At 41.6% G+C, this 1,116,213-nt stretch overlaps 15 protein-coding genes, 2 long non-coding RNA genes and 1 pseudogene across 50 annotated transcripts; 8 read left to right on the plus strand and 10 right to left on the minus strand.

The window, feature by feature from the left end:
• Nucleotides 1–4,119: 4,119 nt before the first annotated feature.
• On the minus strand, nt 4,120–670,836 carry ATP2B2 (ATPase plasma membrane Ca2+ transporting 2). Of its 8 annotated transcripts, none has more exons than XM_072598490.1 (25): nt 670,703–670,836; nt 568,507–568,558; nt 412,063–412,161; nt 246,575–247,151; nt 162,708–162,905; nt 133,506–133,763; nt 130,265–130,390; nt 115,493–115,618; nt 113,097–113,129; nt 111,641–111,730; nt 103,647–103,688; nt 102,082–102,240; nt 96,608–96,822; nt 93,718–93,960; nt 62,916–63,157; nt 61,046–61,280; nt 45,162–45,341; nt 44,030–44,117; nt 39,964–40,070; nt 37,104–37,295; nt 30,714–30,927; nt 26,602–26,813; nt 26,356–26,463; nt 24,001–24,183; nt 4,120–9,872 (listed from the first exon to the last, which is right to left on the minus strand). In XM_072598490.1, the coding sequence occupies exons 4-25, from the start codon at nt 246,771–246,773 to the stop codon at nt 9,561–9,563; spliced, it is 3,762 nt and encodes a 1,253-aa protein (XP_072454591.1). In that variant the 5' UTR covers nt 246,774–247,151; nt 412,063–412,161; nt 568,507–568,558; nt 670,703–670,836; the 3' UTR covers nt 4,120–9,560. The 8 variants fall into 8 exon arrangements, with proteins under 8 accessions (XP_072454591.1, XP_072454597.1, XP_072454593.1 ...); XM_072598496.1 differs by lacking the exons at nt 412,063–412,161; nt 568,507–568,558; nt 670,703–670,836 and adding exons at nt 14,306–14,360; nt 19,357–19,532; nt 346,737–359,440; XM_072598492.1 differs by lacking the exons at nt 568,507–568,558; nt 670,703–670,836 and adding an exon at nt 539,420–539,591.
• LOC140497487 (uncharacterized) lies at nt 522,985–531,035 on the plus strand. The gene is made up of 3 exons (XR_011964705.1): nt 522,985–523,202; nt 526,245–526,384; nt 528,306–531,035. It is a non-coding gene; the product is annotated as an uncharacterized lncRNA (long non-coding RNA).
• An 85,853-nt stretch (nt 670,837–756,689) lies between the features above and the next one.
• SEC13 (SEC13 homolog, nuclear pore and COPII coat complex component) lies at nt 756,690–776,029 on the plus strand. Its single transcript, XM_072598498.1, has 9 exons — nt 756,690–756,853; nt 759,344–759,388; nt 760,746–760,861; nt 763,610–763,761; nt 764,009–764,142; nt 765,825–765,958; nt 766,761–766,884; nt 767,843–767,989; nt 775,482–776,029. Exons 1-9 carry the CDS (start codon nt 756,851–756,853, stop codon nt 775,590–775,592), a joined length of 966 nt encoding a protein of 321 aa, XP_072454599.1. The 5' UTR covers nt 756,690–756,850; the 3' UTR covers nt 775,593–776,029.
• Nucleotides 776,030–786,906: 10,877 nt separating this feature from the next.
• GHRL (ghrelin and obestatin prepropeptide) lies at nt 786,907–802,331 on the plus strand. Of its 4 annotated transcripts, none has more exons than XM_072598499.1 (6): nt 786,908–787,051; nt 790,275–790,432; nt 792,366–792,504; nt 792,737–792,832; nt 799,217–799,325; nt 802,156–802,331. In XM_072598499.1, the coding sequence occupies exons 3-6, from the start codon at nt 792,397–792,399 to the stop codon at nt 802,173–802,175; spliced, it is 333 nt and encodes a 110-aa protein (XP_072454600.1). In that variant the 5' UTR covers nt 786,908–787,051; nt 790,275–790,432; nt 792,366–792,396; the 3' UTR covers nt 802,176–802,331. The 4 variants fall into 4 exon arrangements, with proteins under 4 accessions (XP_072454604.1, XP_072454600.1, XP_072454601.1 ...); XM_072598500.1 differs by lacking the exon at nt 790,275–790,432 and adding an exon at nt 790,495–790,757; XM_072598502.1 differs by lacking the exon at nt 786,908–787,051 and adding an exon at nt 787,097–787,119.
• A 7,015-nt stretch (nt 802,332–809,346) lies between these two features.
• On the minus strand, nt 809,347–830,725 carry TATDN2 (TatD DNase domain containing 2). Of its 5 annotated transcripts, none has more exons than XR_011964706.1 (8): nt 829,208–829,639; nt 828,833–828,906; nt 821,827–822,276; nt 816,674–817,567; nt 811,828–811,955; nt 810,516–810,699; nt 810,147–810,248; nt 809,347–810,003 (listed from the first exon to the last, which is right to left on the minus strand). XR_011964706.1 is itself a non-coding variant. In XM_072598506.1 (8 exons), the coding sequence occupies exons 3-8, from the start codon at nt 828,866–828,868 to the stop codon at nt 809,863–809,865; spliced, it is 1,833 nt and encodes a 610-aa protein (XP_072454607.1). In that variant the 5' UTR covers nt 828,869–828,906; nt 830,332–830,368; nt 830,637–830,725; the 3' UTR covers nt 809,347–809,862. The 5 variants fall into 5 exon arrangements, 3 of the variants coding, with proteins under 3 accessions (XP_072454607.1, XP_072454605.1, XP_072454606.1); XR_011964707.1 differs by having other exon boundaries at nt 810,147–810,321; XM_072598506.1 differs by lacking the exons at nt 810,147–810,248; nt 829,208–829,639 and adding exons at nt 830,332–830,368; nt 830,637–830,725.
• Nucleotides 830,726–845,050: 14,325 nt separating this feature from the next.
• IRAK2 (interleukin 1 receptor associated kinase 2) lies at nt 845,051–903,611 on the minus strand. 4 transcript variants are annotated; one of them, XM_072598509.1, is made up of 13 exons: nt 903,498–903,611; nt 883,684–883,866; nt 865,800–865,952; nt 860,297–860,403; nt 859,199–859,369; nt 859,009–859,073; nt 856,886–857,000; nt 852,956–853,065; nt 851,439–851,634; nt 849,435–849,497; nt 847,608–847,808; nt 846,981–847,269; nt 845,051–846,172 (listed from the first exon to the last, which is right to left on the minus strand). In XM_072598509.1, the coding sequence occupies exons 2-13, from the start codon at nt 883,853–883,855 to the stop codon at nt 846,051–846,053; spliced, it is 1,764 nt and encodes a 587-aa protein (XP_072454610.1). In that variant the 5' UTR covers nt 883,856–883,866; nt 903,498–903,611; the 3' UTR covers nt 845,051–846,050. The 4 variants fall into 4 exon arrangements, with proteins under 4 accessions (XP_072454610.1, XP_072454608.1, XP_072454609.1 ...); XM_072598507.1 differs by lacking the exon at nt 903,498–903,611 and adding an exon at nt 893,080–893,331; XM_072598508.1 differs by lacking the exon at nt 903,498–903,611 and adding an exon at nt 883,959–884,093.
• On the minus strand, nt 901,497–908,596 carry VHL (von Hippel-Lindau tumor suppressor). The gene is made up of 3 exons (XM_072598512.1): nt 908,245–908,596; nt 905,950–906,072; nt 901,497–903,733 (listed from the first exon to the last, which is right to left on the minus strand). The coding sequence occupies exons 1-3, from the start codon at nt 908,417–908,419 to the stop codon at nt 903,555–903,557; spliced, it is 477 nt and encodes a 158-aa protein (XP_072454613.1). The 5' UTR covers nt 908,420–908,596; the 3' UTR covers nt 901,497–903,554.
• Nucleotides 908,597–911,297: 2,701 nt separating this feature from the next.
• On the plus strand, nt 911,298–911,888 carry LOC140497498 (uncharacterized). The gene is made up of 2 exons (XR_011964709.1): nt 911,298–911,477; nt 911,594–911,888. It is a non-coding gene; the product is annotated as an uncharacterized lncRNA (long non-coding RNA).
• An 8,166-nt stretch (nt 911,889–920,054) lies between these two features.
• BRK1 (BRICK1 subunit of SCAR/WAVE actin nucleating complex) lies at nt 920,055–948,024 on the minus strand. The gene is made up of 5 exons (XM_072598520.1): nt 947,960–948,024; nt 931,126–931,309; nt 930,060–930,736; nt 920,909–920,991; nt 920,055–920,762 (listed from the first exon to the last, which is right to left on the minus strand). The coding sequence occupies exons 3-5, from the start codon at nt 930,175–930,177 to the stop codon at nt 920,736–920,738; spliced, it is 228 nt and encodes a 75-aa protein (XP_072454621.1). The 5' UTR covers nt 930,178–930,736; nt 931,126–931,309; nt 947,960–948,024; the 3' UTR covers nt 920,055–920,735.
• A 4-nt stretch (nt 948,025–948,028) lies between these two features.
• Nucleotides 948,029–950,700, plus strand: FANCD2OS (FANCD2 opposite strand). 4 transcript variants are annotated; one of them, XM_072598518.1, is made up of 3 exons: nt 948,029–948,201; nt 948,362–948,430; nt 949,875–950,700. In XM_072598518.1, the coding sequence occupies exon 3, from the start codon at nt 949,883–949,885 to the stop codon at nt 950,417–950,419; it is 537 nt and encodes a 178-aa protein (XP_072454619.1). In that variant the 5' UTR covers nt 948,029–948,201; nt 948,362–948,430; nt 949,875–949,882; the 3' UTR covers nt 950,420–950,700. The 4 variants fall into 4 exon arrangements, with proteins under 4 accessions (XP_072454619.1, XP_072454616.1, XP_072454618.1 ...); XM_072598517.1 differs by having other exon boundaries at nt 948,089–948,201; nt 948,362–948,473; XM_072598515.1 differs by lacking the exon at nt 948,362–948,430 and having other exon boundaries at nt 948,056–948,201.
• FANCD2 (FA complementation group D2) lies at nt 950,602–1,014,926 on the minus strand. Of its 2 annotated transcripts, XM_072598513.1 has the most exons (44): nt 1,014,846–1,014,926; nt 1,012,166–1,012,263; nt 1,010,680–1,010,817; nt 1,008,441–1,008,508; nt 1,007,734–1,007,837; nt 1,007,401–1,007,461; nt 1,006,099–1,006,151; nt 1,005,828–1,005,906; nt 1,003,585–1,003,709; nt 1,000,733–1,000,820; nt 999,306–999,410; nt 998,777–998,877; nt 998,447–998,552; nt 997,391–997,426; nt 996,596–996,739; nt 990,485–990,619; nt 988,156–988,287; nt 987,169–987,279; nt 985,484–985,593; nt 982,917–982,971; nt 982,115–982,234; nt 981,802–981,878; nt 981,271–981,417; nt 980,697–980,794; nt 980,294–980,409; nt 979,129–979,237; nt 974,277–974,387; nt 973,590–973,708; nt 972,169–972,315; nt 970,064–970,180; nt 966,186–966,314; nt 965,697–965,815; nt 963,786–963,896; nt 963,024–963,151; nt 961,274–961,373; nt 960,380–960,502; nt 959,529–959,622; nt 958,282–958,353; nt 957,334–957,372; nt 956,788–956,862; nt 955,502–955,576; nt 953,921–954,067; nt 953,135–953,230; nt 950,602–951,920 (listed from the first exon to the last, which is right to left on the minus strand). In XM_072598513.1, exons 2-44 carry the CDS (start codon nt 1,012,227–1,012,229, stop codon nt 951,864–951,866), a joined length of 4,341 nt encoding a protein of 1,446 aa, XP_072454614.1. In that variant the 5' UTR covers nt 1,012,230–1,012,263; nt 1,014,846–1,014,926; the 3' UTR covers nt 950,602–951,863. The 2 variants fall into 2 exon arrangements, 1 of the variants encoding a protein (XP_072454614.1); XR_011964708.1 differs by lacking the exons at nt 950,602–951,920; nt 953,135–953,230; nt 953,921–954,067; ... (2 more) ...; nt 957,334–957,372; nt 958,282–958,353 and having other exon boundaries at nt 959,537–959,622; nt 960,380–960,507.
• Nucleotides 1,014,893–1,036,296, plus strand: EMC3 (ER membrane protein complex subunit 3). The gene is made up of 8 exons (XM_072598514.1): nt 1,014,893–1,015,307; nt 1,027,697–1,027,754; nt 1,028,403–1,028,496; nt 1,028,975–1,029,079; nt 1,029,956–1,030,037; nt 1,030,692–1,030,771; nt 1,034,078–1,034,160; nt 1,035,068–1,036,296. The coding sequence occupies exons 1-8, from the start codon at nt 1,015,153–1,015,155 to the stop codon at nt 1,035,194–1,035,196; spliced, it is 786 nt and encodes a 261-aa protein (XP_072454615.1). The 5' UTR covers nt 1,014,893–1,015,152; the 3' UTR covers nt 1,035,197–1,036,296.
• Nucleotides 1,015,685–1,023,908, plus strand: LOC140531166 (ribosome biogenesis protein NSA2 homolog pseudogene; annotated as a pseudogene).
• A 16,495-nt stretch (nt 1,036,297–1,052,791) lies between the features above and the next one.
• PRRT3 (proline rich transmembrane protein 3) lies at nt 1,052,792–1,064,698 on the plus strand. Of its 2 annotated transcripts, none has more exons than XM_072598522.1 (4): nt 1,052,792–1,052,905; nt 1,059,232–1,060,760; nt 1,061,543–1,061,698; nt 1,062,374–1,064,698. In XM_072598522.1, the coding sequence occupies exons 2-4, from the start codon at nt 1,059,290–1,059,292 to the stop codon at nt 1,064,335–1,064,337; spliced, it is 3,591 nt and encodes a 1,196-aa protein (XP_072454623.1). In that variant the 5' UTR covers nt 1,052,792–1,052,905; nt 1,059,232–1,059,289; the 3' UTR covers nt 1,064,338–1,064,698. The 2 variants fall into 2 exon arrangements, with proteins under 2 accessions (XP_072454623.1, XP_072454622.1); XM_072598521.1 differs by lacking the exon at nt 1,052,792–1,052,905 and adding an exon at nt 1,053,327–1,053,967.
• A 1,256-nt stretch (nt 1,064,699–1,065,954) lies between these two features.
• Nucleotides 1,065,955–1,073,598, minus strand: CRELD1 (cysteine rich with EGF like domains 1). The gene is made up of 11 exons (XM_072598536.1): nt 1,073,375–1,073,598; nt 1,071,414–1,071,594; nt 1,071,203–1,071,285; nt 1,070,834–1,070,944; nt 1,070,127–1,070,218; nt 1,069,350–1,069,526; nt 1,069,123–1,069,218; nt 1,068,308–1,068,391; nt 1,067,979–1,068,074; nt 1,067,679–1,067,819; nt 1,065,955–1,067,095 (listed from the first exon to the last, which is right to left on the minus strand). Exons 2-11 carry the CDS (start codon nt 1,071,549–1,071,551, stop codon nt 1,066,875–1,066,877), a joined length of 1,239 nt encoding a protein of 412 aa, XP_072454637.1. The 5' UTR covers nt 1,071,552–1,071,594; nt 1,073,375–1,073,598; the 3' UTR covers nt 1,065,955–1,066,874.
• A 99-nt stretch (nt 1,073,599–1,073,697) lies between these two features.
• On the minus strand, nt 1,073,698–1,091,318 carry IL17RC (interleukin 17 receptor C). Of its 9 annotated transcripts, none has more exons than XM_072598527.1 (19): nt 1,090,900–1,091,318; nt 1,090,410–1,090,431; nt 1,090,016–1,090,165; nt 1,088,767–1,088,844; nt 1,088,419–1,088,528; nt 1,087,328–1,087,439; nt 1,083,721–1,083,765; nt 1,083,415–1,083,551; nt 1,082,687–1,082,746; nt 1,082,375–1,082,429; nt 1,081,985–1,082,172; nt 1,081,636–1,081,686; nt 1,079,978–1,080,023; nt 1,079,701–1,079,822; nt 1,079,098–1,079,157; nt 1,075,211–1,075,256; nt 1,074,947–1,075,042; nt 1,074,625–1,074,663; nt 1,073,698–1,074,478 (listed from the first exon to the last, which is right to left on the minus strand). In XM_072598527.1, the coding sequence occupies exons 1-19, from the start codon at nt 1,091,008–1,091,010 to the stop codon at nt 1,073,886–1,073,888; spliced, it is 2,121 nt and encodes a 706-aa protein (XP_072454628.1). In that variant the 5' UTR covers nt 1,091,011–1,091,318; the 3' UTR covers nt 1,073,698–1,073,885. The 9 variants fall into 9 exon arrangements, with proteins under 9 accessions (XP_072454628.1, XP_072454627.1, XP_072454631.1 ...); XM_072598526.1 differs by having other exon boundaries at nt 1,087,328–1,087,460; nt 1,090,900–1,091,302; XM_072598530.1 differs by lacking the exon at nt 1,074,625–1,074,663.
• Nucleotides 1,091,319–1,092,671: 1,353 nt separating this feature from the next.
• Nucleotides 1,092,672–1,112,169, minus strand: IL17RE (interleukin 17 receptor E). Of its 3 annotated transcripts, none has more exons than XM_072598525.1 (16): nt 1,108,901–1,112,169; nt 1,108,540–1,108,564; nt 1,108,256–1,108,369; nt 1,106,046–1,106,143; nt 1,105,431–1,105,593; nt 1,105,166–1,105,305; nt 1,101,067–1,101,135; nt 1,099,854–1,099,920; nt 1,098,900–1,099,075; nt 1,098,610–1,098,657; nt 1,098,416–1,098,461; nt 1,098,111–1,098,259; nt 1,094,698–1,094,766; nt 1,094,568–1,094,619; nt 1,094,383–1,094,490; nt 1,092,672–1,094,117 (listed from the first exon to the last, which is right to left on the minus strand). In XM_072598525.1, exons 1-16 carry the CDS (start codon nt 1,109,021–1,109,023, stop codon nt 1,093,465–1,093,467), a joined length of 2,100 nt encoding a protein of 699 aa, XP_072454626.1. In that variant the 5' UTR covers nt 1,109,024–1,112,169; the 3' UTR covers nt 1,092,672–1,093,464. The 3 variants fall into 3 exon arrangements, with proteins under 3 accessions (XP_072454626.1, XP_072454625.1, XP_072454624.1); XM_072598524.1 differs by having other exon boundaries at nt 1,098,111–1,098,274; XM_072598523.1 differs by having other exon boundaries at nt 1,094,568–1,094,766; nt 1,098,111–1,098,274.
• A 90-nt stretch (nt 1,112,170–1,112,259) lies between these two features.
• On the minus strand, nt 1,112,260–1,114,921 carry JAGN1 (jagunal homolog 1). 2 transcript variants are annotated; one of them, XM_072598537.1, is made up of 2 exons: nt 1,114,675–1,114,921; nt 1,112,260–1,113,481 (listed from the first exon to the last, which is right to left on the minus strand). In XM_072598537.1, exons 1-2 carry the CDS (start codon nt 1,114,761–1,114,763, stop codon nt 1,113,019–1,113,021), a joined length of 552 nt encoding a protein of 183 aa, XP_072454638.1. In that variant the 5' UTR covers nt 1,114,764–1,114,921; the 3' UTR covers nt 1,112,260–1,113,018. The 2 variants fall into 2 exon arrangements, with proteins under 2 accessions (XP_072454638.1, XP_072454639.1); XM_072598538.1 differs by lacking the exon at nt 1,114,675–1,114,921 and adding an exon at nt 1,113,573–1,113,596.
• Nucleotides 1,114,922–1,116,213: the final 1,292 nt, after the last annotated feature.

Here is a 1,116,213-nt window from a genome sequence, read left to right on the forward strand (position 1 = left end):
GAATTTTAATGAATATTCTTTGGCTCCAAATCCAGCATTCTTTCCACTGCACCATCCTGTCCTCCACTAGTATTTTTTTTTATTCCTCTTTGAGCTTTAGAGGTGACACTCAGTTCTTGAAGGTTTTGCCAGTGAAGTGCAAGCTATGACATGCTATCCCATTCTGGAAAGTCTTTGAGTTGAGGTCTAGTGATAGGATGAGTGTTGGACATCTGAAGGGCAGTCTCCCATTAAACTGGAGAGACCAATGGATTTGGGATCATGGTAGCTCTCTGAGATGATCTACTAAGGAAGAGAACAAAGGTTGTTAACCTGAGGTCCCATGGGATTCATGGATAGATTTCAGGGGGTAAATCTATTTCCATCAAATTTTAACTGCAATTTATGAATTTTTGGAAAAACAGCAACAATATTATTCTGACATACAAAAAAGTGGTCTCTTTCTTGAAACAGAGCATTTATGATATGCATCCTAGGCACAAGTTCCAATCCAATCACGGATTTTTTGAAGTACTGAAATATGAAGTAGCCCCACGTGCCAGTGGCTACAAGAGTCTTCTTGGAGGAGGTATATTTTGAACAAGACCCTGAAGGATGAAAAGAATTGAGATTGGGGGAGGGGATGTTCCAGACAGAGCATCACCAGAAGAACATTAGTACTTTAAAAACTAAGAGTTGTCCCAGGTGTAACTGAGATCCCTTCCATTTATGGTACTATAAAATATCTTTGTGAGGTCTTTTATTGCTACGTCTGCTCCCTCTGGAAGGTTTCACTGAGCACATGATTAGATTCAAAATCCATTATCACCAATAAAGTAAATAACTTACTATAGGAATCTTGACAGATATCCATTTTTATCTTCTTGTCTTCTTCCCAACTTCATCCTTAAATGCTCTCAGGATGATGTGTCTTAATTGAGGCTTAGAACAAGATGCCTGTAAACTCATTTTTCCTTCACTGCTTCTATTCCATGAATTTATCTTAATAATTATAGCTAGCATTTATGTAGAGCTTTAAGGATTGCAAAGCACATTACAAATATCTCATTTGATCCTTACAATAAACCTGAGAGGATGGTGTTATTATTATCTCCTTTTTACAGATAAGGAGACTGTGGCAAAGAAAGGTTAAGTGACTTGCTCAGGGTCACACAGCTAGAATCTGAAGCTAGATATGAATTCAAGTCATCCTTACTCCAGGTTCAATGCTCTGTTCACTGTGCTGCTTGATCTTTTCTCATCAACTTAGGTAAAATTTTGCAAATATATTTTATTCCAAACTAGTGCTCTTTTGGTTGCCATATCTCTCCATTTGGCAAAGGGAACATTTCTATCCTAGCTAAGAGAGTTTCTAGGTACTTTTGACCTTCTTTGTTACTTTATATCTGTTAAGCTTCTAGAGGGAAGGGTGGTAGTCAATGTAAGGACATGTTTGTTCCTTGATCCATTTCCCATTTTTAAGGTCAGTAGTTCATCTAAATAGGTCATGTTGATGCTGTTTTAATTGCATGCAATCTTGGCTCATTTTTATTATTTCTTCTAATTCAGTATTGGATAGAGTGTTAATTTTTGTTCTAAATAATCAATGGTCTGACTGTTTATAGACAAGTGATTTGGAAATTATTGCTACATTGGAAACCAGTAATTTTCTGTGGTTTAGATAAAATCAATTTTATTTTCTGTTTTGTTACATAGGTTGTGCTCTATCTAACACCTCCTAACTCTCAACTTGAAGTCAATATTTCAGAAAGGTATGGGCCTTCTGTGTAGTCTATAAGCCCTTGGCTTCTGAATGAATGGTGTGGTAGAAAGAGCATTTGAATGGTTTAATGAAATGGTACGTTGGGTACATTTCATTACCAGTGGTACAGTTGGTACACTTCATTAAAGCAGGGATTATATCATTTCATTAAACCACTCAATGATATGATAGAAAGAGAACTTGACTTGGGAATTAGAAGATCTCATTTAATTTTCCCTTGTGTGACTTTAGGTAATTGACTTAACCTTTTTCTAAATTTGTTTCCCCTTTTGTAAATAAGGATGATGATAATGATGATAGCTAATTATTATATCCCATCTTTTGTTGGCGTTTCCCTCTATCTACACACACACACACACACACACACACACACACACGCACGCACACCCTCCTGCTGCTAGAGCCTTCCTTCTAAGATTACTTCCCATTTACCCTGTATATTATTTTGAATGTGCATAATTGTTTGCATGCTGTCTTCCTTTGAGGCAGGGACTTTTTTGCATTTCTTTGTGTCCCTACCATCTGAGACATCATAATCCCTTAAAAATGCTTGTTGAATTGACTTGATCTCCTTCCTTCTGGAAGGGTCAAATACTCTTGGCTATAGAGTCATAGAATTGATTCAAATCCCAGTTCTATCTACAACTTGTGTAAAATTTGGCAGGTCATTGAAACTCTCTAGGCCTTAGTTTCCTCATCTGTCAAAAAAGGGAGTTGGATTGGAGGACCTCTGTTGCCGTCAACTCTAAATCTAGTCAATGGTCCTACGCCTTGGAGGTTCTAAAATGATTATGAATGTACTCTTGTTTAGGGAGCTCAGGAGACAGCATCTACCACCATTTTGTGTGTTTAAAAAAAAAAGTCAAAGACATAAACTGAATGTAAGCTTCTTCAGGTCAGCTGCCTAATTTTTCATTTCTTCATCTCCAAGACTTATCAGGGTGCCTTGCACATTGTGGGCATTTGATTGTCCAGAAATCCTCATCACATTCTCACTATCATCAAGGCAAGTTGGGTGGAATTAGGAATTGCCTACCTGGCAATAATATCTCCTATTCTCATCCCCATCCCTACCTTTTTATCAGCAGGTTACTCTTCAAGTTTTTTCCCTTTCAAGATTTCCTTGGATGATTGCTTCAGCTAAATAAATGTGGGCACATGATACAATTGGTACCTAGTTCTCAGACTGCTCTTTAAATGACAATCCTCAACCCTGTCTCATGACAGGAACAGTTCTTCTTGGCACAGCCAAGCAAATAGAGCTAAGAGGGTAATTTGAGGTTTCTGATAACTTGGTGGCCTGAGCCCGATGCCATAGTTGAGCAGTTTTTCTCAGATCTGCATATCAGTTGCATACCAACCTTGGCTAGCCAAGAAATCACTCTATCCAGTTACCTGTTAAAGTGGTGGGTCCCCGAGTTCTTTTGGAGTTACGGGGCCCCAAACAAAATGGTGTTCTACCTGTCTCAGGTCTACACAGTCTGATCTACAAGCAGGTCTCCACTCTGGATAAATGGGCTTGGCCACCTCTTCTAGTAGTTTTTGTCTTCCATTTCTACCCTCTCCTCCCACACTTCCCCTCTGTGGATGGTCAAGGGAAGAAATAAGAGGGGGCACCCACGAGCCTGGGCCGTTGTTCACCTAGGATTGCCAAAGGGTTCCTTTTCCTTGACTGAGATGGGGGAGTGAAGGGGCTGGGGAGTGGGGCAGACCTAACATGTTGAGTCTAATATCCTACACTTTTCTGTCCAATAGGCAGGCTTGGGAATATAATTAAAATAACTGGATAATTTCAGTTATGGTCTGTATAACTGGTGGATCTATTTCTGATATTTGTCCATCTTCCCTCATCATCCTTCTTCCCATCCCAGGCTCAGGTCCTAGACTCCACCCCCACAAGGCTTAGTTGTGTGGGCACATCTGGCAAATTCCCACAAAGACAATGAGTGACAATGTCTAAGACTTCACTTTCTTTCCAGGAGTAATTTAATTTTCCTGGGAATACTTTAAAGACTAAAAAATCCTCTAAAATTTGAAGGGAAGAGGAAAGGTGTGAAATCAAGCACTATTACAAGGTTGGGGAATTTTGGGGAGAGCAGGAGAGAGATCTGCTTGTTGGCTTCCTCTCATAGTCTATAAGTCACCATGCCCCATTAGGGACCCTGATACTACCACTGAAGGGTGGGACACCAAAGTTGGGTTCGTTCAAGGCAGGACCAAGGGGAAAGGAAGAGACATCTGGAGTGGAGTGGGGTCAGAGGGACACAGATACCAAGGAGGCCGTGTGGCCAGGGCCCCATCTTTTGTCCTACCAAAGTGGGTCTGAAGAGGAGGATTAGGCCACATGTGTCTCTGTCTGCGTTTCCACTTGTGCATTTATTATTATTGCTTCGGATAGTGTTGAAAAGGCGGACGAACACACTTTTACAAAGAGCAAGGCAGGAGGATACAGAAAAATAAAAGATATTACAGTGTAAGCACATTTTTTTTCCAAAACCAAATGTTTTCCAAAGTTCCCCACGAAGCATCAACAGCTCTTTGAAACTGGTCTGTGATCATTGGAATCTATATAGAGAACTTTACACTATTGATTATAAAAAATATACATACAATATTTATGAAAGTGTGGCGACCAGCAAAAGGTCAGAGAGAGCCACTTAATTACAAAACTACAGAAACTGTAGCGAAGACGATATTTCCATAGTGTTGGGGTAGACAACAGACATTAAATTATCAGGCGCTCGCATCTGCCCGGCCCCAGCTTAGGGACTGATTGGTCAGTGTCCCTCAAGGAGCCAGGAAGGGGTCCCGAGTGCCCCCTATGCTGAGAGGCCTGGACCCAGGAAGATTTGAAAGCTGGGTTTAGTGACTGTGACTCTTGACTTGGTAAGTTGGTATTTGGAAATGAAAATGAGAGTAGCTTGGTTTTCAGACAGTGGTAGGAGCCCATGGCCTACTGCTGTCCTCTGGTCCTTAATGAAGCCAAGTCAGTTCCTTAGACAGGGCCTTGGCAGGGATATGGTGGGAACAGGACAAATATGGTGGGCCTGAGTACATGCCAGACTGCAGACCCTGAGGGCTTTGGGGAGGCCAATGGGGCCTGATCAGGAAGTTAGCAGCTTTTCAACCTCTTAAAACAATCTGGGGATATCTTTCAAAGGTGTGCAAACATGCACAAAGGGTAAGCACACATACACCCAGAAGGCCTAAATCCTTATTATGTTTACTGTTATGGGGGCATGGGGGAGGGTTGATAGGGGTTGCCAGGATGAAACACTCTGTCAAGCAGAAATTTCCTGCCTGAATCAAGGTTTCTTCCCACTAACTTCAAGAAGTAGTCGATGGCAAGGTACTTGGCTGCAGAATTCAATAGATATTTCCCCTTTCAGTCCACCATCTCTGGGTCTCATTTCTCACTCACCTATTACAGGAAAGTGGACCCAGGGGCATAGGGTATTAGCCACACTATAGCCTTTCCTACGGAGGAGTTCTCAGCCCTCGCTGAAATGAGCACTTCTGAAATGCAGGAGGTCAGAGGGTGAGGATGGGGACCTATCCTATGGCACCGGTATCTCCCAGGTGAGGGAGGGGAAGGAAGTAGCTTCTCCTGATGTCTCTCCTGGGTTAGGGGTGGGGGAGAGGAGGTGAAGAAAAAGGTAAAAAGGGGTTGTTCCAAGGGGACATCAGAGCTTCCATTCAAGAGGCAGGAGAGCCCTTCCTCATCCTCATTGGAGCAGTCTCCCATCTACCAGCTGTATCATCTCCACTTCCCTAGCCCATAGGGGGAAGTTTGAGGCCAGTGAGAATTCTGTTGGGAGTATAGCAAGGGTGCTACTCATACCCAGACAAGATCATCCCTCTCTGTTCCTGAGCCTTCATGCACTTCTCAGCTTCCTGACATCCAATCACCCCAGATCCATGGTCATTCCCCAGCAGAGCTCAGTGCTGTGCTGGAGAAGGCTACATGCATCTATATGGGGAGGCCACATCACTAAGGTCTTTGTCATGCCCAGTGAGTGACTACTTGCTGCAAGGTATGGCTGAAATATGGCCCCCTCAAAGTAGCTATTTGGGGAAGAAATGAGATTGAGGCTTAAAGCCATGATACCCTAACTCCATGGGCTTCCCCCAGTGGCACCAGTCATATCGCTCAGGTATTCATTTGACCCTGGTACAAAATAATGGCTTGGTGCCTGTGATTTATTATGTTCTCAGACCCACGGTGGGGAACAAAGTATAATGTAGGGGGGAGGGTGGGGAATGGTGCAGTACAGAAAAGATGCTGAGCTTAGACCATAGCTGTTCATGCTGTCGTGGGAGTTGATTTTATCAGTTTATTGACTGCTCTTTTTTTACCTGGGGCATCTCTGTAGAAACTTCAATGGGGGGGAAGGGAAGGGAAAGGGAGGATGCTAGGGTTCATTTGGATCATTCTGTTCCAAATAGTAAAGAATTTACATCACAGAGTTTACTCTTTTTGTTGTTTTTGGGTTTTTTTGAAACTGCACACATTCCAGGACCATACCATAGGAGCTTGATGAACCAGAGTAAGAGAAAGCATAGCCATTGCATAGTAGTAAATGAACAGAGACGGTGAGTTCTTTATTTACAATTGTCTAGATAAAAAAATCCATAAAAACAGATGAATGGACATAAATTATTAGCCCCTAATGGGATGGATGACCCAATGTACCCAGGGATTGTTTATTGTTGAGCACAAACTCCATGCGACCAGGGACCCAAGGGCAGGATGCAGGCGGTGTATGGATTGTAGTGGGCTTCAACCAACCAGTCATGATCTCCATGCGCCATTTATTTGGAGCCATCATTCTCAACAAGAGAAGGCCATGTGGGAAAGGAGACCGGGATGCAAGACAGACTTCAGGTATTTGCAAAATTGGATACTGCTTCACAAACATTCACATGAACTCCTGCCCTTCTCCTTCCCAGAGCCTGCCTTGCTACCAATCCCCCAACCCCACCCAGATTTCTGGTTCCTCTTGGAGAGAAGTCCAGTCTGGTATGGACTTCTCAACGTATAGGAGGCCACTGGGTGGAGGAAATAGTGCCATGTGTAAAAGGCTAATCCAAGTCCTCAAAATCGTTCCCTATTGGTTTAGTGTTCTTCCCAGATGAACGTGAGCATTAAGGAAAGAGGAGGTTGGGAGAGCTTTGGAAAAGGAAAATAACTCATTGCAGTTAAGACAGAGAAACTAAATCATGTTCCAGAACAGACTCATTTCACAGATGTGCAAGTTCAAATAATACCTTCCCCCTTACTCGTAAGTAAAGCAGAGAACAGGATTCCCCCCACCCCCAATCCAATACATGAAAGCTAAGGTTAGCTTCCACATTTGCAACGTGGAAATGAAACCCTGTCTAAGCTGTCATGCTGAAACATCCACGATGTTTTCATTGCCAGTCTGTTTATATTTGACATTGGGGCCCCTGTTCTCAATTCAAAAGAAAGGAGTTTGTAAGCCCTGCTGTCCTAGGCACCAGCCCCCTTGAACAGGGAGCTTTAGACCAGACAGGGGAGCTGACTGTGGACGGGATACATTGCTGTTCCCCCAGAAGTGTTTGAAGACTGGTCACCCCCGCTGGGAAAGGCTCTACCTAATCTTGGCCATCCGCACAAGACAATGCTCCTTCTTGGCCAGGATGCAGATATTTCATCCGGTTTGCCAAGTTCTAGGCTCGGAGGAGGGGCCTGACAGATGGCGGGATAGGTGGGGTCAGCAGGACTAATTAATTTCGTAGGTGAGTCGGAAAGTGCTTTGCTTTTCCTCGACACATCTGACATCTCCGACCATGTTATGTATTCAAAATGTCTTTTGCACTGTACAAGTTTATGGAAAAAAGACTGTGTGCTGAAAAGTCTCAAAGCAAACTTTGTATTAAATACAAAATTTCTTTATGAAAAAAAGCCGTGGCCCACAAAGTGCTTAGCATTCAAGTAGCTGACGTAGCAATTCAAGAAGCTCATAGTACGTAGATTATTAGTGCTGATACCATCCTGGGGGAACAAAGAAATGAACTACAAAACCTTTTCTCACCTGTGATACTGTAGGCTTTCAGAACACCTTCCCTTGCAGGAAGGTAGGACACATTGTTACAGTGGCTACAGTATATATTGTGATTACAGGAAGACAAGCTTTGCTTAAAAATCACACAGAGTACGTTTTCAATATACATATCATAAAGTTCATTCAGATTTGAATAGTGCAGGGGGTAGGGTAGGATGGAGGGAACGGATAGTTTTCTTCCAAAATTAACAAAAGAAAGGGATAAAAAAAAGAAAAGCGGCAAGCTGTAGTGATCCTCATTCAAAATGCCAACAGCTGGTAAGCTGCCAATGATAAGAAAATCAATATCTACATGACTAACTGAAAAAAAAATCAACACAATAGAGTTCACAATATTTCAACACTACCTTGATCTCCATATAAAGCCAAATATAACTTATTTTTAAATGCTCTCAATAAACTCAAAGGAGTTTCATAAAGAGAGTCTTCAAAAAAAAATATTCCACGGAAGCCATCCTAATATAATGGCTCCCAAGGTGGCCTCTGGCTGGAGAGGGGCATACTGAAACTGGGCTCAACAATTTAGTTATTTATTTATCATTTATTTTTTACAAAAAATAAACCTGATTGTTGCACATGGTTCTTTTTTTCCCCGACAGAGTCAAGCTTCCAGTCCCCTGACCCCATATCTGTGGAGCACATTCCTACATCCAATATGTTATATTTTGGCTTCTTTTGTCATTCACCAGCAGGAGCTACATCACTGAACAAAAAAAAAAGAGCAGGCAAAAAATCGAGCCGAGCTGTCGTAAAATATCGAGGATGCAATATGAGAGGCGGATCTGATGAGCTGAGCAGTCCTTTTGCTCTCTCAGCAGGAAGTGTTCTTAACCCTACAAATAGTGAAGGACGTTTATCTACAGGTTTGTAAACAAATTACATTCTTCTTTTAAGACATAAATAAGTTAAAATAGAGCAATTTAAGCAAAAACAAGGCAACATGCCAGCAAAAAAAACTTTATATATCCATGTATATAGATATACATATATATCTACCTATCTATATGGACGTATACATTCTCGATGAGGTATACGTTGATATAGATACAAAGAAATGGATATAATCTCATTAGTGTCTATAAAGTTCTTCTGTCCCATTGGTATAACCCTACTGTGCAAGGTAAGCTTCCGCAACTTCAAAAAGTTATTTAAATTAATCTCTACAACTGAGACCATGCCACACAAGCGGTTCAAAAAACTCACAGACCAGTGAATTGGATAAATAAGCCTCAGAAAGGAGTCTTTTTTCTTTTTTTTTATCTTTTTTTCTTTTGCAGTTCCTGCCTAAGGAAAAAATAATAATAAACAAGAGAAGGGCCGGAAGACTACAGTACGTCCATGCAGGAAGGTGGTGGGTGGGTTTGGTCTGTGTTTGGGCGGGTGGGAGCAAGAAAGGGCACATCAGGCAATTGCTCACTCCCAAGAACCCACATCAGGGATCCCGTCACTTGCCTCAAAGGGACAAAGAGCTCAAACAGCTTCTCAGCCAGAGAGAGGTTCTATTGGGTGGAGATACATTTCTCTCCCATTTTGTCTATTTTTGTTTTCTTGGTTCTGCTTCATAGTTGAGTTTTCTGGGTTGGTTTGTCTGAGTCGGTGGTGGCGATGGGTTTTTTTGTTTGTGTTTTGTGTTTTGTGGGTTTTTTTGTTTTGTTTTGTATATTTTGTTTTTTGTTTTTGCTTTTGTTTTTTTGAGATGTGAATGTTTCCCGCTAAAGCGATGTCTCCAGGCTGTGTATAGGACTCCCTGGGCTTGAAGAGGTAGCTGATTTGCTCGTGTCAGTGGTCAGATTGATCCCGCTATCGATTGCACTGTTGTTCTTGTTCAATGACGATGGCGGGCTCGAATTTTGCTTGAGAGCGGCATCTTCTTCCAGGTCAGTGTCATCAATGAGGGGGATGTGGGGCTGCGAGTCTTCTATCCTAAATTCAGGATGAGTCATGAAGTTATGGATGGAGGTTCTAGATTCAGGTTTTTCTAAACCTTCATAGAGAGAGCTACGGAATGCCTTCACGACGCGGATCTGGAAAGGAAACATTGGGAAATGGGTCAGAAGCACCAAACTCCAGAGAGAGCTTAGGGTAGGGGGGGGCAGGGTTTAACAAGCTGTTGGGGGCCTTTGGAAGAGCACAGCAGAAAGGGTTAGGGCACAGCAGATGGCTGGAATCCAGTCGCTGGATGTTAGGAGCATCGATGGGATGGGGTGAAAGGGATGGGCTCAAGTTTTGTGCATTCACTTGGGGGTTGTGTGTGTGCACGTGTGCAAACATATGTAACTGCAACGTCAGAATAGTTGGAGTCGCAAACCATCAAAGAGCTGATGGGAAGCAGGAGTTAAAGAAAGCATAAGTCCACTCAGGTGGGTGCCCATACCTAGTAGTAAAAGACCAAGCTGTGTTAATTTCAATGCACAGGTCGAAACCATGCATGGGGCTGGGAGGGGGCAGGTTCAGATGTGAGTAAAATAGGGTCGGCTTAAAAAAATAAACCAAACCTTCTTTTAAAAAAAAATAAACCAAACATTGTTTTAAAAGAAACTATACAACATATAACATATCACACTCCACACACAGAAAAGAACAAAATATTGAGACAGTCAGATGGGTCAAGATGAGAGACAACACACAAAAGCCAAACTGAGAACAACCCCCACCCAAAACCCAACCAGTAAAGAGTTTTCAGAGAAGAAAACCAGAGGCAGCCAGAAGCATGGGGGAGCCAAGCAGACAACATTCAGAGGAAGAAGCATGCCACAGCAGAAGGGAGTTTGGTTCACACAGACACACAGAACTGCCACACCAATGCTACGCTTGGAAGCCTAGACAATGTGAACAGAGATTGATCTGTTTCCAACTTGGTCTTTGCCTTCATGCATTTGGGAGGTAAACACTCGAGTATAGACTCAACATTCTGGCCTTTCATTTCAGCTTGCTTTGTCATCATTTATTTACTTCCTTTTTTGTTTGTTTGTTTGTTTGTTTGGCCAAATCCTTTACCCAGCCCCAAGATATCATTCTGGGGATTGCATAGGATTGAGTCACATTCTTTCAATTTTTGTGTCTCAGCTCTGAACTCTGTTCATCAAGTTAAATTCTTTTAAATAAAAAAAATTTAATCTATTGTTTATACCACCATTATATTTCTTAATCTTCTTAAAATAAGTTGTCAGCAATAACTTTTGCTCTCAAGTTATCTGAGAGTCAGACTCAGCTTCTCTCTGGTTAATAAAAATCGGGCCTTTGGGGAAGTGGCATTAACTCTTTCTAGCCATGAAATGGATGATTCAGGGCTAATTTAAGTCACAAGTATGAGTGAATGGGGAAGGGGGTGTCTAGAATGAACTTTTCTTCACTTGCAATTTGGCTAGAAGGGCTAACCTTGATTTCTTGATTCAGGACTTGGGTGAACTGAATGTAGGGTAGAATAACAGACTATTAGAGCAGGTAGGGAACAAGAGAAACCATTTTGCCTTGTCTCTAGTGGAGATAGAAATGGAAGCCCAGAGGGCCAGGGAAATGAGTTGTCTTTAGTCACATAGCTAGCTAATGGCAGAGTTGGGATTGGAACCCAAGTGCTTGCCTGAGTCTCTCTTTCTACCATATTATGATGACTTTTAGGGAGAATAACCCAGTGAACAGAATCTTAAAGAATGAATATTGTTGTTGTATATCTTATATCAAGGAGAACAGCAGGCATTGGGCCACATCGAAGATGTCGTCCAATATCATATACAAATGTCATCACAACTAATGTTTACTGACTTGTCCTCCGACAGGCTTTCCAGAGCTCTTTCTAGGCAGACCCCAGAGACAAATATCCACCTTTAGCAAATGTGGTCTCTAAGCATGGAAATCAGCCTCAGACACCTACTAGTTGTATGACCTTGGGCAGGTCACTTAACCTCTATTTACCTCAGTGTCCTTAACTATAAAATGGGGACAATAATAGTACCCATTTCCCAGGGTTGCTGTATGGATCAAAGTGAGATAATATCAGTAAATCACTTAGCACAGTACCTGGAACATAGTAGGTACTATATAAATACTAACTTTTATGATTATTATTGAGCTATCAATTTCAAATTACTCCCTGTATCAGCTTACATTTATATAAGCACATTATAGCTTATGAAGCACTTTCCTTACAAGAATTTTGTGGGATGATGCAATTGTTATCCCCATATAATATTAATAATAAATCATAATAACAGCATTTATATAGTTCTTTAAGATTTGCAGTCTTTTACGTACATCGTCCCATTTGATCCTCATAACTCTTATAAGCTCTTATCTTATAAGCTCTGAGAGATGGTTATTTCCTCATTTTACCAATGGGGAAACTGAGGTTAAGAAATTAAGTGATTTACCCAGGATCCCACAGCTACCAAAGGGTCTGAGGCAGGATTCTAACTTAGTTCTTCCTGAGTTCATTACTTTCCTTGCTGTGTTACCTAGTCATGAGAAGCAGACTCAGTCTCAGAAAAGTAAAGACACCTGATCATGATCAAGAGGTTTATCAGTGGTGGAACTGGGATTTGAACCCAGAATTTCCAACTCTAAGATCAGTGTACTTTCTACAACACTATGAAAATCAAATCAATCAATCAATAAGTCAGTCAACAAGCACCTATTAGGCATTTGTTATTGATCAGGTCCTCTGATATGACTTTGGGCCAAGTCCCTTCCATTCTCTTTGGGTCTCAGTTTCTTTGTCTGTACAACTCGAGAGCTAGACTGGATGATTTCTAATAATGAATGTCCTGGGAGTGATTGTTTTCTAATCTAGTCTATCTTGTTAAAGTGGGGAGAAAAGTTAGGACTCCCTTTGGGGAAAATTTTGTCATTTTCCCAGTTCACTGAGACTACTTTGTGTTTTGAGATGATTGAGGTTTTCAAAAATGGAGAATCCAAGCCTTCTTCCCCACCACCAATACCAGCCCAGCCAATATCACAGAGTGATTGAAGAGTTCATGCAGGAGGATGGGGGGAATGGAGTGAGACTGGCTCTAAGACTTTGGAATCTCTGACTCATAATGTGCTTTTTAGACTTGATGGCTGTATAGAAATATGAGGACAACCCCCCCTCCCAAAAAGGGGGCAACAGTGTTGGACTGTTTCAATGTGAGGTTTTTGTGGAGGCAGGGGAATGGATGAAATGATACTTTCAGCCCTAGACTAAGAGGTTCTAATTAAAATACAAAAAGTCTTATTTATTGGGCATCATGGAGTCTGAGCCAAATTTTCTATCTAACTAGAAGGTTAAAATTTTAACTGCTACAACTTTGCTTCAACTACTTTCGATAAACTTTTTTTCCTTTGGTACATTACATGCTTCCCTGACTTCATAAGCATCATATAATATTCCCTGGATGCTTAAGGGTCATTATTAGGTTTATAGGTTATTCTACCCCACAATAATACATAACCTACTTCTGTGGATGTTTTTTAAATTTGTAACCTCTTTTACAATTAGCTGTCAGGTTTCATTGTTGGCCCCCTTTTATTTTTGCTAATCTAATGCAGGAAGGGAAACCATATAATGAAATATATTAGAATTCAGTCATTGTTCAGTCATGTCTACTCTCCATGACTCCATTTAGTATGAGTTTTTTTTTGCTGAAATTAGTGCTGAGTAAGAATAAACAGTTTCTGAGAATAGAAGTGGCTGAGAGCCCTTTTGGTTTAGAGATTGTTAGCTATCTTTCAGAGCTTGGAGGTTACCCCAAAATCTGACTTCAGGACAACTAGGATGCTAAGCAGCTAATTTGAAGAAAAACACTTTCATTGTTAGTTGCCTGCTGTACTCCAGGACTGAGTAGACAAGGCATTTCTGACTCTCTGACCCTGCAGTAGGTAATTGTGAGGTTAAAGGCCAGAGCTCCCATCCCTGTGAACTATGTAGAGTTTGGCCTAGGTCTGCAACTGACAAAGCTGGGTGGCAGGTGGGAAGGAGATGGGGAACACACACAATGAGATGCAGGCCCCTCCTTCCACAGGGATGGAAACAACATAAAGAATGAACTGCTCTGGACAAGACTATGGGGACAAGACTTTTAGGAGCATCCTGCCACGCTGGCTCAAGTCTCCACTTCGATCTTCTCCAAGGCTGAAATGAAAAAAAATGGGAGGAAAAAAAAGGGAAAAAATGTCTTTCCATCTCCCTCCCACATGCTGTAAGTCAGATTTAAATTTAAAATATATATATTTCATGGGTCATGGAGATAGGGGCCAGGTGAAGACAGAAGAGAAATTTCAGGGCTTTCTAATTTTCCTTTGCTCATCTGGAGAAATTAAAGTGGGACTCAACCCTTTCTTCTGCAATGAAATACATCAGGCCTCTTCCAGGCTCAACAGGGAGCGTTTGAGATTATACTCGAATGTTTACCCGGCTTCAAGGAAGCCAAGTGTCTTGGGATTGGTTCACATTCATGTCAGGCTCAAGTTAAAGACTCACAACCTCTTTTAATTTCACTCTCTCTTGCTGAACTCTCAGTCCAGGGTTCTCTAGCCCTCTAGGGAAACAAACACATTGAATATTCAGACAGTAGAGAGGAGGAGGGCACTGCAAAAGCAAGTCATTTTTCACACTAGCGAAAGATCCATAAGTGATTAGTACCAAAACGCAAACAAGAGGTCCAATTTTTATTGTATTCTATTTTTTCCCAAGAGATGCCAACTCTTTGCCCTAACTACACTTTGAATCAGGACTCTTAGTGGGGAGAAGGGGGTAGGAAGGATTCTTGTCCATCTGGTGGGTTGGGGCTTTGACTAACCAAGTGCCCTGTAAGCTGAGAGTTTCCTGGTGCTAGTTTCTAAAAGGGTATTCCAAGGTAATCAGAATCTGATCAGACACCTCTAAAGTGGAAGGATTTTTTTAAGTATGCTACAAACATGGTTGCTGATAAAAAGAGGCTTATTATCTTAAGACATAGGAGGGTCTAATCATAACTTTGAAAACTTGACTAAACAAAAAAATAAAGTTTTTTTTGTTTATTTGTTTTTTTGAAAGAGAAATTAATCATGTTGAATAAAAGAGGGGAGTGTAAAATGTTATTCCTGCTTTCCATCAGAAATCTGGCCACAATCATGTTGAAAGAAAGAAGTGTAAAATTCTGTTTTGGTTTCTTATCAGTAACCTGGCCATGATTGTCTTGAAGAAAAGAAAGTAGTATAAAATTCTATTCTGGCTTCTCATTGGGAATGTTTCTCCCAATAAGGAGATGGGGGCGGGGGACGAGTCTGGAAGAGACTGAAGTCTCTTAGTGTGTATTCACCATCTTCTACTTGGGAGAGCAGGACCATCCTGAATTAAGTGTGGATTTATAGAAATGGCCCTCTATCCCAAATGCACAGTTGGGGACTTGGGGGGGGTGGGGGAAAGGAGAGGGTGGAAGCAAAAAACCACACACTCTGGCACATTTGTAGCACATCACACTGCCTTGGGGCATCAGAATCCACCAGGAAAGTGAACGAGATAGGGATGACTCACCCTTCAAGGCTTACAATAAAGGCTTCTGCCTGGCCTAATGGTCCTGCAGATCACTGAAGTCATCGATGGAGAGAGAGGATAGGAGATATTGAGCTAGAAGGGACCAGCTTAGAATCCAACTCCCTCATTTTACAGATGAGGGCATGGAGGCCCAAAGAGTTTCAGTGATGCATCCCAGGTCACACAGCTGGTAATGTCTGAGGCAGTATTTGAATCTGGTGTTTGGGTCTCTATCTACTACACCACTCTGCCAGTCAACACCCCCACCCCCACCCGATAAGCTTCTGGGGAAGATAGTGAAGTGTGACATGGGGAAGTTAGAGTAGCAAGGGCTTCTGAGACCTTTGGAACAAATGTCAAATGAATCTGAACACAGAGAACAAGTTTTAGTGGATATCATCAATTTTCAATTATCTAAGGTAAGAGAACAAGGGCTGAGAAAAATCTCAACTATTTGGCTCTGTAATACAAATATATTTGAATATAAACTTTGTTTAATGTGAAAGTTTATAGTAATGAGGCCATATTTGGAAAGACTCAGCTCAGATGTTGAAAGAGGCTCTAGTTTTTCCAAGTCACCCTTGTTCCTGTTCTTTTTCCTGGCCCCTGCTGTAGGATACGGATCATCTTTCAGGAATGGACAGCATTACCTCTCAGAAAAACTCCAAAGCACTGCTGCCTTTTCTCTTTCTAAGATTTCTGTCCATTTGCCTCATCCCTTCTTTAGGGATGAGAGAACACACTCAAAGATTTTGGTTTAAAAGGCCTATCTGTCCATGAGGAGCTTACAGGCCATGATCAGAGTAAAGAAAGCAAAAATGCTCACCTAAGTGAAGTAAGAGATATTATTGAATTCGAGATGAAAAGTAGAGAAATATTGGCCAAGGGTGTGCCTTGTTGGAACAAAGAGTGTAAAGAAGACTGGATTTAGCACTTACTACTTGTGCGATCTTAGGCAGGTTACTTCTTCTGGGTCTGTTTCCTTAGCTACAAAATGAAATGGTTGGACTAGATGATCTAAGAACCTGTGAAATAGTACCTGGGCTGTGTGACTATCAGATTGTCAACTCAATCCACATTCATAAGAAGACTTTAAGAAAGATCCCTGGAGAATTATAGACCAGTAAGACTCATTTCTATACCCATCAAGATGATAGGGTTGTCTAGGAAAGGGTGGGACCACTGAACATTCAAGCAAACAAAACTCATTTGGGAGTAAAACAAAAGGTGGTATCTTCTAAAAGGCAATCATATCTTCCTAATTGATTAGCGTTGTTTGATGGTGATAATGCAAATATGGCAAAAGAAAAATCATTGGCTATATCTTCAGGAAATTTTTGCAAGCCTTTAATGAAGTTAACCAAAACCATGAGTCACTCTGAGAACATGGAGATTGTTCTATCATGGAAAGAAAGGCTAGGACATTTTTTGAGCTAAGAAATCACAAACAATAGAGTTTCCAAAGGTCTGGTCATATTTAATGCATATAAAGGGTTTGAAGGGGGTGAAAAAGCTTGCACAGTGAAATACTCAGGTCAATGTCAGACAATGGTCATCTCTGTTAGGTGGAAGATGGCAAAATGATGGGAACAAACTGAAGGAAGATTTTCATAGATTATTAAGAACCATAGGATTATAGGGTTGGAGCTGGAAGGGACCTTGGAGGCCTGAGTTCTGTGTTCTATGTGTAGCTCACCTCAGGGTGTTGGAGACTACCAGGAAAGAGATTAGGACAGTGCATCCTCTAATCCTACAAAGCTTACAAGAAAAGCTCCAAACTAGCTTAAATATCCTGCAGATGACAAGGATGGGTATTGCTTCATCATTGGTATAGATCTGGAAGGGACCTTAGTGGTCATCAAATTCAACTCCCTCCTTGTACAGATGAGGAACTTGAGGTCTGGAGAAGTTAAGACATTTACCTAGGATCATGATCACTAAGTACCTGGGGCAGGATTTGAACTCAGGTCTTCTCATTTCACTCTCAGTCCTCTATTCACTATATCATCTAAATGCTCTCTATCATCTAGAGGACTGTTTGAGGTTGTACAGCTAGCAAGGAATGGCAGGCAGACTGAAATCTGAGAAAAAACATTTCAAGCTTCACTTACAGGACAATGCATTAAAGGCTAGTGGTCACAATCTAGCAGAGAGCTGGAAATTATTGTAGACTATTTTCAGAATATATCAGGCCATTTATACTCCTATGGCTCAAAAGTCCAACAAAGGAAAGGGATTGAGAAGTATAAGGAGGATGGCCTCCATTTCCTTGTTGTGCATCACAGTAGAGACCACCTAGAATTGTGGGTGTGTCTATGGCTACTACATGTCAAGAAAGCTTGAACAGAGCTGGACAACATTCAAGAGAAGAAAACAAAACTGATATGATCAAGCAGTTGCCATAGAAGAGTGTGCTTAAAAAAGATGACGCCTTTCAAGCCAAAACTGATGGAGATGGGGATGGGATCAAAGCCAATATCATAAGTGCATATGCAAATGAGGATTTGTTTCACTTAATTTAGAAGATTCTAGATCTAGTAGACAGAAAAGCACTAGAAGACAGAATATATACAGAGTTTAAAGACATATTGGATAAATTTGTGGGTGACTGATCCCTAAAAGATCATCTTGGGAAGTTGGGATATTTGTGGGCATCTGACAAACTCTGATAGAGATGGTGAAAGTGCTCCCTCAAGGCAAGTGATATTATTATTAATAATATCAAAAATAACTATGATATTAGTATTATGGGAGACATTATTGAAATCAAGAAGTTGATACCAGGGATTATGATCATGTTTCCAGGTACCCCTTTCAGAGATCAAATGTTGGGCTGGAAGAGGCCATAGGATTGAGCTAGGTGTAGGGAAGAGAAAGATTTCTTATGTTCTTAAGACTCTCCCAATTTTGTATTCTTCAAATGTGCTGATATTCTTAAAAGTCTTTGGGAGTGGACATATTTCTGATCCTTGATAAATGTTTTTAAGTACCCTGACATCTCAAGAAGACCTTTCTTTGGGGCTTCCTCTGTAAAATGGTAGAGTTGGCCAAAATGATGTATCTTTTGGTTTCCTTCCAACTCTGATGAGTTTCTCTCTGAAGGTGCTTTCTTCATTGAACAAAAGGGCCTCAAAGCATGAGACCAGTACCATCTGGGAGGAGAATGTAGCCAGGTTCTTATTCTGACAATGAGGGTAGAGGATCGGCATTAGTTTACAGAAGGCTCTATTGACCTCATTTCTTATGGACAATGGAGATGAGGACTGGTACCAGGGTAAACCAAGTCAATCCCACTACCAAAGCTAGACTACTAGTCACTAAGGCTGACTCTCTGACATTATCCATGTGAATCTCAAACAACCTGGGAATCTATTTCACTGACCTTGTCTATATGACAGCAAGAACATTGTACCCAGAGGAGAAGAAGCAACAATGGGAGTGTTTCTTTTCCTTCTCTTCATCCCCTTTCTCTTCCTTGTTAGTGAGGCTTAATGGGAATTTTGAGAATCACCACTGACTACCCAGATCTTTGGCCCTATTTTCAAATTGGAGATGAGGAATTCAGTTGGGCCACAAGAACCTTCCAGTTAGAGACCAACAAGCTTTTGGGACCTGGCCCAAATCACAGCTCAATGATCTGAGGGAAACCAATCTCTGTCCAAAGTTAATTGAAGGAAGGGATTGGGAACTGGAATTTTGGAAATATGTACTATTTCTCTTACTGGCAGAGTGGATTCCACTTCATCCCCAGGGACAGGACATCAAGAAATGGTGCTTGGGTCCAGGACTGGAAAACCCCCATGACCAACTATATCCCCCGTAGCTGGTTATGATCCCCTGGCTATATATTATGCTCATCAACTGCAGTTCATTGACTGACTGTGATCCTTCTCATAAGCTATGAACACCTGACTGAACTTCTCAACCATCTAGGAACCCCTGCCCACCCACCTACCCACCCGCTTGCCCACTTGAGAGAGTTGGCATCTCTGGCAATTGGAGGCATTAAGAATTCACACTCACGCCCAGCTGCAGCAGGAGGTGTGCTGGTAGGAGAGGAAAGAACATTGGATAACGATACGTGGCTAGGGCTAGAAAGATTGGTTACATCCTGGCTCTGGCTTGTGACGGAGGACTGTCTCCTGAGAGCCCCCTGAAAGGAAGCGCCACTCTTGAAAGTATTGACTACTTCAATCTGCAACGGAGGAGAGAACGAGACAAGTTGCGAAAAGGATGGACACAACAGCTACACAACTGACAGGCATGACAACCAAAATAAGGGCGATAATTAATAATAATAATAATAATTAATAATAATAGCAACATTAACACCAGCAACAGCAACAATAATAATAATAATATCACTTAAATTTAAAAAAAATTAAAAAAAATAAACACAAACTAAAAGGTCTTAAGGAATTTCTTCCTAGCCCCACCCCCTTTGGGAGGCCCTAGACTTGGGCATCCCCCAGCCGCGAAGGCTACGTCAGCTGGTCTCTCCTGCAAACTGCAGTTCTCTCTCCTAATGAGGCAAAGATGGGGAGAGGGGTGGTTTCCCAGGGAACGAGCTTCTTTCCCATCCCTAGCTCCAAAAGAGGACCAAGATAGAGCCTTCTCCAGAGTGGGGGTCAAGGAAGAGGTCCTAGAGGAGAGGGTCTTGGAGAAGGTTGGGCGTGCCAAGAATGCTCACACCTTGGGCCCAGCCAAGGTGTGAGTGGAGCAGATTATAGGGATAGACTCTGTCCTGGGCCCTGGCTAGGATCACCATCGGTATCTTTCATGGAATGCCACTGCTTCATTTCCATTTAGGAAATGATATTCCCCCATCACCACCCACAAACAGACATGTTCAGGTCATTTCATACATTTATGGTTCGGGTGAGTGGAACTTTAGTTGTTCAAAAGGCACACCATCATGTGGACTCTGGTTTAATCTTCTATAGTAAACATCTATTGAAATCATGCTCAAATGTTCATGAGGGAAGAGGAGGAGATACAGAAAAAGGCCTATCAGACCAATTACCCCCTTTTCTCCATACAAGGTGGGCTCATTCACAGCTCGGTTGAATGGATGCTGCTAGGATCTGAACAATTGCAATAATAACTGACTTAGGTAGCACTTGAAAGTTGGCAAAATACATCCATTGTGTCAGTTAAGCCTCATTAACAACCGTAGAGACTGTAGCGCTACCCTCATTTTTACATATGACAAACCTGAGGTTCAGAGAGGTCAATCAACTTGCCCAGATTGACACAGGTAGAAAAGAGACAGGGTTGGGCTTCAAACCCAAGCCTTTTAACTCTCAAGGCCAGGATTCTTTCTACTATTCATTCCACATACTGCCCCTGAAGCCTTAAGAATGGCTGAGGCAGATCTCTTGAGAACACTAGAAGCCTGGGCCTTCCAGAAGAAGCCTGGGCCTTCCAGAAGAAGCCAGGGTGACAGGCAAAGAATCAAACTCAGAACCATGAGTTGTCTCCATCATCCACCATTTTTTTCCAACTCCTATGTAATGACATTTAGACTCCTCACTCTCCACAGAGAGAACAGGCCAGATTCTACCCCAAGACATACATGCAGAATCAAGTTTGGGGCTGAGAACTGGGGATGCAGAGTTCTATAGGCTAGGCTGTGTGCCCTACCTTATTGGTTTTGCATTTTCCCCCTTTCTGTAGTCTATGTGGTTGGGAACCCTCACTGTCCTCCAGGTTCTTTGGAGCCCCACACATGATTCCTTCACTCCCTTGAAGGGAGAAAGAGTAAAATTGGTTGGAAACAACCCTGACTAGGGGAGGAAGGTTACTATAAAGTCTGGTGGTTAGGGCAAGCAAGCTTGGCCATGTCTTGAGATCAATTATAAAACAAAGAAACGCATGTAACGGTGCCATACAGCCAGGACTATATACCCATCCTCTCTGTATGGTAGACGGTAGCATTTCTCCATATGCACACATGCTACTAGAATGATCATTCACATTTCTAGAGCTTTTTAAGGTTTACAAAACATTTTCCTCACACCCCCTCTAAGGTAGGCGGTATAAATATTATTAGCTCCATTTTGTAGATGAGGAAATGGAAGTCCAGTAATGCCACTTACTTGTGGTCACTGAGCTAGTAAGTGTCAGAGCAAGGACTGCCATCAGAGTCTTTTGGCCTCCCAATACAGGGCTGCTTCCAGTATACCACACTGCCCGTGTGTGTTAGTGTATTGTGTATTATTCCATTTGAGGTCCCCAAGTTGTTGTATGGATAAACAACGAGACATTTAGAATCTCAACTATAATCTACTGAATTAAATTATTCATAGGAGGATTCTTCTACATTTTTGAGTACTACACATAGATTTCTGCATGTGCATGTAACCTACATGAGTTTTTACTGGTGTATACACAGGTGCATTTCTACATATGAGTTTGTGGGTATGTTTTGGTGTATGTGTGCATGGCTCTCTATATAAGCATGTTTGGGAATGGGTGAATTTTATATTATGTGCATGAATATATTTTACATATAAGATTATAGGTGCAATTCTGCATGTGTAAGTATATCCCAAGTATGTTTTTTTACACACATATATGCTACATGTAAGTTTCTGCCAGGGTAGCTAGGTGGCAGAGTGGTTGGAGAGAAGAGCCTGCAGTCAGGAAGATTCATCCTCCTCAACTGAAATCCAGCCTTAGACGCTTAGTAGCTATGTGACCCTGGGCAAGTCACTTAACCCTATTTGCCTCAGTTTCCTCATCTGTAAAATGAGAAAGAAATGGCAAACCACTCTGGTATCTTTGCAAGAAAATCCCAACTAGGTTCACGAAGAGTTGGACACTACTGAAGGGACCCAACACCGACAAAATTTTCTGCACATACAGGCACTTGTCTGTGCTAGCAGTGTGTGCACAGGTACATCTCCACATGTGAGTTTATTTATGGGTGGTCTTTTCAGCATGTATATATATATATATGTGTGTGTGTGTGTATGTGTGTGTGTGTATGTGTATATATATATATATATATATATATATATATATATATATATATATGTACTTACTGATGTTTTAGTATGTGTGTAGATGGTACACTGTGTCTCTGCATGAGCATGCGCACATGTGAATGTACACATGCATTTTTCTAAGTCCGTGTTGCTGTGTTTCTGGATGTGATTCAGAAGTACCTTTTGACACAGAAGGTAGAGGATCTGTACTTTAGGTTTAGAGCTGTATGGGACCTCATAGCCTCATCTGCTTTACAGATGGAGACACTGAGATTCAGAGACACTGAGTAGGTTGGCCAGAAGTTACTCAGTCCTTTTCAGTCATGTCTGACTCTTCATGACCTCATCTGGTTTTTTTGGCAAAGATACTGGAGTTGTCTGCCATTTCCTCCTCCGGCTTATTTTACAGATGAGGAAACTGAGGCAAACAGGGTCAAGAGACTTGTCCAAGGTCATATTGCTCGTAAGTATCTGAGGTCAGATTTGACAGTAAGTGAGAAAGGATTTGAATTCAGATTTTCTGATCTCTAAGAATGTCACTGTCTCCCCTGGGCCACCTCACTGTCTACTGTATGTGTGTTTGTGCTTGTATGTAAAAAAGGAGTATGCATCTGGGTGAGTGCTTCCTGGACGTGTGCCAACGCCCATGGCTGTGGGAAGGTATGTCACATTTAGTCCTTGAAACACTGTTGTGAAGGTCAAATTTAAAGTGAACACTTTGAGAAACATGAATCAGCCTACAAAGGTCTGGGTGAGAACACCCCCCCCATTGGGTTAGAGGCCCTTAATTGTCCTTTGTTCTTACTCATCAAAGTAAAAACCTCAGTGCGAAAGAAGGGACAGGTTGGATGTGCACAACTACCCACTCCAAGCAAGCCCCACCACATCCACCCTGTAGAGACCCCAGCCTGGGCTTGCAGTCTGGGATCTAACACTCACCTTTGAGAACCGAAGGTCAGCTGAAGTAGTCGTGGGTGGAAGCAGTTACCCCACTTTCCCCTACCCCACCCCCAGCCTTGCCTCAATCTTGCCCAGACTCACTAAGGAACTCCAGCCCCCTCCCCTGAACCCATTATCTGTTTCAGTTATTACTACTCTCCTCCCCTCCCACCCCACCTACTTTAATTGCTTATAAAGTGAAGATAATTAACCAAGGTGACAAAATGTCATTAGAGGAGGCCACTTCAATGGAAATACATATATATGTATATGTATGTGTATGTGTATGTGTATGTGTATGTGTATATGTATATGTATATGTATATGTATATGTATATGTATGTGGTTTTGTTTGGGAATGTGCCATGATCTCAGAACTGGTGGCAAACTCATGGAGATGGGGACATCTCACAGTATAGGATCTTGGGGCTCAGTGACTTGTGAAAATAAGTTACTACTGGTGTAGGGGAGGAAGGGCAGGAGTATGGCTGCCCAGCAGGATGGCATGGCCCTGGGGACTGTCATCAGTAGTAGGAAGAGATTCTGACTACACTCTTGCAGAGTCTGCTGATTAGGACTCTGGACAAGAAGGTCATTCCTCTTCCTCAGTTCTCCCATCCTCACTCCACCCCAACACTTGCATTTGCCAGAGGCCTTCATGTACAGTGTCCTGGTATGAGGACAGAGTGCCCGTCACTGCCCAGGATGACTCTTGATTGGCCACACTGTACGTACCTGAGTTTGGATTCTGTTCAGGCCACGGAACCACAGGATCTGTCCACGTCGAAGTTCTCTCTCAGCATGATCAATCTCCTCGACATCCTCATTGAGTTCTTCCTCAGGGATCTCCTCTTTCTGAGTGAGCCGCCCTGCCTCCTTCAGGAACTTGAGCCTACTGGTTGGGATTGTGGCAATGATCTGAAAAGAGACAAGTGGAAATCAATGGAGGCACATTTATTCATCTGTGAATTAAATCATTCACTAATCAATTCATTCATTTACTTATTTAGTCAATCAAAAATATTCATTGAGTATCTACTATGTGCCAGGCACTATGCTAATTCACTTATTCAGTCAATAAGTATTGCCTAAGTACCTATTACGTGCCCCACATTTACTATAGGATCACAAGTTCAGGAAGATCTGAATAAGTAGAGGAGAGGAAAGAAGGTATCTTAGGCAGAGATAGCAGAACAGGCAATGGTATGACAGTGGAAATGTGAATTAGAGGGTGATGGTTTCTTTAACTAGCTGATGAAGATGTGTATGTATATGTATATATGTAGATGCGTGTATACATACACCTCCAGGGGATCTATGTGAAAGGTGAATTTGAAGGACTGAGATTCATTATGTTTTGCTCATTTCTATCCTCCCATTTAGAGACAGAATTTGGGGAACCATACCTGCAAGCATGTCCTATGAGGTAAAAAAAATTTTAGAATTCATTCTCCATGGCAAGGAGCAAATCTAGTGTCCCCCAAGCAAAATGTTGAAGAACAAGAGAGCTGCAGCTCAGTTTATCCAAGTCTCCATTTGACTTGTCCAGGGCTCAGAAGGGCCAGGCTGACTTCCTCCAATGGTCCGCCCCCACAGCTCAGCTGGGGCAGGAGCCCCTCAGTTAACAGTGGCCTCCCTTTAGAGACAGAATTATCACTGGCTTTCAGTGCTACCAGAAGAAGGTGCTAATCTCTACAGCTTATGGAGTATCCCGAAAACATGAATCACGAACTAAATATTGGGATATTCACTTGAAGGATATGCTGTGTTGGATAAAAGGTGGTATGGGGCTGCTAACAAGAAGGCCTGACCTCCTCATTCTATTTGTCAGACATAGAGTGTCTCTGACTGCCCTTTGTTCCAAAGGGTAAATTTCACAATGAGAGGTGGGCAACCTTCATTGAACTCCTTCAATAACACAATTCTCATTTGGGGATATTGAGGCATCACAGTGGCCTATGCCAACTGGGCTGGAACCACTGTGTATACCTTTTTATATAAAAGGGGAAAATGGGAACTTTGAGGATGATCCCTGTAAGCAACCAGCCCCAGCACAGATAGACATAGAATCTCACCTCTGACAATTATTGCATGTGATTCAGAGCAAATTGTCTAACCTCTGGGGACCCCTACCCATCATTCTATGACTATAAATTGCAAAACAGGTACTGATCTGCTTTAGTGGCTAGAATTTCTTCACCAGGAATTCTTCATACCAGTGAATCAAACGACCTGTTGGTTCCTCTTTGACTAACTGTGCCCCACCCAAAACCCCAATATAAGAAAAACATCCCTTAGGACCCAAATTCAGGTGTCTAGAATTTCTCACCTGTAACAGGCTTCCTGTACAAAGAAGTGTCCTCAGTTTAAAAAAAAAAGTTTGCATACCAAGTTAAGCCATGGCAAGTCCCTGGACTTAGGGACAAGAGAATTGACAGAAAAGACTTAGTCTGAGCATTAGAGAATGTCAGAACTGGAAGAGACTTGGTGATCACCCACCCTATCTCATTTAAGGAAGACACTGAGGCCCCAGTGGTGTAATATCATGTGAAGGGCTGAATCTGGAGTCAGACAATTTCAGTTTTATTCCTGCCTCTGCACTTAGTACCTGTTTCGATTCAGTCATGTCATTATCTTCACCTGTGCAATGAGACAATGGGACTAGATTGTTTCCAAGGTTCCTTCAAGTCTAGATCTTTGATCCTATGAGTAACTTTGGCAGAGTCAGGACTAGCATTTAGTTTTTCTAACTCTATTTAATTTAACTCAATTAGCATTTTTTAAGTGCCCACGATACGTTAGGCACCATACTAGGTCCTGAGGGTATGAAGTCAAACACCTAACAGTCCTCATCCTCAACAATTCAAAAAGCCTCCATAGTCACCAATAAGTAAGTGCAAAAAAATAGTAAATAATTTCAGATGTGGCATTAATGTCTGCCGGGGGGGGGGGGGGGATGATCAGGAAGGGACTCTGGTAGGATGTAGCACTTGAGCTGAGCCTTGAAGGAGCTAGGGGCTAGTTACAAGAGACAGAGGCTGCTTGCTTGTATTCCACTCTGAGAACAGGAACCTGCCAAGAAGAGCTTACCTGACCCCAGACAAGCTCTCCTAGTCCAATGAATATACACCACATCCACTGGTCAAGCTGGAGAGGAGAACAGCTGAATGGCTTCCCCCCGAACTGCACAATGACTATCTGGAGACAAAATTGGAGACACAAACCCATCACCAGGAGAAGCACAAGCTTCATCTCTCAGAGCAGGGACTGGGACTTCCTGCTGGCAGGGGGCCAGGTGATGTTCTTCCAGTGAGGATGCCCCAGGGTCCTGGTTACCTGAATGGCGAAGGTGCCCAGTACAATTGTGCAGAAGATGGGATTCCTGAAGATGCCATCAAACACATTCCGCTCCCCGTGGATTTTCCGGGCGTTGATTTCATTGAACAGCTGCATCATGACGAAGGTATTAAAGATGATTGTATAGTGCTCAGAGGGAGGAGAGTGGAGGGGGGCATTGCGTCCACTGTCAATCATGAACATTTTCTCTCCTATAGAAGTGAAAGTGTAAATAAAATCAAAAGGGCTCCAGGGATATGAGCTGTGGGACCTTGGTCCAGTTCCTTGTTTTCTCTTTGCTTTGTTTTCCCTTCTAAAAAATGAAGGGTTTTGACTGGATGAATTCTAAGGTCCCTTCTAGTGCCAACATTCTCTAGTTCTATCTGCCTGTTCTACTATGGCCACACAAGTGCTGGAGTGGTGATAGGAAGTGGAAGTGGGGAGGGGAAAAAGACACATGAAAAGAAATCCTTTTACAAAAATAGCTCTTAAACTTTTTCCCACCTCATAGCACTTTATTCTTTGCCATCAGTAGGGAACTGTCAAAATGCCCATATGCTTGAAAGTGAAACTTCCATCCATTTCATAAGAGAGACTTCCTGCAAAGTTGACTCAGTTGTTTCAATGGCTCTCATCAGGGTGATGGTCCTACTGAAGTTGTGGGTCAAAGTATTTCTGCCCATCTTGGGCAACTCTTATCTATAACTCTCCATAGGTTCCCTTATGGAAGTCTACCTTGTATACTAAGGGATTTCCTTGACATCTCAACATTTTGAGGATACTAATGGAATATGAAGGCTATTCATGGTCTATCCCTCATTCTAGTCATGTGATTAGTCCACCTTTTTTGATAATACATTTTCCTGATGAAGTCCCTTATTCTTCTTCTTCAAGATTACTCATTTGTTATATGCTGTAGCCTACTCATGACTACCAGGTCATTTTTATTTCTATAAAAACTATATTCCTCCAAGGCTCACAAGAATACAACATTGGTAGAATATTGACATGAAAAAGCTAGTCTTTTGTTTCAGGGAGAATTCTCTTTGGGTTCACTAAAGGAACTTTGCAATTTCCCAAAGGGAATCTTGCCTGCTCTCCTCTTGTTCAATTCTGAGTCCAACTAGTTGTCTGTAGTATTCTCTGTCAACAATATACACATACACATTTATGTATCATACACAACATATATGTGTGAACATATATGTATATATATATATTATACATATATATGGGAAAAGACAGAGGGGGAATGGATGAATGGGTTCTGTCCAAGCTGTCCATTTAACTGTATATCATAATCTAGATGATAGAAATTCTTTGTCTTTCTGGGTTTCCCTATTTGGATGGTTAAGTCAAACTCTTTTAAGTGGTTATGATGCCATCCATCTATAAACAGGAACATTTGAAGGACCGAGAGAATCTGCTTGGAATCTGCACTAGATCAACTCTGTCATAGCAGCAAACACCTTTGATAAGCATATGTCCCCCTATGTTATGCCTCACTTGCCACTTAGGATCAAGATGATCACTTTTGCTATATTTATTAAGTAGTCTCGACACATTGTGATGTATTAGTGGTAGACACTTTGTTGGAAGAAAACTCTTAAAGTGGTGATTTGTTCTACTGAAGGAATTTTTTTTTTAGTCAATGAACAATTAATTAAGTACAATAGGATCTTATCTTCTTTACAACCTTCAGCAATTACATGGTGGGAAAGATAAAATATACTCTGTAGTATTCCTTCCTAAAGCCTGACTTTCCCACCAGTAGACAATGTGTATTTTTATATAATGTGAATTTTTATATAACATTTTTATTAAGTTATGAGCCAATAGCTTTTGCATTTTCTCAGTAACCCTTTTAAAATATTAATAAGGGCTAAAATTTTCCCCATATCTTTGGTATCTTTTTCTCCTACAGATACTTTGAGAAGTGATCTCTCTGTATTGTCTGCAGCACAGATCTCCTCTATGACACTTGGCCTAATTCAGCTGCTTTCATCATATTATTCTCCTTAGGGTCACTTTTGATTCCTATGTAAACATATCCATGACTAAACATATCCATGACTGTGACATCAAAATATGAAGGTTCTACTGTTTTGATGGTGAAAAAGTTTGTTATAAAAATGCAGATCTTTTCCATTTTTCTTTCATTTGTTTTATTCCTTCCATTGCTATCCTTAAATACCCTTATAATGACTTTTCTTAGTTGGTTCTCTTACCAACCTTTTTCTACATTAGTTTTACTCCCACTACTTATTTCTTTTTTATGAAATGATACTGCTCAAAGTATTCCATCCTCCTCCTTGAGGTTTTAAAAATGAGTCTATAATCTACTCTATATAATCTAAGTTAGTATCACACTTGCCTACCATAGTTCTCCTCTTGGCAAGTCAATCAGTTTGATGACTACTTTTTAGGCTCCCTGCTCTTCTTACAGCATTTAATTTATATCACTTAAATTTTATATGAAATTAATTTAGTCCATGTCTATATGCTTTCTTATGTCCACATCCCCTTTTTTCTTGTTAATAACCTGTTTTAATTGCATGTCAAATCTTACTCACTTGTTTATTCTTATCTTTAGCTTTGCAATAATTTTGATATTTGCTCAAATAAATTGATTGTCTGACTATACACAGACAGCTAATAAAGCAAAATAATTATCAATAATGTTATTCAATTCCTTGCCCAGCACCTTATAATTCTCTTCTTGACAACTGTGTGCATGGTATACAGGCAGAAGGTTTTTGTGTAGCCTTCACACCTTTGGCCTCTCACATTCCCTCTTTCTGATCTAATGTATTTTCTTCCTCCTGACCTACTTCTCCTTTTCCTCTAAAGTCACAAAGTACTAGACTTTGTGTTCATTTAATTTATAGGGTCTTACTAAGTTCTTTATAGAAATTTTTCCCTTCGTCTTCTTATAAGCAGTAATTTCACGATAGTCTTTTTACACATCAGAAGTACTGCACTGAAATGATCAAATGCCTTCTCAAGTGACATTTCTTGTTACTTTTGTATGCATAAAATTAAACCAACTCTACTAACTTTTTCATTTGCCTCTACAAGATGAACCTGTCAGACAGGTTTTCTTCCACTGTAGCTTCCTTTTTTCTTTTGGTTTTCATTTCTATCAAGACTCTCAAAATTGGTATGACTCATTTCCTCCAGTAGGATGTGCACTCAGTAATTGGATAAGGATATCCCATTGAACCTACCAAGAGCTAAGTGAAGAGTAATAGATGGTTGGAAAATGATGTGATTCTTAGCATCCTCTACACTTTATTTCCCATGATTCCCTTCATTGCAGAAGCAGAGGAGAAGCTCACAGGACCAAGGGACATATTGCATTTTCCTTTGTTTCATGGAGTGACATGGCCAAAGTGTTCACCACCAAGTAGCTAACCTACTGGTGATGAGCCTCCTTGCAATTAGCTAGGTTAGTTCTTCAACAGATTCAATCTGTTTCTGAGCCCCTACTTAAAGGTCTCACCAGCATGGTAGAAACTTTCAGAGCTTTTGCTACACTGGTATTGATGCTGAGAACTCAGTCACTGTCACTTTATGATGAGGCATCTGAGTTAGATCTTTTGGTGTTTTGAAGTGACGTCAAACCATGGGTGCTTTCTCAGTGCACATGTTTCAATACTAATGAACCTATAGGAAAATAACGAAAAAACAGGTAGCCTCTGGAGTCTTTCACTGAGTCTTCATAAAAGGGCTTTCTTCCTTCCTTCCTTCCTTTATTCCTTCCTTCCTTCCTTCTTTCCTTCCTTCCTTTTCTTCCTTCCTTTCTTTCTGTTCTGCCATTCTTAAACCCAAGACATGGGAGGCATTCTGGGTGGAAGATGGTGTGTAGGAATGGCTCCTGAATCAGGAGGTCTTTACACTGCTGTGATGTTTGAGTGGGTCACTGAACTTCTCTACATCTTAGTTTTTATTTTCTCAGTAAATTGAGGGGATTGGGCTAAATGATCTCCAAGACCCTTTTCTACTCCTGGAATTCTGTTCTACGTTCTAATGTTCTGAGTTTGTGACCTGAAGATTTTATGGCTGATGTGCACAAGGATTTAAGCATTCTGGAGAGCCACGCAGTGACTTACCAACAAAGAGCAGGGTGAAGATGAGCGTGAGCTGGTAGACTGCATGACCTAGGATATTCTTCATCATGGTGCGAGAGATGAGCGGCTTGTTGCGGCCGTATGGCTTTCGCAGCAGAAGAGACTCTGTTGGTGGTTCTGTGGCCAGGGCCAGGGAGGCAAAGGTATCCATGATGAGATTTACCCACAACATCTGTACGGCTTTTAGGGGAGAGTCCTGGGGATAGAAAGAAGAGTGAACAGTCACAGCATGGAAGGAATCAGGCTGGGATAGCTCTGGGGTAGGAGAATATCCCATTATCAACCACCCATTCCCAGGATGTGATATAGAAGTTTCCATTATCACGTGTGTGTGTGTGTGTGTGTGTGTGTGTGTGTGAGAGAGAGAGAGAGAGAGAGAGAGAGAGAGAGAGAGAGACAGAGACAGAGACAGAGAGAGACAGAGAGAGAGAGAGAGACAGAGACAGAGAGAGAGAGAGAGAGAGAGAGAGAGAGAGAGAGAGAGAGAGAGAGAGAGAGAGAGAGAAAGAGAGAGAGAGAGAGATGCGGATGTTGACATCTTCTGCAAATTCCAGGATCTTAAGTTGGAAGGGAACTCAGAGGACATCTAGTCTATCCTCCTCCCTACTTTTTTTTTAACAGAGGAGGAAATGGAGGTCTAGGATAGAAAGCTGACTCAAGGTAATGACAGATTAAATAATAGCTGGGTACAGACCCTTTGATTAAAATTTGGTACCTTTGGCACTATACCATAACCCATTAAGAGTAGATTTGTTCCATTTTCATAGGAAACTTGGGAAGTCCAAAAAGCCTGTGAGACTCAAAGAAATGGATTTCTACTGGTAGAATTCCCATTCCTTTGACAACTAATCTGGGAGATAATTTTGGGAAGGAGGCCCCTTTCACTCCATACCACAGAGAGGCTTCTTAATATATCTAGACTAAGGACAATCTTGTTCACTTTTCTGGTTTCAGAGAGGATTTTCTAATTAACTTAGAGAAAATTTTAGAGCTTAGGGGGAATTTGCCTGTTTTCCTTCCAAGCTTCTCTGTTTTTCTCAATATCAATCAACAAGTATTTATTAAGTACCTACTATGTACTAAGCAAGGGCAGCTAGATGGTAAAGTGGATACAGCAGTGGATTTGGAATCAGGAAGATTTATCCTCATGAGTTCAAATCAGGACTCAACCACTTACTAGCTGTGTGATACTGGGCAAGTCCTTTAACCCTGTTTTCCTTAGTTTCCTCATCTGTAAAATGAGCTCCACTCCAGTATCTTTGCCAAAAAAACTCTAAGTGGGGTCACACAGGATTGGAAACAACTGAGCAACAGCAATGTGACAAGCCTCATTGTGTTAGGTGTTAAGGAGACAAGTACAAAGAAAGAAACAATCTCTACTCTCAAGCAACTGATATTCTGGTGGTAGAGATGACAAGTACATTTTATATATATATATAAACACATATGTATGTTTATATATATGCATATACACACACACATATACACATACATATACACAGTATAAATATAAAGTGAAAAATACAAATATATACAAACTAATTGAATATAAGATAATTTAGGAGAAAAGGGATGCAGGAAATGGTTCAGGGAAAAGATGGTGCTCAAACTGATTCTTCAATGAAGAAAAAGGCACTCTGTGAGGCAGAGGTAATGAAGTAATGTATTCCAGAAAGGGAGGGCAGCCAATGTAAAGGTAAGGAGATGGGAGATAGTGCTGTGTGTCAAAAACAGGGGAAGAGAAGTTTAGCAGGATCTATATGTGGGAGAGAGAGAATAATGTCTAATGAGTCTGGAAAAGTTGGTTGGGACCAGATTGTGTAGGGCTTCAAAAACTAAACAGAAGTTCAGTTTTTTATCTTTTTTATGTGTTTTATCTTGGATATCATAGGAAGCCACAGGGTTGGTGAGCAGGAGAATCACATGATCAGATCTGCACTCAAGGAAATAAAGAAGGGTTAAATGAAGCCTGAGGCTCTTTAGATTAAAGCTCCCCAGCTAAAATGGTTTACTGCCTATAGATTTGTCATCTTATGAGATGTAGTGGGCAAGGTGTGGTGGGATGAGTATAGTGGGCAAGCTTTGGATTTGGCACCAAGAAACCAATTTAAACTCTGGCTCTCATACTAGCTGTGTCATTGTGGATAGGTCAATCCATCTTTCTATGGCTCAACTCTTTTTGTCATAAAATGGAAGTAGGGGAACAGTCTAGTTATTCTCCAAAAACCTGTCCAGATCTAAATCTTGTAATCCCATGGAATCTCACGTCTTTGGATGTTGGTCACCAGGGCATTATACCCATGCCAACTTTAAATTAGCTGGAATGAAGGAATATCCTTTCTTAAACATAGCTCTGCATGTTGTAAGCCAGCCCTTAGTCTCCTCCTTAGTCCAGCCAATGACTGGAGAGGGCTGTCATATTTCCAAGGATAGCATGGCATTGTGGTAAGAGCACCAGTATTCTTTACCATTTATAAAACTCTCACAATAGCCCTACAAGAGAGTCAGTAAATTAGCACCACCTCCATTTTACAGATCAAGAAACTGAGAACCTTCTTTAGGTAAGTGACTTGCCCTAGACAACATAAGTAGCATGTGGCATAACTGAACTTTGAGCCTATACCCTCTTACTCCCAATCCCATGTTCTTTCCACCTCCCCATGCTTCCTCTCACCTCCTACAAGTCCACACCTCTTCCCATCCTGACATTCATTCTAATTGACTGAGAGATAATTGGTCACAGGGAGTATAGATGGGTACAAACAAGAAAAGCCTTGAGTCTAATTGAACCACACAGAAGGGAGACTTGCCAATGATTATGGCCAGATGCAAGAAAAACTTGTCATTTCTTAACACATAAATACTGGGGAAGCAAACACTAGAGGGCACTGCTTGTCCACTGACCTAGGAGATAGGGTACTACTAATGATAGAAGAAACCTGACCTTTCACAGCTCAGGCAGGGCTGCTGTGTCCCTACAGACGGGTCCCAGGGAATAAGACTGCTGAAGCTCAGAAAAGAGTCAACCAGATGCTAACTTTGCTTGGATGAGAGTCTAGTCCTGAGACAAGTTGTAACCCTGGACTGTAGATTGCTGTAGGGACAACCCAGGGCATTGAGTCAGACAAAAACATCAAAGCTCTCCAAGGACCCCAAAGAGACCACACCATGGCTTTTCAAGGTGGGCTGGAGACCTTCTGTGCTCAGGAACATGCCCTAGGATGGTGCTGGCCTGGCCCCAACTATCCATTTACCAGAAACAATTGATATTATTTGGCCTAGAAAGGCCTTTAGAACATAGCAGTTAGATGGGACCTTAGAACACAGAACACTGGAGTTAAAAGGGAACTTAGAATACAATGGGGGGGCTTGAATGGACCTTAGCACATATTATTCTGGAGCAAAAAGAGACCTTAGAACATAAAACCTTAGAGCTGGAAGAAATCTTGGAACATAAAATGTGGAAGCTGGAAGGAACTGTAGAAAATAGATTGTTAGGGTGGGAAATAACCTTAAGACAAATGTTAGAGCCAGAAAAGACTTGAAAGACATGCAAGTTCAATGCTAAACCCATGAAGAGAAAAGCTGAGAATTCTGGCCATCATCCTGGAAGATTTAGTGAAAGAATTCCCTCCTTGAGTTTGGGGTGAAATATGCACCCCAGCACTATCTGCCATGGCAGGGTTAGCTCACTGGAGTGGCTTGGGTGATCAGTCAGTCAGTCCTATTCCATGTCTCACATATAGCAGAAAGTCAACCAAGGGAGCAAATTTCTTCTAGCCTCCATCCCTACAGATCTTGGGTTTGCCTAGTGCTTTCAGGGGATATGTGAAGTCAGGACTATTTTCAGTATTAATACTAAGATGTTTTCATTTCTAATAAAAATAGTAATAATTACTAGCTGTGTAGCCCTAGGCATACCACTTACTTTGCCTCAGTTTCTTCATCTGTAAAATGAACTGGAGAAGGAAACATCAAACTGCTCTAATATATTTCCCAAGAAAACCCCAAATGGGGTAACAGAGGCAGATGTGACTGAAACAATTGAACAACAACACAATATGGTAGATATACCCATCATAAGTTCTTTAGGAGCCTCTTGAAAAATTTTTAAGACTGTAAAGTAAAAAATTATATATTTAATATTCTTGGCCAGTGGTCACCAAGGTAAGATGTATGCAAACCATGGTGCCCAGAAACACTGCTTCGCTGGGATAGAAGAAGAAAATATTAAATCTAGTTTTATTTTTATCTTTAAAAAGTTAAGCTTTACTAACATTTAATATATAAATTGACCTTGATGTGCTAATTCAATTTGTATGTTAGTCATGTGGCACATATGGTATCCTGAGGAAAGAGTGGGAGTTCCCCAATCCAGTGGGGTTGTTCCCTTGTTCATTTACTTTCAGTAAGTTATAATATAATACAGCATAAGTGTGCAGTGAAGTAGGTTTGGAAATGCTGTTATCTAGTCTGTAATAAACTAGCTCTTATAAAATGAGCAAGTGGCTTGAAATAATTCCTGGGGGGAAAAACATGGATTGATGATAATACTAATTATTCCTTGTTAGCACAAGAAAACAACAAGAAATTGCTGAGCTGACATGCCTACTCCTAGGATGAGCTCTTTGGAAACCTCCTTATGAGATAAAACAATGATAAGCCAATCACATCTGACAAGAAGTCAGCCCAAAAGATTCAAAATTGCCCCCAAAAAGTGTTTAAAATATGGATTTACATGCACTGTAGTTAACGAGGAAACATCCTAAGAATACAGTATGCCTTGAGATATTAGGTATGCCAACATGAAGCCTTTCCTTGGGCAGACTTTCCCTCCTAGGTTGGGATTTGTCTCTCTGGACCTTGACACCATTCCTTCCCTCATGGGTGAATTCTTTTTCTCTTCTTATTTCCACCCTTTTCAGCTTCTTTTTATGTGCCTGTTATAGGACTGTCTTTCTTTTGGCTTTTAATTGCATTCTCAGAGCTTAGCCACTGCCTGGTACACAGTAAATGCTTAATTAATGCTTGTTGCTTTGCCTTATCACAGAATTTTCTGATCTGTTTAAAAGTCTGCAGAATAAAAGTTGAAGTAGATTTTGAACCATTTGATAAAAGGTAAAAACAGAACACCTTGAGATGAGTTTGTAAGAACAACTAATGAACAGCAGGGAAGGTGGAAATTTACTAGGCGAATTTCAACAACATGGTGTTTTGCATGATGGCTGGGATTAAGAATGAGGGTTGTGGATTAGCAAGTATAGTCTTCATGTTCTACTTCTCTTCGGAGGTTTTCAAATTATTTTTTATTCAGGTTTGACCACCATTAAAGCCAAGGATATGAACTTACTGTAGATCTAGAAAGGTTTTGAAATGACTACATCAGAATTTGTTAAATCAGGATAGTCAACAACTATGAATTATTTTCAATCACATTGTTTTCACTCAAAATATTGATAATAATAATTTTATTGAGAGAAAATATTTTGTGCCACTAATATGTAAGAATATTTTAATAATACTATTTGTTTCGTCTTCACCTCCATCTCAGACTTTAAACATTTCTATTCTTGCATATTTTTATTATGTATGTTTTATATCAGTACAATATTACATATACTGTAGATCCCTGCCTATTTTTTTTTCCCTGATGGGGAATGAGAACAAAAAGCTTGGAAATCACTTGTGTAGACAATAGAGGGGTGTGGATGTGGCTGTCCTACATTGACTGCTCATGAGTCCGTACTATTTAAAAGTCCACATTCCATATAACTGCCATGCACTTACTCCAGGCTGGTCCTTAAATTCCCAAAAAGAACTGTGGCTACATATTTAATCACTTAACAAATCAAGATTTCTGTTTCAGCTCAACTGAAGGACATTTCACAGTTGTCTATGATTCAATTTAGCCTCAGGCAGTCTTTTCCAATAACTTTTGTAAGTGATTTTCCCCTCACAAATTTCAGACAGTGACTAAAAGGAATGAAGACACAGTTTATATTAGATCTATAGGTCTCTCCACCATCTTGAAATAAAATGGCAGCCAATAAACTTTTTCACACAAGACTAGTTGTATTTCTTTTTATGGATTTCAGTGACAAATTTCTTTAACATAATATTTTTCAATGAACTTCTACAATTCCTCCTTATATTCCTGAGGGAGATATTATCATTCCCATTTAAGAGATGATGAAACTCCTCAGCTGATATTATCACTCTTGCTGTGATGCCTCAACTTCCCCAAATTCTATCCTCTTCCACTTAGGACAACCCTAGCAAAATAAAAAGAACTCAGACATGCACTGTTTCCATCTCCTTTCCCAGCTCTCAAATAGACATGAGGATGTGCCCAGTAATATAACCAGAGCTTACCTGTGTGATGCAAGCACCCGTGAAAGCCACAATGACAGCTACCACATTGACTGTTAACTGGAATTGCAGGAACTTGGAGATGCTGTCATAAACATTGCGGCCCCACATCACTGCCTTGACGATGCTGCTGAAGTTGTCATCTGTCAGAATGATGTCTGAAGCTTCCTTGGCAACATCAGTCCCCGCAATTCCCTGAGAGAGAGAACAAGGGACAGATGGTCAAGGGAAGCAAGAAAGGCCTTCTGTGCTACAGGAACAAGAGAGCTCCTGCTGGATACCAACATCCCTCACACATACAAGGACACACATTCACATAGGCCCTTTCATGCCTGTGCTATAATGGGACCAAACTCATGCCTGAACAAGAATTGCCTCCATAACATACTCAACAAGTAACCATGAAGTCTTTTCTCAGTCTCCAATAAGGGGGAACCTACAACCTCCCAAAGCAGCCCATTTTATTTCTAGAGTGTACTCGTAAGGAATTTGTTTCCCTGACTATCAACAGTAAATTTGACATTTTACAATTTTCACCCATTGCTCCTGACCATCAACACTAAATTTTATATTTTACAACTTCTATCCATTGCTCCCTTTTCAGCCTTTTGGAGCTAAGAAGAAAAGCATATTCCTTCATCCTCTGTCAAGTAATTGAAAACAGACATCATGTCTCTCATAAGTCTCCTCTTTTCTAGGCTATATATCCCCAGTTCCTTCAATCAATCCTCACTCTGAATGAACTTGAGGCCCTTTACCATCCAGGTCACTTTCCTCTGCACTCTCTCCGGCTTATCAACATCCATCCAAAATGTGACACCCAGGGTTGAACATGATCCTAGAGAAATGGTCAGACAAGAGCACAGTTTAGCAAGACTATCTCCTGTCTAGTCCTAGATGGTGCACCTTTCTCAGCGTGGGCCTAAGAGTTCAACAGCTCTCTTGGCTGTGAGATCACGCTTCTGTAGTCAGCAAACAATGCTTTGTGAAAGGTGAACACTACTTTCTACTGCTTACAGCACTCTCAGCACTGCTGTGCATGCGTGTACACATGTACACACACACATTTTACTGTATCACCCAACCCCTACACACATACATAGATGAACTACAATTATTACCCATCATCCTGCCACACACATATTCCCTCACCTATACATATTCTATTACAGAAAACACACACAAACACTAACAAGATGGACCCATTTACCCCTTCCCACACATACATGTACACTCCCCTACATAAACACTCTCAGTCATCTCTTCTACACACACACACACACACACATACACACACACACACACACACACACACACACCCCTACATTCACAATTTTTGTCTCCACATAAAAGCACACAATTGCTCCCACGACATATTCTTCTACCCACAGAGAAGTACTCAACTCCCTACATATCTATACCATTTTTTCTACCACATATCTGTCCTATACACATGGAAAGTCCCTATCCATGCCCTGGATCTCAAAGTAAACACCTACTTCATGCAGTTTCCTATATGGAAACTGTAGCAAAAACCACCAAAACACAATATCTTGGGTCTGGCAAGAAAGGGAAACTGGTCTTTTATATCCTTGTGTGTGACCTTTTGATGGAATCCAGATCAAAAGGACACACTTAAGGATCTAGAAGGTCACATGCAGCCTCAAGGTCACAGGTTTCCCATCCCTGGTTGATCTTAAGCTCAACATCTACTCTGATAAACCAACAATAGTGACCAAAGCATTTCAGAATTTAGAGTTCCTCTTCTCTCCATCTTGAATGAATTTGAGCTTGCAAATGATTCAATCTCCAACTGATAAATACAGGATTTGACCAACAGCAGAGAGCCCTCTGAAGAAGCTATGTCTCTATGTCAGGAAATTGTGGGGACCATGGGCAGCCTTTAGCCCAAGGCACAGAAAATTTGAACCCTGGGAGAGTCTAGAGGCCCATTTCTGTCTTGGGAAAGAGGCTCTCCTCAGTTGCTATGGCTCCTGGGCATATCTGAGTGCAAACAGAAAACAGGCATACCTAAACTTCATGTCCTCTGAAAAGACTTCCACAAGTCAATGGAGCAAATAGTATCACTGGCCTATGTGCTCCCTTTGACAACTTACTCCTCCAGGGGCTAAGAATAATCTAAATATTTAAATATATTTGTCAGTTGTGTTTATTCTTCATATCTCCTTACCTTTATCCTATCTATATTTTGTCTTCCAAAAAGGAAGGCCTCCCACTGCCTAGTTCATTGAGTTGCATATTACATTTAACAACCAGGTACATGGAAACTTCATCAGTGCAGTCTCATGAAGAAGAGTAACTTGATTCTATTTAAGTCTCTTTCACCATTATGATAAAACGATGAGCAAGTGCCTAATTGAATATGGTGGTAGGCTGGCTGTGGAAGGACAAGACCCTCCCTGTCTCAGACTCCAAACTCTCCAAATACAGGGACTATGCTTTATCTAAATTCTGTCTGTCTGTCTGTCTGTCTGTCTGTCTGTCTGTCTCTCTCTCTCACTAATGACCTTTGGCAGCTAGCTAGCTAGTAGCTACCTCTAGATCTGTATTTTTGGGTCTGGAATATACCACTAGGTAGTTGACTGTATTTTTTCTTGCAGAATTTTCTAAATGCTCTAAATGCATTAATCTTGTCTCCGTAGCCAGAGTGTAAGCTTTTTGAGGTCAAGGATAATTCTGTTCCCACTTATGCCCAGTTTTGGTCTGAAGACACAGGAAGTAGTTCATAAAATTCTATTGGTTGAAGAAAACTCTGAGCCCCCAAGGCTAACTAAATTGTAATCTGGATCTCTCAGCAGATAAAAGAGGTGGGTGCACTCTGGAGGACAACTCATGCCCATACCATGGCAAAGCCAACATCTGCCTTCTTCAGGGCTGGCCCATCATTAGTCCCATCCCCAGTCACAGCCACGACCTGTCTCTGCTCCGTGTGGGTACTGTCGATGATGCCTGTGGGGAGGGAAAAGGCCTGAAGTGAGCAAGGAACATGAGGCACCCCTGTCTGCCACACCCCTCAAGGGTCTTACATAAAATAGTCAAGAAAAGTGACCCCATTTTGCCCAAGGTCACACAGAGAGATAGCAGCAAAGATAAGGGCAGGAATTAGAATCTCTTTTCCTTTGGCCTAATGATCTTTCTAGTACATCACCCTTGTATGGAAGGGTGGTCTAGTAGACAGTGGACTAGGAGTCCGAACACCTACCTTCTACTCCAGACTCAGCTACCAACTAGCTAGGTGTCCTTGGGCAAGTCATGCCTCCCAACACCCCACACTCCATTCCTTCATCACTAAGATTACAGAAGATATACTAAAATGAGAATACTGGATTAGAGAAACTCAAAAGTCCCTTCTAGTTCTGACATTCTATTGGTCTCTTTAAAAAATGAGTTCAGATTGAATGAGTCTGAAAGTGATTTTGAAAAGAGATCTATATATAGTTTGGTTCTTTGGAAATGGGAACAAAACAGAGTCTAAATTTGCTAATGCTCTTGTGCTTTATTTAATTACATCTCTTTTTATGTGGGTATTTTAAGGAACACGACCATGGTGTACAGTCACAATATGACAAAGCGAGGGGGACAGCAAAGGCCCAGGGATCTTAACCACAAGAAGAACAAGAAAGACACCATTGTCTAAAGGAAAGAACATTAGATTTGCAATCCTAGAAAACCTGGGTTCAAATCCTGAATCCTGATTCTGACACTACCACTGGAATTGAAGTTTTATGAAGATCTAAACTTAAATCCTGCCTCAGGTGCTTATTAGCTATATGACCCTCAGCAAGTCACCTAATCTCAGTTTCCTCATCTGCAAAATCGGGTGGTTGGATCAAGTGACATTGAAGGTCCCTTCTGACTCTTCTGCTGTGATCCTATGATGTACATCAGAACCTCTCTATGCTTCAGCAAATAGTCCAGCCCTACAAGCCTATGGTCTGTGGATCCTTTTCAGCTCTGGACACATGATCCCTAGCTATACATACACATGTTTTTTTTCCCCCATGGAATATAAGCTTCTAGAGAGCAGGGATTATTTCATTTTTATCTTTGTTTCCCCAGTACCCAGCCAAGTGCCTGGAGCAGAGTAGATGCTTAATAAATGTTTGTTGATGAATTGATTAATTAATTGGAATGCATTGCTGATGGAGGTTAGGGGAAGATATGGAATCCTGATCTGCAAGGCTCTTTACTGACCATGGTGGAAACACATGGTGGACGTCAATGACAGGAAAGAGAGATCTGATCTCTTAACAAATGTCTCAGAGATCAAAGTTTGACTCAGAGATTGGCCCATAAATTATCAAGGACCTATAGGGGACACCTGCCATGTGATTCATTAAGCAAGTTAGTTCTCATTTAAATTTGAACTCTCAGGACAACTACCCATTACCCACTTTAAAATATTAAACTCTTTTTAGGGGGCATTGATAAGTTCCCCATTCATTTTTTTTCAGACCTGATTACTTCTGGAGGACAGAGGTATTATGATCTCAGAGCTATGGAGATTGAAGGTCAGACCCTGTGGTACAGATGGGTCAAAGCCATTGGAAGACCTCTCTCAAGCACTACAATCAGGCAGACCCTTCTTAAAACCTGTATTTGCAAAATGTTTTCTTCTACCAGTATCTGCTGGACTCTCAAAGACTATGCTAATGGAAAGAACCCAGGCCCTGGAAAGCCTGAAATTGTTTGTTGTTTAGATAGGCAATTGCCAGGACAGTGGCCACCAGGGGGTGTTTTCTGTTTGTTTGTTTTCCTATAAAAACTCATGAAGACACTGATCATTCACCATCTACAAAAGGAAATACGGCCCTTATACCTGGAAGAAGTCACAGATTGTTAAAGTCCTGGGATAGGTATAGAACAATAGTTCACACCACACACAATTAAAAATGCAGGGGCTTCCATCAGTTTGATGAGAAACTTGGGTTCCCAACAAGATAACATAGAGTAGATGAATCAGAAGGTATGTCTCCCATTTCCTTATCCAAGGGAAGCTCTTTCTTTTTTGTCCTAAGATCAAAGTCTCTACCAGTCAGACCTTGAATTTCACCCTTTGGAGCATGAACAATATAGCTTTCATGCAGCAGCACCACGGGGGCTTGCAGACCCTTTCTGCTGATAAGGTATGCTTCAGATATATGCATGACTAATGAACTGGAAGAAGATCAAAAGGAAACCTGCTGAGAGATCCAATGTGAAGATCTAGGGATATTTACACGGAGGCATTTCAGGAGTCTCCTGACCACATTCCAAGCATGGAACCCAATCCTTTCAAGCAGGGCCTCTGTTCATAGAATCTGCCTCCAACAATTGCCACTCATGTGATCAAGGGATCATAGGTCTATAGCTAAAAGGGATCTCGTGGGTCATCTAGACCAGAGGTGTCAAACACCCTAAGGCCTGAACCAGATTAAAATGTAACTGGGAAATATTTAACAAAATGAATAAAAGTACAACATTGTTGGTGTCTAGTCTTTCTTCAGTCATGTCTGACTCTTTGCAACCTCATTTGGGGTTTTCTTGGCAAAGATACTAGAGTGGTTTACCATTTCTTTTCCCAGCTCATTTTACGGATGAGGAAACTGAGGCAAACAGGGTTAAGGGACTTGCCCAGAGTCACACAGCTAGTAAGAATCTGAGGCTAGATTTGAACTCAGGAAGATGAGTCTTTCTGACTCCAGATCCGGTGCTCTATCCACTGTACCACACTTAACTGCCCCAAGATGCCCTAAATATAATACTCTTAATATAACTTGATATTGCTTATAGAATCTTATATGGCTTCTCAGTCCTTCTATATATAAATGCAACGAAAAAAATTTTTTTAATTCCCCTTGTTCTTTTTAGTGGATTTGAAACACACACAAGACTTTGAGGGAGTTAAGTATAAAATTCCCTTTTATTGTAGGACATTCATAGAATTATAGATTCAGACTTGAAAGGGACAATAGTCCAATCCTTCATTTTACCGAGGGGGACACTGAGGCCCAAGAAGGTGAGGTGACATTTTAAAAATCACAACTAGGTTTCTGAACGAATTCCAAGACTAAATTAGACTGACTCAAACAGTACCCCACTGTGCCTTTCCTCTGCCACAATATGCAAGGTGAGCATTCCAGAAGACATTCATTTCTTCAGTCATATAGCTGTAGAGAAAGTGTTCAAGGAGGGGAGAAAAGAGAGGAAATGATGGTCTTAACCGCTCTGTTCCTGGCTATATCTAAAGTTCCTAGAAAGTCAGAGGAGAAGAAACTTTAGAAATCACCTGGTTCCGACTTCCTCATTTTGTAGTTGAGGAAAATGATGCCAAAGGAAGGACTGTAGCTCACTCTCAGTCATACTGGTCATGAGCATCACAGCTTGAACTAGACCCCAGGAATTGTGGCTCCCTGTCTACAGAGTAGTGGCCACTAGGCCATGGGGCATCTCATCATCTCTGCCTCATTAGCATTATTGTTTTCTCTTCTGTCTCAATCCATACTCAATAGAAAGTTTTGAGAGAGTCAAAAATAAAATTCCTCCATTTTACTGTAATTTTCCCCAGTAGATATAAGCTCCCTGAAGTCAAGAACTTCTTTAATTTTGTCTTAGTATTATTTACTGTGCATGGCATAGTGTCTGATAAATAATAGGTGACAATGTTTGTTGAGTGACTGATTGATTATCCTTACGTGATTTCCTAGGACTATGAAAGATTATGATCTGATTATGATTCCAATATACAGGGGATCTCTTGTAAAAGTCTTTTCATTCCCCTGACCGTCATTCCTTGAGACTTACAGACCCATAAGATTTCACTACCTTAGTCCCTGAATGGAAATAGAACCGCTTTTTTGTCTGATCCAAGATAGGGCCATGAGCCTTAAACCTTCCCTGGGGCTGAGCATCCACATCCAGTGCCTTACCTTTGACCAGAGTGTGTTTGTCCGTAGGGGAGGAGCGAGCAAGGACCCGCAGTTTGGGCCAGATCTTGTCTATTCGTTCCTGTTCAATCTGGAAAAGGGAAGAGAGGCTGGTCAGGAGAGTGAAGACCTGTAAGCCAGTGTCCTATGAGAAGTGGCAGAAGGAACTAGTCTGGAGACAAGAAGATTCAGGAGGAACAGGATTTCTATGATCAAGCATTGAAAGGACTGTTGAGTGGAGAAAGAATGAGCTTTGCTCTTTTTGATCCCAATGGGTAGAACCAAGAGTGATGGGTAGAAATTTCAAAGAGGCTGATTTAGGCTTCATGTCAGGAAACAACTGCTAAGCACTGGTGCTCTCTGGAAGTGGAATGGGGCTTCCTGGAAAGTTGGTATATTCCCTCCTCCTGGGGGTCTTTAAGCAGAGATTGGATAACCACTTGGTAGGTAAGTTATAATGGGGATCCCCTTTAGTTATAGGTTATGCTATCTGGCTGAGGAGACCTCTTCCAATTCTCAGGTTCTTGGTTGGGGTCCTTGGGACCCCTGGATGTGGGTAAATAACTAATCTCAGTCTTAGTACTGGGGGATGTGGTGTGGGAAAATGAAACAGGCAAAGGTGGAATCTGACAGGACACACAAAAGAGGAGAATAAATTGGGAATATTTTCAATCCTCTGTGGTTCCCATGTGGTTAGCAATGCCCACAGTAATAAGTATTGGCTATATCCAGCCTGCCAAGGCAGAGAGGCACAATATTTCTGGGCATGTGGTGATGGTTTCATAAGCCTCTGCATCACAGAACTTTAGAGCTAGAAAGAGCCTTAGAGCTCAGAGGATCCAGAGACCTCAGAACTATCTAATCCAACCCTATCACTGTACAGATGAAAAAACTAAGATTCAGGGAGCATGAGTGACTTGCTCACAGTCACGCAGGTATTAAGCATCAAAGGTGAGATCTGAACCCAGGTCCTTTGGTTCAAGAGATAGTAGCTTTTCCATTATGCCATAATCATCCATTTTTAAAGATATGGAAACAAAGGCAGAGAAAAGGTTGCCCAGAGTTGGTTTACAACCCACTCCAAGGTCACTTGGGTTTATTTAGGTTATTTAGTTAATGGTAATGTCCATTTTACCTCTCCCTTCTCATTCCTGATTCGCCGGTTGAACTCCTTCCCCTCAATGCAGAGGAAGTCTTCCCCAGGGTGGATGATGCCACACTTGATGGCAATAGCTCGGGCAGTGTTGATATTGTCCCCAGTGACCATGCGGACGGTGATTCCTGCTCGTTGGCACTTCCTTATGGCTTCTGGGACCTGTAGAATGTTGGAACCAAGAAAAGAATGCCATGAGATATATGTGACCCTTGAACAATAAATATTTGTTGAACTGAACACCAAGGAGGAGGCTCCAGACAGGCTGTGCCTTCATGTTCCGGGTGATCCTTAGGATTGGGGTGGAGGAAAGAGTGTGGTAGGGATGGTAATTCCTTTCTTGTGGGCAGAGTTATCTTGGAGGCCCACAAACCTTTTTCTGATCTAACATAGGGGTCAAGGAATCTCTAAATTGTTAAAACCTGTGACCTTCTTGCCAAAGATCAGAGAACTATAGATTTTAAACCTGGAAAGGAGTCCTGGAGATCGTTGAATCCATTAACAGCCATTTTGCAGATGAGGAAACTGAGGTACAGAGAAATTAAGTAATTTGCCTACGGTCACAAAAGTAGTAAGTGTCCTGGGTACAATTTAAATCCATGTCCTTCTGACTCCAAGTCACCCAATACTGCATGCTGCCTATTAGAGTTTGAGTTTTAGAGCTGAAAGAGACTTTGAGATCATCTAATCTGGGCTCATTTTAAAAATAGGAAACTGAGGCCCATAGAAAGGAATTGCTACATCTGGTCAGTGACAGGGCCAGTACTCTGATTTTCAATAGTCTACGGGCTTGTGGCTGCCACCACTCTTCTCCATCAATCTCTTGACCACTAAAAGGATTTGTTCATCATCAACAGTCCATGAAGGCTACTTTGTCCTTGTGAAAGTTGGTGGCTGATGGACAGTCACACAAAAGACACACACTTGCTTCTGACTACCTGTATAGTCTCTCTCCTGCTGTCAGTATGTCATAAGATGAGTTGTCTAGAACTTCAGTGCACCACAATGAGAAGGTTGTCAACCCTAGGATCAAGTACCAGGATATCCTTTAAGATACAAGAACTATGGGGAGACAACACATCCTATGAAGGTTTTCTTTTCTTAAAAAAAACCCAACAAAACAACACAACATATGTGTTACATGGAGAAGGAGGAGGAGAAACATCATAAAATCTCCTAAATAGGATCTAGAATGCAATGAAAATACTGGCCAGCAACACAGAAACTTTGAAAACAAGGTGATTTTCTGCTGATATGCAACAATGTCCTCTCCATTGGAGTCATCTTCAACTCACCCTCCACAACCAATCAGACACTAATTCCAGTTGTTTCTCCCTACGCATCCATGCCCTATCCTCTCAACTCCCACTGCCACCATCTTTTTTCACCTAAACTACTCTAGTAGCCTCCTTATGTATCTCCTCTCTCTAATCCATCCTTTACACCACTGCTGATCATATCACTCCTCTGCTCAAAGACCTATGGTGACTATTCCTTGTATTTAATGCTTTGCACATTCTAAATGCTTAAATGCCTCATTTATTCATTCATTTTTGCATGGTCAATCAAATAAAGGATATATTTTGATCCTAGCATTAAAGGCTTGAAACTATCTACCTCCATTCTATATTTTCAGCCTTATCTCACTTAGATCTCCTTCACATTTATAACAGTCCAACAAAACTGAACCACTCTCCATCTTCCAGTCTCAACCTACTTTCTACTGTCTCCATGCCTTTGTTTATCTATGACTTCTTTCCTCCCCAACCTGGAAGGTAGACTCTCCCATGCATGTCTCCATCTGTTGAAGTCTCTAAGCACCTCCAAGTTCAAGCAAGGTCCATTCTTAATGAAATCAGTGCAGAAGCATCTGATAAACCTTTTCTTTCAAAATTCATGGTCCCTTTGGTGGTAAGTATTTGGATTTGGAATCAGACATTTAACTACCTATGTATCCTTTGACAAGTTTCATTTAAACTCCATCAGGCCTGAGTTTCCTGTAAAATGAAAGATTGAGTGTCTGAGGTCCCTTGTGCTTCTAAGTCTGCAGTCCTGTGATCCTATATTTCAGATTTCCAGCCAAGTCTGGAGTATTTTCCATGAGACTCTCTTAAGTACTGGAAAGAACCCTAACATTGCTTATGTTGAGAACAGAGATGGCACAAGAGCTTCGGAGAGAAGAGATTTTTGCTGCTTTGAGAGAGAACACAAATGTTCCAAATTGCTCTAAGACCCTTCCATTACATATCATCATGTCTCTTTCTCTCACCTCTTCCAAATGATGGAGTATTTCAGCTTAGTATGCTATTAGCATAGCTATACCTATTCATCAGTCCTCAATAAAATTCTTTGAAAATATGGGAAATATATGCATTTGTCATCTAAGGCCTTACACAAGGATTTATGCATAAAATGTTAGAGGAAGAATGGCCGGGAGGGAAGCCTGCAAGAACTAAAGGATTCTTATACCTGGGGCCATAGAGTTCCCCATTAAGAATGCAGAATCAAATCTGTTCTACTACACAGCACAGACCCAACTCCTTTAGGCATTTGCTCAAGTGTCATTGTGATATATGGCTCCTGTACTGACTGAATTAGCCAGAAAACAGGGTTGCTAAAGCCAAAGCCACAGGTCCAATCTTCTCCTTGCCTGTTGGCTTTGCCCTGCTCCCCATTTATGACTGATGACATGGTTCCAAACAATTAATGGCAAAGGTGAGTTAAGTAGCCATTAAATACTGGAGAAATGAACGCACTCATCAGAATCATGTAATCTCAGAACAGAAAAGAACCTTAAGAGATTATCTAGTCTGATATCCTTATTTTACAAAGGCAGCTCAGTTTAGAGACACCCCCTCAGAATCCTCCCTTGTAACAAATAAGTATTATGGAGTCAATCAAATCAATGCACCAGCCATGTGTAAGGATCTATCTATCTATCTATCTATCTATCTATCTATCTATCTATCTATCTATCCACACATACACACATATGTATATATATACATACACACACACACACATATATATATATACATACATATATATGCCTCATTCTGTACCTATGGTTGGTATGCTGAGAGGCAGGAGTCATGGGTCATCATCAGTCAGTTCTCTGAGGTTAGGACTGACTGTTGTATTGGTCAGTTATTACATCTTTAATTGCCATTTTCCTTGAGATTATTGTGCAAATTACTGTCCGGTTCTAATTATTTTACTCAGTCTGCAATTTGTTTTCTTCTCTTTCAAATTAATTTGCTTCCCTGAGTCACTTGTAGTGAGGACTGTCATGATGTTGGGAGAATAGGAATATGAGATTAGTCCCCTTAGGTTCAATAAAATGCAACCCGTGCTATCATTTTTCATCATAAAAAGGTTTAATGCATCTCCCTTAACTGCTCTTTAATGTTGGGGTTTATTAATAAGAGGTAAGCTCTTGAAGAAGAAAGAACACAGAGTGAGAAAAGAAGGAGCCAATTTCCAGGCTCCATTATGAGCTCTTTCTTACAGCAGGTCTTTTCACATCTCCAGACTTGGTAGCCCAGACCCCCAGTCAGGAAAGGAGAGGTTCAGATCTTATCTCTGATACCTACTAGTCGGGGCATGCCGGGAAAGTCACTAAAGTTCTCCAGGTTGTGTTGGCTGGAAAATTGGGAAAATAATACCTGTGGCACCTACCTCAAAGGAGTGTTTGGAGAATAAAGTGAGGTGATTATGAAAAGTATTTGGGAAATCTTAAGCACCTACATAAATGCCAATTGCAATTATTAAAGAGAACGAAACTGAGGTCTACCAAGGAGAGATTAGTTGTTAAAGTTCACACAGGTAGTATATGGTATAGTCAGAGCATGAACCCAAATATTCAATTCTGAGTCTTGCGTTCTTTCTGATACATCCACTCTGCTGGTGGTGAGGAGGGGACTTCAGGGCCATTCTAGAGGAATCAGACTTGCATTTGGAAAGAATTCTAGAGGTCATGTAGCTTACACCCAGAGGCAATGGTGGATACAGTGCTGGGCAGGAGTCAGGAAGACCTGAGTTCAAATCTGACCTCAGATTTTTACTAGCTGTGTGACTATGGGCAGGTCACTTAATATTCATATGACTCAGTTTCCTCAACTATAAAATTGGGATAATAATGGTGCCTACCTCCCAGGGTTATTGCGAAGACCAAATGAGATACTGATTGTAAAACACTTAGCACAGTCCCTGGCACATAGTAGGTACTATACTTCTTCCCATCTCCTTTTCTCTTTATTTTAAAGATGAGTAACTAAGGCCCAGAGACATTAAGTCACTTGCACTCAGGAGGGCTGGCAAAAAGTAAATAATACTGTTTGTATGCCTGTGTTCCTCTCTCAACAATTCCTATCCATGAAACCATAAAAGGAGGTTAAAAAGACCTTGGAAAACAATTATAAAAATCATCTGCAGGATGAAGTAGTCCTGTCCCTTGGCCATAGTGTGAGGCAGAGAAGCATAGTAGCAAGAGATTAGAATTTGGAGTCACAAAACCTGGGTTTGAGTCCTGACTTGGCCACTTAATACTTGTGTGACCTTGGGCAAGTCACTTAGTCTTTACGGGACTTATCTCATCTGTAAATGAGAGGGTTAGACCACTGATCTCAGGCCTTTTCCAAGTGTAGTTCTAAGATCCTATGGTAGAGTTAATGTCTGTGTGAAGATGATGAGTTGATGGTTCATGTATAGGCCTCAGATTTCTAAAATGTTGATTTCACAGCATCAGCATCTGATAGGGACATTGGAGATGACCTAATCCAGAGATCGCTACCTAACGGGGTGGGCCGTCACTTGACTTTTCAAAACATTTTGTTAACTGCATTTCAACATAACTAGCTTCCTATGTAATCTTATGTATATGGTTTTCTGCATTTAAAAATATTGTTCTGGGAAGGGGTCCATAGGTTTCATCAGATGACAAAGGAGGTCCATGATGCAAAAGAAAGTTAAGATCCCCTGAATCCAACTTCCTCATTTTAGAGGTTAAGAATGAAAACTGGAGGCTATGGAACACTATCTGAACAGCATCCAGATGGTGATCATGCCTTGAAGATAGGAAGACCACTTTGGACACATTCTGGCTGCATGAGCTTTAGGAGAATGTCCTCACCTGGGAGTTCCTAATGAAACCAAAGGCTCAGACCTTATCCTTAGCTCTAAATATTAGCTATTTTTATTACAAAGGGGGAAACTGAGGCCTAGCGATGAAAAGGGACTCACCCAAGGTAATAATAGGCAAAGGTGGGATTCAAATTCAGGTCGTCTGAATCCTGATCTCTGCCATGCTGCCTCATCAATCACTGTGGTAGGGGGCCCCTCTTTTTCTCCTTGTGACTCTGCCAAGCACCAGCAGCAGTAGCCTATCTCCATCCACCCCCTCTACCTAAGCAACTAGGATAGAGTGCTGGGCCTAGAGTCTGGTGGACCTGAGTTCAGCTCTGACCTCAAATACTTATCAGTTGGGTGACCCTGGACAAGTCATTTAGCTTTTGTCTCAGTTTCTTCAATGGTAAAATGGGGGTAATAATAGCACCTTACTCCCAAGGTTGTTGTGTGAATCAAATGAAATCTTTGTAAATTTTTGTAAACCACTTAGCATACAGTTGGTATTTAATAAATGACTGTTCCCTTCCTTTCCCCCATGCCCACCAGCGAGACACTAGGAGAAGTCCTCTCAGTTTGATTTTCCTGAAGAAGGCCCTGAGGACAGCACTGGTAGCAAATAAGACCATCTTTCAATTTACCTTTAAGAATTCATTCACTCAATACAAATTTGCTGGTAACAATTTTTAATCCAACAGACCATAAATGGTTTTGAATGTGGAGATAATAGAAAAACAAGAGCGGTAAGCAATTACTGCTGCCAAGATGAGGCAGGGGCCACTGGGAGTCACAGTTATGCCTCCCCCTAAAAAACCCTACAACCGAATTTTGCAGAGTAAATATGTAATTGGTGTTGTCTTTGCAAAAATCCTCCCTCTGGTTTTCAGGAGATCCCCTGAAGGCTTGAACAAAGCAGATGAAGAGTAGGAAAGATCTTATTTTGTTGAAAGTAAAGGAAGGAGTGCTTAACCACTGATCGCCCTTGTCAATTAGTCTTGGCAGGGGAGGATAAAATTCTGTCAGTCTTCCTGGAACTGCAGAAGTCAGTTTTTCAAGTCAATTGGTTCAACTGTAGAGGATGCTAATTCCTTTGGATTCCCCGTAACTCTCATTTCAGAACCAAGGCATTGTTGAGAGAGGAACATGGGAAGGAGTAGTAGGGAAGGTGATTCTGTGAATTCTTAAATATCTTCCAAAATTCCAGTTTTTAGAAAATATATACAAAAGCTAAATTCACAGCACAAGGGCATTCAAACTGCGTGTCTAAGGCTCCCAACTTTATAGGTTCAAGGACAAGAAGGATTCCCCAGAGATGGAAAAAATGTGCCAGATGCTTCTGTTTTTAGGTAATCTACTGCTGATTTCATTGATGTTGGACACATTTTAGGGCCTCCTCAACTACATTTGTGGTTACTCAAAAGAAAAAGGCTTAACGATCCCCACAGGGAAAATCAAGTGCATAAAAACAATGCTTATCAACTATATCATGACATGAAAGTGATTAGTCCATATTGGTGGGCAAGCACAGCAAATAGATGATGAGCAGGACTGATCAATAAAGAGGAAAAAGGTGATGAGCTGGATGACACTGTGCTTTGAATATAACCCTGATACACAAGCCCATCTATTTAAAACTATTATTTTTCCACAGCTATGGAGCACAGAACGATATGATCTCAGGAAAATATAAATTTCAGGCAAACCAAAAGTAGCATGGTGGGTATAAGTAGGTTGCAGTATGTTGCCAACCATGCCATGTTCATGAGAATCATCACATATAACTGAAAGAGGAGAAAAAAAGGAGAGAAAAGAATAAGCATTATGTTAAGCACCTACTACGTGCTAAGTACCCTAGTAGACTTGTGCTAAGTGCTGTTATCAAGAGTGATAGATAACAGCCCAAATGCTACACTGGTATTCATGAAATTTTAAGAGACACTAGCATTTTTCAAAAAACAAATACTCCATGGAAGATTTCTAGAATGACATAAGCAAGATAAGATAATGACAGGTTAAAAAAAAGTGTCAATGGATTTCAATCAATTGACAGGGGAGGAAGTACCCACATCAACAAAATCATGGATTCATGAAAGCATCAAAGCACACAGTCATCAGGATTACTCCTGCTTCCACTGGTACACTCCAAACCCCAACAAATCCAAGATGCTAATCATTTAGTTCCTTCTGCAAATCCTCTTGAAAGGATCTAAGATCCCCACAATGCATCAGAGGCCCTCCCTTAAGTCTTATCTTGAGAGTACCAATGGAGCACTAGGGTTGATCATCTATTGCCTCTTGTTCTTTCCACATGACTCCTTTTTCTAGTCGTAAACTTCTCTGATGATGTTTCATACCAATGCACATGCATAATTATCAATGGCAATCTACCTCTGTCAACTTGAACTCACCAACTCTTTTCTATTGCTATTGGGGGCTTTGACAATTTTGCTTCTTTTAAGATAATGGCATTTCCTGATTTACCAAATGTAATCTAGGTCCATATCCTTCTTCTGCTTAATTCTGGCTCTCTCTGAAGAGCTTTGGAATTGATTATGTGGCATGGGAGATGCTCGCAAAGAACACCTCAGTATGGCATACCCACATCAAAGAAGGCACTGTGCTCTATAAGCAAAGCAGAATTGAAGTAGCTCAAAAGAAATGTGAGATGCCCAAATTTAAAGAATCCACCCTAAACGTTCACATGGACTATTTGTTCCCAACCTGTGGTAAAGCATGCCAAGCTCATCTTGGTCTTATTGGTCAGTCAGATATATTGTAACTTGAATCTAACATAGTAATGTCATCTTGGTCCTCTTCAAGAATGAAGGACAACAACCAACCAATCAACCAACTTAACTCTGGCCCTAGATTATTGTCCAGCTGTGGCATTAGTTTGAAATCTATGTACTGACAGACTAAATCAAGGAGTTATACAATCAGTAACATGGCATAATCTGAGCAAGAGACATTTTGATCTTCTTTGTTTTTCCAATGTGGATGACTAGACTGATCTCTTTTGAATAATCACACATTTTCTTGGGGATGCACTGAAAAATTTTCCAGCTGAGCACAATTTCCTCAGTAAAACAGGACCATTCTGAGATCCTCAACAGTGATATGAATAGACATCAGGCCTTTGATTCAATGGCATAGGGCACTGCCAGTGAGAAACTTCCTCTATCAATGTAGGTTGGTACTTTCTCTGCAACTTACAACCTTGGACAGTTGCCTAGAACAGACATGTCAAACACATGGTCCACAACTCTCCCGAGGGTGACTTGAACCAAATTAAAGTGCAATTGGAAATATCTAACAAAATAAATTAAAATGCAATAAAACAATGATGGTGTAAGTATGTGGTTTTCTAAGTCGATATGTAGTCTACAGGGATTCTCACGTACAGTTTAGAGGACCCTGCTTCCATATGAGTTTGACACCACTGGCCTAAAGCACTGAGCGTTTAAATGATTAACCCAAGATCACATAGCCAGTATGTGTCAGAGGCAAGACTCACAAATAGGTCTTTCTGGCTTTGAGATACCATCTCAAACCATTATACTACACGGCCATGACACCAAAAGGGAATCTTTTTGTTTCCTTTCTATAGAGGAGATCCTCCATGACACTGGTGAAAACTTTGGCAAACATATATCTTATTTTATGCCTTATTTGATATGAATGTGGAACAAGTTAATGAAAAGGTGATTTCTGTGGTCATATCTGGTATTAATTTTACATACTTTTACCCTATGGAAAGCAGAAATTTTGTGTTGAAGGAGAGGCTTTGTTTTTGTTCTACCAGTTCAAATATTTCTTTAAAATCAATAAAGAAGAGAAAATGACTAAAATTATGCATTTTTACTGAGCATTTCCACTAAAGGTGTCTAATCTGTACATGGAAGAAAACTACTGGAGGGCAATGGAAAATGAATTAGGTTTGGTGCCATAGGGCTTGGGTGCAAATCCTGGCTCTATTACTTACTATCTGTGTGCTACTAGGCAAGTCACCTGTCTAGGGCCTCGGTTTCCACCTCTCAAAAGTGAGGGGGTTGTGCTAGATGGTCTCTGTAAGGTTCCTTTCATCACTAAATCAATGGTCCTATGGAAATGGCAGGAATGAAGGGTTATTCAAATGACCCATCCTCAAAAGAATCTTTATACACCAAAGATAATGCTTTTCCTTTCCCATCATAAAATATTATCTAGTACAGATCCTGTGATTTCATCTTTACTATACTAGCTGGCACAGAATGACCGCCCACGTGACGTCAATGTGCTGACACTTAGGGGGTGATATAGTGGATAGACTGTTGGACCTGGAGTCAGGAAGACTTGCATTCAAATCTGGCTGCACTGGCTGTATGACCCTGGGCAAGGCACTTAATCATTGCCCACCTCACTTTCTTTATCTGTAAAATGGGGATAATAATAGCAACTATCTCCTTGGTTTGTTGGGAGGATAAAATGAAATTATTTTTGTAAAGCATTTTGCAAACTTGAAAGCACTATAAATGTGTAGTAGTAGCAGTAGTAGTAGTACTAGTAGTAGTAGTAGTAGTAGTAGTAGCAGTAGCAGTAACAGCCAATGGCAGCAGTGGTGGTGGTGATGGGGGTAGTAGTGGTAGCAGTAGCAGTAACAGAAGCATTAGTGATGGTGGTGGTAGTAGTAGTAGCACTAGTGCTAGTGATACTACTATGTAGTATTTACATAAATTATATTTATATAATCGTGTTTTTAAGAGAAAACTATGTCATTCACATAGTAGTATAACAGTATCACTACCACCACCACTACTACTACTACTTCTACTGCTTGCTACTGCTGCTGCTAGTTTTCTTTTAGATTCATGATTGTTTACAGGTGAGCTTCACATGATACTCCTGGATGAAGCCTCATTATACAAATTTATAAGAGTAAAGGTTCGTTTCAATATTTGAATGTATGAATACATGACTGAAAAGGGGCTGCTACTATATAGATTTCATTTTTCTTCCTCTCTTGCTCTTTTCTTTTGAAACTGTTCCCTTTTTTTGAGGAGTGGGAGAGGGAGGTCTATAGGTACACATCTCTGAAATTATAATGGAAGTCAATTGGAAAATATGACAATTTGCAAAAATCAAACTTACATACACCTTCCAGATCGCCCATATTGCACCAAATGAGTTTCTAGAGTTACTTATTTAAGCACACTGATGTCTTAAATTCTGAATATCTGAAAAGAAATAAGACATTCTAGAGACCTTTCTGCTATGCTTCAACATTCTAGTTAGCTGAGAAAACACTCTCTCATAGGCAACAAAAGCAACAATAGAAAAGAATGGTTATATATACATATATATATGTATATATATATATATGTCAGACACAAATTATTTTATTAAAAGCAATGTCACTGGTCCTACATAGGTAGAGAATGAACCAAAAGAACTGATAATCTTCACAGATGGGTAAAAGGGAAATTCATGATTTTCCAAGGGGTCTCACATATTTTTACTTCCCTACCTTCCTACCTCTCTGCTTCTGAATAAGGCTTACTGGATAATGGTGATCTCTCCAAGATTTAAACCAAGTAAAATTTGAACATCTAAGAGGCTCAGGACTTTGATCTGTTTTATTTCAGAAACAATCAGATAAAGCACACCGGCCTGGGAGTCAGGAGACCTGGTTTCTAGTCCAGGCACTGCCACCAATTTGCTGTGTGACTTTGGGCAAGTTATGTCACCTCTGTTGGCCTCAATTTCCTTATCTGTAAAATGAAGGGGTTGGACCAGACTGATCTCAAAGGTCCCTTTCAACTCTAGCATCCTATGGTTTTAATGATCTTGTGAATCAAACATTTGATGATTCTAACTTTTTTGTCCAACAAACACTTCCCATAATTTTTTTTTTAATCAGGCAGTTAGTCATAGCTACCAGATCATTGTTTTCTAAATAAGAAAACTGGGTTCTCTGAGATACTAGTTTGATTCACTCTTAAGATGATAGAGCCAATGCTGCTTGGCCAAAGGACTAAGACACCATGCATTAGAGGGAAACTGGGTCCCAGAGAGGACTTAATGTGACAGAATCAGGGATAGTCAGTGTAGTGGAAAGGGCACCAAATGTGAATATGTGGACTAGAACCCTTATTCTGCTTCTTGGCATTTCTGTAACCAGAGGCAAATCACTTCACTTTTTTAGGACTCAGTTTCCTTATTTGTAAAATAAGGCTTAGGCTAGATTATCCCTAAATCCCTTTCCTGAACTACAATTCTGAAACCTACAAAACGTTAACAAGGGACCCCAGAGGTCATCTAGGTGAACCTAAACTTGAACAGAAATATTTTCTTCAACAAAAGTGGCCACTTTTGTTGCTTGAATACCTCCAGGGGCAGGAAATTCACCTCTCAAGGCAGCCCAATCTGTTTATAGGAAACTCTAAATGTTAGGAAATTCCTTCAGTTAGCCCAAATCTGCCTCTTTGAACCTTAAGCTCATTGATCTTAGCTGTTCTCTCAGAGAATAAAGCAAACCTAATCTTTCCACATGACAGCCCTTCCTTCCTAGTTTAAAAACTGTCTTCTTGATTCCCCCCAAATCTTCTTTTTTCCATGCTATATAACTCCAGTTCCCTAGAGATGGTCCCCATCTTGGTGGTCTACCCCCAGGTTATCCAAATTCCTCCCAAAATATTGTGACCAGAACTCAAAAACACCCACAAAGATGGAGTCTGATCAAGATAAAGTATAGCTAGATAACCTTATCCAGGATGGAGAGGAAACCCCTAAGTTTTTAATCGCCTATGTTTATCATGACTCCATACTTCCATATATGGAATTTGCCCAAGTTCAATAACCATTACAAATGTTTTCTCTAACGACTGCCTCCTGTTAGATCTCTTCCATCTTCAATTTTGCATTTTATTTCGTTAGATTTGCCACATCATTCTAGCTTGCCAAGATGTTGGGCTTTTTTTAATCATAGCTTTGTCATCCACTTTAGGCATTCCCTGACAGTTTTGTGTCATCTACAAATTGATAAGCAGTCTATTTGTGCCTTAATCAAAGTCATTGATAAAAATGGTAAACAGAACAAGGACAAGAATGGAACACTGTAGTACTCCATTACAGATTTCTTTTCAGGTTTCTATCAAGCCACTAGTCATCACTTTGAGTTCTAACTAACTGTGTTATCATAAAATCCATAATTCTCTATCTTTTCTATGAGATATGAGACTTCCTCAAATGATCTGTGGAAATATACAAGTTTACTAATCTCCCAAATTACAAATCTACATGTCATAAATGTTCATAAAACCATTTTATTGACTGTAATTTTGATTTCTGAAGAATATGTTCTTTATAAGAAAAAACAAGAAAAATTCCTTCACTCCTGAGTGACTCATTATTTATAGATTTTTACAATTTCCTGCTTTACTTCATGGATGAATACATTAAGTATAAATGTATTATACATCATCCTATAATGCCCTCTAACTCAGTGAATGTTGTGTTCTATGTATACAGCATTCAAGTAATACATGAATAATTCCTTGAACAACACCACACCTATGCTTCAGAGATCAGATGTTTTGGAGCTGTTATAATTACAATATTTTTTATTTATTTGGTAAAATGAATTTTTTATTAAAATGCATTTTATTATAAAGTATTTTATTGAATTTATTATATCTTTTTGCATTAATGAGAATTAATGGACTATCACCATTTTATATTAGTTGGAAGAAATTAGATAAAAGTAATTGCATTTTAGAATTCTGTTCATAAATTTTTACCTGTTTCTAATGTACTGAATGTTTTAACAAATTGAAGATATATAATATTTCTCTAATCTGTCATTCTAATAATTCTGCTAAAATGGATATAAAGTTATTCTGAGATGATTTGATCTTTGTGAACCAACATTGGATCATAGTGATCATCTCTTTCTTCCTTAAGTATTTATAATCTGTTTAATAAGCAAGGAAACAGGTCATCAGCATCACAGTCATTAGCCTACACTTTGCAGAATCTATATTGACATTCTCTTTCAAAACTTGGACCATATTTGCCCATCTTCTGGCAGAAGTTCACTTCCTTTTTCCCACCTCCTTAATGATCACCAATAATAATTCAAAGATCCCACAGGCAGTGCCAGTACTAGAATGATTAATCTCTGACCATGTGATACACATACCTCTCTGCATCATTAATTACCAAAGAATAACATAAAACACAATCCAGGAAAGAGAAATTGTAATTACTCCATTTTAGAATCAGGAGTTCATCAGGAAAAAGAACTTTGTTTGTAAATTTTAAAAAGATCTCTTTATTAAAAACACACACAACTATGCATATTATGTAAGTAGATCTTCTTGAAAGTATCCTTATCAGTAGGAACTTTTTGTTTTTAATTGTTATGGTCAGAATTAGTATTATAATTATTTAAAAGTTCTTTTGATTTTCTTCTGGCTATCATGGCTTTTTTGAATGAAGTTTATGCTACCATCCTCTTCAAAGTACCATAATAATTTTTTAAAGGAACTGGTATTAGTAGTTTTGAGAGTAGGATTAGAACTCCTAACCCAAGAAGTCAGCTGTCTAAGATTTTGCAGAACCCACCTGGGCAAAGGAATCAAAATACGAGGGTTCCCCCCCACCCAGTGATGTAACCCTGAAGCCTTTAGCTGCCAGCCACAGAATTCGAAGAAGCAGTTATCATGGTGTTAGCCCTGTATCTAATATGGCCCAAACATTTGGGCTTTATAGACTGGTTTCAAAATTTCACTAGAAGAAAAGAAGTTATATACTCAAAATCCTGGCAGTCAGCCCCAGAAGAAGCTCTGGAGTATTTCCATGTGAGGCATGATATCAATGAGAGACACAGAACCAACAGAGAATCCAATGCAATGCAATGTAAAGCAATGCAACTGAAGTACTTCAGTGGCTTCTACTTGTACAAGGTATTGGGAATACAATGATAAAACAAAATCAGACCCTGTCCTCAAAGAGCTTATATTCCACTAGCAGAGAAAACAGGCAAACATATCAATAAATATAAGATTATTTGAGGAGTGAGAATGCACTATTGAGGGATAGTAAGGCATACACCGAGGATAAGAGATTACCATCTCCAAACTAGACACAGTTGGAAAATAATGCCTTCTAGCTCCCTAATTACCTGCAGCTCTGGGAGCAAATGCAAATTTGGGAGAAGCAAGTCTAGCAGCAGAGAGAAAGAGCTCCCTTGAGAGGCCAATACTATTCATGATGCATTTCCTAGCTTTTTTATCTAAATACAAGAAATACTTCTGACTGTTGATCTTCATCCAGTCTCTTGCTTCAGTCTAGATCCAGATGAGCTTCTTACTATAAGCAGTTGGACACTGTTGACTGGAGCATTATCAGCTTATGATGGCATTGTACAACCTCTCAAACTCACCTTCGTCCAAGTGGTCTCAGAGATCACATTATGGCCCATCTGTGGAAACCTGCCCATTTGTATATAGGCACAAGGGTCTTGCTGAGGAGTGGAGAACCTTCAGTGACTTGAACTGTCATAAGCTAAGCCCAATGAAGAGACCTCAGTCCAAGTGGAAATGAATTGCTGACAGCTTTCTATCTTTGAAAGTCACTCAAGTAATGTTCTTAGCATCTGAATGTCTCCTAAGAAGCTTCTAATAGATTCAATGTTTTGTTTATTCTACTAAGTTCAGGTCAAGGGTCATTTAATAAATTTGTATTACAATGTTCTTTCAGAAGATGCCAACACAAACTCTTTTGTGACCAGTACTAAATAGTTCTAAACACCCGGGGAGGTCACACCCAGACATTTTACAGACAGGTAAATGGGAAAATCTGTAAATGGGAAGGGCCACACACGTGATGAGATAAAAAGTAATGAAATTTTAAACACAGAAGACCACACAAACCAGCATCCTCATGGGTTTTGCCTTTCAATGCAGTCATTACGGAAGACTGTATATTCATTCTAATAAGACTGCCAGACTCAAAGCATTGTAGGAAGTCTTCAGTAAAACTGAATATACCAATCATACATGTAAATCAGTTTCATTATGTGACAATCACACCTTAGCTTGAACCATTAACAGGATTTCCCAATATGATGATTCTTCACCTGAATGACTTTTGGACATTTCCCAAAATCAAAGTCAACTTTGAAGGGTGAAAATTTGCCATCTTATTGTGTTCTCAAAAGGTAATTCCCATGGGGAAATTCTAAAAATATTCTGAACATTGGAAATAAAACTGAAGAAAGTGTAAAGTGACTCAAAGTTGAAGGGAACAGCACTCAAAAAGGATGGCAACATTATCTGTTTCCAGTCTTATTATATTATAGTCATACTTCATATGTAGCTCAGGTCAATTTCAGGGAGTCTGCCTGTCTGCCAGTGGTTGGATGAGACCTTTCCAACAGTACAACGCCATCCGAAAATGACTGAAGGGTCAGGGTGCTATAAAAGAAGGTTGATAGGGAATTAAATGACAAGTTACCTGTGACATTTCAATGAATCACTTTGTGGGTGGCATTTATGAGGCAGGAATACAGCAATTATAAATCCATTGGTTCAGAAGAGAAGAAGTGGGGTGGGGTTAATGCCCCGTCCTGAAGTACAGGGTCTCAGCTTAGATCGTCAAAGTCCTTGACAGACCTGTTCAATCCCTAAGTCCTCTCTCTGCCATCCCTCAGGACTGCAGCCCAGCAAAACCAAAAACAGATCTGAGTTGAACATGGGACCTACCTCTGGCCTCACAGGGTCTTCAATGCCCACCACACAGATGCAGGTCAAATCATTGAGGATATCATTCTCATTTTCCCAGTCAGGCTCTGGGCTACTTGGGAAGTCCCGATAAGCTACGCAGATTGTTCGGAGGCCATCGCAAGCCATGGGCTCAATCACCTTCTTGACCATCTCATCTCGGTCTCGGGGGCGGAAGACTCGGGCCTCACCAGCCGGGCTGAGGATTTTGCAGCATCTGAAAGAAGCAATGTAATAACCTGGTTGGCTGATCAATCTGGGAGTATCAAGATAATGGGACTAATGAGAGTTTGAAAGTAAGTTACTGAAGTTGTACCTTGTCTTGCTTTTTCCATCGCTAGTGTTTAGCACAGTGCCTGGAGTATAGTTAGTACTTAATAAATGCTCACTCATTCTTTTGTGGCATTTTAGGGTTAAGCACTTGGGCTAAGCCCAGTCACGTTTTAGTTTTTCCCATCCTTAGATAGATACAATAATATCAGGTCTTTGCTATCACAATTATGAACATAATTCAGGGTCCAGCATTTTCTTTCCTCCTAGGAATGTCTTAGTCTAAGTCCTTGATGTAAGGGTTAAGGTAAGGAAGGAAATGTCGGAAGGTGGATAGCAAATTCTTGAACTCAGGTGGCCTGAGTTCAAGTCTCTCCTAACACTAAATGCTGCGATTCTAAATAAGTCACTTAATTATGCTCAAGTCAACTTCTAAGACTCTAAGATGCACAGCAGATGCCAATTCGCTTTGGTAGAGGAAGTTTCTTCTCTCCGACAATGAAATCATGAATATAGTCTTTAAGGGTTAACAGTACCCCCTTGCATCATGATTCCTTAAGACAACTAACATCTACCTGTGTGACTTTGGATAAGTCACTGAGCCTCCCCAGGGCCTCAGTTCATCTCTCTGTAAATGGAGGTGTATTACGTGACCTCCAATGTCCCTTCTAGGTCTAAATCTGTAGTCCTGCAGTCTTGTGCCAGCCACTCATTTTAAAAGAGGAAGATTTGGCCTAAAGAAACAGTGATTGACTAAAGCTATACAAGTAGAAAGCAACTAAGGTGCCCAGTTCCCTAACTCAAGTGCTCTATCCACTACTTCACACTGCCTTCAGAAAGACAGGAGATGCAGTGGATGGTCACCCTCTGGGATATAACCCCCACCAGAAATAGGCTACCTGCCGGACCACTAGATACAGGTATTTGGAATCTCAAGTTGTTCCCTACAAATGAGTCAGGAACTTTGAGAGGGAGAAAGAGGTCTAGGACAACAGTCAAGAGATCTGGACTCTAGTCCTAACTTTGTAACTCACTTGTTTGGGCATCTGAGAGATTAGGAAACAGAGAAGCTAAGTAACTTGCCTCAGCCCAAGCATCAAGGGAGACGTCAAGTCAGGATTTGAACACAGGCCTTTCTGACTCCCTGAGCCATATTCTTTCCACTATTTTATTCTTATCCATAATCATGAGCAAGGTACCACTACCAAATATCAACAACAAACTTTACCACATCCTCCCAAATCACCAATGCCAAAACAAACAGAGAACTATGAGTCTACAATATAAAAGTCTAAAGATTTTCAAGATAACCTGATCTGCAAGTTTGAAGACTTGGGTTTTAATATTGACTCAGTTAGCAATTTACTGTAGAACTCTGCACAAGTCACTTCCTGGGCCTCAGTTTCCCCAAGGGGGTTGGTCTAGATGACTTCTAAGGTCCCTTTCTGTTACTACAGATCTTATGGTTAAGGATTTTTTTTTTTTTTTTGGCCAACTTAGAGGCAATGAGGCTAGGCTAGATGACCTGTTGGAGGTCACTTCCAGTTCTAGGAAAGTCTGGCCATAAGCCCTGGGTACTTACTTTTTCAGCACAATCTCTGACGCCCCTTTGCTATACATTCGAAAGCTTTCATCAGGCATCTTAATCACTGTGCTCATGGACTTCCTGACGGAATTAAAGGTATACACTTTGTACAGCTTCTCCTCAGGCATCTGGTTCCTCACAGGCTCATAATCTTGCTTCAGGTCCAGCACAAACCCCAACAAGCCGCATTCAGTCTTGTTACCCACCTGGCGGGGCAGGGCACCTTCCTTCTCTGGTGGCTAAGAGAGAAGATGGCACAGTTTAGTTTCTAGCTCATCTTGTGATGGGTCCATGCTCTCCCATCAGGCCTGGGTTAGCAGAGAAATCCAGCCCACTGAGAAAGATACTGCCCTCTTTTTTTTTTTTTTTTTTTTTTTAGGAGAAAGAGAGGCGGGTCAGAATGGTCAACAGGGACAGGGTACAGAAAGTAAGGGCAGAAGGCCTGAGATATAGTATTGAGTCTGCCTCTGACACACTCCAGTGACCTTGATAAAATCAAGATTTGTTTCTCCACCTATAAAAAGGGAGAGTTGGGCTCCTGAAGTTTCCTTCCCAAGCTCTGGCATCCTAAAAAGCATCGGTGGGTTTTGTCTGCTAGGCCCACGGGAGTTAATGAGTAGGTTTGAGTAGAGGAGTGACATGGTCAGATTTATATTAGAGGAAAATTAGTCTGGTACTAGTGCAAAAAATGGATTGACAGAAATGTGGTGGACTGTTGGGGTGGAATGAGAAATACATTGTTAAGTATGGCCAACGGGTTGATTTGTTTTTAATTGGACTTCTATGTTTCAAGGGAGGGTTTCCCCAGGCCTGGAACAATCTCCATCTTCACTTCCACCTCTAAGAAATCCCAGCTCCTTTAAGGCTCAACTCAAGTGGCATCTTATTCAAGATCCTCCAGTTCTTAGAACCTCCCAAACCCAAAATACTTTGCATCTGATGTACTTTGTATTGACATATTTGTGAACACAATGCATCCTCTCAACAGAACACAAACACCTTGAGGGCAGGGTGTGTTTTATTTTTATATTTGGATCCCCAGAGCTTGGCAAAATGCCTGGTACATAGTACGGACTTAAGAAATACTTGCCAATTAATTGATTCTACTGTGCATGATAAGGCACATAGTAAGGACTTAATAAATACTTGTCCATTGATTGATTCTATTATGTGTAATGAGAAGGGGAAAGGGAAGTCATTAGGAAATTGGGAAATTTCAATGATGTATCTTTTTTAAGGGCACAAATAACTTTTTTTCTTCCCTCTGAATAAAGAAATTTGTTTGAGAGAGGAAGGGCCTGGAAGCAGGAAAGACAAACTAGGGGCTGTTACAATAGCCTGGGTGTTGGGAAATTAAGAAATACAAAAGACTCTGGAGAAGTGATATAATGGGGGGATTGGTTAGTGTCAAGAGAACTTGGGAACCAATTAGATATGACAATCAAAGGAGATTTCAGAGTGAGAGATAATCCCACGAGGTTCCTCTGTCAGAAACAGGAAAGGGAGGGGAAGGAAGAAAGTCTGTGTGAAGGTAGGGATTAACTAGTTCAATCTGGGACAAATCGCATAATATATTACTAACTCTCAGTGGAAAAGTGAGGAAGGAAAAAAAAGGAAAGAGAGAAAAGGAAGGAAAAAACCCTCCAGTTTCCTGACACCATACAGCTGAGAGCATTTAAGAGAGCAAAATTCATAGTTTTATGCCAAATTCAGAGCTATGGCACCTCACTGCTGCCTTGAGTAGTTGTGTTTTTTAAATGTCGTGCATTAGGCAACTGAGAAAACGATTCTGCCATTACAAACAGGCTCCTCTCTTTATTACACTTCCCTCTCTCCCAAATCAATGGCTGAACAGAAAGAGTTATGGTAGAATTAGCAGCAGGCAGGGGCAGGTGAGAGAAAGCCAAACTCCAGATGTTTCTTTGTTTTTCATTGATGTAACTTCTCGGGGATTTGTGTTTCCTTCCACTTAGCCTTTAACAACCAGAGGGCTCCAGGGTGAACTGGTATACTAGAACCTACCAGGACTTTTGCCTACATCCTTTCAGGAATCATTCAAAAGGGAGAAAAGACGAGAATGAAACTGTCCAGACAGAACCTAGTCTGATCATACACAGAAGCGATGAAGGTGGCTTCCCACTCACAAGGCAGGAAAGTCAGCCTAGAATGAGGACTTCCTCCCCCTTCTCCCTAGATCCTAGCTGATGCCTGAAATCACTTTCCCAGAAGTCAAAGGGCTTCAGTCCTCAGTAAGAGGCTAGAAAGTCAAAGAGCACTGCAGAGAGTGAGGTGGGGTTCAGTGCCTTGAGTGCTGGGTCTCAAGTCAGAAGACATGGGTTCAAGTCCTGACTCATTTATTAATTATACAACTGTGGGCAATTTAATTCATCTCACAGGCTTCCATGTTTCCAATTAGTCAGGCTAGGTGATATTTAAGACTTCTTTTAGCTTAAAATGCTATGAATTGGGACTTAGACTCAATTGTAAACGACTGATATCAAAACCTTCTCTCAGAGTAGGATCACAAATTTAGAGGTGGAAGTGACCTTAGAGGGCATCCAACCTTCTCATTTCATAGACAAGAGATTAAGTGACTTGCCTGAAGTCATTCATGCTGTCTAGGCTCTAACTTGGGCCCTTCAACTTGACATCCTATTCTCTTTCTACTAAACTATGCTACCTTACAGGCCTTATGCCTCAAAAGGACCAACATGCCCTGCAAGAAAAACCAGTTGGGAAACAGACATCATTTCTAATATTCTGAAATACACAAGAAAAGCATCTTTCTTGGAGATGTATTTAAATGTTTATATGCATGTACACATGTGTGTATGTATGTATGTGTATATATTTGGAATATGTGTGTGTATGTGTGTGTGTGTGTGTGTGTGTGTGTGTGTGTGTGTGTGTGTATGGAGAGAGCAGTTAACCTTCTATTCTTTTCCTCCTTAGGTGATACACGAATGACTTCCTTCATATTTTCCTAACTAAAGAAAAAGGCAAGAAAAAAACTCACATAATGAAAAATACTCAATTGCTAAGCAGAACAGGGACTAGTAAAGCCTCAACCTCTTTATTCTATTATCCTTCAGGAAATACTCTCCTTGTCTTTTGAAAAGGATTAAGACAAGGGAAAATAAGTAGATTCTCCAACTTAAGATCATCAGAGAGTCTGCTCTGTCTTTCGTATTCACATCTGGGAAATGGTCACTCTCTTCACTGAAGATAATGAATGTTTCTAAATCTTCCAATTCAGACATGTCTTCATTCCCTCTCCAAGCTCTGATTCTGACTTTTCCCCAACTCTGTAGACTTTCCGCATCATGCTCACCAGTGAGTACCTCATCCCTACCTCTTCTCCTAAAAGCTTCCTATTGGCTGCATCTATGAACAAAAGGAGTTGGGCTAAATGACATCTAAGGTCCTTTCCACCTCTAAAATTGTAATCCTACTCTGAGAGAAGGTTTTCTGCTTGAATTTGAATTCACCATGTGAATGGTGTGATATTCATTAATTTAATCTTCAACTTTCAAAGCACAAAGTTTTGCTGAACTTACTATTAGTCCCATAGAGAGGTAGGACTACGGATTCCCCAGCCATGCTTTGTGATCCTTGACTTATGCATTTAACAGCACTGAGCACATTGTCTGGCACATAACAGTCACTGAACAAAAGTTTAATAATTGATTGTCTAATAGAGGTAATTTTTTAACTGTCTAAAGTTTTGTTAAAAAATTTAATATGGATCTTGTAGGGGCTCCTGGTGCCAGAACCATAAGTAGCAACTTTAATAAACTGAGGTAAATAGGGAAACAGTCCAAAATGTGTCCTGGGAGTCAAAGAGGCCACTGGGTGTGTGTGTGTGTGTGTGTGTGTGTGTGTGTGTGTGTGTGTGTGTGTGTGTGTGTGTGTGTGTGTGTGTGTGTGTGTTTAAGGGGGCAGAATAAAGAAGCTTGAGACATCCTGAGGAAGACCCACCTAGGGTATGTGGGAGTTCCTTATTTCAAAAATTTATTTGCCAACTGGGTGCTTAGGTTATTTCTATGTTGCTACAAAACTGCAGGTGATCATCCCCACCCCCTAAAAGTCAACACTCCAGGACAAAGTGCTGATTGCCCCACTCCAGACATAGCTCTTCCCATTGCTAAACAGGCCGTTCCTAAATTCTGACATCATGATACCAAGGCCAGACAAGACACAAACATGGATTTTTCATTTAAATGGAAAATCATAAATTTAATGTAAATGGAAATTTAAATTCCAATTTAATTTCCAATTTAAATGGAAATCTAAAGCCATCATTGAATGGGTACCATAAATGCAATTGTAAGGGACAACTGAACATCTTTGAGAAGATTTTCAAACCATCCTAAAAACAAGTAGCATCTAATTAGCACTTTAAAGTTCACAAAAACTTCACATATTATTTCACTCATTCTTCACAAGAGCCCTGTGAGGCTCGTGCTTTTATTACCCTCCCTTTGAAGAATAAGAACCTTGGGCTGAGGATTCAGTCACTTTCCCACGGACATTCATTTAGTATATATGAGACTTGGGATTTGTCCTCAGGTCTCTCCTGTCTCCCAGTCCAGTGATTTTCTCACTAATCCACACTGCCTCTCAAGAACAGCCTGAGCATGTCTCATAGCATTGGTCTCACTTCCTGGAACCAAAGTAGATGGAAATTCACAAGTGCTGAGTGCTAGGTATCATTTAACGATTTCAGGGAAAATACTCAGGTAGATCTTAATTTTGTCTTTAACTCCCAAGACACATCTTATCAAATCTCTTCCCTTCTCTGGCCTCTATTTTCTCATCTGTAAAATGGGGGTTTGAACTAGATGCTCTATGACGTCTCTTCCAGGTTTAGCATTCTGAGACTTCAAGAAAACCTCTCATTCATTCAGCCAGCATTATCAGCCTGATTTTATTCTTTTGTGGAGAAAAGAAAAAAGAAAAAAAGGTGACATCTCTTTCCATCACTTTGCTAATCAGAAAGTCATCCAATCATTGTAGGCTGAATGGCTGGGTGTAATTATGTAACAGAGCAGCATGACAATTCCCATCAAGCTGGGAAAGTTAAGACAGCAGCAATGATGTGGCTGAATGAACACAGGCTCATGCTGCTTGCAGCTCACATGGTAAGAAACAAGAAAGCAAACTTTATGGAAATCAGAAGCTTCCTTTATGTCCCAGCAGACTGATTACGCCAACAGCCCAAGTCATGCATGAAGAATCATCTCCAGCGTGAGTCCTGGGAGCCCCTGCTCCCACACTCCTTCCTCTTCTTTGACAATAACTACATCTGATTTTTGACTGCATTCAAATCTCAGCTGCCTGCACTCAGCTCCATCACTGCTTCTTCCTTTCATGGCTTGTGTCTTTTATCAAGCCAGTGGTAGGGAGGAATCTCTCCTTGGACCTTTCTGACCTCTAGTATTACAAATACTTTTGGGGACCTTCGCTCCCACTGCTACAGGGGCAGCCCAATGAGAATCCTCTCTCTCTCTACCATGGTACTAGTAGTAGTAGTAGTAGTGGTGGTGGTGGTGGTAGTGGTAGTTTTCATTGTTATAACAGATTCACTTATATTCTGAGGTTTCTATATATTTTAAGTATTCTAAGGTTTCCAATGGGCTTTACATTTAGGTTCACATCTGACCCTCACAACCACCCTGGGAGGTAACCATTACAGGTATTATTAATCCCTTTTTATAGATTAGAAACAGTGAGGCTCGTTGAGATTAAGAGACAGTCAGGATTTAAACCCAACTCTCCCCTGATGTCACAGCCAGTGCTCAAATTTTACTCTCCTTGCTGCTTTTTGCTGGTAGCTATCTCAGCACATAAAGCCTTTCAGGAGCACCAGCCATGATGTTGGATGTGACTGACTGATATTTGTCATTTCTATACTTGGAAAGCTTATGGAGTCATCAATAATAAGGTTTCGATCATTGCATCCAGAAGGAATCACAACTTATTCAGAGAAAGCGGACATGGTTTTAGTAAAGGGACATTGTGACTCAGTCATCTACTTGTATACTTTGGCAGGCTGGGAAGGGAGGGAAGGACATATTTGACGTAAGTAAAACAGTAGACATAATTTATTTAAAGCTTCAGAACAGCCTTTAGCTGTCCAGGCTTCCAGCTGTGCGGCAGCTGCTAAACAAGGGGGATTGTAGCAGGGCAGGGGGAAGGTGGGTGGTGTTGGCGGGGAGAGTGTGTGTCTCACTTCCAGAAGATGATAGGCTTGGACAGATTACTCAGGTGAGACAAAATGTCAGACTTGGGCACTTTTTAATTCACCTCCCTCTGCCATGACATTTTCCCAGACATTCTCCATACATACCTAGTTCTCTTCTTCTGGAGATTTTGCTTGGGGACTGAGTAGGCTATGACTTCAGTCTAACCCTCTAACATTCTATTGTGACCTCTATTTCACAGAGAAATTCACATTAGATCATAAGTTCCTTGAAGGAAGGGACTATCTTTTGTATATTTTGGTATCCCCAGAGTTTAGCACAGTGACTAGTGCATAGTAGGGGCTTCAAAAGTGTTTACTATTTCTCTACTGGGATCTCAGTCTGGGTGATTTTTTCTCTCCTTCCCCTCTTCCACACCTAGTCATGATCTCTTCCTCTGAACCAGTCAGTTTTTGTGAACCTCACTCCCTCACTCCCTGGTTCCCTCACTTCCTCACTCCCTCACTTCCCAAGTATGATGGGAGAGGTCAGCGTTTTACAAAGTTCAATACTGGGAGCTTGAAAATGAAAGCTCCCAATGGGTCTCTGGATTTTAAGGATCTCTCCATGCTGCTAAAATAATCTTCCTACCGAACCAATCTATTATCATTCCCTCATTGGAAAACCACACTAGCTCTCCAATTACTTTAGGAGAAAATATGAATTTCTCAAGCCTGGCATCTACAAGGCCTTTAAATTAGCCTTAACCTCACTGCTCACCCAGCCTAATTTCATGGTATCTTCGTAAACTGTATTTGAATACATGCCTCAGCGTTCATATAATCTTTCCTGAGGACCTGGAATCTTTTATCTTGGAAGTGGAGTATATGATCCCTTTGGGAGGGGTGACATCTGGAAACCTAGAACAGACTTGTCTAAACACCTCACCTATCTAGTTGCTGATATGGAGGATTTTGGTGTCATTCTGTTATTGGCTTGAGGTTGCTGGAGGAAATTTCCATAACCAGAGTTCCCACATGGACAAAATCACAGCTTCTTCACATACTGATAAAATGATCTAACGACACTCATCATACCTGCTGGCTGGACAGCCTGTGCATGGACAACCAAAGACTGCAAACTCAAGGTGACCCCACCCATTCTGACCACACTGCTTTCAAAAACTCAAGTTCCCCTTGGAAGAAGTTATTTCTCTCCACCAGACACACCCAGCAGGAAATTTCAAATGGCCCTTTAGCATTGAAATCCCCTGGTGCTGCCTCACCAGAGTCTGGGGAGCAGAAGGGAGGGGAAGGGATCCGAGGTACTCATAGAAAAGCAGGAGTGCACTGGTAAATGTTTAACAATCAGCTCTCCTAAAAAGTTGTGGGAAGGAACAACATGCTTTTATTAACATTTTTTCCATAATCTTCTTAAGTCTAGACAATCAATAGAACAACAAAAAAAACAACAACCAAGCCTTGATTTGTAGCACTTAGTGATTTCTGAGGTGTTCACACTGTATTGTTAAATGCATAAGTCAAGGGTCGCAAAGCAAGGCTGGGGAATTCGTAGTCCTAGCTCTCAATGGGACTAATAGTAAATTCAGCAAAACTTTGTGATATGAAAGTTAAAGATTAAATAAATGAAGATCACACCATTCACATTGTCCTTATGGGTGATTGGGAAGCATAATGGCTTAATCTTCAGTTAGCCAGGAAATTCTGTTTCCTAGTACACTCCTTTGCTGCTCATACTGATGAACACTGAGGTGTTCACATATTGTTCACACTGAAAATTTAACAACACTCTCTCAAGCCAGTTCAAGCTGGCTCCAGCAAGCTCCTGTTTAATAACATCTCCTAAAAAAAGGCCACCTGGGCACTAGATATCTTGTGGTTTCTACAAACCATGCTCAAAAACACTGCTTCCCACATTCTCCATCACAGACACTCAGAAGCCAGATTCCCCATCACTTTCTCTATTTCCAATATCAATAACACTCGGACACATTTTTTTTGGTAGTTCAGTGAATAATGAATCATTACAGGCAATGACGCGCCCTTTTACCTTCCATATATAGCAGTTTGCCTTTCAAGTCGGCATCCCGGAAAGAGTCCAATGATAGGGACAGACTCTCAAAAGCCCAGAGCTGACTTACAGGGCAATTGTGAAGCAGGCGAAGATTTTCTTTGGGTTTGGTAGCAGAGTCGTGGGAAGGGTTGTAAAATCGCCCCTCTGAGTCAGGTTAGGGGGCGAGTCTTCAACCCCTCCCAAGATCCCACACCAGTAGCTGGAGCCTTGAGTCAAGGTAACGCGGTAGGAGGGGTTGACCAACGTCCTCTTCACCGTGAGGATGGCAGTGCAGGGGATCTTGGATACCAGAATGAGGAGAAGCTCCCAGCAGATAAAACTTTTAAGTTCAAGCCTCCACCTGGGTTTGAGAGGCTTCAAGAAGAGAAGAAGGTGCAGGAGTCAGCAGTATACCCCTCCCGGCAGAACCCTAAAGATACAAAGGAATGTATTGGAGTGGCTGTTAATACAGATGAGTCCTTTGGTATAGGAACAAGAAGGACAGCTGGTCATAAAGAAAATCAGAGAGGCCTAGACAGGGGTGCACCAAGGAGTGCAGATCATTAAGTCCTTTTCATACACAGGGACACTGGCTCAGGAGAAGTCAGTGGACCAGTACTGACTCAGTAGGAAAAGGTGTACATGGTCAGGCAGGGTCACCCTCCTCCTCTGGTCTCTGGAAAGAGAGTGGAATGATGAGCCTTAAAGGCAGATATAATTACATGGCCCAATAAGGAAGGAAGGACAGTTGATATGTGGAACAGGGAGACAGTACCTATTGTCAGTAATCTTGAGGGTACCAAACTCTTAACTGTTCTAAGGCTCCTATACAAAAGTAGAGAGAACCTTTGGGCTGTTGTTTAGGCTGCCCCAATTGTACCATGTGAGTTGAGCTGTGGTTTTATTTGGGGAGAGAAAGAGAGACAGAGACAGAGACAGAGAGAGAGACAAAGAGACACAGAGACACAGCGAGACACAGAGACAGAGACAGAGAGACAGAGACAGACAGAGACACACGGAGAGAGAGGGAGGAAGAGACAGACAGAGAGAGACAAAGAGACACATGGAGAGGGAGAGAGAGGGAGGGAGAGGGGGGACAGGGAGAAAGAGAAAGAGAGAGAAAGAGAGAGAGAGAAAGAGAGAGAGAGAGAGAGAGAGAGAGAAAGAGAGAGAGAGAGAGAGAATCTCTTTGTGGCAGCTCTAGGAAGCTCTAGGGAGTCTAGATACTTGAATGCCTTTGCATGTATGTATATTTGTGTGACCCTGACCTAGTGCCTTGTGCACTAGGATGAACTATAAATTGCCTGACCTTTTAGGTACAGAGTATACTGAAGGTCAAGGCACTAAGGAGCGCAGAATTGATTACAAGTTTACCAATTTCTTCCTAACATTTTCTGAATCTTTCCCTATTGTCTTAGGCATGTCCATACCATAGGTCAAGGGACCTTGGCAGGCAATAGTTGAGGAGCTCTGACAAAAACGCTTTTCAGCCTTAGCATTTCTGTGGAATATTTTCTGAACATCCCTTTGAACTCTCACTGCACATCCTCTGTCCTTCACAAGATCACAAAATAACAGAACTCTGAGCTGGCAGGACCTTAGAGCTCATCTACTCCAATCCCCTCTGTTTTACACATTAGAAAACAGAGGACCAGGGGGGTTAAGTGATTTGCCCAAGGTCCCAAAAGTATGATGCCCTAATGTATTCTGGGATGGGAACATCAAATCCACATTCTCCCTCTCCATCCATTGATTCACTAAAGTTTATCATTGGAATGGACCACAGAGATCATCTAATTCAAAACCCTTAATTTTACTGATGTGCAAACTGAGGCCTAGAGAAAGTAAGTGATTTGTTCCAAGCCATACTTGTTGGTATCCAAGCTGAGATCTGAGCCTAGGTCTTCTGTCTGCCACATTATTGTCTTACAGGCTTTGTAAAGACAGAAGCTGAGAGGGGCACAATTATCAGACTGAAGTGGTGTCACCTTTGTTGACTGACCTGCCATGTTCATCATTCACTCATCTTTCATTGGACCTTCTCCAACAGTGCTGGATCTCCTAAAGGGGATGGGAGAAGGAGGACCTGCCTTGGGAATCCTAGAAGAAATTGCCCTAGGTTTAAGAGATCAAAGTTTCTGCTTGACTTCCAAGGCCCTTCCCACCTAACATTTTGTCCACAAGTGTAATATATGTCCTCTTATTGTTTCAGCAGTTTGTTTGCTCCTTGATGATTTTCTCCTTGATAACTTCTTCTATCTCCCCACATGTAAACAGCACAAGGCTTCATTAAATTCAAATTAATTCATTTCAAGCATTTATTCATTGTCTAGCCTGTGCCAGGCAATTTGCCAGACAGTGGGGATACAGAGACAAAAACCACAACAGGGCCTGCCCTGAATGAGCTTACATTCTCTCAGTGATGATCACAGCAGTACAACATTTCTGTAATACTTTCAGAGTTTACAAATGACTCTCCCCACCCATATAAACATCTGGAGAGATACAGGCAGTAAGTAGAAGCCCAATTTCATAGATGAGAAACCTGAGACACAAAAAAGATTATAGGATTTTAGAGTTGGAAGGGACCTTAGAACTCATCTAATCCAACTCCCTTGTTTTGCTGATGATGCCCAGGAAAAGGAAATGCCTTGACTGAGGTCATGCACATTTTTATGGAACAGAGACAGAAATTAAACTCAGGTTCAAAACCCCATGCCTCATTGAAAGTCACCTGGTTAGTAAGTGGCAGAGCTAAGACTTGGACTCTGATCCTTTGATTGCAAGTCCAGGAGACACTCCAGCATCATCATCCACACCATCAGCAGCAGCAGCATTACTATATTTTTGTTAATACTCTATTTACTTATTACTGGGCCTGAAATCTCATCAACGTAGGGAGCTCCTTTTCATCTATCACTACAGATGGGCAACTACTTAGCCATTTATAGTCCTAAAGAGTCTCTCAGGGAACCAGGAGGTTAAGTGACTTGCCTAGGGTCACACTGTCAGTATATATCAGAGGTAGTATTTGAACCAAGAGCATCTTGGTTCCAAGGCTGGCTCTCTACCCACTATGACTCACTGCCTTGAAATTCTAGGTCATCTTCCTCAATAATAAAAACACACAATTATAATAGTTGGCATTTATATGCTACTTCCAGGTCTGAAGAGTACTTTGCATACATTATCTTTGTAAGGTAGGCATCACAGGTATTATTATTTCTACTTTACAGATGAAAAGCAGGCTTCCAAGTCTGAGTGACTTGTCCTTCCCTGGGCGCACAGATAGCATCACAAACAGATTTAAACTCAATTTTTCCTGTCTCCAAATTGAGCATTTGATCCACAATGCTGGACCAGCTTTTACTACTAAATATTTACCATATATGTGTAGAACTGATTGAGGGACTAGGTGAGTCTCTGAGGCTCAGATTTCATGATTGGAAGCCTGGACAGTCAGCTTGCCTGCCCTTCTGTGGTTGGGCTGTGACATGACCCAGGCCATAAGGTACTCTTGTCAGCAACTGCTGAATGCAATGTTCAGTCAGATACTACTTCCTCATGGAGCTGCCTCTGTTTGCTAATAACACCAGAGGTCATGTCTCATGCCTTCTTAGAAATGCATGATAGAGACGTTAGCTTAACTGTGCCTTTTGGATCCTGGGTCCTTTAATTAATTGGACGATTCTAGTCCCAAGAATGAATTCTGCCTTGCCATGGATAGAAACAATTTCTCTTTTCACTAATTTCTAGCTTCTCAACTCTCTTCTTGTTCTTACAACAGGTATCAGCCAGTTTTGCACCTAATTTTCTTTGGTCATTTTAGGAGTGAGTCAAATTCCTCACTTAGACTACAAATTCCTTGTGGGAAGAGGCAATGCTTTATATTCTTCTAAATCCTCTTTAGTAGCTAGCACAAGATTGAGTCCATGGAAGAATAGGACACAGTGGGGCACAGTGGAGAAAACGCTTCCTCTGAAATGAGATCTGGGTTCAGATCTCACCTTTGATGTCTTACTAACTGGGTGATCTTAGTCCAGTCATAACCTCCTGGCTTAAGATTCCTCCATCTTCAAAATGATAGGGTTTGATTAGGTAGCCCCTGAATTCCTATTTATCCCGAGATATATAAGCCTTGGTCAAGAATAACATTTGGGCATGTGAGAAGATGGCACACTCAACATAATTCAATATGTTAGATGTCACAGTCAAAATAACTAATCCCATCTCAAGGATACAGTGAAAGGCATAGTTTTTAGAACCAAAGAGGGGGTATCCCCATTGTTTTCTGCCCTGGTCAAATCTGGAATACTGTTTTGGTTCTAGACAGCATATTTTAACAAGGACGTTCATTAGTTGGGGTACATTCAGAGCAGGGGACTAGGATGGCCTCATGACTTTAGGCTCATGTCATATAAAGATCTGTTGAAAAAACCAGGAATGTTTAGCCAGGAGAAGCAAGAATTTAGAAGGGAATTCAAATGGTTATTACATGAGAAAGTGGTTAGACTTGGGATCTGAGGATCTTAGAAGAATGAGGAGTAATAGGTGAAAATATCAGAGACACAGATTTAGGCTCATTATAAGGCAAAATCAGAGCAATCAGAACAACCTAAAACTGGAATGAGCTGTTTTGAAAGGCAATGGTCTCCAATTCGCTGAAGGGTCTATAAGTAATGGCTAAATGACCACTTGCCAAGATGCTTAGTCATTGAAGGACTGGAACAAGTGACCTCTGAAGTCCCTTCCAACTCAGACACCGGATGACTCTGAGCCATTCAACAGACATTCATTAAGTATCTACTACATACAGTGCATTTAACAGGGGGAGGAGATACAAAGATATATGACATGTACCCTGCCATCAGGAAGTTCACAATCTAATAGGGAGGGGAACAAGTAAACATATAACGAGTATAAATTATAATGTTAAATGCCCCACCTCAAACTTAGCACAGGCAAAGAGGATAAAAGATGGGAATAATCAATGTTGGAGGGGTTGTAGAAAGCTAGGCATATCAATACTCCATTGGGAGAGTTGAGACTTAGTCTAACCATGCAGGAAAACACTTTGGAATTACATAAAGTGACTAAAATGCCCATGCTCTGTGACTCAAAGATCTCACTGGCATATACCATATAAAGAGAAAGATATATACATACAGCAAAATACATATAGCTGTACTTTTTGTAATAGCAAAGAACTGGAAATGAAGTGAATGCTCATTGATTGGAGAATGACTAAGAAAGGTGGGGTGTAAATGAACACAATGGAAAAGTACAGTGCTATAAGAAAGTATGAATATGAAGAATACAGGGCATAGGAAGATAGATGAATTGATGCAAAGTGTAGTAAGTAAACAAAGCAAATAATAGACACTATTACAACAGCCATGGCAATGGAAAGAACAACCCCCAAAAAAAGAAATAGAATACTGTGTGATCATAATGACCAAGCTTGGACTCAAATAAGAGATATGAGCATGTACCTCCCTCCCTTCTTTGCAGAGGTGGGAGACTATGGGTGTGGAACACTGCATATATTGTCAGACTCCATGAATGTGCTGCTTGGTTTTGTTGTTACAAGGGATGGCTGCCTGGAGAAGGGGTAAAGGAATATATTTCAAAATGAAGGTGATATAAATCAATTACATTTTTTAAAAAAAGAATGTGAAAAGTGTACAAGACCAAGTATTACGACAGCAGATGAGGAAGAAATCACTTTCAGCTAATGGAAGAAAGGAGTGGGAAGGTCAGAGAAGAGTTCAAAAACTCCACTTTGCCCTTGGCTACATCAAGTGTTACATAAAGAGAAGCCAGCCTCCACTTTTCACATCCAAAGGAAGGATCAACAATTACAATAAAATAACTTGCATTAACAGGGTGCTGCCATTTATTTATGACATGCTTTCCCCACAACAACCCTGTGAGGTAGGCAGTAAAAGCATTATTCCTATTTTACAAATAAGACAGACAGTTCACATTTGTAAGACAATTTTGAAAATTCACTGTTTCCATCACAACAGCCTTTAAAAGTAGAGGACAGCTACTTTCTATATTTTGCTGCTGAAGAAGTCGAGGTGAAACAAGGCAAAGTGACTTGCTTGAGGTGGCATGATTTGGAAATGGCAGTGACGCAACTTAAACCCAAATCTTTTGGTTCCAGTTATGGTTTTTCACCATATTATGCCATCTCCTCAGTTCCATAGCAATTATTACAACAGCATTTATACTATGCTTTACAGGGAGATACTAGAGACTTGTCAACAAAAACGTGATTTAAGCAAACAAGCAGTAGCACTCACTGCGTGTCAGGCACTACGCCAAGTGTTGTCAGCGCTGCATCCAACTGCTCCCTCCCGCTTCCCTTTCCCTATCTTGAGACTTTATGATGTCACCAACCCAGACAATGAAATGGGGGAACGGAGATAAAAGAATCCAACCTTTCAGAAAGTTATTCAGTTTCTCCTGGAAAAGGAATCTGGTGTGGATGGAAGGTGAGGATCTGGTGTTTCTGGAAGTGGCCACCTGAAGATTTTGCTTTTACCAGATCACTCTATGTCCTAATCCAAGCCCTGGTCCATTTTGGTAACCATTCTCAGCTTAGGAAAAATGCACTGGACTTTGAGTCAAATGACCTGGGTATGGGTCCTGCCTTTCAACCTGGAGACAACACTTAAAAATGGAATAGATCTCAGAGGTAATCTAATCCAGCTCTCTTATTTTACAGTTCAGGAAACTGAGGCCCAGAGAGATGAAGTGACTTGTTCAAGGTTACTAAGGAAGTAAGTAACAGAAGCAGAATTCTAATTATGACTCTGGGCAGGTCTCTTCCCTTCCTTAAGACTCAGTGTCCTCATCTATCAAATGGGAATAATAATATTTTTATTACCTATTTCACATGGTTACCAGAAAGCATTATATAAATATACTCCTTTATATAAATATCACCTTTAGAATAAAATGTGAGTCTCTGCAGTCACTCTAATTTTGATACACCTGACAGGTGGAGCAAGCTGGTAGTCTTCCTATTGACTAATAAGTTATTCACTGCAATTCTCCATTATCCTAGGAATAGATGGTTGCTACAATGGGGATGCTCCAGGTTGGAGCCCAAGAAAGGTGTAGTCGAATTGCTTTGAAATATTCTATTTGATTCAAAGAAATACAGGTATCACTTGCCACCATGTTTAGGCCCATCTCTGCCTATGTGAATCCTTCCAGTTCATGCCCAAGTGTCATGTCCCCTGAAGCCTTTCCTGGCTAATCCAGACCCCCAAGAATCTCTCCCACTGCAGAATTCCTATGGTAGTTACCATCTGGAGCCTCCATCCAAAAGTCTGGGGTACCTAGTGCAGTGGATGGAGCACTGAGCCTGGAGATAGGAAGACCTTAGTTCAAATCTGGTCTCATACATTTTCTAGCTGTGTGACTCTGGCCAAGTCACTTCGCCTCTGTCTCAGTTTTTTCAACTATAAAATGGGGGTAATAAAAGCACCTATCTCCCAGGGTGGTTGTGAGGATCAAATAAGATAATAATTACAAAGCATTTAGCACAGTTCCTGGCACACAGAGTAAGTGCTATATAAATGTTAGCAACAGCAGCAGCTGCTGCCACTACTATTACTACCACTACTACCACTACTACTACTACCACTACTGCCGCTACTATTACTACTATTACTACTACTACTACCACTACTATTACTACCACTACTATTACTACTACCACTACTATTACTACCACTACTGCCGCTACTATTACTACCACTACTGCCGCTACTATTACTACTATTACTACTACTACTACCACTACTATTACTACCACTACTATTACTACTACCACTACTATTACTACTACTACTACTACTACTACTACTATTACTACTATTACTACTACTACTACCACTACTATTACTACCACTACTATTACTACTACCACTACTATTACTACCACTACTATTACTACTACCACTACTATTACTACTACTACTACTACTATTACTACTATTACTACTACTACTACCATTACTATTACTACCACTACTATTACTACTACCACTACTATTACTACTACTACTACTACTACTACTACTATTACTATTACTACTAGTACTACTACTGCTACTATTGCTATTACTGCTACTACTATTACAATGCTTAGCACAGTTCTGGCACATAGCAAGCACAATAAAAATGTTAGCTCCTCCTCCTATTAGAATGTTTAGCACAGTTGCTCACAAATAGTCGGTGCTATATAAATGCTAATTTTTTTCTCTTCCCTATTGCCTTATTTTTATTTTGACTTCTCTCTAGTTGACCTGAGGGCAGGGACCAAAGCTGATATTCTGTCTATATCCACTATACCAGAGAACAGAGCAGGATCATCAGATACTTGATCCAGAGCTAGAAGAGACCTTTGAGGTCATATCCTCCAACCCTCTTATTTTCCAGTAGAAGAAACTCAGAACCAGAGAGGATTCATGATTTGTCAGAGGTCACACAGGTGGCGGAGTTAGGGTTCCAACAACAGCTCTGAGATACCAAGTTCATCACTCTTTGCATTGTACATCCCAGAGTCTCTAACCAACTCCTAATTTAACCCCTTCATTTTGCAGAAGAGTAAACTTTGTCACAAACAGGAGAATGATTAACCACATAAGTTCACAGTTACCTGTGGTAGACCAGGGATCCCAATTCTCAGTCCACCAATGTCAGGCTTCTCTTCCCATTGTTGTGACAAGGATCCCCCATATGATAGTTAAAAGAATATAAAGTACTTCACTCACAGGCCCTAGACTGCAGAGGTTCTTAACCTTGGGTGCATGGTGCCTTTTTCTAGGTAGATTTCCAGGGATTCATGAACTTAGATGAGAAAAAAATACTTCTTTATTTTTACAGACCTCTAACTGAAATTTAGCATTCCCTTCAATTATTTAAAAATAATATTCTGAGAAAGGGTCCAGAGGCTTCACCAGACTACCACAGAGATCCATCACACACACAAAAAGACTAAAGAGAGATATTGCCCTGGAGAGACCATGGCACCATCACATCCATTTTAACAAATGCAGAAACTGAGGCCAAGAGAAGCAGGGTGACTTGTCCATAGCTGCACTGTTAGTTTTAGAGCCAGGCCTTCTGTCCCCCGGGCAATGGTTCTTTCCACTTCTCTACGCAAACTCTCAAAAGATTCCAAAACTTTTGAGACTGCAATTTTTGGGAAAAAAAATTCATTGACAAAAACACCACTGAAGGATGTCTAATCTTGCATCAAAACACATTAGATTTCTAGTCCAGTATATTAAACATTTAGGTGTGACTACTGCCAATAATGGTAACTCCCATTTTTAAAGTACCTTAAGGTTGAGCAAGCACTTTCCTCACTAACAATTTTGTGATGTAGGTGGTAGAATTGTTATTCTCTCCATTTTATAGAGGAAGAAATGGTCAAAGATACGAAATGACAGGCACATGGCTGTCAACTGGTAAATGCTGGAACTGAGATTTGAATCCAGATCTCCTAGCACCAAGTTCAGTGTTCTTTCCATTAGACCACATTTCTTAGTACAGTACCCCTTATGTGGTATCTGATTAACAAATATTAATTGATTGGCATATGTACCTCCCCTGGATCAAATTCGGTGGTGTAGGTTCCCTCCACAGCCAACAAAAACAAAAAGTCTCTTATCTGCTGCTGGTTTTTTGTTATGGTAAAAGATTTCAATTTTCAAGGGAATGTTATATTTATTAGAAAAGTTGACTAAATTTAGGGTGTTTCTTCAATATACTTCCCTAAAATGAAGCCACAATGATATTTCTGCCTCTATCACCACATGGCGAACTTTTTCCAAAAACATCAGTGGCATGATACCGTCCTATTTGGGTTCTGCTTTTGCTATTCTGAATATTGCCTGAGTGTCTGCTGGTACAGAATGGAAAGTCAGGAATGGGATATGGATAGGAAGGGTCACAGGCCTAAGAACTATAGGCATATAGCTCTTCTCCTCTGTTAGATACGATCACAAGAGGTGAGAATAAAGCCCCTTGCTGTGGGCTTGGCCAGACTCAAGTCAGTCCCTGTTGTACAGGGTCCATATTAGAACAAAATAAGTCACTTTTAGGTCATTCAATTGCCAATGAAAGGAGAGTTTTTTTAAAAAAAATCATATGGAAGCATCACATACACTGACATCCATGAAATAAGAATTTGAATTCCAGAATTTTCAGAGGTAGATGGGACATCACTGGCCATCAAGTCCAACTAGACTCATGATGCAAAATGCCATCCACATCCGGAGAAAGAACTGTAGAGTCGGAACACAGCATGAAGCAGCCTATTTTCTCCTTTGTTATGTTTTGCTTTGGTTTGGTTTTTCTCATGATTTCTCGCATTCATTTTAATTCTTCTGTGCAACATGACTAATGTGAAAATGTTTACTAAGAATGTATGTGTAGAGCCCATGTATGATTGCAAGCCATCTTGAGCGGGGGGAGGGAAGGGGAGAAATTGAAACATTATGGAAGTGATTGTTGAAAACTGAAAACACAAAATGAATGATAAAAAATGAATTCCCTCAGCAAAGGAGCCAACAAATAGTTATTCAGCCTTAACATGAAGACTGCCAATAATCAATGAAAATAATAACTGTAATAGCAATAGCCAGTGTTTATATGGCTCCTTATGGTTTGCAAAGTGCTTTATAAATACTGTCACATTCTATCCAATGGAGAGAAGGCTATATTGTTTGCACAAAATTTTCTCAATTTCATGTAACAAAATTACCCATTTTGTCTTTTATATTCCTCTCTATCCTTTGTTTGGTTAAAAATTTACCGCTTAGCCATTGCTCTGAAAGGTACTTGACCTGGTTCCTTCCCATTTTTTTTATGACATGGTCTTTAATATAACTATTTTGAGATCAGGATGAGAAGATCAACTAGGGAAATTGTTTTTAATCTAATATCTCAAATAAGAGTCTCCTAGCCAAAATATATACTCAGCTAATAGAAATATGTAAGACCAAATCCACTTCCTAATAGAGTCAAAGGACACACACACAAAACAGTTCTCAAAAGAAGAATTATAAACTATTAATAACCACATGAATGTTCCAAATAATTAACAAAAGATAAATGAAAATCAAAACAATTCTCAGGTTTTACCTCACCCCCAACAAATGAAGAAAGATGATAAATAATGGAAATAATCATTCCTGGAGGGGCTGTGGAAAGATAGACACACTGATACACTATCGGTAGAGTTCTGAATTAGTATTGAAAAATAATCTGTAATTACCCAAAGAAAGTGACCAAAATGTTCATAACTTTTTACCCAGAGATCCCACAACTGGGAATATATTCTAAAGAGGTCAATGATAAAAAGAAAGGCTCCATGTATGCTGAAATATGGATAGCAGCATTTTGAGTAATAGTAAATAACTAGAAGCAGGATGACTAAATAAGTTGCATCAATGCAATAGAATATTACTGTATTGTTAGAAACAATGAATATTATAAATCCAGAGAAGCATGTGATGACTTTTGTGAGCTGATGCATATTGATGTATACAGAACCAGGAAAAGAATATACACAATGATTATAGTCAACTAAATGGGAATAAAAATAACAACAAAACAACTGGAACTGGATGATGTAGAAACTACAATGGCAGTTTGGTCCCAAAGAAAACATATGAAAAGGTATCTCCTTCCTGTCTTTGCAGAGGCGGGAGTTTATAGGTTTGGAACAAGACAGAAAATGTCAGACTTTTTTAAAATGTTGGTTAATTTTGTTGAATTTTCTAAAAATTCATTGTTGAAAGGGTGAGCATCAGAAGAGTGAATGAGGAAGGATACATTGGGAAATTCAGTTGGTAAAAAAACAAACTGTATGCATGAATTTATTTTTGTAAAAGAAAAGTAATCTATTAGTTCCTTTAAGGTAGTCTACTCTGCTTTCTGTATAGCAATAACCATTAGGAAATGAGTCAAAATTATCAGAAGACTTGGGTTTGATTCCAGGTTCTACCAGTTCCTAATTGTGAGATCTTGGGTAAGTCACCTCTTTGGCTCCCAGCTTCTTCATATATAAAATGAGAAAGTGAGACAAGATGACACCCCTGAGGTCTTCCAGTTCTAGAGCTATAATCCCATGATCCTGTAACTCTTTTGAAACCTTAGTTGTCTCATCTGCAAAATAAGGTCAATTATTAATGCCTTACTACTTGGTTGTTGTTGTCATTTTTCAGTCATGTCCAATTCTTCATGACCTTATCTGGAGTCTTGTTGGGTTTTTTTTTTGGTTTTTTTTTTAGCAAAGACACTGGAATGATTTTTCATTACCTTCTCTAGCTCATGATTTTATAGATAAGGAAACTGAGGTAATCAGCATTAAGTGACTTATCCAGGGTCACACAACTAATAAGTCTGAGGCTAGATTTGAACTCATAAAGAGGAATCTTCCTGAATCAAGACCTGGCACTCTATCTATTGTGTCACCTAGCTGTCCCTGCACTACTTACCCCACAGGTTTCTTATGAGAAAAGAACTTTTTAAAATGTAAAATGTTTTAGAAGGAGTTATTGTTATCTTCATTATCCTCGTGGTTATTATTGTTGTTGATGTTGACGGTGGTGGTGATAATCCCAACAATGTGGTTTTGAGTTTCCAAGGATCCCAACAAGACTGGAGCCCATTTGCAAAACAGAGCACAGTCAGGATTCTATGGTTAAAGGAGATCAGAGTGAAGGTTGATTTATTTTAGATGAAATACACAACTGTTTTGTTTTTCTTTATTTTTCTGTTCAGGTAAAGACATGATCTTAATTAAAACCTAGACCATCTGCAAGAATTAAGAGTTTGAAAACTATGAGGGACTGATCAGTGCCTACCAGAGAGCTTTCTCTCTCCCTGATGCTTCACTGATGTTTCCTATGGTACAAGGAACATCCATCCTCCCTACCTCCACTCAACAGGACTAGACACATGGGGGAACAAAAAAATCCTTCTAAATCTGTAGAGTATTTAATTAACCCTTCCTATCATTCACTCACCAAGAACATCATTTCATTTATTCTGTCAGCTTGTTACCTTTGTGACTAACCTTACCACCTTTATAACCACCTTTCGCCTCAGTTTCCCTAGCCATAAAATGAGGTTGGACATGTTGGTCTCTAAGCTCCCTCTCAGTACTAAATCTGATTCCAAGGTCCTGTAATTAGACAATCTCAATAGTTCCCTCCAGTTCTCAGTCTTGGTTCTGTTATTTACTATATGACTGTAAGTAAGGCGTTTAATTTCTCTGGGCCCTCAGTTTCTTCACCTGTGAAACAGAAATAACAATTAGCTGTTCTGCCGAGGTCACTTGGCTGTAGTGAGTGTCAATGGTGCCAATTGTTGGGGAAGCCCTTTAAATAGGAAAGCAGATGAAGTCTCATGAGGGGCAGAGTGGCACTGAGGATTTGAAGGCCACAGACAAAAAGAAGGGACTTTAGAAGTGATCTAGTCCAATACCTCCTTTTTCAGATGCAAAAACTGAGGCACATAAAGAATAAATGATGTTCCCTAGTTTAGACAGGCAGCAAACATCCAGAATAGAATCTGAACCTATGTCCTTCAGAAATAGGGCTCTTTCCAGCACACACCACAGTCAGGAAAACCTGGTTTCCAGATGTGTCTGGCATGTACTAGCTGTGTGACCATGGTCAGTCACTCTTTCAATGTCCCATGGAAACTCTTTAAGACTCTTAGTTACAGAGGGGTTGCCAATCAGTATCAATGGAAAGAATTTTAATACCAGGAATTTATTACATTGATGAAATCACCATTTCATACCCTCTCAATGGAATTGTTATAGCAATAACTGTAATAACATCCTATTGTGGTCATCACTCTCTCATACATCTCACCAATAAAGCCTGGGCCCAACCTCTGGGGCAGCTCTGAAAGATCATAAAGTTCAACTGATACCCTCTACCCATCCTGCACTTTGTATTTTTCAGAAGTTTTTTCATAGCCTGTCCCACCTGATTCTCACTACATCTCTGTGGAGTAGATCCCATTTTGCAGATAAAAAAACTGAGGCACAGAGAGGCAGAGGGAGAGCATAATTCTAGTGGCAAGAATGCATATGAAATCATTCAAAAACCATAAATTCTCATTTAAAAAAATCCATGACTTAAAAGAAATTAGTTCCGTTATCATCCTTATAGGGAATCTCACTGAGATCATCAAGCAATCTACCACTTATAGCCTTAGAGGATTGTCTCAGGCATTGAGAGGTTAAATGGCTCAATTAGGGTCGCAAAGCTAGAATGTAGCAGAAGTGAGATTTGAATGCAGATCTTTCTGGCTCCAAGGCCAGCTCTTTATCCATTTCATTATGTGTGCCTGAGATTTTATTATTGCTACATTATTGTCTGTTTAACATCACTACGTTTTCCTCATATTGCTTTTTTCCTATTTGTTGTCAACATCTTGACTGCTCCTGGCCTGCCTGTGTTCTTTCTCTCCCTCTCCTTCTCTTTTTCTTTCCCTCCCACTCCACTCTCTCATCTACAAGGCAAATTAGGAGCCTGTTTGCATGTCTATATCTTAAAAGATATTGTTAAGTCATTCAATAGCCAATCAGTCAACAAGCATTTATTAAGGGCTATGTTCCAGGCACTGCACCAAACACAAAGGATATAAAGGCAAAAACCTGACCCTGTTCAGGGTGATGTGTGTGGGAAAGAATGGGATGGGCTAATCTAGGAAAGGCCTCTTGCAGAAAGTGAGATGTGAGCTGAATCTTGAAAGAAACCAAGAAACCCAGGAGGCAGAGATGAGGAGGAAAAACATTCAAGGCACTGGGGAAAGCCAGCATGAAGGCACAGAACTGAGAGATGGAGCATTGTGTGTGAGGAACAACAGACAGCCATTGTTGGTGGATCTTAGAGCATGTGGAAGGCAATTCTGGGTAATAAGGATGGAAAAGTAGGAAGGGGCCAACTCATGAAGGGCTTTAAAAGACAAAGAGGATTTTATATTTGAGCCTGGAGTATTAGGGAGCTCCTGGATTTTACATGGAGTTGTGGTCATGACATAGCAGGACATGCATTTTAGAAAGACCACTTTGGAATATGAGTGGAGGATGGACTTGAGCAGAGAGACTGATCACAAGGTTATTTTCATAGTCTAAACATGAGGTAAACAGGGTGGTGGCTGTGTGAATGGAGAGAAAAGAATATACTCAAGACATGTTATGAAGGTAGAAATAACAAGACTTGACAACAGATTGGATGTTTAGATTGTGTGTGAGTAAGAAGTCTAAGATGACACCAAGATTGGGAACCTGAATGATTAAATGGTGTCCTTGATAGTAATAATACTGAATTTCAAGTATCTACAGGACATTCAGTTCAAGATAACCAAAAGGCAACTGGTGATGTAAGACCAGAATTCAGAAGACTAGAACTGGCTATTTAGATCTAGGAATTATGTGCATAAAGATGGTAATTGAATGTATCCATAAGAGTGGATGAGTTCACCGAGAGATAGTATAGAAGGAGATGGAAGGACCAAGGACAGATCCTTCAGGGATACTCATAGTTAATGAGCATGATCTTCTTGATACACTGGGAAGGATCAGTCAGACAGATGAGAGGAGAACCAGGAGAGAGGGGTATTGCGAAAACCTAGGGAGGACAGACTATCCAGAAGAGTTTGATTGACAGTGTCAAAGACTGAAGAGGGCTCAAGATGGATGAAGTGAGAAATGAAAATTATATCTGGCTATCAAGAGATCATTGGTAACTTTGGTAGAGCAGTTTTAGTTCAATGGTGAGGTTCAAAGTCATATTAATCAGGGTTTAGAATTAAATGAAAGGAAAAGAATTGGAAGAACTAAGGGTAGATGGCTTTCTCAAGGAGTTTAGCCATGAAGTAGAAGAGAAATATAGGATGATAGCTACCAGATAGAGATGGTTAGGGAAGACATGGGAATATCTGTAGACAGCAAAGAAGTAGTCAGGAGACAGAGCATTAGTGGAAGAGTAGGAAATGAAAGAATAGGGAAATCTGGTAGAGAAGATTGTATGGAAGGGGATAACCTGTGCATGTCAAGGGGCTCATCTCAGCAAGGAGAAGGACTATCTTTTCAAATTAGACATAGGAGAAAGTGATAGTTGAGGAAATCATCTGAATGATATGAATGAGCAGGTGAGAAGGGGGAGTTCTCAGCAAGTGACCATTTTTTAATAAATATGAAGAGAGTCCTCAGCTGAAGTGTGGGAGAGGTGCCATGGGAGGCTTGAAGAGAGATGAAAGGGTTTAGAGTGGCCTCTTTAGTGACTGAGGCAGCAAATTCATTAGTAAGGTGTAAAAATGTTGCCTTGAGGAAGTAAGGACCCAGTAGCGCTGATGTAACCAAAGTCTGGTCAGCTAGTCAGCCTAGTTTCATGACTTTATTCACCTCTGTTGGGTAGCATATGAACAGGAGTGAAATAAGCAGGAGGAGAAAGTAATCCATGGTAGAGCAAGGCATGACCAACAATAGCATAAGGGGGCAAAGGACTCTAGTATAGAGAAGAAGATGAAGTTGAACTGTTTGACCAAAGGATTGAGATACCAAAAGAAGGAAAGTGTGGCCAGTTCAAGGGTCATAGCCTGGGAAAAACCGAGGGGCAGAGGGATTAGAAGTGACAGTGAAGGTAAAGAATAAAGTTAGGGTTCATAAAGCAGGGGGGAAATGGTTAAGAATTATAGCCTTAATTTATAGGACTCATTTGTAAACACTTGCATGTTAGTGTTGAAGGAAAATGTTCCGATGGTTCCAGTGCTGCATTTGCTCTTTTCAGTTGGGTCTGACTCTTCATCACCATATTTGGGTTTACTACTTCCTTCTCCAACTCATTTTAAAGATGAGGAACTGAGGCAAACAGAGTTAAGTGACTTGCCCAGGGTCATATAGCCAGTAAGTATCTCAGGTTAGATTTGAACTCAGGTTTGGCACTGTATCAACTGTACCATCCAGCTGCCCCTCAAATGTTGTAGCTTTCATTAAATATCACTAGCCCTCTCTTTGGATCAAGTCATTTATTCAATAGTTGGCTTATCCTGAATGGTAGAAGGAGCAAAGGATTCACCATTGTAAGATTCATTACTGTTTCCAGCTGTGACACTTTAGTTCTTTGCCTCAGTTACCACTTCTGTAAAACAGATGATCCCTAAGATCTCTTGCAACTCTAAAATCCAACATGCTATTTGTAAAGGATCCTGAGACTTGTCCTCTGGCCAGTAGAGTCTATCACATCTCTGAATCCCTGTGCCAAACAGGGTTTATGACAAAGTTGTCCACAGTCCCTGTGTGATAAGTGCTTGGATGAACACTGGTACAAGAACATGCCAGTTCCCTGTGTGTGGTGGCTGAACCCAAACTATGGAGCTAATGAATGTTTTCCAATTCCTAAGACATATGCTGGCTAACCATAGCAATGACTGACAGCCTGTCAAAGCAAGACTTTCACCAAAATATGGGGTTATTAGGTCTGTTGAAGGTATGAGTTCTAGATTTTCATGATGGAAATGGCAGTCATCAGCCCCCTGCTACTCAGCAGTTAAAGCCTCTGCTGAAACCTAGGTTGAGAGAGTTGCATAATGAAACAGGATCATAGATCAAGAACTGAAAGGAACCACAAAACTCATCTAGTTTAACTCCATTACTTCATGGATGTGGAAACTGACCCAGGTAGTCAGTATCAGAAGTGGGATTTGAACATAAGATAACAGCTCTAGAGTTGGAAGGGAGTTGAGGCTACCCAAGGTCCACCCTCTCATTTTTACAGATAAGGAAACTGAGGTCTATATAATTAGGTATCAGGATTTGAACCCAACTTCTCTGACTCTGGAGCCAAAGAATTTCCTAAAGGGCATCAGAACAACTCTTACTTGGAACACACACTGATTGTCCTCTAGGAATAATCAAAATAGGCCATGCCCATCCTTGGAAAAGAGTGCTTAGAACTGTTTAGAATGGCATAGTAATTGAAAAGGATACTTAGTGTCTCTACATTCTCATACACACTCACTCCTTTTTTTCTTTAAAAAAAACAACTTGGATTTCCTATCATGTTCAGGCTGGAAGAAGCTACACACAGACATGGTCTCACTCACAAAGCTCACATGGGAGCTTTGACCTTCTCCATTTTCAGTATGGGCTGGTTTATCCTCCTTAGGCAACTTGGTGGTTCCAGCTCCCAAAGGCTCACGCTAGTGGTTCTGGGCATAGTGCAGGTACTTGATCAGCTTTATAGATCAAAATTCCTGAGCTCAAGAGATCCACCAGCCTCCACCTCCCCAGCAGCAGGGATTACTGATATACACTCTCATACCTAATTCAAACACTAACTTTAAAAAGAGTCCTGATAATTCTTTATCCAAATCATGTCATACAGGTAATAAGTATCAGATCTGGAATTTGAAACCCAATTTCTCTGCCCTTTTCACCACACCACACTTACTCAAGATTCTGTCATAGAGTCTAATGCATTTATGCAGCTTATTTCATGCCCTTTTCTGTGATTATGGCTCATTGCAGGGATTTCATAAACTACCTTTCTGAATAATGATAATAATAATTATTATTATCTGCAGCAACAGTTAATATATTGTCCTTCAAGGTTTTCAACATGATCTCCATTCTTTATCTCATTAAATTGTCATAACAGCCATTAATAGCTCCATTTTTACAAAGGAAGAAACTGAGGGACCAAAAAAAATGAAAACTTTCCCGCAGTCATGTAGCTGGTAAGCGTCTGACGCAGAATTTAAATTCAGGTCTTTCTGACTTCAAGTCAGTTCTATCCTGGATTTTCTTCTCTTCTCTCTCAGGTCCCATCAGTTCAACTATATCTTTACGTAGATGGTGCTCAGCTCTACTTATCCAACCCTCATCTCCTTCCTGAGATCCACTTCTGCATCTCTACATATCTTCTGGACATCTCCATCTAAATGTCCTGTTGGTATCTCTAAAGGTATGTTCAAAATTAAACTCATTATCTTTCCCTTTTTCCCAAGGAGTTAAGGAGAGAGGCAACGGTCCCACATATACCAAACTATTTACAGCATCACTGTTCAAGGTGGCACAAAATTGGAAACAAAATCGGCACCCTCTTTTTGGGGAATGGCTGATGACATTGCACTATATGAATAGAATGTATTAATTAATAATTATAATTCAGGGAAACTTGAAAAGACTTAGATGAATTGATGCAGGGTGAATAAAACAAACTAAGAGAACAAGATTCAAAATGATCATAATAAAATACAGAAAGCAATAATAGACATCAGAACTCAGTTCAGTGGAAAACCAGTCTTGATTGCAGGGCATTGATAATGAAACCTATTTGCTTTTTCCAAACAGAAAGGCAATGGAGTAACTATACACAAACTCAGAATGCCAAGTGTGCTGTTAGGTATGGCTAAGAGGTCATCTATTCTGCTTAACTATTTTCTTTTTTAAAATGGATAGTTCTATTGTGGACCAAGTGGATTATTAGGATATGAAAGCAATGTAAACAATTCAAAGCTTCAATAAAACATTGAAGGAGATAGCATAGTACAGTGAAAAGATTACTGATTCTGAAGTTAGAAAACCTGGGTTCAAATCCATCTTTTGACACATTGCCTATGTTACCTTGGGTAATTCACTTACCCTTTTATTAGGTCTTATTCTCCTCATCCATAAAATGAGGGATTTGGACTGGACTGTCTCTAAAGTTCCTTCCAGTCCTGTATTTACAATCCTTTTAAAAAGAAAAACAAGCAAATGAGAGCATTACACCCTAAACCTGATCTTGAAAGTTCCTTCTAGGAGTAACAGTCTAGTATTTTTTTTTTTGCCCCCTTCAACATTACCGTCAAGAAAATTCAGTTTGGATCAACCACTTCAGTAACCAAATGAGAAGAAAACACTGGCTAGATGGTTCTAACCTTTGCTTTAAACAGCCTTGTTCCTCTAAGCAACACGCTATGCTCCTGGCTACACAGACAACCTCAGAAGAAGAGAAATGAGGCAAATACCTGCATTATGTAGTACATGGGAAAGTTCTATCCCTGCAGTGGTCAGATAACCAAATCATACTGCAATAATGGCAGAAGTTTCACCCCCACATTGGTGCAGGAACTCCCTCCCTCCAGTGCCATAGATCTGACCATCTGTAGGTAAGCCTCACCATACCACAGTGAGGAGAGACTTTGCCTTCTCAAAGGCCATAAAAGCATCTGCCATGTTCTACCAAGCTAGAAAGGCAATGGTTATGGGTTTGCCAATGAGCACCATCTCTGATATCTGAGACCCAGTCTAGTTAAGTTTAGAAATATTCATCTGTGGTGTAGTTGGCCACAAGATGATGAATGTTTTTTCTTTCTTTTTCTCCTTCCCTTCCTTCTTTCCTTTCTTCCTTTCTTCTTCCTTCCTCATTCTCTCATTCTTCCTCTCATCCTCCCTGTCCCTCTTATAGCAATTTAACCCAGCCATAAATTGTAGACTCTTAGAGTTAGAAGGGACATGGATGTTCTGTAAGGTTCTTTCCTGCTTTGCCATTCTCTGAGTTCTAAGTAACCTTGGCAACCATGGAATTCATCCCTCTCATTTCATAGATGAGAGAACAGAGATCTCAAGAAGAAAACTGACTTTCCCAAGATCATACAATCTATTAGTCACTGGCAGAAGTAACCCAAATTCAGATCTCTTGATCCTTAGCTCAGTATTCTTTTAATTACATTAAAAAGCCAGGTGGCACAATACATAAAGAGCTAGATTTGAGTTCCAGTTCTGCCTCAGAAACTTCTTAGCTGTACGACCTTGGGCAAGCTTCTCTCCACTTCAGTTTCCTCACCTCTAAAATAGGAATAATAATAGCGCCTATCTCACAAGGTTGATGGAAGGATCAAAATGAGATAACACATAAAGTGCTTTGCAAACCTCAAAGAATTATATAAATGCTATTGGTGGGGAGATTCTCATTTTGCTATTAATATTTCCAAAATAGCCACAGTTTTAAAGTGAAGTAAAGGAGACCCAAGAGATCATCTAGATCAGAGGTGTCAAACTTGCAGGCTCATAGGTGGCAAGTTAGCCAGCAAAATTCCCAGGCATGTCCAGGAACCAAATTAAAATGTATTTGGGAAATTTCAAACAAAGTAAAGTGCAATGTACACAATGTTCATTTGTGCTTTTCTAAATCAATATGCCAACTGGCATGCATTTCTTCTTGAGTTTGGCACCAGTGATGTAGGGAAATCTGAGAGGTCCAATGACACCTCTAAAACTAGTTAGTGGTAAAGTCAGGATTTTATGCCCAGTCCTATAGCACTACATCTGGTGTCAGTAGTTCCAGCCTACAAAGATTGATTTGGACGTAGCTACACAAAGATATTTAGGTTCCCACTGTGATTATTTTAGTATTTCTTTAGTAACCTTGACCTTGGCATTAGAGTTAGGAGGCACATGGCAAACCATCTGGTTCAACACACTTATTGAACAGATAAAGAAACTGAGGATCTGACAAATGAAGCGATGCATCACTCAGCAAGTTAGCACAGAGCTGGGGCTTGACCTCAGGTTCTCTAACTCCTAGACCATTCTATTCCATCCAATTCACTCTCCCTAATTCTTACTCCCCCCAAATGGTCCGAAAGCCATCTCAGGAAGTTCCTAGCCTACCACTTCCTTAGGACAAAATGACAGAGGGTAATGACTTGCTTCAGCAGTTAGTAGAAATCTCTTTTTTTCACTTCTGAAAATCACTTTTCTTCAATTCTGATTTTATAAAAGGAACCATCTTGTGGTCCCCTGCATTGCACCTTGGGTCCTTCCCTCATTAGCATTCTGTGCATACCATGCTGACCTACTTTCTTATTTTCTTCTCATCCCTCAGCCCCAAGAGTGTGGGGAGACTCTCCTCACAGAGCAGTTGCCACTCCTCCCCATCTCAGTGTCTGAAGAACAGAAAGGACCATTTCATTTTCAATGACCCATTCCAACCTCACTGACTCTTTGTGATGACTTGATTTATGTTGTAATATGATTCTGAGATGTGGCAATACCCAGAGTGGTGGGGGAATGTCAAGAGGAAGGGAGACAGGGGATATCTGCCCCAGAAACTTGATTAGAAATCCTTCTTTGTGGCATAGAATAAGAAAAACACCTGGAAGAAATGTGAAACACTCTCCTCTTCACCCATATATTTTGTCTGGTTAATGCCGACTATCTGGATGTAAATATCTGAATGGCTGACACTTCCCTACACACACATATCTTTTGAATCTAAGTGTCAGCCATCACAGACAGTTAATATTTCCCATTCTTATACAGAAGTATAATAAAAAGATGAATTTATTATGAAAGGAATGATTTAATTAGATACTGAAAAATCTTTTTAGTATCTCTTGGCCAGTGGTAAAATGTTTTCAAATGAATTATGTTTTGAAATACGCCCAGTGATTCTCATGCACTGGGCATCATTGACTGCTACAATGGGCAGTCACCAGCCACTTACCAGAATCTTCGTGGTATAAGCACTGTTGATGGCAATAGCATTCACCAGCAGTTCCATAGTTTGGGAGTTGATGGCGCTGGGTTCTGGAATCTCCTTGTAGTGGACATCTCCAATGTATGCCTGCACAACAGTCATCCGGTTGGTGGTCAGTGTCCCCGTCTTGTCAGAGCAGATGGCTGTGGCATTGCCCATTGTCTCACAGGCATCCAAGTGGCGTACCAGGTTGTTGTCTTTCATCATTTTCTGAGAGAGAAAAAGAGAAGGAAAAACATAGCCTGCTCACAAGTGGTCAAGTGGCAGGAGCCTTGGTGCAGAAATAACTTTCATTATAGCAATGTAAAGGGAAGGGGCTGGATTCTAAGGAGTATGGCCAATCAAGTGGTTTTGTGATGAGTTAGTCTGTTTTCTTTCGATGTGTAAAATCTTGTGGAATGGGACAACATTATCAGCCTCAAATATGACTGATTGGTTTGCTAAGTAGTTCTACCACTTCTTAAATTCCTCATTTCTTCCTAATAACTGTTTCTCAATTCCCATCCTTTCATATACTTTGAGGCCTTCAAGCTAGCAACACACAAGAAGTAAATAAAAATTTAAAATCTCCATTATTTATTATGGGACTGCTAAAATTATGTATAGGATCTGAAAAAGTGGGCACATAATAACTTACAAATCTGTCATGAGTAAGGGACCAGTCTGTACCTTAGAGTTGATAGCACTTTTAATCTTGTTCTATATGGCATCTTTTCTTAATAATTATTACACAAGGGTAGAAATTAGATCTATTAGTATTAGTTATATTATGCTACTCATTTAATATTTAATATTTGTCTTTTTTGGCATGGGAAAACAATATTTGTATGATCATGTTCTTTTTTTTTTATCTCCCCTTGAGGAGAGCCTGTCTTTTGGGTTCAAGTAGCTATTTACAAACAGCCCTACCTACTTGGTGGCAGATACTAGAATTCCAAAGATAGTGCATATGAGGAAATAATTAGCCTCTAGAGGGCTGCATATTCAAACCTATTAAGTGAAAGCAAATACTATACTGTCTGACAATGAATAATCTACCTTGGTCAGTATTGGCTACCTCCCAGGGGATTGGGCCAAGAGGGACTAATATACATGAGAGCTCTCCATGGTATGAGCTATAGTACCAACAGATATAATCTGGGTGGGAAGTAAACTCAGTTTGTGAGACTAATCAAGAATAAAATTAGTTGATTGGCCAAAAGAGGGCAGGTCTTACAGTAGTTTGCATTACATACCAAGCCAACAGGGGTCGGGAGGCGTATCTGGGGCCAAAAACAACACATAAGTAATGTTAAAGAGATAGGATCTGAAGGAGACTGACAGGAAAATGTGATCCAAGGACAGGCAAACATTTGAGAAATAGATTGTCCAGAAAAACCAACTTAAAAGCAAAGAGTCCATAACTAACATCTATCAGTCAACACACTGAGTTTAACTACTTGCATATTCTTGAGCTCTGGTTTGGCATGCCAATCCTGCTTTCCTATAACTTTGAAGGGACTGCAGCTATGGACAGCTCCCAAGACTCAGTTAGTGTTTCCCCAAAATTAAAAGGGTTATGACTAAATGGCAGCTAACAGGTAGGAATTTTGAACTGTGTCAAGTACCTATCAGTTATAGGCCTGGAAACATTTTAACTTGAGGACTGGATTACTGAAAAACAACCCCAGGTGGCAAGCCAACTTTTTCATGTTTGAAAAGTAGTAAGTAGAGAAATGCAGTTATAACTTGCTGCTTTGGAGGGCAGCTAAGAAATCAAAAAGAATTTTTCCCAGAATTCTGATGACTAGGGCACTATGCACTGGACTTTACTATTGGAGCTTGGGATTTTAGGGGGTAGAGTTTCTCATTATTCGATGTACTCTAAAAATGGTAGTGGTAAGTGTGTATAACTTACAGTAAGATAGCCTTTTTTGGCAACTTTGAAGAGATCTGTTTTCTATATGAAATTACAGCCAGGCACCCAAACCCAAGTCCTGGCTTGGTAAGTGGCTCTTGCCATGGACTTGGACGACTCTTACACCTTCCTTCCTATAAAATGGGGACAGGACTCCTTGCCTTTCTGAGAACATTTCTTCACCCACATGGGTGAAATCAGGGACAATATTAAGGTAAAAGTGTGGAGTACAGGAGCAGAGAATAGATAATATCCTGGAGCTGAAATTGGACCAGAGAACTGGAATTGAAACTCGCATGTCAATAGCCAAGAAAATTCCCCTGCCAACTCAGACAAATGCTGGTCCATCGAGTCTATTATTTGGCTAACTAGAGTCATCAGATAGATGTGAGGATATTATTACATTCTTTGGTAGGAGATAAAAAGACAAAGGTGAACCCCAGGCATCTTACTTTTCTTTAGAAACACATTTATTCATCTCTCATTCTTGAATCTGAATTTGGGGGGAGGCTCCTCCAATACTGAGACCATTGCCACCTCTCAAGGCTCTTGTTTCTCTAACTTGAATCCTTGCTCTATGAAGAACAATTTAATTTTGTCTTCAACTTACCTCTTCCAAGCTTCAAGGGGACCCTTGGGTTCCAGTATTATACTAGGATGAGCTGAATAATTCTGTGGAGCAAGAGTTGAGGCAGGGGCTATAGAAATGATGCTCAGAGCTCCTTTCTAAGGCAGGTGGAGAGGCTCTATGGGAAGGGGTTGGAGCTTCACATGCCCTCTCCCTGAATGACAGCAGTCATCAGCACACTCTTCTTAGCTGCTGCTGTGACCCCAGGCTCTTGCCAAGCCCCAAGACAATTGTCCCCATTGCCCACCATCTGAGAATGAGAAACACAATGTGCTACAGGGTACTGCATCACCCGATTGGCTCATCTTTGGGTCCTTTGCCCTGCTTCTTACCTTCACAGAGTAAGCCAAAGAGATGGTGACAGCAAGGGGGAGCCCTTCGGGCACAGCAACCACCAGCACAGTCACCCCGATAATGAAAAACTTGACAAAGTATTGCACATAGACAGGAGTACACTCAGGCAGCCAAGGCTTCTTGTTCACCACGAAAGTGTCCACGGTGAAGTAGAGCACCAGGATAATCACCGTGATGGCAGACATTACAAGGCCTGGAACACAGGAGAAGACCAACTCAAGGACATACCAGGGTCCAAGGCAGGGATGAATCACAGACTCTCAGCGTTCAAAATGCAGTCAGATGCTATGGAGTCCAGCTCACACCTAAAAGGAATCCCCTCTAGAATATCCCTGTCAAGTGGTCATAGAACCTCCAATTGAAGACCTTGAGAAACGGGGAACCCATGACAACCAGAGAATGTTCATTTTCCTTTTAGATAGTTCCAGATGTTAAGAAACTAATCCATACTTTAAGAAGAAAACTACCTCTCTGCAACTTCTCCCTGTTACTCTTAGGTCTATCTGTGGGAACAAGCACAAGCAATCAAATCCCTCTTCCACGTTAAGGCCCTTCAACCGCTTGAGGACAGCTAAGATGTTTCCCTTAATATCTTTTCCAGGCTAAATAGCTCTAATTCTTTAAACTGAAAAGATTTTGGGAGACTAGAAATCAAAGCTTGGCTTGAGGATTCTTTGCAAGAGAGGTAGGTCCTGAAGCCTGCTTCTCCTGAGCATGCAGAGCTCCTAGATCAAGTGTGAGAAAATGAGAATACTTGGTGGGAGATTAAGGCTTTATTCCTGGGTCTTTTTCTACTGGGAGTAGAGAAAAGAATACTTGTTCTGATCTAGAGGACTTGGGTCTTGACTTGTATGACCTTAGCCAACTCACTTCTTTGCCTCAGTTGCCTCACTTATAAAATTAAAAGGTTGGACTAGAAGGCCTTTAAGGTCCTTTCCAGTTCAGATTGAAATCTGATTAGGATAATATGTGCTGATCCCTGAACTGTGAAGGTGACATTCCCTGCCTCGATGCACTCCAGAAGGACCTGGAGATGTGCACTAGGCAGTGAATAGTTATCCTATTGCCCCTCCCTTTGCTTGCATGTTCTTCCTTCCCAAACCCTACTAATCCAGCAAGGCCCAGCTTTCACCTACTTCCAGGGCTACTTATTCTCATTGATCTTTCTCATTTCCAAACTCCTGTGGTATTTATGAGCTAGATCATGTAATCCTTTATGTAGTCCCTCACAGCCTCATGTCACTTTCTATCCCTTCATATATGTATGTTAGACTTACATTGTATCTCTAACTAGAGTATAAGTTCCTTGAAGGCAGGAACCATGATTCCTTCTCTCTTTTTGCCAGTGTCCAGCATCGAGTTCTGTGCTTTTATGAATCATTTGAAATAAGCAAGTCATTTCCCTGGAAGATGCCCACCTGAGAAGTCTTACATAAACACAATGGGCTCACATCACTCATTTTGATGACATTGTTCTGTCACTACCCACCCACCATGAGGGCCATTCTCTCAGTTTCACCTAAGTTTTCTCCTGTGAGATTCATAGAATCGTAGCCCTTTCAAGTCAACAGAGATCTTCAGGATTGTCTAGTTCACCCTTCTATAAAGACCCATAAACTGGAAACAATTTATCCAACGTCACACAACTTGCTGGTGGCTAAACTGGGATTAGAATTCAATCTTCCATTTCAGTCCCAGCTCTATCACCAACTGATTCCCATTCATCACAGTGCCTATGTTCTCCTAGCTCCTTTGGAGGCCAAAACAAGGTCACTTTTCCTGTGTGATTTATGAACTGGCTCCAAGGTAGCTCTCAGAGAGGAGCTCCAGAAAGTTTTTATGAGAGAGATATTACTGGGATGCCTTATCAGATATGTCACTCACTCCTAAGGTGACATTCATTTGCAGGCAGCAGCTCTGATGTAGTTTTTAAATCATCAGCCTCATTACTTTCTATTCATTCATAATTTCTGCTGAATGTGTCCCTCAGTGACTTCCAAGTGTGTCTCTCCTTTCCCCCTCATTGAATTAGTCAGTTTCTTCTGTAACTTGCTCCCAGGGTTTCAGATAAGGCTCTGTCCATACCGGGTACTGTTGGTTTCCTAAACAGGGTATTTTCGACCATGTTCTCATTACATGCCAATTAATGGATATTTTTGAGTACAACTTTGTGCTAAGCTCAACTCCATAGAGATGGTAATACTTGAAAGGATGGGCCAAGCCTCTCAAATAAATGGGATAAAGTTTATTCTGTGTTGCTGCCTAAGAAATAATGAAGATCAATGAGTGGAAGTTACATGTCCCTATAAGAGAGAATTTTCTGACATTCAGAGATGTCCAGCCATGGGATATGCAGTATCATGGAGGAATGTATTCATTAACTAATAATAAATATTTAGTAACTAATAACACTTACTAGTTATGTGGCTCTGGGCAATCATGTAACCTCTCTGAGCCTCAACTTCCTCAAGTGTGAAATTGGAATATATAATGCTAGTAAGTCCTTCCTGGCAGTGCTGGGAAGTAAATGCTCAGTAAACTTCAAAAGGCTAAGGAAATTGGGTTGGAATGGTAGGCTGGAGTAAGGCCATGGAAGGGCCTTGAAGACAGTGTTTGTCATCACCACATTCACCATCACAGAGGTGAAGCCTGATGCGTTTGTACTCCTTTGTGGCTGCTGAACAGTCAGAACTTGACAAGTGAGTCCTGGTCCATCAAGCAATAGCAATGCATCCCAGGTGCCAGGAAGGCCTGATGCCTGGGTTCTGCATGCAGCTGCAGGGTCCCCTGCTGCTCTGCCTTAAAAGCCACGTGTTCCAGGCCCTGCCTTACATGTTCAGAGCCTGGAAACTGAGCTCAAGATTGTCACAATGCTCCTCATTTAAATATAGTCAGCAAAGCCTGTAATCTCCTACTGTTCTCCAAACCATGGCTGCTAAAATTAGAGCTGAGGGGAACAGCACCTGCCGAAGAGGGGAGAAGCAAGGAGTTTGTGCTTAGTTTTCACTACAACTAGTGTCCGCATGGAGCCAGACAGAATAGGAAAATCCCTGGTAACTACTGGGATAAACTGACCTGGGTTGATACAGCACTCTGTTCCTGAGAGACAAAGCTGTGTTTTCACAAAAGACCTTCAGGAGACATGGCCCCCCATTCTTGTTTCCTTATCCATTAGTGGATCACTGATTTTCCTCATCAGTATAATGTGGATAATACTACTTTGGAGAGGTATTATGGTACAATGGAAAATATGATGAAGACTTGGAATCAAATCCCATTTCTGCTTCTTACTACTTATGTGACCTTGGGAAAATTGCTTCACTTCTCTGGAACACAGCTCTTCATCTTTAAGGTAAGAAAGCTGGACTACATGATTTCTAAGGTACTTTCTAAATCTAGAAGTATAACTAATGACCTTCCTCTTAAGAGTTCTTGTGAGAATAGCACTTAGCGAAGATTAGTACCCCTATTTGCCATTTAAAATACTTGACCTGCTGTTGCTGATGAAGTTGACATTATTGGCTGTCTGCTCAGAGTTTCATATAGCTTTCCATACAAAAGGGATTAATAAATGTTTGTTGAATGAATGTTGAATAAAACCTGATTGAGTGATGACTGGCATTTAAATGCAGTGGACAGCCAGGAAGATGAAGAGTGAAATAGAATTTTAAAATACAGTACACCTGCAAGATAGTCTAGACTTCCAGTACCATCCTCACAGTTAGAGCTCTCCAGGGTGCTGATACTAATATCTAGTTCTGCCAGTTAAATAGGCAAACTCTTTTCATCTCCCTTGTGTTCCACTTTAGAGTTCCAGTCCTTACAACTAGCAAGTTCATTATTATACAGGGTGCTTCAAAAGCTTTAGCAGATTAAAACTACATAAGACTTATGGAATACACTGTACAAAAGAGTTATTACTCCTTTCTTTATAATGGCAAAATCATATCCAATATACAATAAATTGGACTATATTACAAAGTGAGCTCCATAATCTGATGGATGGCCCAAAGCAGCATTGTTCTGGTGATCTGGTAGTGCAGTGGAATGGAAATAACCCTAGATATTGACTCAAAGGATCTGAGTTTTAATCCCATCTCTTTTGTTTCCTAGTGCAGTGTGACTCCAAGTCTTTTTTCCTCTTTTCAGTATAAATGCACTGTCCTGAACTGCAAAGTAAAAGGACAGGACTATATGATCCAAAGTACTTTTTTCACTCAAATTCCCATGGTTATAACACATTCCTCTCATTTGTGAATGCCAAAAAAAAAGAATATGTTCTCCAACCATTGAGTATATCACCTGTCATCTCTATGAGGAAGCTGAGGGTCATTTACATTGCACATAGAAATAGGATCATTAAAGATTTTTAGTTCTCATCATAAAAAAGTGAAACTTGCCAACACAATAGGAAAAGGATCTAAGTCTTGAAAAAGAACAAAGGTGGAAGTCAGCAGATATGTCTTTCAGTCATTCATTTATACAAAACAAATACTCCCTGGGAGTCTACTTTATCGAAGAGACACTGTGCAGTGTATTAGGGGAGACAAATGGGACTAAACCAAGTGTCTGCCTTCAAGGTGCTTACTGCCTAGCAGGAGAGATTATGATAAATGTACATATGCACAAATAATTATATTTTCTCCCTACTGAGATGAGAATACCTTTATCTCCTGTGTCTTATAATCCACCATGGAGAATTGAGCTACCAGGTCTGTTTGATATTTAACTCCTGAAAACAAGAAATGTGATCTCTGGCAAGGTAATAATTTGTTATAATTATAACAAAATTATACTATAATAAAATAATTAGGATTAAAACAAATCAAATAATTATTTATTAAGCTCCTATTGGGTGCAAGGCACTGGGTATACAAATATAAAGATGGGATTCTTTGCCCCCAAGGTGTTTCCATTCTCCTGGATATCCAATAAGGGTTACTTATAGTGAAACATGATCAAGAGAGGACATTGTGGTACCCATATTCATGTCTCCTGTCCTCTTTAGGTTTCTCTCCAGGTTTGATTGTTTTTTGCCTTCCTTTGTATCCCAAGAGCCTAGTTCAGTGTCGTACACATAGAAGGTGTTTAATAAATGATTCCTGAGTCACTATTCATTCCACTCTCCTTTGTACCATAGTTTTATACGTATGTGTGTGTGTGTGTGTATATATATATATATATATATATACACACACACACACACACATATATATATATGTACATGTATATGTATGTGTGTGTTCTTCCTTCCCCATTAGATTTCAAAATTCTTGAGAATGGAGCCTGTGTGATAGTTTCCATTATACTGCATCCTGCCCAGTGCTGTGCACTTAAAAAGCCTTTAATATGAACTGAATTGAACTAAAGCCAATATTTTTTTGATCAGATGTGAAGCATGCTGCTCTCTTCTCATCTTGTCCCTTCCTTCTCCCTCAGCTGGAACACTCACCTGCCTTGCCTATCTGCACAGCCAGCTTGGTGAGCTTCCCCTGCAGGACTGATTTCTCCTTCTTGTGCATGTTGGCCTTCTTCTTATCATCTCCATCTCCCCCTTCGGCACTCTTCAGAGGCTGCATCTCCATGGCCGCTGCCCCATCCTGCTGTTTGGCTACCAAAGCAAAATATACACCATCACCTTGAAGTCCAGAACCTCATTCTGCTGCATAGCTGTGATTTCAAGGAACTCCCCCCTCCCTGCTAGGAATGATCCTGAGGCTGCCCAGAGGGACCAGTGCCAGGAGGCAGGATAAGGAGTCCCCCAAGGGGAAGCACTATAGATCCAATAGTTGGGCTAGAAGACTGTGGTCTTCAGCAAAGGAGGGTGAGGCCATCTCAAGGAATCTGTGATTGATGGCCCAGGCAGAGCAAGGGATGCCACCATGCTTGGCCAATAATATTCTAGGGAACCTTGAAGGAACTAGAAGGACAAATGTGGTTTGCTAGTGGCAAGAGTTCACATTCCTTGTCCCACCCCATCCCTATCCTGCTCAGAAAGTCCATCGTATAGGTTATGGCCATTGGGCCCATCTTACATGATTGGAACTTGATCTCAGTCACGTGACTCAGGAGATATGAGTTCATTAATAAAGACAAGATCATTTGTCTATAAAGTGTTCAAGGCCATGATCTCCTAAATTTCCAAGGGTTCTAGCATAGATCCTTAAGGAAAAGTTTGGTATTCAGAGGGCCCAAAGGAGAGATCAATTCTAAAGCCTGGGTCTACTAGGAATTTGGGAAGCAGCAAAGGCATAAGTATCCAACCCACTTAATTCCTAACAATCATCTTACCCACTGAAATGGAAGCATCACTGGCCTAGTGGCATAACACATTGACTTCTATCCAAAATGGCTTGTTTCATGAAGCAGATAACAAAAACCATGTCTCTGCATCCCATCCTGAGCAAATTCCCATGCTTCTCTCATTCAGAAATGAGAATAGAGACTCAAGCTGTGCCTCCAAAGCAGCACTATAGCCTAGGCTGAGCTTTCATGTCTGCTCTTAGGACATCAGGTGATGGCCACCAGGGATGAGAGAAATCAAGGAAAATTATTCCCTATCCTTTAGTTCCATCCTCAGGCTTCCTGCTATCCTGTTTTTTCAATCCCCAAAGTCAATCTCAATCACATTCTCAATAAGGAAGACCTGGTTGATGCTCAGACATTATATCTGTCCCTGGACCACACTGGGTCATAAACAGCTTCCATTCAGATAAACTTACAGAACACCAACCAGAGCCCCTAGTCAAACTAAGTAAATAGAGGCCTGGGGAAACTTGATGCCTGGATTTCTATGTGGCTCATACTTGGATCATCAGCATCTGTTCAAGTCAAGTCTGAGTAACAACTACACCCACTAAAAATGCCACACATCCTTGATAGGTATGTATGTGTCTGGAAGATTGGCCTTCACTATGAAGTCAATCTCTTTCCACTCTGCTTTTAAGTTCACATTCTTAGGAAGGGGGCTTGGGCCACACATCACATACCACAACCTGGTTAAAATGGAAGGGTTACCTTTGCTCTGGCTGGTGTCCATATTGCCATCCTGCATTTTACCTACATGATAAAGAATTTTAACAAACAACAAAGAACAGACAATATATGGTCATCACACAGACAGAACACTGTGATGGACATTTAAATCAAAGACTGGGTAATGAACTGGTTTCTGGGATATCTCTTGGTTTGTGACTTGTGAGAGTACATATCTAGCTAAGTCCCACACAGGAAAAAGGGAGACCATTGTATATCCCCTTGGACTTGTGCAACATATTCCCATTCAGATGGGGTCTATGTATGTCTTTCTTTGGCAAGTGATGACTATCGTCCAAGGAATAAGACCCTCGAATGAAGTATCTGCTTATCTCTAATATGATATACAGATACCTTTAAATATCCCCATGGTAACTAAAAAGTTTTACCAAGTTTATTAATTTAAGATTAGTATGCCATCTACCTCCAAAAGGATTTGAGGTAGCTTACAGATGAAAACAGAGAGCAAGATAAGACAAAGAGAAAAGAGAGCAAGGCCTACATGAAGAAAGAAGAAGGAGGAGATATTTTCAGGAATCTGAATTAAGTAGAATATAACACCTGGACAATAAAAATAGCTCTAATTTTCCTGGAAAATAAGGCAAAAACTGAAATAGACTATGAATTTTTCATCTTTCTGATAAAAGAAAAGCAGGCACATTTCACTTTTGAAGTTTTTTGTCATGGTTATTGATTTTTGGGGGTTTTTGCTCCTGAACTGGGACAAGTTATAGTTTGGAGAAACATAATTCCTAGTGGATTCAGAGCAGGGTACTATGTGCAGCTACCTACTGAACAGCACAAGTGACTGCTTGAGATTTCCCTCTTCCTTCCTGGTACCTTCAGTCCCCCTTGTACAGAAACTCACGAGCAGTGAAACAGCCAGAGGATGAGAAACTGAATGGAGAATTAAAATATAGACATAGACATATATACACACACAGATGGATATAAATGTGTATATACACATACATACACATATATGTATATAGGCAAGGGACCAGGATTCTCCATATACTGGCCAATGAGCCAAAGGATAATTGAAAGTTGCCTGTACACACAGCCTTCTCTGTCTGCCACTGCATCAAGGCATGACTTTGCTGATAAATAGCTATGATGATGATGTTTTGTGGGTTTTACTTTGTCACCAAATGGACAGCTGTTCAGAAAATGTCAGCACTAAAGAGTCCATGAGTAATTGCTGCCTGGATTGCTTCTACTCCTTAATCCATCAAGTTTGGTAGGCCAGAGCAGGGGGAGGCTATTGCCCTGGCTGGCTCATTTGTCACAACAGCTTCCCACTATTTTCTGTGGCTCGAAACTATAAAGTGCTTGTCACTTTTTCTGAATCTTGAAAGGGAGATGACAGCACTATCTGATATATTCCCAAGCAGGCATGAACTTTGCACTTCTTACTGGATGCAGACTGACCACCAAAGAAGATGCCACATTAGGTACTCAAGATGGGATCAATTTGCCATGAGGAACAGGGCAAGAGAGAAGCATTGGATAAAGGAATATGGGTAATATGACTGAAATGTGCAGGTTACTCACTTAAGTAACACTGTTACATTGGGTGGGGAAGCCTGAGGTCACACAGACAACACATTCAAAGTCAAGGTGTATACAGACAAACAAACCAAGGCCCGATATCAACCTAGCTAAAAGGAACACATCCTCCCCATCTGGCTGATCCACCAATATCATGAGACAGACCCTCCTAGTTACCAGTGACATGAGAAGCATGATGGTGGAGAGAAGAGGGTGTGAGACTGGTACTCAAGCTGGGATAGTCATTCCATTAGGACATGGTCACAGAAGTGAAAACTGACTTAGCTGAGAAGGGACCATGTATGACTCTAGAGAGGGGGATCAACCTCAGTTAACTAATTAATGAGCTACAAGACAAAAAGATTTCTTTAATTTCAACTAAGTCACTTGTACTTCTAGCCAATTAGATGTTAAGTCTCTAGCACCTTGCATTTGTATATATCTTTTAAAGACATTTCCTACACGTTATTTCCTAGAGCAAGAAGAGGCTTTAGAGACAATCTTGTCCTACTCTCTCATTTGACAGGGGATGCTAAGACCCAGAGAGGGGAAGAGACTTGCCTAGAGTGACACAGCTAAGAAATCTCAGGTCTGGGACTTGAACCTAATCCTTTAACTCCAATTTCATCCTTTCCCCACTGTGCAACACAGCTTCCTCTACTCAAAAAGTGATATAAATTTAAAAGCTGAAATGATAAAACTAAAGAGATTATTTTTCTATTTAATGTTTTAACTTTAATTTATTTCGATGTCTGCTTTTGCATCTGTGACAGTTGACAAAAATCTGCCACAAGGGAAATTTCTTAATTATCCAGGCATTAGGAGGACACTGTGTGGCTATCTCCATTGGCAGTCTTCAAAAACAAAAGTAGGAAAAGAGCCTTTCTCTTCAGTGTCTGGTGTCCAGTCCTACCCAAATGGTACTAGGACATGTGTCCAGGAATAGTATCTGGCTGACATCACTTTGCTCATCATCACAGTCCCCTGTGGCTTTCCTCAGATCACTTCTTCTCCGAAATCCTTAGTTACTGCCTTTGTAAATTGACAGTATTGGATTAGATGACCTCTGACCTCCTTTCTAGTTCTAAATCTATGATACAACATTTCTATACTTCCTCCACTAAATAATCAGAATACAGGGAGTGCAGGTTTGCTAAGTGGTTTCTCAAGTGCTCGGGGGTCTTTTGGAAAGGATCAATTCCCCAAGGAGTTCCATTTCCCAAAAGACTCACTGGAGATGGGCATGAAAAGAAACAAGAAAGGAAGTAGTTTCATTATCCAAAGGACCCCAGATCACTTCAGGGTTGGCATGGATTTGATGTCTGAATGCCAAGAAATAAGCCATCCTGGGCTTTGTTTAAGCCTTAATAGTTCAGAGATATTCATGAGATGAGACACGGGAGAAAAAAGGACAAGCTACTGACAACTATTTTCCAGTCTATCTTTAAGGGAAGCAGTCCCATAGAGACAGGCCAAATAAAACATAAGAAATTCATGACGCACTGGATACACTACCAGAACAGGATTCAGAAGACATGAATTCTGGGCCTTCACACTAATTGTGTGATGAGACCTTGGGTAAGTCAAGTAAACTCTGGGCCTCAGTTTTACTATTTATAAAACTCCAAATGATATTACCTGCCTAACTTCCAGGGAAAGAGCTAGCATGGTATGGGGGAGAGAGGACATGGCTAGAAGTTACTGTGAAAAGGCTTTAAATCCTGCCCAGGATGTTATAATAATGCTGTGACTCTAGACAGGTCACTTAACCAGGCAACTCTCTAAGACAGTAAGTCACAGAGAAAATGCCAGTTTACATACCTAAAGGGGATCTCCACACCAGAAATCTCCTATATGTTTGAAAACAGTTCTGGTCCGAAAGCAAAACAAAATACTTCCAAAATGATAAATAAATTTTATCAAATGTTTTACATTTCTAAGAGGTTACTGCTTATTCCCCAGTGACACCTGGGAATTCCTTTTTTAAATGGTCAAACATTCAGAGTTGGTAAAGAACCACAATTTGACTCCAGGATGTCCTACGCAAGGAACCCTCCCTGCAAGGAACCCATCAAACCACTAAGGATGATGCAAGAAAAAGGAAACCCTTGATGGACTTCATCCTTCAGTGAGACATTGGAATCCTCTGGCATGCTCTCATCTGTCATAGAGTAGCCTCCTCCCGTTTTCTCTTCCCTCCAGAAAGCTCCAGTCTCTTATCAAAGAGTTAAGAGTATAAGTATGTATGAGGAAGGAATTGCTTCACTTCTCCTCTAGATTCTGCCATCCTTTTAGTATGACAATTCCAGAGGTGAATTAAAATAATCATGCTTGCAAAACAAAACTAAGCCTGTCTAGGAAAATGGACTTCAGCTCATGATTTTAGGAGCTACAAAGGGCTTTTGTTGCCACTGCACAGTTTCTGATTAAATAATTCAGGGTGCTCATTAAGACCAATTCATTAATTTCATCATTTATTCCCAGTGCTACCTACATGGTCATGAAAATACTGGTAAACATATATTCTTTTAGGAAGATAAGAGGCTGGGAGAAGTATGTGTGACCAGACAAACTCTGCTAAACATTTGCCTGTTTAGGGGTGGAAACAGGAGCTAGGGGAAACTTTCTTTAAAGTTATGCCATTTTCCAAAAAACCTAGAGTTTATTATTCACAGTTCTCTTTAGTTCCCATTTAGCCAAAATAACCACTTCCTCAAACACTGCCAGGCTCTACCAGAAGGAGGACCAGTCTAGTCTGGGACAGAAGAAGAGCTCTGTTTCTGATCCACTATGACTGTCGATGAAGCTATCCACATGGAAGTGGGCCTGGTGAGAGACAAATGTCATGGTGCAAGGGGACAGAGGCCTGAGAGCCTCCATTTGTCCCTGGGATAGGTTTTGCCACAGGCCCCATCCATGGGCAGCTCTAACAAGCTAAGAAGAAAACTTATGAAGTTAGAAAAACAAGGTTAGGATAGCCTAGGAAGTTGCATAAGGATTGAAAAGCTGAGCTTTGAAGCAAAGGAAACTGGATGTTCTCTTGCTGGAAGCTGGACAGCTCTGGGCAAGAGATTCTTAGGAGAGGTGAGTCACCTTTCTCTATTGTCTACATTCATTCCCATCATTCTTAGCTTGGTACTAAAATGGACTTTGCAGGCTACTCAGGTCAGATAGCCTAATCCCACACTGGAAATCAAGATCATATTATTGTCTCCAACACTAACAGGAAATTCATCATCTGTGTGTTTGGGGGAAGGGAGGGGAGGAAAGGGTCCGACAGAATCTTCATTACATTAGAATATGCACTTCTAACACTCACCCTTTGCACAACTGAATTAAGACCCTTAAATCTCAGCATTTTAATCCTGAATAGCTTCTACTATAAATGGACTGCCCTCCTCCCTCAAATCCACTATGCTACCCAAAGCCACAGGTAAGAAGCCCAGGGTCTTACTCTCAGTTCCTCAAACATAAATACGTGGTCTTGGGCCTTTAAGGAGAGAACAGTGGCAGGCTAGAGGTGGAATGAGGTTGGAAAGAGGTGGGGAGTAGGAGAGATCCTGGCACTGCTGATAGCATCTCTGCAGGCTAGATCCTCAGATCCCAATAACCATTCACTGGGTATTACACCACTGACTCTTCCTCTATCCAAGACTACACATCCTAGACTGCTTCCAAAGCCACATACAGCTCATGCCCCAAACATCTGGGTCTCCACCCGTGGATGCACTGCCTTGCATACACATTCCTTTAAGAAGGAATTTCATGCTATTTTGCTGAGTCATAATGTGGTAAAAGGCATGGCACTCCCTAGCAGAAGAACCAAGGAGAGAGTTTCCTTTTCTGTGAGCTTTGATCTTGGGCAGAAATTGAGCTGGAGCTTGTAAACTGCCCCCATGAGAATGAGTTTCCTGTAAAGCTTTTACTCCCTGATGCTCTGTTTCTCAAGCTTTTTATCAACTTCAAGAGCTTCCTCCCATGCTTTTAGCATGCTCACCACCCCCAGAGCCCCCAAATTCAAGGTGAGTTTATGCTAACTGAAGCCTTCCTGAATAGCTGCCCACTCCCAAGCAGGGAACCAGACTCCACAGCATACTGCAGTCACAAAGGGGATGAGATCAGATCAACTCCCAAAATAGCATTCTAAATATAATCCATGAGGCCTTCAGTTCCCTCTTGTCTTCAGGGGCCATGTATCTTTAAGGAGCTACTGAGCTGCCCTTCAGTACCAGAGGGACTCTCATTTTCTCTTCCTGAAAGTGGGCATGTCCAAAGGTAATTCTGCTGCTAAACACAGCTGCCACTGGCAGAGAGTACATCACACACCCTATTCTTCCCCCATTCCCCCCTGCCCCATTTAAGGAGGCAAGTGTTGAAGCCAAAGGAAAGCCTAGATTGTTTCCCTCCTCTGGCTGACACCCTTTCAGGGAACCATCCTTAAGAAGGGATCCCCTCCCCAGAGGCATGGGAGGGGAAAACTAAGCCCTCCTCAACCTCCATCTTCCTTCCTTTACAGAGCCATGAGTAGAGGATGGTGGGGCTAGGTTACTGCTCTTATCTGGCATGGATTATCATCCCTTTCTTCATGGAAATGCAGTTAAACTTTCTAAAGTAAATGGTATCTTCCCTGAAGCAGACTGAGCTGCCATTAAACTTCTGGAGAGTCCTCCCCCAGAGTCTTCCACTATGTTCGTCCTGCTGAAATCCACAGCAGATCTGCCTGAATCACTCAAAGCAATCCATCCCCACTTTCTTCTACATGATGGGAGCTGAGGAAGGAAACTAATTAACAGCTGACCTCTCTCAAGGAGTCTGCATTGAGTGAATACTGGGCAGCTGGCCAAAACTGCTCTGCAGAGGACCCAGGGGTTCATGCAGGGATTCCTCCCACTTGGCCTTGCAATGGCCTATACAGGTTCAGCAGACACTTTCTAAGTTGTCACGGGTATATATATATATATTTCACAGACAGATGTAGCTGGAACATTACAGGTGATTTCCCTAGGGCAAACATGATCTGACTAGGCTCAAAACAATGAATGCATTATGAGAGCCAAAGGAACCCTTTTTCTCAACACCTCTTTCTTCCCCACAAATCCTATAGATTGGCTTGCCTATGAGTAAAGTAACTTAATGGAAACAGGATGGATCTTGTTTAAGAAAATGGTCATGGATTGGGAGTTACCTGGAAGAATCTCGGCTTTATCCTGCTCAACACCAGGGTAACCCTCCTTAAATTCTGCTTTGCTTAACAGTTGAACAGGTGTATAGCTTCCCTGAATCATCTCCCTCAGTCCCATTTCCAATACCGTCATTTGGCCAGTCCACAAAAAAGGATCACAATTGACTGTGATCACCTCTGACCAGCAACAAAGCTCCCCTTTTTCATTCCTGGTGTGCACCAAAGTTCCTGAGGCCTAGCCACCAGGGGCAAGGTCAAGACCACCCATACCCAGCAAGATTTCACCCAGTCTCCCCCCTCCCCTACTCCAAAAGTGCTCCAAAAGAATGCAGAGTTTCAGGAAACATATACCGCACAGCACAGCCAAGAGCAGATAATGCTAGTCCAGAATCATTGAGGAAAAAAAAACAAAAGAAAGAGCTACTTCAGGGCCTAAGCTAAGTGTCTACCCATTCACGATTTGGAAATCTATGAAGAAAGTTACTGGCTATAGGATCAGCATGCCACAGGATGGGGTCACGAAACTGTAGATGAGTCAATATCAAAATTCATTGAGGTTTTATTTTGGAGTGAAGGACCAGAGCCCTTGATGCTTAACCCTGAGGCCAAGCCAGAAGCATGGGCAAATAGATGAACAAGGGCATCTCTCCCTCACAGACAATGCTCATGGGTGCCGACGCTCAGAAGCGAGAGTGGCCCACAGTGTGGTCATGTTGCTTCGGAACCAGATTCCTGACCCCGGGTCATTTATTTCCCAAAGCTATGGTGAGACTAAGTAGGCTTATGAGAGGGTCATGCTGGGAGAAAGGAGCATATGTTGGGGGGGAGCAGTTTGCAAGGGCTTGGTGAGAAGATTCTTTTTCACCAAATACTCGAGCCAATTTCACCACTTTCCTCTCCCCTTGCTCCATTCCAAAGCCACAGCCTCCCCAAAGTAGCACTGAGGGCCAGTTGGAGGAGATGGGCATCCTTTTCAAAGCCGGTGGCTCTTGGGACAGGTTGAACTCTTGCTGTGTGTGACCTTGCCCCGAGGGTTGATAGTAGCGTGGCCCTTCTTATAAGCTACTGTCAGAGTGTGGAGAAGAGGCACTATCCCAAGATAACACATGCACATACACCACGTGTGCTGTTGAGAAGAGGAGGCGAGCCAAGAGAAAGAGAGAGAAAGAGAGAGAGAGAGAGAGAGAGATTTGGAAGAGAAGTCCACCAAAGAAAAACCAAAAGCTCAGTATTCTTGACGTACCATTGACTAAGCTGGCATTTGCATTATCGGTGGTATTTGCACCTGCTGCACCATCTGTAGCTGCAGGAGGGTGGGAGGGGTGGAAAGAATCTACTGAGTAATAATGGATAAAAAGAATAGTACGTAGTAATAATAATAACATGAACAAATTCACATGACAAAATAGCAACATTTATGAAATTAACATGGCTTTGTTTTCTTGGGGGAAAAAAAACAGCTGAAAATTAAATAACAAAATGTTAGAAAAATGAGATGCCATCACAAAAATGTCATAAAAGCCAGGAGGACAACTTATGTATGGAATATCTTGAAAATAAATATGTGAGGGTATTCAGTAAAGACTGGAGAGGACAATACACACTATACAGCACTGGGTCCCACTCTGCTAGGGATGCTTGGGCTTCTTCTGGTTAGAGTAGAGCTCCAATTAGTCATTCAGAGATGGGATGCCCTTTTCACAACTACACAGCTTGGCTGAGTTGTGTGCATGTCAGCCTTCTTGATATGGAGTTATATGAGAAACAACTCCATCCACCTTTAGGAGACATGCTCCCCGGTCTACTGATGGGGTCCATACTCCCAGAGTGACTGGACAACTGAGAGTAACTTGACTATGACCTGGACTTTCTCAATTAAGTCCCAAGTAACACCTTGTCAGGACAGACCTTTGTCACAAGGATGCCAGCCCACTCCTAGAATTTCTGACTAGGGCCCAATAAAGGGCACCCAAGAGGCCAATGATATAAAGGTTAAAGATTAAGCCACAAGGTGATATGTTGCATTTCACTAAATGAAATTTAAAAATATAAGAAATGTGTCTTCAATATATTTATTGGCTCTGATCACTTCATTTTAATTTTCAAAAACAATTAAGAATTCCAAATTTACACCTCATTTCTATTCCTCAAGCTGGCAAAATTAATCACAAGTGGAACATACATATTCCATAAATTAGGATGATGTGGTGGGTAGTTTGATGGTGTGTGGTTTTGTGTAGTGGTATGTTCTACTATGCAACAGAATGTCATACTCCATACTGAAATACAGGTTGTGTCACACTATATGGTGGTATTGTGATACTATAGTATATGGCAGTACTTATGGTGGTACCATACTTTATGGTAGTGTGTAATATTGTATGGTGTTGTATGGTTTATCACACTGCATGTTGGTATGTATACACTCATGCATTGTTATGATATACAATATGGTAATGTGACCTGAGACTATCACATGGCATGGTCATGTACTTAGGCTACTATGTCAGAATGTTATGCTTTATTGTGGCATATGTAGTATGATCAGCTATGTAGCACTGCGTGATGTTGTCAAGTGTTAGGCAGTGGTTTGTAGAATGGTGTAGTTATATATGGGTCCTGTATGCACAACCCCGAGTCCCCTGGGGGACAGTGCTACTATTAAAATGTCAACTACCCTCAGGCATTTCTTACTGTACCTGGAAGCTGAAGGCCATCCACTTTGGTCACACCTGTGTGATGATTTTTAAAACATATTAATGTTGGAGAAATATGTCAGCTCTCTCTCTCTCTCTCTCTCTCTCTCTCTCTCTCTCTCTCTCTCTCTCTCTCTCTCTCTCTCTCTCCCTCCCTCTTTTTCCACCCACACACTCTGTCTCTAACACATACACACACATACACTTTCTCTTTCTAACATATACAAACATACATGTGTACACATGCTCACACACACCTGGATCAAACTGAAATGCAAACTGGAAAGTGGGCATCATTTATGACAAGGTTCTGAATAAAGGGGCATGTTGGAGCTGACTGGTGGTGGCAGTATGGGAAGGAGGGAGTTCTGTTTCCCTACAGTGGCTGCCCCAGGGAAATCTTCAGTAACTTCTTGAATCAGTGCACTTCTCTGAGTCCCAGCCCTTCTCTCTCATGACACAAGACCAAGCTGAACAAGCTCACAAATGGAAAAAGGAACAATTCTTATCATGTCCTAGAACCTCACCGAAATGCCCCCCTTGAGGGGGTGGGTGATGTGGAGTCCATGCCTTAGAACGAGAGGAAAGGTCACAATATATTTTGGCTATTTCCAGTAACAAATTTCCTGGGACAGGAGCCTAGGATCCTAATTTGGAGATAGGAGGTACCCGGCAGTACCCAAGAGTTCACCTAGAACTTCATCAGCCCCCTCACTTTAAGAGGAGGAAATTGTGGTCCAGAGAGAAGTGACTCACCCAAGCTTCAAGGTCAACGTTCTTCTTTCAGAAGCCCTTGTTAAAATAAGGTTCTATAATGTTCCCTTTAGGAATATCAAGGGAAAACAGGACAAAAGTGCTGGCTTGATGATGACTACATGGCCTAGCTTCCTCAGCATATGGATTGTCTATGTAGTCACTCTATATCCCCTCCTTAAAGCAGACTGCCATTCATGTCCTTGTCTCTGAGATCTCTACTGGTTACATGCAGCTGGGCTGCTTCTTTGGTCACAGAGAACTACCCAGTCCCTGGGTAGACTACAAGAAGGGAGAATAAGTTGGAGATGGTAGATTGTCTGTGATCAAGCACATTCCTCTGAGGGGAGCCGTAAAACAAGATCTCACTAAGATCATCTCTGTCAGCCCTCAGACTGTGATCTTACAAAGCCCAAGTATGAGAGTTTTAATAAGCTTTGTGAGCAAAGAAAGCAATTGGGAATAATGCTCAAAAACTGTTTTCTCTAACAAAGGTCAAGAAGTATGCAAGCACATTAAAAGAGAAAACAGCTGGGAAATAGTCTATTCATTCTAAACAGTCTGGAATTTCAGCTGGGAGCAGCCTAAGAGATTGGGTGTCTGAAGATGCTTAGAGAGGCCTTGGAAAACACAACAAAAGTGCCACTCAGGGGCTGGGCAGGAAGGCCAGCACTTTTTCTTATCACAGAAGGAACTTACCAGCTCAGCCACCATTTTATATTTTCTTTGGAAGGGGGAGAGACTCAAGTTTAAATCTCCCTCACAGCTTGGAGGCCTGTGGTCCTAAGAGCCAGGAAGGGTTCACTCCCCCGGACTTTGGCTCATTGCTTCTTTCTCATGTCCTGGACTACCCACAGCCAATCAAGATCACCATTACAAGAAGCAGATCCAGGCTGCATCTATACTAGTACCACCAAGAGGGAGGATGAGTAACTTTTTGAGGAATTTCTAAGATTGATAACCTGGTGGCCTTGCTGCATCATTTTTTAGCTCTTGATATCACTTATTCACACTCCTAATTCCTTCTCTGTCTAAATTCCCTTGCATCATGGTTTAACTCTCCCCTTCATAGTAACTGGAACTGACTCAGCCTAGGCAGACAACCATGAGCATCCAGAATCATCATCAGAGAAATCACAAGTTTGGCTGTGTCCTCTGATTGGTTATGGGAAAGAGTAGCCATTAATCTGGGTAGAGAGGGAGTGGCTAAGGATTACTATAAGCACAGCATACAAGGTCAAATGAAAACCAGGAAGACTTTAGGTAACCCTATAATTCCACTCAGTACAAAAGGCATAGATAGAGACAGCAGTCTCCTTTCTTGCTACCCTTAGAGAGAATGATGGGTCAGTCCAGAGCATGGCTTCAACAGCCCCACCTGGCACAGACAACAGAAAAAAAACACTTGGGTGGGCTGAATGATATGACATGACATGACAAGACAAAAAAAACTATTACCAAAAAAAAAGAGTCCATTGCCCAAGGGCAGAACATGACACAGCTGGTCTAAGTGCTGAAGGCATTTGCCTGCACCTGAGAGTGAATGATACTGTGGAAAGTATTTCCTTGGCTGCCCCCAGCCAAGTTCATAAAAGGATGGCACATGCTGGACTTAGGAACAACTAGTGACAGGGGAAGGGGGTTACCTTTCTTATCTTTCTTCTCTTCCTCTTCACCACCAGCCCCCAGCAAGGTAAAGATGATGCCAGTCTGAGAGTTCACTCCCACAGCGGTGACCAGCATCCTGCCAGAACCCTCCATCACATGGGTCCCTGATGGGAATGGAAAGGAGAGTCAAGTTAGCATTGTACTCACTCTACCCAGCCCAGCATCTGACTTCACCACAAGTGAACATGACTGCAGCTACTGCAGACTCAAAATTCTCCTCTCAAAGATCCCGCTGTTCACTGCCAGCCGTGAGTATCCTGTAAGAATCAAAACTGCCATTTATATTAATGTCACTAATGATTATAAAGCACTTTACAGGCACCAGCTCATTTGTTCTTTCTACCAGTTGAATAACATTCAATTCAATTCAATATAATAAGCCTTTATTAAGCACCTACTGTGTGTCACTGTGCAAGGCATTAGAGATAACAAGGACAAAAATGAAAAGTCCTTGCTCTCCAGGATGTTATATTCTGCTGGGAGGTAGGTATCATATGCATTATAGTTTGTTAGCCTAATTTTATAGAGAGGGAAACCAAGGCACAGGGAAGCTGAATAACTTGTCTGGACTCACACAGAAAGTACACTCTTCTTTCTCCCGACACTAGGGTCCAGTGCTCTTCCCATGACACCACTTTGCCTTTGAACATGCTTTTTTTCTTTTCTCTTAATCAAATTTTGCTTCTGTTAGGAAATGATGAGGAGATTCAAACCTTATTATTAATAATAATAAAACCTAGCATGTGTATAATGCTTTACAGTTTGAAAAGCACTGTCATCTTTGAAAAGCATTGTTCTTTGTGGGTAACTTTGATGCTCACAGCAACCCTAAGGTGGGTGCTATTATCATCCCCATTTTGCATCTAAAGAAACTGAGGCAGAAAGAGGTTAAATAACTAGTCCAGGGACACATAGCTAGTAAGTGTTTGAGGTGAGATTTGAATCCATGCTCCAAATGCCAGAAGAAATAGTCTTGGATCCCATTCTCCTTAAAGACAATCCTGGTCCTCATATTCTCAACAGTTCTTAACTTAGGCTCTAATTTTTCTAATATTTTCATAGTTGAATTTAAATATAATTACTTTCCTTTGTAATTCTCTGTATTCTATTTTATCCATTTAAAAATAGTACTCTAAGAAGCGCTCCTTAAGGATTCAGATTGTCAAAGGGTCCTATGACATACATAAGGTTAAAAACACCTGGACCAAAAACAGGAATAAGTATTTTTAAAATGTGTACTATGTGCCAGGTGCTTTACAAATATCTTATTTGACCCTTAAAACAACCCTGAGGTAGGTGAAATCATTATTCCCATTTTATAGATGAGGAAATTCAGGCAAATAAAATTAAGTGACTTGCCCAGGGTCACACAGCTAGTAAGTGTCTGAGTCCAGATTTGAACTCAAGTCTTCCTGACTCCAGGTTCAGTGCTCCATCAATGGTACCACCTACCTCAATTAGGAGAGCCCTGGAACTCATACCCCTTAGGGATAATATTAGGCCTTAAACTATTGAGGAATGCCCCATTCATCAAGCACAAAGTAGTTACATTCAGTTCAAGGAGTAGAAACTTAAAATGTAGCAAAAGAGAGAAAGTCACCTATCTTGTCTTTAGGCCCATTGTGCTTGTTTTGTGTTCTCATTCTCTACGTGTTCTAGATAGGCTAAATTAATAGGGAGCTGTGTTCCAGGTAAGCGAGGCATGACAGCATATATCTTAGTCCATGTTTATCATGATCTCTTTGAGTTGGTCCTTTTAGCTAAATTTGCAAGAAAGTACCAGTTAAGTATCAGCTTTGTCCATTCATTAATGGGTTTCCTTTGTAATTCTTTTTATTGAATTTTAATCATCTAAAAACAGTATTCTAAGATGGGGTTCATAGACTTGCCCAGACTGTGGGATCCAGTGACACAAAAAGAGGCACACAAAGTTACAGTCCAGAGAATGAAATGGAACTAAGTCAGAAGCTCAGACATGGTTCTCACTCAGGATGATAACTAGAATATAATCAGAGGCCCTTCAACCTGTCCTTCCACTCCCTTCTTAGGTGGATACAGGAATTCTATCCATGCCACAGACAGACAAAACTGAGGCACCAGAGAAATTTAATCCATGATCACCTTGGATTCTCTCAAAATTAAAAGAAAAGAAAGAACAGTATTTGACAAAGTTTCCAGGCTCATTCTTGTTAAATAGATTATTTAACCTGCTCCCAACTAAAGTAGATGTTGCAATGGTAATGTTTGTTAATGTTTTTTCATCAGATCTAGAAGAGGGGATGGAAAAGCAAAAATTGGCAATGAGGGCCAATTTCCACCAAAGATAATGAGACCTCCAAATTACATTTTTGTCTACTCACACATATCTCAGTGGGGATCTCACCAATGCCTCAGTCTAGGCAGAGTGAAACTTTATTAGAGCCAGTTCATGGAGGCCTCATTTGATGTAGGGGACAAAAAGAGCAGCCCCCCAAAAAACTATTTATAGCTTCCTGGGACATAGGACTTACACCTCAAGTCAGATCAATGGTTGATTCAGGAAACTAAGACCTTCATACCTGACTGGGAGCATGAGAACAGCGAGGAGGTGAGAGTGCAGTGGGAAAATAAGCACAAAGAGGTCATCTCTCCCCAATCAAAGGTTTGATTAACCCATTTTCACATCTCTGTATTTGCACAGGCTGTCTCTCATACCTGGAATGCAGTTCCATCCTTCCTCCACCAATCACTGTCTTCCTTCAAGACACAGTCCAAGCACCACCTACATAAAAAAATTTTCCTGATACTCCTCCTCTCCCCAATTACAAGTGCTTTCTCTTCCTGACTACCTTATACTCCACTACTTTGTATTTATTTTGAATTTTTCCTGTATTTGCTTATATATCAATGTGCTGTATCCCCAATAGGATGTAAGCTCCTTGAGAGTAGGGAGAGTGTCATAGGTTTTTTTCAGAACCAAGGACAGCACCTGAAACATAGCTTATGAGCAATAAATGTTTCTTTCCTTCTGTCTTTCCAAACTAATTCATTTCAAAAAGAGGTGGTGTAGTGCAGCCCCATTAGGCTTGAAGTCAGTATTACTTGGGTTCAAATCCCATCTCTGACACTAAATATATGATGCTGGGCAAGTCACTTACACCTTTTGTGCTTCGGGCAATCCCCTAGGGCTTACCTATCATGTCTTAGGTGGTGTGAAATAAAATCATTTGCACATGCATTTTGAAAACTTTATTTAAAATATTGCCATTTTTTAAAAAAATGTGATACCATTCAATCTTCTACATCCTTCTATAGTTATAAGGATGTGTGGGAATGTACACATTCTAAGTAAATAATATCAATGAAAGGAAAATTATTTTCAGTTAATGACTCCTCCTCCTATCATAGAAGTTCATGCACCCTAAGTGTGATGGATAGTATTGATAAAAACTATTTTGTTTTCTGAGGAAGGAAGATGGTAGGAATCAGGGAAGACTCAATGATGAAGGTACCATTGTCTCTGAATATGAATAACTCATTTATATAGCACTTTGAGGCTTCCAGACTACTTTCTTCATAACAACCTTGGGACCTTGTCCGGTAAGTAGTAGGAGTATTATTAAACCTTTTTTACAGATGAGAAAACTGAGGCTCAGCATGATTAAACAACTTGGTCATACAGCCAGTAAATGTCAAAAGTAGGACTCATTCCCAAATCCGGACTTCAAGTCCAGCCCTATTCCCACTATGCCACTGTGCCTGATGTTTATTCAGTCAATAAACATATATTAAGTAAATACTGTATGCTGGGCTTGCTATTAGGGATCCAAAGATTAAACAGTGACAAACTATGCCCTCAAGGAGTTTACAGTGTACTGGGCAGGATCGACTACACAAACAGGTAAGTTTATCACAGAGTAGGATACAATGGAAGAAAAGATGAGGGACAAAATGCTCTAAAAATATCTGAGGATGGAGAGGTCACAAATAACTTGGGGTGGGAAAGGAGTAGAGGCAGCCCCTGAGATGACTCTTGAAGAAAGAGAAAGATGTTACCAAGTGAGGGTGAGGAAAGAATACATTCTAGGTATGAGGATTAGGCTGAGTAAATACATGAAGTTGGAAGACAAGCTGCTCCATTTAGGGATCAGTGAGTAGTCCAGTTGAGCTACAATACAGAAAGTGTAAAGGAAAGGAATACAGCAAAAAGGCAGACTGGAGAAAGACTGTGGAGGGTCCTAAATACCAGATTAAAGAGCATGTATTTTATCTTTGAGCCTACTGAAGGTTTTTGAGGAGAGGAGTAATGTCGTCAGACTTGTGCGTTAGGGCCATAAAAGATAGGTGTGATTTGTTAAGAAAGATGAGACTGTGGGAATTAGGAAAAAGTGAATTCAGGTGGAGAGAACAGGATGCCTTGAGGCAGAAAAGGGAAAATCTGCTTAATGGATGGTGAGCAGAGAAGGATGGTTAGGGAAGTTAACTCAAAGTAGATTTGATGGAGGGTTTGAGTTCAAATGTTATTCAATAGGAAATGGAGAGCCACAGAATGTTTTTAATGGGCATGTAACATGTGCAAAGAGGTGTCTTAAATAGATCACTTTGGTAGTTTGTGCAGAATACGGTGTGGGGTGTCAGGGAGTGGGGGCAGGTGTAGACTAGAAGAAAGAGATCAGTTAGAATGTTGTAAGAATACTCAAGGCATCAGTCGGAATCATAAAACCAAAATATGTGAGAGCTGGGAGGCCACTTGAAGATCCTCTGTGTATAGAGATCATACAGATGCAGCTGTGAGATACCTCAGACTCCAATTCCCCCACACAGGTCAACTGACTCACTCAGATTTCTGCCTTATACATTTTGGACCCATGATTTGGTCCAGGGAGAAAATCCTAGCATGGGCACTCCATCCATAAACACAAACTATAAACCTTCTGTAACATTGTATGACAGAATGGCCTGTAGTTAAGTGATTTGTCCTGGGTCACATAGCTACTAAGTCTTAGTGGCAAGATTTGAACTCATCTCTGAGTCCAGCTCTCTCATCTACTCTGTCACACTGCCTTCCACCTAAGGTCACACAACTTGGGAATGGGAGAACGAAGACCAAGTCTTCCAATTCCAAAATCAGGACTCACTCCACCACAATTAGTCAGTCTACGAGAATTGTTTAAATGCTTGCTGTATGCCTGGTACCATGCTAAGTGCTGAGGATTTAAAGACATAAAACTGCCCCTACCAAGCCCAACCCCTTACTTTTAAAGAAAGCAGAGGCCCACAGAGGTAAGAAGATTTGGCGAGTGTTGGGAGCCTAAATTTCCTTTCCTCACCATGGATAGGTCTTTCCCTAGGTAAAAACCATTGTTTTATGTAAAATCCCCAATGGATATGAAACAATGCTTTCACCAACCTAATTCTCTCAGTACTTCAGTCCTGCCATTCAAGCTCTGAAAGCTGGGGCCTTGTGTCTCTCTAGGTCTTGCCATGTTGGATCCAGCCCTAACTAGGTATTCAGTGGTAAGGGAGAGAATAGGATTCTGAGAGGTTTTTCTTCAGGCACTAGATGACCTGATTCCTCAATCAGACCTCGTTTTGTTGCTTTATTTGACTTGGCCATCCCCATGCCTGTTGTCTCTGAGCTCAGGCCTCTGGGATTCTTGCCTTTTCTCTGTCTTGAGGGGAACATACTCAGGTGTTACTAATTCAGGAGCAGGAACACAGTGGCTGCCCGAACCAAGAGTGTCCTTTCTTAGACAGCTTGGAGACAGGAGACTTCTTAGAACACCAGAGATACAAGGGCAAAGAACCAGCTTAAATAATAATGGTAACAATAGCTAGCAATTATATAGCATTTTAAAGGTTTTCAAAATCCTTTATAAATATTATCTCATTCGATCTTCACAACAACCCTGGGAGGTAGGTGATATCATCATCCCCATTTATAGAGAATAGGAAACTGAGGCAGACAGATGTTAAGTGACTTACTTAAGCGGGCATCTAAGATCCTTCACAATCTGATTCCAGTGTGCCTTCACATACCTTATCACATACTAGTCCCCTACTCAACATTCCAGTCAACCTAGACTACTTACTTACCCTTCACTGACCTCATTCTGATCTCTCTCAGCACCTATGTGCCTTTGTTCACTTGGATGCCCAAATCTGTGCCCATGACTGGAATGGCCTCTGCTTATGACCACACCAGCTAAGGGAAAGTAGTTTGACATAGCAGAAACATCAATGGATTTGGAGTCCGTCTTTTGATTTGCTTTAATATTTCTTAATGTCTCATGGATTTGCTGCTCCATTTCTTACCAAAATGTCATTCCTGGAAAAACATTGCAGCCTACCAACCATACCCAGCATGTATTTCTCTACTTCCCCTTGGATCACTCACAGCTTCGGTTCTTCAGAGATGAGTTTGGCAATTTTTGTCTTTGACCCATTCTAATTTTCCAGGAATTCAATTCTTAGGTGAGGTTTACCACATTTGATTCTTAAGTACTAATTCTCCTTGCCATTTTCCCCTCCCTGTCCATTCCATTCTGTATCACTTGTTTCATTTTTTCCAGGCATCCATCTAGTCCTTGTAGCCAGGACATTCTTTTCTCTGAAATTCCACCTGGACTAGTAACATATTTACCCTATTTTTGGTTCACCCCTTGAATTTCTCACAGTTCAAGGTATTTCTTTGTTATGCTAAGCATTTTTTAAAAATTTACACTTTCTCCAGCCTTAGCTTCTGAATTAGGAGCAGGTGTCTGGGTCAAAGTTGGTTCCCACACTCCTGATTGCTACATATGAGTCCTACTTCATCATGAATTCAGTGGCTAAGACTAAGTCCCATTTTCTGTGAGACTTGTCTAGCCTCCTTCCAAGGTTCAAGCCCTGGCTGCCTTGATGTTGGGATAAACCACGGCTGCCTGGCTGCTGGTTTGTCCCCTTCTCCTACTACAATTGCAAATTATGCCCTTGGGCTCCACTTCATTATGCTGGACATTGGTGTGGCCCTATCTACTGCTATGGGATTAGACTCCTTCACACTGTATCTTCTATCTCCCCTGGTATACCCCCACTCAGTGCTTCTGCAAGATTCTGGAATTCTTTTTGTCCGGTCCAGGCCTGGATAGAAGGGCCCATCATAGATTCTCTATGGTTTTCTTTATCACTATTCCTTCTAGGCCATTGTTAGAACTTTGCTTGAGTATCTGGGGGGGAACTAGGTTCCTCAGAGTCCTAGAACACTGCCATCTTCCTCAATAAACATTTCAACAAATATTTATCAAGTATGTATCCACCATATGCAATGCAGAGGGGCAAATTTAGGTCTGACATAAGGGGGAAAAAAAACCCTTTCAGACAATGAGAGGTGCTCCAAAGTGAAATGGCCTGCTTCAGAAGGTAGTGAGCTCTCCATCATTAGAACTTTTTCAGGAGATGATCAATGGCACTTGTTATGGAAGTGGTACATATGCAGGCATAGATTGGACTAGATCAGGGTGCAGAACCTGCAGCCTCAAGGCCACATGTGGCCCTCTAGGTCCTCAAGTGTGACCCTTTGAGTCCAAATTTAACTTGGTCTCAGTCAAAAGGTCATATTAAAGGACATAGAAGACTATATGTGGCCTCAAGATCACAGATTCCTCATCCCTGGAACTAGATGGTAGCTGAGATCCCTTCCCAACTGTGAGATTTGGAAATATATTATATGTCCTGGCTAAAAAGTCTTCTTTCCCAACAACATGGCCCACAGGCAGAATGCTATTGGACTTGGAGACATGCAGGCTTGGGTTTGTTTGCTCCAAAACAGACTTACTAGCCATGTGGCCATGGACAAATGACTTAACCTCTCTAAAGCTTAAAATGGAGAAATGGGGACCATCACAGGGTTGAGGAACCAGTGAGATAATCTGTGCCAAGTGCTTGGCAAACTATAAAGGGCTACGTAGATGACAACTGTTATTATTATCAACAAATATTTGCTGAACATTTAAGACACAAGTCTCTATACCAGACTATCTATAATGTCGGCTTCAGAGGCTCAGAGATTTAGAACTGGAAGGGACCTTAGAGGAAACTAGTTCAAGTTGTCATCTTAAACATGAAGATACTGAGGCCAAGAGAGGCCAAGTATTAGAATGGGGACTTGAACTTGTACTTTGTGACTCTAAATACAGGGATCTTTCTTCTAAATCATGGTGCCTTCCTGTGGAACAATAAGATGAGGGGATCAGGAATGATTTTGCCTTTGCTACAAACCTCTAATTGCAATACCAAGTTCTGGCTCCAGGTTTCTGAGGCTCCTTTGTAATACTCATAGCTTTGGGGCATGAAAGAAAAAAAGGGGGACATCTGGGAAAGGCATTTGAGATGAATTAGCCCTCTTAGTTGGTTTTCCAAGTAAATTCAAAATTTCCCCAAATGGAGAAAGAAATATGCCCTGGGATGCCCCGAGATGACCCTCAGTTTGAGATGGGGGAAGAGCACATGATAAAGGAATCATGACTTGTCACATTCCATTAGGCTAACGCAGGCTGCTGCAACTCAGCTTAAGTGGTGTAGCCTTGATAATAAGAGTTCAATAAAAGCTTTGGGCTAGGAGTTGGGAAACTGGCTTCTAATCCTGATATTTCTCTGAACTAAGTTTGGATAAGTCACTTAAGCACACTGACCTGATTAATTTATGTTATTTTAAAAGGCACTTGTGCTAATTTCTCTATTATCTTTTGCTCTCATCACATGATCAGCCCACTTCTTCCACTAATCATGCCATTTTTTCAGTTCTATTGTGTACACCACATCTTGCGCATGTGTCATTTCAATATGGTAGTGGAATTACACCCAGCATGCATCTCTCCATTTCCCCTGGGGTCACCCACAGTTTTGGTTCTTTAGAGATGATTGCAGTGGTACAAGATTCAAAACCAGACAGCAGCCTCAGAAGAACACGGCTGTTAAAACAATAGGCTTTGTTCCTCAGTGAAGTTCAGAATACTAAAAAGCAATTTCCCAACTGCAACTGAGCTTACATTCTTAGTCCTAATTCAGTTCTGGTCCCAACTCATTGTCCATTTGCAGTGGGTATTCATTTCCATACATGCATATGGTACCCATGCAATGTAAACATCCTCAGATGAGGCTCTTAATCATTTTAGGGCCTTGAAAAATTTTAGCAGTCTTGTGAAACTGAAGAATCCCTTCCCAGAATAATGATTTTAAAAAATATATATCAGTCATAATTATTATATTATTTTATATTAGTCATAATTGGAAGAAATGCTGAAATACAGTTTGAAGTTAGATAAATCAACTACTTTCCTCATCCAAGTTCACAGACCCCCTGAAATCTATCCAAAGACTCCTTGAAATCTATCTATGGACCAACAAGGGATTTATGGATCCCAGATGAAGAACTGTTGGGCTTGAAGAAGGCATTCACTCTTTGGTAGATTTTCTATTAGGCAAGATTTGGAATAAGTAAAATCGAGTTCAAAGCCTGGCTCTTCTACTCACTACTTGAGTGACTCGGGCAAGTTACTTAACTTCTTTAGGCGTCAGTTTCATCACCTATAAAGTGGGGAGAGGTTGTATTACATGGTTTCTGAAGTCTCTTCCAGTTCTAGATCTAAGGAAGGCCATGGAAAAGCAGGGCACAGGGTGAACTATCGAGGGGATGTGAGTTGCTTCGTTTGAGAGAATCTCTCCATTGTTTGCTGAACTCTTTCAAAGGTCAATAATCACCCAGACTCAGTTCCTCAGAGCAATAGGAGTACTACATAGCGAAGAGTTATAAAAGAGCTTCATGATTTTTGGAGGAAGGAAAAGGGAGCTAGTGACATCCAAGTTGGAAGCATGCCTATCCATACCAGCATTCCTGTACTCATCATCACCACCATAACTCCTTCTCCTCCTTCTCTTTCACTTTCTCCCACTACTACTACTAATTAGAAGTACTACTATTACTGCTATGGTAACTATTACTACTACTAACTACTACTACAGCTATTAACTATTATTACTACTATTACTACTAATAATGCTAAATTGGTGACAGTGTTGACAATGACAATGGTGTTGACTACCATTATTACCACTAATAATAATAATAAGTAATTCCTATTTTAAAGCATTTTGGTTTTACAGATGAGGAAATAGGTTCAGAGAGGCAATATCTGCCCACTGAAAATAGCTCAGCTACCAATGGCTTGGAGGTAACTAAATGAAATTGCAGAATGTCAGAGTGATGAGGGAGTCCTAGAGATTATCCATTCTATGCCTGCCTTTTTTCAGATGAGGAGACAGAAGCCCAGAAAGTGGAAATGCTTTGCCCAAGAGCACACAGTTAGGGACAGAGCAAAGACATGACTGGAGTTTTTTGATTCTTGGTCAAGAGTGCTATCTGTTCCCACAGAGTGTTGCATTTCTGCCTTCCCTAAAATCACTGAGAGACAGCATCATGGAGTGAATAGAGAGCCAGCTTCACAGCCAGGAAGATATGGGTTTTAATCATAGCCTTGAAACATACTGAACATATGACCCTAGGTAAGATACCTAACCTCTTGGTGCTCTTGGCAATTAAGTTGTAGAGGGTCCAACCTGCCTTGGTAAGGGGAGTCTCTTCCCCTGGGAGTTTATTAGACACTGAAATCACAGATCTAGTCTCTATCTCCATTAATGCATTCTCTTTCTCCAAATGGCCTTATATTTACTTCCATGTAGTATCACACCCCGACCATGAACTGTAAGCTCTTTTAACAGACAGGGACTGTTTCATTTGAGTCACTCTAAGACCCGAGCCTGGCACAATGCCTGACACATAGTGGGCACTTAATGACTAGCTGGTGATTTAAACTGAATGACAGTGAAGATGTGAAGAATGAACAGGAAGATTTTCATTTTTTTAATCCTTTCTCTGTAGGTTGGGTGGAAAGGGTCAAAGAGAGATATTAGCAGGTCTTCCTGAGGTGAGATTAGCCCATTATAAGAAAAGTGCACCTATAGGCACCTCCAACCTAATACTACATTTGCCTGTGTTGTCACTCTCAGGTGATCCCTCTGCTCTCCCCCCCACTCCAGCTTTCACTGAATCAGAAACGGAAAACAGAGTTCTCCATCAGGGCTTCAACACCTTTAAGGCTTTTCTGTTTTAAATCTCAGGATGGCCAAATAGAACAAAGGATTTCTTTTTTCTCCCTGATCAGAAGAACTCTGCCTACTGATGTTGAAAGAAAGGGAATTGGCTGTATTCTGAGTTGTCCCTGGCATGGGGCCACCCAGCTACTCAAGCAAGCAGAGCCCCAGAACCAAGGATCCCAGACAGCTTAGAACACATCAGAGCTCCTTACTGGGAGGGCCCCAGGACAATCTTTCAAGAGCCATATCAATTCCTCACAGTCTTTGGTTTCACAATGGAGCTCAGGAGGCCAGAACTCTGAGCAACAAAGCATGGTACTGCCCAGTGACAACATTCTCCCTCTCTCCCTAGAGCTATGTGTGGTGTGGTATACAGGAAAGAGTACTGGCCTTGGAGGTTGGCGAGCCTGGATTCCAGCCCTGGCACAGACAATAACGAGCTGTGCAATCTATGGCAAGTTATTTACCCTCTCTGGGCCTCATTTTCTCCATCTGTAAAATGAGGGGTTTGAGTTCTAAGAATTTCCCCTGACCTAACATACAATTGATTCTAAATACATCTCTCTATAATCTTCCACCAACCTCAGCCAGCTCCTAAAATGCAAAGGCTATTATTGTTAATGGTGGTGTGATTGTTGTTATATCTTGTTGGCATGAATCTGTGTCCTAAACTCCTGGAGGGGGGCAGGTTGAGAAAAGAGTGGGATGGATCAGGGATAGGGAGGCAGCATTACATTATGCATACTGAATTTAAAAGAGAGGAAGATCAATGTTCAATTACTGTGCTTAGTAGCTGTGTGACTATGGGTAGGTCAACTAAACTCTCTGAGCCACAGTTTTCTCATCTGTAAAATGGGAGTATCACAATTCTTTTTCACATTTATCTCTCAGAGCTATTCAAAAGCTCCAATGAGATAATACTATCTAAAAGGATTTTACCAGTGTTTCTGCAGAAGGGCTGGCCCTCTGAGATCACCGCCCATCCACTTTGTAAATACCTAAATATTGTCTTGTTGTTCCCATTTAGATTGGGAGCTTCCTGGAGGACAAGGAGAAAGTTTTTGCCCTTCTTTGCATCCGTAGTCCTTAGCATAATGCCTGGCATTTATTAAGCACCTAACAAATGTGTCAGTGGGAGTCACTGTTTCTTCATGATTTCCTTTGCACCCTCCTCTGTGGACAGTGAGGCATCCTAAAAATGCAAAGTACCTGGCACATAAGAAGTGTTTAATAAAATGTATATCGACTGGCTGAAATGTAATAAAGGGAGAGTGGCATGACTCTAGTTTTATTTGAGCTCAGACAAGACACATTTGATTCAACATTCATTGAAGGAACACCTGCTATGTGACCTAGTCTGGACTGAGAAGTAAAGATAAAAGGAGCGTGAGATGAGAGGCCCTGCCCTCAAGAAATTCAGAAATGAATTTATTCATCAATTACTTGTGTCCTGCTTTAGACAAAAGAGACAGGGCTACACAGCAGGTAGAGTGTTGTGTTGGGCATCAGGAGCTGTCTGGGCTCAAATCTTACCTCCGACTACTGATATATTAGCAATATGGCCAAGAACATATTACTGACCCACTCTGGAGGCTTGTTAATTAATTGAGCCTCACTTTCCTCCTCTGTAAAATAGGGGTGATAGCAATACCTACTTTAGAGAGCTGTTGAAAGGCACCAATGAGATCATGTATATAAAGAACCTAGTAGGCTTCCACTCTCAATTGTTTAAAGCCCTTTGCTGGGAAGGCAAGACATTCATACCTACAGGGAAACGATTATTAATGAGGCCAAAATTGCATACTTCCTTGGATTTTGAAGTAAACAAATCATTGGAATTGTGATGGAATTTCAAGGAAAGAAAAGACTCTTGGTTTGGAGTGATCAATAAGGACTAGAAAAGGGAATAGTAAAGATGGACCTTAGATGATAGCCTGAATTTGGCCCAAACCAAGGAGGACATTCTGACTTTTCTCTCTGAGTGTGGATGCCAAGGGAATTTGGTGCCCTCCTTTTGGCTCCTCCTCCCTGGGAATGACATCTTCAAATGCCTACAGTGCTCTCAGAATTCATGGAGGGGCCTCAGGACAGAGGCAAAGAATAAAAGTGTAGGTGGAAAAGCTCTGCTTCTGGGGTGGGAAGGAGAAAAGCAGCAGAACATAGAATGTGACTATTAAAGCACTGAAGGCCAATGTACCGGGATACAACAGAATACAGTGTTAAAGGACAGGGAGCTTCAGAGACAGAGTCAGCTCAGTTGGTCCTCTGACCTCAGGGAGCTAAACTGACCTTTGGCTGGTCAGCTCTGGAGTCTAGAACGATGATGCGATTCCTATCACTCACTCTTATTAGTCAATGGGCCAATAACAGCCTTTCCGTGACTTTTCATTAGGAAGATAGCTCCTGGATCATAGTATTTACACCTGAAAAGGACCTTCAAACAATGCCCCCTCTCACGAGTCCAAACTGCGTCATTTTACAGAAGTTACATTACAGTAGAGACAACGAGGTGTGGTAGCGAGAAGGCCAGCCTTAGAATCAGTCTTAGAATACCTGAGTATTCCTCTTGCCTCTGAGGCATGCTGGCTGTGTGATTCTGGGTAAATCCCTTAATCTCGCAATGCCCCAGGTAACTGGGGGCATCCAGCCTCCAGAGAGAAGAAGGTAAGGCAGTATATTTAAGTGAAAAGAACACTGAACTAAGGCAGGACATCTAGGTTCTGACCCTGACTCTGTCACAAATTCTCTGCATGACTTTCTAAATCTGTTTGTCTGTAAAATAAGGAAACTACATGCATTGATTTCTAAAGTCTTTTTCAGCTGTAACATTCTATCTCCTAAGGTACCTTTCAGTTCTAACATTCTATGCCCTATCATTCCATGTTCTAAGGTCCCTTCTAAATCAAAGTCAACATTCTAATATTCTATGGTGAAAAGTCACTCCTAGCTCTGACATTCCTTGTGATATTCTCCTTCCAAATCTAATAGACTGTCCCAACATACTAGGTTCTAAGCTTCCTTCCAGTCATAATATTCCATGTTCCATAATGGTCTAAACATCCCTTTCAGATCAAACAGTCTGAGCATTCCATGTTCTAAGGTCCCTTTCAGATCTGACAGTTTTAACTTTCTATGTTCTGAGGTCCCTTTCAGATCTCACAGTTCTCACACATTTTAAACATCTAAACTTAATTTACAGCCAGGTCAAACCAAGGTAATCCAGCGGCCAGACGCTATGACATTCCAGAGGAAATAGCTGCTTCCTGTTTATCTGGAAGAAAGAGGCACAATTCTCATTCTGTCCTAGCTTCAACATCAGTATCGTTTGGGAGGAAAGAGAACAAAGTTCAGCTTTTCATAGAGGGAAACAGGGGTTGCTATTTAGTGAATCAAGTCAAGTTTCAGTAGAATTAATTTCTCAATCTCGGTTAAACAGTGAAAGAGAACTCAAAACTAATGACCCGCCCTGTAAAGACTTTGCATCATTTCCCCACATATAAGGAGAGGGTGGGGAATTGTCTCTGAGACAGAGGGAAAATAGCATCTTCTAGGCTGGAAAGGATTTCATCAGTCAATTGTAGGAAGAGAGAATGATGTGGGAATTTCTGCAGTGGAAACAGGGTATCACCTCATCTCACCTGAAAGCAGCATGGGGTCCTTGTCCACTGATTTGCGGACCTGGTCAGACTCTCCAGTTAAAGAGCTTTCGTCAATCTTAAGGTCATTGCCTTGGATGAAGATTCCATCAGCAGGAAGTAGGTCACCTGTTAAAAGGAACAGAGGCAGAACGCAGATGAGGAAGTGAATGAAAATCCTTCCCTGAAAAGGCTGTCCACCCCCACTCCCTAGCCCATACCAAAAATTGCAGTATCCTTAAGGGCCCTCAGGGGCCATTTGACCCTGGAATCGAGATCTCTCCAAACAGAGCAAGGTTCTTGACTCTTTTGAGTAATGGATCGCTTGGGCAATCTGATGAAGACCATGGACCCCTCTCAGAATCCAGTTTTTAAATTCATAAAATAAAATACAGTGGATTACAAAGGAAACCAATGATAGTAAAATAGTTATCAAAATATTTTTAAAAATAAGTTCAGGGATTCCAGGTTCAGAAACCCTGCTAGAGGGTCCCAAGCTACAACCCATTCCATTTCAACATCTAAGTTCTCTGTTCTAACATTTAGACCGATACAGAAATTCCAGCTGTTCCCTAGCTCTCCAGCATTATCAGACATAAATTTCTGCTTGAGTTCTCTACCTGAGGCATAGAATTTCCATTTTTTCCCTTCTCCTCTTAATTACCCTCATCTAGAAGGCATCATCTCTGATCTACTGATCACCACAAATTCTGAATAATTAGTTGTATATTCTCCAGGCCTTTGGACTGGCTGTCCCATGTCTGGAATGCTCTCTTTCCTTTCCTCCATTGCACAGAATATCTGATTTCCTTCAAGACTCAGCTAATACACATCTACATTTCTAGTTCCCCTCACTGTTTTTTACTCCCCCTCTGAAGTGACTTCTTTCTATTCTGAATGCATTTTAGGTACCTTGTTATTTTACATTAGAATAATAACAGCAAGAACTAGATTTTATACATGCTAATGTCTTCCCCTTATCATACTACCTTCATCTATTCTCTGTATTTCTTGCATATCTAGACTTTTACAGATCAGCTTCCCCCATTAGAATGCTAGCTCCTTGTTCTGGCTTTTTTTTAATCTTCACTGATGTGTGCACAGTCTGACACCTAGAAAGCACTTAATAAATGCTCTTTGGGTGGTTAGCATTTCTACTCTGCGGAGGCAAATCCTAGAGTTGTATATCTTCATCAGGCTGCCTGGAGCAAGGGACTGGAAAGTGGGGTAAAATATACATGATAAGGATTCCTTGTAGTACTGTTAGACTGTAACTAGTTGGTTAAGAAAATCTCTTCTAAGACTAAAATTCTGTGATTCTGACCATATTTTCTTTCTGCTTTTTGATTTCTCTCCCCTCCCACTTTGACAAATATTGTGCTCAGCTCAAATACTATGTCATTAGATGAGATAATATACTATGTGTATACATGTATGTATGTGTATATGTGTGTATGTGTGTGTGTAGCACATACATATGTCAAATACTTTAAAATCTTTAAATTAAATTTGCTATTATTATCAATATTCCTAGGAGTATCTGACATAGAAAAGGGAAGGGAATTGTTTTAATTTGCATTTCTCTAATTAGTAGTGATTTGGAGCACTTTATTTTAAAACATGGCTATAGATAGCCTGGGTTTCTTCCCTTGAGAACTGTCTCAGATTGGAAAAGATGATACAAAAGGAAAAAGATAAGTGCTGGAGGGACTGTGGGAAAATAGGCACCGTAGATGTACAATTGGTGTATCTGTAAATGGGGACAAAACTTTTGGAAAGCAATTTGGAATTATACCAAAAAAGTTACTAAATAGTATATGTCCTTTGATCAAACTATACCACTGCTAGGCCTATGCCCGAAAGTGATCAGTGAAATAGGAAAAGAGCCTATATGTACAAAAAATATTGATGTCAGCTCTTTATGTGATGGCAGAAAACTGGAAAGTAAAGAAATGCTCATCAGTTAAGGAATGGCTGACTAAGTTGTGGTATATAAATGCAACAGACTATTATTGTGCTATAAGAAATGAAGAAAAAAATAGACGATTATTTTTAAGGCATGCAACACATATTTCCATATTAGCCATGTTGCAAAAGAAAACATAAACAAAACCACAAAAATAAAATTTTTAAAAGTATGCTTCAAACTGCATTCAGAGTTCATCAGTTCTCTCTCTGTAGATGAATATCAAGAAATGAATTATTTTCAAGAGACTTGGACAGATGTATATGAACTGATGCAGAATGAAGGAACCAGACTAGAAGAATAATATATATTGTAATGTCAATATTTTAAAAACAATTCTGAAAAATTTGATAAACTGATGAAGGATGAAATGAATAGAAATATGGGAACAAAGCATAGAAAAGGGCAAAGAGCTAAGGTTGTTACAGATAAAGGGAATCAAGGAAGATTTCAGAGAGAAAGTGAAATATGAATCACACTTTAAAGGATGGTACCAGGGAGCATTAGATTTAAAGCATGAGATCTGGATTCCAATCTCAATTACTTAATCTATAGTTAGCAAGTTATTACTTACTAATAGTTACTTACTAATCTAGGTGCTACAGTGAACAAGAAGTCAAGGAAAACCTGAGTTCAAATCTGGCCTGAGACACTTACTAGCTGTGTGACCCTGGCAAGTCACTTAACCTCGTCTGCTTCAGTTTCCTCATCAGTAAAATGAGTAGAGAAGGAAACAGCAAAGTGCTCCAATATTTTTGCCAAGAAAACCCCAAATGGAGTCACACAGAGGTAGACATGACTGAAGCAACTGAACAACAACAATCACCTATTACTGGAATTTGAGACAAGTCAATCAACCTCCATGGGTCTCAGTTTCTCCATTTGTAAAATAAGAGCATTAGACTAAGTGACCTCTAGGTCTCAACCAATGAATGTCTAGATTTTTTTTTCAAGCAGACTTCCACTGATTATTTTTTCAACTGTTGCTTGGTCTTGAGCCTCACCGGAATCTTGGTTCTTCCTTTTCTCTGCCCTTGCCCCATAGATGAATCACAAAGGTTAAGACCTCCCTTTGGGCTCATGGCCTGCATGTCCATACGGGAATAACCAAATGTTGATCTTGTTCTCTCCAACCAAGCAAGGCTTGACTTAGATGCCCAGGCTAGCTGATTCCACCTCATCTAAATCCAAATCAAGCACAAAAACTATGGAAGAGTGGAAGATGGTAGAGATTCTAAGGTTGCAGTGGTTGGAGGAGGGGGGAGGGGGAAAACTTACCGTATTTTACCTGGGCAATGTCACCAACCACGATCTCTGCCACTGGAATCTGGATCACCTGGGCTCCCCGGACCACAGTAAATTTCTGTTCCTGTTCAATTCGGCTCTGTAGACCCCGGAACTGCTTCTCCTTGCTCCAGTCATTAAAGGCAGTGACAAGAACAACACAGATAACTGAGAGAAGTATGGCGGCCCCTTCAATCCAGCCAGCTTCCGCCTCCCCTTCATCTTCAGCCCCAGCCTGGGCTGTTGCGCACCCTGAATGAGACAAGGGAAGAGGAACCATAAGCAAAGTCAAATAAGACTAGGGAAAGAGCAGGCCAGGAAATGTAATTTAGTTCATCAAAACAAGACAAAAATGCTTAGAAAATAAGTGACCCAAACTGACCAACCCACCAGAAAGAAACCTGCCTGCCCCAAAGGCTAAACACCAACAGGAAAAGCTCATCAGGCACTACTTATTGATCATACCTAATATACAGATAGGACCTTATTTTTTTTAAGAATTTCACACCTTCCCTTTATAATAACCTAGGACTATAAGAACTATTTTACAGATGAGAAAATTGAGCCCCAGAAAGATTAAATTATTATTTATAATTATGGAGACTTTGGGTAAGTTACTCATCTGATTTGGTCATCAGTTTCTTAGAATGATAGGGAGCAAAGGATTAGAGTTGAATGGTATCTTACAAATCTAGTTCAAACCCCTCAAGTATAAGGTTCAGGGAAATTATTAAGTGATTTGCCTAAGGTTACATGGGTAACATGGAGCAGGTGCAAAATTGAAACCTGGGTTCTCTGACTCAAAAGCAAGACCTCTTTTCATTAGATCATGCTGTTCTTCTCTTTCATGGCAAAATGGAATCTTAAAAGTCAATAAATCAAAATTTCTCATTTTACAGACAAGGAAATTGAGGCCCAGAAAGATTAAATGAGGTAGCCCAGCTAGTAAATGGTCAAGGTAGAATTCTGGAGTACTTTCCAAGACTTTTTCATTTATCAAGTGAGAACATAACAGATAATCTTTAAGGTCACTCCCAGTTCTTAAATCCTACAGACACATCAAAAGTCACATAACTAGTGACAAGTTGCAATTAAAAGTCCAGCTCTTCTCACTTCCAGTCCAGCCTCTTCCCATCATGCTTGCATCTTAACGACTGCTCACCTTCAGTAGTTCAAGGAGACACTATTTATTTGCCAAGTAAGTATTTCTTCCAGTTATTCAGGGGAACAGTTTGGAAAACTCTCTTAACTACAGATGCCTGACTCAGAAGGGCAATTAAGTTTTTAAGTACAGGAGGAGAAGAAACACAAAAGTACAAATTATCCCCTCAAAAACATCCTCCAAAGGAGTCGGGGCTGAGGGACCAGGGGCCCAATTTTGCCCCAAGGAAGAAAGAAGGGTGATTTACGGTGAGCAGGCAGGCTATAATGAGAAGTAATAGCATGCAAAGTAGGAGAAATCAAAGCTGAGAACTAGAGAAACATTTCTGGCAAAGAACAGTATAAGCCTTTCCAATTGTCTGCCAGAAAAATGTTGAACTCTCTCTGACTGACAAAATCTAAAATTAGATGACTGACCAAAGCACTGGAAAACACACCTACAGGGCAGGCAGCAATCACTTCTCCTCCTGTAGAATAAAGGGGCTGGACTGGGCAATCCTAAGGCTCCTTCCAGTTCGAGCATCCCATGAGCCAATGATGATAACAGGAAAGCACAACTAAGTAAAATGTTTAGCTAAAATGGAAATGGTGTACATATCTTATTTTAAAATTACCTTTCATATACCTTCCTTCTAAGACTGACTTCCATCGGTCACACATATATTGTATATACACAGCTGTTTGCTTCTGGGCTCCCCAACGAGAAAGAGAACTCTTGGAGGGCAGGGACTGTGTTTTTACCTTTCTTTGTATGTCCAGCACTTAGAACAGGACCTGGAGTATAGTTAGTGTTTAATAAATGCTTATTGACTGTTACAGCATCCACACTGGCATACCCATGATGGCTGCTAGCGCAGGTTCTTAGATCTGCTTTACCAGCAAAGATGGCTGTTTTAAGGGGTCAATAATCTTTTTTAATTACATTCACTAATTCAAGGGAAAAATCAGCTCCCTGAACTTCAGAGAAAAATAAACAGAGAAAATACAAGCAGAGAAATAAAAACCAACAGATAGGGCTCTACTCCCTAAATCAAAGCAGTATTGCTATGCACTTTACATACATCCCTGGATCGCGAGAGCCTTTACATCTGAGTAGTCAGGGAATCTGAACATACAGCTACTCAGTCTCGACCAGGGAATCACAAGGCCCTTCTCGTAAGCAAGACCCCAAAGCAAAACTTCGCCTCAGAGTATATATACACTTCTCAGAGCCAGAAGGCAGCACAACCCTCCGGACTCAGTGCTTAACTAGAAATTAGAAAAAGGTGTGAAAGTCTTCCTACAAGCAAGCCTCCCCTAAGCAAGCTTTCCTTAATAGGCTCCATGTGAAGTCTATTAACGGGTGGGGAAGATCTTAAATCCCATTAATATTATCTCACTGAGTGACATCTGGCCAGACAAGCTGTGATTTGTGCAAGGCCTCTATATTAGTTTTCAATAGCTTTTGATTTCCTAACTAGTTTAACAGCTTTTCTGGATCAGTCCTTCTGTGATTTGAGCCAGCTGTTAAGACATCACAAACTATGAGGTAAATAACTTCTCTACATATGTTCTATTGTTGCATATGTGATATGGATGCCATCATGCTGGCATTTGTTTTACTTCCTCTACCCAAAACTACCTGATGTTGATTCTATGATAGAAAATATACAGTTAATCAAAAATTATGATTAGCATACTCAAGTTTTCAAAAATAATAATAAAGTCAAAGTAAAGCCCGGTGAAATGGACTTTAAATACTAGAAAAATTCGAGAATGTGTGATTAGAGGGAAGGTTTCTGAACATCTACAAAAGGAAGCAGCAGTCATTAATAGACAACATGGGTTTATCAAAAACAAACCATAGCAAATTTACATAATTTCCTTTTCCAACAGGGTTACAAAACTGACAAATTAGGGTAATGTTGAAGACCTAGGATATCTGAATCCCCTGCCATATATGACAAAGTCTTTCCTGATGTCTCTGTGAAATGGATGATAATGTTCTAAGAATGTTTTGGAACTATGTGATAATCCTGCTCCAAAGGGTGGTGATCAACATCAACCTAGAGACAAATCTGTAGTAGAAGACTACTAAATCTTGGCCCTATTCAGTTTAACATTTATTAAAAACTTCTATGAGGGTACAGATGGCATGTATTACCAGACTGAAACCAACTGAAACAAAGAGGAAAAGAATGTATATAAGATGAGAGAATCAAGATCCAAAATCCCACAAGGCTAATCCAGAAAGACCATGAACATCAATTGATATAAAAATGTGCTTGGCCTTTCAAGGTATTCTTAAATTTTGGTCCTTTCAGTGCTAGAAAAATGAGCCAAATCTAGCAAGATAAAACTGAAGTAGTGAAAAATGTATGTTGTTACACTTGAGTTCAAGAAATTAATTGGATGAGTCCATGAGTACAGAATGGGGGAGTTGTGACTAGACAACAATTTATATGAAAAAGGCCTGGAAGTTTTACAATTTGCAAAATCAGTGAGTCCATAGTGAGGCATGGCTCCAAAAAAAACCCACAACAAAAAACAAATATATTGTTAAACTGGCAAGAGAAATACAGTGTTTATAATGAAGGGGGCAATGGCCTCTGTATACTCTACCTGGTCAGAACACCTCTCTAGTGTTCTGTTCAATTTTGGACACCAAATTTTTAAGAATGACTTAGGTAGAACTAGGGACAATGGGTACAAAGTGAGAAGAGGATGCTTTCAGTTTGATGTAATGAAAATCTTGCTAGAATTGTGCAAAATGGGTGGGGAGCAGGTTTTTCATCATTATAGGTCCACATAAAGACTAATTGCTTCCTTCCTAGACTGTTGTAAAGGGGATCCTTGTCCTCATATGGGCTAGGGTAGATTAGATCCCTTCCAACCCTGAGAATCTGTGATTTAATGAGTTGTTTTCCATCACGACCACTGGAATCCTTGTACCATGCTCATGATTATTACAACTCAAATTGTAGTCCATAGGATCCTAGATTGAGAGCAAAAAGAAACCTTAGAAGTCATGTATTATATCCCTTCTGATCCTTTCACAGATAGCAAAATCAAGGTCTTATCTCTCCTCCATTAATGGGAAGGATGGTATTTATTCATCTTTGTATCCCCAAGAGTACCTGGCACAATCCCTCACATACTCTTGGCTTATGGTTCAACATACCCTGGGCTATCTCAGCTTCCATATCTTTCTTCACATGCTGCTTCCTCCAACTAGCATGTCCTTCCCTCTCAACTCTGCTGATTTCTTTCCTAGTTTGGCAAAATGTAGTGTTGGACCTAGAATTAAGAAGACCTGGATTTATGTATAGTTCCTGACGTTAGTTTGTGATGACTAGGTGCCACTCACTTAACTTCTCTAAACCTCAGCTTCTTCATCTGCAAAATGAGTACATAATATTACAATTCTCTCACGGGGTGGATGTGAGACTCAAAGGAGATAGCATATGCAAATTTTAAAGTGCTATATAAATGGCAACTATTATCATTATCAGTCATGGAGCACAACTCAAACGTCTTCCCTAATGTCCATCCCCAACACGTCTTCTCCACCTAAACTTCCAAACATTATGTCTGTTTAATGGAACTTCCTTATATTTCTTTGGATGAACTATTTCTCTCCCCAGTAGACTAATAAACCCTCAAGAGCAATCAGCTCATCTCATTCTCTTCTGTATTTCCCATAGTGCCTAGCACAGGGTCCTGTTCATAGGAGACAACTGATAAATGCTAAATTGTGTTTGCTGAAGAGAAGAGGATAAACACGCTGAATAAACATCTGTTGGAGAACCAAGTTGCTTTCTTGGCTCCTCTTCCAAAGATCACAGCTATGAATTCAACATTACAGAACTACAAATATTGCTTTACCATGTTTCTCATTTCCCATTGGTGCCAAAAGAAACCAATATTGCTTACAAAAAAACTAGGAGACAGAAAGCTAAACATATGCAGGGTTTATCAACTTTTAAAGAATAAATTATGATTTACTTAAGACAACATAACTTTGGGTAGGTAGGTGGTGCAAGTGTTAGAGTGCTGGGTCTGGAGTAAGGAAGACTCATCTTCCTGAGTTCAAATCTGACCTCAGATACTTACTAGCTGTGTGACCCTGGGCAAGAAATTTAACCCTCTTTACTTCAGTTGCCTCATCTGTAAAATGAGCTGCAGAAGGAAACCACTCCAGTATCTTTACCAAGAAAGCCCCAAATGGGATCATGAAGAGTTGGACATGACTGAAAAAGAACTTAACAACAGCTGAATACGACTTTAACTTTCTCCAATGACTCAGAAGGTACTTTGGGACCATTACAATGTCTGTAGGCACATCAAATAAAGTGCTAGAACTGAAGTCAGGAAGACATGAACTTAATCCTGCCTCAGACACTTACTAGATAGCTGCATGAACATGGACAAGTCCCTAAATCTCCCTCAGCCTCAGTTTCTCCATCTGTAAAGTGGGGATAATAACAGCACCTAATTCAAAAGGTTTGGGGGATCAAATAGGAAAGCATATTTAAAATGCTTTGCAAATTTTAAAGCAGCATAAGTGCTAGCTATTATCATTGTACAGCAAAGTCCAGAACTTTCGCAAGGAGTCCCAAGGAATTCTTAAGTATTTGGCAAGATATGAACAGCTCTGAAAAGGTCTCTTCCTGCCACAAAACCCTCATGGATAGCTGAAATTCCAGCATTAAATGGTCAGTACCTTGAGCTAAGTATTGAGACAATACATGAAATACACTTTACAAACCTTGAAGAGACATACGTATGTGTGTGTTATAGGTTGGCTATTATTACTCCCTATTCTCCATATATCTTTATATAAAATGGGAACCCCATCCTGCGAGAGATCACATTAAGTCCCTAATGAATTTATCAGATACTTTGCCTTATGGAAGACATAGGTGAAGAAGGTGTAAAGGGGAAGGTGGAACAGAGATTAGAAAAGGGTAAATCTCCCAGTGTTCTATAGAAGTTATTCAGGAGTTAATTTCAGGGAAAGTTCCATGCGTGTACCCAGAGGAAAACTGCTTTCTCTTTACCTTAAGGTGGCCTAAGCAAATTTGAAAATAGTGCCTGGAATGAAAGACAGAGTCACAGTGGTAGGCAAGTTGTACACACACACACACACACACACACACACACACACACACACACACACACAGTTACTGGCACAGTCAACTTATGTATGCGTGTGTATACATACATACATATATATATATACACATTCTCCAAAAAACTTACTGGGATAGCCAACTCAAACACACATATAGATATAGCTATAAATATAGATAGATATGTATGTATTTGTGCATATATATAAATGAATACATATATTCATATATATGTATGTCAGTTTGTATACATATACATGCACATATCTATAAATTACTGGGGTAGCCAACTTATACATACATACATACACACACACACATGCACATATACACAAGAATTCCTGGTGGAGCCAGCTTGTATCCACACATATACTCCCATATATTTACAAAATCAATGCCAGTTTAGGTGACTCAGGAAGGGTAAGGAGATTGCATGTGAGCTCAGCTTTGAAAGAAAACTAGGGATTCTAAAAGGGAGAAGCAAAGAAGAAGTAATTGTCAGGCATGGAAGAAATTCTGAGCAGAACCACAGAGACAGGAGATGAAATGTCCTGTGTGAAGAACAGGAGGGTCAAATTTAAATGAATTGCACAGTGAAAGGGAATAATGTCTGAAGAGTCTGGAAAGGTAGGCTGTAGCCAGCTGGTGAAGGGTTTTAAATGCCAAACACATGAGTTAGTATTTGATACCAAAGGTAACAGGGAGCTACTGATGTTTATTGAATACCAAAAGGTTACTGAGCAGGGGAGTGCCACGATCATATTTGTGCTTAAGAAATATCATCACTTTGGCAGCTGTGAGGAGGGTGGGGTGGAGAGGAGGGACAAGAGACAGGGAGACTAGATAAGAGACTATTGTGTCCACAATGACAAGATCACACGTCCACTGAAATATTTACATAAGGAAGTGACTTTTTTCTTGACTATTTCAAACACCTTAGTCTTTGATATTTTCCAGGGGTAAAACGCATCTCAAAATAAAGCTTATAAATACACAAAATAAAATGCATAGGATTACAAAGAAAACCAATTATTTTGAAATAAAGATGCCATTATATTGAAATAATGATATCATTTTTTCCCATGTAAGCTCAACAGCCCCATGAATGGGTTTGTGGGCCTCAAGTTAGTACTTCCTACTCTAGCTCTTACCATTAGCCAGAGGAGGAAAGAAAGACTTGAGGAAGAGAAGCAGGCTGCCCAAGCTCACACACTGAGTTTGTAACAGAGTTAGGGCTGGAATGCTGGGTGATCTGAATCTGAAACTGGTACTTTACATCACATCAAGCTTCCTCTCATTTCCTCCGGAGACCAATTATAGAGGGAACTTTTTAATAAGCAAAATAAGGTAACTATGCATTAGTGAAACCTCTACCTTGTTGATAGTGGGAAATCTTGTATTATAGTCCCAAGGGTGTGATGAAGGAAAAAGCTTAAGGAGAAGAAGAGGGGGCAAAAAAATAGGACTAGCACCATGGACAGCAGAGTGGAGGTTGTTGGCGGGGCAGGGGGTGCAGGGGAATGGAGAATGAGGAATGCAACTTTTCCACTAAAATAGATTCTTCTCTACTGGGTTTGCCACATCGCATGAAAATCTGACCATCCAAGACCAAGTCATTCTCTCAAGTCAAAATATTACAAGAACTTAGCCCTCAGTTAAAAATACAAATTGCCCTGGGAAAGGTAAGCAATTACTCTATTGTCCACTATGGACAGTTTAAAAAAAGAGGAAGGCGATCCCATCTGTAAAAGAGGAACGAAATTGTCCTGGAGCACTGTTTGGGGACAAGACATGCCTAGATAATAATAACTTGGATAACAACAATGAAGGCAGTGATAGTGAAGATGATGATAATGATGATGGTGGTGATGATGATGATGATGAAAGCTTATAGAGCAAAACCCTTTCCATGCATTATTTCATTTGAGTCACTATAACTCAGTGAAGTAAGTGCTATTTTCAGCTCCATGTTACAGATGAGAAAATGGAGGTTCATGGAAGGTAAGTGACTTACCCAGGGATATACAGTTAATACTCTGAGGAAGATAAGGAAAAAGGCCTAGAATATTACTTAGAGAAATCAGGATCTGAGAAGCATAGAGTAGAGGGCTCCTGAGTGAGGGAAACTGGTTTCTAGAAGCACCATGGGAGCCTAGCATGCCTGGCCACCAAGGATGACAGGGAGAAAGTTTAGGAGAGTTAGAAAGGGCCTGAGGAATACCCAAAACAACCTATTTCATTTGTCCTGCTGAGGAGAGTGAAGATACATGAACACGACTCTGATTTTTCCATGGTTTCTTATGATTTCTCTTGAATGATCCCTACACTAAAAAAATGCAGGTGGAAACATAAAGTTCATCCAAAGCTGGCTCTAATAAAAAATCATGAAGCCAGAGGAGCTTGCCCTGGAGCTTGCTTTTGATACATTCCAGGTATTTTAGGGCTACATTTTGCATTTTGATTTGACAACGTAACAATCACTTCCCAACAATACCTCAGTACCTTTCCTTGGAAACAAGTAAGCAAAACCACCAGATGGAGGAATCGTGATGGACAAAACACACAACATTCAACTCTATTTTTCAGAACAAAAAAATAGGTTATCACTGCTCAACAGAGAGGGATGACGTATGCCTTAATATCCACCATCTGAAACTATTAGTCTCTGCACTTGATGGGTTATCTTTTCATGTTCTTTTCATGCCTTGGATCAAGCATGACCCTTGGAGTTAGGAAGAACTCAATTCAAATCCTTCTCTCAACTGCTTATTGTGTGACTTTGGGCATGTTACTTAGCCTTTCTCTTGGCTTCAGTTTCCTTATTTGTAAAATACGGGTTTGGATGAGATGACCTCTCGGCTCCCTTTCAACTTTAAATCTCTGCTCCTAAAACCAAGAAGCCTTCAGTAGGCAAAGGAATGAATCTCTAATAGTATGATTCCAGGCACCAGGAACTGGGGAAATATAATTGGGAAGGTTTCTTTGGATCATACCATGTCTGCCTATGTTGAAATCACATGGCAGAATGGGTACTCTGGAGTGATAGAGCATTCTACACTATTGGGTTTCCTCTGGCACCCTGACTCCCATGTCTTCTAATAGAAAACAGCAGGAAGAATTGGGGAATACTCAAGAGATGAACAGTTAGTAACTTCAGGGAACTGAGAAGGGAAAAAATAAATCTGCATAGTAACATATGCCAAGGCAACAAATGACAACCCAGCCTTGACACAGAACATTGGCAGGGAGGCTGTAAAGGGTCTTTAAAGGGCTGTGCTCTGATTAGACCAAGAATTTGGAGAGGAATTCATTCAGTCCTGAGCTAAATGCAGTAATTACCAATCAGACAGTATTATCAGAAAAGGTCTAAAATAGGAAGACTCTGAACATCTGTATGTGTCCTGACTTCTCCTGATGGAGCATACTGCTAACCTAGCCTCTTCTATGCTTCACCCCACCTACAGGCTGCTATTTTTAAATGTGGAACACCTTGTGCCACTGGACGCCCCCTCCAAAGTTCCTAGGGAACTTATCCCGCCTACTGCAGCATTTTAATTTTTTAAATGAATCTAACTCTACCTGTAATCCATAGGGAAGCTCTCAAATGAATTCCATACCTGAAGACACCCACCAGAAGGCTTGTTCCATAGCAATGGGTCTCAACTGGGACCCAAGCTCCCAGGCAGGCTGGAGAAGCTATTATTTGGATATCCAACGGATTGATCCAAAGTCATGATTTCAAAAGGAGGTTGGGGGGGAGGAGAGGGGATAGGAAATGGGAAGTGTCGTTTGTTTGTGTTAACCATTTACTGGTCTACATAATGCAAACTAGTCACCACAGGACAAGATGGCAATGTACAGTGTAAGACAAATGACAACTTCTCTCAAAAATACAGAAACTCATTTTTATAAATTCTCCTTCCACCAAGTTCAATCAATCAAAAAGCATTTATGAAGTGCTTACTATGTACCAGGTGAGGTAAGGCCTTAGGATTCTTACATTCTATAGTGGGAAACAAAATATAAATATGCAAGAATATGCAAAATCTATATGATGTCATTTTTGTGCACAGGAAGGCATTAATACAGTGCCTGGCACACAGAAGGTGCTTAATAAATGCTTGTTGCTTGATCAGCAACTAGAGGGATAAGAAATAATTTCATGAAGAAGGCAGTTCTTGAGTTGAGTCTTCAATGAATGTAGGGATTCTAAGAAGAAGTACGGAGGAAGCATATCAGGCATGAAGAATTGTTAACACAAAGGCTTTAGGAGATGGAAAGTCACATGTTAGGAATAACAAAAAGACCAGTTTGGCTAAATGGTCCCTATCCTCCCGAGACTCAGAAAACTTCCTGCTGATTCTCCTCCCTTTCTTTCAAAGTCTCCAGACTCAGCATGGGATAGTGGAAAGAAGACAGAAAATAGAGACAGTTGACATGGTTTTGTATCCTGGCTCAGTTTTGAGCTTTGTGTGATCTTAGGTAAGTTATTTAATCTCTCTGGACTTCATGTCCATCACCTGTAAATGGGAGCGACAATTCTTGTGCCACTGACCTCCCAGAATCACTGTGAGGAATGTGCTTTATGCAAACCCTGGGAAAAAATGTTTTCAAGAAGTCAGCTGAAGTTGAACTTAAGGGCCACCCAAAGAGCAACAGAAAGGCCAGGTGAGAAGGCTACAAGATCATACACAAGTAATGATGGAGGCATAGAAGATGTCAATTAAGAAATGAATGAACAAAAAGAAGATGGGTTCATCAAGTGGTAAGCCAATGGAAGGCCCATTTGCTCTACTGGTAACAACCTCCTGATATTAAGAGAAATGGAGAAGCTCATGTGGAGGCCATGGATCATCATCATCATTATCCTGGAAGATGAATGCTATTATTATTCCCATTTTACAGATGAGGAAACAGGCACTGAAAGGTTAAGCAACTTGTCCAAGGTCACTTAGCTAGTAGGTGTTTGAGATTTGAATGGAGGTTTTCTTGACTCCCAAGTCTAGTGCTCTATCCACTGTATTACCTAAATGCAAGTTTAGCTGGTAATAATATTAATTAATTGATAATAGTATTTACATAGCACTTCAAAGTTTGCTAAGTACTTTGTAAATATTATCTCATTTGAGCCTTATAACAACATCAGCATATAAATGAGATAATATCTGTAAAGCTCTTAGCACAGTGTTCGACATGTCCTAGGCACCTAAAGAATGCTCAGAGCAGCTAGTTGGTGTACTGGATAGAGCACTGAGCCTAGAGTCAAGACGACTTGAGTTTAAATCTAGCCTCAGACACTTACTAGCTGTGTGACCCTGGGCAAATCACTTAACCCTGTTTGCCTCAGCTTCCTCATCTGTAAAATGAGCTGGAGAAAGAAATGCAAACCATTTCACTATCTGTGCCAAGAAATGGGGTCATGAAGAATAAAACACAACTGAAAAAAAAAATGACTAAAAAATGAACTATTGTTCCCTCCCCTCCCTTCCTTTTCCCTAGGACACTGGCCTAAACACTAAAAGAGAAAAATGTAAAATTTTAGATATAGGGTTTAAGAAATCAACTTCCCAATCAAAAGATGAGGAAATTGTGCTTAGACAGCAGTTATTCGCAAAATGAAATGGGTGTACAACTACATTACAACCTCAAAAGGAGTCACAGCGTGATATGACTATCAAAGAAGTTAAGGAAGATTAGATTTTATTAGCCCAAGGCCCATGGTGCTCCAAACTAGAGAAGGGACAGTACATTGCTCAACTCTGCCCTCATCAGAACACACCTGGGAGGGTCATGTTCTGTTCAATGAAATCAATAATTCAACAAGCATTTATTCAGCACCTACCATGTGCTGGACATTGTGCCAGGTGCTGGAGACACAAAGAACAAAGTATGAAATGGCCCCTGCTCGGAAGGAGCTTGCTTTGTATCAGAGGGATACCATGTGCATAGAAGAATACAAAAAATGGTTATATACAGATTAAAACTAAATAAATACTAGGTAGTCGGGGGGATAGCACTCTTGCAATTAAGGGGCTCAAGAAAAATTTCAGTTAGAAGGTAACGGGCTCTAGATTTTAGGAAAAGCATCAAAAAACTCAGAGGAGGTTGACTATGATAGTAAAGATCCATCATCATCATCATCATTATAATATTAAGAAACATTTATATAGCGTTTCAAGGTTTGAAATGTCATCTCATTTCATTCTCACAAAAAACCTTAGGAGGGAGGTGCAATTATTCCTTCCATTTTATAGATGAAGAAAACTGAGGTAGGCAGAGGTGAAGTAACTTGTCAAGGATCACACAGCTAGTAAGCATCTGAGGCCAAATTTGAACTCAGGTCTTCCTGACTCCAAGTCTGGCCCTCTATCCACTGACCTACCAAACTGCCTTGTGAAAATTACTTGAAGGAATTAGGATGTCCATTCAGTGTTTGGAAGAGCAGGCTTGGGGCAACATGGTAGCTGGTTTCAAGTATTTAAAGGGTCATCACCTGGATGAAGGACTAGACTTTTTCTAAGTGGTCCCTGAGGGCAGAGGTAGGGACAATTCAAAGAGGTAAATGTAGGACTGACATCAAGAAAAACTTCCTAATAATTATAACTATGCAAGAGGGTAGCAAGCTGCCTTAGGAGCTGGCAGGTTCCCTGTCAGCGGAGGGAGGCCTCGAGCAAAACTTCTATGACTCTTTGCCAGGTATGTCACGGATGGGAATTTTGTTCACACACAAGTTGGCTTGGATGGCTTCTGTGTTCCCCTCTAAGTCTGAGCCTCTGATAACTGGCTGTCAGAACCTCTCATTTAGCATTCAACAGATACTGACTGGTGGTGTTATCTTGCCATGTGTGCAGTGTTTGCCTTCTCAGTTAGGCAGGAAGCCCCTTAAGGGCATGAGCTATGTCTTAGACTTCTCTGCATTCCAGTCAGCGCCTCTGAGCCGAAAATAGCGGAGGCATATTGGATGGAGCAGTCAATTCCCTGGTAGGTTGCCGCAACCTTTATTGTCTGTACTACTGGGGTTATTCATCACATGCTGCCTTGTGACCTCTAGCTGGAGAAATGGAAGGCATGACCATTCCTTAGAATGATACCAAATTTCTCCTAAAATACATCTTAGGACTTCTCTTGAAATCCTTCTCCAATATCTGATCCTGGCAGGCAGGACCTTTACTTAGGCTATACCAGAGAGGCAGCAGTGCAGTAGAGAAGAAAAATTAATGAACTTGAAGTCAGATGACCTGAGTTTGAATCCTGACTGCCACTTAGCATTTTTATGGCCTTGGTCAGTCACTACAATTCTCTTGGGCTCAGTTTTTTTTCATTTTTTAAATGAGATTAGACCAGAAAACCTTGAAAGTTCTTTCCAGTTCTAAACCTATTACCCTATAATCCTACAATTTCTTTCTGGTACCTGGCAGGGTGGAAGGGTTTAGAACCCAGACCCGATGATCACCTATGATGTGTCCCTTGTCTAAGGACCAGCCTAAGTTTGAAGAGTCTCATCACCACACTGGCCACAAGAGGGTGCATCTTTTAACTACAATTCCCAAAGATGATCTGTTAAATCACAAAGGAGTTGCTATATGCATTGGTGGAAAGAATGCCCATACCAACAAAATCACAGATGCTTCAAGTGCTGAAATGTCTGGTCAATTCTTCTCTGATCCTGCATTATAGGGGAAGGCCACCCTGGCTTCTCAAAGGTTATACCAACATGGATGAAGCTTTGACAGCTTTTGCCAAGCTTCGAAAGGCTTTGGATATAGGCCAGGAAGCATCTGAAAGGCTGTTGTTTGAGAATTAGCCTAGCAAATTGGCCTGGGTATGATGAAGTCCCTGCCCCTCCTCCCCAGCTATAGCAACTGATAAAATCCATGTATTAAATTGTGATCTATGTCAATGTTCAAACTATTAAAGAAGGTCCTTTAAATATATTTTAAAATATGCCCAGTACCCAACCAGAACTGCGATTGCCCTTATTTAATTCTTTAAGTTTTCCTATGTGTATGACAGACAGCTTAGGTGGCACAGTGGATAGAGTGTCAGGTCTGAAATCAGGATGACTCATCTTCCTATATTCAAATCTGACTTCCAACACTTAGTACAGCTTACCAGCAATAAAAGAACGTGTAATGGCATGTCTCTGACTATAAGATCCTTAAAGGCAGGGACTAGATTACCTTGACTCCACAACAGTGCTTAGTACCAGTCCAAGGCACATGCCTAGATGGTAATTGTTACAAATTTGTGGAACTGAACTATTTCTGTGACCTGGAGCACTTATATACCATACCCACTTTTGCCTTCTATGATTTTTCCCCATGTTGAAGTATTGATTCAGATATCACAGGAGGATAGTTTAGAGCTGTATATAGTCCAATCCACTCATTTTACAGATGAAAAAATTGACACCCAGAAAGGTCAGATGAATTGCTTAAGGTCACAAAGGTAGAAGTGTCAGAACCAGGATTTGAGTCTAGGTCATCCTGTTCCAACCATTGCCTCCTTCTACTATGCAATGCTGCTTCTCTCAAGATCTGTTCCCCAAGTATTCCACATGGATACATTTCATCTTTCCCCAACTAAATTGCCAGCTTCCTCAGTGATGACAGCAAAGACTCAATGTTGTTGTTGTTGAGTTGTTTTAATCATGCCCAACTCTTCGTGACTGCGTTTCAAGTTTTCTTGGCAAAGACACTCGCCATTTTCTTCTGCAGCTCAATGTAGGCACTCAAAAAAAAAAGTTCTTGAGTGATGAATGAAATTCTCACTTGTTAAAGCTTAAAGACCACAGCATAATGGCTCTGTTTCAGAAGAAACCAGTGGCTTATTAAGGCTGTTTACAGCTGATGTAGCTGGAAGCCATTGAAGTCTAAGAATTTACCCAAGATCAAAGAGCTAATTAATGGCAGAGCTGGAAATAGAACTCTCCCCCAACTCCTGACCTCCCAAATCCCCTAAAACTTGAGAATCAGAAAGACCTGGATTCAATCCTGCTTTAGATACTTACTAGCTGTGCAATCTTGGACAATTCATTTAGTCGCTCTAGAACTCAGTTTCCTCACCTGTAAAACGGAGGGGATTGAGTTTGATAGCCTCTAAGTTCTATTCTAGTCTCAGATCTATGTTCCTATGAACTCTGAGTTCAGTGTTCCTTCCTGTACACCACAGTGCCCCACTAGACCAAAATTTAATAGGTTTTTCCTTTTCTTGGAAAACTTTACTTTGCTTCAATGTCCATGCAAAATTCTACCCTATTACTCTTTCTTATCCTGTTAGGTAAAATTTCCCCAAATGAGATACCCAGTCTGTACAATCTACCTCTATTTTCTCACCATCTATATTCTGTCTTGACCCCTCCAAAAATCTGGCTTCTGCTCTCACTAAAACCAATTGTCGTCACCTAGTCAGTCAATGGTTTCATTCCTAGTCCATCTCATTCTCAACTATTGAGTTCTGTTTGACATAGGTTCCTTGAGAGTAGGGACCATGGGAATAGAAATCAGCTTTAAATTCATATCACTATCTCACATAGTGCTTCACACATATTTGGCCTTGGACGACTGTTTGTACAATCAGCTCCTTAAACCGTCTTTCAGGCCTTAGTGTCCCTGATGCCATATTCTCCCCATGACACTTCTCCCCTTACTGTAATACCTTCTCTCTCTCTTCTGTTCCACTTCTCCAGTAGCCCCTCTTGCACCCTGAAGCTCAGACTTGGAGGGCTGTTCCTTTATGCAATAATCAATCTCTAGAGAGCTTCCCTGCTCAAAGGGTTTCAATGACCCCCTTGCATACACCTGACATCTAAACTCAGAGGGCCAGCCCAGACCATGTGCCCTCTTTTCAACCCAATATTTTCAGTGTATTAGAAAGCGTTTCACCCTTCATATCCCACATCGTAGCACTGTGGGAGATACTCAAGAGCCAGAGCATGGTACATCTGAATATCACATTCTAGTATTCCATAGACAGTAGAAAGGCAAAAGTTAAACACTATAGATTTGTTCTGTATTAGAGTTAAAGCAATCACACATTTTTTTTTTGTTTTTGTTTTTTGCAGCAAACAGGGTAAAGTGAATTGCCCAGGGTCACAAAGCTACTAAGTGCCTGAGGTCACATTCAAACTCAGGTCCCCCTAATTTTGGGGCCAGTGCTCCATCCACTGTACCATCTAGCTGCCCCTACACATGCACTTTTAAAAACTGAAATATAAAGGAGTGAAATATCTCTTTTCACTTCTACTTCTAACACTTAGCTGTGTAATTCACACACTTATTGCTAGGATCAAATATGATAACATATAGAAAATGTTTTGCAAACCTTAAAGCACTATGGAAAGAATAGCTATAATTATTATTATTAATGCCAGCTACTAGGATTATTTCACTTTAAACTTAACATTTAGGTGAGGTACTGAAAAGAGCACTGACTAGGAAAATCTGAGTTCAAATCCCATATCAGACATTTACTACCTAGGCAACCCTGGGCAATTCACGTCACCATTCTGACCTCAGTTTCCTCATCTGTAAAATAGGTATCATAACAGGACCCACCTCCCAGGGTTGCTGTGAGGATCCAATGCAATAACACATGTAGTGTTTTGTAAGTCTTAAAATGCTATATAAATACTAGCTATTCTTATTACAATTTCTGTCACACTCCTGCTCTCTCTCTCTTCCTCTCTCTTTCTCCCTCTCTTTTTCTCTCTCTTTCTCCCTCTCTTTCTCTTTCTCTCTCACTCTGTCTCTGTCTCTCTCTCTTTCTCTTTCTCTATCTCTGTTTCTCTCTCTCTCTCTCTTTCTCTCTCTCTTTCACACACACACACACGCAGAACTAATTTCTTTCTATTTTTGCAAAGTCTCATAGTTGTGCATTCTTTTTTCCCATTCTATTATGTATATGGAAATGTCTATTTTATTCGGTATTTGTTAAATAAAAAAATTAAAATAAATTTAAGAAAAAGAAAAGTCTCGTGATTAAATATCATAGCAATATTAGATTAATTTTAATTATTAGATTGTAAGCTTTTTGACGGCAAAGATTATCTTTTGCCTCTTTTTGTACTCCCAGCACTTTGGTGCCTGGCACACAGTAGGCACTTAACAATGCTTATAGAATTATTGAATGTATTTAATTAAATAATGCAGTTTAACTACTTACTAGCTGTAAAGGTCCACAGTACCAAAAAGAGCAGCATGTGGTGTACTGAGGATTTTGTTTTTTAGAGCAACAGTGGCCAATTTCTACATGGATCTTCTTTTGGGACAGTCTGAGCTGGTTTGGGGAAGGGTTGCGGAAGAGGAGGTTTCCCTAGAGCAGAACCTGAGCCTTCTTTCTGGGTCTGTTTACAGTCCTTTCCCTAGCTCAGCTTCTGAATAGAGAAGTAGTCAGAGAACTATATATGGGAGGGAGGGCTCCAAGTTGGAATTCCATCCCTTCTCAGAACTACTCATGTGACCTTGGTCCAGTTCCTGAAGTTTCTTAAGCCTTAGATTTTCTCTATAAAAGAGACAGGGAGGGAAAGAAGGTCAGCCCAGATGATCTCTAAGGTGTCTTTGAGCTGCAAAGCACAGTAATGTCAGCCTCCCTCAATTCCAGTTGATCAAGTTCTTTATGAGTAAATGAACAATTTGGCTTTTTAAAAGATTCTTTAACTTCAGTTAATAGATATTCAAATAACTAGCCCTTTAGCAGATTCCTTCTGCTCTCTCTACTATAACGGCCACTGAAGATACTGCAGGTATTCTCTCTGTCTCTGTCTCTCTCTCCATGCAAACATATATATGTACACACATATGTATCTGTCTGTGCATACATGCATATATATGGATATATTTATATGCCCATGTAGGAAGACATATGTGCTTATGTAAGTGTATGTGTATATCTGTGTGTGTTATACATATATGTTAATGCATATACACATATAGCTGTGTGTATGCACACGCATGTGTGTGTACTGTGTATATTAATACACACTATGTATGTGTGCAAGTATGTGTATGTGGAGGGGGATTAAATCATTGAGCTGAAACTGTGTAAAGTTGGTCAAATCTCTGACACATAAATTGGGCTGATTTCTAAAATCTCTCTGACACCATCATAGAGGGTGAATAGATTCCATTTACCAGGCATTTATTAATCACCTCCTACTAGATGCCAGGCACAATGCTGAACGGATTCTGTTTGTGCTAAAGGACTATGGCAATGCCAGTATGTATAGTAACAGCAGAAAACAAGAGACAAAGAAAATTCGAAGAGAAACAAAAAGCTTTCTCCCAGGAAGAACATATGCTATATTCAGTAATAAGTATAAAAAGGGTATGAAGTAATCAGGGTGAGGTTGAGAGCACTAGGGCACTCAAGGAGGGAGGGAGAGAGGAGTTAGGAAGGACCTTGTCCAGGAAGAGGCACTGGAGCTGAGCCTTGAAGGAGGTTAAGGATTCCAAGCAGCAAGGACATCCTGGGTAAAGTGAGCCATTCTGGGCAAAAACCCAGAAGTGGAAAGTGGATGACATAGACAGGGAGCACCTTCCAGACTTGCTCCATGGCTTCCTTTGGCTATTTAACTAGTTGATAGTAAAAGTCAGTCTCTTATGACCTTCCTTCCTCGATTGTCTCTCTGAATTCTCTGCAGCCTAATTGCTTCTCATGGCCCAGAAGAATCAGACTCTAGTTCCGGCTCCATCATGAAGCCTGTGTGTGAAGCCTGTGAAGACTGTGTGACTTTGGGCAAATCCCTTTACTTCTCTAAACGACAAGTCACTTCATCAGCAAAACCAGGAACAAGGATCACTATCCTGCCTATCGGACTGCACGTTGTTGCAGAAAGATTGTTAGATTTAGTGTTAGCAAATCGCACTTCAGTTTCTGGTGCTAACACTGTTTAGTTGAGTGACTTTGAACAAGTCACCTCAAGACCCTGAATGCCTTCAGTATCATAATAATGAATATTAATATTAATAACAATAAGCACTTACCTGATGCTTTAAAGTTTACAGAGTATTTTCCATGTATCAGTTCATCTGACCCTCACAACAACCCTGAAAAGTAAGTGCTACTGTTGTTTCTGTCATCCAGTCTCATTTCAGTTGTGTCTGATCCTTTGTGACCCCATTTGGGATTTTCTTGGCAAAGATACCGGAGTGGTTTTTCCATTCCTTTCCCTAGCTCATTTTACAGATGAGGAAACTGATGCAAACAGCATTAAGTGACTTGCCCTGGGTCATACAGCTAGTACGATTCTGAAGCTGGATTTGAACTCATGTCATCCTGACTTCAGGTCCATTACAGTGACTCTATCCACTACATCACCTAGCTGTGCTATTACTATCCTCATTTTACAGATGAGGAAACTGAGGCTAAGAAAGTTGATTTGCCCGAGGTCACACAGGAAGTGTCTGAAGAAGGATTCAAACTCAGGTCTTCTCAACATCAAGTCCAGTGTCCTTACCCATTTCAAAACCTAGTTGCCTCACGAGTATAATACATCAATTATCTCACAGGGTTTTGTGGTATAAAAAAAAAAAAGGAAGTGCACTGTAAAACTTAAGAGCGCTTTAGAAATGTAAGTTCTGATCATTATTCCAGACCCAAAATGAGATGATGGCTATTATCATCATCCCCACCATTATTAATGGTAGCAACGAATGTGGTGTAGCAATGATTACATCCAACTCCTGGGATTCGGTTGAAGCAAAGCCATCCCACAATTCCTTCAGAACAGACCCCACAGACCAAGAGCAATGTGGGGTTTATAAATAGCCACTTTCTGCTTTTGCCAATGGAGCTCGAGTTATTTCTTGTGCAGAATTTCCTGGAATTCATTTTACATTCAGTGTCGAGCTGACAGATTTGAAATGCTGATTTCTTAGAGGTGGCAGAATTACATTGGCCGCCACTGAATGTCTATTTCCAGGCTAGCCTCCAAGGCACTCTGTGTATGTGTATAATGGGGGGAGTCGACAGATAGCATCTGAATAACCGCCATCTGCTAAAACCTTCAGGTGAACTGGAATTGGGCACTGATTGCCCCCAGTACTGAACGAGAAGCCCTTGGCCTTCAGTCCTTACCAGTGTGCTCTTCAAAGGAAAACACTGGCTGAGGAGTTTTCATGGAGTCAGAAGAAATTTCAGCGGCTCTCAGTGACCCGAGAGGCAGCTTTTAGGTGTTCATTCTTTTTGGTCAAAATAACCAACACCTCCCACACCCCCCACAAAGCCTCACAACTCTGTGCATTTCACTGCTGCCGATGTGCATTTGCCCATGGTTCAAAGCTATATACCTTTCTTCTGTTTGAAAAAAAAAAATGATTATTTTGAGAATCAGTACAGCGTAGTGAAGGACGCAGCTAGGTGGTGCAGAAGATAGGGTACCAGGCCTGGAGTCAGAAGCACCTGAGCAAATCTGGCCTCAGACACTTACTGGCTATGTGACCCTGGGCAAGTCACTTAACCCCATTTGCCTCAGTTTCCTCAACTGTAAAATGAGCTGAAGAAGGAAATGGCAAACCACTTGACTATCTTTGCCAAGAAAACCCCAAATGGGGTCATCAAAGGGTCAAACACAACTGAAAACAACTGAATAATATACTATCAAGAGAAAAATGTATGGGACTCAGTCAGGAAGACTGGTTCAAGTCCTGTCTTGGACACTCATTAGCTGTGTAACCTTAGGCAAGTCACTTGATCGCTCTGTGTCTCAGTTTCCCCATTTGTAAAATGAAGGAGATTAATTCTAAGGTCCTCATCTAGCCCTTTATTTATTATAAATAATAAAGCCATCCTAGTCACCCAAAAGGGCCAACATTTCAGCAATAGTCTCCTGCAATCCATTCCCCTCAACTTAACAAAGCATTGTACTATGTGACGGGAATACAAGACAAAAACGAAACAGTCAAAAAGTTTGCATTCCACAGTGAGTAAACACTAGGTGCAAAGATAAACAAATACAGTGTCTCCCAAAAGTCTAAGTCAGGCTTTAAGCTTCAATAGTTTAATATTCTACCCCGCCCCCGCCAAAATCAAAACAACTTTGAATTGCACTAGGACCTTTAGGACACTCAGTAACATAAACTACGTAAGTGTAAACTAATGGAGGGGGGAGACGAAATGCCCTCAAGCACTAACATCTGGGGTGGGGAGAAAGAGTCAAGACAGGAAGGCTTCCTGCAACAGCTGAGCCTTGGAAGAAGCTAGGAATTACAAGTGGGAAAAACAAAAGTTGAAGGAATTCTGAGTGGATGTGTGTGCTGAAAGATAATCTTGTGTGAAAGCCAAAGAGGGGAAAGGAGACTGCTTCATGAGGGGAACAGCCAGAAAGAGAATCAGGCTGGAAAGATCGACGGACACCACACTGTAAATGGCGGACCAGAAAAATCAGGGAGGAAATAGGGGCCTTGCAAAAGTTCCCATCTTGCATATATATAGTACATATAATATGAACACACAAATATCTGGGGGTATACACATGCATGCCCTTTATATATACATACATATATACACACAGGTAAATATCTATATAGGCATATGCATGTATATATGTATGGTATATGTATACCTACATACACGCACATATGGAACTATCTATATGTACATATATACAGATGGGTAAATGTATGTATGTATGGCATATATACATATACACAGGCACATATATACAGATCGATAAACATCTGTCTGTGTGTATGTGTGTACATATTGTATGTATACATACACACCCTATACATACACACATATACATATATGTGTATCTATACATATATACATGTGTGCATCCATACACACATATATACATGTGTGCACATACAAACACACATAAGTATATATAGTATATATACATAGGTAAATATCTATATTATGTATGTGTGTGTGTATGTATATACATATATACACCATATGGTTATATACATACATATATACACAGTTAAATATCTACATAATATATGGAGTATATACTCTTTATATATGCATATATACACACAGATAGGTAAATAACTATATTGCACATGTTTGTCTATACGTATGTACTGTGTGTATTTATATATACATCTTTTATGTATACATACACATATAAGTTCAAATGTAGGTGTGTTTATATGTGTGGGCTGCATTAGCCTTCTTATTACCTAGCAACAATACACTTACCTGACCATGAAACTGTCAAACAGCCAGAAAACCTTGAGCCCCAAATTCAACAATAACTGTGACCCGAAGAAAGGAGTAGCCACCGAGCCCCCCTGCTTTAATTGGGAAGCAACCAGCTGAGCAACCCACGGGCCAAACCTGGTGAATGTAGTAGCAACAATGGTAGTGGTTCTCAGAATTATGTTTTTAAATAAATAAAATAGAAAGGATTATGAAGGAAACCAATTATACTGAAATATAGTTATCAAAGTATTCTTAAGAAAACAAGTATTCTGAATAAAACTTCACATACCACAAGAGACTGTCTTTCAAAGTTTGCCGAGTACTTTATACACACTAACTTACTTAAATAAAATAATAAGCCTGTGAGGGATATGCTGTAGGAATTGTGATCCCCATTTTATAGATGACAAAAATGAGGCTCTGTGATGCCAACTGGCACTCCTATGGTCACACAGCTAGTAAGGAAGATTCGATTACATTAGAATCTAGTTTTTTTTCTGACTCCAAACCCAATATCCTGTCTCCTAAAACTGGCTTAATCATACCTATCTGGAGTTCTTCCAGCAAACCTCAGTTTTTCTCTGTGTTACAGTGGATAGAATATTAGAAGCTATGAATTATGTGGAAAAGAAACTTCTAGAAGAGGTGAGTTGTGACAGCATCTTGACAGTAAGGATGAAGTGACACAAACTGGGGGGGGGGTGAGGAATCTGGGGCCATTGAAGCGAGAGGGAAATTACCCCATATACATCAGTAACTACTGAGGGTAACATTTTACTACAGTTCTGCGTAGTAATTGATGTTCATGATGATGATTGAGCTATCAGGAAAAAAAGGGTGAATTCTGTTTAGGCTCCTCTGTTAAATAAGGCAGAGCGATATAGGATAAATTTTGGGAAGATATGTATCTAAGTTATTTTTAAAAATTTAAATGATATTTTAATAGGAATTAAACAGCTTAATTTCAGCCAACTAGAATATTCACTCGCTTAAACACTTCTTGCCCTTTAGACAAGGCACTGCAGGAATACTTGAAAACCTTGAAAGGAATTGAAATGGCTGCCCTTCATGTGCAAAATCAGTTTACTATCTCAAAATCAGGAGGGACTTTAGATGTCATTTCATCTGACCCCATTGTTTTAAAAATAAGAAGACTGGCATGGAGAGATCAAGTCACTTCCTCAGGGTGGCACATGAAAAAGCTCTCAACAGAATCTAGGTGCCCTGATGCTCAGTTCTATATCTCCAGCCCCTATTATTTTATATCTAGGTGTCCACAGATGATGACAGAAAGAGTACGTAGCTCCTCCTACATAAGTACCTAAGGAAACACATACATTCAAGGCATAGGAAAGCCTTTATTTAACCCCCACAGAAAAAGCAAGAGATTCAAAGAATTCATGGGAGTCCAGCAGATACAGAAAACACAAAAGCTAATATATGGTTTAATTGGAGAGGCTCTGAAGAAAGTTACCATCCACGCTTCCTGAAAATATCCACTGAAATGGATCTGTTAATAGGCAAAGTAGATTGAAGACATTGAGCCAGTAATAGCCATTAACACCTTAGCTGGAATTAATTTTTCAGATCAGCAGGGACTGAAGAAAGAAGACATAGTGGAAGTAGGTCTGGATGAAGAAAGGAAAGCTTTGGGCACAACAATAGTTGTGTAATAGGAAGGAGGAACTATAGCAGAAGATAAGGGGGCAAAGACAGGGATATGGAGAGGCACTGGGCATAAACTAGTGCCAGCCCTAGTGGGAAACAATAAAGTACTTAGGAAGCAACCACACTAGGCTCCACCTGCTTGACCCTTAGTCATCAAGTCAGTGCTGTTAATTGAATATACAGGGGCAATACATGGGCAGAGAAGGGTCCTCAGCCCTTTGCCCTTGGAAATCCTTCTGTGACTAAAACCTTTCAGGGATGAAATTCAACTTTGATCAGGTCATAACTATAGCTAGAGCTGAGTTCTTCTTTATAGGTTATCTACAACTTGAATGCCCCTCTACCCTACAATCCACTGGAACTCAGGTAAACTGGAGGCAGTTGGACAAGAGTACCTGGGATCCTTTCCAACTCTAACATCCTGGGTTCTAAGGTTCTTTCCAATGTGAACATTTTATATTCCAAAGTTCCTTCTGTCTCTGACATTCTAAGTTCTAAGGTTCCTTCTAGCCATAATGTTCTGACTTTAAAATTTGCTCTACCATTCAAATTTATACAGACTTATGTCATTATTATGCTACCTAACTTTCACTCACTCTAGCCTTGCCATTCTCCTTACTGTTCACATAACTGGTATGTCTACATGCATTCCTCCCTTGAGCCTTTGCTTACACAATAATCCCACTCTAACAACTCTTCCCCTTGGGGGCCAATCTTTCCCTTCCTTAGCTCAAATCCCACTTCCTCCAAGAAACCTTCCCAGATCATCCCAGCTGCTGGTGGTCTCATTCTTGGAACAGTAGCATTTACTTTCTAGACCACTAATCTAACACTTGGCATGAGTTACTTGATATTAAAGTTAAGTTTTTGTGTTTAAGTCTCACAAAGGACTTATAGCCTCACTGTAAGCTCCTTGAGCAAAGCAGGGACCTTGGTTTATATCTTTCTGGATCCCTGACCTACTACAGGGGCTCAATAAATACTTATTAATTGATGGAAACAACCAATCTGTAACTACAAAGAACATCTCTTTGCCTTTGCTCAAACTATTTTTGATGACTGAAATGCCCTTTCTTCCTCTCCTCCTCCACTGAAATCTCACCCATTCTTTTAAGGATATGATTAGATTAATATACTATAAATATTTATTTAAAAAATTCACTATGTTCCTGGCACATAGTAGATACTATATAAATGATTATTATCTAAAGTTCAATGGTAATGCCAACTCTTCCAGGAAGTGACAACTCTTGTTTTCCAATCCACTATAACACAACACAATGCAACTTGGTGGTACAGTATGTGCAAAATCACCCACCTCACTTTGCTCCCTCACTTAAATCCAATAGAATTGCAAGTCATGACATTGTCTTCCTGATGCCATGGTCCTCTTAGAGAATGAAGGATAAACCACAACCACACAATGGCAAGAGTACAGTTCTTGAAACTGGGAAGACCTGAGCTTGAATCTGGCCTCAAACTAGTTTTGTGACCCTGGCTAAGTCAGTGAACATCTCTCAGCCCCCATTTCCTCATCTGTAAAAGGGGGAGAATAATAGTACCTTCCTCATAGACTTGTGAGGATTATATGAGATGACCTATGTAAAACATTTTGTAAAGCTTAGAGCGCTATAAAAATGCTAGTTATAAATACAGTATGATACAACACAACATGTATTTACTAAGTTCCACTAATTTGCAAGGCACAGGGTTTGGTACTGGAGTTATGAAAGCAAAATAAAAATCAATCCCTGTCCTCCAGGATTCTAAGCAGTAGAGGAAAGAGGGAACCTTTTTGAGACATAAGGTCAGCCTGCACAAAGGTATGGAGGTACATAAAGGACTGTCCAGTATGGGAAACAACAAGCTGACTTGTTTGGCTGTGGAGAGGAGGGATGTGCAGTAAGCCTGGAAAGGGTGCCTTAAGGCAGATGGTGAAGGATTTTAGTTGAAAAGCTGAGGAATTTGTATTGTGATAAAGGCACCGGAGCATCACCAAAGCCTCTTGGGCATTGGTATGATATTGTCACACTTGGGCTTTAGGAAGACTTAGATGACAGCTCTATGTAAGACAGATTGGAAAGGAGAAAGGTTAGCAACCAGGAGTAAAATTAGGAGACAACTGCAAAAATCCAAGGGAGAGGTAATGGGCACCTGAACTAGTGACTGTGTAAAGGATGAAAAGGGGAAAGATGTGAGAGGTACTATGGAGGCAGAATAAAAAAAAAGACTTGTCAAATGATTGGATCTGACAGAGAATGAGGGAGAAGGAAATGCTGAGGATGACTCTGAGGTGGCAAATACAGGTAACTAGAAGTATGGTAGGGTCCTTAGTCAAGAAAAGAGGTAGGATTGAGGGGAAGATACCAAGTCCCATTTTGAACTGGTTGAGTTTGAGGTGACCACAGGGCATCTCTCTATTCATTTTTCTCAGTATTGTATACTGTAGCTATACGTGTTGATGTTTTATACTAAGACTACGAGGTCCATGGGAGAAGGGATTGTCTGTCTTACATAAATTTCTGATCTCTCCAGCACAGAAGATAATTCTGCATACAGTAAGTGCCTAATAAAAACCTTATACTTTTAGTTGTGTATAGCCATAGTTGCAACATGATTTAGAATACTTGAAAGTCACCCTTCATTACAGCATTACAGCTAGATGTCCGTCTCATCCCCCTCAAGACTCCCCAAACTGACAAATTGTTTGGCAGAAGAGACCATTGATTTCAAATATTGGTATGGCCTCAATAAAAATCCTGGTCCCTAAATAATTCATGATGATTGTCTTCAGGCTAATAGTACCTCTCCTTTGCCCACAAAGATAAAGGGTTAATAATAGATTAGGGACATTTGAGTTATTTCCCCACCCCCACCACCAACTCTGCACAGCCAAATGCTGTGTCAACCTCACCTATAAAGGAAAAGGAGGGGAAAGCTCCCGATGAGCTTAACCATATTGAATTAAACCTATTTTCAATTCTGAAAGCATTCATAACTCTATGTAGTGATGGGAACCATTCATTATGGTTCTCAGACTTCCAGAGAAGAATGTTGTTCTAGCTTTGAAATACTGCAGATGGAAAAATGAAAGGCTAAGCTATTGCTTCCCCTCAGGAACAGAGTCCATTATCATGGATTCTGCATATAGGGTGTGATCTCCTGGACAGACAAAAAAAAAGTCAAAGACTGGGTAGGAAACTTTCTCTCTATTGAGTGCCATTGATTCGTAAGGAAAATCAATTGAGAGCCACCCAAAAACAAAATGCCGCTTCATTTAGTTGATTTTTGATTTTCATTTACATTTCATACATTTTACCCTGACTTAAAATAAGTTCAGGAATCTGAAATTGTAATCAATAAATTTAATTCAATCATGCAATCCTTGTATCAAAAAGGCTCCTTCCTGACATGAAGAACCTGGGTATATTATGTTAGAGACCTCTCAAGTCACAGGCTCACTGCATCCATCCAGATGATCTTGGTACTTCAGAATCAATCTCTCTATCTCTCTTTCACACACACACACACACACACACACACACACACACACACACACACACACACACACCAAGGTAATCACTATCTACCCTTAAAAGCATGTAGAGTTATAAGGCTTGGAAGAAGAACAGTTTTATACAAATTAATGGAAACAGACAGGACTTCCACCATGCTGGTGGAAACCAATCAATCAATCAATGTGCCAGGCACTGTACTAAGTTTGGTGAATACAAATACAAAAAAATAAAACCTACCTATGGAATGTAGTCATCCCTATCAGTGAGCAAGGCACCCCCGAGAGAGCTTGGCAGTGTCATTGACAAAACTGCTGAGAGGGGAGCCAGAGTCAGTTCTCCAACACAGGGGCCCCCTCCAGGCCCCTCTGGGCATCGCTGAGTGTTTCCTGGGCGACCTGCCTCCCTGTGTTCTCTCTAGGCATCATTGGTTACTGCTCCCTGTTGCCGTCTTCCTGGACTCCCAGAAGGTAGAGGACATTTGGTCACTGGCCTTGTTTCCTGAAGTTCTCCTTCCCTTTCCTAGGGGACCAGATCTTGAACAACTAATCCACAAGGGAATGACGTTTGAGGTGTGTTTTTAGCACAATGGCTAGCACATAGCTTGAGGTTTTTTTTTTTTTAATCTCCATTACTCTAAAGCCTTTTTTTATGTTTCGGTCCCCTCATTCCAAGGTGTCACATACTAGAGATCTCCGGAGGGTTAGTCCCTTACAAATGTCTCTCTGGGTTCATGGTACCTCCACATAGGGGTATAATAGTGAAGGGCTAGTCACCCATGTGAATACTGCTGAGTTGACTCCCTTAGAGATGGTTAGGGTAACTAGGAATTTACTAGATTAATTCTCAGTAATTTGGAGGGGTCAGGCTGGGGCATGAAGGAGCTCACCTAGGTAGTGACCATAGAGCTGGGGACAGCATACCCTGGGAGAATGTTCTAAGCACCCTCCAAATTGTGGCATCCCGAGCTAAACATTCAGTTGCCATACTCTGGTTAAAGCTTCTGAAGGCAAGCAGGGTTGGAGTTGACAACCTGTGTAAGAAAACCAATCCAGGTTCTGGAAACAATGTACTAGGGTTACAATGTAACTGCATTAGAGGCAACCAGGTAGATAAAGCTCCAGGTCTGGAGTCAGGAAAATGTGAGTTCTAATCTAGCTTCAGACACTTACTAGCTGGTGACTCTGGGTGAGTCATTTAACCACTATGTCTCAGTTTCCTCAACTGTAATATAATAATAGTACCTATCTCCATGGATGATCATGAGAAGCAAATGAGATAATATTTTTGAAATGCTTAATACAGTGCCAAGCATACTGTAGGTGCTTAATAAATGCTTATCTCCTTCCTTGTTACTTGGAAGACTGGATAGAGCACTGTTCTAGGTTCTGGACTACCACTGACTCATTTTATGAATTTGGGGAAATCATTTGTCTCTGAGGCTTGGTTCCTTCCTCTATAAAATGATGGATTCAGATCTCATGACCCTTTAAGATCCCTTTTCAGCTCTGTGATCTGACTATTCTCAGCAGATCGAGGTGGGAGAAAACCTAAGGCTGGCAACAAAAACAGCAACCACCCATCCTTACCTTCATTCCCCTCTCCAGGAGGATGATAAAATGAAAGTCCCAGAGAGATGATGGCTGCAATTTCCAGGATAATAAGAGTCACGTCCTGTAGCGCTTCCCAGACTAGCTGTAAGAACGTTTTTGGCTTCTTTGGAGGTATAAAGTTTTGCCCAAAAATCTGCTTTCTTTTTTCTAGATCTGGAGCAGTGCCTGGCAATCCTGCAAACAAATAAAAAAAAGTGAATCTAATAGAAGTTAATATGGAAAGATGATGTCCTTAAGACATTAATTAGTGCCCATGATTCCCAGCCCTAGGTAGAGGCAAGGGATGACCAGTTTCCAATGAGAGGTGATGTGTATGGTGAAAATACCACTGGACTGAGAGACAGGAGACCTGGGTTCTCCTCTAAGAGTGTATATCAAAAACTAAAAGGGTACTCAGAGATCATAGAGTCCAACTCTCACCTTTTACAAATGAAGAAACTGAGGCCAGGGAAATGTAGCTACACAAGCCCATACAACTAGTCAATATCAGAAATGAGATTTAAAGCCAGGTCCTTGAACTCCAGGGCCAACACACTTGCCTATGTAGATTGCACTTTAGGGCTGGGTGCCATTAACTCCCTAGACAACTTTGGGCAAGGGGTAAACTAGAACACTTCTGAGACTCGTGCAAAAGAAGATGTCTGCCAGCAAGTAAAAGAACTGAATTTCACCATAGACTGTAAAGCTCTATATTTCACTCAATTAAATTTGATATCTTTCAATTTGGCTGAATTTTCTGGTCTTTTAAGACTTACAGTCTACGCTTACTAGTGCTATGTTCTTTGTAGACATGATACACAGGCTATCTGTCGCCTTGTCCAAGTCAGTGTTTATACAAAGGGTGTCCCAAGAAGGCTCAGGGCAGTGTGAAGCTTTAATAGACTTATTTTAATAGCCTGGGAAAGAAAACGAAGAGTTTGGCCACCTTCCTTTGGAAAGGACATTTAACCCTGTCTAGGGGTCAACCACAGCCTTATCAATAGGTGAAGCAGATGGGGGGAAGAGTCACTTCTGCCCCCTCCTCAAGAGATTCCCCTACCTATTGACCTCTGCCTGAAAATTACCATTAGGGCTGCATTTCTTTAACTGGAATGTCTTGGCTGTTATTTATCAGTTCTTCCTTGAGATAAGTAAATTTCTAATCCTATCCTGTGGGCTGGCATTTATCCATGTGTATTTTGTTTGGAATACCCTGGACAAGTCACTTAACCTTCAGTTTTCTCATCTATAAAATGGAAATTGATAACAGCACTTACCTCACAGGGTTGTTGTAAGATAATCTAGGTAAAAATGTATACATGAAGTATGCCCAAAATGGGAGCTGTTCTCACGCTGATTACGTGACTTCATCTTTAATGCCCCTGGAAGGCTGGCAGATTTAGCTACTATTCATAGATGTGGAGTCTGAGGCCGTGACTCTGGCCCAGGGCCACACAGGTGAGTCAGTGAGGCCAGCCAGGGTTAGAGCCCACATCTCCTGGTTTCAAGTTCTCCATGTTGCCACCTCCCAAGGCCTTGAGCTAGCCCTCTGTCTGCAGAGTATTCCCGCCTACCACTGTTTTCTCAGAAATAACAGCTGAACAGCACAAAAATATTTGTGTTCTGCTGGTCCCACCCCCAGGAAAGTAACCTGCCAAATGGTTCCCACAACAACAAAACAATCAGAGGCTGATTAGATCTGAGCATTCAGACCCCAAACATGAAGCTCAGAGAGGGCAGGAGGAGGACTTCACCACAAGCAGAGGGGGATTCCAATGAAGAAGTCAGAGCCTGGACCAGCTTTGCCAGTAGCCAAAGGCCTTTCAAAGCAGCAGTGGGGGAGCAAAGACAAAGGGTGTCCCTACTGACTCATCGAAAAGAGGGAATGGGCTACAAACCAACCTCCCCTGGTCATCCACAGGGATACTTCCCTTCCCAAGGCTGCCATGGGAGTCAGTTAAGAGAATATTCCCAGGATCCTCCAATGCATCAGGCATGGTGCTAAGCACTGAGGATGCAAAGAAAGTTAAATACAACAGAGGGAGGCAACCTGCAAACAACTGTGTACAAGAAGATAGAGACAGAATAAATTAGAAATGATTTCAGAGGGAAGGTGCGGGAATGGGGGAAAAGCTTCTTGCAAAGAAGGATTTTAGCTGGGATTTGAAGGAAGCCAAGCTAAGAGGCAGAAACAAGGAGTGGGAGAATTGTAAGCATGGGAAAGCGCTCCAGTTAGGGAAATAAAATGCACTGTGGAAAGAATAACAAGGAGGCATAAGGAGACTGTAAAGGTGGGAAGGGGCCAGGTTAAGTTTGATTAAATTCATGTTGACCAAACTTCACTATGAAAGCATGCTTGGAAAAGGGTTGTTATTATTCATGCCTGACTCTTCATGATCCCTTTTGGGGGTATCTTTTTTAGTAAACATACTGGAGTGGCTTGCCATTCTCTTCTCCAGCTCATTTAACAGATGAGGAAACTGAGGCAAACAGGGTTAAATGACTTGCCCAGGGTCACACACCTAGTAAATGTCTGAGGTCAGATTTGAACTGAAGCCTTCCTATCCACTGCTCTATCCACAGAGCCACCTAGCAGTCCTAGGAAAAGGGAGGGACACATGAACAAAGAGAACAGAGGGGAATGGTGAAAAAGAAAGTAAGATGTTGACATGGATTTGGGAGTCACAGGTTCTAGACCCAGATCCAACAAGCATTAGCTATGTGCTCATAAGCATGTTATTCAAACCTTCCAAGTCTCAGTCTCCTCATCCCCAAAACAAGGAAAAAGTAAATGGGTAGTGTAGTTGATACAGTGCTAAACTTGGAGTCAGAAGGAGCTGAGTTCAAATTCTGCCTCAGATACCTACTAGCAATTTGATATTGGGCAAGTTACTTAACCTATCTTGGCCTCAGTTTTCTTATCTGCAAAGTGGGGATAATTATTTTATAGGGTATCAAATAAGATAATAAATGTAAAACCCTTTTCAAACCTTCAAAAGCTATATAAATATTCTAACCACACAGGTGATGGGAAGGAAAGTCTTTGATAAAGTTTAAAATGCTATATAAATGTGACTATAAATTTTAGATTTTAAAGGACCAGGGAGATCATATGATCCAGTCCTCTCATTTTCTATCTGGCAAACAGAGATCCAAAACAAAGGGAAGAAATTTGACTAAGTTTACTTTGGCCAGATCATAGAATGGATCCTAGATTTAGAACCAGAAGGGATCAAAGAGGCCATACAAACCTTCTGGTCTTCATAGTACAACCTACTATTAGCAATTGCCTGATGAATGGTGGTGTTGAGTAGTGGAATGGGGCCAGTGTCAGAGTTAGGAAGTTCTGAGTTAAAGTTCTTCTTCTTACCCATATTGGCTGTGTGACCCTGGGCAAGTCACTCAACAGTGTTCCAAATAATTCTCTAAGACCGTAAGTTGTGGAATGATGGGCAGTGGGCATTCTGAGGGTTCTCTAGAGCAATGTAATCACTGGTCTGCATTAACAGCAAAAAAAAAAGTGATACAGGCAGGCATCAGTGATGGTTCAGAGAAAGGAATGTCAACTCTGGTGGTTAGAAAAGATTTCATGGAGGTGAAGCCAGAAATGTCTTCTGAAGGATGAGCGGGACTTGTGGAGGGCCAGAGGACCTGAGTAATGGCATATTAGGCAGGGAGAACAGCATGGGCAAAGAACAGTGACAAAAATTTGCAAAGCCTATTGAGCAAACTGTAAAGAAATCAGTCTGGTTGGATAGGAGACCTCAGAAAGTAGTTGGCATTAACATAGCACTTTAAGTTTTGCAAAACATATCTATACACAGATATAGATGATATAAACATGTTTAAATACAAGTATAGATATTGACACAGATATAGGTAAAAGTAGAGGTAGATACAACATTCAGAAGAGAGTACAGCAGCAGAGCAGGCGGAAAGGCCTGACTATGCTGAGAGTCCAGAAGCAGGACGGAGGATGAGGTTGGCGAGGCGGGCCTTTATGAGTTGGCCAAAACTGAACATAATGTACCAGATGTAGTTGGACTACGATGGAGTTTGGGGGGATGAATAAGTCCTCGATACTAGATCTCTTTAAATTCAACCTCAGATGGAATTTGCTTTAAAAAAAAAATGTGCTACTATTGTTTAAAGAGAGATGAGAGAGGCCAGAGGATACAGTTCTCACTATGATGTGGCCTCATCCCTACTTATCCAACCTCATTTCCACTTCTGTGGCTTAATGGATAGAGCACTGGATGTAGAGACAGAAACACCCGGGATTGAATCTTGCCTCCTTATGGGACCCAAGACAAGTCCTATAACCCCTCTGAGACCCTCTTTTTAGCTTTGTACTCCCAGCATTTAGCACAGTTTTTTACATATGGGTAGGGTTTAATAAACACTTCTTCACTCCAGTAAAGATATTAATTAATAACATGATGTGATGGAAATAAGCCATGAATAGGGACCTAGAAGACCCGAATTTGAGACCCTGGCTCTGATATTGTCCCTTCTCTTCAATGTTGAACAACACACAATACTTCTCTGGACTTCACCTTCCTCATCTATCAAATGGAGAGAATACTGTCTGTAGCCCCTACTTCACAGGGCTATTGTAAGACAGGCACTTTATAAGTCCTAAAAGAATTGTAGAACTATGACCTGCTGGCAAGTCCTTATTGCGGGAGAGGACCAGAAAGAGAACCTGAACAAAGGGTCCCCTTCAAGTTCCGCTCTAATATTTCCACTCTAGTTCCCCCAAAGAAGTTTCAAATAGACATTAGAGACTGCTATTTGGAGAATAGACACAGTTCCCCCAATTACAGGTCCAGAAATCAAGGAAGCAAAATGGCATAGCAAATAGGGTTGGATTGGGTTTCACATTCTTTCTCAGATACTTATTAACCAGGTGACTCTACTGTATCTGGGGCCATCTCCAAATGTTCTGATTCCTATCTTATCACTGGAACCAGATGTCTCCGGAGGAGAAAGTGAATCTAGTGACTTTGCACAGCCCTCCCTCACTGAAATCCAATTCATTTACAAGTCATGGCATCACCTTCCTAATGTCATGGTCCTCTCTTCAGAACAAAGTGACCCTAGGCAAATTATCGAACTTCATTCAACTGTACTTTCCTTATCTGCAAAATAGGAATGATAAAAATACCAATAGGGTTGTTTCTAAAGATCAGTGAGATAATAGCTATGAAGTATTTTGCAAACAGTAAAGCACCATACAAATGATCCTCATCATCATCTCTAGGGTTCCTAGGTCCCACCAAGAGGACCCCAAAAGATGGATTGTCTAAAAAGCAGTTCGTAGACCAGGTCCCTGTCTGAGGGCCAAACAGTGCTGGCACATTCCAAGAAGACCCTAGCCCATCTGTTGGGATGTGCCGCCATATGAACCCACTACTTAGCTGTGAAATTAACAAACCTATTTTGGGGAGCATAAACAACAGAGAGCAGTGGGAAAAACTAATGGCATTCTGAGATTCAATTTAGATTACAGTGCATCTCACCATTTAGCATATTAAAAATTAATATACTGTGTCAAATACCTCCAGATAAACTTAGGGGAGTTAACTTGAAAAAATGGCAAAAAAAAATGAAAGCTTTGGATCTGATTATGGAGTGTGACTGTTTGGGAGGGAGGAGCATTCTTTGGGGGAATTTTATTTGTATTTTTTCATTTCTTAAAATTTTCTAAGTAAAGGGAGTATAGCAATGTGGAAAAGAGTATTAAATTTGGAATCAAGAAGCCTTGGGTTTTAATCCCAGTTCTGGCACTGACTAGCTGGGTGACTTTTGGCCAAGTCAAAGAATCATGGATCTGGGTGGAGGTTTCCAAGGTCACATGGCAGCTCCTTACTCAGGCCCATTCATGGATTTGAGAACTCTGATTCAAGCAATAGTCAACCACAGCTCCAGAGGATGAGTCCCAAAGGTGAGCTGCCCACCTCTGGGTGATGGATTCAAAAGGCAGAAGGAAATGGATGTTTTCAGACACAGCCAATACAGGAATCTCTTGCTTTTCATGTTACAAATGCTGGGGAAGAATGAAGGTTTGGGATTTAATTACGGAATATGATTATTTAGCAGGCGGGCACGGGCAGTGGGTTATGGTGGACTTTGTTTTTCTTACCTTTTCAGTTGGGAGTATGAAAATGGGAAGAAGAAAAAATAAATATTTGTTAAATAATTAACTTAATAATCTCTGAGCTTCCATGATCTTCCTGCAGAAAAGCCCTACGTTCAGTCAAAAGCCTTGGGTTTGAATTTCAGTGCTAGAGCTTACTAGCCTTGGTGATGCTGAGCAAGTCACATCTCTTTCTTGACCTCCGTTTTCCAGCTAAGTAACGAGGTGAGGGTGGAGGACAGATGGACTAAATGATCTGTAATGTCCTTTCCAGATCAAAAAGCCCATGATTTAAGTAAGCAGTCATCCAATTTCTGTTTGAGCATCTACCTCCCAGATAATGTTTATAAAATGGCTTGCAAACTTAAAAGTGCCATACAATTACCAATTATTGTTGTTGTATAGTCAAAGGGTCCCCTGGAGTTAGATGGAGTTGTATGGCCCATTGGGAACAACTGAGTCTGGAAATCCAGAATGAGGCAGCTGGGGTCCCAATTCTTTCAGTTGGCTTAACAAGAAACCTTCTTGTCCTACCTCCTCTTGCTCCCATTGAGCAAGCAAACCAGGCTACAAAGCCACACACCATGATGCCAGGTTGGCATGGGGGTGCTGCCACCAGAGCTCTTGATTTGGTTTAGAGCTGGAAACAACCTTAGAGGTCATCCAGTCTAATCCCCTTATTGTATAGATGAGGAAAATGGAGGCCCAGAGAGAAAAGTAACTTGCCCAAGGTTTCAAAGCTAGTTAAGGTGAAGTGGGATTCCTACCAACATCCTCCAACTCCAGATACGTTATTCGTCCAACCACATCACAGGACAGAGGGACTGGGTTCAATCCTCAGCTCTGCCAATATCTGTGTCACTTTGAGCAAGGACTTCCACGGGGCTCAATTTCCTTACATGTAAATTAAAGAGGTTAGACTAAATTCCCTTCCTCCTTTAAGCTGGCAATGCCATGACTTTTGTCTAGAACTACCAAGAGAAGAGTCTCTACATGTCTTGGAAATTCATTAAAGAAGAGGGAAAAGGGATTAAGGCAATACCTTTCCACTAGCTCTTGATGGAAACTGGGTACATATAGTATTGACTGTATGTTTAAAATGTCCCCTACTGAGAAATAATAACTAAGGGACTTGGGGAATTCCGGAGGTCGAGGAATACCTGTGCTGATGACTCATCAAAGTGAGTGCCCTGGGGAGGTGGGTGGAGACTGTAAGCTGAGTCAGGGGAGGCTGGATCTGCCATTGTATCCAGGATGTTAGTCATCTCAGCTCTAGGATAGAGCTAAGTCTGGAAACAGGGAACTAAGAGGAAGCCCAAGAGGAGTACATGACTTTGAAACAGAAAAAGAAGACTGCCCACTCCCAGCACTCAAGGAGAGCCAATGGAACGAGAGAAGGCTCCTAATTCAAAAGAAAACATGGCAGTTGGATACCAAATGACAAGAGATTGGGAATGACTTCATCTGGTACAATTCATATAGGCAGCTCCAGGGTGGACCTGACCCCAATTCTTCATTATCACTTTCTCTTTCACTTCTGTCTGTATTTTTAATCACTCAATCAGCATTTATTAAACACCTACTGTGTGCCAGGCACTATTCTAGGTGTTAGAAATAAAAAGACAAAAATTATATAGTCTGTGTTTCTTTAGAAGTCTGCGTTCTAAGTTATGTATGGACAATGTAGGGGAATTAGTGATGAGCTTACCCCCCACAATGGCCACAAGGTAGGAATGTCCTAAGACCAAATAGTATGGAAATTCTAGCTACAATGGCCTTCTCAGGCTCAACCAGCCTCTTCCATGCATTCTTCTAAGCATGCTTTTCCTCAATACCAAATATAGACCAGTTCATTCCAAGATACTGTAGACACTTTCCCATTATTTGTGAATTCCTTAAATTTCTTACTATATTACCAGCTACTATTTGTTTCAGCTTTTAAGAACAGCTCCTGTTTGGCAGGAGTGTCCCAGGGGAAATAGCTAACTTGTTATTACAATAACTGATCTTGAAATTTTCAAAATACTTTACATCCTGGGTCTCATCTATGAAGAAGGTGCCCTATGTATTTTTATGTTCTTTGACAGACTAAAATGACTCAAAAAAAATAAAAGAAAACCTTTGAGTGGCTTGCCAAGAGTCACACAGCTGGTAAGTGTCACACAAGATTCAAACCCAAATCTTCTTGATTTCAGATCTGGCATCAAAACTCTACCTTCCCCTTCCCTGGAGGTCTTCAGAAAGAGATGACCACTTCTATGGGGTTGTTGTAAAGGGGATTTCTGTTCTGGTATAAATGAGACTATGAGACTTCTAAGATCCTCCCCTTCTCTGAGGCTCTGTGATTCTGTGTGCTTCTGAATTTCCCACAGACCATGCAAGGTGTTGTCTATAAGTAGAGGCACATATAATATATACCAGTCCTGGGGAACCCAGGAGCCCATTGTCTTTATAAAATCAGTAAGGCTAAAAATTCCTGAGGCCATATGTCACTTTGTATTCCCCAGAGAGTTTTCCCAAGGGATAGGCATAGATTAGTGAAAACTTACAATCCTAAACTTTTAGACTTGGAAGGGTCATTAGAGACTATATTCATTTCCAATCCCTTCTTTTCACAGAAAAATAAACTGAGGCCTAGAAAGAAGTAACCAGTCTAAGATCTCACCCTTAACAGTCAACAGGACTGAGTTGACTTCCAAATCATAATCGTCAATTTTAGTCCTGCTCCATCTCAGTATAATTCCTAGCTCACAGGGGGTGCTATATAAATGTTAGCTATTATTATTATTGGTTATTATCATTAGTGTATTATCTCCCTAAATCACATTAGTTTTTGTGTCTCACTTGTCCGTTTATAAAATGGCCATTCCCCTACATTCGATTCAATTTTATTCAATGAGCATCTCTTAATTATTCACCTAGTGTATATGTAGTATGGTGCCGTGTGCCAGAGCCACAAGGACAAAAATAATGGAGGATCAAACGCAAGACCATTTGACAATGAGATACTTCCCTCCTGCCATACCGACAGCATGTTCTCCTGATGCAGGACAGGACCATGAGTGTTTTAGAGCACATGATAAACACCTGTGAACTTGAAACTGACACAACAGAAGAACAGGGTCTTCATGAGAGGACTGAACAACCCCAACGTACCCTGTACTGATTGGAGCATACCAAGGACACCATCTTTCTCCTCCAAATTTTCAGAGGGACAAGGACAAACTCCAAAGCATCCAGACCAAGACAATAATAGATAACTTTAATCATATCACATAAGCCATGTGTAGAGGAAAGAATGTTGAATTAGAAGTCAAGAGAAACAGACGTCAGCCTCAGTACTGTCTCATACTACTTGTCTCATACTCATAAGTAAACTGAAATAAGACTCTTACTCTCTCTGGGCCTCAATTTCTTCATCTGTAAAAAGGCGAAAGTCAAACTAAATAACTTCTAAGGCTTCTGTCCACCTCTAAAAACTCTGTTCTTGCAAACTAAGCTCATTTTTTTGTTGTTGTTAATTTGTTTTTGAAGTTGAGACCCAGAGGGAATATGGTGGCTTTCTTCAAGTATTTGAAAGCTTATCAACTGGAAGGAGCAACAGATTCATTTTGCCTGTCCCTGAAAGACAGAATTAGAAGAAATGAGTAGAAGCTGGAAGAGAGGATGAAGTCAGTCCAATATTAAAAAAGAATTTTCAGAGCTATTCTGGATAGGAAATGGGCTGTCTTGGCAGCTTGTGAACTCTTTTTTTTCTCCAAGCAAATACTGGATGACCCCACAAGGAGGTCTCCTGCAACACTGATCGTCTGTGATGTGAAAACCCATTGGTGTTTTCATATGAAGTGTTACCAAGGTAGTCCACTCCCCACAACCCTCTACTTGTAAAGATGAGTTTTTAGCCTAAACCCAGAAGGTGACATTTATCCCTGCTATTGCTAGGAGTAAGACTTCAATAATCACTCACTTATGTAGGATTTCCAATAACAATGATTTTCTCACAAGAACTCTGGGTAATAAGGAATGCCCAAGTATTTATATCCTCATTTCACAGGGGTAGAAACCAAGGCTCAGAGTGTGGTCAAGGTGACTTGCCTAGAATCTCAGTTAGTAAAGTTAGAACAAGGACTTACAGAAAATGGTACTACTGGAAGATGCCTCAGGAATTACCTAAACCATCAAACCTCTCACTTTAAAGGTGCAGAAAATGATCAGAGAATCATGGATTTTAGAGCTGGAAGGGATCTTAGAGGCCACAGAGTCCAACACAAGGGTATACTAGAGTCAGCTTTAATAAGCTCAAGCTGATTGCTAAATTTTCAAGGATATTTACACCTCAAAAATATGCAAATACTACAAATCAGGGCTTGATTTATTCTTCTGTTGACTGTCTAGACTTCAGAAAGTGATTGGGAAAATGTTAATAATATAGACCAAATTGCAAAAGTGTGCCATGTGCATTTTTTTTTGTCTCAGAGAGCTGGTTGTTAAACATTTATCAGCAAACCCTTCATCTGACCCCCTAATTTTACAACTGATGTCCCATAGACTTGATCAAAATTACAGACCTGGTTAACTGTCAGGGCCAAGACCTGAGACCAGCTAGGTAGTGCAGTGGATAGAGTGCTGGGTCTAGAGTCAGAAGACCTGAGTTCAAATTTTGCCTCATAAAGTCATCAGCTGTGTGACCCTGGGCAAACCACTTAACTTGTTTGCTTTATGTTCCTTATATGTAAAATGTAAAAATTCATCTAACCTGTGTGTCTGAAGTTTCTCATCTGTAAAATAGAAATAATAATAACCTCTACCTTCTAAAGTTCATGTTGTGAGGATAAATGAGATCATATTTGTAAAGTACTTAGCACAGTGCCTGGTACATAGTAAGAACTATATAGCCTTCTAATTAATCTAAGTTCCACTCTCCACTTTCTACTTTCCTCCCACCATCCCCAATGCTCATTCAATTTCTTCTTGTTAATTTCAGCCCAGAAAAGTGGTCCTTAAAGACATGCTCTCTTCCCACTGAATTGCAAGAGAAATTTGGTCCATGTGGCTCACCCCAATTAGTATCTGCCAAAGTGCTTTTGGAAGCTTGAGGAAGAGTTCCCTTGGGGAGATCACAGAACTAAAACAAACCCTGACCTTTCCAGCCAAGGTCTGTCTCAGCCGTGATAGATCTGGCCCAGAAAGGTTGGCTCCCCAGTCGATTACCTCATCCTCATATCCCTTCACTGATGTTGCTCTCTGCAAGCAGCGGCAGCCCAAGGGAGGTAAAAGGCAAGGTGGTATCATTGCAAAAAGAATAGATAGGAAACAGAAGGAGGGGGAGCTCCTATGAACAATCCCTCTTTCTCCCCCAAATGACTTTGGCCAGGAATAGCACCGCTCTGGGAAGTGACAGCCCAGTCTCTGAGCCAAATCTCAGGAGAGGGGTGGAAGGGATAAAGGCTTGATTTTCAGCTGCCCTGGTTGCTGAAAGTAGTAGGTCATTTGTATTTGATACAAACAAACACAAGGATAGTGGTCTTATGCCTAAATAGGGGATGGAGTATGGAAACCTACAAGATATGATTTGGGGAGGGACTACTTGGCAATTGAAAATCATAAAATGTTAGAGATTAGGTTCACTGGGTAGAAGCCCGGGCCCAAGTTTGTAGCCACTTACTATCTGTGTGACCTTGAGGGAAAGCCATGGAAAAGAGTATTGGTCTTAGAGTCAGGGGACCTAAGTGCAAATCCTAGGTCTGCCACTTGGTACCCATGTTACCTTGAGTAAGTCACTTTCCCTCCATGAGCCTCAGTTTTCACATCTATAATAAAAAAAGAAACTGGGCTAGATGATCCCATATGAATAATCACATCTCAAAGAAGTAATCTAAGCTATCAGTAACTATATGAAAAAAGGTTCAAAATTATTAATGGTTCAAGATAAACACATTAAAGCAACTCTGAAGTTTCCACCTCACACCCAACAGATTGAGGGCCAATGACGACCAAAAGAGAAAATGACAAATTGTTGGAAGGGCTAGGCTGGAGGAAGACAATCCTAGAAATATAGTATTGGTAAAGCCATGAATTGATACAGTCATTCTGGAAATTAATATAGAATTAGGCCCCCAAAAGTTATGAAACTGAATAATTAACCCTTTGATCCAGGGCTAATACTAGCAGGTCTAACCTATACCCACAAAGAGACAGAAAAAAGAAGAAAGATACCCATATGTACAAAAATATTTATATTACTTTTCTTTGTCATAGCACAGAAGTGAAGGGATGCCCATCAATTGCAAAATGACTAAATTATGGTAGATGACTGTGATGGAATATTATTGCATTGGAAGAAACGATGAGAGGGAGGGTTTCAGATAAATCTTGGAAAATTTGTATGAACTGATGCAGACTGAAGTGAGCAGAACCAGGGACTTAAGAACTCCGACCAATGTAATGACTAACTATGATTCCCAAGGATTAGTGAAGAAAGCGAGTGTTTCCTGACAGACACAGAAGTAAGAGATTCAAGAGGCACAATGAGACATAATATTTCACAGAATGAGCCATGGTTGCTATGAGAATTTGTTTGGCTTAGCTATAGATATTTGCTACAAGGGTTTTAGTATTACTCTTTTTTTTAATTGGAGGGTAGGGAGATGGGAGAGAGGGGCGAGCTAGTGAGACAGCTGCTTAAGAAAGAATGAGAAAAAAAAGAGGATCATTGAAGCATTTTGTATATATGCACAGAACAAGATCGAAGGTCATAAGGAAATATACACAAAGAAGACAGTTTTGAAAATTACATGTTGAATATATTATATACTTAAAAAGGAAAATGTGCATAATAAAGATCTAAATTTCAGTATAGTCTTTTCCTCTAATATTTTGTACATGGAAATGTTCATTTTATTTGGTGTTTAAGTTTGAAATATGTGTGTTCATGACTGCACATATATGTGTGCATATATACATATATATACACATAGACACAATGAGAGACAGAGAGCACAAAGGGCTCACAGTCTGTGAGAATTGGATATGGGTTCATGATCCCATTGAAAAAGGGTGCAACTTTCTCCTACAGCTATCTTGCAGGAACCTGGAGGGCAGGAGTTGTATTCTACATTGTATTGTGTTTTCTGATGTACCTAACATAGTAATAGGAATTTAATAATTTCTCAACAATTTTTTTGGATTAACAAAGTAGATAAATAAATTCTCTGATCATGTCACCTCACCTTTCATTTTCTTAATCTGCAAAATGAATTGAGCACCTACACTACCTCTCACCTCAGTATTGTGAAAAGACAATGGGCAACTATTGCAAAGCATTCTACAGAGTCCCAAAAGTCTCAGTGCAGTTTCAAACTACTACTGTATTAGTTATTATTGTTATCATTATCAGTATTATGATTGTATAGAGTCAGCAGAGGTCCAGACAGGTAAAGGGATTCACCAAAGTTCACAAAGCAAATCTGTGGCAGAGTCAAGGCTAGACCATTTTGTCAAGTGGTCATTACTGCAGGGGGCTGAAGTGGAGCTGGATCTCTGTTCTAGCCCAAGCTAGAACTTAGGCTACCACTTAATATCTGTGTGATGTTAGATAAATAAGTTGCCCTCACTGGGTTTCCACTTCTTTCCTCCTCTGAAAACTGAAGGAGTTAGATTGGATAACTACTAAGGTCCCTTCATATTCTCACATCCTATGATTTCTATGTAATAAAATTCATACCAACTGTATGTTGGGGCCATTGTGCTAAGAATACTAGATTAAGAATCCAGTTGGGTCCGGATCCCAGTTCTAACAATGACTTGGTATGTAATCTGGCTCAAATCAGTTCATTTTTCTAGTCTCTGTTTCCTCATCTATGAAATGAAGAAATTGGTTGGATTAGATGATCTAGTTTCAAGATTATAGAATTGTCTGTCTTGAAATGTAAGGACTCCTTTCTTTCTTTTTTCTTCTCTCTCTCTCTTTCCTCCTTTCCCTCTTTCCCCCTCTTTCTCTCCTCCTCTCAAATCCCTCCCCTTGCCTTTCTCTGTATTTCCCTCCATATAATAAATGTATCTATGTGCATACAGACACACGTATGCATTTATATTTGTATATGCATACATGTATATACATGTGTGTGAATATGTGCGTGTGAATATATACATGTATGTCATATGTAGATGTAATATCTACATGTATGTAATTGTCAGAAAATTATCCTCTTAAAGCTAGAAGAACAGAAGTCACAATGCACTGGCCATATCATTTTTAGGGGATTAGACTTAGTCATGTGCATCATTTTTGCTGAAGATGGTTTACAAATAGAGGGGCAACCAGGACAGTGAAAAATCAGGAAACTATGCACATCCACCAGAACTGGGAATATTTCAGCCAGAAAAAAAATAAAGACCTGGAGATCTCTGTATCCAAACACCTAAAATTCTTTCTCCTTACCTCTACCTCCTCATGTCCCTGGTCTCAGCTAAAATTCCACCTTCTGCAAGAAACCTTGTTCGTTCCCCCTTAATACAATGCCTTCCCTCTGGTCATTAGCTCCAGTTCATCTTGGGTATATCTTTTTTGTATGTAGTTGTTTGTCTCCCCATTAGATTTTGAACTCGTTGAGGCAAAGACTGGTTTTTTTTCCCCTTCTTTGTATCTCTGGTAATCGGTAAAGTGCCTGGCAAATAATACGTATTTAATAAATGCAAGTTGATTTCATTTGCTCAATGACACACTGAACCTGGCATCTGAAAGAACTGAGTTCAAATCCAGCCTCAGACACTCACTAGCTGTGTAACCCTAGGCAAATCACTTAACCACTATCTGCCTCAATTTCCTCATTTGTAAAACGGATATAATAATAGCACCTCCCTCATAGGATTATCATGAGGACAAAACAAGATATATATAAAACCCTTTGCAGACCCTAAAGTGTGATATAAATGTTAAATATTATAAATAAATAAATATCATCATTAGATAATGTTATTACTTGCTGAGATATGGAAAACACAAGAACAGTTATTTAATGCTGCTGGGTTATCATGTAGCAAAGGGAATAGATTTAGTCTGTGTTTTTCACAGAGGAGAACCAGGGACTCAGGTATATGGTGGGAAACTTATAGGAGAGTATATGGCACTATTTAAAGAAGAGTATGTAAACACTGAAGCTGTCTACCAACAGAATAGACCACTTTATGAAGTCATAGCTTGAAGGGAAGGTGGCACAGTGGAGAGATTGTTGGACTTGGAGTCAAGAAGACTTAAGTTTGAATCCCACCTAAGGTATTTTCTGGCTGTGTGACTTTGGGCCAGTCACTTAATTTTTCTCAGACTGTTTCATCATCTGTAAAAGAGTTTTGGGACAGTTAGATGGGGCAGTGGATAGAGTACCAAGCCTGGAGTCAGGAAGACCCAAGTTCAAATCCAGGTTTTACTAACTGTGTGACCTTGGGCAAGTCACTTAACCTCGTTTGCCTCAGTTTCCTCATCTGTAAAATGAGCTGGAGAAGGAAATGCAAACCACTTCAATATCTTTGCAAAGAAAATCCAAAAAGGGATCACAAAAACATCAGACATAATTGAAAAAAACAATTTAAAAAGCAGATATAATAATAGTACCTACTCAACACCATTGTTTTGAAAATCAACACAAATAACATAGGTAAAGCACTTTAAAAAACTGAAAGCTTTACATACAAGCTAGCTATTATTATTTAGAGACAGAAGGGACTTGAGAAGGCATCTAGTCCTAACCATTCATTTTACAGTGGAGGAAATGGAGGCCTGGTAAAGTGAAATGACTTGGTTACAACACACAGCTAGTAACGAGGAAAGCCAAGAACAGCGAGCTTCTTGTCACTGGAAATGTTCTAGGAAATCCCAGATGACTGGATATCAGGGAGTCAGTAGATGGAGAACCTACATGGGAGGGTTTGGGGGAGAGCTGAACAAGATGATCTCTAAAATCCCCTCATATTCAGTTTAAATGACTCCAAGGTTCTTAAAACTGTGCTCCAAGGCATCTTGGTAACAAACATGACATGGAGGAGAAAGCCTCTGAGCCAGCAAATCCTGACTTATATTTAGTGCCCATTGTCTGCCTAATTGGGATGTTCCTTTGCTTGAGTAAACTATTTCAAGTAAAAAATAATCATAATAATCAATTCCCCCAGACTCTCCATCTGCTGCTTTGCTTTAGCACAAAAACAAACCATTCACTCCCAACGTGCGGGGAAGGCTCCGCCTCTTGAGCCCACTTGCTCCCAAAGCACCTTCTGTTACTGGGGATCAAAAAGAGCCAGCCATGCAAAGTGACCCACACCAACCCTGGGAAGCCAGGCTGGAGTTGGGGGAGGAGGTACCCCCAGAAGAGGCATTTCAAAGCTCATTCCCAATCCTGGTCAGCCCTTCCTTTGGCTCCCAGTTCCAAAGGAATATACCCACAAGTTAATGAGGCCACTAGGTGACGGAGGGGATAGAGTTCTGGGCCTCCGTCAAGAAGGCCTGTGTTCGAATTCTGCCTGAGACATTGATTAGTTATATGACTCTGGGAAAGGTCACTTCCTCTTTTCCTGACTCAGTTTCTTAATAGGCAGTCTGAGAGTAACAATAGTCCCTTCCTAGTAGGATTGTCATGAAGAGAAAATGAGATGGCAACCCATGTCAAGTGTTTTGCAAACTTCAAAATACTATATAAAAGTTATTATTATAAATAATTACTGCTATTACTAATATCTTCATTTATAAGCAATATTTTCTTTAGACAACATGGGATATGCTTTGAATGGTTAAAATGAAAAGTTTCTAGGGAGAACGAGAGAACAAGTTATTTGTAAAGTAGCACGAGCAACTCACATACCTCCTCATAACTTAAGTACTCTCCTGATTCCCAGGATTATAGCGTGCTGTCTTTTGAAATGACTCCCTAATACTTGGTACATGCTTTGTATTTATTTACTTGTATGTATGTTGTATCCCCCAGTAGAATATAAGCCCCTTGAGGACATGACACTCCTCTCATATATTAAGTGCTTAATATCCAGGGTGTCCCAAAAGTTTTAGAGCAGTTTTAAGCTTTAGGACCTTCTAGTTGTACTAAGATTTTTGGGACACCCTACATACATACATATATATACACACACATATGTATGTACATGTATGTATGTCTATTTGTTGACATGAGCTGAACTTTCCTTGTAAGTATAAACCCTGGTCCAAATGTGTTATCCTTCACTGTTAAGTAGGACTGTTTCCAATATGGGCCTCTAACATGTCAGCATTGTCTGGATGTAACTCAAGGGGTCTCAAGGACAGAGAGACAATACCTCTGTCATGTCCTACCAAGCTGGAAAGTTTTCTAAAGTGGTACAAGGCATGTGCGCTGTCCAAGATTAACCTCCCAATACTCAGAGTGGCTCATCTATCATCACCAGGCAGCTAGGTTATACGGCAGAGACCTGGGTCTGGAATAAGGAAGACCTGAATTCAAATCTAACCTCAGACACTGAACTGTGTCTGTGTGACCCTGAGCATGTCACTTAACCTCTGTCTGTCCCAGTTTCCTCAGCTATAAAATGAGGATAATAACAGCACTTGCCCCACAGGATTATGGAGAAGATTAAATGAGATAATATTTGTAAAGTATTTAGCCTCATACCTGCTGTGTCTTGTTGCTGTTTAGCCATTCAATAGTGTCCAACTCTGGGATCCCATGAACCAACGACCCATGGAGTTTTCTTGGCAAGGATATTGGAATGATCTGCCATTTCCTTCTCCAGTTTTTTGTGCAGGTAAGGGTTAAGTGACTTGCCCAGGGTCACACAGCTAGTAAGTGTCTGAGGTCACATTTGATTTCTGGTTTTTCTGACTCCAGGCCCAGTGCTCTTACCTACTGCGCGACCTAGTCACATGGTACATAAGAGATACTTAATAAATGCCTGTTTTCCAACCACCAAAAGAATGTTAGTCGTGAGACGCCGAATATCTTTGACTACAGTAACTCATGAAGAATGGTTACTACGAGGAGTTGCTATCTGCAATCCATCCATAACAAAAAAAAATCAAGGGTACTGGAAACACTGAAATTAAATAGCAAAGTTTATGTCATATAATATAATTATCATTTTAAAATGTCAGTCCTGGAAGGAGAATCCACATCTTTCCCCATGGATTCACTTCAGCAAAAATGTCTTGAGTACCAAACTAGGTGCAAAGAACTATGGTTGATGCTAGAGGTATAAAGGAAAATAAATAAATAAAACAATCCTTGCCTTGAAGGAGTTTAAATTTTCTCTGAGGGGTACGACACGTACACAGATAATTAATAATAATAATAGTTTGCATTAATACAGCACTTAGCACGCGGGAAGCGCTGTGCTAAGCACTTCACAAATATTCTTTCACTTGATCTTCCCAACAACCCCCACTACTATTATCCTCATTTCACAGATGAGGAAGTTGAGGCAAACAGAGGTGAAAATGAAGAAGTCAAAGACAAGGGTCAAAAGTAAAGATGAAGTAAAATTACACACAAGGCAATGTGGAGAGACAGAAAGCACTATGAATAGTAAGTAGGACGTGCAGGAACAGTTCTGTATAGTAGCATCCAAGTTTTACTTCCAGAACCTCATGCTGTCAGAGGCTACATAGATCCCATTGAAAGATGGCTACCATTGTCTTCCTCAGCAGAACCTTAGCCTTGATTTAATGCTTGTATGCAACAGGATCATCATTCTGGCCTCTCTATAAAGCCCATTAAACAGGCATGGTCTCTGACCTCTTAAAGGCTACAGTGTCACATTGGGGCAGGAAGGAAAAACAAAGAAAGGGGTGGTAGGAGACCGTATCCAAACAAAGGTATCAAAGGTCAGAGCAGGCAGCAGGACAGGAATCTAAGCGGTGAAACTAAGAGCATAGAAAGATCATAGTGAAGAAAGCCATAGCTACAAGGAAACAGCAGTAGGAGGTGAGGGAGGGAAAGATCCTCTGGATCTAGGAGGAATAAAGGTAAGCTGGTGATGGTCCCAGCAATCAATCAAAGCACTGATCCAGGAGCCAAGCTTCTCTCAGTCCGGAGGTACCTGTACATCTCTTCTCAGGTCAGGGATAAACTGGACCCAAGATGTGGGCCATCCTGAACCAGCAAGCTTAGGTAGGAAATTGGCCATGCTTGGTGTATGGGCGCCTAGAGGATGGTGGCCTGAGGTGGATTCTAACACAATCTAATAATAAAACGGGCAGAAATTCTGGAAATATATCAAATAAACAGAGAAAATGAGTTCAATATTTATAGTATATGCAGGCAAAGCGACATGAACAGTTGGTGGCGAGTCATGCTAGCTGAATTTTAGAGCTAACACCACCTCCCTTGCAATCAGATCATTTTTCCGACTGCAGTTATGATAATAGTACTAATGAGGAGGATTTCTGGAATTTGCATGGAGTTTTATGCTTTGCAAAGCATTTTCATGTTTTTTCATTTTATTCACACAACTGAGGTAGGTAGGTAGGACGGAGGTCATTAACTTCACTTTACAAATGATGAAAAGTGAGACTTCTACAGGAAGTCTAAAGAATGAGGAACAGGGTGAACTGTAAAGGTGACCTATGTATCATGTTGAATTCTTTTGATTTTGAAGTGACAGAAATCTATTTATGACTATCTTTGTGGTTTCCTTGGCGGGAGATCAGTATCTTAGAATCTCTAGTTTTCTTTAAGACTCAGCTCAAGTACCACCTTCTGCACGAGGCCTTCCTAAGTGCTCCAACTGCTAGAGCCTCCCTCCCTCTGCAACTTTCCCATCAGGTCACTCTATGTGTATGTATGTATGTATATGTATGTAAGTAAATGTTGCCTTTCCTGGGTAGAATGGAAGTTCCTTGAGGACAGGGTCTTTTTCATTTTTTCTTTGTAGCCACAGAGTCTTGACCTAGTAAGAATTTAACAAGTGCTTACTGATCAACTGATTGAGGTGAGATACATCTACTTAGAAAAGGATAATAGGTCCATAGGATTATAGATTTAGAGCTGAAAGTAACCTAAGAGGTCATTGAGTCTAAATACCTTATTTTACAGAATATAAAACTGAGGCACATGGAGATTAAGTGACTTTCCCAGGGTCATACAACTAGGAAGTGTCACAGGTTAGATTTAAACCCTGGAGTCTTTCTGACTGCAGGTCCACTAGACCTTTGTCCACTAGAATGCTGCCTCAAAGGGACTAGGAAGTGCTATGAGTAGAGAATCACAAGCTTACAATGAGGTCAGGAAACCATCTAACTGGTTGAGAGTGAATATGAAACTGGAAGAATGTACCAATGAACTCAGTCTTAAAAATGCAGGTAGAAAGATCTGAAACTCACTATGGCTATGTTCTGTCCCACAAAGGGGCACAATTCTCATCAGGGATTATCGGGATAGGAAATGGGAATGAACACAGTGGTACCATTTCTCATCCAGGCAAGATCAGGACATCCAGCCTAGACCTACAGGGAAACTTCATGATAAGAATATTTAGGAAGTCCAGCCAACTCTATTTTTTTAATATTCATTTATCACCTTGCCCTGTTGTATGATTTCTGAATGCGTAGGCACTCCTTTACTTGTTGACAAATCCTAGAAAACATATTCCGATGTCCTGTGATTTGTGAGGATACAGGAAGAAGAAGGAGGAGGAGGATTCCTGGAAATGGAATACAAACATGTGGGAGAAGCAGAATAGCCTGGCCAAATTATGAGGATTCATGTCTGTGGATCTCTCCTTTCAGAAAGCAAACTTAGCCTGAGAGTCAAGAAGGTCAAGGGGTTTGAGACTTGTTGGAATTTCAGTGATGAAGGACATTTGTTAAGTGGTACATAGTAAAAGAAAGTGCTGGGACTAATGATGGGAAGACTTCTAAGGTCCATTCCAACTTCAAATGTAGGATCCTGGGATCCTGATATTAATAGGAGAAGATGGCATCATTTTCCAAGGTAACTCCATAACAGATCTATTAAAGGAGAGAGCTCTGGTAGGGAAAAGGTTTGTAGCTGGAGAAACAGTTGAGTGGGCTCACTTTGGGGACACTTTGATAATCACTCTCACCCCCAAGGCTCTTGGCTCTGTAATTTTAGAATTTAACCCTCTAAAAACTGCTCCATATTAAAGCTGGGGTTCTTGACCTAGGGTCTGTGAAATTTTTGTGTATGTTGATAACTGTATTTCAGTATAACTGGGTTTTCTGTCATCCTGTCTGTTTTATTTGTTAGACTTTAAAAAATTATTGTGAGAAGGGATCCATAGGCTTTTCCAAACTGCCAAAGGGGCTTGTGATACAAGAAAAAGGTTGAGATCCACTAGCCACTAATCATCCTATTGATCAGAGACGCCAAAAAGAGGCACAAGAGAAGCCTCCAGGCATCTATTTTCAGCTACGAAAGAACTAGCACTCTAGATCTCCTCAGTGATCAAGAATCTGGTCAAATGCTTAGAGTCCAATTCCATAGCTTACCAGGTTACACGGTGCCCTAAGAGTCACGATCTAATCAGAGGCAATATCTCAATAAATCCTAAAACTTCCTGCTCAGCTCGAATATTGACCTAGTCCTTATTAAGTCATTACAAGTTATTGATTCAAGCCAGCCAACCTTCTTGTCTATTCCTTATCCACATCTCAAAGGCCCTTATGAAATTTCAGATGAAAGTAATTAAGTGTGCATCCTCAAGAAACCAAACAACTTCCCCCAAAGGCTTCTGCTATGGACTTCCTGAAGGGCCAACAATGTTTTAATTAAAAAATGAAAAGTGTTGTTGGATTTTTTTCTTCATTAATTGTGTGACACCAAGAGGCATCTAAAATTAGTCTCTCTGTGTTAGCTCTTAATTATTTGCCCTAATGGAGGAAAGAAGTAGGGTAGATTATCCCCAAATTCTAAATAAATACTTTAGCTCTAGAAGTCTATGCTTAATGGTCCAGGAATTCACAATGGTTCAGCCCAAACAAGAAAGTTACTTACACCAAGAAGAACCAATTCAGAGTCTTTGTGCCTGAGAGAGGAAGCGTGGCATAAAGGATGAAAAGATGACCTTAGAGACAGGAAGACACATACTGTCTATGTAACTCTGGACGAGTCATTTAACCTACCAGTAATCTAGACAATTGTCTAAGACTATAAATTGCCGAGAAAATGCCAACCAACATTGGGAGAGGGAGAATCTGTCAGTTCTTTGTTAATGAAAGTACAGGTCCAGTCCCTATTCCTACCTCCCTGTTACCACAGAAATGAGGAGGCACTATAAAAGTCACCTTGAAAGCCCAGTAAATCTAGAAAAACTAAACGCTACTGTTTGTACAGAAATAACAAAGAATAGAGGAGGCAGATAAGGGCAGGTGACTGTGTTCTTCAGAGAAATTTCACAATGGCATTTTAATAAGGAACACTAGACAGAACTGAGTTCTCTAACCTCTCAGAATGATGGTAAATACCAGGCCAAGAAGAGCTGCTCACTTTCTTGCTAAACTGGTTCATATCTGGCTACCAATCTGCCCTAAGCTAGAACTTATAATAAAGTACTTTTCACTTTAAGATCTAAGTTCTGGTGATTGGTAAGAGAACCTCAAATCTGTTTGCCTTCTAGCTCCTGCTATGTGGTGGATGAGTGAGCAAAGGTAGAAACAACATCAAGAAGGTGATCCAAGAAAAGGGAGTTGGTGACAATGTCAACAAGGAATTGGAAGGCACATTTTCCGTGCAAGTACCACTAGGTATTCTGGGAAGTCCTTGGTTGCAATTTTCTACCTAGCTTACTCTGTCCCCTTCCTAGGGAAGTGAAGAAACAAAAAAAGATAAGGGATAGGACAAGGTAAGGAGAAGTTGAGGAACTGCAGACCTTGGTAATAAGTCTGGAGGTCCAACTGCCGAAGAGCTCTTCTTTGGTACCAACTTAAATGTTATATGTCAAAAGAAGATGTCATAAGCAAGATAACCACTGATCCAGGGACTTTAAGGGACCAGCAGATAACATGGTAGCCCATAAAGTCAATGTGATCTAAACATTAAGAAGGGCATAGTATCTAGATCCATCAAGGTGATCATCCCAATGGTCTCTGCACTAGTTAGGTCATACCTTGAGTATGATGTTCAGTTCTGGATGCTACATTTTAGAAAGGATGCTGATAAACTGAAAAAACTTTCCTTCCAGAGAAGGGCAAGTAGGATACTGGAAAACCTCAAGATAACACAATGTGAAGATTGGCTGAAGAAACTGGGAATGTTTAACTTCAAAAAGAGAATGCTTAGGGGATGTAAGCTTGCTGTCTACAAGGACTTTCTAGGACTGTTATAAGAAAAGTCATTTGATGTGTTTTGCTTATCCCCCATAGGACAAAATTAGGAGCAATTTGTGGAAACTCCAAAGAATCAAATTCAGGACTGGACTAAGGAAAAGCTTCCTAATAATTAAAACAGACCAGCTCAGGAAGTAGTGAGGTATCTCGTCTCTCTGTCTCTGTCTCTCTCTCTGTCTCTCTCTCTCTCTCTCTGTCTCTCTCTCTCTCTCTCTCTCTCTCTCTCTCTCTCTCTCTCTCTCTCATCACAAGATCACTGATCATTGAATTATTGATTTAGAGCTGGAATAGCCCTAGCATCTAGTCCAACTCATCCATTTGATAGATGAAGACACTGAGGCTAAGATGGAAAAATGACATGCCCAAGTTCATACAGTTGGTAAGTGACTGAGACAGGATTTGAATCCAGGTCTTCCTGATTCCAAATCCAGCACTCTAGTCACCATATCAAGAAGAACTGAAATGACCCTAAGAGCCTATTTAGTCTAACCTCCTCATTTTACAATTGAAGAAGGTGAGTCTCATTAAGTTAAGTGACTTGATTAAGGTCATGAATGCCCAGATAGTGTGTTTCAGAGATAGGATTTGAACTCAGGTCTTCTGATTCCAGAGATAAGACTCTTTCTATTGTACTGCATACAGAACTTGAGGTATTCCAGGAAGACAAGACACAGATAATATGCTGTAAGTGCAGAAAATCAGACAAGGAGCTCAGGGAACTCAAGAGACAAACATAGCTAGCCTCTTGACAGCCTCAAGGATTGATCCCAATGACTTTATCAAACATCAAGTGGAGGGAAAATGGTTGAGAATTTTTCCTGACATGAGGGCTTTGACTTTTCACAGTGATGCAGGAAGGGAGGTACATTTACCATTACCAGGTATAATTGAGATGGAACTGTATTCTTGGCTCAAATTCAGCACTTCTGCCTAAGGAGGATAAAGGCCCTGTTCCTCCAGAAAGATTCCATAAAAGTGACTGAGTCACTCCCCAGCTCCTTCCTCACTCACCCGTCACTGACACTCTCTAAATAAATGCACAGCAATCACACTCAACACTCAGCTCCCAGGGACCCAGCTCGTCACTATCAATTCAAGCAACCCTGTGACATCGAGCAGGTTAATAGCAAGGCCCACTAACAGACTGGGAACAAGGAAACCAGGAAGGAGTTGTGATTATAAAATAGCACTCTGCTGGTTACTGAGAGCGTTCACACTAGTGCCTTCCCTCCGAGACTAGTTTCCATCTATTCTATGTATAGCTCTTCTATGTACCTAGCTAGTTTCCTAGTCATCTCTCATTAGAACAGAAGTTCCTCAAGCGTAAAGACTGTGTTCTTGTCTTTCTTTCCATCCACAGAACTCAACATAGTCCCTGGATCATAGTAAGTACTAAATAAATGTTTGTTGCCTGAATCTAAAAAGCATTAACAAGAAAATAGTCCCAAAGGGCAGAGGGAACACCAAAATGATAATGGGATGGCACAGACTCACTAAAAAAACATGTCAATATTCTCCTCACATTCATTTTGCATGAAATTATGTCAACACGGCTTCTCTAATGTTTACGTCATGCAGACTCTGTGTTACATCATAATTATAAGATCATAGAACCATTGACTACAGAAGGGACTTCAGAAACCATCTAACCCAGCTTCCTCCTGATGATCTCACATACTCTTGGATCAAAGAATTTAAAGCTAGAAGGGACCTTAGAGATTGTATAGTTCAGAATATTATATCTACAAGGGAAATCAAAGACAAACCATCCAACTCCTTTATTTATTGATGAATAAACAGAAGCCAAAGAAAGATGAGTGTCTAGCACAAAATCACACAGATAACTAGTGGCAAAGGTATCATTAAAATCCATATATCCTAGCTACCAAATCCAGTCTTCTTTCTGCTACAGCATGGTGCCTCATGCATGACACGTGTTGGGGAAAAAAACTCAATCTTATCAGTCTCCCTACCTATTTTTCTATCTAGCTAATTCTCCATATATTTAGCTCTCTATACCTCCCTGTCTCTCTATATCTCACTGTCTTATCTCTCACAGATTAATGCATGCATGTGTGTATGTTTGTATTTAGCTATTTCTTTAGCTTCTAGCCTTCTGAATAGAGAGATAGATGTGTATATGTAAATGCACAAATATATATATGTATATATTTCTATCTCAAATGTGCCATGTAAAAAAATGGAATTTACTGTCTTTTTCCCTTCTCCCCCAAATGTACTCCTTTTTCAAACTTCCCTATTTTTATTGACACAATCACCTTCTTTTTTGTCACCCAGGCTCACAACCTCTGTGACATCCTTGACTTCTCACTCTCCCTAAAATCATCCAGTGAGTTATCAGGTTTTGTTCATTCCAACTCTGCAGCACTTCTCACATCCCTTCTCACTGTAGCCACCAACTTAATTCAGTCCCTTATCACCTCTCAGTTAGACTGTGACAGGCCCCTGGTTGGTCCTGTCTCAAGTCTCTCCCCACTCCAATACAACATCTACATAGTTGCAGTCATTTTTTTTCTCAATCATAGTCTCTCCATGATTCCCCTACTCAACAAATTCCAGTCCTTCTCAGATCAAATCTAAACACATTTGTTTGGCATCAAAGACCATACAATTGTGGCCTCAATCTATCTTACAAGTCTTATTTACACATCACTCCCCTCCATGCTCACTCTGGTCCCACCAAACAGACCTTCTGGTTCCTCATATGTGCTACTTCCTCTCTTGCTGCCCGTACCTGAAATGCACCACTTCCTTACCTCTAGCTTTCAAAATTCTTAGTTTTCTTCCTTCAGGATTCAGCTCATGTCGTTATTTATATGAAATCTTCCTGAATCACCCCAGCAGTAAGCACCTACCCTCCAAAATCATTTTATATCTATTTTATATACATATCTACATATGCATGTATTATCTCCAACAGCTAGACAGTAAGGTCCTTAAGGGCAAGACTTGTTTCATATATTTGTGTGTTGTATAGCATTATATAAATATATGTATATAAATATGTGTATATACCTACCCATAATGTATACATAAATGTACACATATGTCTGCCATTATACATAGTATGTTATATAACATATATAATTTATAATATATACATCATATGATATATGACTCATTATAAAATGTATGATATATACATTGCATATATATAACACTGCATAATATTATATATACACACAAATATACGTATGCATTATTTGGGGGGGAGGAAGAGAATATACTTTCCACTATTTTACGAAATAGGAAGCCCTTCATAACCTTAGAATGCTATATAGAGTAAGAAAATTACAGCATTATTATCAATACATCAGTGTGGCTGGATATCTTGGTTCATAGAGAGCAGGAATATTGTTAGGGAAGTATTTCACATAATTTCACTCTCAGATCTCTCAGGTTACATGGCCTCAAGTTCTGTGTTCAGAATATGTAATACTCTGTTACAATAATTTGATCATTATAGGCCAAAGAGTAAGATAATGACCTCTAAGGTCCATATGGTTCCCTCCTCTTCAGGTTTAGGGAGTTTATTTCTGATAAAAATGTTAGTAGCATAATCAAAGTCACTCTGAGCCCCTAGTTAGGAAATTCCCTAACATTCTGCCACAGCTGGTTCTCTGCCTACCTTATACCCCTGACCTCTTTGTGTTTGAGACAAGTATTGTAAGAAATGTTTGGGTAATAAAGCAGCAGGTTTTATATTACAATGTTTGTGGATAGGCTCATGGTGGGAAAAACTTGAGGAACTTCCCTCAGACCTTGAGTAGATGAACACAACTGGTGGAATCAGACTGAGTCTTCCTCTGAAAAGATTCAGTCTGTTCAGATGATCTTCTTTGGTATCTCCCTTCTTTGCCACAGCTCAACCATGCCTTCTCCTTTTCCTTTGCTGGTTGCTTCTGGGCTGCTAGTTCTTTTCAGCTCTTCTTCTCCACTTATAGATCTTCAGAAACTTTCTGGTTATGAAATAACTCTTCCTTTTTACACAAATCCCTGGAGCCTGACCAAGTCTATCACTCAATGACTTTGATTAAAGATGGTATACAGGCCCTGTTCACATTCAGTTCTGGTTGACTGATTCATTCAAGAAATGTTATCACCAGTAAATACTGGTAAGTGGGCAGAGATAAAGAAATGAAAGAGTATTAGTATTTAAGGAACCTGAGAGAATATACAAGTCTTTTGGAAGAGCAACATAGTGCAGAAAGGGAGACTGCAGCTAAGAAGAGCACGAATACTAATTCTGAATATGCCATGTATCTAACATATGATCTTGAGTAAATAACTTAACCTTTCAGTTTTCTCATTTATAAAGAGAAGAATCTAGAGTACGTATCATTAATGTCGTTTCCAGTCCAAAGCCTATGATCTTATGATTTAGGCCAAATCTATTTTTTTGTATATGAGTAACTGAGGACTAAAGAGGGGATGTATCTTACACAAGGTAATGCAATTAGTGAGTGACAGAGACTTAGTCTGGTGACTTTCCTACAACATCACACTACTTTTTATGACATATGCAAAAGGACCTAATTCTTTTCTATCCCCATTCCAAAGCTTAGTGCTCAAGAAATAAGAACTTGTCTGAATAAATTGTTACCTCCATATTTAGTTAACAAAGAGCTTTGCAAATTATAAAGTTTGACAACAATGTTAGCTATTATTATTCCCATTATTGTTATTAATAGTAGTACTTATTATTACCCAGGTGCCTCAGTGGCTAAGAGATAGAATAGACCTTAGAACTAATCTTATTTAACCTCTTTATTTTACAGATGAGGAAACTGAGGGTTAGAAAGGTTAAGTGACTTGATTCACATCCCCATCCTCTCTCATCATCTGTTCTGCCACTTTTTCCTTCCAAAGTACTGGTCTTTCTGAGATATAATTCACTCAGTTTTGGAAGTATCACCCTAAGGACATGCTGTCCTGAATCATGAGTCAGCCAGCTCAAACACATATGGCTTACTATGTATAGCTGGCATCAGACCCCACACCATGCTTCAAAACCCATTCAATTATCTATTCAAGCCATCTCCTTACCCTGCTGTGACATGTAAATCACCCTCAACTCATTTCTGTTACATCTTACTCTGAGAACAGTTAGTAAATCCATATTGTTGCTTTTGAAAAGAGTATGTCAATTGAGTTCCTATGGTACCACTCACCATTCCTGGACTGATCCAAACCAAAACACCCCTCCTTGATTAGCACCCATAGAGTATCCCAAAAATCTCAGTTTGCAGCTTTAATAGTTTAAAACTACATTGAGACTTTTGGGGCATCCTATATCTGTCATCTTCCCCCAATGGAATATACACTCCTTAAAGTCAGGTACTCTTTTGGCTTTCATATTCGCATCCCCAGTATTTGGAAAAGTACTGGATACAGAGTAAGTGCTTATTTTTTTCCTTTATTGAATCATTTATTCATTCTTTGCCAAATATAATAAAAGTTTTAAATTTAAATCAAGTTCAAAGAGCCAGAATTCAAATTCATGTCTGCTCACTCCATACCTAGCATTTCTTCTTCTTTCTATTCTACCATATCACCTCCTAGAAATGGTGGGCACATGAACAAACAAACTTTGAATGAAAATGGTTGGTATTTAAGAACCATATGTAATAAAGTGACCGAAATGTACCATTATGATCATTCTAAATAATGCCCTATAGATAAGGAAGAAGTATATCAAAGAATACTGGCTCTGGGGTCAGAAGATCTGAGCTTAAATCCAGGCTCTTGCACTTACTACCCATGTGACCTTGGGCAAATCACTTAATCTCCCTGAACTTTGTTTCTTCATTTGTTAAGTGATGATAGTGAGCCAGATTGTTTCTTAGGTCCTTTCAATCTCTCTATGTATGATCTTTTGGAAGTAAAGGTCCTTTTTAGCTACAATAACTTCTAAATTGAGGATTCTGTATCTCTAGGTTATAAGGTCCCATTAGGAGATATTCTAAGGTGCAAACCCCAATAGACCACATGAATCTGAACATCTATCTAGAGAAGGTAAGGTATCAAGCAGAGATGTTCCAACATTTGTACAACTTGGAAATGAGGTGAATAATCATTCCCATGAACACATTAGTAACAAATCAGCCACACTGTGTTATGGGAAGATGGATTATAACAATATATGGATTTCTACAGCCTCTGGTTGCTCCTCCTCTTCCTAAAACCCTCTCTTCAAAGTCAAGGGATGTCCCTGCTATCTCCAGATCAAGCTATAAGCAAGTCTCCTTCTGTCCACAGGAGTGTTAGGCATGCTAACCAACCTTCAGGCATTATACTCTAGGCATGGTGTCTTCCAAGCAAGAGCAGAGGGGACCTTGAGTAATAAGTGGATGAAGGAGGCAAAAGCAGTGTGAGCCCTTTTTGACTCTAAGAAGAGACATATTAACAGCATAGCAGACACCAGCATTTCTAGCACTGCAGCTGTAGCCAGAAATCAGACGGCTGGATGGCTGGCTCTGGCATGTTTCTCACAGAAACGACCACATCTGTTTGGGATAATTCTGGATCCAAATACAAATTAAAAGGCGAGAGAGAGAGACATCTACTCGGGAGGGAGGCTCTTAATTGTCAGCAACTCCAAACAAATACAAGGCCCCTCACTTAAAAATAACTGTGGTAGCTATGAAAAGAAGATGGCAGTACCTAAGGCTGGCTCAGACAAGAGCTGCTTAGCAAACATGGATTAAATAAGTTTTGCTAACAGAGAACAAGAGACCAGGAGAAGCAGAGTTATACAAGATGATAGGTCTCTTCTCTTGCTTTATACAAGGACTGGGTAAACTTGTAATGGTTAAAGTCAATATTCACCAGTTGGCTAGATGTGTTTGCCAATGCCCAATGTGAATGCATGTATTCAGAGAAGGACACAGTGCCTCCCTTAGTACATCTAGAATTCAAAGTCTCCACTGACCTCAGATAGGTTGACAAATCTCAAAGCTGTGTGACCGAATGTGAACCTGACGGATTGGTAGAATAATAAAACTAAAAAGGATCCCCCTTTCCAGTCCCATTATTTAGATTAGGGATTTGAGCCCTAGGAAGGTGAGGTAACCCATTTTCTTTTTTCCCACAACAAGTTAATATTAGATCCTTGATTAGAATCTTGATATCTTAAAGTCAACTCTATATTCAACAGAAGTGTTCATTAGAAATTGCACCCATTTTGAGAATAAACAGTACCCATACACCAGTTCTCCTGGTGTCTTTGGCCCAGGCAGTTTAAAAAAAAAAAAAAGGATTCAAATGTCCTCGAATCACTTTAGAAATGGTTCTCTCTAAGCACCATGACAAGTCATATTGTTGCCAATATTATCCAAAATGTAAGGCCATAGGGAGGATGTGATGATGACTTTACCATGGTATCCATGGGATAGGAAATTTAGACTTAACCATGTTCCAAGGACAGAGAAAAACACCTAAGACTAAGCATGCATGGAGAGCACAGCCTCCTCCAAATCTTGCCCAAATACTTCTTTCTCACAATATTTAATTGTATATAATCACAGTCAATTATTCACATACAGTATCTAAGAAGACTCCAGCTGTAACTAATAGCTCCCTTGTCCTTGGTATGAATATTCCATGGACCCCATTTGGGAACTATCGGTAACAGACACTGTTTCAGAAGGGCAGGACCTGGGAATTTCATTGACATGAGGAATTCTGGAAGAGGTAACTCCCTCAATCAATTAAGATCAGTGCCTGCCCTGTTATTTATCGTATTATGGGGTTGTCTGGGGCAACTGAGAAGTTAAATGACCTGTCCAGAGGCTCACAGCCAGTATGTGCCATGGATGGGCTTTGAACCCACATCCTAGAAGATCAACTATCTAGCCACTATGCCATGCTCTTTCTTATGTATGTTAAATGTAAATAAGATAACAGGACTGGGAGGAAGTAAAGTGGAAAGAGAGGCTAGAGCTAAGACATGGTTGGAAAGACCTAGGCATGAAACCTACCTCAGGAAGTTAGTGAATTTATGATCCCAGGTGAGTCACTTGATCTTTCTCAGATTCTGTTTTCCCCATCTGTAAAATGGGGAGAATAATACCTATGGAAATTCCCTCACAGGATTGTAGTGAAGATCAGGAGAGTTGATGTCTATAAAGTACTTGCAAACCTCAGGTAGAAGTGGAAATGGTAGTTTTTGTTGTAGCAGAAGAACGAACAGGCAGAGCCCAGGCATCAGAAGGCAGAGAGATGTAGGCAACAAGAAGAAATGGGAGGAGGTTGTAAGGACTCAGTTTTAATCAGAAAAGGGGAAGACAACTGGGCTCCTAGGATCATCAATCTAGAGCTGCGAGGGACCCCAAAGGCCATTTAGTCCACCTTCTTCATTCCACAGATGAGGAAACTTGGTCTGTGGGAGCAAAAGTTAATTACTCAAGTCTACAGGATTTGAACTCAGGTCATCAAATTCAAGACTTAGAGCTCTTATGAGAAGTCTAAGAAGAGTGGTTTCAGGGAGCTTTCTATGGTGGTAGGGGATGGATTATTAGAATCAGGCTTCTTAACCTTAGATCCATCATCTTCCAAGAGATCTATAGAGAGATTCCAGGGAGTTCAGGGTCTGGGATGGGAAAAAATTACATCTAGTTGAAATTTAACATTTCCTTCCATTATTTTAAAAGTGTATCAGAGAAGGGATCCATAGATTCCACCAGCTAATGTCCAGTGTGAATGAATAGATGTGAACACATTGCCTTCTTTAGAATATTTAACATTCAATGTATCTATTGACCTCAGGATAGACTGATAAATCTCAAGCCATGTAGCTGTACATGAACCTGATAAATTGGTAGAATGTGAAAGCTAGAAGGGATCCCTATTTCCAGTCTCATTGTTCAGATGAGGAAACAGCCTCAGGATGGTGAGACAACTTTCTTATAATCACAAAAGGAGTTAATATTAGAACCTTGACTAGAATCCCAGTATCTTAATTCCTCTTTCAGTGTTCTTGCCCATATACCAATCATGCTGACCCACATGCCATCGAGTCCAGAAAACATAAATGAATCCAAAGTACATAAAAAATTAAGAATTCCTGAATTAGAGAAACTTGGATGCAAATTCCTACCAGAAAGGCAAGTCAACCTGAGTTAAAAGGTAAGATATGGGAAAACCAGGCAGAAATGATACAGCCTCCTCAGTGTTCATAGAGGTTGAGAGAAATGTCAGGCTAGCCTGAGAATGGGGGAACAGAAATAAGGAAAGCAAGCAGAACTCTGGGTGAGTCATACAGAGAAAAACTTGGGTTAGAGAGTCCCTAAATAATGCATCTTCCTTCTGGTCAAAACTCAGCTTGACAATTTCCTATCCATAACTGTCAACTACCATTTAGTTTAGACAAGGGCACCCTCAGATCCTATAGTTCTATTTCTAGCAAACTAAAGAGCTCATGAAGTGAGAATGACTTACCATTAACAAGCTAAAGCAACTAACAGAAAGACAAGAAGTGTGTCCTGTGAATAAAAGCCAAATAGGAGAGATTCCTCAAAAGCAGGAAAAGAGACCAATACTGAGAGTAAGAAGCTTCTTCATTGAAAGGGTGTTGGAAGGTTGAAAGAGCAAAGGATTTGAAGTTAGAGGGCCCTGGGAAATCCCAGATCTGGAGGAAATTACCCGTGTGTTCTTGAGAAAGATACTTAACCTATCCAGAGTAGGATTCTTCATTGGCCAAATGAAGCAGTTGGATTGCATGGCCACTAACATCTCTTCCAGTTCTAAGTATCTACAATCCTATGAACTACCCCTTATGATAAGTCATTTCTATGTATATATTGTCTCCATTAAACTCTCCCACAATAATTGCAAATGACAACAAATGAGTTGAAATCCTTCCGCCTTTGTCAGAGTAATCAAAAAGGCCTATTCTTATCCTTTCTGTTAACTTTCTACTCAGTCCTTGACCCAAGTCCATAGACTTAGAACTCAGGGAAGAAAGAGTCTAGCAATGCTGATGAACTACAGCAAGTAACACATTCCATTTCAGTGATTCCATGCCAATCCAATTCTCAAAGGCCAGTCAAGCCTTAAAGTAGTCAGAGAGGGGACCAAAAGTAGAAGGTCCAGAGGACAGAGGACAGCCTCATAGGGCAAGTCAATGTATGCTGATGTTAGGCTGTTTGTTTTCACTGACATCAGAAACTCTTGCAAGGCATGAAAATTCAACCACGTAGCAACAGTGAATGAACGGGGTGGAACAACATCAACTTTCACATCTTTGTCTTTACTAGAAATCAGCCGGATCTGAGTTGTGGGATGACAGACCAGGACAGGAGTAGACTGACAGAGTCATCCTTTCTAGAATATGGCCACAGGATAAATTCAGAGCAGTAAGAATGAGAATGGCAAGAACCATAGGTGACAGGTACTGAGAAGGAAATGACGAGACATGAATGCATCAAAAAGGCTGCTAGGTGGTTCATTGGACAGAGTATTAAGCATCGAAAGACTTGAATTCAAATCTTTAGACAACTACCTCAGACAGTTTCATTAAGTCATTCAACCTCTTTCAGTCTTAATCTCCTTATTTATAAAGTGGGAAAATATAAGCACCTATTTCTCAAGTTTGTTGTAAGATATGCTTGGTTTTTTTCTGTTTTTATTTTTATTTTTCTGCAAACTTTAGGGCACTGTTTATAAATACTAGCAATTAGGTCCCTAGAAGGACTTAAGGTGTTAGAATAAGTGTGATATAACGGATAAAATGATGCTTTGAGGAAAACTTCAAATTCAGGTCTTCCTGCTCTACCCCTTACACCACCAGCTTCCTCAAGGAGTTTGCCCAAGTAAGGAAAGTGGTTCAGGTAGTGAATGACATGGCAAAGATGGGATATGTTTCCTTTTGCCATCACATCCCCTAGAATAATGCCCAACACATAGCAGCTACTTAATGAATGTTTGTTGACTGATAGATTAAATTTGAGTCAGTCTCACATCACCTCTTGGAAATTCCCTCCTTCACTGACAAGACAATAAAAGAAGAAAAATAACAATAAATCCTCAAGGAGAGCACCAGCCTCCTTGTCAGGTTACAAGAGGGTCATTGGGCTTGAAGACAAGCATTCAGTTGGATCTGGTTTCTGTGGCAAGAGGAGAAGTCTCAAATGTTTCTGTGAAAAATGGGTTCACTCATGCTATAAGAAATGATAAACAGGAAGACTTCAGAGAGGCCTGGAAGGACTTACATGAACTGATGCTGAGTGAAAGGAGCAGAACCAGGAGATCATTGCACACACTAACAACCACAGCATGCAAGGCATTTTTCTGGTAGGCTTAATCCTTCACAGCAATGCAAGGACCTAAAACATTCCCAAAGGACTCTTGAGGCAAAATGCCATCCACATCTAGAGAAAGAACTATGGAACTGGAATGCAAAATGAAGCTGAATATTTTCTCTTGTATTATCTTTTGTTTTGTTTAGGTTTTTCTCATGGTTTCTCCTATTCATTTTAATTCTTTCATGCAATACAACTAATGTGAAAACGTGTTCAATTTGTAGAACCCATACAAGATTGAATGCCGTCTCGGGAAAGGAGAGGAGAGGGAAGAGGAGAAAATCTAAGACTTATGGAAGTGATTGTAGAAAACTGAAAACAAATAAATTAATTTTTCAAAACTATGTTCACTCATGTCTTCTTTTTTTCAGCTCTGGAAATTCTTTTATCCATATCAATGAGTTTGGAGGTGAAGAGGTAACATGATAAAACCAGGTACTTTGATAAAAACCAAAGGAAAAAATGGGTCACAAATTTTGATGTTTACCAATAGCTGAATATGGCAGGGAAAAAATCCTTGACTTGGAATTAGGAGAGTTGGGTTTGATATTTGGTATGTACCTAATTATTTTCATGTTATTGTCCCCATCAGAATGTAAGCCCCTTGAGGGCAGGGAGCCTTTCTGTTTTTCTTTATATCCCAAGCTCTTAACATTAAGCCTCACTTAGGAATATTTGCCAACTGGCTGACTGTCTGATTCCTGGTTCTGCCATGTGACCTTTGGCAGGTCACTCAAACATTTATAAACTGAAGAAAATAATATTTGATCTAACTGTGTCACAGAGTTATTGTGAGGAAAGTACTCTGTTCACCCTGAAGCACTAGAGGGATGTAATTTTATTGACTATTTGAATTAGTCCAAATTAAAATTATGCTGCCCAGATCAATAAATCATCTGGGAAGAAAGTTTGCCTTGAGCCTAGTGGTTTTTAGAAGAAGTCTCAGCTTCCTTGGTGTTCTGGGAAACCTGAAAGGGCTAGATTAGTGTGAACTCATGGGAGTGTTGAGTCCCTACTGGTGGCTGAGATGGGTTTAAGCCCCATCAGTAGAATGTCAACTTCATAAAGGTAGAAACTATTCCATACAATGCTTGGCCCATAGTAAACATTGAATAAATACTAGTTGACTTGACTTATTTTGTTATCATATGTAGCACAATACACAGTGTGACCTTTGGGCAAGCCACCATCTTTCAGTCTCAGTTTCATCATGTGAGTCAATGGAGGGGATGGGTACTTTTAATATTAATTAGTACACTTTTAATAGTTCTGCTTTTAACTAAAATTTTTTACATACTAACATATGATCAATCTTTGCAAGAAACATGAGAAAAAGGTGTCTTCCTTTCTATTTCCATTTGGTTCTCTCCACATATCTATCGTATCTAGCTTATATAAAATTCTACTCACTCCTTTGACTTCTTTCTAATTTATTTTTGGTTAGATGTATCTATTTCTCAGAGATATAGATTAAAGTCCTCACTATTATAGTACTGCTGTCTTTCTCCCCTTGTAATTCACTTAACTTTTCGTTTAAAAAATTAGATGCTATAGTATTTGGTGCATATAGATTCAGGATTGATATTGCTTCATTGTCTATGATACCTGTTATCAAAATGTATCTATCCTGTTCATTTCTTTTAATTAAAACTACTTCAGCCATAACTTTATCTGAGATCATAGGGGATGAGCAAAGGAGAAAAGCCTTTATTAAAGACCTTCTATGTGCCAGGCATTGATGCTAAGTACTTTGCAAATGCTATCTCATTTGATTCTCACAATCACCCTGGGAGGTAAGTACTATTAATTCCATTTTATAGGTGACAACACTGAGGTAGAAAGAGGTAAAGTGACTTGCCCAGAGAGACACAGCTAGTGGATTTGAACTCAGGTCTTCCTTACTCCAGGCCCAGAGCTCTCTCCATTGTACCATTTAGCTGCCTCAATAAACATTTTTTAAGTGTTTACCATTTCCCAGGCACTATGCAAAGCAATGGAGATACAAATAAAGGCAAAAACATGGTCCTGGGCCTCAAGAAGCTTACATTCTAATGGAGGACAAAATCTCTTCATATAAGACATAGAGGAGGCAAATGGAAGCTAACATCAGAGGGAAGACCCTGGGGGAAAGAGGAAAAGAGAAATATCTGAGTTGATCAGAGTTTTAAAGGAAGCTAAAAGGCAGTAGTGAAGAGGGAGAACATTCTAGGTACAGAAAAGGCAAAGAGGCTAGAGTGTCTTGTCTAAGGGACAGCAAGGAGACCAGTGTTCTTGGCCTGGAGAGTAGATAGAGGGGAGAATAGTGTTAGAAGACTGGAGAGGTAAAAAGGGACCAGGTTGTAAAGGGCTTTAAAAGCCAAATAGAGAATTTATATTTGATCCTAGAGGTAACAGGGAACATCTGGAATGTTTTGATTGGAGGGGAGAGGGATGACATGGTTAGAGCTGAGTTTTTAGGAGTTTACTTTGACATCTGAGTGGAAGGTGGATTGTAAAAGGGAGAGACTTCAGAGGCAGGGAGACCAACTAGAAAGCTATTGAAATAATTCAGACAAAGTCATAAGGTCCCCCATCAAGGTGGTGGCTATGAATAGAGAAAAGGCAATATGACATGTAGATGTACACACGCGCATGTGTGTGTGTGTGTGTGTGTGTGTGTGTGTGTGTGTGATGTTGTCAAAGTAGAAATGACCGGCCTGGTTTTTTGGTTGAGAATAAAGAGTTGAGAATGCTGCAGACATTTTGAGACTGGGATGACTGGGAGGATGGTGGTACCCTTGACAGTAACAGGGATAGGAAGAGAGGAGGATTTGGAAGAAAAGATAATGGACACATGACTTAATGATTTCTCTGATATCTCTTTTGAGTTGTCCAAAAGGCAATTAGTTGGTGATGCCTGGAAATGAGGAGGTCGTGTGTAAAATAAAGATGATAATAACAACATTGTGTTATTGTTTTATAAGGGTCATTTTGAAAATCAAATGAGATAATACAGATTTTTTAAAACTTAAAATTTCCTAATGGACTATAGGATCACTGGTCTCCGTAAGGGACCGTAGAGGTCTTCAAATGCAACTTCCTCAATTTACAGATGAAGAAAGTGAGGCTTAGACAGTGAAATGAATCATTACCCATTCTTATTTTTTGCTTGTTTGTTTTTAGAGGCAATCAGGGTTAAATGGCTTGCCTGGGGTCACACAGTTAGTAAGTGACTGAGGTCAGATTTGAACTCCTGACTCCAGGGTCGGTGCTCTATCCACTGCACCACCTAGCTCTCCTCTTACTATTATTAACCTACATGGATATACTACTTTGACATAGCAAAGCACTTGACAAACATCTCATTTCAACTTTACAGTTACCCAAGGTATAATGGGTATTATCCCCATTTTACAGATGAGGAATCTCAGCCTCATTGACTTTAGTACCCATGATCACATAGCTAGCAATGGTCTAAGAGGGGGCCTGAACCTAGGTTGCCTCACTCCTAGTCCAGTGTTCTTTACAAAACATCACATTGTTTTACAGCAAAAGGGTAATGTCTTCTGAAAGAACAGCTAGCAAACAAAGACAAGGACCACTGTGGGAATTCCCTTCGGCAGTTATCCTTCAATCTTCATCTCATCATACAATACCCACACTTCTCTGGAAATAGGAGTCTCTGTTTTAATTAAGTGGCTGGTTTCTAATAGGGAAAACAAATCTTAGGTGAGATCCAATATTTGAAATTAAATAAATACTAACACAGGCCCTCAGCATTCCAGCAGCTTCATTCCCTCCCATTTATAAATCTATGGATAGCACTCCAAAACTTGTTCTATGTGCAATCATGGTGGGAAGAGCACAAGACTGTAGAGATCTGAGTACTAATCCCAAGTGTGCCAGTAATTAGCAAGGGCCTTGGAAAAGTCATTGCTCCAGTCCAGATCTCATTTTGCTAGTCTGTAAGATGAGGATGTTAGACTAAATATCTTTTAATGACAGCTAAATGGCACAGTAGATTGATGGCTGGTGCTGGAATCAGGAAGACCTGAGTTCAAATCCTGCCTCCAACGCTTACTAACTGGGTGGAGGTCATAATAGCATCTTCCTTTCAAAGTTGTTGTGAGGAACAAATGAGATAATATTGGGGGGGGGGGCGGGTAAAGCCAAGATGGTGGAGTAAAAACAGAGACTTGCTTGAGCTCTCCCCCAAACCCCTCCAAATACCTGTAAAAAATGACTCTAAACAAATTGCAGTGTAGGAGAACCCACAAAAGGCGGACTGAAACAAATTTCCACCCAAGACAACCTGAATGGTCAACAGGAAAAGTCTGCTGTGTCAGTCTAAAAAAAGAGCATATAGACTGGGCCCCAGCAAACTTGGAGCAGACCTCAGGGACTGAATCACTGGCAGCAGAGGCAGTTTCCAGACTTGTCAATCTACAAATGCCAAATACAATTTAGAAGATCAGTGGGAAAGGTCCGTCAGACCTGGGTGAGAAAGGAGCACAGACCAGTCCTGGCCCCAGCACAGTCCTGGGGTAGTGGCAGTGGTGGCAGCTTCTTCCAGGTCTCTCAGCCCACAGATAGTAAGAGGTTCAAACAACTTGTCAGAAGGATATTACAGGAATCTTTTTGCTGGCACCGAGGCAGGATTCTGTTGCTTTGCTCTTACTTAGATCTGGGTTGTAGTCCCAAGTGGCAGTCCTAGGGTGAGGAGGAGCACTGGCATAGGAGAGCTTGTGGCAGCAATGGAGAGGGAACCTCCTCACAGTTCCAGGGCAGAAAAGAGTGCTTATGGTCACTCACTCACCAAAGTATAAGCCCAGAGAGGAATATACACCTTTTCTTAGATCATACCACCTTGGAAGAACTGAAAACTTACAGGTCCCAAGAAATATCTTTGAAAATAGCTGCACAAAACCCCTGAAACTTGGGATAGTACACCCCTCACACTGGAAACAGAGTCCTACCTTAACAAAGAGTTAAAAAGTCAAGTAATTGACTGGGGAAATGAGCAAACAGCAGAAAAAAAAACTCAGCCTATAGAATCTTACTTTGGAGACAAGGAAGATCAAAACATACACTCAGAAGAGGACAACAAAGTCAAAGCTCCTACATCCAAAGCCTCCAAGAAAAATATGAGTTGATCTCAGGCCATGGAAGAGCTCAAAGGGGATTTTGAAAATTATGTAAGAGAAGCAAAGGAAAAACTGGGAAGAGAAATGAGAGTGATACAAGAAAATAATGAAAAACGAGTTAACAGGTTGCTAAAGGAGACCCCAAAAAATGATGAAGAAAATAACACCTTAAAAAACAGACTACACCAAAGAGCAAAAGAGGTAGAAAAAAAGCCAATGAGGAGAAGAATGCCTTAAAAAGCAGAATCAACCAAATGGAAAAGGAGGTCCAAAAGTTCACTGAAGAAAATAATTTCTTAAAAATTAGAATGGAGCAAATGGAAACTAATGACATTATGAGAAATCAAGAAATTATAACACAAAATCAAAAAATGAAAACAATAGAAGACTGTGAAATATCTCATTGGAAAAACAACTGACCTCTAAAGTAGATCTAGGAGAGATCATTTTAAAATTATTGGACTACCTGAAAGCCATGATCTAAAAAAGAACCTAGACATCATCTTTCAAGAAATTATCAAGGAAAACTGCCCTGATATTCTAGAACTAGAGAGGAAAATAGAAATTGAAAGAATCCACCCATTACTTCCTGAAAGAGATCCTAAAAGGAAAACTCCCGGGAATATTATAGCCAAATTCCAGAGTTTCCAGGTCAAGGAGAAAAAAACTGTAAACAGCCAGAAAGAAACAATTCAAGCATTGTGGAAACACAATTAGGATAACACATGATTTAGCAGCTTCTATATGAAGGGATCAGAGGGCTTGAAATATGACATTCCAGAAGTCAAAGGAGCTAGGATTAAAACCAAGAATCACCTACCCAGAAAAACTGAGTGTAATCAATAAGAGAGGAAATTGACATTCAATGTAGTGTACAGGATTTTAATGCATTCTTGAGATGCCAGAGCTGAATAGAAAAATTGACTTTCAAATACAAAACTTGAGAAAAGCATGAAAAGGTAAACAGGAAACTTACTAAAGTTGAACTGTTTATATTCCTATGTGAAAAGATGATATTTGTAACTCATGAGACATTTCTCATTATTAGAGCAGTTAGAGGGAATATATATAGACAGAGGGCACAGAGTTAGTTGAATATAAAGGGATGCTATCTAAAAAATAAAATAAAGGGGTGAGAGAGGATTGTACTGGGAGAAGGAGAAAGGGAGAGGTAGAGTGGGATAAGTTATCTCACATGAAAGAGGTAATAAAAAGTTTTTACAGTGGAGGGGAAGAGGGTGTAGGTGACAAGGATTGAGTGAACCTTATTCACATCAGATTTGGCTTAATAATGGAATAACATATACACTCAAGTGGGTATAAAAATCTATCTTAGCTTAAAGAAAAGTAGGGGAGAAGGGGACAAAAGGGGGTAATAGAAGGGAGGACAGATTTGGGGAGGCAGTAATAGAAGGGAGGGCAGATTGGAGAAGAGGGCAATCAGAAGCACACTTTTGAGGTGGGAAAAAGTCAAAGCAGAGAATAGAATAAACAAAGGGAGAGATAAGATGGAGGGAAATACAGTTAGTCTTTCACGAAATGACTACTATGGAAGTGTTTTGCATGACTACACATGTACAACCTATATCAAACTGCTTGGTTTCTCAATGAGGGTGGGTAGGGAGGGAGAAAGGGAGAGAATGTGGAACTCAAAGGTTTAAAAAAATGAATGTTAAAAATTGTTTTTACATCTGGGAAATAAGATACACAGGCAATGAGGGTATAGAAATCTATATTACCCTACAGGAAAATAAAAGGAGAAGGGGATGAGAAAAGGGGTGGAGGTGACAAGGAAGGAAGATTGGGGAAAGGGATAAATAGAATGCATACCATTATGGGGTGGGGGAGAGGGGAAAATGGGATGAAAATTTGGAACTTAAAATCTTGTGGAAGTAAATGGTAAAAACTAAAATAAATTGAAATATGGGGGGAGGGGGACCAAAAGTGCCTGGCACATAGTAGGTGCTTAATAAATGTTTGTTTCCTTCCTTCTAAGGTTCTTTTTAGCTCTAAATCTGATAAGCAAACTAATAATGAACAAACAGTATTGTGACCTAACCAGAAAGTTCTGTGAAACTGTAGAATGCAGATTTATATCCGCTCACACTTTGCTCTTCCCAGGATTTCTAGCTTCCTTGACATGGGAGCTCCTTAATGTAGCAAATTATCACCGCCTTCTTCCACTTTAGTTGACAGTCCCTATGATTTGCTGTGCCCCAAAACGGGAATTTTAGGATGCCCCTCCTTCTGGTGATAGGTTTCTTTAAAAGCTGGCTCAAGCCTCATGTCTGCACCAACTTGGTAGGACTTGATGGAGCTTACTTTCCTTATTTAGCCTTTAAGACCCCAGGATCACCACTATTCATTATCTGAGGAGAGTGAAAAAAGTCACTTGAAATTTGTACACAGAAGGGTAGCTGAGTACATATTCATTGCAATGATCAGTTTTGATCTGAAGGAAAAAATGATGAAGTACAATTATCTTCTCTCACTAAATAAGTGAGAAACTATGGGTGCAAAATGTGTTTCATGCAGTTATTTTGTTAGGTGGTTTTCCTTATTTTTTTTTAAGTATATGGGAGGATTCAAGTGGAGGGAGTAGTTATCCTGGGAAATAAAAAACAAAAGGTATTGATACTCATTTTACCATAGCATTACATAGAAAATACTATTAGAGCATAAGCTCCTTGAAGGCAGGGACTATTTGTTTTTTTTTTCTTTTTTCCTTCAGACTGGAACATGGTAAACACTTAACAGATGCTTTTTTTTTGATCCATCCATCCAACCATTCGTTCATTTGTAGGAGAAGGTATGTTTATGAGTCCAATCAGAACCAAGGTCCACCCAAAGATCATAACGGTAGCTAGTCACAGAGACAGGTCACCATATCTTCCAATCATAGAAGCTACAAAAATAGAGTGAAGAAAATACATTATGAAGAAGTTAGCTTCCTGTTTCCAAGATTTAAAATAAAGCGCAATGAGTGCCTTTTTTTTAAACAGAATGTGAAAATTCACTGGAACAAAGCTCTACTCCAGGATCACTCTTGTGACAGACTGTTTGCCTCTCATAGTGCAGAGGAAAAACCACTGGCCTGGAAAGCCGGGGAATATATTGACCATTAGCTAGCTTGCTGGTTGGTCTTGGATAAGCCACTTAGGGTTGTAGGAACCCCCTCATTTTATAGAGGAGGAAGCTGAAGTCAAAAAAAAAAAAAGACAAACAAAGAACTTGGTCAAGGTCACATTAGTAGTAAGCCTTAGAGCCAGGCTACAAACCCATAGCCTCTAACTGCAGATCTAGCTCTTTATTGGTTCTCTGGGCCTCAGTTTCCTTCTCCCTAAAATAAGAGGGGATGAATTTACTCTTTTCCAAGGTTATTTCGAGCTCCATTATTCTGGGTAGTGCTAACTTTAACTTGGTTCTGCCAGCATGAGTTGGGTGGATGATAGGGCCAAGATGATTCAAAGGGACAGAAAATTATTGACTTGGCATCTTTAGACAATCCACACTGAATTCATTCTTTGGCTGAAAAAACTCAGAGCTCTGCTGGATTATGCCTTTCTTCTGCCCCAAACCAACTGTACTTTCCTTTTATCTACTTGAAAAGGTATAAACTCATGAAGTATAGGAGTACTACCTCAGAAGTCTGAGGGGATACCTTTGACATCTACGACCTACAGGATGGTGTAAGTCAAAGTGGCATTATTACCCATAGATAATAAAGGGGCAGATGGGAAAGTCATAGCCCTCCTAGGTCTCAGTTTTTTCATCTGTAAAAATGAGAAAGCTGAACCTCTGACTTCCCTTCTAGTGATACAAGGGACCTACATCCATGATCCCATCATCCTGGCATTCAAAGCCCTTCCGAACCTGCCTGTAATTTACTGTAACCCTATATGCCATACCACTCCTTTTCACAAGCTTTATGTTCTAACCAAAATGAATGATTCTCTGTCCCTGATTCTTGTCCTTTCCTCTGTCATCTTTATCTATGCCTTCTGCTCCCAGTGCCAGAAATGGACTTGCATCCCATTTCAATCCAACTGACCAGCTGGCCCAGTTCTCTAAATGCCAAAGTTTAATCTGATAGACTTCTAAGGATCATTGTTAAGTTTTGTGCAAAGTGAAAGGATTGGATTGGATAACCTTTAAGGTAGAGAAAGGGTGGTATTGGAGCACCCGTTTAACACAGTGGATAGAGCACTGAGGCTGGAATCAGGAAGATTTGAGTTCAACTCTGGGCTCAGACACTTACTAGCTGTGTGATCCTGTGCAAGTCACTTAATCTCAGTTTCCTTATCTGTAAAAAAAAAAAATAGCACTTACCTCCCAAGTTTGTGGTGAAGATCAAATGAGATAATAATTATAAGGCTCTTAGCACAATGCCTGGCACACAGTAGGCACTATATAAATGTTAACCTTTAGTTACAGATGGGAAGAATGACAGAATGGGGCCTGTCTATGCCAGTAGAGAGACAAAAGATATCTCCTATTGGGAACTACACCAAAGGGAGATGCTAGTGTTCAAGCCATATGACTCCCATACCCGGCCACCTCCTATAGGCTTTGGGAAGGATGAACAAGCAGTCAATCCTGCTCCTTCCCAGTCACACTCAGCACCAAGGAGGGAAGCTGTCCCAGAGGCTGTCTCTGACAGTCTCAAAGTGGATGCAGTTGTTGCCTGGGGCAGAATCTCCTGGAGAGTCTTAATTAAGTAAAAGGCACTATCTGTTTTCAGTATCATTAAGGAGTCAGTCTCTCGGTAAGGGTGCTTATTTGCATAGCTGGCTCCAGGATTGGGCAGTTTTAAACACAAGGATGTGCTTCCCCAGACCTGGTTCTTCTAAGCCCCTTCCAGATGCACTGATCATCTCTCAGGAGGGCAGGAAGAAGCAGCTGAAATTTATGCAGCTGCATGCATTTCACATCTGGATTGAGAGATGCAGCCAACAGTGTTTCAGTGTGGGGTCTTTACTTACTCAATCTTCATTTATTCAACAAACACTTGTGAAAAAAGTTACCATGGGAAACTCAATGTGCCATGGTAAAGTTGATATAGGGAAGGAAATAAGCATGTATGTAGCTATGTGCCAAGCACTGGGCTAAGCACTTTACAATTATTATCTTATTTAACTGTCACGAGCACCCTGGGAGGCAGATGCTGTTATTATCCTCATTTTATAGTTGAGGAAACTGAGACAGACAGGGGATTAAGTGACTTGTTCAGGGTCACACAGCTAGTAAGTTTCTGAATCAAAATTTGAACTCAGGTCTTCCTGACTCCAGGCTCAGCTCTCTATCTACTGCACTGCCTAGCTGCCTGATAGAAAGAAATATGATATCGCCCCCACCTTCAATGAGGTAATTATCTAATAGAGTGGATAAGAAATGTACATAGACACAATTAATTAGAAGTGTCAATAAGCACGTATTGGGTAGTCTAAAGAATCCAGGTTCAAATCCTACCTATTACTCTGTGGCCCATAGCAAGTAACTTAAATTCTCTGGACCCATTTCCTCATCTATTGGACTAGACAGTCTCCGAGGTCCTTTCAGCACTTTGTCTGTGGACCTAAAATAAAATCATGCATCTAGCTGGCCTTTTTTGTTGTGTTGTTAAGTAGTTATCCAGTCATGTCCAACTCTCCGTGATTTGGGATTTTCTTGGTAGAGATACTGGAGTGGTTTTGCAGTTTCCTTCTCCAGCTCATTTTACAGATGAGGAAATGGAGGCAAACAGAGTTAAAGGAGTTGCCCAGGGTCACACAGCTAGTAAGCATCTGAGGTAGGATTTGAACTCAGGAAAATGAATCTTCCTGGTTCCAAGACCAGTTCTCTGTACACTGAACCACCTAGCTGCCCCCTAGCTAGCTGAAAGGGAACCCTCTCATTTTACAGCTAAGGAAACTGTTACCCTCAGGGAGGTCAGATGAATTGTCCAAGGTCACATGGGTACTGTCTGACAAAGTCAAGTTTCAAACGCAGGGCCTCTGACTCCAAACACAGTGTTACTGTCACTACACCATGCTAGAATAAAAACATACAAAAATGTGTACAAATTGCAATGAGATGGGAAAAGGCTTCACAAAGAAGGCAGTGCTTGAGCTTAGCCCAGAAGGATGAGTGGGCTGTTATTAAACAGGTGGATACTTGTCATCACCATCACCATTATTCACACACATTTCTTTAGCATTTTACAGTTTACAAAGAATTTTCCCTCGCAATATTCAAGTGTTGTGAACACAAGGTAAAAGCAATATTATTCTCATTTTGTAGAGCAGGAAACTGAGGCACAGATTTTCTCATGGTCACACAGAACTGGAAGGTAGGTCTCCAGATTCTGAGTACCATGCTCTTTCCCTCATACCACGCTTTCTCTTAGAAGCATCAGACTGGGGTGACTCTTTAAGGTCATTCAATCTATCCCTTTCATAAGTCTACCCTTTTCAAAGTCTATTCACCACTTTCATGGCCTTTTATAGCTTGTTGGTTTTCAGTCATTTCAAACTCTTGATGACCCCATTTGGGGTTTTTTTGGCAAAGATACTGGAGTGGTTTGCCACACAAACTGAGGCAAACAGGGTGAAGTGACTTGCCGAGGGTCACATAGCAGTAAGTGTCTGAGGCTGGATGTGAATTCAAGAAGATGAGCTTTCCTGATACCAGGCGGGGCACTCTATCTGACTTTCTACAAGCCTCAATTTCCTCGTCTGTAAAATGGAGATAATAACAGTCAGCATTTATATAGTACTTACTGCGCTAAGTGCTTTACACTCATTATCTCATTTGACAAGGGAAAAAAACTCTTTTATTTCCTATATCACAGGGCTGGCATGAGGATCCTGTGAGATGATGCAAGTAAATCGCTTTATCACTCTAAGACGCTGTATGAATACGAGGCTTCCCTGCCCCCACTCATCATCCTTGTAACTTGTTGGATAAAGGCGCTCTTCCCTGGTCAACACACACACACACCACACACACACACACACACACACACACACACACACACACACACACACACACACACACACACACACACACCACATTATCCAGGAAATCATACCTGCAAAAATCTACAATGATCTCTCCTTCTCTGCTCCAGTGTGACACACCCCAGCACTCTGACGGTCTATATCACCTCTATGGCACTTAATATTGGCTAAGTGGTATTGTTACCTATATATTTCATGGGTCCTAACCAATATGACTATGAGTTTTATTCCCCTCCCCCAACAAAGTCTAGCACTGTGCTGAAGTCATGGTAAATGCTCGGTAAATATTTGTGGAATGAACTGAATGAAGTTCACACTGAAATGATAATCACAGAAACAGAGATGGAAACACAAGGGTGAAATCAATGAGTCCATTTGGAAACTGACTTACAATGACTAAATTGATAGCAATCTGTGGCGAAACCACTTTCAATCTCTGATAAAAAAAATACATGAAATTTTCTGTTTAAAGAGTAGTTCAGTGAGGTAATCTTGGCACCGTCCCGGGAGAGAAAACAGTGCTTCTGATAAAAATTTGTACCTGATTTTATAAAACTGGTTACTAAGGGAACCATTGTATGCAAATTACAAATAAATAAAATCATTCATTGGTAGATTCCTACAGAAGAGACATTTTCCTCTCTTATGTGAGAAGGGAAAATCTCCCAGCTGACTAGACTGCCACCACTGTTGTTGTGGTCTAGGGGTACTGCCAACTCCGAAATTCAAGGACAAAGATGTGGGTCTTGCCTCAAAAGAATTCAATGCAAGCCTTCTTTCAGTCAGAGACCAGGTTTATTAAAACACAGCCTGGGGTGGGAGTGATTCTTAGTGAGTCTGTGCTATTGGTCAGACTTTAAGAATCTCAGCAATTTGGTAGACAAGATTGCCTTTTTCGTAGTGTGGCTAATAGCTTGGGGCGGTGACTGGAAGGTAACAAAGAAGGGGTCTAGATGGAATTAAGGAGTGGCGCTCTAGGGTGGGGTCAGGTGTAGACTATGAGGACCACAATGAAAGAACAGCCAAAAGGATTATTAATTGGGAAGGGACAGGCATCTCAGATGAACGTCAGGGACCTGGGCCACATGGGAAAGCCCAGGGTTATTACAGCCCCGTCAGTATGGAACTATACTCTCTCCCCTTCTGTCTTCCCCTCCCTTTTTTCTGTCTTCCCTTCCCCCCATTTTCCCCTGTATTTGCTTCAGTCAGAGGGAGCAGGTGTTCAAAGGATAAGCTAAATACAGTTATCACTTCTACATCACAACTTTCCCATCAAGTTTTTATTTATCATGAGTCGGCATAAGAAATCAAATGGGAATTGGGGGGGATGCGGAGTTTTACAGAAGCCACAGATGACCCATGAAGGCCAGCAGATGACAGAGAAAATGTTTAGAAACTCAGAAATGCATAAAAAATATATATAGTACTGTATAACATCAACATAGTTTATCTTTTAGTATCATAATAATTCAGACTTTTTTTCTGGTATGGAAGGCCCAAAAATGCATACAGATTTTTCAGATGACAGGGATTGTGGGGGGTTGGAGGGGGTGTCACATCCCTAACCCTCATGAAGTGGAAGATATAATTGTAAACCTTTTTGAGCAAGATGGAAAAGAAGCTCTTCAAGAAAACAGAATTGTCACTGCTAAATCTACAGAAGCCCTAAGGCCAGAGTCAGACCATTCTAGCCCAAGATAATCATGGCCATACAAAAGAGTGTATTAAAGGCTGTAAATAAAATAAGAGGCATTATAAGTACCCAAATTAACTATAAAGGACATATGAAGAAAGATGCTATCTGCATCCAGAAAAAGAACTAAAAAATAGAAATACATATAGAATAATTTCATGTACACACACACACACACATATTTGTGTCATACGGTAGCCATCTCTAGGGCGAGGGGAGGGAAGGAAAAAAAGAAATTTACATGATAGTTTTGCTGTGTATTTGAAAGGAACAGCAAGTTCTGCAGTAGATTTACAGTTTCACGTGTATCATCTTTTTTATTGTTCTATGTTATCGAAATGCTTGTTTTATTCCATTAATTAAAAAGAAAGGGGGGAAAAGGAAAAAGTTAAAAATAAAATGAGAGACAGCATGGAGTAACAGAAAGTCTTGAAGCCAGGAAGATCTGAGTTCAAGTCTTATTGTCCCACACTGAGAGAGAGAGAAGAGAAAGACAGAGAAAGACAGAGAGACAGAGAGAGGAGTGACCCTGGGATCTAAGGTCTCTAACAGTCTTTTCTATGCTCTAGGAAACTTTCTAAGATTGCAAAGTGCACAGCACTTGCCAGCCTGCCCTAAGAGAAGGAGACTGCTCATCTGGGTTTTCCATCTCATTGAAATAACAGATCCAGTCCCTAGAATTACTATTAAAACAGTTTTAGTTACCATCTTGTGCCCAAAGGTGTTTATTTCTTGAAGTCTCATATTTTACATGTCCCCTCGTAAATACAGTGATTAATAATAGTCGATGGGTTAATAAGTTAATAATAGTCAAAAGGTTGTGAGTAGGTTTAACTAGTTTAATAGAGACCTGTTTGTTATGCTATGGGGGTTCATGTTTTGATGCTGAGTTCAGATAAAAGCACATAACCTGCATTTCAATATATGGATTTCTAACCCAAGAGCCACTGCTCAATAGAATAAGGCAGAGTATGCCAAAGGAGATGTTGGGTTACTTGATTACTGCGTACATAATCCTAACTACGTATTTGTTGATCTTGAAATTAGAAGACTTGGTTTAAATCCTACCAAAGGCACCTTCTCTCTGTGTCTCTACAGGCAAGCCCTTAGAACTCCCCTAGCCTGACTTTCCTCATCTGAAAAATGGGGGTAATAATCCTTTCACTAAGTTACAGAGTTATTCTCAGGTGCTTTTAGTTGGTGCAGTGGATAATGCTGGGTCAGAAGTCAGGAAGACTTGTCTTCCTGAGTTCAAATCTAGATCAGACATTTCCTAACTTTGTGACTTCTCTATTTGCCTCAGTTTCCTCATCTGTAAAATGAGCAGAAGAAGGAAATCGGAAACTACTCCAGTATCTCTGCCAAGAAAACCTCAAATGGGGTCACAAAGAGTCAGACATGACTTCAATGCCTGAACAATAACAATGTTTGGGGGAAATGTTAAAGTTCTTTAGAAACAGGCGCCAAAGTTGTTATTATAAGACAGTCTTTCCCAACCACAATTCATAGAAACTTCTCCAAAACAACCTCAACCACAGAGGGGTTGGCCAAGGAGAATACAACTTGCAAGCCCAGTAAGGATCTGAGAAGTTAAGCGATGAGCCTAAAATCACACAGGGAGTCGCAACAGGAGGTCAAGGTCGTATGACTCCACAGTTCGCACAATACAAAGGAAGCCTGAGACACCTTAGGTGTGGAACATCATTTTGACAAAAGCTGTATCTTACTGCCACTTTTCTCCTTTGGCCAAATCCTGGAGTTTTTACCCTTCTCAGTGGCTCTCACTAGAGATAAACATACCACCTTCAAAAAGGAGACTAATGAAGCACTATCCTACTGTTCCTCTACACACAATTCTTCAAGAGCAGACCACTCTTCCAGTTTCAGCAACCATTCCCCCAACACCAAATGTACATTATTTTCAGTCCTGTTCTTATCTCTAAACTCTACTTCTATATTTCCATCTCTCTAGAGGATGTCTTATCTCCTCTTTCCACCCCTACTCCCACTCCTGGGACTTCCTCTTATTTCTCCATTTCTGTCAGTAGCACCATATCTTAAACACTTATCTGTGAATATATTGTATGACTCAAGTTGACTATAATCCCCTTGAAGGCAGGGATTACATTCACTTTTGCATTTGTAGCACCAATGCTTAGCAGAGTGCTGATCACATAGTAGGCACTTAATAAATAGATGTTGATTAACTGTGTGATCTTGGGCAAGTCATTTAACCATTTGGGGCTTCATTTTCCTCATTTGTAACATGAGGAGGATAATTCGATGGTCTTTGAAGTCCCTTCCAATTCTAAAGCTATAATGCTATTATCAGTTGACATACACTCAAAACAGTAGGAAGATACATACATGAGAGGTGAAGAAACTTGGTGAACCTTTAAAACAGAGAATAAACAGGTCGATGGGTAAAGGTATAAAAGAGTGGGCCAGAAGGTCAATTTTCAGTCAAATAACCAATAGGTACTAGTACATTACTTTGGAGATATTGAAATGAAATGACTCTCAAAGAAAACAGAACAAATACACATATATGCAAATACCCATACATGTATATGTGTGTGCATATGTATACACACACACATATATATATCTCACAGCTCATTTTACAGACAAGGAAACTGAGGCAAACTCGGTAAAGTGACTTGCCCAGGGTCACACAAGTAGGAAGTCTCTGAGGCCAAATTTGAACTCAGGTCTTCCTGACGCCAAGTATGACACTCTATCCACTGTTCCACCTAGCTACCCTTTTTTTACATTAATAAATGCTTATCAAGTTAACTTGAGTTTATTATGGTCACCATTTTTAAAGGCTCCCCATTCCCCTACTGCCAATACCCCCTAGAACTGCTGGCTTTGATATGTTACTTCTCCTTGCCCTGAATCCTTTCAAATGATGCTCTTTCAAAATCTTGGGGCCGTGGCAGGTTGCACCCAGCTTCTTTCCCCTTTTTTTATTACAAATGAATGGTTCTTTAATTTCCATTTTAGTAACCTATCCCATCTTGCTCATCAAATTTGGGTCTAGACTAGCACCTCCTCTTATTACTTTTGGAAGAATGAAATTTCCCTTTAAAGGAGCAAAGAATTCAGCAGCAACTCAGGTTTTGACAAGGAAAGAATTCAAGCAGCTGTCTTAGTGGTGGGAATTCAGCATTACAATGACCATGCCTCTATGACTAGACTCCAAGATGTTCTATAATCTGGCCCCAGCTTTCTACTCTAGCCTTTTCTCCTATGCCATTCTCAAATACCGTATAACTCATCCAAACTGAACACCTTGTCCTTTCTTGAACATCATATACTTTCTCACCTCCACACCTTTACTCATGCCATTCCCTCATCTTGGAATGTAATGCCTCTCCCTACATCCACTGTTGGAAGTACTCATTCTTCCAGACTCAGTTCAAATACCTCTCCTCCATGAAGTTTTAGTTGCCTCCCAACTGTCAGAAATAACCTCTTCCTCCTTCAGGTTCCCAAAGCACTTTATTTGTTGACCTCTAACCTCACCATACCTCATACAATTTTTTTATGTAGATATCTCATTCCCTTCTGCAGGAGACTAGGAAGTATGTCTTACTCATTTTTTAATCACCTATGGTAACTAGGATGGGTCCTTACATATAGAAGGTGATGAATGAACATTTATTTAATGAATAGTTAAAAGGGTTCAAGTGGCCATTGACCAAGCTCATAAACCAAAATGACCGATATTAAAAAAAAAAATAGCGAACACTAGTTAGATTGAGCTATAAAAACAATAGTCATTTACATCTCTATAGCTTTTCATACAGCAACCTTGGGAGGTAAGGAATACAAATAGCATCCTCACTTTATGAAAACTGAGAATGTTCATTGATAAAACAATAGAAATAACAGTGCATGATCCTCCAATTATTAGTAACAAATAAGGCATGAAACAGAGTCCAGTGTTTACCAAAGTGCTTGTCATTATCAAGCTTTTCACATTATTTCCCATCATTCCCTCTAGATTTCATGCAAAATGACTTATTGCACCCTAAGCACAAGATTCTATTTCTCAACACTGTGACTTTGCACAGGGTATCCCTCATGACCAGAATCCTCTCTTTTCTTACCTCGACCTCTTAAAATCCCTGAATTCTTTCAACACTTAGCTCAAGTGCCATAGGAGGCCTTTTCTCATCTCCTCAAACATCAGGACCTCCTTCTCTTGAAATTAACTACATAGAAATATGTATTTTTACAGATACTTACAGTATTCCTCCCTCTCACCCCATTCACTTCTGTCCCCCCAAAATTGATGTCTTTAATAGAGGGATTTTTTGTCATTGTATCACTAGTACCTAAGACAGCGTTTGGCACAGAGTAGAGCTTGATAAATAAATGCTTGGTAAACTGAATTTGATACAGCCTTGCCAATCTGCAGGGTAAAGAGATAAAGATATGAAAATCAAGCCCAATAGATTTCATTCTGAGACATTCACAGCCAAAGGCATAATATCCCCATGGTCTCTGGGTTGTTTTTCTTATACGCATGGAAAAATGTTCATGGTTGGGGTTCAGGCTGCTTCCCTGACAGGCATTGCCAGGACGGCCTAAAAGCAGGACAGCAAGACTGAGGTGACTGGTTGACAATAGTCAGAAGGAAACCCAGAGAAGGATTTTCTCTAAAGTCATAAATGTAAAATAATATATCGACAGAAGGAATTTCTCCAGTCATAAATGTGGAATAAGACACCAAAGTGCAAAGAGACATTGATGTTCTATTAATAGATGCAGTGATTCCCTAAGGGCACATTTACATGAATGCAGCATCCTCCCTCAAGCTCACAAGCTGGTAGGGATAATGCCTTCTTCCTACATCACACGTTTCAGACTTGACAGGGCAGATTCTAATCCAGCTGTTGGAAACGGTGCACATACAAAACAGGTGGTGAACCAACAGCAATGTACCTTGTAACTGCAGGGCAGCTAGGTGGCACAGTGGATAGAGCACTGGACTTGGAATAAGGAAGACTCATCTTTGTAAGTTCAAATCTGGTCTCAGACACAAACTAGCTGTGTGATCCTGCGTAAGTCACTTAAGCCTGTTTGCCTTGGTTTCCTCATCTGTAAAATGAACTGGAGAAGGAAATAGCAAACAGCGCCAGGATTTTTGCCAACAAAACCCCAAATGGGTCATGAAGAGTCAGACACAACTAAACAACAGCAATGCAATTGCCCTGATCTAAGACCCTTTCCAGCTGACATCTTGTGTTCGGAGGGTCCATCTAACTCTGACATTCTATATCATAATGCCTCTTCTATAGCTCTGACATTTCCTGTTCTAAGACCACTTCCAGCTCTGAAATCCTATATTTCAAGGACCCTTCAAAATCTGGTACTCTATATTCTAAGAAGCCTTCCAAATCCGGCATCTATGTTTTAAGGACCCTTGTAAACATTCTCTGAGATTCCTTCTAAATTGGACATTGTACCTTCTGGGCCCCTTATATCTCTAACATTTTCTAAGATTTCTTCCAGCTCTAAGAATATGTGTCCTAAGGTCTCTTTCACATTACTTTTTCACTAAAACAGGTGTCGTTGAGATCTGTCCATTAACAAAGACACAGACATGAGTTATAGGGCAAAATGTTACTAAACTTCAGATTGCAATCAAATTAATAAATAGCTCTTGGAAGCAGCTAGGTAGCACAGTGGATAGAGCACTGGCCCTGGAGTCAGGAGGACCTGAATTCAAATCCAGCCTCTGATACTTGACATTTAACTGGCTGCATCACCCTGGGTAAGACACTTCACTCTGATTGCCTAACCAAAATATACACATACATATATATATACACATATATACATATGTGTGTGTGTGTGTATATATGTGTGTGTATATTATATACATACACACACACATATATATACACATGTATCACATAGTAGATACTTAAGATAGTTCTTAAGTATCTACTATGTGATACACACTATTCAAGGCACTGAGAATGCAAATACAAAGTAAAAACAAACCCTACTTGCAAAGAGTTTACATGCATATACATGTGGGTATGTATGGGGGACAGCTTGGAACAGGGAGGTGAGGACTTTCTTGTAGTCGAGAACTAAAAGGGGTTTGTCTTGCCTTGGATACATACAGCTTTGCCACCACAGACAAGGCATTTATTCTCTTGAGGCCCCCCAGGCAAGTCTCTTAAGACTAAGCTACAGACAAACTGACAGTGTCTCATGATGGACAGATTCCTTACAGCCCATAGCCTGGTCCTGTTGTAAGGTGACTAGTTTTTACATTTTTAAACACAATAAAACGTTATTTTAAAAAGTAAAAGTCATTCTTAGCTTTCCCAAAACAAGTTGAGGGAAAGAGAAGTCTCTCTAGGTAGTTTGCTGATTCCTGGACTACATCAATGAAATCACAAGGCGGGAGAAAATATTCATATATACAATAGATATATACTGAGACCAAGTGCATATGGCATGCTCAATGTCACTGAAAACACCCACTTGGGGTGTGAGTAGAGTATGCTATGACTGTTATTTCCTGATTGAAACAGGGTGGGTTCAAGCCCAGTCTGTGACACATACATCAGTGTAACCAGGGACAAATCCCTCAGTTCCCTGGGTAACCATTCATTAAGCTATAGAACAAGCTTTAACCTGTGTTGGTAGAGAGTGTTTCCTCCCTGGAAATTCTATTCATGAAGAAGTCATAGATTCATACTTTTTTTAAATGTCTTGATTGTCTTAGAAATTTAATCTATTTACTCACCAAAGGGACAAAGGAAGGGTGGAGTGACTGAGTTTCTGAGTTTTCTTTAATTGAGTATTTAGAGATCTTTCTGATGTTGGTCATTAGCTAACTCAACATAGACTGTTCTAATGTGTTTTCCAGTAGATTAATAGAAATTTTTAAATGGCAATATAAAATGAATGAAAATACCAGGAGTCAGTTTTGAAATTTTAGCAATAACTACATTAAATTACCTGATGAGCCAAAAGATGAAAAATAATGCTATGCCATGGTTCATACATTAACCATGTAACTCTAAGCAAAACACAAAATCTAAATAAACTTCAAACATGCCATGTATAATGCATTGTCCCAGCACTTCCCTTGGTCCCACCCCATGATCTTTGTTCTATAAATTTGCCTGTTAGATCACCTCTCCCCTTTTTTCATCTTCACTCTCTCTGCCCACTGGTTCTTTCCCCACTTTATATAAAAGAGCCTAGGCCTCATCATTCCTAAAAAATTATTTGCTTGAGATTGTCATCCCCTCAGGGTGCCATATGAGATCCTGAATCTCTCCTTTTCACATCCAAACTCTTGCCAAGGGATGCCTACATTCCTTGCCTCCGCTTCCTCACCTCCCAACCCTAAAACTATTATAATTTGACTTCTGATTTCTCCGCTTAACTGAGAATGCTCTTTTTAAGGTGACCATCAACGTCTTAAATGTTAACTCCAACAGCCTTTTCTCAGTCTTCATTATTCTTGATTTGTCTATAGTGTTTGACCCTGTCAACCACACTCTTGAACTTCTGTTCCCTTAACCCAGGTGATATTAACTTCTCTTGGTTATCTTATTACCTTTCTACTCCTCCTCCTCAATCTCTATGCTGGATTGTCCATCATCATCTTGTTGATTAAATATGGACATCTCTCAAGGCTCCATTCAGGACCCTCTTCTCATCTTATCTCATCTCATCTCATCTCATCTCTCTCTCTCTCTCTCTCTATCTCTCCATCTCTCTCTCTCTCTCTCCATCTCTCTCTCTCTCTCTCCCCCACTCTGTGTGGTGTGTCTCTCTATCTGTCTCTCCTACCTCTTCCCTCTCATCTCCATGTCTTTCCACCTCATCATTCTGTAATAACTCTTTTCACTTCCTTTAAGATACATCTCTTGCACCACCTTCTACACAAAGCCTTTTCTGATTCCTCTAATGCCCTCCCTCCCTAGTCTATATTTATTTTGCATTTGTTCTCTATGTATTTACTTATATACCTGTTGTTTCCTTAGATAAAATGAAAACTACTTGCAAGTATGAATTGTTCCACCTTTTGACCTTCGTGTCTCCAAGGCCTCGCCCAATACTTGGCACATAATTGGCCCTTAATAAATGCTTACTGATTGATTGTTTGATTTAATACCCTTTCTAGCAGAATGGTGTGTTTCCTGGTTTGTTTTGCCAACCCTGGGCTTTCTCATCATATGGTCCTCAGGGTAACAGGGTTGAGAAGGATCTACCAGCCAGACTTAGTTGATGATAAAATGCCCCTTCATGTCCTCTTTGCAGCAAGCTTCCTGCTTGTCCTAAATTGGGTCTTGTAGTGATTTGACCTCCCATCTCTGTCTGCGTCCTGCTTTTGTCCCACTGTTAAGCACAGAAGACAGCTTGAGTTAGAGGAAAAGCTGTGGTGGGAAAGTCCTGCATTCTAACACAAACAAGCATCCATGTGACCTTGGATAAGCTCTCCAGGTTTCAGTTTGCCCCTGTGTAAAATTAGAGACGTATGGTAACATATGGGTGACACAGTGGATAGAGTACCAGGTCTCAAGTCAGGAAGATTCATCTTCCTGAGTTCAAATCTGGCCTCAGACACTTTACTAGCTGTTGACCTTGGACAAGTCACTTAACCCTCTTTGCCTCAGTTTCCTCATCTGTTAAATGAGATGCAAAAGAAAATGGAAAACCACTCCAGAAAGCACTAAATGGGATCACAAAGAGTCGGCCATGACTGAAAAGACTGAACATGGAAAAAGTAAGAGACAGGCTGAATGATCTCAAAGATTCCCTTCCAGTTTGCATAATCTGTGTTCTTCCCTCCCTTTAAGCTCTGAGTATGTGTTAAGGACCCTCCCAGCTCTGACATTCCATTCTAGGCTGCTTGGGGGGCTGCATAATCCCACTAAGCAAAATGTTTCTTCTCATTTTCAAAACACTAACTTTGCTCCTTCCATACTGAAATTGTTCTCTCTCTCTCTCTCTCTCTCTCTCTCTCTCTCTCTCTCTCTCTCTCTCTCTCTCTCTCTCTCTCTCTCTCTCTTTATTTTGGAGAATTATAATTCTTTCAAAACTATATATTCTTCTTAATATATCTTTGCTTTCTTAGCCTATTTTATATCTTTCTGGCATCCATGCAACTTCATTTATTATTTTTATCTTTGCTTTCCCCTCCTGCCTGAACTACACCCTTCATCTTCATTGACCTTCCCAGCACTTGGCTCAGCCAGAGGTAACAATCTTTTGAAATCTCCCCTGCCCTTTGTTTGAATTGACTGCCCATTCTCCCCATAGGTGAGTCATTCCATCTGAATCACAACTGGCTGCCCAGAAACCTGGAATCTGGACCTCCTATTGTCTTGCCAGACTTCTGGAATTAATTTGGTTTTTGTGGAGGAGGGAACTCAGTGTACCAAAATAATCTCGTAATCACATTTTATAAACCCTAATAATAATAATAATCATGGCAAACACCAATATAGTTCTTTAAGATTTGCAAAGAGCTTGACATGTTATCCCAGCTGATTCACATGACAAACCTGTGAGGTAGGTGTTATTATTATCCCCATTTTACAGATTGAAATTGAGGCTGAGAGAGGTGAAGTCACTTGTGCAGGATCACACAGCTAGTATCTGAGACAGAATTTGAACTCAGGTCTTCCTGACGCCAAGTCCATTGCTCTCCCCACTGTGCCATGGAAGGCATTCAAGGTTAGATATTTCTGTTTTTCTTTTAAATAGAGTTGTTAAAATTTGACCTTAATGGGAAAAGCACATGACAGGGGCCTTATGGGTTCTCTAGCCCTGGGTCTTGCCAATTGCTCTTGAGCAAATCCCTTCCCTTCTCTGTCTCAGTTTCCTCATCTTTAAAATAAAGAAGACTGGACTTACTAATGTGAGCTTCCCTTCACCAATAAAAATGGAAATGCCCACTATTCAGACCTTATCTCACTTAATGTGATTCATTTTAAGGTCTTTATAGCAAAAAAAAAAAAATGCATTTAAAATTTTTCTATCAGGAGCTTATAAAGTTCAGTGAAGCAACTGCAGGATCAAATCAGGTCATGGATGATCATCATTATGATACTTCGTAGGTGCTGTGAAATGCCAACTCATAACCATGAATGGGCAAAAAAAATAACTTAGAGGCTCTGAGAACCTCACCTTAGCCCCCATTATCCAACAATGGGTCCATCACTAGGGAATAAAAACCAGAACAAGGGTAAGGACACCAACCCCTAGGTCACCACGGAGGCTTAGAACACTCAATTAGATCCTGCTGCTTCCCCACTGCTGCCTCGTTACTGCTCCAAACTTGCTGGTGGGAAATGATGATTGGCTGGATTTCCATGTAACTGTACTCAGTGAGATGATTTAGGAAAGCTTTTGGGGGTGAGCAAGAGAGAGAAGGCGGGGGGGGCTTACAATATCAAATCAAACTGCTAACGGTTTCAGAAGCCAGAAAATGAAACAGTCATCAGAACATGAGAAGCTCTGTATATGGTGTGCCATGTAACTGTAGGAGTGAAAAAAAAAAGAAAAATCATCCAACTGATTATTCAAAGCTGGGTGATAATTTGCTGAGCAATTTCACCTTGTCTGGGTAATTAGATCTCATAGGGCATTAAGAGGAATGCTGACTGCTTCTTGCCAGTCTCCAAATCCCCATTCTCAGAGATCCTAATTGTTATGGTAGAGTCCAGATATCAATTAATTCAGATGGGCTGATTCTACACCACCAGCCGGGCCTGCTGAGGCTCTGACTGATTAGTCCCTGTCAAAGGTACACACCCTTCCACGATTAAAGCTTAAACCCAAGTCTGATCATTGAGGTGCAAGAAGGAAATGGATACAAAATCTATGACTTCAGCCTGCATCTCCCTGTCTGTAGGTCTCCAGTCTGAGTCCAGATGTGTGGCAACAAGGGAAGAACATGAGAAAAGGGAAATCCTGCTTCAGGGATTTCCCAAGGCTTATGCTGCAAATGTGAGGTGGGACTTAAAAAAAGGTGGGGAGAAACTAAGGTTAGCTCCAGAAGCATATTCTAACACCTAAGGTACAATAAGTCTGAAACAGCCCACTTGGGACAGGGAGCCTGTACAATGTACATCATGCACATTGAATTATCTTTGAAAATTTTTTTCTTTAAAATAACAAAATTTTTCAAAATGATGAATACATAAATTTTAATAAAAATAGCAAAAATTTAAAAATAAAAAAATTTTGCTTTACTTCCTCACTTGGTGGTACATTGGATAGAGAACTGGGTCTGGAGTCAGGAAGTCCTGGGTTCAAATGCAGTCTCAGACATTTATTAGCTGCATCACCTCTGTTTGCCTCAGTTTCCTCATCTATAAAATGGGGACAGTAATATCACCTACCTCTTAGGGTTGTGAGAATCGAATGAGATAATGATTGTAAAGCCCTTAGCACAGTGCCTGGCACGTAGTAATCACGATTTAAAGTTAGCTGCTATCATTATCATTATTGCAAGTGAAAAGGGAGAATTTTCCAAGCAGTCATGCTAGAAATTCTCAACATCTGAATTGCATCATATCGTACATATCTTCTCTTTCCTAATATGCTATATGAATCTTGTCTGCTACACTATAAGACTTTTCATCTATGAGCCCTCAGTGTCTGGCACTCTGCTCTGCAAATCCTATGCATTAAATAATTATTGAATTGTTGAACTGAATTGAATTCTACAATCCATTTCTGCAAGGCCTGCAAAACCTCAGGAGTATGTACCCTAATATTAGACTGATTTTTCCCTCCCCTCTCTCTTTCTTTCAAAAAAAAAAATCCCAACATGTTTTGGATAGCCCTTGACTTTCACAACAGCAGGCCCCAGAAGAATTGGGAAGGTATAAAGCAGCCTGGCATCTATATTTATAAGTGAAGAATCCATCCCCAACCAGTCATTCAATGCGCATCTAGAGAATACCTACTGTGTCCCCTGCCCCATATCACATTCCAGGCAGAGAAGTAGCATAAATCAGTTCCTGCCCCTCAGGGGGGCTCACAGCGGATCTTGAAAGCCAGGACTAAGCTAAAGGAAGCATGCCCACATCAAAGAAGGAACCGTGCTCTATGATCGAAGAGGAACTGCAGTAGCTCAAAAGAAACCTAAGATTCACAAGTTTAGAGCCATCTTCACTCCAAATGCTCATATGGGCTATTTGTGCCAGACCTGTGGCAGAGTCTTCCAAGCTTCTATTGGTCCGATCAGTCACAGTTGGACACACTGTACCTTGACTCCAACACAGTGATGTCATTTTGGTCCTCCTTGAGAATGAAGGACAGCCAACAAACTAACCGACCAACAGGAAATGTTAGGCAAGCAATACCTGATTCCTTTTCTCATTCCAATTATCTAGATCCAATTTATAGTTTTTTTAGGCCCAAATCATGCCCTCCATTGAGCCTCTGGTCCCCAATTATTCTATAATCAGAGAGACTCAGAGTTGGAAGGGACCTCAGAAGGCATCCTATGCAGCAGCTAGCTACCCAAAGCATAAATCCCCTTCCTCCCTTCTACCCCCCACTCAATATCTCTCTTCCCAGTGACAATTCTTTAAATATTTGAGACTAATTCTTTCTCCTCTGAAACTTCTCTCCTTCAGGCTAAAGATCTCTAGATCCTTCAACTAATTTTTCAGTGGCCCACATTTCTACCATCTCCTAAACTCAGTCACACCTAGCTAGCACTTAAGCCTTAGCTAACTGGTTGGTATGTATGTAACTTCCGATTATAAGTTTCTTGAAGGTAGGGGCTGGTGAGCATATCAACAAGTATTTGTCGAATGAACTATTTGGTTAAAATGAGAATACTATAGATAAAGATCCATGTGGGTTTGGGGAATCAGGACTTGACATGGGCCTTGAAGCTGGCCCTGTTCTCTCTCCCAAGTTCCTGACCCATATCGCCAACTTTATTTTGGATTTTTGTAACTGCATGTCCCAGAAACATGTGAAACTGTTGAAATCACATCCCTCTCATGACTTCAATTTCTGGTCATTCTTCTAAGTCCAACCCCAATCACCTTCTCAACTCTTCACTCTCATTCACCCCAGAGACACAATCAGCTGTCAAATCTTAGTCATTTCCATCTCTATAACATCTCTGGAATAAACCTCCACGTACAGAACCACCACCGTAGCTCAGGCTGTCATCAAGTCCTCAATAGCCTATTGGAACAGCCTCCTAAGGAACCTCCCTGCTTTGAATTTCTCCCCACTTCAAACTATCCTTTTATATCTTAAAGCACAAGTGTGACCATATCACTCAACAGACTTCAGTGGCTCCCTATTATCTGTACGATCAAATATAAACTCTTTTTGTCACTTCAAGTTTTTTACAACATGACTTCATCTCAACTTTCCAGCCTTATCACACAGTATTCCCCTCCATATAGTCTTTGGGCCAACTATTTAACCTATGAGCTGTTTTTCAAAGATGATATCCCATTTCCATCTCTACTGCCCACCAGATTTGGAATGCTCTCTGGTTTCTTTTAAAACTCAGCTTAAGTATCATCTTCTGCATTAAGCCATTCATGATACCCACAGCCTTCATCTATTGGGTGTCTCCTCCGACCCAGCCAGCAGTACCTTGTATCTATTTTCTATGCATGTGTTTAGGCTATAGCTATATAACTGCCTGGGTAGCAAGATGGTGCAGTGGATAGAGCACTGGGCTTAAAATCAGGAAGATTCATCTTCATAAGTGAAATCTGACCTCAGATATTTATTAGCTGTGTGACCCTGAGCAAGTCACTTAATCCTGTTTGAATCAGTTTTCTCATCTGCCAAATGAGCCAGAGAAGGAAAAGGCAAACCGTTCCAGTATCTCTGTTAAGAAAATCCCTAAATAGGGTCATGAGGAGTAAGATATGACTGAAAAACAACATATGCAGCTTATTCTATTAGAATGTAAGGTCCTAGATGGCGAGGACTATGTGTTGTTGTCTCTGTTTCCCCACAACCTAGCAGAATACCTGTCACAAAGAAGGCACTTAGATTGTTGATTGTTTGATGGCTGGGAACATGGATAACTCATGAGGAGAAGATGATCAAAGGGTCAAGTTGGAATGAGTGTAGGAAAAAGGAAAAAATGAGTGTAGGAAAACTGTATGGGAGAAGGAGTTGAAGGGGGAAGGGAAGGGAGGGAGAAGGCAGACAGGACAAGCTATGTAGGCCAAGGCTGACCTCCTCATACCATTTGCAGATCCATCCATTATTCAGGACTTCCTTTTCTTCAGGCAAACCTTTCGCAGGTTCCCACAACACAGATCTGATACTAACCCTGTCCAGCCCCTCAACCTCTCTCATTTGTCACTCATTGTTCAGAATTTCATTGGCACATTCCAAAACCAAAGGATTTATCAACTTCCCTTTTGACAACAGGTGATGGAGAATGCCGTCCAAATTCCACAGGGCAATTTATCCTGCTATGCCTTCTCAGAGGCCCTGAAGTGAGGTTAAGGCTAAAAGAACCCTTTTGAAGGCAGCAGAATATTGTGGAGAGAGCCCTACTGGGAAACGTTTTTAGCTGCAGCTCTACAAGTGATTGGCCATGTGACCTTTGACTAGTCATTTCGCCTTCTGGGGCCATAGTTGTTCAACCTGACAAATATAGCGAAAAGCTTAATAATGAAAGCTGTCCACAGGTGGAACAGGTTGCCCCCAGGCAATAACAGATTTCCTTAGAGTCCCCTCCACACAAATGATGGTTTGCAAGGGTGGAGAACCCCAGCCTTGAGGCCACATGTGGCCCTCTACATCCTCAAGTGCATCCCCTTTCCCAATTCTTCCTAGATACAAGGAGGTGGATATATTCATACCACTCTGGAAAAGAACCCATACAAGGCTCTGGAGAGAGGATCTGTACAGGAGAAAAAGGGGGTTGAGGTGGAGGCAAGGAATAAAAGGGAAATTTGGGGAAAATGTGATTTGTGCCTCCACCCCAATGACCTTGGGTCTCCACTGACTTGATTGTGGCTTTTCCACTTGAATTTGTTTATTCACATGAATGACCTCCATTCTGATCCTGGATTATCCTCTGTGGACTTTGGGACTTAACTTATAAAGGGTTGTGAGAATGATTTCCAATTTCTAATTTAGACCAAATAATCAGTATTGCTTTATTCTGCTTTAAGGCTCAAATTTCTTAGTGGGTTAGAGAGATATTTCTCTCCTTTGGGGAGGGGTTATGAATGCAGCCACATAAGAAAACCATTTCCATTCCACCTTTTAAAGACATTCATTGGAAAAATCAACTTGAGACCTTCCACTTCCTCAGTTCTCCAAGATGCCATCTTGTAAAATATACCAAGAGGGTTCAACAAGCTTATGCTCTCACATGGGCAGAGATAAGTCAAAAGTGGTCTCATCATTCATAACAGAGTGAAGTGAAAAGGGAGCTGAGCATGGAGACATGGGACTAGGATTTACTTTCTGGCTCTGCTACCTGCCACCTGTCTGACCCTGAGCAAGTCAATCTCTATAAGTTTGACATCTATAAATGAGGAGGTTGGACTACATGACCTCTGAGATTCTATTCAGCTCTAGATCTATCATCTGATGTGGAAAGGTAAAACTCAACCTTTCAGAAAGAATACATGAAAAAGGATACTCTGAGTAAGGTGGAGAGTTTCAGGGAAAGAAGGCAAGCTACCTGGTGACAACGAAATCTCACCATAAAGTGAACCATGTATTCGTAGGCCAACTCAGGTCAGAAGGAAGGAATAATGGAAATTCTTCAACTGTCATCATTGGTTGGCTAGAAGCTGTCACTGTCTCTATCCTTAGATGACCCAGGTACTCCTAATCTCCTGCTCATCCTAGACTAGCCCATTGCTGTCTACCTCCATAGAGACTAGAGAGAAACTGTTATTCCTTCTAAAGTCACAGAATGGAAAAAATGGCAGGGAGAAATGGAAAAAAACCCACAGAATGGAACACCCCCAGAAAGGACCTCTGTGGACCTCTCCACCAGCCCTCTGGCTTGGAGGAACACCCTCTCTAGCCTCCTTATCAGGAACTTTTGCTGAAACACTGCAATAAAATGGAGCTCATTGCCTCTCAAGCCCAAGTCTACTCTACTATTGGGCAGTTTCCATTGTTAGAAAGTCTTCCTATCAATCTACTCTAACAAGCATTTCTCAAGGACTTACTATGTGCAAAACTCTGTATTCCATGCTGGGGATAGAAAGATAGCAGAAAAACCAGTCCTAGCCTTCAAAAGTTTAGATCCTACTCAAAGGAAATTCTTTGCATGGAGCTGAAATCTAACTTCCTCTAACCTTCACCCCCAGATCCTACTTCTGCTCTCTGGAACCTCCATGAGTCTCTTCTATCTTCCATATGATGACAGTTTAGATATTTGAAAACCAAATCCTGACCCCTGCTAAGTCCCCTTTGCAATTAGCAATGTCTTTCCCAATTAGGATAGCTTCACATCTGCTTGATTCTTTCCATCTTTTTCCTTTATTTCTTCTAGCTCTTTTAGTTATTTATACCTGGCTCTTGATCATGTAGATCCTAGACCCCTGCCTGGCCAAGGACAAGGAGAGACATCCTCCTTTTGAAAATTTTAAAGGCAGTCAAGTCAAGACAACTTCCTGTCCAGGAAGAAATAGAAAAAGGAAGGAAATACCCCTTTTATTAAGCACCCACTATGTGCCAGGCACTGTGCTAAAATTAGATGCTATTGTGATCTCCATTTAATAGTTGAGGAAACTGAGGCAAGTGACTTGCCCAGGATCATGCATCTAGTGTGAGTCTGAGACCAAATTTGAACTCAGGTCTTCCTGAATCCAAATGTAGCCCACTAACCACTAAGTCACCTAGCTGCCCCTTCACGATCTGTGTATACTCAAATTATAGTTGTTCTACATGATTCTGATACTTAACCTGGACTAGATCTTTAGTAGCACCTTCCCAGGGCTCCTAACAAGTCTGCCATGACTCCTACCTCCCAGGTCTATTTCCATTTCTAAGAAACCCCTAAGTCCAGCTCCTTATTCTTTTCTTCTAACTTAACCCAACTTGGGATCAAGAAGATATGTGTTTGAATCTTGATAAATAGTATAAGGTATTAGTCTATGTCAAGTTTCTGCCAGACTGCTTTCCACTTTTCCAACAACTTTGACCAAATAATGGTTCTTATCCCCAGAACTTAGGTCTTTATTCTTGTCAAACAATACTATACTATAATAATTTGCTGCTGTAAATTTTATGTCCACAATCCTATCCCAAACACTTCATATCTGAGACTCTGGGCAAGGACACTTGCTGGATCTGAGTCTCCTCATCAGAAACATGGTGATGATGACAATAGCACCCACCTTAGAGTATTGTTTGGAGGGTCAAATTAGGAGGAGAAAGAGGAAAAGGAAGAGGAAGAGGACAAGGAGGAAGAGAAGCATTTATATTGCACTTCAAAGTTTATCAAGATCTTTACATAAGTTATATCAGGTGATCCTCACAACCCTCAGAAATAAAGAAACCGAGGTAAAGAGAAGTGAAATGATTTGATTCATGTCTGAGACAAGATTTGAACTCATATCTTTCTGGTTCTAAATCCAGTCTGCTACCCATTGCCACCTAGCTTGTGTATATAAAATGCTTTGCAAAGCTTAAAATGGTATATAAATGTCACTATTAATAATAAAGAAAAATCTAATAACAGGGCAGATAGTTAGGGAGATATGGCCCTAAAATGACACTCCACTGCTCTAGAGAAAAAAAGGTCCCCTTCTTCCCAGTCTGACTGTGGAAACTGAAAATCATACAGTAAAAACACAAGGCACTAGTACCCATCCTAAAGTCTAGATGGGTATCACTCACTGGGGTACCTGTTGGACTCCTGGGACAGAGTCCATCCTAAAGGAACCTTCCCAGATGCTGGTGCCATACAGGGAAAGTAGTCTTATCCGCAAAGCAGAAGGCAACATTCCCAGCCAGGAATGACTCTTGGAATCATTTTCCTGGCACTCAGAAGTTTCTGAAGATTCCTCCCTCAGGGCTCTCAGTCTGACGTCAGAGGAAGTGTGTGTGACATCAACCCAGTCTTTCCCACTGAGGTGCACCCACCTATAAATAACTAGTTTGGAAACCACTTCAGGGGTCTGGGTAGAGCCAGGTGCAGACAAAATAATCATGGAGAGGGGGGAAAGGAGGGAAGAGAGGGGTGGAGCCACTCAACAGGAATGTATAAATAAATTACCACCCTCATTCTGAGTTTCCCATGTGACTGACAGTAAAGAGTATGCTTACCCTGCCCATCAATCACCCTAGAGTAAAATAGTACAAGGACCCAAGAAAATGAGCCTCAAGTAGGAAAAGGGAAGCAGGATTGCAGGTTGAAAGGGGTGACCCAGGACACATATACAAGAAATAACTCAGGCAGTTCATGGGCTCATTCTGTCTAAGGGCACAGGAGTATAGTCACCCCTTTAAGGAGTAGCAAGGTGATGCAATGGATAGAGTACTAAGTTCAGGGTCAAGAACACCTAAGTTCAAATCTAGCCTCACATACTCACTAGATGTATGACCCTGGACAAATCACTTAACCCTGTTTGCCTCAGTTTCCTCATCTGTAAAATGAGCTGGAGAAAGAAATGGTGAACTACTCCAGTATCTTTGCCAAGAAAACCCCAAAAGAGTTCCTGAAAAGTCAAACATGACTGAAAATACTAAATGGCAACGTCAATGTACTGGTTCCTACTTTCTAAAACTCTTTTGACTCTCACAATCCACACACCTTCCTCCCCAACATGGAATATGCAGAGAAGAAATTATCATCTCCACCTCTCAAATGAAGAAATTGAAGCCTCAGGGGTTGTTACTAACAGTGGAAAAAGCTGAATAGAATAAAAAGGCCTGGGTTCAAGTCCTGCTCTGTGACTTCCTTCATCTCACCCCCCACCTCATCTCAGACTCCTGGCTCCCCTGGCTTACTTTAAATCTCAGTCAAAGGCCAGCTTTCCTTTAAAAAACAATAACAAAAAACCTTTTCCCAAGCCCTCTCAAAACTAACACCTTCCCACTATTGATTCCTTCCAATTTGTCTCTTGCTGTTTACACACAGTGTCCCCCACTAGATTACAAGCTCTTTGAGGGCAAGGACTGTCCAAAGCCTTTCTTTGTACCCCAATGCTTGCCACACTGCCTGATACATAGTAAAGATGTAATAAATACTAGTTTACTGATCCCTTATTCTTCAGACTGATTGCTCCCTATAGTCTGAGAGACTTTGAAAAGGGCTTCATTTTCCTTGGGCCTCAGTTTCCCACTCTGGAAAATGAAATCCCTTCCAGCTCTCAATTCAAAGATTCTGGGAGTTGTCTAAGTTCATAGTCATCAATCAACCACTGAATAGCAGAATTGGAAGAAATTAAATTTAGAGGCCAAAATTCAATCCTTCTATTTTACTGATAAAAACACAATGTGAGCCTACTAAGAGAAATGGATATGTCCAAGGGGACAACAAGTTGGTGGTAAGAGAAAAAAGCAGATTGACATGCTGGCTCTCTGACTCAAGGCAGATTTGGGTTCGCATCCTGACAAAGATACTTATCAATCAATCATCATTCACTTATTAATTAGCAAGTGCCAGGCACCATGATGCTAAAGATTCAAAGACAAAAACGGACTAGTCCCTAACCTCAAGAAATGTATATTTTACTGGGGAGCCAATACATGTATATGCCAACATATCCAGAACACATGCAAAACAAATGCAAGATGGCTTCAGAGAGAAGGTTCTAGCTATAGGGGGAATCAAGAAAGGTTCCACAGACCAGTAATGCTTGAGTTGAGTCTTGGAGGAAGTCATTTGACTTCTGAATTGAAAACCTTTGTGAAGCTTAGTCTGTTTATCAAAATGGGTACAATAATACCTGTATCATTTACTGTGTATATCAAGGAAAGTAATCCATACAAAGGACTTATTAGCAAACCTGAAAGCTCTCTCTCAACGAATGGAAGTTATCACTAGTTAAAATAACAGAAACAAAGGAGACCTTAGACTTTCTGTCTCCCAGTCCACCCTCTAGTGAATCCTAGATAGTTTCTCTCACCCATACCTCAAAGAGATGATCATGACTTGTCAACTTAGAGCATCTCATCTCGGATGTGGGAAGAACATTTTCTCAAAACCCCAAATAAACACCTCACTGGCACCCAAGTGGAGACGTGAGTCCCCTTTCTCCAGTTTCTTGGTGGGTGAGGGACAAGTAGAGACCTCTCTCTTTTGGGGAACTATAAATACGGACACATTATAAACTCATATCCCTTCCACCTTTTTAAGACATTCATTGAAAGAACAATTTAGGACTATTCCTAAGTAAGAGGAGGTAAAGCCTGGTTCTAGAACATTCAGGGTCTTCAACTAATCCTCTTTGCTGGTTTATTGCTGCTGTTATAAAATACAAACCAGGTAGGACCAGAGCTTTTGGAAAGAGTCCATTTAAACATGAAAATGACTTAAAGAGCATCTAATCCAAGGCCCCCACCTTCATTTTACAAATGAGGAAACTGAGATCAGGAGGTTAAGTGAATTGCCTCAGGTCACACAGCTAATAAGTAGGGAAGCCAAAATGGTAACACAGGTCTCTGACTAACAATCTGGCCCTTTTGGAAACCATGTTGTACTGTTCTGCCTCCTCTCCCATCTATTTTCAAAGACCTGTGCTTGTGAAGTTGGGTTGCCCTGGGTAAGTCACTTAACCTCTGTCTTTCCTTATCTGTGAAATGAAGATAATAATAGCACCTCCCTCTCAGGTTTTTTGTGAGGTTCAAATATGATAGTATTTATAAAGCAATTAGCACAGTACCTAGTACACAGTAAGCATCTAATAAATGCTTGTTCCCTCCCATTCCCTCCACTTGGCAAGAAAGTCAAATATTTGTTGACTTTGGAGGCGTTTTTTAGTCTCCTTGTTAGGGCAATTGATTTACATCAATTATAATCAATTTATTTATATAGATTAAACTTACATATGGAATTAGGCAGACCTAGATTCACAACCACAAAGACTTGAGAGGTTCAAGTCCTGACTCTAACATATATTTGTTTTATGGTCCTGGGCAAGTCAACTCTTAAAGTTCTATTAAACTCTAAGAGTACAAATTGCAGACCAGTGACCTACCTTCATTGGTGGAGGGAATTTCCTCACCTAGAAGTTCCCTATCATCATGATATCATAGATCTAGAGTCTCTATTCCTGTGTTCATGCCTTTTTCTCTATCAATATCCCATTTTTCATCAGTAATAACTTGTTTAAAGACGTTTGAATAGATTGAGTTATTTTAATCACCCAGCATTTTTTTCTCATTTTTATTTTCTTCTGCTGAGGCTGGAGTTGAATTCAGGTCTTCCTCACTCTGGGTCCATTACTCTATTTACTATGTCATTTAACTGCCGCTAGGTGCTTCTTAAGAATATTAAAATTGATACAATTCAATTTCTCCTATACTATGCGCTTTAGTCACTGGAGGAGACCACACATTAATAGCTCCAGCAAACAAGGTGTGAGTCTTAGCACCCTCTGTCACTTTCCTACCACTGTGGGTATTGAACAACATTTTATCCTGTTCTTGTTTTGCTGGGTCATCATGGCCAAAGAATTTGTCAACTATTGGCTGGTCTATTGGGGAGCAACCCTCCACTGAGGAGGAACTCTTGGGACTTGGCTGAGTTGATCTTCAGAAAACAAACTCAATCTGTTGTTGGAATCCCACTCCAAACCTCTCCAGCTCAGGGAAACTTGCCACAGCTCCTACTACTCTGTTACATGCTTCAGATACTCCAGGTCACCTCCATGCTACCATGATGCACTGGAGGAGAATCAAGAACAAGAATTCCACTTTCTGTACCATCTCTTTCCTCACATCTCTAAGGGATAACATTATTGTTTTTATCTCTATTTTACATACAAGGAGACTAAGGAATAGAAAACCTAAGGTCACATAGTTATTGAGTGTCTGAGGCAGAATTCACACTTGAACAAGATCTTATGGCCTAAGTTTTATTAAAAGCTTACGTAGAAAGACAACTACTTTTCCACAATCAAGTAGGACTAGGGCTGTGGGTCCCTGTAGGTTTCAGAGGCAGGGCTTGATCCCAGGTCTTCCTGGCTTGAAGAACAGTTCTCTATTTACTATATTACAATGCTTGACCAATATTTCTTTATATGCAAAGGTATATACTTCCATATGTATGTAAATATTTTTGTATAGAGCAAAATTTCTATAGTTAAAAAGAAATGTCCTTTTCCTATCTCTCCCACTACATATGCTCATGTGTATGAGTGCACATATACACACATGTGCACAGTAAGCGTGCTCCTTTACTTCAGCTTGATTCTTACAAAATTAATCCAAGATTGTCTTTCACAACACTCAGTAGTATCGATGTCTTCCCCCACCCTTGCGCCTCTTTTTCTGCAAGTGCCTATCATGAATTATGCAGTAATATGGACACCCAAACAGCAGTCTGTAAAACACTACCATTTTCAAAGCATGCATGGAACAGAGAGCTTCTTAGGAGATTCACGGAGAGGCGCCGTTTGTGCCAAGCCCTAGATCTAGCTCAAGTCTTTGTAGTGAGCCAGGTCCTCTTGGTGTCTCTGAAGCCAGTTCAAGTATCTTTTCTGAATAGATGGAAGCCACCATGTTCCAGACTCCCTCAGAGCATAGGAGCACTGAGAGAGTTCTGGCCTCCTCTAGCCTATCCATTCTTCAAAACTTGCTGCAAATAACAACCCCCTTCATGAAGCTTTCCCTGATAACAGTAGACTACTTCCTGACTGCCTGGTACACTGATAAATATTCATGATATTTTAACATGTCATTAGAATCAATTTAATAATTGGTCTACCACCTTGTACTATTTTATAAATGCTGTTACATAAGTGTAAGTCTTAAGACCATAAGATTATAGATTTAGAGCTGGAAAGGACCCAAGAGATCATTCAATCTAATCTCCTCATTTTACAAATTGTAAAACTGAGGTCAGAGACATGAAATAACCAGCTCAGGATTACCTAGATAATGTCTAAGGCAGGACTGGAACTCAGGTCTCTCTGACTCCAAGCCTAGAGCTCTAGCCATAGTTCCATAGTCTTAACTGTAAATAGAACGGCTTTAGTTTCAAAAGTCCAAGTATCAGCATTTAATAACTGCATGACCCTAGATAATCTGCTTGATCTCTCTGATATTTATTTTTCTATCAAATCTGGACCCTTCTGCTCAAATGAAGAAAGAGACAACTGATGTAACTAATGAATATTCGTAAGGGCAACCCTTGAATTTCCAAGTTTAAGCTTATGTGACCTACTCCTGTTTGAAGTATTCAAAGACAATTTTGGAATTTGTTTATCCTGTAATGGAGTATCCAACCTACTTTGCCTTCCAGAGTATAAAACCTCCCAGTCCCTAATGTCTTTGGGCCATCTAGAATCAGCAAATTAGGCAAATTTAACTAATTTCCTGGGATTCAGTTATTCTATATCAGGCAAAAACTGAGACCCTCAAATGGCCCAGATTTCAGTGAAATGAATAAAAGCTGTATCTTTTCTACCATCTTTGTATGAGTTTGTTCCATTAATGGCTGCTGTGTGCTAACATTCTATAAAGTTTGTGGTAAGCTTCAGGTTAGTATGACTACATTTCTTTTTCCTCAATTTGCCAAAGCTAACTACTTATCCTATAAAAAATGCAAGGGAAATAATATGTACATATCACCTATCTTTCAGTGTTATAATAGGGGAAAACTCTATCAAATTTAAGGCACTATAGAAATGTGAGTTCCGTAAATGTGTGCAGCGGGGGATATACCTAAATGAGTATAGGGAAGACACTTAATCTTATTGGTCTTAGTTTCCTGTGTCTTACAATAAGAGTGTTGATCTTTAATGATTCTTGAAAGCAGAGACTGTGTCTTATACTTCTCCAAATGCCTCCATATGACAAAGTTTATAGTAAGACTAGGTAGGTCAGGGTGCATCCTCCATTTCAGGGCTTCCATAAGGAAAAAAATACCTAAAATGATGCAATAAGGGTTTGTACTCCTGGAAGGAAAATCAGATGTCACCCTGGAAATGAGAGAACTGAGGTCCAGTTCTCCATCTCAGAAAGCTAGAAATGTCTGTCACTGGGAGGTAATTTCTCATTTCTTTCTAATTTATCTATCATTTGTTGAGATCTTCTGCTTAAAATTAGCTGGCATGTGAACAGGACAGCTAATTTATGCATACTTATGAATGCATTCATACAGTGTGAGTCCTAACTCAGAAAACCAACCTGCTCCTTTCTCACATCAGCAGATAAGAGGTATGGAATGTCAGAAACATGCCAATAGGAATGTCAAGTCAAAAGACCATTAACATCACAGTGTAATTTAGCTATCAAACTAACGAGCCCGATGTATTTTTTCTTCTGTGCTAGTCCAGGAATTCCACTGAAGCCAACCTCTGTGAGTAGTGAAAGAAAATTTTATGAATTACAAAACAACCCCCCTCCCAGTGTTACCCCAAATTATGCAAACCATTACACAATTGAGGCTTTTGTAGGAGGATACTAAGGACTATATGCTATAAGATATTTTCTGAGTTCAATCCAGCCCTACCCAAATGGCTCCCATGCTAATCCTGGTTCCTGACGGACAACTCTTCTCCAGTATATGTTCCTTGAGGGAAACCAGGTCTACCGGTTTCAGGAAATATCTGATAGTTCTAGTATGATGATAAATTCTTTATTCTACTGAGCCAACTGCCTCAGAAGGTCCTGGGGCACCCTCTACTCTAATAGAAATTCCTTATTTCTTTAGAGATAATAATTATAAAGTGCTTACAACAATGCCTGGCACATAGCGAGCACTATATAAATTTTAGGAATTATTAAGCAAATTGTCCACAATCACAATGGCAGAGCCAAGACTAAAAGGCAGGTCTCCTAACTGTCAGTCTTGAACTTTTTCTATTAGATAATTTAAGAATTTGTTGCTGTTCAGCTGTTTCAGTCATGTCTGACTCTTCATGACTCATTTGGGGGTTTTTTTGCAAAGATACTGGAGTGGTTTGCCATTTTTTTCTCCAAACTTAAGTATATCACTTCCTAACCATGTGTAATCTCAGGCAAATCATTTCATTTCCCTGGGATTCAGTTTCCTCATCTGGAAAGTGAAAGGAATAAAGTAGACAGCGTCTACTGTCCTCTTGAGACCTAGATCTATGATCTTATGATCTCAGAATTCTTGGAGAGCAGGCTCGTTGGACAGTTCCCTCCAATCCACTCCCTTCTATCAAACTGTTTGTCTTCCATCTCTCAGAGAGTTTGTGAGCTCTTGTCTCCTCTAAAAAGCTATTCCCATGAGGAAAAGCATTGACTAGTTGAGATCACATTGGACTTGGAGTCAGGAAGAGCCAGGTTCAAATCTGACCTTGGAAAGTTATTGTATTATAAAGGGCAAGTCATATAATGTCTTTGAGCCTCACTTTTTACAACTATAAGAAGGAGCTAATTATACCTATTGTACTTTTGAAGCTCAAGAGAGACGATGCATATAAAGTTCATGAAGTTTAATATTAATTTACTTGACCATACGTGAAATAAAGGTCCTTCTTCCACTTAATAACCCACAAATATTCATGTTTTCACATGAGAAGGGAGGAAGAAGTATGGTTTAGAGGAAAGAAAATTGGTCTTGAAATCATGTGATCTATTGTATAATTCTGACTGTTCCCCAAAATCACTGTGTGTCCTTGGGTAAGTCACAACTTCTCTGGGCTTCAATTTCTTCATATGTAAAAATGGGGATAATAAAAATGCCCTACCCACTTCCCAAGATCTCTCTCCCCCTTTGAACATAGATTTGTAGTTAGATAGAACCTCAGAGAATATCTAGTCCTACTCCTTTTTAAAATCTTTATTACTATCCTTTCTTTTTATATTGTCTACATTTATTAACGTATTTCTTCCCTATCTCCTCTTAGCAAGCCACCCTATATTACAAAGACTTTAAAATAAGAAGGAAAAATGTTCATCAAAACTTATTAACACATAAAATTAATCTGATACTATTGGCAGTGTTTCATACCCACAATTTCCCTTCTGCAAAGAAAGAAAAGAATTTCTTTGGCATATCATTGGCATGATTATAAGAATAGTCATGGTGGTGATGCTGATGTCTATGACCTTGGATTGGGAAACTGCTTAGATATCTGAATTAGAGCAACAGCAATAATGGCCATAACATCAGCTAGGGGAAACTGATAGGACACGTCCTAATTATAAGAACAATAATACTCATAACAGCATTTATCTAGTACTTTGAGGTATTTTACAAATATTTTTTCATTTGATCTTCATAACATCTCTGGGAGGTAGGTGATATATTATTCCTCATTTTACAGGTAAGAAAGCTGAGGAAAACCAAGGTTAAGTGACTTGTCCAGGGTCATACAACTAGTAAGTGTCTGAGTCTGGATTTGAATTCAGATCTTCCTGACTCCAAGTTCAGCACTACCTACTACACTACCTAGGTGTCTAAGTATATGGCCAAACTTGGTCAGTATAATTTCGAAACAGTCCATTTCAATTTCTTTCTCATCACCATTCTTTCCATTCACATTGTTGTTTGCAGTCATTGTGTATCTTGTTTTCCTAATTCTGTTTACTTCATTTGCATCTGTTCATTTAAGTCGTCCCATGCTTTTCTGCATCTATCATTCACTGTTTCTTATAGGGCAGTAATACTGTACTACATTTACATCCTACAATTTGTTTATAATAGCACTTTTGTAGTAGCAAAAAATGGGAAACAAAGTCAATTTTAAAATAGATGATAGATGGTTTAATGTAGATGCTTACCCAGCGGACAAGCATCTGTCTGCTTTCTTTCCAGTTCCTTCATTGTTACAATGGTAAAAAATATTACCAATATGTTGGTATACATGAGACCTCCTGTGATCTCTGCCTGGGGACAGAATCTGAACCCAAGTCTCAGATTCCAAATTTGTTGCTCTTTCCAATGTATAAAACTGTGAAACTTAGTCTACCCCCTTTGAAGCTTGGAACTTGGGTAAAGGATGTCTTTATATCCTATACCTTTTTAATAAATCAGGGACTCCATGGTATAGTGAATAGCATGCTTAACTTAGCTTCAAAAAGGCCTGGATTCAAATCCCACTTCTAAGGTTTGCCAGCTGTGTGACCCTGGGTAAGTCATTTAATACCTCAGAACCTCGGGTATCTTTCTAGGATTTATTTACAAAGTAATATCTTGGAGGATTGCAGTCTGCAGTGGTGGAAGGGGCTTCCTATGTTGCTCTCATCACTGAGCTCATGGACCCTGCTGAAGTACTATAAAAATTGAAGAAGAGTGGATAGAGCCCTGGGCTTGAAATCAGAAAGACCTGAGTTCAAATCCTGCTTCCGCCACTTACTAGCTACATCGCCCTGGGCAAGTCACAACTTCTTTTTGCCTCAGCATCCATTACTATAAAATGGGGATATTAAAACCAAATACCTTGTAGGATTGTTGTGAGGACCAAATGAGATAATACTGGCTTGAAAAAAAAAAAGCACTTAGCACAGTGCATGGCACATAGTAAGCCCTATGTAAATGATTATTTTCTTTCCCTTTCCCTAAGTCTCTATGAAGTAATCATTATACATTTAGGTGGGAAGGGGGGAGCAGGCAGAAATGAATGTCCAATTCTTTGGGCATGATGGGTGGGGCATATACTGTCGGGAAATGAGTCTTGGTGGAGAAGAAGGGTCATAGAGATTGGATTAGCCATCCCCGAAGGGGCAAAAGTTGGCTGGTTTTAAGGATTCCATAACTGAGCAGAACAATCTTGACCCATCCTATTGGGTTTTTATTTCCATAAATTCAGGGAAGGCTTTTTTTTTTCTCCAATAAGTTACACAGGGATCCTCTACAGCATCCAGCTGTGTGGGGTAAAGAAAGCGCTTGTGGCAGGTTATATCTGGGAACTTTATTAAATGTTTACTTTCTCTAGCTTTGATCATAAATATGTCATTGGTCATACTGCTTCTTAAATCCATTAAGTGATTCCACGATAGACACTGGCTCTGGTCCTGGCCTTGGATGGCTCTGCGGGGCTGACACTTGGCAAGACTGGGGAGTAGGTTATTTGTCATCAGTACTTCTTTCTAGAGCCTGCCCTACTCCTAGTCAATGCCTCATTCTCCACCTCACCCCTGTGCAATGGAAAACATAATGGATTTAGAGACAGCGTTCTTTGTTTGAATCCCAGCCCTGACACTTTCTACCTGTGTGACCTTGGGTAGATCATTTAAACTCTCTAATCTTCAGTTTCCCCCTCTGTAAAATGAGGACCTCTGAAGCCTCCTTCCAACTCGAAATCTAGGAGTCCATTATTGCTTTCGGGTACTCAGTGTTTCCATATAGCTTTTCCAGTACATAGCTTTTAATAAGTCCATAACCAATTGCCACTGGCCTCAGTTTACTTATCTATAAAAACATGATGGCTACATTAGATGATCTTGTAAGCTGATGGTCACTGGAATCCTAACAATTTCAGAAATTCAACAATTCAGCCCATTCTAGCTTTATATCTATAACTCTACAAGACACTAAGAAATTTATGTATTTTTATGCAAGATGGATTTACATTTAAATAAGGCCTGAAAAAAGAAGGCAAAGCTTAACTCCAAGAAGCTGTAAGTAAGTTTGGAAGACTTTTTTTTTTTTGGTGGTAGCATTGGTGGTGGAAGGGAGGATATTGCTTCCTAATCAAATTCTGTATGTAAACATTTTACCCAATCTCTCTACTCTGAGGGCGAGATTAAAAATGATGATGATGATGATGACAAGTGTCACCATCATTATCTAAGCTTACTGAAAAAACACAAATTGGAAAAGCTGATATAAATACTCCACAGAATATGCAACAGTGAAACTCACGGAGGTGTCCCAGAAATCAAAAGAGGATGAAAGCTGGACGAGGTTTACACAAAGCTGACCTAGGCCCTAAGGCTGATCAAGGGTCATCTAAGCACATGCTAAGCATCCTTACCTCAACCCTCAATGTCTTCCCTCAGACAGTCTCCCCTTCTGAAGGGTAGTCCCTTCACTGGCCTGGAGTTCGGGCTACCCATCCTCTTATAAGACTCTACAGCTCCTCTCTCTCCTAAAGGATCCAGCACCCTCAGGCCCTGGCTCCCCCAAGTCTCACCTCCCAAATCTCTCTTTCCCTCCAGTCAATCCCAGTGCCTGGAATTCACAAGCAGGTTCCAAACCACTTCTCCAGTCTTATTTTCCATTATTCCCCTTTCACATAGTGTTACCACTGGAATTGGAAACAGGAAGTTTTGGGCTTCATCACTCTCTACCTACATGATTTAGAAAGGGCAAGGATCTTCCCCTTCTTAAGTCTTTGTTCGCCAGTCTGTAAAGTCATTACTGACTGCTGACTTAGCAGCAGACATTTAGATTTAGAAGGAAGTTTAGAGAGCATTAAATTCACCCCCTTCATTTTACAGATGACAAACCTGAGACCCGGAGAAGTTAACTAATCCAAGCTCCCAAAGACAAGTAACTGGCAGTCAGGATTTGAACTTGGGATCTATGACACCAAGCCCAGGCCTGGAGATTTTAAGTGACTTAAACATAGGCCTAGGATTTCCACAGTTATAGGTCCCATGTATGTGCCCAAAGTGAGATTTGAACTCAGGTTTTTCTGAGTCCAAGTTGCATATTTTTACCCCTATGCTTATTCTTAGCGTTCTCTCCTTCCACCCCAAAATGATCATTAATTTACTTCTTTGTCTCCATACAGCACACAGAACATAAAGCTATCTGAGGGCAAAGTCTATTTTCTTATTGTCATTTCATCCCCTGTACTTACACAAAAGGTACATAATAAGTACTTTCTGGATTGATTGGGATTTGGGGTTAGTCAGTCCAAAGACTGAAAAAAAGACAAATATCTCTGAGACAGGGAACACCATAGCTGACATTTGGGAGATGAGCTGACAGTCAGTCAAAATCATGGTCATTGAAAAAAGATTCAGGACAGAAACCTGTGGAGGTGGGAGTAACAAGGGAGAAGGGAAAGGTACTGGAAGAGGAGGGGGATGCAAAAAGTCAACTCAACTCGGAGGCTCGTTCAGGGAAGGAAGAGTCCCCAAGTGTGGTAAATAACCAGGGCAGCAAAGACCAAAGGCAAGTGGAATGTAAAGAGATACCAGCTGTCCTGGCCCATCAGCCTCTTTCCCTTCCCTTCAACCCTCATTCAAGAGCCCTGCCTTCTGCATATCTATGTCACCCTGACCTGAGAGATTCTCTTACCTAGAATAAGGCAGTACCATCTGAGTCACCAAGAAAATAAGGCTTTGGGTTGAGAGGTGACAAGTTCATTACAGAAAATCAAGAGAGGAAAAGAGAAGTCCACTTAATGAAGCAGCTACCAAAGGGAGAAACTCAGGCTTAGGACATAGCATAGAGTGGTAGCACCGGGCCTTCTGAGTTCAAGAGACCTGAGTTTGAATTTTGCTTCTGACACTTATCAACTACATTACCATAGTGAAGGTACTTGATCTCTCAGACTCAGTTTCTCCATCTGTAAAATGGGAATGATAATGCTTGGACTATCTACTTCTCAAGGTTGTATGAGAAAAACTATTTTGTGAACCATATTGCACCACAGAAATGGATTGTTGCTATTATTAATACACAGTAAGGTGACAGACAGTTTCTCTTTCCCTGCTTGGTCTATCTCCGGCTCAAAACCCTGGGGTTGCCTGGCCAGCCTCTGGGACCTATCACTTGAGATCTATCAGGAGTTCCAGCATTGGTCTTCCTACTGTGTAGATGCAACAAATGTCTCAGTTAGTCTGTTAATCAATATGTATTTATTGGGTGGGGGCAGCTAGGTGGTACACTGGATAGAGCACCAGTGCAGGAGTCAGGAGCACCTGAGTTTAAATCTCACCTCAGACACTTGACACTCACTAGCTATGTGATCTTGGGCAAGTCACTTAACCCCAATTGCCTCATCCTGGGTCATCTCCAGTCATCCTGATGAATATCTGGTCACTGGATTCAAATGGCTGTGGAGGAGAAGTGAGGCTGGTGACCTGCACAGCCCTCCCTCACTCAAAACAAAGTCAAGTGCAAGTCATGTCATTATTTTTCTGATGACACGGTCTTCTTCGGCAACAAAAGATAAACACGTACATTTATTGGGTAAATTATTATACACCTCACTCCATGCTGGAAGCATTTTGATGGGGGATAAGGAGAATTGGAGCTAAATATGAAGAATTATAAGACATGGTCCCCATTGTCATGGAGTTCATAATTTAGATAGAGAGACAGAGAGTAGATATATACATACATACATATAGACATAGCCAAACAGATGGAAAGACAGAGCTAGGAGAAAACAGAACTGGGTCCAAGCTCTAATGCTTGCTAGCCATGTTAATGTTCACAAGTCATTTAAAGATATGGGGTGCAATGAAATGGACACTGGATTTGGAGCCAGAAGCTCTAAGTTTGAATCCTGGCTTTGACATTGACTAGCTGTGTGACCCTTGGCAAGTAATTTAGCCTCAACCTCAGCTTTCTCATCCATGGCAATACTAGTACTTGTCTAGGGTTCTTATTAGGGAAACACAATAAGTTCTATAAGGATGATTTATTTTTGTTAGCATTGTCTGTGTGACCTTAGGCAAGTCACTTCCTCTCTCAATGCCTCAGTTTCTCTAGCTCTACAATGAAGGTACTGACCTAAATGGTCACTAAGGTCCCTTCTTTCTCTAAACCCTAAACCCTATGATTGTGATAACTGATGCATATGAGACAATTAGAGGATATTTTAAATGCTAAGGAATTTATGAAACTAAATATAATCTGAATTCAAAACAGGGAAATATAAGTGTGGGTGGAATCATTAAGGTTTCCTTATCCAGATGATCCTAGAAATTCTACCAATTAGTCCTAGTTCTGACCTTCAGAACTATAGAGAATGTCCTTCTCCAGTCTATGTAACAATTCAGATACTTAAAGATAGAAATCTTGTCTTTCCACCCCCAGTCTTCTCTTCTCCGGGTTAGATATTCTTTTTCCATTTCACTCTCAGGTGAGAAGTCATAAGAACATCCAGCTCTATCCAGCCCTTAATCTATGATGCTGTGATCATAGACTTTAGAAGCAGAAGGAATAGTAAAAATTATGTCATCTAACCCTTCATTTTACAGGGGAGGAAACTGAGGCCTAGAGAGGGAAAGTAATTTGTCCAAGGAGTGAGCAGCAGAAACAGGATTTGAACCCTGTGCCTCAAACTCTAAGCCCAGTGCTGGCTCCCAACCACTGCCTTCACTCATCACGCTGATTGCCCTCCTCTGGATTCCATGGGCACATGTCCCATTTATCCTAGCAAGCCCAGAATGTAACATGAATGAGGGACAGTAGAAGGAAGGCCAGATTTGCAGTAAGAAATCCTGAGGTGGCGATTCCAGCTCTGCTCCTCCCTACTTCTGTGATCATAAGCAAATGCCTTCAGTTCCCTGCTCCTCAACTGTCCCTGACCCCTTAATGAGGGTGTTGGACTGCATGACCTCCAAGGTCCCTCATAAGTCTGTAAACCTATGACACTGGAGATAGAACTTGAATGATGTTCCCCATCAGTAATTAGGAATCTGTGATTTCTGAGCAAGACAAGGAGGAAGCTACCCATGCAGACAGACAGGCAGACCTATTCACACTAAGCAAAAAGAGATGCCTGAAGGGAAAGGCCCAAGAAGGGCAGTTCAACAAGTCACCATGACAGAGTTTCCCTTTCACACTTCCTACACTTGGACCACTGAGGCTGCCATGTTATCCCTCCCTTTGCTAACCCTTCTACACTCTTCAGCCTTCTCCTTCACCCATTTCATGCTAGACTTAGTACCTGCTTCTGACTCGACATACCCTTTTCCTGTGTCCTCTTGTGCCTGACGCAGGCCTTCACTCTCTACTTTCCCACATGACTATTCATCACTTACATGCTATCAACCTTCCAGCTCTGTGATTTCCTTGGTTTGGCTCTTCTCTTCCCAAATGCACATCCCCAATTCTCTGGGACCTAAGAGATGGTCTCTGTGAGTTTCTACGGCTAGAACCTCGTGGCTAACCTAGGGAAGGGCCTGTAAAGTCAGAGTCCAGTCCTGGGACAAGAGACCTACAGCCTGCATGCAGCCAAGCACATTTCTCAACCTTTTCATCTTATTAGGACCTGCCAGGACTTGTGTCCCCTGGCAAAGCCCTCAAGGGCCCAGGCTCAGTACCACACCACAATGACCCTTTTTTACTGTATTAACCAAAAGTGCAAAGGGCCCTGGGTAAATCAGCCCTTAAGCCTGCAATGTCATCTCTTCCTTTGAGGATCCCTTTATCTGTTTCATCCCAACTCCTAGAATCTCAGGATTCCTAGAGACCATTAGCTCAACTCTTTTCCCTTTCCAGGAAACTGTGGCTTCACAGAATCCCCAGTCTCAGAATTGGAAGGGTACTCAGAAGTCATCTAGTATATCCCATGCCCCAACAAGAACTCCCTTTAAAACATCCAACAAGTGATCATCCTTTGTGGGAATATGGTCACTGATGGGGAACCACTACCCTGGAAACCCACTGTAGTTTCTAAGAGCTCTAATTGCTAAGGAGCTTTTTCTTACATCAATTTTAAATTTCCTTCTCTGTGCTTTTCTGTATTTTCCTTCTCTGTAAATTTCCAGCCATTTCTCCCAGTTCTGCCCTCTGGGACTGAGCAGAACAAGTCAATTCCCTCTTCAACAGGACTGTCCTTCAAACAGCTGCAAATAGGGAAATCTTGCCCTGCCTAATGAAAATTCCCAGTTCTTTCAATTTATCCTTATGTGGCATGCACTCTAGTCCTCTCACTTTCTCCTTATATGTCCTTCCTAAAATGCATGGCCCAGAACTGATCACAATATACCAAAGGAAGCCTGATCAGGACAGCACAGAGCTAAAACTCTCATTCCCCTTTTCTGGATACAGCTCCACTATGGGTGGCACACATGGTTACAAACAAAACTCAGACCTCTCAGCCTCCGGTTTCCTTTTCCCAAAGAGTTCCCAAAATAATGTCTATAAAAAAGTTGAAAAAGGTCTTTCTACCTATTCCAGACTTGGCACCAAGCCATGCCCTGGTCAGTGGCCATAGTTCTTTACTCATGAATCTAAAAGAACCCTACATCTGCAGGAAAGCAACATAGGCATTCCTTTGCCAGATGGACCCAAGAGACTTTCAATGGAGTGGGTGCTGAGGCTTTATCTTTCTATGAAAGCTCTCTGCTCCTTGCCACCTGCCTCAACCCATAACTGCCCTCATCTCTTCCTTAGATAGCAGCTCTAAGACTCATAAATTTCCAGGGATTCCTAGCAAAGTCTGAGGCATAGAGGTACCCTGGAGATGGGTGAGGAGGCTTCAGAAAAGTCAGGATTTAGCTCTCACTTTTAAAAGTCAAGACTTTTTTTAAAAAGTAGATACAAACATGATAGGCTACTGTGGCCCCTTCTCACCCTGAAGAAAAGTTCCTATCGAATACATTTCACCAAATGGAAAGATGAAACTAAGATCCTTTTGGTGTGCTCTAGCCCACTGCAAGGTAACAACATCAAGGTGGGGGATCAGAGTGGTGCTGATTAGGAGTGAGGGGAAGAGACAGGAACAACACAGCAACTGTTTCTGGGGATCTGGGGGTGGGGGTGGAGCCATGTTTGTACATGAGACAAACAGAACAGGGGACATGAAAACAGAGGACCCTGAAGCACAACAAGGTTTCCAGTGAACAGCTGGCCACTGAAATAAAGACACCAAAGGGTTGGTTTCATGTCAAAGGAACTGATCAGACGAGGAAAACAAGGTTTCAGTTTCTCTCCTCATCTATCTGACAGACTGCAAACCCTGCTGCTCCTCCACAAAGGGATACTGCTCCTGAGCCTTCCAAAGTTTCTCTTGTCTGATATTCGGCATGCAATCACTACCTCATTGGACAGAGCTATCTTTGCTGATCTTGGCATTTCAGTTTTAACACCTTTTTTTGCTCTTTCCCAATCTCCCTTTTGACTGTTACCTCTCTAGCTCCCCAATTCTCAGATTTTCTCATTTCAACCCTACTTTCAAAATAAAAAGGAGGATTTCCTATAGAATCATCAGAGGGTTTAGAGTTTGGAATTCCAAGGGGGTGGTACCTACCTTCCACAGGCGAGGTCTTCAAGCGCCGACAGATTCCTTCAGTGTCCCCGTAGGTCTCCTTGATTTTGACCACAGCCTCTGTCCCCCGAAGTTCCATGAGGGAGCGGAGCTCCTCCATTGTACACCCAAACTCGCCTGCATGGTTGGCCTCATTTCTTTGGTTCTTGGAGTAAAAATCGCTGTTGGTCATGTCTCCCATTTTTGCTGAGGTTCCTGCTCCACTTTGGGCAGATCCAAGGGTTATTATTATTTTTTAATTTTCTATGTATTTTAGGGGAGGGGAAGAAAGAAGTAAGTTCCCAATTGGAGCTATAGGTCTATACAGCTTTCAGGAAGGAAGCAACTTTAGCAACTCTGAGCAGTCAGCTCCAATTCCAAGGGAGAAAATGGAAATGGGCCAGTGTGGTGGTGGCTATGGCAAGCTCGGAAAGGAACACCTCGACACACAGGGATCCCAGTTCGAAGGTCAGTGGTGGTGGGTCTCAAGACTGCAGACCCAGGCGTCCCCATTCAGCGCTGCCCATGCTGCTACTCCTCCGGGGCTGGCGTCTACATGGTCATGGCCCCTTCCTGGCACCTATGGGAACAAACACAAGGAAGAAGTTAAGAGAGAGACTTCCTTTGGCTAGGAAGCCATTTTCTCATTTTCTAATCTACACCCTCACACACAAGACCATTCACACTTCCATCTCCCTATGCACACTCTCACACAAGCATACCTGTCATTCACCACATCTCTCTCTCTCTCTCTGTCTCTCTGTCTCTGTCTCTGTCTCTGTCTGTCTCTCTCTCTCTCCCCCTCCTCCCTCCTTTTCTCTCTCCAGCCCTATATAAAGCCATCCACCCAACCCCCACATATACTCTCTCTCCCATAAATGCAGCAGCTCCCCACATACCCACACATTCTACCCACATATACCTTCAGGAGCACACCCTCACAGACAAATACTCCTGTGATTTTTATCTTTAGATCTCCTTCACATCCATACTCACTAGCATATAACCACCCCCACACTCACAGAAGGAAGAAAGGAAGGAAGGAAGGAAGGAAGGAAGGAAGGAAGGAAGGAAGGAAGGAAGGAAGGAAGGAAGGAAGGAAGGAAGGAAGGAAGGAAGGAAGGAAGGAAGGAAAGAAGGAAGGAAGGAAGGAAGGGAGGGAGGGAGGGAGGGAGTGAGGGAGGGAGGGAGGGAAGGAAAGGAGGGAGGAGGAAGGAAGGGAGGGAAGGAAAAAGGGAGGGAGGGAGGGAGAAAGGAAAGGGCAGCTTGCTCAGAGAAATCTAAATCTACCCCCACCAGACTGACATGGTCCCTGCTCTCTCCAGGATAGAAGGCACAGCCAACTGAGTTGCACACCGGCCTCTCCCACAGCAGCAGTCCTCCTTACTTTAATCAAGTCCCAAGAGCACCCGCTAAATGAGACAGCTCATGCATATTAATAAGGAAGTCATTAGTCCAACAGCTTCGTGGCCTCCAGCATGAGATCTAGTTCTCACTGCTCTATCAATCTCTCATCTGACAAGCACCAAAAAGTCCCACAAGACCCATCAAGGCCAAGAAAGTAATTGGGCCCCCATTCCTTGGGGTTGGGTCCATTATGGGAACCATTTGTCAGTCCAAAGAGAGGGAAATGAAAGAGAGAGGGAAAGAGAATAAAATCCAGAAACAGTTCCCTTGTCAGCCTGGAAGACAGTCAGATAAATGTATCTGCAGCTCTTGCCAGCCCAAGAACCAAATCCCCCAAGGGGACACCGAATACCTGCCTGCCGCCAGCCACAGCAAGCATTGGGTGACAAAGAGCCTGGAAGTAGCAACGGCTTTCTCTCCTTCCCCCAGTTTCAGCCACACTTGAGAACTAGGGACGGGGCACCATGCCACATGTTCTAGGGATGGGCACAAAGCAGCTAACACAGGTGCCCCAGAGAAGAGACATGAATGGAGGACAGCCAAAACTTTTCATGCTTCCCCCTTCCATTTTGCTTTCTTTCTCCCCATATATTTTCTCTTCTTCTTTTTCCCCTTTCATTTCCCTTTCTTGCTTTTTCTTATTCTCTTCCTTTTTTTTCTGTCTTCCTCTTTCTTTCTCTCTTATCAAGGGATTTTAGGTGCATTCCATTACATCAATCAATAAGCCTGGTACAGAACAAAAAAAGTGCTAGCTCTGGAATCAAAGAACCTGGGTTCAAATCCCACCTCTGACATTCACTACTAGTGTGACCTTGGGCAATTAATTTACCCTTCTTACATCTCAGCTTCTTCACCTGTAAAATTAAGGGACTGAACTAAATGACCTTTAAAATCCCTTCCAATTCAAGAGCTATAAGAGATACAAAGGAAAAGAAAAAAAACTCCCTGTCTTCAAAGAGCTTACATTGAATGGACATAGATACTTTCAAAATACATCAAGTAGATGGAAGGTAATCTTAGCAGGGAATATACTAGCAACTGAAGGAACCAAGAAAGGCCTCCTCCCAAAGACAAAGTTTAAGATGAGTTTTGAAGGAAGACAGATATTAAAGATTCCATGCTTGATGGACAGGTGATTCAAGTAAGAAAATACCCAGATCAAATGTGAACCCCCCCTTCTTCTTGCCCCCCAAAAGTCTTGTAGGGAAAGGTGTGAAGGGTATTATCCAGATCTGGGAAAAGAAGACTCTAAGGAAGTGGGTTGACTTGTTTCTAGCCCTCCCTCTCAGAGTTCTAAGTAGATCTAGGAAGGTATCCACCGTAGAAACCTCCTGGAGGATTGTAAGATCTCTTCCCCCTCCTCCCTTCTCTCCTACACAAAATCCAGAAAGAAGAGGAAGAGGGGTATCTATTATAAAATTCATGAATCTGGATGACTCTCCTATTGAACTAGATCCAGCAGAAAAGAGGGGACAGGGGTACAGCCTTGATTAATGGTCCCTTCTCCAAGGTCTTCTTAATGCCAATTATGTCACTGTCCATTCATTTGTAATGGGCAGGAGAGTGACTGGGAAAGAATAGCAGAAAAAGATTGTGAGAAATACAGGAGGAAGGATGAGCCTTAAATTGAGGCAGAGGAGGATTGAGCTTATTAAGACAAGAAGGAAGCCAGAAGTCTGCAAAGTGGGGTGGGGTGGGATGAGGGGAGGTGTCCCTCTATAAATGTGGGAAATAGGGCACTGTTGGTTTCAAGATGCCAGACATCTTGGGTGGACAATACAGCTAAAGCTAAAGCTAAAAGAGGCCACTTAGTCCAGACACATCCTTTGGCCGATGACAAGAATGAGGCTAATGGGGAAGAGGGGAGTAAGTGACATGCCCATGGTGACAGAGGTAATGTGTGTGAAGTGGTGTTTGAAGCCAGGTCTTCTGACTCCAGAGACAATGACCTTTCCACTGACAGTGATGTCTCCCCTGTACCATACCATCTCTAAAGAGTAGGACAGGTGGTTGTGTTGAGCAAAACTCAAGTTTATGACCTAGGAAACTAGACATACCAGAATCCTTGGCTTCTAGCCATCCAAATAACACCCATCTTTCAAAGCCAACCTGGGTTCCTTTCCACCTCTTCCACATACAGTGTTCTCTCCTGAAGGGCTATAGTTGTAGCTTTTCCAGAAACAGACCAAGATGGTGAGGTGACTTAGAACCATATCACATAAAGACTGGTTAAAGAAACCACAAAGGATTAACCTGGAGATGAAACGATATCATCTCTCTCCAAATATCTGAAAGAATTTCATGTGGAAGAGATTTTAGATTCATTCTCCTCCTCAGAGGGGTCAAATAAAGACTGATGAGTGGGAGTTATAGGGAGGCAGATTTTGACTCAATAGAGGGAAAAAATAGAATTGCCCCAATTGGGTTGGGCTGCACTTCTGGAGGTGATGTATTTCTTAAGAGTGAAAGTCTTTCCTGTGACAAAACTAAAGTCATTTCTTTACCTATGTTTGTGTGCTGTCCTTTGCTTCTTACTAGAAACCTAGAAACCTTTGCCCTTCACCTTGCCTCCAGTTAGTGTTCTCTGCCTCCTCAAATTATCTAATATTACTTCTCCAGCACCACCCACCCACCCATTCTCAGTAAAATGCAAACTCAATGAAGAAAGGAGCTATTGCATTTTGGACTTTTTGTCTTTCTATCTCCAATACTGAGCACAGAGTCTATCATAATAGACACTTAATATACATTTGCTGTTGTTTTTCTCGGACAGTCTGGAACTGCATATTTCTTAGGTGACTTGACCTCAGCATTCCTGAGGATGAAGAGATAACGCTAAAGAAATTGTATACTTAGTGTCCAGTGATACGTATGGATGAAGGGACAAGGGAGGAAAAGGAGCGTATCAAAAACTGATCATAGAGCATAAAATTTTAGGATTAGAAGGGACCTCAGAGAATGACCAGCACAATACCTTCATTTTAGAAATAAGGAAACAGATGTTGATGAGAGGAAGACTCGTTCAATGTCACATACACAAGAACTCAGGTCACCTGGATTCAGTCTCGCTTCCCATTCTCCTGGAAAGGCAGCATGGTATGTCCAAAAGAATGCCAAAGATGGATTCAAGAAGGTGCTGGGTTCAAATACCACCTTTTACACTTAATAGTTTCATTCAGTCATGTCACTTAAACGAGCCTCAATAAAAAGAGGATAATAATAGCAGTCAGGAAACTTGCTAAACCTACAAAATTGCAAAGTAGATCAACGAACTCAAAAACATTTCTTAAATGACTTCCCCATGCCAGGGATTGTAGAAGGAGTTTCTCTCTCTCTCTCTCTCTCTCTCTCTCTCTCTCTCTCTCTCTCTCTCTCAGTTTCCTAAAACAATGAAATCCCAAGTCCTATCTTTAAAAATAGCAGCAGCTTCATATGGCTGCTATGAGAATAACGTAAGATGATGTATGTAATGCATTTTGCAAATGTTAGAACGCTAGATAAATGGGAGCTTCCTATCATTAGTAGTACGTCTATGTTGCCTTTTCTCCCCTCTGAGCCATGGGGACAAAGTCTTCAGGGCCCGAATGCCAGAACCCATCAAGTCCACAGCATTGCCCTGAGTCCCAGCAGCTAGAAAAAGCACCCCATTTATATGCAAATGAGTCTGTCTGCTTGATCATTTTGGTCACAAACCAATCCTTGTACAAATACCACCTGGACTAAGCAGCAGCTAAAAGCAAAGAGCGATTAGTTTCTGTCCATTTCACTCCTAAGACGTAGAATTATTGATTTAAATTCCTAATCTCACACTCTCATTTTACAAATAAGGAAACTGAGACTACAACAAGGTTGAATGACTTGCCTAAGGTAATAAAGTACATTGGGAGTTAAGTGGAAGAGCCGAGATGAAAATCCAGGTCCTTTGACTCCTCCTCTAGCCCTCTTTTCTCTGCACTATGGTGTATTTCTCCCTTAAAAATGTCTCTTAGATTCATCTGTTTCTCAAGTGGGAAGGGACCTAATTCTTCCCATATCAGAAAGAAATCCCCACTAAAACACATTCAACAAATGTTTGTGGTTACTATGTGCCAAGTACCATTCAAAGTGCTGAAGATACAAAGAAAGAACACAAGTGCAGGTGCACGCACGCACACGCACACACACACAGAGCCCCTGCACTCAAGAAGTTCACATTCTAATGGAGAAAACAACATGTTAACAAGTCTGGACATACATGATACAGACAAGATAAATTTGAAATAGTCTCAAAGGAAAACTAATCCATGCCACAGACTTCCCTCAGGCAAATCTTCCTCAAAGATCTACCTGTGAGGCAGCGTTCATGATAGTTAGGTGGCCCAGTGGGTAGAGTTTTCCATCTAGAATGAGGAAGACAAGTTCAAATCTGGCCTATATCTACTAGCTGTGGAACCCTGGGAAGGTCACTTACCCTTTATAAGGCACTTAACACAACAGTCTGGTAGATAGTTCTCTATAAATATTAATTATTATAGTTATTCTGTTATACAGTGTTTTCTCTCTGCTCTGTACTTAAATATTTATCGAGAGTAGTCCTTACAAGACTTCACACTGAATTCAGTGAAAGAAAAAAAGAGATATTGGCTCTGCCCTCAAGGGAGAAAAGATATTGCTACGTATAAAGTTAAATAGCAATCATCCAATGCAATAATGCACTGTCATTATGAGAACACACTCATCACTAACATTTATATAATGTTTTAAGGTTGCATGTGTTAATTCATTTAATTCTCACAACAACCTTGTGAGGTAGGTGCTATATTATCTTCATTTTGCAGATGGGGAAACTGAGGCTAAAAGAGGTTAAAGTTAGCCAGAGTCACGCAGCTAGTTTCTAAGGGAGGATTTGAACTCAGATTTTCCTAACTCCAACTCTAGCACTCTAGCATCACCCCAAAAAAGTGGTTTTGGCACTTTAGGACTTGGCCTTCCATGAGACCTGAGGTGAGGGAGCTTATTATGGGCTATTACTCTGTTAGTTGCTTGAGGGAAAGGGTTCCATCTTATTTATCATTGTAATTTCCTCAAGGACTAGAACTGTGATTTGTGCTTTGATGTAGAAGAAAAATCAGGAAAGATTTATGTGCAGAGATTTAGAAAGGTACAAAGTTGTAAGATATCACCCAGTTCGAAATTCCGTGATCCTGGGTTTCTTCCCTCTAGTCTGTACATGTTCTCCTCGTCCCTTCTCTCTTTCCCCTGCCAACTGATTTTTGACAGTTGACAACTCCCCTGCCATTCTTCACTCTCTGCCACTAATTAGATGTATGACCTTAAACAGGTAATTTCACCTTTTTAATCCTCCATCAGCCTTGGTTTCCCCAATCTGATTTTTTTTAAAAAAGGAATGCATTTTCATTCATAATGTCAGAGTTAGAGGGATCTTCAGAAGCCATTTAGTCCAACTCATATCAGAAAGAGGACTCTCTTCTACAACGTGTTGAACAGGTCATCACTGACCTGTGCTTGGAGATCTCCAGTGATGGGAAATCCACCACCACTTCCTCTAAGGGTCCATTCCATTTCTGAACAGCTTTAATTGGCTCCCAAGTTTTCTTTAAATCAAAGTTACAGGTGTCATTTCCCACATTCCGCCCATTGCTCCTCGTTCTATCCTCTGGGAATGAGGATAACAAACTAATTAATTCTTCTTCCATATAAGGAACATGGAATGGTAGGTGTAGAGTTATACTCAAAGTCAACAAGAGGTAGAATCAAGACCTACTTCTGACATATACTATATGACCTTGGTCAAGGACATTTAACCTCTCAACGCTCTAGACAACTAACTAAGACTACAAGTTGCTGAGAAGACACTTATCTGCATTGAGAGTTCCCTTCACCAGAAAAATTACAGGTCCCTTGCCACAAGACAGGCTTTCAATTACTTGCTCAGAGATCATAAGACTTTAGATATAGTGCTAGAAGAGGACTTAGAAATGATTAAGTTGGGCTCCTTCATTTTACATCTAAGGAAACTGAGGCACGGAGAGATCAATCACACAGTATCTGAGCTAGGATTTGAGCCTATGTCTTCTTAACTCTGAGTTCAGAGACCTAGCATTATACTATACTCTCTTAAACTGTGATACCCAAAGCTGAACAGAGTACCCCAGATGGGATCTGACCAGGACAGAATAAAGCAGCACTAACACCTGTCCCAGGCACCACAGTTTCAGGACACTGATAAACTGGCCCAGACTTTAGAGCCAGTGTGATCTCTACTACTGAACTATTTGAGCTCTGGCCCAGACTCTAGAACCAGCATGCTATCTATCTATTACTGCACCATTGGAGCTCTGACCCAGACTCTAGAACCAGTGTACTATCTATTATTGCACCACTAGAGCTCTGACCCAGACTCTAGAACCAATCTGCCAGTATTGTACCATTAGAACTCTGGCCCAAATCAGTTATTGGACCTCGGGCAAGTCATCACCCATCCTTGAGCCTCAGTTTCTGTGAGGGTATACACAAATCTAGATAATCCACCTAAGAGAGCACAGGGCCTAGAGCCAGGAAGACCTGAGTTCAAATGCGGCCTCACATACTTACTAGCTACATGATCCTGGGCAAGTCACTTAACCTCTTGTCTACCTCAGTTTGCTCAGCTCTAAAGTAGGGAGAACAATAGCACCTCCCTCCCAGGGTTGTTGCGAGGATCAAATGACATAATATTTGTAATACTGCTTAGTACAGCTCAGCACATAGTAAGTATTTTATAAATGCTTATTCTCTCCTTTTCTCCCCCGCTTCCAGGCCTAATGTTCTAAGCATCGCAGAATCTCCAAGAATATTCTGACCAGACTGGATTTATGCATTTCTATTTCCTCTTATTAGCATTTAAATGACTATGCATTATTATGTTTCAGTGCCCAAGAATAAGTTGAAAAGCCTTAATAAAAATACCAGATTAGAAGGGGGCGGGGTAAGTAATATTTCCTTACTTAATTTAACAAAGAAAAAACATATCTTTCGAAGGAAGGATTTAAAAAGAGGGGAAAAAAAAACTTTTCAAAAATGAAGTGAGGGATGTTAGCTGTGACATTTGCAAATGAATTCTGTGCTAAAAATAACTTCCTGATGCCCAGCATTTCTGTTTTAAGATGTTCTGTATTTAAATACCTACTTATTTTTATCACCTTTTCACGTGAATCCAAGCTGGGAGCAAGTCAAAATTTGCTGAATGTAGCTGAGGCTTGGCGATTCCAGACATATGAATCCTAATGTCTTCAGCCTGTTCTCACAGAAATATGACTTGTATTGACCACTTTTCCTTTGCTAGAAGAGCCTTCAATGTCATCAATTTTTTAAATTAAAAAAAAAAAAAGGAATTTACTAGGATAGGGCAGTCAGGTGAAGCTTCTCGTGGGAGGGGCCAATTTTCTAAGCAGTGAAAGCCTTCAGAGCTTCTGAGGGCTCTGAGAGACAGCCAAGGTATCTGGGAAATATCAAGGGAGGTTCAAAAGTTCTCCTAGCAGCAAGAGATAAGAAGTGACCTCAAGCCAATGGTCCAAGGTCTTGGAGGAGTATGCAAAAATGGTGCAACAAAAGCCTGTCTCCTCCATGAGATCATGGGAAAAGGAGAAACATGGGAAAAGTCAAGAGAATGACCCAACCCAAACCCTCATCCTCACCCAGTCACCATGCAGTCCTGGGGGCAGTCAAAGGTAACTACGAGGCTTAGTGTAGATGCCAGGATCACCAGCTGGGTGCAGCCCAGAGACACAATCAGCTGAGACCTCTATACCAAGCAGCTGCTGCTGCTGAAACCTGCTGCGTTCTGAAGTGAAAAAATTGCATCTCTTCAAGGAATTCTTGTCCAGCACTGACCCAAGGGTTCCCAAAATTCCCTTATCTTTTAGTTCTAGAGAGAGAAAAAAAGGAGCCAGGATTTTTTGGAGAAAGAATGCTGCAAAACTCTGCATTTGTGTCTGTATTGAAGGATATCTGTGTCATCTACATGTAGAAGAACCTATGTATGTCCATGTCAGTATGCATTCCTATGTGAGAGTAAAGGCATATCTGTCTGAGAGGTCTGTGTTGAAGTTCATGTAAGGAAGTATGGGTGTTGATGTCTATCTGACTGTGACAGCATCTGTGTACGTGTGTGTTTAGATGTGATAACATGTAGCATTCTTTTCAAATCTTAAAGCTCTACTAAAATGTTACTTGTTTGAATTATTAATGTTATTATTTTTAGGTGAGTTTATGTCCATGGTTATATCTTCATGGGTTAGCGTCTGTGTAGATGTGAGAAAGAATAGGAGTGAGTATGCATCTGTCTGTCAGTGCCTCAGCAACTAGAGGTGTATGAGACCATGTCTATGTACGTATGTTTGCCTGAAGGCACAAAGATTTGTACATGAATATATAAATGCTAGAATAATTTGGGTGTATCGATGGGACTCATCTATAAGGTAGGAGGTACTCTATGACCCCCCCAGAAAAGAAGCATGTGAACAGGAGGCTGTGCATACGTGTGACTGCCTGGAAGTGAGCACCTGGCTACGTGTATGTGAGAAAGCCTGGGTATATGGATATGTGGGAGTGTGTGCAAAAGAATGCAACCAAGCTTATGACATCGGTCACGGCTATGTGAATTCTCAAAAACTGAAAGAAGCAAAAGGAAATGATGAGGGAAAGGAAAAGGTACACCTTAGAAGCAAATTCAAATCTGCTATTTTCTTCTCTTGATCTAATATCATGGCATAGATTATAGGGGAAAAAAATACAACTTTTTTTTCAGTAAACTCTTATAGAAATTTAGCATTTCCTTCAATTACTTAAAATATTATTCTGGGAAGGGGTTGGTAGGGTCTACAAGATTTCATCACACTCACACACAAGACAAAGTATGACCTAATGGCTCAAGCTGATTACTCTCCAAATTAAGGGCCCTTAATCTGGGATCCAGGAACTTTTAAAAATAATATTTGGATAAATTTATTTCAATTTAATTGATTTCCTTTGTAATCCTCTGTATTTTAGTTTAGGCATTTAAAAACACTGCAGTGTTTTATATACTGTGAATCCTTAATTGATGCTTTTTCATTCATTTAATCATGATTCTGAGGAGTCCATAGACTTCACCAGACTGCCCAAGGAGTTCATGATAAAAAAAAAAAAAAAAAGGGATTAAGAACCTCTGTACTTTAAAGCCTGAAGAGACGAGAAGGGACTTAGAAACTTCTCCTCCCCCTCTGAAACCAACAAAGTCTTGGGAGAGAAGACAAGGGAGGGGGTTCTGTCTGGCAACCACCAGGCCTTGGACAGCTCCTCACCCTTCCTTCTGATTGTCCTTAGCTCCAAAGGCTCAGGAAGCAGTCAGTGCTGTATCCTGTAATTTCTCCTATAGAACATTAGCCTGTCTGGTGGCTCTGAAAAATAAGCTAATAAAACAGCAGCAGATAGCAAGGGGCAATAGGGGAAAATGAGCAGTTATAGTTCCCTTGAGACCTGTGATCATCACCTCTACAATCAGACATCAAGACCAGGACCTCCATAGGAGGCTCACTGGGAACACCCATCTCTGCCAACCATACTCCAAAATCCATACCCTCCCTACTTCACAAAAATATGGAGCAAGGTAAATGACTGTGAGCAGAGACACCCAGAAGTCATTTAGAGAAAAAAGAGACTTAATTTAGGAAGGAGCCGTCAAAATCATTTCTTCCAAACTCCTCATTTTTGAGATGGAACAACTGCAATACAGAAAAGGCAAGTGAGTTGCCCAAGGTCACCTAACTAATGAGTGACCTCTGAAACCACCTCCCTCTCTCAGCATGTAGAGCAAGCTACAGATGAGGAACATGAGTCCTGGAGAAGGAAAGACACTTATTAAGAGGTAGCAAGTGACAGAAACAAGCTACAAACCCAGGTCCTCTGATTTTAAATCCAGTATTCTTCCCATGGAATCAGGAGAGATGAAACAGGTTTAAGATGTCATCCAGTCAAATATGGAGGGACATATACAATAATAAAAGCTCACATTCCTTTAGTGCTTTAAGGTTACAAGTATTTTTCTCACACATTTGTGTGAGGTAACTGGTATAACTATTACTGTGCCCTTTTTACAGATAAAGAAACCAAGACTCAGAGACCATTTATCCCTGATTAAACTATTAGTAAGTTAGCCCAGGATCCTGACTACCAACCTAGTAGCTTTCCTCCCACATGCCACCTTCCCATTAGGGATCTTCCCAGTGAACCTGTGATAACTTATCTATATATGATTTGAAGGGTGTCAGGAAGCACCCTTTCCCTCCCCCTCAGCCCCCCAAAAAGAAATCTGCACTGACATTCTATCCTGGCATCTGAAATTCACAGGATTTCAGTCTTTGTGTCCCTAAGACTCCTCCATAAAATTACAAAATGCCTAGGGGAAGATTGCACATTAAGGCCTTATCAGCCTTTAACATCTTGCTGGGAATTGGCTAATGAAATTGTTTTCCCTGGCAACAAGCTAAACTCAAAGTCCTGGTGAATAAAAGGCAGGACCCATGATTTTTCAGTGGGAAGGAAGGAGAGGAGATTGGATCTCTGTTCCTGAGAGGCAGTTCTAGACAGAGCTGGATCTGCGGTCTTGGGAAGCCTGGGGAGAATAGATGCCTCGGGGGAGTTATCAACAGAAGAAAAAGGGGGCATAGGGATAACATCTCCAGGAAGGCGCAGGACAAAGGCCCACCAGTGATCCACAAAACCATCATGAATTAGAGTTGCAAAGTAACCTCGAGTACAGTGAATGGAAAACTAAATCTGGAGTCAGAAGATGTGGGTTGAATTCCCAGCTCTGTGACTCATCATCTGTGTGAACTTAGGCAAGTTATTTAACCTAGAGTTTCCATCTGTCAAATGAGGGAGTTGGATGAGGTGACCTCTGAGGTCCCTTCCTGCCCTCCATTTATAATCCTGCCATCATCTCTGGTCCAAACCTCTCATTTTCCAGATGACTAGATTTTATAGCTTGAAATCTAGAATGCCTTCTAGAAATCTAGAAGGCATTAGAAGATTCCTTCTAGTCCTGCCCTTTCATTCTAGGAATGTGGAAACTGATACCAAGAAAGAGGAAGTGACTTGCTTAAGGTCACACAACCAAGTTATGGCAGGGTCTGAACTAGAACACATATCTCCTGGTTCTTCATACAATTGGTTGGTTGTTCTTCATTCTCAAAGACGATCAAAATGCCATCACTATGCTAGAGTCAAGTTAAGTGGGTCCTACTGTGGCTGATCAGGCCATACAAGCTCAAGATGTTCTACCACAGGTCAGGCACAAATGCTAGGGACTGAAGAACTACTCATGAGAATAGAATAGAGGTAAGAGGCAGGCCTTCCTAAGTCTCCTCTGCCATACCTGGTAGGCTATAAGTGATGGCTACTTTTGAAGGTTTTAATCCTGAGTAGTGTTGTGTGACATTTCTACATTTCAAAAAAGGTATCAAGTCTGGGCTTAGAGTCATGTAGCTGAATGGTCTCTACAGAACAATAACTATCTCACTTTTCTATTTCTGCTACCAGAGTTTGGCCTACAGTAAATACTAAATAAATGCTTTTCCATTCCACTCAAGGTATTCCTTTGGACGAAGACAGTCTGCAGTCTAAAATGTTCTTAGTTCTGGATCGTAGATACACAGGAAACATCAAAAGACCATTGATTTAGAGAAAGAAAGAATCATAGAAGTCACTGAGTCCAACTCTCATTTTACAGATGAGGAGGTTGAAGCCCAGAGAAGTAAGGGGCTTTGCTGAAGGCCACACAAGTAGCAACTGACAAGGAATGATTCAAATATTTTCAGCCCTTAACCCCCCAGCTTAATTCTTTGGAGAGTTTGTAATTATCTGTTGGGGCCCTGAGGAAATGAGACAGAGGTCAGGTAGGTTTTGATGAAGAAGAAGGGAAAGATTTGTGCAGATCATTGGGTTCTTCCTAAATAGGATATAGTGAAGCAGACAGAGGCTGGCAGAGGAGAGAATGGAGAGGTGGGAAGGGTCTTATATCATCCAGTTTGACCCTCTCAAATATGGAAACTAAGACCCAGAAGGCAGGTTAAGTGACTTGCTAGAAATTGAAAAGATAGTGAATATAAACCCACATAAATCATCAGCATGGTTATATATTACCAAAAAGTCAGCAAAAGATAGAAAGAGAAACTCCATTTAAAATAACTGTAGACAATACAAAATACTTGGGAGTCTACCTGACAAGACAAACTCAACTGTTATATGAACAAAATTACAAAACACTTTTTCACACAAGTAAAGTCAGATCTAAACAACTGGGAAAATATTAATTGCTCATGGGTAGACCAAGTCAATATAATAAAAATGACAAGTTTGCCTAAATTAATCTATCTAATTCAGTGCCATACCAATCAAACTACCAAAAAATTATTTTATAGAGACAGGAAAAATAATACAAAATTCATCTGGAAGAACAAGGATATCAAGGCAATCAATGGGAAAAAAGATGATCTAGCCATTCCAGATCTCAAACTATATTATAAAGCAGTAATTATCAAAACAATCTGGTACTGGCTAAGAAATAATGGTGGATCAATGGTATAGACTGGGAACACAATATATTATAGTAAATTATCAAAGTAATCTAGTATATGATAAACCCAAAGATTCAAGCTTTTGGAATAAAAACTCATTATTTGACAAAAACTACTAGGCAAAACTGGAAAACAGTATGAAAGAAACTAGGTATAGAATAACATCTCACACTACATACCAAGATACAGTCGAAATTGGTACATGATTCAAATATATAAGGTGATATCATAAGCAAATTAAGAGAGCATAGATGAGTTTACCTGTCAGAACTATGGATAAGGCAAGAATTTAGGACCAACAAGCTATAAAGTGTATTACAAAATGTAAAATAGATAATTTTGATTATATAAAATAAAAGGTTTTGCACAAACAAAACCAATGCAACCAAAATTAGAAGGGAAGCAGAAAACTGAGGAAGATCTTTTTGCAAAAAGTTTCTCTGATAGAGGCTTCATTTCTCAAATATACAGAGAACCGAGTCAAATTTATAAGCATACAAGTCATTTTCCAATTGATAAGGGGTAAAAGGATATGAAGAGGCAGTTTTCAAACAAAGAAATCAAAGCTATCTGTGGTCATATGAAAAAAATATTCTAAATCACTATTGATTAGAAAAATGCAAATTAAAACAACTCTGAGGTACCACCTTATGCCTGTCAGATTGGCTAATATGACAAAAAGGAAAATGATAAATATTGGAGGAAATTTGGGAAAATTGAAACACTAGTGCACTGCTGGTGGAGTTGTGAACTGATCCAACCATTCTGAAGAGCAATTTGTAACTATGCCCAAAGAGCTATAAAACTGTGCATATCCTTTAATCCATCAATTCCATTGCTAGGTCTATATCCCAAAGAGGGGAGAGATAAAGAGATGATAGACAGATAGACAGACAGACAGACAGACAGACAGATAGAGAGACCTATTTCTACAAAAATATTTATAACAATTTTTTTTTTGTGGTGGCTAAGAATTGGAAATTGGGGGAATGTCCATCAATTGGGGAATGGCTGAACAAGCTGTGGTATATGATTGTGATGGAATATTATTGTGCTACAAGAAATGACAAACAGAACAATTTCAGAAAAACCTGGAAAGACTTACATGAACTGATGCAAAGTGAAACGAGCAGAACCAGAACACTGTACACAGCAACAGCAATATTATACAATGAAAAACTGCAAATGACTTAGATATTTTAAGCAATACAATGATCTAAGACAATTACAAAGGACTAATGATGAAACATGCTGTCTCCAAAGAAGTGATGTTGCATGGATACAGACTATTTTTCAAAACACTTTCTTACCCTTTTTCGTTCAAGTATTGTACAAATTGTACAAAACAAATAATCACATTTTACATGATTTCACGTATATAACCTGTATTGGATTGCTTCCCCTCTCAGGGAACAGAGAAGAGAAGGAGGGAGAGAGAGAATTTGTAACTTGACACTTGAAAAAAAATTTTTTAATGTTTTAACATGTTATTGGGAGGAGGGAATAAAATATTATTGGGATTCGAACTCGGGTCCTTGTGACTCCAAAATCTGGGGCCTTTTCATGGACACTACATTCAGGAACTTTTCTCTCCTCTGAGCTTCTATGACTCTGATGTCCATTGCCTTCATTTGACACTTAACATCTACTGCCTACTATTCCCTGTAATTTAATATAGTCTCTCAACTAAATTATGAGCAATCCTTGAAGGGTGGGACTCTCTTTCTCACACCCTTCATATATTCCCCACAGCAACTAGCTCAGATCTCGGTACTAAGTGAATACTGAATGATGAATTAGAGAATATCAGCTTTGGAGGACCCTGAGAGGCCCTCTACTTCAACTAATACCTGACATCCCACATTTGCTTAAGACCTCCAGTAAGGAAGAAACTGCTACCTCCTAAAGTAGTTCATTCTACTTTTAAGTAACTCTAATTCTTAGTAACTTTTACTTTTCAAGCCTAAATTGACTCTGCAACCTTGACTCATTTTTTGGCCTTTGGAGGCCAAACAGAATAAATCTAAAACCTGAACACAAGTATCAACCCTCTCCTACTCATGCCCAGTCCTCTCTTCTCTAATCTAAACATTGCCAAGTCCTTCAAAGACTTAATAAAAAATGATCTCAAGACCCTCTGGCATCTAGGTCTCCCTCTTCTGGGCACTCTCAAGTTTATCAATGGACTTTCCAAAATGTGGCACCAAGGATTGAACATGAGACTCCAGATGTGGCCTGGCAGGGAAAGGGTACTATGAGCATTCTTGTCCCTAGACTTGTCTTCTCTCAATATAGCCTCAGACTGCATTGACTTTTCTGGCTTCCATTTTGTATTGTTGACTCATATTGAGGCCAGTAAAGTTTTATTGTGTGGGTGTTGGCAGATGCTCTGGGATGAGAGTAAGTAGGACAGCAGAACTCCAGTGACTTGGATTCAAAACAAACTCTTCTAGAGAGTGAGAAACAGTTCATGCAAATCAAGCCTCTGTTCTTCTGACATCCACCTTCGCTACTCAGCTGAAAGGGCTGAAGGAAAGCTTCTCAGAAGATGTTCTGTACCCTTCAGTGGATGCCAGCTGTGTGGGGAAGCTGGAATAAGTAACGAACAAGATCACTAGATTCTAAGCTCCTTGATGGCTAGTGAGTTTCAGGCTTTATACACCCAGCACTAAGAATGATGTCTGGCACAGAGTAGGTATTTAATAAATGTCTGGTGACACCTCTAAGTGATGGGATGGGCTAAGAAAGAATGAAGACATAAAAATGCTATAGGATCATTGCTGCAGATTCAAGGGGATAATAACAGTATCAATAAGCATTTATTAAGCACTTACTATATGTCAGGAACTGTGCTAAGTGCTGGGGATATGAAGAACAGTCTTTACTTTCAAAGAATGAATGAATGAATGAATGAATTTATTCAGCACTATGTGCAAAACATCATGCTAAACACTGAGGATACAAATAGAAAAGTAAGATGGTTTCTGCTCTGAAGAAGCTCACAGTTTAATGAGGGATATAATAAGCTAGCATTTCTAGGTAGCATTTATAAAAATTATATATATATAGCTTGCATTTGTGTAGCCTTAAGGTTTGTATAGTGCTTTATATATGTTGTCTCATTTTATCCTCATAATAACACTGAGAAGTAGGTTTTATTATTACTGTCATTTTACAGATGAGGAAATTGGGGCTGAGAAAGGGCAAGTGATTTGCCTAAGACCAAACAGGAAAGATAAGACATGGGTACAAGACATCTTCAGGAACATCTGAAATCAGGAAGAGGGTCTGTTAGGCAAGGAGAATGAGAATCCAAGGTTTGTCCGTTCATCCAAGAAATCTTAGAGGACCCAAAAGAAAGCTCTCGGCAGACTGGCTCCTCCATAGATGATTTATGAAAGGAAATTTTTAAAAAAACTACGTATGCCTTATGGTCTAGTGATAATGTTTAATATAAAATTTTGGAATAATCTCTTTGTTCTCTCTGAAGCAAACTCAGAGAATGTCTCTCCCATGTCAACAAAGCCAGCCAAGGCTGACTCTACATTCCTTAAGAGACCTTTAACCTAAGACACTATCTTGAATAATGGGACGTTTTCCATATCTTGATATTTATGGACATGTGCTGTGTTGTGGCGTGTTGGTGGTGAGGAAAGCACAGACATCTTAGGTCGTAATTTCTACTGAACTTTGTTTACCCTTTCCTATGTCAGTTATCTGTTTAGGGCAGGAAGCCTGCCACTCACTAGTGGTGGGATTTCCTTATCACCGAGACATATGTTTATCCAGCCTGGAATCCCAAGGCCTGACCAACATTGTTTTGTTAATTGTCCTGTCTTACTGAATTTACGATTTGCTCAATTAGGAGAGTTCCTTTCTCACGGCAAAATGTATATAAGCCAGAAGATTTCTGCACCGGGTAGCCAGAGCATTTCTGGCTCCATAATGCATTATGTTACCGTTGTCTTAATAGGGAATTGATTAATTAATTAATTAAATCATAAAAAGGATGCATTTAGTTTGTTGCCTTTTCTCTCTAACTAAGTTTTAAGGTCAACACTAGCAATACCACCATTGGATCTATACCCAAACAAAGATAAAAGAAAGAGGACCAGATGTACAAAAATATTTATAGCAGCTCTTTTGTGGTGGCAAGAAATTGGACATTGATGGGATGCCAATCATTTGGGAAATGATTGAAGTTTTTATGGTACATGTATAATATGCATAGGATATAGTATATTTCATGTGATGGAATGCTCTAAGAAACAATGGGGATGGTTTGAGAAGACATTTATGAAGTGATACAAAGTGAAATGAGCAGAACCAGAAGAATGGTTACTATGAAAACAACAATACTGTAAAAACAAGCAACTTGGAAAGACTTGATCAACACCATGACCAACCACAATTCCGGAGGACGTACAATGAAACGTTATCTACCTCTAGATAGAGAAGTGATGAATGTCAGAATACAGATTGAGACATAGATTTTTTTTTTGGACGTGGGTGATGTGGGAATTTGTTTAACTTGACTATACATGTGTGGAATGTGTTTTGTTTTTCTTCCTATCTCAGTGAGGGGGGAAGGAAAAATAATTTAAAATTTAAAAAGAAGAAACATAAACAAGAATTGCATAGAATGATAAAGCAAGAATGAGCTGCAATTCGCTTTGGTAGAAGAAGCATCCCCTTCCCTCTGCCAAGAATTCATTAAAGCTTTGAAAGATCAGTGTCCCTGGACTGGCTTCTAGGGCAAGGTCTGCCTTAAACTAACTTTGTAATGCTAAGAAATTCATTTGACCTCTCTGGGGCTCAACTTCCTGCTCTGGAAACTAAGGGGATGATTCTAGATGATGGCAATCCCTTTTGTATGGATCAAAAAGTCACTAAGCACCACCACCCCCACCCCCCGCACCCCCCCCCACCCCCCCCCACACACCCCCCCCCCCGCCTCCTTCCCCCCCGCATTAGCTCCAAGGGCTCTTCTAGCTCTGAAATTCTATCTTCCTATAATTACTTCTAACGTGTCTCTTATCCCTTCAAGAATTCCTTGGATCATTCTGGAGATAACTTCTTCCCTAGAAAGGTCCTAATCTTAATAGCCAAAGCAGCTACTCCTGGAAAGAGATCCAAGGATGGAGAAACACCTTGATGCTGAGGAGTCTTGAATGCCTATCAAATTCAATCCACAATTCCCTGCCCTTTATTGGTCCCAGACAGATCCTTCAACTTCAGATTCATGCCCTTTGCACATTACGGAAGTTCTACTCGTCTTTCCACAGTTTTGTTTCTTTTTTTAAACTGATATCAAAAAGCATTCATTATGGAGAGAAAAGAACCCTGGGCTCTTGAGGGCTACATAAGCACACCTTGGTGCAGGTATCACCAAATGAGAAGATTTCATGCATGACCCCAGGGACTGAGTATAGTCAGGATTGTCATCTGCATACCAGGCCCTGCTAAGTGGGATGAGAGAGCTTCAGTTGTTTCCAATTATTTTTAGGATAAAATATAAGCACATGTTTTTGACATTTAAAACACTCAACAATCTGGGGTCAGCTGACTTTAACAAGCATCGCTGCCCTTCACACATTCCTAGTCAAGCCAAACAACAGCCCATCTCGGATTCCCATGCCTTTACACAGTTTGTGCTGAATGTTTGAAATGCAATCCCTCCTCACCTCCATCCCTTACAATCATTAGCCCTCTATAAAGCCCTGCTAAAGGCCACCTTCTCTACATGAGACCCAATCCACCTAGCTGCTATTGCTCCAATTAAAGGTACCTAGTATAGGGCTTGAAATTACTTATATGTATATATACATGTGATTTCACCAATAGAGAGTGAGAGCAGGGATTATTTCAACTGTGTCTACATACACAGTGTTCTAGTAGAATGCCAAACACATAGTACACTAATAAATGTTGTTGATGGATTGGTTGATTGAAGATGCTACTTATCATGGGTCACAAGGCAATAAGTTGCTTATCCTATTTGGTGATATAAAAGGATATAATCCACACAATGAAGTGATATATGAGTGGAATAGATCAGGGATCTCAAATTCAATCAACTCTGGTCTGCTTATAACCTATCAGTCTTCTGTAGCCCATTTCACTTCTTTGTAATTATATTAATGAGTGTTTATGGAGAAAGTCTAAGATTTGCAATGTAAGTCGAAGAGTTTCCAAACTAATGTGAGAACTTAGCATGTAATACCCCATAAATGAGTCATGATAAAACAGGAAGGCCCCAAATACATACTCTCCTTCCCTCTTCTCACCCACCCAAATTCCTCTGAAATACTGGGGAAAAGAAAAGTTCCTTCCAGGAGCAGAGAAAGATCAAAACCCTCTGCCCTTTCTTATCAGCATCCTGTCAAAGAAATCAGTTGTTCATGAGAGACTGGACCAGAAAAGATAAAACTAATAGTCCAGCTAAAGAGCAGAAAAACATCCAGTAGCATACCTTGAGAAGTCATGGGAAAAGCATCACACATGGGAGTCAGGAGGGTCTAAGGATCAATTATTGGTGGGGAAAATTCCCAACTGTATGACCACAGATAAGTTATAACCTCCCTGAGCCTCAGTAACCTCATCTCCAAAATGGGGATAATAATATTGATAATTCTTCACAGGTTTGGTAAGATCAAATATATTACACCCAGACAGTCTAGGTCCAGAGTCTGAGAGTTCAGAGTCAGGATGTCAGAGAGAAAAGGCTCTGGAGTAGAAATCAGAAATCATAGGTTTCAGTTCTAGCTCTATCACTAACTCTCTATGTGACCTACAGCAAGTCCCTTCCCCTCATCCCTCTGATGTGGACAGTGGACAAGAGGTTTTCTAGGGTCTCTTTCAACTCTGACTTTCAATAATTCTCTGACTATATAAGAGTGATGTTAGTGAACACAGCCAATCAGCTCTAATCCTAGCAGAAAGTCCCTTTATTCTCTTTATCCTGCCTGGTGGGGATGGATGGATGGCCCTGGGCCCATAGGAGTTGACTCTAGAGCCAAAGGGAACAGAGGCCTGCAGATGGAGCTAACTGCTGAGAGAGAGGCAGCATAGCTAAGATTAATGCACAACCAGCAAGCTAAGAGGTCAGGTCTCCTGGTAAACATCACAGTTTAACTTGTCTTTTATTTTGATATCCATATTGTTTAGTCTCACTTCTCCTCTTAAAGATGAGTAGCAAGAGATTCATTGGGAAGCTATCAGTAATGGGGTTATTTAAAATAAACAAACAGGTCACCCTCTCAAACATGGCTTTCCTTTCTTATGTTCCAATCCCTTTTCTTCCCTCCATAAAATCACAGAATCTCAGGACTGAAATGAACCATCACCACCACTCATTCAATTCATACTAGTGTAGGATTCTTCTTTATGATTTATAAGTGATCACCCAGGCTTTGCCTGAGGACCTCCAGGAAAGAGTGCATCACTACCTCTGACCCACTACAATTGTGGATACCTCCAATTGGTAGAGGTTTTTCTTCATGCTGAACTGTAATTTTCCTTTCAACTTCTACCCATGGCTCCCATAGGTCCTGCCCTATGGGAACAAAAAAACTAAACTTAATATCTCTCAAAGGTGATATGATGGTCTCAAATACTTGAACATAGCTATCATGACCCCACTGCCCAAGTCTTCTCAACTCCAGGCTCACTATTTCCAGTTGCCCTAAATAATGCTTATATGCCATGACTTCCTATTACCCTCCTAGTCACTTACCACTAAGTGACATTTTTTCTGGAGGGATGCATGACATCAAGACTGCCACTTTCCTAGTACTGGTGACTATATACTTTTATAATACAGTCTGTGGCCACTGTAGCTTTCTCAGCTGCCATATCTCAATATTAAATGAGCTTGATGGGGTAGTCCACTACTACTACCAAGGAGAGAACCACGGTGGGACTCCACAGAAGAATTCTCTCTAAGTTAATGTAGATTCATTAATCATCACTCTTATCAATTTGGTCTTTCAAACAATTCCAGTTTCTCTGCCTAAACTGTTCATTGGTCTCAATCCCTCTAGTTTCTCCAGAAGAATACAGTGAGAAATTCTGCTACCTTCTTTCTCTAAATCTAAGTGCATTATATCTGAGAAATTTCTCTCTGTTTTCTCCCTTCCCTTTACCAACACCCCAAAAATAAATAAATAAAGGCAGTTTTTGCCCCTGCCATTTCTTCATGTTATCATGTAACCCTCCTCATCTTGGCAGCTAACATCGAGAAAGACTTCACTTCTCTCTGCTCCCTCATCATATTCACTTCTCCCTTGCAATCTGATATTCAACACTAACTCACCATTCAAGCTGCTGTTCCCCAAAGTCACCTCAACTATCAACTGCAATAAACTTTTCTCAAGTTTTTATTTGCCTTGCCCTTTCTGCTTTATTTGACACTGAAGATATTCCTCTGATGATATTCCTTGGATTCACTCTCCTCTTTAGCTTCTATGATACTTTCTGATTTTCCTGTAACCAGTCCTTAATGAACTTCATGGATGTATTATCATTGTCCTCCTCTCCTCTAACTATGGGTGTCCACCAAAGCTTGGTGTTCAAGTCTCTTCTCTTCTGTCTTTGTCGGCTTTCCATGGATGAAAACACCCACTCTCAAGACATCAACAAACACAACTCTATATATGACTCACAAGCTTCCAAATGCAACTTGAATCTCCCTTCAGTTCTAGTCCTATAACTTACATTGCTCACTGGACAGCTCCAAATGGATATCCCAGAAACTCAAATTCAACACATCCAAAATGGAATTCATCCTAAATAGTATGTCTTCCTTCCTAAACTTTTTCTTCTTCCTAATCTTCCTATTTCTGTTAATACGTTAGGCATATTATATTATATAATAATTGTATAATCATGAATAATAATATAATAAATTTCTTATTATTACTGTAGTTTTCAGTTGAACATAACCTCCTTGAGGGTAAGAACTGTTTAATTCTTCACTTGAATCCTCAATATTTAGCACATGCCTTGTATATTGTGGGTCTTAATAAATTCTTATTGGCCAGAATACTGGGATAACAGATTTCTATATACTTTCCGTACTTAAATTATCCCTCTATCTCTGCTATCACATGATTCCCAAAATGATCCTCCTTAGGCACTGTATTCACATCTATTCAAAAAGCATCAAGACTCCTTATTGCCTCTAGGACAAAATTAAAACTCCTTAGCTTGGCATTTAAGGTCTTCCACGATCTGGTTCCAATCTACTTCCTAAAGTTTATTTCATGACAGTCAACTTTAGATGCACTACATTCCAATGGATCAAACTACAGACTGTTATCCCAACTTGTCCTACATTCTTCTGCCAGAAAGGCTGTCCCATGTGCCTAGGAATATATTCTCTCATATCCCTAACATTTAATATCACAGAATCACATAATATCAGAGGTAGAAGTAACCTCGCATTCAACTCATCCTATAAGAACAGTCTCCTTTGAAATTCCTTGAAGACATTCATTAAGGGAAAAAAAGCTACTCTCTCCCAAGGCAACTCACTCTGCTTTCAAAGTGTTCTCATTGTTAGTATATTTTTTTCTTATCTCAAACCTTAGAGTGCAACTTTTTAACTTCCATTCATTGCTATTCACTCAGTCTATTTGTCATTGTGTTTTCTAAAATGTAGTGTGCAGAACACAATGCTACTGCTGTGGTCAGACCAGGACAGAATAGGGAGGTATTATCAGCACTTTGGTTCTAGACACTATACTAGGTTTTTTTCTAAATGCAATCTAAGATTTCATTCAATTCCTTAAACTCATATTGACTGATGACCCATATTGAGTTTACTGTCTACTATAATCCCAGATTTTTTCATGATGGACTATCATCTAATTATACCTTCCTTCTCCATCTTATTTGGGGAGCTGATTTTTTTAATCCTAGTCTTTTTCCATTTGTCCTAATTAAATTTCATATTATTATATATTAATAATATATCGTATTATCATTATCAAAGTTTTACTCCAAAATTTTTTTTATTCCTTATTCTGACATCCAACATATTCACTATTCCTCCTAGCTTTATGTCGACTGTGTACCTGATAAACCTGAATATGCCTTTATCTAACTCTCAGATTAAAATATTAGAAAGCACAAGGACAAACAGAAAATCTAAGATCTTCTAACATGCTACCAAATCAGGTATCCCTAGGCAACCACAAGTGTTGAGATATAAATTTAATTCCTGGGTCTCTCCATATCAACAGGCTTCCATCCCTAAAAGCTTCATTTTTCTTACCTTTGTCATGGCATGCTACCTTCAGAAGACAATGACTAAAGTTCAGTAGACTCTTAAAATGAGCTTAGATTGATAACCTGATGATAAATGCCCTCAGTTCCCACTGCAAGCTTCAAGTTCCCAATTTTTCACCATTTCAAATTTCTAAATCTATTTTCTGTGTTGTTGCCTTCTTGTTTGAGTTTTCCTATGGTGATCAGTTTTGGAAAACATCTGAAGGCTCCCTATCCTGTGAATGTTGTTTGAACTGGGATACAAAGCCAGAATAGAACCTATCTCCATATTTGGCCTTGTATTCTAGTCAAATGGATCTTAATTAAGATATCAAATCTCTTAAATGATTCCTGGTCATACCACATTTCTTTCTCCTTTCAAACCTTTATTAATCTCGTTCTCACCTACTCCAGATGTTTCCCTTAATCAAATCCCAATGTCCAATTCAGTTCCTCCTCCAGAAAGCTACCCATGATAACTCCAGGTCACATTGACCTGTCCCCCCTGCTTGATTTCCCAGTCCCAGGGAATGAAAATGGGAAAGGGGAAGTTCTTTTTGAAACCATAAGTTCCTTAAAACCACACAGTCAAGGTGAGCTCCTCTGGGGGCTCAAAAGAGAAAGATAAGGTTCTTTCAGGAATCAACCTGATTGAAAGATTGAGTTCAAGTCAATTAACCCAAATTTTCTAAGATATAGTCTTATCAGCAAAGGAGAGAACTCATTTGCCACCTACTCAGAGCAGCTGAGACCCTTGTTTCTGCGTAATCTTAAAATCCCATGGTGCGCTAATTCAGGTCAGCCTGGTAAATACAGATGCTAAACATATACCCTAGAAAAAAACAAAACAAATTAAAAAAAAAACATTCTTAGTCATATTCCTTCCTCATAGGAGAAATACAATGGCATCGGTTTTCTGAATTATTCTGAGTGCTAATAATAACCAGAATAATAAACTATCTTCAAAAAGAGCAGTTTTAGAAACATAAAAGGTAAGAATCTATTAAAAAAACAAAACCCAGCAATTTGCTACATACAAGAAAGACACATTCAAAATATAAATGCATACAGAATAAAAATGAAAGCCTGACATAAAATTGCCTATTCAGCAGGCAACTTTTTAAAAGCAAGAGTTTCCATCATTATTTCAGGTAAGGCAACAATAAAAATTTACAATGTTAAGAGAGAGAAACAGGAAAGCTATGATATTCTTTAAGGCACCATAAACAATAAAATAATATCATTATTAAATATATATGTATGAGCTGTCATCACATCTATATTTGTAAAGGAAAAGCTAAGTGAATTGGAAAAAGGCACATATAGTAAAACAATATTTGCAGAAGTTTTTATTATTCCCATTTCAGAGTAAAAGAGAATAAAAATAAATCAGAACAGACTGTTGTGAAAATTATATTTGAAAGGATCATGACATCTCCTGAATGGGAAACCATGAAGAAAACATATATCCTAAAAATTGCAATACCTTAATAAAAATGGATTTGTGCTACAGCATAATAAATAAGCTGAAAAAATTATTTCACCTCCTGCCACTCTGCGCATGAAATAACTGTGGCAGTTCCCATGATGAAAGAGAAGATGTTGTGGGTCACTGAAACCATATGGCCAGGGCAGAAAGCCAGGATCAATGCCACTTGCTAGAGAACAGAGAAGCCCCAAGAACATAATCACTCAGTTCTTAGTGCAGTAATTGCCTTCCTTCTCAAACCTCACTTAGCCCTGAAGCAAGGGATACTTGGTCAGGTATGTTTTAGAAAAAATGGTTTCTGAGTTACCTTCTAACCAGAAGACTCTACAAGTCCATAATCTCATTATGTTTTGTACATCTCTAATGTATTTATGTAATATTGTATATTACAGTTATCTTTGTTGGTGTCCCAGAAACCAAGGATCTTAGAGTAGGAATGGGATTTCATTCAACCAATACTTGAAAGGGATCAATACACCAACTTAGATGAGAAGTGATCATCCAGTCTCTGACCAAAGACCTCCAAAGAGGGGGAAGGCAGCTTATTCCCATTTTGGAGAGCTTCGATTACTGGTCTTTTTTGTGATGTTGTTCAATCATTTTTCAGTCAGGTCCGACTCTTCATGATCTCATTTGGGGTCTTCTTGGCAATGATAATGTAGTGGTTTGCCATTTCCTTGTCTAACTTATTCTACAGATGTGAAACCAAGGCAAACAGGGTTAAGTGACTTGCCCAGGGTGACACAGATGGTATATGATACCAGATTTGAACACTCAGAAATATGTCTTCCTGAGTAGAGTAAAAAGGGACTGATGTTTCCTTATTTCCCAATGCTATTTCTCTCTTAATACAGCCCAAATCACATTACCTTCTTGTGTCTTCTTGTATTGCATTTGAAGGCCAACAATCCCCACCTTGATCTTATTCAGACAAATTGCTAAATTCCCCTTCTCGTGTACTTGGGAAGCTGACTGTTTTAACCCAAATGTAAGACTTTACATTTATTCTCCCACTAAATTCATATTAGATTTGTCCTAGTGCTCAGGTCTGACTCTATTTTCCATTATTATCTATTAGCTCTCTCTCCCTCTTACATCTCATCTGCAAATTTGATAAGCATTCCATCTATGCTTTTATTCAAGTCAATGATCTAAAAATAAATTAAACAGCATAGAGACAAGCACAGATCCCTGGGGCACTCCACTGGAAACCTCTTGCCAAGTTGAAATTGAAAGATTAACAATCACTTGGCAAGTCTAGCCATCCAACCAATTCTAAACGCATCTGTTTTATTTTCTATCACATAGCTCACCATCTTTTCCACAAGAACAGTATAACATACTTTAATCATAATAACAACTAGGATTGATACAGCAATACAAGGTTTACAAAGTACTTTACATATCATATGTTAAATCATTTCATCTTTATGAAGTGATTTGCTAAACCGTAGGTATAACAACATCCCTTTGATCTACTAGTTTGGGAGGAGGGAAGGAAATGTCTTTCTATACCGAGATCCCTGAGGGCAAAGATACTGCCTTAACTAAATTTTGTACCTACTCCAGAAATGTGACCAATGCTCTCCCTGTAGAAGATACTTACTAAATGTTTAACTGATGGTACTTAAAAATTCCCTCAACCTATAATTGTTTCAATGAAGAAGATGGGTTGGATTGGGAATACAGAGACCCACAGCCTAAACCTGGAGATCTGTGACTATTCATTACAAATATTCCCCTAAATATCCTGGTTTTGAAATTGCTTTCGATCATTTCTTAAACCTTATATAGAACAAATTCAATAAGAATAATACACCTAGAAAAAGAAATGGTGATCACAAAGAGCCAGTATGACTTCATCAAAAACATCTCATGCTAGATGAGCGACATTTCCATTAGCAGCAGGGATAGATTGCTCAGTCAAAATATTACTGTGTTATAATTGACCTAAATTTTAACAAAGTATTCAAAAAAGTAGCTTAAGTCATTTCTATGAGGGGAAAAGTATCACAAAATCATACATTTTGAGATGCAAGAAACTTTAGTGGCTATCTATTTCAATAGCCTCTTTTTACAGATGAGGAAACTAAGACATGAAGAGTCTAAGTGACTTGCCCAGGGTGACATAGGTAGTAAGTAAGCATCTGAGGTAGGGGAGAGGAACCCAGAGCTCCCTAAGTCCAAACATAGTTACCCACTACTCCACAACAGACTCAGATAAATCCAGAATGGTTAAATGGTCATACTTAAAGCATAGTTATGAATGGTTCATTATCAGCTTGGAAGGACTTTTCTAGCAGATTTGTCCTTGGTCCTGTGCTATTTAATATTTTTATCAATGACTTACATAAAGGCATAGATAGATGGCACGGTTATCGAATTTGCAGATGGCACTGAGTTGGGAAGGATAACTAACACATTGGATGACAGAGTAGGGATCCAAAAATTTCTTGACAGGCTAGAACAGCCAGCCAAATCTAATAATATGAAATGTAAGGGGATATATGTAAAGTCTTATGCTTAGATTCAAAAAAGCAACTTCACAAGTACAAGATGAGAGCGGCATAGATAGACATCAGATTTTTTTTTTTAAAAAGAGCTAGATTATTTTAGTGGACTCAAACTCAATATGAATCAACACTATGCTGAAATAGCTCCCCTTCCTTCCCTCCTCCAAAAAAGTGAATGTGATCTTAAACTGCATTATATGTAGCAAAGTGTTCAAAATGAGGGAAGTAATAATACCATATCTGGAGAGCTATAATCAATTCCAGGTGTTTCATGTTACTAAGGATACTTATAAGTTAGAGACTATCTAGAGGATGACAACCATGATGTAAAGGGTCTTAAGACTGTGTTATATGAGAATCAGTTGAAGGAACTAGGAGCATATTAGCCTGGAGAAGAAAAGACTGAGGGGAGATATGATGTTGGTCTTCAAGCATTTGAAGGCATATCATATGGAAAGAGGAATGAGTTTGTCTGGTCCTAGTAGGTGGAATTAGTAGGAGAAATGGATGGAAGTTTCAAAGAAGCAACTTTAAGCTTGATGCACAGAATACTGAATAATCTGGATGCCTCCAGAGATAATGGGTTTCTACTTCTTGGAGTTATTCAAATATATCATAGATGACCACACATTGGGCACATTGTAGAAGGGAGAGGAGATTCCTGATCTGAAAGGCAAATTGCTATACAAGAAAGGCCCATGGATTTTGAAGTCAGAGAATCTGAGCTGAAATCCAGCTCTTCCACCAACTACCTAGGAGACACAGGGCAAGTCATTCAACCTTTGTGAAGGGTTTCATCATCTGTAATGTGAGGGGAATGAATCTGATTCCCTCTCAGATTTTTGCAAGCTCTAAATCTGATTCTATGACCAAATAGATTCTCAAGTGCTACTGAACTCTTAGATTCTGTATGTTCTGAGATAGAAAGGCAAAATGGGAGAAAGAGAGCAGAAAGAGCAGATTACTGAACTAAACAATCGTTCTAAGCCCTTTGAACTAAAACTAGGTGTATGACCTTCATATCCTTCCCTTGGTTTCTTCAAAAAGAGCTAGTAATCCATGCCTGGTCCATCTCTCTGGGTTGTTTGTGAAGCTCAAAAGGGCTAGTGAATATAAAGCACTTTGAAAACTTGAAAGCACTAGATAAACTGAAATGAACTAGTATTAACATGATACAATATCTAAATCTTGCCTTTGTCCCTCAGTTAACAAGATCTGCAATGAAGAAGACTTGACAATCCATTTCTGCCACAATGCAGAGGTATGTCATTTTGGAGTAAGTAGAGATCAAGCTCTGAGATTTCATGAGCTATCATTCTCCAACTAACGGGCCTTGAGGATCAAGGTCATTGAATGTAGTTTGCAGTGGGCTCATAGGTAGAAGACCTGAGTTCTCTTCCTAGCTCCAAACTTTGCTAGTTATGTACACTTGGACAAATCATTTAAATTCTCTGCGTTTCAGTTCCCTCATTTACAAAATGGAGAAATAATACTTGCGTTCACAGAGTGTTGATAGTGAAGAAACTGCTTGGAAAGGTGCTAGAGGGGTTATAATTGGTGGTGGTGGTGATGGTGGTGTTGGGGGTGGTGCTATTACTGCCGTTGCTGGTGCTGTTGTTATAATCCATTAATTCTGTGGCAACACAGTGATTTCCAGAAGTGCATTTGGGGAGATGGGCAAGGGAGGAGACAGTCCAGTAAAAGGTACTCTGCATGGCAAAAATCATTCTGCAAATCATTACCAAAGATGGAAATGCAAAGCTTGCTTAGGCAGAGTAAGAAAAGAGGGGAAAGTTGTTCTCTGCCTCATGCCAGCAAAGCTCATCTCAGCTCTGAGCAGGTACTGATCAAACACAAGCTCTGCTGCAGTTGTCTGCCTGCTGACTCATTACAGGAAAACAAGCAGAGCCTCTAGGGCTCTCCTGAAGCCTCCCCTCTGACTCAACACCAGGACCTCAGAGAGCAGAGCAGAGGGAACTGTCCTTGTGTACCTGGTGCTGATGGACAGGGCCCCAGGGTCCAAGATCAGGGATAAATACCATTGTAGAGACCTGGAGGTGTCAGAGGTCGGCTAAAAGGCTGCTCTGGGAGGGCCTTACGTAGGAAGACTAGGTGGTCATCTGTATTCAGTGATTACCCGGAAAGTCCCCCTCCCTCAAAAGATATCCCTCAATATCCATCTCCATCCTTGGATTTCCAAGATTAGTCATTCATTCCAGTATATTGTCAATGTCTTCTCCCTAGGGTTATCTTTAAAAATGCAGATACCCCTTGGAGAGAGTTTAATACCGCTGACTCTTTACTGTGAATTATATTATCAACTTATGGACAAGAGAAGTCAGGTAGGTTTCCAAAGGATACACAGACAGTTGGTGACAGAGTTGTGACTCAGAAAGAGGGAATTTAAAAGGGTTCAAAATCAAACTCTGTCTTCTACACAGTTTTGCCAATGACTAGCCCTCAGTATGAAAGAGACTCTCTCAATCACTGAATCCATAACCTTGATACAGGTCAGAAATGCAGAGAGAGGAAGGGAGAGAAAATATCATGCCTTCAGAACCAGAAATCAGATCAGTAGGGACAAGGTTTGAAGCTGAGGATGGACAGAGAGGTTAGAAAAGGGGTTGATGTTTGGATGCCCTGAGGTCCTTCCTCATTGCTTTCAACACTTTTGGAAGGAACGCAAGCTTGTCAGCAAGCCAGACAGACCCTCTCTCACCCTCTGCAAGGTTAGTCCTAGGAGAGACCCCTGTGCACAGGAAGCATCCCAGGTGGGTATATCTCTAACACTGCCATTTTCTACTGTTCACTCACTGTTTTTCAGACTGGAAACTCAGCACACTCACTACCTACTGACTGTAGTTAACACACAGACTTCCCTGAGGTGCTTACACAGTCACCATTGGTCAATGTTTTCATAGAATCAAATAATTCATACTCTTAACCTTGAACCCAAGAAAAGGGGTGGGGTAACAAGGAGAGACCAAAGGAAATTAAAAAAATGAAAAAAAAAAAAGCTAAGTCAGGGTACCTCTAATTTGGAAGGCAATGGTTTTTTTTTTTCTTTCATGCTAACAACATGAAATTGAACTGGAGTATCCTGGAAAGAGCTACAAAGAGGGCAATGTTGGTCTTTAGCACTCTCCCCCAGAGTGCCCTAAATTGCCTCTTACTTTTCGCTACCTGTCCCACAATATTTCTATTCTCCAAGTTCCCTAACCTCAACTACCAGGTAGGTAAAATTAATAAATAAAACTAATTCATTTTCTAAGGTATGAATGTCTGAAGACCTCCTTCTTCTATTCTCCACAGAGTAGTTGAAAGCTAGTTAAGCCACAAGAATCACTATTTGTCCATTCACTCAACAAATATTTATGGAGGGATTGCTACATACTAGACACCTCACTGAGCACTGGGAATACAATGACAATAGACACAACAGCCTCTGACCTCAAGGAGTTTCTATTCCATTGGTGTGGGAGAGTGAAGCATGCGCACAAATTTAAAAAATACAAAAGTAAACACAGCTGAGTAAATACAAACTACAGTCAAAATAAATGCAAAGTAATTTTGGGAAGAGGGTGCTGGAAGAGGATAAAGATAGCTCTGGCAGGAAGCAGGAAGGGAAACTGACCAGAGCCTTGAAGGAAGTAAGGACTAAAAAAGCAGAAGAAAAGTATGGATAACATCAGGAATGGGTAACATCCAATACAATGGTATAAAAAACAGCAAATAGACATGCTTAACTGGAATGTTGAGTGTTCCAAGCAGAGTAATGTGCAGTAAGTCTGGATACCTAGGTTGGAGCCAGGCTACAGAGTATCCAACAACAGACTTTGTACTGGATCCTAAAGATGATTAGTAGATTGCCAGGCAATACAACAAAACCAAGAGTTGCCTGCCTCCTATCCTTACCTACTTAGGGTCCAGCTAGAATGGCTCTCTCAGACAAAAACACTGAGTCTGAGTGAACAGGACAAGAGGTGAAAGATGGTCCTTTATTTTGTTTACCATTCGTATTTAACCACACATCCTGATTCCTTCAAGATCTTATACCTGTGATTCATTTCCCCATCAGCACAGTCAGTCATGCTCAGTTGAGCATCCCCAAGGCATCAAAAATGCCTAGATTTGGGGGCATCACAGCTCCAACTGCTCCATCCAGGAGAACCTCTTTGGCTTTGCTTCTGGTAGCGCTGAGAATAACTGCTCTTTGAAAGAAAGCTGTCTTCCAATGAAGGCTTCTTTCTAGCCAGAATGTGTCATGAAAATAAGCATTGGCTGACACAAATACCATCCATTTGGGCCCTGTTCATTTTTCACGCAACAATTTCCCTGCCACCAGCTTCAAACCTTCCTGCCATGGTGTGGCCATTTCCCTGACTCAGCATCGTTCTCTATCGGCCATTTTCAAAGATGAATAAAATCCAAATAGCACCTTGAACAGATGGTGCAATTTCTAAAAATAACACAGAACAACACTCCCGATTTCAGCTGAACCCATATACAAATCCTGGTGACAGAAGGGAGGGGGAACACTAGCTGAGTTCACCAGCCATCTGCAGAGGGACAGATGCTAATTCAGCATTCCCCAGGGAAGAGACAAAGAGGGGGCCAGTCAGGTCCATTCAGGGACTGTGTAGAACTGTTAAACCTAATGCAAAGAATTCTTGACTAAGGCCAGAGGAGAAAAAAGAGAGAATAAAAAAGCTCCAATCATGTTTCCTACTGTTTCTCCACTCTACTTGGGCAAATCAGGTCTGACTGTCCCCAAAAGACATCTTGGCTTGTCTCTACATTGGCCTACAGAATCCCTCTGCCTACAACATCTTAGTTCAATCTAAACCTTAGCCACCCTTCAAGGCTCAGCTGAAGTACTACTATCTCTTCTAAAAAGTCTTATTTGACTGCCCCCAAATAACAAGGAACTAGCTCCTCTGAATTATATATAGGACTTATTTCCACATTACAAATGTCGTTCTTCTAGAAAAATTAACTATATGTAGTCCCACAGTGTCTCATTCAGAATATATAAGGGTAGAAACAGACGCAAGGACAAATTGGAGTGGGGAGAAATGGACAAAGGTAAATAAATACATAAGGATTACTATGGTAAATTTCAGGGTATACAGAGACTGGATGGGCTTGAGATGAAATCTGTCAACAGCAACCAAACCCCTGGCCATGGTGCTAAGAAAGGTGGCCGACCACAACACATGGATGCTGACCATGGTGCTAAGGGCTGATTCTTCACCACCAGCGCCATAGTAGGCATTTAGTAAGTACCTGTACCAGATGCTGAGAACGCAAAGACAAAAAAGAAACAGTACGTGTCCTAATCAAGCTTACACTGTATCAGTTACATTCTATTCCATCCACTACCAGGTGCTTTAATGGGTGCAGTGACACAGATAAATAAACCAATGATCCCCAAAACTACAACGCTGCTGTTGCTAGAGAAGGTCACTAGGCCAGAACAGTTGCAGACAGGCAGGAGAACCAGTGTAAGATCCCCATTACCGGGGATCTGTGGTAAAGTACTCTAAGCTTCCTGAAGGGGAGAAGGGGTACAGTGGAAAGAGCACTGGGTCTGAAGTCCAAAGCCCTGGGTTTAAGAGTCAACTTTGCCATTTATTAACTATATTACCTTGGATAAATTCCTTAATCTTCCTAAACCTCAATTTTTCTCATCTGCAAGATGGGAGCAATAACTTTTGCCTTATATATTTCCCAGGGTTGCTGTGAGGAGTCAACAAAGAAAGGAAAAAAGGCACTTGATAAACTGAAAAGCATTACATCAATAAAATCACCATCATCATCATCATTTTAACAGCAGGAGTTCTTAATCATTTTGTATGTCATAGACTCCTTGGGCAGTCTGGTAAAGCTTATGGGCACCTTCTCAGAAAAAAATATTTTTAAATGCATGTAAAATACACAGAATTACAAAGAAAACAAATTATATTGTAACAGTTATCAAATGATTTTTAAAAAACAAGTTCCCAGGCCCCAGGCTAAAATTCCCTAGTGTAGATTATTCCTGGAGTGCTGCCTCCCATTTGATATACTCTTGGAGTCCTGTGCTTTGTTCAAGGCTAACACAATTGCTTCTAATAAGGAACCTTCCTTGCTCCCCCAATAGCTAGTGTATTCTGCCTCCTCACATTACATTTAGATATCTTCATTGCATTTCACAGTAGAATGCAAACTCCGTGAGGAAGGACAAGAACCATTTTTCATCCTTATATTTGTGTTCTCAGTGCTTCAGAGGGTGCTTTATACCTAATAGGTACATAGAAATGTGAAGGAGGCATATGTTCCAGGATTCAATGCCCTGATGAACGTGACCCCCATAGCACCCAGTCATTCATAGTCATTCATCAAGAACCCTATGTGCCCCATGCTATTACTGGGACAGCTGTCTCTGGCCTAGCTGTCGTGTCTCCTGAGTACCCAGAAGAGGGAGGGAAGCCCTTTGTAGGGCCCTGATTATTCTGTATGGGCTATTGAGGACTCAAGGTAACCAGAGTCTGATTCTCAATCTGTTAAGTCAGTGATGGGTCACTGGCCTGGGATGAAAGTTGGCTCATGGTCAAGTCATTCCCGGAACTTCTGTCTGAGAGGCAACATTCCCAGGCCCTGCCCTCATCCACCAGGAGGGTTAGTAGTGGGGGTTGGAAGGAGAAGGAAGCAACAGCTGTCACAATGAGAAGTCCTGTCTGGCTAGAACAGAGGCTTGCCTTGTATAAGAGAGGGTAGTACTCACTCACTCAGAAAGCAGAATAATGTTTTGGAAAGAGTCTTGAATTTGGAGTCAGAGGGCCTGGATTCAAATCTCAGCTCTGCTACTGACCAGCTCTGTGATATGTAGCATGGTGAGGCAGAAAACATGTCAGATTCCAAATTAGAGGATCTGGAAGCATATCCCAGCAATACCCAAATAACTGGCCAATTGGTTTAACCTCTTTGGGCCTCAATCTTCTCCCCTGTAATTGAAGGAATTATAACAGATAACTTCTTAAAGTTCCTTCCACCTCTATTATAGCATTTCCTTCTACGAAATTCCGTTTTCTCCCCTGTAAAATGAGGAGAATAATCTTAGTACTGGAGAAGAAGCAAAGTAGAGTGGATGAAGACCCAGGTTCAAGCCCTGCCCTCTGCCTAATGTGTAAGCCAGCACCAGTTACTCAACCTCTCAGTGACCATGAGGCTACACATAGTCAGTCTGAAATCTGCATTGGTAGAGAGGTGGTCGTCATCTCACGTTCCTCACAGTCAAGAAAATCACAGGCCCAGACCAATAGACAAAACCCAAACACCTTATACTGCCTGTGTCATAGGACTGGGCACTTTATAGGCTAGCACTTTGTAAACCACAAAATGCTATCTAAATGTGCATTATTTTCATAAACAGGAAAAATAATAGAGCTAAATCAAACTCTACGAGGGCTTGAGCAGGTAATGTCTGGTCTAAACTTTGAAAGGCAGGTAGGTGGTATAGTAGATTAAGAATAGGACCTGAAGTCAATAAGACCTGAGTTCAAATCTGACCTCAGAGATTTACTGTACATTAAAATGAGTAGAGCTAAGAAGATTAATAAAATCCTGCCTTTGACACTTACTGTCTATGCAACTCTAAGCAAGTCATTTAATTGCTGCGAATCTCAGTTTCCTCATCTTTAAAATAAAAGCATTGATTAGATTAGGGGCTGCTAGGTGGCACAGTGGATAGAGTGCTGGGTGTGGAGTCAGAAAGACTTGAGTTCAAACCCTAGTTTTGTGATCCTGGGGAAGTCATTTAATCCTGTTTGCCTTAGTTTCCTCATCTGTAAAATGAGCTGGAGAAGGAAATGGCAAACCACTCCAGTATCTTTGCTAAGAAAACCCCAAATGGGCTCACAAAGAGTCAGACACAACTGAAATGACTAAACAGCTACAAAACTTTATATCTCCCCAGGTTCCTAGCACAGTACTTCTTAATAAATATGTGTTGAACTGATTGTCCCTGGCTTACTGAGAAGCATACCCAACCCATCCCAGAAATCTGGAGGTGACTCATGTTCTGAAGGACATGGAGAGAAAGAATTGGATCCAATTATATCCATCTTCTACAGGGACTTTCCCAAGGGTTCAAGATCAAGGCGAATCAGAGCATCTCTATCTCTACCATGTTCATTATGAGAAATTAAGTTAAAATAGGCATTAACTATCGTCTTCCAGAAGGAAAGATATTACAAAAGGGTAGCTGATGCCCTGATGGGTGTAGAGAGGGACAGTTAATCAGCCAACAAGCATTTACTAAACATCTACTAAGTGCTAAGATATAAAGAAAGGCAAGAAGAGTCCCTGTCCAAAAGGAGCTTACATTTTAATTAGAGATATGAAAATGATCACTATGTACACATATGACATGCATGTGTGTATACACGTACATAAATACAAACATACATGTGTATATATGTATACATATAAGGCAATCCAAGGTACCTCCAGAGGGAAGGTACTGGGGGTAGGAAGGAAGGAAGCCAGAGCAATCCTGCAGCCAATGTGAGGAGAGAGCATTCCAGGGAGGCCATTAGTGAACAGTCACTGGAAGTCTTATAGCTTTATCTCTGTGCAAGTATGAGACTTCCAGGATAACTGTATGTATATGAGCTTTGGGTCTTTTTTTGTCCCCACCAATAACATCTGGATGAGCTCCTTGTCCATCACCTGCACCACCTTTCCCAGATGTCTCCATGAGCCACTGTTCATTCATTAACAATTCAGGGTTCATGGCAATTGCCTTCATTTGACATTAACTAGGGGCAATTCTACTTTCAGACTTAGAGGGACCTTAAGAGATCATCTACGCTGATTACCTTGTTTAATACATAAAGACAGGAAGGTCAGGAAATATACTGGAGTGCTGTATTTTGAGTCAGAGGACCTGGGTTCAAATCTCAGCTTTATGAGGTAATATTAGTCAACTCAGGCCATTTCCCAAATCCCTCTGGGTCTCAGTTTCTTCATTTGTAAAATGAAGTATTTCGATTACATGACTTCAAAGATCCCTTCCAAATCTTAGAATCACAGAATCTATGGTTCTAAACTGAATTGTACAAAGTCACTCCAAAAGTAGCCCAGCCAGCATAGAAACAATGCCCCTCAGCTTCAAATCCTATATTCTTCAGACCAAGCCTTATACAGCTGGGCCCTTGTTAAAGTTCAATGCCTCTCCTAACCCACACCTTCCCAGAGCTAGTTTTTTCATATTATCCTAGACCATCTTAGCAAGGAAGAAAGCTGGCAGAATCACTTTTAGTGAGGTCATGGGGACTTACCTCTTGCAGGGGTAATCACAGTTTCAACCAGGACTGCAGGAAAAGGATAATGCTTACCCCAGATTAAAAACAAAAAAGCTGAAAAATCACAGAATTTCAGGCAGCAGTGATCAGGGTGGGGAGATATTTAAAGCTCAGTGAGAAGGGTCTTCTTGATGCCTCCAAAATCACACCCTCTAAACCACCACTATCTACTCTATCTGTGTTTAAAGCCAGGTTTGCTGCCTCACACCAGAGCCATACAGAATCTCCTGTTAGTGATGTCCAGTAGGAATGACTGCCTCTGTTCCCACCTCCAGAAAATGGGTTGAGGGAGAAACTAAATCATATAATGATTGAGGATTCAAGTCCTCTGAGCAATAAGGGGAAGATTGATGTTCCTACATAATCTCAGGCTTCAAAGCAGAAGTAAAGATGTAAACAAGTCCAGGCCCTGCTGGGTTTCCCAACTGCTGTGACCTAGAAAAGTTTGCTATTCCTGGCCCCAGCCTTCCCTAGGCAGAGAGTGCCAAAGGTGCAAGGTGATAGCAGGATAATGCTTTTGCAAAGCTCAACATAAAAGCAAAGCCCAGAAGAGGACTCAGTCCTTTAATTATTTTATTTCTTGAACTCTCATGATGGATGCCCCTCTTCCAGGCCTAAAATCCATGTGGAAATAAAAACAGAGATCCCCAGATCCTTCTTCTTTCTCATATTTTCCCCTCAAGGGTGAGATAATTCCCATGTGAATGCACTGGGGCTAACCCACCCACCTATGGACTCTGGAAAAAAAATCAATATCAACAGAAAAGGTAACTCTAGAATTGGCATAAAAACCTTGTTCCTTTTTCCTGCTGTTCTATAATAGAAAAGCAAGAAATTACACAGACTAAGGAGTAACCAAAAACTGTGGAAGAATACCTTTTTGGACGTGAACAATGTGGAAATTTATTTTGTTTGTGCATATTTGTTACAAGGATTTTGTTATTTGCTTCTTTTCCCTTTTAAAGAAAGGAGAGATGAGTGGAGAAGGAGAATAAATGTTTAATGGAAAAATAAAATTAAAATACACCATCAAGGGAAAATATATTTTAGGTTTGAAAGTAGAGTCAGGGAGACAAAGAATTTTCCAAGAACAGTGTTCAACCAGGAATCAGAAAATCTAGCTTCTAATTTGGAACTGCCACTAGCACGCTGTGGGACCCTGAGCAAGTCACTTCCATTCTCTGAGATTTAGAGACTCTTATTTCTAAAAGAAGTGGAGTAGACTAGATTATCTCAAAACTTCCTTCTAGCATTATAAGTCTACTATACTATAGACTACAGAAAGGGGATAGTGGAAAGGAACTCTGTGTAGTGTGCACACCTGGATATCTGAGGAGAGGAGGAAGGTGCAGGAGAAGGGAAGGAGCATGAATTAAGGAGTGTACCAGCAAAAGAAAGAGGGATATTTCTGTGCAGGAAGGAGGAACAAAGTGCATAAGGAAGGGCTAGAGAGAAGACCTCAATGAGCAGAAGAGAAGAAGGAAAGGAAGCATCAATAGGGGTCTAGGCCTAAATCTAAAAGGAAGGGATACATCCATATGGATTTGTATTGGCATGTGTATGGAGTCCACATCCACTGGATGAGGGAATTCCAGGTACAAGGGAAGCCTAGGGAGGAGAAAGGTGGAGAGCTAGACTAGACTTGATGAAAGTTCCAGAGCATCCCCAATAGATGACAAAAAATACTTCTGAAGGAAGACCCTAAACAACCCTGCCAAATGCACAGCGTCACTAAACCTTTCCATTCAGGCTTTAATAGAATTTAAAAAACCTCAGGCTAATGAGCTGCCCATTCAGAACAAAGCTAGTTAATCATGGGACTATTCTACCATCCATAAATCTAGAGAATAGAGGTGGCTTATTGGATAGGAGTCATGAAAACTAGCTTCCCAATCTTTGCTTTAAAATGAGGAAGCTATAATAACTCTAAAACCCTAGAAAATATTTTCCCTGTTAGCTTCTTCCTCCCCCAAATGAAGGGATAAGACCAGATCTCTCGGGTGTCTTTTAGTTCTATGAACATTCTAGATCTAAAATTCTTAAGGTTCTAGATAGAGGAAAAAATTGACATTTTAATAGCCCATTAAAGTTTGAAAAATATTTTATGAAATCTTTCGACAACTATAATACTCATTTAACAAATAGAGAAACTGAGGCTTGGGGATGTTTAGTGACTTGTCCATAGTCATACAGCTTATAGATATTGGAACCTATATAGGAGCCTAACTTTTTTATTCCAAGTCCCAAATACAATTCACACACTAGACTGCATAGAGTTTACTGCATATGGCAGGGGTTGAACCAAGTGGGAGTATCTAGTTTGCAACCTCCCATGCAACACACTGGGCTGGAGAGAACTTTCTAAAGACAAAGTATGAAGAACATCCAGTAAGAAGATGAAATGTCATCAGACAATGAAAAGTCAGCGGAATTTCTGTGGCCAGGAACCTTCTACTTCAGGCACAAAGCGGTATGCAGGAAGCTCAGAATAATAAACTAAGGTTGGGGGAAGGGCAGATATCAAGGAAGTTAGAAAATTAGGCTAAGTGATGGTAAAGGGAAACTCTAATTATCCTCATCCTCCTTTCCCTCCTCCCAACCCAGTCCCCTAGATCTGTAGAATGCCTCTTCACCGGGAGATGGGGAGAAAAGATTGGGGATGCAGGGGAGGGCAAACGGTCAGTTTCTCAACCAAAATTGATTGGCATGTTATAGCCATATAATACTGGACAGAATACAAAGTGTTTTCTTCACATCAGCCTGTGATTTAGACAATGCAAGGATTAATATACCCATTTTATAGATGAATAATAATGATTACTGAATTTTACAAGGAACTTTAAGTTTTGCAAAACATTATATGCATACCTCTTTTGATCCAACATCCTTGTGAGACAGATACTACAAAAAATTTTTTAATAGGACCTAAGATTTCATTGATGTGGAAAACTCCAAATGATGAAACTCCCTCTACCAATTTAGAAAACTAACCACTATAGAATTTAGTGGCCTAGAGTACCTAGAGTACCTAGAGCACTGAAAGACTATGTGACTTGCCAAAAGGTTGTCTCTACCTGTCGTATAGATGAGGAAACTGACAGCCATGGATTTTCAGTGGCTTGCCCTAGTCCCACAGCTAGGAAAGTGTCAGAACTTGAATTCAAACTCATGCCTTCTGACTCCACGGCTTGATTATTCTGTCTATGCCTCTCCAATCAACAAGTATATGTTGAGCAAATTATTAATAACTTATTAATAAATATTAAACTTTCAGAGCCTCTATTTTCCCATCTACAAAATGGGAATGATAATATTGAGTACATCAACTTGTAAGCCTTACCACCCTGGAGTTTATGTGTAGAATCTATTGCATAGAGCACAAAGCTTTGGAGCCCAGTGGGAAAGAGATCACTCACGGTTCCAAGCAGTGAATAAAAGTCAGCACAGAAAGAACTATTACGTCATTAGGAGAGTAGAATGAAAGCTCCTTGAGGTCAGGGGCTGCTTTGTTTTCTTTCTTTGTTATACTAGATTTGTAACCCTCTATTTTCTTTCTCTGTAACTCTTTATTTTTTTTCTATGTAATCCTTTGTAATCAGCGCAGTTCCAGGAATGGGATAAGCACTTCACAAATATTTATTAACTTGAATTGAATCAGAACATATCAACCTTCTTTTGGATGAGAGAAGGTCACAAATAATCTATTCAAAGATGATTTGCTCTAAGCAAAGAAAAAAAAATCAAAGGCAGAAGATATGTTGTTGTAATCCACAGGCTCATTTGCTATCTAAGGCACTCAGTGGGGGCTCTAATATGTTTTGTATGCATGTATAAGGCATGATGAGGATAATAACAAGAGGGCTGAGGGACATAATCAACACCTTGATTCCATTTTGATTTTTGTTGGGTTTTTTTGGAGGAAGACATTAAGGAGATCCCCATTCCAAGTGGCCCTTTGAAGCAGCAGAAGAAGAACAAAAGGCCACTGGACTCACAGGATGTGACTAAGTTTCACTGACAAGCTAGGCATAGGTAAAGCCCTGGGACCAGATGGTATCCACCTAAGAGATCGGAAGGAACTCAAGGATGAAATGTTTTTGAACTGTTGGCCAAACTGTATAACCTGTCTTTAAAAACGGCCGCAGTGCCAAAGGACTGGAAAGTTGCCAAGGAGACTCTCCTCTAAAAGTAGCCCTCGGAGGGATAGAAGGGTCTGCTGCTAGTAAATACTGCCTAATGAGAATCATTTCCATACCCTTAAAGCTAGGTGAAAAACACACCATGTCACCGTCAAATGAAAAAACAAGGAAGAATCGTTGATCTTGCAAAGCAAGTTTAATTGTGGAAGACTTTCCTACAAGGAAATCTTGCCTAAAAATGCCATAGGATGTAAGTTCTGCAAAGTCAGGGACTGGGTGAGGTTTGGGATTTTGTACCCCCAGCCCAGAAACATGCACATAGTAAATGCTTCTTGATCAGAATTGAACCCAATGGATCAAAGGTTTTTGTACTTGAGGAGACCTTAGGGATATCCTCTAGACAAACTCCCTCCTTGGACACAGGCCCAGAGAGGGGCAAGGATTGGCCAAAATCACAATGTTAACAACAGCAGAAGCAAATAATCGTATGAACAAGGAGAACTCGGTATCATTTCCAAAACACACTTAGCTTTCACAAAGCTATTTTGGTCCAACTTCCTCATTTTTTAGCCAAGGAAACTGAGGTCAAAAGCCAGCAGAAGAGGACTTGAAAGTTTCTTCCATGGTAGTGTACTGTACCTTCTATACAACAAACTTAGCTTAATAAATGTATTAACCAAAAAGGAAACACAAAGATATTTGAAAGAAAGATTTCAGCTAAATGATAAACTAGAAAGAGCACTGAATATTAGTCAGAGTCCAAATGCTGGCTTTGTCACTTATGACATACATGCATGACCTTGGATAAGTCACTTTACTTCTATTAATCTTATTGTCCTTGTCTATAAAATTGAGGGGGTCACACTGAATGGGGTATAAGGTCCTCTCAGCTCTAGATGGATGTCTACACAACTAAGGAATTACCGAATGAGAGACCCCTAAGGGTTACAAAGGAAAACTAAGACATTGGAGGGCCTCTCTCCAACTCTCAGGCTGATACTATGTCTAGAAACAATGATTAAAGAGCCTATGGGGTTGGGGGGAAGGGGGCTCACTTCTGCTCTTATGTAAACTCCAAAGGATGTAGGAGACTGCCTAGAAAAGACTTACTGTGACAACCACCAGATCAGTTAGCAGCATGTGGCTCCAATTTCCCCCTCCCTGAGGCCGACCACATGCTACCAGCCTGTAAAAATATCCCAGGCTAATCTCCCCCTTAAATCTTCACACCAAGTTTGGGGAGGGGGGAAACCATTCTGCATAGAGTCCTGGTTTAGCTAAGCCCAGCTGAAACAGGCTCGCCCCCTCATTCCTCCACCAGCACAACTGAGGCCAGACAGAAGGCAGCTTCCCCAGGCCCTTCCACTTCTCTCTGAAGACAGCATAGATTACAAGACCACTGCCACCCCAGGGAAAGCAGACATGAATTCTAAGAGCCGCAGAGGGCTCCATAACACCCAAGGCTGCCTGGGCTATCGCCTTTTTGTTGCTAGGGAATGGATTAGGACATCCCTCACAGGCAGGGTTACAATTTCACCAGAGTCACTGGCTCCAGGAACAAATGGGAAAGCTCTGGGTTCTTGTCATAGAAAATGCCCAGCAGGCTACCCAGATAGATCTTCTCAACCCAATCCCTACTCCTTCTGTACAGTGCAAAACTGAGGGCCATAGAGGTCAAGTGAATTTGTCAGCATCACACAGTGAGTCAGTGGAAGCACCAGTGTAAGAAGCCAGACCTCCTGATGATCATAACTCAGAAGGTGAATTAGGAGCAAAGACAGTAGAGATAAGAAGGCACACATGGCCTGTAGCCCAAGCAATCCTTTGCCCCTCTGAGAAGCCTGGCACTACTTGGATAACAGTAGCTCTAGAATTCCCTGCATCCTTTGCAGGAGGGAAGGACCTCCAGGAAAAATGAAGATTGATCAGAGAAATCAGTCATCCCCCCTCCCCTCTATGGTCTGCCTACCTGGAACTAGTTCTCCATAAACTGAGGGGAAGGAGGTTACCCAGCCAGAGTGGTGACCTTTCCCGGGGACCTTTGATTTCACATCGCCTGGGATGTTTTTTTCTCCTCCTCATTCCCCCTGCAACCTGAGCATCATCGCGGCCAAGAGACACACAACCCCCCAGGTTACCATGGAGGCGCCACATCCGATACTGACCTGAGGACGTGCTGAGGGGCCAAGTTTGAACAGAGGGCTGAAGGACTGCGCAACCAGGCAAAAGGCAAAATTATCCCGCCGAGCCCAATGCTCCGACTTCTATTTATATTTCTGCTGAATTGAATCGCTGACCAAATCTGCAGATGGGTCCTGCTGAGAAACCCAACCTGGGCTTGAATACAGGCAACTGGGAAGCAGTGGGATAGAGCCCGAAGGTGACTTCCCAGCAAAGAATTAACCAAAAATCAAAAGCAAAAATACTCACCCCTGTAGCAAAACTCAGCCTTAGCACCCAATCAGTAATATTTCATGAAGGTGCTGGGTTACAGCGCCCTGCTACTAGGAAGCGATAACCAGATGGCAATGATAGGTCTGCTCCCCTCCACCCCAGAGCCACTGAACCTGCCCCACTTCCAAGCGGGGCTGAAAGACTAGGCTCATGGAGGAAATGCACAACCAGGATGCCAGGAGGATGGGGAAATTGTTCTTTGGTTCCAAAAGGAAGATCCACATTCTCCCCCCTCATTCCTCTGAGGCATGGTGTCCAGAGCAAGAGGAAAAGAGGATGGATACACAGAAAAGAGTCAGAAAGAGACAAGATGGATAAACAAAGAGACAGAGAAATACATAGAGTCAATTAAAGAGAGGAAGAAAGAAAAAGAGAGACAAGGAAATAGAGAAATGGAAGTGATAAAGTAAGGAATGTGAAAGATGCCAGAAAGGAGTATATGCAAAGGAATGCAGGTGAGAGATTGAAGAGGAGAAATAGAAAATTTCAGGAATTTAGATCTGGAATGGACGATAGATTTATCTAGCCCAATTCCCTTACTTAACGGATAAGGAAACTGAGGCCACTATGTAGAATGAGCTCCCCTCCCCAAACCATGTGTGATGAGGTAAGGAGGATTGGTCTGGGGTATTCTGACAGTATGCTCAGTAGAGCAGAAGGGACCGTCCTTCAGGAAAAGGATTGGATCACTTTTGTATTTATATCCCTTAGACTTAGCATAGTGCCAGGTATACAGCAGGAGCTAAATAAATGCTTATTAACTGATTCCTGATCCCCTCTTTTTGCCTCACTATCCTTAACTCTAACCCAGAGCAGTTTGGTATTTTAGCCCAAGGTTTTCATTAGTCAAACCAAGATTCAAACCCAAGTTTTTGGATTGCACACCCAGGGCTCTTATGTTCTACCATGAGAAAGAAAGAGACAAAGACAAAGAGGAAGATGTATGTATATATGTGTGTATGTGTGTGCATATATATGCACACACAAATATACATATATTATATAGAGATATATGAAAAGGGGGAGAAATAGATGGCGGGAGAAGAAAGAAGCGGAAAATGAGGTAGGGAGAGAGACATAGAAGGAGAAAGAAAGGGGCAGAGGTAAGAAAAAGAAGGAGTAGAACAGCTTCCATTCCCAAATCTGATACTATGCCTGGAACAAGTATTCTCTAGACTGGAAATCAAATTGCTAAACACTGATCAAAACTTATATGTCTTGGTGGTTTCCTAAGTGATTTAATTTTGTATTCCTTTATTTCTAGAGAGGCAGAATGTATGGTGGAAAGAATGCTGGGTTGGAATCAAAATATCTGAGTTCAAATTTCATATCTGATTATTAAAAACTGTGTGACCACCAGTTGGTCCCTCCGAGCCTTGGTTTCATCATCTGCAAAATGCAAATGAAAACAATGATGTGTTAGGGTTTGTTGTTTGGGTCTTTTTTTTTTCAGAGAAAGAGTTTTATGAACCTAAGGATGTCTCAGATAGGTTCAATTCTTTGTAGTTATTGAAAGTACATTTTTACTTACATTTATAATATTCTTCTATTTATAATCAGTTTCATTTTTGTCTCAGATCTGTGATTTCAACCACGTAATTCTACCAAAGCAAGTCAGCTCTCTGCTCTACAATTTCTAATCTTTAAGAATCGGCTGGGAGCACTGAATGCCGATCTAACTTGTCAAAGGTCACATATCTAGTATGCGTCAGAGGCAGATCTTGAAGTCAGGTCTTCCTGACTAAGGTAGGCTCTTTCTTCTGTACATCACACTGCCCCTTGTAATTAAAGATAAACAGAAAGAGATATGAGATGTATAACATATTATCTACTATATTATCTATTTTAAACTAATCTGGATTGATTCCTATGATATGTTTTATAAAAGACAAAACTGCTGAGTGTCAGAGAGGGAGGGAGGGAGGAAGAGGGAGAGGGAGAGGGAGAGGGAGAGGGAGAGAGGGAGAGAGAGGGAGGGATAGAGAGAGAGAGAGAGAGAGAGAGAGAGAGAGAGAGAGAGAGAGAGAGAGAGAGAGAGAGAGAGAGAGAGAGAAACATAAGGCGAGGCATGGATCAGACAGGGTCACAAGATCCTCACAATTTCCAGCCTGGGCAGTCCTCAGTTGAACAGACAGCAGACTGGTGGATAATTTCAGAGCACTTCTTAAAACAGTCCCTGAGTCACCATCCCATTCTGTCCAAAGTGGGAAATGAAAGGCAGAAGCTAGGACTGGGCCAAGGTCACTCTATGAATTAGGGTGAATCCAGCACTGGAAAACAATGGGAATTCTTCTCAAGAAACCATTTGCTCTTCCACCCTCTGAGTCATTTTCCTTTTGGATCTCTCCAGCCGCAGTTGGCTCCCTCAAAGAGCATTTCTTCATGGTCCAGTAGCTACTGACTCAGAATATTCTCTCAAGGAAACTTGGCTTCATGTAAATTCAGCTGAATCTATGTGCACAGAGAAAGTCTCTTTCCCTTCTAGGTTATTGGGTTCTTAAAAGACAGAGGGGGAGCCAGGAAGACACAGGTCTGGCTCTTGAACTAGACACTGAAATTCAGCACAGTCCAATGAGTATCCTGAGATAAGTCAAAGCAACAAGATTTGGATCATTTTAGAGCTGGAACAGAGTTTAAGGGGGCATCTGCAGTCTTCATTTTTTGAAAGCCCAAAGGGTAGAAATATTTGAGTCTTTTATTGCATTTTTATTGCATAAATAACAAAGGAGCAAGGATCATTAAAAAGACTGCTGTTATTGATGGACAGTTGACCACTCCTCTTTCTTATCTAGAGCATGGGCATTTGGACATTTTCTGCCCTTGTATTGGAAAAACCTTCCTTCTGTTTCTGCCTACATTAAATGCCATCCTTCAAAGTCCATATCAAGTCTCTACAAAGATTTTCAGCCCTCCTATGAACCCCTAAATACTTACTATCTGAACCCATTTGGCCCTCCACATATACTGCCTTCACTTAGTATCTATCCTCTCTCTCCACAATTAAACTAAGTTCATTGAAGACAGAGACTGGGGGACACATTTTTTTATGCTCCACCATGCCTAGCACTGAACCTAGTCCATCAATGGGTAAATCCTCCCTAAGCCTCAGTTTTCTCCTCTGTCAAATGAGATGGCTGGACTGGATGCGATCCAAGGTCCCTTGAAGCTATAATGTTCCAAACTCCAAGGCCTCATTCACTTTTAAGGTTCTATGTTCTAAAGTCCCTTTTAGCTCTAAACATTCTATGTTTTATGCACATTTCTCCTCCCATTTTGAACTAAGGTTGAAGAATATTGCATATTCTGTCAGACATGAGTGTTCTGGTAAATGTTTAACAACTGACTCAAAAAAAAAGTACTCATGACACACTTTGAAATTTAATCTGCATTATTAAAATTTTTTCCATTACTTTCTTGATTCTAGACAATCAATAAAATATTAAATCCAGCCCCGAATTGCACCAAATCCTGATTTCTGAGATGTAAGTACTCACCCTGGAAAATTTAACAATCAATTCTTGAAGGCTAGTATAAGCTGACTCCAGGACACCCCTGCAGTGTTGGACATGATTGATAATGTTGATTAGGGGCTAGGGTTCTCTTTGCTATGGTGGATGGTTTGCTGTGTAGGGGAGATGAAGGGATGTATTTAGAAAAGAGAGTGACATTACAAACAAAAGACAGCAACAAAAATAAAACTGGGTAATTTTTTAAAATTCGATATTCTAACATTTTATGTTTTAAGGGCTCCTTCAGTTCAGAATTCTGTGTTCCGTGATCTCTTCTAACCTGATCATTTTATTTTGACTTGTACGTAGTTATTAAATGCCTAGTAATGAATGGGTTCTCAAACGTTCACTAATCCTTCCTGAGACAACCCAGTTGGTAGAAAACCTTTTGGGAGTGAGATGCTACTTTCTCTCTCCTGCTTCTTGTGTTGTACTAGATAACTAGCCTGACCTCAAAGGACCAAAAGGATATGCCCCAAACTGCAAAACCTTTGGGAAAGAGATGATAGATCACTAGATCTGAGGCAGGGAGGCAGTCTGTCTTCCAAGGCCCTCCACAAAGTGGCCTGATGGTCACTATTTATAGCTACCCCTGATCGTTCCCCAACCCTCATCCTCTACTCCAGGCAATGCAGTTTCTTCCCAAAGCTTTACCATGTTCATTCTCACCTCTGTACCCTTGTATGTGCTTTTCCCCCTTACTTGGAATGCCTCCTCTCCTCTCCCAATCCTACCCACCATTTAGGCTCAGCTCAAGTCTTATCTCCTCTGAGAAGCTTTCCTTGGTTATTCCAGACCTCATTCATTGCTATCTCTCTCTTCTGACCTCTGCTAAAATATTGAAAAATATCACATTTGAACAAAACTATTTTCCAATTGTTACATTTTTTTAAAAAGGGAGAAGGGGAATTCTTTTCTCTGCTTTATCCACATAGTACCCAGCAGAGGGCTGGGCACACGGGAGACATTACAGTCAATAAGTTCTGACTGATTGAAATGCTCTGCCTCTCAGGCCAACAATGAGGGCTTTAGGCTGCTGATCCATGTGGTCCAGAGAGGGAGGTAGGGGTCACTCAGCTCCCTTCCAGACAATCTGTTACCCTGGCAGACCCACCAAGCCCCTGGCATTCAGTATGTGGTGCCCGGCTATCCTGGGGCTTGGGGAAAGGAGCCAGGATTAGGCCCCAGTATGTGGTGAGCAGAAAGAGCAGGGCCAAGACAGTGAAGCCAGGAAGGACAAATAAGATGGTTACAATATTCCTAGGTATATCACGGTAAAGTGGACAAAGTGCAGCACGAACTAGGGCCAGGAAAGCTGAGTTCTAGTCCTGGCGCTACCATTCGGGGCAAATCACGGCACCCCTCTGAGCCTCAGTCTCCTCCATCTGTTAAAGGAAGGGATTGTTTTAGATGAATCCTCTCAGTTCTTATATTCTGTCTGCACGTTACAAGGACTTGGACCTGCCCTGCCCAAATCTGACAGTAACAAAAGTCTGGCTCCTTGAAGATACAGAAGGCCTGAGGGGGACCTAACTTTCCAGACCTAGGCAGAGGGGCTTGACTCAGCTCCAACAGACAGCTGGGTCATAACTCTAAAGTCCATCCAAAGGAGACAGCTGGGAACCAGGCTTCTGAAACGAAGCCTTCTAGGTGCCAGATGCTCTCTGTAAAGAGAGGCAGGGGTGGGTGGGGGCAGACAGAGGGCAAGAGGGAAGCGTGCCTTGGCCAAATCCCTGGCCCAGTCTTTGGCATCGTGGACAGATAACAGCACATTCCCTGACTTCCAGCCCAAATCTGAGTCTTAAAACATCAGGGCTTTGCCCTCGAGTGAAAATGTATGTACCAGACAATGAGTTACGGACTCTCAGAGCTAGATGGGACCTGCAGATCCTTTTGTCCAACCCATTCATTTGACAGCAGAAGAAACAGAGGCTCAGAATGAGAATGTGACAAAAAGGTCCTGGAGAGCAAGGACCACCTTTTGTCTTTCTTTGCATGCCACATAGTATATATGCTTAATAAATGCTTACTGAATGACAGCACAATGGAGGCTAGAACCCAGGTATCCAATATCCACTCCATGATCTGTCCACCACAACACAGTGCCTCACCGTTCTGCAACACTGAAGCCCAAGAGTGAGCTGCGTGAAAGTCGCTGGGTTTGGGGGCTGGGGGAGGCGGGAAGGAGTCAAGCCAGTCTACTCTCATATTGCAATTTCCAGTCAAATGGATACTCTTTGAGGACATCCCACTTCTGTATTTATTCCCCCAGCACAGTACAAAGAAGGAACTTAATAAATGCTTGTTGATTGAGCAATTATAAATTCTCCCCTTCCTTGAACTCAGTTTCCAAAACTGGAATATGAGAGGGGATTGGATTAGAAGATCCTTAAAGGCCCTCTGTAGTTCTAAAAAAAATCATTCTAAGCTCTAAGATTGATTCAGGAACTGGGGTTCAGGCCTAGAACAGGAACAAGACACCAGCAGCACCAGACAGACAATATTAACCAATTTGCCTTCTCTGTTTCCTGATCAAGGTTACTCTGGCTAATTAACAGATCTCAGGGGAGAGGCTCAGACAAGAAAATCCAGGGGACTACAACAAATCCAAGGCAGGAAATGCATGTATACTAGTTCAGACATGAACATATAGAGGAAAAGAGAATTAGCGTTAAGTACTGACCACATACCAGGCAGTGTTCCATTGTATATTTTCATGCTTATAAAAACGCAGGGAGTTAGTTGGAGGAAACTAAGGCAGACAGAAGTTAAGTGACTTACCCAGGGTCAAAGAGCTTGTAAGTTTCTGAAGCTGGATTTGACCTCAGGCCTTCATGACTCTCAGTTCAGTGCTCTATCTATCCACTATGACACCTAACTAAATCACAGATTTAAAGCTGATGGCAACCTTGCTTAGTCCAACTCATCCATTTTATAAATGAGAAAACTGAGGTCAAGGGAAATGTAATGACACACCCAGAATTATAGAGAAATTAAATAGCAAGCTGTAAATTTTCAGCTGCTCTGAATCACAATCTCCTAGCCCTCCCAGCCCATCCCTTAAGAAAGGTACAGCAAGTACAAAGGAATCAAGAGTCAATTGACAACAAAGAAGAAAAGGGAAAAGGTGATTTCTGATGTTTAAAAAAGAAAGTGGAAGGAAAGTAATCTGAACACAGGTCCACTCTGTTCCTTAACCCTAAGATGTTAACCTGTGCTCCTTATATCACACTCAACCAAACCATGCTGCCTCTGTCTCTTCGAGGTCTCTTTTTCATTTCAAGGATGTTTATTCAAGTGAAAGTATCCAACATTTCTCAGCATTTACTGAGATGCCTGGAAAGGAAATCTTTGTATAGAGTATTTCTTTTCACCCTGTTCACTCTGATGCCAGAGATGTGTTCTAGTAGGAACAAATTCTGCCCCAAGATATGCTAAAAAGTGCATGTCAAAATGTACCAAACCTTTCTGGTTTGGGTTTTTTTCCCCAAAATCAAAAATGCAAAAGAAAGGTGATTGTTTTCTAATTGCATGATGATGGGTCTCAGCCATTAGTCACAAAGCAGCAATGCCAAGTGGCATGGGTTATTTTTAGGATGTGTACAATAGCTTTAAGGTCCAAAGGAAAGACAACAGTGCCAAATCAGCCGAGCGGAACAGGCAGCCAGCTTCAACCCAGGGCCCTCCCCTATAGTCTACAAAAGAACATGACCTTGGAAACTCGGGTCTTGTTTTTAAGAAACTAGGTTCTCAGAAATAATAATCATGACTAACATTTATATCATGTTTTATGGTTTGCAAAGTATTTGATATATGCTGTCTCATTTGATCCTCACAAGAACACTGAAGTCGGTGCTATTATAGTTCCCATTTTATAGATGAGGATACTGAGGCTGAGAAAAGTTGAATGTCTGGCCTAGGGTCACACAGCTAATGTCTAAGGCAGGATATGAAATGAGGTCTTCTTGCAGTGAGGTGGCACAGTGGATAGAGCACTGGGCTTGGAGTCAGGAAGACCTGAGTTCCACTGTGGCCTCACACTAGCTGTGTGACCCTGGGCAAGTCACTTAACCCTGATGCCTCCGTTTCCTCATCTGTAAAAAGGGCTAGAGAAGGAAACAGCAAACTACTCCAGTATCTTTGCCAAGATCATGAAGAGTAGGACACAACTAAAATGACTAAATAACAGCAACTTCCTGATTCCAAGCCCAGAGCTCTACCTACTACACTACACTGCCTCTCAATCTGAGGGGACGGAATGAAAAGCCCACAGAAGAAGCAACCAGAGAGGGGAGCACATTTCTAGGAAATGTGACTGAATCAACTTAAACACTCAAATGAATTAAACAGGCATTTCTGAGCACCTGCTATGTGTCAGTCTACTACCTATTAGGGATACAGAGACAAACTGAAAAATAGACCCCACCTTCAAGGAGTTTATATTCTAAAACTTTGTTGTTTGATTTTGTTAGAGGGATATAAGATTTAAACAGTTATAAATACAATTTGCATATATTTCAGGAGATAAATAGCACTGATGACCAGGAGAATCAAGAAAGAGGAAGGAAGGAAGGAAGGAAGGAAGGAAGGAAGGAAGGAAGGAAGGAAGGAAGGAAGGAAGGAAGGAAGGAAGGAGGGAAGGAGGGAAGGAGGGAGGGAGGGAGGGAGGAAGGGAGGAAGGAAGGAAACATGAAAATGGCACGAGATGAACCTTGAAGAAAGTGTAAGATTGTAAGAGGTGGATCTGAGAAGAAAATGCATTTCCTAATACCAAAGGAATTCCTATACTTATCTAACTAATTCATAATTGGTATATTCAAAAGTAGCTAGAGCTTATCCACTCTACATTGGTGCTTCCAGATTCCTCAGTGTAAAACTGCTCTGCTAGGCCTGTCTACCTCAACATAAAACTACCCCCAATAGTTTGGGGTCCTCTAGTGGTTTAGCTATTGCCTGTCTGAAGCCACCTTTATAGGGCAGTTATCTGTACTGCTTCATTTCCCCTATGCTAAACAAAAGGTGAATCTAGCAGGCAGTAGTGAGGTGGACCAGAACTTACAAGTCTCTTTGGATCCTTCTTATATGAGATGGTATTTCCACTAAATGGGTTTGTATACATACTCTCAATAATCTCTGGAGTTAGATCAAGTGAGTCTTTGTCTCCTCTCTTAGAAATACTGAAATTGACCAGCGCATAAACTATCCAGAGAACTATACTAGGAAGTAGTGGGTTCCCCCACCCTACGGGTCTGTACGTAAAGGAAGGATGACGAGAAATACTATAATAGGGATTCTTTTTTAGATACGTATTGGACTAGATGCCTTCTACACTCCCTTATAACTTCACTCTGTGACCTACAAAATGGAGAAAACAACATTAGCTCTGCTAACATTACAGAACCGTTGTAAAGATCCAATGAGCAAATGAATGTAAAGTGGTAAAGTTCTACGTATATTATTATTTTGGCCCCTATGTCCCAAGGCATCTGGTAATAGTAAAATTCTACGTAAATTATCATTTGGGTAATATAAGAATGCCCTTTGTCTCCAGATATGTATGTCAAATCTAATGCTGACCCTTACAGGTTATCTAATTTAATCCCCTCTTTTTACACGGGGAAACTATACAAATATCATTTATAGTAATCAATGAAATTCAAATAGCAACCCAAAGTTTAGTAACTACTTCACACACAATCTCATTGGAACTTCACAACCAGGTACTACAAGTATTATTATTCCATTTTGCAGATAAGAAAACAGGTTCAGACAGACTAAATGACCTGTCCATGGTTCCCTTCTTTCAGAGGTAGAAACTGATCCCAGATCTCTTTTGACTCTATGTTCTAGTGCTTTCTATGTTACCTTACATTCTGGGGCTCTTTGCTCTTTTGAAGTGAAAGTTATTTCTTGGGATCAGGTCAATGTATTTCTTTAATAACAGCAAACAGAGAGGGTTTATGTCTAGCTCACTGCTTCTAAAAGAAAATAAAAAATAAAAAGGAGAGTCATGACCACTAGGAAATGGTGCAACTATATCCATATGATTAGCTTTCTGGTGACAGAGTCAACTACCTGTAAGACGAAATACGAATCCTACTGCAGAGTTGGGAGAGACTGGGATATGAGGATATCCCTCCAAGGAACTTACAAAAATTCTATAAAGCTCAAAATCCCCATTCAAAAATTGCAAAGCCTCTCCTGTGCTTACAGGATAAAATTGAACTTCCTCATGCTGGCATTCAAAGTCTTCTACAGTTTGTCCCTACCCTCCCTATCTAAATTTATCCTTCCCATCCCCCCCACCCCCACTGCTCACTCACATCTGCCTTCCACCCAACCAGCCTAGTCTCCTTACTCTCTTCTAAATATGCCATAGGATCATATAATCATAGATTTAGAGGCTGGAAGCAGCCAGAAATGTCTAAGCTGAAGCACAACGAAAATAGTGAAATAATGAGAACATAGCTATACACAGAAAGAAGGTGAAAGAAACATTTTTGTAAGATAAGCAATCTGATAAAACAGAGAAGTACCTTGGTTTTTCAATTCTATAAAAGATTGATTGATTTTATCAAAATCCTGAGTTTCTGTACAATCATAGTACCACACATTTGGTTGATTCACCCTTATTCTTTCTAAAGGATGGCATGTTAACAGGACAAGGAAGATAAGAACCTAACTAGAGTTCTAGATGTGTGATAGGGAAAAGGTTGGCCAGGGAGATCAGTATAGAATATGGAGAATTCTGAAACCAGACGGAAGAATATAAACTTGATGCTGTAGGAAATGGTCATCCAAGGTATTTGAGCATGAAAGTCACACAATAAAAGGTATTCAGAAGATTAGCAAAGATATATGGAAAGCTTCTCAAGGGAAATATGGTGGAGAGTGGACCAGAGCTCAGGTACTCTTAATACAGTGTTAGTTTTGACAACTAACTACCTAGACTGTACTCAGTAACAGTCTCAGCCCACAGAACTCTGCTCTTTCAAATTCATAGAGGAACTAAGCTCCCCAGCCAGGACAGGCAAGGACACATGGAGGAAGTCAAGGAAGAAGCAATGCCTGCGGTATGGCAGATCTTTAGGAAAGATGAGAATACAGGAAACCAACAGGGCATAACTAAAAGTCATGGTCGTGCAAGCAAGCCAGTAGGGTTCATGACAATCCACAGGAGTTGGGGAAGAGTTGTCAGAACAGAGATCACAGAAGGAGGAGTAAGGATCAAAAGGCAGTCAGGACATAAAGACAGGAAGACTAAGAATTTTAAAAAGGAACAAGGAGTCAAAGTGGGTGAAGGCAGAAGAAATATTGTGGACAGTTGCTATTGTTCACACAAATCTTTTCCCCTCTGGAGCGTTATTTTCTCTGAAGTGACAGGTCCAGGGCTAACCTTACCCACCCCCCACCCCCCAAGTGAATCTGCTAAAACTTATAGAACCTTTGCCTTGTTATTACAATCTCTGGTTTATCATGGAAAAGAGGACTGACTACCTTCACCTGATTATGATCTATTGATATCTGTACAGAGACATATTTTTCCTTCAGTTGAGAGGTTAAGGATCCTACATCACTTTGAACTCCCCACCTACTACCACCCAATGGAGAGGAAAGAGGAGACATAACATGTTGTCATGAATGGCATCACTTTCCTCGGATGTTTTATTTGGGGGGGGTGGGAAATTCTTGTCACTCAGGCTATTTAAATCTGTTAGGATAGGGCATGGTTTCTGAAGGTAGACAAGATTTTGAATCTGCTGGGGATTGGAAGCTCAATTCCATGTGGACAGTCTTGGGCGGGTAAAGGTGGGAACTTCTAAATCTTAGAGTTCTCACGAGGCCCCCCATAATACAGCAGGGAATCGAGGAGTGAGACCAAGCAATCTCGTGTATTTCCGCCTCTTCCTGTGAGATACGTGATGGGAGGAGCATCCCCGCTCTCGAGGCTGTCCCGGATCTGGGCACACCCATTGTTACCTAACAGGCACGGTATTCAGATGCAAACTATGCGGCTGGAGAGCTTAAGTAGGGTCAGGAAAGCCTGAAAGTTCTCTTGGGCAGAGGGGCCACGTGTGAGGACAGAAGGCTCCGCTTTTCCTCTCTCCTCTCTTCCCCCCCCCCTCTCTCCCCACTTACACTTCTACTTCCAATCTCTTATTGTAAGATCTTTGCCTCCTTGGGAGATCTTTCTCTCTCCCTCCTAAGGAAGAATTCCCCCTGCACTTGTAACCGAGACCCTGAATAAAGCTCAACCCTTGTTCGACTCTGATAGGTCTCTTCTCTCATACGAGTATCCGGTTTGGCCAGTTGAAGACCTCCGATAGAGGTAAGGTAAGACTCGGGTAGCCCACAGGCCTGTCTCTAGGCCTGGCAGTTGGCGTCTCCGAACAGGGGACAGGAGCGCAGATATCCTGGGTGCCTGGGAACACCCGGAAGGGGCTGTGAAAGATGCGAGTCCCAAATCCTAGATTCGGAAGGAGAGAAAAAGTGAGAGTAGCTTCCCACACCCATGGGAAAAGGGCAGGGATGGGGAATCAATTGCCAGTAATAAAGCCAGAGGAACAGGAGGTCTGGGCTGAGATACTTTACAGGGAATGCAGGGAGGCGGAGGTCACTATAGAGTTAAACGACCTCCGAGAATTTTGTAAAAGGATTTGGAAAGTCTCTCCTTGGCTCAAGCAGACAGGAATATCAAGAGAAAGATGGGGAGCGGTCGGAGAACAAATGACCGCTTATGAGCAACAATGTCCCGGGGAGCTGGAGGATTTAGATTTCCTGATATTCGGTGTGATTAAGAGTCTTTTGGAAGGCCCAGAGAGACCAGGGTGGGATTGGAATGAGAGTGGAAGCGGAGAGAGGGGAGGGGAGAACCCTGGCAAGCAGAAAGTTAAGGAGTGTAGAGAAAAAATAGATTCGGAGCTCCATCTAGCTGATGGGAAAGGCGAAGCAGGGGAGAATACGCCGTGTCTTCCCTCTGCGCCTCCTTATAGCATGCTCCATTGGTCAGACAGTCTAGGGCCACAGTCCAGTTTGGAAAAGGGAATACGAAAGGCCATAGAGAATGGAGAAGATGTAGGGACATTTCCTGTGCTAGAAATAGCGGACCCCAGTGTCCCCGGTGGGGTTCGGAGGAGCCACATACCCATAGAGTGGAAGAGAGTAGCGACTCTTAAAGAGGCTTGTACCAAGCACGGCCCTAATTCACCCTTTGTCATAGCCATGCTTGAGACTCTTAGTGGTCAGTTCGTTCTGACTCCTAATGACTGGAAGAGCTTAGCCAGAGCCTGCCTTACCCCTGGGCAGAATGTGATTTGGGTATCAGAATTTTGTCAGAGGGTAAAGAGCACTACCAGTGGGCTGGGGGCTCAGGCCCCCCAGGCTTATCAGCAATTTACAGGAACAGGACAGTTTGAGGCTACAGGAAATCAATTACAGTACTCGGCCGCCGATTATGTCTTGATTGCCAGAATGGCTATTGCCGCCTGGAAGGTTATAGCCTCTAAGAAAGAGAGAGAGTTTCCCATGACTAGGATTACGCAAGGAAACAATGAGCCATTTACTAATTTTGTGGCCAGGCTGCAGGAGGCAGTAGGTCGAGACATGGGAGAGGAGAATCAAGGGACAGAGATAGTGTTAAAGACATTGCTGCGGCAGAATTGTAATCATGACTGCAAAAAGTCAATGCTGGGACTGCCAAAGAATGCATCTGTTGAAGAAATGATACAAAGATGTGACAGGGTAGGAAGTCAGGTCTACTTGGCACAGGTGCAAGGGAAGTACCTGGCCGCAGCCTTAAGTAATATCTCTTTGGAGAAAAAATGTTTTAACTGCGGAAAACCGGGACACCTTGAGAAAGAGTGTAGGAAAGAAATAAGTACAGGGAGGGGCCAGGACCCTTGTTTTTCATGTGGAAAGCCAGGTCACCTAGCTAGAAAATGTAGGAAGTTGGGAAACGGGGTGAGGGGTCCCTCGAGGGCCCCAAAAGTGTACCCTTTGGCAGAGAATCGGGACGGCCCCTTGGAGGGAGAATACAGGAGATTATGGGGCCAGAGGAAGGAATGCAACACCTTTACAGCTTAGATAAGTGCCAGCTTGCAGCTCATCAGTTTACTATGATTCTCCTGAGAGACCCCATACAGGAGGAATCCCTGATATTACAGAACCCCTCTCATGCACCCGTAGTTATATATACAGGAGTTTATCCCACTGGCACCACAGCACTTCCATGCTCCAATGTGGTAGCCGAGCCAGCTCATATAGACAATCAGCTTCCCATAGCTATTGCCCTTCCCTTAAAGCACTCAGTTCAAATCCAGTTACTAAAGAAAATAGGACAGAATAGACCTGAGTGTACAATCTGGCTCAATGGAATTCCCATGACTGGCCTCCTTGATACTGGAGCGGATAGGACCTGCCTTAGCAGTCGCTCAGTACCCCGGCACTGGAAGCTCAAAGAAAGCCAGAGACCAGTGTGGAGAATAGGAGGGTGCCAAAATACCTTAGAGACAATGCACCCAGTAAAGTGGGAGGCAGAGGATCGCCAAGGGACCGTATGGCCGTTGGTGATTCCAGGACTTAGTTTTAACATCTGGGGCAGAGACATCATGAGCCGCCTGGGGATGAGGCTATCAAATTTTTAGTAAGGGCCATTGCAGTTGCACTGGAGTCCCCACCCTTGAATTGGAAGTCAGACACCCTGATTTGGGTGGAGCCATGGCCCCTGACTCCAGAAAAACTCCAGGCACTACAACTATTGGTTAAGGAGCAATTAGAAGAACCATCACAGTCACCCTGGAATGCTCCTGTGTTTGTTATAAAGAAAAAATCCGTAAAATTCAGGTTCCTTACAGATGTTAATCAAGCATTTGTGAGCACCTGGCAGCAGCTATACCAAAGTAACCAGCCAGTATGCATTCTTATCAACTTCACCTTAAAGGCGATCCTCACTAAACAAAAAAGGGGAGAAAGAGGTCGCCTAACACAATCAGAGCCTGATACAGCTGTGTATACACACAATTTTTTGCATATCTCAAAAAACTCACATACTACTCCAGCTATGAGACATTTTGTGACTATTCCACGACAACTCCGCAAGGAAAGTAATACCCAGGCTGGAAATAAGGACACATGGGCCATGGTAAAGGATATGGCCTCAGGGAAATGGCAAGGTCCGTATAAGATACTAATATGGGGTCCAGGGTATGTTTGTGTCTCCACAGGAAAAGAGGATGTGTGGATTCCCATTAGAAGGATCCGTAGGTGGAAACCGGTGTCGGAAACGACGGAGGCGCAGGAGGCGGAGACCCCGGAGAAGGATCATGCACCACCTGAGTCTGCTGCTGACAGCTTTAACCTTGCTGCCCAGAGAGGAAGCAGCACTCATCGCAACCACTGACATTGCTGCCCACTCCATCTAGGCATCTCCTTTCAGCGGCTGAAGGAGGACTTTGGCATCACAAACCCAGGACACATTGGGGGGGGGAAGGGGTGACCAACTTTTCGGGAGATGACCAACTTTTCGCCTGAATACCACAGGCTTGGCCATTCAGGCTTGGCCGTTGAGATCCATTTGCATGACTGCGGGGGTGGTGATGTGTAAGGCGCCAGCACTAGCTGCTTCTCTTAGAATATGCTTTGGAATTAGTGATTGCCCTTTCTCTTGCTGTAACTCAGCCATTTAGCTTCACCTTTGTTTTGTTGGATGCCCCTCTTTGTCAGTTGTGCTAGCTGCAGATTTCTGTGTAAATGAAGTTCTTGTTGTGGGGTACTCATATGCTAAAGGCCTTCCTAATCCACTCAGCCTCCAGCCACTGTTTGCTCTAGAGCCATGTGCGCGCTGTGCAAAACAAAAAAGGGGAGATGCTGGGGATGGAAGCTCAATTCCATGTGGACAGTCTCGGGCGGGTAAAGGTGGGAACTTCTAAATCTTAGAGTTCTCACGAGGCCCCCCATAATACAGCAGGGAATCGAGGAGTGAGACCAAGCAATCTCGTGTATTTCCGCCTCTTCCTGTGAGATACGTGATGGGAGGAGCATCCCCGCTCTCGAGGCTGTCCCGGATCTGGGCACACCCATTGTTACCTAACAGGCACGGTATTCAGATGCAAACTATGTGGCTGGAGAGCTTAATTGGAGTCAGGAAAGCCTGAAAGTTCTCTTGGGCAGAGGGGCCACGTGTGAGGACAGAAGGCTCCGCTTTTCCTCTCTCCGCTCTCCCCTCCCCCTCTCTCCCCACTTACACTTCTACTTCCAATCTCTTATTGTAAGATCTTTGCCTCCTTGGGAGATCTTTCTCTCTCCCTCCTAAGGAAGAATTCCCCCTGCACTTGTAACCGAGACCCTGAATAAAGCTCAACCCTTGTTCGACTCTGATAGGTCTCTTCTCTCATACGAGTATCCGGTTTGGCCAACCGAAGACCTCCGATAGAGGTAAGGTAAAACTCGGGTAGCCCACAGGCCTCTAGGCCTGGCATGAGTCCATAAAATGGAATAGGCCAGAGGATGCCTGGGATATGATCATTTATGTAAGTCATAGAAGGTACATAATACAAAAGAGCTCTGACCAGTCTGAAGTCAGAGGATCCAGTTTCAAATCCCACCTTGGATGCTTACTACCTGTGACCTTGGGCAAGTCAAAATCACCTCCCTTAGCCTCCTTTGCCTCATATGTGAAGTGAATGGGTTAGATTAGGTGACCACTGATGTACTAATGAACACTAGATTCATAAGCAAAATGGCTGGGTTTTTGCATCTCCAAAGGATAAAACTTCTGGGAAATTTTGAAGGAGGAAAACAAATACGTATGGCTAACTGACAGTATTTAATGCTTGAAGGGGCCTTAGAATAAACCTTCTAATTTTAAGCCCCCATTTTCAAGAGGGAGATACTGAAGCTCTGACAGGGGAAGCAAACTGGCCTCTGTAGCTCTGCCTTTTCTTAACCTACTTCCTTTTACTAGCTGGATCAAGATCAAGGGAGACATAATTTAAAATTTCCGATCTGAGCAAGTGCTCCCATTCTTAAGCAGACTGTACAGCAAAAGGTCAAGAGAAATAGAGTTAGCAACCATCACTCGTCCCACTCATCCTTGCACTTTTACTCAGTCTCCCATCTGCCATATGAGCAAGAAGGAAGGGGGTGGGGATGAAAAGCCCAAAAGAAGGAGAAAAGGGAGAAAAGAGCAATTTGATTTCTCAGTCTTCATTACCACATAGAACTCATGGTAAGGGACTTTCTTCTTAAGAAAATCCAGTATTTCATGGGCATTGAGGAAGGAGGCAAGCTATTAGGACACATTTCTCATTGCTGGGAACTGCAGACTGTTTGGTGGGTCTGTGCTGATACCAGCAACAAACCACACCCTTGGGTAGGGGAGACTAGAGAGGGACTTGCAGGAAGTGTCTTCTCTGTAGCTGAGGTACAATTTCATTGCAAACACTTCTGACCTGCTATTTGGTTCCTAAAGAAAATCACTTTATTTTTTTAAATTATATTTGATTTTTCCCCAAATATATATAAAAATAAGTTTTAACTTTTTTTTAAAGTTTTCAGTTTCAAATTCTATCCCTTCCTTAGCCCCTCCCTGAGATGGTAAGCAATCTGACCTAGGTTATATTATATATGTACATACACATAATCATATAAAAATATAAATCATATTTTCATATTAATCATTTTGCACAAAAAATAATTTTAAAAAGAGTGAAAAAATGGTATACTTTGGTCTGTATTCAGATGGTATCAGTTCTTTCTCTGGAGGCAGGTAACAATTTTCATCATGAATCCTTTGAGATTGTCTTAGATCACTGTATTGCTAAGAGTAGCTAAGTCATTCACAACTTTTCATCACACAGCATTGCTGTTACTGTGTACAATGTTCCCCTGGTTCTGTTCACTTCACTTTGCATCAGTTCATGTAAGTCTCAAAAAACCACTTTAACCAGAACACATAGAGGGCAAGCCTCTTCACCCCTATTTTCTATAAGTTCCTTCCTTTTAAACTTGGTAGTTTTGCCTGAATACAATCGTCCTCATTGTTACATCCACCATTTACTTAATTTCCTTATTTCCTGCTCCTTTCTAATATTTTGTGCTAAAATGAGAGAGGAAGAAAATTATGAGGTGATGTTGCTTAGATGAAATGGTCTAAACTACAAGATGATAATTTCTTCCCTTTGTGGTTGTAGCAACGGAGAGGCACAAAGTGGTTGTAAGCAGACAGCCAGAAATTATCAGTGATGATTTTGCATGCAAGAAGTGGTATAAAACATAAAATTAAGAGTGAATATGACCAAAAAAGGAAAGGAACTAGCCACAAACGAAAAGTGAAGTCAAATACATCAAAAGAAATACAAAAGTTCCAAAAGAAAATCTCTAATACACTTGGTTAGATTTTCTCTATAGAATTTATAGAAAGCTAAGGATAAGAATCAAACAGAATGAAAAAACATTTTGTTATGGGTTATAGTCCATACTGTTAGGGAGTGTCCATACTGATAAAATAATGGATCGAAACTGAATTCAACAAACATCCCTTCTGAGCTTCAGTTTCTTCCACTATAATGTGAAAATAATAATATTACCCTACTTACCTCATAGATATGTTATAGAAAAAGTACTTTGGGAATTGCAAAGTGCCCTACAGATATGAGCATCTCTGACCGTCACCAGCTTTCAGCTGTAATCAAGTCTGCACAGTGTGCCAGTCACAGGCACACAATGATTTTCAGCAATGAAAGGATGGAAAGAACTGGAAATAAAGGGGGTGCCCATCAATTTGGGAATAACTGAACAAATGATGGTATATGAATGTCACGGAATAGTACTGTGCTTTAGAAATGATAGCAGGGATGGTTCCAGAGAAACCTAGGAAGACTTGCATGAATTAATGCAAAGTGACATGAACAGAACCAGAACAATTTTATACAATAACAACATGATAAAGACAAAGAACATGAAAAGATTTGAGAACTGATCAATCTATAGCCAACCGCTCAAAAACTTTATGAGGCAGTATGCCCCTCTTTCTGAAGGAAATGTGGGCTCAAGATGCAGATATAGGCACAGGCAAATACACAATCATAGGCACATAGATAGATAGGGATGGTATGTTCATAGTTATCTGCATGTTTTCTTGTTTATTAGAATGTGAGTTTCAAAGGTAGAGACACTCTTTTGGGTCTTTCTTTGAATTCCCAGAAGTTAGCACAGAGCCTGACACGTAGTAAACCCTTGATAAATGCTTGTTGGCTTTCTTTCCCAATCTAATCTTTATAGGATAAGATTAACATAGGCATACAGAGAGCCATCCAATCAACCATACACACACATACATACATACATACACATGAAAAGCCACCCAAAAGAGCTTCCAGAACAACCAAGGCCCCTGCCAATGTAGTCAGTGATAAGAGTGAAGGATGAGGCATGAAGCAAGGAGTTTAGGGGTAGCCTGAGTCTAGCCAATACCCTCCTTTTAGGACTTGGAGATACACAAACAAGTAGATACTGTTGGTAAATGGAATATCTTGGGGTTAAATCCTTTAATTTATCAAAGCTTTTAGCACTCCCAGAAGTCACAGCTGTAGTCCAATTTCACTAATCTGATGCTTGGCAACAAGAAATAACATTTCTCAGTTGTTGTTTTTTCCAAGTATAATGTAAAACTAATTATTTCAGACACCAAATACCCTAACCATAAATGATTAGCCTGTACTTAAAAGGAAATTAAATTTTATCCTATTTACCCATTAAGCAGAGGTTCTATCTCAAGCAGGGTAGCAAAGATGGCAAAGTTGGACACCATGCATCATAAAGTACATCAGGTAGACAGATGGGTAAGATGGCTGATTTTTCTTTTTTGAGCAAACACTCCAAATGAATTTGTCTAATTGTACATTGATTCTAACAAGGAGACCACTATTCAGCACATTATAAGGCTGCCTCTCTGGAAACAGAGCCTTGCGTCTGTTTGTTTAAATAGCTTCAGTATCTCTAGAGAACAGAAACAGTTAAAAGCTGTTGAGAACCCACTCTGGCAAATAAGGTCAACAGTTAGGTGAGGAGACACAAATATAAAGAGTTGAGGCTGATTCTCTTATGAAGAGAATTTCCAAAAAGGAGTTTCCTCAATGGCTTAACAATTCACAGTTCTATTGTAGAAAACTGAAAACAAATAAATTAATTTTAAAAATTCACATTTCTATATTGTCATGGTCACAAAGTACTCTCCTCATGTGACTGGGAAGGCAGATAGCACAAGTATTATTACATCCATTTTACAGGAAACTGAGGTTCAGCACATTGGCCAGCATCACACAGCTAGAGATGTATGACACAGCTTAGGAACGGAATCTCAGGTCTCTAGATGGTCCATTTGGCTTCCAGAAGACAGAATCAAAATTAAATGAGATAATACTTGTAAATCACTTTGCAAATCTGAAAGCATCATGTAAATGCTAGCTAGAAACAAAAGCAATGAAGAGAAGTTAAGTAGAAAATTTAGACTTGACATTTGGGGAAAAATATTTTCCTGATAATTGTAAGTTGTCTACTCACAGAATGAACTACACTGGGAAGTAGCGGGATCCTTTTATTGGAGGTCATTAAGCAAAAGCTGGGTGAACAGCTGTCATACCTGCAGTGCAAGGGATTTTTGCTCATATATAGGCTGATCAACATGGTCTCTGAGGTCCCTTTTACTTTGTATTCTCTTAGTCTGTAACTCACACTATGGTATATGACTTTTCATTGCTTTGACCCAAGATCATATTCCTGGAATGAGGTTATGACCTCCCGAGGTGACTACCATGGTAGAGACCATGTTGTTTCGGTCATGTAGGTTCCAATGTTTTTGCTTTAAAAAAAAGTCATTATTTTATCCTCAAAGCTGGAAATGTGTACAAATATCTGCTTCCAGGCTAGCTGCGAGGCCAGTTAGTGGCACTAGTACAGTACAAAACAGAAGCTCGTGTAGATAATGGTAGCTATGCATGGCACTGAAGGAAATGGAAATGGATTCAAGGAAATCCCTGAATCACACCAAAACTTCTGGTTTTTGTCTCCAAACAAATAGACTCCCCTTCCCATGAGCAGCTCCAATTTGTAAGACCTTTTCAATCATTTCTTTTCTGTTTCTTCCTTTCTGACCACATATATGATTTTACAAAGCTAATGGGAGGGGAAAGTAAAGGATGTCTGTGAGTCTCATGGTGGCTTTAATAATTTAGAACCATTGAATTATAGGCTTGTAGAATCATGGACCATTTTAAAGTTAGAAGCCTGGTGCTAGAAAGGATCTCTGAGATTGAGTCTAAACCCCAGCTACCTATCCAAACTGACCTGTCCTTCTGGTCCTGGATCAAGTCATATACACTCTCTATGAAACCTCCACTGTCCCTTTACAGCTAGCTAGATAGTGTAGACTTAAGCTACAGTGTGTGACTGGAAGTGAGAAAGATCTGAGTTCAAATGTGACCTCAGACACACATAGTAGCTATATGAGCCTAGGTAAGTGACTTAACCTCTTTAAATCTCAGTTTTCTCATCTGCAACAGGGGAATAACAAAAGCACGTGTTAGATTTTATAGATACAGATACCAACATACACACATGTTGGAGAAAGCCCTCCTTATGAAAAAATGAAGGGAGAGACGCTGACTTGGGTTCTAGTCTTGACTTTATCACTAATTTCCTTTGTGGCCATGGACAACTAAGTCATGTACCTTGTCCTCAGTTTCTACATTGCAAAAAAAGTAAAGGTTCAACAAAACGATCTCTAGGGTCCCTGTCAGCTCTGACATTCTAGTGTTCAAGGTTGGACAAGGCCTTAGCTAAATGCTGATTGGCTTGGTCTTTCACCAGAGCCCAAGGGAGGGCCCAAGGAGAGAGAGAATGAGGAAAGAATATTAAGGGAAACAGAAATTAGGTCAGTAGGAATCCTGGGGGGCGGGAGGGGAGGTCTTATAGAAAGGTCAAGGATAAAGAAAGATTGAAAAGAGAAATATTCTCTTCAGGCCATATCATCAGATACAGCCAACATGTGCTTATCTCTGTTGTTTTATGGACTGCCCAGAACTCAGTTTTCCTTCTCATTCTGGGTACAGTGGAAAGGACCTGGAATCAAGAATCAGAGGACCTGGGTCCCAATCCCCCCTCTGCTTCTTACTACCTTTGTGATCTTGAGAAAGTCACCTACCCTTTAGGGGTTTCGGATTCCTCTTCTATAAAAACGAGGGGACTGGTCAAGTTGGCCTCAAAGGACACTTCCAACTATATATCCATGATCCTCTGCTGTTACCCTCTGACCCAAGGTGCCCTGACTCATTAGCATCCCCCACATCAGCACAGGCTATAGCTACAGAGGGTCATGGAAGCAGACTCTAATCAGTCCTGTATCCATGTGGAATCACTCTTTAGGAGTAAGGGAGGTGAGAAATGAGAATGTGAGTCTTCTCGGGGATTAAAGGTGAGGCAATGGTGGTGTTGGGAAAGGAACACCCTGGTGGATACAAGATGTCCCAGCTCTATCACTCACCAGTCAAGTGAACTTGGATAAGTCACTTCAACTTGTTAACCTCAATCTCTGTCAAATGGAAATGATGATACTGGGACCTAGGTCAATCCCCTCATTTTATCAGGTGAGACAAATGAAGGCCAAAGAGGAGAAGCTGCTTGCCAAGGTCATATAGCAAGATAGTGTCAAAGCCAGACCTAGAACTCTAAGTTTGTTCCCTCCTACTTAGTGCTCTTTCCACTTTATTAGAGCAAATAATCGCATCTGAGCATTTGGGGTATATTTACCCCAGCTGAAAATGCCACTCCATTTTCTCCTCTGATCCCCAAACACATTTCTATGTGTCTCACGGTTATTTTTGGAGCTATGGCTTGACCCAGAGCACACATACTTTTCTTTGCTCAAGCTCTAGGTTAAGTATGGCTTCTTGAAGAAGGCAGGATTTGAGTAAGAAGAAAAGAGGTAGGTCTGAGTCTGGGCAAAATGTTGCTTGGAAAAGCAGGCATATGGTTGCAGGGTCCTGCCCACCTTGGGAATTCTGGGATTCTATGGAGAGGAGAAGCAGCTTCCCCTAGAGTATACAGGAGAGAACAGTGGATTTCGAATGAGGCCTATTTGGAATTCTGGCTCTGCCCCTCAGTGAATAATCTCTAGGAAGGGACAACATAGAAAGAGTGACAGTGTTAGAGTTAAACAACCTCAGCTGAAATCCCAGGTCTGCATTAAATCCCAGTGATAAAATTCATCCTCACAGCAATGCTGAGAAGTAGGAATTATTATCCCCATTTTCCAGTTGAGGTAACATATGTTAAGTGACTTGCCCAAGGTCACATGGCTATTGTGAGACTGCATTTGAACTCAGGCATTCCTGACTCCAGGTTCAGACTCTCTCCAAGGTACCATTTAGATGCCTTGCTATGTGCTGGGGAGAGCAGGGTTGGGGTAGGAGAGGTTCTTAAGGAAGTAGTAAATTTGAAACAGTGGGAAAAAGCAAGAAACAGAAGAGGTAAAAGGTAACTAAGTGACACAGGTACTCCTAGTCAGAAGCCCAGGCCTGCCCTTGGCCACATCCCAGATATATCAACTCCTCTCCCATAGAGATGATTCCTCCCTATCCACACACTCATCCAACACCCAGAAAGTCTTATAAGTCAGAGTATTTCTACAGAACTATCAAGTTGCTCTCCTATTTTGTTCTCCTCTTCTTCTTATCTGAAGTTTCTAAAGTTGGCCCCAATGAATCATAGGAGAGAAGTTAAATTACCCTGCTCATCCCTAAACCCAATGCTCCTTGTGTGAAGGAGGAGAGGAAAAAAAAAACCCAACATGACACCCACATCTCCGGAAGACATCAGTCTTATGGAGGGGGAAGGAGGGCATAGCAGAGACCCGAGATCAGGTTCTACCTTTATTTCTTTCCTATGTGTGACCCAGAGCAAACCACTTTCCTTTTCTGGAACTCAGTTTCCTTCTCTGTCAAATGGAGGAGTTATACCAATTGATCTCCAAGACTCCTTCCAGTTCTCAAAATGGATACTGGATCATTGGAAGACCGTGGGAAAAGAAAAGTTAAGTGCATTCTTTGAGGCTTTCCCAGATGAAAAAGCCGAGCCCAGCCAGAGCTCCAGCTTCCCCATGGCCAGGCAATCCACTATTTAAGTTTGTGGATGCAAAGTTCCAGAGGTCATGACTGAGGCCATTTACAGAGAGCCTGGCAGGGCACCTCTGGGCAATAAAGTGCTGAGCAGAGGCTCTGGATGTGGACTCCCAAAAGCAGATTCTTCTCAGGGCAGGTACTATGGCCAGGCAAGACAATCTGGCGCACAACCATTACCTCCCAAACCCAGGGACAGGACAGGGCAACAAGCAGGGGCCCTTAGCCACTGGGAAGCAGGGTAGGGTGGGAGGCAACAGGAACATTTAAATTTAGAGTTAAAAGTGACTTTGGAAGCCATTAGGTCCAAATATGGCATTTTACAAATTAGGAAACTGAGGCCCAGAGACATGACAGGCTAACCCAAAATCACACAGATAGAATAACAAAGCTGGTACTCAAACCAGGTCATCAGATGCCAAATCTAGTAAAAAAAAAAAAAAAAAAAAAACAAACATAGGAGAAAAGATAGAATGAGGACAGGGTGGGGAACGGCCTGAGGGCATTTCAGGACTGATTATATACATTCTTTTCCATTTCCCACATCCCACATATCTAAGGAATTGCCAAATCTTGTCATTTCTTTCTCTACAACATCTCTCCCATAATCCTCCTCTTCTCCACCCATGCAACCAATATCCTAATATACATCCTAATTTAATGGATTATTACAAGAGCCTCTAACTGATCTCCTTGCCTCAAGCCTCTAGAGTATAGACCTAACTATGTCACCCACCTCCCCCTATTCACTAAACTCCAATGACTCCCTATTACCTCTAGGATCAAATTTAAACTGCTTGGTTCTTAAAGCCCTTCCCAACTTCATCCCTCACTATCTTTCCAGTTTTCTTAAATTCAACTCTCCTCCCTGCAGCATCTCATCGAGCCATACTGGTCTACTTGTTCTTGCTCACACTTGAGGATCCAGTCTCCATGCCTTTGCACTGGTTGCCCCTCGTGCATGGAATGAGCTCCCCCTCCCCTCTGTCTCTTAGCATCTGTGGTTTCTTTCTGTATTGAGTTCAAATGCCAGAGAGCTTATTCAGCATCCCTAGTGCCTAGTGCTAGCGCCTTTCTCTCTGAGGTTACCATCCTTCTACTCTGGATGGATCTGCCATGAGACCTAATTATATACATTGACTAACCCATTAAAATGGATGCTTCATCAAGGCAGAAACTGCTTTTATTTCTTCTTTGAGTATTCCCCCAGCACTTAGCACACAGTATCTGGCACATAATAAATGCTTTAAAAATGCTTGTTGACTGATTTATTCAAGTTAATTCATTGCCATTAGCAACGTATCCTCGACATAATAATAATAATTGTGCCTGGAGTATCAAATATGGGAAACTAATCAGATATGTCTGAATGATAGTAAAAAATAATAGCCTGCATTTACACAGTGCTTTAGGGTTTGCAAAATGCTCACACATATCTCATTTTAGAGTCAACAACAACCCTGGGAGGAAGGTGCTATCATAATCCCATTTTGTGGATGAGGAAACAATGGCAAACAGAGGTTAAATAACTTCCCCAGAGTCACCCAGTGAAGTGTCTGAGGCTGGAATTGAATTCCGGTCTTCCTGATTCTGGGTCCATCTATCTCCCAAGTCACCTCGCTTTTCACAGGTCTAGGTGGATTTCCTACCGGACAACAAAGTGAGGCAGTTTGTTGTTCTAGTAAGAATCACGAGAACTCCAAGAGTTCGCACTGATATTGCATTTTAAAGTTTTATTGGATAAAATTCAAAACAAATTTCTCGAGTAGCTCCTGTGCATGGGACATTGTGCCAATCAGCCATTAAGGGAGATGCCAAGTGTGAATGAGACATGGTCCAGATTTCTTGGTGAAAGTTTGCAAAGATGCCTTCCTCACAACAACCTAGTAAAATTGATAGAGTAAGTGTTACTGTTTCCATTTTACAGATGCAGAGTAGGAAACTAATAGATTAAAAGCTTCTTGAGGACAGATATTACTTTCTTTCTTTCTTTCTTTTTTTTTTTTTGCATTACCATTATCCAGTACAACACTTTGCACATGTCTACGTTTGTTGTCTTGACTTGAGTTGAGTGGGTAAGTGATTTAACCACAGTCACACAGCTAGTCAATATATCTGGGATTCAAATCCAAATCTTTTGAGAGTGGTATCATGGGAAGAGTACCAGACTTGGATCCAGAAGATGCAGATTCGAATCCTGACTTTGTTAGTTACTACCTGTATGACTTTGTACAAGTGACCTTGGACAAGTCATGGTCACTTTCCCCCCTGACCCCTCAATTTTCTTATCTGTAAAATGAAAGAGTTGAACTAAATGAAATCTAAGATCCTTTTCAGCCCTTAATCTATGACTCTGTGACTCCAAAAGCCTTGGTGCTCCCTCCTTCCATTACACCAAGCTATTCAAAATGCCTGAGGGTAGAATTTGGTCTCTAGATCTCTGCAGTTCAACCCAGTTCTCCTGGACAATGATACATCCAGTGTGGGTGATCTGGATACCAAGGAGGGAGCCACATGCCCACATATTCACCAGCCTTGGACTTATTTCACACTCACTCCTACAATTCCACCACCTCCTTCTCCTGTTCTATGACTGTTCACAGGGCCCACTCACTGGAACACACTCTCAGGAAGAAGGAGGTCTTGCAGTGCCCAGGCCTTGAGCTGGTTTCATAAGCAGATCTGACTTACCAAAGTGGTCTCTACAGGAAGTTAAAGTAGCAGAAAATGGAGAAGATAAATCTGTCCCTCCCTCATTAGAACCTACTCTCTGCATGAAACCCATAGGGCCACTGGATGCCAGCTCTAACTCACACATGGCCTCTGGCTTTCTTGGGTTAAGTGATAGAGACAAATGATCTGACACTGTTTTAATAGGGGCAGGAGATTTAGAAGGTCCTTCTGCAAATTCTCATGCTGGACATCAGTGAAGAAGTAAGGCATCATGGCCCATCAGAAGTTCCTCATGGTTCCTTGGCCTCCGCTATTGGTGAAACAGACACTCCACTTATCAAATCAGAAAACATTCATGAAGCCCTTTCTCTGTGTCAGGCACTGAGCTAAGCTTTGGGTATAAAAAGAAAGGTAAAAACAGTCCTTCCCTTTAGGGTAGCTCACATTCTAATGGGTGGAGAGAGGCTAGGAGCATTCTGTGTGACATCCAAACCCTACCAGACCCTAATTATTAAAAACTCTCTGCTTCCAAGACATTATACTTTACTGAAGGGAGAGCTGGATGGGGCAGTGCATAGAGAGCTAGGCCTCAAGTCATCTTCCTGAGTTTGAATCTGGCCTCAGCTACTTATTAACTGTGTGACTCTGGGCAAGTCATGTCACCCTGTTTGCCTCAGTTTCCTCATCTGTAAAATGAGGCCTTTTTTTTGCCTTCTATAACTCCCTCGGAAAACTAATCCATTAGTACTGATGATTCTGTCACCTGTATGCAGAAGATTCCCAAATCTCTATTTCCAGCCTTTTTGTCCAAAGCTCCAATTATCAGCCTTTCCCACTAGCACTTTTGACTCACCATGTCTGAAACCTCATATGTGTCTTGTCTATTTTCCCACCTCTGTGCATTTAGTCTACTGACTAACTTCCTTTAAATTTTAACTCAAATATGAAGCTTCATTTGATTCTCTCCCTTTATTCCACCTCCACCCCTCTCCCCTTCATCCTTGGGCCTCATATAGGAAGGAAGACAACAAGCATTTATTAAGCACCGACTATCTTATGAGGGCATCACTGTTCAGTACTTTACAAATAGCTCATTTAATCTTCACAACAATCTTGGGACGGAGGCACTGTTATTATCTTCACTTTACAGTTGAGGAAACTGAGGCAAACAGAGGTTAAATGATTTTCCCAGGGTCACACAGCTAGTAAATGTTTGAGACTGGATTGGAATTCAGGTCTTCATGACTCCTGGTCCAGAGCTCTGCCTACTGCACAACCTAGCTGCCTCATCTAGCCTTTTGTTTAGTTCTCTGGTGCCCATGAGTGATCTCATCATCATGTTTCATACCTTTACGAGATTATAAACTCCATGACTGAGGTGTCTTAACTAAGTATTCTTTCCCAGTGCCTAGCACAGGACTCTGCTCACAGTGGGTTAATAAATGCTTACTGATGCACTTAAATCACATAAAGATTAGCAATGTGCTTTCATTGATTCATGTCTGCACCTCTCATTTCCCCCAATTCGACGAGAAGCTTCCAGAAGACAGTGGCCATATCCAACATCTCTATTGTGTCTCTCAGAGAACCTAGCATGAAACTTTGTCCAAAACAAGCCCTCCCTAAATGCTTGTAAATAAAACAGTCCCATAGATGAGACAGTGAGGTGGCTAGTACCCAGCCTCAGACGCTTAAAAGCTGTATGACCCTGGGCAAGTCATATAACCTCTGTTCGCCTCAGTTTGCTCATCTGTCAAGTGGGGATAATAATAGTACCTACCAGCCAGGGTTGTGATGAGGATCAAATAAGATGGTAATTATAGTGTTTAGCATAGTGCCTGTCACACCGTTGGCCCTGTAGAAATGTCAGGTATTACTTATTAGCTATTAGTACAAGCAGTGGGATTTTACAGATGAGGAAGTCAAGGTCCAGAAGGTTTAAACAACTTGCAGAGATCTCACAACCCTAGTAATATCAAAGCGGCAGCTTTGTGAAGAATGGACTCGAGGATAAGACGAGAAGCAAGGAGGTCATTTATCAGACCACAGCTCGAAGCCTTCCTCCAACAATTATTTAGTCACCTTACCCTGGACAAGCCATTTAACTTTTCTGAGATTCAATTTCCTGATCTGAATAAAACAGTGCAAATGCCCCTAGCACCTTCATCACCTGGCACTGCGAGGCTAAAAGGAGAATGTGTTTGTAAAGTGTTTTCTGAACTTTAAAGAGCTATGGAAATGTCAGTTATTATCGTCTGTCTTGCATTACCCTCACCTCTACCTTCAGCAGTCTCTGATTTCCTTCAAAACTGCTCAAACTCCACCTTCTGGAATAAGGCTTCGGGGCTCCTGCTTCCCCCAAGCACCCAGCCCCTAGAACCTTCCCCTGGTCAATTTCACTTCCACCTCCTCAGTGTATACTGTACTAGTAATGTACATGATGTTTCCTCCACTAGAATAGGAGTGTGTTCAGAGCAGGGATTACACTTTTGTCTTTCTTTGCCTGGTACAGAGTGAGCACTTAATAAATGCTTTCTGACTGATGGGATTCAGATAGAAACTGTCAGGAAACAAGTCACTACCTGCTAAGTGCCTTGAGGGGAGGACTTTTTATTTCCATCTTTGTATCTCCAGGCTCTGACCCATTATAGGGGCTAATCAATGCCTGCTTCCTGATCATCCTTCTTTTATTTAATGTTCTGTAGACATGGGCAAAAGTGGAGAAAATAACAGCTTTTTTAAATTAAATAAGTATTAAGATGTAAGCTCATCTTCTGTAGACTGAGTGAAAATATTATCACCACTGTTATCATTAATAAAATTACATTTATTATAACCTGCTTTACTGCAGGTGTTAAGGACAGTCTATATATATTCACTTTTTACAGGTAAGGTAAGGTAGATTAGCTGTAGGAGGAAGCATAATGGATACACCAGTAGGCTCTGTCTTGTCTGTAGACTTGGGTTTGAATCCTGTCTCAGGAAGTTACTAACAGTACAACCCAAGGGAAAATATTTAACCTCTCTCAGAGGGTTATCTCAAATAAGTTAACATATTATATGTAAAAAGCTCTAAAAATGTTAGCTGTTCTCATTATTTATATCATATCTCATTGATAAATACTTATTATTTACTGATAAATGTTGATTGATTGGTTTTATTATTATTTATCGGTATTCTCTTCGGCAAGTCATTTGATCCCCTTAGGCCCTGGTTTCCTTACCTGTAAAATGCAAAGGTTGGACCAGAAAACCTTGAAAGGCCCTTCTGTCTTTAAATTTATGATTCTCCTCTGGACCTCACTTTCTTCCTTATAAAATGAAGAGGCTGACCAGATGATCTCGAATGTCCATGATATCTTTAAATCGCTGATCCTTTGATTCCCAGAACTGAGAGTTCTTTCAGACCTCCCCAGTATCCAAGCCCCTGCATTCAGAGTCTCTAACGAAAACACAATATTGCAGGGGACTCACTGCCCTAAAGAGGAAGAGGACTAAGAGGAGAGTTCAGAGAAGACCAGGCACACAGGAAGACAAGTAAGGAGGAAATCAAAAGCATCCTTTGCCAGTTTGAGAGTTCTTCTCTAGGTCCATCCCAAGTCATGACATGTAGGCATCGTTGAGACAAGAGAAATGCTCTCCTCATGCTACCACATGTTATCTGAGTAGTAGCATTGGATTTGGAATCTAGAAGACCTGGATTTGAATCCTGCATCACTCACTTATGAAATGGGTGATCCTGAATGGATCTCAGTTTCTTCATATCTAAAATGAATGGAATGAGCCTAGATGCATCCCTCCGGTTTTAAATCTACCATCTGTGGTGCTGCAATCTCTATCCCTTGACTCCAAATTCCCAGAGGCTCCTCGTCATCGCAGATATTCACAAGCATTGTCTTCCTGGCAAAAAGAGTAAAGCAGCAACAAACATCTGAGGCCATATCTCACTGGGCCATCTGTGCCAAGCCACAAATGAGCCCAAGGGGAATGAAGACCCAAGTGCCCTGGGGATGGGGAGGAAGTCACCTGCTAAGCAGCACTCCCTTGAGCACTGCCCCAAAAGGATGGTATCTTCAGATAGCCATACTAGCAGCTCTGCCTGCCTGTGCCCAGGAGAATATTTACCTCAGACATAGGCTTCAACCAATGGTCTGGGGACATAGACCTCAGACATACAGCACACACGACCTCCTCCATCAGAGCACCCAAGGATGTGACTAGATCCTGCTGCCTACCCTGGAGGCAAACATGGAATCTCACTTCATCTCAGTTTCTTTATTCAGGAAATGGTAATAATAATACTTGTACTACTAGCTTCCCAAGGTGGTTGTGGGTATCAGGAAACCTGTGTTCTACTTAGTTCTGCTACTAAGTAACTATGCAAACTTGGGCAAATGAGAGAGAAACAGAGACATAGAGATATAGAGAGGGAAAGATAAAGAGAGAGGGGAGATAGATAGATAGATAGGCAGGTAGGCAGGTAGGCAGGTGCGTAGATATATTAGATGGATGGATGGATAGATGGATGGATAGATGGATGGATGGATGGATGGATGGATGGAGCAAGAAAGCATTTATTAGGGGAAATTTACAATGTGCCAGTCACTTTGATAAGCATTGAATATACAAACAAAAAAACAAGCAAAAGTTTCTGCTTTCAAAGATCCTGAATTCTAATGGGAAAAGACAATAGATTTGGGATGCTGAAAATCAAGAAGAAGGGACAGTGTGAGGAATATTCCCAGGTTGGAGAAAAGCAGTAAAACAGGAAAGAATCCTGTAGAAATTGCAGTGTAAGATACAACCCGGGCTGGCCTTCTTCCCAAAATGATGTCTCAGGGAGGGAGCCACCAATGAGAAAAGGAAAGTCCCTGAGGTGGAGGTTTCTAGGGCAAGTAAGAAGAAAGATTGGGTTTGGTGCTCTCCAAGTCCCCTTCCCAGTTCTGACATTCAAGAATTGCTTAAACAAATCAACTTTCCAAACAAATTCAGATGCAAAAGGCCAAAGTAGCTTAAAATTCTTGCCAGGGAGGGGCACGGAAGTCTGGATTGGCTGCCAAGTGTGGTGACAACCCAGACTCTCCTCGGGGTGGCACCCATACCCTGGAGTACACTGCTTGGCCTGAACAGCTTCCATCAGAACAGAACTAAGCATGTCCCTGGTTCTCACTCCCAAGGACGACAGCCCTGGTTGGTCTTTGCTTCCTTGACAGCATTGCGACAGGACTGGTGGCTGGACCTGGTAATTGACTAAAACTCCCTTCATATCCGCTCTCTTCTTTCTAACTGTTCTGCCTTTTCATCCCACATTTGGCATTGGAGAAACTGGACATCTGTTCCCCCTCCTGTCCCCTCTGCTGGGCCTGGCAGCAAAGAGTCACTGATGTCTTTGCAGAGACAAGAGATGGGCTGTCCATTCCTGTCTGCCTTCTTCCCTTCCTCATTCCCATCCTTCTGCAAGCACCAATCAAAAGTGAACTTTTGATAAGCAAGGTTCTGGGTGCTGATGCTGGCAGAGATACAAGGACGAAAGCAACAATGCCACTGTCTGTGGAATTTACAGTCTAAGGGGAGAGGAAATATAGAGCATGGACTCCTGCTATAAAGCAGTGAATTTAGAGGCAAAGGACCTGAATTTGAATCCCCACTCAGTGTGGTGGAAAGGACACTAACTCTGAAGACAGAGATCTTGCCTCTGAGGCTCATTAACTGGGGATCCTTAGTCTCTTAACCTCATAGGATTATGAATAAAGAGCTACAAAGAACTTTAGAGGCCACTAATTCCAATATATTTAGATGAAGAAACTGAGGCACCAAGAGGTTACAACTTGCCTAGGATCACACAGCAAGTAAGTCTGAGGCAGGATTTAAACCCAGGTCTTCCTGACTATAGCTCTCAATCTTCTACGCTAGCTAACTACCCTAGGAAATTGGGCCTGTTTCTTATCTATAAAATGAGGGGGTGAGACTACATAGGACAGTCCTGATACCACTGTTACCTATGTGACTCTGACACACACTCCTTATTTCCCTTAGCTTTCTCATATAAAGAGAAGTTGGACTTCTAAGGTCATTTTCAGATCTAAAAACATTCAGCATATGAGCCATAAATATGACATAGCCTAGGTGAGAAGCAGCAGGAAATAGCTTAGCTCAGTGATTGGCCCATAGTAGGCACTTAACAAATATGTATTGACTGAGGGATGGACTGATCTAGTGAGTGCAGAGCCAGATTTGGTCTTGGGAGGTCCTGGGATCAAATTCTGTCCCCTGTGAAATGGGGCAAGTCACTTGTCCTCTCTGAGGTTCAGGCAACTTTCTAAGACTCAAGTTATGGATTTCCCTCTTCCTCAATTTCCTTAGCTTCCTTTACAACAAGGTTTTTATTATGAATCTTTTTTGTCTGGTTCTGCTCACTTTGCTCTGCATCGGTTTATACAATCTTCCCGGCTTTCTCAGAGCACAATATAAGTCCATCACATTCGTATAACATAGTTTTTCAGTCCTTCCCCAACTGATAGGCACCTTCTTCATTTCCAGTTCTTTACCACCACAAAAAGAGCTGCTATATATAGTTTTGTGCAGGAGTCCTTTCCCCTTTCTTTGGTCTCTTTGGGGTATAGGTCTAACAATAGAGAAAGTAGAAGGTACTTTATTAAAAATAAATGATCATCACCACCACCTTTCACATCTGAATAAGATTTGACAGTTTCCAAAGTATATTCTTCTCCATTATTTCTTCCCAATCACTGGCAATTGGTCAGTTAGGGATTATTATCTGGAATTGGGTTAACTGGTCTCCCATGATCCCTATCAGCTTTAAATCTTATGATGCTCATTCTTCAGAGAAAGGGGGTGGGGAGGAGGTGATTGGCCTCAGACCACACAGCTGATAAATGAGGGGACTATGTCTCAAACCCAGGTCTTCCCTCTCCTACTCTAGGATCCTACCCACTGCATCAGGTTCCATTTAATGTGCTGTATGTGAAGCTGAGCGAATCTTCTCTACTAACGAATCATAGCCAGTTCACTATCTTACCAACCTTAGGCAAATAAATAAACAAATAAGCAAACAAAGGAACAAATGAATGAACAGGTAAATAAATAAATAAAATGTCCATTGTACATTAAGTTTGCAAGGGGTTTTCGTCACAAGAACCCTACATGAGTATTATTATTCCCATTTTACAGATCAGGAAACCAAGGCTCAGGTCAGTTTAGGTCGATACATATTTAAGTGTCAGTAATGTGCCAGGTGCTATGCTAAATGCTGATACCAAGAAAGGCAAAAAGCAATCTCTGCCCGCAAGGAATGCATAGTCTAATAGGGGAGACAACATGGAAACTATGAATAAACAAGTTATATACAGGATAAATTGGAGAGAAACAACTGAGGGGAGGCACTAACATTAAGTGAAATCAGGCAAAAGTTCTTGTAGAAAGAAGCCAAGATGGAGATCAGCAGGGAGCCTGAGAGTTAACTTAATCTAACTCCCTTGTTTTGCTTCACAGAAAGAAACTTAGATGCCAGAAGGAAAAAAAAAAATCAGCAACCTGCCAAGGAACACACAGAGAGTAAAGAGAAAGGGAAGGTTTGAACCCAGGATCTCTAAGTCTTAAGTCAATAGCTCCCTCCATTATACCATGTTGCCTCCAACCTAGGAGGGTCCTTCTGTTTTTGCCCATAGTCACATAATAAATGAACAGAAAACTGTTCTGATGCTAGGTCCAGCACTCTTTTTACCACTGGGGTCACTGTGGATATCCCTGGGTTAGGCCAGACTCAAAAGTTACACCCGGATCACAATACCCTTCCTGTAGATCTCATCCCTCATCTCTCCTGCAGTGATCAGTATCAGGCTGGGCCCCTGAGCATGATCCATACAGACTTGAAGCTGGACAAAGTGACTGACTCCTAGAACCCTGGGGAAGGTGATGTCCACCTTAGGCTGCCAGAGACTGAAAGAGGGTAAGACCAGGATTGGGAGGAAGGAAAGGGGGAGTACTTCAGACATAATAAATCAAAATAAATATGCTGAGCCCTGTGTTTGGGGGAATCCAAAGGAGAGGAGTAGCTGAATGGCTGCTGTTGAGAATACCCTGAGCTGCTGGAAAAGGCTGGGAGGGCTAAAGCTGAGACAAGAATTAGGACTTGGAGGGGACTTAGCCAATCCCTTCTCCTCCAAGCTGATGCCTCCTTTTCCCAGCTCTCCTTGATCACACAATCATAAAAATTGTGACCCAAGAGGGTCCTCAGGAGTGGGAGGGAGCATGGGAGAGGAGCTATCAACTAACTATTAATAATGAGAGGTCCTGGGTTCATATATTATTTCTGCCACTTACTATTTGTGTGTTTTGTGGGAGATAATTTCATTTTGGGGACCTCAGGTCATCTCCTCTGTAAAAAGAGGGAATTGGACTAGCTGACCTCTAAGATCCCTTCCAATTCTAAATACTTCTACAGTCAATGTTCACCATGTAAGCCCTAGCAGTTTACTAGCGATTTCCATGGCAACTGTTATCCGTGAGAACAAACAAAAAAAATGACAAAAAGTTCTCATCATTCAACTCAAATCAACAACCTTTTATTAAACATCCACTGCTACCAGTCAGTGTCATGAGGACTAGGACATGGGGGTGAAAAAACAGTCCCTGCCTTGAGGATTATATACCTAACCATGATTTACATTTAGGGAAACTGAGGCACTATGAAATTAAATTAAATGGAAAAGGACAGTGAGCTAGTGATTGAACCCCAAGATAAAATCCAGATTTCTTGACCTCCGAGGCAGTTTATCTCACTGTCCTACATGGACTCTCATAACGAGATTGCACATCTAAAAAACCTTTCAGGAAGGGAAGATAGGAAGCAATTACCACTGGGCCATTTGCTTCCTTGAAGTACAACGTTAGGGACATCATCTGGGAAAGCATACATTCTTTCAAGGCAAAGATGAGCTTATTTCTGTCTTTGCATCCCCAGTCCCAAAGACAGCACCTGGCACACAGTGGGAGCATAATAAATGTGGGACTGAATTAACAAAACAGCCCAAACTCAGTAAATACTTATTGATTCAGAGTTTTGATTCATTCAAAACTTTCCATGCTCTGAGCACAGTTTCTCATGTTTTGTGGTTTAACATGGCAGTTTATTTTCATCGACGTTACAGATTCTAAGACGCCAGGCTCTGTGTCTGTGAGAGAGAATAAGAGACAGCAACAGTGGGAGGGAAGGAGAGAAAAGGGGGGGGGGGGGAGAGGCAGAGATGGAAATGATAATACTGGGTCCAAGAGAAGGCAAAGTGCCATCTCTGGAACTTCAACAATGTACTAAGAGGCCAGGCCAGGCCAGGGAAGGAGGGTAGGAAGCCTTGGGAATTTCAATCGGCTGCATCCCTAATCAGCAGATATTTGCCGCTATTAAGGCCTGCCTGCAAACCTATAATTAAGGGTTCTTTAAGGCTATAAAGATAAAGTCGACAATAAATCCAAACAAAATGTGACAAAGCCCCAGTTTTACAAATGGGCAGGGGCTCCTCTCTCTTCTACCAAGGCTCTGATGCCAACAGAACTGCCCAGAGCCCATGACTGGGATAGGGCAGATCCCCACTGGCTGATCTATTGGGACTCCTACCTCTGTTTCTCTAGTTTCTTGGACCACCACACCCCCCTCCTACTACAATGAGGCAAAGAGCTGTCACTCACTAGTTGGACAACCTTGGGCAAGTCACTGACTCTCTATGTACCCTCTTGAGTGGGCAATGGGTTTTTGAGAGTCTACCCCTTCTCAGAATAATGCTATTAACTAATTGAATAAAATGGTAAATATCAGTTAGAGGTGAATGGAAAATTTAGATGTAATTTTCCCACTCAAGTTCACAGATCCCCTGAAACCTGTCCATGGACACAATGAGGGTCTGCGTACTACGAGTTCAAAACTGCTGGTCTAGAAGGATAGGGAGGGTGTAGACATAGACGGAAGAGGAGGGACTGCATCCCAAGTGAGAGAAAAACATAAACAAAGGCACAGAGAGATACAGGAATACAGTAGGTTTGGGATACAAGAACAAGCCTAGCCTGAGTGGAGCATGTGATTGCTGCAGGTAATTGTGGGATTTAAGGTTGGAGAGCAAAGGGCAGGTTATGGAGGACCCAAACCAGAAAAATGAATCTAGACTTGGTGAAATAACAAATAAAGAAATATTGTAGATCCTTGAGCATGTGGGTGATGCTATCAAGGCAATGAGTTGTGCAAAGCAGAATGACAGTGGTTGTGAGAAGACCATCTCAGCCATCACGTGCTGGAACCACTGGAAGGAATTGGGTGGGAGGAGAACAGGAAGACAAGTTATGAAGGTTTTGCAGCAAAGGACGGTCTGCCTTAGGGCAGTAGCAATCAAAATGGAGAGGAAAGGTGAAGAGAAGAGTCATTTTGAAGGAGGAAAAGACAGAACTTGTTAAGATGACTAGCTACAAAGGATGAAAGTTAGCAAAGAGCCTTGGGAATCAGAAGAATCAGGGTGCCTTTGACCAGAATGGCATTGTTAAGGAAAACATCTGGTTGGATGGGAAAGACAATGAGTTCATGTTGGGAAACGATGAGTTTGAGAAAATGACAGGACCTAAAAGTAGGTGTACTTCATAGCTATTAGAGATGTGGGACTGCAATGCTTCTGAGAGCTTTCTGCACCATTCCCTTGGGGTGGGAGTGGGAAGAGGGGAAGGGGACAAGTCCTGCATGCTCATGGTACGGATTTTTTTTAAATGAGACAATATGAGCGTAGTTATACAATTCAAGGCCAAACCCAGGGGACATTATGGAGTGAGGCCATTTAAAATGAAGCCTTCCGGACTCCTTGTCCATTTACATCTTGAAATACACCGGATCGGGAGTCAAGAGACCTGGATGCATCTGGGTGGCTTTGGCCAAGCAAGCCCTTGCCCCTCTCAGCCTGAGTTTTCTCCTATGTAGAAAGGAAATAAACATTCATTGAATAGCTACTATGTGCCAGGAACTGTGCTAAATGTTTTCCAATGAATTCATTTGACCCTCTAGACAATTCTCGAAGATAGGGGCTATTATTATCATCCTCATCTTATAGCTGAGGAAACTGAAGCAGACAGAGATTAAGTGACTTGCCAGGTATCACACAGTTCGTAAGTGCCTGAGGCCAAATTGGAACTCAGGTCTCCCTAATGGCAGACCCATCACTCTCTACACGGCCTCACCAAGCTTACTGTAGATTAGAGACTGGCTTAAAGGATCTCTCCACTATCCTGCAGCTTCATCACCCAGCCTTTTATGTCTCTGGCTCTCCTTCTTTCTTCCTGTTATTGCAACTCTCCTCTTCTGGCTGGGTGTCATCACCACACAGATACTTCCATTCCTTAGCTTTTTCTTTCCAAGCCTGGGTAAATGGTGCTCAGCATTTCACTGTCTGTACAATTTCAGCAAGAGCTCTCCTGACTCTAAAGACCACCTAAGGGGTTAGTGAAAGGGCTGGATCATTCATGAAAGAGGCTAAGCAGGAAAGTGGCATGAAGGGAAGAGCATACACCTAGGGACTTGGGCATGCTCACCTAACTCACAAAACCCCAGGCTAATCACAGAGAAATACTCAGGTGTACACATACACACACACACACACACACACACGATGGCTTTTCATTCTAAATGTCTCTCATAAAATCCCCTCTCACAGGATCATAAAATTGGAAGTGAGTTCAGAGACTATCTAGTCCAGGGGTGCTTAACTTTTGGGGGGTCAAGGTCCCCTTTGGCAATTTGCTGAAGCTTATGAACTCCTCAGACTCATGTTTTTAAATGTATCCACAAGATTTCAAAGGAAAAGCAATAATATTGAAATTTTAAAATATAATTTTTTCCCATTTAAGTTCACAGACCTCTTGAAATCTGTCCATGGACCCCAGGTTAAGTAAGAGTTCCTGATTTTAGTCCAACCCCTCATTTTATAGATGAGGACACTGAGATCCAGAGATTATATGACTATCCTAAGGTAGAACTGGTAGAAAACATCTGGATTTGAACCCAGATTCTTCTTCTTTAGAGTAAGTACTCCCTTCAAACTGGTCCAGAGTTAGCATAGGCTCACCAGCTTCCCTTCACTCCCAGTTGGTTTCTCTGCTTCCAGCTTCCAATCCTTCCTCCATGTTGCAGTCAGATTGAGATTCCTAGTCTTTTCATTTTATTTCTACAAACACATATTAAGTATCTCAATAGAGACTAAGCCCTTTTCCTTGGAGTGGAGGCAAAAGGGACACAAGGAAAGAGAAACCAAAACGACAGAATAGTCCATAAGTGCATCCTCTCAACTCCAAAGGAATTTTTCCAATCCCTGAGTTCCTACTTATTCAACTGTAATGACTGATGTAATTCAAGATGACTTCAGTCTTGCCTGTCCTAGTTTGGTACATGTATAAAGGGATCTGGTTCCCTTTGTCCTCCTGGGTATGAAAGGTGCTAGTCCTAACCATGCCCAGACACTGAGAATCAGCATGAAGTTTGGGGGACGACTGGTTGTCTGGTCCTGTTATGTTCAAGCTTCATCCCAGAACCAACACTGACTTAGGCAACAGCGAAACCTATCAATACATGTCTCCTTTATCCTTTTTGTAGGTGTCTGTACCATCAGTGATGCTAATACACTTCATTATATTGAGGAACCTTGTAGCTAGAGCCAAAAATAATTATAGTTTACATTGTTTCGTAAGCAATTTTTTGTGAAAAGTGACATGAACCCTGGAATTGTGCAAAGGATGGATTGTGGAGGGGATGAACCAAAGAAAGAGGACAGACTATCAAAATAGTTTAAAAGTGAGGTTGGACCTATCTATGTTCCTTAGAATTCTAATTAGACTGGAAGACATTCATCATGTACAAGGCACTATAATCCGCACTAGGACACAAGGATACATATGAAATAAATCCTGCCTTCAAGAAGTTTTCAGTCTACTGGGTAGGGGTAGAGAGCAATGGTGAATGCGATATATAAATGTTACAAGAGAAAATTTGATAAGAGCATAGCAGACTAGGCAACATGGTATAAAAAAACAGAAGAGAGAGAGAGAGAGAAAGAACAAGGGAGAGGAGGGGAAGGGAGAGAGGGAGAGAGACATGAAGAGAGAGAGACAGAGACACAGAGAGAGAGAGAGAGAGAGAGAGAGAGAGAGAGAGAGAGAGAGATCACTTTCAGCTGGAAATGTTTTAGAAAACTGTAGAAAAGGCAGCACCTGAGTTGTGGCTTCAACTTAATTCAATAAACATTTATTAAGCACCTACTGTGTGTCAGGCACTTTACTCAGGGATTCCAGCTTCAAAGAGAAAAATGAAACAGTCCCTGCTCTCAAAGAGCTTACAAATATGAGAATAAACAACATATACACAGAAAAATAAAGAGCAATTTAAAAAAACTCCAATTTCTGAGGGGAGCAATAGGAACTTGGCAGAAGTCAAGAGAGGCCTCTTATAGGAGATGATGTTTTAGAGTTGGGGCTCGAAGGGAAATATGGATTCCAAGAGCTAGAGATGAGAAGAGGGAATGTCCAAGGTATGGAGGATAGCCTGAGCAGAAGTTGAGAAGAGAGAGGTGAAATGTCATTTACAAGAAACTTCAAGTAAACCAGTTTTGTTGGAAAGTAGAATGAATGAAGGAGGGTGACATCAATCTGGAAAGATCAGTTGGACCATTCTTACTAATGTCTTTGAATGCCAAAGAGAGGAATTCATATTTCATCCTAAAGGGAAAAAAGAGCCACTGAGGCATCTTGAGCAGGGGAAAAAAGAATATAGTCAAACCTGTATTTTAATAATAGCAGTTTGGCCAACTCTGGGGAGGATGGACTGGGGTGGGCCTGAATACAGAGATTCCAATGAAGAGGCTTATACAATAATCCAAATGAGAGGTTGAACTAAGATAGTCAAGGTGTGAATGGAAAGAAGTGGATGGATGTGGGGAAAAAATGCTATGGATATAGAATCCATAAAACTTGGCAGCCTTGCTAGACATAAGGGAGAAGGGTGAAGGAAAAGAGAGAAGGAATGATGATTCTGAGATTGCAAGCCTGGGTGGCTACTAAGATATCAGTGGACTTAGTGCCCTCACCAGAGAGAGGGAAGTTTGGAGAACACAGACTTAGGGAGAAAGATGAGCTCTGTTCTGAAAAGGTTGAGTTTGAGATGCCTGTGGATATCCAGGTGATGTCCAATAGGCTAATGATGAAGCAGAACTGGAAGTCAAGAGAGAAAGGAGGGCTAGCTATGTAAATTTAGAAGTCATTTGCATAACAATGATAGTTCAACCCATGGATCTTAAAGGAAAGGAGGAGAGAATTTGTTGGAACACAAAGGAAGGATGGCAGTAGAGACAATCCTTGCAGGAGTAGAAGAGGGAGTGAGCAAAGGCTTAAACACAAAAGAGGGAATATAGGGAATGGTTGTTTCAATTTAGCCAAAATTGAAAGAACATGAACAAGGAATAGCAGGTGATAAGGCTAGAAAGGTGGAACAAGTTGTGGATGGCCTTCAATGCTGGGATCTATACAGTCTGCATTAATTGATAGGCAATAGGGAGCCAATGGAGAATTTTTTAGTAGACAAGTATCATCAGAGAAGTACAATATAAAGATAACCCTGGCAACTGTGTAAAGGATGGCCTAGGTGTCATGAGTGGAAATTAGAGAAGGGAAAAATTCAGGAAAGGGAGACATGACTATTACAATGATCTAGTCAAGAAGAGATTCTCCACATTGCCTAGAGTAGAGGTTCTTAATAGAACAGATCACTGCAGTAAAAATGTAAATTAGAGGATGGACACAAGAGTTATTGCCAATGGAAGAGCTGACAGGAAATAAATTAGATATGAGAGTATGATAAAGGAAAGAGTCAAAGGTGACTCTGAGCTCACTGTCTGAATGGTCAGTAATGGTAGTATTATTAGCAGAAATAAAGAACTTTGGGGGAGAGAAGACATGAATTCAGTAGAGGTCATGTTGAGATTAAGGTGCTGGTGGCACATGCAAATGGAAATATCCAGTGAGAAGTTGGAAAGGGGAAATGGGAGCTCTGGATGGAAGCCAGTGGTGTAGATATAGATTTGGGAGTCATCTGCATAGAGGTGATAATTAAAGCTAAGGGAGAAGATGATGTCACCAAGAAAGAAAGCATAGAGAAGAAAGACAAGGACAAAATTACAGAGTATTTTAAGATATAGGAATAGAATGGGAAAGAGATGACAAAGACAGATAAAAAGTAACTTGAAGGCCTGAAAAAAACCATAATTGCATTGTCAATTGGCAGAAATGGCACCAAGAAGGAAGGAATGGTCAACGGTTTCAGAAGCTTCAGATACATCAAGGAAGATGAGGACAGAAGGAGAAAAGGTCATTGAATTTGATGACAAGGAAGAAGTTGGCTGTCCTTTATTCTAGAAGAGGGCCAAAATGACATCACTATGTTGCGGTCAAGGTACAGCATGTCCGATGGTGGCTGATCAGACCAATGCAATCTTGGAAGGTTAGGCACAAGTAGTCCATATGAACATTGTGGGTGGGTTCTCTAAATTTGCACATCTCCTGTTTCTAAGGAAAGCAGTATAGAATAATGGGAAAGGAATCAGACTGAGAGGCAGAAGACTTAGGTTGGAATAGTATAGCTATGCCATACTAGTTGAGTTCAAAAGTCTAGACCAATGGGTTAATCTTGGCAAAGAGGAAGACCACTTCATCCTCTAAGACTGAAGGTAAGGGGGAGAGAAGATGGTTGGAGACAGCGAAAGGTTTAGCAGAATCAAGCAAAAGAACTGAATAAATTCACTTTATAGAGCCTTAGTCAACATAGCAAAGCAAAGGTTTTAGACATGTTTTGCTTAATACTCAAAGGGATAGAAAAATAAGCAACAGATGGAAGATGCAGAGAGGCAGCTATAGGTTTGAATGATCTGAGTTATCCCACAAATGAATGTGCTTTCCTGACAGTGGAGGTCTTCAAGGAAAGAGGCGGATTTAGGCTTACTGTAAGGAAAATTATCACAGCACTTTAGAACTATGCAAAACTGAAATGGGCTGCCCAAAGAGGTCATATGTTGCATCCTCAAATGTCAATCTCCATGCAAAAGTTGGATAAACACTCATCATGTGTGTCAAAAAGAGGATTCTCATAACTGTTAAGAGTGTCATGTTATTTCAACAATTGTCATTATCATGCACCACTTGCCAATCTATTTTATCTCACCCATTAGCATGGAAACTCCCTGACAGCAGAGACTGTTTTCCCTTTTGTATTTGAACCCTCAGTGGTTAGTGTAGATCTTGGCATGTAGAAAGCCCTTCATAAATGCTGTTTTACATCCATGGGTTCAACTAGATACCCCCTTTGATATCTTTTGCAATTCTGACATTCTATATTCTTGAAACTGATTCTTGTATGACAGTCTGTCTCTGAAGCTAACCTGTAAGTACAATGAGGGCAAGGCATGTGGCATATTCCTCTATATTCCCCACAGGGTATAGTACTGAGTGGGAGCATAATAGTTGTTCAATACCAGCGTGCTGATTGCTATTCCATCCTGCTAGCCATCTCTGAAGGACCAATCTCTTTGATAACTGCAGGGACATTTGTAGAAATAATTTCAATAGAAAATACAGTTCTGTCCTTAAAGCTGCAAATAACAGAAAAGAAAAATAACTGGGAGATTCAATCATGACAGTAGTCTGAAAACCCATTAAAAGACAATATATAGAATAAGTAAAGCTCAGTTTGCTTTCAAAGAGGAAAAAATGGGACCAGATCCATATCCTTTTCTTTGCCAAAAAAATCACTGCCTTCCCTAACTGACCAGTTAGTTATCTAACCAAGTAACAAAATACTTACAGGGCTTTTTCCTCAGTAAAATAAATCATCTATTCATTGACTAGATTGTCAAGGACTAGATGACCTTTGAGGTTTCTTTCCACTGTTACATTCAGGTTCTGTGGTTCCAATATATCAGTCCTCCCTGCAGGGAACTTGGGCAGATGGAGAAATGCCTGTCTCTTGGCTTCCAATCCAAAGATAAACTCATTTAACCACACTCCCTCTCTTCATGTTGTGCCTGTATATATGCCTGAAGAGCTTTGCCTATCTCAACATGGAAAAGAACTAGGCAATGGATGTCAAATGCAACAACTGAGGCACATATTCCCTGCCATGCTGGAGCTCAGTATCTCAGATATCTAATCCAGAGAAGAGAAAGGAGGTCTGCGAGAGAGCATCTAGGATGAACTACTTTGCATCATCATACATACAATTTGCATTTACTTATTAGTATGAATATTGCATCCCTCCAGTTGAATGTAAACTCCTTGAGAGCAAAGACTGTTGTGTTTTTGCCTGTAAGTCCTTCATAAGTAGCACAGTGCCTGTCACATAGTACGTACTGATTAAATAAATGCTTTGGTTTGTTGTTGTTTAGACATTTCAGTCATGTCTAACTCTTTGTGACCTCATTTGGGGTTTTCTTGGCAAAGATCTTGGAGTGGTTTGCCATTTGTTTCTTCAGGTCACTTTACAGATGAGGAAACTGAGGCAAACAGGGTCAACTGACTTGCCCAGAGTCACACAGCCAATAAGCATCTGAGGCCAGATTTGAACTCAGGAAGATGAGTCTTCCTGCGTCTAGGTTCAACACTCTGTGCACTGCACCATCTAGCTGCCCTGATTAAATGCTTTTAGAATCAAATTTAATTCTTTCCAACATAGAATTAGATTCATACAATTTGAAAGCTAGAGAAGACACTTGGAGAACATCTAAGTCCAACACCTTCATTTTAGAGTAGAACCTGAGTCCCAGAGAAATTAAGTAGTTTGTCTGAAGCCACACAACTGACCAGCAACAGAGCTGAAAAGTGAACTCAGACCTGCCTACAGGTCTAGTTCTAGTTAAATGATAATAAAGGAAATTCTCCCAGCCAATATAAAGTATTTAAAGCCCCTATATCATCAACAACCATGGGTAGATTCAAGATGGAGCAAAAGTTCTCCAACTTTTTCATCCGCTTACACGTATATACAGATCCATACATACACATGCACACATACACACATATAGTTTATCTTTCAAAGTTGTAATACCAACATGCAATTGTTAAGAACTTTTCAGTTCTGTTTTTCCTCTTGATAGTACAATGAAGAAAGGAGAAGATGAGTGAGGAAAAACAATGGGAAGGTCTGAGGAAAACTGGACATCTGACTGTCTCTAAAGTTCATTTTACTCAGGCACATAAAACTAGAAGTAAACAGAAGAACAGGAGACAGGAGACTTTGACTCTAGCCTTGGTCCATGTGACCTTGAATAAATCATTTCCATTGATCTGGATTTCAATTTTCTTTTCTCTAAGAAACTTCACCCAGTTGTTCCAAGGATCAAATGAAAATATATGTGCAAAGGTCAAGGCATTAGGTAAATCATTATCATCATCATCATCATCATTATTTACCACTCTCTTACATATTCTATCTCCTCCATTAGAACGTAAGCTGCTTGGGGTCAGAGACTGTCTTCCCTTTTGTGTTTGTATCTTCAATGCTTAGCATAGAACTTGGCACACAGAAAGCACTTAATAAATGTTATGTCATTCACTTATTCATTCATATAGTCATTCATCTTATATACCAATTTGTTGTTCATTTTTTCAGTCACATCCAACTCTTGGTGACCCCTTGGACACCAGATTCTTCTATCCTCCACTATCTCCCCATAGGTCTTTGCCAAAATGAACAAAAACATTGCTTTCCTATAACAAGGAAACCCCTACCCCAAAAGGGCCTCAGAACATTTCTCTCTTGTTTCAAGTCAATACAGATCTACTCTGGTTACAGAGTTCTCCCCCAGAGTCCTTGAGAGAAACTACTACAGAGTCACATCCCAGACACTTAGACTCCCGCTCTCCACCCCTTCCCCTCCCTCCCCCCCCCTCCCCTCTTCCGCCCCCACTGACAGTCTGTTAGGTTCTGGGTTGGGTTGGCAGGTCACCCAGTCCTTCAGAGCCCCTCACAAAGTTGAAGGGAGGGGATCCACACAGGGATCACCTAGGGAGTACATCACACCACATGCGTAGGAGGAGCACTTCATTAGTAGTCGAGGGACCTGGGTTTGAATCCTAACTCGGTTATCTGTAGGATCTCTCTAGATCTTAGCTTCATTTGCAAAAATGAGAAAGCTGGAGCAGAGGCCTCTATAATCCCTTCCAGTTCTGAATCTAACATACTAGCATCTATGATACCAAAGGGAAATGGACTGACTAGATGACCAGTAACGTCCATCCCACCTATCAATCCAATAGCCTACAATACATTATCACCACTTACCTTATACTACTTGGTAAGTTCTCCTATAAATGTGTCCTATATCTTTTATCCTGTCCAGCTGCAGCCTATATAAGAGACGCTTTCCAATTCTACCAGCTGTTATTGTCCTCCAAAATATTTCCTAAGTATTTTAGTATTAGTGCATCATTACTGTATTAATGCATTTATTTAGCATTTAGTATCAATGTTGTTTCCACCAAGTACAACGTAAGCTTCTAGAGAGAAGAGACAGGCTGATTTTGGCTTTGTGTGCCCACTGCCTAGCAGGCAAAAGAGCTGCTTGGTGCTTATTGAGTAGACTTGAATTCACATCTGGTTTCTGGAGGGGGAGTTGGGACAGTGTCTTTGATGCTGGATTTCACAGATCAGAGACCGACAGCTAGAAGGGACCTAGAGGCCACCTGTTTCAACACTTTCATTTTACAGACTGGGAAACAAGTTACATGACTTGCCCAAAGTTACACCTGTAGTAAGTGTCATTTGAACCCAGTCTTCGGAATCCACAGCCAATGACTCTTTGTGCCACCCACAGAGCCTAGCACAATGTCTTACAAAAAGTAAATCCTCAATATCTGATGAATGTTTTCTTCACTCCTACAACACCAACATACACTAAGTATTAAAATGAAAAATTGAGGGGGAAACATTTTCATTTCAATCTAAAACATATTATGTAATTCAATCAATGCTGCAGTTCCCTCAGGACTCTTGTCCTTAATCTACTTACACCAGTTAGTCACTGCTTCAGGGAGATACCTTTTCACTGTGCCCCCCACTTCTATCATTTTTCATTGCCCTCACACACACCCTTACCTCCTCCTCCCACTCCCTGATTTCCCTAAGATTCTAGACTTTCTTCTTTGGGGAAAAGGATCTTCCTTGAGTTTCAAGGTCTCAGGAATTCCCAAGCAATTTTGTAATCCTAGAATCTGAGACCTGGAAGGCACCTGCGATCACCCAAGTCTACATCCTCTTATTTTTCATGAGGGGAAACCTATGGCACCCCAACCCCCAAGAGGAGGAAGCAGCTTGCCCAAGGTCAAGCAGCAAGTCAGTAACACATATAACACTAGAACCCCATTCTCCTGCCTCCCAGCTTCCCACTTGTTTGTTGGCCAAGGATGCACCCAGGTGGCTGAACCCAGAAGGCCAGCTGTGGCTTCTGCTCTCTCCTCGGGAGAGTTTTGCTGTGTCAATACCGCAGCCACTGCAGAGAGCCAAGGGAGGCCCGCAGCTTTGCTCTGCTGACCTTGGCCACTGCCTGGGAGCCAGAGAACAGCCCAGACACTTTTTTCCCCCACTGCACTCAAGTCACATGACTATGCAGAAACTAAAAAGGAAGAACAAACAACCTGTAATGGGTGCCCTAATTCCTTTTTCCAGCCTTAAACTAGCAGCAGATTAGGCTGTCTGTCTGCCCTCCAGCAAACTGGTTCACTGGGCTGAGCCCCTTCCCTCCCTGGTCCAGGCATCTTCATGACACTGGAGAGGAATTTACATTGTCTAAAACAGAAAAATGGAGCATCAGACCAATGTGGAATAATGATTAAAAAAATGCAGTGGACTAGGAATCTAAAGACCTGAATTCAAATCCCCATTCTGCCACAAACTGGCTAAGTGAAAGAATCAGGATATCTAGAACTCAATCCACTTTCTGCCATTTTCTGCAATTACCTTGGACACGTTACTTCTCCTACTATTACATGTCTTAGAGCTGTAAGGGACCTCAAATGCCTTCTTCTCATCCAACCTACTCATTTTACAGGGAAACTGAGATTCAAGGAGATCAGATTACATAGATGGTAAAATATCAGAGATGAGGTTTGAATCCAGATCCACCAGCTCAAAATCAAGCACTGAATTACCTCATCACCCATCTAGGACTCAGGTTCCCTCTCTGTAAAATTAGGAGGGCACAACTGAGTAGTGTTTAGGGTTCTTTCCAAATCTAAAATTTTAGAAAAATACTCAGGTAGAAGCGTTGAAATACAAACCTCACTCTTGGTCTCAAGTCCCTTTACTGAACTAATAGTCAGTCAGTCAACAAACATTCTGTGAGCATCTACTATACAGCCAGGAACTGTGCTAAGTGCTGGGGATACAAAAAGAGACAAAAGACAGTCAGTCCCTGCCAGCAAGGAGTTTAAAATCTAATGGGGGATCTTAATATCAAAGCAAATCTACAACCTAGTAGAAACCCAAGCATCATTTGCTAGCTTGAACTCTCAAAGTAGGGACAAGACTGGGGTCATCTGACCAGATAACCCAGAAGGTTAGCATTAAAAAAGGCTAGGGTATAAGGGATGGTTGGGAATGTCAGAGCACATCCAGAGGAGATTGGAGACAAGCATAGAGATAGCACAGTTCATTGGAAAGAATACTGGATTTGGAATCCAAAGACCTAGGCTCCTATCCCCACTCTACAACTATCTTTACAACTTTGATCAATTCACTTCCCTTCAATGGGTTTCCTCATAACAGGGCTAGCCTATTTGATCTCTGGGCTTTCTTCCAACTCTCAACCTATGACCCTGAAAAAGTCCCTCCATTTCCTCATCTATAGAGTGATCTGGACAATAGTGTTGAGTTTTTACAGCTCTAAAATTCAAAGTTTCTATTTTAACTCCTCAAAGCAAGAGCAAAGTCACCCATCAACAGGGCAACAGTGACTTTTCTGTCCTAACTGAAGTCATTTGCTTTGGACTGTGCAGCACAAGGACTAGTAGATGGCTGGGACTTGGAGATCATTAATAGAAGAAGAAATCAAATTTATGGTTGTTCCTGGACCAAGGAGGGAACTAGTTAATTGGTGGCATGAAGTCCTAGCAGCAGCTTGAAACTTCAGAAGACACTGGGGCCTTCAAGCCATCATCTCAGGTTCACAACTTCATATCACCGCAGGCCCCTGTGGACTCTCCAGCCCTTTCCCCCCATTCACACAACCCCTCCTAGCAAAGGTCACCAAACTGACACAATGAAGTGAGCAAAAGATTTGGACTCCGAGAATGTGGATTTCATTCTCAACTCCACTATTTCCTACCGAGGTGACCTTGAGCAAATCATTTACCTCTTTCCGCACCTCAGGTTCTTTCCTTCTTACAAAGAAGTGATGGCCCCAAAAATGTATACAATGACTATGACAATACAAATATAAAAGATGGAAAAGGAATGCTGTGAAAGTATAAAGATCAAGACAACAGGAGATTGGCAGGAAAGGAAGGAAACATGCATAAAATGTCAATTTCTTCATTGTGTGTTTTTCCTAGACTGCCCTTTTCTTTCTCATTTTTTATTCTTTGCTCTATAGAAGACTCTATGAGATAAGGGAGGGATATACTGCTGATATAAAAATAAAAGAGATTCCAATAAAAAATATTTTTAATGAGTTGGTGGAGGTACATGACCCCTGAGGGTCCTTCTAGCTGTCTATGACTATATGACCCATCACAAAATTTGAAAAAGTCAATTCCAATGGATCTGACTTTCCTTTCTGAGTAGTGGATGTGACCGCAGGGTAATGACACTACTTATTGAACAGACCTGAACTCAGTCATCCAAATGAGCTCTATCCTCTTCCTAGCAGTCACCTGAGGATGCCTTACCCTTCTTCCACAGAGGCTGCCTCTGCTCAAGACATCTTTGGGAATCGCCTTCGAAGCCAACTGAGGAGAAAATCAGTCTTATTATCTGGTAGTCACAATTCATTTGGACTGAAAAGAGAATTCTCCCAGCCTGATTCTACCATCTTATTACTCAGGTTTAGCTCTGACTTGCTCTTGGATACTTATAAAAAGCAAATCCCTCCTTCAAGGGAAAAGATTTTTTTTTTTACCAGTGATGTTATCCAAGAGAAAAAGAACATTTGTCCTGTTCTGAAGGTCGTTCCCAAAGAGGAGTCTTTACAATGACTTAAGCAGTCTGTCCGTCTCTATGATGTCTACTTCAAAGGGCATGATCATTATCTCCTTACTCTGGCTAACCCCCAGATACAGTGTCCTCTCCTTCATCACCTGTTTCCAGACTCCTTGGCTTCCTTCAAGTTCCTGCTAAAACCTCACCATCTATCAAAAGCCTTTCCTGATCCCCCTTAAAATCCTTTTATAATGTTAGAATCTGAGATCTAGAAGACCCTTGAAGTTACCCCCATCCTTTTTCTCTTTTGATTATCATCAATTCATCTTGTGTATATCCTCTTTTCATGTATTATTTATATGTTGCATTCCCCCCCCTCCCCTTTAGATTCTGAGTTGCTTGAGAGCAAACCCTCTGTCTTCAGCATTTCTTTGTATCCTGAGCACTTAACAAAACGCCTGGCACATAGTATGCCCTGAATAAATACTTGTTGACCAGCTGACTGATATATCAATATTCTTGCTAATTTGCTTCAATCATTGTTGACATATACAGTAAAAGAACTGGAAGGGACCTTCTCATAGGATAATCGTTTCAGAGCTAAAAGAGGCTTTCAAGGTCATTGGGGCCAAGCTGCTCATTTTACAGATGGGGAAGCTGAGTGAGGTCTAAATAGTGTAAAGGACCTGCACAAAGTCCCACAGCTAGTAAGTGATGAAAATGAGATTTGCATTCAGGTCCCCTGATTTCAGAACCAACACCCATTGGCTATAACATAAAGTCCTGCTTTTTAACTTTACAGAGAAGGAAGTTGAGGCCCAGAAAGATCTAGGGGCTTGCACAAGATCACTCAATGACTAAGAGTGATCACTGGGATGTGAAAATGAGACCAGCTAAAAAGTACTCAGTGTCGAAGCCATGTGAGGCAACATGGCCCACTGGGTAGGGCACTGATCTTAGAGTCAGGAAGATCTGGGTTCAGATTCCACCTCAGACATTTACTAACTGGATAGCTAGCCCCAGGCAAATGACTTAATCTTGGTCTCTGTTACTTCCTGTAATAATCTAGGAGGTTGGATTTAATGACCTCTCAAATCCCTTCTAGTACCAAGTCAGTGATGCTATGACTCATCCTGGAGGCTGGCCCTGCCGTAGCAGAGCCAGACTCCAGCAGAGCAGGAGCAGCTTGGGTAGCTCTGGACCCCTTCTTATTCAGCAAACAGCAGCTTCGTTGGGAATCCAAGCCAGGGCTCAGAGCCCAGCACTTACCTCTGGGGTAGCAGCTGTCCCAAGGTCATTTAGCAGAACACACAAGCTTCTCCACCCTGCTTACCTGGCTATGTCCAGATGCACCACCCACAAGTCCTGTCCTCCCCTGCTCTCCCTCTCAGAAGTTGTCACTAAATATTATTGTTGTTGCAGGGTTTTGTTTTTTTTTTTCCATTCGTAGCTCTGAGGATAAGGCTATATTAATCAATCTGGGCTTCAATAGCTATGGCAACCAACGCTAAATGGGATATGAAGAGAGCAGTGGGAATGAGATCAAGAACGAGATCAGAACGAGAGCACAGAGGCTCTCTCTAAACACCCACATTATTGTCTATTTCCAGTCAAATTCCCTGAGAAGGGAGCTGGGAGCCGTAGACACGTGCATGGCAGAAAGTCACGGAGGAGGGGCCCCAGTTATGCCCACTCTCCAAGGGATCCGCCTGCTGGATTCACATTGGACCACCTGCAGACCAAGCCAAAGCAGAGCTTGTCAAGAGTGTCTCTTGACATCCCTGGCCCACCCCCTTTCTTGCAGGCTGTAGCTCCCCAGGCCTAGGGCCACCTAGCAAAGGCAAGAGTCCAACTACCATCCTGGCCTTGACTCCCATTTACATAGTACAAGGAGGTTTGCAAAGTGTGACGCTGACATTACCTCACTTGATCTTCACAAAAACTCTGGAAGTTAGGTTGCTATTATTATCCTCATTTTACAGATGAGGAAATTGAGGCAGAGAAAGGTTAAGTGACTTGCTCAGGATTACATAGCTGGTGTTTGAGGCAGGAATCAAACTCAGGTCTTCCTGTGACACCTAGATGCCCATCAAACTCAGAAGTAATTCCAAGAAGATCAAACCTAGGTAGAGATACTGCCCCTCAGAGTTCTTAACTCTTGTCTGAGGACAAAGGATTCTTCCACCCTGCCTCTGTGTAGTGAACAGATAGAACCCACATGAAGGGATTAGTTTCATCACTTTTATCCTGTGAAATACAGGGTTTGCTGACTAGGAAATTGCTGCTAGCCTGAGAACCAAGAAGCATGAGTATTACTCCAGACTCTGACACTAATGAGCCATGTGGTGTTTGGCAAGTCACTTCTGTCTGGCCTCACTTTCCCCACTTGCAAGATGAGGTGAGGGGAAGGAAATTGAATTGAACTGATTTATTAGATCACTTCTAACTCTGAAAAGTATTCAAAAAAGAGACAGAAAGAGAGGCAGGGGGAGGAAGGGAGGAAGGGAGGAAGGAAGGAAGGAAAGAAGGAAGGAAGGAAGGAAGGAAGGAAGGAAGGAAGGAAGGAAGGAAGGAAGGCCCCACCCTCATAGTTTCAGAGATTTAAAGCTAAAAGAACCCTTAAAAAGCATCTCATCTAATACCCTTCCCCTCCTTTTACAGATGAGCTGAGGCCAAAATGGCTAATGACTTGCCACGATCTCAGCGGTGGTAGATAGCAGAGACAAGACTTGAACCCAGCTTCTCTGAGTCTAAATCTAACTCTCTTTCCACACTGACAAGTGCCTTCTCCTATTCCAGATGCCCAGAGGCTTCCTTCTCTTTCCCGCTTCCCTTCCTCTAAATCTTCTCTCCTGAACCTACTCCTACCTGATGATTGGCTTAGCATGTGGCGACCAGCCCCACCCCCATGCCCCCACTCTCACCAGCCTTTGAAAGTTACTCACATTTTCTGCAGAATCAAAGCTTGTGGAAATGGGAATAAAGTCATCTGTATTATTTTGCATGGTGTTTTAAGGTGTACAAAGTGCTTTATCTCCTATATTTGTTCCTCCCAACTGCTCCATTTTCCAGCTGAGGAGCAGAGGTTAAGGGACTTACATGAAAGGACAATCAGTAACTCTGAGGAAAGATTTGAACCCAGGGCTTCCTGACTCCACCTCCAACATTCTATCCATTAGATCCATCAGACAGCAGATGTGGCTTTCTGTTGTTCACGTGTCTATGGCTCCCAGGATCACTTCTCTCAATAGAAGACACAAAGAGAATTTCAGATCTGGGGAATGATCTTTTATACCATAGAGTTTTTTAGCTCTATTATCTCAGTGGTAACTTACTTTGCTTCTAGGTAAGGATGGCTGACTCCCCTTTGATGGTCTGGAAACTGAACAGAGAACCTATCTAATCCCACCATGAGTTGAGAAATGCAAATAGTCTACATAGAGTCATGGAGGAGCATTATATTTGAAGTTGAGGGACTTGGGTCTGAATCCAAACTCTAATGCTGAATGACTTTGAATGAGTTATGTGACCTTCATGACCCTCAGTTTCTTCATCTGTAAAATGTGTAGTTGGACTAGATGAGGTACTAGAGGACACCTTCTGGCTCTAAGTACTATGATTCTAGGAATGGGTTTTCTTTGTTTCTTGTTCCTTCCCATGCAGCACACTATAGGAGAAAAAGTACTCAGAAACAGAGGGCCTGGTTCTAGTTGTAGCTGTCTGTCACTAATTAACTGCAGGATCTCAGGGAAAGTCATCTCTCTGGGCCTCAGTTTCCCCATGGGGTTGGATTGGACCAATTCTCTCTCCGGTCTTTTCTTGCTCTGATATTCTGTTGAGTTAGTGATGGAGTCAGAGCTCTGCCTCCCCTATCCTGTGGGGTCCCTGGAGGCAGTCTGATAGATGCTCTCCACTGGATGCCAAAGGGATATATCTAGCTTTCCCATTCCAAAGGAAGCTAGAGGAGGTTAGGGCCCCGACTGAGGAGAAGAAGAGAAAGAAAGCCTGAAATTACAAAGTCATATTTCTCTCAAATATACTTCCCATTAAAATTAGAAAGCACCATCCTCAACAGGGTTGGGATTCCCTAGTCTGTGGCCATGCCAGACTGCATAGGTTTTCCCCCTCTCAATGGCACCAATTCACCCCCTCTTACACCTAGAACACCTGACAATCTAGGCTATGGCAAATTCCACATCTGTTACCTTCTCCAAGTCCCCAAGAGGGACAAGAAAAGAGGAGTCGATGAAAGGAAGAGGAGAGTGGAGTTGGAAGGGAAAGGAAAAAAGATTTGGGTGAGGTAAAGGGGAGAAGTAACGGGGAAAGATCCCTAAATTCTGAGAAGTATCTGTATCATTACAAGTAACTGATAGGAAAGGCAAGTAAAATTCTGGGCAGGCTAATGGCAACCTTGGCCTAGGGACAATCCTGAGCAATCAGGTGTCTCCAGGGAGCCAGCCCCCAGGTGCTCCACAAAAGTAGAACATTTTCCATGAACCTCTGGAACCAGCAAGTTTAGGGACAGCCTGGGGGGACCTGGTCTGAGCCTTGCCAGATGCCACACTAACCAGGCTCTGGAGACTGTCCATGCCCTCAGGCAAGGCAAATGAGGGGGAAAAAATGCACCAGACATGGACACTGGCTCCCTGTCCACATACAGAGAGAAAAGAACCTAAGGCTCTTTCCCACAGAATCCCAGTAGATAGAAAGTCCCCAGGGCCAAGTCCAAATTTGACCCTCCCCAAGAATGCAGGTGCACCACACCCTCCCCATCATCCATGTACAACAGCTAATTCACTAGGCATAACATCTCCAGTGTCCTCATGCTCAAGGCAAGGCTATGAGGATGGGTTTCAACCAGCCTCAACCAGAAGACCTCTTCTTGTTTCCCGAGAGCCTGAAATGTTCACTGACATAATGCAGAGAACTGAGGAGAGCCAAGGTGAAAGGGACATTTGTGCATCTGTGTTCATGTGTGGGAGGGGGCGCGAGCCCTCACGACAGGGCATGTACGGACTCGTGTGCCTGTGTGTGTAATTACCAGGGTAGCATGTCCACATCTACAGGAATGTGGGTCTACGGGCTTCATGCATTTATGTACAGGTGTGCAGACATGGATATACTAAGGTATGTCTGTATGTGTGGGCATCCAGAGGGGCTGCAGATGCCAGCCGGGCTCTGGTCACTAGCACTGCTTCCACCTCCCCAGCACATCCCTCCTCCATCTGCAGAGGCAGGCCCTTTGCAACATTAACTCTTCTCATCACTGAGTTCAAGTGCTAAGGCCACGCCAGACCAGAGCTCCAGAACCCCTCCAACTTCCCAAACCAAAGGACAGTTTCTCTTTTTAGAGCACCTCCACATCACCCCTAAAAAAGCCTGAACATCAGCTCTGCCCATTCTTCATGAATTTACTCAGTAAATGAACCAGCATGCACATAGTTAAGAGGAGGTATAGATCAGCCTCCAGTGCCCAGTGCCCCAAGGCAAGACCCCTTCCTTTGGCTCAGCAAGTCCATGACTTACCTTCCAGACAGCAGACTAGGCATTCACTCCTGACTCTTCCGAGCTCCTGAGATGACCCAAAGTTCCCATTTCATTAAGTCAGAGGAAGTAACAAGCAATGGCAGAGAAAATCCCGAAGCTTGTGGGATGGGGGAGGGGGTCCAGGTGGGGAAGTGACAGCAGGTAAATGAGATCACAGGGGACAGACCCAGACCCAAACTTAGAGCTGATGCACCATCCACATCAAACTGAAAAGTCCCCAGCTCCCAAGTGGATGAAGAGACTGCTGGGTCTTTTACGTAACAAGCAGGGGGAAGCCAGCAGGCTCCTCCTTGGTGCCTGGTGACAGCCCTGCTTGGAGTTTGAAAATTGATGACCCGGGGTGATAGGGAAGGAGATGCAGAAGCCTCTGCTTGGATTTCTGAAGCTGCCCTTACATGTTCATTTGTGAGAGACTCTGGAGCAGCCAGGGGAGGGGGAGGCACAGTCAGCAATTCACAAGAGGTTGGAGAGAACTCAGCAGAGTGGCCCATGAGTCCCCTCCATCTGTGCAGGCATCAAGCTTCTCCAAAGACACATCTATGAGCCAGCATCCTCATAAAAGCATCCAATTTTAATGCAGACCCAGGCTCACTCTCTAACTACACCCTGCAACATAAATGGTGCAAAGTGATCCCTTTCCAAGCACATTAACCCCACTGATGCCACTGCCACCAAGCCCCCACAGGTGCCGATCCCGTATCCAGTGACACCCAGCACTGTCCACAGCACCCCTGGAAAAGTTGCCCTGGAAGAACCCACACCATCTGTCTTGGACACCCTGTGCATGACATACCACCAACCTCCTCCCCCAAAAGAAAATTCCAAGTAAAGCTCACCTGTGCTGGATTCCCTCCTTAAGAAATAACTGGTTTCCGGGGTGGGGGGAAGCTAAACCTGTACCACCCTGACTTTTACCAAAAATTCCATAGCCCTGCAACCCCGGGGTAATTTTCAACCTCACCCCAAGTGCTATTTATTTTGGAGAGAACCTTGCCCTTCTGCTATACCCTTGCGTAACACCATGTAAATGTGCATTGCCTTCCCAGAGATTCCCAGGTCTCAGACCTAATGCCTCCATCAGATTAAGCCACTGTCATCCTTCACACACACACACACACACACACACACACACACACACACACACACAAAATATTCCCCACCTCGGCTCCTGATTCCAAAAGAAACAGGCTGCCAAATAAACAAGCCCCCAAATGCCATCCCCCTTCCCCTCCCCCCTCAAAAAAATAGAGAAGATGGTGGGGGAAGGGAAGAGGGAAAAGCTTTTATTTTTATTTCTCATGCTGTGGATGTCGCTACTTACTTGGCTAAGAAATCATCACCCATCCAAAAGGATTTCCAGTTGCCCAGCCGAATAATCACTGTACCGCATCTGGAAGGCGGTGAGAGGCTGGGCTAGCCGCCTGGAGTCCCTCTGCAGACTGTACCATCCTGATGAAGCAGGTAGGGGAGGGAGCTGGGATATTTATGAGAGCATCTCACCAGCAAAATGCAATCTCTGGGGATGTTTCTGCCCTCAGCTTAAGGCACTTGGAAGGGGAAAAGAAACGCGGCTGGTGTAGTAAAGGCAAAAACCGCTTTCTCCACCAGGAGGTAGGGGGATTGGGGGGAGGGTGGAATCAACCACCATGTTGTTGTTTGTTCCCCTAATACGTCCCTTGGGATAACAACAAACACAGAAGATGGCAAACTCCCAGGAATATGCCACCTATCCAGAAGTGGGAGAAACCGTCAAGGACGAGGGACTGTCAGGTTCGATCGCGATCCTATGGGGGAAGGAAGGGAGGCAGTGAAGTTGGGGGGGGGGGGTCTGAAGGCCTGCCTGGATGATGAGTCTGGGCAAGGGAGAGGGGGGTCCAGATGGTTTTCCCAGGGAAGTCATTTTCTAAAAATGCCACCCTCTTCCCAACCAACTTGGTCAGTTATTACGGACCCTGCAGAACTGAGCATAGACAAGCAATCTCCAATCCCATCCTCTTCCCAGGCGTAAGTAGGCAGGACCATTGCTAGGACCCTGGGGCCATACATAGACAGATATATTGTGGGAGCTTAGACAGGCTTGCAGTAGTCAGGACTTAGAGCCCATCAGGCACATGGCCCCAGAGGCCCACAATTTAACTGCCCCCTCCCCAGGGCAAAAAAAAAAAAAAAATCAGTCCCACTGACCATACCAGCTGGGAGCTAGGAGTACCAACACCAGGAAAAAGAACCCTAGTGGACAGGGCCCTAAATTTCCCCTTGTCAGCTCTAGGATTTCCCAGGACTTTAGACTGAAAAGAAGCCTCTCTGAGGGACCAGCTCTCAGCTGCTTCAGAGTCATTGATCCCTAGGGCTTCCTGAGACTGCAAGAAAGCATGTGCTTTTGTGTTGCCTGAATACCTGTTGCAAGAGTGAAGAGTGAGGGGTATGAAACACACACGTGCACGGAGTTAGACTGAGCACTGACTTACTTCCCAGCCATCCCTGGGACCCTTGAGGGTCAGTCACCTGCAATAGGCTTTTAAAGCCCCAAACACACAGTCCAGTTTTTCCCCTATTTCACCATAGGCCTTTAAAATTGGAAGATTGGGGAGGGGGGGACTTGAGAGGGAGGGGGGGCTTGAGGGGAAGGAGGAGGAAAGAAAGTTGGAGAGTCAGGAATTCCAAGGTCAGCGGACCCTCTGTGATTTGGGTTTTGCTGATCAGTTCTGCTCTTAAACAGGTGGCCTCCCTCCTCAGGCTGTCTTATCCCAAAATGGTCCTCTGTTCCCCTCTCTAGACACACATACACACACTACACACACACACACACACACACACACACACACACACACTACACTACACATACACTACACACACACACACACACACTACACATACACTACACACACACACACACACACACACACACACACACACACACACACACACACACCAGGCTGACTATGTACCCCTGCCTGTTCCCAGGGAATGTGGCAGAAAGGGGAAAGACAGGGGAAGCCAAAATGCCTCTCTGTTCCTTTCAAGTTTGGAGGCATTTGGGGCCAGCCAGACTCCGTGACGGACAGGGCGGGCAGCTGCAGGCCAAGCTAGCTCCCCCATATGCTTGGAGAAGCTCTGTCATCCCTGCTCACAGGCTTGCTCAGAATATCAATTCGGCTAGTTAAAACCAAAAGTCTGCACTGCACCAAAATGGAAGCAATATAGAAGAGGGGGTGGGAGGGAGGGAGAAGAGCAAGGCAGTCAGGAGCAGCCAAGATCCCTAATCAGTCAAATACACTCACCTGGCCAATGAGAGAGCCAGAGGACACTCCAGTTCTGTGGCCCAGCTAGCTCCCTTCTCTACCCCACACTGCATGCCCTCCCACCATTCTCTGTTGGGCTGTGGAGTCCGAAGAGATGGAAAAAGGCCCTAGATCTGAAGCTGAAAGGGACCTCAGAGGCTATGTAGACCAACCTCATCATTCTGCAGATGAGGAGACTGAGGCCCAAGCAAGGTCACACATGGAGAAAGTGGCAAGGTATCACAGAATGTTAGAGTTGGAAGGCCATGGAGTCCAGTCCTTCATTTTACTGTGAGGGAAACCAAGGTCTAGGGGTGGAGAAACTTCCCAAGGTCACACAGGTAGTGAGCAGCAAAGCCCCAGTTCCAGCACAGATGCCCTCCCCCTCCCACTGCCCCATCATCTGAAGCCACAGAGTGATCCTTGTATGACCATATACCATCCAGGCCAAGGATGGGGGCAGAGATAGAGCAATGGTGGGGGGACAGGGGGAGGAGGGAAGTAGGGGCTGCAGCTCCAGACCCTGGGCTTTGGAGGACTCACTCTCAGTGACTAATGGCAAAGGGAGCTCTTGGGACAGGACCCGGTGGCCTTGGGCTAATGAATGAAAAAAAAAAATTCAGAGATTCATATCAGAAAATACCCAACCCTGCTCCTCCCAGTCCCCAGTCCTAATATAATGCCAAACCATCATAGGATCCTAAAAGCCTCTTTGGAGGTCATCAAGTCCAGTGACCCCAATTTAGAGAGGAGGAAGCCAAGGTCTGTCTGGGGTCACAAAACTAAGTGTCTGAGGCAGGATTTGAATCCGGTTCTTTAAGATTCCAAACCCAAATGTACCACAATGACTTCCACAAACTGCCCTCAGGCTACATTTCATCGTTTAGTAACAGCATTTGTCCCCTTTATCTTTTTTCTTCAAGATTGTTTCTTGTTTTAGTTTAACCTGATTTTACCTGAATCAGCTTACTATGGGAAAGAGAACTCACAAACCTTCTTTGCACCCTAGGGGTGCCTCACTGTGTAAGCTGCAAGGGCTGGACAGCGCCCCGTTGGAGAAGAGGGTCTGACTTGGCTCCAGGTCCACACTGTCCCCAGAAGGCATCCATGCCCTCCCAGCCCAGAGGATGCTCATTCCCTTCCATCTTGACGCAAGTGTTAGCCCACTGCTGTTTAGGAGAGATTCTAAACCAAGTCCAAGAGGAAGGCTTACTTAAAGATGGCTGAGGTGGGAGGGAAGTGGGGGAAAGGTCAGTGGAGAGAATAATGCTGCCTGATGAAGGCAGGAGCATTGCCCTGGGAAAGAGGTTAATGTCTTTTTGTAGCTGGCTTTTTGATGAAACTGCCCCAAGACCAGTCTCACATGGAGGCAACACAGGCACTTGCTCCCTCAGTGTTGGATGCCAAGCAGCTTCTTTCTGCACTTTCCCCTACATACACACCAGAGGCAGAGGTGGCCTGGGACAGGTCAGTGGGGCAAAAGGGCAATTCCACCACTGGTATGCCATTTCTGCAAGGTCAGTCCTTTTTTTCTGCTCAAAGCCCAAATATTCCTGAAAGGATACAAGCCGATATCACTTTGATGCAGGGGAGTTTATCAGATCCCTTCTAATAGCTGCCAGACAGCTGGGCCTCTAAGCCCAGTGCTATGCAGTAGGAGAGAAAAAAAAAACCCAGACTAGGAATCAGGTGACCTAGGTTGGATTCCCCGAGCAGCCACTAAATAGCTGTGTGTCCTTGGACATATCAGTCTCCTTCTCTGGTCCCCAGTTTTCTCATCTGTATTATGAAGGGGTTTCACTCAATTTTAACTAGCTGATCTCTAAAGTCACTCACAGCTTTGACAATTTATGATGGAGGTGGCAGTGGGGGGGGGGGAATGGAATGACCAGATTAGAAGTTCAGACACTGCCCAGGGAAAGCAGACCCTTTTCTCTAATAAGAGAACCCACATGTGAGCAGGAAGGTCTCTGGAAATAAACAGTCCCATCAGTCTAGGGAGTAGACTGAGTACTCCCTAGTCTAGGGTGTAGACTAGGGATTCTGAGTAAGGTGGTGAATCTTGTCTAGACTCCAGAATATTCCTGATATGCAGTCAAGGCCAGGTCCACCAAAGTAGGTTAACCATAGCTCAAAGAACCCCAGAATCTTACAACTGGAAGTGACCTTAAGAGATCATCCAGTCTAGGCTCCCACTGCATTACAGTATCTTTCACAGGAAGTCCCTGTTTCTAAAACTCACATAAGGTATAAATAAGCACAAAACCAGAATGTCAGAGTTGGGAGGGCCTATAGGCTATCCTGTTCTACTACCCCCCAAGAAGAAGAATCCTCCCCCTAAACACACAACCGACCTCTCCCTCTTTGTTCTCATTTGGTATTTAGTCATTTTCAGTGACGGCCGACTCTTTGCAACCCCATTTTGGGGTTTTCTTGGCAAAGATACAGGAATGGTTTGTTTTTTCCTTCTCCAATTCATTTTACAGATGAGGAAACTGAGGTAAACAGTGTTAAGTTTTTGTGGGGGGGTTGACTGTCTTATTTTATTTTACATTTTAAATTCATAGTATCATTTGTGTTATCTTTCAATTTTCCTTAAGAGTGAAATTTTTTAGGAAACCACTGTGTACAAAATGTTGCTAATTTTAAATGATTTCTAGAGGCTGATCCAATTATTTTTGTTGTTCAATCTTTCAGTCATGTCCCAGTCTTCATGATTCCCACAGACAATATAGCCCACCAAGCCCTTCGATCCTCCACCAGCTCCCAAAGTCTGTCCAAGCTTGTGCTCCTTGCTTCCATGACACCATCTTTGCATCACATCCTCTGCTGTCCCCTTCTCCTTTCGACTTCAGTCTTTCCCAACATCAGGGTCTTTTCCAGTGAGTCCTGTCTTCTCATTATACAAGTCACACAGCTAAATAAGGGTCTTAGGCCAGATTTGAACTCAAAAAGATGAGCCTTTCTGATTCTAAGCCACTGTACCACCCCACTGCCCTGTCTCTTTTTTAAAGAGGGTCTTTATAGACCTTCAATTGAGGGAAATATCCATGGCATTTTCGGACAGCATTAGCAGTGAGGGAGTGCCTTAGAAAGAGCACCATGCCTGGACTCAAGAAGACCTGAGTTTAAATCCAGACTCAGCCATTTACTAGCTATGTGTCCCTAGGCAAGTCAATTTTTTGCCTCCGTTTCCTCATCTGTAAAAACAGGATCATAAAATCACCTACCTGTCATGGTTATTGTGAGGGTAAAATGGGATGATTCTATTGTAAAGCACTTAGCACAGTGCCTAGAACATAATAAGCATGATATAAATGTTCTCTATTATTATATTAGGAAGCTTTTTTTCTCCGACACCAAGATTCAAGTTTCCCCCTTTGCAACCTTGCTCCTTATTCTGCCTTCTGGGGCCAAGTAGAATTAATCTAATCCTTCTTCTTCATGACAACCTTTCAGATACTTGAAGATAATTACCAGCGGCCTGGAATGATCTCTCCTCTAGGTTAAACATCACTAGTTCCTATAGTATATGTATGTGTATGTGTATGTATATATATAATATATGTATACATATATATGGAGAGAGAGATATGTGTGTGTTGTGTATGTGTAATGGGTTCAAGGTCCTTCCCCACCCTGGTGGCCTGTTCCATAGCTCTGGTGATTAGACAGCTCCTGCTCATAAATGAGCCCAAATCTGTCTCCTGTTGGGGCTCCTTTCCACTAAAAAAGATAAATAAATCTATGCCATCTGGTCTTTTCAAGATGCACAGCTGAGATGGGGGCTAGAGGGACAAGGTGTATCTGTGGGGGCGATTCTAGGACATTAAAAGATAAGGTGTCCAAATTCCAGGAAAGTTGGGAAGGGTAGGATGGGGTCACTCCTCGAGGAAGCTGGGAAAAGACTGAAAATCAAAATAAGAAATTGCAGAAAGGAGACTGACTCAGGCTTGAGCAAGGGATGGTCCATAGGAAAACTACAGATCTGGGGGGAAGGGGAGTTGAGGGGGGGCTGAGATTAGTGCCTAGAGGATGAAGGGTAGGGAGAGGGCGTAGGAAGGGAAGAATTTCATACTTATTCAATTCAAAGAACATTTCTAGAGCCTGTGTAGTATCCAGCCTTCCTCTAGGATCTGTGGGGAATACAAAGTGGAAAACTTATCTTCTGCCCTCCATCCAGTTTAGGAAACTTAAGTGGCTCCCTATCACCCCTAAGAGAAAAAGCCAACTCTCCTTTGGAATATATTGTCCTTAGCAATTCAGCAAAAATCTTTCTTATTTTAATTTAATTTAATTTAATTTAGATTCTGAACTTAACAAACACCAAATAAAATGAGCATTTCCACATATGGTTTAGGAGAGAATTGTACTTGAAATGATGACTCTCCATCAAGTAAATTTTGCTTTTCTTCTTAGGTATAATCAATTCCATACATAACCTTACAAGCCGACACATCTCTTTGACTCTTGTCAGTTTTTCCTGGTTTATTTCACACAGTCAACATTCCAGCCACCAGAGCTTACTAGTTGCTTCCGCAAACTCAGCAATCTGTTCCCAAGCAAAGCTTTGCCCAGGCTTCCCCCATGCCTGTAATGCACTCCCTCTTAAACTCCACTTCTTAGGCTTAATCTCTAGCTTCTTTTAAGGCTCAGCTCATTCACCATTTCCTATGGGAAGTCTCCATTGTAGCTTGGTGGTGCAGTGGGATAGAACCCTGGGTCTGGGTTCAAAAGAGTTCAAATCAGATCTCAGATACTTATGAGCTCTATGACTCTGAGCAAGTCACTTTACCCCCAGCATGCGTAAAACTGGAGAAAGCAATGGCAAACCATTCCAGTATCTTTGCCAAGAAAATCCCAGGGACAGTTGGTCCCCTGGGTCAGGAAGAGTCTGACACCAGGAATGAGTAGTCTTCTCAGCTATTGGTGCCTCTATCCCTCCTACTCAAATGATGTTTGCATATCATAGATACCCTCCCCCAAAGGAATACAAACTCCCTGAGGATAATTTTTTTTCATTTTGTGTTTATATACCCTGTTTCTTGCACAAAGTAAGGACCTAAATACTTGTTGCATCACATTGCACTGGAAGACTAGTGTCCTGCGAGCTTGCCTATAATGCCTCTGTGTCTTAGTTTTATCTTCTGAGGGGGTCAGGCTAGACCAAAGGTTCTTAACCATTTGGGGAGTCATGTATCCCTTTGACAATTGGATAAATTATGCAGACCACTTCCCAGTATAACATTTTTAAATGCATAAAATTAAATACAGAGGACTGCAAAGAAATTTGATTGCATTGAAGTGTGGTTGTCAAAATATGTTTTTAAAATAAGTTCATGGGCTCCAGGCTAACAACCCCTAGATTAGACTGTCAATGTATGAGTCTATGATCCTGAGTTGAGCAAGCCAGAATAAATACATACATGAAGCAAATCAATGACAAACAATATGACACTGTCTATATACTCAACAGATTACATTATTATAATAACAATAATTCACATTTATAGGTCATTTTACAGTTTGCAAAGCATTATTCCTGAAATAATTCTGTAAAGGAGGAAGCAGAAATATTGTTATTAATTCTGTTTGACTGATGAGGAAACTGAGGATCAGAGCGAATGAAATGGCTAATTCTGGGTCTCCCTAAAGGACAGTCAGCTTAAGTAATCTGCCCATCTCCCCATGGGTAGTATCAGAACTTGGAGTTGAAACCTGCTCTTTGGATTTCAAGTCAGAGTATCACAGATTTAGAGTTGAAATAGACCTTAGAGGACACCGAGTTAAACCCTCTCATGTTACAGATGAGGAAACTGAGGGAGAGAGCCATTAGGTGATTTGCCCAGGGTCATACAACTGGTAATTGTCTCAAACAGGGTTGAAACTCAGGTCTTCCTATTTCCAAGGTTGGCAACATCTATAGGAAAGAATAATGGGCGATGGGGAGGGTGGTCAGGGGACTGAGACAAATCCCTTGACCTCGACATGGAATCATTTTTCTCTTCTGTAAAATAGGAATATCAACCCTCTCACCTTCACAGAATTATAAGAAAAGTGCTCTGTAAACATGAGTTTTTGGAGCAGTGAGGGAACAGGAAACGGGCTAAGACTTGGGGCAGCCTAACCTCTGACATTCCCAATGTAACTCTGGGTGGGTTCCTCCAATTCTCAGAGCCTCACTTTGCTAGTTTGCTATAAAATGGGGGTGACCATGCTAGTACTGTCTCCCAGGGCTGTTGTAAACCTTAAAAAAGAGGTCTCTCCAATCAAATGCAAGGAAGAAGGAAAAAAGTCCAGGAACTATTTGGAAGAAGAGGCGTCTAAGTGAATTGGAAAGAGATTAGAAACTCCTTCAGGGCAGCAAGCTGATTTTATTGGTCTCTTTAGATTATCACCCCACCTCCACCCCAAAGCCTAGTTTGCTCTTAGGAGCTATTCTGTTATGGAGTTTTTAGATGGATCACCCTAAAGGGGTTCATGCTATCATCCACTCTTCTGAGGGAGTTGCCTTGGCAGGAAGGCCACTATTCTAACCTTCACCTAAAGGTCACAAGTCACCTCCAGAGCTATCCAGGTGGTGCAGTGGATGGAGTGCTGGGCCTGAAGTCAGGAAGATCTGAGTTCAAACTGAGGATCAAACATTCATTAATTAATTAATATTAATCCTGGGCAAGTTACTTAAAATCTCAGTTCCCTCAACTGCAAAATGGAGGTAATAGCAGGACCTACCTTACAGGGTTGTTGTAAGGATCAAATAAAATCATAGTTGGGGTTTTTTTTAAATGCTTAGAACAGTGCCTGTACATAGTAGACATTTCATAAATGTTTACTAACTACTCTGAGTCAGTACTGTGCTAATGATGGGAATTCAAAGACAAAAAATGGAGCAAAAGATGCTTATAAGATTCATTCTCACCATGTACTAGGACATAAGTTCCTTGAAGGCAGGATCTATCATTTCTGTCTTTGAATCCCCAGCTCCAAAGTTAGTGCTTTGCACACAGCTGGTGCTTAATAAATGTGTATTACTTTTGTACACTGTATAACAGTCTATAAACGAAAGCTGTTATCAATTCTGTTGTTAATGTTTGTATTATTGGCTGCATAAACACTGCTAGCTCTAGCACCATCATCCCTATCAGAGACTCCTACTTAAGGCTTTCAAAGATGCATCTGTCACATTAAAAAGGGGACAGAAATCTCTGTGGCTATAGACACAAGGCTGAAAATTATACAGAACCAGATTTGGGCTAGAGATAAGAAACTATATCTTCCCAAGGATCACTGCCTCACATGGATGATAGTGAGTTCCCTGTGCCTTGGATGGACACTTGGGAGAGGTTGTAGAAAGGACTCATGCTTCCCATTCATTTGGCCTAAATGAGGTCCTTTCCAGGTCTAACATCCTACAAGTCGGCTTAGGCAAAGGGAACCGAGCTAAGAGTAACAAATTTAGGCTGAATGTAAGAAAAACAAAAACAAAGCTTTAACATTTACAGTTTGCCCCAAGAAGTGGAGAGTCTTCAAGTCAAGGACATAAGACCACTGCTCAGTGACAGGGAAATCTTTTGAATTTGGGCTATTGTGGACATCCCTTCTAATTGAGATCCTGTGAGGTTCAGATTTTATGCTAGAGTCCATTGAATGGAACCTCTGTGAAGGCAGTAACTCATTTTTATATTTTTCTCCCACGAGTCTAGCATAGTACCTGGCACAGTTTGTTTATTAATTCGTTAATTCATTTAACCTTCATATTGGTAGTTTAGCCAATGTGACCTTCAAAGTCCCTTTCTACCCTGTAATTCTATGATACTGTCAGATCTAGAAGCAGTTGAGGAATGTCAATCATTTCTTCCAGGATTACATCCTCAGAGAAGTGGGAAAAAAAAATGTGAATATGTATTAAGCACAAGAAGCCAGCACCTGAACTCACCTGCACTGTGTTCCACTTAACACATTTTACTCAATATAGTAGACAATGAACAGCTGCTCAGGACACTGGGTGGGAGGTGTCAATAAAAGCAACAGTGATTAAGTCCAATTAGGTAGGTCCTTGTTTCCTCTCACATTAAGATGAGAATACTCTGCTGATCCAACGTTTTACTTTTCAGAAGTATCATAATGGATCCCTGGAAACTGCCCTTTCCAGAATCTGAAGGTGGGAATCTTCCATGTTTTCATCAGTGATTCCCCTCCAGTCTTCATATAAATGCTTTGCAAACTAGATGCCTTTTCCACATGCAAACCAACAGACAAATCAACAACCTTGCTTTAACAGCTACCCATTGCCAAGTGAATAAAGAATCTACTTCTGATCCTACCATTCCAGGCTCTGTGCAATCTGAAGCCAAACTACCTTTCTCCACCCTTATCTCATATTACCTCCCCTTCACAAATTCAATGTTTTTGTCAAATTAGAACACTGTCTGCCCCACCACTACCACCACCTCCCATTCTCATTCTGCTCTTGCCAATCTCTAAGCCAGTTTATACTGCCTCCATGTTTAGAATGGAGTCCCAAGGCCCCAGTCCCCATTAGTCTGAAAAAGAACCTTCAAGATTATAGGATCATAGATTCTAGATGATCATAGATCATAGATGACCTTAGAGGTCAGGCCAATGCCCTCATTTTACAGATCAGGGACCCTGAAGCCCAAAGACCAGGGATGACTTATCCAAGGTAATGAATTGCCCAAATCGCAGCATGACAAGACCAGACTTCAGAAGTCATCTACTCTAAACCCCAAAAAATTTATAAATGAGGAATCTCAGATTTAGGTAAAGTAAATGATTTGCTCAAGACTACACAGGACAGCAAGTGCAAGAAGCTGCGTTTGAACCAAGATTCTCCAGCTCCAAAGCCTGCTTTCTTACTCATGTGTCTATTAAAATCTGTCCCTACCATTGAGGCTGAACCTCAGGTATTACTTCGTCCATGAAGCCTTTCTTGACACCCCTCACCCCCCATGAGAGAGAGCTCATCCTCTTCACACTTCTCAGAGCACTTTTCCTCTCTTTGCACGGACCATACTGCTTAATAGCAGTTATTTGTAAACATCTCATCTCCCTCCTATACTCTTACCCCTTCCCATTAGATTGTGAGCCCCTTACTGGCAACAGACTGTCATGTCCTTTTTATTTCTTTCCTAGCACAATACCTTGAGTTTCACTGAACTTAATAAATGTGTTCATTCAAAATAACCCAATAGCTGGAGGGTTATAGATTCAGCCACTGCCAAAGAGGGGACGGTACTGGAACTAGAGTCATAGGTTCTGAGTTTGAATCTTGACTCAGCCACTAAGTTGTTTCAGGAGATCCAGTGAAACTCCTCAGGTCTCAGTTTCCTCATCTGTAAAATGAGAAGGGTTGGACCACACCACCTCAGAGGTCCCTTCCAGCTCCAAAGTCATTTGCATTTTTATAGTTAAAGAAACAACTTGAATCTCTCAGTCACTAATACCTTCCCATTCAAGATTGTTTTGTGTCTACTTTTTATGTCTTATTATGTATGTATATATATATGTATGTCGATAGATATATATACATATGTGTGTTTATGTATGTATGTATGTATGCACGTGTATATATTTAACATAGAAAAGGGGAGAGAAATATTGTCTTTCCTGGTAGAATGTAAGCTTTGCAAAGGTCAGGGATTATTTCCTTTTTTTTTTTTACATCGTATCCCCAGTGTGGTACAGTAGAAAGAGCACCGACCTTGGAGTTAGAGGGCCTATATTCAAATCCTCCCTCTGGTGATTACTATCAATGTGACTTTATGCATCACTTAATTTTGCCAGGTCTCAGTTTTCTCACCTGCAAAATGAGTTTGGACAATATGGCCTCAGAGATCCTTTTCAGATTTACAGCTCGGATACTATGATACACAGAAGGTGTTTAATAAATGTTTACCTCTAGAGTGAGTTTTCCTCTAGACCACCTTCCCTAAATTATAATCTTAGAACTGGCCCTGCCTCTTCCCTCTTTATATGCACAGTATAGTGGAAAGAAAAGGAGGTTTAGAATTAAGACCTGTCTTCAAGTCTTGAATCTGTTACTTAGGGCCTGTGGGAACTTGGTCAGATTACTTAAGCTCTCTGGGCCTCAGTTTCCTCTTCTGCCTCGAACTCCTAACTTCCTCTTTTAAAATAAGGGAGATGGATTAGATAACCTATTAGGGTCTCTTTCAACTCTTGATCCTTTTTTTAAAATTTTATTTATTTTTAGTTTTCAACCTTCATTTCCACAAAATTTTGAGTTCCAAATTTTCTCCCCATCTCTCCCCTCCCCCACCCAAGATACCATGCATTCTGATTACCCTTTCCCCCAATCTGCCCTCCTTTCTATCACACCCCTCCCTCCCTTCCCTTATCCCCATCTTCTCCTTTCTTATAGGGCAAGATAGATTTCTATACCCCATTACCTGTATTTCTTATTTCCCAGTTGCATGCAAAAACAATTCTCTACATTCGTTCCTAAAACTTTGAGTCCCAACTTCTCTCCCTTCCTCTCTCCCCACCCATCCCCACTGAAAAGACAAGCAATTCAATATAGGCTATACATGTGTAGTTATGCAAAAGACTTCCATAATAGTCATGTTGTGAAAGACTAACCATATTTCCCTCCATCCTATCCTGCCTCCCATTTATTCTGTTCTCTCTTTTGACCCTATCCTTCCCCAAAAGAATTTACTTCTAATTACTCCCTCCTCCCCTTTGCCCTCCCCTCTACCATCCCCCCATACCCCACTTATCCCCTTCTCTCCTACTTTTCATACCTAATTGAGTGTGCTTGTTATTCCCTCCTTAAGCCAAATGTGATGAAAGTAAGCTTCACTTTTTCCCTCTCACTTCCCCCCTTCTTCCCTCCATTGAAAAAGCTTTTTCTTGCCTCTTTTATGAGAGATAATTTTCCCCATCCATTTCTCTCTTTCTCCTCCCAATATATTCCTCTCTCACCCCCTAATTTTATTCGAACTCCTGATCTTGTCAGATAATGGGTAGGTCACAGCTTCTATGGTCTTCCATATTTGAAAGTAAAACTGCCCAAATAATATGAGTAAATATGTTCCTATAGCCTTTTTCACTTTCAAAGAGTCACTGAGGAGAGGAGAGGACAGGGGAGAGGAGGGGAGAGGAGGGGAGAGGAGGGGGAAGGAGGAGAGGGGAGGAGGGGAGGGGAGGGGAGGGGAGGGGAGGGGAGGGGAGGGGAGGAGAGGAGAGAAGAACAGTCCTACATTCCTTGGTCAATTCATTTATTTCATCAGATATTTACTGAGTTTGCAATAAAAGCCCATCCCTGCACCAGCAGCTATGTGGAAGACCCATTTTACAGATAAGGGAATAAGGCACTCATACATTACGAATTCTAAGTTCTGTGTTAGTCTGTTGAGATTAAAGTTAAAGAATGGGATAGATTTGGTTTTGGCCTTAGTTCCTTTATTAACTAGCCATGTGACCCTGAAAAAGTCATTTCCCCTCTGGGGTATCAGTTTCCTCTTCTGAATAATTAAAGAGATTGACTTAAATTGACTTAAAAGGAAAACAAGGAAAGCAATAAACAAAATGACTATAATAAAAGAAATGCAAAAAACAGCAAACATGAACAATGTAATTCAAATGACCAAACTTGATGTCCCTCTTATCTTTGCAGTGATGGGGGAACTATGGGTATGGGCCTTGCTGATACCATCAGATTCAGCTGATATATTGGTAAGTTTTGCTGAACTGCTTTTTTTCTCTTTTTGATTCATTGCAGTAGAGGATAACTTACTGGAATAAGAGAGGGGAGAGAGAGATATACTTGGAAATGATGGTACCATTTTAAAAAAATACTTGTAAATGAAATAAAATTAAGGGATTGAAGTAAATTATATCAGATGTCTTTTCAGTTCTGTTACTTTATATTCTAGTCTTACAATTTTAAAGTCTCCCTACAACCAAAATATTTATTGTCCCTTGAAGACAACTGGAGGCCCCTGGAGCTCTAATGATACAGTTTTGGAAGCAGAACCTCCTCTCCTTTTCCTGATCTCTTCAGTTAGCAGTGCTCTGTCCCCATCCAAAAATTGCTTTGCATTTAGTGTGTATTTTTCTATGTACCTATTTTTGTGCATGTTGTTTCCCCCAGTAGAATGTTAGCTTCTTGAGGATAAGAACAGTCTTCCTTTAGCCCCTGTGTCCTCAGCACTTGGCACAGTGCCTGGCACATAGGAAGCTTGTAAAATGATGGAATGGTTGATTGCTTATGGAACACACAAGATTCTAGGCTCTGCACTTTGAGGCTTTCGTTCTCTTCTCCCACCTCCCTCTATGGCTGGCTAGAAAGAACTTGGCAGTAGATCAGAAGTCCCTTCCTTGACTCTGTTTTCCAAGGAGGCGGCAGTGGATGCCATAGAGAAGAGATAACATGCTCTCCCATGAGGCAAGTGGACAAAGTTCATTCAAGTCCACAGCATTCATTAAGCACCTTCTGTGTCAGACATAGTTCTAAACTCAGATACAGATGAAAACAAAACAATCTTGATTCCCTGAGGAGGGAAGGGAGAAATAAATACCAAGTAGTTTGGGATGGGAAGAACACAAAATTTGGGATGAGAAAGATCAAGGAAGGTGATGAGCCGGACCTTGAAGGTTAATTAGGTTTCAAAGAGATAAAGGTTAGGAGAAAAGAGCATTCCAGACATTGGGGACAGCCTAGACAAAAGCACCAGAGGCAGCAGATGGAATGGTACATCCAGAAACAGCATGGAGGCCAGTATGGCTAGAAGACAGAGTGCGTGAAAGGGAATAACATGTAATTCATCTGAAAAAAGTAGTTTGGAGATTGATTATGGAGGGCTGTTTTAAATGGATAACTGCTGCTGCTGTTTGTCCTTCATTCTTGAAGAGGACCATGACGTCATGGAGGTGATGCCATGACAAGCAAGTGAACTGGATTTAAATGAGGGAGGACTGTGCAAAGTCACCAGCCTCACTTTCTTTTCCAGAGCCATCTGGGTCTGGTGGCAAGATATAGATGAGGACAACTGGAAATGGCCCAGGATGCAGTGGGGGGACTTCAGCCTTTTCAAGCTAAGGTCTTGAACAGGTCTCAGTTTGACTGAAACTCCACGAAAGATAAGAAAGAAGCGCTATTGCAGAAGTACTAGTAAATAGTATATACTATTTATATATATATATACACAAGATAATATATACATTATAATGTATACATAGATAATATATATATATATATATACAAGATATATATACAAGATAATGTATACATATTATATAGATAATATATGCAAGAAAAAGGTTGGTTCTAACTATGGGTGCAGAAAAGACTTCCTGGATGAAGAGGCATTTGAATTGAACTGTAAAGGATGAGTGAGGCTCTGACAGATAAGGAGAATTATAAGAAACAGAGATAAAGGTAAAGGAATTCAGGGATCATGGATGGGATCATCAGTTTAGAGATAGAGCAGATCTTAGGGGCCAACTTCTTGTCCAACTGTCTCATTTTCCAGATGAGAAAACTAAAACAAAGGGAGATTAAAAGATTTCCCCAGAGTCACTGAGCTAGTGGGTACTTGAGGTAGGATTCAAATTCAGGTCTTTCTGACTCCAAATCCAGTGTTCTATCCATTGTGCCATCTGGCTTGGGGGTAGGGGATGGGAAGAAGGTTTGGAAGGGCCAAGTAGGAGAAAGGGAGGAGGAGTGGGGGAAGGGAAATCAGCATTAACAAGCACAACAAGGCAAGCAGGAGTATGACTGAGACTCTGAGAGAAAAGTAGAGCAGTAGGAAATAGGATAGAGAAGGTAGGCTGAGGTCAGATTATGACAGGCTTTGAACGCCCATGTTGAGGAATCTAGACTTCAAATAGCAGGCAATGAGACACTCTTAAGGAATGATGAGCTATCAGAACAATCACATTTGCAAAGTAGAGAAAATCTCTGGATTCCAGCCTTCGAATCAGAGAGCCTGGCTTCAAAGTCTGCGTCCGCCATTTACCACTCGCATGGCGATGGTCAAATCAGTTTCCTATGGCTGCTCGTCATTTCTCCTCTCCATAAAATGAGGAGGAACTTGAACTAGAGAATTTCTAAAGCACATTCAACTCTTAAATTCTAAGTCCCTACAGTTTATTACGCATCCTCTGACTGGGCACTGTGAAGCCTCCATATCACCACCCCCAATTCCTCCATGTGCCTGTAAATCAATGAAGCTGATTGTGAGATGCAGGTCATTATCTAAATAACAGCTGACCCATCTTTTGACTGTGTTCTTTAGTTTACCAAGAACTCCCTTCCCAATAACACTGTAAGAAAAGTCGAATAAGTAGTGTTTTCTCCATTTTGCACATGAGGAAATTGAGACTTGGAGAGGTTTCATGACTTGACTTTGCCCACGATCATCCAACCACTTGGTGTCAAAGGCAGGATTTGAATCCAGGTCTTTTGCCATGAAGTCTCGTGTTGCCTCTACACCATACTGCCTTAACTCCAGGAATCATCCTCATCTCTGTCTGCCCCCCCCCCTTCCCCAACCTTGGACTCTACCCCTGAAACTACCCTGGGCTCTGATAACAAATTTTCACCTTACCTGGTCCAAAACTAGTCCTTTCACTCACTTCCTAGCCACCAGTTCCCAAGCATACAGCCATAAGCATACTATCCCTCCCTGATTCATGACTTCTTTTTATTGGAATGGAAGCTCATTAGAAGGTAGAGCCTGTCTCACTTGCTTCTATCTCCAGTGTTTAGCACAGGGCTTGGCACATAATAAGGGGTTACTAAATGCTCTGCCTAGCTAACCATCTCTGGTCCCCTCAAGAAAGGAGATAGCAGTGGGAAGAAGGGGCTACACAGGAACTCTAAAGTTGCTGCTTTTGTTAAAAACATTTTGGGAACCGTTGCCAGAATTTGCTTACAAGCCATGCAACAAGGGTAGTCTTGTTCCCCTGTCATCACGCTTCATTTTTTGACCCTAAGCTAGATCCACTATCTCATTAACCAAATTTGGTTTTTTCAGCTGTTTCCCTCAATCTAACCCCATCCCATCACCAAGGACAAGAATGTGCCATCACTGATGAGATTCAGAGGCATACTTTTGGCCATGATGTGAGCGTTCAGCACATCCACATCCTTGTAGCAGGGAGTATATAGCCTTCCTGCAAGCCTACTTTGAACAAGACAATGCTCATTTGGATGGGAAAGTCCTAGTCTGTCTGTGGTTAGTTTTCTTTTCTGGTCTGTGGTTTGTTGTTGTTTTTTTTTAAAGACATCTTATTTGGAGCCCCAGCTGGGCTCTGGCTCCGCAGTCCGAAGCACAGCTGTGAAAGAAGGGCAGCCAGCCAGACTCCGTTGATTCCAGGTACCTGTTCTGCAGTGGTAGGCCTCATCCCTGTTCACAGAATTGCCTTTCCTTTCTGGCATCACAACATGTCTTTCTGGTGTGCTGGGGAGAGAGAGATGCCAAACGTCTCCTGACAAATGTGTGTGCTTGTTTCATATCCTGAGAGCTCCAGATAAGGCTCCAAAACACCCATCTCTGTCCTGCTGGGGTGATTGTGAGAACAGGATGTTCTCACCACGTGGCAGTTGGGGCTTCTTCTTTCACCAATAAAAATGGCAAAATAATTGCCTAGGTAGAGAGTACCTTAAGGTTTCCCCCTTAACTACCTTGGAACATAGGTTGTACAGGTATCCCCATCTTCCGGATGAGAAAACTGAGGCTCAGAGAGGTCACCCAGACCATAGACTTGGAGTTGGAAGAAAGCTCAGAGGTCATCTAGTTTAACCCCTTCACTTAACAAATAAGGAAAAATGAGATTCAGAGAGATTCAAATAGCTTAAGTCACAAACAAAGCTAACTCTTCTGACTCTAAATGCACAAGTAATTCAACAATGACCCCATAGCTAGTAAGTCCACCACAGATCTCTTGGAGGGATCAAAGCAGCCCCAAAAGAGATTCATTAACTCAATCTTCCATTTCTCCACACTTATATGGGTGGGACTCTCTCCTCTGCCCCAAAAGACTTGCAAAGAAAAGAGATTCCATATCATCTCCCCCAAATACCAGCTTCCACAAACCAGGTCCAGAAATCACCTCCTTGGTGTGATTTGAAGGGTACCAGAATTCCCTAGCTTTTCCTTCCACCTCCTCTCTACCTCACAATATTTTCTAATTTGATTCTAACACCAATCCTTCAAGGTAGGTAGTATAGGTATTGTTATCCCCAACTTGCAGATGAGGTAAGTAAGGCTCACCAAAGTTAAAAGACTGGCCCACCCCAGGTCTGGCCCATGCATATACAAGAAAGCATCAGAGACAATATCAAAGCCTGGTCCTTCAGAATCCAAGCCACCATGCTGTCTCTCCACTAAAATAAACCCTTCCTAGAGCAGATTCAGCTCCTCCTTCTTGCTGTGCTGCTGCCAACCAACTGGTCACCACCTTACAAAATCAATGTCACCACACCTCAGAATGCAATCAGTGGAGTTCTACCATCTGGGTCTGAATTCTAGCTCTGCCCTCAGAGGCTCTTTAACCTTGGGGAAGTCTCTTCCTTCATCTGTAAAAGTCTGGGTAATAAATGATGCTAGCAGCAGCTGCCTCCCAGGTTAATTTTCGGCAGCCAATGAGATAATGGATGAGAAAATGCTTGTCATGGGAAAAAGGGCTATAAACATGGGAGTTGTTCTGATTGCCATCTATCTTTCACCTAACTGGTCTTTCCTAAGCAGGGAGGGATTAACAGAATGTTGTCCCAAGGTCCCCGTTGGAGTAGATGAGTCTATGGCACTATGGAAAGAAGGGGCACAGGGATCCTAAACTGCTGACCTGTTATGTCAGAAAGGCAGTTAGAGGCTACTTTAGATAGAGGATTTAGTACAATAAAAAAGAGTGCTGGTGCTAGGGTCAGAGACCCTGTGTTCAAATCCTACCTCTTAATACTGGATAACATTAAGCATATCACTTAACTTGACACATTTGTAAAACAAGGGGCATTTACATCTCCCTTCCTGCTTTAAATCTATGATCCAATGTTGAAATTCTAGACTAGGAAAGGATTTACTTCTTTACTGCTTTATCCCAGAATTCAAAAGTTGGAAGTGACCTCTGCAGCCACCCAGTCCAACCCATATCCAAAAAAGAAGCCAACAAATCCTCCTCCAGCCTCTGCTTGAAAACTTCCATACAAAAGTATCCCCCAAGGATGTCCATTTCATGTTGGGACAGCCCTAGCTGGGAGGCAGTCTATCCTGACATCAAACCTCACTAAGACTTTTTATAACTTGTATCCAAGCAAAAAAAAAAGTCTAATATCTATTCTTCATGATAATCCTTCATATTCAACTATACACATATATGACATATTCTTCATGTATAGATAGCTATCCTGTAACCCCTAAGTTTTCTCTAGTCCAGGCTAAACCCTCCTATTCTTTTGACCACTCTTCATAAGAATTAGAGCTGAAACACTGTCATTCCGGTTTTCCTCCTCTGGAGGATTCCAGTATCTTTCCCAAGGTTTGGAACTGTGACTGAATGAAATACTCCAGATGCAACCTCTGTTGGTATAAAAAAAATCATATAATTTCCAATGGAAGAACCCCCATCCTTCCTTCCATACCATCGTGAAGTGGAAGAGGAACAGAGCTGAAGTGACATTCAGAGTCATGTAACTAGCTGAATTTGATAAATCCATGAAGTACTTACTATGTGCAAGGAACTAGTTACAGGAAGAACCAGGAGTGGAAATCAACTCTCCTTGCATTCTTATCTTGAGTTATTTCCAGACTTAGATACCATCTAGTCTAATCCCCTTATTTTCCCAATGAGGAAAATGAGCCCAAGGTTACAGGGAACTTTCTCCATAGGACCCTGTGAACAACCAAGAAGCCTTTTAGATTAAAAAGGAGCAAAAGTTCCCTGAGGACAAGGACAGTGACATTTTTAAGTCATTTTTCATCTCTGGACCTGGTGAAATACTATACATCTGTCCTCCAAGGACCAGTCTAGCTAAGGTTCAAGATTCATCAGAAGGATGGCCATATTGTTCATTTACAGCAGATCTCAAAAAACGATTTGGCTATAGAAATCTCCCTCAGTGGAGGGCATACCCACACTGACTAAATCACCAAAGCTGGAAACAGTCACCTCTGCAGGCCCAGCACTTAGCATACTTTCTTTTAGACTAGACCTAAGATTCCATTGGCACAGGGAGCTCCCAGCTAAGCAACTTAATCTTACAGAGTTGCCTGAGAGATCAAGACTCTCATCCAGTCACACAACCAGTATGTGTCAGAGGCAGAACCAGAACTCAGGTCTTCCTGACTCCAGGGTTAGCCTTCTACTAGCTACATTGTTCTAACTCTCCCCTTCCACAGGGGAGGACAGATGAGAGCTTCATAGATTTGTTGAACTAGAATGGAGTCACAGATCCACTGATCAAGGACTCCAGAGGGATTTAAGTGATACCTCAATCAATCCATCAATCGGTGGACATTTATTAAGCACCTACTATATTCCAGGCCTTGGGTTGGATGCAAAGCATACAAGTACAAAGAATGAAACAATCCCCCAAGAGAAGGCATTGATATCCTAATGGAGGATGTAACTATGCATAAAAACAAGTACCTATGTAACAAATATATGTAATATAAATATACAGAAAGTTTATAGATATATATGTATACAAAGTAACCGAATGTAAGGTAGTCGAGAGGGTAAACACTAACTGGAATATTTTCTAGAACAACCCTAATGATTAGATCTCCCTTCCATGGTGAGAACCTCATTGGAGATGGCACAGAATGATGTCAGGAGTTCTGAGCTTGTGGTCATCAAACTGGAGTTTGAATCTGATACTTACAAAACTGGGCAACCATGGCGGTTAGGATGGTTCAGGATCAAATGAAGTGAGGCTTGTAAAACACTTAGCGTAGGGTCTGGAACATAGTAGGTGCTGTATCAATGCTTATTCCCATCCTTTTTCACAGACCCCACAAGGGACTAGTTACTTAACCTGTCTTAGCCTTACTTCACTTTTCTATAAAATAGAATTGTACTGATTGTACTAACTGTGCTAATTGTACTGATAGGTTCACGGGTTCTAAATCATTACCTCCTTGGGTTGTCTATTTTCCTTTTGGCTAGCTCTAATCCTTTATAAAGAGGCAGCTAAGTGGTACAGTGATTAGAGCTTCAGGCCTGCAGCTCAAATCTAGCCCCAGACACTAGTTGTATGACCCTGGGCAAGTCATATAACCCCATTTGCTCAGTTTCCTCATTTGTTAAAAGAGCTAGAGAAGGAAATGCCAAACCACTAAAGTATCTTTGCCAAGAAAACCCCAAATGGAGTCATGAAGACTCAGACATAACTAAAATGACTGAATAACAATCCTTTGAAGTCTTCCTTCTCTGGAACTAAAATCTGCCTCCCTACTGACTACGCAGTAGTGCTTCTACTTCTGTCCTCCCCCACCAAGTTTGATTTTACAGAGGTGGAGTTCTTAGCATCATGACAGGGAGTAAGTATGGCACAAGTAAGCTACCACATGTCACCAATGATGACTGATACACTAGAAGAGGCATGAGGGGCATCAGGAACATATGGGACCAGAAAAGGAGGGGCCATGGTGGAGCAAGAGCGAGGAACAACAGATGGACGGCCTGAGTATCATGTGGGTATCCAGAGACATTAAAAAAAAAAAAACTAGAGGCAGACCCTCACCATATAGGATAGATCCAATAGGGAAGGGAGCTTTAATCTAAGATCTATGAGCTTTTAAACTGTATTTCAAAATAATTAGTTTCCTTCATGATCCTCTATGTTCTATTTAATGCATTTAAGGTTTTATCCTGAGAAAGGGTCCATAGGTTTCACCAGACTGCCAAAGGGAAAGAAAGACTCGGCACAGAAAAAAGGTTAGAAACCCACACTCAATAGAGAGTTTACGGAAGGCTGAGGGCAAGAGTCAATGGAACAAGAAGGCATGGGTAGGTTGTGAGCTTCACTGGGAGAGGGGCTATGCACACTGATGGAATCAGGGGAAAAAGGAAGGAAACATAGTGGTACAGTGAATCCCACATTGGGCCTAGAATCAAGACGACCTGAGTTCAAATCTAGCCTCAGACACTTACTATATGATCCTAGGCAAGTCATTTAACCCTGCTTGCCTCAGTTTCCTTATTTGTAAAATGAGCTGGAGAAGGAAATGGCAAAACTGTTCCAATAGCTTTGCCAAGAAAACCCCAAATGGGGTCATGGAGTATCGGACACAACTGAACACAACTCAACAATAACAACAATGTGCCAGGCTTAGTGCTTTTCAAATATCTCATTTGATCCTCACAATAACCCTGGGAGGCAGGTGTTATACTTATTCCCATTTTACAGATGAGGAAACTGAGGCAAACAGAAGATAAGTGACTTGCTCAGGGTCACACAGTTAATGTCTCAGGCCAGATTTAAACTTCAGTCCTTACTCCAGGCCCAGCCTTATCCATTTCAACACCCAGCTGTCTCATTAATCTACCAAGCATTTATGTGGTGCCTAACATGTGTCAAGCCCTGTGCTAGTTCCTGGGAAAACTACTATTACTACTACTAATGATAACTAACGTTTGTCATTGTGTTTAAATACTTTTCCAGTTATTATCTCATTGGTCCTCATAACCCTGGGAAGTAGGTGCTAACATTACTTCCATTTGACAGATGAAGAAACTGAGGCAAACAGAGGTGGTAACTTGCCCAGGGCAACAGTAAATGTCTGAGACTAGACTTGAACTCAGGTCTTCCTGATTCCATGCCCAGCTTTATCCATTTCTACACCAAGCTGCATCATTGATCAATCAATCAGCAAGCGTTATGTGGTGCCTAGTATATGTCAAGCCCTGCACTAGGCCCTGGGATCCATCAGTGTATCAGATTATAAGGAGGGGAGACAGCAGGGTCAAATCAACTCAGCAAGCATTTCTTAAGCATTACTGTGTGCCACTTATTGTGCTAAGTGCAGGGGATACAAATAGACAGTCCTTTCCCCCCAAGGAGTTTACTTCTAATGAAAGAAAGTAGAAAGAATGATTTGGAAAGGAGGAGGCAGAACCTGGAGAACAAAGGGGTGAACATGGTTGGTCTCAAAACTGTTCTTAAAATGGAGGTTCCAGGAGGAATTGACCAATTGCAGGTCCCCAGCAGTATAGTGAGCTATCAGGGTGAGAAGTCTGCTAGAAAACAGGGGAGGAAAAAGGGTCTACTTGATACCCTAAAAGCAAGCTGCATGGATGGTCATGTCTACTTTCACATAATACTGACCATGGGCCATACCAGCCTACTTCACAAAGTAGAGATCCCCCTGTAGAACAGACCTCCCCTCAGGCCTCCCAGGACTGCCATACTGTATCACTCCTTCCAAGAAGAAATCTCTGTGCTCAAATAGTGGTGTCTTCCCAGTGGGAATCTCCCTACAAAGCCACAGAACTGGAATCCAGTATCAAATTCTCCATTTGTAAATGGTGCCATCTGGCAGATGAAGTGCACTTATGGCTATTAGCCAAGTAAAATATTTTTAAGGGGGGAGCCCTTAACATCTTGTACCTGTAGCAGTTATCATCCATCATACTCCAGAGGGATCAGGGTCAATCAAATCTTGAATCAATAGAGAAAGTATTAGGTGTATGAAAAGAAAAAAAGAAAACAATGCTTTGACCAATGTGTTCTTATGGTGATCAGACTATTAATTAGGAATGCCTCATTCCATCTACATCAGCCCCTCAGATCACTTGGAGGAGAGAGGAAACTAATCCCTCTCCCTTCTTCATAAAATAAGAGATGTTTCTGAGGTCAATCCTCCATAGGTCTGACCCCAAGTAGAAGCCATAGATGTCCTTCCTGAAAGGCAGCTAAGGCCCCAAGGTCTTATCAGCTATTTTCCATCAAAATCCTTCTGCTAAAATGGAAAAACCAGGACAGATGTTCTGTAAACTCTCATCTAGCTCTAAAATTCTCCAATCGACAAGAGAAACAGAGCTAAAGTAGAGGACAGCAGAATGCCAGAAAGACTTCTAGGAAAAATTCTGCCATTTCCCTTGATAGGAAGGGGGAAGAATCTGACCATATTTCAGGGGCAATTTGCCATATGTCATCGAACAATAGGAAGCCATCCCCTCAGGGTTCACACACACACACACATACACACACACACACACACACACACACACACACACACACAGCCTAGGCACCTCCCTGGGTCATCAGAATGTTTACTGCCTACCTTTGCTACTTTTATCCCCATCACTTAGAATGGTGCCTGGTCAATGGTAGAAACTTACATGTTTATTGACTGCTTATTATATGTCTAAGAAGCCCAAGTATGGCCCCTAAAAAGAGATAAGAAAATGTACCTCCCTCCTTTCTTTGCAGAGGGTGTGGAACATTGAATATACCATTGGACTCAGTTGATAATAATAGTTCATTTTGCTGGCCTAATTTTAGTTTCCTCTTTAAAAAAAATTCTTTATTACAAGGAGTGGCCAGGTAAGGGGATGGGGGGCGGAGAATGGGGGGGGACAAGAGGGGGAGAGAGATATATTAAGAAATGAAGGTGATATAAAAACAAAAGCTATCAATGTTTTAAGGCTAATCTGTTTCCTCATCCATCAGATGGGGGAGAGGGTGTGCATTGTAGGTTGTGTCTAGGTCGAGATGTCAGACTCAAATAGAAATCAGGAGCACTAAATAAGGACCAGGCTGCCTTTTGACTTTATTTTAAAATGTAACATTATCTATGCTTTATTGTGTTTTTAAAATATTTCCCAACTACAATTTAATCTGATTTGGATCGCAGTCAGAAGTATTATGGGGCCCCAGCTACATATGATACCTCTGGCCTAAGTGATCTCTTAGCTTCTTTACAATCTGAGGATTTTACTTTTGAGTTATTTTTGAGCATCCAATTTCATACTAAAACTATGAGCATGTAAAGCTACGTATACACATACATACATACATACATACATACATTTTCTTGGACGCATTATGGTGGAGAACAAAAACTTTAACTTGGAGTCAGAAAAAGCAGGGGTTCAAATCCAACTTCCATAACTTACCGGCTGTTCAACCCTAGGAAATTTAACCTCTCTGAGCCGCATTTATAGACAGCAGTAATAATGCCCATTGTTACTGGATAGGTAGGTGGCATGATGAATAGATGCCAGACCTGGAGTCAGGTTCATCTTCCTGAATTCAAATCTGGCCTCAGACACTTACTACCACGTGATCTTGGCCAAATCAACTTAACCCTGTCGGCCTCAGTTTCCTCATCTGCGAAATAAATTGAAGAAGGAAATGGCAAACCTCTTCAGTATCTCTGCCAAGAAAACCTCAAATGGAGTCATTTGGAGTCAGACATGACTGAACAAGGAAAACTACAATGCCCAAAGTACCTGCCTCACACAGTGAGAATTCGAATGAGATAATGAGCATCAAAGATCTCATAAGCTTTCAAGTGCTATGTAAACACCAGATGTCATTCTTTAATATGTGACCCTTGCTGTCAAGGACCTTACTGTCTAAATAGGCGATTTGGTTTTATGTCCATATGAAATTGTTGTTGAATAGGATGTAAAATATCTATGATTTTGTCCCTTCTTACTTTAAATGTACGATCCTATGAGTTTATCAACCTGGAGAGATCCCAACGTGAAGATTCCCTTTACTAATACAAATGGGGCAGCTAAGTAGTGCAGAGGATTGAGCACTAGGTCTAGGCTCAGGACGACCCAAGTTCAAATCCATCCTCAGACATTTTCAAGCAGTGTGACCCTGGGCAGTTCACTTAACCTCTGTGTGCCTCAGTTTCCTTAACTGCAAAATGAGGATAACAATAGCCCCTGTTTATCAGAGTTGTTATGAGAATCAAATAGGATAATTACAAAGCTCTTATCACAGTGCCCATCATACGTTGTTGTGTTCAGCTATATAAAAGATAGTAGAGTTGTTTGCCATTTCCTTCTCCAGCTCGTTTTCCAGACTCCAGGCCTCATTCAGCTGTCAGGCACATAGTAGGTACCATATAAATATTAGCTATTATCATTATTATTATCTTAATCCTATTAATGCTTTGGGAGCTGAGTACTATGAAGCTGTCTGAGGAACACCACCAGGCTTTATCCATCCAAGGAAGCACCATGTGCAAATGCAGCCTAGGAAGCCCTGGCCTTAGTCATTCACTCTGCAGCTCTAGCAATAGGAACAAATATCCACCCTAGGCTGAAAACCCTTCTCTATGTTGTCTCCTACAATTGAACAGGAGCTCCATTTTGCATGACTTCATTCTATTTCTTGCTTTCTCCATGGGGGGAGGAAGGAAGGATTGAAGGGGAGGGAGAGAATCCAAAACCAAAAGTAAAATTTAAAATGTAAGTTATGTGAGAGAAGAGATTGTCTTAACTTTTTTATTTCTAGCTCTAGCTCTTAGAGTAGCGCTTGCCACATAGTGAGCTCTTAATAAATGGATCTGTTTTTTCACTCATTTACCTGGACATTAAGTGATTTACCCACAGTCACAGAGCTAGTGCCAATAGGGCAATGTGAACCCAAGTCATTCTGACTTCCAACCCTCCTCTCTATCCACTTACTTCCTCTTCTGAACAGTAGCAGATATAATACAGTCAAGTGTTCAACTGCACCACATGGATTGGGAATTACTGCTAAAGATGAGAGAAAAGAATGGGGATGATGAACAGGAGCCATCTTCAAGACTTCATGGAGAAGGGGAAGCTTAATATCCATGAACGATGACAGGGGAGAACCAAATGCTGCCAAAGTAGAGACAAAAATGACCATGGAAAGTACAGGCATTGGAGGCTAGGCTGAAGGCCTCATCAGGTTGGCCCCAAAGGTTCAGGGCTTGGAGCAGTTGGGGGTAGGGAGCAGGATTTATCCCCAAGAATGGCAAGCCTGCATCTGCTGGGGAAATATTTGGGTTTGGAAGCCATCCAAAAGCAGTGTGGAATGGAGTTTGATGAGAATGGTGAAGCCAAAATATGATAGCAGATTCAAACACACATAGGTGGGGTCAGCAGAAAGAGGCAGTAGACTCCTCAGCTCAAACACGTAATTCTAACGGGTACTTACCCCATATAGGGATCCCCCTAACCTCCTTCTACTCAAAATGGAATTTTGAATGGCATGGAATAGAATTTCCATGGCACCCTTATATTCTCTGACCATGACTCAAATTAATTTATCATAATAGAAACATTTTCTTTTATCTAAGACAAGGTGTCATGGAGAGATGAGGCAACAAGGAGCCGAGTTTTCTCACGTGATTTGTAAAGGGGCTTTGAAAGTTCAGATAATCAGAGATCAAGTGCTAGAAAGGACCCCAGAGACCATCCAGACTCACCCTATTATAAAAAAGCTGAGGGTCAGAGAAGTTATGTGACTTGCCCAAGGTCATACAGGTAGTAGGCATCAGAGGTGGCATTCAAAGCCAAGTCCTCTGACCTGTACATCGTATGTCCCTGGTCCTCCTTGAAAACAAAGGATAAACAACAGTAACCAATCACTACACTCCCTCCTGCAGACTATCCCACTAGCTAGTTCTGTATCCTTCCACAGCTATTATCATTTAGCATTTGTAGGTAGTTCTCACTACCTAAATGGCTTCTGGCCACCTTCAAAACCCATATCCTTCCGAAGAAAATGGATATTTGTCATCAGTAATGAGGACTCCACAATGGACTCAGGAATAATTGTTGGAAACTTACTAGTACACACACACACACACACACACACACACACACACACACACACATACACACACACACACACAGCCAGATGAACATCATCTCTTCCAAGCAGTAGCCACACACCACCTTGGAAAGTAACAGATACATTCCCATATGCCTGCTACTGCTCAAGATCTTGTGAGAAATCAACTTTTTTGGAAAAAGTCTTCAGAGCTTGGGATGGGTTTTTTTTTGTTGTTGGGAGGTTGGGGGGAGGGAGAGTATGCTGGAGTGCAAAATATCATCACCGATTAGCAAAATGCCATCCTCTAAGGATTTAATTTTCAAAGATAAAAGCCAATTAGAACTCAGTTCAATTAATAGAAGGTAGGTTTTAATAGAGCTGGTCTTCCTACTTTGTGTCTGAATCAAGGTTAGCTAGAAAGTAAACATTTAGTTGTTCAGTGCGTTTAGTAAATGGTTTCTGAAGGCAACCCTCAAAAAGGAAGCAACATGGAACAGGAGAAAGAAACCTGACCCTGAAGTCAGAACCTGGATTCAAATCGAGTTCTGACCCTTATTACCTACATACTTCAATAGGTATATCAATGGTTTTACTCCCTTGGGCCTCAGCTTCCCCACATATAAAAGGAAGAGAAGTTAAATTAGATGGCCCCTAAGGTGCTTTATTGCTTTAGATCTAAGCAGCTAGGTGGCCCAGTGGATAGAGTATTGGAGTTGGATTCAATTTAAATTCTGATCAGACACTGGCTTAGCTGTGTGACACTGGGCAAGTCAGTTAACCATTAAGTGCCTCAGTTTGCTCATCTGCAAAATGGGAATAAAAATAGTCTTCCTTATTATTAGGTTCACCCACCTAACAAAGTAGTTGTGAGGATCAAATGAGCTGTATTTCACTCTGCAAGCCTTGAAGTGCCCTATAAATGCCACCTATTGTCACCATGAGTATTAGATTAATTAATGATCCTCTGGTGTTCAGAGCAGCGGGAGGCACGATGGGAAGGTGCCCTATTTAAAGAGCACTCATGCTCATTGAGTGCACAAATTCCGGCATGCTTCTTCAAAGACCTTGATTAGGACACAGTCCCACATGCCCACTCCCTACCCATCCTCAAGCCAGGAACAGTCAACAACAAAGGTCAGCTCCACCACTAGCACCTGGAGGAGTCATCTGAACATCTCAAGTAAATGAGAAATAACGTGACCACTTCAGCAGATCCATTTCCCCATGATTGTTTATACTACGAATAATTCCAGGCTGAGTCCCACTGGTCCACAGCAAAACTGAGTAGAGTGCTGTGCTAGAATGAAGAAAATTTAAGGGCCAATGTTTACGGTGTTTTGGTTAACAGATGAAGCCTCCACATACTGTTGTGATTTCTGGAGACCCCAATCTACCATTTGCAAATGGGAACACTTGAGTACCAATGTGGTTGTGTGCTAAAAGTCCAAGTTTGAATCTCAGCTTGGGCACCCACTTGCTGTGAAGTCTTGGCCAAGTCTCTTTAAATCTCAGTTTTGTTATCTGTAAAAATAGAAAAGCTGAACTAAAAGCACTAATAAGCCTTTGGAGCGCTAGGATTTGACAAACTGTCTCACCTCCTTATGTCCCATCTTCTGTGAGGGGCCTTTCTCTGTCCTCCCACAATCCCCCACTGCTCTTGTCTTCCCTCTAAGACCACTTATCATTTACACTACATCTGCTATGTGTGCATATTTACATGCTGTCTCCCCTGTTAGAATGTGATCTCCTTGAGGGCAGAGACCATGTTTTGACATTTCTATGCATACCCCGTACTTAGTAGAGTGTCTGACACATGATAAGTGCTCGATAAATGCTTGGGGACCTACTAAGTGACACTACCTCAACCCCCTTTATAGGGTGCACACACAAGGATGAAAATTTGCCCTATGGAGAGGAACCATTCTAGCTATTCAGGATTCCAAGAACCTGAATAAAGCAGAGCAAGGCCAGGGGTTCTTGGAAGCAAATAAGCTGTGGGCCAGAGTCAAAAGCCCAGCTCTGTCACTGACCATCTGGGTCATCTTAAACAAGTCACTTCCCTTCTGTAAAAACAGCTTCTTTCTCATAAAACAAAGGAGTTGGATGAAAATATATCTAAAGACTTTTCTGACTCTGACCTACTATGTTTTCAGATCTTTTTCTATTCTAAAATTCTACATTCTAAAGTCCTTTCCAGCTTTTATATTCCATGTGATGTTATCCCTTGCTCTCAAATCCTGTGCTCTCAAATTCCTATGTTCTCAGGTCCTAACTGATCAAAAATCTTAAGGTTTTCCTCCCTAAAGACTCCTTTGCCGTCTTCCTCTCACCTTGACCAGCAATTCCACGTCCTCCTGGAGCCACTGCCTGCATGGCTCACCTATATTTTTTGAAATAGTTCTCAACTTCTATCTAGTATCCTTTTTTTTTTCAGCAAAAGGCTATTACTTCTTGTTCTGACCTCAATGACTAACATACATAACTGTCCTATTTATGACACCCCTCTGCATACAGTATTTATAGACAGCTCCCTCTCCCCACTCACATCCCTCTTCTGACATCCCCTTCACCAGGTGCACTCCGGTTTTCCTTCAGCTTTTTTCTTGATGGCCAATCAGCTCACACTGTTCTCGCTGACCCCTTCCCCTCCACCCTCACTTCATACTCTCCTGGATTCCTATCCACTCCCAGACTCAATTCCTGTCTGAAATGAGGAAGGCAGGTAGAGGCAGATAATGAGCTCCCAGACATGGGGCTCTTACAATATCCCAGGAGACTCTTCAAAATGGTGTTGAAAAATGACTACTGGGAGCAAAGGGGCCACAGTCTGGAGTGTTAGTCTCATATCTGTGACTAAGCAAGCTGGCTCAACATCCAGTTCTGACACTTATGTGCATGACCCATGGGAAAGCACTAGCCTCCCCTGCACCTTAACTGTCTGCCCTCCATCTATAAAATGGGAACAACATTATATACATATATATATATTACCTATATCATAGGGGTGCTACAAGGAAAGTGCTTTTGGCATTACATATGGAAGGAAGGGATATGGAATCCCACCTCAGCCACTTCCTAGAGGCGAGACCACAGACAAGTTGTTTAATATCTCTGAGACTCAATTTTTGTCATCTGTAAAATGGGGATGATAATGCCTGTAACAGCCATCTCACAGAGTGACTGTGAGGCTCAAATTTATTTTTTAATTCATTAATGCGTGCAAAAAGCACTTTGTAAACTTTGAAGTGCTAATATTCCTCTTATTAATCAGTTATTTTCAGAATTAGTTATTGCTATCATTAATAAATCCTAAAGTGCTCTAGAAATTGAGTGATTTTTGTTGCATTATTTATCACGAATGCATTGCTAGGGATCATGAATTCCATTCCGTTCAACTCAATAAGCTTTTCATTATCACCAAGGTGATACTATGTGCCAGATACCGAGCTAAGGGTTAGGGATACAAAGTCAAAAGCAGTCCTTGCCTCGGGGAGCTAACACTCTACTGAGGGCAAACAACATGTACGTTGAAAATGAAATACAAAATAATTTCAGGATGGAAGTTGGGGGAGGGGCAGGGAGAGGGCGCCGAGGTTTTCTATGAAGGGCAGAATGATAACAAGAGAACTGGAATTCCAGAGGGCACAATAGAAGGATGAGCAGAGAGAACCAGGATCTCTGGTGAGAAAGGGCTGATATAGCTGGGTATGTAAGACAGGCTGAGACAGAAGGAAACTCACATTTCAGGTGGCCGGAACATGAACTAGAGGGGGAGCCTGGGAAGGGAGCTTCAGCCAAGATAACCAAGGACTCAGAATGAAGACTGTAGGATAAAGACTTCTGAAGCAGCAGGAGGGGAATAGGTCACCAAATCACGGCTCTTAGGAAGTGAAAAGGACCTCAGAGAGCATGGAATCCAACCTTCAATAAGATTCTCTCCTCTGTCCTTACACTCCTGACAGGTATCAATGCAGGCTCTGTAGTGTCGGGGAGCTCACTACTTCCTCCTGCCTCTGAGGAACAGAAAACTGAGGAGCAGAGGGAAGAGACCCAGTCAGGGCCAATAAAGGAGTCTTTCTACACTAAAGAGGATGATAAATTGAGGAAACAATGGACAATGAGAGCAAGGAGGGAGGAAGATTTCCTGTAATTACTCCCATGGAGGGATATCACATTGGCTCTGGGCCTTTACCAAAGAAATCACAATAACACACTGGGTTCTTCACTCAAGTGTCCTCAACTGAGAAGTTCCTGGGCTCCAGGGCCTAATGAAGGCAGGGTTAAACAAATCCCAGCTGTGCCCACCCAATATTCACCAAGACCTTTACTGGTAACCAGGAGAACCCCAATGTTCTCTGCCAAATAGAGAAACAGCCCAAAAGGAGCTAGTTTGGGGCGTCAGAAGAAATGGGCTAGAAGTCTGATTTTAATAATCACTGTGTGACCTTCAGGAGGTCACTTCCCTCTCTGGGCCTTCCTCATCTACAAAATGAGTGAGTTAGACTAAATTGTCTCTAAGGTACTTGAAGTTCCCAAGCCTATGATCCTAGGCATCAATCAAGCAGTAATTTGTTAAGTGCTTATTATACACCAGGCACTGTGCTAGGTCTGGCAGATATAAGTAAAAAGAATGAAAGGTCCCCATTTAAAAGCATGAGTGTAGTTTATAGTAAAATTGTCAAATCTTAGTAACTTGGTGGGGGGGGGGGCCTCCCTGTTCTCCCTTAAGATAATATCCTTCTGTTTCTTTCCAACATATCTGCCCTGCCCCTCCAACCACCCTCCTCAGAGACTTGCTGTTGGTTGTAAACTAATTTTACACAAGATATTAGCTGATGCGAAATAAGGTGTGTTACAAGGATATTTGTGATCCAAAGCCTATCTGTAATGGGGGATCATAGGCAACAGAAAAGTTACACAGAGAACCTAAATTCTCAAGTCCCCTTTCAGTCACACCATTCTAAAAGATAACACTGTCATTTGGGACAAATTTGTAGGAGTCTGCTACCTACCACACAATGCCTGCCTCCATCCAGGAGGGCCAGCCTACAACTGGTAGGTCAGCCACATCATGTTCCTTTGTATTTTCATGCCTTTGCTCATGCCTGAAAAGCTACTCTACTATCCTCCCCACCCCCAGCCTAGCCTTCAAGGTCTAACTCAAGTACCTTCTCCCCAGGGAGCCCTCCCTGACCACCCTTAGCCCACATTTGAGGTTCCCTCCTCTGAGGAAATATTGCGTACCATACCAAAGAGCATTTGATTAGGATGCTGATGTCCACAGGTCAAATCACACCTTAGTTCCTTATTGTGTATCCTTGGGCAAATTTATTTTGCCTTGCCTCCATTTTCCCCTCTATAACATAAGAGAGTTAGAGGAAATGATTTCTAAGGTCCCTTCTAACTCTAAATCCTATGATCCCAGCTTGACCCACCATGCAAAGCCCTCCCTCTCTCTGCTACTAAAAGCAGAAATAAGGTAAAAAAAAATTTTTAAAGAATCTGAGAAACCCAATGGAAGTCAATTTCTGGGTCCTTGGTATATGAGGAGATATCAGTGGAAGATAAGGTAACCTGGGTGGTATTTTCTAAGAAAATGGATGGCAACCCTAACTTAATTAGTAATAATTCACGGTGATTTACTGAGGCCCTGAATTAGCTCAGTTGTTTGAATGCTTCAGGATCTCAGAGGAAAAATGGCCTGTCAGAAACCAACAAAGGCATGTTTGGCACACCCAGCAAAGCATATAACCAGAGGCTGAGACTGAAAGGGACTTTTACATCATCGAGCCCAACTGCCTCAATTTGCAAAGGAGGAAACCAAGGCAAGAAAGGGCAAATGACTTTAGAGGGTTAGGGAGTTTGTAGCATTTAGAATTGAATATTACTGCCTTAGAAATCTAGTTACAACACCCACTGCTGCAAATAAGGAAATCTCTCTGGGCCTCAGTAAAGTGACTCATCCAAGTCACTAAGTCACAGAGGCAGTATCCAAAGCAGACTTTGATTCCAAATCCAACATGCTTCCAAAATTACATATAATATCCTAAAGTTAGTGGTGAGGCCAGGACCAGAATCTAGCTGTCCAAGCTCCCAATCCTGCAGTCTTTCCATTGCACTCCTCAGAAACAAATGGAAGGGTTTATCATCACTGGCAAATTGGCAATAGTCTCAAATACAAAACTAACTACACCTTTTTTAGGAAAAAGAACCTAATTTTTGGTGCTAATGGAGAATCACATACTTATCTAAACCTGAGTTTCTCTTCACAAAGTCTTATTGTTAAAATTCATTTGATTATACCTGAAGGAAGGTGTTCAGTGTGGAGTAATATGACTTGGTGGGCTTCAAAGCAGCCTGAGCAATGAGTGTGAGATGGCACAGTGTAAAGAACCCCACAGGAAAATCTCACTTCATATCCAGTCAAACTTTACCTGCTGTCTGTTGTTGATATAGCAGAGTCTGATTTTACATGATATCAAATCCATGTAATAATTTCCCACAAACTACTCCAGGACATTTGCAAGGCCTGCATAAGAGTAATAAAGTACCTGGGTAATATCAGAAAGTGGTGATTAAATGATTTGATTTGTGGGTATTTTGCCCCCCAAAAGAGGGTCAATTTCTTTAGCTATTTTATAGAATCATATGATTGAGTTGGAAGGGAATTCATAATCATTTAGCCCAACTCCCTCTTTTTACACAAGGGTAAACTGAGATTTAGACAAGAGAAGTGACTTACCAAAGATCACACAGTCAGTAAGTAAAATGTATGAACAAATGAATAAGTAGAAATTTATTATGAGCTTATTATGCACCAGGCATTGTAAAAAGGACAGAGGATACAAATACACAAAGCATTCCTGATCTTCAGGAACTCACACTCTAGTAGGGGATGACAATCAACATAGGGAAGTGGTGGCTGGGGCAGAGAGGCATTTTGGACACAGAAGTCAGAGGAATGGTGAGCGAAGCCATTGGGTAACTGATCAACATGTATTTTCCAGGAATGGTTGTATTGATTTTATTTCTCTTCCCAGACCTTGAAGAGCAAAGTGGGGGAGGGAGGCAGGAAATCAGAAGGGTACCTCCTAGACATCAGGGGAGGCAAGAGCACCAGAAAGCAGCCCAATGGAAGTCTTTGTCTGGATGGATTTTCTTTAAACTGTCCTCAGAGAGAGACCCATGGCTCAAGTGCAAAAGGAGAAGCAGGGCATGAAGAGACCAGAGAGCATCAGAATCTTAGAACAGGCCAGATTCAAAACCAAGTCTTCTTCACTCTTTCCATTATAGTATTTGCTATCTTGAGTATCATTACTCTGATTCTCTCCCTGAGAACCATGTTCCTATGTGGCTTTGACCTCAGCAACACAGCCCTTCCCTTGCCTCTTGCCCTTCTTCTTAAGGAAAATCCTCCCCAAAGCAATACCTCTCAGGGTACAATCAGAAAGAAATATAGAATTGTTCTCAAGGTCTATGGGGGTAGAGAAGGCAGATTGCCCTACACCAAGTGTCCCACTTCCAATGTGCTTTTTAAGTTCTGGGATCTGTTGTTTTTGACACTTTTACTATCATTGTTAGATGTTCTATCTTGGTGCTGTAAGTGTGTAACATTCCTCATCTTCTTTTTCTGTAATATCGCTTCTCATTTGTTATTTCTAATCTCTGGTGGGCTAGAAAAACAGGTAACCAGATTTAACACAATTGTTTGTAAAGTTTGAGTAATTAAGTCCAGAAAGGGGGCTTACAGGGCTCTCCAATAAGTAAAGTAAATGAATTTTAGAAAATGGGGATTCAGAAAAAGGAACTTTATAATCACCAAAAATCAATAAATCAGTATTTATGAAATGCTTACTATGTACCAGACTTTGTGCTAAGCACTAAAGAGTCAAAGAAAAATTTAAAATGGATGCTACCCTCAGGGAAATCATAGTTAAAGGGGGATATGGCATGTAAACAAGGAGGTAATTATAAGGTATATGGAGAGTATGTGGAGAAAAGGGGGGTAACTTTAGAAGTCAAGATGCCAACTGCCCACAGGGACTTTTCAATGCATATTTCCTAGTTCTTGGCCATATTCCAGATAGATAAGGTGGCTACAAATTGTAGTTTATGAATCTAATGAAATATTGCTGTGCCATAACATCAAACATGAGGAATTCAGAGAAATATGGGAAGACTTTTATGAACTGATACAGAGAAAATCAAGCAGAACCAGGAGAATAAAATAACAAATAACTGCAATAATGGTTTAAAAAATTAAACACCAAGACAGCCCATAAAATACCTGTAAAAATGACTCTAAACAAATTTAGAGCAGCAGAAGTCACAAAACAACAGAGTGAAAGAGATTTCCAGTCTAATGTAGCCTGGAAGGCTGACAAGAAAGGTCTCTAAGATGGGGCCTGGAGCAAAGTGCAGCCCACAAAGCTCAGCCCATCCTTGCCCACCTGGCACCTGTAGGAACAGGACCAGAACCAGAACAGGCCTCAGGGGTGGAATCCCAGATAGCAGCTGCAGTTCCTGGATCCCTCAACTCACAAACTCCAAAGACAGCTTCAAAGGTCAATGAGAAAGCTTTTTCACCTGGGTGAGAAGGGAGCTGGGTCCTCCCCTAGCCCCAGCCCCAGGCAGCAGCTGTGGCAACAGCAGCATCCATTTTTGGAGCCCTCAGCCTAAAACCCCTGGGGGAATTCAGCCACTGATTTGGGTCTCAGCTCTGAGTGGCAGTCCTGGGGTGAGGAAGAGTGCTGGCTCACATGGTGGAGCTGGTGGAAGGTGTGGAAAGGGAATTCTACTTGCTGGTCCTGGGCAGAAAAGCTTTGGTAGCTCCCAGACCACAGCACAGGCCAGAAGAGGAGTAAACTCCTCTCATTTGATTGTGCCACCTTGGAGGAACTGATAATTTACAGGTCCCCAGAGTATACCCCTTTCTTGACAAAGGACACAAAAGTCAAGTAACTGCCTGCAAAAATGCCCAGAAAAGGGGAAAAAATAAGACTATAGAAGGTCACTTTCTTGGTGAACAGGTATTTTCTTCCATCCTTTTGGATGAGGAAGAACAATGTTTACCATCAGAGGAAGACATACGAGTCAAGGCTCCTGCATCCAAAACCTCCAAAATAAATATGCAATGGTCCCAGGCCATGGAAGAACTCAACAAGGATTTTGAAAATCAAGTAAGAGAGGTGGAGGGAAAACTGGGAAGGGCAATGAGAGCAATGCAAGAAAATCATGAAAAGTGAATCAACAACTTGCTAAAGGAGACCCAAAAAAATGTTGAAGAAAATAACACCTTTAAAAACAGTCTAACTCATTTGGCAAAAGAGGTTCAAAAAGCCAATGAGGAGAAGAATGTATTAAAAAGCAGAATTAACCAAATGGAAAAGGAGGCTCAAAATCTCACTGAAGAAAATAGTTCTTTAAAAACTAGAATGGAGCAGATGGAAGCTAATGATTTTATGAGAAGCCAAGAAATTACCAAAACAAAACCAAAAGAATGAAAAAATAGAAGATAATGTGAAATATCTCACTGGAAAAACAAGTGACCTGGAAAATAGATTCAGGAGACACAATTTAAAAATTATGGGACTACCTGAAAGCCATGATCAAAAAGAGAGCCTAGACATCATCTTTCATGAAATTATCAAGGAAAACTGCCCTGATATTCTAGAAGCAGAGGGTAAAATAAATATTGAAAGAATCCCTATATCACCTCCTAAAAGAGATCCAAAAAGGGAAACTCCTAGGAATATTGTAGCCAAATTCCAGTTCCCAGGTCAAGAAGAAAATATTGCAAGCAGCTAGAAAGAAACAATTTGAGAATTGTGGAAATACAATCAGGATAATACAAGATCTAGCAGCTTCTGCATTAAGGGATCAAAGGGCGTGGAATATGATATTCCAGAAGTCAAAGGAACTAGGATTAAAACAAAGAATCATCTACCTAGTAAAACTGAGTATAATACTTCAGGGGAAAAAATGGTCTTTCAATGAAATAGAGGACTTTCAAGCATTCTTGATGAAAAGACCAGAGCTGAAAAGAAAATTTGACTTTCAAACACAAGAATCAAGAGAAGCATGAAAAGGTAAACAGGAAAGAAATCATAAGGGACTTACTAAAGCTGAACTGTTTACATTCCTATATAGAAAGATAATATTTGTAACTCTTGAAACTTTTCTCAGTATTTGGGTAGTTGGAGGGATTATACACACACACACACACACACACACACACACACAGCACAGGGTGAGTTGAATAAGAAGGGATGATATCTAAAAAAATAAAATTAAGGAGTGAGAGAGGAATCTATTAGGAGGAGAAAGGGAGAAATAGAATGGGGCAAATTATCTCTCATAAAAGAGGCAAGAAAAAAGCTTTTTCAATGCAGGGGAAAAGGGGGGTGGTGAGAGGGGAAAAGTGAAGCTTACTCTCATCATATCTGGTTTCAGGAAGGAATGACATACACACTCAATTTAGTATGAAAATCTATCTTACACTACACTACTGTGGAAATAGGGGAGAAGGGGATAAGTGGGTGGGGGAGATGATGGAAGGGAGGGCAGATGGGAAGAGGGAGCAATTAGAAGTAAACAATTCAGGGGAGGGAGAAGGTCAAAAGAGAAAATAGAATAAATGGAGGCAGGATAGGATGGAGGGAAATATAGTTAGTCTTACACAACATGACTGTTAGGAAAGTCTTTTGCAAAACTGCACATATATACCCTATAATGAATTGCTTGCCTTCTCAGTGGAGATGGGTGGGGAGAGAGGAAGGGAGAGAAGTTGGAACTCAAAGTTTTAGGAACGAATGTTGAGAATTGTTTTTGCATACAACTGGAAAATAAGAAGTACAGGTAATGGAGTATAGAAACTTATCTTGCCCTACAAGACGAGAGAAGATGGGGATTAGGGAAGGGAGGGATGTGATAGAAGGGAGGGCAGATTGGGGGAAGGGGTAATCAGAATGCATAGCGTTTTGATATGGGGGGAGGGGAGAGATGGGGAGAAAATTTGGAACTCAACGTTTTGTGGAAATGAATGTTGAAAACTAAAAATAAATAAATATTAAAACAAAATAAAACACCAAGAGGAAGCCAAAACTCTCAGTCATTGTAATAACCAATTGGGTCCTGAACAGCAGATGATAAAACATGCCATTCTCCTTTCAGGAGAGAGGTGGGAAACTATAAGTGTGGACTGCTACATATAGTCTGACAGTGACTGTGTGACAACTGCTCTGACTTATCCTTTTCTTTTCGACAATAGAGGGCTCAAGACAGATGGGAGTAATATCCCAAATAACTGAAGTAAAAAACAAAAGGTATCCATTTATTTTTTTAATTAGATAAGTTTGCCATTCAGCAGAATTTCATAGAATTTCATATTAAATGCTTTCATCATACACACGCACAGACATATATACAGGTACACATATTATAATCTCAGCAGTTATCAATTCACTGACAAAAAAAAAAAGAGTTCAACCAAAAAATTTCCTGAATTTTCTCCATCTTGGTATGTCTACCTGGGACCAAATTAGGCTAAGCAACTGAGGCATTTGCCCTGGGCACACAACACCACAGGGCACAGGAAAATATATCAGATATACAGCATGCCATCAGGATTGAGGGTAGGAAGGAAAGTGCGATTTTATAGTTTTGCCTCAGGTACAAAGTTAACTAGTTACAACTCAAAATCCATTAGATCACGGCATCTTCTGTACTGGTATCTCCTTCTAGATGGCATCTTCCCTCCCCAATCCAGAGAATTCAAAGTTATGTTGGAGCGCTCTAATTATTAGTTAAGGAAGGCTGGAATTCTTTTCTTCTTTAGGAGAGGCTAAAGTTCTTCAAAAGTAGCCATCTAATCCAATGAGCACTTATTAAATGCCATCTATGTACAAAGCACCGGGCTTGAGCAGACTACACAAAGATAGAACAAAAACCTGTCCCTCCCCTCAAGGGCCTTAATCTACTGGAATAATACAAGATGTAAAAAAAAAAAAAAATGATAAGCATGTACTAGGAGATCACTTGACAGGAGAAAGCACTCATAGACTGAAGGATTAGGAAACATGGACTGGGAGCCTTGAGCGAAGCTTAGAATCCCAAGAGATAAGGAGACACTATAAGTGTCTGGAGAAAAGCCCATTCAAAGGCTCAGAAGTGGGAGATGGCATATTAAGTTCAGGAAATTAAATTTAACTCCATTTTGCTGCAATATATACAGTATGAAATAATTTTCGAACGAACCAAATAGTCAAGGCCTTTGAATGCCAGTCTGAGGAAGTTGTATTTTAACCTAGAAGCAACAGGAAGACTGAAGGAATTTTTGTTAGTAGAAGAATCAGTGACACAGAGGTAACTTTAGGAAGATTATCTTGGTGGATGTGTGGAGGACAGAATGGAAAATAGAGACTACAGACGCAATAGTCTAAAGGAAAGGTGGTGGTTGCCATGTTGGGAAAAAAGGAATGGATATAAAATGATGTAAGTAGAATTGACAAGACAAGGTAAGTGACTAGAGAGTTAGAGCACCACAAATATATTCAATCAACATGCATTTTTGAAGCACATACCATGTATGAGGCACTGTGCCAGGTTCTAGGGCTAAAAAATACAAAAATGAAATAGTCCTGCACTCAAGGAGTTCACAGTCCACTGGAAACTACAACAGGTACATAAATAAATGTATACAAAGTCTATACAAGGTAAATGTGGGAGAGAGAGGAAAGCATACTAGAAGATGGGGCAACAAGAAAAGGTTTTATGTAGCAGATAGTTCTATTTACCTCCACCTCTCTAACTTGATTTTCAAAATCCTTTTTGAGCTCTTCCATGGCCTGAGCCCATGGAATATTTATTTTGGATGTTTGGGATACAAAAGCCTTGACTTCTATGTCTTTCCCTGATGGTAAGCATTGTTCTTCCTCATCTGAAAGGATGGGAGGAGATATCTGTTCACCAAGAAAGTAACTTTCTATGGTCTTATATTTTTTCCCCCTTTTCTGGGCATTTTCCCAGCTAGTTACTTGACTTCTGAGTTTCCTCTCCACACCTACCTCACCTCCAGATCCACCCAGCCAGCACTTGGGGTCTAGGATTCAAATGCTGCTTTCCAGCCTTAGGGCTTCGGTGAGGTGGGGCTACTATTCAGTGTGAGATTAAGTTCAGCTGCTCAGGAAGGGGCAAGGCTGCCACACGGGGCTCAGTTCCCTCAGGGGGTTTATGCAGAGACCTTCAACAATGGATCCGAGCTCCTGCCTGCTTTAGGAGCCCTTGTCTGCTGCTGCCTCCGCTGCTGCCTCCCGAGGGGCCCTGAGTTATGGAGACACCCCACTCCCTTCTCGGCCAGCCAAAAAGACCTTCTCACTGACCTTTGGCGCCTGTGGGTGGAGGGACCTGTGCGGCCACTGGAGATTCTGTCCCTGAAGCCTGCTTGGATCTGCTCCCCTCAGTGCTGTGCAGCCAGGGCAGGGCTGGGCTCTGCTCTGGGTCCGGTGCTTGATGGACCTTTCATGTCAGTTTTTCAGGTCTCTCTGGAACAGAAATCTCCTCCACTCCATTGTTCTGTGGCTTCTGCTGCTCCAGAATTTGTTGGAAGTTCTTCTTTACGGGTATTTTATGGGCTGTGGGTTAGGAGCTAGCATATGTGTGTCTTTGTACTCTGTCATCTTGGCTCCTCCCCCAGATAGTTTTATTTACACAGAGACTTGGTCAGGAGGCAGTCCCTGCCTCTGTGGTCAAAAAGTAGCAGGTCTTCTTTCTTTTTTACCTCTTCCTCCTCCCCAGGCTCCAGGAGAGCACACAGCACTCATTCTACTGGCAGAGTATTACTGATATCTCAGCACACTAGGATCTTTCTGACATCTGGAGAACAGGATCAGGTTCCCCTTTTTCAAGGCACTGAGTTGTCAACCCCAATCCAAGGGAAGTTTTTCTTTTATGGAAGAGTCAAACACACATGTCTTGGAAGACTGCCTTCACTTCTCCAAAATCAGTTACAAAAGCCAGCATCCTAGAAGAGGCAGACCTAGGGCTGAAAGGAACCTCAGAGACTACTTTAGTCTGAGATTGTCTCATTTCACACATAAGGAAACTGAGGCCTTAGAGAGTTCATATGATTTGTCCAAGATCAAAGGGGAACCAAACCAGAAGATCAGAACTCAGGATCTCTGCTTACAGCTAAGCAGACTCACACCCACAAGAGTTTATTTGCATTAATTCAATTCATATTATAAGTAGATGTACAATGTAGCCAGTGTACAGACCTACACTGTGCTAGAACCTGGGAATAAAGAAAACAATGAGTCTTAGACCATGGCTTCAAGAACCTTGTAACTGAATCAGGAAATACCAGAAGTATCTAAATATCGATACAGTAGCTTATTGAATCGAACTGAATTTCTAAAAGGCAGAATGTGACAAAGATGGAAATGAGAGATTGAAAGTGCAGTGAAAAATATAAGGGCAAGAAGAGGGTAAATTTTGACGTCAGAAGACCAGGGTTTGGATCTCAACTCTGCTACTTACAAGCAGTGTGACCTTGGTGAAGTCATGCAACCTCTGTGGAAAATGAGGGGTTTGGTCTTAAAATTCAAATATCCTTCCAGCCTCAGCATTCTAGTTTAGTCTACTTTGTTCTCCAGAATTGGGAGTATTCATTTGCAAACCATCTAGCAAAAAAGGCACTGAAAATAACCTTTCCATGGAGCAAACCCCAGCATTTGGCCAGGATCACAGATTCAGAGCAGGAGGGGAACTTGGGCTTCTTTCTGCCCAAACATCAGATCACCAGCAGGAAAAAAAAGTCTGCTGAACTAGTTCTGTCTCCGAGGTTCTCCTCAAAAGCTTTAATACGTTCTCTGTGTTTATATAACTGCCTGCTATGTCAAGACAGACACACATATGCACATACATGCCTTATATACGTGTGTACCCAATACACACAAATATGTATGCATGCATACATATATACTCATACACACTCACACATACACACACATAAACACATCACATCTCAAAACCAAGTGAAAAAATTAATCTTTAATGGTGACCATTATAGATATATGAAAGGTGGTGTGGTATGATGTGAAAGAGAAAGCATTGGCCTTGGCATCAGAAAGCCTGAATCTGAGTCTTGGTTCTGATATGAGCTGTGTGCTCATGGGAACATAACTTAATCTTTCTTGGGATCAGTTTCCTCATGTGGAAAATTAGAATAGTAATAATAGTACCGACCTCACACAATTGTGGGGATAAGATAATACATGTTAAGCAAACTTTCAGGCACTTCGTACATGAGTAAATAGTATTATAATTTTTAATCTCATTCTTCTCATCTTGTTTGATGGAATTCACATAGAACCAGTTCTGGAGCAAGTCATTGTTCTACAATTATTGACTTATGTTTAATGTTATGTAGATTACTGACCAAGAGAGTCAATATTATTGGTAGGAGTCTTAGTAAGAGTAGTGTTATTACTAAGTTGTGTGACCATGGGGAAAATCACTTGACTTCCTTGACTGTCAGTTTCCTCATCTGTAAAGTGGAGATAACATTTACACGATATATCACAAGATTGTTTTGAAAAATTGAAATGAGTTATTATCCTGGTCATTGATAAGTATCTACTCTGAATATTTAATATGAATATTAAACCTCAGCTCCTAGAGGGCAGGAATCAATAAGTACCTCCCTACTAATAACAGGAATTCTAACTTTAAAAAAAGCAGTATGCAGCAGTAGTGTCTAGAACACTGGTCTTAAAGTTAGGAAGTTCTTGGTTCAGGTCCTGCCTCTGACACGTACAGGTTGAGTATCTCTGGGCAAGTCATGCAACCTCTCTCTCAGGCAACTTTCTAAAATAGTAAGTTACAGAGGAGTTGCTGGCCTCCATTGCTGGAGGGAGTTTCCATACTGGGACTTCCTTGGATCCATACATACAAATAAATAAATAATACACCACCACCCCCTTGAGTTTCATACAATCATAGATTTAGAGGTAGTAGGGACCTTACAGGCCCTGGAATACAGCCCCCACATTTACAGAAGTTTAGAAAGGATAACTGATCTGTGCTCATCACACAACTAAGTGGCAGAAACAAGGATGTGAACCCACATCTCCCTAATTCCAAGTTCAGCATTCTCCCCCAATGGCAAAATCTCTTTCACATCCACCTGATGCTCATAATTCATTTGAGGTAGATCCAAAAGATCCTATTATTCTCTTCTGATGGTTGAGGAAACTGAGGCCCAGAGAGCTGAGAAGGCATACAAGGTCACTTGGCTAAGCGGGACTCAAATCTTACACCTCCTAACTCTGAGTCACAAAAATCACAAAATCAAAGAATTCTGGGCTGAGAGAGATCATTGTGATCTTCTAGTCATTTTACAGATGAGAAACTGAGGCCCAATGTGGTACTGACTTTACCAAGTTTTTAAGTTCATATCAGTAAAGAATGGTCCAGTTCAACTGAGCAGTACTGCCTTAATCCAGCAGTATTCTTAATCCAGGGAAACAGTCTTCCCTCCTCTGGAAATGCAAGAAAAAAAATTTTAATCACCATATAGTCTCTGTCCCCTAAGAGTTTAGAGTTTAAAATGGCATATATTGCCATGGGATCCAGGCATGGATTTGGAATCTTTGGCCATCAGAGTCTCTCTGACACAGAAGGAGAAGCAGGGCATGGTAGTGGCGGTGATAGTGGATACAGCACCAGACTTGGAGTCAAGAGGACCTAGATTCAAATTTAGCCTCAGACATCTCCGAACTATGTGACCTTGAGAGATATACCCCACCTCTCACCTGGCCCACCAACTGGATAAAGTAGCTAGTGAGATGCCTTATGATTGGGGGGTGAGAGGGTTAGGGAGAGGCATCAGTGAAGGTCTTCACCTTTTATTTTATCAGTGTGGGGAGATCCTAATATGAGAACCTCCTTCACAGGTAAGTAAATGCCTAGTAAATCTTAGAGGGATGTCTGGGACCCTGAAAGGTTATGTGATATCTTTTGTTGTTCAGTCATGTCCCACGCTTCATGACCCCATTTGGGGTTTTGTGGCAAAGATACTGGAATGGTTTACCATCTCCTTCTCTAGCTCCTTTTACAGATGAAGAAACTGAGGCAAAATGGGCTAAGTGATTTGCTCAGGGTCACACAGCTAGTAAATGTCTGAGGCCATGTTTGAATTCAGGAAGAATGGTCAAAGGTGGGCCAAGCCTATAACTTGGAATAGAGTAGCCTCCAAATTACTGGAAGGTCAAAACTACCTCTTAAATCAATTCCCTTCTCAGGAATTCCTACCAATTCCAGTCATCCAGGCCCTTGTTGTATGCTGTCTCATACCACCTAGACCTGGAAGAGAACTTAGGGACCAATTAGCCCAACTATAAAGGGAAGGATTTGAGGCCCAGAGAGTTTAAGTGACTTGTCTAAAGTCACACAGGTAGGTAAAGAAGATTCTAGAACTGGAACCTAGGTCTCTGAAATGCCCTTGCCTCACAAGACCACCTCCCCAATCACATCTTTGCCCAACTTGCCAGGTAATCACTGGGCCTTGCCTGAGTACTCTCCTCTGTTACCCATTCTGGAAGACGTAGAAATGGGCCAGGGCAGGAAGGCACATTTGTCAATAGAAAGGAAAGATAAGACAGGAGAAAGACTGGTAGGGAGGAGAGGGGTGGAGATCAATCCTTGGCTCATGAGCACCAAGTATAGTGGGAAAACTGGTTTCTAATTAACACCCCAGTAGGTAACAGGGAAGTGTTTGAATAAGGAGCCCAATGACCAAAACAAGAGGATCTTAACAGGTGAAGGTGCCAGGGCTTCTCTAGAAGACAGAAACCAGAAAAGTGATATATGTCTGCAGCAGGGAGTGCACTTGACCACAAAGACACATACTGAGGTTCACATTCACAAGCCGAGATCTGGGACTGGTGCACCAATGAGTCACAAGGAGGACAGGGAGAATGCTCATGATGTGAGGCAGCTCAGTAAAAGAGGAGAGAGCCCTGGAGTGGCAGAGCAGGAGGTTCAGATTCTGGTCCTGACTCTCCCAAAATCTCACTGTATGTGACCTTAGGGAAATCAGTTCCCCTCGTGTCTCAAGTTCTTCTGTGAAAAAGTAGGGGTCAGACTAGGACCCCTTCCATTTCTAATATCTATGAACTCTTTCCAATTTATAGAAGCTAAAACCAAAGGCAAGTGATCATGGGATTATAGGCAAGGTCATGAATAGACTTTGTTAAAACTACTAGACTTCCTTCAAGTCCCACTCAACTTTCACTTTCTGCATTAGCTATGGTCCTAAAAGAAAGAGGTCTCCAAGAGACAGGAATGGGATGGAATTCAATCTGGTTCAGAATAGGAAGGCTGAACCCACTATGTCCACTACCTCAACCCTTCAGAGGATTCCTCTGGAGGAGACTGTGGCTGCTACAGGGTCAGAGCAGAACATGAAGAAAGCAACACATTCTCCCTTGACACAAGACAGGATACAGTAGAATAAGCAGTCCCACCAGATGCAGTCTCTAAAGGAAGAGCATAGCCTAGTGGATGGAGTGCTGCCAGGTTTGGAGTCAGCAAGATATGAATTCAAATCCCACTCCTAACAGTAGTTAAGTGATCCTGAGAAGTCACTTTATAAATCTCAGTTTCCTCATTTGAAAAATTAGAATAATAATGCTTCAGGTAGCTGAAGGAGTTATTAAGAGGGGAGTTATTCAGGGAGTTATTAAGAGGCTCAAATGAATATTTACATACAATATTTCACAAACTTCAAAGCACTATACTGGGTATCCCAAATTTCTTAGGGTAGTTGTAAGTTTTAATAGCGCAAAACTGCCTTAAGTCTTTTGAATAAATGGCAATGGCAATGGCTTATTTTTCTCCCCAGATCTATGGTTTCGTCTGTATAGGGAGCTCCCAGTGAGGAATTCCCCCTAATAATTAAGATGACAGCTTTTTCTGCAACTCAGAGGCTTGGAGGGTTTCTATCGACATGGAGAGCTCCCTATAGGCAGTAAGGATCAGAGGGAAGATTAGAATCCTGGTCGTCTTAACTCCTGGGCCAACTTTCTGTTCAGAATATCTCAATGCTTCTTAAATGTCAACTACTGTCAGCAAATTCCAGACAAAAACATGGGGGAGGGGCTGGGAGGAATTATATAAAGGCAAGGGGTAATCCCTCCCCTGGGAGGAATTATGGCTACGTTTATTTATACTTAATCTCTGACAACAGGTAAACGAAACAAAAGGCAAGGGTTGTTCCAAGATGGTGGGAAAAGAAAGCAGTCTATTGAATTCTAGACATGATTCTCAAGGGATCCAAGTCCCCTTCCTCCCACAAGACAGAGTTCCTGACCGAAGCTTCCCCCAGTTAGTTCCCAGGCCAGTTGAACAGAACTATTTCTGAGGGGTGATAATTTCAGGGGTAAACATGCTTCCTGTCTCAACTCCATGTGGTTTTTGATTATAAGGATCATAAAATTAGAGGTGAAAGAAACATTAGGGATCATTGTCTCCAGTGGTCAAGGGAATAATCCAGGTAGTACTAGGATTTGGAGGAGCATAGATTTCAAGCTGAAAGGGACCTTTGAGGTCATTTACTCCAACCTTCTTATTTTACTGATGAGGAAACTGAGGATCAAGGTTAATCAAATTGCCCAGAGTTCCACAGGTAGTGAGGGGAAGAGCCAGGATTGGAACCCGGATGCTCTGACTCCAAATGCAGTGTGCTATGATGAAACTGCTCTCATGGGGCACACTCAGAAGACTGAGTCTCCTAATCACAAAGGAACCAAGATGAGTCCATTTCTTTACTCTGAGTTCAGGAACAGAGCTAAATGGCAGTGATCATTGTCTGCTTCTCCTCACTCAGACAGCTTGCACAGTGATTTGAAAACAGAGGTTCAGTATAATAAGCAAAGCTCAATAGATTTATAATTCAGGAAACCCAAGTTCCTCCAGTCCTGCCAATGTGTGGCCAATGGCAATGACCTCAGCACTGAGGCTCTGCTTCCTCACCTGTAAGATAGGGGTTGGAATACTCTTCTTTCCTCCTCGAGCTGTTGTGACACTTGATGAACCATCTAGTCATGTAGTCATCCCTAGCATTAACATAATAACTAAGTAAACAAGCATTTATTAAGCACCTAATACATGCCAGGAGCTCAGTAAGGGCTGGGAATAAAACACAAAAATGAAACCTTCCAACCATCAAAAAACTTAGCTGGCATTTAAAGTTGGCAGAGTGTTTATAGGAACCTAGATTTAAAGTTGGAAGGGACCTCAGAGACCAGTTAGTGCAGCCCCTTTATTTTACAGATGAGGAAACTGAGTCTCAAAGAGATTAAAGAACTTGCCCATCCTCCTCACACAGGAGATGTCAGAGGCAGGGATTTGAAGTTTTCCTGATTCCAACTCTCTGGTTATCATTCCCCATGGCCTCCATTAGATACCAAAGCTCATGTGAACCTCACACATCACCCCTATGAGGTAGGTACCATGATCATTCTTATTACAGACATGTAAACTGAGGCTCAGAGTGATATAATAGTGTTGGACTTAGATCTGAAATCAGACCATCTCAGATGCTTATTAGCTGTGTGACCTTGGAGAAATCACCAAACTGCTCTCACTCTCAGTTTCCTTATCTGTAAAATGAGACTAATAAAAGCACCTCTCTTAAAAGGTTGTTGCAAAGATTAAGTAAGAAAATATATGGAAAGTTTTTCAAACATTAAAGTGCTATTTTCTTCTACATAGGAGACTGTATAAAATTTAAAGATGAAAGGGACCTTAGAACCACTTAGTCTAATCCCTTTACTTAACAGATCAGGAAAACAAAGCTCAGATTAATTAAGGCACTTGTCCAACTTGATGAAGAAAGTAGATGTCAGAGGCAGGGATTTGAACCCAGGACTCCTCAATTCTAAGTCTCTGGCCACTTATTCCAATAGCTCAATTGACCTTCACAACACCCCTGTGAAGTAAGTATTGCAGTCATCCCTATTTCACAGATGAGTAAACTGAGGCTGTGAGAGGAGTGATTGTCCATGGCCATACAGCTAACAAATGTGGGTGCTAAGATTCAAAGCCAGATCTCTCACATGCCTAATACTCTTTGCACTATTCCATGTTATCTCTAAAGACCTATATTTTTCAGGGGACCTGAATCCCCAAAGCCTTGAATTGTGCTCAAACTTCCTTCCCAAACAAATGGCAAAGATTCTAAGAATCCAGCATGTTCTCTCACTCACAGGCCCTCAGGAGAATTTAAAGGTCACAAAATCAGGTGGGAGAAAAAAGTCACACTCCCTCACCTGGCCAAAAAGAGGAGAATCCAGACACTGAATCATCAGGCAAGTCACTCTTGCTCGGATAGCAATTTCTGCCAATTAAAAACAACTGTCAAAAACCACTGAATCCATAAATCCCATAAGCAGAGCTTGAAGAAGAAATCACCTAGCCAACAGGAGAGAGGGCCAAGGGAGCCTCAGGCCACAGCTGAGCAGCACAGTGATCAGAGAGCATCATGGAACTTACCAGCCTGCCCTAGATAGAATAACAATCACAAAAGACACTGACCCATAACCATCCCACTGGCAAAGTCTTTGCCATGCATTATCTTCTTGAGTCTCTTCTGAGGCAAGGCTAATGACGGTGGAGCTCTGCTTAGCTCACATTTTACATGTGAGGAAACCGAGGCACAAAGAAGTTATTAATCATAATAGCTAGCCTTTACACAGTACTTTAAGATTTGAAAAGCATTTTATTTCATTTTACCCACACAATAACCCTAAGAGGTAGGTGCCATTATTTTCTCCACCTTATAGATGAGGAAACTGAGACAGATAGAGGTAATGTAACTTGCCCAGAGTCACACCCCTAGTAAATGTCTGAGGCTGGATTTGAACTCAAATCTCCCCAGTTCCACAGCCATCACTCTATCCACTGTATGGCTTGGCTACCTAAGATTAAGGGACTTGTCCAAGGTTGTCTAGCTAGTAAATATGAGAAATCTTCTGATCCCAAGCCCGGCATCCTATCCAATGCATCAGATAACTGAACTAAAGGCAACAGTCATGAAATAAAAATCCTAGCAGCAAATACTGAGTTTTATTTATCTCATTCCTTCACTTCTCCCAACCACCATCAGGAGCAAACTCACTGAGAGACATTGCTTCAAGGCCAATGAGGCAGCGGATGCCTCTAGTTTAAATAGTATTCAATTCACTATCATTCAATCAATTAAGCTGCATTTTATTAAGAGTCTAGGATGTGTCAAGCACTATGCTGGTGCTAGTCAAGAGATCTGAGCCTGGAAGAGAATAGATTAGGAGGCAAAATCTTCGATCTCTTCATTTTTCCTGTGAAGAAACACAGAGGGAGGGAAAAGGCTGATATTCAAAATCAGGTCCTCATACTTCAAATGTGGGGCAATAAGTCACAGTGTGACACTGGGTAAGTCTCCTTTCCTGTCTGAGTCTCAGTTTCCTTATCTATAACATGTGGGACTTGGACAAGATGATCACTAAAGCCCCCTCTCAACGGATCATTCTGAGATTCAGAATCCAAAACCTGTTCTATAGTCTAAGACCCAGCCCCCAGCCCTGCTGTTGTGGCTTCTCTAGTCTTTTAAGGATATGTCTGAACAAGGCCACTCTCTCTAAGAAATCCAATTCGGCGCTCCCTTCAAAGTGAAACTGACCACGGACCTACCCACAAGTAAAAAGAGTCAGACATTTCTCCCTTGATCCCTCAGGCACAACAAGGAACACAATGCCCAGATCACAACAATCCACTGGGCATGCTGACCCAGGCAAGCCAATGTGGAGGACACTTCCCTGCAAACCCATCTCCTCTGGAGGTCAGGCCACCACACCACCCACACACTCATACCTCAGAAGGAAATCTAGGAGTGAGCTCCCCAGCCCTCTCATTCAGTAAGGTACAGCCCCAGACTCACACCCAGAATCATCTGCAATCTGCCACACGTCTCCAGGCCTCCCTCTGAACAGGGACGGATCGGAATTCTTAGCCACTCTGGACAAAGTGGTCAATGTGCTCTTCTTCTCAAGCACTGTCTCCACGTCTTCCCCTTTGGTTCTGAAGCACCAGGAAAGGGTAGCTCGTGGAGGATGGGAGCCAGCCGAGTGTGACTACCATAAGTCGCAGGCTTACTCCTTGGCAAAATATTTGCCCCTGCCAAGGACAACAGGGCTCGATGGGGTAATTCTCAGCTCCCCCAATTTCCTTCTCATTTAATTCAGCTACTGTTCAAATAATGTCTCTGATCCTATCAACTAGATGACTTCATCCTCCATTACCTGGAACTTCTTTTGTTCTAAGAACTTACTGTAATTCAGGACTTGTACACCACGAACAATGAGAGCAGGGAAAAAGGGATTCAGAGTTATTTTATAAACTTAGCCAGGCCCAGGGAACGGAAAAGGCAAATGGGAACAGGTCACATGAGCCAGACACTGGAGAGACTCCAGGAAGGCACCTATCTGGGCCCATGGGGGAGGGAAGGTCCTCTTTCAAGCAACAATGAAGCTGATCTAGGAAGCCTTCCAGGACTAAGGGGAAAAGAAAGAGGAAGCCCGTAGCCCTTACCCTGTCCTGTCTTAGAGTCAGGAAGGCATGAGTTCAAATCCTACTTCAGACACTTTGCAAGTTGTGTGACCCTGGGCTAGTCATTCTCAGTCTCTTCATCTGTAAAATGATGGGGTTGGTGTCAGTGGGCCTCTAAGATATCTTCCAGCTGTCTCTGGTCCTGTGGCCTTTTCTTACTATCCCATAATATGCCTTTCTTTCTTTCCACTCTTCCTCAACCTGCACCAAATGAAAGCACACTAATTCTATGCAAGATGATCTGTCACTTATCTGTATCATGAGGGAATGAACCGTTCCACACAGATGAACTTGCCAAATAACTGAAGCTTACCTTTTTAAAGGCCAAATCACTTTTGTACTCGACCCAGGAATGGAAACAAAATTTTAAAAGAACATTTCCTACCTTTTCGTAAAAAAAAGGATTCTGAACATAATTTGATCTTTTGGTTCACTTGGGGGGTTACCAATATAAACATCAATTATTAGGCAACACCTTCAAGGCTACATTAAAAGGCCAAAGCATATAAAACTTTCTGAGTTCTTGTTTCTGCTTTTTATTTATTTCCTGATTTTTTATTCTTTTCTATTATTCTCATATTTTTATTCATATTTATTATTTTTATTTTTTATTCACATTTATTCATATTTTTTATTTTTTATTCTTCTCTCGCTGTCAGCTGCCATCCCTTCTTCCTACTGTCTGTTCATCTTTAACAGGCCTGGAAGTGGTCTCACCCTTCTAATGTGCTGCTATTTAACTGCTATGGGCAAGGAAATAACAATGACCATGACTGTTAGAATTGAGTGTAAAGTAAGAATCAATGGATTCTGAATGAGCATCTGAGGCATCCCCCAATGAGTAAAAAATATGAGTTCTTAGGCATTTGGGGCATAAAAAGAAAGCTTCTGGCCTTCTGAGAGGGGAGAAGGTAAGAGACTGAGAGAAATAGGGGCAATGTCAAAACAAGCTATTAATAAAACATTTTTAAAGCTTCTGAGTAGCTGAAGCGGCTGAGAGCTGATTTTCTATATTTTCAGCTTTATTACAATTTGGAAAGGTTTATCAGACAAAGGCTTCTGGATAAGAGAATTGTGATCATTTTTTTCTCCCATAGAGGGATTTTCTCATGCCTCAAATCACCTGTTGTAGCCAGCCACACACTGGAGCTACGTACAAGCATTTGGTCAAACCTGTCCAGCCCATCCCAAAGACAAGGAGGAAAAAATCTCAAGTCAATGTCTTCCTTTGTGTAGCCTCATTGGCTTCTGTGTCCTGTTGGTCCAACGTTGGTAACTAGAAGTCAATCAGGCCATCTCCTGCACTGCCAGTACTGTAGAGGACAGCTGAAACACCCAAGAATAAAGCAGGATGTGGAGGTTATGTCAACCTCATCAATCAAACACAACAGTAGCCTCTGTTTATAAAAAGAACAGGTTCACAGACTCCATGGATTTCTGGGCATTCTGACAGGCACAAACACAGGAGTGATCACACAGATCATCAGACTCTGAGGGATACACGTTGCAGGTGGTGGAAGGGCAGCTGAAAAGGATCCCAGAACAAAGACCTTTAGGACATTGAATGTTAGTACTAGAAGGGACCTTATAGGGTAGAATGTGATTGTGAGGGTTATTAATGCTGAAAACGATAACTAACATTTATGTTACAATCACTCTGTGCTAAGCACATTACAATTTTACCTCATTTGATTTGTACAACAACCCTGGGAGCTAGGTGCTGCTTTTTACATATGGAAAAACCAAGATAAACAGAAATGAAATGACTTCACTAGGGTCATACGGCTTGCAGATGTCTGAGACCAGATTTGAACTCTGATCTCTCTGACTCCAGACCTGGCTACCTATCCACTCACCACCTTGCTGCATCCTTCTGGTTATCAACCTCATGTCTCCAAACACTGGACTTTCCCCCACCCTACCAATCTCATCCAAAGTCCCTCTCCTCTCCAACATTCCAGTTCCCTCATTTACAGGAAGTATCCCTTCACACTTCTAGTCACAATGTTCACCTAGGGAATTCTACCAATTCTCCAAAAAAGGCTCATCTCCTCTAGGAAGTCTTCCTCTACTACTCCAGCCCTTGTGAGTCTCCCTTTCTCTGGAGCATGTGTTGTAAGGAAGAGGACCTGGCTTCAGATGCCCTGGGGCTCTGCCACCCTTGACAAACTGCTTTTGCCCTATGGGCTTGTTTTTCTCATTTGCAAAATGAGAAGGGAATGACCCAGAGAAGACCTCTTCTAAGCTCTGTTTGGTGCTGATATTCTATGCCCTATGGTTCCCTCCAGTGATAACATTCTTCATTCTAAAGTGATTTCCAAATCTAGCATTCAATTTTCTAAAAGTCTGTGTTCTGGGATTCATTCTAGTTTTGATAGTTTGTAATCAATCTCTGGTGGTAGTGTTATATTCTAGACACTGTTCAAGGTGTTAAAAATACAGAAGATATCTAGATAAATTGGATAGATAGATACATAGATAGAAAGGCAGATGATAGATTGATTAGTTAATTGAAAGGTAGATGGGTGGCTAGGTAGAGAGATTACATCAATGGAAAGACTGAATGGATGGATAAATGACAGATAAGTAGATAGACAGATAATCAGAAAAATAGACATTGACAGAGACTGAAAGGTAGATGGATAGACGGATGGATGGATGGATGGATGGATGGATGGATGGATAGAAGTATGGATGGATGATAGATAAGTGGATAGAAAGATATATAATCAGAAAAATAAAAAGATTGAAAGGTAGATAGATGAGATGGATAAATTGGATGACTGGATGGATAGATGACAGATAGATAGATGGATAGATGATAGATAGATAGACAGATAAAAGGATAGTCAAATAATCAGAAAAAACAGATTAGGTAGATAGGTAGATGATAGATGATTTCTTTTGTACTTGTTCTATACTAATGACCAAGGATACAAACACAAGCTAGCAAGATAGTCCCTGTCCTCAAAGAGCGCACATTCCAAGAGAAAGAAGAAGACACTGAAAAGTAAGATGGAGAGGGTCAGACAGCATGACTTGGACAAATATGAAACAATCTCCACCTTTGAGAAGCTTATGTTCTATCAGGGGAAACAACAACCAAGGGTCAAAATGGCCTTCCCACCATTCCTTATACAAGGCCTCTCCTTTTCCCTCCTTGGAGCTTTTGCCCTGGTGGTCCCCTTTGCCTCCTCACCCTTGCTCTTTAGAGGTCCTAGTTTCCTCCAAAGCTTAGCTCAAGCACTACTTCTGGTACAAGCTTTTTAATGATGCCCCCACTACCTTCAGCAGCTAATGCCTCTCCCTTCCCATCGCCTTGGATTCATTTTGTAGCTCTTTTATACACATATATGTGTAGATATGTATAGGTCTACATTTCATGTGTACATTCTCCACCACCACCACCCCAACTCCCCAGGAGAATGTTAACTAATTCAGGGCACGGATTATCTCATTTTTCTTAATAGCTCTAGTGATTGGAACATAATAGGTATTTGACCAACATCTATTAATTGATTGATTAAAAAGTCTTAAATTTGTCCTGTCTTCAACTGTCCTGTTTTTTGAACTGTCCATGTAAGAGCTTTGCCTCCTACAGCTAGACTGTATTGAGAGAGCCTGGAGAGCAGGCCTTCTTTCTGCATGCCCTCAGGGCCCAGCACACCATCCATTTTGTGCTAAGGGCCCAAAGCCTACTTGCTTGAGGAACTGACAGATTGAAGACAATTATTCTCCAATTAAATTCCAACGTTTAGATGTCGTTTTGAAAATAAACAGATTAATATTTGGATACCTTGGCACCAGAGATTAGCAACCAACATATCAGGAAGTGATTTGTCATAGATATTCATTTTATGAACACTTTCAGGCTGCATTAAAAGCAAGCCAAGATTGTGGGGAGTCATAAGAAGTCCCCAAAACACACATCCAGCCTGGGCCTTAGGAAGACCAGACCTCAGGAATCCTGGCCACCTGGCCATTGGCATACAAGATCCCATGGCCTGGATCATCTCTGGATGAGTTAGTCTGTTGGCCTCCCTGACTGGTTCACCAAGGAGCTTGTAGTCAGCCTACTGATACCCAACCTTTTCTCCCAGTCACCCACATTCAGAACCAAGGAGTCATTATTAAGTCTTTGCTCTCTCACCTCTCCCCCATATCCAATCAGTTACCAAATCTTATTGATTCTACCTCCTCAATATCTCCTCCACTGACACTTCCTGTCTACTCACACCACAACCAACCCCATCTGAACTAGTGCAATAACCTCCTATTTGGTTTAATTACCTGCACTTTTGCTCCCTTTTCAGCTGATATTCCATAAAACGCTAAAATGATTCTCCCAAAATACAGATCTAACCATTTACTAACCTGCACAAGAAGTTTTGATGGCTCTCAACTGCCCTTAGGACAAAACAAAAACTCCTGTATTTGACATTTAAAGGATTTCAAAATCTGATAATAAGGTTTCTTTCCTGGTTGAATCCACTTTACTGCCCCCCCCCCATTCACACACACATACTATGCCTTAGCCAAATCAGATTACTTGTGGTTCCATATGCACAACATTCTACCTTCTGTCTCCATATTTTTGCCTGGAATGTTCTCCCTCACCTTTGCTTCTTGGAACACACGGGTCTCTTCAGACTCAGCTAAAGTGCAAATCAAGTTGATGAAGCCTTTCCCTAAATCACTATGCATTTATTTTCTGTGTAACCTGTATACACCTTGGTGTATCACTTAAGTAAAATGTAAATTTCTTGAGGGCAAGAACTGTCTCATTTTATATTTGTACCCTCAGTGCCTAGCACAGTCCCTGGCACCCTTAATCAATGCCCATTGAACAAATGAATGAAATTCTAGGCACAATGATTTTCATTTCCCTCCTAGCAGTACTCCGCTGGACATTTCCATCATGCCTCAGGATCTTCTTCATTCTGAAAGATCACTTCAGCCCTGGAACTCACCTTGAGTGCCCTCTGCCCCAGGGGGCCCTCTGATAAGAAGGCAAAGAGTTCCTCTCAGAACCTCCATTTGAGGATGCCACCCAAGTCAGCCATATCTTCATTTCCCATTTCGCTGCACTCCTCATGCTATCTATCAACATGGGTAGTACCTTCCTCCCTCCTCCCTGATCAGTTTCCATTTTTGTGCTATCTTCCCCATCAGATTATAAGCCCCTTGAGGGCAAGAACTATCTTTTGCCCTTTTTTTATATCCCCAGCTAAGCTTGGCAAAACTACTCAGTATATAGTAAATACTTAATAAATGTTTATTAGCTAAGAGACTTGCATTTAGCAAGTGTTTAATAAATGCTGTCTGAAAAGTTCTATTCCAGTTTTGTTTTTGTCCTTCATTTTCAAAAACCTCCCTGTGAACTGGATTTAAGCTAGGTAGAGTTGCACAGTCTGCCTCACCCTCTCTTCCTGAGTCATCAAAATCCAGTGGCAGGACAAAAGTCAAGATGCCTGGTGATTGCCCAGGATGTAGTGGGTAACCTTGGAATCTTTGATGTCTGACCAAGCTCTAAGCACTCCACAGAGCCTGCTTCAGGCACCTTCACAAACCTTTGGAACAAATTGCATCATCCACCCATTTCACCATGGAAAGACTTGGGGTAGACATCCCTGTAACTTGCCAATGGGTTCAAGACCTGCCAGTTACCCTCAACATGGTTTAGCCTATCTGCTGAGATGGTTTCCCAGGGTGTGGCTGCTATACACACTACAGCTTCTTGGAGCCACAGGTTAAGAGTTGGGTGAATCAGGTGGATACCAACAGTGGATGAGCAACCCTCATACCAGTGGTACTGGTCCTCCTGAATATGCCATCATCTCCACCAGAAAGATATAAACAATATGGAGATGCCCTAAAAGGCTTGCTGGGGAGAGGAAAACATGGTCCAATTATACACATGTACCAATAAAAACAATGGTTCCTGGGAGACTGGGGAAATCTTTCAGTTAGCCTTGAAGCCAGTAGAGGAAAGGGAAAAGAAGAGAATAAGAATCTTTGCTAGAAAGGAAGCATGGGTGTATCTTGGTCGATCCTTTATGTTCAGAATAGGTCTATGATAACTATGTAAGGCTGTCAATTCAGGGGCCATAAGGGGACTTTCCATTTCAATTGGCTTTCAGAAGCTTTAAGGCCATTTGAGCACCCTTTCAGGTGGATCAAAGGGGAAAGCAAAGCCTGTCTTCGAAGAATTTTGTCTCCTTACCTTCTCCTCCCTCCAGAGCCCCTTTAGTTCATCTCTACTCACAAAAGGTACCTCTTCTCATTTACTCAAGCACATCTTCTGCCCCGAGTCTACACTGTTATGATCACAGAGGTATATGAAATGTTACTCCTCAGTCTGGACTATGGGGGGCAGAAAGAATTAGTGACAAATCAGTTTGTTTGTTTTTAATATTGCATCAGTCATTACTTTCAGGTACTAAGAGGAACTTTAGCTGAAAGAGTTGGCCCTTAGAGGTCCAGCTTTAATGAATAGACAGCGACCCTTTGTAACCAGCACATCAATTGTTTTTGAGTTAAATGGATACTTGGAAAATTCTTGAGAGTGTCTTGAAAGAAGTCTGTTCTTGGAAGTAGTTTAGATAGTTCTTCTAGAATTTGATCAACAAGCAAAGAATGTCAGAGTTTTATTTTATCTTCCTGCAGGCCAGGGGTCTAGTCCCAGCACTCCATTTACTAACCCTGTGACCCTGGGCAAGTCACTTCTTCTCTGAGTTTAGGCTCATCTGTATAATGAGAGTATTGTGAAAGATGATCTCTGGTCCTTTGGGTGCCAATCTCTTATGACCTGTTTACTTTGGCCATTGTACTCAGGAAGGCCACTCTAGGAAATCCACTTTGTAGATTTCCTTCTAGAGCTGACAAGCTGACCTTCAATAGTTATGATAAATTTTCATTACTAAGGAAAGGTTTCCTGAGAAAATTAATGGCATAAACAAAACTATAGAGAAAGTGAGTTCTGGCCAGCTTCAAGGACTCAGTACTTATTTAGAGGCTAGATTAAAAACTGAAATGACTTTTAATAAAGTCTTGCTTGTGTTCATGTTAATAGCTCAACAGATACAGAGCATTTTATGATTACAAAAAACTTGACACTCCTGTCGACACATGCTCACAACAGCCCTGAGAAGCTAATTGTGCAATCATTACTATTGTCATCTTGCAGTTGGAGAGAGGGAATAAGCATTTATTAAGTGTCTGCTATGTGAGGTTTTCTCAGCAGATACTGGAGTGGTTTGCCATTTCCTTCTTGGACTCATTTTACAGATGAGGAAACTGAGGTCAGCAAGGTGGAGTGACTTACGATCACAAGCCAGTTAATGTCTGAGGCCAAATTTAAACTCAAGAAGACGAGTCTTCCTGACTTGAGGCCCACCACTTTATCCAGTGCACCTCCACGCTGACCTGGGGCATAATAGTAGTATCTACCTTCTAGAGTTGATATGAGGATGAAATGAGATTATTGTATAGCAAAATGCCTGGCACATAGTAGACACTATGTAAATGTTATTGTTAATCATTATGATTATTCTATTATAATATGTTATATATATTATATTTATTATCATATATATTTCATATGTTATAATTATTATAATACAGAAATGGCCTTGGTGTCAGGAAGATTCAAATCCAGATGGATGACAGTGGGCAAGTCATAAGCTCTGAGTATCTCAGGCATCCTCTAAGTCACAGCCCAACAGCTGAAGTCCAAGAAGGGAGAGAGTTTCCATACTAGCTATCATTTCTACCAGTGAAACCAGACCATAAAAAGGAGAGGAGGAGCACAGATTTAAGGCAGGAGTCAAGCCCATGATGGGTAGAACATCCCCTGGCAACAAAGGCTCCTCCCCATCCACCAGCTGCCTTTCCTTCTTCAGCATTCCAGAGCTCCTCTCCCATACCTCCTTTCAGGAACTGTTTGGTCTTGGCAATCTTACTGGCCCAGAAGCCACAAGAACATCTTCCCAGGCACAAGCATAGGGTGGTAGGATGGCGAACTTGCTTAATTCGGAGTCAGAAGACCTGAGTTCAGACTCCAGCTCTCTGCAGCATGATACTTGGCCAAGTCATTTAATTTCTCTAGACTTCATTTTCCTCCTCTACAAAATGAAAGGATTGGTCTAGAGCAGACCTAAAGTCTCTTCCAAGTCTAGCTCCTGAGAGACCTATGAGACTCCCTCCTTGACACTTACCAGCTGTGTGACCCTAGCTAAGTCACTTAACTTCTAGTTGCTACAGACAGCTCCCTTATCTACCAGGAATACATGGGCTGCAATGTGCTCTGCTACGTAGCGAGTTCCTGCAGTGACAGATCCTTCTATGTGAAGAGTATTGTGCTTGGTGCCAGAGACACGAAGATGAAACTTTTCCTTAGTAGGGAAACTTTATGACAGCTAATATTCATATATCATTTTAAGGATCCCAAAGCTTTACATATTAATCTATTTGATCCTCATAACAATCATATGAGGTAGGTACTATTATTAACCCCATTTTACAGATGAGGAAACTAAAACTGAGAGAGGTTGAATGACTTGTCCATGAGTCACATAGCTAATAACTGTCTGAGGCAGAATTTGAACTCAGGTCTTCCTGACTCTAAGTCCCATGTTCTACTCACTGTGCTACCCGGTCACCTCAAGGTAGATTGAAGATAATCCTCAAGGAGGATCATCTTTCAGTCATTCCTCAGGGCATGCAGTGGATAAAGTATTTACCCTCAATGATCTTACAGTCTAATAAGGGAGATTTACCCTCAATGAGTTTAGTCTAACATGGAAGATCAAACATGCACAAATAAGCATGACACAAACAAGAATACAAGTTGTACAAAGGAGACATTCAGACAAAGTGTTGCGAGAAGTCTCGAGTCCAGGAGTTTGATCAAGGATGGCTTCCGACACGATGGCTGCTCAGTTGGGACATGAAGAAAGGGAGAAGGGACTGGGGTGGGAGTGGGAATATCTAGTAAAAGCTTTTCCAGGCACAGAGGAACAAAGTAAGCCAGGGCTAAGAGCGGGGATCACAATAGGAGAGAATCAACAGTCTGGTTTGACTGGAATGGAGAGGGTCTAAAGGAGTGCAAGTGCGAGTAAGATCAGGCACATGGGTCAATTACTGGTACCTTCCTTATTCATCCCACTCCATATGTCAGCAGCCCTGGCAAACTCACACATTCCTGGCAACCTGACCTCATTAGATCAATATTAAATGCCTACAAGGGTAGCTAGATGGCTCACTGACTCCTGGGTTTGGAGAAAGGAAGATCTAAACTCAAGTTCCATCTCAGACACTCACCAGATGATCCTGGGCAGGTCAATTTGCCTATCTTAGCCTCAGTTTCCTCATCTGTAAAGTGAGGGAATTAGATTTGGTGGCCATAAGGTCCCCTTCAGGAACTAAGTCTATGAACCTATGATTCATAGGCATTGCAGTGGGTTTAAGGCATTATAGTAGATGCTGTCAGACATCCAGTGATACAAAATCCTTGCCCTCAAGGTGCTGATACTCTATGTTCAAGGTGCTACTCATGATGCCGAAGAAGAAAAGGATAAAAAAAGCAAGTTCCTTCCCCTGAAGGTGCTGATCATCCCAAAGAGGGGAATATTGCATGTGGGAAAGATGTCATACAAAGTACATAATTGAAAAAGAGTAGGACACGATGCTAGGAGACCCACAAGGGGTTACTTGTGCAGCAAGATGGAAATGATCAGGGAAGGCTTCCCAGAGGAGGTGCCAGTTAAGGAGTAGGCAGATGTGGGAAGGAGGGCATTCCAGGAATAAGGAGCAATGTGAACAAATACAGGGAGGCAGGAAAGAGTGGGATGTGTGCAGGGGACAGCAAGGAGCCCAGTTTAGCTAGAACATGGCGCATTTGAGACGGAGGCGTGTGAGCTGAGGCTGCAAAGGTGGGTGGGAGCCAGATTGCAGAGAGCTTTGAATGCCTTGCTAAGATGTGTAGTCTTGATTCTGTAGATAGTTAGTGGGAGCCAAAGAGGGCTTTAAAGCATGGAAGTGATGAGAGCAGAGTCGGGACTAGAGGTAGGCAAAACAGGCAGGTAACAAGATAGGCATGGCATGTATCCCTGGGCATCGCAGGTAACAAGATAGAAGAAACAGGTGTTAATTATTCTTTACGACTGCAGGCCCTTCATGTCAAAAAACTTGACTCATGTAGGGACTTATTTTGAGTTGTCAGGTCACTCAAGGCCTCTAGAGAGAAAGCATGTTGGGCTAATAGAGTGTTGGGCCTGAAGTCAATAAGACTCAATTTCAAATTCCACTTTCCATATTTACTAGCTGTGTGATTCATGAAGAAATTACTTAAACTCTCTGGGCCTCAGTTTGCTCATCTATAAAATGGGGGTAATAATAACCATAGTACCTCCATCAAAGGGAGATTGTGAAAGGGAAATGAGATGATATATAAAAGCACTTTGTAATGCTTAAATACTTTATAAATGTCAACAATTATTATCAGCAGGTAGACATCAATACACAGTAGTCCCAATTTCCAAACACTTCTCAGGACACACAAATGCCTTTTCCTCTCACCAGTTGGAACAAAGTCAGATCTTGGGCACACCACTTTTTAAAAGTCATCTTTCTAATGTTTAAACACTTTTTCAAGAACCAATTTCTTTACTATTTGACACCAGTGACACAGAATCCCACGGTGAAACCCAATACATACTGCTCAGAAATAGAAGGAATAAAATGTTCATGTTGTGGTGTAATATGAAAGAGCCCTGGATTTGTCAGCAGGCTTGGGTTCAAATCCTGGCTCTACTATCTGTTCCCAGTGTGCCTTGGGCCAAATTCTTTCTCTTTTTCTGGATTTCAGTTTCCCCTTCTCTAAAATGAGAGCATAGAGGCTTAACATTTTACTGTAGCCTGAACTCCCTTGGGCAGTGTGGTGAAGTCTGTGGATCCCTTGTCAGAATAGAGGTTTGAAATGCATAAATTAAAACATATAGAAATGTAAACAAAACCAATTGCATTGAACTACAACTCCCAACAACTTTTAAAGTATATGGACCCCAGATTAAGAACCCCTATATAAGATGATCTCTAAGGCCTCTTTGACTTCTAAATTCAATGACTTTCAAAACATTTTAAAGAAAAAGTAATCCATTGGAGGCAAGATGGAGTAGGTCAATGCCTGGAAGTGGACTTATTAAGAGATGGTCACAAATCAACCATCATACAGCTAGACACTTACTAGTTGTGCGACACTGAGCCTCTATTTCCTCATCTGTAAAATGGGAGTGATAATAGCCCCTGCCTCACAAGGTTGACCTGAGGACAAATGAAATAATATACATGAAGTTCTATTTTCATTACTGTTATTATTAGAACTTCTGGTTTCTCTCTCTCCAATCCAATCTAACCGTTACGTATGAAGTGCCTACTCTTTGCCTGTTAACATGCTAGGTGCTAGGAAAACAAAGGCCAAAAACACAAACCCTGTCCTCAGGGTTCTTAGATCCTACTGGAGAGATGTAAGATGTAAACAGACAGGTACAGGATCGTTGGTGGAGAAGGAAGGGAACGCTAAGAAGGTGTACAGAATGGAATACTGGGCAGTCCTTTCATGGTGAGGGGGTCCTGGGTGAATGCTGAGGATCCAAGCACCTCTTCAGCTCTGAGATTCAGTGAATCAAGGCAGAGATGTCAAACTGTGGGTATCCCAGATTAAAAGGTTATTGGGAAGCATTTAACAAATGCAATACAACATAGATAATGTTAATTTATTGTTTTCCATTTCTCTGACTTAGACACCACTGAAATCAGGGGAACAAGAAAGACTTTCCCCAGGAGATGGCATGCGAGATGAGCCTTAGAGGAAGCTTGAGATTCTCAGAGGCACTAGGCGAGGGAGGAAGGGAGAGAAGGAAGGCTTTCTAGATACAGTGAACAGTTTTTGCAAAGGCATAAAGATTGTATATGGAATACCCCAAGTTCTGTGAACAAACAATAGACCAGAAATGCTTTTTCTTTAACCTAATTTCCAAGCTCAACATCCATGTTTATGTTCCCTATTATTAATATTTCAGTATTTGGCAAAAGAACAAAAAGGAAATGGAGGCAATTATGTAAAAGATTTAGAAACAATCTGGTGAAGCCCAGTCATAGGGTGACAACTGAAAGGGGAGGAAAAGGAGCAGTGCCACAGATGCCCAGCTGCTCTCTGTCTGTCTGTCTGTATGACTATTCTCTCTCTCTCTCTCTCTCTCTCTCTCTCTCTCTCTCTCTCTCTCTCTCTCTCTCTCTCTCTCTCTCTCCTGTCTCTCTCTCCTTCCCTCCCTCTGTCTCTCTCTTCTGTCTCACTATGTCTGTGTCTGTGTCTCTTCTTTCTCTTATTTTCTTTCTTTGTCTCTATCTCTTTGTCTCTCTGTTTTCTCTCTCTTCTCTCTCTCTCTCTGTCAACCTCTGTGTGTGTGTGTGTTTCTCTATCTCTTTATAACTGTGTTTCTCTCCCTTTTCTTTCTCTTTTCTCTATTTCCCTCTTTTGGTCTCTTCCTCTCTGTCTTTTTCTCTCTGTTTTTCTCTCTCTTTGTCTCTATCTCTGCTTCTCTCTCTCTGTGTAAGTATATGTATGTGTGTGTGTATATACAAACACACACACACATACATATATATATTATCTATCTCTCTCAATTTATCTCCCTGTCCCTCTTAATCTTCTCTCTCTCTCTCTTTCTCTCCTCCTCCTCCTCTCTCTCCTTTCTCTGTCTCTCTCTCTTCTCCTCTCTCTCCCCCTCTCTCCCTCTCTCTCTCCTTTCTCTGTCTCTGTCTTTCTCCCTCTCTCTTCTTCTCTCTCACTTTCTCTCTCTCTCCCTCTCTCTCCTTTCTGTCTCGGTCTCTCTTTCCCTCTCTCTCCCTCTCTTTCCTTTCTCTGCTTCTGTCTCTGTCTGTCTGTCTGCCTGTCTGTCTGTCTCTCTCTCTCTCTCTCTCTCTCTCTCTCTCTCTCTCTCTCTCTCTCTCTCTCTCTCTCTCTCTCTCTGTCTCTCTCTCTGTCTCTCTCTCTGTCTCTGTCTCTCTCTCTCTGTCTCTCTCACTTCCACAAAGAACAGAGGAGGTTGAACTCATCAAGATTTTGCTTACTGCTTTCTGCCATGCATTCTTCAGCACCCAAATGACCTTTGTATGATTCATGGCAAGCTGACTGATCCTTGGCCAGCCACATCCCCTCCCTCCCAGTCACACCCATCACTGGGGACTAAGTCCTTTTTGCCCTTTTTCATGCTCACAATTTACATGGTTAATAAGTGCTTTTGAGTCAGTAAGCTGACCCTTCCATAATGCATGTCTGTGTCCCTACAGCAGCTGTGATAGATGGTGCCAAACTAAGCCTTCCCATTGGGCTAGAAAGTTTCATCAAGACTGGATCCAGGCTTGATTCAAACCCAATTCACTGATACCCATGGGTTGCTCTTGGCCCACTCAAAGACTCACCCTTCAATGTTTCCAGGTTACAAGGAGGGTTTCAGGGACAGGAAGACAAGATTCATAGCCAGGCCCTTCTCTGGGGAGTGGAGTATCTTGGCTTCAGATCTAAAAGGAGAAACAGAGCAGAGGTTAACCATGTTTCAAGAAACGGTCCCAAGGGGGTGAACTCATTCATTAAGTCAACAAAGCTCCCATTACATTCCAGGTATGATGCTAGGACCTCTGGAAAACACAAAGATGAATGAGAAACTAGCTCCTGTTCTAAAGGAACATTCAGAAAAGAAAGGGAAGTGATACCATCATCAAAAGCATCGTAACTAGCATTTATCTAGCACCTTGAGATTTGCAAAACACTTTACATATCTTATCTCATCTGATACTCACAACAATCCCAGGAGGTAGGTACTACTATTATTTATTTTATAAAATGCCATCTTACAAATGAGTAAACTGAGGCACAGAGAAGTGAAATGATTTGCCCAGGGTAACATAACTGATAAGCATCTGAAGCAGAATTCAAACTCAAGTCTTCCTGACTCCAAGTCCAGTGCTCTATGCACTATGACATCACTGAGATGCTTTAAAGTACCCTGTGCATTTGTGTCACTGATACAAATGACTGTAATAGGTCAAGGGCAACACTGGGAATACAAACATACTGTGGTGGGAGCAGGGTAGAGAAAGAACACATTTACCAGAATATTCCCATATGGCGTCAATGTCCTCAGGAGAGGACAAGGGATAGTGTCAAATGTTAGCACTTAGGTCAGACACTCAATCTATTATCTCCAGGATCTCAAAGGACAAATATTAAGTGTATTGTTTGTGCAAAGTATTATGCAAATAACTTTAGGTGAAACAAAATATGCAAGTGTCCAAGTCTTGATCCTTTCCTTCCCTCGAAGTATTTGCAGGCTGCCTGGAAAGACAATAAACCTATGTACAGCAAGTGATTAATCCCCTAATATGTGGAACGTAAAAAAGTGTTATGGCAAAACACTATAATCTACTTACTACCTTGTAACCTTGGCCAAATCACTTAAGCTCTCCAAGCCTCAGTTTCCTCATTTATCAAATGAGAAGGTTGGTCTAGATAACCTCTGAGGAACCTTTCAGCTCTGAATCCTATATAACCTGTCACTACATAACTATTTGCATGCTGTCTCCTCCATACCCATTAGACCATGAGCTGCTTAACGCAGGGACTGTGTTTTCTTTGTATGCCCAGTGGTTGGCACAGTGCCAAGTACATAGTAAATGCTTAATAAATACTCAGTGACTGGCTGGATCAATGATCCTATGACCTTTAAGCTCAAAACTTATGATCTGTATGATACAAGGAAATACATCTGATTATCTGTGATCCTGGGTGGTCCCAAAATTAGGCTAATTCAAGCCATTTACCTTTAATGTCACAGTCAATTTTGAAACTTGGCAGAGTTTCTGAAACTTGGCATGGTTTCCAAGAAAAAGACATAAAAGTTTTGGTTTATCACAACCTAAATAAGAGACGATAGAGTATTGGGAATATTATAGAAAGTAACTGCAATCCTAACTGAAGATGAGTGCCTACATCACAGCCAGAAATAAGCCCCAGTATTCTACATTACTCAGAGCATATTTGAACACTGTATTCCATAATGGAGGTCACTTTTAAAGAGGGCCACTAACAAACTACTGTTTCTAGAATTTAGAAAAAATAACTTAAACAATAAGTACGTAGAGAAATTAGACGTGCCTTGCCTGAAAAAAAAAAAAGACAAGGTAAGGGGATACTCTTTTCACATAATTAATGTTTGTCATATAGAAAGATAAGAATTAACCTGACAATATGAATGCTTTAACAGCAGAAACTGCTGTTTGGTCTTTGGATTACTCCTTGCAAATTCTAGGCATTTAATAAATGCCTGTTGAATTGAATTGAATTATTCTGTGTATCTAAAGAGGACCGATCTAGAAACAGTAATTGTATGGAAGATAAAGAGGTATAGTGAAGACATTTTATCACACACCAAGCACCAGATTGAGGGGTGGGGGGAGTCAAATTCCAGAATATACAGTTTGTGACCTTAGATGAGTCATTTATCTTTTCTCAGACTCACTGTGTAACTGAAAAAAGGTGGGAGGGGTGGAGAGATAATAATATTTATGTTACTTTTCATTCACTCAACAACCATTCATTAAACACCTATTCTGTGACGTGTCAGACCGGGTGGGAAATAGCAACAGTTACTGTTGATAATGACTCTAAAGCTAAGAGGGTCCAGGAACCCAACGAGGTCCCAGTTTCAGAGGGCAATAGGTTTAGGGTTTTGGAAGAGGACAGGACAGAGGACAGGACAGCACAGAGGACAGGAAGCCTCCTAGTTTTAGAGTGATTATCAATAGTAACTGTTGCTGTTTCCCTCCTAGCCTGAAGTCTTTCTTTTTCTTGACTTCATTAAAGGGGCCATGCCCTGGCTATTTTTTAAACAGGCCTATTCAATGAATGGGTGTTGCCTCATGCTAAGTGAGTACATGCAAAGACCTTGGCCTAAAGGGCCCAAGGTTTCTCACTGCATCCTGGGCCATCTCCAGTCATCCTGAGGAATATCAGGTCACTGGATTCAGATGGCTCTGGAGGAGAAGAGAGGCTGGTGACCTTGCAAAGCCCTCCCTCACTCAAACCAAAGTCAAGTGTAAGTCATTTGCACATTTGCACATCATTTCTCTGATGGCATGGTCTTCTTCGACAATGAAGGACAAACATGATTGTGTGTAACGTGCTGTTCTATTTGCTAGGGATACAAAGACAAAAAACAAATAGTCCCTGGCCTCAGGAAACTTACATTAGAGAATAGAAAAGCACATACAAATCTAAAGTAAATGCAAAGTTATTGACAGGGGAGAATTAATTGGGGGAAGAGGGAAGGATCAAGGAAAAGGAAATAGGAAAGGCTTAATATAAGAGGTGGCACCATTTTCATCAAACCCAGTCAAGCTTTCTTCAAACCTTGCAACTCTAACGAGATTCCTAATAGAACCTTGTCTACTGGAACTGCCTCAAGTATCTTCCTAATCAAGCTTTAAAAAAAGGAAGCATTCTTTACAGACTTCAGAAGCTTTAAGCTCTCAGTCTCAACCTTGATGGGAAGAAAAAGGTGTTGTCTAATGTAGTGCTTCTTAAACTGTGGGTCATGACTCCATAGGGGATCAAGTAACTGAATGCAGGGGTTCCAAAAATTTTGGCCACAGTAAAAGCTTTCTGAACGTGCAATGACCAAAAATTAATTCAAAATCAAATACATAATGAATCCAAGGTTTTTCTGGCAGTCCTTGCCCTGTTGCATCATGCGACTTCCCCGCAGCCTTGGTTCTGAACACACATGTGCACTTTGCACTGCACATGCATGCCGTCAAACCAAGAAATGCCGAGGAATGCTGCCAGAAACACCTCGGCTCAGATTCAAGGCTATTGTGTGGTATGAATTGCAGTGTTTTTACTGTACATATAAAGTTTTCTGCTCTTACCAAAACATAACAGTTTAATTACAGAAAATAAAGATTTTTAATATTTTCTTACTGTCAGTCCTCAGTATGTAAGTATCAAGTGAATGTATCTTCAGATTGTATCATGTTAGAATGCTTGATTTTTTGAAATGCTGTTATCTCCTTTTACAGAAACCTAAGTGTTTAACTGCAACAAGTAAAGACAAAAGCCCTTTAATAACATTTCTCCACTATCAGCATTACATGTAAGTGTGAACATCAATTTTTTTAAAATTAAGCCCACATATAATTTCATAAACTAAAGCTGGTATTTTTATTTGAGAAATTATTAGCAATATTTATTTATATTTTGGGACAAAAATAGCTTTCAGTTATAGATAAGTGGCTAAATTTAGACAGAAGGGGTGAAAATACTGATAACAATGCAGCACAGACTTCACTATCAGGTTATAGTATACCTAAATTGACAAGAAAAAGAAAACATGTTGAATCATGTGGCTCCCAAGAGGGAGAAGTTTAAACACATTATTGAAACTGAAAGATGAAGTTGTTATATTTTTGACTGAGCTGAAATCTATTTGTTCATTTTTTTAATAATGATTATGTTATTTGTCAGATAATTTTGAAAAATTCAATGATTTAAAGGTGGCTTCAAGGAAGAGACTGTAACATATTTATGTTAAAAGGTCAAATTGAAAGTTTCACTAAAATAGTTAACATATGGAAGAATAGGGTGGAAAATGGTTCTTTAGAATTATTTACAGCTACAGATGATTTTATAATTGAAAAAAATCTTCCCACAGATTTAATTGTAAGAGTTCTAACTGATCATCTGAAGTGCCTGCAGACAGTTTCAGAAATACTTCCCTTCTAATTTTGATTCTAAAAAATTAAGTTGGGTTCATAAACCACATTTGATTAAAATCAATATCAGTCATCTGCTCAAGTTCAAGAAGAATTTGCTAAGTTATCAAGAGACACAGATTTAAAGCTTGAGTTTCTTTTTAAAAAATCATAAAGACAGAATTTCCCACAATTTCTGAAATGGCCCTAAACATACTTCTGCCATTGTGTATTACATATTTATGTGAAGCAGCATTCTCAGCATTAATGATTATAAAATCAAAATATCGATCAACTCTGAAAAACATTGAAAATACTCTACATCCTGTAGTATCAAATATTCCACCAAGATTTAATTCTTTATGTAAAAAATAAACACATCTCACATCCATCTCATTAGTATGCAAATTTGCTTTCATCTTTATATATGCCAAAGAATTGTTTTAAAATAAATTTACTTATGATTTATTATCAGTAAATGTTTGATTTGTATATCTGTTTTATATACTTTCATGCCCAGGGTTGCATAATAACTTCTCAGGCAAAAAGATGTCATGAAGAAAAATTTTAAGAAGCACTGGTATAACTGAAGCAATCTATGTGGATGCATGGGGAACTCATTAATCATCTTACATTTTGGAATGCCAGATACAAAGATGAAAATAAAATCAGATATTAGAAGGTGAAAAAAGTGTGGTGTGGTCCTATTGGAGTAGTTTGAGGAGTGCTGAAGGACAAAATGAGCTATGGCTGGCAAGGAATGGTAAGCAGAACAAATAAGATGCTTTTGAAAGCTCTTAATGGGTCACAGTGAAAAGAAAGAACTACTAGATTCTAACTTTGTTTCTGTTTCCTGGGTCAAGCAGAAAGATCCTTGGACTGGAAAACATAGAACAAAATGGGTAATAAGGAAATGAAACCTACGATAACAAAGGAGATAGTAATAAATCATAACATGGTTTTAATGAGAATGATTATGTCTCACTTAACCTCATTTCTTTTTCAGACAGGGTTACTGAACTGGAAGATCTGGAAATTCTGTAGCCACTATTTGCCTAGATTTCAGCAAAACCCTAATCTTATAAATAAATATTTTAAAAACTGGGCAAGACAATAACACATCTAAGTGTATTCAGAACTGGTTGAGTAGTTGCTGATGGTTCGATGTCAGTTTGGAGGAAGGTCTCTAATGAAATGCTCCAAAGAGCTTTCCATTTGTTTGCGCCATTTTTTATCAATGATTATGTAAAGGCAAAGATAAGGGAAGAAAACACAAAACTAGGAAGGACAGCTAACATGTAGTATGATCTCAGTGGAATAAAATGATGGGATAATGCTAAAATTTAACTGAAATAAGTATGTCATCCCACACTAAAGTTCAAAAAATCAACTTCACAACCACAGGATGAGGGAAACATGGCAAGATACATTTTACCTGAAGAACATGTGAAGATTTGGGGGATTGCAGGCTCAGTGACTCAAGAGGGAGACAAGGCAACTCAACTAGCTAATACTGTCTCCTCCTTCATTGTGAGAGGTACAGTACCCAGAGCAAGGGTGTCAACAGTCAGCGTGTACTCTCTCCTGATCAGAACCCACAGACTGCTGTGTTCATTTCTAGGAGCCACATTTGACAAAGGGTCTTGACAATCTGGAGAATAAGCAGAGGAGAGAAATCCGGAGAGTAGAAGAAGGAATAGCCTTGGGATTGTGCCATTAGAGGGATCAGTTAAAGAAACTGGAAATTTTTAATGTGGTGGGGCAGAGAGGGAGGGGGTACATACTAGCTATCTCCCATTAATTGAAGGATCATCACATGAAAGGGGAATTAGACATGTTTTGCCTCACCCTAGAGTGCAGAATGAGGAGCATTGGTGCGAGTTATACGCAGGCAGATTTAGAACAAATGAAAGTATAAAATTCCTAATGGCAGAGTAGTCCATAAGGGTCATAAGCTGCTTCAAGGGGCAGCAGGCCCTTGAAAACCTCAATAGTGGTTTTCAAGTAAAGATTATCTGACCATTTTGGGGGATGATCAAATGAGAAAGGATATGTAAAGTACTTTACAAGTTTTCAAGAACTATAAAGATGCTAGTTATTAAAACCATTATGTCATAAAGAGAATTCTTCTGCAGGTAGAGGTCAGGCTTGGTCAGAGGTTCAAATCTTTTTTCTTTCATGGAGCCTTCTGATCATCTAGAGAAGCCTACAGAACCCTTCTCAGAATGTTTGAAAATTATTGAAGGAAATGCTCAATTTCAATTAGAGGTTAATAAAAGTAAAGGTGTCATCTTTTTCCCTTCCAAGCTTACAGACCCCCTCAACCCTATCCACAGATCTGCAGACCCCAGGTTAAGAAACCCTAGCTGAGGGGGCTTCTGGGAGGTCTATGACTGACATTTGGTGGGTGAGGAGGAGATTAAATGAAAGCAGGAAGGTCTATTAATAGGCAACACTGCCAGGGTCCCATTTGTATACTGTATTTTAAATTAATATTAATAGTTAATATTAATTGCAATCATGTACCCAGGTGGCAACGAAGGCCTAGGCTAGACTGATGGCAGTGGGAATAAAAAGGGCCATATTTGAGAGATGCCACACAGATGGAATCAACAGGACTCTGGTGGGATTGGAGAGGTGAGAGGGGCAGAAGAAGGGGAGAATCAAATCGAACAACAAGGCTTCTAACATGGGAGTCAAACAGAACGAGTGAGCTTGGGAGGAAAGATATTAATGATAGGGTAATACATCCGTTATTATTAAAGTGACAGAAAGGGAGAAGCGGAGAAAAACAGAAAGATGACCAGAGATAGACAGAGACAGACATACACAATGCCTACATGGGCAGAGTCGAGTTGAGTCTTGCCCATGAAGCAAAACTCAGTAAAGCCTGAACTCAAAAGTTGCACTGCTCCCTCCACCTACACCCAAGCAGTCATGACCTGAGAGATTGCAGGGAGAGAAAAAGAAAGGGCAGAAAGAAGTTAGCAGTGGAAAGTAAAGGAGATTCTGTCACTCTTTCAGAAAAAAAAAGTTACTCGCCCTATACCCAAAATAATTGAGTGACATCTGCCCTATAGTTCAGAGAGTGGCCTTATACAACCCAATCATCTCCATCTCCCATCTCTGTGCCTTTGCAACCACTGTTTCCCCATGCCCAGAATGTTCTCTCCTCTTCACCTAGGATCTTAGAATTCTTGGCTTCCTTCAAGACTAAAATCAACCATCACCTTCAAATCTGGGGATAACAAAAATTTACGGGAGATGGCCAACATACAGGATGAAGAAAACACAATCCAGAGCCCAAAAGACTACAGTGATGGGCTGGATCTTGTTCAGGAGACCTTTCCCCATTCCTTCCAACTACTAGTGTTTTTCCTTGTAAGGTTATGTATCTCCTCTGCATATATCTTGTACATACCTATTTTTGTACGTTATCTCTCCCATTAGAATCTAAGGTCATGGAGGTCGGGGACTGTTTTCCATTTTTCTTTGCATCCCTAGGACTAAGCATAGTTAAGTACTTAATAAGTGTTTGTTGACTGACTGACTGATTGCTGAAGGAAACTTGGCTGTAAGTGATCAGACAGGGATTAGAGCTCAGGCCTTCTGACTCCAGATTCAGCAATCTTTCCACTACACCTCTGTCAAGGGATCTTCTTCAGTGATGGAATGCCCCAAGATTTCCATTTACTTTTCTCCAGGGAGAGAAACACACAAAGAATACACTAGCCTTCACTCCAGGGGGATAGGAGTTGAAGCTATTTTGAGGAGAAAGTTGGAAACTTAGGAAGAACCTGAGGGAACAACACTGCCAGGGTCCCATTTGTATACTGTATCATACAGTATACAATTGAATCCAGATCATTCATTCATTCATTCAGTAAACATTTATTACAGAAATACAAGATGTAGATAAGCTAGGGGCTTTGTTCAGATGGAAATTTTCAGTAAAACTGGCTTTGGAAAGTGAGTTAGTGAGAAGAAAAGACTTGTGAGCCCATGTAAGGAAGACTAGAAGGACCAATCAGCACCGTTCTTTCTTCCTCCTCCTCCTCCTCTTTGCTGCTTGAATTTTTTATTTTTGTACTTGGTCACTGAAATGATTTTCCCACCTCAGTGGGGTGGCTAGGCTAGAGGGCAATGCAGGGTTATTCATACATGATTATAGAATGCAGAATTGCAAACTGACAAGCTACAGATGCCGAGCTCTGCTCCATTTCCCTTACCTCCTATGAGGAAGTGAGTACAACATCTGGGAATTTCCTTATAGACTATTAACCTGGACAAGCACCAGAAAAACTATTTTTTAATAGGAATTATAGCAATCAGGAGAACAGAGCTCTCCTACTTTGGGCCATCTCCTGACTAGAAAATAGCTTATTTATACAGAGTCCTTATAAGGGAAATTTCATCTGAGCCTATGGGAAGCAAGGAGGGAGTTTGGGGTAGCACCTCACTGCAATTGCTATTATTAACCAGGGAAATGTTAAACTACTTAAGAGTAGAGAATTTCATCGCAATATTTACAAATGTAAATTTGCCAGTTATAGATTAATTCTTCTCTATTTGTTATAGCACTTAGGAAGATTCTCTAGCTTGAACCATAATGGAACTTACTTATTAATATTGTACTACTCAGATTTTTCCTTAATTCAGATTGACCTCCTTTTCTTTTCTCCTTCTCCTCCTGACTTTCCTCCTCAATTTAAGGGTAATTTTAAGAGTCTTCACTCTATCTAAGAATATACAAGAAATACTGTATCTCAGAATCTTGAAGCCAATAACAGAAAGGAGAAGGAAGAGGTCAACAATGGGGACCCAGGAGTGGAGAGGCAGAGAGGTAAAATAAAAGAGATGAGGAAGAAAAGAGGAAGCTAGAAGAGAAAAATGGAATGGAAGAAAATGGAATGGGAAAAGGTAGAGGAATAACGAAAGTAGAGAAAATGAGATACAAGCAGGCAGAACCAAAATTAGCCATGTGGGGGCCCAAAGCTAACAGCATCAAAACTAAAGCTCCCTCAAACCAGCTTAAGAAAGAGTAAAAGAAGAGCACTGGCCAATGGAGCCTTGTATTCCAGATCCTGAACACAAGACCCTAGGAGGAAAAAGACCCCAGGACACAGCTCCACAAGAGGAAGATAGACCCTGAGGTACCTCACGCTGCTGGGAAATTGCCCAGGCTAAGAAGTAGAGGACCAGAGCAGGGCCAGGGCCACACAGCAAGGAGCTCACCTGAGGTACAGTCATCTTATCATAATGGAATATTCTTAATAACCAGGTATAAAGATCAGCTGTTCCTTTACTACTAAAGGAATATTAATTAATCTATCAATGATTCTTTTTTTAAGTTCCCAGGATGTGCCAGGAACAGTGGTAGGTGTTGGAAACAGGAAGACAAAAAAGAACACTGCCTTTCCTCAAGATGCTTACATTCTACCTGCACTCTCTAACTTTCCATGACCTAGGACAAAGGCACAGTCACCTCACCCTAGCTACAACTCTGCTGGAAGGAAAGTACTCGATAGGTAAGTAATTTTAGATAATGGTCTGGAACCAGAGATCTCAAACAAGCACCAAGAAAAAATATCAAAAGAGTTCACCTTAGTGTGGGGGCATTCTGCTGAATTTTGTTAGATCCTTGACTAGGTTTGGTGGATTAGCCATGTACTAAAAGCTTATCAGCAAGCCCACGCCAGGGAGAGGATTTCAAACCACTACACCTAGCAGATGGGAGCAGAGAGCAACAGATTGCGTGTGGTGAATGACTGAAGCCCAGGAGATGATAACAGGGAGTGACTTGGCAACAAAGAGACCATCAGGAAGCAGAGGTGTGACACCCAGCAGAGAACAGCAAAGAATGAGTCAATTACATCCACAGAGTAAATCAGAAATTGTGCAGCACTGGAGGCATGAACTGCCCTGATCACACGTACCTCCTAGACACAATGTCTCTCCATGTGTACATCCTACTGGTGTGCCCTGGACACTTTCATTCCCAACATGTATACTTCTTTTGTGTTCCACTTCATACATATTCGAGGGGGGGGGGGTGTTCCATGGATATTCCCTAGTCATATGTATGTTCTGAGTGCGTACCCTCCTACCACTGATGGTGTGTGGGAAAGTGTGCCCCATGTGTGCAGAGTGTGGAAGAGGATCATTTCTTGTTTCCTGTATTTGTCATACTGACTCAATTTCCCTTGTTTTGAATTCATGCATTCTTAGATGAGCAAATGGAAGTAATAGAATAGGAGCTCTAATTTTGATTGGGTGCTGACACAGAGGGCTTCCAACCTGACGCAGCTGTTTTTCCTACCCATGAATGACAAGGCTCCCAAAATGCTACATTTCAATCACTGTAGAAATACATGTTCCTGTCATTATCATTCCAGTACCTTGTACAACTCCCATAATGCTTATTATTCTGTTTTGTATCAGAGGAATTTTAAGACTTGTCCTATCTCCCTGACTAGAGTCGACTCTTGAGGGCAGGGATCAGCTTATTAATTTTTTGTATACCTTTCAACACTACTTAGAGTTGTTCAGTCATTTTTCAGTCATGCCTGACCTGACCCACTTGTGGTTTTCTTGGCAAAGATACTGGAATGGCTTGTCATTTCCTTCTCTAGTTCATTTTACAAATGGGAAAACTGGGGCAAATGGGGTTAACTAGGGTCACACAGCTAGGAAGTGTCTGAGACCAGATTTGAACTCAGCAAGAAGAGTCTTCCTGACTCCATGCCAGAGCCACATAGCTGCCCACTTAGAGTATACAACAGATATGCAGTAAATATAGTTATCCCTCCCACACTGCAACTTTCTCCATTGTGGTTTTAATATGTCATGGATCAGTATAAGAAATTAAATGGGGAATTTGGGGGAGTTTTGTGGAAGCTGCAGACAACACACAGAGATGAGCAGACAACATGCAGAGGCCAGCAGACAACACAGAAAACGTTTAGAAACTCAGAAATGCATAAAATATACGTATAGTCTTGTATGATATCAACCCAAATTATACAATAAGGCACTATAAACACCCTGTAAAAGAAAAAGAAAAAATTCAGACTTCTCTAGGATGAAGGGAGGGTCAAAGAATTTTACTCAGATTTTGCAGATTGCAGGGGTGCCATGCCCTTTACCCTGGAAATGTGGAAGGGATAACTACATTTGGTAAATCCAATTAAGAAGATGTGAACTTTTCAGGTCTGCAGTCAATGGTATCTGTTTAGTGGCTATGTTCCCTTTCCACTTTCACAAATTGTACTCAGTATCTCATTTCTAAGACATTCACACCTCCTAAGGAACCTTTCTCAAAATCTCAAATTCACCTCTGCAGGGCTATGAGCCCCAATGATGTTACCCAGAATTCTTAATGGAGCAGGAGATCATCAAAGGGCAGAACTATTAAATAAAGGTAGAGTCAGAAATCTCCCTCACCCACCCACCCCATGGGACAGCTCTACATAGGGCAAGAAAATGTATCACGACAGGGCAAGTCAAGAGCAAAGACTGATACTAGAACCCAAATCTCCTATTTCCCAATACAAAACACTGTGCCACATTGTACCATATCATCATCTCCCTGAATAGCCAGAGGGTTGAATATCAACCTTTTCCCATCATTTTTATCTCCTCCTTCATGGAGGAGATAAATTAGAATAGGAAGGGACCTTCAAGGTCATCAAATTCAACCCTGTCATTTTACAGATGAAAGGCCTGAGGTCAGAAAACTTAGGAGACTTTCCCAAGGTCACACAGAGAATAAGTGGCAGAGGCAGGATTTTTAACCCTGGGGCTTTGTCTCCAAATTCAATGGTTTTCCCACACTGCCATCATTCTTTGGGACTCCAAGGCTTTGCGTCTTATAGAGATCCTTGTGAAAATTCAAAGCTCATCCAGCCCCCAAGAGTAGGAACCAACAAATCATTATTGGGCAAAACCATGGAAGTGATGAAAGCATAGCCCCAGAAAACAAGGAAAGAAGAAAATTATTCATATGTTCAATTAGATGCAATATTTATTTAGTACCTACTATGAGCCAGGTACTGTGCTAAGCAAGGAACTTATAAGGTAACACACAAAAGGAAGATGAAAAGCAGATGGGAGAAAAGGGTGTCAACCCTTAGACATATTTTCTGGAGCCAAAACCAAGCAGAGGTGCTGATGAAAAGTAGAAAGATTCCTATCCCAGCTCTCTATAAAGGAAAGTTTGGGGAGGAGTTGAGGACTCCACCTTCTTGTCCTCCAATCAGCCCTGAGGAAGTTGAGGTGCTGAGTATCAAAAACTGAGCTAATCAATGTGACAATGAGATTTCAAGTGATCGGCATATCCTGAGTGAGACTTGAGGTTGTGAAAGCAAGCCAAGCAGCTCTGTTGATGCAAAGTGATAAGTTGTCTCCACTTGTTACTTCCATATGTACAAAAGTATTTATAGAAGCTATTTCTGTGGTGGCAAAGAACTGAAAACTATGAGGGTGCCCATCAAATGGGGAATGAATGAACAAATTATGGTATATGAATGTAATGGAATACTATTGGACTGTAAGAAAGAAAGACAGAAAAACCTACAAAGACTTATATGAACAGAGGCAGAGTGAAATGAGAATAATTTATACAATAATACCATTTTAAAGAAAAACTTGCATTGATCAGAGTTTTTACGTCTGTCACTATTCAAGAGTTGGTTGATGAAATAAATGTGTTAACCACTTCCTAACAGAGAAAGTACAGAATGAGACATCTTTTTTTGCACACAGCCAAATCTAGGGTTTGTTTTACTTAAAGATGCATATTTGTTAAAAGTATTCTATTTCTTTTTTTAAATGGGTGCTGGAGCAGAAAGAAGAAAACACAGATTTTTGTTAATTTTTTTTAATTATTGATTTTTTAAAAGGGATGGGAGCAAGGCCAGGTGGAAATGAGACACAAGAGAGGCTTCCAAAAGAAGCCAAGACAGTGGGGTATAGAAATCTGTCTTGCCCCACAGGAAAATGGAAGGTAAGGCAATAAGAGAAGGGGGGTGATAGAAGGGAGGGCAGATTGGGGAAAGGGGTAATCAGAATGCATGCCATCTTGTGGGTGGGGGAGGGAAAAAATGAGGAGAAAATCTGGAGCTCAAAATCTCGCAGAAGTAAATGTTGAAAACTAAAAATTAAGGGAAAAAAAGAAGCCAAGAACAGGAAATGGGACAGAGGGGCTTTTAAGACCAACTTTTCCACATAATATTTTTGCTCCTGCCTGTTAACGACACAGTTTCCCAAGGAGTTCCAAGATTAAAGTCACACTCTTGACACGTTCCATCAGCCATCACTATTGGCTTCCTCTGTTTCTTTTAATCAAAAGCAAAGTCTCATTGTCACTGTACCATCTGCCACACATCAACTAAAAGGCAGAAGTATTTACTTTCAGTACATCTGAAATATTCAAACTACCATGTACCGTACAGTCACTAGGTCACCCTACCCCCATGAGATTTTCCCTTTCCAGGGCTATGGGTGTGGGTTGGGAAAGAAATTGAAGGCAAGAGGCAGCCTCTCTTTTTTTTTTTTTTCCCTAATGCCATCAAAGAGATATGTGACCAGAAAAGGAGGTGGGCAAATCACATAGTGAAATCAAGGGGTGACTAATGGACAATCTATGTGTTCCATTCATATCCAAGCAACGCCAAGACATCTAGAAGAAGACTCCAAGCACATTGGCTGGGCCCCCTAGGGAGAAATTCTGGAAGGATGTAGATGACTCACTCAGGATGAGAAGATACATATCTAGGGTTTGATCTATACTACTGGATGGAGCACTTGCATTAATGAGGCCATAGAACCATCCAAAAGGCAATCAGTTCTAATCCCACACACAGACCAGACAGGAAAGGGCTATATAGATGGATTCATAGAGAATAACAGGGTATAGAACTGGAAGGAACCTTAGCAATCTCCTAGTTCAGGGGTAGGGAACCTGCAGACTTGAGGCCACATGTGGCCTTTGAGAACCTTACGTGTGGCCTTTTGACTGCATACAAATTTTACGGAACAAATCCTTTTATCATGGATTCTGTTAAAAGGCCACACTTAAGGATCTAGAAGGCCACATGTTCCTCACCCCTGCCCTAATCCAACTCTCTCTTACAATTGAACAAATGAGGAATTTGAACTTATCGGAGATTAAATTATCTAGTATAATCACACAGGCTCTTAAGAAGCAGAGCTGATACTCATAGCCAAGGACTCTCTGACTCAAAATACAGTCCTCAGGGAAATGAGAGATTATAACGGACTGGCATCATTATGGAAATGGTGGACCCTTTAGAAATGACAACTGGAAGCACAGGACATCTCTTAGGATAAAAATGGAGGCTGAGCAGGGGATCTTGAGACTCCAAACACACTGATAACAGCAACTCAGTGAAGAAGGGATGACTTTTCAACCCTTTCTTCACCCCCAATAAAAAGCCGAGAGTCCCTGGGAAGAGCAACAGGGATGATTAAAAGAAGAGAGAGAAAACCAACCAAGTATTTGCTGTCCACAAGGGTGGCCAACTTGGCACTATGGGAAGAAGTATAATGTACCATTTCTATCTCAGTGGATCTTCAAGTCTAGTTAAAGAGGTAGAACTAATACATATAAATCAGTAAATAATATAGGATTCTATACAAATAAGTCTGTGCCAAATTGTTTAACAAGTACTATAAGGCAAGAATATCTAACATATCCCTGAATAAGGATTTAGAGTTTGAAAGGACCATTAGAAAGTCAACCAATACAGCCACTGAGGGGGTATTTTCCACTTTCCTGAAGCCTTGAGATCACCAATGATAGGTAATGCTAAAAATAAAATCCCTGTTGTCTGCAGTCCCCATTCCCTCTCATCTTTAAGATTCCCAGGGAAGAGAGAAGTCAAACAGAAGCAACTTCATGAACTGGGAAGACTTTAAGATCTACCTGTGGACCCTAGTAAATTGGCTGTGGACTCCTTTTACAAAGAAGGGTTTCCTGATCTTCTTTGGCCACCTAATGAAGCCTGTAAACTTTCTGTCAGAATCATGTTTTAAAATGCACAAATACATCAGATTACATTATATTAAAATTATCCCCAAAAATGTTTAACTTCAGGGACTCAGGCTAAAAATTCCTGGTGCAGAGCATTTAGAGAGCAGGGAGGTTTGGCATTATCAAAGAAGACTTCCCATAGGAGCTAAATTTCAAGTAAGGGAAAATATAGAAGTCACCTAGTCCAAATTCCTCATTTTTCCAATGAGGAAACTAAAAATTAATTGTTTGAAATAACCTGCCCAGTCATATATATAGTAACAGCACCAAGATTTGAACCCAGATTCTCTGACACTAAATATAATGCTTTTTCCACTGCATCACACTGGGCAGGATGTAAGTAGCTGAGGGTAAGGGGGGCAGATTCCATGCATAATTTGTAGACTTGCGAACTGATGTAGCCTGACTGGAAAATTATTTGGAATTATGTAAACACAGTGGTTAAAATGTCTATGCACTTTGACCCTTTGATTTCTGCCACTAGGAATATACGCCAACAAGGTCACTGACAAAAAGAAAGACCTTACATATGCCAAAATATTTATAGCAACAATTCTGCGGTAGCAAAGAGCTGGAAACAGTAGATGCCCATTGATTGGGGAATGAAAAAATATTGTGGTATATTAATGTAATCGAATATTACAGTGTTATAAGAAGTTATAAAAATGATGGATGCAGAAAAGCACAGACTTCTATGAAATGATGCACAATGAAGAAAGTAGATCCAAGAGAACAATGCAGGCAATTGCAACAATGTAACTAGAAAGAACTGTCACAAACCAATAAAAAAAGAATGTTACAAAGTTACAAAGTACCAGGCCTCAAAGAAGAGACAGGAAATGTTATCACCCCCTCTCTTCTTTGCAGAGGTGAGTAGTCCATGGCTGTAGAACATTGTATATATTTTCAAATTTCTTCTACGAACTGATTGGTTTAAAGATTTTTCCCCTCTTCCTCTTTGTACCTGAAAAAATATTTCTTTATTATGTATGATGGCCTTCTGGGAGAGAAGAGGAGGAAGGATATGAGGGAAATTTTAGGTGATGTAAAAACAAAGATATTGATAAGAAATGAACTTTTAAAAAAGGAACAACGATCAAGGTGACCATAAAGAAGAGATATGAGAAGATACCTCCTCCCACGCCTCTGTAAAGATATATGGGAGGAGAGGGAAGTTCTATAGGTATGCAGCATTGCATATGATGTTAGCTTTTTCCAATGTACTGAATGGTTTTATTGAATTATTTTTCTTATTTCTTTTTTCCCATTTTTTAGTCCTTTATTATGTGGGATGGTTCTCTGGAAAGGAGAGAAGAAGGATTGGGGGAAGTGGCATAGAACTAGGTAATGTAAAAACAAAAGATATCAGTAAAAATCTAAAAGCATTCCAAGGAAGGATACAAAATAAAGAGAATTTGGGCGTGCCTTGGTGTAGCTAGCTTAGTGTGGTAGGGAACCCAAGAGGATGGGATAGAATTGTGCCTTTACTATGGAGTCCCTGGGCCAGGAGCACACTACTTGCCTAGGACAGGTTTTCCAAGGCTGAAATTGGGGTCAGGATTCCAGTCTTTCATTTGACATAGAAGGAAGATGTGAAAGGTGATGCTGAGCTCACTTTACTTCCTCCATACACATGACCTAATCTTCTAAGACTGGGCCAACCAATAGGAGAACAAAAGGCCAAAAAGTGTAGCCGACAACCCTGGACAGGGAGCCAGGAAACCAATAGGGGTTCTGGTCCCAGTTCTGCCAATGACTGGCCATGTGTCCTTGGGTAAGTCACATTTTCCCTTCTGAAAATGAGAGGGTTCAATGAGCTGATCCCTAACGCCTCTTTCACTCTGAAATTCTATGATTCTGATGGAACAGCACTCAGGAGCAGATGCCACAGAGATGTGACTCAGGTCTCCAGAAAAATGTTCCAGGAACCCTACTATGCACCAAGCAGAGAGAACTAGGAAAAGGGCCCATCCTTCTGTTTTCCACAAACCTTTATAAAGCTACCCTACTGTGCTTATGTCCTGATGGAGGGCAAAGCACAGTCTATTTAAGGCAAAGGGGGTAATCACACCCACAGTAACTCAGGTAGGAGAAGAGCTGTTGACTTGGCACAGACTCCCAAGAGCCAAAGCTACTGCAGTATCCTCACAGGCTGCGGAATCCCAAGTCCCCACAGCACTGGATAGAAATAACAAAAAGGAATTCTTCTTTCCTCTTTCTTCATTCCTTCCTTCCTCTTTTCTTCCTTTACTCTTCTGTCTTTCATTCTCTTCTTCCTTCTTTTCTTCCTTTGTTTTCCTTCCTTTTCTCCCTTTTCCTTCTTGTTTTTCTCTTTTTTCCTCCCCTTCATTCCTTCTTTTATTTATCTTCCTTCTTTGCTCTTTATCTCTTTCTATTGATACCTAATCAATTTAAGTGGCTAAAAACAGCATTTCATGTTTGGGGGTTTGTTTTTGTTTCGTTAATAAAGTAAAACCAAATGTAAACACAGTGTAGAGAAATTCGGACTGATCAGGGCTGTCCTGATAAGGTGCTCCCTTAGTTAGTCCCCTCTATAATTCATACCACAGACTCCTTTTCTAGATGTGAAAGTCATGGCAGCTGCTTCCTTACCTTAGCTGACACCATTCAAGGGCTAGAATCTTTGATCAATGCATTATCATAGATTTATTAAAAAAAAAAAAGCTTTCCTTGACTCTGCTGCCCCTTAAGTTAACACCATTTCTCTATCTCTGTCTCTTTCTGACTCTCTCTCTCTCTCTCTCTCTCTGCATTTCTGTCTTGTTATCTCTGTCTCTCTCCATGTCTGTCTCTCTATTTGTCTCTGTCTCTCTCTTTGTCTCTTCCCTCTTTCTTTCCCCTCTCACCTGTCCTCTCCCCACTTCCTCCCTCTGTCTCTCTTTCTGTCTCTCTCTTTGTCTGTCTCTCTCCCTCTCTCACCTCCCTCTTTCTCTCCCTTCTTGCCTGTCCTTTCCTCCCTCCATCTCTGTCTCTGTCTCTTTTTCTCTTTGTGTATCTATCTATCTATATCTATCTATCTATCTATCTTTCCCCTTGTGTCTTTTTCTTATTCATTATTCTCCTCCTACCTAAAACTTCATATCTCCCAAGGTTCTACATTTGGTTGTCTCATCTGTTGTAATAATTATTTCTCCTTTATCAGTCCCTTCCATGTCCCCATCACTTCAGTCCTTGAAAATAACTTCCATATTTAGATAGCCAGCTCTGATTCCTCCTGTAAGTCCAGTTTTCACACTACCAATCACATACTAGGCATCTTCACCTGGATGTCTACCCATACTTAACTGATCTTCCTGCCCCAAAATTTAGCTCTCCTCTCAGTTTCCTTTTTTCTGTTAATGACATAATCATCCTCCCAGAATCCAGATCTAAAGTCTTGGATTTTTCACTCTTCCTTTTCTCTTATTTCCAAATCTAATCAGTTGCCAAGTCCTTGTTGCTTAAATATACACAAAATAACTCCTGTGCTTGTCCTTTTCTTTCCACTCCCAGGGAAGTTACACTAAGCAGGGACTTCACTACCTTTTCCCTAAACTCCTGAAAAAGAGGTTCCTACCCCAAGTCTTCTTCCCTCCAATTCATTTTTCACACCCCTGCCCAGATATGTTGTCAGTGCAGTGTTCTAAGACAGTGAGGTGTCACAGTAGGTAGAGAGCTGGACCTGGGAGTTAAGAAGACCTGAGTGCAAATCTGGCCTCACACACCTAATATTTGCATGACCCAGGGCATCACATCACCCTTCCTGCCCAAACTGTAAAATGGAGATGATAATAACTGCATCCACATCTCAAGGTTGTTGTGAGGATCAGATGATATAACATTTGTCAAATAGTGTCTGGCACATAGTAGGAGCTTAAGAAAAAAGTATTGATGTGAGGATAAAAATGAGATGATATTTGTAAAGCGCTTTGAAAACCTTAAAATACTCTATAAATACTAGCTACTAGTACTTCATTCCTTTACTCAGAGAACTCCAGGGCTTCCTCAATGCCTACTGAAGAAAAGGATGAGTGTTCTAGGACATTCAAGACATGGCTACAGCCTCCAATTCTAGCCTTATCTCACAATACGCTCCTGTACATGCTCTCTGTTCCAATCCACTATGATATGATATATGATATGATATGAGGTATATTTTATGAGATATGATATTTTATGATATGATATGATATATGATACAAAATGACATGATATCCACTTTGCATGATACCACCAGCCCCATTCTACTCTCTCCTATCCTTGTGTCCTTGGTCCCATGGTTTCCTCTATCTGAAATTGAATCCTCATCCTTCCCCTCCCATCTCCCTCCACTGGAAGCCAACCCTTCAAAGGCCCATCTTGGATGTTTCCCCCTCCTGGTGAGGCCTTTCCTGATACACTTGATCTGAATGGGATCTCATCGTCTGCAAATTCCTCATAGACCATAGTAAAAAAAAAAACCCTTCTGTTGTGTTCATCACATTCTGCCTTTTTAATAATTATTTGTGCTGCTAGACACATAGTAGGCCTAATAAATGTTTACACACTGACTGACTACGCATTTCATCTTCTTATTTTCAAATGCAAGTTCTTTAAGGATAGGGTCTATGACATTTCATTTTTGTATCTCCAGCACCCAGGACAGAGCCTCTAATGCAGTAAGTGACAAAATGTTTAACTGAAATAAATTGAGAATTTTAGAGTTAGAAGGGACTTCTTCAGTGGAACATGGTATAATGGAAGATGTGTTACAATTTGGAAGCAGAGAACCTGGGTTCAAACCATGGCTCTGCCACTTACCACCTGGAGGATAGGAGAGGGAGGGGAATCTTGCTGCACCATCTAATCTAGTTGCTTCACTATTACAGATAAGGAAACTGAGGCACAGACAGGGTGACTTATCCAAGGTCACACACAGACCAAAACTGAGGTCTCCTTACTCATTCATTTAGAACTGTAAGGAATTTTAGTCACTATCTAGTTCAACTCCTTCATTTTATAGGTGAAGAAACAGGCCCAGAGAGTATAAGGGTCCAAAGAAAAATAGGCAATGAGGTGCAGGGCAGAGATTCAAAAACAGGCCTTCTTCCTACTGTACCAGGTTGCCTTTCTGCTGGCCTTAAACTTGCTTTGTCTGTGTTCCCATCTCCCTAAACACTCATGCCTCAACTCCATGCTGGGTGGGCCTCCTCGGCCATCTGGCTGACCCTGGAGAATCCAATTTCAAGAACGCAATTCAAGGGATACTTAGGAAGAGTCTAGTCAGAAAGAGCAGCAGCTCTGGAGTCCTAGGGCCTGTGTTCAAATCATCTCAACTTTTGTGCAAACTGTGCTAAATCTGGAGTCAAAAGATCTAGGTTTGAATCCTGACTACTTTACTATCTTCATGACCCTGAGCAAGTCTCTTCACCTCCCCAGGTTGACTTCAATTTCCTCATCTGCAAAATGAAAGGGTAGGTCCCTCCCAGCTCTCCATCTATGATCCTATGATCCCAAGGGCAAGGCCATGCATCACTATCAGGAGACCAAGAGTAATTCAGTTCTCTGTTACTAAGGGCCTGATATATTGCAGGCCCAGTACTAACTACTGAGGACACAGATGAGAGTATGAGACGTGGCACCAGCCTTCTTGAGGTCTTGTTATTGTTCAGTCACTTCAGTTGTGTCTAAGTCTTTGTGACCTCATTTAGGGTTTTCTTCACAAAGATACTGAAGTGGTTTGCCATTTCCTTCTCCAACTCATTTTACAGAGGAGGAAACTGAGGTAAACAGGGCAGAGTAATTTGCTGGTTCACACAGCTAAGAAGTATCTGAGGCCAGATATGAACTTAGGATTATGAAGATGAGTCTTCCCACCTCAGATGCATTGCTCTTTCCACTGTGACAACTAGCTGAGGTCTTCATGAGAGATAAAATCAGGACACAAAAAAAGAATTCAAGATTATTTCTGAGCAAATCTGTGTGAGACAGACTGCATGCTTAGTAAGAGTTCAGATAAAGAAGGATTCACTTTCCACAGCAGTAGGGGAAGGCTTTGTAGCTACAGCCTCTGAAACCTAGCCATCCTCCCTCCTCTTCCATCATGTTCTGGCCTGTCTTTGACTTATTGTAGGTCATCCCCATATGGACACACAGTCAGGCTGGGCTTCGAAAGAGCAGCGGACACTACATGATAGCAAAAAGGGAAGATTAGGAATGTGGCATAAGGGAGAGAGTGCTAGCAGTCCAGGAAACCATGGTTCAAATCCTGCCTCAGCTGTGTGGCATGGCCATGGCCAAGTTATTTAAAGTCTCTCCACCTCAATTTCCTCATTTCTAAAACAGGGGTTTATAAGAACGCCTACTTCACAGGGTTATTGTGTAGATCAAATGAGAGAATGTATGCTTTGCAAACCTTAAAGCACTAAAGGGTAACTGTTAACATTATTAATATAAATGTTATATAAATTATAATAATACAACATATAGAAGTTATATGTAATGATAAAATTTTATGTATAATTATACAGAAATAATTATTCGATATAATATATTAAATATAATTAAATTATTAATAATATATTGTGATGATGGTGTATAATTTTTATCCTCACTTTATTAAAAGTAAGATTTTTCTAAGTAGACAGAGTATGGCTTTTGTCCATTTTTCTAGAAGAGGTTTCTTTCTGAAATGCTTCACTCTGATAACTGCATCCAGCTTCAGGTACAACCTGTTTGCAGTTCAAGGTCTCTATATTCTCTTGATTTCATTTCAAGCTGTGTTCTCTCTCACCTGGCCATCTGAAAAGTCTGTCCTTTTGGCAATACCAACTTGATGCTGAGCCTAGACATAATCACATAGTGGAAATAGCTCAGGACAGCATTCCTCGCTCTCTCTTCCTTTGCTCCAATCTCTGACAGTGAGGGGGGCCCTTTTCCTTACCCTGGTCAACCCCTCCACACATGCCCCTTTTCTCTATTCACACATCCATTACCTTAGTTAAGGTCTTCATTGCCTCTTGCCTGACTATTAGACTCCTAATTTGTCTACATGCCTCAAATTTCTACCCCCTTCAATCCATCCTCCACAGAGAGCTGCAAAAGTAATTTCCCTCATGTTCAGATATGACCTCGTCACTCCCTTACTCAATAAACTTCAGTGACTTTCTATTGCCTACGGAATTAAATACAAATTCTTCTCTGTTTTACTTTGAAAGCCCTTTACAACCTTGTCCAACCTCTCTTTTCAGCTTATACATACCCTATTTCCTTTTCCTCACTAGACCCAGAAAAAATGGCCTTCTCTCTGTTCCTCACACATGACAATCCATCATCTCTCTACGGACCTTCGAACTGGCCACCATCACCCATCACTAAAATGATCACCCTCATCCCCTCTGCTTCACAGAATCCCTCTCTTCCTTCAAGACACTCCCAAGTATCACAATGTAAATGAAGTTTTTCCTGATCCCCTCATCCACTAGTTCCCTATGTCCTTTCCCCCTCAAACTAACTAGAATTTAACTACTTTGTATTTATTCATATTTATTTTCCTTTATATTTATCCTCCGAACATTTTCATGTGTCGTTGTTTCACCGAGAAGCTAACTGGGAATAGGATTGTTTCATTCAGAAAACTTGGAGCACAGTGCCTGGCACACAGTAGACACTTAACTTTGTGCCTTTGGACAAGTTGTTTCACCTTTAGGAGATCAATTTCCACTTCAAGACAATTAGGTAATAAGACTCAATGACCTCAAAGCATTCCCCCAGCTCTAATCATCTGTCTTCTCTCTATTCTCATTTTTAGAATCTGAGGTGCCTTAATGCTCTGCAATTCTATGTCCTAACACTCAGTGTTAGAACTTTTCAATTCAGACTTTTTCAACTTTGTTAATCACCCTTCAGAGGTTCCTTTCAGCTTAAAATTACCATTTCATTCCTTGATGATTTACCGAATATTTTCACACACCTTGTAGTCTAGAGAGAACAACTCCCATGGGCTGGCCACATTGTTCAAATGCCAAATATAGGCTTGCCTAAAAGACTATTTTAAAGTGAAGTCACATAAAATAAGCACTCATAGGGAGGTCAGAAGAAGGACACTCTCAAAGTCTCTCTGCAAAACTTGGGAATTGATTGTATACATGGAAATCCATGGGAGACACTGGCACAGGATGGCCCAGCATGGCATGCCCACATCAAAGAGAGCAGTGTGCTCTATGAGCAAAGCAGAATTGCAGTAGCTTGAAAGAAACATGAGATATGCAAATTCAGAGACATCTCCACTCTAAATGGTCTTGCAGACTTGGTGGTAGAGCCTTTCGTGCTCCTATTGGTCTGATCAGTCATAGTGGGATACACTGTACCTTGACCCCAACATAGTGTTGTCATTTTGATCCCTTTTGGGCAAGAAGGACAACAATCAACCAGCCTACAAAGACTTATTTGCTCTCAGTGAATCAACTGCTGAAACCATGTAAGTTAACATATGTTAAGAATCATGTTCAAAAACAGTTCATCTGCAAATGACCTTTCCTATCTACAAAGTACTACCAGGAGCTGCCTAAGCACCAAGAAAGGAACTTAGAACAGCTATCTAAAAAAATGTGGTAAAGCAAAATCAAAACAAAAAATACTTTTACTTGAGGTAAAAAATAAAGAGTTCAAAACTAAGTCAAAAAGAGTGAATTTATTTGAGTAACTTCCAGGAAAGGTCTGCTAAATTGATTTTGTTTTATAACTCACCATTTGTTAATTTGCCAAAAGGTGGGGCTTTTTTAATGTTTCTAATTATTTTTTAACTAAGTTTTATTATATCCTGAGCTCCAAATTAATCTTTTCTCTGCAGCTGGGCTGGCCTAGACTGGCAATTAGCAATGGGAGTTATGAATCAAATCCATTTGTAAGTTGGCCTATTTCTTCTGTTTTGGGGTCTTTGTAAATAGACACACAAAAAGATTTTATGTAAATTTGCCCCAAATTGCCAAATTCAATACATAGAAGCAACTAGCAAGAGATCTTGGGAGAGGGTGGCAGCCTTAGAAAATGGAATGACTTTTGATCTACTTTTAAAAGTATATTTTAGGAGCTAGTCTCAATCAATTAATTAATAAACTTTTACTAAGCATCTATCAGGCACTGTGATAAATGCCAGATACAAAAAGAGACAGTCCCTGCCCTCAAGGAATTTACAATCTAATCTTCTCTGGTTTGACATTCAATGCTGAATGTGTCTTGTGGATGGGCCCTCAAGAGCCTTTATAGCTCTGCTGTCAGTCAACTGGTCATATTTCCCACTGAGTGCTCCTCACCCTCATCTCCATCTAGCATCCTGGGGAAACTAAATGGTTTCCACCACTGGTCAGAGCCAAGGTTGTCATTCCCACCACCATCCACCATCAGATACTTACAGAACACAGGTTGCTGTCGTAGATATCAGAAACATAGAGAGATAAGACACAATCCCTACCTACAAAAGCTTACAGACTAGTTGGAGAGACAAGAGTAAGTAAATTTTCAAGCTAGGTGCCCTAATACAACAGAAAGAAAAAGGTAACAAATGAAATTCAGGGAGCATAAGAATATTGGCTTTAGATCTCGAAGAGATTATCTGTAAAATGTAAGAATAGATGGTCTTCTAAGACCCTGTTCTCTATTAAGTGACATTCTATTGCCTTCATTTTATAGAAGCAGAAGCTGAGGTCCCAAGAAATGAAAATATTTGCCCTAGGACTTACAGCTACTAATTGGAAGAGCCAAGATTCAAACCCGGTTTCGTAAATTGGAATCCAGTCTTCTTTGTACTCAACATTTCTTTCATCCTCTCAGGCCCACAGTGCTTCATGGAAAGGCTCCCACCCTCTAGACTTCTGTTCCCCTGTATCGGCTGAGAACCTATCCTTGAACCTGATTCTCAATAGACAGACATCAGCTGCCAGATCCCTCAACCCAATTAAACTCCTAGCCCTGAAATCTCATCTTTTCTGCCCTGACAACCTGCCTTCCTGACCTAAGTGTAGGTCTCATTTTTCTTACAATTAGATGCTCTTACCAAGTGTCAGGACTGGGTCCCAATACAAATGATAGTGTCCTCACAAGTAACCTGGTATGATTATGGCCAGTGATTCCAAAAAGCACTCTGGCTTATTCTTGCAGCCAGGTATACTTGAGGCAGAGTTGGCAGTTATGTGCCAGAAGCCAGGTTTCCCCACAAAACCACTGGAGATACAATAATTAAGCCAAGTACTTATGTTAAGAAGGAAAACTGACCTGCCCCTCCTCAGACCCCACCAATGTCTGTTCCAAAGTCTGTCTCTTACAAGACTTGGGGAATCTAAAGTTCCATCCAATGGAGGGTGAATCAGATCTTGCAGCAATTGTCTAAGCTGATGGTATTAAGAGAATAATTTGCAGGACTTTGAACATAATCTTTAAGTATTTGAAGGGTTCTTCAAATCTGTGGGAAAATTGTTCTATATGGCCACACAGAGAAGAGTTTGGGACCAATAGGTTATCAGTGGTAAAGATTTCAGTTTAATACAAGGAATAACAATTAAAAACCTTTTATTGTCTCAAACAACCATCCTTTATCTCTGCTCCCCTTCAATGCCAAACTTTTAGAAACAGTCAGCTTTAGTGACTGCTTTATATCAGTACCAGTTGGTCAGCACCCATCCATTCCTCAACCCCTTGTAATTTGGCTTCCAACATCCACACTCTATCCAAGGTTACCAATGGGCTTTCCATTGCTAGATGCAAAAGTTTTGTTCAGTTCTCATCCTCCTCTATCTTTCTGCAACATCCAACACTACTGACCACTGCCATCTTTCTAAATGGTCCCTTGATACTAGGATGCTGCTCTCTCTTAGTCTTCCTCCTGCCTATCTGCCTACTTCATACTGGATCACCTTCACTAATCGATCAATCTGTTCTTTTACCCCTTTATGACTCTTTGGTTGGTTGGTTCAATGTTGTCCATTGTGCTTGAAGAGGACCAAATGACATCACCATGTTGGAATCAAGATACAGTGTGTCTGACTATTGGCTGATCAGATCATTATAAGCTCATAAGGCTCTACTACAGATCAGGCACAATTAGTCCATATGAACATTTGGAGAGGAGATGGCTCTAAATTTATGTATCTTACTTCTCTTTTGAACTACTGCAATTCTATTTTGCTCATAAAGCACAGCACCTTTCACCAATGTGGGTATCTCCCACAGTTCTGTTGTGGATCTCCTTTCTCTATAGTCTGACCCTAAGTGAAGCCATCTCCTCCCATGACTAATTATCACTTCTATGTAGATGCCTCCCAGATCTATACATTTCCTCTCCAATCTCTTCCCTGAGCTGGTCTCTCAAATCTCCAAATCCCTGCTGAACATCCCTAGCACCTTGAGTTCATGCCATTTGAAACAGAATTTTTCATCCTTTTTTATATTCACCCTTTTCCCAAAGTCCCTATCTCTGCTAATGTTCCAAACCACCATCCTATCAGTCATTTTGTTGTTCAATTGTTTCAATCACATCCAACTCTTTGTAACCCCAGTTGGAGTTTTCTTAGCAAAGATTCTGGAGTGGTTTGCCATTTCCTTCTCCAACTCATTTTGCAGATGAGCAAATTGAGGCAAACAGGATTAAATGACTTGCCCAAGGCCACAGAGCTAGTAAATGTCTGGGGTTGGATTTGAACTCAGGAAGATAAGTCTTCCTGATTCCAAACTCGGTATTCTATCTATCTGTCACCCCAGCTCAAAACTCCAGAGTCATCTTTGACTTTTCTTGCTTCTCTACCTACCATATTCAATCACTTGTCAAATTGGGCTCTGTCTCTCTCAACAAAATTTCTCATTTCCATCTGTAGTCAGGCCCTCATCGCTTCCCACCTGGACTCTCGTCGTGGCCACCAAATCAGTCACCCTACATCCCTATACATCTTTCCCTCCCATCCATCTTTCATGTAGCTCCTAAAATTATCCTTCCAAGGCAGAAGTCTTGCTGAAAAGGCCCTAGTGCTTTTCTGTCACCTTTCAGATAAGATACGCATTTCTCAGTCTAGCATTGAAGACCTCCATAGTGTGCCTCTAACACATGTCTCCACCCTATCCACTATCACCTCCACACACTCTGGGTTCTAAACAAAGTGCTGATTGTTCTCAAATCTCTTCCTGAATTCTGCTGCTGCCTTGCATACACACGGGTTGTCTCTGATGCTCTAAATGCACTCTCTTTCCATCTCTGCCTACTGAAATCTCTCTCCTGTCATAGTCTAGTTCTAGTGGCAGGTCCTTCATAAAGCCTTCCGTGTTCCCCAGCAGGACCCCTCTTTTCCCTCATTACCTCCCAACTTTGCTGCATACCTATTTTTGCCCATATACCATGCCTACTATCAGATTATACATTTCTTAAATTTATATTTTTTACATATGTTTTTGAAATTTATCATAGAATCATTGATGCAGAGCTCCCCTGTGGAGGGAACCACAGAAGCCACCTAGTCCATCTTTGTCATTAAACAGATTAGGGAACTGAGATACCAGGAAATTAAAGGACTTATCCAAGGTCATTCATGTTGTAAGCATAAGAAGCAAGTTTTGAACCCAGTTTCCCAAAATTCAGAGCTGATGTACTTTCCACTCTATCTGTCTCAATAAGAGACCATGTGTGTTTATCTTTCAGTTTCCAGTTATTAGCATAGTGCTAATAATAATATTGCATCATTATTATAATTTGGTATAATAATATACCTAACAGATATTTCATAATGTTTATTGACATGAATTCATTTGAAAATGAGATCTGTCCAAGGACTCTCAAGAGGAAAAGAACTTCCCCATAACAGAAGTTTTCAAGGAGAGACTGAATGAGCAGGGATGTTAACCAGGTGGCCTACAGGGCCCTCCAACAATTCTGAGTGGGGCCCAAACAAAATTAAAATCTGAGTGGGAAGTATTTAACATTTTTCAACTGTCAATGTGTAGCTCAAAGGGATCCTTACATATAGTTTAAAGCTCCCCTTCTCTTTTAAGCTTGATACCACTCATTAAAAACAGGAGTCCTCCATGGCCCCTGGGAGTCAGTGGTTAGATTTCTAAGGAGTCCGTGAACTTAGATCGGGGAAAGAGGAAAGGAGAAGAATTACATCTTTATTTTCATTCATCTTTAACTGAAATTTAAGCATTTCTTTCAATTATTTAAAGGTATTGCTCTGGAGAAAGACCCATAAGCATCACCAGCTGCCAAAAAGGTCCATGATATAAAAAAATGTATGCATCACTGGTCTGAAAATCCCTACATCAGGTTGGGGAGGGGCGATATCTAAATAACCTCCGACATTCCTTGCAACGCTAAAATTCTCTAATTTTAATTTTCCTATGCAAAACATTATTCCTATAATGGGTTTTAATAACCTTGCTTTAATAATAATAAAATTATAAAATAATAATACTTTAATAACCAAGAAGACTTATTTTAATGGAATTATTTCAGCTTAATCTCAGAATCCCAGAACTCAAATATGGAAGGCACCCCTACTGCCATTAAGGCCTGGCCCTATGTAGAAGGAATCCCCACTATAACATACCCAACAAGTGGCATCCCAACCTCAATTCAGAGACTTTCAAGGAAGGGAAATGCCACCTCTCCAGGAAGCCCATTCCATAGTTCTAATTGGTAGAAAGTTTTTCCTGACCTCAAGTCCAAACTGACCTCTTTGTAATTTTCATCCATGACTCCTAATTTTGCCCTCCAGAGCCAACTAAAACAAATCTGAACCTCTCTCCACTAGACAATCCTAGAAATGCCCAAGTCTTCAGTTCTTTAGACTACTAGTTCCTTTAACCAGTCCTCACATAACATGAACTCAAGGTCCTGTACTATATTGTTTGCCCTCCAGACAAGCTATATTTTTTGAGTGAGTGGGGTCTATAGCTTAGTAAATAATCATGCATGGAACTATCTATTACTTCTGGTCACAAGCCACACTTCAAGAAAGGAATGATGCTCCACTCCCAGATCCTAGAGGTCGGAAGAACGGCTCTAATTAGAGGTGCCCCTCCCTCTGTGTGCAGACAAGGAGAGAGTGGCAAGAGCCAAAAGACTTGAGTTTGAATCCTAGCCCCACAAAAAGTCACTTCTCTCGGTATCAATATCATCTTTAAAATGAGGTAAGGATACATGGTTCTTAAGGTCCTTCCCAGTTATAGTTCTAGGAGCATCAGGTCAAAATGGATCATGAGTCTGTTTGCATGTGTGAATAGGAAAGGGAGAAAAGAGGCTGAAGATAAATTTTCCACACAAAGAAGAAGGCTGTTTTAGTGAAAAGGGGCATTGAATTAGGAGGCAAAGGAATTGGGCTTGGATTCCATCCCTGACATTTACTAGCTGTGAGACCCTTAAGCAAGCCTGCTGTCTGAGCCCCAGTTTCCTCATCTGTAAAATAAGGGCATTAGATCAGACTTAGATCACTAACAGCTCTAAATATATGATCTTAAAGTTTATGATCCTGTGAAGAAATTTACAAACTAAAAATTCATGGACAATAGCTGGGCACATTGAAAAATGCCCCATAGACCCTGATAGAGACAAGAATGGATTTGTGGACAACCTTCTCCCTCTGTCATGTTTTTTTCCTATAAGAATCTGTGGAGGTAGCAAAGTCATTCTACTGAGTAGAGACTGATCTAGAGGGCAAGAAAATCCACCCAAATGTTAATGCAAATGGTTTTCATTTTCACCCTGGGGTAACCTCATCTGGGTCTGTTACTGATTCTTAATTAGTCAAGAGGACAATTAGTCAAACTGAAGAGCAGGGAGTGTGTATATGATATGGACCAAAACAATGGTTCATTCAGTGAATTCATTGAGAAAAAAACCCACAGGCAGTTCTATTTTATAAAAGGAAAATCATTAGCAGATTGACTACAAATCCTTCCTTTTTAGGTGAATTATGCCATCAGTGAGAAAGGCCAAAACATACTGATAGCAGCAACATATGCATATCTGCCTTTCAATTCAGAGAAGTGCATATGTGTATGTGTGTATGTGTGTGTATATATATGTATACATATATATACACACACATATTTAGCATTCAAAAGCACCAAGTCCTCTAGAAAAGGGATTCTTTTTTTTCTTTTTTTTAAATTTATTTATTTAAGTTTTCAACATTCATTTCCATAAAATTTTGAGTTCCAAATTTTCTCCCCATCTCTCCCCTCCCCCGACCCCAAAACGCCAGGCGTTCTAATTACCCCTATCACCAATCTGCCCTCCCTTCTAACATCCTTCCTTTCCCTTATCCCCATCTTCTCTTCTGTCCTGTAGGGCAAGATAAATTTCTATACCTCATTACCTGTATTTCTTATTTCCTAGTTGTATGCAAGAACAATACTCAACAGTTGTTCCTAAAACTTTGAGTTCCAACTTCTCTTCCTCCCTCCCTCCCCACCCATCCCCACTGGGAATTCGATATAGGCCATATCTGTGTAGTTTTGCAAATGACTTTCATAATAGTCATGTTGTGTAAGACTAACTATATTTCCCTCCATCCTATCCTGTCCCCCATTTCTTCTACTCTCTTTTGACCCTGTCCCTCCCTAAGAGTGTTGACTTCTAATTGCTCCCTCCTCTCATTGCCCTCCCTTCCATCATCCCCCCCACCCTGTTTATCCCCTTCTTCCTCACTTTCCTGTATGGTAAGATAGGTTTTCATACCAAAATCAGTGTGCATTTTATTCCTTCCTTTAGTCGAATGTGATGAGAGTAAGCTTCATGTTTTTTCTCTCACCTCCCCCCTTTTTCCTTCCTCTGAAAAGTCTTTTTCTTGCCTCTTTTATGAGAGAGAATTTATCCCATTCCATTTCTCCCTTTCTCCTCCCAATATATTTCTCTCTCACACCTTAATTTCATTTTTTTTAAGATATGATTCCATCCTATTCAAATCATCCTGTGCTCTGTGTGTGTGTGTGTGTGTGTGTGTGTGCGTATGTGTGTGTGTAATCCCACCAACTACCCTGATACTGAAAAAAGTTTCAGGAGTTACAAATATTGTCTTTCCATGTAGGAATGTAAACAGTTCAACTTTAGTAAATCCCTTATGATTTCTCTTTGCTGTTTACCTTTTCATGCTTCTCTTGATTCTTGTGTTTGAAAGTCAAATTTTCTTTTCAGCTCTGGTCTTAGAAAAGGGATTCTTAACTGGGGACCCGCAGGGGTCCAAGAATAGTCTTTTGAGGGGGGAAGGGGAAAATCTGTGAAGCTGGATGGGGAAAAAATTGCATCTTTATTTTCACTAACTTCTAACTGAAATTTAATATTTCCTTCAATTATTTTAAAAAACCCTTATTCTGAAAAGGGGTCCACAGGGTTTCAGCAGACCACCAGAGGAGTCCTCCATGAGACTAGAAAGATTATATAAATCTCTGGTCTAGGATCTACCAACTTCCTATCCATTGGAAAAATCCCCACTCCTCTATCCTCCTGAGTGATCATTCAAAGGATAATAAATTTAAGCAAAAAAAGAAAAAAAAAAAGACTAAAGGGTTATCAAGTCTAACACACTCATTTTCCAAATGAGGAAACTGAGGTCTAGAAAGCTTAAGTAATTTGGTCAAAGACACACAGGTAACAAGCCTCAAAGATTCAATTCAACAAACATTTATCAAGCTCTTACCATGTGTGTACTAAGTGCTGGGGATATAAAAAAAAAAATGCAACAACTTTTATCATGTGGAGGTTACTTTCTAGTGGAGGAAGGGGTAATAGAGCTCATACCCAGATAAGAACAGAATGAAAGAGAGATCCCACTGGTGACTCAGAGAATCAGTTTGCAGAGAAGGTGGACCCTGGGCTGAAACTGGAAGAAAGATAGAGATCTTAAAAGGCAGAGATAAGGAGAGGGAGCCTCTACCTGAAAAGAGAATAGTTTATGCAGAAGCCAAAAAGGGGCATGACAGAATATCAAGCTTAGTGTCCAGTTTGGCTAAATTATAGACTGTATAAAAAGGAACTAATGTGAAGAACATAGGAAAAGAAGGTTAAAGTCAGATTGTGAAGAGCCTGAGATATCATTATTTTATCCTAAAGGTAATAGGGAGCTATTGACTGTTCTGAGCAGAGGAATGAAATCTTTGCCCTCCAAGCTTCCCCTGAAGGTCTTTGGTGATGTGCTCCCAAGGTATCCCAATCTAATTCTGAACGCTCGTTAGAACACTGCTATTCAGTGTCTGCTTTCCCTTAACTTCCAAGCTCAGAAAGTCCTAGGCTTAAAATAAGATTACTATTTCATTTGGGTTTCAACCCTTTGGATATTGGGAGGCAGTGATCATATACCCTCTCTGTTTTCTTTTCTCCAGGCAAAAAGTCATCAGTTGGGTTTAGAGCTAGAAGGGATTTCAGAGGCTATTTCATTGAATTACTTCATTTTTACAGATGAGGAAACTGAGGCCCAGTGAGATTAAGTTACATGCCCACTGTCACATCATAGTAAGTGGCAGAGCTGGGATTTGAATTCATGTGCTCAGATCCCCAAATCAGTGCTTTTTCCACTGTATCCTATTGTCTTTTTAGACGCAGTTCCTTCATTTTAGCTACCAAGATTTTCTCAAAGTTGAAAGCACCTTTACCCCCTCAGGAAATGGGAGATGAGATTCCTGAAGGGAAGGGGGACAGAGGGTAGAATTGACAAATTACACAAAGGCACTTCCCTCTGCCTGGGTCTAACAACAAGGGACCAGCTATAAAGGAAATGTTTTGCTATAAAACTCATCTCTATTCTTAGGATGCCTTATATTTAGAAATTGATTTTTTTTAAAAAACTGACTTCAAACTTCCAGCCCAGCAATTGAACATAATTACTCCCAATTACAATTATTTCATTCCCTGAGGAATGCAAAGTCTCATATTTACTAGCCTTTCTCTGTAACCAAATGCAAAATATCCATTTAAAAGGTTGACTCTGGGCACTCTACTACAAGTACATGGGGGCCACGCTTCCACAGAAGAGACACAGAGGGCTCATCACAGCTCCCAAAGATGGCTCTGCAGAAATTCAAGCAGATTCTGGTTTCTGCTGCATAATAGGAGTGCGTGTCTTTGTGCTCCCAGGCCGTGACTCACTGCATTTACAGTGGATGGAGGGGAGCTGTGTAGGAGTGAAAGCATTTAGGTATTATCAAGGACTCTGACAGATGAGGCCCATGGAGTTGCTACTTATAGAAAGGGAGAGCAATGTCTCATTCTTTTCAGTTTGTGCTAAGTGGAGTGTGGAGCGATTGTCTTTAATTAGACTAACCCCCTCTCCACCAAGTGATTATAATCTAACCTTTGAAAACGGCACAAGAGGATCTTCTTGAGTCCAAAGAAATGATGTGGGAGGCCTTGAGATCCTGAGATGTGCTCAGATTGTGAGAGATGTAGTGTGGTTGCATAGCCACTGCCACGGCTGGGCCATCATCACATACACCCTGAGGACTTTCCATTGGAATGACAATAGGATAATTAATGTTTATATAGCACAGAAAGGTTGACAAACTGATATCTGTTGTGGTGGCTGTTCATTTGTTCAGTCATGTCCAACTCTTCATAGCCCCGTAGACCATATCACACCAGTTCTGTCCATGGGGTTTTCTTGGCAAAGATACTGGAGTGGTTTGCTATATACATATATACATACATGCATACATACATATATACATACACACACACAGAAATACATACACATACATACACATAGACATACATACATATACACAAATACATATAAACATACATAACACATACACATATATACATACACTCATACATACATACATAGATGTGTCTAGATATATGTGTATATATTATCCTATTTGATCTTTACAGTAACTCTGTGGGGTGTCATTATTAGTCCCATTTTACAGATGAGAACATTGAAGGTGACAGTGGTTAAGTGACTTGCCCTAGTCAGGATTCAAACTCAGGCTTTCTGTCCTCTAAATCCACACCTTTATCCACTATACCACTTAGATGCCTCCCAGTAGAAGATACAGGGGCTGAGCAAAACAATTAGTCACTGTCCACTCATTCAATTAGTCAACAAGCATTGAGAAGGGTTTGTTATATGCGAGGTCCTGGGGAACATGACTATAAAAGTCCCTGCCCTCAGGTTCCAGTCTTCCAGGACTTGACCTTAGACTAAAGTGATACAAGTTCCCAAAGAATGGTCACCAGGGAAGCAAGCTTTGGTTGGCAGAGGAATTTTGTCTGAGTCAATCACAGTCCATTATCATTTATTAAATGCCTATTTTGTGCTAGTGGTTCCGTAGGTGCTCCTGTCTCCCCACCATATTTATCACCTTATACATAAATGAATACACAGAAATGAATATCAAAGGTGACCCTAGAGAGAGGGTAAGAAAAATGCATGAAACAGAAGTATTATAGAACAAGACAGTGGTTTCAAACGTTTAGTGTAATTTATGGCAGGAGAAAGACCATTTCCGACATTCAGAAAAAGAAGGTTAAAGTCAGATTGTGAAGAACCTGAGACGTCAGGCTCACCAGTCTGTATTTTATTCTAGAGGTAATAGGGAGTTATTATTAAGCATCTACTATGTGCAAGGTACTAAGCTAGGGTGATACAAAAATCAGAATAATTCAGTACCTATCCTCAATGAGTAAAAATGTCCAGGAGGCATTCATGACATAAGATTGGAGCTCAGAAAAGAGGTAAAGCCTCGATATGTATATTAAGGAGTCAACCAAGAGAAACAGAGACAGAGAGAAATCTGATGAGATTATCAAGGAGAAGACTGAGTACACAGGACTGGGCCCTTGGGCCTACCTACACATGGAGTGAAGAACAAGGGAAATGATATAGCAAAGGAGACTAAGAAGGAAGAGAGAGCAGTCACAAGGCCCTAGGAAGGACAGGGTATAGGAAGAACTAATTCACAGTGTCTAATGTTTTGTATATGTCTCTGATCTTTTCTTCATCTTTTTTTAAGCACCAGCCAGAGTTCCAATGAAATTATTTATAGTTCACCATATCCTACATGCAGTCCTATGAACACTATACTTTCCAAAAAAAAAAAAAGCCAAGTCTGGCAGTAAAGTTCTCTTGGATACCCACTCTTTGACCCAAAGTCAAGGCTTGATACATGCACAGTGAGGCAAGAAAATCCTCTGCGTGACATGTACAGCCCTCTACAAGCTAGCTTCAAGCTACTCATCAGGGCTTCCATTATGTACCACTCTCCTTCACGAACTCTTTGGTCTAACCAAACTGGACTTCTTACCATTCCTTATATACAATGTTCCATCTCCTGTCTCCTGGTCCCCTGGGTAATCATGTCATCAAACCCCGCCCTCCAGCTCCAATTCCTTTTTACTTGTTCTGAATACATCTTGTATATGTTTCTATGTAAGGATATGCAAGGGCCAACTATCAAATGTTCAGCATGAGCATTTATAACTCAGAAGTCAGCAAACACTACAAATGAGGCCTTGATTTGTTGACTAGCTAGAAGATCTAAGAAACTGATGGATAAAATGTCCATAATTCAGCTTGAACTTATGAATTGGTCGTGCATACCTTGTGGGAGAAAACACCTCTGCAGTGAAGACAGGGAGCATTTCATGTTTTGTCTTTGTAGCCCCAGCACATGTTCCATAGGAGGAACTTAATAAATTCTTCTTGATCGATTGATAAATCCTGCCCTTCCAGAAATCTGGCAATTTCCCTGTCTCTCTGGTAACTGTGATCTAGATGGGTCCTTTACCTGATCTTCCCAGTATAATCCGTCCCCCTCGCTCACACTGGGCTCCTGGATATCCTAGACTAAGCCACAAGTCTCTCCTTGTACAAATGAAAATGCATCCAAAGAACATTTATTGCCTTTGAGCACCATTGGCTGGTTGATCTCTATAGAAATCCCTAAATCCAAAAAGGCAGCTACAATGGATTGGGACGGTTTAAGCCTGAGTTCTAATCCCAGCTCTGCCAGTAACTCACTATGTGACCTTAGACATATCATTTCACCCCAGGAGACTCAGTTGCCTCCTCTGCAACAGCGTAACAATGGCAACAGTACCGCTGTTTCCTCTCTCATACAGTAGAGTTTGCCCGAGAGCAAGAACTTACATGAGCTGTTCATTTTGTGGGCAGGGCCTGCAGCTATTTGGAAGGAATTTGGTTTTTCTCTTTTAGAAATACTATTTTCTGTTTGATAAATAAATATAACTATAAATGCCTGGGCTTGTTACTATGTGCTGAGTAGTTGCTAAGACTCAGAGGATCTCACCAAGAGCTATTGTTTTAGACAAAATAAACTTTGCTTTCATGATACTGGAAAACGGCAGGATTTTATTTCCTTTTCCAGACTTTCAGAAGGCCGTAGCTCCAGGCCCACTAGGACCATTTGCTCTAGGAGTGGCTTACAGGATACTTCCTCTCAGTGGTCCAATCTTCCTTATAAATCTCTACTGATGATGATTAAAAGAGGAAACTGACCCTTCCCCCTGCCCAAATCTGGCAGAACCATGGAAGGTATTGAATGAACTGAATGAACCAGGGGCAGGAGACATGGGTTATAGTCTAGGTCATCATTCTAACTTGCTATGTGACTTGGGCCAAGGACTTTCCCTCTAAGTGACTTCAGTTTTCTTCTCTATAAAATGATGGTGTTGGAGAACATCTAAGGTTTACTTTCCCCTACCCCTTCAGACGTCTGATACTCTACTGCTCCCTCCCTTTAGGCCCATATTTGTCCCATTGATCCTTCCAGCTCTAACCTTCTACAGTTTGAAAACTAGGAGTCAGGAGATATGGGATGACTCCTTGATACAAACTCCTCTGCCTGGTCTTTATGACCCAATATAACCTTGATCCAACTTTACTTTTCCAGCCTCATCCTATCCCCTTTGGATACTCTACATCATTGGTGTCAAACTCAAATAGAAATGGGGGCCACAAATATATACATAGGGATCCTTGTGGGTCACATATTGACTTAGTTATAAAAAGTAATGCTATCTATTTTTGTTGTATTTTTATTTATTTGGTAAAATATTTCCGAATTGCATTTTAATCTGGTTTCAGCCATGCTTGGGAGTATTGTGAGCCACATGCAGCCACATATTTGTATGTATCTCTGTTCTATTTCACCAGCAAAGTCAGCATTCCATCTCTTTCTTCCATGCATTTATATAAGCCTCTCCTATTCCTGGCTTGCATACCCATCTCATTTCCAATTCTCATAATCTTTCTCTTCCTTCAAGCCTCCACTCAAATGCCCCATCCTCCCTGAAGCTTTCCAAGATCCCCTTGATTGTTAATGTTCTCTCCATATTCAAATTGCTTAAAAAAAAAACAACTTTTTTGTGACTCTACCATCACACCACCCTACCCTCAGCAGAATGTAAAGAGTGCCTTGAGAACAGGCATGATTTCATTTTTTTGTCTTGGTCACCCTAGAATTCAGGACAACACCCTGAATATAACAGGCACTTAATAAATGTTAACTGAATTAATATGAACCACAATTACATGCAGATTCCCAAGACTGACTGCGTGGCTCCTACAAAGAGAGAATAACATTTCCCATCTCATTTCCAATCCCCTTCTTCATGCTGCCAGCATTCTGTTGGCCTGATTTGAAAGACAACATAGAGCAGACACCTACAAGATGAAACCCACAATGACTACTGGGTTCCTCTCTTTCTATCGGCATATCACAAAGCCCATGAGAATAGCTGGGATTGGTTTTTCCCAAAAAACATTGTCTTACACTAGCCCACACTGAAGCCCAGTTGGCTCTCTCCAGCCCACTCCCACAACTTCTTAAAATCCTCCTAAGGCTTGCCCAGTTCAGGAATTCATTGAATCTGACTTCACAAGCTCACAGAGTCATCTGCAAACATGAAAATTCCATGGGGCATGGCCCAGATCATTTAAAAAGATTTATGCAAAACCAGCACCAGAATGAATCCTTTGGGGGACCCAGTTGCCACACTGCAGACAAAACAGAGGACCTAAAAAAAAGTCATAACCAGAGAAGACCTAAGCATTTCACAGATTAGGAAACAGGCTAAGAGGAGTCCAGGATCATGGGGATCCCAGGACCTCAGAGGCCAGCTAGCCTAAGTCTCTCATTTCAGAGATGTGGCAATTAAGGTATAACATGGCTGTCATGAGTACTCCTCAAATGGCAGAACTAACCAATGGGAGGAAAAGGACAAAGGAGTGAGGACAGAGACTTTTTCCCCTTGTTTGTGTAACCACAATGCCTTGCATGGTGACTGGAACCTCATAAATGCTCATCAATTTGGATGGAATAAAACTCTTAATTCTCTCCCCTGTACCCCACTTCCCTTCCAATCATATTGGTCCTGTTGGGCTTTGGTTCCCTAAATGACATTAACACTGGGCTCAGCTGATGCATTACTTGCCAATCACCAGAAACCACAAGACTTGAAACCCCAGCCTGCCTACCTCGTTATCCACACAGTAGCTGATCAGATGCATGACTGACAGTGAGAAGGCCAGAGAAAAGTGAAATCTGCCTCTAAATTCTCCACACACACCTCTCACCGCACACCACAAAACAAAAAATCAAAACCTTACTGACTGCTATAGTCATCGAGTAACTGGGATTCATGACTTATCATGCCTCTCCATGTCTCCTGAAGTGCTCATATAAGGAAAGGGGGGAAAGAGAGAGGGAGGGAGAGAGAGGAGAGAATGGGGAGGGGAGGAAGGAAAAAGAGAGAGAAAGGGGGAAAGAGATGGAAGTGAGAGAAAGGAAGACAGAGGGAAGGCAGAAGGGAGAGAGGAAGGGAAAGGAAGAGGGAAGGGGAGAGGGAGGGAGAGAGAAACAGAGGGACAGAGAGGGAGGAAATAAAAAGAGAGGGAGGGAGATGGAGGGAAGAAGGGAAGGAGGGAAGGAAAAGGAAGAGGGAGAGGAGAATGAGGAAGGGAATAAGGGACAGAAGGAAAGAGGGGGAGAAGAGGAAAGGAAAGAGAAGGAAAGGAAGAAGACAGAGGGTGGGGAGAGACAGAAAGAAAAGAAGAGGGTATGAGGGAGAGAGATGACAAGAGGAATATAGAGGTAAATAAGAGACTGAGATGAGAGATGAGAAAAAGATATTGATGGATGAGCGATATATTGAAGAGAAATGAGAGCAAGAGAGTGAGAAACAGAAAGGAAGGACAAGGAGAGTGATGCTCCCATTACTTTATAACACATAGCAACTATACTCCATTGTTAGAAATGTTGTCACAAGTGAAAGAAATAATATGAGGAAACACAGGGATACTTCTAAGGAGGTGAATCTGTCATCTTCTGAAGGGCTACTCCATGAGGGAGAGTTTCATCTCCTAATGGTACAAACTTTATAATATTAATCATTAGATTTCACATAAAAAGACACCTTCTTCCAGCTTCTTCTATTTCCCATCTGTGTGGCTTAGGGCCAGTTCCTGTCTCTCTCTGGGCCTCTGTTACCTCATCTATAAAATGAGGAGGTCAGACTGAATGTGTTCTAAGGTGTCTCTAGCCCCTTTGATCCTATGGATCCCTTGACCCTCTCAGTCTATACAGGATGACATCATGTGTACTTCAATAACATGAAGATCTTGGGTTCTTCATCAGTAAAATGAAAGAGTTGGATTACAAAATCCCTCAGATCCCTCCAAGGTCTCATGAACTCTGGTTCATAAATCTAGGAGGCCATTCCCCTGCCTCCCTACTCATAGGTCAAGCTAGCCTGGAACATATAACCTTCACTAAGCCTATCATAGTTCCAGGTCTATCTCTAGTAATCCAGAGAAATTTGGGAAGACTTGTATGTACAGATGCAGAGTGAAGGAAGAACCAAAGAAACAGTATACTCAAGGACCATGAGATATAACAGAAAATGACACTAAAATATGCCAGAATTCAGATTAATAGAATGAGCAGTCTTGATTCCAAAGGACTGATGGTAAAAGATTCCATTCCTTTCAATAGAAAAGTGGTGGACTATGGATACAAAAAATTGCATACACTGTCTATTTTCAATTTGTGTATATTTCTTCCTTAACTGTTTTTTTATTATAAGGGAGGGTTCTAAGGAGGAGGAAAGAAATTGAATGAAATAGTGATGTAATAAAAATAACAAACATTAATAAGATATTAAAAACCAAAAGAAATTTCCCAATTCTCCATAACCCTTCCATACCTAGTATCTATGTCTATCTATTTATCTATCTTCATGTATGTATACATACACATATATACATATACATACACATATAGTCATGGTACCTTCCAAATGTTCTAGTTTCTATTCCCTCCCTCATGTGTACATTTTCAGTGTATATGAAACATAAAAGAGTAGGGGAAAAAATGCAGACTCTCTCCCAGGCTATTTCTTCTTCCCCACTCCTGGAAAGATTAATCATTAATGACCACAGAAAGCAATTCTCCTTTTATCCAACACGTCTTCCTGCACTTCTATTTATAAGCCACCAGCATGTAAGCAGACAGACCTCAACACTGTCAAGGATCAACAGTCATTTCTCGACAAAAAAGTCAGTGTGTTGCTTTGCCTAAGCTCACATAAGAGGAGCTACAAATTGGTCTGCATTGCCCTTCTCCTGTCTAACCCATTCTGCAAAAGGAGGACTTGAAATGTCGCTGGTGCGGAGGTAAATAAAGAGTCTGGTGAGAACACAGATGCTTTGGGAAGTGTGAACTTCGGAAGACTTATAAAAAGACTTTTCAAACTCCTCTGCTGTTTCACCTTAAAATACTCTCCACAGACACTTCTAAGCTTTCATTTGCAGCCTCTCAACTCATAGGACCCTTGAAGGTTGGAGCCATGTAGGGCCTGGCTTTCAATGCCATTAAATGCTCCATTAAAAAAAATAAGGAAACTGAGACTCAAAGACATGATAGCATGATGCAACATAAAGAAACATAGGATTTGGACTCAGAGGACCTGGCACATAATCTCAGATCTGATAATCAGATAATCAATCCCTTTCTTTCTTTGGACCCCAGCTGATTCCATTTCTAAAATGAGGGAGACGGCCCTATAGCCTGGAAGGTCAACTCTGTGTCTCCAAATTCAATGATAGGTGGGGTCTAAGGTTAGCATCTAGTCAGTGGCAGACCCTGAGGGTCCGGGCCAGGTGTCCTAACTTCTAATGCTACCTGCATTTGCCACATGGCAACACCTGCCCAGGAGGATGTCCAGAGATTGCATGTCTAGTTCGCTAGGTTCTGCAAAAGAAATTAGAGGGAAGAAGGAATTTTTCAAGAGAAAAAAAAAGGTGAACATATATCAGCACAGCTATCCCTAGGCAGTAGGGGGGTGGGGTGGGGGTGAGGGAAACCATGTAAGGACAGGGACAGATCACCATATATAAACCAAGCCCACACACCCTACATAATAATACCCTTATTATAGCTAACATGCATATAATGATTTAAGTCTAGCAAAGCATTTTACATATATTATCTCATTTGATCTCTTCAAGGTAGGTGCTATTATTATTCCCTCATCCTAGAAATGAGAAAACTGAGGCTGTGAGGAGTTCAATGACTTGCCCAGGGTCACACAGCTGTCAAGTCAGTGAAGCAACATTCAAACTCAGGACTTTCTAAGTGCTAGCCCAGTATTTTATTCACTATGCCACCTATCTTGATATAAGTAAAACTTCAGGTCAAATGAACATCAATAATAATTTGAAATGGGAAAAGAACGCACAAAAGGCAGTCTGGGAGGTAGGAGTTAGAAGGAGCAGGATCTTCACATTAGTGTTAGAGGATGTGATAGGGGAGACTAGGAGCTGGCCATCTCTCTGTGAGCCACAGGGCTATGTTTTAACCTCAGCTCATAAAGCCTTCTCCTTATCCCCTCATCCACTGACTCCTTGAATCACCACCCAACAATGCGGGAACCCCTCTCATCCAAAGAACAGGGCTCAAAGCTGCTCCCCCACCCCATCTCTGGGTAAGGGTAACCTTCAAGACAGAAAGAAATATCCTGAAATCCTCCTGTTTGTAATCACACAATAAGGTCAGAAAGCAAGAAAAATCCACAGCTACTGGGGAAAGAAAGAAAAATGAAAAAGAAAATGGAAGGAAGGAAGGAACTAAGGAAGGAAGGAAAGAAAGAAGAAGGCAGGCAGATCAGGGGTTTAAGAGTCAAGGTTATTTTGTCTATGCCAATATTAAGAATCACCTCTAGTAGATCTATAGATCTTCTTCCTAATGAAAACAAAGGATTACACATTATTTTCTCTCCATACAATTTTGCTTTGAAAGGATAGTAGTCATAAACTCACTTGACAAACAGCCTCTCAAGGTTGACATGAAAGAAACTCACTTAATAGAGGAACTAAATTCTAAATTTTCTCACTAGCTTGTCTATGCATGGCCCTGCCTCCCTATTGGCCTATAAAGTGGCTCCCAAAAGAGAAAACTTCAGTTGTTTTCAGTTATGTCCGACTCTTCACGATCCCATTTGGGTTTGGATTGGTTTTTTGGGGTTTTTTTGGCTGATACTGGAATGGTTTGCCATTTCCTTCTCTAGTTCATTTTACAGATGAGGAAACTGAGACAAACAGGGTGAAGTGACTTGTCCAGGGTCACTCAGCTAGTAGGTATCTGGGGCCAGATTTGAATTCAGGTCTTCCTAACTCTAGATCCAGCAGTCTATCCACTTCATCACTTAGGTGCCCCTTTAGCATAGCATTAAAAAGCATAGAAACTATTCTTGATGATTCACACATTAAGGTCAATGTGTTATCAGAAAAATGCAATAAATGACCAATTCAAGAGGTAGCAAAGTAGCATAGTGGATAGAGTACCAGGTCTGGAGTCAGAAAGACTTAAATTCAAACCTAACTTCAGACACGTTAGCTGTGTGACGCTGGGCAAATTACTTAACCATTGTGTGCCATAGTCTCTTCATCTATAAAATGGGGATAACAGTAGCACCTACTTTCTTGGGTTGTTGCAAGGTTAAAAATGGGATAATATTTACAAAGTGCTAAGCAGAGTAGCTGCTACATAATAGGACTTAATAAATGCTTTTGCCTTTCCCCTTGCCTTCTCCTTCCCACTTTTTGCTTTTTTTTTTCATCTCAGGACACCAATTAAGGAGTCCTATAGCCCTCCAGGAGATATAGTTTATAGGGTGCTGGAAATCAGGAAGACCTAGGTTTGAATCCTACCTCAAATTCTTCTTAGCTGTGTGACCCTTGGCAATCCACCTAACCTTCCTGGGACTCAGTTCTCTCATCTGTAAAATGAGGAGGTGGGATTAATGATTTCTTGGTGCTCTAAACCCATGATGCTACTGTAAGGGGTATGGGGGGTTCCACAGCCCCTTATTCAAATTAATGTAATCACTAAAAGCCTAGACTTCTCATTAATTTAATCAATCAGCCTATTAAAAGTATAAATTGGATAAGAACAAGACCTTAATCAATTTGGAAGGAGTGAAGGGCTTTGAGAAATTAGATAAATCAGATGACAGTACTTGGCACAGGAAATTGCTTGAAAGAATGAGGCAGCCATCGAGACCTATGTATATCATCTCAAGACTCAAGCTTTAGGAACATCTTGTGCAGGCAAAGCCCTTGTCCTTCCACCAGGGGGAGCAAAAGGGGATGGGAGCAGTGAGCCCTGAATGTCCTCCTCCCCACCATCACTGACCATATCATGGGACAGAGGTGTGTTTTGTCCTTTGTTGCCAAAGAAGACCATGCCATCAGAGAAATAATGACATGACTTGCACTTGACTTTGTTTTGAGTGAGGGAGGGCTGTGCAGGTCACCAGCCTCACTTCTCCTCCAGAGCCATCTGAATCCAGTGACCAGATATTCATCAGGATGACTGGAGATGACCCAGGATGGGGCAATTGGGTTAAGTGTCTTGCCCAAGATCACACAGCTGGTGAGTGTCAAGTGTCTGAGGTGAGATTTGAACTCAGGTCCTCCTGACTCCTGCACTGGTGCTCTATCCACTGCACCACCTAGTCTAGTAATAAACAATGTCTCCAGCTGAAAGCTGAGCTACCATGAGAAAAAGCAGCTTCAGGGCACATGGCCTTTCCAAGTGGGCATTCCACAAGTCCAACAAAGGGAAGGACCTAAAGAAAACTTCATGAGAACTCTACAGTGAGAAAGGAATTCCATTCAGCCTGGAGCTGTGAATTACCTCTTTGCCAAATGTGTTCTCTACACATGAACCCATTCCTCACTGTACTCTGAATGTGCTTATGGGAGATTGTATCCCAGACTTTGGGAGCTACTCATTTTGTACAAACTGTTCTTACAAGATGACCTTAGAAAATACTTGTTTCTGGAAGCTAATTAAATTTGGCTGACTGGTAATACCTGAGGAACACATTGGATAGGGACTCATGAGCTACTCAGGTTAATATCTAGAACCCTGAAGAGAAAAATAGTCAGCAGTTCTCTGGAAATCCAATCCACTAGAGCTAGAGAGAATTAGAAGAATGAGCCTAGAAGGGGAAGTATATGATGATGCTACATCAAGTATCTCTCTGACCCCTCCAACATAGAAACATGAGGATCCATCTCCTGGGAAAACAATGTAGAGATGCTTTCTCTCAGGTCTTACCAGTGGTGGAATCAATAAGTCTACCAGGTACACCACATAGTTTGTGTCTTAATCATAATCTTGGAGTCTAAAAGCTCAGTGTGTTCAGAAATCTTAGTTGCCCTAACCTGGACACCTCCCATTTCCCACTCGCCAGTTCTATTAGATCATTGTCAATCTACAAAGTCTAAAGGTTATTTCCAAGCCATACTAAGAACCAAGGGGATGGACCAATCCCCCTGAGCCCACAAAGGCAGCAGCTCCAAAACCATCATTAACCCAAGCCAGATTCAGAAGTGTTTCCCATAAAGATGATTATCTATAAATCAGACAGGAAAATGGTGTTAGTGTCATCATGGAGGGTGGGAGGGGAAGCCCAGTGACTAATTGTTCTGACATTGTAATCCATGGTTCCTGAACACTTCCTCACCAAACAGATTCACTGTTAAAGGCTAAATTATTGTTTAGATTAAATAGTGCTTTCAACTAGAACAAAGTTAGTGTGAATGAGGGCACTATTCAATTGTCAGTCTACCCAAGCCATGGTAATAAAAACAGATTTTCAGAGGTTCCTCATACTTCGTTCTCAAGTTACCATTTCCTTTGGAAACCTCTAATATGGTGTTAAATGTTGCTAGAAATTGTCCTTAGGGCATACGCTCTATTAGGCTTCTAGAGTCTTGGAACTGCCTTCTTTCTGTCCTGGAAAGGTCATGCCCTCTGAAGCTTCCTTTCCTCGGAGAGACTAATTTGTCCTTTCTTAGCTTCTATCTGGATGTACCCATTTATTACGAGTCTAGTCTGTCTCAGTATGGTACTAGATTGATGAATTTAGGCATCAAGAAACCTGCAATTGAATCTCACCTCAGATACTTACTATGAAGGATGATAAGTAAGTGACTTGGCTTCTCATCTATAAAATAGAGATAATAACACTTGTAGTATTGTCAACTCTATGGAAGACTGTGCCAAGTCACTAATAGTAAAGAAATGCAAATACCTTGAACCCATCAGATTGGTAAAGATGACAATAGATAGAAAGAATCAATGTTGAAGAAACTGCAAAAACAGGTACATTAATACATTGTTGGTAGAACTGCAAATTGGTCCAAACATTCTAGTAAGCAATTGAGAATTGTGTGAAAAAAGTAACTAAAATTTCCATACCATTGGGGTCAGATATCACATTGGGCATAAAGGGCACAGAGGTCAAAGACAGAAAGCAAGGTCCCACATATACCTAAATATTCAGAGCAACATTTTTTTCTGGTAACAAGGGACTGGGAATAAAGGAAGTATTTGTCAGCTAAGAAATAAATGTAGGACATTAATATAATGTAATATTACCATACAATGAAAAATGATGAATTCAAAGAAGCAAGAAATGATTTATATAAACTGATACAGAATGAAAAAACAGAACCAGGAAAACAATATACCCAGTGACAAAATGTAAATAGGGAAAAAAAGAACCTGAATGTTGTGTGATTATAAAGATCAAGAAACTTGTCTCTGGACAAGAACGGAAAAATGCTGTTAGATTCTTTTGATGTTATTAGCTGTTCTTCTTGAGCTGCTTTTTCTTTTCTTTTTTTAATTATTTGTTACAAGGAATGGTTAGGGAAGAAGAAATGTGTAATATGTTCCAAAAGGAAAGTAACATAAAAACAAAATCTATCAAAATAATTTTAAATCATAGTTGTGCTACAAACTGCATAGGGGTACTTTGTGGAGGTTGTAGGTACTCGCTATTTTGCTGGGTGCAGGCACCCATACCATTTTCCAGACTATCCACACTATGCTGCATCTAACTCAACCATCATCTTTACCTCTTCCCTCCTGGTAACCTGGATGCTGTCCCAGAGTGCCTCAGCTCCAACAAATCAGCTTTTGGCTTCTGCTGGGGCCTTGGCAATCTCAACATGTTTTAGACCTCTCTACATCATGGTTAAGCTCTTCTCTAGGGGTTGACTTCCTTCATTAGAATATAAACTGCTTGAGGACAGGGATTGTCTTGCTTGCTTATAGTTGTATGCCCAGCACTTGGCATAGTACTTGGTACACAGCCAATGTTTAATAAACGCTTTAACTCTTTCTATTTACGAAGAGAAACATGTGAAAATAAAGGCGTGAAATAGCATGGGGAAATATTTCAGTTATGGGACATCAAAATAAGTGTCTGTAGGTTTGACGGCATGAGCCAAAGGTATGAACTTAGCAGACTTATTCTTCTACCAAACTCATCTTCTGATGGGTCACACTGTCATGAAGCTAATGCTGGCTTTTCAAAGTTTAAAAAAAAACTATGCTGGAAAATCAGGTTGGTGAGCAAGAATGGAAAGAGCTCAAAGTCTTATAGACTAGTCGGAAGCCTTAAGCAAGAAGAGAGGCAAAGAGCCACTGAATCTTTGAGTTGGAAGGGACCCCAATGGCCATCTATAATACCTAGACACAAAAGGAATCTGGGAAGTAGAGTAAGCATGAAACTACATCACAGAAAGCGAAAGGGCATCATATACAGAGACTGCCTGGTTACTAACGTAGTCAGTCATTCCAGAATCATTTCTCTGTGTCTGTGATGCAGATAGGCAGCACAGAGGATAGAGGATAGACTGAGAGTCAGGAAGATTCAAGGCTAAATTTTGCCGCAGGTGTGTGAATATGGCTAAGATACTTAACCTTTGTCAGCTTCAGTTTTCTCATCTGTAAAATGGGGATAATAAATAGTACTTACTCCATAGGGTTGTTATAAGAATCAAAAGTGAAAATATAGGTAAACACACCTTGTAAACATAAAAGTGCCATATAAATATTAGCTATTATGAACATTAGTATTATTATTACTTATATAATGGACTGTTCAAAGCACATACAAAATTATAAAGATAAAATTGGGCAAATGATAATGCTACGGTAGAGCCAATCCAATCTGGCCACTCCCCATCTCAAAAAAAAATAGATATATAAATTAAAGAAACTGACTCTGTGAATCACCATTTCTTAAAGAAGATAACTTGATGCAACAAGGTGCCTTCATTCTAAAACGGTAAAAAGCAGGTGAAGAAAAAACAAGTCTAAAGGGAGGCTGGCAGGAGATCAACACAAACCAAGTCAACCAAAAAGGAAGAGGAAAACAAAGAAACAAAATGGAGGCAATCTGCTGGCATTTCTCTAGTGATATTGACTCCTCAGTAATGAGAGGACAAAACACCAAATTTGACCCCTATGACGTCAGTGCTTAACAAATAAGGATGAGATCTTGAGATAAGAATCCAGTTCAATGAATATTTATTAAACTTCTGCCTATCATCCAGTTTTTGTATCTCCACTGCCTAGCAATTGTTTCATAAATGTTCAGTGAATTTAATTGAATTAAAGTGGCGTAAAAGATAACATTAAGGATAAAAATGGTCATAATAAAATTTGTCTAAGACATTCTGCAAACCTTGAAATGTTACATAAATGTCCATTTTTATTGTGATTGTGATAGCAACAGCAACAGCCTAAACACACCTAGTGGAAAGGACAGGAGCTATCCATGTGTCAAGAACATAAAATGAGAGACAGATCCCCTGTGTTACATAGTGCATCTTAAAAGGAAGAGAGGAAGGTCTCTGACACTTATAGAGTATTTTTATAAAGATATAAACAAGAATGACTCAGGATAAGAAGCTACAGTGGGTTGTGATGTCATCAAGAGTGTATGTGGCCATATGGATCCATCCACAGATTGAATCAAACAATCTTAATGATATGTTAGCATTTCAGTGACCTAATGGGTGTGGGTACCCCCTCCCTCAGTATAAATTGAGATGCAGCCATGACCCATCTAATGGAACTGTTGTCCATGTTCGCCCCATTGATGCGCCATAGAGGATCCATCCGACACGCTGGAAGCCTTCTCCTAGGTGGCTTTACATTGCATGGGCCTACATGTCACTGTGTACCCTCACCACATGAGCAGCTCAGTCCCTTCTCTGACCAACTGAAATGATAAAAACACCACTTCTTGAAGACAAATAGCTGACAATGACATAGTTAGTATTTTAAGGTTTGTGAAGGACAAAGTCTCCCAGCAACCTGGTGTGGTAAACACTACAGATATCAGTGCAGTCATTTTACATTATTATGTATCATTCAATATTCCATAAGCATTATTCAGCCTGTGTTACAAAGAAGGAAATAGAACCTCCAGGAAGAAAGAGTAATTTCATAAGGTCGTAGATTTCACACTGGAAGAGACTTTAGAGGCCATTGAGTCCAACCACTTTACTTTACAGGTGAGAAAAGTGGGTTGAGGGAGATTAAATAACTTGACCAGAGTCACATAGCTAGTGTCTAAGGCAGGATTCAGATTCTAATCTTCTCCACCCCAAGGCCAAAATTCTATCTACTGCATCCCATAGTTACCTCTCATTTTACAGGTGAGGGGAAAAGTATAAGAGAGGCTAAGTGACTTTGCCTAGGATAACACAGTATTAGAAGCAGGATCTGAACCCACCTCTTGCAGACAATATGATGCTCAATACAAAGCAGAGATGCTACATCCTAATTGAACCTGCCAAGCTGTGTTCCTGCTGACGTTATTCCATTATTTTCAGTTGTTTTCAACACTTCATGACCCCATTTGAGGTTTTCTTGGCAAAGATACCAAAGGAGTTTGCCTTTTCCTTCTCCAGCTCATTTTACAGATGAGGAAACTGAGGCAAACAGGGTTAAGTGACTTGCCCAGGGTCATACAGCTACTAAGTGTCTGAGGCCAGATTTGAACTCAGGAAGATGAGTCTTTATGACTCTAGACCTAGAATTTCATACTGTACCGCCTAGATACTCCAAGTTGTCCTCCTACAGGAATCAAAATCTGATATGTTAATGTAAGACATGCAGAAAAGAATGAGACCCTGAGAAAAGGAGAGAAAGGATAAAATTAGCAAGGGGGATAGGCAGAGATTGAAGGTAAGATAAAAGATGAAAAAGAGACAGAGGCTCCTCAGCCTAGATAAAAATGCACTTCATATCACATTCTGCCATTCATTTGAGCTGTGGGTAGCAAAGTAAGCTAACATTGCCCTTTAAAATGGTAATCTACTTGCCACAGCAGATTAGCAATGTCCCTTCCACATGGGGACAGAGTTTGTCTGTTTTCATTTTCACACCCTGTAGTTTATTTTTGAAGTAAAGGTTCAGTTTCCTTTGGAATTCTAAAGGTTTTCCATATGTGTGAAGGAGTAACTTGGGTTTTAGAAACATATTTTGGACTCTTAGAAGCTGAGTCAATTACTAACCCTTTGGCATTCAAAATGTGTCAGGCAGTCTTTTCTTGGTTCAGAGATTAGGATTAGCTCGGTCTCAGTTGTCTGAAGGCCACATCTAGAACTAGCATTTATTTCATTTATTCACAGATTTAGAGCTAAAGGACAAACAGGAGGTCATCTCATTCGATCATTTCCTTTTTATAGATGAGGAAACGGTGTTCCTGAGAAATTCAATGATTTACCCAAGGTCACACAGGTGGACAGTGGCAGAGATGAAACTTGGATCCCAATCCTCTTAATCCAAGACCCAATGCTCTTTCCACTTATTATGATGTTTATTATTCTGAGAAATTTTCCTAAGAAATCAAATGTACTGTTAAAGCTTAGTCGATAACAAGTGGATATAATATAGAATACAGGTTCCTCAAAGTCAGAGGTATCTTCATTGTCTTTTCAACGTCCCAGGCACAATCCATTTAGAAAACAGGGTTGGTGATGAGAAGGTCATGAGATGCACAAGACTTCAGCAGTAAGTGACCACTGCTGTTGGTGTTTCCAACTCTATTTCTCCCTAGGACTCCTTGCCAAGGCTGGTAGTCTGAACCTACTCTAGCATTAAAGTCACCCCGCATGCTAAGTTTGTCCTCTTTCAGCACATTGATGATAAAGGTCTCTAGGTCTTCATAAAACTTTTCTTTGACCTCACCAGGGTTCATCATGGTGGGGGCATAGATTCTTAGGAAGATTCTGAGAATCACCTGGCAGGATAAGGTACCAGACACTGAGGTCCATGGTCGAGCTGAACTGCCAAGTATTCAAACTATGCTTCAGAGAGTGCAACTCCGATGGGCTGGCCACATTGTTGGAATGCAAAATGTACGCTTGCCAAAACGACTATTTTATGGAGAACTCGCATGGGGCAGGCGATCACATGGTGTTCAGAAGAAGTGATACAAGGACACTCTCAAGGTCTCTCTCAAGAACTTTGGAATTGATTGTGTGACATGAGAGGCACTGGCACAGGACCTCTCAGCACAGTGTACCCACATCAGACAGGGTGCTGTGCTCTATGAGCAAAGTAGAAGTGAGACAATACAAAGTAAACATAGGATACGCAAACTTGGAGTATGCACCCCAAATGTCCATGTGGACTATCTGTGCCCAGTCTGTGGTAGAGCATTCTGAGCTTGTATTAATCTGATCAGCCACAATCAGACATATTGAAACTTGATTTTATCACCGTGATGTCATTTTGGTCCTCTTTGAGAACGAAGGACAACAATCAACCAATTCCCAGGTACATAAAAGGTGCTTAATAAATGTTTACTACATTGAACTGTACTGAGAAAGGGTATTTAAAAAAACTCTTCAGGAACAGACTAATATATGTTAATGATAACCATGGATCATCTATTCTAACACCCTCATTTTGCAGTGAGGAAACTGAGGAGCTGATAGGCAGTATAGTTGGCCCAGGATTACATAGCTAGCGACTACAAGAGCCCAGGTCTCTTTCCTACAACTCTGAAGCTGTTGCACAAGGCCACATTGCCTCTTGGGTAAATGAGCTAACCCGTGTTCACATCTCTTCAGTCACTCTTCTCAACCTTTCCAAGAGCTTCCTCTAAAGGAGCTCACATGGTGTCATCTTATCTCCAGGAGGGAGGAGAATAATGATTGAAGTTTAAATCTTATATTTACTTTTGCCTGGAGGGACTAATCAAGCAGCAGACCTAAGCCCATAAATTCTCTACTGCTGAAATCCTGAAAGGATTTCTACACCCCTGTCTACTGACAGGGAAAGCAGCAGAAACTAGGTCCAGCCCAGGAATTTGGTGGTCAAATCTGGATAAATGGTTGCCTGAGTCAAAGACAGAAGCCCAGCTTTCGGTACGTGGCACAAGATTGTGACTTATATGTTCACTGAGGGGGATCAAGAAAACCTCCTTGCCCCAGAATGCCTCCCAAAGACCAGCTCATATTTTGCCTTTCAGAATTCAGGTATTTTATCTTAAATATTTTTCAACATTCAAGAATCCCTTATAAAATGAAGATGCCATTGATGCCTTGAATTTATTATTGTATAACACCCATAGCTACTACAGAGGAAAGAACACTGGGTCAAGGAGTCAGGGATCTGAATTTGCTACCTATGCTGCCATTTGCTACCTATGTGACCGTAGGCAAGTCATTTAACTTCCCTAGATCTCAGTTTCCACATCTGTAAAATGAGGAAGAGGGGGAAAATTTTACCAGATGACCTCTGAGTCCTCCTCCAACTCTAGATTTGAGGGAAAGGTAGAGAGTACAGAAAAGAAAGCCTAATAAAGGCCAACTTCAGCAACTTGACAACTCTGCTGGGGTAAGTATCATTCTGCCTTTTTTCTCCACCCTCTCCTACAACCCCAAGAAAGGTAAGTAGACAGAAGTGGAGACTGGATTTGAAATCAGAGGACGTGGGTTCAAGTTATGACCTTTCTCCTTCCTATCTTGGACAAATCACCTCACTTCTCTGAGCCTTTTTCTTCATCTCTAAGGCCCCTTCTAGATGTCCATATGAATGCGTGGAAGGCCCAAGGAGGGAGCAAGAAAACAATTGCCTAGCCCCTACTTTGGCCTTATCAGCTTGGGAGAATCTAGAGCCCTCCCTTCTGATGTCCAGTTCCAGTTTCAGAATTTATTTCCTTCACTTTATTATTTGCCTTTCTCTGGGTTTCTTATTGCTTGAGAGGAAGGGATAAAGTCTTCTATGAGGGACACAGAAAGATGTACACACACACACACACACACACATACACACACACACACACACACACACACACACACACACACACACACACACACACTGCAACATCCCACAATTAGAGAGATATTCCTTAGGTTAAACCTTGACTGATTCCCTATGTCCTTCCTTAAATGTACATGTTCCTGAGAAGGTCAATACAGACTGTTACTAATATTTAATATAAATAAGTTTGTCTGATCTGCTTTCCTCCCAGACAGGAGGGACTAGACATGAGAGTGTTGGGTGTATGGGGTCACTGGGAAACTGGATAAAGGAGACAGAAAAGGGCAGTCAAGAATCGATACGTCTAGTTCACGATTCTATTGAAGAAAACTCCTTCAGCAGACTGTTTGATTTTGTCTATGAAGACCAAAGGATCACAAACCAGCCAGATATCACAGATTACAAGACTTTTCTATTACACAACAAAGGGCAAGGATTTGCCTTATGTATCTTTTTATCATCCATAGTGTCTTGTATGAGGTAGATTATTATCAAAGAATTGCTTAACAAATAGCTAATCTGCTACAACTACCAGGTTCCATTTATAAGGAGGAAAGAAAATAAGACTGATGACTTCCAAAGCCCTCATCCCGGCATTCAAAGCTCTCTACAATCTGAGCCTCACCCTGGCATTCAAAGCTCTCCAGCTCAAATTCTATCTTGTGCTTGGAGCTTGCTCTAATCACTGACACACAGCGATCTCCCTAGCCTCAGTCTTTCCAAAGCATTATTGACTCTGTCAGTCCTTGGGCCTTTAACTGCCTTCTCTCCTGTATTGCTTTCTTACTGCTTCCTGTTTGGTAAATTAACAGAGTAGACTATAAGCTTCTTGAGGAATAGGAATCTTGTCTTCTATGGATCCCCCAATGGAAGCTGGCATGGAGTTGGGAATACCTAGTAAGAAGTCAAAAAAAGGCTCATGAATTTTTAGCACCTCATAGACTCTGCCTAGTGGTATTGCCCAAATCTACAGAACTATCTTCCTTTATGGGTGCCATGGTTTAAGAAGGACATGAATAGGGCAATAGTTCTTAAACTTTTTCATTTTAGGACCCCTTCACACTCTTCTTGGAGGGAGTTAATTTGATTTAAGTGATTTGTCCAGGGCACATAATTAGTAAGTGTCTGAGGTCAAACTTGAACTCAGGTCCTCCTGATTCCAGAGCTGGAGCTCCATCCACTGAGCCATCTAGCTGCCCCCCTATACACTCTTAAAAATTGTTGAGGACCCTCCCTAAAGAGCTCTTGTTTATATAGATTATCTCCTCCTACATTTACTATATTAGAAATAGATCAGGGGCGGAGCCAAGATGGCGGAGTAGAAAGACGCACATACACATAGCTCTGAACCCACAACCCATAGAATGGCTACAGGGAAGTAACTCACGGCGAATTCCGCACCCAGAGGCCACGGAACATAGGAGCGAGGGAGATTTCTGTTCCAGAGAGACCTGCAAACCTCTCGCGGGGGGTCCTTCGCGCCGCGGACTGGGCGCCGGGACTGGGAGCTGAGTGCAGCCCTGCCGCGGCCGCGGCACCGAGAGGAAAAGATCCGAGCAGGCTTCACAGACAGGATCTCCAGCGGCCACGCGGGTCCCTCCACCCACAGAGGGATCTGCAAACCTCTCTCAAAAGGTCCGTCGCGCTGCAGACACAAAGCCCAGCCCAGACCTGCTGCGGCCACGGCTGCAGCACCGAGAGAAACAGATCCGAGCAGGCTTCAGGGACGGGATCTCCAGCGGCCGCACAAGTCCCTCCACCCACAGGTGACAGGGGTGGGTGAGAGAGTCTCTTTGGCGGGTCGAGAGGGGAGTGGGGTGCCCCCATAATTCAGGCCCCCCCCGGGAGGTAGAAGCTGAGAGGCGGCTGCAGACAGGGGCTCCCCAAGCGGACGGGAGCTTGAATCCATTGCGGAAGGTCTGCGCATAAACCCCCTGAGGGAACTGAGCCTGAGAGGTGGCCCTGCCCCGATCTCAGCACCAGATCATAATCTCATACTGAATAGCAGCCCTGCCCCCGCCAAAAGCCCTGAGGCTGGAAGCAGCATTTGAATCTCAGACCACAAACACGGGCTGGGAGGATCAGGAGGTGAGGTGGGTGTGAGGAAAATATTCAGAGGTCAAGTCACTGGAAAATGCCCAGAAAAGGGAAAAGAAATAAGACTATAGAAGGTTACTTTCTTGGCGAACAGGCATTTCCTCCCTTCCTTTCTGATGAGGAAGAACAATGCTTACCATCAGGCAAAGACACAGAAATCAAGGCTTCTGTGTCCCAGCCCACCCAATGGGCTCAGGCCATGGAAGAGCTCAAAAAGAATTTTGAAAATCAAGTTAGAGAGGTGGAGGAAAAGCTGGGAAGAGAAATGAGAGACATGAAGTCAAAGCATGAACAGCAGATCAGCTCCCTGCTAAGGGAGACCCAAAAAAATGTTGAAGAAATTAACACCTTGAAAACTAGCCTAACTCAATTGGCAAAAGAGGTTCAAAAAGCCAATGAGGAGAAGAATGCTTTCAAAAGCAGAATTAGCCAAATGGAAAAGGAGATTCAAAAGCTCACTGAAGAAAATAGTTCTTTCAAAATTAGAATGGCACAGATGGAGGCTAATGACTTTATGCAAAACCAAGAAATCACAGAACAAAGAGAGAAGAATGGAAAAATGGAAGATAATGTGAAATATCTCATTGGAAAAACAACAGACCTGGAAAATAGATCCAGGAGAGACAATTTAAAAATTATGGGACTACCTGAAAGCCATGATCAAAAGAAGAGCCTAGACATCATCTTTCATGAAATTATCAAGGAAAACTGCCCTGAGATTCTAGAACCAGAGGGCAAAATAAATATTCAAGGAATCCACAGAACACCGCCTGAAAGAGATCCAAAAAGAGAAACTCCTAGGAACATTGTGGCCAAATTCCAGAGTTCCCAGGTCAAGGAGAAAATACTGCAGGCAGCTAGAAAGAAACAATTCAAGTATTGTGGAAATACAATCAGGATAACACAAGATCTAGCAGCCTCTACATTAAGGGATCGAAGGGCATGGAACAGTATATTCCAGAAGTCAAAGGAACTAGGACTAAAACCAAGAATCACCTACCCAGCAAAACTGACTATAATACTTCAGGGGAAAAAATGGTCTTTCAATGAAATAGAGGATTTTCAAGTATTCTTGATGAAAAGACCAGAGCTGAAAAGAAAATTTGACTTTCAAACACAAGAATGAAGAGAACCATGAAAAGGTGAACAGCAAAGTGAGGTCATAAGGGACTTACTAAAGCTGAACTGTTTACATTCCTACATGGAAAGACAATATTTGTAACTCTTGAAACATTTCAGTATCTGGGTACTGGGTGGGATTACACATGCACACACGCTCACATACACAGAGACAGAGTGCACAGAGTGAATTGAATAGGATGGGATCATATCTTTAAAACAAAATGAAATCAAGCAGTGAGAGAGAAATATATTGGGAAGAGAAAGGGAGAAATTGAATGGGGCAAATTATCTCTCATAAAAGAGGCAATCAAAAGACTCATTAGTGGAGGGATAAAGAGGGGAGGTGAGAGAAAAACATGAAGTCTACTCTCATCATATTCCACTAAAGAAAAGAATAAAGTGCACACTCATTTTGGTAGGAAAACCTATCTCACAATACAGGAAAGTGGGGGATAAGGGGACAAGCAGGGTGGGGGGGATGATAGAAGGGAGGGCATGAGGAGGAGAGTGCAATTCGAGGTCGACACTCATGGGGAGGGATAGGATCAAAAGAGAATAGAAGTAATGGGGGACAGGATAGGTTGGAGGGAAATATAGTTAGTCCTATACAGCACAACTATTATGGAAGTCATCTGCAAAACTACACAGATTTGGCCTATATTGAATTGCTTGCCTTCCAAAGGGAAGGGGTGGAGAGGGAGGGAGGTAAAGAAGGTGGAACTCAAAGTGTTAGGATCAACTGTCGAGTAATGTTCTTGCCACTAGGAAATAAGAAAAACAGGTAAAGGGGTATAGAAAGCTATCTGCCCCTACAGGACAAAAGAGAAAATGGAGACAAGGGCAGAGAGGGATGATAGAAGAGAGAGCAGATTGGTCATAGGGGCAATTAGAATGCTTGGTGTTTGGGGGGGGAGGGGAGAAAAGGGGAGAAAATTTGTAACCCAAAATTTTGTGAAAATGAATGTTAAAAGTTAAATAAATAAATTTAATAAAAAAAAAAAAAGAAATAGATCATATTATTATTATTAAAATAGTTTGGACCTTACAGACCTCCTGAAAGGGTCTCAGAGATCCCCAAATCACCCTTTGAGAACCATTGAGCTTGCAAGTACTTGGAAGAGGGCATGCAGAAAGGTGAAGGGATCTATGTCAGATAAGGATTGCTTTAAGGAATTAAGGATGTTCAGGTTGGAGAAAAGAAGACCCCAGAGGTGTGTGATGGCTATCTTCAAGTATCCACAGGGCTGGGAGATGAAGAAGGGATAAACTTGTAGTGTCTGTATCAAAGGAGTAGAACCAGGAACAATGAATATAAAGTCCCCCAAAAAAGGCAAATTTAGGCTTGATTTCAGGGAAATTGCCCACCGTTTAGAACTATCCAAAGTGGAAGGAGCTGCCTGGATGGTTGCCAGGTTTCCCCTCAATCAAGGTCTTCAGGCAGAGGCTGTATGCCCACTTGTTGGGAATGTTCTTAGTAGGCATTCCTTTGGTGTATGTGTTAGACTGGATGGAAACCAAGGTTCCTTCCAAAGCCCAAATTCCGTGATTCAGATTCCCCAAATTCTTCTGAAAAAAAAGTCAACTAAATGGCCTTCATGATGCATGCAGAAGGAGACAAGAGCAAACAGAGATGTCCTTGTTCTCAGCCTCCAATGGTCTAGAGACCTCCCACTTCGTGACTCAAGAGGCAGAATGGTACTATGGAAAGAGCAAAGGACCTGGAGTTAGAGGACCAGGACCTGTACTCAGATCCCCATTGGGCCACTAGCAACACCTGTGAATTGGGGTAAATCCCATCACCTCTCTAGATAACTGTTCTTCAGCAGGAAGTCCATGGGACTGGAATTAGCCTCTCAGGCTCAAAATCCCTATTTATGCACCGAGAGGCATGAATGGAGTCCTAAAGGGGACTGAGCGCATAGGAACTGCACAGTCAAAGACATAGCCTGGGATGGGAAACTGCAAAGGCCCTCTAGCAGGCACCTGACCACCTGCCCTCCTCTTCTACATCATCCATACCCTTTCTCAACCCTGTGAGGAAAATAAAGCTCAGAGCCTCATTTTGATCAAAGAATCGCAGGAGAAGGAAACAAGCAATTTTAATGTAGACTGATGCTCAGCACTCAGATGCTTAGTATGGTGATTTTGGTACCACTGGGAAAGAGAAAAGTTGCTCAAATTTTAAGACATTCTGACAAAAAAAAAAACAAACCAGTCCTCTTGATCTTGGAACACTTAGCACTGACTTCCAAAACCTGAACAGCTGGCTTGAACTCATTCTATAAAAGAGGCAATTAAATTTTCACAATAAGATATAGAAACTTGGGAGATAATAACACGGGAGAGGCTCAAAGGGAACAGCTGTGCCTCAGAACAAACACGTGAAAAGCATTTTCAGTGGAACCACAATCCAGGGCTGGCTGGTGTTGGGGCCATGGGGTAACCCTTAGAGGAAGGAAATCCTCTTGCTTTGAGAATTCAGAATCAGTAAGTTTCAAACACTCCTCGCCTCAAAGCAGATGAATGCAAAGAGTCCTGGGTACATAGGTCTCTAGTAAAGAGGAGATTAAAAAAAAACAAACGTTAAAGAGAGGTGTTAATGACCATTAACAGCTAATTGAGGCTTTCTGGTGACAAAATGGAAAGAGAATTGAAAAAGGAGAAAAGGGAGGCAGTTGTCTGAAGCCTCTGATGTCTGGAACAAATAGTCACACATTTGTCATTTGAAGAGGGTTTCCAGAACTTCTACCCCTCAAAGAGGGGGCATCTCCCCGGGCACAGTGATGTCAGTGGACAAGGAGTAACACCCCCTCAGGAGATTTTCTGCATCTACTGAAGCAGCAGCCTCATTATGTACTTGGGGCATGGGGCTTGGGCCTATAGTATTTTTTTAACGTGGTGAAGTTAGTGTGGTTTTCCTGCACTTATGGTTTCCCAAGAGCAGCCTGGGACCTGAGGCATCCAACTTCAGAAACAGTTAAGTAACATTAAGATGGGCACTTAGCTCCCCAAGGATCAGATCAAAGCAAAGTAGGCACAAGCTAATGGCGCCAGGCCTACAAATAGACTACTATGTGTCTTTGTTTCTTGCCTGTCTCTCTGAACTTTTTTTAAACAAAAAAGGTTGCAGGGTTGCACTAGAACTGAAATTCACCCAGTCTACCAAATTCCACATTATAAGAAACATGGAAGCAATCCATATCCATGGTGTGACCCAAGGCTCACCTAAGCCACACTAGAAGGAGAGTGGAGCAATCCATGCCCTTGGCATAGTAAGAGGTGATATCAGCCTCTCTACTTTCTAGGCTTTCCTCCAGCTGTCTATACCAGCCCACTGGCAGGTACCAGGATGTCAGCTGTCAAGGATGGCGTAAAAAGGGAAGGGAGAAGAGCAAAGGAAGACAGAAAAAAGCAGAAGATACAGCTGCCTCAGGACATTCTTTTGATGAGGTCAGGGTACACCCCAAGAATGCTGGGGTGCTATCTGAAATGATGAGGAATAGATTTGCATGTCCTATTGTCCTGAAAGAATTCATTCGGAGAGTGTCCAAGTTAAAAAAAAGGCATTATTGAGGTGATGCACCCAAGTGGACCTGCTCCCATGTAGAAGATACAGATAATAGGCAGTCTCTGCTTCCCATAGAAGGCAAAGGTGGTTATTGGGGTTAGGTGTCTGGTTTAAATATAATTGTATGAATGAGGGGAAGGGGACAAGAGAATGGGAGGAGCAAATATGGCTCTGAAATATCTGGGATATCAGGTAGTACGGAGGTACCTTTATCGTACAGATAAACAAGGAGAATAGGAGAGGGGAGGGGAGGAGTTCTGGAATTGGGGGTGCTTTGTGAAAGCACACAGGTAAGTCCACAGTGAAGGGCTCCAATGTACAGTCTTCTTTGATCACTTTTCTGGCTGGCCACATCCTGCATCTTATCTCATATCCTATATCCTGCTTGTTTCATGTGCCTAGAGCATTCCTTTCTACTTCATCCCTTTCATCTTCTGCTCTGACTCCCCCCCACCCCAACCCCACCCCCATCTTCTCATTTATCCCAATTTCTTCTTTTGGAGTTTAGCACAGTGCCTGGCACAAAGTAAAGACTTAAAAATGCGCGCTGACTTCACTCTCATCTCATCTGTCCATACTGTCCCTCCCTTTTCCATCAGCCCAATGCAATTCAAGTCAGAACACAGCATTTTATTTGGATTTGGATCCAAGTAGAGATGGCCCTTTTGTCAAACGTATGGATGATACACAGCTAAGAGGGAGGACAAAACACAGAAATTCATGAGAAAGAGACGAAGATGATGATGACATCTCAATACTCATTTTACCCACCTGTAAAAATCCAAAGAACACTAAATATTAAATATTAAAGAATAACAGCCAGGATGACCATTGTCATTGGGCCATTTCTGTATGAACTCCAGCAAAGAAGATGAGAATCAGATAACGGTGCTTACAAAACAACTGATATTTTATATAGCATGATAAGGTTTCCAAAGTATTTGATATATGTTACCTCATATGATCAAAAAACTTACATTTATCAGGGCCTGTTATATGTCCAGCATTACTGAGGATATAGAAAAAATGTGGAAGACATAAGGTTTTCCCTTCCAAGAATTTATAATCTAGTTGGGAAGATAAGAGGAAACACAAGCAAATATAAGAAAAGGAAATGGCATATGATAAATGTTTAATAATTATTATTTTAGCTGATATTTGCATAAATAATGATAGGGAACAAGCTTTCATTAAGCTCCTACTATGTACCACACACTGTATTATGCATTTTACAAATATTATCTCACTTGTACTTAATATACAACATCTCATTTTCTCCTCAGAGCAATCCTGTAAATCAGTCGTTTCAACTGTGTCTGACTCTTCATGACTCCATTTAGGGTTTTCTTGACAAACATACTGGAGCAGTTTGACATTTTCCTTCTCCAGCTCATTTTACAGATGAGAAAACTGAGGCAGACAAGGTTAAGTGACTTGTCCAGGGTCATATGGCTAGGAAGTGTCTGGGGCCATATTTGAACTCAGGAAGATGAGGAGACTCCCCGACTCCAGGCCCAGTGCTCTGTGCACCATGGTGCCACTTAGCTTTCCATCCTATGAAGTAGGCAAGTGGATGATTCAACTGGGGCTGAGAGCTCATAGCTCATGATCCAATTGTTTATATGATCGGCTTATCTGTCCTAAAGTGGCCAGTTTCCACTAGTAACAGAGAGTCCAGAGGTCATAGTGATACAACTGGATTTAGAATCAAAAGACCTGGATTCAAACCCCTGCTCTGCTATTTACTTGTGCTAACTTAGGCAAGTAATTTGATCTCTGTGAGCCTCAGTTTTCTTAGCTATAAAATGAAGCTACCTCTAAGGTCCTTTTAGTTCAAAAGTCAATATCTTGTCCAATCAATAACCTCATGGGAATCTCCTCTTATGACAAATCATGCAAGTGAGCCTCCAGCCTCCACCTGAAGAACTCCAGTCATGGGAAACTCACTGATTAACTCTTTGGGGGTCAGGGAGAGAGACAATGGGATTAAGTGACTTGTCCAGGGTCACACAGCTAGTAAGTCTCTGGGCTGGATTTTGAACTCAGGTCCTCCTGAATCCCGAAAGAGGTCTCTGTTAACTGTACCACCTAGCTGCCCTCACTCACTAACTCTTGATGCAGCCCAATATACTTTCAAATGACTTGAATTGTTAAAAGAAGTTGTTGGGTTTTTTTGACCATTTAAAAACATTCTTCTGAGAAGGCCATAGGCCTCACCAGACTGCCTATAACCTGGAAATAGTTAAAAATCTCTGGGCTTCAGGGGCCCTGGGCCACTCTCTATCCCCAATCCTGAGATCCTAAATGAATTATTTTAAAAATCGAATTCAACAATCATCTGTTAAATGTCTATGGCATTCAGAGCAGTTTTCTCAGGAATGGGAAAGAACCAGTCATAAGCTTAACCAGAGGATAAGAGCTTAAAAGAGTCGATTTGGTCCAACCTCCTCATTTTATTGATGTGGAAACTCAGGCTCAGAGAATGTAAGTGACCTGAGGCAGGTCACACAAGTAGGAACCCAGGATCTGAACCCACATCACCAGACTCAAACTCCTACCTTCCTCCCATTTCAACATGCTACCTGCCTCAGCCTCCAGGAGATGACAGATTAAGACAGAGATTCAAACATGAAGGTGGATAACCGTGATAGGCAACATTACACATTGTCTGTATCAGAGAAGTACAAGATAATAGACCTGCAGCCTCGAGGCTACATGTGTCCTGTAGGTCAAAGGCTCCCCACCCCTGCAATAGTCTCTGCAAAAGTCTAGGAGAGAAAGCCCATTGTTGATACAAAGAAGACTTCATGGAGGGGGTGGCATCTGCATTCACACATAGTATTTGGACCTGCCAACTGGTACAAATATTATAAGGACAAATCTAGCTGTATACAATCAGTTAAGTCACAAAACTGATCATTCCTTTTGATCCACAGATTTCTTAACAAGGATTTTACACTAATATATCATACCTCAAATACTCCAAGGCAGCTGGGATTTCAAAGATGTGGGTATTCCCCTAATGATGCACATCACACCCCATCCTCACCTGCCAATTCTGTACACTTGTGGTCCATGGCCTCCCATAAGTTTTCCCCATAGAGAGTCCCTACAAACTACTGAGGCCCTTCCTTGCATTCTCTCAGCATGGCCAAAATACAAACATCGGCTGCCCAGGAGTCATGACTCACTGTAACCATGTGATCATCTGCCTTCTTTTGATGATATACTTTCCACCACTTCTCCTTTCTGGTAATGTATTACATGAGCCTTTCCATTGCCCTTTGGATGATCCTTAATTTCAATTATTCAGACTGAGGATTCCCATCATTCAAAGCCATACAACATCACCAGAGGAACACTGGAATTAAAGAGATGCACCTTTGTTTCAAGAGAAAGATCAGAGTCACTTAATGAACCTTGTAATGTCCCAAAGTGAATCCAGTCTACTCTTTCCCTCTTATTCAACCCCAGTCCCTACTCGTTGCCTGTTTATAGTGTTTAGCCAACATATAAATATTAATGAAAAGTTCTATTAGTTGGCCGTTCAATTAAATATTATCATCTGAACAATCAGCATTTCTTTTATCCATTTGGTTTTCCCAAACATGGAGAGTTGGGCCAAACTCCAGTGAAAGGTTGTGGATTTCACTTAGAAGGCTCTGCAGCATTCTATGGCTCAACCCTAAGTACAACTGTAAGTTGTACATACAACAGAACCTACAAAGAGGAGCATCTGGAGGGCATCTGTATTCACAAAGCATCCATCTTGAAGGCATATTCTGAGCTGGATCTCCTCTATGACAAGAAGTAATCACCTTCGTCCAGCACACATCGCCCAGCTTTCTACCTCACTGGATTTTCATCATTAGAGGGTTCTTGAACAAGGTCCTCTCTGTTTGGTCTTTCCAAGACTCTATTGTCTTTCTGACAGGGGCATGAAAGACACATGGTTAGAGGAAAGTCTTTAAAGTTCCATTTAGCTCTTCAGAATCAATCTTTCTTTACAGTCAGCTAAATTCATTTTAACAAACATTTATTGAACACCTGGGTTTTCAAAGACTAAAAGCCAAATAGTCCCAGTTCTCAGGAAGTTTACAATCCTTCCCCTTGAGAGGGCAATGAAGGGAGGAAGCGACCTGTACATTGATAAGTAAATCCAAAATAAATAGCAAGAAATTGTGGGGGTGGAGAAGATGACAATAAGGACACTGATATCTTGTATTCTCTACGTCAATTTCAATTATATGATGATAAATGTCATCTACTATGGAATAATGAATCACAAGATCATAGATTAAGAACTGGACAGAAGGCATTTCTGATTTTACAGGCAAGGAAATTGAAGCCCAGAGAAGTCCAATGATTTGCACAGGGTTGTAGAGGCAGCTAAGTGGATCAGTGGGTAGAGCACTAAGCCTAGAGTTCGGAAGAGATAAGTTCAAATCTGACCTTGGACATGTGACCCAGGAGAAGTCATTTATTCTCTGCTTGTCTCAGTTTCCTCAATTGTAAAATGGGGATACTAACAGCACCTATTTTAAAAAATTGTTGTGAAGATCAAAAGAGACGATATTTATTTTTTAAAAAGGCATTTAGCATAGTGCCTGTCACATAATAGGTGCTATGTAAATACTATTCTTTTCCATCAAACAACTGGTATTTGAAGCCAGAAATAAACTCATTTCTTTCTGACTCCAAGCTCAGAACTCTAGCCATGATGCCAACCTAGCTGCCTTTCTTTATCACTCATCTGCTTTCTCTCTTCTAATCATCTCTCATCAAGGAAGATGTTGATGAATATGTATGTCATGCCCATAAAATTTCACAGACAGAAAAATAAACATATAGTTTCCTTGCTGGTTACTGACATTCTACTGTCTACCTTATTTTTGTAATAATAACATCCATCTGATATATTTCCCATACCTTTGGTATCTCCCCCTCCTTCAGATAGCTTGATACCTTCAAAACTGCCTCAATTTCCCCTGCATGTGGTTAATCTCATCAGTCTTCCTTTTCCAGTTTGTCTTCTTCATTGTCAATTTCTATCACCTCCTCTAAATGCTTATCTGGCAGGACTGATGGTAACAGTCCAAATATGGTAACTCTTTCATGTTTGATGGTGAAAAGAGTTTGGATAAAATCCATCTTTGCAGATCTTTTCCATTTTTCACCTATCTGTTGTCCTTTCAATGGATCCTTAAGTGCCTTCTGTTTGGGAGGGGCATGTCTATTTCTCACCAAGTTTTCTTTAAAATATTCTTTTCCCCTCTCCACTCTTCTTCATGGCTTTATGAGGTAATAATACTCAAAATCTTCTACCACTCTACCATCCAAGATTGTTTAAATGAATCTATAGTCTAAATCAGAGGTGTCAAACTCAAAGCTGCAAAAACACCCAAACCACATTAAAATGAAATTGGGAGATGTTTTACAAAATAGATAAAAAATACAATATAACAAATAATGCAAGTTTGTGGATTTCTGAGTCAATATGCTACTTGCATCCATGTTGATACCACTGGTTGAAGATAGTATTGGCTTTTGCTGCTATATCTTTTCACTTGGCAAAATAGGTCAAGGATTTTTCGAGGAAGGTAGTTTTTAGCTTCCTTTGGTATCCTAAATATGGTGATTGATTTATATTGGTTAAACTTATGCCTGGAAGAATTATAATTGGTGTCAATGTCATTTATCCCACCTAGCTCCCACAATGCAGCATCAATAACTTGTCTAAATACATCAGGTTGAAGACTTGTTAAAATATAACCAATTTCACTTTTTGTGACATTATGTTGTGCTTCCCCAAAGCTCAGTTTCATTATGTTGAGTTTTAGGTGCCAGTGGAACATCCAAATAGACATGTCCTATAGGAAACTGGTAATGAGGGTCTGGAATACAAAACAGAGGTCAGAGCTGGAGACAAAGATTTGAGATTCACTTGCATAGAGGAGGTCGATAAAGCCTTGAGAGTGAATGAGATTGCCAAAGAGAAAAAGAAAGAAAAGGCAAAGGGTCAGAACCCTAGGGAGCACTCATCCAAAGGAGTTAGTAAGAGAAGTTCTATGTGCCAGAAATAGGCACTGACTATATATGCCAGACAAAAAACAAGGGAACAGGAGAAAGATCTAGTTTATCTAAAAAGTTTATCTAAAAGTGATTTCTTATTTGGTCCTCACAACAATCACCAAGTAGTAGTAAATATTATTATGATGATTTTACAAAAGAGAAAAATAAAGTTGAGAGAGTTTAAGAAGCAATCCCAGGTCAGCTAGAAAGTAGAAAATCCAAGATTAAAACTGAAGATTTGTGACTCAAAATCTTGTCTTTCTATAACTCAACAATGCTCACACCAACAATGAAATGTGGACACTGGGGGGAAAAATACAATCTAAGGCTGCATTGATAAAAGTGATATGGATAGGAATTGGACCTGGGATTTCATTGGCATAAGGAACTCCCAGGTGAGTCAATCCCAAGTAAGGGAACTCCCTCAACCAATGCAGATCTGTACCTTCTCTGAAAATTATAGTCTTAGGGAGATGCCTCTAAAACTGAGAGATAAAGTGACTTTTCCAGCATCACAAAGGTAGTATGTGCTACAGTGGATAGAGTACTTAGTCTGGAGACAGGAAGACCTGAGTTCATACCTATCCTCAAACACTTACTAGGTATACAACCCTGGGCCATACAACCCTCAACTTCATCAGTTTCCTCATCTGAAAAAACCAATAGCCCTTTTGCCCCAGAGTGGCTATGAGGATCAAATGAGATAATTGTAAAGTGTCCAGCACAATGCCTGACACATAGTAAGTGCTATGAAAATGTTGGCTAGTACTACTGGTGTGTTTCAGAGGCAAGTGTTTGAGCCCATCTTCCTGACTCCAAGGCTAGCCCTCCATTTGCCCCTTATCAAAAGAAGTGGAATATCCCAAGCCTAAGCAATACAAGCTAGCTTCTCTGTACTCTGCCCTCAGCTGCTTTGTACTCTGTACTCTGGTCAGACCAGAGCAAGAGTGGTGTGTTCAATCCTGGGTACCCCATTTTATGATTACCAATAACCAATGGAGAACAGGTCAAGATGAAGAAAATCAGGATGGGGAATAGCTTGTAAAACCTTGTCCTATAAAGCACAATTGAAGAAATTGATGGTTTTGTCTACAGTAGAGGAGAGAAGATATGGGTAAGTTAAGGGGGATTGGAGAAACATGAGAGATATCTTCAAATATTTGCAGGGTTGAATGCCATCGCTCTGTGTATCTTCTGAGGTGAGAACAAAGACCACTGAGTCAAAGTAACAGGGAGGCAGATTTTAGCTTATCATAAGAATTTGCTAATAATGATATCTGTGCCACAATGAAACAGGCTACCTTTCAAAATAATGAGATCTCTCTCACAGGAAATGTTCAGACAAAAGTTAGATGACCATCTGTTAGGGATAAGGAATGCCTGCCTGGGTGACCAATACGTTCCCTTCCACCTCTCAGATTCTATTAATAAATCCTAGAGGCATATGGTACACGTAGGTACATATGGTAATGACCCTTGTCCTTAATCGCCACCTCTCTTCCTCCTTTGTCTCTCCTCCCTGTTCTAATGCCCTGATATGACTCCCCTAGCTTCTCTCTTTCTACCCATTCCTTTCTCTCCCTTTGCCTATATTTCTCACTCCCTCATTCTCCCTCCCTTTCTGCATTTTTCCTTTCCTTCCCAATCTCTCCTCCTTTGTCTATTTCCATCCTCCATCTCGATTACTCTAGCTCCACCTGTGTTCACAAATTTTCTCCTGCCCTTGCCATTTCATACACCCTACCAGGATCCAGATAAATCTCTACATACCCAGTTTTTGCCTTTGCCTCTAGCCTTCCTTCATCCCCTTTCAGGGCTCAGCCCTGATGACTACAGTAATACACCTGCATACTCTAGTACCGCTACTTAGCAGCAACAATTGAGGATTATAGCAATTGCAATTGTCATATCCTGGTAGGAACTGAAAATGGCAATATGGCAGGGAGGAGGCAGAATATTTAAGGTTTTATCACAGTATAAACTCTACTCAAGTCCTTCTCCAGAGCCTCATCATGAGGAACCATAGAATCTTGAAGGCATGGCAGGGATCCCAAGAACTGGCAGGTTCTACTATGTTGGAAAGGCTTCATATATAGGTCTGGCAATGGACTCTGTGTGTTCCTCTGTCCAAGGAACATCCTTGGGAAGTTTAGAGAGACTCGTCAACTAAAAAGTTGATGCCAAAAGGGGATTAATTTTTTTCAGCTTTAGTAATTTACATAGATGGACTACAATCTGCATCAGTAAAGGGAGTGCTTATCCTTGAAGTACTGAAACATTAAGACTTTATTGAGATTCAAGTGGCTATCAAGTTTGTCCACCCCTTGACTAGAGACTTCTTCCAGTTTTAAATCTCTCTGGGGAAAGGAGCAAAAAATCCCACCATCACCTTCAGAGCATAGTACATGATTTAATGATTCTCATTGTCCATGCACTCTTCCTTGAGTCTAACTTTTCATACTTAGCCCATTCTCCAAACTCCCAGGCAAGGCAGCACAAAGCTGCCACCCAAACTGACATTTCTTAATGCTAAATCATCAGTCTACTTTAAACCAAGATGCCATAGATGTCCAGGATTGCCTCCTAATGCTTCTCCCAACTGCTCTCTCCAAAGTTACCAATGCAGTTTGAAGTACCAGATTCAACGGCCTTTCTTCATTCACCCTTCTTTACCTCTCAGCAGTCTTTAACACCATCAATCACCACCTTTTCTTTGACAACCTTTTTTCTCTAAGTTTTCAGAAGAGTGCTCTCTCCTGGCTCTCCTCCCACCTTGAATACCCTTCTTTCTCCATCTTTCCTGGATCTTCATCCAGGCTATGCCCACTAATTGTACATGTCCATCAAGACTCTATCCTAGACCCAACACTTCTCCCACTGTACTACTTTACTAGTGATTTCATCAGCTCCTATAGATTCGATTATCAACCCTATGATAAAGATTCTCAGATATATTTATCCAACCCTAATGTCTCTCCTGACCTCTAGTCTCAAATCCTCAACCCCGTATTGGACATCTCATATTGGTCATCCTATAGGCATCTTAAACTCAATTTCTCCAAAGATGGAGCTCACTATCTTTCCCCCCAATCCCTCCACTCTTCCTGTTACAATTGTTCCTATTACAATCCAGCACTCCAATATCCTCCTAGTTACCTGGGCTCCCAACACCTAGATCTGTCGTTCTCCACCCCTCACTCTCACCCTCCTGTATCCGAATCTATTGCCAAGTCCTATCAATTGCACCTTTGAAACCTCCATTACATAGGGCCACTTCTCTCCTCTGACACTGCTACCACCCTGGGGCAAATCCTCCTGATCTTGCATTTAAACTACTACAACAGACTTCTGGCTGCTTGCCCCACCACTCTATTCTAACCTCCACCATGATGCCAAAATGATTTCCTACAGCTCAGGTCTGATTATATCACTCTCCTATTCAAAAAATTCCAGACACTCCCTATTGCCTCCAAGATCAAATCCATAATCTTCTATTTGGATGTTAAGGTCCTTTATAACCTGCCCCCTTCCTACTTTTCCAATCTTGCACCTTATTCCCCCTCACAAACTCTAATCTTGCAACACTGGCCACTTTGCTGTTCCTCTAAAAAGACAAAAGACACTCTCAAGTCTAGCCATTTTCACTGGTTGTCCCCCATGCCTGGAATTCTCTTGGTCTTCACCTCTGCCTCTTGCCTTCTTTTCAATTTAAGCTTCCCTCTAAAAGAATCCACCAATCGTTTACATAGTTTCCCTCACTGTAAGTTCCTTGAGTGAGGGGAATATTCTTACCATTTTTTGTATCCCCAGCACTTAGCAGGATGCCTTGGTACACAGTAGGTGCTTAATAAATGCTTGCTGACTTGACTCCTTAGTGTGACTTCACTGAAACAATCCCTAGATAGTTGTTCTCTGGTTTGACGGTAATAGCAAAGTCAGGATTTCCAGCTGAGTTACAGTCTAAGAAAATAAACTGGAACAGACCAACATTGAGTTCATTTGTCTGCAGGAAAGTAGGAAAAGTCCCTGGTATTCCATGCCTCTGGCTCTAGGCTCCCTCCCTCCTTGTTAAGTCAACAAGTAGAAAACTAAAAAAAGAAACTGATTCTTCCCTGGGATGTGCTATGCTTGCCCTAGTTCCATTCTTAGAATCATCAAATCTTGGAGCTGAAGGGAGCTTGGAGGTTCATGGGCTCATTGATTTGGAGCTGGAAAAGATATTAGAGGTCATTAAGTCCAATAGCTTCATTTTACAGATGAGGAAACTGAGGCCTAGGGAGATTAAGTGGTTTGACTGAGTGGATCCAGCTGGTAAGTGATAGAAGCAGGATATGAACTCAGTTCCTCAGACACCAAATCCCAGGCCCTCTTGACAGTCCTCCATTGTCTCTCTAACCTCCTACCCTACAAAGGAACCTTATCTGCAACCTTCCTACAAATGTCCATCTGGTTTCCATTCCAACTGTTCCCATCACAGGAGTTTAGTACTATTTCATTACTGGACAAATCAAATTATCAGGAAGTCTTTTCTTATTCTAAATTCAAATCTGCCTTCCTGCAAATTTTTCCCATTGGTCCTAATCCCTGCTGTGTTTTCTGGAGTCATCCAGAACAAATCTAAGCCTCCTTCTGAGGGATGGCCTCCCCTACTGGCAGGGTGTGGGAGTAGGATGGGGACCAAAGCTTTTCGCTCTTCCCACCACAGTGGCACATCCATTTTGGCTGCCTCTTCACCCAGTTATTCCTCCAAATACAGGAGCAAGAGGTCCCTAGCCAAGAAACAGAAGCAAAATCTTTGCATCCTTCAGTGGATTCAAAGGAAAACTGAAAATAAAGTTGAGCCAGCTCAAAGATGAGACTTCTTCCTCACCTCAGCTGCCTCTTGGAACCCCTAATTTGCTTCAAGAAGACTTTTCTGATCTACACTCTCCCTCCCTGGGGCTCCTGATGCCTCCCCTAAGGAGGAAAAACATGTCTATTTGTTTTGTGTATATTAACATATTAATAATATATATTAATAATAGAAGTGATTGGTTGTTGTCCAGTACGTTTTTTTCAATCATGTCTGACTCTTCATGGTCCCTTTTAGGGTTTTCTTGGCAGAGATGCTGGAGTGGTTTTGCCATTTTCTTCTCCAGTACATTTTACAGGTAAGGAAACTTAGGTAAAATGGGTTAAGTTATTTGCCCAGGGTCACACAGCTAGTCAATGTCTGAAGTCAGATTTGAACCCAGGAAGATGAGTCTTCCTGACTCTAGGTCTGGCATTCTATCCACTGCACCATCTAGCTGCCCCCAAAAGGAGTGATATGAGGGTCAAAAAGAACTGAGCTGTGCAAGAAAAGCTTGATCCCTGTCCCACCCAAGGACTGACTCTAGTCCAGGAGTGGGGAACCTGTGGCCTTCACAAGTTTGGATTTGGTCAAAGGGCTGAACTTGAGGACCTAAAGGGGGCCACAGGTTCCCTACCCCTGCTTTGAGTCCATGTGAGTCTAAAACAAGGTTCCCTTGTGAGAGAGCCTACTGTTCAGTTCTAGATATTACATCAAATGAACAATGTCGGTGAGGACACATAAAGAGTGGAAAGAGAGGAACATGGAAAGGAGAGAGGGGAGTATAGAAGAAAGGGAGAGAAAAGAGAGAGAGGGAGAGAAGAGAGGGGGGAGCCTGCCATTTTGTTTCTGTGCACTGTCTTAGATTCAGTCTATTATAATAATGTCTGTGAAAAGAAAAGAGAGAAAAGAGAGAAGGGGAAAGCAAAGGTGAAAAGAAGGGGAAGGAGGAAAGGGAAAGTGGTAAAGGAAGGGGAGAAGGGGGAAAAGAAAGGGGAGAGGGGAAAAGGGAGGGTGGAAGGGAATGGGAGAAAGGAGAAGAGAGGAAGAGGAAGAAGGAAGGAGATGGAACTAATGGCTCTGGAATCAGGAAATCTGACCCTGAATCTTGCCTCCCAGAAGCTTATTAGCTTGAGGACTTCACCTGCTCTGGCTTCCAATGTCCTCATCTTGAAGATGAAGGGTTTGGACTCAGTGCCCTCTAACATCCTCTTCCTGCTCGAAATCTTATGACCTTGATGCACTATGGTCACCCACACATGAAAAACATTTTTTAACAGAATGAGGTTTCAAGGCAAAACTGAGCATTGAGCCCCCTGGTCAGAGAAAAGATTACCAGGCAGCCCACAATGGTGCGGAAAATCTGACAACCTTACAAAGGAGAAAAAACATCCTCACTATTACTGCCCACCCCACCCCCCATGCACACGTGTAGGAAAAAAACAGAGCAATGGAAAGGGAAAGAAGGAAAAATAGTAGTAGTAGCAATCATTCCTACTGATACTCATGTAGGGCTTTAAAATTGGCAAACGCTTTACAATCACCTTTTTTAGTCCTCACAGTAACCCTCTAAGATAACTACCACAGGCATTGTCTTTCTACCTATTACAGATCAGAAAACTGAGGATTAGTGAGGTTCAGCAGCTTGCCCAGGGTCACACAGGTAGCGGGTCAGAGAGGGGGATCTCAATCAAAATCTTATACTGCTCTGCTTCTCTTTACCATGCAAGGTTATAAATGGGGGGCAGAGTTTCTTTCTTGCCCCTTTAGCTGATTAAATTCAAGGTGAAGGCTATTCTCAAACTTCATTTCCACCACTGGAAACAGGCTAACCAGACCTCTACTTGTCTGAATGTCTGATTGGTCCTCGTTCATAAAATTACCTTTGGAAGAAACTGTCTCATTTACACTCAGTCTTCATTTTAAACTGGAGAATCACGCATGACTTCACTGATAAGATCGGACCACATTCCTTAATAGCTGTTTAAATTACTTTACAGTGGGCATCAGGCCTTATATATTTATTCCCAACCCGAAAATGATCTCTTTCCACTTGCAGGATTTTCCACTATTCAATATGCAAACCCCTAAGAGGAAGGATTTTCCAAATGCTTTTTTAGACAACATATAGTCAAAAGAGGGGGAAAGAGTTAGTAAATGTAAGACAAATACATGTGGTCACCAGTAACCAAAAAGATCTCCAGTATTTCATGTACTTGAAAACTTATACTTCACAAGGGAAAATTCACCTGTTGCTGTACATCAAAGGGCTTTGTCACTAGTTTAAAGTAGGCACTTAAATTCTTGAGGATTGATTAATCAACTGATTTTCAAAAGGCCTGAGTACAGACCTATCCCAATAGTGTTTAAAGGAAGCCACCTGGCTGTAACTGACTGCTAGAGACTGGGGGGGGAGGGGTCATCATCAAGCTCTGAATTGGTCTTTGGTGTGGTCTTTGGTTTGTACTAGACATCAGATTCTGTTTTTTTAATCCACACCCAATGGCTGAAAATATTATGGGGAGGCCCATTCACAGAGTAACAGAATGTGATAGTTCAAAGGGACCTTGAGAGCTTCAAATCCAATCCCTTGGTTTCAAGAAGGGGAAGTCGAGACCCAAAGTGGGACAGGACTTGATAAGGTCACAAATCTTATCAGTGACAGAGTTGAGACTAGAATTCACTGCAGAGTCCCAGGCCAGTGGTCTTTTTACTACAAGATTCCAAATTTCTCCTTTTCAGTACTCCCTCTCTAATCCCCCATAAACACACAAGTTCATAATCTTTCACGGAAAATTCTAAGGAACTGACCCTTGAGCTAGAATAGTGCCTGGTATATAGTAGGTGCTAAACAAATGCTCACTGGCTTGACTAGACTTGAACAAATTAATGATGGATGACACACCTGGACTCATCCAGACAAAGAGGCGCTATGAAACAGAAAGAAAAAGGAAGAGAGATGATGAAGGAATTGTGGTGTATCAGAGCGATGGAAAACTGCACAGCTGCTTTGAAAACTGGTCCTTTCCCTCTCAACCCAATTCCTCTCACTACCCAAGGCAGAACCAACAAGAACTCACACTGACAGAGAAAATTCCTTAAAAGTGACCATTAAGGTTTTCCAATTAGGTACTTCATGTGAATTTTATTATCCCCATTCTATAGACTGAGACTTAGAATGGCTAGGAGACCTGTTATGGGTCCCATCATTGTGTGTTCGTCCTTCGTTGCCACAGAAGACCATGCCATCAGAGATAATGACATGACTTGCACTTGACTTTGTTTTGAGCAAGGGAGGGCTGTGCAGGTCACCAGCCTCACTTCTCTTCCAGAGTCATCTGAATCTAGTGACCAGATATTCATCAGGATGACTGGAGATGACCCAGGATGAGGCAATTGGGATTAAGTGATTTATCCAAGGTCACACAGCTAGTCGGTGTCAAGTGTCTGAGGTGAGATTTGAACTCAGGTCCTCCTAACTCCTGCACTGGTACTCTATCCACTGCACCACCTAGCTGCCCTTATGGGCCCCATTATTAGTGAAGTCCTGTAAAGAGCATTGGTTCTAGAATCAGAGAGCCTGCATTCAAATCTCAAATCTATTCACTAACTAGTCTGACTTTGGGTAAGTCAAGGCACCTTTCTGCGACTCAGTTTCCTTATCTGTAAACTAAGAGGACTGGACTATATCAGGAATTCTCAACCTTTTTTTTGAGTCACAGGCCCTTTGGGCAATCTAATAAAGCCTATGGATCCCATATAAGAATAATGTTTTATTACCCTCATTCATAATTGAAGAAAATGCTAAATTTCAATTAGAAGTTAGTGAAAATTAAAAATGTAATTTTTTCGCATCCAGGTTCATGAACCCCCTGAAGGGAGAAGAGAATAAGCATTTATTAAGCACCTACTGTGTGACAGCTGTTGTTCAGGGGTTTTTTTCAGTCCTGTCCAACTGTCTGTGACACCATTTGGGGTTTTCTTAGCAAAGATACTGAAGTGATTTGCCATTTCCTTCTCCAGCTCATTTTACAGATGAGGAAACTGAGGCAAACAGTGGTAATATGACTTGCCCTGGGTTCCACAGCTAGGAAATGTCTGAAGCCAGCTTGAACTCAGGTCTTTCTGACTCCAGGCTCTATCCACTGCATTCATATAACTGCCCTGTCCCACATAGCTTTGCTAAAGCCATGAGCCTGCTGCCTCAATAACCTTTCACCTACCCTCAATATCCCACTGGTTCAGTTCTGAAGAATCTTTTCCATAGCTTCCTAACTCTCTGAAAGAATACCTTTGGATCCTCCAAAATAAATTCCTAGGATCAATGCCAACATGTAGAAAGCCACTTCTAAATATAAAATACTGGGTCATTGAACAGACCCATTTAAGGCTTTCCTCTGTCCCCACCTACTTAGAAAATGAAAATGAATTGATCTATATTTCATACTCCCCCAAATCACAGTCTGGAACTTAGCTAGACCATTTTGGAAATCTACTGAAAATCTTTATACCAGGAGCAACCCTTGGGCAGCATTCCCTGACCCACCCCCAATATTAATGAACGACAGAACAGGGATTAGAACAGTTTTTGTGTCATGGATACCATCAGCCTGTGGATCCCTTCTCAGAAAAAAATGTTTTAAATGCCTAAAATAAAATACACAAGATTTCAAAGGAAACTTATTAAAATGTTAATCTTTCACCCTCTGGGTCATCTTGCTTTGAATGGACAGTGAAAGATATCTTCCTGTCCCACAGTGAGGCAGACATGACAATACTGTGCTAGGATCCCTAAATACTGCAAGCATCAGCAAGCAGAGAGACAGTAGTTTCTAAGCTGGTAAAGGATAGGAATGAGGAGGCTGTATAGACCTTTACGCTGCCAAGATCTTTCAGTGAAGGGCAAAAAGGAAAGAGAATACCCTTTTAAGTTGGGAGGCACCTTCCATTACAAAGGGCAAGGTGATTAAAGGTGCCAGAGGGAAGGATATTGAGAACTATTTGTTTAAGTCTTGCCCTGGGCTCAAGGACAAGAGGTAGAGGGAACAGCCCAGGGACGCCCAAGCCAAGAATTCAGGACAAATGCTCTACCTAGAAGAAAAAGTATGGTTTTGGCTAAAGTATCCATTATACTAAATACAGGGTTGCAGTTTGGGATCTGAAGGCTCAAGGTTTCACTCCTAGCTGTGTTACCTACCACATTAGGACCTTTTCTTGTTTGGGTGTCAGTTTCCACTTCAATAAAATGAGGAAGTGATATTAAATGATTTCTGAAGTCACTTCCAGCACTAAGTCCTATGATCTCCTCTGAATCACAGCAGCATGGTAGACCTAGTTCGAGAGTGAGGACACCCATCCCCCTGAAGGAAAACGAGGAGGTATTTGTCATATTTCAAATACATGATGACCCTGACCTCCATATTTTTCTCACTTCAATCCTCTCCTAGCCAGCCCACCTCATTCTGTGTAAGGCCCAGGGATTCTGTAGCAGGTTAATATGTTGGGATCTGTGTACTTTCTACAGGTATTTTACACCAGAGCTGCATTCCTGGAAAGCTCTCTGTAATCAGATTATTGCAAACCAATTCTGATTTTCCCACTGACTTAGAGAAACATCTCAGAGATCATCAGATCACAGACTGTTTGTAAAATAAGAGGGTTAAATTAGATGGCCTCTGAGGTCCCTTCCAGTTATAAAATGTTTCTACGAAATTTAGAGGTCATCTAACTCAACTCCTTCATTTTAGAAATGAGGAAACTGAGGGCCACAAAGGTTAAATGGCCCTTTCTCAGGGTCACACAAGTATAGAGACTAGGTCTTCCATGGCAAAATACAAAGCTTTGTCTACTATACCATTCAAGGCAGCTAGGGGGCGAAGTGGATAGAATGCCAGGTCTGGAGTCAGGAAGACCTGAGTTCAAATCTGCCTTCAAATACTTACTATCTGTGCAACCCTGGGCAAGTCACTTAACCCTGTTGGCAGATAAGTTTCCTTATCTGTAAAATGAGCTAGAGAAAGAAATGGCAAATCACTCAAGTATTTCTGCCAAGAAACTCCAAATAGGATCACAAAGAAATGGACATGACTGAAAATGACTCAACAACAAAAAATGGAGAAAAGTCAGAAAAAACTTGGTGTCCCATCCAAATAGGAACTGGCCCAATTAGATATGCTCTGGTCTTTGTTCTAGCTTCATCTTTGATTAATCTTCAGGTGGTTTCTTTACTTCTCTTCCTCCATTGGCCTTGTCTACCAGTAGATGACAATCTTAGAGACATAAAACTAGCAAACATGAAAATGAAATTCCCAAAACAGCAAGGTGGCTTACAGTGGGGCTTCATCTTCATGTATGTAAGATTAGGAGGGTAGATGATGATACTGACATTCACATGACATTTTGAAATTTACAAACCGGCTCCTCTCAACAGAGCCTCAACCTCATGAGGTAGGTACTTAAAAGTGCTATTATTTTAGCACTTTTAAGTGTTAAAAAGAAAGGCTATTACAAAGAAAGGCTCAAGTTCATTGACTTGCCCAGGGTTACAGTGCTCCAACTATCAGAGGTTATTTATAGCAACTCTTTTTGTGGTGACCAAGAACTGGAAATCGAGGAGATGTCCATCAATTGGGGAATGGCTGAACAAGTTGTGGTATATGAATGTAATGGAATACTGTTGTACTGAAAGAAATGATGAACAGGAAGACTTCAGAGAGGCCTGGAAAGACTTATATGATCTGATGCTAAGTGAAATGAGTAGAACCAGGAGAACTTTGTACACAGCAACGACCACAGTGTGCGAGGAATTTTTCTGGTAGACTTAGTACTTCATTGCAATGCAAGTACTTAAATAATTCTCAATGGTCTCTTGAAGCAAAATGTCTTCCACATCCAGAGAAAGAACTATGGAATTGGATCACAGAATGAAGCAGACCGTTTTCTCTTGTGTTATGTTTTGTTTTGTTTTGTTTTATTGCTTCTCTCATTCATTTTAATTCTTCTATGCAACATGACTAAGATGAAAATGTATTTAATAAGAGTGTATGTGTAGAACCTATATAAGATTGCACACCGTCTCATGCAGGGAGGGAGAAAGAAGGGGGGGGAGGAAGGGGGAAGGAGGAGGAGAGAGGGAGAAAAAAATCTAAGATATATGGAAGTGGTTGTTGAAAACTGAAAGCAAATGAAATAATTTTAAAAAGAAACAGTGAGTTCAAAGTCCAAGCATAGATGCATCAGGAACCATCATGCCATAATGACTAAACTTTTTAGACAGTCCTGGACATTGACAGAACTAGAGACTTTGGCAGACACAGTTTACCTAGAGTTCAGTAAAAGCCCTGACAATCTTTCATGCTGTTCTTGAGGATAAGCTAGAGGCATATGGATCAGATGAGATAGTCCAGATTGATGGACTTCACACTAATGGAAAAGCCAGACTCACATCAATAAATGTTTCATTACAACTTGGAAGGAAGTCTGTAGTTGAGTGCCCCAGGGATCTGTACTTTGCCCTCTGCTACTTAACATTTATATCAAAGGCCTATGTAGCTAGCACAGAGGTACCAAATGGCAGTCTTCGGACTAAATTCCATTATTTTGGGCTTCCTCTCATTTTCTCAGTAAGGTCACTGAAGGCATAGGCAGCGTAATTAAATTTTCAGATGACACGAGCTGGGAAGGAGATGCAGCAGATGACAGATATAGGGATCCAAAAAAAGGGCTGGACAGGCAAGAGCCCTGGGCCAAATCTGCTAAGAGGAAAAGTGAAGCAGATGCAAAATCTGATACTTGAATTCAAAAAATCAGCTTCATACATAGGAAATGGAAGTTGCATGGCAAGACTGCAGTTGGTCTGAAAAAGATTTTGGAATTTTAGAGGCTCAATACAAGCTTAAGATGGCAGTTTTAGGACAACAGTGGTCCTCACCACCTATTTTACTGAGAAAGTAGAGGTCCATCTATCTATCAAACCCGCCTGCTCCTCCATTCCTCAAAGCTCCTCTGCATCTTCACCAGTGCTCTCCTTCCTTATCATCTCTCTGAGAAAAATGGGGCGCTTCCTCTTGCCAAAACATCTCCATGCTCTGTTGTCCTCTGACACCCCCCTCATCTCAGCAGGCAACAGATTATGAACTCCAGGAGCATGGCCCTTTCAACGAGCTCTCTCTTTCTCTCTTCCTCTTTCTCTCTCTCTTCCTTCTTCCTCTCTCTCTTCCTTCTTCCTCTCTTTCTTCCTTCTTCCTCTCTCTCTTCCTTCTTCCTCTCTCTCTCTCTCTCTCTCTCTCTCTCTCTCTCTCTCTCTTTTTCTCCCCCTCTTCTCCTCTCTCTCTGTCTCTCTTTCTCTCCCTCCCTCCGTCCTTCTCTCTCCCCTCTTTCTCTCTCTCTTCACAGTCCTTTTGCTTGGGACAAAACCTTCCTAAGGAATAACCATACTTATAAGGGTGGAAGATGATAAACCAGTGAAGGAGATTTGAGATGAAGGGGTCAAATAGGCAGGTAGAAAATGAGAAGGGATCAACACCACAGAATCCACCTCTAGTAGATGAAGTGGTATCCAGAAGGTGGGGGCAAGGGGGTGTCACTAGTGTCAAATACTACAGAACCATTAAAAAAAGGACTGAGCAAGGGACACTGGGTTTGGTAATTAAACCACTTGCCACCTGGAAGAAATCCAGGGCAAAGGAAAGTTTGTGAGTTTTATTTTTAGATCAAGGGAGAATTGAGTCTGTTCACAGAAAGCATGAAAAGTCCAAGATGGAGAGACTATAGATGAGCATGGGAAAGAGGGCTTGATTAATGGAGCTAAGGCACAGAGGCTACTGAAGGGGATGGGATCAGGCTAGCAAGGAGGAGGGCACCTCATCCCCCAAAATCAAAGCGGAGGAGGAAATGATGGGTGAGAGATTTTCAGGTGTGGGGGATGTCAGATGAAGGAGCTCAAGACAAATGGCCCCAGTCTTCTTAATGGATGGCTTCCATTTTCTCCACAGATGCCCCCAATCTTCTTAGTAAAGTAGGAAGCCTGCTAGGAGGTTCTGCCTACTAAAGAAAACACAACTTCCTCATCAATCCCTGGAAGCTGGAGAGAGAGGGAGCTGACTTACTCCTTAATTGAGCTGAAACAGCTTTTGTCGAGAGCATTCCTCCAGAGAGAGTTCACGGAAGAAACCAGGCCTAATCACCAAGATAAAACCATTCTGGAGGCCTGCCCCCCCCACTCCAAGCACCACCATGCCTTTTCCTGACTTATTTTCTCTTCAAAGATGCCCTTGATATCCCTTTAGCCTGATTTCACCTGGATAAATATTTGGGAGGAGGGATATGGAGGGAAAAAAGAGGATTATGGGATTAAAAATGGAAAGGTATCTTAGAGAACAGTGATGTAATTTGCATTCTCCTTCCCCAGTGTCCCTGTCCTACCTACAGGATGATAGGGCTCTAGATCCCAACCTTTTCTAAATACAGTGAGAATTCTCAAGATCATTTCTGTGACACTTCTGAGAAATACACCCAAATGTTCTGTTTGTCAGTCAGTATAACCATAGAAAGAGGTCAGGTCTGGCCTAAGAAGATACTCAGAGACAGAAGTATAAAGATGTTCAGTCCAATTCAGCAAATGTTATCTCCCCTGTAAGACTATAGCCTATGATAAAGTGCTAAGGCATCCATTTTCCCACTTTTTAGCCCCGCTGTTGCACAGTTAGCCCTGTTTACCCTGGAATCTCCCTCTCTCATGCCTTGGTGAAATGGAAAGAGTCGAACTATAATGAAAAAAGGTTTGCATCTGTGGCAAAAAAAAAAAAAAGGTTTAGGAGTACAATTGACAAAGAGAGCAGTGCAACCATGGGTGCATTCACTTTAGAACAAGAGTTGGCCCATCCCCCAGAGAAAACTGACTCAGGCTTCTGCAGGGTATGGGGAACAAGAACACCCTCGGAGGAAGATTGGGCAGATGATGGCCAGGAAAGGGGTCAGGGTCTCACAAACCTGTACAGGGATGTCGATCTCTGGAATGCCTCCAAAAGGTTCTTAAACAGGCCCATTCATAGAATGGGTGCTACCTCACCCTAAGTGAGTACCTGAACAGACCTTGACCTAAAGGAGCCAAGGTCTCCCATTGCATCTCCAGTCCTCCTGATGAATATCAGGTCTCTGGATTCAGATGGCTCTGGAGGAGAAGTGAGGCTGGTGACTTGCACAGCCTTCCCTCCCTCAAAACAAAGTCAAGTGCAAGTCATGTCATCATCTCTCTGATGGCACGGTCTTCTTCGGCAACAAAGGACGAGCACAACAAATTCCAAACTCTTACATGTACAACCAGGGTAACTGGGACCCTCTCAGGGTCTTAGTTTCCTCCCTGTAAAAGGAGGGGTTGGATTAGATTGTCTCTAAATTCACTTCCAAAGCTCTTAATCCTGAAATTCAATAACATATTCCTCCCTCACCCAATTCACACTGAAGTACGAAGCTCCCAGGAGGCTGTACAATTTACTAGGAAACAGACAAAGGGCAATGTTCACTACAGAAGGAACGGATTGTTTATGACAAAACGAATTCCCACATCCGTAGTTGTTTTCACCAATGAAATTGCAGATATGATCCACAGAAAACCACCTCAGCATACTTTCTCCCATGGAGAGTTTTCCAAGGATCCCCCTCCCCAATCATACCACAGAAACAAGCTCTTCCATGTGCAGCCAACCCTCTCTGGGACCCAGCAACCCATACTGGTATTTGCAGTTCAATTAAAACAAATATTTCAACATGAGATCTTTTTAACTATTCTTTCAGAATAGAGTTAATTAAAAGAAAATAAAGATACTAAATGAACAATTTGATTTCAGCCACAAATCTGTAATATGATGAATAATTGATTGAATGTCTGTGTTAATTGCTTCCTGAATCAGGGGCTCCACCTTTGAATACAGCTGCATTGCTGTGATATTGAAATTAATAAGAGAAAATCCCTGCTCCTTCCTCTCCACATTTCAGAATTCTTCACTTCTTCCTTCATGACTCAGCTCAGGAACTCACTCCTCTGTGAAGCCTACTCTGATTGGATCTCCTCGGCTACAAGGGTTCTCTTTCCAGAGTACCTGGTCTAAATCACTCCTGTATCCTGATCATACCATACTTTGTATAATACTGATCAGTGCACCTATTATAACCTTTCCTTGACAGCCCCTCCAAAAAAAACAGAATAGAAGCTTCTATGGGGAAAGAATGGGGCTGGGAAGGAAGAAAAAAAGGAAAAAAAGAAATTTACATGATAACTTACAGTAAGTTATACATAATAGATTTGCAGTTTAACGTGCAATCTTTTTTACTTCAGAAGCACTTATTTTATCCCATAAATTGGAACTTAAATAAATAAAAAAAATTTAAAGCAGTATTGTTAGACTTGCTTTCATATCACCCAAGCCTGTCACAGAATCTTCTACACTGGACTTACAGAGATGTTTCTCGAATTTATAGAATCTAAAAAGTACATCCCTTCTAAAAGGTCATGCCAATATTTATATTTTACAGATGAAGAAACTAAGAGCAAGAGAAACTAAATTACTTTTCCTAAGGACAAGGCAAATGGGTGTCAGGACCAGGACTCAAGACTCAGCTCCAGATCTTATGACTTAAAGTCTAGGGCTCTTCCCATCATGCAACCCTACCTCTTTCAAAAATCATGGCTACACAAGCAAAAGACTTTTTAGTGGAGGGAAAAAGAAGGGAGGTGAGAGAAAAACATGAAGTTTACTCTCATCACATTCCACTAAAGGAAGGAATAAAATGCACACTCATTTTGGTATGAAAACCTATCTTACAATACAGGAAAGTGGGGGAGAAGGGGATAAGCAGGGTGGGGGGGAGGATGGAAGAGAGGGCAATGGGAGGAGGGAGCAATTTGAAGTCAACACTCTTGGGGAGGGACAGGATCAAAAGAGAGAATAGAAGCAATGGGGGGCAGGAGATGAGGGAGGGAAATATAGTTAGTCTTACACAACATGACTATTATGGAAGTCATTTGCAAAACTACACAGATATGGTCTATATTGAATTGCTTGCCTTCCCAAAGAGAATGGGTGGGGAGGGAGGGATGAAGAGAAGTTGGAACTCAAAGTATTAGGAACAACTGTCAAGTACTGTTCTTGTAACTAGGAAATAAGAAATACAGGTAAAGGGGTATAGAAAGTTATCTGGCCCTACAGGACAAAAGAGAAGACGGGGACAAGGTAAGGGAGGGATGATAGAAGAGAGGGCAGATTGGTGATAGGGGCAATTAGAATGCTCGGTGTTTTGGGGTGGGGGAGGGGACAAATGGGGAGAAAATTTGGAACCCAAAATTTTGTGAAAATGAATGTTAAAAGTTAAATAAATTAATAAAAATAAATGAATAAATAAATAAATAAAAATCATGGCCGCACTAGGGGTGTCTCCATGGCACAAGTCTGATATTAAATTTTTAGGTTTTGAACAGGCAAGTACAGTTCACAGGATCATACATCCAGAGCCACAGATATTAGGACTTGAGGTCACTAATCCACCTGTCTCATTTTACAAGTGAAGAAATTGAGGTTCTACTTTTATGTTTGTGGCAGTTGAAAACAGAGATGGGTTCTCTATGCAAATGGACAAGGAAGTACAACTGGACTACAAGAAAAAAGCAAAGTCTTGGAAGGAAGGAGCAGGAGTCAGTCAACAAGCATTTAAGCACCTACTATGTGCCAGACACTGTGCTTAAGTGCCAGACACACATACACACACACACACATATACACACACATCCATACACACATCTCTACTCTCAAGGAACTCACAGTCTAATGGTGGGAGGAGGAGACAACACACAAACAGCTGTGTAAAATCAAGATATCTAGTGGATAAACAGGAAATAATTGAGAAGACTTGGGAAGGGCTTCTTGTAGAAAGTGGGACTTTAACTGGGACTTGAAGGAAGTCAGGGACTCTAGGAAGGAGAGACAAAGAGGGAAGACATTTCAGGCATGGAGCATAGCCAGAGAAAATTCCCAGAGTCAGGAATTGGAGGGTCATGTTCAAGGAACAGACAAGAGAGCAGTGTCACTGGATCTCAGAGTTTGTGGAGGAGAGTAAGGTATAGGAAGAGTGGAAAGGCAGGAAGGGGCCAGGTTACTAAGGACTTTAAATGCCAAAGAAAATATTTTATATTTGATTATGGAGCTAATATGGATCCACTGGAGTTTATTGGCAAGGGGAATGAAATGGTCATACATGTTTTTAAGGAAGATCCATCTGATAACAAATACTGTAGTGCAGAGAGATTTGAGGCAGAGAGATTGACCAGCATGGTGAGTGAGAGTTGTCCAGGTGTGAGGTGATGGAGACCTGTCGCAGCATTATGTACGTAGGGGATGCTGCAAAAGTAGAAATGCCAAGGCTTCTCAACAGATTGGATATGAGAAGTGAGAGTGAAGAATCAAGGATGATATCTAGGTTGTAAGCCTCCATAGCTGGCAGGAAAGGAGGAAGAGGTGGAAGAGGAGAAGGAGAAGGAGGAGAAAGAGAAGAAGGAGAAAAAGAAAAGGAGAAGGAGGAGGAGAAAAGTATCTGGTAGAAGATGGGATTTGAAAGAGGCTTAGGAAGCCAGGAGGTGGAGTTGAGGAAGGAGGGCATACAAGCATGTGGGAACAGCCAGTATGGCTTGTAGAGAGATGAATGTCCTCCGTGTGAAACAGTAAGTCAGTGTTTCTAGATCACAGTGTAAGTGGATAGAGAGCAAAGTGTGATAGGACTGAAAAGATAAGGAAGAAGATATTTAAATGTCAGACAGGACTTTATATTTGGTCCTGGAGGTAATAGGAGCCACTGCAGTTTACTGAGTAGGGGAGTGACAAAGCTACACCTGCACTTCAAGAAAAACACATGTAATTGGGGGGGGGGGGGAGAGATTATTTAAAAATTAAATTTTAAAAATGAAAGATTAAAAGAAAAGAAAATCGTATTAGCAACTGAGTGGGGTAGAGACTTGAGGCAGGAAAAGCAACCACCTATTGCAACAGTCCAGACATGAGGTGATGAGGGCTTGCTCCAGGATGAGCCACTCCAATCCATCCTGTATTCAAGCGTGAAAGTCATTTTCCTAAAGAATAGGTCTACGTCAATATCTGTTGTTGATCAGTTATTTTTCAGTTGTGACCCCATTTAGAGTTTTCTTGGCAAAGATACTGGAGTCATTTGCCATTTCCTTCTCCAGCTCATTTTACAGATGAAGAAACTGAGGCAAACAAGATTAAATGACTTGCCCAGGGTCACATGGCTAGGAAATGTCCGAGTCCCAGATTTGAACTCACAATGATAAGTTCCTGTCTGCACCATCTAGGTGCCCCTGAAAGCAACATACCTACATTGAATAAGGGCACACAATCATCTCAAAATCCTCCAGGCCTTGGCTGATCTGTGCACGCACATGCACACACACACACACACGGATTACTTTATTCCTTCCATACTAAAACCATCTTCTCCCTTTTGAAACCCAACAGAAAATGGCAGGAACAGAAGTTTCACATACATTCAGAATCTCAGGCTCCATTGGGTCTCTGAACTCTGCTAATGAGTGATGGCACTGAAATGAGGAAAGCTATGAGGCGAGCAAGCAGTACCAGAAAAAGCCATCCCTCAGAGGCTCCCACCTGGCACTAGCCTGAGAGATGATGCATTCTATGCCAATCATGGGCTACAAATCAGAGGGATATGGAAGCTCCCTGGGCTAGTGGAAGAAAGGAATGGGAAAAAAATCATTCTCTGGTTCCCCCAGAATCATGTTTGGTTAATGGGGTTCCCTTGCGGAAGAGACCTAATGTGTTATAGACCCATTTTGGTAGTCTAGTAAAATCCATGGACTGCTCAAAATAATGCTGCTGCTGTTATTTTAATGCATAAAATAAAATACAGGGGATTATAAAGGAAACCAATTATACTGAAAGAATGATGTAAAAAATGATTTAATTTTTCCATCTAAATTCAGATTCCTTGAGGCTCTGTGGGCTCCAGATTAAGAACCCCTGTTCTAGCCAACAGAAGGGAAAACTGAGGTCCAGAAAAGGGAAAGGGCTTGCCCAAGGTCATGGCAGAACTGGCAGGATTCAAACCTAAGTCTTCATTGCTCTTCCCACTACCCCAAGATTCCTTGCACATTTTTATCAGTAACTTGGATGAAGGCAAACATGGCATAAATATTAAATTTTCAGATGACACAAAGCTGGGGGGAAAGCTAACATCTTAGATGAATGAGTCAGGTTCCAAAACTGTCTTGACAGGATAGGAGCCTGGGCTGGATTTAAGGAGATGAAATTTAATAGGGATAAAAGTCAAGTCTTATATTTAGGTTTTAAGAAAGCTTCCTAAGGACAAAATGGAGAAAGCATGGCTAGATAGTAGTTTGAAAAAAAAATAAGGGGATTTTAGACAATTCTAAGTTCCATGTGAGTTAGCAGTGCAATATGGCAGACCAAAAAAAAGTTCTAATAAGCTCTCAGTTGCATTAAGGGAAGATTAGGGCCTGGAATGAGGGAGGAGACAATCTGGTCTCTGCTCTGGATCAGACACATCTGGAGCCATGGATCCAATTGTGGCTACCACCTTTTAGGAATATCATTGATTAGCTACAGCAACCAAGACAGTGAATAGCCTTGAATTCGTGTCATTTGAAGATGAGGGAACTTGACATGTTTGGAGCAGAGATGGGAAGCCTTGGAGAAACACAATAGAATCAAAATTTGATGGGTTTTCTGGTGGAAGGGACACCAAGATTCTTCTCCTTGGTTCCTATACATAGAACAAGCATCAATGACCAGAAGTTAGAGAGGTGGATTTGGGAGTGATATCAAGGAAAATTTCCTAACAATGAGAACTATCCAGATGTGAGGATTTAGAGGTGAAAGAAGTCTTTATTATGGGAAGTCTTCAGATGGGAAACTGAGGCTCAGAGACAGGGAGTGACTTGGTCAAAGTCACTTGGAAAGTTAGTGGCAGAAACAAAATGAGGGCCTCTCTCTCCCAACCCTCCTGCCCAGGGCTCTATTTAGGGACTTCCAGAGAGTGACCTACTTCTTCCAGGCTTCTATTAGCTGTTCTCTAAAATGAAGGTATTAGACTGGATTTAGCATGTTTAGCCTGAAGAAGAGAAGATTCCGTCCCATAAATAGCTGTTTTCAAGTATCTGAAGCACTTTCATGCAGAAGTTAGATTGGATTGATTCTAGTTGTGCCCAGTAGAAAGAACTAGTGGCAATGGTGGGAAGTTAAAGAGGCAAGGTTTGAAGCAACACAGAATAACTTCAGCTATCCCTAAATAGAAATGATCAAGGAATCCTAGAGTCTCAGGGCTGGAAGGGACCTCGAAGGCCACCAGCCCTATCTGTACGGCCCCAAGAATCCTGTGTATGACATGCTGGGGACAAGTGACCCACGCTGTCATTTGATGATTTCCCTCTACCACATAGCCCACACATGGTCGTCCGGCATTGGAATGATAACTTCTAGGGAGAGGGACACCATGTCCTCTTGTATGAAGAGAGAGAAGGGAGCTTATGTAAGACATGTTGGGGGATCCTGTGTGCATGATAAATAGACACCCCTGATTTCAAGGAGAGATTTGCTTTGTGAACTATTGGGAACAATCCTCCTCTCTCAAAAGAACATGGGGATTTTAGCCTGAAGAAGGATGAAAGAATGAATGAATGAGTGAAAAAAGCTAAGCATTCACTTTGTGCAAAGTGCTGTGCTAAGTGCTGGGAAAATAGAAAAGAAAGATAGCCCCTGGACAGATGGTCAGCTAAGCTAGGACAGTCGATGAGCTAAAAGCTAAACACCATCCCAACTTCCAGAAGGAGAGGCAGAATGCTAATACACCTATCTGCCCCGTCTACAGGAAGAGGCAAAACAGGAAAATTTTGCCTGGGATAAGAGCCCTAAAATCATTTCTATATCTCCACTGTTAGGTTCCCTGTAACAAGAGGTCTTTATCACGTAAGGAAGACATTAGTTTTTGTTCCTGAAGGGAAGTAGGGTGAAGGCTGCCCACTCCACCAATCCCAGTCACTATATTGGTACTTGCTGCAGAGTTTACTTTCATGGCAATCACAGGCATTATGTTAATTAAAAGGAATCCCTTCATCATAGTTGCACCTAGCACCTTTAGAAATTTCCCAAGTTATTCATGGAATAACTAAAGGATACAGTCTACTGACCGAAGGGTATGATGAGAGTAAAAGGAATTTTTGAACCACAACCCAAATAAGAGAACAGACTGAGAAACCTCAGGTGAAAGAAAAAGAAAGCAAGTTCATAAGACAGTTAAGATTTCCTAAGGGTTTCTTTAGCTAGCTGACGTGGTGCTGCTGGCTGGGGTCTACTTTCCAAAAGGGATAACACTAGCCCTGGGGCTATGAACAACAACAACAAAACTAGTGGAAACACTATTAATACCCCTATCAGAAAGATGGTATCAACTGATTATCAGGGAGAACAGACAAGGGTATCACTTAGCAAAAAGCAGTATGTATCAAGAGAGGGTATCAGCAGCCCTACAGTGAATAACCATAGCCATGTCTTCTCCTATTTCTAGTAATCAAATGTTTTCCATGTGTGCATTACCCACTTTGAGGTATAGTTAGCTGTGACAGAGCGTATCCCTGGGAAAGTCTTTTTCTTGACTTTGGCATGCTGTTTGTACGTCTCTAGATAGATGAAAAAAGAAAGAAATAGTGAATGTAAAGGGGCTGTGAGAAGACATTCACACTAATGCACTGTGGATGGGGCTATGAATTGGTCAAATCATTTTAGAAAAACTATGTGAGGGGAAAAAGTATGAAAGTTTATATTCTTTGACCCCCCCCCCCCAAAATTCCACCGTTGGGCACACATGCCAAGGAGATCATAGGCAATTTTGTGACTTTGTTAACTTGAACTTCATTCAAGTTAATATACGCTATTTCTAGTCAGTCAACAACCATTTATTAAATTATTTATTTACCAATTTATTAAATTTGTCCTAAGGGGGTAAGGAGAAAAGTAAAACAGTAAATAATAGTTTACAATTTCATGTACAATCTAATAAAAACTTACGTTCTTTGTGAATTAAAAAGTTCCTGTTTTTCCTGAGATGTTGAGCATAGACTTAAAAAGCAAAGAAGTTTTTAAAAAATACAATCTTTTCTGGGGAGGAGGAAGGTAGGGACAGACCATAAGTTCTAGAGGAAAGAACACTGGATTGGGAACTCGGAGACCAATGATCCAGACCCAGCTCCACCCTTCACTACCGGACAATCCTAGTGAGAATAACCATCTGCTTCCACTAATCTCATAAGGCTATTGTGAGGGTCAATCACATGGGTTGACACACAGATGGGATGCAATGTGAAGCAAACAAGTTCCTCAATGCCTCCTATTTTTTTTTTAATTTTCTTATGATGCAATAACATTCTATTACATTCATATATTGCAATTTACTCAGTCACTCCTTAATCCCTGGGCATCTACTCTGTTCCTAGTTACTACCGACCAACAGAAATGCTGCTGTGAGCATGATCTTTCTGTCTCCAACCTCCTTGGGCAGTGTGCCCAGCAGATTGAAACACTTGGAGAAGTCATCTAAGGCAATCTATGCATATGTCCAATATGATAGCTCATCATCTCAGAGCAGAAAACGCCTACCCTCCTCTGCAAGGAACTGTTTGACACCGCACTTGTCACCAGAGTACCCTGACCATCAAGCAGAGATCTTCATTAATTTCCTACACAGGTATCAAACCCAGCTGAAACCATCTCTACTGTACACTAATGAGGGCACTCTATCCACTCCTGCAAATACAGAGACTTCTCAGATAATCATATAATGAGTGGTCTACCAGGATGCTGCCAGGAAAAAAAGAAATTAAATGACAAAAATATATTTCTTAAAGCTCACATGTAGAGAATTAGCTCCTTGGGGTTCCTTTGGCAAGAGTATTCAGACTGCAAACTTTGATTTAAGCAGTTAGGTTGCTTTTTGCTCCCACTTTTAAAATTATGGGTTCCATTTGGGCTTTTTGCTTGAGGTGAAAAATGTTAAAGTTAGTGACCCATTTTAGGATTATAAGCATTAATAACTGGAAAGAACCATAAAGACTTTCTAGATCACTGGTGATTTTTATCCTGAGGTCCGCAGACCCCACCCCCACCCCAAAGGTATCCATGGATAGATTTCATTGGGTCTCTGAATTTGGATAGGAAAAAAATAGAAACAGAAAAAAATAGGGGAAAAAAAATCTTTATTCTCACTAACCACTAACTGAAAATTACCATTTTATTCATTTTGTATTATAGGCTTCATCGGACTCTCCAAAGGGTCTATGACTCAAAAATGGTTAAGAATCCTTTATCTAGTCCAGCAGTATCAAACTCAAATAGATGCCCCCACCACCACACATCCACTTAGAAAACCACAAATTAACTCTCTATGTTGTATTGCATCTTGATTTATCTTGTTAAACATTTCCCCATTACATTTTAATCTAGTTCAATGGCATTCCGGAGTTTTGCTGGCAGCTAGCCTACTCACAGCAAGACTGATTCTGAATTCTAGACCAAGCCCCTCATTTTATAGATAAATGAACTGAGGTCCCAAGAGGGGAAAAGACTTGCTCAAGACCACACAATTAATTAGTAGAGGAGTGAGTCAGCATATAAATCCAAGTCTCCTGACTCTAAACAAAGAACTCCTTCCACTAAACTGAACTGAGCATAGAGGGATGTATAAAGCACAGGTTGGGTAGCCTCAGGCTCTATGAATTCCTAGAATAAAGGACTGACTTTTTTTTTAAAAAATAGTCAAAAAGTCACTGGGAATCTGGGTGACAGAGTACATAAAGCACAGAACTTGAAAATTACAAAGGCCTGAGTTTGAATCCTGCCTCAGACACTTACTAACTGGACAAGCCACAACCTTGCTCAGTCTTAGTTTCCACAATGGAAACTAACTGGGAAATGAAGATAACAGTCCCTACCTCAGAGAACTGTTGTGAGAATATGAGATAATACATGTAAGCACTATGCAAACGTTAAAGGGCTGAATTAATGGTAACTACTCTTTTTAATCAAGCCTGGTAAATAAAGAAGATGGAGGAGGTAAGGAGTCCCATTTAGGGCCCCCTCAAAAATAAAGCATTAAAGCAGAGTGTAGGGTGATTTTTCAAGAGCTGTTCAGTCCTTCAGAAGGTGATTCCCAACATGGTAAGTGGAATGGCAGCAGTACTGGGGACAGCATACAGCTTCCCATGTTGACAGTTCTGAAATCACCCCTGCAGACATATAAAATTCTAGTTTCTGCCATTTTTTTATAAGACAAATCAGATATTATTAAACCAGGCACTGTGTTTCAATCTCTGCACACATTCAGCTATTAACAAAAAGGTGTGCAGTTTAAGCTTTCCTATTAAAAAGAGGCAACGTGGAAGTTTGGCTTTAGTTTCTAGAAGACCTGCATATAAGAGTTAGCTACCTCTGGAAAATACCAGTTGTATAAGCACTGACAAGTTGTTGGACCTCTCAGCGTCCCTGGGCAACTGTTGAGGACCGTAAGTGACCGACAAATGGGCCACTGGCATCAGTAGAGAGAGTTTCCACACCAGGAATTCCCTATAAGGATGAAATATAGGCCTGTGAGAATGGTCTTCAAGTATAAGAAAGGACAGACATGGAGACAGGCTCTTCTTGGCCTCAGATGACAAAAGAGGAAACCAATGGGACAAGGTATGTCAAGTCCTAATATAAGGGGATCCTTTCAATGACTTGAAATTTTCTGGAAGTGGAATGCGATGCCTAAGGAAGTAGTGGGTTCTCCCCTCCAAGCAGATTTGGAATGAGCACACATCAGCTACGTTATAGAGGGAACTCTCCTGTTCAAGCCAAAGTCTCTGCTAGCCCTGAGGACTCTGACTTCAGAGGGATATCTGAAGTTCAAATGAGATCACCACCATAAAACACTAGGAAGGTGAAAGCAACAATTATTATTTCACTGATGTGGCTTCTAGGCTGTCCTCCAGAATGCTTTAGAAAGGCTAATGGTCCACCCCTCCCAGCTTAAAATGGAAGCTTGGTTGGTCATTATTCTTGCTTCTTTGGGGGCTTTGGGGAACCAAACAGTCACCATCATGGAGTTGAGAATATAGGGGAAAAAGGGCTGGACCAGGGAGGTAGAAAGACCTGGGTTCAGGTTCCAACTCTAATACACACTGCGCTTGAATTGGATTCAAATCTTTCTCATCATATCTTCATCATCTCCCAAACTAGACTCAAAAGATCATAGCTTGATCCCTGACACCCCATAGTGCCTACCACAGAGATAAGCACTGTGTGCTCAGACAATGATATTAAGCAAGAACAAAGGTCTGTATTATAATGTAGTCACTGTATTCTCTCTGGATTTTTGCTTCAAATGGATATTTTGATTTCAGGAAGACAATCCAAGAAAATAATGTATGTTATCACAAGGATTCACTGAATTCCAATTCTTTCTACCAGTTTTGGGAGACAGTATGGTGTAGAAAGACAGATGCTAGACTTGGGTTAGAAAGATCTGGCTTCAATTTCTATCTAGCTCAGTGTGACCTCCAACCAAGTAAGTGAATCTATCTCTGCCTCAATTTCCTCATCTATAAAATTAGGGCGTTGAATTCATTGGTCTCCCGAAAGTCGCTTCCAGTTACAAATTTATGATTCTTTAAGAAAGAAGAAAGGAAATTCATATGTTAAATGCCTACTCTGTTTAAGGCACTGTGCTACGTGTTTTAATATTTTAAATTTAATATTATAATTTATTTAATAACATTTGCTAAGCAAATATCTCATTTGATCCTCACAACAACCCTGGGAGTAGGTGCTATTATTATCCCCATTTTACAGTGGAGAAACCTAGGCTGACAGTGATTAAGTAACTGCTCTGGGTCACACAGCTAGTAAGTATCTGAGGCACAATTTTAATCCAGATGTTAAGTGACTTGCTCAGGGTCATATGGTCAGTAACAATCTGAGGCAAGGCTTTAAGTCAGGTGTTCCTGACTCTAATCCCAGAGATCTATCCACTGAGTCATCTAGTTGAGGATGAAAGAAAAGTTAGCTGTTCCTGGTATCTAAAAGAAAAGAGCCTGGTTTCAAAATTAGTCCACACCAGCTCACAGACTAGGGCCCCAAATTACCCAAAGGCTCATGGCACACTGTGCCACCACTCACCCTTCAGCCAAAAACCAGTTCCTAGCCCCCCCCCCCATTATGCCAACACCCAAAGCCACAATCCCAAAGGCAAGGAGGGCCAGACAGAATTCCGGAAACCAGAAGCCAGCACTATGTTGTAGAAGCCCCATCTCTTAATTAGTTCTCTGTAACTTGCTAGACTTAAAAATGGATTGTTTTATTAAGGAGAACAAACCTCCTTTATCAGGAAAAAAAAAAAAAACCACACACAAGGAGAGGAGAGCTAGCCAGGGCCAAGGGAATAATGAGGTCCTTGTCTCACCAGCCAACACCGCACAAAAGAGCAGTCTTCTCCCTGGCAAGCTCTGGGAAACCACATACTTGTCTAGGGCCATTTAAGAAAGGAAGAATTCCCCCAGAGTTCGAGGGAAGTCCTCTAGGGAGTGCTACTTGGTGTAGATTTCTGCCCCCAGATTGCCTGAGTCACTTAATCCTACGGCCTCCAGACTCAGAGTTGGTCTATTCCCCCTGTCTCCGGGTACAGCAGCACTCAAACCTTCTCCAGCAACTCAGAGTCTGACTATTCTGTCAAATCTCCAGAGAAGGAATGCTAAGCGATTGTTTATTTTTAACTTTTAGAGAGATGTTCAGATAGGGGTATGCAGTAACATACTCTTGGATTACGAATCTACATTTCCTCCTTTTCTAATAGAGATTCTAGAGGCAAGAGGATGAATCCTCTAAAGCTAGCTCCTTCACCAATTTGCCATATGTCACTTTGGGCAAACCAATTCCCTTCTCTGGCCTCAGGTTCCTCATCTGTAAAATGGGAGGGTTCATGACTTCTAAGGTCCTCGGAGACTCTTCATGTTCTATGGCTCAACAATTACCTAATTTCTTTCTTTTTTCCTTCTTTCCCATCTTTGGTTTTCCTGTCACCCTCAGAAAATGTGGCTTTGGAGAAAGAGAATTCTATTCCTGTGGCATCTGAAGGTCCATCTTCTGCTTAGCATGTAATAGATAAAGAGCTTCTGCCATATAATACCCATGTGAATGGAGGGAAGTCACTCGTCTACTTTCCCAGCCTCAGTTTTCTTATCTCCAAACAGACGGTATTGAACTAAATGATCCGTGAGGCAGTGGAAAGATCACACACTTACAACGATATCTCCAAAAGTTCACTTAGCCCAGTGAGTTGGGAAACATTCCTTCCATCTTTCTCATGCCTTTGGACATGACTGGAATATGCTCCCTCTTAGAAGCCTAGCTTCCTTCAAAGCCCTGCTCACTTGCCACCTCCTACATGAGGTCTTCCCAGATGACTCCCCCCAACACCCAGTTATTCCCATCTCCTGAAATTACTTTGTATGCCAGTATATAAACACTAGCTGTATGGCCACCAACAGGTCACTTTATCTATATGGACATTGTAATGTGCATTACTTATTGCCCAGTGATAAGTAAGCTCCTTAGGGGCAGGGGTTTTTACATTTTCGTCTTTGCATCTCTAGCACAGTACCAGGAACATCTTTTGCTCTTTGGTTCCAGCCTGTGATCTCATAAAGGAAATACCCAGTAAGGAAATTCCTCCTGTCAATGAAGACTGGCTACTTACTGTTCTACAATATCTAGTCTTAAGAGTCTGGGGCACCTAGAGGTAAAATAACTTGTCCAAGGTCACGGTGTCATAGATAAGACTTGAACCCAGCTCTTCCTGACCTCAAGGCTGGTAATGAAATATAAACTGATAACAGTTACACTATCAAAGAGAAGATAAGGAGAAGCTGGGAATTTTAGTAAGGAAGACAGATTGTGCACAGATGTGTAGGGAAGAATAATCTGTTGTACAGCTCTCAAATCAGCCTTGTATGTGGTGCTTGTGATATAGGGTTTTTTTAAATGGAGGAATGTATTTGGGAGTCAGAAGAATTGAATATGAACCTGAGATGGGTCACTCCAATACCAGTGTGACTGTGGGCAAGTCACATCAGCTCTCCGAGACTCAATTTACCCTTATCTGTAAAAAAGATGTGGTACTTATCTCAGAGGATTGAGAAATTTCAATTATCAATATAAATAGTTATGTATTTATTTACATAAATAGGAGATTATTTATGTAAAAGAACCCTACAATTGTGAACTGTTCCGATTATTCAACATTGGCATTTTTCTGCAGAAATGTCACATCATGATTGTTGTCTAGAGTTTGGATACCTTGATGGAGTGTGGGGTATGGACCCTGGAGTGGTACCCCTACATCAAAGGATAGGCTTAGTGACTTTTGAAGCATAATTCCAAATTGCTTTCCCAGAAAAAAATTATTACAGCCCCTTCCATCCAAGCGCTGTAGTTTTTTTCTTCACTCCCAGAATCTACCATTTTCTATTAGCCTTCTATCATACACCACACTGTACCTGTAAAGCCAAGGCAGATCATTTTCACCTTCTCTTTGCCCTCTTCCTGAGACATCTGTCTGCACATCACACAGTGCCCTGTGCCCCACTGGGATGATTCCCACCACAGCAGGAAATATTCAGAGCCGAGACATATACAAGGTACAGGGATTAGCTTAGATCTTCAAATGCCCATATTGGGAGAGGCAGGAAAGCACATTCTCCAAACTAACAGATGACTCAGAGAATTCCAAGATATTAATGACTGAAGATGCCTGAGGAATCATCCAGCCCCAACCGTTTCCTTTTATAGATGAAGAAACTGCTACATGGTGATGAAAAGTGATTTGCCCAAGGTCATATGGTGGTGGTGCTGAAACCGGAATGCAGGTCTCCTAATTACCAATCCAACGCCTTCTCTGCTGAAGCTACATGCCATCGACCAGTCATGCTACTGATTTAAAGAAAAAGTCCCATTTGCACGGTACAATGATAATAACACTGTCTGTGAAGTCGGCGTCTCTGGTTCAAATCCTGCTGTTGATCTTAGGTAAGTCACTTAAACTCTAAGATTCCTAGTCTGTAAAATTAGGATATTGAATTAGAAGTCTCTTGAGGTCCTTCATTTTACAGATGAATAAACTAAGACTCTGAGACATGATGTGACTTATGCATGGGCCACAGCCGGGTCTGAAAACCCAGGTCATCTGCCTCCAAATCCTTTGCTCTTTTTATTATTCAGTGGCACTTCTCATGTCACTCCAGATTCATATTTTCAATTACCAACAATCTAGAGAACTATGGAGCATCATGGAAAGAATGCTGAACTTAAAAATCAGGAGAAACAGCTATGTGACTCTCGCTTGCCAAGTCACTTGACCTCTCCCAGCCTCAGTTTTCCCATCTGTGAAACAGAGATAACGATAATACCATTACAGGGATCATATGAAATAAGGTATGTGAAGCATTTTGTAAACCCCCCCAAAGCACTGCATGATCATCAGCTATTTTATATTTACACAACTATTCCATACATGCCCAGCAGAGCTTAAGAATATAGAAACTAGAGATATGGGCTGACTACAATTGTACATCAAAGTCACCAGGCTTAAGAGCTTTGGCCAGAATACCTGCTCTAGGCCATCCTGATCCCTAGCAGTGCCAGAGCATCTGCCTTGAAGGCTTCTCCATGCCCAATGGCAGCACAGGATGGCAGAATCAGTAAACCCAGGCATCCAAAGACCTGGACTCTAACTCCTACTCTGCCACAAGATTTGTGAATTCTGGCCACTCTATGCACTTTCCTTGGCTGTTCCCTGTGCCTGGAATGTTCTCCCTCCTCATTGCTGCTTCCTGGTCTCCTTCAAGATGAAGCTAAAATTCCCATCCTGGGTCATCTCCAGTCATCCTGATGAATATCTGGTCACTGGATTCAGATGGCTCTGGAGGAGAAGCCAGGCTGGTGACCTTGCACAGCCCTCCCTCACTCAAAACAAAGTCATGTGCAAGTCATGTCATCATTTCTCTGATGGCATGGTCTTCTTTGGCAATGAAGGACAAACACAAAGCTAAAATCCCACCTTCTAATGGAAGCCTTTTCTCATCCCTCCTAATTCCCTATGGTGACTATCTCCTAATTTAGCTTCTCTATATATCTTGTCTGTGCATAGTTGTTCAAATGTTTTCTTCCCTCTTAGACTGGGAGCTCCTTCAGAGCAGGGAACTGTCTTTTGCCTTTTTTGTAGCCCAATGCTTGGCACAATGTAGGCAGTTAAAAATATTACCAATAGACTAAAAACCTCTCTGGTCACTGGCTTCTACATATGCCAAATGGGCACCAGGCGGGTTATGTGGCTCAAGTGAGATCAAAGATATGAGAGTAATTTATAAAATTTGTTCCAGTGTAAAATAATCACTATTGACAGATAAGTTAGACAAATCACTTAGAAGGGCAGTGTGACATTGTGAAAGGATTGTGGAGACAAAAAGACCTAAGTTGAATCCTGCTTCAGACACAAGCTCTGCAGCTCTGGGTAAATCACTTAACTTCTCTGAGGCTTGGTTTTTTCCTTTATATAATGAGAAGAATGGATTCACTGGCCTTAAAGGTCCCTTCCAGCTCTAAGCCAATGATGCTCGGATTCCTCTCTCCATAAAATGTGCGCTGCTTGTTTTTGTCTTTGCGTACCCAGCATCTGTCACAGAGTCTCACTCCTAGTAGGCATTTCATAAACACTTACATCTGAATTTTTGGAGAAGCAGAGATAAGAACAGTGAACTCGCGATCAAAGAACTTGGGTTCAAATATCAGCTCTGCTACTTGGACAAGAAATCTCACCTGTCTGTGCCTCAGTTTCCTCATCTATAAAATGAAGTAATTGGAGTAGATGACTCCTAAAGTCCTTCCCTCTCTAAAATTATGGCCTCCTAAAACTTTGTCTGCCAAATCCAAGCTTCAAAAAGCCATGTGCCTTTAATTTACTCCTTTGTTTCCCTGGACTAGATGAAAGTCTTCGGCTTTTAGGGCAGGAAGATACAAGTTCACCTCCAAGCCCTTTACTCTCCACTTCAATTTATGTGGATTCAAAGTTGGGGTGAAGGGAAACATGTAGCAATAACTCTCTCCATGAAGCCCCCAGTGTCACACATTTACTTTCCTCTTCACAGACCCCTTTCCTGTCAAACCCATTCCCTACACTGCCCAGGGACTTTACTGTCCAAATTGGGTCTTTAGGAAATGAAAACTGGCTTCAATTCACATAAATTCACATAAAACTGGCTTCAATTCACATAAAACTTTGAGGACACTGGTGTCTGTTGGCACAAGGAAAGTTCTTATTTCAAGCAGGGTGAATATACATTGGCAAAAGGCAGCTTACATGGAGAAAATGACTTCCTCCTTTTCTTTCTCAAAATGGGAGGAGAGAAATCCAGTATATAGTTTTTGTCACATTACTTTCCTTGTTTTAGGCCAGTGAAATTATTCCAGTCCAAGAAACATGGGGCAGAAAAACAGATCTATCTATTCTTTCCCTCAATCCATCAATAAGAAAGTGAAATGTTTTATCATTGAGGAAAAGATCTTTTAACTGACTAAAAAATCTTCCTTCTTCGAGCACGAAGCTACAATAGGAACAAAAGGCTTTTCCCCTAGAACTTCCTTTTTGTTTTAGGAAGCAGCCCCGAGTCATTTAAATAACTCAGCTCAGTTGTCAGAGGAAGATGGAGACAGGAAAGACAAGTGTTTAGGGGACTGAACCTCAGGTTCAGGAGGAAGAGACAACAAGAGGAAAGCATACCATCCAGGAAACAGGGAAGAAAGGAGGGCAATAGGACTGATTCAGTATAAACCAATATGAAATGTAAAAAGAAATGCATTTGAGTGGCACAAAAATGTAGTGTTCCTATAGACCCATGGGGGATCCTTTATATGTGAGGGCAGGGGCTACGGGATCCACACCCTGCTGAGGCAGAAGCTCTATAGAGCAATGTGTGTCCTAGGTCAACAGCCAAAGGGTGGTCTTCTTGGGAGGGTGACTGGTGCCACCATTGAATTGTGGAAGAAGTGTGGAAGCCAGTGAAGGAGCAGTGAAGAAAGCAGACCTATGGAAGACAGCAAAGCCTGCTGGGAAGCTACAGGCGTTAGCACCTGGGCAAAACCTATGAGAGAAAGAGGATATGGTGCAAAAGGGATGCAGAGAAAAGCACTAGTTAGTACAGAAGGACCTCACCAATTCTTTAAGTTTAATACTGTATAAGTGACAGAGAGGAGAGTGATCCTTGACTTTTTATAGGCTCATATATAAGTAAGTCTTTTCTACGTTCATTAATTTGTAAATAGAACTAATGGGTAAATAGAATTATAGCTTTGTGAGCCTAAGTGCTTATAAAGTGGTCTGAGGTCTACCCTTGTGAGGAGTATCAAATACCCCAAGTTCATCTGAGTAGAGGAAACAAATAAACAGACTTCTCCAAAGTGGGAAGAAGCCTCTGGCACAAAAGTTACATAACCACACTGGTAAGGATTAAACAGGTTCCTGGATACCTTCATAATACACCCTGTAGAATGAATAGTTCCCATAACTTTACTGGTGTCCCAATTATTCCATCACTTATAAAGAATGGTAGACTTTTTCAAATGTTTCTTCCTTGTCTACCACTGCTTGAGCTCAACCACCCTTTTTGGAGGAAAGTGAAAACTACAATTATTGCCTGAAGTTCAACTAAGAGGTAATGACCAAAAGGTCACTTGCGCAGACAGAGGGAAGAAATAGAGCCAAAGGGCAGAAATTTCTAGAGATAGAACTGGACCCAATATCAAGAACTTTCTAGCTACCTTATCTAGCCAGTGATGGAACAGATTGCCTTCAGGGTTTATAGGATTCTAGATTTAGAGCTGGGAGGGAACTTAGAAGTTTTATCAATTTACCTCATTTTACAGATGATGAAACCAAGGCTCAAAGATGCTAAAGCAAACTTCTCCAAGTCAGACAGGTAGTATGAACGTGGACTTGGTTCTCTGGGGCTAAACCAAGGGCTTTTCCCATTGAGGTGCACCTCCTCTCCACAGTGAGTTGTCCAGTGCTGGAAGTGCTCCAGCTAGTACAAACCATCAGGAATGTAAAGGAGAATCTCACACTGAATTAGATTTTAAACTGAATGACCTTTAATGTACCTTCCTGTTCTAAGCTTCTATGATTGGGAAGAGGAAGATACTGCAGTAGAAAAAATGCAAATGCAATTGGCACATTGAAAGGGAATTTATACAAGTTGATGATGAATGGGATGGAAGGGGGAGGAGAAAACATGAGTGGAAGATGACCCCCCAAAGTCATGCACTTGTGGAGTCAGGTGCACTTCACACAATGGAGAGATATGGGCTTGAGATTTCTGTTTTCATCCTGCTCACATCTGAGGAGTCTGGTTCTAAGTAAGTGACATGGAAATCAAATAAACCTACAAATGCACTGGGGAAGCTTGCCATTTAGAACAAAAAGGATTCACTGCAGTTTTGAAGTAAAAAATCAGCCCCTAATTTATCTGCTTTGAAAGCTAATTTTTTTTGTATGTTAGGTTCTCTCAATGCAGAACACACAACCTTAAACCTTTCATGATACATAAAAGCTTTCAGTTTGTTAATTTACACCATTAAATATTAAAATGTTTTACAACATGGAGAACCTGAATGCAAAATCCTTTTTAAATGCACTCAATTGACTTTGGCATTCATTCTTGCCCAATTCCAAACAAGTCTGTGGAAATGGATCCCTATAATCAAGAGACCACACTATGGTTTAACAGAGAGAGTGGCAAGGAACTTAGGAGTTAAGAAGATCAGAGTTCAAGTCCCACTTGGGACATTTATCTAACCAGGGATTAAATCTCTCTAGGCCTCAGTTTCCTTTGCTATAAAATGAACTAGATGATTGGTCCATGCCTGATCTAAACCCAGGAGCCCAAGAATTCATCCAGGCTGCAAAAGCTGTCTTGGAAACTATACACCAGGAGTGAATGGATATTTATTCAGACAAGAAATCTCAATTCTAGTGTTAGTTGACACACAGTCCATGGGAAAGTGGTTCTCTCATATCTCCTTTGGCTCATTCTGTTCTGCTTAAAAGGACATTGCTGGACCTTTGGGTCACATGAGCAGCAAGATAAATGATTAGATATTTTCTCTGATTCCCGTAACTTCTCCAATACAAATTACGCACCAAAGAAAAAGCAACTTCAGTTGTCCTCATTAGTCTAGGACACTCTGAATCCAAAAGAAGATTAAATGAAAATGCAAAACCATGAACTAATGCTCACTGACCCCAAGCTCACTGGCAGTGTGGGAGACTCAAGGACATGACACAAGCTTACAAGAAAACTCACCCCCACACCACAGTCCCTCCCTCCTTCTTTCCAGTGCCATGGAGATTCCAGGTCCAGGGTGTAGAAATTTGCTCCGGCTGCAATATCCAGTCAGTGCAGCCACAGCCCTTCCAGAGCACCAGCCTGCTGGGGGTCACAATTCCATAGCACTAGTGCCTCAAAACTCTGAACCAGCAATCCTGCAGCACCAGCAGTGACTGTATGTGCCAGACCAAAAGACTAAAGAACACGGGAAGTGGAATAAAATACCAGGACAGGACACCACAGCAGGGTAAAGGAGGATGGCAGCATGGCACTAAACCTGAGGGGGAAAGCTGGGGCAAGTTTTGACCACCAAAAAGTTACTTGAGGCAGAGACCTGGTTTGGTGAACCACAAATTACTCGGTGTGAGAGTATGTGAGAGAAAGCTAGGATGCTTTGAGATCCAGTCTTCCAAAAAACTACATTGAGAGAGGAGGGAGTTTGAAAGTGAGCAATAAGGAAAAATAAGGGTAGAGGTAGAGTGAAAGAAATTATAAAAGATTTTGGGAAGAAGAAAACTCAAAGACCTTGAAAATAAGCAGTTAACAACAGAAGGAGATATGGTCTCCAAATCTATTTAAACAAGTTCAGGCATTTATGAATAAATATTGTAAAATAAAGGAAAGTGTTCCAATACTTGATGAGGCAAAAAGCCCTGTGGAATTAGAAAAGAACATGGAACCACAACAAACTGTCCTGAGTGACTCAAAAGAGAAATGAGAATTATGAGAGCAATATTTGTGACCTGAACAACAAAAATAATGGGCAGAATAGAAAAACTGGAATCTCCAGTGTCAGGCCTCACCAAAGAAGCAAAAGAGAGAACAAGAGATTGGGAATGCAAAGACACAGAAGTGAAGGACAATCTAGAAGAAGAGAAGAAAAAAGCAATAACATTAAAAGAAATTATGCTCACTATGTATGCAAAACATAGTGATCTCAAAGACAGAATGAACAGAGACAACTTAAGGATTATAGGTTTCCCAGAAGAACAAAACAGGACCAAAATCCCCACCCCCCAAAAAAAACCTTGACACTATAATGCAGGAAATATTAGAACTGCCCTGAACTTCTAAACTTCAAATATGAAATGCCAATTGAAAGAATTTGCATCCAGATCACCTCCAGAAAAATCCAAGACTGCAAACTTCAAAATATATATTGGTTAAATTTAACAATCCAATTCAGAAACTACAAGTTCTGCAAGTGATCAGGAGAAAGAACTTCATATATAAAGGGAAGGAAGTTCAAATATTCCAAGACTATTCTGCACCAATTTGAAAAGATATGAGGGAGCGGAATAAAGTGTTCCAAAGAACAATGGATTTGTCCAAGGTAACCTACCCTGCAAATCTGATTTTAACCATGCATGAAAAAAAGATGGATGTCCAATAATAAGGAGGCATTTGAAACATTTACAGAAAGAATACAAACAGTAAAGAGATTGTTTGCTTGTCAAACATCCTAAACAATAGACATGCAGGAGGAATGAATAAATACAGCAGACAAGGACATCAACATCAACCCATTATCTCATCTGACCTTTACAGCCTAGTGGAGTGGAAAAGGCTCTAGATTTCAAGTCAAGAATCTGGATTCAAATAGCAGGTCTGCTTATTGTTGGTGGGACCCTGCACAAATCCCTTAACTTTTCTGGTCTGTTTCCTCATCTACAAACTGAGCAGAGTTGGGGGAGGAGGGAATTGGATCTCTTCTAGTTACAGTCCTTTCCAAGTATGTAAGGGCCCTTCCAGCACTGGAACTATGGTTCTACTTACAGGCATTAATTGTTATTTCACAAGTGAGGCTCAGATTTTAAATAACTTGACAAGTTAGTAAGCTTCAAAGGTGGGGCTTGGGAGCAAGCCTTTCCTGATTTCATTACTCTTTTCAACATGGTTCATGTTGACCCTCTTTGATGACAGCCCCTTAGGGAACAATATTAGAGAGGCCTTCCACTAATAAATCATTTTCTTGGTCCTTCTCCATCAATTCAAATGAGAGTCCTAGAAGTAAATTGGATAAATTCAGCCCAATCTTCCTTTATATGAAGATATCATAAAGAGATCCATACCTACAAAAACTTATTAGGAAGAAGCTATTCAATTTCCTTTGGTTGGCCCTAGGGAACAGAGCTGGGAGCACTGGGTGGAAGATACAGAAAGGCAAGTGTAAGCTCCACAGCAGGAAAAATCTTCCAAAAGAAATGTCCAAAACTAGAATGGGCTGCTTCAGGAGGTGGTGGGGAAGGGGGTGTTCGCACATGGGAGGTCTTCAAGAGTAAGTGGTTGATCACTTACTGGGCATCCTTATTTGGAGGTAGATTGGACTAGATAGGTGATAAGGTCTCTTTAGCCCTGAGATTTTGTGATTCTTCTTCAGGCAAGCTTAAATCTATGTCATGCCATACTCAACAACTTCCAGCGGCTTTCTATTGCCTCTAGAATCAAATATAAACTCTTCTGTTTAGCATTTGAAGTTTCTTATAACTCCCCTCCATATACTCTACAGTTCAGCTGTCTACTTTCTGTTAATCACACAAGACCTTCCATCTACCATCTCGGTGCCTCTGTATTAGCTGTGCCTCCATCCTTAGAATGCTCACCTTTCTCACCAATGCCTCTCAAAATGACTGACTTCCTTCGAGGCTCAGTTCAAACACCCCCTTCTGCAGGAGGCCTTTCTTAGTCACTCTCAGACACTAGTGCCTTACCCTCTACTCAGTATGTATCTTGTATGGACTTATTTACGTATACACTGCCTCCTCCATTAGAATGTAAACTATTTCTGCTTTGCCTTCCTATTCCGAGCACTTAGCATGATACTGGCACACAACAAGCATTCAATAAATGCTTGTTGATTGACTAACTGATGCCCATTGCCCTTTCTTCTCTCTTTACCCAACCTCTGCTGACTTTAACTGAACTGGGATTTAACACAGACAAAATAAATTCAGGTCACAACCTTTTCAAAGCAGAAGCAAGTTTGTTCAAAATCTCAGACATAATAGGATACAGCCCAGATGGCAAACTAAACAACATCATTAGGTCTAACAAGTTTAGAGCACTGGACCAGGAACCAGGAAGACCTGAGTTCAAATTTGGCCTCAGATACTTAGTAGCTGAGTGACTCCAGCAAGTCTCTTAACTTTTCTCAGCTTGAGTTTCCTTACCTGCCTCACAGGATTGTTATGAGGATCAAATGGCAGAATACACCAAACCAAAGCCTAGATAAATCGTGGTTCTTCTCTGCATTATCAAGTGCCTTGTTCACACTGGGGTGATTAAGGAATGTTTGTTGAATGGAATTGAATTTAGCCTGGAAGAGGCTTGAGAACAGCATTTGGGAAAGGGCTTTCACTCCACCAGTATGAATTTGCATTTCCCCATCCAGATGGGATTAAAGGTCTATTAAGCCACTTAGGCCATGAGAGCAACTGACTTTGCAACAAATCCCCCTCTAGCCCTTTTACTATGTGCTGACAAGGCTCAGGCAAGTACAGAAGGATCCGTGACATTACAAGTCACATCCCTGTAGCTCTCTGAGAGCTCTCAGGCATGTGGACCTGGTGCTAGTGTCCAGCGGAAACTTGTCCTCTTTGTAATATCTCCAACATGTCACACTCTAGCATGGAGCTAAAAGTCAAGAGATATGGGCCCAATCACTCACCAACTAGGGGCCCTCTGACGAGATACATCCCCTCACTGGGCCTCAGTTTCCCCAATAAATCAATCAATAAGAATGTATTAAGTGCCTACTGTATACTAGGGAGAGTCTAAGCTTTGGGGATGCAGACAAAAAGGAAATAGCTCTTGGCATCAAGAAGCTTACCATGGCAAAAAGAAAAAAAAGAAGGAATCAACCTTGTAAATTTTTTCCAATTCAATGATTCTGGTCCTAGTTCAAGAGGAATCCTAATTAAGTTTTATATTGCTCATACACAATACCATATGGGTGAGGGTATGAGAAGGGCACGAGCTTCCCATATCCACCACTATTGACTCAATTTTCAGTAAGATTCAACAGCAACAATGCCAAATAAAATGCAAACAGGAACAAATAAAGTATACCTAAGGATCCCTGTTGGCCATGTATTGACTTAGAAAATCACATGTTAACATTATCTATATTTTATTGTGTTTAATTTATTGTATTAAATATTTTCTAATTACATTTTAATCTCGTTCTGGCCACACTCTGGAGATCTGCCAGCCACAGCAGCTACTGTTCCACACGTTTGTTCTACACAACCTCACATTTGACCCCTGACCTCAATTAACTTAGGGATAATTCTTCCCTTTTTCTCAGGAAAGACAAAGAAGCCATATAATATGGGAGACAGAAGAGAGGGGAATTCCTTAAGCCTTTTGTTCCAAGTGGGAAATCAGGTTGTTCTTTAAAGACATGGGATATGATATGATACGGGATATCTTCAATACTGTATTAATTTCTAGATATCACATTTAGATAAGACATTGGCAAGCTGGAGAATATCCAATGGAGGGCAACTAGGATGCTGAAGGACCTTAAGATCACATGATATGGAGTTTGTTTGAAGTAACTTGGCATATTCTCTTTTTTATTCTAGAAAAAAAGTCAACGCATCAAAAAGAAAGATTATACGTAAAACCATAAATCTCTATTACATCCAGCTTGCTGCTTATTAGGTATTGAATAAACTGAACATAACACTTTCAAAGCTGTCCTGCTTATCTGGGCTTTCTTGTGAACTTTGTGTTCTCTTCTGGCCAATTTTTAAATGTCTCCGTCATCCTAGTTTCTTCTTTTTTTTTGGAGTAGGGCAGAGAGAACACTCTAGATAGTTGTCCTCTCTTTCCTCTTGCAGCCCATCCCCCCCATGAAAGGAAAACTCTATCTTTGTAACAAATAAGTATAGTCAAACAAAATAATCCACACATTTGTCATGTCCCAACATGCATGTTGCCTTCTGCACCTTGAGGGCATGACCCCTTTGTCAAGAGGTAGGTGGCTATCTATCATCAGTCCCCTACAGTTGTGGTCAGTCAGTGAATTAATCAGAGAAGAACCAGATTCATTTAACAAAGAGATCTAGAGGATAAATCTTAAATATCTGAAGGACTGTCACACTTATGGTCCCAGAGAGCCAAACCAGGAGCAAAGGGTAGAAACTACAAAGACAAATTTGGGTTTTTCACAAAGAAAATCTTCCCAACAGTGAGAGCTATCCAAAAGTGGAATGGGCTGCCTTGGGGAGAAGCAGGCTCCCCATTACGTGAGACCTCCAAGCAAAAGCTGGATGACCACTAACAGGTGACCATGAGTCAGCCAACAAGTATAGGTATGTGCTTAATGGAAGTACTTATTACCGTTCAGGGATTGTGCTCAGTGCCAGGGATACAGAGAAAGTGCACACTTTACAGAGAAACATCCATGTAACCCTCAAGAAGTTCACATTCTAATGGGGGAGACAAAAGACAAACTGCACAAATAAAATACAAATGGTAAAACTGGAAGATGTCAGCCACCAGATGGACTGGGAAAGACTCTTGCAGAAGGCGGGGTTTGAACTGAGGCTTGAAGGAAACCAGGGAAGCCTGAAGGCAAAGGTGAGGAGGAATATTCAAGGCTTAGGGACAACCGATGAAAAAGCACACAGTAGATGGGGATTTTGTTTCAACCACTGCTGGTTGAAACTCTGATTGGCCTCTTAGTTTCCTTGCAAATCTGAAATTATATGACTCTCAAGAGGCAACTTACAATAGAAACAGCATTGAATTTAGAATCAGAGGGCCTGAGTTCAAATTCAGACTCCTCATTTACTGTTTGAGTTCAGTTTTTCCCCTTTCTCATCCTCCATAATCTTGTCTATAAAATGAGAATATGGACTAGATGATCGCAAAGGTCCCTTATAGATCTAACAATAGAAACAATGAATTGTATTCATATAGGGACTTAAGGTTTGTGAAGCTTTACAGATCTTATCTCATTTGATCCTCTGGGACCCTCCTCCAACAGTCATTTCCTCTCTCTCATGAATCTACAGTCTCTCCCTCCTCATTTGCTCTTTCCAATCTGCCTCCAAAACTCCTCAAATCCCCACAACCCTAAAAAAGTTTTTCCCTTCTATACGAGCCAGCTACTTTCCCTCTTGGCCCTTTGCCTATTAAATTCATTGGAGAAGTTGTCTACACCCAAAGTGTCTACTCTTCACCACCAACTCTCTCAATCTGTTCCAGTCTGATATCCATCCCTACCACTCAACTGAAAGTGATCTCTCAAAGGTCACCAGTGTCCTCTACTAGCCAATTCCAATGATCTTTCTTTTTCTAGTTATCATCCTTGCATCAGCTGGACATTTGTTAGCTTGATTTCCCCATCCTTTTAAACACTCTCTCCTTCCTTGATTCCCAAAATATGCAATCTCCTGGTTCTCATATTCTGTACATAATTAGTCCTCTGTCTCATTCTTCATCCTCTTCCCAAATTTTAAGTGTTCCCTCCTGACACACTAAAAGCTTCTTTTCTTTCTCAAGTTCCTGTGTAATAAACTTAAGACCTAACACTGAAAGAACCAGAGCATATTATAATCAGAACAGGCCTCCAAGACCATCGTCATTTTACAAAGGAGATAATAAGCCCAAAAGGACTGAGTATCTTGCCGGAAGTTACACAGATGGTTAAAGACAAAATTATGAGTAAAAGTAATAATAGCTAGCATTTATATGGTGTTTTAAGGTTTGCAAAGTGCTTTCAAATATATCATTTGACCTTCACAACAACCCTGTGAGATAGGTATTATTATCATCCTCAACCCCATTTTACAGATGGAGAAAGTGAGGCTGAAGGTTAGTAACTTGCTCACGGTCACATAGCTGATAATGTGGGGCAAGATTCAAACTTGGGTCTCTCTGTCTCCAAATCCAGCTTTTATCCACTACAATACTATACTAGAATTGACGTCTTCAAACATCTTGTCTCATGATCTTTATGTGATCCTGTGTTGCCTTTCTCCTAGAAGGGGGACTTGTCTCTGTATCCTATATGGCCAACTGCAAATAGGAGTGTTATCCTACAGACAGCAAAGGAATCCTTACCAGTAGAGAGGCAGGGACAGAGAACAGAGTAGATTCTAAAGCACATGTCCAGAAATAAGCACAGCAACAGATGGGGAAATGAAAGAGCTTTAGAGTTCAGGAAGGAGGAGGTGAGGGACGGGGCTGGGTGTTGAGAGTTGCAAACTGAGACTAAACCTGGGAAAATATGGAGAGTTTAGCAATTAAGGCGGGCAGAGGATTTGCTCAGTATCTCAAAGAAAAAAACCCTAGCAATTCTAGGTCCAGTATCTTGAAGTTGGCATAGGACTGATAAAAGATGAGAGAGGGAGACTGGGAACAAATACCCATAGGAATTCACAGGCACTATTTACCAGCAGCAGGAAAGAAACAAAAAGTAACAGAAATCATATTTGGCTTGGCCTAAATGCACTCCAGTGATTGGGAGAGCTGCAAATGAGAGATATGGGAGATCAGAGAGAATGCATTTTGATGGTAGAGTAGGCAGAGGGGAGCACAGGGCCGGCCCACCAATCAAAAATCCCTGTCTAATGCTGAGTACACTTCAGGTAAGGAGCCCAGTAGAAGAGAAGACGACAGAATCCCTCTCCTCCCAGACCAGAGTGGGAGGTGGTCCCATATACATGCAGGCTATCAATGACCTATCCGCTACCTGTGATGATAAAAGACTCCCATATCTCTCCAGTTTGGCCCCATAGGGAAACTGTGAAGATAAAAGGCTGTTCTACCTATCCAGGGATTTGTCATTTACAACATGTCTCATTTCCATTAGCTCATTTGAGCTTTTAAAAGATGCTGGAAGACATCAAACTGATTTCATAGCTGATGTTTGCAGGGGTCCAGTGACATGATCATTGGAACACAGATTTAGGGCTGGAAGAGATCTTAGAAGCCATTTAATCCAATGCTGTCATTTTAGAGTGGCAGAAGGATTAAATGATTTGCCTCGGGTCACACAGTTAGCAAGAGGTTGAATCTGAACTGGGGTATTCTAAGTGCAAAGAAAGATCCAAACTGATCTTGCTACCAGACCAAACTTCCTCTCCTACCCCAAGTCAAATAACTAGTTAGCAGTACAGTCATCGAGAGAGTGTTCTTGTTATATAAAGGTCTCAACTCCTTGACTTGAAATTAAGCCTCCAAACACTTTTCTGGCTCCTAAGAGCGCCAGTTCTGGAGTTGTCTCCAAGGCAACAAGCATTTATAAAACACTTGCTGTGTGCCAGTTAAGCTGAGGGAAGACAATACAACTACTCCCTCAGTGCCTGGGGTCTCCTCCTTCTAGAACTTCTCTCTGCCATATTGGCCCCCTCCTCCCATGGGTGAGTTCCTTCTGGGAGTCTCCATTTTGGGGAGGGGCCCAGATTGGCCAACTTGCATTCCTCTCTTGACTTTGCTTCCTACTTCTCAGATTTTGACACCATGCTGAAGTCTATCTCTCCCTCTTTTGACTTCTTTTAGTGTGTTTTTGGAAACAGAGGCAGACCTGGGCTCTCAAGTTCAGTCTCTGACACATATAAGCAATGTGACCATGGACAAGTCATTTAACCACCTAGTGCCCACCAATAAAACTGCTAAAGGTCATGAAAAGCAAATGAGATAATATGTGGGAAAGACAAGTCAGCATCTCTGATTAATTCTCAGTCTGGAAAATGCAAGTGAATGAGCTGAAGAATGATGTCTGTATTGTAGAGACTGGGAGCCCAGGGCTCTGTCCACAGCATGCTCACTGATGGAAGAGATGCAAAGTTTAGATGAAATATCTCCTTGCCCTTGATAAGCGTACAGCCTAGTAATATTTCTTAAGTCTCCCCAAGATGTTGGCTATGTATAGGATTCGCTTGCTCTCTCCTTAATTTCTTGCGATTTTATCCGTAATGAGAGCTCCTAGGGTAGATACTTCCTCTCCCAAACAGGAATTCATCTATAACTTAGAATCTAGGGCTAGAAAGATCCTCAGAGGCCATTTCATCTAAGCCACTCATTTTACAGATGAGGAAATTGAGACTTTGGGAGGGTGAAGTCATTTCCCCACAGGTAATAAAGAGCAGAGGCAGGATTTGAACCCAGAGCCAATTTTTTTTCCTACTGCCTAGGGGCACTGTCCACTAAGCCAGGATACCTCAGGAGTGGGTAGAAAAATTGTCTTTAGCCTCATTTTGCCAGATGAGAAAACAGGCTGAAACTGTCACAGAAGAGTTTAGTGTATTGGGCAGGAATTCCCACCCCCACTCCTACCCCCCCACCCTCCTCCACCCCTCATCTAATCAATAAATTAATCAATAAGCATTTCTTAAGGACCTACTATGCATCTGGCAAAGTGCTTACTGCTGGGCATAAATAATAAACCAGTCCTTGTCCTCCAGAATATTACTTTCCACTCCGAAGGTGCTGAAGGACTCTCTCCACTGGGCCCTCAGCTCTCCAATAGCCCAGTTCTGTACAAGTAGTTAGCATCAGAAAGTTACCTGAAAAGAGGGATGCTCATCCCAGGAATTCTTCCTGTCTCACCCCAACACCACTGATTTCCTGTCTCACTCTTCCCCTCTAATTCAGACACCACGAAGATAAAAGACTACTCTTCAGGTCCAGGCCAGCTAGGCCACAAGTCTACTTTGAGGGTTTGGGGGATGTTGGTTTTGTTTTTTTAACAAGGAAAAACTTAGTAACCCTGCATTTGAAAGTTTAGCTGTTTTCTGTATGCTAATACAAAGGGATTAGCTGCTGCTTGGCTCAAAGCCCACATCTTCTCACCAGACTTCACAAGGGAGCAGGCTAAGCCCAGAAAGAAAGGTTCCTTCTGCTCCCTTGTTATGAAGCAGCCCCCAGCAAAGAGATCAGCCCTCAGAGGAGGAGAGCCATGAAGGCTGTGCAGAGCTGGCCCATGGATGAAAAGGTAGGAGACGTCAACCTTCTTCTCCTTCCCCTCAGCACTCAGCAGCAGCTGTGGCCCTCCCAGCTCAAGCCTTCCTTAAGCATACTTAACTCTCTCAAACATGGAGCAGGGCAAAAGAAACACATTCAACCACACAAATGCATGAGAGACTCCTCTCCTCAAGGGTGGCTGGCATTTCTTAACTAGACTCCCCAAGAAGACCAAGTTTAACCCCTAAAAAATAGATGATTTGCTAATGATGGAATTCCCCTTGAAGAGCCCTAAGTTGAAAATCCCTCTCCCCTAGAAAGGTTTCACCATCATCTCCCTTCCTTTAGGAGAGATCCTTCTCTTCCCCAAACTAACAAATTCCTTCTGGCTACTTCTTAAATAATTCTCATTCAGAATTTGACAGAAGCACAGATTTAGAAATGAAAAAGACCTTTGATGTCATCTAGTTGAGTTCCTTCATTTTACACATGGGGAAACCAAGGTTCAGAGATGTTAAAGTGAATTGCCCAAAATCATATAGGCAGTTAGTTGGCAGAGACAGGATTTGAACCCTAGCTCTCTGATCCTAAATCCAGTGCTCCATGTTTCTCAGCTGGCAGAGGTTGTGGTCTACAATCAACACATTTCATCCAGAAATTCCCTTATTGTGTCTTTCTTGCTTATATCTACCTAACACTCTTGAGGAATAGATTACTGTAGGTCATTTAATACTTTGTAACATCCTCTATGCATTATTTGTCCCCTTCCACTTCTACTTTTTATGATATAGTCCACTCTCTTCCTATCATTCAGTCCTAGTCCCAGTTCTATTAACAATGGCCTGTCCATCCAACAACATGTTATAATCAGAGCAATAGGTATTCTTCATCCATTTGTTTTTTCCCAAGTGGATTACTAGGCTGGTCTCTTTTGGGTGGTCATGGATTTCACTGAGGAAACTTGGTACAACTAAGACTACATTGTCCATAAAAGAAGATTTGGAAGACTTTATCATCTAAGAGTATTTTTCCTCTTTTTGGACTTTACACAGCACATCCTTTATAATAACAGTAAAAATTTTGAAAAGTTTATATCTTCCTTAGTCAATATTGATAGATTTTCAAACAGAGCTAGCTTCTCTGTGATTGTAGCTATCCAGGAACCAAGCTTGTATTATTTTAATACATGCACAGGCAGATACCTTGAAGTCAAACACTTAAAAAATACACAAAGCAGGAGCAAGTATTTTTTGCACCTTTCAGTCAATTATGTGATTGTGAAGATATGGTCTGTGCTAGAGAAAAATCATTTGTGAAACCCAGTCTATTACCATCTTATTTTTCATCAAGGAAACCTTTGGAATATGCATAAAACATTCTCATAAAGTTTTGATAGACATGAAAAAAAGTATAAAATCTCCAGTCACTGATATCATCTCAGATGCCTTTTTTAAAGATAACAATACCATCCAGGGAATTTTTTTCCACTTTTCCATTACTGTTATATTTTCTCTTCCTTCTTTGACATATCTTGAAATCAGTACCTTCAAAACTGTGTTCCCTTCAGTACAGATTTCATCTGTGTATAACTAGTCCAGTCCCATTTGCTCTTCTCAATGTTATTTTAAATGCTCCTTCTACTTTCTCATATAGCAAGCATAATGGGAAATGTCATTAGTTCTACTGTCATTCACAATGAGAAGAGATTGCTATAAAAATGCTGGTAGATTTGTTACAGTTTGATCTTTATTTGCCAGTTTCATCTAAAAATTCTCTTGGGATGATCGGGTTTACTTGGGTCACATGTTAAATTTTCTTCTACCTTATTTTTTTCCTCCATTGTTTTGAAAGATGCTGCTGCTTATTATGATTCCCCACTCCATGTTTTACAAATGATCTTGTACTTTAAACCAATGTTGTCTTTATGTTCCATATCTCAGCAAAACTGGATAATTGCAGCTCCCTGGAGTCATTTCTTGAACTTCTTCTTGGATCAACAGTTTTCCATCAATTAAACTTTATCTAAAAGAGGCTAATATTCAAAATCAATGTCTGTATCTTGACCCATTTCCAATTTCTCAGCATCACTGGAATATTTTAATAGGTTGAGCTGTCACTGTAATATCTGCATAAAATGTCTTCTCATTTTTATCCTTTCTGCTAATTTGATTTTTACTTTGACCTTTGCTTTAACCAGTTAATGGGCTGAATGCACACATCAGTAATATAATACAATAAACATTTATTAAGTGCCAACAATGTGCCAGGCATTGTGCTAAGGGCTAGGTGTACAATTAATGAAAAGAAAGACAGTCCCTGCCCTCAACAAGATTATAATCTAAAGAGAGAAACAACACACAAAAGGAGGCAGGAAAGCAAAGAGGAGGAACAGGATACAAGAGAGTACTCAGAACAGGGGGATCTTGTTTCATGGAGTGGAGTTGGAACCAGGAAGGATAGTAGTTGCAAAGTAGAGTGATTTGAGTGTGGTTTCTGTCTCCATAAAGGAAGGCATTGGGAGGAGTTTGGCATACCAACCTCCAAGAGTCATTTCCTGTCTAGCAAGATAGAATTGACTTCATTTTTTCAATACCTTATGACTCAGACTTTGTGTACCCTCTTCTTATAGTATTCAAGAGGATATGAGATTTCTGAGTAGTCTATAAATCTTTGATCTCTTTCATTTGTTATTTCCTGAACCATATTTTACATATATTTTTGCATTCTCTTCTGTATATACCTTTGCATTGAAGTTTATATTTACCAAGTTATATATCTAAGCAGAATTTCCTCAAAATCTGCATAATTGTTTTTACTTTATCTTCTGCAAGGGGAATTTATGGTCCCATCTAGTTCTTAATCAATGTTCCTGTGTTGATGTATTAACTGAAATTATCTTCTTGGGAGTTTTTTTGCTTCTGTTCATAAGAAATGTAAGAGAAAATGGCACAGCATCCCATGAAAATTTATTCTTAATACATCTGAGGCATAATGAGACCAACTTTCTCTTGAAGGAAAATTAGCATACCATCCTTACATTAAAACTCTGTTTCTTTGTGTCTTCTAATTTCAGCTACAGTAAGAATATCAACATTGAAGGACTTCCGTTCCTTCAGGAACATTTGTCATTGTCTCCCCTGTTAGAATACAAGCTCCATGAGGATAAGAACTGTTTCATCTGTCTATGATGGCTACCACAGTGGCTAGCATACAGTAGGTACCTAATAAATGCTTGTTGCTTGATTAATTTTACAAGGATCACATTTTTCATCAAGGAAACCCATGGTATATACATAAAATATTCTTACAAAGATTTGATAGACATGAATACTAAGAATTTCTAGGTGTCCTGACACCTAGGATCCTCAGCATTTCCTTTTTTTGCTCCTTCACTACTAGCTTCACGGGCTGAAGAATGCGGTTTCATTTTTCTTTGATTTGTGAGTCACCATGGCAGAAGAATTCATCACTTAATGGAATCAGTTTATTAATGATGTCCCACTCAGTCCTTAGCTAGGCTATCATCAAAGACATAATCTGTCCAAGGGACCATGCTCAAATCTTTTTCAGCTTTATAAAAACTGTCAAAACTTACCCTATACTTTTAAGACTCATTCCAGAACTTTACAACGCAATGAGTCACTAGAACTTAGAAGGCTAAGTTTATAATAGGATGAAGCATTTAGAGGTTTGGGGGATACAGGTCTAGAACTGGAGTCTCAAGTCCTACGGACTTGATTTCAAATGTTATAAAATGGAAATAATAATAACATCGACCTAACTAGCACTCTAGCCCTTTCCTGCTCTCTAGGAGAACCTGGGTATTTTTGTGCCTCATCCTATTGTAGTGCAAATATTATCGTCCTCATTTTGCAAATAAGGAAACTTATTTATCTCATTTATAATTATCTTATTTATAAATAAGGAAGAGGCCATGTAACTTATCTAAGGTCACACAACTGTAAAATGGTAGGAATATATGTATATATATGTATATATATATATATATATATATATATATATATATATATATATATATATATATATACAGATTGTTGTTGTTGGGTTCATCCTTCATTGCCAAAAAAGACCATGCCATCAGAGAAATGATGCCATGACTTGCACTTCCCTTTGTTTTGAGTGAGGGAGGGCTGTGCAAGGTCACCAACCTCACTTCTCCTCCAGAGCCATCTCAATCCAGTGACCAGATATTCATCAGGATGACTGGTGACTGCCCAGGATGCACATGTATATGTACACATATGTGTATATGTATATATACATATGCACACATAGATACAGATACAGATATACATACACATACATATACACATGCACATACATATCTCTGCCCTTGCAACCCTCTCACTGCAAGAACCCACAGACCATGCAAGCCCTTCCCTGACTAGCCAGCTCCTTCCAGAATCTCCATTTTAAGAATGGGCCCAGGCCAGTCTCATGTTCACTCCTTCATGCCCCCCAGGTTCCCCTCCTGCTTCACTACCATTCTCCAAGTCCTCCTTTTATGTGTAGTCTTTCTATTAGAAGGCCACCTATCTGAGGGAAGTTAATGGCTTTTTTTCTGTTCCATTTATATTCCCAGACATGAGCACTGTACCTAGCACATAGCAAGTGCTTAAATGCTTGTTTGACTTGACTTGAAAAGGACCTAAAGCTGGGTCTTCCAGCCCTTTATGAGATGTTCAGTCTTCTCTGGGACCAGAACCCCCAGCCCACAGCCTACATTTACATGATGAACTAGGGTTTCCAACACAGTTTTCTTTGTAGCCCTGTGAGGTGCCTCTAAACGCTGTACATGGGGGAGGATGGGGAAAGCATTTGCCAGAGAGAGTTTTCTGTGACCATAGCAACAGAGCATTTACTATGGGTCATCTCAAGGGGGACAGAAATAGCTTTGTTACACAGAACTCTCTATAACTCTTCAGATTTTACCTGTAACCATTTTAAAAAGAAATGAATTAAGCATGAAGGAATGATAGTTTATTGAAGAGAGAAAAGTTAGCAATCACATTTGTAAGCAATGAATGTAGGATTATATATTGATTTTTTTTCCCTCTGTTTTTAACAAATCTAATTCTTTACAGTGTTGCCCTGCTCCTCTTACCTCCATTAGGTCTCTAAATGTAGTCAAAGAAGAAGTATGGTAGAGGGAAAGACTTTGGACATGGAGTCTACATTTACTAGCCGTGTGACCTTAGGTAAGTCATTAAAACTCTCAGATTCATTTTCACCGTCTTTAGAGTAAAGCTAATAAATATCTGGTCCTGACTACATCATATGCTTCTATGAAGGCCAAATATGATTTTTCAAGGTGTAGCAGTGCTTCAAAAATTGGACATCTAGGGGGTATGGTAGACAGACTACGGAACCTAGAGTCAGAGTATTCAAATACTACCTCAAATACTTAACCTGAGTCAGTTACTTATCCTCTCTGTGTATCAGTTTCCTTATCTGTAAAATGAGGATCATAGTAGCATCTACTTTCTAGAGCAGTTGTGAGAATCAAATAAGATAATATACATGAAGTACCCTGTAAACATTTTTTGTTGATCTTAATCAGTTGTTTCAGTCCCGTCTGACCCTTCATGGCCCCATCTGGGGTTTTCTTGGGCAAAGATACTGGAATGGTTTGCCATTTCCTTCTCCTGCACACTTTACAGATGAGGAAACTGAGGCAAACATGGTTAAGTGACTTGCCCAGGGTCACACAGCTAATAGAATCTTCCTGATTCTCAGTCCAGTACTCTATCCCACTGTACCACCTAGCTGAAAACCTCAGGGAGTTGGAGAAATATTAGTCATGATTGCTATTAGTTCTCAAGAATAAGAACTGAGGGACAGAGGAGGCAAAGACAGATACTGTAAGTGGAGGAAGTGATAAAGATTCACTGATCTAAGGCAATACAATAGATCTTTCTATTTCACAAGTTTAAATAATTAGAAGACCATGGTTGTTTTCACTTAATTTTTTTTCTTAAAATGAGAGTAAAAGGTGAGCCTGAGGGAGGAATTTCACTAAAGAGAAACCTCTCCCTTATCATCTTCTGTTCTGCCAGTGTAGAGAGTTTCATTTCCCTCTCATTCCAACAGTTCATGGATCTGAAATTTCATTGGTTGAGGAATTCCCTCCACTGAGAGAGATCGCCATCCCTCTCAACTTGGTAGACATAAGAACTCCTCTGGCCCCAAACTTCATCTCCCTGAAGCCAACTTGATAGGGAGCCTGCCCCAATCACAGACAAAAGACATATGGCTCATCATTAGGGTCACCCTCAAAGCCTTCCCAGAACCTACAAGAGGCCAGGTATTTCAGACACTGTCCTAAAAAAGTGAGCTTCATTTCCACCGCCATCATAAGCTAGCAGAGTGGGACATTAGCGGAGGAGTATTAAGCATGGATTTTCCCCAGGTGGTGCTCAGAAACTACTCCCAGGTCTTTGTTCAGTCACCACAAGTACCTTTCAATTCCCTTCTTTTCATACTGAAAAGAGACTCTACAAGAAAAGTTTCTTTAGCTACAGCTTCTAATAACAGTGATTCCATAAGGCAGCAAAGTTGTACATCCGTGATATTATTAAAATTAAACCACATAACTACCTCCCCACTCCTACCAAGTGCCTCCATACTAATGCAAAAAGCAAGTAGGAAAGGATTTAAGTGAGGAATTGGTGTGGCCCAACTTTGCTGACATTTAATATGGTCTGCACATATTAAGGGTTTAATCAGGACTTTCTAAGGATCTAAATATAACATGAGAGCAGGCTGTAAACTTCTTGAAGACAGGGACCATTTTACTTTTGTCTTTCAGTCTCCAGCAGTCAATCAAAGTCAGTAAAGTCAAGTATAAGTCATGTATTCATTTTCTACCTGGCTGTTTGTTGGGGGACAGCTCTGGACCGGAGTCCCCCGTGAGGACCGTGAGACGCCTGAGGGTCCGAACCTGCCCCCTTGTGGGGTACTGGGATGGCCCTGGTAACAGGCTGGCTCCACCCACGGGGAGGCACTTGGGAGGAGCTCACCCGCCCATGGGAGGTACGGGGGAGGAGACAGGGGATAATAAAAGGGGATGACCACGAGAGCTGGAGGAGAGGAAACGCAATAAAGCTTGCTGACTGCAACTCCTTTCGGGTGCTCTGCCTGTTTATTGCCCTCCCCCAACTGGGAGAGGGACCGGAGATGTCCGAAGACCGGGGATAGGTAAGTAGAAGGCGAAGGCCCGGGAGTCGCCCCGAGCAGCTGTTCTCCTGGACTTCTGAGTTTCTAGAATCTTGTCCTTCTGGAGATGATAGCAACTATGAAACTCATACCCAGAACCTAGCAAGTTGTCCTGCACGTATTTGAGGATTAAGAAATGTTTGTTGTATTGAATTTGGTGGAGTAGTGGTTTTTTCATAGAACTTTAGAGTTGAAAGTCACTTTTAACTGCCACCTAGTTCAACCCAGGCCCCCCCAAAAGAAGCACATATCCAACATACGGTCACTTAGACTGTGCACCTTCAATGAAAGTGAACCCACCACTTCCTAGGCCAGCCCATTTCACTCTTGGGAAGTTTTTCATGAAGCAAACCTAAATTTGTCACTTTAAAACTTCTACCCATTGCTCCTAGATCTGTCTTCTTCCATATTCTGGTCCTTCAAATACTTTAAGATGGCTAGCAGATCCCACCAAGGCTTCTTTTCTATAGGCTAAACATCCCCAGTTTCTCTAACTTCAAGCCTTTCACCATCCTTGTTTATCCCCTCTGAACATTCACCAATGTTATTTGTCATTCGTCATTATCAAATGACCTTCCCAAAATGTTGCCCTTAGAACTAAACACAGTTCTCTGGAGTGGTCTTAACAGGGCAGAACAGAGAATGGAAAATAAGCTCCTTATTCCCAGAGGGCATGCTTCTCAACGCAACCCAAGAACTTCTTCATCATGTTGTCATGTGATCCTGTTGACTCATGTTAAGCTTACCATCCACTAAAACCCCCAGGTCTTTTTCAAATGAACTGTTGTCCAACTGTGGGTCCCCCATCTTGTATCTATAAAGTTGAGAATAAAAAAAAGTTTTAAACCACTTACCGTCTATTAGTGAACATGAACAACTCTCCCAGGCCAAGGCTAGGAAGTAACTTTGGCTGCCTCCCCAGAAAATGTTACTCCCAGCAACACACAAAGCCCAGCCTCGGGAAAGGGAGGCAGGGTTGGGGGGAGGAGGGAGGTGAGTAAGCCACTTTACGTTTTTGCTTTTAAAGCCTGTTATGTTGTTCTTCTGGAATTGCTTTGTTCTAGCCCTTTTAGAGAGCAGACTGAACAGAGCTCTATGACTGATAGCAGGGTGAGTAGTAAAAAGCCAGGCTGCGGGCAGGTGGTTGCTAAGAAACAAATGTATTTAAATTGAGGAGGAAGGGGCCGCTTTACTCTTCCAACATCACAGGGGGACAAGGATAACATGTTCCCTACCCCTGAGTGGGCTTTAAAGTTTCCTTTTAAAAATCAGTTCACCTCATCATCAAGGTCATCTTACATGCAGGTCAACATTTACTGCAATCTGAGGGGCTGACCATTGACTAAGCACCTCATTCATGCACAGAACTGTGCTGAGACTCTACAGGGGGCACAAAGATAAATAAGAATTACTTACCCTCTACCCTTCTAGAAGTCCCAAGCTGGCAGTTAATTATCCATCTTAGAGATGGAATACCAGACCCTGGACACCATACATTAGCACTAAGAAAGAAAGCCAAGGGATTGACAAACAGCATACTGGAATGAACTGGTACTGATCAAGGTAGAAACTGATGCATCAGAGGCATAAAATAGCAGAAAGAGGTTCAGGAAACCTAAACTCAGAGAAGAAGTCAAAGTCTATGGTAACCAAGAGTCCACAGAGGGAGAGTCCTAGGATTCAAGGTTGGAAGACCAACATTCCTTATCAGTTGGCATCTTTGAGGGTCTTTTGAAGAGGCAATGATAAGTCACTGGGATAATTACTTGATTTAGAGCACTGGTCCCTGACACTCAAGAGGCAATATAGTAGAATGGGAAAAGAGCAGGATTTGAGGTCAAGAGCAATAAAGGATCAGAATAATATCTCTGACACTAGCTGTGTAGACACAGACAAATCACTTAGCCCCACTGGGCCTCAGGGTCTTTCTTCGTCTGTCAAGTAGGAAACAGAATACCTATAGTACCTACCTCACAGAATTCTTTTGATGCTTCAATGAAATAATATAAAGCACTGTGTAAACCTTAAAGCACCATATATATAAGAGATTAATGTCATTGACCATAAACTACCTGTGCCCTTTAAGAACCACAGTGTTTACTCACTTTAACATCTCCGGGAGTCAAAAGAAAAAAAGGATGAGGGGAAGAAACTGATCTTGACTGGAGATCAAAGTCAGGACCCTGGAGAGCTCTACATGGTGACTGAATGAAAGCTGTCAGGTCTAATATCTTCTCCCTTGTCAAGAGCAGGCTGAGTGTTTTACAATACTGTTCCAAAGTTATTGCTTCCCTCCCTATGGGCTCACCAAAATGATCTGGGATCCAGGAATCACAATATTTCATAGGATTTTAGATCAATGGATTAGGGTTGAGGGCTCTAGAGATCATCTAGTCTCAGAGTTATTAACCTGTGGTCCATGAACACTTACAGATATGTGGATAGATATCAGGAAATCCATGAATTTGGATAAGAAAAAGATAACATTTTTAGTCTTACTCATCTCTAACTGAAATTCAATATTCTCTTTGATGACTTAAACGTTCTGAAAAGGGGGTCCACTTGGCTTCCCCAGACAAAGGTCCATGACACAAAAGGACTAAAAAATCCTGATCTAGTCATAGAACTATAAGATTTAGAGTTGTAAAGGACTTAGAGGCACATATAGTTGAATCTCCTTATTTTATAGATGAAGAAAAATGAGACCCAGGGAGCAGAACTGACTTGCTCAACTTCATACAACATATTAGTAGCAAAAAATGAGGACTAGAATCTGGGTTTTATGGGATGAATTACTTGGCTAAGGAGCCTCCTTCCAACTCCGAATCTGAGTGAGTCTCTTTTCTTTAATATAGATGGGATGACAAAACATGTATAAGAAAGTTAGTCCACTAGAGCCCACAGTCTGAATTGTGCTGTGAATGACTCCCTCGTCTTGGGTTTCTTGATTTCAAGTTTTGTCTGTTCTTGCTCATGGATCCTGCTTACCAGATACCCTAACCAGCTGCCCCCGAATCCTTCTGTGACTGTATCATCTATGACTAGATTCCTTGGTTTCAGTTCCTGTTTCTCTCCCTCCTGATATCCCTTATCAAATACCCAGATTGCCCCCTCCAGCTGAGGTTAGATTTCCAACTAATGCAGGGCTCCCAGAAAGACCTCTGCCCAACTTGATAAGTAGTACGGCTTTGCACTCACACTAGCCCCCAAAACACATTTACACCTCCTCATCATGTACAAATTACAATGTGTAAATAAAACTAAAAATGACTGATTAATGGAGTTCCCCAATAATTTGTTGAACTTATAAGACAGTGAGCTGCTGCTTGGCATTTGATGAGTTTTTACAGAAAATAGATTTTGTTGGGCATTTTTGATTGTATGTGTGTATGTATATATGTATATGTATATCCATATATCTATATTGTGTGTATGTGTATGGCATGGATACACCCACTGAAACCAAACTGAGAGTACAAAAGATATATCCTAATTAAGTTGCAGTGCAATGACTATGTGGTTTTAGCCGTGGTTTGATGCATCCTTGAGAAGGGCTTGCTCAGATCAGAGCTGCTCCCAATAGGAACTGAATGGCTTGGGCCCTTAGAAGGACAGTTTCGTATTCTAAGAGGAAGAATCACCCCTTTGGATTAACCTATAGGAGGAATCTTCCTCAAGAAGAGTCTTTATGGTTTTTTTTCTCTTTCCTCCATTCAGAGAGATCTTGAATACTGTAGGTTGGAGGAAGGGGCATTGAAGAGGTCTCCAATCTGCTCCATTGAAGGGAATGAATACATTTATCAGTTCTATTGCCATATAACATATTGGGTTTTGTCACTTATTTGGGTCTTTTATCCCCCTTGGGGTTCAGTTTCCCCAACTGTAAAATGAAGGGATAAGACTAGAGATGGTCTTAGAGTTCCTCTTCTAAATCTGTGACAGCATGGTCTGTGATCAATATGCATGATATTCCCTTTTTTGGAAAAAAAGATCAAACCATTGGGTAACCTAGTATTAAATGGACTGGGAATACAGTATTGCTCACTCTGAAAGCATCCATGGTTCTCAAAAGGAAAAAACTGATCCCACCAAGCTCTTTTAAATACTGGCTGTGCTACAGCTCTCCCATTTAGGCTCAACAGAAAATCAGTCTCCTGAAGTGGAGACTTGACTCACTTTCTGATGGGCCTCTTGACTGCTGCCCCTTGAGAGAGCCAGAGTCTACAGTGTGATGCCAGCGTCTACCCAAGAGAGGGAAGGAAACACATAGTTGAAAAAGGTTTAATTCCCAAATAAAGACTGTAACAATCCAGAAAAGCCTTGAACACGCAGACTCTTCTCCTCAAACACACTTTATTCAGAGGATTGCTTCAAAATAAGTATCAATTTCTCTCTCTCTCTCTCTCTCTCTCTCTCTCTCTCTCTCTCTCTCTCTCTCTCTCTCTCTCTCTCTCTCCCTTTCTCTTCCTCTTTCCCTCTTCTTTCCCTTTCTGTCTTTATCTCCATCTTTCCCTTCCCTTCATCTGTTGTTGTCTCTCTGTCTGTGCCTGCCTGCCTGTCTGTCTCTCTTTCTCTCTCTTACATACACACACACACACACACACACACACACACACACACACACACACACACACAAAGAGGCACTTTTCTCAAGGCATGTACAATTCCAAAATGGAATTCTTGGAGTCTTCAAGTGGCAATGAAACAGTCTAGAAATTAATCCCTGGCTTAAAAGAAAGAGAAAAACCAGCCAGAAGAGTCTTAGCAGGGCTTAGGAGTTAAAAATCAACCAATCAGTGAACAAACAAGGATGAAGTGCCAGCTGAAGAACAGATTCTATATTGGTACTGAGAATATAAAAAAAAGAAAAAAGAAAAACCCAGCAAGGTCTGGTCCCTTGCTCCCTGGGAATTTGAGGCAACAAGCGCTATTAAAAAAAAAAAATAACCAGCAAGGCAATATTGCATATATGCTAAGCACCAACTGATTGAAAACATGGGAGAGCTTAGAGATCCTAGAAGGTTTAAGATGGCCACAAAGAAATAGAGTTTTGATTAAGACCTTGAAGGATACAAGTAATTTCAATGTGGTGAAAAAGGGCTTGGTAGGGTGCAGAATTCTGGTAAAATAGAAAAGCAATGAAAGGTTGAAAGACATTACAGTGACTGTCTACTTCTACTTGAGAGAAAATGGAATCCAATGTAAAGGCACTGTGTGAAGATACTCTGCATTCTCTCTAGTTTTTCATCTTTCCCAAGGGACAAGAATTTTAAAATTGGTTCTTTACCTCTTTTAAGGTTAAGATCCTCTTTTAACTTGTTTTGACCCAGAACAATAACTCAGAGGGAGTTTGGGGCTTTGCAACCGGACACCAACTTGAGAGAGCAGGAAAGATGCTGCCTCCCTAACTACCACACTCATGCCCTGGACCAGGATCCTCAGATGTTGTTCAACCCAACTACTGCCAGCCTTCACATTCAGGGTCTCATCACCGTGGCATCACACAGGAGTACCTTCCTCTGTACAACCTGCTACTTCCCCCTCCTCCAAGCCAGCAAATTACTTTGCCAGTCAGTCTTTTTCAATTATATCTCACTCTTTGTGACCCCATTTGGGGTTTTCTTGATAAAGATACTGCAGTGGTTTGCCATTTCCTTCTTCAGCTCCTTTAACAGATGAGAAAACTGAGACAAACAGGGTTAAGTGACTTGTCCAGGGTCACACAGCTAGTTTGTGTCTTCTTAACCCCAGCTCCAGCCCTCTGTGCACTATGGTACCACCTAACTGCCACTTTGTCTATAGTAAGGACTTAATAAAAGCCTTTCCATTCATTCAAAGAAGCTGTATGATTTGGCCAAGATCAAACAGCTTGTTTCAAAGACAGGATTAAAACCCTGGTCTCTCAGCTCTAGGTCCTGCTCACTTTCTAGGCCTAATTCTGGCAAGATAATACTAAGAGAATCAGATCTTTTTACCTTTATGATTTCCAGTTCCAAGGGTCACATCAAAAGCTTGGTTTGGGCCTTTGCTAGTATTGAAGCTCAGTTCCCTGGGGGACTTCCCTTCTGGTATAAGTTCAGACCTTTTACCCATTCCATACTCACACCACATTTACTCCTTCCTGCCACTGAGCTTTTGCTCATGCTGTTCCCTCCATCTAGAATGCCCTCCTTCCTCCTTTCCAAACCCTATTCATCCTTTATGACCTATCTTGGTCTGTATGTCTTTTCTGAAATCTTATCTGACAACTTCAGCCCGCAGACCCACTCTTTCCCTAGAATTCTTTTTGCAATTCCCATGAGTCCATGAAATATTTAAGAGAATAAGCTAAAGTATGCCATCCATATTTCTGTGCACTACATTAGACTCTACTTGAGAACAGGGCAGAGGGGAGGGGGAGCATGTCTTAGATGTCTCCATTTCCCCACCCATAACCAGGGCACAATGGGGGATAACTGGTTGTCGCCTAATTGCACAAGCCTAATCTTAACTACTGCAATGGCCCTCCAAGAAAGACAATGTTAAAAAGAAAATATGAGCAAGGGGAACGTGGTCCAACAAATGAATTGCACGGGATGTGTTTATTCATAATCACCGGCAAAGATGTGCTGAGCACCACACCCAAGGAAGGTAGATACGATGCCTGCCCCCCTGGACCTAACAACTCAGTAAGGAATCTGCATTCCCTAGGGAGATGAGGATCCCACAGCTGGGAATCCATTCCCTCTGGCCCCAATATTCCCCTGAGGGCCCTTATGAATAGCTCTGCACACTGGATATATAATAATTGTCTGTAGGGATTGGACAGAGATGAAGGGGAGAAACCCAGGATATATTTACCCCCTCGTAATAAAAATGCTAACCTCTCTTAGGGCTGGCACATAAAAGTCAGAGAGCTAAGGGTTTCAGACACACAGAGAGTGTTCTTTGAGGGTGTTCACTAATCTCAGTGGGGCTTTTATTCATGCCTCTCCAAATGCATCCAAGGCACATGCTGGAGCAGAAAGCTGAAAGGGGCAGAGGACCAGCTTGGGCGTAAGATTGAGTCAGTGTTGAGATCCAACCTGTTCTCTAGCTCCCCTCCACCCCACTGATCAGAAAATGCCTCTGCACCAAACCGCAGCACATACCCATTAGATGGAATCTCAGAAAAGAGGCAAAAAGCAGAGCTTAGCACAGCAGGGGGGGTGGAGGCTGGCTGCCTACTTAAACAACTCTATCAGAACACAGAACAAAAAGATGTTCCTACCTGGAAGTTACCTTAGAATCATTTATTGGAGCATCTTACTGTACAGAGAGGAAAAGAGGAGACCCAGCAACGAAAAGTGAAAAAGCTACTCAGCCCTCATGCTGCAGCAGATGGAGTGCTGGACTGAAGAGACCCATGTTTAAATCTCACCCCCAAATGCTTACTAGCTGTATAACCATGAGCAAATCATTGGACTTCTCAGAGTCTCATTTACGTCATCTGCAAAAGGAGGATAACATTTGCACCACCAAACTTATAAAATGGTCAAGATTAAAGTCATCTGTAAACTGAAAACTTTTTTCCTCTCATTTTTCTCTCTTCTTATAGGGACAGCTCTCTATGTAGGGAAGGAGAAAGGGATGTAAAAATAATACATCAATAAGAATTTTAAATAAAAACTTTAGAATGCAAGAAAAATGTATCATCAAACAATTGCTGTTCAATCATTTTTTGACTCTTCATGACTCCATTTGGGGTTTTCCTGGCAAAAATATTGGAGTATTTTGCCATTTCCTTCTTCAGTTCATTTTACAGATAAGGAAACTGAGGCAAACAGGGCTAAGTGACTTGCCCAGGGTCTCCGAGCTAGCAACTATCTGAGGCTGGATTTGAACTCAAGTAGATGAGTCTTCCTGATTGCAAGCCCAATGCTCCATCCACTGTGCCATCTAGCAGCCCATCAGTCAATTAGTAGTCATTTATTAGGTGCCTGTTACTTGTTAGGGGATAGATATAAAGACAAAAACAAAACAGAGCCTGTCCTCTAGAAGCTTACCTTCTATCACAGGAAACAACAGGAACGCATGTAAACAGACACAAAATCCAAAGTAAAGAAGAGGTCATGATGGTGGGAGGGCAGAGCAGCTAGGAGGATCAGGAACTCACCTCCCTTAGGATGGGAGAGTTGAGCTGAACTCTAAAGGAGGCCAAAGAACTTTGGGGACAGAAAGTACATTGCAGACTGGAGGGGGTAGCCTCACAGGGGAGAGCCTGCTAGAATTCAGGGTTTGTCTAGCCTTGGCTTATTATTGTACTATGACCTTGGAAAAGTCACTTTTCCTCTCAGGGCCTCATCTTTTCTTCCTCTATACAATAAGATGTTCCAAGAAATGACTCTAAGGACTCTATAACTCAACTCTTTACTGAGTACCTATTAAGGACCTCAGTTAAAGACAAAGAAATCCTTCACCTACCCTCAGGTTTAATTAGTTGAAAGAAAAAGTAATGAAACTGATGTCACACCTTCTTAACTGGGAGTTTTCCACTACAATGGATGTTATTTGGATTTTCAAAGGATAATTTTGGACATTAGCCAGTTGGTGAACATTCTCTGTGACAGAGAGATCACTGGTTGCCTATCTATGCCCTTTACCAGCCGACACCACTAGGACAGACACAGTGAATGAGACTGACCTCAAACAGTTCAGCAGAGCCAAGTACCACATACTCCTGTCCCCATCAACCACATGCCCCAGAGCTGGTGTGCACAGACATGATACCAGGGTACCAGCAGAGGCCAACAGCTGGGTATTTCATTAAAATGGAATCACAGCTCACACAGAAATGAGTGAGGACACACAAAAGCCCCATTCAAGGTTTAAAGCAGATTCCTCTTACAAGAATCTACAGCAGATTTACCCACATGCCTCTAATTTCAGAAACCAAACAAACTTCACTCATCATTCAAATCTCTATTTCCCCCAGCACTACCCTGACATACTGACTACTACCCACTCCAAAGTGAACCCCAGGGAAAAAATTACCAGGATAGTCCAAGAAGCTTAGGGTAACTCAGGAGAAGTGGCCAAAGTTTCCAACATTTTCCAGAAGAAAACTTTCCTAAAGAAGAGAGGAAGCATGGCAAATGAGAAAGTGTTGGTCTCCAAACTGGAAAGACCTTGGTTCAAGCCCCACCTTTGGCACATATTGACTGTTTGACTGAACCTCTTAGCGCCCTAGGCAACTCTCTAAAGCTATAAGTTACTAAGGAAGAGCTGTTCTGCATTGGTAGAGGGAGTTTCCCTCCCCCTGAGTTCCCCCACACCTATGAAATCATAGGTCTGATCTCCCTCCCCCAACCCACACACACACAAAAGGTCAAATGGACTGGTAGGGAGAGATAAGTGAAGACAGTGATCTCTGAAGTGCCCTGTCCTTCCAACTCTCACAGGTTGGGCACAGCCTCAATCTTCGGTAATGCCCCACCTGGCCAAGAGCTTCTGACTAAACACCAACAGGGAAAGCCACGGGCAGAGGATCTGGATCTGGATCTCTCCAAAGGTCCAGGATTTGAAAATCAGGCAGAGGATCTGGACACTAATGTCTCCACCAGTCCCAAAGGGATCCTTACCTTCCCAACCCCTCCCCACCACTGGCAGTAAAGACTGGGGAGGTTGCAAGATGAGATCATCTGTTTTCCTCCCTTTTTTCTTCCCCTTTGCCTGTAGGAAGGTGCCTCGTAGATATTTGTTGACTGTAGGATGAATGATGAATGGGCTGTGAATCCTTCATGCCCATTAGGAGACACAGATTGAGTGTTTACAAGCCAATGAATGCTTGAGGTCAAGTGTGACCTGGGGCTTTTCAGGCTGGCTGCTTTTAAAGGGAAAAGGAACCTTGAGATAGGTATAGTTATTATTATCATGAGTTCAAGGAAAAGGAACTCCAGGGGAGGGTGTAGAGAGCAGTTCAATAATTACCTCCAGCAAAGGGCCCTCCTGATTTCCCTTTCCTAGAACAAAGTACAGATGTCATGCCACGCTCTCCCCACCCTGATCCAGCATCACCAGCCTGCCCATTCCTGAAGCCCTTGGTGAGCAATAGGAGTTAAACATTTTCCTTTCCCTAACCTGTACTCCTACCCTCCAAATTCAGGCTGCCCCTCTGCTATTCATTCTGGAGGCAACTAATTAATATGGCATTAGAGAGATTACAGGTGGTTAAATAGGCAGATATTGGACCATGCCAACCAGGCCTCCCTAGGCCAATGGTTACCTATGGTAACCAGCACCCAGGAGCACCCCCCCCCCCCAATCTCCTTAGAAATGGGGAAACAGACGTCATTGCAGTTCAGACCTGGAAGATATTTTCAGAGTAATCTTCAGTTTAAACCATGTATTTCCCTTAAGTATTAGCCACTGATCTATTTCTACCATATTACCCAGGTATCAAAGTGAATATATGTTTGTCTAAGCAGAAAAAGGGTTGCCCAGCATTTGGAGGGCTGCAAGCCACCCAAGTATCCACCAAATTTAAGGTCTCTGATTTTGCCCAACTATGTCATATCATACAGAAGAAACCTAAAGCCCAGAAAGGGGTCTGGTGGGGTGGGAGTGACTTGACCAAGGTTGCACAGCAAGCTAATGACAGAAGCTGTATTAGGACCCTGAACCCATGCTTCCCAGGCCAGCATGTTGCCACACTATTTTGTCATATACTTTGTCTTTTTTCCCCAATCTTTCTACCATCCCCAATGGTTTCTTTCCCTGCAGTTAAGAAAATATTCATGGAGGCAAAAAAATCTTCACACAATGTCTTACTGAACTTAAAATTATATTAACTGAGGCATATCCCAGTTCAGCGGCCCCTATATCTTTTCCAAGGTCCCCCTTCTTTCAATATCTATTCTATTTCTCCCCTTCAAGCTGCTATTTCATTTCTCAGAGTAGCTTTTCAGTGTGGGAGGTATGAGTTAACCTTCATATTTGTGCTCTGATCAGACATGTTCCTTATATGTGTATCCTTTCATGTAGATTCCCTGGTCACCCATTGTGGTTGCCCCATGCATGATCTCCATAAAGATCAATTCTTCTCACTGTACACATATGGATTTATAGGAGAATGAATTCAAGGTTTATTAGTGGAATGCTACACTATTATTTCATTTAAACTTCTATTGCCTTTAAATATTTTTAGCATAAGCCAAGTGTGTCATGTTAGCTGACCATTAAACACAAGCTACATCAATGGGGGCTCATGAGCTATGATTTAGAGAGGATCTTGTTTAACAAAACACTTAGATCCTGATGTAACTAAATGGGAGCCCAGAATGAGGGGCTCCAAGAAAGCTACATTTAGGATTTTACTTAGTTTTATTCTGCACTCTCATCCGTCTCTCCTCCTCATATCCACCCTGCTTCTCAACTTTCTTCCCTTCCTACTTCCCTCTCTGCTTTCTATACCCATGACTCACTGCACACCCTGATTCTAACTTCAAAGTTTTAAGGCCACTGAAAACCTCACTAATTCACTCTAATTAAGAAGAGAAAGAGGTCATTCTGAATTAATGGTAAGACATAGTAATAGAGAACTTTTAAAGCACAGTTTCGTACTCTAAAGTATCTATCGAGCGTCACTGCTGACTATATTGGGGGGAGGGATGCAGAGCAGGGCTATATGTCTTAGAGAATCTCATAAGTGCTTTAAAAATAGATAAGGAACCATTTATAATTTGCACATTCATTGTTAAAATGCAAATGATGCCTCTGAAAGCCTGCTTTAAAGTAGGCTTGTTAAACTATCAATCTGCTTAGCAACTCTGTTTTTCTTTTTTAAGTATAAGTAAAATCCCATTACCAGGGTTCTGAATAACAAGGCTATTTCCCCATCTCTGAAAATGGTCCATAGTCACCATGGCCCATGAATTTGGTTACCACAAATCCTAAATTAAAAATGGTTTCTCTGGACATATCTGTGTAAGTCACTGCCCATAAGGAAAATGCCTGATGGTGTGTTGTTTGCATTAAAAGAGACAATAGGAGAGTCGAGCTGAGAGGAACTACAGACAGGTTATTTGAAATTTTGTGTTCCACCATTAAGGATCAATCTCTCAACCCCAGACATTTCTATTGCTGCCTATGTTACCTCCTGCTGCTTCAGAAAAATTCTGAAGTCCCCAAATACATAAGATCCAAGAGGAAGACAAGAAAAAAAAGAAGTGAAAATGGATGTTCTTCTCCTACCCCCACAAGATGCAAAATCCTTTTATATTCATTAGTTTACTCCCCAGAGACTGGCCTAGGCTATATTTCATTTCTGGATCTGCAAACTAGGAATGGTATTTCTGCCCTCAAAATCTTGCTATTCAGTTCTCTTGGAACCAAGCATGGGCTTTTCCATTTAAATCATCTCAAAATGGGTCTGGTATCTCTCTACACTATGCCAAGTGTCAGAAACCACCACAGTAACCCTTCTTATCATTCTCAAACCTGGTTTTCTTCTTTTAACTACAGTGCATTGTGGGGTAGAGTATCACCTTACAAAGAGTCCTCACAGATGCTACCTTCCCACCCTGACAGTTCAGTTGATCTGGCTAACTTTGTACAATAACAGTGGTTTTAGAATCCTCCTTGTACTTGTCCACTCATAGTTTATAAGCCATGGCCTCACCAAGATATTTCATTTTTGTATATTTCTGGACTCCTGACTACTGACATACTTCCAACCCATGGACCTGCCTGGGCCCCAGACTCTAGCTCACTCCCTGATTGTTGGGGTCCCAGTTTACTGCCTCGTTTCTGTGTTTTGCTGCCATCAACAACCACAGTCCCAGTGCTAATAAAATGTGAGAGCTATGAAGCCCACTATCCTCAAACAAAGGAAATTAGTAGGAGATGGGCCCTTAGAAGCTAAGTTCCAGACAAAAGACATAAGAAAAGCTCCTGAGTCCATGGCTGTGTATGCTCTCCTGATTTAACATTCACCCCAAATTTGTTAGGTAGGGGGACATTTCCTACAATCATAGATTGTTATAACTTCAGTTATAACTTCAGTTCATGTAGTCTAACCACTGCTTTAGGCTACTGGGAAAAACCAAAGCCCAGAGAAAAAGTACCTTGTCCAAGATCACACAGCTAAGGAGGGGCAGAAAGAAGATGGATTTCTCCTCCCGGGTTTTCTTTTGGTAATTCCTGTCAGACCTTTAAATAAAAAGCAGAATGACGAAGTTTCTCCTTGGGTAGCTTGTCACAGTTAGCTCAGAAATGTATCTCCAGGGCCCTGAAATCCTTAATAAAGAATTCCAGGAAGCCTGACAGCTTCTGAGGGAGCAGGTGAAGCTTGAGAGAAAGAGGTGATTCTACCTTATGGGAAAACCCCAGGCATCAATTGCTTGTAATGTCACCAGGCAGCCCCTTGCCCTGCAAGGCTTGTCCTCTGTAGCAGACCTCCATAGGAACCAGTGCTAGAAAGATGAAGAAGGAACAATTCTCTTCATCTTAGCATTCCCCAGCAGCATGTTCATTCTCTCTTTCAGTGAGGAAAATTCCAGGAACCCACCTGCTCGCCTCCCTCTCCTAGCATCCCATGGGAGGAGATAAAACCCAAGATTAAACCGACCTCCCTTTTCCTTGTTTTTACTGTAAAATAGGCTCCTCTACATTTCAAATCCTGGGTATTATCTTGGGTAGTGGAAGCTGTGGTCACCTGTTATTAAATAATTCTTGAAATTGGCTTTAATCTGTGTGCACGCATGTGGGTATGTATGTGTCATTACGTATGGGATGGGGAGGGGTTGTCTCCTTGATCATTTTAAAAGGTTTCATTTAGCTACTGGGGAAAATATAAATTAAACAAAAAGCCAGATAAAGAAAAGGCCTTGAAATCAGGAAGATTTGGATTCGAGTTCTGCCTGTGAAACACAGGTTGGTATTCTAAGGCAAGTCATTTAACCCTTCAACGCCCAGGCAAGTAGACATTACAGAAGAATTGCCCATCTGCCATCTTGAAAGGAATTTCCACACTGGGAGTTCCCCACAATAATGAAATCAGAAATCCAGATGATAACAAATGTAAGTCAACTATAAGCCCCTTGAGGGACCATGTTCTTATGCATGTCTCATACATACACATATATATGCGTGTGTATGTATTTGCATGTACATACACATGCATGCAAATACATACATACACATATGTTTATACCCGCATATGTGTGTGGATAGCATCCCTAACATGTTTTGTGATACAACAGCTATAAGTGATGGGTACAATTAGCACCAAATTCAACAGGGAAAAAGAGAAAATACAGAAGTATAAGACCCTCAAGAAGCTTATAATCTAATAAAAGAGCAGATGAAGAGAATACAAATTAGAACACAAATGGGTAGAAGAAGGTTCCTCCTCCAGGAAGGCTTCCCTGATTTTCCCCCAAATGGCCTCTTCATGTTGTCTCTGAGAACTTTGACTCTCATTTGTCCCCATCCCACTCTACCTTGCATTATTCTTGTATCGATGTCTCCTCCCATTTCCTCTACCACCACTGCAGGTTATAACTCCCTAGTACACAAAAGCTGTCTTTTTGTATCTTTTTATCACAAGGAACTGACACAACTGTGTTGAGTTTTGTTGAATGGAACTGAATTAGCAGAACCTAAAGAGCTACAGAGATGGGGAGCCACATTCAGCCTCAAGGCCACATGTGACCCTCTAGGTCTTCAAGTGTTGCCCTTGAGGACCTAGAGGGCCATATGTGACCTTGAGGCCACAGATTCCCCACCCCTGAGGAGATCAGGTGAGGGACTGTGTGCATTGTGAATCCTATTCTCATTCTTTCCCTTTTCAAATGTTATCCAGAAACTGAAATGTGAGTTTGTGAGTAAACAGGAGCTTCTCTGAACTACTGGCTTGGGGCTTGGGCACCTCCAATTCCATGCTATGGCTCCAAGTTCCCATTTCGAGATCTCACATCCAATTTCAGCCCCACAGCCCCTTGTTTCCACATCATCCTCCCCAGCCAGAAGAGGTTCTCTGGTGTCCTCTATCTGCTGGAGGGTTACTATTTAGTGAGGTTGTTTTGGCCTCCAGAACTGTCCTCCAATAGCTGCCCAAAGAACAAGTAGAAAATTCTGAGTTCATTCCAAAGAATGGACACACCCACCAGGCTGCCAGCCAACATGGAATCCAATTAACTTAAGTATTTATGGAGTCCCCACTAGGTAGCATGATGCAAAAGAAAGCAAGGTGGATTTGAAATCAAGACAAATTAGGTTGGAATCCTGGCTCATTGTTAGCTACCTTGTGACCTTGGGCCAGTTGTTTTCCTTCTCTGGGTCTCAGTTTCCCTACTCATAACATTTCAGGGATTTGAGCAACCTCTAGCTTCCTTCTAGTACTTTCACCTGGCAGACAGCTAGTGTGAACACACAGTAGGTGTTCAGTTGATGTTTTCATGGAATGACTGCTTAGAAATGTTAGACTCTTTGACAGTTTGTGAAAAACAAAACATTTGTCCAGCCTTAGCTCAGCACCCACTACTGCTGGGAGTACTGTAGGTTCCACAGCCACAGGGGAAAATGACATCAAGCTAACTCCTTCCAAGGCCTCCCCTTTGGGGTGGGGAACAATCTAAACCTTCACCACACAGAATGCTACACTAATTTAAGGCATGCATGAGTCAAGATCTAAGTGCCCATCCATAGAGTTCCAATAAACATGGACTCAAATCTACTGTTCAAGCCAGGAGGGACTTAAATAAGGCAAGCACTGGACTGACTCATTTGGGGCTTTGTATTCCCCGGTATGGTACCTTGCACAGAGCAGGACCTTAACCAAGCTGAATTTAATTGAATCCTATCATTCTATACAAATCCCCCATTTGACAAAGGCAGAAACTGAGACCGGGAAGGATGGTGAGGTCACTACAAGGTCACACTGCCTTAGTGATAGAACCAGGCCATTGTTCCCAAGCAATTTCCACCTCCCCCCAGTTGAAATATAAGCAGCTTCGACCTCCTTTTCCCCACTCTGTTTGGGGGGAATTCTTGCAACACAGACCTCCCCTCCCAGGTGGGTGTAGCAATCAGCTACATCTCCACTTACCCTATACAGCTGAGCCTATCCACATCCTTGGCCGCAGGAACGTGTGTCTCTCTCTTTCTCTCTGTCTCTGTCTGTGTGTGTGTCTCTCTCTCTCTCTCTCTCTCTCTCTCTCTCTCTCTCTCTCTCTCTCTCTCTCTCTCTCTCTCTCTCTCTCTGTCTCTCTCTCTCTGTCTCTCTCTCTCTCTCTGTGTCTCTCTCTGTTTCTCTCTTTTTCTCTATCTCCCTCACTCTCTACCCCCAGCCCCACAGACAGACCAGGGGCTGGAAGAGCTGAAGAAGAAAATGCAGCCTTCCTAATTCCCTATGAGACTGATGGGAATCTGCCGCCGCAGCCGCCTCCGCTGAGGACTGCAGCATTGGCAGGAGCGTGAGCGCAAAGGTTCTCAGCATCAATAATTCTTGCTACTACAAGTCTCTTCGGGGCTCCAAAAGAAAAAAAAAAAGTGTAGAATCCATCCAAGTATGTAACACACTCAGAAATATGCCTTCCTTGACGAAGGCCAAACCAAGGCCATCCCTGGAAAAGGAAAATGTTCTGTCCCTTGCAGGGTTGTCTTCTGGTCCAGTGAAGGTTTCTGGAGAAGTGAAGGTTAACCCTTTAAGGAGTAAGCCTTTTAGATTTAATTTACTAGTGCTCTGAACATACAAGTTCTAATAGGTGCTCTTCCACTCATTCATTCACTTTCACCACTTTATTGGAAACCTTCCTAAAATGAAGAACACCACCTCCTCTCCTTTAGTACTGAGCACATGCTGACTCAGACGCTTACTAGCTAAGCAACCTGGGCAAGCCCCTTCACCTCTAAGGGCCCTCACTTTCCTCCTTTGTAAAATGGGGGATGAAAGTAAGATGCACCCTCTACCCACCTCACAGGCTTGTTGGGCGAAAAGAGCTTTGCAGAGCTTGGGGCGCTCCAGAAATGTGAGCTGTTATACTACAGAGACGATTTTGAGCCATTTTTGGGTAGCTGGGGGTTAGCACAATACATACCTATCTGTACAGTGAGGCCTAGTCACCTAACAAGAACTGTTTGCCCCTTTATGCAACGTCCCAGACGGCTCCCTTCTCCGGGCTGGAGAGTCTTCACTCCTCTGTAACTCATGGTCACTCTTCTCTCACTCCTGTCTGTGGATCAGCTTTCTTTCCACTTCTTTTCTGCCTGTTTGTTTTATTGGAACTGTGATTTCACTGGAGGGGGAGAGTTTCCAGTGAAGAAATTCCCTCCACCAATGCTGACCAGAATTTGTTCTGCAAATGATAGTCTTTAAGGAGTTGCCAGGGCAGTGAGAAATTCAGTGACCGGTCCAGGGTTATACAATTGGTCATGTCAGAAAACTTAGGTCTTCCTGACTCTAAGGCCAGCTCTCTACCCATTGAACCACACTGTCTCTCTCCTCCACTTCTAATTAGGACTGTCACTTGTAAATGGGATCAATGATTACATCCACAATTCTCAACTTCTGCACTAGTGGGACTCAGCTTTTACCAAGGAAAGTCAAACCTCATGCATCGAAAAGAGATTTGGAACTTGGGAGACAGGAGGACCAAATTCAAAGTGCAGCGCTGCCATTCATAGAAAGACCCAGGAGGTAAACAAGCCACATCATCTCTCTGGGCCTCAGGTTTTTCATCTTTAAAATGGGAGGACTAAACTAAATGATCTCTAAGTGTCCTTCCTTCTTTGACAAAACTCATCCCTTCTGGCCCATGAGCCAAACAAGCAAGTTGGTACGCAAGTCATTATTTTGCCTTCTCCAGAAAAAAGCATGATTTCATTCAATATCCTTACTGTGTGCAAAGCACAAATACAAAGATACAAAGATTTTTTAAAAAGACACAGACTCTGCTCTCCAGGATTTCACAATCTAACTGAGAAGATTGATAGTCATACAAATAACTGTGACAGATGGGAGAGTGAGTCAAGTGCATGGGGAAGCCACTTGCCAAATGCTATGAGAAATTTGAGGAGGAAAAGGTCATTCTTACCTTAGAGAAGCTGGGAAGGGAGTGAGTCAGTGAAGACTGTGGGGTGGGGAGTGGCACCTATGCTACCCTCTGGAAGAGGGAAAGAATTCAACAAAGATCATGGGGAAAGGAATAGGTAATACATTCCAGACGTGCTGGAAGCAAGAACAAAGATATGAAGATAAGAGAATACAAGGAGGGATAAGGGAAAGGAACAAGAATTTATCATGTGCCTACTAGGTGCTTTATTGTTTACTTTGATAGGACAAAAAGGAGAAGCATATAAGAGAAAACCAAGAAAGTTGATTGAAACGAAACCATAGAAGTTTTTAAATTTCAAAATCAGAAGTTTCAACATTACCCAACATTATGGGAGCCAAAGTAGGTCTTAGAATGGAAAAGTGGTATATTCAGATCAAGGTATTAGAAAAAATTACTCAGGCCATTGTGTGAAGGGTGGCAATGGCGTGAAAAGTTACACTGAAAGGATGATTAGTTACCAGGATATCACAGCAACTGAGGTGAACAAAGAATGTTAGAGCTGAGTCACTCCACCTATTCTACAAATGGAGAAACTGAGGCCTGAAAGAGGTGAAGTGACTTGCCCAAAGTCATAGACAGTACTACAGATATCAGGCTGGGTGAGAGCCTGTGATTTTTCTTGTCTATTTTTGTCTCTGCTCATGCTGGGAGGGTCTTTTGGTCTCTTCTCAGTTGTCCTCCCAATCTGGCTCTTTCTTCCGGATGATTGAAGGTCCCAGACATCTGTTTAATAGTTAAATGGAGTATTCCTGCATAGAATAGCATACAGGGTAACACTGGGCTTTAACTGAATGCTGGGTAGAGAAAGAGGAAAAAGAAGCCAAGAGAGAGGAAGATGAGAAGAAATGAGAGGGGGAGGAGAAATGCGAGTTCATTTGACATCTTCCTCTCGAGCACTGATAGTTTCAGAATCCAGACACTTTCAGATGGAGCATTTATCATGTGAAAGTCAGTGGTCAGTATGTCTCTGGTGAGAGGGCCTTCAGGCAGGAAGAAGGCTGATCACCTCTCACAGGCATTCCCAAGATCAATAGACCTGGGCTTGTGTCTCTCAGTCAATGTTATACTACCTCTTCACATCTGAGCTTCTGAAAGTAAGGAGTCTTCCTCCTGCCTTTCCTGTCTTCAATCCATGTCTGGCCTCAGTGTGTATACCTGTTTTCTTCTCCTTCACTCACCCAAAACCTACATTTAGGGTTTGGGAGTTTTCCAAAAGAAGTTTATCAACTACTAAGAAAAATTCGAGAAAACAAGACATGTAAAGAATTAGCCAATTACAGAGGATTTCAGGAATGCCAGGACCAGTCCTCGTCTACCTAGTCCTAGGAGGGGGTAAGAGGGGGTATATCTCTCCATGCAGCCAGATAACATGTTGCCTTAAGAGAAAAATCTACAGTGTGTCTTTCCCCAGCTAAGTCAACCAACCAATGAGCATTTACTTGTAATTCAGACATCATGCCAGGATACAAAGCCAGAAATAAACAGTCCTTGCTCTCAAGGGGTTTGTATTCTATCAAGGAAATAATATATAACCATGCAAACCTTCAAAAATAACTACAGATTAAACATATATTTACTATATTTGGGGGGCAATAACAGCTGGAGGAAATGAAGAGAGGTCCATTTAAGAGATAATCTGTAAAATAAACTTGGAAGGAAGCTAGGAATTCTAATAGATGGAATTAAGGAGGGAGTGCATCACAGGCCTAGGAACAGCCTGAGTAAAGGTATGGAGGCAGGAGAAGGAAACTCATGGAGATACTTCAATGGGGTCTTCAATGCTTCTAGCCCCTCCCACCAATGGCTAGAGTCCCAGCTTCCAGAGGTCATCATTCCTCTTATGTCAGAAAAGTTCTTTATACTAGTGGTAAAAGACAAGACCATTTCATCACAAACCAGTTTTACATTAGCAGAAAGGGAAGATTCAGACTTAAGGATGGATTTCTAGACATACTTTTCCTTAGTGGTTTTTCCCAGGGCAATCTGCCACTAGGTTTATGAAGAAGAATGAAGCATTGGCACAATTAGACTTAATCTATGCCTTTTTCCCTTGAAAAGTAAGGTGAAAGGTATCGTCTTTGTGGGTTGAAACCTCACTTGGTTTCCAATCCAACTGAATCGATTTCTTGGTCAGTATCTCCAAACCAGAAGTCCAGTAGGACAGAGAGAGCAAAGTTATATCATCTTAGAATTCTAAGTATTTGTTCACATAAATCAAAAATGCCCATTTTCTCTCAGTTCTGCATTATCACCAGAATTTCTCCATTGTCTCTGCTGTGTGCTGCTCCTAAATAGCATATGATAGAGATTCAGACTTAAGCACAGACCTTTAAAAAATTTAGGGAGAGTCACCTGATCTCTTTGGGCCTCATTTCTCTCATCTTTAAAATGAAGGACTCAACCCTGGTGATTTCGAAGGCTTCTTCTTACAAAAAGTAGGCTACAAGTCCACCAAAAAACAAAAATAAGAAAAACCCTAGATGGAGCTGTGTCGTACCTCATGAGCTATCATAAGACACCTCTCAAAATGACTGCAGAGGATTATGTAACTGGATTCTATTTGGCTCAGCCTTTAACCATACATCTCACCATGCTATATACATCCTCCCACTCAGGTCCTTCCAGGAGCTACACCAGAACCCAATATGAGTAGATAAGTTTATATGTGGGGAGACCAGGACTCAAGGGGCAAGTGCTGAAACCCTGCAAAATTCCAGAAAATCAACCAAGAACTGTGATTGTTCAGCATCAGTAATCTAGGCTTCTAGATCTGACTCTTTTTCTACTGACCAAGAGAGAAGGGCTAGTGACATAAATAAGGCCTCCTAATCCACTTGTGAATCTCTGTTGACCTGTGGGGTACTGGAAAGAGAATCAGACTTGGCACCAGAGAGGCTGGGTTCAAATCCAGGATTACTGCCTGTGTGGTTTAGCCTCAATTTCCTTACCTATGAAATGAGAAGTTTAAACAAGAGAGTATCTAAATTCCACTCCAGCTTTAAATTCAATTATACCTATTTTACAGATAACTGCAAAATCTTCTCAAAAGTCAGTTTGGTATATTACTCTATAAATACTTTCTTTTTACAGCACATGGGATGAGCAAAGACACTGATCGTTCCCAGATTTGACCTTAAAGGAGGGGAAACTTGAATACTCATATATGGATGTCCTTGCCTAAAAGACCTATGGCTGTTGACTTTGAAAAAATACCTCATTAAACAAGTGTACATGTCAACAATTTCAGAAAAGTGACTCTCAAACCCACAAATGCCAGCTTTTGTTTATTGATATGCCTCCGCACACACACACTCCCACACATTCCCTGCAATGTTTATGGTCTGGCCTAGGTCTTGATGACCCAATTCATCAAAAATCAATATACTTTTATAGCCATCTATGAATATGTATATGTATTTTATATATACAAGTATGTATATGTATTTATACGTGCCTATATATGTGCCTGTTTGTATACAACACAGATAGAAATACTGTAATGATGTCCGTATACATAGTATGCATTTATATACGTACACAAATGTACACACATACACACTTGCCTCCCACGGTTGTTGTGAAGATCAAATGAAGCAATGTTTATAAAGTGTTTTGCAAATACTATTATTAACCCCACTTTACAAGTAAAGCAACTAAGGCAGGTAAAGGTTAAGTGACTTGTCCAGGGTCACATAGCTAGTAAGTGTTTGAAGCTGGATTTGAACTCAGGTGTTCTTGCTTCGAGGTCCAGCAGTGTTCTGTCTACTGCACCACCTAGCTGCCTTTGTTAATCAAATAAAAATCTTCATAAGACAATATGGCATTATACAGGAAAGCACTGGCCTTGGAAACAGAAGACACAGATCTACAACACTTATTTCTGTGTGACCCTGGGTGAATCACTTGGTCTTTGGGAGTTCCAGATCCCTCACACAGAAAATGGAAAGACTTGTTCTACTTCCTTCACCAAGAGAGTTTTCCTGAGAAAAGCACTTTTGGATCCTTAAAGAGTGAGAGGAACAGGAGAATTTACTATTGTCGTTGTGGTTCATAAGACCACAGTTGTAGGGTTGGAAAGGACCCTTGAGGTCATTTCTTCCAACCCTTTCATTTTATAGAGGTGGAAACAAAAGCCTCCAGGAAATAAGCAATGAAAACAACAGTCTTCTGACTCCAAATTTTCCACTGTACCACACTGCCTACCCATATCCAGGGATATGCTGTTATTATGTTTCCAAGGTCTCTCTATCTACATGGAGAGCATCATAGATATCCATTCAAAAGTCAGAGAAAGCAGGCTTACTTCAAAACTTTTAAGAGTTGCCATTTTTTTAAAGATGGCAGGTTTTTAACTATAAATACTCAGAGTACATCAAAATACCCGTGGTTAGTCTTTAAAATTTTGTCAAAATCAATCAACTCCTTCAAAATAATTATTACAAAATGTGTAAATGTCAACTCCCAAGTGTGTCCTTCAATACCTTGCTACCTTTGATACAGATATACCTAAGAGAACAGGAAGGATCTCAAAAGGTCTTGTCATGGATAACACTGTCACTGCCCTTCTGAAAAAGTCATTAATGCCCAATCATTTTAGTGTTCTTTAACACTAAACACTAATACTGCAGCTTTGAGCATAACCTGGCATGAAAGTCTTCCCTGAGGACATACACAGAAAACAAGGGAACACATAAACACAAAGGAGAAACCACCCAAAAATAGGAAGAAAGGAAGGAGGAAAAGAGAGAAAGATGGAATGAGGAAAAGACATAGAGATAAAATGAATGAAAAAGGAGAGAAGGAGAGAAAGCAAGAATAAGAAAAAAGAAATAAAGGTGAAAAGAAAGATATAGAGAAAAATGTATAACAAAGAGAGAGAAGGAAAGAAAGAAAGAAAGAAAGAAAGAAAGAAAGAAAGAAAGAAAGAAAGAAAGAAAGAAAGAAAGAAAGAAAGGAAGGAAGGAAGAAAGAAAGAGAAAGAAAGAGTTGTATTGGTGTTAATCTTTACATTCCATTTATTTCCAGGTATCTCCCACAGCCTCCACCAAATGAGCCCTCCCTTATAAAAAGAAAAACAATTAAGTAAAACTAGTCAACATGATGACAAAAGAGCAGTGTACATAGCAGCCACATGCTCCATCAAGAGTGGATACACTTCTTCCAATTTTCTCAAGGGCCAATATAATGAGGAATAAGAGTTAACATTTATAAAGTGCTTTAAGGCTTGCAAATTATTTAACATATCTCATTCAATCCTCACAACTACCTTTGAAGGAAGTGCTATTATTATTCTCATGTTACAAAAGAGGAAACTGAGACTGAGTGAGGTTAAGTGTCTTGTCTAGAATTACATGGTTAGAAAATGCCTAAGGCAAAATTGGAAGCTAGGTCTTCCAGCCCCCGTATCTGGGGATCCATCAACTGTGCTACCTCGCTGTTCCTCTTGGTCATTACAGTTACTCAGCATTTAATTTCATTTCAGCATTCTTCTCGTTTATACTGCTGTACTCATTGTTCTTTTGTCTGCCCACCTCATATTAATTCATACAAGCCTTTCCATGTCATCTCATTCTTTCTTTGTCATCTTTCCTGCATCTGTTTCTGTAAAATGGGAGCATAGTGGGCAGACTAAGAACACCATTCCAGATGCTCTGACTTTTGTTGCTTTTTACCTTAATTGTCCAAGATCCTAATCCAAGGATCTAAAATTTGTCCCTTAGATGAATCAAAACATTATGTATTCTCTCTCAAATTAGCAATTCATTCACCATCACCACAAACAGGAGATAATATGATGAGTACCAATTGTCTCAGCTTGGCTGCAGTATTGAGTCCAACTGGTTTATAATAATTCAATTCAATTTTAAAGTATTTATGAAACACTTACTAAGTGTTGAGCTTTGAGTTAGGTGCTGGGTGTACAAAGATATTTAAAATGAAACAATCCTTCCTTCAAGGACATTACTCTATTGTTGCAAGCAGCAGGTACACAGATGGGTACATATAAAAATAAACAATAAATATGAAGTAATTTGAAGGAGATAGCACTAGCAACTGATGGGGGGGGGGGCGCGGTCTGGAAAAGCCACATATAGGAGATGGCACTTGAGCCTTGAAAGGAGCTAGGCATGGCAAGACACAGAGGTGATGAAGCAAGGCATTCCAGGTATGGGGGACAGCCGAAAAGCCATATTGAAGGAACCACAAGTAAGGTGCTTTGACTGGAATATACAGAACATGAGGAAGAGTACTATATCACCAGTCTAAAAAGAAAGGTTGGGGCCATTGTGAAGGGCTTCAGATACTGAACCGAGAAGTTTATACTCTACTCTTAAACCACTGAAAGACCTTAAGAAAGGAAGTTCCATGGGCAGAAAGACAGACTAGAAGGCCAATTAGAAAACTGCTGTGATAATACAGGGGAGAGATGATTGTGGTGTGAGTATCAAGAAGGGGACTGACACAAGACACGTTGCAAAGACAAAATCAACAAGACTTGGCAAAAGATTGGATATGGGTAGTGAGGGAGAGTAAGGCATTATAGACAACTCCAAGGATGTGAGCTGAGAGACCAAAAGGTTGGTCATTTCAGAGATACTGAAGTTAGGCAAGTGGAGTTGGAAGGGTAACAATGATTTCCAGTTTGGGACGTGTTTTTTAGATCCCACAGGACATCCAGATGAAAAGAAGCCGCAGATAATTGGTGATGGGGGACTGGGGCTCAGGAGAAATATCAAGTCTGGATATGTAGATTTTGAAGTCATCTGCACACGTATGAACAACATATATGAAAAACAACAAAAACACAGATATGAAACTGAATACATGCTGCTCAAATAAAGACACCTAGAAAAAACATGTAGAGAAAGGAAAATGTGAGCAACATAATGTTGATATGTGCATAGCAGGCAAGACAAGGATGTTGTTCAGTCATTTTTCAATCATGTCTGACCTTTTCTTGACCCCATTTGGGGTTTTCTTGGCAAAGATATTGGAGTGGTTTGCCATTTGTTTCTTCATGTCACTTTACAGATGAAGAAACTGAGGCAAACAGGGTAAAATGACTTGCCCAGGGTCATACAGCTAATAAGTGTCTGAGGCCAGATTTTAAACTCAGGAAGATGAGCCTTCTTGACTCTTAAGTGTGGCACTCTATCCACTATGCCACCCAGCTGCCCTAGGATGATAATACAGCAAAAGGAGACAGAAGGAGTTGCCATCTAGGTTAGAGACCCAGGAGAGCAGTTCTGAAAATGCAGGGAAGAGAGAGAATCTAGGAAGAGGAATCATCTGGAAGGAGGAGATAGTCAACAGTATAAACACTGAAGTCAGATAAAGAAGGATTGAGAAACGACCAGTGAATTTAACAGGACATCATTGGTAACTTGGGAGAAATTCATTTCAGTTAAATGTTAGGGTGTAATGTGCTGAGAAGTGAATGGGAAGTAAGGAAATGGAGGTGGTGGTTTTATAGAGTTTTTTCTAAGAGTTTAGGTGCAAAAGTAAAGAGAGATATAGAGCTTGAAGGCATGGAAGGGTCAAGTGAGGATTCTTTAATGATGTGGGAAATCTGTGCATGTTTCAAGGTAGCAGGAAATGAGCCAATGGCTAAAGAAAGATTGAAAATTACAAAGACATGGTCTAAGGGAATGAGATCCCAGGGGAAATAGAAGAGATGAGATAAAAAAAAAAAACACAAGTAGAGCAGTTATAAATTCAGGTAGAAGAACTGCCTTATTCTCTAAGACTGGAGCTAAGAAAGAAAGAAGACAATATTGAGGGGGTTTGAAATCTAGAATTGGAAAGAAGAAATTCAAAACCAATGGCCTCAGTTTTCTTGATGAAATATGAGGCAAGATCTTTTGCTGAGAAGAGAGGGAAAAGGGAGTGGTATCGGTGGCTTGAGAGAAATTTGTAAGATATGCCAAAGGAGTAACAATGAGTCAATCTGAGAAGAGTAGAGGAATTTCCATGCAGTTGTAAGACCCCAGATGAGATATGTAAATTTGTGATGGATCTAAGTCCACATGGTTGTGTGGCTTCCTCTAGCAGCATTTAGTAGTACTCTCTCATGAGGAAAAAAGGTGGATAGTAGTGGGGATAATACAAGGTTGGAGTTTGGAAAGAGATGAGCAGTAACAGGCTAAGGGGGCAAGGGATTCAAGTGGAGAGGACAGATTAAAGCTGAGCTGATTAACTATGTCATCAGGAATTCAAAAGAAGGAAAGTGAGGCCAGAGCAAGAGTGACAGACTGGGAATATGATAGGTAGAATATCTAGTGGTAAGGAAGAGAAAAAAGTATGAGAGGAATAAGACAGGGGAAAAGATGGAAGGATAGGAGATTATCATCAGATAGAGAAATTGCAAAGTTCTGAATCACAGACATATGGAATACTTGTTTGTGATGATGACATCAAGGGTATATCCATCTTTCTGAGAAGGAGAGATCATGGGAGTTGCAGAGGCTGATGAAGGAGAAAGCCAGGAAGTACTAATAAGACTTTGCTATCTTAATTTTCTCATTGGTTTCAGAAACTCAGTAAGTAAAATCCCTCTACCATTGTGGATAACTGACTGATCTGCCACATGGAGAGTTGTCAAACACACCACCATGTTGGTCCTAATATAGGTGCTACCCATTAAAACAAAATTTCTTCAAAAGAAAAAAATAGAGAATATGCTAAAAATATTACAAAAAATTACCAGACAATATATATTTACCATGAAATTTGTTTGTTTTGTTCTACATTTAAGTGCCCAGATAAAAACAAAATGGTTATACCTTGGTACATGCTGGCTTCCCCATTGAACAACCTCCATAATTCCCCTAATCTGCACTTTCACAAAAGGCTGCCTATACCCATGATCTAATTATCATATACAAGTGCCCCATGTCTATGATTTGCCACTTTGATCTCTCATACTTTCATCTCTCCCTAATTTAATTAAGCATTTATTAACTATCTACTATACATAAAAATAAGAAGTAGCAGCACAGCATAGTGAAGAGGAAGCCAGGCTCAGAATCAAAAAGAGCTAGATTCAAGTCCGAAACATACTGCCTGTGTGATGTCGGGAAGCTACAATCTCTCAGTGCCCCCTGACAATAATCTAAGACTCTAAACTACAAACAAGTTGCCAATTTGGACAGATAGAAGAAATTTACTCAGCAAGAGTTCCCTGCACCAGTAATATCAGAAGTCTAGACAAAAAAATATTTAAAACACTGCACTTGGCACTGGGAACATAAAGATTAAAATAAAACAGTCCTTGTCCTCTAGAAGCTTACTTTCAACTTGGAAGTCTGCTTTGCCACTCAGAGAATTATTGTAAGAATAAAAGGAGATAACATGTAAAAAGTTTAGAGTCTTATATAACTGTCAGGTGTTGGTGATTATATGAAGAGAACAATAAAGAATTTTTAATAAAGATGATCACTAAGGAACAATAATGTCCCGTAGGCTGTCTGAGGAAGCAAGCTGGCTGCTAGCCATGGTGCTGACAAGGCAGGCAAGTCCACAGGGATGATCACTGGCCAAGGTGCTGATTCATCTAAGCCCCAGGCATTTTGACACCTGTGCACAGTAGGTAAATAAACTATTCCTTCAATGCAACTGTTGCTAGTGAAGGCTGAGGAAGTAAAGATAAAGGTCTATCTATATAAGCTACAATACAAGCAAATACAAACAAGTACCAATATTGGAGTTTCAGCCTTTACTGGTTAAACTACATACACTCTCAGCCTGGTCTTTCTTCAGCAAGGTTATTTCTGTAAGCATATAGAGGAAACCAAGGCAGCTATGGGGTTGGAAAGTAGAAGCAATAATAGGAACATTGTACCAGTCTCTCACCCACTCTGAGCCTGCCTGCAGGCAGCAGATAAAAACAGGAGAGTCAGAACTCTGGTCTCAGTTCGTAGGCTGAACCATTATATTCTTTCAGTTTCATCTCGAAGGAAAAGAGAGATAGTGATGAATCTTTTTCTTCTGCAGTACATTGCCCTTATGTGGCTTTGCGTGTGTATCTGTATCATTTGTCCCTCAGGATATCTTACGTGCCAGGCTATGCTTCGAGATTCTTGAATGAATCTTTAGACACAAGGACCCCTGAAGGACACAAGCAATGCTGAATCTGTGCAGCAATACCTGAGTAGCATCCAACCAAATATATGCATCCAAGAACATCCTCTCTGAGTAAAGTGAGATCACTCTTTCAACATGATCTTTAATTTTACAGAGGCCCAGGATCTTAACACACTTTTCATTCTCTCATCAGAATACATCCAAGTAGCCACCAAACTGTATCAATTTCCCCTTCTACCAACCAGTTCCTCTCTAATTCTTCAATCAAAATAACAGGTCTGTGACCTCATCACCTTATATCACTGTTATTGCCACAGCCTCCTGACCCTAGCTGTCAATGGCCGCCCCACTTGCAAATGGGTCTATTTCTGCATATGAACCTTCAGAGGCAAATGGTATGTTTCCCAAATGTCACTGTGTAGAACACAGAGAGTCCCACATAAGGGCAGTGTGACCCAGCACAAAGATATTAATGTTATTCGAAGGTAATGATTACCCAAAGTGAAAGTTTCATAGGGGGTTTTGAGATCATGTAAATCTACCCTCACATAAAATGTTTAATATTCAATGCTACTAAAATCATTTTAGTACAGAGAAAATCAAGTATAAACTTGTACTTGATGTAAGCTTACATTACTATATGAACAGCTTAGTGTGGTGGAACAAGTATGATATCTCTGAGCAGGACATGGTTGGGAAATATACAAAGCAGGCATAAAATGCCAACACACTGGGGAAATGAAATGAACCACACATAAAAGTCTTTTCCCTACTATTGTCACTGTCTTACCTTCTCATCAGGCTTTGACCTACTGTGCTGAATCTTCACTCCTGAAAACAGTTTTCTGTCTTTATCTCTCATTGGATTTTAATACTCTGAAAAAGCACCAATACTAACCTGTCTTTTGGTTTACGCTTGCTTGGATCCTTATCTAGATCCCATTAGTCTTTCCCCAAGAAATGATTGCCCTTTTGGTCCTCTAATTAATAGCACATCTCATACACTTATTCCCATACACTGTCATATCACAGGTAGATCCAAATTACAGGATGATATATTCGGAATTAGAAAGGATGTTAGAGGCCACAGAGTCCAACTCCCTTCTTTTACAAATAAAGAAAGTGAGGCACAGGTGGGTTAAGTGACTTTTGCAGGTTCATGTAGTGTCTGAGATGGTATTTGGACTCAGGTCTTCATGACTCTAAGTATAATATCCTGCCTACCACCATGTGTGTTCATGTGTTTAGTCATTTCAATCATGTCCAGTTCTTCATGACCTCATGTGGGGTTTTCTCAGCAAAGATACCGGAATGGTTTGCTATTTCCTGCTCCAGTTCATTTTACAGATGAGGAAACTGAGGCAAACAGGGTTAAGCAACTTGGCCAGGGTCACACAGCTAGTAAGTGTCTGATGCTGGATTTGAACTCAAGTCCTCTTGACCCCTGGCCCAGCATACTATCCACTGCACCACCATGCTGCCTATATATTCTGGTAAAAGGAATAAGGAACGAATACAGTAAAAATCTTATAATAGACATCAGTATTACATGGGGTCATTTTCATGAAAGTAAATGGGGAAATTCCTTAATCTCTCCCTCTCCCAGTTCCTCATCAGTAAAAAACAAGGATAATAATAGAACTTACCTCAGAGAGTTGTGGTGAGAACTAAATGAAATAAGCTATGTGAAGCACTTTGCAAACCTTAAAGCTCTATATAAACATTATTAATGATGATCATTTTAGCTCTTTGAGATTCTCCTGCACAGAACTAAATGTGGCTGCCAAATTAAAGAAGGCACTGAACCAAAACATCTTTAATCACTTAATGGACAAGGACAGAAACAGCCTCGATGATGCCATCAAAAAATAAATAAATAGCTTCTTTTTCTCATGGGATATCTCTAATGATGTTAAAATAGCATTTGGACATGATTAGCATTTGGACATGATAACTGGAAAATTCTTAATGATAAAATGGAAGTTTTGAGATTGAATCTGAAAGTCATAATGAACCAATGGTTGGAGATGATACCTAAAATAATCTTGTTTTCCTCCAAGACAAGTTACATCACACATGAAGATATCAAGGAGAAGACTGGCTGAACATGATAAGAGACTTACTGGCATCCTAAAGTCAAAGCTGAATAGGAAAAATGTGTCTAAAGAAATTAACATCTACACAATACCTTAACTGTCTTAAGAAGTATAAAATCATAACAGATTTGTGAAGTAGCCCCCCCAAAATCAATATGCTATTAATGCGACATAGGAGCAATCTCCATAAGGCAACTATAGAAAGATTAATACTTCTCACCAAAATAGAAGAGAATATTGATGTTATTAGAGAAAAAAATAAGTCCAAGACCTACAGAAAGACTTTTGAAACAAGAAGACATCATTTCACAAAGCAATCATAAAGGCTAATAGCAAGTACATGCCATAGAGTTTGTCAAATGAAATTGAACACGATTTACCTCTGGATGGAGCCCATGAAACAGCTAGGATGGAAGGTGGAATAAAAAGGCCCTCCACAGGTAAAAGCCACATGAAATCAGACAATATAATGTCAACAAAGAAGATCTGGACAAAGAGCTGAGTGACATGGAGATGTTCGTGAAAACAGAAAGGTTGGACAGCAATTTAAGACCAGACCATTGGCCCAGAAATTACCAAAGTATTATCCTTAAGGAGCCCAACATGGTTATCAGTGTCAACCATGCAAGGAAATGGTAGAAACTGTGTACTATTTCTGCTGCTGTAGGTTGTAGGCTATAAAATTTTAGCGCCTACCAAATACCTTGCAAGATACGACCTAGGACCTAAAATTAGAGGACAGCTAGGTGGCACAGTGTGTAGAATGCTGGACCGGAGTCAGAAAGAAAGAAAGAAAAAGTTCAAATCTGGCTTCAGACACTTACCAGTCGTGTGACCCTGGGAACTTATTTGCCTCAGTTTCCTCATCTATAAAATTAGTTGCAGAAGGAAATGACAAATCATTCCAGTATATTTACCAAGAAAACCACAAAAGGGATCACAAAAAAGAGATCACAGAGTCGGACATGACTAAAATAATAGAACAACCACAACCTAAAATTATATATCAAAATCTCACTATCTTTCTTGGGCTAAAAGATGACAAATCCTCATACTACAAACACCAATACTGATACTAACAATAAAAGTAACTAGTATTTACATTTGCAATGTGTTTTATAAATATGATCTCATTTGATCCTCCCAACAATCCTGGAAAGAAGGTACTATTTTATCCCCATTTTATAGATGAGGAAACTGAGGAAGGCAAAGGTTAAGTGACTTAGCCAGGTTCACCTAGCAAAGAAGAATTGGAGGTCAGATTTGACTCAAGGTCCACTGTGCCACCTACCTTGTTGTACACTATCTTGGAACCAGACCATTTTCACGGTTTAACAATTGGCCAACATTCACCTGGATAGAATAACGCTGATCCTCAAAAACTCGAGCACATTTTAACAGATATTACCTTACCAAATATTCATAGTCTTCAAGCTACATGGAATGAAGAGGTTTCAAAATATAAAAGCCAAGCAGATAAGAATAAAATCATGTGGGACCAGAACAAGGTACATATTATCCCTGTTGTTCTGTCTACTACTGGAATTGTACTAAGGATGTTTGTAATGAGCCTCCAGAGGATGTTCTTATAACCTAGCACTTTATTCAACTATAAAAAAGCAATTTTTTTATCCACCTGTGTAATATTTGCCAGAACATTAAATATTTTTAAAGAATAGGTTGGTGATTCATTTTACAACTATTTCTAACTGAATCACATTAAAAAAAAATAAGGAAATAACATCATTTACATATCATTTTAAGTTTTTCAAAGTGCTTTACATACAATATCTCCTTTGATCCTCCTTACAAACCTATGATAAGGATGCAACATTTCCTATATACATCCCTTCTTTCCACTTACACAGTCTTAACTCTAGTTAAGGCTCTCATTTCTCACCCAGACTACTGCAAGAGTCTTCTAAGTGGTCTCCATATTTCAATCCATTATCCACTCAGCTGCCAAGGTGATTTTCTAAAGCACAGTAGCTTATTCATAGGCACACATCTAGTAAGTATTAGAGGGGTCCATTTGAACCCAGAGCTTCCCTCTTCCTGGTTGAGCATTTCTTCGCTATATCACAATAGCTCTCTGAGTAGACAGATATTAGAATAAAAGATGGGCTGGTTTGGTTGCTATAACCGTACTTGAAAGCTATCAAAACCTGATGAGATACAGCAGAGGGGGAAAAAATCACAAAAAAATTAATGTGTTGTCCTGTACCAACGATGACGCAGGGTTTTTTAAACATTTACCCAGATGACTTTTATTCATCTTGTACAGCTCAGCTACAAATGTGTTCAGGTCCCCATCAATCCTTCCTGATCCCCAGGGCAAAGCTCAGAACTGAGTAAAATTCTTTTCTGCCAAATGAACCTGTCTGTCACCAGTGAAGACAATACCAACTTCCCCAGCTCTTTTCTATGCTGTCTCTGCGGTTAGTCTTTGTCATGTGATTACACAGGCAATTTTAAAAGGTAGTATGGCATAGTGAATAGAATGCCAGTCCTAGAGTCAGGAAGACCTGGGTTTGAGTCTTGCCATAGTAGAAAGAATGCTGGTTCTGGAGTTCAAATCTCACCTCTGATGCTTAATACCTATGTGACCTTGGACAAGTCACCCACTTATCAAGACCCCCATTTCATATCTGAGGGAACTGAGGCAGTCAGAGGTTAAGTGTCTTGCCCAGGGTCACAAAACTAGTAAGTATCTGAGGTTTTATTTGAACTCAGCTTTTCCAGACTTCAGGCCCAGTGCCCTGTCCACGCAACACCCAGCTATCTCCAATAGACAAGATGAGGAAACTGATTAGAAAAGGAACATTGGGGAGAGGGAAAGTAGACTCAAGGGTCCACAAGCAGAAGGGCAGATGGCAGTCCAATCTAATTTGGGGGATGGCTGAGAGATGTACTAGGAGGAAGTATTAGAATGAGAAGATCAGAGATATTGAACTTGAAGGTACTTCAGAGGCCATCTGTTCCAAACCCCTTATTTTTCAGGTGAGGAAAATGAGGTTCATCAGGGTTAAGTGACCAAGGACACTCAGGTAGTAAATTGAAGAGGCAGGATTTGAACCCAGATTCTCTGACATCAGAGCCTATGATTTTTCCACTGTGCCACACTACTGATAACTTTTAAAAAATTTTTAACTTTTTAAAAAAACTTTTAAAAAATCTTTTTAAAAAAAACAAAACTCAGAAGCCAGCCCATATGTATGAGGCAAGAATTCTCTCTATGGCATTCAGTCAGTCTCTTCCAGTGGGGGGAACTTGCTATCTCCCAAGGCAGCCCATTTCCCAAATCTTGAAGTAGTATATAAATTTAAGGAGGTGCATCTTTCAGACTTTGACAGATTTGTAGGTCCTAAGGAGAAGGAATAGATATAATGTGAGTCTTTAAGTAGCTGATTTGCAAAGTCAGGAAAACAGCAGAGAAAATAACTTGCAACCAGAACATAGATTGCCTAGGTACCTTGTTTACCGGTCACTCATTTGCATAGGGCAAAAAGAGAGAATTAAGAGTTAAATAACTGGGGAATGCCAAATTCCAAAGCTATTTGGTGAACATTAGGCAAATGACCATAGTCTACAAGATAAAGACTTAGAAAATGTCCTGGGTAGTCACCATAAATTAAAGAGAGATCTCTCATAGCCTTGAGTCAGGAAGAATCAAGAAAAGAAGATATAGTTTTCTGTACTGTGACCTGCTTCCTGAAAAGGAAAAAAGAAAACCTTTGGGCTCATCCAAGGCAATAAAAAAATAGAATGGTTTCTGCTAAACCTAAGCCAAGAGTCTTTACTAGCAGGGCCATAGCTGAGTTTGACATAAAAAGTGTTGGAGAATACAGCTTTTATAAAGGAGTAAGCCTAATTGAGTGGAGGCATAGGCTATCTCTAATAGCAAAGTGGCCACTTGTAGGAGTCCAATATATCAACCTTTCCAAATGAGATGCTGCACCCTATAAGGAGTTAGCCCAGACCAGTTCAGCCTATCAGCACAACCACCCACCTAGCTCTGATACTATGCCCAGTAGTGAATTGGTGTATTATGGTTTAAAGAAATGAAAAGACATTGGGGACCCACAGTTACAGAGGCAGAAAGGGCATTGGGACTCTGCAGTTTTGGAGTTCTGAGTTGCTTCAGCTACAAGGGTTCACTATACATGTGCCTCAATCTGAGTGTGCTTTCATTTTGTGCCCAGACTCCTTCTCAGACATTGTGGGTATTGATAAGAGCATAACTTAGCTTTATAAGCAAGATTTGTAGCTACTACTCTTGCTATTCCATTTGACTAAATACCTTTAAGACTTCATTGAATCTACTCAATGAACATTAATAGAAGCACATTGGTTACCTGATATATCAGCTGTCTCTCTGGAGGACTAAATACAAGTTAGTAGGGGAAAATGACCCCAGATGGTAATGCTACTTTAAGCCATAATTATAATTAAACTTCCTTTTTTGAGTAGCTCTACTAATAAAAAATGTCTTTCTTAAATTGAGCCAAAGTCTTAATTCCTGTTTCTTCCACATATAGATCCCAGTTCTATGTTCAGTGACCAAGCTAAAAAAGGCTAATTCCTCTTCACTAAGAATACCCTGTGGAATTCATTGGATCTGAACCTCAGGTCTTTTTTTCTCATAACCACCTTGCTGCAGACAACCTTTCTAATATGAGTCACTACCTATGAGATGGGGAGACCCCACAAAGTACCTGGCAAAGATATTTACTCTAAGCTGAATCACTGTACCCCAGAGAGAGCTCTGTCAGCCAGCCGACAGGCTGAGATGAATCTGGGAGACATAGCCAGAAGCAGAGGGAGCAAAGTTCAGAAGGTACAAGAGACTCAAAGTTCAGTCCCAGCTCTGCCACTTCTGGCTGTCTGACCTTGGGAAAATCACCTCCACTCTCTGCACTCTCCTTTCTTTTTGCTGTCAAATAGGAATGAGAATCCCTGCCCTGCCTCCTCCACCAAGTTGTTGGGAGGGACAATCCAGTAAGATGGGAGATGAGATAGCACTTTGAAAAGTCAGAGATATGCGTAGGGTGATAGCAAGAGCTCCTCGATGTGTCTTCAGGGAGATATTTTTATCTTCAGTAAGTATTTTACATGGAAACTCCCTATAAAATCTTGACAGTTTCTCCCAGTATAGAAATTCCTCCCATCGCTTCATGATTTCTTCCTTAGTCACCCAGCAGTGTGATGAGGACATGGCTCCCGGGCAGACAGCCTTGCCTTTACTTAGCAGCTGTGTGATCTTGGAAGAGTAGCTTAACCTTTGCAGATCAGGAGGTGAGCTGCATAGGTGGATGGGGTCTCCATACCAATGAAATCCAGGTCTAGTCCTTATTACTGTCCCCCAATGCTTGACCCTACTGGTGAGGTCACCAAGGCCATGCCTGTGCAGCACAAAATCTCAAAGGTTTGATCAGACTAGCGAAACTCAGAGCATGGGTCTGTCACCCTATTAGGGGAATAACCTCGTGAAGCCCCAAAAGGTTAATAAACAGTGAGAGCCTTACCTGCTCCCCCTCTGCCCAGTACAGTGGAAAGAACACACTGGCCATTGTCAGGAAAAACTTCCTAAAAATTAATTACCCAAGTGGAATAAGCCACCTAGACAGGTAGTAAGCTTGCCATCCCTTAAGGGCTTCAAACAGAGGCTGGATGGCCACAGATTTAAAGCTAGAAAGGAACTCAGAAGTCATCTAGTCCAACCCCCTTATTTAACAGAGAAGGAAACTGAGGCTCAGGAAAATACAGTCACTTGCAGAAAAAGAGATAACAATGAGCAGTTTGAACCCGAGCACCAATCCTATGGCTCCAAATTCTGAGTTCTTCTTGCTGTATATGGTTCCCTCTATGTTGGTGCAGAACCTCCTAGGGATAAGCTCCCACCTTCTCAATCATCCCTCATCTCCCAGACCTGAGCTGTTGGTGTGAATCATTTAATAGTGGCATCAAAGTCAAATAGAAAATGGGAAGTGCAGCTGGATATTGACTTACAAAACCATGTATTAACATTATCTACATTCTATTGTATCTTTAGGAGGCAGCTAGGTGGCTCATGGTTAGAGTACTGGGCCTTAAGTCAGGAAGACCTGAATTCAAATCCTACCTCTGACACCTACTAGTTGTGTGACCCTAGACGAGTCACTTAACTTCTGTTTGCTTTAATCCACTGGAAAAGGAAATACCAAACCATTTGAGTATCTTCGCCAAGAAAATCCCACAAACAGTATCATCAATGAGGCCACAAAGAGTCAGACACAATTGAACCACAACAAAATTGTATTTTTATTTATTTTGTTAACTAACTCCCAATTACATTTTAATCTGTTGAGGAGTTTTCTATTACTGCCACAGTGCGCCATATTTGACCCCTCTTATGCAGATGACCTCAATAAAACCTACTGACTTCAATAAAACCTACTTTGGTAATTCAGTTTAACAAATACATATTAGGTGCCCACTAAGCGCAAGAGAAGCCCTACTTCATTATCTGGGACAGACCCAGAACATGGGAGTCGCAGTTAGTAATTCTGGTACAGAGATCAAAGCCATATTTTGACTCTTCCTCTAGATCACAGCATCCTAGGGGACCTGACAGATTCACCAATCCAACCTCCAAATTTTACAATGAAGGAAGAGACAAATTCAAAGAAATGAAGTGGTTTGCCCAGGGTTACACAGGGACTTAGCAACAGGGCCACAATGAGGACTCCAATCCCAGGACTCTATTTAGGGATTTAGAGAAAGTGATTCACCTTTTCCAGCTTCTCATTTCCTGCTCTCAGAAATGCGGGGGTTGGATTAGTCGATCAAAGGTGCTGTCCAGCAATTTTGTGATTTTAGAAAACCTTCCCACTGCATCTCTTAAAGATTTCCAACTGGAAAGTTAACAATGTCATATTTCTTAAATAATAATCTAAAATTTAGAAATTTAAAGTGAAAGACCATCCACCCCAATTACTTTCCACACTTGATTCCTAAGATGCCCAGAAAGCTAGCCTAAGAAACAGCACAGCAAAAAAAAAAAAAAAAAAGTTTCCACTCTGTTCTGCCTTTAAGTCTCTTAAAGGGAATGTGAGGAACTTGGCTGTTGACAGCAAGGAGGATTTTCAATGAGGATAAATAATGCAATGTCTATGGGCTCCAGAGACTCACAGGAAATCGAGAAGGCCTGCTTGACAGATATTGCAGGGAAGATTGCCCATCCAATACTTGAGAAAAAATGTTCATCATTAGGTCCTCACCAAAAACGGTTCAGTCAGACTGATATGAATGAATCTCTATTGCCCAAAGTCAGAGCTCACTCCCTCCCTTCCCTTCTGCAACAGGCCTCCCATCCACATACCACCACGAAGTCAAAACTTACCTATCCTGGGTTCCATTCCCATTCTCCTCGCTCTCTGCTACAGATAATCTGATAAATTGATCCTTACCAGAGTGTAAATGGGTAATGATGGTATGACATTACCCATCCCAGATAACCTATTTGCAGAAGCCTGCAGTGCCTTAACCCAAAAGAGTGACTCTAATGGTAGGATTTGGGGCAGGGTAACAAGCCAGCAGAGGGCTGGGAGAAGGGGAAGATATTTTAAACTACCCCCAAATCATACCCAGAGTGGTAGCCACTAAGGCCAAATCCAAGCCCACCCCCAAGAAAACTCATCTTCTATGATTCTTCCAGCAATCTTGACCAAGTTTTTTTAGCAACAGCTGGTTTGCTCAAGCAAAGAATGAGAGCATGAGTATAGAATGAGTGAGGTTTTTACAAAGCAAACTTGGAATTACTCCAAGTTATGATGGGCTTCTGGGAAACAGCACCTCTAACTCTCACCTGTTATCTTGGCTCTTTCTCCAAAGTGGCTGATCTCCAAGAGCACTGCAACCTGCAAACAAGAATGCAGAGACTGTGTCACTGGGAGTGAGCTCTGCAGACCCATTCCTTCTTCCCTCCTTCCTTCATTCATTCATTCTTTCACTCAACAAACACTTATTAAATACTGACTAGATACAAAATTACTGTTGGAGATAATGACAAGTAAGACACCATCGCTGACCTTAGAAGCTTACAAACAAGTAGGAGAGAAAAGAAAAGTAAATGCATAGGTACAATGATTCACGTTAATTCAACAAGCATTTATCAAGCCCTTACTAAGTGCAAAGCACAGGACTAGGCACACAGGATACAAAAATGAAACAGTCCTTCACCTCTAGGAGCTTATATTCTACTGCATGTACACAACATGGAAAATGATTCTGTCACAGGGGAGCAAAATAAACTAAAGGTAGGTCTGGCTTTGCTCATTTGAGGACAAAGAACCTCTCACTTTTTTGCACTCTCATTTTTGCACCAGGCACAGAACTATTTGGCCAATTTCCCACTGGCCTGAGGCAACACCAGCTCAAGACAATGGTTAATATCACCATGATAACCTACCTTTGCAAAGCACTTCACCTCTTGCTGAGGACTCTCATGTACATCATCTTATCTAACACCACTAACAATCCCCTGAAGAAGCACAAAGAGTATCATTCTCATTTTAAATACGAGGAAATCGAGGTTCCACAGGGCTGGCTGACTTGGCACAGTCACAATACCTAGTAAGTATTACAGGATCATAGGATTTAAAGGGGGAAGGGATGGTAGAGGTCAGCTGGCCTGATCCCCTTGTTTGAGGGAGGGGGAAACGAAAACCCAGAGAAAGGAAGTGATTTGTCTAGGGTCACTCAGGAGGTAAAAAACAGAGCCAGGATTAGAATGAGGATTTTCTAATTCCAGATTTATGGATTTCTCTTCCTGGAAGTCTTCAAGAAAAGGATGAATGATAGGATAGTATAGAAAGCATTCTTATTCATGAAAAGGTAAATCTCTCTGTCTCTCTCCTCTCTATCTCTATCTGTGTCTTTCTCTCTCTGTCTCTGTCTCTCTCCTGTCTCTGTCTCTGTCTCTCTCTACCTCTGTCTCTGTCTTTTTCTCTCTCTCTGTCTCTGTCTCTCTCCTCTTTCTCTGTCTCTCTCCTGTCTCTGTCTTTCTCTCTGTCTCTGTCTCTCTCTGTCCCTTTGTCTTTCTGTCTCTGTCTCTGTCTCTCTCTCTCTCTCTCTCTGTGTGTCTGTCTGTCTCTCTCTCACCCTCCCCCAACTGCCCATAGCAACTCAAACCCAGTCCTTCCAGGATTCTTCCCATGATACCATGTTATAAGTATCTCCCATATTGCATAAGAGCTATTATGTATGTTCAGTGTACATAAAGAATACAGAATCTGGTCACAGGATTTGGACCTGGAAGAGGCATCAGCAGCCATTTTCTTCAACTGTCTCATTTTACAGGTGAGAAACCTGAAGCCCAGAGAGGTTATGTGCCTCATTCCAGGTCACCCAGCAGGTCCTCACTCCAGATTCAGTTCTCCTTGCTGACACTGACTCAGGACAAATTCTGGTCCTGCTACTTATTGCTTTTATGACCTTAAATAATTCACTTAACTTCTCTAAGCCTCAGTTTCTTCTTCTCTTCAGTGTTCATTTATTTTCTTGTTTGTTTTTTTGTAGGTAACCACTGGCCCAGGGTCACACAGTAGGTGTCTGAGGCTGGATTGGAACTCAGGTCCTCCTGATACCAGGGCCTGTCTTCTATCCGCTGTACCACCAAGCTGCCCCTTTCTCTCTTTAGTGTTAAACTAAATAATCTCTGGGGTTTTGGGGATGACAGTGACATAATTGGCCACAAACCTTAGAAAGATTACTTTGGTAAATGTTTGGAAGATGAACAAGAGATTGGAAGCAGAGACATGGATTAGGAAGCTATTACAATAACCCAGGTGGGAGGCAGGTGATGTGTACCTGAGAGCAGTGGCCCTGTTAGAGGAGAGAATGGGTGGATAAAAGACAGGTATTGAGGAGAAAGAAATGATAAGACTTGGCAATGGCTTGGCTGCAGAGACTAAAGAAGAGTGAAGAGGTAAGAAATGACTCAAGGTGGTAGCCAAAGTGAATAGAAGAGTTGTGGCATCCTCCGCAGAAATAAAGGAGATCAGAAAAAGCATAAATATGGGAGAACATAAAAAAGCAAGGTTAGAGAAGCCAAAATCAGGACAGAACGTTGATTTTAGTCACATGAAGCAAAGAAAATTAGGTTACCCACTTAGTGTCTGCATGACCTTGGATAACTCACTGAATCTCCCTGAACCTTTTTCCCACAGTGTTATTGTGGAAAAAGTATCATGTAAATTATGAATCATCTTCATCATATCTAGTATGTATATGGCCATTTAAGATTTGAAAAATATTTTACAAATATTATCTCATTTTATTCTCCCAACAACCTTGGGAGAGAGGTACTTTTATTATTCCCATTTTACAAATGAGAAAAATGAGGCAGATGGTGATAAAGTGACTTGCCCAGGATCATACAGCTTATAGGTGGTTGGATTTGAACTCAGATCTTCCTCACTCAAGATCCCTATCCATGTGATTATTGTCGTTGCTGCTGCTGCATAAAGGATAAACAGGGATAACCTTGAGGCTTACATTGAACTAGTACCAAAAAGAACAATGATTTTGCTGCTGCCCCTAGGTTCATTTGCACGTCAAACAGAAACATGGTGGGAGGTGATCCCATCCCTCACACAGCTCCTAGGATGAAGGTGAGGGATGAGTTGAAGGTGCAATCTCCCAAAAGCATTATGGGGACACAGTCTAACAATAAGAGATTTAACAGGAGTTCAATGGAATTTTCTAATCTCAAGTCCATTTACTTTTGGGGGCCCAATACTTTTGGGGGGATCAACACCAGAATAAAAATATGAAAGACAATATAAAGACTTCTAGACTCTACTGGTTAGTATAAGGCTCCCAGCCCTAAGTTAAGCACTAAAATAACTTCAGCCTTTCCTTTGTCAAGGAAGGGCTTACTACCCACTGTATCCCATCAGATGGTAAAAAAAAAAAAACCACAGGAGTCCAAAAGAGATTGAATATTTTAAGACCTAATAGATAATGGCAGAAAACAGCTTAACAATTATGAGACCAGCCCAAAAGATACCAAAGTAAAGAGAGAGAGGAGTCACAATATGGAAAACGCAATGACCAATGGAGACCAAAGATTTAACATTAGAGGTGACATAGGGCAAAGATATGACCAGCGTCCATCGATTACACAGCATTGGAGGCATGAGTTGCCCTGGAAAGAGAAATTTCCAATGTGTGTGTTGCCCCTGTGTATTCCCTGGTCATGTGTGTTGTGTTCTCTATATGTGGATTCCCTGTTTCAATGGATTCTTTGTGAATTTGCCCTCCTTCACAGATGTAGCAACCTACCTGTCCACGGATCTTTTCTTCTAATTCAGGCTGCTATGCTGTTTGATTAAATGTCTTTAAATATTTTGATTATGTTTCAATGTAGTTAATATTATATAATATTTCAGTAGTTGGCACAATATTTCAAGATATAAATAGATTTTAATAGAATTCATTTCTTACGTGATCTTATGTATTATATTTTACGTCAAACTGGCAAAAGGGCCCATGACCAAAAAAGAAAAAAAAGGCTAAGAACTCTTATCCTGATGTTTCCTCTATTTGGCTGATAAAAGTCAGTAAGTGTGTCACTATTAATGAGCTATGGTTTTGAACAGGTGATACATAGAGGGCCTTGATAATGGCATCACTTTCTGGGCACTCACATGTGAAGGGGGCCTGGCTACTACAGTTATAAGAAAAATATGTATCTATCCCAGAGCACCTCAGACAGTACATCCAGTCACTTCGCTTCTTCCTAAGAGCAAAAATGTCTGAGTGAAGCATTAACAAAGCCTATGATTTGAGGGTGACTTTCAGACAATAATGGGTAAATGTCAAGTGAGCTCTCCCAAAATCTCTTTCAAGTCTATCAGCACCTGAACAATACATAAAAGAGTTCAATCCCAGCCGGCCACTGTCAGCAGGGTCAAGAGGAAATACAACTAGTGCATCCCAACAGTTTTAAAAGAACACCATGGTAACCTGACTCGAGATCAGAAATTTAAAGCTGGCAAGGACTTTAGAGGTAGTCAAGTCACAAAGTCATAGAACTTCAGAGTTAGAAGCGACCTGAGAGGCCATCTACAACGTACGTAATGAATGGTCATCCAGCCTTTGCTTTAAGATTTCTTTTGAGGGGGGAAGCCACTACTTCCTGAGACATCCTATTCCAGTTTTGAAGGGAAAGCATGAGTCTCATATATCAAGAAGTTTATTAAGAGACCTAGGTTCATGTCCAGGCTCAGCTACTCACTAAAGGTGTGACCTTGGGCAAGTCACTCAAATTTTCAGAACCTCAGTTTCTTCCTCTTTAAAATTGGGATGATCATGTCTGCACTTTGCATTTTTTCAGAGTAGGAAACTAAGGCCCAAAGAAATGAGGTGATATGTCCAAGATTACACAGCTTAAGAAGCAGAATGAGGACTTGACTCCAAACTCAGGGACCTTTGCACTATGCCCCACTATCATTTTTGACCAGATCCATCTGAGCTTCACACATATATATGTATATAACCTATTCTACAGTTCTGGATGGTGGGCTCATCTCACTTCTCTTTTTTGTCCTGAGTGATTTATCTATCCCCTGGTAACTATTCCTTAGCTTTGACCTCCTTGCCTCCCTACTGTAACCCTGTCCCATATGTGGTCATTAACCTTTTGACCACTATGACAGGAACAAAAATAAGTAGTCTGGCCTAGGATGACCAAGAGCGTGTAGGGGATGGATGTGCAGGGTTACGCCATTTTTATTTCATGAGTATTTACTTATTTATTATTTAGTGAATGCTTTGCTTTTTCTCTGCCCTGTCATTTAGGAGCTCTGAGCCTCAAAGAGCCTCACTCACTTACTCAACCATGACATGGATATGCAGATAGCTGAGTCTCAATCTCCTATTATGTGTGATCCCCTCCATCCAATGACTGGGAAATTCCTTCCTCTCCACCCCCTGGAGCCAAGACTCCTTGTCAACCCCCCTCCACTCACCCTCAAGACTACCCATCACACACCTGTCAACAGATCCCTATGACCCATTTAGACAAGAGCATCAAGTCCTCGGGGTCTTCACAGACAGACTTAGCTCACCAAGAGTTTCACAGTCTTCTCCTGGGGGGAACGTGCAAGGTGAAATATTGATGAACTACCTGTCCAGGCTATTGAATTTTTAATTAGGGTAGAAAGGAGACCCCCGCCCCTGACGTGAGGATGACTGAGGGGACCCAGGTTCTTGGATGTCGCCTTTGTTCAAATTTCATCTACATTAGCAAGCAGATGAAAGCCCTTCACTTACACCACTCTATAAATAAATAATCAGAGCTCACATTTATATAACATTTAATAGTATGCAAAGCCCATCTCTCATGACAGCGCTATGAGGTATAGAATGCAAATATTATGTTTTTCTTGATGTGGAAACTGGGACTCAGAGAAGGGTCCCACATCTAAGAAGCCACAAAAACATCACTCCAATTCAGCTTGTCTAAATTAAAGTCCCAGAACACACAGGTATTTTTTTCTACTCCCATGATGGCGCCTAAGTATCACTACAAACCAAGGGACTCCATCTTTGATATTCCACATCATCACAGAATTTGAAATTGAAAGGCCACTGAGGGCCACCTAGTCTAACTCACATTTGCAAAAGAATTCCAACTCTCAATCAATAAGTACCTACTACATATCGGGCACTGTGCTCTCTGCTGGGAAGGCAAGACACGAAAGAAACAGCCCGTACTCCAGCTTGTCATCTCTTTAGGGAGGACAACACGCACCTGTGTTGGTGTAAGCATACCAGGTAAGAGGTAGGGGTGAGAAAGGAGCGCATTCCAGGCATGGGTGACAGTCAGTAAAAAAGGTACAAATATGGAAGGCAGTATGCCGTGTATGAGCAACAATCAGGCCAGTTTGGGTGGACCATATCGAATGTGTGACAGGAAGTGATGTGTAATAAAGTGATATTTTCAACACAGAGTCCATGGACCACAGATGCCAATTCTGTGAAGTAGGATCAGAAAAAAATATATATATATGTATATATATTTCAACATAATTAATTTTCTTTGCAATCCTCAGTATACAGGTGCTACAGTGGATAGAGTGCTGGACGTGGAGTCTGGAAGGCTCATTTTCCAGAATTCAAATTTGTCCTCAGACACTCAGTAGCTGTGTGACACTGGGCAAGTCACTTAACCCTGTTTGCCTCTGTTTCCTCATCTGTAAAATGAACTGGAGAGGGAAATGGCAAACCACTCCAGAGTCTTTGCCAAGAAGAAAAGGGGTTACGAACAAGTCAGGCTTGACTGAAAAATGTCAGAACAAAAAAAAAAACCCAAAACATATCATTCTGAGGAATCCAGAGGCTTCTGCCAGACTTCCCAAAGGATTTGTGATACAAGAAGGTTAAGCATTCCTGCTATAAAAGGAGGTTGGGGCCAGCTTATGAAGGCCTTGAAATACCAAACGGAGAAGTTGTATTATATAGGTAATAGGGAGAAAACACTGGTAAGAAATGCTGAGAAAGGACCCAACCAAGAGTGTTAGCTCATTAACCATACAATCAGACTCTTGGATTTGGAAGGGACCTCATCATAGGCCATCTAGTCCAACTCATGACCAAAAAAAAGTACCCCCTCAGCTCCATCATGTAAAAGTGATCATTTGGCTTTTCCTTGAAGACCTCCTGTAATGAGGAACTCACTACCTCTAATGGTAGATAATTATACTTTGGGACAGCCCTCATCATATTGCCATGTTTTCTTATATCCAGACTATATCTGCCTCTCTGCAATCTGGACTTATCTGGCCTAATTCTGTCCCTTTGGGCAACAGAGCACATCTAATCTAGCCCAAGAAGCATGTATTCAGCAGGGCTGGGATGGGTTCTAGAAACCTAAAGACCACAGAGAGACGTGGATGCTATGAGTCAACTTTTCCAGCCTCCTTATTCAGCAGGCTGTGGTGGCTCACTAATGAAAGTTAGCTGGCGCTGACTCTCAGGTCTAGAAATACAGATGTGAGTGCTTTGCTTCTTATAACTATCACCAGTTTTCATTCATTCAGAAACTAAATATTAGGTGCCTTCCATATCCTGGGTCCTGTGCTAAGCTCTGGGAGATCAATAAGATATATCTAGCCCTCAAGGATCTTCTATAAAAGCTTGTGTATAGTGACGGAACTTTGAAATTATAGAATTAGGGTGGCAGCAGAGAGGGCTACTAGGTGGTGCGGTGGGTAGAGCACTGGGCTTGAAACCAGAAAGAGTCATCTTCCTGAGTTCAAATCTGATAACTGACACTTACTACCTGGGAGACGCTGCGCAAGTCACTTCACCCTGTTTGCCTCAGTTTCGTCATCTGTAAAATAAGCTGGAGAAGGAAATGGCAAACCACTCCAGCATCTTTGCCAAGAAAACCAAGAGTCCAACTTAACTGAACAACACCACAGTAAGGTGGAGGGATGGAAGGAAATGTCTCATGTTCCCTTGAAGGTGTTCTTTTTTTCTTTTTAACAGAATTTTGAAGGTAACATGCATTCAATTCCTTTTCTATTGCAGAGATCTTGCCTTAGTAACTTAGGTAAGAACTCCTTTCATGGAACTGAAAAAGCTCCAAGGGAAATGGTCCCATTCCTCACAAGCAGATTCCCTGCTGAAGGGTGCTGGGCTTCAGCCACAGGGGTGACCGTGATCCCCTGCTGGTCCTAGAGCCCCATCCTCCTGTATAAACCTGATGTACCACATATATAACCAAACTTCTTCAATCTGTACCCTGGATGATTCAGAAATGATAACAATGAACCAGGTCAGGTTCAAGTCTATCTTTGCTCCAAAATGCATGAAAAAAAGTACTTGCTGAGCAAATTAATTATATCAATAGATCGCAGGGAAGTACGTTAAAATAAAAATTCAACCTGAACCCTTTGCAAAGCAAAGCAGTCTATATGCTAATTACAAACAAAACTTGGAATAGAAATGTATATGTGAGTGTGAGAGTATATGTATACAAATGGAACATTCTGCCTACATGGTATATCCCCTGTACAGAAAGTAAGCTTCTTGAGGGCAGGGACCACTTCCTTTTCTGTCTTTGTATCCCTAGAGCCTTACACATAGGAGATAATCAATAAATGTGAATTGAATTGTATTGACTTTTGGAAACATAATATAAATTGATGGGGAAATAGAGTTTGAAAAAAAGTAACTCCCCCTTATAGACAACTTTTCCATAATTCATCTTTTCTCTTTATGAAGAGATACTCATGCTCTGAGATCCATCAGAGAGTGAGAGAAAGGAAGGATCCTCTGAGGGACATCTCAGTTCTGCGGCTGTTATCTCTTCCTGGCCTGACCCAAGGCTTCCTGGGAGGAAGAGAAAAGAACAACAACCAAATCTCCCTCTTGCCCCAAGCTGGAAACCAAAGCCTTATTAAATAGAGAGGAACCACCTGCCAAAAGAATCAGTTGTTGAAAAATTACCCTGCAATCGAAATCCCCAGGAACTGATTATTTCTAGCTAACTCCAACTGAAGACAAAATTGTCTAACAAAGCTCCCAGCCTCTCTGCCTTAGACCAAAGGACATGGACTCTTCAGAAGGTAACCTCCATCTACGATCACATATTACATCACAAAATGAGGGGGAGGAGGAGATGAGAAATGTTGTTGTCCAACGCCTTTCTTCTGAAAGAACTAAGGAGCCTGGCAGCCCACAAGCTCAATAGAATTCCCAGGAGAGGGTAAGGGATTAGCCTTCAAAGTCCCTTCCAACTCTGTAGACCCAAAGGGGCTAAGAGATCTTCTGACATGCTCAGATCTGAATAGAGAGCCACTGAGATCTTTGTCTGTTTTGTTTCTAAGTACAGCTCCATTTTGGAGTATCCAGGTGGCATAGTGGATAGAGTTCCAGGTCTACAATTAAGAAGACTCATCTTCCTGAGTTCAAATCTGGCCTCAGATACTTAATAGCTGTATGACTTTGGGCAAGTCACTTCACCCTGTTTGCCTCAGTTTCCTCACCTGTAAAATGAGCTGGAGAAGGAAATGGCAAACCACTCCAGTAGCTTTGCCAAGGAAAGCCCAAATGGGGTCACAAAGAGTTAGACACAACTGAAACGAATGAACAACAAATGTGCCTTAGAACACTCCAAAATCAAGGGAATCGTGATTTCTCTCACTGCCATCTAGAGAGAAGGCAAGCATCTATGGATGTTAAAGGTAGAGTAGAAATGCTCCCATTGTCTCCTAGAGGTTAAGAAAGAATTTTTAAAAGTCCAAAACACCCCCAGGTACATATCTGATCTCCCCTCCTAAATTATGAGTTCCTTGAGTGCTCATACTGAGTCTCTTTATTCTTTGTGATTCCTATCAGAGCTTGCATAGACTAAGTGCCCCATACATATTTGAATGAATGGATGAGGCTAGCCCAGAGAATGTCTCTGAAGCTGAACTCAAGTTGAGAAATACAGAAATGTAGGAGTCCTGTCCACAGCATGTAAAATGATTTGGAACATGAAAGAGAAATAGATTTGAAAGACTAGAAAGGGACAGTGCCCTTTTTGGATGGTGGCCAGCCCAAAAATGCTCTGCTAAACTGTTAGGATGACTTTAGGTTTCCAGATTAGTTTTCTTCATAAAGTGGGGTTTAAAGAAGGTACCCTAAAGAAGCTGGTCATCCAGGGGCATTTGAGGGATAGAGGATTGGACTGAATAAATAATGACCCATTTGAGTTATGGACATTCTGATCAAGAGAGTTTGGTCTTGACAGCTGCCTCTGGGAAACTGAAGGGCAAGAAGAGTCCATTGGAAAGGCTGGACTTGAGGATTTTGCCCAGAAAAGCCAGAAGGAAAGAGGCCAACATGGATGGCTGAAAGGCATCCTCCTCCTCTTCCCCTACCCCATTCTATGCAGCATGGCAACTGGAAACATGGAAGGCTCTGGAGACAAAGGCCCAGGTACCAATCCCAGCCCTGCACCCAAAGCATACGTGTAACCTCATCACTCCTCTCTTCCACAAGTCCCTGTGGCTCCCTCTTGTCCTCCAGAGAAAAGCCATCTCCTCTGGGTGACATTTAGACTGTCCACAAGATGACTCAACCTTCTTTTTCTAGACTTATTTTACATCACTCCCCTTCATGAACTCTACACTTCAGACAAATTAGGACTACTTCCTGTTTCCAGCCCATGATATTGTCTTCTGTCTCTGCGCCTTTGGATAAACTGCCTCCACCCTCACCCCATTCCTGGAAAGCTTTCCATGTTCATCTCCACTTCTTAGAATCCTCTCTTAGAAGCTGATCTCAAAGCTTAGCTGAAGAGCCATCTTTTATATCAAGCTTTCCTTAACTCCCACCCACCCACTGTTATACCATTATTTGCTTCTTTTATATTTTTTGTATTGACTTATCTGTGTACATGTTGTTCCTCCACCACGACCACTATTTCTACACACACACACACACACACACACACACACACACACACCTCTATGGAATAGAGGACTGCATTGGTTTTGTCTTCTTTTTTTAATATTTTTTTAAACTGCATCTCCCCATCTCACCCAAGCTTGAGGTATGTGATCTCCCATGTCCCTGCCCTCATCATTCATGGGCATGGAAGCTTTGACCTGGACTAACCTGTATCTAACCTGGACCTTTGGTAGATTATTTTGGCAACTCTTTGTAGGATTCTTGGGATAGAGAAATGGCAGAAAGCAGGGAATTTAAGATTATTGGTACTGCAATAGCCCAGGCAAGAGATGATGGGAGATGACTGAACTAGGTGAGAAACTGAAACAAGAAGAGCCTCAAGAGATGTTGGGGAGGGACAATCAACAGGATTTTGTGAGGGACTGTATATGTAGGATAAGGATGAGGGAGGTTAAGGCTGACTCCAAGATTATGAATATGGATGGCTACAAGGATGGTGGTACCCTCAACAGAAATAGGGAAATCTGGAAGAGGGATAGATCTAGGAAGGAAGATGATGAGTGCTACTTTGACAATCTCGAATCTGAGATTTCAACAGTCCATTAGACTAAGTACCCAGCAAGCTATTGGTGATGTTGTCCTAGAGTTCAGGACAGATGTTAGACCTGGTATATAGAATCTGGAATACATAAGTGTGGAATTGGTCATTGAATCTATGGAAACAGATGTATTCTACAATGGAGAGAATGTAGGGAAAGGAAATAAGGTGGGCTGAGGAATGACCCAGAGCTAAATATTGCCAAGGTTAAATGTTGCTTAGGCAAGGGGGTAAGGGATTGAAGGGTAGAAGCATAATTGAACATAGGGCAGAAACATAGTTGAAGCGTTTAACTGTAGGGTCATGACCATAAAAGAAGAAAAGTTGTGGACTGAGCAGGAATGATGGAATTGGAGAAGGGGGTTAGAAAGACTACAGATTGTGTTAAGAATGAATAACAGATTTAGGAAAAGTGAGGCAGAGGGGGAAAGAGAAGAAAAGGGAGAGAGTTTTTGGAATCCAAGATTGTGGAGCTGGTGAAGTTAGAGGGTGAAATAGATCTAACTATGCCTGCCAAGAGCTGAGGCAGAAGGAAAATGGAGGCTGAGGAAGTTGTTGAACTAAGGTCTAAATGTTCAAGGGTCATCAATACCGATATGGAAGTCTCCAAGGAGGAGGGTAGGGATCAGGGTGCAGAGGAAAACCATGAGTCCAGAACTGAATTCAGAATGGTTTCCATGAGCACAAGAAGACAGAACAGGAGAGGAAGATATCTGAAATCAGGACAGTCTGTTAGTAATAGATAATGGCAACAGATTACCTTGGAGGGGGGAGAATTTGGGGAAAAAAAAATTTAATGAATGTTAAAAATTCTTTTTATATGTAATTGGAAAAAATATAAAATATTTTTTAAAATAGATAATGGCATATAACAAAGGGAAAATGAAGGGCACAGGGCCCCGCAAAGGGCAGCACTGAGCTGAAATGGAATGAGTGTGTGGGGTGAGGTCACCTGGGAAAGGTTTTGCCCTAGCAGACACTGAATGTGAATCATAGAAACTAGAGAAACAAGAGATTGAACTTTGATATCCACACACTATACAGAGGAAGCACCATTAGGTCAGGGAACTTAGGGGTCATACCATGGCTTGAGAGGGTTGACAATAATGGTGGTCATGTGGTAAAGGATTCCACTAATCCCGGACAGAGTACAGATGAAGGTGTGGCTTTATTCTTTTGTCCCTCTTCATCAAAATCCTCAAGAGTAGCTCTAATACTATGGATTGTCTATGTACACATATAATTCCCCCACTAGAATGTAAACTTCTTGAAGGCAGGGATCATGTCTTATCCAAACTTTAGATCTTCCCTAGTACCTACCATAGTTTTGTCCAGTGGGTACTTAATAAACATTCCGTTAGAATGTTTTTATATTGAATTAAATATATAACATGCCTGTATGAGCGACAGACATCACTAAAGCTTCTTTAAATGCACTGAAAATTTTCCCTCCTTGATAACAAGTTGGGGTTTTTTTGATGTGCCACCTCATGCCCAATCCATTGCCCATTCTGTCCATAGGGCCAACCTAAGGCTAAATCATAAGGGAGGTTTCTCTTCAGTGACATCTCATTTCTTCTCTCACAAACTCTTTGTTCTCCCCATTTTGATCTCCCCAGGCACCTAAACTAATCTCTACTCTGGTGTGGTAAGCCATGTCCTGGTGATTTCTTAAACAGGCCTATTCAACGAATGGGTGTTACCTCACCCTAAGTGAGTACCTGCAAACACCTTGGCCTAAAGGGCCCAAGGTCTCCCAGTGCATCCTGGGCCATTTCCAGTCATCCTGAGGAATATCAGGTCACTGGATTCAGATGGCTCTGGAGGAGAAGTGAGGCTGGTGACCTGCACAGCCCTCCCTCACTCAAAACAAAGTCCAGTGCAAGTCATGTCATCATTTCTCTGATGGCATGGTCTTCAGCAACAAAGGACAAACACAATCCTGTGAGTAGATGCAACTGGCTGAATGCTAGCTGGGTACCTCATGTCTTCCTTTGCTGTCTGCCTTCCTCTCCCCTTCCTTCTCCTCTCCAAAGGAAGGTAAATTTGGATAGCCAAAAGTTGCCCAGTTGGCTTGGGTTTTGCTGGCTCCTTTCCTTTTTCCTTTTTCTCCTTTCCTTCCCTTCCTTTCCTTTCCTTTCCCCTGTCCTGTCCCCTCCCTTGTCCTGTCCTCTCCCAAAACCCTAAACCTACTGCACTCTGACCTGGGACACCAATGGGCCCCTGCCAAGGACTCCTGGACCTTTCTGGCTTTAGAATGATTATCAACAGTAACTGTTGCTGTTTCCTACCCAGCCTGTTGTCTTTGTTTTTCTTGATCTCATTAAAGGGGCCATGCCCTGGCGACTTCTTAAACAGGAAGAAAAGGAAGGAAGGAAAGGAAGGAGGGAAGGAAGAAAAGGAAGGAAGGAGGGAAGGAAGGAAGGGAGGATATTTTTAAGCCTCTGCTATGTGCCAGGCACTGTTCTAAACACTGTACAAACATTATCTCATGTGATCCTCACAGCAATCTTCCGAGGTAGGTATTTCTATTGTCCCTAATTTATAGTTGAGGACGCTGAGGCAAATAAAGGTTAAACGTCTTGTACAGGGTCATATAACTGTATCTGAGGGAGGATTTGAACTCAGGTCTTCCTGACTCCAGGGCTCAAACCACTGCCCTAAGTTGCTTGCCTCAGAGGCCACAGAAGAACTGTTCAAACGAAAACAAAAAACCCAACTCTCCCCAACGGGAGCTAACACTTTAGTTTTAGAAACATACAAGGAATGCCCTTCTACAAACTACTTCCCCACTATGAGCCTCAATTTCCCCCCAGAAGAGGCTGTATTAGATAATGCCTAAAGCACCTTCCAGTGTTGACATTCATGGGATGGTTGGGAAGGGCTTTTCAAATCTCTGAAAATTTGCTAGCCCAAGAGGTAATACAAGGCAGCCCATGAGGGCTGCTGGAATCCAGGGGAGAGTGAGAGATATTTCTGAGGGCTGGGGTAGCCGAGGAATGCATCATGGAGGGAGGACTTGATCTGAACCTCCAAGTCAGCATAGGGTTTATTCGGATAAAAGAAAAGGAGAACAGAAATCCAGTAGGTGGCAATGGATTAAGAGAAGTTTCAGAGACTAGAGAGAGAGAGAAGTAAACAGACCAGCCCTGCTGAAGGAGAGCACTGACATAGACCAAAAAAAGGCTGAAATGACAGTCTGGGATAAGAAACGTCAAGAACTTTTATTACCAGTCTAAGAAGTTTGGATGTAATTTTTCTGGTAGTAGAAAGCCATCGAAGATTTTTGAACAGGGGAAGGGCACAACTGGGGCTAATTAATCCAAAATAAGAGAGGCCCAGATACTCCTGCCCCATGAAACAGAGCAGCTTAGAGTCTTCAAAGTCCCACCACCTGCCTAGGACCTCCAGCTTCGCCTTCCTCCCAATTCTAAACAAGGAGGGGGAACACCTGAAGGACACATGCAAGTACTCAGCAGCCAAGAAGGCCACTTTGCCTCTCCTGATCTTCTCCAACTATTAGTATTTCCTTCCCATCATGAAAAATTACTTATCTTACAGGCAGCTAGGCAGCCCAGTGGACAGAGCACCAGTGTGAAGGACAGGAAGACATGAGTTCAAGTCTAGAGTCAGTTAGTGACTCTGGGCAACTCACTTAACTTGCCTGTGACTCAGTTTCTCATCTGTTAAAAGGGGGATAATAAAAGTTCTGTGAAAAATGATTTTTTCTTAGTAATCATACTCAGAGCTTCCCTCTGTTACAAAGTTCAGTTTTTCTTCAGAAGGAATCTTAAATTCCTGCTCATTGTGTTTCCCAGACAGGTCTGGAAAAATATTCATTCCTCCCTATTGTCAAGACAGGTAATATAAAAACTGATGTCTCTTTGACCAGGATTAAGTGACCTAAGTCACAAGACCCTCATTTAAATATAGCCCACCTCCCAGTGTGTTGACCAATCAGAGTTGATTGGCACCCCTTGGGAACACCTACTCTGTGAAGGGCATATAACCCTGTATCTCAAATCCTAAATTGAGCCAATAATATTTATTTTGTATACAACTTATATTTACTTAGCTATATATATCAGCTCTTTCAGGAACATATAAAAATAGCTAACTTTACATAACACCTTATGATTTGTAAAACATATTTGCATATGTATATCATTTCATCCTTACAATAACTTTCTGAAATAGGGAAAATGCTATTATTATCCCCATTTTAAAGGTGAAGAAATTGAAACTGGGAGTGACTAAGGACTTATCCAAGGTCGTACATATCTAGTAAGTACCTGAGGCAGGATTTGAACTCAGACCTCCCTGATTCTAAATCAGGTGCTCTATCAGCTTATACCACTTATATACCTAAAATGTTTGGGCAGCTTAGGTGGTGCAGTGGACAGAGTACTGGTCATGAAGTCAGGAAGACTCATCTCCTTGAGTTCAAATCTGACCTCAGACACTTACTAGCTATGTGATCTTGGGCAGGTCACTTCACCCTGTTTGCCTCAGTTTTCTCATCTGTTAAATGAGCTGGAGAAGGAAATGGCAAAGCACTCCACCACCTTTACCTTGAAAACCCCAAACAGGGTCACAAAGAGTCAGATACAAAACAGCCTAAAACATCTTAAGAGCGTTACCTTGCATTTGTTTTGTTTATTCTTATATATTACAAATTGTTTCTCCCAACAGAATGTAAGCTCCTTGAGGACCGCTGAATACTCCCCTTGATATCACCAGCTCTTGTTGAAGTCGCTGGCACACAGTAGGGGTTTAATAAATTCTTGATGAATCACATTGAATTGAATCTGAAGCCTTGTCTTCGGTACCTGGCATAGAAGCAGCTGGTTCATGCCTAAAGAGATGGGGGGAATCCATGTGTCTGATGCAGCCTGGCATAGGTGGAGTGTCCCTAGGCTCAAGCTAAGACTGCCTCGAACCAAAGGTAGCAGCAGGTTAAAAACTAAATTAAACCAAAGACTGGACTCAGCTCTTCCTTCCTCCTCCCTCAGACTCTAGCATTCTGAGGACTGCAGGGGGAAGTTGGGGGCTTGGGTTATTGGCCCATAGAAGGGCTCTGACTCCTTTTTCTGATTCCCACGGGGTATTCCAGAGTGTTCCAGGTATTCCCATGACTTCCTCCCCCTCACATTTTCAATCTTCAATAAGTACTAGGAGAGAATTTCTGGCACCAGGCCTGGGGTAACCCTGGGGATTCAGGGGACTGAGCGTTCCAAAACTAGGGGGGAAGAGGGAGGGAAGGAATGTCTCAGGAAGTTTTTAATGAACCGGGTCCCATGAGAGTGACTCACATAAGCCCTGGGGCAACCTCTGGAACCAGACCCATCTGCATCTCCAGAGATGGGCTGATAAGCAGGCAGGATAGGTAATCACCTACAGGATGTGGGTTTTGATGGACTACTGGGGGACTTTACTGTTCTGCGTCAGTCAATCTCCCCCAAAGTTCTGCTACATAACCTGGGATCCTCTCAAGAAAACAACAGATGATGCATCGTCTCAAGGGGCTGAGACTAGAGAACTGAGATCGAACATGGGGTTTCCTCCACTCAGTGTTCCAGGCTAGAATTATAGAAAGTCAGAATGAGAAGGCACCTGAAACTGACAGCTGCAGTGCTGAAGAAAGAGAACTAGAGTTGGAGTCAGGAGTCTAGGGTTCAAATCTTTACCACTTACTAAATATTATATAACCTTGAACAGAATTCTTTCCTCTCGGAAGCTTAATTGTCTCTCCTATCAAATGAAGGTGTTGACCTAGACATCAGAATCATAGTTCTAGGACTGAAAGAGACCTCGGGCATCATTTAGTCTGATTTTACAGATGAGGAAACTGAGGCCCAAGGAAGTAAAGTGATTTTCCTAAGGTCACACAGATTGTGTCAGAGACAGGATCTGAACCCAGGTCCTATGGCTCCAGAGCCAGTTACTCTTTCTGTGGTCTAAAGAACACAGAATCTTGTCCTATCTTCCCTCTCTTATGGGAGAGTAAACTGATATCCAGAGAAGGGACATGATTCCATATAGAAGGTCACCTCCTCCCCAGCCCTGTGCTCTTTTGGGAGAACAGACTCAAGGAGGTCACTGTGATGGCACTGGGTAAGTATATCAAGGCAGAACGGAAAGAAAATGGAAGATACTTATAACAAACAAAGAAGCTTATAGCAAATATACTCTACAGCCTCATAGTTTTCCTGAGGCTGACAGACCCTAATATCTGTCCCAAAGCCTGAGATGGTCCTGGTGCTTTTTCCTCGGGAGCACAGGAAGAAGCATCCTTGGAGTATAAGCATGCCGAGGCACAAAATTATTCCTTCCCCTTATTACAAAAAAATGGGAATCTACATGTGAAATCCTCACTCAGTCAACACCAACTAAGCACCTACTATGTGCCCTTTTATTAACTCTGTATATATTGTATTCACCTAGTTATTTTCATGTACTCCTTACCATTAGATCATGAACGCTCTGAGGGCAAAAATTTTGTTTTTGTCTTTCTTTGTATCCCCAACATTATCACTGCATCTGATGCATAGTGATGAACATTTACTGTACAGTACGCAAGGTGCTAAGTCCTGGCAATACAAAAAAAGGCAAAAAACAGTCTCCAGCCTTCTAAGAGTTTACAGTCTATCCAGAGACCAAAAGAAATACAAAATTCAGGGGCAGGGAAAGCACTAGCAGTGGGATATACCAGGACTGCTCTTGTTTAAGTACCTAAATTGAGCTTTGAAGGAAGCCAGGAATTCCAAGAGAAGTAGAGGGGAGAAGGAAATGGACTCCAGGCCAGTACAAATGTACACAGATGGGAAATGGAGTTGAGGAACAGCATGAAGTCGGTTGGCTTGGCCAAAGGGCATGAAGGAGAAGATGTATGATAAGGCTGGGTAGCTAAGTTGGAGACACCACGTGATGGGATTCAAGTGCCAAACTGAGGTGTTTTTTATTTGATTCTAGAGATGATAGGGAATCGTGAGTTTATTGAATGACATGATCAAATCTATGCTTTAGAAATATGACTTTGACAGCCGTGCGATCCATGAATCATATCCTATTATTTAATTTGCTTTTTAATCTACTCTTGTCACAGATGCTACTGGTAAATTCTGTAACAGCACCTTAGCTTGAATCTGGAATATCTCTTGCCACCCTCTCCTCCTATACATAGAAGGTGAAAACAAGGTCACATATTGCCCACACGTGCAACTGGGTGGACAAGCCACTAAGTCAGTCCATCAGTACATCAATCTTAGACAGACACTAAAAGTGGACAATGAGCCCAGAATCAAATGGGAGGAGATCATGATGGGTCACCTTTGAAAAACTAGCCAACACTTCCAACTAAGCTGCTCTGAGACACAAAAGCCCATCTTTTTTCCATCAATATTCTCCCAGAGATACTAATAGGCTGTGAATCATGGAACTCTACAATCTTCAAAGGAATCACGATTAGAGGCAAGCTGAAGGTAAATGGGGAGAAGTGACAAATCAGCCATCATCAAAAATGTGTATAACTGACAAAAGAAAGTGGGACCAGTTAAGTGGCACAAAAGAGAGACAAGAAATAAGGCATTCAAGCATTGCACTGGTATCCCCAGAATATTAAAAACAATAAAACAGGGGAAGAGATCTGGTGCACTGTATGGATCCCTTATGGAAGACTTAAAAAATGACATGGAAATGAATCCTACAGGAGAAGACGGAGTTGCTCTCTGCAGTGGTGACATATATCCATCCTCAAGGGCAGGATCCATTTCATTTTTGGTTTTGCATCCCTGGCATCTAGGTTTGGTACATGGCATATAGTAAGTGTCCAACAAATGTTTGTTTATTAAGTCAATCAATTGATTGACCAGGCCCATTAAAGTACACCACCAGGATTAAGTCCCCAAAAGTCTCAATGGAGTCATAGAAAGAGCCCAGGTTTGGAAGTCAAGGATGCGTGTTCTAGTCTTGGCAATACCACTTTCAGGAAATCACCTTATCTCTACGTGTCTCAATTTCTTCACCCGTAAAATGAAAAAGATGCTTGATATGATCCCTAAGATCCCCTCCAGCTCTAAAATTCTGTATTTCTTGGACTTAGTCTTCCTTTGTGTTTCAGAAAAGGCTGTTACTAAAAATTGTTACTTAAAAAAAATCACTTGAAAAATTCCTTTCATCCTCCTTTTGCCATATAGTCAGAAAGCAGCTAAGGTTCCAGCCTACTAATCCTTTGCATAAATTCATTTAAACAAAATTCTTCTGGGGTATGCTCAAGGAAAAATCCTCTTACAGTTTATAGACATATGTATATTACACTGGGAAGTCGAAGGACTAAGTCTCTTAATGTCCATATTGGAAACACACTTACATCCTCATATACTGCCTGAGGTGAAGCCTCGGTAATCCTGCCAGACCAGAATGCTTTTGGCACCCCTGGCCACAGGAACAATCACAGTGATGTCAGGATGATCTCCTTTTGAAGACAGGGTTTAACAATGAGGTGCAGAGTACATACTGAGTTTCTAGCTGATCGGGGCAAAGACTAGTTGAAGTCAGTCCCTTGGATACCTGCATCCAAACTCCAGGAGGTATAATCCAGCTTTAGACAGCAAGAGCTGCTGCTTGTGTAGGTACAGAAAGAACCATTTTGTCCTTTAGGCTAATTCAATCTAAATGGAGAAATTGTCTGCAAACTGAAAAAGCAGGAAAGCTCGTGTGTTTTTTCCCATCAATGGATGAATTGGGAGAAGCAAGGTGAAGACTGAATTTGCCAACTTAAATCTTTCTCAGTTTCTCTTCTGTTGATCTGGTTGAAAAACTTCTTTTAAAATGATTTGGCAGAAAAAGAACTGAGGACTCTGAATCAGAAGAACTGGGGTCAAACCCTGGAGCTGACACTAGCCAAGCGGCCTTGAGCAAGATGCCTCACCCCCAATGAGTCTTGGTTTCCTCATCTGAAAAATGCAGATAACGTGACATTCACTTCCCACTTTGAAAACTGGTGTAAGAAATCTCTTTAAACTACAAAGTAGTAAGTAAACGTGAGTCAGTAATAGGGTGTTTTGGGTCTGTACCTATAATTTTACTGGCATAGAGAAGTCCCTAGTATAAAGATTGCCTCCATTCATGCAAGTCCACATCTGTTTTGGAACTGATCCTAAGCAAGGGGAAGTAACTTTCCCAGAATCACACTACTGGTCAATGGCCAAGCCAGGACTAAAACTCAGGTTACCTCCTTCCCTAGTCCCATACCCTTTCCATTGACCCACAAACAAGAGGAGTTCTTCTGGGAGGGCAGACTCAAGAAGGTCATTGTGATATCACACTGAGGCCATGTTTAGTGTTGAATATACACAGAAGATGAAATCCAGTCAGAACAAACTTCTAGAGCCTCACAGTTTTCCTGAGAATGGACCCAAACTTCTCACTGCACAGCTGCCTGGGACATAACGGTTAAGTGACTTAGGCATAATTACACAGCCAATATACTAGTAGAGGCAGAATTGAAACAGAGAACACCATGACCCCATGTCCAACACTTAGCACAAGCACACAGACCCCAATTTAAGAACCCCCAACCTAGAAGAAAAGATCCTTAAAAGTGAGGTTTTTAAACTCCTCCCCTGGCTCTCTTCACCTCAGTCTTCAAATTTTGCCATTTGGCAATCAGTTGAAGGAAATGGGAATGTTTAGTCTAGAGAAAGGAAGACTTGGGGGGGATATAATTAGCTGCTTTCTAGGGCAGAAGAGGATGAGATAGTGTCATGGAAACAACAAATATGAACTTTGATAGACTTCGAGAGATAGTGGATGACAGAAGGACCTGACATGCTATGGTCCATGGAGTCATGAACAATCAGACACATTTGACTGGACATCATGTGGAAGAGGGAATACACTTGGTGTTCTTGATCTCAGAGAGCAAAACTAGAGAAATGGGTGAGAGATACAAGGAGGCAAGTTTAGGCTTCCTATTAACATAAGGTTTTTTACCACTTACAACACTCCCAAAGTGGACCAGACTACCTTGGGGGAGAGAGCACAGGATTCTGTATTGCTGGAAGTCTTCAAGAAGAGGCTGGCTGACCAGTTGTCAGGTATGAGGCAGAGGACTCATGCAGATGAAGGTTAAGTCAGGTGTTTTCTGAGGCCCTTTTGAGTCTGAGAGTCTACAATTCTGTGATTCAACAAGGGAGACCAGTGGGCATTTTAAGGGGCCTTTCCAATGTCCAACCACATAGGTAACAGCCAGGGAGAGGCAGCCTTCGCTCTTACACATGGCCTATAACACTGAAACACAGGTGAATCCATTTACCATGAATTCCATGTCTTGCCTTCTCGAAAATGAACCTGAGACTTTCTATGCTCCAAGCAAGAAGGCCTAAAAACATCTCTTTTCCTAACACTGCTATGATGCCACCCTTTTAGAGAATAACAAAACTGACAGGTTTAGAATTGAACACAGCCCTGTTAAGAAGGTGGCAAGAGGATTTAAATACCTTGTCCTGAATTCCCCTGTTATTCTTTCTTGAGACATTTCCATAGGACTACATCTCTTGCCCTTAGCAGTTTCATGCTACAGCCAAAACATCATCCCAGGTCCAGGAGATGTAAATGATAAAAGATTGGCTTTAAAGCCAGACAAAGGAGATATTTAAGTTGAAAACTGGAAGAGAACTGCCAAAATAAGAACTGGGTCATATGGCTATGATACCAACCTCCTTTGTGAGCTTGATTAAACAAATCATTTCCCCTCTCTGAGCCTCAGTTTACTTCTCTGTAAAATAAAAGGGCAGAACTAGACTGTTCCCAAAGTCTCTTCCTCCAGCCCTAACATTCTCAAGCCAACTAAGAACCCGACTGAAGGAATTTGATTCAATTCAGACAGCATGTTAGTGGAAAAAGCCCTGTATTCAAGGTTTGCCTCTGCCATCCACCTCCCATGCGACTTCTGGTAAGTAATTTAATGTCTCTAGGCCACAGTTTCCTCATCTATAAAATAAGGAGTTGGAACAGAGAACCCCTAAAGTCCCTTTAGTCTAGATCTCCAACCTACGATATCTGAGTCTTCAATATATTTACTTAACCTCTCTGGGCCTTCAGTTTCCTCATCTGTAAAAGGAGGGAGTTGAACTAGATGGCTCTATGATCTTATGATTTATGAGCTTGTAATAAAATCATTTCATCTCTCTGGGCTTTGTTTCCTCTCCTGCAAGATGAAACAGTTGGACTAGTTGACCTTCAAGGTAAGTTACCAAGGATTCCCTCCATCTCTAAATCTTCTAATCCTACCAGGTTGGTTCTATGGCAGAAGATGGAGGGTGGAAAGGGGGTTGAGAATTAAGGGAAAAGGTAAATGTCAAGGAGTTACTCCCAAACACCACACACAGAGTCTGGGCATAGCTGGGGAAGGATTTAATTGTTCACCACAGTGTCAATGCAGGCCAGTGCCAAACAAACTGCCTCTCACTTGTTCACCAACAGACTGGCTGTTCTCTCAGGCCTGGCCCGGCAAGTTGATGGAGGTCTGTATTGCTCTCCTGAGCCCCCTGGTGACCGGCTGGGAGAGCAGCCTTCACACCAGGCCATCACAGCAGCCAAAGCTTGGCAGCCCCCAGAGCTGTGGGCCACGGAGGAAACACAGGTGTCTGCAGGTCTGAACTGCCTCTGATCAATTGAAGCAACTGGAGATTCGGAGACTTCCTGTGATATCTGGCCAACCAAACTGCTGAGCCAGATCCAGGAAGAAGAAGAAAAAAAAAACAGAAAGAAAAGGATGGAAGGACACCAGATTGAATGTCTGAGATACCCAAATATACCCCAGTTGTCATATACATCTTGCCTCTCCCCTTTTAACCTTACCTCTTCCCACAACAAGGGATGGGCTTAGGGGTCACAGTTTCATTAGATTTAGAGCTGATAAGAGACCGTAGAGGCCCTCCAGTCCAAACCCTTGTTTTACAGATGAGGAAACGGAGGCCCAAGGTCACACAGGTAATAATGCCAAAATTAGTATTTGACCCCAAATCCCTGACTGAAATCTTTTCATCCTTGACTGCAATCTTTTCATTACATAACCCTTTGAGGAAAATGAGGCCTAAAGATGGGATGTGACCAGAATGACATAGAATCGGAATGCCTAGATCCAAGAGGGCATCAGACTCAGCCCCACTTCAGAACAGTAAAGTAAGTTATTATCATCCCCTTTTACAGATGAGACAAGTGAGGTCAAATAAATTGTCCAAGGACACACAGCTAGCTGGAGGGGTAGGGGAATAGAGAAGAGAGGCCAGATCCTCTGTCTCCTCTTACAGTAGTCCTCTCATCACATTCCTCTCCTGACTAGTTCTGCTGCAGTAACTCCACCACAGACCACATCTGTCACTGAATGGCAAAATCCACCTCTGTGACCAGACAGAATGGGCTGCAGGTACATTTTTTCACACTGATGGACGAAACAGATTTTTTCCATAACCAAGAGACAGTTTCTATTAGCTGGCCCGAGCTGAACAAAATCAGCCTTCCTGCCTCTGATCAATAGAATAAATCATTCTTAGAGACAAAAGAGATTTCCAAAAGCTTCTCATGGAGGGAGATGTTCAATTTCTGCCTTAACAATGTGCATAGGTTGCAGCACTTGTTCTTTTGGGGATCCCAAAGTCACAGGCTGGGATGGCTGGCAGGATCCTCCACAGATGTCTGCAAGATCCCCCTGACCCAAAGCATGATGGTAGATTCCTAGGCCAGACAGATTTAGGGTGCTCCAGGGGAAGAATATACATCCATATATGTCCCCTTATATAAGCAGAGATATATGCCTTTGGTAGGGATACCAATAAGACTCCTCCCACCCAAAAAAATGCCTCCCCAACATTGGAACTTTCTCTCTTTGGCTTAAAGCCATATTTCCTCCAAAAAAGGCAACCACTCCCTCTACAAAAGGAAAAAAAAGACATAGTATTAAGTCATCAGTGTAAATAAGTTTATCAAAATCTTCCCAGAGATGTTGAGGAAGGGAGATAAACACCAACACAGTGGAGAGGAATTAGGAAACAAAAGGATATAGGAAAGACAAGTCAAAATAAAGACTTGGGGAACAATAAAGTTTTATTTATCTCAGAAATTTATTTGTCATCAATCCAGAAGGAAAGGTATCACCACCGCCAGGAAAGGAAGGAGAGTTAGAACATAAGATACTGGAATCAATATCTCATCCAAAATAACTCAACAGTTAGAAAAAGGAGTCAAATCGAGAAACTTGAGGGATAAATGTAAAATGCTATACCTGGGACTTAAAAAATCAATTGCACAAGTATAAGACAAGTGCTTAGAAAGCAGGTTGTGTGGAAAAGACATGGAGATCTCAATAAACAATACAGTCAATATAAATAGCAATGGAACGGTGTAACTTAAAATGCTAATGTGGTCTCAAGTTATATTAACAAAAATCTACTATATCAGAGAAAGGTGAACATGGTCTGCCCTAATCAGACCAAATCAAGAGTAGTGAGAGTCTGTGATACTGAATTAACTCACTCAGCAAAACAGGTAATTCACTGCAAGTACACCATAGGTTAGTCCTCTCAGAGTGACATCTGAGGTTAACTGGATCTAATTTAGAAGAAACTGGGAGGCAGGGCCAGGCTCATGCTACAAAGCATAAAAGCATGTACCCTCAGAAGAGAGAGGTTACTAACTATGCTGAGCTTGGTTAGACCTGAGCTCTAGGAAGATCATTCTGGCAGCTTAATGGAGGAGGGACTGAAATGAGGAAAAATCTGTGGCAGTCAGACCAACCAGAAGGACATAGCAAAAGTCCAAATGTAGGTGGTGGCAGCCTGTAGCCAGGTGACATCCAGGAGACTATGGAGGAGACATATATAAGAAATATTCTGATGGAAGAAATGGCAAAACCTGTCAATAGATTGGGGTGGAGGGGAGTGAGAAGGGGAACATGCCACCAAAGTCACCAAAAGTCCTTCTGTCCTGGAATTTCGGAGCAACAATCTCCCAGTGGTCATCTCGAGGCAGTGGTCAACAGAATGGAGAGGGCATTGAGTCAGCACATGAAGTCTAAAAACCACCCCTGCTCCGTAGGCAACTCCACTCCTCAGACTTAGGGATTTCTGAGTTCCCATCCTGGCTCCCCCATTTACTACCTGTATGTCCTTGGGAGAATAACCATCTCTATACCTCATCTTCCTCATTTATCACACAGAGATAACAATAATAATAACTGTATTGTCCCCACTCATGAGGTTTTGAGAACATATATATATATATATATATATATATATATATATATATGCAAAGAACTAAGTGTAAGATGTTATTGAATTATCATTATTAATTGCAGAGTATACAATGGAGGACTTGCAGAAGAGGATTGTAGATAAAAAACAGCAGAGGATAGATATGAGTGGGTTAAGAACAAAAGCACCCAGGTATGAGGATGCAAGGTATGGACAGAGGTAAGCATGCTGTCTTGTAAAGTCCCAAGTTTCTGTGCCATTTTTAGGGGTTCAGGAAGCTCCATCACACACCCAAAGGATGTTCCTCATGAAAGAATTTCAGGGAGCTATGATGGCAGAGGAAGGAGTAAATTGCGGGAACTCTCCCATCTTCACCTCCAAATAACCATAAAGTAGAGGCCCAAAGTAAATCCTGAAACAGCAGAACTAGAAAAAAGATGGGGTGAAACAATTTTAGCCCAAGAAACTTGAAGAAATGACAAGAAAGATCTCTCTCACCTGGGTAAAAGAGGAGCACCTTTCAGCATAGGAAGCGTCCCAGCAAGCCAGCCTCAAGTCCCATCTTAGCAAACCAGTGAAGCCTGAGCCCCAGTGTGGTGGACCAACACCAGGACCCTCCACATGCCTTAGCATAGCCAAGGGAACTGGCAGACTCCAGCTCTAAGAACCACCATTTGCTTCTGTATGGCCCCAGGCAAACAGGCATCCTCCAGAAGCCAAAGGATATCCTTCTGAAAATGGCATCCATTGGAGGAATTCAGGTGGATTTGCAGAACCAGTAGCTGCAGACACTCACAGGACACCCACGGGAATGTACCTGTGACAGGACCCACTCAGCAGACTGCTCCTAGCCCACACATATCCTGACCATGAGGTATTTATTCCTCTCCTCCTATGATTATAATGGTCCCAGTCCCCTGCTAGACTGGAGATGGGATCCTGGGTCTTGAATCCAGAGAACCATGCTCTAAGTGGTATCTACTAGAACATCTTAAAGCGAACATCTTAAAGCAAACATCATATCTCCCAGCACTTGCCCATAAGATTCCAAGCTCTTCCAATCACTCAACTACACAATAATACATGGGGCCAGGAACCAACAAGTACTCAACACAAGGTGACAGAAGAAGAGGAAAAAGGGAAGAAATGGGTTTTTCCCTTCAGATCACATCCTTCTTTCCCAAGGCTGAACTCAGTGGACCCTGAGTAGCCACTCTGATCCAAAAAACCCCAGAACAGCTAATCTGCCTCTGCTCCAGATCACTTAGATTCCAACAGTCCCCCCAAGAAGAGGCTGGCTCTGGAGATCCTGACATTTGAAGACCACCCACTTTGGCCCCAAACACCTGGGATCACTCTGAACTCCAAAGCAATTACAACAATTAGGAGACAGCATGGAACACCAGAAAAGTCACTGGAGTCAGAGCACATAGATTTGAATACCAATCACTTCTGATGCTCACCACTTGCATGACCTTGGATAAGTCACTTAACCCGGGGTCTCAGTTTCTTATAAAATTATAAGGTGGGCTAGATGACTCCTGAGGTCCCTTTAAGCTCTAGAATTATAATTCTAAGAATTACCGAGCATCTGTTTCATGCTAAGGCACTTATTCAATGGTTGTTTATTAAAGCCTTACTTTGTGTCTTTCCTTATACTAAATGTTCCAAGAGATAGAATGACCTATTAGGAAAGGGTCCCTGCCCTCAGGGAGTGTATAATTCACTTGGGAAAATAAGGCATGCATACCTTAAAAGTGAGGTAATAAATATAAGAATTAGCTATTAGTTGAGATAACAACCAAAAAGACACAAGAAAAAAGAAGTGGCGCATGAGTAGTAAAGCCATCTGTCATGAACAGTCATCATCCTCATTATTAATACCATTCTTCTCATCTTTTTCAATGGTGTTCAGACAGAAATAGTCCTGGGACAAACCCCGCTTTTGCTATTACTTTCCTATATTGAATGTTCTGAGAACTGTTCTCTAGGTGAAGAAAATAACTGCTTCCAGTAAGGAAATAAAAGTCTTGGCACATCAGCTCATCTGTACTGTCAGCCAAAAGTTCCTGGGAACCACTCCCATAGCAGACAGGACAGCAAGGGTAGCAATAGCAAGCCCCCTCCTCCTGTCCCCATGTGGTTTTGCTTCCTCCTGCTGGGTCTCTCTGTATTTTAAGAGATTTTCATTCAACACAATTTGGATATTAGGAGTATATGGGAGAGTTACATCTATTAAAAATAGTGTTTTTAAGTGTTTAAGTTTCTATGGATCAATGTCATGTCTCAGATTTTAAGGAACAGTTTTGTCTGTGATAATCGTTTGCTTTCAGTAGAGTTTTATGTGCTGAATTTTCAGGCATATCTGGCAACGCAACAAAAAGTATTAAGTGTTTACTGTGTGCCAGGCATGGGATCTACCCTCAAGGAATTTATAGTTTACTGTCTTTCTTTTGTTTGTATTTGTATCTCCAGCGCTTAGCACAGTGCCTGGTATAGAGAAGGCCCTTAAGAAATGCTTGTTGCTTTGCTTGGAGAAGGAATAAATACATTAAACATTAGGTAACAACCAAATATAAGAGTTAGCAAGAGATTTAGCACAGATAAAGACAGTAAATTTCTGATGCATAATTCTAACTATCAGGTCGTATGTTAGTAGGTATTCAACAGGTGCTAAATTTTTGAGCCTACAAATGTTATGTTACACAGTTTCTACTGTTTGCTCACTTAATCTAAATAGATTATTAAGATTTGAACCCAGATCCTCTAGCCTAAATTAATCTTTCTTTCTACTGTACCATACCACCTCCCAATTCAATAAGTATTGGATAGGTAAAAGATTGGGGAAGTTCAAATTTTGCATCTACTGTCAGACTTGACTAATATATTGGTAAGTTTGACCACATTGTTTTTTTCTTTTTTATTACTGGAAATGGCTCTCTGGGTAGAGAAGGGCCTAGGAAAATATTCAGAAATGAAGATGATGTTAAACAAATGATATCACTAAAAATTTAAAATTAAAATTATGAAACAAGTACCAACTACGTACTTGGTACAGTGATAGGTGCTGTGGGAGCCAGCAGGATGTGTAAGACAGTCCCTGCCCTATGAGAAGCATCTAATAAGTTCAGTAAAAACACTGAGCAGTAATGTATAGGAGCTGGGATGAAGGAGAGACCTCTGAGGGCTACAGGGGTCAGAGAAGCCTTCTTAGAGGAGGTGGGCTCTGAAGGATAGGAAGAAATAAACAGAAGAGGAGAAGGAAGGGAAGCATAGACTAAATAGAACAGACTAACAAAAACATCCAGATGAGACCAAGAATGGATGGGATAGGGGAGACAGTAGTGATGGGGGCATGGAGGGATGAGCCTATCTGGGAGTGGAGAATGAAAACAGGTAAGACTGGAAAGAGAGGTTGGGGCAAGATTATGGAAGACATGGAAAATCAATCCAGATGTTAGTGAGGGCAATAAGGAACTGAGGCTGCAGAGGGGTCCTCATCCTGACTAATCAAGTATCATCTCTATCATGCACAACTATGTACAGGACACCTTCTATGGGTGGGACAGAATTCTGTTAAGCCAGGGAGTTCATGGGATATTTTTAATACATATTTTTATTCTAGGGTTCACAAATATGAATATACATATACATATATGTGCATATATGTATATATATACATATATCTTTCTAGAAGGGAAGGGGTGGTCCATGAACTTAGATGGGAAAGAATACATATTTTTTTCACTAATCTTTGATTTCCTTTGTAAAACTTTGTTTTATTTTATATATTTAGAGATATTGATGAGAGAGGGTCCATAGGTTTGGCCATATTGCCAAAGGGGTCCATGACACAAAAAGTTAAGAGCCCTTATTTCCAATGCTTACCCTTACATGGGGATACAAAGAGACACAGTGAGAAAAATCCCTGGATTTGGAATAAGGGTAAAATCTTAGCTCTCCTACATACTTCCTGTATTACCTTGAGCAAGGCTTTTGATCACTCTGAGTTTCTTTATTTGTAAAGTAAAGAGGTGTAACTCAGCCTCTGGAATTCCTTTCAAATCTAAACCTACAAAGCAATGACTTTCTTAGGGAAACAGGGCATGTGCTTAAAAAGAATAAATTAATAATATAAGTTAGCATATGCCATATAAGTTAGCCTATAAGAAAAGCTGACATTACAGTCCTATATAGTTTGTAAAGCCCTTTACATTCACTATCTCACTTCATACTAGCAGTATCTACACCCCAGGGGGTTTATTCCCCATTTTTATAAATGAAGAAAGTGAGGTTCCAAGGGGAAAGATGACCTGTGTGTGATCACTCAGTAAGCTCGTGTCTGAATCATAGAATCATAGATGTAAAACTGAGTCATGAAGACCATTTGACCACCCTTCCCCTGCAGGTTACAGTTGAAGAAACTGAGGCCAGAGATGTAAAGTAAATTGCCCCAGGTCACACAAGGAGTAAGCATTGGAGACAGAATTCCAACTCAGGTTCTCAGACTCCAGAAGTCAGTGCTCTTTCCATCTCATACCAAGCCTGCATTCTTTCTACCCCTTTGAAAAACTGCCTCTCAAAGAGAAATGATTGAGGAGGTCTGAGCAGGAGACTGACATGTGCAAAGTGGTATTTTAGAATGTGTCTGGCAATGGTGTAAAGGGCAGATTGGAAAGCAGACAGCTTTGGAGTCATGAAGAGTCATGGGTTCAAGTCCCACTGATGACACAATCCTGGGCAAGTCAATTAACTTCTCAGTGCCCCAACCAGCTCTCTTAAACTATAAAATGTAGGGCAAGTGCCATCTTTGTTGGGAGATGCTGTTTCCTCCCTCCTCCACCAAAATATATCATTTTTAAAGACAGACTGACCAAGGGGCTAGAGGTGGTGAGCTGATGACCTGAGAGAGAAGAAAACTACATGACAGTGGACTGAGTGCTGAACGTAAAGATACAAAGACCTGGGTTTAAATCCCACCTCAGACACCAGCTGTGTTACACACCTGCTGTGTGACCTTGGGTGAGTCACTTAACCTCCCAAGGCATAAGCTCCTATAAAATGAGGGGGTTGGATTAGGTGACCTCTAAAATCCCTTCTAGCTCTAAATCTAAGATTGTATGGCCTACCTCTTCCAACCTCTAAGTCAGCTACTCTTTCGAGATATCCAAAATGTGAAATAAATATTTATACAGATGACTCGTTAAGTCCCTATTAAGTGGGTTAAGCCCTGTCACTCTCTATAGATCATATAGAAATAAAGGCCATTAGGCCCATGTTAGTGATTCTGCTGTTCTGATTTCCCAGGACTAGTCCTCAGACATCATGAAAACATAAATAGTACACTTAGCTACAAGGCAAATAGAATCAATCCAGGGTACCAGAGGTCCATGGAACACAACCATATCTCCATCAGCTAGATCTTTACATATACAATGTAATGTATCAAGGAAAGTCTAAATGATAAAACTGGGAAGGGTCCTCCATCAGAGGGTAGAGATAAAAGTCCTGAAAGGGGGAAGGGGGAGTACAGTCAGGCAAAATCTTATCCAGATGCTTCAGGCATATGTGAGCAAAGAGCTGGCTTCCCAGCCTTGTGGTCTCTGGGTTGGCACAATAAGTGTCTCTAAATTTCTGCCCTATTTTCATACTTTAATCTGGGCAATCACATCTTCCTGACCCAGGCTTTCCTAGGAAGGTGGACGTTGACAAGATGGCATTAAGTAAGATGATCTATGTAGGAATTTGTTTTGCTTGACTATGCATAATTGTTGCAAAGATTGGTTTTTTGGGAGGTGCAGCCAAGATGGTGGAATAGAAAGACGCACATACACTAGCTCTTCCCCCACAGCCCATAAAATACCTGTAAAGAAAGATTCTCAACCAATTTTAGAGCAGCAAAAGCCACAAGACAATGGAGTGGAGGAGATTTCCAGCCCAGGGTGGCCTGAAAGGCCAGTGGGAAAGGTCTGTCCAACAGGATGCAGAGTAGAGCCAAGCCTAGCCTAGGCCACGGCATGGCACAGGGAGGAGGACCCGAACAGGCCTCGGGGGCGGAATCCCCAGACGCAGTAGCAGTGGTTTGCAGATCCCTCAACCCACAGGCAGCAGCAAAGGTTGCATGGGGGGGGCAGCAGCTCCCACACCAGCCTGCATCCATTGTTGGATCGTAAAGCCTCTGGGGAAACTGAACAGCTGATCCTTACCTCAGCCCTGTGTGGCAGCCTTTCCCCTACCTAATGCTCCTGGGGAAACTGAGCAGCTTATCTGAATCTCAGCCCCAGTGCTGGCTTGGTGGAACTGGGGGCCAGGTGGTTATGGAGAGGAAACTCTACTACTCACAGATTCTGGGCACAAAAGTTTCTGGTTGCTCCCAGACCAATGTACACACTTGATTGTGCCACCTTGGAGGAACTGAGACCTTACAGATTCCCAGAGTATACCCTACTTTTGACAAAGGACCCAAAAGTCAAGTAACTGGTTGGGAAAATGCCCAAAAAAGGGGAAAAAATAAGACTATAGAAGGTTACTTTCCTGGTGAACAGATATCTTCTCCCATCCTTTCAGATGAGGAAGAACAATGCTTACCACCAGGGAAAGACATAAAAGTCAAGGCTTCTGTATCCCAAACATCCAAAATAAATATTCAATGGTCTCAGGCCATGGAAGAGCTCAAAAAGTATTTTGAAAATCAAGTAAGAGAGGTGGGAAAAATTGGGAAGAGAAAATTGGGAAAGAGAGATGCAAGAAAATCATGAAAAATGAGTCAACAACTTGCTAAAGGAGACCCAAAAAAATGCTGAAGAAAATAACACCTTTAAAAATAGGCTAACTCAATTGGCAAAAGAGGTTCAAAAAGCCAATTATTTAAAAAGTAGAATTAGCCAAATGGAAAAGGAGGTTCAAAAGTTCACTGAAGAAAATAGATCTTTCAAAATTAGAATGGAACAGATGGAGGCTAATGACTTTATGAGAAACCAAGAAATCGCAAAAGAATGAAAAAAATGGAAGATAATGTGAAATATCTCATTGGAAAAACAATTGACCTGGAAAATAGATCCAGGAGAGACAATTTAAAAATTATGGGACTATCCGAATGCCATGATCCAAAAAAGAGCCTAGACATCATCTTTCATGAAATTATCAAGGAAAACTGCCCTGATATTCTAGAACAAGAGGGCAAAATAAATATTGAAAGAATCCACCATTCACCTCCTGAAAGAGATTCAAAAAGAGAAACTCCTAGGAACATTGTAGCCAAATTCCAGAATTACCAGGTCAAGGAGAAAATATTGCAAGCAGCCAGAAAGAAACAATTTGAGTATTGTGGAAATAAAATCAGGATAACAAAAGACTTAGCAGCTTCTACATAAAGGGATCGAAGGGCATGGAATATGATATTCCAGAAATCAAAGGAACTAGTATCAAAACTAAGAATCACCTACCCAGCAAAACTGAGTATAGTACTTCAGGGGAAAAAATGGCCTTTCAATGAAATGGAGGACTTTCAAGCATTCTTGATGAAAAGACCAGAGCTGAAAAGAAAATTTGACTTTCAAACACAAGAATCAAGAAAAGCATGAAAAGGTAAACAGGAAAGAGAAATCATAAGGGACTTACTAAAGTTGAACTGTTTACATTCCTACATGGAAAGAAAATATTTGTAACTTTTGAGACTTTTTTCAGTATCTGTGTATTTGGTGGAATTACACATACACACACACACACACACACACACACACACAGAAAGAGAGAGACAAAGACAAAGACAGAGAGACAGAGAGAGAGCACAGGGTGAGTTGAATAGGAAGGGATCATATCTAAAAAAGTGAAATTAAGGGATGAGAGAGGAATATATTGGGAGGAATAAGGGAGAAATGGAATGGGGCAAATTATCTCTCATAAAAGAGGCAAGAAAAAGACTTCAATGGAGGGAAAAAGGAGAGAGGTGAGAGAGAAAATGTGAAGCTTACTCTCATCACATCTGACTCAAGGAAGAAATAAAATGCACATTCATTTTGGTATGAAAACCTATCTCACAATACAGGAAAGTGGGAGAGAAGGGGATAAGCAGAGTGGGGGGGGGATGAGGGAAGGGAGGGCAACGGGAGGAGGGAAAAATTAGAAGTCAACACTCTTGGGGAGGGATAAGGTCAAAAGAGAGAATAGAAGAAATGGGGGGGCAGGATAGGATGGAGGGAAATATAGTCAGTCTTACACAACACTACTATTATGGAAGTCATTTGCAAAACTACACTTATATGGCCTATATTGAATTGCTTGCCTTCCCAATGGGGATGGGTGGGGAGGGAGGAAAGAAAAGAAGTTGGAACTCAAAGTTTTAGGGACAACTGTTGGGTATTGTTCTTTCATACAACTAGGAAATAAGAAATACAGATAATAGGGTATAGAAATTTATCTTGCCCTACAGGACAAAAGAGAAGATGGGTATAAAGGAAGGGAGGGATGTTGGAATGGAGGGCAGATTTGTGGTAGGGGTAATTAGAATGCTCAGCGTTTTGGCGTGGGGGAAGGGGAGAGATAGGGAGAAAATGTGAAACTCAAAATTTTGTGGAAATAAATGTTGAAAACTTAAAATAAATAAATAATTTTTTTAAAAAAAGGATTGAGCATTTTTTCCCCCACTGGAGGGAGGGAGAGAAAATAAATGCTTGTTAATAAAAAAAAATTTTTTTAAAGATGGCACTGTTTTGGTGAGCACTAAGGAACATCCACATGAAGGAGTCATACTTTATTTAGGTGGGCAATATTCAGTGGATTTTAGAGACAACTTAGTGATGTGAAAACGTCATTGAATTGAGCATCAGGACCTGGTTTCAGATGCTGACTTGGCTACTTACAATCTGTATCACCTTGGTTATCATCTCTCCCCCCACTAGGCCTCCATTTCCTTATTTCTAAAATGAAGAGATTAGACTAGATTCATCTTCAACATTTCTTCTAACTACTAATGCTATGATCCATGTATAACAAATCCTCTTGGCAAACTCCTTTCTGCTGCTGACCATTGTAACACTGCAAGAGAGGTTTAGAGTTTTAGCCAAAACCCACTGGGTTGATCAAGTCCGTAAATGTTATTACTTAGGTGTCAGTAACAGGGTATGATACAGTACAATGAGGTTACTTTAAGTTGGCTCAAGTTAACAGCATCACAGAATATCAGAAGTGATGAGTTGAAAGGGACCTCACAGGCAGTTAGGTGGTGCGGTAGATAGAACACTGGATCTGGAGTTAGAAAGAACTGAATTCAGAATCCATCTCAGACCCTGGGCATGTCACTTCACCTGCAACTGCTGCCTCAGTTTCCTCATTGGTAAAATTGGGATTATAATAGTACCTACTTCCCAGGGTTGTTGTGAGGATCAAATCAGATCACAGTTGTAAATGTTTTGCAAATTTGAAATCATCATCAATCATAAGCCACCTAGTCCAGCCATAGTCGAACAAGAGTCTTCTGGGTAACACCCCCAACAGGTGGTCATCCAGCTTTCACCTGAAGACCTCTAGAGAGGGTGGCCACCACTAAGTCTCAAGGTAGCCCTTTCCACTTTGGGACAGCTCTATAAATATGACCTTCTCCTGACATCAAACTAGAGTTACCACTGCTCCCAGGGTTCTACCCTCTGGGGGCAAACAGAAAAGTTTCATGACTCTTTTACATGCTGTGTCTTGAAATATTTAGATTCATTATTAAATAATCAATCACTTTACAGGTATTTAATAACAATAACTAGTGTTTAAGTAGAACTTACTATGTGCCTGACACTGTGCTAAACACTTTACAAATATCTCATTTGATCCTCATAATAACTGAAAGATAAGTGCTATTAATACCCCTAATTTATAAATGAGGAAACTGAGGAAGACGGGCAAAGTGACTTGCTCAGGGTCACACAGTGCCTGAAGGGGATTTGAACTCAGGTCTTCTTGATTTCAGGTCCAGGATTCTCTATACACCACATCACCCAACTCCACATACTATGAGCCAGGTACAACATTAAGCACTTGAGCCATACAGACAGAGAAGAAGCAATTCTTGCATCCAGGGAGTTTATAACATCTCTACTAAATCTTCTCTTGTCCAGACTAAAACCACCACTTCTTTCCACCAATGTTCTGACAATACATATATGAGGCTTTTCACCATCCTGGTTACCTTGCTCTGGATGCTTTCCAGCTCAACAGCATCCTTCTTAAAATGTGTCACATGGAATTGAACGCAATATTCCAAATGTGGTCCAACCAAGACAGTGGGACTGTCATCTCCCTACACCTGGCCACTGTGCCTCTGAGGCAGCAAGGTGACAAAGTGGCATTAGGAAGACTTGAGTTCAAATGCAGCCTCAGACATATACCAGAGTTGTGTGACTCTCAGCAAAGTCAGCTATGTCTGCTTCAGTTTTCTCAATGGTAATTTATTGTTGTTCAATCACTTTTTAGTCATGTCCAACTCTTTGTGACCCCATTTGAGGTTTACCTGGGAAAGGTACTAAAGTGCTTTGCCATTTCCTTCCCCAACTCGTTTTATTGATGAGGAAACTGAGAATAACAGTGTTAAGTGACTTGCCCAAGGTCACACAGCTAGTAAGTGTCTGAGGCTGGATTTGAACTCAGAAGAATCTTTCTGACTCCAGGCCCTGGGCTCTGTGCACTATGACACCACCTAGCTGTAATATCAGGATGATACTAGAACCTATATAGTTTATAGAGATAGAGATAGACAGATATAGATACTACCACCCACTAGGTTGCTAGTACAATGATGGTTGTAATGAGGATAGAACAAGACCATATTTTGTAAAGCACTTACTTAGCACAGTGCCTGGCACATAGTAGCCATTTAATAAATGTTTTTCCTTCCCCTGCCCCTCCTATATGAAGACAGCATTCAGTTTCCCTGCAATCATTTCACACCGTTGATCCATCTTGAGCTTGTAGCCTGCTAAAAGCCACCATCTTTTTTCAAATCTTTTTCAGTGCTGTGGCACAGCTGAAAGAACTCTGAACTTAGGAGTCACCAGACCTAAACTTGAATCCTGATTCTGTCACTTACTGTGTGTTACGTGGCAAGTCACTGAACCTTTCTGGACCTCAGTTTCCACTTCTGCAAATGAAAGGGTTGCACTAGATAACCTCTAAGATCCCCTCCAGCTCTAAATCTATGATGCCATGCCACATCAAGCTATGCCTCTCCCATTCTTGTGAAATTAATTTTCTGGACCCAAGTGTAGAACTTTGCTTTTATCTCTATTATATTTCACCCTATTTGGTTCAGCCCAGCCTTCTAAACTGTTGAGTTCTTTTAGTTTCTGTCACCAAATATGTTGGCCATGTGTCTTATACCTTTGTGCCATCTGCATATCTGATAAGCATGCCATCTATGTCTTTATCCAAGTCTTTGGTAAAAGCTAGTAAATAGCACAAGACCAAGAACAAATCCCAAAGAAGCAATAAACCAGAGGCCTCCCTCCATAATGAAACTAACCCATTGGTAACTATTCATTGGATCTAATAGTCACTCAATCATTTCCAAATTCATCTCACTGTATTCTCTTCTAATGCACACACCTCATTTTATCCTCAAGGACAAAGTGATAAACTTATCAAATATTTCACCAAATCCAAATAAATTCTCCTGGTCTACCAGTCTCGCAAACTTGTCACAAAATGAAATGAGTCTAGCCTGGCATGTCATGACCTTGAGGAACTCATGTAGACTCTGTAGGAGCACCACTTCAACTTCCAGATATTCACTCACTATCTCTTTAATAAAATATTCTAACATGTTGCCAGCAAAGCCAAGCTCTATAATCAAAGTTATATCATTTGCATACTTTCTTCCCTCTTGAAAATCTGGACACTTGCCCTTCCCTGGCCCTGTGTCACCTCTCTTATTCTTTACAATCTTTCAAAGATCATTGATAGTGACTCAGCAATCCCATCTGCCAGTTGTCTTAATACACAAGATATAGTGCATTTGTGCCAAGAGACTTGAACACCAAGGACAGTGAAGAATTCTCTCATTATCTCCTTACTTATCTTGAGTTTTCATTCCTTATTGGCCATTTTTGTCCTTTTCTTTCCACTCCAAAGATCATTCCTTTCTGTAGAAAACAGAACTAAATTAAACCTTGAGTAGTTCTGAGTTCAAAGAAGGCCTCGGACACTTAGTACCTGGGTGACTCTACGGAAGTCACTTTGCCCTGTTTGCCTCAGTTTCCTCATCTGTAAAATGAGCTGGAGAAGGAAACGGCAAAATTCTCCAGTATCTTTACCAAGAAAATTCCAAATGGGGTCATGAAGAGCAAGACACGTGTGAAAATACTGAATAACAACAGAAGTCCCATCTTTTCTCCATCGTGCACAATTACTGCCTCATTCTCCCTAATCAGTGGTCATGTCCCTTCTTTGATCTTCTTCTTTTCCCCGCTATGTCTTCACTTAAAAAACAAACAACAACAACAACAACAAAAACCAACTTGTTTGCTGTCCATGGTACTCCTCTGAACTTGAGCATTTCCTGTGTTTCTCTTTTAGGTCCACCCTACACCCTTGTGTCCATGTGCTATTTTTTCCATTTTCTGTCTACTATATTTTAAAAATCTAATGTGATCAGTGAGCTCCCTCTCTATCCATGCTGGATTCTAGAGGAATCATCCCTTTTCTTCCTCATTGGAGTTGCTTCCATTTTTCCACAAAATTTTATTAAGAGGTCCCCATCCAATCTGAGCTAATTTCCCCAATAGAATTTTAGGCCATGCCTTCTTAACAGCCCTTCTTCTGAGCTCCCTGAATTATTTTTTCCCAAAATCTAGGATGCAAAACTCAGATTCCTCCTGGATTTTCTAATTCTAATAGAGAGGTCACTTCCCTCCAAAGCTTCTATCAATTCACCTTCTGCCAGGCTACTCTTAGAGCTTAGGTTCTGGTACAGAACATCAGTTTCCTTTGTCATCTCACCTTTTGATAACTAATGAAATGATCATTGAGGAAAGCTAACTCTGTAAGACTGTAAGTTGCAGAGCAGTAGTTGTTGATCAGCATTAGTGAAGGGAATCCCCTCACTAGGAGTTCCCTAAATGGATGAAATCAGAACTCCACTAATTTTTTTTAAAAAAATTATTAGCTCTTCTGCTTCTGTCTCGAGCAGATGTAGAATTAATTGAAGTTATGCATCACCACCATATCATTTTTCCATGCCAAGGTTATGATCTCTCTGTTCACTAAACTCAACTTTCCTTTTCTGTCCAGGTGGGCTTTAATATGCTTCCACAACAATGTAACATCTGGTCCTTCCCTCTAGGGAAGATTCCTCTCCCCTTGGTGTCTTGGATTTCCCGCACTGAATCTGCCTTCATAATAACCAACACCCCTTCACATCTGCTTAGCCTATTCCTCTTAAACTTATACCTAGGGTTTCCAATATGTTTTAAACAATGGCCCCTTACCAAAATGTGTGAGCAACTTCCTAAGTATGTTGAAGCAGACAAAACGTAATCACTGTTGTTAGAAGTTCTCCTGTGTCAGCTCTAGATCTATGATTTTTAAGCAACTGCCCTGTTTGCTTTTCTCCAAACATAACATTAAATCTCCCACCTCCTTGCCTTTGCATAAGCCATCCACCATGCTTGGAATACTTTCCACTCTTACCCTTGTCTCTTAGAATGCTTAACTTCCCTCAGGACTCAACTGAAGAACCATTTCATTTCCCCATCCTCAAAGTTATTATGTTTTTTTATATTTTGCATTTACTTATTGGTGTACATGTTGTATTCAGTAGAACATAAGCTGATCCCTGAGGGTCATTTGAATCTTAAAAACCTAGCATACTGACTTGTACATTTATTGTTGTTGTTTAGTCATTTTAATCATGTCTGACTCTTCATGACCCCATTGGGGTTGTCTTGGCAGAGACACTGGAGTGGTTCACCATTTCTTTTTTCAGGTCATTTTACAGATGAGGAAACTGGGGCAAACAGAGTTAAGTGAATTGCCCAGGGTCACCCACCTAGTAAGTGTCTGAGACCAGAATTGAACTCAGGAAAATGAGTTTTCCTGACTCCAGGTCCAGAACTCTATCCACTGCCCTACCTTGCATGTAGGAAGTGCTTAATAAATGTAATATAGTGGATTAAGTACTAGAGTTGGAATCAAGAAGACTTGAGTTCAAATCTTTAGGCTCTTCCTATTCAGGTGACCTGGACAAGTCACTTGCCTCACAGGACTCTAGGCAACTCCCTAAGACTCTAACATGCAGAGAAGTTGCTGGTCATCACTGGTAGAAGGAATTCCTCCTATACCAATGACACCATAGGTCTTGTCCCTATCCCTATTTCTATTTCACAGGGTTACTGTGAGAACTAAGTCAGATAACATATTCAAAGCATTTCATAAACCTTAAATAGTAGCCACCATCATCATCATCCTCACTGTAATCGACTTTTTCTCATTTTATGGTATCAACCTTATCTATTAAGAAAAATATTAAAGAAAAACAAGTTATCACAGTAGGAAGTGTGAACAATCTGGACCCTCTAAATAAACACTTTATGCCAATATGCCCTATTTACTTGTACAGAGTTTTATTATATATATATTATTATATTATATTATATTTTTTTTATTGTTAACTATTACTGCTTTTGTTACTACTGTTCCAGAGCAAGAAATAACACATGCTGTACTGCAGAGACTCAGGAACCTACAAGGAGTTTGCACCAATGGTCTAAAGGGTTTGTGCTAAAATTTCTTTAATGAGACATAAGCAGCAAATAATTGCCCAGCTATGCTTCACACATATTTTTCCAGTATGACAATAAGCCTATGCATTTTGGAAGCAATGAAGTTTTGTTTCTGCAGTGATTCAAAACCATCACAAGCTTCTAGAGGGCAAAAGTTATCACTGTTGTTACTTGTATGCATTTAATGAATAAGCCAAAAAGATATGATGAGATATATATATTGATTACCCTAGGAGCTCCTAACACATTTTTTGTTGAAAAGGATTTGAGAATAAAAAAAATCATGGGAAGCATTGCCATAGCAGATAGAGAGAAGGAAAATCTAGATTTAAGATCCATCTCTGACCCACAGTGACAGTGTGACCCTAGGCAATTCCCTTATCCTGTCAATGCCCCAGCCAAGTGTCTAAGAATATAAGTTACAGAGACTATGTTGAATGACATCTGGCATCTCTGGAGGTCACTGCCTTCACCAATGAAATCACAGTTCCAGACACATTTCCCACCCCCACCAAAAACAAAAGGTCCAAAGTACTTACATTCATTATCCTTTCTGATTCTCATAATTCTGTGTGGTAGGTAGGCAGCACAATTATTTTTCCCAACTTTATAGAGAAAATGAGGCTTACACAGGCTAGCCCAGCTAATAAAGGGGAGAACCAGGATTTCCATTTTGACTCCAAAGTCAGTGTTCTTTCCTGCACACCATTCTCAGGGGGGCCTCTGCCTTCCAGCACCAGACTCTACCTTAGGGATGAACTTTAGGGAAAATCATCTGGCTACCTAGTCTTTGTAGGAAAGGCAACTTTTGCTTCAGATTCTCATTTCCCATCATTTACATGACTGATCAACATTACCTACAAAAAGACATTCATCTCCCCTTAAATCTACTGGTGGGAATGAACAGAGAAAACAACTTACCCAGCATCTGCCAGCATCTGCTAGCAGACACAGTGACTCAGCATGAGCTAAGAAACCCAGGCAACAGGAGGGCCTCCCACCCAGGAGGGAAAAACCACATGGGAAAACCAGAGGGGCATTGAGATTACTCAGAGATAAGCACAGGGTTATAGAATTTGACATGGAAACTAAAAGGCATCCAGGTCCCCTGCTGCATCATACAGAAAAGGAAACTGAGGTTCAGAGAGGCTAAATAAATTGTTCAAAGTCACAAAGGGAGTAAGTGACAGAAGGAGAATTTGAACCCAGGTCATAGGATTATAGGAACATAGATTTAGAACTGGAAGGTCATCTAGTCCAACTCCCCTTATTTTACAGATGAAGTAATTGAGGCCCAGAGAGGTTATTCTTGTCTATTGATTTTCTGTCTCAGGTCACATAGGTAGTATTTGTCAGAGGTGGGAAGTGAATCCAGGTCCCAACTCCAGATCCAGCATTCTTTACACTGTCTCATGGTGGTAATATGGTACAGTGAGAAAAACACTGACTCTGGAGTCAGAGGACTGGGGTTTAAGTCCTACCACTAACACAACCAATGTGACCTTCAAGCAAATCACTTTACCTCTCTCTGCCTCAGTTTCCTCATCTGAAAATGATGGGGTTGGACTAAACACCCTCTGAGGCCCCTTCCATCTCTAGAGCTACAGACCTATGATCATGGTTTGGTCCTCCACCTCCCTCTCTCTTTCCCCATTTCTAAACTGCCTGCCCACAGCCCAGGATTTAGGACGATCAGATCCATCCCTTAAAAATCTCCTACCTCGTATACCATCTCAGGAAGGGTTTATTGCTTAGAAAGTAGAGCGATTCAGTTCAACAAGAATGGGCTAAGACCTCTCAGAGGCACAAGAGGCTAGACAAGGACACTGCTCCTTCATTCAAGGAGTTTACAATTTCACTGGGAGACGTGGAGGATGGCAAGATGGGGAAACATATGCAAAGGAGCTGACAGATAGCCAGTACAAGGCAGTTTACATACCAACATGAGTGGCAGCAAATAAATAAATGCTGTGAGATCTCAGAATGAGAGATCGCTGCATGCCAGAAGGGTCAGTGCCTTCCTGGGGGAAAAGAGACATAAGGCTGGCCTTTGAAAAAAATATCGAAGAGACAGAGAATAGGTGAGAGAGACTTTCAGGCATGAGATTTGGAGAAAGCAATAAATTCTTCCATTTTTCAACAAACATTTATTGAAAGCCTACTAGATGTAATGCAAGGGAGGGGGAAGGATGTAATGATAGATAGACAGACAGGCAGGCAGATAGAGAAATAGATAGATAGATAGATAGATAGATAGATAGATAGATAGATAGATAGATAGACAGATAGACAGATAGATAGATACAGAGTGTCCCAAAAATCTTATTGCAGTTTTAAGCTACTCAAGCTTAAAACCACACTAAGACTTTTGGGACATCCTGTAACATATGATCAAAGAACACACAGTCTAGGAGGAGAGAAAAGACACTGAGTCCTAGAGTTAAAAATATCTAGTCAGGACCCCACCTCCCCATTTTACAGAAAAAGTAACAAGGTCCAGAGAGGAATGACTTACCTTACAATGCTGGTTAGAGACCAAGCCAGGACAAAAAAAAAAGGTTGCTTCAAGATAGCAATGCAAGAAATGTCACAAGAGGGTACTTTAACAAAGGTCAGACAAGTGTAATGAGTAAACATGATTAATAAGCATAATTCAGCACCTGCTATGTGCCACGAACTGTGCCATGTACTGGAGATATGAACACAAAGGTGAAACACGCTCAGTACTCAAAGAGAGGGGCACACAATGGATTCACAGATGAGTCAGTAAGGAATATATGCAAAAAGAAAAAACAAAGGTGGTTGGTGGAAAGCAGCTATCAATTGCCTACATTCATATACCACAATTTTTCAGCCATCCCCCAATCCATCAGAACTCGTTTTTGTTTCTCTTTCTTTGCTGCATTTAAAAAATGCTGTTACAAAAATTTTGTTATACGTAGGACCATTCTTTCGGTCTATGAGATTCCTGGGGTAGAAGCCTAGAGTTGGATCCCTAGGTCAAAAGGTATGAACATTTGAACCACTATTTATACACAGTTCCAAAGTGTTTCCCAGAATGGCTGGACCAATTCACAAACCCAACACCATTGTATTGATAGAGATATATCAATACAATGCATTGTATTATACATTGGATATGCCAGTCTTTTCACAGCATCTCTGACACTGACTAGTGCTATTTTTTGTCATCTTTACCAATTTGAAGCAATTGAGGTAAAACCATGGAATTGTTTTGATGTGTGTTTTTCTTATTAGTGATTTGGAATATTCTTTCATATGGTTATAAAAGTTTGTAATTCTTCTTTTTCAAGACTGGGTCTCCCTATCTTGCCCAGGCTGGAAATGCAATGGCCACTCAGGGGTCCAACCCAACTGCAGATCAGTATAGAACTTTTAACCAATTCCATTTCCAACTTGGCCTGTTCACTCTTCCTTAGGAAGCCTGGTGGTGCCCCAATTCCAGGGGAATTTCTATACTGGTACCAATCTTAGTACAGACATCTGGTGGGTTTTAGCCCTACTGAAGTTCAAAACTCCTGAACTCAACCAGCCTCACTCTTCCCAGTAGCAGAGATTACAAGCATGCATCATAACTCTTCTTCTTTTGAGAAGAGAACTGTTTGAGAATTATTTGTTCCTCTACTTTGACCATTTATCTTTTGGGGAAAAGCTCTTGGTCTTATACATTTGTGTTAATTCCATGTAGCTTAGATATAACATCTATACACATTTGATATATTACCAACTAGGAAGTCCAAAGTATTAGTAGAAGGCATCATCAAGGAATTGTACTATAGGAAGAGAAAATGTACTAGTGAAATGGCACAAGCAAGAAATAGAAGTGAACAGCCAGAGAATTTCAATATTACCTTTATGATATTAGGAGAAATCAAGAAAAACCTATAACCTGTTGGTAGATCCCCTAGGTCAAATATTTTTGGAAGAACAAGGATAAAGGCTGCATAGGATAGAGAGTTATGAATATATTCAGATCTGCATCCTTGAAAAGAGCTTCCAAATTGATGAGATTACAGAGACACTTGAATATTCAATATATCTGATGAAATGATTTTTTTCCCTTCTTATATTAGCTGAATTAATTTTGTTTATACAAAAATGTTTCAAAGTCAGGTAATATAAATGCCTATTTTTATGACAACTTAGCTTTACTAAGGATTCTATCCCTAGCCACAGATGAAAAAAGTAGCTCCTTTCATTTTCCTGCTATATTTTTAATATGAGACCTTTTATATTTAAGTGGTGTAGTCAATTATAACTTACTGTGATACATGGTATAAATGCTGGTCTAAATATACTTTTTTGCTAATGAGCTTTCCCATTTTTCTAACAATTCTTGTCAAGTGGGGAATCTTTCCCCAATAAGTTTATATTTGGGGACTTATTAAAATTGAGATATTGAGGTTAGTAGTTTGCTTATCTAATCTGCTTATTTAATCTTGTTTATTCAATCTGTTTCACTATTTTTTAACCAGTATCAAATAATTTTGATCATTACTGCTTCATAATATAGTTTTTTGTTTGAAGTCTGGAAATACTATTTAGTTTCCCTTTTTTCTTTATTTCCCTTGGACCGTTAGACCTTTGGTTCCCTCAAATGGTATTTACTATTGCTTTGTCTAGCTATTCGTTGAATTGGTATCACACTACAAATTCATTTAGATACAACATTGGTACAGTACAACCATGAGCAATGAACAGTTTTTCAATTATTTAAGTTTTCCTTAATTCCTATATAGAGTGTTCTACAGTTCTATCTTTGCAAGTTTTGAATGCTGTGATTAATTTCTAGATATTTTAGGCATTTTGAAAGACACTGTTCTACTTTTCTATTTTTTAGCCAGTATAAAATAATTTTGATAATTTCTGCTTCACAATATAGCTTGAAGTATGAAATTACTATTTCACCCTCTCCCATCCTTCTGTCTCACTTTTTTCATTATTTCCCTTGGGATACTAGACTTTTTGTTCCTCCAAATTGCTATTGTTTTGTCTAGTTGATAGTCTGATTGGTTTAATACTAATTAACTTAGGTGATATGATCATTTTATTACATCACTCTATTATATTTACTGTATTACTACAGCAGTGCACCTCAACCATAAGCAATGAATAGCCCATCAGTAGTAGAAGTCTTCCTTTGTTTCTGGAACAGCATTTTGCAATTATATTTTTATAAGTTTTAAGTGTGTTTTGACAGACTGATTCCCAGATATTTTAGACATTTTGAAATCATTTTGAATCAGTTTTCTATATCTTTCCTCCTAGGTTCTTATTATTACTATATAGAAATGGTGTTGGTCTAATGAATTGACTTTGCAGTAGACCTATTATTTCAATTACTTTCTCTTTAGTTGTTTCTAAGTAAATTACATCATCTACAAACTGGAATAATTTTGTCTTCTCTTTGCCAATGTGTATACCTTTAATTTCATTCCATAGTGTTGTTACTATCACTTAAATTTAGAACTATGTCAAATAACAGTGGGGAGATTTGCTATCCTTGTTTTACCTTTGTCTTTACTACAAAAGCTTCTAGTGCTTCTTTATAGAAAATAATGCTTGATTTTGAATTTAAAGATCTATTTCATCACATTTTAAATGATCTGTCTACTTGTATATTTTTAGGATTTGGGAGCAATCATGAATGTTATGCTTTTCTCAAAGACTTTTCCTACATCTATTAATGTAATCATGTGATCTTGTTTTTATTTTAATATAATCATGTTAATTGCTTTTCTTGTACTGAACTATCCTTACATCCCTGATATAAACTCAACGTTATCACAGTTAACAATTTTTTATATGTTGTAATAGGTTTTTTCCAGTAACAGTTTCCTTTTCAAAACTGGTTCTTTAAAAAGACTAACAAAATCAATAAACCTTTAGCTAACCTGATTTTTTTAAGGGAATAAAGTCAAATTACCAAAATCAAAAATGAACAAGCTGAATTCACAACAGAGAGAAAAGAAAAAGAATGACCAGGACTTTCTGTATACCATTATATATTAAAACCAAGAATTTATTTTAAATGGGAAATCATTTACAAAATATAAAATACAAATATTAATTAAATAAGAAATAGAGATCTTAAAAAACCCAGTTTTAGAAAGTGAAATTGAAAAGGTCATAAAAGAACTGTCAGAAAACAAATCCTTGGACCAAGTGGATTTATAAGTAAAATTAGTTCCCTTTCTAAATATATCCATCTTTTCTGTGATTTTTCTAATTCTATTATCTATTTGCATATAGATTATAAATTCATTGGGAAAACATCCATGTCTATTGCTTCTTTGTAACTCCAGCAGTGTGAAGCACATGACTGAGCATACAGTAGGTGCTCAATTAACATCTTAAACTTTTTTCCATTTTTTCCAGTATTAAGGGAATGAAAAATACCAATTATGTTCACTTTTATGGGAATGAAAACTAGAGAAGAGATGAATGGAGGAGATTACAACTATCTTCATATTTTTAAAGGATTATCAAATGGAAAAGCACAGACTATCAAGCTGACTTGTTCTGCCCAGTAACAGAAAGCAAAACTAGGAGCAATAAGTGGAAGTTAACAGAGAAACAAAATTTAGCTAAACCTAAGGGAAAACTTTCTAGTGATCAGAGCCATCCAGAAATGGATGGACTGCCTCAGAAGGAAGTTTCTCCTTGTGAATTCAAGTCAACCAACTCTCAATGATTTCTTCCAACTTCAAAATGCTATGATTCTGTGACTTTCAAATCTCCCTTTCAATTTCTCATTAATATTAAGTAGAATAGATAGTGAAATACTCTCTTCTTTGTTCTTCTATGTAGCTAAAAGCCTAGCAGGAAACTCACTGAACAAAAATACTTAATTGTTACCTCCAAACCAGTGAAGGTGAGATGTACTGCTACAGAAGGAATTTAATTTAGATTGGTACTTGTCATCTTTCTAAGAAGTGAGGATATTTTTAGAGTGGAGTGGATTACAAGGAACAGTTGATTAGGGATACCAACTGGAAAAAATGTGTTATTCAAAAAAAAAGTACTGAACACTAACAAAAGCCTAGACTATATTAATAAGAAGACGTTTTATGCATTTAGAAAAGGAAGTAGCCATTATTAGACGTTAACATGATTTTACTAAGAATGTATTGACCAGTATAAGCATATATAAGATATGGAGGATAAATGGAAACATGCAGGGAAGACCAAGATACAAACTCAGAAGAAGACAATAACATAAAAACAGCTACAATGAAAGCCTCAAAGAAAACTGTTAATTGGACACAAGCCCAATAAGAATTCCTGAAAGAGTTAAAGAGATAAGAGTTTAATGGTAGAGAAATTATTGGGAAAAGAAATGATAATGATACAAGAAAATTATGAAAAGAGAATTAACAGCTTGGTACAAGAGACATAAAAAAAATTGATGAAAGTAACATGTTAGAAACAGAATTGGCCTAATGTAAAAGAGGCACAAACATTCACAAAAGAAAATAATTCCTTAAAAATTAGAATTGAGAAACTGGAAGCTAATTATTCCATGAGACATTAGGAAGCAATCAAAGTAAAAAGAATGAAAAATAGAAGAGAATGTGAAACATCTCACTGGAAAAACAACTGGAAAATTGGTTGATGAGAGAAAAGTTAAGATTACTGGACTACCTGAAAGGCATGACCAAAAAAAGAGCTGGACATTGTATTTCAAGGAATTTATAAAAGAAAACTGCCCTGATGTTCTAGATCCAGAAGGCAAAATAAAAATTGAAAGAGTCTACCAATCACCTCCTGAAAGAGACCTCAAAATGAAAACTTGAAAATATTGCAGCCAAATTTCAAAGTTCACAAGTTAAGGAGAAAATTCTACAAGCAGCCAGAAAGAAACAATTCCAATGTCATGGAGCCACAGTCAAGATCACACAAGATTTAGTGGCTTCCACATTAAAGGAGTAGAGAGCTTAAAGTATGATATTCTGGAAGGCAAAAAGCTAAGATTATAACCAAGAATAACCTACCCAGAAAAACTGAGTATAATCCTTCAGGGAGGAAAAATGAATATTTAATGAAATTGAGGATTTTCAAGCATTCCTGATGAAAATACCAGTACTAAATAGAAAATTCTACATTCAAACACAAGAGTCAATAGCAGCATAAAAAGGTAAACCTGAAAAAGAAATCATGAAGAGCTCAATAAGGTTGAACTGTTTACATTTCTACATGGGGAAATGATGCATGTAACTTCTAAGAACCTAGGGAAGTTAAAATGAGTTTACATAGAGAGAGGGCATGGGAGTGAGTTGACTATATTGGAATGCTCTCCAAAAAAAAAATGAAAGGGTGAAAAAGAAGGATGCACTGGGAAAGGGGGGAGGGTAGAGGTAGAATGGGGAAAATTTCTCACATAAAAGATGTGCAAGGAAGAGCTTTTACAGTGGAAGGAAAATGGAGAGGGGAAAGAATGGGCAATGCTTGAACCTCACTCTCACTGGAATGGATTCAAGAGGGAAGAATATATAGAGAAATATGTGTGTATGTATATATGTGTGTATATATATGCACATGTATGTATACATACATATATATACACATAAATATGCATGTATGTGTGTATGTACTCAGCTGTATGTAAAAATCTATCTTACCTAATACAGAAATAGGAGGAGAAGGGGATAAGAAAAGAGATAGGGGGTGATTTAAAAAAAGAAGGAAAATTAAGAGAGGAAGTGGTTAGAAGCAAAATAGACTTTTGAGGAGGGACTGGATAAAAAGAGTAAGAAGAATAAACAGAAGAAAATGAGAAGGAGGAAAACACATAAAATCATAATGTGATTGTGAATTTGCAGGTGAATGTAAATGGGATGAGCCCACCCATAAAATGAAAGCAAATAGTAAATGGATTAGAAACCAGAATCCAACAATATGTTGTTTACACGAGACACTCGAGACAGAAAGACACACAGAGAGTTCAAATGGAGGGCTGGAGCAAGATCTCATATGCTTCAGCTGAATTAAAAAAGGCAGGGGTAGCAATCATAATCTCAGTCGAAACAAAAGCAAAAATAGATCTAATTAAAAGAGCTGGTAAGGGAAAGTACATTTTGCCAAAAGTTACCATAGACAATGAAGTAATTATCAAAAAAAAATTTAGAGCAAGTTTCTCTGATAAAGGTCTTATTTCTCAAATACATAGAGAATTGAGTCAAAATTATTAAAAAAGAGAGAGAGCCCTTCCCCAATTGAAAAATGGTCAAAGGATATGAAAGTTTTCAAAAGGATATATCAAAGCTATCTATAGTTATATGAAAAAATTCTCTAAATCACTATTGATTAGAGAAATGACCATTAAAACAACTCTGAAGTATCACCTCACACCTATCAGAAATGACAAATGCTGGAGAGGATGAGGGAAAACAAGAACGCTAAGGAATTGTTGATGGGATAGTAAACTGATCTAACCATTCTGAAGAACAATTTGGAACTATGTGCAAACAGCTATAAAACTGTACATACCTTTTGACCCCCCCCCCCAAAAAAAAATAGTAAATCTGTATCCCAAAGAGATCAAAGGAAAAGAATCTATATGTCCAAAAATATTTATAGCATCTTTTTGTAGTGGCAAAAAATTGGAAACAGAGGCAATGCCCATAAATTGGGGAATGGCTGAACAAACCGTGGCATATGATTGTTACTGGGTTCTACTGTGCAATAAGAAATGATGATGGGGGCTTATTTCAGGAAAAAAACATGGTAAGATCTATATAAACTGATGCAAAGTGAAGTGAGAAAAACTGGAAGCTTGTTGTGCATAGTAATAGCAATATTGTAATGATCAATTGTAAAAGACTACTTGATCCCAGCAACCTTTGAGGACCATCTTCCAAATCACAGAGATGTTGTGATCTCTATTAATCAAGGGAATACCAACATTAGTGAAATCAATTCAATTGTAAAAGCTACTATGAACAATACATTGATGCAAAACAGTGCCCAAGAACTCATGATGCAAAAAACTCTGAGTGCAAATTGAAGTATAATTGTCTCACCTTCTTTTTTTAATTTGCTTTTTTTTTTTGCAACATGGCTAATATGGAAATATATTTTACATGATTTAATGAGTATAATTGAGATCATACTGCTGGCCTTCTCAACTATTGGAGGAAAGGTGAGAGGGAGGTAGAGAGTTTGTAACTCAAAATTTAAAAAGAAAAGAATGTTGAAAATAAATAAATAATAAAACTTTAAATTAGGAAAAAAAACCCACTAACCAGTGGATAGTTCATGTACTCTGTTGATATCCCTATGATGTCAAGAAAATTCAAGGAAAATCCCCTAGTACATTGGAGGCACCCACTGTGAGACATGGATGAGATTAACACGGAAAGGTTACAATCAGTGTCTCTAGAAGGGATATTCCCATCAGTGAGATCACAGCTCTATTGGAATACTGGAATTATGCATTCCAAGAGCAGAAACAGCCTTTTGTATTCAAAGGTAAGTCACTCTTCTAACATCTGCTGGCTTTGATTAACTATGCTAGTGCCCTCCATAGCAACAGTTAAGAACTGGCCAAAGTATCCAGGCTAGGAGTGTTGTATCCAGTGGGTACTACATAAAAGCCATTGAGTAAAGACTGATCCCAGGGTTTCTAGGGAAGGTGTCAAGAAAAAAAAATACAACCAGATATTAATACAGCAATTCTAAATTTCTGAGGGTAAAATTCTATACCAAACTAACTCATTTCACTTAGTCCAAGAACCATCAACTAGGGAAGAGAATCCAAGTCAGTTCAGTTCTAGTTCCAAGGCAGCTAGTTGACCCAATGGTTAGAGCACTGGATCTAGAGTCAGGAAGACTTAGATTTAAACTCTGCCTCAGACACTTATTAACTGCGTCACCCCGGACAATCATTTAATCTCTGTCCCAGTTTCCCCAACTGTAAAATAGAGATAATAATAGCACTTACTTTACAGGTTAGTAGAGAAAATCAAGTAAGATAGTATTTGTAAAGTATTTATCACCGTGTCTGGCACATAGTAGGCACTTAATAGATGTTTGTTCTCTTTCCTCCCCTTCACAATGCTTGGAAGATGTGCCCCACAGAAAGTGCAAGCTCCATTACATACATAGTGGCCTTTGATTTCACTAATGTTGGTATTCCCTTGATTAATAGAGATCACAACATCTCTGTGATTTGGAAGACGGTCCTCGAGGGTTCCTGGGATCAAGAAACTCATCACTTGCAGTCAACCTACTGAGAAGCTTCTCCCAAATAAGCCCAGCTGGTCTATAGATGATTGACACACAGTTCTTTCCTGGACCCAATCTCAATCCCTTTCAACACCTAACACCTAGAAGGTGCTCAATGAATACTTGCTGAGTAACTGATTTTACTCCACCTATGTAGCCTTTGAGAACCCAAAGTCACCTTCAGCCACAAGAAGACTTTGGAATGAGGCTTTCAAGGATAATAGGAGAAAAACCTATTGAAGGGAAGGGAACAAGCACTTATATAACTGCTCTATCCATTGAGCCACCTGACCACCACTAAATACCAGGTCTGTGTCTTCTCAAACCATACACTTTGCCAAGAAACAAAGTTAACACCAACCCCTGCCCCATATGCTAATTCTGAATTGCCCAAAAGGGGAAGTAGAAAGCTCAGTCCATGGGCACTTTCCTCAAGTGTCACTTTTCTATCTGAAACATGTCCCTACCTTCTCTTTGGTGCGCAGATCACAAGGAAGCACAGGTCACAGGACTGTAGGACCACAGAGTTAGAGCTGGAAGGAATCTCAGAGGTCATTCCATCTACCCCTCTCATTTTATGGACAAGCTCAAGACCACACAGGTAGTAGATAACAGTGCCAACATTCTAATCCATTTCCTTTGACTCCAAATACAGCTTTGGACTGCCCTACTACTGCCATTGCAGAGGGGATTTTCTACTGGGTACGAAGTTGGACTAGGATGCCCTCTGAGATCTCTTCCAGCCCTAAAATTCAATGATGGCAGTTCTATGTCTTGCCCACAGACACCCAACTAGTAAATATTGGAGGGATGATTAGAACCCAGGTCTCAAGGTTCCTCAGTTCAGGGTTTTTTCCACTAGACCACGCTATCTTCTCACTTAATAACATGCAGCACAGTCCTGTGGTTCCCCATGGTTTCACAGGCACTAAATTATTCTTGTCTCTCTCAAGGGAAAGATACCACGTTTCCTATCCCCACAGAGACTCACATAGGGCTGGCCGCAGAAGTCACTGGAGGCATACTTGTTGGCTCATGGGCTCAACCTGATCACAGCAAATAAGAAACACTCCCCCACCCCACCCCACCCCACCCCCACACCCCTGCATTCCCTCCATCCCTATTACTTCTCCTCAAAGCGAAAAAACTCAGCTTTCTGACATCACTCAACCCCTGGGCCTGGCCTGGGCTACTTACCCATTAAAAAGTCCAGAACCTTTTCTTCCAGACTTGTCTCCAACAAAAACAGGGCATCACATGAATTGAAGGTCTGAATGTTTTCTTATTCATGTGATGCTGTTTTCTATGCAGGCTAAACAGCTCTCCACATTGCATGACCCCACAAGCTTTTCAGAGACTTAAGACCTAATCCTATTTCACCAAAACATTTTTGTGAGTGTTGGCCCGGGGTTGGGTGGGTGGGTGGGTGAGTGGGAGTTTTTGTGATTGTTTTTTTGCTTTCTCCTCAAAGACAGGAGAGACAGGCAAAAAAAAAAGGAAAAAAAATAGAGGAAGGGGAGTAGAGAGGGTCTTTCATTTCACCTGGTCCAGAACACAGAGCTAGCATTTTCCTAAACTTTGGAGACAGTAACTAGGGACAATTCAGCAAAGATGGATCCTGATTTCTGGATGAATTGCCTTGTCCAGGGAAATCTGGATCCAGCTTAAGACCTTAAGGGGAAGCAGGTGTTCAGTAAATACTGATTGATTCAAGGAAATGAAGCCTCAACAAGAAAATCAGAGGCAGGGCCCAGATGGCTAAGAATAAGCAACTTCTTGTCAGGCCCAGGCAGGTTAACAGCAGTCATGCTATGTTTTAGAGCCAGGGCTCTCTAGCATCAGACAGACTCCAAGACAAGATATCTGTTCCTGAGAAATCCTGCGCAAACTCCTGCTGAGCACCTCTACTCTTTGAACAATGCTCCCAAGGCACTGGACAATTACAACTAGAAAAACCTTCACCAGCATCAAAGGATCATGAAATCAAAAAATCATAGACTGAAAGCTGGGAGGACCCTCACATTAGTTCAGTGCCTTTATCTTACAGATGAGGAAACTGAGACCTAGAGAAATGAACTGCCCAAGGTTACACCAGTAGGAAGTAGCAGAGCTGGGATTAGAACCCAATTCCCTTGACTCTTAGTCTAGGGCTCTTTCACTCTATATGAGATGGAAGCATTAAATGGGGCCAACTGGGGATCTAGTCTACCTAAGGCAGCATCATCATCATTTCATTTTCTAAGCTCAAAGAACTTTCACTTTGAGCTACATGATGCCATAAGATCCTGAGCATTCAACCAGTATTTATTAAGCAACTATTGTATACCAGGTCCTATGTTAAGGGCTGAGCATACAAAGAAAGGCATAAAACAGACCCTGTCCTCCGGGAACTCACAATCTAAAGGGGAGTGATAATCTATAAACAGCTATGTACAAACAAGCCATAGACAAAATAAATTAGAGGTAATCAATAGAAGGTTTTTTTCTAATTTCTCTAATATTTTATTTTTCCCAATCACACATAAAAACAATTTTTAACGTTCTTTTTTTTAATTTGCATTTCAAATTCTCCCTGCCTTCCCTTCTTCCTCATTGAGAAGGCAAGCAATCTGATACGGGTTATCTATGTGCAGTCATGCAAAACATATTTCCGTACTAATCATGTTGTGAAAGAAAACATGGACCAAAAAAGAAAAAAAAAATGAAATAGTATGCTTCTATCTCTATCAGTTCTTTCTCTGGAGATGACTAGGATTTTTTAGCTTAAGTCCTTTGGAATTGTCTTGGATCACTGCATTCTGAGAAGAGCCAAGTCATTTATAGTTGATCATCATTACAATGTTGCTATTACTGTGCATAATGTGCTCCTGGTTCTTCTCACTTCACTTTGCATCAATTCATATAAGCCTTTCCAGAATTTTCTGAGAGCATCTTATTCATTATTTCTTATAGATTTCTTATCAGGGAAAGAATGAAAAAATTGAAGACAATATGAAATATCTCACTGGAAAAAAAACTGACCTGGAAAATAGATCCAGGAGAGATCATTTTAAAATTATTGGACTTACTGAAAGCCATGATCAAAAAAAAACGTAGACAGAATTTTTCAAGAAATTATCAAAGAAAACTGCCCTGATGTTCTAGAACCAGAGGGTAAAATAGAAATTGAAAGAATCCATCTATCACCTCCTGAAAGAGAGCCCAAAATAAAAACTGCCAGGAATATTATAGCCAAATTCCAGAGTTCCTAAGTCAAGGAGAAAATATTGCAAGCAGCTAGAAAGAAACAATTCAAGTATTGTGGAGACACAGTTAAGTTAACACAAAATTTAGCAGCTTCTACATTAAAGAATCAGAGGGCTTGGAATATGATATTCCAGAGGGCAAAAGAGTTAAGATTACAACAAAGTATCACCTACCCAGCAAAACTGAGTATAATCCTTCAGGGGAAATGGACATTCGATGAGATAGAGGACTTTCAAGTGTTCAGAAAATCTGACTTTCAAATACAAGACTCCAGAGACAGGTAAAAAGGTAAACAGGAAAGGGAAGTCACAAGGACTTAATAAGGTTAAACTGTTTACATTCCTACATGGGAAGATAACATCTGTAACTCATAAGACCTTTCTCATTATTAGGGCAGTTAGAGTCTATATAGATAGAGAGCACAGGTGTGAGCTAAATATGAAAGGATGATATCTAAAAAAATAAAATTAATGGATGAGAGAGAAATGTACTAGGAGAAAGAGAAAGGGAGAGGTAGAGTGAGGTAAGTTATCTCACATAAAAGACGCAAGAGACAAGCTTTATCCTCATCAGAATTGGCTCAAAGAGGGGAAAACATACACACTCAATTGGATGTAGAAATCTATCTTACCCTACAGGAAAATAGGAGGGGAAGGGAATGAGAGGGAGAGAGTTATAGAAAGGAGGGCAGATTGGAGGAGGGGTCAGTCAGAAGCAAAACACTTTTGAGGAAGGACAGGGTGAGAGAAGAGAGAGAATAGAATAAACCAGAGGAGGGAGGATAGGAAGGAGGGAAATACAGGTAGTAACAGTAACTGTGAAAAAGATTTTCAAGCAAGTTTCTCTGATAAAGGTCTCATTTCTTGAAATATATAGAGAACTGAGACAAATTTATAAAAATAAGAGCCATTCCCTAATTGATTAATGATCAAAAGATATGATCAGTTTTTGGATGAAGTAACCAAAGTTATCTATAGCCATATGAGGTACTACCTCATACTTATTAGATTGGCTAATAGAATAGAAAAGGTAAATGACAAATGTTGGAGGGGATGTGGGAAAAAATGAAATTTTAATGCACTATTGGTGGACTTGTGAACTGATTCAACCATTCTGTAGAACAATTTGGAACTATGCCCAAAGGGATATAAAACCACGCAAATCCTTTGACCTAGCAATACCACTACTATGACAGTATGCCAAAAGAGATAAAAAACAAAAAGTAAAGGGACCTATACGTACAAAAATATTTATTACAGCTCTTTTCTGTGGGTAAAGAACTAGAAGTTGAAGGGAAGCCCATCAACTGGAGAATGGCTGAACAAGTTGTGGTATGTGATTATAATAGAATACTACTGTACCATAAGAAATGATGAAGCAGGATACTCTCAGAGAGACCTGGAGAGCCTTTGCATGGGCTGATGCAAAGTGAAATGTACTGTGTACAAAGTAACAGAAGTATGCTAAGATGACCAGCTGTGAATGACTTAGCTATTCTCAGCAATACAACAATTCAAGACAATTCTGAAAGACTTCTGATGAAAAATTCTTTCCATCTCCAGAGAAAGAACTGATGGTATCTGAGTACAGATTGAAACATTTTTGTACTTTATTTTTCTTGAGATTTTTTCTGTTTTCTTTCTCAACATGACTATTATGGATATATTTTGCATGATTATACATGTATAAGCTATATTGAATTGCTCGCCCTCCAGTGAGGCGGTGGGGTGAGGAGGAAGGATGGGATAGAATTTGGAATTCAAAGTTTTAAAAACTAATGTTAAAAATTGTTTTCACATGTAACTGGGTGGGGGGGAATACTAAATAAGAAAAAAAAGAATCTGAGCAACCTCCCCAGGCTTCTCCTGCACCAGAGATTGGAGGAATGGGTGGTAAAGGAGACTACTGAGTGGGGGAAAGGACGCAGATTCACTAAAGGGTGCTAAAAAGGAATAAAGACCCTAAGCATACAGTCAGCTCTTACATTTTAGTATGGCCCCCATCTCTCTCTCTTCTCCTTCCCATTCAATCCCAGAATCATAGAGCTGGAAGGAAACTCAGAGGTTATTCAGGTCAACCCACTCCTGAGAAGGAAGGCAGGTATCTTTCCTCAACAATATCTCTGTCTGTCCTGAAGAGCAAGAAAGAGGGAAGAGAAGTCTCCTTCACCCCTACTCATCACCATTTCTCCAGTCTCTCCTTCTTCAAAGGAAAGTACTTTTTCTTTCCCCCTCTCTGGTACCAGTGAGATTTAGTGGATCACTGGAGAAGTTCCTAAACCAAAGATAAAGCTAGACCAAAGTCACCATCACATGAGGGTTGTCCTTAAATCTCCTCTGCTTCCTAAATTGTGGGTCAACAGAGCTTAGGAATGATGTTTTAGAATCAGAAACTATCGGACCAGCATGGACCTTTGAGATCATCCAGTCTCCACTCTCCCTTTACATTGGATAAGTCATTTGTCTTCAGTGAGTAAGGTGATCCAGGAGCGCTTCTCATGGATTAGAAAAGCCACTACCAGGTCACAGACTGGCACACTTATTGGCCTCACTGGACTGCCAATCCAGGAATAAAGGTGAAATAACAAAGGACATGGGAGTGGTTGAGGCAGGCTGAGCATGTACTTGGAGTGGCTGAGTAATTAGGTCCCTTGACTTCATTCACAAATACCACTCCAAAGCAAAGGTCCCATGATCCCAAATCCTGAATAGAACCTTCGATGGCATCATCTTAATGCCAGTACCTTCCCTATGAGATTACCTTCAACTTATACTGTATATATCTCATATGTACATAATTATTTGCATGTTGTCTCCAGTATTAGAATGTAAGTTTCTTGAGGACAGGGACTGGTTTTGTCTTTCTTTGTATGCAAAAGTATGCAAAGTACCCTCCTCATGACAAGACTGGAAAATAGACAGTACCATGTTATATCCCAAGTGTTGCCTAATGTTCCCAAAGAAGGCTTCAAGGAGCCTTTGGAGATAGTCCATGTGACTTCCCTTCATACTGTGTTTCAATGAAAATGGTCTACTGGTGTTCCAAAAGCTTAGTATTCTTTTACCCACCTCCAAGACTTTGCACATGCTAATATCCTTGCCTAGAATGCACTCGCTCCTCACCCTCCTCAAGGCTTCTTCTTATAGGAAACTCTTCTTGATTTTCACAGTGCTCTCTCCTTCCTCAAATTAGTTTGTATTTTTGTAATTGTTGAGTTGTATCTGACTCTTCATGACCCTGTACAGATTTTTCTTGGCTAAAATACTGGAGTGGTTTGCGATTACCTTCTCCAGCTCATTTTACAGATGAGGTACTAAGGCAAACAGGGTTGAGTGATTTGCTCAGGGTCACATGCCTAGTAAATTTCAGAGGCTGGATTTAATCTCAGGTCTTACTGACTCCAGGTCCAGTGCTCTTTCCACTAAACCATTGTATTTACTTAACTGCATAATTTACTTAGCTTCTACCAACCCCCACCGAATATAAGCTCCATGAGGGCAAAGACTGCTTTTGTACTTGTCTTTGTGTTACTGGAACCAAGCATAGTATCTGATCCATAGAAAACACTTAATCAGTCCTTCTTGAATTTAATTAACAAGTGATCATCCAGCATCTGCTTGAAGTCCTCCCATGGTGGAGATCACATCATTCACACACACACACACACACACACACACACACACACAAACATACATACACCAGGCTGTATTATTTATAGGCCAATGGGTTCACAGCTCTAGAGATGAAACATCTAGTCCAAATCTCTCATTTTGGAGATGAAGAAAGCAAGCCCAAGTCTGGTGTAGTCACTTCCCCAATGTGACACAGGCAGTAAAAGCCAGAGTCAAGATTTGAATCCAGGTTACCTGGCTCCAAAGCCAGTGGTCTTCCCAAAATACTATGTTACCTCATGGCATTTGTGCACAGGTCTTATTTCTCTTCCTAAACTATAGGTTAGGGGTTTTTAACCTTTTTTTATGTGTCCTGGACCATTTGTTAGTCTGGTGATGTCTATGGGCCCTGTCACAGAAGGTTTTTAAATGCATAAAATAAAATATATAAGATTATAAAAGAAACCAATTACATTGAAATACAGTTATCAAAATATTTTTAAAAAACAAATTCACTGACCCTACTAGCTTAAGAATCTCTGCTATAGAACTTTGAGGTCTGAGACTACTACATAACTCCCTAACACCAATACAGTATTTTGCATGCAGTAGGTGCTTAAAATTTGCTGAACTGAATTGAATGATACTCCCAGATAAAACAGAAACTACTTCTTCCCTCCATATAGATTCATGTATTTTGAAGGTGATCTCATATTATAGTTCCTAGAACTCTGGGAAAGGAAGAGCCAAAGTCAAGAAACAGAAGAAGGCTGGAAAACAAGAGAACTGGGTTCTCTCCCAGCTCTGCCATTAATCAGATACATAGCCTGGGCTACATAACTCTGGGTCTCAGTTGTCATACCTATAAAATCAGAGATCTGGGCTACACTGTCTATCTCTAAGGGCCCTTGCAATATGATGAGTCAAGGACCCAAATTTGAATGTAAGCTTCCTGAGAGAAAGGATTGTTTTATTCTTTGAATCTGCATCTTACGTGGTGTCTGGCACATAAGAGACAGATATTAATACATAGACATAATATATACTTCTCAATTAATGTGAGCATTAAAGAACTGCCTTGATCAAGAGGATCCGTCTGTGAACTGTTCTCAAAAACAGAACGGAGTATATCCTAGGACAGTGAATTTCTAAGTTACCACACTATCAAACGTGGGGTGTCTTCTACCCCCTGGCAATAGGATGCAATTGAAATGTAACTGACACATTTTCATCCCCAGCACTAGGGTCTTACCTCATCATGACTCATCTAAGCTTGGAGGTGACCCTTGGCTGTTCTCAAAGTCTGTGCCAGCAGATCCAACCAAGCTGGAAAGACTTCACATTCAAGCCCAGTGACAAATTATATGTCTGCCATCCAAGGTCCAGCCACAATAAATCCACAGCAACTCATTACCAGGTTGGCTGCTAGGTAATGACTTTTTTGGCCCAGCAACTTTTAAATCAATCAATCAATAAAGAAGCATTTATTATTGAAGACCATCTAATAATTCATGGAAGGATTGATAGCTGTATCAGCAGAGGGACTCCCAAGTTAACAAAATCACACAGATCAGGAACAGGATGGAAGGAACGTAAGTGACTATGACATAAAGGGTCTAAAGCTCACTCCCCAAATCCCTCCACACTCTAGAGCACTTTAGACCCTGATGGAGCCCAGACATGTACACAGTCAGGCACCTTACACCTTGCACCTAGACTATTGCAATGGCCTCCTAATTGGTCTTCCCTCCCTAAAGTCTCTCCCCACACCAATGCATCCTCTACACAGTGGCCAAAAGTGATTCACCTTCAGTGCAAATCTGACCAAGTCACTCCCCTAACTCAAAACTCCAGTGCCTCCTTTTCCTTTTTGGAAATTCCTCTGTTTGACTTTTAAGAACCTTCACCACCTAGCCTAATCTTTCTTTTGCTAGACTCATATTATCCCCCTTCTCCAACTCTTCAAGGTCCAGCAAAATGGTCTTCTCTTTGTTCCCCACACACATCACAGTCACTCATCCTTTGTAGCAGTCATTCCCCCATGCCTGGAATGCACTCCCTCCTTGCCTCCTCCTTATAGAAGCTCAAGGACCTCCTTCCAAGCTAAGCCTTTGTTGATCTTCAGTTACTAGTGCCCACCTCCTCATCACACACACACACACACACACACACACACACACACACACACACACTCTTTTTTTATTTACTCATATATAATGGCTCCTCCAATAGAATGTAACTTCCTTGGAATAGGGATTGTTTCTTTTTTCATATTTGTATCCTCAGAACCTAACACAGTGCCTGGCACACAGTGGGTGCTTAATAAATGTTGTTAGCTATAAGGAAATCCCAACAATCCCTTAACTTATGTAACACTTGAGAGTTTTCAGTGTTTTCAACATATATTCTATAAAGTATTTAGCAAACCTTAGACTGATACATAAGTATCAGCTATGATCATCAGAATGACCTTGGGCAAGTCACACATCCAACTGCCACAGTATCTTAATGGGAGCAAGAGGTGCTCAGCACTTTCAAAATTCAGCCTTGTCCTTTATTTTTTTTAAAGCAATTGTACATCAAAGACAGAAACAGACATGGGGGACTAGATCCCTAAACCAATGTACAGACTTCTCTGAGGTGTTCTTCACACTCAGTCTACTAGATCAGCCTCTTCACTGGACTTAGTGATTTCAGTTCACACCATTCTACATACAGCTGCCAAAGTAATTTTCATAAGTATGTAACAGCCAGTTCATGGCAGAATGCCTACCAACAAATGTCCCCAACAAATGTTTTTTAACTTGACTTTATTAACCTAGAGCTAGAAGAAATTTTAGCAGTCTTCTAATCCAATACCTCATTTTGTAGATGGGGAAACTGAGGCCAAAGAGTTAAGGTGACTCACCAAAAGCCAACTAGGGAATAGGTAGCCATGCCAAGTAGTAGAGCCAATTCTAAGCTCCCTTCCAGACATACCACTTTCATCACTCCACTACTCAAAAATTTTAATGGATCATTATTTCCTCTTATGGCCAATCAGAACTCCCTAGCCTGGCATTCAAGACCTTCAACATCTGGCTCCACTCAATCCATCTACCCTTTTTTTCTATTGTGTCCCCAACAGATCTATTAGTCGGGTGGCATCTGGAATACTCATTTCATTTGAGGCTATCCAATTTCAAGAGAGATGTTGGATAAACCAAGAGTCATACAGAGGGCAAGAGGCAACCAAGAAACTGAAGGATCTAGAAGCCATACCCTATGAAGAATGGTTGAAGGATCTGGTAAGGGCCACACCAGTCTCTTCACCATCCCAAGGAAATGCCAGAATAGGTGCTACTTCCATGCTTTCTCTCATATTTTTCCTTGAGCATGAAATTTCTTCCTTTCACACCATCCTTCAAGAACTGGCTGTTCTCACCTCCACCAAGAAATCTGCCCTGACCCCCCTATCTTCTATTCTCAAAATTCATATGACTCTTGGAGACTTCAGGCCTTCTATCCCCTCTTCTACTGTTTGCTGAGACTTGTATGTTTTCTTCTCAACTAGACTGACTGTTGACTTCCGACTTGAGATAACACAAAGCTATATGAAAACAGAATCCAGGATTAATGCACAGTTGACCAGAGATGAGATGACCAATTTTATTGGAGATACATGTAAAATTCTGTCTTTAGATTAAAAAAAAACTATAGGAGTTCCAGAAAAGAAAGTCCTAACTTGGCAACAGCTCACATGAGAAAGAAATGAGGGTAGAAATTTACCACAACCTCAACATTAGCCACTGGTGCAACAGAGATGCTTAGAAAAAAGCCAGCAAGATGTCATACTAGTTAACAGAACTCCAGCTCCCACACCATGGGACACAAGAAGATCATTCTCATCTGCAAAATGGGCATGATGATACCTGGAGTAAAAACAAAACAGTTTGATAACAGTACTTAACATAGCTCTTTGTTCACATGTAATCCAGTCATCCACCTGAACCATTCCCTAGCCTGGCATTCAAGACCTTCATCATCTGGCTCCACTCAATCTGCCTTGCTGCCAAGCATATATCTTCCCTCCCCACCTTGCTCTGGGCATAGTAATAATATTAACATTTGCATCATGCTTTAATGTTTGCAAAGTATTTTACGTACATTTTCTCATTTGATTTGATTCTCTCAAAAATCCTGAGAGGCAGGCATTAATTAGCATCCCCATTTTACAGGTAAGGAAACTTGTCCTGGGTCACTGCAGTAAATGTCTACAACAGATATTCCTAACTCAAAGCCCACTGTCCACTAAGTCACCTGGCTGTATGACAGAATCCAATCAGTACTAGCTGCATCAATAATAAAATCAACACTGCCTCTGTTCCTGGAATGAATGTGACAAAGGACTGCTGTGTGTCCTTTGTTATGTATATGTATATGTGTATGTGTGTATATGCACATTGCCTAGTGCTTAGTATAGCACTTAGTATAACAGCACACACTAAGAGATTAATAAACGTTTTTTCATTCATTCATTTCTTCATACCAGTCAGACCACCTTTGGAGTGTTATGTTCAGTCCTGGACATCCCCATTTTAAGAGGAATATTCATAAACTCAAGTTTAGCGCAATACTTGGCATATATTTGGCACTTAATGAATGTGTATTGAATGAATAAATGAATGGGAGGAGACGGGATGGTGAAAAATCTAGACACCAGGTCCTAGAAGAATGGAGAAAGGACTTGGAAGGACCCCACAAAGGGACAGCTCGAGGGAAGTTGTCTTCACAGACTTGAAGGCCTGTCATGGAAGAGCGCAGAGCCTTGCAATGTTGCTCCAAAACGACCTTGTGGCAGAAACTACAGTGTCAGATTCCAGCTCAACATGATAAAAGAATCTTTCAAATAACCAGAATCTTACAAAAAGACAGCAGAACTCCTGGGAAAGCAGCGAGTTCTCTGGCAGTGGGAGTACGTCACCAGAGTTAAATGCCTGTCTCAAGAATGGGGTTTAAAGGGTTGCGATAGAAACAAAAGTCCCATCTATACAAAAATAATCATAATGGCATTTGTTGTGGCAGCAGTACCCTAGAAACAAAGGAGGTGCCCAGTTACTAGGGAAGGGCTCAAGAAATTGTGGTAAATAAATAACAGAATACTACTGCAGTACAAAAAATGAGCAACATGAAGAATTCAGGTAAACATGGGAAGGTATACATGGACTAATGCAAAATGAAGTAGAACCAGAAAAATGATACAGATTGACGACAATGTAAATAAAAAAACAATAAGCTGAAACTGAATACTATGTAATTATAATGACTAAGTTTGGCCCCAAAGGAGAGATGAGAAAATGCACCTCCCTTCTTTTGTTAGAGAGGAAAAGGAAAGGGTAGGAGAGAAAGAATAAGCATTTATTGTTGTTGTTTAGATGTTTCCATCATGTCTGATTGTTTGTGACCCCATTTGGGGTTTTCTTAGCAAAGATACTGGAGTGGTTTGCCATTTCCTTCTCCAGTTCATTTTACAAATGAAGAAACTGAGGCAAACAAGGTTAAGTGACTCATCCAGCATCACACAGCTAGGAAGTGTCTGAGGCCATATTTGAACTACGGAAGATGAGTCTTCCTGACTCCAGGTCTGACACTCTATCCACTTTGTCACCTGACTGCCTTAAACATTTATTTGCCAAGCATTGTACTAAGCACTTTATAAATATTATCTTATTTGATTATCATAAAAATCTGGGAAAGTAAGTACTATTATTGTCTCATTCTTACAACTGAGGAAGCTGAGGCAAACAGTTTAAGTGACTTGACTAGGGTCACATAGCTAGTAAGTATCTGAAGTGAGATTTGAACTCAAGTCTTCCTGACTCCCAGGCCCAGAGCTCTGTGCAATATGGCACCACCTAACAGCCTACTCATTGCTCCTAACAGAGAATCCAGCATTCTTCATTCCTGTCCCAACAGAGATCATGCCATGAACTTAAAGTGAGAATATCTGTAAAGCATTCAGCACAGTGCCTAGCACATAGTAGCCATGCAATAAATGCTGATTCCCTTCCCCCTTTCCATTCCCTACTGAGGACAACTCACAGGTTTAAGTCTGAGGAGACCAGGGAACCAAGGGCCCAAAGTTTAAAAAAAAAAAAAAAGGCAGTTCTTAAAGATCTTCCCAATCTACCTGTGTGAAGAAAAAAAATACTGATAATTATGGAGTTGCTTTGAGGAACCTAAAAGCTGTTTTTCCCACACCAGTTGGGGATTTCTCATAAACCCTTGATGATTCCATAAAATAGGAAGCCTCATTCCAAGGTAGCCTGGCCACTGGAAGGCAGTCTATGAGTTAGTTAACTAGTAATATCCATGCAAATTTCTGTATTAGTGTTTTGGCAATACTTCCTCAAAGCCAATGTAGCAATTTAGGCCACCTTTGTATTCCCAGTGTTAACGGTGAGCTGTGCATGCCATGCGTTCAAGATCTTACATGATAACATATTATATCAGCACCAGTTAAAATAATGAGCTCAGGTTTCTGCAGAGAAGGAAATGTGCATCTACAGGAATAGATGCTTGAAGCAGAAGTTGGACATAGCTTCAAATTCTTGGGTTGGAAAGAAACTCTCTTCTAGTTTCTGGGCTATGGAGACAAACTAGAACCACAGTCACCAAGTGCAGCAGAGGGGTCTAGAGTCAGGAAGAAAAGTTCAGATTCGGCCTCAAGACTCTTACTAGCTCTATGACCCTCCACAAGTCAGTAAATCTGTTTGCCTCAGTTTCCTCTATTATAATCTGGGTGACACAGTAGATAGAGCACCAGGCCTACAGTCAGGAAGACCCTGAGTTCAAATCTGGCCTCAGATGCTTATTAGCTGTGTGACCCTGGGCAAAATCATTTAACCCTGTTTGCCTCAGTTTCCTCACCTGTAAAGTGAACTGGAGAAGGAAATAGCAAATCACAAATATCTTTGCCATGAAACCCCCAAATGGGGTGGCAAAGTCAGACATCACTGAAATGAATGAACAACAAACCTCAACCATAAAGGAAGGTAATAAGAGCACCTACTTCCCCGGGTTGTTGCAAGATTGAATGAGATAATAATTGCCAAGTAGTTATCATAGTGCCTTGCACATAGGAAATGCTACATAAATGCTTCCTTCTTTTCTTCCTTCACCAAATTCTGAATGTCATTTCTTGGCTCTCTCCTTAATCACTGGGGAACAGCACAAACTCTTGAATCAAGGCCTTATGATCAAAGAAAAGAGCTCCCTGGAAGCTCAGTTTGCTTTGTTCTAGTCCTAAGACTTCATGGGGCATAAGAAATTCCCAGTGTGGAAATTCCCTCCACCAATGCAGATCAGCAACAACTGCCCTATACCTTGGATTCTCAGAGTTGCCTGGGAAACTAAGTAACTTACCCATGTTCCCATTAGCAGACTCAGAGGTGTGACTCCAAGGCAGGTCCCTTATCTACTAACATCATGTCACCCAAGCAGATTATGAACAACTTTCCAATGTACCCAAGGAGTGGAAAATGATAAACAAATTTTGGCGTATGAACATAATGGTTTATTATTGAGTCATTAAGATCATGAATGTGAAGATTTCAGAAACATATAGAAGAACTCAGATGAAACAATGAAGAGTCAAGAAAGCAGAAATAAAAAAGGAAAGTACTGTCGCTGTTCATCTGAGTCCTACACTTAATGATCCTATTTGGGGTTTTCTTGGAAAAGAAGGTGGAGGGTTTGCTATATCCTTCTCATTTTACAGATGAAGAAATTAAGGCAAAGAAGATTATGACTTGTCCAGGGTCAAACAGCTACTAAGTATGTTAAGCTGGATTTGAACTCAGATCTTCCTGACTCCAGGTCTGGCACTCTATCCACTGCACCAGCTAGCTGCTGTGCTCTACATACTCACAAATTAAGCTATCTAGCCTGAAGAGTAGGAGTTATTGATGACCTTTCAAGCTGGATCATCCTCTAGCTACTGATCTTTCTAGGATTTTGAGCTGAGTGTTCTGTTTCAAAAAAAAAAAAAAAGTTTTACATTCACCTCTCAGCAGTTCAGATTAATAATTACTCACCCTGCTGCCATCACTTCAAGCCAAACCTCTGGCATTTCCCCAGGAGTCTGTCACTACATAGCAAAGCTTTGCTGATTATTGACCTGTGAGTGGTAATATGACTACCGTAATACAGACCAAGATTATTAGGGTCATAAATTTTTATTAAAGGTCATTGACAGATTTATACAAAATCTGTAAAGTGACACTTGTTTTTGCCAGCTCAGCTTCAAAAGCTATTCAACTGCAAAGTCACCAAGCAGAAAGCAAAGTGGACGCTTCATTACCCGAAAAGGGTTTGAGGAGATTCCTCCCTTCCTCCGGAGTTCCCATTGCACAATTAGCTAATGTCCCCTCGAATTTCTAGCCTTCCCAATCGACCAGGAGGGAGCTGTTGGTTTGGGGGCAGGGAGAGGTGGAGAGGACTCACCAGGAAGCTCATTATGATAACCAAGGCATGCATACCTGCTTAATTAAGGCTCAATGCCAAATTACCTGTTCCCCAGATAATAATCTATTTCACACGGCCAGGTCTGTATAAGCTCTGAAAGGTGGCTACAGAGGAAGGGAATTGGAGAAGAGAAACAAGCCAATTTATTATGGGCCTACTATGTGCCAGGTACTACCTTTACAAATGCCAACAACAACCTTGGGGGGTAAGATGCTATTATTAACATCCCTATTTAACAGATGAAGAAACTGAGGCCTACAGCAGGTAAGTGACCTGCCCAGGATCATACAGCTAGTAAGTGTCTGTGGATAGGTCTGAACTCAGATCTTCTTGGTTCCAGGTCCAGTGCTCCTCCCCGGGCCATCATATTCATCAAGTACAAGCGCTGGGGGAGATTTGGATATTTTGTTTTTCAGTCATTTTCTGTAGTGTATGACTCTCTGTGACCCCATTTGGGGTTTTCTTGGCAAAGATACTGGAGTGGTTTCTTATTTCCTTTTCCAGTTCATTTTACAGTTTAAATAAGACAAAGTCCTATGAAGCTTATAGTCTAGTAGGGGAATAAGGCAGCAGCTCCACTAACTTCAGTATAAGGTGGCACCAAAGTGAAATACAGAACTAGGTGAGAAGCAAGGTCGAGACCCACAAGGGAGTACCAAGACAGGTTTTCTAAACCTAAATACCTTTCAGTTAGGCCTTCAAGAATGAGTTGAGGGAGGATGAAGATCCTTAAGGGATTGAGATAGATGGCATGGTGGGTGAAGAGCTGGCCTCACAGTCAGAAAGACCTGGGTTCAAGTCCTATCCCTCATACATACTGGCTGGGGACTCTGGACAAGTCACTTAACTGATTAGCTTCCCAAGCCACTTTCTAAGGCCACAAGTTACAAAGCAGGTGTTGATCTGTAACTGATAACTTACCAAGAGTTCTCCACTTCCATAAAGATCACAGGCCCTGTAAAAAAGGGAGGGAGGAAGGAAGGAAGGAAGGAAGGAAGGAAGGAAGGAAGGAAGGAAGGAAGGAAGGAAGGAAGGAAGGGAGGGAGGGAGGAAGGGGACAGGGAGGAAGAGAGGGAGGAAGGGAGGATATATGGGAGTGATGGAAATAACTACAGTACTACAATTTCTGGGCACACAGTGGGTGCTCAATACTGCTTGTTAAATTGAGTCAGATAGGATTCCCACAGGCAAGAGGGAAGGAGGCACTTCCAGGCACGAGAAACACTCAGCAAAGGTGATAATAATAATGAATAAAGCATTTATTAAGTGCTTACTATGTGCAAAGCACTGTGCTAAGCACTAGGGATGGAAAGAGAAAAGTTAGCTATTGGTCTGTTCTAGCATAAACAAAGGTCCCATCAGCTTCACCTTGTGGAAAACCACAGCAGACAGTGCTCCATTTTAGGCTGCCCTTCTGTTCAGATAGTCAATAATCTTCTGTCTAAACCACTAGCCTCAGCTTTGTTGCTCATAAGGTATTCCCTGTCTCCCCCTCCTTGAGCTGAAAAGCTTGAGGCATGGCCCTACATGGTTAACTGGGGCCAGAACCTCGCCTGTCAGGAGCTCACAGTCACAAACCATACTGATTAGGTCAGGGAAAGATATAAAGCAGATTCTGGCAACTAACTGAGTGAACCCTAAGCCAGCTACTGGACAGTTCTGCTGTAATGAATGACCAGTCATCTGTCCAACATGACCCAACTTTCAAAGGATCATAGCTGGAAGGGACCTTGGAGACAATAGAGTCCAACTCCACCATTTTATAGATGAGGAAACTGAGACCCACAGAAGTTTGCACCCAGGTTCAAAAATTTAATGAGTGTCTAAGGCAGATTTAGAATTCAGGTCTTCCTAACACCAGGCCTACCACTGTCTCCATACTCTCCACTACTTACTTATGCCTCCCTGAAGGAGGCTTTTTTTCATCTGTACTCGATTTTCCCAAGTACTGCCCTATAGCTGGGCCGGTGGAATCTCTATTACATATAAATGTAACTCCCTACCCCTCCATTTCCTCTTTTTAATTGATCTGGCTTAGCCATAAATGCACAGGAAGACTCATCTTTCCAAGTTCAAATCCATCCTCAGATACTTACTAGCTATAAGACCCTGAGCAAGTCACTTAACCTTGTTTGCCTCAGTTTCCTCATCTGTAAAATGAACTGGAAAAGGAAATGGAAAATCACTCCAATGTCTTTGCCAAGAAACCCCCAAAGTGGGTCATGAAGAGTCAGACATGACTGAAAATGACTGGGCAAGCTCTACTAGACTGTAAGTTCTTTAAGAGCTTTCTGTCAGCAACCGATAAAATGTTTTCAAGAATGTACTTTGTAAGGGGGTTTTGTTGGAAAAGTTTATTGCTATCAAAACAAAACGCAGCAAGACACAGATAGAAATTAACAATATTCTTTGTTTCCTCTGCACCTACTGTGATAGGAGTTTAGTAGTTTTGAATGAAGAAATTGTAAACAAAATAAAGTGAAATTGTGAAATTTGTGAAATAAAATGAAATTGCCTGGTTAATATCTTAGAAGAAAAGAAAGATCTAGAGAAAACTGAGACTGGAATCTGAAAACCAAACCCACCTTTCCCAATTATCCCAGCTGTTGTGCTGCCTCATCACAAGGAAAAAAATGGCTTTGTGTTTATTCTGTAATGTGTTTGCATTTCTGCCTGTTGTTCACCACTTCATCTAGAAAAGACTCTCTTTGAAGCAAGGCAGTGTTTCTTTTTTGTGCTTGGGTCTCCAGTACTTGAGACATAACAGGAGCTTAATAAATGCTTGCTGGGTTCTACTGAACAACCCCATCTTTCTGGACTGTTTAGTAACTCTGGGTGGGTTAGCTCAGCTAGACACACAACCATTTGTGTCAATTTGAGTGAATATATTTTGCAACAGCAAAATATAGGACTGCAAGGACATTTAGTTTAGTCATTTTCAGACATGTCTGAACCCTAGTCATGATCCCTTTTGATATTTTCTTGCCAAAGATATTGGAGTGGTTTGCCATTTTCTTCTCCAGTTCATTTTACAGATGAGAAAACTAAGGCAAACAGGACTAAGTGACTTGCCCAAGGTCACACAGCTAAGGAGCATCTGAAGCAGAATTTGAACTCAAGTCTTCCTGACTCCAGGCCTGGCACTCTATCCACTGCAATACCTAGCTGCCAAGTGAATGTATTTACTCATTCAAATAATTTGCACATCCAAGGCCACCCTTGATTCCAAGGAGGAATTTGAGAAGGTAGCCACAGTTAGTAAGGGAATGATCCAGGGGGAGGAGATTCCTTTTGAAATATCTCTGCTCCTTATTGCTTAGCATTAGAGAAGCACTGTGACAAGGTCAACAGGAAAGTGCTAAGCCAGGATGCAGAATAGCTGAAAAGGACTAGATATTGTGGGGGACTTTAGGTAAATACTTAAGGTCTCTGAGCACTCCCTTTTCTCCTCTGCAAAATAGAGGAAGAATCTTCACCCTTTGAAATGAGTGCTGTTATTAACCCCTTTTACAGATGAGGAAACTGAAGCTCAAAGAGGGTGAGTGACTTATCCAGGGTCACCCAGCTAACAGACTTCTAGTTGGTTAAAATGATGAAAGCAAGATCGAACACACAGCTTTGTTAATTTGGACAGGAACAAAGGGCTGAAGAGGGAGAGCGCTTGAGCTGAGGGGAAATGGTTAAAAAAAACATGACAAGCAGTAGTTACTGCATTATTTTGCCCAGGGAAATCCCTGATGCCCACCAACAGTCAGGGCAATACTGCTATTCTGCTCAGCCCCCCGGCTGGCGAAATCTGTACATCACCTTCAGGAAGGAAAGCAAACCACTCCTCTCCTTTGCCCAGCTGGAGTCGGCATCAGACATTGTTCCCCTGGCTGAGACTCACACATGGCGGGCTCCAAGCTGTGGCTCCTTTTAGAAGGCTCCTCTGGGAGAAAAGTCTAGGGCATACCTTCCTTCTGACGTTCAGGAGAGCAGAGCACCTTGGTCAAGCTTTCTCTGACCACCCCAACTCCTGAGCACCTGCTACGCTTTTCCAGACAACATCAGAATCAGAGAATTTGCTCCTAGAAAGACCTTGGGAGATCACTTAGTCCAATCCTCTCACTTTAAAGATGGGGAAACTGAGTTACAGAGAAGCGTGATAACTTTTCCAAAGTGACACAGGAAGTCTACTTATATACAATCTATACCTTCCCTGTTTCCAAGATGGATTTAAGTAGTCGTAGTAAGAGGATGATGCAAGAAGAAGGCCCATGTCTTCTGAAATATCTCTGCCCTTCACACTCAGCAACAGAGAAGCATCATGACAGGGCCAACAGGAAAGGGCTAGTCCAGGGCTCAACCATCTCAGTAACTGGAAAGGACTAGATTTGTTGGGTTACCTCGCTGAGCCTCCATTTGCTCTTCTGCAAAATGGTGGAGGGGCTCTCTAACTGTCCTTGCAATCCTAATATTCGATCTACATACAGAAACAAAGCAAAGAAAGCCCAGGCCTTGTAGCCAACAGCCCTTCCAGCACACATCTCCTGCTAAGAGGAAGGGTCACCTCTTGAAAACCAAGCCAGAGCCATTAGCTTATTCTGCAAACCTGTACTCCAGAGGCCTAGCAGATAGTCACCAGTCTTAGAAGATGTAGGCTCTACCTTTCATCCCCAGGGGTGAGCCAATGGTCCAAGATGCCTATAGAGTGCTTAATCCAAAACTTTCCTCTTCCTAAATGCTTTTGACATCTCCTTTGAAGGAAACAGACATCTGCAAAAAGTTAAAGCCCCCTATGAATGCCAGGAAAAGATTGGACTGCCACATGGGAAGAAACCTGGCCTGAGAACCAAGATACTTCGGTTCTTATCCCCACTCTGCCAATAACTCCCCTATGACCTTGGGCCCTCTTTCTGGCTTGGAGTTTCTTCATCTGTAAAAAGAGCTACAACACTCTAGGATGCCATGATCCTAACAGAGGTAGGAACCTCTGGGATGGTTCTTCTAGGGAGGGTGAGGGTAGGAGGGTATTTTCTTTCCCCCCCCCCAAAAAACGCAGAGTACAATCTTTTAAGTCCTGAACGCTACAACTTTTATTCAGAAGTACTCTGTTTCTTGTTACCAATTTATCACTGTCAGTTCAAGCCAGGTAACCTTGATGCACATGGAAACCCAACAAAAGTATATAATCTGCTTTGAGATTACAAAAAAACAAAAACAAAACCAAAAATGTATAACCACCTCCATATCATTTGTCACTCACAGACCCAGCTACAGTCAGAGAAAACATCCAAACCAGCAAAGTCCTATTTTACACAATCTATGGTATACAAAATGCTTACTAACCAAAAGGAATGCCATTAACTTCTCAGCTAAATCTGACGGGATGATTGATCACTTAGCTTGATTGGGAAGGGAAATGCAGTTAAGAGATAATGGGCCCCAACCCAGAAAAGGTTTTAGCTTGCTGCCTCAATTTAAACAGAAACAGAGAAGCTATTATGAATGCCTTTGCCCTCCTTACACAGATATGGAAACCACTTCAATCTGCATTTACCCTGGGAGCCATTCCTCAAGATGGCATGGCCATTCTAAGAGGCCAGGGAAGAGGGCCAATGAATTAATAATGGAAATAAACTACCTTGTATCTTGGGGGGGCTCTACTGGAGCAAATCTGGACTGAAGGCCCCGGTGTCATAACACCATTATTATAACTGTCAAGGAAATGTAATTTATGCCCTAAGACAGCTTGGGGGCTATCTTAATATATAAAAAGCCTCAAAATGCCTCCTTTTCCATCATCTGCTGGATTTCTTTATCTATTCCTACCAACCCCTATCATTTGATGGCACCAGAAAAGGCAGAGATCCGGCCAGGGGTCCCCATCATTAATAATCTTCAAGCAGAGTCTGGGTGACCACTTATGTGGAGAGGGGATCCTGATTAGATAGGGAGTGTACTAGCAGGCCTCTCAGCCTCCATATGGCAGGGAAAGAGATGCCCCAGCATGGGCTGACTACTCTTAGGAACAGAGTTGTAATGGGTTCAATCCAACCATTCCTCATGGGATTTCACTTGGGAGTCCATGTCACAGCTAGACTCCTCTCAAAGTCAGAGAGGTTTACAACTATACCTTCCCTGTTTCCAAAATGGATTTGAGATGATGGCCATGGTCAATAAGGGGCTGCCTCTCCATAATTTCCACTTACTGTTCCTAGTTCTGACTTCAGGAACCACATAGAATAAGTCTAATCTCTCTGACACATATGTGAAAACAATAATCATGCAAGTGTACATGCACACACACACACACACACACACACACACCTTCTCTTTTCCAACCACCTAGTCCAAATCTTTCACGTTACACCTGAGGAAACTGAGACCCAGAAAGGTAGGTGGCTTTCCAAAGGTCACAAATCTGGCATGCAACAGGGCCAGATGCCACCCCAGGTCTTCCAGTACCAGATTCTTGCTTCTCTAAATACAACCGGTTCATCAATAAATGTTTGATGGATGGATGAATGAATAAATGAAATGATCAAGAGAATATAGCACAGACCGAGAGCAGAGATAAAAGACTAGGACACTTTATTCTGAAAAAAAAAAAATGCCTCCTGAAAAGGGGGATGATCAAAATGTATGAAACCTCCAGAAAGTGAACTTGCTCACCTAATTCAGGGAAAAGATGTCACAAGAATCACTTGGTTCTTTGAAAAGGGAAGTTTAAGGACAAATAATATAGATGTCTGACAACACAGAGCAACTATCAACCAACCATTAGTCATTAACATCATGGAGAACAACCATGTCTTCCCACAATGAAATTGCCGCAGAACCAGAGGAGAGAGGTTGGATGGATTCTTATGTCCTTGGAAGGAGGGAAGAGAAAAGGGATATGATGCTTTGCACAGAGCTGGAGCCCGACAAATGTTTGCTGAATTTAAATTAACAGAGTTGAACAGTGATTTCACTGTCACTGGAGATGTTCAGCAGAGGCTGGATGACTTCTGGGATAATGTAAAGGTGCTTTTTTCTACTGGACTGAGAGGCTGGCTAGGTGAGTTCGAGGCTCTTTTCTAATGCCAGGACTCTATGAAAAAAAAGGGGTAATGGTCTTGGTAAAGTGAAAAATCCTGTGATTACACGATGAGCCATCAACTATTTGGAAAGTACCAACTATGCTCTGAAAAAAATTGAGAGTACTCTTCCTCAAAAAGATTACACTCTAAAAAGGAGGGTGACGTACACGTGTGGGTGTATGCAAAATACACAGAAAACAGATACAAGGTAATCTTGGCGGTCCTTGGGAAGGGAAAACGCCACCAGCTCAGATGATTTCATTCACTGACCAGAATTACATAAAGCAAAGCTTCTCTTACTAAAAGCAAATCTTTTTCAAATCTTTTAAACATTTTAAAAATAAAATTGCATTTTGTTTTCAAATGAAGTCCACTTTCTCTTCCTCCCGCCTCCCCTCCCTGCCATTGAAAAAAACAAGAAAAACAAAAACTGTTATAAACATTAAACCTGAAGTTTAAAAATAGGAAAATTAATAAAGTAAAAATTTTCCTTAAGTAAATTATAGAAGGAATGCAATATGGTAAATATTAATTATTATTGTTTTTATCTTCAATATTTTTAAATATATTAAATATAATAATTAAAATGGTAATATAATGATAACAACAAGGCAATAGATAACATAGTGCTTTAAGGTTTACGAATCATATATATATATGTACGTATCTATGTGTATATGTATATGTCCTACCCATATATATACATATATATACCTTAACTATGTACACATATATACTCATGTGTATGTATATTTCTCACTATAGATATCTTTAGCTCATTTGACTCCTACTCTCTAAAGTAAGTTCTACAGGTACTTATTAGATGAGGAAAACTGAGTCTCCAAGAGTTTAAGTGACTTGTCATTTATCACACAGCTACTAAGTGTTGGAGGCAGGATTTTTCATAATATTCACTACATATGTGTGAGGGTAGCTAGGTGGAGCATTGGATTTAGCACCAACATTGGAGACAGGAAGACTCGAGTTCAAATCCAGCCTCAGACACTTACTAGCTATGTAACCCTGGGCAAGTCATTTAACCTTGTTTGCCTCAATTTCCTCATCTGAAAAATGAGCTGGAGAAGGAAATGGAAAATCACTCCAATATCTCTGCCAAAAAAACTCAAATGGGGTCACAGAGTTGGATACACATGAAAAATGACTAAACCACAGCAACATACATGTGTGTGCAGATTTGCATACATGTATGTATATGTATATTATGGGATACGCATATAAGTATATGGCAGGCAGACAGAGAGAGAGGAAGATAGACTGACAGAACGAGTTCACTGGTGTAAGGAATTCTCATGTTGGAGAATAAAAATTAGCAACTCATATGACTTCTTGACCCATGTAGGGGACTCCTGGTATTGAAATTCCTTCAACTGATACAATTCAGCCATTCCTCTATAACTCAGTCTAAGAAATGCGTGAGGCACTGAAAGGTTAAGCAACTTTCCAATGGTCACATAGCCAACTGGTGCAAAGGCAAACCTTGTGTCCAAATCTTCCCACTTCCTAAATTGTCCACTCTGCCACATGGGATTGGTAGAAAGAGCCATCCTCAGAGTCAGGAAAACCTGCCTCTGGCACATACTGGCTGCATGACCCTAGAAAGTAATTTTGCTCCTCAGTGTCCTAAGCAAACTCTCTAAGATGGTAAGCTATAGAGGAGAAGTCCATCTGCATTAGTGAAAGGAGTTTCAATACCGGGAGCTCCCACCACTGATAAAAATCACAGATCCAAAACAAGTACAATGTGGATGTGGGGATACATGTATATCTGTACATGCATGTGAATATCAAATATGTTCAAGTGTGATTACCCACACAGACACACATCATTTTAAAACTCCAGATGCTGACTGGCAAACTACTCTGGGCCTCAGTTTCTTCACCTATGAAATAAGGATGTAGGACAAGATGACTTCCAAAACCTCTCTGATTGGTATGGTTCAATATTTTTTCTTCTTTAAAATCTTAGTTGGAAATTAAAAGCAACTGTAATACATAGTCATCAATATTTTCTTCGTTCATCAACAGCACTGACATGTCACACAACATGGCCCTAAAACTATGAAATCCCACTTTTGTGGAATGGGTTGGGACCAAGATTATTCCATACATAAATATATGCATTCACATACACACATATGCATGCACACACGGAGAGAAAAATGCTCATTCTACCTGAATTATAAGGAACACACCAGTTCTTCCTCTTCTTTGTCCTCACTGCTATAGTAGAAGATCCTCAAACTCTATGACTATGGACTCATAGAAGTCTCAGAATAAACTCAATTCTTATCTATGGGGTACTGATTTAGGCAGTCCCCATATTTTGCACTGACCTTGGCAACATCATTAACTCTTTAACAAGAACTCTCATTTAATAAAAATGGATGCTTCTTCTAAATTGATAGACCCAGCATGGGTATTTTCGTTACCACCGAATTCTGCCTGTGTCTGTGTCTATTTGTGTATATGTGTATATGTATGTTTTCAAAAAGTCAGCTCTTTCCAGAGCTGGCAGATCTAGCAGAGGGAAAATGAAGAAACATGAGCTATTTCCCCTGAATTCAATGTTGGATGAATTAAAGAAATTTCATTATTTCTGGAAACCAATCATGAAGTCATTTTGCCGGATAGAGTCAATACTGCTCCTCTGATCTTCTGCTAACTTGGCTAACCCCAATTCCAATAACACAGACTTTTTCTAGGTTGTATTACTAATCTGTTGCCTGTACTTTTCCATCACTTAACTTGCAGTAGGCAAGTTACTTCAATGAAAAAGGCGAGAGGAAAGAACCACCCATCAGACCAGCTATTCAACTGGTTTACTTACCATACCTATCACTTTTCAGGCTGCTGCTGTCTTTTGTCCATTCTCAAAGAGGGCCATGACATCAGGGAGCTGACATCATGACAGGCAAGTAAATTGGATTCAAGTAAGGGAGGGCTGTGCAAAGTCACCAGCCTCACTCTCTCCTCCAGAGCCGCCTGGTTTCAGTGGCAAGATATGGACCCAGATGCGGTGCGGGACCTTGGCCTTTTCAAGTTAAGGTCTTTAACAGCCAACCATTTTGGAAAAGCAGTAAGAAAAGGTAAATGGAAAGATAGTAGGGCTTAGAATTATAGCCAAACTTAAGAGTAAAGAAATACCTGAGTTAAAATCCCACCTCTGACATTCACTAGCTATGATACCTTGGAAATTCATTTAATCCTCTCTGAGTCTCAGTTTCCTCATCTGTAAAATGGAGAGAAGAATATCTCATGGGACTGTTGAAATGACTGAATGAGATGAGACACTAAGGAAATATAAGCTTGAGATGGGAGGAGGAGAAATGAATTTAAATCTGTGACTCATCAGCATGGAGAATCCTTCTGTAACTTACATGCAACACTTGAACCCAGGACTGGAACTCGGCCTCCTCTCCACCATTAGTATCTTGCCCAAAATAACAAGGGCTAACTTACAGTGCCCGGCGCATAGTAGGTTGTGAATGGATGCTTGTTGGTTGATTGATTACATGTTTCCATGGCTTGTTACCTTTCCTAGAAGGCTTCATTTCACTTTCTCATTCATTAGGTAGCCCCTAACAGATACAAAGCATTGTCCCATCTCATAAGAGGTGACATTTATATAGCATATTTTATGGACTTCTCATTTGACCTTCACAGCTCTAAGCGTTAGATGATATTATTCCCATTTTAGAGGTGAAGAAATATAAGCTCACAAAGAGGTTAAGCGGCTTGCCCAGGATTCAAACTCAGGCCTTCCTCCTCCAAACTCCAGCTCCCTACTCACTGCTCCACACTGCCTCTGATTCTGTCAACAATTCTGTGCATAGGTAATGTGAGTATTATCCTTTCCAAGAAAGGCTTTGCGCAGACGATTTTGATGGATAAAGGTAGAATATAAGCTTCTTGAGGTCAGGATCAATTTTCATTTTTTATCTTTGAATTTTCATTTTTGTCTTTGAATGTCCTGACCAGACAGCCCTGAGTTTAACTCTTCTCTCCCACATACACTGCCTATGTGATACTGGGAAAGTCACTTAACCTTGTAGTTTTCTAAGACTGTATGTGGAAGAGAAGATGCTGACCTGCAGTGGTAAAGGGAGTTCCCTCATCTGGGAGTTCCCAATATCAATGAAATCTCATGTCCAGTCCCTATTCCTCTGTATACAGTTATCCCTTCCACATCGAGACTATCCCCATCACAGTTTCAATATATTGAGGGTTGGCATAAGAAACTAAATGGGAATTTGGGGGGACTTTTATGCAAGTCACAGCCAATACACAAAGGCCAGCAGGTGATATGGAAAATGTTTAGAAACTCAGAAATGCATAAAATAGATGTATAGTATTGCATAATATCAACTTATTTTATCTTTTAATACCCTAGTAATCCAGACTTCTCTGGTACAAAGGGAGGTTCAAAAAATTTCTATATCGTGGGGGTGCAGGGCTCCTAACCCCTGCAATGTGGTAGGGATAACTGTATCATTATTGTTATTATTTAAGGAAGAAGATGGTGCTATCAAGTAGGAGGGGCAAGGAAAGGTTTCCTGTAGGATATGGCCTATGAGCTGAGCTTTGCAGGAAGCCAGGAACTGTAGGAGGCAGAAGTTAGAGGGAATGCATTCCTGGCCATGCCCCTGGCCTCCAGCAGGCCTATCTCCCTGTTCCCTGAGCGTCAGTTCTCTGCTTAAATATCAGCTTGAAGTTCACAGTCAAACAAGTCCACCGCTATCTCTTGCTAGGAAATGGAATGTGATCATTTTGGCTCCTCCCCGCCAGGTTGTTTCTCAGGACCCTTTGGAGTATTTCCTTTCAACATTCGCGGGTATCACAAAGAGATCTCTTCAAGAAGAATGTTTTCAGACCTCTCCCATGCTTTCACATTCTAAAGTCTTGCTTGACAGCTCAACAAACAAACATCGACTTTTTGTTCCATTTCCAAGTTAACATCCTGGGACCTGAGATGACCAAGTTACTTATGTTCATCCAGGAGGATCCCTACACTCAAAAAAAACCAAACAAAAACACAGCACTAAACACAGGGACACTATATTGACTTCTTCTAGGAAACAAACCTAGACACTAATTTCTAATACAATTCAATGGGCATTTATTAAGCACCTACTACATTCAAGGCATTGTCCTACGAGCAAGAGGAAAGGTTTCCCATAGCAGTTGGCACATAAGCTGGGCTATTACTGGGATACAAAGATACAATAAGAAACAGCGTCTTCCCTCGCAGAGTTTACTGTCTAACAGGGGAGGGAGAACAAAGTACAACATGAAAACAAGTATACCTCTCTATGTGCATGTATCTAGATTTATAATCATTCGAGGAAGGGGTGGATCAGGAAAGGCCTTCTGCAGGAGAAAGGCGTAGGGAGCACACAAGCTAAGCTTGAAGGAAGCCGGGGGTTCCAAGAGGCAGAGGTGAAGGAGTGCATTCCAGGCAGGAAGAACTGTCTGCAAAAGGACCCAGGTGGGAGAGGGAATGTGGATGGCAGCCTCAAATATGCAAATGTGACTAAAACAAAGAATGTACAGTGTGTCCCAAAAGCCTTAAGTTTTAATAGCTTAAAACTGTACTAAGATTTTTGGGACACCCCCATAGGAAAAAGGATTATATGAAAGAAATCTGGAAAGATAGGTTAGGGAACTAATTCAATGCCCTCTCCACTATAAGGGGCTGCCTCTCTAGGGTAGGAAAAAAACGTAAGTTAAAATAAGCATATCAAGAAACGTATCAGTTGCTGATGAATATTAAATGGTTTTTTCTTTGGCCACCAAAACCAAATTAGCTTCATTTCCCCGAAAAAGAACACTAAACTCGATATCAAATCCAGGAACACTCTGGATTTGAATCCTACCTCTCCTGGTAGATAGTGCAATGGTTTACCTGAGGTCAGTAAGATATGAGCTGTGTGACCCCAGGAAAGTCATTTCATCTGTTTGTCTCCATTTCCCCTTCTGTAAAATGGGGATAAAAACACCTACATCACAGGATTGTTGTGAGAACCTACAGAGAAAGCATATGTAAAGCACTATTTAAATGGTGTTTATTATTATTGTTCAGATGACTGACAGTCTCAGTTTCCTCATCTGTAAAACAGGAACAATAAGAGCACCCTATATCGTCTGGGTTCCTGCAAGACATGGGAAAATGTAGACAGCTTTTTGCAGTTCTTAAAGTGTTACATAAATAGGAGCTATCATTATTTTATGCCAAAAAAAACAACAACAACATTAAAACACCGGCAACAGTGGAAAGAAAAGGAGGGGAGCCAAGAGCCAGGAGGCAGATTGTGGGTGGGCTTTAAATGGCTCTCAGAGGAGTCTGTATATTATCCAAAGAGTATAACCAAGAAGTAACTTGGTTTGACCTATGCTTTAGGACTACCAATCTGGGCAGAGAGGATAAGTTGGAAAGGGGAGACAGTGGAATCGGGGAGACCAATTAAGAGGCTACTGCTTTAGTTCAGAGTGAAAAGCAATAAAAGAATAGAAGTAGGGTGGGTGGGAATGTCATGGGGAAGAAGGAAGCAGATAACAGCTCTAGTTAGCTTACAGCATTGATAAGTTGGCTAGTGATTAACTATAGGAGGTAGACATGGTGAGAAAAAGAGAAGAGGATGCCAAGGTTGAGAACTTTGGAAGGGTGCAACACCACATTAACAGTCAAAAGTCACCAATGAAATTTAGGTTGTGAGTGTCGCCTTTCCAAGAAGCTTCAGAGTTTTCATTCAAATTTCCTCACTAAACACTACCTGTTCCTGTAAGAGTATTGAGTCTTCCAATTCTACAAAACGTCACATAGACACAGAGGAGTTAAGCAAGTTGCCCAGGATCACACAGTAGTTTCATGAACTAGAATCCAGATCTCCTCCTTGCTAGAAACAATGCTCTTTCCAGGAAGCAGCCTGCCTCTGCTTGAAAGGTGGGAGAAAACTAAGCTATATTTGTATAAACAGAAGGCTTATTATGAATCATGTAAGTTGGACCAAGAATCTTGGAGTTAAATCTTAAACCTATAAACTTACATGTTACCTACCAACTTGTGCCCTCGACTTGCCTGCCAAAACTAAACTTGAAGCAACACGAATTCAATTTATATTCAAAGACAGGAACCAAGTTAGAACCCAGATACAGCCCCGGAGAACTGAAAATAGCCCTAGCGCTCATCTCCCTCCTCTCCCCAGCCTGGGACTCATTTATTTCTGTTCTGCATTGCTCTGGACTAACCCACTGGAGAGGGAGAGAGCTGGCCTGCAGCTAAGTGGCATTCAACCTCATGGCCCCTTTCTTCTGGCAAGTAATAAATGTTAGCAAGGACCTGCCAGAGAAATAGATGGGGTGAGCATGGTGAGGTCACAGAATGAGCAACCAAGGGCTATGCCTTCGACAGAAAACCAGCCTCTGTCCCTTCTATGCTGGAAGGGTTGTCTGTACTGTAAAAGGTCAACACTCTTGGTTTGAGTTAAAGTAGAGAATAGGGGAAAATAGTACCAGAAAAAAAACTGACCCTGCTGCCATGATGAGGATTCCTCTGTGCCATACAGAGCAAGAGGGAGGTGGAAAAGTGAGGGTGAAGAACATGAGGGTGAAGTAGGCCAGGGGGCCAGATCAATCAGTCAGTCAACGAGCATTTAATTGTTTACAATGCAGGCACTGTGCTAAGCATCTAGGATACAAAGAAAGGCAAAAATAAAAGTAAAAAAAACTGAAAACACTGAAGATAACCCCTGCCCTCAAGGAGCTCCCATGCTAATGGGGACACTCTTTAGGCAGACACCAATACCACACATGATACTGTAACCTCAGAGGGAAAGGCCGTAGAAGCTGGGATTGATGGGAGCCTTCTTGAACTCCTCTTGAATCTCTCCACTTAACCTGGCCTTTCATATTCAAATCTGTGGCCATTTCTGTTACCTCTTGATTGCCCCTGCTTCCCACCCAAACCCTCCATTGTCTGATATCTTCTGATTGTCTCCAGCTGTTTCCAGCCTTTGATCCTCCTAGGATTCCCTCCTCGGACTTCTCCTCAAGACCCTCCCATCATCACCCTGGACTACCAGACCACCCCACCCAGATCCCTCCTATAGTCTTTTCTGTATTTAGTTCCATCTCACCTCCATGAAGGCGCTCATATTCAATCCAGCTCAGACTCTGTCTAGCTGAGATTCTATCTGGCCCACTTGAGAATACAAGCGTTACAAATGCTTAGCCTCTTTAAGAGCCAATCCCAGGTGGCGAATCTTTAATAAACTTTGTTTTCTTTGGCTTTAAGAAGGCTTGAGTCGAATTCATTTGAGCATGACCCGAACTGTTAGTATTTTGGGTCCCCAGTACCCCTAAACCTCGTCAGGATGACAAGGAAAGGATGACCTGCAACAGAAGGTCAGATATGAACTGCATCTTGAAAGAACTGAGGCTGCGGAGAATGGGGCAGAATCTTCCAGGAATGAGAGACAGACAGAGAAAAGGCACTGAGATAAGAGATGTTATGTCCTGAATCTTTTCCAGAATCTTAGAATATCATAACTAGAAGGAACCCTGGAGACTACCTAGATTTGGAGAGAGGGAGGACGGAGAGATCCGCTCACGAAAGGGTCACAGATCCTGAGAGATCACAAGTAAGAAAAATAAGATTCCAATGAGGGAAAGCAACTTGCCCCAGGAAAGTTGTCTAGTTAAGGAGGAGATCCAAGATCCAAAATCATCTCTGACCCCAAATCCATTCTTTCTCCCACACAGCTACCTTATCTCCATGCCCTTATCCTATAGAGTAGGAAACTGATTGGAAATGACCAACCTAAGGACAAACAACTAAGTTTTGGAACATTCCAGCAGAAAATTAAAGGAGAGGAAACCTCTTTATACATCGAAACACTCAATAACTCCTTTCCAGGAGACTTCCTTGTGGCAGAGAAAGTGACTTTGCATGCAACTTTGTTATACTCAATAAAATAAAACTGCCTATTGCACTATAATAAATAATAATTATTTATTATACTATGACTAGTAAATGGAATGAAAGTCCTTGGCCAGATATCAAATAGGATGTAAGGAAGTATCCCCTTGGATATTGGACCATTATCCTGGATTCTCATTTCTCCAGGAAGAAATTATTAATCTCCATTTAAAGGAGAATGACAGCTTTAAGACAAAGGGAAGTCAAAAGAGTCAGCTCATATCCCTGACCCATCCCCTTCTGGCTCACTTCTTTTCCCAGGGAAGAGAGGAAAGCAGAGCAGGGCAGATCTTAGCCTCCTCCCAAGGCAGACTCTCCCTCTCCTCCCCCCTTCCTCACCCAATAGCTCTGAAGACACCAGGACAGGTAGAAGATGTAAGAGCAGGGCCAGGTAGCAGGCTGGGATTCAAGGGACAAGCAGGTCCAGGGTCTCAGTGTTCACAGTTGTCTCCTCTGTCCTTCAGCCCAATCTCCACAGAAGGCTATAGTAGAGGGCCCTTCTCCACACACAGTGACAGGAAGAGTTTGGTGGACCGAGATAATCTGGCACTTAACCCTTTGGGTGTCATGGACCCCTTGAGTAGTTTGGTGAACCCTTCTCAGAATTATGTTTTAAAATGCATATAATAAAATACATAGGATTGCAAAAGAAACCAAATATATCAAACTACAAGTATTCCTTTAGTTCATAGACTTCATATGAGGATCTCCTTCGCTAGAAGCATAGGAGAAGCATATTGGATCCTACATGTCCAAGTAAAGAGAAAGAATCCAGTGAGCTATGTCAGGAATAGCAAATTTACTTTTCCTAATTCTGCTGGGCAATGCAACTGACATTATCACCACCTACTTGCCTCATTTCCTCAATTTCCCTATTTGCAAAATGAGAGAAATGGATCTATACACCTGGCTGCACAGGCCAAATTCATGAGTAGGCTTCTATTTTGTCTCTTCCCAAAAAGCCTCTCCTAAGGCCTTGTTTACAAATTGGCATTACAACACAGGGCACCTGCCCAGCCTCACAGCACTTACAACACACTAGACACCTTTTCACACAGAAAGAACATTTCTTGAGACAAACCTACACACATAGGTAACCTCAGCCCCAAATAGGTTTCCCCATCCTCTCATCTGAAAAGGGGAGAAGTAAAGAAAGGAGCATTAGCTCCTTGACATCTAGTCCCCTAAAGTCCCTTTCAGCTCTGAATCTACAATTCTTCACACTCAACTTTAATGTCGGCTGAACAACCAGAAATTCCTAGGTGGGCTACTTGCCTGGATACAGCCCATCACTCCTTTCCCACCTAGGACAAGAGTTAGAAAAGATGCTCAAGTCAGTATAGCTTCTTGGATAAGCCAAGAGTCATGACAGTGGGGAGGGGAACCTGGAGCATGAAATTGATTTATCTCCAGCTGTACCCTATGAGCTTCGGAGTTGGAAGTTAAAAATATTCTTTCCCCTACTCAAAAATGGAAACCTTCCAGAGTCACCCTCCTACACACTTCCACTCAATTTCTGACTCTGGTTATAAAACCTTGCCACCAAAAATAGATTTCAAGGGGATTTCATAGCCCCATTCCTTAGCATAATTGTGGTGTTCACATGTACTTTTTTGTAAAATTCTATTTCAATCGTTGAACTCTTTTCAAACCCCTGCCCCCTAAGTCTTAAACATCAGGGTGAGCTTCATTGCCTCTCTGTTAAAAAAAATTGCTCCTCACATTGTCAGGTAATGATCATTATAATAATTGCCAGCATTTACAAAGTGCTTTAACATTTGCAAAATGCTTTACATATGTAACCACATTGAGCCTCACAACAACCCTGTGAGATAAATGCCCTTGTTATCCCCATTTTACAGATAAGGAAACTGAGACTCTGAGAGGTTGTCATTTGGACAGGGTCAGGGAACTAATAAATGTCTGTGAAAGGATCCAGACTCCCAGGCTATACCACCTAGCTGAGAAAGGCACTTGAACAGAGCCATCCTCTGATCATTCCCCACCACCAGCAACTCATTTTGGTTTCAGGGATGCGACACCTACTCTTCCCTTGGATGACCTCCACACTTCTCTAGTCTGTGCCTCTTGCCATCCATCCTTCCCCCTCCTTCCTTCCTTCCTTCCGTTTCTGCCTCACCTCATTTCACCTTCTCTTATCTCTTCTACCCCCTAAAACAGGCATCACCATTCTTCCAGCCACCCAGGCCTGAAATCTTGAGTCATCTCTGACTCCCACCCTTCCTACACAACTGCCTTGCCCTTCCACATGAGCCATTTTTAGAACAGGAAGAGAACTAAGTCCAACCCCCTCTTTGACACATGAGGAAAAGAAGGCCCAGAGGTTAAGTGACTTGCTCAAAGTCACACAAACTAGTTTGTTACAGAGCTGGGACTAAAATAGCACATAAAATCCTAAATTGAAAACTGGAAGGGATCCCCAGACAACCAAAATACAAGGTAAACAAATATAGCAACAAAGGTCTACAACAAACTAACAACAGAAAGCCATTTACAGATTCCTTTCTAACAGAGAGGAGACAAGGGAGAAACAGATCTGAAACATTAAACCAACTAGATCTCACAAAACACACATCCTGCAGATGAACTGGGGGGATCTCATACTACAGAATGGAGGAGGGAGTAAAAAGAAAAGAGGAGAGGGGAAAACAGAGGGGAAGAGGCAATAAATGACAATCAGATCAAAAGTTAACAATGAAGGGGAAAAAACTCTCAGTCTCAAAAAGAAGAGCTCTTGTACAAAATGACTAAAACTGGAAATGTTTTACATGATTGCACATGTATAAACCATATCAGATTGCTTACCATCTCAAAGACAAGAGAGGGGAGGGAGAGCGAAGGGTAGAATTTGGAACTCGAAACTTTAAAAAATAACTTTAAAATTGTTTTAATATGTAATTGGGAAAAAATAGAATATTATATAAGTAAAAAAAGAAGAAAGCCTTACAAGAGAATGGGCAAGGAGGAAAAGGGAAGGATTCAAATGCAATCTTGTTTCAGTGGTGGGAGGGAGTATCATTGATGAATGCACACATTGGGGAAGTGAAATCATCTATAAAGGGAGATGGGGACCTTACAATAGGTATAATCTGAAGAGATCTGGTGTGTAGAAAAAAGACTGACTCATCCTGCCTCAGGAAATGGGGAATCAGAGTTCCTAGGGTAACAGACACCCAGAAGAGTGAGAGGGTATGGACACAAGGAGAAAATTTCATAGCAAAAGGCGAGGGGGAGGAAAGATGACCACAAGGAGGGCAAAGGTTAACAACAAACTGCATAATTAGGGACACAGGAAAATTCCTACCATGGGGCAATATCCTCTCTATGACATGCAGAAATTGGTATTTCTAAGAGTAAGGCTCTTAGGAAAAGGGAGCTAGAGAGCAAGATCTATAAGGCAAGAACACAGAAACTGCTGAAAAGGTAGAACTCAAAAGAGGCATCTTGGAAGCATTAATTCCATGAGGAATACAGAGACTAACAAAAAACTAAATAAGTATAAGGACCATAAATTAAAGAAAAGTAGAGAAAAGACAGAAAAGGATAATAAATAATGAATAGAATGAGGGAAAGAAATTCTTTTTTAGAAAAAAGTTACAAAAAATGAATTTTTAAAACTAACAAAACAAGTTAAAAGGAAAGGAGAGGAAGGAGGATTTTACTTGGCTTTATTTGAGGGGAAGAATTAAATAACTAAACAGGAAGAAGAGGAAAAGGGACTAAGAAGTAAAATTTCAAAACTAGAGACAACAGAGTAACAAATGGGAAGGGAAAGGAGAGTTGAGGATAAGGAAATGAGATCTGGTGAGAATCCAGTGTCCTTAGATTAAGCTAAAATAACTAGAGGTACAAAAGTACCACCTTTACAGAGGGAGGGGGTAGGTGGGAAATCTTCATTTGGAAAAGAATGATATTAGAGACAGAGGAAAATATAAACCTAAATCTCATAACTTTAAATGTGAATGGCTGAAACAATCCAATAAAAGTGAAAAGATTGATAGATTAGATAAGAAAACAAAACCCCACAATCTGCTTGCTTACAAGAAACATTTTTAAAAACAAAAACATTCACGGAATAAAAATGAGAGATTGGGAAAAAATTTTTACTATGTATCAGGTAGATCCAAAACAGTGAGACCATGCTGTCAAGCAAAAAAAAAAAAAGAGAAGCAAGAAAATTACATTAGACTGAAAGGAGCCATAGACAACAAAAGAACATTGAGATTAAATAGACATCCTCTAAATGCCCTACCATTTAACTTCATGAAGGAAAAATTAACTGAACTACAAAAATAGCATAGACAATAAAACAATAGTGGCAGGAGGTTTCATTGTCCATCTCTCAGTTTTGAATTATTCTAACAAAAAGATAAATAAAAGGGAAAATATAAAATTGAACAAATTTCTGAAGAACTAGAACTAAAAAAGTTTATGACATCTTATAAATGGAACTACTAAAGAACATGTGTATTTCTCAGTACCACATGGAACATTTATAAAAATTAACCACCTATATTAGGCCACAGAGATATTACAAACAAATGTGAAGAGGCAGAAATAGCAAACTCATCCCTTATAGACCATAACACAATAAAAACAGTAATATATTCAAGAAGCACAGACAAAAGATCCAAATGGACACATAACAATGAAATCCTAAGTAATTGAGTTAAGAAACTCACAAAAACAACAAATATTCATGTGAAAGAAAATGATAATAATGAAACAGCATACCAAAATTTCTAGAATGCAACTAAAGCAGTCCTCAGGAGAAAAAATAATATTCCTACAAACATACATTAACAAAGCAGGAGAGGATTTATTAAATGAATATTTAATTTTAAAAAGTAGAAAGCCAACAAATAAGTAAACCTAAAATAAGCACAAAAGAGAGTATATTAAAAATTAGAGAAATCGCAAACCAAAAAAATAGATTATAGAAAAGTTTTTAAAAAAAAAAACTAAAAACTGGCTCTTTGAAAAGACTAATAAAATTGATAGGCCTTTATCCAACCTGTTTCAAAACAAGACAGAAAATTGTTTTAAGAAACAGCAAATGAAGAAGATAAAATCACAACAAAACTGAAGAAATTAAAAAAATTATCAGAATCTATTTTACATAGTTATATGCTAACAAAACTGAGGATACAAAAAAAAGAGGAACACCTTCAAAAATATAAAACAGCCAAACAGAAGACCAAATAAAGATCTTAAATAATCCATTCCAAGAAAAAGAAATAGAATTAGTTTTAAAGGAACCACAAGGAAAATTCCTGGTCTTGAAAGATTCACAGGAAAATTCTATCCTAATTTTTAAAAACAATTAGTACCAATGCTTCACAAATTATTCTCGAAAATCAAGAAAAACATCTACCTTTATGAGACATAGTCCTAATTCCTAAAACAAGAAAGGATGAAGTATAGGAGAATTACAGACCAACAGAGACCAACATCTATGAATATATATTCAAAAATTTTAAATAAACAGACTACATTAATTAATCCAAGAAATCATTCATCCTGACCAAAGTAGGTTTATACAAGCAAGCCAAGGAGGGTTTAAAGTTAGGAAAACAATCAATATAATTAATCATATTAAAAACAAACCTATCCAGAACTACATGATTATCACAATAGACTTGGGGAAACTCTCTGACAAAGTACAACACTCTACAAAATATAGGAACACAGAGATTTTTTAATATCATAAAAACATCTATCTAAAACCAAAAGCAAACATTGCATTCACTGGGGGTATACTAGAAGCTTTCCCAATAATACAAAAGCAAAGCAAGGATGCTCGCTGTTTTGACTATGGTTTGATAGTTCTAGAAATGCTAGCAATAGAAATAAGATGAGAAAAAAATTAAAGGTGTAAATATGGGTAAAGAAGAGGTAAAACTTTCCCTCTTTACTGAGGCTATCATGATGTACTTAGAAGATCCTAGCGAACCAGCAAAGATACAATTGAGGTAAATAATAACTTTAGCCATGTTGGAGGTCAGAAAATAGTCTTAAAAATCAACAGCATTTATACATAACAACAAAATCCAAGAGGCAATAGTGGAAAGGGAAATTACATTCCACATAACTGCAAAACACATAAAATTTCTGAGCATTAATGTACCCAAGTCCATAAAATACTTATATCAATTCAATTGCAAAGCTCCTTTAAGCAATAAAGGACAAAACAGCTGGAGAAATATTCAGTACTCATGACTAGGCCATGCCAATATAACAAAAATGATGATATAACCAAAATTAACTTATAATTTTAATACTGTCAATCAAATTATCAAAGTGATACTTTACAGAACTTGACAAAATAAAATTCACTTGGAAAAATAAAAGCTCTAGAATATCAAGGTAAATCATGAAAGAAGGGAAAAGGGGAATAACACTTGCAGTCCTCAAACAGTATTATAAAGCATCAATCATCAAAACCATCTGTTTTAGGTTTAAAAATAGGCTTAAACCAATTTTTAAAATTGTTTTAATGAATCAGAATAGAAAAAGGAATGGAAGACACAAAATTAGAAGAGTCCTCAAAGACCACCTAATTCAAAACCCTTGTTTTCCAGATGAGGAGACAGAATCTTAAAGAGGTTAAGTAACTTGTTCATGGCTACACTAGTGAGTGTCACCTGCAAGATTCAATCCCAGGACTCATGGTTTCCAAGTCCAGTCCTCTATCCAGGACACCATTCTGTCTCTCAATCTCCTGCCTCCCAATTCATGTTTCTCTCTTTCCCCAGTCATGTTGACTCATCCCTCTTCTTATATTCCATCAGTCAACACATTTTCTTTTCTTCCTTCACAATGGCTGTTGTCCTCTCTGTTCCCATCGTCATCGACACCATCCAAGTTCAGTTCCTCATCAATACATTCCTAGCTCCTAACTGGTCCTTCTGGTCCCTGGAGTTAGAAGGGACCTTTAAGGTTATAAAGTGAACCAGGAGTTCCTGACTTTTTGTGTGTATTGTGGTCCCCTCTCACCGTCTGATAAAGTCTAGACTCTCCAGAATAATGTTTTTAATACACAAAATAAAATATGTAGGATTACAAAGCAAACAATTCAATTGATGTAATTTTTCCCATCTAAGTTCACAGACCCCTGAAATGGTTTTAGTTAAGAACCCCTGATGTAGTCTAAACCACCCCCCCACCTCCTACATTATAGACATGTGTAAAGTGAAGCCAGATAGGATAAGAGGTATTATTATAGAGATATTCAGTAGAAGAACCCAGATGCTTTGATTTCAAATCCACTGCTTTTTCTCCTGTACCTCATTCCCACTCCAACCTTTAGATTATTCCCAACCCAATCTTTCTAAAAAGCCCATCTTTAACTCAAACCCTATAATAGTTCTCTTTTGATATCTCATCACGTCTAAACTGCCCTGTCCGGTATTCATGGCCCTTTCCACTACTCCTGCTCCACTAATCAGGCAGCTGTTCTCTCTAATAAGTGAACAAGTTTAAGAAGCCCCTATGCCTTCACTCTCATGATCTCTCTATCCTGCAGTGATCTTCTCAGTGACCTCCACCTACCCATATCCTTGCTCAAGATGATTTTTTTCAAGCTCCTTCCCTAAATTCCTGCCACAGTAAAGTAATATTTAGTCTATGCTGTATTGTCTTGTGGGCAGTTAGGCGGTACAGTGGATAGGATGATGGGCCTGGAGTCAAGAAGACTGGAGTTCTAATGTAGTCTCAGACACTTACTGGCTGTGCAACACTGGACATGTCACTTAACCTGTTTCCTCATCTGTAAAATAAGGATAACCACAGAACCTAGATCCAGGGTTTCTCTGAGGATCCAAAGAGATAATAATTGTAAGACACTTAGCAAAGTGCCTGGGCAGCTAGGTGGCATGGAGTGCTGGGCCTGAGGTCAGGAAGACTCACCTTCCTGTGCTCAAATCTGGCCTCAGATACTAACTATGTGGGCAAGTCACTTAACCCTGTCTGATTCTGTTTCCTCATCTATAAAAATGAACTGGAGTAGGAAATGGAAAACCACTCCAATATCTTGGTCAAGAAAACCCCAAATGAGGTCACAAAGAGTCAGATACAACTGAACAAGAACTAGCATAGTACCAGGCACACAATAGGCACTATGTATGCATTTGAGGGGCTATTGCTCAGAATTTCATGCCCACTCTTTTTATCTTACTAACTAGACTTTCTGGGGGCAGGGCCCTGCCTGTCTCCTGTTCTTCTATATCCTGCACAGGGCCAGAGTAGGCCCAAATGAATAACGTGTGTTTACTGCTCTTTTCTGTTCTAACTTCACTGACCAAGCTGGTCACTTCAAATATCATCTACATCTCCTCAGAGCCTCTGATAATGTCCTACTACCCCCTAGAGGAAAATCTGCTGTTATCATAAGAGCCCTTCAATAGCTAACACTTACCATATCCATTCCCTCTCAGTACCTGTCACAGCCCAACCTCACACCTTCTGTCCCAGCCTGGATGACCCTTCTCTCTGCTGACTGTCACTCTTGTGCCTCAGAACCCTCCCTCCACTGTCCTATGTAACTCAAACACCCTCCTACTCGATTTTTGGACACACACCCCCAATCTCCTTCCCTTCATTTAATTAAACTACAGCTCAAGACCCACCCTGCTCTAGGCAAACCTCCAAAATGTCAGATTTGAAAGGGAGCTTAGAGGCCATCCCTTCCAAACTCCTACCTACTGCAGGAATCATCCCCCTCCAGAAATTATCCCCAGCAATTGGTCCCACAGCCTCTGCCTGAATATCTCCACTGATGGAAGAACTTATTATCTGACCATGAAGTCAAGTGCATGATGAAAGAGCTCTCATTTTAAGGAGACTCTTTCTTAGAATAGAAATAAAAGTGTAATCCAAGGATGCTTAACTTTTTATGTCATGGGCCCTTTGGCAGTCTGATAAAGTCTATGGTCCCCTTTTCAGAATAATATTTTAAATGCATAAGGAAGCCAATTATATTGAAATAAAGATGTATTTTTTTCCTCCAAGTTCTGACCTCTCTGAAAACTACGCATGGCCCTCTTGAGATCTTACTAACTTGGGGTGGGGCCCCAATTCCATTTAAGAGATATCTTCAAAGGTACCATCTCACACCTATAAAACTGGCTAATATGACAAAAAAGGAAAATATTGGATGGTGAAGGGGATGTGGAAAAACTGAAACACTAATGTACCATTAGTGGAGTTGTGAACTGATCCAACGATTCTGGAGAGTAATTTGGAACTATGCTCAAAGAGCAATCAAATCACACATAGGCTTTGATCTAGCAATACCACTGCTAGGTCTGTAACCCAAAGACATAAGAAAAGGAGAAAGGATCTATTTGTACAAAAATATTTACAGCAGTTCTTTTTGTTGCAGCTAAGAATTGGAAATCAAAGGGATGCCTATCAATTAGGGAATGGCTAAACAAGCTGTAGCATAGAATATTAATAATTGAATATTATTGTACTATAAAGAAATGACAAGCAGGATGATTTCAGAAAAACCTGGAAAGACTTACATGAACTGATGCAAAGTGAAGTGAACAGAATGAGAACGTTGTACACACTAACAGCAAAATTGTTCAATGAAGAACTGTGAATGACGTAGCTATTCTCAGCAATATAATGATCCAAGAAAATCCCTAAGGACTCATGATGAAGCCTACTATCTGCCTCCAGAGAATGAACTGATATTGATTAAATACAGACTGAGAAATGCTATTTTTCACTTTCTTTCATTCTTTTTCTCCTATTCGAGTCTTTCTGTACAAAATGACTAATGTGGAAATGTTTTACATAACCACACAACTATTACCTCTACATAACTGCTTACCTTCCCAGGGAGCGAAGAGGGGGATGAGGAAGGGTAGAATTTGGAGTTTAAATCTTTTTTAAAAAAAATATTAAAATTGTTTTAATGTGTAATTGAAAGGAGCAATAAAATATATTTTTAAAAAAGAGATGCTTTCAAACATCTGAAGATTGCTACCAAAAGAGGAAGCATGATAGAGTGTAAAAAGATACTACTGCTAATGCTCACTACCTATGTCACCTTGGGAAAATGACATAAGCCCTCTGAGCCTCAGTTTCCTCTATCTGTAAAATAGAGGTGAGTGAACTAGGCCACTTCCAAGGCCCCTTCTAGATCTGAATCTGTGATCGATATGATCACATCTCCCAAAGCCTTCTCTTTTCCAAACCAAACATCCCTCAAAGATTTAAACGATCCTTCCCATCACCTAGTTTCCAGATGTCTTGCTGTATTGAGTGAGAGCCTTCAAAGAAGCATGATTCTTTCTCTGACTCACCAGAGAAATCTCCACCTTGTTGCTTCCCTTCTGTGGTACCCTCTACTCATCAGCATGTTCCTGTTTCTGCAGACTCCAAGTCACTTTCTGCACAAGAGTATAAGCTTCTTGAGGGCAGACAAGATGTCTCCTTTTTAATCTATAGCTCAGGCATCTGGGAACAAGGTCATGTACCACCTGTTTCACTGGAGTGCCCACCAGGCCACACAGAACTTAAAACATCATTGTCCCAACACAGAAAGAAGCTTCATGGAGGAAGTGATCACTGAGCATGAAGAAGGGGAAGGATTTAAACAGATGCAGATGGGGAAAGAAAGAAGGGCAGTTGAGGCATTGAGGACACTAGAACAAAAGAAGGGACAGAGACAGAAAAATCTGGATTGTATGCATTCAAGGGCCAACAAGCATCCCATATTGGCTAGAGCATAATGCCAGACGGGGGAATAGTGAATCACATAAAGCTGGAAATGTCGATTGGAGAAAGCCTTGAATGTCAAACTGGAGAGTGAACAATATTTAGGCAATGAAGGGCTTCACACTCCCAGGCTGTGGACAACTCACAGTCCTCTGTCCAGAGTTTCTGCTGCCCTGAGCCTCCCACTGCCCAGCATACACAACACAGGGTGCACAGTAACCAAGGACTCTTGGTGGACAAGGGCAAGGGAAATACTCCCTGGATTAAAAAAAAAAAGCTGAAGGGAGCCCTTGTACAAAGCATCCGAAACCTCAGCCCCATCAGTCAAGGCAGCCATCATTTATTTAGTACTTACTATGTTCAAGGCACTGGGGAGCTGAAAAGAGCAAAAACACAGCCCCACCTCTGCTTTCAAGGGACTCTCATTCTAACGGGGGAGACAGCATCATATGAAAAACATACAGGATAAACAGGAGATCATCTCAGGGGTCCTAGCCACCAGAGGGAAGGCACAGGGGGAGAAGTAGAGCATAGTACCCCAAACTCCCAAAGGGTGGGAGGAAAACCGAGCATCTTTGTCTCCTAACTTGTGTGAGATGATGCTGTCTCAACCTCATTGTGCCCTATGTGGCCAGACGCACACCTGTCAGGCACCTTAGTATGGCTTTCACATGGATCCTGGTCCTTCTGTGACAGACTAAAGAACAGACATAGCCTCTGGTCTTCAGGGAAGATTTAAGTGGCATGTGGAATCAGGGGAAATGACTCATATTAACTGATCACATAAAAGGGGGATCTAACAAAGCGAGTAGAGAAAAAAAGCCTAAAAATGTGGTTGGCTTTGTAAAAATAATCATTTATGGAAAATTATTTACACATATACCCTTTATGCTCAATTATCTGAAAGTACAATCATCATGACTTGAGCATTAATTTGTTAGTTTCAGATTAACTACTTTATTTGATTACTATCTTTATAGTCTGGCACTCATGAGGTATAAACACTGCAGTTTTAAAATATTAGCCAGAACATCACCACGCACCCTTCGTGCACTCAATAAATATATGATGGAAAACTCATTCTATCTCTCCCTTATGCCTATATATGTGGTACATATATATATGTATACACACACACACATACACACACACACACACACACACACACACACACAGACATATACATCATGCCACTGGACCCAAATGGCTCAGGAGAAGAAGGTGAGGTTGATGACCTTGCACATACACCACGGTCAATGTCACAGAAGGAACTCTGGGTCAAGGTGAGGGATGAAGTAGATGAGCTCTGAAGGTCTGTTATCCTAGCTATCTTTTTCCCATGTTTCCTCCCCTTTTCTTCCTTGATCCTCCTAATATGTAATGACCTTCATTCTCAGACCTTGAATAACTGTTTTACAACTTTACATATTTGTCATTATTTTCTTTGTCATCCCCTCATCCCCGGACTATTACAATAGGCTGATGGTTGGTTTCTCTTCCTCAAATCTTTTCCCACTCCAGTTCGTTACTGTCAAATTAATCTTCAAGTGCAAGTCTAACCACATCAGCTCCCTATTCAATAAACTCCAGTGGCTCCCTCTCACCTCCAGGATCAGATATCAAATTCTCTGTTTGGTTTTCAAAGTCCTTCCTAACCTGACCCCCTCCTACCTTTCCATTCTCTTTACACTTCACGCCCACCATACCACCTCTTCTGAAATCCAGTGACACCAGCCTCTTTGCTGTGCTTCAAATAAGACATTCCATCTTCCAGTGTTGTGCGTTTTCACTGGCTGTCCCCCATGTCTGGCATGCCTTCCCTCTTCATCTCTGCCTCCTAGCTTCTCTGGCTTCCTTCAAATCCCAGCTAATACCCCATCTTCTACAAGAAGCCTTTCCTGAATCTCCCGAATGCTAGTACCTTTCCTTGGTTACTTATCTCCAATTCATCTTACCTGTATCTTGTTCATACACAGCTGTTTGCATGTAGTCTCCCCCATTAGCTCCCAAGGGCAAGATTTGCTTTTCGTTGTATCCCTGACACTTAACCTATTGCCTAGCACACAATAATATGATAAATATTTATATTTATTATATTAATGTGATTATAATTAAAGCATGTCTTTATAATTAGCATCATAATCATATCAATGTTTTATTATGCACACTTAATAAATGCTCCTTGACTTGACTTTCATTCTAAGGCTTCTTCTACGACTTGCTTTGGTAATTCCAGGAACGTCATTGTCCATTATGTTTATCTGTTTCTGTGTCAGTCGCCTTACTAGGACTGTAAATTCCATAAGGTCAGGGGCTCATCCTGTCCTACATTTGCCATCTTGCCCAGTAACATCTATTGCATCGGATGACAATCTCTTCCCTTGCCTCATTCTTCCATTCCATCTTTCTTTCCATTCTACCTCCTCCTCTCTGAGCTCCCCCTTGCCTTATACTTTTTCTTCTTCAATTCTCTTTCTTCTTTCTGGTCTTGATCTAGAGTGTCCCTCCTCTCTCTTCATTCTGCCAGAGCCCTTTTCCTCTTACCTCTCTGCTCCTTTGTCTCAAGTTCCAGGACCCCACCATTTCCTACCATCTCCCTTTTTTTTTTTGCTGGCTTCAGAGTTCTTGGAACAGTAAAGCTGCAATGATTCCCTTTAATGGAGGAGGAGGAGGAGGGAAAAAGGTTGGGCTGAATTAATGAAAGATTTGAGTAATACAATGTTATTAAATTAATTCCATTTTATTATCTTCAAGTAAGAGCAGTCACACTGCTGACCCCAGGAAAAAGAGGCTGAAGAATAAGTGCTCTAACAAATAGGTAAGAAGCCATTTATAATTAACACATTCATTGTTTCAAATGTTGCTATTAAAGGTCTCTACTCTTTAAGTAGGTTAACGTTTCCCTGGCTAATACAATCGATTTGCTTAGCAAACTCACTTCTTCAGTTCAGATCAAGGTAAAAACCTATTATAAATGGTTCTCTCTATTTCCCAAATCCAGGAGTTGGACCATGGTAGGACTGCTTTCTAATCTGGCTACAGCAGGTTTTCCTTGAAGAGTAATCCTGTGCAGGTGCTTTCTAGCTGAAAGGAACCCCTCATTTTACAGATGAGGAAACTGAGGCCCAAGACAGTTAAGTGACTTGAACAAGGTCACACAGGTAGTGTCAGAGTGATATCCCTCAAAGAGTTCTCCACCTCCTTATTCTGTCTTGACAGTTGCTGCTAGGAGGGTGATCAATAGAAGGAGAAAGGAATCTTCTTTCACTAAAGGTGGGAAGAATTTAAAACTCTTTTAGGTTGGGAGGAAGAGGAGAAAAGAAAGCTGATCTCCATCGTGGGACAGCAGAAAGAAAAATGTATTTCCTAGTTTTCTGATTTCCCAGGTAGAATTTAGGATGCATTTTCTCCATGGAAACTATAGTTCTACTGATGAGGTTATTACAGACCATTAGGGCTGAAAAGGGTCTCAAAGATCTTGGACTTCAGTTTTACAGATAAGAAAACTGAGGCCCACTGGGGCAAAACTATTTGTTCCAAATCACAAGGTTAATATATCGGGGCCAGGGAAGAAAAAATGCACAGGTCTCCAGATTGGCTGGCCAGCTCTCTCTTTCCATCACACCCATGATACCTCTGACTCAGGAGGTCAGGTGCATTGTGGGTTTCTATCAGGTCATCTGGGAACCTAACCACCGTTTATAAGATGGTTTCTATGGGAGAATATTTTCCAGGTTCCAAACAAGCCAACTTACAGGTGAACTTTTAGAACACAATCCCACTGCTCCGCCTGATTGTGTGCTGTCTCCACTGTACCGGGAAGATGAAAGAATGAAGATAATTGCTGATAATTGCAGCTCCTGTAGCAATTATCCCTCAACTTCGCTCACCTCCCTCCACCTCCAGTATCCCGTCACTTCCATCTAAACTCTCAAATTCCCTTTCCCCAGAAGGTATGGAGATCCAGGAGCGGGGAGAAGAGGGTAAGGAAGCTTTGCCAATAGCAATTTACTTCCCAGCATCTAGTATGGATTGCTTTTAATAACGATGACTGTAATACTAATAAATATTTTCATATCACTTCAAATTTTGCACAATACTTCGTTATCTCTTTAGATCTTCACTACAAACCGTATTAAGGTAGGCGTAATTATTAACCCCATTTTATAGAGAAGGAAACTGAGGCACAGAAAGGTTTACTGACTTGCCCCAGGTCAAAGAGCTAACAAGTATATGAGATTGGATTTGAACTCAGATCTTGACTACAAATCCAGCACTTTTTCTGGCAGCTGGCATCTGAGATTTCTGCCTTGCACACACCGCTAGGTACTCTCAGGCACCTCCCTTTTCATCACCCCCTCTCACTCAAGTGCCTAGGGAAACCCTAGGAAGTCACAGTGTAGAGAAGAGCACACTGGATGCATATCCCAGCTCACACAATTACTTCTGGGGGCCTCAGTTTCCCCATCAGTAAAAGGGGGATATTAATCCTTGCACTACCCACACTCCATAGGGTTGCTGTGGGAAAGCATTTTGGAGACTTTAAAGAGCTATAGAAAAATGAATTGATATTCTCCCCCAATTCTAGTACCTTCCCTCAGTTGATTACTTCCATTTATCCCAGCTATAGCTTGTTTGTACCTAGTTGTTTGCATGCGGTTCCCCTCCCCCACCATGAGACTGTCAGATCCTCAAAAACAGGACTATCTTTTGCCTTTCTTTGTATCCCCATCAGAGTGACTAATAAATGTTGGGTGGCTGACCTCTCCTCCTCCCACCAGGCACCCACCCACCTGTCTTTCTTCTCAGAACCAAGGCAGTAGTATTAGAAGGGCAAGGATGTTATTCCTATTGCCCCTTCCCCCTCTAATTGCATAGACTGCCACGTACTTCACCCATGACAAGCTGAAGCTGGTAGCACAGAAATGTTTGGTTGTGCCATGTACAAATATACCCACATAAAGATATGTCTGCCTCCCTGTCCCCTCTCCCCACCCCCCACCTGTCCTCAAGTGTGGCCCTATGACTGAATCCAAACTTCACAAAACAAATCCCCTTAATAAAAGGACTTGTTTTGTAAAACTTAGACTCAGTCAGAAGACCACACCCAAGGACCTAGAGGGCCACATGTGGCCTCAAGGCTGCAGGTTCCCCACCCCTGGCCTATACCAACAGAAACTCATGGGGGCAGATCTGACAGGTACAGGCTCAGGAACTGTCCTCTGAGACCTAGCCTAGTTCAGTTCCCAACCAGAAGACTGACCCCTGCCCCAGCAAGTCATAGGATCCTACATTTGAACCAAGAAGGGATCTTAGCAACAATTGCTAAGATCCATGTTTTACCCTTTTCACTAAGGTGGGAAGGCCTTTCCATCTATCAGTGGAGGGAATATAACACCAATGATGTCACATAATTTTTGAAATACTTAAATATAGTGTGAGCGTGGGATTTAGACCTGTGATTTCATTGGTGGAAAAAATTCTCAGTGAACAAGAATCTAGATATCTCTAAAATGGGTACTAAAAAGCAAGATATTGTCCCTGGCCTTAGAGTCAAGAAGATCTGGGGTAGAGTATTTCTTATGACACTGAATGATTCCAGGAAACAAGAAACTCACTAAGACCTAAGTTGCTGAGCAGATGCTGATCTCCGTTGGTATAGAGAGAGACCCCTATACCAAAGAAATCAAAGGACTAGGTTTCCTTCTCTTACCTCTTCCCCTAAAAAAGACTAAGCTACAAAGAGCATAGATTTGGAACTGAAAGGAAACTCAGAAGTCATCTACTACAACCCCATCATTTTACAGATGGGGAAAACTAGATGCAAATAAATAGAAATGTGAAAATCTCTATAGATCACACCAAAATGAATGAGAACTTAAAAGCCTGTGGACAAAGGGCATTCCTTTCTTCTCAAAGTTCTGACCTTGGCCTGTAATGCCCCAGGAAGGCTAGGATCACCAACACCAGATGACCAGAAAGAGTTAATGGGAGTAAACAGAGAGGAATCATGGGCCCAGGGCTCTCTGTCCACCAGTGTCACATCAACCAATATCCCTATGCCAATTCTCCTAGCCATGGCCCCACTTCATCTTCCTAGGGATGTATATATCACCTGGACCACAGTAACCTTCTCAATACTCTCTGTTTCCTTTCCCCATACAAGAAGCACCCATGAAGTCATCAGAAACTGAAGACCAAGGTGAAATTCAGGTTTAAACCAAACAGCAGTGAACTAGGTTCCCCTCAGTCTCTTGTGCACTTGACTACCACCATCGCCAGCTGCCTAGATCCCACTCTTGAGACCTGAGGTCCTATTTCTTCCTGAATTTTATTATGAAGCAATCCCCAACATAGTTGCCCCCATTCTCCTCTCCAGTCCTTGGTCCCCTGAGAGAAAAGGAGGAGCTGCCAAGAAATGAATAAGAAAACCTAGGAACAAAAAAAAGGGAAATAAAATGAAACCAAATATAAAGACTAGAAATCAGAAATTCAAGTATTAGTTAGTTGTTTTGGCTTTCTGGAAGAATTGTGAAGTCCTATCTTTCTTATCCCTTTCCCAACCTTGTCTCTACTTCATACTGGAGAAGAGGGGAAGAGAAGTGGACTGGGAAAGGGAGGGACTTAACTTTCTTGGAGAAAAGCCGGGATGTGCTTTCTGATTTATTTGGCAGGTGGGAGGTGGAAGTAGGCTTGGCCTAAATATTCTGGGTAGGTCCGAATCTCTCATTCTCAAAGTAACTGAGTCAATATTGTAGAGATGCACTCCCTTCTTAGCCATGAGCCAGACAGTCTAGACAGCTTTGGCTGGCCGGGATTTCCCTGATCCCACATTCTCCTGCCCCAGGCAGGTCCTTGTCTCAGTGCCTTCCTGTTCTTCCTCTTTCCTTTTTAATACTGTCCCTGAGGAATGTCTCTAACTCAGGCCCAGCATTAAGCATTGTCCCCATCCCCACCCCAATTAGACATTTAAGGGATTCAACAGAAATTAGCCGTTCCCCCAGAGGATGCTTTAAAAAAAAAAAAAACCTATTCTTTATAGGCATCCAAATCAAACCTTAACTTAGCTTACCTTAGGGAAATCTCATCCCATCGGACAAATTAACTGAGTGACCTTGGGACAAGTCACTTCTGCTCTCTGGGCCTCAGAGACCTCCTCCTTAAAAAGAGAGGATTGTACTAGAATGATTTCTAGATCCTTTCCAGTTCTGAAGTCCTAGGCATAAAGACCCACAGGCCCTGGCCTTGATTCAGGGTATTTGCACCTTCCCTGAGGACGTAGGTTTCACATCCAGTTGGGCACAACATGCCCAGTGCAAGACAGTGCCTGGCACAAGCTGCTCTTAATAACTCGAATGCTTTAATGAACAAGTTCAGGGGCCTGTGAAATGGACAAGGTTCTGATTCAGCACGAAAAAATCAGACTTGACAACCCAGGAGCTAATTCACTTGCTGGCGGAGATTTCCAACTGCAGCTAACCGATGCGGGGAACCTAAAAGCCCCAGCAGGGACAGAATTTAGGCTACTCCACCTTCCAGGTGGGAGAATGTGTCCAAAGAATCTGAGGTCCGAATCCAACAAGCCGCAGAAAGCCCGCAGGGTCAGACCACCCGGCAGAGCCAGAACCGAAAAACTCCGAAGCGAAAGAGGGCTGAGCGCCGGGGCAGAATCAGGAGGGGCCAAGCTCTAGGATGTGGAGGAGGAGCGGAGACTGTAACAGGTCCCGCCCCGGCTCCTCTCGGTCAGGGAGCATCTCCCCTCTCCAGCCTCTGAGCCGGCAGTCACGGTTCCTGGACCAGGGAGGACGCCACCCCCAACACACACATCCACCCCATCCCTGGGGAAAGGCAGACGGACAAAGCAAGCATTCGGACAACCCCAAGCACTGTGAGGGATACGGGGATCCGCCGGAACGCCGGAGGGGTCTCCGCCCTCCTTGTGGACTCCGACGCTCCAGAGGCTGTCCGAGAGAAGAGACCCTCTCCTCTCTCGGGTCACTGAAGTCCTCTGTGCAGTGACGTCCCCCTGAGCCTGAGCTAAGAGAAAGGAGAAGGGGGTACCCCTCCCCCAACTCCAACCAAGTGTCCCCCGTCCGACCCTTCTCCAGGCTCCTCCCCTTTTCAAGCCGCGGCTCAGGTGCTCGAAAAGTTTCCCACAGATAAGACGCCCTAAGACCCCCTCCCCTAATTTAACCTCCCCCCATCCACTCGGGTGCCTAAGCAGCAGGAACCCCAGCCCCACCGGGCTGCTGTCTTTCCTCCCACCCACCTTCGGCCCCAGCTCCCAGTCCATCCGTCCGTCCGTCCGTCCATCCCTAGCCCAGGCCAGCCCAGCCTCGGCTGCTGGCCGTGCTCTCCCTCTGCCGCCGGCTCAAGGTCACAGCTGACACCGCGCTCACTCTTTGCGCCGGACTCCCTTTCCCTGGCAGCCCCGGCCTGGCCCAACCATGGCGGGAGAGGGATTAGAGATGCAAGCCCCCCTCCCCAGACTCTCTGCTCGGAGCGGGCCAGGGACGGGGCCGGGAGCCGCTGGGCCCTCGGGAGAGCTGCCCCGCCTCACCTGAGTGGGTTCCGGGCGGCGGGATGCTGCGGCAGCCGCTGGTGGCGGTGCCGCGGCCGCTGCTGCTGCTGCTGCTGCTCGGGCTGCTGCTGCTGCGGCCGCCGCTGCCGTCCGGACCCTGAGCCGGTGCCCAGGCGATCGGGCAGGCGGGCGTGCGGACCGGCGGACCGACGCTGCGGCTAAGGCTGCGGCTGCGGCTGCTGTGCCGGCTGCTGTGCCCGCCGCTGGCTCCGCTGCCGCTGCCCCGCGCCCCCACGCCCTCCCCTCGGGGGTCCGCCCCCGAGGCTGCCTCCTGCTCCGGCTCCGCTGCGCCGCCCGCTGCCGCTGCCGAGGCCGCCCAAGCTGCGGCACTGCGCTCTGCTCTCCTCTCTTCTCCCCTCCTCTCCCCTCCTCCTGACGCGGTCCTCCCTCCCTCCTCTCCCTCTCTTCTCTCTCCAAAGTCCGAGCGCACAGCTAGGACCCTGCGGGACCCCTGCACATATGGTTCCAGCTTCGCCACCCCCCAACCCCAGCTGGCCCCACGTGTTCGGAACTGGAGCCGGTAGTGGGGGAGAACAAGATCGGGCAGGAGTTGGGGAGTGGGGAGGGGGTGGAGAGCCCCAGGAGCTAGGGGCTAAGGTTGGCCAGACCGAGCCCCCCTCGGCCCCCAACCACCAACACTTCCCAAGCCGCCTGCAGGCCTTAAAGCTTCAGGCTCACCCCCTACCAGTCCTGAGGAGTTAGGGGCGGGTCCCAGTTGCCACTGGCCTGGACTGGCCTAGGCTGGAGGATGAAAAGATGATGGATGGGGTAGTTCCCCACGCTGATCCCCTGGCACTCAGCCCATGCTGTCCCCACATTATCCCCATCCCAGGCTTCCCTCACGCACCTGTGACCCAGGCTTAGAAGGAGGGTGGACAAGAGTCGCTGTAGCCTTCCGAAAGCTGTCCTGGTAGCTAGAAGGGAAGGCTGGGGCTGGATGTGGAGGAGGATCCTTCCCAGAGATCTTAGGAGAGAGGACCCAGACTCCCACATAATAGATCTGGGAACTGGAGGCAGTTGGTGACTGCCCTCACCCCCTCCAGCCCAGTGGGACTATCCCAAAGAAAGCGGGGGGCCGACAAAAGGGCGGGGTGGGGGGGAAGACCCAAGGATGAAACCTTTTTCGTAAAGAGGCTTCCCTCATGCTACCCCTGGAAGCTGGAAAACTGAGCTCTGCCAGGAAGCTGGGCCATCTGACTTCCCCCTCCCCCTTGGTCTCCTCCATTTCATCAATTAATCATGTTTACTTGTTTATTTATTTATTGGATTTATAAGAAAAGAAAAGAAAAAGAAAGAAAGAAATTCAGCTTTCTCTGTCGGTTCTAAGTATAGAGCAGGGTCAGGGTGGAGGGGTAGATCTTTGCATGTAAACATGGCCCAGGATTCTCTGCCCCATTGGGCCACCAGCTACTTGTGTGACCTTGGGCAAGTCACTTCAAGATATATTAACTGTAAGAGGAGGAGGTAGGAGTAGATGATATCTAAGGTCCCTTCCAGGTCTGTGATTCCACCAACTTCTAATCTTGGGTTTTCCCAATTCAGGCTGGTGGAAAGACTGTCAAAGGGTGGTCTTTAGGGTATGTCTGCATTGAGGAAGAGGAAAGAGGTAGCCTGAGGAGGGTTGAATTGAAGACCATAATTCCTCATGTGAAAAGACAAGGCTATTGACTTGGGAATGACTGGGAGATTAAAAGCATTGATTCTAAGCTGGATGATGCAAAGATGAGGGTCTAATAAGTGTGGTGGCTATTTGAAGTATACCTCTCTGTTTTTCAGTGTGGGGAGTTGTACATCTTAATATTTTATATAATGAAAGTTTATCATTGTATGCTTGATGCCTCCCACAGTGACACATAGTAGGTGCTTAATAAATGCTTATTGATTGATTTTCTGTTAGATCAACTGGCCTGAAATTGGGCTAGAACATCCTCCTTTGGTCTCCACCAGCTGGGAAACACCACAGCCTTCCTCCTCCCCAGGTTTCCAGATGTCCCAAGGGTCACAACACTAAGGGGCACCAAGTCTTGTCAAGACCAGGCAGCCTTCTGGTTGGGAATATACCACTTCCTGCTCATGCCTGCCATTGCCTGAGGCTTCCTAGGACCCAGCAAAGTGACAGGTCCAGCAGGTAAGGTCAGTACCTTCTAATCACCTTCATAAATCAAGACTCTCTGATATGCCACCTGGACTCATTTCCTAAAGGTTAGCCTACTGCCACCATTGATTCTCTCCATCCTGTTGATACTGGTGATCTAAGGGGGAAAAAACCAGTCCCAACTCCAGTTGTCTACTCCCTCATTCTCATCCATCTCAACCCTACCCAACAATGGCCTTCTCCAGATCTGGCCTCTGGGACATATGCTCCAAAGTTAACAAAGTTCCTTTCTTCCTCTACTCCTTCTGTCTTCTAGCACTCACTGAGAAATGGCTCCTTCTCAATGACATTGCATCCCTAGCTACTCTTTCCAGGATTGACAGCATTTTCATTCTTTACCCTACCCCTCAAATAATTGGTTGCAGTAGAAGGGCCAGAAGAACTCTTCACTTTCTATTACCACTTCCAGACTCTTCTTCTATCCCTATTACAGAGCAATCTCCTTCTTGCGATCCAAATTTGTCACCCAATCTAGATTCTGGTAGCCATTATCTACTGATCCCAATAACGTTTTCCCTCCATTCTCAATGAGTTCAGTTCCTAGTTCACAAGTCTTTGTTCTCCACCCCTCAACTGCTTTATTTATTCTAGGAGACATATGTGTGTATGTGTATACATATGCATATATGTTGATGTTCAAATATATGTTTATACATATATAACATATATATATGTTGATGTTCCTTCAAAAACTCTAATTTCCCCATTTCTCAGTCTGTTACCTGCCATGACCTCCACTCTTGACTCTTTTATGCAATCATCATCTTTTATCTTTTCATCCCTCTCTGTTGCTTACTCTCCCTAAACCTACTTTTTATATTCTCCGTGACCGCCAATCTCTTCACCCTTGCAGTAATTAGCCAGGCAGTTAACCCAGCTCTGACTACACTCTCCTCCCTTGCCAATATGAGCCCACTGGTAAACCAGTTCAGTTTCATACTATTCTTTACCCTTGAATTTTTTCTTCCCTTGTCCTGTCATGGATCATGCCTTGCCAAATCCCAACTGTATATTAGGTGTACCATCTACCCCCTTCACTTCTAACTCACATACTACTAAATGAAACTGAAAAAATCAGAAAACCAAACTGAACAAATTTATACTGTCTAATCTCAAATGGGCCCTCACTGCAGCAAGGCAGTCTCATGCAGTTTTATCTGATTCCCTGTCCTATTCACTGCCTTCTCTTCTCTTTTCTCCTCAAGCCTTCTACATGATCTTTCCTTCCATTCCCCTCAGCCAAGGACTCTTCTTCATTTGGTTTCTACCAAACAAGAACAACAAAAACCATTGACATCATTTGCCAACAAGCCCCTTGTCTCATACATCTCTATCATCCTCCACCATTTCTTTCTTCATTCCAGGCTTGGATGAAGAGACAGTCCTCTTCTGTGCCTTCTCTTTTCTTTATATACCATCCTCATTTGGTGATTACATCTGCTCCCATGGGTTCAAATACTGTCTCTGTGTAGAACAGAGGTGTCAAGTATACAGCTAGACAACACTCCAGAGTGCGACCCAAACCAGATTGAAATGTAATTAGGAAATATTTAGTAAAATCAGTACAATAGAACATACATCATATGAACATGTGCTTTGTTTTCCACATCAATATGCAGCCTGCAGGGATCCTTGTGTGAGGTTCAGTGCTACCTTCTCTGTATGTATTTGATACTACTGATAGAGATGATTGAGATCCAGAGATTCAGCCCTTATCTCCCTCCTGATTCCCAGTCCCAAAATATGAAGTGCCTAATGAACATTTCCAGCTGAATATCCTGCAGGCATCTTAAACTCAACACCTCTAAAACAGAAATCATTATCTTTCTTGGCAAACCTAACTCTCTTCCATATCTCCCCCCAGTCACAATTTTGATGTCATCCTTGACTTTTCACTCTCCCTCATCCCACAAAACTAATCCTTTGACAAATATTGTCATTTCTACCTTGAAAATTTTTCTCACATATATTCCTTTATCCCTACTTAGACAACTACCAACCTAGTTCCAGCCTACATAGTCTATCACCTTGGATATCACAATAGGCTTCCAACTGGTCTCCCTGTCTTAAGTCTCTCCTGACTCTAATCCAGCCTCCACTTAGCAACCAAAGTGATTTTTTTCTCCAAAGTATAGGGCATGATTTGATCATTCCCCTGCTTAGTAAACTCCAAGCTCTAGGATCAAATATAAACTTAGCAGCCTTTAAAGTTTCTGGACATTTCCTGTCTTCTTACATGTCCCCTCCTACTCACATACAACACTCCATCTACTCTCTCATTGCCTTTGTACTAGCTGTGCCCCCCTGCCTAGAATACTCTCCTTTCTACACCTCTGCCTGGTAGCATCCCTCGCTTCCTTTAGGCTCAGCTCAAGCACTGCCTTCTTCAGGAAGCCTTTCCTGGTCCACCAGCTCTTCTTTCCACATCTATCTTGCATTTATCTTGTATCTACTCAGATCACAAACCACTAACTTTAAGTATTCCCCAAGCCTCTTGGCCCGGGCCCTCTTCCCTTTTTTCTCTGTATTACCTTAATTGATGATCTTTAGCAGCTCTCCCAGGTTCAATTGTCATTTTTGGAGAGGATTTCCAGATCTTTAGTCTAACTCTAGTTGGTTCCCATTACTGCCTTTTGAACACCTCAATGTCCTATCATCATCTTAAACTCATTATGTCCTGAATGAGCCTCCTTATCTTTTCTCCTATACCCTCTCCTATCCTAAACTCTTCTGTTAAGGACAATACTATCCTCCCAGTCACCTAGGCTTGCAGCCTGGCTTCAGGCTCCTCACTTTCACTCAAACCACGTATCCAATCTGTTGTCAAATGTCATTTCAACTTTCACAACATCTCTTGTAGATATCTCCCTTCTCATCTCATAGTTACCACCTTAGCTCAAGACCCCATCACCTCTATCTTGGACTATGGCAATAGCCACTTAATTGGTCTTCCTGCCTCAAATCTCCCTACCTTCCACCCTAGCTTCTACCCAAATGCCAATGTGATTTTCCTAAATTCTAGGAGCCAATGACTCTGTATTATCTTCAGGCAAAAATATAGGGTCCTATATTTGACATTTAAAGCTCTTCATAATGTGACCTATATTTTGTCCCTCCCCCCCATTAAAGCATGTGCTCCTTGAGGGTAGGACTGTTTATTTTTCTTTGTTTGGAAAAGCACTAAATAAATGCATTTTGGTTGATTGACTAACATAAATATATACCAAATGGGGCCTCTCCCATTTGCATGGAAGCTCTTAAAAGGTAGTTGATGTTTCTTTTTTTATCTTTGTATCCCCAACACTTATCACAGTGTAGTAGATGCTTAATAAATGCTTGGCTTTTGTTTGTTTTGTTTTGTTTTTAAGAACATGTCTCTCTACCTTGCTCAAGCAGGAAGTGCTGGGTCTACCCAATCCCTCTACTTCTCAACATCTTGTTCCATTTCTGACCTTAGCCAGTTTCACCTTTCCTCAGGTTACCTGGTGGATCCCTGACTCCCAGGAGCTCCCTATGTGAATGCCAAACTTAATGCAGACACTGGTCTGGCATAGCTCACTTCAGTTCAAAACTCTGGAGCTCAGAAAATCTGCCAACCTCAGCCTCCCTGGGATTACAGGCATGCACCATCATACCGGGGATGGTGATTGACTACCCAGGGTAAATTTGGGAGTGGAAGGGAGACATGAAGAGTTGAGGAATAGGTGACCTTTTTCAGTTAACACCCAAGGTTCACATTAATCTGAACCCAGTGCTTTAGAGCACTGGGCCAGAGGTTTCACAAGCAAGGACTAAAACATGGAAATGCACATTCCCCAAAATTGTTCACCACTTTCATACAAGATGTCCAGAGCAAAGATAAAATTTAAAAAATTCTCTATTGATGGTGAGGTCCTCAAGATGTTCCTATTTGTAAGAGTATCAAGCCAGACAACATTGCTAAGCCTTCTAAATAAGATCCATAATCCTTCTAAAGAGTTCACTCCATCTACACAAGAAAAACCAAGTGGATGAAAAATGTGTGGATATACAGTCAGATGGGCAGATCATGGTACACCAAAATATATGTGTGTGTGTGTGTGTGTGTGTGTGTGTGTGTGTGGCAGACATTGCAGATAAACAACAAGCCCACAATTGAACTGTTTCCTTTCATTACATTTCTTGCTCTAATGAGATTGGAAGACCTATCTGGGCAACAACCACATCTTATAGTGTTCCTTTATCATCTAGTAATGGCATGAGGCTAACACTTGGGCATAAAAGTTTAATTACTTGCTGCTTAGTGTCTTGATTCTCCGTGGCTTCAAGGCTTGAACAGCAAAACCATGGCATAAGAGAAAGAGAACTGGATTTAGAGTCTCAGCAGTTCAAGTCCTGCTGTGTGAATTTGGACTAATCACTGTCCTTCCTGAGTTTTAGTTTTTTCTTCTGCAAAATGAGGGAGTCAGACTAGGTGATTTCTAATTTCACTTTGAGCCTGTGTACAGAAAGCCATCATTTTGCATTATCTTCCATTATTATTTGAAAATAATTCTTTATAATTATATATGTAATTATTATGATTGATAATCAATCATTTTATTTTTTTTAAATCTCTTAAGTTTTGTTTCTCAGGGACCCCTCTTATCTCAACATCTCCTTTCCCAGAGTCTATGCCTAGCACCTCCCTAATAGCTATAAACTCACTAGTATCACATACACTTATATACTTGGAGTGTTAAATTGTGTGCTGTAGTTCGAGGTGCCAAAAAACAATCTGTTCTTGTCAACTTTCTATTTTATTTTTATCATTTCATTTTATTTGGGTCTAAACAAGAAATCACCTTTTTAATAACACTTGACAGCTTGCAAAGTACTTTCCTGACAACAACCCTGTGAGGTAGATAGTTCCATTAGTATTATTCTCATTTTACAAATAAGGAAACTGAGACCTTAGGACACAAAAGAACAAAACATTCCCTTACATTAACTCCACCTCATCCTCCTGTTCCTTTAAGATGCAACTCAAGAAACATCTTCATGAAGCCTTGCCCAATGCTCCTCCCAACAGATAATGTCCTATCTCCCAAGCTGCCCGGTATTTAATTACTTTATATTTAGTCACCTTATATTTATGCTACATATATTTTTATGTGCATTTATTTTCTACAGAGTTAAAGTGTAAGCTTATTTTATGGAGAGAACATTTTTTTCTTTGTACTTGTATCTCCAGCACCTAGTCTAATGCCAGGTACATAGTAGGCATTTAACACCTATTTGTTGATTGGTTAATTGATTGATCTGGCAAGATATTTACTTCTAATGTGGGAGTCCTAACATTTATCCTAAAATCCCCAATGGAATAAAGAATGGCTATGGAGGGATTGTGAAAGAAAAATCAATAGCACTTGGTGAGTGATTGGACTTAGGGTGAAGTTGGGGGCAATGAGAATTCAGGGAAAAGAAAGAAGAGATTGTAGAAGAGTTACTAGTCTATGTAACTAGGGTAGGGTCAAGTAGCAGTAAGGAAGAATATTTAAGGCAAGAAGGTGACGTCTGTTTTAATTATGTTAGGTTTGCCACACTGGTAGAAAATCCAGATGGAAATACCCAGCAAGTAGCCAGAAATATTGAGCACTGGTGCTCAGGAGAGAGCCCAGGATTGAATCATAAGTATGTACAGCACATTTCATTAGGGTGCACACCTGAGTAATTTCATTTTTTAAGGGGAGTAAGTATTGGATGCACAGTCATAAAAGACATTTTCAAATTTATCAAACTAAAGAAAATAAAATAAATTCTTAAAAAATTAACAATTATACTTCAAAAATACAAACTTTTTTAAATTAGTTATAAAATGCTAAATTCTTCTTGAGATATTAAGGTGTGCCTGATGCAGATGCCTATGGGTTGGAGCCCAGGGTTTGGGAGTCACACAGAAACAAGTATCATAGGATCACTGAGTCATATTTCTTCATTTTACAGATTAGAAAACTAAGACCCAAGAAGGTGTAGTGACTTGCCCAAATTCACATACCTAGTAAGCATAAGAGATAGGGCCTTAAACCCAAGGACCCTGACTCTAGAGTCAGCATACTTTCCACTGTAGCAGGCTTAGATGAGTCAACCTATCAAGAAACATTTATCAACCTATCAACAAGCACCTACTTTGTACCAGTCATTATTTGAGGTCCAGGGGGATACAAAGACCTACATGAAAGGAGCTTAGGAAACAAGTACATACATAAGTATTTGCAAAATAAATATAAAAGTGAGTCAATTCAATATGCAAGGTAGTGAAACTACAAAGGAGTTTGCAAGAATGGGCACTAACATTTGAGAGATCAGGAAAAGTCATTAGAGAAATACATGAGTTCTCTGAGGAAAAGAAGGGGAGAGACAGACACAGAGAGAGACAAAGATGTACACAGAGACCCAGAGAGACAGACACAGAGAAAAATTAAGGATGTAGGATAGAACCTTCCTTAGTCTCTGCAGTGGGAATCCCCAGGGTTTGTTCTGTCTCTTTCCCTCCAAGTTCGATAATGGTCCCTAGTTCTGTTGTCTAACGGTAGGGAACAGAAACTAGAACGTGGTGTAGAAGAGGAGGAGGAGGGAAGAAGTGAAGAGGCAGATGAAAAAGGAAAGGAGAATGAGAAAAGAAGAAAGTGACTGAATGAAGCAACCCTGGGTCTCACATAAAAATGCTCTCTTTGTGTTTGTGTGTAGAGCATTCATACATTACCTAGCATGGCCAGTCCTCTCTTTCAGTTCCCTTTTAGTCCTCAGGTTCTGTGCTACAATCCAATCTAAATTTACAAATACAATGTATTTTTTAAAATTTTTATTCATTTTGAATTTAAATGCAAAAACACCTCCTATAAAAGAAACATTTCCCTGTTCACAGTACAACATAAAAAGAGGATTCAGTATAAAACCATGAATTTTCATTTCACACTGTTTACTTAAAAAAAAAAAGCTGTGTAATAAATACTACAAATACAAAACTACCCTGCTTTTCTGTGCTTCCTTCTAAGTTTTCTTTGGTTTTCTGCTTGTTCACTTTTTATTTTTTTTTTTCTCCTTCCCTCCCCACCTTGCCCTGGAGAGGGCTATCATTAGATACAAATGTGTGTGTATATGTGTGTGTGTAAAATGACACTACATTTACTTCTATTTATCAGTTCTTTCTCTGAATGTAGATAGCATCTTCCTTCATAGGTCCTTTGTAGCTGATTTGAGTATGATAAAACGATTTAGTCATTTCAAGTTGTTCTTAGAGCAATATTGCAGTTACTACATACAACATTCTCTTGGTTATGCTCATTTCACTTTTTATTATTTCACACAAGTCTTTCCATGTTTTCCTAGAATCAATCTGCTCATCATTTCATATAGCATAATAGTATTCCATCACAATCACATACCACAACTTGTTTAGCCATTCCCTAATTGACAGGCATCTCCTCAACGTCAAGTTCTTTGCCATCACAAAGAGAGCTGCTATAAATATTTTAGAACATATAAGTTCTTTTCCTTTTTTCTTAATTATTTTGGGAAACAGACCTATTAATGGTATTGCTAGGTTAAAGGGTGTACACAGTTTTATAATCCTTTGGGCATAATTCCAGATTGCACTCCAAAATGGTTGGATCAGTTCACAGTTCCACCAACAGTGAATTAGTGTCCCACTTTTCCCACATCCTCCCTAACATTTGTCACTTTCGCCTTCTATCATTTTAGCCACTCTGATGATAAGAGGATAAGATGATATCTCAAAGTCATTTTAATTTACATTTCTCTAATCAATAGTGATTTAGAGTATTTTCATATGAGTATAAATAGTTTTGATTTCTTCATTGAAAAACTGCCTATTCATATCCTTTGACCATTTATTAATTGGGGAATGAATCATATTCTTATAAATTTATCAAAGTTCTTTATATATTTGAGATATAAGACCTTTATCTGAGAAACTATCTATAAAAATTTTCTCCCAATTTTCTGTTTTCCTTCTAATGTTGATTAGATACGTTAGTTTTATTTGAACAAAGACTTTTTAATAATTGAAATATATTTGCATAAGTGATCATTGAAATTATCCATTTTACTCCTCACAATGCTCTCTATCTCTTGTTTTTTAATAAATCGTTCTCCTGAACACTGTGTACCGTAACAACAACACTGTGCTGTAATTGACGTTAGACTTAGCTCTTTATGGCAATCTTGAAACCTAAGACAATTTCAGAAGACCCATGATGGAAAATACTATCCACATCTAAAGAAAGAACTATGGACTCTGAATATAGATCGAAACATACTATTTTCTCTTTTTTCTCTATTTTCTTTTTTGTTGTTGTTATTGTTTGTTTTTTATTTCTCATGGTTTTTCCCTTTTGTTCTGATTCTTCTTCTACAACATAACTAAAGCGGAATTATGTTTAATATGATCATACTACATGTATAACCTATATCAGATTGCATGCCATCTTGGAGAAGGAGGAATGGAGGAAGAGGGGAATTTAGAACTCAAAATCTGATGAAAGCAAATGTTGAAAACTAAAAATAAATAAATAGTTTTAAAAGAAATTGTTCTCCTATCCATAAATCTGACAGACAATATGTTTCACATCCTTACAGTTTTCTTATGATCCATGCCTTTATATCTCAGTCACATATCTATTTTGACCTTGTCTTGGTAAATGATATAAGATGTTGGTGTATGCCCAATTTCTGCCAGACTGCTTTCCAGCTTTCCCAACAATTTTTGCCAAATAATGAATTTTTATCCTCAGAGCTTAAATCTTTACGTTTGTCAAATGCAAGGTTACTATAATCAATTGCTACTGTATATTACCATTTCACTTTCTGTTTCTCAGCCAGTACTGGACAGTTTTGATAATCTCTGCCTTATAGTGTGATTTAAGATCTAATACTGCTAAACCTCCTGCCTTTACTTTTTTTCTCATTAATTCCTTGGATATCCTTGAGTTTTGTTCTTCCAAATGAATTTTGTCATTATTTTTCAAGCTCAGTAAAATAATTTTTGGCAATTTAATTGGGATGGCATTGAATAAAAAGACTAGGTAATTTTTATTTTTATTATATTGACTCTGCCTACACATGAATAATTAATATTTCTTCATTATTTAAATTTGACTTAATTTGTATAAAAAATGTTTTATAATTATGTTCATGTAGTTCTTAGATTCATTTTGGTAGGTGTACTCCCAGATATTTTATACTGTCTACAGTTATTTTAAGTGAAGTATCTTTTACAATCTCTTCTTGCAGGGTTTTGTTGGTGATATATAGAAATGCTGATGATTTATGTAGGTTTATTTTATATCCTGCTGTTTTGTTAAAATTGTTCATTGTTTCCACTAACTTTTTAGTTGAATCTTTAGGATTTTCCAAGTAGATATATCATCATATTATCTGCAAAAAGAGATTGTTTATTACCTCATTGCTCATTCTGATTTATTCAATTTCTTTTTCTTCTCTTATTGCTGTTGCTAGCATTTCTAATACAAGATTGAATAATATTGGTGACAGTGGGTATCTTTGTATCACTCCTGATCTTACTGGGAAGACTACTAGCTTGTCCCCATTATGAATAATGCTGATGGTTTGAGGTAAATATTTCTTATCCTTTTAAGGAAAAATCCCTTTACGCCTTTGTTTTCAAGTGTTTTTAATAGGAATGAATACTGCATTTTATCAAAAGTTTTTTCTACATCTATTGATATAATCATATGGTTTTTGTAACTTTTGTTATTATGTTAATACTTTTCCTTATGTTAAACCTTTCCTATATTCCTGGTATAAATCCCACTGGGTCACCACATATAATCTTTATAATATATTACTGTAGTCTCCTAACTAGTATTTTATTTATTATTTTTGCATACATATGTATTAATGAAATTGGTCTATAATTTTCTTTCTCTGTCTTTGCTCTTCCTGGTTTAGGTATCATATTTATTTCATAAAGAGAGGCTGGTAGGACTCTTTTTCCTATTCCAAATAATTTATTTAATATTGAAATTAGTTGTTCTTTAACTATTTGGTAACTGTTATTTTTCTTGGAAAGCTCATTTATGGCCTATTTCTTTTTCTAAAATGGGTTTTAGATATTCCATTTCATCTTCTATTAATAAATCATATTTTTGTAAATATTTTTCCATTTCACTTAAATTGTTAAATCTATTAGCATATAATTGGGCAAAATAACTCCTTATAATTGTTTTGATTTTATCTTCATTGGTGGCATATTCACCCTTTTTATTTTTAATACTAGTGATTTGGTTTTCTTCTCTCTATTTAATAATATCTATTTTATTGGATTTTTTCATAAAATCAAATCCTAGGGTTTTTTAAAATTAATTCAATGGTTTTCTTACACTCAACTTTATTAATCTTACCTTCAATTTTCAAGTTTTCCAATTTGTTGTTTAATTGGGGATTTTTAATTTGGCTTTTTTCTATTTTTTAAATTGTATACTCAATTTATTCATCTGCTCCTTCTCTATTTTATTAGTGTAGACATTTAGATATAAATTTCCCTCTGATTACTGCTTTTTGCTGCATGCTATAGGTTTTGATATGTTGTGTCATTCTCTTTAATGAAATTATTGATTGCTTCTGTGATTCATTCTTTAAGACTAAATGATTAGTCTCCAATTAGTTTTTAATTTGTGTTTCCATGGTCCCTTATTGAATGCAATTGCATTGTTACCTGAAAAGGATGCACGTGATATTTCTGCTTTTCAATATTTAACTGTGAAGTTTTTATGCCCTAATATGGTCAATTTTTGTAAACATGCCATGTACTTCTGAGAAAAGTGTTTATTTCTTTATTCCCATTCAATCTCTCCAGATATCTATCACATATCTAGCTTAATTAAGATTCTATTTACCCCCTTAATTTTGTTCTTTTGGGGAAGGGTTAGATTTATCTAATTCTGAGAAGGAAAGGTTCAATAACCCCACTATTATAGTATTATTATCTATTCTATTCTATCTATTCTATCTATTATCTATTCCCATCATTTAGCTTTTCCTTTAAAATTTTAGATACTATAGCATTTGGTCCATATAGATTTAATATTGATGTTGCTTCCTTTTCTGCTGTACCTTTTATTATAGTGTAGCTTCCCTGTTTATCTCTTTAATTAAATCTATTTTACCCTTAACTTTGTCTGAGATCATGATTGCTACCCCTGCTTTTTATTTTTACCTCTACTGAAGCATAATAAATTCTGCTCCATGTCTTTATTTTAACTCTGTGTGTACCTCTCATTTTTAAATGTGTTTCTTGTAAACAACATATTATCACATTCTGATTTTTAATCCACTGTTCTATCCACTTCTGTTTTATGGGTGAGTTCATCCCATTTACATTCAAAGTTATAATTACTAGTTGTCTGTTTCGCTCCATCCTATTTTTCCTATTATCCTTCTCATCTCTGTCTTTAATCTATCCCTCCTCAGACATCTGGTTGACTTCTAACCACTAATTCCATAAACTGCACAGTTTTTGAGAATACTCCCTTATTCTCTCTCCTTACCCTCCTATTCCTTAATTTACTCAACCCTCTAAGAATGCCTCCCTAATCTTCTTCCCCGACTCTCCAACTTCTTGAACTACACCCCCTTCCAAAAGACCCTCCTTTATCTTGTCCCCTCAACCTCCTATTTCTTTACAAATTTAGAAGACTTTTATACCCTTCTAGATGTTTATGCTATTTCTTCTTTAACCCAGTTCCAATGAGAATAAGCTTCCCACACTGCCAGGCCTCCACCCCCCACCTGATTCTACTCTAACAGTTATTCTATTCACACTTCACTTGTGTGTGATAATTGCTTTATTTTACCTCTCTCTACCCAATTTTATTTTTTTGAATCATCCCATCGCACTCAACTCAACCCCAAGTCTTCTATCTATGTATCCTTTTTCAACCTGCCCAAGCAATAATAACATTCTTAAGAATACAGATAACATTTTCCCATAAACAGTTTGACCTTATTTATACCCTTATAAGTGGTTTTTAATGTTTACCTTATGTTTCTCCTGGGTCTTATATGTCAAATTTTCATTGAGTTCTGATCTTTTTGTCACAAATACTTGAAAATCTTCCAATTCATTAAATGTTCTTTTTTTCATTCAGGTTTATACTCTACTTTGCTGGGTAAGATTCTTGATTGCAAACCCAGCTGCTTTGCTCTTCAAAATATAATGCTCCAAGCCCTTTGGTCTTTTAATGTAGGAACTACTGGACCATATGTTATCCAAACTGTAGCTCCACAGTATTTAAATTGCTTTTTTCTTCTTGATTGTACTATTTTGTCCTTAACCTCAGAGCTTTGAAACTTGGCTATGATGTTCCCATGCGTTTTCATGGTGGGATCTCTTTCAAGTGGTGATTGATGAATTGTTTTCTATTTCTATTTTACCTTCTCATTTGGGAACTTCAAGGCAATTTTCCTTAATCATTTCTGGTAATACCATATCTAGATTCTTTTTTATCATAACTTTCAGGTAGACTAACAATTCTTATATTGTCTCTCCTCAATTTTTCTAATGAAATTATTTCACATTCTTTTCTACTTTTTCATTCTTTTAATTTTGTTTTATTATTTCTTGGTGTCTTGTAATGTCATTAGTTCCCCTTGCCCAATTCTAGTTTTTAAGGAGTTACTGCCTTCCTTAAGTTTTTGGAACTCTTTTCTATTGGTTGACTTTCTTTTTATGATTTTCTTATTTTTCTTAGGTTACTCTTATATTTTTTGCAAATATTTTCTCAACCTCTCATCTGATTGTTAAAGTCCTTTTTAAGCTCTTCAAAGAACTCTTTTTGGACTTGGAATCATTTGATATTTTTCTTTGAAGTAGGAGTAGCTTTTTTTAACTTCATTATCTTCTGAGATCTTTTCCATCCCCATAGTCACTATCTGTGGTTGACTTTCTTCTCTGTTGCTTACTCATCACTTTTAGTGGTTTATTGTAGTCAGGTTCTAGTCCTGAGGTGTAAAGTCCTCAGGCTTTAGGTTTTTCACACTGTTGTTTTCTGAGCTCTGTATGGGGGGCCTACCTTTGGACACTCCTTTTTGCCCCTGATTCATGAGTAAGGCCCCCAGGCACACTGTCACTATAAGCACTCCTGTTCCCTGCAGTCCTTCCCATGGAAGCAAACTTTAGCTCACCCCTCTGCCAAGGACACTGCTCTCCTGCAAGGTTCACAGAGTCCCCACCACTCTACTACCACACTTACCAGGCATATGCTCACTCCTCTTCACCCCCAACTGCAGTCTGGGATCACATCTGGTCAGCACAACTTGGCCTAGCCTCCCAATAGTCCTTCAAACTTCCACTATCACCCGTCCAACTCCCACACTGTCTGTTAGGTGAAAGTTTCTGAAACTGAGACTGCCACAACCCAGCTGTCAGAAGGGCTTGTTGCTTGTTGATTCTGCACCTGGAGATGTTTGCATTCAAGCAGGCCAAACCTCTGCCCCTGGAAGTTGGGTCTTTCCTAAGGTCCTCCCAAGTTGTCTCAGGAGGACAACAGCTTTACCCAACTTTTAATTATTTTTGTCATAAAGTTCACTTTCAGGTGATATTTTATCTTGTTTGTGGGAGAATTTTGGAGAGCCCAGTATTTTTGTCTGATTCCACCTTCCCAGAATCCCTTCCCTGTATGTTTTCCTAAGGATGCATTTTTAAATAATTTTTTATTTTTTTAGTTAATGAAAATCAGCTTTCTCTCTCTCTCAGTCTGTTCAACTCCTTCGAAAAAGAAAGGAAAATAAAACTTTTGTAAAAAAAAATTTTGTATAGTCAGGGAAAACAAATTTTCATACTAGCCATGTCCCCAAAATAAGTGTCTCTATATACTCTTTCACCTCTCTGTCAAGAGGTGGGTAGTGTATCTTCTTCACAAGTCTTCTGGAATTTGGTTGGTTTTTGTGTTGATCAGAGTTCTTAATTCTTTCAAAGCTGAAAGTCTTTACAATATTGTTGTATATGTTGTATATATTCTGGTTCTGCTTACTTCGCTCTGAATCAATCCATACAAGTCTTCCCAGGTTTCTTTGAAACTATCCCTGTTATCGTTTCTTAGAGTACAATAGTATTCCATCACATGCATACACCAGAGCTTTGTTCAGCCATTCCCCAATGTTGAGCACTCTCACAATTTCCAGCTCTTTGCCACTTCAAAAAGAGCTACTAAAAATATCTTTGTACATAGGGGTTCTTTTCCTTTTTGTTTGATCTCTTTGGAAGCATAGACCTAGTAATGGTATTGCTGGGTCAAAGGGTTGAATAACTTTTGGGGCATAATTCCAAATTGTTTTCCAAAATGGCAGGACCAGTTGATAACTTCTCTAACAGTGTATTACTGGATCTCCAATAAGCAATTATTAAGTATCTGACTGCATACAAAGGCACTGTGTTCAGATGTGTCTGTGATCTCATTTATATAAATGTTCCCATCAGCAATGTAGATAGCAACCTATCCATGCCTTGCCTATCCTGTATGACTCTTCTCCATATCCTCCCATAATAAGTGGGGGGGGGGGGGGTAGAATTCATCCAATGTGTCTTTTTTCCAATAGCTGTGGAGGAAACAAAGAAAAAATGAAGAATAATCCTTGCCATCAAACAGCTTATGTTGGGGGGGAAGGAGAGATGGCACAGTAACTAGGGAAATACAACATGTAAATGTAATATGATTAGGAGAAGGGAGAGAACACTAACAAGTAAAGAAATCAGAAGATATCCCACAGGAGTTGACACAAGAGCTGAGCTTTGAAGGAAGGATTCTAAGAAATAGAGGTGAGACATGGAGGGGAGGAGGGGATTATGGAGGAAGGCACTCTAGACATGGGAGACCACCTGTGAAATGGTAAAGGGACTGGAGATGAACTGCCAAGATTGAAGACAAAAAGCAGGCTAATACAGCCAATGCTTAGAGTGCATGATGGAGAGTAATGGGAAATAAGCCTGGAAAGGTCAGCTGGAGCCAGATTGTGAAGGTTTCAAATACCAGGCTAAGGGATTTGCATTTTATCCCAGCAGCAAAAAGGAGCCTGCCCCATTTCTATAGCAAGAGAGTGACATGGTCAGACTCGTGCTTTTGGATGATTCCTTTGGCAACTGGATGGAGGATGGATGTGTGAGAACCCTGGAAATGGAGAGTCCAACTAGGAGGCTGTTGCAATACTCCAAGAGGGCTTAAACAAAGCTGGTGACTTTGAGGGGAAAGAAGGGAATGGATGAAAGAGCTGCTGTAGAGGACAAACTGACCAGACATAGCAACTGTTGGAAAAAGGTGAAACTGAGGGTGACTACAGCACAGGGGTGCCAATCTGGGAGATTGCAAATATTATGGGGGCCTCAACAGAAGTGGGAAATTTGAGAGACAGATAGGCTGAGAGGGGGAAGATAATGAGATTTCCTTTGAACAAACTGAATGTGAGATTCCCATGTGATACCCAGGGAAAGATGTCCAAGAGGCAAGTAATCACAGAGCTCAGGAGAAAGACTAAGGCTGGAAATAATATCTGCGAGTCATCTACGTAGACAGGATAGTTGCAATCCCAGGAGGAGAAGAGATCACAAAGAGAGGATATCAAGAGAGAAAGGTCAGAAACTGACTTCAGGGAAAGAATATTGGATTTAGAGGAAGAGGTTAAAAAACCCTGGTTCTGTCAAGTACTATCTCTGTGACGCTGAACAAATCACTTTCCCTTTTTGGGCTTTCATTTCAATTTAACAAGTATTTATTAAGTGAACAAGTTCTTCCTCCAGGCATTGGAAATACAGTGACAAAACCAGACCAAAAACAATCCTTTCCAATGTCATATGTGACCAGATAAATCAATATATAGTAATTCAGGTGAGGGAAGAAAATTACCAAGGAGATGACGGGTAGATTAGGAAAGGCTTCATGTAGGAGGTGACACCTGAACTGAATCCTGAGGAGATCTAGGGATCCCAAGATACAGAAGCAAGGAGGGAGGATTCTAGGCATAAGGTATAGTTCAGGGGTGGGCAACCTGGAGCCTCAAGGCCACATGTGGCCCTCCATATCCTCAAGCTCAGTCCTTTGATTGAATCCAAACTTCACAGTTAATTAATCCCCTTAATATAAGGATTTGTTTTATAAAACTTGGACTCAATTAAAAAGCCACGTTGGAGGACCTAGAAGGCCACATGTGGCCTCAAGGCCACAGGTTTCTCACCCCTGGTATAGTCTGTACTAGGCATGCAGACAAAAGATAGACTGCAGAATGCTGTGAAAATGAAATAGCAAAGGGACAGCTGTAAAATACAAGGGCTGGGCTAGATAATGTACAGTGGTGAAAATTCCATTGCCAAAACAACGATCCTGTTACATGCCCTTAAAAAGGATGAAGCATCCAAGGGCTTGCTAAGCATGTTGGATTTTCAAGTGTTGAATGTCAAGGTGGGCAAATTGAAAAGGCAAAGCGATGAGAAGAGAAGAGAAAGCTGACTTTCTCTGGAAAGGGAGTGAAGTGACTTTGACAGTTGGGTCCTTGACTATAGCTCACAGCCTGTATCTCAAGACAAGGGAATGAGCATAGAAAACTGTCAACCTCTGCTTTGCAGGAAACATAATAAAAGCATTAATATGGAGGACTAGTGAGTTAACACCTTGGAAGAACTACTCAAGAACTGCTTACAAATTCTCCTTCCTACTCCATCTCCTTGCTCCCTTCAATACCCTACCTTGGCTGAACACTGGCTGGTAACCATGCTGACAGGCCTCCTAGTTGTGTTTTAATCTTTGTTCTTTTATTTGGATTTGATCTCCCCTTCATCATGATGCTGAATTGTGGTGAATGGCTTATTTATATATGAGTTCACACAGAAGAGGAGAAGGGGTTGATGGGAAATGCTATGGCTAGCTGAACTAAGCTAGAATAGCCAGTTTCACTCAATGATTGGAAGAGAGATAGATCTCTTCTCTAGTCTGGGGGCTCCAAGCTTATCAGTTTCTAAGTAGTCCACATTTACAAGCTCCCTGAAATACCAGAGGAAAAGGACAAAGCAGCAATCCATGGAACCCTTGTGCTTAAAGTTTGTTTTTATGACAGCTTATATTAAAGTTATATATATATTAAAATATTGTATACTAGCCTCTCCTAGTAGCTTCAGTCCTGTTAACAGTCTAATCAAATAACAAACAAATATTTAGGATTTGCTATTTGCTGGGCACTGTACTGAGAACCACTGAGGGGATACAAAGTAAAAGTAAAGAAAAGAAAAAAGACCCTGCTGCTCAAGGAGTTTACATACAAATACACAAGATAACATAGAGAGGTGTCTTTGTCCTTCATTGCCGAAGAAGACCATGCCATCAGAGAAACAATGACATGACTTGCACTTGACTTTGTTTTGAGTGAGGGAGGGCTATGCAGCTCACCAGCCTCTCACTTCTCCTCCAGAGCCATCTGAATCCAGTGACCAGATATTCATCAGGATGACTGGAGATGACCTAAGATGAGGCAATTGGGGTTAAGTGACTTGCCCAAGGTCGCACAGCTAGTGAGCGTCAAGTGTCTGAGGTGAGATTTGAACTTGGGTCCTCCTGACTCCTACACTGGTGCTCTATCCACTGCACCACCTAGCTGCCCCTAACATAGAGAAATCTATACATGAAACACCCTTATGTACATGTATATAGCACATACACATTATTTGTAATAGCTTTTTTTAATGTGGTAAAGAGCTGGAAACCAAGGTGGGAGGGTACCCATCAATTAAGAAATGGTTAAACAAATTATGGTAACATATGAATGTGATGGAAAACCATTGTACTGTAAGATGATAAAGAGGATGGTGCCAGAGAAACCTGGAAAGATTTGTATCAACTGGTGCAGAATAAAGTGAGAAGAACCAGAACAACGTATACAATAATAATAAAATAAGCAATTCTGAAAGAATTAAGAACTCTGATCCATGCAATGACCAATCATAATTCCAGAGGATTCATGATGAAATATGCTGTTCAGCTCCTGACAAAGAAATGATGAACATAGAGAACAGATTGAGACCCTTTTTTTGATGTGGCTAATGCAGGAATTCATTTTGTTTGACTACATATATTTGTCACAAGGGCAAAAAGAAATCACTAGAGAGGAAGACCTTAGCAGCTAGGTGGAAAGGAAAATTTTTCTTACAGGAGATGTGACTGAGCTTGAAGAAAGCCAGATATTCTAAGTTAGAAAATAAGAGGGAGAGACCTTCTGTGGAGATAGAACCAACCAGATGTGACAATTGATTGCATGACGGACTAAGGGAGCATGAAGAGTCAAGGGAGACTCTAGGCTGAAATCCTGGGTAAAAAGAAACTCTGGTGTCTCCCTCTTGACTCTAGGTTTGGCTTTGTTTGACTTTTAAAACCTCGGCTACTGGGTATTACCATACAGGACGTGCTATCTGCCATCTTTGTAAAGGCTATCTGTCACTCTTGCCTGGAAGGCACTTCCTCCTTAACTCTCCTTCACTGACTCCCTAGCTTCTGTCAACCTCAGTTCAATGCCATCTTCTACAGAAAACCTATCTTATTTCCTCAGTCCAAATGTTTTGCTCACACTTGTCATCCCCCCTCAACTATTTTATTTATATTTCATATTTAATTTTCTATTCACATGTAGTTTCTCCCCCCATAAAATATAAGGTCCTTGAGTTCACAGAGGGCACGCTTTGTTTTTGCCTTTATAACCCTATGACCTTCAAAGTTCCTGGCACATAGGCATGTTTATTGAATGACTGTTGAATTGAATTATATTGAACAGAACTAGGGAAAGGTAAGAAGGTGGGTGAGTTTGGGAGGAAAGATCCTAGACTCCATTTTAGACATGTTGATTTTGAAATGCCCACAGAACATTCAGCCAACAGTATTTAATCGAAAACTGGCGACTTTCAAGTTCCTCAATTTCTCATCTTGGTATTTGATCTGCTCCACTAAACTTCTAGTGAAAGGGAGCCCAGAGTCTTCTGAGGCAGTCCATTCTACCTCTACAAGGCTGTGATTATTAGAAAATATCTCCATGATTGACCCAGCAATACCATTACTAGGTCTGTATCCCACAGAGATCATTAAAATGGGGAAAGGACCCACATGTACAAAAATATTTATAGCAGCTCTTTTTGGAATAGCAAAGAATTCAGAATTGAGGGGATGCTCATCAAATGGGGAATGACTGAACAAGTTATGGTACATGAATGTAATGGAATACTATCGTGCTATAAGAAGTGATGAGCAGGAGGACTTCAGAAAAACCTGGAAAGACTTAAATGAACTGATGCTGAGTGATGAGAGCAGAACCAGGAAAACATTTTACACAGTAACAGTCACGTTGTTTGATGAGTGACTTTGATTGACTTGCTCTTCTCTGCAATTCAAGAATCTAAGGCAAATCCAAAAGACTCATGATGGAAAATGCTATCCATACCCAGAGAATGAACTTTGGATTCTGAATGCAGATGGAAGCAGACTATTTGCTCTCCTTTTCTTTTCTTGTTTTGTTTTGTTTCTTCTTTCTCATGGTCCTTCCCATTAGTTCTAATTCTTCTTCACATCATGACTAAAGTGAAAATATGTTTAACATGAATGTATAAGTAGAGTTTCTATCAGATTGCATACCATCTTAAGAAATGGGGAGGAGAGGGACAGGGAGAATATTTAAAACTCAAAATCTTATGGAAGTGAATGTTGAAAATGAAAAATAATATATTAATTATTTTTTAGAAAAGAGAGAAAATATCTCCATGAACAATTTGGAACTATGTCCAAAGGGCTATAAAACTGTGCGTACCCTTTGACCCAACAATACTACTACTAGATCTGAATCCCAAAGAGATTTTTAAAGAAAGGAAAAGGATCTATATATACAAAAATATTCCTAGCATCTCTTTTTGTGATGGCAAAGAGCTGGAAACTTGAGAACTGAGGTGATGCCCATCAATAGGGGAATGACTGAACAAGTTGTGGTATATGATTGTGAAGGGATACTTTTGTGCTATAAGTAATAAGGAGCAATATGCTTTCAGAAATATCTGGAAAGACTTACGTGAACTGATGCAGAGTGAAGTGAGCAGAACCAGGAGAACATTGTACATAGTAACAGTAACCTTGTGTGATGACCAAATATGAATGACTTAGCTATTCTCAGCAATACAAAGATCTAAGACAATTCCAAAGGACTTATGGTGAAAAATGCTATCCACTTTCAGAGAAAGAACTGATAATGTCTGAATGCAGATCAAAGCACACTAATTTGCTTGCTTTATTTTTGGGGGGGTGGGGGAGAATTTTTTTGTTTTCTTTCACAGTATGACTAATAGGGAAATATATTTTGCATGACTGTGTATAATCTATATCAAATTGCCTGCCGTCTCAATGGGGGGAAGGGTAGAAATGGAGGGAGAGAATTTAAAACTCGAAATTTTTAAAAATGTTAAAAATTATTTTACATGTAATTAGAAAAAATAAGATGACCCAATTTTTTAAAATGTCTCTGTACATTTTCTCTGCAACTTTCATCCAGTGCTCCTCGTTGTAGCTTCAGGGACCAAGAACAAGTCTAATCTCTTTTTTGAATGAAAACCCTTCAGATGTTAGAGGGGAAAAACTACCATGTCCCTCCAAACTCTTCTCCAAGCTAGAAATCCCTAATTTCTCCAAATAATCCTCACACAATGTCATGGACTATAGGTTTTTCACTTCTTCTGGATGTCCTCCAGTTTATCAATGTCCTTTCTGAAATGTGCCATCCAGAACTGAACACAGAGCATAGAAGGGGTCTGACCAGAACAGAATATAGTAGCTCTAGATAACCTGACTATTTTGTTCTGAACACTATTCCTCTTTTTAATCTAGGATCACATTCTCTTTTTTGGCTAACATGAGCTTCTCCTTATTTAGTTTAACATGATTCTCAGGCAGTAAACAGAGTGCTGCTGGGACCATATGTGAAACAATTAGTAAAGATAAAGCCATGTTTGATTAACAGATTTTTATTAAATATTTTAAAAATATGAAACACAAACTAAATGATACTGGATCCCAGAGAATGGAGAAACCAACACTGACCAACATAGTCAGGGAGGACTTGAAGGAGTCTGTGGGTAGGAAAACTGCCTTCCCAATACAGTATAGAAAATCAGTGCAGAGTCAAGATAGGGCAGTGATGGGGGATTTCAATAACTCCAATATCTCTTGTTAATTTCATTCCAATAAAAGTAGAAGAAATGATTGATTCTGGAGTTGTCTAGCCAATAGCTCCAGATTTCAAAATGTAGAAGACTTAGCGGGGGAAATGATATTTTGGATTTAATGCTGACCACTTAGGAAGAACATTTGTGAAGTGGAATATGCAGAAACCTTAAGGGGGAGGAGAGGAGAGGAAGAAGAAATGACCATCTCATCTTAGCATTTGTTACACACCATAAAGGAAATTCTAGATGGGCAAGCACATGGTTAGAAGTGGGTATGGGGGGCAGAGGCAAAAGAGATAGGCTCTAGAAAGTCTCCCCAAATCTGGATAGAGAAGAAAGCAAGGTCAGTGCTGTGATCAGCACTGATACACAGCTGCCAAACCAGTCCATCTTTTGTAAGGTTCACACTAGAGTGTGAGAGAGGAAAAGTAAGGGCCGGGGAGCTTTCAGCAGTATTGCTGGGGTAGTATGGTTTTCCTTCTAGTTTCCTTTGGTATTGTGTAGGGCCCTCTAGGAAGGGCATTTAGGAGTCCTGTGGCATGTCTGCCTTCCCCAGGGTGTCTGAATATAAGTATGTGGTCAAGTGCAAAGCTGCTGCAGAGCTCAGAGTACGTCAGAGAGGAAATTTGAACCTTGATAATGTATCCAGGAGGTTCAGTCTAAGAGCCATAATCCTTCAATTCAATTAGAAAATGTTTCTTAAGCACTTACTGTATGCAAGGCACTGTGCTAGGCACTGGCAATTAAAGATCATCATTCCACCTCTGCTTCTGCCTTGCAACCCCATACCCAGTTCATCCTCCTCATGACCTCAATCACTCAACCAAATCCTCATTCCCAGACTCTTTGTTGGCTATTTTCTCCTCTTTTTGCCATGTTGGCCCCTTGATAATGAAGTTCAACTTTATACTGTCCTCTTCTCTTGAGTCTTTTGCTCCCTTATCCTACTACCAAACAGCCCCTGCTAAGCCTCAACCTTGTGTTACTCCCACCATCTACCTACCTTCACTCCTACTAACATGCTGTTGAGCAAGGATCAATGTGCTGATTGGATCTATTACAAATGTATGTTATGTTACGTAATCTCACCTGGATCCTCACTTCAGCAAGGTCCTTTTACACCTTCCTAATTGACTCACTATCCCACTCACTATAGGGCTTTTTCAAATCTTTTCATTTCTCCTCAAACCTTCCATAGCTCCCTCTTCTCCCCACCCTTAGTAGAAAACCTTGCCTTATAGTTCCCTGAAAAAAAATGAGACCATTCTCTGAGAGCCTTCTCTTTTCTCCTCCACTTCATCTCAAATCACTCATATACCTTCTGCCACCAATTCCATCTTCACCCATCTCAGGTGAAGAGTGCCCTTCTCCTTGTCAAAGCAAACCCCTCTACCTGCATGAGTGAGTCCATTCTATCCCATCTTCTCCAGCATATTGTTCTCTCTTCCATCCCTCTCCTATTTATCTTCCTCTCTCCCTGTCTATTGACTGTATCCCTAATACCCCCAAACGTTGTCCATTGTCTTCACTTGATCCTTCCATCCTTGCTAGCTATCAGCCTTTACCATTGCTACCTTTTGTGGTTAAACAATCTGAGAAGGTTGTCCTCTTTCTTTCCTTTCACTCATTTCTTAATTCTCTGTAGTCTGGCTTCTGGCTTCATCATTCACCTGAAACTTCTCTATCCAAAATTACCAGGGATTGAAATGTCAAATCCAATGGCCTCTTCTCACCTGTCTTCAGGTGCAACCTCTGACACTGTCATTTTTCCTCTTCTCCATACTGCTTTCCTAACCTCTCTGCTCACTTCCAGTCTTGAATCTCCAATTGCCTTTCAGACATCTCAAACTGTCTATCAGACATCTTCAACTCAACATATTGAGAAATGAACTCATTATCTTTCCCCCTAAAGCCTCCCCACCTCCTACTTTCCCTATTACTAGAGAGGGCAACACCATCCTCTCCAACCCCTCAGGCTCATATCCTGGATTCTTTACTATCTCTCACCCCCCCCCCCAATATCCAAGTTGTTACCAAAGCCTATCGATCTGGCCTCTGCAACATCTCTCAAATATGCCCCCTTTTGTCTTCTAAAACTGCCCTGGGGCAGGCCCTCATCACCTCATACTTGGCTTATTGCAATAGCATGCTGGTGGGTCTGCCCTCTTCAAGTCTTTTCCCATTCCCATCCATCTTCCATTTAGCCACTAATGTGATTTTTCTAAAGCACAGATTGAATGATGTCATCTCTTATTTGGGAAACTGCAGTGGCTCCCTATTGCCTCCAAGATCAAATACAAAATGCTCTGTTTGATATTCAAAGAGCCTTATAACCTAGGTCTCTCCTACCTTTCCAATCTTCTTATAACTTAATTCCTGCCACATATTCTTTGATCTAGTGACATTGGCCTCCCCTTCTTAATTCTTGTGCCTTCCCTCCATTAATATTTCCCTTTCTATCCTATATATAGATTCCCTCGTATATATTTGTTTGTATGTTGTCTCTCCCATTAGATTACAAGCTCCTTAAGGGTAAGGACTCTCTTTTGCCTTCCTTTGTCTCCCCCGTATTTAGCACAGCCCCTGGAATGTAATTGGCACTCAAATTTTTATTGACTGACTGAGCAGAAAAGATTGCTTAAGAAAGGAGGTTCTCAGAAAGAAAAATTCTGACAACCTAAGTGTATCTTATGAGCAACTTTGTGAAAGGATGGCTATTCTCACAGGTTCTAGGATGGTCTATTCATGAGTCCACATGACTGGGCTTACTTTTAGTGGTCAGCCAGTAGAAATGATTAGCCCAAAACAATGCCAATTAATAACAGCAGAGTCAGAAGAGTAGGTACAAAACATTCCCTCCATAAGCTTAGGGTGCACCTTCCCACAAATACACACTGTGTCCTTGAGGAGAGTGAGCGGGAATTTAGAGTTCAGTGGCAGCGAGGAATCCATGCAGGAAGCATATATAGACAAAACAACTCATTCCTCCACTGAGCCCTTGTGGTTTTTCTGTTCTCATGGATCCTTCATACTGCTCTTCCCTGCATACCTCTGCTAGATATAGTGCTCGATGGGCTCCCGGGGTCTGCTCCTCTCTGCAGGTTGATTCTCAGTTGCCAGGACTAATTCTCTCTTGAGTCCAGGGTGAGCTCTCTTCTCTGCTGCCACTCCTTGAAGCTATTTCATACCTACAAGGCTTGTCTTTCTATGTCTGTTTTCTTAAACCATACGCATTTCTGCTCCCTTCTGGATGCAGTCTACCTTAAAGTCTCTCAACTGTCTTTAAGGGCTTGACTGGTTAGCTTTTTAAAGGTATCCAGAACAGGGACAAGCTTTCCCTAGCCAATGGACAGTTGGTCCTTACAATTCAATCAGAAAATTCCTTCATACTTAATAAAGGAATGACAGGGAATTGACATATCTTCGTGCTCTGTGAACAGATTATTGCCAGGTAACTTTTGTTATCTGCCCCTTACCTTCTACAATTACATCAACTAGCTGGCAGAGAGGAGAATTTGAGGAGAGAACCCAAAAATGTTAAGGACAACAAGAATCACTTTTTAAGAAATGTTTTAAGCTAGAAGTGAAAATAAGCCCACTGATTATGGCAGATGGTATAATATTAACAAAGAACAAAGAGAAAACAGAACTACTTAACTATTTTGCTTCTTTCTTCTATATGAAGGAAAATTATTTTTAAAATAGAATTATCATGGTTTAAAAAGACATCAAAGACTAATATAAGTACAGAGTAATGCCATAAGAAAGCATTAAATAATTTAAAGGAACTTAAGTGTCAAGATTTAACTTGTCAGCTAGGTGGCACAGTGGGTAGGGCCTGGAGTGAGAAAGGCCTGAGTTCAAATCTAGCTGTGAGACCTTGACGAAGTCACTTAACCTCTCATTGACTCAGTTACTTCATCTGTAAAATGAGGATATTAATAGCACCTGCCTCCAAGGGTTGTTGATAAAAATCAAATGAGGTAATATCTATGGAGTGCTTAGCATAGTACCTGTCATGTAATAGATACTAATAAATGCTAACCATCATCATCATCATCTCAGACAAAATCCATTTCACTTTCAGTTTGTCACTCATCCATCAAGCTGAAAGAATAGACCCACCAAACATCAAAATAAATGATCCTGAATTTATACAACTGGCTTATCGCATCCAGTTTAGGGGCTTCCAGGTAGTCATTTATAATCCTGGGAAATTCGCAAATAAGGAAATTCCCTCTACCAAAATAAATTAGTAAACTTGAGTCTTCAAGTACTGCCTGAGAGGGTAAATGACTTTCATACAAGAAATATATGAAAAGCAGGACTTGATCCCAGGTCTTCCTGGTTCCAAGACCAGCCCTTTATGAAATACACCTTGCTACCTTTCAATACAGGGGTATCAAAGGAAATTAAACATTTCACAACAGATATTTGGTCTAAATGATTGCTAAGGTTTATACCAATTTTTTTTAAGAGGGGAAGGTAAGAGAATAAGGAAAAAATAAAATTGTGAGTTGAGCCTACTTTTTTGAAGGACAAGCATGCTCTAGATAAGAGAAAAGCCGTTTCCGTTCAAGGAGAGAAATGCAAGGATGGAAGGAATGGATATCAACCATGTGTTAGACTTCACAAAAACCCTGTATTATCCAGGCATTGTTATCCTCACTCTTCAGACTGAGAAAACTCAAGGTTCAAAGAGTGTGACCTGCCTTATTTCAACTATTAGCCAATAGTTGTGGAGGCCTGATACAAACCAAGTCTTCCTGACTCCAAGTCCAGCCTAGCCTACAACAACAAAAAAACAAAAGGAAGGAAGGAAGGAAGGAAGGAAGGAAGGAAGGAAGGAAGGAAGGAAGGAAGGAAGGAAGGAAGGAAGGAAGGAAGGAAGAAAGGAAGGAAGAAAGGAAGGAAGGAAAAGAAAGAAAGAGAAAGGAAGGAAGGAAGGAAGGAAGGAAGGAAGGAAGGAAGGAAGGAAGGAAGGAAGAAGAAAAAATAAGCAATAAAGCATTTTTAAAATCCACAGAAGAGAACAGAAGGAAGTTCAGAAGGAAACACAGATGATCAGGACAGTTTTTCAAATGCCATGTTGAATTTATTACATACTTTTTCTGAAAAAGCAAGCTGTATGTTACAAAGATTTGTAGTCTCACATATTTGTAGTCTCACCCTCTTTTTCTGTTCTGCTTAGCTCCCTCACTTCCTCCACATGGAGAGGTTGCAGAAGCCAAATGACAGACTAAGTCAATAGGGTCTGTGAATGAATAGGTCAGATTCCCAATATATTTGTATATGGAAATATCTATTTTCTGGGATAAAGGAAGATGTTAAGTTCAGAATTTTTCTTTAAAAAATACATTTTAGAAATAATATCATCCAGGAAATGTAGGATTGGAAAAGCATGTGGCCTAGCCATATCATAGGAGTGAAGGAAAATAGAAAATAGAAGGACAACATTTGCAAACATCAAAGCATTATAGAAATATTCCTATCAAAGTAAGGGATCAGCCTACTTCGGTGTTGCTAGCAGGTGTTGCCAACTGAAATCGAACATCCTGAAAAGCCCTTGGCTGTGAGGCTCAGGATACTTTGAGACAAATTAGAGACGTATTTTTAAATCCTTCAAGTTTAAGATGCTATGAAAACAAGAGAGAATGGTTTCAGCCAAAAGTGATTTCTGGATTCCCGAAAGAGTCTGCAATTCTCAAACACTTCCTATCCTGAGCAATAAAACTGGTCTCTGGAGGGGGTCCCTTACTATTACAAGCACTTCAGTGTTCAATCTGCCTAATCATATAAGAATAATGAATCTAAGCCTCTCCTTTTAGGGAGAAGTCTTGCAAACAGAGGGACACCAATGTCCCAAGAATCCTTGAGTGCTGGTTGATTATTGATGCCCCCACCCACACCCACACCCACACACCTCAAATCAGAACCAGAATTTTTTTTTACCTGGGTCAGAAACATTGTAGGATCAAAGCAGTGGGCAACATGGCGGGGGGGGGGGGGGGGGGGGGAGCAGCAGACTCAGCACAAAGGTGGGTACAATTGGTATAGCCTTAGACCTGGATGGGACCTCAGATGCCATCTAGTCCAACCCCTTCATATTACAGATGAAGAAGCTGAGGCTCCAGTAGGTGAAGGAATTTGCCCAAAATCACACAAGTTGACAAAGGGGAGATTTGAATCCAGATTCTCTGTCTACAAATCCATTGCTCTTTCCATTGTGCCCCACTACCTCCCTGTCTTCATGCTAGGAGAAGAGTTAATCTGTCCCCCAGAGAATCTGGCCCTCACCCTGGGAGCATGCTAATGACAGGATTCTAGGGGCAACAGTTACAGGTGGCAGGAAGCAGGTTGTAGGGAGGTCCATGGACGTGACAGTATGTCTGAGTGGAAGATTAGAAGTCCAGGAGACTATAGACCAGGTGGAAAGAAGAGTGCTTCATAGAAAGTGGGTTCCCCATGGATCCAGCATATCAGCAACCTGAGGCAAAATCCCAATCATCCTATGCTAATGATGGCTCAGTTTCCTCATTCCCCTGTCCCACAGCTCCCGTCTCTGATTGACCCAGCAGTCCCCAGCAGGGGGCTGGTTTACAGCCTGATGTGTGAGCCAGCTTTTGGACTGAAGAAGCAATTACCGTATGAAATGATCTTATTCTGGTCAAGATGCAAGTCCCTAGAGAGTGATCTGAGGGACCGAGGTTACCCTAATTAGCCACAAAGAGAGAGAGGAAACCCAGCATGAGCAAACCAATACAGGGCTCCAAGAAAGAGGCAGTCAAGGGGACAGGAGTCAGGACCAGGCAATCAGTAGCTAAAGTCTAATGATTTTCAGTGGAATGAGGGATGGGCAACTCAGAGTCAGAGCTAGTTTCCAAAGCAGGGGCTGAAGTCACAAACTTCTCGAAGGCACCCAGAAGACATGGACAAATAGAGACCACAATGCAATCCAGCACCCCTCCCACTCAGGCAGGGAGAGGTCTAACACAGATCTGACACTTCCCAGCGTGCTTCTGGTGTCCTCCCCTACAAAGAGACAACCACTGACCACACACCTATTGAAAAGTGACGAAGGGAAAAAAGTTCTCCCAGTAAGTCAGAAGTGTCCTCTCTGCCCCCCCCTCCCCCCCCAGCCCTAGTCCTTCACATTGTTGGGCTTCAGTCCCACCTCAACCTTTCAGCCTCCTTGATAGGTACAAATAGTTGCATGTGCAGCCACCAGGAATACTCACTTCCTATCTCAGCACTGGTTTCAGCTGTGTGAGCAACTGTCGCACTTTTTGTTACTGGGAGAGGAAGTCACAGAATCGTAAATTCAGAGCTGGAAGGGACCTTGGGGGCTAACTGGGCCCAACCCCTCACTTTACCGATAAAGATGCTGAAGCTCACAGAGTAACTTGTCCAGAGTCAAATAGGCCTAAGGTTTTCTGTTGAGAAACTTGTCCTTGTTGTATAGGATGTTGGGTACATAGTGCGGTCATCATCACTGAGTAGAGTGATCTACTCAGGCATCAGACATAATGAGGGTTATTAAGCTAATTTATATCTCCTTATGACACATTTATGAGACTAAAAGCACATAGCTAGCCCTATGCAATTTTTATGTGCTGGGGAATTTCAGACTCAATAATGATTCAAATAATATTACATCTGTTGAGTGCTTTGTAACTTTTCAAAATGCTTCCATATACATTATCTCGTTTGATCATTGCAACAACCCTATAAGGCAGGTAGGTTTCAGAGAACATAAGTGATTTGCCCAAGGTCATACAGAAAGTTATGATGAGGCATACTAGATTCTGGTCTACCTCTCAGGCCAGAACTCTTTTCACAGCCACCAGGAAAAAAATGAAGCTTATATAAATACAGGAGACCTATTCCCAAGGAACTGAAAATCTGTTTATACCAGGTAATGGGTATACCCTAACAATTACAAAAAAAAAAAAAAAAAACCTACATCTTAATCTTGGCATAATGTTTAAAACTGCTGAAAAGGGAAGAAAAAAAGATTTTTTTAAAGCATCCTACAGGCCCTGGGAAAATCAGGTACTATTTCCAGCATGTGCTCATTAATCATTTAGATGTTAAGATTCAGTTTGGAGAAGCGTTTAGGTATACACTCTCACTGCACCCTTCTTAGCAATGCAGACCCGAAATTGATGTCCATTCTGGAGCCAAAACCAGAAATGCAGTCAATACCATTAAGGGCCAGTCATTATTGGGATTACTGGCTCGAGCTGCTGAAATCTGAAGAATTCTAAGACAGAGAATTCTGGACATGAGCCCAGTCATTCTTGATATTACCCAGGCTCCAATGGTCAAAGCCCATTTCTTAACAGGGTCTCAAAGGACCCAGCTCTATATAGGCTCATTGATGCAAACAGTTTGTCAGATAGAAAACCTGTTCCAGAGCATTTTTTTATCCTTATTTTCAACATTTCTGGTTATCATACATCTACTTATCTATTTACATATTACATTGCCTGACACTCCCCTCCCCCCACACAGAGAGTAAAATATAAGCTCTTTGAAGGCCTGTGTTTTCATTTTGTCTTTATATCCCCAGTACCCAGTACAGTGTTTGTACATAGCAGATTCTTAGCAAATTCTTGTTGACCTAGACTAAAGCAGATTGTCCAATATCCATAAGACGTCACATACAAGTTTTTCTCTGTCACATGTAGTCTTTCATCAGTTTCAGAACACATTTGGGAACCAATCCATTTAAAGGGAGTAGGCTGGCAAGGCACAGCAATAATACCTAGCCCAGTGCCTGGCACACTGAGTACACACTCAGTAAATGCTGGTTGATTGATTGAATGATTGATAGAATAAAAGGAAACTTCAGCCCAAGGTGATCAAATTAACAAAGTGTTGGCATTATTTTAAACACACAAAGGAATACAAGTCTCCTTCTTCAAATCCACTGCTGCCCAGTTATCTTTTAAAAACTCCAGTAGGTGCCAAAGAACTGTCTACTCTCAAAGTTTAGGGTGAAAAAAATCTTTCTTTTGATTGTTAGATCAAGTTCAGACTCTTCAATCCAGTCTCTTGAATTTGCCCCCATCCACTGGCCCCATCTTGTCTCTTACCACTTACTTTTTTAGTTTTTACAGGCAGGTCTTTGTACCCTTGTAGTTTTTCATGTCAGTGCTAATTCTTGCTCAAATTCTTTGGAAGTGTCATTTACCCACATGAGAATGTCTCTTGGGAGATCTTGCATTGTTCTGTTTTCCATCTGTGTTATTTCTTCCACTTAGGTGTCTTGGTTACTCCGGAGTATTTTGGTTATTTTCTTTAAATCGTATCCATGTTCTTCCTTGTTTTGCCCATTTTCTATTTTAATAGATTCTCCTACTGTACTCGTGCTTTTGTAAAGTCATTTTTCTTCTCTTGAGTGTTTTTATTGTTGTTTTTTCAGGATTATCTTAGCAACTTGGCTCTTTTGGAGCTTTTCACTTTGCCATCTTGACAGAAAATCCTCCCCATCATTCATCTTTTATGATTTATGTCTCCACCCACACTCACTCACTCATTCTCACATCTGTGCTTTTTCTTAGGCTGTTTCTCCTGGCTTCTATGTCTTCCCTTCTCTTCCTGATCTTCTCAATTCTAACCATTCTTCAAGAGCCATCTCAATTCCCTCTTCTTCCAAAAAGCCTTTCCTTACAACCCCAACCTACGGATCCCACATATTCCAGCATCTAATTACATGTTGTGTTATGTCATTCTCTCAGAAATAACAAAAATAGCTAACATTCATATAGTGCTCTAAGGTTTTCAAAGCCCTTTGAATACATTATCTCTTTTGATCTTCATGGTCCTGTGACATAGGAGTTATTAATTATCAGCCTTGTTTGACAGATGAAGAAACTGAGACGCAGAGATATGATTTGCCCAAGGTCACACAGCCATTGAACCTAGGTCCTCTCTGACTCCAAGACCATCATTCCATCACTCTAGTCACTACATCATACTGCCTCTTTTTCTTTGTTTTTCATTTTTTATATTAAAATTTTCTACCCAATCCAGATGATGGCAGCTGTTGTATGCCCACCCCAACATCATTCTCCTTCCTTCTCAAGAAGTTCAGTTCGGGGCTCATCATTTCCTAAACCTGTTCTTTGCCCATGGAGACCTTTAATCCCTCCTGACTTTCTCAGACCATTAGATATCTCTGCCTTGATTTCACTTTCATCCCTCTCCAACCTCAATCCAATGGTTAGGTCACCTATTTCAACTCTGTGTTGGCCTCTACCCTTGAATCTCTTGTCCCTTGTTTTATTGCCACTTTTCTCTTGCAAAATCTCAGCACTGAATCACTGCCCCCATCAGCTTTCTCTTCCTCCTGCTCGCTAGCCAGTAAATGAAGATGGAGGGAACCCCACAATCACCCTGACTGGGTACCTTGCAAAGTCATGTTATCCAATCTCAGCTGGATCCTCACTGCAGCATAGCTGCCCTTTTATTACTCCATAATTAGTCCCCTTTTAATTAATCTCTTTTTTAATAACTTCTAGAGTATGGCCACATAGTATTTAGCAAATAGTAAGCATTTGAAAAGTGTTTCTGTAATTGATGAAAAGACCTCTATGGTCACGACAAGAATGAGAAAGTGTGACTAGCAAAGAACATTGTAAATTATACAAAAAAACCCTCTCCAAATGTAAGATTTGGTCTCTTGAAATATTAGAAGGGTAGAGAAGGGGGAGAGTTGCACTAATGACTAAGGAGATTGAAAAAATAGTTACTTCAAGTGGTTTTGTTGTTTTGTTTTTTTTTAATTTCCATCTTTTTAGGAAAGATCAGATGGGAGCAATTGACTGGAGAAAAATACTAACTGAGATAGAAGGATAAAAAGCCAAATTTTAACAGGAATAGTTAGGGAGTGCTCTGCAAACTGGATGCATCAAATCAGCAAAGAATGATGACAAGCCCCCAGGGTCACAAAAGGAATTGGCAAGTATCACCCCAGAGCCACTGGCCATTTAAGAAATCAAAGAGGACAGCAAGATATCCCTGAAGATTATAGGAGAGTTGGTACTATAACCATAGGGGAAAAAAGAATAACCTGGGCGTTTTGTGTATAAATTTAATGTAAATACCCAAGAGAACATCTGAAATTTGCAATCAGCTAGAAGAAAATATTGTGATGTTCCCATTAATATCTGAGGGTTTAGAGTATGGCCCAAGAAGTTGCTGAGTTCCTCCTGCATTTTTTACCTTCACCTCTACCTGACTACCCCCAGGTAATTAGTGTTATCTCTTGGGGGACTAAAAACATATAATTATTGATTTATTTTAAAAATCCTTATATTCCCAACAAAAAATTGAATGGGGATGGCCAAGAGATGCCCAGTTGACTTGGGTTTTACTGACTTTGTTTTGAGTGAGGAAGGGCTGTGCAAGGTCACCAGCCTCAATTCTCCTCCAGAGCCATCTGAATCCAGTGACCAGATATTCATCAGGATGACTGGAGATGACCCAGGATGTACTGGGAGACCTTGGGCCTTTTAGGCCAAGGTCTTTGCAGGTACTCACTTAGGGTGAGGTAATGACCCTTCATTGAATAGGCCTATTTAAGAGGTAGCCCGAGCCTGGCCCCCTTTAATGAGGCCAAGAAAAAGAAAGACATCAGGCTGGGAGGGAAATAGCAACAGTTACTATTGATAATCACTCTAAAGCCAGAAGGGTTCAGAAGAGCCCTTAGGCAGGGGCTCATTGGCCTTCCAGCTTCAGAGTGTAGTAGATTTAAGGTTTTTGGAAAGTAAAAGACAGGACAGGACAGGACAAGACAGGGAAGGAAATGAGAGGACAGGAGAGGACAGGAGAGGAGCCAGTAAAACCCAAGTCAACTGGGCATCTCTTGGCCATCCCCATTCAGCCAGCTGCATCTACTGACAGGATTGTTTTCATCCTTCGTTGCTGAAGAAGACCATGCCATCAGAGAAATGATGACATGGCTTGCACGTGATTTTGTTTTGAGTGAGGGAGGGCTGTGCAGGTCACCAGCCTCACTTCTCCTCCAGAGCAGAACATTGTACACAATAACAGCAATATTGTATGGTAAAGAACATAAATGACAACTATTCTCGCAATCCAAAACAAGCCCAAAGGACTCATGATGAAAAAAAGATATCTACCTCTAGAAAAAGAACTGATATTGTCTGAATATAGACTGAAACATACTATTTTTCAATTTCTTTCTCTTTCTTTTGCTCTTTCTTTTTTAGCTCTTCTTGGACAAAATGATTAATATGGAAATATGTTACACGATTGTACATGTATAACCCATACCATATTGCTTACCATCTCTGGAAGAGGGTAGGAAAAGGCGGGGGGGAGGGATAGAATTCAGAACACACACACCAAAAAACAAATGTTTAAAATTCTTTTAACAGGTAATTGGGGGGGGAAATAAAATATTCTTCTAATAATAAAAATAACAACAACAACAAAGACAAGAACCTCTGGATTAGAGGAACTTTCACACCAGGCAGTTAAAAGTTAGGGGTAACCTTGTTCAACCCCAGGTCCCCATTGCCCTTTTGGGAGAACCCTATGCTCTCCAAACGAGACAGTATTTGTAAAATCACTTAGCTCAGCATCTGGCACCTAGTATGTATAAAGGATCATTCCCTTCCCTTTCCCCATGTTCTCAGGAAGTCAGACTTTGCCTGAGAAAACAGAAGTTTTCCTTTTCTTTTTTTCTTTATGTGTTTAAAAATATTTTAGTTGTTAGTTTTTATCTTCACCATTTTTCTTTTCTCTGTTGTTTTTGGGTTGGGACAGACCTTTACATGCACCAAGGTAAATAATAACCTACAAATATTAGTAAAGAGTTGTTTGTTTAGTTGGATTTATACAACCATGCATTTGTGGGCCCTTTTCTTTTCCCCTTATCCTATCTTGATAAGTCACCATCTCCCATGGCTTCATTTATCACTTCTATGCAGATTTTCCAGATCTATATATCCAGCCCTACTCTCTCTCCTGAACTATGGTCAAGCATCTGCCTTTTAGATATCTTGAGTTGTACATCCCACAGCAATCTCAAACTCAACATGTCCAAAACAGAGCTTGTTATCTTTTTCCTAAGGCTTATCCATCTTCCCCAATTGCCTATTACCTTGAGGACACCACTATCTTTAAAGTTGAGGGCATGACCTTCCTTCCTGTCACCCAGGCTCATCATCTGGAATCCTCTTCAGCTCCTCACTCCCATTCACCCCATATATCCAACCTGTTGCCAAGTCTCATCATTTCCACTTCCACATTTCTCACAGACAACTCTTTCTCTCTATGCAAACAATTTAATTCAAGTCTTTGTCACCTCTCACCTCGATCACTGTGATAGCCTGCTATTGATCTCCCTTCCTTGCTATGCCTGAGCTGATATTTTCTTGTACAGCCACAATGTCAGGAGTGATTCAATGTCTGCTGTAACCCTCTTTTGCTGAGATACAAAGCAAAGATGCAAGATGCCTATTGTGGCTACCAGGAGTTAGGGCTGGGATTCAGATCTTAAACAGAGGCAGATTCTGAGGCTCTCAGTCAGTCAGACAAGCAGTTTTGAAGAGCTCTATCAGCTGGGGAAGTCAACTCCTTTTTCCCACAAAATTTTCTCAGACCAGTTTATTGAGGCCCCTGATCTCTGAAAAAGAGCCTCGGATGAATAGATCCTTACCTACTTTTTTCATCATGCAGAGAAGCAAGAAAAATGACTGAAGAAGTTCCTACTTTGGGAAATGGTCTGGAATCTCCATGGGGAACGGGATTAAGCCAAGTACTCCTTGAAGTGGCTCTCAGCAAATATCTTATTTATTTTCTTTGTATGTGGAAATTGTGTGTGGCTAGGGTATGTATTGTTCACAACATGACCTAAAACAAAGAAAGGCAGTCAGACTGAAAGATCCAATTATGGGGGCAGCTAGGAGGCATAGTGGGGAGATCACTGGCCTTGGAGTTAGGAGAACCTGAGTATAAATCCAGCCTCAGACACTTACTAGCTATATGAACCTGGGCAAGTCACTTAACTCTGATTGTCTCCAATGAGAGACAGAGACAGAGACAGAGAGAGAGAGAGAGAGAGAGAGAGAGAGAGAGAGAGAGAGAGAGAGAGAGAGAGAGAGAGAGCGCCAATGGCCAAATTGGAAGTAAAGTCACAGAATCATATAGGGGTTTCTATGATTTTCATGTTTTAGGGCAGAATTTCATCTTCTTCCTTTTTTCAACTGTCTTTGATTTTCAAAAAAGGCAGGAGAACAGTCTTCAAGCTATAGGTCAGTAAGCTTGTCTTTGATTCCTGGAAAAATTCTAGAAGGGATCATTGAAAAGAACTTTAGCAAATACGTAGAAAGGGAAGGAGTGATTTCAAAGAGCCAGCAAGGCTTCATAAAGAACAGGTAATTTGGGGTCAATTTCATTTCCTTTACTCAACTAGTAGATGAGGGGGATTTTAATAAAGTATCTTATTCTATTCTTGTGGAGAAGATGGAGACATTAAGAGTACACAATCATACAATTGGATGGATTCCAAACTGATTGTATGACCTGACTGAAAGAGTGGTTGTTGATGGCTTAATATCACTATGGCAGGAGGTCTCCAGCAGAATGGTCCAGGGACAGGCACTTGGCCCTGTGCTTATCAATGCTATGGGTGTACTTGACACCAAGTGACTCCTCCTGTGGGGGGAGGGGACGATTAGTTTCTTGGGCCCCGGATGACCAATTTGCAAACCATACAGAGCTGGAAGAGAAAGCTAACACACTCAGTGATGGAGTCAAGATCCAAAGAAATTCTGACCATTTAGAATATGGGCCAAATCTATTAAGATAAAATTCAGTAGGGATAAATGCAAAGTTTTGTACTTCAGTAGCAAAGAAAAAAAATCACCTTCACCATACACGATGGGAAAGGCATGGTTAGCAGTTGTTCTGAAAAAGATCTGGGGTTTTTAATGGCCTGCAAGCTCCACATGAGTAAGCAGTATGATGTGGCATACACATGCTAATGCAATCTTGAGTTATATTAATAGAAGCAGAGCTTCCAGGAATAGGGAATTGATAGTCTCACTTTACTCTGGCCTTGTCAGACCTCATCTGAGATGCCGTATTCAGTTCTGGACACCACAGTTTAAAGACATTTATAATCTGGGGAGTATTCAAGAAATGGCAGCCAGGATGAGGAAAGGCCATGTCACATGGGGATCTGCTGAAAGAACTGGAAATGTTTAAAATGGAAAAGAGAAAACTTCACTGGGAGGAGGTGGGGGATGAATGCGTATTTTTGCATTTCTGGAATGAACTCCATCCTCATATCCACCTCATCATGGATTGTCCATCTTCCTTCAAAGTTCAGTTCAGGCATCGCTCCCTAAGAGCTTCCTTCCTTTTCTTACCTGAAAGTACTTTGTATTACTTTGTGTTATGTTCTAGTTACTTGCTTTTGTACAAGTTATATCAGTAGGTAGACAGGCAAGGATAGATAGATATTTGGATGATAAATAGATGGATATTTAGATAGATATAAGAGAAAGAGAGAGGAGGGAGGTAGAAGTAGTTGGTAGGTGAAGTATTTATTAAACACTTACTGTATGCTAAGCACCAGGATATAGATACAAACAAGCAAGATAGTGCCTGTGCTAAAGGAATTTACATTCTATTTGAGGAAGAACAACGCTGAAAGGGGAAGGGCACCTGTTTGGGGACAAAATGGCAGGCAGTACCCTAGACACCCCCATCACCTTCTCACTTCTCTCTTTAATACCCTAAACCTCCTCCCATTCCATTCCTCTTAGGCTATATTTCATGCTCATCAGTCTTAGAAATGGTCCTAAAAATCCCAGCTCCTCCCCCAACTCATTTATTCCTCAGCCTGCAGAGAGTTCTGAGGGAGCGATCCTCCTTCCTGCTGCTGTCCCTGCCCCCCCAATGGCCACCACCTGGTGACAAGCTGGCAGTGGGGTCCAAGGCCCTGCTCCTGTCCCAACACAGACCATGTTACTGAGTGTGCTCAGTGACTAAGAGGAGATTAAATGTTAAATTTCACTTGGGACAGCTGGAGGAGGGGGAGAGGCAGCAGAATCCGCTCAATGAAGTATCCAGCTTTCACCCAAGGTCTCAAGGGAGGGGGAGCATTCTACTTCCAGAGGCACTCTCTTCTACTTTGGGATGGCTCTAATTATGAAGCAGTTTCCATTAACAGCTGATATAAATGAGTCTCTTTGCAATTGGCTTTCTGCAGCCAAGTCAGAACCTTCTTCCATATGATAGCCCTTGACATTCTTAATGGCAGAGAGCTGTCTTCCCTTCCCCAGGCTGGACACCTCCAGTTGCTTTAATGCATCCTCTGACAGGATAAACTCGATCGCCTTCACTACTTGGCAAAAGGTTTCCTTGGCATAATCGGTAATTTATCAGTGTCTTTCCTCAGCTGTGTTGCCCAGAACTGAACACGATACTCTAGATACAGATGCTCCTCACGCTTGAACATTTTGTATCTTAGCACAGCCTAAGGTCACACCACCTCCCTTTTCTGCCACATCACATCATAGACATATACTGAGCTTGCAAGTGACCAAAGAATCCACATCTTTTTCTTTTTGACAACCTACTGCCTCCTTGGGCACATGTAAGAGTGAACTAGCGTTGATGTAGCACTTTAAGGTTTGAAAAGTTCTTCACATGTTATCTCATTTGTGACTTTTGACAACCCTGAGAAGTAGGTACTGTTATTATCCCCATTTTACAAATGAGGAAACTGAGAATGAAGGAGGTTAAGTGACTTGTCCAGGGTTACACAGCTTGTATGTAAATGAGACAGGCTTTGAACTCAGATTTTGCTGACCCCAAATCCAACCTCTGTGCCAACTAACTGCCAAAACTTCACATTTATTCCTGTTTAATTTCATCACATTAAATTCAAGCCAATGTTAAAAAAACAAAAAAGCTGTCAAGATATTTTTTAAAAGCAAATTCTGTCATCTATTATTCTCATCCCATCTATTCCAAGCAGTGGTTCTATCTCTTCTTTGAATTTCCTCTTTATTAATAGTAGTTCACATTTAAACACTAAACACGGCAGCTAGGTGGCACAGTGGATAGAGTGATCAGCCTGGAGTCATAAACACCTGAGTTCAAGTCCAGCCTCAGACACTAACTAGCTGTGTGACCCTGAGCAAGTCACTTAATCTCTGTCTGCCTCAGTTTCCTCATCTGTAAAATTCGGATAATAATAACACCTACTTCCCCAGGTTGTTGTGAGCAATAAGAGATACTATTTGTAAAGCATTTTACAGACCTTAAACCATGATATAAATGCTAGCTGCTATTATTGTTATGCAATATTTTGTAACTTGAAAAACTTTTCCCTTACAATACCACAACCCTGATTATCTCCATTGTGCTGCAGCTTAAAGTGGTGAAGTTACTTACCCATGATCACATATCTAACAAGTGAATCAAAACTCGAACTCAGGGCCCCCAGTTTCAGGTCCAGTGCTCTTTCCACTGCCCCAGAATACCTTGCAATGAAAGCTCTGGTTGCTCTGATGTTTCAAGAGAGGCGAAGCTCCAGTGTTGGCTGTGCATGACATGAAACTTCAGCAACCTCCCCTTTTATTATTTTTTAATCAGCTCATTTATTCTACACTTACAAAAAAAGAGCAGGATGATGAATTATGCATGTTTTCAAGCACATGGAAACTTCGAGAACAGAAAAGTGAAATTCAACATTTATAAATATGCATGAAAATAAAACATTGACTAACCTTGCTGACCTTTTAAAAAAGCATTCTCTGATTCACAAAGCTTACATTTCAACTAAAAAAAAACCATGTATTATATAACATTTGAACCGGCAGAAATTCTCAGATCTATCTTGATTGTGTTCACAGTGCTAATAATGGTAAAGAGACTAAAGCCAGAAATGAAGGGAAAGTTAAGGAATATTGCCTAAATTCTCCTGTGTGACTATTTGGTTTTTTTTTTATTTTCTTAGTGTGAACCTGTGATCTTGTTGGTACAGTGAACTCTCTATGTGGAAATGTCCCCCACCAGCATGGAACTGCAATTCACCCATCTCTAAATTATAATCTTAGAAAATGGCCCAGGGCACCGAGAGGTTAATTTATTTCTCTGACCACTGCCCATTATGACTCCCTGCCTCTTGGACAGCAATTTAGATAACTTTGAAGGATGTCAGAGTTATCTTTTTCTATTTCTTGTCTACACCATAGCCAACAATGAGCTATGGATTCATGTTTTCCCCCAATGAATTCTTGAGTTGTTTCAGATGCTATGCTAGGTAGGCACAGACTTCCAAATTGAGTCAAGTCATCTAATACTTACTAAGCATTAAGTGCAACTGAGATAATATTTGGAAAGCACAGTGCCTGGCACATAGTAGGTGCTTAACAAATACTTTTTCCTCCCTCTCCCCAAGCACCTAATATAAGCCAAGTTGTGTAAGAGCCATAGTGGCAAAACAGAAGGCACAGTCCCTGGCATCAAGGAACGTGCCACCTTGCAGCAAGGGTTGGTACTAACACTGAAATACAGGAAGCAATTCAAGAACAAAGTAAGACTGCAAGAGCACGTTACTATATCACTTGGCAAGTTACAAAGAGATATGTCCCCACAACAATGCTGGGATGTAAGAGTAGTGCAGGGGTTATTATCAAATACATTATTCAAATGCATTATTAAAATATGTTGCATATTATTATATTCTAATATAAGATCCTTATAAGTAGGAATTATTTGATTTTTTCTTTTTGTTTCCACGGTTCCTAGACCCAGTACCTGGTATGCAGTAGGCACATAATAAAAGTTGACTGATAAACTGATTCAAAAATTCTTCCTTACCTTGAGCCTAAATCTACTTCTTTGCAATTTCCATGCCCTGTGATTGTGCTTTCTGGGACCAAGCAGAGAAAATACTTTAAAACAGTAGCATGTTCCCCCTAAGTCTTCTTTCCCAGCCTACATCTCACCAATTCCTTCAGAACATCCTCATATGGCATCATGGCAGAGCTGCTCTCACCCTGTTACTTTTCTCTGGACATTCTCCAACTTACCGATTAATTCGTCTCCAAACATTCAGTTCCTTCTATATTCACAGCTCTGTGCAGGGTCTGTGGAGACAAGAGTAAGCCAGTCTCTGTCCTCAAGGAGCCTACGTACTACTGGTTGAAAATAGCATGCACCCAGATAAGTAAATAAAGGAAGCATACAAAATAAATACAACGTAATTTTGATAGGAATTCAAAGGGAAAGACTCTAACTGTTGGGAGCAACATGAATGCACTGGCATGCTCTCCAGCATCACCTTCATCTTTTGGAGCCCCTGCCTTCTCTCCAGACAGCTCAAGTGCCATATCCTTCAGGAAGCCTTTCATGAATGTCCCACATATTGAACATCCTCATGTTCCATACACTAGCCTAGTGGTTGTTCCCTATATGGAACTTCCTGTCTTATCTTTGTGCCTTTGAAGAGAATGTGCAATCAGCCTAGGAAGAGAAGCTGGAGACAGAATACATAGGGCTTTAAATACTAAATAAATGAATATTCCATCTTGGAGGTAAAAGGGAGCCACTGCATCTTGAGCCCAGAAGTAACATGGGCAGACCTATGCTTTAGGACTATGAGTTTGGTAGTTGTGTGGAAGATGGACAGAGAAAGAGTCTAGTCAAAGACTAGAGGCAAGAAGACCAATGTGGAAGCTACTGTGACCATTGCAGCAATAAATAATGAGGGCAGGAACTATGGTGGTTGTGGCAAGAGGAGATGTTGAGGAGACAGAGTCAACAAGACTTGTCAACAAGTAGATGTAGGGGTTAAGGGAGAATGAAGTGTGGAGGAAGGCCCCTGGGTTACGGACTTGGGTGACTAGAAAAATGGCAGTGTCCAGAATCTGAACACAATACTCAAATTGTGATTTACTGTACTCTAGTACAGTAGGACCATCACCTCTCTAGCCAAAGATAGCATGCCTCTCTTAATGTAGCCTCAGATTACATTATTTTTTGTTATCACATTATTACCATATATTGAGATGGTAGTCCACTAAAACCCATTTCAGGTGAATTGCTATGTCACCTTGCTCTACCCCCTCCTCCGCCATGTTTAGAAGATGAAAACAAGGATGAACAATACAGGATGAAGACAGAAATATGTCATGATCCTTTATAAGTAATCACTGTATCAAGAGTGTTAAATCTCAGAATGAACTGAATTAGAAGAAGGACTGGGACTAAATGTGAGAAGGAAGGAAAGAAAATGAATTCCATTTGGGGCATATTGAGTTGGAGAAGTCCAAGGGATATCTAGACAAGCAATTGGTAATGTTGGATTGAACCTCAGGAAAGAGACTATGTCTGGGAATATGGATATGGGAATCATCTGTATCAAGAGGATCCATGGGGACTGCTAAGATTCCTAAGGTAAAGGGTACGGGGAGGGGAAGGGCTGACCCTTGGCGGGGGAAGTGTTAAATCTGGAGTCAGAGATCCTTGGTTCAAAGCAGAATTCTGTCATTTACTGTCTATGTGACTTTAGATCACTTCATCTCTTTGGAAATGTTCTATTTAGTTCAATTAACAAATATTTATTAAGTGAAAAAGTCTCTGTGCCAGGCCAGGGAGACAATTACCAAAAAAAATTCTTAAATACCCTTAAGGACTTAAGTGGGGACATTGAGGGTGAAAGGATAAAGAATTTAAAAAATTAGGTGGGGGGGAGAGATGAGGGTGAAGATCAAGAAAGACTTTATATGTGAACCCAAAGTTAGGTTCTGGAAAGGAATGAGCAGCAGTAGAACACAAGAACAAGGGATTTATTTGAGAGTAAAGAACAGCGTGTAGGTGAACTGTTGATCCACAGGGTCATGATTGTGAAGGAAGGCACATGAGACAAGAGCAGAGGAGGTGGACTGGGAGACAAGGAAGAATGCAAGGAGAGTAAATAGGGTTAGGAGTGAGGCAGAGCCAGGCACAACTGGCAAATATGGCAAATATCTGTAATCTCTACTATTCAGGGAAGCTGAGACTGAGGGATCGCTTGAGTTTGGCAGTTCTGAGCTGTAGTAGGATTCCAGTTGCTCCCCTAAATCTGATACCCCCAGGAGTAGAAGGCCATTAGGCTGCTTACAGAGAGAAGAACTGGCCCAGGGCAGAAAAACAGAGTAGGTAAAAGCTTCCATACTCATCAGCATTGGGAACAGGTCTGCAAGTAGCTGTTGCACTTCCAGCCTGGATGAGATAAACAGACCAAGTCTCAAAAAAAAAAAAAAAAAGGCAAGGAGCAGGGGAGGGAGAATGAGACTGAGGGAGAGATGGAGGGATGGGTCACAGTCAGAGGAACTTCATAGTTCTGGGTTAAAATGGCTGAGTACTTATGAGTGATGGTGAGATCAAGAGCATGTCTATCCCTCCATAAGACTGAAGTTGAAAGAAAAAGGTCATAGCTTAATGGGCTAGAAAGCTCACAGACAGAAAGGACCACCGAGGGCCTCCAACAGGTAAACATATACACATACACAACCAGTAAAGAACTTTTCTCTCCACTATTACCATGATTTATTTGGACAATAGAACTTCAAGGAAGGGGGTTACCTTTCTAACAGCCCCAAAGTTTAGGTGTGTCCAAGCCCTAGGACGATTTTGTGAGATGGTATAAGAGGATATTGGGGCATGGCCTGTCTAGATAATCCAGAAGTATTTCTTGGGGAGGAAGGGAGAAGAGGATTCCAAAGCAGAGAAGCACTATGAATCTTGGGAAGGTTGGAGACTGTAGGACTGCATAGAAAGGAGGACCCACTGGAGAGGGAAAAGAATTGTGTTTGTCTGTACTATTGTGTCTTTTTATATATTTTCTACATTTCTTCATGAGCTCTTTCATATTTTATGAATTTTCTATAGGGTGAAAGGAAGGCTGTCCTGTACTTTAAAATTTCCTTTATTACCATGATTTCTTATACAGAAGCTAGGGATCCTTTTGATTCACAAGTGTCTCATCTTGGATATGAACAATGGTCAGAGGTTTCTCAGAGTAAACTGGGGTGAGGGGGAAAAGGGGGAGACTATGAGTCCATGAAATTATGTTTGATGATGTCTCTTGATATGCAATAAAAATTACCTCTATCAACTCTTCTTCAAGTCCCAAGGAGTTACATTGGTAACAGCAGCCAACTGGGACTGGTATTAATATGTAGAATGGGGCCACAGAGCAATGTCCCTTTCTCTTGACTTGATTTGAATGGGCATGTTCATACAAACAAGATATTTTTTTTTTACCTCAGATTGGTGACTTTTGGAAGTTCACCAGTTTGTCTTTGTCTATCCCTCATTATAAAAAGACCATTTGCACTAAGTGCCGCAGGTCACTTATTTCCAGTTGAAAGATCTAGAAAGGAATGCCTTCTCTTCCCTCATAGTACCAGGACAGAAAAAAATAAAATAAAAGCCAGGCAGGGTCAATATATCCTTTGTCTATCAGGTCTATTTGTATCCAATCAATATATTATAATATTTAGACAGGCCAGATGTGGAGACTCAGGATCTTTCTTGATTGGATTACAGTGTATTTTGCTTATTCATTCTTCCATTAGATGCACCTCCCTTATACCTCCTGATTCCATTTATGGCAAGAATGCCAATATTGATATGATTCATACTTCCAATAGTATGCCAACTCATTTGTCCCTGAAGAAGTTCCCATTTAAAATAACAACAGTTATTGTGTATAGTCTAAAAACAATATTCTCTTTAGCACCCTCTGCTCCCTTTTCTGCCACCACTGAAGAGGGAGACACAGGATTAAGAAATATTTGTTTTGATCCAAGGGTTGCCAGAGCCAAATGATTCATCAACTGGTACCCAACTTATTCATGGCAAACCTCTATGTACTTAGTTAAGCTGCCATTCAGACAGCAGACACAATCTCAAATTACTGCACTCATTCAAATTCAGGCAGTTTCTATCAACCTAAAAAGATTTTAACTAGAAGATTCTTCAAGAAACCAAGGCCACCTCCATGTCAGTAGGTAACATCCAAGCTAAGGGTTACATATATTATATATGTTAAGAGGGATTTCATTTTCTTTTTTTTATTATTATTGTACCTAGAGGGGTGGGCAAGGGGTCAATAAAAGGGAGAGATAACAAATGCTTGTAAAGTAAATAAATGCTTTAAAAAAAAAAAAGACATTAAAAAGAAAGCAAAGACACATGGAGCTTCCCCCTTCGTTTTACAAAGGCAGGAACTGACTCAGAGAGAAGGGACTTACCCAAGATCACGGTGTGCAAGTGAGCAGCCAAAATTCACAGCCAGATCCAATCGCAGTGACCGCACAAAAGCAAGGACAGGTTTTGGGTTTTGGTTTTGGTTTTTAGGGGGATAGGGACATATAATGTCAATGAATTGGTATGACTCATTTTTCCACTGAATTAACCAAATCAACCATTTGCTTTAACATTGTAGAAAGACAACTCCAGCTGGGTGCTTTTCTTCCTTCTGGCAGCTTGAACAATAAACTACCTTATCAGCCCTAGGTCTTGCAGGGTAGCTAGGTAGGTGTCAACCACCAGGATGCTGATGATGAAGCAGGGTGAGGAGTGGCCAAGATAGACATCCTGCCCAAGTGTCAGCTTGGGTCAAGAAATTTAAGAGCAAATATAAAAGGAGGAAGATTGGACTTGATCATTAAGGTCCCTTTCATTTCCCATATCCCATGAGCCTATGAGATGGTCCATGCATCTCAGCCAGTCTAGTCAGGCATTGTTCCCTGGTAAGAAGGAGAAATGGCCTTTGGATTAGATACAACACAGTCAATTGTGAGTTCTTAGGAAGATTCCAGGGTGTAAGGGGAAGAGAGAACATAATTCATAGATCTAAATGGTGGAAACCTAGCTTTGGTAAAGAATGAACTAAACCAGTACTCCCTGCAGTATGAGCCCCAGAGAGAGAAGCCTAAGGGAGAGAAATAGGAGCTGCTAGACTATAAGCTTCATGCAGGCCACAGTGGGGTTTTATCTCAATTCTATAGTTCACCCAGCATCTAGCGTAGTGCTCTGCATCTACCTTAGACCCTGTGGCTGTGCAGATCACAACCTATCCATCCTTCATCCTCTCATGCAACTCTCATCTGTGTCTTCTTGTCACTTCTCTACCTGCCATGTTGGGGGCTGCTTCTAAATTTCTCAATGGTGTGTGGATACCAATGGAGCACCTGCTGTCCATCAGCTATTCTTCCCTCAACACATGGGCTGACCCACCTTTTCTCTTTTCCAGTCCTAGGGCCTTCTATATTCATTTATAAAGTTTGGACTCTGCATACAATGAGCTTACAATAAATATTGTTTAATTGAACTGAAATAAACTCATCTCAGCAATGCCTCCCTACTACTTCTCTATGCAGTGCATTCTCCTAAATTCCATGGGGGGCTTCCACAACTTTAGACCCACTTCTTGGAAAGCTCATTCCCATTTCTGACTAGTTTTTGAATTTATTTTCCTCCTGAATGTTTATGTTGACTCATCTCAGGCTCCTCTTTACTCTCTCAGATAATGACTTGGACCATTTTCTTTTTTTCCATCCCCTTCCCCCATTCTTTCCCTAGGCCCCTAAGTTAATTAGCCTCTAATTATCTCCTCCCTAGGGGCTGCACATGCAACTTAGATGCAGCATGAAACATGGAGCTTCGGATATGTCCAATGTGGGAATTTGTTTTCTTTGACTATGCAAAAGTTTGTTTTTCTTTTTTTTTTTTTTTACTGGTGGAGGGAAGTGGAAGGGAGAGAAAAGTGACCTGGACTCTTCCTACTTGGACTATTGTATGGTTGTAACCTGACACAGATGATAGCAGATCTGTGGGGGCATGGGGAGGAGTATGTGCCCAAACCAACCAAGGAAGGAAATGTTTTTAAAAGCAAGAAAAATGCTTGTTAAATGAGAAATAATAGTGCAGACCCAAAGGAACCAGGACTGGAAAAGAGGCTAGATCATTGATGAGGGGTATGTGGAAAATGCAGCCGTTCTGCAAAAGATCATAACTGATGAATCATTTAGTATAGCTAGAACTCCAGAGGCCAAGTTCACACCTGCTTATAGACTCCTAGCCCACCCCTGGCATTTTGTCCTCTCCTGCTAGGACTCAGGAAAATCAAAACTCTCAATTCAGCTCAATACAGCATTTGATCAGGCTCCACAGAGCAGGTTCCCAACACTGGTGCCATTGGACAGGAATGGGGAATGATCAGGACAAAGAAGACAGTACAGTCCCCCAACCCTCAAGCCCACGTTCACACCAAGCTTGCCTGCACCAACTAGAACTGCCCAACCTCAGCCCTCACACGTTCCTTCTGATCTCATCCTGCGGTTTCTCTTTCCCATACAGACTCACTCCTCCTACTCCACAACCTCTACTGAGCCTTTCCAAGTGTCAAATCAATTCATTTTTCCTGAATCATGCCCACCTTACATAACTCATGAGCCATTCTACCAGAACAACCTTCCTGTACCCAGGATAGAAGTTTCTATTTTTCCTCCTCCTGCCCCACACTTCTATCCCCTCAATCCCCTCCAATGCCACCCCACACCACCCTCACCCCCCCAATCCTCCAGCCCCTCCCATCCCTTCTATCCCCCCAACACCAGTGGGCCAACACTTCTTAAATGGGACCAGACAATAACCAGTCGATGTGCCCCCCCAGCCTTAGACGCACAGTTGTTTCCCCTTTTCCAGCATACTCAGGGTCTACCACATCAACATCTAGGGCAGGAGCTGCTGACTTTTTAAGTTTCCTCTACCTTTTGGTTTTTAGCAAACCTTCAACAAGTCACAAGGGAGACAAAAAACGGCAGAAGACAGTTCCTACTTTCAAGGAGTTCAGTCTAACAGGAGAGACAACATGCAAACAACTACGTACAAGCAAACTACATACACAAGATAAACTGGAGATAATCTTAGAGGAAAGTTATTAAGATTTAGGAGGACTACAAAAGACTTTTTACCCTTTGATACGAAAGACAATCAGTTCTAGAGTTTATTATGCACATGCCCATAAGAAATAAAACAGATTAATTTCATTAGGATACTATATTTATCAAATTGTCCATATACCTAACGCCTACCATACATCCCCCAGGGGTCCATACCCCCACCCAGGGAACCCCTGACCTGGGAGCTCAGGCCAAAGGAGAAGGAACAGACAAGGTGTGGAGTGCTAACAAATACGGGGAGAAATATGACACGATACAAAATGGAGAGAACAAAATGAGAACAATTTATAAAGTTTCCAGAACCATGTAAATAGTAATAATTATAATAACATATTTATGTTTGTATAATTTATTGAACATTTGTTATTATATTACACTGCAATGATAAAAACAGCAACAAAATATGGAAACACACACACAGGAAAGGACCTCAGAAAGGAACATGGAGCAACCAAATAATCATTTATTAAAGGCCTACTGTGTACCAGGCTATAGTGTTAGGCACTGGAAATGATTTTGTTCCTATCTTGTGGGCATGGAGGAAATGGGGCACAAAAAATAGGAGATTTTTAGAACATTCAAACCAAACTGCAATTTTGTGCAGGGTCTACCCTGTTGCCCATCTTCCTTCCATCCAGGGCAATTCTTAAATCCTGATGGCTTTGACCATGTGGGTACAAACATAACAGGTTTTATAATGCTTGCTTCCTTGCCAGGCTCATTCACTCTGGAGACAGGCAGATAAGCTCACAGCAAGGGCTTTACCTTTCTGAGCCTCCAGCCATCAACCAATAAAAGGGCCCTCCCTATCTCAGCCCTTTTACCCTTGGAAATTAACCAAGCTGTTGACCCAACCCAAACACCTGAGGCAAGAAGCCATCCAAGTAGCTCTGCTTACAAATGGAACTGGGTGACACCATGGAAAGAGCATTAGTCTAGACATTAGGAGAGCAGGATTCACTTCTTGTTCTTGGGACTCTATTGTCTTCTCCTAGTGCAGTGGGTAGGGTGCTAAACTCAGGTCACCCTGATTGGTGGCTATGCATTTGGGCAAGTCATTTAACTTGTATGGGCCTCAGTTTCCTCATCTGTAAAACAATAATAATAGTGATACTAGAGGCAGTTGGGTGGAGCAGTGAACAGAACAACTGGGGCCTGGAGTTCAAATCCTGCCTCAGACACTTATTAATTATGCAGCACTGGGCAACTCATTCAGCTTCTGTCTGCCTCAGTTTATTCATCGGTAAAATGAGGATAATAATAGCACCCACCACCCAGGATGGTTGTAGAAATAAAATGAGATATTTGTAAAGCATTTTGTAAATCTCAAAGCACTATGTAAATGCTGTCTATTATTATTATCTGTAAAAAGAGGCAAGTTGGGCTATCGTGCTATGTCTCTAAGTCCAGTCACTGATAATGGGGAAATGATCTTAGTCCCTCTGAAATTATAGATGAAATTCTTCATCTGTAACATGGGGGTATAATTCCCTTTATTGTAAGGATCAATTAAAACACTATATGCACAATGTTTTACAAATCTTAAAGACCTCTACAAATGCCAAATCTACTGTTAGAATTAGGAGATTGGATGAGATTCAAGGATTCATCAGGAGCCCATGAACTTTTTTTTACTATTATTTTGATAACTGTTTCAATGTAATCGATTTCCTTTGTAATGCTACATTATTTTAGTTTCTCTCTTTAACAACACTGTGTTGATAAGCGGGTCCATAATCTTCAGCACACTGTCAGAGGGGTCCTTGACCCACAGAAAGTTAAGAACCCCCAGACTAGATGATTCCCAAGATCTCTTCTGGTTCTCACATCCTAGGATTCTCCTTTACCAGTTTCCTTCTTCCTTGAAAGGAAAAACAAGGACAGCTTTGAAATCCTGGGAACTTAGGAAGAAGGAGCACTCAAAGGAGTTTAGGGGCAGGGGAAGGGCACAGAAAGAGGAGGCAGGGACCCCAAAGACATGCATTCCAGCCTTCAGTTTTACCAAGGGCTGGCTCTCTCTTACATTCCTGCTGTCTGGCAATTGGGGTCATCCCAGGACAAGTCACTTCCCCTCTGGGATCAGTGATGCTATTTCCTAACTTTGGGAAATTTTAGCATCTGAAAGGCCTATTTTTTTTCCAGCAATAAGATGAGGTGTCTCTATTCAAAAACTCTTCCAGGGTATTACCTAATTGAAATTGAGGACAGATCTAGCTTCCTGGTAGATTTGAGAAACAAAGGTACAGATCACTTACCTAAAGTGAGCCGAAAGTCCCCCTGAGCAGACCCAAGTCCCAGCTGGGACACCCTCTCCCCATACTCCAATATAGGAACCTGCCTCCATATCTCTTAACAAAACATGGTGAATTTGACATGGAATAGATATTCCCCCAGGACCAAGAGCACTGAGGCTATTGGTAAGCAAGGCAAGAAGGATTTATTCAGCATTTATTGTGTGTTACTGTGCTACACAGTAGACATACAAATAAAGGCAAAAAAAAAAAAAAGACAGTCTCTGGCCACAGGGAACTTATATTCTAATAAGGAAAGAGACCACATAAAAGGGAAATGAAATGTGAAGCACAGGGGAGAGGAAACGCTCCCTCAGGGGCACCTTAAGGAGCCCTCTTAGGGGAAGGGTCCAGAATGGTGTGTCAACTCCTCCCAGAGGGTCAGAAGCACCAAGGGGGGTGGGGTGTGACAGATGGTAAGGAGATGAGATTCCAAAGCACTATTATACTCTTGTGCTAGGTCTTAGAAGAAGGAAACAGCAAATAGCTCCAGTATCTTTGCCAAGAAAACCCCAAATGGGGTCATGACGAGTCTGAAATCACTGGACAACAAGCAACAGCAAAAGGTCTTAGAATCAACTGAAAAGTGAAAAATGGAAATAAATTGTTTTGCCTTGGCAAAATGCACTAGCATTCATAGGATCATAGACATAGAGCTAGAAGAGACCTTAGAAGCTATCTAGACCAATCCCTTTATCTTACAAACGAGGAAACTGAGGCCCAGGGAGATAAAGCGACTTGTTCAAAGACACAAAGGTAATAAATGAGAGACAGGATTGAAACCCAGATCCTCTGATTCCAAAGCCAGTGCTATTTTCAATTTTCAAGTCCTTGACTCTCTCAAGTTAAAAAGTAAAATGAGAGACAGAGATAGATAAAGAGATAGATGGATGGATAGATGGATGAATGGATGGATAGATACATAATAGAAAGCAGGTAGATGATAGACAACAGAGAGACATTCAAATAAATAATAAAGGATAAATAGATAAAAGATAGATAATAAAGTATAAACAGATTGATGACAGATGATAAAGGATAGACAGATAAACAGATGAAGATGAATAGATAGAGCATTTACAAAGTACTTATTATGTGCTACAACCTGTGTCCAGAGAATACAAATAAAAACAAGCAAAATTGTCTCTGAGTTAAATGGAGCTTACATTGTAAGTGCAGAAGACATTACAGGGAAGGTGGCATGTTAGGAAAGGAAGCGTGTATCTTCTGTCTCTGAAATGGTGGCATTCTATGCTTTCTTTTTCTCGGGGACTGAATGATCTCATCTCTTACTACTCTGCGTATTATATGGCGACAGCCTGATGCAGGTGATGGCAGATCTGTAACTGGCACAGAAATGTACCCAAATAAACCAAGGAAGACAGAAGAAGTTCATCTCTGAGGTCAGAGCTAACAGAGCCTCCACTAAGGCAGCAGAAAACCCCAGGGGAGTTCAATTTGGAAACATGGCCCCATGGTTATCTACAGAATTCCCTGAGTTCCCTCTGTTGTGCCACAGCCTTCTCACCCTGGACCATCCTTTGTCTCCTTCAGATCTGTTGGCGAGGTCCTCCTGGCGCCTCCACTTTGAGCTCAGTCACCCCTTCATTCCTTCATGGTTCTGCTACCGACTCTCTGGGTTTTGCAACCATGCCTCAGCCACTTTCTCACCCTGAAAGTATCCTTATCCCCTGTAGCCTTCTAGAACATTTCCTGCCCCAGGACCTCTTGTAATGGTGAGCTTCTCTGGAATCTCCATTCTGAGGAAGGGCTCAGGTCAGTGGTTCATCATCCCTCTCTAGCTCTGTTTCTGACTCCATCACGCTAGTACTTTCCCCTCCTGCCCACTGCTTCTCACCTCCCTTCATGTATTATCTTCTTCTCCCCCATTTTAACCCCCTCCCAAATATAAGTTCCTTGAGACAACTATTGTTCTTTTTTGTGCGTATATATATTGTGTAAGTATATATGTAATATATGTGTATATGTGTATTGGTCCTGGACTAATCATGACAGCTCACTTTCCATGCCACAGCTGGAATGTATAGAGTTGAGAGCAGGGGCCTAGGATTTATAATTGGAAGGTTCCTGAGAGATCATCCTGTCATTTTGCAGAGGAGGAAATGGCCCCAGAGAGATTCAGTGACTTACCCAAAAACTCACAGGTAGTAAGTACCAGGTGAAAAAATAACCTGGATTTGAACACAGGACCTGACTCCAAATCCAAGGCTCAGGATAAAGGTCCAGGTTAGTAGACTGGGCTCTCCTGATAGATCTCAGCTCTCTAACACAGCTGCTATTCCACTATGACCTTCTCTCCAGTTTCCCACTGGGGAAGGGATGGCAGTGGGCATGTTCTCCTCTCCCTGGCCCCAACTCAGGAACATTCCCAGGCAGCAACCCCAGTCCTACTGCTGCTGATGTCAAGGCTTATAAGGAAAGGAAAACTATCTTTCCTCTCTCAGAAAGCAGATAGTGACCCCTGGTTCAAGATAACAGCGAAGCATTCCAATTTTCCTCCTATTGTTGAAAGTATCTCAGCTTACAGCTATCCCTCTGCTGTGTACATGCTTGTACAGGTAAACTCCTGATTTAATGGCTCTCACTGTGACATCCAGATCCACACTGGGTCCCAGGTTACAGTTGATAATCCATGCATTTTAACTCTGATGTACAGAAGAGGCAATACTGGGCCATGGACTCTGCATCATTAGACCTGGGTTGGAATCTCAGCTCTGAACTTACCTTCATGACCTTGGGCAAGTTACTTTGAAGTCTCCTTCTTCTTCCTGGTCTCTGAGGTTCATTGCAGTTCTAACATTTCATAATTCTATTACATATATGTTTAATGGCAATAGGGAGCCACTGAAGATTATTAGGGGAGTGACATGATCAGATCTATATTTTAGGAAAATAGTTTTGGCAATTTTTAGAGAATGGGTTAGAGAGAGTGAAAACAGGGAAATCAATTAAGATAAGCCCAGGTGAGTGCAGACAAAGGCCTGAACTAAGACAGAGGTTTCATACTTAGAAAGAGGGAGATAGATGTTAAGATATGGAAGTAAAATTGACAAGACTTGACAACTGACAGGTCCTAATACGTGAGGGAGAGAGAAGAGTTGAGCATGATTTGAAGTTGAGAACCCAGGTAGCTGAAAGAGGAGAGGGTTTGGGGGAAAGCTCTTGAGTTTTGTTTTAGACATGTTTAATCTGAGATGGGCAACTAGGTACTACAGTGGATAGAGTGTCAGCCCTGGACTCAGAAGAAGATGAGTTCAAATCCAGCCTCACTTTCTAGCTGTGTGATCCTGAATAATGCTTAACCCTGTTTGCCTCAATTTCCTCATCTGTAAAATGATCCAGAGAAGAAAATGGCAAAGCACCCCGCATCTTTGCCAAGAAAATCCCAAATGGGGTAACAGAGAGTCAGATACAACTGACACAACTCAACGACAACAAAAAGCTTGACATGCCTATAAAACATCTAGCTGGAGATGCTGAATGGGCATCTGGTGATGCAGGACAAATTCAGGAAAGGATAAGTGAGCCATGGAAGCTGGTGAGATCACCAAGAAAGAGAAGAGAATTGGGTCTAGGGCAGAGTCCTAGGCAACACCCATGTGCAAGACATGGAGAGGCAAGACACTGAGGACAATTATCCAGCAAAGGAGACTGAGAGGGAGCAATCAGAGATGTAAGAGGAAAATCTGACAACAAGCAAAGAGAGCCAAAGAGAGGTCAAGTAGGATGAGGTCTGAGAAAAGGCTATCAGAGTTGACAAGAGATTATTGGTCAAAAGCTATTACCTAATAGGTAAGTGCTCATAGGATACGAACAAAAAAAGTTCCCAGAAGAATTGCAAGCTATTACAAACATAGGAAAGAATTTACAAATCACAAATAGCAAGAGAAATAAAATCCAAACAATTCTGACATTTCACCCCCACATCTTAAACAAAGATGACTAAAGGTAAGAACAATCAGTGTTGGAGAGACTGTGAAAAGACTGGCTCTCTAATCCACTGTTGGGAAAGCCATGCATTGTTTCAACTGTTTTGTAAGGCAATTTGGAATTACGCAAAGAAAATGACCAAAATGCCCATAATCTCTGACCCAAAGATTCTGTTACCCCAAAAAGGTCAATGATAAAAAGAAAGACTTCAAATACACAAAAGTATTTATAACAGCACTATTAATGTTAGTAAAAAACTGAAAACAAAGCAGATGTCCATTGATGGGGGAATGGCTAAAGAAGCTGAGGGTACATGAATGCAATGGAATATTACCACACTGTAAGGAATGACGAATATTAAGAATTCAGAGGAGCATGAGAAGCCTTACTTGAACTTATGAAGAAACAAACAGAACCAGGACAATAATCTATATGTCTACAGCAATGTAAGGAATGATGACAACAGCAAAACAATTGAAACTAAATAATGTGAAATTATGGCCAAGCTTGGCCTCAAAGATATGAAATGGCACCCCCCTTTCTGGTGAGGTAGGGAACCAAAGGAGTGCAACAATGCAGATAATGTCAGGCTTTTTAATGTGTTCATTAGTTTTACTGAACAGTTTTTTCTCTTTTTTTCCTTTATTGTAGAGGATCTAAGTTCCCCTTTCAGTTCTAATGACACTAAGAAGGCTTTCTTAGAGGGAGAGAGCATGGGGAGGACTTTGGAGGGAAATGTAGGTGATATAAAAACAAAAGATAGTCATAAAAATTTTGTTGTTGTTTAGTCTTTTTTCAGTTGTGTCTGACTCTTCACGAGCCCATTTGGGATTTTCTTGGCAAAGACACTGGAGTAGTTTACCTTTTCCTTTGCTAACTCATTTTATAAATGAGGAAACTGAGGTAAACAGGGTTGTGACTTGCCCAGGGTCTCACAGGTAGTAAGTACCTGAGGTCAAATTTGAATTCAGGAAGATGAGTCTTCCTGACTTCAGGCCTGGTACTCTGTCCACTGCACCACTGACCTGAGCAAAAAAAAAAAATTAAAGAACAACCAAAAAAGGAAATCATTGGTAACCTTGCAGAGAGCAGTTTCAATCAAGCAGGGTCAGAAACCAGACTGAAAGGGCTTGAGAAGTGGGAGGTGAGAAAATGGAGGCAAGAAGTGTAACTAATTGTTTAATTGATTGAATGTATAGTCTATATTTGTAACAAGGTTTTTGTATTTCTTTTCAATTGGAGGAAGAGAAGGGAGATTTTTCTTCATTAAAAACAATAAAATTTAATTTTAAAAATATGAATAGTCAAGCAAAACAAATTCCCACAATTGTCCAAAAAATATACATCTCAATCTGCACTTGGAGAGACTGCCCTTACTGGGAGTACAGGACAATGAATGGTCTGAGGGGATGACAGGAGTTAGTGATGATTCTTTAGGACTGGGATGTAATTCACGGGACATGTTTTTAAGCAGTAGAGAAGGAATCCATGAATAAGAAAATATTAAAGAATAGAGGGGAAACAATCGTTAAAAAGCCAAGTTTCCAGAGGAATGAGAGAGGATGGGATCAAAGGCAAAAGAAGAGGGATTACTGTTGGCAAGAGATGAGCCAACTCTTCATAAGAGACTGGAGGAGGAGAGAGAAGAGTCATCTTAAAGTGATTTAAAGTACACAATTTTAAATCACCTACATGACAACCTCCCCTGGAGTCAGGAGGACTCATCTTCCTGAGTTCAAATCTGGCCTTGGACCCCAAATGGGGTCACAAAGAGTTGGACATGCTTGAAAAACGACTCAACAACAGAGTATAAAACTGAGCTCGTAATAGATGACCATAACTTTTCAATGAAGAGTGGGTCAAGATCCTCTGCTACAGAGAGGGATTGGGAGTTGGGGGATTGAATACGGATGGCTTGGAGAGAGAAGAAAAACAGCACCTTGCAGTCTGCAAGATGTTTTATGTATATTTTCTCTGTTGAAGGTCATAATGAGCCGTGAGATAGGGACCACGGGTATGTGTTAAGTGTGAGTTTAGAACACAAGTCGTCCTGATTCCAAGTCCAACAGTCTATTCACTGCACTTCACTGCTCAGCTAAGTCAATGGACAGTCCCTCCAGCTACACATTATGAACTGTAGAATATACCTTTCTCAATCATTTGATGTACCCCGTGTGGATTAGCAGGCCAGTCTCTTCCAAATGGCCCTGGACTCCACTGAAAAGGCCCTCTAGTGTTGGGGGCTGGAAGAAATCATAATCAATTGATGTGCAATGACATCTGAATATGTCTGCAAATAGAAACATTTGAAAGCTTCACTGTGAACAAATAAATGAAAAAGCATTTATTAAGCACTCACTATATGCAAGGCACCATGCTGCTCTGGTCATAGAAACAGAAAAGCAAGGCAGTCCCTTTCCTCAAGGAGCTCACATTCTAATGGGGAAAAACCCACAGAGAAGGCTTAGACTTTGTGGTAATACAGATTACATAATGTTATTTTCATCACTAGCACCATCTGATGTTGAACCAGTTGACAACGCCAAGGTCTTTTGGAGGTGGGAACATTCTTTTCCAGAACTTCAATAGCCATGGCTGCTGAAGAGGCAGGGACTTCGGTTCCTGCTGGAGAAACCGCCAGGTGGCATCTTGTTACTCGAAGGCCAGGCTGGAAGCAGGACCCATAGCCTGGGAGATGCTGCTGTTTTCAAGGGCCCTTGAATTTACCTGCCCATAGATGGTGGTTGGTGGTGGTGGTAGCAAGGATGCTGGGCCCCCTTTTTCTCCAGGATTGCCCCCCTAGAGGGTACTACCCTATAGGTAGTGGGCTGGAAGCAGAACTAGTAGCATGGTGGGGATCTTGGGTTTATCTATCAATGGCATTATCTGTAGGGAATCCCTCTTCCATGTGGATTCTGTCATCAAGCACACATCTCCCTAACATCAATAACCAGATGGTTGCTGGTGAACAAAATTATATCTGGGGTTGCCTTGATCAAGGAGTCTTATATGATCGTGATATATGCAGGAGGGACTCTTTGTTGGAGGAGGGTTTTAAGGCTGCTTTTTGCTCCACATATCAGGTCTTGTTGAATGTAGGAAGGTACTGATCCTTATTAGACCTTAGTTTGGTGCAATGGAAAGTATACTGAACTCAGAGTCACAAAATATGAGTTAGAATCCTGCCTTCACTACTTACTTCCCTATGACCTTAACCAAAGTCTCAGTTTTCTTCTCTGTAAAATAAGAGATTTGGACTCAAAGCCCCTTCCTTTTCCTTCTGTATCTAGGCACCAGATACAGCTGTGACTACCCTGCTCCCCACCTCAGTTTAGAAAATTTCTGTACAATGAACATACAGCTTAATTCACAAACTCCTCAGGTCAGGAACTCTGATATGTGAGTTCCTGTTAACCAAGAGATGCTTGTACCTTGTGAATGAGGCACAAATGTGCTTTGGGTCCCTTTTCCCTTGGCAAATCTGAGGCTTGCTAAGGAAAATTAATTATCTGACCTTCAAACGTACCAGAGATGACGTTCTGTGGAAAGGCCTCTGCTTGTCACAGTGAAACCAATGATAAATATAGGACCTGGAGCATTTCTCAGGAAGATTTCATGTCAGTATTTTAATAATCGTTGAGGAGAGCCCTGGGAACCAATTACAAAACTAGGGCAATTTTGCTAAAACTACCTGGTCTCCAACCCAGGAAACTTGTTGGCATTTAACACGGATGTGACCAGTTGGATTTTAACAGGTTTAACCAACTATCAAATGGACCAATTTACAATTTCTTTAATAATAATAGCTTAGTTCATACAACATTTTACAGTCCTAATAACTCATGCTTGTATGAGTTATTATTCTTTAGAATTTCCAACAAACTGCCCTTACGACTCCCTATGAAACTGAAAATAAAAGTACTATCCCCATTTTACAGATGAGTAAATTAGAACTCACAGAGGTGACATGACTTGACCACAGCGATACCACTAGTAATGGCAGAAGCAGGACTTAAACCAGCATTTATATAGCACCTACTATGTGTCAAGTACCATGCACAACACTTTATAAATGATTACCTCATTTTATCCTTACAACAACCCTGAGTGGTAAATGCTATTATCATCCCCGTTTTACAGATGAGGAAACTGAGGCAAACAAGTAAAGTGACTTGCCCCGGGTCACACAGCTAGTAAGTTTTGGAGGCCAGATTGGCCCCAGGAGGCCCATCCCTCTGAGCACTGTGATGCCACCTAGTTGCCCCTTCAGATGCCCTGTCCAGTGTTCTTTCTACTCCTTCTCATCCTCTTCGAACACAAGGAACTTGGCTGCAGGCTTCCAAGGAGGCAGAGACTCTTACGGAGAGAGCACATGCAATGGGTACTTTCAATGGAATACACTTTTTATCAGCTTCCACCAGAAGCCCTAGTTTCTCAATGCTCATTGAGTGGTCAATGGTGATCAATGGTGGTCAATGTTCCCACTAAAATTTTTGAGGAATTAACTGGAAAGACTGAGTATATATGAGCCTTGTTCAGGTAGGGTCAGCTAAGCTGATAACCTAGTTCCTTTGATACCACCCTGGACCCTGGGGTCAGATGATATAGACCAGAAGGGCCCAGATTTCTGACTCTGAATTCAGTTCACTTTCCATTGCACCAAGCTCAGCTCTAACAAGGATTGGTGCTTTGCCAGGTACAAATAGCAGCTTTAAAAACCCTCCTCCAACAAAGAGTCCCTCCTGCATATGTTAAGATCAGACAAGACTCCTTCATCGATACAATTTTGTTCAACAATAGGCCTCCACTAAGGGATTGAATTGGCCTATCGTTGAGCACCCATGCAGGCCACATCCTCCTCAACAGCCTATGAAAACAATGACCTGGGACCAGAGTCACCCAGGAGTTTCCTTCTCTACCACTACTCCAAAGCTGCTCCACACTGCTGGAAGAAGCCACACATATGTACTATCCACTCCCACTCCACATTAATGTTCCCAATCTCAACTGGGACCTGTTTTCTTCCCATCAATCTTTCTCCCCTCTTAATCCACTCTCTGTCACACTCCTCACAGTAACTGTTCCAAACCTAGAGCTCTCCAACCACCTCCACCCCCTCTCTCTCAGCAGACGATCTCACCTCCTACATTAATGAGAAAATCAGACTAACTGGTGAGAGCTCCCTCATCTCCCCTACTCTGTCCCTCCAAAGCCTGTTATATCTTCCCACTCATCGCCTTTGCTCCAGTCTCAGAGGCCCAAGGGGTCCTTCTCATTGTGGAGGCCAGCCCTACCTCCTGGGAGTGAATGAGGAAATCAATCAATCGATAAGCAGACATTAATTAAGAGTCAGTCGTGTCATAGGTACTGTGACACATTGATGGTACATTGATGATAAAAAGGAAAGTGAAATTGACTCTGTGCTCAAAGAATTTCTATTCTACTGGAAAGTTGAGGAGGTAGGAAGTTGGGCTACTGAGAGTAGGAGTCAGAGAGAAGACTGAGCCAGCTGAAATTATTGGAGGGGAAGAGCAACGTCCTAGAGATACATGGGCACAAGTAAAAGAGATCTGGACAGGACAGAGAAAACTCTTAAGGAGGGGAAGTGGTTGCTGGGAGATGATGCAGAGGTACACCAAGCTGTAGCCTTGGAGAGGGTGCCAAGAGAGGCCGAGGCATCAGGAGAAACTTACGTTCCAATAAGCAATAAAGATGGAAGGCAAGTGAGAGGGAGTGATCCAAGACGAAGGGGAGCTTAAAAGAGAGGACTCCAAAGGGCACCGTGAAAAGGGAGGGCAGAGAATATGGAAGAGGCGGTCAGCCAAAGAATGGCAGGGGAGACAGGACAATCTTAGATGCGATAATGGATAGGCAGACTGTGTCTTTCCCTGTACCTTCCACCTAGGTGACCAGTGACCAAGCCCATAGCTCTCTTCTGGGGCTGCCCTCCTTCTGATCTTCCAGAGGAACTTGGTCCAACAGAGGATCAAAATGCATGAGACAGTGGCAGAGCTCCCCAGACCACAGGCAGGCAGAATTAGTGCCCCCGTCAAGGCACCAGTGCTTACAACAAAGGCCCAGCTATCCCACCCTATAACTCAGGTATAACTCTGCAGAGCTCTAATATTCTACAAAGGCAAGGGATTATATTAACAAATGGGTAAACTGTTACATTTGAAAGAAGAAAATGTTGCTACAGCTTTCAAGTTTATGAAACAGAACTTCCTAGCGGCCCAGTAAAGTCATTCTCTTGGCCTATGGGATGCCTGGTCTAGAATCCCAACTGATTCAACAATTCAATTCAATAAGAATTTGTTGTTGATTCAGGGCAAGGGAGTGGGCTAGGAGAGCGAATACAAAGGTAGAAGGTGAGAAACAGCCCCTATTCCTAAGGACCTCACATTCCACCAAAGCATCTGTAGGAGACACTTCCGTGGATCCTTGGGGGCAGTTACCTAGGAGGAAAGGCCCTCCAGGCTTTGGGTATAGCCTGTGCAGCAATGCTGAGGCATGAGAGATAATACTGAGTTTGGGAAACAGAAAGTATGTCATGTTGACTAGAACTTAGAATTTGTAAAAAGAGTGATATGAAGTGAACCTAGAAAAGTAGGCGGAAAGCAGATTGTAGAGGGCTTTAAATGCCAAGCTGAGAAGCTTGTATTTTATTTAGAGGAAATAGGTCACTAACAATTTAGACAACTAGTGTGCAGCTGATAGAAATCAAATCTGGAGTCAGAAAGACATGAGTTCGAATCCTGATTCAGATACTTACTAGCTGTAGGACCCTGGGCAAGTCACTTAACATCTATGTGGCTCAGTTTCTTCATCTGTAAACTGGGGATAATAATAACACCCACTTCGCAGGATGGTTGTGAGGATCAAATAAATATAATATGTAAAGTGCTATTTTGTTATTAAATAATTAGCTATTATTATTGACATCTGTATATACATAAACTAGAGCAGGTAGGTGGTACAGTAGCTAGAGTGCCAGGCCCGGAGTTAGAAGGACCTCAGACACTTCCTAGTTGTGTGACCCTGAACAAGTCACTTTACCCTGTTTGCTTCCATTTCCTCATCTGTAAAATGAGCTGGAGAAGGAAATAACAAAACTACCCTAACATCTTTGCCAAGAAAACTCCAAATGGGACGGCAAAGAGTCAGATACAACTGAAGAAACTACATATGTACACATATACGTATACATGTATATGTATATATATGTATTATGTAATATTAATATAATCGTGCATGTGATTATATATTATATATGATTAAGGCCTCAAATATGGATTATATATCTTTATATATCTCATATCTCTAGTTACATAGCTCTATATTGCTATATCTATACATCTATATTCATCTCTATCTTTAAGGCCTAAATCAGTGTTTGTGGGATACAAAAGTGAGTCTGCTTGCCATGTTCACAGAAACCTAAATAAGAGTTAACAAACCAAGACATTGCTTCAGTCTTTCTTCCCGTTTACTCTCAAACTCCTAGAAAGAATCATCTACACTCTCTGCCTCCACTTCCTCACTACCCACTCTCTTCTCAGTCCCTAGCAATCTGGCTTCTGCCACTCAAGTGAAACTGCTTGCTCAAAGGCTGTTCCTGATTTCTTATGTGCTCAGTCCAATGGCCTTTTCTCTGTCCATTTCTTCTCTGACCTTCCTGCAACTTCTGATACTGTTCACTATCCTCCCACTTCTGCTGGATCCTCTCTTGGCTTCCATGACAATGTTCTCTCTAGTCTCTCCACCTACTCTTCCAAACCTTCCTTCTCTGGCTCCTTTGCTCCATCACTCTCTACCTCCCACCCTCTAAGTGTGGGTTTCCCCCAAAGTGCTAACCCGAGCTTTCTCTTCTTTTTCTCCTTTCTCTCAGCAGTTCCATCCATTTCTATCAGTTTGACTCACATCTCAACATAGATGATTCCCCAAATTGTTTATCCAGGTTGAATCTCTCTTCTGATATCTAGTCTTACACCAATGATTGGCTGGGAAATACCTCTTCCTTTAGGTCACATAAGCATCTCAAACTCAACATGTCTAAAAATAGGACTCATTCTATTCCCTGCTAAAGATGCTACTGCTCCAAACTCCCCCATTTCCATGGAAGGTACCGCCATCCTCCAAGTCACTAAGGTCTGCCAATGTCATCTTTCATCCTTCCCTCTCCCTCATCCCCACATCCAATAAGTTTCCAAGTCTCACATCTCTTCCCCTCTCTGCATTCATACAGTCACCACCTAAATTCAAATCTTCATCTCATCTCCTTTGGACTGCTATTATATTAGCCAACTAATTGGTCTCCCTGCTTCCAGGCTCTTTCTTCTCCCATTTATGCTCCACACATCTGCCATAAAGACCATGACATTCCCCAGGCTCAGAAACCCATTGTCTTTAAGAGAAAAAGAAAGGGCTCCTTATCCTGGTATTTAAAACGTTCCATGATCTGGCCCCTACCAACCTAGTTTTATATAATACTACTCCCAAACTCTGTCCAGGGTGGGGAACCTGCGGCCTGCCTTGAGGTCACATATGGCCCTCTAGGTCCTCAAATGAGGCCCTATGACTGAATCCAGACTTTACTGAACAGATTTGCTCTGTACAATCCCCCAGGCTACTCCGCATTCCTGAAATGCCTGCCTCCCAATCTTTACTTCTTAGAACTTCTGGCTTCCTTCAAGACTCAACTTAGAGGTTGTCTCTTCCATGAAGTCTTCCCTGATTCCCTACCCCTCCCCCACGATTTTCAATGAACCTTATACTTATTTGTGTACATTTTGCATCTTTGCCCAGTAAAATAATAATCTCAATAATAAGTTTCTTGACTGTTCAGATTGCTCTCTAGGCACATGCTACAGATGGTGCTTGGCACAAGGGATTCCTAAGAATCAATGGCTGATGGCTGGGAACTCCCAAAGCAACAGAAACTGTTAAGCTTTTGACTGTTTGACTCCAACATCTAGCATGGCCAGAGGCCATGGTGGAAGAAATAATTGGTGGTGCAGTGGGCAGAGTGCTGGGCCTGGAGTTAGAAAAACATGAATTTAAATCCAGCTTCAAACATTTACTGGCTTTGTGACTGGACAAGTCACTTAACTTCTGTTGGCCTGTTTCTTCATCTGTAAAATGGGGGTAACAATAGCCCCTACCTTCCAGGGTTGTTGTAAAGATCAAATAAGGTATTTACAAAAAGTACTTAGCCCTGTGTCTGTACATAGGAAGTACTACAAACAAGCTTATTCCCTTTCCTCTCTTTTCCCTTCCCATAGTGGACAGTGTGGGACTTGAAATCAGAAAGAGCTGAGATGGTATTTTGCCTCAGGTACTTAGCACTGTGTGACCCTTAGCAAGTCACTTAATCTCTCTATGCCTTAGTTTCTTCATCTGTAAAATGAGAAGGTTAGACTGGATGACCTCTAAGGTGCCATCCAGCCCTGAATCTATGATACTCTGATCCTTGGGCATAGTAGATACTTAATTGCTGAAATTTGCTGAATTGAATTGAATGGTAGGTTCAATTGCAGGAGAGGAGAGAAGGCATTCTTGGAGGAAAGAAGGAATATTGTGACCCAAAGCAGAAATGTCTAAGACATACTCAGGGTATGGTGAGAAGAACAGTCTGGCTAGAGTTGAATGCAAGTACGGGTGCATGAGAGATGAAGCTAGAAAGGTAGACTGAGACTAGGTTGGAGAGGGCCTTGAATGCCACACCAAGGAGTTTGGTTGCAGTTATTTTGGGGAAAGTACTGTTTGGATTTCCAATAGGGTCTGAGCAGGGGGTGGGGAGCCTCAAGGGCTGGGCCAGTACTTAGGCTTTAGATTGCTCTATGGGGCATATGCTCCAGATGGTGCTCAGAATGAGGAATGCACAAGAATCAATAGCTGACACATAGAAGCTCCCAGCGCAACTGTTCCAGGGAAAATTATACAAACTTTATTGTTATAGCAACCCAGGATTTCCACACTCATCTACCTGGCACCATGCCTAAAGAATACACTTCCTTTCAAAAAGCCACAGGAAAAAAAATGGATTTATTTTTTCTTAATTCTAAGCTGAACCTGGAAATAGAAGCATCCTCAAGACACTGAGTTTGGAATCCTTGACACAGCTGGGGAAGCAGCAGGCAGGGAAGACATAAAGAGTCAGTGATTCAATTCAGTTCAGTTCGGCACACTTTGACAAGTATTTTCCAAAGCTCCTTCTAAATACCAGGTATTGTGTTAGGAGAAGTGGATACAAAGACAGAAACAAAACAATCCGGGAACTCAAAGAGTTTACATTCTGCTGGGAGGAAGCAAAGGAGGCACATATAAGGAAGGAAGCAAATAAGTCTTTATTAAGTACAACTGTGGGAGGGAGTTGCTATTATCTCCATTTTACAGTTGAGGAAACTGAGGCAAACAGAGATTAAGTGACTTGCCCAGGGTTACACAGCTAGTAAGTGTCCGAGGTGGAATTTGAACTCAGATCTTCCTGACCCCAAGCCCAGAGCTCAGAGGCAACTAGATGGTGAAGTCGATAGAGAACAACCTCCCAAGGTTGTTGTAAAGATCAAATGACATAACATTTGAAAAAAAAAATGCTTCCCACAGTGCCTGGAGCACAGTTGGTATTTTATCACTGATGCTAATCAGATACTAAGTCTTTCAAAGTTGTTTTTTATCATACTGTTGTCATTGTATAAAACATTCTCCAGGTTCTGCTTGCTTCATTTTGCATTAGTTTGTACAAATCTTCCTAGGCTTCTGTGAAACCATTTCCTTCATCATTTCATCTCATGTCTTCCACCTCCTGCTTGGCATGGCATTTCAGGGGATGGGCCTGAGAGTCATCCATCTGCCCCAAATCAACAACTTCTATCCATGCCAGGAAAAGGTAATTTCACATGCTACCTCCAGCCTGATCTCCCATATGGGATGTGTGTCCCTTGAGGTAAAAGGAAGAAAACATCTTTCTCTGCTGCTGAACTCTTTTGCTGCTTAATCTCTACCCTTCAACGAGAGAGGAGTTACAAAGCAGGATGTCCCACATGACCATTTGACCATGTGCCTTCCCTCTCATGCCACACTCGCCCTCAGTTCAATCTCCAACTCCATAATCTCCCTAACCTCCATTAGGAAGAGTGAAGTCATTCACTCAGTTATGGTCCCCTCCTGTCACACCTGGTCATACCCTTCACATCCCAGTGATTCTGAGTCCCCTAGATCATTATGCAAATACCATTCCCCAGCTCCCAAAACTTGATTCCTTATTCCCATCCACCATAAAACTTTAAATAAACACCACCCAGCCCTTCCACTGTGCCCTTTGGAGCACCTGTTCTACATGCAGCAATAAACTTCCCTTCATCCTAAATCTTTTCCTCTCCCACTCCTTCCATCTACTATCTATTACTGAACCCTGGCTCCCCAGATGACATGCCTCCCTGGCCACCCTTTCCAGTTCTGGCTGCACCTTCACTCATTCTCCTCTGCTCCCTGGGGTTATGGCAGTAGCCTGCCAGTGGGTCTGCCTGCCTCAAGTCTCTCCCCACTCCAATCCATCCTCCATTCAGACACCAAAGTGATGTTCCTAAAGTACAGGTTCAGATACATCACCACCACTCCTACTCCAGTGGCTCCCCATCACCTCCAAAATCAAATATAAAATGCTCTGTTTGACATTCAAAGACCTTTGTAACCTGGGCCCCTCTACCTTTCCAGTCTTCTTATACCTTACTCCTTACCATGTACTCTTCAATCAAGGGACACTGTCCTCCTAGCTATTCCACAAGCAAGATAGTCCACCTCTAGACTTCAGGCATTTTCTCTTGCTGTCCCTCATGCCTGGAGTGCTCACCCTCTTCAGCTCTGACTACTGAGTTCTTTGGCTTCCTTGAATTTCTTACAGGAAGCCTTTCCCTACCTCTATTATCTGGCTTTTCCTCTGTTAACTTTTTTCCCTATCTGTCCTGTACATAGTTTGGTTTGTAGATACTTGTTTGCTTGCTGTCTCCTCGGTTAGACTACAAGCTCCTTGAGGGTAGGAACTGTCTTTTGCCTCTTTTTGTATCTACTACACTTAGCACAGTGCCTGGCACACAGCAGGCATTTAATAAATGTTTACTGATTGATTGGTTTCTTACAGTACAATAGTATTCCATCACACAAATATGCTATAACTTGTTCAGTCATCTGACGGTGTGCCCAGTGAATGGGTACACCTTCAGATTCCCATTCTGCCACCTCAAAAAAGAGTTAAAAATACTTGTGTACACATCACATCTATCAGATTGGTTAACATGACAAGACAGCAAAATTAAAAATGCTGAAGAAGATGTGGGAAAATTGGAATGCATTGTTGGTGGAATTGTAAACTGATCCAACAATTCTGTAATTTGGAACTATGTCCAAAGGGCTATAAAAATGTGAATACCCTTTGACCTAGCAATACCATTTCTAGGGCTGTATCCCAAGGAGATCATAAAAATGGTCAAAGGGGCCACATGTACAAAAATATTTATAGTAGCTCTTTTTGTGGTGACCAAGAACTAGAAATTAGGGGATCCCATCAATTGGGGAATGCCTGAACAAGTTGTAGCATATGAATGTAATGGAATACTATTGTGCTATAAGAAATGACACATGGACTTCAGAAAAACCTAGGAAGACTTATATGAACTGATGCTGAGTGAAGTGAGCAGAACCAGGGGAACATTATACACAGTAACAGTCAGTGTTCAATGACTGACTTTGATAGGCTTAGCTCTTCTCCGCAATGCAAGGACCTAAAACAACTCTAAAAGACTCATGATGGAAAAGGTCATCCACATCCAGAAAAAGAACTATGGAGTCTGAATACAGATCTCAGCATACTATTTGCTCTTTTTTGTTTTATTTTGTTCTTTCTTTCTCATGGGTCCATTCATTCTAATTCTTCTTACAACATGACTAATGTGAAAATATGTTTAATAAGAATGTACATGTAGGGCCTATATTGGATTGCACACCATCTTGGGGAGGGCAGGGAGGTGGAGAAAAATTAAAACTTATGGAAGTGAATATTGAAAAGTAAAAATAAATTAATTTATTAAAAAAATATTTGTGTATAGCTTTAGTTAAGTTGGGGGGGGGGGGTTTGCCTAGAACTAATCTTTCCCTTAATCTCCCTCTAATTTCTTTTCTCTCTTCTCCCCTTTCCCCCCTATTTCTCTATTAAGTGAAATATATTTCTATACTCAATTACGTATGTATTCTTCCTAACCGTAGATGATAATGAGGTTCAATTATCAGTCACTTCCCACTTTCTCCTTATTTTTATAGACTTCTACTTGTACACCCAGATTAAATAATTTCCCCTGACATTCCTTTCTCTTCCTCCCTTCCCCCAACGTATTCTCCTCTCTTTTTTTTTAGATAATAAAGATGTAATGGAACTAAGCCTTGTCTAGATTCCCTTTATGACTCCTGATAATGACATATTCAAAAGGGACACATATATCATCTCCCAAATTAGAATACAAGCAGTTTGTCTTTGTCTATAATTTATGACTATTTCTTTGTGTTTACCATTTTATGTTTCTCTTGCCTCTTGTTTTTGAATTTCAAAGTTTCTACATATCTCTGGTATTTTCATTGGGAATGCTTGGAAGTCCTTAATACAATTATATTCAGGTTTGCTGGGTAAGTTATAGGCTATAAACCTATACCTTTTGCCTTCTGAAAAAAATCATATTATATTATTTTTGGCTCTACTATAATGGTAGCTGCTAAATCATGTGTGATCTTGACTGTGGCTTGTAAGAACTTGAATTCATTCTTTCTGGCTGTTTGCAGCATTTTTTAAAACTGGGGACTCTGAATTTCAGTTATAATGTTCTTGGGAGTTTTCATTTGGGGGGTTTCTTGGAGGAGGTAAGCCAGTGAATTCTTTCTGTTTCTGCCGTGCTCTTTGGTTCTAAGAGATCTAGGAAGTTTTCTTTTAAGATCTTTTTATTATTATTATTTATTTATTTATTTAACTTTTAACATTCATTTTCACAAAATTTTGGGTTCCAAATTTTCTCCCCATTTGTTCCCTCCCCCCACCCCAAAACACCAAGCATTCTAATTGCCCCTATCACCAATCTGCCCTCTCTTCTATCATCCCTCCCTTCCCTTGTCCCCATCTTCTCTTTTGTCCTGTAGGGCCAGATAACCTTCTATACCCCATTACCTGTATTTCTTATTTCCTAGTAGCAAGAACAGAACTCAACAGTTGTTCCTAAAACTTTGAGTTTCAACTTCTCTTCCTCCCTCCTTCCCCACCCATCCCCATTGGGAAGGCAAGCAATTCAATATAGGCCATATCTGTGTAGTTTTGCAAATGGCTTCCATAATAGTCATGTTGTGTCAGACTAACTATATTTCCCTCCACCCTATCCTGCCCCCCATTGCTTCTATCCTCTCTTTTGATCCTGTCCCTCCCCAAGAGTATTGACTTCAAATTGCTCCCTCCTCCCATTGCCCTCCCTTCCATCTTCCCCTCCACCCTGCTTATCTCCTTATCCCCCACTTTCCTGTATTGTAAGATAGGTTTTCATACCAAAATGAGTGTGCATTTTATTCCTTCCTTTAGTCAAATGTGATGAGAGTAAACTTCATGTTTTTCTCTCTCTTACCCTCTTTTTCCCTCCATTGAAAAGTCTTTTTCTTGCCTCTTTTATGAGAGATAATTTGCCCCATTCCATTTCTCCCTTTCTCCTCCCAATATATTTCTCTCTCACTGCTTAATTTCATTTTTTTAAGATATGATCCCATCCTATTCAATTCACTCTGTGCTCTCTATCTGTGTGTGTGTGTGTGTGTGTGTAATCCCACCCACTACCCAGATACTGAAAAGTTTCAAGAGTTACAAATATTGTCTTTCCATGTAGAAATGTAAACAGTTCAACTTTAGTAAGTCCCTTATGACTTCTCTTTGCTGTTTACCTTTTCATGCTTCTCTTCATTCTTGTGTTTGAAAGTCAAATTTTCTTTTCAGCTCTGGTCTTTTCATCAAGTATGCTTGAAAGTCCTCTATTTCATTGAAAGACCATTTTTTCCCCTGAAGTATTATACTCAGTTTTGCTGGGTAGGTGATTCTTGGTTTTAGTCCTAGTTCCCTTGACTTCTGGAATATCATATTCCACTCCCTTTGATCCCTTAATGTAGAAGCTGCTAGATCTTGTGTTATCCTGATTGTATTTCTACAATACTTGAATTGTTTCTTTCTAGCTGCTTGCAATATTTTCTCCTTGACCAGGGAACTCTGGAATTTGGCCACAATGTTCCTAGGAGTTTCTCTTTTGGGATCTCTTTCAGGCGGTGTTCTATGGATTCCTTGAATATTTATTTTGCCCTCTGGTTCTAGAATATCAGGGCAGTTTTCCTTGATAATTTCATGAAAGATGATGTCTAGGCTCTTTTTTTCATCATGGCTTTCAGGTAGTCCCATAATTTTTAAATTGTCTCTCCTGGATCTATTATCCAGGTCAGTTGTTTTTCCAATGAGATATTTCACATTATCTTCCATTTTTTCATTCTTTTGGTTTTGTTTTGTGATTTCTTGGTTTCTTATAAAGTCATTAGCCTCCATCTGTTCCATTCTAATTTTGAAAGAACTATTTTCTTCAGTGAGCTTTTGAACCTCCTTTTCCATTTGGCTAATTCTGCTTTTTAAAGCATTCTTCTCCTCATTGGCTTTTTTTTTTTTTAATGTTTAACAATCACTGCCATACAATTGAGATTTTATCCCCCCCACACCTACCCCCCACTACCTCCCTCCCTCCCCACAACTGCATACAATTCTGTATGGGTTCTACATATACTTTCCTACTGAGTATATTTTCACTATAGTCATGCTATGTAGTTGGACTAAAATAAATGAAAGAAATCATATAACAAATCAAAACATGATACACAAAAACATACACATACACAAACATGATCTGCTACATTTTGCGAATGACTTCCATATTTCTTTCTCTGAGTATGGAAGGCATTTTGCCTTGAGAACCACCATTGGGATTTTTTTTTTTTTAAGAAGTTCTTGCGTTATTATGAAATTCCAAGTCTACCAGAAAAAACTCTCGCACACTGTGGTCGTTGCTGTGCACAAAGTTCTCCTGGTTCTGCTCCTTTCACTCAGCATCAGGTCATATAAGTCCTTCCAGGCCTCTCTGAAGTCTTCTTGTTCCTCATTTCTTATGGCACAATAGTACTCCATTACATTCATATACCATAATTTATTCAGCCATTCCCCAATTGATGGACATCCCCTTGACTTCCAGCCAGCCGATTTGTGGATATGAGGGGCTTCTTGGGAGCCTTAGCCCAGTTGGGTTTCAAGCTTGTCTCCAAGGATCTGACCAACAGCTACTTTTACCTGCTAAACTTCCACAAGATAGGACCTCCTAAGGCTCAGGGTCCCCTTCAAGGCCTGACTTTGAGGCCATGTCTGTACAAGCGCCGATGATCCAGTCTGGCTCCTTTTGGGCTGAGCTACCACCACCACCCAGCCAAGAGGGCCCTTTGACAGTGCCGGAGCTTGTTCATGGGAACACTGGGTTTGAACATGGACCAGGGTAGTAGGTGAGGACTCACTGTGAAGACACAGAAGGACATTGGCAACAGAGGAGGGAGTTTTCAGAGGAAATCCATAGTCGTGAGTTCAAACCCTGACTGGATCCTCATTGGCTTTTTGAACCTCTTTTCCAATTGAGTTACCCTATTTTTCAAGGTGTTATTTTCTTCAGCATTTTTTTGGGTCTCCTTTAGCAGGGTGTTTATTTGTTTTTCATGCTTTGCTTGCATGTCTCTCATTGCTCTTCCCAGTTTTTCCTCCACCTCTCTAACTTAATTTTCAAAATCCTTTCTGAGCTCTTCCATGGCCTGAGCCCATTGAATATTTATTTTGTCTGTTTGGGATACAGAAGCCTTAACGTTTATGTCTTTCCCACATGGTAAGCATTGTTCTTCCTCATCCGAGAGGATGGGAGGAGATATCTGTTCACCAAGAAAGTAACCTTCTATGGTCTTATTTTTTTTCCCTTTTCTGGTCATTTTCCCAGCCAGTGAATTGACTTCTGAGCTTCCTCTTCACACCCACCTCGCCACCAGATCCGCCCAGCCAGCGCTTGAGGTCTGAGATTCAAATGCTGCTTCCCAGCCTCAGGGCTTTCAGCAGGGGCGGGGCTGCTATTCAGTGTGAGATTAAGTTCAGGTGCTCAGGTGGGGGCAGGATGCCACTTGGGACTCAGTTCCCTCAGGGGGTTTATGCAGAGACTTTCAACAATGGATCTGAGCTTCTACCTGCTTTGGGAGCCCCTGTCCACTGCCGCCTCCACTGCTGCCTCCTGAGGAGGCCTGAGTTATGGGGACACACCACTCCCCTCTCAGCCACCCAAAAAGACTCTCTCACTGACCTTTGGTGCTTGTGGGTGGAGGGACCTGTGAGGCTGCTGGAGATTCCATCCATGAAGCCTGCTCGGATCTGCTCCTCTCAGTGCCACGCAGCCAAGGCAGGGCTGGGCTCTGCTCCAGGTCCGGTGCATGACGGACCTTTCAGGTCAGTTTTTCAGGTCTCTCTGGAACAGAAATCTCTTCCACTCCATTATTCCGTTGCTTCTGCTGCCCCAGAATTTGTTGGGAGTTCTTCTTTACAGGTAATTTATGGGCTATGGGTTAGGAGCTTGCATATGTGTATCTTTCTACTCTGCCATCTTGGCTCCTTCCCTCTAAGATTTCTTCAAGTATGATGTGTAGGTTCTTTTTGTGGTCATGGCTTTCAGTCAGTCCTGAAAGTCCTTACATTTGTTCTACTTAAATCTGTTTACCAGGTCAATTGTTTTTGCTATGAGATATGTTACATTTTTTCTATTTTTTTCAGTCTTTTGACTGTTTTTAATATTTCTTGCTGTCTTATAGAGTCACTGGTTTTTAATTTTCAAGGATACTGTTGCTTGGGCAAAGCTTTGTACTTCTTCTACCAAAGTGTTACTTCCCTTTCCAATGCTTTTTTTCCATAGCTCTCATTTCTCTTCTAATTCTTTTTCCTTTAGCACTCTCACTTAATTTTTTAAAAAATTAACTCTTTTTCACTAGAGAGGTGGGAAACTACAGGTATGGAATGCTACATACAATTAGACATAATCACTGTGATGGTTGGTTTTGCTTAACTGTTTTTCTTTGCTAAAAGGAGGAATCTCCTTTCATCAGTATACTCCCCATCAGTACCCTTCCCATCAGTATGCCACTATCCACCATGTCATGAAGAATGGGAAGCTTCTCTTTGGAAGCTGCCTGTGGCACTTTGTACATACTCAAAGGCAGTCAATCTTTAAGCAGGGATTTTTGGACAGAAGTCATTTAGAGCCTAGCCTAGCAAACAGAGTTGCAACAGGCCCTATAAACGGAGACTAAATTTCTCAAGGGGATCATAAACTGACCCCAAAACAATCCTCAAATAGGAGCTTCCAAATAATTTGATATTTTGCAGCCCCTCTGAAACAGAAGTATAACCTCTTAAGGTAACTGGCTTGGAAGATAATGCTCACTTGGGGAAGATGTTATATGTGAATCTATTGATAATCACTCTAAAGCTAGAAGTCCTTAGGCAGGGGCCCATTGGAGTCCCAGTTTCAGAGTGCAGTAGGTTTAAGGTTTCAGGACAGGACAGGACAGGAGCCAATAAAACCCAAGTCAACTTGGCATCTTTTGGCCATCCAAATTTACCTTCCTTTGGAAAGAAGGAAGGGGAGGGGGAGGCAGACAGGAGAGGAGGAGTTGAGCTACCCAGATTGCTGGGTCCCCATTCAGTCAGCTGCATCTCATCTCCAGTCATCCTGATGAATATCTGGTCACTGGATTGAGATGGCTCTGGAGGAGAAGTGAGGCTGGTGACCTGCACAGTGCTGCCTCACTCAAAACAAAGTCAAGTACAAGTCATGTCATCGTTTCTCTGACCGCATGGTCTTCTTCGGCAACAAAGGATGAACACAATGTATGTGAATATAATAGCATGTTGCAGCACCATGAAGAAATGATGAATATGAATAACACCAAGAAGCATAGAAAGACTTCTATGAACTGATGAAAAATAAAGTAACACTATACACAAGAAAACTGGAAAGAGAAAGACTGAGTGCTGTGTGATTAAAATGACTTCATCCTGAAGAAGAGACGTGAAAATGTATTTCCTTCCTTCCATCTTGCAGAAAGTGGGCTGGGGGGGAGAGGGAGAATGTGAACTGTGCATCTACTATGATACTCAGTTGATGGGTTGGTTCATTTTATTGAGTTTCTTTCTCATTCTTCACGGTGTTATTCATACACAGTCCCTGTGACTCAACCAACCAATCATCTCAGAAGTGGTGTCAGTGGACCACTTATGTATTTAGGGAAAGGATACCCTCCAGACCCTATCAAGGAGACAAGATCAATATAGTGTCAGTGGGGACATCTAAGCCCTACATGGAGATATCTTCAAAGCCAAAGTCTCATCTTTTAATTTTGTTAAATTAATTAGGGTTTCATTTTCGTGGCTTAAAATGTCTCTGTTACCTGTTAAAATACTAATACTTATGAAAAAGATTATACTTTGGCTTATATTATAAAATATTATATTATATTTGGATTACACTTTGAACCCAACACAAATTAATTCAGAAAATCATTAATAACCTTTCATACTATCCAACTATTTGTTCATTTTTCAGATAAAGAAACTGAGGCCCAGAGGTATAATGATTTGCCCAAAGTCATACAGGCAATTCATGATAAACCTAGGTTTGGAACCCTGGTGTCCTGATTTCATTTCTAATATATGGTACTTCTCCTTATGGCATCATTAAACTTGATACCAGAAAGCAGTAATATCTTAAGAAGGAAAGATAAGAAGAAAAGGTTCAGAGAATGAGGCCTGCCCAGGAATTGGCTGTATACCCAAACACACACCCTGTGAGATGGGGCACCATGGAGTAACAGGGAGATGGAAAAAGAATAACCAAATAGGCAGAGAGAAAGACACTGAAAGGAAGATGGGTAAACCCAGAAGTCACCTGTCAAGAGCTAGCTCTTGAAGCCAGGTTAAAAAATGAAGGAAATCCATGTCAATAAACATGGTAAAAGCCTGCCCCCAAGTGATGGTGCTCTCTGAGAGCTCTGCTGCTATGTCAAGGAAGCAGAAACAGGCCCCATCTTCACCCATCACACAAATGCACGCTTTCTGGGATTTTGATGGGCAATTCATTTCAGCAGGTTCTCACCTGCAGATGCTTATAAACTAAATCCTCAAGCCTGAACTTAAAATCATAGGATTTAGGAGGGACCTTAGAAACCCTCCAGTCTAACGTCTTTATTTTATAGATAAGAAAACTGAGACTCTGAGAGATAAATTCAAATGCAAAGAATCAGTAAAGTGTAGTGGAAAAGGATGCTAGACAATGAGATCTGAATTCAAATTATGATTCAAACATTTACTAGTGGTGTGGGTAAGACATCAAACTTTGTAGTGCTTTTTTTCCATCTGTAAAATGGGGATAAGAACGTGTGTGCTACCAGCCTCACAGAGTAGTTGTTGTGATTAAAGAACTTTGTAAACATTATAGCATTATATAATTTAGAATTCATAGGATCATTGCTTCATTTAGAGTTGAAGAGATGTTAAATCTCATCTAGTCCAACCCCCTCATTTTAGAGATGAGTAAACTGAGGCCTGGAGTGGTTAAGTCACTGGCTAGAAGTGATAAGGTACTTCCTTTGAAGGTCTAAATAACACTTTCTTTTAAAATTTAATCAGAAAATTTCATACACCTACTATTTAGGGAATTGCACTGAAATTTAAAAATAAAGTAGAGAAATAGAAGAATAAAACAGACTAGGGCAAAATCATCATGAAAATAAAGTTGGCTTCCAGAATCCCACTCTCCCCATTTGCCCTTTTTCTACTTCTTGGAAGGTGTTCCCTTGTATCTCCCACACACAACCACCAGGAGCCTTCATAAGCCATCTTCCTTCCCTATTATGACCTACACTCAGGAATAGCTCTGATGAACCAATTCACACTAAGATGAAAATGATTACCAAGGTCATGAGTGCTGGTTCACAAAATGTAACTCTACCCAAAAATATGTGCATTTTGAGAGTAACCTGATATACTAAACCAAATAAATAATGATCTAACTATGACACTGTAAGCATCACAGAATCATAGGATTTTAGAAATAGAGTTTGTCTATCCTTTTACAGATGAGCAAAGTGAGACTCAGTGAAGTTTCTTCTCAAGATCACATACCTGGTTTGTCGCAGAGATAGACCAGAACTCTGGTTTTCTGATTCAATGGAGTTGAATTCAACATTTATTATGTTTGCCATGAGCCAAACAGTATGCTAGGTGCTGAAGGTACAAACACAGAAACAAAGTGGCCCCTGTCCTCAGGGAGTTTATATGCTGGGGGATAAATGTACATTTAAAATATGTACTACTATAAATATAAAGGAATCTAGGGATGAGGCACTAACTGGATCAGGAAAGGCCTGGACAGCTAGAGATTCTGTGAGGAAGAAGTGAGCTAGGATGGCATTCTAGCCTGCTTAAAGGTACAGAAATGGGAGAGAGAAAGTAGGCTAGATTGACTGGAACACAGCCTGTTATGAGAGTAATGTTGATGAGTCAACAAACATTTATTAAGTACCAACTATATGCCACATGCTTTGCGGGGTTGTAAAATCCATCTGTAAAGACGGGCTAAGGCCAGACTGTGAAAGACTCTGACTGCTGAACAGAAGAGTTTAGAGTTTATATCAAGGCAATAAGGAGTCCCTGAAGTTCCACAAGCAAGGTCATGTCAAGGTTATGCCTGTGCTTTACGAATATTATTTTGGTAGCTATGTAAAGGACAGGTTGGAAAAGAGAAGAGACTGGAGGCAGGGAGACCAATTAGGAGATTCTGCAATAGTTCAGGGACATGGTGATGAGGGTCTGGTTTATAGGAATGACTCCCTGGCCCAGGGCACTTTTCTTTCAATCATATCCGTAAATCAGCAAGAAGGTGTCATTTTTCAGATGGGGAACCTCCCTGGCTCCCCTGAAGTCACACCAACTAGGCAACTACCTACTCTGCCTATATGTGAGACCAGGATAATATGGGAGTACAGCAAACTCTATCAAGAGAATATTTGGAGGTTGGAGCCAAGATGGCAGAGTAGAAGGACAGACCTGCTACAGTTCTCCCCCCAAAGCCCATAAAATACCTGTGAAAATGACTCTAAACAAATTCTAGAGCAGCAGAAGCCACAAAACGACAGAGTGAAAGAGATTTCCAGCCCAAAGCACCCTGGAATGCCGACAGTAAAGGTCTATCGCACTGGGATCAGAGCAGAGCGCAGGGAGCATGGCATGGCAGGGGCAGGACTGGAGCAGGTTTCAGGGCATGGAATTCCAGGTAGCAGTTGCAGTTCCCAGATTCCTCAACCCACAAATGCCAGAGAAAGCTTCAAAGGTCACTGAGAAAGTTCTTTCACCTGGGTGAGAAGGGAGCAGGGTCCTGCCCTAGCCCCAGCCCCAGGTGGCTAAAGCATCCATTTTTGGAGCCCTTGACCTAAAGACCCTGGGGGAATCAAGCGATCTGAATCTCAGCCCTGAGTGGCGGCCCTGGGGTGAGGAATAGCACTGGCCTGGTGGAACTGGAGGAGGTTGTGGAGAGGGAATCCTACTCACAGATCCAGGGCAGAAAAGCTTATGGTTGCTCCCAGACCACAGTGCAGGCCAGGAGAGAAACTCCTCTCCCTTGATTGTGCTCCCTTGAAGGAACTAAGAACTTACAGGCCCCTAGAGTATACCCTCCACTTGATAAAGGCCTCAAAACTCAAATAACTGGCTGGGCTGGGAAAATGCCCCAAAAAGGGAAAAAAATAAGACTATAGGTGGTTACTTCCTTGGTGAACAGGTATTTTCCTCCATCCTTCAGATGAGGAAGAACAAAGCATACCATCAGAGGAAGACATCAAGGCTTCTTCATCCAAAACCTGCAAAATAAATTTGCAGTGGTCTCAGTCCATGGAAGAGCTCAAAAGAGATTTTTAAAATCAAGTAAGAGAGGTGGAGAAAAAACTGGGAAAAGAAATGAGAGTGATGCAAGAAAATCATGAAAAACAAGTCAACAGCTTGCTAAAGGAGACCCAAAAAAATGCTGAAGAAAATAACACCTGGAAAAACAGACTAACCCAAATGGCAAAGGAGGTCCAAAAAATCAATGATAAAAATGCTTTAAAAGCAGAATCAGCCAAATGGAAAAGGAGGTTCAAAAGCTCACTGAAGAAAATAGTTCTTTCAAAATTAGAATGGAACAGATGGAGGCTGATGACTTTATGAGAAACCAAGAAATCACAAAACAAAACCAAAAGAATGAAAAAATTGAAAACAATGTGAAATATCTCACTGGAAAAACAAGTGACCTGGGAAATAGATCCAGGAGAGACAATTTAAAAATTATGGGACTACCTGAAAGCCATGATCAAAAAAAAGCCTAGACATCATCTTTCATGAAATTATCAAGGAAAGCTGCCCTGATATTCTAGAACCAGAGGGGAAAATAAATATTGAAAGAATCCACAATTTATCTCCTGAAAGAGATCCAAAAAGAAAAACTTCTAGGAATATTGTAGCTAGATTCTAGAGTGCCCAGGTCAAGCAGAAAACAGCCAGAAAGAAACAATTCAAGTATTGTGGAAATACAATCAGGATAACATAAGATCTAGCAGCTTCTACAAATAAGGGATTGAAGGATTTGGAATACGATATTCCAGAAGTCAAAAGAATTGGGATTAAAACCAAGAATCACCTACCCAGTAAAACGGAGTATAATACTTCAGGGGAAAAAATGGTAATTCAATGAAATAGAGGACTTTCAAGCATTCTTGATGAAAAGATCAGAGCTGAATAAGAAAATTTGACTTTCAAACACAAGAATCAAGAGAAGCATGAAAAGGTAAACAGGAAAGAGAAATCATAAGGGACTTACTAAAGTTGAACTGTTTACATTCCTACATGGAAAGATAATATGTGTGACTCTTAAGACTTTTCTCAGTAATCTGGGTAGTTGGAGGGATTATATACATATAGACAGAGGGCACAGGGTAAGTTGAATAGGAAAAGATGATATCTAAAAAAATAAAATTAAGGGGTGAGTGAGGAATATATTGGAAGGAGATACGGAGAAAAGGAATGGGGCAAATTATCTCTCATGAAAGAGACAAGAAAAAGCTTTCTCAGTGGAGGGGGAAAAGGGGGAAGCAAGAGGAATAAAGTGAAGCTTATTCTCATCATATTTGGCTTAAGGAGGGAATAATACGCACATTCAATTTGGTATGAAAATCTACCTTACACTACAGGAAAGTAGGAGAGAAGGGGATAAGTGGGCTGTGGGGGGGGGGGGGAATGATAGAAGGGAGGGCAAATGGGAGGAGGGAGTAATTAGAAGTAAATACTTTTGGGGAGGGACAAGGACAAAAGAGAGATTAGAATAAATGAGGGACAGTATATAATCGAGGGAAATATAGTCAGTTTTTCACAACATGACTATTATGGAAGTCTTTTGCATAACTACACATGTATAGTCTATATTGAATTGCTTGCCTTCACAGTGGGGCTGTGTGGGGAGGGAGGAAGGGAGAGAAGTTGAAACTCAAAGATTTAGAAACGAATGTTGAGAATTGTTCTGCATGCAACTAGGAAATAAAAAATAAAGGTAATGGGGTATAGAAATCTATCTTGTCCTTCAAGAAAGGAGATGGGGATGGTGCAAGAGAGCAATGTGATAGAAGAGAGGGCAGATTGGGGGAAGGGGTAATCAGAATGAATGGTGTCTTGGGGCGGAGGAAAGGAAAGGGGAGAAAATTTAGAACTCAAAATCTTGTGGAAATGAATATTATTGAAAACTAAAAATAAATTAATTAATTTTTAAAAATAAATAAATAAGGAAATCACTTTTTTAAAAAAAAGAGAATTTTGGGCATCATCCTAGGTGGGAGAAGAAGATGCTTCTCAGATTGGCATGCAAACCTCTTGGTCTTTTAGCTCATTCCTGGTGAGGCAAAAGTGACCATAAATCCTGGTTTGGTTCAAACAATCTCAACTTCTAACAACCTCCAGCAGAGGGATGGATGTTCACCAAGTAAGCTCAGTATCTTTGGCCTGTAGACCAAATAAAAAGTTGTAAACTGCTTTGTGAATTACCATAGAAAGCTTAAACTAGTCATTTTCTATATCATAAAGTCCTTCAAAATTCTCAGAATCCTGGAGCCTAGAAATCATTTGACTGTGAGCTCCTCAGGAGCAGGACTGTCTTTTGCCTTTCTTTGTATCCCCATAGTGCTTAGTACAGAGCCTGGGACATATACTTGTTGACTGACCATTGACTGACTGACCCAGACAACAGGGACTCCTGGAGGACGGAGGTGGCCTGGTGCAACAGAAAGTTGGATTTGTAGTCAACTGATGGACCTTGGTAGCATCAGAGGCAGGAACAACCCCTTCATGTTTCTGCCCTGGCCCCATTCCCTACATATGTGTCCATATTTGACCCCTGTATGAAGCCAGTCTTCCAACAGACAGTATTTGTGGGACCAGATGCCCCAGATTTATAGAGAGAATGTACTATTGCTACTTTTGTTACTATGCTAATTCACTAAATGTGTTTGCTTTGAACTAATCGCATCCTTTGATTAACTATTAAAAGGAAGTACATCAATGGGGGCTTCTTACTGTGGTTTTGAGTGGACATAGACTCAAATTGCATCTTGACTTTGAGGTAACTTTTCCAGGGAGTCAATGTCTCTAGATGATACAGTGGGAAATATAGTTGCTTTGGGTGAGAATCTATCCCAGAAGAGGGATGTGTTAAAATACAAACCTCAACACAGCTACTCCAAGGCCTTAGGACCAAAGACAAAATTTCTTAGAGCCAAAGCCATTATTGCACCAAAGGGCAATCCAAGGGCCTGATAATCAGCTAAGACCTCATTTACAAAGCCAAGGAGAGTCTAAGGGAAGTTAATTGAAGTGAATGAAATCCTGAAGAGTTTAGCACACAATTCATGGAACTAATTTTAGCCTAACTGAGATGAAGAGACCAGAAAAAAACTGCACAAAAACTGAAGAGAAACTAATTTGGAATACATAATAGGAGCAAACTTCTCAAATTTCCTAAGAACCCATGAGACATGATTATTCAAGAAATAATTAGATGCTATCCTGGGGGGAATGAAGCTAAAAATGAAAAATGGGAAAAGGGAAGATGCCAAAAGGTCACCGCTTGTTCCCAATATTTTTCTCTTTACAGATTCAAGATACAAGGATTAACTGGCAAAAGAACAATACAGCAATGAAAGAAACAGCCATCAAAATTAGGTTCGGAAGCTTCAAACTCACTTGGTTTTGCTTTTGTTTTGTTTTGTTTTGTTTTTACTGACTCTACTTTAATATTTAATGTAAATAGAGACTCAAAAGAGACTCTAGATAATGCCATGCAAGGTTGGCCCTATGCAGAGAAAGAACATCAATGTGTCACTCTGCCCCAAATCTCTCCAATCATAGCCTAAAATTTTATAGTATTGTGAATTGGTTAACACAATAATCCATTATCAGCCATTAACATTTTATTATTAATTAGTTTATCAATCATTTGACTGGGAAACTTTAAGTTTGAGGGAGAGAACATAGGGAAGGGTTTCCAATACCGAAAGTCAGATCCCATTAGGTAAGGGAAGCAAAATTCTCCAGGTTACTGACTACCAAACTAAGCCCTGCCCATCACCACACTCACATGTTAGCCCTGTTTCTGGCCATTCTCTTTACCTTGAACATATCATCACATTCCACCATCACCTACCTTGAGCTTCCTTTTCTTTCTACTCTCCTTTCACATTCCCTCTCTGCAGCTCCAAAATCAGCTTAAGGAAGAAGGTAAGAATTTCATGCAGGTCCATGGAAATCTTAGGGAACCTGGGGCAAGAAGATGTTTTAAAAAAGAATTATGGCTGAACCTTCACCATGACAGAGAGCTTAAAGCAATAAGTAAGGGGATGTGGGTGCCCATCCATTCAAGGATGCTGAGGCCCCCAAGGGTAGAGTCACAAACTACCAGAGTAGTGTCTCCAAACATCTTACCTATTCCTTCCCCTTCACTTGACCCAAGTTAGTCTTCTCACAAAATGAAAATTCACCTGAACCTTGGTATGTTCTGGTCCCTTGGTTGTAAAGAAGAGGACAATCAGAGTCCTAATTTTATGGAATCTCAGAAGGAAAGAACTGGAGATCTGGAAAGTAAAGATCTCTAATTCTATCCAAGGAAACATGTGCTGATTCTAGATCAGTAACCCCTAGATTCAGGAAAGTAATTCATCAGACTTGGTTGTTTTTGTCACGTCCAACTCTTTGGGGGTTTTCTTGGCAATGATATTGGAGTGATTTGTCATTTCCTTCTCCAGTTCATTTTACAAATGAGAAAACTGAGGCAAACTTGCCCAGGGCCACACAACTACTTGGTGTCTGAGGGCAGATTTGAACTCAGGAAGATGGGTCTTCCTGACTCCAGGCCTGGTGCTCTATCCACTGCACCACCCAACTGCCCCATTCATCAGACTACCTAGCTTGATTGCAATATAAATCATAGATTTCTAGTTAAAAGGAAATACAGAGGTCATTAGTCTGACTCTCTCTTTTTAAAAGAAGGGAACTGAGGCCCAAAGAGTTTTGATGACTTGGCCCTAGTTCACATGAACATCAAGTGGTAGATCTAGAATTTAAAGTCAGGTCTTCTAACTCTAAATCTGCTGCTATTTCTACTGTACCTTGCCTAAAGACATCTGAATTCCACTGGCCTAATTCTGTAAGAAATTCTGTGGTCTATAATTCTGTTTCCGGATGGGAATTGCCCACTAGGAAAAGGGTGCTCTATACAAACATCTAACCTGAGTTCTGAGCCACATATATTTCCCATTAATTAGTAAATTAATCCATTGTCATTTGCAGTTCTAAGTAAGTCCCTTTCTGAGTTTGGATTGGTGCAATTCAATTCTCTAGAGCCTGTTACTGAGTTTAGATTCCTGAAATTCAATTCTCTAAAGCCTGATCAGTCCTAGATGGTGAAATCAAGTTTCTTCAGTTTCAAGTCTAAGGACCAGATCCTGGACCATGGCTCAAGCGCACAATGGAGCCTAACCTGAAACAGCCTCGATGCCTTCATTACCTTAGCATCTCTAGCCAATTCTATTGAAGTAGGATCGTTCTCTTTTTTGAGGGGGGTGTGGGGGAAGGGGAAGGAGGGGACATCTCACCTCTCCCAGGACTTCTCTCAAAGTAGGATCTCTAATCTCAAGGCCTTGTATTATCCTTCCTCCAGCCTCATATTCCTCTTCAAGAATTTTTTCCTTCCGTATGGTCTGGTTTCTTCTCTCAAAATCTATTTCCTCTCAAGGCATAATCTCCTCTCTCAGATGCTCTTGTCCTCTCTTAATTCTTGCCCTTAGTCTCATTTTCCAATCCTATCCCACCCCAAAACATGCATACACATATACATGTATACCTCCCCTCCTTCACAGTCTATTAGCTGCGATCATCTCCTTGTCATTTCATTTTATGGTCGAGTGTAGTGGCCCAGTATTTCCAAGGTTCTAGGATTTTTTCACTTGTCAAATTTCACGTAAAGGTAGCTTCCTAAATTGAGAATGGCTTTGATGATGTAGGGGGTTAGAGCAGAGGTAGCAAACTCACCACCCAACTCCTGAGTTACAGTGAAAACGTTAAAATGCAACTGGGAAATATCTGACAAAATAAAAATACAATTCAACATATGTTAATTTGTGGTTGTCTAAATCAATATGCAGCCACAGATCCATTTCTATTTGAGTGTGATACTGCTGAGAATCCCCAAATATTTTAATGGTGCTCAAGGTGAGGTTGGAGGATCCCACAATATATTATAGTTATAATAAATAGCTTATCTCATTTGACCCTCAAGGACAACCCTGATAGGTAGGTACTATAATATTGTTAATTTATGAATGAAGAAACTGGATCTCAGAGATTAAATGATTTTCCCAGGATCCTAAAGTTAGTGTCTGAACTAGGATTTTGATCCTAAATCCTCCTGATTCTAATTCCAGTATACTATCCTGGCTGAATACTGCCTTACTTGTCATGTTTTAAGGGAAGGTGGGGCCTCCACCCACACCCACCCTCCCACAACACACTAACTAGACAGCAAGCTCTGAAAGGTCCCTTCTAGCCCTAAAATTCTAGGATCCTCCCTCTTTTTCTTATTTCTCCCTACAATCCTTCTCTCCCTTTTTTGTATCCCAAATCATCTCTAGCCCCCACGTGCACTGACTGAATAACAATATGTTCCTATTGTCGGAGAGTTTATGCCCCTTAAAGACAGGAAACCTGTGAAACTAGCTTCGTGAAAGCTCCCTGTGGGTACGGGCACGGCGCCTGGCACAAGGTCTTGACCTCCAGGAACTTAACACGCTGGAAGGAGCGGATCAGGAAAGGAAGGAGAGCTCGGGAGAAAGAAAAGAAGGAGTGAAAGAGGGAAAGGAGGGGGCAGCATGCTGCGGCTGGGGGAGAGCACGCGGGCCCGAGGCCCAAGGCCAGGTTTGCTTGGCTTTGCCCACGTCTCCCCTGGGTCTTCACCGTACCGCGAGGGGCGGGGGCGAAGCGGGTCCTTGTGGACCAGGAGCCGGCACCGAGGGCGCCCCGGCTGGAAGGGGTGAAGACCGCGGACCCGAGCGTGGCTGCCCAGCCACGTGTTGGCACGGGCTTCGGCCCTCCTCACAGCCCCGGGAGGGGGTGGCACGAGATGGGGCCACCCCGGCGTCCTTGGCCAGCACCAGGGCCCCGAGCTCGGCACCGGAGGCACGTGCCCCGCCGGTAGGTGGCACGTGCCCCGCCGGTAGCGGGCACTTAGAAGGGACGGTCTCAGGACCGGGGAAGGCCGCCACCTGGGCAGGGGCAGAACGTGGTGGAAAGAGCCCTGGAAGTGTCGGGAAGACCCGGGTTCTAATCCCGCGTCAGTCACTGCGTGACCTTAGGCAAGTCCCTTCATCTCTCTGAACTCAGTTTCCTCCCCGATAAAGTAAGAGGGGTGGTCTGGATGGACGTTAGGTTCCCTCCTCAGCTCTATCGATTATCCCATAAGAGCAGGAGAGAGGAATCAAGATGCTCGGGCCCGCGGCACGCGCCGAAATTTCTGCGCCTGCGCGGCAAGAGGGGCACCGACCTAAGATGCCTCGGAACGTTTGCGCGACGGCTGCGTTTCCTCTCCGGAAGTCTCCCGCGGCGGACAAGGCCGGATCCGTCCCCTCTACGCGCTGACAGCGGCACCGGAAGTGACCCGTCCTGGGCGCCGCCGCCGCCGCTGCAGCCGGGAGGAGTTGCCACGTCCGAAGCCGGGAACCACCGCCGCCTCCGCCGCCGCCATGGTAAGAGCCCTGTGCTCTGCGAGCCGGGCTAGGGGAGCCCCCGGCGCAGACCCGAGGCGGGAGACAGGGCACGGGTCCGAGGGACGCTGCTTCCCTCACACCCACCCACCCACCCCCGGGGCCCAGCCAGCCTGGCTTCTACCCCGGGCCGACCATGGGGGCGACTAGCGACCGGCCCCCCATCCCGGGCAGCGGCCTCCAGTTCGGTTCAGCCCCCCCGGGCCGCCCTGCTCTTCGCGGGTCACTTCGCCGGGGTGGGGCGGAGACGTGGCTGGTCGCCCCTTCGTGGAGCCGGCCTTAGTGCGGACCTCGGAGACCTGGAGGCCGCCCTGGGGTCGGAGTCCGCCTGTCAGCGGTCAAGGAGAGGCGGAAATGGGCCAGTCCCGGATTTGTGGGGAGGGGGAGGAGAAATCGCGGCCTCGGAGCTTTTGTGGCCCAAGTCCAGGCGCCCCCCGGGGTGGTGCCCGCTGTAAACGGCAGTTAGAGAGGTGTCCCAAAAGTCCTAGTGCAACCCGAGCCGAACTCGGGGGACACCGGCCAGAACCCAAGGGGGAGCGCTGTGCGTGACAAGGGAAGAGTCAGTTATAATGGACAGTAGGGGCGCACGGCGCCCCGAAATCACCCTGCCCTCGCAGGCGGTCCAGCTTTGGACTCCGAAGTCACCTCAAACCCTAATCGAGGATTCTGCTCCTGAGTGAGCCCTGCCACGTGGTGTTTGTCAAAGTCCAAACGATTGATTGGGTTAGGAAGCAGATCCCTTTTGTCATACTGATACCAGCTACGGTTCATCCTGAGGAACGTTGTACCTCCGAGGTGGGTTTCCCCCTGGAACTTTTAGGGGGAAAGTGGTCCTTGTTCTCTCCTCTCCCCGCATTCAGTTATGCTACAGAGGTTAGGAATAAACTCTGGACGTTCATAATTTAACCTTAACAGGCTTTCTGTAGAAGGTGGAATTTTTAATGACGACTTAAAGCAAGCCAGGAAGGTCGGTAGTAAAAGCAGAGAAGGGAGAGCATCCCAGGCATGGGGCAACAGCCAGAAGAGAAAGCCCAGAGCCAAGACAATTTATTTTATAGAATATGTGTTTTATTTGTTCTACAGTTCCCTCTTGTAAGCTTCAAGAGGTGGCCCCTACGAATGATTTTTTTTTTAATTTGGTAAACAAAAATATATTCACTCCATTCAGCTACTTGGTACTACCCCTCTATCCAGTCCTTGCCTTTACTGTTCTGAAGTGAAGAATACCAAATCTTGTAATATTTTTCTAGCGATTTAAACAGGAAAAGTTGAAATTGTTGAAGTTATAAAAAATATCCATATCACACCTAAATACATAATTTTACTCTTTTCATAGAATTATAATATTGGCCATGCTTCAGTGCTTCACGTGTTCATATTGGTAGTCCATTATGAATGGGCATTACCTCACCCTAAGTGAGTACCTGCATAGGGGCCAAGGTCTTCCAGTACATCCTGGGTCATCCTGACGAATATCTGGTCACTGGATCCAGACAGCTCTGGAGAAGTGAGGCTTGTGACCTGCACAGCCCTCCCTCCCTCAAAACAAAGTCAAGTGCAAGTCATGTCATCATTTCTCTGATGGCATGGTCTTCTTTGGCAACAGACAAACGTAACCCATTGATAATAATAATTGCTATATACGTAACACTTTGTGGTTACAAAGTGCTTTACACAGACTCTGCCACAAAGAATTTGCAGGGGAGTGCAAAATTCCATTCAATTCAGGAAGCATTTATTAAGAACTTGTGGGCCAGGCATTGTGTGGAACTAAGGATAAAAAGACAAAAAAAAAGAAAAAAGTTACTGCCCCTTGGAGCATACCTTTTTTTTTTTTAAGGGGAGGAGAAACAACATGCATGTAAATAGGCAAATGTAAAACACAAAGTAATTACAAATGAAGAGAATGCTGACAGCTTATAGGCTAATGCACATAAGGCAAGATGTCTCAAGCTCTGCAAGAGGCAGACTGCGCCCTTGGAATTCCCAGGAGGCCGAGCTCTCTTTTATTCTGTGAGGGTGGCCTGAGAAGGCTGCCTAGAGCGGTAGGATCTTCAGTTGCACTAGAACAATGAATAGAATTTACAAAGGCAGAAAACTATGGTAATAGCATCCGGAGCCCTAGCATCTAGTAGTCATCATAATCCATATGTGCTCTACAGACTACTTATCACACAGATATACTCCAGTGTTAGATGGATGACTTCACTCTGTCAGAAATGGTATGTTAAGTAGCAGTTCCAGGAGGATTGTGGCCCAAAATTGGAGAGTAAAGGGGTCTAATCCAATTTGTACAGAAAGTGCTGCAGAAGCTTAATGATGTAGAAAGGGACCATAGATTATAATTGTTGAAGTTTATACTGAGAAAATTTTGCAAGGATAGGAGACCATTAGATGGAAATAATGGATCGGGTTCCTGAAGAGGTTGCTTTATAATTGCCATTATTAATTTAATGTAATCTTTGGTTTTAGGTGTCGGTCATTAACACTGTGGATACCTCCCACGAGGACATGATTGTGAGTATTCCATTTAGCAATTACTTAAATCTGAAACTGACATTCCTGTGGGATGGCAGAGTTTTTATTTTCAATTACGCAGTTTTGATGTGTTTATAAATCAAAATGGCTTGGGTTTTTTTTTTTTGAGAATTTGCCAAACCTCTAGTATTTAGCCATTAGAAGACCACATCCAGCCTTTGTTAGAGTAACAAGTCCTCTTCGGAAATGCCCCTGTTGTTTGAGAGACTGTTGTGTCAGCATAGAGTAGGAGTCCTTAAGCATTTTTGTGTCATGGTCCCCTTTGGCAGTCGTCTGGTAAAGGAGCCTAGGGACCCCTTCTCAAAATAATACTTTTAAATGCATCAAATAAAATATGCAACATTACAAAGGAACCCAGTTATATTGAATTACAGGTGAAAGCTTACAAACTCAGGTTGAGAACTCCTGGTATAGAGGCAGTTGTTACTTTCCATCCTAATGTTCAACAGTTTGTTTACTGGGCCACAGAGTGATTGGCAGCTGGCTTTTCTTTTTGCAGATCTTCTTTTGAAAGTGTTTCACATCTTGAGTTGTTAAGAAGCAATTGTCAGAAAGGAGAAAATACAGCACTAAGACTTAGAGATCCAAATTTGGCCAGAACCTGAGGAAAACAAGGGATTGGGCCTTGATCTCCTAAAGAGGAATCAGAATACTTTCCTTTAATACTTTAGAGCTATCCTATGATCCAGCTTCAGTAGGAATTTGGAAAGTAAATGACTGGGCAGAATGTTAGTATGAAATAAGTAAGCTCAATTAGTCTAATAAACCTAGTCATTACAGGAAGCAGAAAGTTGCTTGAAATTCCTGTGGTCCAAATCAACAGTGCAGCCAGTGTATGTGGTAAAGGTATCTGAAATATTTTCTGGGAAAAGAACAGCAGAGGTATATGGGTGGTTAAGATTGTGGGAAGAAGGAATAAAAGAACAATTATTGCACATTTAGAATTTACGTCCTGTGTGCTCGATACAGATACTGGGGATACAGAAGTGAACAAGACAGGGTCTGCCCTCCAGGAGCTTACCTGTGGTGGGGTCGTGATACATACTAAGAAAATACAACTATGTATTCAACTGACAAGGTGTAAAGGGGACTTTAAATATTTAACACTAGCTATGTCTTTAACTTATTTTCTCAATTTAAGAACATTTTATATTGGAGAACACAACTTATAATCTTCACGTAGTATAAACTGACTTCCTTTCTTCAGTTTTCTCTGGGACTGAATTGACTTGAGCAGTGTTTTTGTTTTTTTCAAATTTACAATCCCTGCCTTAGTAATAATGGGTGTGAGCCTCTGGAGTCTACAAATCTCCTGATTTCTCTCTTCCATGTTCAGCATGATGCCCAGATGGACTATTATGGCACCCGCTTGGCCACCTGCTCGTCAGATAGATCTGTCAAAATCTTTGATGTGCGGAATGGGGGTCAGATTCTCATTGCCGACCTGAGGGGGTGAGTATATCCAACATTGAGAAAATTCTAGGGGGAATAATTTTGCTGCTTGTATCTTATGCAGTAGACTTTGGAAAATGAAGTAACAATCCAGATTTTATCAGAATCTTATGTGTTTTTCAGAGAGGATGGAGAGGAGGCCATTATCCTACAGAGCATATCTCTGCCTTTAAAAGCATTGTTTTGCCCAAAGTAATTCCAGCATTAGTTGAACCTCTTTAAAGGAAATGGCCTCATTGGAATAATGTCCATAACTCAATTAATTCCTCTGATTGATAAAGTAGGAGTTAGTCAGTTGGGGAAAATGAGGCACAAAGAAATTGGATAATGTGACTTCAGACAATTGAGGAGGGGAAGGAGGAGGGTTCTTGGTTTTCTGAATTGTAATTGAAATTCTAAGTTCGTAATTTTTAAAAATACAAGCAAAACAAAGTACCATTGATAGACTGCTAGGACCAGATCTTGTAAATTCTCTAGTCTTCCCCTTCATTGAATTGTATTTATCAGTGGTAGTAAAAATCAATCTAGTCGTAGCTTAATTATCAGTTCTTTTACTGTGCTCACATCGAGCTATTAACCCAATAAACCAAAAGGAGAACATCCGCCTGGGATTTGAAACCCTCTGGTACAGGAGAATGTAGAGACTGATAAGGAGGAGGTTGGCCTCTCTTTGGGTCAAAGCAGTAGAACCTATGAGACATTGTGGCAATCTGGTTTAATAAGACATGTGTTTAATAAGAATGTATGTGTAGAACTCATGTAAGATTGCAAACTGTCTCAGGGAGGGATGGGAAGAAAATTTAAAACTTATGGAAGTGACTGTAAAAAACTGAAACCAAATTAGTTAAATTTTTTAAAAAAATAATACATATGCTATATTTTAAACACTGAAGGTGCAAAGACAGAAGTGAAACAATCTGCCCTCCAAGGCTTTAGATACAGCATATATACTGATAAGTAAAGACTAGACAGGAGGGAGAGAGCATTGACAACCAGGAGGGCTGGAGAAGGCTGCACAGAGAAGACCCTGGGATGAGGCCAGAAGGGAAGGACAGGTTATGAGGAGCACAGATGAGGGCATGTTATACCCCACACATGAGAGGCAGCCCTCTGTGCAAAGGCATGGCATGGAAACAGCATTCCACCAAGATCGGTGAACAGAAGGTTATCCAGGAACATCTACCCTATGGAGGGAAGTAATATGAAAAAAGGCTGCCAGTCTGTTGGGGCCAGATTGTGGAAGACCTTAAAGGCCAAGGGGAGGAGTTTTTATTTTATCCAAGAGATGATGGAAAGCCACTGAAGATTTTTGAATAAGTAAGTAGCGTGGTCAGACCTTAGGAGTATGATTTTGCCAGCCACATTTAGTATGAGTTAGAGAGGAGAGAGACTGAAAAGAAGCGCCATTTGGGAGATTGTTATTGTTATAGGACAGGTAAGAAGTGATGAGAGCCTTATTAGGGTGGAGAGAAGGGGCAAGGTGGGAGAGGTATGGAATAGAGTGGACAAGACCTTGCAACCAATTAGGCATGTAGGGAGAAGGAATAAGGGAGAGAAAGAATCATGGATTATACAAGTTTTAAACCTAGGATCCCAGGAGAATGGTGTGACTGCTCTGTTTACCTCTGCCTCCTGGGAGGCAGGAAGCATGGATTTAGTCCCACCTCTACCCCTTAGTACCTGAGCAGGTCAGCATGTCTTTGGGTTTCTGTCTCCTCATCTGTAAATTAAAGGGGATGGACTAGATCAGTGGTTCCCAGCCTTTTTTAAGCAGACACATCAGATCATAGATTGAGAACTCAAAGGAACTTTAAAGGTCATCTAAGCCAAACCCCCTCCCATTTTATGGATGATGAAAACTGAGGTCAAGAGAGAATCCAGGGCCTCTGATTTTCAGTCTTTTCCCCTATACCACATCTCCTCAGAACCCATTTATAACTTTTAAGCTGTTGCTCCTCTTCACATGGTAGCTGTACTGTTTGTGCTCAGTGAGGCTTCTAGTCATCTGATCATTCTTTAAAATTAATCCATATTTTGTTAATTATAATGGCATCTACATGTATTTGAAAAGCTCGTCCATGATGCTTGTTCTGTTAGAGCAAGAACAAATAACACGACTCACATCTGAATCTACAGGTCATAAGCCAGGGGCAGGATTTTTTCTAGTATCCCTTCTAGCTCTGAAATGCTATGATTCTACTCAGCGTTGGACATTTGGGGAAAACCCATTGTTTCTGTCATTACGTGAACAATTTTGTCCTTAGCCATTGTCTCAGCCAATAATAGAACTATAGAATAGAGCTGGCAGGACCTTAAAATCTGGCCTGGTCTACCCCTGGCTCACCCCCATTTTGCAGGCTAGGAAACTTTAAGTCTCTAAGAGCAGAAGGGCTTCCCTGGGATTACAGAGGCAGGATTCCTGTGGGGTACAATGGAAAGAGAACCGACTGAATCCAGAATGGCCACACTTAGATTCAGAGCCCAGCTTTTTGGTAACTTTGGGCAAGGAGTTGAATGAACCTCATTGGTCCTCACTTTCCTCATTGGTAAAATGAAAGCATTGAACTAGACAGCCTCTGAGGTCCTTTTCAGCCTTAAAACTGTGATCCTATTCTAGTGTTCTGCCCTGCTATACTACGCACCTCAGGAAGCCATTTTCAGATCTGTCTATTTGTGAACCCAAAATGTTGTGTGACAGATTCCCAAACCCCTTTATGGCAATTTAGAAATCTTTGGTCTTTCTTGTAGTCACGAAGGCCCTGTGTGGCAAGTGGCCTGGGCTCATCCTATGTATGGAAACATCTTAGCCTCCTGCTCTTATGACCGAAAAGTTATCATCTGGAAAGAAGAAAATGGCACATGGGAAAAGACATACGAGTACACAGGACATGACTCTTCAGGTATGACATGGTCCAGTGGGAAAGGACCCATCAAGAAATATGTAATTGTGTGACCTTCATGTGTCAGAAACAATGCTCTTTCTCCAGCCCTTCATCTCGATTTTCTCTTTTTACTCACATGCGTCACTCTTGGTGGTGTTGGATTGCCTTCTCTGTCATCTGTCCCACGCCTCAGCTTCCCTGATGCCTGGAGTGAAGCCTCCCTGCTTCTCTCCTTCATTCCTCACTGTCACTGTTCTTCCCACAGTGAACTCGGTATGCTGGGCTCCCCATGACTATGGGCTCCTTCTTGCCTGTGGCAGCTCTGACGGTGCCATCTCCCTGCTGAGCTACAGTGGAGAAGGGCAGTGGGAGGTGAAAAAGATCAACAACGCCCACACCGTAAGTGCTGTGCTTTCAGGCGGTTTGCAGTTCTTTGATGCACCCCCTTCAGAGGAGCAGGAAATAATCAGCTTTACCCAAGATCAACCCAATGGAGACTGAGGGTATCAGGGGCCAACTTGATAAAAATTGGTTGTTCTTACATGCTGGAGGAGGTAGGGAGGCATAGTGCCCATTACAGAATGGTGGCGCATGGTGTTGGCTTGCTTGGGTTGTGAGAATTAGCTAACATGCCACTCATAAGTGGCAAGGGCTTGGATGTGGCAGTAGTTACTCATCCACAGGGCATCTTTGAAGCACTGCCATAGACTGGCAATCCTTGAGTGCACCATTTGGCTATGACGATTTTGAGGAATTTATTTTCCTCTACTCCAGAGCATTAAAACTCAAGCTAGCAAGCAAGGGAGTATCTTTTCTTTTTAAATGTTTTATTAATGCTCTTTTATACACCACTGTTGACTTCACAGTGACTCCACTGTCCTTCTCCCCAGCCCTCTTAGTACTTTCCCTTCTAGCAAATACATACATTTGAAAAAAACAAATCCACACATTGGCTACATTTGAAAATTTTTCCTCATGCTATACACATGGCCACCATCTTTCTGTGGAGAAGTAGGAACAGTGATGCTTCACCATCAGTCTTTTGAAGTCACAGTAGTTCACTGCCTTGATCAGAGTTCTGAAGTCAGAAGAGGTGCTATAACTATTTCTGTATAAATGAAACTTCTCCCTCTGTCTTTGAGTTTGTGCGTGGTCCTGCTATGTACACTTGAATAGCTTTTTTTGGTGTAATTCCAAATTTTTTCCCATAATGATTAGAGCAGTTTATAGTGCTGCCTGTCTTTCCACAGCCCAGCACTTACCCTTGTGGTCTGTCATCTTTGCCAATCAGATGGGAAGGCAGTAAAGCCTCAGAGTTTGTTCTCATTCTCATTTCTCTTAAAATTGTTGATTTGATGCCATCTTTCATAAAGTTGTTGAGAACTGGTATTTCTTCTTTTGAAAACTGCCTGTTTGGGACCTCTGATCACTGTCCAGGGATAATAGGCCATAAAGCTAGTTAGTGAAAGACAAATGCAATAGAATAAGTCAGTTCCAGATTTTCATTTCTCCAAATATAACTGTCAGCTCAGCTGAAATCTGAAAGCAGGTGACTGAAGACCTAAATCCACTTCAGACCTCGCACATATGTAGAAGAGCCCTGGGAGTCTTGCTATCAGGACTTGGCCATTTCTTCTCTCCTGAATTTAGAAAATCCTAGTGAAACCAGGATAATTTTTCTACGTGCTTTGACTATCTCTCCACCTCCATTCGAATCCCTAGCTTGACTCCAGACTTAAGGCCTTTCCTGATCCCCATAGGTGTTTGTTCTCTCTCCTTTCTCAGCCAGCTGTGTCTGTATTGATCTGTTTATTGAGTATATAAGCTACCTGGGGGGTGAGGACTACTGTTACTTTTGTCGTTACATCTGCAGCACCCACCACAGTGCCTTGCACAATAACAGGCACTAAATAAATACTCATTGTATTGGATTATCTCTTATAATTGGCTTCTGAAATTTAAGGAAAGCCTGTGCCCTGCATCTTCCTAATAGAGTAGCTAGTCTTTCCTTGTCAATGAACCTCTCCTGTTAATTTGTGGGGTAGAAAGCCAAGTATCATCTTGCTTCCGCCTCTGTTCAGATTGGCTGCAATGCTGTGAGCTGGGCTCCTGCTGTCATTCCTGGGAGCCTGGTAGACCAGCCATCTGGACAGAAGCCAAACTACATCAAGAAGTTTGCCTCTGGCGGCTGTGACAACCTGGTCAAGCTATGGAAGTAGGTGGGCCCTTGGGGGACTTGGGGTCTTTGGTTCGTCTGAGAGACAAAACACTTGCTGTTTCCCCCGATGCCAGATGGGGTTGCCATATCACTTTAAACAAGGCTGGCTTCTTTGCCTCTTCATTATTATGTCTCCAAAATATTTTCCTTCAAAGCCCTCACTGTATCAGTGGGTTCTGAAACTGATCTCTCTCCCTGATCTTAGATATTTGGTAATAGTCGTCCCATTATTGTGCAGCTTGAGGCCCATCCTTAGGATACATAGGGGCAAGTGAACTGTCCTTGGGGGCAACCTTTTTACAGGATATAGTTACTTATATTAAATAGATTTCAACAGAGGAAAAATTCTAGATAATGACGTCATCTGTATAGATGTTAAGGATTGCAGAGTGCTTTATATATGTTAGCTCATCTGATCTTCACAACCACCCTGTAAGGTAGATGTCCTTACTGTCTCCATTTTACATATAACAAAATTGAGGTAGACAGAGGTCAAATGACTCACACAGAGTTACACAGTCATTAGGTATCAGATTCAAGATTTGAACTCATGTCTTACGGTTACCCAGATTCAGTGTTCTTATCTGCTGTGTCACCTCAGTGCCCAAAAGAACAAAGAACTTGCCATCCTCCAGATGGATGCTCAGAAATCAGTTTGTGGTCTATTGGTTTGAGGAAGATTCTCATTATCTAAATAGCCCAGTACTGAGAAGCATCATTGTTCACTTAGGAAAAAACCAGCCTTTCAAGAAGACAGCAGGCTATAAGCTGCTTTCCTCACTTCTTGTGTGCTCTTTAGGGAGGAGGAGGATGGTCAGTGGAAGGAGGATCAGAAACTAGAAGCTCATAGTGACTGGGTCCGAGATGTTGCCTGGGCCCCCTCCATTGGCCTGCCAACAAGCACCATTGCCAGCTGCTCCCAGGTGAGCCCCCATTGTATCAAGAAGGGTGGCCAGGTGATGAGTCTTTGAGGTGATAAATGGGATACTGTGGCCTCATCGTTTGTGAGACACTTCTAAGAATCGCTGTGAACCAGAAATGGGAATTGTCTAGCTTTGGAGGGCAAAGAAAATAGGGAAACCAGAGCAGGCTTCAGTCTTCAGGGGAAATGACCAAAACCACCAGTTGCAGCAGGACAGACAGTGAAAATGGCAGTATCTTCATTGGTTGTTAATCTGCCTGCTAGAGATATGGTCGACCATCCAAGACACCTGACCATTTTCCTCTGGAACACAGAATAAATTGTGTTGTTTCTTTTTTGTCATTTCTCTGTGTCATTTTGGTCTTTGTATCCTTGGTATCTGCCCAGTGCACATAGTAGATGCCTAATAAATGCTTGTTGGTTGATCCAGACAGTTGTAGTGAAGTCAACCAGGGAAATCTCATGAGGAGTTGTCACAGAGAGTAGAAGGGATTTAACAGATACAGGAGGGTGGATTTGTCCAAGGCTTTGGTCTATACACACTTAGAATTAACAGAATGGACCAAGGAAAAGTGGAGTCAGCTAGAACAATGGAAAAATAGGGTAACCAGAGAAAGTAACCTCTTTTAACCCCATCTGAAGGGAGAGCTTTCTTTGGGACATTGGACGGAGGTTGGACCTGGCACCTAAGAACAAAAAAGTCTAATTTGGTGGCATGAAAACTTCCCCATTTTCATTATTTGAAACTAATTTTTGGTGTAGGCATAAAAGGTTAGGTTTTGTTTTGTTTCCTATCCTTTTAAATTTAAGTTCTTAAGGACTGTGAGACAATAGCCCCAGGGAAAGCCTTTGCCAGTCATACCTTGAGGGGGCACTACAGATGCCCAGCACAGGCCTTCTCAAGTTCTACACTGTCCACTGAGCCCCAAGGAACCATTGCTGACTGCACTTTTTTCTAGGATGGTCGAGTGTTTATCTGGACCTGCGATGATGCTTCTGGAAACACGTGGTCTCCCAGATTACTGCACAAGTTCAATGATGTTGTGTGGCATGTGAGCTGGTCTATCACAGCCAACATCCTGGCTGTTTCAGGAGGAGACAACAAAGTAAGTGTACTCTTTCATTTGAAACCCTTCAGGTGATTGAGAAACCTCACAATTGGGGAATAGGGAGACATCAAAGATTCTTTAAAAAAAATTACTGATGCCTTTTGTTTTTACATCACAGTCAGTTCACAATTTTACACACACACGCAGACGCATGCACACACACACACACACACACACACACACACACACACACAGCATTCTGCACCCAGTGTCATCTCCTGCCAACACCCACACCTAGCCCCATGAAAGGACAGGTATATTTCTTCATCTCCTTTTCAGGTCCTACCTCATTCTGTCCCAGTTCATATATGCCTTCCCATGTTTCTCTGAATTCTGCATATTTGCCATTTCTTATGGCACAGTAATATTCCATCATACTACTCATTAGTTCAGCCATGTAATCAGTGGACACCCACTTTGTTTCTAGTTTTGTGGGAGGGATTATTTTTGCTACCCCAAAAAACCTGCACCTGTGAATATTTTGGTTTATATGAGGCCTTTCTGTCTTTGACCTCCTCGGAGAATATGCCCAGCAGTGGGATCTCTAGATCTAAAGGTCTAAACAGTTTAGACTTTCTTGCATTGTCATGGATTATTTTCCAGAATGATTAGACCAAAGCACAGCTCCACTAATGTTTTATAATTCATTAACTGTTTTCTTCTGGTCACCCTGATTTGCATTCAAAAAAACTTTGAACTGACAAAAACCTAAATGAAAATTGTCTTCCTACTCCAGGAATGAATGATCTGTATTTTGACCACCAGAGGGTAGCATTGGTCTTCTTCCATTCAAGACTGGGCTTTCTCATGTTGTCTAAAGTCTTAATTAAGCACATCCTTTGTACTGGAGGTGGGGTGAGGGATGGAGGGAGACAGTATTATTATATATACATTATATGACATGCTTCCTGCCCATCAGATTCAAGCCATACATATGTGAAGCAATATGATTCAGTACTAACATGAGTACTACTGATTGACCTCTTTAGGTCAGAATAGTGTGATATCTCTGCGGGCCAGAAAAATTGGGGCAGGCTTTGCGGAAGAAGTAGGTCGTCAACTGGGTCAAACCTCAGAAGCACGGTGACATCTATTGCAGAAACCAGCTGTCACAAAAGTATGAGAACATCCATCTTAAAAACCAAGTGATCTTTTAAAATAAGTTTTTTGGGGATAAGTTATTTTAGAATTCTGCCACCTTTAATTCCTTGCCTTCCTGGACCTCTGTAGCATTGACAGTGCTGACTACCCCCTCTTCTGGATAGTCTCTCTGCCCTGGGCTTTATAAACTTGACACTCCCCTGGTTCTCCTTGCCTTTTTGCATTGGCTCCTGGTCTTTCCAGCCCTTCAAGGTGAATGTGTCTCCACACTCTGTCTTTGGCCTCCTCTACCTGCACTCTTCTCCTGGCTCTGCCCCATGTCCCTGTCCCCTTCTCGCCCTCTCATCAACTTTCCAGCCCCCCAATAGATTGTAAGGTCCATGAAGAGGGGAGACTTGTGTTTGTATCCCTGGCACTTAGCACAGGCCTTGGCACACATCGGCTCTCATGCCTGGCACATGATCCTACTCCTGGGCAGCCCTGGCTTCTCTCCTGAGCTCACACCATCCATCACTATGAAGATTTCAGATTTGCTGTCCCTACTGTGCTTTGGTCACTGGTGCTGTCTGTAGTCAGGCCCTGACTGTTACTGGGCCGTTTCCTCTCCTCCCTCATGGTTCTCTCTCCCTCCCTAGGACAGGCTTTTAGTACTACGCACTGGGACAGCTGTTGTGGCTTCCTCCAGAGTCTCCCTGGCTCTAGTCTCTTTCATATCACCTGGTATAGATTGGGTTGGTCTGCAGATAGTCCAAGGCTTGGGGCTAGAGATGGGGAGGCCTTGTCTGTTGACAGCCTTTTTGCCTGTGGACAGCCTTTGCAGGTCACTTCATGGAGTCATACGAGCATTTATTGAACAACTTCTGTGTACCAGACTCTGTCCCCGGGGACACAAAGATGGAGACATGCAGGATTCATAAGTAGAAGGAGAACTGGGAGAGCACACACTCTAGTTTTCAGGACGGCATTACTGTGAAACACTTTTCCTGGTTCTGCTTCCTTCCCTCTGCATGTGTTTGCCCATGTGCTCAATGAAATTCAGCAGGGATGGATCAGGTACTGCTGTGATATGGACAGAAGTCTGACGGTTGGGGGGGCAGGGGAAGCAGCGTTTACCCAGATGAGTAAATACAAAATCTAAAAGGTCATGTTAGAAGGAAGAACATTAACTAATGGAGGAAGCAGGAAAGGCCTCTAGGAGGTGGGGGCATTTTAGCTGAGCCTTGAAGGGAACTAGGCTCCCAGAAGGTTCCATTCCAGGGAGGGAGGAAGAAGATCCTTGAACAAAAAGCAGAGAGAAGAGCAGGGGCCTGGCTTAGCTGCACGTGGGGTGAGGCAGGGAAAGAAATGTGTCCTAAGCCTAGGGCAGGCAGCTGGCACCAGGCTACAGAGGGTTTGAAATGCCCAACAGAAGAGTTCATCTGGTGCCCCAGAGACAAGAGGGAGCAGCTGGAGCATCTTCATCAGGGGACCATAGACTGGTGCTTCAGGAATTTCAGGCTGACTCCTATGGAGAATGGATTGGGAGGGCAGAAATTTGCAGCAGCAAAAACAAAGCAGGAGGCAGTAACGATAATCCAGGAGACGTGTGCTCAGGGCCTGAGCCGCAGATGGCTGGAGAGCACGTGGGCGTGAGGTGTGGGCTAGAGGCAGGTTCCACGCAGCTGGGCAGCTGATGAGAAATGGGTGAGGGAACGGGAGGAGTCGGGGCTGGACACTTGTGAGCTTGGGAAACAGTAAATGGCAAGGCCTGTCACAGGAGAGGTGGGATCTTAAGGGCAAAAGCTCTTTCGGAGTGAAATAAGACATCCGTGTGTGAAAAGCCAAATAAGAGGTTAAGCAGCACTCAACAGAACCTCGTCCATCAGCATCAAGGGCTCCACAAACCTGCTCTTTCAGTATTTTGATAACTATCTCACTGTCATTCAGAATACAACATAGTATATTTTCACGAATTTAAAAACATTCTTACATAGAGGTCCATGACACAGGAAAAGTTAAGACTTGATGGCAGTGCAGGTCCCCCCCCTTCTGAGCCTTACATGCTCTGCCTCAGAGAGATCACCAAGCCCTCTGTGATATGCTAAATAAATTATTTTAATGGTCATCTTTTTTTGGCCCCCTTTACTTTCCTGCTAATTCATCTCATAGATGGAAAACATTGCAGTCCGTGAAGGACTCAACAGACTCCCCACAGGAAAGTGATACAGAAAATAAATGCTGTGAATCCATAACACAGAAAGACCATTAAAATTGGAATTGGTCAGAAAAAACTTCATGAGAAAAGTAGGAAACCGAACCTTCCTGCCCTCAGAGAAGGCATTTTTGTGGTAGCCTGAACGTACTTACATCATCAAGGACAGATGTCAGACACTAGTTTGCTGCTGTCAGAACCAAACTAAAATGCAGTTGGGAAATGTTTGACAAAATAAACATACAAAAAAACATTGTTAATAGCTGGTTTGGGGGTCTTCGTTTTGGTGAGAAGGTCTGAGTGCCAGATGTCGCACTTCCCTCTCTGATTTGGTAAAATATAGTATTCAGTTGTGAAAAGGTTCAAACCCTTGAAGATCCAGTAGGAGGATCATTTTTTGATTGCGTTCTGTGATTTGCACAAGAAAGTTTGAAGGGGATGGGAGACAGAACTTATTGGATGATCTTGTTACCTGTGAAAGACTGCTGCAGGCATCCTTTAAAAATGATGGTGCAGACTCAGTTTGGTGTGAAAATCTGTCTTACACTATAGGAAAGTAGGGAAGAAGGGGAAAAGTGGGGTGGGGGAGATGATGGAAAGGAGGGCAAATGAGAGGAAGGAGTAATCAGAAGTAAACACATTAGGGGAGGGACAAGGTCAAATGAGAGAACAGAATAAATGGGGGGCAGAATAGGAGGGAGGGAAATATAATTAGTCTTTCACAACATAACTATTATGGAAGTCTTTAGCAAAACTATACATGTATAGCCCATATTGAATCGCTTGCCTTCTCAGTGGGGATGGGTGGGGAGGGAAGAAAGGAGAGAAGTTGGTACTCAAAGTTTTAGGAATGAATGTTGAGACTTGTTTTTGCATACGACTGGGAAATAAGAAATACAGGTAATGGGGTATGGAAATCTGTCTTGCCCTACAAGAAAAGAGAGAAGATGGGGATAAGGGAAGGGAGGGCAGATTAGGGGAAGGGGTAATCAGAATGCATGGTGTTTTGGGGTGGGGGGAGAGAAGAGATGGGGAGGAAATTTGGAACTCAAAATCTTGTGGAAATGAATGTTGAAAACTAAAAATAAATATTTTAAAATGTAGAAAAAAAAAAAAAAGAATGATGGTGCAGAACCAGATCTGATCAGTGTCTTACTCTCTCCTAAATATGATGTTGGGCTGCTAGGTGGTGTAGTGGATAGAGCACTGACCCTGGAGTCAGGAAGACTTAAATTCAAATCCAACCTCAGACACTTACTAGCTGTGTGACCCTGGGCAAGTCATTTAGCCCTGATTGCCCCATTTTTTTCATGTGTAGAATGAACTGGAGAAGGAAATGGCAAACTACTCCAATGTCTTTACCAAGAAAACCTCAGATGGTGTCACAAAGAGTTGGACATGATTGAAACAGCTGAACAACAACAAAATATCTTGGGAAGATATTGTTAGACTTAATGATTTCATAGGTTCCCAGGATCATTTATATTTAATAGATGACTCCTGGAAGCCTAAAACTTTAAATCAGAAGTACTCTCTGATCGTTAAGCAAGACACCAGAGGAGATAGTTCTGTGTATGCCAGAAATCCTAAAATGACATCCACTTGGCAGCCACCTAGTTTTCCTTTACATGAGACTAACATGATGAGATCAGGGGTGTCTTTTTTAGTGAATGGCAAATGTGGAATGGAAATGGGGTCACTGAGGTTTGATGGCTGAAGAATAAAGATGCGCATGCTCACATCATGACCTTGAGGATAAGTGTCACTTAGCTGGTGTAGGATGGTGCAGAATAGGCTTTCTAGAAGATGTGATTCTTGAAGGGAGAAATTGGAAGAATGGAGAGGTAGAAATGACACATGAACAGGAGTGAATTTTTCCAGGCCTATGGAGACAGCACAGAGGAATTAGGGGAAGACAGAGCAGGAAAAAGAAGATGATGTGCTCAACTGTTGTGATCAGAAGAAACAACGAAACATAATTGTGAGAGAAGAGATAAAGGTGTAAAATAATGGTGGTTAGAGAGTTTTTGTCTTATTCTAAAATGAAGGTGTTGAACTAGATGATCTCTAATGGCCTTTCCAGTTATAACATGTAATTCAATGAAAAAGATAGATATATTTGGAAAGGGAAATGTTAGTAAGAATTTTACCTTTAGGATCCCTACTAGCTTCATGGGAAAAAATATTGATAGTATATGAAGGAGAAAAAAGTGAAAATAAGTTATTTGAATTTAATTAAATGAGTTGAGCCTTAAAAAAAGCTGGTTTTCTAAGTGTTCTGCATTCCATGGAGATCCTTCCGTATGGTGTCATGACCCCTGTTTATCTTTGACACACTGCTCTGGGGCACTTCCCTTCCACCAAGTGAAAAAAGGAACAGAAACCTGAGATTGTATTTCTTTGAGATTAAAACAAGTACCTTTATTTTGAAAGATCTGTAGCTTCCTCATTTTCTTTACTTCCTCCACCAAGTGGATCCCAGACCCTGAATTCATACTTTGTTGTGCTATGTGGCGCTTATTGTTTTCCAGAAAGTCCTCCACAGAGCCAGAGGTGCCCTTGGTTGTCCTTGCCAATGCCAGTGATGGTGGAGTGGCAGTGGTTCTTCAGTATGGTGTTTGCGTACACATCCGCAGACTCACATTCAGTTTGCATCTCTCCTTTGTCCCTGATGTTGTTTGTCATGGATTTGATAGAGGGAAAATCTTGCTGACAAATTAGAGCTATTGCCTCTTGCAGTAAAGACCGCTGGTCAGGCCTGCTGTACGGTTGTGGGTTCTCCTCTGGAAGTCATATGAGGCTGTGATTCTCTATAATTAATAGTCAGGTAATGTTACCAAAAGGGTGTTTGTTTTAAAGAAATGAACTTTTGCAATGGGGAGTTGTTTGTGGTTGAGCATTATATCATTTTCCAAATCCAGTCCATCTCTGTGCCGCTCAGGATACATCTGAAACCCTCGTCTAAGATGAAGAGTGGGGATTTGGGGTGAAAGCAGAGGGGTTGAATCATGTCTGTTACTTCATCAACATGGGGAAGCTTCCACCCATGCACATGGGCTCTTCTCTGAGTCTTGGCCCCGAGGAGTGGTGTGACTTGCCTGTGCTCCTACAGCCAGTGTGTGGCAAAGGTGAGACTTGGACCAGGTCTTCCTGACGGAGGGAAGTGGAGAGCCCTGCCTCCTCCTCACGACACCATGCTGCTTTGCACAGTCTGTTCTTCATCTAAATGAAGCAGGTGTCCTTAACATGCTCGATGCCAGGAGAAGTAGAGTTTAGATGAGACCAAGGCTCCACCCTTCTGTCATTGACATTCTGGTTAAGGGGTCGATACTAGCTACCTCACAAGTTTATAGTAAGAACCAAATGAGATCATGTGTACAAAGTGGGGAAGGGAAAGGATTAGGGATTTGTATCATACCAACTGTGTGCCAGGCACTGGACTGAGCACTTGTACAAATGCTTTCTCATTCGATCTTCACAACAACGCTTTAGGGTAGAGGCTATGCTGACCTCCCTTTTATAGCTAGGGAAACTGAGGCAGACAGGTTTAGTGACTTGCCCAGGATCACAGAACTAGTGAGCGTCTGAGACTGGATTTGAACTCAGGGTACCTTGACTCCCAGCCCCGCACTCTAGCCACTGTGTCTCCTAGTAGGCTTTATCAGAGCACTTTATATGCTTTAAAGCACTCTTTGTCAACAGTCGTTCTACTTTGTATATTATATGTATGATATGTATTTTATACACTTGTGCTTTTGTTTTTTCCATTGTGCATAGTTAAACCTGTATCTTCCAAATTACTCTCCATTTCATTGAAGCACCTTCGTAGTGTGCCTGGTGGTGCAGCGTCACCTGTAAATAGGAGGGACCTGTAGAGAACCTCACCCTCCTCACTAGTCGTCTCCTTTAGACGTTCGATGCGGCTCATTATCCATCTGAAGCTCCTCTCCCTCTCAGAAGACCTCTCCCATGACAGGCGTGTGGAACATGGGGCTTCTTGTTTAACGCGGAGAGTGAACAGAACCTTCTCTGTGCTGAGATCCCTCAGGGCATGGTAAAGACGTTTGCCAGTCACATGAGACAGCCCTTGTCTGAAGACCATCTTCAGGGATACACTTTGTTCTGTTGAATCAAATACGCTTTAAAAAAAATGTTTTTAACTATTTACCTTATGATAATGAAACCTTTTGCTTCCAGGTTACTCTGTGGAAGGAATCAGTTGATGGACAGTGGATGTGTATCAGCGATGTCAACAAAGGCCAAGGTTCAGTGTCTTCAATCACAGAGGGCCAGCAAAATGAGCAGTGACCCAAGAGGAGCCAGCAGAGCAGACACACCAAGGAATCAACCAGCCATGGAGCCAGAGGGCAGCTGTCCACAGCCATGACCTCTGGAACGGCTGCATTGTGGGTCAGCTGAAGAACAGGCTTCCCCAGACGGGGAAAGGAAATGAGATGATTCTGAATTCAGTAAGATCACATGTTCCTATGAATAGATGCAACCACAGTATTGATCATCTGCCTTAAAATGATTTGATATGGTCTCTAAGTTAGCTTGACTGGTTCAGAATGCTTAGAGTATAAGAAAAATTATTACAAATGGTCTTCAAAGTTATTCATTTTAAAATATTTTTTTTATTGGCTACTTTTGTGTACCCCTACAATTTGGGGCTTGTGTTGGGGTGGGTAGGGTTGTTTTCAAAATAATTGAATAAAGTCAATAGTAATTCTGTTTTTGATTATCAATTTTGATTTTTTTCTTTCATTTATTTAATTTTAGTTTTCAACATTCAGTTCCGTAAGCTTTTGAGTTTTAGATTTTTCTCCACCTCCCTTCCCTCCCCAAGAAGGCATGCAATCTGATAAAGGCTCTACATGTACATTCATATTAAACAGATTTCACATTAGTTATGTTGTAAAGAAGAACTGGAGTGAATGGAGGAAACCACAAGAAAGAAAAACAAAACAAAAAAAAGAGCAGACAGTCTGCTTTGATAATCTAGCAGCTTCATAATCTAGCCGTTAGACCATAGCCCACATAACTCACACTTGGGAAGTGTTTTAAAGTTATTAAATGTGTTGTAAATTCAGGGTAATTTCCCTCACTGATCCTTTGCAAATATCATCTCCATTTTACAGATAAGGAAACTGAGGCTCAGTGACTTACCCAGGGTCACATGGCTAAAAAGTGAAGTAGACGGATTAGAATCCTGTACTTCTGACGCTAAGGCAGGTCTCCTTCTACTACCACACATGCTTCCTAAGTGGTTATAATAAAAGCAGAGTTTTTCATATTGTAAGTAAGGGTTAAAGGGAGCCAGTATCATCTATATCTACACCCACCAACTCTTAAGTTAGTACCCCTGCCAGCCACGTGGCCAAAGCATCACTTTCCACTGATGGGCATAAGCTGTTGTGAATGTCCAGATGGGGCCCAGTGTGTTCTCACGGTCCCCTGTGCTGACACCTTCTATTGGAATCTTGATGATTATTCTTGGGGGGTCCGAGACAGCCAGCAAGAGAACTGGCTGGGGCCAGGTGTTTTTCTACTAGAATCCTCTGATGTCTGATGCTGCCAAAGTCATCCTGGTTTCTCCAAAATCACGCAATACAACACAAACGTCTTGCAGGAGCCACCTGTCTGAGAAGGCCCCCTCTGCAGGCATAGCAGCCATAGAGGAATCAGTCTTCTTACCTAGAGGCAGGGGAGGCTCATCTCTGCTTGGGGAGGCTCTGGTTCCCCGCAGTGGAGGCAGCAGCCCCACACCAATGAAACAATGGATCTTTTGAAGTATTTTGTACATTCCAGTCTAGTACAACGTGAAGTGAACCACTCTGAAATTATTCCCAACCCATTCCATTTCCCATAGTAAGTTACGTGACAGATAAAATCTGAAATAACAGAAAATGATCACGCCACTGGGCATATTGATTTATTAAGCAATGCGTGGCAATTGTGCAACAAATTGGGACCAGGCCTCCTCAGCACAGCACCAGACACTAAATATGAGACGGTTTTTTTATGCATTAAAAGAAAACAACAGGATATAAACCAGGATACAAGACTAGGCAATCTGATTTCTAATTGGAGCAAAGATTAGGAGCTTTCTGAGTTGGGAGAAAGTGAACAGGCAACTCCCTGAAATCCATAAAAGGGGGTCCGGTTCCCACTTCTCCAAGTGTCTATAACTGACCAGTACAGAGTCAGTTTTCAGATAAGGCATACAGGTTGCTTGAGATGTAAAACTGTAAGAAAAGTCTGCATCGGTCTTTGGATCTGACAGGGTTTCTGGTCAGCATAACCTAGGGCCTTAGTTAAAGGACTCTAAGCAACAGGTAGGAGTGGTCCAGCTTCCCAGCCACACAGGGCTAAGTTCAAACAGCACAATAAAGTTTTCTCACAAGATAAAAATTAGATTAGACTCAAATTGAATAGAAAGGGAACTGAGCTAATTTCAGAACTGAGTCACAAGATGGAGTCAGTGTGGTTCAGTGAATTCCCACAGTTATCTTCTTAACTACAATCTAAGGATAAAATGAACTAAATAGATGATTGGGAGAAAGGGGAAGGAATTTACACCAATTCCCTAAACTTCTTTGTGGACAACCCATCTGCAACATGGTGCTGACTGTTCACAGAGCAAGAAGTGTTGGGCCCTTCCACAGAGCAGCAGTCTGGGCAGAACCCTGGAGGCTAGGCCACTAACTAGATGGAATTAATGGAAATGCAAGGCCCCCAAGGCTCCTCTGTGAGACCTGATCACACTTGTCTCATGACCAGTTCTTGGAGGGCCTTGGCCACCTCATAATGTAGGAATGAGAATCCAAAGCATCTCTGATCTCAAGAGGAAGGGACAAGAAAGATGAAAGAATTCTGAGTTAAGGATGTCAGTAGGAGCTAGAGCTTGAGCTCAGGGACCATCTAGTCCAATTCCTCTACCTTACTTACAGATGAGGAAACTGAGGCACACAGATCAAACCATCTGCCCGAGGCCACACAGGCAAAAAATGTTAGAGTCTGTTCACCTCCCTCCAATGCTGTACCAGGTTTCTCTCTTCTTGAGAGAGCTTTAAAAAGCTAAGTTTCTCAGCTTGGTGGTACACACCTGTGACTCCTGCTCTTGCAGAATCTGGGGATAGTGAATTGTTTAAGCTCAGGAGCTCTGGGCTGCAGTGAGTTAAAGACGGTCAGACATCCCCATGTCCCCATGGCATCAATATGGCAAACATCTCACGGCAGGAGGGTCCTAGGCTACCTAACAAGGGTCAAACTGGCCCAGGATGGAAACAAAGCAATTCAAAGCTTCCTTGGCAATTAACAGGAGGATGGATTGGGCTAGGCAGCAGCCTGGACAAGGTAAGGAGACCCAATCTCAAAAAAAAAAAAATCTAAGGCAACTAGAGGGTGCCATAGTGCACAGAGCACAGGCCTAGAATCAGGAAGACCTGAGTTCAAATCTAGCCTCAGACATTTACTAGCTGTCTGACTCTTGCAAGCCACTTAACTTCTATCTCTCAATTTCCTCATCTGTTAAGTGGAATCACAATAGCACCTACCTCCCAAGGTTGTTATGAGTATCAAATAAGTTAATATTTGTAAAATGCTTAAGACAGTTTCTGGCATATTGTAGGCACTTAATAAAAGATGATTACCTTCCCCTTCCCTCTTTGTCAATAAAATATCAAGTCTTTGAAAGAAGACATTTTTGTGTCTGTATCGCTGGACCAGCTAGCACAATGTCTGTGTCACTTGAGAGAAAAGATGACTTGATTGATCAAGTTCTGAAGTTCATCAGAGAGTACCCAGTGCATCTACATTGGTTTCTTTAGATAACTCTTTTCTTCCTAATGTTTTTTTCTTCCTGTCTTCAACATCATATTCATGAGTGCTTCATACCCTTCCTGGGCTGACTTCTGTAGGATTTTAAGCTCTAGGATTCTGCCTATCCTTTCTCTGAACCCTTTGAAGTTTTCTCTCCAACAATAAAGGGTATATATCAGACTCTTCCTGACTCTCTTTAATAACAAACTCTCAAGCAGAGAGGTCACTTCCCTGAAAAGGTCCCGTCATTTCCATTCCAGCAAACATCAACAATGCCTTCATGATGAGGCTCAGATCCAGAAGAGTATTTACCTTTTATTGGTTCCTCCACCTGTTGAGGGATAAAATTATCATGAAGATAAATCCAAAAAAATATTAGCTATGCTTCTGGTTAAGATGGTGACATTAAAAGCTGTAGAGAAACCCAGTTCCCCAAAACATAAAAAATCTCTAGAAACAAACCCAGAAAGACCAATGATAAAGGAAACAAGAAAGAAGCAGAAATAAGTCCCTCCATCCAGGCCGTAACTGTACACAAAGACAGTCAAAAGGTGAGGGAGTCTGCTCACGGTGTCAAACGAAGAATGCCAGCTTAGGTAAATGCAAAAGATCAAATAGAATACTAGAGGCAAGGAAATGGTGACAGTAGTGCCAAGGAAACTAACACAAACTTTGGTACCCATGCCACAAAACTCATGGAAGGGAGGGGAGTTAATGAGAACTCTAACAAATGGACCTGAAGCCAGCCAGCACTCCAAATAATGACATCACAGGTCAGCACCAATTCTAATAATCCAGTGCCAGAAGCTAAATCCTAGACTTGGCCTTGGTTAGACAGAAGCAGGGAGCAGAAAACCAAATCGCATAGATCACTGTGGAGGGAGACACATCCTGGCACTCCTGGAATCCACACAAGGAGAGAGGAGACAAGACTAACTCAGTACCTGAATGAGAGTTGCAGGAACAACTGGGTGGGCTGTGAAGGAGACCTAAGACCAGCATGATTTCCAACATCCCCCTGGAACCTGGAGCGTCTGTCAGGGCTAACAGTAACATAACATTGCCACATGTTGTCGAGAGGAGTAAGTCCAGCTGAGCAAAGAAATAGCTTAGAAACAGAAAAATAGAGAATTCACTTCATGGATAGACTAGTTTTATGTGTTTGTCAAATACGGTGTGTATCAACTCAGCTTATCAGTGGAAGCATCTGTTCAACACAGAACCTACGTTTACTAAGAGACTATTTTGGACTGTTCCTAGGAAGAAGGAAAAGGCTATATAGAGTTTCAGATTTATGAGTTACCTTGAACATGTGGGTTTTCTTCATGTGACTCTTAGCAGGTTTTGAGTATATCCACTTTTCCCAAATACTTAGTGCCATGGTAGGAGAACATGACCTAAATTGTTTCAATTGTGATGTATTCATTATTTCTGCATTTATTTTAATTTCTGATGTTGCTCTTCGGCTTTATTGCTAAGCAAATGGTTATGTTAAAGAACTAAGTATGCTGGGGCAGCCAGGTGGTGCAGTGGATAGAGCACCAGCTCTGGAGTTAGAAGGACCTAAGTTCAAATCCAGCCTCAGACACTTTACAGTAACTTGAGGTTGGGCAAGTCATTTTTAACCATAATTGCCTTGTCAAAAAAAAAAATCTAAATGTATCATCATTGTGAATGGTTGTTTGTACTACACACCAGTAGTGGAAGCCCAAGAGCTATAACAGTGTGTAGGGGAAGTATATTCCTCCACAATAGGATTATCTCCAAGACCTCAAGAGAATTTTATTTGTAACCTTGTAGTAGTGGTACTTCTCCATAAACTTAGACCAGCTAGTCTATGGGGCAGCTAGGTGGTGCAGTGGATAGAGCAGAAGTCAGGAGGACCTGAGTTCAAATCTCACCTCAGACACTTTTTTTTTCTTTTTTTTCTTTTTATTTTTATTTTTTAATGTTTAACAATCACTGCCATACAATTGCGATTTTATCCCCCCCACCTACCCCCCACTACCCCCCTCCCTCCCCACGACTGCATACAATTCTGTATAAATTCTACATATACTTTCCTATTGAGTATATTTTCACTATAGTCATGCTATGTAGTCAGACTAAGATAAATGAAAGAAATCGTATAACAAATCAGAACATGATACACAAACACATACACATACACAAACATGATCTGCTACATTATGTGAGTGACTTCCATATTTCTCTCTCTGTCACCTCAGACGCTTGATATTAGCTGTGTGACCTTGGGCAAGTCACTTAACCTCAATTGCCTCATCCTGGGTCATCTCAGATCATCTCCAGTCATCCTGACAAATACCTGGTCACTAGATTTAGATGACTCTGGAGGAGAAGTGAGGCTGGTGACCTGCACAGCCCTCCCTCACTCAAAACAAAGTCAAGTGCAAGTCATATCATCATTTCTCTGATGGCATGGTCTTCTTCGGCAACAAAGGACAAACACACATACACAGACCAGCTAGTGTAAGGGCAGGTAGGAGATAGTAAACCATCATAGAAAGCGAGTAGGTGGTCACACACTCATGAGAGAGGTATTGAATGTGTTTATGCTAAGCACAACACACGTGTGTGACACGTCAGGGAAAAAAATACTGCAAACAGCCAGAAAAAAAATTTTTTTTTTTAATTCAAGTACCAAGAAAGCAGTCAGGATCACACAAGATTGCTAGCAACTACTTGAAAGAAAAATTTGGAATACGGTGTTCCAAAAGGCAAAGATAAAACCAAGAGTAATTTGCCTAAGAGAAAAACAAACCTGAATATAACCCTATAGAGAGTTTTACAGAAGACTTTCAAGTATTCCTGGTGAAAAGGGAAAAACTGAGCAGAAATTTTGAAATGCAAATGCTGGAGACAAGAGAAACTTAGAAAGGGAAAAGGGGAAGGGAGGAGGAGGAAATAGGTATTTAAGTACCTACTACATTGCCAGGCATTGTATTAAACACTTTAAAAATATCTCATTTGAAGTAAATGCACCTGAACCACTGGAAGAAGCTAAATAACATTTGCATGCTAATCGAGGAGAAGAAATGTGTCCTTTAAAAATCCAAATATCTTCAAGGACTACAGGAGACTAGTGGTACAAACAGTGGGTATGGGCATGAGTTTGTTCTGTTTTGTTGGTATTAAGAGAAGAGAGAAGGGGGGGGTAAAGAAATGAGGAAAAAGTGGGATGAACTTACTATTTCCCATAAAAGAGATGCATGAGAACATGGGATGGATGGAATTGCAGGAGGTAACCTTGCTGTTCTCTGAAAACTGCACTCATCTGATTCCATGTGTTTTCAGTGACTTTCCCTCATTCTTCCTCACTCCAAATCCTAGCTTCCCTGACTTTCTTCAAGATCCAGTTTAAATTTCATCTTCTGTAAGAAGCCTTCTGGATCATTCCCACTCGGCTCCTAGTGCCCTCCCTCGGTATCATCTTCCGTTTATGTTGTATATATCTTATACTTACATGGCTATTTGCATGTTGTCTCTTCCTTTAGAGAGTGAACTCTTCAAGAGCAAGAACCATGTCTTTGCCTTTCTTTAGGTCCCTGCCCTCCATGCTTAACACTATGCCTGGCATATTGGAGGTACCTAATCAATGCTTTTTGGCAAAATGACCATCTTTTCTCTTCTGAATCCCTTGCCTTTGATGGGCATCAATGATGAAAACATTGATTGTCCCCCTAATGTCATCAGTTTCTTGCCCCCAGACAATTTTGATTCTTTGAGAGATCCTATTATTTCATAATTCACAACCTTATTGAAAGAATACTGGTTTTTAAAAGATGAGTTTGGCAGTAGGAATCACTTGAGGATTTTTTAAATCAAATCTTACTTTTCTAAATGTGATTCAACATGATCTCCTCATATTCTATTCTGAGCCAGCCTATTGTCCATAGGGAATGTCTATCATGGAAAAAAACTGAACAACTCAGTAGGTTGCCTGTCCTCTTGCATTTCATATTTGTAACAACCTATGTGGTTTTTCCTGTGTGGTTTATCAAAGTGATCCTTTTTATGACTATGGATCTCACTGATTCATTTACATACCAACAATTTAGTTACTATTGTGGGCAAATCCCTCCTCTCTTGACCATTTCCTGTCAAGTTGTAAAGCCCTGTTGTCCTGGGTCCTCATTTCTCCACTAATGTGGCCTTTGTGAGAGAGGTTTGTGTTAGGTTAGCAAAAAATAAAAGAGAGTTGTTAAGGAATTATTTGAAATGACAGAAAGAAAACACAAGGAAACACAAGAGGGTTTTGAAAGTTTTTTATGTGTGGAAGTTATTATATAGAATTTAAAGTAAAAGCAAGTTCAATTTAAGAGAGATTCACAGATTCATACGCAATCCTCTCTCTTTGTTCTGCTTTATTTATGGGAGGGTCTATTTTATTCTGTATTTACCAAGTTCAAAATAGCAACAAAAATACTTCAGTAACAAGCTTCATTTCCTGAAAGAATATGCAGTAATTCAGACTTTCCATTCAGCCTCCCTGCTCTTCCTCTCAGATGGTCTGAATCATTAAGATTTGGCTGTATTTCTCAACTCAAATCTAGCTCAGCATCAGAAATTATGTTGAGGGGAGAAATTGGGTATTTTTTATAAAATGTCTCCGTGAAAGAAAATCTTAGCAAGAGCACTTCTCAATCTCTTCTTTTTGGCTGCTTGGGAAGATAAGCCTTTTCCTGGTATTTCCTCCCTCTGTCTGCCTCGTTACCACATCACAAAACTGATGGGACCTGTGACTATGGCAGATTCTTGCATACGGATTTCCTTTCCATGAAGATAAAGTGGTTGGTGTTTATCTAAAATCAACACTGGTGGTTGGCACTGGGGAGATTTGTGCTATGATTAGAGAGAATAAATTCATTCCCCAGCTGGGGGACAGTTACCACAGATAGAGCAGAGGCCTTAGAATGTCTTTTTCTTGTAGGACACTTGCCTCTGACCTAGGATAGGCCGTAGGCAGACTGATATGTGGGCAAAGATCATCTTGCCACTTCCTCCAGCCCTTTTTCCCCAACCTTTCTGTCTTTCAGCAAACTCCCCATACATCATCCTGGGTCCTGGTTTCTCAGTCCGCATTTTTACCAGCTTTTTTGCAGGACCCTTCAGTTTGCCCAGTGGTGATCCATGATCCAAGTCTTTCACATTCTTCCAAGATCTTGTGTCCCATTTCCTCAGTGCTCAGTTGGAGAACTGGGGGTTCTGATAAACAATTCTGAGGCAAGATGTTAACGGGCAATAATAAAGATGAATATTGCTTTACATGCCCCAGTATTTTCACACACATTATCTCTCTGGATCCTAATAAGCAACGACCATACAAGGGAGGTGCTACATTATTGTCCCCAGCCAAGGAAACTGAAGGTCTATTAGTTGTGCTTTCCTAGGCCTGAAAAAATACGGACAATAGTAAATAGCATCTAGCTCTCAGGGATGCTAAAACAAAATCAAATGAGATTATAGATATAAAGCTTATAAAGTCCTGTGTAAAGGTGAACTTTCATTGTTATTCTCTTTCTTCTTATTCAGACAGAAACAGTCCTGGGACAGGTCTCACTATCCTGATATTAATTTTTACTTTTAGCATTCTACTATGCAATTGTATAATATGAATGCTTTCTGTTTTTGAATAAAAGTACTGGATGGAAGGGTGTCTAGAGGAGGTTCAGTGTCTCTGGAACAAGCCCCCATACATCACAGATCAACAGACAGATCCAACTGTCTGACCATTACCTACACACATAGTTACCAGAGAGAGAAGCACCAGCATCTGAGTTTTCAAGGCTGAGGGGTCTCCTTAATGGCTACCCAGAGTCTCATCTGGCACAGAAACCTTCTTCCAAAGAGTAAGTTCAGGGCATCTCTACCCTCATGACTCAGTGCCTCATTAGAAATTAACAAAAGGTGTAGGCCTTCCTACAAAACAAGCCTCCCTTAATCAAGTTTCCATTAATGGGCTCCACCTGAGGCCTATTGGTGGTGGTCATTGTCCTTCGTCTTTGAAGAGGACCAAAATGACATCACCATGATAAAGTGAAGTTTCAGTGTGTCCGACTGTGGCTGATCAGACCAATATGAGCTAGGAATACTCTACCACAGGTTGGGCACAGATAATACATGTTTATATTTGAGGTGGATGCTCCAAATTTGTGCATTCTATGTTTACTTCGTGCTGTCTCAATTCTGCTTTGCTCAAAGAGCACAGCACCCTTTCTGATGTGGGCACACCATGCTGAGTGGTCCTGTGCTAGTGTCTCCCATGTGGTACAGTCAAATCCAAAGTTCTTGAGAGAGACCTTGAGAGGGTCCTTGTATCACTTCTTCTGACCACCATGTGATCGTTTGCCCCATGCAAGTTCTCCATAAAATAATCTTTTTGGCAAGCATATTTTGCATTCAAACAACATGGCCAGCCCATCGGAGTTGCGCTCTCTGAAACACAGTTTGAATGCTTGGCAGTTCAGCTCAAGCAAGGACTTCAGTATCTGGTACCTTATCCTGCCAGGTGACCCTCAGAATCTTCCTAAGACAGTTCAAATGGAAGTGATTCAGTTTCCAGGCACAGCGCTGGTAGACTGTCCATGTTTCACAGGCATACAGCAATGAGATCAGCACAACCAAACCTTCACTTTGGTAGTCAGTCTAATACCTCTTCTCTCCCAAACTTTTCTTTGGAACCTCCCAAACACTGAGCTAGCTCTGGCAGTGCATGCATCAACCTCACTGTCAGTGTGTACATCCCTAGAAAGTACACTACCAAGGTAAGTGAACTTATCCACAGCATTCAAAACATCTCCATTTGTTATAACCAATGCTTCCACATATGGATGGTGTGGTGATGGCTGATGGAGCACCTGTGTTTTCTTGGTGTTAATTATTAGGCCCAAATTAGAACAGGCAGCAGAGAATTGATCCATACTTTGTTGCATCTCAGCTTCAGAGGCTGCATTGAGTGCACAATCATCTGCAAACAGAAAATCATGCACCAGCACTCCCTCCACTTTGGTCTATTAATGAGCAGGAGAAGATCTTTAACTCTCATTGACTGTGATTGTTTCCTCTGGAAGATTAAAATTTGAACTGAATCATTGGACCTCTGTTGTGAATTTTAGACTATTTAGGAGGAAGATGGGAGTCAATGATGGTTTGGTCAAAAGTGGGCTAAGGGGCAGTGCCTACGTTCTTTGCTAACTCCACACCAGAATCTCAAGGAAGTCATTGTCACCTTAAGTTGCTCTACCTCTAGGACTTATTATAGAAAGAATCCATGGACATATACACTTACATACATACATACATACATATATATATATACATACAAAAGATACCAGAAGATGTGTGCTCTGGCCCCATTCCCTGCCAGCTTCCCTGGCATATTCTTAATCTAGCCTAGGGAAATGAGATCCCTCTTATACCATATCTCTGAAGGTCAGCTCTATGTAGACCAATCACTTGATTCCAGATGATCCAGAGTGCTTAAGAAGAGTAAGGCTTTATGATGAGGTGGGCAAAGAGAGATTGGGCACCTAGGCCTAGGCAACTACCTGCATGGGCATGTCTTGCATTCAAGTCCCTAGAAGGCAGGTTCTGGTTGGTCCTGGTGTCTTCAATAAGTCCTTCTACCACTTCCAAAGATGGAAAGAAAGAGCTAAGACTAAAGCGTCCACATGGGAAAACCAAAGGATTCATAGGGTCTAATGGGGTCTCGCTCAGTCCAGTCTGTGATTCTCTGCATCTGATTGGTTTTCCTTCGCTGAGGTCACAGACACTGAGCTTACTGAAGCCATCCACTCTGCAAGCATGGAAGATTCCAGGAAAGGGCAGAAAAGGGGTGCTGAGGAGGGGGCATATCTGGAGTAAAGCTAGTCTGCACCAGGAGAGAATAGACCAAAACTAAAGAAGCTTTTTTGGATTACCACAAGGTAAAATTTACAAGACTTGGTGACTTGTTGTGTATAGGGGAAGAAGGAAAGGGAAAAATCACTCTGAGGTTATAAACCTGTTTAATTTGGGGAGGGGTGTTGACATAGAAAGAAGGGAATGTGGTAACCTGGAAAAAAATAAGAAAGTTAGGAGAAGGGGTGAGTTTAAAGGAAAAGATAATAATAGTTCTATTTTGGACATGCCAGGTTTTAGATGTTTATGGGACATCCCCAAAATGCCCATCAGTCGGCTGTAGATGCAGTATGAGAGTCCAGGAAAGATATTAGGACTAGACATACATCTTCCTAGAAGAGATCATTGAACCTATAAGGGCTGATGAGACCACTGAGAGAAGGTGGAGAGAAAAAGGAGGAGCAGGAGAGAGCCCTGGGGCACATTCTCAGTCAGAAGACAAAAGATGAATAAAGAAACAGCAAATGAGATTGAAAATGATCAGACAGGTAGGAAGAGGGGAGGGGAAGGATGGTATCCAGGAGGAGGAGGAGATGCTTAGAGATCCCAAAAGCTGAAGGGTGAATGAGCATTGTGAGAAGGCTATTGGATAATACTAATAACATTAGGAAGCATTTATATAGCACTTCAAGACTTAGAAAGCACTTTATAAGTACAGTATTGTCTCATATTATTTTACCTGTACCCTGGGAGGTAGGTGCTAAACAAGCACTTGAGGCTGAGAGAGATTAAGTGACTTGCCCAGAGCCATGAAGCCAGTGTCTGAATGCAGGATTTGAATTCAGGTCTTTACCACCTAGCTGCCTCCTAAGAATGGGCTGAGATGAAGAGGAAGGAGAGTGTTAGAAAAGGTTAACCCCGGGAATGGAGTCTCACCTCAATAGATAGTGAATTTTAGCCCCAGAGGGCAGAACCAGTAGCAATGAGTGAAACCAACAAAGACATAGGTTGAAACTTGATGCCAAGAAACACTTCCTAACAGTGGGGGCAATCCCCAAGTGCATTGGGCTGCCCTGAGAAGTAGTGAGCTCCCCCTCACTGGGCAGGGGTGTCTTCAAGCTGAGGTTGAATGACTACTTGCTGGCATAATGTACTAGGGATTCTTATTCAGTTACAGGCTGGATAAGATGGCATCCTTGGGTGCCATCTTGTCCCTTCCAACTCAAAATTCTGTGGTTCTGAGTAACAGGGAGAAGCAGAGCAGGAGATGGGAGTTTTCCTGCAGTGAAGTTTGGGAAGTTGGCTAATTAGGGCCCCACTTTCGCAGGGCCCATAATAATGAACTGTGGTATTAGTACCAAGAGGGGCAAAGCATTAGCTCTGGCTTGTCACACTGAACCCTGGCGCAGTGGGGTGGAGAGAGCAAAGACTGGTGTATAATGAGTGACAGACATTTCAGGCACCAAGGCAGGTGGGTCGGAGAAATAGTACAGAGAGAGTGGCATTTCAATGCCAGTTCAGACCACCCTCCTCCAGCCTATGAAAACCTTTGCAGATTTCACCCCTTACTTCCTGACAGCCTTCACATGGGCACACTGCATAGAGTTAGAAGACCTGTATTCTAATCCCACCACTTCTTCCTTATGCCATCAGGTGCCCTTGGCCCAGTTAGTTTCTCTCTCTGAACCCAGTTCTGAACCTCCATGAAATGAGGGCTTTGCAAATGATGCTTAATTAAATGACCCCTAAAATCACTTCCAATTCTAACGTTGTTTAAATTCAACCTAGCTCACAGTGTCATTGTGACCTTTCAGTCATAATGGCACCCTCTTTCTCCCATAGGCCCTTAGACATTTCCAGTAGTTTCCTCCTTCTCTAACTTCTCCCCAGTCTAATGCACCCTGCTACCAGACATGCCATGGAGGCTAACAAGTAGGAAAGCCAAACAGGTAGTAAACAACACAAGCCAAATCTGAACCCAGCTCTTCTAACTCCAAAGCCAGTCATGGCAAAATAAAGATGGTGACCATCATGACGCATTCAGCAAAGTAGAACCATGGTCCTGCTTTTGTAAGCATATGAGGCCTTAGATTCTTTCCATAGCCCTTCCCAAATCATTCGGCAGGCATAGAAAAGATCTGACTTCAAATCCAGCTTCAGACATCCAAGAGCTATGTGATCCAAATGGGGATCCTAAGGGAGGATAACAGCACCTCCCTCACCAGGCTGCTGTGAGAATGAGAGGAGGAAATATTTATAAAGCACTGTATAGATGTTAGTTACTACTATTGTTTCCATTATTGATAGCTTTTCAACACTGAACAGAAAAAGGAAAATGATGCTAACCTAAGAATGCAATTTAAATACTTGGGAGGATAGGGAAGTTGTTCAGGTGGATCTGTTCTTCCCTTCGACAGACCTTGGCACGTGCATGGACTAGCCAGATGGTTGGTCTCCCTTCCTCAGGTCTCTCCCCTCTCTATCCATTCTCCACTCAGCTGCCAAATTCATCTTCCTGGGATGCATGTCTGATTCTGTCACCTCCTACTCAGTAAATTGCAGTAGCTCCCTATTGCCTCCAGGATCAAATATAAAAACCCTTCCAAGCTGGCCTCTTCCCACCTTTCCAATCTTCTCATACTTTAGCACCCTTCACTCATTCTGCCCCCAGCCCCCAAGACTCTTCTATCAGCTTCCATCCAGCCCTATTGGCCTCCTTGCTTCTCATACTCATTGCTCCATCTCTGGACCCCATCTCTGAGTCTTTTCTCTGGCTGTCCTCCATGCTTGGAAAGCTTTTCCTCCTTACCTCTGTCTCCTCACTTCCCCAGCTTCCTCCAAGACTGCTCAAATCCCACCTTCTGCAAAAGACCTTTCCTGGGTCTCCCCAATGCTAGTGCCTTCCCTTTGAAATTTCTTTCCACTTACCCTATCTATATTTTGTCTGTACATAGTTACATGTTGTCTCTTGCATTAGAATGTGAGCTCCTTGAGAGTCGATTGTGTTTTTACCTTTCTTAGTACTGTTCCTAGAATGTAGTAGGTGCTTGATAAATGCTTTGATCAATAACTTGATCAATGGATGGGGAAACTAAGACCCAGAAAAGCATAGGGACTGACCTCAAGTCTACATAGCAAGTTAGTGGCCCAGTTGTAAGTAGATCCAGATGTCCTGGTTCCCAGGGATGGATGGCATGTCTGTCCCCCTCCTTCTGCTTTCTGGTGACAGCTGGAACAGGCTTCCCGCCCCAAACCAACCTTGTAATTCCTCCAAACCTTCTGACCTCACTTGTTTTGATTTCCATCAAGGTGATGTGAGCTTGTTAGGTTTCCAGGTTGCATGAAACATCTCTGTGCAAACCATCCTGTTTGGGGAAGTGAGATGGGGTGTTGGCTTAGAACAAACTCTACGCATTATATAAGAGCCCAGAATAGAAGGTGGTCAAGCCCTCTGTGAGATCCTGCAGGTAAGAATATCATTCTAAAAAGATTTATTGATCAGTTTACCTATGTGCTTATTTCTTTGCAGGTTTAATTCACTGCACGGGACCTTGGGCAAGTTGATTCCCTGCCCTGGGAATTTCCTGATCTATAGAACAGAGAACATGCAAAGCCATCACTAGGAATCCTGGCACCCAGGGCAAATCCATGCCCTGGGTGGTTGTTTGGAGGAAGGGAAAATAGATTATGACATCAGGGAGTACTTCTAAGCCATGTAGCTGTTATCCCTTTCCCTTTCCTAGACCAGCTAAATCTCTGTGCCTGGAGGTCCCAGGGTAAAGCCTCTCTCTGGTAAGAATATACCAAATGACCCTTCCTCCTGGTTAGAAAGTAGTCTAGGGTACCCCAGACCCACCTGCCATCCAGGAATTGCACTGCTTCACCATCCAAGGTTTTATTTGGCAAGGCAGAGCAATAACCCTTTAGCAACCCCCAACACACTCCTGCTTCACGTCCTGGGCCACCAGGGTCCAGAGTCTCACTCTCCTCCCTGGTCTGCCCCTAGTCAGAAGACTCTGATGGAAAGGGAAGGGGTTTGGCATAGGGGCTGCCCTGCTTTAGTAAAAACAGGCTCTGACTGGGGGCAATCGCTCCACTTGCTCCTCTGACATTCTATAAATCTCTGAATCCTTTCCAGCTCAAAAGATCTTTCTCTGATTATAAGGCCATTAACATCAATACTGATCATCTCCTGGGAGTCAGCCTTGTCTCCTCAAGTGGGCCAGAAGTTCTCTGAAAAAGAGTTTCTGCTTCTTCTCTTACATGCCCTCCCTTTCTTTAAATTACCCAGCATTTATTAAGCCCAGGTGCTGGGCTAAGGACTGAGGATACAAGCCCAAAAAATTGAAACCATTCCTACTTCTAATTAGCTTACACATGCAAAGGGTTTTATAAACTTTAAAGCGCTCTAGAATGAAAACAGCATTGTTACTATGGTATGCTTAGTATTACATTTAGTACATATATGATTATTACTATTGACAATAATAAAAATATCTTCATACTCCCCAATAGGATCTGGGAACATAGAAGGCTCACAGCACATACTGAGTAAAAAGAGGCAGCAAGGTGGTGCCAGAGTGTACAGAACATTGGGCCTGAAGTCAGGAAGACCTGAGTTTAAATGTGACCTCAGACACTTACTAGCCATGTGACCCTGGGCAAGTCACTTAACCCTATTTGCCTCAGTTTCCTCATCCGTAACATGGGGATAATAATAGTACCTACTGCCCAGGTTTGTTGTAAAGATCAGATGGGATAAACTGTAAAGCACTTAGTACGATATTGGCACATAGTAAATGCTATGTAAATATTAGCTGTAATTTTTGTTAATTATTAAAGATTCGAAGATGAGATCATAAGATAAATTACTGTGTAAGACAGGAAAAAAGAAAAAATAAATTTCTCCTCTAGCTTCAATATCAGCCATATTATAGTCCAGTGGAAGAAGCACTAGCATTAGATCAAGGAGACTTGGATTCAAATTCCACCTCAGAGGTTGCCAGTATAACAGCCTTGCTAGAAATACTTTGGTACATTTATTTAGACAATTAACTTTCCTGGGCATTAGCTTCTTCATTTGCAAAATGAAGGACAGAGGGGAAAAATGAGGAGGGGAAAGAACACCAGACTTGGCCACCTTTGAGGTCCCTTCTAACTTTTTAAATCCATCATTCGTTGCAAATCTCTCCAAGAACACAGGTTATCAGTAGAGCTAAAAGAAACCAGGCAGAAACTAGCCTAAGAATACAGAAGGGCAGAGGGCAGAAGGAAGACACACGAGGGAATGAGAGTGCCAGGTGCCTTGGGCCAGGCCCCCTGCCCACTGAGCACAGTCATCTAGGGGAACATAGTGAGTCTCAGGAAAGAGATATTCTCTCCCTGCCTTTCTCTATCCAGGACCTGGCTGCTCCCTGTGCCATCGGAGAAGATGTTTCCCAAGGCAGCCCTCTGCAGCCTATTCCTCCTCAGTGTGCTCTGGATTGATGTGGCCTTGGGGGGCTCCAGCTTCCTAAGCCCTGAACACCCAAAAACCCAGGCCAGTATCCATCCTCCTCCTTTCACCCACAAAGGGCTGTTGTCTCGGTTCTGGATTCTAGTCTCAGCCCTGCTATTGTAATTGTGTGACTGTGCTCAAGACATGTAACGTCTCTGGGCTCTTCTCAAATTTCTCTCGAACCCCTTACTCCACTCCACCTACAAAGAAACATGATGGAGAGAGTTTAGAGGGGCTCACTCCCTGAAGGAAACATTCTCTGTCTTTCCAACAGCGGAAGGAATCCAAAAAGCCTGCCAAACTTCAACCCCGTGACGTGGAAGACACTCTCAGCCAGCCAGAAGGAGTAGAGAAAGGTTTGGAAATCCAGGTTGGTGCTTCCACAGTGTCTGATGGGGTAATAGGGTATTGGGAAAGGCAGAAACTGGTTAGGAAAAAAAGGTATCTCATCCATCATTCAGTAACCAGGCACTGTTAGGGATGTATAAAATTGCATGACCCAGTTCTTGCTCTCAAGAATCTTACAGTTTATACTTAGGGGGCCCATTGGAATGGGACTAGGTTGAAGGGATGGTATCGTATAGTCAAATTGTGAATCAAGAGACCTGGCTCTTCCACTTGGTTTCCCCAACTCCTGACACTTCAAAATGAACCTTAATCCACATGAACAAACATGTGTAACACACAAGATAAGAAAGGGTGAATTTATAGTATACACATTTCTAGTATAATTATTTTTTTCAGTTATGTAGGTCCCTGTCACCAGACTACAAGTCATAGTGAGTCACCCCTTGACTTAGCAGGAGAACCAGGCCTAGAACCCACATCTCCAAGTTCCTACTCTAGTGCTCTCTCTCTATCTTTCTCTAGTATAGCACAATGCTACTTATCTGGTCCCTTTCCATGGACACCAGCTAAATGCCAACTCATTTACCAGATGGGCCCATTGCATTTTTCTTTCCACTTGAAGATGGTCTATTCATCATCCATTAATCACAGTGTGGAAATATAGACTATAAATACAAGATGGCACAGTTGGAAGGCCTTAAAGGTCATCTGATCCATAAACTGCTGCCCAGAGATAGGAAGGGGCATACCCAGGGCCAGAGTCAGTGACAAGTGGAAATAGAATCTCAGTCTCCTTTATTTCTTTTTTATTCAGTTGTCTTTAATATATATATGCATATGTATTTTTTTTTCAGTTTTCAACATTCACTTCCACAAGAATTTGAATTCAAAATTTTCTCCCCATCTCTCCCCATCCTCCACCCCAGGACAGCATGCACTCCATCCACCCCTTTCTCCAGTCTGTCCTTGCTTCTATTAACCCCTCTTCTTCCATCCCCTTCCCCTCTATTTTCCTATAGGGCAAAATAGATTTCTATACCCCACTGCCTGTATATCTTATTTTCCAGTTGCATGCTAAAACAATCTTTAACATTCGTTATTAAAGCTTTGAGTTCCATATTCTCTCCTTTCCTCCCTCCCCACCCACCCTCTTTGAGAAAACAAGCAATTCAATATAGGTCATACATGTGTGACAATGCAAAACACTTCCATAATAGTTATGTTGCAAATGACTAACCACATTTCCCTCTGTCCTATCCTGCCCTCCATTTATTCCATTCTCTCCCTTGACCTGTCCTCCCGCAATAGTGTTTGCTTCTGATTATCTCTTTCCCCAATTTGCTGTCCCTTCTATTATCTTCCCTCTCCTATCCCCTTTCCCCTTGCCTTCCTGCAGAATAAAACATATTTCTGTATCCCATTGAGTGGGTGTTATTCCCTCCTTAAGCTAAATCCCATGAGAGTAAGGCTCACTTATTTTCTTTCATCTCCCCCCTCTTCCCCTCCATTGTAAAAACTCTTTCTTCTTCTTTTATGTGAGATGATTTGCTACATTCTACTTCTCCCTTTCACTTACTCCTAGTATATTCCACTCAATAGTAAATTTTTTTTTTAGGTATTTTCCCTTCATATTCAGCTCACTTTGTGACCTCTATGTATATTTACATATACACATACACCCATGTACACATACATACCTACATATATATATAATATACACATATCCATATCCATACTTACCTACACACATACATACACACGCATATACATACATATTCCCTCTAACTACCCTAATACTGAAAAGGATCTCATGAGTTACAAATAACATCTTTCCATGTAGGAATGCAGTTGCTTTTTGCAAACCAATTGAAGATCAAACAAATGAAATTGCTTGACCTAGATGACTAGAAGGGATATCACGACCTTGTCCAATTCTTTACTCCTAGCCAAGGACAGAAAGTAGTTTATCACAATTCAGATCTGCGTTCTAGGCCTGGCTGTACCATCATTGGTACAACCTTGAGCAGGTCACTCCACTTTTTCTGTTGCCTCAAGGTGAGTGGTTGAGTCAGATAATCTGCTGAGGTCCTTTCCAGATAGCTCTAAAGTACTTTAATTCAAGTCAGGAAATATTGATTAAACACCTGCTATGATATTCACTGATAATACAAAGACCAAAAAAAAATGAATTAGCTCATGCCTTCAAAAAGCTTACATGCTACTAGAGGATAGGTTTTAGAGGTGGGACATCTATCTATACATATAAGCATGGTACAAGGAAACTTGGGAGACAGAAAATTAACACCTAGAGAGTTCAAGCAAGGCTCCAAAGAGGATGTATCTGAACTCAGGCTTTAAGAAAGCAAAGTGTCTAACAGATAAAAATGAAGAGGGGGTATATATAGTCCATGTCCAAGAGATTCACACATGGGCAGGGGTTCAGGAAACAGCTGGCCAGTTGACTTGAACATAGAATTTGAAAAGAAAAGTAGTTTGCAATCAGTCTGGCAAAGTAGATAAGAACCAGTATGTGAAGGATGGTATTATAAATGCCAGGGTTAGGAGTTGGGATTTTATCCTGAAGACAATGAGGAGCCCTGGGAGTTTTTTCAGGTGGGCATGACACGACTAGACTCTTTAACTAAGGAAGCCATGTGTAAAGGATGGATTAGTCAGGGGAGAAACTGGACACTGGGATGCCAATTATGAGGCTATTACAAAGAGGGCCTGAATCAGTGGTGGCTGTGTAAGTGGAGACTTTCCAGATGTTAACAGATGGAAAGACATCTAAGGCTTGGCACCTGATAAGTTATGGAGAGTGAGGGAGAAGGAAAAGTAAAGAACAACTCCAAAGAAATACAATTTAAAAAAAAAAAAACAACTCCAAGGTTATAAAGCTGAGGAACTATGCAGAGTAATAGTTTTCATAGAAATAGGGAAGTTTGGAAGAAGGGACAGCTTTAGGGGAGAAGATAGTAAATTCAACTTTATACATACTGAGTTTGAGATTCTAGGGGACCTCCAGGTGTTCCAATCCAGCAGGCACTAATAGAGTTATAGGAGAGATATTAGGGCTCACTAGACACATCACTTTGGGAATCATCTCTATAGGGATGATATTTAAAGTTGTGGGAGATGAGCTCACCACGGGGGAGAGAGTAGAAAGACAAAAGAAGACTGAGGAAGCATATGAGGGGTTGCCATGATGACTGAGCAAAGGAAACTGAGAAGCAGCAGCCAAGACAAGTAGAAGGAAAAGCAAGAGAGGGGAATGTCACAAAAGCTGAGGGAGGATCCAGGAGGAACAGATGGTCAATGGGATAACAAGCTACAGAGAGATCAAGGAGGAGAAGGATTAAAAACAGGCCGCTAGATTTTTGTGGTGAAGAGATTTTAGAGAGAAATTTCAGGAGAGTGACAGGGTGGAAAGTTAGATTGTGAAGGATGGAGAAATTAGTGGGTGGTGACAAAGCAAAGCTAGCCAGTGATCTCCTTGTCTCCATTAGAAATTCTTTCCAGTAGTTTGGGAGTAAGAACAAGGAGATACGAGATGATTGCTTGAGAAGATGGCTGGCTGGCAGGGTCAAGTGAAGATTTTTCAGAATGCCATGTACTGCAACATGTTTGGAGGCAGGAGGAAGAGGGTAAAGAAGGGTAAAGAGAATGAATAATGCAGCAAGCCTCTGAAGGAGATTGGAGGGGATAGAATTGAGAGCATAGGTTTGCCAAAGCATGGCTTTGGCAAACAAAAGGATCAACTCTTCCTCAGAAAAAGGAGCAAAGGATGAAAGGATGAATGCAGTTATAGAGGAGTTTTGATGAGTGGAGTAGGGGGAGCTGAGGAAGCTTACAAAAGATAGCCTCGATTTTTCTCATTCAAATAGGAAGTGAGCAAATCAGGGAGAGTGTTGGGTGCCACTAGGACCTAGAGGGAAGGTTTGGGGTAGAGAGGAATGGGATAGAGAAGCTATCAAGGGAGAATGCACATTTTGCTATGTATCAATGAGGGCCCCATTGAGATGACATAAAATTAATTTATAGTTGACCCAGATAACACAATGATGTGACTTTTTACTCCACCAGCTTCTAGCCTCTCAGGAGGATAAACAGAGAAAGCAAATGGTGGAGATGATCAAAGGTTGATCAGTTGTGAATAGTAGTTGGAAAAGAAAGCAAAAATAGTTGGTTAACTATAAATAAGGTCAAAACTACTTAGGAAGGAAAATAGGATCAAAGGAGAGGTGGTGGATTTGGTGATGAACTAGACAGGCTGGAGGGTGCAGAAATGATCAACCTCAGATTTAGAAGAGACTCAGAGGAAGAAATGGAAGGACAAGAGATTAGAATGAGAGAAAACTTCAGAATTTAAAAATGAGGGTCGCCCATTTTGGGATGGTGGTAAAATCTAAGGTTTGATCACTCCTGTGGATGACTAAGAGTAAGGCTTCAGGTGATAGGAATTGAGAAAGTTATTAACTCAGAGACCAGGCTGGTTGAGGCATCTCCCAAATGTACACAAGGTCCTTGGGTAAGAAGGTGAGGGTTGCTTGTGGTGAAAGTAAAGGAGTTGAAGTAAAACTGATGCAGATACTGACTTCCTTGAGAAGAGTAAGAATGCCCCAGATGTAAGCCAATAACAGCAAGAAAGATCTGAATGGGATACAATAAACAGATGAAGTAAAGCTCATAGGAAGACAGGTCAAGAGTTGAGGATCTCAAGGAGCACTGGAGGAATAAGGAGCATGCCAACTACCCCTTGGGAGACATGAAAGAAGGACCAACTAGTGTGGTATGGGGTAGCCACAGACACATGGTCTTCAGAAGGGAACCTCTGGTTTCTATGAATGCAAGACAGAAAATGAAAAGAAGACATCAAGGATGAAAGGAAGTTTTTTCAGGTTTGGGTGTGGGGGTAGAGGGTACAATGGAAATGGAGGAAAGGAATTGGTATAGGATTGAAGTAGGTACAAGAGTAGAAAAGAATTCAGCAGAGAAAGGGGATTTTTGTGATTTTGAATCAGAGATTAGAGGAGCAAGAGGTACAAATTTGCTAGCCTAGAGAAATACCATTTTGTTTGGACTTCTAACTTCCTCTGATAAAGGTAGGATAGCGGATGTGGATCTTCCCCTTCCAAACATCAAGAAACTGGTATTGAAGACAGTAGGGAATTTGGATGGAGATCTAGACCCCTGGAATCAAACCAGCTCCTCTGTGGCACACCAGCTCAGTAATTACATCCCAAGACAGCAGACAATGAACATCCAAGAGATAGCAAATCAATGGAACATGAAGCATTTGGTGTAGACTTGGTATCCAAGACCCCAGGCCTTTGGGCATTCAGTATAAGGCACCTCCACTCCTGCCCTATACCATATTTGATTGAGGAGGTCATGATCAGAACTCTTAGACTAACAAGCCTAGAATTCTGTGATAAAACTACAAGTAGATTTTCCTCCCTCCTTTTTAAAGAAAAGGCTACACAAGGTGCTTTAAACTCTAATTCATCTTCTGACATTGCTGGCAAGGAGAAAAGATGGTGCACTATTTTTTCCCATTGTAGAAATGAAAAAACTGAGTCACAGAGTCAATGACTTGACTAATTTCATTAGTAACAAAGTCAGATTCCCTGTTCAGTGTTTTGGATCTCAGGATCCTCATTAGCCTAAAGGGACACCAAAGAGGTTAAGTAAACCTGTTAACTATCAGAAGCAATTTGGGTCAGGATAGAAGAAAAGAGGAAGAGAAAAAGGGAGGAAGGAATAAAAAATAAGCAAAGAGGAAATGTTAAGAAAAGGTATCAAAGACCACATACACACCCCCAAGACTAGCCAGAACTACTGTGAGATTTTAAAAGCACTAAGTAAGATTTACTGCTTAAAAACATATCTCCCACCTCTAGTCAAAGTGAAATTCCACCATCAGATTTATTCCTTTAGGTTTTGAAGATTTCTTTATCTTCCAGAGTCAGCTAAGACAATTTAAATGGCCCTCAGTACGGGGTGAGGGGCTGAGGAAGGAGGAGAGTAGACAACCTAAACCATTATTAGCTAACTTCTTGATTTTGAAAGCAAGTCTGGGGAATAAGTCTTAGGGTAGGCTCCTAGGGACAAAAGAAAGGAGGATAGTTTAGATGTTTGAGCCCAAAGAACACTCTGACCAAGGACTAGATCAAAAATTTTCAGCATCAACTACCAGTTTTAGTCAGTGGCTCCTGTGTCCTGGGGTATCTACATTCCCTTCTCCAATGAGTGTGGTCTTGGAAAGTATCTGGCTTTGAAGAGTATTTCTATGCTGAAATCCTCCTAAAGGAAAATAGTCAACCAACAAGGAAATTCTCATTTGTCTCTAATCCCAGTTTTTGTTTTTGTTTGGGCTTTTTTTGGGGGGGGTGCCTCCTTTCTTTAGTTCAATGCTCCCTTTGACATTGGGATTAAAGTGGCAGAAGCTCAATATCAGCAGTATGGTCGTGCCCTGGAAAAGGTCCTACAGGAAATTCTCTTGGAAAAGAATCAAGGTAATTTCTTAAACATAGGATAATAACAAAAATAATGCTAATGACAAGGAGCATTTATTTAGGCTTTCAGGTTTACAAAACATCTTACATATATGATCTCATTTGAACACAAGGTTTAGAGCTGGAAAGAATCTTTGAGATTCTCTAATTCAAGTTCCTCAGGTCAGGATATCTGGGAAAATAACTGAAGCCCTTGGTCATTCATTTAAACATCCAAATATTTATTTTCTAAGTTCTTCCTGGGTACAAAACTTTGTGCTAGCCTCAAGGCATGATAGAAGGCTTAGGGAAGACATCTCTCTCTCTGTCATGAAGCTTATAGGCCAGTAGGGAGGATAAGACAAACATAGATATGGAAAAAAGAGAAAGAAAGGGTCTGACCAATAAGGAGCCCTCTTCTGGAAGTTCATGATGGTGAAATGGAGGGGATCAACCCTCCACTTAAGAGCATGCACAGAAATTCTTTGACAGTTGAGCCTCAATGGCCAGATCCCCACTACACAGAAAACTACAACACACACAAACGCATTAGAGAGGTACAAAGTCTGCACAGGAGAAAATCATCATTGATTAGAGAAAATTTCCTGAAAGAGATGGCATATGAGTTGGTTGGGCTTTAAAAAAGAGCTGGGAATTTGACAAATTGGGGCTGGAAGGGTACTCAGCATAGGAAAAGCAAAGCAGGGGAATAAGAGAATGTCTAAGGTGTGCTGGGGTAAGTAAGTAGTCCAGTGTAACTAGAGTAGAATGCAAGGCTGAGAAAGAAGGGATACACAAGTCTATGCAATGCTCAAATGCCTGACAGGAATCTGACTTTGTGCCTGTATTTCCCACTGTCCACTGAGACAAAGGTCTTGTAGAGAAAACCATCTCTCATTCAAGGTAGTCAAGCCTACCTTAAAGATCAAATGAGATTACTCGTGCAAAACACTTTTTGCAAACCTTTAAATGCTCATTATTAAGCTTCCTCTGGTAGGGTTCTCATTTTAAGAACAATTTGAGCCAGGTGTAGCCCTTACTGTGAAGTGGGTCATTTCTACTTTGGAGATCCATGTTTCCCATTTCCCAATTCCTCTGGCCTCATCATTTCAGCACCTCAGCCAGGTCTGGTCTGAAATACCTCAAGCTTTTTATCAGTAAAGGGTACCTATCCGATACTTTTGGAGAAAATCCCCTCTAGATGTCTATGTGACCAGTGGTAAAAAAATTCTGACTTGGGACAGCTCCTACCTTGTTGCTCCCTCAAGATAAAAATACCTTCCCTAGCCCCTGGAATACCTGTTTGAGTAGCTGAAAGTGATTAGGAATCGTGGGGTTAGCCTCTCCCCACTGCCAGCAGAGGGCACTTCATCCCTCTCATTCTATCTTTATTTAGCCCCAGTCCAACTGTTTCGGTAACAATTTCTGACATGCCTTCATACTTTGCTTTCATCCTCACAACAGCCCTGTGAGACAGGAATGGGGAATATGTGATTATTATTCCCTTTACAGATGAGGAAACTGAGACAATTTAAGTCTAGCATCTCAATTATTGCTACTAAAGACTCCAACTTAACCATCCATAAGTCAGATTGAGTCCATTTCTGGGGTACTTAATAATAATAAGAGTTGATGAGACTAGCTGCTCAAGAGCTAGGGTGGAAGAGTAGATAGGGAGCTTCAGAGCCAGGAAGACCAGGGTGCAGATCCCAACTTTCACATATATTGGCAGTCTAAGGGGAAAGAGGTCACAACCTCCTAGGCTCTAGGCAGCTTTCTGACTATAAATTGTATTGGTGATTGGAAGTTTCCCCATCCTAGAGTTCATTTAACAATAAAATGGCACATCTAGTTCTTATTCTCAGAATAGTGTAAATTTATTTATATTAACACTAACAATAATAATTAGCATTTATTAAGCTATGATAATCCAAAGCCATTTAGATAATTCATCATTGGCTTTTCCTCTTCCAGCCCAATTTTGGGACATTTCGTTGGTCATTAGTACTCAGGAATGATAAAATCAGAGATCCAAGGTGACCCTGGAGGTCAACAAATCTGAACTCTTACTCACTGCAAGAATCCCCTCTATGATATATACTAGTCATCCAACCTCCTCCCCCACCCCAATGTGTCCAGTAATTACAAGCTCACTACTTTGCTAAGCAACCTGATAATGGCTGTGAAAGCTCTTTGGGCTATGTGAATGTCAAAAGTGATTTTTACTATTCCCTAGACTCCTCCACTAGATTAAACTGAGGTGCTTGCTTAGGTAGACAGAGGGTGCAATGGAGAGAAGACTGGAAGCTGGAGTCAGAAAGATCTGAGTTCAAATTTAACTTAAGACACTGTAATCCTGAATAATTTCATCTCTGTTTCCTCATCCATAGGAAGGGTTGTTTTAAAGATAAAATAAAATCATTCATATAGAACTTCTTCAACCTTAAAGCTTTCAATAAATGCTAGGGATTCACTCAATGGGCATTTACTGATGGGTCAGCTGACTCCAAGCATTAGTAAAATTAGCCTTCTCCAATCAAGGCAGCCAGGTGGTAAAGTAAATAAGAATGTTGGGACTCAAGATTCAAATTCCACTTCAAACACTTACTAGTTGCGTAACTCTAGGAAAATCATCGAAGCTCCCCTAACCTTCATTTCCTCATATGGAAATAACAGTTATCTTTCTCCAGGGTTGTTGTGAGGATCAAATGAGATAATGTGGAAGGTGCTTTCCCAACCCTACAGTACTCTATAAATGCTAGTTATTGCATAGGATGGAAATGGCACCAGCAAGCAGAATTACACATGGGAATTTTTATTTGATGTAACCTACTTTCTCTTTCATTTTCAGGAAACATAGGAGAAAACTGACGCACTAGAGAGATAAGCCCACACATTTTTCTAACCAATATGCATCATCCCATGTCTTGCATTCAGATTTGCTTCCTTGACAGCTTCACCTATCTGTGTATTAACTATATACTGAGGAGAGAAATAAAATTGCCATTATAGCATGAGACCTCAAAAGGAGAACTTATTTTATCCCAGACAAGTATTATGTAACATTTGTAGGAAAGAATTTGAACATTGGCCAATAGCATCAGGAAGACACGTTCCATGGTGAGGGAAAGGTGCCCATTCAGTGAAAATCAGATAAAATCCAAATTCTTTAAAGTTGACAAATTGTAAGATAGGTTTTCATACCAAAATGAGTGTGCATTTTATTCCTTCCTTTAGTGGAATGAATAAAATGCACACTCATTTTGGTATGAAAACCTATCTTATAATACAGGAAGGTGGGGGACAAGGGGATAAACAGGGTGGGGGGGGACGGTGGAAGGGAGGGCATGGGGAGGAGGGTACAATTTGAGGTCGACACTCACAGGGAGGGACAGGATCAAAAGAGAGAATAGAAGTAATTGGAAGCAGGATAGGATGGAGGGAAATATAGTTAGTCTTATACAACACGACTATTATGGAAGTCATTTGCAAAACTACACAGATTTGGCCTATATTGAATTGCTTGCCTTCCAAAGGGAGGGGGTGGGGAGGGAGGGAGGAAAAGAAGTTGGAACTCAAAGTTTTAGGAATAACTGTCAAATACTGTTCTTGCCGCTAGGAAATAAGAAATACAGGTAAAGGGGTATAGAAAGTTATTTGGCCCAACAGGACAGAGGAGAGGATGGAGACAAGGGCAGAGAGGAATGATGGAGGAGAGAGTGGAGTGGTGATGGGGGCAATTGGAATGCGTGGTGTTTTGGGGTGGGGGGAGGGGACAAGGGGGGAGAAAATTTGGAGCCCAAAATTCTGTGAAAACGAATGTTAAAAGTGAAATAAATAAATAAATTTAAAATTTAAAAAAAAAAAGAATCTAAAAAAAATAAATAAATAAAGTTGACAAATTAAGAGCCAACTCTTCAGAGGGTGAGGAGTCTTTTCACAAAGGATCCCTTCTGGGTGGGGTTCTTTTAAATATTAGAACTCTTCAAAGTGCAGAGAAGGATTTGTTTCTAGATTATTCACTAGAGGATGAGCCACAGCTGAAAGCCTTTTTAATATCACAGCCCACCAGACCACAATGGACGACTATAAATTTCTCTGAAATAATATGGAAGTGAATGAGAAAAGAAGAACCGATCTACCCTAGCTCACTGTACTTTCCTATTCCCTGTTTTGGCAAGAAATCACAACCCAAAGTGAGGCTTTTCTGATATTGAACCTGATGGCCAGTGAGCTTTGTTGTTCAATAGCCATCAATTATACCCCTAACCTCAGTGAGCCAAGCGTGTGACTGGATTTTAAGTGAACTGTAAGAGTCTATGTCCTCTCCTCCCTCCTCCCAGCTCTGTCCTACATGTTGTACAGCAAAAAGCACTGGAGACAAGAGAGACCTGGGTTTTAATCCCAGCTCGTACACTTACTAGTGGTGAGTCTCAGCCCATTATCTCACCTCTATTAGTCTCCTTTAATTTTGTCAGATGGAGATGGTGACGCAATGTGGCATAATGGGTAGAGGGAGACTTGGAGTCAAGAAGACTTAGACTGTAGTCTTCTGATAGATAAAAGCTCGGTGACCAGAGATAGCCACTTAACTGCAATGCCCCAGTCAACTCTCAAGATGATAAATTGAAGATCAGTTGTGATCTCTTTTCAATAGGAGTATAAGTGCTCCCCCCACCCCCAGCCACCGATCTACTTCCTCAGGACTCTGAGGGAAGTACTTCCTTAGCCTTTAAACACTCTATAAATAGGATCAACAACATAGTTCAGGTGGTATGATTTCCAGGAGCCCAAAACACATCTTCCCTATTCACAGGATGTTACCCATTGGACCTGTAACTTAAGGACCTCATCACTGTTAAAAAACAAAAAGGTGGTGTCCACATTTACACTTCAATGTTACTATCACAGAGGACAATAGCTTGGTGGTAGGAAGGAGCAGGCTGCAACAAATAACCAGTGAAGGGCATGGAACAGGAACCCAAAGACTCAACAAGAGGAAAGATGGAGCGCTCACGTTGGAATTGGTGAAGGCTCCACTCATGTCTCCATTCCAGAAGGTGAAGAACTCCAGAACATGGAGTGGACTGTGTGGAACTTTTGGGAGGACATGGATCAGAGCCAGCCACAAAGAAGCACAGACATGATGGGGTTGCAATCTGACTTTAGAGGGAATGTCCAAATTGATGACATCACAGCATCTGAGTATTTGAGGTTGAATTAAGGACTGAAGGACAGATTTACATGGGATGGGGAAACAGGACAGAGGGCTGGGGCACTCAAGGTGGATCCTTTGGTCAATCACCAAAGGAGAGAGAGTTAATAATACTTGTACAGAGTACTTGTCTCTGGTGAAATAATAAAGGAGGAGGGGAAGGGCCTCAAAGACACTTAGATTTCAAAACCTTTGACCCTGATAAGTAGGACTAACTTCATACCTTCATTAATTGAATTCTATGCAACACAGAATCTCCAAATAGCATTTTGGTCTAGGGGGTATGAAAAGATTCTGCCTCTTGCGCAGGTAGACAGTTCCCACTTTGGAAAGGAGCCTAGAATGCGCCACAGGCTTTTAATAATAATAATTTAATTTATAGAGTGCTTTAAAGCTTGCAAGGTGTGTATCCACAAGAGATCATAAAAACGGGAAAGGGTCCCACATGTACAAAAGTATTTATAGCAGCTCTCTTTGTGGTGGCCAAAAACTGGAAATCAAGGGGATGCCCACCAATTGGGGAATGGCTGAATAAATTCTGGTATATGAATGCAATGGTAGTGGCATACTATTGTGCTATAAGAAACAATGAACAGGAAGACTTCAGAGGGGTCTGCAAAGACTTATATGATCTGATGCTGAGCAAAAGGAGCAGAACCAGAACTTTGTGCACAGCAATGACCACAGTGCGTGAGTTTTTTTCTGGTAGACTTGGTTCTTCATAGCAATGCAAGGACTTAAAAAAATTCCCAATGATCTTCTAAGGCAAAATGCCTTCCACATCCAGAGAAAGAACTACGGAATTCAGTCGCAGAAAGCAGCAGATCATTTGTGTGTGTGTGTATAATGTTTTGGTTTGTTTTATGGTTTCTCCCATTTATTTTAGTTCTTCTACATAGCATGACTACAGTGAAAATGTATTCAATAGGAATGTATGTATAGATCCTATACAGAATTGTATGCTGTCTTGGGGAGGGGGGGGAGCAGCTAGGGGGGAAAAAATCTCAGTTTTATGGTAGTGATTGTAGAGCACTAAAAATACATAAAATTAATGTAAAAAAAGGCAAACTACCTTATAATGTGTTTCAGATTACAAAACATACAGTTTGCAAGGTGCTTTGCAAACACTGTCTAATTTGATCTTCACCTTTCATCCCTGCAGGTGCAATTATTATCCTTATTTTATAGACAAGAAAACTCAGGTTCACAAAGATTACTTGACTAGTGCAGGGTCACACAATTAGTGTCTGAAACAGGATTTGAACTCTGGTCATCCTGACTCTGGCACAGGTCTTACCTTACATGGTACTGACCACACAAGGTGAATGAACAGGAGCTACCATGCTACGGAACAGTGGCTTCAAATCCACATTATTAGCCTCGAGGATAAGAAACTCTTTTCTAATGATATTTTCCCACATAATCACCCAGCCTGGGTGAGAGAGAGGTCATGTTCTCAGACCTTCTTTGTGTCCTGTTGTCTTCTGTTGCAGCTTAGCAATTGATCAATACCTGGCTTCCTGCTCTCAGTAAAAATAAAAAAATTTTAATCTATTTCATTCTAGTTATGTGGAAGATGAACTATCAAGTACCCTCTCTCAAAGGTACTTGCATTTTAAGTCTTACCATTGTGGAATGATGTTGATCCCTTTGAAAGAATTTAATAGATCCTAAAAAAGATGGAATTGGAAGATAAGTAAAGAAGGCCCTTCCTTGTTACTGGGGGGGGAAGGGGCAGTCAATCATTCTACCTATGCTTAAGGACATCTCTTCACTCAGCACCAATTTGGAAGTACCCAATCATATACTTATCCTGCGCCCTAACTGTCTGCTTTGTTGGGACCTGAGTGAACAATTAGCCCAAAAGTGGTGCTGAGAACCTGATTCGGTTAGGGAACAGGGGATATCTAGGACAATGGCAAAAATCGCTGGGTCTAGGGCCATCTCTGCTTCGTGCTCATCATCTCACACCAAACAAGCCCTTTCCCTTCTCTAGACCCAAGTTCTGCCATCTATAAAACAAGAGGCTAAGATCTGATGCCTTCTAAGGTCTTGTTCAGCTCTAAATCCTATGGCTGTCTAATCAATTACATAACAAAAGCCTCATACCATAAGTTGTTTTTATGACTGAAGACACACAGATTTACCAGAATAGGAGCAAAACCACACTCCAAGGCAGCAACAAAACTGTTAAGTAACGATTGGAGGCAGTTTGCTACAACAGAAAGCACTATAGACTCAGGAATCAGAATATCCTGGGCTTATGCCCCAATTTTGCCAGCAAGCAAGCAAGCTAAGCAGCTCAATTTCCTTTCTTTGCACTGACCACCCCAACAGCACTTGCCAAGCTTAGGGCAATGAGGATGACTGCAGCCCTTGCAGAGATGAGTCCTTGATATTCCCCAAAGCACTGCCCCAATTCTCTCACAATTATAACGCCGTCTCTGGGAAAGAATGACTATAAGAAGTCAATAATTCAAATCATTTTTTTAAAATGTCCTTCCCATACTTTCCAGGAGGCATCAGCAGGTCTACAAATACTTTTGTCAAGGATGTTTTCCACCAGCATCAAGCCCAGTAGAAAAGAGGGCACCCCCAGGTGAAAATGGGAGCTATGTTTTGTCCATTTTTTTTCCCTTACATTATATCAGATAGATGTGAATCTGTCCAACTTGGACAGATGTTCAGGGAAGATTATTTTTAATGCCTTACTAGTCTAAGATAAAGTATGGTTAATGCTTCTTTTCCTTGCTCAAGCTTAGCTAAAATCCTAATAGGATGCTTTGTGATCTTACTTCAGTAATATAAATGTGACACAAAAAGAGGCCACATGCACCTTTTCTTCCTGTGTGTGTCTGCCCTGGTAATTCACTTGACCTCAGGGCTTCAGTTTCTTCTTCAGTAAAGTGAACAACTTGGACGATTTTTCAAAGCAGGGGTTCTTAACCTGAGGTCGGTGAACTTTCTTAAAAAATATTTTTGTTAAAACAAATACATGGAAAAAAACAGTTTTTGTCACTACTTCAATATAATTACTTTCCTTTGTAATCCTATGTATATTACTTTACACAGAGATAAGAGGGCCACAGTTTCACCAGACCACCCAAGTACTAAGAACTTCTGCTCTAAAGTTTTCTTCCAGTTCTCAATTCCATGAAATTCTACATCATGCACTCCATCCTGAGGTCATAAAGCCAGGTATCATCTCTGTACATCACTTGTATCACTTACAGAGCAGTCAAAACAAACATGGAAAACAAGGAGAACAGCTCAAGGATCACTTTATTTTTCGAAAGAGTGAACCAGGAAACTTGGTGGATCTTCTGGTGGCACAGCTGAGAGGTGCCATTCCAAAAGCAGGGTTCAAAATAATGCCAGTTATCTTCAAATAACTGATTGGCAGGAAGAGGATTTGTAAAATAATAATCCTCCTTTCCTCAAAGGAGGGAAATGCATGGGATTGCCAACTTCCATTCATTTCATTGCTTTAATCCTCTCAACCAAGGCTTTTTCATTTCATTTCAGGTCTAGGCAGCAATTCACTTATAGTGCTAAATAGAAGGTGAAGCAGGAAGTTCACATCTGGTGGAGATTAGTGCTTAGTTTTCACAGTTCACTTGGGTGACGATAAAAGCACTTTCAAATAGAGTTAGCTAGCTCTCAAATCCTGTGCAGGAGGATCAGGATTGCCTCTAATTTTCCACATGGGAAAAAATGAGGCACACAGCAGTTAATGAATGGTACAGTGAGCTGGCAGACCTGGCAATACGACCTAGGTCTTCCAACAGTGGTGAATGCACCACACTGCAATATCACAGACAAAGGATGAGGAAATAGCAGATAATTAAAAAGCAACAACATTTTTAGGTCACAAGAACACCTATCTTCAAAGACCTCAGAATTAAAGTGAAAGCTAGATGTCTGAACTAAGATGAACTTTCTTTTAAGAAACAGAGTACTTAGGTCAGCCTAGTTGTTCCATGAAGAAAGGTTTAGTTCAAAGATCCTTCTAAATGTAGACAGGACACAACACAACCCCCAGTCATTTTAACTTCAGGGAGCCAAGTATGAATACACCTTAAATGAACATCAAACAATGAGGGCAGACACAGTACAGAACACAAATTGCCCCCACAACTGGCCCAGTAGGCTCACAGTCTAACACAAACAGATGAGATGTTGACACAAGGAAAAGGTTTAGGGAGACACAGTTGGCTTCAGTATGTCCTCCATGCTTAAAAGAGTGTGTCTGCTTGTTTCACATGGGGAAAACAGTGAAAAGAAACAAATGCTTGAAGAAGTTATTTACCACTCAACCTGGGAACAAAATGCAGTTGTCACAGACAGAAATAGAGGCTGCATTTGGTCCCCAGTGGTCCAAGGAAAAGGTGGGAATCGGAGGCCAGGGCAATCCAAAGAGATACCAATAGACAGGCACTATGGAGAACTGAACTCGGTCATTTTAAAATTTACCCAAAACTCACCCTTGGGTTTCTTGTGGATCAGGGAATCCCCTCATCCCATGCAAAGCCTCTGTGGGGTGTCCTCTAGGTATCTACCATTTAAAAAGATCACTACTGGTCATCTGTGTACCTTTCCATTGCTCAGTAACTGAGCCAAAGAGAAAGAGTCAAACGGAGTGACTGGGACACAAGTAAGGCCATAAGTGGCATGCTCTCTGAGGACAATCTCAATGGCTTGTCAACTGAGTAATGAGAGAATACAAATCTCTAAACGGTAGCATACAGTTAATTTCCTACAGAAGGATGTTCCTATTGAAGTGTGTTTTAAAGAGAAAATGAGTGACATTATCCATACACACCCACGTTAAGAAGATGACTTTATTGAAAAACTTTATCCTGCTTAAGCACAGACTACAGTTTGTGGAGGTTCAGTTCAGCAACCTTCTCTGCACCTTCACGTACCCCAACTTCCCCCTCCCCTCAGGCACGTTTCAGCTAGCAAGCTCATTTCCTGCTTACCCTCTGAATGAGTTTCTCATCTACACAGGAGCTGAGGGCCTATCAAGGGACTTCTAAGAAAACTTCCCTCCCTCCTTTACAATACCGCAACAGGTTCTCTGGATACCCCTTTCACAGTCCAAGCATACCTTATGCTGGGGTCAGGCAGCGAGCCTTGTATGTGCCCCATGGCTGGGTCTCCCAGAAAGGACAAGGAGAGAGGAAGATAGTTTTAAGCCACCAAAAGTTCACCTCAAGGCAAATCTGGCTTAAAGGGTAATCCTATGTTTACGTTCTCTGGACTGGAAAAAAATGCAGTCAAATATTTTAGAAAATACAGTTTGGTGTAGATTTATGAAAACCCTAACCTCCCCTGCTTCCCTTAAAGGCTGTAAAGGCGGCTGGTGTTCTGTCGCAAGGTGGCCAAGGTCTGGGAGAGTGGCTCATCTCTGACCTTAGCAATCTCTCGAATTGTGTGGAGGGCCAGACCTGGATGGGCATATTGGCAAAGGTTCTTGGAGACCTGGAAAACATCAAGGATGTAGAACAACCATTTGTTTTCTGAATCATTCAAGTTAACATAAAATTCCCACCCATTCCCACCCCCAACCACACCCCTTCCCCAGCAAGGATCTCTTTGGGATTGCCCTTTAGAGACCCCTTTACCTGCAGGTGCAGGGAGAGTCCTAGGTCATGTGGGGCTCTGGGTGAGAGGCAGGGTCCCATGTTTCCTTGGACTACCCTTTACAGGGTAGGACTTTGCACTGCCTGCAGCAGGAAGTGGGTGGAAGGGAAGAGAGTGGTTGCCCTTCATCTTCTCCTCCCCCTAGGCCTTTTGGTTCTGCAGAGCAACAAAAAGGAGAGATCTGCGAGGTCCCAGAGTGGGGTCCTGAGAGGTCACTTGGGCTCTCTCTCTGCTGCCCTCATGGGGCATGACCACAATCCAACCACACCTCCCCCAAACACTACTTTTTAATGGAAGGCTCTAAATCTGATCCCATCATCCCCCACCCGTGTACCCACAGACAACTTTACCTGACGAGGGAGGAAGTAGGGAGCATCAGTTTCCACAATGATCCTCTCCAAGGGGATCTGTCTCACTGCTTCCCTGGGTTCCCAGGCAGAAGAATAGGTCACAAGGGCCGTGAATCCCACAGAGAGATTGGGAAAGTATTCCAACAAAGGCTCAATGACGGAATAGCTGCCAGTGAAGCAGTGCCTTTGGGGGCAAGAAAAAAAGAAAATGAAAGTCAGTCTTCTCCCCTGAACAGACTGTTGTCACAATGTCCTGGAACTCTCTATGTACAACAAATGAGAGCAGGGAAGGGCAAATGATGGAGGGGAGGCCAAGGACACCCACAACAATCATTAGTTTTAACCCTTTTTCATATCCGTACATATCTCTTCCTTTCCTGTCTGACTTTCTTCATTCTTCCATAATTATATTTTAGGTCTGTTCATGGGACCCACAACTCTGCTTATACCCAAAGTCTTCTATAGGCTCTGTCTGTCTGTCTGACTGAGAGAGATCACCCATACGGGAGACCAGCAGCTCTTTGAAAGACAGAGCCACCAGCACATTAACCCACTTTCCCCATTTTGATCCAATCAGAGAGCAAGACTACTCTAAATTGGACCCTCTAACTACAGTTTCCTATTCAAAGCCACAACATTTCACTAGGTCTTACCCTCCTTGCTATCCGTTAGCTAAGTAAGTCCTTCCAAAAGAAAGGGTTAAAATCACTCCAGCTCAGAGATTGGCATGACTTTCTCCAGAGAGAAAGCACACAAAAACTGCTGCCAGGACCATCTGTGACTCAAAAAGTCCTGGACACTTTTCATTCTGCACAAACGGGACTGAACTGGATTAGACTGGAAGAAAAGACAACTTTGTTCAAACCAAGAGAGCACTTTCTGACTTTCTCTTAATAGTAACTTGCCAAGACTAAATATGGTGGTGTTCTTTCTCCCTTTTTCAGCTGGTTTTGCTCCTATAGAGGAAACCTGGGACCTGCATATTATCAAAAATGGATTTTTTGAAAAGGGAAATGAACTTTCCAACTCAAAAACAGAGGAAATGGCTGATACAAAAATATTTTTTTTCAGTTCCCTTTGCATGTGCTAAAGTGTTTCTGGCAAGAATTCACACTTCCCTGTTGTGCCACAGATGACATGTTCAAGAATGAATCATTCTGCAGGTTGACCCCCCAAGCCTTGCCCCAAGTCCAAAACATTTGGAAACTCCACATGTTCCCAGGAGAACCTTGTTCTGAAGTTCCCCAATTTCAAGTCTGCTCCCTGTTAGCTCTAGTACAGTTCCAGGGTTCCTAAAATGTCATTACGTTACCTATGGATTTTATAGTCTGTAGGTACAAATTTCTTCATGATTGAGAGTAAATCTTCATCTGCTTCTCGGCAGTGTATCACCAAGGGTTTCTTCATAGCCACAGCTAACTGCAATTGCCTTTCAAATACCTGAAAGATAAAAAAAGCAAGATGAAGAAGCTATTTCAGCATGCCTGATCCATCCAACATGGATAAAACTTCTGAAAACAGATCAACTACAACTTTACAAAGCAGCCGGGACTATGGTGTATTGATTATTATTCAGATTTTAGTCCATCTCATTACAAAAATTAACACAATCCACAAATACGCACAAACATACGTTTTCAAAGGTTTAGTTAGTACTTAAAACCTACAAGACCTGCATTTAAAGATGAGGCTCAGGAGCTTAAAAGAAATATACTAAAATTAAGAATGAAAGTATGCCACTGATTGGGAAATGGATAAACAAACTGTGATGCAAGGAAAGTCAAAAAAGAATATAAACTGATTTAGAGGGAAGAAAACAAAACCAGGACAACAATGAACACAACAATGCCAGTGAATCACCAAAATAAATAAATGGACCAAATATTTTGTCATCAGACTAACCAAGCCTAGAACCAGCAAAAAGACAAGAAAATACACCTTCTTTTGTAGTGGGGGGACACCTATGGGTATGAAACACTGATATGTCGGTTGACTTGGCTGAACTGCCTTCCCACCCTCCCTTTCTTTTTTATTCTTCTCTAAAAGAGATGGAAACTACCAACACATTACTTTACAGATCTAGAGTCAGAGGCTGTTAATAAGACATTTATTAAGCACCTATTATAAATCAGGCATTGTGCTAATCACCGGGGTAAAGTAAAACTAGTCCCTGCCCTCAAGGAGCTCACAATCTCAGCACATAAAAAGAAGCTGAAGGAGGATGGGGGGACAAAGTACTGCAGCTGAGGTGGGTAATGGTCTAAGGAGGTGTGTTAGAGTTGATAATACCTTACAAGATGATGTGTTTAAAAATATCTCACACCTTATGCCAAGACAAGCTCCAAATGGATAGTGATTTAGATCTAAGATGTCATATCATAAACAAATGAATTTGTTTGAATTTCACAGATGTATGGTTATGCAGAGTTCATGACCAAACAAGGAACAGAGAGGATTACACAAGATCAAACAGACAATTTTGATCACATGAAATTAGAATACTTTCACACAAACAAATTCAATGCAGCCAGGTTTATAAAGGAAACAGCTAACTGGGGGAAAGAAATCTTAGCAGCAAGTTTCTCTGATAAATGTTTCATTTCCAAGAAATTGATTCAAATTTGCAAGAGTAAGCATTCATGGTCAAAAGATATGAAGAGGCAGTTTTCAAGAGAAAAAAAATGCAAGCTATTTACAGCCATCTGAGAAAATGCTCCCCATCATCAGCAACTAGCAAAATGGCCATTAAAGCAACATTAAAGCTCCATCTCACAATCATCTAATGGCAAAGTTGACAAAAAGGAAAATACCAGTACTGGAGGGGCTGCAAGAAAATAGGCACATCTGTTGGTGGAAAAATGAATTGGATCAGTCCTTTTGCAAAGCAATTTGGAGCTATGCCCAAAAAGTTATGAATGGTACACACTCTTTGACACCACCACACCACTACCAAGCCTTTATCCCAAGGAGAACACAGAAAGGGAAAAGTCCTATATGTACAAAAACATTGATGGTAATTCTTTTTGTAATGGCAAAGAACTCAAAACTAAGGAGGAGCCCAGACACTGAGGAATGGTTGAACAAATGATGACATCTGGGTGTAATGGAATAATACCACGCTATTATAAGAGATGAAGAAAGATCATTTTAGACAAACCTAGAAAGACTTGTATGGACTGATAAAGTGAATAAAACTAGAAAAAATAATTTATATTATAACATCAAAACTGTAGAAAATGAACAATTTTGAAAGACCTGAAAACTCTGAACAACTTCTGACTCTAGAAGAATAAAGATAAGGAATTCTACCCTCCTCCTGACTGAAAGGTAATGGACTGAAGGGAGTGAACAGGATACACATTTTGGATGTGGCCAATACCAGAATTTGCTTGACTATAATTTGTTACATGGGTTCTAGGGGTGGAGGGATGTGGGGAAAGAAAAAAAATACCCAACAACTGAAAAAATTAAAAAAAAAAAAGATGGCTCTCTGAGTAGAGGAAAGATATATCTGGAAATGAAAGTGATATAAACCAATAAACATTTATTAAGTGCATACAGTGTGCCAGACACTATGCTAAGTGCTAGAGATACAATTAATAAAAAGAGAAACAGTCTTTTTTCTTAAAAAGCTTACAATCTAATGGGGAGAGACAGTGCACAAAAAGGAAGAACACACTGGGAGTAACCAGGTGAGCATCTTGTTCCGTGGTGTTAAAACCAGGAAAGGCAGTGGGTGCAGAGTGGAGAAAGCCAAAAAGTCCAGGCACTGGGAGGAGTTTGGTATGCTACCCTCAAGCCTCCAGTCAGAGGGGAGAAGAGGCTTGGGTTAGCAGCATGGTGGTGTTGAAATGAGAAGTGAAGAGCTTACTCAAGGAGGGGCATCTTGTTCCATGGAGCTGGAACCAAGCAGAACAGCAAACGCAGAGTGCAGTGAATATAAAAACAAAAGATATCCCTTTTTTCTTTAAAGAACAAAGGAAGGTAGCCATTCCCCAATAGATAAGTGGTTGGAAGACACCAACAATCAATTCTCAAAAGGAGAATTGCAAACTATTAACAACCACCTGAAAGAACACTCCAAACCACTAGTAAGAGAAATGCGAATCAGGACAACCCTGAGGTTTCACCTCACACCCTGCAAATTGGCAAAAATGACAAAAAATGGCAACAGTCAGTGTTGGAGGTATCGTGGAATGATAGACATGCTAATACATTTTTGGTGGAACCATGTGCCAACTAATGTGCAACAATTTTGTTGGAATTATGCAAATAAAGTAATTTAAAGTGTCTATACCCCTTCAACCAGAGACTCCAGCATGTCCCCACTGGGCTTATGCCCTTAGGAATCTATCAATAAGAAAATTCCCATGTACTCCAAAATATTTATAGCAGCACTTTTTGTGGTAGCAAAGAATTGGAAGTAAAGTAGATACCCATTAATTGGTGAACAGCTAAACAAACTGTGGCATACGAATGCAATGGGATGTTGTTGTACAATAAGAAATCATCAATGTGATAAACACAGAGAAGCATGAGAAGATCTATATGAACTGACAGAGTGAAGTAAGCAGAAGCAAGAAATCAGTATACAGTGACTACAACAACATAAATGGAAAGAGCAGCCACACACTAAAAAATCTTAAGTGAATCTAACAAATTATAAAGATCAAGCAGCACTTCAATGAAGAGATATGAGGAGACTCCCTCAACCTACCCCTTCATGGAGGTGGGAGGTCCCTGCCCTCCACATTATACATGCCTTCAGACTTTTTCAAAGTATTCATCAATTGGACTGATGTTTTCTCCTCTCCAAAAAAATACTATTTGTTATAAAGGATAGTACTTTGGAAGGGGGAGTGATACATGGCTACTATGTGATGTAAAAAAACCGAAAATATCAATTAGAAAAAAGAATAAGGGCAGTATGATGTAATGGAAAAAGCATTGGACTGAGGAGTCAGGTTCTCTCCCTAACTCTGACATTCAATCTGTTTGTTCTCCAGCAAACCACCTCATCGCTCTGAGTTTCAGTTTCTTTCATAAGTACAATGAGAAGCAGAGTGGCATAATAAGTGACTACATGATGCTAGCTTTTCTATGGCACCTACCACGTGGCAGGCTCTGTGGTAAGTGCTTTATAAACATCATCTCATTTAACCCGACAAAAACCCTGGAGAGTAGGTGCAATTACTATGCCCATTTTAAAGTTGGGGAAACAGAGATCAAGTAACTTGGCCAGGGTCACAGAGCTCACAAGTATCTGAGGTCATGTTTGAATTCAGGTCCTTCTGACCTCCAGGGCTGTTCTATCCACCCCTGTGCCACCTACACTCAGAGTAGCAGGAAAAGCATAGATTCAAATTCTGCCTCAGTTTTCTAATCTGTTAAATAGGGATAACATAACTCCTAACACTTACTTCACGGTATTGCTGTGAGGACAAAATGAGATTTATGTTAATTATTACTATTATAAGAAACTGGACTAGAGCTGAAACGGTCCCTTCCATCTCTGTACTTTACAACAAGCAAAGTACCTCCACATTAAAAAAAAAAAAAAAGCAGTCATTTCAAGTACTGAAATGAGTTTACAATTTTTCTTAAAATAAAGAATTGTAAATAAAGAGTAACTTTCGGCAATTTAATTCAGAGCTCATCCTCCAAAGGAAAAATAAATATGATTAGCTTCCTCAATTCTATAGTTTGCCAAGCCTCTAATGAATAAAATTATAACCTAATATATCCATTTAGAAGATAACTTGCAGGCAATCTGTGTTGTATCTCCTTTTCTTACCCAATCTCTTTGCCCCCCAAAGGAAATGAGCAGCCACCAGGGTAAAATGAGTAAATATACAACGTCAAGACGGTTTGTAAGGACAGTGACTAAACTCCAGAGGCAGTGGGGTTTAATGGCAAGAGTAACGAATTTGATGTCAGAGGGAGGGCCTAGGTTTGATAAGTGTTTAACAATACAACTGGCTGCATACTGTGGGGATATAAACATCTGCGGTAAATATGTCAAAGGATTGTTGTGAGGGTCAAATAAGTAATGTATATAAAGTGTTTCACAAACTTTTAGAGCACTAGGAAAAAATATCATTGCTATTATCATAATTCAGTAAAGGCTTACTGAAATGCGGGGGGAAGCACCTCCTTACCTTTCGCTGATCGGAGACAGGAGAAGTACATTTATAAGAATAATCCAGTCCCATTTCTCCAAATGCAACAGCCTTGGGATGCCTCAGCGCCTGAAGGAGGTTTCTTTCTTGACTTTCATTGTAGTATCGGGAAAAATGAGGGTGACAACCAAATGCCCCCCACACAAGGTCCTCTTTCAATAGGTCCTCCCATAGGTAATCTGTCAGGGTACTAGGGTCACAGAAGTCAGCGATGCAACCCTGGAATTCCTTTGGGAAGGAGCTGCTATAAATCTTTCTAAACTTTGAAAAAGTGCCTTGGAATGACAACTTGGAATAAAGCATGTCCAAGTGACAGTGGGTGTCAATGAAGCCCACAGAACCTTGGCTCTCCCTGCATTCCTGGTAGGAGGAACTTGTATGCACTTGAGAAAAACGAGGAGCCTCTTCATGGAATGTTCTTTTCTTCCTCACCTTTTCATATTCCCATATCTGAGAGGAATGAAGTGAAGAGGACATGAGGGTCTTGCCTTCTGCCACATCCAAATCCTTGAAGGTATTCCTGGGTTTGCTGTTAGCAACTTCAGCACAGTCATCACTGGGTTGGCTCTTATTACTTCCCATTATGTTTGAAGCGTCACTAATGCTGTTGGTGGAGGAATAACAGAAAGGCATGGGACTGCCAGCCCAGTAGCTGGTGTAATCACACCAAGGGCTGCCATACAAGTGAGCTGGGTACATGACAAAATCAGGAGTGGAGGATTTCACTACTCTGGGCTCTGAAACTACAGAGATGTTCAAAGAAACAGAATCCTCTTGGGAGAACCTGAGAGTGGAAATACCTTCCATATCTTCTATATCTGACCAGTCGCTTTCTGAAGAAGGATTATCTATCATCACTTCCCTCTCTTTAGGCTGTGGAAGACAAGAGAAATCATCATGGATACGATAGATTATCTTTCAGGTATGAAGATGATGCTAGAGACTATAATGTAAATAGTATCTTTTTCCAATTACATGTAAAGATAGTTTTCAACATTTATTTTTTGTAAGATTTTGAGTTCCAAAATTTTCTCCCTCCATCCTTCCCCTCCCTCCTCTCCTTCCCCTTGCCCAAGATGGCAAGCAAAATGATCTAGGTTATACATGTACAATCATGTTAAACATATTTCCACATTAGCCATGTTGTGAAAGAAGAAACAGAACAAAAGGGAAAATATTATGTTTCAATCTGCATTCAGCCTCCATCAGCTCTTTCTCTGGATGTGGATAGCATTTTCCATCATGAGTCTTGCGAAATTGTCTTGGATCATTTTTTGCTGACAGGAGCTAACCGTGTCATAGCTGATCATCACACAATGTTGCTGTTCCTGTGCTACAGACTATGATTAAGGAGAATGGCTTTGTAACTGAACCATTCACATTCTTGGTCACCAAGTCCCCCTTGTGCAAGGGACAAAAATAGTTGTCCAGAATTCATCCTCTCCCCCAGCTAGCAATTCCCAAACAGCTGGCCAGACCTAAATGTGTAGTCTGTGCCCATGAAACAGAGCAAAAGCTAATTTGTGAGACGTGGGATTAAACCTGCAGCCAGGTCATGAGTAGCACCATGACTGCTCCAAATGAATGACTTTTCATAACTATCCTTTTCAATGGTAACTTTGCAGAGGTTAGAAATTTGATTCGATTCAACAAAGATGTATTAAGCACTTAATATGTACACTGGAAATACAAAGGCAAAAATCAAGTAGTTCCTTCTCTAAAGAAGCTTACTTACATTCTAATGAAAGGCTATGTGAAACACAGGTAAGAAAATCCAAAGTTACGTTTAGAAGGAAGAAAATGCTTATCACTGAGAGGAAGCAGGTGGCACCAAGATGTGTTGTGAAGAAAGCTAGGGATTCTGAGAGGAAGAAGCAAAGGGAAAGAAGAGAATTCCAGTGATGGGCAAAGGGATGCAAGCAAGAGACAGGATGTCAAGTATAAAGATTTATTAGCAGGCTGATTGGACTTGAAGGGAATACAGATGGAGAGGAGTGTGACAAGAGCAGTGAATGCCATGTGGTCCAGGTTGGCTTTCACTTAAAAGGTACTGAAAGCATCTTGGAGATGTGATTGACCCAGGGGATTAAGGCTTGGGGCTTACATAGTTTCCTAGTGGCCCAAATATAAAAGGCTGCTATACAGGGAAGTTCCTCCAGACTCCGAAGTCTAACAAAGAGGCAGTAAAGTAAATGAAACAATAATGTATCTTTGTCGAATACTGTTTCCCTGATGTGGCTAAATAAACTTTCTTTCATTAAATGTCAGGTATTCTATAAGGGTCTCATATCATTCAGTCAATAAATATTTATTAAGTACCTACTATGTGCCAGGCACTGTGCTAAAGGAGCTCACAGTCTAACGGGAGACATGTCAACAAACATGTCTAAAACGGATACACACAGGACAAGTAGTGACACTAAATAGGGAAAACACTAGAATTAAGAGGGATCAGGATAGGTTTCCTGTAGAAGGTGGGATTTTCACTGGGACTTGAAGGAAGCCAGAGAAACAAACCATGAGGTGGAGATGAAGAAGAAAAGCATTCCATGCCTGGAGGTCAGCTAGTGAAAATGCCCTGAGGGAGAACAGCGAGGAATCTGGCATCATTAGACTAAAGAGAAAAGGGAGAGGAGGAGAAAGGTATAATTATGGTTTGTCCTTCATTCTCAAAGAGGACCATGGCATCAGGAAAGTGATGCCATGACTTGCAAGTGAATTGGATTTAAGTGAGACAGGGCTGTGCAGAGTCACCAGCCTCTCTTTCACTTCTGGAGCCATCAGGGTCCAGTGGTAAGATATGGATCAGACTGACTGGAGATGCCCTTCCATAGCATACAGTATCTACCTCAAGCAACAATTCTCTGTCATTTCTTTTAATGTACAGATACAACAAATAAGGTTATATAATTTGTTCTGGATATTTCAACTTACTTCCTAATGACTTGGAGCAAGCAATCAATACACATTCATGAAGCGCCTACTATGTGCCTCAAGCACTGTGCGGCCAACAGCATTTACTTCTTCCAGCCATAACAATACTTGACATTGATCAAGCCATTAATGGTTAACGGTACTTTTCATATATATGACCATACTTGAGCCTCACAACAATCACGTAAGAGAGACAGGGTAGGTATTATCCCCATTTCACAGACTGAAAAGCTGAGATCAGAGAGGAAAATGATTTGTCATACAGCTGGAAGTAGCAGGACTGGGCATTAAACCCGGATTTTCTGACTCCAAGAATTCAAAAAACTTTCCAGCTACACCAATCTGTCTCTAGTCATTAATAAACATGGCTACTTTCACTCTGGTCAGATAGCTTGAGGAAGACTTGGAAAGATTAGATGTTTAACTTTAAATCGACCTCCAACATAAGAAAGCTAAATGAACAGACTTTAATCACAGCAGCCAGATGCCTAATACAGCACTAAACAGATGTCTGTAGATGATAGTGGCCAGATGTATTGAAAAAGAGACATCTATTTGCACTCTGGAGTCCTAGGGCATGAGCTTTAAGACTGCTAAAATAATCACTGTCTACACCAGTAGTGTCAAACTCAAATAAAAATGGAAGTCACATAAAGAACTCTGAGGGCCACCTATTGACTTAGTTTTAAAATGTAATATCTGTTTTATTTCCATTTATTTTGTTAAATATTTCCCAATTACATTTGAATCTGGTTCTGGCTGCACTCACTGCCCATACTTTTCTCCTCAATTGCAATATGGCTTCTGTACTAAAACTGCTGTCTCTAGAGCCATGACTGAATGAGACCTAATGGCCTTTTCTCTTGTCTCCCATCCTTCATGGCCTCTCTGTAACACCTGACACCTTTGACCATCCCTTCCCTTTCTGAATATTCTATTATCCTTGGGTTTTGAAATTGCTGTCATGATTCTCCTACCTGTCTAACTCATACTTATCAGTTTCCTTTTTCTTTTCTTTTCTTTAGGATCATCAATGTCCTGTCCCCTAGGTTATGGGTATAACCCAAAGCTCTGTCCTGGGCCCTCTTGTCTTCTCTCTCAGTGGTTTCATCATTTCTCATGCATTCAACTATCATCTTTATGCAGATAACTCACATCCCTCACCTCTCCCAAGTTCCAGTCTGACCCCTCCAACTGCCTCCAGAACATTTCAGAACATAGGACTCTCACACTCAACATGTCCAAAACAGAACTCATTATCTTTCCCCCAAATCCATCCTCTCTTCCTCACTTTCCCCCTTCTGTGAAAGGTACCACCATTGTTTTCAGTCATCTCAGTTTGGAATCTAGAAACCAACCCTGTTTCTTCTTCCCTCTCTCCCTCACTCTCCATACTCACTCAGTTATCAAGTCTTATAGATTCTAACTCTACAATAACACTTGCACTTCTTGCCTTTTCTCCACTCATACTACAACTACCACAATTCAGATCTTTGCTGCCTGTTCTATTGCAATTATCTTCCAACTCATCGCCCTATGCCCAACCTCTCTCCACTCCATTCCATTCTTCACATGACTGCCAAATTTATATTCCTAAAAAGCACAGGTCTGACCATGTCACTATTCCACTCAAGAATCTTTGGTGGCACCTTATTGCCTCTAAGGAAAAGTACAAATTAATCTGTTTGACATTTACAGTTTGGCCCATCTATTCATCTATCTTTCCAGATTTAGACATTATTACACCTTATGCACGCTATAGTCTAGCTAGACTGATCTGTTTGTTTAAACACCAAATAAGAAAATTCTATTCCCCTCAATCTCCCATAGGGCCATCCCCTACCTCATGCTTAGAATGTTCTCTCTGGCTCTGTAACCTCTAGCTCCCTCCAAGGCCCAGTTCAATTGCTACCTGATCCTCTAAGTCTTATCTGATTTCCCAGGTTGTTAGCCCTCCCCCATTCCAAATATATATAAATACTATTGTATTTCTTTTGTAAATATTTTGTTTTATTTATCTGTGTGCATGTTGCTCCCCTTCCCCAAAAGAATGTAAGTTCCTTGTGGGTAAGTATTATTTCATTGTTATCTTTGTATTGCTACTGATGCCTAGTACATGGTAGTATGTTTGTTGAACAGCCTATGTCAAACTAAAAAGAAAACCCATTGCCACCTAATCAAAGAACAGCTTTACTCACCTTCTGTCCTTCCGAATGGGACTCTGTGCTTTTTTCCATTACTGTCCTCAGGTTACCAGGTGGCTTTTCACTTGAGTTGCCTTGAGAGTCCCTAACCATCGTTATGTTAGCGATGTTTCCTTTGGCTGCTTTACCTTCCTCCTGAGTGCTTTCTGGCAGGTGCTGCTGCTTTTCCTTAACTGGAAAGGAAACACTCTTCTTGCCAGGTTCTTCTCTGCTGTTAGGGCTGGAGCCTTCATTTTGCTCTGGCTCCCCAGTCTCTTTCTTTTTCTTCCTCGGTATGGATTTGCCCAGAATGCCCTGGAGGGCCTTCAGGTAGATCACTGTGGACCCTCGGTCCCTGTCTCTCCTCTTCGGCTTCTGGGTCACCCCTGCTTCCTCCACAGAATGACTTTGACTCTCAGCCTCAGCTGCAAGCTTGGAGTTATAGGATTCATCCTTGGGACCAATCTGCACAACAGAAGAAAAAAAAATCTAAAATACATTCCTATCATGAGAATTTTACCCATGGTGACACACAAGCTAGGAACACAATAATTTGCTAGACTGTAAATGTATATCTTAACAGGGCAGTGTACATCAGAGGTGTCAAACTTGCAGTCCCCAAAACTCCTGAGTGCTGCAGAACCAGATTAAAATGTGATTGGGAAATGTTTAACATGATAAATGAAAATACAAGACCGATAATGTTAACTTGTGGCTTTGTTTTCTAAGTCAAGATGTGGCCTACAGGGACCATTTCTATCTTAGTTTGACAACAATGATTTTTAAAATCAAATGTTATTATGGCCAACTTTAAGTTTATAACTTTTTCCTCTTCTCTAGAAGATATACCCCCACGCTGAAATGAAAATATAAAGAAGACAAAAGAAGATAGAGCCATGACATAATCCCTATTTCCAAGTGAAAAAAAATTCTGTTCATTTGGCATTTTTTTAACTTTTGTATAATTTTTTTTCAAATTACATGTATAAATAATTTTAACTTTCTCTCCCTCCCTTTCTACTCTCTCCTATCCCTGAGGGAGTAGGAAATTTGATATAGATTATACATGTACTGTCATGAAAAACATATTTCCATATTAGTCATGTTACAAAAGAAAACAGAGCCTCCCCCAAAAAAAGCCCAATAAAGTTTTTTAAAAAGTATATTTCTATCTGCATTCGGACTCCATCAGTTCTTTCTCTGGAGGTGGATACCATTTTTCTTCCTAAGTCCTTCAGAATTGTCTTGGATATTGCTGAGAACAGCTGAGTCATTCCCAGTTTATCATCTTACAATTCTACTGTTTCTATGTTCAATATTCTCTTGGTGCTGTTCACTTTACTTTGCATCAGATCATGTGAGTCTTTCCAGGTTTTTCTAAAACTATGCTGCTTGTCATTTCTAACAGCACAACAGTATATATAATCATATATCACAACTTGTTCAGCCATTCCCCAATTAATAGGCATCCCTTTGGTTTCCAATTCTTTGTCACCATAAAAAAAAAAAGAGCTGCTATAAATATAGGTCCTTTTCCCTTTTCTTTGGTCCCTTTCGGATTCAGATCTAGTAGTGGTATTGCTGGGGCAAAGGGTATGCAGAGTTTTTTAGCACTTTGGGCACAGGAGCTCCAAATTATTCTCCAGAATAGTTGAATCAGTTTACAACTGCAATAATCTTTGGCATCCTTTCAACAAACACTTTTTCTTCACCTACTACCTGACCAATACAATTGTAGGCTCTAGCAGAAGAGATATGAAAATAATAGAAGGGGTGACTTGTCTTTTTAATTTTTTTGTTGGGACCTGTGAGTTCAGCAGCTTCCACACTAAGGAACTCTTTGGTATGGAATCTCCCTCCACTGGTGCCTCTTATCTGTACTTTATATCATAAGAGTTTCCTAGGGCAATACTCTCATGATCCTGCAGCTAGTATCAGATGAAGAATCTGAACCCCGATTGTCTTCCTAACCCCAAGGTCTTCCACCCTACAAGCCAAATTGATCTTCCTAACTTATAGGTTTGACTATGTCATTCCCTTGCTTAAGAAGCTTCAGTGATAAAAAGTTCTGTTTGATATTTAAAACACTGCTTTATGCCATGCTGTCTTGTCATGGATGCTCTTAGGCAATTATCTATTATTATCATCTAACTGTAATAAATATTTGGGCAAAGTCACCAGTCTCACTCCCTCCCTCCAGAGTCATCAAAGTTCAGTGACAAGACAAAAGTCAAGACAACTGTCAATGACTCAGGATGCAGTGGGTGTCCTTGGTCTTTCTAAATTGTCTGTTTGTCTGAGGCAACATTCATTCAATGACTAGGGATTAGGTAAGAACTGGGACAAAAGACGGTCCAATTTACCTTCATAAAATGATCAATCTAAGGGGAAGACCTTTAGAATTTCTGGTCAGAACAGAAAACAATTGCTATTTATACTCATTCTCCATCTAAGCCACCAAAATCTAAACAATGAGCCACAAAGGCTTGGGCTATTATTGGCCACTCAATTGAGAGTCAGAGTGATTGGGTTTAAAGGCATAGTCTAGTAGCTCCATTTAAAACACAATGGGCTTTTTTAAAGCCTGTTTTTTCAGAGTTATATTTCAAGAAATCGTAAGTGAAAACTTGTACAAGATTTTTAAGTAAATTGTCCCAGCTGTTTGAAAAAGAGAAAAAAATAACAAATAAATAAAACTGTAATTTATTTATTTTTTGTTGTAAACATTCACTTTTATAAGATTTTGAGTTCTAAACTTTTCTCCCTCCTTCCTCTCCCCAAGATGGCATGCAATCTGATATAAACTATACATGTACAATCATATTAAACATGTTTCCACATTAGTCACGTTGTAAAGAAGAATCAGGACCAAAGGGAAAAGCCACAAGAAACAAAAAAACGTAAAAAGAGAAAACAGTATGCTTCAATCTGCATTCAGACTCCATAGTTCTTTCTCTGGATGTGGATAGCATTTTCCATCTTAAGTCTTTTGGAATTGTTGAGAGGAGCTATATCAAAGTTGGTCATCACACAATGTTGCTGTTACTGAGTACAGTGTTCTGCTCATTCTGCTCCCTTCTCTCAGCATCAGTTCATGTAAGTCTTTCCAGGTTTTTCTGAAATGCACCTGCTCATCATTTCTTATGGAACAATAGTATTCCATTACATTCCTATACCACAACTTATTCAACCACTGCCCAATTGATGGGCATCCACTCAATTTTCAATTTTTTTGCTGCTACAAAAAGAGCTGCTACAAACATTTTTGTACACATGGGTTCTTTTACCATTTTTATGATCTCTCTGGGATACAGAATTTAATTTTTTTTTAGATCTAAGTCTCAAACTCCAAAATGTCTTACAACATATAAGCAACCAAGAATTGTTGTTGCTCGTCCTTCATTCTGTTAGAAGACCAATGACATCATAAGACTGATGTCTTGATTCGCCTGTGAATTGGATTGAGGGAATGAATAGGGAGCCCATAAAGATTTTGAACTATAAAAAGATAAAGTAATTGCTTTGGAAAAATCTAATGATGATGTGCAGAGTGCATCAGAACTGAGAGACCAGTTAGATTACCACTGGAATAACACAGTCATGCAATTTGGGGGTGGGTTGAGAGAGGGGAAAAAATGAGGAGAAGAGAGAAGGGAAAGGAGAGAGGGGATTAGAAATTTTCAGAAGCAAGCTGCCAAATTTTGGATTACTGTTCTTTTTGGTGTGTGCTAGGGGAAGAGAAAAAAGAGGGTCAGAAAAACCAACTGGCAAACTGAAGACATTAAGAGAATCACTTGGTTAGAAAAATTTACCTTAAAGGACAAATACCTCCTGAGAAGACACAGAGGAAGAAGCCATAGGTTTTACTGACAATGGAGAAAAGGAGAAGGCAAAGATTTCAAAGTTTAAAGTCTACAAAGAGAGAATGGTGATGCCATTAACAGGCAGAGAATTTACAAGAGGAAGTAGCCTTGGCAGATGTAGAATGTCACCCACATGGAGGTGTAAATTCCAGTTCTGATTGCTATTGACCTCAGCAAGTCACTTCACTGCTCTGTGACTCAGTTTCCTCATCTGTAAAATTGAAATAATAATACTTACCTATCTACCTTACTAGGTTAAGATTCATAAAGTGCCTGAAAAGCAATCTGGAAATACGCCATTAAGTGACCAAAATGCCCACACTCTTCTGACCAAGAGATTCCTCTATCCCAAAGAGGCCATTATAAGAAGAAAGTCCTCCTACTACATCAAAATATTTACAGCAACACTTTTTGTGGCAGCAAATAACTGTAAACAAAGTAGACACTCACTAATTTGGGGAAACGGTTAAGCAAACTATTGTACGTGAACGTAACAGATTATTACTGTAAGAAATGACAGACTGAACACTGAAAAACATGAAAAGATCCACATGAACTGATACAGAGCGAAGCAGGGTCAAGAAAACAGCGTACACAGTGACTACAACAACGTCAATGGAAAGAACAAGTACAAAACAATTAAAAGTGAATGCTGCAAAATTTGAAAACTAAGCTTCAAAGAGAAAAGAGAAAACATTTATACCTAACTCTCTGCAAAGGCAAGAGAACTATGAATGTATAAATTGCATATCTCTTCAGAATTATTGTTATCAGTTATGCTGATTTTTTCCCCTCTTCTTTTACTTCTTTTGTCTTTAAAGAAATATTACTTGTATGAAATGGCTCTTTAGGAGGATAATGGATATTGGAGGAAATTGTGATGATGTTAAAAGAAGATATCAATAAACCTTATTTTTTAAAAAAGATTTAGAAGATGCTCTCCTTACAAGTGTTATATAAAATGAATTATTTAGTCCTGAAGATAAATGCAAGCATCCAAGGGTCAACTGAGAAATCAAGGACAGAAAAGTCAGGTGTGCAATAGACAGAATGGTATCCAACTCTTCATGACCCTATGGACCACAGCCCGCAAATACTGTCCATGGGGTTCTTTGGGCAAAGGTACTGGAGTGGTTTGCTATTTTTTTCTCCAGCTAATTTGACGAATGGGGGAACTGTGGCAAACAGGTTAAGTGACTTGCCAAGGGTCACGCAACTAGTGTCTAAGACCGCATTTGAACTCAGGTCTTCCTGACTTCGGGCTCAGGGCTCTATCCACTGAGTCACTCAGCTACCCCAAGGAATCAGAAACAGTTCAAATACACCATCAACAACTTGCTAGCTGTGTGGTCATGGGCAAGTCACTTATTCTCTATCTGCCTTAGTTTTTTCACCTGTAAAAAGAAGATGATCATAGCACCTACCTTCCCGGATTGTTGTGAGGACAAAGAGATATTTGTAAAGCACTTAGCAAAGCTTAAATTACCATGTAAATGCTATTATTATTATTCTAGTAGTAGACTGAGCTTTCTGGGGAAGAAAGTGTACAGAGCAAAGATATAAATGCCAAGGAATATGTCCTGGGAAATCCCCAAAGCTCAGGGGAAAGAAGAGAAAGAACCTTTCTAGGACATGAAAAACACAAGAGAACAAGGAGAGTACAATGTCATGGAAAACAAGGATTTCACAGAATCTGAGAATACAAAAGTTGGGAGGAACATCAGAAAACACCTAATCTAATACACACCTGACTTGATTCTACACTATCTATGACAAGTGTCATCAGGTGGTCAACAGACACTTATTAAACACCTTTTGTTTTTGTTCAGTCACGCCCGACTCATGATCCCACTTGGGGTTTTCTTGACAAGGATGCCAGAGTGGTTTGCCATTTCCTTCCCCAGCTCATTTTACAGAGGAGGAAATCAAGGCAAACAGGTTTAAGTGACTTGCCCAGGGTCACACAGCTAGTGAGTGTCTGAGGCAAAATGTGAACTCAAGTCTTCCTGACTGCAGGCCCAGGAGTCTATCCACTAGGCCACTTAGCTACCCCTACTATATGCTAAGGTATACAAAGAAAGGTAAAAGACAGACCCTGACATCAAGGAGCTCATTGTCTGAAGGGGTCAAGATATCACCTTCATGATGTCACTGGATCTCTCAGACAATGAAGGACCAACAATCTAAAGGGAGTAAAACAGCCCAGAAAAGAGGCTGAATGGGGCAGAGGAAGAAGAAGGTATCTGGAGTGGGGGGGGCAGGCTGGCATTAGCTCACTCATCAGCCAGCCTGGCCTCTCACTGATGGAAGGTCAGTTAGTGCATTCCACGATTCTGGCCTTACTCCCCCTTTTCCCCCGGTGCATGGCCACACAGTTAGGCTGCTGGGACAGAAAGAGCAGCACGCGGCGGGTGGTTAACCCAAGTCCTTCAGGCCCCAGCCATTTTGAACCAGCGGTTCAGGACACACCACATGGGGGGGGGGCAGAAGGAGTGACTGGCGGTCAAGCTCCCCCCGGGCCCAGGCCAAGGGTCACCCCGCCCAGTCAGAGAGAGGGAGGGGCCTATTAACAGTGACGTCAAACTGAACTGGACACGGGAGAAGGGCATGCTTAGTTTTTCAGGCAGCGTTATTTATGCTTCATTTGTTAAATAATTGCATTTTATTCCCGTTCAGGCCACCCTGGGGAGTGCGGAGGGGGGCGCTTCTGGCCTAAACGAGGCAGCTTAAGCTCCATAACCTTGTGAGGGAGGTGGCACAACCAGGCTGTCAGTGTCCCCCAGGTTCAATCCGATCCAGATCAGCGAGGTCCCAGAGGCAACGGTCCGGTGCAGACTTTGTATCATAAAGCTAGCACGCACAAGAGCGTTTTAAGTTTGTGAAACACCTCACAAACATCACCTCAGTTTACCCTCACTAAGAGGCTGCCCTATCGTTACTAGCACCCCTTTTTACAGACAAGGAAACTGACCAGGGTCCCGCGTTCTGGGGCTCCCAGGCACCCCAGGAGCGGCAGGGCAGCCTCCCCAAGAAAGCACAACTAAGCCCTGGATGGAGGCGCTCCGGCGGGCAGGTGGAGCACGGGGCCCCCCCAGCCCCTCCTGGCCTCCGAGGGGCCCCCGGGGCCTTTTCCTGCCCCCCTCTGCCCGGCCACTCACCTTCCGGCGGGGGGCTCCGTCCCGTAAGGTGCACATCTCCTTGGCGGAGGGGCTGCCCGGCGGCGGAGGGCTTTCTGGGGGAGAGACAAGGCCTTCAGTCCTCGGAAGCGGCAGGCAGCGGCTGCTGGGCCCACCCGCCCCCGGGGAACCCCAACGGCCGGGGTGACAGCTGGGGGGCCCCTCTTCCGTGCCTCGGGCCGCTCTGCCCAGGGTGGACCGGCGGGGGCCGGGAGGAGGGGGAGGCCTGGCCCCCGGGGAGGCTGGGGGCGCCCTGGAGAAGGAGGGGGGGCAGGGGGCGGCAGCCGCAGGCTCGGGCCCCCGGCAGCTGCGCTTGCTCGGGAAGCCGTCCGAGCCGCTGCCCCCTCGGTACTTGACCTTGCGCAGCCGGCCCGACGCCATGGGCACCTGCAAGTTTAACGCTGGACCAACAGGTTATCCCTGACCCAGGCCCCGGGACCCCCGGGGGCCTCCCGGAAGGACTGCTGCCCCGCGGGGCGGAGCGTGGCCGGGGAGAGCGCCCGCGAGCCCCGGGGGAGGAGCCACCTCCCTCCGCCCGGCCTGCGGCGTCGCACGCTCCGTCGGGGCTCCGCGTGCTCGAGCCCGCGCGCCCCCGGGGCCCCCACGTGACCGAGCCCGCGCGCGCCCGATGACCCCAGCGTGACCGAGCCCGCGCGCCCAGGGCCCCCACGTGACCGAGCCCGCGCGCTCCCGGCCACCCGGCGTGGTCGAGCCCGTGCACGGCCAGGTCGAGGCTCCGCGTCCACGCCCCCCAGGCTCGCTCAGAGCGCAGCCCATCCATTCCCAGGCAGCAGCTCCCCCTCCCCCTCCCCCTCCCCCTCCCCCCCCCTTCCCTTCCCCCTTCCCCTCGTCCTCTCCGCTCTCCCGTGCCCTCCTTCCCCTCCCCCCCAGCCCCTCGGCTCTCACGGGCTCCGCCGCACCGGCCCCACACAACGAACCTCCTCGGGCCCTCAGGCCTGCCCCTGCTTCCACCCAGAGGGGCGGAGTCGAGGGAGTCTCGGCCGATGATTGGGTGACCCGGATGACCCGGGGAAAGTGAGGCACTGAAGGAGGAGGACGGGGTGGGAAGCTGCCGCCGCTCCGCCGCTCCGCCGCAGCCTCTCCCCTCCCCCACTCCCGGCCCTCCGCTGCCTTCCGGAAAGACCCCTCCCCGCTGACCCGCGCGGACCTGCCCCGCTCTCGCGAGCATTTATTCAGTACCTACTGTGTACTGTAGCTGCCGAGCCTCCGAACTTGGTCCGCACGGCGCCGCCACGCCTTCCCTCTACCCCCCTCCCTGCCGCCTACCGCCTCCCCCTGTTACCCGAAGGAACGGCCTCCTCTCGCCCTTCCCTCATCATCGGCCCCCCCTGAGATCTGGGGTTCTCTTCTCCGCCCGTGCCCCAGGTCTCGGGCACCTTCCCTCTGTCCTCATTGTCCCCAGTTTTCTGCAGTCGCCTCCCCAAGCCGAGGGCATGCGGGCTCCCGGGCCCCGCACGCACCTGCTTAGTGAGCCCGCGTTCACCTCGGCCAGGTTACCTGGAAGACGTAAGAGGAATGGGAGAACCCTTGGGGAAGACCCCGGCGGAGCGAGAGGCCCCGAGCCCCGTTCCGGAGAACAGGGGGGACCGCTCCCCTTCGGGGCTGCCTCCTGGGTGTCCGGGTCCGAACTTCCCAGACAGCTCAGGGATCCCACCCTCGCCCTCCCTCGTACTTGCTCCCGTGTCAGCGAGTCCCGAAGGGGCTCCGTGCCCCGTCTGGAGGAGTCACACCTGGTTGGGGGCAGCCGGAGAAGAAGGGCTTATACCTGGTGTCCTTAGGAGCATGTGCCAGACCCCTTCACTTGTTCCTAGCCTCTAACCAGGTTCCCGGAATGGTTGTGAGTGTCCGGGTAGAAGAACTCTTTCATCAGATTTCATGAGATCTTCTTTTGCCCTTCTCTTCCCTCGTGGGTCTTTTGCCTCCTAAACCGGTGAAGATGGGCTTCTATGTAGTTTCACCTGATGAAAAGGATTTCTGTGTGTGAGAATTATAGTTCATAGACCCAAAATCAAGCAATAAACTCCGTGTTTACTGTGCGTCGGGTCTGCGCAAAGCACAGAGGGCACCAAGAAAAAGTTAAAATGGTCCCTGCCCTCGAGACACTTGTACTCTTAGAGGGAGACAACAGGAGCATAAGTACAGGATGTATGCAGATTATATACAAGGCCACCTTAGAGGGGAAAGCCCCCGAGGCTGGGGGGATGGAGGGAGATGGGAAAACTCTGTGGAAGAAGGCATTTGAACTGAATCTGGAAGGAAAACAGGAACGCTAAGAGGCAAAAGTGACCAAGGAGTATATTTCAGGCAGAAAAGATACAGAGATTAGAGATGAATCACTCACTGTGTGTACGAAATAGCAAATAGTTCTCTGACTGGACTATACAGTGCAAGGAAGGGAGTAAAGTGTAAGAATACTGGCTAGGTAGAAAGAAGCCAGGTGATTGTCATTCTAACTAGGAGAGGTAACGATCTTCCCCACCCGTGAATGCGCAGAGGGAAGTTTGATTAGGGGAAATTTACGTGGTAAGAAGGTCCACACCTTTGTTAATTCCTAATGAGGCACTCTTGTCCTGGGTTTTGTTCTGGAGCTTACTCACTGGAAGGGTTTGTTTGGCCAGATGATACTCAGGGTAGCCAATAAGGAGCCCCCCCTCCTTTGAAACACCCCGAGTTTGGGGCTTCTCTCTCTGGTAACTAGGTAATGGTCAGACAGTTGGATGTGTTGATCGGTGATAACAGTCCGAAGCCTTGTTAATCTTTTTGTCATTTCTGTTTGTATTTTCTCTGAAGTTCAGGGTGCTGACTTTTCCCCTTGAATAAGGTAAATAATATATGTGCTTGATTAAAGTGATTGCTGACCCCTCAAAAGTTGCCTTCCTTTTAGAAAAGTCTGTACTAAAAGGGGCATTGGTTCTCCATTCTTATGTTGGCTCCTTGACCCTCTACTGTCTTTGTCTTCCTAATGTCTAATCCTGGAAGGACCTTGTTACCTATCTACCTATCTCCATGCCACCTGGAGTTACTGAAAATCATTAAATAATCGCTAGCATTCATATAGAGCTTTAAGGTCTACAAAGTGCTATGCCAGTATCTCATTTTATCTTCAAACAACCCTGGGAGCCATGGGCTGTTATTATCCTTATTTTGCAGATGAGAAAAGGTAGATAGGTGACTTGTCCAGGGACACACAGCTAAAAAATATCTGAACCCAGATTTGATTGAATTTTACTTTGTTTTCAGATGTGAATTATCTCTTTTCTACCTCCCCTTTCTCCCACTGAGAAAGCTAGAAAACAATAATATGCTTCAGTGAGCACTCTAAATGCATCACTTCTCTTTCTGGAGGTGGGTGGCATGTTTCTGGAACTGTGATTATTCATTGTGTTGATCTGAGTTCCTAAATCTTTCAAAGTCTGTCTTTGCAAATTTGCTTGTTCTCCTGGTTCTGTTTACTTCATTTTATATCAGTTCATACAGACCTTCCCAGGTTTCTCTGAAACCATCTCCTTCATCACTTCTTACAGCACAATAATTTTGCATTGTTTTCATATACCATAAGTTGTTCAACCATTCCCCAGCTGATGGGCAGAACCTCAGTTTCCAGTCATTTGCTGAAACTAAATAATAAATCATCTCTTCCTGACTCCAATCCAGCACTCTGTCTACTCTACCACCTAGATGCCACTATGATTGGGTTAATTACAAATTCAGGCTTTCTAACTTCAGTTGGACCACAACACGTTTTCATCCATTTATTCATTCTGTGTTCACCCATATATTTGTCTTTTGTTGACTATCCTACATTTCCCACAGCATAAATTCCAAACCACAGGACATCACCTCCAGATCTACAAAGAAGATTGAGCTGCCTCCTCACCTCAAAAACATTCTGTGTCTTTTCAGTTTCTTTCCTCTAGACTCAGGAAATGAGAAAGCCCCCCTCCTTACCAATGATCTCCTCTATTTGTACAATTAATATCAGCGTGTGAGTGTATGTGTGTGTCTCTCTGTCTCTCTCCTTGCCTTCCTCCCTCCCTTCTGCCCTTTCTACTTGTTCCTTCTCTTCAGCTTTCTGAAGGGATCCACCCTATCCTAATAAAAACCTCCTCTTGTCCCTGATGCTTTCTTAAAGCATCATTCTCTCTTCTCCCCTTAACTGCCAAACTTCTTTTAAAAAGAAAAGGTGTGACTCACTCAGTGCAGATTGAGTGTTCATTGGGCTGGTATCCCAGGTACTATTTAAATTGCTAGTCTGCATGCAGCTCATATCCTGCTTTCTGTCAGTCTTCAGAAAAGTAGACTGTAACTTTTTAAAAAATAATTATTTGTTTTCAGTTTTCAGCAATCAATTCCATAAGTTTTAAATTTTCTCCCCCTCCCTCTCTACCTTGCCCCAAAAGGGCATGCAAACTTATATGGGTTCCACACATACATTCTTATTAAACACTTTTTCACATTAGTCATGTTGCTTAGAAGAATTAAAATGAATGGGGGAAACCATGAGAAAAAAACCAAAATATAACAAAGGAGAAAATAGTAGCAGACTGTAACTTTAAAGGAGACTCCATGTATCCTTGAACATAAGATCCTCTCCACTGTCAGCTGCCTATCCCACCAAGAAAATCCTGAGTGATCCAGTCTCAATGTTGATCTAGGGATAATATGAAATGTGACCCAAAATTACTGCAGAATTCTATGATTTTTTCATTATTTCTGATTTGGGAAATTTCCCCACTACATAAAATAGGAAACTTACTTTTCTATGATCACATGACTTGCCGAACACAATATAGTGAAATTGAAAAGAAATTTTCAAGCCCTCACCTCTGGTGAAGCACTTCACCCAGTCTTTCCTTATCTCCATCCTTTGTGTGCTCAGACTGCCTGCTTTCACATGTCGTGGAGAAGGAAGGGGGATAGAGGGTAAAGTGGAGGGGTATAGTTCTGACCATGGCACTATTTCTAGACCTCAGAGTTTAGAAAAGCAAGAGCAGTGTAGGAAGAAAAGAAGGAAGGAATTATTGGGTGTGTATTATGTGCTTAGGCGCTATGCTACGATCCTCAATTGAGTCCTGGGACATATGTGTTAGGTTCTGTTATTTATTTCCATTTTATAGTTGAAGAACTATAAAGTAGGCAGACTTGTTAAGTGACTTGTCCAGGGTCAAACAACTAGAACCTGAGGCTGGATTTTAACTCGTGCACTGGGGCATCGGGCAGAAAGTCAGTCTTCCTAGCCCTCACTCACCCCACCCCTACCTCTACTTCTGTATTTTTTAATAGCAGATAATCTATGGAACTCTGGACCTCCCCTTTTAGCTTCTTTTTTCAAATATAATATTTTTCAGTGAACAAAATTCTATTTTCTTGCCCTGGTCATCTCCTCCCCATAAAAAATGTTGTATATTTGTAAATAATATACAAAAAGTATATCTGTCATAAATATACTGCATAGTCAAGCAAGACACATTCCTTCACTGGCCACATCTAGTGTGCATTTGTGTGTATTTCTTATTCCATACCTTGAGACCATCATCAGTCAGGAGGTAAGGTGGTTAGCATTCAGTTCATCTTTTGTCCTCAAAGTGAGAATGCTGTAAGACCTTAGCCTGAAAGGGCTAGGGTCTCCCATTGCATCCTGGGTCATTTCCAGCTGTCCTGATGAATATCTGGCCACTGGACCCACATGGCTCAGAAGAAGAAAGTGAGGCTGGTGACCTTGCACAGCCCTCCCTCCCTCAAATCAAAGTCAATTCCAAGTCATGTCATCATCTTGATGTCATGGTCCTCTTGGAGAACAAAGGACAAACACAACAACAACAACAACCTCTGTAATCATGGATGGTCATCACATTGATCAAAATTCTTAGATCTCTCAAAGCAGTCTTTATAATGTTGTGATCGTGTAAATTGTTCTGGTTCTGCTCACTTCACTCTGCATCAATTCATACAAGCCTTCCTAAGTTTCCCTGAAACCATCTGGACTTTCTTTGGACCCAGTGCCCCACTCCTGTTGGTCAGACTCCTTTCACAGCTCTGGTTCTGTATTTATTTGACCTCAGTTGGGGATTTATAGGAAATTAGTACTCAGGAAGCTTTATTATTTAGTATTTATTATTACTATAAGAGCATTATTATTATGTGGCACAGCAATAGGGTGAAGGACAGCATGTGTCAATTTATACAAGACAAACGTTCATCCCCACAGGTACAAGAAACTCCCCCAGCTTCAATGGAAAGGAGTCACGTCAAGGAAAATCCACATTCAGCATTGGGATTCAAGCAGGAAAGTTTTATGCCCTAAAAATTAACTGGACAGGGAGAAGTAATTGATAACAAATGTGGGAAGGGGTATTGCTAATCAGAGCCAGGTGTGGTCTCAGAGAAGTTATCAGTCTAGTGGTCCCCTATCAATATCAGGCTTTGGTGGGAAGAATTTCTTTATCAGAAACTAGGAGAGGATTTATGTTGGCTCTCTGAGGCAGCAGAAAACGAGTGGTTCCTAGGCTGCTGCAGTTGGGTAAAAGTTTGAGCTATTCAGAAGCTTCGAGCATTAACTGCCTGAGAGAGAATTAAGCATAGATGGGTGGGAAAGCACCATAGTGTGTGTCATTGCTCAGATGCTTTATGTGCGTTACGACCACTTAGCCCAAGTGACTTAACGTTTGGGGTCCTGTCATTAGAATATCAAACAGCATAAAAATTACAAGGACCAGATCCTGGCACAGGTTCCAACCACAAGCAGATGTTCTAGTCCCACCACTACTGAATTCTAACTATGCGGCCTTGGGCAAATCACTTCATTTCTCTAATTTCCTGGTCTGAAAAATTAGGATAATAATATCCACAGAGAGTGTGACCAGAAGTCTGTCTAAGCAATTTAATAAAATTAAAGGGTAAGGCTTTTTTTTCTTATAGTATACCTTCTTGATAAAAAATATATCCTCATTGATACCTTATTTGGGACTTTGAGTACAGATTTTGATGAAGTGGGGAGGATCCCTGGCCTGGGTATTTGTTGATCCATTCATACATGAATAAGGTTTAAGTTAGGGTACCTTGCAATGATTTTTTTTTTTAATTAAAGCTATTGTAAATCTAAATCTCATGCTGCCCTGTAAAGGGGAACATTCAGCTCTACCAGAAATCCAAAATCCAGAGAGAATTGAATATAGACAAATACAGGTCCCTCGGATGGGGAATCCTGTTTATCCATGTAGCTCTTCCCAGGCAACCTCTTTAGTCTCTAAGATGACAAACTTGGAGAGGCAATAAGGGAACCTCATGAGAATTCCTAGAAAACCACATGGTTTGAGGAATTGCAGCAGCAAGGGACAGTACTGGAGATCCAGGACCCAATCTCCTGGAAAGACAAAGGGGAAAATACTGCACCACCTAGAAAAAAGGGGAAATCTTGAGAAGATATGGGGGAGTTGGAGTCAAGATGGCAGAGTAAAAACAGGGACTTGCTAGAGCTCTCCCTCCTGAACCCAGTCCAATACCTGTAAAAACTTACTCTAAACAAATTCTGGAGCAGCAGAACTCACAGAATGATGGAGTGAAGGAAATCTCCAGCCCAAGACAGCCTGCAAGGTAGATGAGAAGTGTCTATCCCACTGGGCAGGGAGCAGAGCACAGTCCAGCATGGGCCACACTGGCATAGATGAGCAGGCCTTTGGGGGACTGAATCACTGGCACCTGTGACAATTTCCAGACTTTTCAACCCCAAAATGATGAGGAAAAATTGGAAGGTCAGTGGAAAAAACCTATCAGACTTTTGTGAGAAAGTAGTGTGGTCAGGCCCCAGACCCAGGGCACCAGAGTGGGTAGAGGAGCCCTCAGCAGCCACGGCCCATAGATTGTGGAGGAATCAAGCCACTGACAGTACACTTCCCTATCCCCACTGGAAGCAGAGAACCACCTTGACAAAGAGTTCAGAAGTCAAGTAATTGACTGGGGAAATGAGCAAAAAGAGGAAAAAAAAATCAGATTACAGAATCTTACTTTGGTGACAATGGAGATCAAAACATACAACCAGAAGGAGACAACAAAGTCAAAACTCCTACATCCAAAACCTCGAAGAAAAATGTGAATTGGTCTCAGGCCATGGAAGAGCTCAAAAAGGATTTTGAAAATCAAATGAGAAAAGTAGAGGAAACTGGGAAGAGAAATGAGAGTGATGCAAGAAAATCATGAAAAATGAGTCAACTGCTTGCTAAAGGGGACCCAAAAAAATGCTGAAGAAAATAACACCTTAAAAAATAGATTAACCCAAATGGCGAAAGATATCCAAAAAGCCAACAAAGAGAAGAATGCCTTAAAAAGCAAAACTGGCCAAATGGAAAAGGAGGTCCAAAAGCTCACTGAAGAAAATAATTCCTTAAAAATTAGAATGGAGCAGATGGAAGCTAATGACTTTATGAAAAATCAAGAAATTATAAAAGAAAACCAAAAGAATGAAAAAATAGAAGACAATGTGAAATATCTCACTGGAAAAAAATAGCTGACCTGGAAAATAGACCCAGGAGAGAAAATTTTAAAACTATTGGACTACCTGAAAGCCATGATCATAAAAAGAGCCTACACATCATCTCTCAAGAAATTATCAAGGAAAACTTCCCTGATATTCTAGAATTAGAGGGTAAAACAGATATTGAAAGAATTCACCAATCACCTCCTGAAAGAGATCCCCAAAGGAAAACTCCTAGGAATATTGTAGCCAAATTCAGAGCTCTCAAGCAAAGGAGAAAATATTGTAAGTAGCCAGGAAGAAACAATTCAAATACTGTAGAAACACAATCAGGATAACACAAGATCTAGCAGCTTATATATTAAGGGATCATGGGGCTTGGAATATGATATTACAGAAGTCAAAGGAACTAGGATTAAAACCAAGAATCATCTATCCAGCAAAACGGAGTATAAATTTCGACGGGGGCGGGGGGGGGGGGGAAATGGTCATTCAACGAAATAGAGGGCTTTCAAGAATTCTTGATGAAAATGACAGAGCTGAATAGAAAATTTGACTTCTGAATATAAGTCAAGAGAAGCATGAAAAGGTAAAAGGAAAAAGAAATCATAAGGGACTTAGTAAAGCTGAACTGTTTACATTCCTACATGGAAAGAATATTTGTAACTCTTGAGACTTTTCTCAGTATTATGGTAATTGGAGGGATTATATGTATATATATACATATATAATTATATATATGTGTGTGTATATATATATATAGACAGATGGCACAGAGGGAGCTGAATATGAAGGGATGATATCTAAAAAAACAAAATTAAGGGGTGAGAAAGGAATATATTGGGAGAAGGAGAAAGAGAGAAACAGAATGGATAACTTCTCTCTCACATAAAAGAAGTAAGAAAAAGCTTTTTCAATGGAGGAAAAGAGGGGGGAGGTGAGAGGGTAAGAAGGAAAGACTGAACCTTACTCTCATCAGATTTGGCTTAAGGAGGGGATAACATGCACACTCAATTTGGCATGAAAATCTATCTTATCCTACAGGAAAGTAGGGGGGAAGGGGATAAGTGGGGGGGGGGGATGATGGAAGAGAGGGCAAATAGGAGGAGGGGATAATTAGAATTAAACACTTTTGAGGAGGGACAGGATCAAAAGAGAATAGAATAAATGGGGGACGGGATGGGATGGAGGGAAATATAAATAGTCTTTCACAAAATGACTGTTATGGAAGTGTTTTCTATGACTACACATGTATAACCTATATCAAACTGCTTGCCTTCTCGATGGGGTGGGTGGGGAGGGAGGGGAGGGAGAAAGAGAAGTTGGAATTCAGAGTTTTAAAAACAAATGTTAAAAATTGCTTTTACATGTACTGGGAAATAAGACATACAGGCAATGGGGTATTGAAATCTATCTCGCTCTACAAGAAAATAGAGGGGAAGGGGATAAGGGAAGGGAGGGGTGCGATAGAAGGGAAGGCAGGTTGGGGGAAAGGGTAATCAATCAGAATGCATGCTCTCTTTCTGTGGGCAGAGGGGAGAGATGGGGACAAAAATTGAAACTCAAAATCTTGTAGAAGTGAATGTTGAAAACTAAAAAAAGGGGAGTATCTAGAGATCACCTACTAAAGAGGATGAACAAGGACATTTTCTAGCACATTGCCTTGCATATAGTAGGTGCTTAATGACTGTTTCTTAAATTGAAGTCCTACCAATTCTACCTCCACAACACCTCTCATATCTCTTCCCTGCTTGTTGGGTCATGACCTAGTTTAGTCCCTCAATACCTCTCACCTAGAATAGTATAATAGCTACTTAACTGTTTTCCTTGCTTCAAGTCTCTCCCCTCTTTAATCTCTTCTTCTCTGACCTGTGGAGTCTGTGAGTACCCATTTTTGCCACGTGGCAGCTAGAACAAACAGACCCAATACATAAGAGCCTGAGCCCCTGGCTGCCTTTTCTACATTGTATTTCTTTTCCTGAGCATGTAAAAGAACACATCCCATCTTAAAATGGAATGTATACAAACTTGACCCCAAACTTGTGGATTCAAAAGGTCAAGAAATTCTGGTTCAGTAGGATGGAATTGACTTGAGCCAGGGAAGCTTCTGCACTAGGGAAGATGACCACAAACAGGAGGAGACCAAAGCTGGACAGGTCACATAGACTTGGAACGCACAGTGCAGAGCCAAGCTGAAATGTAACAAGGCAGTCCCACAAACTGCTTTATGTTCTGATGAGCTTGAAATCTCAGAATCACAGGAAAGTCTAATCGTTTTTAAGTTACTGAAATCTGTTCATTCTGCCAGTGCATGTTTATGAGTGTTTTGTGTTTAGTTTGTGTATACAAAATAAATACCTGCCCCATACCTGATTCATGTTGAACATCCATGCCATTCTACTCCTTCATTTAGGGAAATCCAAGACAGCCAAAATCTAAACTTTAAATATATTATCCCCAGGGCACTGGGTAGAAAGTGTAAGTATCCAAGGGATGTAAAAGAAGAATTTCTCTGGTTATTAATAAAAGAGATGGTGATACTTGTGTACCAGTCTCCCAGGACTCATAGGATTGTAGGATCAAAGATTTAGAGCCTAGAGACAAAGGGAATTGAGAGGTAATCTAATCCAACCTCCACATTTTAAGGAAACCAAAGTCCAAAAAAGCCAAATGATTTGCCCAGATCACACAGGCAGTAAGTAACAGAGCTGATTTCAAACCAGGTCCTCTGATAACAAATCCATCACTTTTTACAATGCACTGTGATACTGTGAGAAAAACACTTTGTAATCTTAAAGCATTTTATGAGTATGTTTTATAAGTATTCCTATATGTGTGTTTTATAAGTATTCCTACAAAGTGCTTAATATTTATTAAATCAAACTGAATCTTGAGGAATTGATCCATCTGCTTTAGGAAAAGGAAAGTCCTTCTTCCATTTATGTTAATTTTAGCTTGTCAAATATGCCATTCAGTTCTGTACTGAAACAACTTTTGTTGCATTTATTATATTTTTATATCATGGAATGTTGGAGTGCTCAGTTAATATTTCATTTACTTTCTCTTATAATGCTATCAGTTTTTTTAAAAAATTTGACCACCATGTTATTCAAGGGGATATGTAGGTCCAATGACAGACATCCCTGAAGACCATCTCCCACTATGTTTAGGAAGGCTTCTCACCAGGATTGGCTTCAAGACAACTCATTTGTGGCTTATCTACTGAGGAATATCCACATGAGCAAAAGGTGAATCATAGTATTAGAGTAAATAAATTGGGGCAAAAAAGAAGGCTATGTTGTTAGGTTTTCATTATTGACTATTTTTTACAATATAAAAGGGCCAAGGTCTCCCATTGCATCTGGCAGTCTTGTATTGTCATCCCCTTCTCTTAGGGTACACAAGGATTTTATATTTTTCATATAACAACTAAACTATAATCTTCTTATGGACCTTTAAGAGCAGAATTATAATATACTATCTTCAAATAATTCCATGTTGCTAATATATTACTATAGTTTCCATATCACAAAGAATAATGACATAACATTTCTCATAACTGTCTTATCTCAAGAGATCAAAAACCTCGCTCAAACTTCTCCATAAAAATCCAAACCCCTTTTACTTTTAAATCCCACTTGATCAAACATTGTTTTCCTTGATTAAAGACCGACAAAACTGGGATTTTCTTGTTCCCCTTTCAATTCTGACCTACTTCCTCTCTTTCATATCCCATATTTCCTATAAAACCCAGTTTCATGCCACTGAATTTGGTACCAAAACCCCCCCCCACAATTTCTACACAACCTCATAACTGCAATACTGTTGTCTTTGGAATTCATAAAAGCTTATATACACGGTTTATTCCAATATCTTTTGGTGACTTACTTCTAATTTGCCCCATTAATTCTGTTATACAAGGTTTTGGAAGTTATGCCACTAAGTATCCAAAAGGCATTTCTAGTTCTTTGTCACCTTTTGAAATCTCTCTTTCAATTAAATTTTACTTATTTTCAAGTTGTTCTTTGATTTAATCAAACTTTTCTCTTTCTGTGAGCAAAAAGACAACCTTAAAATTCAGATTGTAAATTTGCTTTAAGACATAGCCCAAACTTACTTTACTTCTTTTAATCTGTGGTCATATGATATCAAGTAGCTATCATATACATCCATGGCAATGCTCCTAAGCTGATCTATACCCTTCTCATGTCATCTAAGGCAGAAAGCATAGATATATCACTTAATTCCTGGCAGGAATTGATTAATAAAAGCAGAGTCAACAATTTCTGTGTCTCATGGTTTGAGTGGATCTGACCCCAATCTCACCTAAAGTTTTTATATAATCTACTAGAAGTCTCATCTTCTTCTTGACAGGTTGTTCAAAATCTACTCTAATTAATATTCATACCTTAATTAGGGAGTCTAATATAATTTATAGCAAAATTTCTAATTGCCACACACCAACTTTAAAAATTATCTTTTTAAATTGATTAGTATTTAATTTTAATTTGTAAAACTCCCAAGTATCTAATTAGATGTTCTAATAAATAGGCTTTATTATTTTATTTATTATTTATTTTTTATTATTGTTCTAATAAAACCTATTTATTTTTGGTTGTTCCCTGATTTATAAAAAAAAAAATTTTAAGGGGAACAGAAAAGAGTTAATAATAAGCAAGTAGCTTCCAAGTACTATTTAAAATGTAAGCTGCAACTTATTTCTTTTCACTTTGAAACTTTGATACTATTTTCAAACTAGCTTCTTTCTAATCAGTAAAATGACCTTCCTTTGTTGTGAAACAATAAATCTGTCACTCTCCAGGCAAAGACTGATAAGAAATCTAAGTGTTATTTTCCTTGTAACTTTCATAGTTTTTTAATTCTTCTTTTAAAAAAAATTCCATAGAGTTAAAACTTACTAAAAAACATTTCAGCATTTATATAAATATTCAAGCCACATTTTAGAACTTACATTTTAGTCATAAACTCAGTTTCTAATTACTTTACTATGTCATAAATCTCTGTAAATTGGGGAAAAGTTCACCATCCAACTCAAGTCAGGAGGGAGGGTGGAAGGGAGAAAGGGAGAAAGAGATTCATTCTTTCTGAAGGAAAAAAAATTCCACTAACCAAGCCCCAAGAAAAATTTACTTTGACTAACAAACATAGATTATACGATAAGATGACACAAAAATACTAAATAAAATTAAGGTGTACAAAGGAAAGTCCCTTATTTAGGTCAAATTTTGGGAGACACACACATATCTCTGCCCTAATTTTAATCATCCCCTGAGAAGATCCCCTGTTTTTAGGCCTCCCCAACCAAAATGACACCTCCCTCTCCTGACTTGAAACAGGAGCCCCGCTATGAAGGAGGAAATATTACTTCAAGAGTTCAGGTACTTTCCAGATCTTCTTGCAAGAGCCCTTTAAAAAATAAAAATTCTCCAAGCATTCAGTATTTCCTAAAGAGGTGTTGATCCTTTAGGGGGTTTTCCCAGATTTTGTATTTCACTTGTTGCCAGTCTGTCCTACTTAAACACAGAGAGGAAGACACATAGCAGTGACTTCCTGAACAGTATAGAGACTTACCTGGCTTGGAAGAGACTGGGTCAGGAGGGTCAAGTTCCTGTTTGTAGTACTTCATGGAAAAAGCCTCAGGTGGGAGATTTGACCAGTGAGGTCCTAAGAGTTTTTTCCTGCAGGATTATTTGAGGGACTATCCAGTACACCTACACACACAGACACACACAGACACAGACACACACAGACACACAGACACACACAGACACACAAACACAGACACACAGACACAGACACAGACACACACACAGACACAGACACACACACAGACACACAGACACACACACACAGACACACACAGACACAGACACACACAGACAGAGACACACACAGACACACAGACACACACACACACACACACACACACCCTCTATCGTTTTGGGAAGTACAAAACAACAAAGAATGAAAGGCATCAAACAATACCATTGGTCACAAAGTCTGAAGATGGAAAACAATGTGATTCGATGGAAGTCTGGAATGTAGGGCTAACAACAACCTCTCCTTCCCATCCTGTAACTATGGAAAGTTCACTGGTGCTGTCCACCTGCATGGATACCAGTCCAGACTTTCTTGAAGGACAGCCAACATAGCACAGATAACAGACTTTCTGGGACCATATGTATCTTGCAAGACTTCTTAGAAAGATAACAGATCTCTGTTAATTGCACAGAGAGAGCTAGACAAAATATTTTTTTGGATTAAGGTGATTTATGGGACAATTTAACTCGGAGAGGAAAGCTAAACTTCTGAACTTAATTTGGAGACAAAGAAACACAGCTTAGGCAATTTTATAACACATTGGGGGTGATACAGAATACAATCAATTACAAAATAGAATCAGAATCAATTTGATTTTCTCATCTGACAACACAACTGACCATGAAAATCTTTTGTTCCACATAGAGGCTCAATGATTTTCTTATAGCAAAGAGTCAACAAACTTGAAAATGAATTGTGTATTCTTCTTTTTCAAAAAACACAAAAATTCCATATTTGTTCACCTATTTGTGTGATGACAACTGATTGTCAGTATGTTCCTAGTAGATAATTTTAAAAAATTAAACAACCTACCTTCAAGTTAAAGGTAACATTTCATCATGGGGTGAAAAAGTAACTGTTTTTCTTTTTAAAGAAACTCATTCTGGTGATAGCATCTTGAAAACAAAAGTGTGAAAATGTTTCCATTTTCATGTGACTTTGTTGCCAAAAAGTGATACCTTGACAAACTCTCCTGTATATACACTTGGAAAGAATTCTCCAACCTATTAAAAATATATAAGTTCAACACTTTCCAGGTAGTTTGCAAAAACAAAACAAATAACACAAAATAGATAGAAGTTTACTAGCTAAACATTATTACAAGAATTTTATGTTTTGTTTTTCAGTTTTGGGTACAGAAGGTGGGAAATGAGGAAACCAGCAAAATATATTTGGGGAAACCCCCAAAAAAGAAAAAGAGATGGTCACTAGAGGTTTTTTGTTTTTGTTCTGTTAAAGAATGCATACAAAAGAACATAAGTAAGGCCAGAGGGAGTGCACACAAGCTGCATGCTAGATTTATTATAGCCTTAGAAGGAAAAGCAAGCTCTATATAACAGAGCTTCACAATTTCAGGTACAACCTTCTCTTTCTGTTTCATCTATGTATTGTTTTATACTCCACATAATATAATAATAGTTATGAATGTATACAATTTATAAATAAATACACATACACTGGAGAGCTCAAAAATTTTTGCTGACAGGGATATGTGATCAAAATAACTTGGAGACAACTGTCTTAGAGAGGTATTTAGGACACTGAGAAGTTAAGTGGCTTCCCTGTGGTCAACAGCTCATCTATATCAGGGGCCTGACTGAAACAAGATCTTCCTGACTTCAAGGTTAGCCCTCTCTCTACCAAGCCCCATGCCCCTCAGAGTATTATATATCAAAATGTTGCAAAAGACAAATCAGAATCATAGATTTGGAAAAGACCTTAGAGATTAGCAATGCTCATGCCTTCATTTTTCAAATGAGGAAACAGAGACCCAGAGTGGGGTCAGTATTATCTTTAAAGTCCATAGGCAATAAGAGCTAGCCCTCAAACCCAGGGCTTCTGACTCTAAATCTGAACAATATATATTACTCTCAAAATATAAATTCTTTATTAGGATGTGTAGCTTAGAAAAAGAAGGGAAATGCATTCCCCTTCTTTGCATCAGTGATGTCCTTTGGGGGCAGAAGTAGAGGGATAATACATTATACAGTTCAAAGCTAATGGTAAATAATAAATATTTGATTCATTTTCAGCAAAAGAGACTGGACTCTGAACTGTTCACACCACCCCATAGTGGGGGTGCTAAAGTGTTCACACTTCCCATATAGAAGATTGAGCCCCAAAGCATTCATACCTCTGGTGTAATGTTGGGGGGCAGTCTCCCTACCCTCCATCCCCGCCTAAAGTGTTCACACCTCCCATGTAATCACACCTCTGATGTAAAAGGGGATCAAGTGCCTTGCTGATGAGGGCCAGGAACAGTGAATGAATTCTAACCCAAACCTAAAAGGCAGCATGATTGGTTTTGCCCAGCTTGAATGAAAGAGTTCTGAAATGTTCCAAAATCAGAAGGTGCTCAGTCAGTTATTCTGCTCAGGTGCTCTAGGAAATCTCTTTAGATAAGATGTTCAGGGCTATTTTTGAGGCTTCCAAAATAAACTCCGTACTTCCAACTCACCAAGAGGCATATTAGTTAGTGATAGATTTGTTATAGTCTTAGAAAGAAGTGGAGTGGCAGGAGATTCTACACCTCAGAATGAACTAGACAGTGTTCTTTGATACAGAGAACTATTCCAAAGGCTTGATCATGTGTTTCATAGTTTCCTTCTTCTTTCTAGGACTCTTTCCAGCATTGTTTCCTTTATCTGAAGCTCAAAGCTCAGACTTCAGATTGTGGAAGGCTAATAGATCAGGTAGATTTTTATGTCTACAGAAGTGGAAGCTTTATTATCTCATCTATGAAAAACATCCTCTCACTCACTCTTATGACTTGAAACTCTTTATCCACAAAGAACTGATAAATTTCCATCTTGTCTCTTGTTTTGACTTCATTTTCCCCACGTTTATTAGGTATTCTCTCCACCTTATTTATGGCTTAAAAGATCCAAATAGCTCCTCACTGTTTAACTTTTCTTCTTCATAGAGCAAAATATTTTCCATCAATTTCTTCTTGGCATCATTGACTTCAACTTCCCAAGAATTTTCTGTTGCTGACATCAAAGGAAAATTAATATGAGAAGCAAAAGAAAGGGAAATCCACACTTTTTAGATTCATCTCACTCCTCCACCCCATCCCCACTCAAAAATTTTCAATGACTCAAAATCATAGGGATTACTCTTCATGATCCCAGAGGGCAGAATTAGGAGGCCTGGGTAAAAGCTGAAGAGAGAGGTGGATTTCTTCCTGATATAAGAAAAAGCATCCTAACAATTAAATCTGTCCAAAAGTGGAATGAGCTGCCTCCCTAGATGGTTTCCTGTAACTGTACAGTTTCTAATCCTCTAGTTGCTAGTGTCCCACCTATGCCACTACCTAAACCACCAATTACCTAGAAGACTCTGATGGTAATGGGTCAAAGAACAGTTATTTTTCACAGTGGAGAAGGGAGAAGAAAAAAGGACCAGATAATGGTTCTATAGTAGATGGATGCCCAGAGGTTGAGTTATAATAGACAGTCCACAATGGCATGAGAGCCCTGGGTGCGTGAGTAGCGAAGGAAATTTAAAAAAACAAATTTAAGGCATCAAAATGAAAATGGAGAAAGACTGAAGACAAACTTCTTGGGCCTCACCATTTTTATTGCCTAAAGACCCAACTCTTGACCTCTTGGGAACAATTTTGAAATTCTGTTACCCCTGGCAGAATGCTAGGCAGTAGCTACTGGAGGTGGTTTGGGGGCATGCTGCAAGGTGGCAGGAGACTCTACAAACCTCCCCTTCCCCTGAATCTGGGGCCAGGGAAAGTGTGTGATTTTGAGATGGGGAAGGAGGGAATAAAGGTTCCCATGTTCTTATCACCTTGAGGATGTGAAGGACCAGGACACGTTGAAGAGTCAGCCTCTACCCTACTGGTCAGACACCTTTCTTCCCTATATCCTGGTTGGGGTGACGAGGACTCTGCTCCTGACCAGAGTCCATTCCTGTCCTGGTCATCTGAAGAAGAGACTTCTGTGCTAAGATTATCAACATCATCAGTTTCTTCTGGGGTGTTCACTGATGACCTTTTCAATTCCAAGTTGCTGCCAGGGTTGAGGAGTTTCTGATGATTTCTGATTTGATGATCTAACTCAGCCACAGTAGCACGTACCTGTCAGGGAGGAGATACATTAATTGGTCAGCTCTTCTTTATAAAGAAGAAATCATGAGATGTAATGAAAAGAGCAATAGGAATCATTTGGAAGTCAGAAGACCTAAGCTCTTAGTCCCAGTTCTGCTAGATATGAGCTTGGACAAGTCATTCAATCTCCCTAGGCTCAGTTTCCATATTTGTAAAAATGGGATTTTCCCTCTCTGACTGAGAGCTACTGTGAGGATCAAATAACATTATGGATGAAGGTTGGAAGATAATGGATGAATTCTTGCCTCACCAGCTCATTTATCCAGCTGGTTAAGAGCATGACTTTTGGGGAAGAAACTCAATCTTACCTGGGTCAGGCTGGGGGATTTTTTCTGTAGGCAGAGGTAGATAGCTGTGGCAAAGTCTACAGCACAGTTCTCTGGCAGGTGCCCAGCTTTGGCATCCTGGTATTTCTGGCAGATCTCCTTTGCAGCTAGCTTCTCCACACACTTGTTCTTAGAACACAGTAGGGCTTTGGTGCTTGAGATTTCACTGATGAGTAGGTCCTTCTGTGGAAGGAAGAGATCCTCATATGAGCTGATAATGCTTAACCACAAGTTCCCCCTAAACCATCTGCAATAGGGACTTTCAAACTTTTTCAGGCTGTGGGATTTTTTTTCAAAAAGAAATTTATAGAACCAAGGAAAAGCAAATGTCATCAATTTCCCACATACAACCCTTTTATTGGTCACTTCCTGACCTGGTCCTCCATTTGCCCTTGAAAACAAACGCACCACTACAGGGTGAAGAGAAGAGGAAAATTTGGAGACAGAAGTGTAAGGGAGAACATTTTAAAATAACATCTCCTCACTAATATAAAATGTAGAGGGATGAAAAGAAAATTCAAATATTTCACAAAAATCCCCCAAACCAAACTCTGCTTGCCAAGTATCCCACCAAACCCAGTGAAATTCATAGAACCTTAGGTATCCCATCATGGAACCTCAGTAAGAAAACTCCTGGTCTAGATAATCAGAAATATCCGTTTGGCCACTAGCCACATCCCAACCCTTCCAAAGTGATCCCCTTTGTAGGCTGGGGGCAAATGGGATAGGCCTATGGACTACAGTGATGGGAGAAAAAAACAGTTCCCTTCCTCTCTAGGTGCAGAAAGCTGCTTCCTACTTCTATCCCTGACATAGAATGGATGGCAATACTGGGGCCAGCCAAGGACAGGAAGAGTTTTAGCCCCATGTACAAGGAAATTACCTAATCCAAGAGTTGCATGACACCACACACCCCTTATAAGAAGTGACCTATGGCGTGAGGGGGAGAGAAACAGAACTATTCAAATGATAGTCTGTAAGAGACCAGAGAAATATCATTAACACTGGAGTAACCCATAACACCATGAAGTGCTGGCCTTTGTGTACGAAGGCTGAGTCAGTAAAGCAGGGGCTTTTGAATTGACTGTTCCCCCAGAAAAGGAGATACATTTGCCTAGCATCTCCAAACTTATCACAGTAACTAGGGGAACCCAGCAAAACAAAGGAAGAATAGAGAGCAGATTTAATTGTGACTGTGTATATACAGGCACTGTGAATACAATGAAAACCAACTCTCTTGAAGAGCTTTCTTACAGGAGGAGATAACATGTGCACATAAATAGAAACAAGGGGAAGGACAGGATATGAGTACTGCTCAGAGGTCAGACTGGCTGCGGTCTTGCTTGCTGCCTTTGGGCAGAACCAGTTTAGCTCTTGAGAGAAAACAAAAGCTTTTCTGCAGATGGGGAAGGGCATAGCTGAGTAGATGAACACTCATATTTTGTGGGCTGTACTGGAATTGGGAATTGTGACACATCTTTTCCCTCTCTTCTCTAACTTCTGCAGATCTGTGCCTCTTCTTGGTACCAACTCTGTAGTCAAAAGTCAAAACTCTGCACCAGAAGGGTAAATCTGGGAAGACAGGCCATTCAGAAATAGCTAAAGCTACATACGTGACTAAGAATGCCCTAGCCTTCCACTGACATGTCTGAGAGCCCCAGATAGAACATACAGTCTCCCCTCCTACCCCAAGCCCAAGCCAGTCTCTGGCTAAGGTTAAAAAGGTTAGTAACGGACCCAAAGGGAGGTGGAGCCCATGAACCTGGATTTGTTAGTACAGAACCTTAACCATTTGAACGAGTGCCTTACCAGATAAACTGGAGTTCTCTCTTTATCCATCGCTGGGATACCAGTCAGTATCTCTGCTAACACCTAGAGAATATTTTATTAGGCTCTTGAGTGTGTTTATATACATAGTCTATTCAAGAGAATTACTACTTATTCATAATAATAATATCTAGTATTTGGAAAGCACTTCAGCCTCTGTGCGTGTGTGTGTTTAAAGCTTTTTCCAACTGATTGCTGAATTTGCATCTATCCTCAATATCCTATAGTGGGTGTTAAGTGGTACAGTTATCATTACTTCCACTTTTCAGGTGAGAAAATTGGCACTACTGTTGTGCAGACCTAGGCTACTACTAAGATGGTCCCTAAAAGGTCTTCCAACCACTAGTCTCTCCATATGGAACATGAGGTCACGAAGAGTTGTACTTATTACAATACACTTCCCAGTGGAATGTGATTTTTAAAGTAAACAAAGGTCCTTTTTCTGAGAGACTACCCTTTCAAAATATTCCTCAAGATTACTGAGACCATAAAAAACTCCCAATGGACTCTTGAGGCAAAATGCCTTCCACATCCAGAGAAAGAACTATGGAATTTGGTTGCAGAATAAAGAGACCATTTTCTCTTGTACTATGCTTTGTTTTGTTTTATGATTTCTCCCATTCATATTAATTCTTCTATGCAATATGACTAAGGTGAAAATGTATTTAATAGGAATGTATGTGTAGAACCTATATAAAATTGTATGCCATCTCAGGGAGGGCATGGAGAGGGAAGGGGGAAGGAGGGGGAGGGAGGGGAAAAAATCTAAGATATATGGAAGTGATTGTAGAACGCTGAAAGCAAATAAAATAATTTAATTTAAAAAAATAAAATAAAATATATACAGTTAAAAAAAAAAGATTACTGAATCCAAGAAAAAGCAAAAATGTTTCACATATGGCCACTATTATCTGTTGTTTCTGCTTAACTATTTTACTTTATTACTAGGGAAGATTCAATTCCAGAAAAAGGGATTAAAAGGGAGGAGTATATCTTGAAATGACTATGATATAAAAACAAAAGACATAAATAAAACTTTTTTTTAATTTAGTAAGTCCATTTCTATCCAAACCAATGATTAAATGCCAGTGTGGGCCCATTCTTGCCCTAGACACTGTTGGGGATGCAGAGAGATATAAGGCATGGTTCAGGCACTCAGCAAGCATTTTGGTATAGTGGACAGTAGCTAGACTTGAAGTCAGAAAGACCCAGGTCCCCCTCTGATACTTTTTAGCTTGTGTGACCATGAGGCAAGTCATTTAACCTCCATGAGCCTCAATTTCCTCACCTGTGAGACAGAAATAATAATACCAACCACAAAGGATCATTGTATCTAGATATCACAGTGCACAGAGGCTGGGCCTGATGTCAAGAAGACCTAAGTTCAAATCTGGGACTCAGATACTGACTAGCTGTGTGAACCTGGGCAAGTCACTTAACCACTGTCTGCCTCAGTTTCCTCATTTGTAAAATGGGGATAATAACAGCACCTACTTCCCATGGTTGTTGTGAGGATCAGATGAGATAATGTATTTAAAATGTTTTATAATCTACCTACAGACTGGCTATTGTTGTTGTTAATAAATTAGATGGCCCTTGACAAATCCTTTCTAGCTCCTGTGAACCTACTGGTTGGAGACAAGAACAAAAATCGCACTTTTGGAGAATGCTAGTCTTTTCATTACTGGAATTAATCAGACAAATTGTTCTGCTAAGAATGGCCATAGATTTGAGAAAAAGCTGTCAGTCTCGTTGATCATTCCCTTGTCATCCCCATTCTTTCCACCCAGGAAAGAAGCTATGATTTATTAAGTTGCTGAAGGCATATAAAGTTTAAGTAAAATTCTCAATAACAAAGCTAAGACTTGAACGCAATTCTTTGTGTTGCCAAGCCTAATGCCACCCATTCTGCCAAGCTTCCAAGGTAGGCAAAACAAAGAAACTTAGACACTTAGAGACCATCCCTACAAAGAATGTAAAACTTACTATTCCACAGCTAAAGATGTCAACTCTTTCTGTGAGCTGCCCCACTCTGATGAAATCTTCTGGGACATATGCAGCCAAGGCCTGAAAGAGCTGGGTGTTCATCATGGTATAGGAGGATTTTTTATCATCAGAAGATAATCGAACCCTTGGGTGGCCAAGCTTCGGGGTAAAGTTTCTTTCCAACAGAACATTGGAGCTAAGGGAAATCAAGCAGAGATAAAATGTTATCCTTCTGAGCTGCGGAGAAAAGAGGCACACAGTAACACCAACACTATAGGACGGACAGCTATGCCAGACTTGGCTCTTCTCAGCAATACAAGGATCTGGGACAATTCCAAGACCCATGATGCCATCCATATCCAGAGAAAGAACTACGGAGTCTGAATGCGGATCAAAGCAGACTGTTGGGTTTCTTTTTTGTTTTTGTTTTTTCTTTCTTGTGGTTTTTCCCTTTTGTTCTGATTCTTCTCTTACAACATGACTAATATGGAAACATGTTTAATATGATTGTACATGTATAATCTATTTCAGATTGTTTGCCATCTTGGGGAGGGGGGAGGGAAGAGAGGGGGAAACAATGAGAACTCAAAATCTTATATAAGTGAATGTTGAAAACTAAAGATCAGTTAATAAAAAATGGGGTCAAAATTTCAAGTATTCTGAGTTCTATAAGCTACAATCGATTTTGTTGGAATTCCTTGGGTGTGGCCTCAAAGAGTCTAACCAAAACACTATCTTCACAATAATCGCAGAAAGACAGTAACGTAAGCATTATATTCTCCCATTTTACTCAGTTGTTGGATGTCAGAACAGGAAGGAACCTCAGAGATCATCTAACCCAATCAGAAGCTGAGGATAAAGGTAGTAAGGGTCTTGCTCACAGCTCAGTTATTGGGCAGTCATGTGATATCATGAAAATATCAGTAGAGCATCCTTCAAGAGAGATGTTCTAATCATGACTTCGCTATTTATTTACCTGCATGAACTTGGGCAAGTTTCTCACCCTATAGAAGCCTCAATTTCTTCATCTGTTAAATGAAAGGGATTAAATTACAGGAACTCTTAGGTCACTTCCAACTCTAACTCCTTTTATTTTATGAGATGAAAAGAGAGACAGGCATGGAGAGCCATAACTAAGACAAGACAACTGGAGTTCTATTCCAGGGTACCAACATGTAGGAGGCAAACTTCCTCTTCCTGTAAACCGTGTACTGCTCCAGAAATTGCTGCCAAGTCTTGAACAACTCCACCAGTCTATGTGACCCTGTTCCTTTGACTGGCATGTAACCAGGCTACCCCTTTTCCCCAACACTTATTGGGATGCTTGTGGGATTCTCTGAAGAACAGAATGTCATCTCTCACAGGGGAACTGCACCCACAACATGATTATCCTTTATTCCCCTGCCCCCTCTCCCCAAAACTGCTTTTGCCCCAAATGAAAGGATTCCAAGTGAGGGCTCTAAGGAAACCAAACTCAGGAACAGTTACTAATTCATCCTGCTGTGCCCCATTCTCACCTTTTGATATTGCCATGAATAATCTTGAGACCATGTAAGTAGTCTATGGCTCCAAGAAATCCTAAGGAAATGCTAATCCGCTGTTCCCAAGTCAGGGGATCAGTATTGTCCTAAAGGAAGAAGAGAAAAAAATTAGTTCCTTCTGGCCTTTTATCTTTAACTGAAAAGTAAATTTTATTTTAAATTTATACAACAAAACAAGCATTTCCATAACACAGTATAATAAAAAGATGACGCACATGGAACTATAAATCCACCATGTACAACTGGCTATTCCTTTCAAATATACTACAAAATGTCTATGTAAATTTCTTTTTTTTCTTTTCTCCCCTCACCTCCCACTCTAGAGCTGAGTACCATTAGAAACAAAGATGTGTATATGTGTGTGTGTGTGTACAAAATTTTTCTATACATATTTCTGTTTATCAGTTCTTTCTGTGGATGCACATAGTGTGTTTCTTCATATATCCTTTATAATTAATTTGGGTATTTATAATATCCAAAATAATTTATTCAATGAAATTAAAACCCACATGATAACAATCCTCACTCCTCTCTTTAGTGCCACTCATAGCATCAAGGGCAATAGGTGGTACAGTGGATGGAGTGCTGAGCCTGGAGTCAAGAAGTCCTGAGTTCAAATCCAGCCTCAGGCACCTTCTACCTGTATGACCCTGGGCAAAACACTTAACCTCTCCTCAACTGAAAAACAGAGCTCTTAAGAACACCTTCTTCCTTTCCAGGGTTGTTGTGAGAATCAAAAGAGATAATAGTGGTAAAAGCACTTAGCACAGTACTTGGCACATAGTAGGTATTACATAAATGTTTATTCCCTTCCCTGTGATCTACATGTCTTTTTCATTGCTATCTCCTTAGTTTACATAGCCATAATTTTCTCCTTGGGGGTCTTCAGTTACTATAGAGTCATTCAATTATATAGAATCCTGCATTTTGTGCCTCTCGTGCAGTAAGCACTTAATCAATGTCTATTTAATTAAATTTCACTTTCTTATGTTGTTCCTAAATATGTATGAGTCTCCTCTCTCCAAATATACAGGCACTGTTGTAAACTTTGTTTGTATCTCATAATATAACAGAATGTTGGATATAGAAGGCCCTTAAAACATAGGAAAGGTGAGTTAGAAGGGAACTTTAAAACACTGACTATCTGAGTTAAAAGGGGCCTTAAAACCTAGACTATTAGAAAATAGAATATTGGTACCACTAAAAACCTTGGAACACAGACATCAGAGTTAGAAATGACTTTAGAAATTATCTAGCCTCATTGGAAAAACGACTGACCTGGAAAATAGATCCAGGAGAGACAATTTAAAAATTATGGGACTACCTGACAGCCATGATCAAAAGAAGAGCCTAGACATCATCTTTCATGAAATTGTCAAGGAAAACTGCCCTGAGATTCTAGAACCAGAGGGCAAAATAAATATTCAAGGAATCCACAGAACACCTCCTGAAAGAGATCCAAAAAGAGAAACTCCTAGGAACATTGTGGCCAAATTCCAGAGTTCCCAGGTCAAGGAGAAAATATTGCAAGCAGCTAGAAAGAAACAATTCAAGTATTGTGGAAATACAATCAGGATAACATAAGATCTAGCAGCTTCTACATTAAGGGATCGAAGGGCATGGAATAGGATATTCCAGAAGTCAAAGGAACTAGGACTAAAACCAAGAATCACCTACCCAGCAAAACTGAGTATAATACTTCAGGGGAAAAATTGGTCTTTCAATGAAATAGAGGATTTTCAAGCATTCTTGATGAAAAGACCAGAGCTGAAAAGAAAATTTGACTTTCAAACACAAGAATGAAGAGAACCATGAAAAGGTGAACAGCAAGGAGAAGTCATAAGGGACTTACTAAAGTTGAACTGTTTACATTCCTACATGGAAAGACAATATTTGTAACTCTTGAAACATTTCAGTATCTGGGTACTGGGTGGGATTACACACACACACATGCACACACGCACACATACATAGAGACAGAGTGCACAGAGTGAACTGAAGAGGATGGGATCATATCTTAAAAAAAAAAATGAAATCAAGCAGTGAGAGAGAAAGATATTGGGAGGAGAAAGGGAGAAATGGAATGGGGCAAATTATCTCTCATAAAAGAGGCAAGCAAAAGACTCATTAGTGGAGGGATAAAGAGGGGAGGTGAGAGAAAAACATGAAGTCTACTCTCATCACATTCCACTAAAGGAAAGAATAAAATGCACACTCATTTTGGTATGAAAACCTATCTTACAATACAGGAAAGTGGGGGATAAGGGGATAAGCAGGGTGGGGGGGATGATAGAAGGGAGGGCATGGGGAGGAGAGTGCAATTTGAGGTCAACACTCATGGGGAGGGATAGGATCAAAAGACAATAGAAGTAATGGGGGACAGGATAGGATGGAGGGAAATATAGTTAGTCCTATACAACACAACTATTATGGAAGTCATTTGCAAAACTACACAGATTTGGCCTATATTGAATTGCTTGCCTTCCAAAGGGAAGGGGTGGAGAGGGAGGGAGGTAAAGAAGTTGGAACTCAAAGTGTTAGGATCAACTGTCGAGTAATGTTCTTGCCACTAGGAAATAAGAAATACAGGTAAAGGGGTATAGAAAGCTATCTGGCCCTACAGGACAAAAGAGAAGATGGAGACAAGGGCAGAGAGGGATGATAGAAGAGAGAGCAGGTTGGTCATAGGGGCAATTAGAATGCTTGGTGTTTGGGGGGGAGGGGATAAAAGGGGAGAAAATTTGGAACCCAAAATTTTGTGAAAATGAATGTTAAAAGTTAAATAAAAAAATAATAATTAAATTAAATTAAATTAAATTAAAAAAAAGAAAGAAAGAAATTATCTAGCCCAAGATTTATATGAACTGATGCAAAGTGAAGTGAGCAGGACCAGGAAGTCATTGTATATGAAAAAGCAACATTGTAAGGATGATCAATTGTGAAAGACTTAGCTATTCTTGACAATAAAATGATCCAAGGCAATTCTGAAGGACTCCTAATGAAAAATGCTATCCACTTCCAGAGAAAGAACTGATGGCATCTGAATATAGATCAAAGCATACTTTTTTTTTGCTTTTTTAATTTTTCTTGTGTTTTTCTTCTTTTGATTTGTGTTTTCTTTTGCAACATGGATAATATGGAAATGTTTTACATGACTGTACATGTATAATCTATATCAAACTGCTTGCCTTCTCAAAGAGAGGGAAATGGAGAGACGGAGTTTGAAACTGAAAAAAAATTTTAATGAATATTTAAAAAAACTTACATGCAACTGAGAAATATTTAATGAAATAAAAATATAATGGAGAAAAAAAAGGAAGTCATCCAGCCCAACCCTTTCATATTACAGAAAAGGCAGCTGAGGCCCAGAGAGGGGGAATATTTCTCCCCCCCAGGGAAATAATTTGCCTCAGGTCAGATAGCTAGTTTAAAAGCAGAGCTGAGACTCAAAAGATCTCCTGGTCCAGTGTATCTTCCAATCCATCACTCAACTTCAAGGGCCAGCTCAGTGAATAGATTCCTACATTAGATAAATGCAGACAAAAGCCAATCCCAATGACTATTATTACAAAGAAGAGCTCAGTATGATAAAGTTCTTCCAGTTTAACAAATATCTGCTCTTTCTCCTCCACCAGGATATTTCTCTTGGAGACTGTCATTGAATGACAGTGTCTTACAATGCTCTCATTGATGGATGTATTCCTTCCACAATAAAGATCACAACACAACCCATCAAAGATCCATAGATAGTAACAAGGATGAATGGAAAGCATCTGCATGATGTTTGGTGTGTAATGCTCTGAACATTTCCTTAAGAGGCAAGAAAAAATCAAGCAGTGATGGGGAAACAATGTACACGAAACTTGGACTTAGCACTAGAACACAATGGCATCTGGAGGCCCTTACTTGGCATTGGAGTCTGTCCTCGACAGAGCCATTGGGCATGTAAGGGTGTATCACACTGTGAAACACTTCCCCAGTACAGAAGCCGAGCAAGGGTAAGATGTTTTGATGGGAACACCTGGAAACAAACACAAATTCATATGTGAAGAATGAGAGATGAGTTCTTTAATTTCCATTACAGAATGACAGAATCTTAGAGATGAAGGAGCCCTCAGGAACCCTCTAGTCCAACCTTTACAGAAAAAAAAAAAAGATTTCCACTCCACCAGGTCCAAGAGGCTTGAAGAGCTCAAATGATGAGAACCCACAACCTCCCAAGGTAGGTCATCTTTCCTCACTTGGATAACTCTTGTTGTCAGGAAGTTTTCCTTAGAGCAAATCTAAATCTGCCCTTGATTATTGCTGAACTCTTACTTAATAATAGCTAACATGGATATGATTCTTTAAGGTTTACAAAGAGCTTTATACACACCACTTCATTTTTCTCCTTATAACAAGTCTGGAAGGTAGGTGCTATTATTATTATTCCCATTTTATAGATGAGGAAACAGAGGCAAATAAGTTAGGTGACTTGCCCAGGGTCATTCACCTAGTAAGGTATAAAGCTAGATGTAAACTCAGGTCTTCCTAACTCTGAGTTCAATACTCTATCCACTCTTCCACCTCGCTGCTTACAGCCTTTCCTAAGATTGAGTTAACTTTATGAAGCGGGCTCCCAATCTCTAGCCATTGCCAATATATAGCAAATCCTAAGGTCTGAAAGATGCCCTGGAAACCCACATGGGCATCTTATCCTCTAAGAATAAAATAAAATTAGATTTGGCAGTATTCTAGGGTAAGAGAAATACATGAACTATATCAGTCACCTGCTGACACAGTCACCTGCTGCAATCAAAAGGAAAGCAGAGTTAAGAGACATGGGTTTGAGTCTCCCTCTGCCGCTAATCTGCCAAGCAACTATGCACAAGTCGTAATCACTCTCTCCCTCACCCTGATCTAATTTACCTATAACCTAAAACTGATACTATCTTCTTAACAGAGTCAAATGAGGTAAGGAATATAAAGCACTTTGTAACTCATAATGTAATAAATAAAGGTCTGCTTTTATTAATGAGTTAGTAGTGTGGGTGAACATATATGTAAAATGTATGAATATAAACATATATGTAAAATGCTTTGCAAACCTTAAAGGACTACATAAATGCTAGTCATCATTTTTACTATTAAACATGAGGTTCTTAATTAATACTATTATTTTATTAATGGTAATAACAATTATATGGGAACAAAATAATCATTGAGGTTGATATGACACTTTAAGGTTTGTAAAGTACTTTACATCTGGTTATCTCATTTGGACTGCCTAACAACCCCATGATGTAAGTACTACAGATATACTCATTTGACACATGAGAAAACTGAAGCTCTGAGAAATGAAGGAAATTGCCCAAAGCCACATGGCCAGCAAGTGCCAAGGCAGATTATGAACACATCCTCCTCATTCTGCACCCTGGACTGCTGCTCCAACTGCTGTTTCTAAGGCTCCTTCCAACTCTAAAAATCTGTCTTAATGGTAGATTTGCTCTCAGCTGGGTCTACCTTCCAAAAGTTACTGTGATATCGCTATTACAAGCACAGCAAGTTACTGGGCTTTCCTATGCCTTGGTCTTCTTCTCTATAAAATGGGACTAATACTACAAGTTACTATATAAAATAAAAATTCTGGTGAATAGTTTTTAAATCCTCAGATGAAAAGTCTAGAATTACATTTAAGTACCATGCAAATTTATGAGGTTTCTAATTTTTAAGATTAATTTTAGAAATTGATTTTAGTTACATTATAGCAACATTTACCAATGGAGGACTATAAAACTTAACGGATATTTTTTGGAGTATTTGGATTGAATGACTTGGCAGCATGATAGCATAGGAAAGAGCGTTAAGACTGAGATTCAAGAGACCTGGGTTCCAGTCCCATGGACAAACCACTTTCCCTTTTAATACTTGGTTTCCTCACCTGTAGGATAAAGGGATCAGATGGGATGATGTCTATACTTGTCTCCTTCTCTATGACTCTACTGCAGATAGGTAATTTTAATTGAAGCTATTTCCAACCAGACACTTACCTAAGACAAATCTGGACTTCCATGTGGAAGAAATTCTCAATGGATATGTCTCCTGGGCACCTGGTCTATTGAAAACAAATTTACATGAAAACACTTTTAAAAGCAGTCTTCATCACATCCACCTCCAGTGTTGCCCACGCCTCCCTGCTTCAGTGCTGCCCTGTGTAGAAACAGATAGACAAAGACTTGCCTTTTGAAGCTTCTTAAAAGCATACAGCATGTTGTGGCGTTGCCCTTTATATACATCAGCAAAATTCCCTTCGCTGATTTTGTTATGTTGGCTAAATCCATTGGTGGCCTTGATCACCTCCGTTTCTGTCCAGTAAAGGTTCTCGCCATTTAGACTCATAAGTGGTTTTTGCTGAGGAATACAGATGTGGTAATTCCATGAACACAAAGAGAAGAAATAAGCAGATCATAAAGCCCTGTTCTTCATACAAGAAGGGTGAAGCACCCTAAACACAATCACTTCATGGTATTCATAGAGCTTAAATGAAGAAGGAGTTATGATAATGTTCTTAAGGGCAGCTAGGTGGTGCAATGGATAGAGTGCCAGGCCTTAAGTCAGGAAGACCCATCTTCCTGAGTTCACATTTGGCCTCAGATACTCACTAGCTGTGTGACCTTGAGCAAGTCACTTCACCCTGTTTGCCTCAGTTTCCTCATCTGTAAATTGAGATGGAGAAGGAAATGGCAAACCACTCCAGTATCTTGGCCAAGAAAACCTCAAATATGGTCACGAAGAGTTGGACATGACTGAAACAACTGAAAAATGAGTTCTTATCTGGGTATTAAAGCAGGTCTTGTAGAGGCCTCCATTTGTTTCACCTTAATTTGGTGATATACTTACAAAAATACTCAAAAGTTATTTCTTTTTTTTTTTTTTTATTTTTAATTTTTTAATTTTTTTAATGTTTAACAATCACTGCCATACAATTGCGATTTTATCCCTCCCCACCCACCCCCCACTACCTCCCTCCCTCCCCACGACTGCATACAATTCTGTATAGATTCTACATATACTTTCCTATTGAGTATATTTTCACTATAGTCATGCTATGTAGTCAGACTAAGATAAATGAAAGAATCCGTATAACAAATCAGAACATGATACACAAGCAGATACACATACACAAACATGATCTGCTACATTATGTGAGTGATCAAAAGTTATTTCTTTAAAAAAAGATTCTATGACTCAGACTTCTCACTAATTCAAGCCAGGCTTGGGTGGGTTGCTGTGAAAACTGCTACCTAGAGATTTTAGTGGCAGCAAATGGAATTTTACCTTCATATCTGATGAAGCAGAAGAACTTGTTTGTAAGGAGCGATAGAGATCCTCCTCAATGGAAGGCAGCTGTAGCACCTGGTTTGTGGATCCACTTGGACATGGCCCTGAAATGGGAAATGCATGAAACAGGACTGCATTCAAATGTATTCACAGCAGCCTACAAGAAATTGGGTTTGTCAAGGGGGAAACACTATCCAATGACCCATCCATCCAGTGGATGGATTTTAAGGATCTTCAGATTAACTCAGGGCCCTGTGGGTTCCTCTCTATTCCCTCCACCCCCACCTATTTTACTGAATTTGCTCTTTCAAAGGTCCCTAATGACTCCTAATCACTAAATCCAATGGTCTTTTCTTAATCTTAATCCTCCTTGACTTTTTTTTCTGCAACATCTGACACCACAGACCCATTTTCCTTTGCCTTCCATGCTACCGCACTTTTCTGGTTCTCTGACCATTCCTCTTTAATTTGCAAGCTTCCTTTCCTGCTTCAGATGACTATGTGTAGATGATTCTCAAGGTTCTGTTTTCAGGTTTCTTTTCTTCTTTTTCCTCAGTACACTATGTTTGGACCATCTCAACCACTCCCAATGGCTTTTGGTGACCCCCAAATCTATACCTTCAACCCCAACTTCCAGCCTGAACTTTAGTCCTTTATTTCCACTTATACATTGAACAATTCCACTTGCATGACCTGCTAGAACCTTAAACTCAACACATCTAAGGATGATCACATCATCTGCCTCCCAAAAGACATGTTCTTTCTCTAGCCTTCCTCGTTGTCGTTAATAGCGCCACCATTTTCCTTAGTTGTCCAAGTTCAAAACCTTGCATCTCAGACTCCTCCCAATCATCCCTTACATCTTACCAGCTGGCAAATATTGTCCATTCTATCTCTGAAAAATTGCTGCTATCTTTCTCTTCCTTTTGTCTCTACTGAAATCACCTTGGGAGGGGCCCTCTGTGACTCTAAATTGAATTACTTTAATAACCTCCTAACTGGTATCCCTATATCTGATCCCTCCTCTCTCTTATCTAGTCTACATGTGGTTGCCTAAACCATTTCCACAATGTACAGTTCTCATCATTCTACTGATCAAAAAACATCACTGGCTCTCCATTGCCTACTGGGCAAAGCCAAAACTTGGTAGCATAGTATTTAAGGTCCTACACAATCTGGCTCCAACCTACCTTCCCTGACTTATCTCCTAGTATTCTTCTTTACATACTCAACAATCTAGTTCAGCTGGACCACTCCCCACCCTTTGAATGTACTCACACATTTCCTAACTCTGTGTCTTTGTTCATGTCATTCTCTTTTCCTAGATGCCTTTGCCCTCTGAAACTCTGCTGAAACTGTCCACACTTCAGGTTCAAGTTTAAATGCCATCCATGCCTTTCCCTAGATTCCTCTCCCCTTAATCAGAAGTGACTGTTATTCACATTTTCAAACAAAGTCTAACTAAAAGATTATTATAGAACCAGCAAACGATTGACCTGTGAGCTTGATGTCTATTCCTGGCAAAAATTCTAGAAACTATTATTAAAGTGAACCACTAAGAAAAGAAATGGAAATTAAAGAAAAAAAGCATGGCTTCTACAAGGACAGATCTTAATAACACTTTTTATGCTGGTAAATCAGGGGAATGCTACAGATATAACTTACCTAGACATAGAATGCTACAAACATCATTTACATTTTAGCCAAATGTTGAATAAAGCATCTCATGCTATTCTTGTGAAAAAGATCAAGCAATGTGGGCTACGCAATAGTACAATTAGACAGATTCAGAAATAGCTATCTGAATTCAAGGAGTAACTAAGAGTTAATGGTTCTATGCAAACTTAGAAGGAAGTCTGCAGTGGAGTGCCCCAGGGATCTGTACTGGTCCTTGTACTATTTGTCATTTATAACATGCAGATAATAACAAACAAGATAAAGTATGCGAAGCACTTTGCAAACCTTAAGCATTAAGCCTCATAAATTTCATCTTATTAGATTCAGCTCAATTCTCCATACTTTCAAAGTAATTTTAGATCCTACTGCTGGTACCTGGTATATTAGCTATCCCTTCTAAAACTTCGTGCCTTCTCCAAATGACAAGGCTATTATCTATATCAGAGGTTCCCAAATTTAGTTGACTTATTGCCCCGTTAAAAAAAAAATTACTCAGTACCCTGCCCTTGGAAATCTACTTTCTTTAACCCTTTAATTTTTTTTTTAAAAAAGGATCATTTAAAAAAACTTTTTTAAAATGACATCTTAAATTGAATAATTTATGATAAATTTATGGGTCTTTTCCTGCACTGAAATTCTGATGACACAATATTGCATCATGTAACCATACAGTATGTATTGTTTTCAAGTCATTACATGCTTATATTCCTGCTGATGCATGCTGGACTTTCCAACAATGCACTCTGAAGGGTTACAACCTGCATTTTGTGCATTTATTTGGAAAATAGTAGTCATTACAACTTTAACTCTGTTACACAACAGATGAAACAGATACAAACAGTTCTTCAACATTTTCTTTTCTTCTTTCCTTATGCTTCTACCTCCCCTTTATTTTTATTCAATGCCCCTCAATTACGCCCAAGACTACTACCACCCCCCTGGATTGGTCCAGTGCCCCCCAGGGGGTGGTACTGTCCACTTTGGGAGCCTATGAACACATTAAATATGTTTAACTAAGTCACTGATACAAATGTTAACAGTACCCTGGGTGTCAAGCACACAATTCCATAAATAGGAATGAGGTTGATGGGTAATAATAATGATGGCAATTCTTTTCTTTCTTTTCTGCCAAGGTTACTAAATCAGTAAATCGAAGGTAATGTTATACATATAGTTCATCTAGATATTTAGGAAAGAATTCACAAGTATAAATCCCTGGGGCACTCCACTGTAGATTTCCTTCTAAGTCTGCATGGCTAGTCAGGGGCAGCTAGGTGGTGCAGTGGATAGAGCACCAGGGCAGGAGTCAGGAGGACCTGAGTTTAAATCTCACCTCAGACACTTGACACTCACTAGCTGTGTGACCTTGGGCAAGTCACTTAACCCCAACTGCCTCATCCTGGGTCATCTCCAGTCACCCTGATGAATATCTGGTCACTGGATTCAGATGGCTCTGGAGGAGAAGTGAGGCTGGTGACCTGCACAGCCCTCCCTCACTCAAAACAAAGTCAAGTGCAAGTCACGTCATCATTTCTCTGATGGCATGGTCTTCTTCTGCAACGAAGGACGAATACATACACACACACACATGGCTAGCCTATAGAGCTTTCAGATTTGCAAATGTTTTACAAATTACTGTCTTGTTTTTATTCTCACAACAACCCTAAGAGGTAGTTGCTATTATTATCCCCATTTTGCAGATGTGGAAACTGAGGCAGACAAAGGTTAAGTGACTTGCCCAGGGTCACACAGCTAGCTAAGTGTCTAAGGTTGGATTTGAATTTAGGGACTGTCTTTTTTTAAATTTTTTTAATTTAATATTTTATTTTCCTCCAGTTATATATAAAAACAATTTTTTAACATTCATTTTTAAAAGTTTGAGTTCTAAATTCTCTCCCTTACTCCCTCCCCACACTCATCTCCCCACCCCACTCTCACTGACTAGGTAAGCAATTCAGTATAGGTTATACATGTGTAGTCAGTCATGCAAAATATTTTCATAATAGTCACGTTGTGAAAGAAAACAGACAACAAAAACTCAAGAAAAATAAAGCAAGTAAAAAATATGCTTCAGTTTTTATCTAGGAATGGAGAGCATTTTTCATCATCAGTTGTCTTGGATCACTGTATTGCTGAGAACAGCTAAGTCATTCACAGCTGCCCATCCTACAATATTGCTGTTACCTTGTACACAGTACATTTCACTTTGCATCAGTCATGCAAGTCTTTCCAGGTTTTTCTGAGAGCATCCTGCTCATCATTTCTTATAGTACAGTACTATACCATCATAACCACATACCGCAGTTTGTCCCAGCCATTCCCCAATTGATGGGCATCTCCTGAATTTCTACTTTTTGGCCCGCAGAAATGAGCTGCTATTAATATTTTTGCACACATAGGTCCTTTCCCTTTTTGTTTTTTTATATCTTTTGGGATACAGACCTAGCAGTGGAATTGCTAGGTCAAAGGGTATGCACGATTTTGTAGCCTTTCAGGCAAAGTTCTAAACTGTTCTTCAGAATGGCTGAATCAGTTCACAACTCTACCAACAGTGCATTACTGTCTCATTTTTTTCCCACATACCCTCCAACATTTATCATTTACCTTTTCTATCCTATTAGCCAATCTAATGGGTATAAGGTAGTACCTCAGAATTGTTTTAATTTGCATTTCTCCAATCAACAGTAAATTAGAGCATTTTTTCATATGGCTATATTTAGCTTTGATTGCTTCATCTAAAAATTGATCACATCTTTTGATCACTTATTAATTGGGGAATGGCTCTTATTTTTATAAATTTGATTCCATTCTCTTTATGTTTGAGAAAGGAGAGAAACTTCCTTCAAAAATCTTTGAGTTGCTGTTGCTACCTGTATTCCCCACCCTATTCATTCTATTCTCGCCTTTCACTCTGTCCCTCTTCAGAAGCATTTTGTTTCTCACTCCCCCCATCGACCCTCCTATCCCCCGCCATGTGCCTTCTCCTATCCCCTCCCCCTCCTACTTTCCTGGAGGGTAAGACTGATATTGATACTCTATACCCTGGGTGTGTGTTATCCCCACTTTGAGTCAATTCTGACCCCTCTCACCTCCCTCCTCTTCCTCTCCACTGTAAAAGCTTTTTCTTGCCTCTTTTATGTGAGATAATTTACCCCATTCTACCTCCCCTTGTCTCCTTCTCCCAGCACATTCCTCTCTCACCACTTAGGGATTATCTCGACTCCAGAGCCAAGAGTCTATCCTCTAAACTATTAACTCCCCACAAGAACATCAGTTCAGCTGTTTGGTCATTTTTTCAGTCACATCTAACTCTTCATGACCCCATTTGGGGTTTTCTTGGCAAAGCTACTGGAGTGGTTTGCCATTTCCTTCTCCAGCTCATTTTTAACAGATGAGGAAACTGAGGCAAACAGAGTTAAGGGACTTGCCCAGGGTCACACAGCTAGTTAGTATCTGAGGCCAGGTTTGAACTCAGGAAGAGGAGTCTTCCTGACTCCAGACCAAGCATTCTTTCTACTGTGCCACCTAGCTTACCAACAAGAGTATCATAAGATGTTAAATCAAATTCTTTTCTAAATATATAGGTCAACTGTATCTATAGTATTCCCCTGACTTACTAATTTAGTATTACTGTTATTACCATCAACCTCATTCCTATTCATGGGTTAAGGAGAGGTCCTGGCCCAGTGCTTTATAGAGGATACTCATAGCAACTCATGGCTGAATGCAGAGCTGACCTTTTCCAGGCTGATTCTATCAGTGACTCCATATCCTAGAAAATTTGCTTTTGTCCTAGGTCACCATGTACTGTTCCTGGAAATACCTGAGCTAGAGAAGGGAGTCGATCCTGAAGACTTTGTAGGTCCTCGTTCTGGGATTTCCTCCAGTTTTCTTGCTGAAGACAGAGAGGAATTCCCAGGGCACAGAGGGTCAGGAAGAACATGAGAAGCACCAGCGATTTCAGGATTTGCACCCCCTAAAGAAGAGGAGAAAATGAGAAAAAGGTTTTCATTATGTCAATGATGACAAAGAGAAAAGACTCTTCTCATTAGGACCCAGAAGACTGAGTTCTAATCCCATCTTTGCCACTAACTCCCTCTACTAGTGAGTCACCACATGTCTGGGATTCAGTCTCCTCATCCATAAATGAGGAAGCTGAACTAGATGAAGGGGTGGGGAATGCAGAGGTGGGGAACCTTTGAGGCTACACATGGCCTTCCAGGTCCTTCAGTGTGGCTTTTTGACTGAGTTCAAGTTTTACAGAACAAATCCTTTTATGAAGAGGATTTGTTCTGTGAGGATTAGATTCAGTCAAAGGGCCACACTTGAGGACCTAGAGGGCCACATGTGGTCTCAAGGCCAAAGGTTCTCCATCCTTGAAGAGGATCTCTAAAGTACCTTCACTTCAATATGCTAAGGATCTCTGATTTTGAAAAGTGCTTTTGATAAGAACTTAGCAAACCTTAAAGTGCTATATATTATATTAAACTGCTATTATTATGATGATGTATTATTATATTACACATGTTATATGAAAGTATTATTGTTATTATTTTGTTGTGGGAATTCCATTGAGGTGAGAATCATCCCATTGATAAGGGAGTGCTGCTACCCAAGGCCCCGAGAGGCTCACACAGATTGTAAATGGAGGTTGGGCTGGGGGTGGCAGATTGGGCCTCAGGCTCCCTCACTCTCAGCCCAACACTCTGTCCCCTTTCGGCATGCTGGCTCTCAAGGTCCCTTTAACAGCATCTGATTCCCATGAATTATTCACCTAATGCTACAGAACATGATTAAGTGTCCAAATAGAAGCACACATTACAATTGTAGTAGCTCTCATTCCAGAAAGCAGCTTAGCCTTCTAGTGAAAAGAACATGGAACTAGGAGTCAAGAGACCTGATTCTAGTCTGAAGTCACCTTTGGGTACTGGGCACTACATGGCTTTGGACAAATCACTTTGCCCTCTGGCTCTCAATATCTTTAGCTTTAATAAAAAAAAAAATGAATTAAGCTGTTGTGTTAGATATTCTCTAAGGTTCCTTCTAGCTCTGAAGTCTTACAAATACATAAATATCTGCCCCCATTTTAAAGATGGGGCAAATGGATAGCAAGGAAGAATTCCAGAGTCCTAAGCTAATTGCTGTCTTTACTGAGAAGAAAAATTTACCCTGGCCTCCACCCTTCCTGAAATTGCTGTCTTCATCCATTCAGCAAATACTTCTTAAGAACCTACTGTATAGAGAGTGCCATGCTAGACACTGGGGAAGAAGCAGGGTAAAGTGTTTTAAGTTAATAAAAAAACTCAATCCTAGACAATTTCAAAAGAAATTTTGTTGTGTTTCAGTCGCTCACGTGGTATCCCACTCTTTGTGACCCCACTTTGGAGTTTTCTTGGCAAAGATGCTGGAGTGGCTCTCCATTCCTTCTCCAGCTGAGGAAACTAAGGTAAACAGGGTTAAGTGACTTGCCCAGGGTCACATAGCTAGCAAATGTCTAAAGCCAGATTTTAACTCAGGAAGATAAATCGTTCTGACTCTAGGCCTACTATGGTTATTTTCAAATACGAACAATAACTGAGTCCTTAGCTAGTCACTTAATTTCTTGGTACTCCCAGAACACTCTAAGACTAGAGGTTGGAGAAAAGGTACCAACATTCACTGATGGAGGGAGTTCCTCACGGAGAGCTCCATCCACTGAAGTCAACACACACACAGACACACACAGACACAGAGACACACACACACACACACACACACATATACACACATACACACACACACACACACACACACACACACACACACACACACACACACACACACACACACACACACACAGAGCAGTGACTGGAATAAGACAGCTAGCCCAGTAAATGCTTCCTGGCAGACAAGAATCTTTACCAAGCCTGCTTTAATGAAAGGACCAAAAAGGATTTCATCTATCATCAACTTTTAGAAACGAAAGGGATTTCACAGAGCAGAAAACTCCACTGGAAGCCAGGCCTCCTTGTTGCCTGTCCCTGAGCTGAGTAAGTCCATTTCTGCCCTTCCAAGTGAAAGTTTCTGGCTGAAACTCCACCTCTGGCTACTTTAGCTACACAGCAAATAGTGCAAACAAGGTCATAGGGTTGTTGGCTTGAGCCCTCCAGTTCGGAGTTTCATGAGAACTGAATTCCCAGAGAGGTCAGGTGACTGATTCAAAGACCCAGCATGAGTCAGTCTCGGAAATGGGAAGAGAAATCCTTCTCAAACTGACACACTCTACGTTGGAGACTATGAGGAATGATGGGAAAACCACTGGACTCCGGATCCAAAGCCATGAGTTTGACTCTTGACACATACTGTCAAGAGTCACCACAAACTGGTCTTTGAGACTATTTGCTTATCTCAAAATGGGAATAATCATATTTGCAGTTCCCTGCCTACCCCCACTCATAGGAAGGAGGGAAAGAACTTTGTAACCTTAAAGCACCATCTGTCAACATTTACTAAACATCCACTATATGCCATGCCCCGGGGATACAAGGACAAAAGGGCAGTTCTTGCCCTCCAGCAGCAATTTAAATATAAATTCTAATGGAGGAGACAGAAGGTTGGCATATGAGTATATTCATAAAATATCTAAAATAAATAATAAAGGTAGAAGGTGGTGCCTGAGCTGAATTCTAAAGAAATTCAAGGATTTCAAGAGGAAAGAAAAGAGAATTTCAGGTCTGGGGCACAGCTAGGACAAAAGCACGAGGTGCATTGTGAAACTGGTCCTAAATATCTGAGGTACATTTACCTACTGTTTCATTGTTTTCAAAGCACTTTTCTCACAATTCTGTGACATAAATAGTACAAATATTATCATCTCTACATTACAGATGGGGAAACTGAGGCTGAGAGAAACAATTAGCCCAAAGTCGTACACATAGCTCATAAGCAGCAGCAGCAGAGTCCTGGCTCCAAGCCTGGACTCTTTCCCACACTGCCACCTTTCCCTCTCCTGCCTTCCCCTGGGTGTGTTCCGCTTTCCGTCTCTCCTGCTAGAAGCCACGTGGGGTTTGGAGAGGCGTGTTAAGTTTGGAACACTTGAAGCTATAGGACGTTGGGCAATGCAATTAACATCTATGGGTCTCAGTTTCCTCATCTATAAAATAGGAATAATAATACCTGAAGGACTCACTTCACAAGTCTGTTGTAGGAGTTAAATGAGAAATTTAGCAAAGTACTTTTTACTTATATATGTGTATGTGCGTGGAATACACGAGTACTAAGGTATTCATACGTAAAGCACTTTGCAAACTATATACCTGCATATCAGTTATTATTAGTTGAGTAAACCATTGTAGTCTATGAGTGAGTTGTGTGTGAGAAACTTTATATTGGTCATGTGTGTAATTGTGTCTGCATGTGTCTTGTCTATCTCTACACAAGTCTGTGTTTGTCTGTCTGTGCTTCTATACTGGATAAGTTTGGGATATCCGTGTGTGTCTATTTGTCTATAATTGCGTGTGACATGTATGTGTGTAGGGTGTATGAGGTGTTGCAATGGTAATTTAAGGTTAATGGTGGGTGAGGGTAAGAGTGAAAGATCTTTCCCAACCATGAATAGGCCCCAAAACCTTTTGTTAATTTCTAATGAGGCACTGGGTTAGAGGGCCCTGCCCTCTAGCTCTGAAAAGTATATAAATACTCTGATGTGAGGTTTTACTTTGGGGCTTAGTCATTGGAACTGTTTGTTTGGCCAGATGAGACTCTGGATGGATTCTATGCAGCCCCCCGGCTTTGAAAATCCAGATGTCGGTGCTTCTCTCTCTGGTAATTATATACATACGCAATGGTTAGACAGTTGGATTTGTCTGTTGATCTGTGATGTATGTATTGCTTATGCTCATAGAGTTGGATGCCGTGTCTGTTGGTCTTTATTTCTCTATTTGTATTTTCTCTGAAGCTCAGGGTGCTTTTTCCCCTGAACTAAGTGAATGATACATGTGCTTGATTAAAGTGATTGTTGACCCCTCAAAAGCTGCCTTCCTTTTAGAAAAGCAGATCGAAGAACCTGCACAGCAGGCCCTCCTGTGGACATCAGCGTCTTGTGGGTTCTATTGCTCACTCTAGGGCCCAGTGGATACATCATAAAAGAGTCAGTCCAGAATTGACAATGACCGGAATAACTGGGTATTGGGTAGAAAGGACTAGAGAAGTGACCACTATTGTATAAAGCCCAAAAGTTCAAAGCTTCTGTCCCAGGCTTTTCCTTTCTGTAGAGGCTTTGGAAATTCCTGGAGTAACCTGCCTGGCCCAATACTTCTCTTCTCCTCTGCCAACAAAGGACAAACAAAATGACATCAAGTTTACTTCCAGTTGTGACTGCTAAACCAAAACCAAAAACAAACCCTCCCAGGAACAATGGATCCAAAGTACCTCAGCGAGTTCAAAGTTACCCTATCTGTCTCATCCTGGAATAAGACTGGTTCCAACTCTAAGTTCTCAACTGTCACAAATCCTAGCTATGCCTGGGCATAGGCCTTGGCAAGGGAAGGTCAAGTCAAGAAGAATATTGGCCATTAACTGTATCAGAGAACAAAGTTAAACTGTGGATAGATTTGGCCAGCATCAGTCACCTTCAGGATAGTAAACTAACCTTTAGCATTCTTTCCACCATATTCATTTGATTCCCATAATAACTTTGTGAGTCCAGTAATGCAAATAATATCATACCCACTTTGAAAAAAAAGAAAAAGAGGATGAAATAAGTTATGGTCATTTAGTAACTGACACATAGTAGATGATGTATAAATATTAGCTATCATTATTATCATTATTGCTCAATACACAGCTAATCAGTAAAAGAGATAGAATTAGAACTCATGGATTCTATATCTAATGCGCTTTTTTATCTTTCATTTTAAAATTAAGAAGTATTTCTTTTTCTCTCTCCCACCTACCTCACAACTTGAGAGAAAAAAAGAAAAGAAAAACAAAGCCCTTGTGATAAATATGAATAGTAAAACAAAACAAATTCTCATATAGGCCATGTCTGAAAATGTCTCTCATTTCTGCATCCTAAGTCTGGCCCTCTGTCAGGAGGTGGGCAGCAGGCCTCCTTTACCTCCCTCTGGAATCATAGTTGGTCACTGTACTGTTCAGAGTTCTCATGTCTTCCAAAGTTTTCTGCTCAACAATGTCAGTTTTTATTGTAAAAACTTTTCTCTTGGTTAGCTCCTTCATTCTGTATCAGTTCATACAAGCCTTTTGAGATTTCTCTGAAATCATCCCTTTCTTCATTTCTCATGGCACAACAGTATTCCATCACGTTAATATGCTATCATTTGTTCACAATTTCCCAATTTGGGCATCCCTTCAGTTTCCAGTTGTTTGCCACTACAAAAAAAAATTTATTTTTATACATGGATCATTTTCTTCTTTTTTAAAAAACTCTTTGTAATATAAGCCTAATGGAGGTATATTTAAGCCAAAGGTTCAGTGACTTCTGGGGCATGGTTCCAAATTGCTCTCCAGAATGTTTGGACCACATTCCCAGCTCCACCAAGCATGCATGAATGTGCCTATTTTTCTGCAGCCCCTTCAACATTGGTCATTTTTTATATATATATAAAACCTCCCAAATGAGAGTGAGCAAAAAAATGAATTGGATATATGTGCAAAGACCACACCCCAAGACTACAACTAAACAGTGTCCCTCAGAAAGGAGCCTTTCTGAGAGTGAGCATCTTCCCCAAGTGTCCTCTGGGTTTAAGTACAGTCTGTAAGCACCAGAATGAATGTGGGATTCTCAGAAACTGGTTCTTAGTGCCAAGCAGTGAATCAGGCAAGTGGCCAGCTGCCTCCCCTTGGTGACTAGAATCCTTAACAAGGACGGACTGGTTGACAGAGGATGTTTTCCTCTCCACAGAACTACTGAAGTTATCAGGGCTTCACGGTCAGAACTGATGACAATAGTCTAACAAGGACCCTCAGAATTTGTGCTCCCCTGGAAGGATTCTAGCAGGAAGGTCGTTAAGCTTTGGGAGATCTTTGAGGAGGCCAAGTCCTTGCACTTGTAACCAGAGAGCAGCAAATGGAAGAAGACAAGATGGAGTTTCTCTCTTCCCCTACTCCCTTTCCTAGATTAGATTGTGACCTTGTGAATTTCGAAAGGTCAGAAGATTTGGATTTCTTATCTGTGCTTCATCATACCTTATCTTATCCTATCTTCTAATATGAGCAGTGCCCCAGGAGACCAGGGGCTGATTTAAATCAAACTGAAGGTCTACAGAGCTGTCATACTGACCTCATTGTTAACTGCCTGTGAAACCTGGACAGTACACCAGAGCCATGCCCTGAAACTGAAGCACTTCTATTTGAATTGTAATAGGAAGATACTGAAGATCACCTGGCAGAATAAGGTACCAGACTCTGGGTCCTTACTCACCAACCATACATGCCAAGCATACAAACTCTGCTTCAGAGAGTGCAACTCTGATGGGCTGGCTATGCTGTTCGAATACAAAATGGACACTAGCCAAAAAGACTATTTTATGGAGAACTTACACAAGGCAAATATTTACATGGTGGTCAGGAGAAGTCATACAAGGACACTCTCAAGGTCTCTGTCAAGAACTTTGGAATTGATTGGGTGACATGGGAGACACTAGCACAGGACCACTCAGTATGGAGTGCCCACATCAGAAAAGGTGCTGTGCTCTACGAGCAAAGCAGAATTGAATCAGCTCAAAGGAAACATAGGATGCACAAATTTGGAGTATCTACTCCAATTATTCACACAGACTATGTGTGCCTCACCTGTGGTAGAGCATTCTGAGCTCAGTCTGATCAGCCACAATCAGACACACTGAAACGTGACTGACTCTAGCAGAGTGATATCATTTCGGTCCTCTTCAAAAGGTCGAAGGACAACAGTCTTGGTCACACTGAGGATTCACCTCAGCTGACCTTCCTGAGGACCCCAAAAAAGGAGAAAAGGATTCTATCCAATCAGAAGCTGTCAGATAATCCTCTGCCACAGGTGCTAACTAAGCTTGAGTCCACATGACCACAAAACACTTATACACTGTGTATGTACTTGTGGGAGGGCATGTCCTGACTTGTAGGGGATGTTCTTACCATATGGTACTGGTAAATACCCTTTTCTAAAAGAAAATTAGACTTGGATGGTTGATAATGATTAAGATACATGCAGGAAGGCAGCTTATGAAGTCTAAGAGAAACCATTTCTAGCCTCTGGGGTTCCTCCTAGTACACTGAGGGGAGAAGTCATCAATACCATCTGGTGACTCAATATGCCGGTCCACTGCCAGTGGGAGTTGGGAAGTAGTGCTGGAGGAGGTACTACATTTCACATATATGCTCATTCAACCTCATAACAACACAATCTCTACGAAGCTGATGAGACTGTTCCCTCCAGCTGGAATGCCTTCTCATCCCCTATCCCATATCTACTTGTTGAAGCCTACCTGGCCTTTAAGACTCAGCTCAAATGACTCCCACTCCATGCAGTCTACCCCAACATTCTGGTCAGAAATGATCTTTCCTTCCTTGTACCTTGATTAACATTTAGTTTAGATCTCTTCTACCTTTCCAGTCTTCATACACCTTACTCATCCTTACATACACTGCAGTCCAGTGACACTGGGCTCCTTGCTGCTCCTCAGACACTATACTCCATCAATGCAGCTAGGTGGCCAGATGAATAGGGTACTGCCTATTCAGGGAGTCAGAAAAATCCAAGTTCAAGTCTTTTCTCAGTCACTTATTAGCTTGTGTAACCCTGGGCAAGTCATTTAGCTGCCACTGGTCTGAGTTTCCTCAACTGTAAAATGGGGATAGAAATAGCAAAGTGGTTAGACTGCCCAGGATGAAATCAGGAAGACCTGAGTTCAAATCTAGCCTCAGACACTTATTAGCTATGTAACCCTGGACAAGTATATCTGCCTACTAGGCTATCAGTTCGAGAACAGGACTATGTTTTATGGATCCCTTTTTGCCAGTACTTAGCACAGAAACATGATTTCATCAGCATGAGTTCTTCCTCTTCTCACACATGGAAGTCACAACCCTTAAACATCTCATGTACTGCTGTGGCTAAAAGAAGAAAAAAGAAAAAATCCCCCCCGAATCCCCAAAGCTGTTTGGGGATACCCTGTGTACACTTCATAGTTAATAAAATGCTTTGCTTACAGCAACCCTATGAGGAAGAGAGTTCCAATATTATTCATCCTTTTTACAGAAGCAAGACTGAGGCTAGGAGATGAGTGATGAAGTGACCTACCAAAGCTGGCTACTGAGTCTGAGCCCAGGATTCAGACACTCATCTCTTAATAGCAAGTCCAATGTTTGTTTGTTTCTCCCCATTAATCCATGCTAGGGACAGCTAGACGGTGAAGTGAATAGAGCACAGGCCCTAGAGTCAGGAAGATCTGAGTTCAAATCCAGCCTTTGACATTTACTAGCTGTATGACCTTAGGCAAGTTACCTAAACATGTTAGCCTCAGTTTTCTCATCTCAGTAAAGGAAAATGGCAAACCACTCCAGTATCTTTGCCAAAAAACCCCAAATGGAGTCATAAAGAGTCAGGCATGACTGAAATCACTGAACAACAATTCATGCTATCTCAAGCTGATAGAATGGTTAGTGCACTGAATTGAAATAAAGGAAGGTTAGAGAGAGAAGAAATCTTATCTAAGATTACACAGCCCCAGAACCAGAAAAAATATATACATAAAAGACTGTCTGAATTACTAATATGGAGATTGGCATTACGGTATAATGGTGGACTTGAAGTCCTCAGAGACCTGAATTCCAATCAAGCCTCAAATACATCTGGGTGATCCATCATGGGCAATCACTTTAACCTTTCGGGACCTCAGATCTCTCTTCTTAAAAAAAATGGTACAAATAATATCTATATTATCTACTTTGAAGGATTATTTTTAGGGACAAATAAATTTGTTTGTATAATGTTGTGGAAATATCAGCTTTTATTATCATCTTTACTTACTTTTCATAGTGAAAGACAGACAGAAGAACAAACTAGTTTGGGCATCAGGGTGCCTGGGTTCAAATCCAGGCTATGCCACTTACTAGTTCTATGATCTTGCGTGTGTGTGTGTGTGTGTGTGTGTGTGTGTGTGTGTGTGTGTGTGTGTGAGACAGACAGAGAGAAACTTCCCCTCTATAGAGGGAGTAACATCTGTAAAATGAAGAGATTGGACTAACTGATTTTTAAGAGACTTTTCAGCCAAAATCTAGTGAAATTACTATTTTACTCTCATTTGTAATTAGCTAACAGGAAAGAAATTTTACCCTCAGGAAGGAAATGTCTTTTCTCCCTACACCAAAAAGAAATCTGGAAACTCTTGTTAAGAAATCTGGTAACTCTTGTTAACTCTTGTTATGCAATCAGAAGAGGAATTAATGACACAAACAGGAATCAGGAAAGAAAGGTCTGAAAATTTCCTAAGAGAATTCTGGCTGCTAGCCTGGTGGCCACAACTCAAATAAATCCCTTCTGAGTCATCCAGTCAAAAGCCCCTTTTGAGACTGAAATCACTTTCCTTCTCTTATGAAATACTCAAGTCACTGAATTCTGTTTGCCTCAGTCTCCTTATCTGTAAAATGAGCTGGAGAAGGAAATGGCAAACCACTCCAGCATCTCTGCCAAGAAAACCCCAAATAGGATCACAAAGAGTCAGACACAACTGAAAAATAACTGAACAACCAATCCAGTGCCTAGAATATTCCCCCTCTTCCTTCTGCCTCTTGGAATCCTTTGTACCCTTCAAGACCCAGCTCTAGAGCAGCCTCCTCTAGGACAGCTTTTCTCCTTTCCCCTGTTGCTAGTATTCCTCTCCCACCCTGAAATTATTTTGTATTCAACTTGTATATAATTGGTATTTATTTATATGTACACTTGTTTATATTTGTAGTGTGAAGAGAATTATGATTTTTATAATAATCGATATATATGTGATGAATATACTAATAGATTAAATTTTTCAGAATTGTCTCTTCCAGCTTGTGAATCAGAGCTCACAAAGCAGCTTGAGATGATCAAACTATTGACAATGCTCACAATCACTGACATCCTTGTACCTGCCTGCGTACCTTAAGTAAAGCGAATCAAAGACTGTAGAACCTGTTACCATCACAGAACTCTGGTCCTGTGACCCATGGAGTTACAACCCCCAAAGACTTGAACAATGCTGTTCCCACAGAACTTCAGGACACTTGTACCTTAGTGACTGTGGAATTTGTGGGCTGGTCCTGAGAAACCACTCGAGCCCCCGGGAATGATTGTAATCCACTTTCCCTGCTCCCTTCCCATTGTGAGTTAAGTATGTAATCTCCTGTCATCTCTTCCACAATGAGGAATTCAGATCAGAATTCCCAATTTGCAAATCTCTTCCTCATAATGAAACTAATTAATAAAATGGCTACCAGATTATTGGCACTTTGTCTCTGGCCTGCTGTTAACCTCATTCTCAGGTTAGAGACTGGCTCAGAAAAATCCTGTTAACATATATGTAAAGTATTTCTTTGTATTGTTGGTTTGATAACTGTATTTCAATATAATTGGTTTTCTTTGTATTTTATCTTTTGCATTTAAAAACATTATTCTGAGAAAAGGTATATAGGCTTTAATAGACTGGGGGTGGGGGGTGGGGATGGGGACAAGATACAAAAAAATTAAGAATTCCTAGTCTGCAGTCTTCAAATTGTCAATGATTCTACTTCCAAAAAAAGATAAAATTGAAATAAGCTAGGTTATAAGAATCTAGGTTCTTCTCATTCAAACATTAGAGGAACAGGATGACCATCATACACACACACAGCCCCAAATATGGAAATGAAAAGCTTTTCATGTTTTTCCAGCCCAGGGTAATTTCTAGGGGAATCTGGGGTGGGGGATTGGAGGGAGGGCTGCAAATGTCTTACTACACCTCCTATGATTCAATTCTCCTTGGATGAAGATCCTGAGGTCAGGGTCATCTACTCCAAAAAAAAGGGGTCAAGACCATGGGGAAGCACTGTGGCCTTCTCCTCTCAACCTACCCTGATCCATTTCATGCCTAAATTCCCTAGAAAAATGAGGTCACAGACCTCTCAGGAAGAAAAATAAAGGAAGGAAACCTGAGAGATTAATGGAAACTAAGGAAAAGTAAAATGACATTCTCTCTTCTCACTGCTTTCCACCTAGAAACAGACCACTCTGGCTCCCACCTCTATCACTCCCCAATCCTGGCCTCTCTTGGCTTCCCGAGAGTGTTTGGCCGAAGGCCAGAAGTCTCTGATTCATTCCACCTGTTGGCCAATGCCTTTGCTTCTCTCTGGTCTCTGCAGTAGGAGGGAGACCACTCTTTCCTGCCTCATCCCAGGTCTGTGAATAAATTCCTTCACAAAACCAACACTGAACCCAAAAGATGGATAGAGCCAGGCATGAGTCTGGCCCAGGGATTTCCTGTGCTACCTAGTTGCCCTATATAAACAATAATAACTACTAAATCTGATAATATACAGAAGAGAGTCCAAAAAGGGTAACAGAAACAAACTGAAGGTTATTATTATTTTGCCTACGTTATCATACAAAAATTTCAGACAAATTGTAAAAGGTTTGTAGCTGATAGGTTTATATATGATTTTTTCATGAGCAACATTATAGAATTAGACCATTATACATGATCTAGATTCTAGTTCAAACTCCTTGTTTTATGTATAAGGAACACAGATCTTACTGAGGTTAAATGACTTAAATGAATAAATGAATGAATGGGAGGAAAGCATTAATTAAGCACTTACTATGAACAAAGCTAAAGGACTATGTACCATGTGCTAAGGACAGAGTACACAAACAGCAAAGTTAGATGGTCCCTGCCCTCCAAGAGCTCCCATTCTAATGGGGGAAACAACACACATGGCACGTGGAAAGGTTCCATAGTCCTTAGGGGACAACAGCACAGCAGATGGTTATGCCTTCTCAAGGAATCTGGTGAAACAACTTTCTTTCCGAGGTCTTCAGGAACTGCAGATGCAGTTACTAGGTTGAGCCTCCACAAGGGATGATTTGTCCAAGGTCACTCAGCTCATGTGAAAGCAGATTTGAACCTAGGCTCTTTCATGAAAAATATAACCACCGAGTAACTTGTCTTAGGTGGCATGGAATAAGTAGCAGAGTGGGAAGTCTTTTTAAAATGATATTCATTTGAATGTTTGATTTTCTGAATGGTTACTAAATTTATAATTTTTAAAAATACATTAATAGAAAAAGGAGAAAAAAGCATAAACAACTAGGTCATGTGTTATCTTTCTCCTCCTTTTATTTATTCTCACCTAGAGAGAAATTAAACCATTAAAGGCAGCCACAATTAGGCACGTGATTGATTCATTGGAAAGAAGGAAAGAGATCACCTCCAAAATGCTGCGAACCCTGCAAATCCAAGCCAAAGAAGAGAGGAGCTAATGTTCTGTCAGGGCTGTATAGGGGGAAAATCCTTAGGTGACGTAGTGCACAGAGAATTAACGCTGGAGTCAGGAATAACTGAGTTCAAATCCAGCCTCAGATACTTACTAGCTGAATGACTCTAAGCAAGTCACTTAACTAACCTCTATTTGCCTCAATTTCCTCTACTGTAAAATGGGGATAATAATAGCACCTACCTCCCAGGGTTGTAGTGAGGATCCAGTGAGATCATATTTATAAAGCACTCTATCAAACAATACCTGCTAAGTGTCAAACACTGTGCTGAGCACTAGAAATACAAAAATGCTAGCTATTAATATCACTGATTAATTGGGAGTCCTTGGGCACCTTCCTTTATGTCTTATGCCTCAGTTGCCTCATCTGTAACATGATCCAATAAATCCTTAACATAGGATCCTAGATTTAGAGCTAGAGGTCATCTGGTCCAACCCCCTACTCTAGTGAAACTGAAGGTCAGAGAAGGAAAGTCACTGGTCTAAGGTCACACAAGGAAACCATAGTGGACCAGGGACCTGGGGCTTTGACTCCAAATGCAATGCTCTTTCCACTACACCAAGAGGCCTCTCATCCTCTAAATACAGATTTTTATAATTCTGTGAATCACAGACACATTGTCAGATTTTCCTAAATTTTAATGGCAGTAGCAGCAGCAGCAGCAGCAATAGAGTAGTAGTCGTAGAACTAGTAGTACCACCAGCAGCACCAGCAGCCCAGTGCCCTCTCAGTGATCCTCACACAGTAAGGCTTCAGGACCCACACATATAACAGGTACTTAATAACTGTTTATTGATTCATAGTCCTTAAAGGTTTACAGAATGTTGTTCTTTTTTTCACAGAATGTTTATAGAAGTGTTTTTCTTCTAGTTGGTGCTCACTAAACATCTGTTGGACTGAACCATATTAATTCAGACTACTCACTGGAAAGTCAAATATTGAAGCTAAAGCTGAAATACTTTGGCTATATGAGAAAAATGGGACTTGCTAGAAAAGACCTGATGTTGGGAAAGACTGAAGGCAAAAGGAGGACAGGATGGCAGAGGAAGAGATGGATGGATAGTGTCGAGGAAGCAGTGAACGTGAGCTTGGATAGGTTTGGGGAGATAGTGGAGGACAGAAGGGCCTGGTGTGCTGTGGTCTGTAGGGTCATGAAGACTTGGACATGACCAAGTAACAACACCAAACAAAAAAGACCACCATTAAAATGAAATGAACTGAGCAAGTCCTTGGATCTCTGTGAATTTCCGGATACTCATCTGCAAACTAAACATAAGGATTCCCATAGTATTATCTATCACCAGGCTGTCCTGAGGTTCATCTCCAACACAGCCTGTCCATAGCCTGTTACTGAGCTCAGCCTCTAGTTGTTTGCATTGTCTCCCATGAGCTCCTTGAGGGCAGGGACTGTCTTTTGCCTCTTTCTGCATCCCCAGAGCTTAGTCTGGTGCCTGCCAGACAGAGGCAGGCACTTCCTAAGTGTTTACTGACTAACTGTAAAGCACATGCAAACTCTGAAGCACTATATTAATGTCAGTTATCATTATCCTAATTCCATCGTTGTCTGCCCAGAGCACATAGTGTGGTTCTGAGGTCAGCTGTGAACTCTGAGGGACCTGACACAGCAGGAGGCCACAGCAGGGCCAAGCTGATAGGAAACAAGAAGGAGAAAGTAGTTATCTAACAGAAGAGAAGACTGAGACTCAGAAAGTCTAAGGCCACACAACTTCCCATTTTGCGAGCTGAGTCAAGAACCTAGGATGCCTCAAGCCTAGATCAGGGCTTTTCTATTTTCTAGACAACAAGAAGGTAAAGTTTCTAGAAGGCGCCAGTTCCAAAGAAAAACTGGCGAATAGCTTTCAAAGGAAAAATTGCATACTATCAATAACCACTTGAAAGATCATTCCAAATCACCAATAATAAGATAAAAGCAAATTTAAATGACTGAGTTTTCACCTAATACCCATAAAGTTAGAAAAAAGGACAAAAAGACAGAAACAGTGTTAAAAGAGCTATAGGAAGAAACACACTAACTCATTGTTGGCAGAGCTATGAACTGAATTGGTGCAACCACTCTGGAAAAAGATTTGGACACATGCAACAAAACTCACAAAACTGCTTAAATTCCCTTCAACCTGGAGATACCACTAGCGGGCGTATACTCTCAAGGAAGTTAAAATTTTTTTTAAAATGACACCATATACAAATAACAAAGTACTCCTACTAGCCCTTTTGTGATAGCAAAAATAAATGGAAGTTAACATGAGTCGATGGAACATTGGCGGAGTAAATTATCACATATGAATACTATTTAATTATTTCGCTCCAACAAACAACAAATATAAGGAATTTAGAGAAGCCTGGGAAGATATGCAAACGCATCCAGAGTGAGGTAAATAGAATCAGGAGAGTGACATTTAAAAATACATAACTATAAAAATGTAAATGAGTAGAATACTAAAACGCAGATAAATTATGAGTAATTATAATGACCACTCACCCCTGCTCACCAGGAAAAGATGAAGAATCACCTCCTATTGGTGGGGGCTAAAGGTGCAGAATGCTGCATACACTGTTGGACAAGTCCATGGTAGAGGCTGGTTTTCTTTGTCTGCTTTTCTTTGTTACTAATAAAGACTCTTTACGGGGCAGCTAGGTGGTGCAGTGAACAGAGCACCAGCTGTGGAGTCAGGAGGACCTGAGTTCAAATCCGGCCTTGGACACTTGACACTACCTAGCTGTATGACCTTGGGCAAGTCACTTAACCCCAACTGCCTTGCCCTACCCCCTCCAAAAAAAAGATTAATATAAAGACTCTTTGGAGAGGAGATGGTACAGCCATTCAAAATGCATCAATAAAACTGTTTAATTAGTGGCAGGCTAAATATGACTTGAAGAATTCTAAAAGTTGTTCTCCCCCTGCCAAAAAATAAAAACTGCCTGTTCATATCCTTTGACCATTTATCAACTGGGAAATGACCTACCTTCTTATAGATCTGACAAAGTTCTTAATGTATTTGAGATATGAAACCTTTATCTGAGGAATTGTCCATAAAAATTTTTCCCCAGTTTTCTGCTTTTCTTCTGATCTTCGCTATATTTATTTTATTTCTATGAAACCTTTTTTAATTTAATGTAATCAAAATTATCTGTTTTACATCTCACAACACGTTCTATCTCTCGTTTGTCCATAAATTGTGCACCTATCTGTAAGTCTGATAGGTAACGTGTTCCTAATTTTCTTGTAACATCTCCCTTTATATCTAGGTCATGTATCCATTTTGACCTTATCCTTTGATATTCTTGACCTTTCGTTCTTGCAAATGAATTTTGCTATTATTTTTTCTAGCACCATAAAATAACTTTTTGGTAATTGGATGGTATATACATAGACAGACAGATAGATAGATTACTTTTGGTAAAATTGTCATTTTATTGTATTAGCCCTACTTACCCTTGAACAATTAATATTTCTCCATTTATTTAAACCTGATTTTATTTGTGTACAGTTTTTTATGGTTTTGTTCATATAGACCATGGGTTCATTTTGGTAGGTGCATTCCCAGGTATTTTATAATATTTAGAGTTATTTTAAATGGGGAATCTATAGCTATCTCTTCCTGCAGGATCCTGTTGGTAATATATAGGAATGCTGATGATATATGTGGGTTTACTTTATATTCTGCTACTTTCCTGAAATTATTAATTATTTCAAATAACTTTTTAGTTGGAAATGGTAGAGCAAAGTGCAGGGAAGGTCTGTTGTCTAGCCTTTAGCCAAGGGAAGAAAGGGCTCTCATAACAGGTTTCTTTTGCTTCTCTGGGCCTCTGTTTCCTTATATGTAAAATTGGGATAATTATACCACCCTCTTATCCACTGACTACACCAATGATAGTCATTGTTTCTCTGTTGCCCAGGAACCCTGAGGGTCTTCCCCTCCCAGTTTTTTGGGTTTTTTTTTTTTGATTAAAGGGGACATCCCTTGAGCAACTACTCACGTATCTCACTCAAAGTGAGAACGCTATGAGACCTTAGCCTCAAAGGGCCAAGGTCTCACACTGCATCCTGGGCCATCTCCAGTTGTCCTGATGAGTATCTGGTCACTGGACTCAGATGGCTCAGGAGAAGAAAGTGAGGCTGATGACTTTGCACAGTCCTCGATCACTCAAATCAAAGTCAAGTGCAAGTGATGTCATCATCATGATGTCATGGTCCTCTTTGAGAAGGAAGGACAAACATAACAACACCACCACCAACGAGGGGTGCCTTTGACACCATTTTGTCCAGCCCTCTCATCTCCAAATGAAGCAGGAAAGTCAAATGATAAGTCCACAGCATGGGCTTCTGACTCTCCAGACTGCTCCACTAGGACTCAGCTGCCTTCTTACCCTGCAACATCTCCCACTGGTGACCCCCTTGGGAATCTCCATTTTGGGAACAAGCCAGCTGGGTATCCAGTGGGCAGTTGAGCGACACAGTGGATAGAGTGCCAGGCCTAGAGTTAAGAAGACTCATCTTCATGAACTCAAATCTGGCCTGAGATACTTACTAGCTGTGTGATTCTGGGGAAGTGACTTAACCCTGTTTGCCTCAGTTTTTCCATCTGCAAAATGAGCTAGAGAAGGAAACAGCAAGCCACTGCAGCATCTTTGCCAAGAAAACCCCAAACAGAATCACTGAGTTGGACATGACTGAAAACAGTTTAACAACAGCTTTGTTTCCAAGCAATTCACTGCTGTGCCCCATTCACATGTGTTATGGTGGTGGAGTACTTTAACCTGTACAGTACTACAGTTAACCCTTCCATGTCTCAACTTTCCCCATCATGACTTCAATATATCATGGGTTGGCATAAGAAATTAAATGGGAATTTTGGGGGAGTTTTGCAGAAGCCAAGACAACACAGAACTTATGATAAATATTTAACCCAAATTTTACAATAATGTACTATAAACACCCCATAAAAGAAAAAGAAAAGTTCAGACTTCTTCTCTGGTAAGGGCCAAAAAACTTTACGCTGATTTTTTCAGATTGTGGGCACTGCACCCCTAACCCCTGCAATGTGGAAGGGATAACTGTATATAAATGTAAATGGAGATGATAAAAATGGTCCTGTGTACCTTGTGGAGGGGGAATTGCTGACAAGGGAAATAAGACAGACCCAAGTCACACTCAGCCACAGCGTGATTAAGCCTGCCAAGGTAGGGTGGGGTGCCTGTTACTCACAGTCCAGGATGACTTGGGCTGCTCGGTAGAGCTGGAGTTGGTACAGGAGGTCTAGGAGCTGCTGCACTGTGGCCTGCCTCATCCCCCACCACCACAGCAGCTCCCGTGTGATGCTGACACCTTGGATTCTCTCCATGGATTTGATCTTCCTCAACTGAGTCTGGTCGGTCATCACATAAGAGGCTAAACAGCAAACAAAGAGTGTTCCCAATTAGCCAGGTCCCCAGGCAAGCAGAATGGTCTTTATCTAGATATCTAAACAGGGCTGATCTTACCCAGAGATAGACTAAGTAGCTGCCTGGATGGCACATAGTGGAGGGCTATGTAAGTCATCTCTCTTATCCCCTCCGCATCCTGTTCACCAGATTGTTACAGAGCCTGAAATAATACCATTTTGGATTCAGTTCTTTGGGTTAAGCTACTAGGTCTAGAGGAGATCTATGACAAAATGCAAATATGTTATTCCCTCATTGCTATTGCTTTCCCTGAGACCTCTTTCCATTTAGACTGTGCATATCTTTTATGCACTTAGTCAGCATGGTGTTTCCCTTATTAGAAGGTAAACTCCAGGGGCAGAGCCAAGATGGCGGAGTAGAAAGACACACATACGCTAGCTCCGAACCCACAGCCCATAAAATATCTGTAAAGAAGAACTCCCAACAAATTCTGGAGTAGCAGAAGCCACAGAACAATGGAGTGAAGGAGATTTCTGTTCCAGAGAGCCTTGAAAACCTCTCGCAAAAGGTCCGTTGCGCCCCGGACCCGAAGCTGAGCCCAGCTCTGCCTTGGCTGCGCAGCACCGAGAGGAGCGGATCCGAGCAGGCTTCAGGGATGGAATCTCCAGCAGCCGTGCGGGTCCCTCCACCCACGGGCCCGAAAGGTTGGTGAGAGGGTCTTCTCGGCTTGCTGAGAGGGGAGTGGGGTCCCCCCATAACTTAGGCCCCCTCGGGAGGCAGCAGCTGAGGCGGCAGCAGACTGGGGCTCCCCAAGCAGGCAGGAGCTTGGATCCATTGTTGAAAGTCTCCGCATAAACCCTCTGAGGGAACTGAGCCCCATGAGGTGGCCCTGCCCCCACCTGAGTACCTAAACTTAATCTCACACTGAATAGCATCCCTGCCCCCGCCGAAGCCCTGAGGCTGGGGAGCAGCATTTGAATCACAGAACCCAAGCACTGGCTGGGCGGATCTGGAGGCAAAGTGGGTGTGAAGAGAATACTCAGAAGTCAAGTCACTGGCTGGGAAATGTCCAGAAAAGGGAAAAAAAAATAAGATTATAGAAGGTTACTTTCTTGGTGAACAGATATTTCCTCCCTTCCTTTCTGATGAGGAAGAACAATGCTTACCATCAGGCAAAGACACAGAAGTCAAGGCTTCTGTATCCCAGCCCACCCAATGGGCTCAGGCCATGGAAGAGCTCAAAAAGGATTTTGAAAATCAAGTTAGAGAGGTGGAGGAAACACTGGGAAGAGAAATGAGAGAGATGAAAGAAAAGCATGAAAAGCAGGTCCACACCCTGCTAAAGGAGACCCAAAAAAATGCTGAAGAAAATAACACCTTGAAAAATAGGCTAACTCAACTGGCAAAAGAGGTTCAAAAAGCCAATGAGGAGAAGAATGCTTTCAAAAGCAGATTTAGCCAAATGGAAAAGGAGGTTTAAAAGCTCACTGAAGAAAATAGTTCTTTCAAAATTAGAATGGAACAGATGGAGGCTAATGACTTTATGAGAAACCAAGAAATCACAAAATAAAACCAAAAGAATGAAAAAATGGAAGATAATGTGAAATATCTCATTGGAAAAACAACTGACCTGGAAAACAGATCCAGGAGAGACAATTTAAAAATTATGGGACTACCTGAAAGCCATGATCAAAAAAAGAGCCTAGACATCATCTTTCAAGAAATTATCAAAGAAAACTGCCCTGAGATTCTAGAACCAGAGGGCAAAATAAGTATTCAAGAAATCCACAGATCACCGCCTGAAAGAGATCCAAAAAGAGAAACTCCTAGGAACATTATGGCCAAATTCCAGAGTTCCCTGGTCAAGGAGAAAATATTGCAAGCAGCTAGAAAGAAACAATTCAAGTATTGTGGAACTACAATCAGGATAACACAAGATCTAGCAGCTTCTACATTAAGGGATCGAAGGGCATGGAATATGATATTCCAGAAGTCAAAGGAACTAGGATAATACTTCAGGGGAAAAAAATGGTCTTTCAATGAAATAGAGGACTTTCAAGCATTCTTGATGAGAAGACCAGAGCTGAAAAGAAAATTTGACTTTCAAACACAAGAATGAAGAGAAACATGAAAAGGTAAACAGCAAAGAGAAGTCATAAGGGACTTACTAAAGTTGAACTGTTTACGTTCCTACATGGAAAGAAAATATTTGTAACTCTTGAAACTTTTCAGTATCTGGGTAGTGGGTGGGATTACACACACACACACATACACACACACACACACACACACACACACACACAGAACACAGAGTGAACTGAATAGGATGGGATCATATCTTAAAAAATGAAATTAAGCAGTGAGAGAGAAATATATTGGGAGGAGAAAGGGAGAAATGGAATGGGGCAAATTATCTCTCATAAAAGAGGCAAGCAAAAGACTTTTTAGTGGAGAAGGGAGGTGAGAGAAAAACATGAAGTTTACTCTCATCACATTCCACTAAAGGAAGGAATAAAATGCATACTCATTTTGGTATGAAAACCTATCTTACAATACAGGAAAGTGGGAGAGAAGGGGATAAGCAGGGTGGGGGGGATGATGGAAGGGAGGGCAATGGGAGGAGGGAACAATTTGAAGTCAACACTCTTGGGGAGGGACAGGATCAAAAGAGAGAATAGAAGCAATGGGGGGCAGGATAGGATGGAGGGAAATATAGTTAGTCTTACACAACACAACTATTATGGAAGCCATTTGCAAAACTACACAGATATGGCCTATATTGAATTGCTTGCCTTCCAAAAGGAATGGGTAGGGAGGGAGGGATGAAGAGAAGTTGGAACTCAAAGTTTTAGGAACAACTGTCGAGTACTGTTCTTGCTACTAGGAAATAAGAAATACAGGTAAAGGGGTATAGAAAGTTATCTGGCCCTACAGGACAAAAGAGAAGATGGGGACAAGGGAAGGGAGGGATGATAGGAGAGAGGGCAGATTGGTGATAGGGGCAATTAGAATGCTTGGTGTTTTGGGGTGGGGGAGGGGGACAAAAGGGGAGAAAATTTGGAACCTAAAATTTTGTGAAAATGAATGTTAAAAGTTAAATAAAAAATAAATAAAAAGAGGGGAAAAAAAAAAGGTAAACTCCTTGAGGGCAAAGGGAATTTTTTGGCCTTTCTTTGCATTCCCAGAGCTTAGTACGGTGGCTATAGCTTCTTTTTATGTGCTGTTTTCCCCATTAGAAAGTAAACTCCTTCATAGTGGAGAGTTTTTTTTTTAATTTAGCATAGTAGTAAACTCTTAATAAATGTTGGCTGAATATTTGTAATGGGTTTCTTCCCTTCTCGATGAATGGATAAGGAAGAGGAGAGAGAGAGAGGGAGAGGGAGAGAGAGAGAATTCCAAACTCAAAATTAAAATTAAATGAATTAAAATAAAAATGATTTTTACAAAATATTGGCTGATTAATTTATTGCATCCCCAGAGCTTAGCATAGGAAGCCGTTAATAAATGCTCATCTAATGGAAGACTGAAAGATCAACATATTAACATACATCAACCTCCAACATGAATGAAAAACTTCAAACTTGAGATGTCAGCACATGGTAGAGAGAGGAAAGAAGGAAGAGAAGGAGGGAGGCAGGCAGGGAATAGGAGAAAGCTCTAAGACAGGAAGACTATAATTCATACTCAAAAAAGAAAAGAAAAAGTAAAAAAAGGAAGAAAGAGAGGAAAGAAGGAAGGAAGGAAATAAATTTATTTTGCCTCCTACCAACTTTGAGGTTTATCAAATTTCTAACCTGTTGTGTTTCACTAACAACCTGTGGTTTCCTGTTTCTGGAAACTTCCTACACCCACACTAATTACAACTGGTTTGAGAGTTGCCTGAGGCCCATTAAGGTTAAGTCCCTAGCCAAGGTCACAGTTTGGACATGGAATTAATTACATGTGTTTTGGGGAAAATAATAAACAGAACTATACAATGTGACATTAGGCACTAAAGTAAATGAAACAGCCATGGTTTCTGACTCTAAGGAATATATCATTGGAGAGCGATGCATTGTTTCATAGAGATCATCTGCATAGGGGAGGCCTGATGAACTTGGGAGTCAAGACTAAGGTTAGAGTACTGGCTTTTGACATGCCAGGCCACTTAATTTCCTTGAACCTCAGTTTCCACATTTGCAAAGAGTCTGTGTATGCGTATATGTTTAGAGTAAAAGATCAAGAAGCATAAAGTTGGAATAAGAAGACTTTGGCTCCAGTCCCACTTCTAACAGATCCCATCTGGGTGAGCCTGGGCAAGACACTCACCCTCTTGGTGCCCCCAGGAAAACTCTGCTAAGATTATAAACCTGTGAGCAGAAGACTGAAATGCATTGATAAAAGGAGTTTTCACACCGGGAGTTCCCTATGCTAACAAAATCCCAGGTCCAGCCCAAACATTTGCATGACCTACCTCTGAATGTTGTTATGATAATCAAATGAAAAAAATATAATTAACAGCACCATGAAAATAAAGCATTACGTGGGAATGCTCCAATGGACCCCTGCTCACATCAAAAATGATGACTCCCCCCACCATGCAGACTGCAATCCTTCCAAAACACCTCATTCTACATGACTCTTGTCCAAGTCCTTTCATGGTAGACCCTTAATAAATGCTTATTGATTGATGGGACAACAAAGATAACTTTATCAGGCATTTATACTGTAGTGTATATTTATGAGATTAGAGAATTTAGATTTCGATGGGACTTGCAAGATTACCTATGCAGCAATCACTGCCTCATTTTATGTCTTACTTAATTCCAGACTTAAAGCATCAAATAAAACGAGCATTTACACATACACAGTAGAATAGAAAAGGAGGATTGTACATAAAACTGCAAATCTCCTTTCTGTCCAGTTTGCTCTTCTTTCAAATATAATAAAATTCAATTTATAATTTTCAAAGAGATCCTGCTTATTTGGCTTTTTTTTCTGTTCTCTTCTGTGACTTTTTAAAACTACTCCAATGACCCTCTCTTCCTTTCTTTAATGACAATTTGATTCCCCTCTCCTTACCACTTCCCCTCCCCAATAAAATAAAACAGAATGAGGGGTTTGGACTCAATGACCTGTAAGGTTCCCTCTCATTCTAAATCTATGATTCTATGATCCAAATTCTAATTCACCAAATTCTCCCTTTTCATGATCAAGCATCCTGAACTCCCTTATCTTTAGGACAAGGACTGAGAGATTGTAACTGTTCTGCACAGCCCTCGAAACACCAGTTAGGTGTCAGAGTGCATAGACACGCTGGATCTGGACCTTAGTTTGAATCCTGCCTCAGATACTCACAAGATGTATGACCCTGGGCAAGTCATGGAACCTCTGTCTACAGCCTCAGTTTCCTCATCTATAACATAGTGATAATAATAGCATCCCAAGGCTGTGATGAGGATACAATGAGGTAAAGTGCTATATAAACACTAGCTATTAGTTTGTTTTCAAAGTAGCTTTTTCATGGTCTCACAGGGAGTAAATAGAAGAACCAGAATTTAATTCAGGGTCTCACTGTGGTTGACTCTGCTTCTATCTGCATTTTTGCTCCAAGCCAACCTCACTACCACCACCACCACAGACCCTGTTAGTCTCCTCATTAAAAACGTGCTCAACAAAGTGTATTGAAAATTGATTCTGACTGAGGAGAAAATTACTAATAACGGTTTAATGCATGTTCTATCCTCATGAAAATAATATTTGAACAGAAGACAAAGTCTTATTTTTGGCAGTGCAGAGAAGGGGAGTTAGGGATTTCATGCTAGCCTGGAAAGCTGTCTGTGTCAGAAAAAGAGTTCATGCTGAGGAAGGCTGATGCTGGCTGGTCTCAGGTGAGTAACTTTTGTAACTACCACACTCACTCTCAGGCACCAAGTCTACCCAGAAGGAATGGGGAAATCATTCAGAGCACAGGGAGGGGAAATGATGTGCAAAGAATCACAGTTTACCGGCTTAGCCACCTGAGTCACTACAAGTCCCTCAAACACCATCCTGTTTGTGGAAATTTATCATACCATCATCACAGGGCGGGGCAAAATCTGTCCACAATAAGGACCAAGGATCTTAAGAGGAACACAGTGTGTCCTGGACTGCCTTCCCCATACCCAAAGTCCCTGGATTCCTTTTAACCTGCCTCCCTCCCTAAGTTATTGAGGAAGTGAGGCATTAAGGAAAGACTCCAGCCACAAGATACTGGAAATAAGGGGGTTAGGATTGACTCTATTAATCATGAGGGGACCTTGAACATCATACTCTGCCTGTTTGAGTCTCTAGTACAGTTCTCTGAAAAGCAGAGGGTTTACTCCAGGATTTCTGAGGGCCCTTTAGATTACAAGGCTGGGGTGGGAGAAGTCTCTAAGTCACCCAAAGGAAGTACTTTATTTCTTGAGAATGAGAGAAATCTCAAGGGAGGCTAGGAATAGGAGGGTGATGATGATGATGAGCTCTTTGAGGGAAGGATCAAGTTGCTTTTACCGTTCATTGTATCCCCAGCACTTAGCACAGTGACTGGAGATTCATAAGGACACGTAGGAAGCTCTCAATAAATGTCTTTGGGGGGTGACAAGGAGGTTTCCCTCAGCCCCAGCCTGTGGCTTAGGAAACTAACCTGTCAGTACAAGACAAAGTGTCACTGAATGTCTCTCTTTCTTGGCTATAAATGTAAAGTGCCTATTCACAGTCATCAGCAAGGGAAATTGATTTCCCCTCCATAAAGTCTACAAATCATAGACTGAGACCTGGAAGTCCCTGAGAATCCATCCCTTCTGCCTCCTTGCCTCCCCTGACACTGAGGCTGAGTGGGGCCCAGTCAGGGCCACTGTAGAAAGGGATCCACACTGACCGGGAGGTTAAAATAGGATGCTTATAAACTCATAGGATGATTTAGGACTGGAAGAAACCTTACAAGTCATCTAATCCAAATTCCTCATTGGACAATCAACAAGAATATATTAAATATCTTTTATGTAGCAGACACAGATGAGAAAAGATACCTCTACTCCACCTCTCATATACACTTGCGTGAGGTCATCAAACCTCTTCAGACCTCTGTTTCCTAGTCTGCAAAATGAAGGGGGTTGGGCCAGATGGTCTCTATGGTCATCTCTCACTTGGAATCTATGATCCAAGGAGGCCAAAGGTTTATTGACTATGTACAAAATTCCTGGTTAGTAAATTAAGAGTGGATTCCATCCTAACTCAGACTAAACTCAATGCCCTTTCAGCAATTCACCAAAAACAGCCTAGACCCCAAGAGATGCTTGCCTCTTTAACTGATAAACTCTTTTCACTTCCAATGACATAGACAAGCATCCAAACCTATGAGCAAGGAGAGAGTACAAAATGCCCGCTTTAAAGATCCGTCCTGGCCCTCCCCTTCAAGCCAGGGAGATTTCATAGCCTTTTACAGTAACCCAGTCTAGTATAAAACAACCCTTCTAAAGTAGGTGTTCCATCTCTTATCTAACTTCTTTGTTGTTGGTGTTCACTTCTTTTAACTGTGACTTCACTTGGGGTTTTCTTGGCAACGATACTAGAGTAGCCTGCCATTTTCTTCTCTGTCTCATTTTACTGATGAGGAAACTGAGGCAAACAGGGTTAAGTGACTTGCCCGGGATTACACAGCTCATACGTGCCTGAGACAAGATTTGAACTCAAGATAAGTCTTCCTGACTCCAGGCCCAGCACTATCTATCCACTGTGCCACCTAGTTGTCCTGATTATAAACTGATATCCTCAATACTCTGGATAATCTCATTTACATCTGTACTCCAAAACTCCATGTAATATATGGCAGAAAGGAAGGGTATTTCTTGGGTATTTTTTTGAAAGGAAGGTATCAAGGTCATAAAATGGTTTCTCTTCCTGTGAGGCTGTGATTCATTTCCCAGTATCCTTGGGAAGACAGCACAGAGAAGGGCACATTTACAATGCTTTCCCCATGGACAAGAGAAGCGGTATTTTGTATACCATCATTCCTTTTCCTTCTGATCACCATCACAATTACAAAGCACAGTCTGACCTACCGAGTAACCAATTTTCAGCACCTAGCACCAAGAAACATGACTAGTAACTAATCCCAGAAGACTATTACCACACAACACATCTTTTTCTAGATTCTAGAAAATCGCTAGACCTGTGATCTTACAAAACAGGGAATGTCCAGAGGAGGAAATTACCACTACCAAAAGGGGGTTGGTACCTTCCCTTCAACTTAGAGTTTGTGAGAAACTAACAGTAATAAATATCAGCTAAACTTGTAAGGCTTGTAAAGCCCTTACCTATAACATCTCACTGGAGCCTCACACGAGACCCATAAGGTTGATGATATTTTCATCCCCATTTTAGAGATAGGCAAACTGACAAAAAGTTACGTGACTTGTGCAAGTCATACAGCGAGGTAGGAAGCATCTAAAATAGGCTTCGAATTCAGATCTTCTTGGGTTCAGATCCAGTACTCCTCCACCATGGTGCAGAGGTGCCTAGGCTAAGTGGCAAGCCAGCATGTATGGCCAGTGAGACTTGTACCTAGATTCTCCTGACTCTAGGTCAGCTCTTCAATACAGCTCTTTGCCTCCATGGTTACATTCATCATTAGATAGCTTAATAAATCACAGAATCTTAGAGATGAAAGAGATACAAAAAACCATCTAATCTAACCTCATAGAGGAGCAAAAGATAAGGACCCGAACTCACTTACCATTCTGAAGTTTTGTCCATTACACTGTGTTATGTGGAACAAGCTAAAAATATAGCTCAAAAGCAAAAGGTAGAATGATACTTAAACAAGAACAAAAGAGCTTATATAGGGCAGTGGCCAGTGTTCTGAGTCACGAAGCCAGAACACCTGAGTTGAAATCACAGTTCTGCTATGGACTATCTGTACAACCTTGGGAAAAGTTCCCTATCTTGGCCTCAGACTCCTCCTTTTCCCCCTCTATGAAGGCTTCCATTTTCTTCTCTGTAAAATGAAAGGGTCAGACCAGACTATCAATAAGATCTCTTCCAAACTCTAAATCCTGTTCTCCCTGAGGGAGATAGGTTATGTGCTCTTGGATGACCCCATCATCTAAGTCCCCTAGAAGTCCACAGTACCCTGTCAGGCAGTCATTGCGGGGGGCTCCCAACTTCCTAAGCATTCAGTCTTCCCAGGGACCCCCAGCCCCCTTGACACTGCTCTCACCAAACTGCATCCAGTCCCATTCATTCAGGCTGTCCATCTTGTGGCATAAGTCCTCCAGCACCCAAGAAGGAAGCTGATAGATATACTGGGAAGTCCTGGGGCTCTGGAGAGCAGGTAGGGGTGGCAGCAGAGGTGGCTGCAAGGCCATTTTCCCTGCTTCCAACAGTTTACAATCTGCTGTGATTAAGTCTCTTTCCTCTCCACAGCCAACAGCTTGCTGGGACCTCAGATCTGTTCTCTCCTCCCAGGAGAAGCAACCAAGCCACTCCTGAGCTAATGTTCCTCCTTGTAGGGGAGAAACCCAAAAAGGGTGTCCCCTTTGTTAACAGCAAGGCATTGAACTGTGTTCTGGTCCAGATTCCCACTAGTCAACAGGATGTCTGCTAGGCTAATTTTCAGCCCAGTATGAGTCAGAAAGTGGCCGGCACCAAGGGGAGGAGCCCCAAGGGGAAGGACCCTTTGGTAACTAGCGGCAATTTTCCAGGAAGTTGGGCTAAACTAAGCTGGGCAGGGGTGGGGTGAGCTGGACTGAGCAACACTGCCACCAAGCGTATCTAAGAGCCATAACACAATAATTCTAGCCAAGGGCCTTGGGAATCAAAAATTGAACCCAAAAGACAGAAGGAATCAGAAATGAGGGCTGAGCCCTGGGATCTATTTCTACTTACTAATTCAACTACTTACTAGCTGGGAAACTGCACAAGTCATATGACTTCTTGAGTTTTCAATTTCCTTTGCTCTCAAGCCAGGCTATTAGCCTACTATCTCCTCTGTTTTGAGGAAATGACTAAGATAATATAAGCAGAAGTATTTTGAAAAATATAAATTGCTATACAATCCATGCCTCTAATTTACAGATGATAAAATTGAAGACCCAAGAAACTGATTTTTCCTGGTGGAAAAACTAATTAATGGAATACCTGAGGCTGAGAGTTCAATTGAACAGGGGCTCAGAATCTGGCAAAGTGATTCAGTTTTACCCTAAAATGGGATTTATAGAGTTGAAAGAGACCTTAACTAGGTCCCATTTAACTAGGACCCTTCATTTAACAATGATGAACCTGAGGCCAAAGGAAGTTACTTACAAGTAAATAGAAGATCCATGAATCAAACAGGTCACCTGACTCCAAATCCAGTGCTTGTCTACACCATGCAGCACAACCTCTGTGACTAAAATGATGTTGTCCTCAACTGTCAAGCTACATGGGTCCATAGATAAGCTCTGTGTTGTGGGAAGGTAGCTACAGCTTTACATTGGATGGGCAAGGGAGAAATAGAAAAACAGGGATTATAATAGTTGGTTCCTATTAAGCTGAAAGCAAAGATGAGGGAAAGAATTGTGGGTAAGAAAGGAGGGGACTTTGGGGTTAATCAAGAGCAGGAGTTAAGGAGAGTACACAATGCCAGAGGAACTACCTAGAAACTTGTTTCCTCTATGGTAAAGGGACGGAGCTATCCTCCATGACCTAGGGATAAAGCAAGATGGCACCAGATTTAGGACTGAACCAAGATGGATTCTGCAAGTAAACTATGTACCTGGGACTTGTTATGCTTTATAGTATCTGCATCCTGAGATTTCTCCCGAATGCAGTAAAGATCTTGAGTTACATTTCCAAGGAGCAATGGGTGAATGATTAGAACATAGTCTAAATACCTAGGTCATGGGAATAAACAAAACCAGCAACTATGGAAGGTTGCTTTGAGGGGGGCCCCCTTTGAGTTTTGCTACCGAAACTGTTCAATTTAACTACTACATCTCTTGGAGGGGGAAGCCCAGAGTTTTTTCTAGAGATAATACCCAGGGTTAATGAATATTTTTAACAGTCCCTGCCTTCAAGGAGATTACAAGCTGATGTGGGAAGACAAAACACAAAAGGAAGCTGGAAAATAGGGTGAAGGGAGGGAAGAGAGGTCACCTGGCATGAGGAATAATGGAGCAGTTAAAAACAAATTCCTAAATGAGTATAGCCAGAGAAGCCAAAATGAGTGCAGCTAGGTGGAAAATAAATCTAACCTACTCCACCTCCTTAAATGCTGCATGAGGAGTTCATAGCTCCTTTGGCCAATAAGAGGAAGCTGCAGGTACTAATGAGTTTTAAGGGCCAAGTTTTATTAAATTTTGCAAAATAATGCAGAAATCATCCAAAAATGAGTACAGCTGGGTGGGAAATGAGGTGATGTCTGAGGAGATGTCTGTTCTGTTCCCCTCTCCTTAAGTGGAGGTTGAGGAGTTTATGGTGATCTACAGTTTCTTTTGATTGGCTAAAAAAAAAAAAAGAAAAGAAAAAATTTGGATATGACTAATGTAGGAATTTGCTTTGCTTGACTGTATATTTGTTACAAAGGTTTTCTTTTTTTTTTTTCAGTTGGGGATGAAGGAAGACTGAAGATAGGGAGATAGGGACAGACTTACAAAAGAAAAAAGTCAATTAAATATTTTTTTAAATACACAGAAGAGAACACAAGGAAACAAAGCTAAGCATGACAACTTTAAAAGTTAAATTTCAAAAAAAAAAATTAAATGTCAAATTTTTACAGTTATCTCAACAAAAAGGATTGAGGACAGAATGGAGATGTATCATTGAGGGTACAATCTCTTCCTCTGCTCCAATAGATATGCTCATTTTATTTGTGTTTGTTAAAATCAGAACAAAAAAAAAATCTAAAAAAAAGTAACTTTTAAAAATTAATTTCCCAGTATGGGCAAGAATATCCTGAATTAAAGAGTGCCTGAATAACTACCAAGCGATGACCCTACTGCCAGGTCACTGTTTGTGGTTGTCCTTCATTCTTGAAGAGGACCAAAATGACATCACCATGATAAAGTGAAGTTTCAGTGTGTCCGACTGCAGCTGATCAGACCAATATGAGCTGGGAATGCTCTACCACAGGTTGGGCACAGATAGTCCGTGTAAATATTTGGGGTGGATACTCCAAATTTGCACATCCTACGTTTACTTTGTGCTGTCTCCATTCTGCTTTGCTCACAGAGCACAGCACCCTTTCTGATGTGAGCACACCATGCTGAGTGGTTCTGTGCCAGTGTCTCCCATGTCGCAGTCAAATAAGTTCTTGAGAGATACCTTGAGCGTGTCCTTGTATCGCTTCTCCTGATTACCATGTGATCACCTGCCCCATGTTAGTTCTCCATAAAATGGTCTTTTTGGCAAGTGTACATTTTGCATTCGAATAACATGGCCAGCCCATCACAGCTGCACTCTCTGAAGCATAGTTTGAACGTTTGGCACTTCAAGCTTCAGAGGCTGCATCGAGCGCACAATCATCTGCAAACAGAAATTCATGCACCAACACTCCACACTCCCTCCACTTTGGTCTTGGCTTGTAGCCTTTTCAAATTGAAGATTTGTATTGAGATCAATGCAAAGTATCTATTCCACCACAGCTGCACAAAGGGATTTTGTCTTCCAAAAAGTATAGTAAGTGTAATGGACTATTTGAAGTATTCTTATCTTTTCTGTATTTGTCAGTGCATATCTATGAGTTTTTTGCATGATGCAGGAAATAAAACAGTTGTCCTATTCCCAAGGTTCGTACTGAACAGTGTGTACCTTTTCTAGAGTAACCTCTAGGTGGCACAGCAGAGAAAATGGTGACACTAAGGAGTCAGGAAGACCTAATTTTGAATCTGGCCTTAGGCACTTAGTCACCCAGTGACCATGGGTAAATCACTTCACCTCAGTTTCCTCCTCTGTAAAAACAAGAATAATAACAACGCTTACCTTCCTAGGTTTGCTGTGAGGATCAAATAATATGTAAAGCACTATATGCTTTATAATATGCAAACCTTACAAGGCTATCCAAATACTATTTCTTTGAGGAGATTCTACATATGACCTGGGGGCAGGAGGTGATGAAACAGATAGAGTGCCAGTTCTAGAGTCAGGCTGATGAGTCCAAATCTGGCCCAAAGCACTTACTAGCTGAGTGACCCTGGGCAAATCACATAACTGAAAGAAATGGCAAACCATTCTTTGCTAAGAAAACTCCAAATGAAGTCAGGAAGAGCTGGACAAGACTGAAATGACTGAACAAGATATGACCCAGAACTAAATTTTGTTTTAGAGATTTCTCTGGAGTTATTCTGGGGTTGAGGAGTGGAGTCAAAAATATTGGCATTAGGACCCCAGAACTGAACACACATGTAAGCCCAGAGTCACTGGTAGGAGACTCCTGGATTATAGGGTATGTTCATGATCTCTTCAAATTACGGTCGTCAGGGTGTTGTACTGAGCCTGGCTTTAAGTCAAAAACATTTGAGTCCTAATCCTTCCTCAGATTGCAATTTCTACTTTCACATCTTTCACATCCAATCTTTTCTCCCCAATTACATGCAATTAAATAGCATTTGTTCTCTTTCTAGAGAATTACTTCTAGACCCAACCTTGAGAAGACCCTTATAATAAATACACAGTCAAAGAAAGCAATTTCCTACACACTGACCACATCTTAATCTGCATCTTGAGTCCTCTGTCAGGAGGTAGGCAGCATGCTCCATCTTTGGTCTTTTGGAATCATGGATTGCCACTGCACTGATAAGAGCTGATATGAGAATTTTTTCTCAAAAAAAGTACTGCAAAGATTATTTTTCCCCAATTAACTGTTTCCCTTCTAGTTTTAACTGCACTGGATTTGCTTATGAAAAAAATGTTTTATTCCATATAATGAAAATTGTCCGTCTGATCTTCGGTTATTGGGCTCCTCCCAATTCCTTGTTTGATCCCTACGTATAGTTGTAAAAACTCATTTATTCTGTATTGACAAGCTCAGGTTCATTCTCCCAGAGGCAGGCCAGGTGCAGCTCACCCTTGGGATTCTAGGGGATATCCTGAGGTCTTTTAGTTATTTTTTTTCTCTAATGTCACTTGGTCAAGTCCTCATTGGTTATGTTCCCCACACCCCTTAGCCAATAGCAAGTAGTGTACCAGTTCCCTTTAACACTTAACATCAATTAATTTTTATAAAAGGATATTTACTTCAAAGATATAGCAAGAATAGAAGTATAAACATTTTCCCACCACACTAGAGAAACAATCTCCCAGATCCCAATCTCAGTTCACTGAGGGCAGTGGGCATGACACTCTTAGCATAACTTTTTAATATACTATTGGTCCCACCAAGTTCATATTTAGAAGAGACATGAGTTATAGGAGTCCTCATCTTGACCACCATGGGCTGGATTCTGAAGGTCACTTATTGCTCCATGGGGCATCGATGCTGTACTGATCTTTTACTCATGAGATTGGAGACTTCAACCCTCACCTAAAAAGGAAAAAAGAACCAGTGATGACAAGGACGGAAGCCTGTGTTCATGGGGTCATGTCTGCCTAACCAGATGGTTAGTAGACTGGCAAGTTAGGAGTCTACATATGCTCAGGGCTCTCTAAGCCACTCACATCAGGCACCACTATGACTCCCAGAAGGAAGTCCCCTGGCCTTATCCACATGTCATCCCAGGCACTTGCCTGCTCATTTCATTTTGCATTCCTCTAGCTTATGATCTTTTATATCTTAAGACACAAGTCCAGTGGGAGCCTATCTTGGTATATGGTGGGAGATGTGGCTCCTTATCTAATCTCTACCATCCTGCTTTCCAATTTTCCCAGGATTTTTGTTGGAATGACATGAGTCCTTACACTGGTAGCTGGGGACTTTGGACTTATCAAAAATTATACTACGTTAATTTGCTTCTGTACAGTGTGTATTTAATCTGTTCGCACTGATCAACGCCTCTATTGTTTTAATCAGTACCGAAGTTTTGCTTTGTAGTATAATTTGAGACTGGTGCAGCTAGGTAGGCCTCCTTGTTAGTTTTTCCCTAAAATACATTCACTCTTCCACCAGTGGGGACATTTGGCTTGAACCTCATTGATGGTGCTGCCTGGGGACAAAAGCCAACACAGAAGAGGTCAGAGGCCCCTCCTTCAGGCTTGATAGTAGGGACAGGGAATCTGCTGTAGCCTTGTCAAGTAAACATACTTCTGTTGACTGTTAGGCAATCTACAAGGGTCTCGTTTTGATCCTGAATCACTAGAGGACCTGAGTCAGTCCTGGAGTTCCAGAATGATCTCCTTGCTCTTTGGAAAATACCCACAGAAAACCATCTAACCCCATCTTTTGTTCATTTCAGTTCTGTTTTTAAAAATGCAATCTGATTACATGAGAAGTCCTTTCAGAGTCACACAGAGCTGAGAAACAGATTAAAACCTCAGTGGGATGGGCATCACGAGTTTCCTTCAGAGTTATATAAAGAGAAAGCCTGGGAAAACATCACACATGCACCAGCAGCACAGAAGTACAGTTCAACATATCCAGTCATCTGATCCAACAGGACAAGTTAGTAGGCCAATTTCCTTTGCAGATGCCCATTAAGTGAGACACAGAGAGGAGGGTCAGTGACCAAGTGGCTCACTCACACAGAAGACTTAACAGCCACTGTCATCTTCACGCTCCTGAAGATGTTAACGAAATGCTGGTCCTAAGTCAAAATGAAGCCGTTTCACAAAGCTTTTGTTTGTGATGTTACTTTTGAAAAAAACAACTCATTTCTTTATGAGCAAGGGGTCTCGTCCGTTTGTCAGAAATTCATGGTACTAGACAGTTTTAACTGGGTCTTATCCAGGGTCTATCATGTAGGCAGCAAGGCAGCACCAAGGATGGAGAACTGACTGTGGAGCCCAGGATGTCTCCGGACCCTGGGAAGGTCTCTTTCAACCTTCCTCAGCCTCAATAACAGAACCTACTACATACCAGGTTTCTGGTGAGGGTAAACTAAAATGAGATATTTGTAGAGCCTTCGTAAAAACTGCTATCACTGTATCATTGCTGCTGTGCTATGGATACAAGTGACTTCAGATTTTAAGGCCCATGGGGTAGCCAACTTATTTAAACTTCTCATCTCCCCCAAAACACCAGCTTCATGTTCTCTATATACAGTCAGCTTTATCAATGTTCAGTGCTCTCCAAGAGCTGACATTCTATTAGGGAAGGAGGAGACAGAATGGGACAATAGAGTCTCAAAATAAATATGGAACAAAATTATTTCTGGGATGGAGAGAACTAACAACTCGAGGGATCAAGTCACACTTCATGTACAGGACAAGCTGAGCCTCCAAAGAAGCCAAGGATTCTACAAGGCAAAGGTTAAGAAGGGTCTGCCCTGCAAGCATGGAAAAAAGCCTGGAATAAAGAATGTAGACATAGGAGACTGAATGCTCTAGTTAGAAACAGAAAATGAACCACTTTGGCCGGTATGAATGAGGAAGACTGATGCTACCTCCAAGGAGACTATAGCTAAAAAGTTTTACCTTTCTGGGTTACATGACAGGGATACCTGTACCACCCCCTTCACTCTAATGTAATAAGAGCTAGCATTTATTAAAGCTCCTACTATGTGGTAAGCACTGTGCTAAGTGCTTCACAAATATGATCTCTTTTGATCCTCATGACAACCCTTCGGGGCAGGTACTATTATTTTATTCTCATTTTACAGCTGAGAAAACTTGAGGGAAACAGATTAAGTAACCTGCCCTGTGGGTCACACAGCTAGGAAGTACCTGGAGCCCAGAACTTCCCAACTCCAGATCCAATGTTCTATCTACTGAGGCACCTGGCTGCCCACACAAGCCTACTGTGAGACTGAGATGAGTAATGTGCGTAAGCCACTAAAAGACTACGCGAATGTAGGCCAGGCTCAGTTTTGTCTTTAACAAAACTATCACCCAAAATTTCAGGTATTCAACCACAATGCTTGTATATAGTACAGCCAAAGTTATCTGTTCAATTACATATCTGAACACTACTTTCTCCAGCATGGACGACCTCTGCCATACTAATCTTCCCCCAAGTCCCACACTGGAAAGGGGGTCTTCTATGTGCTTTATCCTTTAGGCCACAAGGTACTGCTTTCCACACAAAGTAGTGGGGAGTAAGAACCATCCGTCTGCATAGGGCACAGAAGCTGTGAAGGCTGTGTGTAAAGCAAACCTTCATTATTCTCTGACTACACCTACCAGTTCATCTCACTTTCCCTTCATCTCCAAGTTCATATTCACACCATTATTTAGCTTCCTCAGTATTTTCCAGTATTTCTAATTCCTAGACACTTAGCTTTCCTGTGATATGTCATATTTGTAGAAATTTGTGAGGAAAGGGCGGGATGGGTATAATAAATTATAAGATCCATGAGCTAAGCATATCTGAGAGACCAAAGGAAATGTGACTTTTTTGTCATAGTAAAGAATTAAACAATGTTCATGAATGGATAAAGAATGCAATATGTAAATAGTACTGCTTCAGATGGAATTATGAATATGAAGGATTTCAAAGCGCAGGAAATAAATAAAAACAGGAAAACAATGTGCATAATGGGTATGACAACGAAATGAACCAAAGGCCTGTCCATGGACCCAATTCTTTATTCTGCTCAGTACTGCTTAATGCCAAACTGCAGCTGAGACAAAAAAAATGTATAATCTCATTAAAAATGATAATAAGAGTCACAGAAACAAACAGAAAAAGCCACATGCCTGGCAGCCAATGCTCCTCAGACAGCCTGTAACAGAAATAACACTCAAACTGCTTGATTCAACAAGAAGAAAAAAATTCACTGTGAATAAAGGACTAATATCAGAGAGAGGCTTTAAGAAAATTAGGGGCATGATCAGCTGAGGGCAGAACCTGGGACTTGGAGGATGGCCTTCTCTACCACTGCCTTGGTGTCCAGGGCACTGAGCGTTCTAAGGGACTTGTCTAGAGCTTTTCTGTGTCCTCATGCCATGATGACCTATTGTCTCTGGAGACAGAAACAAAGAATAAACTGATTCCCTGAAGTTTCCAACCCCTTTTAACATTCATATCTCTGCCCTTTCCACCAGCACTGCACACTTCCCACCATTACCTTCCCCACCCCTGGCTTACACTATAAGCCACTGGGGGAAAAGAAAGACATGAAACAAAATGAGAAAGGTCAGGAAACAAGGAAAATAAAGTGCTCTTGGACTAAATATGAAAAGAAAGAAAGTGGAACGTGAAGGTGTGGTGAAATGACTGCTCATCATTTCATTTGGCTTCTGCCTCTGCCTCTGACCTCCACCAAATTGGAGCACAAGAATTCCAATGGTCAGTATTGGGTAACCCATTACCATGGGAAAAAGAAAATAAAGGGAAAAAAGATCAACCTTTACGAGTTGTCTCTTGGAGGGCTTGAAATTATGAAATTAAATCTAGTTCACAGCAAAGAAGTTAAGTCTATAAGGGATAAATTGAAGTAAATTCACCACATTATATACATACACACACACGCACATAGTCCTTTAAAATACATAGTAGGATAAAAATAGAAATACAAAAGCATTTCCTCAGGCATAAAAATAACAGTAGATGATTAAAAAAATTGTGCTTTGTGAAATATGATGGCATAAATGAATTTATATGTCAGACATATACAAACAACATTCACAGTATTATGAAGTTCTTACCTTCACAGTTGTTGCTTAAGGCTAGAATAATATACGAATTTTGATAATGCCCCCTTGTTCACCATGTGCAGAAACTAAGACATAGTTTAAGATAGTCACAGATAGTATTGCCCTGGCTTTTTGAAAAAACAAAATTTAGAAAATTACAAAAAGTGCCCTCTAAAAAGTGACTACCTCACAAAACGAATAATCACCTTTGTTTTTATGAGTCCCACCCACAAAAAGCTTCTCAAACACTTTCAAATAAATAACTCATTAGTAAAACCTATGCTACTCTCTCACAAGTAATACAATATACTTTTAGTGTTTAGTAATATCCTTTTCCCCAACAAAATACCCTTGTACATAAGCAATCCTGAATCACTAGGAGTCAGACATTTCATCATCTCCCATAAACATTCTTCTTAATTTTTTCATACAAAATAAATGTTTTTAAATCCTGTATTTCAGATCAATTCAGCCCATCTGGGCAAATTCTTATTTTCCATAAAGGAAAACATATGGATTATGTATGTACAATACTGCTTTACAGAGTAAGAACGAGCCTAAACTGACCCAGTCATAGTCCTAACCTTGTAAACCACAGTAGATCATATATTCACAGCCAAAAGCTACTACAGAGGTCAACTGGTCCAGGGTTTTAGGGTACCCCTATTCAGGATAAGTTTGTCTCCTATCAGAGCACCCAGACTACCAAGTTACCAGAAAGTAGACAGCGTTCCTCTAGAGGACACTCATTAAAATGCATTTTGTGTTCCCAACTCCCAAACATCACAAGCCCTAATGAATCCAATGATAGTTTATCATCTCAATTACAGAGTTTAAATGTTAATATCCTAATTCTTGAAGCAATCATTCCCATTGGAATACATTTTACGTCTTGAGAACAAGTTACTCTGAAATTGCCAGAAGTCACAGTACCATGGCTAGCGAAAATCACTCAATGTCTTCCACAGCCAAGACTCAGGAGCTCCCATCTTAATCTCCATCCCCTTGCTGCTCAAGGTGCTCCAGGGAAAGTCTCCTGAGGTCCTTCTGGATATCTGGGTAGTCTTCCAAGTCGTCATACAGTGACCTCACGATGTCCAGTTTCCTGTAGTCCTCAGGCTTGACTAGGCAGCGAACAACCTGAAGACATCTCTCTTTCAGCGTATAGACTGCAGGGGAACAAAACTTCAGTAACAACAACTCACTGTAGAGAATTCAATTCATACAGCATTGGGCTATGCCAGGATGGGGAGCCTGCAGCATCAGGGTCACATGTGGACCTCGAGGTCCTCCCAGGTAGCCCTCTGACTAAATCCAAAATTCACAGAATGAGGCCAAAGGTTCCGCCACCCCTGGGCTATGCTGTTTAAATCTAGCCTGCAAAAAGATGGGCCCCTTTAAAGCTGCCGGTAAATGAAATTTCTGGAGAGCAAATCAGTAATTCACAGATATGGCACTGCCCTTTACCATATATTAACAGTCTGGCTGATAAACAGAATGTCTGTGTGCACACACAGGTGTGTGTGAAGAAACTTTGAAGATAAAATTTAGAGATAGACTATGAGGAGGGTGAGGTAAAACCACCCCTCAGATAAACTGAAACACCTGTTTAAAGGTAAAAGATAACTAAGGATGGCACTGGAGAGTCTCAGTTCATTTGAATCTATTTTTAGATACAAATGGATAAAACTCACAAAGTGGTGAATCAAATAACTAACCAAGAAGCTAATGAGATGGGGAATGTAGCAAAAAAAAAAACCAATAACCACTATTAGGCCTAATCAAGCATATAACAGAAGAGGAAAAGGACTCCCATACACAAAATTATTTCTAGCTCTTTCTCTAGGAGCAAAGGTCTGGAAACAAGGAGATAACCCATCTGTTGGGATGAGAGCAAGAAAGCATTTCTGTGCCAGGGCCCAGCACTCTACCCACCTAGCTCCCTAATCTTAAACTCTGACCTAAATTGCATATAAATGTAAAACCAGGGCAGACTTGTATGAACAGGTAGGATGGAGATAGTGAAGTGGGCAGAACCAGCACAATTTATCCCCAAACAGTGTAAGGTCATGAAGTCTTCGTTCTAACTTAGCTAGATACTGAAAAGTGTAGAAAGTGGCTCACATTTTCAGAGTTGAAGTGAGAAATTATATCTTGATATAGGCGGAATTATCCTCATTTTACTGTTGAGGAAAATAAGGCTGAAATTAAGTGATTTGCCCAGCATCCAACAGCCAGTAAGTGTCTGAGACCCGATTAAACACTTATCTTCCTCACTCCTAATGCAGAAATTCAACATATAACTTTGAAATTTGCCCTACTTTCCCCCATATTCTTTCTGGCGTTCCTTCTGTTCAATTATCAAGATTTTTCCTTCCCATGCCCCCATCACTTTTTTAGGGGACAGTGGGAAATGAGAAAATGGAAGGTCACTGAGGCATCTTAAAAAAAAAAAAATGCTGTGAACTATAAGAAACAAGCACAGACAGACCAGACAGTTTTGAAAGCTACAGGATGAAATTATATACTTAATTTTAAAAAAAACAAGTTGCAACATATTAGAGACCTGTAATTTCATCCTTTTCCAGTTCTATTATGTTTATGGAAATTTCCATTTTATTTGGTGTTAAGGTTAACATAAAATAGAAGGGAAGAAAAAGCCCTATGACTCTGAGTCTTGGGAATGCCTCCTGTTCTCAGCCAGACCAAGCTCAGGCCAGCACAGTGATTCAGGCTATGGACTGGGACATAATTAAACAGCTGCAGACTATAGGTGCAATTAAAAAGTAATTTACTTAACAACCAGAGATATAAAAGGATAAAAGTATTTAAATAGACACTGTCCCCTTCTGCCTCCGCATTCACAATGGCAACCACCCTGGGCCAGAAAGACCATTAACAGGGGGGTCCTAGGAATTCTGATAAACTTCAGGGGCCCCAGTCCTAACAGACTGGGTGTCTAATGCCTCAGGCAACAAGGAAGCAATGTCAGGGGTCCAAGTGCAAGTCCCCCAGACCAGCTCAAGTCTGGAGACTCATTAAGAGGAAAGCATCCACATCTACCTAAAGCAGACTGGGCTCCCACCACACTATGGTGTTCCAGCAGAGATCAACCCAAGGAGACAATGTCAAAAACCAAAACCAAAGCCCCAGACAAAAAAGAATGTGAAGACAGAAAAGCAGCAGTGGGAGGTGGGAAAATGGGAAGCACCGCATGGAGACAATGCTGTCCAGGAGTCTGGTGAAGAGAAGGAGAAAAGTTACAAGGAGGCTCCTTCTAGGGATAGGCCTCTTTGGGGTTTGTTTTTTCTAAAGGCTAAGAGCTATGTGAGAGAGGAGAGGGTGGCAGGGATGGAGCTTTAAATAAAGGAAAGTTCTATCTCACCTGGAAGTGTGATGTTGGCAAAAACGGGCTGTCCATTTTCATTGAGAGACGGCACAAATAATTCAGTCTGGTTAACAAGAAGTCCATCGCCTGTATTTGCATCTCTGAATAACCAAAAATGACCTGTAGTAAAATAACCACTGATTATGCCTAATTATGAAGTCACCAATTTATTCTTCCTCTCAACAATTTACTGGTGTAAGTGTCCCTGGGCAAGTCACTTAAACTCAGTGTCTTGGGATACTTTGAAAAGTTAACGTAAAACATAAGATGGTCTGCTCAGAAGAGTTACCTCCCAGGCCCAACGTCACCAACTAGCCAAGAGCAGAGGCAGGAGGACCAAAGTCAGCCCTTCCTCTCTCATGGGGCTGCTTCCCTCATCTACCTCTCCTCACCCAGAAAACAATTCCTAGCAAATAAGCAATTCTAAGTGTCTCCTCACCAGGGCCATTCTAAAAGAGAGGAGAAGGCGCTCTTAACCTGGATTCCAGAGAGCCCTAGTCTCAATCTACAACACTTCTAAAGTATTCTGAGAAATTCCCTTAACTTCTGAGGCCATTTCTTCATTGTAGAATGGGGTAAATCATTTTTGCACTACTCACCTCACTGGCTTGTTGTGAATGGAAAGCATTCTGCAAACATTAAATACTTCATTATGTTCATGTTGCACAAATTTATCTGTATTGATAATTTATAAATGAGAAACTAATACTATTCTAATAAAGAACACTATATAGGAATATAGGACACTAAGCACTAGGCCTACTGGAAAAAAAAAAGACAATTGTAGATTCCTTTGAGGAATATAGCATAAGAATAAAGGGGGTTTAAGAGGAAGTAATCTAGAAAGATCCAAACCTATTTAAAAAAAAAAGCAGCAAATTTAAATGTCAAAAAAGTAGCCAGATGGAGAGGAAAATCAAAGGAAGCTAGCCATCAATGTAACGAATCAACAAAACAGAGACAGGGTGGGGGTGGGGACAAATCAGTGCTAAAACAAAAAAATATTATTTTATCCTGATATAAGTACATCCTGCATGTAGCTCTGAGTTCTAGTCACCGGCCTTTGTAGCAGACAGAGGTGTCCCAACCACTTGCCCATGCTCAGATCTCCATCCTAAGAAGTCTTCACTTATCTCTCCTTTTTCTACCAATCTCCTAGAAAAAGCTGCCTAACCTCCATTTCTCAACCTCTTCCAATCTGCCTGCTGTCCTCCAACAACTAAAACTGCTCCCTCCAAATTTATCAGTAACATAACTGCCAAACGCAATATCCTGTGAGCTCTCATCCTTCTTGACCTCTCAACAGCCTCTGACACTGCCCACCTCCTCCTCCTAGATCCTCTGCTTCTCTGGGTTTTGTGACCCTGTTCCGTTCGGGGGCTTATTCCTCTCCTCGGCTGGATGGTCACCTAGATCCCTCTATTCCATGGATTTATTCCAGGTCCCTGCCCTGGACTCCATGGACTCTATTATCCTCCTCTACACAGGTCTACATGACTAAGCGGACAGAGTGCTGGGCCTGGAGGTAGGAGATCTGAGTTTAAATCCTGCCTCAGACACTTACTAGCCGTGTGACCCCTGCTGGCCTCAGTTTCCTCATCGGTAAAATGAGCTGGAAAAGGAAATGGCCACACTACAAGCGTCGTTGCCAAGAAAGCCCCAAAATGGGGTCACAGAGTCAGACGGGACTGAAAACGATTGACCAGCAGCTTGCAGGTCTCTGGACTCCGTCTCGTGAGCGCCAATCCCGGACCACCATTTCCAAGTCAACGTCCTGGTCGTCCACCCCAACAAGTCCGACACCAGACCCCCTCCCCACAACCCCCCCACGTCTGCGAAGGGCATCACCAAGCAGTCACCCGGGTCCCGACCCAATCAGTGTCCAGAGTCCCGGATTCTCCCTCCGCCCCCCACCACCACCGGGGCGAAGCTGACTCAGGCCTCTCCCTGCGGCCCAAGGAGGGAGACCCCAGGCGGCCCCGGCCCACGCCTCCGCCCCACCCCCACCCCCACCCGGCCGCACCTGCACGTGCGCCCTCCCCGAAGCCGCCCCCCTCTAACGAGACCCACCCGGCCCTCCGAAATTCCTCGGAACCGGTTCGGTTTCGTGGTTATAAAAAGTGCAAGGTAACAGCACTGTGAGGGGAGCAGAGGCGTTAACCTCGAGGCGCGCGGGCCCCCATTAGTTCTACGGCCCCCCGAGGGCGGGCCCCCCCCAGGGAGGACGAACGCCGAGCTGCGGCCTGGGGTGGGGGATGGGAGCCCCGCCCCCGCTCTGGCCCCGCCCCGCACCCAGGTAGCTGTTCATCCTGCGGCCGGTGCCGGGCAGCAGCATCTGGTAGGGCGTCGGCTGGCCCTCGAAGTTGACCCAGAAGGGGAGCACCTGGCGGCACGTGCGGTTACAGAAGATCACGGAGGACGGCCGCCGGCTGTTCACGGAGCGCAGGCGGGGCGGCTCCCACGGCATCCTCGAGGGCCGCGCCACGGAGCGACACACAAGGCGACGCACGGCGCGCCCCGGGCTCCCGAGTCCGCTTCTTTCCTACCGGGTGGGCGATGGCGACGTGCCCGACGTGCACGGCGTGGGGGCGGGGCCTGCGCCCGGGAGGGCGCCTGCGTATACGCGTGGGGGCGGAGCCTCCGGGCGGGCGGGGCGGAGCCTCCGGGCGGGCGGGCGGGGCGGGGCCAAAGTGGGAGCGAGGTCTGAGAGAAGCTACAGTTTCCTCGTGGGATTGCAGGGCTGGTCCTCGAGGTCCCCCAGGGTCCTTGAGCCCCTCTCCTTCCTCCTGGGTCCTGGTGGTGGCTCACATTCTCGTAGACTTCAAGGGTCCATTCGAGTCAAAAAGCCATCTTAGAAGTAAGTGGCACAAATAACCCTCCCTACAGGCTCAGCGTGCTCTAACGTGTAGCAGTACTGACAACTGCTCCAATGAAGCCCGTTCCGTTGGTCCAAGCCATGCTTGGCTGTTCTAGGATGAGCTGTCATCTCTGGCACCTGCGCAGGTGGTCAGCTAGCATCTGTTAAGCTTCAATACGTGCCAAGAGCTGGGCATACGAAAAGGGGGTGGGGAATCCCTGCCCAGAAGCCACGCACATTCTGATGGGGGAGCCATCAATCAATAAACATTTATTAAGTGCCTACGCCAAGCCAGGAGATGTGCTAAACTCTGGGGATACAAATAAAACCGGCAATCTCTACCCTCAGGGAGTTTTTACAGCCTAATAGAGAAAGATGTACCAAAAGGAAGCAGAAAGGCTAGGGTGGGGAGAGGGTCCCTGTGAGGGTCTCTGTTTCCTCATCCTGAAATGAGGACTAGATGTCCTCTGAAGTCCTCTTCTGCCCTTGGATGAAGGGGCACTTCTGGACTGGCACTCAAAGAACTTGAGTTTGAACCCCAGCTTTCTGCCCCTATGAGGCCTTGGACAAGTTGCTCCCTTTCCTTGGACCTCAGTTTCATCTGTAAAATGATGAGATTGGGCTAGATGCTCTCTAAGGGACCTGCTCTAAATTACTGTATTTTGTCATGACGTGCCCAGGGACACACAGCTAGAAAGTGGTAGATTCAAACCTAGGTCTTTTGGATTGGCATTCTTTTGCTCAATCCACATCCACGCTACCCTTCCCTATTTCACTATCTGACTGGTCAAGAGGGACTACAGAGAAGAGGAGAAAGAGGAGTCCAGAAGTGAGTAATCATTCTTCTGTCCTTATAAGGCTCCATTCCCTAAATCACTTTTGGGGTTTGGTTGGGATTTGTTTGGTTCTGAACCTGTGATTTCATCAGTGTAGGGTGGATATTCCTTCCACCAAAAGATTTATATGTGATGGACCTTTCCTGGGAATACCTAGATTGCCCAACATGGAAGTTCTTTGTGTCCTCTACCAGGTGTGGAGGGATGGTCTCCTTTGACTGGCTTTGTAGCCAAAAGACTCAACCCCAGGTTGAGTGAAACCCAGTTATAGATAGGCAAAGAGAGAGAGAGATGTGTGTGTGTGTGCAACTAGATGACTCAGCGGACAAAACAGCAACACAACCAAACTATATATACCTACACACACATACATGTATATGTATACATATATGTGTGTGATAGGGTGATGGGACCTAGACCCCTAAAAGGAAAAGACTATGTCTTTGAAAGCAACCCAGTCCCTGAATTTTCTCATACATTTCAGTAGCCCAGATCACTGGTGCCTCTATCCAAGGTATCTGGCCCACCCCAGCCCACCTAGATCATTTCATTAGCTTACTTGACAATCCTTTCACTATTGTACCAGGCCCACCCTAGACCCATCCTTAATTTCATCCAGATCTTTTCACTGCCCTTTTTGTATATAAATATCAGTCTCACTCCTATGAGCCTGCAGGTTCACCAGGAACCCTGCCTGTTCCTATTGGCATTAAGATAAACCTTTACTTTGACTGAAAGCTTGAGGGCTTGAATTCTTTCCAGGCAGACTCACTCACCCTGTACCTGACATTTTGGGATTCGCAGCACCCCAAAACTGCATCACTGGGGTTTCCAGCAACCCCAAATCATTTCATGTACATATAATATCAATTAATAAAAATCATTTATTAAGCTCCTACCATGGTGCTAAATGCTGGGGAAACAAAAAAAGACAAAAGACAGTCCCTGCCCACAAGGAGGTTCGTCTAGTAGGGGCGATAACATGCAAACAATACATCCAAAGCAAGCTTTCTATAAGATAAACTCCTATTTCAATAATTAACAGAGGGAAGGCACTGGAATTAAGAAGGGCTAGGGACAGTTTCCTGTAGAAGATGGGATTTTAGTTGAAGTTTAAAGGAAGCCAGGGAGGGAAGAGCAGATGAAATAGAGCATTTCAGGCATGAGGGACAGCCAGAGAAAATGCCTGAAGCTGAGAGATGGAGCATCTTGTTTGTGCAAGTTAGGTCAGTGTCGCTGCATCAAAGAGTACAGGTTGAAGAGTAAGGCACAAGAAGGCTGGCAAGGTAGAGGGGCATAGGTTATCCAGGGCTTTGAATGCTACGTGGAACATTTTGTGTTTGATCCTGGAAGGTATAAAGAGCTACTGGAGGTTACTGAGTTAGAGGAGTGACAGTCAGAACTGTGCTTTATTCTCTTTCGTTGTATTTGGTTTGGTTTGGTTTTTCTCACTGATTCTCCCATTCATTTTAATTCTTCTATGCAATATGACTAATGTGAAAATGTGGTTAATAAGAATGTATGTGTAGAACCCATATAAGATTGCATGCCATCTTGGGGAGGGAGGGGGAGAAAAATTAAAACTTACAGAAGTGATTGTTGAAAATTGAAAACAAATTAATACATTTTGGGGGAAAAAAACTGTGCTTTAGGAAAATCACTTTGGTGGCTGATTGGAGGATGGACTGGACTGGGGAGAGACTCAAGACAGGCAGACCTACCAGCAGGCTGTTGCAATCCAAGTGTGAGATGATGAAAGCCTGCACCCAAATGGGGAGCAGTGTTGGAGGAGAGAAGGAATGAGAGGAGAGTCAGTCAGAGACACTGCAAAGGTGAAAACAACAGGCTTTGGCAGATTGGATATGGCGGGGGGGGGGGGGGGGGGGGGGGGTTATAATGAGGAGCTGTTGCTCTTACTTTGGGAAACAAAAGGATTCTGTTTCCACAGGGTAAAAAAAAACTCCCAACTTTAAGCGATCAGTTGGGACCTAACACAGTCAGATTAAAGGTCAGAAACCTCTGTGAAGGCTTGACAAACTGTTGGAGGGAAAGCCTATCAGAGAGGAGAACATGAAGTCACGTGGCTTGTGGATGGTGTGGCAGAAATTCCAAAATTTGAAACAGTATAAAAGGGCTTGCGTTGGTCTGAACAAATTGTAGTCTTCCTGTAGCCTTACTTGGGAGCTACCTTTTCATTCAGGAGGAATGAACCTAAAGATTAATAAAAGCTTTCCTGATTTCACAAGTACTGTTCCTTGTTGAAGGTGAGCATCTCACAGTTGGGGACTTATTAGTTAGGCTCATTTAGGAGGTGAGAGGATCTAAGAGGAAAGATAGTGAGCTCAATTCTGGAAGCGTTGAGTTTAAGATAGGTCTACTGAACATGCAGTTGAGATGTTTGAAAGGCAGCTGGAGATGTGAAATTAGAGATCAACAGAGAGGTTGGGGCAGGACAGGTAGATTTGAAAATCATCTGCATAAAGTGAAGCAGTTCAAGACTTCACCCTCGTGATGTTACTGGTCCTCTTCTGGAACAAAGGATGAACAATGACCACAGTAACAATTTTTAGTCACTTTTATAAGACATTTTGGGATTTGGGGTCTAGAATTTTTTTTAATTTTTTAAAAATTTCGATTGATTTTTTTTTCCTCTTTTTAAAAAAGCTAGGACAATTTACTTTTTGTCCTGTGCAAGTTTTCACTTATTATTTCTAGAAATATAACTCTGAAAAAACAGGCTTTAAAAAAGCTTGAGACCAGAGAGGCACAAAATAAGAAAGCATGGCTAGGTTTCTATTTTGTGCCACTGGAAGGTGTAACCACATCAACATAGTCAGGAAGGTCTTACACTTAGTTTAGAAAATCAATTTCACAAATCCAGAATGGAGGAGGCACAGCCAAACAGCTATTTGTCTGAGGAAGGCAGGTCCAGGGCTCTTAGTGCTCAGCAAGTTAAATATGATTTGGTAGTATGAACTGGCAATCAAACTGCTAATGTGATCTCAGCTATGTTAAAAGAGGCTTAGTGTCCAGGACTGCCTGCACGCTAACCTTGTTTAGACTATACCAGGTGTTTGTACACAGTAAAAGAATAATAAATATTTTATCTATGTAGACATTTAAGCTAGAAAGTTTGTATATTATATTAATATTAAATTAACTTTTAAAAACATTTCTGGCACACATGCCTAAATATAGAATAGTTATTTTTTCTTTCATAAATTGAATAGGTAAGATTTTAATTAGGACAGAATAGCAAAGTAAAATAAAAATAGGAAATCCTATTTATACAATAAGGGTATATTCTTTCATAGGTTCCCATTCCACTGGTGGTTGAAAGGACTCTAGGAGTTGGCTTTCCTAGGATTGTAACCTGGCTGAAAACTGTCTCATAGCGCCATCTCCTAGAAAGATAAGTAGGCCTCTAAAGCTGTCTCACCAGAATGGCTCTTGCCACCACCTTCAGCTGTATTTCTCCATTTGTTGGAACTTCTTCAGCTAAGGTTTCTTCTTCACTAAAGGAAGTTAATCCCGGCCCCGCCCTCCCCCCCCCCTTTTTTGGACTAACCATAACTGTGGCTAATGAACACATTTGTACTCTTTAATTCTGCCCCATAGCTGCCTCCAGTCTTTGCATAATGAGGCCCCCCACCCCACAAAGTTTTTTCAGCTCTCTCAATTCCCCTGGAGCCAGAGGAGGATCAATCTTTCCCTCTATCTCATTTCCTGCTATCATCAGCTTTCAAGGGTTCAATGATCCATATCTATGCAGATGATTCCCAGATCTACATATGTAGCCCTAGTCTTCCTCAGGAGCTCCAGTACCACATCCATCAGTAATTTGACAGGGATAACATCTAGACGCTAGAGGTCACTTGACACTGATGACACTTGACATCTTGAACTGGTCAGCCATAGATAGGCATCTCAAATTCAACATGTCCAAAATAGAATTCACTATCTTCTCCCCCACCTCAGTCATTTCAACTTCCCTATTACTGTCAAGAACACCATGACTCTCCCTGCTGTAGAGAGTATTCTTGTTTGACTTGATTTTCATTGAGGTCTCCCCTCCAACTTAGATGGAAGGCACTGTGACTTCCAGACTCAATGTTTCAGATGATCTAGGTTGGGAGTTCTTGAGCTTCTTTGTGTCATGGACTCCTTAGACCAGGTTGGGGAACCTGGGACTCTCAAGGTCACATGTGGACTTCCAGGTCTTCAAGTGTGGCCCTTTGAGTCAAAGGGCCACACTTGAGGACCTAGAGGGCCACATACAACCTTGAGACCATAGGTTCTCCAACTGTGCCTTAGACAATCTGGTGAAGATTATGGACCCTCTCTCAGAATAATAATAAAAAGGGAACCAAAGTCAGTGAAAATAAAGAAGTAATTTTTTCCCTATCCAAGTATGTAGATCCCCTGAAATCTATCAATGGAACCCTTGCAGTCCATCAGCCCCAGGTTCAAAACCCTATCACCTTAACATGAAATGAAGAACTGAAAATAAAGACTTCAAATGCACTTCACATTGAAAACCATTCAAGGTTGCAGCCCTATTTTGTTCAATTCATTAACATTTATAAAGTGCTGAGGAAGTGCTGAGCACAGAGGACACAAAAAGGCAAGTTATTAGTCTGGGCCTACTTTTCCTGCCCAGAGGGAGGGATGAGGTGATGTCCTGACATACATAGCCAGGGAACGTAAGCAGAAAGAAAAAAAAGATTCCAAATCCCTCTGAACATTTGCAGAAATAGCTCTAGGTCAGATGTACTTTTAGGTCTCAATCTCCATAGCAATCTTCTGTACCTGCCTTAACCCATTTTAACTTTTCTTCATGTCCTATCCAGGAAGTATTTGAGTAAACAGGGACTGATGTCATCTTTTCACCACAAACCACAGAGAGGAAAAGGTCCAATGTTACGATGAGAAAGAACTTACTGAGCACATGTGCTAAAGGAAAACCTTATTTAGCACACACACACACACACATACAGACAAATGCACACAAAATAAATGCACTTGTATCCCTGATGGCTGGTGGAAACGATCAATCAACCCTGTACATATGTATTACGCAGTCTTTGAGCCAAGCATTATGCTATGTGCTGCAGGGAAAACATGAGATGCACAAGCCATAAGGGATGAAAACTATTTCCCTAAGGAGTTTTCAGTCTAATGATGCAAGAGTAAGAAATATGAATGATGGTAGAAGTTTAGGAAGTAGAGGCACACAGGAGGGAGAGGGAGTCGCAAGCTAAGGGTCAAATTAGCGTAACAAAAGGGAGTCTCTCAAAATTTTTGGGTCTAATGCTCTTCCCTTCCCATAATCCAGTCTGGCTTAAACCAGCACTAGATATAGGTCATCCCTGGTCCAGAGGATCCCTTCCCAGAGGCCAGATGGTTCACAGTCACCCTGGAGAGTTCAGATGTATTTTAGGATATGCTCCAGAGTCCATTTGCATTTATGTATCTCTCCCCCCCACCACCTTTTTAGGACCTGGGCAAAAGGTGGAAACATAGTTTTTTAAACACCTGCTTGATTGAGTTAAAGGGCCTCCTCCACAAAAACCAAAAGGGAAAAGTGGGGGGGGTTGAAATTGAAGCAGATTGTGGGGCTCCCCAAAGCAGGAATGATGATGGCAAAGATTTCCATGTTTAGCTACAGATGCAAATGGGTGACAATGAATGTAAGAACTCTGAGTGTAGTAAGAGATGGAATAGGAGTAAATAGAAGATAGCAGTAATGCATGAACGTGAATGGGTTAATGCATGTCAGATTTGTAGAGGGCCAAAGTAAGAGATTCAGGAAGGGCTGTTTGGGGAAAAAAGAGGTGACAAACAGCAAGGAAACAATTAACCCAGCACCTAGCATTGTGCCTGGTACGTAGTAGCTTTAAAAACTAAGACCCTGAACCACAAGGGAGATGCTTGATAGCTTAAAAGTATCCCTGCATACAAGTGTTAGAAAACTGGGATAAATTAAAGTGAAATTTTGGGAAAGCCTGCAAAAGGGATAGGCCCAAGGAATACTGCTTTAAAATAAAATCTGCATACAATGGACTGGGTACAACAGCCCTTTGGGGAGCACAACCTACCCAATTACAAAAGCTATTGGATATGTCAGAACGAAAAAACCTGTTTAACTTGGTTTGGAATTCATAATTGCTGAGGTTGTCTAAGCAACTAAACATTCTGGTTTACAAATCAAAGATTAGCTAGTGTGAGCTAGTTACTTACAGTATAATAAACCTTAGTGAACAGACCTAGGCCTGAAGTGGTTTCACTGATATGCAGCAACTCTGAGACTTGACCCCCCCCAAAAAAACCAACTAGCCTGATCCATGAAGTATCTGAGTAGATTTGGAAAAACATTTATTTCACTAAAGCATTTGGAGATTCTTAGAAGGGCAGGATATAAAGAAAGCTCCAAACCTCTCACCCCTATCAAGAAAATATTCACATCAGCACTCCACAATTCCTCATCACCAATTCTCAACACCAAAAGGATTGGACAAGAAAAGGAATGGTACACAGGACATAAAGAAATAAGATGGCTGGTCCTGATAGATGATATAAAATGTGGACAGAAATTACCAACTAAATTATGGTTGGAGATACTAAAAACAAAACTGGCCTGACTGCATACTCCACCCCTGAATCTGAGTGTCTTAGAAAATGGAGTCCCAGGCAGAAAACAGGAAATGTTTGTGGTGTTCTCTCAAGTGAAGACTTCCCTGGGGAAACAATGGCCTTCGCTCAGTAAAGAACTGACTATCCTCTTTCAATTCTCCAAGATAAATAAAATGAAATAGTGCCTTTCCCAGGCTTTGGAAAGGACAGATTATCAGAGTGCCAGGAAGAAGATAATAAAAAGAATTTCCATGGAAGGACAAATAGATAACTGGCTTATGAATTGCAGTTTAAGTAGTAGTAGACAGACTAGGCATCCAGGAGACCAGTCATTCTGTAGCCTTGAATTTGAAGGTAACTTCCTGTTCTAAAACTCTATTTGTTAGGGGCTTTTTAGAACTAGTTGGAACAAATGAAGTTGGTGACAACTTTTCGCTGTGCCCGTGCTGCTTTCTCTAGAGCAGGAAATTAGGTTTATTTGGTTTTCTTGTACAATCTTAAGGGGAGGGGGCACTGACCCTGTGTAAGTGGCTACATTTCTTTAGGATTTGCAGTGGAGCCACCAACATCTGCATTGCCGAGCAAGGTTTCCTAAAGCACTTCATTAGAAAGCTGAGAAGACAATGAATGGGAACAAATGTTTTGGGGGGGCATCTGTGTAAAAGCAAAAGCAGTATCTGGGAGAAATATTTGAGAGAGAATACTGAAGTTAGTATTTTCTATGAGAATTCAGTTTTTTTTACTTTATATAAAATTTCAGAGGTCAGAGTAAATAATATAGTTAAGAAGTTGGAATTTGGTCCTGTAAAAATTGTGAAAATAGAATAGTTAATAACTTTACTAACCACCTCGATCTGCTTGAGCTTCCTGACTATGCAGGAGGCTGAACTGACCAGGGAATCCGAATCAGCCTATTGGGAGGCAAGCTCAACATAGATCTTTGCAGCGTTAGCTTGCTGACCCCAGAAATCCATCCAAAGTACAAGAACAAACTGATTATTAATGACCATTATCTTAGAGAGGTTCACAGCTTATCCCCTTCTTTCAGAACCTTTTAAATTGTTTTTTCTTCAGAAGGACATTACTGATTTCTTATCCCAGTCAGCCCCCAAACAAATTTAATGAGATTGCACTGACTTTCCTTATCCAGATCAGCCCTTACTCAAGCTCACCAGGAATTTAATCCAAAGTAGGGAAGCCCATTGTGTCCTACACCAGCTTGAGAGGAGACAGATTCTTTTGTCTAGATAGCCCAAATGTGGGGGGGTCTGGTCTCTGTCCAGAGGTGAAAAGATGAAGCGACACCAGCCTGCTGGGCACATAAACTGTGTAGCCTAACCCCAGAGAGCTCAGCTTTGGACTGTAGCTCCACTCACTCAGAGAAATAAACATGCAAACAACCTAATTCCATTTCTCTTTCTTGGACCCAACTCTGCAGGCTGACAATCCTTATGTAGAAACTGGGTAAATATTCTATTTTTCCCCATCCCTGTAGAACCTGGCTCAAGCCAGATTTCAAAAGTAGAACAGGAGAAAGACTCCTTTCATCTACAAAGGGGATTTGAAAACTATTCAAGCAAAGAAACTTCTGAATAACAGAGCATTCATGCAAGTAGAAGGCAGTAAAGAAGAAAGCTCTCAAGGTTCCTAGTGTAGTACATGGCCAAGGAAGAATTGTTTTTCTTTTTCATTTGCCACTTTTCATCAGAATAAGACTCAGTAAAAAGCCCAAGTCAATTATAATCATTTTTAGTAGAAAAGCTGTTATTCTAAAAAAAAAATAAAAGGATGAGGAAATTATTTCAGAAGGAAAATTAATTTAGCACAACACCCATGGACACTCCCATATGTGACCTACAAGTAAGAAAGCATTTCTTTGACCCTGATCAAGCTGGGTCTTTCGAAAGTTGCCAGGCTTTGTTCCAACACCTTCGTGCTAGCTGTCCCTGGCCTGAAATCTTGAGTGCACACTAGAGACAAGTCTTTTGGAAACCTAATTTAAAAGGCATACTTCAAGGTTATTAAAAACTGAAATGAGACCTTCGGAAAGCCCTATGGCTAGAGCTGCCAACAAGTGAAACGGTGATATAAATGGAAAATGCAAGGCCTATAATAGGGAAACTCCTCAACCTTCTTGAAAAAGGAAGTTTGTCGTTATTGAGTGTTTGAGTGGTTTTCCTGGCAGAGATACTGGAGCGGTGTACCATTCATTTCCTTCTCCAGCTCGTTTTTTACAGGTGAAGAAACTGAGGCAAACAAAGTTAAGCAACTTGCCTGGCATCTCACAGCTAGTACATGCCCAAGGCTAGATTTGAACTCAGGTCCTCCTGACTCCAAGGTGGACATTCTATCCACTTCACCACCCAGGTGCCTGAAAAATTAAGGGGGGGATGGGCCATAATGCCAAGTTATGCCCTGGGTATGAATGAAAAGGCATTTATTAAGTGTACTTACTATATGCCAAATACCAAGCTAAGCAGTGAGGATACAAATTCAAAGACAAAGTTCCTGCCCTGCAAGCAGCTCATATTCCAGAGGGGAAGATGAACAGGCACAGGGAGTAAATGGTGGCCAAGGTAGGATATTTTACTTTGAAAAATTCTAGGAAAAATGAATGGAACCTTAGAGAAATAAGCAGAATGACACACCCTAGAGTGTCACATGAAAACATTATATCCAGAGAAAATGGACCAAGGTGCTACAGGTTGCTTTGTTTATATTCAATGAGTTATTATTGGCAGCAGAAATATATTAAGCCACTTCAGGACTCCCTGGAAACAAATTTAATATCTCATATGTGTTTATAAGTGGCACGGGCAAGAGGAAATTAAATCAAGCAGTCATGCTTGTGCAAAGTACTTGTCCAGCTAGACAGACAAGCTCACCGTTACTCATTAGCTCCTAAAACTGGCCTCAGGTTGGGTAATACAGAGCTGGGGCACTAGAGACACCTGCATCCTAATCCCCAGACACAGGAGGTAGGAATAATGAACGAAAATTACTATAAAGTGCTTTTTTAGATACTCCTAGTAACATTCAAACAGCAACTACTGCAACTAAACAATATTTAGGAAGAGGGACTTGGGCCAATGATTGCCTTGGTCCAGAAGAACTCCCAAATGAGGACATTCCTTTCCCAAAGAGCACGGTTCAGTACTTGACCAAGGTCACATGGCTAACGTGTTGGAGGTAGGATGTGAACAAAGGTCTTCTGGCTTTGAGTCTGTGCTGCCTCTTTCATAACAACAGCAACAATAAAACAGAACATTTAAAATACTAAGTTGAGTTGTATCTACATCAAACTATACTTATTTCCAAATTTAATAAAAATATCTCACAAGAGGCCAAAAGGCAGTGGTCTTAAGAGCAAAGGAGGGCCTTTCTTCAGAAAATGGAGATCTCTTACATTCTAACATGATTTCCTGGGTTGTATGACCACTTAAATTTGGAAAGAACCTTAGGGGTCATATCTAATTCAACCTTTACATTTTGAAAATTAGGAAACTGAGGCCCTGAGATGAACTGCCAAAGGTCAGATAGGGAGAAAGTGGCAGAGCTGGTATTTGAACCCAGTTCTGAGGCTGCAAATTCTGAGCTTCTTCCATTGTGCCCTGGATGGGCCCATCTAGGCAGCTGTCCAAGCACTGGCCATGGCTGTGGAGATGAGTGGAGATGACATACAAAAAGGCCAGCACCTGAGAGTACCAAGTGCAGTGGGGCAGGCCCGGGGCTAGTTCCACCTTCATCTATTCTTCACCTCACCTCAATCACATCAATCAGGTAAAATTGAGAAGTTTATTGGGAAGACATGACAGGCAGAGACACCTCACATGACAAAAAAGAAACAGACTTTGAAAATGGCCCCTCCAGCCATGTGAGAGCCCAGCCCCATCTCCCTTAAAAGGACAGAAAACCTGGCAGATTAGTAACAACATTCTACAGCAGCCAACTCGCCCTGCTCAAGGGCATCAGCCTGGACAAAGCCCAACACCACGCCCCCTCAGAATGGAGTTCAGCACCCCCCACCAACAATCGGCAGTGAACAGAGAGCCCTCCTGGAAATGACAATGTGGATCTCATGGAAATGTTGTTCAGCCATCTCAGACCTGGGATGCTGCAGGGGGCAGGGACTGAAGAAGAGGATGACAGGGGCATCTTAAGGAGGGTCCCAAACTTCCAGCTTTTCAGCCACTTTGACAAATATCTCCAAGTAAAAAAAAGTCACTTAAGTAAAATGCCCAATGTTTTTTCCGAGAGTTCCCCCTGGACTTCTCCCCCACTCCACACACCCATAGATGCAAATGGTAGAGCCCAAAGGCCACATTTTCAAAACAGAAAAGCAAGAACAAGCCCTGGCACTCTGTAAGGAGTCAGGAAGGAGCTGGAGTCTGCTGGCGCCTCTCCCACACAGGCTTGTGTTCTCCAAGGCGACTGTCCAGCAGGTGTATTGCACTGGTCTAGGTAAGGGTCTCACCCTTTGTTACCTGTCAAAGGAAAAGGGACACAAGTCAGTGTACAAGGATTACGGAGGGTGTATGCCTGGTCCCCTCATCCAGAACTCCCAAACAAGCCCTGTCCTTGAGGATCTCTGCCCCACCTCAAGACAAAGTATCTCCCTGGTCATGCTCACCCTTGCTTCAATGTACTCGATTCTCCGTTCCAGAGCTGTCAGTTTCTCATTTAGTGTTGCAAGCCTTGAACGACAGGACATATCTAGTAAAAGGACATGAAAGGCTGAAAGTCAACATCACAACACACAGACTTAAACCATACCCCCAACCCAAGAAGAGGAAATGACACCTCAGGCAGAACACAGGTTTAATGCAAAGCCCTGGGGCAGAGAGATCTTAAAGCTGTAGCTACACAGTTCAGTGCCCTCATCAAGTATGGGGCAAGTGAACTTCCTACCCAAGATGGCAGAAGTCAAGAGAGCAGAAGTCTTATAAGGAAGTTAAAGGTTTCAAATGGGGATAAAGAAAGGACAGGGAAGGAAGGAGTGCACAAGGAGCAGGATGGCAGATTTTTAAAACTTACGTTGATAAATCTCAAATAACTCCAGGATGGAGTCACCTGAAGAACAATGCTAATAAATGTTCATGGAAGAAATCAATGAAAAGATTGTTTTTAGAACAAGAAACACCTTAGATAATCTTCTCCATCTCCCTTATTTTACCTTTGAGGAAACCAAGGCTCAGAAAAATGAAATGAGTCAGTCAAGAATCTAGTAAGTTATAGTTCCAGTACAAGCATAGAAGTCATTCCCCAACTGATAAATGGTCAAAGGATATGAACAGGCAGTTTTCAGAGAAAGAAATTAAAGCTATCTATAGTCATATGAAAAAATGCTCTAAATCACTACTGATTAGAGATGCAAATCAAAACAACTCTGAGGTACCACATCATACCTATCAGACTGGCTAACATGACAAAATAGGAAGATGACAAATGTTGGAGAAGATGTGGGAGAGTTGGAACACTAATTCATTGTTGGTGAAGCTGTGAGCTGATCCAGCCATTCTGGAGAGCAATTTGGAACTGTGCCCAAAGAGCTACAAAAATGCTCATACCCTTTTGACTCAGCAATATTGCTTCCAGGACTGTATCCCCAAGAGATCATAAAAATGGGAAAGGGTCCCACATGTACAAAAATATTTATAGCAGCTCTCTTTGTGATGGCCAAAAACTGGAAATCAAAGGGATGCCCATCAATTGGGCAATGGCTGAACAAGTTGTGGTATATGAATGTAATGGAATACTATTGTGCTGTAAGAAATGATGAACAGAAAAACTTCAGACAGGCCTGGAAAGACTTATATGAACTGATGCTGAGTGAAAGGAGCAGAACCAGAACTTTGTACACAACCACAGTGTACAAGGAATTTTTCTGTTGACTTAGTACTTCATTGCAATGCAAGAACTTAAAAAATTCCCAATAGACTTGAGGTAAAATGCCTTCCACACCCAGAGAAAGAACTACGGAATATGATCACAGAATTTTCTTTTGTATTATGTTTTGTTTTATGACTTCTCCCATTCATTTTAATTTTTCTACGCAACATGACTAAGATCAAAATGTATTTATTAGGAATGTATGTGTAGAACCTATATAAAATTGTATACTGTCTCAGGGAGGGAATGGGGAGGGAGGGGAGGAAGAGGAGTAGAGAGGGGGAAAAAAATCTAAGATATATGGAAGTGATTGTAGAACACTGAAAACAAATAAAATAATTTAATTAAAAAAAAAATAAGTTATAATTGCAGTTAGTAGCAGAGGTGAGGCAAGAATCTGAATCTCCAGATGCCTCAACTGTGTTCTTTCTACCTTCACATACAGACCCTCTCTCTTCATCCTTCAGGCTTCAATGTATTCTTTATTTCAATTAGCACAGGGTATGAATGCTGGGTACTGACACAGAAATGAGAACTTCTGGGGAAAATAGCCACTCCACCTTAGAATTCATAGGGAAAGAAGAAACGGAGCCATATGTCTACCCATATTCTGAATTTTGGAATGACAGACTTCAAAAAGCTTTAGTATAAAACAAAGTTCTGTATAAAACTTTAGGCCAAGCCTGCACAACCTGTGGCTCGCAGGCTGCTTTTGGCATGCCAAAGGATTTCAGGCACCTGAGAATAAGGCAGAGGAAAACATCCTTTACATTTTTGGGGGGGCCATCCTGAAATTCTTTGGTGTGTCCATGGGCCACAGTACAGGTCTGCTTTAGGCCACAAGAAAGTCAGCATGGGAGGGATATGAAGCTCTCAAAAATTATATTCTGAAAATACAAAAAGAAACAGAATTGAGAAGAAAAAAGGGAAGGTGTCTATAGAAACAGATGTAGAATTTTTTTTCTTCCTTTTTTGCTTCTTATAACAAGGTATGGCTCTTTAGGTGGGAGAGAGATACCATTTAGAAATGAAAATGATACAAAAGCTATCAAAAGAACATTTTTATAAACAGAAAGACAGGAGCAAGGGGAGGTAATGGAGGACAAACACAAAAGTCGCAGTATGTCGTAAGAAAGAGTATTACTGCCACAGCTCAGGTGGATAGGACGATAATAATGGATGACAGAAAGGAGACAAAAGAACTCAACTGTTATTTTGCTTTATAAATTTATATCTAAAAAAATGATCTTTGGATTGGAAAGGAAACACAGCAAGCTCAATAAGAGACAACATCATGATACGGAAGTCCAACATGCATATGCCATTTCAGTGTGGAGGACAAGACAGCTCTGATCTGCTCTGGTCAGACTCCACCTGGAGCACCAAGGCTGACTCAGGGCAAATTTTAGAAAAGACACTTGTTGGGGGTGTAAGCTCAGTTCCATGTGGACAGTCTCAGGCAGGTAAAAGTGAGGACTTCTAACCACGGAGTTCTCATGAGGCCCCCCAGGGAACAGCTGGGAATTGAGGCGTGAAATACGGGCTATCTCCTGCATCTCCACCTCTTCTCCGTGGGAATACGTGCTGGGGAGAGCATCCCACCCTTGAGATTGGCCCGGGGTCTGAGCTCACCTGTTGTTTACTAGCTAAAGGCTGAGAGCACGCCCAGTATTCACGTGCAAACTATGCGGTGGGAGAGCTTAAGTAGGGTCAGGAAAGCCTGAAGGCGCTCTTTGCGCTGAAGGGCCCTTAGAGGGCAGAGGGTCCCTCCCCTCTTCCCTCTCCCATGCTCCCATTCTCTTGCTGTAAGATCTTTGCCTCCTTGGGAGGAGGAGGATTCCTCTCTCCTGAGGAAGAATTCCCCCTGCACATGTAACCAAGACCCTGAATAAAGCCTAACCCTTGTTCGACTCTGGAAAGTCTCTTCTCTCATACGTTTATCCGGTTTGGCCAGCCGAAGACCTGGACGACAGGTAAGGAAAGACTCGGGTAGCCCTTAGGCCTCTAGGCCTGACAGACACTATCAATCTAGAATGTGTCCAAAGAGGGACCAGAAAGTAAAGAGCATTTAGATTCCTCCTACTTCTTTAAAAACTTCTCCCCTGCGGGGTACAGTGGACAGTGTTGGATCTGGTATTGACACCTGAGTTCAAATCCCAACACTTACTAAGCTTTATGACCTTAGTCAAGTCATCTAACCTGTCTGAGTCTCAGTTTCTTCCTTTTTCTATCTCACAAAAGTTGCTTTGAGGAAAGCACTTTGTAAATCTCAAAAGCGTCATATAAATCGCAACCATATTTCTTGGGAGTTCTATGGTCCCCAAAATCTATTTCAGAAGGACAGGAGCTGTACAGAAGTTACTAGCCTACTCCTTGTCCCACTAGATACTTATTAACTGAAGGAGCACAGCTCAGAAAGCTGAGAATTAGGCTGAAAAACTGGCTTCTATTTCAAAAGGAAGGGGTCCTAACAGCCTCCCTTTGGAGAGGGCAATGATTCCCCTCAATTGTCAAGGCATTACAGAGCCACCTTCTCAAAGTGATGGGGCCTCCTACTGCTTCCCTGTACCATCTGTCACAGTCAATCACAAAATCCACATTTCATCAAGCTGCAAGCACACAGACTAGGCCCAGAGTCAGGCCACTTCTGATGGCTAGGGATTAGAACAAAACACACTGTTATGGTTAAATTCATTCAGCTCACAAGTACAGCAAGAACACTTTCAGTATGAAGGACAAAAGCAAAGAAAATATAAAACACAATTACTAAGACATGGATTTTTAAAAACATGTTTCTATTGTAAATCTTAAGTCCAAACTATAAAAGCTCACACTTTTCTTTAAGCTATAGTTGGACATAAAAGACTCTACAGTTCTAAATTCAGTAACTGTGATGTGCCACTTCAACAAAGAATAAAATGGCTGTGATTTGAGTGCTCATCAATGCAGAAATAACATCACCACATCTGATCCTATTTTTCAAGACAAGGCTGGTGAACAAAATGTGGCAAACAGTAGTGTCAGGCTATTATTAAATTTTAGAAAGAGGTTCTCACAATTTATACAAAATGCTCTACTATCAAACAGCTTCATCTTTTGTTTGGAAGCACAATAATGTGCGTACACCATAACTTAAAAGAAACAATCTTCTACGTCCCCTCGTTACAAAAAAAAAAAATTACACATCGGAAGGGTTGGGTTCTTTTCAGCTTTCAATTTCAATATCGCTAATTACTATTATCAGATTTAAGATAAAGTCAATGATCCTCTTACTCTCCCTAACCTCCCAATGGACAGTACAGAAGGTCTCCAGGCTTTAAGTTAAGAAAATGTTGAGTTAAAAAATGATGTGAAGAAATGTACTAGTTTGTTCTCCAGGGACATGGGAAGGCTAAGATGTCAGGAACTAACACTGAAAGTCAGAAAGTCTTCAACTCTGAGTTGATTTAAACCCAGCTCTACAGAATAGAGGTGTTCATAACCTTGCCCAATTCAGAGAATCCTGGAATCTTGCAGCAAGAGACCTTTTCAATTGTTTAGTTTTACATAACAGGAAACTAAGGCCTAAATAGGGCATATAATATGCCTTAGGTCCTAACAACTATTTTATGGACAATGTAGGATTAGAAGGACCCCAAATTTTGGATTTGTGGTGCAGGGCTCTCCACCAGTGCTCTATACAGCAGCATCCACTTCTGGATTTCCCAGAACACATTGAAAGGTGTTCTTCCCAACCTGGCACCATGCCCAAGGCCAGCCACCAAGCTACCCACAACTCTGATAATTCTCCCTTATTTCCGGCATGGTACCAATCTATCATCAAACATTTAAGTACCTTTTATGTGGGATAGATACAAAGTTGAGCTAAGACAAGATCCTGCCCTGAAGTAGTCTAATAGAGATAAGACAAGAACAGAGATAGCCACCAAAAATATCACATACTCAAAGAGTCAAAGACATTGGCTCCAAGTCTAGCCTCAGATACTATCTGTGGGACTTTGGGTAAGTCATTTAACTTCTCTGGGCCTCGAATTCCTCATCTGTAAAAGGTGGGGGTTGGACTAGGTGGCCTCTCAAGTTCCTTCTGCCTCTAGGTCTATGATTCTTTCTCTAGAAAGTATTAATTGAGGCCTGAAGGGGAGGTGATGGAATGCTTCCTGGATGAGGTGGTTTGATTACCACAACTGTTTTTACTCTCCATTCCTCACCCTTCTGCAAAGTAAAGAAACTGAGGACATTAAGCCACACCAAGGTCAGACCCACATACTGCGCTGGGGAAGTGGGAGGGAAGGAATAAGCATTTACATAGCACATACTACGTACCAGGCACTGTAGTAAACACTTTTACAAATATCTCAACAACCCTATGCAGGAGGTGTTATTATTTTCAATATACATATTACTAGCACCTAGCACACCTGGGCCTCCTCAACCCATGACCTAAATTTTCCTTCCATAGTCATCCTCCAGGATGTTTATACTTAAGACCTTACTATTACTTATGTGTTTCTTTTTTAAAAAAATTCAATTTTATTTTCCTTTTTGGCTCCACATTTTCTTCTCCCCACCTTTCTTGCCATGAGAAAGCAAGAAAAACAAAACTCATCACAAGCATGTAGAGTAAAGCAAAATAAATTGTCATACTGGCCACACACACCTCCCCCCCAAAGCCTTAATCTGCCCCAAGTCCATCACTTCCCTATCTGAAAGTGGGCAGATGGCATGTCACAAGTCCTCTGGAGTTGGAGTTAGTCTCTGTGTTGCTCTTTCAAAATTGTCTTTACAATATGGTCATTGCTGTGTAAATTGTTCTCTTGGCCCTGCTTGCTTTCCTTTTGATTAGTTCATACAAGTCTTCCTAGAATTCAACATCCCCTTGATCACTTCTTAAAGCACAAGAGTATTCTATCACATTCACATACCATAATTTGTTAGGCTATTCCTCAACTGATGGGGCACCTCCTCAGTTTCCAATTCTTTGTCACAATGGGTCCTATTCCTCTGAGCTCTTTGGGATAAAGACCTAGTACTGATCTTATATCTACACCTATTTCCACCACTTCATAATTCTCTGATCATAACCTCCTGTCCATAATCGTCCTGACCTGCTCCTCTTCTCCTAAACCAACTGTTCATTTCTCCAGGCTCTTAGTCCTTTGCTGTTCTCCAATTCCATCACCCGTGTATGGCCTTATTTTCCTCCCTTCACAGTCTTGACTTTATACATATGCACTGGCCCCTTTGTCCACCTGCTATTCAGGTCCTGCCGACACTCAACCCTGGACCATCCCTCACATCCACCTGCCTTTTCTGCTGCTTCTCCAGAGCTAAATGCCACTAGAGGAAGCCATGCAAGTATGCTGACTGACTCCACTACAAATTCACATTATCTAATCTTAACCAGAATCTCACAGCTACATGGCAATCCTTTTATTCTTCTGACTGACTCTCACATACACTCCATGGGGTATACTCCAAATCTTCTTTAAGTCAGATACATATACCCCCCATTCCATCTTCCAGTCAATCATTCTCTTGCTCTTCTTTATTCCCACCTTAATTACTAGCCCCTTCCCCGCTGTGTACGACCACTTCTAAGTCTCTACCACCCTTAAAAATCCTCCCCTTGATTCCTACTATGTTCTCAAGCTACTATCTGATATCCCTAAGGGCTTCCTCTGCCCAATTCCTACAAAGAATCCTATACCACCTCCACTCACCACCCACTCATTCCTCAACTCCTTGAAATGTGTCTCACTACTCAATGGGAAGTGTTTTCTACAAGGCCACCAGACAGGATTTCCTAGGGGTTAAATCTCAGGGTCTTTTTTCAGTCTTCATCCTCCTTCATCTTTTTTGCATTTTTTGACACTGCTAACCAACTACTCACTCCCTCCATATTGGGAGAATCACTCCTCCGTTGGATTCGGTGACATTATTTTTCCTACCTCTCTGACTGCTCCCCAAACTTCTCTCCCAAAATAGGCATTCCTATTCTTATCTTTCTGCACTTTCTCCCTAGGTGATCTCCTTGGCTCCCATGAATTCAAGTACCTCTGCTCAGATGATAAATGTATATATTCAGTCCTAACCTATCTCCTGAACTCTATGTCAACAGACACTACCAAGATGTTCTTTTGGCAAGGCCAACTGAATATGCTCAAAAAAGAATTCACTATCTTATATCTTACCCACTAAAACTGCTCCTCTTTTGATCTTCCCTATTTCTGCTGAAAACACATACAGTTCATGCCCTCAGTTGCCTTTAAATCAATAATCCCACTATCTTATCCTCCATATCCTGTCAGTTGTTAAGTAAGTTGTCAGTTCTATCCCCACTGCAGTTCCAGTTAGTCCTCTTTCTCCACTTACCCGGCCACTATCCTAGCTCATGCCCTTCTCACCTATCACCTTGAATATTTTTAATTGATCTGTTCCTATTCAATCTGATTTCCAATCACATAAGCCCAAATAACCTGCTTAAGGCACAGGTCTGATCTTGTTATTCCCCTGATCAAAAATCATCAGTGGGTTCCCCATTACCTTTAGGACCAAATATCAATTGCTCAGCCTGGCATATAAGATCTATATAACCTGGATCCAACCTACCTTTCTAGACTTGGTTCACATCACCCACCCTTCCGTGTACGTCACATATGGGACTATTGGTTGTTCCCCAAATTTTTCATTTTATTTTTAGACTTCATGTAATTTACACAATCCTACTCTCACAACCGCAATGTCTTCTTCCTCATCTATAACTCTCAAACTTTATGTTCCTTCCAGGTTCAGCTTAAGGGGTTCTTCCTTAGTGAAGCCTATTTTGGTCCTTCCTCATCAAACTGTCTTCTATTTATGTTGTATCTTCCTAATAGAATGTAAGCTCCTCTAAGGCCAAGGACTGTAAGGCTTTTGTATCTCCAGAACCTGGCACAGCTTCTTGCACAGAGTAAATCATATGCTGAACTGAACTGGGAGTAGTCTCATCCCTATTCCACATGTAAATATAGCCAAGAGTTCCTTCTTCTGGCCCTATCACCAGAGGCAGACATGGCATTCCTCATCTCTGCTCCTAGACTACGAGCTTTCTGTGGGCAGGGTCCTATTCACCTTTGCACCCTTCCCTACCTCCCCCGTAACAGCACTCACACACTTGTGGAAGGAACAAATGGAGCCAGAGAACGGGAGCATTTCATCCGAAGGAGAAGGAGCTCTGATATGGAATATTCCTTAGTTCCAAAGGAAATGACATTAAAGAGGCATCGGCATCTGCTTGGCTGCTGTCTGACGTCTGAGATGAGCTGTCTCCCCCGCTGGAACGGGAGCTCCTTGACAGCAGGGGGGCTTCCCTTTCTATATGTAAGCCCTTGGCTTTGCGCACAGTAAGCGTTTAATAAATGCCCTCACTGATTCGTGTCCCGGTTCTGCCCACAGTCTCCTCGCATGTAAAACAAGGGGGTCGATCCCTTCCCCCCACTTCTTGGCCTCCTTGGAGACTCGGTGCCGAGCCCACCCTGGGGAGGCCCTTCCACTCTCCCCCCTCGGCCCCGCAGTCCGAGCCGCTGCTTCCTTTCGGTGGGGGCTCTCCGAAGGCAGGGGCAGGGTCTTTACTCCCTGACTCACGACCTCCCCACTGCCCAGACTGGGGGGGCCCTCACGGGAATTCTCCCTCCCTTCCCCCAGGAAGCGCTCGAGAAGGGGGGGAAGGGATCGTCTCCTATGGGCCCAGCTGGCAAAGGGCGCCCCCCCACCCACTGGTGAGGGTAGGGGGCTGCGGGGCGGGGGTCACGGTGGGAGGCCCGGCGCGAAGGCGGGGTGTGGCGGGGAGCAGGGGGGAGTGCAGTTTGGGGGACAGGGGACAGCCGCCTTCACCGACTCCTCCAGCCGCTCACCGAACGAGTTAAGGAAGTCCGCGATCTTCTTGATGCTGCTGGTGATGACCTCGATGTATTCGCGGTTCGCCCAGTCCTGGTGGATCTCCCGCTGCACCGGATCCTCCTGCCCCGCCATGGCCCCCGCCCGACCCAGCGCGCTTGCGCCGCCCACGCCGGAAGCTCGCTCTGGGCTCGCGTCCCGCCGGCTCCCGGAAGACGGAGGAGCCGGTAGCTAGGCGCGTGCGCTCTACGGACCGCCACCCCCGCCCCGACTGCGGAGAACCTCGGAGGAAGGGGGTTCGCGCTTGCGCCTTGAGCCCAGTGTGGTGGTGGGCGGGACGTGGGGGAGGGACCGCCCAGCTGTCGAAGGCCGTTAGGGGGAGCGCGCGTGCGCCGGCCCGACCAGGCGACCTTGGCCTCTAAGGTCTCGGCCTGAACGTAGGGTCAAGGGGAGGCGTCAGTAGAAAGGGTTGGAGGAGAGGCTTTGAGCGCACTCTCAAAGCGCCCTTCGAGAGCGGCCGGCTGGTGCTGTAGTTCGAGCCCCAGAGCCCTGGGTTCAAGCCTCCCAGCTGTGTGACCCTGGGCCGGTCACCTCACCTCCAGCGCCGAGCTGATGCGCGTCCGGGGAAGAGGGACCCCTTCCGGTCCCCCCTGAGTGCCATTCAAGGGTCGTGGCCCTGCTGGGGACGCGCTGCCTGGTTAGAAACAATAATAACCGTGGCTGGCATTTTATCCGTGCAGCGACATTTATTAAGCACCTACTGTGTGCAGTCCCCGCGCTAAGCCCTGGGAATGCAAAAAGGGGCAAAGGTCGGCCCCGCCCCCGGGAACTCAGTCTAATGGGAAGACGAAGTGGGCCGGGCTGCCGGGGCCGGGCTGCCGGGGCCGGGCTGCCGGGGCCGGGCTGCCGGGGCCGGGCTGCCGGGGCCGGGCTGCCGGGGCCGGGCTGCCGGGGCCGGGCTGCCGGGGCCGGGCTGCCGGGGCCGGGCTGCCGGGGCCGGGCGGGGCTCGCGCCTCTTCTCCGCCCAGCCGGGCCCCCGAGACCTGGCCGAGTTTTCCCAAGGCGGTTTTACTGCAGCTTTACCTCCTTAAGATCCGTCCTTAAAATTCCTGATGAAAGAACTGACGACGGCCTCTGCACGCAGACTGAAGCTGGCGTTTGTACTTTCTTTTGCTTGGGGGCTTTGTGCGGCTTTCTTTCACACCCTGACTCCTGCGGAATTCAGTTTTGCCTGATCACATCGCTTGCCTTCTCCATGAGGGGGGAGCTGAGGGAGGGAAAAAGAGAATTTGGATCTCAGAGTTTTAAAAGATGAATGTTAAAAAAGACATGTAGTTAGGGAAAAAATTTGAAAAAAAATTCGTTGTCACAGATGATGGCTTTCTTGGAGGTGGGAGGAGGGATTGCCTGGGAAATTGGGTGATGTAGAAACAAAAGGTATCATAACCTTTAAATGGGAGGGGTTGGACTAGATGACCTTTGGGGCCCGTCCAAGGTCCCTTCCAGCCCTAAACCTCTATCACAGTGACCTCAAGCCTATGATTTACCAAAGGCTGACCTTACCTCCCGGAATCTCAGAGCTGGGAAGGCTTTCCAGAGGCCATCTGGTCCAGTCCGTGCCAGAAGGAGAAACCCCTCCCTAACTTACATGGCAGATGGTCATTCAGACTTTGCTTAAATATTTCAAGGAGAAGAAAATCACTGCCTCCTCAGGCATCCAGTTACACTATGGGAACTGTTCTGGTTAATAGGAAGTGAAAAGGGGTCTGGTGTTTGAGGCAAGAGGATTTGGCCTCAAATCTAGGCCTGTCTAGGTCTGTTTCCTCTTTTGTAAAATTCAGGAGGCTTCTCAGTTCCTTCCAAACTTAAATTTCTGATCCTAGGATACTTTTCTATAGCACAAAGCTAAATCTGCCTCCAGGCATCTTCTAGCCATTGTTTCTAGTTCTGCACTCTGTCCAACCCAAAGGAGCCCAATCTCTTTTCTAAATGACAGCCTTTTAATGTGTGAAGACAGCTATCATATTCCCTCTTGAGTCTTCTCTAGGCTAAAAAAAGGCCAGTTCCTTCCACTGATCATCAAGTGCCATTGACTTGAAAGGACTTAACATAATTAGATCCTCACTAAAACCTAAGAGGGAGGCAGATAAGAAGTCACATTCCCATTTTATAGTTGAGTAACTTGCCCAAAATAATTTTGAGTGTCAGAAACAGGTTCTGAATTTAGTAACAGGTTGCCTAGTAACAAGAGTTGGCAGTTTAGAGGGAGGGGAGTAATCCCGGAAATTGGCTGGTTTGGAGAGAGAGGAGGCACATCATTCATCTCCACCACTCAGTTAGGAAGACACTGTCCCAAATCCAAGATTTAGAATGAGAGGGGACATTAGAGGTCATCTAACTTGACCTCCTCTCCATCTGCAGCTGGGGCCCCAAAGGAAGGGAGTTACCCAAGTTCACAAAGCTTATCAGTGATAGAGCCAGGGCTTCTGTTCTCTTTTCTGTCTTTTTAAAGCAACCTTAAATGAGCAGAGCTGTGGAATTCAAACTGGCCAAAAATGCCTACTGCATATATTAGAAAAATCTTTCATTTTGTTCTGGGGCTGCCAGTCTCCTGGCGGAATATCTTCCTAATTAGTTTCTCCAGAGCTATTACAAGGGTTAGTCAAAGGAAACAACTGCCTCACTCATGCAAAGCTGAGTATACACAATAGAAGATATAATATATATCCCTCCTATCCCAAATATGCCATGTTAAATTTTATATCCTTTCCTTGGCAGTTCAGTAGTCCAGGATAGAAGTCTGGGCCCGAAGTCAGGAAGACCTGAGTTCAAATTTGGTCTCACATACTAACTGTGAAACCCTAGACAAGTCACTTTTTAACTGCTATCTGCCTTAGTTTCCTTAACTGTAAAATGGGGATCATAATGGCAGAGGTTGTTGTGAGGATCAACTAGTGGTGGAACATTTGTAAAGCATTTAGCATAGTTTCTGACACATTATGGGTGCTTCGGAAGTGATGTTTCCTTCCTTGCCTTCAGTACAAACTTTGCTAGTGACAGTGCTAGATTCTGTGCTGCCCTGTTTGATCCATGGAGCTTAAAGACACCACATGAGGAATGGCAGAGTCAAAATGACAATGGATTTGGCTCCAGGAGAGTTCAGCTGGAGATCTGGCTCTGTGACTCACCAGCCATGGGACTTGGAACAAATCACTGTCTCAGGCTCAGTTTCTTCATTCAATTTGACACACTTTCACAAAGTGCCTGCTGAAGATTAACACCCATAGCACCAGCAGCATAGCCTGGGGGGGATAGAGCTGACCCTGGGTTCAATTCTCAACTGTCTGTGTGACCCTGGTCAAGTTGCTTAATCTCAGGACCCTTGGAAACTTTGACTCACAGGGTCAAACTCAAATAGAAATAGTGGTCATTAAATCGTGAGGATCCCCTTGGGCCTCATATTGACTTAGAAAACCATAGATTGACATTATCTCTGTTCTATTGTATTTTTATTTCGTTCAATATTTCCCAGTTACACTTTAATCTGGTTCAGCCTGAACCAGAGATTGCTGTGAGTGCTGAATGGTATTGGACACCTCTTTCTAAAGCTTAAAATTGCAGAGAAGGTGTGGATCTGTATTAGTAAAAGTTTCCTTACCCTGCAATTCTTTCCAGGTCTATTCCCTATCATATTTAATGTATAAAACACTATGTTGGATGCTGGGAGTGCTCAGATAAACCAAAATACTGTCACTGCCTTCACTAATCTTTTATTCTACAGAGAGAATATGCACTGCGCTGTCAGGCAGGTGTGAAGAGAGAACCAGATAATATGACACCTGAAAATTGGAGGAGAGTGAATAGATACCTTCAGCCAAGTAAATCAGGGCAGGGTTTCTGAATGAGGTGAAACCTGAGCTGAGCTTTAAGTGAACAGAAATATGCCAGAGAGCGGGAAGAGGGCAGTGTAAGATCAGGTAACAACTGGTCCAGTGTGACAGGAGGGTAGAGAACAGGACAACAATAGCATAAGGTTTCACATGATAGATGTCCAAGATGTCATTTGTCCTTCGTTCTCAAAGGGGACCATGACATCAGGGAGGTGATGCCATGACATGCAAGTGAATTGGATTCAAATGAGGGAGGACTGTGCAAAGTCACCAGCCTCACTTTCTCTTCCGGAGCCATCTGGGTCCAGTGGCAAGATATAGATCGGGACAACTGGAGATGGCCCAGGATGCAGTGGGAGACCTTAGCCTTTTTAAGCTAAGGACTTTCCCAGGTCTCAGTTTGACTGAGGCAGCTCCCATTCAGTTATGAAAGCTCACATACTCTGTTATATGAACTTCTCCAAAAATTGCCTCCACAGTTTTGTTCACACTGTTTCTGGAATATCCTCCATGCTCTCCCCCATTCCTCATTGCCTCATATGTTCATTCTTAAATCATAGAGCATAGTGTTTAAATTTTATAGCATGGTGGTATGGATAGGCTGGCCTTGCAATCAAAACCAGTTGAGTTTGAATACTACACCTCATATGCTACTACTGATTTCAGAAAAACCTGCAAAGACTTACATGGACCAATGCAGAGTGAAGTGAGCAGAACCAGGAGAACACTGTACACAGTAATAGTAATGGTCTTCTATGATCAGCTACGATAGTCTTAGCTCTTCTCAGCAATACAGTGATCCAAGACAAGTACAAAAGACTTATGGCAGAAAATGCTATCTACATCCAGAAAAAGAATTATGGAGTCCAAAGGCAGATCAAAGCATACTGTTTTCACTTTTTTAGTTTTTTGGTGTTTTCGTGGCTTTTCCCTTTTGTTGTTCTTTCACAACATGAGTAATGTAGAAATGTTTCCACGATTGCACATGTGTAACCTATATCAGATTGCTTGCCATCTTATGAGGAAGAAAGGGAAAAAAGTTTGGAACTCAAAATCTTATAAAAATGAATATTGAAAACTAATTTTACATGTAATTAGAAAAAATAAAATACAATTTACCCAAAAAAAGGCACTTCTGCTCTCTGAGCCCCAGTTTCCTCACCAGATGGCAACTATATAGTTATCCCTTCTACATTGGGATTCCTTCTCCACTCTCCCCGTCCACTGTGGTTTTGATATATCATGGATCAGCATATAAAATTAAATGGGAATTTTGGGGAGTTTTGTGGAAGCTGTATACAACACATGGAGGCCAGCAGATGACACAGAAAAGGTTTAGTAACTGAGAAATACATGAACTATATATATATAGTATTGTATGATATCAACATGTTTTATCTTTTAATGCCATAATAATTCAGATTTCTTCTCTGGTATGAAGGGAGAGTAAAAAATATTGACCAGATTTTCCAGATTATGGAGCACAGCACGCCCAACCCCCTTGATGTGGGATAACTGTAATAGCTGGAGTAGTTACAGAATTATTCTGAGGTTCAAACGAAAGAAGTAAAGCACTTTGCAAAACTCAAAGTATTATATAAATGTCATTATTATTATTATTATTATAGTGCTTTTAAAAGACCTGTATTTCTACTGACTCAGCCCATCATCCCTTCTCTGTGATTTCATAGTCTTCTTTTTTTTTCCTTTCCATTTAAGTTTTATTGATAATTTTTGTTTGCTACCCTGAGGTTATTTTCTCAAAATGTCCACTTTTTCACTTATGCCTTTCCAAGTAATGAAGAAAACTGATTAATCATTACAAACAAAAAAACAGCATCTGACAATATGTAGCAAGTCCTTCCTGAAGCCCCCCACCTCTCAACTAAGAGAAGGGAGGTATATTTCATTGTATCACCACCATCTGTCCTCTGGACCAAGATCATTCATTGTAATTAATTTTTGTTTACTTTCTTTTGTCTTTATTTTTTTAAATTAATTTATTTAACTTTTAACATTCATTTTCACAAAATTTTGGGTTCCAAATTTTCTCCCCATTTGTCCCCTCCCCCCACCCCAAAACACCAAGCATTCTAATTGCCCCTATCACCAATCTGCCCTCTCTCCTATCATCCCTCCCTTCCCTTGTCCCCATCTTCTCTTTTGTCCTGTAGGGCCAGATAACTTTCTATACCCCTTTACCTGTATTTCTTATTTCCTAGTAGCAAGAACAGTACTCGACAGTTGTTCCTAAAACTTTGAGTTCCAACTTCTCTTCATCCCTCCCTCCCTACCCATTCCTTTTGGAAGGCAAGCAATTCAATATAGGCCATATCTGTGTAGTTTTGCAAATGGCTTCCATAATAGTTGTGTTGTGTAAGACTAACTATATTTCCCTCCATCCTATCCTGCCCCCCATTGCTTCTATTCTCTCTTTTGATCCTGTCCCTCCCCAAGAGTGTTGACTTCAAATTGTTCCCTCCTCCCATTGCCCTCCCTTCCATCATCCCCCCCACCCTGCTTATCCCCTTCTCTCCCACTTTCCTGTATTGTAAGATAGGTTTTCATACCAAAATGAGTATGCATTTTATTCCTTCCTTTAGTGGAATGTGATGAGAGTAAACTTCATGTTTTTCTCTCACCTCCCTTCTCCACTAAAAAGTCTTTTGCTTGCCTCTTTTATGAGAGATAATTTGCCCCATTCCATTTCTCCGTTTCTCCTCCCAATATATTTCTCTCTCACCGCTTAATTTCATTTTTTAAGATATGATCCCATCCTATTCAATTCACTCTGTGCTCTGTGTGTGTGTGTGTGTGTGTGTGTGTGTGTGTGTGTGTGTGTAATCCCACCCACTACCCAGATACTGAAAAGTTTCAAGAGTTACAAATATTTTCTTTCCATGTAGGAATATAAACAGTTCAACTTTAGTAAGTCCCTTATGACTTCTCTTTGCTGTTTACCTTTTCATGTTTCTCTTCATTCTTGTGTTTGAAAGTCAAATTTTCTTTTCAGCTCTGGTCTTTTCATCAAGAATGCTTGAAAGTCCCCAATTTCATTGAAAGACCATTTTTTCCCCTGAAGTATTATACTCAGTTTTGCTGGGTAGGTGATTCTTGGTTTTAGTCCTAGTTCCTTTGACTTCTGGAATATCATATTCCACACCCTTCAGTCCCTTAATGTAGAAGCTGCTAGATCTTGTGTTATCATGATTGTATTTCCACAATACTTGAATTGTTTCTTTCTAGCTGCTTGCAATATTTTCTCCTTGACCTGGGAACTCTGGAATTTGGCCACAATGTTCCTAGGAGTTTCTCTTCTTAAATATGACAATTGGCCAAAGTCCCAATTTTGGATCTCTTTCAGGCGGTGATCTGTGGATTCCTTGAATACTTATTTTGCCCTCTGGTTCTAGAATCTCAGGGCAGTTTTCTTTGATAATTTCTTGAAAGATGATGTCTAGGCTCTTTTTTTGATCATGGCTTTTAGGTAGTCCCATAATTTTTAAATTGTCTCTCCTGGATCTGTTTTCCAGGTCAGTTGTTTTTCCAATGAGATATTTCACATTATCTTCCATTTTTTCATTCTTTTGGTTTTGTTTTGTGATTTCTTGGTTTCTCATAAAGTCATTAGCCTCCATCTGTTCCATTCTAATTTTGAAAGAACTATTTTCTTCAGTGAGCTTTTGAACCTCCTTTTCCATTTGGTTAATTCTTCTTTTGAAAGCATTCTTCTCCTCATTGGCTTTTTGAACCTCTTTTGCCAGTTGAGTTAGCCTATTTTTCAAGGTGTTATTTTCTTCAGCATTTTTTTGGGTCTCCTTTAGCAAGGTGTTGACTTGCTTTTCATGCTTTTCTTTCATCTCTCTCATTTCTCTTCCCAGTTTTTCCTCCACCTCTCTTACTTGATTTTCAAAATCCTTTTTGAGCTCTTCCATGGCCTGAGCCCATGGTATATTTATTTTGGATGTGTGGGATACAGAAGCCTTGACTTCTGTGTCTTTGCCTGATGGTAAGCATTGTTCTTCCTCATCAGAAAGGAAGGGAGGAATTATCTGTTCACCAAGAAGTAACCTTCTGTAGTCTTATTTTTTTTCCCTTTTCTGGGCATTTTCCCAGCCAGTGACTTGACTTCTGAGTTTTCTTTCCACCCCCACCTCGCCTCCAGATCTGCCCAGCCAGCACTTGGGGTCTGAGATTCAAATGCTGCTTCCCAGCCTCAGGGCTTTGGGTAGGGGCGGGGCTGCTATTCAGTGTGGGATTAAGTTTAGGTGCTCAGGTGGGGGCAGGGCCACCACTTGGGGCTCAGTTCCCTCAAAGGGTTTATGCTGAGACCTTCAACAATGAATCGGGGCTCCATTTCACTTGGAGGTTCCACTGAGATAGCCTTTGGCTCTGTGTGCATAGGCAAACCGTTTGCCCTGGATGGCTAGACTGAACTTTGACTTCAGGGGGTGGCCACCAGGATGATGTTCCCTGGCCCCGATCTCAAAGCACAGCCAATGCGAACCAGGTTCCCAGTAGCCCAGTTCCTCTGATCTGGCCATTTTGAGCGTCCTGTCTGTCCTGGTGAGTACTCCTGTAAAGTAAGTGGCGAGGCTGGACATAGTGGGAAACGCCCTCACTGACCTCCGAGGGACGCCGCAAGAGAGTCCTGACTGCCTGTCTCTATCCGTACATTCTGTCTGTCTCTTGTTTTGTGTTTCTGTTTAATCGGACTTTGTGTCTTACTCTCCTTTCCCGGTCTCATGGGCCAAGGACAATCAGGTCCCGAGACCCCGTTGCAATTCATGTTAAAATGTTTTTATAAACATAGGTTTGATATGGTTTCAAGTTAAAATCTGTCCTGAAGGAATAATAGGCAGCATCTGAGAATACTCTTCCTATCAGGATCAAGCAGAAAGATATTGTTTTTTGGTATTTAGAAATTGCATTGTTAAAAATGAATTGGTTTGTGATTCTTAAGCTTGTTCCATCTAAGGATACATCAAGTAGATTAAAAAGTTCATTTCTGTTGTTAAGAAAGAAGTTTTAACTAAAATTGATTTTTGCTATGAATAAAGCATTTACAGAATATTTAAAAGGAAGCTTATGGCTAAAAAGACCTTGGGTTTTAGGTCTTGTAATTTTTGTCAATTAGGTTCATGAAGGTTTTGTGATAAATTGTAAACTGTTCTTAAAAGAGGAAAATACTTGTTGTATTAAGAAATGCTTTATAAAAGCTTTTTTGTATGATTTTTGAAAGGTTTACTTATCAAATTTATATTTGTAAGCTAATCTGTTATAAGAAGGGAGACGAGGAATTTTATGATTCCAGGTAGCTCTCTGGAAAATTTTAGGAAAACTTCCTAGTCCCATCCCCCTCCTTTTTATTTAGAAGTCCACTCATTACAGAAGGACTTCTTAAGGTCTAATTTGAACTGGAGATACTCAGAGGAGAGATGTTAACTATTTCTTATTGTGAAGGAAAGGAGTGGTCCCAGCCCCATCTAGGGGCCTCTAAGATATGAAGAGCCTAAAATGAGCACCTAAGAGGTGTGGCCCTTCACTTTGTTAAAGTTGTAATCTTTATGTGAAGTGTAAGCTGTGTATGGAATTCCTAAACTAGGAATTTGTTTTGGTGATAAATAATTTTAGTGATTGGTTTTTAGGACAAATTTAAAATTTAACATATGAGTCCTGGTAAAATTTTTGATTAAGTGAAATTTATTATCTAATGGATAAACCTCAGAGGACAACTGTGTCCTCAGTCTGGGATGGAATCCTTCTGGCTTAGTTCCCCATTGTGATAGAGAGACTGAGGAAGGAGTCCAGGGTGGTTCCAGGAGTTTTAGGGGTTTCCAGCATGGCCTTGATGGGAGTGGCCAGTAACCTGGAACAGGGCATAGTGATATGCCTCTATGGGCCTCTAGAGAGTTAGTATACGTGGCACAAGGTGAGGTTTTCCAGGGTGCCTTTTAGACAAATGGGACTATAACTCTTTGGGGGTAATGGACAAAGGTCCCAATTTGGGATAAGGATTTTACATGTTACAAAATGATGTAAGGCAATTAGCATTAAAACAACTGACTGAATTAATTACTGAGACTAAAACCAGAGACATTTTTAGTTTAGGGAAATGAATTTTAGTTTAAGTTTCTTGGAGACAGGTAACCTCTGGTAAAATTTGGCATTTATGGAAAAGTTAAATGTCTCTGTTTTGATTTGAATTCATTTCATGAAATTAGTGTTTGAATTTGTCATATGTGTAGCTCATTCTCTTAGACTGAGCAGGGTTATAAAGGTATAGAGAAGTTTGGGAAGTAGATGCAAATCTATAAGGAACAAGAACATACATAGGAAGATATGCAAGCCTTAAGACTTGCTTCAAAAGATGTTCCTTAGCCAATATGAAATTATAGTTATATCTGAAACCTGATTATTGGAACTTGCTATTCTAAGATTTTATGGGACTATTAATTGACTGTTGTTCTGAGTCTAACTCCAGGTATGGGTAGCAAGAAAGGTGGTCTGAGCTTGTGATCCATGATGCCAGTAAGCCTGTGAGATGCTGGTATGAGCTGCAAAAGGTGATCTCATGGTAAAGTTGGGAGAGCAGCTGTTCAGCCTGGGCTGAGGTAGGATTCTCCTGACTCAATTTCCCCACTGACACCTGGCAGACTTTAAGCCTGGCTGAATGCCAGCTGACAATCTGTTCCTGCCTGGAATTGACATGAAGTTAGGGAGATATTGTTTCCCTGCAATGTCCCTACTCAGTGGCAATTTCCTATAGTCAAAAGTTTTGTAAGTTTAATATCAGATTTATGAAATAACAGATTGTTGGTAGGGGAACATCTGAGGTTAAGTCTAAAATTAAGCTATCCGGTTTAGGACTTTAGACTTAACAACAATAAATTAGGGTTTTTTAAAATTTCTAGTAATAGTGCGGAGACCATCGGGCTAATAAGACTTGTGAGGTTAGCATACATAGTTAATCATTATTTTGTCTCAGTTGGTTAAAAGAAAAATGGTTTGTGGCCTATGTTGTAAATGCTTTAAAAGATCTGAGTATAAGATGTAAATACTAGGTTCTAATGTGGATTTCTTAAATATGACAATTGGCCAAAGTCCCAATTTTGATTTTGAGGAGTGATAAAGGTATAAAGCTTAAGAATGGTCATCTAAAATGGTATTAAGGTCAATTTTGTAGGAGAGTGGACATCCGGATTTCTACAAGAAGATAAAGAATGTGCAGAGATGCTGTGCTGAAGATGGACTGAAGGAGCATCTAGATCAGAAAACTGCATCAGATGATGTCCCTTCCAGATGAGATGGAACCTCTCAATGGATAATTCATTGATCTACCTTTGTATCTTAAATCTCTGTATCTATACTGATAACATGGGATAGTCCCCTTGTAATTAACTTTGCTCTCTACCTATATTCACATAAAGGGGGATAGATGAAGGGAAGAATGTATAGGGGAAAGAATGTGAGGATTGTATTTAACAGATAATCTGTATTAGTAGTGGTGTGGAAAGTCTTCAGAAAATTTCTCTTCCATAAGGCCTTTCTCCCTGGATACCTGAGTTTCAGGTACCCAGGGCTTGTGGACGGTCAGTTGGTTTCCCCCCTTACCAGCTACCAGTTTTCTTTGTGAAAGTGCTGTGGGCTGTAGCTGAAACTTGGAAGTTACTCAAATCTCCCCATTGTTTGTTGTACTGTTGCCACATCAGCACTAACAGTTCTTGCTTGTCCCCCTCCCCTCTTTTCTAAAGCCACAACAGCAGTTAAGTTAGATATCAGATGAGGTAATTGTATTGGGATAGGTGAAGATTTCCTGGGGTTTGCCTAGTTTTTTGCGCTTAGATTGTGAGCCTGCCTCTCAGCCAATGGAGAGATGGGATAGTAGGGAGGTGGGATTTTCTGCGTTAAGGTATAAAAATTGTGCTTCAATTTCTGTGCCTTATGCATGGCTTATACCCCTTTGGCCTCTGATGAGTCCCCCGTTTAAATTAGTTACATGAAAAGGGGGGAGTGAAGTGGACGTTATTCCCCCCCCTCCCCCCGGGGCCCCTGGGTTGAGAAATGTCTGTTGAGTTTCTAGGCAGGGTTGGGCTCCCCTTTGCCTAGTAGCCACTTTCTGTTGTGCCCCCCTTTGCCTAGCAGCCACCTCCCTTGCCTAGCAGCCACCCCCCTTTACCTAGCAGCCCACTCTCTGTTGTGCCCCCTTGCCTAGCAGCAACTTGGGCCCCTGTCAAAACTGTTCTGTGAGATATGTTTGCTGTCAAGGCTGTACCGGGAAGTGCTGAAATGCTTAAAAGGCACACACACATCTTAGTTTGCTGCTGCCTCCTTTGGGTTTTTCCATGAGACAGTCGCCGGCCCGGCTAATAAAGACTGCTCACAGAATTCCCAATTGACTCTTGCCTGTGCTTTTTCTCGGTCCGTCTATTTCAATAAGTATAACAAATGTCAACTTTAAAATGCATTTACACAGTGACCTTGTCCAACAATGCACGCCCTTTTCTGTTCTTTGTACCCATTACCTCTCTGCTAGGAGGTGGGCAACATGTTTCATAAAAGGTCCCCTGTTTAGGGACATGGTTGGTTATTGCATTGATCAGGGTTGTTAAGTCTTGCAAAGTTGTTTTTTCATTACAAAGTTATTGTCCTTGAATAAATTTCTTTCCTGTTCTGCTCACTTCACTCTCTATCAGTTTATCCTACCCAGGATTCTCTGAAATCCCCTTTGATAGTTTCTTGTGGAACAATTATATTCCATTATATTCATATACCATTATTTGTTCAGCCAGTCCCCACTTGTCTAAGAGGCAAGATTTTAGTTCTCTTTTTTCCCCCTTTCCATTTTCTCTTTAGGGTCAGAACCTCAGATATTTATTGTGTGACCCTAAGCATATCACTTAACCATGTTCTGCCTTAGTTTCCTCTTCTGCAAAATGGGAACAATAATAGCACCTATGTCTCTAAAACTGTGATAAATTGTGATTATACACACATACATATATACATGCATATATACACATGCACTTACATTATACATACACTTATAACTATGCAAACCTTAAAAGCAGTATATAAATGCTTGTTATTATTATTCATGCTGGCTTGTGATTCTTTACTGCCTGGTATTTATCCTCCCTCTTCCATATCCCTGCTTGTTTTCTACTAAAGAACTACTTTGTACCCATGTACACAGCTCAGACTGGATTCAGTCATTGGCTGGCCTGGTCTTTAATGCTAACTCTGTTGTAGCCTGCTAGCAAGCCTAGTCCTTTTACCACTTGGCACTGAGTGCTAGTCCTCTATCTTCTTTTTTTGTTAGCTGTTGTTTCGGTTTGGTTTTATTAAGACTTGGTAGTTGGACTCTATCTCTAGCTCGAGTTCATGGCAGTGAAACTTTATCTTCATACCTTTGTGTATTCCTCACTGAACTCTTCTGAGTTAACTCCATAGCTAGGATATAGGCTTCCAACAGTTCTTTCAGGCAAGCAACAAGCATTTTGTTAAGCTTATACTGTGCAGTAGTTATTGAGCTAAGCACTAGGGGTTTTAAAAAAAAGACAAAACAGCCCTTCCCTTTAAGGATCTTTTATTGTAAAGAAGGCAGCATCATGCAAAAAAAAAATGTACATATAAGAAATATACAGTATAAATGGAAAGAAACCTTAGAGATGATTGGTTCTAGCCTAGTAGAAATATGCAGCTTGGATGAAAATAATGCGACTACTTCAGGGAATTCATTATTCACACTCATTGGGATCTAGCTGTAATGCCTCACTCATAGAAAAAAAATGCTAAAATTTATCTTATACAGCTCAACAGGCTTTGCTCTCTGTTTCCTAGTTCCAAAAATAAATGGGTTCCTCTTCTTTTTGAGACAATCAGGGATTACTTTGTACTTACTTCATATTTTTTTGTATTTATCTGCATAAATATAGGTTGTCTCCCTCCTAGCAGAATGCCAGTTTCTTGAATGTGGCTGTTTTGTTTTTCTTTGTATCCAAAGCACCAAGCTTGGTGCCTGGAACATAGTAAGCACTTGACAATGACAAGAAGAATGAATGAACAAACAAATATTGAATACAAGGATGTCTTCTTTTATACCCACACTAGATTTGCTTCTTTGTTACCTTTATCCCTTGCTCTTCCTTCTGCCCTCTCAGGTCAAGCCAAACAAGTCTAATCCTGCTTCCCTGTGAAAGACTTTCAATTTCTTAAAGGCAGCTACTATGTGTCTCTTGAATCTCTCTTCTCCAAGCTGAAGATCTCAGTTCCTTCAAGCAGCTCTCATATGCATGTTCTTTGAATTCTGCTTCCCCTTATCTGGACACTTTCTAGCCTATGAATGCCCTTCTGAGGCCTTAGTGAGGGATGAGCATCTCCTCAGATCACTCACTTCCTTCTCTCTGCTTGATTTCCTTCTACCACTGTGGCCACCCCCCCCTTGCTGTGTAGACCCCACCTCTCTCTTTTTAATTGGCAGAATTAATGTAGCAGTCCAGTTTCCACTATACAAGTCATTCATAAAAACAAGATGTTAATATTCAGGCACCACAGCCAGAGAGAACCTTCAAAGTCAAGAGGCCAAAGTGATGACTGTCCAAGGAATCAGATGGGAGCTTTTAGTGCCAATGTGGAAGGACACACCTTTGGCCCCAAAGAACTACGTGCTGCTGCCTACCAGGTAGAAGGAACACGTCCATTCCTTGCCACCTACTGATTTCTACCATAGGAAATGTTACACCTAACCTTTTCTCATCCATGCCAACCATCTCTTCATTTCTTATATGGCTGCAGGCTGAATTCATTTCTTTATCATATCCCAGTGTACACCAGCTACTTTCTCCTCAGACTTCACTTTTCTTCACTCATTCTGCCATCACCCTAGTTCAGGCCCTCATCCCCACTTACCTGGGTTACTGGGATAGTCTCCTAGCCTCAATTTCCTCACTATCATCAGTATCCTTCATAAAATGCCAATGTGTTTTTTCCTAAAGTGTGAATTTGCCAATGTCACTCCCTCCTCCTCTACTCCGTCTTCAGTGGTTGTTTGATATTCTCTCTGGGATCAAATATAAATTCCTTGGTTTGGCTTTTAAAGCCTTTTTGACAACCCATCCCATTTCTGTGCTGTTCCCCCTCCCTAGAAGGCTATCTCTCATCCCCTTTACTTCAAGACTCAGATCAAATGCCACTTCCTCTGGACCATCTTCCCCCCTCCTCCACTACTAGTGCTTTCCCATCTTCTATCCACTGTATGTATCATATGTGTGCGCACATGCGCGCACGTGCCTGCTTCCTTCTTTATATAGTTGTTGTCTCCTCGTTAGAATATAAGCTCCTTGAAGGCAGGAACTGTTTTTACTTTTTTCTTCACATCCTCAGTGTTTGGCATGTTAGTCTGGCAGTAAGTACTTAATAAATGCTTGTGAAATGATTTAAGAGATTTTGTCCAAAACTTTGGGTGGGGCTATTACAAGCCAGAGAGGATAAGAAGCCCTATCCCCTCTCTTTGGGATCAAGTCACCCCCAGAATGAATCTGGCCTCCAAATGAGTTCAGAGTGGAAGGACTTTATGTGAAGGGGTCCTGTGAGCCATAGGTTATATTTTCATCTTAGAAATGAGAGATCTAAAGTTCTGAGAGCTGGTTAGTGTCAGAATTGGGGATTGAATTTCTAGTTTCTTAGCTCCAAATTCAACACTCTTTCCACTACACCACACTGCTGGTTCATACTGGTTCAGTGGCAGCTAGAAGATAGAATACTAGACTTGGAGCTAGGAAGACCTGAGTTAAAATCCAGCCTCTTCCAAGTTACTAGCTATGTGACCCTGGTGAAGTCACTTAACTTCTACTTCAGTTTTCTCATATGAAAAATGGGAACACCTATATCTTACAAGACTGTTGTGAAGATGAGATAATATTTGTAAAACTCTTTGCAAACCTGACTACGTAAATGCTAAGTATCATCATCACTACTTGATACCAGACAGGAGGGAACACATACATACCGCCAAGTCATTCAGTTAACTAATAGGGCTTCAGAGACTTCAAATTCCACTAGGGAGAGAGATTTCATTTTTCAATGACCAGTGTCTACCTAGCACATAGTAGGCACTTAATAAATGTTCTGAATTGAGAGAAAGCATGGTACAGGAGCACTGTTAGCTCCAGTCAGAGGCTCTGGGTTAAATCCTAACTCTGCTACTTACTTCATGCCTGACCTTTGGCAAGTCTCTTTTTTTTTAGGCCTCAGTTTCTTCTTCTGTAAAAATGAGGGGGTTGTGTTAGATGACTTTTAAAATCCCTTCTTGGCTCAAAATCTGTGAGTCTGTTAATAGAATGCTTACACTCTTACTTCAAGTACTTTAATTAATACACAATTGTCCGTCAGAGACTGATGTTATTAACAATAAGGTGAATTTCTTGTTTTAAGGGGAAAGAAACTACCTACCATTTTGCTGGACAAAGACTTTACTTTGGTAATAACTCATGAACATGAACTAAATACCCACCTTTGCTCCTTTCTCTCAAATCTGAAATAGTTTATAGGTCTTCTGGGATAATTCCCATACTTTCAAACTTCAGGGAATCCTGGAAAAGACACTAGACTTGGGCACAGAGGACCTATGTTCAAATCCTACGTACTAGCTGGGTGAACATGGGCTGGGCACATCAACTCTCTAAGCTTTCCCCAGCTTCATCTGCAAAATAGGGTAACACTTGCCTTATCTAGTAGTGGATAAAGAGCTGGTCTCAGAGTCAGGAAGACCTGGGTTCCAATTCTGCTTTGACTTACTGCCTGTGGGATATTGGGCAAACAAATTGATGTGGAGACAAACAATGCCCTAAGAGTTCAAAATATTAAGGATTGACTTTGTGAAGTCCCTGGTTTATTTTCTAACCTGAAGACACTCTAAAAGTCTATCCCCTTTATTTTGAAACACTATAAAACTTCTCCCTTATCTTGGACCATAAAATTCCTTGTCTTCTCCCATCCTGGGTCATAAAGTTTTCCCTGTCTCTCTTATCTTGTGTCATCTATCTTTTTCATCCTGTCCCTAAAATCTCCGACTTCCATTAGAAACCCTAAAAATTACATCATCATCCTACAGGCTGTGTACATAAGTCTGGTGCTTTTCCTGTATCAGTGCCTTTTGTTTAAATTCTTGCTAAATCTCAGCCCGGCTACTTTCTCATTAATAAAGCTCCCAAACACCACAGATGTCTAAGTGAATTCATTCACATCTGAACCAGTTCTCCCCTCTCTCTTCTCAACAGAATCACTTAACTTCAGTATTCTGGATGACTCTCTAGCACGACTGCTGTTGTCCTTAGTTTTCAAAGGATCATTAGGTCCTCAGACGCCAAGAGCTGCATTGAAGCCACGAAGGAAAGCCTATGCCAATGTGGATTATAATTATTATGACCACACCCATCCATTTCAGCACCACGATAACCCTATTACTTCTCACTACAACTCACTGTCATTGTTATAGCCTGGTGCTAAAACCTGTATTCCTTTTAACCTGAGGATCCCTTCCTTACTCAATAGGATCCCAGATCTGGAAAGGACCTAGGAGGCCATCGTAGTCCAACCCCTTCATTCCTTTTTTTTTTTTTAAACAGATGAAGACTCTTGGGCTGAAGGAGTGTAAGTGACTTGAACAAGGTCACACAAGGAGTGTCTGAAGAGGGATCTGAACCCAAGTCCTATGCCCCTTTAGAAACAGTGCCTCCTACTTACTGCGTGACATTGAACAAGTCACCTCCCTTCTCTGAGCTTCAGTAAGATGAACGAGTAGGACTGATCTCTCAATGCTCCTTTAGCCCTGACACCTGGGCACACGCGGTACCCTCCCGCTCTGACTCCATTCAAACTACAAGTGATTAGAGAAGTTGGAGGAAGTCCCGAATAGGGAGGAAAAGACAGAATCAGCGAGCTCGTAAAGAGGAGAAAACATGTTTTTAGTAACCCCGCCCCTGGCAGGGAGAATGAATGGACTAGCAGAGAGTCAAAATCAATACCTGAGATCTAGGCGTTTCGAAAGGGTCGAGATGCAGAGGTCGGCAGAGGAGGAAGCCCCCTGGGGTAGCTGCTCCTCGCGGGTGTCTCCTGGCCTCCCACGCCCCCTGCCCCCACCCGGCCGCGGGCTCTTCCCGCGGGGCCTGGGTCACAAAGGCCGTTGCCAGGCGCCCAGCAGAGGAAAGATGCGGCCCCGGGAACAGCGGCCGCCACTCGGGAGCGTGCGACCTGCGGAGCCCAGCAGGTGAGCTCCCCATCCCGTCCAACACCCGCTCCGGCAGCTGGGACTAGAGCCGGGCTCCGGCTCTGACCAGCCTCACCTTCTTGTCCCCACCCCGGCCGAGGTCCCCTTTCCTCCACCAACCCTAGGCTAAGACGGAGACAATTCCTTTCTGTCTGGCTAGGAGGTGGATCTATCTCCACACCCACCCGGGGAGCTCCAGCCACTCGAAATACCACCGTCGACCTCGGAGGTGACACACGGCTTGGCTGCGGTTCTGCATCCTTATTTTTCAGGTGGAGAAGTTGAGGTACAGGGCTCTTCTGAAAGTCCCGGGAGACGCCTTGTTCATCTCTCTTCTTGGTCATCCGAACTTAGTTAAGGGATTTGGGGAAAGCTCTTTAGACTGGTTGAAGAATTAAGTCTAAGGCCGTAACACTGATGCCTCGAAAACGTATTTAGTCTTATTTATTGTTTCATGGAAAGATCATTGTAGTGAAAGCAGATCTGTGTTCTAATCCTGTTCAGTTGACTTTGAGCAGTCACTTTCATTCCCTGAGTCTGTTTCCTCATTTGTAAAATGGGTGGAGTGGGGAGATCGTCTCCTAGATCCTCTGAGGCTATACCTACAAAGCTCCAATTCATACATTTCTCAGGAAACTGATCCTGCAACAAAAATTTCTCTTGGTGCATCACAATGAGTAAAGTGAAGTGAGGCTGAGGGCAGGGAAAGAAGGGGAGATCATTTTGTTCTCTTGTTATATTCCTAAAATTGCATGGAATATAATGTACTCAATTTTAATATTACAGACACACACAAAAATATTTGGGTGAAGTGTTTAGAATGTGTAATAATTCCTTTACTTTTTGGGAGTTTTTTTTAGGGAGATTGGTTCATTAAGCCTTATTTCCACTAAACAACGAGATTTTCACAACTGATTCTCAGTCATCATTCGAACATGCAGAATTTACAAAGCACTCCCTGCTTATACGAATTCTGGGGGAAATATTGTAAATTGATCTGGGAATTGCTTTAACCCTTCCTCTCCACACCTCCAAAATGCAAAAACCAACAAAATCTCCCAAACCAATTCTCAGCAACAGGTTTATCATTTGGGTGAAATTTGTCCATTAAATTCACTGACAAACTAAGGTGGTGTGAGTCTCTAGAATTTTCTAAATTTCTAAATTGACTAAAATTGGATGAGATCTCCCAGAACTGAAAATCTATTCCTTTGCCTTTTGTAGGTAGAGGAAGAAGTGTCAGAGAAAGGCACATTTGTCTGGGCAAATAAGAGGAATCTTTTATCACCCCACGTACTTAGAAATGTAGAATTCACATGCAATCTTGAACAAATAAGCTAAACTTGGTTCACCTGAATTAAAGGAGAGGTAGGAGGGTGATACTGTCAAATAATAAATAAAAGACATGGCCATGAATATGACAAGTATTCTACAGACTGGTAAATACTAGTATAACAAGTATTCTACAGACCAGAATCAGAATCAGAACCAGGCTTTTATTTAAAAGAAGTTGGTATTTCAGATTTTTTTTTTTCCTTAGAATCCTTTTAAGGGAACTAGAATGACTGGTCATTTGTAGGGGAAAAACATGATTTTTAATGGGTAAGAAGTACTGAAAGCAGCTTTTGACTCTGAATGAAGAGAGGTTCCACATGTTAATTGCTCTCCTCTAGGTATAACAATGGCAGGATATCAGCTCTGGTCACCATGGACCCCACTGGATGAGAGCTTCCAGTGGCTGCGACATACAACTCCTACCCCTTCTTCCAAGCACCCCTTTAGGGCCTCTCACTGCTTCCCACACACTCCTTCAGACCTGGAAGTGCAGCTTTGCTTCCAAGAGGTCACCCTCGTCCTAGACAGCCCCTTTCTAGAAGCCGGGGTGAGCCCCAAATTGCCCTGTCACACATCAGAGCTCCGAACGATGAACAGTAAGAAAGGTCTCGTCAGGAAGCCTCAGCCTGTCCGCCTCAGTGGAGTGGACTCTGTCTTTGGCAGGATCATCACGGCTCAGCCCCCAAAGTGGACGGGGACATTTCGAGTTTCAGACAAATCAGCATTTTGCAAAATCATCAGTCGGGAGCATCAGTGGCCCACTGGACTGAAGGAACCCCAAATCCAAATGACAGTGACTATGTGTAAGCAGATGCTTCGGTCTATCCTGTTACTGTATGCAACTTACAAGAAGTGCACTTTTGCCTTGCAACACTCCAAGTAAAACCCCTCCCTGATTTGCAGTCACACTCATACCATGTCCTTTGGTAAGTGTCTGGAGTTTACGGAAACTCATGTAAAGGAAACTGCAACATCACTGGAGCTGTCTTACCTCTTCTGTCAAGACAAGACGATGCTGGAGTCCCCCCCACCAAAAAGGGCCGGTGACACAGAGCAAGAGAGAACGTCTTTCACTTGTAAAATTAAACCACTTTAAAAATGAGTCAAACTAGCACATGTACTCGTGATAATGAAGAGCATTAAACAAACAGTATATACCAAAGAGCACAGGGACTGGTTGTTATTCTTTTAAATTTAAGGCAACAAACGGCTATAGTCTTTAAATAGTGAGAGGAGTATATGGTGCACGGTCTGCTATGTGAACAGGATGTAGCCAGAGGCATCAGGTCATAAGTAAAAAGAGAAGCCTAGAGGGAGAAGAGAACCCACATGGGTAGAAACCCATCAGATTAAACCCACTGACATCCCAGCATGACAGAGATGGGGAAGGGAGAAGGCTGGGAGGGGGCGGGGTCACCTCAGCAAGGGCTATAGGCAAAACCAGGCCAAGCTCTCAGAAGGAAGACATATGATTTCCTGTTTTTAGCTGAAGTTCCACAATTCACATTCCTTATCTGTTGTGGTAACTCAAAATGCAAATTATTTTTAGAGCAATCTGTAACTTATCAGAGTAAATTCACCAGACATAATGGGAATTGAGCAAACAAAGCCAAGCTCTGTGCTGCCCTCCTTACCCCCGGCCATATAACGGGATGAGAATGCTAAGCAGCAGCAGACATGTAGCCCTTTGACATGTGATGGGATAGTCATTGTCACTGCTGGTCCACCCTAAACAGCAGTCAGGCCCAGCTTCCCCATGCTGGAGCATCCCAATGGGGGTGGAATGTGGGATTATTGGCAGGAAGTCTGATAAGACAGATACTGCCATACAACTTTATTTCTTAGTATCAGTCTTGTGCATTCTTCTGTAAAGACCATGACATTCCATCTATTACCCCAGTCAAGGAAAGGTGGAAAGCCCAAGTAGGGGATAGGAATTTATCCAAAAGATAAGGTTGGATAAGCCTCATCCTCAGAACCAACTAAAGCACTTGCTTTCCAGTCTGGTTTCTAAGACCTGAAATCATATAAAATATAGACAGTCTTCACACTGTGTATACAGCAGAGTGATGTTCTCACAAGCCAAAAGGGAAATGAATCACGTATGTCATTAAAGAATGTCACTTCCTATAACAGCAGGCTTGATGCTGGCAGATAGTCTGAAAATCATGGCTGGGATGATGCCATAAAGATGCCTCATCTTCACATAAGGAACAAGATACTTCTAAGGAGACTGGATGATGGCAGGAGGCCAGAAAGCATGAGTGCAGATGAGGGGTGGGAAGAGGGGGTTTGGGAGGAGAGGGAGCAGCCTCTTCCACTTCCACTCAGTCATCACTCTCATCATCTTCATTTCCACCAACACTTGCTTCATCTGCACTTCCCTGAAGCAAAGAATGATCAAATTAACAAGTTGAACATTGTAGGCGCTATAGACCCTAAGCATTCTGTATGAACGTTGTATGGGGGGAAGGGGGAGAGGTGGATCTGCATGGCCAGGTATAGACTTGCCACTCCTAGTGGAAGTACACTAGTAGCCATCATTTTCAAACATTCAATAGACAAATCAGCATTCTCAATTCCTTGACTTTTTAGAACCCTGGACAACAGCACAGAGTAGATGAACTTTAAATAGTCACGAAGAATTAAAGCTTTCCAAGTAGCCTGAGACCTAACTTAATAACTCCTACCATGTGGAATTTGGTGGTTTTAGTGGGCTGTGACTGGCCAAGCATTAGTTACAGGAAGGACCAGAAGGACCTTGTGGTTGGTTTTACTGCATAATGGCATAGTCCAGGACATGGATAAAGAAGGCATTATCATGTGGAGGCCCCAGTGCCCTCCTGACGAGGACAAGTTTTCAAAGTAGGCCCTTCACTTTTCCTTCACTTGTATCTGTGGGCTGGTATTGGGCCAATGTCCTGGTTCACTTCTACCTGTGAATACTAGGCTCACGGTGGGGAGGGAGGGAGGGAGGGAGAGAGAGGGAGAGAGAGAGAGGGAGAGGGAGAGGGAGAGAGCACGTGTGTGTAACTCTGAAGCACTATAATTGATAGCCTTTGAGAATAGTTTCTTCTTTATGAGACTTTGGAAAGATGTAGGTACCTTAAGTAAACACATTACTAAATTGGGGCAAGTATACATTTTTCCAGAATGCATAAATAAAAGAATTAGTTTAACTCAAGACTTTCCTCCCAAATGCATGTTCTGCAGGAAAAAAAATAAGCAAGACCCCATCACGCAGGAAAAATTTTCAGATACGAGCCTGACCGGAAGCTACAAGGGAAACTCAACTGGCATTGAGGCCCAAATGTAGGATATTTACGAATAAGTACAGGTAAACCAGAGAGCTGCATAGAAAAAAAAGAACTAGTCCCAGTACTGCCACAGAATATTAACTCTATTAAGGTCAAACAACTTTTAGTCTTTTCTCTGCCTCCCAGAGATCTCTTGAGAATAGGGTTTATTTGGCTAGGCGTGTGTGTGTGTGCATGTGTGTGTGTGACAAGGAGAGAGTAAGAGTTTGTGTACTATACTGAGAAGTGTTCTAACTAAGTATCTGACTATCCAAATCCAACCACTAAGGCAATGGAAATACCTCCTCTGTTTCCTGCTTGGAGAGTTCAGAGGGCACCTCCTCCTGGTTCTCATCCATTGAGCTTTCCTGGGATTGTTGTGACAGGATCTCTTCACCCTATTTGGTATAACATCAGAAGCCTTGAATTCTTTCTACTGCAGGCTCTGCCATGGTCTGACCACCTGGGCAACTAGAAATCAAAGCCTGACAAATCCAAAATGTAATTGTAATGAACCCTAATCTGGGGAGTCCAAAACGGACCCTTTACTACAACTCAGTGCTAAATGGGAGCATGGGTTATTCTGCATAGTACAAGCCACTTTCCCTCCCATAATGACACGAGCATGCTCTAAAGGATCTTAGGAATGAACCCTGAAGGTAATTCCAGGAACAAAACCAGTTTAGGAAGAAGAGAAATAACACCACTACATATGCAAAGGTGACACTAGTGGTTCAGACTCAGCAGGGAATGAATGCAATGGGATATTTTTCCATTAGGTCTTTCACTCTCCCTTATGACCAATGACATGCAGTTATGAGACGGCTGCCAGGACTGGGGTACACAGCATGTGACCATGGCACAAAATGGTTTGTAGGAGACTGATCAGCACTTGAGCCTCATTAACACTGTCCTTCAATTCACCGAGCTAGCCAGGGATAGAGAATCAGGGCTTAGAAGGTCAGTTACCAGTAGTCATCCTTTGCTTTGCATTCTAGATGTTTCTCTCCTCACTCTTCCCTGATGTGAACCTCTCAGGTTTCCTAGGTAGGACTGACCCAGTCTGCCTTGATGGGCCCCAAGCTCACCTGCAGATCCCTGTTTTTGAGGTTGCCCAGCCAGAAAGCTTCCTGGCAATTGTTGAGGATAAGCATGGCTTTCACCCTATACACAAACAGCTCCAGGGTTTTCTTCAACAAAGGCACATGGTTGGTAAGACTCGTATCTTGGTGAATCTGAAAGTGGAACCAAATGTCCCTAAGCCAAGTAGAGTCTACTCTTCTTTGCTGCCCATGAGGAGTCTTTTCACCTTCCTGCACTCCCCAAATAGTCGACAGGCTGGGTGCCGGGGATGCATACAGAGAAGTGAGACAGTTGGAGCTTAGACTCCCACTTCTCCAATATAAAGGATGGTCAATCATCACAGGTTAGGCAGTCAAGAACAGAGAATCTAAGAGTTAGTTACAAGGGGCCTCAACAGAGCCTTCTGATCCAACCCACATACTATAAATAACATGCTTCCAAAGTGGCAATCCAGGGTCTCCTTGAAGACCAGTATGGAGAGGGAGTCCATCACCTCTCAGGTCAGCCCCTTTGGGACAGCCTGAATTTCCAGGAAGTTTCTCTTGATATCCAAACTAAATGGTTCCTGTTTCTGCCATAGGGGGGCCAGGCAGAACAAGGCTAATCCCTCCCCATGAAATCATTCAGATACTTGAACATAACCATCATGTCTCCTCTATGTCTTTTCTGTAGGTTAAAAATATCCAGTTCTAAGTGGTCCTCGTACATCCTGACCTCAAGGCCCTTCACCATTCTGGCTGTCCTCCTCTGGACATTTTTCCATTTATCAATGTCCTTAGTTACTTAAACCACTGAGTCGGAGTTCACTCTCTGACAGGGACAGAGAATGGGGAATTCTGTGGAAGAGCATAAGTACTTGCCTTCCATGATGTCAACTTCAAAAAAGGCATCACAGATACCTCAGATACCTTCTTAAGAAGCTGGTAAGAATCTATGATGACCCTTCACATACCTGTTAATGTTAATAACAAAAAACATGGACTAGCTCTAATTGGTTGAAATGTGATTTGAATCTTCACAAGAAGCACCTTCTAAAAATGGACCTGAGAGGAGAAAACAGGCAGCAGAAGGCCTAGGTGGAAGGCCCAATTCATCTGCCAAATAGTCTCTGCATTCTGCAGTCCCTTGAGCCTTTGGACTAAGGAAGACAGCAACTAGCAAGAAAAGACAATTGAATTTTTTCTTTGGTGCCTAAAGTGTTATCAGGAATAAGAGACCTGTTTCTGCCAGGCAGATTATAAATGTAAAGAGGCTCCAACAGCTGGCTTCCTGTCACTTACTCACCAGCAGGGCTCACTACTTACATAATGCATCCATGGGCATTCTGTCTCTCTCCCCTAACAACACCTGCTGGAACGTGGAGGGTGTGAATTTATTTCACATACTGAAATGTATCTTAGGCCTGGCTGTCCTCCCTCAGCTCCCCAAGTCTTCACAATACTAAATAACATGACTTCAGACATGGTACCAGGTTGCTAAAAAGTTAGAAGTTGGTAAAGAAACTCTCTGAGCCTAGGAAATGGTAATCTGTGCCTGCAAATTTGAAACAGATATGAGGACTGGTACCTGACACATCTGCCTCTTACCTTAGAATGCCCACACATATGATGAAGTTGTCTGGTACTCAACTGGAAGGTTTTCAGTAAACTCACAACATCTTCCTGAAACCAACCCAGAAAAGTTTATTATGTAAAAATTGTTCTTCCTAGCAAGTTGTCAACTGAGGCTAAAAAAGATTTTCCTTTTTTCTGCAACCAGAGTTTTCATTTCATTACAAATGCAAAAAATAAGGCTAAGACAAGAACCTCACAAGGAAGGGACTGAAAAGGTCTTGGCTACACAGCTACGTCATCCTTACTTGGTGCTTGTCTACAAGGAATAGTGATAGGGCAGGCAAAGGTCCTCCTTAGTCCTGGCATCTCCTGTTACCTGGCAGACAGTGGAGTTCATTGGAAAGAACCTTGTGCTAAGAGTCTCAAGATGGGACATTAGTTAGCTTTGGTCTAGATGTGGGACTTAAGTCACTTAACCTCTTGGGTCCCAGTTTCTTTCCTGCTAAATGGAACCTGAAAGAATTATCAAGAGAATCAAATATCAATATTTTTCAAGGCTTTTAAAAGCATGAACCAAGGGTAAGAGGGTCAGTCTCCATGTGCTTACATTCTTCTCTATACTACGCAACCTTGCTAGTTTGTTCCCAAGACTTACCTAGCCCTCCCACTGCTAGAACCCAAAGCTCAACAATAAAATGTGCTTTGACAGAGTTCTCTGGTCATGTCCCCAGCGACCTGGGAATTGTGATCCCACAGACTAATTTCACAATACTGCTAGGAGGAATGACTTCACAAAAGTTAGAATAATGGCCCTTTCTCAAGGCAAAGTATTAAATACCCAGAACGCTGAGAATGATCTGGTGCTTTCAAAAGGAAAAGCACTTAGTTTTAAGCTGGGACCTCAGTCTCATTCTTGAGAATCGGGTAACTCTGCTAAGGAAGCAAGAGAACTGAAATGCTGTCTCTCCATCCAAAGTCCCCACCGTACTCCTCTTCTGGAAAGTCAATGTTAATGTCAATTCTGGTACCCGGGTAAACAAGAAGGGAATGTTGGCTCTGAGGCTTAGATAAGAACATGGACACTCCAGACGACAGGGATGCACCAGCAAGGTTATTACTTCTATTTATCATCTTAGGGGTAGCCCTAGGAAGGTGGGTTCAAACTAGGCTTGGCCCACGTTGGGTGTAGTCTCTTTTGGGGTGGGTGTCTGGTTCTGTTCTGGTTCTTCTGTTCCCAGACTGGAGTGGACCCAATCCAAAAGCTGAACTGAACCCCAGGACCCACCCTGCCTCTTTGTTTTCCTCTGGCTTGCTCTTACCCGGTGTTTCCTGAAACTGAAGTCCAGGAGGGGCATGCACTGCTTCAGAAAGGTTTCCACAAAGAGACGTCCATACTAAAAGGAAAGATGGCAGAGCTCACACTTGATGGTCTAAAGCTCCATACCTGGGCTACGGAGTCTCAAAAGGAAGAGACTGAATCCTCTTCCACCTTCTCTCTTTCCTCCTACCTGCCCAGGGATCTTGGGCAAGGTAGTCACTGCTATGCCAGCCTTCACTCAGCACTCCTAGCTATTCCTGGAGCATCCGCACTCCCAACCTCTCCTTGACTCGCTCCCTTGGCCTCTAACTAGAGATTTAAAGCTACAGCAACTTTGAATTTTCCAACCATCCAATCAGTCTGGGAAGACTCATTTACTGATTTCTTCCCAAAATACCAGTCAGGAAGCATTAATTCCTGAGACTCAAGGTCTGTGGGGAAGGGACTGGTCAAAGCCTTCCTAGAGTAGTGGACACTCTTTCTGACTGGAAAGAAAATCCAATACAAAATGGATCTGGTTTCTTAATGGAACAGCAAATTCCCTTACCTTCAGACAAATATTTAGGACTGGCCGACTATCAAATACCTGAGAGGAAAGAAAAACCGGTAAAAGTTTAGGCCTAGTTCTCATATAGCTAGATAATAATGCTAATTACAATGATGATTCATACTTCTTTAGTATTTTAAGATTTAAAAAGTGCTTTTCTCACAATAACCCTATGTAGCTTGTACTACAAATATTTTTACTCACATTCTACAGATGTGAATGCTGAGGCTCAAAGAAGCTAAGTCATTTACCCCATGGCCACACAGCAATTGTGCATCAGAGCTGGTGCATGACCTCAGGTCTCATGACCTCCAAATACTGCACATTTTCCACTGGACCACATAGCCTCCCCACAGCTCTTTGGTCAAAGCCACAGCTTGAATTCTATCACGATAAGAATCATATAGTAATATGACTGAGTGCTTCTGGGATGATAGGAGGAAACCAAAACCATGATCTGATGAGAACCAATGTGCTAATAAAATATGCAGGAGCATGCCTAGTAAGTGAGCATGTATACACACTACATTCTGCACACACAAGAAAAGTGACAAAGAGAGAGAGCATAACAGTCTGGGTGTGGGGGCAGTGAAGACCAGCATCTACCAATATGATCCTGGCAGGAAGGAAGGACATTAGGAGGCCATGCTCAAAGAGAAAGGACAAGAAGGAGCTTCTGTGTTTCATCCAAGGACTCATCTCATAATGGCCCACTATGAGGGCATGTGGGACAGGGAAAAAACTGGCCTTTGGTTTCCTCACAAATTTCACAGGGGAGAAAGATCGTATTGTCTGGGGGATGGCAGGAGAGTTACGGTTAGCTCTTACTCAGGAAGGGAAGTTGGGAAAATGATGCTCAAGGATGGTGGATGGATGTTCCCAGAAGGAACACTGCTTCCTTAAAGAGACAGAGGATCCAGAGAGATGGACCAAGACTCACATACTTACCTTGACCAGGCTGATGAGGATATTAAAATCTCGGACAGCCATGCTCCAATATCGAAGCTTCTCCTCATGTACCTAGCAATAGCCACGGAAAACAGGCATCCCACAATCAGAGCCAAATTCTTCTATTACATTCTATTTCTAGCAATCGAATCCAAAAACCACATGGAAATTTGAAGTTTCAAGCCAATAGGAAACAGCCATACATCCTTAAAGTGGTTATAAGCACTACTTACGTATACAGAGGTCCTTGGCTTTGTGAAATAGTTCAACATCAGAAAGGGATATGCTTTTATCAGTGGAAAAGACATGTTACCATCGATTTTGCAACTATGCCCTAAGGACCATGAGTACCTTTCCACAGAATTGGCAGCTGAAGCCTTACACACGCACTGTTTCTACTATTAGAATGGAAGTTTGCTGAGGGCAGGGACTGTCTTACTTTTCTATTTGTGTCTCCAGAGTTTGGCAAAGTGCTCTGCACATCATGTTTAATAAATGCTCATTCATTCATACACTCATATGTCAAGTCAAGACAAATGCAAGAAACAAGAACCAAGACCCTGGTTTCAAAGCAGATTTTGGGCTCAAAATGACTAATGACCAGGAGACCTCTGGGGCTTTTTCACACACACAATTGCAGAGTCCACACCTAAACTAGCTGTGATGAGCTAGCTACTAAAGACCTGGCACAGAGTGTACCAAGAAACATACTTTCTATTCCTATCACAGCTCCTAAAAAGCAAGCATCTTAGTCAGGTGACCACCAGGGCTTGGCAAGAGCCAGAGATGGCTTTTTGGGGTCGGGTTCATAAGGGAAGGATCATGCTTCACTATTATGGGGCCAAAGTTATCCAGTGAGTGAGTCATAGTCCAAACTCTAGGAAAACAAAGGAATAGATCAGAGGATGAGCTACAGGAGAGGATGGAGAAACTATAGCAGCTAGTCTTGGCACAGCATTTCTGGGAGGAGGAGGAGGAAAGGGGACTAGGTATGGCAGGAAACTGCTCTGAGGAACGTCTAAAGAACTTTGGATCTAGGAACCCAGGAGGAGCAACTCAGTGGGACCAGTGGGTGGAGAGATATATGGTACCCGTGTGAGTCTGGATAATCCAGAGTTCACTGTCAAGGGCAGATGCATATCCTTGTTACCTAGCCTCTCTAGAGCAAATAGGGCCAGATAAGAATGCGTGGCAGTGGTGGTTGTTTTAAATCAACCCTCAGCTCTTACCCAACGCCAGGGCCTTACCTGAGGCAAATCTGCAGCTGTGCCAGCCTGAAGGTTCCTCACGGATTTCTCCAGTTCAGCCATCATTACTCGAAAGAAAACTACAAACGTCTGCCTGGAAAAATGGAAGGTTTGTAAGCTTCTGGCTTGTGGCAGAGCAGCTACGAGCATGCCAGCATGAGCCAGCACTCACATTTCTTCTGTGAGGAAAGCAAAGGCCGTTCCTTCCCAGCTCCCTCAGCAGCCTGTCACCAGGACCCACTATAACATAAGGGAGACTATGGGGCAAGATCACAGATGAAACCTACGACACAATATTAACTTGATGAAATACAAGGGCCAGTGAGGAAGATGTAAGAGAATGGATATAGGACTCTCATTCACAATCATTTTTTCCCCTACTTTTAACCTCTTAAAAAGGAAGTAACTGGAATATGGGCTAGATGACCTCTCAAAGTTAAATGATAAAATAACAGGACATTTTGCAGCTAAATTCCCCCTACTCCAACCATCTTGCTAGCTTTAAGAACCTAATCTTCTAACTCCACTCAATAGGAATTTTTCACATCTGAATTACACTGGCTGAGAACAAGTCAATCAAAGTTTGCCATTTGTCACAGAGAAATCATCAATGTCTCATAAAAAACATTAAGGAGAGAGGTAGAACATGTGAATCATTTGAACATTAGAAAAAGGTTGGACAGCTAGTTCTAGCTTAATGATGAGACCATGAGTAAGATGCTTTATATCTCCTTATTTAAGTACTTCTGAAGTAAAACAAAACATTATCCTCAGGACAAAAAAAGACAGTGAAAAGGTGGGATGTGGAATTTTTTCTTGTGAACATCTCCACAGAAACATCTAAGACTTACCTGGTCAATGTAGGGAAAGAGGAAGAAGAAGCATCTTTGGAAGAATTGATTAGCTCTGGGACCCCAGTACCAGCAATCTCCTCTATGAGTTTGAGGACATTGTCTGCTTGCTCCAGGTAAATGCTGCACTAAGAAAGCCATGTGATGGATTAGGAACAGAATGCCAACAGGCTCTAGAACAACTAAACACGCCTTTCTTGGAGGCTCAGAGTGGCATTTATTTATTTGCAAAATAAAGTCTCATTTCTTCTCTAAACCCTTTTAGGGTGAGATGATAACATATGGAATGGAAAGCTAGGGCTCATTGAGTCAATTATGAAATGTCATAGTCTGGAGTTTCTCTTCCCAAACCTATGGACAGAGTAAGTTTAGGAGCTTACTTTCTTTGGTACCCCTAGTTCCACATGGTTTTGATTGACTAACAAGGGGAATATCACAGACTGAGGGGTTCTGAGTGTCCTGAATTATTCTGTTTCACCAAAGGCGTTAAGGTGGCAGTTTACCACAGAATGGAAGGATGACAGACTCCAGTAGTCTTAAGTCTGGTTCATTTCAAGCTTATAACCAAGACGTAATCAAGATTTTTATAAACACTGTTACAAAACGCTCTTTACAGAAATAGAAGAAGGTTTAAATAACTAGAGAATCGTGTATGACTGGGTTTCAATAAAATTTTTTAAATGAAAATAATATCTAAATTAATTTACAGATTTAATGCTGTAACAATCATTTCAAGTCTATCTGGTCACTTTCTGTTTTCTTCCAATGTTCACCCCACCGAGGACTAAAGCTAACACCTTCCATTTCTGAGGTTTTTTTGCCAGATGAAGGGCCCCACAAATAGTAAATGGAAAAGTAACATTTGATTCTCCCAGCAAAAACCTAATCTCTCACCAGAGCAAAGTGTGAAGTTGGTCATTAAAGCTGCTGCCTTTCTCTCTCTCTCCATTTGGCTGCACCCACACTTGACAGAGGAACTGCCTCGCCAGGGAAGCTGTTGGAAGAAAAATAGAGGCATGATGACTGGCTTGGAAGGGTCCCAGTCCAACCTTGGGGGTACAATTGTAAAGCATCAAGTCTTTAAAAAGGCAAGTCCTTGTGACCATCTCCTAAGAGAAAACCTGAAAAAAGCTAACATACACACGCCTTCCCTACACCTGCCCTAGCAGCCTTAATATCTCTTAGGACTGCATTTGCTGTGATTCCACATTTACCAAGCAAATTCTCAATCTTAAGTTGGCTTCCCATAGTTTTCCCTACTGGGAAAAGAGCATGCTAAAAGAGTCAACAAAGTCTCATTTCTTCTCTAAACCCTTTTAGGGTGAGATGATAACATATGGAATGGAAAGCTAGGGCTCATTGAGTCGATTATGAAATGTCATAGTCTGGAGTTTCTCTTCCCAAACCTATGGACAGACTAAGTTTAGGAGTTTCTTTTGAAGGTTACCCATGGACATCATTATTGATATTTTAATTGTTTTTCACAATTTAGTAATCACATTTGAGGTTTAATCTTTCTTATGAGTTTGCTTAATCTAAATGAGTTTCCTAGTGCTTAATCACCCCTACATGAACTGATAAGAGTAAAGTTCTAAACCTTTTAAGGCTCAGAACAAGATTTTAGATAGTAGTGACTGCTGCAATCAATCAATAAAGCTCTATTAAATGCCTACTATGTGCCAGGTACCATTCTAAGTGCTGGGATACACAAAGAAGCAGAAGACAGTCCCTGCCCTTCAGGAGCCTAGCAGCCTTATTCAATATAAATACAGTTTACTCCTGAAGGTTTAGGCTTCCAATTGTGCCTTAGTTTTAGTTTCCTCATGATCATAATGAGGGCAATGGACCAAATGTCCTCGAGCTCAGGGACTAAGTCAGACTAGTGAAAACTAACTTTAGATAAGGTTGAAAGCTTTGTTTAGCAAACTCTTTTCCCGAGGAGCTTTTCTTGCACCAACTTATTAATGTAGACTGTAGGGCAGGAAAGCAGCCACATAAAGAATACCTGCTGCATTAGACGTCCAAGTAACTTCTCATTTTGTAGGTAAAGAAACTGAAGCAGAGAATGAGGAGAACTAAGCAGAGATGTGTTATTTTTTAATCTACAAAGATGCCACTAACCTGCTGTCACTTGAACTTAGGCTTTTAATATGGTTTTCCTATTTGCAAATGCCTCCTTCCCAAAATCCTTCTTGAATTCATTAGCTGTGGAACAGAGCAAAGCTAACTGGCCTAGACAGGATTCAAACCAGATTTTTTATCAGTTCCACAATCTAACTAATTCAGTTAATTAATCACAGACTTGGCTTTTTTTTTTCTTTTTTGAGAATCCAGGTTATAGCTTTATATTCTTGTTCAAATACGAGGTGGTCTAGATGACCTCCGAGGTGCCTTCCAATTCTTACTGTCCACAATTCTGTAAAGATTCCAACTGTCCAGCTCTTGATAACAATAGGAAGTATACTAAATAAGGAGAAAGTCATACCACTACCTGACTTGGTGCCACAGTTTCTCTCATTGCAAAACTGCTCCCCATCTTAAGAAGGGAAGGAATTTATAAGGCCAAATGCATAAGGTGCTTGCAGACCCTCAGATTTCAAAAGAACAATGTTATCCATTTGAAAAAGGAAGGAGGGTTTTTCACCTAGTTTTTCTTTGTTCTGGGAGGCTGCAGATTTCTCTGAGATGACAATAAGAAGCCGAATGAGGTAAATGGCACACTGGAAACTGGGAATACTGTGATGGAAATTCTGTAAATAGTGGAAGCTCTGGCTGTAAAAAAAAGGAAAAAGAAGAGGAGGAAAAGCAGCAGTACAGTCATTCTAGTTCTATCTACAACTAAATGTCTTCCTAAACGCATTTCAAGGATTTTACTACCCTTTCCATTATCTTATCCAAGGCATTGACATTTTCAATTGCTTAAATGACTGATTCCTCCTTCCAAGAGATTGTGCTATATGCCCCAAACCAGGAAGGATCAGGATGGAACATAGGCTGGAAAGAGGAGGAGGGGGAGGGCAGGAGGAGTCAGGAAGTCTGACTTCCACGTCAACTTTGCGACTACTTTGGTGATTTTAGACAGTTCATCTGCAGTATTTCCATCTGCAAAAATTTTCTTCATTTTTCCATACCTGGATGTGAAGAGAAATGGCAATAAATGAGGTAGTGGCACCCAGAACTTCTTAAAAGCAAGAAGCTATATTAGTCCAAAGTAGCATTACATGTTAAAGATTGGCATTTAGTCTGGAGGATGAGTGACCTGGCAAACAAAAATTGTTTGGAGACCAGTAAATCTTTGGTGTTTATCTGCAAAGATGCTCTAAGGAAGCAGATCTAAGAATCTCCCTGACTGTTGAAAGATGGGGAGGATGTTAAGACAAAACTTAATGGAGTGTCTTTTACGCACCTAAGTAACTCTCCTAAAGGTGCTTCATGGTCTCCCTGTTTCAGTCGGTTGGCGAGGACTTTCAGGGCCTCCAGCATTAAGTTCCGGTTTTCTGCCTGAGAAAAGCCACCCCTAGAGATAAGCCAAGAGAAGGGTGGGTTAGGATGTTGTCAGGCAAGGATGTACAGCATTTGGGACTCTAAGCTTGTAATTTATTGACATAAGCCAGAAATGAGGAAAACTGATGAAGGCCAAACTGAAACCAAGCATGGTTCAATTCTGGGTCTGCAGTGTAGGTCTGTGTGGTCAGAAAGGGAATGGCAAGGCAGACAAAATATCTTCCTTAAGGTCCTGCCTAGATTCACCAAAGGAAAAAAGGTCTGAAAAGGTTCCTCTTTCTTTTCCATGCCTACTGTTCAATCAGGTATCATGTTTTGTCAATTTTTTTTCCACTGTCTTTCTTGAGTGTCCTTCCCATGCCTGTTGTCACTGCCCTAATCAGCGCCTGATCTCCTCCATCCTGTACCCTGCTACCACATTAATCCTCCTAAAACACTGCTCTCAACATCACTGCTTCCTGCTCAGGAAAACCCAGTAACTGCCCAAGTCTAATCTTGCCTGGGACCTCCTTGTCTCAGCTCATCTTCTGGTTTAGTCAGGCTGTCCTCCAGACTGTCCCCTTCATGACTCCCACTCTTTCTTGATGTATCTTTGTTCATGGTGGTCCTCATCTTTGTTCTCGTTTAATCATCCTTCAAGTCCCACTAACTTCTAAAGACCTTCCAAACAATCCTCATTTATGATAACTCCCTTCTTTGAACTTTATGGGACTTAGAGTTTTGAATACTCAATTTTGTACCTGAAGACATATTTTGTATTTGCCTGTAAATATTCAAGTATATAATGCTATCCATTCTCCTTAACATTATCATAGAAAACATAATAAACTGGTGTAAACAAAATTATGCTACAAATTAAGGGATCCAGGTTTATTTGCATTCTCTGATGAAATTTCTCTACTGTTAAGGTACAATTCATAATGACTATCTAAGATTTTCTTCACAGAGACATGCTAAGGAAAAATTATAATAAATACCATATAAATACCTAGAGCTTTTGAAAGAAAAGTCTCATTCAAATTGAATGTCTAATTATTACTATCTACAAAGAAATGTGCAGGCTGGTAAAGAGTATCTGAGGACTAGCAAAAGTTCAGTATTAATCAGAAAGATTTTCTAAACAAGAATTTCAGAAAGTCAAGCTATAGCAGGGAAGTGGCCAAGTGAAAGTCAGGAAACATGTTTGATCCTATGTCCTAAGTTTTTGTTTTGGTTTTTTTTTGAGGGGGGAGGAGGGTGTTGGGGATGAAGCCTCTCCAGATTGTGGGATTCTGGTCATATATCAAACTTGTTGTGACCTTAGAAAGGTCCCCTTATCTCTCAGTGCTTCAGCTTTCTCATTTTTAAATGGGATAATAATGTCTGCAATAGAAGCCAAAGAAGGTAAAGCAAGTTTAAAACAATGTACACAAGGCTACTCTGAAAAAATATAAAAATTATATAAATGTCAATGATTCTAGATAGGACTTGTATTTCTTTTCTGATGAATGCCAAGTTCAATAAATAGCTGCCTTTCAACAGTAATAACATTAATCATAGTAACTAGCCTTTACAGAGTGCTTTAATGTTTTCAAAGCCCTTTACACGGTACCTCACTGAATCCTCACAGCTCTACAAAGTAGGTATTTTTATCTTCTTTTCTCAGATAAAGAAACTGAACCGGGGGAGGTTTAAATTACTTGCTGGGGTCACAAAGCTACCAAGCATCTGAGGTAGGATTCAAACTCAGGTCTTTTTTGACTTTTTGCACTATGCTGCCAGTGACCAAGGACAGAAAGCAGCTACATAGCACCTTTACATCCCACACACTCACCAGGCAAACAAGGTAAGAAAAATCTGCAGCAGCCTCTGGTAACAAGATGACATTATCTGATGCTCTTCTATTTTTACTCCAGGTCCATCTATCACACCATGGTTTTCAGTGGCCAAGCACTTAAATAAAGGGAGGAACATGTTTCTAGGTCAAGTTCTTCTTCAGTGAGCATTCCTATTTTCCCCCAGTTCATAACAACAAGAGATGAAATTTTCTATTTAGGTGAAAGTTTTTGAGCTTCTAGATCAGGAGTCAAACATGTGGCCAGTTGCACTGCAGCCTGAACTAGATTAAAATGTAATTAATTAGGAAATATTTAACCAGACAAAAATACAACAGAACACAGATAATGGTGAAGTTTGGTTTTCTATGTCATTAGGCAGCTTGTAGGGCTCCGTGTGTACAGTTTAGTAGCCCCCATTTCTACTTGGGCTGGACACAGCTGTTCTCAATTACAGAAGTGGCTTGAAAGACAGGGAGGATGCTGACCTGAAAATAGTTGTGCATATTCTCCAGATGGTTACACAGTGGGGTCAGCAGGAGCACCAGGTAGTGAGCTACTTCCTGAGCTGATCTCTGATGCAGATGGGAGAATCCAATGTGCCGGCTCCCTTTGCCCTGCAATAAGGCCAGAGTTGGGAAAAAAAAGCCAACAACAAAAACCCAAGTCCAATAACAACAGATTACCACGGTTCCTTAAGAAGCAAGAGCTTGCTGACAAGAAGTCCAACACAGTGACTTCTGCTCAGGAGCATTTGAAGCAGCAAGCTGCCCACCATTAATGAATTCTGATCATGAAGAACAGAAGAGTCTTTTCTTTTCCTTACCAGTCTACTTTCCTTAGAAGTAAACTTTACTATTCTATGAAAGTAAACTGGCTAGGAGAAGAAGAGTAAAGTTTACTTCTAAGGAACCAAAGCCCTATAGAAACAGAAACCAGAGAGTGGCCAAGATGGCAGAAAAGATGCAGCAGTGCATGCTGGCATCCTGCTGCCCTTTGGAGCTAACCTCCTCCAAAAGGCCATCTGTACCATGTGCCTCCACTGCCTCTCCTCATTTTCTCTTCTAAACCCCTCCCAATTCAGCATCTGACCTTATTCTATTGAAACTATTCTCCACAGTTACCAATGATCTCTTGGTTGCTAAATCCAATGGCTTTTTCTCAACCTTCATTCTCCTTGGCCTCTCTGCAGTCTTCAAAATCACTGATCACTTTCTCCTCCCTTCTCTCGGGACACCACTTTCCTCTGGTTCTCTTGTCTATCTGATCCTATTCAAGCATTTTTGTTAGATCCTAACCATAGGTGTTCCTCAAGGTACTATCCTGGGCCCTCTCCTCTTCTCCGTCTATACTACTTCCCCTGTTGATCTCATCAGCTCCCTAGAATTTAAGTACCATCTCTATGCTGATGATTCTCAACTCTACCTTTCCTGCTCCAATCTCTCTGCTGACCTCCAGTCTCTTATCTCCAACTGTCTTGCAGATATCTCAAACTGGATGGCCAGCAGACTTCTTAAACTCAACATGTCCAAAATGGAACTCATTATCTTTCCCCCTAAATCTTCCCCTCCTCCTACCTTCCGTATTACTCTAAAGTGCAACACTATCCTCCCAGTCCCTCAGGCTCAAAACCTAGGAGACATCCTCCCTATCTCAGCTCCAATATCCAAGATTTGCTCATTTCACCTCTGCAGCATCTCTTTAATACAGCCTCTTCTCTCTGTCACTGCCACCCCTCTGATGTAGACTTTCATCATCACACACCCAGACTACTACCCTGATTGCTAGTGGGTCTGCCTGCCTCAGGTCTTTCCCCACTCCAATTCATCCTCCAATCAGCCCCCAAAGTGATTTTCCAAAAGCACTGGTCTATGTCACTCCCTTACTCAATAAACTTCACCTCCAAGATCAAACCTAAAAGTTCTCTTTGGCATTCAAAATTCTTTTTTTATCTAGCCCCTTCCTACCTTTCCTGTCTTCTTACATCTTACTCCCCTACATAGAGTCTACCATCCACTGACACTGGCCTCCTGGCTTATTCCATGAATAAGATACTCCATCTCTCAGCTCTCAGAATTGTCTCTGGCTGACCCCCGCCCCCCATGCCTGGAACTCTCTCTCCCCTCAACAATACCTACACAACTCTCTATATAGCTAGTTTTCCATATATTTGTTAGCATTCTGTCACCCCCATTAATTTGTAAACTTTCTGAGGGCAGTGACTTAGGTTTGGCCTCTTTTTGTGTCCCCAATACTTAGCACAGTGTTTAAGTATTATATGTATTAGTACATAGTAAAAACTGAATGAAGGTTTATTGATTAACACTCCAGTAAAGATCTCAGAAGAATGCCAGGTTAAGTAATGACTGGAAATCTAAGAGAAAACCACAGTGGGTTATCTTTCCAGTACAAGATCAAAATTTCACCAGTGGGCAAGTTATATGGCAAGGATTGCGGTGGAGAACAGGGCTATAATACAGTCACTCACAACGAAATAGAGACTAGGATCATAGACTCCATTCCCAGGTATAGATAGCCTATTACTTCAGACTCAGCCTCTGGTTAAAGAACTGAGCTGATACTCGGACCCAAGACAGGGGATCCTGGGGCCAGGCTCTGTCCCACTTTAACTCCAACAGCAGGACACTAGATATGAGAGCCTTACCCTAACACAAGGTCTCAATTTGGGATGTAAGACTGGAAGAATGAATAAACAACAAAAAAAGATAGAGATATTATGATGCCAAGGATGCCCAAGACACAAACCCATAAGAGAATAACTACAACATTTACAAACAGAAACTCAAAGAAAAACACAGTTTGGACACAAGGTCACCTAGAATTCCTGGAAGAGATGAAGCAAGAGTTTTTAATAAAGAATAAAAAATGATTTTATACACAAGAGCACTAGATAAAAGAACCGGAAAGAAATGAGAGTTGTGGAGGAGAGATTTGGAAGGAGAATTAACATCTTAGCACAAAAAATGCAAAATCTTACCCATACATCAGAATTAGAATTAGAATAGCAAAGAGAAGTTCATGACTCCATGAGACAACAAGAAATACTAAAAGAAAGCTAAAACACTGAAAAGATAAAAAGAAATGGAAGGTATTTTGCATTGCACTACCTGGAAGTTACAATTTTAAAAAGGGGCTAGATATTTCAGGAAATCATGAAAGATAACTGTCCAGATTTATTGGAACAAGACAGCAAAATGAAAACACAAAGAATTCACCTCCTGAAAAAGACTGCAAAAAGAAAATTCCCAGAAGTGTTCAAAATTCAGAACTTCCTGGTCATAGAAAAAATATTATAAGCAGGAAGAATTAGGAACAACAAACCCAGAGCCTCCAGCAGCTAATGTGCATGCTACACCTCCTCAAAGACATGCCTGCATCATGTGGATACTTTATTCCACTGATGCAATCAAAACTACCTCATGAAGCCTTCCATGAGGTGCTCTCACAGGGAAAGCCCCTGGAAGCTATCATTTTGCTACGGAGTATCTTCAACCTTAAATACTCAGACAAAAGACATACAGTCGCTCAATGGACCCAAAGGTTGCACTCAGCAGGTATTTGGAATCCTTAGAACACTTCTAAACTATGATAAGTCCCTTGAGTAGGACTTTACTGGAAGAATTTAATGCAGTACTGGATTTGAAAATACTCTGAATAACCTGTAAAAAGCTCCATATAACTGCTATGTCAAACCGTTTTTCATCTGAGGTGGGACGAATGCTATACTCTCAGAACTCCTTAATCAAGCCCCCATTACAGCAACCATGATGCTGATCACTGAGCAAGAAAAGAAAACTGACAAAGTCAAATCTCTGCTGTTACTGCTGCTTAGCAGATTGTATCCACGTAGACTGGCTGGACACACAGAGCTCCCACATCTACAAGATCTGTGGTCATGTGACTCCAAGAAACACCTGACATGTGAATCAGTGCCTTGCTGCTTGTTCATACTTGAGGAGATCTGAACATGTCACCTGCTTACATCACTTAGCTCCTCTTTGGTTGTTTATTGTGCAGGCAAAGCTCTATACTCTTGCTTGTAGGCTTTGTGTGAGCAACCAGCTACAACACTGAAATTGAGCATAGGTTAGTTTAAGAATTGTTAAATACAAAATAGGGTAAGAACATGACTCAGTTAAGATAGAAAACACTGAAAAAGCTAGGTGGGTATCTGGAAGCATGTTTCTTATTTTACATGCCATTTAAAACAAATTTTACTTGTCATATTACTAAGCTGAATAAAAATTTTCCCAGCAGTAGCCTGCTGCACAATGATGCAAATAAAATGAGAGGAACTATCAGCAAGTACTTGCTGGTAAGACCCCTGGTTGTTCCTTACACCAACCTTGAGAAAAGAGATCCGCTTGGTAGTAGTGGGCACAAGCACATTTTTGAGTTTCTGGGAAAGATCATTCAGTAGGAAGAGTAACTCAGGGGGTCCCAACTGTACAACTTCAGTGGCCTGTGATTTGGAGAAAAGATGCCAGATATCCTCAATCACATGAATTACTATTATCTGCACAACAAATATCCATGACAAATTTCAAATGCTGTTTGCCTCTGCTACCTAAAACTGTGCTCAGAGCAACTCCCTTTCACCATGATCAATTTCATGTGTCCTGGAAGAATGTGGACTAATTTATTGTCAAAAATAAATAGTTGAGCCTGGCTGCTAACACATCATGTAGTATGTTATTAATTTATATATAGTTATATATAAGACTTGGAATCTTTATAAAGTTATAAACGTCAATTTCGCATATAAAGGCCTCAGTACAGTTTTAAGCTTTAATAATTTTGGAAGCATAAAAGCTACAAGCATAAAAAACAATATTTAAAAGTTATTTAAGTTTTATTTGCACTTATTTTGTTTTGTGAATTTTCAATAATATATTTAAAATTTTAATTGTAACAAGAAGAATCACTGTCATTATGACAGTTTTTGGATGACACTTTCTCAGACTGGTGGCTCAGCAAAGGGGAGGTCTTTGCTTGGTCACCTCTATCGGCCTTCTGTCTGGTCATACAATATGTGTAGTATATGCATCAAAACCTCATTCTCTGGATGAACTTAAGGTGAAGATTACAAATGCAATCTTTTTCAGGCAGTGAGTAGCAGCATTTGAAAGTTTTTACAAAGTTCAAGAATCTAACAGGCTGACGTATAGAACAAGACACATTTGGGGGGGGGGGGTAAATTTATAGCATTTATAATTTTGAAGTTATTAAAGTTTTACACTGACTAAAACTTTTGGGACATCCTGTATCTTGTAATCAATGTCCTCCAACCACAAACAAGTGAGTTTTGTCCATTCCTTTGACTTGTTTGCATTTAAGTGTTCTTATTATATCAAAGGGTTAGGTTTCATCTCGGCAGCTACATACTGAAATTTACTATTTTATCAGTTTCGTGAATACAGTAGAAAGAATTCTGGATCTGGGGAAAGTGCATCTGGTTCAGATTCTGGCTCTGCTGCTTACTATCTTGTGTGACTGAGCACACACTGAAGTTCACATATATTACCGTTGTTCCCTCTCCATATGAAGGGGAATTCTCACCTTTCCAGTTTCCCAAAAATCTAAAACCTAAATGTTTAAGGGGAAAACCCTCCCATTTCAGAGTACTGCAATGCTAGTGTGCTCTGACCTCTGAAATGGTTAAAGAATGAAACTTTCTACAGTGAATTAAACCTAATGAGAAGAGTCATCAGTAAGTTTTCTCCCCTGCAATTAATAAATCCTTCAGCTTTCTCTTCTACCTATGGATTCAGACTAAATCATTCAAAATCCAGAGATGAAAAGTGACTCATTCATGGCTAATAGGATTTGCTTCCCCAGGGTAAATTATTTTTACCTTCAGTTTCTTCCCCTTACTATACACTATTATCAACTAGAATACAGGCTACTCCAAGGACACACATTACACAGAACAGAAGGAAATCTATCCCAAACATTGGAATTAATATCTCAGATGGCTGAGTATTTATCTCCAGTTTGACTGAAGAGCAAGATATAGATATAGATATATATCCTTTCTCTAGAACAGTGGAGCTGGCTATGGCCAACCCAGAACTAGGTTGCTCTACAGAAGTATTCTGAATACCTCAGAATGCAAAATTTCTCAGAGAGATAGAGATAGAAGTCAATCTCAGTAGATTGTACAGTGATAAAATGAATGACGCCTTTAACCAGGATGCCTGAGGTAAGATGGCCAAATGAGATAATATTTGTAAAGTGTTCAGCACAGTGCCTAGCACATAATTGTTTAGGAAATGCTTGACCCCTCCTCCCCATTTTTGTGGCAAAAGGACATAGCAAGAGGCTATCAAGACAAATTCCAAACTTCCTACTACTTATTTCTGTGATTTCTTGAAAAATAAGAATATGGTCCAGGAACTTTTTATAGAAGGATGCAGCCCAGTGCTAGAGGATCCTTGCTCAATCTCTTACCTCTGTGTGCATTTCGGTATCTAACAGGGACTTGGTCAAAAGCCCACAATGTAAAATAGAGAACACCTCAAGGTCCAACTCTCGGAAGAAAGTGGTGTGATTCTGGAGGGACACAGAAGTCTTCTCTTCTTCCTTCTCTGTGACCTCCTGGGCAAAAACAGCACCAGCACTTACAATATAGAAAAGCCTGGGGTCAAATCTACTTTTTTTTTTAAACTGAAAAGTGTACTAATGTATCTAATTTTATGCAAAAGATATATTTCTGAAAAGGTGTGCATAAATTCTATCAAATTTTAAATTTATTAAGGAAGCTATTTAAAAAGTGACACTAACTTTCATCCTTTCTGAAATTGCATATACTTCACATTGACATATTAGTCACTTCCCAACAATCAATCACTCCATATTTTCCCACCAAAAAGCTAAGCAGAGCTGCCTAAAAGAGTGATTACCGCAAGACAACAACAACAGGACATCCAATTATCCCATCTTTTTGTTGTTTGTTAACAAAAGGAGTGTGTGCTTTAACATTAACTATCTGGGAGTGACATTGTAAGACTTTTATGGATGAGTAAGGGCAGGCGTAGGCAGGGGAGCCATGATGTCACTGCTATTTCTCAAGAGAGGAGTCTCCCACTAATGTCAGATGGCACTGTTCGTGTTCATCAGTCATAGAGGTGCCTGGAAGCCCCTAAGAGCTTCAGTGACTTGCCATGTCTCCAGGATGGGGCAGAAACAGGACTTCAATCCAAGTCCTCCTGGTGCTGGAACCAGCCCTCTACCCATTATGCTACACTACCTCCAAGCCAACAATCTCTTATAATTTTTCTCTTTTATATTTGAAGGTCTCCTCTATAAGCTGCTAAAACAACAGAAATAATAAAAATAGTAGTCCAAACTCTGAGAACACAATGACATTTACAAAGCACTTTCCTCAAAACAAGTCTATGACATAAATTATATGTATTATTGACATTCTTCAGATGAGAAAATGGATGTACAGACTAGATGTCACGGTCATAGAGCAAGCTACTATCAGATGTAGGAACCAAACCAACAGTCTTCTGACTTCTAGGATCAGCTGCTTCTCCAATATACCAGCTAGCTGAATAGTGAAATAGCAGATGACAGTGGTGGATTGCTTACTACTGCATAATGACATTTCCACTATAACGAGTCTCACAATATAGAGTTCTTGAGCCTAATGTGTTAGAAGTGGGTCACTGATGGGCAGAGACAATCGAAGTCTTCAGGCAACTGTCCCTAGGGAAGGGGGGCTGGTTAATTAGAAGACAATGATGGGAGTCTTTCAGTTGTCTAGTACAGAGGGGGCACAACAACCATTACATAAGTATAACATGCTGGGTCATGAGTTTATGACAACCTCACTCTCTCCCTCCAATCTCTCCCTGTCCCAATACCTTTTCTAGTTGACTTTTATCAGACTGTGAATGTTCACATTCTGAACCATCCTCCTTCGAAAGTCTCTCCAGGGAGGAAGACTTGCCACCATCAGCTTTTCGTTTTTTTCCTCCCTGTGCTTCAGAGGAAAAACAACAAACAATAATCTTGCCCAGATAACAGCACTGTGCACAGGAATTGTTACAGAGAAGACAAAATATCTTAACATTCCCCCTGCCACATTATGGCATGTTCCCTCTTCTGAAGCCCTATGCCAATGTTTCTTTATGATGTTGAGGTGCCCTCAACTGTACAAAGCTACACTAGCAAAACAAAGCTGACACATGTCCTCTCAATGTGTATCTCATATTATTTGTCTTCTAAGGACAAGCCCAGCTCAATTTGCACAGACTCATCACCAGAGGGCTGGCTACTAGGTGATGAGCTTATTTTAGGCCATGTAAACTCATGAAGATGTAAGGCAAGAAGGGACTCTGGTCTTCATCAGTACAAGGAGTAACCACATAGAAGAAACGTATTCACGTATGCATGGTTACAACTTGTCTCAAGTCCACAGTTCCCTTAAATTCCTCATGCCTTAGGGCATCTGGCATATGAGTCAGAGGATGTCAACGTGATAGCCGAGGCATGAGTCAGCTCAAAATAACCCACAATGAGGCTGAAGGTAGAAAAAAAGAAATGCTTACCTTTTTCTCCCTTCTTTTTGTTTTTCACTGTAACAGCAGTGCTGCTGTGAAGGCCTCCATCTAGAGTCTCCAAGTCAAAATTTGCAAGAAGAGGGACAAAGCCAGGAGTAACTGAAATAGAGAGAAGAGAAGCTCACTAGTAACCATCATGGAAAATACCAGTCATGGCCCCCTACCACCACTGGCCTTCAAATGCAGCCAGAAAGACTTCTAAAAGCTGCCCAACACAGTTCGATGTTTGTGAGATGCTACAAAATAAAGCTACATTAATTGGCCTGCCATGAAATTCAGCAAGCTGTCCAAGACACCTTATAGACAGATTACATTAACTGAGTAAGTAAAAAAAAACTCTACTGGTAACAGAGAATCCTTGCAGATGGGAAGCAAAAACATACAGGCCCCCATTTTTGGTATCCCTCTATATTTAATTCCAAGAGCTGATTTGTGATTTAAGGTTTTGCAAAGTGCTGTAAGACAGCTGGCTAGGTCGAGCTGTGGAAGGAGTGTTAGGCCTAGAGTCAGAAAGACTTGAATTCAAGTCCAAACTCAGATACTTCCTAGCCATGTAATCCTAAGCAAGTCACTTAACCACTGTCTGGCTCAATTCCCTCAATGGTAAATGGGGATCATAAGAGCGCCTATCTCACAGGGTTAGGGTAACACTGCTGTGAAGATTAAATGAGATAATATTTGCAAAGCACTTAGCACAGTGCCTAGCACATAGCAGGTGCTTATTAAAACACTTGTTCCCTCCCTGATTCCTCCCTTTACAAATAATACTGCTTTCATTCCATTCTCTCACAACAGCTTCAGGACATAGGTACTACGGGTTCTTATCCCCATTTTACAGAAGAGACCATAAGGCCCAGAGAGGATAAGTGATTCCTTCACTGGTCACACAGCCAGTAAATGGTAGAGATAGGATCAGAACTTAGATGTTTATGACTCTTTAAGGTCAGCATTTCTTTCATCATCCCACACTGGTTCTCCTATTTCAAAGACAGTGAAAGAAATGAAAGCAACATTCTCTAGGAATGATCTATCACTAGCAGGTTCTGTTTCCCAGGAATACAGATATGGGATTATCTAGAATTTTGGTCTAAAGTAGCTTTACAAAAATTATAGAGACCATTGATTAGATATCTTTCATATTAAAGGTGCTGCGCTAAGAGCTAGTGTTACAAAAATTAATAAGGTTGTCATCTCTTCTTCCAAAGACTTTATCATCTAAGCTGGGAGACATAACATTTCCACAAAAAAGTATGACACAAGGTTGAAAAAATGTTCTTTGATATTAGAAATGACTTTCATCAGGGCTTCAGAAGAGAAGAAGGAGAGGAGGATTCATGAAAGAAGGTGACACTTGACATGGGTCCGAAAGGATCTGAACAAGCAGGGTTGAGAAAGCAGGGCCTTCTCAGCAGTAGGCAGGCCTTACACAAATGCCTGGAGCTTGAGGCACACAGGACAAGACTGGGAAGAACTAGTAGTCTAGTTTGGAGAGAATATAGAATGTATATAGAATAAAACAGACAGACTAGAACCTGGTCAAAGAGAGTCCTAGATGCTAGGCTGAAGAATCGTTATTTTATTTAAACAAGGAATCACTGAAGGATTCTTACCAGGCAAATAATATGGTCAGAAGTTGGCATGAGGAAGATTATATTTCTAGCGGATGAGGAAAGAGGTTTGGGAGGCAGGGGCAGATGTGGGGGAAGGGTGAAGAAACTGGAAGCAAGTTGCAGATCATTAGACAATTCCAAATGCCCAGGTGAGAAAGAATATGGGCTCGTCCTGGGTGCTGGCAGTGTACATGAAGATGATGGGATGGATAAAACACATCACAGAGACAAACTTGACATCTTGGTAGCTGATGACTGGAGATGTGAAAGAGTCAAAGATGATTCAGGTTTCAAATCCAAATGACTAGGAAGATGGTGATATCATCAACAAAAACAAGGAAGTTGGGAGGAAAAATAGATTGGGGGAAAGATGGCACAAGTTCCACCTTATAGTTGGTGGCATTTGGGTGGTACAGTGGAAAGAGAACTGGGTTTGAAGTCAGGAACACTGAAGTTCAAATCCAACTTCAGATACTGACTAGCTGTGTGACTCTGGGCAAGTCCCAGGAAGACTGTTGTCTGCCTCAGTTTCGTCAACTGTAAAATGAGAATAGGACCTCTCACAGGGTTGTTAGGGGGAATCAAATGAGAAAATATTTGTAAATCACTGGCCACAGTGTTCGGCACATACTAGGCACTTAACAAATGCTTACTTTCTTCTCTCTATGAGCTCAAGGGCTAAATTTTTTCCAAACTTCTTATCTTCCCCAGCCCCTAGCATAGTGTTTTCTCCATGATGAGTACTTAATATTTGTTGGGAGAATGGAAGAAATGAGGAAAAAAAAGCATAAATTTAAGACTTTAAAAGTTCAGAAAGGAACATGTAAAAACAGAGCAATTTTATCACTATAAATTTAATACTTTCAAAAAACCTGCAAGCAAGTTCATAGTTTCATCTAGGATTCTCTTTTTGTTCTTTTTGTATTAGAGTGTTTGTGTCTAGTAATGATTCACTCTAGGGTCTGGTTAAGAAAGAGTCCCTTCTGTTCACCAAGGCTAATGCTTCAGCATATTTGCTTGATGTCATTCCCTCCTGTCTTCCAGCAGACTGCCCCCACAATTTCTCAATGACCTTCCATTTCACCCCACCTAGTGGTCCTTTCCCTACTATCTACAAACACACCTAAGAATCCTCAATCCCTAAAAAATAATCTTTACCATTCCCCCAAGTTATCATCTTCTCTCTATTCTCCCATTTATAATCAAACTCCTGGAAAAATCTGTCTACTCTTTGCCTTCACTCTCTTTCCTCCTGAGGGCTGCTCCGGCCTGACTCACCTCCCCTCCTCACCCAGGGGAATCCTCCCTGCCCCTCACACACACACCAGCTGCCCTCATAAGTCAACTGCTCAGACAGGACCTGTCTATCTTGGTGCATTTTTTTAAAAAGGAGAAGTGGTGTTGCTAACCCTGTACTAGCCATCTTGAATCGTAATTGAGGTAAAAGGGTGCCTATGCTTGCAGCTGCTGGTTCCCAACTCGCCTCTGGTTTGCTAGCTCTGGTTTGCTAGTCTACAGAATCTGACAGTCAGGAAGCTGCAGCACCATTATCCCCTTGTCTGTGGCCCAGAGCTAGCAGTTTTGGTGAAGTCAGTGGAGCTGGGGAGGTGGTAAGCAGAAGGGGCCCCAAACTGTACTAGCAGCTAGCAGGCAAAGTTACTGACTGATGTTTAGGATTCCAAGCCAAGATTCACTGACACTCAGCATTAAGGAGTTACTAGTAATAGGCCCACAAAGTATGTTTTCTGGGAGAGAGGGGAATTATTCTGTGCTCCTCACCATTCAGTTCCTCAGGAGGAGAAAGTGAGGCTGGTAACATGCACAGCCCTCCTTCACTCAAAACAAAGCCCAGTGCAAGTCATGTCATCATTTCTCTGATGGCACGGTCTTCTTGGAAAACAAGAACACAGACAGACTTGTGAACTCTCTGGAACCTGGCCTGTGACTGCATTACTGCTCTGTTTCTTGATGACTGAGTCTGATGCTCTTTTCTCACTCCTCACCCTTGCTGAGCGCTCTGCAGCGCCGGACACTTCTGACCTTCTAGTCTTCTTGCCTAATCTCTTTGTCTGACCACTCCTCAGACTCCTTTACTGGGTCTTCGTCCAGATTGCTCTCTAATTACAGGTATACCTCAGGCTCTACCCTGGGACCTCTTTTTGTCTGCTTTTCTTCTTTTTATGACCATATCAACATCTATGGACAAATCTGCACATTCAGCTCTTGCTTCTCCTGGGCTCTTCTTCAGCATCACAATATGTCTATCATATTATTTGGAATTAGCCACCTGCAGACATCTCCAAATGAATGTACGCAAATACAGCACTCGTGATCTTTTCCCACAAAAACACTCCTCCTCTGAAGGGTATCACCACGCTTCCAGTCATCTGTGTCTCCAACCTCTGGGACATCTGTGGGGCCTCACTCTCCATCACCCCATATAGCCAACCACCTGTCAAATCTTACCATCTCTACCTCCATAGTGGATCTTGCCTTTGTCCTCCTTTTCCTCTCATACCTTTGTAGAGGCTTTTTCAAAAACTTTTAGCCTCCCCTACTGCAATAACCTCCAAAACTGTCTGTCTGTCTCATCTTTAAACCTTCCTGAGCTGTCTAAATGATTTCCCTAAAATATTTCCCTAATAGATAAATTCCAGTGGCTCCCTGTTACCTCTGGGGTCAAATGAAAGCTCCTGTTTGGCATTTAAATCCCTTCATGATGCAGACCCAATTTACCTTTCCAGCCCTATTCTAGCTTATTCCCTTTACTTTGCTCAGTGGTCTAGTCCAATTGGCTTCCAGTTTCTCCTCATACGTGTAATACTTCCTTTCCCATCTCCGTACCTTGGCACAGGCTGTCCCATGCCCTTCCTCACCATCACTTTGAAGAATCCCAACTCAAGTATCACTTCCTTAATGTCTCCCTGCTACTCACTCCTCCACCCTGCATGAGCTTGTATTGATTTGCATATAGTTTGCCTACACTCATGCATGTGCATGCAGTCTGCTCCAACTGAATGAAAGCTCTTGGAGGACAGGGTCTGTTCCATTTTTGTGTTTGTATTCTCAGCTCCCAGCACAGTGCCTGGCTCATAGTGCTTAATAAATCAAATGCTTGTTGACTAAAGGAGAGGCTGAAGAAATTGTGATACTTGGATATTAGAGAATGTCAGCTGTCAGAAGAAAGGGCAGAAAGGGTCCCCAGGCTAAGAAGTTGCTATTTTTCTCACCTGCCAAATACTTCTCCAGTAGTGTCTGTAACTCTGTGATGTGTCGCAGGCGGATCAGTACTTTTCCCTTCATCTCAGCTGACTTTTGTTGGCAGAAGGCGTTCACAATCTGAAAACGCCCATAAGACATGCTTACCATGAGCTGCATGATAATAATGACTAATAATTATGTGAGTTATTAACATGTGCAAAGCAATTTGCATAATTGATCTCCTTTGAACCTCAGAACTCCATGAAACATGCTCTAGTCATTATTATATTCACTTCATAGATGAGAAAACTGAAGCTCAGAAACAAAGATTCACTTGTCCAAACCAGACCACTAAGGACTGGAGTGGAGATTACAAATCAGGGACCTCTTGACTTCAGGCTCAGCGGCACTTCCACTACACCAAACAGTCTTGGAAAGAATATACACTAAGTGGTCCTTCAAGCGTTTCTTAGCTGTCATTTCTCATGACACGGCAATTTATGTACTTGTTTCATTCCTGCACTATCATCAGCTAGAAAATTCCTGAGGACAAGACTACTCATTTATCTCCTGTATTACTTGGTACAATGACTTACACACTGTAAGAGTAGACTAAAGGTTAAAGTGAATTTGCTTATAAGAAAATGCTATTCAGTAGTACAATTTTGGACCAGTGACCTTCAGATCACCCCAAAAGCAGATTGCTAGGATCACAAGACATAGAGTACGAAGATCATAGGTTAGGCATCAGGAAACAAGGTGTGGTCACTAACTAGCTATTCAGCCTTAGGAAAGTCATTTAATTTCTCTGAGCTTCAAGTTCCTTCATCTGTAAAATGGGGCTAAAAATCTTCTACTGAATCTCAAAGGATTATGACAGCAAATGAGACAATTAATGTCAAGAGACTTGAAAAGTAAGAAATACTATACAAATATGAGATACTATCATTAACAACTGTCAAGAATCTAAGGAATATAAAATGGAAATATTTCCCAGACAGGTGCAAGGAATGGAAGGAGGTTGGGTAGAAGCAAATGTGACAAAGAAAAATGTTACCTCCTGGATGCAAGGCTACAAGTACAAATAGACTTATTAAACACTTTCTGGACTTGCTACTGGGGAAGTACAAAGTTTAGAGAAGATCAGTCTTGCCTCTAGGACCTCTTTCCTCCGCCTCAGTGGTATGTGCATACCTCTCGGAACCAGTTAATAACCAAGAACAAGAGTGAGCATCTAAAGGAACGCTCCTGCACAGAGAGAGAGCCCATCTTCTCTCCAAGATCCAGGTCAGTGATGTATAAAGGGCAATCTGAAAGACAAGAAAAAAAATCTTTCCTTTCCTTCAATTCAAACTAAAAGGTTCAGATTTGGCTACCTTCAGGAGTTGATCCTACTTTGTACTTGCTACCTTTCCTAATACTTGTAAAGGATTCCTTCATGGATAATAACATTACTTCCCTTACATCTCAAGAATAACTCTCTTTTCCACAGCAAGGTGGCCTTGTCATCATGCACTTAGATGTAGCCTCCCCTGCAATTTACCAAAAAGATAAACAAAGATTACAGAAAAATGGGTCCCAAAGCTTTCTTTCATACCTAACAGACCATCAATTTCCTCCAAATCTCCATGTTGCTTCTCCACACAAAGCCTCAATAACCGGAAATAGGGTGACAGGCACACTGGAGACACTAACCTAGAAAAAAGAGCAAAGGCTTCTAAGCTTCATTTTACAATTTTAATTCTAAATTATAATTAAGGAAGCCCAGACACCAGTAACAAGGATTTTTGCCAGAGGAAGCCAATGAATATTAGGGACTGAAGACTAGGTAAAGAGGATGTCCTCAGCAAATAATTTGCTGCTCTCACTGAAGGTAGGGGGTGTGCAGGCAGTGAAGCTGACAAAGGCAGGTTCAAAGGGAAAAGGGAAAGGAACAGGTAAGCGCTGGCAAAAGAAAACTGCCTATCATAGTATTTACTGCTAAGTGAGAGGGACATACAGTCTCCTGGACAAGGAACAAGGAAGTGTCCCCATTTCTTCTGTCCTTTCCACTGCGACTAGTCCAGGTGAACCATTTCTGCTCAAGTGTCTGAGACCCCAAAAAATTGAGGGCTCGCCAGTGGACATTTAAAACATAGACACTTTGGAAAAAAAAAAGAAACTTCACTGACTTTTGGTCTTGGTCCCGAGAAGTCATTACACCCATATCGTTCCCAAGATCGTGATGCAAGAGAATTGGTAGAAGGTTGATGGCGATTCCATCCTGACTCTCATCTTCATCCAGGCCATACACAGCTTTTACTGGGAAGGGATAATCACTGCAGAGAAAAGAACCATTTCATGTTCCCTGGAACAAGTTGTAGCTGAGGTTGTAGGGAAGTATTACACCAAGTTAATGAGACAACCTTAATCTGTTTTGGAAGAAGGAAATGACACAGAAACAGCTGTCTGATCAAGGGGAAACAGACACCACTGTGGGACACTCTTGCTACTTAAGACGGCAGCTCTGGGAATGGAAGGGTCTTTCAATTTAGAAGAATACAATCATGCTATTGATTTTAAGAAGATGTTTGAAAAACCTTGCATGCCAGATTAAATGCCAGATGTTTGACATTTATTAATTCAAGGGAAAGAAATACCTAATGAAGGGAAGAAAATTTCACAAGAAAATGGAACCAAACTAGGGGATAGAGAACACTTACCTAACCTTTGGAAGAGCAGAGAGGTCCACTACAAATGCATCCTGGAAATCATTACATATAGTCTGTTCAATCCACTCCTTCAAAAGACAAAGAAGGTTTGGGCAAGAGGCCAACAGCAGAAACAGCAGAGTTGAGGATTAGTCCTTCCCAAAGAGCTCAGACAGACCTCATAGCATGTTCCTTTCCTTTTCTGTCCCTTTCCACTGCCCTCCCCCTAACCTCCTGGTCAGCAAGGATCATCTAAAGTACCCACAGCTACAGAGCCAACCTCATGCATCACTTGATTGAAGTGATTCAGAACACTTGGTCATACCAGGGTCTTTGGAGGCAATTTTCCTTTTGCAATCAGGTTGGCAAATTCATCATAATACAGTGCAGAAGCCTGGGGAGACTGTTCACTGCAAGAGTGCACCAGTTGTAATAAAGAGGTCATCTATGGAAGTAGGAAAAGAATAAAATCTACCTATGAGCACGTGTTAAAAAACAACAACTGTAACAAGCAAACAACTACTCCCCCCATTCCCCCACCCTCATCTATCCTCCCTGACCAAGCCCCTGATTCAAGTCCTCCCAGTAAGGCCCTGTGGGAGCCCTTCAGTCGCACTTCCTTTCTTGCTCTGGTCAAGAGTTTGTTTCATTCAGCACAAGCCAATCCCAAAGTGCTGCTAAGTGACTGAATCACAGATCAAGAGCTGGAAAGAACCTCAGAAATCATCAGGTTCAACCCTTTCATTTCAAAGATGGCTCAGAGATGAAGTGACTGCCTGAAGTCACACAGGTACTAAGTGTCAGAGACTATGTTTAAACCCAAGTTTCCTGACTCCAGAGCCTCTGGATAAGGCCTTCTCATGCACCTTTGGAGTCATGCTGACCACTCATCTCCATCCCCCTGTATCAGCCACACTTGTAAAACTCCTTGTTCCCTCACCTCTGGCAATCACAGAAAAGAAATGCACTTTTCCAAGGTCGCTGTGATAGTAGGCAAATCAATGGAAATCCATGCACTTGGGAAACTTAGGTGAATAGAACCCACTCTTCCCTCCTTTCCTAACTTAGTTGTGAGGGAACCATTAAGCACCTACTTATAGCTTGTTACAAGCAAAGGGGCCACTTACCTGTTTGTAGCGCTCACTGCTCAGTTTTCCATCTGATGTTGGGTCAGAAGCATCACTTTGGAAAACAGTAAATAATCTCAGTCCTTGTTTTTCCAAGTAGTTAAACAAACATCCATTAAGTACCTTCTATATTCTACTAATCAGTGGTAGGAAACCTGCAGTGTGGCCTTTTGACTGAGTCCAAGTTTTACAGAACAAATCCTTTTATCAAGGGGATTTATTCTGTGAAGTCTGGATTGAGTTAAAGGGCCATACTTTAGGATCTAGAGGATCACACCCCTAAGATCTTGTTCTGACCCTCTCTGGGCAGGGGGGGTTTAGCAATGGATATGTGCTGTTGTTTGAGGACCAATTAGACTAGGTAAGTTTAGACAGACAAATCATAAGCAGAATGCTCTCACTTTTTTCAGCCACAGACTGTCTATTAAAGAGCTACCTTGATGGAGGCAACACCAACATTAGTAACATTATATGTGTCCTGAAGATATTTTATGACTGTTGGTAGTTACAGTGGATACAATGATTTTTAACAAAAAGGATAGAATTTCTAACCTCAGACCTTACAGTCCAGTGAGGGGGTCAGATGTAAGAAAAATAACAATGACACAAGTTGGAATGGAATCAAACAGAGGAGCCCAAGAGGTCTGTAGTGAGAATTGTCATTGTTAGCTGGGAAGAAATGGCAGCCAAGCTAAGCCTCAAAGAAGAGAAAGGATTGGAGCAGGCAGTGATGTACGAGTGTTCTGGTTTAGACAAGGGAGATGACATGGGCAAATGCAGAGAGGTTAGAGAAGAAAAGAAAAGATAAAGACTGGTTTGCTGCAAAATTCATTTTGGCTGGCAAGTAAAATATATGATGGCAAACTGTATGAAAAAAGGCTAAAAAATTAGGTCTGAGTCAGATTTTGGAGGATCTTCAATGCCATGGTAAAGTGTCTATATTTTACTTGGAAGGCAACAGGAAAGCCACATTGAGTTTTAAAGCCAGGGAGTCAGCTGTGGTCAGACCATGTCACAGGATGATTATTTTGGTAAAGGTGTTAAGGATGGTGTGGAGATATGGAAAATATACAGAGAAATCAATTAAGAGGTAATTCTAACAGTTGAGATCTAATCAAGGCCTGCGCTAGGGCAGCTGCAACAGGAATGGAAAGAAACACATTGTGCAGATAGAACCGGCAGAACTTAAGAGCTTGTTAGATATGAGAGTGAGGAAATGATCCCAAGTGACCCCAGGGTAATGAACCACACTGTTGGGGAAGTTAAAAGCAGTAAAGATTTTGGCAGGAAGACAATGAACTCAGTTGTACAAATGTGATGCAGAACATTCTGCCATGAATGAGTCAATGGGGCCAGTTTTCCCTGAGAGGGATAAAGGCACAGGGAAGGGCTCATGGGGGTTGTACTCAATATGGACTGCAGCACTGAAAATCCTTATCAAGAGAAGTTCACCAATGTAAATAATTCTTAACCAAAGAATATTATGAAGAGCAAATAAAAGAACTATTACTTCTGTAGCTCTTGAAAGTTTACAAAATGCTTTCCTCATGCTATGCTGTATATAGGCTGCACTATTACAAATATTCCCTCTTACACATGAGAATGTGAGGGGAGTGATTACGTGACTTCTTCTCAGTCACAGGGCTCATAAATGGCTGCACCAAGTCTTAAATGCAGGTCCAATGCTCTTTCCACTACGTCCTGAAAATATCTGGAGCACCTTAGAAACACCCTGACAAAGCAGTTCCAAAAAGTCACCCCACCCAAGCTCAACAATCCCTTCACTGTCATTTGGGACAGATCAGAATCTGGAAACTCAACTTTACAAATAGAGCATTAATGGAGCAACAGCCACAATGTCCCAGACAAGACGAAACAGTGTTACAAAAATGTCTGTTCTCATTATTCTGGTCAGTATTGAGAAAAGCAGAGGTGAGATGCTGGGAAAAGAACAGCAGAATGTGAAAGGTTGTTGAGCTGTGAAAATATTTTAGGGACCTCAGGCCCAGTCAATCTCTAGAATAACTACAGAATTCCTGTCCTATACACAGCAGCTCCCAAGTTTGAATCTCTAATTCATGAAGCATTTTGGTTAAACTGGAGTTCACTGTTTGGTTTTATAAATTCATTTAATAAAAGAAGGGGAGGACAAGCAGCTGCCGATTGATTTCCTTCCTTTTGTGCATAGGTCAAGGCCTCCCCAAGGGTAATTTTTCTCTAAAGCAAACAATTGGTGTTATTTTTATTGTACCATGAACATGTTTATAAAAGCTACAACTAGTAACAAATTCTTGTTTGTTTAACAAGTAAAACAAACTGAACTTTTTCTTTTACTTGTGAAAGCAGTGACATCTGTCACTGACAGTCTGTGCAAAAATGAAACAAGAGTTAGACTGCATTATTATCACTGTTTGTAGTATTTTAGAGGAATGATACTACCTAGCCTGCCTAAAAACAGAAGGGTGGACCTGATGATCTCAAGGTCCTCACTAATTCTATGATCCTATGACTATAAGGCCAATTTCTAACCTATAACTTTGGGAAGCACAAATTCAGCCAGCTCTTACCTGTCTGCTGCCATACTACCCACCATGGTGATGGCACCAATAATCCCAATCAGTTTGTACTTGAACACAGTACTGGAAAGCTGCTTTCGGATCACCAGGTACATATCATCCTACAAAGGATACAGAAAAATAAGGAAAGAAGTTGTTAGTTATCCTTAATAAGCTATTAACATGTTTTCCAACTAGTCTATAAGTGAACATGGAAAACTAAAGTTACTTCTTCATTTGTATGTAGAGGCATCAGGGATATATATATATATATATATATATATATATACATATATATATATATATATATATATAAACCCAAACATATGATTTTTCTAAAGAAAATTACCTATCAGTCTATTTCATGTTCTTGGAATCTATGTTGCTATAATTTAACAGAAAGGATCATGTGGCCTGATGGAATCTGCAGCATTCAGGACCAGACCTAAGGAAAGCACACTGGAATTCTCTCCTTATGCCATTCATCTTTGTACTTTTTTCTTGATCGTAAACTTACGTCTTCCCTATGTGGTTTCTTCGGATTCCCCAGGCTCCTCAAAGTATTTTGAGGAGCTCGGGGAAAGACAGCATGGTCATGGGAACCATACTTGACTTCTGCTTAATGCATCACTCCCAGCTTCTCTCTCAACATGACAACTCTTACATAGTTCCTGTATGATGTGCAATGTAGAAATGTTCCTTATTCCTAAAGGCTCAAAATCACTGCTCTAAATAAACACATGAGAAGATTTGTCTGCTTGTTTATTGGGATCTGTCTGCTATGTAAAAACAAAAAGTATTTAAAAAATAGAAAAATTTAAATTAAAAAAAAAAAACAAAACAACAACAACCCCTAAAATCTAAGTGAGAAAGCCTCATGCCAGGGGAAAAGACAGGAATGTATACCTTCTGACTGAGCACTACACAGGTTGTCCTTAGCCTTAAGAGACATGCCTTCAGAGAAATACTTAAGAAAATATAAGGTATAAAATCTTACCAGGAAATCCTATTCACTATTCTACAAATAGCAGTACTGAAAAACACTATAGTAGAAATACAATTAAACTGTTTGTTATTCAAAGTTAAATTCCACAGTAACTTCCATATAAATGCATGAACTGATCCCAGGAATTTTAGATTCCAATACAATCTGCTCATCCACTTCAACATTTATTAATTCAACAAATATTTATCAAGTACCTATTAGGTAACAAACGTTAAGCACTGTGGAGGTGCTATTGACATAGAGTCTTTGACCTCACTGGGCTTACACAGGGAAACTTTCCTGATATGCAGAAAAATAGAGAAAACATGAACAAATAATTTTAAAAGGCAGAACTAGAAGCATTCAAATACAAATAAGACTAAGGAATGGTAAGAAAGGTAAGAGGGGAACCATTAGAGAGCAGTGTCACGAAACCCAGAAAGGAGTGGACAATGGTGTCTAATCCAGCACATAGGTTGAGAAAGGATGAGGACCAAGAAAAGTACATCAGATTGGCAGTTAAGAGATGATTGCTAACTTTGGAGAGGGTATTTTTGGTTGAATGAGGCTGGTGGTTAGATTGCAAAGGGCTGAGGAGTGCTTGAGAGGAAGGGAGTAGAGACAGTATGTAGAGACAACTTTTTCAAAGAATTTAACTGATAAATGGAGGAGAGATAGAGGATGAGCTTTTTCTCACCATGGTGCCTCTTACCTGAATGTGGCTACTGTCTTCATGTCCCCTGCTAAATGCCAGTGTACTAAGAATATAGAACAGTTTTCGTATTTGAGAAGGCGTCAAATTATCCAGGTAATCCAGAATGCCCTGTGAAGGAGAAAAACCAATCATCAGACCATGAGGTATAGGGATTAACACTTTTTAGAGACCAAGGTGGATCAACTGCCTAGAAAAGGTATAGTAGAAAAATCCTGGATTTGGAGTCAGAGCTGCATTTTTATTCTAGCTCTGTTACTACCTATTTGTCCTTTGGCAAGTCACTTCCACTCTCTGGACCTCAATTTGCTCATCTGTGAAAGGAAGGATTTGGACTGTATCATTTCAAAATCTTAATAGCCAATAGTTAAATACACACATAGATGTGTATATACATGTGTGCGTGTGAAAATGCACATTGTGTTCATAACACAATGCAAGAAGCTCATTATAACAGCTGATGTTACAAATTTCATCTCAGACAATGACTTGTAAGTGAGGATTTAACTGGAGACCTCAGGCTATTCATTTATCACTTCAATAACCAAGAGGAAAAACCATTGACTCTCATAGTAAATTAAGTAGCCTCTAATCCTTGTCCCTACCAGCTCAGCTCACAGTTCAGTCTACTGCTGTTCTGAAAAGGCTTATTCTCCTGTTGCTTCATGCATATGCTCTGCCTCCCCAAGAAGATCATGGAATCATAGCTCAAGAGGTGGGAGAGAACTCTATGACTTGACTAAGGTCACACAGGCAGTAAGCAGCAGCTGCCACTCCAACTCAGGTCTTGAGACTCCAAATCCAGAGCTGTTTCCACACATATCACTGCCTCCCTCAATCATAAACACTTACCCCTAATATTTAACAGCTGTGTGACTATAGTCTGCACACATGAAGAGGCACTAAAAAATGCATTTAAACTAATACATCCTCTCAAAGAGTTCCAGGGCTGAGAAATATTCCAGTACTCAGTGGAGAGAAAAGCACCTTTACGAAGACAGCATAGAATCTCACAGCAGACAGATTAAGAACCACCAGCTCGGAGAGCACCTCTAGAGCAATATCTACTTCAGCGTCATTCCCGCTGCAGACGTGGGTCACTAAAGCGCCAATCACTTCCTGCCAGGAGAAAACCAATTAAGAAAAGGTGAAACAAAAAAATATGGTTCAGTGATGCTGTGCCTGGCTCTTCTCCAGCTTACATATTTTCTTACCCTTCTGCCCCTGGCAAACTCTGTACCTAGTGTTTCTCAGTGCTAGCCACATTCCCTTTAGAATTATAGGGATATAAGTGTGCTCATAACCACCACATCTCTTAACTCATTCTCTTTACTTTTGACTAGACATGACACTGTGGCCACATCACTTCCCTCCCTCTCTTTCAGTTTTCTTCTCTGTAAAAAAGGAGGTCTGACTCAGTGATCTTGAAACATGCTTCCCAGGGCTAGAATCCCTTGTTCCACATTTCTGGTGAGAAGCTTTGTGGTCTAGTGGACGGTGAACTGACCTTGGAGTCAAGATGATATGGATTCTGGTGCCAACCCTATCTGAACAACTCATTTAACCTTCCACTACTCTGGAAATTCTCCAGATCTCTATATCACATCATAGTGAAGGTTCACAGAAGCTCCTCACCAGGTCCGCCATGTACTAATGACAACCACACGTCTGTTCCACAGTTTTTCATACGTTTATATGTATGTGCACGTTTATATTTACACCTTGTTTATTTGCACACACATTATTACAGCAGCGCTTATGATTTCTTCATGGACCTTCAGTTCCATCTCCGTGGAATCCAGGTCCTTTCCCTTTTCTAATCCAAGGTGGGAGGTAAGGGTGGGAGGCAACGAATGCTGAATTCATGGCAAGCAGAAGTGTACAGTACTCTTAAAAGCTCATGAAGAGGAGGTGACACAGAAATTTAGGCAATCAGCTAAAGTAGGGATTTTCCTAGGTTGTCATCTGTAGCAATTCCCCACACAGAACAGGTTAGAATCATGTTCCAACAAATGTAAGTGAAGACAATGCTGCAGAGACAGCTTTCCTCAGGTCTGAAGATCTGTCTACATCTAAGTGGTCTAAATCACTCCTATAGCAGACTTCTGGTGATTTTTGTTTGTTTTACTTCCCTCTCACCTCTCTATTTAGATTGATTAAATACTCAAGTTGGAGGAGTCCTTATCAATCTTCAAGCCCAATATTTGATTAGCTAGGTGGTACAGTAGATAAAGTATTGGGCTTAGAGTCAGGAAGACCTGAGCTCAGATCCTACCTTCGGAAACTTACTAGTCCTGCGAACCCTGGGAAAATCACTGAAGTTCTATGGAACAAATTTACTAAGTTTTAGTTAGGTGATGCAAAGGATAGAGTGCTTGACTTGGAGTAAGAAATCCTGAATTTGAATCCTGTCAGACACTTACTAGCAAGTCACTTAACCTCTCTTCTGCTCAGTTTTCTCACCTGTAGAATGAGGAGGTTAGACTTGACGGTTTCTGAGGATGCTGTCAGCTCTAACTCTATGACATCATGATCCTATGACCCTCATTTTACAGATGAGAAAACTGAGGCCCAGAAAAATGGAGTGTCTTGCCTCTGTCATACAAGAAATGAGTCACAGAGCTTATGGGCACTGGGACTCTCTTCCTGGGCTGATTACCTTTCCAACATACACAGTATGATTTGCCCAGCACCCTTTTCATAATCTCTCCCTAAAGAGCTACAGTTGCTACCACTTTAACTTCATGGTTCATGTTCATGGAAAGGAGTTTTGGAAAGAGTTTCTTATCCTGAGATCCATGATAAATGGATAAATTTTTTAAAATGATAACTATATTTTAATATAATTGGTTTTCTTTGTAATCTTATGCTTTTAAGAATATTATTCTGAGAGGGGGTCCAGAAGCCCAGACCACAAAAAGGAGAAGAACCCTGGTCTTGGAGCTCATTCTTAACTTGCTAGCACACCCTTATGTTTTCTTCAAGAAAACAGCTCCAGGATCAATACACAACTAGATTATTTTTAGTTAAATTGTGAAATGATGCCTCTCTCTTTATCACACTCAAACCTAAAATTATTTAATGATCCCTGCTATATGGAGTCCAACTGAAAACAACAACCATACTAAAGTTCAGAAATTAACTGATGGTTGTCATTGCAGCCAAGCCAAGAAATGCTACAACCAAACTAATCAACCCAAATGCTAAGTTTGAATCATAATTTTTGTAAATAGCAAAAAAAGAAAAAGAAAAGAAACAAGCTACCCATTTACAACTCTATCATTTGCCCACAGCTCCCCAGTGTGCTCCAGAATACCTGTTGATAGTATGTGTCAAATGACATAAAGGCATATTTGTAAAGAAGGCTGCCAAAGGAGATCACACCCTGGTCGGTGGAGTGCAGCATACTCTGAGCCAGTGACAGAATGGATGGAAAGACATCTCTGAGAACCTGAAAGACAGATAGCCAATGGGACAGGGAAGAGACATTCAACTTTTTGGAACTGAAAAATAGTTAACATAGGGCTTCAAGGTTTATGAAGTGCTTTAATATAAACTATCCGCTTTGATGGTTACAATAACCCTGTGAGGTAGATTAAGTATTAGTAACATTATCCTCTTTTTTTAGATGAAGAAAATGAAACGGAAAGAGACTGTCCAAGAGTAGGAAGATAGAAGTGGGTGGGTTGGGGCTCAACTCTGACTAACTCAAGACTAGTACAATTTTTATGACATCAGATTGCTTAATTTGCCATTTCTGGGCTTTTCTCCTCATCTCTCCTCTGGACCCCAGACACTGCCTGTTCTTTACCATTAGGAGGCTAAGTTCTGCCTGAAGATTTAAAGTGAGACCAAATCACCTTAGGTGACAAACTTCATAAAGCTGCTTTTGCCTGAAAAGGACCAGGAGAGGACAGCTGATTTTCTTTTGACTAGGGAGCTAGATGGTGATTGGTGGATACCTACCTCCCAAGGTTGTAAAGAAATTTTAAAGCCCTTTGTAAATGTGATTTATTGTCATACTATATAAATAAACAACTTCTAAGTCAAGCTTCATCATTTTTATCAAAAATATTTACTAAATACCCAAAAGGATATATGGTAAACTACCTTGGACAATATACAAAAAAAACTTAACAGGAAGTTCCGGGCTCTCTAAGAGTTCATAAACTATGACAGAACAGTATAGTGACAAGCAAGGGGAGGGAAAACAAATGCAAGCACAGATTAGTGCAAAAACATAAAGTTGAACCAAAATATTCCTGCAGCCAAAAAAGCCTGGAAGGCCCAAATCAACAGCCTAGTCAGAATTTCTAGGAAGCATTGTTAATTTCATTTCCAAGGCTGGCAAAACACTCATCAATACTTAGAAAACTCAGTAAATATTTAATGCTGGAGAGATCTTGAAAAGATAGGCACACCTGCACACTATTTAAACTATAAATGAGTACAACTAGCCTCAAAAAAATTTGGAATAATGCTTTAAAAATAATTAAAATATCCACACTCTCTGACCCAGAAGTGCCACTGCTAGGTATATATGCCAAAGGGGTCAAAGAAAGAAAGTTCTCACATACACCAAAATATTCACAGCATTACTGTTTGTGGGAACAAAGAAACAGGAACTGGATTCTGTGGTACAGAAATACACTGGGATACTACAGGGTCATATGAAATTATCAAAATGATGAATTCAGAGAAGTACCAATCAATAAGCATTTATTAAGCACTTACTATGTTCCAGGTATTACTGTGTTAGGTGTGAGGGATACAAAGAAAGAAATAAAAATAGCCATTGCAAGGAGAAGACAGGTCCATATAAAAGTATGTACTGAATAAATACAAGGTGGATTAGGGAGGGCAGGTACTAGCAACTGTGGGAGATCAGGAAAGGCTTCCTGTATAAAGTAGGGCTGGCGGTGAATCCTGAAGGAAGGGATTCTAGAAAAAGAGGGGAGGATGCAGAGCCTTCCAAACATGGGGGATGGTCAGCACAAAGTTGTGGAGATGAAAGGAAGTCTGGGTAGAATGCAAAATGTGGAAAGAGGGGTGGGAGGTGGAGGCTGGTTAGTTTTGGTTGAACTTCTCTTTTCCTTGTTTTACTCTTTTTTGAAAGGGAAGGCTCCCTGGACAGGGGCAGAATAGGGACGTGGCATGATCTGATAGGTGTTTTAAGAATATTATCAATTTGGTAGCTGTTTGGAGAAGATTAGGAAAAGGAGATTAGAGGCAAAGAGATCATATGAAAAGGCTCTTGCAATAACCTAGATGAGAAAAGATGGGATGCTGAACTAGGGTCGAAACTGAACGAAGAGGTGAGCACAGATGCAAGAAATGTGGTAGGAGAGGTTCAACCTGACTTGGCACCTGACTGGATATGGGGGTGAGAGAGAAGGAACGGAGAGTCAAAGGTGATTCCAGGGTCATAAACCTGGGTCACAGGAAAAATGATCAACAGAAATAGACAAGTTTATGATCCAACCATTCTGGAGAGCAATTTGAAACTATGCCCAAAGGGTCATAAAACTGTACATAGCTTTTGACTCAGCAATACCACTTCTAGGGCTGTATCCCAAAGAGATCATAAAAATGGGAAAAGGACCCACATGTACAAAATTTTTAGAGCAGCTCTTTTTGTGGTGGCAAAGAACTGGAAACTGAAGGAATGCCCATCAACTGGAAATTGGCTGAACAAGTTGTGGTATATGAATGTAATGGAATACTATTGTGCTATAGGAAAAAATGAGAAGGTAGACTTCAGAAAAACCTGGAAAGAACTATACGAACTGATGGTGAGTGAAATGATTCAGAACCAGGAGAACACTACACAGTAATAGCCACAATGTGCAACAATTAACTCTGATACAGACTTGGCTCTTAGCAATGCAAGGATATGAGACAATTCAGGGGGTGGAGTCAAGATGGCAGAGTAGAAGCAGGGACCTGCTCTAGAGCTCTCCCCCCAGACTCCTCAAAAAACCTGTAAAAAATGACTCTAAACAAATTCTAGAACAGCAGAAGCCACAAAATGACAGACCGAAACAGATTTTCAGCCCAAGACAATCTGGAAGGTAGACAGAAAGGGTCTATCACTGAGCTGGGAGCAGAACACAGTTTGGCATAGGCACAGATAGAGCTGAAACAGACCTTAGGGGACTGAGTCACTGGCAGCTGCTGTGGTTTTCAGACTTCTCAACCCACAAACACCAAAGACAGCTTTGAAGGTCAGTGGGAAAGGTCTCTCCCCTGGCTGAGAGGGGAACGTGGTCCAGTTCTAGCACTAGCCCTAACCCTAGCCCCAGCCCGACCCCAGCCAAAGTGGACCCTCCATTTAATAAAGACCTCAAAAGTCAAATAATTGGCTGGAAAAATAAGCAAAGAGGGGATAAAGAAACAGACTATAGATTCTCACTTTCTCGGTGAAGAGGTATTTTCTTACATCATTGGTGATGAGGAGGATCAAAACATACAACCAGAAGAAGACAACAAAGCCAAAGCTCCTTCATCCAAAGTCTCCAAGAAAAATATGAATTGGTTTCAGGCCATGGAAGAGCTCAAAAAAGATTTTGAAAATCAAGTAAGAGAAGTAGAGGACGCAGAGGAAAAGAACTGAGAGTGATGCAAGAAAATCATGAAAAATGAGTCAATAACTTGCTAAAGGAAATCCAAAAAAATGCAGAAGAAAATAACAGCTTTAAAATTAGACTAACCAAATGACAAAAGAGGTCCAAAAAGCTAATGAGGAAAAAAATGTGTTAAAAAGTAGAATGGGCCAAATAGAAAAAGAGGTACAAAAGCTCACTGAAGTAAATAATTCCTTCAAAACTAGAATGGAGCAAATGGAAGCTAATGGCTTTATGAGAAATTAAGAAATTATAAAACAAAACCAAAAGAAGGAAAAAATAGAAGACAATGTGATGTATCTCATTGGAAAAAGAACTGACCTGGAAAATGGATTCAGGAGAGATAATTTAAAAATTACTGGACCACCTGAAAGTCTAGACATCACCTTTCAAGAAATTATCAAGGAAAACTGCCCTGATATTCTAGAACAAGATGGCATAATACAAATGGAAAGAATCCACTGATCACCTCCTAAACAAGATTCCCAGGTCAAGAAGAAAATATTACAAGCAGCCAGAAAGAAATAATTCAAGTATTGTAGGAACACAAGATTTAGTAGCTTCTACATTAAGGGACTGAAAGGGTTGGAATATGATATTCCAGAGGTCAAAGGAGATAGGATTAAAACCAAGAATCACCTACCTAACAAAACTTCAGGGGAAAAAAGGGAACTTCAATGAAATAGAGGACTTTCAAGCATTCTTGTTGAAAAAAACCTGAGCTGAATAGAAAATTTGACTTTCAAATACAAGAATCAAGAAAAGCATGAAAAGGTAAACAGGAAAGAGAAAACATAAGGGACTTATTAAAGTTGAATTGTTTATATTCCTACATGGAAAGATAATAATTGTAACTCATGAGACCTTCCTCAATGTTAGGATAGTTAGAAGGAATATGTGTGTGTGTGTGTGTGTGTGTGTGTGTGTGTGCATGTGTGTGTGTGTACACATATATTTAGAGAGAGGACACAGGTGAGCTGAATGTGAAGGGATGATATCTAAAAAAGAAAATTAAGTGTAGAGAGGAATGCAGTGGGAGAAAGAGAAAGGGAGAAGTATAATATAGTAAATCATCTCACATAAATGAGGCAAAGAAAGATATTTTACAATGGAGAAGAAGGGGAAAATGAGAGGGAATAAGTGAGCCTTACTTTCATCAGATTTGGCTTCAGGATAGAATAACACACATACTCAGTTGGGTATGGAAGTTTATCTTACCCTACAGGAAAGCAAGGAGGAAGGGTATAAGAGAGAAGGAATAATGCAAAGGATGGCAGATTGGAGGAAGTGGTAATTGGAAGCAAACACTTTGGTAGAGGGACAGGTCAAAGGAAAGAATAGAATAAATAGAGGGTGGGACAAGATAGAGTCTATTACAACAAGACTGTTATGGAAATGTTTTGCATGACCATACATGTATAACCTATATGAAATTATTTGCCTTCTCAATGAAGGTGGATGGGGAGGGGTAAAGGGAGAGAATGTGGAGCTCAAAGCTTTAAAAATGAATGTTAAAAATTGTTCTTACATGCAACTAGGAAATAAGATATTTAGGCAATGGGGTAAAGAAATCTATCTTGCCCTAAAGGACAATAGAAGGGAAGGGGATGGGGGCTGGGGCGATTGAAGGGAAGGCAGATGGGAGGAAAGGGTAATCAGAATACACGCTGTCCTGGGGTGGGGGAAGGAGGGAGATGGGGAAAATATTTGAAATTCAAAAATTTGTGAAAGGGAATGCTGAAAACTGAAAATAAATACATTTTTAAAAAAACACAATTCCAAAACACTCATGGTAGAAAATGCTATCCACATCCAGAGAAAGAACTATGGAGTCTGAATGCAGATCGAAGCATACTATTTGCTCTCTTTTTTGTTGTTGTTTCTTCTCTCTTTGGTTCTAATTCTTCTTTACAACATGACTAATGTGAAAAGATGCTTAATATGAATGTATGTGTTTAGCCAATATCAGATTGCATGCCATCTTGGGGCAAGGAGAGAAAATTTAGAGCTCAAAATCTTATGGAAGTGAATGCTGAAAACTAAACATTAATTAATTTTTTTTTTTTTAAAAGAAACAGACAAGCTTAGAGGGATAGATTAGGGAGAGAAATATCCTTTTATCTCAGACACACTCAGCCTGACTTCTCTATAACAGACTTACTGGTAGAAATGTCTAGTAGATAGTTAGGGACAAGTAAATTAGCGTTCAGGAGAAAGATTGAGACTAGATACATAGATATCTACAGACAGAGATAATGAACCCAAGGAGTTGACAAGATTACTACAAGAATAGAGTAAAATGGAAGAGGATTCAGGACAAAGCCTTGAGGGACACTTCCACTTTTAGCGTACAAGAATAATGATCCAGCAAAAGAGATAAAGTTGTCCAACAAGTAGGAAGAGAACCAAGGAGAATGGTGTGACATAAGCCAAAGGAGACAAGAGTTTCTAGGAAAGAAAGGGGTGGTCCACAGGACAAAGCTTTGAGGATGTCAAACAAAACAAAGCCAGAACAAGGGCAGATTAAGCAGATAAAGATCCTTATGGGGGGAGGATGATTTCAATTTACTGGTGGGATCAGAAGGCAGACTGTAAGTAACTGAAATGTGAGTGGGATGAGAGGAAGCAGAAGTAGTAAGTGCAAGCAACTTTTTCTAGGAGTTCGGCTGGGAAAAGAAGAGATAAAGGATCATGCACTAGATATTGCTCTAAGTGTCTGAGCTGCGGCTGGATTGATAGGATGCACCTCTCACTATTACCAGTATGACCTCCAAAGTCCAACCTCCAAGGTCTTTGAAACTTACCAATATGTACGTGGAGAATGTGCTCTGAAGCAGCTGCTCGGAGATATATCCTGACTGGACCTTGTTTCTCAGTACCCTCTCAATGCACTTCTTGCTCTGAGTGTTTACACTATAGATGATCAGAAGCATCAGCAGGTCAAGCACCTTCCACAAGGAAAATGACAGTGAGATGAGCCAAGTGCAAAAGGCCAACCAAACAGTTAAGCTCGAAGCAAGCCCAAAGAGCCACTTGGGGGACACCTTGAGGAGTCAGCAGAGGAGACAAAATGATCCCACAAGTAGCGAGAGGCAGAATGGAGTTCTGGTTCTTTGGAAAGAGCCAGATTTTCCAAAACCAGAGCAGGATTGGGTTCAGTTCAATTAGCTGTCTGACAGTGGAAGGAAATTTTAGTCCTGCCTTGTGAGATGTTCATTATTAGTGAAATAAAAGAATGGAGAGTATGGGGATGGGCAATGTGTGAGAATAAAGCTTAGAGAGATGTCAGTTAAATAGGCAGTTTCTCCATTTCGTGCTTTCTTACCAGTGAAGACCAGGTCTTGGAGTGCATTAGGAAGATTCATTTAGAATTTACAAGTTTTCCTTTTTGGTCAGTCAAGGTCCATTATAATTACAATGAACAAAAGAACAGGGGCATACTATCTGAGAGGTTCCACTACCGGATGATCTGACATCACCAATAAAGGTACCTAGAGTCACTCCAGAGCGAACACAAGCCTCAAAGAATGACCATGTTTCTAAGAAAGGCTCAAACCCCAAGTGTACATGATTAGGGAATTATGGTACATAAAGGTCACCTTGTGGTCAGACACAGAATCAATGTTTTCAATTGCCTAGAGAGAGAATAGAAACAAAAGAGCATTTTAGAAGTAGAATGTAGCATTTTATTTTATTTCAGCATTCCCTCATAATCAGAGCTGACATGTTTAGATGGCACCTTGAATTGTTATTTACTTCTCTAAGCACAGGTCCTCTCTCCTCAACTAGATTGTAAAGGGTGCTGGACCACAACTAGGAGCCCCAAGTACAAGTCAAGGGTCTGACCCTTCTTAGTGGAGGGACTCTAGGTAAATCACTAAGCCTGTTGCCACACTCATATAAAGGTGATAATAATATACAATTTACCTCACAGTACATCCTAAGGAGTTCTACCAATGTAAGTCATCTCTCCAGTGAGCTATTTCAAGTCTTCTTAGGGCAGGAAAAAGGTTTTACACTTTTGTGTATGCTTAGAGTCTAACACAGCTCCCAGCATCCAGTAGGTACACAAAAAGTATCTACTGATGATAAAATGAAACTCAATGCACAGAAAATAACTTTTCTTCCTGACTCACTTTTGCAACCAAAGGAAGTTAACTGTCCACCCAGTCATTAAATCTTTAAGTTGTATTTCTTTCTGTAATACTTCTTTCTTAGGACTAAAGAAAGCTACCACTTCTTTCACAATACTTATAAAGTTAGTGCCATTTTCCGATTACACTTTATTCATCTTATTTTCAATTTCCAGTCTACATGTGGCCTACAGAAATCTCTGGAAGGCAGAAAGACACTTAAATATGATGGTTAAAAAGAAGTTAGTTTCTCTGGTACATTTCCTTCTAAATTAATATAATCACTAGCCTTCACATAAACAGAGGGATCAATTTGTCTGGATCTTTCCCATGCATCCTTGCATCAGGCATCACTTAACTGAAAAAAAGCTAAAGTGAGCAGGGAAAGTGGTTGCAAAACCCAAAAGGCTCACTTGCCTTGATGAGGATCCAACCCATGATCCTAGTGGTCTCTGTAGTAACATGGCCTAAACAACTAAACTAACCAACCACAAAGGTCTAGTTGGAGGAGTGGGCAAGTACCTTAATCCATGCTTCTGAAATGGCTCTCTCATATCGAACAGCTGACTTGATCACATCAAAGAGGAGAGAAACACAGTCCTGATTGCTGTTTTCTTGATTTCCAGAACTATAAGCAGAGAAATAAAACCATGTCTATCTATGTCCATGAACCAGAAGTGTTACTCTCTACCAAGCTGTGGCCAGGCTGCTTTCCAGAGACTTGCTGGCTAAGTGCTTTGCCTTCCAAACACCACTCAGGACAGTGACTTTTCTGATGGCCAAAAGGGAAGCTTTGTTGCTTGGGCAGAAAACCAAGAGACCAGGAGAAAGCGGTGTCAAGGACTACTATACCTCACATGACCTTTGTTTTTCAACTTGCTTTGGGAAGTTTGCATCTGAGGTGGCAAAATACAGTATTCTAGATCCAACTTTTTCCGAAGCTCAGAAATCACCTGCAGAAAGCAAAGGATTCCTGGTGTGTTCTAATCATTTCCAACAGATAAGCTCAAACCACCAAAATGATAACTGACTTTCTTTTAAATTTTAAAAGCGATACCAACTTTTTTAAATATAAAAGATTGATAATAATGAGGTGCTATAGCCTTGAAAATGCTGTGTTTGACATTCTATAAGACCTTGACTGACTAATTAGACTGGAGATGGGGGGGGGGGGGTGACAGGGAATGGGAGGACAACAAATTCATGGAAAGATAAGCAGGTTTTATTCTGGTTCTTTGAGTATGAGTAAAAACTACTTTATGGTTTTCTGTTTCTCTTCCATTTCATAATAAAAACTCCCTCAAGACTGAACCCAAATCTATATACGACACAGTGTTTAGCACCATTCTAGGTAGCTGATGAATAAATAATACCAAAGTACCTCTAATGCATCTGTGACTGTGACCGCATGAAGAATGAACTTGATTATCACAGGTAAATTGTCCAGTGTCACAGCTGACAGTTTCGCCATCACTAAATGGCGCACCTAAAATGGAAAATAAGACTGCTTTAGTCTCTTAAATTCAACACTCAGACCTGTGAAACGGTGAAAAAAATTTCTTAGTGCCTTGCTCTTCCCACATGTAAAGTGGGGAGGAAAACACCTGACTCTTAATTGAAATCTCAAAGAAACTGAATGCTAAAAAGATAATTACTAAAGACACATAATACATATAATGCTATTATTATCTTCTCAGATTTTGAAGCCTGAATTTTCCATAGTCAGAAGGGGAGGTGGGAAATGCATGGGAATTCATTCTTTCTATGTACAGTATTACATAAAGTTCAGGCATTTAGAATCTACTACAACAACAAAACCCATCTTCTCTGCCCTAATCTGAGTATCTAACAAAGCAGACCATTGGTCTACTATAGCTTAATTTACAGTCCATCTCTAAAACAATCAAGTTTCTATTTGCCTCATCTGTCCTAAAAGAAGAGTAACAAGGTAATGTACTTTCAAAATACAATTTTCACTACAGTGACTCTCTTAAAAAGCATTTGTTCCTAAGCTCAAAAGGCTACAAAAATGTTCATACCCTTTGACACTGAAATATCGCTTCTAAAGAGATCATAAAAATGGTAAAGGGTGCCTCATGTACAAAAATATTTACAGCAGCTCTCTTTGTGGTGGCCAAGAACTGGAACTTGAGGGGATGCCCATCAACTGGGGAACGGCTGAACAAGTTGTAGTACATGAATGTAATGGAATACCATTGTGCTATAAGAAATGATGAACAAGAAGACTTCAGAGAGGACTGAAAGGACTTATTGATAACTGATGCTGAGTGAAAGGAGCAAAAGCAGGAAAACATTGTACACAGTAACAACCACAGTGTAAGGAATTTTTCTGGTAGAATTAGCCCTTCACAGCAATTCAAGGACTTAAAACGTTCCCAATGGACTCTTGAGGCAAAATGCCTTCCACATCCAGAGAAAGAACTATGGAATTGGATTACAGAATGAAGCAGACTATTTTCTCTTGTGTTATGTTTTGGTTTGGTTTTTCTCATGGTTTCTCCCATTCATTTTAATTTTTCTACGCAACATGACTAATGTGATAATGTGTTTAATAAGAATGTATGTGTAGAACCCATACAAGATTGCATGATGTCTCAGGGAGGGGGAGAAAATCTAAGACTTATGGAAGTGATTGTAGAAAACTGAAAACAAATAAATTAATGATAATAATAATAAAAAAGAAAACATAGATAAGAAAAAAACTCAAGAAAAATAAAAGTTAAAAAGAAAAACATTTCTTCCTTGAAAAACTTGCAGACAGCTGGCTCTTGATCCCTCCTTCCCTACCTTAGACAGAAGCTTCGGGTCAAGGCGCAGGCTAGAAAGTACATCCAGAATTGGGACTGTCAGTGTCGTATTCCTCACCAGAAGGTCACTGTGTGTGAGTAAAAATTACATAAGAAATTAACAGAGAAATAAGTGAATGAAAATTTAGTAAGATCTCCCTCTCTTTAGAATGTGGGCTCAGATCACATTCAGGTTCATTGTCATGGTGGACTATGGTAAAAGCATCTTTTTTCTTTTTCAAAGGGTTGAATTAGTAAGCCACATAAGTACGCAAGATGACTACAAAAACCCCACTCTGGAACAATGTGAGAAATATTCTGGTGGATGAGATGCTGAGTCCTTTTCAAGAAAAAAGAGGGAACCAATGCCACAACATCCCCTCTGCTCTTACCAAGCACAAACTGGCAAAGCAAAATCTTACTTTTAAAGCATATGGAAAATGTCCTCCCCTTCCATCAATCCACATGCTTTCCTCAAAAAAAAAAAAAAAAGTCTGGAGAGGCAATGGTGTGTAAATAGAACTGTCACAGTAAGGAACAATCACTTGCAATCTCTTTATTTTAGATCATGTAAACCCTGGTCTCTTATGCAAGCTTAAGATTTGGAGAGATTCGATTAACAAGAAGAGATGGGTTTTTTTTTTTAACACACAAACTAAACCTCCTTTACCAAATACCAACAAACCTCTAGTCAGGGGATACATTAACAGGTACAGCTCTCCAAGTCTCTGCCCAAAGGGATACGTGTATACAAGCTGATAATGGCAATTGTCCACATGTGAATACAAAAACTCATCAGGTCCAACAAGCACACTTCCTTGATACTGATTTATACGGCAATGTGAAATAGACCTGACTGGCACCTTCTCTGAAACTTAGAAGTCTCAGAGAGTGGCCTAGAGCAGTGTGGTGTTTAGTGACTTGCCCAGGGTCACACAGCCAGTACATGTCAGAGGGAGGATGTGAAAAGAGGAGTCTCCTCATACCACCCTGGCTCTCTCAACAGCTAGTTTATATAGGATTCATCAAAAACAGAACATTAATGCACTTGGCTTATCTGCATTGTGGGTCTCTAAGTAATGGTGATGAGTCATTAATAACCAGGTCATGCAGTCTGGACAGTCCTAAGGTCTTGTCAGAATGAGTTAATGTCTAAGATACCTGCATCTGACCCATCCTGGCTGTGTGACCCTGGCCAACTCCCTCAGTATCCTGACAGCTCTCTAAATCGAAGAACAGGTACCAATCTGCATTAGAAAAGAGAACTTCCCCATCAGAAATTCCCTATACCAATGAAATCTTAAGTCCAGTTTATGAAAAATGTAACAGTTTTATGTGGCCCATGAAGTCTAGTCCTACCTAGCTCTTTAATAATTTCTTATTTATATCTCAAAATTCAGTTTTCCAGCTACCTGCACATATCTCTCTGTTTCTGCCACTTCTCTGTGCAGAACACTATATGTATAGTATTTCTCCATTAGCTGGTAATTTCTTTGAGGGCAAGGCACACATTTTCTCCTTTTTTAAAGAATAACTCCACAAAGAATATTGAAGACTTTGCACAAGGGATATAAACACTGCGGATGAAAGAACACAGACATTTTCCTTTTTGTCCACAGTATTCAAAGCAATGGTTTCAAATGAAGAATCAGATCAGGTCAGTGGACAAGGCCTGCTGGGCTCCAGGTTCCATTTCCTCTAAAGTAGTGATGTTTTCCCTCTGGAGAGCTGGCACAAGACCTGTACTATGGTGGGGGCTGCTGCAAAGCTTCCTCTTCTCACATTGCCCATACCCCAGCCCTGCCCTTCTCCAGGGGGTACAAATGCAGGAGTAGTACATTTCAGACTTCCCATGAACCTCCAAGCCTGCTGAAGACTTCTTGTTTTCTAAAAGAACACAGAAATGGTCCTAAGGAGCTGTGGGGTCCCAAGGGTTGGGGAACCCTAGAGACTCTAGCAGCCTCCACAAACAGAGGATCTGAGCCTAGCCTGGGATGGGGAGCAGTATCACAAAGAATACTCCTCAACGGTGGAAAACTCAGATTCATGTAAGGCAATGGGATGTATGATAATACAGACTCTTAGCAAATACGTCTAGATTTGGACACAACTACTTTTCCATCAAAACAATACCCCATCAGCAGAAATGACATCCAAGTGCCTTTTTCCTCCACATCAAACTCTGCAGCAGTGTGCTGCTGTCCACCTGTCTCCATCTGTCCTGAGTCTGTCAACACTGTCACTCAGTCTGTGAGTATGGAATTCTTTAACCACAAATTGAAGGCAATAGAAACAACGTAAATAAGTAAAACCCTACTGATTGCAGCTGGAAGAAGGAATCAGACCCTTTAGGTTAAGAATTGTCACCTGAGTGACACAGTCACTTGAGTATGCTTTTCCTTCATCGTGAGTCCAACATGACTTTTTAAAAAGCTGACTGATATGTTTGGAGGACACATTAATGAGGCCAAGCCCTTTGGTCTGATCTGCCACTGGCTAGGCCCTAACGCCAAATGGGGGCGCTCACAAAAGCAATGACTCTGAAGGGAGAAGACCAGGCCTCTGATCTCACCTCTGCTTCATGCTATTCATATGGCTTTGGGCAGGTCACTTCACCTGCCTGGGACCTCAATTTCCACATCAGTCCAACTACAGGTTTGGATTCAATGGCCTCTGAGGCCCCTGACAGCTTTAGGTCTATGCATGTCACTGGGAAAATAAGCCAAAACACATTCTTAGTCCTGATGGTGGGCCAGCAACATCTTAATAAAAGAAGTTTGATCCTCTCTTTTAAGCCAAAAACCCCCTAGAACAAGAGCCTACTGAAGGCATTCTCTAATCGTATTTTGGTACCTCAGCTCTCCAGCCACATCACCATGTTGAGAATCTCCAATTATCTCAGGCAAACCGGTTATGAGGTCATGTTGCAGAGGCACAGGTGCAATACTGATCAGCTGCATAATCTTGGTTGTAAGGTCCTAGAAGGTTTAAAAAAACCAAACCAGCAAATTATGAGAAAAGCTAACAGAGAAAGGCCTTCCACTCCCATCTGTGAGACAAGGCATAACACTGATATTCTGCTCCTCATTATGCAGACTTAACCCCACAGTCTGTTCCCAGGTATAACCAGGCAAAGCTTTGGGTAAAGCTCTACCTGAACTTAAAGGTTGTAGGGGGAAGAGACAGCAAGTGAGATGGTTGGGAAAATGAAATGACTCCAAGGTCGCCTCCTCTATGAACCCTTGAACCCTTCCTCCATCCCCTTAGCTGGAAGCGTTTTCTCCATCTTCGGAAATCTCCGAACCTCCTTTGTTTAACCCTTGTGTGGGCACTTTTCACACTCAGCTTTGTGAGACGGTACTTATACTTGTATTATAGTTATTTCTCTCTGTCTTAACTCTATGTAAGATTCTCCAGGAATAATATCTTATTCATTTTGTAGCACACAGCACCTAGATGCTCCTTTGCCCATCACTGGCTCTCATATATAGTAACTGTTTTATCCCAAAGTATGTATTTCTCGCCCTGACTTTTCCATTTTTGCCTGACCTTCAAGCCATCCTTCCCTTTCTCCTAGACCACCAAGCTAGAATCTCCAGAAGGACCTAACCACCGAGATATTGCTTCTATCCCACATCCCTATCATCCATGGCCCAGTAAGATATACTTTCAGTATATCTGAATACTGGATTGGCGTTTTACTGGATTCCACAATCAAAGGCAGCCCCTCCATTGGACCTAAATATCTTGGGCATCCCATTTATAGAACTGGGTTACCAGACATCACCACCCTCAGAGTTCTGGGGACCACACCTCTGCCTGGCTTACACAAGTGGACAAACCCTTTCCACTAGCCAACGACCTCAGCTATAGCACCCCCATAGCTGGTATGACTGGTAAATAACGCCACTAGTCCCAGATCTCTAAGACAAGCCTCCAGCAGTCTTGGATCCCTTGGCCAGTGTCACAGCCCAGACCACCAGCCTATGACAATGTTTACCCAACTCCTACCCTAAAGCCACGCTTCCACCCAACCATAGGTAAACCTGCCATCACATTTGAACACCCCCATAGGCTGTGTTCCTGTCAAATGGTTAAAAAACCCCATCACAAGGCATTTTCTGGAACTCAAACTTCTATGTCATTTCATCCAAGCCTTGGCTAGTGGGCTACACAGATTTACCTAAACTTAACCTCCAGGCTAAGGCTACGCCATACTCCAATGCCCAGGATAGGACTCTAATTCATTCAATACACCTTTAAATACCTACTATGTACCAGACACAGGAGATACAAAGACAAAAACAAGATAGGCCCTGTTCTCAAGGAGCTTACATTCAGTTGGGGATGGGAGAATGGTGGAATAACTTATACAAAGATAAGTAAACACACGTAAAAAATAATAAAATAAAAAAGACTACACTATCATAGTTGAGTAGGCTTCTATGTACCTTATTAAAACACCTAAACATTACCTATTTATAATGGAAAATATAACAAGTAAAAAGATGACCATCTACATTTTCCTGCTATGAAAATGATAAACATGATGCATCTGAGGAAATATGGAAAGAATTATAGGATGTCATTCCCTTTTTTGGCTTTTATGTATATTTTATTACATGCTCAAGATTTAAAATTCTTTGTATATTTATTAGATTGTTTTTCTCATTAAGTTTATAGCAAAAATTAAAAATAATCAATTACTTTTCACATTTCTATTCCTTAGGTAACAAAATCTAATTACTATATTCTAACAAAAATTATTTCAAATAAATTGTAAAAAGTTCACCACCACCATCATTCTCAACGATCATTTCTCAACAAACTATATTACATGGAAAAAAGGAATTGATAAAGGGAAAAAAAGCTAGGCAAATTACCAAGTTTTTGGACATGGTCAAAATGGGAATTTGTTTGATTTGACTATGCATATTTGTTACAAGAGTCTTGGTCTTCTTTCTTGTTTCCCCCCCAGTGAAGAGAAGCAAGATGGGAGAGAAAAAAGTGCTTGTCAATTGGAAAAAAGATTTTAATTTTAAAAGTCTATCCTTAAGTCTAGTTGGAAAATAAATTAAAAAGGCCAAAAAACATACCTTGCCATCAATAATCCTGTCAAGCCATTTCAACTGATTGATAATAAGCCGAGGCATGTTAAGTCCATCATTATTAACGCTGAAATGTTAGAAGAGGGGAAACACAAGGAATTTTAGGCTTTTTTTATGAATAGCAAATCCTAATATCATACAGAAGTTTTCTTTCTACTAAGTATGACTTTCAGGAAAGTTGGAGCTACTTTAAAGAAAGCTTCCTTGAGGAGACTCCTTTTCAGGTCACATTGGGTCTCTCTCTACATCTGCCACTTACCTGTCATAAAGAAACTCTGGCAACTTTTCAAATAAGATTCTGATAATGGCAGGCTGTTAAAAAATATAGACAGATAAGAAGTTAGCCTACTCCAAAATATTAAGAGAAAACCTATAGTCATCAATATCACCAATGATCCCCAATGAGATCAGGAAAGCCTATGTTAAACCATCAAAGACTACATCTCTCAGTTTACAAGAAAGATATCTAGCTTTAAAACAAAAAGTGCAAGAATCTGTAACTTGTCCTAATGACAACCAAAGCACCATCAATAGCTAGACGCTCAATGAAGATTTAGTAGTAATAGTGCTAAGTGCAAATTCAGTAAATGGAATATTTAAAACAATCATCAGGTAATAACAAGAAGTTTAATTAAGGACTGAAGGGCTGTCAGTCAAGTGGAGGAGGAATTAGCCTTGTCCTGCTTGGCTCTGGATAGAAGAATGAGGACTGATGGATGGAAGATGCAAAGGGAGGATTTAGGTGTGATATATAAGTAATGCTTCCTAATGACTGACACTCTAAGTGGCAAGGACCCTCTCAGAACTAGTAAGATCCCACTTGACCAGATTTGTCAAAGGAGGGCCCAAATGACCCCTGGTTGAGTGTGCTGTAGAGCAGATTCATGTTCAAGCATGACCTCTGAGGGCCTTCCAACTCTGAAATTCTCCACTGTAGTTCTTCAGTGTAAATCATACTCAGGGCTTCCAATAGAATGAAAAACTCAAGGGAAAGGAGAGAAGACAAAATCAAACTGGAGAAGGGGATAGCTGGCAGAGATGTTCAAGATGCAAAGGTGAGAAACCGAGAAGTAAAGGAAATCAGGACAACAGGGACTTGGGAACAGCGAGGTCTATTGGATGAAACAGACCAGGTGTACGGTCCAGAAATGAACCCACTGGAATTAGGTCCAGTTAGGCAGCAGCAGAGTCCTAAGTGGTACTGGGGGTACATGGCACTTGATGCACCCTCCATCAACTTTTAAAACAAATTCAGCTGAGGGCCCCTGGCATACTGTAAGGTCAGCAGGGATAGGAGGATGGTGTGTGGAGACATGCTATCTGGTAGCTTTCTATTTTAACTGCTCTTACTAACCAGGTGTGAAGTCTGATTGTTTCTATACTCCTGAAGGACTTCACATGCTATCAGCAAACTCCAAATTTGCCTTCCATCTATTACTTATGTCTGTGCACAAGAACAGTTGAACATGCCAACATCACCATCTCTTGACAGTATTTAAATCATTTACACAAACTATAGCTTCTTTAAAAATATTTGGAGGAAAAAAAGTCAATATCTTACCTGTAAATTGTCAATCCCCAGCAATAGTTTAATGAGGCTCTTATAGTAAGGAGTGACCATGCTGTAAAAGAGAAACAGACTCCACTCTAAAGGAAGAGCAATGGCAAGATGGCCCCTAACCAAGAGAGCAGTTGATACATTGTGACACTTTGGCTTGCTGAAAGACCTGAAAAACTCTGGCTCTTAACCCTCACAGTCATAACCTGGAAACTGAACTATGGGGGCAAAGGGAGGAGAAAAAGGAGATGCAACATGATTGAATTTCAGGAAATTCTGTCCCAGAGAGGTACTGTACCCCAACCAGAGCTCAACTGTACCCTTCCCTTTCCACACCTTGTCTCCTCTTCTTGTAGTCGTTCACAAGACAAGAGGCAGTTCCTGAAACAGTCTCGATCTTCTATATATGACTCCAGGCCACTAATAAATTCCTCCACGGCCTTCAGGAAAAGGGAATAAGACATCTGATTTAGAGCAAGGGATCCATAAAATTATCTTTTGTTTTTTACTTTTAATAACTGAATTTCTTGATTGTTGCCCTTTTTTGGGGGGGAGGGTTTGCAATTGGGGTTAAATGATTTGCCCAGGGTTACACAGCTAGTAAGTGTCTGAGGTCACATTTGAACTCAGGTCCTCCTGACTTCAGGGCCAGTGCTTTATCTGCTGTGACACCTTGCTGCCCTGGATAATTGTATTTCAATATAAGTGATTTTCTTTGTAAGCCCATGGGCTTATATTGAAATACAATTATCTGCAGCATTAGGTGTCACAGTGGAGATACACATATACATACATATATATATATGTATGTATAATTTTATGCATTTTAAAAACTTTACTCTGAGAAAGGGTCCCCAGGCACAACTAGATTGCTAAAGGGGTCCATTACACAAGAAAGGCTAAGAATATCTGATTTAGAGTTTTCTTGTCAGTGGCAAAATAGGACTCTACTTCAACTCTACAATGATCTTATTCAAGCTGTTGGTTCTTCTATATAAAGTATTGCTGGTAAAAACAGAAAAGTCAGGGCAAGAAATACGTACTTTGGGATAAGAAGGGTGTTTCCTCAAGGCTTGAGAGAGCTTCCTTTGGAAAATTACTTGATCCACAGCTATAGAGTAAGAAATTTAAAAGTTGGCACCAGATGCCATGACCACATTAAATTTCAAGCGCAGGTTGTCTTTAATGCAGATCATTATTTCAAGTTCTATAACCCTCCCTAATGCATTAATTTTCATAAGATCCCATGTTTCTAGCCTGAATGGACCAATAGAGTCTTTTAGCTTAAAATCTGCACCAAAACCACCTAAATTCTTGAGAATACAAAGCTGGGCTTTGCTAGAAGATTAACAAATGCTCAAAAACATATGTATATAAAAATATCTTTCCCACTGAAGTTTTAATGCTACAAAACAACATCAGCACCTTCCATTTCAATGGGACTCCCTTCTCTCCAACATTAGTCCAGGGGTGAGGAGCCTACAGCCTCTAGGCTCCTTAATAAAAGGATTTGTTCTTTGAAGTTTAGATTCAGTCAAAGGGCCACCCCTGAGGACTCAGAGGGTCACATGTGGCATTGAGGCTGCAGGTTCCCCACTCTGGGATTAAATACTCTATGACCTTGAGCATTCCAAGCACTACCCTTTTATGCTGTTATGAACTTAACAAACATAATAAACAACTCTGAACTTCTTCATGAGACAGATGACCCATTGGACAGAGTGCTTGAACTTGGAGGCAGAAGGTTAAGCCTTGCCTCAATCACTTGTTTTATGACGTAGGGTTAACCCCTTAGTCTCAGTTTCCTCCTCTGTAAAATAGGGATAACAACAGTATCTTATTCACAACGTGTCTGTGTGTAAAATAGGGATAACAACAGTATCTTATTCACAACGTGTCTGTGTGTAAAATAGGGATAACAACAGTATCTTATTCACAACGTGTCTGTGTGTAAAATAGGGATAACAACAGTATCTTATTCACAAGGTTTTTGTGAAGATCAGATGAGGTGTGGAAAGAGTTCTACAAACTTTCAAGTACTATATAAACGTTACCTATTTTATTTCCTTATGAAAACAAAAAAAAGATTGTGACCCTTCAAATCTCTATTATATAAAGCTAATTTTGGATGTATATATTACATTGCCCTATATATAAACATTGCCCTTATCTGTGTTCCCTCTGAACCTCTTGCTGCCTTCTACGCATTTAAAAAAATATTTCATCAATATTCTTTTTTGTATTGCTATCATTAAATTAATACATACTTTAAAAGTCTATATGTAATAGATTTTCTTTTTTTTAATTAATCTTATTTATTTTCAGTGTTCTATAATCATTACCATATAACTTAGATTTTTTTCCCCTCCCTCCCCGAGACAGCATACAATTTTATGTAGGTTCTATACATACATTCCTATTAAATACATTTTCACTATAGTCATGCTGTGTAGTAGAATTAAAACGAATTGGGAGAAATCATATAACAAACCAAAACGTAATACAAAAGAAAATGATCTGCTACATTCTGCAATTGAATTCCATAGTTCTTTCCCTGGATGTGGAAGGTATTTTGTCTTAAAAGACCCACTGGGAAATTTTTTTAAGTCTTTGCATTGTAATGAAGTTCCAAATCTACCAGAAAAAACTCTCGCATGCTGTGGTCGTTGGTGTGCACAAAGTTCTGCTCCTTTCGTTCAGCATCAGATCATATAAGTCTTTCCAGGCCTCTCTGAAGTCTTCCTGTTCATCGTTTCTTATAGCGCAATAGTACTCCATTATATTCATATACCATAATTTATTCAGCCATTCCCCAATTAGTGGGCATCCCCTTGATTTCCAGTTTTTGGCCACCACAAAGAGTGTTGCTATAAAAATTTTGTACATGTGGGACCCTTTCCCATTTTTATGATCTCTTGGGGATACAGTCCTGATCTCTTCAGGATACGGTCCAATAGACTTTCAAAGAATCATATACTTTATGTTAGGAAATGCCTATGTTTCTTGATATTTGTCAAGTTTATTAAAAAGAGAAAATAAAATTTATTTTGAAGACCTAGAAATATCTTCTGGAAAACAATTCTCTACTGGTCTCTGGCTTAGCATTTTCCTAACTCTCTCCCATTTCTTCCCAGCATTTTCTAATCTCCATGACCTTAAATTTCAAAACCATATAGCTTAATCCCACAACACACATACACACGCACACACACACACACACACACACACACACACACGACTGTAATATGATAGCAAAATCTAGGATAAAGATAAGAATATTACCTAGTTGATTTTGCCTCTCCCCGGTTTTAAGAGTAACTCCTGCTGTCTTGAGAAGCTTTACAAAAGCACTATTATTCTCTACTACTTCATCCTGAGTAAGTGATTTCCTTGGCTTTTTATTCACTTCATTCTTCTTGGCTTCAGGAAAAAAAAAATCTCATAGATTCCATGAACAGAGAAGCAGATGTTAAATGCAAACAAAACAAGAAACTTAATGTGTCCTTCAAAGACAAGAGATCTATGATAAAACCCCCAAGCATAAAAGTGGTTAATCATTGCTTAAAAAGAAAAATTATATCAAGGAATATGACTCTTTTCCATGTGTTCATTTTTACCCAAGGAATTACAATTGCATAAAATTTGCCGTGAAGAAACGACATTTTTTTTTTTACTTAACTTCAGTATCTAAGGATAAATATAAGGAACAGACTTCTGTCTTTCTTATGTACAGAACTCAGATTGACGTCAACAGAATTCAATACATATTGCATAATCAGTAAAAACTAGAAGTAACGTATGATCTGCCTCTCTCCTGATCCTCCCTTTTCTATGTCTTTATTTTCCTTCTACTTCTTCTTTGTCCCCTTGAGTAAAATTTAAAACAAAATGTTAAATGTTGCTATAGCTAATAGATCCATCCAGCTATGATTTCCATCCTCTCTCTTTCAATGCAAATAAACATGGATATAAAAAAATGAAACAAAATTCATTTATTGTACATCCCTTAAATGCTGGTCTCTTCTCAAGAAAGTAAATACAGAGGTTTCTCACCTTTGGCAGTATCAGACAGCATCGTCTAAGCAGCCCATTTACTTTTAATCAGACTCTTAATCGATCTCATTTAGATTTAAACATTTTTTTCAATTAGAAAAAAACATATGCTTTATAATATCTTTAATAAAGCATTGTTGGTCGCCAAATTTTCTATTACTAAAACAAAAAAATTCATTATTGTTCATTTTTTATATTTGGAAGTGTCTGCTGCTACAAGTATACAAAAGGAAATCCAATACATATTTCAACCATTATCTCGGCTCAAAGTCAGACACAAATTCCTCAAACTAGACAAGTTAATAAGCTCTACAATTACAAAACTGGACAAGCTATAGACTGGAGCTCCCTTTACATTGAAACCAAATATTGTCCACTACCTCTTGCCCTTGATATTGTTACTCAAGAGTTTTAGGTAAATAAATCATCTAACATAAAAAAGTAATTCTTCTATCTACATTATAAGTTCCTGGAGGGCAGGGACTGTGTATTATATATTTGTATCCCTTTCAACACCAAACAGAGCTTTCTGCAAAATAGTCACTTAATAAATGGAATAATAGAATTAGAAGCTTAATTAGAAGTATTTTTATCCTGATATATGAATTCCCTGTATCACATCCATAATAGCCAGGTACTCAGCCTCTGTCCAATCACTACCAGTGACAACCCATTCCAAATACTTGCTGAATGAAATTAATGACTATTGACATACTGGCACAATTTTCTGTCAGGGTCTTTTTGTCTTCAGGTCTTGACAATCTTCTTTTCCCAAACATTATGGACAATATCTTCTACAGCCAAAATCACTTCCTATAGTAATGTCAGAAAGGATAAGTTACCCTCCAGATAGGTTTTGAATTTACAAACAAAGTTGGATCTCAAAGGAAAAATGTTTCTCAGAGCCAAATGATTTCCCTCTATATTTCAGCCAAGTCTCCCCCATTATTGCATGAACCACAATTTTTTACATGTCTCTCCTTTTGGAGGATTCTTTGTTTTCACCAACAATAGTTGAGGGATCCTGGCTTCTCAGAATATCCTCTGGTACACACACTGCAGTCCTTAATACAGTGTACTATACACTAAAGCTTCTTGATAAATGTTTTTGCTGGTGTAGAAATAAAACTCCTCAAAGAGAGAAATCCAGAGAAAGAATATAGAAAACAGAACTAGAAGAAACTTTCTTCTACTTCCCTCCCAATATTTCAGGCACTATGATAAGAGCTAGAGACAGAGATGCAAAGGAAAAATTTAAAAACAAAAATTCAGTCCCTGCTCTTACAGCCCTTAGTCTAATCCGGGAGACAACATGAAAGCAATAATGGAAAAGACAATATGCAAACAACTTTGTAGAAATAAAATATATACAGGATAAAATGATGATAATTTCAGAGAGAAAGCACTAAAATTAAGGACTAGAAAGGGCTTCTTGCAGACGGTGAGACAGAAGGAAGCCAGGAGGAGATGAGGAAGGAGAGAATTCCAGGCATGGGAACAGCCCAATGAAAATGTCTGAAGTTGGGAGTTGCACTATTATGTCCAAGGAAAGGCAAGGAAGACAGTATCGCTAGATGCCCTGCATTTTATAGATGAGGAAACTAAGGCTCATAGATGTTACTGTGACTTGTCCAAAGTAACAAAACAGTGAAAGACCCAAGATCTAATGAATTAAAAATCCAGGGCTCTTCCTAATATGGCAACATTCTGGTGTTGATGTCTAAAACGCTCTACCTCTGAATTAAGCATAGCCATTCCCAGGCTCCTCTTGGATAATACAAATACTTCCAGGAGTCTTAATTCTCTAACCAGTGTTGAGAGTTTAAAGCAATTTTGTGTGGGTCAGAGACTACCCTCAGCCAAAGTAGTAAAATATATTGTTAGTATTCATTGTTATTGTTGAGTTGTGTCCGACTCTTTATGACTTTGTAGACCATAGTATACAAACTGTCCATGGGATTTTCTTGGCAAAGAAAGTGAAGTGGTTTGCTACTTCCTTCTCCAGTGGATTAAGGCAAACAGAGATTAAGTGATTTGTCACACAGCTAGTAAGTGTCTGAGGCCGAATTTGAACTCAGGTCTTCATGACTCCAGGCCCAGCATTCTATCTACTGAGCAACCTGGTATTTATTCATTATTCCCCATTTATTTGGTATATCATATTCTTGCTTTAAGTTGGCTATCACTTAATACTAAGATATTCACAAACATAAGATTTTTGAGAACTGAGACTATGTATCCTTCTTTGTACTCCGTGCAAATCAAAGTAATGTGTGTGTATACGAAGATACAGTCTCAGTTCTCAAAAATCTTACGTTCTGTGAATATAAGGGAAATATTTATATGTATTTAGTACGTATATATGAATTCTACGTGTGCTGTGTATATATGTGTATATGCATATAAAATATGTACCCAAATCAGTGCAGTTTTAAGACACATATAGGTCAAACAATCACTTTTTTCACCTATGCGCCTGGTACTATGCTAGCCACTGGAGATATAAAGTCACAATGGAAAACAGAACCTGTCCTCAAGCTGCTTAAAGTCTAGCTAGGGGAAGACATGTACCTGTACAAGTACCACATTACAGACATGACTGTCTTATTTTTCCATTATATCTCCAGCAATTAGCATACAGTAAACGCTTAAAGCTTCTTCATTAAGGAAAAGATCAGTTTAGGAATATAGGTGCAAAAGGTTAATCATTGATTAAAAGGATTCAGTGATTATCGATACACTACTCTGGAGTCGAGACCTTACATACAAAATAGCAAAGGGCCTGGAGTCTGAAGGACCTGAGTTCAAATTCTGCCCCACACTTAACGTTACCCAATGCAAGTCCCTTCACCCCTCTCTGAGTCAGCTTCCTCATCTGTAAAATGGGAATAAAGGCCCTCCCTCCGACTAGGATCGTTTCGAGGGCAAAGCGCTTAGCACCGTGCCTGGCACATGGTACTCGATATAGAAATGTGACCCACCGTGATTACGTAAATGCTCGGTATTATTAATAAGGGGATGGGGGCGGCAGCTGGAGGAGGAGGGAGAGCTGAACCCTCGGAGAGACCAGAGCTGTACTCGAACCCAGGTCCTCGGATTCCGGCCAGCCTCGGGCACGCCGCGGCGGCAGGAGAGAAGGCCCGTGCCCCGGGCGGGGAGGGGTCAGGGGCTGGTTCCCGTCCACCCCGCCCCCCCCCAGCTGCCCCGGGTCACACAGGGCGGGGGAGCTGCCCTTCTCCCCCAGCCCCGGGCCCGAGGAGGGCAGGGTCGGCCCCGGAGGTCTCCGCGGCCGCACCGGGGCGAGTCCGCCGTCCCCTCCGCGGGCACGGCCGGGGCTGTTCGGCGAGGGCCTGGGGCCACCGGCCTCCGGGGTCCTCACGCACTCGCTCACTCACCCGCTCTGCTTCGGGTTCCACTCCGCTCGACTTTCCCGCCCGATACGCTCCCGCCCTACGGCGTCACCGGAAGGGGAGGGCCTTCCTCGCGCGTCGTGACGTCATCTGCGGGCGCCGTCACTGCGGCCCCGGACGCGGCCCCGGGGACTCCGAGGCGAGGGAAGGGTTGGAGAGCGGGCGGGCGGAAGGAGCCGGGGGAGGTGAGGAGGCCGGAGTCGCGGTCGCGGCTGTTCGCCCCCAAGGTCCTTGCGGGGAAGGAGGCTCGGAGGCGGCCGGGGTCCCCCGGGGGCCTCCCTCCCCGTCCGCCATGGCGGAGCCGGAGCTGCTGCTGGACTCCAACATCCGCCTCTGGGTGGTCCTGCCCATCGTCTTCATCACCTTTTTCGTGGGCATGATCCGCCACTACGTGTCCATCCTGCTGCAGAGCGACAAGAAGCTCACGCAGGAGCAGGTGTCGGACAGGTGAGGAGCCCCGCCGGGCCTCGGGCCAGCGTCCCGGCCCAGCCTCCGCGCCGCGAAGGCCGGCATGGATTAGGCGCCTGCTGTGTGCCTGAGGCCGGGGCAGCTTAGAGGGAAGGCGCCGGCCTTGGGGCGAGGGGGAAGGCCGCTTGTGGAAGGATTTGGAGGAGGCCCGGAGGGGGCAGAGAATTCCAGAGGAAAAGTTCCTGGATTCCTGAGATGCGGAGCTGGAAGGACCCTCTAGTCCTGGCAGCTGCATACTGACTTAGAAAGCCAGATAGAACAGTATCCACGATGTGTTTGTATTTCTTTGGTTCCACATTTCCCAAGTACATTTTTCTCTGGTTGGACCCTGCTTGGGCTTTGATAAAGCCCTCAAAATGAAGGCCCAAAAAGAAGACGAGGAAAACCTAGGTAGGGAAATCCAAAATGAACTGGCCATCAAGTTAGGGCCCAGGTCGGCCACAAGCAGTCCTGCCGAGCTGATGTGAAAGGTCAGCTCAGCATCACCACAAGAGAAAAGTAAAAAACCCCAACCTTGGAGTCTGGAGACCCGGGTTCAAACACTAGCTCTTACACTTACTAGCTAGGTAGCAATGGGTGAATTATTTAACCTGTTCGAGCCTTAGTTTCTTCATTTTTTGCATTGATATTTTGAGAACCTTCAGTAGTGGCTCGCTTATACTAAGTATTCAACAAATACTTGTTACATTGTGTACGTTTGAAAAAAAGATTTGAGTATTTGCAGTGCCTTGCCTTTTGGGGTTGTTGTGGGAAAATGCTTTGTAAGTTTTCAGACAAAAGTCAGAGAGAGAGCTCTCCAGCGCGCACTCAGGGGAGCTAAGGTGACTTAGTACTTAAAGTGCAGGAAGACCTGAATTCAAATCCAGCCTCAGACACTTACTGTTTAACTCTAGGCAAATCACTTAACTTCTGTTTGTCTTAATCCACTGGAGAAGGAAATGGCAGACCACTCGAGTATCTTTGCTGAGAAAACCCAATAATAGGGCTACAAAAAGTCAGACACAACTAAAGGACTAAACAACATATATACGTGAACTCTCGTTCTGTAGTCTCTGCCACTAATTCAGTATGACTGTGAAAATTGCTGAAGTCGCTTGACCTTTGTGAGTGTAAATTGCAACATCTGTAACAGAAGTTTTGATTAGAGGATATTCAAACTTTGGTCTCTCACTTTTCATGACCCTGTGGTTTCTGGAGCAACTCAGAAGCCTATAGGTTAGGACCACTGTCATATCTGCCATTACTGGAAATAGTCTTTCCATTAGGAACATGAAGTTAAAATAGCTGCTCCGTATGGTTGAGTGTCAGTTGTACTGGTTTTGAAAGGAAGCTACAAATGGTAACCGCTTCTAGATAAAACCTAAGTGATTAAGAGAGACTCATTAATAATATAAGCAAGAGCTTGTATTTCTTAACTTATAGGGGTTTTTTAGCCAGGGTGTTTTGCTTTTTTGTTGTTGTTACATTCCCCATTATGACATTCTAGCCTCTATTGGCTCAGAGTGTCTTGGAAATGTGGGGGAAGGGGCAGAACTAAGCTTGTTAAGAAATCCTTCTCAAGTTCCCCTTAGGTCAGACCTATATTATTGTCTCATCCCTATTGACTTATCCCAGCCCCTGAGAAGACTTTGAAGTCCACAGCATATAAATTCTAGTGTCCAGTTGTAGCTCACTGAGGCTCTTAGTGGGTGAAGAATGTGAAAGGGGCAGAGGGAAGAGATTAAACAAAGAGTTCTACAAACATTTATTAAACTTCTGTTAATATGCTAAGCACTCCTCTGAGTACTGCAGATTCTGAGACAAAAACAAACAAAAAAGCTCCCTTAGGGAACTTACTTTTTTTTTGGAAAGGAAAGGGAAATACTACTTGTATTGTAAATACAAAACAACTTCAAAAGGGAGAGAAAGTTTTAAACTACGGGGAGAGGAAGAATCAGGAAACTTGGTATCTGAACTGTGTTTCAAAAGAAGCGACAATTCTATGGTGATCATGGTAGTTGTCCTTTTTTCTCTAAGAGGACCAAAATGACATCACCATGATAAAGTGAAGTTTCAGCGTGTCCGACTGTGGCTGATCAGACCAATATCAGCTCAGAATGCTCTGCCACAGGTTGGGCACACATAGTCTGTGTGAATATTTGGGGTAGATACTCCAAATTTGCGCATCTTACGTTTACTTTGTGCTGTCTCAATTCTGCTTTGCTCATAGAGCACAGCACCCTTTCTGATGTGGGCACGCCATGCTGAGCGGTCCTGTGTGCCAGTGTCTCCCATGTTGCACAGTCAGATCCAAAGTTCTTGAGAGAGACCTTGAGAGTGTCCTTGTATCGCTTCTTCTGAACACCATGTGATCGCCTGCCCCATGTAAGTTCTCCATAAAATAGTCTTTTTGGCAAGCATATTTTGCATTCGAACAACATGGCCAGCCCATCAGAGTTGCGTTCTCTGAAGCATAGTTTGAATGCTTCGCAGTTCACCTCGAGCAAGGACTTCAATGTCTGGTACCTTATCCTGCCAGGTGATCTTCAGAATCTTCCTAAGACAGTTCAAATGGAAGCGATTCAGTTTACTGGCATGGCGCTGGTAGACTGTTCATGTTTCACAGGTATACATCAATGAGGTCAGCACAACAGCTCTGTAGACCTTCAGTTTGGTAGTCAGTCTAATACCTCTTCTCTCCCAAACTTTTCTTCGGAGCCTCCCAAACACTGAGCTAGCTCTGGCAATGCATGCATCAACCTCACTGTCAATGTGTACACCCCTAGAAAGTACACTACCAAGGTAAGTGAGCTTATCCACAGGATTCAAAACTTCTCCATTTGTTGTAACTGATGGTGGTTCCACTTATGGTGTGGTGGTGGTGGTTGGAGCACCTGTGTTTTTTTTGGTGTTAATTATTAGGCCAAAATTAGCACAGGCAGCAGAGAATTGACCCATACTTTGTTGCATCTCAGCTTCAGAGGCTTCATTGAGTGCACAATCATCTGCAAACAGAAAATCATGCACCAAGACTCCCTCCATTTTGGTTTTGGCTTGTAGTCTTTGGAAACTGAAGAACTTATCAGTAAGGTAGTTGACCTTGATGCTGTGTTCATCCTCATTGAAAGCATTTGACAACATGGCTGAAAATATCATGCTAAAAAGCATGGGAGCAAGCACACAGCCCTGTTTCACTCTGTTGGTGACTGGGAAGGCAAGAGAGCATTGTCCACTATCCAGAACCCAGGCAGACATGCCATCATGAAACTGACATACAGTACTAATGGACTTCACTGGGCAACCAAGGAAGGGTGTTACAGGCTCTGGGGGACCTCTTCTTTGGTGGCCTGGAGGCAGGAGATGTAAAATAGCATGTCTAGGGAACTGCTAAAAGGTCAGTGTCACTGAAATGGAGAGTGTGAAAGGTTGAAATATGAAATAAGACTGAAGAGGTAGATGGTAGCCAAGTCATGGAAGGCTTGAAGTGCCATGTTGAGTATTTTTTATTTGAGTAGAGGAATGATATAGTCAAATCTGTGTTTTAGAAATCCTAATTCAATAGTTATATGGATGGAAGTTTGAAGATATAAAGAGTGGAGGAAGGAGGCAAACTTGGAGGCCTTGGAATAGTCCTAGCAAGAAGTAATGCTTGGGCTAACTTAAAATCAAGGCTGGGTGACTAGGTGCAAGAAACTTTGTAGAATCACCAAGACTTGGCAACTGTTTGTGTATAGTAAGAGAAAATGGAAAATGAAGGATGATTGAAAGGTTATGAACCTGAGTGACAGGAAGGATATTAGTGCTGTCAACAGAAACAGTGAAGTTTGGAAAAGCAGTGGATTTGAGGAGAGAAATAAATCCAGAGGTTGTATCGGAGAAAATGGCACAAAGAGAATTTGGGGGCAAAAACTACAGGAGTTCTCTTTTTTCACCCAGTTGGAATAATTAGTTTTAATTAGTTACCTTGCTAAGAAGACATTCTTGTTTGGGATGTTATGAAAAAAAGATTAGGATTGTATATTGTTCTAAGTTTGGTGAAAAGTTTCCAAAAAAAACTTTGTGATTTTAAGAATGAGATGTATTGTGCCCATAGCCCCAAGACAATGAGGGTTTATTTTTGGCCAGTCTTGGAAAATGTTTTTATCTTTCTTACTCTGTGCTATAAAAGAGTACTTTTTCCATTAATGTCTTTTCATGGCCTGTTTGAATTCCATAGCCTTGAGCCCCTCAGGTACTAACTTTTTTTTAAATGTCCAGCTTAATTCTGGGGATAGATGACTATATGATGGACCATGGCAGACAGAAATTTTATCACCATTGGGGGCATGATAATTTTCTGTCTATTCAGAATTTTTAAAAAATATATTTCTTGTTTCTATGACTTCCTATGAGTTTGTCAGTAATTCTGTAACTGATATTAATGGAACCATAAAATTTAGCAGCGTTGGTTCTTACTACTTTTACTGTACATCTTTTTTCTTTCCTTCTTTCTTTCTTTCTAGTTTTCAACATTCATTTCCACAAAATTTTGAGTTCTAGATTTTCTCCCCATCTCTCCCCTTCCCCCCAAAACACCATGCATTCTGATTGCCCCTTCCACCAATGTGCCCTCCCTTCTAACACCCCTCCCTTTCCTTATCCCCATCTTCTCTCTTGTCCTGTAGGGCAAGATAAATTTCTGTACCCCATTACCTGTTATTTCCCAGTTGTACACAAAAACAATTCTCAACATTTGTTCCTAAAACTGAGTTCCAACTTCTCTTCCTTCCTCCCTTCCCACCCCTCCCCACTGAAAAGGCAAGCAATTCTATATAGGGTATATATATGTGTAGTTTTACAAATGACTTCCATAATAGTCATGTTGTGTAAGACTAACTTCCCTCCATCCTATTGTGCCCCCCATTTCTTCTATTCTCTTTTGACTTTGTCCCCCCCCAAGAATGTTTATTTCTAATTGCTCCTTCCTCCCATTTGCCCTCCCATCATCCTCTCTACCCTGCTTATCCCCTTCTCCCCTACTTTGCTGTAGTGTAAGATAGATTTTCATGCCAAATTGAGCATGCATGTTATTCCTTCCTTGAGCCAAATGTGATGAGAGTAAGCTTCACTTTTTCCCTCTTAATTCCCCCTTTATCCCCTCCATTGGAAAAGCTTTTTCTTGTCTCTTCTGTGAGAGATAATTTGCCCCATTCCATTTCTCCCTTTCTCCTCCCAATATATTCGTCTCTCACTCCTTAATTTTATTTTTTTAGATATGATCTCTTTCTGTTCAACTCACCCTGTGCTCTGTGTGTGTGTGCGTATGTGTATATAATCCCTCCGACGACTCAGATACTGAGAAGTTTCAGGAGTTACAAATATCTTTCCATGTAAGAATGTAAACAGTGCAGCTTTAGTAAGTCCCTTGTGATTTCTCTTTCCTGTTTACCTTTTCATGCTTCTCTTGATTCTTGTATTTGAAAGTCAGATTTTCTTTTCAGCTCTGGTCTTTTCATCAAGAATGATTGAAAGTCCTCTATTTCTTTGAATGACCATTTTTTTCCCCTGAAGTATTATACTCAGTTTTGCTGGGTAGGTAATTCTTGGTTTTAATTCTAGTTCCTTTGACGTCTGGAATATTATATTCCAAGCCCTTTGATCCCCTTAATGTAGAAGCTGCTAGATCTTGTGTTATTTTAATTGTATTTCCCACAATACACGAATTGTTTCTTTCTAGTTGCTTGCAATATTTTCTCCTTGATCTGGGAACTCTGGAATTTGGCAACAATATTCCTGGGAATTTCTCTTTTTGGATCTCTTTCAGGAGGTGATCGGTGGATTCTTTCAATATTTATTTTGCCCTCTGGTTCTAGGATATCAGGACAGTTTTCCTTGATAATTTCATGAAAGATGATACCTAGGCTCTTTTTTTGATCATGGCTTTCAGGTAGTCCCATAATTTTTAAATTGTCTCTCCTGGATCTATTTTCCAGGTCAATTGTTTTTCCAGTGAGATGTTTCACATTATCTTCCATTTTTTCATTCTTTTGGTTTTGTTTTATAATTTCTTGGTTTCTCATAGAGTCATTAGCTTTCATCTGTTCCATTCTTATTTTTAAAGAGCTATTTTCTTTAGTGAGTTTTTGAACCTCCTTTTCCACTTGGCTACTTCTGCTTTTTAAAGCATTCTCCTCCTCATTGGCTTTTTGGACCTCTTTTGCCAATTGAGTTAGCCTATTTTTAAAGGTGTTATTTTCTTCACTAGTTTTTTTTTGGGGGGGGGGTCTCCTTTAGCAAGCTGTTGACTCACTTTTCATGATTTTCTTGCATTGCTCTCATTTCTCTTCCCAATTTTTCCTCCACCTCTCTAACTTGATTTTCAAAATCCTTTTTGAGCTGTTCCATGGCCTAGGACCATTGAATATTTATTTTGGAGGTTTTGGGTGCAAAAGCCTTGACTTTTATGTCTTCCCCTGATGGTAAACATTGTTCTTCCCCATCTGAAAGGATGGGAGAGAATACCTGTTCACCAAGAAAGTAACCTTCTATAGTCTTATTTTTTTCCCCTTTTTGGGGCATTTTCCCAACCAGTCACTTGACTTGTGGGTCCTTTATCAAGAGCAGGGTATACTGTGGGGATCTTTAAGATCTCAGTTCCTCCAAGGTGGTACAATCAAGGGAGAGGAGTTTACTCCCTGGCCTGCTGGCAGCTGAGATTCAGATCAGCTGCTCACTTCCTCCAGGGGCTTTAAACTGAGGCTCCAACAGTGGAACAATAGAGCCAGCTGCTGCCTGGCCCACACAGTGCCCACAGTGCTGGCTGCCACAGGGGCTAAGGGAGGACCCTGCTGCCTTGTCACCAAGTGAAAAGCCCTTTCACTGACCTTTGAAGGGATCTGAGAACCTCTGCTGCTGCTGGGGATTCCACCCCTGAGGACTCCTCCTCCCAGTGCTGCATGGCCAATGCTGGGTTGTTCTCCACTCTGTGTCCAGTGTGACAGATTTTTCCCATTAGCCTTCCAGGTCACCCTGGGCTGGAAATCTCCTTCACTCTGTCGTTCTGTGGCTTCTGCTGCTCTAGAATTTGTTGAGAGTCTTTCTTTACAGGTATTTTATGGACTGGGGGGAAGAACTAAAGGATGTGCATCTTTCTACTCTGCCATCTTGGTTCTACCCCCCCCCCCCCATCCCCATACATCTTTTTTCAGAGTTGTCTGTATGTGTTCTGGTCTTATCTTGAAGGCAAAATTTCATTGGTTCAAATGCTAAATGTATAAGAGACTGTCAAACCACTTTACTAAAATGTGTGTGTGCAGATGGATAGATGGATACAGAGCAAGGAGCTTAGGATCTATAGAATTAGATCTGAAAGAGCTCTGAGAAGTCATCCAGTCCAGTCCCATTAGATTAAGGGGAATTGGGTTGGATCTTAGAGAATAAGATAAAAAAGTGACTTGAGGATACATGGGAAGGCTCTGAGAGATGGAATAACAGTTTGTTTTTTTTCCTTTCTTGACTTGCATGGAATCAGGTCACTGATAGCAGAGACTTCAGGCTATACAGGTTATAGCATAACATGCATGCTATATACACCATGCTATAGAATGAATAGCATTAGTGGTTTGGTTGCCACTTGTATTACTATCAAACAAGAAAAATAAAGAAAACAGGCTCAAGAAAATTCTTTAAAAAGGGATGGGGCCAGCTGGATGGTGAAGTGGATAGAGCACTGGCTCAGGAGGACGTGAGTTCAAATTTGGACTCAGACACTTGACAGTAGCTGTGTGACCCTGGACAAGTCACTTAATCCTCATTGACCTGGGCCTGGGGAGGGTGGGGGAGGCAAAGAAAATGATTGGTCCAGTGGACAGACTTTACTTAAATAGGCTGATTCTTTTTAAAAAATTATGAAAATGGAGAAAAGAGAAGTTTCAAATGAAAGAATGTTGAGTAAACTCCCTAGGAAGTTTTTCTGTCTGCCCTGTATATCTGCTGGGCAAAAAGGGACAGTCGAGCCAAAATCTTTCCAACATGATTAAACAAGAACAGAAAGAGAAAAGCTGGGAAATGGGAAATCCTTTTGCCAAGTGTCCATGCCCAGGGTAAAACAGAAATGTTAAAGTATATTTGTACAGGAAAGGAAAAGGAGAAGACTTGGAAGAGAATGTTTACCAAAGTCTGCTTTGTTAAGGTTGTCATTACTCAAATACCACCTAGTACAAGTGATTTATTAGATTAGGTTTGTGTTTCAAGAAGGATCATATGACATTCTGAATTTAGGGCTACTCTGTACCTGACCATACTTGGTATAAAAAAAAAAAAATCTCTCCTCCCCACAAGTTTAGGTGTTATTGCCAAAGGCACTGTCATGAATAAACTGGACCTTGTGACACGGGAGTCAAAGCTGTCTAACAAAAACACGCACCGGTTACCAACCATGAGGAAATGATAGATTTATAAATACGGTCTTGCTTGTCTTTTACTCAGAAGTTCCACATCCTCTAGAATTATTATTAGCGAATCTATAATAAATATCTAGAAAACAACAGTTAGGATTTTTTTTTTAAGTCACATGACATCCATTCTGCTAAACTTGGTCATTGAAGTCTCCTGTTACTGGGAAAATTCTTTTTGTTACAGAGTATATTGATAAGTTCAAAAGACCTGATTTTGGGGGGAGGTAGGGTAGGACAAGAGCTAGTGTGTACGTATCTGCACTTCTTATCCTGTGTATGTGCATTAACTCTTCTACTTCCACCTGCCTTCTCTAGCTTCACTTTAACTTGCCATTCAGCAAACATTCAAACATTATTGTGCAGAATCTTCTCCTTGGTGTTGTGATGCCAAGATTAACAAATTCCCAGAATGCAGGGATGCTTATTTGAGACCTTTAGAACTACCACCTCTATAACCTATTTCTGTCCCAGTTTATTTTAGTTTCCAGGGTGACATTAACTATCTATGACTAGCTTGCAGGCCAAAAAAAGTTTATCTTTGCAAATTAATCTGTGTTAGCCCATGTGAATAGTATTCTTAATATTTAAATTAAGAGGAAGAGTAGTAGCTTCAGTACTGCAAATGAGGATCTGTCTTTAGCTGGATTGAATGTAAGTAACTGGAATAGTTAAATAGTTTGACCTACGAGTTAGTCTGTAGATTTTGAATCTTTCTTTTACACCCACATTGTTGAAGATACCAAAGAAATCGAAGGCTTGGCCCTGACCCTTGAGGAGATTACCATCTGGCAAAGGAGACCAGACTCATCAATGTGAAGTAATTAGAGAGCAGTTAAGCTACACTGCCTTGTACTGATTACAAGTGCAGGAAGAGAAGGGAAAGCTGAGTGGGAGCCAAAGTCATCTAAAAAACTGGATGGAGAAATCAGAGGAGTGGAGAATGCCAGAAGGAAGAAAGCATTTGGACTGTAGAAGAGGAAGCTCTGATTCCAGGCAGTGAGAATAACCCAAGCAAAGGAAGGCAGAGACAAAACAAGTACAGTGTGTCCTGGGGACCTGAAGAGCAGCCTGAGGGAATCTGAAGTCTGTCTTGGGTAATTGCTGAAGCCTAGCGGAGGAATTTAAGCTTCATACTTTGGGGAAGCTGGGAGAGTCTTTTGTGGGGAATCTTCTGATGAATGAGAAAAGAAAGGAAAGGATCAAAAAAAGAAAAGACTTTTCAGAGAAAGAAAGGACCAGATTTTGCTGATCAGATTGATAATGAGGAAAGGGTAAAGCTTCAAGGTTTCTAACTGACCCCATGATGGTAACCTGGGTAGAAACAGCATGTATAGTGATTATAGGCAAAAGAAGTACAGAGGGCTAAAAAGATGGTCTTAGTAATAGTAACCACCCACATTTCTGTAATACTTTAAATTTGTAAATTCTTTCACATACATTATCTCGTTTGAGCTTCAAAACCACTCTGTGAAGTAGGTGCTTTGGTCCCTGTTTTACAAATGAAGGAACTACAACTGCAGGGTTTGTGACTACTTGGCCATGGTGACAGCACGTATGGGTAGTGGAGGCTACATTTAAGCGGCTCTTCCCAGCTATTATCCCCTCTGCTATGCATCTATTATACAAACTTAGGAAGTTTGTACTAAGTACTTACTTTGTGTGAAACACCATGCTAAGCACTAGGTATATAAACAGAAAGCTGTCAAGGAGCTCACATAGATGGGGGACAGCTACTAGAGGAGGATTTAGCTGCAAGTCAGATGAAAAGGCCTTCTGGTCCATAGGGATACAGCAGAAAAGCAGGTGGTGATGTAGCTTTTAAAATGTCATTTTCATTAATAAAACCATTTTGGTTTCGGCTGCTGAACCACTTGACAGTGCCAAGGACTTTGGTGGTAAGAACTTTGTAACTGGGTTTGCTTAGGAGGCAGCAGCTTACAGCACTGGCAGACATAGTTGCAGGTCCCTGGACTCTGCATTATAAGCTGGGTTAAAAGGATCCCTGGTTTAGGGGAGAGAGGTGTTGTTCCTGAGGCTCTCTTGGGCTTACTGGCTGTTATTATCCTCCTCCATGACAGCTTCCAGAATTGGGCTAGAAGCAGGTCTGCTGGTGATGGGGGAGTCAGGTGGCAGGGGTCCCTGTTGCCTATGCTCTTAGGTTTAAGGTTCCAGGCTGTATTCTGTGGGGTAGTAGTCAGGGCTGTAGTTTGGGTTTTTGGTTTGACCTGCCTGGCACACATGTGAACAGCAACATTTTACTAGATGTTATAGAGTACAAAAAGTAAGTTTGGGACATGAATAAGGGATGTTGTTTAGTTGAAATAACATACATAAAAAAATTGTGAAGAAAAAGTTTAATATTTTTATATCAATTAATGCTTCAAAGATTCGAAGCATTTTTAATTTTACCAGTGTGGATCTTCCATCCAATGCAAAAAATGGTTTTTCTATAATTGTCTTCAAGAGCTCCTACCAGAAAGATTCCTCATTTGGCCAACCTCACAATTGGTCTCCAAATTTAGCTCACACAGACGTATGAACCCTAATCTGAGCTGCTCTTAAAGCCTTTTGGTCAGAGTTGCCAGAGTTTTTGCTTCACTGGTAAAGCCTTTGAGAACCCAGAGTCATTCATTATCAAAACTACTGATACCAATATAATTAATATTGGTATCTTCCATATACTTTGAAACTTGAATTGTATATAATATACTGTTTGTAATTTAGAGTCCCTGTAAAGCTTCTTGAAACAAGTGAGATTTGAAAATAGGTGAGACCATAAAGAAATAGATGTAGAGGATGGAAGGAGGTATATGGGGGAGTCAGAAGAAGAGAGTGAACTACGTCATCACGAGGGTGGGAGCAATTGGGACAGTAAAGGAGACCAGCTGGGGCAGAGATGGGGGGATTAAGCAGTTGTAGGTAGTTTTTTTGGCATTTTTGTCTGTCAGACACTTGGGGATTTGATACGTTCATTTCTTAGACGGGGGTTTTGATTAATTGAAATTTTATTCTCCCTTGATCATATTTTTAAAACCCTTCAAAACCTAGTTAGAATTGAGTGATTGAGGCCCTCTTCTATTTGATTCTTGCACCTTGTGAATGACTGCTGTTCTTAGCATTTCTTCCTGGAGGACATTGTGCTTGTCCTTGTTGGTGTACCGCAGAGATACTGAAGAATATCGTGTTCCTCTTAACAGGAGGAATGGGAAAAAGAAAATGGATCCTGTTGGAATTTCCATGTATGATTTGCCATAGTGATATATCTTTGCAGCAAGGATAAGCTTTTTAGACCTGTAGGCGTTTCTCCATAGGGCTATTCAAAAATTTCCCCCCATGTTCTGAGCAATGACCAGCTCTGTTCTTTCCATGCAGAAAAAAAAATCTCTCCCACTTAAAGGTAATAAAAAACTTGGGGAAATGTCCCAATCTGTCTTCCTTAGAAATTTTGATTTGTAGTATCTAGAAATGAGAGGGAGACAATTCCTTCTACTCTGAAGACCAATGTTACTAGTAGTTGGTTGGATTAAGTGTGCAATAGTATTGATTTTGTATAAACATCTATATTTTGATGCTTCTCTGTTGGGGCAGCTAGGTGACACAGTGAATAGAGCACTGGCCTGGCGTCAGGAAGACCCAAGTTCATATTTGGCCTCAGATACTTACTAGCTGTGTGACCCTGGGCAAGTCATTAGCCTTTGTTTTCCTCAGTTTTCTCCATTATAAAGTGATTGTTGTGAGGATCAAATAAAATATTTGTGAAATACTTAGCACAGTGCCTGGCACATAGTAGGTGCTGTGTAAATGCTTACTCCTGTCCTTTTCTTTTCCCTCCCTTCCCTGCGTAGCCATTGCCCAGTGAAACCTAATTTGTGTTTAGGAGGATTTTATAGCTATTTCTATAGTCTTTTCCAGTGTTTCATCCTAATAATTTCATTGTCTTGGTTTTCTTTCCAGTCAAGTCTTAATTCGAAGTAGAGTCCTCAGGGAAAATGGAAAATACATTCCCAAACAGGTACTTAATCATTTTTGTTGACGTCTCTCTGACTAGACCACTGTGTAGTGAATGGTTGTGAGTATCCAAATGTTTTATGAGGGCGCTGTCTGGGGGAAGTCAACGGCTTCCAGAAAAGGTAGTGAGCCCTGTGCTCCTGCTGCTTGCTTTGCATGTCTTTCTTAGGAAACTCCTTTTTAAAATAGGATTTCCATGATAGCAGGTTAGTTGCTGAGTAATAGAAGCATTCCAAGATCAGCACACTTTAAAAAAAGAAAATTTGGTCACTATTACTTAATTTATTTTTTTGCTAATTCTTGTTTTTAATATCACCTTTATTTCCAAGCATATTCTTTCCCCATTCCCAATCCAGAAAGCTATATCTTATGATAAAAAATTAAGAAAAAGAAGAAGAAAAATAGTTCAGCAGTACTAACCAACACGTCACCTAAGTCTGACAGTATATATATTTCACACCCATAATCCCTTACCTCTAAAAAAAATGGGGGGGAAGTCAGCACTCTTTTTAAAAAAGTAGACTTTTTGGCAAAAGAGTTAGCAAAATATGTAGGATATAATCATAATCATGATAATAGCCTTTTTAGAGCATATGTATATTTAGTAATTTTGTGTCTGAATTGTGTTTTTTAATGTGTGTTTTATTTTTAGTCTTTCTTGACACGAAAGTATTATTTCAACAATCCTGAGGATGGATTTTTCAAAAAAACAAAGAGGAAGGTAGTGCCTCCATCTCCTATGACAGGTATTTTATTAGTTTTCTTCTACTTTAAATAAATGGTAGGAGGCAAGGAGTTTTAAAATTCTGAAAGAGTCTCAGAAATTATTGGAAAAGACTGGCCAGCATTCATTCATCCAGCTTTGGTTGGTGAGAGGAAACTCATTACCAATCAAGGCAACCCCTTTTATTCTTATGATGCTATAATTGCTAGAAATTGTCTAATAATGTCTACTCTTTTCAGTTTCTTAAATGTCTATTAAGTCTTACTGCTCTAAAAATAAACCAAACATATTTAAAGGAGATTAGAATGTTACCTTGTGCTGACTGCCTTTTTTTGACTCTGTTCGCTTCTTGAGTCAAAGATAACCAGTTACTTACAACCTTTGTAATAATATCTTTTGTGAAGCATTAATTAATATTAAACATTCATTTAGAAAACAGTCAAGAATCCACGGGGAAAATATCAGTGTGGTCAGTGTGGTTTTTTTTTTTTAATTCTTAGATCCTACCATGCTTACAGACATGATGAAAGGAAATGTAACAAATGTACTTCCTATGATTCTTATTGGTGGATGGATCAACATGACTTTCTCGGGATTTGTAACAAGTAAGTGAGTGCCAATCATAGAATACCGTATGAATTAATTCTATTACCTTTTTTTAGTTCATTGGATTAAGAGCTGAAAAGGACCTTAGCCATCATCTAGTTCAACTCCCTCGTTTTACAGATAAGGAAACAGAATCCTAGAAGTGGGAAGTGACTTAAGCAATACCTGACATAGGTAGGATTGAAATACAGAATTTCTGACTCTATAGCATTCTTCTAAAAAGCTTACTTTTTACCATGTTCAGAAAAATGTAAAAGCTCCTAGGACAGGTAAAGGCCCGTGTAATAATTTTTCAAGGTCTTCTTAGACTACAGTAATTTGACTAGTTCACCATAACCAATACCTCATTTCTGATGTGGAAGCCAGTTTCAGCTTTATTCTCTCTGTGACTGTCTTCTCAACAGGGATTCAAACCAAATGAAATATCTGTTTGGTTCAAAGAACATTTTGATGTTCCAGGCCAGTAGAAAATATGTAAGTTTGTTTCTGGTTTAAACTAGTTCACTATTTAAAAAAAAATTTTTTTTTACTCTGTTCTCAATTCTGTTTTTAAAAAGTAGGTTCAGTTTTTAAATTCAACGGATTAGTGAAGTCCATTTCAGTCTTTGGGTCACAGTTGAAATCCTAGATCCTGCTGCCAAAGGGAGATAATAACTACTCTTTAAAGAAACCTGATTTAGCAGAATGACGTTTTAATCTGCTAGAAATAGTTACAAAAAGCCTTTAAAATTCATTTTCACAAGGAAACGTGTTGAAGATTTTTCACATATCCTCAAGGAAAAGATTGTGCACATTAACACTTAAACCTTTCTAAAAATACAATAACAGAAAACCACTGGGAAGTTTTGATGAGCTTTTTTCTTTCTTCCTCACAGCCAAGGTCCCATTTCCTCTGACCCTCCGATTTAAACCCATGCTACAGCAAGGAATTGAATTGCTCACTTTAGATGCATCCTGGTAAGAACATTCTTTTACTAAACTTGGAACTTAATGTGTATAAGGGAAAGGGATTCCAATTTTAGTGTTCACTGAGGCAGTCATTCAGTGTTGGATCATTTAAAGCTCCCACAGTGCCTTTAAAGACTTTGTAATACTGTATGATAATCCTGCTTCACTTCCAGCAAGGTACTTGAAGAATTGTGCCTGTGAGATAAGGGGCAGAGGAGGTATCAGTGACCACCCCAGTAGCAAGCCCTCAAAGGTAGTGCAATGCAGGAAGAGAAGGTATAGTGTCAGTCTTATGAGCAAGAAGGAAAGCGTCAGGTGTGACGGCAGCAGTGTTGGGGAGCCCCTCCTCCTCTGCTGAAATTCCCTTTCCTCTTACTGATGGCCCAAGATGCCACCATGATCACCCATGGTTTCTTTGGTTTAAGTCTTTTCTCCTGTTAAAATGCAAATAACTACTTGCCTACAGTGAGTAACTGTTTGTAAGGCTACTGGTTTTTGTATGATGCCTGTCATCTTTTGCTAATGAATATGTCTATGGAAGCTGCCACAATCTCAGCTCTTATTAAAAAAATTTAAATGGATACAGTTTCATCAGTCTAATTGATCTTGAGAATTGGGAACAAAAGTCCTTAGTGTCTTCAAAATTTTGTCCTGTTTTGCTAGGGTGAGTTCTGCATCCTGGTACTTCCTCAATGTGTTTGGACTTCGAAGCATTTATTCCCTGATTCTGGGCCAAGACAATGGTGAGTACTGCTATCTCTCTAAATGAATACTCTTTGACTGCTAACAGAAATGAGAGTTATCCATGTCATTCATATCATTCAGTGAAAATGGTACAAAGCCCAGGATTTAATTTTTTCTTGATGGTTGAGGGTCATTATTATGAACATCCATTGTGCTGTCCTATCCACAGTACTAATACATCAGGAGAAGAAGAGACTGAGACGAGGTGACTGAAGTGGGACTTAGTGTTTCCAATAGATTTGTCTGCAAACATTATGAGCACAAGGCCTCTGTCTTCTTCTACCTTTAGTGCTTGACATGGTACCTGCCTCATACATAGTAAACACTCACTAAGTATTAGAGGAGGCTGAAATAAGGTTGTGAATGCTATACAGGAGGCAGATGACACTGTTTTGGAAAACAAAACAGAAAGAATGGATTTGGGGGGAAGGTAAGAAAGGGAAAAAAACTGCTTTAGCTTTTAATTCAAGAGTTCATTTGGCAGAAACTCATACTGTTTTATTACCTGGAAGGATGCTATGAGCTATACTCCATTTTTTTTTTTTAAAGTAGACAAGCAAGTACCTGATAGCAACTTGCTTTCTGGTCAGTAAAGCAAGTTCCAGGGCCTATTTTGAGCTCTGCACATCTGCAGCCCAGTGTTCCATATCTCTAACATGTACTGGACAGCATAATGGATGTTCATAATAATGACCCTGAGCCATCAAGAAAAAGTTAATTCCTGGGCTTTGTACCATTTTCACTACAGCAAGGAAATAAATGATCTATCTGGGGCAGGGAATGGTTCCATTAATAAGAGTTAAAGAAAAAAATTTTAAGCACTTAGAAGATTGATTACCTTTCATTTACCAAGAAGACATTATTCCTTCAACAGTTGTAGTTAACCACAGAAGTAACTTATATTTCTCTGAGAGATAATTTGTTCTGTTTGGAACATGTTGAGTTGGGATGCTGATACAATATCTGGCTGATGTCTGGCAGACAGCTGGAAATATGGAACTGTAGTTCAAGAGATAGAATTATAGCTTTGGGCATTATTTGTAAAGAGATGAAATTTGAGCCTGTGGGAGGGAACACAGGAGATGAAGAGGGAGAATGTAGAAAAAAAAGAAAAGAAGATGGCTTGAGACAGCACCTTGAATTCTCGGCTGCCCAGAGAGCAGGAGATGAACAGTGATTCCAAAAGGTGGCAAAATTGTAGGGGAGGGGACCTCAGGCTAGGTAGTCTTGGGAAAATAGATGTAGAGCTGGAGGAGACCCCCTTCTTTTATAGATGGGGAAACTGAGGGTGGCATCTCCAGCAAGAGATTTTTAAATTAAAGCATAAGGCACAGTTCTTTTCAAGAGGGTATATATGTAACCAAAAAGTTTCTATCAGAAAATATATATTTGCTATCTCTCTTTCCCCCAGGCAAGCCACCCTGGCTCATGTCTTCCCTTTCCTGCCCTAGCTATCCAGTCTTTACTAGGAGAACTCTAATGAGAGGGAGCCCCACCCCCCCACCCCCCACCCCTGATTCCAGAGGGAGCCGATCCATCACACTTCTCAACAGCCTCTCCCCCTCTGCTGGCCGATGAGTCAGATCTAGGACCATGCTTTCCCTCTGTTCCCTTACATGACCCTCCTTCTTCTCTCCCTGTTTTCTTGCCTAATCCCTGGCTCTCTTTCACACACCCCACCCCATGACATCTGACTCGTGTTGGAACTCAGCCTGCAGCTGTTCCTTTGCTGAGTTTGTGTGTAACTTAACAAAGAATGTTTGGGCCTCTCTTTTCTTAAATATTTGCGTGTTGGGGGCAGAGGAGTATGCTGATTGTGGCTCCTCAGGTTGTATTCTAATATTATTTTTAAAGACATTTCTCTTAACATGCTATAGGCCCTGATGCTATGTCTATAAGTCTCTGTGGTTAGTCAGATACACAATGCTTCCTAATGGAAGATAAGCAATATTGACCACCTCTACTCAGGTCAGTGTGGCAGCCCCCACAGGGCAGACTGAAGTCCTACATAGGCACATGGGAGCTCAGAGCCATTATTCAATGTAATTGTTGGAGATCATTAAGATAATTCAGTAATGGGCAGTGGAGAGACCCAAGAGATGACCAGCCACCTCTCTGAGTAGCTGGGGTAGAGTGTGACAGACGTAGGTCATGGGACTTTAGAAGTCTGGGTGTCTGAAGAGAAACAAGCATGTATACTGAAGCCTCCGAATGTGAGGGCAGGGCTGGAGATGGAAAAGAATTGTAAGTCAGATGCTGAAGGCCACTAAATTATGTCCACAAGGATATGAGCCTAGGATATCCAGATAAATGGGGTGAACCTTCACGGAGAAGTTGCTAAGGGGACCTCTGCAGCCGTAAGAAGAACTGAAAGCCAGGAGCATGAGCAGGGAGAGGGAGCCTCCTTTGGGTCCCCATGTGTCCGGGCAGGGCAGAAAGAACCACCCATACTGGTTAGGGTGGCCAGAAATGATGCATCTTCCGGGAAAGCTCCAGAAGGAATGAATGAATCAAGAGCTAGATGAAGAGGATTTTTTTAAATTCAGAGCCAGCAGTCCCAGAGAACAGAGGAAGATAGAGACTAGAGAGGAGCAGGGCTGAGCTTTAGAGTGATGATCATGTGAGGAGCTATATCGAGAGTAAAGGGGATGGCAATGGAGTCACAGGCATTAGTGGAGCAGTGAGGTGGGGTTTGCCAACCAGAGTATGCAGGGTTTTATGATCCCAGTGATTAGGTCAGTTTCTATAGCTTCTCTCTTTAAACACCTGAGATCAGGGTTTGAGGATGGCAAGGAGGTCCAACCAAATATCTGTGTTAGTAAATATCTAGTATTCAGGTGGGTCTCCAGGACCCAACAGAACTAACATCCAGTAACTAGTTTCTTAACTTTATCCTAAGATCATGCCCCAGAAAATGCTGTGTGTGCAGAGGATGCATTCAGCTCCTTCGAGCAGGCCAGGGGATTCTGGGTCAGCATGGAGACTGGTGAAATTGACTTATCTGCACCCCTAGAGTCATTGTTGGTGTTGGAGAAAGGCCAAGATCAATTGACTTCTCTTGATTACTCTGGCATTCCATATATACATATACATATATGAACACACATACATGTGTGAGTTGATCCTTCATGTTGAGTACATCTCTCATGCCCTTTGAAATGGCTATTCAGAATTGTATATGCATCTGTGAGCTTGAAGGGACCTTGCTCATTCATTTTGCAGGCAAGGCCCCTGCGTAGCCCCGGAAAAGTGCAGAGTGGCCTGGCTCTTGTGAGTTAGTCTTGTTTGTATGCATTCTGTTGCAGCTGCAGACCAGTCTCGAGTGATGCAGGAGCAGATGACAGGGGCAGCGATGGCCATGCCTGCAGACACCAACAAAGCTTTTAAGGTAACCACAAATTCCTCTGGGGGAGGGAGATGATGAGGCTTTGAAATGTGTAGCAGTACCTGCCTTGTTCCATAATGCCTACAGTTTCTTTGCTTTTCAAAGAAACCTGCCACAGAATGACTTTTAAAAAGTGAGATCTTAGTGCATTTATGTTTTTGAATACAAAATTTTCATTTAAACATCTCTTTTTGCATTTAGGGACACCCATCTTTATGTCTTTGTGTTTATTTTGTATATTTGTGGCGAAGTTTGATTATAGTTACAAAATTAAATCCATTCTGATCCTGATTAAGGATCAAGTCTTCTAACTGACTGCATAAAATAGACTTAAGAGGTAAATTGTATAGAGAAAAAAAGTCATTTTTTGTAGTTAATTTCTATAGAATGATAAAGGAGGACACATCCTTAATTAACCAGCTTGTTTAATTTTGTTTCTATTTGTAGTAAAACCTCACTAATTGAACCAGTGGACTGGCCAATATTGAAACCTAAAATTATCTTTTTAAAGGACTTTTAATAATTTTTACACTGAGTAAGGTTCTGCTGAACCTGCTTTAAATAATAAATTATTCATTTGTAATCAATAAATTTAAGTATTTTAGCAGGACCATTTGCATAAAAGCACTTAAAGAGAATTCATACTATTTTCTCAGCAAATCTGTCTTTCTCTGGTTCTAATTGATGTCAGACTATTGAGGTTTATTATACACTCTTAGGTACAGCCAGTATTCTTACTTAGCTTATGCTAAGACTGCATGCACAGAGACCTTAAAGGAGTTTCCATACCATTTCAGTGGAAAGAGCTTATAGTCCAGACATCGCCGCCACCCCCATCACCCTCTGTCACACATACCCCTCCTAGACCTGTTCTGCTCTCTCACAAACCTGGTCTGTTCTTTGCTCACAGACCGAATGGGAAGCTTTGGAGCTCACTGACCATCAGTGGGCACTGGATGATGTTGAAGAGGAGCTCATGGCCCAGGATCTCCACTTTGAAGGCATGTTCAAAAAGGAGCTACAGACATCCCTTTTCTGAAGACTCCGGAGCTGATTAAACCAATACTGGCATGTCCAGCACACTGCTGGGGGCTCAAAGAAGTCATAAGAGTTTTTTTGTTTGTGTTTGAAAAGCTCAGAATAAAGAGGAGCTTGGACTGTCCACCTAAGTAGGGCCTGTTCTTGTCTGAACTTGTCTCCCATTTTTATGTTTGAAGTCACAGGAAGTTAAGCCTTTCACATGACTTGGAGGAGAACTATTTTAAAAATAATTTATTTTCCAGCTTATGTCTCTGGTAATAGCAGTCAATAAGAGGGGAAAGCCAGATAGTGAGAGCATAAGCAAATAGCAAGATGGAACCTTTTGCCAAAAAGGTGCGACTTCTCAGTAAATAATATTAGGTGCCGCTGATCTTTTTCTGGAGTCCAAAGAACTTTGAAGTCTTTTCTTTGGGACCTCCAACGAGTAGAGCTCACATTTTATGGCATGTTACAGTGTACAAAGAACCTGTGAGGTCAGGCATGCTAGCAAAAGCTGTAACCCCCATTTACCAGGGCAGACACAGGGGTTGGCACTTTGGTCTGAGTTTGTGCAGCCACAACTGGGGGTTAGGTCTGCTGATTCCCACCCCCATTGTTCTGATCAGCAGCTTACTTGAAGGCACAACTTCTTAAGTGTATCATGGAATCAGCCCCACCTTCTTCATCTCCAGTGGAAATTGGTATCCATGATGATGGGCCTCTTCCCCGCAAGAGTTCTGAAGTGCCTTCTGAATCATCAAAGGCAGCTTCAGGGATGGTCAGTCTTCTAGTGTTGAGTGGATGTTATTGCAGTCTAACTTTTTGGACATTTGTAATTTGTGCCCTCTCTGTTATGACTCTTAATCAAACCACTCTATTTCCTGGGAATTGTTGTAACTAAATAGCAGTTTACTGCTTGATATAGTGACCTGGGCAGTTGCTGATTTCATTTTATCCAGACACATGTTACGGGCTGAGCAGTGGTCATTTTACTTGGTTAAATGTAACAGAGGCAACAGTTTGTGTTGTTTTTACCCTGTGGTGAACCTCTTCATGTGATGAGAACTGTAATTAGTAAAAACCTAACCATCTCTACAAATTAAACTGAGCTCTTCTCTCTTTGACCTGTGAAATTATTCCCTGACAGGCTTGTGCCTGACTCCAAATGAGTTTTGGCCTGGGCAGATACTGAAGGGCCTTTAAAGATCATCTCCCCCAGCCTGCTTGGGTCCTAGCTGTGGCCCACAGGTGACACAGGCAGCAACAGGACAGGATTGAACTCAAGTCAGCTGGACTCTACCCACGTAATAGCATTATTGTGAGGCTCAAAATGAGAATACACACACAACAATATATAGACATTGGTGGTGGTATGTCTACCCTGTATAAAAAATTAAGGATACAAGTTTTTAAAACAGCCCCAACTTCTAAGGAGTTTACATTCTCCTTGGGGAACACAACATTTACACAGTATTTAATACAAAATAATTTGTCAGCTAGAGAAATCAGCAGTGGCTTCTCATCCGTGAAACTATGGTTGACCCTTAAAGCAAATGGCAAATCCAAAATCACTGTGAGGCAGTGGTGCCTTCCAGGCAAGTGTGTGCAAAGGCCTGGAGGTGGGAGATAGGGATAACTACTGGCCTTAAAGTAGACCAAATGATCACTCAAAGTCCCTTTTAGCTCTAGAATTTATCACTGTTTAAATCAGACCAACTCTAAGGCCCATGAGATCACAAATGCAGAGCTGAAAGGGGCTCCAGAGGTTGAGTCCAATCACCTTATCTTACAGATGCAGAATAGGAGGTACCCACAGCCATTCATCGAGTTGCCCAGGGTCACACAGCTGGTCAGTGTCTGAGGCAGGATTCAAACCCTGGTATTCCTGGCTCTCAAATCCAATGCTATCGCCTCTAATTCAGTCGCCTGAAGGGATTTGTCTAACCCAGCTTCCTCCGTGGGAGTCCTATTACTGTGCGTTTTCTGCAGTCTGATTCACTTTAAGCCATAAAATACACTCAGTTTTTCTCTGTTTCTGGAATTAACACATCACTGAAATCAGCTGTGACCCAAGTGGAATTCTTCAAATCACAATGTAGAAGGAAGGTCTTGTCCAGGAGATTCTGACCATAGACAGCCATAATGCCCAGAGAAAAAAATCACAGGCTGGGATCCTTCCCAAGTGTGAAGTATCCAAACACTAGACTGAAAGATGAATTCAGAAATGAAAGCAATGTAAACAAGATATTTATTTAAAAGAAAGCTGAGGGACAAGTCAAAGAGCCTTATAATCTATCAAAAGTCAGTACTTTTTATTGTCCCTAATTAAAGGTTAAGTAAGAAATTGTGAGCCTATGGCTAGGCAGGAAGAGCAGCGTCTTGTAATTTACTAGCTGTGTGAACCTAGGCAAGTCACTTCAACTGTTTGCCTCAGTTTCCTTATCTGTAAAATGAGGATAATAATAGCACCCACCTCCCAGGGTGAGTGCATAGTACAGCACCTGGTATGTAGTAGGTGTTGTAGAAATATTTAGCTATTATTAATACTCTGAAACACAGTGATAGCTAGTGAATCTCTTCCCCCTCTTTGGATGCTCATATCAGCACAGACGAAACAAATCTCAAGACTAATTTGGGGACCTTCTAAGAGACAGCTGTATGGTATTGTATAGCTCCAAGAGTACTAAGTCAATGCCCAGCGCTCCAACTTAATCCTGAGCAAGTCACTGATCTTCAAAATGAGGAGCTTGGGCTAGTTAAGCTCTGAAGTCCCTTCCATTTCTAAATCTGTGATCCAGAACTTAGAACAGTGCCTAGCACATAGTCAGGGCTTCACATGCTGAATTGAACGTCAAGAGACTCAAGTTCTAGTTTTGGCTTCAGAGACCAAATTGAAGGAGTTGAAGTGGATGAAGTTAAGGTTGCTTGTAGTTCTAACATTCTATGATCAAGAACATGGCAGTCACTTCTAAGACCCCAGTAAATTTATTTACCTCTTCTGGAGAGCCTGTAGTTTAAGAACAATACATCTGTAAACCTGAGACAGATCGCCTACATCTTACCAAGTTGTTGGCAAAATTTTAGAACACAGGGATATTCGTGAGCATTTTTTAAAAAGCAATGACCTTTACAAACTCACGTGACTATGAAGAATGGGTCGTGCCACACTAAACTCATTTCCTTTTTTGAAAGGGTAACTAGATTGGTAGATCCAAGGAATAATGTAATCGTAGTATCCCCAGATATCAGCAAAGCACAGTCTCCCACACCATCTTTGTGGACAAGACAGATAGACTTGAGTATAATACACTTAGTTGGATTTATAACTGGTTGAATGATGGGACCCAAAGGGGAGTAATTAATGGGTTGATAAAAGAATATTTTCAGTGATGTGCTTTGGGGAATCTGTCCTCAGTCTTAGATTGTACACTTGGCTTTTTTCTTAGATGAATGAATGAAAGTATTAAGCTTTTAATATAGAAGCACTGTGATTAGTGCTGAGGATACAAACTCAAAACTGAGATAGTTCCTGCCCTCAAGGAGCTTCTATTCTAATAGGAAGAGACAACATAGAAGAGATGAAGACAGAAACTATGGTAGTCTTGATTTTTGAGCCCATAGCAAGTAGAAAAGTGGGAAGAAGGGAGAGGCTTCATGACATCTGGTCATGTCATGTCAGCATGACCAGGTAAGGTGTGAAACATAGCCTGATCTGGTGGGCCAAGGTTGACTACACATAGTAGGCTAATTGAACATACACCCACTCACTAATCAAGACAGCATGATTCAGGGTCTGAATTCCAAAACTGAAAATCACCTTCCCTAGGGAGAGTGAGAATTTTTTTTTGGTGACCAGGGCTAAATACTGTGCCAGGTGAGGGAAGGACAAATGGCAAGATTGCCAAGGTGAAAAGATGAAAAAAGAGGTGAAATGTGGTGGCTTGGGATCAGCTGGATAACAGATTTAGTGTGCTGTAATCGAACTTGAAAATTGAAACAGCAAGACTATTGGACTGGTAGATCATAAAGATGAGAGCTAGAAAACACAGTGGATGAGAGTATCAGGATCCCAGGAGATTTTCAGTGGGATAGAACAATGGACTACGTTTAATCAAGTTGAACTTAATAGGGATGAATGTAAGGTCTTTTGGATTCAAAAAATCAAATACACACAAAAAAATTACCATCTAGATACCAGTTACTATGAAAAAGACTAGGGCAGTCAAGTGAATTAACACCATATAAGTTGAAAGCCAAAAAAAGATGAATCCAGCTCTAGACTACACTGAGAAGCATAGTGTCCAGAACAGGAGGAGAAGCCCCCATTCACTATGCTCTGGTGAGACCACATTTGTGGTATCATGTTCAGTCCTGGACACTACATGTGAGGATGACATTGACAAGCTAGAGTGCAACCAAAGGAGGGTGATCATTGATCATGAGGGAACTGGAGACCATTACTATATGAGGTTTGATTAAAGGAACTGGGGTGGGGACAGGGATAACCTAGGGCAATCTCAGAGGGAACGTGATAGGGGTGGAGCTCCTTAAAGGCAGGGATGGCAATTTTGGTTTTCTTTATGCCCTCGGGACTTAGTACAATCCTTGGCATGTAGCATAGTACTTGATAAATGCTTGTTGACTGACTGACGTTCTGCTTGTGGATTTTAGCTCAATGTAATGGAGACCTTCTTAACATTCAGAAACCAAATGAACTGCCTCAGGAGAGACTGAGTTCTCTCCCACTAGAAATTTTTTCACTTGACCACTTGTTGGCAGTGTTGTAGAAGGGCATTTTGTCCAGGGGGCCTAGGTCTCTGAGGTCACTTCCTACTCTGAGATACTATGATTCTATGATCAGTCCTGGTTGATTTTTCTTTGGTAAAACCAAGACTAGGCTTCCCTGTTTAGCAAACTGGGACTGAGGGAAGATCTGCTGTGCCTGGAAAATCTGCTGATAAGAAATCAGCCACTCAGGAAGTTTGTACAACCAGCTGTCAAGAACATGAGAAGAATAACAAGGAACCAATAACTAGGCCAGCCATCTCATTCCATTCTGTCTACAAAGTCTTAATGCCTGTAGCGATTAACAGTTTTAACCCTTGAAGGTCTCTAGACCCAGTTCCAGACTTGTTAAGTAGACTGTTGAGTCTTAATCCCCCAGTTTCATGGCCTTAATCTCATACCCTAAAAAAATCCCTGTCAACAAATTAATTAACAAGTATTGGCCTGTCCAGGACTTGCCATGCACTGACCTAAGTACTATGGGGTCTACAAGAGAAAGGCCTAGTTTCCTGCCATCTGGAATTTACAGTCCCTACAGGAAAGATGAAAGAATGATGGGATAACGTATAGGCACATCCTAAAATAACCTGCTTACTCCACAGATTAGAACGACCACAGAATTCCCAAGGTATGGGAAGTCAGTATGGGCTGGTAGAGTCTGGAGAAGTTTCAGGAAGGAAAGGGATTAAAGGATGGCTTAATTTTTGCTAATAAAATGAGCAGAAGTAAGTAGAGGTAAGAATGTTGGTGGGACCCTTGGCTGCCATTGGCTCCATATGTGGCTTCACTCCTATCTGTAGGAATGGCTACAGGTGGGGAATTAACCAGCCTCTAGGGAGCTGATGTAGGAATACTTAGGTAGCCCTTCTGCTCTGGATTAGAAGGAGCACCAATTGGAAAATGGTCAGTGTTGTATATTGGAAAGAATACTGACTTCAGAGTCAAGTTCAGGTCCCAACCTTGAAGCCTGCTAGCTATGTGACTTGGAACCATAAGGCCTTGGGTGAGCTCCTCAACAGCAGGAACTGACCTTTGCCCCTCTTTGCATCCCCAGTGCTTAGTAAATGTGTGCTTAATAAATGTTCATCTACTGACTCACAAGTTGTTTCACCTCCCCAGACCTCATTTTCCCCTCTTCTCCCTCGTTAAATGAAGAAATTGAACTAGAACAAGAGTTCTTAGCCTTTTTGTTTCATAGACCCTTCTGGAAGTCTGAGGAAGCTTATCTCAAAATAATATTTTTAAAGCAAAAAATAAAATACGCAGAACTACAAAGGAAACTAATTACATTGAAATCTGGTCACTGGAATGATTTTAAAACAAGGTCAGGGATCTCAGGTTAAGAAGCCCTGATTACCAGACAATCCTCTCCAGCACTTCTCCAGCATTCTGCACTTGGGAACTTGGAAGTCCAACCCCAATTCTTATAATCTTATAATACCAGTAAGGTGCCCAATTGGTCTGAATGTTCTAGTTTAGTCATTTAAATTGTGAATGACTCATTGTGATCCCATTTGGGGCTTTCTTGGCAAAGAGACTGCAGTGGTTTGCCATTTCCTTCTCCAGCTCATTTTATAGATGAAGAAACTGAGGCAAATATGTTTAAATAACTAGCCTAGGGTTACTCAGCTAGTAAGTGTTTGAGATCAGGTTTGAACTCAGGAAGATGAGTCTTCCTGATTACAGGCCCAGCACTCTATCCACTGCATTACCCAGTTATCCAAATTAGTCTGAATAGAGCATGATTTCCCTCTTAAATGTGATTTGAAGGAAGAGAGCAAAGATAATAAAAATGAATGAATAAGCATTTATTAAATACTTTATATGGGCAAAGTACTTTGCTCAGTGCTGAGGTTACAAATGGAAAAGTCTCTGTCCTCCAGAGGTCACATTCTAATAGGAGGAAGAAAACATATAGAGAGAATTTCAGGTGCAGGTCAAATGCAAAAGCCAAGGGGCTTTTATGGTGCAGTAGAAAAGCAGAAGATAGTAGATCTTCCTAAATGTCATTTCCATTAAAAAAAACAAACGAGAAAACCAAACAAGAAAACTTCTATTGTTTTCTGAGGTTGGACCATTTGACCTTGCCAAGGACTGTGACTTCCAGAAGGGATGGAGGGTGAAGGACCTACAGAGGCAGTTCCAAGGTCAAATATCCAAGAGGATTGCTTCTGAGGAGTATGGCTTTGGGGCCATTGTGAAAGTAGGGTCAGTGATCTGGAGTAAGGGTGCTATTTTTTCCAGAGCTCTTAGGGATACCTGCCAGTTTGTGGCAGTTGGTGATGGTGGTGGGGATGGGAGAGAGATGCAAGGGCTGTTCTCTATAAGGGTTGTATCCATCAATGATGCCAAATTGGAAACAGGACCAATAATGTTTGGGGCACTGTTGTTTCCAGGACTTTGGGCTCAGGGTCCTAGACTATCTCCACCAAGGGTCAGAATTGAAGTGGTGGTGAAGGTGTTCACATGCCACCCCTTGTCTCTCCTTTAGGGTGCCTGGACAATCTCTCAGCAATTGATGGTGATGGTAACAAGGATGGAGGGCCATCTTCTCCACAAGAGCTGTTTTCCTCAATTTTGGCTATGAGGGGTAGGCTGAAAGCAAGGCTGTGGTCTGGAGGAGGCTGCTTTCCATGGGACTCAGACTTAACTTGACTGTGGGTGATAGATAGGTCAGTGTGGTAGTGGATGTTGGGTCCCTTTTCCACAATGGTTGCTCCCCTTGATGCTGGCTGCAAGGGCAGGTTGAAATGTTGAAAGCAATTTTTATTTTAATTGAAATTAATTTAATTGAAATTATTTTTTAAACCCATAATAAATGTTTCTATTTAGTAATTTTATATAATTATATTTCAGCACCAAGCTCTACATTTTCTTCAGCTTCCTTATCAATTTCAACTAACTTCTACTCTCTCATGGACATTAAGTCAGTTAATGGAAATCAGAAAGGAATAGCCTGCATCATTTCAAGAATTTATGCTAATGTACTTTAGGGAGAACATCAAACAGCAAAAATGTTCATCCATCTGCTTTGCTCCCCCAGCCTCAGATAATGGGGCTAATCTGGTCTACTCTCACATGTTTGGTTAGGAGAGACATTTGATTTAGGGTCTTCCCTGTCAAAAAGGCTTTCTTGAAGATTGGACTGGTTTTGAATCCACTCCAAAAATGTTGCTGTCATTTTCTTGTATTTTGAAGCTCAGCTCATTATCACTAAACTAAAGGTAATCAATGGAAAGAATGCTGACTTTGGAATCCCAGGTTATGGGTTCAAAGTTCACCTCTGATTCTTACCACCTGTGTGACCTAAACAAGGCAAAGCAGAACAGGATACTAGATAGTTAAAGTGCAAAAAGTCAAGGGCCTGGAGTCAGGAAGACTTTGAGGTCAAATCCAGCTTGAGATACTTATTAGCTGTGTGACTCTGGGCAAGTCACCTAACCCTGTTTGCCTCAATTTCCTTATCTGTAAAATGAGCTGGAGGAGGAAACAGAAAACCCCTCCAGTATCTCTGCCAAGAAAACTCTAAATGGGGTCACAAAGAGTAAAACATGATTGAAAAATGACTAAACAACAACAAATATGGTAAACACTGGGAAATATGAGTACAAACAAAATGGCAGTTGCTGCTCTAAAGGAGTTTACAATCTAATAGAGGAAGACAACACACAAAAGGAAGCTTGAGAGGAGATGGAGGTGCAGGGTTGGAAAGTCCCCAGAAGGTCAGAAACTGAGCTAGGAGGAGAATGAAGGAAATTTGGCCAGCCTGGGCCTCTCCACAAAATGGAGGACCCAGGAGGAATTTGCCAATGGGAGAAGAGGACCAGTATAACAGCGAGATGTTCCAGAATAAGAAGGCTGTGGAGTTTGATGTATATTCCAGAGTGAGACTACAGATGAGGCATGGTGTTGAAGTCTGGAAAGCCAGAAGAGGAGTGGGCAAGTCACTTCCATAAATTAAGAGAGCTGGACTAGATTGCCCTGGTTGTTTCTTTTAGCTCTAAATCTATGATCTTATGATCTCACCCAACCAAAATTATAATTATACACTTTGCAGGGTTTTTTATTAGATTTTATTTTCAGGTATACATATTCTCCTTCCCATTTCCACCCTCAACCCTGCAAAGTGAAAGCAAGAAAAACAAAACCCATTAAGAACATGTATAGTCAAGAAAAACATTTCCCACATTGCCACCTCTCTTTTTTTCTCTCTGTCATTGTCTCTCTCTCTCTCTCTCTCTGTCTCTGTCTCTGTCTCTGTCTCTCTTTCCCTCTCTCTCTTCTACCTATATTCAGATATATGTTTTACCCCTCCCTCCCTCTACTTGTTTTCCATGTCTAACCTCCGGCCAACCTAAGCAAAATGGAGAAATAAACAGTTTTGATTCACAGAATTGTAGAATTTTGAAGAGACCTGACCAATTATATCTCTGTATAGTTATGTCAATCTATCAATAGATAGATCAATATAGATCTGCCTATCTAGAGAGATTTCCATATAAGTAGATACATATATATGTATACACACTATACATACCTGCACACACATATATACACATATCTATGCATCAATCTTCACACCTCTCCATCCGTACACAGTTGCTCAGAGTTCCTACATTTTTCAGTCATTTGTCTTTTCAATATTGTTATTATATAAATTATCCTCCTGCGTCTGCTCACTTTCCTTCTTTGATTTCTTAATGTGGGAGATTGCAGGAGAAAGGAAGGTCACAGGGAGAGAATTCAGAGCTGAAAAATTAAAATTTAAAAATTTAAAAAAAATTGAATTCAATCAAGCAATCACCAAGTGTTTATTGAGCACATGCTATGGGGCTCTATAAAAGTCTCAGCCCTTTGCTCTCTAGGGTACTAAGGTGAGACTAACAAGCACGGGAACGTAGGAAAATAATTTGCTGTCAGGATAATAATCACCTGCTAAATTGGTGGGGAGATGGCTCAAGCCAGGGCAAAGGGGAAGGACATTCTTATTTCAGCCCTTCTCAGGCCCATGTGACTTTTCGAACCATCTCCAAGTCACTCCTTAAACCACAGCTCTCTTCCCTCCAAGGCCCTGAACTCTGCTCCTCTTCCCTTCCTCCACTTGGTTTGCATGTCTAACCTCAGGCCAGAGGAGAAGTAAATAAAGTGTTGATTCACAGAATAACAGAATTTTGAAGCTGCAAGAGACTTTAGAGATCATCCAGACTTTAAAATTTTTTTTAAATAGATAACGGATTCTTTATGTATTTGTTTGTTTGTTTGTTTTCAGTTTTCAACAATCACTTCCTTAAGTCTTAAATTTTCTCCCCCTCCCTCCCTGAGACAGTGTGCAATTTTACATTGGTTCTACACATATATTCTTATTAAACACATTTTCACATTAGTCATGTTGCATGGAAGAATTAAAACGAACGGGAGAAACCATGAGAAAAACCAAACCAAAACATAACACAAGAGAAAATAGTCTGCTTCATTCTGTAATCCAATTCCATAGTTCTTTCTCTGAATGTGGATGGCATTTTGCCTCAAGAGTCCTTTGGGAATGTTTTAGGTCCTTGTATTGCTGTGAACATCCAATCTTTTTAGAGGCAGAAAATAAGTCCCCAGGTAAGTAAACTGAATTACCCAAGATCACTGGACAAGTTAGTGACAGAGCTGGAACTAGGAAGCCAGGTCTTCTCATTTCCAGACCTTTAATTTCTCCAGTAGTTATACTAGACTTACCTGTTCCTTGTCTCCCTGTCACTTCTCTAGATGCTTAAGGAAACTCCCCATCATGTAAACTCTCTTCAAAAGCTAACTCCACCATTTTTCTGATCCCCTTACTATACAAACTGTTATCTTGTGCCCTATTCCCTAGACCTTGTTTCCTAGTCTAATAGACTCAACCCTACTAATGTATTCAATAAGTAATAATGAACTCTAATTGTGCTACCCTCTAGCTGGACTTCTTAATGAGATAAGCATTGGGGTAACTAGGTGGTATAGGGGATAAATCACTAGACCTGGAGTCAGAAAGACTTTTCTTCCTGATCTCAAAGCTGGCCTTAAACACTTACTAGCTGTGTGACCCTGGGCAAGTCACCATTTTTGCCTCAGTTTCTTCATCTGTAAAATGACAAGCCGCTCCAGTATCTTTGCCAAGAAAATCCCAAATGGGGTTACAGGAGTTGTACATAATCAGATAACAACAAAGCAGTATAGACAGTAACTTCCCTCTGGGGAACCTCCCTTGAAGACAGCTACTAACTCAAATTCTAGGATACTCAGTGTCCCCACTGAGAGGAAGGTGTTACTCCTTTTAATATCGTTTATGAACTCACACCAGTGCGCTTGCCATAAACAGCTAGCCAGTAGACACAATTAGCTCTTAGAAAAGGAGTTTTTTAAAATGGCATTGTAAGAACAGTAACTACAAAAGATTTTGTTGTTTAATTTATTTCAGTCGTGTCCAACTCTTCATGACCCCTTTTGAGGCTTAATTGGCAGAGACACTGGACTGGTTTGCCATTTTCTTCTCCAGTTTATTGTACAGATGAGGAAACTAAGGCAAACAGATTCTAGTGACTTGCCCAGGTTCACACAGCTAGTAAGTGTCTGAGGTCAGATTTGAACTCAGGTCTTCCTGACTCTAGATTGGCACTCTAGCTACCCCTTTACTACAAAAGATATTCCACTTCATAAAGCTAGGGTACACTTTCCCACAAATATACATAGAATTGATGGATGAAATAAGCTCAAACTTAGAGTTCCATAGTAGTGAGGCACATACTTGGGTAGTCAAAGCAACTTATAACTCTAGAACTTCAGAAATTCATACATATTTTTTCCTCACATAGTCCTCATAAAAATCAGCTTTGGACATAGCATGTCATTCTAAGCCATCAAAACCTAAACAGTTTCTTGCCACTGGACTTAGATGACTCTGGAAGAGAGAGTGAGGCTGACAACTTTTCAGAGCTCTGCCTCACTTAAATCCAGTTCACACACAAGTCAAGACATCACCTTCATAATGTCATCTGTTCTTTTCAAAAACAAAGGATGAAAACAACAATGAAGTGCAGCCTCTCTTTTGGGCTGGTCATTCTACTGGGCCCCAGGGTCTGCTCTTCCCCATAGCTGGACTCTGAATTGCCAGTGCTGACTAACTCTTGAGCCCATTACTGACTGTCTTGACTGCCCATCTCTATCCATATCTACTTGTGGTACATGTCACTACTTTCTTCAGTGAACTGTGGGAATGGATGTCTTGCTCTGGGTAAATCTCTTGGCAGCTAGTCTCATGATCAATGTGGGGAAGGAGGGAAAAGAAAAAAATCCCCTGCCCCCAGCCTCTGGGATAGGTGCAATGGTCTCTTCCACAAGATAGTAGAACTAAAATAGTAGAACTGGGTCAACTGTTTTGTTTTTTTTTTTAAAGGGACATCTGGGAAATATTCAACTTCTGTTAGCTAATACCAATCAACTCTATTTAAAGTGGAGCTTGCCTTCTAATTCCACTAAGGGCTTCACACATTTTAAAGTATTAATATCTTGTTAACACATTACCATTTCTCTTTTTTCTTTAAAATGTTTTATTTTTTCCAATTACATGTAAAAACAATTTTTAACATTCATTTTTTAAAAATCTGAATTCCAAATTCTTTCCCTCCTTTTCTCACCTTCCCCTCCCTAAGACATTAAATAATTTGATACAGGTTATACATCTATGATCATCCATAATATATTTCCATATTAGTCATGTGAAAGAAAATACAGACCAAAAAAAAACCCAACAGGAAAAAATAAAGTGAAAAAATTATGTTTCAATTTTCATTCAAATTAGTTCTTTCCTGGAGGTAAATAGCATTTTTCATTCTGAGTTCTTTGGAACTGTCTTAGATCATTGTATTGTTGAGAATAGCTAAGTCATTCACATTTGGTCATCATTACAATATTACTGTTACTGTGCACAGTGATCTCCTGGTTCTGCTCACTTCACTTTGCAATCAGTTCATGTAAGTCTTTCCAGGTCTTTCTGAAACCATTCCACTCATCATTTCTTAAAGCACAATAGTATTCCATCCCACAACTTGTTCAGTCACTCCCCCAACTGATAGGTATCCCCTCAATTTCCAATTCTTTTCCACCACAATCACAGCCCGTGCTTCTTATCATGTGATTATAGCTTGAGGTGTTAACAAATCTTGTGATTATATACACTAGGAAGAACAAAACAACTAGTTAAAAATCATCTCTCCCTCAATCTCACGCAAGTCGAATGGATGTGGGGCACTAGATTAGAGCAGGGCAAAATTGTACTAGTTTTAAGAAAAGGAAAGAAAACAGTCTACAAACTCTGTCAGTGAACTTGACTTTGGTTCTGGGGAAAATTCTAGAAAGAATCATGAAAGAAATGTTTGGCAGATATCTAGAAAATGTAGTGGTTATGATGATAATAACAGCTAACAATTATTCAGTATCTATGTGTCAAGCACTGTGTTAAGTGCTTTACGAATATTGTCTGGTGATCCTTATGACAATTCTGTCCTCCAAGCCACTGAGTTAATCTTTGATTACAAAGATTATACAAAGAATCAGCATGGCTTCATATTCATATCCGAGTGGTGGTTGCTGAAGGTTGGAGTGGCTGTGGCAATTCCTTAAAATAAACAGTGAAGTTTGCCACATCAATTGGCTCTTCACAAAAGATTTCTCTGTAGCATGCGATGCTGTTTGATAACCTTTTACCCACAATAGAACTTCTTTCAAAATTAGAGTTAATCTTCTCAACCTCTGCTTTATTAACTAAGTTTACATAATATTATTCCACATTGCTGTGTCTCAGAGAATAGGGAGGCTGGAGGAGAGGAAGAGAGATCGAATATACATGTACCATTAAGTTCATTGTCTTATAGGGGCCTGGTTTGTGCCGCCCCCAAAACAAGTACAACGGTAACATCAAAGATCACTGCTCACATAACAGATGCAACAAGAATGCACCAGTTCGAAATACTGTAAGAATGACCAATATATGACACAGAGACAAAATGTGAGCCTACGTTGTTGGAAAAATGGCAGCAATAGACTTGCTTTGCACAGGGTTATCACAAGCCTTCAATTTGTTAAAAAGAAAAGAAAAGAAAAGCAATATCTGCCAAGTGCAATAAAACAAAGTATGCCTGTAAGTCAGCTTAGGGGGTTAGAGTACACAAACTGCTGAGAAAATGTAGTCTGAGAAGTTTTCTTGGTCATGACCTCTGATTTCCACTGGTGCAGAGAATAATGCCCAGTGTGGACATAATTGATCTGTAACTCATACTTTTAGAGAACTGCCAGGTACACTAAGAGGTAAGCAGACTTGACCATGGTGATACAGCTAGGATATATTTGAATTTGAATTCAGGTCTCTGTAACTCCAAAGTATTCTTTGCCTTCTATCTACTATACTACTTGGCTTGCCTCACATTCAACAGGTTCTATAGGGAATTGAAAAGCAGGCTGATTCAATTGAGTTTAGAATAGCATCTTACACCATACATCACAATAAAGCCAAATGAATATAACCTTAACGTAAAAGGTCACATTATACTAAAAAATTAAAGAACAGAAGGCACTTATTGCAACTCTTATATGGCAAAAGGGAGAATTCTTAACCAAACAAGGGACAGAGATGATCATAAAAGGTAAAATATATAATGCGGATTATATACAACTAAAAACATTTTGATGAACAAAATCAATGCAGGTAGAATCAGAAATGATACTATCACAAGGGGGAAAATCTTTGTATCCAGTATCTGCTACAAGTCTAATAACCAGGATAAATAAATACAATGGGAGTCAGGCCAGTGAGGGCTCCGTTTAAGAGCAGGCACAACAGGATTCTGCCTGATGCAATCCCCAAGTGGATGTTTGGTGAGCGTGCTTCTAGCCATGCATAATGGAAGGCCCTTATATTATCATTCTGACTGTTTCCTGTCTGCTTAATGTGTGGTAAAGAGGGGCCCTTTGATTGGTTGCTGAGTCAACCTCACGTTCTTTTTTCCTGGTGGTAATCAAGACAGTGACTGCTGAAATCTCTGGGGAATGAATACCAGGCATTAGTGTCATTTTACCCTTCTCCCTCTGACTATGAACACATTTGGTCCCTATTCTTAGCCTCTTTGAGTCTGTCTTTTAATGCTCTTAAGTGAAGAAGCATTTAAGATGGTTACAACCTTGTGAGTTTTTGGAAGATTGGAAAAGTGAGTGAACTCCACGAGATATCAGGAACTGGAGTCCTGCAGACAAGCAGGGGAAGGTGCTGGAGCAGTCTGGAGGATCAATCTGCTTGACCTAGCCCAGAAGTGGATCTCTTCCAAGATACTGTGTCTTGGTACAAAAATCGAGCAACTCATCCTTTGGCTAGGCCATGCAGTATTCAAAAATGAGCTTGGTGGAATGAGTGTTTTGTACAGACCATTTCAAGTTTGAGCCTACCTTCCCCAAGGAGCAAGCTGATAGAGGGGTGTGTCCCAAGTTTGAAGGGCTGTATTTGTATTTGTTTTCCTACTATATTTTCTCAGTTAAGATCCCTTTGTAAAACCTAATTGATATTAATTGGGTCAATACTAACTGGGGATTGATATTAAGGGAATATGGTTGAATAGGGGCTGGAGCTGAGAGCATTAGAAACATATGGTGCTTCCCCTCAGGGATAACACTAGAACCCTAAGAAGGAAATGTGGCTAGTCAGTCCCTAGGGACTCAATTTGTCAGTGGAAGTTGGGATATAGTTAGTCAGAGTTTACATGGCTTCGTAGGGAATTGACATAAACATATAAGACTAAGAATCACTCCTTAATGTGGCCAAAGGTCAAAGAATATGCACAAACTATTTTCAGAAGAAATGGGAATGACCAGAAACCATATGGAAAAATTGTTCCAAATCACTAATAAAAGAGATCCAGATTAAAACAACTTCCTATCCATCAAATTGGCAAAGATGTTAAAAGAGTGAATAATTGAAGGAAGATAGACACAATGATAAATGTGTACGTACACACACATTTAGTGATCTGTGTGTGTTGGTGGAACTAGGAATTGGTCCAATTGACCCAGAAAATTATTTGAATTTGTGTTAGAAAAGTCACAAAATTGTTTATACTTTTTGACGCAGTATTGTAGTAGTATACGCAGAGGAAGTCAACTGAAGAAAGATCTCACATATACCAAGATATTTGAAGTGGCACCCTTGTGATGGAAAACAAATGAGGAAGAAGTAGAATCAATGCTGAGGAATTGGTACTAAGAAATGGTTCGAAAAATTTTGGTATATGAGTATAATGGAAGATTAGTTCCCAGAAAGAAATGGTATATATGAGGGATTTGAAAGAACATGGGAAGACTTGTATGAACTCTAGTATGAACTGATGCAGAGTAAAGAAAGCAAAGCTGACTACAATTACAGGTGGACCCCAACCTCTCCTCCCTCCCCACCCCACCCCTGCTGTGCAATAGGAAACAATACAAAAATGCAGTTGAATTTAGGTTAATTATCATGGCTAAACTTGGTCCTGGAGAAGATGATGAAACATACTTATCTCCTAACAGAAAAAAATGACCTAAAGGATGCAGAACATGTGTTACACTGTTTAACTTGCTTGCTTTTTTGGTTGGGTTTTGTCCATCTTTTTTCTTTTGTATAAGGTAGGACTCAAAGGAGTAAGAGATGTGTTAAGAAATTATCTTGATGTAAAAAAAACAAGAGGAGCAAAATTCTTGTAAAAGGCAGCTTGGGAGAACTGATGAACTCTGAGTGCAGAGTGAAGCATGCCTTGTTGACTTTTTAAATTTTTCTTGTTCTCTGTGTGTTTTGTTTTGCAACATAGCTAAAATAGAAATATATTTTGTGTGACTTTACATGTATAATGGACATATTGTTGGCCTTCTCCAAGGGTAGGAGAGGGTCGGAGGGAGGGAGACAATTTAGGATTCAAAATTTTAAAAAAATGTTTTTAAAATTTTTTAATTTGGGATTTTAATTTTATAATATTAAAATATATATATTTTTAAAAAATAAAAGGCAGTTTTAAATAAAAATAAAAGGAGTTGATCTAGAATTGGCCTGGAAGCCGGGAATACTAGGATTCCAGCCCTACCTCTGTCGACCCTGTGGCTGTTAATTCTTTTAACACCTTATCGAAGACCAACTAGGAATTGCAGAGGTGCCCACCTGAAATGACAAAGGAGTTTCTTCACCTGAGAAATCCTTATAACTAATGAATTCAAGGCTCTGAGACCTATCCCTATTATATGAAATTTAATTTTTTAAAAATTAATCAGTTTAGGGGATTTGGCTGGCTGATCTTAGATCCATTCCACCTCTATCATTCTGCAATTGAGTAACGCTTCTGTATGCCCAGCCCCAGGGACGGACTGCTCCATAGGCCGAGTAGGTGCCCGTCAATGTGGAGTGACAGACACTTCTCCCAATGAGTTCACCTAACAAGTTGGGTACAAAGATGGGACAGGATCCCGGGTTTCCTTACCCCTGGTTCAGTTAGCTTTCCAGTAATCAGATCCGAGACTGCTCACCCCCTCTCCTTGCTGCCCTCACCCTGGCGACCTGAAGAACCAGCGACAGCAGAAGCTCCCCAGGTGCCTGGGCGGGGAGGGGACTGGCCAGGGTACTCAAGTCCCACCCCCACCCACCCCACCCCCACCGCTTCCACCAGCTCCCCGTGGCTCTGTCCGTGGTGGCAGCCGCTGGCCTGGGAGGGAAAGGAGCTGGATGGGAGGGTGGCAGGGAGGGAGGGATCGGGGGCCCTGGGCTCAACCCCACGCGTGGGGCTGGGCTGGGCCGGGCTGCGGCTGAGGCTGCAGCAGCGGCTGCGGCTGCTGCAGCGGCTGCGGGCTCCACACTGACACCACCTGCTCGGGGCGGGGGAGGGTGCCCTGCACACTTCGGACCGACGCTCAGGTGAGTGGAGCGGAGCAGGGGCGCGAGGGGGCCCGGGAGTGGGTCGGCCCAAGAGGCGGGCTCTTAGAGACGCCCCTACCCCCCGCGCCAGCTCGGATGTCCGCGAGCACGCGTGGGAGTGGGCGGGGCGTGGGAGTGGGGAGCGGGGATTCGGCTTCAAGGGAAAGGGCCCAGGGTCGGTAGAACTAAGAGGCTTGCTGGATGTCCCAAGACCTAGGGTGGTGGCAGAAACCGCTGGAGATGTCGGAGATGCTGGGGTGGAATTCCGGCTCTGTTATGGGATATGTGACCTTGGGCAAGTCATTTGCCATCTTGGGCCTCAGGCTGCAAAACGAGGAGGTTAGACTAGATTCGCCCTTTTGAACCTAAGCTTGGAAGAATAGATGTTTTATTTTATGATCTTGTGTTGGTTCCTGCTAGGGGTAGGAGGTGGGGAGGGGCAAAGAACAGTTCTGAATCTGAGCACCCAGATCGTTAGGGCATGGATGCCCCCAAATATGCTCACAGTCCTCTCCAAGATAGCCAAGAACTCACCATCTTCCCCCAACCCATTTCACTGAAAAGCTGACTGAGTTCTGGTAGCATAAGAACTTTGTTCTCATTCCTGGTATATCTGGTGGGAGGGGGCCCCTCCTCCGTCCTGGACTAGCCCCAGATCCCTCCCCAACTCCTACCTTAACCACCAAACCCAAACTGCTATTTCGATATCCTGATGCCTAGGAAGGTGGGTGGTTGTAAGCTATCAGCGGGTGTCTTGAGGTGTGTGTCCTGCTCTGCATAGGTGTGGGTGGGTCTGTACTATACCTAGGTTGCTCCTGGGCAAACCTTGGGGTTGGCTGTTAGGATTTCACACCCAGAATCTGTGTGCTTAGGGAGTCACCTGTGCAGGCAGGCCCCTCTTTACTGAGACCACCAAAGGAAAAAGGCTGCCTTTGGAAGGGACTGAAGCTGTGGACATCTCCTCAGGATGGCTGGCTTCTTCTCTAGCAGACAGGCTCCCATGCAAAGGATGCTGGGTTGGGGAGGCTCCCAGAGCTGCTGAGAACTGCAAAGGTTTTCTGGGTAAGCTACTGAGCCCAGGCCCCTTTTATCAGTGCCACTCACCATGTTTTCCTCCCCTACCCCCATTCTCACCCCAGCTCTTTCCTGCCTTCATGGGTATGAGGATGTTGGGAAGAGAGCTAAGATAGCTCTGCCTTGGCTCACTTGCTTTGGGCCTCCATTGCCTCCAGCCCAGGGATCCTTAACCTTTTTAGTGCCATGGACTCCTCTGGCACTTTGATAAAGCCTATGGACTCTTCAGAATAATGGTTTTAAAAGTATACAATAAAACACACAGGATTATATGGAAAACTAATGATACTGAAATAGTTATCAAAATACTTTTAAAAATGCAATGACCCACTGAAATCTGTCCCTTGATCCCTTGGGAGTCCATGGAGTCCAGGTTAAGAACTCCCAGGGTGTCTGGTCTGTGTCTTTGCTCTCTGCCACCCCGCCTCCTCATATCGAGGACTCTGGATTAGTTCCCTAAGGGTATGGGTTTCCTAACCTCTTTTACTTTCTGGAATTTACCTCCCCCACTGAAGTACCAGAGTTCTGTTCCTTTTCAGGTAATTCCTCCCCCCCCCAACACACATACACACCACATAATATCTCCCCCAGTCCACACTCACATACATAGACATCACATAATTCCTTCTGCTCATCCACACTCACACAGACATACATGCCACATATACGCCCCCAACCATACTCACACACAAAGACGCCACATAATTTCTCCCCCCACCATCCACATTCACACACATCCCACTTCTCCAGGCCCCATTCCTCTTGTGAGATTAACTTTCATCTTGGCTTCAATTACTGGGCTAGAAAAATGCATCTTTTCTTTGTCCAGAATCTCAGAATCCCTCCTAATCCACCACATGGAAACATTATAGGATTAGGGTGCCTGGTTAGGCAGAAGGCGGGGCTATGATGGAACAGGAGGTAGGCTCTGCCAGGCAAGGGGCAGGACAGAAGGACTCTGGCACCCACAACGCCTATGGAGGCAGATGTGGGAAGACAGTGAAGGTGAGGACTGCCACTGACATCACTGATCCTTCACCTACCTGCTGCTACAGGACCCTACCCTGGGGTGGGGGTAGGGTGCTTGAAGCTTCTTCCACCTCTGACCACAGGTAGGTGAACTGCTATTCTAGGGAAGTACATGTCAGAGAATAGACAGAGAGCAGGTGTTTCCGGATTGGACCAAACTGTTACACAGTAGGGAAATAGGGGAGAAAGAACAGGGCTCTCATAGGCACAGGCACCTGAATCCCAGATCCATGTCCCTGCTCCCTGCTCCTTCCATTCTCTGTTCAGTGGCTAGAGCTCTGAATTAGGAGTAAGAGGAAATAGGTTCCTCTCCCTTCTGTTACTTAATACTTGAACGACCCTGATCAAGTCACTTTACTTCTTGGGTCTCCATTTCTTCTTCTGTAAAATGAGGAGGCTGGACTAGATGACCTCCAAAGTCTCTTGGTTTTAAATCTGTGATCCCATGATCCTAAGGCATAGGGCCCCAACATGTGCTAAAACACTGGGGAAGCAGAGGCGCTGAACACTTCCACTGTTAGCCACAATCCCTTTTCAGTAGCCTGGGAGTTAGTTAAGATTAAAGCAGGTCTCCCACTTTCCAATCAACAACTCATGACCTGCCTTTCTCTTCCCCGCCTCCCTGCCCCCACTTACTCACTCACTAGCCCTTAAAAATAATCCAACAAGGAAGACTTAAAGAAGGCCAAGGCAAGAGGACCAGGTAGGAGTGGACCAAGAATTGTAGGGAATACAGACTAGGGAAATGTCACTGATGGGATCATTGCTATGAGCTAAGTGACCTGGGAAGAGGGGTGCCAATACAGAGGCTGGGGCCTTTTCTGAAGCAGGAAAAGATCATTTCAGAACCCTCTATCAATAATAATAAACATGGGACTTCCCATTTGTATACTGCTTTATAAAAAACCCTTTCACAACTAGCATCATGGAATTTGGAGCTGAGGGGGAGTGTCTTAGAGATCATCTAGTGCAACCTCATTATTTTATGGATCAGGAAACTGAGACCTAGAGAGGAAGAGCCATTTTCCCTAAGTCATTCAGACAGCAAGAAGCGAACCCAGGTTAGTGCTTTTTGTACCAGACCTCAATGTCTTCTTATTTAATTTGATCCTCACAGTGGTTTCCTACACATAGGAGATACTCTATATTTTCATGATGGTGACTTTAGGTAAGACAGGTATTATTATTAGTCCAATTTGACAGATGGAAAAACTGAGTCCCAAAGTGTGGTCTAAGGCCATGCAGCAAATTCATGTTAGAGGCATGCATGGTACTTGAGACTGGAAGAAGGGTAGAAATCCAGTGAAAACTGCTTCCAGTGGGAGGCTGGGCCAGGGTTAGGAATAGTCAGGGACACTCTGGATCCACCTTCCCCAATCCATCCCACTTTGGAACAACCAGAACCCTGCTGGTCATTTGAGCAACAGATTAAGCTTTTGCTCTCTTGTATTGAGACAGCAGGACAAAAGAGGGAGAAAGAGTCTTTGGGGAGGGGCTGTTGCTAAGAATGAGAGACTCAGAATCTGGAAACCTGGGTTCCACTCTCTAGTCCAGTATCCACTGTGTGACCCTGGTCAAGTTACATTCTCTGAGCTTCAGTTTGTTCCACAGTAAAGGGAGGGTTGACAGCAGGTAATTTTAAAGGTCCCTTTCATCTTTGATGACCTATGAATCTATGCTCATGATGGGAGAGGAGTGGACAAGAGAAAATGCCAGCTAGAAAGGGTTAAATTGACTGCAGTGACTGGAAATGGTGCTCCAAGCCCAGCCATCAGCAGTGTAGGGCTCAGTTAGCCAAGTCCAAGCATCTCTGGGGCCACTGAGCACAGGCAAAGCAGCAGAGATGGATGCAAGGTGAATGAGGGGGGTCTAGGGCCAGCGCCCAGGTAAGGAGCCATCCTTGGGATCCTTTCAGCCTAGGGGCAATGGATGTCAGGGATCCTGGCATGTCCTTTAGACTGCTGAATTGCCCCCTCCCCCTCTCTGCTCCATGGGGCAGGAAGGTAGTGCAGTTACCCCCAATCTCCTACACACACACACACACACACACACACACACACACACACACACACACACACACCATTCAGGCTAAGCTTGGGCACTGCAGGGAGGGCACTGTGCCAGGCACAAGAGAAGGATCAGAGAGGGTGTAGGGAAGAGGGGTAATGTGATAGGAGCACAGTACCCGGTCTCCAGTACAGTGGCCCCAGTGCTGCCAGTAACCACAGCCACTGGTGGGAAACCAAGGGTCTTATTTCCCCTCCTTCTCCCCAAACATAAATCTCCTTTGCCAGAGTGACCTAGGAGACAGCTTCCGAGCTGGAAATATACAACCTAACTTATGATGCTACCTCTCATTTCTTCTTTCCTCCTCCTCCCCCACTGTCACTCAACATTTATGTGCCCTAGTTTTCAGGTAAAAAACTCACTGGGGTCAACCCCAGTGCTCCCTGTTGGTGGACTCCTGATCTGCAGAACCTGCTTCTATATCCCTGTGATATTCAGGGGCTGGAACAAATTCTGGAAACATTCTAGGCACTGCCACCCTCAAAATTCCTCTTTAGGTGAGGGTAGTCTGCTCAAAAATAAAAAAGAGCATGAGTTCAAATCCTGCCCCTGACACCTGTGTGACCTGGAAAGTGACTTTCCTTCACTATACCTCAATTTCCTCAACTGTAAAATGGCAAAATTATACTAGATGATCTTTGAGATCCCTTCCCACTTTAAGCCATCTGATCTAGGTCAGAAAGGAGGCCTTGTTATTATTGATCACCTGCAACAGGGAACCGAGTAAAGCTCAGGATCAGGCTTTTCTTGGGAAAATAGAAGGGTTGGGGCCAGGTGAGAAGGCTTGAGCTGCCTCCATCCTTTAGTCAGGTGCCAACTCATCCCTGGAATAGACCCAAAGCAGAAGCAGGCCAGGACCAGGGATGCTGATGGTTTGGCTATCAGGCCCTGAAGTGAGAGTCCCTGCTGGGAAAGAAGAGATTAGAACTGACTGGTCAGCTCCTCAATCCTGGGGAACCACAGAGTCTGAGCCCAGAGGAAGGACAGAGCACAAACCTGGGAACAAGGTCCTTTAAAAAAAATAGATAGCTATCTAATGCTTTCCTAAGCACTTATTTGTCTATTATCTCATATGACCCTCACAAGTTATTCATTTAACAAGGACTTAGTGTCTATCATGTACAAGCACTGTGCTAGGCAGTAGGTCTACAAGACAGAAGAGAAATAGGCTCTGCTGTCAAAGAACTTGTTTTATGGTGTAATCAACTAAGCTTACAATCCGATGAAACATTATTGTTCACATCTGATAGATGAGAAAATTGAGGATAAGAAGGTAAGTAATTCCTTCAAGATTACAGAACCAGTTAGTGTCAGAGCTGAGAGTTTGTTGTTCAGTCGGTTTTTCAGTCATGTTCTACTCTTCTTTTGGTAAAGATACTGGAGTGGTTCAACATTTCCTTCTGAGACTACAAACTGGTTTTTAAAAAAGGATTTAAAAAAAAATTTTCAAGCATTTTTCTATCTTCTCCCTGCTACTCTCACTGAAAAATAAAAGGGACAATAACTTTGTAACACATAGACACAGTCAAGCAAAAAAAAAAATTCCCCCATTGGTCATGGCCAAACATGTGACTCATTCTGCACATAAGTCTGTCACTTCTCTGACAGGAGAAGCTTCTTCATTGGTCCTCTGGACTCATGATCGATGAGAGTTCTTAAATCTTTCCAGATTGTTTGTTTTTATAATATTGTAACTCTCATTTTACAGATGAGGAAATAGACAAGACTTGACCAACAAGGTCAAGTGATTTGTCTAAGGTCACTTTACTTAAGAGTCAGAACTGAAATTGGCATGTAAGTCTCCTGACTTCCAGTCCAGTACCCTCCCTGTTACTTTCAGATCGGAGGAGACCTGAGGAGGGTCTGGAGTCTGGAGACCTGCTTTTGAACCTCAGTTTCCTCACCTGTGAAATGAAGAGAAGCTGTGCTTATCTGTTACTTACTACTTTGTAAACTTATAGATGCAACACAGATGAATCAGTTTGATTCATGAAGAACTAATTAAGCTCCTACTTATGTGAGGCTTACCAAGGTCCAGAAGATATAAAGAATAAAAAAGAGAAACAGTGTCTTCCCTCAGGGAGTTTATAATTTATATTCCACTGCATCCCCCAATTGTTTTCACCCCGCCACACACATTCTCCTTTCTATTGCAGGTTTGTCAAGGGAAAAGTGAAGGCAAAGGAAGGCACCCCTGGAGAGCTGACATTGACCATGGCCCCCACCACTCACATCTTCCTCTGGAGCCTCTTCCTTATAGCGACCCTCCTTCCTTGCACAGTGCAGGCTGGGCAGCTTTCTAGACAGCTGGAAGGCTCAAGACAAAGCCTTGGAAAACACTCTACTCAGGAATCCCAGCAGGACCATGGGGAATTCCCTGGGACCAGGCACCACAGCCTTAACTCTCAAAACCAGTCCTTGTTAAATCAGGGGGATAGAGGCAAACTTGGCACAGACCTCGTAGATTGGCTCAGACCCACACTGCCTCCTTGGCTCAGGGCTGCTGTGGGGCTGGGAGAAAGTGAAAGGCCCACAAAGTCTCCAAAAAGCTCCATCCTGTCCCTGTCGCCCTCTCCTCCTCTGAGCTCAGTAGCCAGTCCTGGGACTCCTCCCGGTCAGGACAGTGTCACTGGAGCTGTGTGGAAGGAGCCTCCCCCTAGGCAGGAGGGATATAGTTTCATGGATAAATTAAGCACTGGGGATGCAGGAGGCAGAGGTGTAGGGGTCAAGTTTTGGGTTTCAAAAGGACCCATTTCCAAAGACAGAAGGGGTCTTCTGAACTCAGAGCAGACTTCAGGACAAGTGGCTCCATTCCCCCTGGCAGCTGGGTCCCCTGAGGAGTCCCCAACTTTTACACGAACACCTCACCCCAAAGTGTCCACAATTCAGGAGAAAGTAGAGGTCTTGTCCAAAGATATGACAGGCCCCACCCCAGAAGGGATTCCGAGGGAGGACTCCCATTGGAAGGTAGTGAGCATGGATGACGACTATAGTCTTCAAGGGCCATTGGCTGCCCAGGCTCCGGCTCTTTCATGGCTGCCTTCCATGACAACTGACCATGAACACCAGCCACCAAGTAACAGTCCTCTGAGCCCAGGGCCAGGCAGACAGCTGGTTATTCAAACAGACTCTGTCGCCCTTGGGACCATGAACAGTTATGTTCCCTTTCCAATTAATCATGCCCTAAGTCCCACAGTGGGAGCTGGAGAAGGGAAGACAGTGAAAGTACAAAGTTGGAGTGGGAAGGCTACCACCAAAGAGAGGAAGCAAAGCTCCCCAAAACCAGGGGGAGGGCAGAGCTGGAGTGAAGCCCAGATCCCCCAGGCTATCACCGAGAAGAGTTCTGTGTCTTCTATCCTAAGGCCTGAAACCCTCCTAAAGCCTGAGCTGACATCCTCTGTTCCAGAGACTTCCTTTCAAGGTTCCAGGTCCCTGCCCATCTGGATCTCAGCAAATCACCTGCCATCAGTCCAGGCTGAAGAGCCTGACCTCAGGACTGGGCCCTGGAGTACCCATTTTGCCCATCAAATCAGTACCCAAAAGGCTCCCCTCAGCCCCCAGAATGAGTACTCTGACAAGGGGAATGGTTCCTCTGCTACACTTCTCCCCAGCTCCAGGTCACCATCACCTTCCCCTGTCTCCAACACCACAGATCCACTGTCTCCTGAGAGTCAACCTGGGCCAGGTAGGTGCCAAGGGGAGTTTCTAGGCACTAGTCCCTCGAAGTAGGTTCCTTTTCACATAGTTCCTGTATGCTTACATCCTTCCCATTCTCCATCCTAGACCCTACTGGGTTCCTTTGGGCAAGTAAGGAACCATCCCAAGAAAAAAATGTCCAGAGCCTTTCCTCTCAACACTAGAAGCCCTGTCCAGGCCTGGCCTTCCTGCCATTTCCTACAACCCTGGGTATGCCCTATCTAGGAAGTATGGAACTAGAGACTCTGCCTCCAAAGAAGCAGTATTCCAAGAATCTTGAGAGCTCCCTAGTTCAGCTACTGTCATGGAACCATAGACAAGTTGTTTAACCTCTAAGTGCCTCAGTTTTCTCATTTGCAAAATATAAAGAATAATGTTGTAAAAATAATATAAAGTAGTATGAAAGGTTGTCTTGGGAATCAGAGGCCTGGGTTCAAATCCCAGGTCTTCTACTTACTTTAAACCTGAAAGACTTTGAACCACAGTTTTCTCAACTATAAAAGTGACAGGGGATGGGACCAAATGAAAGAACGAAATCAAAAGTTCCTTGGAAATTGTGAATTGTCACACATACAGAATAAATGCAGCAGCAACATGCTTAGGGAAGAGAGTTCTAGACTATGGGTCAGTAAGACCTGTCATTAAATTCTTTCTTTAACATTTAGGAACTATAGGAACATGGGAAAGAGTCACAATCTCTCAGTTGTGTTGGTGGAGGGAGTTGTCATACTGTGAGTCCTCCTCCCCCAGATGATATTATTGTTATTTCAGACACAGGACTCTTGGAAGGAGCTGAAATGATTTCCCCTCAGCGAGTTAGAGGGGCTGTGGAATCCCCCAATTCCCAGAATTCCACCACTCCAACCACTTCTTCTCCTGAGAGGATGATCAATGCCACGAAGAGTCTCCCAGTAGCTGGCCTACCAGGTGAGGAAAGTATTTGTGGGACCTGAATAGGGGGGGAGAGAGGCCCCTTTTCACCCAAATACCCACAGAAGAGAAGATTCCAGATTTGAAATCTGATTCAGAACCCTGATTTGGAGACCAGGAAGCACCTCTAGCCCCGTTCAAAGACATAGGGCTAAAGGACCAGTTATTCATTCATTCATTCATTCATTCATTCATTCATTCATTTATTTATTTAGGGCTGCTAGTCCCCTTTTTAAAAAGCCACTACTTTCCCATTTTCCCTTTACTAAAAAAGGAAGGCAATTCTAGGTGACTCATTTGTGGCCTTAGGAGTTGGGGAGTTTTCCCAAAGCCAAGCAAATTTCTGCCTACCTCTCCATTCTGCAGCTCCACAGAGTTCCAGTTTCTTCTTCTCCAGGGTGCCAGATAACGATGAAGACAGAGACCAAAGAAGTCCCCATAGCTAGATGGCTGGGAGGGGGGAGGGAATAGCCATTTATCTAGCACCTACTATGAGCCAGCCAGTGGGCTAAAGCTAAGCTTTTGCAGTTATCCCATTTGATCCTCACAATAATGCAGCGAGGAAGATGCTTATTTTATGGGTGATCCCTTTCTGCAACCACCGGGGAAGGGCTGTGATCTGTGGCAGTGTTTTCAGGGAGCGCAGAGGTTTTATAGCTGTCCTTGTTACAGGTGGAGAGGAAAGACAGCCGGGGGAGCGGCCTCCCCAGAGCCACCCTCCGGCCCCTCCAGCCTCCTCCGGGCCTTCCCTGACCACTTCCCGCAGGGGTCTCATCCGAGTCACCACCCAGAGAGCCCTGGGGCAGCCGAACCCTCCAGAGCCTTCTCCCAGTCCCGCCGCCTCAGTACTTCCTCCGGATTCCACTTGCGGCCCGAGGGCGTGTGGCTCCCAGGCCAATGAGACGAGCTCCCCGCCGCTGCGCTGGGGGCCCCTGCGGCACACGCTGAGCTTCGCTTGGGAACTCCACGTGTATGGCGCCGGAGCGTTCTTCCTGCTGCTGGCGTTCCTGGCTCTGGCAGGCCTAGTGGCCGCCGCTGTCACGCCCCACGTGCCAGGGCGAGCCCACGCGCTGGCCGCGGCCGCTCTCGTGCTAGCCGCCTCCTTGCTGCGCGCCATCTACTTACTGGCCGACCCGTACGGCTCGCGGGGCCGCTTGGCCGCCCGCACGGGGCTGGTCCTCTACAATCTGCCCTTCCCGCTGCTCGTGACGGCCCTCGGGGCGCTGGCGCTCCTGGGCCTCGGGCAGCTGCTCCCGCCCCGGCTGCGCAGCCTGCGACTGCTCGGCGTGCTGGGCGCGGTGCACTGGACGCTACTGCTGGCGGCTGATCTGCTCTCCCCCTGGCTTCGCCCTCCTCTCAACCTGCTGGTGCAGGGACTGTCGTGCGCCTGGGGCGCAGGGGTGGCGCTGGGTACGCTGCTCCTGTGTCGTCGCTGGCTACTTGGTGCGGTGGAGGTCGGCCCCGAGGGCCACGGGAGGAGCCGAGCCCCGGGTCCCGGTCCCAGGGTCCTGGCTGTGGGCGGGGCCCTGGGATTGCTGGCCAGCGGTTTGCAGCTCGCGGCCGCTGTGTGGCTGTACCCGCTGGCGGGCACCCCCAGCCGATTCTCCTGGCCCTGGTGGGGCGTGCAATTCTGGCTACGCCTGGTGGAACTCTCCTGGGCCGCGGCACTGGCCGTGGTGGCTGGGGTAGCTTCATGCCGCTGGGGACCGAGGCCCACTGAGCACACGTGCTGGGGCAAGCTGCTGCACTATGCATGTCCGCCACCAGGAAAAAACGAGGTGCCTGAGTACCCTAACAACTGCTACGACTGGACTGGCACAGCCGGGGTCGAGCGCGGCGGCACTGATATCAGCAAGAGCCTCATTCGCAACCCTGCGGAGAGCGGGGGATCCCGGCCCCCCAAGGACAGCAATGAGCTGCGAGCCGGACAGGTCCTTCCTAGCCCCGCCGGCTCGGCGGCCTCTCTAGTTCGGGCTGGCCGGAGCCCTAAGTACCCCAACCACGTGGGCCCAGGTCGCTCTCGCAGCAGCGTGTGCCTGGATAAAACTGCGGGGCTGTCGCTCAGCGAGCTGGACTTGCGCCCGCCCTCGCCCATCAACCTGAGCCGCAGCATTGACGAGGCGCTGTTCCGGGAGCACCTGGTCCGCGACAGCGTGTTCTTGCGCTCCAGCCTGCAGTACCCAGCTGGCCTGGGCCGTCGGGACTCGGCCGCTTCCCTGCAGGCTCTCTCCCAGGCAGGGGGCCCCCTCTTGCGTCAGAGGCGCAGTAGTGACCCCGACGGTTCGGGCCTAACCCCTCAGGACCGCTGCAGTTCCTTGACCGACGTGCGGGTCGTCCCCAAGCCTGCCCCCGAGCCGGAGGCCGGGGCAGCGTCCGGGAGCTCGCTGGATAGTTTTTCCAAGGGCTCTCTCAAGATCAGCTGGAACCCGTGGCGCCACGGGCTGTCGTCGGTGGAGAGCCTGCCCCTGGACGAGCTGCCTAGTACTGTGCAGCTGCTGCCTTCCCAGGCCGAGCCAGAGCCCATGCCGGCCCTCGAAGAGCTGGGAGATCCAGAGCGCGAAGCCCGTCGGAGCTTCCTGGCCCTGAGCAAGCAGGTGGACTCGCGAAGTGCCTCCAGCGAGACCATAGAGCTGTAATCTGGCCAGAATGGGGAAACACTGGGGAAATGCAGGCTAGAGAGAAAAGGGGGAGCCTCTTCCCTCTCTCCGTCCCCCACAGCAGCCCAGGGATTATTTTTTACATTTTTTTTTGAACTCTGATTTTGCCCAGGGACTACGACCTTCACTGAGTGGAGGTAAAGCTGAAAGGACAGTAGAGGAAGAGCTTTAGGAGAAGGGGCTTCTGCCCCAGCCCTCTGCTGCCCCCTCAGCACAGAGCCAAGGAAGGAAGGATTCCGAGAGCTCTAATGGGGGACTCGTGCTGCCAGAAGCCCCTTGGAGAGCCACGTCTAAAACTTCCTGCTTTGTGCCAAAAGAAAGAAAAAATAAACTTTTAAAACCAATCTGCCTTGCCCACCCTTTCCTGTCCCTTGTTAGCCCCTCCAGCTCTGTGAAGGGTCAGGTCACCCCTACCATCCCAGGCTGGGCTTTCAACTACCCAAGGATGGGAAAGCCAGGCACTGCTCCAAAATCCATGAAGACTCCACAGTGCAAAGTGCGCTGAACTCAGAAGTCACAGGGCAGAAATTAAAATCTTGGCTTTGCTAGTCATTTAACCCCTTTGGGACTCAAGTTTCCTCATCTGTAAAGTGTGTGTGGGGGGTTAACTACATCACCTCTAATGTCCCTTCTATTTCTAGGTCTAGGACCAGGGAGTTCTGCTTGAAAAATAAGAATGTCTTGGGAGGGAGAATCTACCCACCGGTGGATGGAGGTTGGGAGTGGGCCGTCTTTAGCTACAGAGGCTTTTCTCTGCTTTGGCATCTCAGCTACTCCTAAAGAGCCCCTGATCTAACAGAATCTCATATCCACAAACTACATTCGCTAATCCTTTAACTCTTCCCCAAGGGGACAATTCCTGAAGCTCTCACACTGGAGATGATGGCAAACCCTTTCCTTCTACCACTCAACCCCAGTGGCCAATCCTTCTAATTCTTCAAGTTCCAAAGGGAGATGAGCCTTCTTCCTTAGCACCTTCTGTTCTCTGGGGTGTTGAAAAGTTTATAAATCAAGATTCAAAGTCAGAAGATCTGGGTGTGATTCCCAACTCAAAGGGCCTAGGATGAATCATTTAACCTTTGTGAGACTGAGTTTTTCCTCTTTGAAAAATGAGGATAGTAATATTTTGGCCCAAAATTTTGGGGGAATTTTTTTTACAGTTTCACACAAAGGGCAATGAAGAGGTGCATGATGGGAGTGAGTAGAGTGTGACATGTAACAAAATAAGGAATTCTGAAGAACTAGAGCCAAGGATGTCCAAGAAATAAATTATGAGTGGGAGAAGATGGCAAGTGGGTTATGGGCAAGACTGAGGGATAGCAAGGTGGGGCAGGGTATCCTTAAGAAGTCAAGGACAAATGAAAGAATTCTTTTGTTTGATTGGTCAGCCATGAGGGGCAACCTTGGGGGAGGACAAAGACACCGAATGGTAATGTTAAGAGGGATGGGTGAATCAGGACAGCCCAGACAGATCAAGGTGATCAAAGGCCCTATCTCACAGGGTTACCATCAGACAAATGTACAATACCATCAGACAAATGAAGGCTAGAACCTAGAGCAGATGGCGGGGTGTCTTAGAGAGGCTGGAGTCACTGCTTGATTTATGAAGAGCTTTATTTTCCTGAGATGAATAAATAGTTGAGTCAAAGTGGGCAAAAGCAAGGGCAGGGACCATGCAGGAGGATTCCGTCCCTCTGCTCCCCTCCCCTTGCATGGACTACCTCCCTCTGCCTCCCAGTTCCCAGGACTAAAGAGGGGAGAAGGAAGAAGGTAGGACACAGCTGTGTGGCCAAGATCATAGGCACTACCAAAATGGGGAAATGATTCTTAAAAATCACTTAACTAGGACCGGTTCTCTCCTTCATTATCTTCTTCCCACCCCCCTCCCCAACTCCCCTAAAAGTTCTGGGCTCTGCCCCCAGGGGTATTTTTTCAAAATCCTTCCATTGTTAGCTCCTAAAACAGACAGGCCTCAGCATCCCTGGAGGGCCCAGAGCCCCAGTGCAAAGGGGAGGGGAGGGCCCCAGGAAGTTCATCTGGTAGAGAAGGGGATTGTGGTGGAGAAGCCAGAGGAAAGGGTGGGACCCTGGCTCAGTCCCCACACATAAAAACAAAATAATTGTAGCCCTAGCCTCTGGCTAGGAGGGAGACATCTGCCCTGTCTCCAGCTCTGCCTAGGAGGACCACATCTGTGAAGATGGAAGCCAAGGAACAGAGCGAGGCACTGAGCTTAGCAGAGGACTGGTGTGGCACCTGGCAGCCAGCAGTCCTTATTCAGTGGGGCTTGGGTTAGAGCTAAGGTTTGCTGATCCACCTCATCCCAACTCTGGCTTCTTCCCTCCTTGGCACAAACCTTAACTTGCCCAAGCTGCCTCCCCATCTGGATCCAGTCTCCCCCCAGCATCAGTTTCCAGGTTTTCCCCGTGTCAGCCCCTGGGGCTGAATCTGAGCCAACCACCCTTGGCCCTGTACTGTAGAGAGGGAGGAGGGCCCTCCCTCCCACTTGTAGCAAGTGTCTATCTGCCTTTGATGAAGCCGTCCAGCACCCGGTCACTACGCTCAGACAGCCAGTACCCAGCCATGGCAGCCACAGCCCCGATGAAGATGGCAGTGAAGACCATGTCACCTTTGGCGGCCAGCGTGGCCAGGGCACAGATGATGACACCAAAAAACATCTGCTGCAAGACTACCACCTCATCGTCTGTCACCTCTGAGAAGAAGCCACCAGGCTTAGGATCTACAGATGAGAATGATAAGAGATCAGCGCGCAGACACCGCTTGGAGCTTTACGGTGTTTTCCACACATGACTTCTTGGAGTCTAACAACAGCGTCTGGGGTAGCTGCTGTCACTGGGTCACTATTCTCATTTTCGAAGATGAGTAACCATCTTTAAAAGAGATTGCCCAGTACCCCCAAGTGAGTCTGAAATCAGATATCCTGACTCCAAGTCTAAGGTTCTATCCACTAAGCCATGCTGGACAGAAGCCAGCCCAGACCAGGGGTGAAAGCTGAGGATGGGAAGCAAAGCCTTGGGAGGGGAGTAATCTGGGGGAAGGTGGTCAAGAACAGAGCACACACAGAAAGTAAGCATTGGGGGAAGGTCTATGGACACTAAAGAATGAATGTGACAATCATCTAACAGACGGGACTGTGTCCCATTGGCCAGATAGACAGACACTGAATACGCCTCTATGTGATCACACTGGGGACTGAGAGGAAGGGCAGGACACTGAGCTCACACACATCCACCAGGCTGCCCCGAGGCACCCCACCACAACGGGTCTAAAGGCCTGATTTCTACATGCAGAACACATCTCACCTTCAGGCTGCCGAGGCACACAGCCCTCCTGGCTTCTCTCATAACCCTCTTCACAGGCACAGCGATAGCTTCCATCCGTGTTCTCGCAGAGCTCGTGAGCACCCGTGCACACCTCTACCTCACCTTCACACTCGTCCACATCTGGGGGATGGAAGGGAAGTCATGCCTTATTTGAAGGCAACCTTCCAACAGGAGCCCTGGACATTCTGACCCAGAGTCTCTGGCCCCACCACATTCCTCAGTGCTAGGTAGACCAGATAGCTTGTTGGTGGTCAGCACAAAATGGGAGGAGCCCCTTACCCAAACATTTGGCTCCATCTCGTCGGTAGCCCACACTGCACCTCTTGCATCGGGCAGGCCCTGCCCCCATACAGCCAGCACAGGCTTTGGCACAATCTGGGGAGAAAGGGAAGAGGAAGAGCTGAGATCTGACAGCATTGTGAAGGCCAAGAACTTAGGAAGGAGGAGTGGGGGGGTAAGCAGTAAGAGATAGAAAGAGGTGCTTACCCTCCCAGGGGCCTCGCTTTCTCTCCCGGGGGCCTCGCTCTCCCTCCCGGGGGCCTCGCGCCTCGCTTTCCCTCCCGGGGGCCTCCCTTTCCCACACTTCCACCTTCAAAGCTGGGTCTGACCTCGGCACTCATAGGACCCATCCGTGTTCACGCAGAATTGATTGGCTCTGCAGGTGGCCATCTCTGTCCCACACTCATCGATATCTGTGGAGAAGAGGGGGGCCTGGAGAGATGCCTGCCTTCCTCCAGCCCCTAACTCCCTCTGACTTCATAGGGACCCAGTCCTCAGAGGCCCCACAGTACTCTCTGTGTACCTACAATAGTTTATTCTTTTCAAGTTTTTTCACACCCATTAATTAGTTCATCTGACGCTTATGAAGCCCCAAAAGGGAAAAGTACTTTTAGCCCCATTTTCCCCTAATTTTTAAAAACATCTTTATTTAAAGTTTTGAGTTCCGAGTTCTGTCCCTCACTCTCCTCCCCACTCCCTGATACAGTAAGCAATCAGATACAGGTTATACATGTGCAATTATGCAGAACATTTACCTATTAGTGATTTTGTACAAAAAGACCCAAATAAAAGAAAAAAATGAAAGAACGTGAAAAATAGCATGCTTCAGTCTGTATTCAATCACCACAGACTGTTCCTGCTCTGGAGGTGGACAGCATGCTTCTTCACTAGGCCTTTGGGACTGTCCTGGATCACTGTACTGCTGTCAATGCTTAAGTCCCTCAGTTCTTTGCTGAACAATATTTTTAGCCCCATTTCTACAGCCCAGAGAGTTTCAATGACTCATCCAAAGTCACATAGCTCCTTAGGGCACAGAGATGAGAATCCAACTCTCCTGACCCCCTGGCACAAATAACTCCTCTCTGGGGCAGGCCTGGAAGGTGGGGGAGCTCTGTCCATGATTCTGCTCCACTGCTATACTCACCCACACACTTCTGCTGGTGCAGGGCCCAACCCTGTTTGCAGCGTAAGCAGTTACCCTCCTTGGGGCCGGAGCAACGGGAACAGGGGCCAAAGCAAGCTGATGGAAGCAGGAAGAAAGGGAGGGATGTGGTGAGATGGCAAAAGATGGGGGACCCCATCCACAGCTGAGCAGACCATGCCACCTCCACCCCCAACCCAACGGCCTCCCTCTCCCTGACCACTACCTACCCTCACATACCAGGTGACTGGAGTTGCGAGTAGCTTCATAGTAACCGTCCCCACACTGGGCACAGGTGGGGCCCCCATAGCTGGGCTGGCAGTCACAGCGCCCACTGCCCTGTCGGGTGCCCTCCCCGTCACAGTGCCCATTACCACTGCATGGCTTCTCTGTACCTCCAGGACAGGCTGTAAGGAAACATCATCCATCCTAAGCCTGGGACAGCCCTAGAGCTGGGCTGACAGAGCCAGAATCCTCCGGTCTTTCTCCCAAATATCCGCAGGCACATGCAGCCCCCAGAACAATCCTCACCCTTCATCTCCACCATGGTGATTGGGTCTAGCTGTTACACTACCATACCAGCATATGGTACCACCCTTGCCTTTTTCAAAACCCTTCTCCACTTTTAAAAATTCATTTCATCTTCATAACCACCCTGGGAGCTGGACAAGTATCATTATCCCCAGTTTGAACAAAGAGGAATTAAGGCTAGGTCATAAGACAAATGGAGGTGAAAGAAAGGACACAGCTTAACTACATAAGGGTTAGAGGAGATCACAGAAGAAAAAATGGGCAATTTTTACCAGATTTCAAAATTGAAAAGCTTTTGCACAAGCAAATCAATGCAGTTGGAATCAGAAAGTAGGAAGATGAGACTGAGAAAAATGAAATGGTTTCCCCAAGAGCACAGGTTCTATGCCCCACTCTCTGCAGTGTCCCTGAAAAGGGAACAGATGCCCTGGATGTGCCCACCACCCCTAGTCCCAGAGGCAGCTTGAACAACTCACCCAGGCAGGAGGGCCCATAGGTTCCAGGAGGGCAGCAAACCTTTAGGGAGTCCATGCAAAGCCACTGGAAGAGATCTGGGGCCTGATGCTGCCTGAGAGGATGGGGGCACGATTAAAGGTGCAGGACAGAATATATGCCACAAAGAACAGGGTCAAGGTTCCCTGAAGGAAGAGGGTCCTAGATCACCTAGCCCAGGTCCTCCCTCTCCCAATGCTCACCAACCAAGGAGCCACAGATTCAAATTTTAAGACTTGTATGGAAGGGAGACATCATCCAGCCCTATTCCCTTTACAGAGAAAAGAGCCAGAGTCCTGGGAGGCTAATTGGCTTGGTCCCACATCAGACTTCCAGGTTTCCTGATTCCAAATCCAATGCTCTTTGTACCACACCAACTTGTTTCCCAGATGAGTTGTTTCCCAAAATAGAGCTCAGTTCAGTTTGATTCAATTAAAAAAGCATTTATTGAGCACTCTTAACACTGTGCTAGGTGCTGAGGCTCCAAAGACAAAAATCAGCAGTCTGCCTTCAATCTAATGGGAGTGGGGGACCCAAAAGCTCAACACAGCAAAGATGACACAAGATGGAATATGATATGGGCAAAGGGGATCCAGCAATGGCCCAGTATTTGGATTGATGGGAAATGTGCCCCCATGCCAATGTGTGCTCCCCCCAGCTCTCTCCTGACACCCCAGGGGAGCCCACTCACTTGTGGAACCACCAAGTCTCCACCAGCTCTTCGCTCTGCTCCAGGAGTCGGTGACACTCAAAGTCAGATTTGCTGCACACGGCCTCTAGCACTTCCACCAGCCGAGTCTCACTGGCCACACAGTGGATGAACAGGCTGAGGCTCAGCCCTGCTCCTTGCCCAAGACTCCCTCCCCACCCCAGCCCGGCACAGTCAGTGAACCCTGCCAATGGCACCTAGCAGAGGGGAGGTTCGATCTACACAGCAGGCTGATGACCCTTGAATGCTCCAGGTCCCCAATGTGGCACTGATTGGAAATAGAGGAGAATCCCCATTTTATTGGGAAAATGTGCCCCTGAGGCCCCAAGGTCCTCCAACCCTTGAAACTACCTGTCCTTATATTTAGACAGCTTCTCCTCCTCCCAGGCAGTGTTCCCTCCTCCAAAGTTGTCCCGAACTGTGCGTTCCAATCCCTGGGCAAAAGAAACTCTAGAATTCAGCCCATTCCAAAATGAGTGGCCCTGCCTTAAACACTTAAAAAGCATGAGGTTCCTGGGGGTAGGTGTGGGGGATAGCTGGAGGGACTGGAAAAAATACCCACCTTGCTGAAGCTGTTCACCAGGTCCCGACAGGTGTGACAGGGCTGTGACTGGAGCCATACAGGGAGAGGGAAGTTCAAAAAGAGGCACAGGCCCCACAGCACGGTGGGAACCAGGCCTCTCCAGAGGGCTGGAGTCATCTTCCTGGGTGGTGAAGGGACGAGGGCCACTTTGCTCAGGAAACTAGGGGAGAGTAACAAGGGTAGTGGTGAGCATATGGAATGGAGGAGGAACAATATATAACTGGCAAGGGACTATTGGGGCAGATGGGGGAAGATGGGACAAGTCTTCCTGGAAATCAGGAAAGAAGGAAGGGCAGGAGGTAGAGAAATAGTGAGAAGCAATCACTGTTTCCTGGGAAGTGGGCAGTAGTATTAGGAGGAATTAATTAGGAAAGAAGCCAGTGACTAGGAAACTCTAAACGGGGACAGGACTTGGACTTTCAAGTTAATGGGATGGTACTGGGGTAGGGAAAAAGAATGAGGAAGAGGCACTGGCCCAGGTGTGTGTGTAGGGGTGGGTGGGGGGCTGTTAGGGTTGGGAGGCTAGGATTATAGTAATGGGGGAAGTGGAAGGGGGCAAAAACCTGGCCCAGCAAAGGGACGGTGTCTACTGACATGTATGTAGGGAGTATTTAAAAGAGGTGAACTGGACAGAGCAACAAGGGAATGCCAAGGGTGAGGGGTGGGAGAGAAGGGAGGAATGAGAGGAGAGGAAGAGGACAGAATCACGGTATTTCCAGCGAAGGAGTCAAGGGGGGGGTGGGGTGAGGGGAGGCTTATAAAGATATTGAGGGGAAGAGGAAAGTATGGGGAAAGGCTAATGTTAACTGAGACACAGAGAAAAGGGGCAATATGGGGGGGCTATATAGTAACCACAGCACTGAGAGGAAGGGCACGGTATTAGGGGTGCTGATATTAAGCAAGGTATGGAAAAGAAGAGGGAAATATTAAAGAAGCTGATATAAATTCTGGAGCGGAAAGGGAAGGCAGAAACATGGGGGAAGGGGACCTTAGAGTACCATATAAAGAGGAGGGCAATATCAGAGGAGCCGGTATTAGCTGGTGTATTCAGAAAAGAAGGCAATAGCAGGGTCTGATATTAACTAAAGTACTGAGATGAGAAAAATATTAGGGGACTGATATTAGCCAGGAAAGGGGTAATACTGGGGGGAGGAGCCTGATTTTAACCAGGTATTCCGAGGGAGATGGTAACATTGTGGGATAATATTAACCAATCTTAGGGACTAATATTAACCATGGTATTGTGGGGAGTAGGGCAATATTGGGGGACTGATATTAACCAGGGTATTAAGGGAAAGGATGTTGGCAGAGCTTTAATCAGATATGGGGGGCTGATATTAACTAGGTATTCAGGGGGAGGGACAACACTGGGGGGCTGCTATTAACTAGGTATTCAGGGGGAGGGACAACACTGGGGGGCTGGTATTAACTAGGTTTTCAGGGGGAGGGACAACACTGGGGGGCTGGTATTAACTAGGTATTCAGGGGGAGGGACAACATTGGGGGGCTGGTATTAACTAGGTTTTCAGGGGGAGGGACAACATTGGGGGGCTGGTATTAACTAGGTTTTCAGGGGGAGGGACAACATTGGGGGGCTGGTATTAACTAGGTATTCAAGGGGACGGACAACATTGGGGGGCTGGTATTAACTAGGTATTCAGGGGGACGGACAACACTGGGGGGCTGGTATTAACTAGGTTTTCAGGGGGAGGGACAACATTGGGGGGCTGATATTAACTAGGTATTCAAGGGGACGGACAACATTGGGGGGCTGGTATTAACCGCGGTGGGGGAGGGGCAGGAAGAGAGGGGTGGGGGGAGGAGATCCCTGGGGGCGGGGGGATGACACATGCCCCCCTCCCCCGCTCAGTTCCGGGGTGGGGCGGGGCGGGGGAGGGGAGAGGAGGGGGCGGGACCCGCGGAGGGTGGGGCGTCCGTACCCGCCGTCTTCCGGAGCACGGATGGCCTGGGGGCTCCAGGGCCGCGCCCAGCCCCGCCGCCCTCACGCCGCCGCCGAAGCCGCCGCCGCCGCAGCCTCCGCGCGGCTCGGGGCCTCCGCAAGCTCCGCAGTCCAGGGGGCGGAGCCAGCGCTTCCACCAATGGCGTTGGGCCATGTGCCCCGGCGTCACTGCCCGAGCGGCCAATGGCAGCGCGCTCGGGGTGCACCTGTCCGGGCTTTTAAAGCGACGACGCGCGGCCGCGCGAGGGCGGCGTCCCGGGCTCCCGAGGCCTTTCCCAGAGGCACAGACAGAGGCTCGGAGGCTACAAAAATAAGTCTGTCTTTATTCACCCGGATGTGCCCGCGCAGTTCAAAGCAGGGCTTCCCAGAGGACCCCCCCAAAATCCCGCTGTCCTCAGAAGCTGAGGGGCGGAGACCTTGGCTCCAGGTGGATGCAGATCCAGGGGTTGCGGAGCACCCTTGGGCATGCTGGGCGAGGGGCCGAGGCTGGGTCAGAGAGAGGAAGACGAGCCCAGCTGCAGGCACTCCTCCAGGGCAGGCTGGAGGTACTGACCCACTCGTGCGGCCTGAGCCCTCAAAGTGTCCTGGCGCCCTTTGCCAGGCCTCAGCAGCGCCCTCAGGAAGGCGGGCATCTGGGAGGGCAGAGAGAAGATGGGCACCGCCTGGAAGAGGTCGGGTATCCCCCGGGGGGGAAGCAGCTCCTCAAAACTGGCGACCACGTAGCACCCGGTCGCCCTGCCCTCCAGGAAGTCAGGCAGCACGCAGCTGAGAGAAGCGGCAAAGGTGTCCGAGGTGGGGACCGGCCTCTGGGCAGCGCCCGCCTCTTGGAGCCACTCCTGGCAGAGCGCCACGGCCCCCGGGGAGAAGAGCAAGATGACCACCCCACCTTCCTGCAGGGCTTGGCGACGCTGGGCATGGAACCAGGCCAGGGGACCCAGGGCACTTAATTCCCTCCGGTGCCACAGGTCCACAGCCACGGAGAGCTGCAGCTGCCGCAGGGCCGTGGCCAGGGTGCCCACGAGGCGCTCAAAGCTGGCATGGTCTGGAGAGTAGAGAATGAGGGCTCTACGGCGACGGGCAGCCCCTGCAAGAAAGAGAACCGAGGTTGGGTGGGAAGCAGCCAAGTAAGAAAACATCCTGGGCATCTTTCCTAGCCCCTTCCCCAACTCGCAGCCCCTCTATATAGAGAATAGGGAGAGGTGTGACCCGGGATCCCACCTTGACACTCACCCCCATAGCAGTAATCCTCCTTCAAGAATTGCAGCCACCCTGTGAAGGGAGAGGGGCAGAAGCAGCCAATCAGCCTGGCCCCTGGATGTGCTTGGCATTTAGATTTGGCATTCTAGACCTGCTAGGGCTAGGTCATTCTAGGTCACTGCCCCACCTCCCTCTCCTCCCTCCCCACTAGGGACTTCCTAACTGGACTCTTTTCAGTTTCTAGGCTGTGCCAGGAAGAGGAAAATCCCTGAAAGTCTAGGGGATGGAGAGGGGAAGGAGAGATCTGTTCTTATCTTGCCCTGGGAGATAACATCCCTAAAGGGCAGCATCTCACCTTTCATACCACCTCTGTTGAGCAGGAAGAGAAACAGGATGCAAGCAGCCAGTACCAGGAAGGCCAGCCAAACCAGGACCCAACGCTCATGTGTGTCTAAGGGACAGAAGGGGAGACGTCAGCACCAGGGCTAGTGACCTGGGCCTCTTGAGGGGGTGGGAAGAGCAGGTGGGCACCATGACATCCCTCAGTGACAAGGAGGTTCTTGAGCTCCCCATGGGCCCAGGTACCACCCACTACCCTTTCTTCCCCAACCATACTCACACTTTTGAAGAGAGCAAGCCCACAAGATCCCTGTGTCATTCCACAACTGAAAAGTAGGAGCAAGCCATTAACTTCTTGGAGCCCTCCTCCTAGTATCATGGATTGCCTCCTCTTCTCCCTTCCCTTGCCTCCTTTCCCTCTATCAGACCACATCTCTGAAATTCTTCCAAAGCTATCCCAGAATCATGACCACCTTGACAAGTCATCTCTCAGCCTTTGAGTAACTCTTTACCCACTTTTCCTCCCCACTCTTGAGAGAGACAGTGAGACAGAAACAGAGATTGGGAGAGGGGGGAATAGTGGGAAATAGAGTGGATCCATTGTTAGAGGACCTGGATTTAAATCCCAGGTCTACTCCCTTAGTACTTATGTGACCTTTCTATATCCCTGGCCCTCAGTTTGAGGAGTTAAACTTGATGGAGAAGCAATGTGTTCATGGATAGAGTTATCTTTGGAACCAAAAAGAACCAAATCCTGTGTTTAACATCTCAGTTGTGTGACCCTGAGTAAGTGTTCTCGGCAGCTTGCTCTAAGGTGCTGATGCCATGTTGACAGAAAATTTCCTCATCTGATAATTTCTATCAATGAATTTATAGATCCAGTTCCCATATCTCTCACGGGCCTTTCCAGATCCGAATCTGGGGATCCTGTCTAGTATTTTCAACTTCACAAAGTACTTCCTGATGAATGTTATCATTCCCATTTGATAGGTGATGAAATTAAGCCTCAGAAAAGGTCATTTGATTTGCCCATGTTCACAGACCGTACAGAGCAGCTAGGGCTTAGAATTAGAAAGAAATCCAGCCTCAGGCATTTAGCTGTATGACCCTGGGCAAGTCATTTAACCTTGTATGCCTCAGTTTCCTTATCTATAAAATGAGCTGGAGAAGGCAATGGCAAACCACTCCAGCAGCTCGGCCAAGAAAACCCCAAATGGAGTCACGAAGAGTCAGATATAACTGAGCAACAACACACAGATAGTTAAGTATCAAGGTTGGAATTTGAACCCAGATCTTCTGACTCCCTATATACTATGCCATGCTGTCCACCCCCCAAAGCCTTCCAAATCCTTCCAAATCTCAGTTTAAGGACTACCCTAAGACTGCTTTTTCTTCAGGGAAATCTTTCCTGTGTGCTCCAGTCCCCTTTGATCTTCTCAGCTCCTTAAAGTCCATCCCAAATATTTTTCAGTTACCATATTGGTCTGAATAAATGCTGTACTTTCCCACAGTATCTATCTTGTATAAAACCTGTGTGCCCTGTAACCAGTTATTTTTAAGGACATACTCACATGTTTGGACCAATACAGTCATTATGTTCTATCTTGTATTATCGTAATTGTTTCATGGATGACATCCTGTCTCTACAACTAGACTATAAGTTCCATCAGGACTGAATCCTGTGTCATTTTCTTGTATTCCCTACAGCATCCGGCATATCAGGAGTTTCCTCAAATCCAACTTGGTTATATTTTGAGAAATATTATTTAATAAAATGAATTGTAAAATTATGAAATTAATTATAAAATATAATGAATTCCTATGTATTTAAATATAACTGAATTGGGTATCAGAAAATTACTAGTCTTCACAGAATCATAGAATTTTAGAACTAGTCCAATCCTTCTTATGTTTTAAAATTTATTTTTATTGACATATCTTTTATTTTTACATCATCTTCATTTCTGAGCACATCTTTCCCACCTCACCTACTCAGCAAGCCATCCCTTGTAACTGAATAAGAAAGAAATGGGGGGGAGGAGAGAAATCAATTGGATAAAACTAACCAAAACATCTGACAGTGTACCTAGTGTTCTACCCATAGTCCCCCACCCCTGCAAAGAAGGGAAGGAGGGGTAATTTTCTTATCTTTTCTTTTGAGCAAGGCTCAGTGATTGTTTTGTCGTTCTTTCATTTTACATATAACTTTGAAGCAATTGAAGACCATGAAAGCTAAGTGTCTTGTCCATGACCACGTAACAGGTTAGAGACAGTCAGTGGTGTTGTTTGTTTATGTTTTTCTGTTTTAACATGACAGTAAATCATCAAGAAATTATGGGAAACCCTTTCTGGGAGGTTCCAAGAACAGAGCTTTAAATGCAAAGAGGGATTTGTTCCTGGCAGAAAAAATTACCAAATATTCCACTATTATATTGCATAAAAAGTAATCTAATAATGCCTTCTAAATATGAGAATTGCCCCAGAGTTCAGGCTGTGTAGGGGAGGGAGGGAGAGAGCAGTGGATGACAGGACTCACAAATAACAAGAGATCAGGTTTCCTGCATCAACATCTACAGGGCCGGCGCTTTGCTAGGTGCTGTGGGAGATAGAAAAGCAGCTTCCTGTGTTAGTCTCCCCATTAGTCAATTTGCTTTCTCTACATCTTCCTAGAAGGTCCATCCCAAAGCTCTGAACCAAGTAGATCCTTGTTGGTGGTGATAGAATACTAGAGCTTAAAGGGACTTTAAACACAAGGTATTAGAGCTAGAAGAGACCTTGTTAATAGTGTTAGTCCATGGAATGTCAGAGCCAGCATGAACCTTAAGCACAGACTTTTAGATGTGGCAGAAACTCGAAACCATACAGTGTAAGAACACAGAGTATGAGAGCCAGAAGGAACCTTATGATATTGCATGTTAACCCAGGAGAATAATTCACATGATGATAACACAATAAAGGAAACAACACTGAAAGACTTCAGAACTCTGATGGATGCAGTGACCCATGCTGACCTCAGAGAACCAATTCATGGTGAAGCCTGGCTCCCATCTGTTGGGAGAGTAGGTGGACCACCCAAGTGTGGAATGAGGGATACATTTTCAGATATGGCTAGTGTGTTGGTTTGTTTTTATTGACTGCCCGTCCTCGTTACAAGGAGACGAGGTTCTATTTTAGACATCTTCAGGAAATGGCAGGGACATATATATACCATTTTACCACAGACTGCGGAACATAGAACGTCAGAACAGCGTTTGAGCCAGAAGAGACGTTAGAACATAGAATATGAGAAGAGGAGTAGCTTGGAAGGGACCTGAGGGCATGAAGTATTAGAATGTAGAATGTCAAAGCTGGAAGGGACCTCAGAACAGAGATCATCTAATCCAGTGACACCTCTCCACCTTCCTCCCCCTCACTAATTTTACAAACGAAGAAACTGAGAAGGAAAGAGAGAAGGAAGGAAAATGACTCACTTCTAACTCATCCTAAGCACTTTACTCACAACCCCGTGAGGCAGGAAGGACAAGTTTGTATCAGAACTATGATTTCATTGAGGTAGGGAACTTCCAGATGAGGAAACTCCCTCTTGCCTTCTGCTGTGGTTCTTATGGTCTTAGTGAGTAGTGCTGAGGCACTGGGGGGGTGGGAGCGGGGAAGGGGGTTAAGTAACTTGTCCAGGCCCACCACCACTATATGTAACCCGTGGGGATGGAACCCAGGCTTTCCCACCTCTGAGGTCAGCATACCTCGCTGTATGTCACACTGCATCCTTGGGTAAGTTCACTTCAGATCATAGGATCACAGACCTAGAGTTGGAAGTGATCTCAGAGCTCTGAATTTTACAGATGAGGAAACTGAGGCATAGCAAAGTTAAGTGATTATCACAGTTATTCCGGGTAATAAGTATCAAATTCGGGAGAATCAAAGGTGAGTTTCCCACTGTACTATATAGTTGTGGTTTTTTTTTAATCATTCCCATATTAGAGTGGAGGTTCCTAAAAGAGGGACGGAATAATTTGCTAAGTGACTACCACAATGAAAGCATGAGATCTGAACTCAAACCCAGGTCTTCTCTCTCTGTTCAGGGTCCCTTCCATTCTCCCATGTTTGACTAGGATGCCCTCCCTCATACTGCCTGCCCACTTTTGCTGGCCTGTCCTCTCCACTGACCTGCATGCACTGACCAGACTGTAGATCTTGAAGAAGCTGTTTTCCGAGGAGGGCTGCTCTCTGCCAAACCAAAAGTAGGAGTTGTCACACAAGGCCCCACCAGAGCTAGTAGGGAGGGAAGGAGCTGGAGAGGGGGAGCTTAGGGGAGGAGGGAAGGAGTTGGGGAGATGGGAGGGAGCTTCAGGGGAGGGGTTGAGGTACACAGAGGCAAGACCCCTCAAACTTCAAGGTTACTTTGGGGACCTGCAAGTGACCTCAGGCCTTATGGTCATAGAGTTTCAGAGTAAAAAACCAGGGAGTAAAGCAGAACAAGAATACAGAGCCAGGAGGGGCCTTGGATGCCATTAAGCCCAACCCTCTCATTTTACAAATAAGGAAACTGAGGCACCAAAAACTTAAGTGATTTGCCCAGAATCACAAAGCTAGTAAGTACCTGAGTCAGGATGTGAATACATGTTTTTTCTCATTCTAACTTCAGTGCCAGAGGATGGAAGGAAATCTCACTGGAAGATTGGGGGCTACAATGGGATGGGGATGGGGGAGGATGGCATGTTGGAGATGGGGGGATGGCATGAGGCTGTAAGATGTGGGGTTGGCTCTCACCGTGTGGGCCATGCTTGGCAGTGGGGTACATCCACTGGTCTCCATGGCACAGAAAGAATGGCTCTCCTGAGGTCCCCAAGTCTCCAGCAGCAGCATGTCATCCCTTAGGGGCCCCAGAATATCTGGGAGGGGTTAAAGGTAAAAAAATCAGAATGAGACTCTTCTCTCATTCTCTTCAACCTGACCACCACACCTGCCATACCCCTTTCCATCTTTCTTCAAGAATTTCCCTGACCAGGTCTCCCTCCCCCTTTCTTCCTTCCAGCATCTCACTCACCCTCCTGGGGGCACTCCTGAATTTGGAGCTTTTCCCTACTCCACACCTGTATGGAAGAAGGACAGAATCAGGAGGCCTGATGAGGAGAAGGCTCCAGATGAGAAGGAGGAAGGGGAAGGGAAAGCTCAGAGAAAGGCAGAGGGTGGGGAAAGGAGGAGGGCACATATCCTAAATAATATTAATAGGCAGCTAGGTGACACAGTGGATAGAGCACCAGCGCTAGAGTTAGGAGCACCTGAGTTCAAGTCTGGTCTTAGACAACTTACTAGCTATGTGACCCTGGGCAAGTTGATTAGCCCTTTTTGCCTCAGTTTCGTCATCTGTAAAATGAGTTAGAGAAGGAAATGGCAAAACTGGAGAGTCACTTTGACAGAAAAAAAAAACCCCAATTAGAGTCACAAACTGAAAATGATTTAACAGCAACAAAAGTTACTCAGTGGATAGAATACTAGGTTTGACTGAGTTCAATCCAGCCTCAGACATTTACTAGCTGTGTGACCCTGGGCAAGTCACTTGCCCTCTGTCTGCTTCAGTCTAATCTGTAAAATGGGGATGCCAATAGCACCTACCTCCCAAAGATTATTGTAAGAATCAAATGAGAAAATATTTGTAAAGTACTTTGCAAACATAAAAGTGATATATGCATGCTGCCTATTGTTATTAAAATGAAGATAAGTTTAAAATGTAAAAATAAGTTATAATGATGAGGAGGAATCTGGGTGTTGTATGCAATGAGTCGGGAAGACCTGGTTCCAAATCCTGCCTCTGATGGTACTAGCAGTGTGACCCTGGATAAGTCATTTAACCATTCAGCACTTCTAGACAGTTCCAGGACTAGGGGTTGCAAAGTCTCCCTGCATTGATAGAAGGATTTTCCTTACTGGGAGTTTCCTGTGTCATTCAAGTCAAAGGTTGGAGAATAAGGATGATAGTCCCTCACATTTGTGTGGCAATTTAAAAAAATCTCTTTCACATAAAGAAAAAACCAAGTATTTGCCAGCAAAATATCACTTCTGGGGACAAGAGGCTCCTTGCATCCACCCACTAGCCCAGCCAGAGTTAGAAGACTTAGCCTGGGGATTGTCAGCCTTATTTGTGTCATGGGTCCTGCTGGCAGTCTGATGACTCCTGTGGACCCTTCTCAGAATAACAGTTTGTTGCTTACATTCATAACCAAAAGGAAATGGTGAATTTCAGTTTGAGATTAGTAAAAAGAAAGATGTGATTCTTTCCCTCTTCCTAGTCCCTAGATCCCCTGAAATTTATCCGCTATCCCTTTGAGTCCGAAGGAAGTGAGGGTAAGAATCCCTGATCTAGTTCCCTCCCCAACTTTACAGATGAGGAAACTGAGGCCCAGTAAGGGAAGTGACTTATACTAGGTCACCAAATTAGTTCATGTCATGGTCAATCCTTAAGCCAGAGTCTCCTCTCTCCTTTGCTAATGTTTTTTCCGCTACTCTAAAGGTGATCCTCCAAACAATCCCAGAAAGTAGACAAGGTGGGTGTGATTATCATCATTTAACAGATCAGGAAACTAAGTCTCAGAGAAGGGAAGGGCCTGGCCCAGGGTCGCACCAGGAGTTTGCGGCAGAGCTGGAAACAGAACCCAGAGCTCCAGTTCTGCTGGCTCCAGCATCCTTTCTCCTTGGGGATCTCACCTGAACACAGACATTGGGATGGAGAGTCAGCAGAGGGAGGTCCTGGGATTTCTGCAGAGAAGAGAAGGAGGGAAGGAGAGGGGAAGGAAATTGCCAGGGTTAACAGTCACAAGGGGTGTGGTGTGTGTGTGTGTGTGTGTGTGTGTGTGTGTGTGTGTGTGTGTGTGTGTGTGTGTGTGTGTGTGTGAGACAACCTCTCTAACATCCTCCCCAACCCCACCTCTTGGATGATCTGAGCTAATTTCCAGGTAACAGTCTCTGGTTTCTGTCACTTGCTCCCTGATTCCCCTCCTCCTCTTGCCCTTCCTGCCCCACCTTCTGTCTTGCTCCCTCCCTTCCCTTCCCTTACATTCACAGTGACTTTCTCCCGAGGCAGGGGCAAAGGCAGGGGCTGGCAGGGTTCGCTACCCATCGGCTTCCAACAGAGAACAATCTCGGCAGACAAGGGACAGGGGGCCTCCACCATCCAGCTCAGGCCTGTCGTCCCCCAGAACTTCAGCTTGCTGTGGCTCCACAGATTCTTGTGGGCCCTAGAGTCTGGGGAGGAAGAGTAGTGAGAGACCCAGGCATTCCTCACCTGTGCTGGCCCCCAGAGGAATTCTCCCACTTCTACCTCCCATCCACCCCACACTCTCTCCTCCCCAGGCTTCATTTTCCCTCTGTATCCCCACCCCACTGTCATTCTAGGACCAGTGATTGCCTCCCCCTGCTTTGATCCCAGGATCCCAAACTTTCTCACCCTCCCAGAAGGGGCAATGGCTGTTTCTGATGGCATCTGGTACATTTGGCCACATCTGTAAAATAAGTTGGTTTAGTAAAGGAACAAAAGGCAAGGCTTAACCTGTCTTTGACTTGGGAACAGGGCCCTTTCTTACACACACACACACACACACACACACACACACACACACACACGCACACACACACACACGCACACACACACACACGCACACACGCACACACACACAGCCTCCCCCAGGCTAAGGGAGAGAATTCTGATTCTACCACCACCACCACCAAGCTTCAAGCCTTGGATAGACTCAGTTCCTACCTGGATACAGAGGCAAGGGACAAGATCCGTTTGGTTCAGGGTGATATTCTGTGGTCCTGTCTAGGGAACAAGTCAAGGACAGAGTCTCAGATATCACTACTATTAGGAGGTATGGAGGGAGGGAAGACAGACTCCTAGAAAGGAGACAAGAGGTCATGGCTAAAGAAAGGAGGCAGCCAGGACTGAGAGTAGGTGAGCAGCTCTATTCCCCAATGATTTCCCCTTCTGCCCATCCCCAGTGGATGAAATTCTCTCATTACAGATTCACCATTTGATTCCTGGAGGCTTTCTTGTTTTTGAGAGTCTCCTTTTAAAATAAAAATAGCGTTGGAATAAGTGTGAGGGTGGAGGGTGAGATAGGAGCTCTTGGACCCTTGTCAGAGAATACCATACCCAGGATACATTGACTGGCATCAGAGAACAAGGGTGAGATAGGAAATAGTATCTGAGTAAGGGTCAAAGAGGGACCAGGAAGGAGAAAAGACAGGAAAGGTAGGAGGGACCCAAAGAGGAACTTCAGAGATTGAGAGAAAGGGGGAGGGGGAGACTGTAAAACTCAAGTTGGTTGGTTGGTTTGCTGGAGGGGAGGGAAGGGGAATAAATGTTGACTGGGAGATCCCAGACAGGGAGGAGCCAGACGTGAAGATCTTGATGGAGTGGAGGGAAGAGAGGGCAGGAGATTGAAGCAGAAATGGGGGATTAAAGCCGAGAGTTGTATCCCTTCTCACCAAGACTTCATGAAACCTTGTGCTAAAATTCCGGGTCTGATTCCAATAAAGGAAGAGGATATAGTTTTGCTCCGTGGAGACGTCCAGCACCAGCTGTATAGTATCCCCTTCAGCTGAGATATTGAACCAGGGCAGCACTGGAAGGGAATTGGAGGGGGCTGAATTTCCATCCCCTTTTTTCATCCCTAGCAGCATCCCTTCCTTCAGCTCCCCTCAGTCTCCTCCTGCCCCCAAACTTGTCCGTCTCCCAACTTCCCCCTGCTCTCACCCCTACTCTGTTCTATACCCCAGCAGCTCATTCTATACCCCAGCAGCTCTGGACGCTGTCCTGCAGTTCAGACTCGACACAATCTGAGGAGAGAACAGAATGAAAGCCCTCAGGAGGGACTAGGAGGAAAACAGGAGGGGAAGAAATTACAATGTCTCTTTTCAAATTCTTATTCACTGGCTGTTCACTATGTATCAAACTTATGTTTGCCTAAAAGACTATTTTATGGAGAATTCACACAAGGCAAGCACTCACATGGACGTCAGAAGAAGAGATACAAGGACACTTTCAAGGTCTCTCTGAAGAACTTTGGAATCAATTGTGAGACATGGAGACAATGGCACAGAACTACCCAGCATGATGTGCCCACATCAAAGAAAGCTCTGTGCTCTATGAGCGAAGCAGAATTGCTGTAGCTCAAAAGAAATGTGAGATGCACAAATTTAGGGACATCTCCACTCCAAATATTCACGTGGACTATTTGTGCCCAACCTGTGGCAGAGCCCTCCAAGTTCATATAGGTCTGATCAACCACAAAAGGACAAACTATACCTTGACTCCAACAAGTGATGCCATGTTGATCCTCTTTGAGAACAGACAACCACTAACCAACTACATGTCACAAGATTTCAGTAAAACCTGTGCTTGCTTCCTCCCTCTGCAAATACCTAGGATCCTTGAATTTGGACCGGAAAGGACCTGAGAGGCCATTTAATCTGATCTCCTTAATTAAAGATTAGAAAATGGAGGCCCAAGTAAGTGAAATGATTTGCCAAAAGTCACAAGAGGAGTGAAGTTAGTCAGTATTCAAAACCAGCAACTCTGACTCTTATATCCAGTGGACTTTTTCCCACTTTTCCCCAATGCCTGAAATTAATCAACCTTTGATAAACATTTCTTAAGTACCTACTCTGTATCAGACACTGTGCCAGATATTGGGGCTACAAAACCAAAGAAGAAACAGTCTTTGTTGTCAAGGATTATTACCTCATCATTATTATAATATATTCTATTATTAATCATTATTATTATTTTAATTATTTATTATTTAACTAATACTAATTATTGATTAATTAATAAATTATTAGTTAATATATTATACTTTATTATTACCTTATTCCCTTCATTGGAAGAAACAATATGTATGTATATATACACAGAGATGCACACACGTATGAAATAAATGGAGAAAGAGACTAGATATGTGATTTCATTGGTAGAGGCAACTCCCAGGTGAAGGAAATCCCTCTACCAATAAAGGTAGGCCAAGCCAGCTTTCACAGACTATGACATAGTCTCTCATAAAAAAATAAATACAAGGTATTAGCAGCTGAACAGAGGAGGGTGGGGATCAGAAAAAGTCTCACATAAAAGATGCTACTTGTACTATGCCTTCTAGAGTTTTTAAGAGGTGGAGCAAAGGGGGGATTCCAGATGTGGGAGAAGGAATGGAGTATGTGAAGGCTAATGAGAAGCCTCAGTCTGTTGGATGCTAATGTCCTTAGAGGGGAGTAAACCTGGAAGGGTAGGGTGAAGGGTTTCAAATGCCGGAAGCTTTCATCCTACAATAAGAGCTAAGGCTGGGGGTAGCTCTGATGTAACCTAGACATAGATGCAGGAGCTGGAGGGAACCTTAGAGATCACTAAATCAAATTCCCTGATGTTACAGCTGATTCAGCTAAAACCTAAGAGGCACAGTGACTTGCCCATTGTCACAGGGGTGATAAGGGACAAAGTCTGGATTCAAACCCAGGTCTTCTTCAGTTTAACAAATGCGAATGCTCCTAGGTTATGGAACTTGGGAGTTAAAACTCAAGTTCAGTTGAACACCCGAAAATTTACAAAGACCAAAGTTAACCCCAAAGAAAAGATATGAGAAAACATCCCACCTTTTTCTTCTTTTTTTCGGGGGGGGAAGTAGAATAGCACATATATGATTTATTATACCATATTATATTTGTCATATTTTTCCTGATGTGGGGGGTGGAGCCAACATAGTGGAGTAGAAAGATGCACGTACTATAGCTCTTCCCCCACAGCCCATAAAACACCTGTAAAAAATGACTCTCAACAAATGCTACAGCAGCAGAAGCCACAGAACGACAAAGTGAAAGAGATTTCCAGCCAAAGGTAACCTGGAAGGCCAACAGGAAAGGTCTATCCCATGGAACACTGAGCAGAGTGAAGCCCAGCACTGTGTGGGCCAGGCAGCAGCTGGCTCTATTGTTCCATTGTTGGAGTCTTAGTTTAAAGCCCCTGGGGGAACTGAACAGATGATCTGAATCTCAGCTGCCAGCAGGCCAGGGAGTAAACTCCTCTCCCTTGATTGTACCACCTTGGAGGAACTGAGATCTTAAAGGTCCCCACAGTATACCCTACTCTTGATAAAGGACCCACAAGTCAAGTGACTGGTTGGGAAAATGCCCAAAAAAGGGGAAAAAAATAAGACTATAGAAGGTTACTTTCTTGGTGAACAGGTATTCTCTCACATCCTTTCAGATGGGGAAGAACAATGTTTACCATCAGGGGAAGACATAAAAGTCAAGGCTTTTGCACCCAAAACCTCCAAAATAAATATTCAATGGTCCTAGGCCATGGAACAGCTCAAAAAGGATTTTGAAAATCAAGTTAGAGAGGTGGAGGAAAAAATGGGAAGAGAAATGAGAGCAATGCAAGAAAATCATGAAAAGTGAGTCAACAGCTTGCTAAAGGAGACCCCCCCCCAAAAAAAAAACTAGTGAAGAAAATAACACCTTTAAAAATAGCCTAACTCAATTGGCAAAAGAGGTCCAAAAAGCCAATGAGGAGGAGAATGCTTTAAAAAGCAGAAGTAGCCAAATGGAAAAGGAGGTTCAAAAACTCACTAAAGAAAATAGCTCTTTAAAAATAAGAATGGAACAGATGAAAGCTAATGACTTTATGAGAAACCAAGAAATTACAAAACAAAACCAAAAGAATGAAAAAATGGAAGATAATGTGAAACATCTCACTGGAAAAACAATTGACCTGGAAAATAGATCCAGGAGAGACAATTTAAAAATTATGGGACTACCTGAAAGCCATGATCAAAAAAAGAGCCTAGACATCATCTTTCATGAAATTATCAAGGAAAACTGCCCTGAGATTTTAGAACCAGAGGGCAAAATAAATATTGAAAGAATTCACCATTTACCTCCTGAAAGAGATCCAAAAAGAGAAACTCCTAGGAATATTGTGACCAAATTTCAGTGTTCCCAGGTCAAAGAGAAAATATTGCAAGCAGCTAGAAAGAAATAATTTGAGTATTGTGGAAATATTTTTACTGATGTGTTCATTACTTTTGCTGAACTATTTTTTCTTTTTTAAAAAATTCTTGGATATATGTATGACTTTCTTGGAAGAGAAAGGCTCTATTTGAAAATGTAGGTGATATAAAAATGAAGCTATCAATAAAAATTTGTATAAAAAAACCCTCTCAATTTCAGGTAAAAATGGCTAGTCTCAGATCCTCTCCTGAGAACAGGTTGTGATGGAGGAGAGAGAAAGCAGACTTGAGAGGCAAGTATCCAAAAAGAGACTAAAGAGATGATACACCAATTTTTCCTCTTTCAGATGTTGCCAAGGCCCTATCTTGCTTCTCCCCTCCCCCAATGGCCTAGCACTCACCTGGTAACAGTTGCGTATGATTGAGTTCCTTCTGGTAGGGGGGCTGAGTATAGGACCAGATCCGTACTTCTCCCCCTACTGGTGCCTTAAAGCAGTCAAATACCAATGAACCCTGAGAAAAAGTCAAAAAACCCTCAACGGGTTAGCGTTAAGGTCAAAAGCAGGGACTACTAACAGAATCCTTAGCTCCCTCCAATAAACAATCCTGACTTTCTCTACCCTAACAAGCCTGCTGACCCCTCTCCCCTAGAAGCAAAACAAAAATCATTTGCCTTGATCATTCTACTCGGTGGTTTCCTCACAATAGCCTTGGGAAGTCATGAGGAAGTGTACAGACTCATTTTAGAGATAAAGAAAGATCCAAAGAGGGAAATTTGCCCAGTGACTCAGCTGACAAATGTGAAAGTCCAGATTCAAACACAGATCTTTTGATTCCAAGTCTAGAACCTTCCGTAACATAATTGGCATCTAAATACAAAGTGGAGAGAGTTACAGGCCTGGAGTCCAGAAGACCTGAGTTGGAATCTAGCCTCAGATGTTTACTGGTGTGACCCTGGGCAAGTCATTTAACTTCTGTCTGCTTCAGCTTTCTCAGCTGTAACATAGGGACAACAACAGCACCTAAGTCGCAGGGTTGTTGTAAGAATCAAATGAGATAATAAATGTGAAGTACTGGAAAGGAAATGTGACTAGCATATAATAAACTCTTAATATATGCTTCTTTTCCCCTTCATATGAAAAAAATTTCCACCCAAGGTCACTTCCTTTCCTCAAATACTGTTTTTTAAAAATCCTTTTCAAAACATTATCATAAGCATCACTTTATTTGTTACTGGAAACAACCCTATGAGGGAATCAGAGCAGTAATTATCCCCATTTTACAAATTAGGGAAACTGAGGCACTGAGCATAAAGAGACTTGCCTAAGGCCACATAACAATTTAGTGCCAGAGAGGCTTGATTCCAAGCCTGATATTTTCTTGCATAAAGCCTCCAGTGAGAATATGTGTGTCCAGGTAGCATAGTTTTAAAATAAACTTAAATTATGGACCAGTACCCACAGCTTTCCTCCCCTTTCATCCCTTCACCTACCACATTTTGGCCTGGCTGTACCATGGCAGCAGGCACCTCTACCTTCACCAAGACACATCGATCAGAGAGATAGGCCTGGAAGGAGAGTATGACTTTTGCCTGGAGAGATTCTATGAGAGACACAATACAATTCAACTTGGTAATCATTTATGAATAACCTACTGAGTACAGAGGGCTGTGGTAAGACACTGTGCTAGGAACAGCAGCCTGAGTTGGTCTGAGGAGTAATGCAGGGAACTGGGACGAAGGGAATATCCTGCAAAGAACCATCCTTCCCCGGGGAGGGAGCAGAGCAGAGACTCAGAGCGGAAATGGGGTGGGGAAAGTGGGAGGGGGGGGCTGTCTCACCATTCCTAGACCAAGATTGAGATGTTAGTTCAGCATCTTCTTGGAGTCCATCCTCATCAAGATCTTCCTTTCTAGGTTCTAAGAAGATTTTGTAAAGGCAGAGCCCCCGTGCCCTAGCACCCCGCCCACCCCCCACCTCAGAGACAGTGAGTAAGTTTTCTGGCCCCTTTCCCAAGGTTTTCTGGAATTCCTTGTGCTGGGAAATAAAACCTCTGGGCTGCATCCCAAAGGATCCTACCTTCCTTAACTACTGAGACTTGAGATGGAGGAGCCTAAGACAACAGGTAGGAGGGATCCTGAGCCAACAGCTGAGTTCCTGCTGCCCCTAAAGAATTTAAGGGGAAATCCTTCTCCCCCAAACATTCTCCACTCCTAGCCATGGGTCTGAGCCTTCCTCAGATGACTACACTTTTACTGCCTTCTTCTGCCTTTACCAGTTCCTTCCCCTTTTCCACCAGGACCTTTCTCTTCCCTCTATCTTTTCAATCACTTGGGATCTCTTCCACTCAAACCTAGTGAGATACAAAGATGGCAAACACAAGCTATTCTGTGCTCAAAACTTGGCTCTTCTTTCCTTCCACCAACATCCCTCCCTTTCCCCTCTTCTTTTTCCCTGATCAAGATTTTTTCCTCCCTCTTTCCTTTCTCCTATCAGGAGTTCTCCCTCTTAAGTGTAATGTTGTCCCCCAGCCTACCCTCCCCTCCCAATTTTAGAATTCAGAGCTAGAAGAGACTTTAGAATAGCATCCTTATGTGAAAGGTACCCAAAGTCACCCAAGAGAAGCAGTGTAGTTCACATAAAGACTCTGCTCTGGAATCAGTGGACCTGGGTTCAAATCTCACATCTGGGCAAGTCATTTAATCCCCCTGAGCCTCATCTATAAAATGGGAAGTGGGAAGGGGGGAGTGTTTGAACTGGGTGACCCATGAGGTCCCTTTTAGCTATAGCCCTATGATCCTATGAGCCTAGATAGGAGAATGAAAGACTTGAACCCAAGTCTAATGACCTCAATTCAGCCTTCATTACACTGGGCCAAACTGTGTCCCTACCAGCTTTTTCTCTCCTCCCTCAGGTCCTTTTTACCTCTTACCCTTACCTCCTGCCCCCAGGACTTCCTCCACCCTCTACCTCTTTTCATATTTGATAAACCCTTTCTCCATCTTGCCCCAGAGAACCACATCAGGGCAGGAGATGCCTCCCCATAGTGTCTCCTTCCCCCCCCCCCCCCACATACACAGAGTCTCTCACCCTGCACTGTTAGGTGGAGGGTCACTCGAACACAAGGGACACAGTTACTTTCTTCCCTGCATCGAAGGACCACCTCTGTCTGTAGTTTTGTGGGCACCAATACAGGGTCTTTGGGAGACTCGATTCTCTCCAGCAGGCAGAGCACATCATCTGAAGGAGGAGGCAAGTAGCAGCCTTTGGAAATGCCCAGTCCAGAACAGGGGGTGAAGGGGGACAAGGGAAGGATACTGTGCTTGCCCTCAATACTAGTACAAGGGTGGGTAGGTTCCCATAGAAGGAATTCCCTAGGAAGCCCCAGGGAACCAGCTCAGCCAGACCTAAGGGATTGTGGAGGTCTCCAAGGAGCCAGTGGCAGGAAAGTAAATTCCATTTCCAGTCTTCTCTTGATACTCACCCCAAAGGTGACATGAAAGACCCTAGGGGAAGAAAGGGAGTTCACAGGTTCCAAGTTTCCCCTTACTCAATTTTCCCACATGCATCCCTGAGCTCCCGTACGTGGGATTCAGCTTGTGCACTACCCTTGAGGATACAAAGAGACAGCTAGGGCCTCTATGAGTCCCAAAACTTTTCCAGAGGTACCTGTTGCTCAGATCTCAAGTTCTAAGTGCAAAGATTTGACCCTGCTGAAGCCTTAGAATACCCAAGCTAATAGCCTGGAGGGAAAGGGTGAGCTGAGCTAGTTGTTTGCCTCCCCTCCCCTCCTCACTCTGCCCTTCCCCCTAGCTCAGCACTAGCCTTACCTAGCCAGACCTGAAAGGGCAGTTACACTGGAGATGGGTTGGTGGAGGCTGGTACTGTCAGAGCCCAAGTCAGAATGTGTAATCTCCCCCGACCATACTCTAAACTCCCCAAGACACCCAGGAACCCCAGAGTTCCCAACCTACCTGAGAGCACCGAGCATCATCGTGGGACCCTGCCAACTTCTCCAAAGAGAAGACCCAGGGCCTGCTACCAAGAACCAAGGAGAAAAAGAGAAGGAACCATGGAACCAGCATCTTCTACTTGCCGATCAGAGTTGTTAGTCAGGACTCAGGCCTGAGGCTGCTCCCCCTTGGGGGGAGGGAGGAACTATTTCTGCTCTCCCCACACAGGTCTATCGTGGTCAACTGTTCCTTTCTCCTTGGATGTCCAGCAGTACCACGGTGGGGACTGGAACCCCTCCCCTCCCACTCCTATCCTGGCTCTGGGGCCTCCTAGGGTGGGAGGGTTGGGAGGAGATTCCAGTCACTAGGCTCCCAGGATCACTCTTTTCAGTTTGATCTCTAAATCCAAAGTGCTTTCGATTCAGCTCTGAGCTCTGCTGTCCCCGCCTCTTGTTCCAGCCCCTGTCCTGTCCCTCCCACAAAACCCTGGGCCCTGTGCCCAATCTGGATGACTGGGAAGCAGGCAACTCACTGGCCACTTCACACAAGGTATAATCCTCCCAATTTACACACACACACACACACACACACACACACACACACACACACACACACACACACACACACACCTAGCTAGGGAGTGGCCAATAACCAAAGGCAATATTGAGCAAGGCCACCTACCTCCTGGGGAGTCCTCTGGGAAGATGGGAAAGGGGAGGGCGGTCCCAGAGGCCCTTCCCCAGGGACCTGGTAGTATGGAATTATTTCATGTCATAAAGTATGACATTCATCTTCCTGCTGCTGAAGTTAAGGTAACGCCCAACCCCATTTCTCCTGGATCTTAAAACCCTGACTCCTTCATGTTTTCCCAGTCTGACACCAATATAAGCTCTAGGGCACTGATGGCATTGAGAAGCCATGGCACTGTCAATAGCACTGTCTGAGCCATGATCGCCTTTAGAGGACAATTGCTCCTTTCCATCCTTTGTTCGCCACACAAAAGGTAGGGCTAGAGTTACAACTCAAGGGGACATGTCCCTCCACCAAGCCAAGACACTGAACCTTGCTTGCTAAATATGTGTAATCTCATGAAATATGTGTAATCTCACAAAATAACACAATTTGAGAACTGGAAAGGATCTTAGCAGTGATCCAGTTCACGCTGTAGGGAATGCTTACTATAACATACCAGATTAATAGTCACCCAATCTGGAAACCCACCAAGAAAAGGGTACCATCTCAGTCACTTCAGTGGAGACCTTTGTCTAGGGTAATGGAGTCCACAGTAACTCCTCTTCTAAAGTCAAGCTTAATTGCTAAATCCATTACTTTATTGCCTGCAATGCCTTTTCTTGAAAAAAACATTAAATAATTTTTTTGTATTTTGAACTAAAAAAGTAGTGATGGACACCAACACTTCCATATACAAAGGCCAGAAAATTAGAATAATATATAAAACTGTGAATCTACAATATACAGATTGTTATTGAAAATATATTAGCAGGATATTTTAAAATATTTTACTATCTTATATGACATTTAATATATATTTAAAAATTTTTTATTTTCAGTTTCAAATTTCCCCCCATGACTTTAGAAAAAAATTGTTATTTTCCAACATACCCCTACATACCAACTGAATTCTCACTTTCAACAAAAAAAGTCAAGTAAAATGAAGAGACATAGCAGTAACTCCCCTTCGCCCACCTTTCCAAAAGGAAGAAGGTGTGTTTCATTATCTTTTCTCCCAGAATATGGTCTTTATAATTAACTAATCAAAGTTCATACATCCATATTTTCACTGATTTTTATTCATCATGTTTGCTTTGTGTAGCCCATCCCATCCCAAGCCATAAAAAGTAGCCTGGAGCAGCTTCTCTTGCTCTATCTGCTCTACCCACTCCAGCTAAGTTCATTTATAGGATCACTTCCTGTGGAGTTCTCCCTAGATCTTGGGGATAATGGGGGCAGAGGAAGGAGGCTAGCTGAACCACAGGCAAAGATCATAGATGACCTATACCTAGATAAGAGACTGTGGGCAAGAACTCTGGGCTCACACATTTGCATTTGTATTGACTTCTAATCCATGGGGCACAACCGTTTCTATCACCCCCTCTTTGTTTCCTATCCCAGCTTCCCTCCCCCATCTTAGGTTTCAGTTTTCTAGCTTGGAGCAAGAGGTCTCTTCACAGTTATCCAACCAGGAAACTGGGGGAAAGAGGGAGGGGGACTCGAGGAATCCTAAAAACTACCTCTGATGTCCTATCAAGACACTTTAATACAAGTTTAATACAAGCTCCTCGCCAGAGTTGTAAGAATACCAAATGCTTTTGCAGGGAAGAGGGGGAGGCAGATGTTTGGAGTACCCTATGCATCCTCAGAGCAGTCCCCTCCAAGGCTTCTCTCCTCCCCGCTCCCTTGCACACACTCCGCTGGAGGCCCACATCTGAGAAGAAGGCTCCAGCTTGGTGATGGGGAGGACACCCTTTTGGCATCCCCTTAGCTCGCTTCTCTTCCCATAATGTTGGGCTTCACAGTCCCCCTAGGAGGGAGGACAAAAGCAACTCTCTCTTATTCCCTTCCAATTCAGCCACTGTCTGAGCTGATCAGCTCCACCTGGGCTGCCTCCCGCTCCAGTTTTTGGCACAGCTCCAGGCGGTTCCTCAAATGGCACTGCCAATCTTTGCGCTCCGGAGGCCGGGGCCGGGGCCACAGCCCAAGCCAACGCGGGGCTATTCGAGAGTCCTCGGCGCCCAGGGCCCGGAGCAGCTGGGGCAGATCGCCGAGTAGGCGGAAACGAGGAAGAGTGCGCAGCGGCTGGGGAATGTCCCCCTTGGCACAGAGCTTACTAAAAAAGGCTAGCAGTGGAGGTCGCGCCCCTCCTGCGGTGCCTGGGCCGGGGTCGAGATAGCAGTTTAGGGCAGCTCCGAATAGGTCCTGGGGGTCCTGGGCACTCCCGGACCCGGCCCCGGCCCGCCAGCGGCGGTAGAGGTGGCTGCTGGTCCGACTCCAGAGGAGCAGCACGGTGCCCCGCTCCTGTGCCACGCGGGCTTGGGCCCCACACAGCCAAGGAAGGGGCCCCAAGCGGGCCACTCGCTCCCCCTCCCACAGGTCCAGGATTACGTCACCGCTCCCTCCCAGGGCCACCCTCAACATCTCGGCCAGGGCGCCCACCAGACGGCGGTGCGCTTCCGAGTCTGCAGAGTAGAGCAGCAGCACCGGTCTGGGTGGACCAGGGCCTGTGGAGAGAGCAGGGACAGAATGAGGGAGAGGATTAGGAAAGGGGGCGCTCCATCCCGCCCTTCCTTTCTGCACCCTAGCTCACGCCTGAGCTAGGGCAGGAGCGGTCCAGAGCCGAGGATGCATAGGGAGAGGAGAGGGAGGGCAGAGCTAGCTTTAGAAGTGGGATGAGGAAGGGCTTGCGAAGTCCTGATGCAGGAAGGTTCATATCCCCAAGTCCCTTCCCCTCCTCATACACCTCCTTCACCCTGCTGGCCACCTCACCTGTCAGTAGCCTCTGTAAGCCCCCGTAGTTCAAAGCCAGGATGGTCACCAGCAGGGCGGCCCCCATCAATATCCCCAGAGCCAGAAGCCCGAAGTGCCTGTGAGAGACTGAACCAGGCAAAAGTGAAGCCAGGATAGGGCTCCCCTCCCTCATCCCCTTTGCCATCTCTGACCCTGAGACTTACCATTGGGACATAAAAGGCGCTTCTGGGCATACTGGACATCTGACCGCCACACCTGCCCCATAAAGGTTCCACAATGAGAATGAAGGTAGGGTAGGGAGGAGGGGGGGTGGGTATGAGAAAGATTCATTACCAGAACACAGCCCGGGAAGCTCTGTAAAGGGATGATGAGATCTGACTTCGCTGGGCTGGAACCGTTAGGCTATGAGAACAAAGAATACAATGGTCATCCCCACACATGCAAATGTGGAAAGGGTTTTATAATTTTTGTCATGTTCCTCCCCTCCTTGACAGTGGATAGAGCACACCTGGAGTGAGGAAGACCTGAGTTTAAATCCTGCCTCAGACACTTACTAGCTGTGGGACCCTGGGCAAGTCCTGTCACCTGTTTGCCTCAGTTTCCTCATCTGTAAAATGAGGAGTGGCCTCTAAGGTTCCTTCCAGCTCTACATCTATGATTCTATGGTTTTATGATGAGGAATTCTTTCTGTTTCCTTTCAGCCTATCCTCATTCTTGAAGGGATGGAATCCAGACATATCTTCTCCATGAAGCAGTCCCTGATTACTGCAGCTTGCATTTTCTGACCTCCCATAGCACTGGCAGGATGGTACAGTAGAAAGTAGTGAGTCTGATGTCAGAGCACCTGTATTCAAATCCTAGGGGTGACACAGTATATGATCTTAGGCAAATTCCTTTATCTCTCTAGACCTGAGTTTTCTCAGTTACAAAATGAGGAGGCTGGACATGAAAAGAAACTAGAAAAGAAATGGGATTGGAGTAGGGGATAAGAGGTGGGATAAACGCAATAAATAACACCAGGAAAAGTCTTCTTGACTGATTGATTCTACCTGGTATACATACATACATACACACACACATATATATATATATATATATATATATATATATATATATATATATATATATATAAAATACTGATTTGACTATACAGTATACTGATTCTATCTAAAATATATAGACAAATGTCTGGTAATTGACACAACTATAGAAAGTCAAGTCATCCCTCAACAGAGAACTGACCAAAGGATGGCACTAAAGGGTTTCCAAAAGAATTGATAATTACAAATGACCATATGAAGACATGCCTCCAAGTTGCCAATAGTAAGAGAAATGCAAATTAAAACTACTCTGGTTTCATCAGTTAGGCAGCTAGGAGCACAAGACTTAGAGTCAAGAAGACCTGACTGTGTGTCTACTAAGTGTCAGGAAGACATTTACTGTGTTATGCTGGGCAAGACATTTAATCTCTCTTTTCTTTGGTTTTCTCATCTGTAAAATGGGGATAATAATCACATCTACCTCACAGGGTTGTTGTGAGGTCAGATGAGATAACATCAGTAAAGTACTTTGCAAACCTCAAGGCTGTATTATTACTGTTATCTTATACAAGGGATGGGGAGCCTGTGGCTTCTGAGGCCTCTCATACCATACAAATTGGCAGAGAGGACAAAACTGGGAGCAGCAAATGTTCTGTAGGAGATGGATGCACAGAAAACTTATGGACCCCTTTCTCAGAACAATGTTTTTAGATACATGAAATAAAATACATAGGTTTGCAAAGGCAACAAATCATATTGAACTACAGTTATCAAAATCATAATTTTAAAAACCACATCCATAGCTTCCAGGTCAAGAACTCCTGCTCTAAAACTTAGGTAAGCAGCCTTCAAAAAGCATCTGGTCCAACCTCAAGTGTTCTATGGGAAGCTTGGCATGCTGATTCACTCATTGCTGGTAGACACAAGTGGTTCAACTGTTCCTAAAAACAATTTGGAATTATGCAAGAAAGTGACTCTACTGTCCATACCTTTGACTCAGCAGTCCTACTACTGGGCATATACCTAAAGGAAGTCAATATATATCAGAATCTTTATAGCAGCACTCTTTGTGCTAGAGACAAAGAAATGGAGACAAAATGAGAACTCATCAATAGGGAAATAGCTAAAGCAACAACCACCCTATGGTATATGAATATAATGGCACATTATTATAGAGTAAGAAATGATGAACATGAGTGAATTCAGAGAAACATGGAAAGATTTGTATGAACTGATGCACTGTGAAATAAGCAAGCCCAAGAGAAATAGGGATAATGACCAAAAGAAAAGATTATTATAAGGAAGCCAGCTCTGAATGATAGGAAAAAAAAAACAAAGAAGGTCCTGGAGGACAGATAACAAAATATGCCTCCCTTGGCTCAGCAGAGGATTGGAATACTACACTAAATAGAATACAGCATATCATCCAAGATGGTCCCTCTAAGACTTATTTTTACTTAATTGTTTCTTTTTGTTACAAGGGAGAGTTTGCCCTAGAGGGGTAATGAAACGAAATAACCATGGTGTAAAAATCAAAAGAATCCATGAAACATAGTTTAAAAAAAGAAAAAAGAACTGTCCAAATGTATGGATCCAATTCTGCTCTTTGCTGAGGACTGACCAAAGCGAGTGGACTCAGTCTTCAGAGGGCAGAGGCGAGACTTCCAAGACACTATTAATACATCCTAAAGTTGTTCCACTGTATTACAACATCTGGGTTATATTGGATGAACTAGGGTGGCTACGGCCATGGTGTAGAGCAGAGGGGATATGTATATGTGTGTGTGTAAATACAAAATGGGGTATGGATGAACAGCTGGCTAGAACAGTGACTGACCAAATGTGGTAGTGGGGGGTGGGTGGGTGAGGGTTTGGATCACTTGCCATTTGCAACAGCTTGGTAAATTGACAGATGTGTCAGGAACTGAAAAGTTAGGAAATAACTGTTCCAAACAAATTAACAGAAGTCATAGTTGAAGACAGAGATTCTTAACTCTTATGGTGACATGAACCCCTTGGGCGTCTGGTAAAGTCTACAGACATCCTTTTCAGAATAATGTTTTCAGATACATAAAATAAAATCTATAGGTTTGCAAAAATAATAAATTATATTGAAATATGATTTTCAAAATTAAATTTTTTAAAGAAGCTCATGGCTCCTGGATTAAGAACCCCTGCTCTGAGACTTGATAAGAAACCTCAAAAGGCCTTTCCCCAGACCAGAAGAGCTTCCCTCACATCCCTAATAAATGGCCATTCAGTCTTTGCTTGAAAACCTCAAGGGACAGGGAGGTCATAACCTTCCACTTTTGAATTGTCTGACTATTTGGGAAGCTTTTCCTTACATTGAGATAAAACCAGCCTTTTCCTCATGGCGGCTGGTTCTGCTCTTTGGGGCCAGACAGAGCAAACCTCTCCGTCTTTCACAATAACCCTTCAAATACTTGACAACTAGGTCTCTTTCTAAGTCTTATCTTGATAAAGGGCAGAAAGATAATGAGACAAAATATAGAGGTAAACAAAGGTACTGCAGGGAGGAGCTTCATGCTTTCTCCCTAACATGATCACCCTCCCACCCCGCCGCCCCTCACACCTCTTGTGCTCAAGGGATGAAGGGAATGCTGGAACCGGGGAGAGTGGGAGGAAACGAAGCTTCTGGCTACTAGAGGAGATGGCAGAGACCAGTCTAGGCTTCAGGAACTGTACCTGACTGACAGAGTAAATAGGCAGCTGTGGATCGTAATGTTCCATCCCAGGGAGACACCAAGCAGCACTGAAAGCAGCTGGGGTCTTTGAGTGGAAGCGCAGGACCAGCTGTTGGTACTGGACATCCATGTACACATTCCAGGAGGAGGCTGTAAAGGGGTGAGCTACAGAGTTACACAGAGGGTAAGTTTTACACAAGTAGTTAGGATGGGGTAGGGGGTGAGAAGCAAAGTGTAACTAGAGGACTGATATGTTCACAGTTGAGTGAAGGTTAAACGGGGGATGAGGGAAGATCACAAGCTCACCATTCCTGTGGGGGCATTCAACATGGGTACTATTCCCGAGAGAGAACTAGGGAAGAGAGGAAAAAGAAAGTCATCAGGATGGAGGTAGAAGGGGAGAGAGACATTTTCCCCCTTTCATATGACCTTGCCATCTCCTGTTCAACCAAAGCACAAACTCTCCTTTTCCCCAGAAACTTCTGCTGTTAGAATCATACCTTGAAACAAAGATGTGGGTGCAAATCCACCTTCTCCAAAACGTACCACTGTTGGGAGAGAAGGGAGTCAGGTGAGAGAAATTCTGAGCTCCAACTTACCCCATCTCATGCTGTGGGGCTACAATATAATATACTGAAATCTCCCTTAATGATAAGGATGAAAAAAATATGTTCTCTTCTCTCCTTTGCCCTCTCCCTCCTTCTCTCCCCTCTCCCTTCACCCTCCCACCATATCTTTCTCTGTCTCTGTTATCTGTCCCCTTTTTCCCCCAGGCCACCTTGCTCCTTACCCCATCTGACTCAGAGACTGTGGCATTTGGAAAGTCTTCACAGGGACTCTGCCAGCTCTGTTTCTGGCAGAGGGAGGCCCTGAGCTTTACTGGACAGCGTAGGGTTAGGGTCATGGCCATCTGGTCCTGGTAGCTGTGGTCAGTGAACTTCACTGACCTCCAGAAGTCCATGATGTCTGTCAGCAAAAGATCTCCTGGTGAGTTGTTTGCTCACCCTCAGGTCTGTCTCTGTTTCATTCTACCAACTCTGATCTCTTGCCCCCTTCTCAGATCCAAGATGATTTCTCTGTTGTGGTGCTAGTGTGATGGACAAAGCAGATCAGGACATCCCAATGTCCTTTATATCTGATTCAACCCTAAAGCTAATGGCTCCCCAACATGTACTCTCTGCTCCACAGGCTGGTGTGCCTCTTATCTTCTTCTTCCCCCACTGCCACACGCAGACCATGTGATTTTATAGTTGCTGTTTTCTCCCCACTAACTATTCAATACTATCCACACTTCAGAGCCCAGTTCAAATCCCTCTGCTCCCACAAAGCAGTCCTGGATGGATCCAGCCTACCTGGTTTTCTTCCTTCTTCAAAATCTTAGAACATTTACAGTTTGTACCATACAACTGATCTCTTCCTTATTAGCTATCTTGTACTGTGTACCATTTCATAACACTCATTGAACAAGTACTCACTGAGTAGACAACACTGTATAGCCCGTCTCCCCGTCTAGGTTACAAGGAGGGAGAAACAAATACGACCTCCAAGGGTGTGATATTTGTTGACTGACTTATCAGAGTGTCAAGAGATAGGTGTCATTGTCATCTTGTCTCCCATTCCCAAGGTGCAAAAACAAGGGCTGCTCCTCCTCCAACTCCAACACCCAAGTCCCAGGGATAACATCATTTGGAGGAATTTATCCTTCGAGTGAAGGACTGGGATGAGGTTTGTGTGGGTCACTCACAGACTTCAGCTTGGTCCTTCAAAGGACATTGCTTCCTCCGAACACTGTCTTGGTTCAGGTATGCTGCCTGATGGAATGAAAGGGGGTGGCACTGGGTGCTCAGGGTGCAGACCTCTTTATACCACCTAGACCCCAAATCCACTTTGAGCTAGCCCCATTAGAACCCAATTATCTGGGGTCAGAGATAAAGAACTAGAGGATGTACTCAACATCCAAGAAGGGGACCCACATAAATCAAGAGAACCCAACTCCTTGAAGGAGAGGAAAAATCAGTAGGTGGGAGGCAAAATAAAATAAGAGTAATGATAACAGCAACATTTAATTTTCTTTTTTCCACCAAGAACTATCACAAACTGTTGGTTGCCACCCTCACCCTTTGGGGTTCATTTCCCCACCCTCAGCCTCATTTCAGTAATACCTCCTGAGGCATTCGTTGCTTTCATGTTGCCCCCACCTCCCTGACCTAGGCTACCCAGAGCCCCCTAAAGTGATGCTGGCCTCACTCTCCTTTGCATTCAGTTTATTTACCCATCAGCCATCTATTATACTGTGCCCTGTCCCACCCTGACATGTCCCATAGCTTTAGGTTCTTGTTTTCTGCTTTTCCATCTCATTTTATCAATTAATTTGTGTGAACCTGGGAGGAGGGGAATAGTCACTTGAAATCAAGATCCTTCCGTCAAATGACCCTAGTGGAGACTAGGTCTGAACTCTTAGGACAATTTAATAAATGATCATTGACTATTGACTGACTCAACATTCTGAAACAAAACTGGCACCCAGATCTGTCCTAGATTGGGTGCAAGAGACAAAGTGGTATAACAAATAAAATGCTGGAGTCAGTAATATTAGAGTTCAGGTTCCCCCCTCAGACACTAACTGCGTGACCCTAGGCAAGTTACAACCTCTTAAAATCTCTATCTCTTCATCTGTAAATTGGGGACAATAAAAGAATCTATAACAAGTGGTTATGAGGATCAAAGGAGAAAGTATATACAGCATTTTGGAAACCTTAAAATGCCATATAGATGTTAGCTTCTCTTCCTAGACTGTCCATCCCAGGCCTTTCCTCAACATCCCATGGATGAGTGAGAAGTGAGTCTCCAGACGTAGGGAGGATGAGAGCCAGGAACAGTCCATAGTCCCCTGGGCACTATGGAGAATTAAGAGGGCATGTATGCCTTATCAAAGTCTCAGCAATGCCATCTCTCACCTCTATGCAAAGACAGGGCAGCAGGAACTCATAGGGCAACTGGACCGTGTGACCTTCAGATACAGTCTCCTGTAGGAGAAGCAGAAAGGAGAGGAAAGGAAGATGCCTAAAGAAGGGCAGGTGCATTCTGATTGGGTATCTCCAGACCAGTAAAGAGGACCTGGAGGCTGAGGGATTGAGGCAGAGGGAAGTAGGGTCTAGGCTTGAAAATTCCCTGTGACAGCTGGTTAAATATGTCTAATTTGTCACACTAATTTCCAAAAGACTTTCTTTTTCCTCTGAAAAAATAGCCCTCCTTGGGGAGGGTCTATATTTTATGTTTAATAGTTTGCTTCCTCAGTCCTGTTCTCTACATTTTGCTGTCAATGATGTTATGGGAAAAGGATCAGAGACATAAACGAATAGACGAGGGCAGGAACGTCCCAACCCCAGGGCTGCTCGCAGGAGGCAGACTGACTTCCCTGAGGGAAACAGCCTGAACCAGGAAGTTGGATGCCAGGATTACCAGGCTATGCCATATGATATATCTGTGATCCTGTGAGGTTCTTATGACCACTGCCTGGTGTCAGAGGTGACAGCTACGAGCTACTGGGGGATGAAGCTCATTGGAGCACTGGGGCACAGGCCAGATCCTAGAATTCACTTGGAGAGCATGAGGGAGATGGAGAACCAGACACACAGGAGTTTGGAAGAAGACTAGACAAGAAAGTCAGGAGGCCTGAGTTCTAGTACCATCTAGTGACACTAACTCATTCAGTGCCCATGATTAACCCATTTGGGCCTCAGTTATGCTTATCTATAAAATGGGATTAATAATTTCCATTCTATCGATATTGAAGACTGATGCCCATTTCTTGACAGAGAAGTGATGGACTCAGTATGTAGAATGAGACACACATCTCTGGACATGGCCAATAAAAGAATTTGTTTTGTTTGAGCAACTTTATTTATTATGAAGCATTTGGGGTTTTTTTTGGTTGCTTTTTTTTCTTTGGTGGGGAGGGGTAATGGGAAGGAGAAAAAATAGATGCCTGATCATTGCAAAAAAACTAATTTAAACACCAAAACAAACAAAATAATCACCTGTCCTACTAATTTCACTGGGGTCCTATGAAGATCAAAGGTTAATAATATGCACAAGAGGGCTCTGAAAAACCTAAAGCACTATGCAACTATAAGGGGATGTTATAAAGAATTTTGCTGATCCTTTTCACCTCAAAACCTTGGCTGGAATTTCAGTTTCATTGCTTGTCATAGTTCCAAACTCAGCAATCTTTCAAAGATTAGGTGTCATGTCGTTAATCCTTGTTCGGCCAGAGTCACGAGTCGCCAGAAAAGCCCCCCTCCCTTAAAATATGCCATAAACTTCATAAAATAACAGAAGATGTTATTGGGGCCAGCACTAATGGATTTAATTATACAGAAAAATTTTTAAACATTTGAACAATGCAAGCAAAAAGCCTAAGATAAAAAGAAAAACCAAGAGAAGAAACAAAAACATTTATGAACAATACGTTGGGCACATCTTGACTTCCAGAATGTATAAGAACTGATAAAAGAGCAGTCAAGACAAGTGGATGGGGCCAGCCTAGAGTTAGGAAGACCTGGGTTTAGGTCCTGCCTCAGTGTCAGGATGGTATGTAGGTGACCAAAAGGAAATCACTTAACCTCACAGTGCTCCAAACAAGTCTCTAGATAAATTACAGATGAAATGGAGCTCTATATGGGGGGGGGGGGGGCAGTTTTCCATGTCAAGAGTTTCCTCACACTAATGAAATCACAGATCTAGATCTCCCCCCATAAAACAGGGGGTAAAAGTAAATATGTACCAAGTTATTAATAGTTAAAAAGGATAGGGAGACAATTCATAAAAATGTAATGGAACTAGAGAACAGGTAATGAAACTTTCCCCCTTCTCATGGCAGAGCACAGGGGACAGAAGAGTGTATATAATGTCAGATACGATCACTACATCTATGATGTATGTGTGTGTGTGCATGTGTATACATACACACATTATATATACTATATACATAACACATATATATGTGTATATATATATATCCATACATACATACATACACACACAGAGAAAGAAGTTACAAGAAGGGTTGGATACGTTCAATGATTTTTCAGAAGTCATTGTGCTGTATAACCAAAAGGCATCTCAAAATATTTTTTTTAAATAAAAGTTCTAAAAGGAAAAAATAGGCAATTTATGGAAAAAGAAAGCAAAAAATAAATAAATATGAGGACACATCTAATCTCACTAATAATTTTTTGGGGAGAAGCAATCAGTATTTAAGTGACTTGCCCAGTCACATAGCTAGTAAGTGTCTGAGACCAGACTTGAACTCTAGTCCTCCTGGCTCCATAGCCAACATTCTATCTGCTGAAGCACCTAGCTGCCCCTAATAATTAACCTAATTAAAAGAGATGAGAACGAAAACTACAAAATACCTCCACACATGCATGAAACTATCACAATTAAACAAAAAAAGAGAAAACTAATGCTGTAGGCATACTCTCCAGTGCTAAAGTAATATTTCTGGAAAGCTAACTGGTCCAGTGTGACAAAACTGGTCATGGCTTTTGACTGGGTGATCCATCCCACAGTTGAGACTACATACCAAGAAAAAAGTTAAAATGAAGAATGGTCTCTATGTATAAAGATTTTTATAGCAACACTAGTTAGAACAGTGAGACTCAGGAGGGAAAGAGATATGAATGACTGCAAAGTTGCCCAGTGGATTTGGAATTGGGGACTCCTATCTCTACTGCAAGGGCACCCATGTGACCAACCTGGGCACAAGGTAAAATGAAATGGATGGACTATAATATGGCCTCTGAAGTCATTCTAAGCTCAAAATCCCACTTAAGTATGTGTATATATATATAATATATATATACACGCACACACATATACATGTATATGCATATACGCATACATATATGTATATATACATATGTGCAAATGTACATGTATATATAGATCTCCATCTCATCTGCATACATGTATGTACATATAGGATAAGTTACAGGTGAGATGGAGATCTGCATTTACATGTTTTATTTTAAATTGGAAACTTCACAAGAAGGACAAGTTTTTTCAAAGTTGCCATTCATTTGAGCTGATAAGCTCTCTTTCCTACGCTTTTAAAATTCTGAACTTAACACAAAAAACACCCCCAAAATTATTTCCATTACAAAGTAGAACACAAAATAGTATATGAAACCATAAATATCTATTCCATACTACTTGTTCTTTTTAAAAAAAAGATAACATAACTTTCAAAATTATCCTGTTTCCTTCCATTCCTTTCCTTCTGTGCATTTCTTAAAAAGTTTCGGTATTTTTTTTCAGCATCACCAATACCACCTCCTCTCCCTCTTCCCCAAAACATTTCTATTAAAAACAAAAGGAAAACAACCCCCACCTCGTAACAAATTAGCAGAGTCAAGCAAAACAAACCCCTTCAATGGCCATGGCCAAGCTCCTTCTGAACCCTGAGCTCATCCTCTCTCTGCCAGGAGGGGCTCACAAGACAAGTTTCTCTTTGAAATGCATCTGCACATATTCTCAGCAGGTTCAGCCTATCATATTTTATGCAATGACTTTCATGACATAAAGGCACAGAGAGAGACTGGAATAGGGCAGGAGAGGGTAGACATAATAAATAATAAATAACCCTTGGAGAACAGATGTGAGAAAATGAAAAAGGATGGAATTTTGCTGAAGGCTTTGTGGGACCCTCCCATAAAGACATTATTCTCTCCTGGAAGGCACTGGGGTAGCAGAAAGACCACTTGGACTTAGAGTCAGAAGACCTGGATCAAATTCCAGCCCCTCCACAGCGGGCAGCCAGTAAAATTCAAATCACCTAAGCTCTCTAAATCTTGCCTCATCTGTAAAATGGACATAATCTATATTTGCAGATATACATCATTTGGTTGTTATAAAGAAAGCACTTTTAAAGCTATAAAGTGCCACATAAAAGCCAATTCTTTGTAGGATTACTTTCTTCTCCTTTCCCTGAGAATGCCCTCCAGGTATCCTTGGACTCTATGACTATCTGGCCAAGGGATTGCATTTTTTTACCTGTTTGTGGAAGGGACTGCTCAGTTCCTCACACTCAAGAACCCACTGGTGGCAAAGCCTCACGGTGATATCAGGGCCCGGGGAGGCTGTAACCCGAATAGCTCTCTCTTCCAGCAGTAGCACAAAGGAGAACTCCGGACCTGGAGGAATCAGATGGAACAGCCCTGACCCTCAGCTCTGAACAGGCCCTGGCAGGCTTGACCACTGCTGCATGGGCATCCTTTGGGGGGAGGTCTACCCCCAGAAAGCATACCCTCGTGCTCACCTCTACGCCCTTGGGAACCAGGCAACTTCGGAATCCCATCCACTATCTCTGGTGGGCTGAACTGGGTCCTTTTTAAGCGTAGGCCAGAGCTGGGCACAGCTGGGAAGGAGACAGCAACATGGTGGCCCCGCCTAGCCAGGCAGCAGTCACATAGCAACTTCCACTGAAGACAGAAGACAAGACAATCTTGTATGAGCACCATTGTTTCCACCAGAAGGTGAATTTCTTGAGAGAACAGACTGAGTTTTTGTTTTTCTTCCTACCCTTATCACATTTTAACCCCACAGGCACGTTAAATACATATTTATTAATGATTATCGTGAGCTATAAAGCACAATAGCCTTGAACTAGATGTCAGAGATCTGACCTCCTCCTGTTGAATACCTGTGTAGCCACAGGTAATTCACTCAAGGCCTCAGTTTTACTATCTGTAAAATGAGAAAAATAACCCATCTCCTCCTTCCTTTCCCATATCTTCCACCTAGACAATGAGAGGATGGGATGAGGTGATAAAAGTGAGAACACTTTGGCAATAAAAGTATTAGAGAGATCAGGGCACAGACAGGTTGCAGAATGAATGGGGTGGGGGGGAGAATGGAGGGAGAGACAGGCTACCTGGGCAGTGGTTGGCATCCCGACTTTCATGCACAGCAGGAATTTATTGGACTTATGAGATTTCCGCACGAGAAAATGAAGCCAGGGCTTTCGAAGGTCTGAGGATGGGGTAGGAGAAAAGCATCACTGGGGATCTATAGTCCCTTCAGAAGTCATAGGATATAGAATTAGAAGTAGAAGGAACTTCAGAGACCAGGTAGTCCCACTCCCTCCATTTTACAGATGAACAAGCTGAGGCCAAGAGAGATTTTTGATTTGCCCAAGACAACAATATCTGAGGCAAGATTTGGATCCAGGTTCCCCTGACTCAAATGGAAATTCTAGCCTCTATCCCCACTCTGCCTCCCTTTCCTAATAAAGCATACTAGATATTAGAAACTGTTATTTGAAGAAACAGCATGGTGAAACGGATGTAATGCTGGCTTTATAGCCAGGAAGACCTGATTTTGAATCCCATCTCAAAGACATGACCTTGGGCAAGTCATTTATCCTCCTCTCTCAGCCTTGGTTTCCTCATCAGTAAAATGGAGTTGACAATAACCCCTACCTCATGGGTTGTACTGAGGAGCAAATGAGATACTGTTTATAAAGAACTTTGTCAACATGAAAGCACTCAATAAAATTTATGAACTTTAAAAATTCAAGAGAAAGATGGGGCTACTATAGGAGGGCAGACTAAAAAGACTGAACCTCTTTGTAGATAATCTTAGCATTTTACATTTCAGACCAATCTGAGTCAGTGCTGTAGTCTGGTCAGACAGGGCTTCTTGCCCCCAAATGGGCAGTGAGGTGGGACGTGGATAGAAATAGCCAGAGTGACAGATAAGTTTGGTAAATACCACTCCCAACTTCAAAGGATTCCACTAACCCACATGGTTACTCTTTCCTGGCTTACTCACTAGAGATACACCAATAAAAGGCTCCAGATCTCTAGACCTACCTGGAGAAAACGTCCCATAGACTCTAACCTCCCTGAGCTGTTCAGAGGCAGTCTTATATGTTCTCTGCAGGTTTGGGTGTCTGAGATTTAACCATGTGTTTTCATCCTACCTACCTGAAATCAACATTAAGTTGGTGGATGGAATGGAATGACAGTCAAATGGTCAGGGCACATGAATCCTCAAAACCTTAGTCCACCAAATCAGGGTGACCACAATTGGCTGTTTCCCTACACCTCCCTCTTCATCTCCTACCTCTGACTTCCTTCAAAATTCTGCTAAAATTCTACCTTCTTCAAAAAGCCTTTCTTGGTCCCCCTTAATGCTAGTACCTTTCTTTCCTCTGTTGATTATCTCAACTTACCTAGCATATATCTTGTTTGTATGTAATTGTTTAGACCATGAGATTCTTGAGAGTAGGAACTGCTTTTGCCTCTTTTTTGTATCCCCACCACTTAGTCTAGTGCCTGGCACACAGTAGGTATTGAATAAATGTTTGTTGACTGACCTAGGTTCTGTATCTGTACCTTTTGATCCTAGACTTAACATAGTCTTAACTTCAAAGGATATAGAAAGGTCCCCAAATCCCAGTGTACTAAAACTAAGTTGGAGAGTACCACTTAAAGATTGCAGGAGGTAAACTGAGGCTAATAAAAGGATGTCCTGCACTACACAGAGAACTCAGGAAAGGCAAATTCATGACTCAAAGAATTACTAAAGACTGAAGATGTGAAAAATTTCAAATAAGATTTGAAAGATACATAAGATTGTTTTGGCACATCCTTAATCTGTTTAGAGTTCACAAAGAGTAAGTGAACACGCTTTTCCACAGGTAACACAGAAGTAAGACTAATGAACTGGGAAATGGGAGATTTATGTACTACAAGTCCTGGCTCAGTCACTAAATAGCCATGTGACCTTGAACTAAGAATTTTTCTTCTCCAGGCTTTGAGCTACCCCATTTATAAAATAAAGGCATTGAACTAGATGATTTCTGAGGTTCCTCCTAGCTCTAAAATCCTATGACTTCATTTGGATTCCTATAACAGACAAATCGGGACTCAAAGGACCCTAAGTTTGAATTAAGATCCCAGATCTTAATCCCTCATTTCTAACATTATTTCTCAAAATGTTTCTCTTCCCTTCTCCAAGTGCCCACTCACTAAAGATGAATGGATTATCTAATAGCTTTAATATTACCCCAACCCATCCAGTGGGAACTGACTGGTCCCAAAGGGTGAGCCTTCCATCCTAGGGGTCTGTTCTTCATACCTGGCATGTTCAAAGCAAGTTGGATGTGGAAGCAGAGTGGGCATCGCCGAGCCAGAGAGCACTGTGACCTTTTGGACAAGACCCCATTCTGGTGAAGATCAAGAGTAGAACTTTCTGCAAGGGATTAGGAAGAGGGACAAACATTGGGGACTCAGGTACACTTACTTCTCTGTACTAACCAGAGAAACTAGTTAGGGCTCAAGTAGGGAGCACAGGAGACTCTAAAGATTTGAAACAAGTTTTTTGTTTGTTTGTTTTTTTAACCAAAGAGAAAATAGACTCACCGATAAAATGGTCATCCTGCCATGGCTGGGGGCCCAGGGGCCAGGGTGGAAAGGAAGAAAAAGAGGCATTAATAATAAAGGCTGTCAGGGAAACACTAGCCCAGGATCTCTGTCACAAACTGTCCAGGGGAAGAGTCATTGGGCTACCATCCCACCCTCTCAGGTCACCTGCTGGTTCCACCTTACATGTGCTACACACCCACCACCAGCACCTTGAAGTTGTAGTCCAAGCAGAGACATTGGGGGCAGCAGAGGAGGACAAGGGGGAAGAGGGAATGAAGTTGAGGAGAATCTTTGCCAGAGAGAGGGCAGATGGGGGGGGGGGTAGGCAGGCATTGTCCCCAGTGCTTCATGTCCTTACCATGTGGGAAGACTGAAAACAACGGGGCCCCCACCAGTTGGCATGAGAGGACCTGTTCCCAGCAGAGCCAGAGAGGCTGATGAGAAGAAGCAGGGAGGGAACAAGGAGGGGATCCCTCCCCATGAGCCTCAGAGAGATCAGCGCACTGGGAACATGGCTGCATTGCTGGAGATGAGCTGCCAGATGTCCCTCTTCAGTACAGGACACTCCAGCCTGAGCCTGCCCCTGTGCCTGCCCTGAAGCTCCTCCTCAGCTGCTCACCAGCCGGCCAAACCACATTCCTTTTCTTCCGAGCTAAGGCTTGTTCTGAAAAGGCGTTCTGCTCCCAGGTCCAGAAGAGCCAAAGACTTCCAGAGGCTGCTTTGCCCTCTAGGGTGGAGCAGGGCGGTGAAGGACAGGGTCCAAGTTTAAGGGAAAGGTTGAGCTGTGCCCACAGATAGGGAGGAGTGTCTGGCAAGACTGTCTCCCTAATCTCTCCCGCCCCTCATCTTCACCACCCTGGAGCTCTTGTTTTTTCACCCATCTGTCTCGCAGCCCTAAATCTCAGAAGGGAAAGATCTCAAAGCATGTGCTCAGCGCTAAGATCTTTCCACTCTAATTCTGGGGAGCCGCTTGCCACCTCCTCTCTCAATCTAGCCTGACAAGAACTAATTTTCTTCCTCCTGTTAACCTATGGATGGATCTCTTTTTGGTCTGGGTACTCTGAAAGAAAGGGTTTAAGTCAGAGGGACCCAGGAAGCTCAAGGTCCCATTTCTCCAGACAGCTGAGTCAGACAGTTCCAAAATTTGCCCGTGAGCCCTGGAGATAGGGGAGGGGCCCCTGTACAATACTGACCTGGTTTCCTGTGGTTTCCTGTGCTGGAAAAAAAAAAATGCTGGGGGAGGGGGCTGACAAGGTTCCATCATTTGTGGGGACCCTACCATCCCACAGCTTCCTCCTTCTCATGCCCCATTCAAACAGCCTCAGCCCCCACCTTTCAGATAAACGTCTATCCATAGGAGTTTGGAGGACACCTACTGAGTTATTTTGTGAGGTCAGGGAGCCTGCCAAAGCAGTCGAGAGAACAAAGAAACCTGGGGGACAGGATGATGCAAGAACATTTGATTTGGACTCAGGACACTTGGGTTGGAATCTTCTTTCTGCTACTGTCTAGCAAATGACCTTGGGCACCTGAGTAATTTTCCTGCCCTGAGACTTACCATCTGTAAAATCAGGAGACTTGGATTTAGGGATCTCTAAGCTCCTTCTGGGTTCCGAAGTCTAGCATCTCTTGTCTTGTGGCTTCACACCTCAGCCTCTGAGACCATCAGTACCAGATAGTGTCTGGCACATTATAAGTGTTTTCATAAATGGTTGTTTAATGAATGAATGAATGAATAAAGGCAGGCAGGCTATTTTGAACCAGGAGTATTCCCCTACCTCCTGAAGTTGGGAAAACAAGAAGGAAAGAATGGTGTTGGAGTTCTCACAGCGTTAACAAGCCAACAGATTTCACTGCTTACCATAAATGGAAGGAGTGCAAACAGAAAGAGGGTGGATAGCTGGGTGGAGCACAGGAAACAATGACTTTTCTGAGATGGCAAGGATTGTTGGCAGGTGTCAGTAAGAAGGAAAAGGGACAAAAGGGAATAAGCATTTACTTGTCACCTAGTATGTGCCAGACCATGTGCTAAGCACTTTATGGATATTTTACTGGATTCTTACAACAACCCTGGGAGGCTGGAGCTGCTATTACTGCCGTCTTACAGAGGAGAAAATTGAGACAAACAGGGTTATGTGACTTGCCCAAGGTCATACAACTAGTGTCTGAGGTTGGATTTGAACTCCAATCTTCCTGACTCTTGGCCCTGTGCTCTATGCATTGCATCAACCAGATCTTTACAGTTAGAAGAATGCTAATGAGGGTAAAGAATGTTTTCTCTACAGGAACATGGTAGTGAGCTGGTTAACCTTTCAAACATGGTGCCTCTCATCTGTTAGCTTATATCATAATCAAATGGTCCAGATTTCATACTCTAACCTGTTTCAGACCCATGTATGCTCTGGCCCAGAGATAATTAGGAAGACCCTGGGCCTCTTCAGTTGTAGCAGGTCCCAAAGTACCAACTCTATAAGCATCAGATGCTCCAATGAGATCTGACAGAACAGCCATGCTGAATGTGAAGGGATGTTTGCCTGGTGTATATCTGTTTGACACTGCTCCCGTTTGTCTGATTAGCACCTTTACTTTTGTTCTTCTGGAAGACAATCAAGTCCTAGGAAACTGGAGGAAAGAAATCTCAACAGAGAGACCCAGCCTTATCATCCTTGTGGGTTGGGCCTTGATCTTTTTGCTGAAAGGATGAAATCAACTAGCATTCATGGTTAGAGTGACAGAAGTAATCTGAGTTTCTCTGCCACTTTACTATGGAATATATGCAATGATGCTTCATCACTGCCTCGATTAACAGGAAGTAACACCTGTTATAAAGGGGGCTTCTATTCAGGGAAGGTGGTTAGGAAATATTTGAGGTAGAAAAAATTCCAGCAATAAAGCATTTTGAAAATAATGTCTGAGGTAGATGACAATTCATCTCATTCCTATTCATTTCCAAACTACTGGAATGCTCAAATAACTAATTTATTTTCCCCAAGTTATTTTCCAAGGATTGATGTTCATAAGGACTTAAGGTACAAGAACCTGAAGTACTTTCTAAAATAAAAAAATTATGCTTGTCATGTCATAGCTAGTATTGTGTATTTTAACTGCATTTTAATTTGTAAAAATTGGCAATCTATGTACCTCTCTATGTATAAAAAGTAATCTCCTAGTCTTCCCTCCCCTTCCCTATGCTATGGATAACCACCTTTCTTCAAGGTTTGGGTAAGCTTCTCTGGCTGAGCCCTCCTGATATCCTCACCCACAACAACTTTGCCTTTCTTTAGTTCTTGCCTGGACAGTCTGAACAGCTCAACGAATGTTGTCAACCAATTGTTTAGCTTGTATTAACAAGCTTCCTTAGATTGTAAACGCACTGTGAGAAAAGACTACGCCAGTTATACTGTGTCCTACTGAACAGCATAGCACAGTGCTGAGCACAGAGGAGATGCTCCCCAAATGTTGACTGATTAACCAAAATATTCACTTAAAAACAATACTTCAAGCCTCAAATGAGATAGTAGATGAAAAGCACTTTGCAAACCCCTTACCACTAAAATCCATGTGAGCTATTACATTTCAAATGTCAAGAGATAACACTTGTACCCACAATGACCCCAGTGAAGTCAAGAGTGTGAGGCTAGAGACCAGGAACCAGGTTTCTCCACTTCTAGTTTCTTAATATACACCACACTGATTTATTTTTCAAGATCTCACTCATTTCTTTTTTCCCCTTTTTATTCAGAATTTAAGCTCCAAATAAAATAGGCATTTCCATATACATGGTCGGGCAGAGAAGAATATTGTACACACAACTGCAGATCTCTATGATGTACAGGTTGTAACTCTGTTTCACCCACTGAAAAGAACAATTTTGGGAACGTGTACTTTACGTTACTCCAAATCTGATCAAATACAAAGCACGGATGGTCAGGGCACAGTTGAATTTTACTGAGTTTCTTTTTGAGTCATGATTCTTGGCATCAGAGACCACAACCTACAGTTATTTCCTTCCTATAAAGGATGGAACCTGATTTATTACCAGCTTCTGCTTGGTTTCTGCTTGTCTTCCTGGCTGTAGGAAAGGAGTTGAGGGGATTGAAGGAAGGAGTAAAAGAGATGATAAATAGGAGATGAAGATGATAATCCATCCCTAAAGGGAATCCTGAAGAGCCAAAACCTCATTTGTTCAAGCCACAGAATGAGACCATCCAATCCTGGCCAAAGGGGACCTCATCCAATTTCAAGAGCCCTCCATCAACACAGCCTTTCAAACATAAAGCTGAGGGAGGTAGGAAGTGTTTTCTGGAATCACAGCCTCATGTGCACCTGCTGCCAACCTTATTAGGCCAGAGGCTTGGAGAATATTTCAGGACTCGTCCCTCTACCCTCCCATTCTTCTCAATTTGAGGCCCAGCCTCCCCTCCCCGCTCCCCAATCCCATGCCCGATTTACAGTCTATAGTCCATGTGTCAAACTTCATTTACGCTTCTTCTCCTGTGTACTGGTGAACCAGGAGTCCAGTAGTTTCTTACTATAGTAGAGCTGCCAGGCATGCACCTGGACAGCCACTACCAACACCAGGTACATGATGGAGACAGCAGAGATGCCAAAGATGACACGGTATGCCTTGCCATGGAGGTACAGCTGCTGTGCAGCCGGAAACATCTCCATGGTGCCATAGATGAGAGGGGCAATGGAGAACAACCCTGTGCTAATCATGGAGAGCACCAAGTAGCTTATGTTGTTTCGGGGGAATGAGAGCAAGCCGAAGCCAGAGGGCACGATGCTCAGCAGGTAGGGGTATTCCCACTGGTAGGGCATGGCAACTTGATCATAAGACAGGAGCTTCAGATGCCCTACACACATCTGGGCTGCTAACAGGAGCCAAAGACCTATGTGAATGTAGATCAGCCTCTTAATCTCAGTCTTGAAGGTAACACTGTGGGACAGAGCAAAAGCAAAAGAAAGCATTTAGAGTCCAGGGGATACTGGGGTACCAGTTTGGGGAAGGCCCTTTTCCTAATACATACACATGTATCTTTGTTTCAGCTTCATGCTCTGGTGGGAATCAGGCTGGGGAAGGGATGCGTAAGACTGGGAGGTCTGTAGTGAGAAGTTTAGGGGCCACACGGGAAGCAATTTGGGAGGAATTTCACCCACACATGACCTATGGGAATGGGCAAGTCTGGATGGGCCACTGGATAGAATCTGCAGAGATGGGGAATAAAAATTAGGTGATGCTAATCTACTAAGGAATTCCCACTTCTCTTAGAGAACACTCCTTGAGGGCAGATTTGTTTCATTTCATGCATTTTTTATCCCCAGTGACTAACCCCTGGCCTGGTGAATAGTAAATGCTTAATAAACTCGGGTTGATGATTAATGACAGGATTATAGGCTTCAAGTAACTGGGAGGACCTTGAGAAAGCACCAGATCTTGCTCACCTCTTACCTTCCCCATCAGACAATAAACCTGGGTGATGTCTGGATGATTTCATGAGTTTTGGTTGGAGGAATGGAGGGGCAGTCTGGGACAAATGGGTGGGGGATGGGGGGGAACCCAATTACAGGGCAGAGGTCAAGTGCTAGACTGGAGAGAGTAAACTTCGGCCAATCCCTGCCGGTCCCGCCCCCAAAGGTGGACAAACTCCCCAACAGGAATCATACTTGTTTCGTTTAACTACGTCTATATGAAACGGGTCTTGGATTCTTTTTTTTGGGGGGGGGGGGGAGGGTGGGATGAAGGGAGAAGTGGGAAAAACAATGCCTGAAAACTGAAAAAAAAAAAAAAAAAAGAAAATTAGAGTGAATTTCTTTTCTATTAAAAAATAGCACTGGTGGGCACTGGACAGCGCTCAAGCGTTTGAATGAGTGGGGGAGGGTGGTCCAGGACACAATTTTTAAATGAGTACGGGATGAACGGAACTGGGTGTCAATGGGGCGCATGCGGGGCCGCACCCAAGGAAAGCCCCCACCCCAGCCCCCCAGGAGGGAGGGGCTCCAGGCAGGTTCCCGGATGCAGCAGGGTCACCCCCCCTCCCCCACTCCATCCCGCTCCCCACCCCCGGACCCCGAAGCTGGGAGGCCCAGCCAGAGGCCGGGGCTGCCGGCGACAGGGCGCCCCTCTCCTACCTCATCTGGTAGTGCGAGGCCACACGCTCCCGGTGCCGATAGTCGCTGCCGTCGGTGCCCGCCGCCCGGGGCCCCGCGCGGGATGCCATCGCCCCAAGCCCGAGCTGAGGCCCAGAGACCTAGCGTGAGAGCGAGGCTGCCCGCCCGACGGGCTAACTCAGCCGAGTCTGGGCCGAGCGCAGCCGAGCGGGAGCCGAGCCCGGCCGAGCGCAGCCGAGCGGGAGCCGAGCCCGGCCGAGCGCAGCCGAGCGGGAGCCGAGCCCGGCCGAGCGCAGCCGACCGGGAGCCGAGCCCGGCCGAGCGCAGCCGAGCTGGAGCCGAGTCTGGTCAAGCCCAGCCCTTCTAGCACCTTCGCCTCCCTGCGGAGGGAGGACTTCCGGTCTCTCTAGGCGCTCGGAAGACCAACTCGGTGGTAGTGTCTTGTCTATGAGTCATCTTTCGCGGTCCTTGGATTCACAAGTGGATTTTCGGATAAGATTTATGATTTCTGCCCTAGATCTGAGGGAAGCCACTGCTTTGCCATATCCTCCGGGGCACTGAATTGGGTGTCTGAGCTTCCAGGAATCTGTGCTTTGTTCCAGGACAAGATAAATAGTTTTTGGCCTGGAGAGTTTGCCCAGTGGTGCGGGTGGGTCTGGGGCGAGGCAGGGAGGGATTGGAGGTGGGGAGGCAGGTCATAAGCATCCGAGGTGAGAAGGACTATCTAGTTATCTAGTCCAACCACCTACATTTTCCAGATGAAAAAAACTGAGTCCCGGAGAGGTGAGGAGAAGTTAGTAGCAGGTCTGGGATATGAACTCAAGTCCTATAATCTTAAAGCCCAGCGCAGCTGATCTGGGATGAGCAAGGAACACTGTGCCCCCCCACCCCCACCCCCGTCATTTATTTACGCTTGCCTCATCCCAAGGCCAGACTGAGGTCTAAAGAGCCCAAGGGATCTCCGTTTCCTATGCCTTCTGTTGAATGTATTTTCACAAATATTTGTGCTTTTGCAATAAAAATATCTTGATTCATCCGTGGTATTAATCGTTCACTTTGTATAAAAAAAATCAACATTTTGGACCTATTTCTTATGTATACACTTTGCCGATCCTTACTTAGCTAATATAATTACATATTATATGTAATCTATAAAAAAGGCAGGCATAGTGTGTGTGCGGATAGATAAATATATAGATATTTTTGCTGTTGGTCAGTCATGTCTCATTCTTGTGACTGGTGGAGCATATTGTCCATGTGGATTTCTTGGCAAAGATTCCAGCGTGGTTTGCCATTTTCATCTCCAGTGGATTAAGGCAAATGGAGGTTAAGTGACTTGCGTCATAGACAGTAAAAGTCTGAGGCTGAATTTGAATTCAGCTCTTCCTGACTGTAGGTGAAGGGCTTTATCCACTATGCCATCTAGCAGTGGTGTGTGTGTGTGTGTGTGTGTGTGTGTGTGTGTGTGTGTCTGTCTGTCTGTCTGTCTGTCTGTCTTTGTATATACATTGCCAACAGGAAATCACAACTTCATAAAACATGCAAGTATGAGATCACAGC

Source organism: Notamacropus eugenii, chromosome 3 (assembly GCF_028372415.1).
Source record: "Notamacropus eugenii isolate mMacEug1 chromosome 3, mMacEug1.pri_v2, whole genome shotgun sequence".
Taxonomy (NCBI): domain Eukaryota; kingdom Metazoa; phylum Chordata; class Mammalia; order Diprotodontia; family Macropodidae; genus Notamacropus; species Notamacropus eugenii.

Coding starts and splice junctions, on each gene's coding strand:
- ATP2B2 (XM_072598496.1), bottom strand. CDS start 246,773: ATGGGAGACATGACCAACAGCGATTTTTACTCCAAGAACCAAAGAAAT. Junction 162,906..246,574: donor GAAGACCTCGCCTGTGGAAG/GTAGGTACCACC, acceptor ATTTGTTTGCAG/GATTGCCAGGCACTGCTCCA. Junction 102,241..103,646: donor GGACACCAGCCAGAGCAAAG/GTAACCCTTCCA, acceptor TTGCTTTGGTAG/CCAAACAGCAGGATGGGGCA.
- SEC13 (XM_072598498.1), top strand. Junction 763,762..764,008: donor CACAGGACATGACTCTTCAG/GTATGACATGGT, acceptor TTCTTCCCACAG/TGAACTCGGTATGCTGGGCT. Junction 765,959..766,760: donor AACCTGGTCAAGCTATGGAA/GTAGGTGGGCCC, acceptor TGTGCTCTTTAG/GGAGGAGGAGGATGGTCAGT.
- GHRL (XM_072598503.1), top strand. CDS start 792,397: ATGTTTCCCAAGGCAGCCCTCTGCAGCCTATTCCTCCTCAGTGTGCTC. Junction 792,505..792,736: donor CTGAACACCCAAAAACCCAG/GCCAGTATCCAT, acceptor TCTTTCCAACAG/CGGAAGGAATCCAAAAAGCC. Junction 799,326..802,155: donor TCTCTTGGAAAAGAATCAAG/GTAATTTCTTAA, acceptor TTTCATTTTCAG/GAAACATAGGAGAAAACTGA.
- TATDN2 (XM_072598504.1), bottom strand. CDS start 829,631: ATGGATGGGCTGCGCTCTGAGCGAGCCTGGGGGGCGTGGACGCGGAGC. Junction 817,568..821,826: donor CCCATTCGGAAGGACAGAAG/GTGAGTAAAGCT, acceptor TGTCTTCCACAG/CCTAAAGAGAGGGAAGTGAT. Junction 810,004..810,515: donor CCTACTTCCTCCCTCGTCAG/GTAAAGTTGTCT, acceptor GATGTTTTCCAG/GTCTCCAAGAACCTTTGCCA.
- IRAK2 (XM_072598507.1), bottom strand. CDS start 893,227: ATGGCCTTGCAGCCACCTCTGCTGCCACCCCTACCTGCTCTCCAGAGC. Junction 849,498..851,438: donor ACATCTTTAGCTGTGGAATA/GTAAGTTTTACA, acceptor AATATTCTCTAG/GTGTTAGCAGAGATACTGAC. Junction 846,173..846,980: donor TGGTCCTTCACATCCTCAAG/GTGATAAGAACA, acceptor CTTTGATGTCAG/CAACAGAAAATTCTTGGGAA.
- VHL (XM_072598512.1), bottom strand. CDS start 908,419: ATGCCGTGGGAGCCGCCCCGCCTGCGCTCCGTGAACAGCCGGCGGCCG. Junction 906,073..908,244: donor CAGGATGAACAGCTACCTGG/GTGCGGGGCGGG, acceptor ATTTTACTACAG/GTCATTTTTGGTTATTCAGA. Junction 903,734..905,949: donor TGCCAACATCACACTTCCAG/GTGAGATAGAAC, acceptor GTTCCCCTGCAG/TCTATACGCTGAAAGAGAGA.
- BRK1 (XM_072598520.1), bottom strand. CDS start 930,177: ATGGCGGGGCAGGAGGATCCGGTGCAGCGGGAGATCCACCAGGACTGG. Junction 920,992..930,059: donor GGACTTCCTTAACTCGTTCG/GTGAGCGGCTGG, acceptor TCCTTTTACTAG/ATATGTCCTGTCGTTCAAGG. Junction 920,763..920,908: donor TCGAGTACATTGAAGCAAGG/GTGAGCATGACC, acceptor TTCCTTTGACAG/GTAACAAAGGGTGAGACCCT.
- FANCD2OS (XM_072598518.1), top strand. CDS start 949,883: ATGGCAGGATATCAGCTCTGGTCACCATGGACCCCACTGGATGAGAGC.
- FANCD2 (XM_072598513.1), bottom strand. CDS start 1,012,229: ATGTTTGGGAAAAGAAGATTGTCAAGACCTGAAGACAAAAAGACCCTG. Junction 963,152..963,785: donor CCTTTAGGAGAGTTACTTAG/GTGCGTAAAAGA, acceptor TTTTTTTTACAG/CCAGAGCTTCCACTATTTAC. Junction 958,354..959,528: donor CAGCTGCAGATTTGCCTCAG/GTAAGGCCCTGG, acceptor GGCTATTGCTAG/GTACATGAGGAGAAGCTTCG.
- EMC3 (XM_072598514.1), top strand. CDS start 1,015,153: ATGGCGGAGCCGGAGCTGCTGCTGGACTCCAACATCCGCCTCTGGGTG. Junction 1,027,755..1,028,402: donor GAAAATACATTCCCAAACAG/GTACTTAATCAT, acceptor TTTTATTTTTAG/TCTTTCTTGACACGAAAGTA. Junction 1,030,038..1,030,691: donor CTCACTTTAGATGCATCCTG/GTAAGAACATTC, acceptor CTGTTTTGCTAG/GGTGAGTTCTGCATCCTGGT.
- PRRT3 (XM_072598522.1), top strand. CDS start 1,059,290: ATGGCCCCCACCACTCACATCTTCCTCTGGAGCCTCTTCCTTATAGCG. Junction 1,060,761..1,061,542: donor TGAGAGTCAACCTGGGCCAG/GTAGGTGCCAAG, acceptor TTGTTATTTCAG/ACACAGGACTCTTGGAAGGA. Junction 1,061,699..1,062,373: donor CCCAGTAGCTGGCCTACCAG/GTGAGGAAAGTA, acceptor TCCTTGTTACAG/GTGGAGAGGAAAGACAGCCG.
- CRELD1 (XM_072598536.1), bottom strand. CDS start 1,071,551: ATGACTCCAGCCCTCTGGAGAGGCCTGGTTCCCACCGTGCTGTGGGGC. Junction 1,070,945..1,071,202: donor CTGTCTAAATATAAGGACAG/GTAGTTTCAAGG, acceptor CTGTGTGGCCAG/TGAGACTCGGCTGGTGGAAG. Junction 1,068,075..1,068,307: donor TGGGTCCTATGAGTGCCGAG/GTCAGACCCAGC, acceptor CTTTCTCCCCAG/ATTGTGCCAAAGCCTGTGCT.
- IL17RC (XM_072598526.1), bottom strand. CDS start 1,091,010: ATGCTGGTTCCATGGTTCCTTCTCTTTTTCTCCTTGGTTCTTGGTAGC. Junction 1,082,430..1,082,686: donor TCCCTTGCCTCTGTATCCAG/GTAGGAACTGAG, acceptor CTTATTTTACAG/ATGTGGCCAAATGTACCAGA. Junction 1,074,664..1,074,946: donor CAACAGAGGTGGTATGAAAG/GTGAGATGCTGC, acceptor CTCCCTTCACAG/GGTGGCTGCAATTCTTGAAG.
- IL17RE (XM_072598523.1), bottom strand. CDS start 1,109,023: ATGGGGAGGGATCCCCTCCTTGTTCCCTCCCTGCTTCTTCTCATCAGC. Junction 1,098,462..1,098,609: donor ACCCACATCTTTGTTTCAAG/GTATGATTCTAA, acceptor TCTCTTCCCTAG/TTCTCTCTCGGGAATAGTAC. Junction 1,094,118..1,094,382: donor CTTACAGAGGCTACTGACAG/GTGAGGTGGCCA, acceptor CTCTCTCCACAG/GCCCTGGTCCACCCAGACCG.
- JAGN1 (XM_072598537.1), bottom strand. CDS start 1,114,763: ATGGCATCCCGCGCGGGGCCCCGGGCGGCGGGCACCGACGGCAGCGAC. Junction 1,113,482..1,114,674: donor GCCTCGCACTACCAGATGAG/GTAGGAGAGGGG, acceptor TCTGTCCCACAG/TGTTACCTTCAAGACTGAGA.